At 38.6% G+C, this 993,982-nt stretch overlaps 17 protein-coding genes and 1 pseudogene across 37 annotated transcripts; 9 read left to right on the top strand and 9 right to left on the bottom strand.

The window, feature by feature from the left end:
* Positions 1-1,869: 1,869 nt before the first annotated feature.
* LOC131684517 (probable cytochrome P450 313a4) lies at positions 1,870-3,599 on the top strand. Its single transcript, XM_058967471.1, has 3 exons — positions 1,870-2,610; positions 2,674-2,800; positions 2,858-3,599. The coding sequence occupies exons 1-3, from the start codon at positions 1,991-1,993 to the stop codon at positions 3,596-3,598; spliced, it is 1,488 nt and encodes a 495-aa protein (XP_058823454.1). The 5' UTR covers positions 1,870-1,990; the 3' UTR covers position 3,599.
* A 6,088-nt stretch (positions 3,600-9,687) lies between these two features.
* Positions 9,688-64,231, bottom strand: LOC131684518 (plancitoxin-1). 4 transcript variants are annotated; one of them, XM_058967472.1, is made up of 4 exons: positions 64,108-64,231; positions 63,832-63,977; positions 62,796-63,759; positions 9,688-10,193 (listed from the first exon to the last, which is right to left on the bottom strand). In XM_058967472.1, the coding sequence occupies exons 2-4, from the start codon at positions 63,924-63,926 to the stop codon at positions 9,963-9,965; spliced, it is 1,290 nt and encodes a 429-aa protein (XP_058823455.1). In that variant the 5' UTR covers positions 63,927-63,977; positions 64,108-64,231; the 3' UTR covers positions 9,688-9,962. The 4 variants fall into 4 exon arrangements, with proteins under 4 accessions (XP_058823455.1, XP_058823456.1, XP_058823457.1 ...); XM_058967473.1 differs by having other exon boundaries at positions 64,034-64,148; XM_058967474.1 differs by having other exon boundaries at positions 64,088-64,136.
* On the top strand, positions 18,735-30,266 carry LOC131684514 (cytochrome P450 4C1-like). Its single transcript, XM_058967466.1, has 3 exons — positions 18,735-19,411; positions 28,970-29,096; positions 29,153-30,266. The coding sequence occupies exons 1-3, from the start codon at positions 18,795-18,797 to the stop codon at positions 29,924-29,926; spliced, it is 1,518 nt and encodes a 505-aa protein (XP_058823449.1). The 5' UTR covers positions 18,735-18,794; the 3' UTR covers positions 29,927-30,266.
* Positions 42,701-44,093, bottom strand: LOC131684521 (protein HGH1 homolog). The gene is made up of 3 exons (XM_058967478.1): positions 43,747-44,093; positions 42,963-43,687; positions 42,701-42,900 (listed from the first exon to the last, which is right to left on the bottom strand). The coding sequence occupies exons 1-3, from the start codon at positions 43,999-44,001 to the stop codon at positions 42,819-42,821; spliced, it is 1,062 nt and encodes a 353-aa protein (XP_058823461.1). The 5' UTR covers positions 44,002-44,093; the 3' UTR covers positions 42,701-42,818.
* LOC131684523 (monoacylglycerol/Diacylglycerol O-acyltransferase) lies at positions 53,267-54,979 on the top strand. The gene is made up of 5 exons (XM_058967480.1): positions 53,267-53,743; positions 53,800-53,938; positions 53,995-54,098; positions 54,154-54,515; positions 54,572-54,979. The coding sequence occupies exons 1-5, from the start codon at positions 53,671-53,673 to the stop codon at positions 54,878-54,880; spliced, it is 987 nt and encodes a 328-aa protein (XP_058823463.1). The 5' UTR covers positions 53,267-53,670; the 3' UTR covers positions 54,881-54,979.
* Positions 61,385-62,753, top strand: LOC131684524 (uncharacterized). 4 transcript variants are annotated; one of them, XM_058967484.1, is made up of 3 exons: positions 61,385-61,582; positions 61,664-62,041; positions 62,173-62,753. In XM_058967484.1, exons 2-3 carry the CDS (start codon positions 61,673-61,675, stop codon positions 62,662-62,664), a joined length of 861 nt encoding a protein of 286 aa, XP_058823467.1. In that variant the 5' UTR covers positions 61,385-61,582; positions 61,664-61,672; the 3' UTR covers positions 62,665-62,753. The 4 variants fall into 4 exon arrangements, with proteins under 4 accessions (XP_058823467.1, XP_058823465.1, XP_058823466.1 ...); XM_058967482.1 differs by having other exon boundaries at positions 61,386-61,610; XM_058967483.1 differs by having other exon boundaries at positions 61,386-61,582; positions 61,638-62,041.
* A 2,054-nt stretch (positions 64,232-66,285) lies between the features above and the next one.
* LOC131684520 (26S proteasome non-ATPase regulatory subunit 11) lies at positions 66,286-68,730 on the top strand. Its single transcript, XM_058967476.1, has 4 exons — positions 66,286-66,413; positions 66,701-67,296; positions 67,354-67,623; positions 67,756-68,730. The coding sequence occupies exons 2-4, from the start codon at positions 66,760-66,762 to the stop codon at positions 68,197-68,199; spliced, it is 1,251 nt and encodes a 416-aa protein (XP_058823459.1). The 5' UTR covers positions 66,286-66,413; positions 66,701-66,759; the 3' UTR covers positions 68,200-68,730.
* Positions 68,731-69,709: 979 nt separating this feature from the next.
* On the top strand, positions 69,710-71,173 carry LOC131680753 (uncharacterized). Its single transcript, XM_058961462.1, has one exon. It carries the CDS (start codon positions 69,710-69,712, stop codon positions 71,171-71,173), a length of 1,464 nt encoding a protein of 487 aa, XP_058817445.1.
* Positions 71,174-83,050: 11,877 nt separating this feature from the next.
* On the bottom strand, positions 83,051-85,120 carry LOC131684522 (N-alpha-acetyltransferase 30A-like). Its single transcript, XM_058967479.1, has 2 exons — positions 83,989-85,120; positions 83,051-83,926 (listed from the first exon to the last, which is right to left on the bottom strand). Exons 1-2 carry the CDS (start codon positions 84,811-84,813, stop codon positions 83,762-83,764), a joined length of 990 nt encoding a protein of 329 aa, XP_058823462.1. The 5' UTR covers positions 84,814-85,120; the 3' UTR covers positions 83,051-83,761.
* Positions 85,121-90,809: 5,689 nt separating this feature from the next.
* On the top strand, positions 90,810-480,441 carry LOC131684512 (maternal protein pumilio). Of its 5 annotated transcripts, none has more exons than XM_058967459.1 (14): positions 90,810-90,952; positions 93,853-94,925; positions 115,955-116,158; positions 116,250-116,699; positions 152,054-152,283; positions 152,357-152,492; positions 155,878-155,999; positions 156,044-156,410; positions 156,480-156,569; positions 430,110-430,463; positions 452,299-452,506; positions 462,955-464,079; positions 464,147-464,315; positions 470,262-480,441. In XM_058967459.1, exons 3-14 carry the CDS (start codon positions 115,988-115,990, stop codon positions 470,722-470,724), a joined length of 3,885 nt encoding a protein of 1,294 aa, XP_058823442.1. In that variant the 5' UTR covers positions 90,810-90,952; positions 93,853-94,925; positions 115,955-115,987; the 3' UTR covers positions 470,725-480,441. The 5 variants fall into 5 exon arrangements, with proteins under 5 accessions (XP_058823442.1, XP_058823445.1, XP_058823443.1 ...); XM_058967462.1 differs by having other exon boundaries at positions 90,812-90,952; positions 93,874-94,925; XM_058967460.1 differs by lacking the exon at positions 90,810-90,952 and adding an exon at positions 93,555-93,812 and having other exon boundaries at positions 93,874-94,925.
* Positions 355,651-358,466, bottom strand: LOC131684513 (uncharacterized). Its single transcript, XM_058967464.1, has 2 exons — positions 355,774-358,466; positions 355,651-355,717 (listed from the first exon to the last, which is right to left on the bottom strand). Exon 1 carries the CDS (start codon positions 358,366-358,368, stop codon positions 356,167-356,169), a length of 2,202 nt encoding a protein of 733 aa, XP_058823447.1. The 5' UTR covers positions 358,369-358,466; the 3' UTR covers positions 355,651-355,717; positions 355,774-356,166.
* Positions 480,442-488,593: 8,152 nt separating the features above from the next.
* On the top strand, positions 488,594-490,121 carry LOC131684527 (histone deacetylase complex subunit SAP18). The gene is made up of 2 exons (XM_058967486.1): positions 488,594-488,827; positions 489,575-490,121. Exons 1-2 carry the CDS (start codon positions 488,759-488,761, stop codon positions 489,956-489,958), a joined length of 453 nt encoding a protein of 150 aa, XP_058823469.1. The 5' UTR covers positions 488,594-488,758; the 3' UTR covers positions 489,959-490,121.
* On the bottom strand, positions 490,064-527,461 carry LOC131684525 (uncharacterized). The gene is made up of 3 exons (XM_058967485.1): positions 527,124-527,461; positions 490,588-491,351; positions 490,064-490,375 (listed from the first exon to the last, which is right to left on the bottom strand). The coding sequence occupies exons 1-3, from the start codon at positions 527,142-527,144 to the stop codon at positions 490,201-490,203; spliced, it is 960 nt and encodes a 319-aa protein (XP_058823468.1). The 5' UTR covers positions 527,145-527,461; the 3' UTR covers positions 490,064-490,200.
* An 11,662-nt stretch (positions 527,462-539,123) lies between these two features.
* Positions 539,124-635,675, bottom strand: LOC131684528 (organic cation transporter protein). The gene is made up of 7 exons (XM_058967487.1): positions 634,733-635,675; positions 584,253-584,655; positions 570,681-571,249; positions 570,042-570,216; positions 548,856-549,001; positions 547,993-548,174; positions 539,124-539,987 (listed from the first exon to the last, which is right to left on the bottom strand). Exons 1-7 carry the CDS (start codon positions 635,144-635,146, stop codon positions 539,900-539,902), a joined length of 1,977 nt encoding a protein of 658 aa, XP_058823470.1. The 5' UTR covers positions 635,147-635,675; the 3' UTR covers positions 539,124-539,899.
* A 22,725-nt stretch (positions 635,676-658,400) lies between these two features.
* On the bottom strand, positions 658,401-899,234 carry LOC131684531 (solute carrier family 22 member 21). Of its 9 annotated transcripts, none has more exons than XM_058967497.1 (11): positions 898,224-899,234; positions 815,062-816,096; positions 702,396-702,787; positions 689,544-689,687; positions 689,205-689,457; positions 688,849-689,116; positions 677,394-677,694; positions 677,041-677,221; positions 660,720-660,865; positions 660,533-660,657; positions 658,401-660,312 (listed from the first exon to the last, which is right to left on the bottom strand). In XM_058967497.1, exons 2-11 carry the CDS (start codon positions 815,411-815,413, stop codon positions 660,285-660,287), a joined length of 2,190 nt encoding a protein of 729 aa, XP_058823480.1. In that variant the 5' UTR covers positions 815,414-816,096; positions 898,224-899,234; the 3' UTR covers positions 658,401-660,284. The 9 variants fall into 9 exon arrangements, with proteins under 9 accessions (XP_058823480.1, XP_058823479.1, XP_058823478.1 ...); XM_058967496.1 differs by lacking the exon at positions 898,224-899,234 and adding an exon at positions 830,230-830,626; XM_058967495.1 differs by lacking the exon at positions 898,224-899,234 and adding an exon at positions 830,101-830,626.
* LOC131686449 (U4 spliceosomal RNA) lies at positions 752,516-752,634 on the top strand (annotated as a pseudogene).
* LOC131680754 (uncharacterized) lies at positions 869,510-874,267 on the bottom strand. Its single transcript, XM_058961463.1, has one exon. The coding sequence runs from the start codon at positions 874,265-874,267 to the stop codon at positions 869,510-869,512; it is 4,758 nt and encodes a 1,585-aa protein (XP_058817446.1).
* A 14,204-nt stretch (positions 899,235-913,438) lies between the features above and the next one.
* On the bottom strand, positions 913,439-978,100 carry LOC131684533 (organic cation transporter protein). 3 transcript variants are annotated; one of them, XM_058967503.1, is made up of 5 exons: positions 961,128-961,203; positions 918,254-918,343; positions 915,014-915,392; positions 914,803-914,946; positions 913,439-914,730 (listed from the first exon to the last, which is right to left on the bottom strand). In XM_058967503.1, exons 2-5 carry the CDS (start codon positions 918,312-918,314, stop codon positions 913,743-913,745), a joined length of 1,572 nt encoding a protein of 523 aa, XP_058823486.1. In that variant the 5' UTR covers positions 918,315-918,343; positions 961,128-961,203; the 3' UTR covers positions 913,439-913,742. The 3 variants fall into 3 exon arrangements, with proteins under 3 accessions (XP_058823486.1, XP_058823488.1, XP_058823489.1); XM_058967505.1 differs by lacking the exons at positions 918,254-918,343; positions 961,128-961,203 and adding an exon at positions 977,774-978,100; XM_058967506.1 differs by lacking the exons at positions 918,254-918,343; positions 961,128-961,203 and adding an exon at positions 941,376-941,816.
* Between the last annotated feature and the right edge of the window lie 15,882 nt (positions 978,101-993,982).

Genomic DNA, 993,982 nt, shown 5'->3' on the forward strand with positions numbered 1-993,982 from the left:
TATCTTTTTTAGCCAAAAGATGGTTCATATAATGTACTGAAATTCCTCTAAACGTACTGTTTAGCTAAACTCTATCGTTATTTTGCAAACAAAAAAGTTCGTGTTATTCTACGATTGATTCACTACTATACGCCCCATGTAAAAGTCACTCAGACATCTCTTCGTTAAAAGTTTAATAACTTCTCCTACTAAAGCTGGTCTTCTTCGCAGTCTTCGGCAAAGTTGTAGACAATAAAACTATCTTTCTTATTTTCACTTATAATGATGAACCAAGTGCCCTCTAGCGGTGAAAATGTGCGCTAGTGAGTTCTCTCCATGTACATTGTTGAAAAATGCCATACAAGCATCAAGTACGTTGGTCCGGTAGCTAGACATGTCCGATTTGGCACAAACTTGAAACGGAAGCTCCCAGTGGGACTGGAAACCGATCTATGGTGGGCTGATTGAGTTTTCGAAAATTCATATTTTTCTGGGCAGTCTATTAAACATACTTCAGCGCAGATCAAGGTCGACGAGGAAAAATCATTATGATTAGATCGTGTATATATTATTTTAGTTTATTTTCTTTTAATTATGTTGTTCCGTGTACATAAACCGTATACCATGCTAATACTTAATACGCTGGGCTTGTTGTACATTAAGGCGACCTCAAAACGTACATGTAGGAACAGTCATTCTTTAAATGGGTCGATGAAAATACAATAGAAATATCACCTTCCATAACCAGGGCTAAACATGTTTCCATCAATAAATTAAACGAAGTATTAGTCAATAGATGCAAGCAAGTTTTTTCCATAAAAACACTGCCGGTCAGTAGGGGAAAGATTGTATACACATTATGAACGGATATAATTTTTCCCGCGGATGGCGTGAAGTTTTTATTCATATACACGATATACACTAACATCGAATTGAAAACCAATGACAAAGTGAAGACTAACTAACTATACACCGAGCAAGGGTTGGAAACCCTTCTACAATTTAGCTTCGATTAATCGACACACATCGGCAAGCGACACTAGAATATTTCGCCAGGATATCATCGTTCCACTTATGATCCAGTCGTTTAATAAGTGTAGATTTCTTTTTGAATCCAAATTGTCCTTGATATCCGACTGCATATTAAATAGCTTTGATATCGTTTATTTCAGCCTTTATATTATCTAATCTCAAGGAAGAACCATTCTTAGTGGTCAGTAGGATCGCAATGTAGTGCAAAGACTTTGATTTGCTTTTGCAGGACAATATCCATCAATTCATACTTCCAGAATAGGAACGAACCAAATAATATTAATTGCAACATGTGGAGATGTCACCTGTCATTCTAATCAAAGCTTTCGCATATCAGTCCAGTAATCTCCGTGAAACCGATATGATATGGGTATTGGAAATCGTGAAGACTTTATGGTTTTACCCAATGGAATTAGCGAAAAAATTGAAAGCAGTGAAAACCATTATTAAAAACACATATGTGGCGCTTGATTGCAAACTGGTAGAAAATTCTGTCATCCTCTTATTCTCTGCTTATATAATTTTAATCATTTTGTTGTAATACACAAATTTGGCGGAACAGTAGAAGCTTAGCTACCATCAAGTCGATTGCGAGCTTTTTTAGCCTTGTAGAGCTTTCTCTTACTGCAATTTCGAACCGAACCTTGTAACTGACTGTGTAAAAGTATCTAACAATTCTGATAGTTACGCAAATTTTCCCTCCGGTCTTAAGTTGTAGTGTAGTGATTTAAATATCATCAGTAGCTCATATGAATTTGAAAGCTATTTCACCTCTGTGTAGGTAATAATTACATTCGTTTATTTGTTTGTAATCATCTCATAGTTCATATCACTTTAGAACTAATTGAGGTCATCAACAGCCGCTAAGTTATAAATACCATCGAGTGCCGGGCAGAAGTTCTCAGTAGTCCCCAGTCAATCACACACACCGCAGATAGCTAACAATAACCCCCTGTCACTGCAGCGTTCATAGCTTATCATGTTTGAACTTTTGCTTGTTTTTTTCACCCTTTACACCCTCACTTATTACTACCTTAGTTACCGTCCGTCGCGAAAACGTGTCTATGAACTGGCTACGAAAATTCCGGGACCCTTCGATTGGCCTCTGATCGGTAGCGTGCATCTCAGTATCACAGCGGGATCAAGACAAATATTTGACTATTTGCTCCAGTTTCTGCACACCACCCGTACGCCAATTCGTGCCTGGATAGGACCGTTTCTATTCGTCTTTTTCGACAAACCGGAACACCTGGAAGTAATCCTAAATTCTCAGAACTGCGTCAGCAAATCCTACGTGCACAGATTTTTCCGTTTCGAGAAAGGATTACTGAACTGTGCTCCGGATCTTTGGAGAGTTTTGCGGAAACGATTGAATCCTTCGTTTTCTTCGACTATTATCAACAATTTCGTCCCTGCATTCAGCGATCAGGCAGACAAGCTGGTCCAATACCTCGAGCCATTCGTTGACCGAAAAGCTATGGATTTGCTGCCAAAAGTGAGCAGTTATACACTATCGGCCGCCTTGTTAAATCTGTTCGGAGTGAATGTGCGAGTAAATGATACTGAATACATCGAACAGTTTGCTGACAATGCAGAAAAGTATAACTCATGTGATTAAGTTTATTCAAATGAATAGTTTTTATTTTGCATTGTTTATTTTAGGATGTGGCTACTCATGTGGGACAGAATCTACAAGCCATGGTTTTATCTCGATTTTGCATATAAACTTTCACCCAATTACAAAAAAGAAAAGAAACGAATACATCAACTGCAACAGCTATCATGTGAGGTGTGTTTTAATGTGATAGTATAAATGCGGTCAGCGTGTAACAACACTCTCTTTTAGATCTATACTGCGCGTGAATCCCTAAGACCCAAACCAAATCCAGAACAGACAGACGTAAAAGCAAACACATCAGAGATACTAATCGAACGCTTAGAACGTATGACGTTCGTAACCAAAGAAATCGGCGAAGACATTTTGTTGCACAATATTGACACCTTTCTGTTCGCCAGCAACGACACAACTTCCAACGTCATTGCCACTACCTTGCTAATGATGGCCATGCATCCCGATGTGCAGAAGCGGGTTCACAAGGAGGTAATGCAAACTATTACAAGCGATACGATCACTTACGAAGATTTGTGCTCGCTTCAGTATCTGGAAATGGTGATCAAAGAATCGATGCGACTTGTGCCAGTTGCTTCGGTTATAGGTCGTGTCTGCGAGCGGGAGTTGAAGGTAGACAATTGGACCATACCGGCTGGTACAGAGATTAGCATTCCCATTTTTAAGCTACATCGAGACAAGTCGATTTGGGGCGAGCGATCTGAAGAATTCGATCCGGACAATTTTTTGCCGGAACGATGTTCGCAACGACATCCATACGCGTATCTTCCATTTGGTGGCGGGATTCGGAACTGTATAGGAATCCGATACGCGTGGACATCAATGAAAGTAGGGCTGGCTAAGTTGGTGCGAAAGTACAAATTTTCGACGGATTTGAAATTAAAAGATATAAAATTTCAAACATCACTAATATTACTGATACATAATAGACATATGATGCGAATTGAAAGACGGTAAATAGTGTGCAATTGAAATAAATCCATCCATTTTTATGTTACTCACATCCAGCTCTTAGACAATAATCGGAGAACTTCAAACGGTGAGATAACATTGTGCTCACACGAGTTTCCTGTATCATGCCTCCGCGTGAGTCTAAATCTATTGATAACAGTTTGTCTTTAGTCCGACGTACTATCGACAGGGTACTATCAACCTTCTGCGGTAGTAACTAAGTAGTGAAATTAAGTAAATATTAGCTATCTTATACATATACAAGAGGGAGTAATTTTATTTTATTTATTTATTCTGAATTTATTTATTTATTCGTCAATCAATTGTAGACTACATTACACAAATATTAATTGCTTATATACTATACTGTATACTATTCCTATGTACTATGATTTCGCAAAGAGTTAAAAAACTGTTTTAAAATTGTTCGGGGCATGGTAAGGTCAATACTTTCACAATGCTCGTTATACACAGCCATCATCTGGTTTAGTGGTCCGAATTTAGCATAATCTGTACGGTGATGACCTATCGCGAACAAATTTCTATTGCGTAATTGGCGAGTAGGAGCATGTAAATTTAATTTTGACTATATGTAAGATGATTCAGTACGCTGCATGACGCTATCGTTTAGAAACGAGATCATAGCATGGTCCCAACGTTCTTTCAATGTTTGAATATCTATCAACATATAACGTGCTTCATAAGATAGAAGAGGGAATGCTGTCCATCTTAACTGCTGTTGGATTGACTCAACTCTCACTTCGTGTTTTTTTTATGAATAGTGACCAAACAATACTACAATATTCTAAAATAGACAGAACATATGCTACATAAAAAGAGTTTTAATTGTGTAAAGATCTTGAAAGTGATATCCGAAGCGTTTTATAAAATTAAGCATATTGCTAGCTCTATGAACAATTGTGTTGTTATGTTTCACAAATTTAATTTTTTGTCTAAGATACCTCCAAAATCTCTTATTTTATCGCATTTCTGAACGATTTGATTGCCTAATGTAATTGACACTGTATATAATGCAAAATTAAGAGATTACATTTAATTCCAGTAAACATTTACAACACCATGTATAAAAGATTTGTGTTTCATTGTGAAAAACATTATAGTCATTATTATTTCTAATTTATAAAAATAGCTTCATATCATCCGCATATATGAGTATTTTAATGTTTTTTTTTAAATAAGAGAGATGTCGTGCACTGAAAAAAATCCAAACGTTAATTCTATTTGCTTCAAACCGCTTAAAATTCATATGAAGAAGAAATGCTATTGTTATCTCGCGCACACATATCTTCTATGTGTCAACTGTATAAACTATGTATGAACACACATAAGTTATATGTGCACATTGTTATAGAATGGGGTTTTATGTGCCCAATAGTTATGAAATGTGAATGTAAGATTAATATTTCTTGTAAATACACACATTAGGTTTATGTGCCAGCAAATAGTGTCTATATGCCTCCGTTAATTGCAAAAATCTATGTGTAAAATCAATAGGCATAACGTTTACTTTTTTTTGAGTGTGGATATAAAAAATGAAAAGAAGAGATCCTACGTGTGAACCTTGAGGAACCCCCGAAGTAACTTTAGTTATATCATATTTCATCTCATAGAATTTTACTATTTGCTGGCGATCTGTTAAATACGACTTAATCCAATTGAGGAGTCTCATCTCGATTCCAATTTTTCAAGTTTGAAAATTAACATGGGAATGTCCATGAATGCTGAAGTCAGTGTAAAGAGCTTCTATGTGATTTCCTTTATCCATAGCATTTAATGAGTAATCAACAAATTCTAAAAGGTTTGTACCAATTGAACGGCCTTTAAAAAACCCATATTGTGAATTTGTTATTTTATGTTTGACTTGGTTGAAAATGTTTTTATTTATGATGGATTCGAAAAGTTTGGGAAAGCAAGACATAATGGCAGTTCCACGATAATTGCGAATATCAGATTTTTTACCCGATTTATAAATAGGTATTAAAAAAGATTTTTTTCAGTCTTTGGGAAAATACCAGATTCTAGTGACTTATTGAACAGCCAGAATAAATGTGACGTGAGCTCAGTTTTTTTAATCGTTTATTTGACACGGCTCATTGCTGGTAGCTTCACAGAGCCAGAAATACATTTTTTTAAATATTTACAGAAATAAATACAAAAAAAGCTATTGTGTAACAATTAGATTTTCCCCACGCAGTCTAGTGTGCGCAGAAATCTTTTTCCTTGATTTATTTTCTTTACATCGAGTTTCATTTGATGTTTCAGCAAATGTTCAACTTCGCTCACCGATGGGCGCACTAAAATTTCCTTGAAGTCAATCATAACCGTGTTAACTAACACAGGCCGGCCAGGAATATCACACATTTTGATTTACACAATACGCACTGTATGTAGAAACAAAAGATTCTTTGTTGTCTACTTCGACCGATGTTCGTTGGCTCTGCGCCGTGAGGTTGGACGTGTGTTTCGAACGACAACTGAGAGTGAACTGACGTGAGCTCAGTTGCTAAATTCTTTATGAAAGCAGGTGGAATTCCATCAGGTCCTGAGCCTTTAGTGGCATCTAGATTATTGATACCAGAGAAGATATCTTGAACATTAATGTGACTGACACCAACATCCTTTGAATAATCAGGAAAATAAGAAAGATATTCAAATTCACGATCATTGTCTGAATAGTTAGAAAAAGTTTCTTGAAAAAATGTTGCGAAGAGATTACAAATATCTTTTGAAGTTTCACCCTCTTTTCCGTCCAAAGATATTTTTGATGGGAAGTTGGATGAATTCAACTTAGTTTTGATGTAATTAAAAAAGTTTTTTTTTTGCATGACTTGATCTCATTTTCATTTTTTGCATTATATACAGTTAGTGCCGGAGAAATAGCCAAAGTTAGTTGGTCACGAATGTTGAGGTATGTTTCCAAATTATCCTGATTATTGTGTCTCCTGTAAATTTTGTGAGCTTTTTGCTTACGATTTTTCAAAATAATAATTTCCTTGTTGAACCAAACTGGATTTTCTGGATGCACGATTTCGTCGTTTTTGCGTGAGTGAAACTTCCTCCTGTATTATTTGCCATAAAATATAAACAAAAGATCTCCATTGCACATTCAATGTTCTCTTGATTCTTTAAAAGGGACTGCCAATTTGCACTGCTTAATTTATATTTAATATTTTCATAATTTGCTTTTCTATAATCGAAGACATCCTCGAAGTCACAGTCAATGGAATTATGATTCTTGTGCACAAAAAATAGAGAATTCTATTCCTGTGTGAAAGGTTTAATTTTTACATAAACGATATAGGGGTCGTACACTAATTACGTGAGGTTGTTTAGAACTTTTCAACATCCCCCCCCCCCCAGATAAGAGTTCGTAAGATTTTGGTGAACTCCCCCTCCCCACACATAATATCTTATCACGATTTCCGTAATTAAAAAATCATATTCTTGAATCATTAAATAATATGATAAGCAAAACAATACTTGTAGAACTATTACAAGAAAATTCAGGACAAAATTTAACTGAATCAGGTGCAGTAATTTTATTTGCATCCTTTTCGCGCCCAGTAAAAATTTTCAGATCAACCTTTGGGATATATTCAGAAACTCAGATTTGGTCCAAATAATCTTTCTAATACCTTACGGGTTTGAAGCGAAAGTTTGAAAAGGATGTCGGCCTAACAACATGAAGGGTATCAGCACTTCTCAACTTGTAAAGCAGATTATGACCCCAGTTTTGAACAATTAACCACCAAGAGTCAAGAAATTGCTGTAGCTGCTCCAAAACGATCGACAATTAAACCTCTACTGACGTTGGCACCAATCAACAAAATCCCCTAACTAATTTAACAATCTAATTCTGCCGCTGCAGACACACTGCAATTCAAGGTCTGCCTTTCCTTGACCATGATGTACAAAATGTGCTCATTTTGTTTGATATTCAAAACTTTCATGGCACAAATTAGAAACAGTTTCTTTTCTTATGAAAAGAATATTTTACTTGTTGATTCCATTTTTCATACTTGTTTTATGATATGACGTAAGAAAGAACGAACCCTCCCTCCCCCTCAGATAAGAATTTGTAAGATATTTTGAAACTCCCCCTCCCCCATATGCCCTTACGTAATTAGCGTATGGACCCCAATGAGATTCATCAACACAGAAATCTTCATTACTGTTTGTTAATAGAAGCTCTAAATAACGATTGTGTTGATTTCTTGTATGGTTTATTTGATTGAGTCCTAGGAATGCAATTTTCTCAACCATATATTGTAATGTTTCGTTTTCACCAACGACAGGAAGTAGAATGCTCTCATTTCCAGAGTCAGGAATAAAATCTAAGTTACGCTGATTAAAATCACCATAAATATGAACTTTAAATTCTGGAGGAAAATTAGATATTATTTCTTCAGTTGCTTGGAAGAAAATCTCATATGTTGATTTGCAAGCTATATCCAGAGAAAAGTACACTGGGACAAAAAGGTGGATTTCATCAGCGATATGTGCTTTAACCAATACATGTTCAAATTCTTTGAATTTTGGTGAAACAATAAGATCGGAATTACATATAGATGAAACTGCGATGAGAACTCCTCCGCCTGGCATTCTTTGGGTTAGTCGTAAATCACGATCATCTCTAAAAACATAGAGCATGCATACCGGGAGTATATTTCCCGGGAATCCCGGAAGTTTTGGCTTTCCCGGTATTCCCGAATCCCGGGAAATTGTTAATTCTCATTCCCGGGAATCTCGGGGAAAAGATTTTTTAATTAAATCTAAAAAACTTACCTTCTGCAAACAAAATCTGCAGGCAATATCTCGACCGGTAAACACTTGGAGTGGGTGGTAAATGTCAATTATACTTTTTGAACATAACTTCGTAGATCAATGAGCGATATATCTTTGAACTCGGTAATACCACTATTACCCTGCAGCATTCAGTAACCAAAGAAGATGCATTAAATTGATCCCACCCCATTCAAAATACTCTTCAACGAATTTCAACTTTGGACAGTAACTTCAGCAGCTGCGTTCAGGAAATCGTCCCAATCGTAATCGTGATTTCCTGAATTTAGGTTATCCAAAGTTGATCCAAGAAAAATCATTCAAAAGAGGTTGATTTTATATAAACTGAGTGACGAGTTATCAAATGATTCAATGCTGTGTAGTCCATCAAATCGACATCTTTTGACAACCGTTTTTAGGACAAGTATACACGCAATCCATCTGATTTGAAAACTTTTAAATTTATTCTTTTATTTTTAAGAAAATAAGTATTTTTTTTTATTTATCTTATGTAATCCCAGGATCCCGGGATTTCCCGGAATTTTTTTTATTTATTCCCCGAATCCCGAGAAACTGAAAACCGCCGGGAAATGGAAGCTCTCGGGATAATATAATGTTCGTCGTTCATTTAGTGCTATTTTTTATAGTAATACACTTTAGTATTTTAAGCAGTAGTTGATGGAGCCATTAATTATTTACACAATTTCACAGGCATATTAAAACTAGGAATAACTAAAGGGACAGAATGAAGTTTATTAAGATTAGGGGGTTCAATAAGGGTTATTTTTATGAGTAGAAGTACAGTTGGACATTTCTTAACAAGATTATGTACTTAACAACTAAAACTAGAAAAGACAGGGAAGGAGGCAAATATGCTTCAGGAAGATATTCAGGAGGTGAATTCCTACATCTAGGTATCAGAGGCAGTGCAGAGATGGTGGACAAAGATAACATTAACTTCAGTTTCCAGCATCAGGAGCAGGGATGCCAAAGGTACTGGTAAACTACATTTTTTTCGGTATATTTACATTTGCACAAGCCGTACAGCCCGCTACAGCGACGCATCACTACAGCTCTTGCCAGAACGGTAGCCAAACCGAGTACATTTTCCCATAGAGCAGAAGCATACATTTTTGTTTTGCTGCTGTACTCCGACTGCTCGGTGAGAGTGTGGCGTAGTAAAGTTTGTTCTCGCTTTGTACACTTTTCTCTGCGTAGCCAAAGGGAGAGGCCCGCACACGAAAGCGATGATGCCGGCCGTGGTGTAAACGAAGGGCATTTGTTACCGTCGTTTGTGATTGAAAATATTGAATAGATTAAAAATATTAAAAAGTGTAAAATAAGGAAAGAGAAGCTGTACCGCTCGCGTCTGGTGGCTGTACTGGGGGCAGTATTTCTTTGTCATGTTACTGCTTTGCTTACAGACTGCCGTACAGCGCTGGGCGTCCTGCAATAGCGAACGACAGCAGCGTCAAAAGAGAAATGAGAATGTAGGCAGAAAAATTACAGCCGTAGAAAAGGTGGGCATTTTGCATCCTTGAATTCAGGAGACCAGTGACGACGGCCTTCATCGAGAAGTATCATGTACTGAGACATCGGGTGGTCCACCTCGAACCGGCAGAGGTTCAGATGATTTCGTAGTACGGTTAAGTTGCGGATCGGCAACACTCTGAGTCGCACATGTAATGTTTGTGCTGTACGTTCCGTGTTTATTAAACCATCTGACAGAGATGTTGCGTGTCACCTTAAAGTCGTATCGAACCATCTTTGGTGCACGGTAAGGCGGATGAGAGCACTTCTGAAAATGAAAAGAAAAATAAAAGAGGCAATTCAATCTACAAATTGATGGTTTTAGAAAAGATATACATATACGAGGGTCATATAAAGGAGGTCGCCGTTAGGCAGTACACCTCGAACCGGGTCATTAGGTGATCTTTCTCGGGCCCGAAACGAATTCAATAGTTGAGATCGGGCAGAATAATACACGGCGCATGCCCAGACAATATGTTAGATATTGTGTTATCCGTCGCCACAAGCGCAAGCTTCGCTATTCACGATCCCAATACGCCGTAGATGAGCGTCTAGCGTGTAGTGATTGGACATGAGCCGATATAACACACGAATGTAATTCCGACCCACATCCATTCCTCTGAGCCACAGTTTCGTTGATACCTTCGGGATAATAGAATGTAGCCACCGTCCTAGCTTTCCATTGCTCCACGATGTCTGCCAACTTTCTAGCGTCCTCTAACGAGAGATATTGAAAAAAATCACTGAAGCAGAGTGGTTTTTCCTCATTACCTGGGATGGAGCAATGCAAGCTAGGACGGTTTGTGCTTTGTCTGTAAGATCGTATAAGAATCTTACAGACAAAGCATGCAGGAGCTCCCATATCTTCCCCAGGAAATGTGGAATGTGCTTTCTAGGTTTCATCGAACAGAGAGCTTCTATTTAGCTGAGGCTATCCTAAACAATAAGGAAATGATCGGTGGGTAAAGTATCAATAATCACAAGGGTATACTGAATAGCAGCGAGTTTTGCGACGTATGCCAAAGCAGGATGAATAAGTTTGAAAGAGCCGCTGAGGTTTTGATTGAATATACTGAAGCCAGTGGAGCCGTCAAGACTTGACCCGTCGATGTAAAATATTTTGTTGCAGCCTCTCGAAATTTACTATAAAAGATACTTGTGATCGAACGTATGTGATCCGGGATTCCACGAATCTCATCTTTTATGGATGTATAGAAAAATACAGTTGAATCAGAAGCATGAAAGAAATCGACACGGTTCGAATAATACTAATAAGAATTGATATTTTGTGCCATGAAATCGAAGTACGAGGACATAAATCGCACACCCTAAAAAATTGTGTAAATTTACGTCTCCTGACCCTGACATATACTAGCATCAAAAATGACTTACTTTTACGTTTGATTTTAATTTTACATGACATTGAATTTCGTACATAACGTAATTTTACTCTACATAAAGCGTTTGTTCTGAATAGCAGTAAATGTAATTTTATGTCATTGCGCAGGTAAAGGATATGTTTCATGTAAAATCAATCGGAACACGGTTATATTTAGTCATTTCGTGAATTATGTGATAAAATTCATATTTTTTGGAGTGCGGGTATGAGAATGGCACCTCGAAACTTGCAAATACAATTGCAAATTGATACGGCATCGGATGAGCAATCGATATGAGAGGTTCCAAAATCGATTTTTTAACTAGGGGCGGAGATAGCGTAGTTGGTAAATCGATTACTTTGTACGCAGCTCACCTGGATTTGATTCCCAACACCGCACGCAGGGTTAGAGATTTCTGAAAAGAGATTTTTCTAACCCGAAAAAAAAGAAGCGAATGATTCTAAGGTTAAAACATCTATAATTTGAAAAAGACAGGGGGAGGACGTTTACCGCACTTCTAGACTCATCGTATGGGTTGACTGCATGTAACCTAGAGTAATGCACAACAACAATACTGGATTCCAGTTTGATGAAGAGTATGCTAACAGCGGAGCGAAAACAGAAACACCCGTGCTCCATCACCGACAATATGGTTGTTTGGTACAGCCTGATCAGGTCTCCTGGGTGGGCAACCCACCCTGTTCCGGTTAAGAGAAAGTTGATCCTTTGTTGGCGATTTTATTTTAGATACCTAATATGACAACCCCAGGGACCTTCAGAGTCGAGCCATGCCCCGAGATATTTGAAATTTAAACCTCAGTAATAGTTTGACCCACTAATTGAAGCTGTAGTTCCTTGAAAATACGATTAGCTCAGTTTTCTCCGCGGAAAATTCGGTACTCAGCTAGAGGGCTCAAGCAGATAAATTTTCCAAGGTATCTTGCAATGGTCCTTGCAAATCGACAGCTTTTGAACTTATAATAAAGACCACACCGTCATTTGCAAGAAAAGTTGAATTTGAATGTTTCCTGTTGCACTCGCCAGTACCTGACACCAATATGCTGCCAGTTAGACAATATATCGGAACTAACACCAAATTAGCGCCTGTTAGACAGTAAATCCAAACAGTTCACACAACATGAACTGGTGCCAGTAACTATGTTTCTTGGCTTTCATCAAACTCTTCATTCGTGTAACGTACTCTTGATAGTTAGCGGGTAACTCGTCGTTCCGCAAGATCTTATACGCGGCGGCCTTCTCCGCGTATACGTCTGAGCACTCTTTGTCCTACCATGGGTTGGGGGCCGTCCGCAAGAGTTCGTGTCTGGTACGCGTTTAGTCTGAGCTTGAATCGCGGTGTAGAGAATCAAGCCAGACGGGAACCGCTACTCTTCCTCCAGAGGAAGCTCTTTGTGAGCACTTGATGTTGCCGGATATAGCAGACGCGTAGCTCCTCCAATCAATATTTCGTGTGCACAAAACGTCGATAGTATTCGGTAGCCCTGAACCATTAGCAATAGTAATTACGATTGGCAGATGGTCGCTGCTGTGGGGAACAGAGATCACCTTCCACATGAAATCTAACCAGCGATGTCGAGTAGAGGGACAGGTCTAAGACACTCGAACGCGCAGGAGGAGCCGGAATCAATGTCATGTCACCCGTGTTTCAAATGGTCATATTGAAGTTGTTGCAAAGCTCGTGGAGTGAGGTAGATTGATTATCGTCAGGAAGTCAACCCCATGCCGTACCGTGGAATCACCCAAAACTAGTATCGGTGCGGGGAAGAGTTCCACAATATCACAAATAATATTAAAGTCGTAAAAGTTGAGGTTCAAACTATTTATTAAAATTTTGAAAGAATCGATTTTCGAGATAATGCTTCTGCCTCACCCTCTGAGACAGGAAGCTACTTGCTTCGGTTTTGCACCAGTCCTCCTTCGAGTAGTTATGTTGGACGGTGTTTAAAGATACATCTTTCGTTATTACAACGAAGCTTAGCAGAGGAAATGTTCCTCGTTGTTCTATTGCTTCTAGGCACTGCAGATGTTCCCTCCTGGAGTTCATTACGGTCGCCTTCGTCAGTAGACAAATTCCCACAACGAACCTTATTGCTACAATGGGTAGCTGTGTGTTCCAATTGTTTGTAATTAGTGCAGTTCATGACCCGCAGAACAAAAAGGCGAACAGGTATACGAACCTTGTCAAAGAGAAAGTAGTAGAGTAGAGCAGTCCCAGAGAAGGTCACCCGATAAGAGTCTGAGTTGACATATGTCCTCTTCCCGTTAACTGCGACTGATGCTGAATGCAAAAATTTGCAGTTCAGTATCTTCACTGGCTGAAACATGGAGTCTTTAAAACAACCAACTTCATGTTCCAGCAGATCCTCACAATTCAAACTCGAATCGGTGATGACCCCGTCACATTCAACCCGATTAGCTGGTACATATACTATACTCCTTCGTAAAAAGTCCGTAGCCAGCAATATCATTCGCCTGCTTCAAGCTATTTACCACCACCCGCAGCTTATTGGGGCGAATCTTCGATATTTCTGTCACGGGGGAATCTAGCTCCGTCAAAACTCGAGAAATCTGCAACAAATTTAAAAAAAATTGTCTTCGGTCTGGAAGAAGATTACGAACGGCCCGGTTTAAGAGGGTAGGTACAACTTCGGTCGGAGAGTCGATTTTATTTTGATATCCATCTCGGCCTGAGGCTGTCCGGAAAACCGACCAATTGCCCAGTGCGGCATGCCATGGTACTACATAGCGACAAAGGAAATGCTCCTCACATTATTTGGGGCAGCTCACATATTAATTTGAGTTACCTGAATTGATGGAATACTTAATCTCAATGCATAGTATCAAAGTTTGCACGATCTGGAAAGAAACTAGTGTTAAATGTAACATTATACTGTAACAGTATTACGCATGAGTTTGCAAATTGTCACGAGCAGAATGAGCTCACAATGTAGTTATAGGATCATAAATATGTCTTATTTGCACTTTTTTGCTTGTTAAGTTTTGATAACATCATTCTTATAAAAATTATGTAATTCTGACGTACATAGTACATACCAGCAGTACCGGGTGAAGTGAGTCGTGCGTCAACCATTCTACGATTTTAGCCAATTAACCTATCAAAGTTTAGGAATTCATTCAAGTTCGCAGGTTGTATGTGTTGGGCTGGTCAAATAACCGGTTCTGGAGTTTTACGGAAGCTCCGAGGGTATGCTGCTGAGATATCGTATATTTGAACACTATGAATTCAAGTTGGAACCATATAGTCCATTTTCAGACAACGTAGCAGCGGTTCTGAGCTGGGGAACCAAGTAAATTCGTAATGCGCTACTCATGTTTATGAAACGTTCATACTTCAATATACCTGTGGGTCCACGATGATCTATTAACAAGGCAAACATGTAAAGCCATCCGGTAGTGGTAGTGGATTCTGTCACGCGACACGATAGAAGCACATTTCTAATCATCCGAGCATTCTGTTTCTCTGGAATTGGTCGTAAGCTTCCCGGGGTGTTCTGACTAGTTTACATCTGATTACATTGTTCATAGATCGAGTGTTTCACATGATGGTACATACATTTTACAGACATGGATCGCTCATGGAGGATTAACTAGGCCCCCCAGATGCGTTCACATATACAATTTTTTATGTTCATGTTATTCTAATGCCAATCTTAAAGCTTAACTTAGAATATTAAGGGGGGCCCTCTTATATAATTGTGGCAAAAAGTACCTAATGTTTAATATTTTTTTTTTTTTGAAGCAGTAAAATTACTTCGACATGTGTGCTATTCTGCAAAATGTTTATTAAGGTTTCATCTAAAATATAAAATTTTTCGATTTTTCGAATCTGCGAGCATTCTCGTTTTTGAACCATTGAACCAATCAACTTCGGATTTTGCCCGCCTAAAAGAGGACAACATTCTATAACCTACAAAATGGCAAAATTGATTGACATTAATGATTTTTTACAGCCGGCTAAAGTGGAAAAATCATGCGAAAAACGATACTTTATTTTCAAGTGGCCGCCATTTTGTTTTAATATCGAATGTTTTCATGTTTTAGGTTGGGGCTCCTCTACGGAATGTAATCTTCAAGATCGTTTTGGTTTGCTGCTTGTAGACGACGAATTGCGACCTGTATCGTGCCCGCAGATGAGGTCGGTTTTCAAAACACCTTCTGCTGGAGCCGCCATTTTTGACACCTTACACTCGCAAAATTTTACTTTATAGTATAGATGAAACCTTAATAAACATTTTGCAGAATAGCGCACATGTCTAAGTCATTTTACTTCTTCAAAAAAATTATCAAATATTCCCCTTAATGAAAGTTGCTTAAATTATCTTTCTACAGACCCCACGGGAATTCTGTTTAAATTCGGATCCGGTTATCTGACCAGACCAACATACAGTATAAACGGAAAACCTAGGTACATACCGCATGTAGACCGCGATGGCAATTGTTGATATTGATTTAATGCGTGTTGCCAATTGACTGTTCCTATCAATCGTAACAAAAATAAAATGGTAGAAACTAATCTACGTTCTAAAACTCATCTTCATATCATCATAAATATTTTGGACTTAGATCATTTTTGACTACGTCTTTGTTTTCGATATGAGGCTGCACTTTGAAAATTCAATAAAATCGGTATGTAACGAAAAGTGGTCAGGTTTTAAACGCTTATAATTCAGCCATCTCACGATAAATTTTCAAATTTTTGGAGCATATCGCTCAGAAATACTTCTAAGAACAGATTAAAATAGATAAGCCCAAAGATTTTTGATATCATGGCATTAAAAATTTACATATTGTATAATATAGTCAAAATACCACGCATTTGCACACAGAAGATAGCGCTTCCCAAGTCTGGCACGACAGATTTGTGTACCTAGCGCGCAATGCTTCTATGAATGAGATCATCATCGACTATTTAAAGAACGGATTTGGCCGGACACGTACTCTACGCAGTGCCGTTCAACACGCGACTGAGCTTATCCGTTTAAACACCATACTTTCTTTTGTGTTGTGCTCGTTTCAAGCACACTTTTATGTACAACCTCGAACGCATTAATTCTTACATAGAATCGCTTGTACAGTCGAGCTCTATGTGCAACCACGGTTAACATAGCGTCGGGGTACTAGTTGTCTCTTTCGCTCTACCCATCATCATCAGTGCTGACCCATTTTGCTTTGTGCGTATCTTCCATTCGTGTACGGACATGTGTGTGAGTACACACAGCTATTTGATTCGAGCATTGTATGTACAACTGAACACCGTTCGCTTGGGTTCAATGTTTGCGGCGAATGTGTAGGTAAGAACATCCAAAAGTAGTGCAATATAAACCAGATAGTGTTTAGATTAGTTATTAGTATTTTATATTTTAAGTTTATACTATATTTTTTCCCTTTTTTTATTTCGACTATGTTAGTCACATTTTCTTTTTTACGTTTTAACGACATTCAATTAGCTAGAGATTACTGGGTAGGGAAAGTTATGAAACTTAGAGCCATAGTACTCAAGTGAGAGCAAGGATGTGAAGTAAACAGATCGGAAAACTAGAAGTGGCAGGGTCATTAGAACAGGCTTAATATCGTGCGGGCTTAATTTTTGCCTTCTGATAATGAGGGTCGAGCTTAGGCAGTCGTAGTTATTCTGCCTAAGCTCGACCCTCATTATCAGAAGGCAAAAATTAAGCCCGCACGATATTAAGCCTGTTCTAATGACCCTGCCACTTCTAGTTTTCCGATCTGTTTACTTCACATCCTTGCTCTCACTTGAGTACTATGGCTCTAAGTTTCATAACTTTCCCTACCCTGTAATCTCTAGCTAATTGAATGTCGTTAAAACGTAAAAAAGTTTATACTATATTTTATCGTTGTAACAAAACGGTCTACTCTTGTTTGACGACAATAAATAAATAAATAAATAAATAAATAAATAAATTAATAAATTAATAAATTAATAAATAAATAAATAAATAAATAAATAAATAAATAAATAAATAAATAAATAAATAAATAAATAAATAAATAAATAAATAAATAAATAAATAAATAAATAAATAAATAAATAAATAAATAAATAAATAAATAAATAAATAAAGTATATCTAATTTGTTAGCGGTATCACACGTAGCCGATCTTTCATTGCGCAAAAACGAAAACTTTCTTAGCAACAAATTCACGCGAATCGATGGAAAGCACAACGAAAGTTTATTATTTACGTTCTTCAGCCACTCCTACTTTGATTCTGCTAATAGGTACATACTACAAAGCCTATTTATGAACGAATACACTACCACTCAAAAAACCGTTGCAAAACGCATTTAAGTCCATATATAAAATTGTTTTCGATTCTTGTATATAACTTCTATATATGATTAAGACCACTCCATTCACTACATCTGTATGCGTACTTTAGGAAAGTTACAATAATGGCAAAATATAACTAGAAAGCTTGGTCTATACATGAAATGTGATTTTATTGTCAAAAATTTGATTTTTTTCACCATCCGGGTTTTTTACTGCACACAATCGAAAAGTTTTTCAATTTTTACAAATATAATATTGTGCTATAAAGATTTAAAACAGCTCCAGATATTAGTTCGGTCGCAGTTTTCTGTCTTCTTTCTTCAGATTTTCTCAAATAAGTTGAATCGGATAGAATCATCTACTACAAGTGTAATGACCTGATAATCAAGAAGGTTTGGTTCCATATGTAACATTCTATATTGATTGGTTGTGTTTAAACTATACGTAAGAAATTAATTATTACTCTAAATGTACTAAGAAAATAAATATTTTACATTAAGTAGTGTAGTCCTGAGTCAACAGTTCGAGCATCCCCCTTGTAGTTTTTTGTTCTAAAGCTAGAAATTTTTGATGGAGGTTGAGGTCGTTAGACCTAGTTAATAATAGTCTAATCATATAGGCGGAGATCTGGAAATGAATTCAATATAGCGGCGTACAATGCAAGTATCTTGCCAGCCCCACTAAGCTATTATGTTAAAATAGTATCGACTACTCATTTCTCTGCCCCAACACACAATATTCGATCTAAGGAAAAACCTTCTATAGTTTGCTTTAAAAAAGTGTATTGACCTTATTATCTGTTAGATTGGAGAATCCGCATCAAATCGTAATTCCCCCCTCAAAGTGCCGAGGTTAATATGTGGCGAGAACTGTGTTAAGCTGGTGGCGATCTTAATAGTTACGATCCGCAAATATAATCAGAGATAACTTGTCAGAGTGTATGAATGGATGAATGAATAATAGTTCCAACCAACCCCTCTAGCTTTTCAAATACAATCAATGTCTTTCTCCACTGCTGCGTTGCACCGGTGCGAAGACCAGCGGAAAGTGATAAATATTAGTGATTGTTTTCCAGCGTCCTTCAGTAGCACCTCGGCTTGCAACCAACCACAGCTTTTATTCTACCATTAGACGTGTAACGCGAGAGGAGAAGAAACATGCTCGCCGTTTTGCTCACATTAATCACGGTTGTGGTCCTCACTTACTACTATTATTTTCGGCGATCGCGTAAGCGATTCTACGAGCTGGCAGCAAAACTTCCAGGACCCTTCGATTTACCTTTGATCGGTAGCATCCACGTTGGCTTCCGAAGGGGTCCAACGGAAATATTTGACTATTTGCTTCAGTACTTGCATACTGTGCCGACACCGATGCGAGCATGGCTCGGACCGTTTCTGTTCATCTTCATAGATCAACCGGAGCATCTGGCCGTGGTGATGAACTCCCAGGACTGCCTGAAACGGTCGTACGTGTATCAGTTCTTCCGAAACGAGAAGGGACTTTTCAACGCACCGCCGGAACTGTGGAGAAAGCTAAGGAAGCAGCTCACCCCTTCGTTTGCGGTTACCAGCTTGAGAAGTTTTGTGCCCACCTTCAACAAAAAAGCTGATTTGCTAGTGAAAAATATGGAGTGTTTGGTTGGGCAGGATTCGTTCGACATGTTTAATAAGGTCGGTGAATATGCCCTCGGAACGAGTGCGATAAATTCACTAGGGTTGGATTTGGACAACGACACCAGTGATTTCAAGAAACGCTATCTGGAGAATGCAGAGAAGTGAGTAAGCGATTAGTTTTGAATCATTTAATTGCGGCCCAGTTTGCTAGGAAACTAATCCTGAAAATTGCGGCACTGCTTTCGAATATATCCGAATTATCCCGGTGAGAAGTTTTAAGAGATGTATTTCATGAGCTTTTGGATCGTTAGAACTAGTTATATGCAATTCTAAATGCCGACCTAGTGCTACGGTAGTACTGATACTGAGAAATAATCCTGCTGTTACTTCCAATACCGGTTACGCCGTTACGCATATTATAATCTGATCGGCAGAACAAAAATGTTGAATACGCTCTAGATTGTTGTTATACATCTAGCAGACCTAGCAGTATAATTAAGTGGGTAATTTAAAAGCAGAATGGAGTGGTACCGGTTCGAATTTAAATATTTTTATGGGGTATACCGGAGGAAGTGAAAATGATAACTAGGAGCAGATTGTCGTATTAAGTAAAACCAGATAAAAAACTAAAAATCAGCACAAAGCAAAAAAAAATTCGGAGTGAATCTCACCGGAAACTTGATTATAAAACTCAACTAAATATTATGTTAAATTGATTTGAATCAGCCAAAGCTTATAATACCCATCCGATCTAAATTCGACTTCGATCTTCCACCCCCTACACGTAGCTATAGATTTTCGTGAAAGGTGATATAAGGTTTCCATAATTAATATATAAATAAGTTCCTGAATAATCCAGTGTGTATGGTTGAAATGCATCTTTCCTGGTTTCACTTCCCCCGCTATACTGCCTACAACATCACAACATATTAAATTTTGCATACATGACAATTAACGAAACGCATTGTACGTTGCAACGAGCTTTATTACAGTTTATTTTTTAATTGCTTAGGCAGAAAATTGCCGTGTAGAGGAGCCCGAGGCAAGTTGGCGGTAATTTCAAATCTCATTTTTTTATCTTTTTCATTAAGGTACATATCGTGCCAAATAGAGCATGTTGCATAAAACGCCAAACTGTTGACTGTATCTGAGAAATTTATCAAAGTGTTTGATAAATTATCTTCAGTATTGAAGTTAAAAAAGTCCCGAGATAGGTGGGCATTATGCACGGAACAAGTTAGCTGTCCGCCAGGAAATGTGCATTCAAATAAATATAAAGTTGCCTCATGTTGGGTACCTTCTCAATAAAACTATTTATCAATCGCTATTATGTTTCAAGCTCAAAATGCCGGCATTACGACTTTAACGTGCAATCCAAATTCAATGCCAAATATCTTCAGAATTGTTCAGGCGAAAGCCCGAAATAAACTCCCCTGGATTAACTATAGGGGAACCCGGGGCTATTCGGACCTACTAAAGCAAATCGCCCTTTTAGGTGGATAGATGCGTAAAAAATTACAGGTCAAAAGTCCTAATTGTTAGTTTGAAACCTCAGCTACATTTTGGTGCCCTAAAAAGTTCATTTGCACCACTCAATGGCAGCGCAAGGCGACGATTTGCAAACCTCTACTTTTTTCAGCCTTTTACAATGTAGGGGTAATTCGGACCTCCCTACGGGGAAATTCAGACCGTCATTTTTCTTTAATTTTTTTACGATGAAATTATGTTTACCTATGAAGTAGTTACAAGAGACACTCCTTAAGAAGCAAAAAAAAATTACTTTACGAAAACTTAATCTGGTATGTCACAGCTGTCGATTGGCAGCCCATGTATTTTCTTTGCTGTGGCGTGTGCAATGGTGTGCGCAGCCGCAAGCCGCTGAACGGTGGTTGCCAGAATAGGGGGTCCGAATAGCCCCGTATGCTCATATCGCACAAAAGTGGTGAGCGTCTCGAAAATATCTCTGTTTTCACCCAAACAAAAATCATTTTATAAAATAGGAGCCTCAAGCTTTCCAAAACACTTACCTTTTATTTTTTCACTTTTATTTGTTGCTTTAATCACGGTTTTTCCATTATAATGATTTTTGTTTTGAGAATGGCAAAACAACGAAACACACTGTATTTTTTTTCTACAAAGAACAAAGAATCAACTTCAGCTCTCCAAATTAATGTTTCAGACTAGTGGTTCCTCGAATATGTACGATATTTAGAAAGTCTTGCTATTTTCTGAGAAATCGAGGGGGTCCGAATTACCCCCACTGTCTTAATAGCCCCGGGTTCCCCTAATTAGAAAGAGATGGTTATCTTGCTTTGGTGTAAAATTCAGAAATAAAAACAGTCAATGAATATTTTTCACTGTAACATTGAAAAATGCAGCATGATTAACGAACACCATGCGCTAATTTATTTCATCGTATCAATACCATCGATCATTTTTGGAACAAGGCGATCTCTTTGTCAACTTTTCGGTGCAGATGGGAGACTGACCTTTTGTACGACGAAATGAAAATATTTTCATCATTCTTTTTGGTGTGGCTTTCGCTTAGTGGCAGGGTTGCCACATTCACTTATTTTCTTGAAGCTTTTGCAAAAACCTCCGGGTTTGTATATTATTAATATGAAGAATATTTGTTTATATTATAATTCACTGCTAAAGATACAGAATTAACAAACGCGAACTTAATACAAGATAATAAAAAAAATAATTGAATTATTTTTCCATTATGTATTCGTCACAATAATGACGGTTTGCTGATAACTATGTCTTGCGATACGGGACGAGAATCTTATGAGACGATTCGAACCTTGTCGGCAACTCTCTTCTGTTTCGTACACACAGATTATTAATTTGAAGAATATTTGCAAAAATTATGAAGCTGAAGGTACAAAATTAACAAGCGCAGAATTAATACAAATTAATGAATGGAATTTTCTAATTCAATTTCTTTTCCATTATGTATTCGTCCTAATAAGGAAAGTTTGCTAATAACTTAGTCTTTTGATACGGGACGAGAATCCTATGAACAATTTGAACCTTTCCTGCACAACTCATACGCACGACATAAACCAGCCATTCGCCATATCCATCTCGCTTCTGTTCCGCCATCGTCGTCTGGAACGAGCAAAATCCTTCCAGTTCGCACAGACAAACGCTATCCTTCCTTGGCTCGTGTCAAATGAAAGATATAACAGCTATCCTACCAGCAGCAGTAGCGATAATCTAACTCGTTCTGCCAACATGCGTGCTTTCATGACAGTGAAGGATTTCGGTCAGAAACATTTGTCAAAATTTTATGTGTTTCCCTTTTTTTGTAGATTTACGGATTTTTAATACTGTGCCAATAAAATACTCAGATAAATTTACTGAAAATTTTCTGGATACATTGGTGTTCGAATCATTAAAATCCATCAACAATTAACAAAACATAGGCGAAAATTTTGTCCGTTTTCTTACATTTTGTCAATCTTTTGCCTTGCTCATATAAAGAAAGGCTATGCAATCACTGTAAAAATCGACTTTTTAACCGAGGCCCGGAGGGTCGAGTGTCATACACCATTCGATTCAGTTCGTCGAGATCGGCAAATGTCTGTGTGTGTATGTATGTGTGTGTATGTGTGTGTGTATGAGTGTGTCATTTAAACTCACACAATTTTCTCAGAGATGGCTGAACCGATTTTCGCAAACTTAGTTTCATCTGATAGGTATAACGCTCCCATAAGCTGTTATTGAATTTTTAGTTGATCCGACTTCCGGTTCCGGAGTTACGATTTGAAGAGTGCGGTCACACAGCAAATTCCCATATAAACTGGTATCACCATGATGTTCAAATGATGTAAAACATATTAAAATTGATGTAACATTACTCTAGTTTGCGGGTCTGGATCACTAATGATCAATCAAAGCAGCTTTGACCACATTGGCCACCTATGACGATTCATGATGCCCCCGGGGAACTCGCCAAGTTCCTAAGCTAATATCACACCCATTTCCCAACGAATTCTCTACCGATTTTTACAAAATTGGTTTCACATGAAAGATACAGTAATACCATTGACTGCTGCTGAATTTCATTCGGTTCTGACTCTTGCTTCCGGAGTTACAGGGGTGTTAGTAAGGATACACTGGAATTTCCCATATAAACGGTACAGTCGTAATACCTCAGAGGCTAAAAACTATTGAAATGGTCACCAAATTACTTCTAATCGCAGATCTAGGTCACTGATTGCCAATCAAACATTCTTTGAATATATTGTCGACTATCGACGATTCCGGAAGTCCGGAATTCCGGGCATATTCCACAATTAAAGCCACATCGGTTCTTCGGTGACTGAACCGATTTTCTCAAACCAAGTCTCAAATAAAAGGCAAAATAAGCAGTTAAGTATTGCGTCGCCGGCCCTGGAGCTTTGTTCATTGCTAGGGATTTAGCCACTGCGAGTAGTTCTTCATTCGTCAGCGGAGGCACCGTTTCGGCCGTGCCCGCACTGTCTCGTAGTGCAGGTGGCCAGGGGCTTGTGGCTCGAAACGGGAACAGTACTTCGATAATCGTCGCCAACCGGTCCGGAGACCATTCTGGGGGTGAAGAGCCCCCTTTGATCTTGGCCATCACGATCCTGTAGGCGTCACCCCACGGATTCGCGTTGACACTCTCACACCGGTTGTCGAAACACGCTCTCTTGCTGCTTTTAATGGCCTTGTTAAGGGCCAATTTCGCAGCTCGAAACACTTCACGGCGGTTCTCTCTTGCATCCTCGGTGCGAGCTCTTTGCATCATACGTCTAGCTGATCGTAGAGCTGCAATCTCGGCACTCCACCAGTATACCGGGCATCTGCCGTTTCTTGGCAGGGTTTTTCTCGGCATAGTGGCGTCGCACGCGCGTGGTAGAACAGCTACCAGCGCATCCCCGATTAGACTGTCGGTGTTGGCCTCCAGTCCCAGAGCCGCGGTGAAAGCTTCGCTGTCGAAGTGATTGGACTTCCACCCGCGTACCTGACAGGGATCTCCCGCCCTCGGATGCTGCACACCATAGTTGATCCTAAAGCGGATTGCTAAATGATCGCTATGGGTGTAGCCTTCGTCTACCCTCCATTCCATGCCTGGAACCAGACTCGGGCTGGCAAATGTTACGTCAATCCACGCCTCCACCCCGTTTCTACGGAATGTACTAGCGGAGCCATTATTAGCTAGCACAGTATCGAGTTTCGCAAGCGCCTCCATTAGCGCTTGGCCCCTGCTATTTGTACAGCGGCTGCTCCACTCCGCTGCCCAAGCGTTAAAGTCTCCCGCTATGACTACCGGTTTCCGGCCCACTAGGTCTGACGAGAGCCTGTCGATGATCTGGTTGAACTATTCTATGAGCCACCTTGGTGGAGCATAGCAGCTGCAATAGAACACACCATTGATCTTCGCAATCGCAACACCCTCGGCGGAGGAGTGTATTACCTCTTGAACCGGGAACCGTCCCGTTGTACAGATTGCCACCATTCCAGACCCGTCCGACACCCAATTGCCGTTGCCAGCAGGGATGTTGTACGGGTCTGATAGGAGGGCGACATCTGTCCTCGACTCCGAGACCGACAATGGTTAAGATTTAACTGTGTAACGTTCACGGCTTCTTCTTATTTGCCTCACCGAAGGGACACGAAGGTCTGCCCATAGCATGATTACGGGCTTGCTTCTTAGCGGTGCAGATAAGGCACGTGTGCGCCTTAGTGCAACCCCGCTCCTTATGCCCCTCCTCGCCGCAGCGACGACATAGTTTGCTCCTGTCTATGTTCTTCCACTCGTAGGCTTTGTGGCCGGACTCAAGGCACCGATAGCACCTATCCACTGAAGGTGGCTGGGGTATGCTAATAGGGCATACCGACCAGCCGATCTTCAGTTTACCTTTCTCGGTTACCTTTTTGGCATCCGCTTTCACAGCAGATGATGTGAATTTACCACTAACGACAATTGCATTCTATTAGGATTTTGTCATACTGTGCTAACCGGGAACGGATGATTCACGTGCATCGGTCAATTGAGCGTGCTTTTATTGTCCAATCTGACCTTCCCAACCAACGAAACCTAGGAAGGAAAAAAACTCATGCGAGTCAATAAATTACTCACTATTTTATCATATACGCCTGTTCAGAACATAACAATTATACACTATTACTAAAAACTACAAATATTACTACACTAAAACTAATTGCCTTCTACTTTTACATTTCTTTAATGGTGGATCGTTAGTTTGGGCTGGTGCGAAGCATGAAAATACACAAAACAAAAAAATACCCTCTCGGTCTGCGCGATGCATCACTATCGAGCAAAATGCAATAACCATCTTAAAGCAATTGTTTGACAGAGGTTCTTTGAAACTGATGCATGAAATATGCTTGATGATGTTTGCTATACCGTCAAACCCATCAAACTAGGGAGGGATTTCAAAAGCATTGTATCCTACCTTACATTGCACAGTGGTCCAGAATGCGAATTTAGCAGGAATTTTAACTTTTTGCTAAATTTAAATGACTTAGCCTTACAACATGTTTGGCAAAGTAGTTGTACTTTGCAAAGCTCTTCTTTTTATTTAAACCGATGCTAGGGTGGTTCTAAATTTAGCAATATTTAAAATAGAACTTTTTAACGGTTTGAGATAGAGCTTTACTGTCTTCGATGAAGTTGTAGAGCAACACATTTTTGACAAATTTGCTGACGACATGCAAGCTCTAGCTTTTATATTTTCCATTGCACGAGAAATTCAAATGTAAGCTTTAGAGTTTTCCTTAAAAAACGGTTTTATTTCTATAACTTTTGAAATTTTTATTTTACGCTAAAGTACCCTTTGGACAACTTGAAGATTTTTTTAGGGCGCATAATTTGCTTTAAATCACCAACTACTTAACTTTTTTCGTTTTAAAATTTTAAGAATTTTTATATAAAAAATATAACTTTTTAAATTAGAATTATCTTCGATTCGGGCACTGAACATTAAATACTGCTGCTTTCATGTGAAATAGCCTGCTTTGTAGTATAAATCACCAAAAAATGGCAAATACGATATTTTTTTATATCTTGCAATATTTACTCAAAAAATAGCTTATTTTTAGTAAAAAGTATATATAACTTTCTAACGAGCGAAGCTAGAAGTTCAATATATTAAGACAAATTGTTCTCCTTCAAAATATCTGAAAATATTTCTAAAGTGATCTTAATGAAAAATCAAAACTGCAAAAGTTATACAAAGATAACCATTTTTTATGAAACACCCTAAATTTTTTTGGTGAATTTCTTGTAAAATGAAAAGTACACGACATAGTTTCAGTGTCTTCGACAAACTCCATAACCGCATTAATAATGCAATAAAGCTCTATATTAGCATCAATAATGCATAACTGCACAGCCGACATATAGCATTATAGCTTGCTCTATATGCATATATAAAGCTGATATAACGCGTACATGCTTCAAGGATCTTTAAAGCATGTAAGCTTTACAAATGCATTTAATGCCATTATAGAGCAAATAAAAAGCTGATATAATGCTATTGTAATGCTGTGGGCTTATTTGTTATGCAACTCTTCTTGAAGATTATATTCGGCATATTTCATTTCAATCGAACATATGCAATATAGTCCAGGAAGCATACGCAGCGCACTTACCGTGAAGGACGAGGCAAGGTACCTCAGTTCGAGACTTACTAAAGGTAATTTTCGTAAACATTCATATCATGTGAGAACGAAAACCCATTAAAGATATTCATTACAATGCATTAGAACAGAGTCAATTCGTCGGTTTTAAACAGAATATTTTATTTTAATTTTTTTCCTTTTTGCTCATCATACCGACAAAAAACATAAGAAATGGTTTTAAAACCATGGCGGACAATGACAACCAGCTGAAGCTTTTGAATAGCATTAGTAGTGCCAATATAAGGCTTTCAAATTTGACAATTGTACGCTTTTGCTATATAATAGCATTAGTACTGCAGAAACGATCTGTCAATCTCTGCACAGTAATAGCACTATATTTCGCCTTTTCTGGCATAATATCAGCATTATATAAGTATTTAGGGCTTCACGGCTTTTTAGGACAGCTTTATATGTGGATCTAAAGCAGATATTAGGCTACGTTATAATGCTTATTGGTTACTTGGGTCTATCCCGAACCATTAAAAAGTTAATTTTCTGATTTAAAAAATATTAGAGTCTAATGCCCACTATTTAAACTACATTTTTTATATTGTTCACCGTGAAAGTAATTTAAACATATTACAAAGCCAATTGATGAAAAACCAAATTTTTGATATAACTTTTTCGGTTTTCATTTTTTTCCAACCTATCCTTCAGATGTTTTTCAGAGTTTTTGAAAACGAACATTTTCTTCTAATACATCGAAACTCTAGCTTTTATCGTTCAGAAGATATAAGCACTTAATATTTCAAAAATAGATTTTTTTTAAATCAATTTTATGAAATTTAAAAAAATATCGTATTCGCCATTTTTTGCTCAATTATAACTCTAATCATGACCTTATTTATAGTTCAACAAGAACAATCTTTTATTTGCCCCAAATGAGTGATATTGTTATTCCAAACAACCCCATTTTTGGCGAAAAAGTGCTCATAACTTTTCAACGGAAATACCTAGATATATGGTGCCATGAAACAAATTATTCGCCTTGAAACAATCTTAAAGTTGTCTGATGACTACTTCAGTTTTAAATGAATACAGCCGAAGTTATTGGAATAAAACTGTATTTCGAAGAAACACCCTAAGCTCCGACTTTAAATTTGTTGTAAAATAAAAAGTATGACAGATAGAGCTTACCTATCTTCAGCAAACTTTTCCAAAATTTGTCGTTCTACAACTTCGCCGAAGGTCGTTTGGCTCTAGCTAGAATGATTAAAAAGTTAATTTTTTGATCTTGGTAAAATTAGAACCACCCTGTTGTTTTAACGAAAAGAGGGGGCTCATAAATTACGAAAACTTCTCCAAAGACTTAATAAGGCTAAGCTTTAGTTTTAGTAAAATCTCAAAATTCCTTCTAAATTTGCATTCTGGACCACTGTGCATTGTTGGCTACAGAGTCATCTCGCCAATACCGGGCGTAACGTACAGCTCCATCTTTGTCGATCTTGGTCGGCTTCCTTCCAGTTCCCCCGCACATTCAGGGATCTCACGTCCTTTTCCACTGCGTATACGTGGAACGCCTCCCACGAAGTTAGCGTCCACCTCCTGGCTTCCTACTAAAAATTGTTTTTGCAATTCTTTCTTCCGACATTCGTACCACATAACCAGTTCATTGCAGTCTGCCGTATTTTATCTGTTTAACAATATCCGCAGTTTGATTAATTAATTCGTTTATTAATTTTCAAAGCTGCACGAAGTCATTTTCACAACAAGAAATCATATTATGTGTTTTAGATTACAAATGGTGAGGTAATTACAAATAGTGAATCCACTACCATATTTACAAAACAATACCTATCCTATATACGATTGCACAAGTAGTGTACAACAAATAGACGTGTACGCATTCGGATTTGAGTCACTGTACTTTTTATTACGTACTTTATTAAACAAATGATTTACAGGATCTCAATTCATCTCTTTATTGCGTCGAGAAAATTTTTCGAAATATGTATATTTTTTCATGCTCTACAGTGGGGTAGCCCCTTAACTGTCGTACTAAAGATGAAAGTTTTACTGAAATCTCTTTCTACTTTACACAGAATGTTCACACTTATGTGGTCCCGTATTTACAAGGCTTGGCTACAGCCTGAGTTCATCTACAAACTAACATCCAGCTACCGTGAAGAGATGGAGCGCCTTGATATGTTCCGAGGACTTTCCAAAAAGGTTAGTCGCTGGCCCCATCATCTCTTCTTACCTAAAATTCCCTATCCATCATTCAGGTGCTATCAATGCGCAAGGAAGCTAGACAGAAGGACCTGAAATCAGTGCGTCCCGAGCGAGACGAGAACAACGCCCGCCGTCCTCAACTTTTCATCGATAAACTGGAGCAAATTGCCAACGAAACGGGTATTCTGGACGAGGAAGGTGTGATCCAGAACTTGGACACCTTCATATTCGCCAGCAACGATACGACGTCGTCCGCGGTGGCTACAACTGTACTTATGCTAGCAATGCATCCAGACGTGCAGGAACGTCTCTATCGGGAAATTATGAATGTTGTTCCGGGTTCCTACATCGATTATGATGATGTGTCCAAACTCGACTATCTGGAAATGGTGATAAAGGAGGCGATGCGCCTGGTCCCAGCCGGAGCAGCAATTGGGCGCGTGTGCGAGAAGGAAATTCAGGTCGGCGAGTATATCATTCCAGCTAATGCTCAAATAGTGTTTCCAATATTCAAACTACATCGAGACAAGCGCATCTGGGGTGAGCGATCCGAAGAATTTGATCCAGAAAATTTCTCGCCGGAGAATTGCGCAAAGCGACACCCATACGCATATCAGAGTTTCAGTGGAGGAATCAGAAATTGTATAGGCATCAAGTATGCTTACATAACCATGAAAATCGTCCTCGCCAAACTTATAAAGAGCTACACGTTTTCCACTGACCTCACACTAGCGGATCTAAAGTTTCACCTTTCGATTGTGATGCGAATAGCAAACGGGTACATGGTGAAGTTGGAACGACGAGAATCGAAAGCGTCTCACACTTAGCTGCGTGAAATCGCATTTATGGCGTAAAAGTTAATTAATATTTTAATCTCCTCGCGTCAACTATGCGAATTCGGGTAACTCAGGTCTTTTGTTATTTTAATTAGCCGTAAGTGCTAAAAGCAGTTAGACATAATAATAGTCGGTAGGTTGATTATATTGTTATATAACCGTAAGTTTGTCAATTAGCACGCCGGGCAATGATTGTCGGGAAGATATTGTACGTTCTAATGATAACGACGCTGTACCGTAACAAATGAATACATACAATTGTAAAATATTCAAACCAGCAATAAACTTAATTAGGACTGGTAGCACATCATTCTAATTCCAGTACCGAATAAATCATCTGCATTTTGATTTCTTTTGTTTGGTTCAGGTGTCACGAGTTACGAAATACATTGCAAAACAACATTTTTTTGGGCGCTTCCGGAGATTTACTGTAACTCGCTCAATTTTCAATATGTTGCAACGAAAATTTCTGAAAATAACGTTCGAATGTTCTATTATTATATGGAAATTGATTGAATAAACTAACCCCCGGGGAGGGCGTAGCGTAGTTGGTAAATCGATTGCCTTGTACGCAGCGCACCTGGGTTCGAGTCCCGGTTAGAAATTTTTCATAAGAGGTTTTTCTAACCCGAAGAGGCGAATGACCTTAAGGTTAAAACCTCTATAATCGAAATAAAAAAAACTAATCCCCCTCTTTTTAGAGTTTGGACCTTTATTTACGACGAATGCGAAAAAACATAAGAGCACAGTATCCCTGAGTATTTTGAATTCCAAAACAAATTCTCATTACATATTCAAAGCTGCAATCGCGTTACTCAATAAAGTGCAAACAAGTAACTAACAGGCACATGCTGTACCCTACATTCGGCATTCAATTTCGCACGGATTGCAATTGAGCTGATATTGTATAATATGTTTTCTGTATTATGTTATGATTGATTACAAACCTGATGGGTGTTGAATGTTGAGCATGCAAGGAAAATGCACTTTGTTGCGCAACTATAAAATCTCAGTCTATATCAGGTAGGTGATTTAAGTTGAAATCTTTATTGACGCGTTGCGTGTGTTTCCGCACAATAATTTCACAACTTCCTTTTCTAGAAAGATAGATTACTGAATGCAAATTCTATTCAATCAGATAGATTCTACAGAATTGTAATGCTGCTAGCAAATGTTGTTGTTGAATGTTGAAATATGTTGTAATCAGTAGATATAAATAATCGATCACTTTCAAGAGTCGAACATGTTAGGGAAAATAATTGGAGTAGCTGAATTCATTTGCGCATGGCGCGCGGATTTTTTTTTTTAAATCCTTTCGATAGTTACTGAAGTCCATGCTAACTTGTTACTGACGATACTATACGTAGCTGTTAGTTCACCAAAAAACGGTATCGTACTATGTTAATTTCATACATCTAAAAGTAGATACTTCGAACACCCTAACCACAAGGACCACCCTTATATAACTAATATAAAAAAATTACCAAAAAATAACTCAGAAAAATTACAGAAGACAGCATGTATCAAAAGCTAACAGTTTGGACGCCAACCGTTTTGTCTTCCTAAATAAGGATTTTGGACCATAGTGCTCTTAAATATCAAAGCTTTCATTAAATAAACTTCCGGCACTAGCGCTAGAACATTGAGTGCACTACGACCAGAAACACTAGCGAAATCGTCTGTGAGCACCAGTTTTTTTGGGTTCATAAATTTATACGAAATGCTAAATTCTTCCAATCATACGGTCCTACACTCTCCCTCAACTTCGGTGTGACCATTCCGACACACGTTCGGGATGGGACATTTGACGCAATTTCGAAAAGCAAGATGGTGGCTTCAGGTGAGAACCATCATCAACGTGGGTATCAATTGAAAGGGGATGATTGGAAGACAGATATTTGTTTTGACACCATTTTGAATTCCAATATGACGGTTACTGGTTACTACAAAACAGTGAAATTCATCATCAAAGTGGGATCCATTGTAAAGCGGGTGGTAAGCAGAATACAGAAATTGATGATTGATGTCATTTTTAAATCCAAAATGGCGGCCGCGGTGCACCCTCTAATCACACGATCCGCGTGTGACGAGGGGCCCGCGGTTGTAGGTGGCAAGTGTACTGGTCGGCCATGTACTGGTTGGCTGCTGACTGGATTTGCTGTAAATGCTGTCGAAGCGGTCGGCGTCCTTAATGAAGCTGTTCATGGTCTCCTCCGTGACCGGGTCGTTAGAGAGGACATATCGGATAGAAAGCTGGAGATCAAGTCTTATCCACAGGTCCTGCTATTCGATACAGTTGATGAGTATATGCTCTACAGTTTTTCGGGTTCCACATGTGGGTCAGGTGGAAGGGGGACGTCAGACACCGTGTATGCACTTGAGGTTTATCCATGCTTGGCCACCGGGCTTCACGTGATCTTCTTCCGCGCAAAAGACAAAATGTGTTTGAATTTATTGAAGATCTCTTGAGTTCTGACGGAACGATATTCGGACGTGACAGAAATATCGAAAATACTTCGCCGGTTCTACTCTACCCAACTACCTCCTCTTTGACAAGGTTCGTCTATCTGTTCGCCTTTTTTGCCGCGGGTCATGAACTGCACAAATTGCAAAACTGCGGAAATGCGGTAGGAATCATGTGGATAATTCCTGTGGAAGGAATGGCGAAAAGTGTCTCCAGTGTGGGGAAACTCACATGATCTCCCGACGCTTACAAGCAGCGCGAGGAGAAACCTAACCGATCCCTTCAGGGACGTTCTAAGCGGTTTTCTGCAGAAATGTAAAGATAGCTACGCCATCGGAACCTTCTAACATCTATACTGACTTGTCTGCTGACGACGGCGGCGACTGTGATGAACCCCAGGAGGGCACATCTCATGCTGTACCGTAGAAACAATAGAAAAAGGAGGAACAATTCCTCTCCTAAGCTTCGTTGTATAGGCCAGAAGGTATCTCTTCTAGGTCCTACAAAAATAACTGCTTGAGGAAGTCCTGCTGCAAAACCGAAACAACTAGCACCTGGTCTCAGAAACCTAAGTTCAGAAAAGGAGTTCCCAGCACTTCCTGGAACATCAAAAACCCAAAGTGCTCCCATATCTCAGCCAGAGAAATAAACCAGCGGTGACTTAAAAAAATTCTCTGACATTGTGGACCATATTTTTAGAGCCTTTAATATTTTAGACCCTCTTAAAAGCATCCTGATATGCTTTCTCCCCATAGTAAAAACATACTTTATGCAGTTGACTGCAAAATGGCCTCTTCTTACAGATATTAGCATCACTGTTTGCTATATTCCGGTCGTCAGTAGAGCTGATAGTTTTTTTTTTTTTGATTTTTTAGTGTTTTACACTCGCGATTATTTTTATTCTCGTTTTATCTGTATATCGTTTTATTCGGTAGTACGTGTGCATTGAAATTTCGTGACTTCAAGCACGATTATATCTACCAGTGTGATTCGTGAAAGTGATTGTTTTTGGTTGTGATTTTTGTTTTCATTTGACATTATCACTGCACAGACGTTACGCTCAATTTTTTCGCCAAAAGCGACATCTGCTGGCGTTATTTCTACATCAACAGCATGGCTTGTAAGAACTGCTCGAAAGTGGTTAATGATTCTGATCGAATCACATGTCGTGGATACTGCGGAAATTCGTTCCACATGATATGCGTCAAGATGGATTATGATGTTCGTGACGTCCTGGGAACCCACCCACGGAATCTATTCTGGATGTGCGACGGCTGTGCTGACTTATTCTCGAATGATAATTTTCGTAGAATGGCTTCGCGTTGTTGCGACATAGTGCCTGACAACAATTCTCTGAAATCTATAAAGAACGACATAGCTGATTTGAAAGATGTCGTCAAAGCTCTCTCGGTTAAAGTTGACTCAAAACCGCTATCCCCAACTATAACGCCTTGGAATCGAATTGCTGAATATAATCCAGTTTCAAACACGCCTAAGCGCAAACGGGAAGATGATTCGCTCAAAACAAAAATTTCCAAATATTCGTGGATCCAAAGCTGCGTTTGAAACAATAAAAACAATTTCACCACCTGAGGAGCTGTTATGGGTTTACTTGTCAGCATTCGATCCCAGCACGACGGATGATGAAGTTTCTACCCTTGTGAAAGATTGTCTGGGGGAGAATCTGCAACCGAGAATAGTTCGTCTAGTTCCTAAGGACAAGGATCTCTCAACTTTGAGCTTCATTACTTTCAAAGTTGGCGTTAGCAAATCATACAGGGATAAGGCTCTGTCCAAAGACTCTTGGCCGGAGAACATCTACTTTCGTGAATTTGTGACCAATTCAAAAATCCAACGACCTATCATCAGGATTACGGCGGAGAAGAATCCATCTGGTGGTGAACAGTAGCGCCAAGCTGTTCCGGATAAACTCATCTGTCCAACTTCTTGTATCCCGGCGAGCGATTTAGGTTTACCTGGCGAATCGGCGACTTCTTCTGTGTCAGGTAAAGCCAAGAAGGGTATATGTCCTTCCGAAGCAATACAAGATGCTGCACGCCCTCAATGTAAATTTCACTTACAGTCTGCTGATGAACACAACTCTACCGCCGCTGTGAATCTTCAATGTCAAAAACAAAATTTGGATCCCATCGTAACGAGCACGTCTCTTCATAGCACATTCGGCTCTACAACGATCACAGAAGGACTAAGCACTCTGCTATGCTGGTATGACTCATCGCACCCTGGGACGCACTGCTGCTAGCACTATGGAAGCCCTAGATCCCCCTGCCACAGTCGAGCCATTGCAGCCAGCGTTCACCAGTCGTCCCGGTCCTGTGTGCAGGAGTGGTGAAGGGGTCTTCCAAATCGATACCAACGGCAATCAATCGCGGCATTCAAACCTACAAATATATTACCAGAATGCCGGTGGTATGAATTCAGTAATCGAAGATTATTTGGTAGCAAGTTCGGACGAATGCTTCGACATAATCGCCCTCACAGAGACGTGGCTTAGCGATAGCACTCTGTCAGTGCAAGCATTTGGTGCCAACTACGATGTTTTCCGAACTGATCGCTGCTCACGTAACAGTCTCAAGGCTACCGGCGGCGGGGTACTTGTGGCTATCCATCGTCGATTGAAAGCGCAACTGATTGACGATACTTTGGGGGTCTGTGTCGAGCAGGTGTGGGTGCGAATCAAACTGGCTGGCTACGCACTTTTTCTTTGCGTGATTTATCTTCCACCGGACCGCACTCGCGATTCGACATTGATTGATTCACATACTGAGTCACTGGAACGGATTTCCGCTCAAGCAAGCCCGGTTGATGAGATCCTGATTGTTGGTGATTTCAATTTCTCCGGATTAAAATGGCGCTCTGCTTCTGACGGATTTATGTTCGCTGATCCCGAATTGTCATCTTTTCATGCTGGTATCACCAGTTTGCTTGACTGCTACAGTCTAAATCTGCTGCGCCAAACGAATAATGTGGTGAACGAGAACAACAGAATCCTTGATCTCTGTTTTTCGAGCAAATCTGACTACGCGCCAAAAGTTACCGCAGCACCGTTCCCCCTGGTAAAGACTGTTAGACATCACCCTCCCCTGCATATATTGCTTGAAGCGATTCGAGTGAAGCATGACTGCAATGCTTCTGACACCGTCAGCTATAATTTTAGAAAAGCCAACTATAATAGCATTATTGACTTCCTGTCGAATATCCACTGGACTGAAATTCTCGACAATGATGATGTCAACGTTGCAGTGCAGACCTTCTCCAATGTTATGAGCTATGCTATCGATCGCTATGTACCCAAAAGAAGTGGCCTTCAATCTAAGCACCCAGCGTGGTACACTGCCGAGCTGAGACGGTTAAAAGCGACTAAAAGAGCCACTCTGAAGAAGTACTCCAAGTTTGGGGGCTACGTGCTGCGACAACACTACGTTCATGTTAACCAAGTCTATAAAAAGACATCGAAGCGTTGCCATGCCGATTACTTGCGAAACGTGCAACGTAAGTTGAAGTCCGAACCTAAAACATTCTGGAAGCATGTAAACGAGCAAAGAAAGGAATCCGGGTTGCCTTCAACGATGAGCTATGGAGGACATATGAGCTCTAGTTTACAGGAGATCTGCCAACTATTCTCTGAAAAGTTCGCGAGTGTTTTCTCCAACGAGAAACTGACACCGACCCAGGCTTCACGCGCGGCTCTCAATGTACCTCAATCATACCTGTCTTTGAACTCTATCAATATCGACAATAATATGGTACAACTGGCGATTAGCAAAATGAAGGCTTCAACCTCGGCAGGCCCAGATGGTATACCAACTATTATTCTAAAAAAAATGCTCTGCCGGTCTAATTGAACCTCTTTGTCATCTGTTTCAATTGTCGCTATCAACCGAAGTATTTCCCGAACTCTGGAAATCCTCCTTCATGTTTCCAGTTCACAAAAAAGGTGATAAAAAGGTAGTTGACAATTACCGTGGTATTACAACGCTAAGCGCAGTTCCTAAGCTGTTTGAAATGGCTGTGTTGGAACCCATCTCCAGCCACTGCAAACAGTATATCTCCGAGACTCAGCATGGATTTATGCCGAAACGTTCAACATCTACGAATCTTCTGTCGTTCACAACATATGTTACAGATGCTATGTCGGACGGCCTTCAAACTGATGTTATCTACACGGATCTTTCAGCTGCTTTTGACAAGATAAATCACGCTATTGCAGTGGCAAAATTGGATAGACTTGGCTTTGGTACTAATATTCTCCGTTGGATGCAATCGTATCTCAGTGATCGTCGTCTAGCAGTCAAGATAGGTGATTGTGTATCCGAAGAGTTCTTTGCTTCATCTGGTATTCCGCAAGGCAGCCATCTCGGTCCATTGATTTTTCTTCTGTATTTCAACGACGTTAACTTTTGTTTAGAAGGACCACGGTTGTCTTTCGCCGACGACCTCAAGTTATACCATAGAATACGGAATACTGATGATGCAGCTTTCCTTCAACGCCAACTGGAAACCTTTGCGGAATGGTGCGAGATCAACCGAATGACGCTAAACCCCAAGAAATGTACGGTCATTACGTTCTCGAGGAAAAAAACGCCAATTCGATTCAATTACTGTCTAGCTGAATCCACAATTGACAGAGCGAATTGCGTCAAAGATCTCGGAGTTTTTCTCGATGAACAACTGACGTTTAAACAGCATATCAGCTATATTGTCGCAAAGGCATCACGCTGTTTGGGGTTCATAATGAGAATATCTAAGCACTTTTCAGATATTTACTGCTTGAAATCTCTCTACTGCTCACTCGTTCGATCAACTCTGGAATATTGTTCAGTTGTGTGGAACCCTCATTATCTCAACGGTGTCCATCGAATTGAGACAGTACAGCGCAGATTTGTTCGGTTTGCCCTTCGTCGATTGCCTTGGAGCAATCCTCACCAGCTGCCAAGTTATGAAAGCCGGGGTTTGCTTATTGGACTCGATACATTGCAAGTGCGACGGGATCTATTCCGTGCTATGACGATTTCGGATATTTTGCAAGATCGAATTGACTGCCCCGAGCTTCTCAGTGCGATAAATATGAATGTTCGCCCTCGCGCCCTTCGCAATAATTTATTCCTCCGATTACCTCTTCGCCGGACTAACTATGGAGTAAACGGTGCCATCATTGGTTTGCAGCGGACCTTCAACAGAGTGTCATCCGAGTTCGATCTTCACATTCCACGTAGCAGATTACATGTTGACTTTTTAAATAGATTAAGAAATTATCATTAGGACCACACTGTGTCTGTTGATATTAATTAATTATAAATATTGTATACTTCGATGGCTAATACATCGAACGAGGTCATTGTTCTACAAAAAAATTGCAGGAGCATTATCTCACGACAGCGACCATTTGCCAATCGTAATTACGTAATTCGTCGAAAGATTAACAAGAGAAATACCGATGAGCACTCCTTGGGGCACGGCCTGGCGTATGCGAAACCGAAACAGTACTAACGAGAGCGCGGAATATTCAAACCGTTGGATATTCGATTTCGCCAAGAAAATTTGTCTAGATTCCTCCCCGCCACAAAAGATCGCATACCATACCGCCTCTCCACACGATAACGCGAACGAATCATCGTTCCCAATGGTGGAGCTCCCTTTTGCTCTCTTATCATGTAACAATAAAGCCCAAGGGCCAGACAGAAACAAATTCAACTTGTTAAAAAATCTTAACTTTTTCCCTCATGACTGGAGGCAAATGAAGGCCATCCAAAAACTAAGCCCCGACCACAACTCGTATCGACCGATTGAAATGCTGTTCTGTATCTGTAAGTTGGTCGAGAAAATGAGCTTGTTTCGCCTCGACAATTAAGTCGAAGCAAATGGCTTACTGTTAGATATATATGATCACCACCTCAAACGATACACATTTTAGAAAGTCGTTTTTGACGGAGGTAAGGAAAAAAATCGACGAGGTCTATGATTTCGTGAAGGACAAGCACAATGTACATATCAAGGTGAAGCAGCTAGTGACGAGTATTAAATTGACCAGCTGCTGCTGAACGCGAGCAGAAGGGGCTCTTGATGAGATCTGAATCAGCCGACAAAGCTCTGATAGAAACTGCAGAACACTCCACGGCAGAAACGGAAGTGACACCGAAGAGTCACCACAATACTCACTCGGGGAAAAAGTGAGGGACACGCCGGGGAACAAGAGGACCGGAAAAAGCAGAAGAGACAGCTAGAGGGCATCAGCAACCAGAAGAAGGTAGTGGATAACACATAAGAAGGCTTCGTGATCGCCAGGTTAAACGGCGTATTCGTCTGTAGCTGTTATGCTCCCCCACGATGGACACTAAAACAGTACAATCGGATGCTGAACGCACTAACCGACTCGTGCTTAGTGTCGTGTTGGCCAAAATCAAGGGCCAGTCGAAATGAGCGCCTTTTCCTGAAGTATGACCCAACCGCATGGCCACGTACACCGTACGTCGATGTAGACGGTGAAAATGCTGGTGACAATCGGGTCTCCAATAACGAGCTCCTTATAGTGGCAAAAGCACTGAAAACGAAGAAAGCTACCGAACGGGACGGTACCCCTCGTATACACGTGGAACTGAAGACCGCGAATCTAGCGTTTCCGGACATGTTCACGAAATGCCTGGATGATGGCTAATTCCCGGATGGATGGAAGATCCAGAAGCTGCTGTTGCTGCCAAAACCAGGGAAGCTACCAGGAGATCCAGTATAGCATCGGGCAATATATCTGCTGGATACTCTTGGTAAACTTCTAGGAAGAGTCCTCGTCAACACGCTGACGACCTACGCTGAATGTGAGAACGGACTATCGTAGAGGCAATTCGAGATCCAAAAAGGGATATCAACGGTTGACGCCATCCGCATATTCACCATAGGCGTGAAAAAAGCATCGAAGCAAAAGAGAAGAGGTAATTGCTACTGTGCCGTGGTAACGATCGACGTTAAGAACGCGTTCAACTGTGCCAGCTGGGTGGCGATCGCCGTAGCTGTAACCGGACGCCACGCTTCACCGGACTCGCCGGACCGACCTCGACAGTCTACCGGGTAGCTCGTGAGTAGGCCAGATCCACCGCCGGGGATTGGAGCGAATAGCTAGCAGTGGGTCGTTGGGGCGCCAGTGAACCGGAATCGCAGCAGAGACCACAGCACCTACTGGCTGGCCCGTTGCGCAGGCTAGGTCCACCGCCGGGAACTAGATCGAATAGATCGGGACGAAATGGGGAGCTAAACGGTGCACGGAAACGAACATAGGTATCGGGAGAAATCTACAGCCGGGGAATTCATAGTAGGGTAGATTTACCGCCGTAGACAATCTGACTATATCGCGACAAAAATAAGAGCTAATTGGCTTACGAGCCAGACATCGGTACCGAGAAGAATTCTGCTACCAGGGAACTCTCAGTTGGAGTAGGGTAGTTCACCCCCGGATAATATTCGAGTAGATCTCGATAAAGCTGGGAGCTAAATGGCTCAAGGCAGCGGGTGTAGGTATCGGGAGAAATTCCACCGTCGGCGAACTCTCAGACAGATTTTAATTTCACCGACAAGGACTATCTGAGTGATAAGGCTGGGAGCTGAATGACTCGCGGAAACAGGAGCTAAATGGCTCATTGAATCAGCATCTAAATGGCTCATTGGGACGAGAGCTAAATGGCAACGTAATATATGCAGACAAGAAGCAAGAGAAGAGTCAAGAGTTAAATCGAAGCTCGAAGGTTGAGCCATTGCATGGACCAAGTGAGGCTCCGAGATAGAGCGGAACAAAGAGGTGCGATGTAAGCACAACGAGACCCCCACGAAGCAATACCTTGATGTAGTTCCGTGGGAAAGAAGGGTGAAAAAAGAGTAAGGAGTATTTTTAATGGTTAGGCAGGAAAGTGAGTCGTAAGTTCCACACAGTGCCAATACACTACAGGCCAGGCTTTTGGTGCTTTTTAAACTTTACTATAGAAAACAAATTTGTCGAGCTGAGTCCCTCCGGGCCTAGGAAATAGTTTTCAAAGTTTGAGCGAAATGTATAGGTTCTTTTGTAAGAAATGTAAAACTTCATTTTTTCAATCTTTTAGAGAAGGGTACCCCGTCAACTAGAAATACTTGACTTCAAACATATCCGTTTTCGGTACACCTTTACTATACGATTCGTTGTCCGGGAATGCAAATCCATGCTTCGTCCCACATTTATTTTTATCAAGTATTGATTTAAAATTAACTATCCATAAACAGGCGAAGATTTCACGAGTTGTATTGTTTAATTTCATCACGGCAGGTAAGGTTCAATGTCTTGTTTGTGACTCCTCAGTATGGTGGAGCCGACTTGACAAGTACACATCGACGTTAAGTGCAACTTGTGTTCGCATCTAAACTAATGGTAACGGATGATGTCCCGTTAACATAAAAGTTCTGATTCTAAAAAAATCAAAGCGAGATCGGAACCCAGTTATACCTCTCCCTGAGGAGGAAGTCGTTAAAAACTACTATGTGCAAAACTACAGTAAATTAGGATTCAATGCTTTGTTTTCGACTCATCAATTATCAATTCATATTCGTATTCACATTCGTATTCTTCTATGCATAAAACGGGTCAACATCTTAAATTATAATTAAAGGTTTTCAAATTGCGGATTGTCACTTGTAAAACAAACTGTCCTCCAATCACTATCATTAGAAAACCATTGTTCACCTCCGCGATACCATAAAACAACGTATCACATGCATTGCCGTAATCAGACACTAATGTATCACATAATCGCACAGGTCGTACCATTTTTTGCTATCTTCTACTACTTTCAACTATGGCGAAACCGCCATATCCACCGGGCCCTACGTTCACTACCTGGGCCACCAAGTGTTCCATTTCTCGGATCTGCTTATCTGTTCTTCGGTAAAAACTGTTCGGAAATTTTCTACACATTCCAACAGATTTCCAGCAAGTACAGCAAACAAGGTAGCCCCGTTTGATTCAACCTAGGACCCGTTCCTTTCGTCATCGTTAGTCAACCCGACGACGCCCAAACTATTCTGAATTCCACCGCAAGTCTGCAAAAACCGTGGATCTATCGTTTCACTCCGCTCGAAGGAATTTTCTCACTTCCAGTGGCTAAATGGCGCTTACACAGAAAGATCATTCAACCGAGTTTCAACTGGAAAATTCTGAAAAGTTTTGTTCCATTATTTGAATCTAAGGTTCATATATTGCTACACAAACTGGATGCCGTGGCCGACAAAGGTGAGTTGGTCGACGTCTACGGCTACATTGCGACTTGCACGTTGGATATGATTTATGGTAAGTAGAGAACTTGAAACGCTTGCCGAAATTACATTACCGAGTCAAGCTACTTTTAAGGCGTTCTTAACGAAGCAAGTAGATGTCAAACCTTAATAATATCACGTTTATTTTTGATTCCCTTACCAGCCACAACACTTGGAATGGATATGAACTTCCAGCGGAAATCGCGGTGCGAGTATCTTGACGTCTTCGACGAACTTTTCGAGCTGGTAACGCAACGCGTTGCGAACGTGCTGCTTCACCCAGCATGGATTTATCGTCTAACAAGCGCCTACCGACGAGAAGCCAAGGCGAGAAAGATCTTCTGTGCACCCGCCCAAGAAGTCCTACGTCGCAAACCTATATTGGAACGTTCTGCCCAAGACAACATTGATGCTGCAAATAAACCACAAATTTTAATCGATCAGATACACTGGAAGGCAGCGACAGGTTTTCGCCTCGACAGAAACGCCATTGAGAAGGAACTGAATACGATGATTTTTGGAGGAAACGATACGACCGCTACGACGGTGGCTAATACATTACTGCTCATCGCAATGCATCAAAAAGTTCAGGACAAGTTGGTAGAAGAAATAAAACAGGTGTTTGGCGGAAATGTAGAAAAATGTAACATCGTGCTACTTAAACAGCTAATTTATATGGAAGCTGTCTTAAAAGAATCTATGCGTTTGTTTCCAATCACAACAATTCTCGGTCGAACTACGAGTACTGAGGTTCGCTTGGCCAAACTAGTGATTCCACCTGGAGTAAATATTGCAATCGATGTATTCAACATTCATCGTAATCCGAGCTATTGGGGCCCAAACGCCGATAAATTCTGCCCGGAGAGGTTTCTACCACCACACGTTCACCATCCCTATGCATTTCTCAGTTTCAGTGCTGGGCCGCGCAACTGTATAGGAACTCATTACGCTTGGATTTCAATGAAAATTATACTGGTTTACTTATTGCAGCGATTCAGAATAGAAACGCCAGTACGAATGGACGATGTTCGCATCAAGGTATCCATGACACTTAAACTTGTTAACAAACACTTGATAACGATTGATACACGTAAATACAGTAATTAGGAGGTAGATTGATTACATTTTATTCTACAAGTTATCCAATTTTGCCAGCACGTCTTCCGGAATGTCCAGCATTTTCAAATTATCTTCGCCAATCTCGTCTTCAGTCCTGTAAAAGAAATATGAATTGGCATGTTTGCATTATGTTCACATGAATGTTGAAATTCTCACCTGATAATAATATCCACAACACTTTCGCATGCCACCAGCACCCGCGGATCCCCCTCCGAACTACACTCAAATTTATGCAGCTCCCTTAAAACCTCGTACGTCCCCCGTCCTCTAAGATATTCGCGACCTTTTCTGGTAGCACACAGCTGTCCCAGTGATTCCACCAGCATTTTTCTGATATCCGGATCATCTTCCCGCCGTTTCTCCGGTCCTAAGTATTGCAGCTCTATAGGCACCTTTTCATTTGTTTCTTCATCAAACTCTTCCGGTCCGACCAGGGGTAGTAGAATAAATGGCAGCACATCCACCCCACCACTGAGCAGCCAATCGTGAACCGTCGAATCAAAACAAATGTTCTTCAGCAAGCCAATGGCGCCTCCTCGCCGGACAACGCTTCCTTCATGATGGACAAATGGAAGGATTCGCGACAATAGGTCGGTGGTTTGATTGCAGAATATTTCACGTCCTCGTGTGTTTTGCGATAAATTGCTGAACAGTGGTCCTAAGTAATTCAGGTGCCCTTTCTGCTTGTTGTAGTTTATTCGTGTAAAGCATGTAGTCAATTTCTCAATTGCATACTCGATCGTTAGTAGATGATCTAATACCGCTTCTACGAGATGCTCTGGTCTAGTTAGATTACATAGCACCATACACCATGGATCCGCTAATTTCGAGTTCTCGTCCGAAATCGCTGCATAAGCTACAGGGACAATGCGCTCAACAAACTGAAATATTATTCCAGCTAAATTTAACCAATTTAGAATGTTAATATAACAAATGGTACCTGGTTCACCAGTACTTCGGCTCCAGTTTCTTCAGCGGATATGTTGACCAAGGCTAGAACAGCATCCTTTTGTAACGCTTCCGAACTATCTTCCGTTAAATCTACAACATTGCCCAATAACTCGCTACATTGAATAATGAGACTGATTCCAACCCTCGAACCTGTAAGGCTCAGCACGTGCGATAACGAAACTGCTTTTAGGTCGAGTCTAGCGGATTTCCTCAAAAATGGAACGATTTCCCGAAGCGGGTCCATATTATTTCAAATCGCAACACGCGCGGAGGTATTTTTCGTGTTTTTGTTTTGATCTTGCACCCTATACGCCTGCCTTTGGACGCAAATGTCAAAGGCACGTGTTGCTTATGGCTGAAAATGACTATACTTCAGCATTAATTTACACTCACAGTGGTCGTGAACCTACACTGAGAAAAATCCTATGGTATCTGTGACCTGACTCTCGTGGTTGTTTTAACTATTTGCAAATATAACAGTAACGACCATGACAATGGTAATACTAAACTTCTGTATCATAATAAATACTACTAAAATCGATTGTCGCTTAACTATGCTGTTGATATTTATGACAATTTGAACATGCTCACTCCAACAATATCTATCATCAAAAGACTGACAATGGAATAGTCGGATCACTAGTAAAATAAAAGTAAAAATGAAAATATGTACATGGTAAACATCTTTAAAATCACCAGTGTCATGGTTATAACTCCTTTTCGTTTGATTGTTCTCTGCACAATATAGTAAGAAGTCGTGAACACTAAATTTATAGTTATTATATGAATGAAAAGATTGAATTAACTATATACACCATTTATATGGACGTGAGATCTGTTGTAATTACCTTTTGCGTATAGTGATTTTCAGCTGAAAATGAGTTGTACTACTAACAACCATAAAACTAGTTAATGTTTGCGTTCAGATTCAGATTGTATTCCAACATGATGCGGCCATTGCAGTGAAAATTGTGTACACAAAATACAAGCGTGTTTTTTGGTGCGCTTTTAATCTTTTTTACGATTGCAATAAGATCTCTGTGATATTACGGTAAGTCGATGGTCTCATAAGCCGAGTTCCAATCAGGAAAGATGCTAAATATGAGCTTAGCACTAGTATTGTGGCTAAATATGAGCTTGGCACTAGCATTACAAATGGTCTGTACCAAGGTCTGTACACTAAGAATCTAAGAATTCTGAGTCCGAGAAAATAGAAGAAGTGTTTGCTTCGCTAAATACAAAATATTGTACAATGTGAGTAAATACTTTAATTTCAATTAATAACAACGTCTTAATATCAAAATTTTTGTTTCTTTTAGCTAAGTGTAAAGGCAGAAATAGAAGACTATGATTTGGTTGCTGAAACGATTATTATTTTTAATAAAATGTGTATGTCATCAATAAACTAAGAGACCCGTGAGAAATTTCCTAAAGCTAGATTAGCTGAAACTGGCTCAAATACATCTTTACCATTTATCTAATTATATTGGCGTGTCATTTTCAAAACAACGATATTAAGCAAAAAATGTTAAAATCCCAATGTTGTAGTTATTTCAAACAAGCCTTGGTCAAGATGACTATGCTTATTGTTATGCCAAGCATTTCATTCATAATGGTCATTCCTCCAACAGAGTGTTCAATTTTACTATTATGCATAATGCATGGTAAAATATTCCATTCTCCTAGTTTAGTTATAACAAACAGTTCGAGGTCAAAATAACTATGCGTATTTTTATACCGAGCATCCCACTTATAATGTTCATGCTTACAATAGAATGTTCAATAATACTATTATGGTCCAAAGCTCTTGTATAGTAATCTTGAACATGGATATGGTTCAAGCGACCTGATGCTATTGTCGGTTAAAAACCACTATACTCACAAAGTCGAATTAACCTCCTGATATAGTAAATGTTACCATATAATTTTTCTTAGTGTACAGTTTTGTGACCATTTCGTGAAAATAGAGAAGTGATCTTTTTTGTAATTGTTTGTCAGCCCGGGGACAACTTGACAGCTCCCATATATTGAGCTCCTAAGCGAATTTTGTGGTGATTTGGTGATGTCATGACGGCTCGAATGGAACAAAATTTAAAAAAGGCGCATCCCATCTATTATTTTCTATATCTGTAAAAAATGAACAATTTAAGCATTTCTATCACCAAATTTATTTCACTCTTCAAATTAGAAACTGTCCATACCTTAACAGAAACATAGATTCCATTTTGGATCTACAAAATCCAAGAAAAATAAATCGATTTTCAGGAATACAAGAAAATGGCTTTCAAAATCGAGCCACTTCCACTTATATTGAAATTTCCGAAAATCTTCGGGATCGAACCAACATGAAATCCTCCGGTAGGTTCCTAAAACCGGTCACTACCGGTTTGCTGCCAGAATTCTGGTAAAAGCGCACAAATTCTATCCAAAACCAATTTTGCTAACTGTGTAGAAAATCCTACATATTTCGTTTATATTCCCAAACGAAATTCTAGAATTCTTGACGTTCTTAATTAATTTGAAATAAGATGTCATATGTTCACGAATTGTTAGGCTTGGTGATTTACTTTCATTGGCCAAAATGATTTTCCTTCATATTTCTTGGGCAAAAAGCACAAATGATTTACCGATTACACACAACAATAAAACAAAAAAACGACTTCCAGTTAAATTTATAATAAGATTTATGTACCTTGCTGACAGTTTCCAGTACAGACACTTTATATAACAGACTAGCGGAGAGAAAAACAGAAAAACTAGCAACCATGGATGTAAACTGGCATCACGGAAGCTCCCATAAGCTTTGCATGGGCTTCCTCTTGCACTCCCCCTACAAAAACCCTCATGCTCGTTTGGCTGCACTTTTTGACAGTCCGTTTGGCTGCAATTTTTGACACTTCGCTAGTCTGTGTATAAAGTGTCTGTAGTTTCCAGTTAGGGATAAATTTATTCTCAAATAATTGTTTTCTTTATCCACATTTTGGAATACGCTTTTTCTAAATGTTGTTCTTGCTGCATTGACGGCGTTCATAACACACGTAACGAAACACGCTTTTCTCTTGAAACAATTTCGTTTCGTGGTTCGTGGTACTCGTACGGAGAAGGCATACTAGCGCCACCATCAAATTAGTGGTACATATATGAAACAAGCACTATCTGTCAAGTTGTCCCCGGGCTGTTGTTTGTGTGCAATCGGGCTGCCTCAAGAACCTACTTCTACATCCAATGTCTATTAATCTTATATTTTTAATTTTTCGATTATCCTGGAATAGCGCAAACTTAAGTTAGGGTCGGATTCTGATGAGACGAAAACTAATCGCTTATTCCAAACTATTTCAGTTATATCACACTAAACCAACCAAAAGTTCTTCAGTAAATTCTTTTGAGATTTTGCAGAGTAAAATGAAATTCGTAGAATAAGTTCTCTATTCAAAACATCCCAGGTAAAAATCCGTGATCACGCTTCATAGATGTAAGATTACTTTTATTGAACAATGAGTACATCTCGAACTCCAAAACGATCATCATTTATCCGCTTTTCAGCATTAAACAATTGGGGGATACGTTACATTATAAAGATAGAGTTATCAGATTTTATCTAAATTTTTGAAATATGCAAATGAGATAAATCGAAAAAAAGAAATAATTCCGCACTTCTTATAATTTTCTGTGCAACCAATGAGAAACTGATAAAGTAACTTTCACTGGTAATTCGTCAAATTCAATTATCAAATCGCAGAACAATTCAGCAATCCTCAGCTGAAAAATATCGCTAAAAGTTAGTTTACAGTTCGGGAAATAGGTCGCGGGATTAACTAACGCTCTAAAAATTTTGCTAAACAGACCAGTATTTTTGACGTTTAGATTAGAAAGAATATTGCGGAGAGCTCGATAACAAAGTTGTTTTACTTAGTTGATTACCAAACGGGTTAAAACCCGCACTAAAATGTTATGGTACCCAGTAATTCAACCTAAGTGTGATAGGTTTTGTGTCCTCCACGCGCAAACGTGATTTTACCCAATTTTCTCTTCGGTGGAAATATTGTCCGTGCTTTTCCAAAGAAAACGCGACGATTATTTTTTGTCACAGCAAGATTCGTTGCTCTATTCGGCGCACGATTCGTCGCAATGTATTTCTTATGGGATGAATGACACTTTCATAAAAAGTGGTGCAATTATGTGTAAAAACCTTATTGTAAATAAAACATGCGAAAACTTGAAACGGTTTCAGCACATACTAACAGACATAACACTTAAAAAGAAAGCTTCGCCCGCTTTAACGGTCATTTTAAATATATTTGTAGTTGGGATTGTGACAACATTTGAAATTATGGCGCCACTGACATATGAACAAGCATATGGGGGATAGACCACTAGTGAAAAATTACTCCCAAACCTGAGAGGTAACCAACCAGTAAATGAGTGTTTGGGACCGTGAATGAAAGGTGGAGCTAGTGTTCTGGGAAAATTGTCGGATCGACGTTTTTTGAGGGAATTTCCTCATAGTGTAATGTCTGTTAGTCTGTGGTTTCAGTCAGTTTTATTGACAAATTCAGTCAAAGTTAATAATTAGCACACATTAAACTTGGGTAATGCATCTTTTTCGACGTTTTTCAGCATTTATTATGAAATGTGCCAATTCAATTAATCGCCTCAACATGATTGAATGGCTCATTTCCAATGAAACGTACAACCATTTGTATTTGGTTGTACAAATGGTTTATAAAGTTTATAGTTTATAAAAATAATTTGTATTTGGTACAACCCTAATAAACATCATATAATCCAAGAGCCTAACGACATGTTCAGGGTATCATCCATACATCATCCAATACAATAAGCCAACCCATGTTTCTTTAGCAGACCAAAAGTATTAATATAATTTGATCCACGAAAGAAGATACAGTAACAGGGCCGGCGGAACACGTGGGTAGTATGGGTAGTACTACCCACTCGACAATTACCGAGGGGAGAATTACCGGCAACAAACTACCCAGCGAGCTATCAAAATACGGAGGTGAAACACTGGCTAGAGCGCTGCACTGGGTAATCGCCAAAATTTGGGTGTCGTTTGTCCAATCTACAAAAAGGGTGACAAGTTGAATTGCTGCAACTACCGCGCGATCACATTACTTAGCGCCGCCTACAAGGTCCTCCTCCCAAATTCTTTGCCGCCAATTCTCACCTTTTGCAAGGGAGTTTGTGGGGCACTACCAAGCGGGATTCATGGGTTCCCGCGCACCACGGAACAAATATTCGCGATTTGGCAGGTTCTGCAGAAGTGCCGCGAATACAACGTGCCCACACATCATTCGTTCATCGATTTCAAATCGGCGTATGACACAATCGATCGCGGTCAGCTATGGCAGACAATGCACGAGTAAGGTTTTCCAGATAAGCTAAAACGATTAGTTATAGCAATGATAGATCGGGTGATGCGCGTTGTCCCTTTGAATCTCCGAGAGGGTTACGGCAAGGTGATGGTCTATCGTGGCTGCTATTCAACGTTGCGTTAGAAGATGTAATAAGGAGAGCGGGGATAGACACGAGTGGCACGATCTTCAAGAAGTCCGTCCAGCTTCTTGGCTTCGCCGACGACATTGACATAATGGCACGGAGCCTTGAGGCGATGTCGGAAACGTACATCAGACTGAAGGCTGAAGCCAGCAGGATTGGACTTACCACCAACGTTTCGAAGACAAAATACATGAGAGGAAAGGTTCTAGAGACGACAATGTTGACCTCCCATCCCGAGATCGGATTGACGGTGACGAAATCGAGATGGTCGACGAATTCGTGTATTTGGGTTCGCTGGTAACCGCCGACAATGATACCAGCAGAAAAATTCAGAGACGGATCTTGACGGGAAATCGTGCCTACTTTGGACTCCGGAGGACGCTCCTGTCGAACAAAATTCGCCGCCGCACGAAGTTGATTATCTACAAGACGCTGATTAGACCGGTGGTCCACTACGGCCACGAGAATGGAACGGAAAACTATATATATATAGCTTAATGATCCAATTGACACATAGAAGGTATGTGTGCGCGTGATAACAATAGCATTTTTTCTTCATATGAATTTTAAGCAGTGTTAAACAAATAGAATTAACGTTTGGATTTTTTCAGTGTACCAATGGATGTAGTACACGCAACCATAAAATAACCTACAGAATAAGTTCTTTTAACTTAAATTTAGGTACTTTTGAGCTGTGCGTCGCTTTCGCACTTACCCAGTTAAACTCATTCCGGAACCGGTTCGGATTTCTGAATGGAGTCATTATGGATTCCAAATCAAATGCAACAACCGAGTCCGATTCAGAATCGGTTGTTGCATTTGATTTGGAATCCATGCTGACTTCATTCAGGATTCCGAATCAACCGGGTATTAGTGTGGTCAAAAACGAAACGAGAGATTCGACTCAGTCGAGGTCTTCCGTGCAGTAAGGTACTTTTAAGTTGTTTGGGATATACTTAAAATTAGGAAAATTCAATTTAAATTAATGTAAATAGGGATCTTTAGGAGTGTGCGGGTTAAGGCATATTCTGATGCAGATTAGTACCGTGAGTTAATATCTCAGTCCTTTTTAAATTTTTTGGCCCGAAGCTATTGAAAAAAACATTTTTTAGTTTGTTTCCTTTTAGGACAATAACACATCCAAACCCATGCGACTTGCACGACACTATAGGTTGCCTTATCAGATCTACCATAGTTTGCAGATAAAACTTGGGATGGCAGACTGCTAGCGGATTGAAAAAGTACCAGATCATGCTGTGTGGGGTGCTGTCCCGGTTAACAATGAGGCGAACGAGATATTTGCAGATACGTCATTTAGTAGGACAACTGTCAGTTTGCTGGTTGAATTTAGTTTGGTTTTTTTTAATTTAAAAATCATAAAAGAATAATTAAGGTTTAAGAATGATATGAGTGTACTCGTAAGGACACCCGCTATCAATTAATATGAAAAACTGACACAATATTTCCAAATTAAAGATCCCTATTAAACTCAAGGTTGAGTTATTATTTTTGCCGTAGTTAAATGAAAACTACCTTCAACACGGTTTTCCTAATTTTACCTTCCTGATACCACGAGATTGAGTCAAAAGTACTGAATTTTAGGTAGTTTTTCGGTGGCGTGTAGATACTTTACGACTAACCGATGGATAATACTGATTCTTAGATACATGAAAGTAAATATCTTGACTTTTTTGATGAGAATTTATTGCTTTTACTTTATTCTAATTCTGAACCCTATCGCTGGTTGTAATTGTTGTAAAGAAGGCTTCCAAATTGTGTAGTTTCTATCCAAGAAACCAATCATATACACGCAGAATTCTATTTATGCATCGATAGCATACTTTTCTATCTGCTTCTCGTGTTTTCTGCTGTAAATTTTATACATTGGACATATTCGGTATATCCACTCATGGTATCTTATGCATGAAAATGCATAAAAATCACAGCAGAAAAAAAGAGACGGGAATAAAAAGTATGCTACCATGCATATTTTTGTTTCTCAGCGTAGGATTAGAACCTATTGCACGAGTTTGGTGTATTCGCTTTTGATCGGCTGTTTGGCTCAAATACTCCTCTGTGCAATCTGGCGATAGCTTGGTCCTGTCACTAAGTTAGTTTCGGATTCTGGTGAGACGAAATTTCGTAACTAATTTAACCGAGGGGAACGACACGCCGTGATTTGTTGATAAAATAAACTTATAATTTAAAATTCTGATTAGATTTATAAAAATTGGTATTGGTTAGATCAAAATGGATTCGAATTTCCGACATTACTTGATAATGGTTTGAATGGCCGAGGATAGTTTGAAATGTGTCGAAAAATAAATTGAATTGCTTGAATTTCACGTTTTGACAGTTTCAGTGCTCGATAAAATCAAAACAAAACATTGCCACGCTGCTGGCCTACAGGAACAAATCAAAACAGAAACATAAATTTTGTTGCCAGAATTATTGAAAGTTTCGAAAATAGAGCATGCAGAGTTGCCAGTTACATAAATTGATCGGAATTCGAGCAATATTGGAGTGAGATTGGATAAATTTGTTGAATTTTGAATATTTTAGCAATACTCGATGTGATAGAAAATTGTTTAAATTTTCTAAAATTGCCGAAAAAAATGAAAATTCATGCAAAATCGAACGGAATACTGTGCCTTGCAGGATAATCGCTCGATATGCGATTATATGAAAGCTCAATTGAGATAGGCGCGTGACAGCCGCCTATATAAATGTATAGGCAGCTTTTTCCTTGAAGCTTTCGAAAAGCACACAGCTGGCAGAAAAATAAAGCTCCACTGAAATCTACTTGCGGAGCAACTGCGGCTATATTTGATGCGCCTTTCAGACGCCCGCAATGTGAGATTTTATTATAAGCGCGACAATATAACAATTATTCTGAAGTGGCGTTCCCCTCGAATTTAACACTAATAAGTGCACAGCAAACGCATTTGAGTTATAGTTAGGTTTTGTGCCCTTCAAGCATAAAGACGGTTTTAAATCAATTTTCTCTTTAAGCTAAGTATGCACCTCTTGCGAAATGAAATTTCCTATACAAAACCTATGCATAAAAAACATCGCGGGAGGGAGTAATAAAACTATTTCTGAATTTTCATAACCCATTTTTGGGTTGTTTTATTTTTCCGTGCTCTATTCTACCGTTTTGTCATTTGACGGGTGTGTGCAAAAATTTTGGTTGTTTATTGAAATGACAGCTTACACTACTTTACAATAATTTAGACGTAGGGTATATGATCCCTTATTCATCTCATTAGTGGCAAGTTAAATTATATCAGGATCAAGATTTTTACTTCGAAATTTGAAGCATGTGCCTATACCACAATAAACAAAAAGTATACATGAACTCTACCATATGTGGTCAAACCATGAGCTCTTAAATAATACGATGTATATGAGGTAATTTTTTCTTTGCAAAATATATAATCCTAAAAGGCGTAAAGCTCTTATCTCTATGCATTCACCGACTGAATCGCTCCAGCATGTCTACCCACTTGATGTGTGCTGAGGCAATTAATGCCATGTTTCTTACCCTGTGACCTTTTGAGACAATTTCTTGCACATAGATAACAGATTTGTAATGCAGATGCAATTCTATCTAATAGCGTTTTCGTTTTTACCTGGTGCTACACCAGTGTAGTGCAAAAAAGAGATAGACTAATTACTGCCAAATGTAGCATCGACTACACCGGCCGGTGTAGTGCAGTCCCTAACAAACATCTTATGATCCAAGAGCCTAACGACCTGTTCAGGGTATAATGGTTTTAATGTAATTATGATACATTTTTCGTTTGTTCGAATCGTTGGATTATGTGGGTTAAAGTTCCTGTATAATTTTTTTATTGGGGGTGGCATAATTCAAATGAATAGGTTGAATAAGGGGGCTGAAATCAAAATCTCTAAATATAAGGACTTTGGGCTGAGATGAATAAAGGCTCTGTTACCCTAGTAACCGTTCTGATAAACAGCCGACAGTGCTTGTGGATAGGATAACACACCATATATGCACAGGGCAAACAACCAGTCATCACAAGAGTCGCATGTAACGTACGACTTCGCAAAACAACTCTGCGGCAGAATTTCACCGAGCCTACGCTATTGTTTACAACATTTGGAGGTCATGTTTTTCTGGTGAAAGTGTTGCTTGTGTATAGTGAATCATGATCGAGTTCTTTGGTAGGCAATTCCGGGGCTAGTCCATGCAAAACCGGAGTTTATATATTTGGAATATTTTAATTTACGGACGGAAGAAAATCGATTATCAGTCATAATGATATAATAACTTAGGGCAAGGAAAATTGGGGTCATCTAGCCTTTGTGGAAACAGAAGAACATCAAAGCTGTACGTCACGAAACACGTATAGTAATTAAGCCGAACCTAATAATGGGCTCAGTAGCCGAGGAATTAATTGCACTAAACAATGACACTATAAGGAATACCATCTTTAGCTACATAGGTTAGTGCTAACATGAGAAAATATATATACCCTACTAAACAAATTTCTTTATCCAGGTCAATACGTGGATCTGGATTACTCGATATGGCTCTATCGACTGCTAACTCCGCTGCTAGTTACATTTATTTTACCTTCGTTCTTTGTGTTACTAATTTATTTGTCAATATCGTTTCTTTATGTATACAAACTGCATAGGTCAGTATCAGTTATTTGCGTGCGAAATTTGTGCTAATTACATGCGACCTTTCCAGCCGATTTATACTGCAAGTTTACAACGAAGGAGATTTTGACTTTTGGGATGTCGCTCGGACTTTGGTGGCTGTGGTATGGGATGCACATGGTTGGATTTTCCATGGTAAGTATAAACTGTGATCTACTACGATTTATGACGAAGTGTCTATATTTTACAGGTTACGAAGTTATCGGAATGGAAAATCTGCCACAAAATGGGCCTGCTCTAGTTATTTACTATCATGGTGCCATTCCCATCGATATGTACTACTTTGTTGCACGTGTTTATCTGAAGAGATCTCGGTTGGTGTACACGGTTGGAGATCGATTTTTGGAGAAACTACCTGGATGGGCTTTTTTGGCACGCGTCATGAAGATCAGTCCAGGAACGGTGCAGTCCTGCGCTAGCGTACTGAAGGAAGGAAACATACTGTCCATTGCACCCGGAGGAGTCTATGAGGCTCAGTTTGGCGATAGCAACTATGAGCTGCTGTGGCAACATCGTGTCGGATTCGCTAAAGTAGCCATTGAATCCAAAGCGGTAAAGAAACCTGTGCAACACAACTATTTGACCTACATTGACCTTTCTTATTTCAGCCAATCATTCCAATGTTCACAGAAAATCTTCGTGAAGGTTTCCGTTCGATCGGATTCGCGAAACGGCTATTCATTTGGCTATACAAAGTCGTACGCTTTCCGGTTCGACCAGTGTACGGCGGTTTTCCAGTCAAATTCCGAACCCACCTTGGGAAACCGATTTATTACGACCCTTCGTTGACACCTGAACAGCTACAAGAAAAGGTGGCGTACGCAATTGAAGAACTGATTAACAAAAATCAAAGGATACCCGGCAGTATTCTACACGCTTTAGCGGATCGCTTTTTCTCCAAGAGGAAGGGAGATTAATGGTGAAGTACTGGTGTAAGAAAAGGATCGAACCTAATTGTTGTAATCGTACTTATATATTTCTGGAAGACAAAGTGGTTTTAATGTAATTATGATACATTTTTTGTTTTCTTTCATTGAACCTCGCGGCTCTTAAATTATCATAGCCTTGCAGTCAGATTATCATAGATCACGTCGATTGCAACGATGAACTACGAAGTAAAACAAAATCTTTTGACACCTTGTTTGATAATACAATTTAATTAAGGAATGTATTATATTGATTATGGAGGTTTTAACCTCGATGGGTCATTCGTCCTAATTGAGGAATGTGTACCGTCAAGTTCAACCGTCAAATAGCAACCATGAAAGTAAACTGGCTCCCATAAGCTTTGCATGAGGCTCCTCTTGTACTTCTCTCAAAACACTCAATGCCCGTTTGGTTGTACTTTTTGACAGTCCATTAATCTTAGTTTAAAAATAAAACTTTTGTTTTATTTTTAAACTAAGTTTCTTCATTTGCTTAAAAGGAAAACTTTTGCTTTGATATTATTCTTGATTATTTTAAAAGTTTTACTTCCAACCTAATAGCGTTGGTTGTTTTTTGTTAAGAGCGGAACTCTTACTTTCACCAATATTAAAAAAAATTTCTGTGTGTACTGCTGTTTTCTCCGAAAAAATCACATGAAGTACTGGAACAAACGTTTACATTGTTTCAAAACAAAAATTAAACCTCGTAGAAAAGTAGTTTTAAAATGTTTGAAATAAATCCGAACAGAGAAGATTATTCTTGTAACAGAGGTTACTTGAAGCAACTTACAAAAATGAAGAGGCATGGAGATATTTTTCGTAATGTCCAACAACAAATGTATATTATTTTGTTTTGCTGTATTCCGATGAAAAAAACGTTATGATCGTTTAAATGCGGATATAAAGACTAAATATTTGATATTTCCAGAAGCGTGAAATTGCCCTAATAAAAAAATATACAGGAACTTCAACCTATACAGTGAAACGATTCCACATATTGTTTGGATGATACCCTGAATTAGGCAATCCATGAGACGTTTCTGATCAGCTGATTATTTCTTGTTTACTTATTCTGACGTTACTCCGAGGGGTGCGACGTCTGACAATATCGTTATTGTCGCGCTTATAATAAAATCTCACATTGCGGGCGTCTGAAAGGCGCATCAAATATAGCCGCAGCTGCTCCGCAAGCAGATTTCAGTGGAGCTTTATTTTTCTGCCAGCTGTGTGCTTTTCGAAAGCTTCAAGGAAAAAGCTGTCTATACATTTATATAGGCGGCTGTCACGCGCCTATCTCAATTGAGCTTTCATATAATCGCATATCGAGCGATTATCCTGCAAGGCACAATAATTCGATCCAACATCAAACGAATCCGACGTACAAAGTTGTTTGTCGGACGAGTTTTTCTGTTCGCAGGCGTAGACTTGTTGACAGAACCCACCACTGAATTGTCAAACAAACGTCTAATGGATTGCCTAATAGGTCGTTAGGCTCTTGAATCATACGATGTTTATTAGGGTGGTACATATTGCGCACTTCCCACTAACCTGGACTCCGCACTTTTAAAGTGCGAGTGATCAAACTGCTACTGGAAACTGCGAGCTGTCAAAACACATGTATTTCAAGTGGTAGAGATGTTATTTTCATAGACAGACAAGTGAATAGCAAGTGCGCAGTGCGGTTAGAATCCAGTTTTTAGTGCCACAAGCAAGAATATTTTTGTCAGAACCTAGGATAGGATCCGCCAGCTGGCTTCTTCTTATATTTTGCTAATCCCTGCTGAAAACGACATACCCCCACTCGACCAATGTTGCCAAAATATTTGTTTTGTTACAGTCGTGTCCAAAACTTAAATTGTTCTGATTAAAATATTCTATATTATGTATCAATTTCACGCTCCGGGAAAAACCAATGATTTAGTCTTTATATCCGCATTTAAATGATCATTACGGGTCTTCCATCGGAATACAGCAAAGCAAAATAATATATATTTGTTTTTGGCCATTACGAAAAATATTTCCCTGCTCTTCATTTTTGTAAGTTGCTTTCTGAGTCGAGCAACCTCATTCACAAGATCAATCTTCTCTGTTCGCATTTGGTTTAATTATTCTAAAACTACTTTTAAGCAAGGCTTAATATTTGTTTAGTTTGTATAGGTGTTTAGGTTTGTTCCAGTACTTCATGTGATTTTTTCGGAGAAAACAGCAGTAGAAAATAACACGCTCCTATTTACACCGATGATTGATGCAGTTGAAAACTGTAAAATTCAACTGTATCGATAATACTAAAAGAAGAACAACAAGCGATTTCCAGGATAACTTTCTCACGGTTTGCCCCAAAGTATTGCGAATCTTTTCTTAAATCCACATTGCGACTTTTCAGCCTTGCGCCACCGGGCCGTGCGTTGAATTACGCGCCCATCTAGTTTGCATCAGTGCGAGTGAGAAAACATTTTGACGTTTGTTTTTGTTTCGACCGCACTCGTGTGTATCCCATATAGCAACAACTCGACGAAATGCTATATTATCTCGCGATAGACAATACTCCCAATTTACTCGGCGCTGGAACAAAGACAATTTTTACATGAAGTTGAAATAATTTCCATACTAAGGCTAAATAGTCAGTTACTCGGTTAGACTTCGAAAAGAGACATTTCCGCATTAATCCGCACACCGCGCTACCGGATCTCTCGGAAACCTGTAGAACTTCAGTTCTGGATAATATGTTTGAATTCGTCTGCCAGAAAATGCCTTGCACTTCATAATTACAGACGGACGTTATGGAAAGAAAGCGGAATCTCAAGAAAACAAAAAAAAACAAAACGGTAAACAAACGTCGTTTTACGTTTTATATCACAATACGACAACACTTCCAAGCAGCCCTTTAGTACTTTTAGTTTCCAAGCCGAACGTTTGCCAATGTCACTTTCGTCCAATCACGAGCTGGTTCAGAATTGTTTCAAAAACAGGAGACAGAGCTGGCGGATCCTATCCTAGATCAGAACCAGAGAGGTGCCACTCCTGTCATCCGCTATTGAGATATATAAACTTTGACAGTAGTCAACATATAGTGGGCCTAGCCGCCTCTAGGCCCATGTCGCCCGTGCAATAGCATTGGGTTGTTTTGATTTTAACAACGGCTGATGTTGGCTAGGACAAAATGGCTGCCTAGCAGGAGGCTGATCATAACAAATATGCGACCGAAACAAAACAAATGTTTTGGCAACATTGGTCGGGTAGGGGTGTGTCGTTTTCAACAGGGATTAGCAAAATATAAGAAGAAGCCAGCTGGCGGATCCTATCATAGGCGTAAACGAATATTGTCAAAAAAGGACAATTAAACTATTACGAACTAAACAATTTAGACCGCCATTATGGCACGTAAAAAGTTGGATAAAGTGTCTGTAATGCAAAGCTCATATGGGATCTTCCGTGATGCCACGAAATGTTCATGGTTGCTAGTTTTACTGTTTTTGACTCCGTAAATCTGTGTATAAAAGGTTTGTTCCAGTACATGGAAGTTACTCCCTGTTGCTCCGGAGTAAAAAATTCTTGCTCCTTTTCACTCCGGTTTGCCACCAGAAGAAGAAAAAAGAGAAGAAGATAGTACAGGAACGATTTTCTCCCTGTTTGCTCCGGAGTACTTCCAGTTTCTCCTGGTACTGGAACAAACCTAAAGTGTCTGTAGCTAAGACAAGATATGACAATCGGCTTCTTATTTTTCCTTCGATATTCTTCATTTCGCACATCAGTCATCTGACGTTTAAAATACGCACACTGAAATCTCGCATTTTTATACTACCGCCCTGCCCTCGACCCAGAAGCGGTTTGTTTGCCTCCCAATTCGCCATGTAAAAGTTTTGTTTTCCTCCCAGTTTAAACATCAAAGCAGCACAATACAATACACGATGGTTTTGGTATGGATCCCTTCAGAATTATTTTGGCATGTTAGTCGGCTCTACCGGAGGATTTCATGACTTAGGAGATGTTGACTAGTTTCGGAGGATTTTCGGAAATTCCAATATAAGTGGTAGTGGCTAGATTTCGTAAGTCATCTTCCTGTATTTCCGAAAATCGATTTATTTTCTTTTAGATTTTTTAAACTCTGTAGCAATCCATTGGATACAGCCCTGTAGTAATGCACCCGCCACTGGAAAATATATATTTATGCGTTTTGTGACATTTACGAATAGGGCGGTCTGTCACTTTGACAGCTCTGCGTTTCATCTGTGCGTTTATTGTCATCCGGCCAGAGCTGCCATTTATACAGATTTATCTGTATTATACAGATTTTTAAGGACAGAAACAGACCTGATACAGAATACAGATTTAATACAGATATTCAATCGAGGGGAACGACACGCCGTGATTTGTTGATGAAATAAACTTATAATTTAAAATTCTGATTAGATTTATAAAAATTGGTATTGGTTAGATCAAAATGGATTCGAATTTCCGACATTACTTGATAATGGTTTGGAATGGCCAAGGATAGTTTGAAATGTGTCATAAAAAATAAATTGAATTGCTCGAATTTCACGTTTTGACAGTTTCAGTGCTCGATAAAATCAAAACAAAACATTGCCAGCAGCATAACTACAGGAACAAATCAAAACAGAAACATAAATTTTGTTGCCAGAATTATTGAAAGTAAATAAAATAGAGCATGCAGAGTTGCCAGTTACATCAAATTGATCGGAATTCGAGCAAAATTGGATTGAGATTGGATATATTCGTTGAATTTTTTTCAAATATTTTAGCAATACTCGATGTGATAGAAAATTGTTTAAATTTTCTAAAATTGCCGAAAAAATGAAAATTCATGCAAAATCGAACGGAATATAACAATTATTCTGAAGTGACGTTCCCCTCGTATTCAATACACAATACAGATTAACACGGATTTTAAGAATTTTCAATTGGCGGACCCTTTCTGAAATCATTTTCATTAACTTTGGCCGTTTCTTCAATAAATAATTGTTAAATGAACCATAACACTTTTAAATAATTTAAAACTTGAGTTAGGAAATGTACAGATTACTTTAAAGTACACAATTTAAATTCCGGTTTAATGCTTGAATTTATAGTAGACAATACTTGAGGCTTATAAATGGGAATCAATTACCAAAATCTTTTTTTTATTCAATACAGACAAAAACAGATTTTTTGTAACGAGGATACAGATTTTCAAAAAAATAATCTGGCAGCTCTGCATCCGGCTAACTTCCGTAAAAACTCATTCTCAATTACACTTCCACAGAGAAAAGATTAAAAGTAGTTTCACTAACAAACAAGTAATACGTTTATTCGAAAGCGCCATCCGAACGTTCGCGAAAATACCACACCTCCAAATAGAATCTATGTTTCTGTATGAGGGAATAAGGACAGTTTCTAATTTGAACAGCGAAATAAATTTGCTGATAGAAATGCTTAAATTGTTTATTTTTTAGATACGAAAAATAGTAAATGGTATGCGCCTTTTTCAAATTTTGCTCCATTCCAGCCGCCATGATATCACCAAATCACCACAAAATTTGCTTATGAGTTCAATATATGTCTGATATATGTCGGGCTGATTAAAACCATTATAATAGGTCATGCCTCGGACCTAGTAACTGTAGAGTCGACGCGAAACATTCAGAAAGCTCAAAGGTAGGTTTCTCTAAGTTTTGTTTCTATTCAAATCTAACTTTCTTGTTTTTACAGTTTCATTTCAGCCATTACTACGAAGTGCCGATTGGCATGAGAGATGTCCAAAAACGTCGTCGGTTTATATTTCCGGACATCGTTAGCGTATAAAGGTACACACTGAAAAAAATCCAAACGTTAATTCTATTTGCTTCAAACCGCTTAAAATTCATATGAAGAAGAAATGCTATTGTTATCACCCGCACACATACCTTCTATGTGTCAACTGTATAAACTATGTATGCACACACGTAAGTTATATGTGCATATTGTTATAGAATGGAGTTTTATGTGCCTAATAGTTATGAAATGTGAATGTAAGATTAATATTTCTTGTAAATATACACATTAGGTTTATGTGCCAGCTAATAGTGTCTATATGCCTCCGTTAATTGCAAAAATCTATGTATAAAATCAATAGGCATAACGTTTATTTTTTTTTTTGAGTGCAGGTAAATGATAATTGAAGTATCTATGACATTCTTTACAACAATAGTAAAAATACTGAATGATTATTTTTCGCACTTTCATTTCCTTAACCTGATATGAAGCTTACGCTAACAGGTTGTCGTTGCAAATAAACATACATACTTACTTGCTTTTTGAGTATAATGTACTCAAATTTGACATTTGCATCCCAAACTCACTTTTTTGACTACGTGCACTTTTTATGAAATAGAGTGGCCAGGTACTCAAATTTGAGTTGTTATGAATGAGCGTGTATATTCCATCCGTTCGAAAAGTTGTCAGTTGACAACAACAACCAACATTTTCTCCATTTTCTAGTTTAAAGGGTTTAAGCGACAGTTCAATACTTTTGACAATACACAGTATTGAAGATACTACTTAAATACGTCAAACCCATTTGAAATGCACATCGTCAATACAACTGTTTTCCATTACACGTTCAATACTTTTGCCATTATTTTCTAGTATTGAGAAAAATATTGAACGTGTAAAGCGGACCCAAAAGTTTCCTGGATTATCGCGACACCGTCGAAAAGCGTAAACAATACAAATAAGTCGATGCAACGTAAATAATGTCTACAGAAATTCGCAGATTTTAAGTGACTATCCTTTTTAAAGCTCCTTACCATGGAAATCGAAATCGGGAAAGAAGAACCGACGTGGGAAGATGAGACAGAAGCAGACGATAGTACTATTACTAGCCAAACCATAGGTCCGGAGAACGGCGCAATCCGGTGTCTCTTCAAGGTGGCACAACGGGAGTTTATTGGCCAACGGATCAATATTGAGGGATTGCAAGAGTGGCTTATTAGAGCGCACAGTATTGAGTCGTTCCGAGCATACCTGTGGAGCTTGATACAACCGCATATCAAACAGCCGATTCGAGTCGAACTGGACAATTGTGGCCGTGCTATTGTGAGCTGGGATGAACCGAATGTGCTGACCATGGGCGATGCAAACCGCTTTGTTACATTTATCGATAAAAAGAGTAGAAAGGTAATAATTACGTTACTGCAAGTTTAAAAGTGATTTTTTTAGTTTTCAATACATTTCTAATTCAGTAAATTTGGTGTTCAGCCATAACTCATAATTTTCTTAAGTAATTTTCAAGAGTCCCTTTATTTCAGTCATATTCATGGCGCCACATAAGTAGCCATTACGTTGAACGATGGAACAGTACCAATATTGTCCTTTGTATACACGTGTATAGTACCGCAATCAGTTCGAGAAACATTTACGAAGTTGCTCGAGACACTTTACTGGCACCCAAACGGAAACCAGCTGTTGTGGTTAAGCCACAGCGTCGATTGATCCCGGAAACTGCCGATGGGTACAGCTTCCGGGATGAGGTACGTGCTTTGAGAGAAACGTTTCTTCAGATGCGTGATCTGATGCATATACTTGACAATCGAATCTTGCTACTGGAGGAAAAGTGCGACCAAACATTGCCACACGAACCGATGATTCAAATGACCACTGAGGAAAGCAGCATCGGTAACGAATCAATGGAAATGAAACCTTACGGAAACTCCGACCCATTGTTGGTTCGCCCAGACTACGAAATAAAGGAAGAAACATCGGACGAGGAAATAGAAGTACTAGAAGAGCAGTACCAATAATATGAAGACGCTGGCTATCTTTCCTTCCTTTTTTTTAAATTTCCGTAATTGATAAAAATGAAATAAATTAACCAAATATTAAGCTATAATGGCATTTTGTTTAAAATCAAACAACACAACTATTACCTTACCTTGTTAGACTCTTCCTGGGTACAGTTTTCGATAGACGTTACTGAGGCTCTATACACTGCAACTACTGAACTCAACTGACTACAAACACTTCCTCCGCCACGTTCCTTTTGATGTTCCTGACGGTTGATGTCGCCCACACAAATGTATTCCTTGTCCGAGTTGCTGGATACGGCCCACTTTGAATGATCTTTCAAAGTGGAAAAGTGGTAATCTTCTGTAACCTTAACATCTTTTACATTGAATACTGGCCAATGCGAACATTCACTCGGCAAATTTCCAGCTCCGTGTTGCCACGTTTCCACCTGCAATCCAACCTGAAGGGCTGGTGCAATAAAGTCGGCATACAATTCCTTTTTGAAGAAACGATTTTTAGCAAATGAGTGAAAAGTCGTGCCCCCGCGCGATGTCAAATCTAAGACTTTCCAGTAGGGAGGGCTCTCGTCGGTTTCCATCTGAGTCACTTTGACCAGTCTAGGAAATCGATCTTGCAGTTCCTCTGGTATCCGGAACGAATAAACATGTGGCTCATTCAACAGCAACTGCATGCCAATCAGTTCCATTTGGTCGGCAGCAACACTGATGCAAAGATAACTTTGACCGAACAACTTGCCTGAGCTCGGATATTGATACGATTGACCCAGTGGTGGTGGGTACTTCGGTACTGAATGTACAAGCCAAAAGCCACTAGTACCATCTGTAGCCACAACACCCTTAGTATGCCCCCTCAGTCCATCAGTGCTATTCTCTGGCGGTTCATCGTTGTAAAGTAGAGCCAACGAGCTGCTACCGCTCTCATCGAGTACCGGTTGCAACGTACGCCCCGGAATACTCGCACTATCATTGACGGTCCGTTCCGATAACTGCCACTTACCGGATCCAGCTGAAGTCATGAATGCATAACGGAAACCAGATGATGTCGTATTGCGGTCAAAATATTCATGTGGTAGTTTATACAAGTAGTACCTGCAAAGAGGAATAGTAGTTAAAGTACCGTTTATGGTATCTGAACTGCCTTGAAGGTATCCTAATGCTTACCAGTCCACTAAGTTGTTTTCCTCATCACGGCAACCGAGTTCGAACAAACCACCTTGAAATAATACCGTTAACAGTAACAACAGTAGCATTCTCATTTGAATAGTTGCTTATTCAACTATTGTATAATGCACCATTTATATTAAAGCCTGAAAATGTTTTTTTATTTGTATTTTATCATTTTTACGAAAGCCTGTTAGTTTACACTGTATTTCAGGTCAAACGCCGTAAATATAACTGTGTTTACTTCTAAACTTACTTCAAAAATGTTTTACTTACGCATGTGGAATAAGTTAATAACTGAAGTTATAACAGTCACTTTATACTAAATGCATCTAAATCGCGCTTACAAACATAATGCAACTGCATAAGCAAGATGCGGAGATATGTCGACTATATGTCGACTGTAGCATGCTACCCAGAGAGACCCAGTTTAGACTCATTCCGGAACCGGTTCTGATTTCTGAATGGAGTCACCCACTGAGACGTCCAAAAAATTGTTTCCAAATCGTTCAACACGGGTCCAACGATGGACGTTTGTTGAACGGTTATTTGTACGTTGTCCAAATTGGTCCAACGAACGTCCTTCATTGGACGATTTTGAAACCAACCGGCGTCGGCGGTAAAACATGATGATGAGTTATGTTCTACCATAGACCATGCGGTAGACTTGGGTGCAACGCCCAACTCCTACTCTGCAGAAGGCAAAGAATTCTTCACATTTCCTTTCGATCATGACCATATGAGCCTACCTAGTTCTAGCTTTCCGTTCTAAGTTTATAACTGATTCACTCTAGAATACCTATCCGTCTTTCAATTTCATTGTTTTCGTTTCTCTTAGTCTTAAATTTGCCGAAAATAGCCAACAATATCGATACAGTATATGGGTTAAAGTTTGTGTATAATTTTTTTTATTAGGGATTGCATTTACAAATGTTTTGTCGCTCTACTGCGCTGCACTTGAATGGCATATAATGCTTGAACTAAAAGCTATGCAACATTAAAATAATTTGACGTTTATGATGAAAATGATCCATTAAAAAAATCAATCTGCAACAAAATGGAGAAAGGAAAATTTTCGGCGAAAGGTGCGAAGATATCGCAGCACTATCGGAACTATTCTATTTTTAGGTTTGGGGAGTTAAACAACACGAGTATGTATCTTTCCAATTTCTTACTCAGATGAAACATACCATAGAGAATGCGGGTCATATGTGAAAGGGAATGGCGAACGTTTTTTAAGAAACTGGTGTATAGAACACAACATCCGCAAGAAACCTTCATTGCTTCAATTGGCAAATGCTCTCTATTTACTCTGCACAATTTGTTGAGAAATACAATTGTGTATCACATGCATCAATATTATATTAAACTTTAGCAGCCGCTACGCTTTCGTTAACAGGTGTAAATGCTGATCATGTCTCGAAATCTGCACGACGAACGCAGTTCTAAAACTGGTCGTTGTTTCGTTTGTTGATGTTACTGTATTTCGCAACCGGGGAGCTACGCGAAAAATACTAATACATTCAAAAATTACAAATATTTACACCTTTCCTTATATATCGTAGCGTCGTTTGCTTTTCTTTTGTATTCACAAAGGCTGTTTAATGTAAAGAGTTATTTATATACAGCAAATATCATTCCTCCGATAAGTATTCTCCATAGATAGGAGGGCTAACGGTCTAGCTCGTATGAAGCTGATGTCAGATGACCATGGTTCGAATCCCGCAAAAAAAAAATAAAAGAAATCAAGTAATAGAAATGTTGGCGCGATGTTTAGGTGCTTCCTCATTTTCGCTTAATCGCCCTTTTCTACTTTATAATAGCATTGGTGTTGCATTTACAGCAATGAAGCATTTTATCGCATTCCACGAACGACTCATTTAAGACTGTTAACTTTACATCATTGAAAGCGTCGCGGTTACTTGGGCATATACAACATATAACAAGTATTCGAAATAAGTGAGTGTGAGAGATTTTCCATTTGATTCAACCCCATTTGTCAAAAATTTCACACGATTTAACTTCAATCATGCACTAACACAACTGCATGTGGATTAGTCCATACTAGACTAGATTAATATGCTATTGTAGTCTCTTTAGTTAATACTACTCCAATACGATCTCATTCTTGTTTACATATTGCTCACATATGCCATCTCAATCTGGTTCAATGTGACGTTCGAGAGCTGGATCAATTTGACGCTTGCTTTTTTCTCTAACCATGTTCCATCCCCCCAGTCAAACCATTCGGAATTTGATTCGGAATCCTGAATGGAGTCAGTATGGATTCCAACTCAAATGCAACAACCGATTCTGAAACCGATTGAGTCTCAGAAATCCGCACCGGTTCCGGAATGAGTTTAACTGGGGAGAAGTTACCAAATTTCAATGTCGACATCGTGTGGATACCAATCTTTCCACAACTACACAAAGCTGCCAACATTACAAGAAAAAAAATGGAGGAGCTGTCAAATCAAAGGATGCAAATAGACACGAAGTTGGGTGCAAAAATTTTAAGCCGCAATTTTTGTTAAAATTCTCCTGTAGAAGGCAAATATTATTAGTGATTTTAGCCGCAAACGGTGAGTTAACATTTTTTTACGCCTAGTTCAATAATCTCCAGTATAAAGTTTGTTGAAATTATACTGAAATCGAGCCAATTTTCATGCTTGTTGACATCCGCTCAGCTAGCACCTTGGTAGCATTTGGATGACTTGTGTGATTCGAAGCTCGCTCGTCCTCGTTTTGAATTACACCACCACCCACCGTTTCCTGTCGTCTCATCTTATAACATTCCTTCCTTTATTTGATGTTTGCACAATCACTGCTCTCGACAGAAGAATAAAGGTGTTTAATTTTACTTCCGCAGATTTATCAACCCAACAAAGACGGGCGAATATTGCGTAGAAATCGAATCCAGCTCACACAATGGCCGGAGCAATGATGTTCGATCGCGCTCAGTCGCTGCAGCTGAACCGCCAGGATTTGTCCACAATTGCTGCCGATCTTGAGGTGGACGAGAACGATGAAGAACAAATCCGTCAAAAAGAACAAAAAATCGTCGAATTGGGAGAAGCGTACAAGAAGGAAGGTAAAGCAAAAGAGCTAGCTGATTTGATCAAGGTTACACGACCCTTTTTGAGCTTCCTAAGCAAAGCCAAAGCAGCCAAGTTAGTCCGCTCGTTGGTCGATCTGTTCCTGGATCTTGAGGCCGAAACCGGAATCGAAGTTCAGCTATGCAAGGAGTGTATCGAGTGGGCCAAACAGGAGAAACGTACCTTCCTGCGACAATCGTTGGAGGCAAGGCTGATTGCGTTGTACTTTGACACAGGAATGTACACGGAGGCACTGGCCCTCGGCAGTCAGTTGCTGCGGGAGTTAAAGAAGCTGGACGACAAGAACTTACTTGTTGAAGTTCAGCTATTGGAGAGCAAGACCTACCATGCGCTTAGCAATCTTCCTAAGGTTTTTATTATTCTGTAAACATTTATGGTACAAATAATAATGATGGTTTTTTTGTAGGCTCGCGCCGCACTCACCTCAGCTAGGACTACCGCGAACGCGATCTACTGCCCTCCGAAGGTACAAGCTACTCTTGATTTACAGTCTGGAATATTACATGCTGCGGACGAGCGCGATTTTAAAACCGCCTTCTCCTACTTTTACGAAGCATTCGAAGGGTTTGACAGTGTGCAGAGTCCGAAAGCACTTACCGCTCTTAAGTATATGTTACTGTGCAAGATTATGCTCGGCCAGAGCGACGACGTGAATCAAATTGTCAGTGGGAAGTTGGTAAGTCGACGTAACTAGATAGATGGATGGTATCGTGACATAAGATCCGAAAACACTCGTTTCGGGTTTTATGACACAAAGCCTACGGACTTTCGAAACGTCGATGTAAACTATGACTCAATATTTTTTCAGGCAATAACCTACTCTGGTAAAGACATCGATGCCATGAAAGCTGTTGCGCAGGCCTCGCACAAACGCTCGCTGGCTGACTTCCAAGATGCGCTTAAGCAGTACAAGCACGAATTGGAGGATGATGTTATCGTGAAGGCTCACCTCGGAACCCTCTACGACACGATGTTGGAACAGAATCTTTGCCGTATCATCGAACCGTACGCCCGTGTCGAGGTAAGCTTCATCGCCGAACAGATTGCCCTCCCGATCGCTCAGGTGGAGAAGAAACTATCCCAGATGATCCTCGATAAGAAGTTCAGTGGCATTCTCGACCAGGGTATTGGCGTTTTGATCGTGTTCGAGGAAACCCCAGTTGATAAGACTTATGATACCGCACTGGAAACGATACAGCATATGGGCAAGGTGGTAGACACGCTGTACCAGAAGGCTAAAAAATTGACGTAAGTACCGGCGAGCGACGTTCTCAGCTGTTGGTACTTTGTTCTATTTAGGTTTGTCTCCTTGTCTGGCGCTATTACAGATTACTGTTCTTTTTTTTTAATAAATCTCGATTGTTTAGGGGGATTCTCCCCTTCCCTCACGGAACTTACCGATTACTTCAAATCCACCATTAAAAAACCTGCAATGACTTGAGGAAAATCATTAAGCAGAAGAGCTAATTAATCATATATTTAGAAATAGACCGATTAGGATTGTAACTAAATTGGCAAAAGAGCGTGCTTCGGCTGTCTGAGAACTGAACTACGCGATTGCGACAGCGGAAATCACTTAGTGTTAAATGAACCATTACAGTTTTTTGCAGCCCTGAGAGCTGGAGAGATATAAAGTTATCATTATCGAAACTAATAAAAAACAGAACATTACGCGATTCAATATCAGGAAATGTATTCTTAACAGAACAGTACTTGGTTTAATAAGAACATAACAAATTCAAACACAGTAATCAAATAAATTATTTCGTAAAAATCTAGAAAATTGTTGGTTTTATTTTTGTATGTTTACCGTCTTTTGTGGGAGAATGTGGGTGAATGGAGAACAGTGAGTTTAGTTATATAAAGTATGCAAACTAGCGTCGATGGAACTATCCAAGTCAGTCTTGGATATCACATACATTTGGAGTAATATCAGATGTTGCTTCATGCTGTTCTCAACCACTATTCGGCAGTTTTCACGCCGCCACCCGCGTTACGGCTTGGTAAGGCCAAACTGGTGACTAGGGGGTCAATTAAGGTTGTCTGACGTATTCCTGATGGGCACAGCATTAGCGTTTCTGCATTAGAATCGGTAGACAGCCTTAGTTGATTACAGGATTAAGGAATATGATTAAAATGATAAATATAATGCCTTTTTTGCTTCAGATAGTTGATATTCGAGCCAGTTGAACTCCTTGAGCGTCTCATATACGAGTTCCGACTGAAATTGAAGATTCGATGAAAGAAATCTCTTCTATGAGACGGTCGGCCAACGACGTCGAAATGCCGGAAGAGATGAGCAATGGTAAGCAATTTTATCAAGAGGGAATCCATTATAGTTGATTCGTAAGTCTTCTTGGCTGGATGATAGATATGTGCTCCTTCTTGCATGTTGATAGGTCAGTTCACTTGGATGGAAGACGAGAAATTACTCGACCCACGCCAATTCGCTTTCCTGAAGGGATTCGGTACCGGAGCCCACCTGGGCTCCCTCTGCGAGGTATTAGACAGAACAAGGTCCGAAGGCATCCACGCCTATGTTGCCATACACGACATAGCAAAAGCTTACAACACAGTCTGGCGCGAAGGCGTTCTTCAACAACTCCAACGTTGGAGCATACAGGGGAACCTAGGCGTCTTCATCCAAAACTTCCTAACCAACCGCCGCTTTCGAGTATGCATAGGCGGCACACTCCGACGAATTCCGCGAGGCCAACGGAGTGCCGCAAGGATCGATACTGGCCGTGACCCTCTAAGTGAGGATGAATTCGCCCTTCACCGCGCTACCCGGGGGCGTCTATGGCTTCGTGTACGCGGACGACATCATATTGGTGGCCCTCGGGAAGACGAACCCGCGCACAAGAATATCTCTGCAGGCCATCGTCAACGCAGTCGGCCGATCGGCACTTGCCACTGGATTCAACATGGCCGCCACCAAGTGCGCCATATCATGCAGCACATATCACCCAGCCAACGCTCGTCCAAGCCGCCTCAACGATACAGTAATTCCGTTCCGAAAGAAACCGGTCGTCCTCGGGATCACCCTCGACCGGAAACTGACAATGATACCACACTTCCGGCGACTGAAAAAAGACTGCCAGAGCAGAAAGCGGACCATTTGCGCCCACCACCTTAAAAACAACCGCCGAGCAGCACTGAACGTGGGACGATCTTTTATCCACAGTACAATCTTCTACGAGATCGAGATGACTTGCCGAAACCTAGACGGACTCTCCGACATCCTCGGGCCCTTATACCACGGAGCGGTGCGGCTAGCCTCCGGTCTACTACCGAGTACCCCGGCCGAAGCTGCCTGTGTAGAGGCAGGAGTACTACTCTGCCGCTGGGAAACAGCCAGGGTGGCCTTCAGAAGAGCACTAAGCTTCCTGGAGAAGACTTCGGGGGACGAATGCCCCTTCTCACCACCGCCTCCAACCTGCATCAAGAGTTCACATCACACTCAAATCTTTACCGACGGTTCCAAAGCAAACGACGGTGTAAGAGCGGGGATCAGCGGCTTGAGGAACGGTCTCTCCTTCCGCCTACCTCTCTCCTGCTCAGTTTTCTCGGCGGAAGCGGCCGCCATTGCAGTAGGAATGATCAAAAGACCCACCGATACACCGGCGGCCATCTTTACAGACTCGCTCTCGGTCCTGAGGGACGTCGCTAGCGGGACCTCCAAACATCCCTTCGTTCAGGCCATCGAGACACTTCGAGACCCATTGGTTACCATCTGCTTGGTTCCGGGCCACAGCGGCATCAAGGGTAATACAGATGCCGACCGATTAGCCCTCATCGGCAGACGGGCCCGGACCCGGCTTCCTAATGAGACTCCAACCATTGACATCATCAGGGAATTCAACACCAGCGTACAGAACGGATTCACCAACCACTGGCGGAGATCTCGAAATCACACCCAAAAAATCAAAGGCTCAGCCGACACCTGGACCGAGCAAGACAGCCAGAGGGAACAAAAAATACTCTCTCGACTCCGCGTGGGGCACACACGAGTAACCATCGCACACACCGTGTCCAGCGAGCCCGTCCCAGAATGTGCCTCCTGCAACCCCGTCGAACACCTGCTGTGCAACTGCCGAGAACTGGAGGACCTACGGCGTCAGTACGGCCTGACGGGTCCGATACGGGACATCCTATCCAACGACCCGATTCGGAAGGAGGCACTCCTCCTCTTCCTAAAGGACGCCGGCCTATACGACCGCATTTAAATAAAAACAATAACATGGATAACGAAAACCCTCCGCCAAACTCCTCGGAGATGTCGGGAGGCTTCTCGCGGCCCATCCTACCATCTATCTACAAACCAACCTCCTACAAGGCACCATCTTCCAGGACACCGCTGCCGAACCCACTCAACCGTGGGGCCGCTGCCACACCCTGACAGGGTGCTGGAGAGGTTTTCCCGCGGCCCGAATCAACCTAGACAGCACCTGACCCCAACTCCAAGCGAAAATCACCACAAAACTTAAACAAAATTAAATATACCATCTATTAATTGTAATCCCGCTTTATTGCATGGGCGAATGACCTATAGGTTAACGCCCCAATAAACAATAATAATAATAATAATAAATGTTTAGCCTGTGACAAATTCTGGATAAATCCCGGGAATATGATCTGCGGACTCACCATCTGTGTATTCCAAGGCGGCGTACGATTCAGTGAAAAGAAAGGGACTTTGGCAGATAATGTTTGAACACGGTTTTTCGACAAAACTAATTCATTTTACCAAAGACTAATTGAAACGACGAACTCACGAGTTATAGCTCAAATAGTATCGAAATATCAAACAGAAAACGCGCTGATGATCAATGATGCTTTGCTGTAAATAAGCCGATTTTTTCTGACAGATGGTTACACACAGCGTTGCCAACATTTTTTTCAAAAAAACTGGAACCTTTCTAGAAAAAAAACTGGAAAAAAACTGGATGCTCGAAAAAACCTACTATACTCTTGTTATGTTTAAGTCAACGATTCAATGAACGTAATTTTAAGTAAACACGTATGTTCCAAACCTTTTATTGAAAATTTGAGTCAGTTTTTGATATTGTTGTCCAAATTTTAAAAAATATTAAAACATCTGAATTTGAAAGTAATTCTAATAGTTACAGTCGAATTTTACTGTTTTGAAGATTTTCAATCTACACAAAATCCACAAAATCGTAAATTTAAGACCCTTTACTAAACTTGAGAATGCGCTTAATCCTTTCTTACGATAGTATAGCAACTAGCTGCAAATACAACAAATGTTCATGTAAATATTTGACACAATGTACTGCCACCTTTATGTTTGAGTAAAATTCATTTGAAATCGTATCAAAATGTACATTCTTGTACCGTTTTACTCACAAGTAGTATAAAAAGAGTTCAGGTCACGGTGGATTTAAATCTTATTCTGCGGCACTCTGCATCATCCCATCGCTTGCTTGAAAATTCTGTGAATCGAGTTACAATTTGTGAGAAAGAAAACTAAATAAATGAATATTAAAAAAAACTGGATAAAACTGGCTAAAATTTCAAAAAACTGGAAGATTTTTCCGATTGTCTGTTTGACTGGATGTTGTAAAAAAAACTGGAAGAATCCAGTTTAAACTGGAAGGTTGGCATCGCTGGTTACACAGTCGTGATTCGCTGGTTGGGCCCCACCCTTTGTCCAACTAACGAATTTGATTCGCTAGTTGGATCGAAATTGCATGCATCTGTTCACATCTCCAATTAATATCAGTTTCACGCTCATTCAAAACTACTCAAAATTTGAGTTCAGAGCACTCAATTTCAAAAATAGAGGCAATGTGTCAAAAAATGAGTTTTAATTTGAGTAGAATCAACTCAACTGGTGAGTAACCAATTAATTTTTTAAGTTTCGGTGAAAAAATAGTTATTTTCAAGTAAAAGATTAATTATAATAGGGCATGCCTCGGACCTAGTAACTGTAGAGTCGACGCGAAACATTCAGAAAGCTCAAAGGTAGGTTTCTCTGAGTTTTGTTTCTATTCAAATCTAACTTTCTTTCTTGTTTTTACAGTTTCAGCCATTACTACGAAGTGCCGATTGGCATGAATGAGATGTCCAAAAACGTCGTCGGATTATATTTCCGGACATCGCTAGCACCTGGAGGTACAGGTAAATGATAATTGAAGTATCTATGACATTCTTTACAAAAATAGTAAAAATGCTGAATGATTATTTTTCACACTTGCTTTTTAAGTACAATTTACTCAAATTTGACATTTGCATCCCAAACTCAAATCTAAGGAAACAAGACAAACTCATTTTTTGATTATGTGCACTTTTTATGAAATAGAGTGGCCAGGCACTAAAATTTGAGTTATCGAATGAGCGTGTTGATTGCCAAAGTGAATTTGATACGAGATTTTGACATTCAGATGCTTTTTAGTTGGACAATTGTCCAACTAGCGGAGGTCCAAATAAAAAGCGGTCCAGTTAAAAAGTGGCCAATCAGCGAGTCACGACTGTAGATCATTTATTTGAATTGAACGTTTTTAATTGTAATAATTATTAGCAGCTCTAGTCATTCCGATATCGAACCTTTTAACTGTCCCATCCTGTTTGTGAAAATGGTTTCAAATGTTTGAATGTTTCACACGGGCCTTCGCAAGAGGAACCAACACAACATAAGAAGTTGTGTCATAAAGTTCTAGATGTAGCAGCGACCAGTAAGCAACTGCTACCAGCGGGCCTGATAGAAAGGCAGATCATTAGATTGGTGCGTCAAGTTGGGCTCAACTGAAGGGACCTTGCTTCTTCTACTAGTTCAAAAGATCCAGTACACAGCGAACAACAGAATTTTGAGCGTTTCTTCGTGCGTTGGTCGTCTCGATTAGTCTGTGATATTACGCTGAATGGGTTAAACTCAAACGTCAAAATATCCGGAGAGACATCCGACTTATTTATAATGTTAGATGGAAGATCTGATGTGTGAAAAAACCGAACCATCATCACGACCCAACAAACAACGAAAGCTGAACAAGGTTTTGATACAAGAGAATAAGCTGAACAAGAGCTGTTTAAGCAATTACCCAGCTAAATTGTTTGTTGGGGAGATCTGAAATGCTTCTTGGATTAGCGGACTACATCGACATCATTGGCGTTGATTGTAGAGCAGTGGAAGAGGCATTTTTACCTTTTAAAAGCGAGGCTCCGAGAATCGACTATAAACTCTGACAACAAAAATTAATTGGCGAACGGTACTGTTGAAACGATTTCAACTATCTTGAAACACTAGTGACATGTGATAATGATGTTAGCTGGGCGGTGAAAAGACGCGTTGCTGCTGAGAATAGGACTTTCTATGGTTTACGTACCCTGCTAAAGTCTCATAGCTTATCGACGCGCACAAGACATGCTCTATAGAAATCGCTGATACTCTCTGTTATTCTGAACGGTCATGAGGTAAGCGCGTTGAAGGAAGTAAACTATCGAGTGTTCGGTGTGTTTGAGAGAATTCTGAGTTTAATACTCGGCGGCGCACTAGAAAATGGAGAATGTCACAAACACATGGGACACGAGCTGCACAAACTGTACAAACATGCTGACATGGCAGTCTACTGTGGGCGGGACACGTAGTGCGAATGCCGGAAGAGAGACTAACCAAAGTTATGCTCACCATAGAACCTGGAAGAGGTCATCAACTTCAGTCCCCGCAGTCGCAGCCTGCGTTCAATAAAACTGGTGGCCCAAAATCGAGTAACCTGGAAAAGTAAAATACATTCGGTCACATTGATGATGATAAAGTAGTACTAACTCATATATTAAATATATAATGCCAGGTCGTATAGTTCATTATCTGTTCGGGTTGGTGAGGGGCTTGTGGCCTTCGACTGGCTCGGATGTCTTCTTTGTTGGTTGACTTATGTGCGGAATGATTGATTCGCTTGGGTTAGGGACATGTGGATCCTGCTGGTTATCGACCTTTTTAACCATTGGTATGAGGCTAGTTCAGGGAAGGAGTTCAAGAATGGCACCATTACCACAGACTTTTACCTTTTAAAAGCGAGACATAACACTCAAAAACAAAGCTTCGCCCGCTTTAACGGTTATTCTAAAAATATTAGATAGACCACTAGTGAAAAATTGTTCCCAAACCTGAGGGGTAACCCATCAGTAAATGAGTGTTTGGGACTGTGAATAAAAGGTGGCGCTAGTGTGCTGGGAAAATTGTCGGATCGATGTTTTTTGAGGGAATTCCCTCATAGTGTTATGTCTGTTAGTCTGTTCCATTACCATGAGCTGTACTATTTGTAAATAATGACATATTGCGTGGCCAATCCATCATTTATTGTTATCGTTGTAGTGAAGTCCATTTTATTTCTTGTTTCTTTCTCGCGTAGACGTCCGCTGCACCTTGAATCTAACTTTGTACAACTGCACTCCGTTCGCTTGAATTCAGAATTTGAGGCGAGCATGTACTTCGAAAAAAGGCATATTTGAAGGAGAACGCATGCATAAAACTGTGTACACGTAGTACATCGGTAGCAATACGTGGAAATCCGATAACTGCAATGTTGGTTATCTGGAAAGAGCTATGTCGTAGCGTCCGAATGATTCAGGCCTTCAAGAATTGTAGAGCAAAACACTTTGGCAGAGAGTAGTCGAGGTGTATCAACTGACCACGGCTTTGGTACCACGGCAGCTGGAATGTCTTGCCATGGGAGATGTTAGCAACGCTCACGGTTGCGCACCTCTTCTTGTGAAAAGTCTGTGTGAGGTTATACAATACGCGAGGGTGATTGTAATCGCGTCGAGCAGGTGCGCTCTACCGTTGGGCTTAGGTATTATCACAGAGAACAGACGTCCATCTTCAGCATTCAACTTGTGTAAAATCTCTAACGGGTTTGAAGGGAGTTGGGATATCCCTAAGAGAAGAGACGACAACAGGCTTCTTGCTCTTCTTAATTTTCTCGTCTTGGCCCTGCCGTAAATCTGAAGACAACAAGCGTTCATCGTTGCCAGATTCCCTTTGAATGCTTTATACAATTGCCGAAAATAATTGTACCTAAAAGATCGCACCTCTACCAAGAATTTACAATGCTAGCTGCATTTGAAAATTAAATTCAATATTTATTCATGTCTCTCTTAACAATACACGTAACTATATCGTCATTCAGGTCTTTTATTCAATTTGCACGAAATGTTGATGTGTATGAAAAATAACCAGAATAGATTCAGCAGCACTGTTTTCCATCCCGATTGTAAATATAATGAACGCTCATGACTGGCAAAATGACCAATCAGAAGCTATTGAGGTTAGGACTGGATCAAATTAGCTACGCGATTGTCTTCTCTTCTCTTAGGGATATCCAAACCAGGTGCGCTACTGTCGTCATGTTTTTTGTGGCTGAGTTCGACAGCTGTGATTCATCTACCCAGTCAAACTAGTCCGGAACCGGTTCGGACTTCCAGCATGAATTCCAGCTCAAATGCATCAACCGATAGAGTCGGAATCGGTTGTTTTCTTTGAGTAAGATTCCATACTGAATCCATTCAGGATTTCGAACCGGTTCCGGAATCGATTTGACGGATAGTTGGGATAGGTTGGTGTGGCGGCGCTAGTGCTTATTGTATATTATTCAAATCTCGACAAACATATGATTACGGCCTAAAAGCCAACTGTCAAAATCCACTTTGAATGGAAATTCCAGACAAACCGTTACTAGTCGAACACAGTTCACAACAGTTTATGAAAGAGAAAACTTTTCTCTTTCGTTTACTACCAGCATCTGTGATTGGCGTGTAACGGTTTGTCCGGAATTTCCATTCAAAGTGGAATTTGACAGTTGGCTTTTAGGCCGTAATCATATGTTTGTCGAGAAATGTTTACATACGTTTTTTAAATATTTTTGTTCGATCATGGATTCTGTTCTCTGTGGTATTATCTTCCACTTGCAATTTAACATACGATGTCTAATGGTTATTGACGGCGTTGCGGTCACAACATAATGCATCAAATGCGGTTTATTGGACATGGTTCATTGTAGTAGCGTTACTGAGCCGTTGGTCTAAAGAGAGTGCGGTTATGAAGCCATACCTCGGTCATCATCATCGCAGTAGCTCGTAGTACCAAGCAAATAGCTATTGGCTCTCAAACGTGAAACTTATCCGCTCGACGCGCCAACTAGATTTCATTATTGGTATCAGTAAAATGATGACGGAAGTATTTTTTTTGCATTGATGATATAGGATGGTTGTTCGATTTTAATTGTTTTAAGATCAACATTGCTTAGTTTCACTAAAAGTTCAATTACAGGTGATAAGAAAACACTCGTTCTTCCGTTTGACGCCAAAACATTCAGTCAAATTTGATATTTTATTGCGAATTACTGAGATCCGGAATTATTTTTGTATTATTGAGGTTAGGTTGATTGTTTTAAATACGGAAAATTTTTACCTAGAAATTGAATTTATCAATGAATAACCTCGACTGTCAATATTTGCACTCTTTAATCCAGTGATTTTCGCCCACTATCGTGTTTTTATCGATATTTCAATCTCTAAAATTCAGTTTAGTATAAACTGAAACCGGAAGAACGAATTCTTAGTGATGTAACAAGAAATTTATCATCTAGATATTTTTTAGAGATAGGAAACATATTTTCTTCATCAATATTAGTTTTTATTAGATGAAATAACATTTAGTTATAATATTGATTGAGTTTATGAAATTCAAAATTTACTTTTCGATGCGTTTTGACAGATGGAAATAAAAACATCATCACTGCACTTTCGTGCCATCTTGCGGTCTACATCCAGCTTTAGATCGCGAATCCAGATCCACTACTGCCCAGTTAAACTCATTCCGGAACCGGTTTGGATTTCTAAATGGAGCCATTATGGATTCCAAATCAAATGCAACAACCGATTCCGACTCAGAATCGGTTCCCTCTAAGAACGGTTGGTTTCAAAATCGTCCAATGAAGGACGTTCGTTGGACCAATTTGGACAACGTCCAAATAACCGTTCAACAAACGTCCATCGTTGGACCCGTGTTGAACGATTTTGAAACAATTTTTTGGACGTCTCAGTGGGTTGTTGCATTTGATTTGGAATCCATACTGACTCCATTCAGGATTCCGAATGGTTTGACCGGGTGACTTTGAGCCAGCGACGTTCTGCTACTACACCTCAATGCTGTTGGAAGGATCAGGTTTGGTTGGTGTGGCAACGACTGGTGGAATAGCCGGAATAGCAGAATTTGTACACGGTTAAATAAAACAACCTGCAGAAAAGTTCTTTTAACTTACTTTTGAGTTGTGCGTCGCTTTCGCACTTATTAGTGTTGTCAAAAACAAAAAGAGAGATTCGACTCAGTCGAGGTCTTCCGTGGAGGAAGGTACTTTTGAGTTGTTTGGGGTGAACTCAAAATTAGGTAAATTCAACTTAAATTTGAGTATAAAAAACCTATCATTGAGTTGTAATTTTTGCCGTGGTTAAATGGAAACTACCTTCAACACGGTTTACCTAATTTTAAGTTCCCCCACGATACCACGAGATCGAGTCAAAGGAACTCAATTTTAGGTAGTTTTTCGTTTCCGTGTAGCAATGTTGCCATTTATAGTAGAGCACTCTAGTTAGAGTGTGGCCAAGAGGCCATGACGTATCCAAACGAACATGGAATTTGACATATACACAATAGAAATATGTCAAATTTCATGTTCGTTTGGATACGTCATGGCCTCTTGGCCACACTCTAACTACCCTCTAAGAACGGTTGGTTTCAAAATCGTCCAATGAAGGACGTTCGTTGGACCAATTTGGACAACGTCCAAATAACCGTTCAACAAACGTCCATCGTTGGAACCGTGTTGAACGATTTTGAAACAATTTTTTGGACGTCTCAGTGGGTAGAGTGCTCTAATTTATAGCTACTTAGCAAAGAGAATAGGGAAAGAGACGAATAGAGTGAAGCCACAAATACCTTATTAAGCAGACCAATCGTGCAATGTAAATAAACATTACTCATGCCTGAGTTGGAGGAGATAAGTATTGTACATCTATTAAAAAAGAAATTTCAATTTTCGTCAGAATTTGGTTCAATCGTGATTGTGAGGTGCATTCTAGAGTATATGTATGAGTAAAAACAAGCTTTAGAATTATTTCATCTCTTTGTTTCGAAATGCGCATCGTTTGATAAACAAATCTAACGATCGACATACGGTTTGTTTTCAAAATATAATAGGAGTCATGTAAAGTGCTGCCTGTGGAAGCGGTTACCAAAATTCTAGTGTTGAAATCATCATAAAGGGAGTGTTGCCGTTTTGACTGATTTTCACTCTTCGTCTCTTTCACTATTCTCTTTGCTACTTGGAAGACCCCTATACCAATTCCAAAAACAAAACCGGAATGACTGATGGTCGTCGACACGGCTCACAGAAAGGAGGCTTGCTATTCCGCGAATTGACAGTTTTCGGTGACGTCAGAGAAATCGTTGAGATAAACAAACGGATTTCTCGAAAGTTGTTAATTGACAATATTCGAGCTCTTACGGTGGAAAAAATAGCGTGGAATGGATTTTTGACGTAAAATACGCCATAATTACACTAGACACAGTGGATAATCAGTGTATCTATGTGATTATTAGCGTAAATCGGGAATTTGGATGCATGCCATAGAAAACATCCCACCGTAATTTTCTGATCATAGCAAAGGTTTTGGACATCCGCATAGCTTCCTTGTGATTTACCAGGTGCCGATCATTCGTTAGCAGCAAACAGTATATGAATTTCATGTAATTGTTTTCGCTGACGATTTCTATGACGCGCTCTCGTCAAATGTTTACACTCTAACGAGCTAGCCTAGTATATGTAAGCCGTGGTCGTCGACTTGTGGGGTGATCGAGGCATCGCATATCAGCTACGTTGCGTCCCGGAAAACGTTGATAGTTGTCGGAGAGATGTCATTACGGAGGACGAACTACAGTAGCAATAACACTCCTTCAGGTTCAATTACAAAAATAATTCGGCTGATTTGGGTCAACTATTTTCCTCCACCTATCAGAAAATTATAGTAGGTGGAGAATCAAGGATGCTTCGTTTTTCTTTGTTGTAAATAAGTCGATTTTTTCTGACAGATGGTTAGGTACAGATTGTTTATTCAAGTTGAACGTTTTTGATTGTGAGAATTATTAGCAGCTCCGATGATTCCTATATTGAACCTTTTAACGGTTCTATAAAAGCTGTTTTTTTATTTCGAGTATAGAGGTTTTAACCTTAAGATCATTCGCCTCTTCGGGTTAGAAAAATCTTAAGAAAAATCTCTAACCCTATGTGCAGAGTTGGGATCCGAACCCAGGTGAACCCTGGCCTGTCGGTTCAGAAGGTAAGGCGCTGGTCTCAGAAGCCACTCGTCGTACACGGTTAAATAAAACAACCTGCAGAAAAGTTATTTTAACTTACTTTTGAGTTGTGCGTCGCTTTCGCACTTATTAGTGTTGTCAAAAACAAAACGAGAGGTTCGACTCAGTCGAGATCTTCCGTGGGGGAAGTTACTTTTGAGTTGTTTGGGGTGAACTCAAAATTAGGTAAATTCAACTTAAATTTGAGTATAAAAAACCTATCAATGAGTTGTAATTTTTGCCGTAGTTAAATGGAAACTACCTTCAACACGGTTTACCTAATTTTAAGTTCCCCCACGATACCACGAGATTGAGTCAAAGGAACTCAATTTTCGGTAGTTTTTTGTTTCCGTGTATGGTCGAGCACCAATCAGACAGCACCTTTAGTTGGCAGTAGGACAAACAATAACTCTGCAAGGGACCATTCATAACTTACGTAATGCAAAAATTGCCCAGAATTAACTCCCCATATTCCCATGTAACAAGCTGTCACATTTTTTGTTATTTTGCTTATAGAGGTTTTAACCTTAAGACATTAAGGTAACGCAGCTGCGGCTGCTCGTTCAGTGAGCCATTTGCGGACTTCCGGAGGGTTAAGGACATTCGCCTCTTTTTTCGAGTTAGAGAAATCTGTTGAGGAAAATTTCCAACCCTATGTACGGGATTGATAATCGAACCGAGGTAAGGCAATCGATTTACCAACAACGCTATGTCCGCCCCCCTGTCACAAATTTCTCTATCCCCCTTCTCCTCTTACGTAACAAATTCTAGGAAAGACATTTTGTTCTTCAGTGAAAACATGTGTCGTAACGATCCCGCTTACTTCCTCTCCCCCATGTGTCACAATTTGTCGTACAACCTCCCACACAAAAAGCGTTACGTAATTTATGAATGGTCTCCAATTATGTTGTATACACTAAAGAATCTGCTGTGAAATATGTCGAAACGGTCGAAACAGAAGGTCAATCTCCGTAACGGAATGTAGTGCCAAGGCTTTGCTTTTCACAACCACTTTTAACTTCCATTCAGAGATGCCAGGTACTTTTTTCAAATGTCTGCAATAATAATTTTAAAAGTCTGGGAAGTACAAAAAATGTCAGGAAAGCTAGTGTAACCAAAAGCCTTTATATTCAAAAATCTGCAAATATCTGCAACAAAACATAAAAATCTGCAAATATCTGCAACCAAACTAGAAAATCTGCAAATATCTGCGTCATCCAAAAAATCTGCAGCTTAAATTAAAAGTCTGCGAATTTGCAGACTTGTCTGCAAATCTGGCATCTCTGCTTCCATTTGACAAGAAGCACGCGGTGAATTTTTTCAATTCAAGAGTACTTATTCAAAAGGTCCTAAGTGACATTGAGCTCGAACTGAGAAAAACGGGGCTGAAGTTTCATGAACCTAAAACAAATCCCTATTAGAGAACAAATCTCGAGTACTTTTACAAATGGACGTAAGTAACATTGAGAGCCTCTCTTTGTTTACTTTCTCTTTCGTTTATTACGACATCATTACAACACTTTGCACTAATTTTCCAGTACATATCGAAAGCAGACGGTTTTTACTAGAATATTATGCAAAGAGTAGAGTAGTAAATGTTGAAATGGCCGATTAATGAACAGAAGAGAAAGACCTCAAAGAGAATCTCTCATTGTTACTTACGTCCATTTGTAAAAGTACTCGAGAAATATGTGTTTTGATGGAACAATTATGCCAATATAGTCTAAGGACTATGCTCTTTAGGTAAATAATAGTAAAAACATGAAATGTTTAGTGCTACTGTAGTTTTTAAGCGCTTTAGAATGATGCGTCCTTTTGAAAATTATAGGACCTTCCACATAGGTCTTTTTTTCGGGCCCACGAATCATACGACGCTGCACATACGGCTTATTTCAGCAAAGGTAGCTCTTACGACGAATATTGAATTTCTTCAAAGTTTTCGACAAAATGAGCACCGGAATACGAATGTTATTCATTACTATGGTAAATAGTGGCACTGGATTTAACAGAAGTCTTGCAGAAAAAAATTGCGGGAAACTTTAGTTTATATTAACAAATCATTGGCTGGAAGTGGTTAAAACCAACGAATGGCATGTTACTTTAGAATAACTAAGCTTTCCAATTATCATTTAATTTATTATACTTACTAAATTCAACTTCGAAAATAAGTCGCATGAACAGAAGAAAATAATTTCTTTTATTTTGATGCTTAGGACGTTTTTACTAGGTACCTATGTGCAGTGGGGAAAACATAGAATGAAATGAATCTTGCGTCGTTTTTGCATGGCGCCTATGAACAGTTGCAGAGGTTTTGAAATAATTCGCGCATAGGTCCTTTCATTTTAAAAGGTCTCAAGTGCAAAATTTCAAAATATGATCATGAAAACTTTGCGACTTTTTATATAATGCTTGTTATTTTGATAAATACTGGGTATAATGAATCCTGGTTTTCGGTATTCGTTAGCTATGTTGTAATCACATGCTGTGCTGCAAATAACTTAGTTTGTTTACATTTGTCACTAAGGACCATTTGAATCAGCACTCTTGAATTGGAAAACATAACTTGTCTATAAGGAACCACCATTGGGATGTGTACACCAGGGCTTCCTGGTGTACATATAAAAAATAAATATAATTAGAGTCTCTCAAATTATGCTTCAGTTCTCTTAACATCGATGGTAAGCGTACAAAAACTTCCAACTTTGTCACAATAAAGAATGATACTCTCGGAAAGTACACCAAATGGTTCACGAATAACTTTATTTACAGAATGGTCGTATTGTACAGGGAAATCAACACATTTTAAAAAAATAAGAAAAATGTTTAGTGACGCAGTTGAAAATGTTCAAAACAATTTCGCTATCAGAATTCGCCGAATCCTTGGATCAGTTGAAATCGAGTAGTGTTGCAAATCCTGTTGAAGCATTTTGTTTTAGTTGCTTGTATGCCGTGCTTTTGTATAAATAATAGCTGCTGATGATGTTCTACTATACATGTACAAAACCCTAATATAGTAGGTTTGTTAACCCAACAAGACTGTTATTACTGACAGTGTCGGTTAAATTTATTACTTTTTCAGTATATGGTTTTATTTTCCACTAGCGTTTGACACATACCTAACGGCTACTCGTAAGAAAGTGTAGTATCTATAAATTATAAATCATGTTCCTGCATCACCTGTACCAATCGTGTGTACAAGGACCGACAGGCTTTTGTTATCCTACTATCGGCTAATTTCGCAAGAAATCGGTTCCATATCATCATCTGTCCCTATTGCTAGATTGCCATTTTTTCCTCGGTCGTTGGCCTTGTGATGAACCAAAAACCTGAACCTTATGATATAGAGTTACCATCGCGTATTAACATTTTCTTTGTGATGCACACTCACACCTAGTAAAAAAAGAGCATTCAACATGAATAGTGTTCTCCACACACACGCTGAAATTCATCTGAACCACAGTTTAAGTCTCAGTGCGTCCACTCCGTTCAGATAGTAATGAAATAGTCGTTTGTCCCGTACGAATCCCAGATTTTCGTACAACCGCAGAGCGGGTTGATTGGTAATTTCCGTCTCCAACACAACCTCGTCGGCATTGTCCTCCAGCATTGCCTGTAAGTAGCAAAAAGGATGAAAAAGGGCTGTTATATCGAAATTATCACATATGCCTAAACCTGGATGGCCTTTTGCACCAGCGTGGTCCCGATTTTCAGCTTTCTGTAGTCCTTGTCGACGGCCAGCATCGCGATGTATCCCCGGCGGGTGTTATGCCTATGGATGTCTAGCTTGCACACGATTGCACCCACGCAACGATCTTCATGCAGTGCCAAAAAGCATAACCGTGGCCAGTTGTGTATGAAATACCGATAGGTATAAATCGAGTAAGGTTCTGAGAGATCTTTCTGGATCAGAGACATAATGCTGGGCATTTGTAATTCCGATTCATACGCTTGATACAGGATTTGGGGTTTTGGTAGCTCTTCTACGATAGGCATTTCCTTAATAGCAGGAATCGCCGTTTCATTGCTAGTTTTAGGACTAATGCTGCTGACTGCGTTATCGATGGTTTGTTTGTTTATTTCAATAGTTCTCTCGTTTGTGGTTATTGGTTCCTGAGTTTTAGTCTTCTGCCTACTTCTGTGCTTCTTCTTGGCAGTTGCGCTTTTTGTTTTGGCAACAATTGGGTGTTCCTCGGAACCCGACACAGATCCGTTGATCAGCCCATTTTGACTTTTAAGTTTCAGCTCTTGTTCTAATTTTTCGCTTACTTTGTCCACAATGTCCCCGTGCAATCCGTTTAGTTTCCCACTAGCACTATTCTTAACCTCGCTTAATTTCTCCTCCTGCTGCTGCAATTGCTCTTGGATCGGATTTGTGCCGATATTTTTAGATTTGTTTTTCCTTTTTGCTTTCTTCTTCCCACTTTTGACTGTGGAAATAGCACTGGTTTCAACTCCATTGGTAATCGACGTTGGGCCTTCCTGTACATTTAATTCCATCGGGAAAACACTCCCTTCTGCCAATCAACGTTTCCTTTACCCAATTGGCCAGGGGCAAGATATTTCACTTGCTGGAGTCTAGTATCGAAGCTTACAATGACCACAAACTAAATAAAACAGAATTTTATTATGTAATCTGCTTCAACATCCGGCTTAGAACGAATGCTTGCAAAATTAACTGGCAAATGAAAATTGAAGAAACTGACGACAATTTTTCCGGTCCACTAATATTTTTCACTGCTTCGAATAATTTTTGAGATTTTCCTACAGCGCTCACCTTCGTTTGAGTTTTGACAGTTTACGTACGCGATCATCGGCCAATGAGTGGTATGCTGATAGATGAGGTAATGTTATTGCTTTCTCGCTTCGGTTTGGTAAATTTATGACGTAATAATTTTCAATTCTTCTCCAGTCCACCAAAGACGGATGAGCATTTTCAGGCGAGCTGAACATTTTGACATTTTATTCTACTCGCCTATGCTAATTGCTATTAGTAAAAAAAATGCAATTTGTGAATGCGACTTAAAGATAGTTTCAATTCTCATACCTTACACATATTCTGGCAGCTGAATTAGATTTGATTATGCTTTGTGCTTCTCTAACATGTCGGTTCATGTTTGGCTTAAGCTTAAAATAATTCTTTAAACGATTCGCATGTTTTCCTTTTATTTTGTTTGTCTAGTGTACTTTATTTCGCCAACGAATCAAGAAAATTGTGGGGTTGTGTATAAATATAGTTGAACAAGGCCTAAAGAATTAACGAACGTCAGATTATGGTAAGGTTTAGAGTAAGATAACAATTTACAGAGTGAATGCGAAAATAACTATTGTTCACAATTTTCATATAGGCAGTTAAGCGCGATTAAATGGACGGCAAATCGCCTGAATGTTGCATTTGTAATAGCCCCCTATTTTCCCGCAAATTTAGCATTTAGCGCATCATAGTTGGCAAAGTAACTTAGCCAGTAACCCTGTTAGCCAGTAACTTGTCCTTCTTGATTTAGTCGTATTATAATTCCATCGATTTTTTCGGTTACGGCGAATATCCCATCTCACACCATTTTTACAGTAAACGGCAACTTACACCGCGGGTTGCCTAGAACAAAGTTTCAATAGCCTACCGCTTGTCAGTATCTGTTTAAACTCATCTAATCGCCTTTTTGTTTACCGGGAAAGTTCAATGATACGTTCTCTTCCGAGCCACAGAGAACAGCCATATAAGCATTTAAATGAAAATACGTTGAAAATGACCATCGCATACAGGTTTGCATGCGTGAGTCACCATTGTATCCAAGTTTGCATACAAGTCCCGTATAGCGATTGCTGGCCGATCGGAGCGCCGACCAGTGGCAAGTTGCTACTTGCTGTTGTCATTTCAAAACGACAGTTTAATTTCTTACACAATTTGAAAACTTTACTTGTATGTCAGTTCTCAGTGCCCGAGCGTTCTTCCTACACAGAGAAAAAAAAATGTTGGTAAAAGTAAGAGTGTTCCGCTAACGACGCTCTTAGCAAAAAAAACAACCAACGCCTACTATTATCACTGAGAACTGACATACAAGTAAAGTTTTCAAATTGTGTAAGAAATTAAACTGTCGTTTCGAAATGACAACAGCAAGCAGCAACTTGCCACTGGTCGGCGCTCCGATCGGCCAGCAATCGCTATACGGGACTTGTATGCAAACTTGGATACAATGGTGACTCACGCATGCAAACCTGTATGCGATGGTCATTTTCAACGTATTTTCATTTAAATGTTTACACAGGTTTTTCGGGAAAGTTTGTTCTAGCTTATATGTCTGTTCTCTGTGCTATTATGTTGAAAGTAAAACTTTTAAATTAATCAAGAACAAAGAGAATAGGAAAAGAGACGAATAGTGTGAAGCCAAAAATACCTTATTGAGCAAACCAATCATGCAATGTAAATAAACATTACTCATGCCTGAGTTGGAGGAGATAAGTATTGTAAATCTATCAAAAAAAAAATTGAATTTTCGTCAGAATTTAGTGCAATCGTGATTGTAAGGTGCATTCTAGAGTCTATGTATGAGTAAAAACAAGTTTTAGAATTATTTCATCTCTTTGTTTCGAAATGCACATCGTTTGATAAACAAATCCAACGATTGTTTTCAAAATATAATAGGAGTCATTTAAAGTGCTGCCTTTGGAAACGGTTGCCAAATTCTAGTGTTGAAATCATCATAAAGGGAGTGTTGCCGTTTTGACTGATTTTCACTCTGCGTCTCTTTCACTATTCTCTTTGATCAAGAATAATAATCAAAATAAAAGTTTTCCTTTTAATCTATTGAAGAGTACCTGTATGAATGTGTACCATATGCCCACTATTGCATCAAACGTTTCAAAACCATGCTCAATATAGTTCGTTCAACTATAGATTAACCATTGCCTGGTATAATGTCGAACATAACCAGTGTTGTTTTTCCATACTCGACCATACAAACAACGGGTTGTAAAGAACGGTCACCATACCAAAATCTGCTGTTTTCTATATATATTTTGACAACATACCATTCAAGAACCATACAGATTATGGTGACATGCATATTTTAGGTCTAGCGATGCATAAAATATTAACTGGAGAAAAAAAACATCTTCCACTTCACATTTCAATACTATCGATTGATGAAGTTGCTTTGTTACACGCCGTCTTTTAAAGACAGCTTCGTTGACACTAAGCGGCCTGACGCTTTATCCAATTGGGTCATTAAGCTATATATAGTTTTCCGTTCCATTCGATAAATTTTAGGTCCAATATACATATTATAACATTATTTTAAAAAAATCGTTATAATATGTAAAAACGATTTTTTTTGTTTTTAAAATAAATCTTATGTAAACTTATGGTAACCATACATAGGAAAACTGCGATTGTTTACATCTGGCCTATCAAGACAACACCCAAAATGAAAAAAAACTATATGCATTGGATAATGTTTATGTCAAATAAAAATAACCCTGAGGGAAAACCGAAAAAACATGTATTAATGTTTTCTGACAGGGCATCATTTGTCGTGAAATTTGATATGTCAAATACTTCTGATAGTGTCAAATCCAGACTATCAACATATTTCTTTATTTGAAATTTAAATTTTATTTTCACGTTTCCTGATTGGAAAAAAAACATTGTTGCGATCTCGAAAATCAGCTTTATCGATGTATGTAATAAAACAAGATTTTTTTCTCATTTAATGGCCCAGTACTATAATACTATAATGCATCTCGGTTCAATACCTCACATTGATCCTTCATTGTCGCTCAAAATCTGAGTAAACGTCACATTCAGGGCTGTACAAAAGCGAAAGCCAACGAAAAACTACCCAAAATTGAGTTCTTTGGACTTAATCTCGTGTTATCGTGGAGGAAGGTAAAATTAGTTAAACCGTGTTGAAGGTAGTTTCCATTTAACCACGGCAAAAATCACAACTGATTAATAGGTTTTTTATACTCAACCTTGAATTCAGCATACTACAATTTAAGATGAATTTACCTAATTTTGAGTATACCCCAAACAACTCAAAAATACCTTTCTCCACGGGAGACCTCGACTAAGTCGAATCTCTCGTTTTGTTTTTGACAACACTAATAAGTGATCAACTCATTTGCGCAGTATACTCAAACATAGGGACTATTCCTAGTTTAAGTGGCTCTAATTTAAGGGCATGTTCAGGAGAATTTTATTTTATATAGGAGTTTCAAAGTAGAACTGGAACTGAAACATTCACATCCCCAGCAGAGCGTTTTGTTTTATTATTTCGACCAGTTTTGTTTCAAAATTTAAAACTGTTATACGATGCCGTTCTATTTGTTGCTGATTTTAAAACACGTTAAGAACTGTGTTTTAAATACTTGCAAAGTTTTCAGCAGAGACACTTAGAACCGATAGACTGGGGAAAAATAAATTTGAATGCAGTAACGCTGAAGGCATGGCGAGACATGAATTTTAAACTGGGGTGACATTACGCATCTCGAAACGAAAGGTTTATTGTATGCAAGATTGTATGAAAAAGTCGATACGAAATGGTTCCATAATGTCGCCCCTGAATAGAACACCCGCTAAAACTGCTGCTGGGGACAGAAAGTTCCAGTTTTAAAATTTTCCGTTTTATTGTATAGAACTATCAAAATTATAAATCTAAAACTGAAACTCTCCTGAAACATGCTCTAAGTGGCAGCGAAGTCAAACAATACGAGACGAAAAACGATGTGGCGTAGCCACATTAGGAATTGCCAGTATTAGTAAGTACAACTTATTTTTTTAGTTAAAACTACTTTAAACCTTTCCCGGACTTTTTGCATTGATTGTTATAAAATAGGTCATATAGAACCTAGCTAGGGGCAGATCACTCTAGGAATGTATAAAAAAATTTGCATCAAATTAGAAAAAATGCATTTAATCTCCATTTTTGCATCAACTTTGCACTCCCTCGTAGAAAAGATTGTTTAACAATCGTCCTACGCTGATCCACTATGTTCGATATTTTGCTGAATTTAGGGCTGGTTTTTTGTAGGGTTTTGACGTCTTACATGCAACCCAAATTGCACTGCACGCAACGCAAAATACATTACGAATTTCTATTTCGATGGAAAGAAATGCATTTAATTTCGCTGATTTTTAAAAATGCATCACTAGTGGTTATGAAATATCCAAGTATTAAGCGCGAATGACCCATTGAGGTTTAAGCCACAATATACAATACAATTCTTGTTACATGAAAACCCAATATAAATCGTAAACTTCTCCAGAAGAGCTTTGCGAGCGAAGCCATCGATGTTACGAAGGGATAGAACAAAAAGTCAACTGACTTTCTGCTTAATTTGTTTTTCTGTTGTAAAATATGATGAAAAATATATTTGAAATTTTCGTATTTCAAATTGTGAAAATTTTATAACAGAATAGTCCAGCTATTCTAAATCTGCTCCAAAAAGTGTTTGAAAAATACCTTCAGATCTAGGGGCAGATCACTCTAAGAATGTATAACAAATTTGCATCAAATTAGAAAAAATGCATTTAATTTCCATTTTTGCATCAGCTTTGCACTCCCTCGCAGAAAAGTTTGTTTAACAAACGTCCTACGCTGATCCACTTTGTTCGTAGGGTATTGACGTCTTACACGTAACGCAAACAACATTGCACGCAACGCTAAAACATTGCACGCAACGCTAAAACATTGCACGCAACGCTAAAACATTGCACGCAACACAAAAACATTGCACGCAACGCAAAAACATTGCACGCAACGCAAAATACATTATGAATTTCTATTTTGATGGAAATAAATGCATTTAATTTCGCTGATTTTTAAAAATGCATCACAAGTGATCTGCCCCTAGATTCAGATGCAAAATTAAGATTTATTTTTTGTGTTTCGACTTCATCTCGTCAGTACTGGGTGTCTAGTTAGACGATGTATCTAGTACTCAAATTAGCACTAGTTGGACACAAAAAAAATCCAAACTGTTCACATGACACATGTGAACGTTCAAAGCAACTGACTCGTCCAAATTGATGTCCCGGTACAGAGGCTCAGGTAAAGAGGCAAGTACAGAGGCTCAGGTTTGCTGACGCGACAGCAAAAACGAACTCTTGTCTTTTGGCAAGGCAGTCAAACGCCTGGCATTATGCAATATTAATTCCCATAAGGGAAAATTGGATTAAAACCACTTTGCGCGTTAGGGTCACAAAACCTAACCGAAATTAAGTTTTATTTTTTGTGTTTCGAAGTCAGTCAGGGGTCTAAAATTGGTTGGTTGCCCTATGTAGCAATTTTAAAAGCCACATTGATATACATTTTCTATATCAGGTCGTTTTGAAAGAGTATTCGAGATTTTCTGATTGTCTTTGCCGGTTAAAATTCTAGCAACACTGCTTTAGGTAATAATTGAGTTCCAAAGTTCTCGCAACACGCAAGAGGTACAGGAAAGTCACTGCCCGCTGCTCGCAATAGTGTGTGTTTGTGCGCGAGGTAAGCAAGCAGCAGCAGCGTTTCTAGAGGCATTCAGCTAGCTAGCATAAGACGGAAAATGTATATTAATTCCTGTAATTAGAGTTGTTCTTGCTCTGAGCTGCTTCATAGTACCGTTTTAGTGTTGTAAATAGCAGAAAATACTACAATCAAAGGTGTGCGAAGTTGTTCTGCTACTGTAATTTGGTATTAAAATCCGAAAAAATGTGCAATTGCTTTGTCTGATGAACTCGGAAAACACGATTTTGCCGGATTTTTTTTTGTTGCGTTCTGAGAGAATGAGTGCCGGTTAGTTGCCAGTGAGTTGTGATCTTCAACTGATTGTGTGTGGGTTCTGTTCAGCAACATCGAAACCTGAGTTCTGCAGGTCAAAAACCAGCAGTGTTGTTAGTGTGTGAGAGCAGCTGCAGTCGTTTTGGGTGCTATAGAGATAGGATTTCTGACAGCTCATTTACAACCACAGTAAAGTTACTCAAAAAAGGTGCCTATACACGAGCAGATATTGAATATTGATATTGATAGTAAATCGATTATTTTCAAAATATATTGGTGTAAAGCGGACCCTACACGAGCAGAAATATTGACAATAAACCAATAATTGATCAATATATATCAATATATTGATCGTGTTAGGGCATTTTTAAAATATTGAATCTGTAGAATTTAAATGGGATTGACATATTGAAGCAGTCTTGACAATATTTTATTGACAATATTCTTGTCTCGTGTAGGGTCCGCTTAAAGCGGACGCTACGCGGACAAAAATATTGACAATAAACCATTTATTGGTTAATATATTGACGGTGTGATGGGATTTCCAAAATATTGATGCCATAGAATTTATATGGGATTGATGTATTGACTCGTCAATATTTTTATTGACAGTATTGTAGGGTGAAGCGTCCGCTTAAGTATACATTGAGCAAATTGACGGTGCAAAGCGGACCTTACACGTGCAGGAATATTGTCAATAAATCGATTATTGATCAATATATTGATCGTGTAAGGGTATCTTGAAAATATTGATCATGTAGAAATCAAATGAGATTGACGTATTGAAGCAGTCTTGACAATATTTTTATTGACAATATCCTTGTCCCGTGTAGGGTCCGCTTAAAGCGTCAATCGAGATAAATCCATCAATCTCATTTAAATTCTACAGAATCAATATTTTCAAGATGACCTTACACTATCAATATTTCGATCAATATTTCTGCTCATGTAGGGTGCGCTTAAGAGTATTTTTTAAAATATTGTTGCTATAGAATTGAAATGGCATTGACGTAAAGCGGACCCTACACGAGACAGAAATATTGTCAAAAAATATATTGACAAGACTGCTTCAATCCATCAATCCCATTTAAATTCTACAGAATCAATATTTTCCCTATGACCTTACACCATCAATATATGATTTATTGTCAATATTTCTGCTCGTGTAGGGTCTGCTTATGAGGGGACGTTGAAAATATTGATGCTATAGAATTAAATAGCGGACCCTACACGGGACAAGAATATTGTCAATAAAATATTGTCGTCTTGACAATATTTTATTGACAATATTCTTGTCCCGTGTAGTGTGTTCAATAAGCGGACCCTACACGGGACAAGAATATTGTCAATTATAATATTGTCAAGACTGCTTCAATGCGTCAATCCCATTTGATTTCTACATAATCATTATTTTAAAGATACCCTTACACGATCAATATATTGATCAATATTCAATTTATTGACAATATTTCTACACGTGTAGGGTCCGCTATACGTCAATCCCATTTGATTTCTACATGATCAATATTTTCAAGATACCCTTACACGATCAATATATTGATCAATATTCGATTTATTAACAATATTTCTACACGTGTAGGGTCCGCTAATGGGATTGAGGTAGTCTAGTCAATATTTTTATTGGCTATATTCTTGTCTCATTCAGCATAGTTAAGGCGAATCAATGGTTTTTAATCGATTGAACTTTTACAATGGATTGATAATCAGAGGTCAGGCATAGCTTAGTTGGTAAGTCGATTGCCTTGCTTGGGTTCAATTTCCAATTCCACCCATTTTTTAACACGAAAAAGGTGAATGACAGGTTAAAATCTCTAAAATTGAACAGGAAAAATGAACATAGATTTAAAAATGTTTCAAAAAATGTGGCTCTAACTTAAATGCCAAAGCTGTTTTAACATTGGACTTTTTTAACCTTACTTATAGATCTGACAATAAATATTTTAAAGGAAATTTAAATAGTAAATCATCGAATTTACTAATATAGTTAGTAAATCCGATGAGAAAAAAAAAATTTAGGTTTCAATCTCATGGGTATTGGATTTGAATATATCTTGATATTAATATATGTTACCAATGGCTTTTAAAAATATCCGCCTCAAAATATTAAATCTCGACAAACATATGATTACGGCCTAAAAGCCAACTGTCAAAATCCACTTTGAATGGAAATTCTGGACAAACCGTTACATGCCAATCACAGATGTTGGTAGTAAACGAAAGAGAAAAGTTTTCTCTTTCATAAACTGTTGTGAACTGTGTTCAGCTAGTAACGGTTTATTCGGAATTTCCATTAAAAGTGAATTTTGACAGTTGGCTTTTAGGCCGTAATCATATGTTTGTCGAGAAATAACCTTAAAAATTCCTTTCGCAGTTTGTAAATACATTACAGTATTTCAATTGTGATAAAAACGATAGATTTGACAACACTTCCTATGAGTTCTGAGCTTCGCTGAAAAAAACATCGACTGAAGCACTCACTCAAGGCAGCAGGGCGCTCCTCTCTCGGTGCCATCCGAACCAACAGTTCGTTCCGGCACTCATCAGACGTTCAGCTTCAGCCAGACAGACAGAGAAGTCGCGAAAAAACAAATGGCGTAACATCGTACATTCGAAACGGGACGAGACCGAGCTAAAGTTTGTGTAAAGAAGTGCAGTGCGCTCGTTTCTAGCTAGCAGAAATCGGAATCCGTAGCCAGAAATGCGGTTCGACTCCTGTTTCGTGTAAAAATAAAGTAATTAATTGTATTTAACCGGTGTATAGAATATTATTCAACTTTTTTAGCTGTATATTTTGTAAAGTGCAACTTTTCGGAGAACATCCGCAGTGGACAGCAAAACTATCTCGCGGCGAAAAATATATCCGTGCCCGAATTGTATATAGCTTTTGTGTGGCTGGAACGGAACGGAAGCCCTCTAGGCCGAGCGGCTAGCGAAGCATAATCTCTGCGGTTCCGTTTTTACGTATTTCCTGGAGGAAAAATTCCCTGTACAGTTAGTGATAGACATTTTTCGGCATTTTCACGTTCCCATCAACCGGAGCCGTGTGTGTTTGAGTGAGCGAGAAACCGAGCGTTTCTGGAATATCTTGTCCGACCGATTCCGCGGGTGCACAAGAAGAACAACACCTTCCGACGAGAACGCGAAGAACGGTGGCAAGAAGTGCGGTTTTTCCCTATCGGATCGCGAATCCCAAGAGTCCATCAAGTGCGTACCGCGAGTGAGTGTGTGCGTGTGGTTCTACTTCTGGATCTCGGAAAGAGCCCATAAAATAGCACAGCAAGCACTGGGTGGTAGACGGGCGTGGAAGTGGCTGGTGCAAAAAGTGACCTCTGGATGCAACCATCTCGCGAAGGAAATACGAGGAAAAGTATAAAGGAGTACCTTCGCTAGTGGCTGTGGGAAAGAGAGAAAGCTAAGCATTGTTTGTGTGTGTACTTGGAGCTTCCGGAAGAGTCCCGGGTTGATGAAGTTGCAGATGTGTGTTTTGGCCAAGCAGTAGAATCCTTGTGCCCGGGAATAGAGTGCGAGTGAATTTTTTAGTGGATATAACGGAAAAAGCCATCCAGTGACACCTAGTAGGGAGCTGTAGAGTACATAACACGCTTAATTGGAGAACTAGCGAGTTTTGGTACTGTGTATGTGTGGTCGCCGGAACGACAGGAAAGCGTACCGCAGTGCAAGCTGAGCGATAAACCAAGCGACAACAAACCGTGAATTTGTTTTCAAACAAACGGGGCGAACAGCAAACACAACACAAAGGAAGCATTTTATCTGATCTTTGCGGAAGAAGTCGAGCTGGTGTGTAGACCCGACCATTGCTGATCGTGCGTAAAGGTAAATAAGTGTACCTATCTGGGCTGTTTGAATATTAATTTATCCAATGAAATGAAATTTTGAAGTTTCAAATTATTTTTACTTTTTCGAATGCCTGCATTCTTATATGCACGTATTTCTCAATTTAAATTCTAGATTTGAAGTTACTATTATATGTAAAATAATCAAAAAAAATTGGTTCCCTGCACATTATTCCAGAACCAATATTTCTTGAGCGTTTTTTCAAAACGTCATATCTGCAATGAGTTACTCTCTGTTTATACTTTCTCTTTCGATTTTTACGGCGTCACTATAACACTTTTCATTTATTTTACAGTACAGATCGAAAGACGGTGGTTTTAGCTAGCATATTATGCAAAGAGCTGAGGGATAAATGTTAAAGTGACCGAATTATTAACAGAAGAGAAAGTAAACAAAGAGAGTAACTCATTGCAGATATGACGTTTTGAAAAAACGCTCAAGATTTCTGAAATTCCTAATTTCTGATATGCCTAATTCCTGGCTTTTCGATTTCTAAAATATTTTAAATTGTATGATATTTGTAGATTTACAATAAAGACACGTTTGGTTCATTTTAGGCTGACGAAATTGGGGCATATTTTGCTATACTTTGTTCATTTTAAGTATCAAAAGAAGCTTTTGAGTGCGTCTCAAAACTCACGTTAAACTGACTCACATCGTTCATTGTGTAACTGATGTACTGGCACGTCGACTGAGCAAGATACATGAAATATCCCATGGCTTAGCGACATCGATTTGTCCCATCTTGTACTAGATTCGAACCGGTGTTGATACTGAATGAAATTTCGCTATCTAGAGCCGTCCAGATATACTTACAACATAGCTCTTTCGAACCCAGTACAAGTTTTCCCTCAAATCGATCCCTCGTAATCCATGAGCCGAGTTAGATTATTTGTTTATTTATTGTACCAGCACTTTCAACCCCTTGACCCTAATAGTGGTTCAGGAATCAGAATATATTTCCTTGATTGGCACTTCTCCAGGTTATTCGGAGATTTGTGCCTTGCCATGTCGACTAATTACCTTTCGGGTGGAAGGAAATAGAAGGTCATATTACAGCAATACAAGTACAACACAAAACAGGAAACAGTCTGGATTCTTCCCTTCCGAAGGAATGATGCAACCTACTAATAAAGCCTATAACTCTTTGTCACATTGGGCTAACAACAATAACACATCCTTGAGTTGGAGTTTCCTCTACATAGGTTCATCTATGTGTGGAGAATGTAAATACGGACGCGAAATTGCATTACTGGAAAGCAGTTAGTTATCGAACGATATGAAGTTACGAAACTAACTGCCTGCAGTAACCAATTGCACAAAGATCACAGGATAATACTCAGCACGCTGAATAGTAGCCATGTGAAAGTTGAGTTTGCAATGCAATGCAACAAATTATATGAAATTTTCGGACTCACATCTGGCAAGGCTTTTCATTTTTGGATGCAGCTCAAGAGCGAATCTTATACTTTATCCAACTAATCGACAGTGGCAAAACTGGACCAACAAAATCTGTCGCAGCGCCTGCCAATTTGTCCGTCAATTCAGTTCCATTGATTACCGGAATGACCGGGTGTCCATAAAAGGCAAATTGCATTTGGAATGCAAAGTTCTTCGGTTTGAGCTCGACATGCGGTTAATAGTTTCGATCTTGAACTTGACACACTAAAAGCTTTTAGGGTAGCCTGACCTTCAGAGCAACAATAAAATCTTTTTGCGTGAATTCTCTGTTGTGTCGATTGTACGCCACACAGGTTTACGAAAATTACCGCGTGGAATACTGTGCAGCATCTACCAAGCGAATGGGATTGGTCTAATCTAATTTCATGACAGTAGGACACCAGCTTCGGCTCGGCACCCCTACAAATAACTGTCAGTGTAACAAACTACTTGTTTTTAAAGTAATCGCATCATATATTTCATGTTCCATTGGAAGCAATTACAGTGAAGACCCGATTTTATCAGCCCCCGATTTTACCAGCATTTTGACCCGATTTTGTTAGCTTCTAATGAAAATTGATAGTTGGTAATTTGATGGGCTCTAGCAGTGGAACCATTTTGAATTCGAGTAAATCCTTTCTTGAGCATATTTTTTCTTATCTTAGAGGTTCAAAAAGCGCAGAAATAAAAATATCGATGCATTTTTTTTTAAATTTTGCCCTGTCGGATCCCCTTAAGTAAAACTTAAACTAAATAATCAGAAAGGGTTATGAGGCTATATCTAGGGGCTAAAAAATATTTTTTTAGATCTTCGGTTTCTTAAAAATAAAGCAAAACATATGTCCCGATTTTGCTGATGTCCTTGTTTTATCAGCCTAAAATTCATCAAGGGCTGATAAAAACGGGTCTTCACTCATCCCAAATTAACTTTTGGGATCGCAATCTTAACAGAACTTCCAGAACCCAGCAATCTTAAGACGCTATGCACAAAAAAGTGCTTGTTTCAGAAATATATTGGGTGGTTTTATATTCAAGGGTGTCTCTAGAAAATAGATTGACAGCCCTGAATTACCGAGAGAAAAACTAAAATTTTTAGACTCTAGTGGACCGGGGTTAATAAAACCAACAATGTTTAGATTTTTTTTTCTGTGAGACATTGTTTATGAATGGACCCAAACAATATTCTATAACTATCACGCTTACGTAACATCGATGACAGAGCAGTGGGATTAAGGCCAAGTTTCCTCTGGGTCGTGCAAAACTGAAAAGCAACATCAATTTTGGCACAGAGAACAGACTTCCATCTCAAAGTTGAGTAAAAGGCACATCCTAGGGTAATTGAGATGTTACCACCAAAGGTGGTTCTTTCGTCATTCCTATTAGTGCGTGTGTTTTACTGACTTTATATTCAAGTGGTCGTTATAATTATGGGATATGCCATCAGTATGGTTATCGTAATGGTCTGGCAAATATTTGTTTAAATGACAGAACAAGTATTTTAAACTTGTTTGTTCGAAACTGGATGTCTGTATTCTGTGACTTAGTTGCAACAAATAAAATCTTAAATTTTTTTCTGATTATCAAACACAACGATCATTAATACACACTAGAACTGGATAATTAGTATTCGTGGACACTGCGGTTATCAGCGCTCTCTGAATTAGTTAATAGTCGATTGATCCGCTTCAGGCCTAAGGGACTCAAGAGGAGATCAGGAACAAGACAGAAGCGAAACTAAAGCGAAATTTTAATTGCACCACTGACGATTTAACACGCGTTGTTAGGAGCTTGAAACGTTGGACTAAACAAAACAAAGTACTTGACGTTACACACTTCGAGACAAACAGGCGCAAAATTTAGTCCTCCTCCCGAACTTGCTCACATTTGCCTTCCCTTTATTCTTAAATCGATGTGACCAATCGATTTTTGTGTCAAGAATTACACCAACGTAATCAACTTGATCTGCGAGAATAATTTCCACGTCAAAGAACTGTAACGGGCGAGTTCCGGTTATAATCCTTTGTTGCGTGAAAAACACCACTGATGTTTTATCAACTAATAGTCCAACACGAAGACGCCAACATAACAGCATATAAGACATGCTGCATCAATTGAAAAAGTGTGTCAATACCAATTCCGGTGATCATTATATGATAATCATTGGCGAAATCGTATGTCGGAAAGCCAAGATCATTAATTTTCCTCAACGAGCCATGGCCGACAAGTTTCCATAAAAGTAGGGACGGCACACCACTTTGAGGACATCCGAAGTTGCTCCTTATCTCTACTCATCTTAACAGTTGGTGGAGATGTTGGTTGCTAAGCATTGCGTGTATCCATGATATACAAAGGTACTCCATAATCTCGCGCTGCTTTCAAAATGCATTCAAAAGAGTCAAAAGCAACTTCAAGCAAAAAAAACTCCTAAACTTGCTTGCTTTTGCGAAAACACTTTACCGATGTTATAGACAATATTTGTAACAGGCTGGTGGTAGACTTCCTCGCTGATATGGCCTGTGTTAAGCCAAAGAGGACCAAGCGCCATTTTGAGGTACTTTATCTAAAATCGCTTTAACATCCAATGTAACACCAGGAACTCTAATATCTATTATGTTTTGGGAGCTCAAATAGCAAACAAAAGCAAGCAAGTGTTCTTTGACTTTCTACGTAAATGGTAAGTTATCGAAAAATGAATTTTGGTACGAAAAATACACGAAAAAAATTATGACGCTTAGTTCGGTTTGGCTTAACGCAGGCCATATGTATGCCGTATTCCTTGGTCCTCGTCCAAGCTAACATCGTGAATGTAGTGATCAACCTTCTCTGAGAATGAAGCTTACAACTATTTCCCGCTAAGCTTTCAGGATACATGGTAAAACTACAAGTAAGATCTTTTTTCAAAATTTGCATGTGGTGTTTATATTTTCTTTGATGTATAACTGAAATAGTTCCATCGTTTCCCGGAGACTTACACGAAGCAAAATTTTAAAGCGCCCATTTGATCGATTCGATTTTCACAATTCTAGGAGCAAATGCCCAAGAATCTGAACTACCTGAAAAACGCAGCGGCAGTCGTGAGCGATTGAAAGTGTGTATCAAAAGGACAGCAAAGTACTTCATCTTTGGCAAACGATTACCAGTTTTAATTGCAATGACATGAACGTCTCGATTTCGAAATTTTAATCTACTAGCTTCGTTGACACTTCAGACATGTGGGTAGAGTCCTTTCCAACCACGTTGCTTAGAAAATCGAAGGACATTCCTGTAACCTTTGCGATCCGACTTAAATGACTATCTCGTCTATGCATAAGCTCTTCTACATAACTTTGAGTCTAGCTAGTTTGGAACCAAGAGGTTCCCCGGAAAGTATGCATAACTCGAAGCGTACTAGCCTCTCGGTATGCTACTAATATGAATGAGTTTGTTTAATCCACGATCTCATCCAAGTCACTTAGAGATTCAATCGCTGGAAAATATCCTTGTAACTTAGTCGTTGAGCTCTCTGCGTAGAGGTCGATATCTAGCGAGATATTTCAATCATTAACCCTCCGGAAGTCGCGCAAATGGCACACTGAACGAGCAGCCGCTTGTGCGCTAAGAGGATTTTGCTAGATTTTCAGAGCAGCGTGAACTTAGTGCACTGGCGTGACTACCGGAAGGTTAAGGACGATATACTTGTGATAAGGGTCGAGCTCGTTGGGTACGAGCAAGTTTGCCAACTCATGCGTAATAACGTCAGAGCAGAGAGTTACACCTAACACCTTCCCTGCCAGATCGTGTGAACGTTGGGCGAGTTCCTATATAGAATATGTGTAGATTTGTACTGCTCAAGTATTCCATCAATTCATTACCTCTTAAAGTGATATTTAATCGAGCTGCCTCTAAATATGTGCTGGACATGTGCATCTGTGCCGATTGATATAAGCGTGGTGATAATTCAGTATGTGGCACATATGCCGAGCAATAGACGTGTTTCCTGTTCAGCCAGCCGCGAGTACGGAGCAGCATCTGGACTTAGGAACTGCTGATTTCAGTCGCCCGTTACTACATGGGAGCAGGAACCCAGTGGGTCAATTCGTGGTTCCACCGGATGCTACACTAGTTTTATACGATGAATGATAATAGGCTTTAGACAACAGCTACAACATTCAATGGAACGTCTAAATCATCGCGGAGAACTTATAGGTCGTAAAAAATCTTTCTTAGTCAGGCTATTGGACGTCACCGCGCAGTTCTAAGCCATACCTTCAGTCTTGGACTCGAAAAAACAAACTCATGTACACTACAAGTCTCAGGGCGCCAAGGTCGGGCACACTAGTGATATGGGGGAACTCACTTCCCTCTAGATCTGTACCGCACGCTCAAATTGGCGGTTCGCCGGAACATTCAACGTGAATATGTAAGCACAGGTATACAAACAATACAATATGGACGCAATGTTACATACCTGTTTGGCGGGAAAGGAGGAGGGAGATTGTTTCTCTAATCTTCACATCATTTGGTATTCTTAGTACGTAGTACGGGGCTGTCCATAAATGATGTCGCGTATTGACAGTTGAGGAAGAGCGCAACGTAACATGAATATCCGAGATAAAAAATAAAAGATAAAAATGGATTTGAGACGTACTAGGGCAGCGGAGATAATAAAATCAAACAACCCGCTATCTAAATGAACGAACGCGGACCCGTAAACCCATGCGTTCGCGCGATCGTTATTCGGTCACGTCCAAAAGCCCCTAATATCGACCCTAGTAGTATAGGTGCATCACTAAAGTTGGACCAATTAAAAAAAAGCAGATATCCACTAAACAACACGTTGGTGACATGGTGACATGACCGGGAACTCAGTGATATGGAGAATCTCACTCTTCTTGCATTCAACACGTTAACATCCACGTACGCCAAAACCTGAGGTCTTGCAAACATGAACACGTCTCAGATTAAGTGAATGTTTTTTCACTAATAAACTTATAAAAGCGGTCTCAAGCACGGAACCCACACAAGCTCATGTTAGCGCGGTGATGAATCGGTTACGTCCAGGAAATGTCTACCTTCGGTGCTAGCAGCCTAGGTCCATATTTTCAGTTGGATCAATTAGAAAAATATGAGGCTCATATTCACTAAACAACACGGCGACATGACCGGAAATTGTAGTGGTATGGGGAAATTTACTCTCTTCTCACATCTGAACTATTCACTATAAATTAAGTATCAGATTCACGGCCCGCGTGCGATTATTCAAGAATACACGTAAATATGCGAATGGCCAACTGGGTTTAAATTTTCATACACGCTAGCACATGCGACAAACACGTTAACCTACAAACACTCGAATCCTTCGCGATCATTCAAGCACACCTGCATTCGCGATCTCACAAAACAGGATGATGCCTCGATGACTAGCTGAACGTTTTAGCGCTTTAGGGGGGGGGGGGGGGTGTTTAGTCATAAAATGTAGAAATTTTTCGTGAACAATTCAAATTCTTATTTCAAATGAGTAGAAACACCCCTCAATAGAAAATTTATCTCAAAAATTCAACGTAGGTGTTAGGTATTTTTCACAAAGAATGTGTATGCAAAGTTTGAAATAAATCGGTTAAGTAGTTTTTGAATTGCAGTTAACACCGCAGATCGTATTTTTTTTTTCCAGAGACGTCCCACAAAAAGCTGCGCCGTCGAGTTTCTTGTCGATATTTTTGCATGGAAAAATAACAGAAATAATAATACATTATAATGTACAAAAGTTTCGTTTAATTCAATGTTCGCAAGAAAGTTTTTTTTTGCACGCTGAAACCCTTACCCCCCTAAAATATACAAACGCGGTCTTAAGAGCGAACTACAACTCTCGTTCCCAGCAGCCAAGGCCCACACCTTTAGTTGTACCAATCAGAAAAATTGACGCACTTATCCACTAGACAACACGTTCCATGGCGACTTGACCGGGAACTCTAGTGATATAGGAGAGCTCACTGTCTTCTAGTCTACTGTCTGAAACATGCACCGAAAATTAATTGTCAGAAGCACGGTCCTCTCGCGATCATTCAAGAACACACGCGAATATGCGAATGGACACATTGCAGTGCTACGAAAAAAGGCGAGAAGCACACCAAGTTCGTTCATTCGCGGGCGTGTGCGAATAGCATGCCTAGCGCTCTTCATCGTTCGCGCCTCCGGTGAAGCAAAATTTCGAGCGAGAATACTTGCGAGAAACCCAAGTTTTCATCTAGTATGTAGCGCAAATTCAGGAAGCTTTTCTCGCGAATGCTCGTGTGCTGTTTTATCTCGCAAGCGAGAAATGCGTTGAAGAGCACAGGCGAGTGTGTATGCACGAAGAGCATGGGCTACTAAGAGTGTACTCGTTATTTCGCGCGAACGAGGAAGGCTTTTTACGTGCCAACGAACGAGAATAGCATCACTGATACATGGTTATAAAATCGAATTAATACACCCGCAGTTATATACTCGCAACATTCAAACGCCCACGCGTTCCAACACGTAAACGTGCAAACGCTCGCGCATTTCGCGATGATACACACCATCGTGAGGTCCCTACGTATGTACATATCTGAGCTGCACAATGAATATCACATTCAGAATTACGGCCCGCTGCAATTGGCCTTAAGCATTGTTTTGGTGGGTGACATTTCCCGTATCGTTTTCAATTGTAGTGAGTGAATTTGACGGGCAACCCTTCTGAGACTAGCTCTACAGCTCCAGTAGGACAGCTCCAAAAAAATAAATACGCGTCGATAGAGCTGCATCAAGGAAGCCGGTATGGTTGATTGGGCCTTTTCTATGTTGAATGCTTTTTTCTGCTCTCACCTGCCCAAATCAACGTTCAGCCATTACTTAGTTTTATGAGGTGTTCGGATTACTAATGTTCATTTTTCGGCGATACTAAGGCGCACGGGAATATCCAAACGATCATACGCTAATGTAAACACATTTTTTACGCCAAATCACAAACGCCCTAGCATGCACGACATACAAGTGCCCACACGATAAAAAGAATGCGCAAAATAACATACAAGCGCTCAAATTTTTCTCGATAGTGCAAACCCGGTTTCAAATGCGATTACCCACGCAAATTTACACTCAAAATGTAGCAATCATATAAACGTCCTGACAATTTACCTACAAATCTCCGGTCTTGCGCGATTGTAAATTGTGTAGACGTTCTTGGAGACGACTGGGATTTTTATCTTTTCCGCTTCGTATAAGCCCAGATCTGGTCAGAGCATGACATCGTCCTGTGGGTGATGTTTCTCAATGAAGGCCGCTTTGCGAAGAAAAGAAGTCCGGTTTTGAAATTCCCTTCCCACTGATTGTCAGCTACAAGAGGACTTTATTTGAGGAATTTGTCTGGAAGATGTACTTCATCTCGCTGCTCACCTCCTTTCTAGGGAACCTGAAGTAGTCAGTATCATTCCCGTCGACGGCCATTGAGCCTCAGATACATCTCGTCGTCCATAAGCACAGCCACATTGCGCGTCGCAAGGAAGTTTCTTTATGGCTTTCGCCATGGCTTCCGGAAACAAACTGATGTAGCTGTCAAATTTTTCCTGCATGTAGCCTATATATATCGACAATTCTCGGATGAACTCACCACCAGGTGGCAGTATAATAATCGCATGAGAACTTTGCGGACCTTGTCTCTTTTATTCCTAGCCTTATATAAAAACGAATTTAATTTCTTTACCACCCGATGCGGTTTAAGTTTTACTTATTACATCATAAAATTTGCCAGATATTCAAACCGCTTGCCATTTACCACGGTTGGTGGATTCAGAATAGTTATGATAGCACACTGTCCATGTCGCTCAACTTTACCTTTCCCCTTCTGAAGCGAAATCTCCAATATGGGTAACAATCTAAGCCCTGAGACAAGAACAACTTGCAGCGGGGTAATGAGCCTATTTTCGCACTATTTATATTATTACCCTATCTATTTGAAACTAGAGCAGCGTCTGCCATCTTTGTTTAACGCATTGGATAAAATTGTAAAGCAATAATCGAGGAACTTGATTCAAGTTTTTGTTGCGCTCAAACACGAACATTGTATAGTTTTCAGGAATTTTGTGTTATTATTTTGGTTTTTAAGAACGAAACAAGTATTGATGCCAATTTATTCGAATTCCGTCGATTGTAGGCCGACTAATTGATGAAACAGTGAGGCATCCTCCCTAATAGAATCAAAATTCGCTATCCTAACATATCGAATCGCAATGGCAACAACAAAAAGCGTGGGACTGCTGTCTGCGATGCCAGTTCAGCATCTTTTAAGATACTGCCTTTGCCGGAAAAGCTTCCAAAATTCACCTGGAAGTAGATCGTATTGCAGTAGTTCTGTTGGATAGCAGTAGTAGTGCACTAGCAGCTGTAGTGTAGTGTTTGTATATCCGCATCACATCTGTTGAGAGTAGATACACGCAACTCCCGAGATCCCAATTTGGCAGCAAGAATCAACCGTGGCGCTGCGGCAAAGATTGGCTGAGGGTAGTGAGAATGCTGTGATGTGATGATAGTTTCGGGTTTATTTTTCTCATTGCTTGCCATACACCCCTAGCCTAGTCGATTCTATGTTCCACACCGATCCGGTTAGAGTGAGTGCAATGGTTGTTGTTGTCAATTCGAGTGCCGGAGGAGAGTCTAGATCGGGAGGAAGGGCTTACGGCAGCAAACGTATAGACACAGGTCAGGGAACGCACATTGTAAGAGCTGTGCGAGAATGATGTGTATATATTACAGTGATGGGAATTAATATAGGCGATATGTGAATCGATTATGACACGGCAGGGTTGAAGTTCTACGAGGACCTATGTATTGAATTTACTTTATTGTTCGATCAATTCCCTTAAATTGATTAAAGATTCAGTTATTTCTTCTTGGATCCTGAAAAGACATTTCTAATGATTATGGATAGAAAGTGAGTCAAATAGATCGAAAACACGATTAGGGATCTAGAGATCAATGTATTTTATTTCCCAGTGTACCTTCACAATTATTTTCTCGGTTGTATATTGTGAGCCGTAAGCATAACAGAATCGGTAAAGCCGTAAATGTTTGCTGTCATAGATAGTCCACGGTACAAGAGGTAGGCCGAAACTCGAGAATTATTATGCCGGAGAGAGCGAGAGGGACCGAAACGTTTCATCGGTCGTTTTCTCGCATTTTTCTCTCCGCTTTGAGTGTCTGACGTTTCGTTTCTGGATGGCTCTTTCATAGATGTTGTTCTGGTTTCATGCAGGACTGTGTTTGTTATACCGTATAGTGCTGAGTACCCCGAATTGTTGACATCGCACTGCGTTTGTGTTTGTGTCTTTGAGGAACTCAGAAAAAACATACTGATGTGAGTGTTGCCTTATGGGAACGGGAACGCCGTGATGGAGCACTGCTAAATTGAGTGGACCACGAATGTCCCACTACCAAGGTTTTTCCTCAAGGGCCAATAATGATCTACATATTATAATCTGCTATGGCTTAGTGAACAGAATTGACCAAATCTACTGTCCGATGGATTATAAAGGAGATTTTCATTTTAGAGCTGTTCAAATAGGCCAACAATAATTTAATAGGTTCCCTAATATAAATTCCAATTTTCATATTTTGTTGCAGAATGAAAAATGTCAACATTGCATTTTCGCCACTGGACAATATAGCTATGATCTAGAAGCAGTAGCATACACACTTAGATTCATTGCAGATGCCGAAATGGTATTACCGATTTTTGTACCGCTGTATCGCCGGTAAAACTATTTTAAATTTTTTTTTCGGTCCTAGAACCAATAGAAAATAACGCTGATATCCACTAGACAAAATGTTCCATGATGACATGACCGAGAGCTCTAGTGATGTGTGGAACCTCACTCTCTTTTAGAATCTCAACCGCGCACGAAAAATTAAGTAGGGGAACCCGGAGCTTTTCGGACCTATCTAGACAATTCACCCTTTTAGGTGGATAGATGTGAATGAATTTATCGGTCAAAGGTCCTAATTGTTAGTTGGTGCCATAAAAATTCATTTGCATCACTCCATGGTAGGCGCCAGGCGCAATTTTTCAAGACTACGTTTTCCCATCCTTTTACAATGTTAGGGTAATTCGGACTTCCCTACGGGGTAAAACAGACCGTCAATTTTTTCATTTTTTGCGATGGAATCATGTTTACCTATGAAATATTTATCGGAGAAACTAATTAAGAAACAAAAAAATAATTGCGCTACAAACACTTAATGTGGTTAGTCGCAGCTGTCGATTGGCGCTTCATGTATTTTCTTTGCTGCTGCGTGTGCGTAACCGCAAGCCGCTGAACGGTGGTTGATGGAATAGGGGGTCCGAATAGTCCCGTACGCGCATTTTGCACAAAGGTGGTGAGTGTCTTGAAAATCATCTTGATCACGATGCTGTTGGGAATCTGTGATGACATCTTCACAGTTTCCTACTCAACCCTCAAGAAGGTAAGCTAAATTCTGACTTCCAGAAACATCGCTCCCAAGACCTAATGAAATCAAAAACATCTTTTTTTTCATTTTATCAGTGAGAAAGTCCGAAAACACTCGATCATTTGCATTTAAAATTACAAGTTCATTGAAACTAGGGAACTGTAATTAGCAGGGCCTCTGAGACTCCTTGCCTTTTTGAGGGTTAAGGACATATCTTTCCTAAGTGTGTTCAATAAAAACGTAAATTGTCACCGTTTCGGTAATTCGCTGTCTGTCTATTTTTCATTGGACACGTTCCTAAAAATCTTGATAAAAGGAAAAAAAACATGTATCACGTCAAAAACTCGGAATAATTACCTGTGTTTTCAGCCAAACAAAAATCATTCCATAAAATAGGAGCCTCAAGCTTTTCAAAACACATGCGTGTTATTTTTTGCACTTTTATTTGTTGCTTTAATCACGGTTTTACCATATAATGATTTCTGTTTTGAGGATGGCAAAAAATTAGACAAATTGTATCTCCTTTCTAAAAAAACAAAGAAAATAATGTTTAAGAATAGCGGTTCAACGAACGGGCACAAAGTCACGATTTTTTGAGAAGCCGAGAGTGTCCGAATTAACCCCACGGTCTTAATAGCCCCGGGTCCCCCATCCTATTCACGATCCGCGCGATCATTCATGGATACGCACGAATGTGTGAATGGTCACACGGTAACAAAATCGAATTTTTACACACGAAGTCACATACGTGCTAGTACACGCGACAAAGGTGAACATACAAACACTTGAAGCTTTCGCGATCATCCACTCACACCTACACATGATTTCGCAAACTTGATAATACCACTGTGCTAAAGTGAAATTTTCAGCACTGACATGATCTAATCACAAAAAAAATTGATATGAAGCCTTGTGGAGAAACATATTATGTTTATTTCTGAACAGGCAACAGTAGCACTGTTCAATTCACCTTTTCACGACATTCTGCAGCGCAAACACAAATCATTTCCTTAACCTTATCCCAACCCACATCCTGTTCCTCTCCCATGGCGTTTTTGTGGTCTGCATGGACCATTCAGCTATTACCCCTCCTATCATCGGCCTGGGACTGACTTGCGCTCCCTTTGCCCCGCAAACGCTGCAAAATGAAATGAAATTGGGCTATTGGAAAATATCTAGGAAAATTGTATTGAGCTCAGGAAGGTAAAAGTGGCACAGCTTCTAGCATTACAAGATGAACGCTTATCTTTATCAAAACGGGTTTTCCGTGTTCGTTGGCTCCAACAGTTTTACGGAAAAATAGCATTGAAGCGCTATATTCGCTGGAAACAAGTTGGGCATGAAAGGGTTAAACTTGCTTGCTCGAACCTGGATATATGTTCTAATATATTAAATTATATCTGTAATATATTAAATTATATCTGATTATCAAATAAAACAATCATTAATACACATTAAGACAGAAATAATAGCTAGCAGAATAGTTGCAGGGAAATTAGTATTCGCGAACATTACGGTTACCAGTGCTCTCTGATTTACTTAATAGTCGATTGATCCGCTTCAGACCCAAGAGGAAATCAGAAAGATGACGACTTGGCACGCGTTGTTAGGAGCATGATATATTTTATTTGGCAAAATAGAGAACTTGATGTTACATAATTCGAGGCAAACGGGCGCAAAATTTAGTCCTCATCTCGAGGACCGGTGCACCGGTGTTTACTTGGCAGACAGTTTCCACTTCGCCCGATTTTGCAAATTTTTGGGCGGAATGAGATCTCCTAAGCTATAAGCTACAGTTCCATAAGCCCGCCCAAAAGAGTTTATGCACTCAAAGTTACATACACGCTAGCATATGCGACAAACACGTTGACATACAAACGCTCGAGCCTTTCGCGATCATCCACTCACATATACGTCCGCGATCTCGCAAATAGGATAATAGCGTTTTAGTACTTATACATTTATGAAGGTGGTTTCAAGTATAAACCCACAAACGCCCGTGTTCGCGCAGTCATGAATCGGTTACATCCGGAAGTTTTTATTCTCAGCCCTAGCACTCATTCTCTTCTAGCATCGGAACCGTACGCTGAAAACTAAGTATCGGATCCACGGTCAGCACGATCATCCAAGAACACACGTGAATATTCGAAAGAACAGACGGTCATAAAATCGAATTTGTACTCGCGAAGTTACGTACACGCTAGCACAAGCGTCATCCGCGTGATAGATTTCGTTCACTCCCGAGCCCTGCGCGATTATACAGGGTGTTTGGTTCATGGTTAAGAATCTCTCGGGGGGTGATAGACTGCCATATTTGGAGAAAAAAATTGTTCTACACATACCATCAAATCTCAACCGTTACAGAGTTATTGAACTTTTTGTGTAAAAACTTATTTGTCTTAAAGTACCTCTAACTTTAAAAGTATACTTTGTATTTTAAATATTTTAGTTCCATTCGAAAGGTGAGAAAATTTCGCATTGAGTGATGCCCTTACATGTTTCAGCTAATGAGTTTAAGTAGCCTTTTCAAAGTAATTTATTGAAAATTAAACAATTTTGAACGATTTTTCGTTCATTTCTTGAAACTCCTTATAGTTAACCTCATCATTTTAATAATTCAGATTGTTAGTCTTGATAAGCTGCTTAATTCGTTCTTTGACATGATACACTTACCTTTTCTTATTTTCATGATTTTGGGTTATTCAACTTTGATATTTTTATCTCATTTTCACTAGTACCAGCTCTAATTGAAAAATTAAGGCACTTATTGTACTGTTTTTCTTTTTATTCGAAAGCCATGAAAATTTTACATTGCAAAATGTAGTAATACCTTTCAGTAAAGTGAATTTAGTATTCTTTTAAAAGTAAATTAGTTTAAAGTTAGTTCTATTATTAGCATTTTCGTTAATTTTCTTAAAATAGTAAATAATAAACATCACCATTATTATCATGGCAAAAATGCATCTCAGCAAGTTCTACAGTTCTTTCTTTGACTCCATTCAATTATCTCTTTTGGTTTCGACGCAAAATCGTTTTTATCACATCGTTTCATATGGAAAAATAACGATTTCGAACCCACTACATTTGTGGCGAGCTCATGCTGTGTTAACTATTAAATAGCAGCAAAATGAAAAGAGATATAGACAAAGTGTCAAATAAAAAGTTATAGAGAATATTAAGGGGCATCAAATGAACAATAGTAACGATAAATTTTGTTGATTAATAATTAGAATAATTAAAAAACTCCAAAAAACACGAATTTTGAGTTATTTCGTTAGTAAAAAATCATTTAGTACACTTAACTAAAAGATATTTGTACATACACTGATAGGACATTTTCTCAGCTTTCCAATGAAATCTTGTAAATAACGATATAAAGCATATTTTTTAGATTAGTGTCTTTTAAGCACTTGCAAGTCGGTTACAGGAAAAGTATAGTAATGAAATTACAAAGAAATGAGAAGAGATAGAAATATAACGTCCAAGAACAAATTATGAATCGTCCTAAAACCCAACTTTTGGACAATGGATATTGCTATAATCATACTTCATTATTTCGAGAAAATTAGCATTTTCCAGCCGATTTTGACAGATAAACGCAATTCTGAAACGTCATTTAGTGCCATTTTAGCTATGAGTCGATTTACACCAAAAGAACGCGCTGAAATCGATCGTGCAAAATAGAGCACGTTGCCTAAAAGGGCAGATTGTTGACAACATCTCTGAATTATATCAAAGTGTTTGTTGCATTGTCTTTGTTTTTATAAACAACAATGTGTGACGCGGAAAATTCCCCTCTCGCAGGTTGATGGGATTGACGGTATTGTAAACATCACCATGCCACAATAGATTCAATAGTTATCTAAATATAAAGACCTTCGCTCTTTTTAGTTTTTATTGGCACCAAGTCCTACTACTAGAGGTTAATTAGTTCCTATTGTAATAATCCATCAATCATTTTGACTACTCAGGATTTTATATAAGAAGTCCGTTTCAAAATGTTGATTACAATTCGCCTCGATAGTGGTGTATCGAGGAGGCCGGGAGGGCTGACATGAGCCTTTTTTCTGTTCTGTACCTTTCCTCTATTTACCCGCTCATAACCCACAATCAACCAGTAACAAGTAGATAATTGAGAAAGGATGTGCTATGTCTGATGGTTGGCTATTCAAGTATTAGTAGTGTTTGAAGTACTAATATATTTCTTTCATGTGATGATCATAACTTCAGCTGTATCTTGTTCCTGTGTAATCTATTACGTCTCTCGTATATTGTCTTTTAGTTCTTCTTTTCAACTCATGTACTGCCATTCTACACCCGCCTTCAGCTGAGTCAGCAAAGATGATGATAATGAACGTCTTAACACTCACACATTCTCAAACGCGGTCTCAAGCAGAAACCTACAAAAATGCCCTCGCGCGCGCGTTTACGAATCGGTCTAGTCCGGAAGTCCGTCCTTGATCCTAGAAGCCTGGGTCCATACCTTCAGCTGGACCAATTAAGAAAATACGCTCATACCTATTAGACAACACGTCTTATGGCGACATGACCAGGAACCCTATCGATATAAGGGATCCCAATCTCTGCCAGAGTTTTAACAGCACACCGAAAATTTGATATCAGACTCACGGTTCGCGCGATCATTCAGGAACACACGCAAACATGTTCAAAAATCACGTAAGCGTACAAACGTTAGAGCCCCTCGCGATTTTCCAAGCAACCTACGTCCACGAACTCGCAAATGATTACACCCCGGTGATAAGGTGAATGTCTCAGCACTCATAAACTTACCAACGCGATCTCAAGCGTCAACCTACAAACTCCCTCGCTCACGCCATCATGAGTCGGGATCGTCCGGAAGTCTCTATCCTCGGTACTAATAGTCTAGGTCCAGTCTAGGTAAAATTGAAAAATAAAGAAAAAGTAACTCCCATATCCGTTCAATGGCGACATGACCGTGATCTCCAGTGATATGGCGTTACTCACTCTCTGTCAGAATGTGACCCGTACACCGTAAACTAAATGAATGACGGTCCGCGAATATGTGAATGGCCGCAGGGTTTCAAAATCGAATTTATACAAGCGAAGTCACACACACGCGCGAGCACACGCGACAAATATGTCGACATACGAACGCTTAAGCCCTTCGCGATCATCCACGCACACCTATGCCCGCGATCACGCATACTTGATAACACTCCGGTTATTATGTGAACGTTTTAGTACATTCGAAGTTACAAACGCGGTCTCAAACGCGAATCTGCAAACGCGCGAGATCATGAATCAGTCACGCCCGGAAATCTTTACTCTTCATTCTAGCAACTCGCAAAGCAATAAAACTCGTATCCACTAGACCACACGTTCTACTGAGACATGACTGGGAACACTAGTGATATAAAAAACCCACTTTATTCTAGAATCTGAACCGTACACGAAAAAATAAGTAACAGATTCACAGTCCGCGCGCGATCATTCTAGACTACACGCGAATATGCGAAAGGCACACTGCTATAAAATAGAATTTATACACGCGAAGTTACATACACGTTAGCACACGTGACATACAAATGCACACGCGATCGAACACGTTAACGTACAAATGGTCGAGCCCTTCGCGATGATACACGCTATCGCGAGTCCCTACACCCGCACATACCTGAATCGCGTGCGCGAGGGCATTTTTATAAGTTTCCGCTTGAGATCGCGTTTGAGAATGTGTGAGTGGTAAGACGTTCACTATCACCATCTTTGCTGACTCAGCTGAAGGCGGGTGTAGAATGGCAGTACAATGAATATCACATTCAGAATCACGGCCCGCTACAATTGGCCTAAAGCAGTGTTTTAGTGGGCGCCATTCGCCTGTCTCGTCTGCAAATTGTAGTATGTGATTCTTACGGGGAGCCCTTCCGAGAACCGAGCTCTACAGCTCCAGTAGGACAACCCACGAAAAAAAAAATGTGCGACGCGGAAAACTTGTCAACTTACCCCAGCCCCGGGGTGTGTTGGCGGCATGTATAGACTGTTAGCGGTACGCCAGAAAATAACCAATCAAGTAACTTCAGGGGTCCCAATGGAATGTGCTGGATGTCTTTTCAATAAAAAAGGAATGTTAACCGACGTTTGCCAGTATATTTCAATATTCGAAAGACAAATTTCGGTATTCTTCTGACGATTGGCCGGAGTAAAGGTTTCCTGGATTGACGAGATACACAAGAAAAAGAATCTCTTACTTTGAAGTGAAACCCAGAAATAAAAATATGTGATGACTATTTTGGTACCGCCAATTCGCCCCGCGTGCGTCAGCGCCAACTTACCCCAATCGCATATTTTCCAAAAAAAAAAAAAAAATTAAAGAACAACTTTTGATTGTGGATAGGCGTAATATCTGTACTGAAAGCTCCTTTCACGCACTATTGAAAAGTATAATCATTCGTGGAATAAATCTAAAACAATGTTCAAAACTATGACAATTTACTTAGGGGTCGTAAACAAATGATGTAGCTTGTTTTCGGAGTGAATTTCTTAGTACGTTTCTAGCTATATCTCAGTAACCAAGTAGAATTCTGAAAACGCCACTTTGTAGAGATTTTTGACAAATAATTCTGCATATCTAACTCAGTTTACCCCAAAGTGGCGTTTGTCATAGGATAGCACAACAGCGACGACATGTCTTTGTAAAATGTTTGACGGCTTATATCAACACAATATTTTCATTATAACAGCAAATTGCGTAAAAAATAAGCCGATTTCATGACAAATATAATGTTGATAGTTTTGTTTTGAATTGTATATGTCATGAAGCATGAAGAGAAGTTCTCTCAGCTCATAATCCTGCAGCTGCGAATGATTCTACGTTCAAGTTAATTCACCTACCAAACCAAGTCTACTAGTTAGAAAAATTAGCTAACTACTGTAGCAAGTTAAATCCGCATACAAAATCTTTTGGTCTTTTTTGCGACCTTGCAATTCCGCGAATCGAAAAACTTACCGCATAAAAAACCGCGTGAAAAGTTACTTGTATGAATTCAAACGCATTTCTCTTAGGAATGGAGCAAAAATAAATTGTTTTCTTTAATCAATAAGTTTAGATGCCCTTTAAAAAAATTTAAATTTGATGCTACGTCGCACAATTTCTGACTCTATACTCCCCCTCGTCACACTCCGTCATAAATTTGGTTTAACACCCTACCCCCCCAAATTCTACATCATTATTTATGCATGGTCCCTTAGTATGCTCGAAAACACAATATTGCCCAGTACTTCTACAAAACAAAATATTATATGTCTATTAGAAACGAAATAAAGAGGACTCCGACAGCTTACCCCAACCGCAAAATAGCCCCGGGCTCCTCTACACTCAATATAACAATCAGAATCACGACCAGCAGTAATTGGCCTTAGGGTTCGCAGTACCGACCTATTTTGGCGAGAACCGGTACTGGGGTACTGAAGCCCCCAGTACCGGTAGTACCGGTAAAGTACCGGTACTCGAATATTTTTTTCAAAAGTTTCGAGAAACTCCTCAAAGTGAAATTGAATGTTCAAACTGATGTCTCATTGCAGCAGAAGGTATTTTTTGAATGCGGCACCTTCTTTTATTTCGAGATCTAGGCCACTTTGAATTCAATAACTGTTAAGCGGTGCGACTTTCGTCGACATCCACAGATGGTAAATGTAATAAATTCTATTATCAACCGTAACTCGAAGTGAGAATGCAAATCCGTGTGCGTTGGTTGCATTTCTTTGCGGCCTTATCGCTTTGCTGTAAATTGGTTTCGACTTTTATTTAAAATAAAGTTCCTAATTTCCTAAAAACTATGAAGTTTTACTTACTTTTCCTATCACCAAAAATTACGAATCGCTCCATTCGAAGCAGTTCACAAATCCTAAAATTATAAACCACTACATCGCTGTTCATTCTTTTGTAGATAAAGATTTAAGCGCAAACCAAATACAGACATGACCTAGGCCACAGTCTTATTACGCGCCACTCAGTGAATAATTGGAACCAATCAGAATGTTGCTAATAAAATAATCAAAACAAATTTTCACATCTCTTATGCTAGATGTGAGTACTTTGAAATTTAGTAGAAGATAGTTGAAATTTTATATCGCCCAAATAGTGCAAGGAATTTAAACATATCGTTCAGTACAACGGGAGTTAGTAATGTTTAACTTCTAGAATTATTATGATGACAACCCCACCTCATTTCCCCACAAAGGCTTAAGCTGAATGATTTATCTAGAAGATAATTAAATATAATTAAAAGCCACCTTGTAGACCGATATATGGAAACGGGTCCCACTACAGAGCCTACATATGTTTCATAAAAAATTGTATGGTACCGAAAATACCGGTGCTGGCTTTTGTTCAGTACCGGTATTACGGTACCAACAATGGGTCGGTATTCCCGGGATTTTCGGTGCCGGTATTACCGGTACCACAACCCTAATTGGCCTTAAGCAATGTTCTAGTAGGTGTTATTTTCCGTTTCGTCTGCAATTATAGTAAGTGATTCTGACGGGGTGCTCTTCCGAGAACCCAACACTACGGCTCTAGTGTACTTCTCAAAAAATGCAAGAAATCGCTCATTTTTACCTAACGAAGTTTCGATAAGTCCTACAGAGCTAGTGCAACGATCTTACTGACTCTTGGTTGTAGTTTTTTTTCTCTATTTTTGGTCTGTTTATACATTATCTTTTATTTATAGTTTGGTACGAGATAACCATGTTACTATCTGCAAACTGAAATTGGTTTTCAAAGTAGTTTAGGTGTTATGAGAACTTTGTAGTCCACACCCCTTCATGGAAACTACTCTGTCAGAATTCGCATAACGGTCTCTGAACCGATGGACAAATATAGAGTGGTACAATTTTAAATCAAATGGGACTGCTATGCGAAGAACGGCAAAAATGTTCTCATGTAAAATGTGTTTTCTTCAATAAGAAGAATTAAGTACAAACGTGGACCACGGACGCTTGAAGTGGTTCGTTGCATTTTTTTATCCCATAGAACCTTGTCGTATATAACATAACATTAATTTCGCACTATTAATCTGTGTATTTTTTTCTGATTTCTTTTTCTCGTAAATGGACGCTGCTTCTTCCGTCGGCCTCTCACACCGTAGCTGCACTATCCACTCGAGCCAGAGGTGGCCGCTATGAAATTGCTTGGCGGCCATGACGACGGCGGCGGGCGTGGAGCGCCCATTCGGTCACAGGACGATGCTGCAGTGGGCTACGTTTTTCAGCGGCATCCGAATGAGTCCGAGTTCAACCAGTTTGCTCACAAACAATCCCGATGGGCTTCCGGGGACGACGCCATCATCGATGTAAGTATCGCTAGTCTCGATTGCTCTTGGACACAAATCGTCTATTCATTTCTGTTAATTATGATTGATTTTCTTTTTTACTGCTTTTCAGAACCAAGACAAATGGAAATACAATCCGACCCTTACCAACAACAGTACGGGCGGATTGCTTCCACCGCCGAGCATGCCTTCGATGAACAAGCACCAAGCACACCAGCAAATGCAAGCCCAGCAACAACAGCAGCAGCAGCAGCAACTGCCAATGATCAACCATCCTTCCCAGCTGGCGAATCATTTGAGCCACCAGAACCATCTCAACCCGACAATGCTCAATCACACAGCCATGGGCAATGCGGCGGCAGCTGCCGCTGGCATGCCGACGATGCAAATGCCAATGCAGGGCGCCGGAATGTACGATCACCTGCACCCGCCGAATGTGAACGTCAACGGCGTAGTGCCCAAGCATCCGCAGGGCCAGGAGCAGTTGGTGTTTCTCGGCGGGGGCCAACAGTACGGAGTCCTGGCTCCCCAGAACCAGTACATCGCTAGGAACAACGCAGCGGTAAGTGGACGAATGCTGGCTTTTGTTTAGGAAGGCGACTTTATCGCGTCGGAAATGGAAGTTTATTCGTAGATACTAAGTGGAGCGCGTGCTTGATCAGACATAGGGGGTTGGCTTTTATGTCTACACGATATCTAGTTCAATCTTTATTCTCAGTTAGTTTGCAAAACATTCCTGTGTAAAAATCTAAGCCTTTGTGGCTAAGCACTTTTGCAACAGGTAATCGAGTCCGAGTATACTGGCCATTCTCCTTTATTTATATACAAACCTGGTATGATACAGATTGTTCTTATGTGTGTTTGTGCCCAAAAGAGAAACTGAATGTACCGAATGGTATAACCAATGAATAGCGTAATTAATAGCTCATCAAATGGATGGCTTTCCGGCGAATAAGTACCAGAATTCTGCATAACCGTTGATTCGCTAATGTTGAAATTAGCACACGTTTGCCTGTTCAAAAGTGGGTAAATTATTAGGGTGCACATTGGGCTATCGAATTGAATTCGACTGATTGCATTCGCGGCCTTGTTGGATTTGCTACTGCAACATTTAAAGAATATTTTGCAAGTGAAAACGTGAAGTTTTCCGTGGACTTGCCTTGCGCTAATGTCTCGTTATTAAATCCTAACTTTATTAAATATAGAACTCGATCTCGACGAGTCGTAAATCGTTTCGTTTATATACATTTTATTTAACATTATATCGAAGAAAATATCAGGGTGTAACACTGTCAAAAATCTGGAAATAGGTGCAATAATAACCTCTACCGGATAAATGTGGAATTATGTGTATTCTTCTACAATCATAAACTCGTACGTCTTGATATATTTACACATGGGCTTCGATAAATCAGAGAGTTTCCATTTTTTGATATATTGTATTTGATTGTATTCTGGGTACACACGTAGCTTTAATTCGCATGTGGTCTGTGTTAATTTAAGGGGATTAAGCGCCATTTGGAGATACCTGCCTGAAAAATGCTGTCGTTAAGTTATTTTTGAGAACTCAAATAGTAACCGAATGCAAATTAGTTCCCCTAAATTTGCTGTGTCTACGCTAACTTATTAAAATTTGAAATTTGGGATGAAATATACCAGAAAAAAGTTGTGGCGCTCACAGTTCGGTTTGGCAGCGCAGGTCATATGTACTTAAAACTTCGACGGGATGGGCTGAAACAACGGGGCCATTCAAATAACTCTTGCATGTCGCGCATCAACAGTAAAAGTTTCACTCTCAAGACAAAGGTCAAGATAATTTCACCGATGAGCATTGTGTCTGGAAGGATGAAATGAGATATTTCATGTCGGGAAACAAAATTACATAGGTAATGGTCCTACTTGGAACCTACTAAGCAAAGTTTCTCACGTTCGGTAAACATGCACATCAGTTGAGTTTTTCATTTTCGTTCCGTTCTCAACAATCAATTTGAAAGGTGTGAGATTAGGGAGTGTTACCCTATATATAGGCGCGCACAGTAAGTACACTCAGGTTTTTTTTACGCGGGGGATACGAGCCGCGTAAATGAAAACCGCGTAAATGAAAACCGCGTAAATTTCAAAATCCGCGTAAATGAAAACCGCGTAAATTTCAAAATCCGCGTAAATGAAAACCGCGTAAATTTCAAAATCCGCGTAAATGAAAACCGCGTAAATTTCAAAATTCGCGTAAATGAAAACCGCGTAAATTTCAAAATCCGCGTAAATGAAAACCGCGTAAATTTCAAAATCCGCGTAAATGAAGACCACTTAAATTTAAGAATCCGCGATAAAGGGAACCTCATTGATGGGTACCGCGTAAATTCCAAAATCCGCGTAAATGAAAACCGCGTAAATTTCAAAAACCGCGTAAATGAAAACCGCGTAAATTTCAAAATCCGCGTAAATGAAAACCGCGTAAATTTCAAAATCCGCGTAAATGAAAACCGCGTAAATTTCAAAATCCGCGTAAAAAAATACCGCGCAAAAAAAAACCGCGTAAAAAAAAACTTGAGTGTACTAAGTGCTTGCACAGAGGAACAACTTGAAAAGTCGTGGCCAAAATTCAATTGTGATTTTTGCTTGAGATGTTCTGCCCATGATCGCATATTTGTCCTGTTTTCTATGCGATTTCCTATTTTTATGGGCCTGATTTGCGATCATGGTCAGTGTAGTAGTTGCATATCATGGCAAAAGTATAAGGGTAATGCTAATACTTATTTAAAATAAAATAATACAAGACTGCCAAATTGTAATAATTAGGGTTTTACAGTTCAGCAGTCTTCTATCATATTTCATGTAATCGCCAGCTATATTGCGTTCTGGTGATGAGAATCAATGAAATCTTAGTTTTCGAAATTAGTTGATTCGCCTAACCCTTGTTCAAAATGAGCTATAAATAATATTTTCGTTGTGTGTTGAAACAACTTTACAAAATACCTGTTGGTAAATTTTATCATATAAAATTTTCGTCAATATTTAAACTCATCTGAATCATTTTGTCAAATTTTTAAATTTGAAATATTGCGATTTTTATCAATTTAATGTTTTTTTTCCGGTGATGTAAACAACTATGCTTCGAATGTTTTATTTTTTTGGGAGGAGGACACTATTCAGTAGATTTCTGTCTGTGCTACGAAATGATATTGTTTAGCAGAATCTTTTTCATATTAACACCAATTTAAAACAGTTTGTTAGAGTAGTGGTTCCTTAACATTCACTCGAATTCCTTTCGCTCGACAGTCATTTACCCGAATGCTGTTCAACCGAATGGACCATTAAATCGAATAGACCTTTTACCCGAATGCCATATACCAGAATAGATCCCTTGCCCGAATGTCATTAACCCGAATACCGCAGTCACTCAAAAGTAATATACAATCAAATGCAACGGAAGGTAACTATGCTTATAAAAATATCAATTTAAACAAAAGAAAAACAAATTAACCACCATCAGCCAAATCTCAAAAGGAATTCGATGCCCAGAAAACAGCATTCGTTCGCGGCATTGACATCAACAAGGATTGATTCCTTCTTTCAAACATGAGCTCTTTGAATATGTATACCAAATAGCCCTCGCAAGTGGCGATCAACTCGTTTGCCCGGTTTATTCAAAAATATGGGTTGATTCCTTCTTTCAAACATGAGCAGTTCTTCGAAATCGTATGGCAAATAGCCCTGGTTTGCATTCGTTTGCCCAGTTTACTAAAAAATAAGGGTTGATTCGATGACGATTTTTTGGATTACATTAGGAAAATTATATTACCGGTAGGCAAGTAACTAACCAAAAAGATTCTCGAGGACCCCGTTTTGTGGTCAGTTTTAGGAAATGTGTCGAAAAGATTCCCAGGACCTCCAATAATGTGATATTCGACATTCTATAGTCTGTTAAAGCAGCTGCAGCGCGAAGAGAGAAAAGTTAGTACTGACGTTTTAGTACTTTTGCACACTGCAAGCGAAACCAACAGCTAAAAAATCTAAAAAACTCACGAAAAACCTAAAACTAGAGACAGTTAAACCATACAAACCAGATGATTGGATTAACTATTTACCAGGTATAACTTTAGTGCTAGTTGCATCTTAGTATTAAATGTAAGTTAAATTGTATTTCATTGTAGTAAATTTATTTTCCTGCTGTGTATGTATTTTTTATCAAGTGAATCGAACTCAGGTGAAAAGATTTCGGGTTTATGTAACATTCGGGTGAATATCTTTCGGATGTACGTTGCATTCGGGTCAATGATATTCGGGTTTACGTGACATTTGGGCAAATTTAATTCTGGTACAATGCATTCGAGCGAGCCCTATGAAACATAGAACTGCTCACCGAAAAATTGCATAACTTTCAACATTTGCTAAAAATCTTTTTGTTTAAGGAATGCTTAGAGTTAAGATGAAAACGTAATACAATTAATATCGGGAATAAACACTTTTGGAAAGTAGAAGAAAAAAGTTATGAAAAATAGCGCTTTCTGTTTGATTCTAGCAGGTCAGAATCGATTTTTAAATGCTTTTGATTTTTGTGTTTTATCAGTTATATATTGGATGACTAAAAGACCATTCATCAATTACATAACATGGGCTATGGATATGGAGCATGGCAAAATGTGACATTTTGTGACGTATAGAGAAGCTAAAACGTTACATCACATTTTTGATTGAAGAAAAAATCCAAAAATTTGTTACGTTTTAAGGGAGGGGGATGAAGCAATGTGTGACAATATGTGACATGGGAAAAGGGAGGAGTAAATTTTGGGCAATTTTCGCTTAACGTAATTTATGAATTGCCTCTAAAATAGATGTTCCAGAGCAGTTATTTAAGCTCAAGATTACTTCATTCTTAAACCATTAACTTTGAAGGTTTAGTGTCTTCGAAGAATTATACACCGTAAAACAGCACAACTTATGATAAAAAAATATGACGTTAAACCCTCCTAGAAGTAATTACAAAGAATTCACTCTTCAAACCAAATTTAATTCGAGACTTAATGTCTTCAGCAAACAACTTTGTTGAAGACATGAATATTCTATGTGGTCAGTGTGTCAAAATGTATTAGGAAAGCATTTAAAATAAGTTATTCTAATATTACTGCATGATAAATCTATTGAAATGTTTACAAACTATGAAATACACATTTAGTCCAAGGCATACGTTTCTGAAGTTTACAATAAAGTTATTTGGAAGAAAACTGGTTTTTTGAAATATCGTTTAACAACTCGATATGCTCCGTACATGTGCATTCATCCCTTCAACAAAGTTGCCTTAAGGTGAAGCGATGCCAAAATCACAACAAAGGTTCGGTTATGTTCGGATAGGTTCGGCTTACGTTCAGCATCTGTGTGCAGCTAGAACATACTATACCGAAAGGAGATGGCATGCACACCAGCGTATCGTTCAGTAATCAGCTGACTGATTTTTGTACCACGTGTTTCTTTTGTTTTGAAAAATAAAAAGGTATACATTTTCCAAACGAATCAAAACTCCGCGAAGAGAATCTGTTCATCTGCATGTGCTAACATTCCTACATGCAGTGATACAATGTCTAAGCAATCTGAGATAAGACATTTAAGTTACAAACGATTTTGTCTTGTGCGCCAATGAAATGTTTTGATTTTGACGATGAAATAAAAAGAAGAAGCAGAAACGACGGCAGCCATTTTAGCTGCCACATTGTGACTCTATTCAGCATGTCCTTAAATAACATTCTCAACAACTTTGCTAAAGACACGAAGTCACCTAATATTTATTTTTAATGGGTAATTCTTCGTAAGCCCTTCTAGGATAATTGCTGGTTTATACTAATTCTCAATATGTATCAAAACTACATTAAGTTCTAAACGTTTCGAAAAGCCACCAATTTTTATCAAAACTGTCCACCAAACCGAATTTCCGGCTACGCCACTGCCGAGGTATACACGGTCTCCACAACGACGCTTGTCACACTAACATTCTTTTTGTTCCCCTATGATCGTAAAGACGTGACCGGCGCCATGATTGACATGTCAAAGTATAGAACTTGCAAATTTCGCTTGTTCTGGTCATTCCAAACTTACAATGTTTCACGAATGTGTTCAGTAAAAGAATACCTTTAGAAATAAATAGTGTTCTCATTAATTGATCGATGAGATGATCTTTTAAGAATTTATTTTCAATGTTAACCGATTTTCAATACTAATTTCCATATAAACGTTGAAATTTTTGGAGGGTCCGAAGACACAACCGATCGGTACTAAAATATACAAAATACTAAGGGCCATAAAAAAAATCAGTTGAGCCTGGTGGAGCTAATAGTCAAAAATTGAACCAGTCTAATGGGCACATCACTGTGTATTCACAGAGATTGAATCAAAAATGTATACACAAGGAAAAATATGAAAATCGACTATTGCACTGCTAAGAGCACTTTTCTCATATCCAGCTATTATCCGGTTTAGGATCATATCAGGGCACAGAGGCGACACGTCGGTACGTTCAACCTGTTCATTGAACAGGTAAGCAAAATCTGACGACCCGAATTTTCAGTTAAAATAAATAAACAGCTGCAGCGCGCAAATTAATTTAAATGAAAGTAACAATCTTCAAACTTTGAAGCTCAACAACTTGATCCGAACGATAATCCAACCTAGCATACCGAGCAGATAAATTTCAAAAAAATCAGCTGATCTAAAAACGTCTCATGGAGTCGAATTAGTTTTAGAGATGACTGTGACGTTTTGAGGGGCTTTGTGGTATATTGAACAGGTTAACGGTGGAACCACGCGTCGCCTCTGTCAGGGCATATTCACGCCAATTGAAATTTTGGCCAAAATTCATCCACAGTTACTCCTGTGTGCTCCGGGAATCAGAAGACACAAATGAAAAATGCAAATATTGCAGTGGCACACTGTGTAAACAGCTCTTTACATCCTTGCAGAAACATTACCGCTGCACCAAGTCCGGTCGCAGTGTCGTCCCCTACTATAATGTCCGGTCACATATTACGAATCACCTGAAAGTTCCGCTCAACAAAAAGTTCTCATTTTCGCGAAGATACTCTTGCACGGCGAGAACTATCCGAGTCATTGACCTGCCTCCTCCCCTGCCTGCCGACTGAGCCCGTGACATAATTTAAGAACAAGCACTTGGTAGTGGATGAGAAGACATACACAAAAGCCGGCTCCGCAAACAAGTTCTCGTCTTCGGCGACGAACGGCAGAGCGCTGGCCAGTGAGCCGCTCCGTCCGTGTGGCGATTTTTGTCCGTCCTTGACTGTACCGCGCAAAAGCCAAACACCTTTCGTCAAGGCACACATATATGTAGGTAGGTACCTACACCTAGTTTATTCTTCTGCTTTTATGTGGTTTTCTCTTTATTGTGCGGCGCGTTACACTAGCGAAGGCTTGAAGTCTTCTATACTCACGGTTGCGACTCGCAGCAGAGGCACAGGTACAGCGCTCTCCATGTGGATGGGAAACCCGGTAGAATATGGAACTCAGTTGCTATTATGGTCAGCATGCTCCAGCTGTGTGTTTGTACTCCCTAATGGTGCGATACAGCAGCAGCACGGAGTGCTATTCTTGAACACCAATCCGGCGTTATGCTTTACTTTTGATTCAAGATTTTGCTTGCCTAGAAGTGTAAGCACACACACAAGGGATAACTAGACGTTCTGGAGTGTGAAACGGATATATATTTTCTCTGGTACACGGAATCGAAATACTCTACTAGCAAATGGGTGGTTTTGTGATATGGGGATTTCTTTTTAGCTGGTATTTGAAAGAATCGTATTATCTAATCTCAATCATAACAAAAAATCATTTTGAAATTAGTATCAGTATGAAAACAACATTATTATAAAATTAACTACCAAGAACTATTATTTGACAATGTCAATAAAATTTTTTTGCAATGATTAGTTACAACTACAATTTGTGCATTAGTTGTAAGTATAAGAATTGAATAGCTGACGAGACGTTAGTTGAGAATATAATTTACGTTATAGGATTCCCCACATGGTTTTTGATTCAGTGCTCAGTAGCCACTTCAGAACATACTTTCTTACGCTTTCATCGCTTTTTGTACGATTATGTTTCACACAAAGGAATAGCTAGCGATTGTGTCGGCTTTGGTTATCTTTAATCTCAGGAACTGTGGCTGTAGTTCATTGATGTATTTTCTTCAAATACCGTTCTATGTTCTATCCATAAGCCATTGACACGATTTCAATGAGCTGTGTCTTTGATACTAATGAAGATTAGGGGAACTGTGGGTAAGACGGACAGGTGGGGTAAGACGGACACATGGTTATTTTAGGGATATAACATTAAAACTTCAATTGCATTGTATGTGTACTAGGGTGGCACAAATTTTCGAAATCGGTTGAACCGATATAGAACAACTCGCAAGTCGATCTCAAACTACTAAGCAAAATATTGATGCAATTGGTTGCACTATAATTTAGCACAAATGGTTTAAAGATTGTATGAGATTTAATATGGTTGAATAACCAATTTCATTTAAATTTGTTTTGTCTTGTCCCTATGCATTCCAAAAATATGTACTATACAAATTCGGAAAGATGCAACGAAAATTTTCAACTTTCCCAAAGACAGTAAATGGCTACGACTTTTGGATCAAAAGTTATTCCAAATGCAATGCTTAAGAGTCGTTAGTGTGAATGAAATTTGAATTTATCTGGAAACTCTGGCTGATTCTTTAATCAAGTTAACCGTGCTGTATTAGTTGATAACTCCATTATGCAGTTCACCAAATACGCGATCTTATAGGTCAGATGGTATCGTTAGTAACATCCAATCTGATGAACAGGAGTTCGGTCCTATATCTTCAAGAATTTTTTTTCAGATGAAGCACGATTTTTCCTTATTTGAATAAGTATGGTTGGACCGTTATATACACAATTATACAGTTCAAGACACAACATTTGTCTCTAGTAACAGATATCGGCAGAATAACTTAATCCAATATTTCAGTTATAGCATGTAAGTAGACTGCCGCTCGAGACAGGAATAACTTTTATGTGCTGAGCGCAAAATAACTTGTGAATTCCGTATACTAGTAATTTACCTCTTAATATAAAATAGATCGCCATAAGTAATGCCGCGTGTTAGTATAATGAAATGAAACTATTTAATCACGTTTTTGTTTTTAATTCTATTTTATTATATGTATGTTTTATTTTCTTTGAATAATGTCTAAGCCGTAATAATTTAAGAGAGAAGCGGTTTCAGTTTTCTATGGTATTCAACTACCTGTAGTAAATACTCATGTTGCACTGGATCTTTGGTTATCCTGTTATTGAAATCAGTAGCAAGCAGAGCTTAAAATTCTCATACCTATTCAATGAACGACGAAATTCAGAGAATTCATTTTCGTCCTTTCCCTGCCTCTTTCGTTGCTAACTGCATGAAAAAATAAAACAATAAAGGCGATGTCCCCTCCTCTCTCGATTCTATGAAAACGAGTAGCAGCAGCAGCGACTTTCGTTTCCCTATGAGAATTCGAAGTTGCAATTTCGTTTTGATGCATGGTCAGTAATTTGCGACTCTCATTCATTAAATGAAATTAATGCAATGTGCATCTAATAATGCAACTAGAACATAGTTAAAATGAGAAATATGCACACCGATCAGGCTTCCGTCTTACAATACCATCATTAGCTCGCAAATCTACAGAATCGAGCATCGACAAATAAATATCATTGCTAGTGTATGTTCGTTTCCCCAGCAGTAAGTTCAATATCGAATGTACCAATATAATTCTGAATCTCAAAGCGAAAACGAGCGTGTGGAGCGAATAATGAAAACGCTCTGCTACATGCTTGCTTTGTCCTAGCCTGTTGTCTCATTTTCGATTTCGCAAAGTGCTAGTGGTATGGAAAGAAGCTTCGTTCTTTCGTCATTTTCGCCTGATTTTGGCAAATGAAAAAAACATTTTCCGACTCTGGTAGCAAGTTTTACCGCTCGTTCAGCCACATCATTAACTACTTGTAGTGCTGCGATCCTTCGTTACGCATTTATATACGATACTTCAGTGACCCATGTGTCCGGTGGTGTTGAAATGAAGCTGGTGTCTATCTCGAGAATTTCAAAAAAAAACCTTGTTGCCGAAGTAACAAAATCGGCTAGAGTTGCATTCTTCCGGATTTTGGCGGCTTTTAAAGGTATCTTTGGTTCCGTGTCAGATGAATTTCTCCACTGACATGTACTATTGAGACGTCTAACCATTTTTAGTTTTTCATCAGGCAACACTTCGTTGTCGAAAAATGCTATACCGATATTTTGCTCGGATAAATACCAGAGATGGTTCTTGAATGCTTTTTGTGCCACTGTCTAAAACTCACGGTCAAAAAAACTGTTAATATCACGCCAAAATTCCAAATCAGCTCTTGGTGCAACCAAGGAACTTCTAGAGCGGAACCAATATTTTGTATAAACTTGAGATATAAAAATACAAAGTTTTCCGTAGTGCTTGATTAGCTTGCTGTCTATGTCTTTAATCTGATGCCCCAACATCCAGATTTTCAGCATATAGATTGCTCGGCCCATCCATCGCGCACGACTTAGTGATCCAGCTTTCTGAAACCGAGCACCAGTTGGCAAGGATCCCCCTAGAAATAATACAACCAATTCCAACATTTCTTTGTAGTCATCGCGAGGATGAACTTCAAGCAGCATAGAGTTACAAAACTCCACAATATTGTCACGCCAACCCGAACAATATTTTTTTAACTGAGGTACATCCAAAATAGTGCGAAAATTTTCTGTGTCGAAATGACCATCGTTGAATTTTTTTTGGAATGACTTGAAATTATCAAGTTGATTTGATCGCGAGCTGTCTCCGTCAATCTCGAACACATGTCTCAGTACCACCTCTGCTACATGGTGCCTGCATGCCAAAGCGAGCATCCTTCGTCTTAACAATGATGGCAGTTGCACTATGACACCATTTTTTGCGCCAGAGTTCACGCTTGTCGTGTCAAAACACATTGCAACCACCTTTTCCTCTACTGCCCACTCTTCTAATGCCTCTTTTATCGCGATAGTTTCCAAATTAGCTGTGCCGTTCGGTAGTGCTGGGATTGCAAGGAGTTTCGAAATATTCTCTCCGGTGACTACTATCGCTAAGCGATCCATTCGATTGCCGTTCACATCTGGAAGAAGCTTTCCATCCCAGTGAACCGTCAGCGGAACTTCTGGATTGAACAGGTCCTTGATCTACAAAATGATTTTAAGAAGTTGCATTATCTTGTGAGTAAAGACATTTTACCTGCTTAGCAAGCTCATCTCTACGCTCGTGTCGAGTCCGTCTGATAGTTTCGCGATTTATAGCATAATCCGAAACAGAAGATTCTGTATGACCGTCTAAAATAATAGATTCTAAAATTAAACTTGCATTCCGACTTGATGTTCCGGTCCTTTCTAATGCAGCCGACACTCTAGGCGTAATAATGTTAATTTTTGCTGCTCTATGCCTAGGAACATCCATACACGATAGTTTCGAATTATCTGAATTCGCTAAATCAATCGAACTTGCCGTATATTTCAATCGCTTATGTCCATCATCGCATTCGGCAGCCTGTGATCAAGAAATGGGTATTTAGTCAGATTTTTTAAAATAAAACTACAAAATACAATACTTACTTCACGGCTTATGACCGTTGCGCAAGAGAATAGTTTAGATTTAAAACACAAAAATTCTTCGCGCATTCTTTTGTCGTAGGCAGTGTTTCGCTTTCTATTTGATCTCAACTCTAGAACAAAAATATTTATGTGAATATTTGGTTTATATTTACTTGTATTGTTTTTAATATATGAATATTTACTTCTCCATTTTTCGTATATCCTTTTTATTTCTCGCTGTAGCAAATTTCTTCGCTTTATCCTGAAACCGTCGATCGCCATTTCACTCAAATGCTTCGAGACTTTCTTTGTGCTTTCACAAATGGTTAAATTTTTGTCATGGTTGTGATAAAACACAAATTTCAAAACATCCGAATTGGTCGGTATTCGGTTCGCAGGAAGATCAGATGTGGTGGCTCCCAACAAATATATACAATTATTGGAACGTAGAATTCGTTTTATCGTTGACATTTTGAAAAATAGATTAAGATAAAAAATGATGTTTCTCGAGGCAAACTAGATCATACTTTTAAAAAAATACCAATTGCTATTTATAAAAAGGAAACGGCTAGATTGGACTTTGTCCAATTATAGGATATTTTCTTCGTCTTTTCTTTTGATAGCTAGATAAATTTGAACACCATTTGCAGAGCACTTCCTTCTGAATCAGCTCTAATAGAAATTAATTGTAGATTTTAGTTTTAGTCCCAATAGCATGTGATCAAGCTTTCAAAACAACAAGCATCGGTACCGCTTCGGTCTTGTTTGTATTTCTACCCTTGAATTGAAATGCATAAATTATTGCACACCGGTAAAAAAATATTGATGCTGTTGCAATTCGATCTTGCGTTCTTTGGATCTCATGTTTCCGATGATACCATCTGATCTATATTTGCGCTTCACACCAACCGTATCACTGATGACCATAACTTGTACGTCAAGGTTCACTTGATTGAAAGTCCAGTCTCCCGGGTAGCCAGAGATAATACTATTTTCATAACTTTCAAGACATCAATGGATAAATCTTGTAATTACACAAGAACCCGCGGTGATAGCTATAAACTGTCTTTAGAAAAAGTTGTTCCCCTTGGTTGTATCTACAAAATGTAGCACACTATATATTTTCTGGTGGCACCCAACGATAGTTTTACAAATTTAATGAAAAGTCATTGTTTTCCTATAGTAAATTTCATACAAATTTGTAATCGCTTGTGCTAAAACATGCTCCAACAGATTTAATTCAAATTTTGCATATGAATACGATGGCCAATTGCCAATTTTTCTAATCTGGTTCTGCATTGTTTCATTTTTTTCATACATCCTTGTGCCACCCTAATGTGTACCCTATCATTATGGGTAACCTTGAATTATGAAACACTTAGTAGGCCTTGAATACTGCTAAACGTGTACAATTTAAGCAAATATTGATAATCAGTAGTGCAGTTTCTTGCGGATGTAATTTTCAAGTTTCCGATTTTAAGGTTTAGCGATGAAAAAATCAATTCTTTCGCGGATTTTTTCCTTTATTTCGATAAAGTAACTCTTAAGTGACACCTTCGTGGAAAATAACAGGTAAGTTTAATTATGCGTGAATAAGTACAAACGTTTAAAAAGTATGTGTACTGGTGGGGCAAGACGGACAGTCTTGGTTAATTCTATTGATTCATCCTTTTTATTAATTGTTCGCCCGTAGAAACGAAATTAAAGCAGTCAAACGTGAAGAACCATCAAGTTAGCTGAAGTCTCACATGCAATAGACTGCAGGATATACGTTAATGTGCCCGAGGCTCAATACGGAATTCCTAGAACCTGGTAGACGATTTTGTGCAGGTCCCATACTCTGGCTGTGTGTAATCGAGGAACTAATGTTACCAATTACGCGTTTAATATATAACTTTCCAGTTTTGTAGGGGAGACTGAGGAGACTTGATCCCCGGGGAGACTTGATCCCATCATTGTAACTCAAAGGCGGATCAGAATACATTAATCGAATATACTAGAAAGTTGCGTAGTTTTATCTAAACACAATTTTCTTTAACACAAAAAAATAAATTTTGACATGTGTTACCGAATTTTTACCGATTTAAAGAAAAAAATCTCAGAAGAACTGAAGAAGATTTATTTTCCAAATTTTCAAACTTTTATACAATTGATAAAGTCACCCACTGCATACTATACTTTTGCATACAGAAATACAGGAGAATGTCAATTATATGAATACGCTATGATTGAGCTGATTTTTTTGTTCAACTATATTTGTACTAACGTTTGCCGAAATAGATGCTATGGGTTCACTTGATCCCTTCAAATTCGTGGAGATTTGATCCCCTTCGCCATGCTTCATACACACTACTGAAAATAACCAAATTCACACCAGAACAATTGAAGTCATTGTTGCCGTAAAATAACAAAAAAAAACTGTCAAAAATGAACGCTTCATCATACAAAAACTTAACTGTAAATGTTTACTACAGCATACGTAGCAACCATGCATCCCACATTTGACGTTCCTCAACCATAATAACGACAGCTTTCAAATCATTGCACAGAGATTTGGGGAATTCGTAATAAAAAACAGGTGAGAGATGGGTAATATGTAGTAACAAAAATAGTAATATCTAATCACAAGAATTTAATCAATACCACAATACATTTATAACATTGAATGGGCCCTATTAGGGAGGGTACCACATTATTTCATTATTAATTTCATTATTTCAGCTTCTTTGCTTTGTTATTAGGTGCCATTTTTTTATTTCTATTATGGAGGTTTTAGCCTTAAGGTCATTCGCCTCTTATTAAGAGCCAATATAATAACAAAATTGTCTTGAGAATGGTGAAAATCTTCTGTTTGAGCGCAGCAAAAACTCTAATCGAGTACGCCAATTATCGCAACACCATTTGAGCCAATGCCTTGAGCAAAGATGGCAGACGCTGTTCTAACCAAAGGCTTCAGATTGGTAGGATGATAATAGAAACAGGGTAAAAATAGGCTTTTAACCCTACATGCTCTTTTAAACACGTTTTCAAAAAATAATCAAGTGTCCCCAAATTAGAGATCGAGTCTCCACTAATCAAAGAAATTTTCATTTTTTTGCTGTTTTCCAAAAATGCTTATAGCTCATGTCCAGTATAATATTTCCATGTAATTTTTTTATGATTATCAGTCAACCCTAGAAACAACATAAAACTACAAAAAATACATAGTTTTTTTACCATTCCACGGAGTAGGATTGAAAAATAAAAAAGGGGATCAAGTCTCCTCAGTCTCCCCTATAAGTGATTGTGACTGATCATTGGAACTAATTGTCTAGCTCTCTTTATGACAATGGCAAAAACGATATTAGAAAATACATCATTTGCTTCAACTCTAAATCGAACCCTAAAACATCATTTTTCACCTCGAATTGAACATATATATTAAGAAGAACCACAATCTATTCTAAACATCCGCAAGAAACAGTAAATTTTAATATTTTGCATTGTGATCATCCTTTCTGCAGCATGTCCGTCTTACCCCCACCATGTGTCCGTTTCACCCGCAGTCTGGAAAAAGTGCAGATATTTATTCGTTTTCCAGTTCTTTAAAAAATGCTACTTATGGATTTTTGTAATATAATTCCTCTGGGCACTCCAAAGCCAACATATGGAGCTACAACATCGAGTATTACATGTTGACAAAAACATGCTTTTACTATGCTATATTTCAGTATATGCTTAATATGTCCGTCTTACCCCCAGTTCCCCTATCCTTATTACAATCGGTAACAACACTAAACAGATCCTAAAATGTTCGGTCTATCAGGCCCTTCCCTATATGACTTAAAATGGGAATTTTAAACCTAGTTTTGGATCATTAAGTTCGTTTCAGCTATCACCTTTCTAATCCCATAATTACACGGTGCTACAGTGATTTTGAACTTCAAGAGACCTAGTATAGGTTGTTGGGCGCATTAAATGCAATACAAAAAATTGTTTGAAAAATCTTGTGTACCCCCAAAATCTCGATTTATTACAAAAAAAATATTTTTTGGGACTTTCTGCACAAAAAATTAAGATCGCTACCATTTTTCAGTCGATTTTAAATCTTTTAATATTTCTGGAAAGAAGAAAAATAGACCTTTCAAACAGTATGCTATATGATGCTATTTTATAAGAAATAATGTGCAATTTTTGGACAATATGAACATTGCTAATTTTTCGAGATTTTTTCATGAAAAACATGCAAATGGTTCAACATTTTTCCAAAGGCACGTCCTTTGGACTACCCTGTTCGGTAATACAATCATCGCCACACACCTACGCTTGTGATGTCGCAAACATAAAAACCGCTGATTTATTCTGCGTGTTAGTCCTGTCGAATTAATAAACGCAGTCTCAAGCGCGAACGTACAAATCATTCGTATATCGCTCCCCCGTAATCATGAACTCTCCATATTCCCACATCTGAGCCATACACACCAAAGAAATTTAACCCTCTAGTTCCCAACACCGCCTCTAGGCGGTCTCTTCAAAAATCTAAATAAACCTACTGAAACATGATTGTATGTTGTCATCCGCATTAGTATTTATTCCCAACGCTCACACCTTTCATACACACACATTGTTTGAATAATCGTAGCTTTCTGTTAAGGCTCAAGTTACCTCAAGGCATGGTAGTATGCGTAAGAAAAATTGTGTTCAGCTTTGCCACCAGATTATCCATTTAAACCTTTTCAAAACTCTAAAAGAAGAATATCAGTCGATTTATTAGATCATCACGATTCAATTCATGCAAAATACCTGCTGGAAAAACCATCGGCTTAGCTGGATGGTGCTTTTGAAAAAGTGGCTGTGATTTTTTATCACACTACCACACCGAGCTGGGGTACGCACCACAACTGTGCAATGAAAAAACCACAGCCACTTGATCAAAAGCACCGTTTAGCTAAGCCGATGGTTTTTCCAACAGGTATTTTGCATGAATTGAATCGTGATGATCTAATAAATCGACTGATGTTCTTCTTTTAGAGTTTTAAAAAGGTTTAAATGGATAATCCGGTGGCAAAGCTGAACACAAATTTTCCTACCCACACTACCAAGCGTTCAATTCTAACACATGCTTAAAAAAGGTAACTTGAATCTTAAAGGCAATTGAAGCTCAAAGTTGAAAATTCGATGAAAATGTGGAAAAAAAACTATTTTGTGTTTAGTGGTAATCTTCTTTAAACAAATTTTAACTATTTTTGGAAATTTTAGCAACTAAAAAATATTTTTGAGTAGCATGTTAGTAGCATTTTACTGTAGATGTGAATTGGTTTAGTGGAATAATTCGGAAGTTTAGCTTTTTTGGTAAAACACTTTGCCCGCCTAAAGGCGGTGTTGGGCACCTGGACGAAAAGAAAATTCAGTCTTTTGTGATTATTTATCGTATCAAACTAGCTTTATGTGCATTTTTAAGCTGAAAAGAAGCATGTTTTAAAATCTTTGGGTGAATGCTGCTGTTAGAATATGGATGTCCTTATCATTTAATTATATTTAGGGGAGTCTGTGGTAAGTTGGCGAAATCATTTTTTCTCCTTTTGTATTAGACATAGGGCGCTGTTTATAGTCCTGCACTTCAAGTACTGTGTAATACATTCTCCCATGTACTTATGTTACATTACATTCTGTTTCGTTCACGTTAAGCGTTAAGTTTTTGAGCATATTAGCGTGAAGAGCCCATTTTAGTCGTATTAGGGAGGGTGTCTCACCATTTCATTAATTACTCGGAATATAATTGATGCAATGTGCATGCATTGGCACCAGTATCTTTGCTTTCTAATGCGTTGAAGAAAGATGGCTAACGCTGCTCTAACCACCGGCTTCACATGGTTAGGGCGAAAATAGGCTCATTATCCTAGATGAAGTGTTTAAATTTCAGCATTTTTGTTATTTAGAGCTAGTTCAAAGCTATTCCACGAATGACTAGATTTTTCGATAGCGCGCGAAAAGAACTTTCAGAGGCCGTATATACAATGTACGTAACCACAAACAAAATTTGTTCTTTTTTGTTTGTTTACTTCGGAATTTCACCCGAAGAATCTCGAAAATTTTCTTTTACGCGATCTTCTTAAATTAAAAAATAAAATATGATAAGTGTTTGACATCGCCAGCAGACACTGGTCTCCCCTACTATGAATTAGAAGTCAATAATTAAACAACCAAAGCACTATAGAAATACTCCTTAGCTTGGGTAATTTGCGTTCTGATGGAGTCCAAAATATAAACCATCTGAATTCGCTTGTTGAAGAAACTAGAAGAAAAAAGTTTTTGTTTTTTATTCGCCTAGGTGCCCAACACCGCCTCTAGGCGGCCTACTTATTTTAAGGCTTTAATGAAAAATCCATTGCTTACATGAATTATCAACATTATTTTCGTTTTTCTCATCAAGAAACCCACATACAAAAGTTTTTTCAAGCCAAACAAAAATTTGGGCACTAGGGGGTTAAGCGGCGTATAAACCAGCATGGTTGTAAACAAATATTGCTTCAATCAATTTAAAATAAATAGAAATCCTTTGGTTTTTCATTTAATAACACTTCTTTTCAATCAACTTGTAAAATTATAATAAAATTCATTGAAAAAAGAACGTGTATTTGGCGAATGATTTAATTTTACATCTAATTGCATGCTCCACATATGTGGATGCAAATAAATATAAAATTGAAAAACTACTACTATTTGCAATGTTTTAATTCGTGACATTTTCTGTCTTGTCTGCAGTTGTAGTGAGTGATTCTGATAGGAAGCCTAATTTAAACCCGGTGTAAGCCAGTCGTGTCTCTTAGAACATTCAAATTCATAATTATTATCATAGCGGTTTCTCGGTAACAGGCTGAACCGATTTGTGCAAACATCTTTTCAAATGAACGTAGGGTTTCTAGTACCGACCCCTTTTGGCGACTATCGGTTCCACGGTACTGAAGGCTTTAGTACCGCTACTGTAACATTTTTGTCAAAAACATTATATAAAAATAGAGCAAAATAAAATGTTAAAAATATTCTTTTATTAGTAAGCTAGGCTTCTGATCTGGCCAAGATCAGAAACTAAAAAAAAATCTCGGTTGTAGCTATTAATGCAGCAAGTCGTCAATGTCTACTATTTTGTTACTTATCCACAGCACAAACAGATCAGTATCATTCCTTCGACTGCGCAGTGATATAAGAAACTACAGAAGGGAGATGACCAAATGTGCGGTTATTTGAACAGTTCCAATAGATGATAAGGACATCAGGCGTTTAACCGAGGCTAGAGGCATCATTGTGAAGAACTTCATGCAACACAACATCGAATACAACAACGTTTGACCTAAAATTCTAGTGTATATTGGTGATTATGAATTCGAGTTACGTCGATTTGAACCGCACTCCAACTACGAGTTCCTTAAAGGAATCATGTCGAATAAGGATATGAGTGACCCCTTCTTCGAAGGAACTTTTTCCAAGTATTTCATGTTGCGAGAATACAGATGACGAAACATATTCCTTCCTACCTAACTTTAAGTAAAAATCACATATGCTCAAAAAAAGCTGATCATAAAGTCAGGTCCGATATCTATGTACCATATTTGGATCGAGGTTAGATATTTAGTTAGCGTTCACTCTTTTGTTGATTAATATCTAACCGAAGAATGAGCACAGGCGTGACTTTGGCCACAGACGAATAATGGAAACCAACCCGACTATCATTTATGAGAGGCTCTAAAAACAAATCAATTATTATTTTATTCATGCTAGTTCTAAATACACAAATTTAGTAAAAGATTATTATAAATAGTTGTAAATAGTGAAAATATAAGCGGCAAACTAGAGTTATATTCGTTAATCTTTCAATGCCTTGCTGGTCGATATTTTGAAACAGGCTGCTATATGTGCTAAAAGGTTAGGTTAGATATATTTGTCATGAAAGACTTTGCATGGTACCAAAAATACTGGTACTTATATTTATTCAGTACCCGTTATTTTGGTGAAAACTAATGAATTTCAGCTGCATGGGTCTTCAAAAAGTTTAGTTTAATTTTTTGTCTCGGCAAGTGAAAAAACGCTTGGCAAAGATAACACTGGTAAACATTCGAAAAAATGGTAATTTGCATTTAATTTAATACACCTAGAAATGTGTGCTTTCTTTAACGCTTTGGTTCAATTGACCGGTTGAAAATTGGGGCCTATTTTCGTTTCATTGAATAACTCTTCACTCTTTTTGCCTTTCTCAATAGAAAGGTTCTGCAATTGCTGCAAACATCGGTCTGTTATCCTAGGCCCGGAGGGCCGAGTCGCATATGCCATTTAACTAAGTTCGACGAAATCGGAAAATGTCTGTGTGTTGTGTCAAATAATGTCACCTCTGGCTGGACCAATTTGCGCAAATTTAACCTTCAATGAAACCTACCCATCGGCTGCGCTGAATTTTTTATTGATCGGACTTCCGGTTCCGGAGTTACGAATAGAAAATGCGATCACATAGCAAATTCCCATATAAACAAGTACCACCGCAATGATCAATTCATGTCAATACACATTATGCAACATTACAACGATTTGTGGATCTAAATCACTAATGAACAATCAAAGTAGCTTTAACCATATTGGCCACCTACGACGGTTCTTGATGTGAAACTTGCCAAGTTCCAAGTTGATCACCCTTATTCTTGCTTACGACGGATGCGAGATTCGTTCGAAAGTCGTTTGTATTCCCGTTTACGACAGCAAAGTCAAATGGGCTTACTAGTCGTTCGAATTACTTTCGCACGAATCTCGAATTCGTCGTAAATAAGAATAAGGGCGAATATCACGCCTATTTCTTAGCGAATTCTTGATACATTTTCACAAACTTAATTTCGAATGAAAGATTCTACATACAATACTATATTGACTGGTATCGAATTTCAGTCAGATAGGACCTATGGTTCCGGAGTTATAGGCTGGTATGTAGGGTCACACAGGAATTTCTCATACGAACCACTCCAATCGTAATATATCAAAGGTTAAAAATCTATCGAAATAGACTTCGATTTGTAGGTCTAGATCACCAATGACAAATCAAAGATTCTTTGATTTTATTGTCCACTATCGACAATTCTGGAAGTCCCGGGTTTTGGGCATATTCCAGAATTGAAGTCACCTCGGTTATTCAAAGATGACTGACTCGATTTTCACAGATCAAGTATCAAATGCGATTGTTTGCACCCTCAATAACCACAAGCCCCCCCCCCCTCCTCCTTCCATCGCCTCGTTGGCTACGATGACCACCATAAAAGATTTCGACAGTCCCGGGAAAAATGGCCATCTCTTAGCAAACTCGCATCAGTTTCTCAGAGATGATTTACATAAAATTAGCCTCAAATGAAATGGATATTGTCCTTATGCCTGGCATAAAATCGCGCACGGATCGGTTATATTGTTCCGCAAAGATATACTGAGTCGTTCGGTCACATGAGATTCCCATTCCCATATGAGCCGAAACTAATTTTAGGCATCGAATTCGTATTTTTTATGCCAAATGTGTTTAAAATACATGAAAAAAGTTAAGCCCGTAAGATATTATGCCTGTTCTAGTGACCCTGCCACTTCTAGTTTTCCGATCTGTATACTTCACATCCTTGCTCTCACTTGAGTACTATGGCTCTAATTTTCATAACTTTCCCTACCCAGTAAGCTCTAGCTAATTGAATGTCGTTAATGTAGGGTTGACAATAGTGCTGGTTGCCATCTGCTGGTGCCAGCATGCTGGCAATCAGCACGCTACCAGCATAATGTAAACGCATTCCATTTGCTGGTACCAGCAGCTGGCAAGCGTTTACATTGTACTGGTTGCCAGCATGCTGGCATCAGCAGATGGCAACCAGCACTAATGTAAACTGGGCATAAAATGTAAAAAATGAAACGTCAAATTTTGATCTCATTGGAAAAAAATTTATGAGGATTGACATTTTGGGACAAAGCTGATTTTGCACCTTTTTGACTTTCTCATATAGAAAGGTACTGAAATCGTCGAACTGTTTGACCGAGACCCGGAGAGCCGAATCTCTTGTATTATTTGACTGAGTTCTTCGAGTTCGGAAAATGTCTATGTATGTATGTGTATGTGTCAAATAATCTTACTCACTGTTCTCAAAGATGGGCCGATTACAACAATGTCATATTTAAATGAAAGGTATAACATCGCCATAGCTTGCTATTGAGTTTAATTTGGATCGGAGCTCTGGTTCTGCAGTTACGGTTTGAAGAGTGCGATCACACTTCAAACTCCCATATAAACCGGCAAAACCTTGCTATTCTAAATGACGCAAGTATCCTTTTCAACTGCTGTCAAATTTCGTTTAGATCGGTGATGGTTCCGGAGTTACGAGTTAAAGTGTGCGGTTACACATGAAACTCTCTGAAGCCCTTTTTCCTTCAGTTCTACAATAACGAGGTTTAGGGGCATGACAAAATTTGTTTGTTTTTTATTAAAACTCAAGTATAAATTGATTTGCAATGCGTGTTGCAATAAATCTCTAATTTTGTTTTCTTCAGCAGAGTTAACATTTGTTAAATTACCCTACACAATGTAGATTTTGACTACATTCTGATAGTATTGGAACCCATAAGCTGACAACTAAATACTAGCAAAATCACAATTTCGCGAACTGAACGATTTGCGAAAATGGTGACCAAGTTCCTGAAATCATGGATAATAACCTTATATTCTTGAAACTATTTGTATTTTCAAAAAACTAGTTCGCGCCAAAAATATACATGGCTTTACATTCCAGCATTTGGTTGGGTTTCTATGGCTATTCGGTGGACATGTTTAGTTTTTGTTTATTATTTTTCATAATTTTGGCATACACTTGCTTGTATGAAGTATATCGGTTAACAGAACCGACATTTAAACAATGTTCATGATTTCAGGATGTTTGTCGCGATACTCATAACGTTTCGTCACGTTGTCGTGACATTTTATTAATTTTTTTTTGCTATCGGGTTTTTCTGGCAATGTAACGCAATTTATGTTCATGAGTTCAGGACCATGGTCAGGTCTTTCGTAATTTATATTCACGTAATCGTGATATTTTATTCACGAATTGCGCGCCATAGTGGCAGAATAGTGCGATTTATGATTTCAGGATTTTAGTAGCGATTTCCGTAATTTAGTATCACGTAATTGTGAAAAATTTGCTCGCGAGTTTCGCAGCGGATTTTTCTAGCATTCTTCTGACAGAGTAGCGTGATTTATGTTCATGATTTAGGACCTTAGTCACGAATAGAAATTCACGTAATAAACTATATTGTTCACGTGTTTCGCACCGAATTTTTTGACCGAATAGTGTGATTTGTGTTCAAGATTTATTTTATTCGCGAGTTTCGTATCGGATTTTTTGGCAGAGTAGTGTGAATATGTTCATTATTTCAGGATCTTAGTCACGATTTCCGTATTTCTATTAACGTTATCGTGATAATTTAGTCACAAGTAGAATAATTTGTATTCATAATTAATTTAGCTTCTTGGTACGATGTTTGGTATTGTAATCACGAGTAGTGTGATCTATGTTCATGATTTCAGAATCTTGATCACAATTTCCATAATTTATATGCATGTTTTTGTGATATTTATTCTTTAGCTCACTTTCGAATATGACACGTGAAGTAATGCAACTCATGTTCATTATATTAGCAGCTTTAACATGAATTTCTCGTCGGTTTATCGTGATATGACATGTTTATTTACTATCGGATTTTTTACTCGGAATATCGTGACATATGAACTGGATACCAAAAGTTTGGCAGATTCGCGGTATAATGTTTCGTGAATTATGTCACGACATAATGTATTTTTGCTGCTCAACGCAGTTTTTGTTTTCTGTCTGGACATTACTTTGAACCTTATCAAATGAATAGCAATGTTCGAAGTTTTAATAGTTTTCATATGTCAGCTACTCGCACCAACTACTAATCGCTAGCAACTGGACATACCTATATGATATTTCATGAAAAAACACAAAGTATGTGAAAATTTCTTGGCCATGTGCAAATTGGCATGTGCAAGCATTCAAGATAGAACGTAAAGTACGTACTAGGAATCATGAATTCCTATTCACGAATCCACGAATACTGTTTTATCGTTTTGTGAATGATTGTGTGCTCACATGATCAAGCGTGACTATTATACTAGGCACCATGAACCACTTCACGTTTCTATTATTAAGATGGTATTTCACGAGCACTAAAGGTAAGTTTTGTAACCATGTGCAATATTTTCCGATGTTATGAACTATTTCATGAGCACGAATGGCCAGTCGTGACCATTATACTAGGAATCATGAAGTAGGAGAACATGGGGAGACTTGATCAAGCGCAGAATTCTATTATTGGTTATGACGTGTTCTATTAGGTTCTTAAAATTATTTCAAAAATATTTTTATACTTGTTCCGGTCCCCTAAGGTAACTTTAATAGTTTGTAGCGATACATCCTTTCCTCATAGAAAATATTTCGTAATTAACAAATTTGCGTTGAATGATGTAATTTTTTATCGATCTTTGCATGGACATATTGACGCGGAAATGCAATAAAAACAGTCAAAATTTATGCAGCGCAACCCTTTTTTATTTTTTACTGCTACCTAAGGATCTCGAAAATATGAAAAAAATATAGTATGTTTTATGACATTATATTTTGTTGATTTTTCAAAATTCACACAGGACACATTCTTTCGTGACGTTACAACGATTTGGCGAATCTTCATTCGACAAATATGTTATAACTTTATCAAATGAACGTCTACGTCAAAACTAGTTACATATTCAGAAAGTAGACAAAATTTCATGAAAGATTCAATCAACACTAACTGAATATACTGGAAGAGGATTATTTTATGACCGATAATGCAACGTGACGTTTCAACGCGTCACAAATTAGAACTATCAACGTATTTCAATAAAAGTCAAATCATCAAATTCTAGTATATTCAGTTTATGTTGATTGAATCCTTCGTGAAATTTGGTCTACTTTCTGAATCTGCAATTAGTTTTGATGTAGGAGTTCATTTGATAAAGTTATGACATATTTGTCGAATGAAAATTCGTCAAATCGTTGTAAACGTCACGAAAGAATGTGTCACATGAAAAACTTTTATAACTTGATCGCAGTAAAACTTTTATAACTTTTGAAAAAGTAAATTTAAAATTCTGCAAAAAATCATGAACACGCGCAATATCTTTGCATATTACATCTCAATGACTTTGGAAGGATTGAAAACTTTTTTAGAGATTTATGCAGGTTTAGCTGAAAATATGGTCAAGTTTCCCCATGTTCCCCTAGTTCAGGAATACATGAAGATTATTTCATGATTTTGTGAACTATTGGTGAATTGTGATTAAAATACTAGGAATCATGAACCAGTTCACGAATACCTGAATAACATGTTTTATTTAGTGAACCATTTCACGAGCACAAATGATGAGTCGTGACTAGTTTTCTAGGAATCTTAAATCAGTCCAAGTATACATGAATAATATTTTATGATTGTGAACTATTTCACGAGCACGGATATTGAACCGTGACTAATATAATGGAAATCACGTACTAGTTTACGATGATTAAAGGATTTCATGAATAATATTTGGAGTTTTGTAAGGTGGTTCATGAGGAAATATGTTTTGATTTTGTAAACTAAATTTCAACCACGAAAACCAGATCATGTTCAAAATGTAATAAATGATGAATCAGTTCATGGCGTATAGTCGGACTGTGAACACGAGTCAACCATTGGTTTTATAAATAATGTTTATAAAAGTGTGAACTAGTTCACGTACAGAAAATCGATTTGGTAATGGCATGGCGGACAATGTGACTGAAGTTCACAAAGCAAAAACAAATATCTCCACTAATAAAAGTATGTATCAGTCTACTTTCTACTTCTGCCGCAGTCAGACGTACAATCGAGCCAAGTGAACAACTGGCCTCTCGATCTAGTGTGCATTGTCTGGAGAACAAAGGAAACATCGGATTTTTCTTGTCATCATGAGTAAAGTTGACGAAAAAGCTCTACTCCGACCCAACACTGCGGTCGTTGACTTTAAATTTTGTTTAAAACGACCGAGTTTTAGTGAAGTGGAATACCTTCTGAAGGTAAAAATGCAACTTAGACTTACGGAAGTGTTGTACCTGCAGTATCATCATCTTCGCTGTGCAGTGTTAATATCATTCAACACGTTAGCACAAGCCGAGCGTTTCGTTTTGAAGAACAACTTAAAACACGTGGTTGAAAGTGACAACGTTGGAATTAAGATTCCCGTATATATTGAGAATGATTATATAGATGTAAGGTTATATGACCTATCACCTCGTACCCCTCCTGAGCCAATTGCAAAATGCATGTCGTAATACGGAGAAGTAGAATCCGTTACACCTGATACTTGGAGAAACTTCTTCCCGGGTACTCCTAACGGCGTTTTTGTAGTGAGGATGCGGGTTGAAAGGCCTATACCCTCCTACTTGACAATAAAACTCAAAACTCACGGAACTACAATTATGCAAACTACGCTATGCACCCATGAGGGGCAAACTCCTACGTGCAAGTATTGTAATCAGACAGCTCATCATGGACAACCTTGTGCGGAAGATGCAGAGGAAGACGCATCTCAACCGATTGCCAACTCATCAACGGCAAACCAACCCAAAACAGAGTTTTCAATACCAATGCCTGAACCACAAACGGTGGCCAAATTTGTGGCAGCAGTTGCACAGACCATAATGACAACCGCAAAAGAAGCATCCAGTCCCGCAAATTCAACTGTAAGCAACATTGGCAAGGATAACAATAACAGTGACGGATTTACGCTGTTCAACAATAAATGCAAGAAACAGGGAAAAACATCTGATCGCGGACACCAAGCCGGCTTCGACCTGGACGTGAAAACCAAAAAAGAATTAAATGACCCCCCAGATGCAGATTGCCAGCAAACCCCGCGAAAGAAGGTCTCTGCTAGCAATAAAAAGTTCCAATCCATTCCAATATTATAATAATATTTGTTTATATTTTTATTATAAAAGATCCACGGCTCCGTTTAGCTACCGCTATGAGCCATGTCAAATAAACGAATTTTATAAAAAAAGTATGTATGTCTTAACAAAAAGAAAATTGAACATAGTTATAAAACTCATGATTTTTGTTCATGGTCCTGTTTTCATTACGTAAAAACGTGATTGTTCCAGAGTTCTTGGCTCTTTATTCACATTTTTGCGAACAATTTTTTCCGTGTAGAAGATCGGAAATATTTGCAATTAATTAGGCTTGCAGGAATGAATAAATATTTGCAAATCTGTTGACACATTCCAGTTGTATAGCTCATAAATCCTTACTAGGTTCGAATAGGCCCAATACATTCGGGTACAAATGTTCGTAAAATCGAGTTTATAGACACTGTTCTTGTAAGGTCGGTTGGAGTAGTTTAAACTTTCAATACGTAGTACACTATATATTTCAATGGATTAAAATCTTAAATATGCTTTCACCCTTATTGAGACATTTTTGATTGAAGCTTGTTTCAGCATACCTTAACAGTTCAATAGCGTGTAACGTATGCTATGCCATCTAATGGAAAAACGCTGGCGGACTCATTTAATTCTATCAAAATTACTACAATAATAGTAATAAGAAATTTTAATTTCGTGGATGAAGCGAACTATTTCCCGCATACGGTAGATGCTAAGTGTAAAAACAAAGTATGATTTTGTCAAATTTTTATTGAAAATAGCTATCCATGGAATCATATTTTGGATAAATTAGAAATGCTCAATTGCACCACAAGGTGGATTAACTAGACTCAGTAAATAATAAAATAGTACCCTTTCTAATAGGGTCTAAACAGACAAATCACTATACTGGTTCGGAATCATAACGCTATTACGCCTTGTGATAAATACCTCAGCATAATTACCTGGGCTTCCCATATTTTCTCCCGTCATGCGAAAATGCAACTAGGGACCAGACTTTAAATTCTAATTTATTCATCGTCAACTCTCCCAGAACCAATTGTTTCAGCACATCAAGTTGTTACTTTGGCTTTGGTCGTGTGCTGTGTTTCAAAAGATGATTAACATTATTCTCATTCCATTTTGCGAACAAAGTAAATCCAATTGTGAAAAACAAGAACAGCAGCAGCTCACCTCAAAGAATGCCATCATCGCTGCTACTGAGAGGCTTCGCTTTTCCCTGGACTGTACCGAGCCAACTTTCACATCCATCAGCACCGCATTTGCTTCGATCAGATTCTCTAGCAATGTTGGCTGGTTGAGTGATTGCCTTCGGATCGTACGGTCTGTCCTCCATCCACTCTAGCGACACTGTGGGTGGGAAAAAATCTAACACCCCAAAGACTGTGTATTACATGTAGGCCATGGATACGAAGTTATGCTTAGCTGGGTACTTCCGTAAATTCCGTCGCAAACTTCAATTCATGTATACCAGCACAAGTACACAAACACTTGGCTATAGGTTCGTTGAAAGAACAATTCTCGGTGGTACAACGAACGTTTATCCAGAAAGGGAAAAATACTCATCCACAAGCACCGATGGGAAGAATAGAAAAAAAAGCGGAAATTCAAACAGCAAACACTCACCGATTTGTGGTGGTCGAATGACGCGTGGTTTTTGCTGTGGCCGCCTCCTCCAGAGTATGGAGCAGAAGTAGCAACAAATTATGTGCGAATTTTCGTTGTGCTCCACTGACTCGGATGGGATTTTCTGCCGGGTTGATGTACGATTATACGCTATTACCGCTCGAGATTGCTGCCACAGAGTTATTTTCAAGTGTTGTTTATGTGATCTCCAAACATCAGAGTTTTTTCCCTGGAGCATGCAAAATATCGGTTCATTGATTCCTTCAGCCCCAACTGGGAGTAATTTTCGAATTTTGGTAATGTTGCCTTTTGTGTTTGTGGCTTTTTGAGATGCGCCATCTTGTTTGTTTCTATTTGAATTTACAACCGGAAATGCCATCTCTGTGTCATCCAGACTGTGTTGGAAAATTTTGGCCAAATAGATTAACACTAATATATTTCTAAAACGGCCCACATACTTCAGATTTTCGAGTTTCTAGTTGTTGTTGTAAGTGTCGAAACATCGCCAAGTTTACGATTATTATAAAAAATTATTTTAATTATTATTTATTATTTTGAAATGATATTTAACAGATGGTTGTAAAGGGTCTAATACACTAATGCACAAATCCATTTTAACTTTAGAGAATTCTAAATACCTTTTACGACCGCAATTTGTTTTAACCAAACGACTAACAAGTATAATTCCTTCTTACATTTAAAATGAATTTGTCCACTAGTGTGTTAGGCCCTTTGCAATGGTTGGTCAGGCATCACTTCAATAAAATATTAATAACCTGTTTTAAGCCTTTCAGATCATTGTATTCTTTGACAAAGTTATTGGGTATTAAATCCGCTACATCTAAAGTTTTGATTTAAATTTTTCAAACTTCTGGGCACCCTAATATTTCGCTAATATAATCGAAAAAGCTTCTATCCTGAAGTGACATTTTGACCACACGGTGAACCAATTAGCCAGTTCATTAAGCTGCAACTTTTGTTGTTCGCTGAATGACGAAACAGAGCAACACTGTGTGCGTGCAATCAATTGCATGGAACACTGTTTATCCGCGCCTTCTAAATTGTTATGACATGTTCTGCCGGGAAAGGGAACATAATCCTAATTGAATTCTAGTCTATCAACAAGCGTCAATCGGGCCGCCGCGCCGGGTGCAACTGACATCGCCCTACATGAATTGGTGCGTAATATACGCTGCCTAGTTTATCCACAGCACGGCCATCAGTTTGAATATACATCGTCGGCTGAGACTGGTGCAGTTTAACCCCTTCGGATGGATAAATTGGTCCCGAATCATCGCGGCATGAAACGAGCGTTTTTCCGTGTCACTTCTGATGGGAGCCGCCATAGAGTAGATCTACTACGGCATGGATCGCACTAAACAGCTCAGTGTGTGGCGCTGGAATTTCTGTGCTAGCAAAGCAGGCCATACTGAGTTCGGATTCATCGCTTGGCGGGAGGCTGGTAGATTAAGTGAGGGGATTATTTTTATCGTTCTCTACTATCCCTTTCTCTCTTTTTGCACTATTCAGTGAACTTGAACGGAGCGTACACTGCACCAGACTAATACTATACTGTGGCTAAATAAATTCATGCAGTTTAACGTATTAGCGGGCGGTGCGGCCTGTTGAGTTTTGCCGGCTTTGCCGTTGCCTTCTTACTTTTACCACTATATGGAAATTTACAGTCGAACGCTGATTCACGCGAACAATGTTTTAGCCTTTCTCATATAAAGAAATGCTATCCAATAACTCCAAAAATTGAGCTGCAAACCGATACCTGGAGGGCCCAGTTTCATACTTATGAATCATGATCGCGCTGGAGCGGGCGTTTGTATGCTAGCACATGAGACCGCGTTTATAACTTCCTAAGTTCGACTAATTCGCTGAAACGTTTACATGATTGCCAGATCGTGAATGATCGCGTTTGCTACCGGGTATGTATTATCGCGAAAAGCTCGAGCATTTGTATGTTATTGCGCACGTTGTTTTAATCACGTGGACGATTGTGTATCACGTATGCTAGCCCTTTTGTAATTTCGCGTATGCTTATGGGAGTCTATAACCGTGTGGTCTTTTGCCTATTCCCGTGTGCTTTCGAGCGTCGCCGGGAAAGAAGAAACAACACATTAATTAGACATTCATCCAGTGAAGGTTAGATGCACGTATGACTCGTATACCACAATATGTTAGAGAAAGACATTGGATATTGTGACAATCATGCGCAGAACGGCAAAAAAAATTTAAAATGAAGCGAGACAAACATACGGCACTTAAAAAAATCGCTAACTATCATCAGGATATGTTATTTTAATAAATATTTGAAGGGAATGAAAAGAGCACACCATAATTGTCCGTTCAAATCAACAAATAGACAAATGGTGTCTAAAACAAAGTTTTTCTTATCATATTCTCTACAGAATTGTCGAATAAAGAAAACGCATATACAGTTAACTAGCCAACGAAAACTTGAATCTCATCTTTAGTCACCCAACTGACCAAATGAAAAGTATGTTATGTTATAACTTTTTCAAAAGAAAACATTGATGACCGAGTTTTCGTGGACAAAGCGATTAACGTTTTTGTATATTTGGAAACAGTGTGCAGTGAACGCACAATGGAACAAATAAAAAAACTTGTTTTAAACCACCTAGTGGTGCAATTGTGCCTTTCTCATTTGTCCAAACTACGATTCCATGGCTCATTATGTTCAATACAAAGGTGGAAATGTATATTACATATTCAGTACGATTTGCACATATTACATTCAATGGATCGACTGCCACGATTTTGAGATACTATGTGTCGACACTGAAACGTCGCTTGAAACTAGCGGCGAATGAAGGAGGAAGATCCGTTAAGAAATTTTAAACTAATATAGCAACCCCTTACTGCAGACTCCTACCTAAGCCTTTACAAGCCAAAAAAATTATTAGGTTGACGAAATTTTAAACTAGTATAGCAAACCCTTACTGCATACTCCTACCTAAGCCTTTACAAGCCAAAAAAATTATTAGGTTAACGCTATTGTCGCAACCTTTCTATATGAGAATGGCAAAAATGTGCTAAAGTCAAAAAAGTCAATTCTCATCAAATCTCAATGTTTTATGTATTTTAAAGTCATTTGGCATCCAAAATACAAATTCGATTTTGAAATTTTCCCTTACTCCCGCCTTTGAGAATTTTTCCTTTCAGTTTATATGCGAATTTGCTGTGTGGTCGCAACCCGCAACTCCGTAACCAGAAGTCCAATCAACAAAAATAGCAGTCGATGCGAAGGTTGTACCTTTCATTTGAGACTAAGTTTATGCAAATCGGTCCAACCATCTCTGAGAAACAGAGGTGACATTTTTTTTCCATATACACACATACATACATACACATACATACATACATACACGGTCCCCGTGCCGGTCAGAAAAGGGTTCCGATTACCGCCGGAGTCCCGCAGGGCTCGATCCTAGGCCCGGTGTTATGGAACCTCATGTATGACGGGGTTCTGAGACTGAAGTTCCCTCCTGGGGTCAAGATCGTCGGCTTTGCCGACGACGTAACCTTGGAGGTCTACGGGGAGTCAATTCCTGAGGTAGAACTAACCGCAGAACACGCGATTAGCACGGTGGAGGAATGGATGAGCGCGAGAGGCCTGGAGCTCGCTCATCATAAGACGGAGGTAGTTATCGTCAACAACCGCAAGTCGGCACAACATGCAGTTATCCATGTGGGAGAAGTCGCGATCACTTCACAGCGAAGTCTGAAGTCTCTCGGAGTCATTATAGACGACAAGCTGACCTTCGGCAGCCATGTCGACTATACGTGCAAGAGAGCGTCGACTGCTGTTGCGGCACTATCGAGAATGATGTCCAACAGCTCAAAGGTGTGCGCCAGTAGACGTAGGTTACTGGCAGGCGTTGCCGTATCTATCCTCAGGTACGGCGGCCCGTCATGGTCAAGAGCACTGAGGGCAACCAGTTACCTACAGAAACTGGAGAGCACCTACCGCGTGATGTGCCTCAGAGTGATATCTGCCTACCGCACGGTATCACACGATGCATCCTGCGTGATAGCGAGCATGATGCCAGTCGGGCTGGTCATTCGGGAAGATGAGGAGTGCTTTGAGCTACGTGGAAATAGGGGAGCCCGCGAGCGCACCAGGGTGACCTCGGTCGCCAGATGGCAGCGTGAGTGGGACAACTCCTCGAAAGGTAGGTGGACCCACCGGCTGATACCTAGCATATCGAGCTGGGTGGGAAGACCCCATGGGGAAGTTCACTTCCACCTGACACAATTCCTGTCAGGCCATGGCTGTTTCCGTCAGTACCTCCACAGGTTCGGACACGCGGAGGTCCCAGTCTGCCCGGACTGCCCAGGTGTAGATGAAACTGCCGAGCACATACTGTTCGTATGTCATCGGTTCGACGTCGAAAGAAGAGCAATGCTTGACGTCTGTGGCTGGGACACAACCCCGGATACCCTTATCCAGCGGATGTGTCAAACGGTGGAGAAGTGGAACGCAGTCTCGGCTGCTACCATCCAGATTGCCAGTAGGCTACAGGTAATCTGGCGAACCGAGCAACAGACGGCGGGCACGGCTAACTAGTGATTGGTTAGTTGGAGCGAAAAAGGCCAAGCGCAAAATAAGAGAGTGAATGGTCTGTTCATGCCGAGGTAGGTTGGCGCAGCGAATGGCAACCGCGTAAGGGGTAAACCCAGCCACCCCGAAGCAAGACAGAAGAGTGAGTGTATAGGCGTATAAGTGGACTGCCTCATGCCAAGACGGGAGGGTCGTGGCGTAGTATGTTGGAACTAAGCTATCGATGCCTCATGGCGTGGCAGAGGAGTGAAAGGGTGAGCATCCAAGTCAGTCTCACACTGCATGTTAAGGGTGAGCATAAAAGTCAGCCTCACAGGTTGGTAGAGGCTAGCACAAAAGTCAGCCTAGCAAGGAATGAAAAAGGTGAGCACAAAAGTCAGCCTCGCATGGTATGTCAGAAGTGGGGCCTAAGAAAAATGTCCCACATGGGATGCCAGAGGGAGTGACAAAGGTACAATAGAGTGGCACGATTGAGAGTGAATCAGGTGATAGGGTGAGCACCCAAGTCAGCCTCACATGGATGGGTAGGGCGAGCACAAAAGTAAGCCTAGCAAGGAATGAGTAAGGTGAGCACACAAATCAGCCTCGCATGGAACGTAAAAGGTGAGCACAAAAGTCAGCCTCATGTGGGAGTGTTTGAGAGTGAATCAAAGTGTGATTTAGAGAGCACCCAAGTAAGCCTCATACAGGATGTATGATCGCGTGAGTGAGAGTGAATGAGTACATTCAGTACAGCCATCCCCCCAGAAGTAATACCGAGAGGTAGTTCCTGGGAGGAATGATGGCGGAGCCCAATGGAGTTTAGTCGGTATTAATGGCTGGTCACCATTCGAGTCCGACACGCCCCCAGTGCACCCCGTGTGGTAGATTGGACCCTACCGTTAGCACGTGTACTGGGCTAGGACATAAAGGTCTTCTCCATTGTAAAAAAAAAAAAAAAAAAAAATACACGGTCCCCGAGGTAATGCCGTATGTTAGTGCCGGGGAGGAATCAGATTCTGGGCAAGAGCAGTCGTTTTTTAGCGGGTCGGGTGATGGCAGCCCAAACCCGTTCCCTGAGACATTGGGGTTTTGTACATTTTCCCTCAGGTCTAGGGTTTTCCTGAAAAGTTTTTTACTGCTCTCTAAAAAAACCTGTTTAAATCCACCTAAAATTTTTCTAGATGACATAAAATCTCGTCGTTTCATGCATTTCAAAGATGTTTGGCATCAAAAATTACGAACTCGATTTCTGAAATTTCATGGGGTCCCATCTGAAAAAAAAATTTGAGTTCCGGCTTATATGGAAATTTCATATGTGACCGGAAGATTTAGTCTATATTTCCGGACCCATATAAGCGATCCGTACGAAATTTTATAGACATCTATTATTATAGCTATCATTTGGGACTAAGTTTGTGAAAATCGGCCCAACCATTTCCGGGAAACTGATGTGAGTTCGTAAATATTGAAAGATGGTCGCTTTTCCCGGGAACTTCCGGAACCGTCTATGGTGGTCAATGTAGTCAACAAAAGTTTGGTTGGCCGTCGGTGACCTAGAACAGCAAATTTAAGTTGTTTGAGAGACATTTTAGCGAAATTTTTACCTTTTTTGCTTTCATCGGAGTATCGGTTTGAATCACAATTTGCTATGTGATCGCACGCCAGAACCTGTAACTCCGGAACCGAATGTCGGATCGGGATGAAATTAAATAGTCATTTACGAGGACGCAATACCTTTCATTTGAGACCAAGTTTAGTTGAATCGGTCTAGCCATCTCCGAGAAACCGATGTGACTGTTATTCTGAATTTAGATACTTCCGCCGGGGCTTCCGGAACCGATGATGGTGGCCAATGTGGCCAAATAGACTTTGAATGGATGTTAGTGACCTAATACTACAAATCGACGCAGTTGTGGTTATATTTTGGAAAAGTTTTCACCTTTATACATTCATTGCAGAATTTATTAAAATCGACATTTTCTGCGTGTTCGTACTAACCGGAAGTAGGATCCATTAGAAATTCTATAGCAGTTGTCCTCAGCAAAATTGCAAAATATTTTGAACAACTCTGTGGAAATAGCATATGCATACTTTAAATTTATTTTTTGTACCGAAATCTTTGTTTTTGGGCAGTTGGACCTCAAAATTAGTATTGTTCAACTTTTCCGTATTCTAACCGTAATTGATCAACTCAATATATTCTATACCCTTGTAGGTGAGTGTGTAAAATAAAGGATGTTTTTTTTCAATTTTTTTTAAATTAAAATGCAATGTACAAAAAACCGTTGACAACCATTGTTCTATGTATATTTTGGTAGCCTCTGTAGTTCCACACACGGTGTGGAAAAATAACAGCCTTTTTCGATTTTCACACCATTGTTCGTTCCTCCTTAACGCCTTGGTAAGCGACATCATCCTTAGACTAGCCAGTAGCCATACTCACCAATGTCAAATGCTGTAGACAAACGCGAAGAGCAGCAGATGTATTTGTTGTTCGCTGCACACAATTTTCTGCGCGGCATCGTGTTAATGGAAAAGGAAAAGTGAACCAAAGAATCAAACTAATTATTTACGAATACGCGGCGTCGTCCGGCATCGCGAAGGTGCTCAACACGATCGCCTATTTTTCTTGGGTTTCAGCTAAATAGGTACATACTCTACTGTCGTTGTGCCAGATAGCTATGAAAATTTTCGCGAAATGCCGCGGTTGTCTGTGTTATGTGAAGTGGAGAGCGAATCTCGTATGAAGCTTCCAAACTTTGTAGGTCGTTTGTTCCGCGGATAATTATCGTGTTCCTCTTGCAGGGGTCTTTCACTGTTTCAAATGATCGATTTCGCTTCCACTTTGGGGGATTGGTGGCTGGAGAAATTGCCTTCGTTCAATTTTCCTAGTCCACTTACGCACTAGTGACGTCAGAGGGGCATACAGCCGTTAATTTGATTGAAATTTGTGCTGCGGGCCTCGGTTATGATTGGTCAGGTCGATGGTTAACTATATGATTTGCTACCCTTTACGATACGTTCATTTTCTGATGTTACTTTTATGCTTACTTATTTTCCCAGATCACCACATCAGCAACGAAAAAGCTCTGGGATAAGGGTGGCAGTAACGATGTCAAGATGGCCACTGGAGCGACTGGTCCGCTGGCTCCTCTGCAGCTTCACGGCAGTACTGACCACCAGGTTTGGAGAGATTCGACATGGTCCTCGCAAGGGGATGCAATACTGGCTTCGAGACGTATTTTTCCACATGCTCCGGACACGAATCCTACTGGATCGACAGGAATCTTAAGGTATGTCGTCTGGTTCTTGACCCCCAAATATAAGTGCGAAGAATCTAATATTTGTTTTATTTATCAATTTTAGCCCACGTGACTCCACCGGTGGTCTCGGTGTTAAAATGGTTGAATACGTCCTCGGTGGATCACCGACAAATAAGGAAAGCCCGCTTGCTAGCTTGGAACCTCGATTTAAGGGATTGAAATTTGATGATAATGACAAGGTAAGTTAAACGCAGTCTACTAATAGCAAAAATAGGTTTAGTAAGAACCATAAATTTTTGAATTTTCCGCCAGACTTCCACTGGTCGAAATTTATGGAGTGGAGACCATAACCCATTCAGTTTGTGTAAACACCCAGGAATATTTGGGAGTGAATGTAGGGATTTCGACCAAATTGTTATATCCCTCAGACCTACCGAAAACTAGGAATAATGCAAAACGTTGGTTAAACAGTTTTACCACATTACCCTTAAATTTCCTTTTCCCTGAATAGAACCGCGTATTAAATAGTCATATTTGCTTCAAAATAAACAAAGAAAAACATTTGACTAACTCAGAAGAAATGAACGAATGAAATTTAGCTCTTGGAACTGGTCACTGATAGGATAAATGGTCGAAAGGACCAACGACATAATGTACAGGGTAATCCATCATTAGTTTTTTTAACTAGCAATAAACTGAAAAATGAATAAAATCGCGAAATCTTTATTATCACTCGTAAGAACATTCTTTGCCATTTATTGTTTGAAAGCAGCGCTTGAGGTGGTCCATTCGAATGGTCCAATTTTTGACGTCGCTTTCAGGCATTTCATATGTATCTGGCTTATTACTCGTGTAATATTGGTTTCCGATGCTTCAATCGTTACAGTCTTATCCACATAGACTTTTAATTTCACATAGTCCCGTAGAAAAATGTTTAGAAATGTGATATCGCACGATCTAGGTGGCCAACACCACGGCAAGAAGTTAAACGTTCACCGTATTTATCTGCCATAATTCCAAAGACTACAGGCTTCAAATGCGGGCGGTAACCAATACTGTTACCAGGCTTATAAACCAAGATCCTTCCGGAAAATACAGCGAATAGTTGCATACGACAAGCCAAGATGTTGAGAACGGACTAATTGGGCCGATTTGTCGACCTTAATATGGTCGTAGCACACGATACATATTCCTTACATAGACCTGTTTTTTGTAAACACTTGATCAATTTGAAGCCGATTTAGTCGTTCCATTAGTCAAATCATATTGAACAATAATAGCATGACAGTTTGCTGTTAGCATCCGGTAACCTCTAGAAAATGCCCTGTCAGAAAACCTCATGTTCTAACCCTGTATAAAGGGTAAGTCGCTAGTTATTGCGACACTTTCAAACTTGCTTAACTTTTTTCATAGTTGACCGAAATGAACCAATTTTTTCCCAGTTTCTATTTAGAGTGTATTGTTTACATTGCCGATGTTAGTGTGATTTCGGTTGAGATAGAAGAAACTCATCAAATCGTTCGGGAAAGGATTTTGTGCACCGACATGCAAAATCCTGCGTTGTCACAACGCACCTTGGTAAAACTGGCGGGTCAACCGTCTCAAAGGTTCCAGGATAAGGACAAGTTTGTTGCGCATGACCGTTCAAACGGAAGAAGCCGACAACATTTACTTCAAAGTACCTGATTTGGTAGGCCATTTGCACTTGTGGCAAACATAGAAAACCTTTTCGTGGCCAAAAGGATCATAAATGACGAGATTTACAAAACTTGAGAGACCCCAAAAAAGGCTTTCGCCGTTATTGAAACAACGTTATCAAAAACCGTTGTTTTGGACTGATTTGGCATCATGCTACTATTCCAAAATCGCACCACGATTATTAGTTTTGTGTTTGAAGCATGAACCCACCAAACAAAAGGTTGCAAATCCTCATGAAGGGTTAAAAAGTTCTCCCCCGAAAAAGTCGGCAGGATGAACATCGAGTTTAAAAATCGATATCACAACTATCACCACCAAGAGACTACTCTCTTCCTTAACCTGAAAGGAATGATTTAATAGAGGTCTGGCCCTATAATATTAGGTGCCTACTCACACGACATGTTCGATGTTTTTGAAACTGTCACCATGAGCGCAGAAACTAGTGAGAGCACAACAGTTCCCTTCGAAAAACTATTCCTGATTAATAGTTGTCTTAAGAGATCTAATTCGCATGAACCGTTCTTCCGTTCAGCTGACGTTTTACTTGTATTTAGCAAATAGTTCCAAAAACATTCGAATCTTGAAGAGTGGCGATGCAGTATGAAGCATGGTTTTCAGTGTTTCGGATTCTCCTCTTAAGTAACCAACACCAACTTAATGCTAGTTAGATATGTCTAAACTGCACCAAATTGGCGCTAATTAGGCAATAAAATCCGAAAATTCGAACGTCTTGCGTGAACGCTAAACAACTGGCTTATACCGAATTATGTTTCTATAGTAAACAAAGAGGCTCTGTTTGCCGATGCGGGATGTGAACCGAACCTGTCGTTATAAGAACCAAACGCTTGGTACTATGTAAATTTCCCAAATGGGAACAATTTTGGCTAAGACCAAATTTTTGTGCAGAAGGGTACTAGACCTAACATAAAATAAGTATGGTTTTTTAGTGTTTTGGTTTCTCCTAGTCTGGGTCTAATCCAAAAATGTTCTCATTTGGGAAACTGCCATAGTACCAGGCGTTTGGTTTATACACCAAAAGGGCAGCTTAGGTTCATTCCAAAGCTCAGAAAACAGACGGAATTTTAAAATATTATTTGCGCTAGACAAAATTGTACCTGTAACTATTAGCGTAATTTTTTTGCGTTATATGCAAAACTAGATTAAATCTATGATAGATGATGAGTCATTAAGAATGATGTTGGTGCAAGAAATTATGAGGACTGAATTAAAACCTACTGAACTCAGCTAAATCCAATTACGAGATATTTCATGATTTATAGTGCTACACAAATAATGGAATAATTGATACATTTTTGTACTGGCACAACTGTTTTCTTTTTCCCTTTTTCTTTTTTATTGACGACTAAGGGTGGGTCAATTTTTCCTTTTTTATGTTATAACGAAATTTAATTAGCAAGGGACTGGAAGGTGTGAAATATTGTTCAATATTAAGAGTCATAGTTCTCAAGGTGGAGCAAGGAGTTGAAGGATAAAAGTTTAGAAAAGCGTGGATTAGGGTCATATGAGTAAGCTTATAGTTTACTGGCGACTTAACCTTTTGTCTTCTACCGCAGGAGTCAGGAAATTTTGGCATTATTGGGAGTGCGAATCACCTGAGTCTGTGGCATGTCCGGACAAGCGTAAAGTCACTGAGTGACTTGTGCATTCGGAACAGTCATATGGCCCTATTCAACGCTTTTCTAAACTTCCTTGAGTAGTATGGCTCTTTATATTGAAAATTATTTCACACCTTCCAGTCCCTTGCTAATTAAATGTCGTTGCAACATAAAAAGGAACAACTATTTACTATACGTTGTTGTATTACCGTTTTGTGCACTTTATTCCAGCACAGGTTAACTCTGCATCGTTGATCAGGGTCCACATATTTAAATAACAAAGAATAATTACCAAACTTTCCAATTCCAGACATCTGACGATAAAGATAAAGCCAACTCGCCATTCGAATCGAACGGTTTGAAAAAGGAGGAAGTAAACTCGACCAACGGAGTGGTGATTGTGAACGGAATTGACGACGACAAAGGATTTAAGTATGTTCTGGCTCAGTTAACACCAATCTGTAACAGAGCTGTAGTTACATTTTTACTTCCAGTCGCACTCCCGGTTCCCGCCAACCGTCGCCGGCGGAGGAGCATGTTCCGCGCGGCTCGAACCTGCTGGACGCCCAATCGCACCATGGCTCCGGCTTTCCCCAGCATCCCTCGCTCCATCACATGCTCGGTTCGGCTGCGGCTGCTGCTGCAGCTGCGGTCGGTGCCGGTGGCGGTACCAACGATGTCGTTCAGCAAGCAGCTGCCGCTGCCCTCGGCTCTTACCATCCTCAAATGATAAATCAAATGAGCCAAATGAATCAGCTCAGCCAGATGAATCAAATGAACCAGCTCAACCAGATGCAGAGTCACGTGATGAACGGCGTAGGAGGGATCCCGCAGATTACGCAGGTTTGGCGATTGAACTGAATTTTGTTGCTATCAGATTAAGAACCTTGGGGATGTTTTGCGTCATTTTAGAGTCAAATGGTGAACCAACCCGGACAGGGTCATAACCAGATTGAATCTCCTGCTAATCTGCTGCAACAGCCACACAACTTCGATGTACAGGTAAGTGATGTTTATGTACTTTTGAACCGAAGAAATATCACAGGTGAAACAAACGATTGAAAGCCGGTTTTAATTTTGACAGTAAATAATTCCAATTTTCTGAGAGCGAATTTCTGTGCATGGCACAAGTACAAGCTTTTTCGGAAATTGATATGTAGATGGCGCTAGAATCCTTGCAAAGAGCTTGATGTAAAGCTTCAATTTGTAAGATATAACTAGCATGATTTTTAGAGTGAAAAGGTCATACGATATTCAAAAGTGACAATCTAAGGCAGATGCATTTACTTATAGAACCAAACATAACATGTTTACCTAACTTTTTACCTGATCATCCAGTTTTTAGCCGCAGATCATTACTAGACTAAACACCTCTATCATCTATCTTCGTTTTTGCATTGTGACAATCTGAAAGAAAACGTGAATCATCGACTGCATAATATCGGGACCAAAATCGTCAATATTTAATACCGTTTTCGTTTTCTCCTGGTGCTACATCGGTGTAATGGGATTTCTATTTGCAAATACAGCTTTCATTTAGTAAGTCGGGATTAACGTTTTGACTTCATATAATTAGTAGAGCACAACCGACTTGACCGCAGTCATAGACGTCACATGCGAAAAAGAACGCTACTTGTGTTCACCTGCGAACTACTGGTTACGGAATATTTTCCGTTAGCTCCTGTTTAGTTGCGATCATGTTGAGTTGCGATCATATTGAAATCATACTAGTCACTGTATACACCGAAGGACATATTTCTTCAAGAATTTTTTAAAATGGTAAAATCTATGTCAATTATTATACGACGAATTAGAACACTAAAGTTATTAGTTATTAAAGATATTAATTAAACTTTTGTTATTTTAGTTTTTTTCTGCTAATCAGTCCCCCGTAGACTGATTTAGTACATTTAGGGCAGCACAAACTTCGGAAAAAAATCAAAGAGTCTCGAAGCAAGCATTTGATCTTCAGTTCTCTGTGTATCTTTTCAAAACTATTTCGATCAGCTCATTACAGAAACTTTTGTTCGTATCGACCATTTATGTTTTGTGCGAGCCCGCTTTTCTCTTGTTGCGCAGTAACCCACTGATCAAATTTGACCCGGACTGTTCCAATAAAACCGCGCGAACACTGAAATTGGAAAACAAATTTTTCTTAGGTTAGTATAATTTTCTGTGACAATCATGTGAGGCTTGAGCGGAAGATGTTGATTAGCGTATGTTTGGTAGCTATTTGTTTAAGACGCGGCGAATTTTAATGAAAATCAAAAATTTTGAACATCGCACATTTTTCAGAGATTTGTGTGATATGAATTTATATAATCTCCAGCTCACATTTTTTCGTCTTTTGGTATATCCGTCATCTATGAAAACTGTTTCGGTTCCGAGCGTTTTCCTTAAGTAGATGATAGGACCATTATGAAATAAAAACGCTTGTAAGGACGTGGCCAGTTGTGTGGAGATTAGCGGGTCTACATCATTGTAGATCGTGGCGAAGTCTGATATGCTCAATTCTGCAACTCCATCTACGATTTGTGCAGGTGTTCGTGCTATGCCATACCAAATCAAAATTTTGAACAAGTTTGTATGATATTTTGGACGTCAAATGGAACTACTGCTACGGAATCTTTGAACTCAGACGTTTTTAGGGAGTTTTCTGTATCGAGAACACAAGTATTTGAGTATCATAATATATTCAATGAGGGTCGTGGATTCGTAGAAAACTTGTTTCGGGTGAATCGTCCATTTACCACTGTTAACGACGATAACATCAAAATACTCTAGAAAATTATGCTCGAAAATAAATTAGCATAGCCTCTCCAACATCTCTTATGGATCGACATGTTTGAGATGTTTTGGTTATGATGCACGTCGCCACCAGACTCATAACGAAAGAGCTGTTTTTACTAAAATACGTCGAGTAGAGATCGCTAAAAAGATACTAGCCAACGCAGCTGATGACCATGATCGCTGAGCCAGCCAATACGCAAGATTTCGCCCCGGTTACTTTTTACTGCTAAGTTTACAAAACTTCAATATCTACTCCGGGAAACGCACCATGACGTCATAAGTAGTTCGTGGAAAGAATTCAAAAAAACTTTGGTTTTTAGCTCTAGGTCTAGGGTGACAGATTTCCAGCTATGGATTCTTTCCAAAAGGTGACCGACGCAATAATGCAGCACACCATAAAAACATATTTATACCCATAGCATTCTCAGAGCTTAGAAAAATCGACATACTCGCGTGAGCTTGAAAGAGAACAGAAATTCAATTCATGCCCGCCGCGATGTATGAAACGTATGGTTCGTTTCCCTCGTTAGTCGTTCTTTCGTTACAGCGCATTCACGTTCGCATATATTCGGTTTCAGAAGCTAATTGAATTGTGGTTCTATGCTATCTCTGAGAGGGATTATCGAGTAAATTTGTACCAGATATAGATTGCGTAGTTCACTTACGCCCGAAAGTGTAAAAGATACCAACTTTTGCCGTCAAACTTCTATCCAATAAAGAATTAATGCTTAAGTTGGTGAAGATTTTACATTTCCTTGATTTCAGTAAATTTCACCAGAAATACACAACTAAGTTTGAAATGTCGTACTACTGAGCACTCTTTGTAGAACAAAAGTTTGATGGAAGGAAGTATATTTGGTGTTTTTGCTTAAATAATCTAACAAAAAAATTACACATTTTTTTGCACTTTGTTATATCTGTCCCTAAGGAGAAAATTGGTTAGTTGGGTTTAACGGTTTCGAATTTATCTCGACAGCAAGTGTCAGTCGTCTTGACCACAATATACCTTTTTGTGACATTGTTAATATCGTGTTTAGAAATTTAAAACTTCAAATGTGAAAGAACGATGGTCCGGGGTAGTTCAAATTCACTCACAAATTGATGATTTAGCTAGGCATTTGCAGTTGCCGTAAATTTAAAAATCAAAAATCACAGAATTTTGCGTGTTAATGTCGTGCATTTTTTTTTCAAATATAGGTAGTAAAAGTACCAAAACGTGTAAAACATGGTATTCTTTGATTTGATTCAAGGTAACAAAGAAGTAAAATAATACCTGTAGGTAATAAATAAATAAAAGTATATATTAGATTATTGATAGAAGCGACCATTGTTCAGGTTACCTTATAAAACTGTGAAAAACAAAAAAAATCAAAAGAAACTATTATTTTCCATTGGCAAGCCATTTTACTTCGAATGGTACGTACCTGGTATAGTTTCCTGTGAGGCAAATAATTTCTTTGATATCATTAAAATCCTTTTTTCGTCCTAAAAACGTGTGTTTTACAAATGGCGCTACATTTTCACCCATAAATACAAAACGATGGCTATTATTGTATGCATAATCTCCGTCTGTCCCGGGGCACCTATTTTAAAATTAGATAGTAAATTAATTAATATTTTAATTAAAAAGCTAGCTCAACATTAACCAACATCTACTCTCGATCTACCAAATTGACCAGATTTTCAACCCATTGAAAATTTTTGGAAATTATTAAAGTGAAAGAAATGCGGCAAAACACTTCAAACAATCGACTGGACATAGCTTTTCTGGTTTGGTAGGCGATGTTGAAGATTGTGTGTTGATGTTTGTTGCACTAGGCAGGCTTGTTATTTGCTCGCACAATGCGCACAAAGAGCGAAATACACCGATGAAAAATAGAGCAGCATAAAAACACTGCGATGTGCAGAACGACCGCTCAAAGAGAAACTTGAAAACGAAAAAGAGAAAGATCTGTGCACCAAGAGCTGCATAATTTCGCGCCAAGAGTCACCTTGAAGAGCCAATTTTTTTGTGCCTCTCCTCACTGGCAAGCAGGTAGGAAGGCGAATCAAACTACTATTCTGATAAAGATTGTTCGGAAGAACGTTTAAAATGGTTTTTGGTTGCCTTCTCTTGCGCGTGGGACCAAGATTCACACTAAAGAGCCTCTTTATTTCTACTCTTTGAGGTGTGCAGCCATGGAGTAGAATGCACGTATGGGAGCAACACACATCGGAGTGAAGAGGTTTATTGTGAAAGAGAAGAGCGGTGGTTCGCATGAAAAGCGCTAAGAGCGTTTTTTATTCTTCTCTTTCTTTGCTCTGAGGTGCATTACATCCCTGGCACTAGGTGTATAACCTTCTTTGCGAATTCTGCTTGGGGTTTTCCACTGTGTATAACTTGGTCGGTGTTAAGTCAGACCGGACTAAGTCGCAAAACATCAAAAAATAAGATAATGATAGCACTGGATAAAGAATTTCTTCAGCTACATTAGACTTTTGCCAGATTTAAAATATGTAACAATAAACAAGAATTATGGCAAAAATAAATTTTCATTTATAACGTAAAGGATGCTGCGATTCAAACTTTAAACTCGTTTTTCTCGAAATCAATATTTTGTCACTTAGTCCGGTCTGACTTAACACCGACCACTTGATAACGCTATTCATAAATGGCTATCTGAAAGATTACTTCCAGTGCATAACTGGCTAGCTTGAAAGAACACGCTACAAAGAATCCTGTGTGGAGAGACTGGCCACTTAAATAGCTCTACGACAATTCTCTCTCTTCCCTTTGCCTATCGTGAAACAATCCAAATATATGTCGTATATGCGTTTGTCTCCTGTAACAGTGTTTGCATTAGTTCACAAGACATAATACAACATTTAGGCTTACATTTAGTACGAATCCATCCGTTGACCACGAACTAACAAATATGACACCGTAGGCCGTTCGATAGATGAAAGTTTCAAGACCGTGAAAGCGAGAGGTTTTCGCATTATGCGTAACATTTTGGATGATTATGAATTCGTGATTTTCGTCAAGCTCTTGTCATGTGACCGACAATCCACATTAAGGTCACGAAGGAATTAAAATAATTCGGGTCAACTGGGTTCTCATCACAGGTATACCGTGGAGGATACCTGGAAAGAATTTTTTCCAAACACTCAATCGTAACGGAATTCACCTTTCCGTATTGCGACAATAATTATGTCGCGTATATGTCCTTACAAAGCAGTGTTATCGTTTAAATACATGGGGATCTAAATTTTAGTGTTATCATATTGAATTTCTTGCTGTGCATAGACAACCACATTTATAACATGAAGTGAATGAATTCGATTTCCGGAAATCTAAGCTCCATTTTCACCATCAATAGAATAGAGTGTAAATCCTGCAAGATTAAAGGTAAATTTTTGTCCACAATTTTAGTTTTTTTCCCTTTTTCGGTTAAGAAAAATTTAAATATCTCTAAACCCATGTGCGGAGTTGGGAATCGAACCCAGATGAGCTGCGTACAAGGTTATCGATTTTCGAACTATGCTATTCCCGTCCCCCTTTTCCTTAATTAACGACTACGAGTGAGTCAATTTTTACTTTTTAAATTGTAACGACATCCAATCAGCAAGATACTGGAAGAGTTTTAACATATTTTTAATATTAAGAGCCATTACACTCAAGAAATAGCGATACAGTGAAGCAAGAAAGTTTAGAAAAACGTGGAATAGGGTCATATGAGCAAGCTTCGAGTTTCCCAATCATTAAACCCTGTTGACTGCTTCATAATTTTTTCAAATGCGGATCACCTGAGAATATTTTTGATACAATGAGCAGTATATCTTAAGATTCCACTTGCCATGAGCTCCGCGTCGTAAATAACATAATCACTTGAATGTGTAAGGGAATATCTCGGAAACGATTCGATACATGGAAAAAATATTAAACAAAAAATGCTGCGTTTTCAAATGAGGTTACCGAAAAAAATTCACAATTTTTTTGTTGTATAAGTTATAAAATCTGCAATTATTAGAAACAAATAAAAAAAAAATCGAGGATGCTTTAAAAAAATGATTTACTTATAACATTTGCAGCATGTGTCTCATTCCAAGTCAGATCTACAACTAAAATTTTAGTTACCTCCATTTTTTGTATTTTTTAGCTAAACATTTTTTGCGCGAATTTCTTGCTTTGGCTGAATATGATATTTTTTTCAAGTTGAGTTTTTCAAATTTTTTTAGAACTTTATAAAACACTAACGAATACCCACCGCGCGTTGTTGCGACTTTCAACGAAATAGGAGGAAAACACAATTTGCTCTGAAGCGCCATCTTGCGGGCAGATAATCCGCAACCAATAGCATACAAACACGCTCCATAACAAATGCCTACTATGTACAAATTTTTGCGCCAATCGGATAAGCCGTTTGGGAGTCCATAGATCATATACATACAAACATTGACTTTTATATATATAGATAGATAGATAGATAGATAGATAGATTTTTATAAATTTTTTAAATCTCATAATTTTTTTCATAAATTTAATAAAATTGAATATTTTTCAATCACTGATAACTCAGAAATTATTATGTATGTGGAAAAAAGTATTTGATAATAAAAGTTTGCGTTTCGCATGATCTCACCGGAATTTTTTTGTAATATTTGTTTTTGTTATGTAACTTATGTATTCTGCAAATCATAAAAGCAATTTTTTTTTACGGCTGAACCAAAAAAATTTTTTTTTCATCTTTTTGTAATAATTTATTATATCGAGAAGATTGTGTGAAAATTTCAGAATGTAACGCAAAGTATTTTACGAGATATTTCGATTATAACAGGTCTATCACTGGGCGTTTAGTGTAAAATTGCCTCGTTTTATGTTTATAATTATAAAATCTCGCAAAGCATTTTGATATTCTCTCCCAAATTTTTACACAATCTTTTTAACATGATTCCTAATATTTAAAGAAAATAAGTAAAAAAGATTGGTCCATTTTAAAAAAAATCATTTTCTTTCTAATAATTGCAGATTTCATAAGTTATACAGCAAAAAAATTTCGTAAATTTTTTTCGGTAAACTCATTTGAAAACGCAACTTTTTTGTTATATTTGTTTCCATATATCGAATCGTTTCCGAGTTATCAGTGATTGAAAAATGTTCAATTTCATAAACTTCAAAAGTTCAAAAACTAATAACTTGAAAAAAATATCCCGCTCAGCCAAAACAAAAAATACGTGTCGATTATTTTTAGCTAAAGAATGCAAGAAAATTTTTTGGAAAGAATCAAAATTTTGGTTGTAAATCTGATCTGGAATGACCCGTAAGTTATTCTCTGAATTTTTTTTTCTTATTTATTTTTTGCAAAATATTGCTCAAAAGCCCATAAAAACACTTCACACCGTTTATGTTTTGCTTTTTTACGAATTTATGCGATAGGTCAATGAAAAAAATTTTTCCACTAAGAAAATTACTGGCGAAATTCGAAAGAAAATTTTCCTTTGTATGTTCTACTCACACTAGTGCACACCGAACCACTGTGCAGCATCACCTCATCGAAAGACAAACTTTTCATTATTTTTTTTCTCTAAGTATCACTTTTCCTGTCCTGAAATTTCCTTCACCAGTTTCTTCGTCATCTAAACTTCTGTAAAGGAATAAGAACCACCTAAAATGTATGCTAAACGAACTATAAACTGCTTTTTTGATGAATGATATGAAACATTTTCGACTTCCTTTCTCACACAGAAATCGTTTTCATTAATTTTACAAAAAAATGGAAAAAAATCTTTAGATCTGCAGTTTTATTTTGTAGTTACTGAGAAAGCATGTAATAAGATACAAAGATAATAATTTTGTTATTGCCACGATTTTTCTAGTATTTATTTGAGCATTTATAATAACGCTATTCGAAATGAGTTGCTGATCTTCCAGCACAGATAACCAATCTGGAAGTCAGCTGATTCTGCAAGGCTGTGCGTGACGTGCCGTTTGCACATAAGTAGAAGTAATTTGAGTGCAATAAAATTGGACTAAACCGCTTTGTGCGTTAAGGGCACAATACCTAATATAAATTAAGTTTTGCTTTTTTGTGTTTCGAATTCATCTCGTCAGTAACTAGCACCGTCTGGGTGTCTAGTTAGACGATGTATCTAAACTAGTACCCAAATTAGCACTAGTTAGACACAAAAAATTCCAAACAGTTCACACGACATATGTGAACGCCTACAGCCACATGTCCCGAGTGATGTCCCGGGAAGCAAATATAGCTCTGGTTTGCTGACGAGAAAGCGAAGACGAACTCTTGTCTTTTGGTTCAAGAAACCAAACGCCTGTTATTATGCAATAAAATTGGACGAAATAAAAAAGCAAAACTTAATTTATATTAGGTCTTGTGCCCTTAACGCGCAAAACGGTTTAGTCCAATTTTATTGCATAATAACAGGCGATTGGTCTCTTGAACCAAAAGACAAGAGTTCGTGTTCGCTTTCTCGTCAGCAAACCAGAGCTATATTTGCTTCCCGGGACATCATTCGGGACATGTGGCTTTAGGCGTTCACATATGTCGAGTGAACTGTTTGGAAATTTTTGTGTCTAACTAGTGCTAATTTGGGTACTAGTTTAGATACATCGTCTAACTAGACACCCAGACGGTGCTAGTTACTGACGAGATGAATTCGAAACACAAAAAAGCAAAACTTAAAGTAATTTGAGTGTTTGTGATGAAATATATTTTAAAGGTATGTTGTTAAACGAATGAAACTTAATGAAAAGTGTATTGGAGGGTTCTGAAAGAAAAATTGTTCGAATCAACCCACCCTGAAGTGATATTTTACTTTTCTGGTTGTTGAGTTCATATTTCTAGTTAAATAGTTAAATTAATATATGAATGATTAAAATGCAATCGATGTGATTAAGCAGCACGTATCAAAACTCGTATGAGTGTTTTATACAATATGATTATTTTGGAACAAAATCAGCATTTTGGTAAATCCGGGACACTTTCTGGAACGTTTCATCATGCCGGAAAAGATCTTGAAATCCTGGATTATCCCGCCTAATTCGGGATGGCTCGTCATTTTAGATTAGCTTCTACAAAAATAGCAAAGCATCGAAGGAGTAGGTTTTCGATATATTCTTGTGTTAATTTGCGGATTTTTAGCACTTTAGATGGACTTTTTGTGGCTTTCTTGATCAAACACGAGACTACAGCAAAAAGTTAGTTCTTCAATGGAATTTCCAGTTTTGTGACACTGTATTCGCTCACAATTTGTGAAAAGTTTGAGGTCGACCAATTTGCTAGAGTGCTGATTTAGTCCAAGAAGGTAATCGAATTATATTTTGTAAACGTTATATTCCTTCTTATAGCTGGTTGCCGGCCATTTTTATTTGACTTTTTTCACTATTATAACAAAGAAGAACTGGTATTTCATATGATATACTTCATTCAACTAGAAAACACCGAAAAATGATCTTTAATTTCAAGTGAACTAATCGTTATCCTCAGATTTCCAATCACGTTGAGCTGATATTTGAAGGGATGTAAAAAAAATATGGATTAGGGTCAACTTTTCAATTGGGAAGCGAAGATGGAACAGGTTGAATGTCTATGAACCAAAGAACTTCTTCCGAAAAATTGCATAACTTTCAGCATTTGCTGAGCATATTTTAGGCTTTGGGAATGCGTAGATTTAATTTAATATGATTAATAACGAGCATAACTCGCAAAGTTCAAAGAAATTACATTGTATTATATTACGTTATATTTTTAAACTAATAAAAAAAATCAAATAATTATATATCCAAAATATCAGTTTTCGGCATATGTGGGTGTCAAAATGCTTAGTGGCCATTTTTAAAATAACGCATAAAGAATAGTTTTTTTTGCGATCATATATGATCACAATACTTCCTCTAGACCAACAAAATGTCAATACCAGTGGTAGTTTTTCCGGGCGTTTGAATTCACCCTTACAAACAGAGCCGTTCATAACTACAATCATATTTTGATTTCTAAAATGGTGAACGTCTGGGGAATATAATTTACTCCTTAAGAATTCGCCAAGCAGAGTCCAAACCTCTTCTGTCACCGTGAAATGCTAAAAAAATCTCTAAAAAACACGAACCACATAAATCCTTCGCACCCTGACAAGTTCCATTGTTGGTTTATTGATAGCAAATGTAAACTCCCGTGGCAATCAGCAGGGAGCAAGATGCGGCAGTTCAGCTACAGGCACAGATGAAAATGATTCGTTAGTCATACAGTCCCTAACAGCATGGGGTTCGCTGGTGGGGCGTGTATCCCGTAGTAGTTGCCCTTTTCCGAAGGACATACCGTTCTCATCCTCCCACTTCATCATTAGAGGATAGCGAAGCCGCCGGGTGTGCTTGTGCATTGAGAGTGACGATGGCAGCAACTAACATTACTCTACAATGATAACGATAATGATAATGACGGTCATTGAAGGTGATGCAATAGTTGGCCACCGCGCGTCTTTGACAGTGACTGATGGGCAGATGTGTTATACCGTGTAGTATGAGGTACATTTGCTGGATTTTTCCTCTCCGCCCTTTCGTGTTGTCATATATGTCGACTACTAATGATGATTGCTTTGTGGGGTTTTCCTCAACCTGTGACAACATGATCGACCGTTTCGGGTGTTTCAAACACACCCTTTTCTGGTGCAATTTGTTCGGCAACTAACTGTCGAATACTATGCGTCCCCATTCGGGGAGTCTTTAATTACATAACATCAATGGAGGATAGCTATTTATCTTCACGTTTCAGTAAGCAACAAGAGAAATGCAGAAAATTCCACGAAATTTTCGTTTTACACAAGTGGAATAGTTGGTGTACCCTCTTGTTCCAATAGCAAGCAAGCTTTGTTGACTGGCTGCACGTGGCTGCTTGTGTTATGTGATGGGAGCGAAGGGATAAGGAAATTCTGCTATTCTCCACTAACTGGGCATGGAAAGCTGAGGTTATCCAGGGCTTGAAGCATCGCACATTTATTCCTTTTATGTAAATCAGCCGGCCGCTGATATGTAAATGCAGTTTTGTCTGAATCACCCGGTAAAGCTGACGGTGTTGGTGGACGGTGTTGTTATATCCTATGCTACAGCGTATACCACCATCGAACGGTGTGGTGCCATGCCGACATTCCGGTAGAGCCAGACGATCGTGCGAATGGTAATAATAATGGTTTGAATATGTATGACTATTTTCCTCTAAATTTAGGTTATACAAATTGTGAGTTTTTTCTTCTTGTAAATGTAAGGTTAGGTCGTTTTATGGCGTGCGGGTGAAATGGTTTGGTGTTACCTATAGCTTTCTAGGCGTTATCGATGAGGGTTACTTTGCAGGTGGAACCTCATTTTTCGAATGTGATACGCAAATGGGAAACACCACGGTTTGTTTGATAGATATCATGAATGGTATACGGATTAAGCGTTTCTATTTGCGTTGAAAAAAATATTTTTCCTCACAGAATTGTCGGTGTCGTACGAGAGGTACGAAACGTCGTCACGTCGGGCCATAAACTGTTTGGAGTACCATCAAGTACGCATCACTTGACCTATGTTTGTGTGCCTAGTTTCCCTCATTAGTAAACGAGAGTTCTGTAGCGGAGGTGTCTGTTTGTCCGGTAGAACGTGCCAGAATGTTCTAATTTGCACTTTGGTCACGGAGACAAAAGTTGTCGCTTAGTCAACCATATGCAAGGATAACGTTTTTCACCTAATGGTTTTGACGTGAGAGTGTGCTGCAATTCGAGAAATGCGGGTTTGCAATTTTCTAGAACACTCAAACTTGAGGTGTTGTGGTTTATGATAATCGTTTTGTACACGCTAAAAACGCGCATTGCTGGCTAGTTTGCATGGAGCATGCAAATCTAATAGCACATGGTACATTCAGTGTTCTCGTCGTAACGCATTTGTATGTTATCCTTTTTTTATTACCACTTGGAAGGATCAGCTGTCCTTGCAATACGCGCACCATGCACTCTTCACTAATGGAAATCGTACAATCATTGTCTAACACAACGATGTGTCCTGAGTAGTTATGAGAACTGTCAGCCCGGACAGACAATACAAGGCAAGCAATCCATTGTCTAACAGGGCATATTTTGCTTGCATCGATAAAGTAGCGAGTGCCGATATTGCATCGAACAGTTTGTATTTTTTTCCAATCCGCTCGCACTTTCCGTTTGTTCGTGGATGGGAACCTTCGCAATTCATTGCACTAAATATCGCTGAGATAGACGCTTGCACCCTTCAGGGTGGGAAATTAATTTGTACCAAGCAACGGTTCCGCGATGTATATCCATCCGTTCGGTTTTACAGATTTGATGCAGCAGGGACGGGCCGAGCAGCGCAGCGAAGGCGTCCGGTTATTGATGATGCTGTTGCTGTAGTTGACACTGACAGGTTGGAAAAGCGATTTTGTTTTCCATTCTTTCTCATTGTGCTGCGGTTGGCAAATCCTGAATATGACATTCGAGTATCAATCGGTTTGGGTATCTACCACGCGATGTTGGTAGTAAGTGGTTGATTAATTCTATTGAACGCGAAATGCAGATCAACTGATTGAATCTTGCTTGTTGTTTGTAGAATTGTGTTTGATCCGATTAAATATTCAAATTTAGCTGGTTTTCTAAGAATTCTAACGAATTTTTTCAGTTGATTGGTGTGAAGTTGTAAGCAAATGTCCCCCCGGCTATGACAACTATCATTTTTCATTTGTTAATATATTTCGTGCTGTGAAGCTACTGTCGTCGAATAGTCTTATTTGGAACTATGTTTTTTTTGCCGAACCCAAGGCCGGTAATACCTATCTGTTTTATGTTAGTGCATTTTGGTGCTTTCAGAAAATATTTTCTGCATTTTATATTTTGTTTGACTTTTAATGTATTTTGGTATATTTGAAAACACATTTGCTTTTATATATTGTTATTTTTATAAAATCGTCAACAATTTTGGATTCTGAAAATAATTTATTTTTCATATCCAATGTAGAATGAATTTTGATGGCAATACTTTAAGTGATTCAATAAGTTTAAATCCGAAGAAATGATTCATAAGTCATTGATTACACCACTAATTATATGAAAGTGTGCCCGATGTAAATTGAATGAGAAATGTACAAATTCCGCCAAGTTCATACAATAACAATGCCATACATAGTCTATATCTATTTGTTTTAAGACATATTTTTGGGTTCTTCGTGGATTTTTTGCAATCTGAAACAACTGTGGTAAATTTTTTGCGATCACTGCTAGTCTCTTATGGAAAAGTTCTATTTTTTTTGCATAAATAACCTATTTCATAATTGGGAACATTCCACTGGCATCGGATAAACATAAACACCGACGATCCAGTTACAGAAAGCAGGATCGGAGAAAGGGCGGAATGTTATGAACAGAGAAACAAATAGAGGCTTCAAATTGCTTCTTTGAGGCTTTCCTCAACAAATTTGCCATTTATTCGCCTTCTTTAGGTCTATGGTCAAGGCTGAGGTGATTTGCTTTTAGTATGTGTCCGGAAAGTTACTTTTTAGTCTAAATTCTAGTGCACGCCATTTGAAAAGAAAACCTCGAATTGATAATTCTTCTTAATGGTACTTCAATTAATTTATAAACTTTGATTGTACGCAGTCTGTGACGAATATCTCGAATTAGGTTTTGGACAGTGAAGATGTCGATATTTTTAACCTCAGCTTATTCAATTGCTGTTCGTTTGGAACCTTCCAGTCCTTTTCGTACACCATATGTTTGATAAAAATTCCATAATGTTCGATTTGATGTGTTTGTGCCACGCTTAGAATATTATTCTTTTTCGCAAAAAAATATTTTTTGTCTGTTTTAACTGTCCTGTAGTTTTATTGCTTAAACCTTTGCGACGCAGTGGGACGTATACGTCCCACCTACTTCTCTTAAGTTTTTATTGGATTTCTAGTTAGTGTTGACATCTAAATACGAATTCTTGATTTTAACCCATTATTGCCCAACTTATTTTTCACGCGCATCACAAATTGTGTTTTCCGATCGAAGAAAAATGATGTGGTCATTCCAGGAAAATTATTTTTGTACTCAAAGTAGCTGATATTATAAGGAACAACCCGTGAAAATTTAAGATTGATCGGTTGATCGGTTCCTGAGATATCGTGATCGCCGCGGATGAACTTTTCAACGAAATACAACTCCGAGATAATCGAGTTTTACTGTCGGTGCAGCGAGTCAACGGTCTAGCGTATCAAACACTACGTACCGCCTACAAGTGGTGAATGGGTAGCGATCTATGAATAGCTGTAACTTAAGTTGTAGTATTCCGATCGTAATGAAACTTTGAGAAAATTTTCCTCAGCGTATTTAGTTTCAGAATATCTAATTTACAAAAATTCGATTTTTTTCATCCTAACAAAAATGTGTAACCCCTTAAGTGAAAATTTATTAAAAACAAAACATAAACACCGGGTTAACCACTCTAACTTCTCTAAACATATTCTGCAAGAGTATATGAACAATATTAACTCGTTGATAATGCCTGTTCTGCGTTATTAATTGAGTAATAGGAGTTATTCTTAGCACCTACTATATATAGTAGGTTGGGCAATAATGGGTTAATAAACTCTTAGGGATGTAAGGAGTACAACTAGCACACAAAAAAATTATCTGAATTTGTTTTTTACTTATTAGTTACAAACAATTACAATTAGAAAATCTCGTTTTTTTACAATAAGATCGTCTGTGTCTGAACTAAAAGTTCTAAAGATCTAAATTTTTTTGCGCAAGTATTTCAAACATTGAACTAAATATAATTTTTTTGCAGAATTTTTCGTAGGTCAGTTTAAAAAAAAATACCAAAATATGAAATGGGGATTATTATTATGATTCTGAGAGGCAGGAATAGCTTCTCAACCTCCATAAAAATAGATTATGTGGTTTTTGAGGTCGCGGATTACGATTCTGATAACAAAATTTGAAAATTCAAAATGGCGGCTACACAATGGCAGCCATTTATTACGAAATTTGTGAATTTTGTTACAATGAACATAATCTTCGATTTTTTGGTTCACACAGTCGCCATATTGGATCCGCCATTTTGAATTTTACATTTTCGACGTCAGAATTAGAATGAGTGACCCCGGAAACCCCCTTGTAAGACGTTTTAGGCCAATATAAAAAACATGAAATTTAGCCAAGCACAGTCGCCATATTGGATCCGCCATTCTGAGTTTTACATTTTCGACATTCAGAAGCGACCCCGAAAACCTATAAAAAGCTAAAAAATAACAGTGTCAACAATGATAAAAAATCGCGTCGCAAAGGGTTAATGATAGCTTCAAAAATTCAGCCAAAGCATTTTTTTTCTCGAGCACAATAGTGTCTATTTCGACTAGCATTTATTGATATAAAAATCTGCATCTGCCGCTTTAGCTTTGTTTGGGCGAATCAGAGGCATTGAACTACTTTTCTCTGTAATGACTGCCCACACCAACACCTTCGGTCCGCATTTCGATGTGCTGGTATCTTCAACATCGTCCGGTCTTCCTTCAATGTTTCCACTTAATTTGTAGCGAGAAAATTTAATTTACGATTCATCATCCAAAATGATGAATATGCCATTTGCAAAGTGTTTACGGTGAAGTGTACGGCAGCAAATTGGTATTTTGTAGCTGTATACTTTGGTGCGCGCTTACATTTATGATAAACTACGTTGCTTTTCTTCAAAATACAGTGCACAGTTGAGCAAGTAATACAAACTTTTCGTGCCAATTCGCATGTAGATTTCCAACATCTGACAGCACATATCTCTTTGTTCTAGTACTTAATTTTCGTAGACGATTGCTTTTTATTTTCCGGCTTTTTGCCATCGCAGTTCTGCAAAACATTGACAATAGTGACAAGAGAGATTGGCTTTCCGTTGAACACTCCAAGAATTTCATTTGTGCTGAAGCCCAAACAGGTTGGCAACAGATTTACTATAATCCAACTTATACGACATTTATTTTGTATGCAACTGTGCGATTTGAAGTTAACAATGTAGTAGGACTATAATTAAGTATGATAAGTGCATGGTTGAATTTTTTTGCTCGTTTTTGTGGTATAATAAATGTCTGCATTTAGTTTAACACTTTCCGAAGTGATGTTATATGAAACATTCTTGTTTTTACCAATTTCAAAAGAGCTAAAGCATTTTATTCGGTCAGGGTGATCATAGAATTTAGAAAGTTTTGAAAATGAAATTTAAAAATATAAGAACAGCTCATTAAATTTAGGTCGGACGGGAAAGATCTATTACCCTTGAAGGCGATGCAACGATGTTAGTATCTGAAGATTTTGGGATGAAAAACTATTGAATAGATTTGTACGTAATCCGCGATTTAATGTGTTAAATTTATTATTTTGAGTTCTTCGACGCTGTTGCGCTGTTTTCTGGAGTGTAGCTGTAAATATGAACACTTCTTGATCAATGAAACATTGTTCATGGGGATCGAAATTAGTGAACTTTTTAACATACGTGTGATTCCCCAGCTAAGAATAAAACACAGTAGCGGTACATTTTGACTGTTGTAATGTTCAATCTTCAGTTCACGAAGCTTAACATTTTTTTAAAGAGAATATTTCAAGTATCTTTTCCGCAGCTATAATCTAGATTTCAATATACTAGTCACTTTTCAAAATATTGGGTAAAACAGTGTAAGGCTTTGAACGTAAGTAACTTTAATTGTAGTCAACAGAATTCTACCATGATTACACTAATTATTTGGAAAAATGTTCACCAATTATTATTGAACCTTATTAGTAAATTTCGAAGTTTTTGTGATTTTTATAAACAACGCAAAACTGATTTAAAAAAAAAATTGGAAAAGATTTCGAGTCCATTTTCGTCTAAAAAGACTTTATCAGATATTGGAACGCTTTGGAATTGTCGCGTTTTTTGTACCTCATTCGTCGATCAATAGTCGAACGAGAAGCATGGGGATGCGCGTTCAGAGAGAGAGAGAGAGAGAGAGAGAGAGAGAGAGAGAGAGAGAGAGAGAGAGAGAGAGAGAGAGAGAGAGAGAGAGAGAGAGAGAGAGCAGTAGGAAGAAGACATTCTGGGCTTTTGTCACCTATATAAAGCTGCTCGGGTAATTTTTGTAAAATTTGCGGGATGCGCCATATTATGATATTCGAATCTTTATTTTTAGTGTTTCGTGGCGTTTCGGTAATTTTTTTTTACTGGATAGATTATGTTAGCTCTTCACATGATTTGTCAGCAATTACAATACTAGAAAATAATTGTATAGTTTTGTAATGGTGCCAATTAAAATAGAAAATAAACGAAGGTTTTCATTATCTATTTGAAAATTCGGAGAAATATAGATTATTTCTGCGACACTATCAACTTTATTCATATTTCAGGAATTAGTAGCGATCAGTCTGGCTCATATTGATCGGAGCGTTGTAACTTGCCTTGATTTGTCTTTTTATCATTTTCCTGATGAGAATGAGAAACAGAACGACAACACCCCCGAAGATAGTCATCAAAATTAGGCTTAAACCGATTTAGGCTTCGCCGTGACTCATTGGCCATGGTTTAGTACGCAACCTGCTGTATTTTCTCTGTATAACTTGGTTTTCGGAACATCCCAGCAAACTCTACAGCTCTTTACGACACTGTATTAGGAACAACAGCATATCCTTGAGTTTCAGGTCCCTGTACGTTGGTTCATCTATATATGTAGAACCAAAATTCCGGATACGCAATTGCATTACTGCAGGACTGTTACATATCAAATGATATGAAGTTCCGTAATGGGATTCACAAAGATCACACGAATAATACTCAGCACGCTGAAGAGTAGCCATGTTTTAAGATAGTTTGCAATGTCCTGTCAGTGCCCTGACTATGGTACTGCAATAGTACTCGGATAAATTTGACATTTTCAGACTGATATCCGACAGAAAAGTTTCTGTTGCAAGTTTGCAAGCTACACCAATGGTTGGAATGTTCGGATGCAGGCCAACTGTGAATCTTGTGCTACTTGGGTACTCATAGAAGGTAGATAGTATTTGAAATGTTAAGTTCTTCGGTTTGAATTTCACATGCGATTACTGATTTCCATCTCGATTCTGCCGAACTAAATGTTTTCAGGGCAGTCTGACTGTCAGAGTAAAAATAGATTATTTTACTGAAAATTCCCTGTTGAAGTACCGATTGTACGCCACACAGAATCGCGAGGATTTCTGCTTGGAATACGGTGCAGTATCTACCAATCGAATGAGATTGGTTTAGTCTCATTTCACGACAATAGAAAGCGGCGCCAGCTCTGCGCTCCAACAAAGAACCGTCAGTATATCGAACTACGCATTCTTCAAATTGTCGCTCCATCCACCCACTATATACACATCCCAAGTAACCATTTCGGGCCACAGTCTTATGTGGCTAGTTGCACGATCTGTTAAGTTACTGCTCCAGAGCCCAGTAACCTTAATCCGGCATGCACAAGGAAGTGCTTTTCGTTTCGGAAACACATATACTGCCCATGATCGCATATCAGTCACATAAAGATAGGAAATCCCATAGAAAACGGGACAACTATGCGGTCATGGGTAGTATATTGGTTTTAAGTTCAAGAGTACCTCTAGAGCAGCAAGCAGTAGGTGTTGTCGTGAACGCACCAGTCATCGCCATCAAGACTATCCTCTGAATATGGTTCAACTTTGATCAGGTTGTCGTCAATTTTTCCTTCTGCCACCACACAAGGCACGGTACGCTAGTATTGGTCTAACAATTGTTGTGTAGGTCTACTGAATGTACTTCGGTTTGAGTCCCCAGGATTTACCGAAAATCCGTCTACATTGGCCGAAGGCGATGAAAGCTTTATTGATTCTGAAATCGATGTGAGCTGATCAATTTACTTTTGAGTCAAGAATTATCACAACGTACTGAGCTTTATGTGCGACAAAATTTCAGTGGTTCTTTGACATCGGAAGGGCTCCGCGGGCAATTTTTCGTTACGTAAAAATACCAGTGATGTTTTATTTGGAATAACTGGTAGTCCAATATGGTAGACGCAATTGCTCAACAACACATAGGGCTTGGTGAATCAAATCAAAGTGTGTGTTAATGCAGATACCAGTGATCGTTATATGATAATCATCGGCGAAACCATGTGTCGGAAACCCAAGCTCATTAAGTTTCCTCAACAAGCCATCGGCGACAAAAGTTCCATAGAAGTGATGACAGCACACCAGCTTCAGGATATCCGCAGACAATCAGATTTCTTATCGCTACTTGTCTTAACTATGAGCGATGATGTCGGTTGCTAAGTATTGCGTGTATCCAGTTCGTGATTATGAAGGTACTCGTGCTGCTTCCCAAATGGATTCGAATGACACATTGTCAAAAGCACCTTTAATGTTAAGAAAAACTAATGTGAAAAAGCTGTTTCAATGGCATAGACCAGTGATTCTCAACCTGGGGCCCGGGAAGAAAAATATATTTTCCGAGTGCATATTGAAATTTCAAATCTTGTTTCCTAACAAATTGAAAAAACATATTGATAGCATACAAAATTGATGTTTATCTGTGGGGGTCCGCAGCAACCCAGTGTGATATCTAAGGGGTCCGTGGTACGTAAAACGTTGAGAACTGCTGGTGTAGACAACATTGTGTAACAGGGTGGTAGTAGATTTCTCCCGCTGATATCCATGTTGCATTGCAAGCAGCGGGTCATCACTGTACGAAATGGGAATAAAGAATGTAGTACAGTGGAGACCCGATTTTATCAGGCCCCTATTTTACCCACCCCCGATTTTATCAGCTTTTTGCCCCGATTCTATCAGCTTCATATGAAAATTGATAGTTGGTAGTTTGATGGGCTCTAGCAGACGAACCAAGTTGAATTCGAGTAAATCCTTTCATGGGCATATATTTCTTATCTTAGAGATCCGAAAAATGTAAAAATAAAAATATTAATTTTTTATTAAATTGTGCACTGTCAGACCCCCTTAAGGGGAGCTTGTAGTAAATAATCAAAAAAGGTTGTGAGACTATATCTAAGGGCCAAAGAAGAATATTTTAAGAGCTTCAGTTTGTTAAAAAGACAGAAAAAAATATATGTCCCGATTTTATCAATGTCCCTGTTTTATCAGCTTAAAATTCGTCAAGGGGCTGATAAAAACGGGTCTTTACTGTAGTGGTTTCGTTCAGGAAGTTAGTTACCGTAGAACACTTTATTTCGTGAAACAACTCGAAACACAGTGATGGGTGTGGAGATATAACCCATTTTATATGGACGATAACACGCTCGAGGTTAGACTACACGAACTCTGAAAACACCTCAAAGAATATTTAGATCATAAACATCGCGACTCGCAAAACTAGATCTCGTCACAAATGCCGCTTATTTAGAGGAATATATCCCACACGCATACGAGAAACTTACTAAAATTGAGTTCTTTTGACTCAATCTCGGGATATCGTGAAATAAGGTAAAATTAGGTAAACCGTGTTGAAGGTAGTTTCCCTTTAACCACGGCAAAAATCACAACTCATTGGTAGTTTTGTTATACTCAACCTTGAGTTCAATATACTTAAATTTAATTTTAATTTACCTAATTTTGAGTATACCCTAAACAACTCAAAAGTACCTTATTCTACGGAAGACCTCGACTGAGTTGAATCTCTCGTTTTTTGACAATACTAATAAGTGCGAAAGCGACGCACAACTCAAAAGTAAGTTAAAAGAACTTATTCATTGGGTTATTTTATTTTTCCGTGCAGAGCCAATGACGAAAAAGTAAGCATCGAAGTAAGCGGATTCGTAATAGTACTGTACCGGACATTAGCAGCGACGACAAAGACATCCCGAGAAAAAGTAGATTGTATAATTCTCAAGTGCCGCCACCAGACGACACAGAAACTGATCCATCGCTGCGAAAAAATCTCCGTGCTTCGCATCGTTTCTTAGTGTCGCTTGGATGTTCTGCAAGTTGCTTTCTTTGAAAATGTATTTTTTTAGCGTTTAGAGATTCCATAGCTTGCATTTTGTTTATGGAGTTTACACATGGCAATTTGCATTTCATAGGTATACAGAGCAGTCTGAGTTCACAGGAGTATGAAGGTAGCGAAAAGTTGGACAACAAAGTTTTTCATTTGCTTATCGTAATAAGTTGAAAATTGGTTCCGAATGGGAAAATTTCAAACCCTGATGATGAGCAATGGACTGTCTGATTAAAAACGTAAATCAAGCTAAATACTGTTCACTGTGTGTAATGAATTCAAAAGCGCGCGCTGGAACAATTTCGGGAATTTGTAACATAGCGATTTTTAATTTTTTAAATTTAAATTTTTATACAAAACCATTAAAAGGTACAATAAGACGTCTTCTTCGGAGGATCATTTTTAATCTAGTCGTTCTCGTTCAGTGATGTCTCAACACATCGTAAAAGCTGTACGGAAACGAGTACAGAGCAAAAGGCGAAATATGGTAATTTATCTTAACTTTTCCGACCGGTTCGTTTTCCTATATTTAAAGATATGATCTAGAACGAAAACGCTTATAAAGTCAAATTTATGAAACGAAAATTTCTTACAAAAATAAATTAAATAAATCTGAGATGTTACTAATGCAGCATGAGAGAAACTGTTCGTCCCCGCTTCAAAAAGTCTCTCCATTGTTCAGCATTGCCCTTAAATTATCTGCTTGGATCATGTGAAAGCACATTCAAGTGACCCGATAAAGAATTTTGAAAAGATTTATTGTTTATTTCTAAAGCTGTTTTTATAGATGCGATTTTCCAGTTCAATTTTTTAAATTTTTGTTCGAGTGAATGGATTGTCGAGACTCCGCAAATAGTCGAACAGATCACTTGCGGCTTGGTAACACTTATTTAAAGCAACTGCAGTGAGGCAAACTGAATGCACGGCATTTTTTTTTTTAAATTTATTCTCAACGATGCTTATTCAGGACGAATACCTCGCGATTTGTCTTAACTGACACCTGTTTGATTGATTGTTACAGAAAATGAAGGATAATCATACCCTTCGTATTTCTTTCCCGTTACTGCAAAGCGTCCCCAACGTTTCTCACTCATCGATTCCCCGATCCCGTGCCCATAATTGGTGTTTAGCATTAGTAGGTTGAAGGTGTAATTACTCCGCATTAAATCGGATCATTAATTGCCTGCCACATTCCGCTTTCGATGGAATCCTCCCAACATTGCCATCGATTATTTAGAACTAAATGCCGCTGACCCCAATCAGCTAATGAATAATGTAACGGTTCGAAATCGCTTCTAAATAATTCGGTTTACCAGTTGCTCGGGGCTGTCAAGGGGGCGAATGCAAATCAAACGCCATCGATCGGCGCCGTCTAGAGGACGCTTCGATGCCCATCTCATCCTGAAACTTTTGTTTGCTCGCAGTCCCATCAAACAAACGAATAAACGCGAACTGCTTGGGTAAGTTTGCTTCAGGAAAAAATGGATGGTTGGATAATGTATAGACTCTCTTCTGCAGGAGGAAGGGTGGATTGGATCGAAACAATATAAATGACCTTGAAATCTACGCTTCTAGGTGTTCAACTAAACTCTCTAGTCGTCCAAGTGAACGAGGGAGCCTTAGTGGGTACTACCTCGCCTTACCCTTTCCTATATCGCACCCTCTTACTCCAACCAACGAGGTGAGAGGAAACAAAATTGAAGTTTGTAGCAAACAATACAATCACCAAAAGAAAGTCGCTAGAATAAATATTCAGTTTTTATTGGCTCTCGAAACATGAAATATCCGTAATCGAGCGGAATTCAAATCCACACGGGCGTAATCCAAGCAGAGGGGGGGGGGGGGGGGTAGTGCAGTAGTATGGTTATAAAAATATGGTGTGTTTGTGTTTATAGTTTATGTCTCACAAACAGCGACAGCTCTTACAAAAGGTAGCGCAGCGCAATATACAACAGCAGCACCTGGAGTCGATAGTAATCAACCGTCAGTCGTAATGGCATGCGGCAGTACACCATACGTATCTATCTATACGTGGAATGGTTACAAGTTATTTATCAATACCCTGTACACCCAACGACCCACCCATTACTGGGCTGTGGTTCGCGGCAGTAAACTAGTCTGCCAAGGATGGATGGTGGCGAATTCGGGCTAGTGTTAAAGGAGCGGTTTTGTTTGGGTGGACTGAATCAATAGTAGGTACACTGTAGTTGGTTTAGTATTAGTCTTTTTGGTTACCTATTGTAAGATTAAAATGATAAAACGTAGGTATAGGCGGCGGCCTACATATTTTCATAAAAAACATAAGAATTTGTTTACAAATTATGTTTAAAACCTTATTTACGTATTTAAACAATGATTGCATAATTATGTACAGTATTAAAATCATAAATCTGCTTTATATCTGTGTTCACCATTATATTTTGTCTTGGAGAAGAAGTTTCGCAAAATCAAAATAGTTTGAATTAGTTGCGGAATTCACGTTTCCACTTCGTCTCATCAGAATTCGACACTAACTTACTGACAGGACTAAGCTAGCGCCTGATTAACACTAGCTCCAAAAACGGAGACTGAGCAAATCTCTAGTCAAGCGTGATATCCCGCAAGACAGGAAATTCATTTTAAGCAGATGAGAACTAGTGATATCGAAACATTTAGTTTGGCTTAGCAAGCCATTGCAATATGCACTATGTTATATTTCTCTTGAGTGTAGAAAAAATTAGGTAGAAACTATTATCACTTCTCTGCGCGTTGATTGCACAAAAATTAGTTCCAAGCGCCGGATTGACGTAAATAATTTGACAAACTGAATTTGCAAAAGGGTTATAAACTATAAATGTTCCGCACCTTATCTCATTCTATTTATCAATTTACCGAGCAGATTTTAGACCACATATCATTCACACTCATCAGTCTATTTTCTGCATAAACATTTCGTAGAACACCCCGCGGGATCCGTTGTACCTGCAGAACGATACCCGTGTGTGAAAAGGCATCATATAATGCACGACATGATGATGCAAACGAACAAGCATGTCCTTTCCTTTTGCGACAATGGTAACGGCGCCGTTATGATTTAAGCGCCTGGCCGTAAACACATACTCACATATTTTACGAACCTTCACATTGTGGTACACACTTGTCACGTCAGATGCCACCTGCGGCGTGTCGGTGGTAAAGGCGCATTGAAGAAAATCCATTGCGCCTAAATATAGGCAAATTTTACACGGTAGCTAGCACTGCCGGCAGGTAAGTCATAGTCAGTTTATTGCCTTCTCATGATCGCAATGGGTGTGCAATGAAATTGTTTCCTATTGTCACGAACAATGTACAGGGAGGGTACAGTATGTATTTTGACGGTTGAGCTTCTGATGGGTTCGCGATCCTCTACATTTAGGTGGCCGCCTGTAGCTCTAAACAGATCTTGCTAGAGTTTCATAACGATATGCATTCACTATGCCACTTCCGGAGGGTTAATAAGTGTCTCAGCTCGACAGTTATGTAATGGACTTGGTAAATTTACGGTATTTTGAACGCAAACCAATAAAATCTTCTAGATGTTTTGTTCAAATCGCCTGCTTATACGAAGCAAAAATATGGATAATAATATGTTCTGCACCTTTCCTGCCATCAAGTAGATTTTCACGCTATTTCGAAAAAACAGTGAAATGAGTGGGCAGCACAACTGGAACACAAAGGTTCGTCCTTTTACTATTTTCTTTGACGTGTGATGGCCTTCCTTTTGCCGATTTATGACAGTGCCACTCCTGCTCGTATGAGTACCGTACTAGTCCTGTCATTCCGTAACCAGTCTGAGTACTGAAGACAAAGAATAAACGTGAACGCATATTTTCATAACTTCATTTCAACATTACATGTATAAATCTAGAAAATGAAGTTTCTAGCTGTGAAACGCCGTTTGTTCGGACAGATTGTAGTGATTTTTATTATTTCTACATACATTCAGGCGAATATGAAATCATGCGATGTGTTATGTTATTCTGATTCAGTTGGCTACTAAGCAATAAGTTGCATTTTTGTACTAAAATGTATTCTTTTTTAGATTAGATCTTCTGGACAGTGTTTAGTTAAGTTTTTAAAGCAATGTACTCATGAATAGCAGTTATCATTGCATTTACAAGGGACATGTATGTGAGATCTTTGTTGACCATTTGCACTAACCTAATACGAATATACCGGAAGCCAGGAGAAAATAGTTTTATTATTTTCTTTTCACTTTAAAAATATTGAAATATCTTCTTACAAAACTTTAATTCCATCTTAGTTTAAACCAAAATGTCACAATATTCCACCACCTCCAACTCTAACGTATACACAATTGACGCTTGACCTTTCGCCGAGGATTGCCGGAATTACGAACATTTCTGTAGATTGTTTCAGTTTTCCTTGCCTTGTCCGCGTCACCCGTTTCACTCGCCCGGTAATGGAGCACATAAGCATCGTTTAGTGCAGGCACACTACTTTCTGGGTTCGGGGTGGCAGAAAACACTCATATAATACACGCAAGAAAGTAGGTCACATCCTTTGTTAATATCGTTTTTCCGCTACCGGATCCGGTACAGGGTGCGCCGCGCTATGCTTTAGTCATTGCCTCGTTATTCGTGGTCGCTTTGATTTGAATGACAGCAATTTGTTTGCTTCATGTTTCGGACATCAGATAGGAACGCGTTGTTTGTGCTGTTAGCTGGTTCGGGATGATGTAAAGGTTCCTGGTTGATGGATGTCGAAGCGAATGTTAATATCTTATCACAGTTGATGTAGAGGAAAGTACACTGTTATTGATACTGCGAGATAGATGTATTTCAAAAACTGTAAAATTCAATGGTGCCATAACTTTTTAGTATATTTTTAATACTTCTGCGAGGTATTGTTATTGTCAGAAACGCAAGCTATCAGATATGTAAACAAAACATTTTTTTTTCAAAGCACTCTAGTGGCTCTTTACACACAGACTAATGAAGATTTGTTTTATGAAGCTAAGCGAACCCGACGGTTCAGTGAGACGGAAGTATGAGCGTGAGCCCACGCAAAGCTTATGCGATCTGCCGTGATACCTGATTTATAATCGTTTTCATGGTTTACCTTCGGCTATGTTTACCTTCGCAGCAACACTACTAAGGGACCATTCATAAATTACGTAACGCAAAAATTGCCCAAAATTGACTCCCCCCTCCCCCTATGTAACAAATTGTCACAAATTTTTCCATCCCCCCCTCCCCTGTTACGTAACTAATTCCAAGAAAAATTTTTTTTTCTTCGATGAAAACATGTTACATAACGATCTAGTTAACACCCCCTCCCCCCTATGTCACAACTTGTCACAACTTGTCGTACCCCCTCCCCCCCCTAAAAGCGTTACGTAATTTATGAATGGTCCCTAATGTGTTTATACTTCAGACCAGAATGAACAATTATTCCTGCTTCATTTGTTGATGTGTATTCTGGCTATGGAGTATAGCAGATAACTTGATTTGGATTCGAAACTGTCCCCTGAATCGAATAGGCTTAGGATTGTTTAACCCATTTCCCGCGCGTGATGTCATACGGCAATACCGACGTGTACAATTGTATCGTAATAGCTTGATCGAACATATTTGAACTGGTTCTTGTACTTAATAAAGTTTTGATATATAATACATTATAATTTATTTAATTGTCTTGTCGAGAAAAAGCACGTTTTTGTCCTATGCTATATTTCACCCTAAGGAGGAAAATTTGATAAAAACCAAAATTTCTCACTAGGGTGAAAATTTGTTGGTAAAAACCAGTCTTTGTACAGGAGGGCACAAATCCTTATTTCATACTATGTTGCGTTTCGGCTTCGCCTCATCAGATAGCATAGTGCTTTCGCATAGGCCTGCTAAGCCAAGACAAGTTTCGGCTTCACTTGTGTCTCATCGGCATAAACAGAACTTCTGCTCGAACGGGACATCACGTTTGATCAGTCGTTTGATTGAAACACATAGTGTGTTTTAGTTTTAAGGGATTTGCGTCAAGCCGGCGCTAATCTATTCCGACAATGTGTTAGTGTCGGTTTCTGATGAGGCGAAGCCGAAACGCAACATAGTATGAAATAAGGATTTGTGCCCTCCTGTACAAAGACTGGTTTTTACCAACAAATTTTCACCCTAGTGAGAAATTTTGGTTTTTATCAAATTTTCCTCCTTAGGGTGAAATATAGCATAGTGCTTTCGCATAGGCCTGCTAAGCCAAGACAAGTTTCGGCTTCACTTGTGTCTCATCGGCATAAACAGAACTTCTGCTCGAACGGGACTTCACGTTTGATCAGTCGTTTGATTGAAACACATAGTGTGTTTTAGTTTTAAGGGATTTGCGTCAAGCCGGCGCTAATCTATTCCGACAATGTGTTAGTGTCGGTTTCTGATGAGGCGAAGCCGAAACGCAACATAGTATGACGTTTTTGTCGCTTTTTAGTTAAAATTTTTACATATGAGGGGATAAACCACATTGACACAATTGACTTTTTTTACATTTTTAATAGTTCTAAAAAATCCACGTATACATTTGAGAAATTTGAACACTATTATTTTTTGTTATTAGAAATCATGCGGTAACCCCAATGCTATCTGACGTCCATAAAATCCCCACGTTGTGTCTTACGGAACCTCGAGATTTCGCGCTCGTGTTCCGAGGTTTTATGAAAAAGTAGATCCCCATCTAGAAGTGTTAGGTTGCAGCTCATATCGGTGAACTCGATATAAAACCAATTTTAGTTGAATTGTACTGTATGTTGACGTTTCGGCCCGAACAGTCGTTCCTGAAGGTGAGTGCCGTACAATTACTTCCTATATACGGCTATTTCCTATCTACATAATATATGCTTCTTGCGGAAATGTAGATTGCTTAGAGCATTTTTTTGGAAAATTTGGTGAAAATGTCATACCTCTACATTGAAAAATGGCCGACCAATATGGAATCAAGAGGAATATGGCACACAGTGGTTGGAAAATGAAAATAAAACTTGGTATAAACTTGGTATAACTTGCGGTATAGCACCTAGCGCTTTGCTTGACTGCAGAATTTTTTTGAATGAAGCCAGATAGAAATATGGTGTCTTCGAGAAAGATGTAATGAACCCTTTAACAGTACTGAAATTCGAACCGTTTTTATGCTGTCAATTTATTAGAAGCCAAACTACGACGATAATCGTGTACTTATTTTGGTTTTCTCCACACTTTAGGTGAAAATTACATAGGGAAGAAATACGTTCAACAATCAAACACGATTGGATAAAAATCAAACATGTTTTGGGTAAATATTTAACTTACAGATTATTTTCAAAAAAGATCCATATTTCAACATTTGTAGAACCTACAAAGTTCGTATCTTCAAAAGACATACAATCACCCGTGCAAAGTTTCCATCGATTCGACGATGGTGACATTTTGCGGTCGGCCGGTTTCTCATGGAATCCCTCATATGTTTCGTTAAGGTCTCTAGAAAAATGTAAGCAGTTCTATTAAAGCTTGAGCAGCTTGAAAGTTCGCTAAGAATTTTTTGTGAATTTTAAAGTGTACTTTTTAAGTATTTAACTTCTGTTTGCTTGGGTCAAAAGTTACAGTTGTTCAAAAACTCAATGCATACGCCTGACACCGGAAACTGACAATTCCCTTGCGCCTACTTCATAACAATGGCGCAAGTGCAACAAAACGGCGAGTAATCAATTGCATTTGATGACGGAATGAGAAAAACTTCAGCTCAAGTATTTACATAGAGGACCGCCTTGGGGAGATCTGATTTTTCCAGCATTTGTTGTGCTTTTCTTGCACTTTAATTTGTTTACAAAGTGGTTTGCCCGTTTAAAAGTTATCGGCATTGGAAAAAGAGCTATTTTCAATCAAAAAATGTGAATATCTCCACACATACTAGCGATAGCAAGTTTGCGTCTTCGGCAAAGTAATGCAGTTTAATAGTCCAAACAATGTTCTAGAACATTTATATCATGGAAAAAATCTAGAAGAAAAATTATGATGAAAACTGGGGCCTTTCGCAAATTATGTCCCATATATCAAAAACCTTAAAAGATAGAAAGTTGAAGTCTTTAGATAAAATGTTTGTAACGAGTTTATCTACAACTTTGAAGTAAGTATTTGTCTATCTGAATTATTGAAGAAAATAAATTTCGTAACTCACTATTAGGGGGATTAATCATCAATCCGATACAAAAGAAAGAAGGGGAGTTCTATTCCAAGAAACTTTCTCAAAGACACCATATTGCTAAAGTCAACCGTTTTGATGCAATCTAAAAAACCCCCTTTTTTGCTCTTTGGGACCACTGTGCATCGCACGATCTGGATTGTTTCGAAAGCCCCAGCCAATATTTCGGAATGGATGAATTGCGGAACAAAGTTAAAGACAGGGCAAAAATGTCGACCTCACAGTGGGTATACTGGTAAAAATCCAGGTGTTCTCGGAAATCGTAGATGTTGAGCCGCAAGATATGCGACCATTAAACTGAAGGCCGAAGGTCACTAAGTCGAAGGTTATTTGGCTAAACGGACATAATGCCGAATGGACATTTGATCGAACGGATAATGAGTCGAGTGGGCAATAGATCGATATTAGGCCGGATGGACCAAGAATCCGAATGCTTCAATAGAGACGAGGAAACATGCCGAAGTTTGTCCTGTGAAGCTTTCGGCTTCAGTTAGTACATTTATCAGTTTGTTTTTGGATTGGTACGTCCAAAAGTAGTGTGAATTTAACGCGAAAACTCAGTGATTTTTTTCCTTTCCGGTTCGAGCGTGACTGCTGGTGCTGCACTGTACAAACATCACGTTATATATGCGGCTTTTCCGGCCAATGGGCTAAAGGCCGAATGTCACTAGGTCGAAGGTAATTTTGCCGAATGGACATTTTGTCGAATGAGCATTAGGCCGAGGGCCAAGATGCCGAATATTTAATTGAGATGGGGAAAAGTTGTCGAAGCTTTAACTGTGGAATTTTCGAGAATTCTCGGTTTCAGTTAGTATTTTTATCAGTTTATTTGGATTTATACGTGCAAAAGTAGTGCGAATTTGACGCGAGAACCCGGTGACTTTTACTTTTCCAGTACTATCGTAACAACTTGCGGTACACCGCACAAATACCACGGTATATATGCGACTTACTCTGGCCCCTTTCGCAGCACAACTGCAATTTTATGCGGTTTTGGGTTTGGCTACAGTTCCGGGAATAGACAATCGAATGTTACGACGTCTCACTTGTTTTCGCTTTTCAAGGCAGCGTTTCAATAAAAACATATATACTTATCCTTATTTGTATCATGAGTTGTTGTTTCGAATTATATATAACGTAAAACATTATACCAGGCCAGCCAAATTACAGCAAATGATAACTAACAGCTTTAACATTTCTGGATATAACGAAGTTATTAAAACTACAATTTTTCGAATGTATATATACCTACACTGCCCTAGTATTTATGGCTTTGCTGAATAACCGTGACCATTGGGTGAGGTGGTCGTCGACCCGTTGTGGAAAGCGGTGGCCACTTGCAAACAAACCTCGTTTTCCCGAATTACTCAAACATAGTGGCTATGAATTAGTTTTGACTTGGAGCGATGCGGCGTTGCCCCATTAGGCGCCAATATTGTTTATTTCTTCTATTACATCATAAACACAAATTCTAACTAAATAATAAACTAACTAGTTTTTGTTTGCGAAAAGTTCAATTATAATTATTATTAACGATAAACAAACTTACGATTTTATTTGAATATGCGGCGAAAATTATTACGTAGATATGCTAAGCATTTAGTCTCAAAATTTTAATAAACTTCAATGAAAACTGAAATGTTCTCTTCAGTTTCAACTGCTATTTATCACTCTCTTGGGTATATTCGGCCTTGTGTACTTCGGTCCAATGACCAATCGGCCTAGTGATCATTCAGCATAATGAGTGAGTTCTGGAACGATTAAGTTTTTGATAATAAAGGAATCGATTTTTTTTCATTTCAAGAATAAGGTAGAAATTCTGATTGGAAGTATTTTGGATACTCCCGATGTTCCGTAAATTATCAATTTCGGAAACATGTTTCCTTTGGCAATATGGATTTTCAAATATGGTATAAAAATCATCTAACTACACCCAAAACGTACCCGGTAAGAATCGCTTGCATTAATGCAATTAACGCGAGCGAAAATTGCAAGCGTTCTGGTAATGTGCAAAAATTGTAAGAAGCTTCCTTGCATGTAATGCAAGAAACAGAAAAAAATAATTTTGCTTATGTATTAGCGATGTATGTGTATTGGTGATCAATATGCGTTAGATAAAAAGACAGCTGGCATTGAAAAACGAGCCCCGCATGGGCAGATCACTTAGGCAATGCTGAATCCATCCAACTATGCTATCAGATAATTCTATATCAACTTTTGAATAGGGCTAATAAGATTTGTAAACAATGTTTTGTTTTGATGATTTCTCTTAATTTGTTATAATTTTAACGCAGAAAATATTTGAAATTGATTCTACCAAGGGTAAAGATGTTGATTCATGTGTATTTCTCATGAAATTCAACTCGGCAGTGCAATAATGAGCGAAATAAGTTTATTTACAAAAATCTTATTAGCCCTTTTGAAGAATTGATATTGAATTCTGAGTGAATAAAAGTCGTATATAAACACTTGGACGATTTCACGATTTATTAAAAAAAAAGCGAAAGATGCTCTTCCGATTTGAACTCACGTCCTTGCGCACCGTAGCACTGACTATAGGCACTGTCCTATCTTTGCACATGTAGACGGAACATTAAAACGCGTACAATCAGCACATCCACAATTTGATGCTGTCTCGTGTGTAATGAATAAGCCACAAAACTGCGTTTCATGATGTGGGTGAGGAATGCATAAAAAGTAGACGGAAAATTAAAAATTCGCCATGCGTTACTATACCAACCTTCATAGGCACGTGAATGTGGTGTGTTGAAGAAATATGTACGTATAGCGAGAGATGAAATGATTTCATATGCTTGCAAAAAATGGAAGCGGCTTTAACTGCAAAATTGCAAGCGATGCTAACATTATTTGATTTGATTTTGATTTGAAGTGATAGTCGCTTGCAATTATTGCAAGGGATTTTTGTTTTGGGTGTAGATGTTGATTCTCGCTAGGGAGCTAAATTGAAGTAAACCCCCGAATTTATACAACAGGTGCACATTCCTACCTAATGTAAAGGGGTAAGGTTTTCAGCGTGGAAAAAACACTTTTCTTTTAGAACTTTCTGTGAAGCGAATTAATCAAAATTTTTGTACATTATAGTGTATCATTTCAATAACATGCTGTAATTTTTCTATGCGAAAATATCGACAAACGACTCGGTGACGAAGCTTTTTGTAGAACGTCTCTGCAAAAACATGATTTGCGGTGTTACCTGTCATTCAAAAACTACTTAACCGATTTATTTCAAACTCTGCATACACATTCTATGTAAACAATACTTAGCCCAAAAGCAAAAAAAATCCCATCATTAAAAATTTATCTGGAGCTAGTAGCTAACAGTTGACTGAGCAGCTATAGCATTCTCATTTTCTATTGAAAGCAGAATTCTCTCAAACATAGCCGCACAGAGCAACAGGGAGTATCAGTTATTCATAAAGAGCATGTTTTGTACGCGTTCATAGGCTTCGTAGCGTATCGCTGACAAAGCAAATCGTAGAATGTCCTATTTGCAGCTACAGCTCGCGTCTAACATCGTTTTCACGTGTCGTGTTCAGATGTGTTCCAAGGTATATGAACTCGTCGATAACGTCGTACCGTACCCCATCCATTTCCACCACACACCCAACACCGATCGAACTACCACGTTCTTTATCAGTTACTACATGCATTGTCTTGTCGAAGTGTATAATCAATCCGACTTGCGCACAGCTTCCCTTTTAAAAGGCACGAACACCTCTTCCATAACTCTGCGGTCGACACAAATGTTGTCAGCCATGATACATGTGCAATGCCGTGATGATAGTTTTGTTTCTTTCTGCATCATATCTTATTATCACACCTTCGAACACTATGTTGAACAATAGATTTGAAAATTTATCACCATGCTTCAGTCAATCTAATGTCACAGGCGACTTGGTTGTCTATCTTAGTCTAGTTATTCTAGTCCACAAAATAAAGTACATTTCATGGTAGACTGAATATTGATACCAATTTTTTTGTGTGGGAGATACGTACCTCAAAAAAAGCCACAAAGCTGGGAAACTCCGCATAACTTAGGAAATCCGCATGAAAAACTTGTTTAACCTATGAAATCCGCATAAAATCACATACAATAACTTGAAAAATCTGCAGTGTATTTCGATGACTATTTCTAAAAAAAAATGTGGAAACAATACCAGTTTGATCAATAAATTTAATTCAATATGAAGCAACACTGTGCTGATTTGGCGAAATACTCTGAATTCGAACAGATGTTTTTAAAAGTAGTTTTTTAGTTGCATAAGCGATGGTAAAAATAAACCAGAATTGTCCTAGGTTGATAACCGCAATAAGGACACGTTGAATCAACTTCTGGTGCAAAGCAAACTACACATAGATTGTATTCCATGCTCACATCCAATTGTTGCTTGCTGGCTGTTTCCTTAGATGGCACCCAGCGACTAATTTGGCCTTTATCCAAAAAAAAAATCTCATTTCTTTGGAACACTCTAAAATTCCCCGTCTTACAAAAAAAGTTAATTGTTTTCAGCCGGTAACAACTACGGGCGACATCGTTTTGCAATCTGCCGGTCCATCGTCGTTGCATCTTCACTGTTGGCTCCGAAAGGAGCTGCAGAGGCGCGCAACAGATTGAAAAGTTCAACCTCCCACCATCCCCGCCACCCTCATTCACCCACCGCCGCCTAGCGCCATTGCATCGCATCCTGCTGTGACATCAGTCAGCCAGGAGGTGGGCTCCGCCTGTGTCAACAGAGTTGACCGTTTTGTTCCGCCCGCGCCATAGTGTTTCATTTTTGTCCTAATTACAAAACCAGCCCGGCCGTCGTCGACGCAGTCGGTTGGCCCGGTTGTGTATCGAAGGCCGACTAATTAATGAATCCTTCCTCCAGTTAGTGTGTTGATATTTGATGGTTCCTTTTCCGACTTCCCTCCCGCTGGTGTTGATTGCGGGAGTGAACTATATTAGAAGTATTAGTTTCCTGCTAGCATTGGTCGTCCGGAATGGGAAATGGTTTGATAATACATTTCCATGATTCTTCGCCTGGCAACGGAAGGATAGAGCGCCACAGCGCGATGGAATTAATCAATTTTATCGACCGGGGTGTGGACCGACAGGATAAGCTAGGGATAAACACCGTGATGATTCCCAGCTACCTATCCAAAGGATTTTACCTCCCTCCCGGCAGTTACGTAAAAAATACAACGGTTTTAAGTTTCGGGTCAAGTGGTACATGGCTGCTGGATTTATCGCTATATCTACCAATAAAAATTTGAGTTATTCGCTCTCCGTTTTCCAATCCCATTCATAGTCGTCGTCGTCGTCCTTGGTGTAATTTTAACCGAGTTTGATGATTATAGATCGATTGATTTGGTTCTTGTTTGAAATGACAGATATCGTTCTATATGATATGTATGTTGTATATAAGATACCAGATTTAAAAAGTATTATATGAGAAATATAAAACATATAGGCTAAGCTCAAGCACAATCCTGCAACCTTTGCATTTCTACAATCCATGAAATCTTAGTAAAATTGGAACGTGTTGTTTTCTGTCTACCTTTTCAATTGATGTACAAACTGCGATTCCAGGAAGGATGGTCAGTGTCAGTAGGATCAAATCTCAAAATTTGTTTGCTCTAAATAACGTCACGATATACTTTTCAGTCTGATAAAAGGATTTCACATGGTCTGACTTGAAAAATAAAATATTATGTCTCTTTCAATGTAAACTCGGCTGAATAAACTGAAACATTGTGAACGAGACATGTTTTTACGTCTTCTTAAATATGAATTAATGTGTATTGCGAGGCGTCTATCATGTGCATCTTGCGAGACGTAAAATTACAACATTTTTTCTCTAAGTATATACTGTGATAATTTTCGAAATTCCATGTGTAATTATGTCCACATTAGCGAGTTCACATGGAAGCAGCTAAAAGTTTCTAGTCAATATTTTCACCGAATTTAATATACACACACGTTAAGCGGTACACATATAAAACAGCTTCACCGTAATAATCCAATTATGTGCAGCGCCCCAGTAATAAACGCAATTTCACCCGCTATAATTGAATGGGTCGGGGTGGGAAATTTTCGAACTAGTCTAGTCGAGGAGGGTATCAATCCTCTACGGAAAGTTTTTCCAACATCTACGTCCACTTTAATAGGATGTAGCTGTCCCGATCGGAAGACAGTATCAGAATGCTATCCAAGTTGGTTTTTTAGATCTTATTATTCTTTAGTATGATATTCCTGCAGCGCAATTTTTTGGTTTTGCTTAAAAAATTATTGCAGCTGTTACTAAAATAATAATGCAGTTCCAGCGATGATGGCGTAAACGTCATTGAGAAAAGGATGAACCGTAAAAGGCCCATCACCCAATCGAAATTGTTTGTTTCATTGACCAGATACTGAAACAAAGCAGCTGGAGATGATTACTGGTAGCTTGTTGATGGTATGTGTCAAGCCCATAGTTCGAATTTTCATTCGAGAGGAATAAAAATCGAAAACCCACGTTGAGCTTGAGCTTAAGCTTGTGCGACCACCCCTGACTGCTACTCCGTTATCGATTTGGACTAGCTGAAGTTGGGGAATCAGTAGATAATTCTGTTTTGGAGTAGCGAAACATCTTTCAATGTGCAACTTCTGGTAATCCTAAAGTGTTTATTGATCAACACCGGCGCCGGCCAGGCCCGAACGTAGATCGCGGAAGGAAAGAGAAGGAATGGTTTGTCCGATACTTGCTTTTGCTAGAGGCCGTATATACTACTGCGCACTCCACAAGTATCACGGGAGGAGGATATTTGTTAGTAAGTATAGAAGATGGATTTTACTTCTTCTTTACTGACGCCAGTGAGGTGACTCCACTACTATATCTGGACTAGATATCGATCCATCAACTCATAGACCGTGGACCAACTACTTTACTTCCTTTCCGAAGGAAGACGTTACCACAGATTTGTCAATTCAGAAAAATCTCAACGACCTCGGCTGTAATTGAATCCAGGCCAATTGGAATGAATCAATTGGAATGAATGGCGGTCACGCTAATCACTCAACAACCGCCGCCGTCAATCAAAAAATGGAAAACCCGCGTTATATTTTAAACTACAATAAATACGTAACATCGTTTCTTAAACCGGTTTATTCTAAAATAACCAAATTCTGAAATAAAGGGTGTACGGAATCAAATTGTATCACAAGAATCGTCAAATTTCAGTTGATTGTTTTCTAACTTTCAGGGAATAAAACAAAACAGTTATTAAGCTTTTCCCATTTGCATCCATTTCATTCAATTTCATAGCCATATCTAAGTACACGTATCTTTCTTTTAACACTACTTATAAAGTCTTGTACAACGTTTGAGCCAATTTGATTTTGTGGGGGTAATTTCCTTTCTTCTTCATTTGTGCTTCCTTAAGACGCTTCCTGAGTGCTAGCTTCTTGATGGTTCAGTATTTCTCAATTGGCTGCAATTTTAATGCATTCGGGGGATGAAAATCTTGTGGCACGAAATTGTGGGCCGCAGAAGTGGAAGTGAACGCTTTCGCACGCATTCTTTCAAGTACTCTACTCTACTCATTGACCGTTTCGATTGTCACGAACGGGATGCTCCATTTCTCCATGAGCAAATTGCCTGCCAAATCATGTTTTTTTGTCAAACATAGACATCTTCTGCTGTCCAACATCGTCATGAACGTTGAGCTTATAACGAACTAGCTAATACCCATCGCGCGTTGCTGCGACTTTCCACGAAATAGGAGGAAAACACGCGCCATCTGGCGGGAATATAATCTCCAACTAATAGTTCACAAACACGCCCCATAACAAATACCTACTGTGTATAAATTTTTACGGAAATCGGTTAAGCCGTTTGGGAGTCTATAAATCATATACATACAAACTTTGACTTTTATATATATATATATATATATATATATATATATATATATATATATATATATATATATATATATATATATATATATATATATATATATATATATATATATATATATATATATATATATATATATATATATATATATATATATATATATATATATATATATAGATAGATAGATAGATAGATAGATAGATAGATAGATAGATAGATAGATAGATAGATAGATAGATAGATAGATAGATAGATAGATAGATAGATAGATAGATAGATAGATAGATAGATAGATAGATAGATAGATAGATAGATAGATAGATAGATAGATAGATAGATAGATAGATAGATAGATAGATAGATAGATAGATAGATAGATAGATAGATAGATAGATAGATAGATAGATAGATAGATAGATAGATAGATAGATAGATAGATAGATAGATAGATAGATAGATAGATAGATAGATAGATAGATAGATAGATAGATAGATAGATAGATAGATAGATAGATAGATAGATAGATAGATAGATAGATAGATAGATAGATAGATAGATAGATAGATAGATAGATAGATAGATAGATAGATAGATAGATAGATAGATAGATAGATAGATAGATAGATAGATAGATAGATAGATAGATAGATAGATAGATAGATAGATAGATAGATAGATAGATAGATAGATAGATAGATAGATAGATAGATAGATAGATAGATAGATAGATAGATAGATAGATAGATAGATAGATAGATAGATAGATAGATAGATAGATAGATAGATAGATAGATAGATAGATAGATAGATAGATAGATAGATAGATAGATAGATAGATAGATAGATAGATAGATAGATAGATAGATAGATAGATAGATAGATAGATAGATAGATAGATAGATAGATAGATAGATAGATAGATAGATAGATAGATAGATAGATAGATAGATAGATAGATAGATAGATAGATAGATAGATAGATAGATAGATAGATAGATAGATAGATAGATAGATAGATAGATAGATAGATAGATAGATAGATAGATAGATAGATAGATAGATAGATAGATAGATAGATAGATAGATAGATAGATAGATAGATAGATAGATAGATAGATAGATAGATAGATAGATAGATAGATAGATAGATAGATAGATAGATAGATAGATAGATAGATAGATAGATAGATAGATAGATAGATAGATAGATAGATAGATAGATAGATAGATAGATAGATAGATAGATAGATAGATAGATAGATAGATAGATAGATAGATAGATAGATAGATAGATAGATAGATAGATAGATAGATAGATAGATAGATAGATAGATAGATAGATAGATAGATAGATAGATAGATAGATAGATAGATAGATAGATAGATAGATAGATAGATAGATAGATAGATAGATAGATAGATAGATAGATAGATAGATAGATAGATAGATAGATAGATAGATAGATAGATAGATAGATAGATAGATAGATAGATAGATAGATAGATAGATAGATAGATAGATAGATAGATAGATAGATAGATAGATAGATAGATAGATAGATAGATAGATAGATAGATAGATAGATAGATAGATAGATAGATAGATAGATAGATAGATAGATAGATAGATAGATAGATAGATAGATAGATAGATAGATAGATAGATAGATAGATAGATAGATAGATAGATAGATAGATAGATAGATAGATAGATAGATAGATAGATAGATAGATAGATAGATAGATAGATAGATAGATAGATAGATAGATAGATAGATAGATAGATAGATAGATAGATAGATAGATAGATAGATAGATAGATAGATAGATAGATAGATAGATAGATAGATAGATAGATAGATAGATAGATAGATAGATAGATAGATAGATAGATAGATAGATAGATAGATAGATAGATAGATAGATAGATAGATAGATAGATAGATAGATAGATAGATAGATAGATAGATAGATAGATAGATAGATAGATAGATAGATAGATAGATAGATAGATAGATAGATAGATAGATAGATAGATAGATAGATAGATAGATAGATAGATAGATAGATAGATAGATAGATAGATAGATAGATAGATAGATAGATAGATAGATAGATAGATAGATAGATAGATAGATAGATAGATAGATAGATAGATAGATAGATAGATAGATAGATAGATAGATAGATAGATAGATAGATAGATAGATAGATAGATAGATAGATAGATAGATAGATAGATAGATAGATAGATAGATAGATAGATAGATAGATAGATAGATAGATAGATAGATAGATAGATAGATAGATAGATAGATAGATAGATAGATAGATAGATAGATAGATAGATAGATAGATAGATAGATAGATAGATAGATAGATAGATAGATAGATAGATAGATAGAGAAGAAGAGGAGGTCATGAAGCCGCCGGAAATTAGATTCCACATAAGCCTCGTCTTCCATTATGAGACAATGTGGTTTCATCAACAGTTGAATGTATAGTAGAGTGACAAGAAAAAAAAATGACCCCCATCGGTCCCCACTCCACAGAGAAGTAACTGGGGTTGAATCATGGCCAAAATTTTTTAATGCTGCTATTACTGTTAATATGCCTTAATATGAACTAAACTAGGCAATAACTAGTGTTTTTAAAACAATTTGATATCTATTCACCTACCAGTGCAGAAGTCAATTTTCCATATCCTTTCGAATACTAGTAATTTCGAGGTGATCTTTGTGAATACATTTGTTTTGCCAATTGTATAAACAGATAATCAGGGGAAAATGGAGAAAAGAAAGGACGCCTGTGCGCACATTCAAATTTGGAATAAAATGCTTAGGAAAAGATATTTTTAAAGTTGGTGCAATGCTTAGCAACACAAAAATTTTCAGTTAGTTTTAAGCTGAGGTTATACAAATGTTTGTGTTCAACTAGGTTTGTAGTAAAACAGTCATCATCACTAGAAAGCGATATTGTTGGATATATAATGAAAAATGATTAAAGCTTCTTAAAATATCACAATTTTGATCCATACCTTATTTTGCCACATTATGCAGTATGCTTTTTGGTATTTTAAAATAAATATAAATAAATTTAAAGAAAATGGTTATTGGCCAGCAATTTGTTGTAGTTACTCCTCTGTGCACCCCTGAGCCATTTCGTAGTCCCACCAGGAGTGCTGGCTCCAAATTTGAAGCAAATTGGACGACCAGCTAGGGCAGGGTTGTGGTACCGGTAGTATAAGTAACGAAAATCTCGGGAATACCAACCCATTTAACTGTTCGCGTAATAAGCTAGTAAAAGCCTTGGGTTTTCGAAGTATACTGATAAAAGTTTAAAAAGCTTTATGGCTTTGCAGTAATAATCGAAAGAGAAAGCGAAAAAAGAGGACTCTCATTTGCAGATTGGACCTAATGAAAAAAGTCTTCATATAGCAATTTGAGATCGAACCTGGCTTATGATCAGTTTTGTTTGATCATATGCGATTTGCACCCAAAGTTAGGTAAGAAGGAATATATTTTGTCATTTGTATTCTCACAACATGAACTGTTGAAAATGCTTGGAAAAAGTTTTTCCGAATAATGGGTTACAATTCTCCTTATTCCGACATGATTCCTTTAGGGGACTCGAAGTTAGTGTGCGATACAAATCCGACGCAATCATCCATATACACGAGAACTTGGGTCAAACGATGTTGTATTCGATGTTGTGTTGCATGAAGTTTCTTCCAATGATGCTTTTAGTCTCGGCTAAACATCTGATGCCCTTATCACCTTTTGGAACTGTTTCAACAACCGTACATTTGGCCGTCCCACATATGTAGTTTCTGATTTCATTGCGCAGCCGGAGGTACGATACTGTACTGTATGTGCTGTGGTTAAGTAACAAAGCAGTATATATTTATAACTTGCTTCATTAATAGCTATTATAGCGTAATTTTTAGCTTCTGCTCTGGGCGAGATCAGAAGGTAGACAGAAGCATAGCTTACCAATAAAGGTATATTTTTAACATTTTATTTCTCTCTGGTTTTATTTGGTGATTTTGAAAAAAATATTCTTTTACCGGTACTGAGGGCTTCAATACCATGGAACCGGCACTTTCCAAAAGGGGTCGGCACTACACACCAAAAAATAATGAAATTTAAACGACATTTAAACGACGTCAAAAATTTGATTGAAAATTACATTAAAATCAATGCACTCAGTTGGAGAATCAAAAAGCATATAATTTTACACTTCCATTCGTGTAATATTACATGTCATTCATTTTACAGCAGTATTCGAATAAAAATACATTGAAGTGCATTTTTCCATTTAAAGAAACGTAATTTAAAGTAATTTTCAATCCACGTGTAAAATTATAATAAATTTCGTTGAAGAAAGTACGACAACTCGTATGTATTTGTTTATTTTACATTTTAACATACATTTTAATTCATTTTACATTTATATTCATGCTCCAAATATGTGCATGAAAATAAACTTAAAATTACAAAATATTTTTTTCTGTGTAGGAACTCCAATGGTTGTGTATCTTTGAAAAATTGGTGTTAGTGCTCACTATACGGTCCCAGATGGAGCTAAAATTTTCTAACCAAAACAAAATTACTATTGTATGCTAAATTTTTTCTAAACATACTATTCAGCTAACCCCAACCATTATTTCACTAAAATGTATAGTTTGTGGCAGTCGAGTACTGACACACAACCATGCGCTGCTAGGTCCCATGCAAAACTGACTCAAACATCACTTCGTTAAAAGTTTAACAACTTCTAACAAACCGGAATTGACTTGCAGTTTTCGATAAAGTTGTAGACAATTATACTATCTTTCTTATTTTTACTTGCAGTGATAATGTGATACATACAGTGCCACCTAGTGGTGAGAATGTGAATTAGTAGGCTTTCTCCATGTCAATTCGTCGCTGTTGTGCTATCTTATGACAAGCGCCATTTAGCACATTTCGAGAAAAACGATTTTTAAAGTTTGAGATTGAATATCTTGAAACTTATAAATGGTATAAACAATCCAAAGAAGACAATTGATGCTTCTATCTATTCTGCATTAATCTCTCAAATATTACGAAGATCGGTTGACTACATTGCGAGTATTTACTATAAATGTAAACAAAAGTCGAACTCACACGTGTCATAGGCGTGTATTGATGACAAAATTTGTATGACGTGTCATAATCGTGCATGGAAAATTTTCCATAGAAAAAAATCATCACTTTTTAACTTTTATTCATATCTTTGGGTTCATATGGTCTATAAACATTCGGTGAAATGCATTTTAAAAGAAATGAGTCAGGGAATCTAGAAAAAAATGTTATTCTTGATTACAGTGCTGCCAAATATCTTTTATTTCCAGTTCAAAACTAAAACTGTGTTTTTCTCACAACTCGTATAATTTTCTTTCGAAAATGTTTATGCCATTGTGTTCCTCAGACATGTTCACACATAAAACAATCTAAAACTTCAATATAACTTGAGCCAATCCCGAGATATAGCGATTTGGAGCAAAAAACTCACAATTTCTCATCATGTTTCTAGCTATATCTAAGTAACCAAGTAGAATTTCTAAATTCTGAAAACGCCACTTTGTAGAGATTTTTCAAATAAGTAATGTGGCATATATAACTCAGTTTACCCCAAAATGGCGTTTGTCATAAGATAGCACAACAGCGACGAATTGTCGAATCGCTTCAGTGGTGGACCGATCGAATTTTCGAAAATCCATTATTTTTCTGGACAGTCTACAAAATACAGTTTTGTAAGTCTAGTGTATAGCACCGCACGCGTAATTTCCGCACTGTATTCTGCCGTTTATCGTTATTCGGCTACTTGCAAAAAAGTGTACTTAAATGCAGTTCTTTTTTACCAGGTCTCTCACTGAACTATTGGGATTCCTTTTGAAAGCTTCGCCTACCCACTTGTGATCCTTCACACGAATATCTAGTTTGGCCACTTTATTTCCACAAACGGTCAAAAGTTCGTTGTACGGTTTCAAAACAAGACACTACATATCGCCCATATTGGTTAATTTCTGGCCATACTCGGTATTCTTGAAGTCTTCATTTCTGGCCATACTCGGTATTCTGGAAGTCTCTAAAAATTCTACGATTTTATGATTTTATCTTATGGGAAGTGCATTAATATTAACTTCTGAGAGAATATCTGGAACGTCAGTGGCACCAGTCAGTAGTTTAACCATAAGAATCTGCTCCGTCGTTTGGACAAGGTATCCATATCAAGCAATTGACAGCGATCGATCGATAGACGGCGGCAGATCCACCGGTTTACGCCACGGCAATATTCTTGCAAGGCACGGAATTCTGGTAATCAAAATCCCCACAAAAAGGCTCCAAATAGAAACTACTTATAGCGCTCGCAAACAATATTAATTAGTGAACACTGGTCATTCTTATGATGAAACCGAGGTTTCTATTGGCATTTGCTATAACATGTTTGAAAGATATCTGCGAATCTAAAAGAACACCAAGGTCTCTGACGACTGACACTCTCTGAAGCGATATTCCAGAAATATCGTAGCTCCAGAATATTGGATTTTCTTCTGCGTGTGGAAGAGATCACCGAACGTCAACAAATTTCGATTACTTAAATCAAAGTAATCGCTAAAGTGCAATGCAATCTGCTGTGGATTACACAATAAGAAACAGTTTTAGATTATCAGCGTATATAAGTATGCATTCTTGTGGGGTGACATAGGTAACATTATTGAAGAACAAAGAGAATAGCAAAGGTCCGAGGTTGCTTTCTTGGGGGCACATCTGAAATATTGATAAAACTGTCTGGTTCATTATTCCCAAGCTTCACAGATAAAGAACGATCGACAAGATATGATTTGAGCCATTCGGTAAGATCAGATGATGCATACCCAGTCGTTTATGAGAAGGAGAGAATACAGCTTTGAGATCCGTGTACACTGTCTACTTGGGGCCCTTCGTCAATATTTTAATGTAGTATGAAGTGAATTTTGATACTTCGAAATGTACATTTCCTACTAGAATCTCAAACAACTTCGATCCAGCACAAAGAGAAGTTATACCTGGATAGTTTACAACATTTTGCTTATTTTCTTTTCCAAAAACTGGCAACATTGGTTTTGTGCTACATGTCTGGAATAAAGGAAGCAGTTATGTGCTTTATAGCTATTGCTGGTTTTAGTGAATTCTTGTTTCGTAATGGTGTTCGCCGGTTAGTGTAATGTCGAAAGATAGCTGCTCTCAATCTTTTAATCTTTTAAGTTCACGTTGGAATCGATTGGACTTCGGTGGCTTTGGTCGAAAACGATGTGCCGGGACATATATTATTAAAGCTGTTTCAAGATATGCGATAACTTTTCTACAACCATATCCACATACATTGCTTTAATTAAACTTACACGATGCAAAGAATACACATTTAACGAATATTCTCCAAAGTTTCAATAGAAAATACATAATGGAAAAAAGATTCTGCAATTTGGAAATGATGCAATTTGATTCTGTACATCCTTTACTTTGTTTTTGGCTTACCGATTTTAAATTCGCCGGGCTTCAATATGACAGGGATTGTGATAAAGTCTGTTTCAATTTGAATGTTTTCTTCAGATCGGGTTTGTCCAGTTTGTTATATAGTTGTATGGGAATGTTTAATACTTGCACTTGTTTCTTGTTTGTCGAACACAAAAAACTACTGTCCCATTGCTTGTACGCTGAATTGGAAAAGACTGTTGAAATCAGAACTTTGGTGATGATGTTCTCCTCCCGTGGGCAATCAACGAGTTTTTCTTTCGAACTCCTTCCTGATGCTCCTTCAAACACACACACACGCACACATACATAGCCATACATGAGATAGATGAGTGATGCCATTACCATGGGCGACAGAGAATATTTTCAGCTTCATTCAATTAAACGTTATTTAATAATAAAAAATAAATTGAATGCCAGCCAGTGTTGTGTCGATTTACTCCGAGTTGCTGCCTGGGGCCCGGGGGCTGTTCTATACAGACACAGTAGAACCTTCGCGGTGGTACCAGGGGAGCAGAGTACATAACGAACCAACCACTCCACACCGGTGTTTGCCGTCTTCTCATCGTATGGTAGGTATCGTTCCAGACAGACCGATCCGAACCTGCTGAGTTGTGGGGAAATCGTTGAAGGCAGTCCCTATACTTCACAGGGGCGAGAGGTGATAGAAATTGTCGCACAACTGCATCATAAGCATAGCACTTTACTGTAGCTATGAATAAATGGATCATATTTGTTGATGATGGCGATGATGATGATGATGATGATTGATTAAAACTGAGAAAGTGTGGGAGTTACAAATGACAAGCATTTGAGAAACTTTAGCCTCGCTCATGTTGCTTCTAGTTGAATGATTCAGGCTCAAATTTTAAATCTAGATCACTACATCAATCGAATTATATCTACATATCATGCCTAGTGATGGTGTTGTTCTTCGTTTTTTCTTCATATCCATACTCGAACCAGTCGGTTGGAACAGTACATAACACTCAATTTAATTAATATGTATACTCAATTTCATTACCGGATGATATTGCTGAGGGCAAGCTTCCGCTAGCTGATGCTGCTACCTGCGAAAAGGGGCCCGCGGAGAACACTGATACGAAGATTCTTCGCTGGTCAATTAAATTTTGAACAACTGTTCGGATCGGCCTTTGAGCCTCGGGATGTCTGCGTGCAGGAAAGAAAAGTTGCGTGCCTCTGTCTCTCTCGTTCGATACTGTGTAATTATTGTCGATTGCGTTCGTCGACCGATGATAGGTTTGATTTTCCGATTTTGGAAGAAATCTTCAGCGCTCTTACTGCAGCTTCCAGAACGCAACAGGTCTCCGTGGGAACGTTTTTGGTCTTCCGTTATGTTAGGGGCGGGCAACAGGTACAGATAACATTTGAATTTTTTTATCAGTGGAACATAATTGTTCTCTGGTGCACACGCGGCATAACCGTTATGATATTGAAACATGTGAACCCGTTTCTGAAGAGTGTGTAAGGTAGATAATTGCTGCTTTGGGATATTTAAGATGTTGCGTTGCGGACATCAGCTAATGCCACGAGCCGTTTCAGATGCATGCACTAAAATAATCAGCTATTGTCAGGGAATTGGCGCGAACGTTTTTTTTTCTTTTCCAGATTTCAATTATTTATAACTAATTTAATAATAACAAATTTTACGAATTATTGAGCCTGCGAATCAAACATTTAATTATAATTAGAGGAGTTAGTCTCAATTTCTGATACATTCATTTTTACCATTCCACACAGTTTTATAGCACTATTCTACACATAGTAAAAACAAGAATTTTCTAATTGTGCTTCTAGTTTTAAATTTTTATTGAAATTATTTAAGGGGTTACACCACTGTAGAATCTAAAAAATCGATTTTTTATTTATTAGTCTAAAATGTGTTGTTTCAGGATGTTAAAATTATATCCCAAAACATGGAAGACGAAAACAATACATACATGTTCAAATTTTCAATTCTGCCACAACGCCTATATCTCGAGTATACTGAAAACTTTAACCGCGTTTTTCTCGAAACCACTTTTTCTGAGCTGGTCGGAAATATAACTCGAGCAAATGATTTTTGATTGTTTTGAAATTTTCACAGTATATTCGAAATTGATTTCTCCGGCGACGTAAGTAGGATTTTTTTATTGCTTATTTTTTTTGCAATTAACAATTTTGTATCGATGTTTATGACATTTTGAACGTCGGATGCTATTGTCATAAGGGATCAGAAAAATTTAAGTTTTTGGGCCTAATTTAAAAATTACGGGAGATAGTTTTCTGACCGTGGACTCCCTTCAATAAACGCGCATAGAGGAAAATGCTGCTCAGCCGCCATCTTGTGGTGAAATTATTTTTTGTGATTCATTACTTATCAATTCCATTTAACAAGATCTCAATGAATCTTTATTACGTCAAGAAAAATTCCCGAAATATACCTTTCGTGCTCTACAGTAGTGTAACCCCTTAAATGCGACTTTATATGGGTCTTTCCACTTCGAATTTACATATCAATTTTTAATTTCTTGAAAGGGGCGAGCATAACGTTGTTGGTAAATCGATTGCCTTGTACGCAGCCCTCCTAGGTTCGATTCCTAATCCCGGCCATAGACATTTCTAACCCTCAAAAATAGGCGAATGACCCTAAAGTTAAAACATTCCCGGCAAAATCAAATATCAAACGATTGAAATATTCCACGCTTTCGACAATACAGTGTCGATTTCGCATACGTCGGGCTGCACCCCTTGTAGAGTACTCATTGATGTTTCTTTTGTTAAATTGTCGACAAACCGGTGCCAATAATCATGTTTTTGGTTTTCCAAGCACTCTATGTTCGACTCTATCGATACGTATTTTTTAAGCTATCTTGCGTTCCTACATTCAAAATCTTCTTATACGTGGATGACTTTTTTACGTACATTTCTGAATACTCTATCCAACCGGTCCTATGGTCGTTTAGTCTGAGCTGGAATCGCGGTATCGAAAATTATGCCCCCAAACACTTGTAATTTTTCTCTGGAGGAAGCTCTTGTTTTGATTCGATGGTTTCGGATATCGCGGTCGCGTAATTCTTCCAATCAATGTTTCAATGAGGAATTTGAGTTTTGTTTCTGAAGCAACCCCTGTTTCACATAAATGCGCCATATTTTTTCATCAATTTATTTATTAACATTTATTCATCAAGACATTGAAAGAATCGAGTTTCGGAAGTATGATTATGCAATTCCACCGTAGGACAGTGATCGGATCCGCGACCTAGTGATGAATTGCCCATCGAAAGATACAATCACTGCAAATAGGGTAATGCAGCAGTCAACTGCTTCAAACGTGTTCTTACTATAGGGAGCAACGTTATCGGAATCTTTTCAAGAGTAGCATTAAAAGTTGTAAGCACTAAACTGAAACATTTAATGAACAATAGAGATACTAGGAGTTTTCCATGTTCCTGGCAGTGCTGGGTATTGCTTGTTGGATCTCAGATGCCCAAGTTCAAGAGAAACTTACTTCGGATTTAAGGTAGCACTTCCAAGATTGTTACTGGATGCTGTTGACATACTTGGGCTCCGTTCTAAGCAATATAAGGGAGGCAATATTTCTCCTCTTCCGAGACGCCCCCTATAAACATAAAATGTTCTCTTGTGTGTTATCAGAATTATTCGCGTTTATTTGTAAGAGAATATAAGAATTTTGTTTAAAGAACAGGTGACAAAACTTCTCAACATTTCTGCAAAAGAACGCTTTGAGCGTTTCTTCGGGGAGCGTTTGAGTTGCTCCCGGCCCAGTTTGTACGCTGGACATAATGTTATTCCATGATACTCTCCCCACAGTAAATACATTTTTAAGTATTCTTTCCGACACAGAGTCTACCGTTTTTTTTATCACGGATAATTGCAATTGCATGCATTCGAGTATTTTAACTGACTGAAGCAAGAGATTTTTGAGTCCGCCAATCCCATCCTTCAGCAGATTTTTCCACATCACAGACTGAGGCAATTGGCATACACACGGTCCTCGATCACAACCATATAGTATGCCGCCAGGTCTCAAGTAATGCACAATATAATCGAAAAATATATCATGGTACATTTTGAGTCGGGGAGAATCAGTTCTAGCTACAGAAGAGGTTTCACTATTCCCATATTTCATGACCTCAGATGAAGTCCGGAGTTTCATCAACCTCCTTTTGGTACATCTAGGGCACACCGCGCGGAATAAAATGCTTCGAAAAAAATTACTAGCGGAAGTAAAGCTCTGCAATTCTTTTTGCCCGTTACGGTACTTTTACTATTTGGTTCTAAAATCTTTATACAGCAAAGTGTTTCTCTCGAAATCCCGTGCAAATTTTTTGAGAAAAGTTGAAGTCTTCTCGAATTGACACGCGTTTGACAAAAAGAAGAGCATTATTTTTGCATAGAAGAAATGAAAACCTAGCATAGTTTCGTTTTGCGTACATAATCAAGTCACTATCATAATATCCAATGTAATCATTGTATATTTCTGGCATCACTGGAATTGAATAACAGACTGAATAACGAATAATAGAAGAATAACGAATTTTTGAAACGCTAATTGGCACTTGCGTCGATGCCTAGTCCCACAAGGACTCCAACTCTGAAACAAATCGGACAAGTAGGTGCCGGACCTACGTGTTTGAACTTTATATGAGAATTTTCATGGACCCGCTGAGACATGGAGGACGACATGACGCTGGTCATGGAGACAACCCGCTAGTTCACATTTTCACCCTGTGACACTATATGCATCAGATTATCAGTACAAGTGAAAATAAGAGATTTAACTTATTTACCCACTAGTTTGTCGAAGACTGAAAATCAACCATGATTTGTTAGAAAAAGTTTTAGCAATGTGATGTATCAGCCAATTTTGCGTATGACACATTCTTTCGTAACGTTTACAACGCTTAGACGAATCTTCATTCGTCAAATATGTTATAACTTTATCAAATGAACGCCTACATCAAATTTATTACAGACTCGGAAAGTAGACAAAATTTCACGAAAGTTTACTTCAACATAAACTGAATATACTAGAATTTGATGATTTGACTTTTATTGAAATATGTTGAATGTTCTAATTTGTGACGCGTTGGAACGACACGTTACATTATCGGTCAAAGAACAATCCTCTTCCGTACATTCAGTTTATGTTGATTGAAACTTTCGTGAAATGTTATCTACTTTCTGAATCTGTAATAAGTTTTGATGTAGGCGTTCATTTGATAAAGTTATAACATATTTGTCGAATGAAGATTCGTCAAATCATTGTAACGTCACGAAAGAATGTGGCGTATGGTGTTGACTAAGTACAGTAAGATTCCGTTTTTGGCACGTTCCGTTTTTGGCATGCTCCCTTTTTGGCACCCTCCGATTTTGGCAACAAATGGGTTCCGTTTTTGGCAACATTTTTGTTGGTCATAACAAATCTTTTAGAAATGTGCAAAAGATATTTTTTGTATCAATTTATATCACATTTGACTTCATTTCCAAACATGGGAGTCATATTAACCCTCAAAGGCACAAATCATTTTTTTTAATATTGTGAAAATTGTCTCATAGCTTCAATACATTACTGTGATAATTTTGAGATATTTTTCGCAATGTTGTTTTAAAACAGTGTTATGTATTTAAGGGTTACCTGTATTTTACATCATACGTGTTTTATTTAATCATTACAATAAGTGTAGAAATGCATTATTTATGTAGGGAATGTGTTCGGTTGTCGGAACACTTTTGTTTTTGGCTTACAACATTACTCCAATTAAACAATATATGGAAATAAGCATACCAATAGAAAGCTAGAGGCCTTAGCTAATAACTTATCGAATAATTTAATTTCACTTGTCAACTTAAAAAAAGTTATTAACAATTTAGTAAAATGATAACTGTTTACCATTTTGAAAAATGTGGTCGGTTGTCGGCACCCTAAAAAATTTACTAAAAATGGAAAAATATGAATGATGATCATCACGATTCAAAGGGAAAAGGAAATTTATTCAGTTCAATACCCATCAAAGGCATTATGAACATCATTCTTCATCAGAACCACAATATGTGTATGTGAAAAACTAGTGCGAATATTACGCACTGCTAATGCACTGACGCACTGATCGCATTCACTGCCATTGAGTTAGTTTCAGGCACTCCAGTTTTTTACCAAAGCTTCAGACAGAGCAGATGGAAGTCAGTCAAAACGGGAGGGGGACTACAGGGTAACCCCGAGCCCCCCCCCCCTCCCCACCAAATTATCTGGTCGTGACAATCTGGTATATACGGTGCTACCTAGCATTGCAAAAACACGACCAGGTGGCCTTTCTTCATGTAAATGTAAAACGCTAAACCGGAAGTCGCCTTCCTGGTTTTCAGAATGGTGCCAAAGATCGATCTCTGGTATCTATTCGTAAAGCCCGTTCCAAAATATCCATATTGATTAGGTTATTGAGAGCATTTGCCACAAAATTTTGGGTGCCGACAACCGATTTTAGGGGCCTTTTTTGAAAACTGATCAAAAGAAAACTTGCGGCGAACATTTCGGCGCCATTCAACGTTGAATCACAAAATAGAATAAATTCACATCGTAAATATTCAATGCGCATACTTTTTCGATCGATTTACTTCTTTCTGTAACACTAAGCAAATCATCAAAAAAAAACTTTTGAGTAGAGTTTCACTTGTTCAAAAAATATATTGGTTGGAGAACAGAACATTCGAGTTTGCTTCAGCAATCGGCACAAAAAGATCGCGCTAATATATAACACAAATAATATGTATCAGAATGTCCATATCTGGTTTCTGACAAAAGCTACATAGGGATGCCGACAACCGACTAGTGCCGGCAACCGAACAGTGCCGGCAACCGACGACTTTCCCCTATAATAGTGCAAGTGATTTTTACAACAAAAATGGTTTTCTTCAAACCTAAATATCTTCAAGCATTGATTTTCAATCTATCAATTCCATTTGAAAGATCAACGATGGGTTAGTTATGGAGAAGCAATAAATTTATTAATTTTTTAAAAGAGCTGTGTCTTTTAAACAAAATTGTTCAATAATTTTCAGAAAGAAGACATAACAGCCCCAGGAGCGAATTCAACACTACCATTCAGTGAATTGTTCCATTTTTGACGTTTAGTGGGACGAAGAAAAGCGATTCGAATTAAATGATATTTTACATATTCGTAATGAGAGAAATGCACTCGAGAAGTGCGCGAAGATTGTGAGAATTCTACAGGACAGAATACTACTTTCGACGCTCAAATCCTCTAGCGCCCTGGGTATGTATCCTGTGTCTTCGGACAAGTATCTTGGATGAAAATGAGCATTATTTTGACAACTGACTGATAAACGTTTCTTGCAAAGAATAAGCACAGCCTTATGACTGAACTACAAATCAAAAAACTGCAGAAAGGACTAGATACAGCAGTAATTTAAATAAGATTACTTTATAAATTACTTGATATTCTCAGCTCGAAATATTATATTTGAATTCGAAAACAAGAAAATATTTGCATATATTTTAGTTTACTCAAATTCTCTTGCGAAGTAGGAACTATTTAACTTGAATTATATTTTTTTCCTCATTTCATTTGTCTGCAAAAGGCCCACCTTGCCCCACTTTTTTCTCTTCGTGGTTATAAAGTTAAAGGTTTTTACTAGTCACAAACAAAATTCCAGCTGCCGCCATCTGCCGCTTCGTGGGTTATTACAAATTTTGTGGAGCATTTTTTTTTAATATTTTTGATGAAAACAACATTAAAATGTCATGATAACATTTATCACTCTTTTAAGCATTTTTGTTATTGTAAATTTTCGAAGATTTAGGAATAAAACAATCATTTCTAGATATATTTTTCATAAACAAATGTTGAAATTCATTTTCTTGAGTATTTTTTTAAATGTCATGTAGCGCCATCTACATAGGTTATAAAGTATAAATGTCTTCAGTACATGTGTTAGAAATATCAAAACAAGCAACTTTGCCGAAGAAAGTTTTTTTGATAGAACACCTCTATCAAAAGATAGCACTGATCTAGATCAGTTTCTACTTATCTAGATCAAAACCAAGGTTGTCAAAATAATGATCATTTCCATCTAAGATGCTTTGCTAAAGACACTAATCCTCCAGGATATATACCCAGGGCGGTAGAGGTTTTGACCGTCGAAAGCTTGCCCCATTGTACGACGTCTGAATTTGATAAAATCATGAATAAAATTGAATTTGCTTATTTTTTCTTTTATCTCATTTCATTTCACATATGATAAAAATCATTGAAACATTTTTGAAGTCGTAAATTGAAAATCCAAACTTTAAAAATAAGGTTCCATTTTTGGCATGGTTCCGGTTTTGGCAACTGAAAAAAATAAAATTGTTGCCGAAAACGGAATCCTACTGTACTCGATTCACACAAGCTATATTTGCTGAAATATTATTGAATTTACTAAAATAGTATGTTTGGAGAAATGTTAGTGCATAGTACAATATAGAGCTACATAGTATAATATGGAGTACATAGTATAACATGGATCTTTTGACTTGAACATTTTAGTTCCACATTTCATAGAATAGAGGGCGTCATCACTAACTTTTAAAAAAATGATGGGTTTCGTATTATTAGAAATCCAAAGCCTGACTATTTTGATCAGAACGTAGCAGTTTAACGTAGTTTAACTGTACTTAAGATGGGAATTGGCGTATTATTTGGAAATTTTACTCGATCTCAGAATCAGTATAGAAACAAAAACTCAGTTTGAAACTGAAGTAGAATTTGAATCGAAAATAAATATGACTTCGCTGCACCGAACGAATGAGCGACGAAACTAACAACCGCGGCGCGCATGAATTGCAACTTCTGTCCTCTTTCAAAACAACCCGAGTTTCGAGGATGTCATATTCGTTTTTGATATTTCATTCTGGTTCTGTTTGATATTTGTAAAAAATGCGGGATGCAAATAGTTAACGATACTTGTTCAAGCTTGGTTGTGGATTTTATCTGAATTTCTCCACGACTTCGCCCATGGATAAACAGGGCAATTAGGGTTGTGGTACCGGTAATACCGGTACCGAAAATCCCGGGAATACCGACCCATTTTTGGTACCGTAATACCGGTACTGAACAAAAGCCAGTACCGGTATTTTCGGTACTATACAATTTTTTATGACAAATATGTTAACTCCGCAGGAGGATCTGTTTCAAAATATCGGTCGGCAAGATAACGTTTAATTATATTAATTTGCCTTCAAGATAAATCGTTGAGATAACACCTTTGTGTGGGAATGAGGTGGGGCCATCATCATAATAATTCTAGAAGTTAAAGTTTTATTAGTGACATTCTGATTGGTTTCCATTATTCACTGGGTGGCGCGTAATAAGACTATGGTCTAAGTCATGTCTGTATTTGGTTTGCTCTTAAACCTTTATCTATAGAAGAACAAACAGCGATTTAGTAGCTAATAGTTTTGGACTTGGTGAACTGCTTCAAATGGGGCGATTTGTAATTATTGGTGATTGGAAAATTCAACCAAACTTCATAGTTTACAGGAAAGCAAGGAGCCTTGATATGCATTAGAGAATAGTAGGCAAACGACATAAAGGTCGAAACCAATTCAGAAAAGCAAGAGAGGAAATGCGAATAACCTGCTCGGATTTACTGTCATTTTCGCTTTGATTTACTGTTGTTAGTAGGGCTTCATACATTTACCATCTGTTCAAGTCGACAAAAGTCGCACCACTTAGCAGTTATTGATTTCAAAGTGGCCTAGATTTTGAAATAAAAGAAGGTGCCCTATACGAAAAATATTTTCTGTGAAATGAGTTGCCATTCCGAAGCAATTAAAAACCATAAACATGTTTTTTGATCAGCACAAATCAATAATCTGAGAATAAGATCATCAGTTTGAGCATTCAATTTCAGTTTGAAGCTTTTTTCGAATTTTTTAAAAAATATGCGAGTACCGGTACTTTACCGGTACTGAGGGCTTCAGTACCGTAGTACCGGTTCTCGCCAAAAAGGGTCGGTACTGCGAACCCTAGGCAATATGTTTTCGCTTTAATTGTCACATGCGAAGATTTGTTTTCAATTTCCCTGTACTATCATCGAACATAGATATATGACAACAGCGAGCGTCCATTCTTAAGGCGGCAGTAGGGGAGACCGAGGGGGGTTGAAACAGTTCTTTGTTTTTATTAGATAAATCAACAAAAACGGTCATTCGATGATTGCTTATTTTTAAATTTCTTACTTCTGTTTATGCTTTATCAAATTACGTCAGAATAAATGGTACTAATCAATAACAACGCATCAATATGTATATTGATTTTTGAAACAGTGTTCCCTTTGTTTCAACTCTCCTTCTAGCGAGGTTAGTTGAAACAGCAATAAATGTTAGTTGAAACAAGTAACCAATTATTTTAAATATTATCAAAACTATTTCTAAAGCACCAAATGTTTCAATTGCGTCATTTTCATTCGTTAACACTACGAAAATTTCCTAAAATGACATGCATTCTTTTCATTATTTTTCATTTATGACTACAAGTGATACGGGTTTATGAAAACAGGAAATTTAGTATCCATATCGGTAGTATTTGATTCATTTTGAATTATGGTCACTTCGTTCCAAGCTTCAGAAGCTGATAGGAGGAAACAATTAGAACAAATGCATATTATGTCACATAGAACTAAAAAACTGAGAAAGTTGATTACGATTGTTAATTCAGCAATGGAGAATCTTGATTATTATTATTAGTTTAGAAACGTTAATATGATTATAACATTGCCGTAGGACTAGACGTGCATCATCGAGGAGAGTTGACACAAAGTGTTTCAACTCTCCTTGTTTGAGAAGTAATGCTTGATCAACAATTTACAGCATATACATTGAAACGATGGAAATAAATGCGTACAATCCATAAATATTTACTGTAAGACTACATAATTATGATATTGTCATGATCCAATATCACTTAATATCCTATTAATACTAATTTGAAAAATATATAGAAAACTTGAATTAGGTCATTTTTTGTGTAGTTACCGTAAATACTTAACCACTCATTTAGCGTCGTTCGCGTGTATTGGAGGATTTGTTGGCACGACATAAATAAAACAAATGCATTATTGTTGAATCCCTAACGCTACTGTTTCGCTAGTAATGGGCATTGTGTCAACTCCTTTCTGTTTCAAATCTCCTCGGTTTCTCCTACATTGTGTCGAACATTTGCCAAAGAAACTACTTTCCAATAACATTACTGTAAATTAACTAGTACGTATTTTGTAGATAGCCCTATGTCTAACGAAATATCAGTCGATTCGCTTGACTGTCAAACAGAGCACTATCGGGTTCACTGTTGTGAATTGTTATCGTTATCGCTGATGACAGTTATCGAAATCACTAATTGCAAAAGAAATCCCGCCTTACGTAACTCCTATACACCTATTCTCGATTTTGATCTCTGTAGATAAGGCTAGAGAACATAAATCTTCTGTAGCTTGGTTTAGCTTAGTTTGAATTTCAAATTTTTTTCGAACCGCTTTTGACACTCCCGTGTCTACTAAATTTACCACAATAGCTTCTACTGATTTGTCCTTCCGTAGCTTTGTTTTCACATCAATGCTGACAACACCATCAGCATTATGAAACGGAGCTTTCATCTTTATATATGTACTGCGTTCGCAGCATTTATGTATTTGGTTCTCTTCCCTAGTACTCAATTCTAGGAGTTGAAAAACGTGGCCCCAACAATTGTGGGTGGTATGGTCACTCAGCAAATGGTGTGCCAAGGGCTATGTGAGCGCGTGATAACGTCATTATCCAGCAGATGATTGATGTTGCTGTTGTTGTTATTTATCTGTTCACTAAACATTAGCCAATCCGTCCTCACATTATTTGACATAGAGTAAACCGATCTATCACCGGTGAAGCACGCCGTCACTTCCACCTAACCGATCTATGGCTTGGCTTGTGTTGACATGACACGGACGCAATTGTGCAGATCCGTTAGGGCGAACAAACAGATGATGGCGGCGTCCTCATCAAAATAAATTAAAATTCATTACCCTGACAAACCCGTTCCCACTCTCTCGATGTAGAGAGAAGTACATAACCTCCGCCACCGCCACCGCCGCCGTCGATAGGAGGAGATGGTAAGAATAGGAACGGCAAAACTACATTTTTTAATGCTGGTGTTCCACTGACTGTATGTTTCAGGATGACATTTCACCACGCGCACACTCGCGGGCACTCTCGTCCGTCGTCAACCCACTTCAATCTAACGGTTTCTCTCTCACCCACAGCGAAGAGTGCCGGGCCTGTATGTGAATACCGAGTTTTGATTACGTTTTTCCGTGTTTTCTTACTCGCTTCGCATCGTTCTACTGCTTATTTACTTTCTTCGCAATAATATGCTGGCTCTCTGTTTTGGTCGATCTCGATCATGCGCGAGTGGTTGCTCACTCTCTCGGCATTCAATCGGACACAGCTGAGATAGTTCGCTCGCGAGTTGCTCTCTGTTATGTTTCGTCGTCCGATATGGTTTTCCATTTGCACTGCACTGCAAATGGAAAGGAAAATGCGAAAAGCTTTCGCCTGGTGGATTTTTGATTCGAGCGAGAGTGAGTTCATCATCGGGCGGTAGCGGGAGAGTGAGTTCGGTGAACTCAAGTGAAAATCAAGTACAAAGTAAGACGAGCTTTGAAAACTGTTGATGAACAAACGCGAGTCTTAGAGAATGTGTATACCCGCAGGTCTGCGGTCTCCCATCTGGCAGTCGTAGCAGTTAGTCGATATCTGACTTGAAATGGATTAACTTCCTCCTGCAGAACCAAAATAAAATTAGTGACGACTAAACGCGTTCCCGTACGAGAGTTTCGGTGTAACCGTTTGATTTTTCCGTTTGTTGCCTTGTATTGAAATCTTCTTAAAGTTTTAGAGAATTCTACCGTTATAGCTGAAAAGTTTAGTGGCTGTAGAAAGAACTGTGCTTTGTAAAGAAATCGTATTAATAGTGATCTTGTTGTATATGATATAGCGAAAAAAACTTATTGTTACTATTTACCCAGTGATGAACTTCCAACCCACCGGTCAATTGTACCACCTTCTGGAAAGGAAAGTAACCTAAAACCACCCACTACAATCAATAGTTTCAAACAAAAAGGGATTTCACCAGTGAGCAGTGTTAATCGTTTAATTCAGTGTTCTTGAGAGTTTCGCCGTAGTGTTGAAATCTATTACACATTTTTTCATAAGGTTCGGATCTGTGTGATTGATCGCGCTGCAGGCAAGTCGTTGTGTTTTGTGTCAGTGTGCGGAATCGCAAGTGGATATTAAGTAAACAGAAGATTTCTTATGGTGCACGAAATTTGTAGTATATTATACCTACACCAAGTGCTGGAATTCCTCAAAGAGAGCGATCCGTTCCCGATGGACCACCGCCGGTGATCGGTGTGCACTGATGAACCAACTTCCACTGCTCGGCGGCGGAATTTCGTATTTCTACGGAAAAGGTGATTATTCCCAGCTCGTTTTTTTTCTCTGGTATTAATTTATGCTACTGCCAAATCATACTTCTCTTGTGAAGCTCTCCTCGGTGCGGGGCGTTAGAAGTCAAGTTACTCGTAGCATTCGAATCGAGCGAAGACGAAGAAGCAAACGAATTTCGTCCGCCTGTTTGTCCATCCGTCCGGTACCGGGCAGGGGGAATTAAGTGTGAAGTTCATTGAATCTAACAGTACATTCTGCGAGGCAGGCATTGCTTGCAGAAGTGCCCACCACCAGTCCAGAGTGGAAGAGTGTAGTGTAGGTACTTGGAGCCAGATTGAGGGCGCAATAGATTCCACAGTCAATATGCGGGAAGAGTTTTTTTCTTTCCCCGTGGTGTATTCTCTTTCGTGTTGAGTCAGCTTTTGAACGAAATCGGCAGAGGATTCATAAACTTAACGGGTCATTTGCTGCCATAGGGAAGCTCGTTTGGGTGATGGGACGTGACGCCGAAGTTTGGTGTTAGAAAATGGGAAACATGACACTTTGGGGCGTCAATGTGTTCGGCTTGGCTCGAGTAAATTGCTTTGGAAAATCACTTGTTTTTTTCCGAGATTGGTGGCTGCAAAGTTTTCACTTTGTTCAATCATCGTACGGTGGGGATTCTGTTCTGATGGTTGTTTATGTTTATTGTTTTCCGTGTTTGCGGATCGGGAGCTATTATACTTTGGTTACGTACATTTTCGCATTTCTAACATATGGTTTTGAAAGATGCAGAATGCAGGATTATTTACTATATTTATTGTTTTAAACTGTTTCCTGAGGGTGATGTATTTAATGCTTCAACTGAGAAATTGTTAAAATAATGGAAAAAGAGGTTGTTCTTGTCTTTGGCTTATTCTTAATGCTAATCAATCCTTTCTGAGAAATCGAGGGAATCTGAATTACCACCAAGCTCTCAATAGCAATAAAGCTATACAAGAATATTCTCTGCTAATAATTCTAACGTTTGAGGCAAAAACATCGATTATTCGAAACTTAAGCCCCATTTCGGCTACTACCCCATCAATCTCTATCTCCCTGGCAGGTGCGTAGACACGATACTTCTTCGTATAGAGCTTGCAGCGAGCAATTTGGTTTGCCCGCTCAAGGTCGCTAGCCGATACCACAAGCTTATCCGGTCGGACTGGCGATACCGATCCCAGCCGAGTTGGCTTGCGGTTATTCGGGGAAATGTTCGGATTAACTTTCATTGAGCCAGTCAGTCCTTGGAAATGTCTTCCTATCAGTCAGCATTATCACATGGCCCTGGTAAACTGCGCAAAGAATGTTTTATCAGAAGAAACGAGAAATAAATGCGAGTAGAAACCATTACAACACAAAATATATGCACTAGAACAAACAAATATCCGCGACTATTTAAATAAGTTTGCTAAAGTCAGAAGAAACTATTCAGAGCTTGAACATGGCATTGACGTACAGAATATTTTTGATATTTTTATATTCAAGAAAAAACCCAGTATGCAGCGTCGAGTACGAAATTAGTACCTGCTGCATTTTTTTAAATGCTGAAACAGGATACATTTGACTGACATAGACCTATGCCTCATTTTTCATTTTAGGACCAGGCGGACGAATTTACCATAGTTTGAAATCAAAAGACAGTAATTTGAACCAAATTACTTATTGTTCATGAATTCCATTTATTTTGAAGTACTTGTGGTGGGAATAGAATGACGAGTCATTGCGAACTGAGTTAGGGTTTCAGTTTTTCAGAAAACGAACTCTATTTGAACTTCATAAACTTTGTTCAAAAACAGTTTTCAACGGCTTTGTGAAATATATACTTGCAAATACTGGAAATTTCTTTTAAATTCCACTACGTTATAAAAAAAAACTAAACTTTAAAATCAACACTATATTATGATTACACAAATACACTTGCACGTTGAAATAAATATATACTGCCGTACATTTCGACTAACACTTCTTTTTTGGACGATTATAGAGCTCTAAAACAGACTAATGACTTGTTTTTAGAGCTACAAAACTCCTCTTTCTCCCCGCTGGGTTGGAAATCGACCCCAGGTGAGCTGCGTACAAGGTAATCTACTTACCAACTACGCTATTTCCGTCCCCATCGTCTAACAGTACAGTGAAAACTACAAGGCGCATGTTGAGATCACCGTATGGCAAGTAGCGTCCCCTTTTTGAAAACAAAAGTTTTTATTTCTGCCATGAATATTTGAGACGCCATTACCAGTCAACAGCCGTCCTTCATTGTCAGTCACATTTTGAAAGTGATGTGGACCGATAATGCCACTTGTGCTGAAAAGCCACAACTAACAGTGTACCTTTCTGGTAGCAATCAATGGCTGCTATAGAATTCATGGAAAGTTATTGTCACTTCATATTCAAGTAAATCTGCTAATTGACAAAACCGTTGAGCCTAAATGAGCTTTTTCGCTGATGCATTTTTCATTTATTTTTTTGCTATATGAGTTGAGCGAATATAGCGATTGTTTTCATGGAAATTTTTTAAAGATTCTGAATGTTATTAAAGCGGGTTTTTTGTATTATGAATTGTCAATGTTTGCTGAAATAAATGAACGAACCAATTAGCGCAAATACAATCAGATTATCTGAGGCTTTCATCAGAGACCGAAATGATGGGGGAAGTGAAAGCAATTATGTGAAGAAAATTCCCCCAGAGGCAGGATTCTAACCCGCAACCTGCCCAATATACTAACCTTAACTATGCTATCCAACGGGGAAAACAGATCGAAATGGTGGGGGAAGCGAAAGCAATTATGTGAAGAAAATTCCCCCAGAGGCAGGATTCGAACCCGCAATCTTCGAGACTCCGGCCCAATACACTAACCTACCTTATGCGATTCCTGGGATATGCTGCCTTCCCAGATCTAGCATAAGGGTTAGTCCCAGGTATAGCAGAAGGGTTAGTGCATTGGGTCCGAGTCTCGAAGGTTGTGGATTCGAATCCTGCCTCTGGGGGATTCTTTTTTCTACATAATTGCTTTCGCTTCACTCACCATTTCGATCTCCGTTGGATACCGCCAAAAAGCCTTAATTAAGGTATTGGCAAAAACCAAATAAATGAATTAGTTGTGTAGATTATCTGTTTTTATCCCTATTGAAAAATCCTAAGTTCCTAAAAAGACACCTTGCTGGACCACTTCTGACATTTGCCAAGGGAGCAGTTCGTCTGTATGATGTGTACCGAAGATTCGAAATCATTTGAGAAATAAAACCTTCGCGATTATATTGTCAATTCTTAACTGTATTAACGTTGTATCTACTTCTTTGCAATTCCCTACAAAATCAAATCTTTCGCTGTGAGCGCTACTTAAAATCTGAAACGGTACGTCTATTGCATAATAAGTAATCTCGAACAATAAGACAGTTTTTTTTTTTACTTTCCACCGATATGAACAGCGCAAAAAGATAGCAAGCACTCAATTCTGGCGTTTTGTTTCCAAGTTCTAGACTATCCCCCACTACGACACGGGCTTGCTCGCCGGAGGACACACTGGCAACATTGTTGTTTTCGATCGCTTCCAGCGTGGCGTGGACTGGATGCAGAGAAATGGATAACCCTCGAACTCAAAACCCAGCACTCCACTCTAACCGCGAAAGTGCAATGAGTGTTTGGAACTTACAGGAAAATAGCAAACCGGCCCTGACGGGGAAGATGCGGACGCGGGAACTGGAAAAAAGCTATCTAAAAAATTAAAATTATGCAACTTGTTGGCAGGACAAGGGCATGCAGCAGCCAGCGGGAAGCTTTTTGCTACCGGGAGCGGAACTGCGGACCTTGGGTAGTAGGCAGTAGAAAGAATAATGTATTTCTTCGCGTTTCCACCACTGCCCCACCGAGGAGCCGGGTGGAGAGCTGTGTATGGAGTGCGCACTGATTCTTGATTTGAGGTGAACCATGTGCTGTTAGTTGTACCGGCGGAGCAAGTTCTCGGTCGTAAGGTAAATGTTCGCCGGTGCTCAGAACAAGTCCGATAATGTTCACATAAAACGCTAAGAAAACTGAACCACTCCGGAAGGCATCGACTTTGCTGGTAGACGAAGAAGTGGGCAAAAGCATGAATATTTATCTTGGGAAGGTGATACGGTTCTGCAGGGATGCTGGGTCAATGGGAACGTGGCTGGATGGGCTAAGGAAGTACATGTATACATCTGGAGAGTTTTCTTATAGCATTCCCCCCGTTGGCCGTGATTTTACTATGCTCTATCAGATTTGGGACGGTATGTGAGGTTTAACATAATGAAGCTTATTATTAGCGGCAGAATAAAAATGAGGTATTAGTTCTGGAAGAAAGCTACGTTTACGACGAAAAGCTGTGGGTGGTGTGCTATATGAACTGTTATATAAGAACTTCTAGATGACTATAGGGGTTATCTTACTTTGCACAGAGTGACATTTCTTAATTTTTGGTCACCACTAGTACTCCACGCGAACTGATACTCTACATTCGTGCATGTTTTCAAAGAAAATGCTTCATGGAGTTGAAATATTGTTTCATCCCTAGAAGTGACATTGCTATGTTGACAGTGAATGGAAGTTATTTTCTTTCTTTCGGTTGATTTTCTGCCATTGCAGTACCATTTCATCGAAACAGTTTCAAACAGCTTTATTTTGCAAAAGCATTAAGTTTTGAATGTGAATGTTGAAAAGTTTGAAGAATTAATTGTACTCATTTATGACAGCGTTATGTTGTGCTGGCTCCGTTCACATGAGACTACTGTTCAAGATAAATATCACCCCACCATCCATCGACTCCTAGAGTCATCCGAATAAACAAACAAACATTCATCGTACTCGCTGTCATACGGTGGTGAATAAATCCAATATCTCTATCAATTTCACTCGTGTGCGTGCGAATTCGTTCAGTCTACGTAAACCGGACATGTTTGATTACGTTTGTCCAGCAGCAGCGTACGCATAAGTTGTTTTGCCTTTCAGCCAATGCAAATAAATTAATTGGCTCAATATTGTACGCGTCACACATACACAATCCGATCATCTGACAGCCGTTCGGCTGTGTCAGTAAGCTATCGTTTGCTATCGGATAAAGTTAAAAAAAATAAACTTTGTCGCTTAGCATGCAAATGTACGCGATCCCTTTTCATAAAACACACAAGTGGCTTAATAAATTGATTATTCGACACATTTTATGCTGCTGTTTGCCTGGTGCTGCTCAGTTGGTTGGTGGTTGCCGCACAGACAATCCTTTCGCTTCGGTTGCACTTTTACGATCCGATTCGACTTAGCGGAGTGCTTAAAAATGCTCACAAACACATTCGAGTGTTTGATTGATGGAATTTATAGCAGCCGGTATAATGGGGTGCAAACAACTGTATCATACGCTCGTCTTTGCTCGGGGGAACTTGTCGGAAAAATCTCCCCCGAGCAGACGTAGTGGAAGGGGAGTCTACATGCCATCTTGACGTATCGGATCACTTGTGATGTGATGGGACAAATTGAGCATCTTGTCTGACGAGACTCGGATGGCCCCCTTTTTGCCACGACATGTATTGATACATAGCTTGTTGTTCGTTAGTGTTCGAGCATGCACCCCACGGTCGTCTGGGACAAGTCGTCGCTGTTGTGCTATCTTATGACAAGCGCCATTTTGCACATTTCGAGAAAAACGATTTTTTAAGCTTGAGATTGAATATCATGAAACTTATAAATGGTAGAAACAATTCAGAGAAGATAATTGATGCTTCTACCTATTCTGTACTAATCTCTCAAATATTACGAAGATCGGTTGACTATGTTGCGAGTTTTCACTAAAAATGTAAACAAAAGTCGCACTCACACGTGTCATAGGTGTGTATTGATGACAAAATTTGTATGACGTGTCATAATCGTGCATGGAAAATTTTCCAAAGAAAAAAATCACCAATTATGAACTTTTATTCATACCTTTGGCTTCATTTGGTCTATAAACAATCGGTTAGATGCATTTTGAAGGAAATGAGTCAGGGAATCTAGAAAAAATAGTTATTTTTAGCTACAGTGTTGCCAAATAGGCAATATTTCCAGTTTAAAGCTAAAACTGCGATTTTCTCCCAATACATGTGGTTTTCTTTTGAAAATTATTATGCCATTGTGCTCCTACGACATTTTCACATATAAAAGCAACTAAAATTTTATTATAACTTGAGCCAATCCCAAGATATAATGATTTGAAGCAAAAAACTCACAATTTCTAATCACTTTTCTCGCTATATTTCACCAACCAAGCAAAATTTCAAAATTCTGGAAACGCCATCTTGTAGAGATTCGTTAGACGAGTAATGTGGCATATCTAACTCTGTTTACCCCAAAATGGCGTTTGTCATAAGATAGCACAACAGCGACGAAGTATGGATCATATCGACCTAAATGGATCGACTTATCGACGACGACACTGATGGGGCAGTGTTTTGTTTTGTTTGGGGAGTCGTGACATAGATTTTCGCCGATTGTCGCTCTCAGAGAAATACTAAAAATCCATTAGCAGTAATTTGACCCTCTTTTTCGATGACAATCGTTTTTCTCATTAGTTTAGTGTCCTGTTTCCAAATTGTTCCCAGTGAAACGTGTGTGTTTTGCGATAGCGTGCTTCCGATTGAACCTATACGAAGGCCAGCTTTGGTTCTCCAGCAGAGTTCAAAGTTTTCGCCTGCTCATAATTTCCAATTAAAACGGGATTTGAGAAAGAAAGCTCCCCATTATAAGACCCTTCAACAACGGTACGCCTGCCCCACTTGATAGGAAAACAAGAAGCACACACACCGTAAATCACACAATAGCAAAATATTTCCCAGCTGCGAGAAAAAAAACTTGGCAACCGTGGAGCCAGGCACCACCAGCCGGCGTAACTGAATTATGACGACCATTCGGAATCACGGCACGTTGCTGCTGATATTGGTTAGTAAATTGAAAAGAAAAGCTGCCAACGCCAGACACCGCGGGTAGTATGCGTGAAACGGAATTTTGCAGATTTCCCGTGCTGTCTACACCGGTTAAAATGTAATTACACACTTTCGCGCAGTTTCCATTTTTTTGCTCCTCCGCCGCGTCACCAGTACCAGCGCAACTGAACCGCGATTGAAGCCCACTAATCATCGGAGAAGATTTATGAAAAGGGTTTTGTGCCCAGCTAATGTCCCGATTTTGTTTCCATGAAATAGTTTGTTTTCCGACAGTCTATTTGAAAGTCAATTATCATTTTAAAGTGTCGCTTGGACACTTTAAAAAAACTGGGGATCACATCTGACGGTTTTTTTTTGCGTATACGTGACGATGGATATTTCTGTCCGATTATAGGATTTTGGATATTTAGAGTATCAGTTTAGATAAAAATATGTAGTAATATATGAGTTCTAAATGTTGTAGTTTATTCTGTCGAGTTTTACTTTAAAATATACACAATATGTAGTAAGTCTCTTTTAACGCAAAACTTTTCAGAATAAACTACAGCATTGAGAACTCGTTTATTGCTACAAATTCTTAGATATCAATTCATATAAATTGTTATGCTCTTTTTACGAGACGTAAAGTTACAACATATTTACGAAGTGTGTGAACTTTATACTTGGAAAGCTACAGATTAACACGAAAATGACTAAAACTCTGATAAAAGCGAGAGTTGAATAAATCGAATCATTACTGTACTTCAGCCGCCATTCGTCATCGCTCGTTGTGTAATTGGTTATTGGTCGTGTGACAGGGAGAGGCTTTTGCCTCCAGTTTTCCAACGTAACTGGTGTTTCGATTGATGAATTGGCTTTTGTGTAATAATGATTTTGCTATTTTTTTGATTTTTTAATTGTCTGCACTTACAATCAAATCTGTAACAATCAAGAATTTGATTGTATTGCCAAAGTTGGATAAGCTATATAAAAATAAAAATAAGCGAAAAAGAATCTACTCACAATAGTGCAGCTTGGAGCAGATATGTTTCCAATGCTTTGAAGCATTGTATCTAAAATAATTTTACATTGAACTTAAGCTTGAGCTTGTGTGACCACCCCTGGTTGCTACTCCATTGTTGTTCTGGACTAGCTGAAATTAGACAGCCAATCAATAGTTGATGAAGGGTGTCTCACATCAAATTGTGTCACGGAAAAAAACGCTGTAAAAATTACCTAGTGGACCGATCCTTTTCAAACTTTCAGACAATAAAATATAACCCGTTTGTAAGCTTTTGACATATTTATTTCTTTCAACTTCAATACCATAACCGTACGCTCGCACCTTACGTGTAATTCCACGCATTATGTTCTGTACACCATCTGGCTGCAGCTTCTCCTGTACGGAAACCCACTTCTTCTTCATGTGTTCCTCAGATTTGACCTCCTTAGTAGTGCCTGCGGTGCGTTGCGAGGGAGGGGAGAATGGCGCACTCCGTTTGCCACATGAACAGATCGCTTGCCAAATCATGTACTTACTGATAAACTTTGAAGGTTTCTGCTTTCTTACTTCCTCCGGAACATCAAACTTGTGCTGGACGGTGAAGAACAGTAACCCCGGAAGCTGTCGGAAGTCCGCCTTGAAATAAGTCTCATCATCCATGATGAGACAATGAGGCTTCGTCAGCATCTGGGTGTATAGTTTCCGGGCCCGTGACTTTCCCACCGTATGTTTCCGTTCGACACGATTTGGAGCCTTTTGCACTTTGTGCGTAAACAGTCCCTCCCGGTCCATGGCTCTTTGATCGAAAGACCGAATTAACTTTTTGGTTACATTCCTGACCAAAGCATTGGGATTCTGCTTAAACGATTTCACTACACGCTTGTGATTCTGATCACTAATAGAACATTCATTCTGACCGCATTTCTCCTTCCGTTCGATGTTCAGAGTTTGGTAGTAACGTTTAATCTGACGACTCACCGTTGACTGCACGGTTATGAGTTGTTTTCTGATATCCCCGATGAGAGAGTTAAGGACTTTCCAAGTTTTTGCGCAAAATCGATTAACGACGTTGCTTTTCAAGTGACGCCATTTCTTCCAATTTTCGAAAAAACAATCTGCGATAAAAAAAATGTAGTGTAAACAATGCACTCCAAACTACTTGTACCCAACATTTCGTGAGAAAATAGCCAATGTGTTATTATCTACAGCGTTGTTTTCCTTAATGCAATTTGATGTGTAGCACCCTTTGATGCCTGGGAGTAGCGAATCATTCTTCAATGTACAGCTCATGGTGGTAGTCCCAAGTTGTTTATTAATCAATACCAACGCTGGTCAGGTCCAAACGTAGATCGCAGCAGGAAAGGGAAGAAATGTTAGTCCGACACTTGCTTTTGTAGAGGCCGTATATATTACTGCGCACTCAATATGTATCACGGTAGAAGTAAGCAATGATAGTTTTTCGAAATTGACCTGGAGTTCATTAAGTGTCCAAATTACGTTTTGCTGTATCGATTTTGTTGGCTAGTTTCAGCAACTTAGAGACAAAGAGATACGAAAGCTCTCTCACCGATCATACGGTTGACTCGGGTGGAACGCTCGATTCCAGAAGACATTTCCATATGTCTATATGAGCCTGCCTAGCTCTAGTTTCCCGCTCTAATTTTATAACTGATTCGCTCTAGTTTACCTATCTGTTTTTCAATTTTCATAGCTTTCGTTTCTCTTAGTCTTAAATTCGCCGAAAATAACCAACAAAATCGACACAGTAGAACTTTACGACAGTTAAAACATGATAACAAAATACGTTTTAGAATTATCGTATACTTAATTCGAATATTATTTTTTTACAGAAGACAAACTAACGAAATGGAATGCATCAGAAAATTTAGGAAAAAGAAAAAAAAGTTTCTAGGGAAAAATATCGATTGATTTCGCCTCGAAAATATGAAACATTTTTGAGCAGCCCAAAATAATTAATAACAATTCCTGGGTTCTGCCGCCGGATACCTCACGGTCTTTAGGCTGGGTTTGTCCGGAGCAAGATAATAGTGATATCAACCTCCTATAGTACACCATCCCGTTTTCTAGTGGACACTAACCCCTGATGACACCTGTACCTGTTTTTCATTCTACTAACTTAAACATGATTGGAGACAACAAGAACGAAAAGAAACTGATTTACTAATTTAAATCTGCATTGTGCTAAATCCGGAAAAATATTGTCAGCTTATTGACTCGATTTTATTAGGGTTATGAGGCTATCTTTAGGCACTAAAGAAAAATATATTAACAGCGTCGGTCTATTTAAAAAAAATTAACAAATATGTTTTGTCATCGTCTATTTTTTCAACGAAAAGTACCAATAAACATGATTTAACATCTACCAACCTGGTTTTCGATCATTCTTGCGAATTGTCAATTCTCAACCGTAATACATGATTCAACATAATCATTCTACTCAAACCAGACCATGCGTATTCCTCACACACATTTAATATTTATAAACAACGCAAAAACTAATTTTTAGAAAATCTTTCGCATGCAACGTGGAAAACCCGAAATTTCCCGCTCCATGCCGTACTACAGAACCGTCAATATAGAGCACCTAAGAGACCTAATTGGATAGTGGAATGTTACTAAAACCTTCATAAGCCCAGAGTTTAGAGCTTTTAATGAATGTCATACGAATTGAAACACGGTTCTTTCACTTAGTTTAGAATATATTTTCATTTGTGGCAATATAGTTGCAAATTTCGTTAATCAATAAGAGAAATATAAGTGGCGTTAGATGGCTGCCTTGAGGAACGGTCGACGTTTCAAGTACGCATGAGTATGTGCTGCCAATCTTAGCGAAAGCAGATCGTTCTGATTTCAGCCGTCTGGTTATCCACGAAAGAAATTCTAATCGTTGCAGTTTCATACTAGCAATATTGTGGGATACCTAGCTCTCGTGAAATCAAAAAAATACACATACTTATGTACTTTAACAAAGTTAGAAGTGACTAAGCGTATTTGTCTAACAACTTCGTGTTGACAAATATGCTTGGTCACTTAGACTTTTATAACGAAGGAAAGAATAGGGTGTTTTAACAGCATTCTCACCACTCGAACGCCATTTTGAAAGCCTGCAAAATCTATTCTCCTTATCGGAGACAGCCTCTCCATATCGTGACAAAAATCGGGGAATATTTGCATTGGATGTATCCGGAGGCAGCTCACGTAGTCGTACCTCGGCGGCATCATCTTCAATCTTTGTCTCAGGGATCTTGACTCTAAAATTTCACTCAACATGCTGCTCCATGTTGTGACGGGCAACGAAAAGTTTCGGATCCTCCTTGAATCCTGTTAATTCAACATCTCAATGTGAATTTTCGTCGAAAATGAGTTACCTGTTGGTTTGTGTTCTCTATCACCACTGAAGCACGATGCACAAATAAGATTACCAGGTTTGTATAGAAAATATCGAAAAAAAATACCAAAACATGGTTGTTCTCATCCATAAGACTCAATGAAAATGTAAATCTTAAACAGCGTTTTTCTCGGCTTGCTGTTTTTCAATATGGGACTCTTATGCTTTTATGGGCAGTCTAATCGTTTGAACATGACCAGAATTGGTCTAGATTTATCGATTGAATCAGTATTTAGTATTTTCTGTATGCTCTCCGCTTCTATAAACAAGTAAACCTCGAACTAATATACTTAATATGAAAAACACAATTGTAATTGTCTGTATCGAGTAAGCAGGGCTTTGAAGCAAAGTGTAAACAAATTTCATTTTTAACCCGTAGATGTTGTAATTAAGCATTGTCGTGTTCGTTCATCTGCCTTTACCCAGTACCATCATATAAGAAATGTTCAATAGTTCAATAGTGTTTTTTGGGTCAGAAAGCTAAATTGTGCACAACATTTTGTAAACGTTCCCTATGGCTTCGAAAAGTACTTAAAGCGGCTGAAAATACTTATGCTAACTCAATATATTTCGATAACTTTATCCGATTAACGTTAGCATTTTGAAGTGCTCTGGATTACATAGTGTAACTCAATAGCTAAGTGAGAAACTGAAACATAAACTTGTTGCCCAAGTTCTTTTTGCAAACTTTCATACTACACTTCCTCCCTCGCGACACTTACCAGGGCGGAAATGTGTTACCGATCTTGTCTCACCTCAGCCGCGGTTGTCACGGCTCAGTGAAACAACGTTCGGAACTCAACCGACGCAGATTAAGAAATCGGCCACATTCTACCCCTTTTACCGTGTGCCGCCTGCTACCGGCTACTGCCTACCGTCGGTTGTTTCGTGTACCGTTTCGGAAAAAAATACTGCAAACAAATTTACATAAATTGCGGCTGCCTGCTGGGCTGCTTGGCTGTGTGTCTACCCGGTGACGCAATTTTTTTATTTACTTCACTTCGCGGTTAAGTATGTATATGTGCGGGCAAATTCAAATCTCACCCGGAGAAAGTGGAACAAATCTGGAAGAACGGTACACCTAGCGGTGGTGTATTCGCGCCGCTTAACTTCTTCTATTCCAATGGCAATGAAAAAAAGAACCGCTTTCGCCGCTACCGCCCGGATTTCCGCGACCGTCGATCACTGTGGTTTTGGCGGATTTGAGATAGACGCAGGGGGGGGGGGGGCGAAAGTGTGTCGTGTTTTGTCGCTTTTCTTCGCTTCGTTCACAGCGTCACCGACGGGGTATATTCGTGCCGGGAATGGGGGGATAGCTAATTCCTCGGGATCTGTGAATGAGTGAGTGAGTAAGCTCATTGAATTACGCGCTCTTAAATGTGCTTTTTGATGAAATTCACTGGAGTCGACATGGGAAGGGGTGTATGCCAGATGGTATAGTAGAAGGAACGAACCAACGCGAGCGCGAAGATGGTTTTGAGTAATTTTTAATTGACTAGCAATTTACGACAAAGTGGATTGGATCGACAAGTGCTGTTTTATAGTGCTTCTGTAGTAACGACAGCGTGTATTAGAATTTACAGCGATGCTATACTCATTGAAACTTGAGTGTTATCAGTCTATCTCTTCTTTCCAAACGAATAAGATTTGGTGTAAATTTTTTGTATTCAAAAGTTCGTAAAGCCATACGAGAAAGTTATCGCAATATCGACCGAAATTTAATGATTGAATGTGACCTTCTAAGTCTACGACAACTTTGAACAAATCAAGTCACGAAAACCCTATAACACGAGACTCCACAGTCAGTGACCTCATGAATTGTAAATAAAGCTTATCCAACGGTAGATTTTTTTTCCCTTGACGTCTCTACGATGACCGCTGGACCGTTCCGCACAATGTGAAACGGGTTCTTTTTTGCTGTTTCTAATCAGAGAAATATATGCGACTCTGGGGTGGAAGATGCTAATCTCTGACAGTGGTCGGAAGCTTGCTCTGGCTGGAGTGGACATTCCCTAGAAAAAGAGCACAGCTATGAATGGAGATTTTTCTGCTTATCCTCGTTTGGGTTTTGATTTTTTTTGTTTCCGCCAAGTGAAGGGTCCCTACTTTGCATAATCAAAAATGTATTTTTTTTTATCGCTGGGCTCCTCATGCAGAGGCGAATCATTACATTTCGCTCGGCAAAACAAGTGTCCACTGCTTCGGAGTTTCATTTAGTATATGTGATTGTGAGGAAAGTGAAGGATTGTTATGGTATACCAGAGCCGTACCGTCGTTTTTATCTGGAAGGGTTTGTGTTGATTCTACTACTTTCTCCTTTGTTTACCCAGCTAAACGAAAGCGGGCAATGGCAGCCAACAGGCTCGTTTCTATTCCGGTAACGAGCTGGGATGCTCCGTTGGGACTAATATTTGTTTTTTTGGATATGTGCATTGTGCACACAAGTCTCGTGTCGGTTATTTCGAACATGAATGTTGTTTGCTTTGAGAGGGGGTCAGCATGTGGGATGTTGAACACGTGTGTCATTTCGGCAGGTGAAGATGAGTTTACTTTTGCTTTGATCGTGAAAATGTCCATTCTAAAAAATATGTTAAATTAGCATGTGCAGGGTTGTTACGGTCGTGCGGATTTCGCGATTTTTGCGGATTTGACGCGTTTTTGTTCTCAATTTGACGAATCGCGCGGATTTGGCGCGAATTCGAGTTTGGACCGTGTTTTATTTATCGGAGTCTCTCCTAACATGTTCATTTATCATTTTGTTTAAGATGAATACTAATATCTTTCACTTCATTCGCTGAGAAGAAACGAGTTATGGTTATGGAAATTAACCTGAGACTCTGTTATGCCGATTTGTAAATATTTAAGGTGATTATGAATATTATGATTAAAGTTCCAGTTATGATTTTTGAAGTTTAATTTAAAAATGTTGAAACACGAATGTTCTGCGTTTTCTTTTCATTGGGATTCAACTATAGCTCTGCATATTTAAAATCGGTTCGATGTTTTTTGACCGGGGAAGTGATTCTAGTGGTCAGTTATAGAAGCTTTTGACAACAATTCGTTCACAAAGTTGAAATCCTGTGCATAACTTTTTGACAAGGTTGGTGTTTACTCGAGTTGACACGCGATGGAAAAAGAAGTAAATTAGTTCTGACCAGAAGTAATGAAATCACGACAGGGTCGGGTACGAAGATCGCACGGGAATTGAAAATAGCAAAATACCACCATCTGTGTTCTGAAACATTTCAAGGAACGTCTGTTTCCCGAAAAGTGTAATCAAGGCCTCGGACGTTGTTGTGTTCAACAAACTCTGTTCTGCACAGTTCGAAATATGCGCATTCGGAAAAGTTTCAGAACCGAAACAGTACGTCAAAAATGCAGAATGGAAAGCTGTACGCTCAGGTGCTGACCAAAAATCACGGATGCATCCTTATGGACGATGAAACGTGCACACTTAAAAATGTTTACATCTCGCAAGATGCACATAAAAGGAGCGTCACAATTCACTTCAATTTACATTCAAGAACATGTAAAAATGCGTCTTGTTCACAAGTCTACATCTCCATTCAGCCGAGTTCTACATCAAAAGAGACACAATATTTTATTTCACATCTCGAAACATGTCAAATTCCATTATTAGACAGCAAAATACGTCGCAATGTTGTTTACGTCAAATGTAATTTTCATTTTCTCTAAGTGTGTGTATCTAATTGGATTTCGAATAGAAACAGAAGTTTTATATTGTCAGGGGTCACTGAGATGTTCCCAAGAAATACAAGTTTGTTTTTGCGGATAATATTGCCGATAAATTGTTTATCTGGCTGGGAATCTGAAACTGTAGCTGATAGACTTTGATTTTCATGGCAGCCAACCAGACAATGAAGGCTAGATTCTTAGAAATCTTGCATTTTCAAATGCATGTGTAACCATTTTTTCAATCGAATGATTTTCTTAGAATGAAGCAAAGTTAATAATTTATTTCGCAAAAACAACTGAAACAAAACCATTCGTCGTTTTTTAGTTATTTCTGTTGCTGTCGCTCTTCATTCGGCGCTCATCTTCTGCAGAAACGGTCTTGGCCTGCGGATTCCACCAATTCTTCATTCGACTAATGTCGCTAGAGATTGCGCTTAATTATCGTCCACTACTTCGTTGCAGACAATTTGGTGGATTCTTCTCTTTTGGGGTGAACTGGACTCCATTGTTGTGTTATTGTAGCACATTATTGGACTTAATGAAGGTTAACATCCGTTCGTTGAGGAGCTTCCTTTACTTCCGAACTCATAGTATTACCTGTCACGAAAAACGCTGGTTTTCTTGCCACAGGAACAGATCCCTTGCTAAATCATAATTTTTTCGTGATCTATTCGGCGAAAAATTTGAACAACGGGATTTGTTTGAAATCGGTTATCGCATAGGATCCAATCAAAACACATCCATCGAGTTTCATCAGCACCTGATCGAGCAGCCTGGAGTCAGGCCATTAAACAGTGGCTTTGAATGGTTTACTTCATTGCTCGATATTTGCAACCTTCTCGAAGACGGATCCGCCGCAAAGTACAGTGATTAGCATTCTTTATTAGGCTAATAAAATCCGAATGACCTTCAACCGCAATTGACGACATACGATTCAATTCCGAGACTTGGTATTCACTATACTGCGTACATACTATAAAATATCTCAAAATTTTATCAAGATCGGAGCACAATAACTTGAGTTATAACCTCTAAACCACTCATAGGTGGAAGTTGGTTAATGTTGTGTTTGAAGTGTACGGATTCCTGCGCAATCAATCAAAACAGCTGCAGTTAACTGAGTTCACAAGAACCATGCATTTATTAAAAAGAATGCAATAATTACTAGTAACTTTTGGGAACTCTGATTCAAGTTTTTTCATATTCTTTTGTCGTGACTAAGATAAGTCGTCCTTTCAATATATCGGCCCCTTTTAAAAATTAGGAAAAAATCGGAGGAAAAGTTTCGAACGTTAGTAACTTTAATTGTACTTAACGAAATCATATTGATTCGCACCAATCACTTGGAAAAACAGTCACCAATATAGTATTAAATTTCGAAGTATGTATGACTTCTATGGGTAGCGCAAAAAATTCCGAAAGAGACTCGAAAAAACCGATATTTGTTAGTTCTGGCAGCGCCCATTCGAAACATTGGATTAATTAATTGAAAATCTGTCACACATGTGTTTCGGGCACACAATAAGCGCGTTTGAAATCCTCGATGTACAATGATCCCATTTGCACAAACACATTTTATGTGAATGTAATGCAAGCGTGTATATTGCAAAATGTGACAAATTCCCAGTAATAAACCTCTCACCCTATGCTTATTTTAGCGCCCCGACTAAAAGTGTAACGCCGGCCCTGAATATGGTGTACCGAGACCTAATCGAAAATTGGGAAGTTATATAGGTCTCATGCATGCATTTTTGTGCTAAGTGCTTCATTCATCGTTCGTTAGTCGAATGAGAAGCATGTGGATGCACGGTCAGATGGTGCGATATGAAGAAGGTAATCAGAATTTTCGCCGCCCATATATTGTTGTGCATATTATCTTTGTTAATCGGCCTTATTCTGCATTATGACGACGCTCATTTTGGTTTTACCTAGTTTTTCTTTAAAAAAATTTTAAAAAAGGGATGATTTTGATTGACATTTTTTTTTTTCAATACATGTATACTGAAAGTTGAAAATATTGCCGAAAAATGTCAAAATCATTCTATAATATGTAATATGATAATTATTTTTCATCTCTTGAGATTCCAACTAGATGTGGAATAAGTATAAAGTTTTTTTGTAGTGCTGGCTGACTAAATAGAAAAGAAATAAAAATTATACCTTTCATCTAAAATTGAAATCATCAATTAATAACCAACAATCCTTAATTAGCTTTGGTTATTTCGTCTTATTTAAGAGTGCAGTTTATAAAAAGATAACATTATGAGAAACATAACTCTATATTATATTTACGTGTGAATTACTGGCATACGGAGTATTTCAACAATTTAATTCCATACCTTCATCCGTCGGTAGGTGAAACAAAATGTTTTAAATATCCTATGTTGTATTTTACGATGAAGCAGTTTAATTCAACAATGAGATTAGTTGAATTCCAGTCGTTTGTGTCTTGGCTGAAAAGGTAGTGTAACGGCATATGCAATTGTGTCTGGACTAAAACAAGCGTTACAAGCTGAGACAAGCGTTCCAAGCTTTAGATTAGGTAGGCTTTTTAAGTTTTGTGCTAGGATGAAACGTTCGTGTCCAGACTGAAACTGACAGCATCGAACCAACAGCGTTGGATTATTGTTTTCAACCAAAAATTAGTTCGCCCAAATATTATCAGAAATCAGTAGCGTCTGACTCAAATGGCACGTTCCCCATATTGATCGGAGATTTGTGCCTTGCCAAGAATCGTCTTTTCATCATTTTCCTGATGGGAAGGATTGGGGAAGTGGTAAGGTTAGGGGTAAGGAAAACAACGACACAGAACAATTAAAACAGAGCATTCTGCACCCCCGGAGTGATGCTGAACGATCTGCAGGTGTTACAACAGCAGGAATAAAACTTCCAACCCCCGGAGGGATTTAGAACCTCTACCCAAACAGTGAGCGGATATATCAACACCCCCGAGGGGATATTGAGATAACAGAACGACAACACCCCCGAAGAGATATTGTCATTCAAATACGGCTAAAAAAACTATAGCTCTTTACCACACTGGGTTAGGAACAAAAGCATATCCTTAAATTTCAGCTCTCTGTACATAGGTTCATCTATGTATGGAGAACCAAAAAACCGGATGCGCAATTGCATTAATACAGGGCAATTGCATATCAAATGATATGATGTTCCGTAATCGGATTCACAAAAATCACATGAATAATACTCAGCGCGCTGTATAGTAGCCATGTGATAATTGAGTTTGCAATGTCCAGTCAGTGCCCTGACCAGAATACTGCAGTTGTGCTTGGAAAAATGCAACAAATTTCTTGACATTTTCGGACTCACATCCGGCAGAAAAGCCTTTGTTTGAACGCAAGTTTGCAAGCTACGCCAATGTTTGGCATGTTCGAATGCAGCCCAAGAGCGAATCTTGTGCTTTATCCAACTTATTGACGGTGGTAGAACTGGTTCTGGACCAACGAAATCAGTCGCAGCGCCAGCTCTAGCCAATTCGTCCGCCCATTCATTTCCAGTAATACCGGAATGACCGGGTACCCATAGAAGGTAGATAGCATTTGAAATGCTAAGTTCTTCGATTTGAGTTCGACATGCGATTACTAATTTCGATCTCGAATCTGCCGAACTAAGTGCTTTCAGGGCAGCCTGACTGTCAGAGCAAAAATAGATTCTTTTACCGCAAATTCCCTGTTGAAGTGCGGATTGTACGCCACACAGAATCGCAAAGATTTCTGCTTGGAATACGGTACAGTATCTACCAAGCGAATGAGATTGGTTTAATCTCATCCCATGACAATAGACACCAGCACCGGCTCGGCTCTCCAACAAAGAACCGTCCGTATAACAAACTACGTATTATTCAAGTTGTCGCTCCATCCAGCCAGACAGCCATTCCTCACGAAGAGGAATTCTCACATTGAAAGTTTTAGAAGGAAAACTACATGTGAGTGTAAGGTCACTGGGAGCAAGTGTATATTCATCCCAAGTAACCATTTGGGGCCACAGTCTTGTGTGGCTAGTTACACCACCTTGAGGACATCCGCAGACACTCAGTTTCCTCATCTCTACTTGTCTTAACGATGAGCACAGATGTCGGTTGCTAAGCGTTGCGTGTATCCAGTTCGTGATATATGAAGGTACTCCATGATCTCGTGCTGTTTCCAAAATGGATTCGAAAGACACGTTGTCAAAAGCACCTTCAATATCGAGAAAAACTCCTAAACTTGATTGCTTTTGTGAAAAAGCTTTATCAACGTTGTAGACAACATTGTGTAACAGGGTGGTAATAGACTTCCCCCGCTGATATGCATGTTGCATTGCATGCAGCGGGTGCTCGCCCAAGCTACCATCCCGAATGTAGTGGTCGATTAAACGTTCCACTGATTTGAGAAGGAAGGAGGTCAGACTGATCGGTCTAAAGCTCTTTGCCTCCTCATAAGTGACGCGGCCACCTTTGCGAATGAATTTGACTGTTATTTCCATAACTGACATACTTCAAACCCACCGGATGCCACGCGGCCTCTAGGCTGGTTTTGTCCGGAGAAAGATAAAAATATTAACTAAACGAAACCAAAAACTCAACTAATTTTTTAGTTGAAATTGTCATGAATCGGTTCTCCGTGAAAATAACTCCGAAAGCTAGGAATATTTTTAAGTACCAAGCCACGATATGTTTAGCCTAGTACCAAAAGACGGTGGACATACATGAGAAGTTTCTTATAATTTTCAAATAAAAACAATTGCAAGTTTTGAAGATTTATAGGAATTTGAATCTATTTATTTGAGAACCGCGCCAAATCTCGCGCTGATTTGGCATCTAAATAGAGCGTGTTTTTCATATGAACAGATTAAAATTGTGCGTGTGTGAATTCGTTCCACCATAAGAAACTCCGATTTTGAAGTAGATGGCATATCTTCAGTGGAGCAAGTTTACTTACTCGGAGCTCCCCGTCAGTAACGCACACCAACTTAATGCTAATTAGACAAGTCCAAACCAGCACCAAATTGGCGCTAGTTAGACACTAAAATCCAAATATTCACGCCGCTTACGTGAACGCTAAACAACTGGCTTATACCGAAGTGGCGGGTGGTCCATAATAGGAGCAGGTCTAGAAAAAAAACAAGGATTCTTCCTTTCCGTTCGTTCCTACCCATCCGATGAGGACCATTTCGATTGTCAATATTTATCTATGGAAAACTGTCCACAATATTATGGATTCATATCATGAAGTTAACTAAAGCAGCAAGAAGTCTAACTTTCGACGTAGTTTCCATCCTTTTCACCACTTTTACCAGCTTATAACTTGTGTCAACATACCCCTACACTCGAAGAGTCAAATCACGTCACTCGACATCTTTTGGCATCATCCGGGACGCTCTTCCCTCACCTTCCGGCAGTGATGCGCGGTATGATTCGCTCGGATGCATTCAAAGGTTAACAATCAATTCAATGGACGTGTGAGCTTTTACGATCATGCGAGGCATGCCAAAGTGCCATTGCTTTCTGTGGGCAAGAGAAAGCGCACCCATTTCAACTCGTAAACGTTATAATTTCGGAGCGGCAGATTTATGGCGGTAACGTGTGTACGTACAGTCACTAATCGTTCGTCCAGCGCAGAACTGTATTCAGCCATAAGAGCCCGTTGGAGAGCAATTAGGAGTAGTGCCCTCCAAGTTATGCCTTTGCCTTTCATCAGATCATTCCGTGCTAGCAAACAAATGAAACAAATTGAGCAACTCCTCAGGGAAAAGTTGAACTTGAGTTCGCACGGATTTTTCGTGACCGGAAAGTAAAAACATTCATCTCCGAAACACACAACGGTCAGAGTGTGCTAATAATCGTCCGGTTTTGTGGACGTCCGCTGCACTGAAAAAAACGAGTTGAAAGCTCGGTAGGCACAAAAATCGATAGTAAACAGTCCGACAAACAATTCGCTGTACCCTCTTTTGTTCCTCTCGACTAACCAGATCCGTCCCGTCAAAACCTGTACGGTCTTGATAAAAAGGATGCACACTAAATGTAGTATATATACTATATAGCTTTTCAAGAGGAATTTGTAGTGTGAGGGCAAACGGAAGCAGTGACTTGTATTCAGGCTTTGCTCCCCACACCCCTTGACTACAGGAACAACCATTGGCCGTCAGGAGGGACCGTATGTTGTGATGCTATCCATATTCAACTTTATAGCGGGTATTTCTGGCCCTGGATGTGCTCATCTCTTATTTATATGGGCAATGTAGAGAAAAATTGAATGGAAAAGTAGTCCTTTTCGGCATTTAAGGTTTTTTTCTCCTCTCGCTAAATTCGCTTCGGAATGGATCGCAAGAACAACGTCGTATTGAATGCAACAGCAGTATCGTATATCTAAAGTTGGCAAAGTCTGAGTCATTTAAACGGAACGTGTAGCCATTGAACCAATCTTTGGGATAATGAATGTGACAGGTCCGGTTGAACTAGCCGAAGATGGTGATTTAAGTTGAAATATCTATTTGAGGTTTGTATGTGACATTGTTGAATTTAAGTGGATCAAAATTCGAGTTTTTCATCGACGCAAAAGTTGAAGGCTCATCAGTTACATTTTCGATTAGCTTGATTTTTATAGATCGGCATTTCCAGCAGTATTCAAATGTCTTATTATTCACATCGCACCTTTACTGCGAATCCGAGCCTTGAACCTATCTTAGCGATGGTGTCTTACCATGAACGGGATTCAGGATCGAAAAGCGCGGTTGGAGGTTTTCCCGCTATCTACTTCCAACCAACGACGTAGTGGTTTGCTTGGCGTGGGAGTAAATATTTCATGTAGTCTGTTGATACCCTGCCTCCTAGGTTGAACATATGTATGTCGGCATATTGTTTGTAAGGCGGAGGAAAAGTTGTTAACAGCGGCCTTTACGGAAGTGAAACAATCTAGGGTAAAGTGCCTATTTTCACCATACAAAGCAGGATGTCTCACTAATTCATTAATTTCTTGGCCTACATGCAATGGAATGCGTAAAAAATAACAAACAGTTTTGCTTCGTTGTTAAGAACCAAGATAATAACACAAATGCGCCGAAAACAGTGAGATGCTGGTGTTTGAGCGAAACGAAAACTCGAAGCGAGTGCCCCTATTGTTGCGCTCCCATTTGAGTAAATGCGTTGAACAAAGATGGCATACACTGCTCTAACTAACGGCTTCAAATGGGTAGCGTGATAATAGAAACATGGCGACACCCTATTTCATTTCTGCTTGAAGTTACCTGTTAAGTAGTGTTTGAGTTGATTTGTTCTTATTGTGTGCAGTTTTGGACTTATGCAACTGAGCAAGAGATGCGATAGATCGAACGGTATTTTTGAAGAGTAAATCCACGCATCAAAAAGATGTTAAAAACATGGACGTCAACCAAGCAACACATCACACAAGCGACAAACATACTTTTTTGCACCTTCCGAGGCTAAGGGAGTACTTCAAGAACTAAGTTGACATTTCCTCTCAGACAAGTGTTCCGACACTCAATTCATGCGAATGTACCTTTGCATAAAATATAGACTACACTTCAAATTTTCACTAACCCGTGGGCACCAAGTCAGTCAGTCAGTGAAAGCGTAACGTGACGGGATGGGGCTTAACTTCCACTGACGCCAGCCCGCAGCTGGTTCATACTTTGATTCCCGATATACACGAATCAGGTTCACTTTGATGTGTGCTGTCTGCCCATACATACAGACATGTGTGTGTAGGTAGGTGGGTGGTGCATGAATCCGAATCCTCCTTCCAGGTGACGTGTGCCTCGGTTATGGCGTAATCGACCGTGAAAGCGCAAAAAATCAACAACCGAAACCGGTGGGACACACGAACCGTAAACATCAGCTTTGGAAATCCTTGCAAAAACACGGCCATCGCTAGGCGAAAAATTTTCATTGTGAAGTTTCGAAAGCCCTTATACGTGCTTGTAGACCTCGTAAATCGGTACAGTATAGCGCTTCTGACTTTGTTGGGCTACGTGCAGAAAATAGACTCCGTTCGGAGTGCAATAAAATGCACCGAAAATATCGTCCAGTGCGGAGCAAGTAATGTTTGATTTCATTCCCGTGTGTTTGCTTAGCTATACCGCAGGCTTACAACCGTGTCCGGATCCGGTGATTCACCACCTGTCGGGCGCCGGAATGTTGCAATAAATCAATTTCATGTACTCCCGCTTCTATGGGTAAAACAGCCGCCGGGAACACCTTTTGCCGAATACCTGTGCCACATTTTGGGGCGTTATTCGAAATGTCGTGCACTGTTCGTTCGCGTGTTTGTTGAAGTGCCCCATCCAGCCCGAAAATTGACGTCCAGTGCCGGGAGATGGAGGGTATATCTATCATTTGAAACTGACAGTCCCATCCGGGCATGTGACCGGAGAGATCAACTCCAGATAACAGAGTAATGGTGCGATTCACGTGAGTGAGGTTATTGAATCGTCCTGTTCGGTTCGGGTTGATGCTTCTGCTTACTGATGGGTAATGGCTCGGTGCATTTGAAATAGGTCATTGTCCATTGGCCGGCGATTGGTGGTGTGTGATTGGATGTTTGATTTGGGGTGAATAATCTATGTAAATCAGCGGGAATAATTGGAACACGTCAATTACGAATCGGAATTTCAATCTGTTCCGGTTATATAAATCTGAAGCTGTCGCCAGGATCGTGTTCCATTCGAAAACAAAATATGATACGATAATATGTGACATGTCATAATAATGCTATTACGATCTGAAATTATTACACGCTTTCAGTTTCACTTCCATTCGTTAACTACTTTCAACATTGAGACCGATACAATATAATTTGTTAAACAAATAAATTGGCTCTAATCTGCTCCTTAATTGGTTGGGTTCGATTCCACTTGATTGATCATTTTTGACTGTTACTGTTTGTTTCATTTTATTTCAAAACGAACACAAAAAAGAACGAGTTGGTATCACATACTGAAGAGATGAACACGAAACGTTATTAAAATATAAATGCAACCAGACGTACCATTTTAGTCGCTCTCTCTGATACCTATTGATGTCTCTCCAAGATTTTTTAGCATTGGACTGGCAACGAATTTTACCTTTTTTCGGGATAATGCTAGTTCAAATGGTAATTGGCTCCAAACATCATAAGCCAAATATGAGCTTCTTCGGAAAGCTCTGGTTCACTCACAAAAGTTTTCAAGTTTCTATAGTAATATATGTGGAAAATTGCGATTGGAAACTCAAAATTCAATAAAAAAAATCGTACAGTTACTCTGCGTACCTCAAAAATTGAGGTCGCGTAGCTTATTTTATAATGTGCAGCTTTGCTGAAGCCTATATATTGATTGGAGGTGGCCGGACAAAGATATATAGCTTTGAAATTCAACAAAAATTTGGAAATATCCTATTCTAAGCATGTGCGAGAAAGAGAGGCAACATATAGCTTTTTATTTGAATATCATTTTTCTACCTACACTATAAATTACATATCTAAGGATTTTTGTATGTACAAGATGGTTGTCGCATTTTTGTCGAATTTATCGTTTCTTTTTTCCTTTTTATTTCGATTGTATGTAGTCACATTTTCATTTTTGATATGCATTAACGACATTCAATTAGCTAGAGATTACTGGGTAGGGAAAGTTACGAAAATTTAGAGCCATAGTGCTCTAGTGAGAGCAAGGATGTGAAGTTTACAGCTCGGAAAACTAGAAGTGGCAGGGTCATTAGAACAGGCTTAATATCGTCGGTTCTCACGGGAAAGAGGGACAAATCTGTTTTTACCAGGAGGCATGTTGGTGGACATGAGTGATTCGTAGTTGTCCTGCCTAAGCTCGACCCCCCACCAACAGAACACAAAAGTTAAGCCCGTGTGATATTAAGCCTGTTCTAAAGGTAATCTCTAACTAATTGAATGGCGTTAAAGTTTATTGTTTCTATAGTCGATTTTTTCAGAAGCAACCGATCAAGTTCATATTTCGTCTATGTGTGTATCCCAGATAATGCCCTGTAAGAATCTGCTGTGAATTCCTTATTAAATTTTGTACTCTTCTAGCATCTGAACCGTACACTAAAAATCAAGTTGCAGATTCACAGTCCGCGCGATCATTCAACAGTGCTACAAAATTTCAAAATCAGTTACCTATTTGTACTTGTATTTGCCGAAACCAACATTCAGATTCACCGCGTCCCTCATTCATTGAATTTCCAACTGACTGAAATTTCATGCAGAATCGAATGCTTGAGTGCAGAAGAAATATAAATTCCTTCACCAATCAAAGCATTCATTTGTTATTATGTGGACAGTTCAAAGGCAGAAGCTGGCATCTTTTACATTTTCGAGCAACTTTTCCTCAATAATCCCTCTCAGAGGTAAAATAGAAACAAAATTCATTTTGATTTCGAAACCGAACTTGTCCGAACCTGAACACGCTATGTCGAAAGAACGAATGACGAGGGAAACGAACCAAACATTTCATTCATCGCGGCAGGCATAAATTGAGCTCCCATGGCACATAAAAACGCCTACGCGATCGAACATCTTAACTTACAAACGCTCGGGCCCTTCGCGGTGATACATAAAGACGAACATGCAATTGCGACCATCCGCGCACAACTACTCACAAGGTTTTACAATCACAGAAACGCCCCGATAATTTAGTGAACGCTATATTACTTATAATCTGATTAACGGGGTCTCAAGCGTATTCATATAAACGCTCATTCCCACGCGATCGTAAAGTCCCTACGGCCGTGCATCTGAACCGTACACTCAATATCACAATCAGAATCACGGTCCGATGTAATTGGTTTAAAGCAGTGTTTTAGTTTGTGACATTTCCCGTCTCGTCTGCTATTTTAGTGAATGATTCTGACGTGGAGCTCTTCCGAAACCGTAACACTACAGCTCCAGTAGAACATCTCTCGAAATAAAACTTGAGATTTGATGTGCTAGGATTTCCATGATTTTCAAAATACAATGCTGCAATACATAAAGCTTTTTTGAGTTCTACAGAGTTTATGTAAAGTTTACGCTTCCACCAAATTCGTATCATTTTTGCTGTTTACTAAATAAAACAAAACACATTACGCCAAAGCGACCAGAAAAAATTACTCCTACCGTCCCACTATCAGTGTCTGGTTCAATTTTGAGCCAAGACGATCAAGTCTAGCTACCAGACCAACATCCTTGTAGTTTTTATAGTTTGCATACGGAGAAAACTCACTTGTTCACTGCAAACTGCCCTCAAGGCGTAAAAACAACGCTAGAATTGCGAGTCTGAGAAATTATGGTATTATCTATAACTTTGTTGAAAACTGCTAATTGATCTAAAAGCATCCGGAAATATCAGTCTTCCCTGATCTCGCAGAAGTCAGATGCCAAAAGCACACCACTCGTTCACAGAAAAGCAAAGCAGCAAATTTTACCCGTGTCACTTCGCTACTACCATTAACAGAACAAGTATCGTTGCCCTCTACACTGAGCGAGATGTCAAAATATAAAAAAAAAAAAACAAATTGTGCACACTAAGGGAAAATAATGTCGCGATCGACTTTACGCAAACTCGAATAAGACCTACAGAGCGCGAGATGGAACAATTGTTAAAAGTAAAAATGGAACTTGATCTTACGGTAGTATCCCACATTCAAATGCATCACACTAGAAATATGGCACTGATAACGTTCAATATGCTATACGAGGCAGAACAGTTCATATGGCGGAGTATGGCGAAGTGGTACCTGTTGTGAATGACAGATGGAGAAACTTTTTTGCTGGCATGCTCAACGGAGTTCGTGTGGTTAGAATGCAGCTGAACCAACTTTTCCCTTCTTACTTGACCTTAGTATGCAAATCTGCCGAAGGTATCACCTACATTGAGAGAATGCCATGCACAACTCTGGTCAGACTCTCACGTACCAGTACTGCAACCAGACGGTACAATACGGAAAACTATGCGCCAAAACTACCAAAGAAAATGGATTTACTACAGCCCACACTAACAAACAACCTTCGACTGCTAAACCATAGACAGCCGATCAAACAACAATCCTAGATAACCATATACCAACATCCAGTACATCTAGCCAAGGAATTACCAAAAAGTAGAACAAGGACACTCAGAAACATAAGATGGATCAAAACCAACCAATAGTGGAAACCAGAACTGCTCTAGCGACAACGACATGGACGTACACGAAAGCGAGGGATAGGGCAAACTGAACCAACAGGATAGACGACCGAAATAATGTTCGTTTTTTTATTGTATTAATTTGAAGTATATTATTTTGGTTCTTAAATATAAATATTTTATTTGGCAAGGCTCACTGCGGTAGTATAACGGAGCAGTGGATCCTCTATGTTTTTACAATAAATAGAAATAAGTATAATAGAGTGTCCGTCTGATCTCGTGCACGCAACCTTCTACTGCGCGTGAAAATCTTCATTCGTAGTAGGGAAACATTTTTCTACTAGCCTACTAATTTTTGGGGGATTTTTACTCGTCTCCTGTAGTTTATGCCAGTGTCGTCATCATCGCCAAAGGTGTCTTGGTGCCCACAATCAAATATTCTATCTTGCCTCTTGCACTTACGGCTTACCAGCGTAACTCTGCTTTTGCAGTTATAAACCCTGAACAGCTGCCACAAGGTTGGCAACAGTTTGTGGTTCAAATTTTGATATGGAAGACTGTGTTTTGAATTGGTTTGCCTTGAGGAGTGAACAATCGGTAATGATGCATTCTTCTAGGCACCTACAGCGCAAAGTTTTCTGTGGTGTTCATCTGATTACTGTACTTGCACATAGAAATCGGCCCTTCATTTGAAGTAGACCAAAAACCATCCGGATATGCTATTAAACTTCTAACGAAGTAGTTTCGGAGTTAAGTTTACACAGTTCCTAACAGTGTATTAGTTTAGGAGAGCCTATCAGTTTTGCCAAAAAATGGTTACGTCGTTCCGCGTCGTCTTTGGGTTAGAAAATCGTAGTTCCAAATTTCGTGCTAAGTGGGCTCCAGCTCTAACTTGAACAGAGTGAGCTAGAAAGTTGTTGTCCTGTACGAAGTTTGTGTCTTCTACAAAGTTGTTTTGGAATTTGTAAATAAGCACACGAATAATAAAAACTACCAAAATGTCGTGAAAATATTGCTAGAATTATCAACAAAATTCAGAATATATAATAATGGAAGCGTGGCAAGGACCAAACCCGAACAAAGTTACCAAATTCATAAATTTTATCAGGATCGATTCGTAACATCACAACGTATCTGTTCCAGAGTGCATAACGAGTTCCTCACGAGTTTGGCAATGTCTCCCCGAAACAGCGTGAAATTTCGGAAGTGATCATTGTGAATGTATATAACTTCGAAAAGTCGCTTTACACATAACTTCGTGCCGAATTAGCAAATCAGTATTTTGGTAATTTATTGAAATAGCAAGTAACAAATATTTTTATTGCAATAATTATTATGGTGACCTTGAGAAAGGCTTCAAATGAATAGAAACGTCGAACTACGGCAAAATAATTTATTTTGACTTACAAATAAGTCACCATAGCCAAACGCATAACCGAAATATTAGGAACAGTCGAGCCCCGTTGAAAGAGTATTTGCATGAACCATAGCGTTTAAACTGCACCATCTCAAACTCCTGAAAATTGTGAAATATCTTATAAGTTGTAATCTGAAATGAGCAATTTTTTTGCCAATTTCAACACCATGTTTTCAATTATTTTCATCACACGACAAAGGTACGTTGATTTCCATGAATCAGAGCACTTAATCTTCACCAGTAAATTGCTACACGAATTAAGCTCTTCTATCCACAACACCCACACCGATTATTATCTCCCTTTCAAAAATTCAACACACAATTGCTGGGGTAACATTTTCCACCCGCCGTGCTCGCTTGCTCCTCCTTTCGCTAGAATTCAGATTTGAATATGCAACATTGAGTACTAGCGGCTCCTCCTTCTCCTCCTCCTGGTGACAGTGTGGTACCCCGAAATTGAAACTCCGGTGAGCTCCAACGGTATTACTCGCGGTGCGACAAGAAACGCTCGTAATCCGGGATGACGGCTGCCCGGATTATCGCCATCATTGTGTCTTGTCGCTATCATCTTTATCGTCACTATATAATCGCGCTGTTACAGGATATGGACACCGCATGGAACAATTTGCTGCACACCCACACAGCGGCTTTCATGAAGCTGTAAAGTACAAAATAGTGTACGGTTTGTTACGTTTGAAAATGGTTGAGTGAAGGAGACATTGCGATATGTTCTGATGGAGGCACATGATATTTGTCTTAATAGGATCCATATCTTACCATACATCAAATGTGATACTCAGCCTAAACAAAAGAACTGCAATAGGAGGAAAATTACTGATAATTATGAAACCGCAGCTGTCAAACACAAATAGAACTTATTTGTAATAAAAATTTACATTTCACTTTGAAACAAGTTTTCTGCAGTTGAAATTCTCCCATTCTTTGTGGGTGCTCATAAGAACACACTAGACTACTATTGTGTATAATTGAATTATGAGCTCATTGTTATACTCTATTTTCGAATTATTAAAACGCTTTAAATTGCAATTTAAAAATGCACATGGCATTCAAAAATCCTGGAAAGATTTTCATTGAGGAATTCAAGAAATCTCAAATTCGTAAATCCCAGACTTCTGTATTTCTCGACAACATGATACAAGAATCTAGATCAGTTCAGTTAAAAACGAATAGGTGTAATCTATTTTATAGGTCAGTTAGTGTCTCGACTCTTAATTATTAGCAACCAACCCTGTGATTGGCTAGCATATTTCGAATCGGATTCAAAGATTGTCGAAACAGCAGGGGTATGTTTTGAAAGCGAGTTCTATACAGACTTTATTTTGTAGAGGCGGTTTCTGAAGCAGAGACTCTTATGCACCCATAAATTGCTCTGTATATTCATTTCTGCTCACGTCAAAAGAAACAGGATACAAAAAGGCCGTTTGTACAATTGCGACTTATTATCTTAAGCTAACACTGCCAGTAGAAAATGAACATCTCGACCACTGATTCAAAATAGAAAATAAACTAAAAACGGGCAAAATACGTTTTCCGCTCTGCTTGAGCTTTGCTGTCCCTATTTTCAGTTTACCTCATTGATGGTTGACGTTCGGACGTACATTTTGATTTGGCTTCTGCTCGGTCAATAATGGCTTTGTCTCGAAAAAAGTACCCATCAGTCATCGTTTGTTAAAACATACACAGTACACACACAGAACCCTGCGCTGCGATATTGACAGAACACTGAACTGTGTCCTCTGTGCTCTGTCGTCGTCTGCCAGCAAGTAACGAAACTGCTAACCAACATTGCGGGATAAAATAAGAATGTATTAAATTAAACCATAGTTTCGTTTTACTGTCGCATCTATCAACCTAAACCCTCCAGCGTTCGTAGGTCACACACATAACTCATAGGATGGTCAACCTAGTCTGGTTGCAGTGCTTCGGCGAAGATTTGAAATATATTTGATTCATGATACCTACTTTATCACTTTATCAAATCTTCTATCTATAGTTTCTGGAAATGCTCAGTCTTGTAGCACTTTTAGACAGTGTGCCTGTTAAATCTTATACTAACTTGACACTGTCTGAAAATTGGCTTCTTCTCAACGAAGTTATCAATTTCAGTCAATTACATCGGACCAGTCACCCTATCCCAACTAAGCACCAGCTCCGGACAGCCATTAGCGAGCGTGGTACAGCGCCACGGACCCATCCGCTGTCTGGCATAGTGCCCGCAAAAACCGCATCAGTAGAATAAATATAATCACACTAAAACGTTTTCATGTGACGACACTCCTAGCAGAGCGTCCATCACATGCTAATCGGACATGGTGGTGGTGTGGCTGTTCTCTACGCCCTACTCGATTAGAAGCATAGGTACAGGAACAGGGCGGAGGCGAGATAGTGTCCTCTTTGGTGGCGCAGCACACTGTCCTCCACAAAAGTAGCGCGCAAACAGAGTATGCCGTCGTTCGTCTTGTTTGCGAGTTCTTTTCATAGCCTCCTGGAAGGGTGTTCCGTTTGCGATAACAGAAGGCCAGGGTGAATAAGCACCGTAGCCTCTCCCATGCATCGCAAGATTGTTGTGCACATAGTAGCCAAAGACTGCGCTATCAGATTCAAGAAACAACGAAACCCGACTGGACGAACGACCGTCGTCCCACATCGACCGGAAGTAGGGGGTGGATGTGGTGGTCAACGGGACACGTTGATATGCTGCTGTGAATTATATAAATGATGATGACATTCGTCGACTCCCAGTTCTGACCATTATTTTGTTCTGCTTAGTTAGTTTGGGATGGGATGGGTTCGAGGCTAATATTAGTGCAGACCGGGGTGGCAAACGACAGGGTACACCGTAAATTGTTCTCACTGAGTGTGGTTGTCTGTCATCCGAGGTCAGCCAGGGAACACTATATTATGTGACCTCACCTTTCTTGTACCGTCAATGAGTGGTACATAGAAATGTATCGTTTGCAGGCATTGCATTTATCGCTCATATGAGTAAATGCGCCCGGATAGTTTGCTACTGCGACAATAAAAACTCACATTTTCACATGAAAAGTTATTGGCACTCACACAACTTCTCCGGATAAATACAACGTGTTATTTCTCCGGATAAATAAAACAGCCGGAGAATGAAAGAATGAGTTTATCACGGTATCCTTTTTTCGCTCGTTGCTTTCCTGTCGTTATTCCAAAACACGAAAAAACAAGTCTATCATATTTCTTTGCCGCTTTTCTTTGTAATTAAGTGTATTTTTTTAAGTGTTTATTGATTTCCACGAAATTAAAATTTTATCACCTTCTCCGGTGAGAAGGAAAAAGTCAAATAAATTTTATCCGGAAAATCATTCTCATCCTATTTGTGGAGACGGAGAATTTTGCGACTCATATTATCTCGGAAAAGTTGGACCTCGGATAAGCTTCTTCTCGCGTGAGTGAGAGAGAATTACAATGCCTGATCGTCTGTTTTTATTCTGTTGGTACAAAATATTTGTTTTAAGGAAGTGGAATATTTTAATTTGAGATTGGAGTGTTTTTAAAGAAATATAAAATACAGACGGTGCGGCCGATAACTTAGTTGAGAAGGCACGTGATTGATACGGACCTATCCAGCCTGATCAAACGAGGAGTTGGTAATATTCCTCATATTTTGATGTCATTACCGAGATGTAAAATTTTGTATGAACCATTTTTATATAGCCAACGTACAAACGCTCGAGCCCTTCGCGATGATACACGCTATCGTGAAGCCCGCGCGTATCTCAACCATACACTGAATATCACATTCAGAATAACGGTCCACTGCAATTGTCTTTAAGCCGCGTTTTAGTGGGTGACATTTCCCGTCTCGTCTGCAATTGTAGTGAGTGATTCTGATGAGGAACCCTTCCGAAACCCAGCTACAGCAGTACAGCTCCAGCAGGACAGGTTTCGTGAAAAAAATTATTGCATTCAAGTGAATTTAATCGCATTTTAACTTTTTGTAATTTTGTTGTTGGGTTAGAATTTTCAATTGGTCTATGTCAGTCGGCCGATTTCAAAGCGAGAAAAATAGTAGGAGTAAAAAGCCAAATAAAACGTAAGTGATCAGTGCATTTGAAATATGCCAATATGCGCAAAAGTAATTTCACATGTTTTGCTTTGTAATTCGAAATTTAATGTACTGTGAATTTACATTAGTTTTGCTTTATATGTTTGCAGCTTAACACATTTTCCTAGCTGGCCCACAGCCGGAGACAAAATTTGTTTGGGTAAAAAGACATCTTTGAAAAATGTCCATAATTTTCTCGTTTTAAACTGAATCAATAACCTTTCACCTGCATAAAATTGGGTATTTGGCACACCTTCCTAACGGTTTATAAATGTTTGGAAAAAAATGTATGGACTAAAAAGAAACCTCAGTCAAGAACCAAGGACTTGAAGAGCTAATAAGTTAAAAATAAGTTTACCTTTCATTGTATTACTCTAAATTTTTACGATGTGTTGTATAAACTATGTAAAGTTCGTCCAGGATCACCAAAAATAAATACGCACATAAAACAATAATTAATTTTAGTAAGTGGACTTAAATCTCCAGCTCAAATAGCTTATTTTAAAGCCTAATCTTTTGTCTAAAAAAGTTCCCAACTTTTTTTGTTTTAATGATCGACGTTTTCGCCTTCGTTTAGGTTAGCAAAATCTTTTACCCTATGTGCGGGGTTAGGGATCGAATTCAAGTGAGCTGCATACAAGGCAATCGATTTACCAATCACCCAATGCTCGCCCTCTAAATTATCAAACCGTCTGTCGTATACCCGCCATCAACTTCCGTTTTGTATTCTCAGATACAATGCGTCTTCTTCTCCTCTTGAAATCATTGACGTCATTCACTTCACTTTTAGTTTCGAATAGTTTCCGCTGAACCATAGCTCAATAGTTTTTCTGGCCACAATTGCATATTGCCTGCCAAACGTAGAACATTTTGGAGCTTTTGAATTCGACGCGACATTGTTTTACAGTGCAGTATAATAAGCCGGACTTAGAAGCTGTTCGAAGCCTTCGAGGACGTTCTCAATACGACAAACAATTTATTACAATCCAGCACGGCTTTTTACAGTGAAATTTTCCACATTCGAATCCACCAATAGATTGTGAAGATGCTTATGAGACCACCCAACTAATCTGAAGGCATTTCTTCTATCACCCAAATCATCCCGATTACGCATTTGTACAATCGATCGCTCCAAACATTTAGAAGTTCGACCGAGATTCCGTCCTTCCAACAGAACAACCGTTCGTGGGGATGGGAGTAGCGTAGTTGCTAAATCGATTGCCTTGTACGCAGCTCACCTGGGTTCGATTCACAACTCCGCATATAGGGTTAGAGATTTTTCCAAAAAGAGATTTCTCTAACCCGAAAAGAGGCGAATGACTCTATGGTTAAAACTTCTATAATCAAAATAAATAAAAAAAACGTTCGTCAGCTCTCGATTAATCCTTCGCACTTCATCTACCGTACCTACCATCTATCATTGATCCACAGCTTGTCCATGATTCTATCCATTGATTCGGTTCTCTACTCGTTTGTCCGTTCACTAGCAACTCAAAGTGCTACTTCTACCTAGCAGCCACTCCTGTACAGAACGATATTAGATCACAAATCGGTTGGAAATTGACCCAGCTTTCCAGTTAGGTTCACAATTTATTGTGCTGTGCTGATCGTTTGTCTGTTTATTGTTGGTCAGTCGAGTTGGGTGAGGATCTGCAGTATAGTGTCAATACACACCGGTTCAACACAGGGGCTGTTGATTCTAAATATTTCCGCGAGGTGGAACATTTGTTGAAGATGGAAATGCGTATGGAAGTTTCCATTTTTATGTTGAAGATGTTGAGTGATGAGTTTACGGAAGTCACTTTCATACAGTTTCATCATATACGAAATTTCTTATTGATTAATGAGCCTACAATACCATTACCAGCTCTCAAGCCGTATCGTGCCCGCATGTCATTTCTGCAATAAAACAAAACAGAACGAGAGCTCCAAGGCAGAAGCGGTCATCAAATATGTGTAATCAAACCCAACGCACAGACTTCAACAGCATCAGCTTAGATACGAACGGCTACCCTACCAGTGCACAGTGGTCCAGAATGCAAATTTGGGAAGAATTTTGAAATTTTAGTAAAATTAAACAACTTAGCCTCATTAAGGCTTTGGAGAAGTTTTCGTAGTTTGTGAGCTCCTTCTTTTTGTTAAAACAACAGTCAGGGTGGTTCTAATTCTACCAAGATCAAGAAATTAACTTTTTAATCATTCCAGCTAGAGCAAAACGACCTTCAGAGAAATTGTAGAACGAAAATTTTTGGAAAAGTTTGCTGAAGACTAAGCTCTAGCTGTCATACTTTTCATTTTACAACATATTTAAAATCGAAGGTTAGGGTGTTTCTTAAAAACTGTTTTATTCAAATAACTTTTGCGGTATTGATTTAAAACAGAAGTAGTCTTCATACAACTTTAAGATTGTTTTAAGGCGAATAATTTGTTTCATGGCACATCTAACTATTTTCGTTGAAAAGTTATGAGCACTTTTTCGCAAAATTTTTTTTTTAATGGCTAACTATATAACTCATTGGGGCAATCAAAAGATATTTAAACAACATATTTAAAATCAAAGGTTAGGGTGTTTCTTAGAAAAACTGTTTTATTCAAATAACTTTTGCGGTATTGATTTAAAACAGAAGTAGTCTTCAGACAACTTTAAGATTGTTTTAAGGCGAATAATTTGTTTCATGGCACCACATATCTAACTATTTTCGTTGAAAAGTTATGAGCACTTTTTCGCCAAAATTTTTTTTAAAGTAACTATATAACTATATAACTCATTGGGGCAAACAAAAGATAATTCTTTTTCAACTATAAATAAAGTCATGATTAGAGTTATGATTAAGCAAAAAATGGCGAACACGATATTTTTTAAATTTCATAAAATTGAGTTACAATAATCTATTTTTGATATATTAGTTGCTTATAACTTTTGAACGTCAGAAGCTAGAGTTTTGATGTGTTAGAAGAAAATGTTCGTCTTCAAAAGCTTCGAAAAACATCAGAAGGATAGGCTGAAAAACAAAATGGAAACTGAAAAAGTTATATTAAAAAAAAGGTTATTCATTAATTGACCCTTTGTAATATGATTAAATTACTTTCACGGTAGACAAAATAAAAAATATAGTTTCGTTTTCATGATAAAATAATGCACTTTACAATAATTACAACTATATAACTCATTGGGACAATCAAAAGATATTTAAACAACATATTTAAAATCAAAGGTTAGGGTGTTTCTTAGAAAAACTGTTTTATTCAAATAACTTTTGCGGTATTGATTTAAAACAGAAGTAGTCTTCAGACAACTTTAAGATTGTTTTAAGGCGAATAATTTGTTTCATGGCACCACATATCTAACTATTTTCGTTGAAAAGTTATGAGCACTTTTTCGCCAAAAAAAATTTTAAAGTAACTATATAACTATATAACTCATTGGGGCAAACAAAAGATAATTCTTTTTCAACTATAAATAAAGTCATGATTAGAGTTATGATTAAGCAAAAAATGGCGAACACGATATTTTTTAAATTTCATAAAATTGAGTTACAATAATCTATTTTTGATATATTAGTTGCTTATAACTTTTGAACGTCAGAAGCTAGAGTTTTGATGTGTTAGAAGAAAATGTTCGTCTTCAAAAGCTTCGAAAAACATCAGAAGGATAGGCTGAAAAACAAAATGGAAACTGAAAAAGTTATATTAAAAAAAAGGTTATTCATTAATTGACCCTTTGTAATATGATTAAATTACTTTCACGGTAGACAAAATAAAAAATATAGTTTCGTTTTCATGATAAAATAATGCACTTTACAATAATTTTCTATTATTTTAAATAGTGGGTAGGGTGGTTCTAAATTTGTTTAAATCAGGAAATTAACTTTTTAGGTGTTCGAGATAGAGTTTCACTGTCTTCTAGAAAATTGAAGAAAATAATTTTTTTTAAAACATTGTCGAAGATCCTGTAACTCTATGTCGAGTACTTTTCATTTTATAAAAAAATTACTAAAAAATTAGAGTGTTTCTTAAAAAATGGTTTTCTTTGTATAACTTTTGCAGTTTTGATTTTTCATTAAGATCGCTTTAGAAATACTTTCAGATATTTTGAAGGAGAACAATTTGTCTTAATATACCGAACCTCTAGCTATTCTCGTTCTTAAAGTATTCTTCTTTAGTCCCTAGATAAAGCCTCATAATCTTTTCTGATTATTCGGTTTAACTTTCCCCTAAGAGGGTCTAACAGTGCAAAATTTATTTATTTAACATTAAAATTTTTATTTTTATATATTTCGGATCTCCAAGATAAGAAAAATATGCTCAAGAAAAGATTTACTCAAATTTAAGTTGGTTCGCTTGCTAGACCCCATCAAACTACCAACCAGCAATTTTCATACGAAGCTGACAAAATCGGGTCAAAAAGCTGACAAAATCGGGGGCTGAGGCTGATAAGTTATATTTTTATATAAAAGTTCTCATAACTTTGAAACGAAAAGAGTTTAGTAGTTGGTGTTTTAAAGCAAATTGTGCGCCTTAAAATAATCTTCAAGTTGTCCGAAGGGTACATTAGTGTACAATAAAAACTACAAAAGTTATAGAAATAAAGCCGTTTTTATGAAACATCCTAAAGCTTACATTTGGATTTCTCGTGCAATGGAAAGTATAAAAGCTAGAGCTTGCATGTTGTCAGCAAATTTGTCTAAAATGCTTCATCGAAGACAGTAAAGCTCTACCTCGAACCGTTAAAAAGTTGAATTTTAAATATTGCTAAAATTAGAACCACCCTAGCATGTGTTTAAACAAAAAGATGTGCCTTGCAAAGTACTACAACTTTGTTAAACATATTGTAAGTCATTTAATTTTAGCAAAAAGACAAAATTACTGCTAAATTCACATTCTGGACCACTGTGCAGTGGTTCTAGACAGGCTGTGGAATTTTACTAAGGGCTAAAGCGAATTTTACAAATGCGAAAGCAAAAGAAGCTGAGTTGTGCAGAAATTATATCGATAGCTGTTATGTGATAAAAACTGTCAGATGGAAACCATAGATATAGATATAGAGACCAAATTCCAAATCAATTTAAATTAGCTACGGAATTTGTGTTTCGACTTCGTCTCATCAGAATCCGACACTAACTTGGTAACTGGACTAAGCTACCTAAAAAACGGAGACATAATTTGTGTTCCTGAGCGTTAAGCGTGATGTTCCGCAAAAAAAGTAGTTCATTTTAAGCTGATGAGAACTAATGAAATCGAAACATTTGATTTTGCTTAGCTAGCCAATGCAAGATGCACTATACTATTTTCCTCCTTAGTGGAGAACAATTTAGGTAAGAGAATATGAGAATATTATTAAAACCCATTAGAAGACTTCGTCTCATCGGAATCCTGCACATACTTAGTGACAGGACTAAGCCAGCGCCTGATTGACGCTAGCTCCAAAAAAACGGAGACTCAATTTGTGTTCCTGAGTCGAGCGTGATGTCCCGCAAGAAAAGTGGTTCTTTTTAACCCTTTGCGACGCAGTGGGACGAATTCATCCCTACCTCTTCAATTTTTTATTGGTTTTCTAGTTAGCGTTGACGTATAAATACGAATTCATTATTTTAATCAACTCTTAGGGTTGTAAGGAGTACAAATAGAACAAAATATTATGTGAATTTGTTAATTACGTATTAGGTATAAATAATTAAAACTCGAAAATCCGGTTTTTAACAATAAATTCGGCTGTGTCTGAACTAAAAGTCCCAGAAATCTAATTTTTTTTTGCAAATATCTCAGACATTTAATCTAAATAAAACATTTTTAGCAGCATTTTTCGCAGGTCATCAAAATATGCAAAAATGGAGTTTATTATTATGTTGGTCTATAAAACATTCTGAGAGGGATAACTTCTCAACTTGCAGAAAAATAGATTATGTGGTTTTGAGGTCGCTGATTACTATTCTGATAACAAAATTTGAAAATTCAAAATGGCGGCTACACAATATTCACAGTCGCCATATAAGAACCGGCATTTTGAATTTTACATTTTCGACCTCAGAATCAGCACCTCTTGTAAGACGTTTTTGGCCAAGTTTAGCCAAGCACAGTGACCATATTGGATCCGCCATTTTGAATTTTACAGTTTCGACATCAGATTCAGAATCAGCGAGCCCGAAACCTTGATAAAGCTTAAAATAACGGTATTAACAATGAAAAAACATTCGCCTCGCAAACTGATGAAAGCTGCTGAAAACTATACAATACAAAGCTTTAAATGAATGAACCGAACGGACAGTTCCAGATAAACATGTCAAATGGTCCTAAATGCAAATGGAACCTCTTTTTGATTAGCTTCTCTTTCGACGTTTACGGCGTCTTCAGAAAACCTTACAGTATTGTTTCATTACTAGTTGAGGATCAAACGTAAAGCGCCCCGAATTATTAACGAAAGAAAAAGTAAACAAAGTGAGATTCTCATTTAAACTTGGGACCTTTTTGACATGTTTGTCTAGAGTTATATAATGATTGGAGCTTGGTTGGATGCGCATGATTATCGCCTGATGCTGGTACATGATGTGCGTTGTCTGGAGTGTGGACAGAGGAATGTTTTGTGCACTATGGAAAGGTGTAGAAGACCCTTAATGCACGCACATCGTTGTTGAAATTCTTAAAAAATATTCTGAATTTGTTTGAATATTTTTAAATGTATTGATGTGTGGGGTCTCTACATCATCTTTTTTCGTCTTTTTCTTGGGAACTCGTTTGTATCACTGCCTTGGCGATGACAGGGTCGAGGAGTGTGTGCGATCGTCTACCCTCCTCATGCTTATGGCAAAGATTTTACGGAAAATCAGTCATTGCTGATTAAGCAATTTTTGTGAGGCGGTGCACTAATTACTAATAGTATTCCTTGTACCAAGTTCGAAAGCGCATCATCAAAACCTTCGAGCGGAAGGATGATTGGGAGTGCCTGCAAGAATTACCATCTTAGAGGTTTCAATACCCGCATTAAATCTCATGTGCAGTGACGGTCCATTAACTAATTGTAGCATAGAGTATTGGATCATCGCCGAAGTCGGTAAGGATGCTAGGTTCGAATCCTGTCATTAATGCAAATGAATTTTGGGTTTCATAGGATTTCATTCCCGCTAATCCACTTGTTCATTTTTCGAACATTTTTCCCGTTACCCCCCCCCCCCCCCCCCCAAATAAAACATATTGACGACAAAATAAATAAAACACAACAAATCGTTAAACTTAGGAAGACTTTCGATAACATTTGAATAATGCGGTTGCAATATTTAAACCATAATTATCACTCTTTCTGTTCCTAATCTTATCAGTAGATGACTTCTACACAAATCCGATACCACTTATCCTTTGCAATTGATTAACAATCTTGTTTAATGGATTTAAGCTCAAAGGATTATCAGTTGGAAACAATGTGTAGATCGATATCAGCATATACGTCGGTAGAAACTATCGGGCCGATACTTTTCTTTTCCAATTACAGCACCTCCCCCTGATCTAATTATCATATCACACAGATACCACATACAATTTCTATCGGAGAGATGAATCATCATTACCAGCCCTCAGGCAGTGGTAGCAACCCATTTCTGTTCCGCACCGTGTTTCTATCCATGGAAGAAGTGAAGCTTTTCGCTGTAACGTAGTACATCGGTGAAAATCTAAGGTAATTTCATATCCCACCCCACTCGCTACATTTCAAACCCCCTACCCGCAGCCGCGCCGCCTCTACCGGTCAGATTTATTCGACCGCACGCAAGCGAGCGATGCGAGGAATAGATTGAGCGCGGCTATCCGACGAATCATGCAGTCAAGAAAGCGCGAAGTCTTCAAGAGTCACTGCTCCTCCTCCTCCTCCCGTTGTTTTCTCCACCAGTTGTGTCGTAATGCCCGCGCCGTATATGATGGAGAAGTCCATTGAACTTCGCATTTCACGGTATACTTTTCGTTGCTTTTTCTCTACTCTCTACGCCAACGAACACTCCCGCCTTGGGGGGGAAGGGTGCGGAAGGCTCTCTAACGCTATCTGGTGCGGCTTGCTATGGCCGTCTATGGACGCGCAAGTGCTGACTGAGTTTGGTGAGGCCTGCCGCATAATAGATGTTTATTATAAACAGAAAGGCGAAGGAAAAGCCGCAAATAAAAGCTTCCACAAGCTGCTGCTGCTGTTGAAACGAGTCCGCAAGTGAGAGAATTTTGAGCTGAGGATGAGCTACGTTGGGCAGGCTGAGGTTATGGAGCTTTATCGCAGTGGGATGTTGACCTTGATTTTTCATAAGGAATGGAGAAATTGAAACAAATCTCGGAGGGTTAGCCGGGTGGTGGCAAACGCAATATGATTCGTGCCGGTCGTGTGGAAGTGTAAGATCAAACGTCTATATCACTGGTTTGTTCGGTATACAGCTGAAGAAGGAAGAACCGAATCGTCGTCGGCTGTTGGGCGTTTATTTGGGTAACGACTCGGCCACGGAGTTAATTAGACTGGTTGTGCCTCGTGGGTCAGTTCAGTAGTGATGGCAATAAACCTAGCAAGTTCTGTGCGGATGAGTTTGTCGGTAATTGAATTTGTTTGATTGTTAAATTCTATTTCTGGAGGTCTTCTCTCATACTACCGGCATATAGCGGGCGTTCAAAACGAATGACTATATTTTATGGATAAGCTCGTACGACTGACATCAATGAGGAAAGTGGGTTCATGTAAACACATATATTAAATCTTGAATGCATTTTAAGATGCTACGGTTTTTTCCACGCATGTCGGTATAAACGATAATTTGAATACGCTCAGAACATTGTAGCTTTTGAAATAGTTCACCCACGAGCAATATATTCCATTCAGACGTAGCTGTGGATCTGTACGTTATAGAAAAGTCAATGATCGAATTTGACATTTCACAAGCGGTGTTCAAATTACTATATACAACTGTAAAGAAAATCCAGTGTTCTGACTTGATGGTCAAAGAGGTTTACACTAACTCAGTGACAAAATTAAACTAGCGCCGGATTGACGCTGCTCAGAAACTCAAATTATTTTCTCTATTTTTTGGAGCTTACGTCAATCTGGCGCTAGCTTAGTTCTGTCACTAACTTACTGTCGGACTCTGATGAGGCAAATCGAAGGGCAAATTTCATAACTAAATAGCGTAATGATGGTTTTAAAAAATAGTTTTTACCAAAAGTTTTCTCCACTAAGGGGAAATATAGCATAGCGAAATTTTCGACTGTTTGATTGAGCACCATTCATCACCTTTTGGAAACCTGCTTCTTCACATTTTTTATCGCTTTAGCCTAATTTTTTTGGGACCTTTGCATATTCTCAACAGCTTTAGCAATCTTTTTGAAGACCCTATTCACGTCCAGTAGCTTAGGCTCCATTTTTGCTTTTTGAAACTGCTCCACCTCGTGAACTCTAGGTATACCAGGTGTATAAGCTTAAATCCGCTGTTTGCTCATAGATGGCGTTACTTCGCATATTTAGCTCTCGTAGAAACGTAATACTTTTATTTGTGTTGTGTTGTGTGTTCGACACCATCAATCATTCCTTGTCAACTTACATTTTCCCTTGCGTAATCAGGATTTAAGTTTGTGTCACAAAAAGAGCATATGCGGGTAGCTCTATTTTTTTTACTTTAATTTGAAGAAATCGTCTGTCTAATCGCATCGAATGATTGTGGAGGCCTATAGTGACAGTGCGTTATCGGAAAATAAAAAAATTAATAAAAAAATTTAAAAAAATTTAAAAAAAACTGAATCTGTCAATGTTCACTGCTACCACAAATAACTAATCAAATTGCGCCGTGCTTTGCGGTCAGGTTTAAAACAAAGACATGAGAAGCCCCCATCGCACATTTCAAAAATGGTCCAACACTACTTTGAGACACTCAACTGGGAGGTGCCAACTCCCCCGCTAATTCGCCAGACCCTGACCCCTTCCGATTATCATCGATGGGTCACGCGCGGAGCACAGCACTTCGATTCGTACAAAGACACCCGAAAATGGCAAAGGTCAAAAAATGGGAGAGGTAAAAAACGGAAAAACACCGAGAGATGGGAAAAATGTATAGCTAGCGAGGGCAAATACTTTGAACAATTTTTTTTGCGTTCTATATAAAAAAAAATCCGTTCTTTTTACAAAAAACAGCGGATTTAACCTGGTAATATGAGTTTATTTAAAATCAATGGAAATTTTCTTATCCCATAGCAATGGCACTTCTATTTTCTGTGGCTTAATGATTTCATTGCGCAGCCAAAAGCAACTATACTATACTTTTTGTGCGGTGAATAAGCAGCAAAGCGGTGGATTGAATTGATTGCTTACTTTATTGATAGCTATATCGGAACGATTTTTAGCTTCTGCACCGTACAAGACCACAAGACTGACCGAAACCGGTTGTTGTTATTGTTTTATGAAAGTAAACCACATTCGTTAGAAAAGCCATCCCTCGTAATACAAAATAAAGCTGGATTTACACTATATAACATTTCCAAGCTGATTTTACGAATATGCAGTATACATTTGTGCCAAAAGATTTGAACTTCCAACATTTCATAAACATTGGAAACAGTTCCGAGTTATTTAAAAATTTGAAAAATCTCGCAATTGTTTGCAAATATTTTCGTTAAAAAGAAATCGTGTGTTGCAAACAATGTCTTCAACTGAAAGTTCGTTTCGTATCCTTAGGAGAAAACGGAAAAGTTATTTGTTTCGTTTCGAGAGCAGAATCGTGTTTTGCCACTATCCTTATAAGAGCAGTAAGGTCTTCTGCAGACAGTTCAAATCGAAAGATTACCGCATTCATAGTTCCGGTAGTTTAAAAAATCATAGACTTCAAACCGTAGGAACATATTGCTTGCCATACCGGCAATTTTATTCATTCAACCATTCATCACCTTTTGGACCACAACGGCAGAATATTGTGGACCCAGGAGGATGTTTGAAACCTCTTTTTAGATAAGTCGTGTCGTCCATTAAAATGCATTCATTCAGTCGCTGTAAAACGAGCGAAAACGATTTCTAGGTCATTGTTGCATCACGTTGTTAAAATTCTACTTTGTAATCTGCAGGTTGTTCCGTTTCTTGATACATTGGATCATTCCGACGCTCGTTCACGCTTTATTTGCCATATCACGTATTAATTTATTCTTTCTAATGAAAGATACCACTTTCTGGTGCATTTTCGGGATACAAGTTCCGGATTTTCTGCCTTATTGTGGGAATTCATTCAAAGAATAGCCTTCTCCAACCTTGTTGAAAGTGGAGGTTGCACTCGGGCTATGAACTGCAAACCTTTTTCACTTAGACAGGCGCTAAAACTTTTAATATCTACTTCATTTTAAATATGGGACATTTTCCAAACGAAGTCCTTTTCTGATGGGACATCACGGTTAACTAAGAATTTGCTCATGAACATAAATTGTATCTCCTGTATCTGTAAACTCGATCCTAGTTTATTTCTGGCACTAAGTTTGTGTCGGATTCTGATGAGACAAAGTTGAAACACAAATTCCATAACTAATTTCAGTTATAAATTTTATGCCTTTCGAGCGCATATTTGGTTTTCCCCAATTTTCTCTTTAGTGGTTGGTTCTGACCTAAATTATCTGGTTGGTTTATCCCTAAGTTTGTCTCCCTATCGAAAAACATTGCCTAGTGCGTATTGCATTGGCTTGCTAAGCCGAACCAAACTTTGATTTTATTAATTCTCATCAGCTTAATCAGAATTCCTTTTCTTGTGGGACATCACGCTTGACTAGGGCGGAACACAATTTGTGCCTCCATTTATGAGGAGCTACCTCCAATCCTACGCTAGTTTAGTTCTGGCACTAAGTTAATGTCGGATTCTGATGAGTCGATGTCGAAACGCAAATACTATAACTAATTTAATCAGTTTCTTGTTCCAACACACATTTCCATCCTAATCTTTTGGTTATTCAACAGAACTGTTTTGAAGCCAAAGTACATTCAAAATATACTAAGCAATTAGAAAAAATCGTTCTGCTCTGCACCTCCTCGTCTGCCATCGCTTCAGATAGCCAACTTTTTTTTTAGAAATTTCTCCAACCGGTATCCGTAGTATATGCATCGTAGCGTCACCATTATATTTATTTTTATATTTTCGTGTGTCATTTGGTGCAAATAGGCCTACGAACTAGTCAGTTGTCAGTCACTCACCCAGTCCCAGTCAGTCAGTCAGTCAGTCAGTCAGTCTACCACGGAACGTAATGATCCAGAATTCATATTTTATTTAGCAAATCCCCTTTTTCCCACAAGGCACGGCCCACGGCGCCTCGCCTATGTTGACTGGAGATTGTGAATATAATAGACACACACTCCGCAACCGTTCCGTTTAAACGGGTAACAAATCCTTATTCGAAAGTACCAACCCTTTCCCCTTAATAGTGGTTGAAGCAGAAGCTATTCAACGCAAACGGAGAAAGATAGTAGCGAAAAGGGAAAATCATTTATTTCATGATCCTACCCTTCACCCCACTCTCTATGTTCATGTTCAGACCTACATCATGGGAAAGCGACGGAATTTCAGTGCCTTGTCATGAATGTAGCTCAAGTGGAGAAAATAAAACCCTACAGGGTAGTCTCGTCCTGTGCTAAGCGATGCACCATTGTGGAAAACTATTTCGCATCGACTACAGCAGTATGGAGGTATCATGGAGCTAGATTTCGCTATGGCCCCACGGGCAGGTCTCACGTGCACTAAATAACTTCTTATACAACTATGATCGTGGGGACCTGCTCCGCCCAGGAAGTCCTTATGTGATTCGAAGAGAGTGCCTAGTGGCGATATCCGAAGCACTAGCGCCCACACCCGGTAGACACGTGATGGGAGGCTCCTTAGCGAAATGTGTGCAAGAAACTGCGAAGGTGCCTGCCAGCCAGCACCACAACACGTAACATTCCGATGAATGACAATGGTAATCAAGGGAAACGGAGCAAGGTGACTGCTGCGGAAGGAATGATAACTTTTCGTGGCTGAAATGACAAATATGCTATTGTCGACTCGGTGCCACCGTGTCATTAAGTTGGACAGTTAGGATGTTCAACAGTTATTCCATAGCCTATTTTTAGCAGTGCGGTGAGTTGTATGACCAAAAATCAACACTTGTGAAATACAATCTGATGCCTGATAGAAGCCTGAGGGTATCGCCCATCCTCTTGTAGACTGTGCGCAGATGTGACATGTGGAGCACTAGTTCCATTTCGAGAAATATAAACAGAAACAGCCTTGGTCCTGTGTATCGATAACACGTCGCAGCAAGCGAGACAAGTTGTTTTCCTGCTGCAACAAGTGCAGTTGCTTCGAATGGATCAACAATGTTGGGAGTAAAAGTTTTCCAATTTAAGCAGCACAATGTAACAGCAGCAATTGCATCCAAGGAAGGTTGATAAACTTGGCCGGGACTGTTGACTGATGAATGATGAAAAGTTTGTCACAGTGGTGAATGGGTCCTGTGACCTTTACTCGATTTCTCGCTATGGAAAGCTTTGTTTGCGGAAACTTTCATAACATTTTGCGTAAGCAATCGTCAGCGCTGAATGCTGGAGCGTACAAGAAGACCAGGAATGAGAATTCATAAAAGAATACTCCAAGTGCAACAAATAAAGTGTTGAAGTTTTTATTTGTCATCTATCGTTATGGTCCGCTGTGGAAACATACGATTAGTACGGGCTTTAGCTTTTGAGATACATACTAGAGGAATGATTTTTTGTGATACATTTGGCTAAAAATATTGCCTTGAGATTTTCATAATTTATTTTACTTTTTCTTCTAAATTTATTTTACTTTTTGTTCTAAATTAAGTTTTGATTTATCTCCTACAATGTTGCCCCCAATTTGTTCGACAAGCTCGGCTTGGATGGGAATGGCTTGCACCGAATTTTATGTAGATGGTGCCGAATAGTAGTTGCTTGAATTTATACAACCGTTGAGAACTTAAATTTTGCTTCTTGTTTGCACATTTTCAACTTAACTGTGGTCTATCCCTACCGTTCTTTTGATAGAGACGTTCTAGTGAAAAAAATGCTTTAAAAGCTATGCTTCGAAGACACTCATAATCCACAATTGATGTTGAATGCATATATAAATATATTACATTCATTTTCGCCTGTCTAAATTCCTGGGATAAAAGTACAACAAACGATGTGCCTGGGGATCGTCTGATATCTTATTGAGATTTTAAGTTATTTTTATGTCTTAAGAACACGATGAGTTAAGATTTTTCAAAATTAAAATATATGTATTGCTCAAAAAATACACTTCTTATTTTAAACTGAAAAATGCCTATTTGGCAGCACTTCCGTCAAATACCAGTTTTTTCTTGATTCCTTGTACAATTTCTTTTAAAAAGCGTCCCAGAATTCGTTCAAATTCGTGAAGGTCGATTCCATGCTTGCACTTAAGGAAAAATTTCTTAACAATTTGATTTCTGAAATTCCAGAATTGTTCGGATTCATCTTTCACTGAACAGTTGTTTTTATCCTCGGATTCCCACTTATTTTGACTCTGATTGCGAATGGGGTGTTCCGAAAGCTGTTTATAAGGTCTGCTCCACTTAGAATCCGCACACTTTACTACGGATTTGTAATGTTTTGACAGCGTGTTTTAGTGGTGAAAGGCTCGCCAGTATTTAAAAAAAAAGCACAGCAAATCGCAAATCGTGCCATTCGAAACGATTCATGCGCCTGTCAAAAGTAAAATGATTTGGTACTAAATCGGTGTTCGTTATTTTATAGATAAAGATTATATAGCAAACTACAAACAGACGTGACTTAGATCACGAATTGATTATGTCGGCACACAGCGAATAAGAGGAAGTCATCCGAATTTCGCCTTTGAAATACTCCCAAAAAATCACATTTTCCGTTAACCCATTCATGCCCATGTTGTTTGTGGACAACAACATTTTTAAACAGCTATAACTTTTGATTGAGGCGAGATTTGCTCACAAAAACAAGTAAGGCTCATTAATGTGATTATTGCCTTTAATTTGAGTATTAACAGTTACAAGGATCAGCTCTAGAACTGAAGTTATTGCAATTAGTCTGATTGGATTCCGATGGAGCAGTACTGCCAGGGACAGTTTATGTTGACGACGGAAAATGATTTTTTTTATATATCTTCGTTATAGTGCAATATTATTGAAAACTGATAAAACTTATCAATTTAGACTGTCGTTGTCTACGTTTTCCACGTAATTGGACTATTGTAATTATTTTAGGAGAATTGTATTGAGCATTAGAAGGTAAACATTGACCAGCTTCTAGCACTGTCACTAGCACTTTTCGTGTTTCTTGACCCCACCGTTTTCAAGGAAAAATAGTTTTGAAACCCTACATGCACTAGAAAAAAGTTGGGCATGAAAGGGTTAAGAAAATTTTTTTACACCAAATAGATGAATTATTCCGCGCACAGCTTGAGTTATTAACATTAGTCTTATAATGCCACCGTGCTGATCAATATTTTAAAATATAGAGGGTTCATTTTACAATGTTTGATCAGACGTGGCATATGTCCCTAACATCGAGTAAAACTGTGCGGTAATGATAGTGTCTAGCTTGTAATTTGCAAAATTTGCCGTTGCACGCTACACAGAAGAGTTTAACCGCACACATAACTGAACAGACAGTTCTCTCTCCGCTCAAATTCTCGAAAGTTTCTGTATGGTGACGCAATCATTACATTTGCCGTATGTGCGTTTGTTATCGTTCCAAATTGGCACTACTATCACAATATATCCCATACAAACAGAATATTGCTCCTGAGTGTAGTGACTTTTTGTTTACTTAGCGAAAATAGCGCATTCTTGGTCAGTCTGTTATTTGACTCTTGTTATTATCGGATAGATTTCTAGAGACGATGATATTTTGATTCTCACCATGTTTTAGCTATGTTCCTTACCTAAGATATATTCTTTATCAAATGTTTCAAATGGTACCGACACTTATTTTTTTATTTAGAACCGGTATTTCGGTACCAAGAATGGCTCGATATTCGTGGGATTTGCGGTACCGGTACCGCAACCCCAACACCATGGGGCCACTATATTCTGAAATAAAGCAGAATATAGTGGTCAGAACAAGCATCCTCGATCGGGTTCTCATTGAAGAGGAAACCTATGGATCCTCAACACGTTTTATCTGGACATAGACCGGGGTGAAATCCCTAGCAAATTCAAGTTTGTTTTCGACGATAATTCGAAAAGAAAATTGATGATCTGGCAAGGAATTTGCCGCTGCGGACCCAAAACCAAGCCCATAACCATAATATGATCCGAATATGATTTCGAGAGTTGTCCTACTGGAGCTGTTGGGACTCGGAAGGACTCCCCGTCAGAATTACTACAATTGCAGACGAGACGGGGAATGTCTCCCACCAAAAAACACCTGGTGTTCGTGGCTGATCGCGAAGGTCTTAAGCGTTTGTATGTTAACGTGCTGAATGCTGGACGGGAGTTAGATTCCCCGTATCACAAGGCTTCCCGGTCATGTCGCATCCCGGTCATGGAACACATTGTTTAGTGGATATGAGCGCCATTTTATGATTGGTTCCAAAGGCATTGACCTATGCTACTAGGGCCGAAGGTAGGAACTTTCGGACGTGACCGATTCATAATCGTGCGAGCACATGTGTTTGATGGTCGGCGTTTGAGGCCGCGTTTATGAGTTTATAAGTGCCAAAACGTTCCAAATGTTTGCGAAATCGCGGATGTGGTTCAGTGCGAGCGAAGCTTAAGCGTTTCTATGTTAACGTGTTTATCGCGTCTGCTAGTGTGTATGTAACTTCGGGTGGATAAATTCGACTTTACAACCGTGTGGCCTGTTGAATATTCGCGTGTGTTCTTGAATGATCGCGCGGACCGTGACTCTGATATTTAATTTTCAGTGCATGGTTCAGATTCTAGGAGAGAGTCCCATATCACTAGAATTCCGGGTCATGTCGTCATGGGACGTGTTGCCTAATGAATATGAGCGTCATTTTTTTCGATTGCACAGTGGCGGATTTGCCTAAAAACCTGGCCAAAAGTCGAAAATTGCATGGTAGTATTTTGAGTTCTAGTACATATATTGTCCTTCATATGGTGCTGCCGCATGCTATTTTAAGTGAAACGCTCCAAAATTTCCATATTTGAGGTGTGGACATATCCAAACAGTATAAACCATCGCGTTTTGCTCATATTTTTTATCGAGTGCTCGAAATATCAGTATTATTCAAATGTAGCTGGATTTTGGTAAAACTGCCGGTTTTGAATATGAAATAATGGAAATTTATGCTGATGGTATGTGCTTTATTTGTATGTATTGATGTCAAAAGATATTATTTTGTTTGTTTATAGAAAATGTCAATAACTTTCACGATTTTGTGGCAGACGGTTTCAGCACACATTTTTGCTACATTTTCGAAATACTTTTTTTGTCCACGTATGTCCACTATGTTTCAAGGCAACTTGTGTTCCTTGAACGATTCTCCATTTGGAACATTATAGAATTCTTGCCCGAATTTGCCCGTTTTTGAGTAATCTTTGGTTAAGTGGAGATGGAGACGGATTATAAAATTTTCAGTTTGAAATCTAGACTCGTACTTTTAATTACTGCTGCACCTCCAGTTGTCATAGCGAGTCGCACAATACTGCATTTTAAACAGAAAGAGTTATGTATTTAGTGGTGAACATTTCATCGAGATACATAAACATTTTCAAAAGTTATCAAAAGTGGAATGAAAAAGTCGTAAATAATTTTGGTCGTTCATATTGAAAACCAACGAGGTCAACAGAAGTGTTCGCCAAAGGTTTCAAATTTCAAAAATCGATTACGAATACCATGGTTAAACGTTACCGGGAAACTATGATGTTTTATCATGCAAAGCAAAACAAATCTAGAGGTGGAATATAAGACTAGATTCTACGAGCAAAAGTGCAAAAGAATACTGGGATATCCGGCCGTGATTTGGCTAAAAATCTCACTTTGGCTTACACTGCAGCTTGGCGAATAGGTTTTTGAGAAGGTTTTCAGTCGTAAAATGTCAGCAAATATGACAACAAAACGTGGTTGCTCAAAACTATACCAGGAAGCAGTACAAGCATGTTCTGACCAAGTATAACGCATGCATTTAAATAGACTCGTAATCGTAATATTTCATCGTTATAATGGACTTTGGACAAATCCTCGGTCCAACAATTTGCATAAAACTATGAAACTTAGTGAATTTCACTTGTTTTAATATTTTTGTCATATCCATTTTTTAGTTACTACAAATTGCATGCAAACTTGTTGTCAATTTTCACTTCAAGCATTTCGTCGCACAATCGACATATTTTCTATAATTTAAAAATAATATTGTCTTTCGTTCTTTGAGAAATATGTGCATCGGACAGCAATTGAATAATAATCGTACAGAAAGTTGAAAAGTTTTATAACTATGTTGTATAATATTTTAAAATACATAGTTTGAAATGACTAATAACATTAATTCTCATAAAAGCTACATCATCTAGACACCCAAATATCTTATTGTGTACAAATCAACAAATTCTATCATTTAACTACACTCCATTTAAAATTCGATACATTATAAACGTTATTGGTATACACTGGAACCATTAAAACCATTCATTCGTGAAAATTTACTTATATTTATATAAAAATGTCGGCCATTTTGTTTCCGCCATTTTGAATTTTGAAAATCTGACATCAAAATCGTAATCTGCACCCCAGAAAAACGTGGTATGCACCTTTGCAGGTCAATCAAAACCATTTTCGACTTTTGGCCAGGTTTTTAGGGAAATCCGCCACTGTGGATTGGTCCGGTAACGAATATTTTTCTGTTGTCTTAATTTGTTTAGTATCTACCATTCAAGCTATTTCGTGCTTTCTCTTTCGTTAGCTCATGTTCTGTAAGAAAATGTCCTCAATTCAGTACGTTCCCACACATTCTTTCGTTACTTACAGTTACGCTGTTTCCATGACGGCCATGCAAGGGTATTTCTTTTTCCTTCCGTGATCTGCATTTGAGGCGGCATTAATCAAAGAAAACCTTAGGATTCTCTAAAGCTCTACGTTGATTTGATGATTTGCTACTTCCAGGCCTAATCGTCCACCGATTTCCCGTAGCCCATAACAAAAAATTATCAAACATATTTCTCGTGTTTTTTGTTTCGACTATAGAGGTTTTAACCTTATGGTAATTTGCCTTTTTCCGAATTAGAGAAACCTCGTTAGAAAAATCTAACTCAATCGATTTATCAACCACAATTTGTCCCTATATTTCTCGTGTTGATACTTGTTATAATTTTCGGTTAATTTAACTACCAACAAGATCAAATTTATCAAACAGTTTAGTTGCGGAACCAGAAGAAGGGTTCCGGGGGTCCGTCCCCTCTCCAAATTTTCAACTTGTTAAGAAATTTTAAATTAGTTTCAATTTTTAATTGGTTTCGTACTCAAAATAATTTTAAACTAAATTTGACCACCAAGCTGGTTTTCATAAAATGCGGTTCTTACGCATAACGTATTGTACAATGTTCATTTCAAAATCGACATTTTGGGAACACCCCCTCCCCTTCAAAAAAGAACTCTGGATTCGCTCCTGACACAGTTTGAAACGAACATTGCATTGTTTTATAATTTCGTTATTTCATTCTGATCGGGTCTGCATGCATTTCCAGTTGGTCCCGAGCAGCATGATTGGTCGATCAAACTTCTATGATCGCAATTATCTCAAAATTTTATTTTACATCAAATAAATCGGTTGTACCATTACGGTGCACAACTAGAATGTTTCATGTGTATACACGAAAAAATGCGTTCATAAATTCACGAACAAAAGATCACGGTTTCGTGAACTGAAGGATTTACGGATTCCTGAAATTATTAGTAATAAACCTCGTATTCATGAAACTATTGGTGTTTCAAAAAACTAGTTCGCCCCAAATATACCCGGCGTTATAATCGAATGTTTGGTTGGGTTACGGTTGTTGTTCCCTGGACATGTTTTGTTTTTTTTATGATTCTTGTTCATGATTTGGGAATACACAACCAGTTCATGATTTCAGCGTCTTAATCACGATTTTTGACATTTTAATCACGTGTAATGTGATCTACGTTTATGATTTCAGTAACTTTGTCATGATTTTCATAATATCTATTCACGTTGCCTTGATATTTTTGTCTCGAGTTGTGTGATTTGTGTTCATGATTTCAGAATCTTTGTCACAATTTTCGTAATTTCTGTTCACGTTATCATGAAATTTTTATTCTAGAGCTTCTTTCGAATTTAACACGTTGAGTAATGTGACTTATGTTCATAATCTCAGCAGTTTTATTTATCATGGTATTCGTAAATTCTCTTCGCCTTATCGTGATCTGTTATATTTTGGTTACTATCGTTTTCACTCGGAGTAATGTGACAATATGAACGGGATCATAAAAATGTGACTGATTCGCGGTACCTTGTCCTGTGAGCTATATCACGAACACGATTTGTGGTGCTCAGCGCTGCTTTCGTTTTCTGTTAAGACATCACAGTGAACAAAAATAATTCCACGAATAATACTTATTCCAAATTTTGTGGAAGAGTTCATTTGAAAATGTTGCATAAAATTGAAAATAATTAAAAATATTTTCTAAATATCTTTAGTACGCAAAATAGTTCGTAAATCATATATGTACTAGGAACCATCGACCAGTTCACGAATACATGAATGATATTTTATGATTTCGTAAGCTATTTCACGAGCACGAATGGTCAGTCGTGACTATTGCACTAGGAATCATGAACCAGTTCACGAATACATGAATATTTTATGATTTCGTAAGCTATTTCACGAGTACGAATGGTAAATCGTGATTATTGTACTAGTAATCTTGAGCCAGTTCACGAATACATGAATAATATTTTATGGTTTTGATATTGAGTTGTGACTAATATATTAGGAATCGTGAATTAGTTCACGAGTATGGAATGGATTCATTAAAATCCCGAGTTTCGTGAAACGCTTCGCGATAATATATCCAGAATGTTTTCATTTTGTGAACTTATGTTTCTAAATCTATGAATAACATCATGAGTCAACCTTTGATTTTATGAATAATGTTATGAAATAGTTCACGTACAGAAGATCGATTTAGTAATGACATTGCGGAATCAGTGACTGAAGTTCACAAAACAAAAACTGCCATAATAAAAGCGTATCCGGGTGTTACTGGAAGGAAATTGAACATAAGTATGAAACATTTGATTTTTGTTCGTGGTCTTGTTTTCGCCACGTAAAAACGTGATTGTTCCAGAATTCATGACACCATATTCACGATTTGGTGAACAATTTTTTTCCCAGAATGTAAACAATACTATAAAAACCAGGCTTGCGTGACTGCACGGTAGTCGCGGTGGAAAAACAACCCAGTCTAGATGAACTGCTCGGTTTTGTATACTCCCGCTTGTTTGCTCAAATTTGATATCATTAGTTAGTGAAGTGTCTTTATTTGTTGGATCTGGTGTGGCATTTTATTTGGGATCCGATCGATTTTTTCAGGTTTAATATAATTCATTAATAAATTACGAGTAGTTTGAAGCGAAAATAATTAAGGTAAAGTTGATATAATTTGCAACTGAATGCAAATTATTTGGAAGAGTCAAACTCTAAAACCCTGAGCCCACGTCCCAAGTCAAATATATGTGAATACTTTCTTAATCGCTTGTTCATCATATTCCAACTTAAGAATATAAAATCAAAAATAAGAGAGTAATTTATACAAACTTATCACAAATAGTAATGAGTTTAGTATTACGTTCTTAGTAACCACAATAATAATTGGCAACAAGTAAAACGTCGTCAAGATAGCCCAAAAACAAAATGGCCAGATTTTATCAAGGCCCCGCAATTTCGGTCTTCTAAAATACTCCATAGAACTGCCAAAACCGGATCATCAATGTATAGTTTGGCTATTTGCGATATTACATGGGTTTTTTGTGTATACACTTTGCAATCCACTGATTTGAACTTGTACGATAAAATCCAAATGCGTTTTCATCTTTCTGATATGAATCACAAAAACTCAACACTTTACCATAACAGTCCACTGGAAAATTGCTGCTTCTATCGCTATAACTAGCCATTTGCATATGAAAGCACATATGTATTCACTCATTGGTCGAGATGGGATTCATACAATAACTCATTAAATAGTTGAACCATAATTTCATGGAAAACTGCTAAAATAACAGCAGCAAAATTCCCACAGAAACGAACGCCCCCAAGCCTCCCCAAACTCACGACTATCTCGCATTTCGGATACATCTGGCTTCTATCACTATATGAAGCCACAACCACCATGGATCGCGCCTCGTTCCTAGAAGAAGTAGCACGAGTGTTTTCCTGCAGGTCGGCAGGCAGGCAGCCGACAGATCAGTTAAAATGGAACGGTAAGGCAAAATTTTGAAAGATTGGAAACCCCAACGAAAGAAGAAAAAAGCAAAAGCGTACAACTAGGCTTCGTTCCGGTTTCCAAGCCATACCGCCGGCGCGGCCCCACAGATCATCTACATTATTTACCCACACGCGCGTGAACCTTTCTCGTTTGGTGTTGTTTTTGTTAAAACCAAAAAAAGTCGGATCGGGGAAAGGAGAGAAAAATGAAAATACATATTACAGCATCGCGCATCAGTGAGCGCGCTGATGCAAGGCACTACCGCCTACCACCCTCCCGCGTATTCACTGAAAACTAAAAGCTACTGCTTCTACCAGTAAGGTGTACAGATAATCGATGCATGATCTTCTTGTTCGAACTACGCCAGGGGGTTCATGGTATAGTTTTTCTTTAATATCAACCAACCGTGTCGGAGTTTCACTTCCGACACGTCGATCGAACCGCGCAATCGTGCACTGTTGTGGTGTGGGTGGATGGATGGATGCGTGTAGTCTAGTTTACCATCCTCCTTACCTTAGAGTGGGGTCTTTCCCAATTCATCAACCAACAGCAGGTTCATTTCGAGATCCGCTAATTGCTGGTTGCGGCTAGCCGTGGTACTGTCCCGCGTGTGTGGAGTGTGCCTGCCGGTGCATATAGTCGGAGCTTCTTCATGTGTTTCACCTGGTTCTGCCGCAGCATAATGTAGTTTTTACTTCATATTTGGAAAGTATTGCATTCGAATAGAACGAATGAAAGGCCAGTAGAATGTTGAGTTGTGTACAAGGGCATCGCGTGCCGATACGTTTGAATTGATAGTTTGCGAAGGGATATTCTTCTTCAACTATGTCTTTCTAGCCCAATTGGGCTTGACGTCCAGCAGATTATGCCGTGATTTAGCTTGTTAATATTCAATTATACATAATTCATTATGTTGTTACTGTGAACAGTTAAAAAGTTGGAATTGTGATAAAAATAAAAGTTAAATTAGTTTGCCACCATTTTTATCGCAGCCCCATTCAAAACCTCTGCCCGGAACAGTCTTCTGCTGGGCTTGATGAGGAAATAAACAGTATCGCCTAGATTGCATTTTAAAAAGGGCACACTTCAATTGCTCAGTGCCGCCACCCCATCGGCAAACTGGGCACACATACAAAGACACTAAACTACATGTACCTTGTCCCATCAAGACTCCCAGTAAGTGCCTGAACTCAAAGTCAGCTCAAATCTGTGGGAAGTGGGAATCCATTACTCCCGCTTGGTGTACAATACCAATTGCCTCGGAGTCTATGTTGGTATGTTGTATGTAGTGTTGTAGGTACTTGGCTTGTTCTGAATTATTCTTGCCTCACCAACTTTACCCGTGGTTATTGGAGCAAAGGGGCATGCGGGACGTGTGTGAAACCATCACGGGTAACGAGAACTTTGAACACGAAACTAAAAAGACTGAATTATTGAAGATGCCTATATAGACACTGCCAGGCCAGGCGAGGTGAAGAGCTGCTGGAGTACATGAGCTTATGCCAGGGTTTTTTTACATACATACTTTCTGGGAAAAAGCAAAGGTACGGACCCTCCGTTTGGTGTTAGTCTAGAAGGAAATCGCACCGAGAAGGAAATCTAAGAATGGCTAAGTTAAACGAGTAAAGCGTGCTTTGCCAAAGCATCTTTCAGAGTTGTGAGTGCTGCCGTTTTAACCTTTTTCTTCTGCTATGCTCGATTTAATAGTAAACAGCGTGTGTGTACATAGAAGAAAGACTCAAGCTAGACGGAAAGAGTATTAGGAAGTAGAACTTGCGAGCCATGCACCGAACACCTATAGCATCAACCGTGGAGTGCATAATTGCTTAATAGTTAATTTCCACGCTGAATCAGTAAACTGGAAAACGATCTGTACCATGTCATATATTCTATTTCATGGCGGCTAGTTATCTGATCAATGGAATGGAAAAAAACTGTACAGCAAAAACATCAACAATCCGGCCAAATGTCATCATCATGAGTCACGGTCATTGGCACTCCCAAAAGTAAACAAAAGACAGAGTGAAAGTAAGCTAGCATGAGCTCATCTTGCATAATTTTGCAACGCCAATCAAAAAAAAACTATTAATTTCCTTTCAATTTTTAGAAGCGCCTTCGATTTGTATTTGGATTCCAAAAATATATATGTGTATATGCCGTTTCTAACTTTAGATTATATAGCAATACGTGAGTAAAATCAAGAAGCGCTTGGATGACGACTAGTCTCGTTCAGGCGTTTTGCAAGTAATTTTCTTTGTTAGAGAAAATTAAATAAAATCTTTCGGAAAGTTCAAAAGCGGTTTTCAACTTAACGTGGAGCAGACCACGATGCTTGCGCTAGACAGTTCAAAGCATATTCGTGAAACTTAGTTATTCTTGAGGTGGAAGTATTAAAAAGCACAGCAACAATAGAATTAGCGAGATTTTTTTCTCTGTCGAAACTGAAACATTGCTTTTGGCACAACGTTGTGTGCCTGGGTTGATAGTCCTTTTTGATTGAATTTCGTTTCACGTAAACTAGAATCTTGCATTTATGATAAAATTCGACTATAAATTTTTACCGTGACCACAGTATTATACAGCACTTGAAAAGAAAATGTTGCACTTATGAGAAATGACCATGTAAACTAAAATTTGGTAAAAAAATAAAATTTAGCAAACGATTTGTAGTTGCGGCACAATTTCTAATCACGATCAATAATTACAGCTGTTGGAGAAAAGTCTAATTTTAACCATAAGTCGAAGATGCGTAAAAATGCTCGTTATCGCTAATCAGTAACTATTAAACTACGAGAAACGAAAAATATTCTACAGTTATAGTAGAAATTGCCAAATAAAGCGAAAAATATTCACTCCAGTTTGCTTTTTAACGAATGCGAATTACCGGGCATTTCGTTTCACTTCTTCCATCAAGTTTTGCACACACTCCTTGGTCACTTTCTTCGCCTCAGAACGCCAGGTTGTCTTGAATTACATCTCACTGATAACTGCTTTTCGCGTCTCCTTGGGGTTCCGCTTGACGAGAGGGTTCTTTAATTTGGAAAAATTGCTCAGTTTTTCGTATGTATTGATAGCAGGTGTCCTTACGAGGACACTCATATCATTCTCAACCCTTAATTATTCTTTTCTGATTTTTAAATTAAAAAAAACAAATTAAATTCAACCAACAAACTGACAGTTGTCCTACTAAATGAGGTATCTGCAAATATCTCGTTCGCCTCATTGTTAACCGGGACATCACCCCACACAGCATGATCTGGTACTTTTGCAATTCGCTAGCAGCCTGCCATCCCAAGTTTCATCTGCAAACTATGGTAGATCTGATAAGTCAACCTATAAAGTCGTGCAAGTCGCATGGGTTTGGATGTGTTATTGTCCTAAAAGAAAACAAACTAAAAAATGTTATTTTCAATAGTTTTGGGCCTAAAAATTGAAAAAGGACTGAGATATTAACTCACGGTACTAATCTGCATCAAAATATGGCTTAACCCGTACACCCCTAAAGATCCCTATTGCCCGCTATTTTTCTATTGTGTGTAGCTCTGGCGTGTTGAGAAGATTTCATGTCTGAGCCCCACCTGGACGTTGTTCACGGCATACTACTCCATTCTCAATTGGCTTTTTCCGTAATATTAAGATGCCTAATCCGGTCAAAATAATTGTGTTTATTGGGGAAAGGCAAGAAATGTTTTTCCAGGCACTCCGACTCTTAAAATTCCTGATTGATGGTTCTTGATGTAAATGTCGCTATTAAAGCCACAGTAACAGATAGCCTGCCACACGATATACTTCTTTGTGAACTTCGAAAGCATAATGTGTTTGAAAACCTTTCCTCTTCCAATCGACGTATAATATAACTATCCAGGGATCTGTTTAAAGTCTGCCTTGACGTAGGTTTCGTACCACTCAATCAAATTTTGTCAGCATCTTCATGTAAAGCCTCCACAATCGTTCTCTGGCGTACTTGTTTTGCTATTTTCATAAATCGACAACTCGGCTCATTTTCAGTTCAGTGCACGGTTGTAGTTCGACTTCCGATTCCCCCGATCCAGTCTTCCTAGATGTCAACAACAGAGTTTAAAATATTCAAATTCATTGAATGAAAATTGATCATATTCAGGCGCATTCATTTTCAATATTCAGTGACGCAGCTGAAAACGTCAAACGAACAAACCACCCATTCATCCATGCATATTTTCGTTCGTGTCCGATTATTACACGAAGCGACCGTGCAGCAACGAATCAAACGCATCAAAGTAGGCCCTGGCACAATGAAAGCGACAATGATTGTTGTTTCATATGCTTTACCGGCATTTGAAAACATTTTCTTAGATAATTAGTGAAATGAATATATTGTACGATATTCAACTGAATGAATAACATGGATATTTGAATGAATATTTTTTTCTATTCACCACGAGTCGCATCAGGTTAATTTTCAGCAGTCAAAAAAGAACTTCGATTATTTTTAACTCAGGTCAACAAACGTTTTCTGATTACTTTAATTACATTAGTGACAGTTGATTTGGCCATATTTATCAATTTCACCAACTTAGCGTACGAGTAGTTCGGATTTTCGCTATGCGCGATCAAAATTTTGCTCCATCGCTCTTCACGTTTTGATGCCATTTTCACAACTGAAGAAAATCACTATTGTAAAAAATCCGAATCAAACAGTAGGCACGAAACTACACACATACATCTTTAAAATCAGTCGTGCGCAGATTTTTTTTAATGCGTGATGAAAAAATAAAAAATAAGTTGAAGTTTACCAATTTTTGAACACTCTTCTTTGTTGAGTTCAAAATCTCAGCTTTAAAAGTATTGTTTTTAAATAGGAAATAAGACTGTAAAAAATAAGAAGTTTTCAAAGAAGGGTGTGTTTGTATTGTGAGAATATGATTGGAGACAAGAAAAATAATTTTCATCATAATTAGTATCAGGGGTGCCAACCTTCCAGATTTATCTGGATTCTTCCAGATTTTTAAGCGTCGTCCAGACATACAGATTTATGTTTTTCTGATCCAGATTTCAGAAAATTTGTCCAGATTTATCCAGACAATTTGAAAAATAACAAAATGAGATACAAGAATGCATCGTTGATTTTTAAATCACTTTTCGATCTACGATTTTGAATACAAAACTTTTTAGAATAGCTGGGGAACACAAAATGGCACAGTTTTTATTCGCCAAAAGTGAATAAATTTTGTTGAGTTTGCATCAGCTGGAAATTTCAACAATCCAAGATGCTGAAAGCTCATAGCCTCAAATTCAATCCTCAAGCTGTTTCAAAAAAATTAGGCCATCCAGACAATTCCAGACTTTTTCGAAAATTATTACAGGCTTCTTGGAAAAATACTTGGCATCCCTGATTAGAATCATCTTTTTCGCTGCATATAATAGTGAAACAATGATTTGGTTAATAACATTATATATTTATAATTTAATATGTTACAAACCCAACATTTTTAAAAAAAAAATAAGTGTAATCAGTTACACTTATTTTTCAAACAATAAACTAATGACATAAATAAGTAATTTATATGGCTTTAATAAATATTAGAGCGAATCTTGGGCGACTCGGATCGGATCTAACACCGAAGTCAGTATTAGTTTGGAGGAGAGCGAGTAAAGGCGCTTTAACCTAGGCTTAATGAGCCAGGGCAAGGTGTAAATACCTCTGTTCCATCCCAAAGGACAAAAGAGTGACATCAACCTTTTTAGCAAAGTTACTCCCAACGTTTTATTGTAACCCCCTACAAACTGAAACGGTCGGTAAGGTTGTCCTCGTTTCTTCCTCATTCAAGTTTCAAAACGATTCGTTGATTGAATTGTTCATTAAATGATTAATTCAATTGCCGTATAATATTGAAACATCTTCAAACCCAACTCAGCACAGTAGGCCTGGCCGTTTTAATATTTGCGACATATTATAATATGCTTCAAATATTAATGTTGACAAGAAAGGCACTAAAGAATAACTGAAGTGTTTTCCAGGATGAAATAAATAAGTAAATCAATCAATACTGCCTCTTAATGTGACTGCTACACCACATCGTTTTTATTCGTTTGCTGTCCTAAGCTAATTTATAGCCCCTGTATTTGAGTAAACCGGGCAAACGCGTGAATAACAGGTTTGCTTGTGAGGGGCCACCGCTTGCGACGGTAGGTTGGCGACCACCTCATCCAGCGGATCCTCAGCTGCTTTGAACCATTTCGGTTTCTTTTCAAACTTTGTATTGATTTTGCAACAGAAGTCACTTAAAATATCGTCTGATACATGCACGCAGCGGAAAACAATTGAAATCACTTCGACAATAAACAATCTCAGTGTTCTCAGTATACCGGATTCTATTAATAGTATCGAAGCAGAAGCTCTGCTGGTGTTTCATATTGATGTCTCTGTTTGAGATAGTTTTTAGTATAACACTTTAATTGCATCGCATCCGAAAGGCAATCCAGTTTTAACGTAAGTCATCCTCTCAAAATTTGAAACAATATCCAAACAACATATCACTGCAAAAATTAAGTAACTCCATTTATTAATGTTAATTAAATTAAGCAACTCCCTTAAATTCACGTGTGACATCTATCGTTACCGTTTTTGTTTCAAAATTTTGGAACTGAGCTTTTTATTGCACGTTAGTCATTATTATACAAGAAATCGGAGTTGCGGTTCTGGACGTACGAGTGCTTTCACGTCTTAAAATATATTAAGATTGGTTATTGGTTGGTATTAAAAAACTAGGAGTGGGTAATGTCCGGGACATAACCGCGGTGTTGACGTAGGACTAAACTTGGGCATATCATATGACATTCATGGATAATTTGAACCAATGCACTTTTTGAATGAATGTTTACGGAAATTTCATGTCGAATGAGATTGCCACATTCACTGATTTTCTAGGACTTGCAAAAACCTTCGGGTTTGTAGATAAATTTGATAAACATTTGCTTATATGAATCACTGGTACATGTACAGAAGAATTGACAGGCGCAAACTCAATCCAAGTTATTAAATGGAACTTTCTAATTCAATTCTTTCTCCATTATGTTTTCATCCTAATAAGAACGGTTTGCAGATAACTATTTTTGGTGATACCAGACGAGAATCCTTTCTAACGATTCGAACCTTGCCCCCGAATTCGCTTCTGCTGCGTATATACATTAACCCCTTTCGCAGCTCACATCGAATGAGCATTGTATATCGCAATGCGATCTCTTTTATAAACTTCTTAGTGCAGATGGAAGTCCATCCTTTTGTGCGACAAATGGAAATATTTTCATCATTCTTTTTGGTGTGGCTTTCGCTTAGTAGCAGGGTTGCCACATTCACTAATGTTCTTGAAAGATTTGCGAAAACCTACGGGTTTATAGATTAATTCGATAAACATTGGTTTATATGTATCACTGATAAAGTACAGCAGACTTGACAGGCGCAAACTCAATGCAAGTTATTAAATGGAACTTTATAATTCAATTCTTTCTCCATTATGTTTTCATCCTAAAAAGAACGGTTTGCAGATAACTATTTTGGTGATACCAGACGAGAATCCTTTCTAACGATTGGAACCTTGCCCGAATTCGCTTCTGCTGCGTACATACACGAACATTCCCCTTTCGCAGCTCACATCGAATGAGCATTGTATATCGCAATGCGATCTCTTTTATAAACTTCTTAGTGCAGATGGAAGTCCATCCTTTTGTGCGACAAATGGAAATATTTTCATCATTCTTTTTGGTGTGGCTTTCGCTTAGTAGTTTGTAGATTAATTCGATAAACATTGGTTTATATGTGTCACTGATAAAGTACAGCAGACTTGACAGGCGCAAACTCAATGCAAGTTGTTAAATGGAACTTTCTAATTCAATTCTTTCTCCATTATGTTTTCATCCTAAAAAGAACGGTTTGCAGATAACTATTTTTGATGATACCAGACGAGAATCCTTTCTAACGATTCGAACCTTGCCCGAATTCGCTTCTGCTGCGTACATACACGAACATTCCCCTTTCGCAGCTCACATCGAATGAGCATTGTATATCGCAATGCGATCTCTTAGTGCAGATGGAAGTCCATCCTTTTGTGCGACAAATGGAAATATTTTCATCATTCTTTTTGGTGTGGCTTTCGCTTAGTAGCAGGGTTGCCACATTCACTAATGTTCTTGAAAGATTTGCGAAAACCTACGGGTTTGTAGATTAATTCGATAAACATTGGTTTATATGTGTCACTGATAAAGTACAGCAGACTTGACAGGCTCAAACTCAATGCAAGTTGTTAAATGGATCTTTCTAATTCAATTCTTTCTCCATTATGTTTTCATCCTAAAAAGAACGGTTTGCAGATAACTATTTTGGTGATACCAGACGAGAATCCTTTCTAACGATTCGAACCTTGCCCGAACTCGCTTCTGCTGCGTACATACACGAACATTCCCCTTTCGCAGCTCACATCGAATGAGCATTGTATATCGCAATACGATCTCTTTTATAAACTTCTTAGTGCAGATGGAAGTCCATCCTTTTGTGCGACAAATGGAAATATTTTCATCATTCTTTTTGGTGTAGCTTTCGCTTAGTAGCAGGGTTGCCACATTTACTAATGTTCTTGAAAGATTATCAAAAACCACCAATCAAAGCAGGCTAATTAATGCTTTTACAAAATCTATCAAAATTTACGGTAAAATCTACGCAATCTACTACACAATTGTTTTGATTATTTCCCAACGAATCGCGCAAAAATCTGTTTGTTCCGTACAACACAGCGCAAATAATTGACGTTGAAAAACAAATCGGCAACTTCAATAAACTTGGTCAGTTTATTAGTTTTATCGTACATTTTTCGGATATTATTATAGAAAATAACTAACCCGATAAGAGGGAAGTTATTTTCCAAAGCACGAAATGGAAATTTCAATTGTAATTCTTCTGAGAACGATTTTGTGGTCCTAATTAGAACCGTTTGTTGTGAATATTATTTCGCCGTTTCCCGCTCGGCATGATGATTATTCGCTTGGTATGGATAGCGCACAGATTGGTATCTTCTAACAAACTAACCAGGCAGGCCTCGCTGGCTTCTTAGAGGGCCATTACGGCCGAGCTCCAGAAGAGTAGATCGGTTTTGAAATGCTGTGCAATCTTACGGACCAGGCACTGGTAGAGCAGCTTGTGAATTAGTAACTCTGTCCACTTCTGAGAGCGATGAATTTCACGCAGGGCGACGACAGTTCTTGGTTGGCAGCAATAAGGCAGTAGCTATGATTTGGTTGATAGTCCAAATGCAGCTTCTCGTTGAGCAGCACACGTACGTGTGTTCTGCTCTGTGGCTTAGACACGTCTGGCTTTAAGAAAAACTGTGACACCCATATGTATAGGTTCTAGCATTAATGTTGATTCGCATTAAAAGTAGTTTTTGAACTTTTTAAACAAGTTTTACATAGCAAACAAGGTATCAATAGCAAGCGTTGAACGTTTTCCTTTCGATTTATGAAACAATATTAGTAATTCCTTTAGTAGGAGAAAAGTTATTAAGGTTCAAAGTGTACGTAACGCATCCGTTTTGAAAATTTTGAAATGACACCCAGTATAGTAAAGAAAGACGTAAGTCCTACGTCAAAAATGGAAGTTTGAAAAAATGGATAAGTTATTTGAACTGATTGTGCTGAATATTATTACTTACAACTGCACCTACATATCTGAGACACAGCATGGCTTTATGCCCATCAATCTATTTCTACAAATCTTATATCCCACCTATCTCTTATCAAGTCCTTACAAGCACGACATCAGGTCAATCCTATATACACTGATTTGTTCGCTACTTTTGACAAGACCATCCATCAGATAGCAGTTTCCGAGCTAGACAAGTCTGGGTTCAGTGGTTATTTGCTAAATTGGCTTTAGCCGTAGTATCTAGAGCTTCCATTCCAACGTTGCTGGTTGAGGTGTTGCTCAAAATTGAAATTCATGGTCAAGCATTTCGATGGTATTTGGCACATTTAATGCAAAACACTTTCCGTTGGTCATCTTGTATATTGGATAAAATGATTCAGCTGTTGCAGATGGTTGTCGTCATAGCAGAAGAAGCAATTCGCCAAATTAAGATTGAATCAGAATTAACCGAATATTCCACAAACTGTTGAGTAAAAAGTCTGCCATTTATTTTCAGTTTGTTTTCAGGAGTGTCTCCGGGAAGTGTGTTTTTAGGGCGATCCAAAAATAGTGAGCTTTCGAAAATGTGTGCTTCTGATAATTTGAATATCACTGCATACATCAATGGATGTGATAGTCGTTGTATGTGACTATTATTATATTCGACTATGATGACGATATTTGTAACTCGTCCGTTTTAGTTGATTTTCACTCCTTTTGATAGATCAGATATAAAAAGACTGCGAAAGCATTGCAGTAATTATCCTTTGGATACATGGATGTATTCATGCAGGGCTTATTGTATATGTATAGGCTACATCAGGTGTACGTGACATTCTGGTGACGGGTCGTTGAATAAACAGTAGAGCTATCACCTTCCATCTCCAGGGATAAATTGTTTACATCTATGCAATGTGTGTTAGATTGTGTACACGCATATACTTGTGATGTTAACATCAAGATTCCTTGTTTTAAATATTAGCGCAAAGAGGGTACACACATTAAATAGACAAATTAAAACATTAAATAGACAAATTCAAATATTCATTCATTCCAAGCGCATTAAAGCGCGTCTTCTTGATGCATTGTTTCTCACATTAGTGATTGCAATAATGCTCTTTTACTAAATCGAAAATAAGTGAGAAGTTATAAATCTTTAAACTATTCAAAGGTTTTTCATGATGTTTCGAAAGTATATTATTCGAGTCTCATACAAATCAGTTTAAGTTCGGGGGTATCGGGTTGAACATATTTATAATTGCTTGTAAATAAAATTCTTTTTTCGATATTTGAATAGTGAAGATTGTAGCTGACGATGCCCCGGAACTCTCCGTGTTTTTTTATTACATTTTTTTTTTCAGGGTTATCCAAAATAAATAGTTCGCGATTAAAAGATATTTGATTTTGAATGAAAGTGGCTCAATCATTTTATTTTTTGAAATCAATATTGTTTGGAGAAATCCACGCCTGTTGATTGGGCGTCAACGCAGCAGAAGAAGTTTCCAAATTTTTAATTCTTTATTTTATAGCTGAGATAAAAATTTCCAGAACTAGGCGAGTTTAGTATTACGTAGACTTTAGTATTCTTCTGATCGTTTCGGGTACCCTAATATACAATATTTTTTTTGAAGAGCATAAAACTCTTAAAAAAGAAAAAATCTGGATTGCCTTATTTTTCGAGATTCTCAAATTGCGGGCAAAATAAAACTTTAATTCCCGAGATTCGAGAATCCCGGGAAATCCAAACATCTTGTGATTCCCGGGATATAAATTCCTTGCATGGAAGCTCTACCGGTATCTAAGTAGATGGCATAAGAAGTTTAGTTTAGTTTAGTCATCTTAAACCGGTTATATATTGGTTTTATCTCTTCACCCAAATTTCTAAAATAATCTGAAGCTTCCATTGCACTGTTTGAAGTCCAGCTAAACTTTCATCAACATTTTGGTGTGCAGTTTCCTTCTTCCGTGTGCATCAAATACAGTGTACTACTACAACAAAGTAATCCAAATATAGCTGCTTGGAGATATCAGCCCTCCTCCGTAGACGTAGACATAGACTTCTTCCAACACCCTTTCTCTTCAACGTGAGTTTACGGGTGATTTTTTTTTCAAGAGTTTCTTTCCACTATTTCGCTATTTTTTCAGCAATCGACTTGTATTTCTTTTTATTATAATATAAATATGCCTCATACACATTCCTTCGAATCCTTTTTACTTTTTACATCGGAACGATCTTATCTTAACCCATTATTGCCCAACTTATTTTTCACGCGCAACACAAATTGTGTTTTCCGATCGAAGAAAAATTATGTGGTCATTCCAGTAAAATTATTTTTGTACTCAAAGTAGCTGATATAATAAGGAACAACCAGTGAAAATTTAAGATTGATCGGTTGATCGGTTCCTGAGATATCGTGATCGCCGCGGATGAACTTTTCAACAAAATACAACTCCGAGATAATCGAGTTTTACTGTCGGTGCAGCGATTTTTTTCATCCTAACAAAAATGTGTAATCCCTCAAGGGAAAATTGATTAAAAACAAAACATAACCACCGGTTTAACCACCCTAACTTCTCTAAACATATTCTGCAAGAGTATATGAACAATATTAACTCGTTGATAATGCCTGTTCTGCGTTACTAATGGAGTAATAGGAGTTATTCTTAGCACCTTCTATATATAGTAGGTTGGGCAATAATGGGTTAAGCAGGGACGGCGCCGTTGGTTGAGTGTTGGTCTGAGTTCAATCCCAACCTAGGTCGTTGAGATTGTTATTAGGTAAAAAAATCTGTGTAGTCACGTCTTTGTTTGGAAGCGGAGTAAAGCCGTTAGTCCCCGGTCCATGAGTTGATGGATCGATATCTAGTCCAGATAGTGGAGTCACCTCTCTAGCATCGGTAAAGAAGATGTAAAATCCAACTTCTATACTTACTAACAAATATTTCCGCCTCCCGTGATACTTGTGGAGTGCGCAGTAGTATATACGGCCTCTAGCAAAAGCAAGTATCGGACTAACATTCCTTCCCTTTCCTTCCGCGATCTACATTCAGATCTGGCCGGCGCCAGTTTTGATCAATAATCGCTTTAGGATTACCAGGAGTTGATGTTTCGCTTCTTCCAAGCATAATTAACTACTGATTCCCTGTGCAATTTCAGCTAGTCCAGATCGATAGCGGAGTAGCAGCCAGGGGTGGTCGCACAAGCTCAACGATCTTATCTTGAGCAGGGATACCAAATGTCTTCATATTCAGTTTAGTTTAGTTTAGATAGACTGTCCGTAGTTGCACTTCGTGACTGAACGAATGAGTGAAAATGCACATTGAACCAAAAAATTATTCTTGGAAGGAGCAAATTATTCTAAATGTGCATGTTTCATTTACGCAATATTTTTCTAACATGTTCAATAATGATACCGACCACGTCCAATGCTGTGCTACCGGGGAAGGAAAAGAATGTTAGTTCGACACTGTTGATACAGATCGAGATTACCTCCGCATCTCCATGAGCATCACAGGAAAGGAATTGTTTTAGTATGAGAGGGAAAAGGTCAGAAGATGTTTTGGTAGACAATGCGATCTTAGAAATATGTACAAAAGCCGTTCGCGATCAATTTAATCGAAGGTCGTAAACAAACCGAAACTACAATTGGGAACTATCGATCTAATTTATGTAAAGAATATGAAATAATTTTGAGCGGCTCAAAACAAAGCAAAGAAATACCCTAGCAGTCTGTCGCAAGCGTCGTTTGCTCCCCTTCTCTATCAACGTACGACCACAGATCCCATCCAATATTCACTAACTAAGTTTCCGTTCGAAACGACACTGAGTCAAGGTTGAACCCCAAGCTCTGTTAAAATGAATGAACTGTTTCTTTGCACTGTTGATGTATCAAGTTTGAAAAGCTATAAATTAGAATCGGTTACTTGCACGAAGAGCTCGTTAGTTTGTAAGGTTCGAATACAGTCGATCTAGGCATTGTGGATATTTTTCAGCAAAAATCCGCCACGTTATGAGTAAAAAAATTCCTTATTCGAAAAATTATCTCGAAAACTCAACGTAGGGGTTAGGTATTATATATATAGAATGTGTATGCAAAGTTTGAAATAAATTGGTTAAGTAGTTTTTGAATGGCAGTTAACACTGTAAATCGTGGTTTTTCTATAGACATTCTACAAAAACCTTCGTTACCAAGCCGCTTGTCGATATTTTTGCATGGAAAAATTACAGAATGTTATTGAATGATACATTATAATGCACAAAAGTTTTAGTCAATTCGATTCACCCAAATTTCTAAAAAAATCGCAAAAAAATGTTTTTTGTTGCGCTAAAACCCTTACCCCGCACCCTCCTTCCCACTCCCTTAAAGCATTCCTTTTCAAGAGTAAACAATTCCAAGATTTTTTAACATAATTGTTCAGTTCGCAACTACAGTATCCTTGCCAAATCATTGTTTTCTTTGTGTATTTGTCAATAAAAACCGATTTAATCCACCTAGCAGTGAGATGAGACATTTCTTACACATATCACTATTGGATAGTGATAGTTTGCAGAACTCATGAGAAGTAGGCACCCAACTAGAGGTGGGATGAAAACAGTTTCTAGTCTTGCACGAATAAAATCTCGAATAAACTGAATAAATTATAGAAAATCGACAAAACGAACAAAATAGAAAGTAAAGCAAAAAATGAAATAATAGGTTTTTAAACTCATAAAATGAGTAGAAAAATTAATGTAAATCAAAATTATAAAATACACGAATAAAATTAGATGGTTATTAAATAAAAATTAAGATAATATTTAGAAATAGTTATAAGATTAATAGAATAAATTGACTCATACTAACAAATTGAATGAAATAAAAGGAATGACTGAACATGAAATGCATAAAATGAATCAAATGAATCAAATTGATTTAATTCATCCAGTGAATACAATGAATCAAATGAATGAAATGGATCAAATGAATAAAATGAATGGATGAACAAAATTAATAAAGTAAAAAATAAATGAGATGTATAAATAAAACAAAAGAATCAAATAAACAAAATGAGCTGAAGTGATAAAATGAATAAAAAAGAAAATGAGCAGAATAAAATGCATTGATTAAAATGAAAAATTAAACAATGGTAAAAGGTTATAAAATAATATTCTTTAAATTTAATTGTATCAAATGAACTATTTGAATGAAATGATTAAAACTGAAAAAGTAGTCAGATTATTAAAATGAAGAAAGTGAACAAAATGAATAAACTGGAAAAAATGAATAGAATACATGCAATGAAAACAATCAATAAAATAAGTTAAATGAATAATATGAGTAAAATGCACAAAAAAACTAAACTGATCAAAGCGAATCCAAAGAATGAAACGAATAACATAAGTAAAATGACGCAGATGAACCAAACTAATAAAAATATGCTGAATGGAATAAGTAATTAAAATTAAATGATGATATATTTAAAGTTAAAAAACATTTTTGAATAAAGAAAATGAATAAACCGGATTGTACGAATTTGAGAACCATTGCATCAGAAAGTCCCATCTTCTGAGAAAAAGGCTAATAAATATATAATGGACTTTCTAGGGCTCTTTTCCGTCTTTTTTGGTTTTATTCTTTTCGTTTTCATGCTTCTTTACTTGACGGCGTCGTTTTAAAATTATCAGGTGTATCTACTTTATTGTTGGACCTTAATTAGTTATCAGGAACCTGGAACGTTAAATTTGCTTTGGAATTCGAAGTTTACTTTTTGGTCACATATTCCCGAAAAAAGATTTATGTGCTGAACAGAATTTACTGGTCCAGTATTTAAACGCGCAATTGAATATAGTAAAGTGAGACAAGGTCACATGTGCTTTCAAGCCCCTTGCACAGAGAACGAAAGAGGGAGAATGCGATTCGTGAATGAGACAGGTAGATATTTCAAAGTTTTTATTTGCATTGAAATTATTAGTGTGAAATGTCTAGGCTATGTCGATAGCATAAAAGCCATGCATTCAGTCTCTTTTCATTCATCCTTATAGCTTGCATATTGTTTCGTTCGAAATTCTCCTGCAGGAAATATGGATACATAAGTCCTATACAAACCAATACTGTGAAAAAGAAATGGTTCAAACTACTCAGTGTATTCAGATATGGACGACGATAAGTTAGAAGACACATTGTAGTTGCATTCCTCATCGAGAGTGGGTACTTTGGAAGACTTCTTTTTCTGGATCTAATTTGTTGATATTTTTGGTCTTTGATCCGTTATTTTTCATGAAAGTTCGTACCAATACAACGAATGTGCATTTTCAATAATATAATTACAAAAAAGTTGTTCTTAGTTTTCACATGACATATTTGGGCATATACTTATCTTACCATTCAGGCTAGAGCCATGTTGTCTCTTGCTGTATGCAGAAGCCGTACCCACTCCACTCGGTCCATTGCTGCTTGTCGCCAGCCTCGCAGTCTTCGAAGGGTCCGCAGGTCGTTCTCTATCTGGTCGATCCACCGTGCTCGCTGTGCGTGTTCCTGTAGGGTAGCCCTCAAGAACCATCTTCACCGGGTCGTCGTCTGACATTCTCACGACGTGTACAGCCCACCGCAAACGTCCTATTTTTGCGGTATGCGTGATGAATGGTTCTTCCAGCACCTGATACAACTTATGGCTCATTCGCCTGCGCCACGTTCCTCTTCCATCAGCACGCCACCATAGATGGTACGCAACACCTTTCGTTCGAAAACTCCAAGGGCGCGTTGGTCCTCCACGAGCATAGTCCAGTTCTCGTGGCCGTAGAGTACCACCGATCTAATCAGCGTCTTGTAGATAATCAATTTCGTGCGGCGGCGAATTTTGTTCCACCGGAGCGTCCTCCGGAGTCCAAAGTAGGCACGATTTCCCGCCGAAATCCGTCTCTGAATATCTCTGCTGTTATCATTGTCTTCGGTTACCAGTGAGGCCAAATACAAATGAATTCGTCGACCATCTCGATTTCGTCACCGTCAATCCGAACTCGGGATGGGAGGTTCACATTGTCGTCTCTAGAACCTCTTCCTCTCATGTATTTTGTCTTCGAAACGTTGATGGCAAGTCCAATCCTGCTGGATTCAGCTTTCAGTCTTTGAGCATATGTTTCATTCAAAATTCAATAGAGATACGAATAGTTTAAATATCGCACGTGGAATGTCTATTTTGAAAATTTTCATCATCAAACTTTCATATTACCCAGTTAAGCCAAATATTTTTCTGATATAGCCATGAATTTCCTTAATTATAGTGAATACAATTGAATTAAAGTTGAGTTGATGTAGCAGCAGACAAAAAATAGTTTTGTTTTCTCAAACCTTCGCAATTACAATTAATAAATATTTCAGATTGGCAGAAGATCTTATCACACAACTTAGAAATAGATACAGAAATAGCTAGATAGATGCGATAGAAGGGAGACAGAGAGAAAGAGAGAGAGAGAGAGAGAGAGAGAGAGAAGAGAGAGAGAGAGAGAAGAGAGAGAGAGAGAGAAGAGAGAGAGAGATGGGGGGGGGCGTGTGAGGAATGGCTAAGGCAGTGACCTTATTTTTAAAGGTATATTATGCGATATATTACTTACATTATTATCATAAATAATGTAAGTAGTAATTTTTGTGCCAAAACCAGTATAACGTAAATCTTGCAAAAGAGCTAAATTTTCGCTAGAGTTTTGGGCTTCAAACATACAGTTGCTTTCGGTGACGCCACGAGTATAATTATATGAGAAATCTTTTATCTCACTACTAGGTGAATTACTTTTTGATCTGTGTATAGATATACCATCCAACATTTACCTCATGATTGAACGCAACGCCTAATCCAAGGGATAAATACTAGAACTCGATGATTCACTATCAACACATTTTTTTGTCTTTGAGTGAACTTGTATATTGATTTTTGAGAAATAGTTCATTTATTATAGAGGTAATTCACAAAATGTTCTCAACATCGAATTCATTGAATCACGTAGATGTGTTTTCATACCCCGATATTCAAAATCGGTTTAGTTTTGCCCCTAAAACACCAGTAAAGCAATACTCTGTATGAAACAATCTCATTCTCAGTTAGTGAAAATTGGCAAGCGAGGAATAAAAATACAAAATGTTTAATATCTCCGCCGCTCGTGCACGGATTTTGACAATCTATAGCTTGTTAGAAAGGTATTTTTACAAGCTTTTCATTGCGGTGCAGCTTGTCAGGCAATATTGCGTTGTTAGGAAGCAATTTGCAAAAAACCTGCCATGTTTTGACAAAATCGCCCATATCTCAGAAAGTAAACAACATATCCAAAATCAAAAATAATAGTGTCAAATGGCAACGTTAGGCCTTTCATTGGAAACTAGTTTCATTAAGATTGGTTCAGCCATTGCTGAGATAATTACATGACATTTTGTACATACATACATACACACATACACACATACAGACATTGTCTCAATTTGTCGAGCTGAGTCGATTGGCATATGAAACTCGGCCCTTCGGGCCTCGGAAAAAGTTTTCAAAGTTTGAGCGAATCCTATACATTTCTTTTGTAAGAAATGTAAAAATGATATTCTCATGCGATTTTGTCACGAGCAGATATCAGGTGTTTTGACGTACATTTCTTCATCCTTAAGGGAGAATTCGCCATTATTTAATTGGTTCGTATTTCCCTTCACAATAAATAGGCAATCCAATGCTGATGTACACGAATATTTCTTTCTAAACGGCGATATCCCCATGCTGCCGCTGTCGATTCCTACCGTCAAATTGACCTATTCTAACCACCCCCTTGAATTTTATAAGGTTCTATTTATTGAATTTTCAGCAGCTTGATAAATTTGTTGCTGAGCAGAAACTCAATTTATTTTAGATTTAGCTCCAGCCGCACCAACTCTAATCAGTGTCAAGCGGACTTATTTATGGATAGCTTTAGGCTAAATCCAAATATTCTCTATGAAATTACTCTTAAGGATATGACGCCACGGGGTTCGGGTCTGTGCCGGTTTGGAAATCGACACACAGACATTAGAGTGATATTTAATTAACTTAAAAGCCAATTCCGTGTCTCGTCCTGCTCCCAGAGCACCCCACCAAGTGTCTCGCCATAATCGATGTTATCACGCAACGAATAGACTTCCGAGGACCGTACCATATAGAAGAGCGTATCGAAAAAAACTCCCACCGAGAAGTATGATTTGGTAGTGTATGGGAAGTACCCGAGTGACAGAGGCCCTCATTCTAATTACATTTTTTCCCTTCATTTTATTCCACTAGCCCAGGCTTGTTGTACCTGAATTGTTGAAGAGGCTTTGCAGCAACGTGATACACGGCCCCGCACTCGGTGCTGATGATAAGCGAAGTGTTCCACACCCTGACGGCTAGCGATCGATAAGGAACGGCTTCCACGAGTGTGTGCATAACATTGGCCAATCAAACAAATATCGGCGATTGTCGTGCGAGCTGTGATAAGGCATCGACAACAATTACGCATCAGCTTTATGAACCATCGATAAGTGCGCTTTGTGCCGAGGTGTCTTCAGTTGGACCAGTTTCTTGTAACGACGTATACACGTGCGAGTATAACACCGTGAAGCTTTAAGGACCAGTTCTCTAGGTTTTAGATATTTCGCGGTTCGGTTGACTTTTGGCTCTAATTTCTCCAGTTAAAAGAGCACAACACCCGGATAAACACCAGTGGCCTCTAACAGAACTGATATAAAACATATATAAATCAACACATAGTGATTAGTTAGCTATCGAGAGTTTGTATTCATCGGAAGCCTTACAACGTGCTTTGAGAGCATAATAAACAAGCGTATATCGACAGCGGGCATATCCACAGGGAAATTTCCAGTGAATTGATATCGTTACTGATACTGTTATCAGGGGAACGGCAAAGAGAGCAAAAAAACATTCCCAAATCAAGTCGGCAATTGTGGCAATAGGGCGGCACAGCATTTGTGGTGAAAGCGCAGTACGAGTATAATACATACTCATCGCGTTTGTGTGTGACGGTTCGAGATAACTCTATGCAAAATTTATATAATTTGCGATAACAAGGCCGACGAGTGAGAACGATATGAAATAAGAGGGAAGCAGACCAAAGAGCAAAACATATTTTTCCACACGTTCCCGACTTCGATAAAAGTGCTTTTGTCGTCGGGTGGAGTTAGCTGCCGGACGCAATCGGAGCTCTAGCATCGAATATCCTCGCAGTAAACGACAGCTTGTCGCGCTCAGTGGCAAAAACTAATAAAAGATAATGAACGAAAAAATTATCACAACAATCAGCGTGCTATAGCGACTGTCGTCCCAAGGACTCGGAAAAGCAGTTCGACGGGAACCAAGCTAGCTAGCTAGCTAGTGCCGAGTGACAACAGCCCCAAACGGAAGCAGGCTTCTCACACCCACCGGTCGCAAACCAAGCGCACACAGCAGAATAGTAACAAGCGTAAAATTTTGACACGCCTGAAAGAACACACTTTCTTCCAATTTCACGTTAGGGCCGCAAGCGCGCGAACCACCACCACCCCAATTTATAGGTAGGTAGGTAGGTAGGTGGCTTTTTGTAGGTGGTGCAATCAGAGCGCATCGTAAAAGAGTAAAGTGGCGAAAGGGAAAGATTTCGTTATTTTGTTTCGATAACTAAACTGGTAGAAAGTATAACGAAGAGAAAGGATCGCGCCGCGCAAGCATACCGTAATCAGGTCGGCACCGTTGACGGAAGGACGACAGCAGATAGTCCCATACCGAAGACCAAGCCGCAGCCAAGAGCGTTGATAATAAAAATTCAATAAAAGAAATGAAGAAATAAGTGCTATCGAAGATAAATTCAATTATAATACGACCTCTTTAAGTGTATTGGTGTGCGTGTGCTTTTCGAACAGCGAAAATAACCATCGCGGTTGCAACAGTGATTTTCTTATAGTGACCGGAGAAGAAATATAGAGAGTTTCGGGTTTTTGTTTGTTTTCACTGCGTACGTTGATCAAAAATTGAAACACTACAGTACGTCAGCAGCGAGAGCAGCGGTTGCAGTCCTCCAGTGGATACGATGGTGGTATTGGAACACACGACAATGACGACCGCCCTACTGGGTGGACCATATGCTCAGGGTGCCCCGGCACTGAAGCTGATCCCCAAGCGCTTCCTTGGACTGCACCAGTGGCTCAGTCCAATTTGCGCCAGCAAGGACCTCAAAGAACTCGTAAGTGTTTTGTTTTGACAGGTTTGTCTAGCGTTGAACCGTCACGTTTGTGTATGTTTTCAATTATGTTGGGGTTTGTATGACAATGTACACAGAGCGTAATAATGTTTACTCAGTAGTCAGGATGTGTATGAAGTGTGCACAAGTGTCATAATTTAAAAAAAAAAATTGAAGAACCATCCACTTCTGATGTGTTACTGTTTGACGCTCATAGAATGTATACTAGGGTGGGGCATTGTTATTTGGAAAAACCTTATCATAACCACATCAACCTAGCAAAATTTGGAGTCCATTGGTTTTGACCCGGCGTAGCGCATTGCGTTTGAAATTTGTATGGGAATTAGTATGGGATACATCTGGGATACATCCTTCGGAAAAGTTGTTAAGCATATCCTGGACTACACTTCTATAAATTTGTTGGCATACTGCAGGAAGAATTGTAGTCTGTAGAATTAAAAATGCAAAAAAGTAGGTTTTCCCATACTAATTTCCATACAAATTTCAAACGCAATGCGCTACGCCGGGTCAAAAACAATCAACCCCAAATTTTGCACAGTTATTTGGGACCCCAAAAGGAACCAAAAAAGTGATGTGATGAAAAAACGATTATTTTGCCCCACCCTAATGTGTATACCTTGGAATAGTTGAGTTTTCAATGTTATCGCTTCAAATAATTTGAGGATAAATTTAAATAAATAATATTACTTCAAAATGCTTCACCTAATTAACGAAAATCAAGCTCAGTAACGCATTAATCAGTACTTTTTGCTATCGGTAACTAAAATGAGGAGCCAGTTGTATCATTCATCTTAACCCATCGAGACTACCGCGTGCTTTATAACGGCCAGCTCCAGGGCTATAAAATTGCAAAAAAATAATTTTATTTAATTTTAAAACATTCTCGTCGTTTTAGCGTTTCGCTATGGTATATAGCGAATTTCCTGGTGGCCGGGTGCCCAGAGATTTCGAATATCTTAAATCGAGCGCACTTGTAAGAATATTTTCAAATCAAGTCCATATCCCTATTAACGAATTTTCTCCTCCTGTGATACTTGTGGAGTACACAGTAATATATACGACCTATAGCGAAAGGAAGTATCGGACTAATATACCTACCCTTTCTTTCCGCGACCTACGGTCGGGGTTAGCCGCTGCCAACATTGATCAATAAGCACTTTAAAATTACCAGAAGTTGCACATTGAAAGATATTTTGCTACTTCCACGTATCATCATCTATTGATTCCCTATGCCACCTCAGTTAGCCTAGATCGATAACGGAGTTTTAGTCACAGGTGGTCGCACAAGCATAGGTTGCATAGTGATTGAATTCATTATTTGGCGTATTGAAAATGAGAAAGTCAAACGAACCCGTTCCAAATGCAATAATGAGCAGTTTTTATACCCGACACGGAAAATTATGGTTGGTAAACAGGGTATGTTGATAAAATTGGTAAAGCTGACTAGCACAGCTTGAAACAACTGAAGTTGTAGAAAATATTAACCCCTTTTATTGCTTGGAGCACTAAAAACTGGATTCTAACCGCACTACACACCTATAATTATTCTATGAAATTCTTCTCATAGACTGGTTAGTTCGACTGGTCTGTCTATGAAAGTACCATCTCAATCTCTTGAAATACATGTGTGTTGACAGCTTACAGTTTTAAGATCACTCGCACTTTGAAAGGGCGGAGTCCAGGTTAGTGGGAAGTGCGCAATAGCATGAACATTTTTATTTGACTAAACATGTTGACAACTGGTTGTTATATTTCCAATCATCGGGTCTATGCAAATATTTCAACATTGACTCGTTTTTGACGATAAGTCTATATATGAGATTTAAGGGGGATTATATAAACGATCAAAATCATACTGAATCTTTGCGCGTGGTTCAACAACAGTATATTTTTTTTAGTACATATTCACAGTAAAAATCCCAATCGATTTAGCTGGAGACGTGTTGGAAAAACCTTGGGTTTTATTTTCCAAAATTATGAAAACTATTTAGTACATCACTGGTTGTGAGGGTTATTTTCTTGGGCACGCACTGCACGTTGTTGCCGAAATAACACTCCGTGGTCGTTTTCCGTAATGGTAGGGTGTCAAATCTGACCAAAACAGCACGAAACAATCGTGTTGCTTCTGAAGAGACGGCAGTTTTTCACAAAAATATGCTGGTTGACGGTTTCGATTGAAAAGAAAGCGTCGCTTTTCAAACCACAGTTACAGATAGCTTGCCAAACTAGATATTTTTTAGCAACATTCAACAGTTTCTTATGCTTGAAAATCTTTGCTACATTTCACTGTCCGATTCGATTGCCGTATACAATTTCTGCAACTTTTAGCACTGACTAGACATGCAAGTATTTGGGATTTTAACGAAGCCCGAGCAAAATTTTAATGCGGTGCTCTTCTTGGTTCGATATTATTTTTATATTTTTTTTTCTTGGTTGGATATTATTTTAATATCAAAATTAAAATAACGGCATCATTCTGCCCGAATATACCTACAAAATATTGAGGTGTTCAGATGTATCAATTGCACGATCAATAACAATTTAACTTTAACCACATAAAAAAATTTCGGAAAAAGTACATCTAGCTTGCATAGTTTTTGAAATTTTAGAGCAATATTCACGAACGTTTCAAAAATCAATATTTTAATTACTACTTCCCTAATAGTTTGACATGTTGTACAATAACAAAAATAATAATGCTGAATTATCATCATCGTTGGCGAAAGTGGCGGGTGCTCCGAATCATGACCCAATGTATTTTAGATTTCAAGGTTACTCGATCTTGGGTCGCCACTCTTCAAGTTTCCTTGAACGCCCTCCGCACACTTCCTCGTTTGCGCATAGACAGCGACTGCGTAGTCTACCCAGTAGAGATGGGCAATTCGTTCGCGAACGGTTGAAGTGAACTGGTTCTTTGAAAAGAATGAGCGAACGGAAGTTCTTTTTAAAAGAACGGTAGTTCTCAATTTTCTTCAAAGCGAATGAACTGAATATGACCCAAAGCCGTTTAGAGAATTTCTCGGACCGATTTTTAGGCGAACGAATGAAAATGAACTGACTTGCCGTCCCACAAACCGCTCTCTGTGCTCTCCCAGAATAAAACCGGCGAAGAACGACTCATAAGCGAACGACTCATCTCATTCTCTATTTCTCTAGTTATACATAATGAAGAAATCGCCACCCTTGATGAACTTGTTAAGCATACAGATAACAGTTTGGGCAGCATCTGTTTGGTTCCTCTTCAAGAATCGAATGTTTTGAGAGACATTCGCTAGATACAAGTAAAATATCAGCTGAACGGAAGAACGGTTCATCTGAACTAGTTCTTTTTATAGAACTGTTCAGTCGGGAATGGTTCTTCGAAGTGAACTGTTTCGCCCATCTCTACTACCCAGAGATCAACGACCTCTACCAGGTTTTCTGATGCGAAAGACTTTAACTGGTCTCTCTTTCGACATTCGCGCTACATGTCCAACCCGCTGTAGTCTGTCTTATTTTGTAAGCCTTCCAATGTCATCTTGTTTGTATAATTGGTACTGCCATGCACTGGCGAGTATTCAAACACACCGAGCACCTGATAATCTGCTTCTTTCAACGCCCTTGCTTCATAGTCATACAGGGCAACAGGAAGTATCAGCAATTTATATAGAGCATGTTTTGTGTGCGTCTGTAGGTAAATTTCCTAGTATCCACCGGTAAAACAATCGAAGATTTTTTCTCAAAATATTCAGAAATGCTCTGGAGTGAAACAAATTTTAAATATGGCCAACCAACCGTATTAAGCATACCATTTTGGATTTTTTACGAATTTTGGCCCATAATCTGTTACAATTCGTTCCGTTCTACTGAATCGTACGCCGCCTTGAAATCGGCAAGTAGTATTCCCGGAATTTATCTATCCTTTTTTATTTTGTTTTTGACACGTCTTAATGCTTTGGCTTAGCCGATTCAGATCTAATGTGCCCATCGGATTCTGTGTACACATTTTTTTACTTCGCGGGCAGATTTTGTTTATTGGATATCAGTTAACTGCATCATTCGTTGTTTCTTGGAGGTCTACTTTGTCTCGTTTTATCATTTTTGTCCACGCTGTTCTCGCTGTTGATGTTGTATAGGTTTTCACGATTGGCTGTTTTGGATTGTTTATTGGGCCTGATGGGCTCATGGGCTCATGATTGTGTTTTTTTTGTTATTTATTTTATCGTTGGTAGTACTGGCTATTGATTTGTAGGTAGTAGTCACAGTGGTCAGAAACGCTTTACGTAGGATCTGTTGTTTCGGCATTCGTTGGTGGCTGAGCAGCTATTATGGTTGTTTGTTATTTACTTGATGATAATGAAGGATTTTGGCCGTATTTGCTTGCAGTTGATGTTATTTCGTTATAAGCTTTTGTAAAGGGTTTCTCGCAGTGTGTTCTTGTTACAATACTGGCACGTAGGGGTCTGACCTTCATATGTGCACACCGTGATTTGAGTCTGATAACGCATATGTAAAGTTCAAGTAAGACGGACTAGCTTTGGTCACGCGCATTCACGAAGGCCGTTTTGATTACCTGGGAAAACATTTCTCCGTGTTTCAAATTTAACGGCTTCCATTTCCGTATTTCGATAAGAAGGTTGTAATGAACTTTTCGGAAGTAATCAGGGATAGATCTTGTAAACGCACATCAAATTTTGGCAATGTTCATATAAACAGGTATCTTGATTCTAACATTGCCATGCTCTATGACATGTTGAATGTTGTTATGCATAATAAAACATTCCGCCAAGGCTAATGTTTGGAACGATATCAGTACAGCATTATGTGTGTGGTGAAGTTGAATGACGATAGCTTCCGTAAAATCAAGCACAGTTCACAGGGGAAGACAGGACAAGAACGCCGATGGGCAGGGATGCCACATCGAGATCTGTGTTCCAGCCAAAATATATCGTTTTGTCATTTGGGATGTCTAAAACAGAAAAAAATGTGAATATCTGTCTTAAATTTTCGAAGAATCTATGAATAATAGTAATTTTTAGTGCCAAAAATCTGTGCTTTGCGAAAAATCGTGGTCAAAAATTGTGAAATAAATCTGTGACATTACAGAAAAATCTGTGAATGTGGTAACTTTGCCGACTGAGTTAGGCGGACCCGAGTGTTCTATACGAATTCTTCAAATTTCTTGCAAAAGTTCAATACATAATGTTTTTACGCCATGTTACGCTTAATTGCATGAAACGTCGGAATAGGTTTATTTAGAAATATGCAATGAAGTAAAAAAGCAGGGGCATGAATCACTTTTGACTGGGTAATAGTGCCACCCTCTTTATTGCGTATTGATTTGTTAAAAGTTGACATTATTTTTTTTCGAAAGATACTGCCTCTGAAACATCCAGATAATATTTTGGGTGATCTTTATTCCTTTATACTAAACTAAATACGCTTTTTCGAAGACGTCAGAATTGTTTTACGGATGCCATCACCAGCGAAACCGATTGACCCAATCGAATAAGTTTTTAAAATCGACAGGACCAATAAAATAAATTCTTATCCCCTACTTAGACAACTGCATTAGTTGTGGAATTTGCATTTCGACGTCTCATCAGATTCCGATACTAACTTAGTGACAAGACCAAGCTAGCGCCAGATTGAAGCTAGCTCCAAAAAAAACGAAAGCACTATTTGCGTTTCTGAGCATACCCGTAGTTCTGAGAGATGTCTCGCAAGAAAAGGAGTTCTAATTAAGCTGGTGAGAATAAATAAAATCGAAACTTAGTTTCGCATAGCGCTGTGTATAGTGCATATTGCATTGGCTCACTAAGCCAAACCAAGTTTCGATTTGTTTAACTCTCATCAGCTTAATCAGAATAGAGGTTTGCTCAGAAACACAAATAGTGTCGGAGCTAGCGTCAATCCAGCGCTAGCTTAGTCGTGCCACTAAGCTAGCGTAGGAATCTGATGAGACGATGTCGAAACGCAAATTCCATAAGTAATTTAGTTATAGATTTTATACTCTTTTTTAAACGCTTTTAAAGAATTTTCTTCTTAGTGAAAGAAAAATAATTTTCATCTAATTTTTTCTTCATTAAGGAGAAATATAGCTCAGGAAACTGGGGTGGCATTACGCATCTCGAAACGAAAGGTTTATTGTATGCAAGCTTGTATGAAAAAGTCGATTCGAAATGGTTCCATAATGTCGCCCCTGGTTTTTGTCCTGTTGTGGGAACCTTTTCGAACTAAGAGCAAAACATATGGCGTCAATGATTTGAAGGGGAAATGGAGAAGCGCCGTCCTTAGTATATGAAACATTATGGCTGGTATAGTTGGAGAATTTTACAGACGCAGGATAATTATCGAGATAAGGTATTTTTAATATATGTTTATATCAGTCTGCTTTCTGATATAAACAATAGGTTTTACTAGGCGTAGATTTGTTATAGTGACATTACCTTGGCCTGCTAAATTAATCGCGGACAAGTTTTAATTCCCATACAAAATTTGAACGCGATGTGGTATGTCAACAATTGGTACAATCATTTGATTCCTAAAAACATGAAATGCTATATTGGAAAAAGGAATTCGACGAGCTACTCTATAGAGCATGCTATTAGTACTAATATATTTGTATCGATTAAAAACTACAATCCCTCATATGAGAAAAAGATCTTCTAGAAAAGTTGAAACCTTTTTTCCGGAACTAGCTTTGGAATAGTATAGAATCCTTCGGCTCGAGATATCCGTTGCAAATGGCATATTGCCAGCATCAGTCCTCAAAACGAACTAAAGCACAGATGGACTCAAGAATTCCTATGATGCGTCCGGCCACCTACATTTGTTGTGACTGGGTCATCAGAGCTCCTCATAGCGATTCGGTTTGGTGGACTCCATAATAAAAATCCATCTTATGACGTCCAAAGCTTCCCAATAAACCACGAGGACGGGTCAGTAAGCAAATGTGATAATGGTGACATATGGTCCTATCTTCGAGTTATATTTCATTTTCTTTTCATTGAAGCCGACCCAATTTCCATCCATCGTATCCATCCAAAAGAAAGCATAAAAGACTTAAATTGCGATCCCTTTCCCAGGAGTAATCAGCCTCGAATTCAGTCACGTCCGGCAAGCTTTCAGGATGACATTAATGCCAACAGTTTGGTAACTCAATTTAGCCGACCTTCGGATTCTTTATTTTTTGTTTTACTTTCTGCTTCACAGGTGCCAGTTACCGTCCCGCTCCCGGTAGTGCACGTTAACACAACACCATCACTTATGCATATGCAGCTCGACTTGTTCGGCAATTTAGAAGTTAAATTGCCATCATTCCTTTGGCGAAGAGGTAGTTGTAGTAGCAGTGACAGGTTCAACATCGAATTAGCACAAAACCTCCCCCAAATCGTCCTTTGGCACCTTTCGTGCGCGCCCTGTTCCGCTCGAAGGAACCCTTGAAAAGGTCAAGGGGCAGCTTGAAGCGAATGTCAATGTGATTCATTTGACTGTACAATCGTGACCGTTCTTTGGGGGTAGATTTACCGATGAAATGGAGAACGGAAAAGAAATGACCATGCTTCACCCGGTTGTAGCCAGCATAATGAGGTTATTTTTGGGGGGTGGTATTTTATTGCCAATCCGTTTGCTCGAAATTTAGTTGAGTTGAAAAGGCACACTGCGTCAGAGATTTTCTTCCAATCAGTTAGTCAGTCAGATTATTGCTTGTGTGATAACCAACCACTCCACTGGTTTTCCAAGTATAATTTTCCGAAGAAATGTTCAATCTAGAACATTAGCTATACAAACATTCAGCACTCGGCGATGGCGACAGTGGAGAAATGTTTTTTCTAGGTCGAAGCTCGCAGAGTGGTCGATGCTTAGGCGAGGTGAGAGCGAAGGGTATATAGTTATGCTCCTTTTATATTGTTGACTATCAAGTAAAGTAGTATAAACAGTTTCTATGTGCTATGGAGGACTTTGCTTTTCAGCAACGCAGAAGGCATCATCATCATCATGCATGCATACATCAAATATACAGCACCCATCCACAGTGTGGATGGTGTGATGAAGGCCTTTGCTAGGAAGCCCCGATCCATGACACAATAAACTTTCATAGCATTCATAGCACAAACTATGTGACGACCGTGCATATGGGCTCTCCTTCGCACACATTCCGGCGGGCGACGGGGAGATGCGGGCGAGGATTGTGTTGTGCACGAAAAAAGTTTGGAATGCGTTTTCTGAACTTTCGAAATTCTTTCGTGAAATTGTGAGTCTCTCGAATATACTAGGTAACATTTTACTTTTGAGTTCGAAAGTTGTGTTTCATTCTGATCTAATAATGAATTGGTAATTCGTCAAATAAAGTTTTCAATTATTCTGCAACCAAAAATTACACCCAGTAAGCACTAATTTTATCCTGTACATTTCCCTCGTGATAAGTATCGTTTGTGTACGAAGTGACGATGACGCCGTCGCTCGCACTAATGATGATACGCCCTTTTCTCATTTTCCCTGCTATACTTTTTTCTCGCTCACTTTCACGCTTCTTATTACTTGGTCCCGCAGTTGCCTACCTACCTACGTCTGCAACCGTATCACCGCAGATTTCCATTTTGTTGTTGTCGAAAGTACTACTGCACAGATGATGAGCTAGCTGCGGAATCAATATACGGGTTAAAGCGCTTGTTTGACACTCGAGTCCGCCCGTACCGTACGTATCCTAACACTAACCGGTCAGCTAAACGTGGCAAACCAAACGAACTGAGGCGTGGTGTGGATGTCGAAATTGTTTGCACAAAAATATCGCCGATGATGCGGTTATGGTCAACCGTCAGCATTTCAACGGGATATGAACGGGGTCGGTTCGGGTGATAATGGTGTGTACTCTGTTTCCCCCGGTGACACGATTATGGTGAAACTTTTTTACCAGGTCGGGCGGTTTTTTTTCCAATTTTTTTTTTCGACTATAGAACTACTGCTTGATAGGAAAATGTGTTACGGAAATTACATTCTGTTTTGATTTCGTTATTGTCTTTTGATCGGCTAAAGACAGCACCGGTGGTTGATGGTAAGCGTGACCGCCACTCACCCCAGTGGAGCTGGGTTCAAGTCCAGCCGAGGAGATGAGGTAAAAAATCTGTGAGCACGTCATCCTCCTGGAGGGAAGTAAAGTCGTTGGTTCCAGTTTATATGTTGATGGGCCGATATCCATGGTTCAGATGATGGAGTCACCTCTACGGCGTCAGTGCGGACAAAGGCCGGCGAAAAATAAACGAAATAAAATCTGGTAATAGTCATAGTACCGTCTGGAGAACCTTTATGACCGAAGATTTTCCTTCGTCTCGTATCAGCGAGCAACTAAATTAGATACTAAAGCAGAACATGTTAGTGAAAAGACTTGCTCGAAGATTGCATAGCGAAATTTTAATTCATTTCGAAGATTTTTTTTACTGGACAACGAGACAAACGAAAAAGGGATTTTTGGTAACTACTATGACCAAATATTGATCTGGTCACGGCTCGTGAATATGTTGATAGCACTTTAGTTCGTTTTCGACTAAATATTGGCTAAGCGATTGCTGATTTGGCAAGGGATTTAAAACTGCGGACACAAAAACATTGAGTTTTGTTACAAATAAGGCAATGGCCGTACAGGTAAGCTCTGGAAGGTAACATACAGAATCTAAAAAAAACCGGAACTTTTTTAATCTTCCTAACAGTGTGATGATACATTTCTTATAACTCTTACGCTTATCTTCGGGTATTATATCAATTGAGAAAATTTAGAACTTGAGGCTTCGCGATGTTTTTGATAACACATACTACATGGGATAGTGGCAGGACTCAGAGAATCGCTCAAAATAGCATGGAAAATATCAGTGCAAGAAATCTCAAAGGTTAAACCAATTTAATGGGAAAGCGGAAAAATGGAAATACAATCGAATTATTGCTAATGGTCCGTTAACAACATATATAAATTCTTCAATGAATGCATTGTGTAGGAAAAACTGAATTTTCCTAAAGGGGTTATATATATTGTCCTGAGTCAAAAAATTCGAAAAACAAATTTTCGAAAAGATTTGAAGTTCATACTCAATAGCGTTTACTCAAATTCCCAACGCGGATGAGAACTAAGCTCTGAAATTTTAGCTCTTGATATCTCGCTATCTCTGAAGTGCATGCGTGCAAAGTTCAAACTTTACTTCGATGTCGACTTTTTCTAAAAATGACTTCCCAGTAGTATCTTTGATCTGAACTATTATCCCTAATCCTAATGCTAAAGAACAAATAAAAAACTCTCGAAACCCGTTAGGGAAAATCATTATCATTACTAGAATTTTCTTTTTCACGAAACTTTTCGATAACCTTCCGTCACTTATATTAAACATTTTCAAATACTTCATAATTTACATAATCTTATTAGGAACAGTTGTTTAAGAAGCTTTTGTAAATTTGTGTAGGAAAAGCGGAGAATTTATGAATTTTCTCTATCTGCAACATATAAACCCTTAAGTATACCAATTAATTTAGGATTTCCTTTTAACATAAACTATCGCACGAATGGGAATAGGTTCGCTGAATTTTGGAAGAAGTCGATAAAATAACCCCTTGAAAACTACCTAAAAATTGGTGCAGTTCGATGTAATTGTAAGAAAATATCCTCAGAAAATGGGATGTACCTATTACTGTGAATAATAAATACAGTAAAGTCCCATTTTTATCATCTCCATGGTGTATTTTAGGCTGACAAAATAGGGACATTGACTAAATCGTGACATTTTTTTCTTCATAATAAATTGAAGCTGTTGAAATATTCTTCTCGTTCCTTGATGTAGTCTAATAACTATTTCTGATTATTTAATATGGTCTTCTAGCGCAAAAATAAAAAATAGATTTTTTATTTTGCATATTTGCATCTTTAAAATAAGGAAACCATGGTCAAGAAAGGATTTACTCAAAATCAGCCTTGTTTGTCTGCTAGTCTATCAAACATATTTTCATATGAGACTGATAAAATTGGGGGCTGATCAAATCGGGTCTTCAATGTATTATAATAGATAAGCAGTATTCGGAGAAGTTTCTTGTGGACGAGTGTAGAACGACTTTGTTCCTACTTACTTGGAGTCAGCGGCATAGTCAAAAATTCGGTTTGGTGGGGATTTGGTGAAAATTTAACTTACTGTCCAAATGCCATAATTATGAAACCGCCATCTTTGAGGTTTTAAAATTATGGAGATCAGTTTTTAAACAAATTGTAATGTCTTTAGCGAATTTGTTGAGACTTTCATTTAAAACAACTTTATTGTAGACATGAATACTACGTAGTGTTCCTTAATCTAGTTTTTTTTCTAAAATAACTTTCTATTTTGAGCTTCACAAACTCGCTTTGTATAAAACGTAAATTTTATCGTTTATATACAATAGAAGAAATTTTCTCATGAACAGTAAAATCATAATTATTTAATTTAAAATTAAATAGAAATAGACTAAAATATGTTATTACCTTGAACACATGGAGCCTTCATGTCTTCAACAAAGTGGTTTGTAATAGCACTCCCCAAAATTTTGCTGAAGACATTAAGTCTGGAACTAAATTTGTTTGAAGAGTAAATTCGCTATAAATTCTTCTTGGAGGATACAACGCCAAAATTATTTTATCAAATGATATGCTTTTTAATGTTTGTAAAACTCATCGAAGATACTAAACCTGCGAAACGCCATTTTTCATAAATTCCCCTACTTATGGAAGGTGGTTATCTCGTTATTGATTCTATAACGTTTTCGACACATTCTCAAAATAAAAAGCATTTTTAGCAAATGTTGGAAGTTGTGCAATTTTTCGGTGAGTTCTAAGTTTCATAGACATTAAAGCTATTCCAATTTCGCTTCCTATTAAAAAAAGACCCTAATCCATATTACAGTACACCCCTTCAAAACTGAACTCAATATGATAGGAAATTATGATTATGATTACGATTGATTTCAGAACTATGGAATGAGTTTCTATTGGAATGTTTTAGGCAGGTATTTGATGTTGATGTTTTTAGACAACTGTGAGATCAAGACCAATAGATCAGTTTTAGAGGCGTGCGCCACGCCGCCGCCGCCGCGCCGCGCCGACGATTGCATGTAAAAATAGTAAGCACATCGGCGTGACGCCGGCGCGCCGCCGATTTTTACCTGAAATCGGCGGCGCGACGCACACCTCTAATCAGTTTCAGATCAGCATCGTATTCCCACTATTTTTCAAAGGTCCTCGTGATGTTTCAAACAACAGGTTATCAATGTACTGATCAGAGAATTAGGATTGTAATATTGTATTAAATTAGTCAGCATCAATAAATTTTTAACTTCAATCCATTTTTTTTGGGCGAGGGGGGGGGGTGTGTTTAAACCCCATAGCATCCTCTTGGCTACACCATAGGTTGGAGTTATTCATTTCGCTTTTCATTTTCCGATATGTTTCAGATCGATCCGGTGGTTATAATTCAGAAGGTTCGCGCAAATGAAAATTTTTGCACCGATAAGTGATCAAGTTCCATTTAGACAACTTGGAATTGCTCGGTGGTTATTCTAGCGGTTGTAGATAGAAAAATGAAATACGAAATTCGTTTTATTGAAATAATACTTGGCTCATTTAAATGGATTATTACTACATTGAGCAATAAATAGGCGACAAAGGGTAATCCACAAACAATTAGCCATAACTTTTAAAGTATTCGAAATGTGTATTTGATGTCTTCAGTAAAGTTGTTCGCAAAAGTAAGAGCAACAAATTTGCTGAAGGCAGTTTTTCAATACAATTACTTCCAAGAAAATTTATGAAAATATCTTCCTCTTAGGGGGATTAATCAGTAAAATCACAATACCAAAATAAAGGATATATTGTATGTTTTAAATTCTCCGAAGATACTATTGACCTAAAATTATCCGTTTTGGCGCTAATAATACATTAAACGTTTTTGGTCTTATTTCTGGCTATGGGAAATGATAAAAATCTTCCTTCTGCATTTAATGTTAAATATCTCTTTTAATAATAGTCTGATTCCAACAATCTATAGTTCGTTCGAAAGGTATTCGTATAAGCTTTCTAAAAATATACTTTCGACAGTAAATTTTTAAAAACTGCGAGAAATGCGCTTTTTGCACCTTCAAACATTCGTATCTTGGAGACTAAACATTAGAATCAAAAATAGCGTTCTAACTGGGAGATGGGCCTTTCATTTAAAATTGGTTTGGATAAGATCGGTTCAGCCATTGCTGAGAAACACGAATGAGAGTTTGTCCGTTACATACACACACACACACACACACACAGACTCGGCCCTCTCGGCCTCGGAAAAAATCTTGAAAGTTTGAGCGAATTCTATACATTTCTTTTCTAAGAGATGTAAAACAATGAGTACAAAGTGTACAAAGAAAAGTGCCTGAAAAAACTTTCTTTTTTATCATTCGTCTATTTAACATGGCTAATCCTGTGTAACGTCGTTACATTCAACCACGTGTTTCCGATTGGGCCAATTTGTTGAACATTACCATTACTGCGTGATTGATATGATGAAACTGGATAAAGGCGACTTCTTTATACATGCTCGATTTTCATCTTCGATGAATGCGAACGACTACGCAAATATTGTATTTTTCTACTGTTATAAGACCTTCGTTTTACATGGTTCTACACCAGTGTTGTATAATAAAACAGATAGAGTTATCATACCCACCGACCAACGGTTTTCTTTGTTCTTTAGGATTAATGATCGGGTCGGGAATCTGTTGACGGATCGTACAGGAGTGACTGCTAAATTAGAAGAACATTTTGAATTGCTATAGAACGGTCAAACGAGTAGAGGAGGCCCAAACAGAAAGATAACGGGGAATGATGGACAAGTTGTGGATCTACCGACACTTGGGAAGGACCCGGCAGAACTTCTGCCGACGTCGGCGGTAAAACATGATGATGAGTTATGTTCTATCAACGACCATGCAGTAGACTTGGGTGCAACGCCCAACTCCTACTTAGCAAAAGGCAAAGGATTCTTCACATTTCGTTTCGATCATGTCTATATGATCCTGCCTAGTCGTAGTTTTCCATTCTTAGTTTATAACTGGTTCGCTCTAGAATGCCTATCCTTCTTTCAATAAGATTGCTTTCGTTTCTCTTAGTCTTAAATTAGCCGTAAATAGTCAACAAAATCGATACAGTAGAACTTCTAAATGGCGGGAGTGATCAACAGAACGAAGCAATTCACTACGTGATAGGGATGATCTGAGCGCAAGCCTTCGGCGACGTACGATTCGGTGAAATGATACTGATTAATCTGATTCACTTGATCCGTCGAAATCAAGCGCAGGATAGAAGCGATGAACTTTAATCTATTGTTCAACATAGTGCTCGAAGGTGCGATACGAAGATCCAATGTGCAAAGGAACGAAACTATCATTACAAGATATCATGTTGTTTGACTTTGCGGACGATATATGCATCATTGGTGTTGATCGCAGAGCAATGGCAGAGGCATTCCTTTTAAAGGAGACGCTTCGAGAATCGGACTACCTACAAACTCTGGCAAGACAAAATGCACAATAGTTGGTAGAAAATGAGGCAGTTTCTGAGGTGGAAATCGATGGGATCCGGTACTAGGTTGTCGATGACATCTTATATTTTGGAATACAAGTGACTGATGCTAGCCATGAGATAAAAAGGCTTGTTGCGACTTCGAATAAGTCTTTCTATGGTTTGCGTGTTGAACTGAAGTCCCGTTGCCTACAGACGCATGCACAATTTGCTCCGTACAAATCGCTGATACTCCTTGTTGCTTTGTACGACCATGTAAGAAGCAGACTACAGAGTGCTCGGCGCATATCCGAGAAGAACTTTGAGTTCACAGTCATAGTAGATACAGATGGATGAACCACGAGCAAGTATGCAGTTATCGGAAGGCCGATAAAATAGCAAACTACGACGTGTAACTTAAATGTCGAAAGAGATGCAACGCTAAAGTTCTGTTTTGAATGAAAATGAGCTCTTTTCTTAGCAAGCATCGTAAAACAGCTCTTCTCAAATACATTTACTCAACCTTAGTAAAATCACAATTTCTCGAAAAACGCGTTGTGAGATTTACGACTTAATAATACACGTGACCGTGTTTAAGGTTCTTTTACACATAAACGAAGATGTATTCAGCTTAAACCATTCTATGTGTATTTGTAACTTGAATTTGCTAGAAAAGTCAACAAAAACATTTTTATTGAAACCACTACACGATTAAATAGCCCCAACTATACCAATTCTGGTTTACTCTTCTGGATGCCTGATATGTAGCAAATGTAAAATCAATAATAAATCCTTTTAAATAATCCTGAATCAACAAGTTAAGATTGATTTTGAAACATGTCTATTGCCATGTCCGAAGGAAGTTAGTGGAGCCAGTTTATTTTCATTCTTTTCCTCAATGAGTATACAACCACAGCTGAAATATAGCATTATTGCGTGCTCTGTATGCATATATAAACCTGATATAATGCAGACATTCTTTAAGGATCCTTAAAGGTTGTACGCTTTACATGTGCATTTAATGCTATTATGGAGCTAATATAACGCCAATATAATGGTTATACAACGCTGCGAGTATACCTGGCACGCATCTTTTCTTTATAATTATATTCGGCATATATCTCTACATTCGAACATATGTAATATGGCCTAGGCAGCAAAATCAGTCAATGACAAGGCAAGGTACTTCTATTAGAGATTTACAACGAGAAATTTGCGTAATACAGGTTAACGGTTAAAACATTCGTCATATATAATCAGAAGAAAGTCAATTAAAGTTCTAACACTATTTTAATTTGACTCCTTTTTGTCCATTATAACGAAAGGAAGAAAAGTTGTAAAATCATTGCGGATAACGACAGCTTATTAGCGCTTTCTAATAGTACTGGTAGTGCCGATAACAGGCGTTAAAATTTGACAGTCTTATATTGGTGCTATATAATGGCCTTACAAATGCAGAAAACGGGCTGTCAATCTCTGCACATTGATAGCACAGTATTTCGCCTTTTCTGGCATTAAATCAGGATGTAGGGCTTAATGGCACTATAAGACTGCCCTATATGCAGGTTTAAAGCAGATGTTAGGCTACGTTATAATGCTTATTGGTTACTTGGGTGTGATATTTGGCTGACGTAGGTAGGGACAAGCTAGAATGCTACGTAACATCTTTTTACTGAAGAAAAAAGAAACTGGTTTGCGATGTACTAGTGGAAAGGGTAATAAAAAAATTTGAGACAAATAGTGGTAGATCAGTGATGGGCAAAGTTTGCGTGAACCCTCCTATTGTGTCTCTTTGTGCGTTTGTAAAACAGTATCTGCCCTTTCGAATTTCGAATCCTTCGCAGAACGTTTCAAGCCACAAATTCAGTTCATTTTGGCGCCATCATCACACATAAAACTCAGTAACCGCTCGTTGTTGTTACGATGCTTACTTGAATTGTATCGTAAAAGTTTTGGCTAAGACGGGTCCGCATCCTTCGCTGGCGCATTCATTCGATATGCATCGTTAGCAACACAAAAGAACCGTATATTCTCCGAGCATTTTCGATCCGATGATGCAGATGATTGTAGCATCTATTCATCAACTTCTAACGAATTCCAAGCTGATTGGAAGGATGCTTTCGTATAATAAAATTTCTTCTTTCGCTTGTGCGTCGAGAATCGATTATTTCCACACTTTTGACATTGAGAAATAAACCTCGCTAGAGCATGTAATGAGAAATAGTTTAACGGAATTTCCTCGGCGAAAGTTAACCTTTTATGTGGTGGATGCGCGTGAAGGAGCTCGGGGTAGAATGGAAATTTGCTTGTTTTATAACCATTGCTGTAAAATAATGAAAATGCGCATTGCAACCATAGCGCTTTCAGGAATTCAAATCTTTTAAACAAACAGATAATTGTAAGTAAGAAAATAAACGGTACATAGTTTCCAGACGTTATCAAATGCATATAAGATCATAATTGATGTAGCAAAAACTGTGACCTGTGTCCTTTCTAACAGTTCCTGAAGCTTTGTTGATGTTTTTTTACCAACAGTTGTTAACAACCTAGAAGTAGCACTTAAAAATGATGATTATGAAAGTTTCCATCCAGTTTCATAAAAAGCTTTTCTCAGGGTTATGGCGAAAACCTCCAGTATAGCGTAACAACTACCACGTCACCACAGCAGAGTGACATCCGCCCACCGAAACCATCTTCTGACGTCAAGTCATATGTGTATGTGTGTGATATGGTATGGTATCAACCTACTCTTTCGCTGCTCGGCTGAGCACGTCATTAGCGGAACTGTACAAACTCCAGCGTGGCTGTAGAGCGTTCTTCCTCTACTCTACTAACTAGCCAGCAATAGCCTGCAGTGAGATCGAAAAAGTTCAGAAAATGTACATACTGTGGTAACTCCACAACTGATATTACGGTAGGAAAGGAAGGATGTGAATAATAATGATTCATTTAGATTACGATCTAGTCCAAGTGTTAAAGTATAAGTACAGTTCCTGGTAGTATTGTTATACTTATACTAAAAAAATGTCGTCGATTTAATTAAAATACATGTTTAATCCCGGACAGTTTCGTTAAAATAAAATGTGTTAGTCAAAACAAACAAAACAAGCAGTTTTGTTGTCTATTTTGTTGGTAACCGCGTTTATCAATTAAAAGTTGTGTAATTGTCACAAATCGAAAAATGTTTAACAAGATTTCATCAAGAAATGTAAATTAACAACTAATAACTTACTTCGCCGAATTTCGAAGCTTACTTATTGTTTATTTTACGTTTTCTTGTTTTGCACTGCTGCCATCTATGTTTGTACATGATGTATCTTTTGAAAATAACATAGAATATGACCATGAGTAGAAAAATAGAAGTTCCGTTGAGAATTACTGCAATAAAACGACAAACATATTGCAGAAAATTCTATTTCCTAGTTAAAGTATAATAATATGACCAGGGACTATATATTCCCAGCGCGATACACCATATATCTATATGCAAAAATATATAAAAATGATAAGAGTAACAAAATTACATTCGACGGGCCTGCAACTTGACATCCTCTACAAATCGATAAAGAATCAAAAAGGATGTCAACATCCTTCCATCCATCGATTCTAGCATATCCTGTAAAAAAGCGCCAGAGCGTGGAGGTTAAAATATACTACGGCGGTTCCGCCGTTCAGCAAGTGTCACCATTTCAGATAAGACAGCATTTTTCCCGTTGTCCCTCCGTGGTGTGACACTTCACCGACACGGCAATAGCGCTAGCTATGCTATGAGCTTTTGATATGGTACTCCTTGGTAAGATATGAACAAGAAAATCGAAACGGTTGCCATAAGGATGCAACCGCGAAAATTTTAACGGCATCCCGTTTTATACGAGTCACAGCGCCCGTTTACACAGCTTCCGTTCATCGTTTATTTTAACGCGAAAGAGGTACACCGTACCATCGATTCGAGACTTTACGCGAGTTGAACGATGACGGCACAACTTCCGAAGGAGTCGAATTAGGATTTCAAGATGATGGATGAAGGTCGTTTTGCTCGTTGCTTTCGTTCCGGCATTTCGTTTCGTTCGTCCTTTTTTTCTCGCAGTGGATGTATATAGCCATTGGATGCGATGCAGTTTGATAAAAGTTTACTAATGTAATCCTTCGAGCATCCTTGAGTGAATGGTTTTTTAAATAAGTGCTCAATGATATCTGGAAGTTTCAAAGTGGTTCGGGGAGAAGGTATTCGATACGATAGGCCGTTTTTAGGGTATGGGTAGTTTGCGAAACTAAACTGTAGGTTTTTGAACATGTGATCGTTTTAGAATGACATGGAAAATGTTTGCACAAAATTCAAAGCCACATAGTAGTATGACGGCGATATTTTTAGTCCACAGACATTTTTGCGAATGCTGTCTCCGAATGCTATTTAGCAGAATGGTTACTAATTTTTCGAATATAATTTGATGAAAGTGTCTTTTTGTTTACTGTGTCTTTGATTATTAATACGGTCGTTTTTACGCTTTCTTTTTAACTCCTTGCATAACAAGCTAGCTAAAACCATCGTACTGAAAATTTTTAAAAAATGTTGGTATGATTGGAGTTTCTTTACTGAAAACATTACTATATCTTAATGCACAATACTTAATTCATTCGCGAATAAGATGTTTAATAATTTATATGACCTATGGAGGACAGTTCATGTTGTAAAGAAGGCAGGGTATAATTAGTAAAAAAATACTACCACATTTGATATACAACAGAAGATTTTTTTTCACGTTTCTGTTAACAAACGATAAATTTAAGGGAAAAGAAACTGCCATAATTATCCCATTATTGCTGCAGTAACATAAAAGTTTGCATACTACATTCCCGTTTTGAATTTAACCTTCTATTTCGATAGGCTTCTCAGCCGATTCTTAACATATATGGTAACAACAGTGCCAATGAAACAAATCTATTAACCCTTTTTGGACGGCGCTTCTACTTATAATAATGACTAGCAAGAAGAAAAATTCTAAAGGGAATTTTGGAATATTTTCATTATATATGTTGATTTTAGGCGACGATACCTAACAACATTGCACAGTGGTCCAATGTTGTTAGGTATCGTCGGCTTCTGTTCTTGCGGGACATCACACTTGACTAGGGATTTGCTCAGGAACACAAATTGTGTCTTCGTTTTTGGAGTTGTTTTAATCCTGCCACTAAGTTAGTGTCGGATTCTGATGAGACGCAGTCGAAACAAAATTTCCAACTAATTTGGTTTTATTTATATAACTTGCAGATTTTACTTTACCCTCCCGCAGGTTGATGGGATTGACGGTTAGAGTTACCTTCGCTCTTTTTAGTTTCTATTTGCACCAAGTTCTACTGCTAGAGGTTTATTATTTCTAATGTTAATAATCCACCAGTCATGACTATTCACGATTTGATTTATATAAGAAGCCCGCTTCAAGATGCTGATTACAATACGCCTCGATAGTGGCGTATCGAGGAGGCCGGGAGGGCTGATATGTGTTGAGAGCAGAATGGTAGGAGAATGTCGAACAGTCTAGAAGAATTCCCTCTCAGACCTCTACGACCAACTTACCAGAACACCAAAGTGAAGATGAGCAACGAAGCGAAGGGAAACGTATTCTAGTGAAAACTCACTCTAAATACTCTCCCGCAACCGTGTGATATTATATTCACGCAATAGACACTAGATCACTGTTAAAACACTTTGTATTAACTCAGAATAGTTGTTGATAACAATATTGGTTTCTTCTCACTGTCCTGACTACTGAGCGCTCTGTTGCACTAGCGATTGTTCGTCTGCCCTACTCACTACATATGATTGAGTGTGTATATAGCGATACGCTGTATGTATAATACTGTAATGGAAATTGCCTGGTTCATATAATTTCAACACTTCCCCTCAATTTTCATTCCTAACATTTCAATCATGTTTGAAAACTTTGTTTTTGTAAGTGATTTAGTAAATACATCTGCTACTTGATTTTCTGAAGGCACGTATTTTAAAATTATCTTCTTCATTTGAATTTGTTCTCGTAGAAACATATACTTCACGTCAATATGCTTAGTTCTCTGGTGGTCACGGGCAGAGTCGGAAAATGTTTTTTTCATTTGCCAAAATCAGGCGAAAATAACGAAAGAACGAAGTTTCTTTCCATACCACTAGCACTTTGCGAAATCGAAAATGAGACAACAGGCTAGGACAAAGCAAGCATGTAGCAGAGCGTTTACATTATTCGCTCCACACGCTTGTTTTCGCTTTGAGATTCAGAATGATATTGGTACATTCGATATTGAACTTACTGCTGGGGAAACGAACATACACTAGCAATGATATTTATTTCTCGATGCTCGATTCTGTAGATTTGCGAGCTAATGATGGTATTGTAAGACGGAAGCTTGATCGGTGTGCATATTTCTCATTTTAACTGTGTTCTAGTTGCATTATTAGATGCACATTGCATTAATTTCATTTAATCAATGAGAGTCGCAAATTACTGACCATGCATCAAAACGAAATTGCAACTTCGGATTTTCATAGGAAAACGAAAGTCGCTGCTGCTGCTACTCGTTTTCATAGAATCGAGAGAGGAGGGGACATCGCTTTTATTGTTTTATTTTTTCATGCAGTTAACGACGAAAGAGGCAGGGAAAGGACGAAAATGAATTCTCTGAATTTCGTCGTTCATTGAATAGGTATGAGAATTTTAAGCTCTGGTCACGGGCTCTTCTGAAATTTTTATGCACAGTATGTTATCCTCAAATATTGTGAATGGTGCTGCGAAAGTACCAATCTCACACAATATTTTTGACAGCCAAATTCCTTCCTTCGATGCTGCACAAAGAGAAACCAGCTCTGCCTCCGTTGATGATAAGCAGACGAGTTGTTGCCGTTTCGTTCCCCATGACACCAGGTTTCCAAATACCATAAATGCGCTTCCAGATATCGAGCGCCTATCTTCCTCGTCATTGGCGAAATCCGCGTCAAAGTATCCCAAAAGTGTCTCCTTGTCCTTCATCCTTCGATAGATCAAGCATAGACTACGAGTGCCTTGTAAATATCTCAGAATCCGCTTAAGTCCATTCCAATGGGAATCATCCGGGTTATTCTGAAATCGACTAAACAGATTGACCGCAAACGCAATGTCGGCTCTACTCATTAATGTTAAATATTGTAAACAACCCAGCAAGACCTTGAAAGGTGCGCTGGTCTGTTGTCCTATATTTTTCTTCCATTTCATACTAGGATACACTGGAGTGGAGACCGATTTACAATCAGTCATCCCGAATTTATTTAGGATCTTCGAAATATATCTCTCTTGAGACAAGATCATCCAGCCCGATTCAAAATTACGTCGGATATCTAGGCCAAGAAAGTTATGTACTTCCCCTAAATCCTTCATTTTGAATCGTTTGGAAAGATTGTGTTTTAACCATTTTATCATCTTTACATCTTTACCAAAAATAAGTACGTCATCAACATATATTATGATAAACAAACCATGATTTTTACAAATGTAAAGACAAGTATCGGACTCAAGCCTTGTAAAACCCAACTGAGTAATAATTTCATTGAACCTCAAATTCCACGTTCTACTGGATTGTTTAAGCCCATAGATACTCTTGTTTAATTTACACATCTTTATATTTCCATCCATATGAGGAGGTAATCTCATAAAGACATACTCTGTTAATGACCCATTAAGAAAAGCCGTCTTAACATCCATTTGATGAATTAATAAATTATTTCTAACAGCCATTGAAAGCATTGTTCGTATTGTACACATTTTGGCCACTGGAGCAAAGGTTTCGCCATAGTCCAATCCTGGGCGTTGCGAACAGCCCTTTGCAACAAGCCTAGCTTTATACCTATTAGACTCATCGTCCTTTATTGTGAATATCCACATGGAATTGATAGGTCGCCTTCCTTTTGGAATGACACTCACCAAGGTCCATGTCTGATTTTCCAATAAAGAAGCCATTTATTCATCGATAGTAGCTTTCCATTTTGGCCAATCATCACGTTTCATTAAAGTTTCAATATTTTGTGGAATTTCTCCTTCAATATTTGCAACAAAGAAACTGCTTTCAAAATTAATAGCACAGTCCCGATGCCAAACAGGTGCTCGTCGGGATCTTTGATTTCGACGTAACACTTCAGATTCCATTTCATTCACAGAATCATTTTCGAAACTATCTTCAAATTCATCTTCAGATTCGTCCTCCGCTTTTAAGAAAACCTCATCTTCTTCATCATTATTTACTTCTTCATTTAGATTCTCAGACACCTCTAGCGATTTCGTTAAATCTTGCTCAAGCATCTCATCACTTCTCTCTATGCTTTTGTTCGCATTTACGTTTTCGTTCGAACTCTCATTTTTCTTATCGAAATAAAACTTTCCTTCATCAAAAATAACGTCTCTTGAAACGATAATTTTATTCCTATTATCATCCCACAAACGAAAACCATTTAGACTGTAGCCGACCATAGCCAAAATCTTGCTCTTTTCATCCAGCTTGCTACGATGCAACTTGTTTATATGCGCATAGGCAATACAACCGAACACTCTCAATTTACTAACATCTGGCTTGCATTTAAACCACATTTCATAAGGCGTTTTGCATTTTAGTAATGCATTTGTGGGGCTTCGGTTTGTCAAATAAGCAGAGACATAAACCGCCTCTCCCCACAAGGCATACGGCATACTACTTTCATGTAGTATAGTTATAGCTTTTTCCATCAGAGTGCGATTCATACGCTCGCTCACACCGTTTTGTTGACGAGTATATGGTGCGGTAGATATCATTTGGATCCCTGTGCCACTGCAAAAGGCCATGAATTCTTTACCAAAGTACTCGCCACCATTATCTGATCTTAACATGGAAATTCTCGAATTAAATGGAGCAGTAACCATTGCTTCATACTCCACAAACTTCTGAAACACATCACTCTTATTTTTGATTAAGTAAATTATCACGAAATGAGTGAAATCATCAATAAAAGAGACATAATAACTAAGCCCATCATATGTCTTTTCTGTCATTTGCCCACAAACGTCGCTATGGATCAATTCTAATGGCCTCTTTGAACGACCCTTCCCGTCTTTATTAAACGCTTCTCGTGATTGCTTACCTATTATACAACTTTCGCATACAATAGGATCAAGCACCTCACTTTTAAGTTTAATATCGAGCCCTTTCACCATATTATTCTGCAACTAGCTTTTTCAAATTTGTTTCTCCCAAGTGAGCAAACCGTTGATGCCAAACATGCATATTCCTTGCAACTTTACCCAAATTCGCACAATCATTCGTTTGCCTCAAACATTCATCCATTTTTACATCGAGCACGTAAAGTCTATTTAATTTTCTGCCTTTTGCAATCACCTGATCGTTTTCATCCAAAATTTTAACTTTCCCGTTATAGAATATAACTTTCTTACCTGCCTCCTCAATTTTAGAAACAGAAATAAGGTTACAGTGCAACTCAGGAATAAAATATGCTTTGTAAAGGTTCAATCGGAATCTTTTATCACCAATGTCGCTACGTACAACTGCATTACCCATTTGATTACATCTCACTGTATCACCATTAGCCATTGAAATCGACTGCTCATTTCCTGTCATTTCCCACAAATGGTTAAAATATCTCATTTCACGAAGCATATGCGCACTCGCGCCGGAATCAATATAAAAAGGCAATGTTACAGGTAACTCATTAAATGACGTATCCTGAACCCTTTTGTCCCTAAGCTTATCCTCCTCAATTTGCTTCACGCGAACCATATTTATGCGTTCTAGAGGAATCCTCACTATAAAACCGTTCAGGCGATCTACCTCTGTTACCCTATCATTTGCTCCAGCACCAACTTGAGCCATCAATGCCACATTTGAAATGGCACCGGCAAGATTGTTGATTGATTTCTTCTCCTTGCGAAATTTCTTCTTGAACTGGAAACAATTTCGACGCTTGTGGCCAGCCTTGCCACATTCGAAGCAAGTAATCTGCGTTTTCTGATCAGGAACATTGCGCTTCGTATTCTAGTTCTGCCAGACCTTCTGTCCAATAAAAGCTGTCTGGGACGACAACCCGGTTTCTTTTGGTATAGCCTCATCAGCATCCAAAAAAATACGTTTAATTTGTTCCAGTGACATTGTCTCTAGATCCTGCTTACGTATCACCGACAACGCGCCCAGCAAATGCTTGAACTGCTCAGGAATGGCAACAAGGAGTGTACGGATTTGCTCCATGTGATCCACTGCCTCTCCCATGCTCTCAAGCTGACGCACAATATCGTGATGAGCAGCAAACAGATCTCTTAAAGTCTGGAATCGTTTGTTGCTCAATAAATACAATTTTGATCGTAACCCGATCATGGCAATCGCCCCCCGCGGTTGGTAAACTTCCTGCAGATTTTCCATGGCCTGCTTCACTGATCTGCATTGAAGCACGTGACTCATTGAGTATTCAGCGCCATCCACAACTCGTTTAAGGCCGCATCTTCCTGCTTGATGCGCATATAAAGCTTCTTCTTACGAGCATTCTCATCTGCTGCCGTGGCGCCAGCCACCGGTTTCGCAAAATCTTCCTCCGCAATCGTTCTTTCCAACGTGTGCAATAAACCATCTTGCTTAAGATGTTGCTCCATCCGAACCGTCCAGAAGGGAAACGACTTCTCTTCACCACTGAACAACGGTGCCAACGAACGACGAGTTTTATTCTCCATAATGCAATCCTGGGCCCATAACCTGTTGAGAGTAGAATGGTAGGAGAATGTCAAACAGTCTAGAAGAATTCCCTCTCAGACCTCTACGACCAACTTACCAGAACACCAAAAAGAAGATGAGCAACGAAGCGAAGGGAAACGTATTCTAGTGAAAACTCACTCTAAATACTCTCCCGCAACCGTGTGATATTATGTTCACGCAATAGACACTAGATCATTGTTAAAACACTTTGTATTAACTCAGAATAGTTGTTGATAACAATATTGGTTTCTTCTCACTGTCCTGACTACTGAGCGCTCTATTGCACTAGCGATTGTTCGTCTGCCCTACTCACTACATATGATTGAATTTGTATATAGCGATACGCTGTATGTATAATACTGTAATGGAAATAGCCTGGTTCATATAATTTCAACAATATGAACCTTTCTCTGTTCTATACCTTTCCTCTCTTTACCCGCTCATAACTAACAATCAACCAGTAACAAATAGATAATTGAGAAAGGATGTGCTATGTGTGGTGGTTGGCTATTCAAGTATTAGTAGTGCTTGAAGTACTAATATATGTCTCATGTAATAATCATAACTTCAGCTGTATCTTGTACCTGTCTAATTTATTACGTCTCTCATATATTGTCTTTTATTTCTTCTTTTCGAGTCCTATACTGCCATTCTACACCTGCCTTCAGCTGAGTCAGCAAAGATGGTGATAGTGAACGTCTTAACACTAAAACATTCTCAAACGCGGTCTCAAGCGGGAACCTACAAAAATGCCCTCGCGCACTCGATTACGAATCGGTCACGTCCAGAAGTCTGTTCTTGATCCTAGAAGCCTGGGTCCATGTCTTCAACTGGACCAATTAAGAAAATACGCCCATACCTATTAGACAACACGTCTCATGGCGACATGACCGGGAACCTTATCGATATAAGGGATCTCAATCTCTGCCAGAGTTTTAACCGGACACCGAAAATTTGATATCAGACTCACGGTTTGCACGACCATTCAGGAACACACCCAAATATGTTACAAAATCACGTCAGCGTACAATCGTTAGAGCCCCTCGCGATTTTCCAAGCAACCTACGCCCACGAGCTCGCAAACATGATTACACCCCGGAGGTGATCATCTCAGTACTCATAAACTTACCAACGCGATCTCAAGCGTCAACCTACTAACTCCCGTGTTCGCACCATCATGAGTCGGGATCGGCCGGAAGTCTTTCCTCGGTACCAAAAGTCTAGGTCCATATTAATTAATAAAAAAAATAAAATTGAAAAATTAAGAAAAAATAACTCCCATATCCACTAGACAAAACGTTCCATGGCGACATGACCGGGAACTCTAGTGATATGGGGTAACTCACTCCCTGTCAGAATGTGATCCGTATACCGAAAACTAAATGAATAACGGTCCGCGTATATGTGACTGCGGCCATTCACTTGCGCTTTCAAAATCGAATTTATGCAAACGAAGTCACATACACGCGACAAACACGTCGACATACGAACGCTTAAGCCGTTCGCGATCATCCATGCACACCTATGCCCGCGATCGCGCATACTTGATAACACTCCGGCAATTATGTGAACGTTTTAGTGCATACGAAGTTACAAACGCGGTCTCAAACGCGAACCTGCAAACGCGCGAGATCATGAATCGGTCACGTCCGGAAATCTTTACTCTTCATTCTAGCAACTTAGGTCCATACATCCAGTTGGACCAATAAAAAATAAAGCTCATATCCACTAGACCACACGTTCTACTGCGACATGACTGGGTATGGTGTGATGTGGAAGAATCAACTTTCTTCTATAGTCTGAACCGCATATAAAAAATTAAGTATCAGATTCACGGCCCGCGCACGATCATTCTGGAACACACGCGAATATGCGAAAGGCAGACGGTTATAAAATAGAATTTATACACGCGAAGTTACATACACGTTAGCACACGCGACATACAAACGCACACGCGATCGAGCACGTTAACGTACAAATGTTCGAGCCCTTCGCGATGATACACACGATCGCGAGTCCCCCCCCCCACTCCCCCCTGAACTGTACAATGAATATCACATTCAGAATCACGGCCCGCTACAATTGGCCTAAAGCAGTGTTTTAGTGGGCGCCATTCGGCTGTCTCGTCTGCAAATTGTAGTATGTGATTCTGCCATTGAGCGATATCCCAAGTTTACGATAAAAATGAAGTTGAGAGAAAAAGTATTTTCTAGGCTCGTTTCAGGTTGCTGTGTATATTCTTGTTTGAAGGAGGCGTTTTAGAGAAATGTTTTTTCTTCTTTTAGTTGTTTTTCAATATCTCGTGAGAAGATCACCGATCAATACAATCAATATTCAGTTCTAAAGGTATTGGTTTGCACTTTCCGAAAATATAAAATATGTCGCGATCACTTGTATATTTTCAGGGTTACAAGCGACCAAAGTCAAAATTCAAAAAAAAAAATGATTTAAAAAATGGTCGGACATCATACTTGTTAAATTTTGGTCGCTTTTAACTTTAATATATTTCTGCTTTTACTGCCCATAAAAGCGTAAGAGTCCCAAATTGAAAAACAGCAAGCCGAGAAAACGCTTTTCAAGATTTACATTTTCATGGAGCCTAATGGATGGGACAATCATGTTTTGATATTTTTTTTCGAAATTTTCTAAACAAACCTGGTAATCTTATTTATGCATAGCGGTTCAGTGGTGGTACAAAATACAATCCAACAGATAACTCATTTTCGACAAAAGTCCATATGGGACTCTTAGGTTTTCATGGGCAGTCTACACCTACTGCACATTTTTGGAAAGGGCGAATTTTAAGTCTGTTACATCGTTCGGACGTTTATACGAGATTTTTATAAATAACTGCAATGAATATCAAAAATATGTTTTTCGAGAGAATTTCGAAAAGGCTCCTTTGGAGAAGAAAATGAACATTGTTTAGTGTTTAACGTCGCAAAAATGATTAGGAAAACACCTTTTTTAAACTTAACGTGAGTACCCCAAAATGTGTAAGCTGCTAGTGTATTTGGTTAAACGGGTGCGGGTTGGGGCTGGACCTGTGGCCTTCGACTGGCATGATCCATTTCATTAGTTTGGATGCTTTCATAACTGGTTGGTGGAAGCGTGTACCTACTTACAGGTGAATTGATCAATTCGTTGGGTGGGGGATATTTGGGTATCCTGTTAGTTTTCGAATCCTTTGAAATTGGATGTGATGACTGTTTCAAGGAAGGGGTTGCAGGACTAACACCTAAAGGAATGGTAACTGACGAATTTGATTGTTTTTCTCGACCAATCGCTTGACGCATGGCAATGAAAAAGTCGTATTCTCAGGTCGGCAGGAGTTGTTCCAGTCGAATACCCAGCCAGTAGATTTCACCTCTACTGTCCGAGACAACTAATCCCCGAAATTTCACACGGATCTAATAAAGATAGATTGTTTTCGTGGAACTTTAAAAAGTATTCACTTCTTCGTGGTCTATATCTCTCCGGTAGTCTTTTGATTGTCATCTTGATAGTGTGCACTTCTTGAATTTCGAGTAGAGTTAAACTGTAGTCCTAGGATTAAATCTTTTGGATGTTTGTAATCTGTCGGTATTAAAATGGGGAGGTTTTATGCCTACTGGAGAAAGTGTACGAAACCAAGCTCCAGGTGGCGTGTCTCTACTTCAAATAAAACAACATCAAATGTCCAGACACTTATTATCCAAACTACTGCCATTTGGCGTTCGTTTAGCAACATAGAGTATTTTGCCAATTTTTTACAAAATTACCATAAGTTTTAAAATTTGTAGATATCAAGACGATCCTTTCCTGCACATTCTGCACATTATTTTCAGTGAGATCTGAGATCCATTCGGTGCTTGAAATTAAACAACCAGTGAACGACAATCGCTCAGCGCACATTTCTTGTCTATCCATCAAAACGATTAGAGCTACCTGCGCACTTTTTGCGGTTAGGGATTTGTCGAGTGTGCAGGGATACCTACGTACATGTCACTATTCCGGCGTTGTCACCACAGTCATCAAGTTTGAAAGCCGATATCTTTAAATTTTCCGCACAACACTTGGTCTCCCCGCCGTGCAGTTGCCACACGAAAAGAAGAGTGCCTGTCATCGGAATCTATGCTTACGTCTTCCAAAACAGAAAATAAGTCGTCTTCGATGTCGGCGAGGAAAACATTTCATGCTGATACAAGTGCTTGAGCTTCGACAAGCTAATAATAACAATATCTATCGGGTACTCTGTTCGCCGCTGTCGCCATTGTCACCGCGGCACCACGGCCGCTATCCCTCCCCAGCACCGTTGCCTGGAAACGGCACCGCGCCACATAAGACTATAGCAGCGAATGAGGACGTTGCTGCTGAACGAACCGAACGTCGAAATCGAGCTACATGTACCTACTCGACGAGAACGGAAACATTCTGGAAAAGGATGCCTGCCAGGGCCTATTTACTCTGTTGATGTGTTGATATTTATGCTTATGGTAGTTTCATCAACGGCATCGTCATCATAAAAACGGTCGCAGCAATATCCATCCATCCATACAAACAATAACAATTTTAGGTTGCAAGTCCGCTTTTTGCGACTGGCCACTGCCAAGTTTCGATACTCTTCTATAACGATACTCAAAACAGGCAGTCCGAGTGTGCTATTTTGAGGTGACCTTTGTGGGAGGCCAGTGCTTTTTTAGTATATATAGTTAAATTATTGAATGACCTTTCATTTGCTATTGCTTTTCCAAGTAAAGAACAACCCGGTTTCTAAGAGGTATTGGAATTCTGGGAACACCCAATGTCTATGTTGAATATCAAAATATCATATGTTAAATAAGCGTCGCTAGTATGTTTCTTTACACAAATTTCAGCGAAAATCATCCGAACCATACGTTTGACACTGCCAGCACAAATCGTTTGTTTCACACTCCCTTCGGTGTCACAATTTTGGTGACCATGCCTGCCGCCATTAGCTCGGTTTTTGTTTATAGCAGCGGTCCCCTATTGCTCTAATTAACCAGAAACATTGTTATTAATTTGTTTTTTTTTCTCTTTCTCTTTTTTAGGTAAGTTATATGTGCAATCAACTCAGTCCAACCTAATTCCTCGAAACGACGCCGTACGTGTACCATCATGCGGTCAGGGGCGGAGGCTTTTACTTTATAGCCTCCGGACTGCCGTTTTTCCAATTAACGCTTCCTGTTGCTGCCACCCCTATTCGTAGTAGAATCATTTGTCACCGGAGGCTTTATTTTCGCCGATATTTGGTACGTGGAAAGTTAACTGGTTAAGCGGGGCTTTATGCGTAAAACTATTTCTGTAGCTGTTCGTGTGCTTCATTTAAAACTGAGCATCGGGACGAATTTATGTGGATGGAACCGGATGAATCCTGCATAGTACAACCTGACTTTAATGGATAATGGAAATCGAACAGTTCAGACTGGGTTTCCAATGTCAATGTAGGGACAGGATTACAAGAACACGAATGTGTTGAAAGACCCGTAGAAAGCGATATTGTCCTGAAGTACTATTACTGTTTAATGAATTCTACACGTTGAACACGGTATCAAAACACGTGTACCAGAGGATCTATGCTTCCCTAACTGCTGGTATCCAATCTCTAGCAAACTCCCGGCATCCAGACAAAATTTCAGCAGATTGAATCATTTTAAACAAACGGCTTTGACGTCACGTGAACAAAAGATACCTCGTACGATGTGGATTGCCTGCTTTTGATAGATTGTTGACGCCAAAGGGTGGGGGTGGCCACCCTTTGGCGTGGTTAGTTATCGTCGAAAACACCACAGCTGTAATGGATTATTGATTCGTTCGTGTTCAATTGCTGGTCTCCCTGGAAAGGGGTAATTTATTTCTACTATTCATTTTTTTTTCAAGTGATAGCTAGCTACAGGGTTAGCTTGTTCTGGAAAGCTCCCACATTTCCCACACTGGAATGGTTAATAGAAAATTGAATAGCCGAATGGTATAGATGTCATTCTTAGGCTGAGGAAAAACCGCAGAGCCACCACTGAATGTTGTAAAAAAAACGATAGTATATGACTGCCATCTGACCAACGGATGGTGTGTTTCGGTTTTAATTACTGATGTTAAGCACTCCAGGACTGGTGTGCTGTTGTCTGTCTTCTATACTAGCCCTCGGATGATGATGATACTCTGTGTCCAGTGTCACAATTGGCACCTAGGCTTTCTTTTTTTTCGTTCAATCAATTGGAAGCAGGTGGTTGTTCAGTGTAGAAATTCAATTATTATCGTGTATTCGATATCTGTCTGTTGACGAGCACGATTTACATTGAAGTACTGCGTGTGTTGGAAATGGATCTATTGTCAATAGCTAGCTCTGTCATTCCGTCGGTAAATAATCGATTACGCGAAGCCTGTTCTAGCATAGCTAGATGATTTATTTGTAGTGTAGTAAGTCTTTTATATAATGTTTGAACCGATATGAGGTTTCAGGTAATCTTCATAATGTAATGGGCTTTGTAAAATGTCTCTCTCGGGTTAGGATTACTGAAAAGCATAGGTACACGAAAAAAAAATGTTCCCAAAATCGTGAATAAAGGGCCATGAATTTTGGAACAATTACGTTTAAGTTACGAAAACAGGAACATGAACAAAAATCATGTGTTTTATAATTATGTTCAATTTTCCTTCAGTAACATGTGCACAACGCTTTTATTAGTGGAAATATTTGTTTTTGTTTTGTGAACTTCAGTCACGGTTTCTGTCATGTAATTACCAAATCGAGTTTCTGTACGTGAATTAGTTCACATTTTTTTTAATACAGTGAAAATCCGTTTTTATCAGCCCCTTGGTGAATTTTAGGCTGATAAATCGGGGACATTGACAAAATCAGGAAATATATTTTCCTTTCTTTTTGATAAACCATAGCTGTTAAAATATTCTTCTTTAATCTTTAGATATAACCTCATACCCTTTTTTAATTATTTAGTGTACCAAATCGAGTTTCTGTACGTGAATTAGTTCACATTTTTTTTAATACAGTGAAAATCCGTTTTTATCAGCCCCTTGGTGAATTTTAGGCTGATAAATCGGGGACATTGACAAAATCAGGAAATATATTTTCCTTTCTTTTTGATAAACCATAGCTGTTGAAATATTCTTCTTTAATCTTTAGATATAACCTCATACCCTTTTTTAACTATTTAGTGTACCAAATCGAGTTTCTGTACGTGAATTAGTTCACATTTTTTTTAAAACAGTGAAAATCCGTTTTTATCAGCCCCTTGGTGAATTTTAGGCTGATAAATCGGGGACATTGACAAAATCAGGAAATATATTTTCCTTTCTTTTTGATAAACCATAGCTGTTAAAATATTCTTCTTTAATCTTTAGATATAACCTCATACCCTTTTTTAATTATTTAGTGTACCAAGTCGAGTTTCTGTACGTGAATTAGTTCACATTTTTTTAATACAGTGAAAATCCGTTTTTATCAGCCCCTTGGTGAATTTTAGGCTGATAAATCGGGGACATTGACAAAATCAGGAAATATATTTTCCTTTCTTTTTGATAAACCATAGCTGTTAAAATATTCTTCTTTAATCTTTAGATATAACCTCATACCCTTTTTTAATTATTTAGTGTAAATTTATCTTGAGGAGGTCTGACAGTGTACAATTTCGAAAAAAAATTAAGTTTTTATTTTTGCATATTTCGGATCTCTAACATAAGAAAAATATGCTCAACTTGGTTCGTCTGCTAGAGCCCATCAAACTACCAACTATCAATTTTCATATGAGGCTGACAAAATCGGGTCAGAAAGCTGATCGGAGATAGACAAAATCAGGGGTAGACAAAATCGGGTCTTCACTGTATTTATTCATACAACCAAAAGTTGCCTCATGATGTTATTCATAGATTTAGGAACTATTTTACGAAACTCGAAATTTTATTCATGAAGCCGTTCAATCCTCGTGAACTAATTCAAAATTTCTAATAAATTAGTCACGATCCAAAATCTGTGCTCCTGAAATAGTTCACAAAATCATGGAAGACTGTTCATATATTTATGAACTGGTTCATGATTCCTAGTATAATAGTCTTGTCTGATTATTCATGCTCGTGAAATGGTTCATAAATATTACTTACGTATTCGTGAACTGGTTCATGATTCCTGAAATAACCAATAACCGTGTTCGTGAAATAGCTCACAAAATCATGAAATATTTTTCATGTTTTCGTGAATTGGTTCATGATTCCTAGTACAGTGGTCACGTCTGACCATTCGTGCTCGTCAAATAGTTCACGAAATCATAAAATATTATTCCTAGATTCGCAAACTAGTTCATGATTCCTAGTACATGATTTACGATCTGTTTTGTGTGCTTGTAATATTTAGAAAATATTCCTAATAATTTTCAATTTCATGAAACATGGTAATGAGATATTCACGTGAGCTCTTTCACAAAATTTGGGGTATTCTTCGTGGAATCATTTTTGTTCCACACACTTTTTCGTGAAATTTTCAGCTGCTAGCGACCAGTAGATATAAGAAAACTATTAGGACGTTAATCATTGTTATTCATTTGATAAGGTTCAATATGATGTCTCGGCAGAAAACGAAAACAGCACCACAAATCTATATAGTTCACATAGTTCACAGAATAAAACTGTTGGTATCATAAACATGAATCACATTACTCCACGTGTCAAATTCAGAAGTACGCGAACAGAAATGGCGAAAACCGTGACAATGATCCTGAAATCATAAACATAAATCTCACAACTTGTGACAAAAATAAAAATCGTGACTTAGATCATGAATAAATCTCTATTCGTGACTAATATATCACGACAAAGTGAATAGAAATTACAAAAGTCAGAACAAAGTTCCTGGAACCATGAACATAAATCACGTTACTCGTGATTAAAATATCAAAAATCGTGACTGAGACCCTGAGATCATGAACATGAATCACTCTTCCCATGATCAAACAATGACGATAACGTGAATAGATATTACGAAATTTGCGACTAAGATGCTCATATTATGAACATCAATCCCGCCAGTCTGACAGAAAAATCCGATACTAACTCATGAATAAAATAGCGCAGTAACGTGATGAGAAATTACAAAAATCGCCCCTGAAATCATGAACATCGTTTGACTGTCTGCTGTGTATTCTCAAATTATGAAAAATCATAACAAAAACTAAACCTATCCTAGGAACAACAACAGTAACCCAACCAAACATTCGAATGTAACGCCATGTATATGTTCAGGCCGAACTGGGTTTTTGGAAAAACAAATAGTTTCATAAATACGAGGTTTATTATGAACAATTCACGTTTTTCCTAAATCGTTGAGTTCACGAAATCGTGTTTTTGTTTGTTTACGAATAAATTTTTTCCGTGATTTAGTTTTGTTTTTAACAAAATTTACAGTAAATTGTCGCAGACGAACTGTGTACACAGTAAGCAAATTCCCCCTATTGCGAGACGTTTGATTCCCAAGCCACAAAAAACCCGAGTTCGTTTTCACTTTTCCATCAGCAAACGAGAGCTTTTGTACTTACTTCAAAAAAAATGTCATTCGGATCCGACCTGTTGCTTTGGGCGTTTACACAAATTTTGTTTGAATTTAGTGTCTAACTGATGTGAAGGTCCCAAGTTGGTGCTGGCTACTGATGAGATGAATTCAAAACAAAAAAAACTCCATAGGTTACCTCTCGTGCAACAATAAGACGGAATATAATATTAACATGGTTAACTGTTTCGCGTAGTAATTGTTACCATGCCGTCACTATGTAGGTTTTTAGATTTTATCAAAGGTTTCGATGCTTTCATGTTCTGTTAGAATAATTTAATTTTCATTCCCAATGATTTCAGCAATAATTTTACAGATAAATCCTGTCATCTGTCTGTTTTATAGGCACCCGCCACCTCTGAACAATGTCCTCTCAACATCAGACCGGACGGTTACCAAATGTCAAGTTACATATATTTATACCCACGATACACATTTAAGCATCGACAAGGAAGATCCGTTCAGAGAGGTTTACTTATCTGCACCCTCATCACCGGCAATATGCTCAAATGCCAAGGACAGCTACGTGGTTTATTATCTGCACGAAGAATTATTCTTCCTGCAATTAATTTTATATCAACGCACAAAATTGGGCGAACTTTTACCAGCTTCTGGAGCTCCTCCGAGAAAGCATCTCGTTTCCATCCAAGCATCCTCGCTCCGAAAGCAACCAACCGGCAGTATGTAGCATTTAATCTTGCCTTCTTTTCGCCACAAATCCACCCATAAATTCAATTTCCTGTAAATTTGACCCATAAAAAAGCGATTTTGGCGCAACATTCCCCGGAGCATAATTCTACCAGACTGGAAATTGTTTTCCACTGCTCACGCCCGAGCAGCATCCCTCGGTGCAGTTGTCGGAAGGAGCAGAAAAACTTTCAGATACATTTCCGAACAGATCTTCACCATGTTGTCGACGGTTACGACGACGACGCGACGCTGTTGTTCGTCCAACTTTTCCCTAGTTCTCTCTCTCTTCGCCCTACGTTTTGGTTTTCTGTTGGTCCGAAAGGCAAAACCAATGCTACGGTCGGCTACTATGTGACTGGACGATTGAACGATGGTGCAGAACAACTTGCTTGCTCCTGTTTTGCCGATAGCTGCGAAAGTAGCTGAAATGCCCTTGATTGGTCACGTTGGTACTTAGGTTTTTTTTTCTGCATGTGCTCGATTTACTAAAGTAGAGTAACTACACGGAAACATGTAATAAAATGCACACGTGGAATCACGGGAATGAATTCGTAAAAAAAATGTTTCCGGTCTAGTAGCAGAATTTGACCGCAACTTTATCGTGTCCAGTGATACGCACTACCGATTGTAGATGTGAGGGCTGGTGTCCACTAGGACGTTAATATCACTATTGTCTTGCTTCGGGCAAACCCAGTCTAGAGGCCGTTTGGCTTCCGGTTGCAGAAGCATAAAATTGATTCGCTGGGCGTCTGCTTCCATGTCGTAAAAAGCGATGAAAATAGTATTGTTTTTCATTTCCTCTAACTTTTAGACATTCCAATTTTTGAACTAAATTAGAAAATGAATTCTTATCATTCTTCTATCTGTTCGTGAGAAACTGCTTGCTTATCGTTCAAGCAGTTAGAATAGTAATAAAGCGCGTGCGCGTGAAATTGTAAGGTTTTCGGTACAGTTAATACTTATTTTGGGCCACTCAAAATTATTTCATATTCTCGTCGAGAAAATAGTCTAGTTATTGTAGTTGTAGCCTAAGATCGTTAGCCTCTCTCAATTTTTGAATTTTTTGTTGTTTTTCCTTGTGCTAGTTAGTCGGTGTTAAGTCAGAGCGGATTAAGTAGCAACATCTTAAAAATTTTGAAAATAATTCCTCTTTTACCAAATTTCAAAAATGTTACCATGAGATAAAATTACGGCATCAATTCATTTCGAATTATAACGTAAAGAATTCTGCGATTCAAATTTTTAACTCGTTTTTCTCGAAATCAATAAAATGTCATTTAGTCCAGTCTGACTTAACAACAACCAGTTTGTTTTCCGTAAAAATAATATTTGAAGTAAATATGTATCTAAACATTTCTCGTCTTTCGCACCTACGATATTCTTGATACGTAGTTAGGCACGTAACAAGTGGCCGGACGTTCAGAGAGTTCCTAAAATTTTGAATCGTGCGCGAACTCCAGCACAACTTTGTATCGAATCAAGTTCCCTACTATCCCTGATCCCCCTAATACTCGCATTGCTCCCCGTATAAAGCAGTACCCAGAAGGTTCCTCTGGGCCATGGGTGGTATATTTTCGGACCGGAGAGAAACCGGTTAATATATTAAAACTTTCTCGAGATCTGACTGCTAATTACCCGGCCGTAACTCAGATAACACGTGTTCGGGCAAACAAGATACGTGTTCTAGTGAGTGATCTCGGGCAGGCAAACGCGATTGCTTGCTGTGAGCGCTTTACGCGGGAATTTAAAGCGTACGTGCCTTGTGTGGCCTGTGAAATCGATGGGGTAGTGTCCGAACCGGGCCTGAAATGCGAAGAACTGTTGGAGCACGGGGTTGGCTGCTTTAAGGACCCCTCTCTTGAACAGATTAAGATCTTAGAATGCAAACAATTGTATACCGCAAACACCGAGGGAGGTAAGACTACCTACTCTCTATCAGGCTCGCTTCGGGTGACATTCGCCGGGTCCTCTCTTCCCAACTACATCCTCCTTGACAGGGTTCGCCTACCAGTTCGCCTGTTTGTACCGCGGGTCATGAGCTGCAGCAATTGCAAGCAGTTGGGCCACACAGCCACATATTGTGGAAATAAGAAACGATGCGGCAAATGCGAAGGAGAGCATGAGGATGACTCTTGCGACAAAGAAACTGAAAAGTGTATTTGCTGCGGGGGCCCTTCACATGCTCTTAAATCATGCCCTGCGTACAAGCAGCGCGGGGATAAAATTAAGCGCTCCCTTAAGGAACGCTCAAGGCGTTCTTATGCAGAAATGCTAAAGAATGCTTCGCCATCTGTCCTGTCCGAAAATCCCTATGCTGGTTTGGCTAACGTTGAGCAAGAATCTGACGACCCACGAGAGGGAACATCTTTGGTTAACCCAGGGGAATCCAGGAAGAGGAGAAATCCAGCCTCCCCTACATTGCCTCGTAAGGGTGCCAAGGTGTCGTCCACTCAGAGTGCGCCATCTACAACCAATAAATCCAACGGAAGTGATGCACAAAAGCCGAAGCAATTTGCTCCAGGACTTGGAAATATTAATTCTAACAAGGAGTACCCACCACTTCCAGGGACATCCAAAACCCCAAGTATCCCCTTTTTTCAAACAGATACTCAGTCCAGTAGCGGACTAATGAAATTTTCTGACATAGTGGACTTAATTTTCACAGCTTTCAATGTTACTGATCCTCTTAAAAGCCTTCTGATACGTTTTCTCCCTATAGTGCAAACATTTTTGAAGCAGTTGACTACTAAATGGCCCCTCCTTGCAGCGATCGTATCCTTCGATGGCTAAGTCATCGAACGAGGTCACCGATTCGATCACTGTTCTACAGTGGAACAGCAGAAGTATCCTCCCGAAAATCGATTCCTTTAAATTTTTACTAAATAGTTTAAAATGTGATGCTTTCGCATTATGTGAAACTTGGTTAACTTCCGATATAAATCTCAACTTCCACGACTTTAATATAATTCGTCTGGATCGAGAAAACCCCTATGGAGGAGTACTTTTGGGGATCAAAAAGTGCTATTCTTTCAACCGAATTAACCTCCCTTCGACACCAGGCATTGAAATTGTCGCTTGTCAAGTTTTAATCAAAGGTAAAGACCTTTGCATTGCTTCCATCTACATTCCTCCTAGAGCCTCGGTAGGGCACCGAACGCTTTGTAATATCACGGAATCCTTACCGGCACCACGGCTAGTTCTGGGAGACTTTAACTCGCACGGTACGGTATGGGGCTGTCTTCATGATGATAATAGATCAACATTAATCCAAGATCTTTGCGATAATTTCAACATGACCATCTTAAACACGGGAGAAATGACGCGGATTCCTACACCACCAGCACGCGCAAGCGCGTTGGATTTATCGCTTTGCTCGACATCGCTACAGTTAGATTGCATGTGGAAGGTGATCCCTGATCCCCACGGTAGCGATCATTTGCCTATCGTGATTTCAATTGCTAACGGTTCAAGACCATCGGAAACAATCAATGTATCGTATGACCTCACACGGAACATTGATTGGAAGAGTTACGCGACCGCGATATCCGTTAAAATCGAATCCACTCAAGAACTTCCTCCGGAGGAAGAGTACAGGTTTTTGGCTGGCTTGATTCTCGACAGTGCGAATCAAGCTCAGACTAAACCAGTACCCAGCGCGAATACCCATAGACGGTCTCCCACCCTGTGGTGGGATAAAGAGTGCTCAGAGCTGTACGCGGAAAAGTCCACTGCATATAAGGCCTTCCGGGAAGACGGGTTACCCGCTAGCTATCAACAGTACGCGTCGTTAGAAAGGCGAATGAAGAGTCTAATGAAAGCCAAAAAATGCAGTTATTGGCGCCGGTTCGTCGACGGGTTAACGAGAGAAACAGCGATGAGCACTCTTTGGGGTACGGCTCGACGTATGCGTAATCATAATAGTACCAACGAGAACGTGGAATATTCAAACCGTTGGATATTCGCTTTCGCCAAGAAGATCTGTCCGGACTCTGTCCCGGTACAAAAAACGTACCACGCCGCGTCTTCTCACGATACCGCGAACGAAACACCGTTTTCGATGGTGGAGTTCTCACTTGCTCTCTTATCGTGCAACAATAACGCCCCAGGGTTAGACAGAATCAAATTCAACTTGCTGAAGAATCTGCCTGACACTGCAAAAAGGCGCCTGTTGAATTTATTTAACAAGTTTCTTGAGGGTAACATTGTCCCTTATGAATGGAGGCAAGTTAAGGTCATCGCCATCCAAAAACCAGGAAAACCAGCCTCCGACCACAACTCGTATCGGCCGATTGCAATGCTGTCCTGTATTCGGAAGTTGTTCGAGAAAATGATCATGTTTCGCCTCGACAATTGGGTTGAAGCAAATGGCTTACTGTCAGATACACAATTTGGCTTCCGCAAAGGCAAAGGGACGAACGATTGCCTTGCGTTGCTTTCTACAGAAATCCAAATGGCCTATGCTAACAAAGAGCAGATGGCATCAGTCTTCTTGGATATTAAGGGGGCTTTTGACTCAGTTTCTATCAACATTCTGTCAGAGAAGCTGCACCAGCATGGTCTTTCACCAATTTTAAATAACTTTTTGCTAAACCTGTTGTCTGAAAAGCACATGCACTTTTCGCATGGCGATTTAACAACATCGCGATTTAGCTACATGGGTCTTCCCCAGGGCTCATGTCTAAGTCCCCTGCTCTACAATTTTTACGTGAATGACATTGACGATTGTCTTGCCAATTCATGCACGCTAAGGCAACTTGCAGACGACGGGGTGGTCTCTGTTACAGGGCCCAAAGCTGCCGACTTGCAAGGACCATTACAAAATACCTTGGACAATTTGTCTGCTTGGGCTCTTCAGCTGGGTATTGAGTTCTCCACGGAGAAAACTGAGTTGGTTGTTTTTTCTAGGAAGCGTGAGCCGGCGCAACTCCAGCTTCTATTAATGGGTGTAACGATCAATCAGGTTTTCACATTTAAATATCTCGGGGTATGGTTCGACTCTAAAGGTACCTGGGGATGTCACATTAGGTATCTGAAACAGAAATGCCAACAAAGGATCAATTTTCTCCGAACAATAACTAGAACATGGTGGGGTGCTCACCCAGGAGACCTGATCAGGTTGTACCAAACAACGATATTGTCGGTGATGGAGTACGGGTGTTTCTGTTTCCGATCCGCTGCGAACATACACTTCATCAAACTGGAGAGAATCCAGTATCGTTGCTTGCGCATTGCCTTGGGTTGCATGCACTCGACCCATACGATGAGTCTCGAAGTGCTGGCGGGCGTTCTTCCGCTAAAAAATCGATTTTGGGAACTCTCATATCGATTGCTCATCCGATGCGACATTCTGAACCCGTTGGTAATTGAAAACTTCGAGAGGCTCGTCGAGCTTAATTCTCAAACCCGTTTTATGTCCTTGTACTTCGACTACATGGCACAGAGCATCAATCCTTCTTCGTACAATCCCAACCGTGTCCGTTTCCTAGATACTTCTGATTCTACTGTATTCTTCGACACATCCATGAAGGAAGAGATTCGTGGAATCCCGGACCATATACGCCCGCAGGTGATCCCCAATATATTTTATAATAAATTCCGAGAAGTCGACTGCGACAAAATGTTTTACACTGACGGATCAAATCTCGATGGGTCCACTGGCTTCGGTATCTTCAACAATACTATCACCGCTTCATTCAAGCTCAATGACCCCGCTTCAGTTTACGTCGCAGAGTTAGCTGCAATTCAGTACACCCTTGGGATCATCGACACTCTGCCCACAGATCACTACTTCATCGTTTCGGACAGCCTCAGCTCTATCGAGGCTCTTCGTGCGGTGAAGCCTAAAAAGCAATTACCGTATTTTCTGGGGAAGATACAGGAGTCCTTGTGTACGTTATCTGAAAAATCTTATCAGATTACCTTTGTTTGGGTCCCCTCTCATTGTTCTATCCCGGGCAATGAAAAGGCCGACTCATTAGCAAAGGTGGGCGCATTAAATGGTGACATATACGAAAGACCAATCTGCTTCAACGAATTTTTTAGTATTTGTCGTCAGAGGACGCTCAACAGTTGGCAAACCTCGTGGAGCAATGGGGAACTTGGACGATGGCTACATTCGATTATCCCAAAGGTATCAACGAAGCCTTGGTTCGGGGGGATGGATGTGGGTCGGGATTTTATTCGTGTAATGTCCCGACTTATGTCCAATCACTACACCATGGATGCGCATTTGCGGCGTATTGGGCTTGCGGAGAGTAGTCTGTGCGCTTGTGACGAGGGCTATCACGACATCGAACACGTTGTCTGGGTATGCGCCGGGTATTGTGACGCTAGGTCTCAGTTAAAGGAATCCCTTCGGGCCCGAGGTAGACCACCCAATGTACCAGTCCGAGATATGCTGGCAACTCGTGATTTCCCCTATATGTCCCTTATTTATACCTTCATAAAAACGATAAATATCCCAATTTAGCCCCTCTCTTTTATTTCTCGTTTTTAGAGTTTCCTCCTGCCTTGTGGAACCGATCAGCTCCAGAGTGCCACTATGTAACCGCCATCGCCCTTACCACTACGCCTGCATAGAAGGAAACTGAAGCGAGAGCGACTCGAGGTCCGATGACTTTTGAAGGATTCCCCGCGGGTCCGAAGAATACCATCCGCCAATCCGGTACTCGACGACTTACTAGACTGAGGCGCAAATTTGATACGCTGATCTCCCTCCCCCCCCCCCCCCCGCCGTTCGAGCGAAAGTTGCAAGTTTTGCTCTTCTTTCCCTGTCTCTCCCCTGTCCTTGATACAACTGCTGCTACACTGATGCGGAAATAAGCCACCCTTTGAATATCTTGACCAAGCATAAGTTTTAGTTAAAAAATTCAAATTAGTATTCTGTATTCCTAGTTTTAAGATAGCTATAATTTTTACTCTTTATTGAAACTCTTGTCCTCCATCTTGTAAATAGAATTGAATCCCTAGTTTTAAGATTTCTGTGAAATTTCTCATAAATATTTGTTCCCCCTTTTGTGTACTAAACTATATTGTTAGTTTTAAGATAACCGTAAAATATTTCGTAAAATACTATTACTCCCCCTCTTGTATATCAAAGTGAATCCCTTGTTTTAAATTTTTTCATAAAAAAATCTTTTGGCCCTCTTTTGTATATTGAATCTTATTTCTAGTCTTAAGATAGCTGTAAACTTTCTTTTCCTTTGTAAAAAAAAATATTTCAACATTGTAACCTCCTAGTTTTAAGATATCCAAAATGTAAAAACAAAAGCATTTGGCACCGCCAAGCTAACGCATTTGTGCCTATCAAATAAACGAAATGAATAAAAAAAAAAAAGTTCCCTACTAACCATCTCCGTCTTCCCATGTCACTTGTGGAGTGCGCAATACTATATAGGGCCTCTAGCAAAAACAAATGTTGGACTAACATGTCTTCTCTTTCCTGCTGCGATCTTCTTTTGGGCCTCGTCGCATTGGTATTGATTAATGAACAACTTGAGATTACCAGAACAGAACATGAACACTTTTGCGAGTAGCGGCATTAATGTGCTTCTACAAAATGAAGAAAAAACTAAAATCATTTGATTCGTATTAGACCAAGGGGAAAAATAACGTGGTAATATGACAGAGAGTTAGTGTTGGGTAATCTTTGCGTGACATAATTTATGAATGTTCCACGGTTCAGTTTACATTGTCGACAACACTCCCGACAGCCGGCTGTCCGGAGTTCAAGTTGTTTTCGATGAAACAATGTCGATAAACGATTACCCAGAGTTTAAACGCCTAGAACATTTACGTATCCTACAGTCAATAAACTTTTCAAACATCTTATGCTCGAAAGTATATTCTCAGTCGCATCGCTTGCTTGAAGCGAATCCTGACTAACAACCCACCCACTACCCAATCCGTGGTACTTATGGGAGTGTCACTGAGTCGGGGCCTTCCGTTAAGTAAGTACCACATCAAAACCTCCTTTCTCATCCCATGTTACGGTAAAGGTGGTCGTGGCCCGCAATGGTGGCTCTCAGGCGAAATTTTTGCTTAGACTGGATCAATTGTTATTCCCAAACAATGCTCCTCAAGTAGTCTGGCTGGAAATGAGAGTCATCAGTCTGCAATCTATGAAGTATACCGTTCTTACGCAACGTAACGCAACTTGAGATTACCAGGAGTTATACATTGAAAGATGGTGTGTTACACCCAGGAATTATCACATTGTGATTCTTTGTGCACTTTCAGTTAGACCCGATCGATAACGGATTAGAAGCCAGAGGTGTCTCACAAGCTCGAGCTCAAGAGGTACGCACTACCTATTATACTACCATAGACATAAGTTGAAGCACCGCTAGACCAGTTGATGCGAGTATCGAAATCATTCAGATATCAATCTCCAAATTGTTGTCATAAGTAACAATTTTTCACGAGTTTCGATCCATTTTTACCCATCTTTATACTTGGAACGAAGCTTTCAATCAGTTTTCCTGCATACACATGTTTATAAATACTGCATACAAATTTTTTATAAATACATTAAAATCTATGGTAAAAGACAGAATCAATTCCTGGTATGCTGCTATACAAATCTTATAAAACATGCGCTACTACTGAACGGTTTGGTATGTTAGTTTTGCGAATAAAAACCCCTCCTACAGAATCCAACGGTTGGTGATGCGTTTAATTGTAAATCCAACTTTCAACAAGCTCCAGCGTCATCAGTTGGTCGCAACATTTATCTGGCTCCTTTCTTGGGCAGTTTTTCCAGAAAAACGAACTACGCTCTCTTTGGCTGTCATAAGTATTTTGGAAATTTTCTACGTATCTCAGTAAGGCTTTTTATTAATTCACTGGTTTGTATCTCCAAGTTAGCAGTTGATTGGTTGAAGCATTTGTGAAACAACCCGAGAAAAATCAGATATTAAATTGTGAACTAAACGTAATGTACTGTGCGATATTTCTCCTTTTGAAGAGAAATTTAAGTTAAAACTATTTTTTCTCCTCTAAACAGAAAATAGTTGCAAGCCACATTTGTGCGTTAAGGGCTCAAAACCTATAACTAAATTATTTATGGAATTTGCGTTTCCATTTCGGCTCATCAGAATCCGTCACTAGTTTAGTGACAAAATTGAGCTAGCGCCAGATTGATGATAGCTCGAAAAATGAAATTGCTAGTTGTTTTTCTGAGCAAACCACTAGTCCTGTATGCAAGAAAAGCTAGTTACCAGCACATACAGTAATTCCATGTCTATGAACTGGGATCTCTATGAACAGGGTATGGCGAATGGCTTCTACGGGAGTTTTCCAACATTTCGGATGAGGTCGCGGATACGACTAAATCACTCAAAGCAATAGGACATAAAGAGATTCATCTACTTTGTGTTTGTGCGTGCTTATGGAGAGCGGAATGCCAGACTTGCTCCACTCGAAACTAGTAGCCGCGTGTTGAACTTAGTGTTGAGTTTTTGCGGGCTCTGGTCATTTTGGAATTACTACCAATAGGTGGATCAAGCGCCCGTGGCTGACCTCATCACTCAAGAGTCAGTTCTACCATTGCCGGATAATTGGATGAAGTACAAGCTTTGCTTCTGAGTTGTATTAAAAATGTCAATCATTAGCGAAGCTTGTCAGCTTGCGTTTAAATAAAACTGTTTGCTCGGATGCAAATCAGTGAATTTAGAAGATTTTTTCAAGCGCATTTGTAGCATAGTCAGGGCGCTGACTGAATGTCGCAAATTCAATTATCACATGGCAACTATTCAGAATGCTGAGTATTATTCGTGTGATCTTTGTGATTCCGATTACAGAACTTCATATATTCAACTGCTTATCCGGTTTCTTGGTTTCCCATGCATAGAGTAGCATTTGTGCAATGAACTGAAGTATTGTCTTCGTGTAAATAATTATCGGACGGAATAATAATTCCAAATTTGGACTGAAATTATGTCTAAATTCAAATGCTTCTTAACGTTTATGGTCATTCCGTTTCTATCAAACCAACTCATGATCATATCAATGTCCATCGGAAGTGCGCAACAGCCTACCTGGGTTGATGCGATAAGCTTTCAGCTCATCTACTTACGTCACATTATGCGATGCCATTTCGCCGTATAGTACATTCACGAAGAGTACGAATGCCCATGCCCAAGATGGCTCCCTTGAGGTACATCCAACATCATGTTCTAAGTTTTACAGTAGCATTATGATTTCTAAGGAACAAAAGGTCCAGTTGGTCAACCAGTCTAGGAAGCCAACCTTCCCCAGGTTTTCCGCTCTACGAGCTGATGAGGAACACTGTCCTTTTTCTAATTTATCAATCAGCGTTGATACATACCGTAAACCGGGGTGACTTTGATCATCGGGGTGACTGGTCGCTCGAAACTTTTTTCGTAGATCGCTTATTAAAACAGAATAGTCTACCGAATCATTTTAATTCGCAATGATTTTTACTCTAAGCTTATAAAATACTGATTTGTTATACTTTTTGAGTATATCGTTCGGTTTTTGGGTACAAAAACTACAAAAAACCGAAATTTGACTTTACCTGATTTTTACGAAGCTTCGTAAAGTGTCTATTTATTATAAAGCAAATAAATCTCAAATTTGAGCAAGAGTAATACATTACAAACGAGTTTTTATTTTCCTTCAGATTGGGATATGCTAAATTTAATTTTAAGAGTTTGTTTATTTTGATACATTTTTTTGTGAAACTAGTTGGCAATTATTCCAAATTATTTAGAGCTATAATTCGCAACATTTTTTTTATTGTTCAATATTTCAACGTGTTAAAATGGATGAAACTTGTTGTACATTGATTAAACACTGAAACAAAACAATTTTGGCAGTTTTAAAGATTTTCAGAATCTTTTATTCTAGTTGGACACAAATTATACGAATTTTGGTTACTCGAATTTTACAGTACATTGAAATACTTTGTATAATACTAATTAACATCTATTTAACAATGAGTATCTTTCCAGAATTAGTTTAAACAAACATTTGAATAAAAAACATTGACATCAATAACTTAATGTGGGTGAACATTCAGGTTATCAAAGTCACCCCGGAACACGAAAACGGACTTCAACTTGAAATTATTTTTGAAAAAATAGCTGTAAACGGACAATTTAAGGTAAAACCATCCAATCTTGTTCTTCATACATCAGTACATGGTTTAAAAATACTAAACTTGAAAAAAATGTGTTGCGTCTAAAAATATGTAATGAATGTAATGTAATGTAATGTAATGTAGGTCGTATGCAATTTTAAATGTTCGTTCTTTTGATGGAATTGTAAAGGAAGACGTGGTAATATCAGTCGGGCTGACATTGCTTTGGACTGTGCAGACTAATTTCTATGATAAAGCCATGGGTGTTTTTCGGCAACAATCCAGTATCAGAGGCCGATACTGGATTGTTGCCGGAATGGATTAAAGTCGGCTAAGCCATGACTACCATGACTTTATGAAGTTATTATTTGTGCCCTTCACCTACAAAGAGTGGTTTCGCCAAAAATTTTCGCCTTTGTGAGAAAGATTGGTGTTTACCTAATTTTTTCTCCTTAGGAAGGAATATAGTATAGTTCTATGGTTATTTGGTGTTTGTTAGACCAACTAGGGAATTAATCCACGGGGCATGTGCGTGGGGAGGACGCATGGTCTTGACTGAGTGGAGTGATGAATTCAGTCATGCCTGAGGGTTGAGAATTGATCATTCGCGATGTGGATCGAAGGCCACTCATGTCAGCTTAAATTTTTTTTTTTCAAATCTCTGTCGCGAAAACAGTCTATATTGTTTAGTTCTGACCTCAGTTCGGTTCCACTCTTGTATTTTTATTCGAGATTTTTTATTGGTTTTTCTTTTGCTGGTTTGTTTTCTGTATGAATAATGTTTAAATTGACTGTATTCTATATCTGCACTCAGAATTGTAATACTGTCAACTATTTCATGTTTTTATAATCCCTTAGTACTTACCTGGCTTAACCTGTAGTAATCATAACAATAAATAAATCGCGCGCAGAAGTGAGTGCTACGGAAATAAGTCAGTTTTCCATTCTTGTTGTCTTACTAATTTTGCAGTTTAATATTAATAAAAGCATGTCTTACTACGAAACCATTATACAAGTGCGATTTCAATTATCTACAAGAATAGTACCTGACACAAGAAAAAAATGAGACGCGCACAAATTTCTCTTGTATAAGATTCAACAATTTATTAACGATCGTCGGGTAAAATCAGCACCGGAACCACAAAAACTCGTCGCGTGATAGAAAAATGAACGTTACCAATTTATTAAAATACAAACAATGCTCCTCAGAGCCAGCTATCCGGTGTTCAAGTTGCCTATTTGGCCAATCGTATTAATACTCCAATACCAATTTCTCGGTAGCCGGCTGCCCAGAGCAACTATTACATGATAACGCTTTTGGCATGCTTACTAACAACTCCCCTTCTCGTGATACATGTGAAGATGCAGAGGATTCCTCGGTCGGTTTTTTAGTGTTTTGGATTCTCCTTGTCAGTGACTTGGAGCTAGTTAGATCCAAACGAGTACGAAATTAGCGCCAAATTGGAAACAAATCCAAAAACTAATTTGTTTTTTTGGTTTGAGAACCAGCCGCCTGGCACCATGCAAACATTTCTCAAATAGGAAAAATTTTGGATAGGACCAAATTTTACGCATGAGGACACAATACCTAACTTAAAAGCTTGGTGATTTAGTGTTTCGAATTCTCCACGACAAGTTTTGCTTACTGCTAGAACGATTGAACAGCACGCATGGCGATAGAGCTACTGAAGAAGAACATCCTTTGATAAAACACGGTTGAAGCGGCCCGTTCCTTGTCCCTTTGAACCGCCAACACCACGTAAATTGGTGTACATCAGTGAAAGACGTTACAAGCAAGAGCAAGGACAACATCGACATACTACTTAGTTGGGTTATTACTTAGCCCATTTCTAAATAATTGCGAGAATAGCTTTACTGATTTCGCGGATGTCGAAATTCTGTCTTGATAGTTTTTAGAAATTCCATGAGTGGACGTTTTGTTCTACAATTAGCTTAATATTACTTTGGGTTACCCTTCATATTGCTCTTAAGTCGTAAAAAATATAATGCGTTCATAGATTCAAATCGTCCTAAATTTTTCATGTATCGTCTTCACCTCTTGTCCGGAAAATTCATTTACAACTTACCGACATGTTATTCATAGTTCAATGTAGGAAAAAGCTATAGGCTTCATCAGTAGGGTTCATTATTTCTCCGGGGTGTGAGAATCATGGCTATTTTACTGTTTTGATTCACAATGTTGTCATTCCCGTGCTATTATTTTTCTCCTCCCTTTCATTGCTCACCAGGAAAACAATGCAACGATATGCCATGGCACAAATCTCTGAATATCGTGGGGAACGTGCCGATTGAACCAACTTATTCTGGTTCTTGACGCTGTAGTGTTGTATCGAGACATTTCATGATCGCGTGTCTTTGGATAAGATGGAGCTTTTTACGATACCTATTTGTTATATTCTAGTACTCCAACCAGAAAACAATATCAGAAATAACGAATTTGATATCCTTCACTTTGCTAAAGACCGTTTAGTTGCATAAGGTACCATCACACTTAATCCGTTTAAGATTATTTTCAGATTGTGTACAATCGGTGATTTTCCCTGGAAATTGTCAGAACAAATAGCTGCATCAATTTCTATTCCCAAAAGCCCTGTACTGATTCCGTGTCCTGAAAACCCAACACCATCAACCATAATATCAGTGATTATAACTTTTTCTCCTGCTAACGTCTTTCACACATCGGACCGCCCTGATGGCAGTGTTTTGTTTAGGTGAGCGAAAGCACTTTCTGCCGAGTACTGCCATTAGGAAAGTTTATCGCTTCACGCGATACCATTCATAAAAAGGCGCCATATTTTTTCATTCCCAACCAGAAAGAGTACACTTTGTTTCGTTAAAAAAAATCCCCACCGCTTACTTCGCGTGTCAAATCGCATACCGGCATCGAAATTTGCCTTTGAAACTACAAAACCAACTTGAGCATGACCTTCAGTTGATCGTAATTTTATTAGCGCGACTTATTTTGCGGTTTCAAATTGTAAAGCTCGCCGGTAGTTTGTTCTAGCACTACTCGAACTACAGTTCGAGGTTGGAAAAAATATTTTCCATCGACCCCCACAAACTGATTACGACGAAAATGACTGTTACTGAAGCTCAAGAGAACCCCCCGAAAAAGAAATACGTTCACAGCAGTGCTGGTGTAAATTATGATTTATTCAATTAGTTCCAATTGTGAGCCCATTTTTTCGACGTCTAGCGTCGTTCATGAAGTCACATTTTGTGCTTTATAGCATAGTGATTCTACTGATGACGCAATTTTCACTGTTGTGTCCTTCGAGAGGAACTTGACGACGACGAGACGGACCTGGAGAGGGAATTCTTTTTCTGATTTGAATAGTTTTCTACTCTAGACGCCTGGTTTGGTCTCGAATGGAATTTACACAGAATAAAGCAGATAGAGAAAATGTGGAATCGATTTTAAGTATCAAGTGAAGCTGTCGTATGAAATGTAGGATTGAATCGAGTGGTTATTTTCTCGTCCCGTGGTCAAATCTGTTTTGGCATTAAATATTTTCTGGCTGCAGAAGAGAACAAAGTAATAAAACACATCAATCTATATATTCATGGTATAGAAACTGATTTCGTCTAGCCTTAGCCGTCTAACTTTTGGACAGATATCAAATACCGGGAAAATCGGATCGAACTCTTATATTTTTTTCGAATCTTAATAATTCATCTGATGTTTATATTTGATATACTTCAGCTAGGAATAAACAAGTTGTTGTTTGTTACGGAACTTGCGTTTCGACTTCGTCTCATCAGAAACCGGCACTAGCTTAGTGAAAGGACTAATTTAGCGCCAGATTGACGCTTAATCAGAACTCTTGCGGGATATCACGCAGAACTAAAGGTTTGTTCAGAAACACAAATAGTGTTTACGTTTTTGGAGTTGGAGCTTAGTCCTGTCACAAAGCTAGTGTCGAATTCTGATGAGATGAAGTCAAAGTTCCATAACTAATTTAGTTATAGATTTTGTGCCCTTAACGCGCAAAGGTGGTTTAATACAATGTAATTTTTAGTGGTAAAAATAGTTTTTACTTAATGTTTCTCCACCAAGGAGAAATATAGCATAGTGCAAGATGTTGTTTTTCCTGGTATTTAAGGATAGCATATTTAAGGATTGCGGGCATAATTTATAAAATATTTGTGCCCAATTAACTGCGTATTCGTTACATTGATCCTAACCTTACAACTGAATTCTTTGACTAACCCATGTAGGTCAAACGGAAAACTTATCTACGCCATATTTTTACGTACATTACGTTAGCTTCGGTATATTACTATAAAAAGTATTAATAAACATATTGAATTAAAAAACGAACCGTACTGAAACCTAATAGTCGATAATGATTCTTACGCTAACGGTTACCAATTACCGTCAATCATTTTCCTAACCAGAATCGCCGTCGTTGTACTGATCTCTTCCAACAAAATATACAAAATTACTTCTGACTGCTGCTGCTGCTGCGGTAATGTAGTGGGTCGATCATATGTATGCGTTTGCCAATCCAGACGGCCAGCCCAAACGACTGGCGTTGAGCCGCGAATCAAAACAGCTGAACGGTAAGTGGCTCATTCGCATTTGTCTGACTGTATATCATTTATGTTGCAGCTGTATTGGGAGTGCGAGAATGTCTCATTTTTTTAAGGTCGTTCTCAGTTTAGTTCAGTAAATAAATCAATTTCCGGTATTTTTTTGTACAAGGAGAGGTACATTGGGGCACAAAGGTTCCGCGAAATAGATAAAACTAAGCGGATTCTGACAAATCTTCGGGTAAATATTCTTGCTTCTTTAGGATACTATAGTTGAAATGGACATTCAGGCAAAAATTATAGGATGATAAAAGTTCCTGTGTACTCAGATATTGTCAAATTTTACAAAAAATTGTATTGCTTGAAAAATAATGCCAATCTGCCCATGCGTACGGTTTTACGACAGATACAATAGAAGCATTTCTATTGTGTTGTTTACTACTACAGAAGACTGGTTGAACATGTCGCGTTGATTAGGACTAGTTTTTGCTTAACCTTCCGGCAGTCGCGCTAGTGCACTGAGTGCACGCTGCTCTGAAAAGCTAGCGAAATCGTCTTGGAGGATCAGCGGCTACTCGTTCAGTGGGCCATATGCGTGACTTCCGAAGGGTTAAAGGAATTATGCGAGAAAAATGGCACACGTTAAATTATGCATATCATATATTGTGTAGTTGTGCAGTGAGCGCGAGAATGTTTTATTTTTTGAGGTCGTTCTCAGATTAGTTCAGTAAATAATCAATTTAATTTTTTTAGCTTATGTTATTATTACTGAACCGGAAATTCATTCAAAAACTATAAGATGGTAAAAGTTCCAGAATTATCACGTAATGTCAAATTGCAAAACAAATATATCGCTTCTAAAATAATTGCTCTCTGTTCATGTATAAGGTTTTACGACAGTTACTGATTATTTCTTCTGTTTACTACTACGGCAGACTTTTGCTTCTACTTCGCGGAAACAAGTTTTTTGGAAATGTCGCGTTGATTAATGCTGTTTTTGTTTGAGGAACACTGTCGTGGAAAATTATGCACAGGAAATTATTGACTTAATTCGGTTTCTCTTGACGCTTGTACGGAAATAAGAATAACGAACACTAGTTTAGAATAATCTGACATAATTGGTTCAAATGTATAAATTGCAATTCTTTTGAATGGTTTCATAGCGCTGATAAGGGCTATTTTGTTTGTCAAAGAAAATATTCTCCGGGAGCTCGGGAGCTGCGCGAACTAAATAATGCAGTCAGTCCACGGACGCTCTTGCATTACAATAATCGCTTTCTCCTCCGGTGTTGATAAGAAGCATCCCGAAAAGAAGGGATCCATAAAGCTTTAATAGCAGTATTAGACTATAAAATCCCAACTTGTCCAAGATTTGCGGCTCGATGCATAAAGTTAGCGGGAACCAATCACGAAGGAACTTCGGACGAATATTTTAAAATTGGTTTTTATGTGTCCTACTTTCCAACCATCGGAAATAAAAATAAGGGTCTTTGATAGTAGCACGGAAAGACACACTATAATTTAATCGTTCTTCACACGCTCTGCCAGACTTCCCGTCAACATCAACAATTTTTCCATTGTGTACAAAATTTCGTGCACGCGTTCAACCTCAAGCATACTTCGTCTCGATGTACAGGTTCACCTCGAACATCGAACCCAAGCGAACGGTGTACAAACTCCAGTTCAAATATCCGTGTACGTACACCGGGTGCGTACACGAGAACGATTTGCACAAGGAAAAAAGAGTCAACACTAGTGATGATGAGAGTGAGAAAAATAAAAGTAGTGCCTTGAACCTATGTGTACGCACACCATGCACGTACATGGGGTTTGATTGTGCAGGCGAACACGTGTACGTGTTCGTACACGAAGTGTGCGTACAATATGAATACACAATACAATACACAGAATCAGAGCGAGCATTGTGTACGATGTGCATATGGGAAGACTGCGCTCTGCACAGCTCACAGGTATTGTATAGCTCTTCGAGGAGATACTCTGTTCGCTGCAAACAGCTCAGAACGAATGATAATAGAAACAAATTTGTAGCGGACCTGTATTTAAAACTTTCCATCATTAAGGTGTTCGATTGGTACACCATTTTTTCCCGTTTGTGAGACGTGTATGGTCACCTTCTTTCAAAGCTGGTATTGATTGCTGAGGTTTCTTTAGAACCTTAGAAAGTTTCCAGAAAGGTTTAGAATATGACTTGGCCCTCCGCCGATTGATCTATTCGATGAATAACAAATCTAGAGTTAACTCTTAAATTTAATATCTGGTTTAAAAAAAATACGGTCACAACGGCAATATGCACATTATGTATCCTTAATAAGTTGAAAAATGCGTCTCCGCGCGACTTTAGGGAACGAGCATGTCAATTTAGTTAATTTATATGATTACTCAAAATGATTATTAAATTATTAATTTTAGTTTCTTTTTTATTAACGACTAAGAGTGAGACAATTTTTCCTTTTTTATGTTGTAACATTTAATTAGGAAGGAATTGGAAGGTGTAATTTTTGTTTCAATATTAAGAGCCATAGTACTCAAGGAAGAGCAATGAGTTAAAGGAAGATAGTTTAGAAAAGCGTGGAATAGGGCATATGAGCAAGCTTAGAGTTTCCGGGCGACTTAACCTTTTGTCTTCTACACGCAGGAGTCAGGATATTTGACATTAAATGCGAGTTTGCGGCACGTCCGGACAAGCGTAAAGTCACTTGCGTTTCCGACAACATAAGTCACTACGCTTATCCGGACATGCCGCAGACTCAGGTGATTCGCATTTAATTCCATAATATCCTGACTACAGCGTGCAGAAGACAAAAGGTTAAGTCGCCTGGAAACTTAAGGCTCATATGATGATATTTCACGCTTTTCTAAACATTCTACCTTCAACTCCTTGCTCTTCCTCGAGTACTACGGCTCCTAATATTGAAAATTTTTTCACACCTTCCAGTCCTTTGCTAATTAAATGTCGTTACAGCATAGTTTTTTCTTCCTCGGCTTTTCGGTCGGTCTTTCAAATCCGAAACGGGTGTTGTATACTGCCCAATATTTCGGCCACTAATTTTGGTCTTTTCGAAGAGAAACTGTAATTTTTTTTAGCATTTTTGTTTAGTTTTTATGTATGACAATTAATGTAAGACACGTCGGACAGTATTCAACACCCGTTTCTGATTTGCAAGACCGAACAAAACGAGGAATAAAAAACTAAAATTAATAAAAAAACATCCGGCCATATTTATATACTTCAAATTATAAATTCATTGCAATTTTGTTAGGAAATCTCTTCCAGTTTAAAAAGCTTCAAACATGGTGATAGAATTCAGCATTGCAGTCGTCAATTGAAACATTGATTGCTGCAACAAATTCAATTTCAAAGTAATGCCATGTGAGAGAAAAGCACTGATTGTCATTTGTTTTAATGCAATTTTGAACAAATTGAAATTTTTACATGATCTTCTTAATATAAGTATAAATGTTTTCAAAACTTTCATTATTTAATATTTTTTCCATGCATCGAACAGTTTCTGAGTTAACAGTGATTTAAAAATGTTTAATTTTATAAAATACAAATACCTATAACTGGAAAATATATCATATTCAGCCAAAACAAAAAATACGTGCCAGGTTTTCGTTATAGAATGCAAGAAAAATTTTTTGGAAGGAATTAAAATCTGACGTGACCCATAAATTTGTAGAAATTTGGCGGATTACCGACATATCCTGAGGGCGGAATGCAGACGTTTGTGATGCTATTTTTTTCAAAATGAATCTTTAGTTGTGGGAACAATCCACACGTAATGTTACAATAGTACAGCATCTCCATAGTACTTGCAGCCGACATCAGTCTGTAAAACATTTCTCACAATTCAAAGCCGCTGGCGACTCTCTACCAGCAGCAACTTTTTGGAATATGCAGTCAATATTCCTTCGATTCAACTGTACGAGTGTGTAAATGTATTTATTTATTTTCAAACTTGTAAAAATAAAATTTTCTCCAGGTCATTCTATTTCCCAATCACATTCGTAAATCCTCATGTTGTTGATGCGATATAACCATCAAACAAGTCATCGGACTCGGAACATACGTCAGCAACACTCGCACGAGGCAAGGGTTCAACGCAAAACAATGCTCAAAATCAATAATAAACAAGTTCGGTAAACGAGCGAGATTCTAAAAATGGGAAGATAGGGGTAAAACGACACTGGTGGAGCACCATTTTCCCGGAACTGGACCTGAGGAGCTGGTGGTACATCTTTGTGTATTACTTGACGAACCGAATGGTCAAAAATGTTCCCAACTATTTTGGTGCTATAAGGACACGCCATACCGGCGGCCGGACGAGTACGTCACATCACGACTGTAGTGTTGCTGATGGGGTACGTACGGCGGCGGAACAGCATCGCATTCGACGTATGTGAGTAGTAATTCTCACCCACATGTCGTTGAAAGACCGAGAGAGAGCGGCTTGCGGTGGTAGGAAGGCAGATCCAACTCAGCCGAAAACCAGCCATCCATCAGTTCATCATTTGCGGGAGTACACTTATTTTCCCGCAACGTACATCATCTCCGCCGTCATCCAGTATGTGTGGCCACCACCAACCGTACGATGACGAGCGCCGGAGGGAGATGGGACAACGACGCGGTATGTCTGTCGAAATTCAGAATGAAGAAAAATACGACGTCCTGCCTTGCGGCTACCGGTCATCGCATACGCCGCTCCGACAAACTGTCGGTCGGTAAGAAACGGACACTATGCACCAAACTGATTTTCACCTTTTCGTCGCTTCTCATCGAACACTCAGTCACTTTGCATGTTTCGGGAACTTCGGCACGGTGAACGTGGAAAATGATTTTTCTTTCTGTATCTTGTTGTTTTAAAAATAAATTACTGCGTCAAGCGACGATGTTCCCAAATTGGTAGATGTCGGCGGCGAAAAAAAAATTCCGCTGGTGGTTGCGGAGATGTTTAGCACCGAAATTGCTAATCGTTCAAATCGGCACCGAAATCTTACCCATCGAGATAGGTGTAATCATTTCCTTTTTTTGATTATTTGGTCATATTTTTCTTCTTTAGTGCCAACGGCATTCAATTGCCTAGATATTATTAAGTTGGGAAAGCTATGGTACCTAAAGTAAGACAAGTTTACCTTTACAAATAGACATGCTTGTAGACTCGACGATTTGCAATAACTCTACCGAAGCTCGAATACTGTTTACCAGCAGAAGACTGATTATTAGTTTTCGTAAGATATGACGCCTATCCTTAATGACCCTTTTATAGTTTTCAGATCTGTATATTTTCACCAACTAGTTCTCACTTGAGTAGTATGACTCTAAACTTTTCACAACTTTCTCAACTTAGTCATCTCTATCCAATCGATTGCCATTCGAACAAACACATTACTCGCAATTTTGGGCTATCTTACGGCCCTAGTTTTATAGTGGTACCATAAAACGTTGCATTAAATCCGTGCCACCAGTGTGCGAACGAGCTACAGTTCATTAGCTACGCGTAGCAGGTTGTCATTTTTTGCCATGAGAAGGTGGCTGGCGCCGTTGTTTCACGTGTTGATTGAGAAACGGAAGCAAATATTTTTTGCACGCAAGGTACAAGTAGTAAAAGCGAATCGAACAAGTTGTTGAGGCATTATTGGATCGAAAGCCAAATCGATGATGATCGTAAAGTTTTAATCTCTCTTCTCTTTGTCCTGTTTCAATTCAGATTCGGCGATAGGAAGTATGGTTACTGGTTTCGGTTGGAGTAGAAAACGGAACAAATTAGAAAGCGGATAGAGAAGTAGATTAAAAAATGGCAAAAATCTAGATAATTACGCAAAAAGGCGTAAAAAATCGCGCACAATGCGCAATCAATTGGCGTTGAAAGAAACCACGGATCGGTTATGTGGAATGCGAATTTTCGCATCTTACTAACCCAATTTATCAAACCCTAATTCAGCCGAAATGCTTGTCCTTTAGATTTTCAAACTAGAAATTCAACTTAATTTCATGTTAGGTCGTGTGCCCTTAATGCTCTAATTAGTTTAATCCAATTTTTCCATTTTGGAAATGAATATTGCATAATGCCAGACGTTGTTCCTTAGCCAAAAAACCATCGCTTGTTTTCGCTTTCTCGTCGGTGAACCAGAGCAAAAAAAAAGGCTTAGCTTCTCGGGACATCACTTGGCATCATATATGTCGTAGGGCTGTTTGGATATAGTGTCCAACTAGTGCTAGATTGGGTACTAGTTAAGATACATCGTCTAACTTGCCCGCAGTTGGTGCTAGTTACTGATGAGATAAATTCGAAACACAAAAATCAAACTTAATTCTAAAAAGTTGTTCCTACAGTAGGTCGTGTCTGTATTTCTGAGAGTATATCACTAATACACTCGATGCCACGTTTATTTTACGACGACTATTATTTTCGGCGACGCAATACAGTCATTAATTTGAATTTGAATTTTGATTGTATTTCTTCCTTACTAAGGTAATTGACCACGTCATAGTCTGAAGCAAAAAATGCCACAGAAAGTTCGTTTGATTTGGTGCGTAAGCCTCGGATAATATAAAGTGAACGGACGTTCGAGTTCATTACATACGTTGTTAGTCTTCGGTTCGAGAGAGGAGCTTAGCGGTGTGAACGGGAATCGGGCTAATACGATTAAACAAACTCCCTTCAGATATACGATCCGCACAGTGGAACAATAACAATTAAAAATGTACGTGGCCTATGGAGTCTCCCATGTACAATTCCACCATGTACGTAATGCTGTTCTGATGACAGTCAAAAATTAGATAAAAGAAATTTCAGTAGAAAAAATAACATATGTACAAGATATCGTCGAACTTGCCAACGTTAGAATTCATATACTCGCATATAAAGACGATGATTCAGTCGAAGCTCGACTGCACGATCTGGCTCCGCATATTTCCTGTACTGAACTGTTTCATTGTAACCTTTATGTTAAAATACGCCAAGGTAATATAGAAATGATACTTGGAGGAGCTTCTTTCAATCTATTTAAAACGGAATTCGCGTGATAAAACTGCGCTTGAACTGACAGGAAAAAAATATCCATTACAATAAAAACGTACGTTGGTACGCCATCAAATACTTCTGCTAAACTGCAAACTTAACATAAATTACGAAATATATCAAATCAGTCATACAATACACTACCCGACCAGGAGAAAATAACTGGGCAATAACCCGATGATACTATTTTTTGGTATTCATACCAAAACTTAGTATTAATTGATTATTATACCTCATTGAGGTATTAAGCAGGTATTGAAGAAACATTTTTTAATACCTGCTTAATACCTCAATGAGGTATAATACTTTATTTTAGTATTATTTATGTATTCCAGTGATTTTTACAAATACCAAACCAATACCTTATTGAATACCTCCATAGAGTGAATTTCATTATTGGAAGGTTGAAAAATGTTTTATTATTATTCAGGTATTAGAATAACTCGTTTCATTATCAAATAGTTATTTGTAGAACATGTCCGTGTTATTTTTTTTTTGGTATTTTACCTCTTATGCACAGTGTTTTAAAACGTCGTTTTCGTTCTCAAAATTAATAGCGTCTAAACCGTTGACTTTAGAGGTATAGTATGTTCGGAGAAGTTGTTGTTCTTATGATTGCGCATCCACAGGAGGTTACCGTTCTGTGATTAATTCACCTATAAGTGATATACGAAATTTATTTTTCGAACTGATTGAGATAGAGACTTTGTGTCTTCGATAAAGTTGTAGAAAATGTTACTACAAAAGAAATTGCTGAAGACACTATATATCTAGCTTCAATCGTTTACGAGTTATGGAACATATTATATGGAAGACCCCTTAAAATTAGTTTTTTCATGATAACTTTTTTAGACATTCTCGTATCTTCTTGGAATCTTCCACAAAGTTGTTTGCGGTATTGAAACACATATTTTTGCTTAGCATAGTTACTTCCTATCTGTTGAATTTAAAAAGATATTCCAAATTTTACGATATTTTGGGGGTAACTTCCACCTTAAATAATTCGTTAAGGAGCAAAAAGGAGCAAACAACATCATAACATACTGAAAGTACTAGCTTTTTACTTTCATATAATGGCCCGATTGTTAGTCGACGCGTTTCTTCCCGAGTGTTATGTTCAATACAATATGCCATCGCAGTGGTATAAAACGAAATATTCAAGCGCACTGCGACAAACAGCTTCATGTTTTTATGGTAAATTGCATAGAACACGGTCGCCTATAACATGCAATGCATATGGTTTGCCTTTCAAATATCAAATTACAGTTTTGGATGTGTTTAATAATGTCGATATTTGCATTATAAATTAGATAAATAAATTTATTTTTAATAATCGTTTTCTACGTCATCTTCAAAGTTTCTTCTTCCGTTAAAAGAGCTTTGGCGTCTTCTAAAAATCGTTTTATGCTTTTTTTAGCCATCCCCGAGCCTCAGTCACGACAGAATCCACATTGTGAACAGGTGACGTTATTCAAGCTCCATTATAATTGTCACGAAAGACATTAATAAACCTTCTGGTAGGATTTTCATAATTTTTCCAAGCTTACCAGTATCCACTGATTGCTTAAATTTCACATGACACACTTCTCGAACGCACTATATGCTACGTTTCGTACTTTGATCATGATTGTGGTCAAAGTTCTCCTTTCCTTTTTTGACATCGATGAATATGTTTCATGCAATTTTCCATGAAAGGTTGAAGCTGCTTATTGCAGTGCGCTTGAATATTTCATTTTAAACCACTGTGATGGGATATTGTATTGAACATAACACTCGGAGAGAATCGCGTCGACTAACAATCGGACCATTATATGAAAGTAAAAAGCTAGCACTTTCAGTATGTTATGAAGTTGTTTGCTCCTTTTTGCTCCTTAACGAATTATTTAAGGTGGAAGTTACCCCCAAATTATCGTAAAATTTGGAATATCTTTTTAAATTCAACAGATAGGAAATAACTATGTTAAGCAAAAATATGTGGTTCAATACCGCAAACAACTTTGTGGAAGATTCCAAGAAGATACGAGAATGTCTAAAAAAGTTATCATGAAAATACTAATTTTAAGGGGTCTTCCATATAATATGTTCCATAACTCGTAAACGATTAAAGTTAGATATATAGTGTCTTCAGCAATTTCTTTTGCAGTAACATTTTCTACAACTTTGTTGAAGACACAAAGTCTCTATCTCAATTAGTTCGGAAAATAAATTTCGTATATCACTTATAGGTGAATTAATCACAGAACGGTAACCTCCTGTGGATGCGCAATCATAAGAATAACAACTTCTCCGAATAAACTGTACCTCTGAAGTCAACGACTTAGACGCTATTAATTTTGAGCACGAAAACGACGTTTTAAAACACTGTGTTATGTAGAGCTCATTAATACCATATTGTGGAAAACAGTCGTTGGTATTGATACCTAAATTTAGTATTCCGCAGTTATTTTCTTCTGCTCGGGTATGTATATATGTGGAGTTCACCTAGAAAAATCTTAGCAAACAAAACAGTTTGGGCTGCTCTTCTTGTCCTAACAATCTACAACTGTCTTCGTATAGTGGAATATTGGTAGGGTCTTGCAACGGGCAGAGTGAGTGTCCAAAGCAACTCTAAGATTACATATTTGAAGAATACGCAGTAGTTGCTGTTCTCCAATAGAGTACTCGCGTGGAATTCACTTATTCTGGAGGAGATACAATATTACACTGTATTTGTGACAACTGTTTTTAGCAATTTTGAGGAGTACTAACCATCGGAAATTATCCAAGAGTTGTTGTACAGCTAAGCAATGCCGGATGTACTTTACCACCATGTAGATTTCACCGTAGTATAGAATATACTACACCCAGGTGGTAATATTGTAGCTGGCTCATTAATAAATAGCTTGAACAACAGTGGGAATAAATTACTTCCTTGAGGAACACCCGTTTAGTTTGAGGCCGGGGTGGAAACGCGCATTTTATTTTAAATCTTTTGAGACTCCGATTTCAGATCAATAGAAACTCCGATTAACTTCAATCGTTCCAAAAGTATTGCGTGGTTAACACTGCCAAACGCGGATTTCAAGTAGATGTACACCTTTTCGATCTAAGAAGAAACAATGACAAGAATCGTAACATTTTTGTAAAGAGCAGTAATATTTTTATTTTAATACTAGATACTAGCGTAAGTGATCATTTTTATGTACATTTGAGTGTTGAGTTGAATGACGTCATTAGATTTTTTTATGCAAGGTCGCGTTCTCAAGCTATGCACATTTAAAGCTAATTATACGGAAATAAAGGTTCAAAATAGTGTTTACGACCAAGATTTCATAATTTCGAAACCATTAATTTCAGAGGTTTAGTATCTTCTGATAAGTTTTAAACATAATTCAACATAAACATAGCGCATCTCTTGAAAAAAAAAACTGTTTTTGGTAATTTATCCCCGTAGAAGTAATAATTGAGAATCTGTTGTTCAAAAAGCATTATCTAGAGAATTGTAGTCTACAGCAAAGTTATTGAAAATGGAATTAGAAACAACTTTGTTGTATACATGACTGCTCCATGTATTCAGGGTGTCCAGATATATAAGGTTATTTGTGGAACAATCATTTAAAACAAGCTGTTCTAGCATTAATGGTAACAATTATTCCTTCATTCGTTTGACCTTCTGCAAAGTTGTTTAGAACAACGAAACACACATTTTTATTCTTGGAATGAGTAAATACTAGAATAACTAGTTATCCTGAAGAAAATTAGATTTAATAAAATTTCGTAAATATTTTTCTATATGTCGATATGTAGCATACATAGATTTCTTGTGTCTTCAACAAAGTTTTTTCTAATACCATATAACTTTACTGAAGACTTATTACTCCATTATTACTTATAGGAGGGTTGATCATTAAATTACTGAAGCGAAGCGCTGAATTTAAATATATAATACTTTTCAGAAGAACTTTCAATGTTATGGTTTCGAAATTATGTGATATTTACCGTTGAAATTGTTTTCTAAAAAGTTATTTCAGAATTCAGTGCAGAACGCGACCTAGTATACAGACACTAATTACGCCATTCAACTCAGCACCGAAATGTACACCAAAAATAGTAACGAGTGGCATTTTTTCTATTTTGCTTAATTTTTAATCTTTTTGGTTAGCTATTTTTAAAGAAAATAATACAAAAAAGTAAATGATCATAAGAACCGATCCTGACGTACTAGTGACAATAAGCAAACGTCATTTCCATCATGTTCCTTCTACTTTAGGAAAAACAACGTGCTGTCAAAGCACAGTCAAGTTGTTTTTTTTCCCGAAAAGTGTGATCGTTTTGCTCTGGTTTGTAATTGATTTAATTTCTCGGAATATTGTTTTCCATGCGGCTACTTGTATTTATTGCGAATAAAGTTTATTAAACCCTTCGAAAACTCCATCATTATACTGTAAATATTATGACACACTTGCCTTCCTTCTATCTCAAAACATTTCTTAACAGTTTTAAAAAAACTTCTCACCCAATAAACAACTGAATTCATCTATCAAGCTGTAAAAAACAGCCACAGACGCGTCAATTCCCATCGACCCAAACTCACGGCTTCCCATCTGGTCGCGAAACTGGCTGCGACTCATCCCACTTGATGTGCCCTTTCTTAGGTCCTTACCGTTAGGCCTTTACAGACAGAAGCCCGCTGCACACAAATAAGTTAGGTTGTTCCACCGATGAAAAATAAGAAGAAAAAAAGAATACTGGTTTTGTGCCTTCGTCACTGTTGTTGTGTTCACCACCGCAGAACCCTTATCACCAGTGGCGGCACGACGCTGCTTGCTGGTGGGACGGTGAATGGCATGGCCCGCAGGTTCTAAGATTGCCACCGTGTGGACCGACCTTTTACCAAAATTTTGCACAGTAATAATTCAACCTTTGTGTGCCATCTTTCGTCGTTTACAGTTTTTTTTTCTGTTTGTTGCTAAGATTCTGTAACGCTTTTTTGTGGCTATCGTTGGTTGTATGTACAATGGGAATGACAAAACGGTAGAAAAGTGGACAGATAACTTCCTCATTCTCGAAATTCTCGTTTCGATAGCGGTTGATGTCGTTTTTTAAATCTTTCTATATCAAAATTCGTTTCGCTCGGTACTTTTTCAGAACCAGCAATTTTTTAGATGGGTATCGCCAGCATTACTTTAATTAAGGCTTTCTATTTTTATCCGGTTTGTCCGTTCTATTTTTTATTCGTGTAGTTGTGGACCAAAGGAGGTAGCCCTCATTTTTTTCCAAAACTGATTTTTTTCATTTCCTGATTGTTCGAAATAATTTACATGTAGTTTCGTTCGACAAGTTTGGAAGCTATTTCCAATTGGAATAGCAGAAGCATAATACTATAATTAGTATGCAAACAGAGCACCGTACTTTGCAATGCAACTTCTTGAGCGAAAACCCCCCTTTTATGAAGCCCCGATTCACCTCAAACTTTTTCAGGTTATTGCTATCAGATTTTACGACCAGAAGTAGGAACAACATACAACATTGACGTCCGCTCGACGTAGACATTTTTATCAAACCAAAAAGATTAATTTCAACTTTATCCATTCTCCGCGGCTGACGCAGTAATGTAACGTCAGAAGCGTTTATCATAATACGTTTCATTTTGAACATCCGGGGAACATTTTCAGAAAAGAGAACACGAGTGAAAACCGGCAGTAGATTATGTTTGTCGTTTCGCGTTTGTCATGTTTCTTGTTTCCGCCAGCAACCGGTTTATTATGGGTTCTAACGGACAGAGATGTTTCATGTTTAAACTTGTGGAATTCGAAAAATGATTACAGACGATTTTGTTTGGTCAATTCCTTCAGTTTTGTGAATCTCGCCGTTAATGGTGCCTTTGGTCACGAATAATTTGCTACGTTTGCAACAGGTGCAGTAACTGTTCAAACTGAATGAGTTCTCGTCGTTGGGCATCGTCATTTGCAGCAGCATATTGTTCCATGAACAGGATGCCAGATCCGGTCAATGTTGCTTCAGAAAAGAATCATTACGTCCTTGTAAATGTCAACGACTGAACTTTTTTAATATTTTGATAGACCCAAATATGAATCATACTACAATCTTTGTTGTGGGAAATAACATTTACAATATTTAGAATTTACACCTACAAATTTATGTGCTGTTTTTGCTTGGGGCAAAAACTAACTCAGGTCTGGAAATCGCGTTGGGTTCTAACCTGAAGTATATTTCTGGTTCGCCAACATCACCTCTGTTTTGCGTGAACCTAACTCAATTTCATAAAAAACGCTTGTTTGAAGTAACTATTCTGGTTTCGTTCCTAAATTCTCAAACGAAAACGTCAATAGGAACAATTCCGAGACTTCAAGGAATCTAAGGATATGCATTTTTTTTTAAATTCTGACTCTGAACGGCTAAGAAATAGGGTTTTAAAATATGTAAAACTTATAAACCGCTATACCATTTTAAATGAGATAACAGTAGAGCCCTTAAATAGTGGCACTCAAACACGTAAGATTAATTTTTAATTCGGCGGTTTAAACCTGCATTGAAGGTGTGCTCCTTATGTTATACTAAACTTTCTAAACAGAGAACTGGGGAGTACACAAGCCACACCCCCTCTTGCTTTCATTTTCTGACTACGTCTATGTTATTCAGCAATTCATTCTGAACATTTCATTCAAAGGCACCAAGTGTCTGCGATGAATATTTTCTCATTTATTCAAGTTTAAAGTATCGGTGTCGTGGTATACCGACAGTGTTGGAAGAAATAATTAATTTCTGCATTTGGATTGAACTATAAGTTTTAAAATCGTTATAACTATTTTTTGAAATCTCGTAGCTAGTTACCGTCTTCGACAAAGTTGTTAACCAAGATTTGAATTATCGTTTTATAAAGCTGGTTTTTCATATTGAGTGAAATGGCGATCTTTATTAACGTAAATGCAAAATAATTGATTTCCCCATATAAAATCCCATCAAACTTTAAACGCAATGCGCAAACCCGTTGTTGCGGAGACAACGAAGCTGGATCTAAATAAAACAATTTATTCCGTGGTAGAATGCAATTATAAAATTCCTGCAAAATGTAATTTCTAATTCAGTGTTCAATAATTCAACAACTTTTCTACATACTTTTAGCGATCTAGCTTCGGCTAAAATTCTCTGGCAACACTGTCTATTCCGAACGATCGTACCCTCAATGCTTACACTGACCTATGCCAATAATAGCTTTTAGTCAAATGAACGCGGTTATGATCACTACTTCACTGTTTTCGTCTAGCTTATGTTGCTATTTACTAGGTTATTCACTAAGTAGATTGAACAATAGCACTAGCAATAGTAGTAGATTTATAATTTTAACGCAGAAATTCAATTTAGGCAATAGTTTAGTTCACTTTTGATTTTTATATAGCAGTAGAATATAGTATAGAGTAGATTTACGATGGCGATTTGTTTATATTTACGTCCTTCAGGTTGCTCCCGATCCTTTCATCAGGTCGGGTGCGGCGTGCAGTGGCGCAACATTTAGTGGGGGTAACGAAGCGGTAGTTGTTGACGGGGCGTAGTCAACACTCCCCCCAGAATGCGCGAAGGATCATCTGGAAGCGTATTCGCTATAACGCCAACGTCGAGTACCGCTAACGATACTGCAGGGCGTTCGTAGATTCCACCAGATGCTGTTTGTACGGTGGCCCGCCGTACCTGTCCGTCGGGAGCCTGTTGCGTAGCAATAACTCTACCTTTAGGCCAGCAGTTTCGTTCGAACTTTGAGTCAACGATTATTACGACGTCACCGACCGTAATAGGCTTCGACGGAGTGAACCACTTGGTTCTTCGTGTGATCGTAGGCAGATAGTCGTGGACCCATTGCTTCCAGAACCTGTCTGCCATGACCTGTGACTGGATCCAACAGTTCTTTCTGTACACATGGCTGTCGTCGAAGGGAACCCACGACCTCAAACCGTTTGCTGATCCTAGTAAGAAATGGTTAGGTGTTAGGACGGGCGATTCATCGTCATCTATGGGAATGCTAGTCAGTGGTCTTGAGTTCACGACGTTCTCGACTTCGATCAAGGCATTTTGCAGCACTTCGTCGGTGGGTAGCCTACTGGGCTGAAGCTTAGCCAAGTTAGACTTCACACTACGTATCAACCGTTCCCATGCTCCTCCCATATGTGGTGAAACCGGTGGGTTGAAAGCCCACTGAGTGCGGCTTGATGTAAACTCGCTTGCCAGTCTGTCGTGATCGAGCTGCTGGATTGCTGCCTTGAGCAGCTTGCTTGTAGACTGGAAATTAGTTCCCCGATCGCTGTAGATGACTGCTGGGACACCCCTCCTAGCCATGACATTTCGAATTGCCATAATACAAGAGTCGGTAGTCAGTGTGTAAGCTATCTGCAAGTGAATGGCGCGAGTAGTTAGACAGGTGGCGAGAACCCCCCACCGTTTTTCCGAATGTCGTCCTACCAGGACCAGTATTGGACCGAAATAATCCACCCCCATGTAGGTAAACGGGCGGCTAAATGCAGCCAAACGTGACTGCGGAAGGTCAGCCATCGCTGGAGGTTGTGGTTTCGCTCGATCATTTTTGCATCGTTGACAGTTTCTCCGGATTGCATGATACGTTGCTTTCAGCCGAGGAATACGGTAGCGCTGCAAGACTTCGTTGACGATTGTCTCGTGGTTTTGATGGTTGAAGCGCTCGTGTGTGTCGGCGATGATCAGTTGGGTGATGTGGTGTTTCCGAGGAAGAATAATGGGTTCAGCAGCATCACGATCAATGAATAAACATGCCTTTGTTCGACCCCGGACGCGAGCAACACCGTTTTCGTCCAGGAAGGCGCCGCGAAAGAGCAGGTTATTTCTGATTATCTTTTTTTGCTCTCCTTTCGAGAAGTAACTCTCAGTCAACGTTGCGATCTCATCGGCGTAATTCTCTGACTGTGCTTGGCGGTACAAATAGTTTTCCGCTTTAGTCAGTTCTTCCTGTGTCAGCGGTCCAGCAAAACATCGTTCTCGTCTCGAAGATCGCTGCAAGTTACCGATATATCTGAATATGAATGCTACGCGACGTAGGAGTGGAACCCATTTGGAGCATTTTTGCGGATTAACGACCGGGTCCACCGTTGGTGCATGAAGAAGTAGATGCGGACGAAGCTCTGTTGTCGTCGGTTTTCCGAGATTAGGGATTTCGGGCCAGGCGTCTCCGTCTTGTCGAAGCAATTCTGGACCACGAAACCAACGACTGGCCGTTGATAAATCGGGAACTCGGGTCCACTTTGTTCCTTCATCGGCGACGTTCAGTTTCGTCGGAATCCATCGCCAATCATTAACGTCGGTCGACTCCAAGATTTCACTGACGCGGAATGCTACAAACTGGCTATATCGGCGATGGTCGGATCTCAACCAGCATAATACATCTTTGGAATCTGTCCAAAAGTATCGCTTGCTGATCTTGATAGAAAGAGAGGCCAGTATTGTATCCGCTAATCGAACGCCGAGTAGAGCTGCTTGAAGTTCGGACTTTGGGATGGACAAGAATTTAAGGGGTGCTACTCTAGTTTTTGCTCCTACTAATGAGCATTCGATAGCATCCCGTTCTTGGAATCTTAGATATACGACCGCTGCAAAGCCGTTCTCGCTTGCATCCACGAACGTGTGCATCTCTGCTTTAGCCCTTACCGTTGTCAATGTCCGGTAACATCGTGGAACTTCCACCAGTCCCATCTTCGGAAAGACCGCGAGCCATGTCAGCCACTTCTCGAACTGTGCGTCTTCGATTTGGTCATCCCAGCCGACTGATGTTCTCCAAATTTCCTGAAGAAGAACCTTCAGGAACATTAATAGATGTGCAATCAACCCCAAAGGGTCATATATCATCATCAGTGTGCGTAGAACTTCACGTTTCGTTGGTCGACGACAACCTGATAGCAAAACTTGATCATAGCGAGACGAAACTTTGTATGTGAAGCAATCGGTTGAAGTGTTCCACCACATTCCGAGCACCTTTTCTGTTGTAGTTTCGTCGCCGATGTTAAGATTTTTCTCCTTCGCCGTTACCTCCTTCAATGTCGCTATTACCGTACCAGAGTTAGATATCCAGTTGCGTATTTCAAATCCTGCTTGCTCGTGGATCTTTTTCACATTCTGAGCCAGTTTCACTGCCTCTTCTTCCGTCTCCGTGCTTACGAGCATGTCATCAACGTAATGCTGCTTGATGATAGCGTCCACTGCTTCTGGGTACTCTTGCTCGAATCGTTTTGCGTTGGTGTTCTTTACATGTTGCGCAGTACTTGGCGAGCAACATGCCCCGAAGGTCATTACCTGAACGACGTACACGCTCGGCTCAGACTCATTGCTATTTTTCCAAAAGAAACGTTGGCAGTGCTGATCTTCGTCTCGCATTCGAACTTGGTGAAACATCTCTTTGATGTCACCGCTCACTGCTACCTTGAACTCACGGAAGCGAATCAGTACTGAAAGAAGCGAAGTCAGCTGGTCTGGACCCTTCAACAGGACTGAATTTAGGGAAACGCCGAAAGCGGTTGCTGCGGCATCCCACACCAGACGAAACTTACCCGGTTTGTTCGGGTTAGCAACTACGAAGATAGGAAGGTACCAGATTCGTGCATGACGTACTTGTAGTTCTTCTGGAGTCAACTTCCTTACGTAGCCCTTACTGACGTGTTCCTGGATCTTCGTCTCAAGATAGTCTGCTAATATTTGATCCTTGCTCAATCGGGTTTCTAGACACTTCCATCGCCTAAAAGCCATCGCTTCGCTGTCCGGAAGTCGGACGTGATCGTATTTCCAGAGTAAACCACACTCGTAGTGCTTATTTGTTGAACGAGTGAGGGACTCTAACAACGTATGGGCACGCTGATCTTCCTGAGAGAGGAGAAGTTTGTTCGGTTTGATAACTCCCATGCTATCCAACGCAAAGTATGATTTCATTATTCTGTGCAGGCCATCATCATACTCCTGTGTACAGTCGCACCTTTGGACGCCGTGGAAGTTCACGTGATTACCGATTTCTTCCTTCCCGGTGCAGTTACCGTAAACCGTCCATCCCAAACGAGTCTTCACCGCGATCGGTTCGTTTCGATCACCTTCGCGACTCTTCATTCCGTACCCGAGATTGGCATGGTCCAAGCCAATTAGAATTCGTGGACTGACGTCGTGGTAGTCCTCAAGTGGAAGCCCAGACAGATGCGCGTATTTCTCCTGTAGAACAGAAGTTAGCAATGTTTGCGGTCGTATTTGTAGAGAGGAGATCGTGTTAATCCCTGAAAGTTCATACTTCGTCGAGCTTCTTGCCCCAGAGATTCGTAGATTCACCTGCTGCGATTTATTCTCTACCTTCCGCGTACCACCCGTCCACTTCAAGCACAGGGGCTTTCTAGGTCCTTCGACACCAAGCTCTTCTGCCAGGCTTTGTTCCATCAAAGTTAGCTCGGATCCATCGTCGATAAATGCATAAGTCTTCACCTCCTTCTCCGGTCCATACAGTATGACAGGGAGAATGCGAAATAATACTGCCGACTGTCCTTGATGCAGATTACAACTTTGTTCCGGGTGTTTCGGTTCAGAAGGAAACATCGGTAGCTTTGATGTTGACGCCTTATCCTGGTGGCTATTCTGATTGTGGAGTAAAGGATGGTGCAAGTATATGCACCCATTTATGCCGCATTGTTTTTGCTGTTTGCAGGAGCCGTTGTGTTTGCGAAGACACTTTCGGCATAGCTTGCATTCCTTAACTGTTGCCCACTTCGAATCGTAGCTGAAACCCTCAAATCTGTTACACCGTGAAACCGTCGAACAGTTGCCCTTGCACACCACACACAGGTTTTTCTCGGGATCTGTTACAACCCGTATTGGTTCACTGAGTAACTCAGATGGTTTCGCGTCGCTTGAGTCCGATTCGGAATGAAAATTTAGGTACCCGTCCTTCTTGACATTTCGACTTCGCTGATCATGACCTGAAGTAGGCATCACCGTGCTAGCATCTTCCGCTACGGTATATAACCATGCACTGAAGTCGGCAAGATTTGGGTTTGGGATACCACGAGCAATTCTCGCCCAGTCCAGCTTCAGGGATGCCGGCAGACGTTCCACTAGCTCATACCGGAGAGACGCGTTGAAAATAAAATCTTCAACTTCACACGCTCGGACCGTCGCGATCATGTTCTTCACTGTCAATGCAAAATTGACTACCGTTTCGAGCTTCTCCATGTTCGGTGATGGAAGACTTCTGATTCTTTTAACGATGGATAGAATGATCGCTTCTGATCGTCCAAAGAGCATCTTAAGTGTAGACAGTATATCCGCTACATTCGACGGGTGAAGTAACTCGCATCTAACAGCATCCAATGCCTTTCCTTTCAGGCACTTCCGCAGTCTTAACATGTTCTCCTCGTTTGTGAATCCGCACATCTGCGTAGACGAGTTAAACATGGCGTAGAATAGCGGCCAGTCCTCCAATGTACCGTCAAACTCGGGCAGATCTCTTGAAACCGCCTGACGCGCCGCAATCTGACTTCGGTTGAGAACGCACACTGTCTCGTAGGGGATCGTCGCTACTTCACCTTGTTGCGAGTGATCAGGTCGTATCGGTGTTGATTGCTGACCTGGAATGAAGGTATTGTGCCCCGTCTGGATACCGGGATTCGTCGAGGGGATGAACGCCGGTCTTGGATTCATGGTCTGGATACCGGGATTCGTCGAAGGGATGAACGCCGGTCTTGGATTCATGGTCTGTGGTCGATGCGAGAAGCCATCACCAAATTCCGCTGGGCATGACGGTCTAGCTTGAACGTTCATTTGGGCGAACTGGAGAGCTGGCAGCTCTCGTGCTGGCTGGTGGAAGTATGCTGCTGGAATTGCAGAAGGTATATCCGTCGCTTGGCTATCAATTTGCGGCTGAGTACGAGTTGCGGTATTGTGACCTATCCGGATACCGGACATCGTCGAAGAGATGAACGCCGGCCTTGGATTTGTCTGAGGTCGATTCCGTGAAGAATGATGCGACGCATGTTGCGGGAAGCCATCGCCTAATTCCGCTGGAAACATCGGTCGGGCGTGGATGCTCATTTGGGCGAACTCTAGAGCTGGCAGCTCTCGTGTTGGCTGCTGGAAGGAAGCTTCTGGGATTGAAGGAGGCATGACCGTCGCTCTGCTGTTACGTTGCTGATGGGCAAATGGACCAGAACGAGTTGAAGTCAATCGAAGCTGGTACATAAGGCCCTGGTGCTGCTGTGCATCTTGTGCCGATGGAGATACGAACGGCTGAACCACTTGGTCTTGCTGTTGTGCCAACTGCGCCTGAAGACATACCTGGGAGCGCGCATCACGCTGCTTGGTATGAATAGTTGATGGATTCCGAATCTGCTGGACGACATCCAGAGCTTGGTGCTCCTCGAGCTTATCCGAGACGTTCGGTATGTGCCCATTTGCCTCCTCTGCATCTAATCCGGAATCTTCAGCTTCGCCGGCACGTTCCGTTTCAGCTAACCACTCCTCTACTTTCGCCGCGTGGTCTGATTCATTGATCTCCGCCACTGACGATGATTCGCTACCGTATTCCTTTAGAACCTTGTACCTTTGTTCAAGAAACCGCTTCTCCATTTCGAACTCTTCCTCGAGCCTTCGAAGTTCGAGTTCCCTCAACCGCCTTGTTTCACTTCGAGCAGATCCAACCTTGCTCTTGGATCCAACCGATGGCGTCCTGTTTCCCGTTGGATGGTTTTGATGCTGTTCGGTCTTTCGCTTGGTGGAACTGGTGGGGGGGACGAATGTGGTCTTGCAGAACGGGCAAACCCAACTGACGTTAGCGATGTCCTCCGTAACCTGCACACATACAAAGTGAAACCACTTATCGCAGCCATCACACTGCACCATTTCTTCATTATCACGCTCTTGACACAACTGGCACTGATATTCCCGAACTCTTCGAGTTTCGCGTAACGGATTTCGCCTAACACTATTCGCCGAACCAATGTTACGCTGTCCGACATTGACTGCATTGATTTGCCCGTATCCTCGGGATTGAATATTATTGGCAACGTCAACATTTACCTGTCTTCCGACGCTAGGAGGGCGGAGGAAATAACCAGTGGGCATGCTGGCCACATTTCTCGCCGCCGTCAGTGCAACGAAATTACTTCCGGCTCCTCCTGTATGCCCGGGTGCTGGAACCTGCATGTTGGGTACAGACCTTGACGATTTCTTCGACATTTAAAAGAATTTTATAAACTGTTGCGGAGACAACGAAGCTGGATCTAAATAAAACAATTTATTCCGTGGTAGAATGCAATTATAAAATTCCTGCAAAATGTAATTTCTAATTCAGTGTTCAATAATTCAACAACTTTTCTACATACTTTTAGCGATCTAGCTTCGGCTAAAATTCTCTGGCAACACTGTCTATTCCGAACGATCGTACCCTCAATGCTTACACTGACCTATGCCAATAATAGCTTTTAGTCAAATGAACGCGGTTATGATCACTACTTCACTGTTTTCGTCTAGCTTATGTTGCTATTTACTAGGTTATTCACTAAGTAGATTGAACAATAGCACTAGCAATAGTAGTAGATTTATAATTTTAACGCAGAAATTCAATTTAGGCAATAGTTTAGTTCACTTTTGATTTTTATATAGCAGTAGAATATAGTATAGAGTAGATTTACGATGGCGATTTGTTTATATTTACGTCCTTCAGGTTGCTCCCGATCCTTTCATCAGGTCGGGTGCGGCGTGCAGTGGCGCAACATTTAGTGGGGGTAACGAAGCGGTAGTTGTTGACGGGGCGTAGTCAACACCGTGAAGCAACCGACCGCTCCCAAACTTTGCACAGGCATTTGGGACCACAAATGGAACTCAAAAAGTGCTGTGCTGAAAAATGTCATTTTCGAGCCACTCTATTGACGACATCTAATGTGAACTGAAGAATGAATTTGGTAAAAATCTACCAAACTCTACATGGGTTAGGGTCGTCGTGATTCACGAACTGTTCCCAACGGAGCTGGTGTGGTGTGTATTTTTTTCTTCTTTTGTTATTTCTTTCTTCGGTAACATGCAAAAGAGCACGTGAATATTCAAAGGAAATGCAATACAAATGCCCACGCGATTTAAAAACTTCCAACATTAACATACAAACGCTCGAACCTATGGGATAACACAAACCCGGTCGCAAACGCGATCATTCACGCATACATACTAGACTGGCCAGAAAAATCATGAATTTTTGAAAACTCAATCGGCCCACCCCTGATTCGATTACTAGTCCCACCAGGAGTACTTGCACTAAAATTTTCTAACCAAAACATGACTCGTATTTTTTACTACAACTCTTCTGAACATACTATTGAGCTAAATCTAGCGGTTATTTCACAAAAATGTTAAGTTCGTGGGAATCGAGTACTGATACACAACCATGCACTGCTAGGCTCTATGGAAAACTGACTCAGACATCACTTCGTTAAAAGTTTAATAATTTTTTTTAACAAAGCCGGATTGACTAGTAGACTTCGACAAAGTTGTAGACAATTAAATTATCTTTCTTATTTTCACTTACAGTGATAATACGATGCATACAGTGGCACCCAGCGGCAAAAAGGCGAGTTAGTGGGTTTTCTCCATGTAAATTGTCGAAAAATCTCATACATACGCTTCAAATTTGGAACAAGTACTCCTGGTGGGACTAGGAATCGACTCAGGGGTGGGCCGATAGGGGTCTTTTTTCCTGTCACTCTAATACATACTCCCATAACCTCACAAACATAGAAAAGCCCTGGCGATTAAATCAACGTCGTAGAACTTACGAGCTCATAAATGGGGTCTCATCTCGTTATACAAACATTTGCTAGCGATCATGAAACATATTCGTCATGGAGCTCCCATTCTAAAATTCGGAACTTAGTGTATACTAGACTGCAAGGGCGCCATATTTGTAGACTCCGGTGAGATAGGGGTGCTCACTTTCTTCCTTCCTTTGAACCTCATACTCAAAATTAAGCATCGGCATGACGGCTACACGGTTATATGAACGAATGCACGCTAGCATACGCGACATCAAAATGCCTCAGTTATTAAAAACGTTAATATAGAAAGGCTCGTGTCCTTCGCGATAATACAAATCTAGTGACGCATGCGTAATCGCGAACGTCCGTGATCTCAAAAACATAGAAACGCTTAGGTGATGAAGTTAATATGTTAGCACTTCCGGATTTAAAAAACGCCGTCTCAAGCGCGATTATACCAACGCCCGTTCCTACGCAAATATGAAACGGTCACGTCCGGAAGCCTATACTTTTGGTCCTAGCAGTCTAGGTCTATGCCTTCGATTTGGGTCTCAAACAAACTCGTATATACTAGAAGTTTCAGAGCGCCAACGCCGGATACCAGATATAGCGGTGATATGGTGAACATCCCTTTTAGATCTGAACCATACACTCAAATTTGCGGTTCTCTCGAACATTCAACGTGAATAAACGGATATACCCACTAGGGTGGGGCATTGTTATATGGAAAAAACGTAATCATAACCTAATCAACCGAGCACAGCACTTTTTTGGATTCATTTGGGGCCGCGAACAACTGTGCAAAATTTGGGGTCGATTGGATTTGACCCGGCGTAGCGCATTGCCTTTGAAATTTGTATGGAAATTAGTATGGGAAAACCTACTTTTTTGCATTTTCGATTTTACAGACTACAATTCTTCCTGAGGTATACCAGAAATTAGATAGAAGTGTAGTTCAGGATATGCTGAACAACTTTGCCGAAGGATGCATGGTGCTAGAATGTCTCTACAACAAGTTATAGCTGTTCAAAGTTCGATAGATCGATTTAATTGCCAAAAATCTTTTTTTTTGTCAACACTGCGGGTGTACCAATGATGTTTCATATAGCATACCAAAATAACATCATATGCTTTAGATTTACTACATTGGTATGTTTGGATGAATTATTCAAAAGCCTTAGCTCAATTTCATGGGCGTAGGTAGTTTCGCAATAGGGTCTAGTGAGGGGAGAGGGAGGGGGGAGGCTTCAACATATAGAAATTCTAACTGAAATTACTGAAATCTTGTCGAGTTGAAATGTTCAGATGAATTATTTTAAAACATTTGCACAATGTCCTATGCATGAAACGAAACATACTGTATCCCTCTGCATTGACTTTATATCAATGGAAGTAAAGTTGCAGACTGAATCAACTGATGTCGAGTTGATATGTCAGAGGAATGCATTGAATATTATTCAGTTCAATACGCACTATGATTTTAGAGGATGCTTTTTTCTATGTTGTTCGATCACCTGAAGTAAAAATTGCTGTTGAACTGGGGCTCTTGTGGATTGTGTAAATGTTGTAAAATAATTCATCTGAACATTTCAACTCGACAAGATTTCAGTTATTTCCGTTAGACGAAATTCTAACGGAAATAACTGAAATTTCAGTGCACAGGATCCATAACTTCAGTTTTAACATCTGAGCCACACACACAATACTAAATTGCAAACTCGCGGTCCGCGCGAATATTCAAGAACACACATGAATATGCGAATGGTCACTCGGTTATAAAATCGAATTTATACACACAAAGTTACATACAGAACACGCCTCCCACGCGATTGAACGCATTAACATACAAACGCTCAAGCCCTTTGCGATGATACACAAAGTCGAACATGATTATCCACGCACAAATACACCCTGTTTGTGTTTCGAAATTAAAAAAACGCCCTGATGATTTGGTGAACGCTATAGCACTTATAATCTGATCAACGCGGTCTCAAGCACTAGCAAATAAACGCTCGGTCCTAGTCGATCGTGAAATCCCTACGCCTCCACATCTGTACCGTACTTTCAATACCACAATCAGAATCACGGCCCGATGCAATAGCTCTTAAGCGGTGTTTTGGTGGGTGAATTTTCCCGTCTCATCTGCCACTGTAGTGAGTGATTCAGACAGAGAGCCCGTCCGAGAACCAATCTCTACAGCAGTGGTTTTGAACCCTTTACGAATATTGATACCCATGATGTACCCCTTTCTAAAAATTGCTTACCACACACTGAAAAAAATATTGGTAAAAGAGAGAGTGTTTCACTCTTATCAACTAAATAACGCCTATTGTTAGGTTGAAAGCAAAACTTTTAAATAATCAAGCATAAATAAAGAATCAAAATAAAAGTTTTAATTTTGATTAATGAATCATAATGTGTGTATCATTACCCTGTCAGAAAATAAAGATCTTCAATTGGATATAAACCATAATTCAAGATAAACACGTGAAAAGAGCCTAAGTGCAAATAAGAGTTTCTCTTTGTTTACTTTCTCCTCCGTCAATAACTCGGCCGCTTTTACGTTTGCCCCTTAAGTCTTAGCATACTATGTTGGAAGAAATATTAGTCTTTCGATATGTATTGAAACAATGTTGGAAAGTTTTAAGATAACGCCATAATTATCGAAAGAGAAAGTAAACACAGAAAACGTGTTCCTTAGCACTCTCAGTAATCATCTTAATTCTTGACATACTGAAACAATATATAAAAACCAACGGAAATGTTAGGATAACAAGTTAAAATTTAATAAATTAATTCGGATTCTCCTCGTCAGTTAAAATTTATCCCGCATAATTCACCCATCTTAGAATAATCTAATTTACCCCTGGGATTGAATTCACCCCCGGTTGAAAAACACTGCTCTGCAGGCTCAGTTGGAAAAAAACAAGAGCTAAAATTGTTATACAACCTAACAGTATATCAACTAAAACATTATTAATGGTTGGCGTCTGAAATACATAGATTTCATAGTGTGACATAGTGTGTGTTAAAATCGGTCATAATGGATTGTTGTGTTAATTTGATCCCTAGACTAATTTAATTTCGAGGATCGTCATTGGTTTATTAGCTGGAACCAACACAAACTTTTCTATGTATTCCCCAGAACTATATGAGTTAGAAATATTCGGTTATGAATCACAAAAATATAGTATTAGGAAAATCAAAGGTTCTACAGAGAGAGGCTTCACATTTTTGCAATTTTGTTAAACTTCCTATGAATTTAAGAAATCCAAAATCTTTTCCTATAATTTGTAATTGTCGTATAATCTGACGATAAAACAATCCAAAAATAGTAAAGAAAAGTCTTCAGGTATTCTTGTAATACACAAATTTCAGCAAAACCTGGCATACGCCTATTTTCAGTCATCTTGTTCACGCCTGCTGCATGTGGAATAACTGTTCTTTGCATTGTTTTTTTAAACTGTACAATCTGTGCATTTATGTTAACCGGTGCGGGCATAGGTTGAAATAACAGTGAGATCAGCGCTGATATTTCAATTTGATAATTCATTTCAAATAAATATGTTTATTGGAATAGTAGTTCTGAGCTTTACCATTGAAATAGCCCCGCCCAGCCGCTTCGTATAAACCCAATTTGAATAGCTTATTCGTAACCTAAATTAATTATTAATCCTACCCAACTTCACCGGGAAAAGAGTAATTCCATCCCTTGATCCGGCTATTTGAGCTATCAAATTCTGTATCCACTTCCGCCCCAAATATATTCCTTATTGATTCCAATCAAACCAAACGAGCAGAACATGGTTTGACCTCCTTTATTGCTACGTGTATTTTTCGTCGCGCTCTTTCACTTCGTATGTACTGCCGAGCTGAGAAATTGGATCACGCTCAGTAGTGAGAAGAAAGTCAAAGCAAAAGCAAAACCGCGCAACACGACGAACACGCGACGAAAGCAGAAGCAGAAAAGGTTGCGGGAATCCGGGAGATGGCACACAAACGACACCAACAGAAAGGGCCGATCCGATGGCATCCCCAACCAGCAAGATGCCGCGAGTACGCGAACGAGAATGCGAGAGAAGAAAGGAAGCATAATTTGTACACACGACCGTTATATAATCGGTCAAAGTAACGGTATTCTTCTTAGCGAGCGATCGCGCGCTGGTCTGTGCTCCAGGCGTCGTCGTCGTCACAAACGCAAATTCTTCGATAAGTAAGGCCACAATGAAGAACTCAAGAGAGCGTAGGATGTTGTGGTGATACACCGGTTCATCGCACATCGGCAAGAGTGCTCTCCACCTTTTTCTCGTTCCAGGTGATCGGAGATGTGGAGTCGCAAAAAAGTGGTGCGTGACGTAGTCGTGCGTCTTTCTCTCCGGGTTTTCTTTTGAGGTCTATAGTCTTGATCAAGCGGGAGTAAATAAGAACACGCAAGGAAGGTAAACAACCCTCTTGAATGATTCCGTGTAATGAAACTGTGGTCCAAAGAGGACCAGTCGGTTGAAACTTGATTTGTTGGTAGATACACGATGGATTGAAAGTGTTGGAATGTCGCGATACCAATTTCTGATAAGTGTTAATCCGGAACAATTTCTTTATTTCATTCAAAATCAGTTAACATTTAAATCGTTTAAATTGCTTTGTTTCAAAAACAATACATGAAACTAAAAGCGTACAAATGTGAAATATTTGTTTTTGAGTAGAACGAAAATTTTAATCGAAGGAAGGTAAAATTCGTCTTACCTTTTGAACTAAAGCATTGCACAGAAATTTTAGACGCTGTTACAAATTCCAATTAATAGGATGAATATAAGGACTTAAATTAACAAGGGCTTCAATGTAATCTTCAAATGAACTCGTATATTGACACTCGGGTGCCTCTGTCAGTAACATACTTTATTTGAGGTTAACTTAAATTTGAGTATACTATCCCAAGGTTGAGAATACAAAACCCTGTTGAGTTATGGTTTTTGCCGTGGTTAAATGGAAACTACCTACACGCGGTTTATCCAAATTAACCGTTTTGAACGATCCGAAATCTTGAGTCAAAAGAACTCCATTTTGGGTAGTTTTTTGCATTCGTGTTCCGAAGAGTCTAGGAGCAAGCTATCGACTCTAGTACAATTCGTCATTATTTGATTCACCTAAAGGCGATTGAAAAGTAATTAAAAAAGAAATGAAATTTCTCTCCCGTTTGATCTGACGAATAGATAAGATCGTGAAATTAAACCGCATTTCCTCATAAAAGCTTGTTTGAATTGTTAGTAGTGCATACTTCTTTCTGATAATTGCTCTAAATTACGATTCTGCCCCAGCGAACCTCTATATTCAAACGTATGTTATACAACTTAATCTGATGCTTATTTCTATTTAAACTGTCCAAATTCCGATGGTTTTCCCATACCGAAGCGAACGCCAAGAAATGCGCAAAACCTGTTTACCTGCCCTACTAAGTGCATCATTGAGCGTCAGCCTCAAACAGGATTCTAGTCCCACGGCGATGGAGCCATTGCGTTCTCCAGCATGCATTTGCATTCGGTGGTATCTGTTGTACATAGATGGTTTACGGTGAACGCGCTTACCAACAATCATAATATGTACATTGGTGTTTGAAGATTGCTCATTTCGGAAGACTGACTCTCTTCTGTAGCTGAATTGATTTGATTTGACCACACAAACAAAAAACCGCAACCACTTTATATATGGTCTTGGAAGCTACCATCTCAAACTCAATCATTCCGAAAGAACCCGCATGGAAAACCGCTGTTCTCGTTTCATCAATTTGTGCGAATCAACCGTGTGTGTGTGTGATGAGACGCGATCCACCAGTGAACAGATGTTCCCTCTCAAACGAAAATGGGGAGTGTACACTTCACTCATTCTCTGCGAGTACTTGGGAGTAGTTTGCTCGTGTCCTCTCATTCGTCAAGATGATCGTCGTTAGCTCAGAAGGGGTGACTTGCGACTGGGTGCCTAATGTCGAGATGCCCGGACGCCGGTAGTGTTTTCAAATACATAAAAAAATAATACTTGTTTGAGCACTGACTGCCAGTCCAGAAGACAGTAAACCGAAGTTGGGAATACAACAACAGTTAGTTTGCGGTTAATGGGTGCTTTAATTTAAATGAGGATTCCCGTTGTGTGTTCAGTGGCTGCTACTTCCTACTCGTTGTTCGTTCGTTCGGGTACATGATGTCGTTGAGCGGGGCAATTGAAGCTCGGGAAGAAATAACCAGCCCTGTTCGACCCGTACACCGAGCTGGAGTGGCGATGCTAATGATGCTGGGGTCTTTGTGTGCTTTCTTTCCCTATTTATGTGTGGTGAGGAATACTGTTGTGTGATTACCGGAGTGGATCTGTGCCTATATCAGCTCTCATCACAGCGTCCACTAGACTGGGAATAGTAGTTTCAGTACAGAACAGTACCGTACGGGGGACAAAAAAGGGACCGAACATGCTGAATCTGCATGTACGGAAACGTACGTACCTTACAAGTTTAATGAGGACCCAGCTAAAGAAGCCAAAGAAAGCCGAGGACAGGATTTTCTCTTTTCAATAGCTTCAGGCAGCGCTAGAACCGAGTGGTTAGGGAAGAGAAAGCTCGAATTAACGATGTTCGTGTGCTAGTTATTTTGATAGTTTCCATCAAGCAATAGCGGCACGTTTTTACCGTTAGTGGAACTTTTTAACCCATCACTTTTCCGTTTCGCTTGGGTAATTGTGAGATAAGATAGGTTGTGTAAAACACAATTCTGTTATTTTTAGTTTCATACTAATTGCATTGCGTTCGAGAACTGTGCTAAGACTCTGAATTTCAAATATAACAACAGGTATCAAATTAGCACGTAATCTGTGGTGGCATACCATCGTCACATTTGCTGTTCCATGGAATATTATACATGCCAAGCTGTAAGCAAGCAGCGATCGATACGAAACAGCTAATAACGTTTAAATGGTTTATTGTTTTAGTTTGGCAAAAATCATTGCTAATTCTCCCCCGGTTTTTCATAGATAGAATAAATAGACGAAAGAATGTTAATTTCAGTAACCTTCGTCTATTAAGTGAGATTGCGTTTATGGAAAATGGGTTTTCATGATCATTGACCAAAACAAATAAAGCAAACAACAATCTTATTCTGAATGCACTATTTTGAGAAGAAAACGGTCGGTAGATTGATTGAAGAAGTTGCGTTTATGGTAACATTTTTTTTAAACTTCTGATTTGGCAAGCGGTTTACAACTAAGGACGACGAACCCAGGTATTGGTTACAAGCAAAACTAGTCATCATTTCTCATCATCATTAGGACATGTTTCAACGGAAATCTGACTGAATTTCGGCATCATTTCAAAACTATGGATGATATTTGTATCATACAGATTACTCCTAGTCTAACTTAAATCCCTAATTCTAAACTAAAAAATAGATTTTGTGAAGTCAAAGGCAAAATATGTAATGTTGAATGCTATGACACATTAACTGAGTGGTTGGTTGTAACCGTAGGCCGTCTGGTGTAAAGACACGAAAAGAAAGATGTAGTTGCGAAGCGGACAACTAGGAACACTGGTGCGCAATTCTTGCAACTACCTTGAGCATTTTATGTTGCTAATGGATAAATCAAATACTAGTGGTCGTTGGCAGATGATTCGTCGAGAAACCAATTGTTGAAGGTTTATGATTAGGCATCGGATTTCGTAATCAGGTAGATTGTACGGATGCCTTCGTGGAAGCTGCCTTAAGGCGTAACGAAGAAAGCTTTTCTGGACATGTGACATTGCACAGTGTTTTTTTCGCCAAAAACGCGCGAAAAAAATTTCAACTACGTGTAGCAATTATATCTTCTGGAATGTTTTATGATGATCCAGAACCTTTATTTTGACGACATAGTTATAGTGACTAATCCCCCTTTGAAGTGAGATATTTGCTACAATTTTTTTCAAAGTATGAAAAACAAAATAAAGTACTCAGAAATGTCAAAGAACTTGTTCTTTACTGAAGACCAAAAATCTCTGTTTATAGTACACTCGAAGTTATTGACCGTTGTTTGTGAATGCCCCCTTAGAAGCTTTTATTCAACATAACTTAAATATCGTAAATAAAGCTTCAGCATGTTCAAGAAAGTTGTTTATCTTATCAAGATACATATCAGAAGACATCATCGGTCAATCTCTTTCGACTTAGAAGTTATTGGGTAATTTTTGATAAAATTAGCAAAGTTTTTAAAGCTTTTGAACGGGAAAAGCGGGCATCCAGCTCTAATTGCAATTAGAAATGCTACATCAACACTATGAAATGAAATAGAGTTCATTTGTCTCTCGTTGTCTCCAGTAGAGTTATAGATGATTTGAAAGAACTATCATTTTTAAAAAAATTTCAAATATCTTCGAAAATAGTCGAGATAAGAAAAATTATGCGTTAAAAAATTGTGTATTTTGATGATTGAAATAACTTCGTAGAATAAATGAAAACCGCAGGAATGATAATAGAAAATATATTTAAAAACCTGTTTTAATCCACCTAGAGGTGCAATTGTGCCTTTCTCATTTCTCCAAACTATGATTTAATAGCTGGTTCGTACAATATAACATTATGGAAATGTCTTTCATTCTTATTACACTTGGTAAGTATATATGAGAGCACCTTTTTGCATTCATCGCGGTATCGGTTTGAATCGGAGTTTTCTATGTGATCGCACTCCACAACCCGTAACTCCGGAGCTGGAAGTCGGATGGAGATGGAATTTAATATCAGTTTCCGGGGACGCCACAAATTTCATTTGAGACTAAGTTGATCAAATCGGTCTAGCCATTTTCGAGAAACCAATATAACCGTTATTCTGAATATGGATGCTTCCGGATCCGTCGATGGTGGTCAGTGTGGCCAAACAGACTTTGAAAGACCTAGATCTACAAATTCAACAGTTGTGTTTACATTTTGGAAAAAAAAACACCTTTTTACATTCATCGCAGAATACGTTAGAATCGGGATTTGCTGCGTGATCGTACGTATCACCCTGTAATTCAGGAACCAGAACTCGGATCCACACAAAATTCAACAGCAGCTGATGGACCTTTCATTTAAAATCAAGTTTGCCAAAATCGGTTCAGAAAATTCCGAGAAACCGATGTGGACAAATCAACAAATTTTGTTTTGTAACCATGCTCTTCAACTCGTAATCCGGAACAAGATGTCGGTTGACAATGAAATTCAATAGCAACCTATGGGAATATTATACCTTTCATTTGAATCTTAGTTTGTAAAAATCGGTTCAGCCATCTCCGAGAAACCGATGTGAACATTTTGTTAACAAATCCGCACATACACACACATACGGGGCGGCGACGCAATACTCAACTGAATATTTTTCCTTCCATTTGAGACTTGGTTTGAGAAAATTGGTTCAGTCATCACCGAAGAACCAATGTGACTTTAATTGTGGAATATGCCCGGAATTCCGGACTTCCGGAATCGTCGATAGTGGACAATATATTCAAAGAATGTGTGATTGGCAATCAGTGATCTATATCTGCGATTAGAAGTAATTTGGTGACCATTTCAATAGTTTTTAGCCTCTAAGGTATTACGATTGTACCGATTTATATGGGAAATTCCAGTGTATCCTTACTAACACCACTGTAACTCCGGAAGCAAGAGTCAGAACCGAATGAAATTCAGCAGCAGTCAATGGTATTACTGTATCTTTCATTTGAAATCAAGTTTGTAAAAATCGGTAGAGAATTCGTTGGGGAATGGGTGTGATATTACCTTAGGAACTTGGCGGGTTCCCCGGGGGCGTCATGAACCGTCATAGGTGGCCAATGTGGTCAAAGCTGCTTTAATTGATCATTAGTGATCCAGACCCGCAAACTAGAGTAATGTTACATTAATTTCAATATGTTTTACATCATTTTAACATCATGGTGGTACCAGTTTATATGGGAATTTGCTGTGTGACCGCACTCTTCAACCCGTAACTCCGGAACCGGAAGTCGGATCGACTAAAAATTCAATAGCAGCTTATGGGAGCGTTATACCTTTTAGATGAAACTATCGAAAATCGGTTCAGCCATCTCTGAGAAAATTGTGTGAGTTTAAATGACACACACACATACACACACAGACATTTGCCGATCTCGACGAACTGAATCGAATGGTGTATGACACTCGGCCCTCCGGGCCTCGTTTAAAAAGTCGATTTTTACAGTGATTGCATAGCCTTTCTTTGTATGAGAAAGGCAAACATATATTTTTGGGGGTCATCCAAACATAACGAGGTATAACTTCTTAAGCATTTAAAAAGAGACGTATTCAACAAACATATTCGTAAAAGCAATCTACCCTGGTAACAATTGTGGTTTTATGATGGTTTTATAGCCACTCATAAAACTTAGATTGCACTTGTAGCGTGCTATAAAACTTCAATTGTTACTTGGGTATACAACTTTTCCAAAGACGTTATATCATTTCTGTTAACAAAAAAAAGTTTTGTTAAAAAATCTCACTTATAGGAAGATTAATCACGAATGATATAGCAGCAAATGATAAAAACTGCTATTTTGATGAGTTGTCCGAAAACACAATTGACGTAAACTCAGCTATTTTCCCGTTAACAACCAATCGTCATTTAAAACTGTTTATTTTTCAAAAAATGCCAAATTGCTTTGAAAATGCACGATATAAGCCATTGTTGTAATATAGAAAGTTTTTCATTTTGATAATTCGAAGCTTTTTACTGAACATCTAAAACTTATTAGAATGATATTTCAAAAGTTATATTAATCAATTGGCTTTAAAGGGATCATCCACAAACAACCAGTAATAATGTCGAAGATATTAAAGATAACGACTTTGTGTCTTCAGTAAAGTTGTTGGCAAAGGCTTGTTCTACAACTTTGCCGAAGACATAATTTTAAAATATACGCTTGCAAGAAAGTTGATAAATACATCTCACTTTTAGGGAGATTAATCATTAAAATAACAACAGCATAGGTAGGGGATTATAGTGTCGACAAATTCCTCCGAAGACTGCATTGATCTAAAATTAACGATTTAGGCGTAATTAATAGATCGCACGGTTTTGGCAAAAAAAACCACTGTGCAATGCTTTGGTATGGAGTCCAGACAGAAGCTGCATATCCTACTATGTTTCTTGTTAAACTGAGAAGTGTTACGGCGGATAAATTCCAATACTGCATAAGTCTTAGCGGTTGTCAACGATATATGTTATAGCGCAGAGAATTTCTTTGGATGACCAAAGTGTAATTGATCCATAAACTACGTCTAGTGACTGAGATTGCTTTACATTTTTCGCCGTTCAGCTCGATTACTTTCTCTACACCATCGCGATAACAGGTCTATGTCCACTTGTAGATCTTTATAATCTTTAGCCGATCAGATAGTCTTATACATTTTAAGATCATCAGCATACAGTACATTGTCGCAGTTCAAATGAAAACATGGATCATTCGTAAACAGTAGGAAAATGTGCGGTCCCAGTGTACTGCTTTGCGGGACTCCAGAAGTTAGTTGAAATTTGAATTTGAGTTAAAAGTATTCAGTCTAATATGCACGTAACTTTGTCGACTGTCTTTGAGAAATCTATGTCAACCGCGTCGACTTGTCATCGTTTCTCGATCTCAATCGTTTCTAATCACTGTATCTGGTGGTGAGCTGTAGTTCCTTATATAACGATTTGATACGTTGAAGGTTTTCTATGTTCTCGTGGTTTCTGTTTCGGAAGAAGCACTTCCGAATTTCTCGTACAGGACTGCGGACTTCGGGAGCGTTAATGAATCTGTTTTTTTCTGCTCTTGAACTGTGAGCGAAAACATGGTATTGCGAAATGCACTGCCCACGTCCTTACAGTCGTCGAGGAAGAAAGGAATGTTAGTGTAACAACCGCCGTTATGAAGACTGTGTACCTCTGCATCTCCACGTTTGTCATGGGAGAGAGTTTTTTTGTCTGGATTTACCTTTCATGGTGATACTTTTTTGCAACTCGCAGAAGTGTTATCATGTGTTCATTTCTCTGGGCCACTTGCTGTCGAGAATTTATGATAGATTTATTATTTGTTTAATTAATTCGAAAGGCTCAGTTTGTAAAAATGCAGATGGTGTAATCTTATGGACGACGCCGATAAACTCTGACCAGATTTGATTATAAGGTGAATTTTGCTGATATGTATATCGATCGGATTCCCGCAGTTACACCCAATCGAATAATTAACAAGCGGAAGTTAAAACAAGTAGGACGATGAGTCAGAATGCTGTATGGATGGGTCGATGGCCACTGTATTTGACCAGTCCAGTGTACGGCAGATGATGGTGTAAATTTCAGGGAATGTGAGCGAGTTCAATCCGAACGCCGTCAGAGTAATTTAGCACTTTTTATAAAATCACAATAAATTCCTTCATTTTTACAAAATTACATTGCCCTTATGTCAATTCAATCCCGAGAATCGTCTAGATTTATGTGTTCGGATTGTAGGTGGAACAAACTTTAGACTTGTTCAATATGTTTTAAATTTTTAACCGGCATGGTGATTCAAAGATTCGCCCATGTGCGTCAGTTTTTCGCATAACTCTGGTACACACATAGTCACAAATAGTACAATGTGCAACATTTCTCATAAAGAGGAAAAACGGTAACACTATCTGTATTTCAAAGCAAACAATCTAGCGTCTCTCTGCTGCTAAGTCAGTGTCAGATTCTGATGAGACCAAGTCGATGTGCAATCTTAAATTTTCAATTACTAAATAAACCTCGGTACAGGCCAAATATGAACGTATCTCGTGGAAGCAAAAGGATACAATATTAGTTCGAAACATGTCACCAGAGACAGTTTATACTTTTACAGGATCCACAAGTATAGGTGTTCAGAACCTGAGCCCCCGTCTATCATGGGACCGTTCATACTGTATTTATGGTGATGCCAAAACAAATATTTTAGTAATATCGGAACAGATTAGAGCCACAACTTCATAACCCAGCAAGATCATACTGAATACAGGTAAAAAGTTTACAGGCGGCTCTTCGGACCCACCGTTCGTTAATGGGTTTAATCACACCTCTGTGCAGTCGTTATCCAGACGCATCCGAAAAATTCTTCAATCCAACTGAAATTCCGCAAGGCAACCATCTAGATGTCTCATGTTCCTGTTGTATTTCAATGGAATGATTTATTTCCTGCAAAGTCTGCCGTTGTCATTCGCTACTAACCTTAAATGACCCAAATATCTGGATCTTAAACATAAACCTAAATATCTGGAACACAGTCTGAAGACGCTGCCTTTTCCTTCGTCAACTTGTTTACCAGATTGGTGTAAAGTGAATTCAATGGCTTCAACCATCCAGCAGTCGTCATTCAGAAACTGTTTTGGCAAGCAACCGTTTGTTAAGGGTGTCATAACTACAATAACCGTACCTGTACTGGGAGGTTAAATAGTAATAAACGCTCGATCATTGTAAATTCACGTGAGAAGAGCGAATTATTTTTAGCAACTGTAATGATAGAACCGTTATTTGTGAAGCGCCATGTAACAAAAGTCTGAGGAAACACCTCCGCTCTATATAGTTGCTAAAGCATCTAGTTGTTAAAGATTTTTTTATTTCGATTATAGAGGTTTTAACATTAGGGTCATTCGTCTCTTCGAGTTAGAAAAATCTCTTATGGAAAAATTTCTAACCCTATGTGCGGGGTCGGGACTCGAACCCACGTGCGCTACGTACAAGGCAATCGATTTACCAACTACGCTACGCCCACTCCCATGTTAAAGATTTGTTACAGTACTATATGAACTTTTACTGTCTGATGTCTTGATACCCAAAACAAATCCTCTGGAGCGCAAATGCATTTGTTTTTCTGCTCTCGAACTGTGAGCGAAAAATGCCCAAATGAATGCTATCATATTTATGATCGCTGCTGCAATAATGCGATACTTAAATAGCTCATTCGAAGAACTAGTAACCATGTGTCGTTATGGCCTAGGGTGTAAAGAGCCGTTTTTTTGTTAGTAGATGTTTGTCTGCTCTAGTTCTGATGCTACCCGCTAGTCACATTTTTTTGTATTTCTCAACACAAAACTACTTCAAAATAAGTTCTGCAGACAAATTTCCCCCCGATTTCCCACATTGCAAATTAAAGCCGGGTTTTGGGTTACTAGTTTGCCGTCCGCCATATTCACACAGGTGTAAAGTATTAAAACATAGATTGAATTGATTTGCCAGACCTGTGAAATGGGGTTAAAAAGCGCAAAAGTACGTAGCGAACGAAAATATACACAGCAAACGGGTAGTTACTCGATATGTTTAGTGTCATGTTCTGTGAGTGACATCTAAAGGGTCAGTAATCTTATAGCTATCTTGCCTTTAATTGAAAAAGTGACAATGATCACTTCTCGATTATTGTAAGCTATATAGTTGGGACGAGATGATTCTGGTGACTTTCTTTTTTAGTTTACACAAAAAACGTTTTGGAATTTAATTTAATTTAAATTTGGATTAAAGGTCGAGTATAAATTGTGTGTGATTTGTTGTGCGAAGAGAGATATTTTCACCAAGAACTATGAAAAGAAACGATTTTTTCCCAACTTTTATTGAATAAAGAATACAAGCGGTTGCTATTCCAGATTATAAACTATCTAGATAGTATACTAGTATCCTCCAAGTTGGCATCCCTTTAAGGCTAACGTTGAATGATTCTCGTGTTTTTTTTTGTGTGAATATCACAGCAAGGGCTGTGCATCTAGCTTCCAATTCACAGGTATTCCCCACATGCCAAAAAGAATATTTTATTCAATACGTATTATGTGAAACGTAACCCCCCTAGTGGGGATTTTCTCCTTTTTTTTCTAACCTAGCAGGAGTTCCCGATAAACTTTTATCCTTTCCGCACATAAAGCACCTCCTTTCATGCTTTGAACCATTTCGCACCATCCCAACATGTCACGTCTATTCACTCGGTGTCTGATTGCCAGTTTTTATGGCCAAACAAAAGCTTCTTCGGTGCCATTCTGGCCTATCGATTGTCATTGGCTAAGCACAGTGGCGTTGAGTGAACTGAAAGATGGTCAGATATTTTTCAGCAGGTTGGGCAGATTTGCTGTAGAGAATCAATTGGAACCACTGTGTGTCAAGTTCAGACGAAGCTCCATCCGTGGAAGTTGCTACAAAAGTGGGACTTTTGCATAAATTTAAATGCTTAGGAAAGGGGACGTTCCTCGTGCTGGAGGATGCTCTGTCAAGCAATAGTAGTGAAAATCACAACAATAACAAACGATCGTCGTCGGCGTCGCCGTCGCCGTCTTCGCTTCTTCTTTTTTGCATAAAAGCCGTTTAGTGTAGTGTGCGCCAGTATATAGTGATGCCCCATAGATATCGGCAATGTTTTGTGCTGGCTCACAATTTATGCAGATTAGAACATCATCAATGTTTAACGACGGAATAGAAAGCTGGGGCGAAAGTTGAATTTGATGCGACTAAGAGGATGCTAACTGGATATCAGCATTTTAATGCTGTATTTATTTTTTTATTATCGCGTTCGCGAATGGTTAGTTGTTTCGTCCTACCTCATTGGGTCTAAAAATTTTAAATCTAAGCATCGGTTCACCTATTTCTACATAAAAGTAGATCATCTTTAGAAATGTGTTCCTGAAAGTTTGCGGTCCATTACTAAACTCATTTTTCTAAAAGTGCGACCGGCCTCTAGTGAATGGAATGCTGCGTGAAAATTTAGTTTGAAATTGAACCGATGTTGATGTCATCAGACTTCTGTAGTTTGTTTGGTCCTTGAAATAAAATGGAACAGCTAACGTGTATACTCTGTCACCCACCGAAGTACGATGAACAATGAACTAAAATTATGCGACAAACGATAATAAAAACCCCGCCCTTGATATCTAGCGGGGAAATTAAATTGATCAAATGTGCTGGGTGGCAGCTGCGGTTGTGTGTGATCTTGCTTTAGAGGCAGGGTAAGTTCACTGTCGCCAATACGACAATAATGTGTTCTTTCTGAGACCTCATCATATCCTAGAGATAGCATAAGCCTTGGTTCTTAGGGTTGCAAGTTCGAATCTTGCCTCTGGGGAATTTTATTGCACATAATTGCTTTCGCTTATCTCACCGTTTTCCCCATTGGATACCATCAAAAAGTCTCTAATGAGGTATTGACACTTACGTCAACAACCAAGAAAAAGAGTTATTTGACAAAAAATTATGTTATCTGGTACAATAGATGCTAAAGTACATCGACGAATTATTGATTTCGAATTTGATTTTTATTGTGAATTTACAAGTCACAATTTTCTCTAGTTACCAAAATGAATATTCAAGACTTCAAAGTAGTTAAGGACGCTAGAAAATGCGCGGTATTCTACAGAAACCACTTATGGTGCTAGAAACTGCATGGCATTCTAGACTTCAAAATTGCAAGATGTAGAAGACGCCAAACTGTAATGAGTAGAAAAATATTATCCAAAAACCCGTCTCGCGAAACTTTACGCGTATTTGCTAATCAAATCGTGTTCCACCCTGATGGAGGACGAAATCTATGTCAAGGTTATCTCCATGGATAGGAATATAATCAGCGTGAAATCTAAGTTTTCCGTTGCAAAGAATGTTCGAATAAAGGAAATATCGAAATTTGCTCTGAATCTTCTGATTAGGCAGGTGATTTGTAGATGCGGAGAAACGGCTCAACTCCTATTTTGTTGATCAGGCGTCTTCCCACCATTACTTGTTCTGTTACATGACCGGAAATTTGAGTTAACTTAACTTTATGATGTACTAGCTAATACCCATCGCGCGTTGCTGCGGCTTTCAACGAAATAAGAGAAAAACACATTTTGTTCCGAAGCGCCATCTGGCGGGCAGATAACACGCAATTAATAGCACACAAACACGCTCACATTAACAAATGCCCACTATGCATTAATTTTGACGGCAATCGGTTAAGCCGTTTGGGAGTCCATAAATCACATACAAACATTGACTTTTATATTATGATTTATAATATATTTAATTGTAATGATGTTACATTAAATACTATCTTCGACAATATTATGAGACAAGTGAGAACAACTATTTGTCTATCTACTTAAGTATTCAGATTCTCTCACTGATCCCAATTGTTTTTTGAAATTGATACTTTTCATATCATTGGATTTACGAATTAAAAATATCACGGGAGGAAGAGAGAGTTCAGAAGAATTTCTCGAACCCTAAAACTATGGCAAAAGGCAGATCAGTAATTTTCATTGTCAAAATTTAAAAGTGTGTTCAAAAAACTATTGATTTCTCTACAAAGCAAGTAAAGAATTTTATCGACATGCAGGAATCTTGTAAAACCGTTGGAACTTGTAAAGATTACCAAGATAAAGTAACTATTATTTGTACTTTTGAAGCTTAAAGGAATCCATGCGTGTTTGGACAACGCAAAATATATATATTTAATAATAAGCTCTTGATCTTTTAACAGTCATCATCAAGATTGGAAGTGATATATGACTTATTGAAGAAAGCTTGTTTGATTACAGGTTTATTTTACCACTATTGGGAAACAGTTTCAAAAATAATAATTTTTTTTTGAATTTTTGCTCCTAACGCATCGAAGTTGTACGGATAACGAAGATGTAAGGTGATGTTGAAAATGTCGTTTTAAATCGCTAGAGTGCAATAAAGGTTAAGTGTATAGAGAAGATAGAGGTGCTCTTAGGTCGATTTCAATTGGTTGATTCTTTTTTCCTCTATTTTCTTATTGATTTCTGATCATCTCTCTCATTAAATTCCATAACTAGAAAAAAAAACAGAACGAAAGACTTTCACATACTGAAGATATGAAATCAAAGCGTTCATCCTAACTTAATGATTTATCGTTTCAGTCAGTCACTACATTTTAGTCTCTCTTCGTAATTTATGTCTGTTTGCTTATTGATGTCTGTTCTATGATCGCGTCATTTTAAAACTTACATGGACATAAATTGTAAACCATAGAAAGCGACTAAAATGTTGCTGCTGGTCGCAACATTAAGTGCATCGTGTAAACTTTGCTTAAGGGGGAGAGGAGTAAGGTTTTGAGCGCAAAAAAAAAAAATTTGGTGCAGAAATTGCTATTTTCACGAAACATTCTGCCATTTTATGAGTAAAAAAACTCCTAATTGAAAAATTATCTCGAAACCTCAACGTAGGGGTTGGGTATTTTTTCATAGAATGTGTATAGAAAATTTGAAATAAATCAGTTCAGTAGTTTTTGAATGGCAATTAACACTGAAAATTATGTTAACCAAAGATATTTCACCAAAAGATTCGTCACCGAATCGCTTGTCGATATTTTTGCATAGAAAAATTGCAGAATGTTATTGAAATGATACATTATAATGTACAAAAGTTTAGATAAATTCGCTTTATCCAAATTTTTAAAATAAATCGACAAAAAAAGTGTTTTTTTGGCTTTCTCATATAGAAAGGATATGCAGTCACTCTAAAAATCGTCAACCTAATCCCGGCCCGAAGGTCCGAATGTCATATGCCATTCGACTCAGTTCGACGAGATCGAAAAAAGTCTGTGTGTATGTATGTGTATATGTGAAAAAATGTCACCTCTGTTTCTCAGAGATGGCTGGACCGATTTGAACAAACTTAGTCTCAAATGAAAGGTACAACCGTCCCATCGGCTGTTATTGATTTTTTTTTTATTGATTGGACTTCCGGTTCCAGAGTTACGGGTTGAAGAGTGCGTCCACACAGCAAATACCCATATAAACCGAAATGAAAAATTCTCAAAGGGGATTAAGGGAAAATTGCAAAGTCGAATTTGCATTTTTATGCCAAATGACTTTAAAATGCATGAAACGTTGAGATTTGATGAAATATCGCAAAAAAAAATTCTTGACTAAAATTGACTTTTTTGGACTTTGCCATATTTTTGCCTTTCTCATATAGAAAGGTTAGGCAATCACTCTAAAAATCGTCAACCAAAATTTTTTTGACCTATAGGCTTAGGTAGGGGTATGCAATGAGGGGTTGCTACTTTAAATTTAAACACAGTTTTAAGTTTCTTAAGTTGAAAATTTTCGGTACGGTCTGGACCACTGGATCTTGATCCGTCGCTGGTTTCAATCGATGTTTCAGTGTCGACATATAGTATCTCAAGATCTTGCCTGTCGATCCATTGTATGTATGTGCAAATCGTACTGAATATGTAATATACATTTCCATCATTGTACTAAACATAACCAGCCATGGAATCGTAGCTTGGACAAATGAGGCACGATTGCACCACTAGGTGGATTAAAACAGGTTTTTACGCTGAAATTCAAATTGTGTACAATTAAAAAACTTGTCATTTCAATAACAAACGGAGTCGTGGGTCTTCTATATATTTCCATTATGTAAACAATGTAAATAATAAAACGAATTTCAATGGTTGTCCGGCGAATCTTGCTTATCCGTTGCACGTGGAAATATACGTGTTTAAATATACTGAGGACGAAAGACAATGCGTTTTCGCAGAACAACACACGAATACATAAACGACACCGTAACTAATACAGCTGATCTACGGTAACAGCCGAAATGACAGTCTTCAACGATGTTCTCTACCGTGTAACATGAACGACATCTACAATAACATAGCGAAGATAATGCCCTATACCTATTGCACCCATATATCTATTGGTTCCCATTCTACTCTATTATGTATTCATTATGCGTCACTTATTCGTGGCATCTTCATATTTCAATTGAGCAGGTCTTGCCAGTGAGGTGATTGGCCTCGAAGTGTACTGCTACGTCTTTGTCACGCTGAAATGAGCCACTGGAAAATCGGTGAAGCTAACACCTACTACGTCCCGAGACTATGTTTGCATGGCTTGACCAAACCATATGTCAAATTATTTTTTTTTATTTCGATTATAGAGGTTTTAACCTTAAGGTCATTTGCCTCTTCGGGTTAGAAAAATCTCTTATGAAAATTTCTAACCCTATGTGCGGGGTCGGGGCTCGAACCCAGGTGCGTTGCGTACAAGGCAATCGATTCACCAACTACGCTACGCCTACCCCCTGTCAAATTATTTTTTCATTAAATTACTTTCGGTCAGTGGGTTTTGGAAGGTTCACACGCACACACAATCGGTTTAAGTTTATATGAAAATTGAGAATGTGAATCAATTAAATATAAAGGACTAGCTGATACCCGTCGAGCGTTGCTGCAACATTCAACAAATTAGGAGTAAAACATAATTTGTTCCGAAGCACCATCTGGCGGGCAGATAATCTCCAACAAATAGCACACAAACACGCTCCATAACAAATGCCTACTACGTATAAATTTTGACGGCAATCGGTAAGCCGTTGGGAGGCCATAAATTACATACATATAAACTATATATATATAGATAGATAGATTTTCACGTTGTCCCATAAAATAAACATTTTTATCTCATTAAATGTCGAAACCAATCATACCTATAAAAACACTGGCAACGTATTCAGTTTTCAACACCTGCTGTAAAATTTTATGTAACAAATTAATTCTGGATTTTTCAGATGAGAAAAAAATATTCAATATTTCTAGGCGGTAGAGATAGCGTGCAAAACCAATCCATTCTTTAAATTACGGCTCCTGGTAAGACGTTTTTCGACTGTTTTAGTTGGTATATACAGTACATATAGTAAACAACGGCAGCTTCAATCACTTGGACTAATCATTCGAACGAAATCTGCAGCTTGCAGCAGGACGAGTAATTGCACGAACCTTCCGAAATAAATCAACCCTGCTGGCAGGAAAGCAGTGTATAAAATAATGCTTTCACAACACAGTAATGTAGGAAATACATTGCCCGAAATAGTGGCCGCAAATGGTGGTTGTAGAATTCAGTAAGCCGCCAAAAATGTAGGTTGATTCTTTCGAAAGAAGAAGAAGAAGCAAACAGACGAAGAATGCATGGTCGTCCTTCAACGTGTCGGAATCCCGCACAGTGTGCAGCTTGTCGAAGATACATAAGTGCTGGTTGAAAGCGGAACGGTAGACTTTGGATTCTACGAGCGGATATCCGCTATCTGGAATCATCCAACCGTGCTACACCTGTTACTGAAGAGGAAAATGTTATCTTTGGCTGTCTGCTTGTTTGGGATAGGGATGTCCCGTAAGACTCTGATAGCAGAGAGAGAGAGACAGAGATTGGCAGTGGCAGGTCCCATCATTCTGGTGGATAAATTGCGACTTGTTTAAAGGCACGTGTTGTGCCATACCTGGCAGCCAAACAAACGCGTTTCGAGATTCCCTTGGCTAGAAATAGCTCAAACTCCAAGATAGAGCATCTGTATCAGCCACAGAATAATAGTAAGGTATCTCTCCTCGCCTTATCATAGATGTTCAGCTGAAAGTTACGTGTGCTCCGTGCAATATTTTTTCCTCGGTGCACAGTTTTTCGTGGTTTGTGGTTTGGTATCCGAGTGTGAGGGACCGTCTATAAAAGTCGAAACTTACGGAAGGGATTCTACTTTTAAACAAAGCGTTAAATTAGGCTGTTTAGAGTATCGATTTAGAACCTTTTGTCTTAAATAAGTCTTTGACAAAAAAAAACCGGGACTGGCACAATTCATGGACGATCTGGCATCGGCGTCGACATTCTCATAACCGGTTATTCAACAGTGAAGCCGAGGAGGTTGTTTTGTGTTCTATCCAATGGCTCGGAAATCCTCCGTGAACATATTTTTGCCGCATCTTCAGAAGCCGTGGGTTATTTGCCGTGGCGCTTTCCGCGCTGGAAACCGGCGTCCCATCAGCTTTCAGTTTAGTTCGCCTTTCGTGAGTGTGGGTGCAACTGGAGAGCGTCGTACATCCTTCAGATAAAAAGTACCGCCAATAGCACAAATGGTAACAGGATGGAAGAGTTTTGTGGCTCCCAAGTGTCTGTCTTTAACTTCCCTTTCGGCTACTGTAGAATTGTTCACCTTGTTCCAAAAATTAATTGGAATTTAGGATATATTTCGTTTGAACTATCCAACTGCTCTGTAGGAATTAGCAACTTTTGGCTGTTTTATTTTTTCGGTCATTCGGGCAAGCCATAGGATGAATAATTGAATTACGCAACATTTGGGTAGCAGTGTTGGAAAGCAACATATGCATGTTCATTTCATAAATCCTTCTGAAGTGACGTCAATGCCAACCACAAATAGAAATTGTTGTTTATTTCTTATTTTTAGGTCTAAAATTCACTCTATAGTAAGTGAAAAAGTATCTCATCAATCTAAGTACCGTAAACCGGGGTGACTTTGATCACTCGAAACATTTTTCGTAGATCGCTTATTAAACCAGAATAGTCTACCGAATCATTTTAATTTGAAATGATTTTTACTCTAAACTTATAAAATACTGATTTGTTATACTTTTTGAGTATATTGTTCGGTTTTTGAGTACAAAAACTACGAAAACCCGAAATTTGACTTTACCTTATTTTTACGAAGCTTCGTAAAGTGTCTATTTTTTATAAAACAAATAAATCTCCGATTTGAGCAAGAGTAATAAATTACAAGCGAGTTTTTATTTTGCTTTAGATTGGGATGTGTCAAATTTAGTTTTAGGACTTTGTTTATTTTAAACACATTTTTTGTGAAACTAGGCAATTACTTCAAATTATTTTAAGATAAAATTGGAAACATTTTTTTTGGTTCAAAATTCCAACGTGTTAAAATGGATGAAACTTTTTGTACATTGATAAAGCACTGAAATAAAACAATTTTATCCGATTTAAAGGTTTCCAGAATATTTTATTCTAGTTGGACCCAAATTATACGAATTTTGGTTACTCGAATTTTACAGTACATTGAAATACTTTGTATAATACCAATTAACATATATTTAACAATGAGTATCTTTCCAGAATTAGTTTAAACAAACATTTGAATGAAAAACATTGACATCAATAACTTAATGTGGGTGAACATGTAAGTTATCAAAGTCACCCCGGAATACAAAACGGACTTCAACTTGAAATCATTTTTGAAAAAATAGCTGTACGCAGACAATTTTAGGTTAAACCATCCAATCATGTTCTCCATACATCAGTACGTGGTTTAAAAATATTAAACTTGAAAAAAAATGTGCTGCGCCTAAAAATACGTAATGATTACTTCGAAAATTGATCAATGTCACCCTGGTTTACGGTACATTTGTTTTGGACTCTTGTCTAGTGAATTTGGAAAATTATTACACTCAAGTTTTTTTTACGCGGTTTTTTTTTGCGCGGTATTTTTTTACGCGGATTTTGAAATTTACGCGGTGTTCATTTACGCGGATTTTAAAATTTACGCGGTTTTCATTTACGCGGTTTTTGAAATTTACGCGGTTTTCATTTACGCGGATTTTGGAATTTACGCGGTATCCATCAATGAGGTTCCCTTTATCGCGGATTCTTAAATTTAAGTGGTCTTCATTTACGCGGATTTTGAAATTTACGCGGTTTTCATTTACGCGGATTTTGAAATTTACGCGGTTTTCATTTGCGCGGATTTTGAAATTTACGCGGTTTTCATTTACGCGGATTTTGAAATTTACGCGGTTTTCATTTACGCGGCTCGTATCCCCCGCGTAAAAAAAAACCTGAGAGTATTTGAATATGGAATACAATTAGATAACAGTACAGTTTTATTAAAAATCCGACAGGTTCCTTCAGGACCCATGAAGAAATTTGATTTCTATTTGAGTATACTGTGATAATAAAAGTAAAGTGTACCTTCTATTTCGGCAGCTATTGCGAGTTACTTATTAGATCAGCGCGTGGACTCCAATTCTCAGGCTTCTTTTTCCGAACTTCCTGCTTACCGTAACTCTCATCCACTATCATTCAACCTGTTCATATAATTGTTATTATTGTTCATGTTCGCTAAACTAACCCTGTATTCTTTCTTTTCGTTCCAGGTATGTTATCTATTCCATTGATGGTTAAGCACAATCGTTAACGACATCAGTAAGTTTACCGAAAAAGGACAGCATAGCTATTTGTTACTATATTCAATCTAATTTGGTCGATTACAGAATTTCTTAAATTTAAACGGCTGAAACAAAAAACTGGAAGGGCATATCCAGCTTCGTAAAATTGTAAATATTTTGGTTTCAGTACAGAATTTCAGTGCTTGTTTTCTTTCCTTCCATATTGTTATATGAGCATTCAAATAGAATTTATTTCTATAAAACTCAATTCTATTTCTTGAAATTCAACATTTCTTATCATTTTTCCATTACATAGATTTATAAACAAACAAATTATGTATTTCAAGTGACTGTCAAAATCAATGCAAATTTCTTCAGTTGAACAAATTTTAATATTTTTTTCAAATTTCTTCATTGATGTATGTATGTTTTAACTTCAATCATCGAACAAAACACAAAATTGTTTGATGTGTAATATTTATCAAGTTATTAAATATAAAATATCTTTACTGTTATCTAAAACTTACCTATCCTTGTTTTAAAGAAAGTCGCTAAATATGTTTGAACTTTGAGCTTAAGCTTGTGCGACCATCTCTGGTTGCAACTCCGTTATTGATCTGGACTAGCGAAAATTACACAGAGAATCAATAGATTAGAATACCTGGAATACCGTCGAAAAACGCAAGATGATTTTTAGTAGATCCTCAAAAGTTACTGCCATTTCTGATCGATCTGACTCAAAGGCAGAGGCGACGCGTCGGTAAGTTCAACCTGTTCATTGAACAGGTAAGCTAAATCTGACGACCCGAACATTAACAGCAGTAGCACGCAAATTAATTTAAATGAAATTAATAATCTCCAAACCTTGAAGTTCAATAAATTGATCCGAACGATAAACCAACCTAACATACCAAGCGAGTACCGTAAACCGGGGTGACTTTGATCATCGGGGTGACTTTGATCATCGGGGTGACTTTGATCACTCGAAACTATAGAATAGTCCACCGAATAATTTTAATTTGAAATGATTTTTACTCTAAACTTATTAAATACTGATTTGTTATACTTTTTGAGTATATTATTCGGTTTTTGGGTACAAAAACTACAAAAAATCGAAATTTAAAGTGTCTATTTTTTATAAAACAAATAAATCTCAGATTTGAGCAAGAGTAATAAATTACAAGCGAGTTTTATTTTCCTTTAGAGTTAGATGTGCCAAATTTACTTTTAAGAGTTTGTTTATTTTAAATATTTTTTTTTGTGAAGTTAGTTGGCAATTATTTCAAATTATTTTAAGCTAAAATTCGCAATTTTTTTTTATTGTTCAATATTCAACACTTGGAAATGGATGAAACTTTTTGCACATTGATAAAGCACTGAAATAAAACAATTTTAGCAGTTTTAAAGGTTTTCAGAATCTTTTATTCTAGTTGGACACAAATTTTACGAATTTTGGTTGCTCGAATTTTACAATACATTGAAATACTTTGTATAATACCAATTAACATCTATTTAACGATGAGTATCTTTCCAGAATTAGTTTAAACGAACATTTGAATGAAAAACATTGACATCAATAACATAATGTGGGTGAACATGCAGGTTATCAAAGTCACCCCGGAATACGAAAACGGATTTCAACTTGAAATCATTTTTGTAAAAATAGCTGTAAGCGGACAATTTTAGGTAAAACCATCCAATCTTGTTCTCCACACATCAGTACATGGTTTAAAAATATTAAACTTGAAAAAAATGTGTTGCGTCTAAAAATATGTAATGGTTAATGCGAAAAGTGATCAATTTCACCCCGGTTTACGGTAAATTTCAAAAAAAATCTTGTCTCCTACTGACCGGTTCAACTTCAAACATGCACGCATCTCGTACTCACACCGCATGCTCTGGATAGAGTAGCTGCATGAGCAACGACTGGAACAGCAGCGTGGGCGACCGCGACGGCTTTTTATACTTGTTTTCCCTTGGCACCGGTTCAAGTCAAATATTGAACCAGCGCGCATTGGTGCGATGTCCATATGGGTGCGTTGTGTGCAAACGAGAGCAATTTATAACTTTTCAGTGCGCGTCGCTGTACGTTCATAACAGTCGGTTAAACGCATTCTTGGGTAACCTGAAGAAATGTTGCTGCACTTGGGGCATATTGGTTTTAGGTATGTATTTTATTGATTCAACGATAATAATGAACCGTCTACTTTTGCTTCAAAGAAATTGTGTGCTCTTTGAATTTACATGTTGAAAACCTTTCTGCTGAGAGTGTAAAATGGACTTAAACTAATACCAGGAATTATTCGAATGATCTTGCATTCTATTGTAAAAATGAACGGGTTTATGTTAAATATCTCATGCCTACGATATTTTACGAGATAAATATTTTTTTCTGGATTCAATTAATTGCGTGAGGAACATTCAAATTTCTACCCTATTTGAAAGAATTGAGAGATGACTTTAAACCGGCTGACAAATATTTTAATCCTTCTTATATAGAAAGACGATTATTTCTTGGTGAGTGGAACAAAATATTCTACATTCCAAGATAATTCATATCATGCCATGATATGAATTCATCGTAGTATCGTTTATACTTTGAATTTCATGCAATTTAAACTAAATATTTAAAATTACGAAAAAAAATCGTTCACCAAGTCGCCATGTTTTAGTTAGTTCACGAAATGGAAACATCTAATCTATTTTTAGCAGATTTACCAACAAATTCGTTCAGCGTTATGAATTTTTGGGGCATTGATATTGTGGAGATTCTTCTGAAAAAATCGATCTTATTACGAAAGATGCTCGTAAATATTACAAAGGCATTCGTGTATTTTATCAAACAATTCTTTTGAATAATGAAATGTAACAAGCTAACGAAAGTTGTTTCGTGGTTTTTATGAAAAACTTGTAATGAAAATAAAAACTTTTACGTAGAAACACGAATGATTCATCATATGTACGAAAAATTCGTATATTTTACGAAAGTTTCCTGTACGAAACCTATTCGTAGCAGATTTACGAATATATTCTCTTAGTGTACTTTTTGCTCTTTAAGCATTCTATCAGACGTTTGTTTAACAATTCATCGGTGGGTTTTGATAAATTTGTTTTGCTCAGCTCTTACGTACAGAAAAACTCGGCGACGAACATGTTTCATTGGTCCTATTCGTTAGATATTGGATGAAATCGATGATTTTGTCGAGCGTCGAACCCACCCGAGTACCGTCAGAAGATATAAACGAGAAATAATCAGCTGATCTAAAAACGTCCCATGAAGTCGAATGAGGGATGATTTTGACGTTTCCAAGGCCTTTGTAGTATATTGAACAGGTTGACGGTGGAACCACGCGTCGCCTCTGCTCAAAGGGCCAAACATACTATATACCGTGGTGGATGTTCAAACTCAAGTGAGCTGCGTACAGTGTAGTGGATTCACAACTACGCTATGCCCTCCCCAGACAGTGTAATCTGACCTTCATAGTTGTAAGACTTCTTTGATGAAGAAGGGGGAATGGTGGAATAGTGCGAATTAATGGTCTATTATTTGAACGTTATCCAGACTACTAAAAATGTCTTCGTATCTACTCCATAAAGTGTCACCTCGAACGAAACGTACTTAGTTTTTGGAACACTTCATGTAGTTCTCACATACTAAATCTGAATTTCTTAACATTGAGGCTATTCTATGTCAGTAGCTGTCAAATTCCATTAACAATGAGCAATTATTGGTATTTCAAAAGACTAACGCTAAAATCTCACTCAATAATTTTGACCGTTGTCGGTAATAGGCATTCAATGTAATTAACATTTTTATCATTCGAAGGTAAAAATGTCCAATATTTCCATTTTAACGTGAATTTTGCTTAAAAATATTTTTATAACAAAACATCGAAATTACTCGAACCTATTAATATAAGCGGTAAAATTCATGTCAATGCCAGTCGCGTCAAACAGTTGGAATAGCCAACACATCGATTGCATGTTTACACTCTTTCATTGACTCCACGATTAAAGAATGTTTGTAAAAATAATTTTGTTGTATAAATATTGGGATCAATCAAAAAATAAATTGTACACACAATCTAGGTCACCAAATGTCCCAGGTTCTTCAAAAATCCTCAAGGTCACGTATTGTAGCCTACACTTTCTTTTATCAGGTTTAGAGTAAAGTTAGGGTCGATTTGTGTAGACACTTTCAAGCACACTTTTATAAGCGCATTTTTTACTGTTTTGGGATATCACGAATGTTTGATAAGGAACAGTGTATATAATTGCTACTGTACCAATCTATGACGGCATAGTGCAAGATGCCAAATCGGGCCAAGAAAGCATCTAGCCTTCGTGAGACCTCAAGAACTCCAGAAGCCGGTTTTAGTAGCCTCCCGATAGATTTGTCCGTTGACGGTCCCAGATACGATAAATAACAATATTTGCCACATGCGCGGATCGCTTGCTAAACACAGATTTGGTAGCGAATTTCGACATCTTTCTCTACTGTTTGTACTGCTTCTATGTGTAAATTTTGCTTCCGTGTTCTAGTTGCCGCTCTTGCTCAGTGTCCTTAGAGCTTTGTGTACGTATTGTACAAGACGTTTCATCCTTTTTACTAAAAATTTATCGAAATGTTGATTTTATGTTTGAATTTATTTATTTATTTATTTATTTATTTATTTATTTATTTATTTATTTATTTATTTATCATCTGCTCTTGTTGGTCCACATGAAATATTGAGTATTAAGACGGGGAAAAGCCAATTGGAGCTAAGCTTCAGGTAAATTGCAATTGGTTGATGCGTCTTTAAACGTCTTAATCACATGGTACGGTACAATGTGCGATTTCTAGCTGCGTCCGATCCATTGTTATAAGAGTTATAAGCAACTGAGTGCGACATTTTTTTGGAGTATAGTGTTTAGAATGATTTTATATTCATCCTTCGTGGCCTCCAAAAACTCGCCAAGTCCTGGCCTGTGTACCCATGTGTAAAGATGGTACTGTTTATTGATCAATACCGGCTCCGATCAGCCCCAAAAGTAGATCACAACAGAACAGGAATGGAATGTTACTCCGACATTTTTTGTTATTTGAAGCCGTATATACTACTGTCCATTCCACAAGCGTCACGGGTGGAGGGAGATTGTTAGTAGAGATAGGGATTCGATAAAAAACTTTTCTGGAATACTGTCGGCTCTGCAACCCGGAGACTTTTTAAGTGCTTAGAATATGTTTTAGGAGCATCGTATCGGCGAAGATTAATACTTAGTGCTTAACCGTTTCATGCCCAACTTTTTTCTAGTGCATGTAGGGCTTCAAAACTATTTTCCTATGAAAACGGTGGGGTCAAGAAACGCGAAAAGCTTTTTTTTTCATAAAGATAGGTGGTAGGTCACAGTGCTAGAAGCTGCTCAATTTTTACCTTCCAGTGCTCAATACAATTCTCCTGGAATGTTTACTATAGTCGAATTGCATGGAAAACGTAACCAAAGACAGTCTAAATTGAAACGTTTTACTAGTTTTCAATAATATTGCAACATAACGAAGATATACGAAACAATAATTTTCCGTCGTCAACGTAAATTGTCCCTGGCAGCACTGCTCCATCGGAATCCAATCAGACTAATTGCAATAACTTCAGTTACAGAGCTGATCCTTGTAACTGTTAATACTCAAATGAAAGGCAATAGTTACATTTATAAGCTTTACTTGTTTTTGTGGGCAAATCTTGCCTCAATCAAAAGTTATAGCTGTTTAAAAACGTTGTTGTCCACAAAAAATATAGGCATGAAGGGGTTAATTCAAATATTGTTTACAGAAGCCACACTAGCAAAAGAAAAAATCACCAATTAGATAAAAATGATTTAAAAGGGTAGTAAACAAACTGAGGCCTCAACTAAGAAACTATCAATTATATTCAGGTAGTAAATATTAAATAATTTTGAGCGGCCTAAAACAAGCATTATCTATTGTATCGATTTTGTTGGCTATTTTCGGCAAATTTGAGACTATGAGAAACGAAAGCAATGAAATTGAAAGACGGATAGGTATTCTAGAACGAATTAGTTATAAACTTAGAACGGAAAACTAGTACTAAGCAGGCTCATATGGACATGATCGAAAGGAAATGTGAAGAGTCTTTTGCCTTCTGCTAAGTAGGAGTTGGGCGTTACACTCAAGTCTACCGCATGGTCATTGATAGAACATAACTCATCATCATGTTTTGCCGCCGACTAACAATTTCACGCGTTCCTTTTTTTGTTAGTAAAAATAATGCAAAAATAATTCACTAACTTATTACGAAAAATCAGAATGCAGGAAACATATAAGAGATTCCTTTTTTGTCACTTCTTACGACATGGAAGCAGGAACCCAGGGCATCAAATCTTGGCTTCTGTCACCGGATATCACACGACAGCCACTAAATTGGGTTTGTCCGCACCAAGATAATAGTGTTATCAACCTTCACCAGTCCCTTTTCATTCAATATTTATGCTAAAACATCATGAAAAAATAAGGCAAAATGAATGCACCCCTTGAATTCATTTGTCATTTCATTTAAGCATTTTATCAACAGTCCTGTAGTCTGCAAATTTGGAAACTTATTTCTCAGCAAAGCGACATTTCATTACTGATTTTCGGAGATATATTTTCTGAGACCTTACGGTCAAATGCCACTTTTACTGATGTTTGTAGTGACCTGAAATGTTGAAATTTCAGCCAAAAATTAAAAAAAGCTGATATTCGGAAGAAAAAATTAAGCGTGCTTGACCTAGTCCGACTAAAATTCTAGTGGTTTGTTTGAAAAGTGTACATATGGCTGGAAACGTCCCATTCAAACGAACAAGTAAGTGTATATTTGTGATATTTAAATTTCTGTCGGGATCTTTTTGTTTCAGGACGAATTCTACCAATGAAAATTGATATACTTGATCAAAAATGCTTTCATATACCTCGCCTTCCAGAGTTCGTTATAACAGAGCTACCGTGTTTTAATAACACTTTTGCATCCATGTTGCGGCTTAGAAGTACATCTATGTTGGGGTTGAAAGCTAAGTAGTCGAAGAGAAAAAGTTACATAAAGCGCTTACGTCACATTTTTCTTTATTTATAGGTTAAAATGTGATTCTAAATACAAATGTTATACGTTATTAATTGTTCATCTAGTATACAAACACAACACTAGTACACAAACTAGCAGGAATTTGCCGTATCCATATGAGCAGTGCGTCTTGTTTGGGAATTTCATGTACTCTGGTATTAGCTGATTTAATTATTGAGATCCAGTTGAATCCTTGAGGATAGTACCGGAATACTCAGCATTTTCGATTACGAGGATGGATTCGTATTGTCAATAAAATTGTAGTACGACCTATACAATTGCTTGATACAACTATCACGATTGACAGTATCAGTTTTCCCGAAAATTTCGCGTTTCCGCTCACATGTGCAAATCGCCTACCAAACTAAGTATTTTTTCGGAAACTGTTAGAACTTTTTTTTCGTTAAATTATCGTGAATTTTTTCTTTTCTGGTAGTCGTGTAAAACTATTGACCTGGGAGCAGTTCGTAATATACTTTGACGTATATTTTCGTTCATTACGACGCAATTAAACTTGGACTAGTATTTTAAGAATAATTCACGCGTTCTTGCTTTAGCTGTGAAGTTTTATTTGTCATCTGGATTGGGTGTCGCTGTAGCCTTGTTCGTTGATAGTCCGGTTCGTTTATTGACCTTTTGCACGGTTTTGTGTGAAATTCCCAATTTGTTGCTGACATCTTTAGTGATCCGGATTACGTTTGAAAGTGCTGGCCACTGATCCTGGTTTCCTAGCAGTCGTCAAATTTTCCTCAATCACTTCACAGCGGCTGTCAAATCCGCGAGTGAGTATTCTGGATTTTTCATATTTTTGACAAGTGATTGAAACAAAGTCTAGACACACACTATTTCGTATGGGTGCGTACAAAATGAGGGTGAGTTTTTTAAATGTATGAATAAAAAATTCGCCAATTTGAATTTTGATCGTTCCACCTGGTGGTAATATTTTATCAAAGATATCAATAAGAAGAAAGATACCAAAGATGTCCATAAAGAGAAAGATACCCATTTTTCATACATTCCATTGGAGACTCCCTTATGGCGTGCCCCTGAGATCCCTTGCCTTTTTGAGGGTTAAGCAGAAGTTGGGTGTTTTTCTTCGTATGACAGATCTTTGAAGATACCCAGCATCGATATTTTTCATACATCCTATTGGAGACATCCTTTTATTAGCATTAGTACCATCTGTCCTACTACTAGGATGTTTCTCTATGATTTTAGTAAAGATTGGATCCTTTAGTCATCTACATTTCAAGTCAGCGAGTCGAGTGTCAGTGTAACCGTCAAATCGTTTGAAACATGTATTACATCATAGTTAAAAAATAAATACTGCTTCACGATTGTTGAAAGTAAGATCTTTGTTAATGTATAATAAAAATCCGTCTATTATGAATTAGCTCTAATCTTACTGCCTGGCCAACCGTGGTGTTACAAAACTTCTTTCTTAGATAGATAGTGGAGCAAGATTGGCTATATCAGAGTATAATCCCCATCCTATCCCTAGGACATCGCTTAGGAGTTTCAAATTGATGTCTCTGTTTGGGAAGCGAATTTTTCGTTTACAACTATTAGAAACAGAAATGTTTTAACATTACGTTTATAGGTCAATATTTTCTGATTGATGGATGAATGATAGACATCCATCAGCGAACGACAAGCGTAATGGAGTAAGACATTTTCAATACAAAAAGTGAAAAATTCCCCTCCATATCTTAACCAGCAGTAAATGCACCCAAAATGAACGGAAGCTACTATTTACATGCGAAATTGATGACGTAATCTCAGATCAATTATAGCACTTTTTTCCGCATCAGTTTTGTTGTATGTGTGTGGTGAAATGATAATTCTTTTTCGTGTTTTCTTTTCCTCCCGGACCCTGCGATCAGTGATGATGGCAAAACAATAGCTTCGAATGCCCGAATGGAAATTGATTATGCGGTCAGAATCACCAGTTCGGTGTGATACGGTAGAGGATGCGTCATGAATCATGATATGAAGTGAAGAGGGAGTACAAAGACAGAAGACTACCAATTTTCTCCATTGCCAATCGATGACTGTCTCTAGCTTTATTGGTTCGGTTAAGTCTAGTACTGTGGAAATAGGCAGATGGATCGATTGGACTATAAAGACCACTGCTCCCGCAGATCCATCAAGTATCCATTTTTCCTGTCGTAGGCAAAGGAGAGAAAAAAGGTATTGATTTTCGTTTTCTATCTTACTACTCCGTTCGTTTGACGTTGCTGATCCGTCCCATTTCACTGCTGCCGTCATCCTTTTGTGTGTAGTGCGGTATGTCACTTTCAGACTCAAAATCAATTGCCTAGTGAAATTGATCGTCCCAACGTGGATGACTAGTATCGGTAGGCGTACGGGATGGGTGAATGGATGTTGCACCTAACTATCATAGGTGTATAATCGCTAGGGATTATTTATAATAAGGATTTGTATAATAGTGATAATTCTAAATAATTCTAACGCTTTAAAAATAAATTTATTTAACTCCTATTCGATCACATTGTCAACCTGCGTGGTTATCATACCGATGCTTCTGCGTACCATCGAACAGAGGAGTAAATGGACTCAAATCTTGGTCAAAATATATTTTTGAGCATTTGAATTTTTTGCGTTTGATCTTTAAAGCATACTTTATTTTACGACTCCAATTTTAAAGCACCACCAAGGAAGAGGATCTCAACACGCAGCAGCAAGCTGCGTCAACAAAACCCGATGGACAGACATTTTTTCTTTACATATTGTAAAAATCATCAGTTATGCTAACGCATTGGGCCGTGTGAAATCAACAGGAAGGTCTTCCTTGTATCTTATGTCAATCAGTCTCCCATGTGTTTATACTGTAAACAATCAGCACAGAACGGAAAACAAACACAAAAACAATTAGCACAACAAAATCTTCCCATGCAATTAAAGTGCGAATAATTCGATGGACACGCAATAATATTTATGTCGTAAATACAAATACACACGGCTCCAATAAACTGTGTCGAATAACCTAATGAAAAATGCTTAAAAAGCGCCTAATATTTTTGGCCAATGTTTTAGTCCACTGTGCATCGTTCATATCAGGTGCCTTCGAAAAGTCCTTGTAGCAATTCCAAAAGGATTTGCGTCACTTCCCTTTTGATCGTTTCGTTATATATGCCATTCATCTCATGACATTCCTGAAAGCACTCACAGCATTTTTTTTTGTTTTGGCTTGAACAGACAATAAAGAAAATGGAAGGAATCCATTGCGTAGGCTCGTTCTTCCGGTACGCTGACAGGAAGGTGAGAGGAAGATTAATGAGAAAACCCATTCTCATTTTCAAGGATCGAACGAAAAAGGTTAAAGGAAATTTATTGCCACTCTCGCCACAAATATCACACGAATCGATAGGCGAACCTGTTATTCAGTAAATGCAGATTCCCGAAATAAAATTCCCACACACTGTGATTACAACATGATGGAAAAGCTGCACTTACACCTTACCACTTCACACGGCGAAAGGTCCAATCAATATGAATCTGTCATTATCGTTGGACAGGTTTTTTTGTGTTGCCGGTTCAGTTGGTCCTTCCATTATGCCGTCGTGCACAATCTGTGGCACCGAACGAGGTCGCCACGATTGCAAGCTCTTATTATGTTATGAAGCCGATCGTTCCTTACTGCACCACCGAACCGGCAGAGCTATAATTTGAAAGTGCATTCAAACGGGAAAATGAGCAATAGAGAGCGAGTGAGAGAGAGAGAGAGACAGATATGGAGAAAATCAGGTAATGTATTCTTAATGGTCGGGGAAGCGCCGGTTGGCGGATCTCCTAACGGTTTTTCGCGATGAACGTGTGATGCAAGGAAGTCGTTGAACTCTCCGGCCGAAGAGGCCAGGTTTAGCTGTGAAGTGACGATGAAGATGCATTTGCTCTGCAATTGAAAGTATCAGAAACTGCTGTTGATTATGGCTTCGGTCAATCTGGTTCACTTTGAATCGACAATGGAAATCGAATACATAAGCTTCATCATATTTTAGCAACCCAGATCCTTTCGTCGTTTAAAGTATGTACTCTACTTGCAAGGTCCATTTGGAAACCAGACTCTTATTCTTAAATGAAACTGCTGCATTTAAAATAAAATAGAAGTAATAAAACGCGGTAGCTGAATGAAGTTTATCGTTTTATGGTTTAATAAAAAGACGATCGTAACGTGAATGGGTTGGCAATTTACTACTCACTATACATATCTTCCTATCGGTGCACCCTCATCCGCACGAACACCATAAACAATTGAATTTTCTTAAGATTTAACATCATCTTTGAATATTTAACTAGGCATTCACCATTCTTCCGCCTGCGGTTCATCTCACGAAGAGCCTTCTTGACAGCTGCCAATTTTTCTTAAAACGAGACTATCATTGTGCCAAGATCTAACATTTAAATCATACTCAGAACATAACACCACCGTGTGCTCTAAAGTGCTCACTCATGCTTCAAATTGCGCGGTGTTATCGGAGCACATTAAAATGGAAAATTCATACATAACCACGTTTTCACGCTTCCTGTCCCGGTTTCTCAAACGCGCTGATAAATGGGACGATTATGAAAAAATGTTTTGCATATTAAAAGCTGCTGACGCTGAGGAAAATCAATGCCACCCCTCACCGCGCTCATCGTTGTACGGGACCACACCCGACACTGTAACTTCTCTGTTTCATCTACCAAAAGTGAAGGTCGCTGGATGTACCACTACAGTATGACCCATGAAAATGTGAAAAGTTGCTTGTTCTAGTATGTTTATGAAAAAATATATATTCTTGCCATAATTCGACTCTCTTTCATTCTTGACAGAAATGTCTGGAATGTTACTAGATCATAAAACTACGAATTCAAATTTATTGCTTTCGTTAGGTCCTCAGAACTCCTCCGTAAAAATTTGTGTCCAAAAGATGAACCTTAACTCCAAAACCTTCTTCTATCAACGGTGATGTTTCGGATTCTCGTCTCCTAACAGCTGACTGAGCCGCTAACAAGACATTAAATCCAAAATTGACACACAAATTATTTGATTTCATCTCATCTTCCAAAGTTATATTCATCAGCAGTTAAGAAAGCTTTACCTAACCACCTCCGAAATTGAAAGGGACTTGAGAATACTTTCGATACTCGTATCTAGCACTACACTCGATCCATAGTCGCTTTCGTCAGTTGTGTTAGTTTGTAATAATAAAAATACTTGTGGAGGATTGCTACCGAATATTTGGTCCGTTGTGACGAGAGCATAAACTCTGCTGTAATTAGTAATAGACGGTAATAAAGAATTTAGCAGAGCACCTTTGAAGCGACGTTCAACATTATAATTACTCGGCAGTCGTAGTCCAGCTTATCACCGTTTTTGTAGATGTAACAAACTCTTCCTTCCACCCAATTCTCCAGTAAAGTCTCCTCATACCAAATCTTCAAAATCACCCAGTTGAGTACTCTGCCTCTCTTCTGTGTTTGAGCAGCTCACGGTACTGAAATCCTAAGTACCGGTAAAATACCGGTACTTAAACAATTCGTTAAAAAAATACAAAAAAAAACAGTTCGAAATCAAATGTTAAAAATAATCTTTAATTGGTAAGCTATGGTTCAGTCTACTTTCTGATCTCGCCCGGAGCGGAAGCACAAAACTACAAAGTTATGGGTGTCAATAAAGCAAGCGATGAATCCTACTGTTTTGTTACTTATCCACTGCACAAACAGTACAGCATCGTTCCTCCGGCTGCGCAGTGAAATCAGAAAAGTACAGAACTGAAACGTACCCTCTACCAGAAAAATTACCATTGCGACTGACTTTAAAGCAAACTCGAATTAGACGAAATGTCCGGTTGGTGAAACTTTTTACAAAAGGTGATAAGAGCGTCAGAAGCTTAACCGAGGCTGGAAGCATCATTGTGCAGAACATCATGCAACACAACATCGAATACAAATGATGGTGAAATTGTGGCACGTCGATTTGCACCGCACACTAGCTTGGAGTTTCGTAAGTTGAAATAAGGAGAAGTGGTAGCATTTATTTGAAAACAATTTCCCATATAATACCAACAGTTCATGTTGTGGGAATCCATATTCCAACTTACCTAACTTTGGACTCAAATCACATATAATCAAACAAAACTGATCACAAATTCAGGTCTTATCCTTATGTGGTCTTTTCGGTATTTTCAGCGAAAAAAGATCACTCAAAATAATATTTTTGGCGTTACAGAATGTGCTAATCCGATGAGTCAATGCCATACAACAATGCAACATTTGAACAACGTATTCCTAAATTTCATAGCAAATTATTAAAAATTTAGTGAGTGGCAGTGAATCTTCAGGAGGCACGTAGAAAAAAGGTGGTGCACATCATAACTCAAAATCTCCTGAACCGATTGTTCTAAAATTTTTCACTGCTATTTTTGTTTAAACAATACTTGGGTTTTTGGCTTCAAAGTGCTACGAAAAATTTGAAATTCGAGTAAAAAATAAAAGCTTCAGTACCTGGGGAATGATGTGAAGAAGCATTGTGCAAAATTTTAAAACTATTGGTCCAGTAGATTTTGAGTTGTGATGTACACCGCAAAAATGTTTTGAACTGAAAATTCTGTGAAAATATTGTTCAATTGCGGCATTATTATATGAAAATTTAATGAATATGCTACAACTCTCTGTATCGCCACAAGAGTTTTTTTTTTAAATGTGTCTTTTTAGCGAATTAATCTTTCCTCTCCCACCTTAAGTCGGCGTTCGGTCTTTTATAGGTAAATATTTAACAGCAAAATAAGTACAGGCATGACTTAGGTCATTTGTAAGTTCCGCGCTTGCTTTTATCGCTCCTCGTTTCAACTCGTACGGTCTTGTTGCATTCACCCCTTCACTAACCACTGGCACTGTCAATCCAGTCACATTTCCTAGATTCGGTGTCTTACATATACCTAGTGCACTCTCCTTGGCTACACGATCATCTCGTAGCTGTGCTCGATATTGAGTCTCGCCGTCTCTACTCGACGACTGTTGTACACCATTTATGACATTTATGAGCGGATGCAGACGGTAGTGGGTCAAACCTATGATCACACTGCCGTAGGTGCGAAACTTCGTGATTTCGGAGCAGAAATTTTCCGTTCATTAGCAAGTGTCCATTGTGAAGGTGATCTCTGGATGAAATTGTGAATACCTTTGCGAGATAAGAAGGTGGTTCAGGCTATTCTTCATTAGGAAACTAGGAAGTTCACGCATCGTTGACCGCTGTAAAGGTGTAATCATAGACTGGCATGGTGGGCAGACTGTTTGTTCCGTTCGATGTGAAACTTTCTCAGAGACATTTCAGCGGTGCTCATAAAACTCAACAACCATGTGGGACGTGCACATTGATGATTCTGTAGTTGAAGAAACAGCCTTTGAACCTTATTACACATATACTCTCATTCATCGCCTGCCACTGCAACGCTACATACCCAATGTAGCGAGTGTGTATCTTGGCGTGCAGAATTCTGTCGAACCTCTGGAAGTCAAGCAGTTTGCAATTTCATTTTCAAAATTTACAATCGTAATTTTTTTTTTCATCGGGTGGGTCTTCGTCGGTTGTTCCAATCCATAGTTACTTTCTTGATTATTTGTAACTTTTATGTTTATGGGCGTTCGGCATGAACCAACCTGTTTCATCGGAGGACTACCGTTCGGGGTTTGTTTGCTGTTCATCATTGACACCCGAGATAGATTCTTCCATCGGTCATGGGGAAGCGGTCATGAACGCTCGCTTCATTTCACTACTACCTCGAAGGCTCCAGCACTCAGTTTACGCCGGTCCTCTATGAATGGAGATATGGCTGATTTTACCGATCATCATTGCGCGGACTTTGGAAAAATTCACTGGTATCTTTACTTACAGTGGAAGGTAAAAACCAAAATTAGGTTCAGATTCAGAATATATTGGCTCAAATGGCCAACCCACCACCAAAATTAGATTACTTTTATGTAAACATTACTGAGGAATCTAATAATATCTGTATCCATGACTGCACACCTTTGAGAACGGAAATATGGTAAATTTCTCTCATTTTTTTTTTTTTAATAATTCGATGATATCTTCGCTCGGGGTGGAAAATAACGCCGCGTGTGCAGGTACCTTACCCGCATATTATTGAGACACTGATGGACGAAAACCACATGGGTGTGAATATAAACGCTGAGTATATGCCATCGTCTATGACTGGTTCACAACACGGGTATGAATATATGCCTAGTGAGTTACCCAAGCAGAGTAGCTACCATCCCCCGAGGAATCGAATGCAAGTAGTTTCATGCACCGCACGAAGCTGCGAGTGGAATTATTGTGCCTTGTTACCTTCATCCCCAATTATTTTTGGGGAAACTTGTAAAGTCACTTGGAGTAGAACAAAGACAAAGCACTACTACATTCCGCTACAGACTTTCTTTTTGAACAAATTTTGCCGCTGATTTTTAGAGCACCCAATTAGGGCTAGTGCTGACCCCTAAGATTCCACGCGTTGAGCACGAATGCCAAAACTAGACTAACATTATGTAAAATTACTGTGGGAATCGATCGAAAGTTGTTGCCTGTATGATCTGTGGTAGGGTTTATTTTTATCCACCATTCCCTCTATTTTTGTAATAATTTACTGATCTCTGTACGGAGTGTATAGTGAACGCCATAATTAGGTTACTTTCATGTAGTAATTCCTGTGGAATCAAATGGAAGTTGTTTCGTTGGCTGCACGCTTCTATGAACGGTAACATGATTGGTTTTCCCCCGCAATCCCTCTGGTGTTTGGTGTAATTCAATGATATCTTCGAATGGAATGGAAAACCATCGCTAAACTGAGGCTTGCACTTCGAACAAAGATGACAATAAACTATTACAAAAAAACTGTATGAATGAGAGTTAAATCAACCATATCTCCGTGCTTATATGCGTGCTCCTAATAAATTAACTCTCATTCGATTCCTCAGGTAACTTTAAATTAAAGTAGTCTAATTCTGGCATATTATTCCTAAAACCATGAAAATAGTGGGTGAAATCAGCTATGGGTTTCGACAAGGTTTAGCATTACTGTTGCCAAGCTGGACAGAGTTATTTACCTCAACCAGAATTCTTCAAGGCAGCCATCTGGGCTCATTGATCTTTCTACTGTACTTCAATGATGTTAATTTTACCCTAGAAGGTCGACGGCTATCGTTCACTGATGACCTAAAGATCTATTACAAAATCCAGAGTACAGAAGACGTTGTATTTCTCCAATCAATCATTATGTAAAACAGTCCAGGGAAACAATTGGTAGTAGCTAGAATGACCTTCTGAATCGATCTTTCTCATTCAAGCTCAAATCTCAATCAAAATATTTTGATCGGCAATTGCTTTTGTCATGAGTCAAAATTTCTCCAACGGGTCACCCAAATTAGGTGAAATAGCAATTTCGATGGAAGTAGTATTTGGCATTGCAAAATTAAATCCAAAGGCGCTTCGCGAAAAAAAAAGATTACCATAATATTGACATTTGAAGTTCTTAGCCCTTTAATTAAAAAAAAAGTTTACGGCCGACCTAATTGATCGCTTTGACGAACTAATCAGCAATGAAATTGTTTTGAAACACAAATTATTCGTGATTTTCTCCGATTCGAGTTGCTATTTTGTATATTTTTTAAACAATCATTTATAATGGAATGGTGTTGTGGAACTCTTTTTTGGTTGATAAGAAACCACATGTACTATTTTTACTATCTAACAACATGTTGGGGGAGGCATAACGCACGTAGGTTCCAGTTAGAGACTTTTCCAAAAGGATTTTTGTAACCCGAAAAAAGAGATGAATGACACTCAGGTTGAAGCCTCTATAATCAAAATAAAAAAAATACATGTTGCCGACGAAAGAAAGCCCGCCATTTGTAACTAAGTGATTCTGCGAAAAACGTCGCCGCGCACGGATTTCGAACAACGGATTTAAGGTGTAATGAGCCAATGTTGCCGCGGCACTGCATGGACCAACGTGGCTGTTGTAGCTTTCATCGAATTATCAAACGATAATGACTGGAAGCGTAACAATCAAGCGTGGTAAACATTTATTTAGCCTATAACTTTGAATTCAAAGTGATGACATATGCATATTTATACATCAATCGATTGCAATTATCAAGCTGCAATTTATAGAAGTTTTTTGAAAAAAAAAATAGATTGTCCGTAGTAATTTTTTAAAAGTAAAAAAGTTAAAAACATTAAATGTCAGACTTTTTTAGCGAGGCCTATCTAGGTTTGTTTTTTCAATGCCAAATACTACTAAAAGATCAGATCTATCGAAATTGTAATTTCACCTAATTTGGGTGGCCCGTTCGAGACATTTCGACTCACATATTTATTTCGGAATGCTCGCCCAAGCCACAAATTTACAAAACATTCGCATGTTTCCGAAATGTGAAGTCAAGTATAACTGAAAATTAAGCAAAGAATTAGGGTAAAACAGGTTAAAGCATTTCATGCGTACACTATGTGCAATTTATTTCTTGAGGTTCTTCACATAAGAAATAACATATGCGGTCGTAAGTTTATCTGGCAATCCGTAGTTACGGAATAAATCGGGGTAAAACAGGTTAACACATTTCGTTGGTCATTCTTTCAATTGGTCGGTGTTAAGTCAGACCGGACTAAACGACATTGTATTGATTTCGAGAAAATCTAGTTTAAAGCTTTAATCGCAGCATCATTTACTTTATAATTTGAGATTAATTTTTGTTATAATTCTTGCTTATTATAACATATTTAAAATCCGGTAAAAGTCGAGTGGGGTAGGGTTTTGCGACTTAGTCCGGTCTGACTTAACACCAATTTTCTGAAACTTTTACACAAAAATTTATTTTTGAGCTGTCGCATTCCACCTCTTTTTGACATGTCGAGCCAGTTTTAACGTCACATTTGAGTTATAAGGTGAATTGGGGTAAAACGGGTAATTCGTTTTGTGCGGTCATTCTAACTGTCTTCAAACAATTCCCTTGACTTTTTACATAAGAGATCAGCCGCATTTAGCCTCTTTCTAAAATGAAGAGTTTCGTTTAACTGAAAACTCGAGATACATGAAGAATCGGTGTAAGATGGGTGTACATGTTTCGTGCAGTCATTCATAGCTATCGTCAATTGATTGTCTGGATTTTTTTACATTTGAAATATTTCTTTTGATTAGTCGCATTCAATCCCGTCTACGACCAAGCTTTATCATCACACTTGAGTTATAGGGAGAATTGAGGTAAAACGGGTGCACATATTTCGTGAAGTAATTTTAATTATCTTCAATCGATTCCCTGGAGTTCTAACTATTCATAAGAAAATTGGTTTTGATCAACCACATTTTGCCTCTTTCTGGGATGTAGAGCATGGTTTAATTCTACACGTGAGTTATGGTGGGTAAATTTGCTTCGGCTATTCTAACAGTTTGCAATCGATTTTCTATTTTTTACCTGAGTAATCTTAATTTTAATCAGACTGACTCAACCTTCCTTCCAGGATATAAACGGTGTACGGAATCAAATTGTATCACTTTCAAATTGTTGAAATTGTTGGGCATTGTCTATAATGTTTACATTGTGTAAGTTTGATTAGTTCAGTGAGAGACATGGCGAAAAAAGAAGATGTCAAAGCAAACAATTTGTTTGTATGGAAAGCGAAGCACCCCGTTCGTGTCAACCGGAATGGTAAATGGGCAAATGTACTTGAAAAAAATGCCTCCAAAAGCGTCGACTACAACGTCTGATGTTTTATGATGACCCAAGGTTTTTCTGGCAGGATTCAATGTCGTGCGATTACTCGAAAAATGTTCTGGAGTGGTATAAGGCAAGGCTAAAGAGTTCAATTTCGTGCCATAGGATCTTAGTTCCCTGAACTCATGGAAATTACTGCCAATTGAGAAATATTGGGCCATGATGAAGAAGGCACTCCGGAAACATCCCAAGAAGTGAAATCGGATTAAAAAATAAGAAAAAAAATCCACAAAAACAGGTTAACGTTTTACTAGACCTTGTAAGCTGTATTAAGAGGAAGGTACGTGCATTTCAATATGGCCTTGGAATTGAATAAAACGAACACGGGAAAAGATTAATAATTTGTTTTAGTTTATTCCTTAAAAGTTCGGTTGAATATGTGGATTTTGAGAAACATGTTCTTATGACGAAATTTGATTCCGTACTTCCTTTACAGCCATGTTTATCTGTAAAATTCAGATTTGGGGTAAACGTGGAAAAACAATTTTTTTGCGATCATTCTAACTACGTACAATAAATTCTCTGCGCTTTTTTACATATGAGTTTTGTTAGCCACATCTAGCTGTCTGTCATGTTATATATTCAGTCATGGACATAAATTCAAACAAAAGGGGCAATTAGGGTAAAATAAGCATGATAGACTAGCGTGCGGTCACTGTAATTACCAGCAATCAAGTTTTCAGATTTGTTTGCTTAGAAAACATACCTATTGGGAAATTTTATCCAACCTTGTTTTAAAAGAGTCGTGTTTTTGCGATAAATTTTTCCCACTGTGCAGTCCTCAAATTACTGAACCAGACGTGCAGCTTTTTGTAGTTCTCTATGACAAAGATGAAAATGTTTATATGTTCAGCATGAACAACATAGTAATTCGATAGAAGGATTAAACCTACACCATAGAAAATAACGAGAAGAGTAACGATTCTAGATTACTTCCTTGTGGAACACCTGGGCATATAGAACAATTTCTGCTTTGATGTTTATCTAACCTGCGTTAATTTGCGCGATGCTCAATAATCTTGATTCAGTACTGATCAGTCAACACCGATCAAAATTGAGACCCACATGTTTTCTTAGATTTCGATTCAACAGACTGATCGTTTTTTAAAAGGAGATCAAAATTTTCCCATCTTTTATGGATCATACTGTCTAGCCGGCGGTTTATTTCAGCTGTGAGGAGTTTGTCTGAGAACCCTTCTTTACATTTTATTTCCATTTTCCACAAAAAATGCAACACAAAGAAAGAGTAGTACAAAAAGAAAAATGCTGCCATAAATTGGCGCTCCCCAAGGCTTTGTTCAAATAACGCAAACCTTAAGCCCTCTTCCAATTCCACTAATGATGCTACTAATATGCATGAATTTATTCGTATTCATATTTATGAGGAACACTGAATCGTGCTATCGAAAATGTGATGTGCGACGAGGCTCGTGCCAAATGGCCTGGTAATCAAACTTAGAGAGAAAATGTCAGAATTAAGAAACACGATTAACTCTTGAAGATGTCATTTTATAATATTCTTTTTAACAATTTTAAATTTGACAATTTTTAATTCGTTTAATAAGTACACATTATTTAATAAAACAACAAATAGCTGATGATCAAATCCTACTGGTTTTGATGGTCAATTCAGATTTGCTAGCTAGCTCCCGGTCGGTGACATTCAGTTCCGTCGACCTTCGGACTCGCATTTGTAGTTAAATGTGTACCCACATATTGAATTACAAATTACTTAGACGTCGAAAGAAAACAAAAGCCATTGAACGATGCAGAGAGGCTTCGGAGGGGGAGAGGGAGAGAGAGAGAGTCCACTAATAATGTGTCATTTCTTCCCACAAACCTAACGAACAAATCTGTCAAACTGAAGGACATCTAAAGGTCACTACCACTGCCATCATACCAATCGGAGATTGATTATGAGCCTGGTGGTAGCCCTTCCCGAACCAGTTCTGTTCCGCGCCTCATTCACTGAGGGATGAGTCATTTGTGCGGTGCCATTTATGCATTATGGATGGGCCTTCCATTTCGGGGAGGTACGTTTAATGGAATTCTAGTGGCGATTGTTTTATGCTCCTCTTCCCTCGTGAATAAAAAAATTAATGTTGCCTTCGAACCGATAAAATCAGATTAATCCAGATTTGAATAGATTACATCCAGCCTTTCCTTTTCACCTTATAATTACACCTAGTAGCCAAAGTCGTAAATCATGTTAATGACAAACATTTCCGTCCGCTATAAGATTGAGTCACATGACTGCTTTGGAAAGTAGATCACAAAAAAACGTTCAACGAATTATCGAAGTGCCTACGTTATGAGAGTCTTTAAAGTTTTCAATTTGTAATTCAAAATTCCGTATGATTGGTTTAAAGCTTTATCATGGCCCGAGCAGATGTAACCGCAAAATGCCCATTGTCACCGGAATGAACATGACGAAGGAGTGTCTGTTGCAATGTTTCCGATCCCACAACGTATGAAAACCACTACCGATCGACGACGCATCGCTTTTCTTCAGTGTCGGCATCAGTAGGGAATTTGATGGACACGTCAGGGACTTATCTTGCCCGTTCTCCCATAGCTTTGAGACAACGAACGAGCCGATATCGGTTGGTTGTTCTCTGGGCCTCGGTCCCATTTCGAGTTGTAGACGGTTTGACGGATGAGACGATACGCGTAGCTGCTGCGCGGGCAGTAAAACTAGCTGAAAGCAATCAGTACGATGTCAATTTTGTTGTTTTGTTGGTTATCAGTTCGTTCGTTCATGTCCAAAAATAATATGTTGTTTCCTGTTGGTTGTGTAACAAATTAGCAAAAAGACGTGCATGGCCGGAATCTTTCATTTCGAATCTTAGATGAACTAGGCATTGATTGCAGCAAATGACACTTTCAATTGCAGATATTTTCCATTAGTGCCAGCCATTAGTCACATGTTCGTCCACCGATGCAAGGTAACAAATGTACGAGATAACACCAGGCAAAGTGTGGAAATCTTAAAATAGAATTCTTCATAATATTCACCACAATGACCTATCAGTAAAATGAACAGGAAAAAGCGACACAGTTCGGCAAATGTTTTGGGATCCCTCGTCAATTTCATTCACTTCTTCGTATCACTCCGCCGACCACTTTAGCAAACGTCAGCGACAATTTTCCCATTCCTTCTCTTTGCGTTCGAAACAAAGGACCCTCTGATGGAAATTGATAAAACCCGTCGACTAATGCCGCCGCCGAAGACATCGATTGGTTTCCATCCTATCGCAGTGAATTAATTCGATTAAGCGATAACAATAGACGTACGTTCGTCTCGTGGAAGCGAACGCAGAGGAGCCCATCTATATGCTCCGTTAAGCCGCGATGCTTTTATTGCGACTTGGCCTTGGTAGTCATTTATTACGATAGCTTAACGTCTCGGCGTTGGATCGTTAATCTCGATTCGCTAAACCCCTTAAAAGTCAAATTGCTAATTACTTCACTCCGGTTTTGCGCTATCGATTCGATTTAGGTCGATGAATCACGAAGGTACTGTAAATTCTATGTTCTGCAAAAAGGTGAGTGAGTTATGTCAGAGACATAACCGCAATGAAGTAGAATACAGTCAGGATTATTTATATGAATATGTAGATACTCGACGGGATTTCGGAAAACGAATTGACTTTTCAAATTAATTCTTAATTAATGTTTGCTTTGGTGGATCCTTAGAGCTCTCCCCCTCTTTATGAACAATATTAGTGGCCCAGAAGATCACCGATGGTTCGCGAGGCAGCAGATTTCATTTGGAGCTCAGATACTTCAATTTCAGAACGACATATTTTATTGCCTAATTCTAAGCTGAAGTCGGTAAGATATGTTAACCAAACTCTTTTTGTAGCTCTAAAAATGCCGATAAAAGTTTATGAGTCGATACACAGCAGATGTTATTTCAAGCTAGTGTACTGAAAACGGACTGATGCGACCGGTATGACAACAAAATATAAACTGAATATTAGCACACAGTCCATTTCTTATATGTGAGACACCAATCGTAGATATGAAATGGGGCATTTCTAACAACACTACAATATGTTGGCGCGTTAGTTGAATAGCACGGACCAATCATGGCACAGATAATTACTGCTTTCTAAAACTACACTATTTTCGTTATTTATGGTGGTCGCACATTTTTCGGAATTTAATATTTCGTTCACTATTTTAATATTTCGTTCACTATTCGTGTTTAAAAATGGAAAAACTATCCCTGCAGCAAAAATTTGAAACGGGATTCCTGTATTGAAAGGTTTGAAGTATTTTACAGCAACAAAATAAAGTTAGGAATTGTAGGGTGACCAGCCTATTTTCACCATACTAAGCAAGGTGCCTCACTAATTCGGTAATTTCTTGCCTTACAATCAAGGGAATGCGTAAAAATTGACATCAACCGCTTTGCTTCGTTGTTAAGAACCAATATAATAACACAAATGTGTTGAAAACAGTAAAATTCTCGTGTTTGAGCACAATGAAAACTCGAATCGAGTGCCCCTATTGTTGCGATACCATTTGACTCAATGCGTTGAACAAAGATGGCAGACACTGCTCTAACCAACGGCTTCAAATGGGTAGGGTGATAATAGAAACATGGCGCAAATAGGCTCATCACCCTAGTTTTTTCATGTTAATTTTTCTTTGCACGAATTGATGCGACGAAGTTGTTTCCATGCTTATCAATTTAAGCTTTCAAGCAGGAACAAACATCTTCCAGAATTTCGCTTTAAAACGATATACTAATATGCAATTCAATTATGTGACTTTAAGGTTCAAGTTACCTTTTTTAAGCATGTGTTAGAATTGAACGCTTGGTAGTGTGCGTAGAAAAATTTGTGTTCAGCTTTGCCACCGGATTATCCATTTAAACCTTTTTAAAACTCTAAAAGAAGAATATCAGTCGATTTATTAGATCATCACGATTCAATTCATGCAAAATACCTGCTGGGAAAACCATCGGCTTAGCTAAATGGTGCTTTTGAAAAAGTGGCTGTGGTTTTTTCATTGCGCAGTTGTGTTGCGTACCCCAGCTCGGTGTGGTAGTGTGATAAAAAATCACAGCCACTTTTTCAAAAGCACCATCCAGCTAAGCCGATGGTTTTTCCAGCAGGTATTTTGCATGAATTTAATCGTGATGATCTAATAAATCGACTGATATTCTTCTTTTAGAGTTTTGAAAAGGTTTAAATGGATAATCTGGTGGCAAAGCTGAACACAATTTTTCTTACGCATACTACCAAGCCTTGAGGTAACTTGAGCCTTAAATCATACTAGCATACTCAATGTTATCCATATTTGCTCCATGCTGAGAAGGCTTTAATGGAAGTATAAATGGCGGTCACAATTAGTAATCTTTTTCATGCTATTGGTTTGTATAGGACTTATTAATTCATATCTCCGGAACGAAAATTCCGAATGGAAACAAGCTATACAGATAACTGAAAAAAGGCTCCATTGCAATCGACTGAATGCAAGGCTTACTATCGACGATAATTTAACCGCCAACATAGCATATACAATGCACACTACTTTCTATTTATTTCAATGCAAATGAATACTTTGAAATATTTACCTGTAATCATTCACGAATAGCTCTCTCTCTATCTCTCTCTCTCTCTCTCTCTCTCTCTATCTCTCTCTGTTGCTCTCTTTTTAAGGGGCTCTTTTCAACGCAGTTTACTATTACGCGTTAAAATACTACTACTATTCAACAGTTTACTATTTCCAATTACGCGTTCTATTCTGCACAAAAAAAATTTATAGGTCTGACCGACAAGACATCTTTGAATTGCAAGACAAATTGAACGTTCAAATTTTCTTATAACTAATCAATACAATAGACATACCAGATAATCTTGAACGACGCCATCGAAAATAGAAGAAAGAAAACGAAACGTTGAAAACAGAAAAAATGGAAACATCAGAAAGTACATTGTATGTTAATTAGCTATTCTTTGAGTAATGAGATTTTTTACAAATATTTTAGAACTTTCTGGTTCTTTCTGGTTCTCAAATTCGTACAGTTTTATTTATTTTTTTTTCGTTAAATTTCATTCTATATGCTCATTTTTTAGTTTACTCATTTTAAGGATTTTATTCGTTTTAATAATTATTCATTTTGAATATATGACTAATTTTAAATATGTCATCATTTCATTTTAATCATTTATTTCATTCGGCCTTCTTTCTATTCGTTTTGATCATTTGAGTTCATTTTATCTATTTTATTAGTTTTATTCACTGGATTTATTCTGAGTAGTTTATCCATTTCGTGTGTTTTATTCATTTCTTTCAGTTAATTTATTTTATTTACCATTATCATTTTATGCATTTTATAAGTTTTTTTACAGTTCATACATTGTATTTAGTGTTTTCATTTTAATAATCTGACTCATTTTTTCAGACATTTATGTTATTTATTACATCCAAATTATTATTTTCGACACAAATTAGTATTCTATAAATTCTATAACTGTTTAAATATAGCTGAAAATGAAGATTTTGACCGTTAGCTTCATTTTATTCTGTTTTTTTCCATTTTAATTTATTTTTCTTATCCTATTCCTTTTGTTTATTTTATTTTTGCTATTGATTTTGTTAATTTTATCCATATTTATTTTATGTTTTATTTATTTTATGTTTATCTATTTCGTTTATTTAATTTATTCTATTCGTTTCATTTATTTTTTATTTTTTTCATTTCATCCTATCCCTTCATTTAATTCCTTTTTTTATTTTCATTAATTTTATGAATTTTATTGATTTTACTTATTTTATTGTTTATTAAAATCAATAGTTTTATTTATTGTGCTCATTTTGCTTATTTTGTTCAATTTACCCTTTCTTATTAACGACTAAGAGTGTGTCAATTTTCCTTTTTTTTATGTTTTAACGACATTTAATTAGCAAGGGACTGGAAAAAAATACAATAAAATATTTTTCAATATTAAAAGCCATACTACATGAGGGAGAGCAAGGATTTGAAGGAAGGAAATTTAAAAAAGCATGGACTAGGGTCATATGAGCAAGCTTAGAGTTTCCCGGCGACTCAACCTTTTGTCTGCTACCACAGGAGTCCGGATATTTTGGTATTTGAAATGCGAATCACCTGAGTCTGCGGCATGCCCTGGAAGAGTGTAAAGTTATTTTGTACTTTATGCTATCGGAACCGACAAAAAGTTAAGTCACGGTAAACTTCCACACTAAGCTTTTGCGACGTTGAAACTCGTTGAATGAGCTAGTTTTTGCCCTCACTAATTGACTGCCATATGACCATACTCCACGCTTTTCTAAACTTTATTCCTTCAACTCCTTGCTCTCCCTTGAGTACTGTGGCTCTTAATATTGAAAAATGCTTCACACCTTCCAGTCCCTTAGTAATTAAGTGTCGTTAAAACATAAGAAAAATGGCTTATTTTGTTTTTTTGTATTTTATTCATTTTTATTTTATTTATTCTTTTAATTTTAATATTCTTTCATTTTATTTTACAAAAACACACAATGAACAACAATAGTAAAATTGAATTGAACAGAATAAATAAAATGAACAAAATAAACGAAATCAACAAAATGAATAAAATGAACGAAATGAATTAAACCATTGATTTTAATAAACAATGAAATGAATTAAATAAACAAAATGAATAAAATCAAAATAAAATCATAAAATGAATGAAATGAAATGAATGGATTGAATAAAATGAGAAAAATAAAAAAAATAAATCAAATGAATAAAATAAATGAAATATATAAAATGTTAAAAAAATATTTTATTGATTCCGTACAATCATTCCTTTTATTCGTTTCATTCAATTTGTTAGAATCAATTTATTTTATTCTGTAGATTTTATAACTTTTCATGTTATCTATCTTTTCACTAAATGAGCTGCACTAATTTGATTTATTTATTCTATTAATATGATTTATTTTAATAATTCTACCCATTTTATGAATTATTCGAGGTATTATTCGTGTAGAACTCGAAACTATGTTCATCCCACCTCTAATTGGGTGCCTACTGCGCATGAGTTCTACAAACTAATGAACGACCAACAGTGTTTGTATGTGTAAGAAATGTCTCATCTCACTGCTAGGTGGATTAAGTCGGTTTTTAATTCAGGAACTCTCCAGGTATCACGAGTTCATCTAATTACTGGAAATTTATATTTCCGAGGTATATTCCAGTACATAAAATAGAAAGAATGCTAGCAATATTGTTATCAAATTTCTTGGAATTGTTTCCAAAATCTGTTTCTTATCGTTACTGGGCCATGTGACGATTTAATTACTGATTGGAGCAGTCGCTTACGGCACCTGCACTGGAATGATATTCTACGGTCAACTTATCAATTGGTACAGTAATTATTAATCTGTGCTGGAACAAAAGATTTCCATAGCTTTGGTTCAATAATCGCATTTCCATAGGGGAAACTTCTATGTTTGAAAGCTACTTAAACCCGTATTCGTAGCTATCAACAAAAATGGTTTAGCAAACCCTCGTGACATGCCTCGTGTCTGCATACTTGCGACACATGACTTATATCCGTCCTCACAACTCATGATATTTGTGCAGTTACAGTAAATATGACTGATGACTAGAAATAGGTATTTTGTTCATACTATGTTGCGTTTCGGCTTCGCCTCATCAGAAACCGACACTAACGTATTGTCGGAATAGATTAGCGCCGGCTTGACGCAAATCCCTTAAAACTAAAACACACTATGTGTTTCAATCAAACGACTGATCAAACGTGATGTCCCGTTAGAGCAGAAGTTCTGTTTATGCCGATGAGACACAAGTGAAGCCGAAACTTGTCTTGGCTTAGCAGGCCTATGCGAAAGCACTATGCTATATTTCACCCTAAGGAGGAAAATTTGGTAAAAACCAAAATTTCTCACTAGGGTGAAAATTTGTTGGTATAAACCAGTCTTTGTACAGGAGGGCACAAATCCTTATTTCATACTATGTTGCGTTTCGGCTTCGCCTCATCAGAAACCGACACTAACGTATTGTCGGAATAGATTAGCGCCGGCTTGACGCAAATCCCTTAAAACTAAAACACACTATGTGTTTCAATCAAACGACTGATCAAACGTGATGTCCCGTTAGAGCAGAAGTTCTGTTTATGCCGATGAGACACAAGTGAAGCCGAAACTTGTCTTGGCTTAGCAGGCCTATGCGAAAGCACTATGCTATATTTCACCCTAAGGAGGAAAATTTGGTAAAAACCAAAATTTCTCACTAGGGTGAAAATTTGTTGGTATAAACCAGTCTTTGTACAGGAGGGCACAAATCCTTATTTCATACTATGTTGCGTTTCGGCTTCGCCTCATCAGAAACCGACGTTTGATCAGTCGTTTGATTGAAACACATAGTGTGTTTTAGTTTTAAGGGATTTGCGTCAAGCCGGCGCTAATCTATTCCGACAATACGTTAGTGTCGGTTTCTGATGAGGCGAAGCCGAAACGCAACATAGTATGAAATAAGGATTTGTGCCCTCCTGTACAAAGACTGGTTTATACCAACAAATTTTCACCCTAGTGAGAAATTTTGGTTTTTACCAAATTTTCCTCCTTAGGGTGAAATATAGCATAGTGCTTTCGCATAGGCCTGCTAAGCCAAGACAAGTTTCGGCTTCACTTGTGTCTCATCGGCATAAACAGAACTTCTGCTCTAACGGGACATCACGTTTGATCAGTCGTTTGATTGAAACACATAGTGTGTTTTAGTTTTAAGGGATTTGCGTCAAGCCGGCGCTAATCTATTCCGACAATACGTTAGTGTCGGTTTCTGATGAGGCGAAGCCGAAACGCAACATAGTATGAAATAAGGATTTGTGCCCTCCTGTACAAAGACTGGTTTATACCAACAAATTTTCACCCTAGTGAGAAATTTTGGTTTTTACCAAATTTTCCTCCTTAGGGTGAAATATAGCATAGGTATTTTGTTGTTTGTCGCCTAATGAAAATTGCAAAAGGGTTGTACTTGTTAAAAATGGGTTCCCACTCATAACTGGCAGTGATGCTCATTGCATAATTTTGGGCAGCATATCAATTTGACACGCTCTGAAATGATGTCATACATGAACAACACGAGTCTACATAAACTCAATACAGAGAATAGCCCAACATTTGTACGATTTGTCTGGGAAGAGGTGTTAGATGTAACTCGCTGCTCCAACAGTATTACACATTAGTTTGTAAACTAGCTCGTACCGAACAAGTGCGAATCGTTGTTATCAGACCATAAGTACATTGTCTTTGATGATCTCATCTTGCTAAATATTATCATGTATCATAATCCCAAATTTTCGAACTGGGGCCTCTATGAAGGGAGGCTCACGACTAGGTTTTATGGGTATTTTCCAACGATTGTAACTTTAAGTGACTTGGATGAGGTTAGTCTAAAACAAGCTCACTCATAGTGGCAATATACCAAAAAGCTTGTGCGCTTAGAGTTATGCGTGCTTTTAGAGTCCTTGGTGGAATGTCGAACTTGTTGACTCCAAAAGTTATGTAGAAAAGCTTGGAATCGGCGACGCAGATTTTAAGTCGACTTGCAAAGCTTACAGAAATGCAATACGATCCTCTAAACGAAATAGTTAGAAAAGCCTTTTCGCAAATGTCTTACTTGTCTATTTGGCACATACTTCCCAGGCTGTGCGGAGCTATCACCAGTGACTGCGCTCCAAATATAAGATTCTTGGGTATTTTGTCGTAGAATTGTGACAATCGAATCGATCATGTGGACGCTTTGAAATTTAAAATTACGTGTCACAAAAATTAAAAATTACATTCTTTCCATCCCATGTCAATTGTCAAAAATTTCTTTATTTCTTCCTACTCTAGTACGTAACGATTTTTTTTAAATTTAATTTTCTACGGTAAAACCGGTTACGTCACATTATAGATTACTTTTCCTACTTCCTGTGTCACAGAAGCTCACATTTTTACATAGCTTTCTAAAAGTGTTACATAATTCATGAATGGGTAAGTTTTTGGAAAAAGATGGAATCATTCGAGTTCTACTTCGAAGAAGATATGAACACTTTAAACACAATTTGTGCGGCGGGCAATAATTGTAAAACTCATTCCCAAATGTTACCGTGTTACTTACGCGGAGGCAAAAAACTCTCGTCTGATCTGTCGGATCCTCTGCATTTCAAAGCAGTGTGATGCTCAATCGACCACTACGTTCGAGATGTTAGCTTGGGATGTTCGAAGAAACAAACTTTTTAATTTTTTCTAGATATTGAAGGCACTTTTGAAAGAAGGTCCTTCGAATCCAATCCAACAAGGTCATGGAGTACATTTGTATATCACCAGTTGGATACACGCAATGCTTAGCAACTGGCATCGGTAAAACAATTATATTTGATTAATTTCGATGCAGCAAGCCTTATGTTGTGTTGATTGAGCATTGCTGTCTTCTTGTTGGATTTTCAGCTAATGCAAATAAAACATCAATGGTGTTTTATAGGATTACATTTAACGTTGGGCAAGTTAAGATAAATTGAGCCAATTTTTTTTCTAATTTTGAGCTGTGTGAACATTTAATTCGAATCATTTGTTATTTATCGATGCTAATCAGTGGGGTGGCGGCAGCCTTTCTTCGGAGTCAGTCTTATCATCTTATCATCGTAAAATCACAGCACGTCGGTTCCCGATGACGTGTTGTATCAATTCTTGTTAGCTTGTATAGGAGTAAACTTATTTAGCTAACAACGTGATACCGACAAACATGAAAACCCACCCAGACTTCGTATCTCGGCAGAGACCGAGGAGTGGGTGTCACAAAATTGATTTCGTTCGCTTTGATGAAAGAGAAACTAAATTTATACTTGCCTCATCACGAGGCTCTACTGCTGTGAACCTAATAAATGACACAAATAGACACAATTGATTGGTGTTTAATGGGGCTGCAGGTTACGGCTATCATGCAGTTTAATGATGTATTTGATATATCTCATTTGAAATAGAGCTTTGGTAGGATCTGTTATTCGTATAGACATTTTGGTAGGGGTCACAGACAAATTGCGGCGATAGGGTTATTGGACTCTTACTTGAAGTTAATTGCAATTCCATATTATCGCAGTAACTGTTGTAACAGGGATTCTGATTTCGTTAAGCTTTACTGAAAGCAGAAATCTATTTACTTCAACTGCAAGAATTTTGATACCCATGCAGATGAGATATTTTAATTTTATTGAAATTCGGTAGATTCCCATTGGCCCTCTGAAGCCTTCTGAAATGATCAATGTGGGCGAAAAAATGTTTGTGATCACCCAACGATTCAGAAATTTGCATAATGGTGATATCCATATTGACAGTGTTTGGTTCGAACATCTGAGGATATTATCCCCTTTTAAAAAAAATAGCTCTTTTTGTGGAAAAGTGCTACACAGTTACACATTAAATGTTCTGAGGTCTATTTAGATTACAGAAACGACAGGTATCATATTCTATTGTACCTGGCTGCCTAAGGTGATATTTACTCGGGCAGTGCCCTTTTACTAAACCGCTGAAAGTACTTCAATATTTTTTAGATATCCTAAGCAGTCGTTGAGTTATAATTTTATTTGGTGAAATAAATCTTTTTGATTGTCGTCGGTAGTAGTATTTACCCAAATGTTATCTATCGCCGGTTCTATCGACACTAAAATCTTACCGCATGTTGTTTTTTGAAGGAAATTGTTGAAGTATAAAAATGATTAGCTTTTAGTGGCAGTGCTGCCAACTATGCGATTTTTCCAGTTAAAAAAATAATGTTAATTTTTCTCAAAATAATTTACAAAATTTTAATTGTATCGTGTTCCTGAAAAATTTTTAAATAAAAACACTTATAACCTCAATATCATTTGAGCCTATCCTGAGATAATACACCGTTTTGAAGGAAAAAAGAACCCAATTTATCATATAAAATTGTAAGCGCTCAGCGACAAAAAGCCAACTTTAGTATACTGAGTTCACGAGAAATGATGAAAAACTACGTTTTTGTTTTGCCTCTAGCAGATCAGGGTCGGTTTTCATGACCATTTGAATATTTTCGTGATTTTTACGAAAAATGAAATTTTACATGATAAAATGTGTTTCCTTCATAGCGGCGTATCTCAGGATTGGCTTAAAGTAAATATTAGAAGTGATTTTTATGTAAAAATCTATGAGGAATGCGATGAAATTAGAATTTGCAAAATTAAAATATACGTATTGCTAGAAAAATGAACTTTTAATTTTTATCTGTAAAAAATAGCATAGTTGTCGGCACTGCCGCTAAAAGCTAATATTTTTGATAGACCCCTTAAATAATTTCCTTTTGCGGTTTGATTCTAAAGCACATAGAACCAGAGATATATTCAAACAAAATTCAAGGGTTTAAACAATTTGCCAAAACGATGGGTGCTCCATTTACCAAAGGGTGATTCAATTGACACAAAAATCCAGATTTGTATATATTATCCCTAGACGAATAATTGCTCCAAAATTCGTTCAAATCTGTGCAAGTCGATTTCAAGTTTCCTTTTTTTGTATCACTTCGCGTGGAAGAACCCATACCTAATTTTGCGCACCCGTAAGTATGTAACACATCATGTAACCGTAACCTCGATTTTCCTGTCGTCCATATACATGGGAGCTTCATTTGAAAGCTGTTACACTCAACTACGTGTTTTAGGTTATTCTGCAAAATGAACCGTTGTGCTTGAGTCAATTCGTTGAATGGTTTTAGGGCAATATGCCTGATATGAAGAAATTGGATAAAGCCATTTTCTCCTTCAGTAAATGTTCCACGTCTCGCACACTCGTTCTAATATGAAAAGACCTAAAGTCACTGACCACCTTATTTTGCTGAAGTACACTATTTACTGCTGATACAAGATAGATCACTACCGCAAGAATAAAGGTAACGGTTTGCTTTGTTTATACGATAATGTACATATAATGAAAGTAAATGTTTTTAACGAATGTGAATTTTTAAATTCATTTACTGAAAATTAAAATGAGAATCAAAATTACTGATTTTAAATTAAAACGAGATTAAATTTTCATATTGTCATTGGAAAACGAAAGACGCTACTTTTGCTACTCGCTTCCGTAGAATCGAAAAACGAAGGGGCGTTGTTTTTATTGTTTTGCTTTGTATGTATTTAATACCGAAGGAGACAGCGAAAAGACAAGGATCAATCCAGTGGGTGTCATCGTTCATTGAATGGATATGGATAGGCTCTGATCGTCACACAACTAAACAACCACATGAGCCGAAATGCACAGCTTCAATTCCACACTCTGGCGACGACGAGGACACCGAAGAAGTCATTCGCAAGCGCAAAGCCAGGTGCTAAAACATGATTTTTCAACATTTTCTCCTGTGTTTTCATAATTTTTCGTACCTTAATAAAGTCAATGGATTAGATTTATTATTTGTGTTATTAATTTTTAAAGAATCTGCAGCATTCATACTCTTCAAAAAAAGTAGAACCGCCGATTTTCTAGGTGTGTACAGTGTTTTATTTAACCTCGAATATAGTGACCTATTGTACCCGCAGATTTTTAAAAAATTACCTTCGCCTTATTGGATTTAGCTTAAAAAATATTTAGCCAGGCATAAAATCATTGTTGCCAAAATGTTGCCAGATGTATAACCTTTCCAACGAGTGCTTGTTTGTTAAAATCAGGGCACGAGCTTGCCAAAAAACGGACCTATCTGACCCCAAAATATTCTACTCTTGAAATCAAACTTGTTTTGCAGTAGTAGATTTGTTATAGAAATAAATACATCAGAGATGTTCCCAAGTAGTGAAGTGCGATTAATATTCCGCAGCTATTACCGGTGGATGAATTCCGGTCGAGTGTGTAAGGCATCTCTTCAAATATGGCTAAACAGTGATCAGCGTAAGTTGAATTTTGACTTTTAGTCACGTGGGAAGGTGCCCAATAGGATAATAAACCGGTTAAGCGTACATGAACGAGTTTCAGCTTTAACCTTTTCATGCCCAACTTGTTTCCATCTAGCGCCTATAGGGTTCTAACATTATTTTTCTTTAGGACTGTTAAGGCCATGAAACACGAATAACCTGTTTTGATCAAGACAGGTGCTTCTCTCGCAGTGCTAGAAGCTGCTCAATTTTTACCTTCCGATGTTCAATATTAACAATTCTAGAATATTTACAATAGTCCAAATACAATATCAAAAATGTATTAAAATTTCAATTACCACCGCTAACTGAAAATCGCTCTGGCAGCACTGTTACAGTGTTAAAACAAATTTATGCCATACAAATTAAATAAACATACTTTTGTGGAAAAATTTATTGTTGAAATTTTATATGCTTTAATTTTCCAAAAGTTGGAATATACTACCGAAAATATCACATCTAATATAACCTACCGACCCCATAATAACGTAAAGGCTGCAAAGCTACTCACCAACAAACGTTCTGATGAATGAGGGGACAATAAGCGTACCCGACAAAACCTTCACAGTGCAGTGCTGTCACGTAGAGCAAAACGATAATGCGATTCCACGTTTTCTACCTGTATTACTTTGGAAGGTCCTACAACTCAGCGGCAAATTGCCAGTGACGTTCCAGATTAATCTAGTAACAATTGTGCACTACGCGGTTGAGCACTCATTGTATGGAGCTTTCTAGATGAAGATATGCCTATAACCACCACACTACTCAAATATTGATTTCACATATCCGTCAACGACGGATGCACTTTTAGCCTTTATGTGTGGTTTCTGCCTTTCTCTCCCTCTCTCGCGCTCCATCATCTGACTTCCTAGATGGGATAGACGATTCAATGTGAAAGTGAATCTAGACGATGGTAGGGGGCGAAAGGCAATCTACTGAAGTGCTTTTTGTTGCAACGTTGTTGAGCCTGGTTTGGCTAGCCTTTTGATGTAAGGTTCTCCTGCTGTAGCTACAGTGATCGCCATGAAAAAGATCCATAGACTGACATGTGTTAGTTAAAGTATGGGTCATTATTGATAATTAACTAGCAATGTTATTATACGTAATCTTGTTGTAGTACAATTTGCAAAACTCATACATAACTTTCAATATGTACAATTTCAACCAAATGCATTCGAAGTTTAATTTACGGCAAGACATAAAGTAATGTTGGATTTTTGTTTTTTGAATTCATCTCTTCAGTAACCAGCACTAACTTGAGGCCAAGTTTGATAATGTATAGAGAAACTAGTATCCAAACTAGCACTAGTTAGACACCAAATCCAAATAGTCACACGACACATACGCACGTCTAAAGCAACTGGCCAGTTCCGATTGATGTCCCGGGAAACAAAGGCCGAAGTTCTGGTTGGCTGATGAGAAAACAACTTCTGCTTTGGGTTAGGGCACATAATACCAGACACTATGCAATATTTATTCCCGTGAAGATGTTAATTTTGGTACTACTTTGGAAACATCGCCTAATTTGGCTCCAAGTTGGTACTAGTGACTGACAAAAGTAATTGATTGAAATATCCAACTTAATTAAGGTTAGGAACAAAAAAAAATTTGGACAAGCAACACGCTCAACTGCCCACTGTATTTTGAAGAAAAACAGCGTAATTTTTCATAAACAGAAGCGTTCACCAATATACGTACAGCGAATCATATCGATAAAATACCAATTTCCTGCGGTACACTTTACCGTAAACGCTAGAAAAATCATTCATGGAGCACACTGGAATTTAGTCTAAAACCTTTCCGAGCACATTATTACTCATTGTTTGGTGTACGAAATATAGTCGTAATCAATAGTAGAAGGCATTCTGAACAAAAATCTGGAGCCTTTGCTAGAAATGTATTTAGAATGTATACATCATCCGGTGGGATAACGTACCAAAACTCAAGACAAACGAAATACTCTTTTTTCTCGGCCCTGCAGCAGTAAACTGTAGACTTGATCTCCTTGGAGTCTCCTGATTTAAATCCGATCCGGAATAGTATGGCGATTCTCGATAACAGAATGGAAATTTGGATCCACAACGGTTCATAAACCTGGCCCAAGCATCTCAAAACGACTGCAGTCCGTCATCGAAGCGAACGGAGACAAATGAACTATTAAATAGTTGGTCATATGTAATTGATTTTAGTTTATTGAAGTAGAATACTTCTAACGTTCCAATAATCAGGAATCAGAATATATTGGCTCAAATGGCACGTTCCCCGTACATAGTCGGGGATTTGTGCCTTTCGCCTTAGTTTTGCATACATTTGTATGTTTATGAAGGGTGTATCTTATTTATGCCAATCACTGTACATAGGTGACAATGTTCCATTATTTCGAACCATAGCTCGAACTCGTCCTTGCTCAAGTCTGCCTCGTGACGCAAACCTTCAGTTTACGAGCTTATAGAATATTTTTCGGGAAAAAATCTTATTCCAGATAGTTGGTGGCATTATTTCATCCTGCATAATAAATCATGCTTCGCTTTGCCGTGAAACCCCTGGTACTAGTTTGAGTGTCGATTCCAATTCGAAACATTCTATTACGTTCCTAAATTAAACCACCGATCACCGCTGCAACGTGTCATTAAATATTTCGATTCGCCCCAAATTCAATTAATTTTTATGATAAACACACGATTCTACCTGGTCCCCGTATGATCGGATTCACACGCTTCGGCAATAGTTCTGAACTAAAAAAGAAACCATCGCAATACGCCACCCTTAGACAGCATTTCTTGTGTTCATCACATCTGCTACGGGAGTGACACGCACACACTGAAGGGTGGCCGGAATTTTAATTATCATCAAACGACCTGAAAGGAAGGAGCAGTGCAATATGAATTCCGATCCAAATATTTGCTAGACCGAACCCTCAGCAGACATTTTACATATTCAGGTTGAAACCACAAATACCCCCCTTTCCTACGTGTCGTTCCTCGGAGAGTAGCGCGTGGACGACATGGGCGGTGAATGATGTATTATTCGGATGTCGGTCGGTGGAGTTCGAAGGATGCAAATGCATTTTTTTCTGCAGTGTCAAATGCTCCTCCATTACCACAAATTGAATTCTATAAGTCATTATTCTATTAATAAAAATTACGCAAATGCGTTTGTAATTGGTGACACTAGCAGAATTTAAACCGATAATTACATCCGACACAATTTAAGGTAGTGGGCCTACTTGCACTCTACTCCTATTATCGACGTATCTTTGTTCAGTGCATTGGCTTAAATGGTAACGTGATAATCTGGGGACTCGATCCGATTTGTCTTATACAGTTCTTATAAACGAATATTTAACGATATTCTGACTGTTTTTGTTATGATGGTTTTTAGGAAGAATGCAATGGTACTAATTTCGCGGCTGACGGCATTTCGTCGATTGAGGGCCGGGAAATTAACGAAATAGTGCGGCACCCTTTCCTAACGGGGTTGAAATAGACTATTTTCCCTAGGTTAGCTAGGGCGTTACCTGTTGAAATCGGCTTGGTATATAGTTATTGCAGTGCATGAAAAATGTGTCTGAATTATTCCAATATACATCGCAAACTGGTACGTGACGTTTGTCAAATATTTGTGGATCGCCATTTGAAAACAAAACATCGAATTGAATATTCCTCTTAATGGTACTTTATTTTATTTATAAACTGTCGAAAAATACATTTACAGTGTACTTAATGGATAGTTTGTTTCGATTTTACGCAGTGTGCGACTAATATCTTTAATTAGGTTTTGAACAGTGCTGATGTCGATGTCTAATAACCTTTGTTTGATTCGAGAAATCAATTGCTGCTCGTTACGTTACTCGTTACGAACGTGATCCATTTCGATGAAATGCTTCAAATTCGACAAGCATTCACTGATGTAAACATCTACACTGACCTCTTTAGCTTTGTTTGAACAAACCAGAGGCACTGAATATCTTTTCTCGCAAATGGTTGCCTATACAAACGCGTTCCGCTCGAATTTTGATTTACCGGTATATGTAACATCGGGCGGTGTTGCTTCAATGTTATCAATGTGATAGCTATCATTTTCACTAAATTCATGGTGCAAAAATGTAAAGTACAATTCATAACCAAAATAATGATTTTTGCATTAGCAAAGTGTTTACGGTGAAGTGTTCGGTGACAAATTGGTATTTTTTCGAGTGCTACTGTATCTTCCGATGCTCGCTTACGTTGGTTCCAATTTGTCTGTTTATTGTCCAATCTTATTTTTGACACTTAACAGCATATTTTTCTTTCATCTGCCTCTTAATTTTGGTGGGTGATCGCATTTTCTTCAAAATATTGAGTATCATGCGAGATTGGCTTATCCCTTGAATAATTTCTTTTGTGTTGGGTCATCCAAACAGGTTAGCAACAGATTTACGTAAATCCAGTTTGTTACCATGTTTGAATGGCCGCAAGGTTCTACTGTAACGATTTCGTTGGCTATTCTCGGCAAATTTAAGACTAAGAAAACCGAAAGCAATGCAATTGAAGAGCGGATAGGTATTCTAGAGCGAATCAGTTATAAACTTAGAACGGAAAACTTGGAACTGGCAGGCTCATATGACCATGATCGAAAGGAAATGTGAAGAATCCTTTGCCTTCTGCTAGTAGGAGTTTGAGAGACTTTCCAACCAAGTCTACCGCATGGTAGTTGATAGAACTTAACTCATCATCAGGGGATGGGGTGTCTAAGGATTTCATAATTAGATCAAAACTTTTGTACATTATATCATTCCAATAACATTTTGTAGTTTTTCTATGCAAAAATATCCTCAAGCGACTTGATGACGAAGCTTTTTGTAGAACTTTCTAATTACGATCCCGATAGCCTAAACTATTGATTTTCAAGGCTTGTCGGTGTCCGCGACGATGAATATCTTTTCCGGTTGAATATTGAAGTTTGAAACATTTTCGCAACAAACAAAAATAAAATATTGATATCAAACAAAATTAATCTACACAAACAGTATTATATCATCGCCTTCGGCTGCGCAGTGAAATAAACCAGCTTAAAAAAATAAAAGTACCTGTAAAGCGGGAAAATATAATATCGATTTAATTAAAAAAATCTCTTTGACTTATAGTTATGTATTGTTGAACTGTTACTAAAAGTGAAAACGGATCGTATTCTCAAGGAAGTGACATACATACAGTTACACCACGTAAGAAACTGTATATATATAACGTTTAAAGTTTGGCCAAGGAAAAAAAATCACAAAGAAGAGCAACGTGCAACACGGCATCAAATATGACAACGTTGAAACCAAGATCCTGAATATATTGATGATGATACAATTGAGGTGCGCTTACACGACCTAGCCCCGCGCATATTAAACATATTAAAAGATTTATGTCAAAATACCAATAAGTGGAATCCGTTACAAACAGTTTAAACACAAATATAAGGCTCCATTTCCGGTGCATCTGTATGAACTTCCAATGTTGATATAAAGCTTGATTGCATTATGAATGCTAAAATTGGGTTTAATGCAACATTATAGCTGTGTATAGCCAATATTGTACAATGGCTTAATGTTTATGGTTACTTGACGATATTCGACTCGTTTGTGACGTTAAAAAGATTGAAACAGGGTGACGCCCTCTAATCCATTGTTCAACATAGGGTTCGAAAGTACAATACGAAGATCTGACGTGCAAAGGAACGCGACCATCAATACGACACCCCACATGATTCTTGGCTTCCTGGACAACATCGACATCATTGGCGTTGATCGTAGAGCAGTGGAAGAAGCATTTGTGCCTTTAAAAATAGAATCGTACTGACTGTAAACTCTTACAACATAAAGACATGGTAGCTGGTAGATAGTGTGGCAGTCCGAACGGTGTTGGCTCCATGCTGGATGGTACGAGCTTATGAACGAATTCATATATCATGCAACCTGTAGTGAGATATGATAATTGTGTTAGCCGCGACATAACAAAGCCGTATTACGGCAGCGAATAGGACTTTCTATCGTTTGCGTGATCAGTGGAAGTTACATAGCCTACAGACACGAACAGAACTTGCTCTATAAAAATCACTGACACTCACGGACACTGCTCTGAATGGTCATGAAGCATGGGTGCAAAAGAGACAGACTGTCGAGTGCTCGATGTGTTTGAGAGACAATTTCTGTACTCAGTATTCGGCGGCACTGTAGAAAATGGAGAATGGCACAGAAGCACGTGTGTACAAATATGATGATATCGAAAAGCTGATAAAATACGGCAGACTAAAGCGGACTGGCCATAAAGCGCTAATGCCAGAAGAGAGATCAGCTAGAGTTATACTTAGTAGAGAACGTGGAATATGGCGTCAGCTTGGTAGCCGATCCCAAGCACGCCGGTTGTGTGCAATCGAGGAAGCAGCGCGTGCGGCGGAGTGATGAATTATATTCGTGGAGAATGACAATATTTTGTAACAATTACATGGAATTATGGGCTTTGGATATCGCTGATTACGAATCTGAAGTCAGTTTTTTGAAGTTCAAAATGATCGATTCAATATGGCGGTCCGCAACTAAAAAAAGACAATAGACAGTTATATCTTTCAAAAAATGCAAAGAAAAAAATCAATTTCCGAATATTTGGAATAAGAACCTCCCTCTTAACCAAGGTATTATAGACCTGCAAAACATATAAGAAAATATGATTACTTTAATACATTTAAAGTAGTGATATGAATGCAGCGAGTTAAACGAATCATCGTGTTTCGAAACATCATGTTTTTATTCTAGCTAACATTCCACTCAGACAAAACAGTGCGTATTATCCCCGCATATATAGTCCGCCAACAAACTAGTCTTGAACCCGTGTGGTATCAGGCGAAACTTTCTTAGCAAAGATTTGGTCCTCTTGATTGTTGCTTTAATGTCGTAGAAGGCGACATAAACAGATCTTACTCAGCGAAGGTATGGCTCTGTGCACGGGACAAAGGGACTGGAGGGACTAAAATATGTCAGCCGCGAACAAAGTATTTTGGGCAACTGGCTGTGTTTATGATTGACCTTTGCTGGTAGGCGGAAAATTTTAAAATCTTTTTCATAATTTGTAATACTGTGTGGTGAAAAATCTATATAAGGTTTGTTTACTGCTTTGAACACACGTGTGAAAAATAATAAGTATCTAACTGGTAACACATCAACATCTCATATCTATATATTTTAAAAGAAAAGTAATTCCTCGACCACATTTCAACAACTAGGTTTTGCAATCAATTTATTTTATTGGGTTTGGTTAACAAATTTATAACGGTACACTCCCATGTGACAAAACGTAATGAGTTCAATTTGTTGCGAGAATTTACGTCCCCCGCTCTGCACCATTTACAACCAATTGATTAAGGTTTATCGTAGCACGTTAGCTTCGTTCTGTTTCTCCGTCGCTACCTCATGTGCTCCGCATAAACGAATAGTACATCACATGACCAACACAAACTTTTTCTGCGGTTTCTATCGGACAACTATTCCAACGGCAGCAACGGAACCGACGAGACCAAACCAGAAGTTGACACATTCGTATTCACTAGATAGTGATTGCAGCACCCTGGTGGCGCCCAATCTATATTGCAAAGTGGTTGTAGAAACAGCAGCACGGGTTTGGTATCTACTGGTCTGTGCTCTAATCGAAACTGAGTGGAAATCCACCATGATTGGGGGCGTACCATCAGTAGATGACGTCAGTCGACCGAATGTAACGTAACTGACGCTGGTGCCCTTTGGGATCTGCTGAGCTGCGAATAAACAACCTGTTACCATTCCGGTAATGTAGAACAGCTATTCAGCTGAAAATCATACACAGTAAACTTGCTGGTGGCGTATATTTCCGGCTATTGTACTAGCTAGCATGAGACCGACCAAACATTGATAATAACATTTTCATTTTTTCCCTCTTTACAGCAACTATTCAGATCAAACCCAGGCCTCACAGCTGCCAACTCGGCGGTCCCGGGTGCACCAAATGGACAGCCACTGCCACAGTCAGCGCTCTCGCTGTCTGCCCAACAGCAACAGTTTCTGGCGCAGCACAATGCCGCGTATGCAGCGCAACAGGCCGCACCGTACGTCATCAATCCCGGCCAGGATCCGTCGCCGTATATGGGCACTCTCATCACCGCCGGTGTGCCACAGTACTACGGAATGGCCGCTGCACCCTGGGGTGTATATTCTACCAATCTGATACCACAGCAGCAGTCACAGCCCCGAAGACCACTGACACCCTCACAGCAGGCCGCCGAAAATCAACCCTATCAGGTGAGAACTGCCACACTCTGTAACCAGTAAACTAACTCGAGGATGTGTGTGTGTAGCTATGCACTCTGTTGCAATCCTATTTACCGTGTTCGACAATTTCCCCTCGTAAATTCGCCCAGCAAGGACGTTTTTGCATTCAGCACTCAAGCGTTTATCCATTTATACCAATTAAGCAATTTTAGTCACCAACACTTCTTTTACCGCGCCACCGGCCCGGTTGACGTCGTCGCGCCCATTTTAAATTAAATAATCATGTTTGTAGCATACCTAACCGTTTCATCCAGCTCATGTTCCAGGCAATCGCATTTTTTCGAGCTGTTTTAATATTAAGCACTCACCGCGTGCCCCTCATATTTCATACTCTGCCGCCAGGACACACGTGCACGATGTTTTCATTTATGCATATTTTAGCATGCACACAATCCCATCCGAGGTAGGATAGTTGTAATATTTATACGTATTTGTACAAAAGCCCCCAGTGCTATATTTAACCTTTTGCTGTTCCGGTGCCGGTTCCATCCGGCGAAGGACCGTGCGCTGAGTACTCCCTTAGTGACCACTGGACTGATAACCTACAAACTGCATGAATTTATAATATTAAAAGCTATTGTAAATTTGCAAATCGCAGGGTGTGAACACAATTTGACGCTCGTAAATGGTGTTTTTATCGAGATTGCGGAAATATATGTTGCTTAACACTTGGCTCAATTAAATCGATTTGAGTATAATGATTAGTGGAACTGCGATAATTTGATAAATCATGTTGCGATTAAGTAATTATGTAACTACTGGGGCTTCTGGCGGGACATAACTCTAGAGTGAGCTCTGATAGCGTCATGCGATTGAGAATCTCTCCAAACGAGGAATGAGTACTTATCTCGCGAAAAGAATCCGCTATGGAATCATTTGATAACTATATCAATAATCGTACAAATTGTTTGTAAAACAAACACGTAAAACTTTTTAATAAACGCATAAATCCAGTGGAATTTAAAAAAAAATGATAGAAGCCTTAGGATTCGGCTCCAGCCAGCTGGCAAAGGGTCTTCCTGACAAAATTGTGCCTAATTTTGAATGCTCATTTCTCAACGCGGTTCGTATTTGGAGATTGTAAAATAGTTGGATAAATCACACCATCCTTAAATGCAATCAATATTGTTTTTTTTCTTGGCTAATCTTCAGGGAGCTCATTTCGCCATTGATGCTTTTTTACAAAAAGATCAACATCGCGTGGTGAATCATTCCACTTTCATTGATTGCAAAAATAGAAATTCTATTTGATATCTTAGGGAAATATTTCCCATCTTTGAAAAACAACGTGTATAGTAATGCACCCATATTGCTTCCTTGTGTGCCACTTTTATTGAAGGACAGTCTGTTGAGATACGTTGGCTAATCATCCGCAGCGAAGACGACCTGATATCACTGGGTCCTTTGTGGTTAGCTGCTGGTGTGGTTTCCTTTCATGGCGACCAGCACCAGACAAAACTTTCTAAGGGGGGCGGGCATAGCGTATTTGGTAAATCGAATGCCTTGTACGCAGCTCACGTGGGTTCGATTATCAACCCCGCACGTAGGGCTAGAGGTTTTTCCAAAAGAAATTTCTCTAACCCGTAAAGAGGCGAGTGACCATAAGGTTAAAATTTCTAAAATCACAATAAAATTCAAGCAATGGACCGACATTTTGGCGGATAATTTCTGCACGAAAAACGCCCGCATTTTTTTCGAATCGGTTTGTAGAAAAAAATTGTATAATGACACAACCATTATTCAGCACAATTCGAAACTCACTGATTTTTCTAAATGCCGCCTTCCCAAGCAAACGAAAGGCCCATAATACCGTCACGATCATGGTCCAATTTCACCTCCACTGCATGGTGTTGTGATAGTATTTTAAATTGGATCAACCTAAGAAAACTCCTTCACCAAGGTCCGGTAGATCCTATATAAAAACCATATTTTGGTATATTCGTGAGTTATTGAGACCATTTTATAGTATTTTCGTGATTTTGAAGCTTGGCACGGACTATAGAGTAAAGTGGGATCAAGTGGGTCAGTTTTTTGGAAAGCTCGAGCGATGCTGTTTTTGCACTGATTTTGACAAACAAGCACTCGGTGGAAAAGTTATATATCTGGGAACATTCTGGCAATAATGATTTTACGCCTGACTAAATATTTTTCAAGCTAAATCCAATAAAGTGAAAGCACTTTTTGCAATGATTTTAAAATCGGGGGGGGGGGGGGGTACAATAGGTCACTACGTTGTTCTTTTAAATAATTTCTTTTATGTCCTCGTCGTCGCCAGAGTGTCGAATGGAAGTTGTGCATTCCGGCCCACGTGGTTGCTTAACTGTGGGACCACGCTTCGGAGCATTTTTTCCTTCTATTTTTCGATCATGTTTTTTCGTTTATCTACTTCAATAACCCCTTAAATTTGTATATTGCTAACTCACGCGAAATATCTGATGCGCTTTCATTGATGACGTGCACTTTTCTTTCACACGAGCACGCAATGTTTCGAACGGAACCTTGAATTCTTTAGAGGCTGAACGAACACTGGCGCCATCTTGAATAGATGCAATTGCGTTCTTTATGCTCTCTTCAATTCGTTGTTACGTTTTTCGCACAAAGTTACCCCCAAGCGTATGTTTCATGTTGGTTTTCGTATTTTTTTCAAAGCCAAAAATATCGAAAAATTAAAACAAAACTCGTGTTTAGCATTATTTTTCCATAAGAAAAAACAACTTAACATTGATTAAATGTACTGTACTGAGGACGAAAAACAATGCGCTTTCGCGCAAAAACACGCAAATACATAAACGACGCCTTAACTAATACAGCTGATCCACGGTAGCAGCCGAAATTATAGTCGTCAACGATGTTTTCTACCATGTATCGAATTCACGCAACACGAGCGACATCTGCAATAACATAGTGAAAATAATGCCATATACCTATTGTACCCTCATACCTATTTATGGTCTTTTTAAGGGTTTGTACAGCGTCTGAGCCCATGAGAAATTGCTCGTGCTCACCGTCCAACAGAACAAACCGTTAGCCTTCCACCATGACCGTCACTGTTGTTTGCTGAATTCAGCAGTGCTTTTTTGCATCAAGCAGAGAATTGGGAACTAACTACAGGTAATCTTCGATACAACGTACCCTCGTTATAACGTACCCTCGATATAGCGTCACTCGATATAACGTACATTTTTCCTCGATATAACGTACAAAATTTTTAATTTATTTTTCAAGTCCAAATTTTTTTTTCAATTACGCATGTATTTCACAATTTAAGAATTCAATATGTTACACACCATCTTAAAACGTACTAATTGGGCTTCCAATGAGCATGTTAGCAATTGGCTACTTCATTGAAGGCTACGAAAGCGATTTTTTCAATTTAATTTGCGGATGATCGTAATTTATTAAAACCAAACATGTATCTCAATAAATAATACAAGATCAGTAAGCTCTAAGCGGAATCTGATTCTCTGGGCCGAATGACAATGCTTAAGTTTCATGGCATACTGTGCCACAAAAAATAGCATGTCTAGTGCCAGTGGTTAGCGGATTGAAATATATTTTCAGAAAATCAATCAATCTTTTGAATCGTGGATACAAGTGGATTTTTATAGTCTATTCTAATGATGAAAGTTCATAAATTGCTTTTATTTGATGTGGCGCAGACGTATTCCCACACTTTATAAGCCCAGACAGAATAATAATGACTAATGACTTAATAATTAGGAAAAGAGTCAGAATAAGAATATTTGCAATAAATTTAATTCTTATAAGCAAATAAAAATTAAATGCGGCATCCTTTTTATAGAACCACTATAGTTTTCTTATGAGAAAATTTGTTTCACACTGCTAGGTAGGTTAGATTTTCAAAATTAGTTACGCGTTATCAACATTCTATAAAATAAAGTACCATGAACAACAGTTCTGTGAGCATTTTTCATGCTTCGATATAACGTACAATTCGATATAACGTACAATTTTTAAACCGAAATGTACGTTATATCGAAGTTTACCTGTAAACCCTAACATTTATAAACAAATATAAAACAAAATTTACTACACCTTTACCGTTTCACAAGAGCAAATACAAACAAAATTTATAGGGAAATATGAATGATCATAACGAACAGTGGTGAGCATTACGGTACATAAACAATACACTCTACGGAGTTATGGTACAAAAGTAGGTATTTTCCATCTAGTGCCAAGTTGATACGATGTTGGCTTATACTTTAGAGTGTTGGTACCTCAGACTCCATCTTAGTTCAATTGCGTTCATAAGCAAAAAGCTTCACACAAGGAGGCTACTTAGGACAATTGATCTTTAGTTTATTCGTCAATGATCTATGCCACCATGGCAAAAAAGCTGAACGCTAAACTGTGCGGCAAATCCGTTTCCGAGAAGGTTGGCAATGCACAGTGTTCTAAAATGCCGTTTATGTGCTCAAAATTAATAGCGTCCAAACTGTTCACATTAGAAGTATAGATTGTTCGGGAAATTTGTTATCTTTGTGATTGCGCTTCTACAGAAATACAAGGCTCAGTAATTAATTCAGTCATATAAGTGAAATACAAAATTTATGAAAATTGTTGCTAACCTTTGTTGGCATTTCCTCCACTTTACAGTAATTACTAATTAAACCTAATTTATATTTAACGATTCGCACTTCACTGTTACACGAATTTCCCACGTTCCGTACTTTTATCTAGTTTATGATCAAACCTCACAATTTCTGTTTATTGCATGTAGTCTATGTAATTTATCATCAAAACCTGCGTACTGCCGTGTTCGTAGATGCTTCATTTTATACCATTGCGATGGTATTTTGTTTTGAAAATAACACTCGGAGAGTTCCAGTTCGAATAAAAAATTTGGGAAAGTAAAAAGCTAGTACTTTTAATATCTTATGATGTTATGATCCTTAACGGGTTATTTAAGGTGTAAGTAACCATAAAATTATCTGTAATATCTCTTAAAATTCAACAGATTGAAATCTATTTCGAACCACAAAAATACGTATTATAATACAGCAAACAACTTTACGAAAGATACAAGGAACGTAAGAAAACTTCGAATAAAGTTACCAAGAAAAACCTGCTTTTAAGGGTTCCATATAAAATAACCCATATCTTGAGAACTGTTGAAGCTAGATACACAATGTCTTCAGCAATTTCGTTTGCAATATCACAAACTACAACTTTATTGAAGACATGAAGCCTCTATCTAAATTACAAAATAATAAAAATAAATTTTGTATTTCACTTATAGGTGAATTAATCACTGAACCGTGTATTCCTATAGAAGCGCATTCAAAAAGGCAACAACTTCTCCGAACAAACTATACATATAAATTAATTTGGGCATGAAAATAGTATTTTAAAACACTGTGCAATATAAGCAAGTAAACAACCTAACAGTATCCCAAAACAACAAAAAAACAAGAACCCGGGTCTATTATCTGTATGGCCTGGTTCTGCAGAAACTCGATGCATATGTCTGGATAGACGATGAAACTTAGGGGCCATACACAAATGACGTAGCCTTTTTTCGGCGATTTTTACCCCTCCCTCCCCCTCGTAGCATTTTGTCACAAAATTCTAACCTCCCACTTGTAAATAACGTAGCATTTCTCAATCCCCCCCCCCCCAATAAAAGTTCTCTCAGATAAAAATGCTACAGCTGCCAATGATTCTCAGAAGCAGAAGTTCAACTAAATTACTAAATTTTGGTTGGTTGAAACCGAAGAGAAAATTTAATTCAACTATTAAGCTAAGTCTACTAGTTAGCAAGATTTGCTAACTAATGTAGCAAATTAAATCGGAATACAAAATCTTTTCGTTTTTTTGCGAGTTTACAATTCCCCGAATCGAAAAACTTACCACATGAAAAATCACGTGAAAAGTAACTTGTGTGAATTTAAATTTATTTTTCTTAGAAATGGAGGAACATAAATTCTTTTCTCTAATCAATGGGTTTTAAGGCACGTCAACAAAAAATTAAGCATAATGCTACGTCGCGTATCTTCTGACCCTACCCTCTCCCTTGTCACACTTCGTCACAAATTTGGTATACCCTCCCTACCACTATAAATGCTACGTCATTTATGCATGGTCCCTTATGTGAAAGCCGATTTAAAATAAATTTTGGGGTTGACAATACTACTGCTCGCGGTTTCTAGTGGATGATTTTCGCGGATAAATTATCAATAAAAAATTATGATTTGGCAAGCAAATTGTTCATGTAGCAAGAAAATCAGTATTTTTGCTACGGATAAGACTAATAATTCGGAAGTATATAAAAGGGTCCGAAAAGTAATTTCACCCTTCATTGAATTCCATGATGCTCAAGTTACGCTATGGCCAGATCTAGCCAGCAGCCATAACAGCAAGGATTTGCTGCAATGGTGGAACGAAAGAGCTAAATTCACAAAATTGTCCCCAGTTCTGTCCAAAAAAGGCATATTGGAACATATTGAAGTGGAAACTGAAAATGAAGGGAGCAGTCACTAGTGACGAAAAATTAGTGGAATTAGTTTACCAAAATGATGTGCTGTTGGGCAGCAAGTGCGAGAATTTATTCAGAATAACGATGAAATAATTGTTTCTGTTATTGATTTGTTTGACGTGTGCTAAATTGGAATCCTTCTGGCATATTACTTTGGGACTGCGATATCGAGAATATTCCTGATTTATGAGCACTTTTCAACAGAAAAGCCCAGCTTTTGCTGTTGTAACAGAATGTTTATACTATTGATTTCAGACTCAATTACAAATGATTATAAAATGTGGTATTTCAGAAACTGTAACATGAACTATGAATTAAATTTACGGATGTAAAATAAAAGTTTTCATATAATAATTAAGCGTTTAGTAAATTGCTGATTAGTTGGTTACTATATAATTTCAGATTTTTCTCATCAGTACCTATATTTGTAACAAAAAAATGCAAATGTTCTTGAAATTGCTCTAATTGAAAGGAGTATTGTATGTTTTATCAGTTTTGGACATAATTAATCTCTTTTGCGAAAAATCAGTAGATTGGTTTAGTACACAAATTGTCTAATTCTCTGATAATTGTCTAGACATTTGCCTCAAAGTATCTACTATAGCTGGTAGTTTTGCACTTCATTGATTACAATGAATCCTGTATCGTGAAATAAGTCAATCTTTAAAATCGGTGGTCCAGTCTGCTCTAACTCGCCAGATAAGAGTAGTGAAAGCACACTAAGCAACAGATTTAAGGTTTTGATTACTTGTACATTTTGCGAAGACAAAGATCAATATGTCATATTCCTGCTACGTGCAACTGCACCGTAGTGGTTGATGTTAAGTATTGACGTCTGTTCGCCGATACTAAAGAAACTGATACTGATTTAAAATTAGTAAGAACTTCTTCCTGTCCTTAGAGGCGTTTCGAGTGACGACTAAGTGACAAACCCGACCAATAATTACTAAGTCCTTGTTATTGCTCACATCTAGCTACTAGTACGCCAGATCAGGAATCAGTGCTGAAGACAGAATGCATATCAAGAAAGCCTTGCGCAATTGCTTCTAAAAATCATTTAGTACTATCAAAATCAACAAATAGTTTTCAACGACATTGTTTAAAACACCACTGTTTCCCGACCAGTGTAATGGCTGCCCCTAATACCTAAGAGATGAATTTTGATTGTGAAATTAACATAGATTAAAAAGATTGTTAATGTGATAATCATGTGCTCTATATCTATATATTTTGATATCATAGTTCAACGGTAGCTTAGGAGCTTTGAACGTTCAAAATCATTTGTTGGTCAGATTGTTTATGCGTTACAAATATTCTGATCAATAAAGCATGTTTAATGTCTCATTTACTTTGGAATGGTATCTTACATTTTAACAGGAAATTTGTTTTTTAATGCGGCTCTTTAATTCTGCGTTTTTGTACGCTTTTCGTGCCGCGGTGGATGCAATTCGTGAAGATACCAATTTTAAAATATTTTGTTCCAAATCGATGTACGTTCTTCTATAGATAAAGACCAACCGATACCGAACCCAGACGCGGAGCAACAAACTAATGATGTCGACACCAGAGCTTAAAATTCTCATACCTATTCAATGAACGACGAAATTCAGAGAATTCATTTTCGTCCTTTCCCTGCCTCATTCGTCGCTAACTGCATGAAAAAATAAAACAATAAAGGCGATGTCCCCTCCTCTCTCGATTCTATGAAAACGAGTAGCAGCAGCAGCGACTTTCGTTTTCCTATGAGAATCTCATTCATTAAATGAAATTAATGCAATGTCCATCTAATAATGCAACTAGAACATAGTTAAAATGAGAAATATGCACACCGATCAGGCTTCCGTCTTACAATACCATCATTAGCTCGCAAATCTACAGAATCGAGCATCGACAAATAAATATCATTGCTAGTGTATGTTCGTTTCCCCAGCAGTAAGTTCAATATCGAATGTACCAATATCATTCTGAATGGCAGCCCTAAGTTTGCGCCGCTAAAACAACAAAAATGATCGATAAAAAATTGAAAAACGATCCATAAAAAAGTTGTCCATGTTCCATAAAACAAAACTGAAAATCCATAAAAAAGTGTGAATGATCCATAAAAAAGGGTGATTTGATCCATAGATTTTGTAAAATTGAACCATAAAATCGTCTCAAAAGAGCACTAAAATAGTAATAAAAGAGCAATTAAAATGAAACAATGCTCCATAAAAATATTGGAAATGTTCCATAAAATGATACATTTTGCGCCATAAATTAACTGACATTGATCCATAGAATATTAACAATGTACATTAAAACACGTCGATATGTTCCATAATATCGACAAAAGTGTTCCACGGTATTACAAAATGGAGCAATAAAATGTCAGAAAAAGTTCCATAAATTTGATGAAAATGTTTGCTAAATAATTTTTCTTGGTCCATAGAAGATGTAAAAATGAACATTAGAAATGATTCATATATCGAACGTTAAATTATGGTTCATGGATATTTACAAAACGATCCATAAGAAAATAAAATGCTAAACGATCCATTAATATGCGCTTATGCACCAGAAAAATTAAATTTAATGAATTCATGCGAAATTGCTATTCGAACTAATAATAAAGTTTATTACATTTGGTTGTAATGTCAAACTACAACAAACAATGCATACATTATAGTTAAACTTCAGCTTCCGTACCCAACTAGTCAGCTAACTGACCTTAGCTAACCTGAAATCATTATGGCAACTCTTTAAACGTCAGGGTATTTATGATATTAGGGACCATTCATAAATTACGTAACGCAAAAATTGCCCAAAATTGACCCCCCCCTCCCCCTATGTAACAAATTGTCACAAATTTTTCCATCCCCCCCTCCCCTGTTACGTAACAAATTCCAAGAAAAAATATTTTTTCTTCGATGAAAACATGTTACGTAACGATCTAGTTAACACCCCCTCCCCCCTATGTCACAACTTGTCACAACTTGTCGTACCCCCTCCCCCCCTAAAAGCGTTACGTAATTTATGAATGGTCCCTTAGAGCGCTGAGTGTTATTAGACCACCTATACAGGCTAGCATGAGTCGCAAATACTATCTGAATAACTATCTGTAGCGAAAACGGACACTTTATACACGAACACTGACTAATGTGGCTACGCCACATCGCTTTCTTGTGCACTGTCCGACTTCGCTGCCGCTCAGTCGGCTTTTAACTAGCTATAGCCCCTATGTTTAAGTAAACCGGGCAAACGAGAGGACCACAGGTTTGCCTGCAATTCCAGCTACGGGTTAATCAATGCATCGTCAAACGGATCCTCAGCGGCTTTGCGCCGCTTCGGATCCTTGGCCTCGAATATGCGGCCAAGCCGCATCACACTAGCTCCCAGTATAAGCTCACTTGTTAAAACACTGTCACTGTTATGAGAATTATTAAGCACAACTTATTTTTTAAGTTTACCATAAAATTTCGCATGAATTCATTAAATTTATTTTTTCTAATGCATAAGCACATATTAATGGGTCGTTTTACATTTTCTTTGCTTATGGATAGTTTTGTAAATATCCATGTACCATAATTTCGTTCGATATATGAATCATTTCTAATGTTCATTTTTACATCTTCTATGGACCAAGAAAAATTATTTAGCAAACATTTTCATCAAATTTATGGAACTTTTTCTGACATTTTATTGCTCCATTTTGTAATACCGTGGAACATTTTTGTCGATATTATGGAACATATCGACGTGTTTTAATGTACATTGTTAATATTCTATGGATCAATGTCAGTTAATTTATGGCGCAAAATGTATCATTTTATGGAACATTTCCAATATTTATGTGGGGCATTGGTTCATTTTAATTGCTCTTTTATTACTATTTTAGTGCTCTTTTGAGACCATTTTATGGTTCAATTTTACATAATCTATGGATCAAATCACCCTTTTTTATGGATAATTCACACAGTTTTATGGATTTTCAGTTTTGTTTTGTGGAACATTGACAACTTTTTTATGGATCGTTTTACAATTCTTTATGGATTATTTTAAATATTTTATATGCAAAAGTACATTTTCCCATTCTGAATCTCAAAGCGAAAACGAGCGTGTGGAGCGAATAATGAAAACGCTTTGCTACATGCTTGCTTTGTCCTAGCCTGTTGTCTCATTTTCGATTTCGCAAAGTGCTAGTGGTATGGAAAGAAGCTTCGTTCTTTCGTCATTTTCGCCTGATTTTGGCAAATGGAAAAAACATTTTCCGACTCTGGTCGACACACATGGAATAATGGAAGTCAATCCGAACCTTGAAAATCAGGGATAGCCAATTTAGCCGCATCGTTCCAAAAAAATTTGTTATTGTTTGTTGGTATTTAGACTGCTCTCTTATCACGAGCGCCATTTCGCATGATAGGACGTAGCTGTTTGGTGAATTTGGCTCTTTCGGTGCATTATAGACATTATTTGGTTCTAAACATACAAAACGTCACAGACGTAGTGAGAAGAGGCCAAATCTGGCCAGAACAGAAAGAGTACATTATGATTGCACTAAAATCATTTCTGTAAACAATCTTCCTGGACTATATTCGTGGTACCTTCCCATTGGTACAAAGTTATACTGGTTTATCCACTGTTGCGGATGACCTGCCAAATCAAATATTTTTGGGAAACTTGTGCTTTTTTATCGTTCATAATTACTTTGCTATCTCATTTCGTTGCATAGCTCTGTAGAAAAACTTGTCACAAAGATGGTTGAAGTCTTCTAAGTCCTAAGTTTTGTCATCCATTACCACGCTGGAAAATTTAATCAAGCATCCAAGAGTTTTTTTTCGAACAAGTGTTTAGCTGTCATATTCATTATCGTCATTACCTTGAATGATTTCATTCCTCAATGATGCTTCGAATTATGCACAAACACATTTGATATTTATATTTTCCTAGCAATAGCGCGGACAGGAAGCTCTGGCTTTCTTCTGAATGTTTGTCTCACTGCCGAACTTGCTTGGTCGTTTCTTAAGATTGTTTTTGCATTTTTTATTTGTAGCTATTGCTAATCGAGTATTAGACGATTTAGAAACACTGTGTAGTGTGTATAGAACTTAGCAGAGCTTTTTTGAACTATTCTAATTAGATATTTTTTGTTAGGACTACACAAAATAACTTTTTTAACAGATACTTCTTTCAATTCTATTTTTGGTTATATTTTTAGATAGAACAGACATACGTCCATATATAGGGGAAATATTTTTTGTTGTTGAGCATTTCAAGAGATCTATGTGTTTTAAATTTTTATTCCGTTCAGTGCCACGGAAGTTATACATACCGTATTAATACCACATAACAGATCGACATTTTGAAATGGGCCTTAACATTGACATGTTCCATTAGGAGTCAAATATGTCCCCACCAAAAAGTAAAACTGTAGGGTAAAGTTAGTTTCCTGTTTGTAACGCACGAGTTTTCAACTACACTCTATAAAGGCATGTATAGAAAGTCTGGCAGCACATATCACTGAACAAGCAGTTCTCTCTCTGATCGCAGTTTCTCAAAGGCGAAGCAATCATTAAATTTTTCGAACGTGAGTTCGTTATTCTTCCAAATTGGCACTCATAATATACCTCATACAAAGTGCATTTCACTTCTGAGTGTCCAATGTGGATTGGACAATATGAGACAAATAACAACAACTGCTCTGTCGCCTTTTGTGTTTACCTGTACTGCGTAATTCTACTGTTGAGTATATCATTTGAATCCCTTAATTACCGGAAGAATTTCTGGAGGCATTTTGATTCTCAAGTTTTCTATATAGATTTATCTAAAATTTTGCATGGTTTCAAAAAACCGCTACTTATTTTTATTCAGTATCGGTATTTTGGTGCCAATATATGGGTTGGTATTCTCCTGCTTTTCAATACCGTTATTACCGGTGCCAAAATTTAATTATTGAGAGAGAGAAAATAATCTACAAATTGGGTGATATATCGTCGCTGTTGTGCTATCTTATGACAAGCGCCATTTTGCACATTTCGAGAAAAACGATTTTTAAAGTTTGAGATTGAATATCTTGCAATTGGTAAATAGTAGAAACAATTCAGAGAATACAATTGATGCTTCTGTCTATTCTGTATTAATCTCTCAAATATTATGAAGATCGGTTGACTATATTACGAGTTTTTACCAAACATGTAAACAAAAGTCGCACTCATACGTGTCATAGGTGTGTGTGTATTGATGACAAGATTTGTATGGCGTGTCATAATCGTGCTTGGAAAATTTTCCATAGAAAAAAATCATCAATTATTAACTTTTATTTATATCTTTGGCTTTATTTTGTCTATAAACAATCGGTGAGATGCATTTTAAAGGAAATGAGTCAGTGAAACTAGAAAAAAAAAAAATGATTTTTGGATACAGTGTTGCCAAATATGCTATATTTCCAGTTTAAAACTAAAATTGCTTTTTTCTCACATTTCGTGTATTTTTATTTTGAAAATGATTTTGCCATTGTGTTTCTCAGACATGTTTACATAGAAAAGCATCTAATCCATCAAGATAACTCATGCCAATGCCCAGACACAGTCATTTTAAGCAAATATCACAGAATTTCTCAAGCACGTTTCTCGCTATATCTCAGTAACCAAGTAGGATGCCGAAATTCCGAAAACGCCATTTTGTAGAGATTTTTTAGACAAACAATATGGCATATTTAACTCAGTTTACCCCAAAATGGCGTTTGTCATAAGATAGCACAACATCGACGATATATGTTGATATGTTCGTACATATGCTGCTCATGAATTTGAATCCTGACGTTTTCTCGAACACGGGAAGTTAATTCCATTTGCTCCTACTCATCGACTTGTTTATGCCGAACAGTCGCCTTCAATATCTTACCAGTAAAGACCATGTATAGAAAGATACGATCGGATTGGTAGCTCTATCTTATTAGATGGTTTCGCCGGGAACCGTTATCGTTGGTGATAGAGGACTATGATTTCCAAGAAATCATTGCTAAAGCTTTTCTTTCCCTTTAATATTAGCATTACAGATTTTACAGCAACGGTTTATGCATGTTTCGTCTAATCTTTCACATCATCCTCTCTTGTTGTTAGAGCGTAGATCTTAACTTATTGAAATTTTGCTACATGCATACTACCATGGTGATAGAAATCACGCACGCGTTTCCTAAACACACTAAAATACATCATTGGCACGATCCTCCGCCTCACTCTCTCCATGCTAATTCTATTACATATATTATTGAGATCGCTGTTAATTGTTCCTTCTTGTAGCACCCATTAGACAGACATGTTGTCTACGCTACACCAACCAGCTGATTTCTGTCCACCCAAATCCAAAGAGCATTTCCTGCACGAAATCGTTCTCCATGTAGTACTCTCAGACCGACTGCATTCAATTAGCAACTACCACAGATACGGGCTACTGAACCAAAGTTCCCCCGTTCCCTATTGCAAGGACAAGTAAACTCGAACATATCACGTTCATATTCCCCATTCTGGCATGCTCGGTAAACAGACAGTACACTAGAGGTGTTCGGTCACTGCTTCCTTTATTGTGTTCATCTGAAGCATGCAGGGCGGTCGCGTTGTGCACGCATCAACTGCATCAGCAACCAGAACCACCGACCGGGCAGGGGTGAGAAGAAACACGCCAAGAGTTGCACTGTCACGGTCATAACCTTTCGCCGTCAGTTGCCGTGGAAAGGCACACGACTATCATACGCCGGCTGTCATTTTTTCCCCTCAAATAGCGTTGGTAGTTCGGTGTGTTGGTTGGCCGACAGGTAGTAATGGGTTCGAGCGTTGCAACGAAGTTTACGTTTTCCAAACAATTGAAAAAAGTAGTTTATAAAAGACAGTTTCTTAAATTCGCAAAGATCAACTTCAATCGCGGGACGCAGTATCTACACAAAAGAAAATAATAACAAAGATGAAATTACAGCAACCATTAAGATTGTTAATGTGGCTTTCTCTCGTTGAGTACAGCGCACGAAAAACATAAATGTTGGCAACGGGTCACAGCTTGTATCTTGGTTGAAAACACACGGTCAATGTACCTACTATACGTGAAACTGACTCAGATTCGCTATTCGTAACACACGCATATACTTGCAGCTTGTTACTGTTTGTCGATTCAAGATGGTTTTCTTTTCGAGGAGAATGCACATGTGCACCTCTAAGTGGAGCGGAGTGCTCGTCCACTAAACTAGACCAATGCTAGTCTTCTGTGTCACAAGCGGCACGCGTTAACATACAGGTGTTACAAATTTTAATGAAATAACACGTTGTCGAAATCGTAGATCAGTGTCTTAACGTAATAGTGAAAATATCCGTTGTTTGTCGTTATTTTGTACCGTTTCCGATCTAAAAATAAGGATGAGCAATAATTTAATTGGTTGAATATGGCATTTAATAACACAGATGGATGCTAGCTTTTCTGAAAATTATGAACATTTCGGGAAGCCAACCGGAATTCAGGAATAATAAACTTTCATCGAAAGAGATTTACAACAATATATCCAATGCAGCCTGAAATATGAACAAAAATCTACATCATGTTTAGCTGCTGTAATTTTTAGTAATTAATTGCACAATCTCGGGCGTTTTGATGATAAGCCTCGACAGAAAGCTGTTGAAGTCAACACGAACAGAGCGTTGCTCGAGTGTTACAGTACTTGCAGGAAAAAAACAATTTGGAAAGTTCACAGTACCCAAAAAAGTATCCCTTTAGACATAATTAAGTATTTTTATTTGTGACGGGATGTTGTTTATTTATTTTTTACAAAATGGAAACATTCTGTATAATATACTACAATGCTATACTCTCCCGATTGCTAAGAAAAGTGATAAAGAGGAATTCCACAGAGATCCGTCCGAAAATCTCTAAAATCGTGACCGAACATCTTCGATTCTGATGAAACTTACCCGGAGCCCGGGGCCATTCTCTACTATAGAGGACAAACCATTTTCCACAATCAATGAGATTATTTTACCACAAGAGAATTTTTTTACAAATGTTTTCGCATACAACATTTTCCAACAAAAACTTGTTCGATTACTCTATTTTATTCAGCAAACTATCTGAAAAAGAGTAAGAGGGACTGAATACTTCTGCACGAAAAAATATACACCGATAAAAAAATTTTTTTCGAGAGTTGTCCTACTGGTTCTCGGAAGGGCTCCCCGTCAGAATCACACACTACAATTGTGGACGGCAACGTCGCCCATTAAAAACACTGCTTAAGGCTAAATGCAGAGGGCCGTGATTCTGAATGTGATATTCTTGATACGGTTCAGATATGTGCGGGCGTAGAGATTTAGCGATTACGTGTATCATCGCGAAGGGCTCGAGCATTTGTACGTTAACGTGTTCAATCGCGTGTGCGTTTGTATGTTGCGCGTGCTAACGTGTTTGTAACTTCGCGTGTAGAAATTCGATTTTATAACCGTGTACTTTTCGCATATTTGCGTGTGTGAACTGTGAATCTGGTACTTAATTTTCGGTGTACGGTTTAGATTCTAGAAGAAAGTAAGGTCTTCCATATCACTAGAGTTTCCGGTCATGTCGCCATGGAACATGTTATCTAGTGGATATGAGCTCGATTTTTTACTTGGTCCAACTGAATGTATGGACCTAAACTGCTAGGACGGAAGGAAATAATTTCCGGGCGTGATCGATTTATGATCGCGCGAACACGGACGTTTGTAGGTCTGCGCTTGAGACCACGTTTGAAACTTCGTAAGTGCTCAAACATTTATTTTATTACCGGGGTGTTATCAAGTTTGCGCGATCGTGAGTGCGTGTTCGATCGCGAAAAGCTTAAGCGTTCGTATGTTAACGTGTTTGTCGCGTGTGCTCGCGTGTTCAAAGCTCGATTTTGTAACCGTGTGGCCATTCACATATTCGCGTGCGTTCTTGGATGGTCACGCGGGCCGTCATTCTGATATTTAGTTTACGGTGTATTCACATTCTGACAAGGAGTGGGTTACCCCATACCACTGAAGTTCCCGGTCATGTCGCCATAGAACGTGTTGTCTAGTGGATATGAGAGCTTTCAATTTTTAATTGGTTTAATTGATGGCATGGACCTAGTCTGTTGATACCAAAGATAGAAAGCGCGGCGCGGGAGTTGTTAGGTTCGCGCTTGGGACCGTTTGAAAATTTATGAGCGCTGAGACGTTCACCTGATCACCGAGATTATCATTTTTTCTGAGATCGCCTGTAGGTGCCGTGGATGGTCGCGAAGGGCTCAAACATTTGTACGTTAACGGGCTTAGCCTTATCAAAGATAGAAAAAACAAGTTGAATTAAAAAAAATTCAAGGTTATTGGAGTTATGGTCCATCTCCCGAAGCGTGTTTTTGGCAGAGGTTTGCGGTGAACGCTCTCCAAGCCGAACCGCTCGACTGAAATCCAAAAACTAAAAAGAATATTGAAGAGAAATGTTATGTGGTGTACTTAAACGGATCGGTTTCCCAATAAAAAAATTTCTTGCATAAAAAACAAGTTGACCAAAAAATTAAGTTTTGTGGTGTTCAAAATTTTAAACAAAAATTCATTGCAAATAATCAAAAAAATTTGATGAAAAAGGAACCGTTCAAGTACACGAGAAAATAAATACAAACCATAAAAAAAGTTTTTGAAAATCGAATGACTAGTTTTTGAGTTATCACGTTCACCGCAACGGTACTTTTCAATAAACTCCATTCCGAGATAATTGCGTTTTAAGTTTGGTGTTAACTTCATTCGTGGAAGAACCAGCGCGCTGCAAGCGACTGTAATTTAAAATCTAGCGCTCCGATCTGGATGAAATTTTGCACAGATATTTTCAAAAGTATGTACTATCAGAACATTCTTTAAAAAAATTCAATTTTTTGAGTTTCAACTTTGTATATAACCTGGGTCGGTTATATACAACTTTCCAATGGAATTCTTGATTAATCAAAATATACTTAGTTGCTAAATTAGACAATATCTTCTCACAAACTGAGTTTTATTGGATTCTGATATGATTATGACTTTCATTGGTTTATTTTTGGATCAAAATACACTGAAAAAAAATCAGTTTGGACAAGGAAAAGATCTTTTCAAATAACTTTTTTTTCTTGCAAGTGCCCAACTTGAGTTTTGACGGTGGGTAGGTAACATAATTACCTATCTTGGAACAAAATTTCATCCAAATAAAAGATGTTTTTTTTGTAAATCGACTTTAAAATTTTAAAATCGATTTTTTTCAGTGTAGGAGTCGATGCAAAAATTTTTCAAAAATTCGTCTAATTTTGTGAAAATCACTCCTACATCATTTTTTGTAGGATTTGTCATTTTTAGACTATGCAGGTGTTATAAATCAGTTATGCCCTTCTGATCGGGTGGCTTAGTTAAAAAATGGTAAAGTTTGATTCTTTTTAAAAGACAGTCTAGATCATTTTTGGAAAAACAAAGTATGCAAAGTGGCCTTTTGAGACAAAGTCTTCATGTACATAAAGTTTCATCAAAATCTGAGAGGGTGCTGCATACTCTGAATACGATTTAGCGGGGAATTCGTCCAAAGTGAATTTTGACATTTTGTTTTTGATCCCTAATCATATGTTTGTCGAGAACTATATGTATAGTTGATCCATACATTCATTGTTTTCTCCATGATGCAATTACATTTGAAATATTTCGTTTCTTTTAAGGGTTTTATTGACCACAAACAAAAAAACTAAAAAAGGGTTCGATTTGTTAATTAAATTTTTTAACAATTTTTTTTTTGTTTTTTTTTCAGGACGTTTATTTTTTTCGCACCGAACTATTCATTTCGTTTAGCTTATTCTCGGGTAGTTTTGCTGTACAAAATACGGCAATCGAACCTTTTTTTTATTGAAAGTAATGCTTGTAAAAAATTCTACGCCCTTTTTAAAAATTGCTCTTGTGTCAAAATGTTGTAATTGTCAGAGAAAACACAACTGCAAAGTTTTGTTCGAATTGGCGAGGGTCCTGTTTTAAGAGCGGCCGCTAGAATCCTTCTAAACGGTCATCAAAGTAGCTTTTAGCACTTTAATCATTTGAATCTGATTTTTGTAGGGTGCCTATGTAGACTGAATAGTCAGGCGAATTATTTATATTTGAAATGAATTGTACTCTAAATTGATGAAATACCGATTTTGTGGTGCTTTTTGGGAACGCTGTCCTTTAAATAATTGCGAAAATCTACGAAAAATCATATTACTACTTTCGTTTATTAGGTAGGGGAACCCGGGGCTATTCGGCCCTACCTAAGAATATCGCCCTTTTAGGTGGATAGATGTGAAAGAATTTATCAGTTAAAGATCCTAATTGTAAGTTTGAAACCTCAGTTACATTTTGGAGCTTTAAACATTTACTTGCACCGCTCCATGGCAGCGCTAGGCGACGATTTGCAAAACTACGTTTTTCCATCCTTTTACAATGTAATTCTGATCTCGCTACGGGGCAATTCAGACGTCATTTTTTTTTAGTTTTTATTACATTGGAATTAGGTTTACCTATGAAATCTTCATTGGAGAAACTCCAAAAAATTAATGTGAATAGTTACAGCTGTCGATTGGCGCATCATATATTTTCTTTGCTGTGGTGTGTGCAATCGTGTACGCAGCCGCAAGCCGCAGAATGGTGGTTGATGAAATAGGGGGTCCGAAGGTACGCTCATTACGTACAAAAGTTGTGAGCATCTTGAAAATATCTGTGTTTTCACCCAAACAAAAATCAGTCCATAAAATAGCAGCCTCAAGTTTTTCAAAATACCTGGAATTATTTTTTAAAATTTATCAACAACTTGAATATTTCGAAAGGGATTCGAACCCCCAAGATTCCCTGTCTGGATCCGCCCCTGGCACGCGTACTTTATTATTATTCTAATTACTAGAAAGAAAAGCAAGCAGGTTTATCACGAATACGATAAGAACCTAATTTAGTATACAAACAATTGTGGGTTGAATGCCGTGTTCCCCCAACAATTCTGTAAGTCCCGGGCGCTGGGAATATTCCAGAATAAAAGTTCCATCGGTTCCTCGGAAAAGGCTAACTCGATTTTAAAAAGCTTAATCTCATATGGAAGGTACAACATCTCCCAAGACTACTGATGAAGTCGCTCAAATCAGACCTATGGAATTTTTAAGTGTCAAAAGTCTTAAAAAAACTTATGCAACGAACTCCACATAAATCGCCAAGAATTCAACAACCGATTCTATCTCTATCGATTGTAACGTTTCAAATGCAATCGATTCAGAAAGCAATCTGTATTAGCCTTTCCATGAGACATTTGATTGACAATTCACAAGTGGGTCCATCCTTCTGCGAACAGGAGGAAAAAACCGTCCGACGAACGTTTAACGTTAATCATATTCGTTTGATATTAGAGACTGAATCGACGATTTTGTCGGACGTCGAGTCCACCCGAGAAGCGTCATAGCCAAAAAAGAGTAGAAATGTCTCATGGAATGGAAAGTCACTAATCAAATCTCGCACTAACTTAGGGCCAAGTTAGACGATGTATCTAATTAGCATTAGTTAGACACTAAATTAGCACTAGTTGGACACTAAACACGAAAGTCACACGATAAATGTGAACTTACTTATTTTTTATTAACGTGACTCGAAGACTTTTTTATTCGTTATGAACTGTGAACGCCTAGAGCAACTGGCTACTGGATTAAACCAATTTCCAGTGAAACGCCAACTTTCTGAAGGAAATTGTAAAATTTCAATCAATTCGTCGCCGGATTACCTCACATATGGGAAGTCGTATAGCGATGCGTTTTTTCTCGACGAAGTCGCCTTGCGTTCTATGCACCGTGGCTTTGTCATTTTCAAGGTCTTCGCAATTACCGTTTTTTTGACGAAAAAGTTCAGCTCCGCACAAAACATTCGACCTCATTTTGCGCGAATTTGGAATCAAAACTGTAGCAAATTTACTGCGTATAAAGTCAATAGATCAATATATAATCATATGCTTAGTTTCAACCGTTGTTTATGTAGACTACATCTTGTAGGCTCGTGAACAAGAATTCCAATCGAATAGCTTATTCAAAATTTCTCCGAATTATTTCTTAGAAACATATCCATCGTAACTAGGTCTAATATTCCTGAATGTATCCCTAAAATGCTTGTTAAAGGTCTTCAAGCATTAGGCTCTGTTTGCTCACGACGATTGCACTTCGAATATTCGCTAGCTTATGCAAGCACACGGTTGCGATTTTCTATTGTACATATTCCTGTTTCTAATCAGTCCATGCATGGCAACATAATTACACACTTCCATTGAAACAACAAACCTCCACCGGGGGGTTGTCGTCTTCACTAAACACCTGTTCGTTAATTGCATAGTACAACCTTACAGCCATGAAAGAATCACCATTTTATTGCTAAACAAAAACATTAGAGCACCAGCCGGGGCCAGCACTATTTTTTCTCCGTATTCACCCATTTTGTCCGTCGCGTGTACTTCTAGATATAGCTACTTACTATCATAACCGAAAGCCAATCAGTTTCACCACCGCGTAATAATGCCGGTTGCATCGAAAGCACGCGATAATATTATTAATAAATAGTACCACCACCGTCAGCATATTTGCACATCTGACTGCAGTTTGACGAAGCGTGCCAACTGTTGGTTGCAACTGCTCCTAATTAAATACCACGACGAAAGCATACACAAACACACATCGTCGGTGGTGAATCGTCGGCAAAAGAATCTTGGCGAGCTCGATGCTGGCGGTGCACAGGAATTATTACATGTTCTATTCCCCCCGGTAATGACCCGAAGCTCGCAATTACTTACACGGTCGGCGGCTTAACATACTGGTGGCGATGGGGATACGATTGCTCCCAGTGAGCAACACACTGAATGCTGCTGGTTCAGGTTCAGTTATAATTGCAGCTTCCACCGCAGTAGGGATGTAACACATTTGCTGATTGCTCCTAATTCACTGGTTCCACCGTAATTTTTTTTTTCGCTGGGTTTGTTGTTCATTAAATTCATCGTTTCCCGTGTAGCTTGAGGGATGACCTTCACTGATGTGATAGTTGATAAGTTTATCCTCATCTACCATGCGTTTATCGCTACGCCCGAGATCATTATAGTTACTAAGCTGTAGGTTAAGAACTGTAAATAATGTCAATAATTCCCTAATGTTTGTTTGTATATTATTTTCTTTCTCTTTTTCCCGTCTCTTCATATCAAATATCACAACAACACAAACACACACATGAAATCAATCACGTAAATGTACAATTCAAAATCATCCCAAAATCCGTCCGTTCCGCCCGCCGATCTGTACAGGTGATATCGGCTTTCTACGATCAGAGCGGTTCGCTGGTGATGGGCCCCCGCACCGGAACGCCCATGCGATTGGTCAGCCCAGCGCCGCCGGTGCTGGTTCCACCGGGTGGACCGCGAGCTCCACAGGCACCGCCGGCCATCTATCCACCGCAGCCGCAGACGGCCCAGCAGAACATGTACTCCGCACAGAACGGATCCAACGTTGGAGGTAACGCATTGTTTACACTGTTGTAATTTTGCTATTACTAAGTACTACTAGGCATTAGAGGTTATGGAAAGTGTTGGTTGCAGTGCATCAGTAGAGTTGGTTGACTAGTTCGATTGCCAAATACCGATGCGGGAGGGGTTAACATATTAATAGCTATTTAACGATGACAGTGATGCAATTGTAAGTAAGAGATCATTTTCATGTTTAAATTCTCTGGTCCTGTAATTATTGTATCAAGCTAGGGGTCTTTCTAACATCTACTTTAGTGCTGTTTGTGATTGAATGCGAATCAAGATCAATCAAAAAAAATAGGTTGTATACCGATGAAAATATTTGTGCACCGTTACATTTTTACCCATCGAAATATAGCTTCAATGTATGCACAACAGATAATACATTTGAGAAATGGTAGACTAGTACATACAAATATTTTATAGCAGAATGCAAGGCAACGCCAGGTTGTAAAGGAGAAGTCACAAAGATATTGATACTTATTTTTGTGAGATCGTTAGGACCTCAATTATCATTTGATGCGTTGCATTACGCAAGCACAGTATAATTCGTAGATTTCCAACTGATGACTCTCATTCCCACATAGACTACTTGAGAAATAATGTTTGGAAATAACAATTGATCAAGTCCAAGCGAGAACTTGGCTTGAGGGCCACGACAGTAGAAATAATGTATCGTTACTTGGAATATTTGGACGGAAGTATTAACACAGACAAACAGACATAACTGTTTGAACCATTATTCAAAATTTATTGCCACTAGCGCTACCTATCGTCATTCCTGCTCAACGTTGTATTCACCCCATCAAAGAAAGCGACGCTGCGCTAGTTGGCATTGACAGATAGAAGATTCGTAATGAAAAAAGTTACAGGTACGTGTGTTAGCCATCATAACGAGAACGTTACGTATACCACATCTACTTTCCAAAATAAACTAGATAGAGGAACTGATCATGGTGCAGCAACAATATGATATCGAATCGATTTAATTCAATGAATAAGTGATTATTGTTCTCATCGCTGGAGTTCCTCATTGTCGCGTTGCATTCCTGTCTGAAGCCAATATTGCATGTGTTATTCAATCTTATTTGTGTAATGCTCAAACTAACGCAAGATATTGTAGTTTTTATTCACTGCGGATAAATTAGGACTGATATTGTCGGAAGCCGTGATTTCTCCCATAATATGGTAGTTATTGAAGTGATTATGGAATTCTCCAACACCTATCATCAGTACAACCCACTTTACTGTTTACAAAGCAACAGTAATCGAAACATAAAATGTAGAACTAATTTTCAGCCAACCTTATTCAAGCAAGTTAATAAAAAAGCGTTGTTTATTCTTTTCATTTTCGGTAAAATTCACTTCGCCTAATAATCATCGTATTAAAGTGTAAAAAATGACATCAAGCAATAAATCGTTTCAATGCTGCCAGATGTAAGCCTCACACTGATCGAGACTAATTGTTTCAACCGTGTTTTCACATTCTGTCGGTTAAGACAATGGAACTTCTCAAATCTTTGTTTGCACACAGTTAGGTACTTGAAACCCTATGCAATGCAATACGCTGCTCGAAATCATACTTGCATTTTTCATCTTATAGATAAGATATCCCGGAATCCAAACGATTTTCCGTGTGAAACCGAATGATTTTCATATTTTCATAACATAGACTCGTACCTTCAACCAATTTAGTTATTTACCAGGCTACTATATACAAGCTTCTAAAGATGAGTAGTGGCGCCATCATACTGAGTGCGGCGTTCCTGCACACCAACTTGTTTGTAAAATAACTGTTTTCAATATGAGCGATGGTGTATTTTAGAGTGTTATGTCTGTTTGTCTGTGGTATTAATGTGGTACTTACATAACGGAATGCCCCGATTCAGTGACATTCCCATAAGTACCATCGATTGGGTGGTGGGTAGGTATTTTTTCGCCAGGATTTACTTGAAGCAAGCGATAAACAACCGATCGCGGATGTAGCGTCCATCTGGTAGCCACGTCGGTCTGTCAGATACTGATGAAATGCAATCCGTTGAATAAAAAAAATGTCGCTTTATTAGTGGAAAAAAATATTGAATTTAAAAATCTGATATTCATCAATCCTAATTTTTGAAAAGATAGTTGAGGCCCAAGATGCAGGATTTGACACAAAATACGACTGAGAATATAATTTTGTGTTGTAGAAACTTTGTATTTACTTATGTCGGAACAGTTTACTGATTGATTAGAATAAATATACACAGCATGAAGTAACAAGTTACTTTACGCTTGTCCGGACATGCCGTAGACTCAGGTGATTCGCATTTTTAATGCCAAGAGATCTTGACTCCTACGGTAGCAGACAAAAGGTTAAGTCGCCGGTGAGCTCTAAGCTTGCATATATGATCCTTCCACGCTTTTCTAAACTTTCTCCCTTCAACTCCTTGCTCTCCATTGAGTACTATGGCTCCTAATATTGAAAAATATGCTTCACCTTCCAGTCCCTTGCTAATTAAATGCCGTAACAACTGTTGACATATATCTTTGGATACAGTGAATCAATTTTAAATAAAAAAAACTGTTATATTTAGGGAAATAGTTGCGCTATCAAATGAATATGAAGAAATAGGGGTTCAAGTGGCCAATCCGAAGAGATTGCCGGAAATGTACTGCTCAGCTCGTATTTTCAAAAGAAATCCATATCTGATTTTGATGTTTATGAATGAAAACGGGTGAAAACTTCAATTTTTTTCTCTTGAAATCATACAGGAACGATCCAATTACTTTAGCACACATTATCGCTTACCTTGCCGGATGTTAGGTTACCGGAAACTCCGGAGTTCGGTTTCGGAGGACCAGTTCAGATTTAGAGACCATTCCTATCGTGCGACACATCAAATCACATTTTCTCGACGAAATATGGCTGACGGAAGAGCAAGGAGACCATTTTGGACACACATGGCCATTTCAAAATTAGTTCCGGATCTCCGGTGCCCGGTTCTGGAGGACCAGTTCAGATTTAAAGCCCATTCCTATCACGCGACATATCAAATCACACTTTCTCGACAAGATAAGATTGTCGGAAGAACAAAGAGACCATTTTGGGCAGACATGGCAATTTCAACATCAGTTCCGGAACGCCGATGTCCGGTTCCGGAGGACCAGTTCAGATTTCCATCATGCGACATGTCAAATCACACTTTCTGGATTAAATCAGTCTGACGGAAGAACAAAGATATAATTTTGGACACATATGGCCATTTCAACATTCCGGAACTCTAGCGTCCGGTTCCGGAGAATCAATTTCAATTTTGAGGTCATTGCCATCATGCAATATATCAAACCACTCTTCCTCGACGAAATTAGTTTGACAGAAGAGCAAGGAGGCCATTTTGGACACATATGACTATTTCAACATTAGTTTTGGAACTCCGCTGTCCGGTGCCGGAGGACCAGTGCTGATTTAGAGGTCATTTCTATCATGCGATACGTCAAATCACACTTTCTCTACAAAATAAGATTGAGGGAAAAGCAAAGAGGTTTGATTTGATGTGCCGCATGATAGAAATGATCTCTAAATCGGAATTGGCTCTCCAGAACCGGACACTAGAGTTCCGGGATGAATATTGAAATGGCCATATGTATCAAAAATGACATCTTTGCTCTTCCATCAGTATTATTTCGTCGAGGAAGTGTGATTCGATATGCCACATGACGGGAATGTCCTCTATCAAAATTACATGTTTACTCTTCCATTAGTCTTATTTCATCGATAAAGTATGATTTGACGTGTCGCATGATGAATATCTGAACTGATTCTCCGAAACCGGACACCGGTGTTCCGCAAATTATAATGGCCATGTGTGTCCAAAATGGCCTCGTTGCTCTTCCATCAGTCTTATCTTGTCGAGAAAATGTGATGATTTCCATCCGTCAGACTGATTTAATCGAGAAAAAGTGACTTGACATGTCGCATGATGATCCTCCGGAACCGGACACCGCTGTTCCTGAACTAAATTTGAAATGACCATGGGGTCCAAAATGGTATCTTTGCTCTTCCGTCAGTCTTATCTTGTCGAGAAAGTGTGATTTGATGTGTCGCATGATAGGTATGGGCTTAAAATCTGAACTGGTCCTCCGGAACCGGGCACCTGTGTTCCGGAACTAATGTTGAAATGGCCATGTCTGGCCAAAATGGTCTCTTTGCTCTTCCGCCAGTCTTATCTTGTCGAGAAAGTGTGTGTCGCATGATAGGAATAGCCTCTAAATCTGAACTGGTCCTCCGGAACCGGACACCGGTGTTCCGGAACTGATGTTGAAATGGCCATGTGTATCCAAAATGGCCCTCGTGCTCTTCCGTCAGTCTTATTTCATCAAAAAAATGTTATTTGATGTGTCGCATGAGAGAAATGACCTCTAAATCTGAACTGGTCCTCCGGCACCGGACTTCGGTGTTCCGGAACTAATGTTGAAATGACCATGTCTGCCCAAAATGGCCTCTTTGCTTTTCCGACAGTCTTATCTTGTCGAGAAAGTTTGATTTGATATGCCGCATGATAAGAATGGGCTTTAAATCTGAACTGGTCCTCCAGAACCGGGCACCGGAGTTTCGGAACTAATTTTGAAATGGCCATCTGTGTCCAAAATGGCCTCCTTGCTCTTCCGTCAGTCTTATTTCGTCGAGAAAATGTTATTTGATGTGTCGCACGATAGGAATTGTCTCTAAATCTGAGCTGGTCCTCCGGAACCGGACTCCGGAGTTTCCGGTAACCTAACATCCGGCAAGGTAAGCGATAATGTGTGCTAAAGCAAAAAAACATCAAAATCAGATATGGATTTCTTTTGAAAATACGAGCTGTACAGTACATTTCTGGCAATCTCTTCGCATTGGCCACTTGTAGCCCTATTTCTCCATATTCATTTGATGGTGCAAGTATTCCCCTTAATATAACAGTTTTTTGATTGAAAATTGATTCATTGTATCAAAGGATATAACCAAAAATATGTAACAAAGTCGTCCCGGTGTTTTAGGGGGTTAAATGAGACTCTACCAAAGGCGTCAGAAGACTACGCTACGGTCCTGTTAGTCCAGAATAAACAACAAAAAAGACAAAGACTTCATATTTCAACAAAAATAACGAAAAATTTTGCAAACTCTTTCCGCTCCTTTTCCCAGTTTCATAAGAACAAGGGAAACGGAAATGTGATCATGGTCAGTAAAACAGGCCGCCTTTTTAAAGCTGGAGAAAAGATCGTAGAGTAAGCTAGATCAAGTATCGTCGAGAACCTCATGCCATATCATGAAAATTTAAGTCTCCTCGATGCCGGGAGGAGTTCCGAAATATCACAAAGTTGCCGGTTCCCAACCTAGGTCTAATCAATCCTGCATTAAATTGAATCTCTGATTAAATTTCACATGATTTTTGGTGTTCCTGGAAGTAATGAAAACTGTTTCTTCTGAATTGACCGAGTGTTGTTTGCTTCGGATTTGTAGCAGAGCTTTTGTTTGCTGGTGTATTTGGCGGTCTTTCTAAAGAGAAAAAAATATTGTTACGAAGACTCATTTGCTTGTAATTAGTGTAATACATACTGCATACATGATGCGCGGCATGAACAACCGAAGAAGAAGAAGACGCAAAGCAGTCTCGCCAAAAGGTCATCCGACACTGGTTTGAAGGTTCGGTGCGATTGTCACTCAAAATCTTCGCTCACTGGAGCAAGGGGTCATTGAAACAGACAATCCCGTCATTCAGTAGATCATCCACGCATGCCAAGTTCGAATCGATAACTACACCATAGATCTCAACTTTATGAGCTGGCATGTAAACGCGTTAGTTCTTCGTGAAAGTCTTGTCGCCAGTAATGCTTTTGACAAAATATCACAATCCTTAGCTTATCTAGGCGAACTTTCGAGATATCTGGCACAGCTGCATATCTCTGCGTTTTGCGTAATATTAGAATCCTTCGCGGAGTATCTTTGATCCGAGTGAGGATCGGGTACGGTAGAACCCAGTTCATTATGTTTGATTTTAAATGGAAGCTCGGATTTTTGACGACGAATCTTGTTCAACATTCATTTTAGGATCATTTAGGTCAATTGAGGAGTACACTTAACCCATTATTGCCCAACTTATTTTTCATGCGCATCATAAATTGAGTTTTCGGATCGGATCGGATCGGAAAAAAATGTAAAATTATTTTTGTACTCAAAGTAGCTGATATAAGAAGAAACCACCACCTACAGTGAAAATTTCAGATTGATCGATATATTGGTTCTTGAGATATCGTGATCGCCGCGAATGAACTTTTCAATAAATACAACTCCGAGATAATCGCGTTTTACTGTCGGAGCCGCGAGTCAACGGTCTAGCGTATCGAACACTACGCACTGCCTACGAGTGGTCAATGGGTAGCGGTCTATGAATAGCTGTAACTCAAGTTGTAGTATTCCGATTTTAATTGAATTGAAAATTGAATGAAAACAAAACATATACGCCGGATTGACCACTCTTAACGTATTCTGCAAGAGTATATGGACAATATTAACTCATTGATAATGTCTGTTCTGCGTTATTGCTTGAGTAATAGGAGCTATTCTTGGCACCTACTATATATTAGGTTCTTTACTGGCACAGTTAACCTCACTTTTCTTGACAGTTCGCTTGTACTGTTTACATGGATTTAGAAAAATTTGTGGACGACTAGATTCGCTCGAAGAAAATTGTAAAGAATTTTTCTAACTCCATGTAAACAGTACAAGCGAACTGTCAAAAATGAACACTCAGGTTATTTGTGACGTCAGCGTAAAGTATTCAATAGTTGGTTGGGCAATAATGGGTTGATCAATGGTAGAGTGCCAATATTTATCGTCTTCCTAAAATCTCAAATCAGACACACCTCAAAAGTATTGGTACCACGAAAAAAGTTCCAAAATTTGAGCGCAATAAAAAAACAATGTCATGAAGCGTCGAGATTTGGTGTAATGTTGAAAAAATGTCTTCATGCAGTTCTAAGACATTTGTCATAGAAAATAAATTAAAAGCAGCCTTTTCAAGCCCCAGTATCAACTCAAATCCAGAATTTTCCATGTTTCATAAAAACCTTAAAACTAAATTTGGGGGGGGGGGCAGTAGATCTCGACATTTTATTACATCCTAAGCCATTTAGCATAAAAAATCGAATTCAATTTCTGAATATTCCAAGGGTCCTTTTGTGTTTTGCACAGGTGGAAATTTTTGCGCTTTGGCCATTTTGCGCCCACCCCTTAATCGCGTCCGATTGAGCTAAACTTTTTTTGTTGAGGTGCGGCCGGTTATAAAATTCGATGATCACCTGTTTTCCATACATGCCATTGGAACTCTAATATACAGTCGTCTGAATAGATGCCCCCTCCGTCGCCTTCAAACACCTAGCGTCAACTGATTTCCTAAATATACAGTAAAAGATTTGTGGCTTTTACATGACGTGAACGACGGTCAAACATGAATTAAGTAGGGAGTAGGTGGGCCATTTCCATGTACACCAATTATTATTTGAAGGTCGAACTAAAAAAGAAAGCCAAAGTAGACACGAGAACTGACATACAAGTAAAGTTTTCAAAGTGTGTAAGAAATAAAACTGTCATTTTGAAATGCCATCAGCAAGTAGCAACTTGCCACTTGCGGGCGCTACGGTCGGCCGGCAAACTCTATATGGGCGTTGCGTACAAACATGAATACAATGGTAATTCATGCATGCGAACCTGTACGCGAGGGTGATTTCCAACGTATTTTCATTACATAGGTTTTTTAGGAAAATCCGTTCTACCTTATATGTCTATTCTCTGTGCCAAAGAGGCGCCTAACTGAGACTCCGCCTGACTGTGTCAGAGATTCGCATAACACAGTAAGGGTAAAACCCAAAATGCTCCGTGTGTGACTGGCATATTTTGGACCCTCCAGTCATCAAGTCCTCGATGCGGAACTACACCTTGACTTAGGGACTTCTACTTTCAGTCGCCTCTTACGACATGGGAGCAGGAACCCAGTGGCTTAATTCTTGGCCGGATACTACACGGCCTCTGGGCAAATTCGCCTCTACACATCGAAATTTGATAATCGAAACCCAGGAAACCATCAACCGAGAGTCTCAGCAAAAATTCGGCAAAATCATAGGCGAAAAAAAAATTTCGGTGTACAGAGCGAACGTTTCGCTGCGTAGTGCAGCACTTCCAAGGCTCCGTTCGCCACTGATAATATTTTAAACCCCCTTAAAAATTTTAACCATAGCGCGTGACACTATGGAATCGGGGTTCCCTGTTTGGAGGATTTTTACTACCGGAAGAGATTGTCCGTGGTGCAATTCTTAGCAGGTTGAAACAACCACTACCGACACAACACGGCTTGTCTAGGTTGCTCAGAGAAAAAAGCTGACATTGAAGGACATTAAAACGTTGGTTATAAGGTAAATAAATGAAATCAGGTCATTCCCATCCAAAACAAGGTTTATTTTGGTTAATGAAAAACTATGAACGATAAGAAAGAATCATTTTTCGATTCCGAAAATTGTAAAAATATGTAGAAATAATGCGGTTAAAATAGTGCAGGTGAGAGAAGAATATGGTCTGGTCCTAAACTAATTGAAACATTTTCTGATCTTCATTCGATATCCCCTACAATTGCCTTCTTCGTTGATACGTTCCTATTATACTCAAACCATATTGTCCAACCATTTTAAACACTCGCGTGTCCCAATTCCCGCCCCAAGTGGTCTGCGTTTTGAGAACAACAGTTCCACGAATGTGTCGATGCACAAACAGCATCCGATAAGCAAATGCTAAAGTCGGTCAAACCTCCACAGTATGAGTCTCGATTTTGCTTTGTTCATTCCGTTGAAATGCGAATAAGAGAACACTGGCACACACACTGGATAAAGAGGAGATCAGTGTTCCAGTTTCTCCAATATCATTATCGTTGCAGTTTTTTTCTCTTTCGCGATTCGCGCAATGCAATGAACGGGCGGCTAAGAAAGATGCAATCTTTGAAAAATGCAGTTAGTTTCTCCCCTTCCCGTGCTAGTCCTTCTTTGGCGTCTTCTGTACCCGTGGACTCGTGAGGATGGTGTAGACAAGCATCATGGGCCCTCCCGAGTACAGGAGTAACCGAACGCGCCAGTCAAGTATAATCAAGTAATTGATGCCCTCAATACCTGCTATCCGTGGTTCGCCAGTGAAACGGGCGTTGATGTCTATGTCGAGATCGTCACAGATTGGTTGTGTACCGGTCGATACGTTATGATGAATCAGCATAAGTGCAAAGATCCGGTTATATGCCCTGTTTTGTTGAATGTTCAATCATGGTATAGCTTTAATTGGGATGAAAGTTTCTTTATCATATTGATTAAAGTCAAACGATTGATACCTGCTCACTACGGCTAAAGACATACTCAATGTATGGTGCTTCGCTTGTGATTGAAATTAGTCATTAATGTTCCCTTTATTTAGTCTAGTTCAACCACATAGAAAGACACTATAGTGACCTGAAACTTACTTTTACGGGTATGTAATTGGATACGAGTTTTTACATCGCTATATAAATTCAATACTAGCAGTTAACGTATCTGTAATAGAACTTTCTACTAAATAGTTGGCTCTCGATAATGACAGTGTATATATTGAATACGGTGGGTTGTGGTTTTGATGACTGAAATGAATTCGCAATCGCGACACAAAACATTCCGGCCCGTCTACTTTTTATGGTGCCACTTAAGAAATGGGTTGTCGCTCGAATGGAGCCATGTAAACTTGAATCGGCCATTAGTTATTTAAAGGCGAGTGTTTCTAGTCAACCACCCTCTTACATGTATTTCCATTTTCAGCTCATAGTCAAGGTATAATTAGATTGCGGCGATTTCTCAAAATCACTGTAACGTGAAATAAAGAAGGTTACAGTCTTTATCCAAAGGTTTCTAATCCAAGCTGATGACGTAAGCATGCGGCTAGAGCATAAACAACTTTTCGTTAGTCCCTCTTTTTGGGGCTTCCATTGCTGAATCTAAATCGTAGAATAATTGTAGAGTTGGCATAAAAAACCGGCATCAAAACAACCAATAATACCTGAAGTTAAAAATTCAAGATGAAACTTCAATAATCGTCGATAACGCTGCTCAGTGTTTCAATTTTCGGATTGAACCACTCTTGCGCCACGCAATCTTCTTGTTATCGCATTGTTTATTATCTTTCCTCCGATATCGACGCTTTTCTGTGTTTCAGCGACAACAACGTCAACAGAAAGCATGACATAATAATCAATTATTTTTCAACCATTCGATTAAAACCGATGTTTCTCTTTCAAGAAACAAACTCGATGAACCGATCAACCATGATGTTAGGTTTCACTGAAACAAGATCATAACCTGCAACACAGTTCCATATCACAGTCTCTAACCCAACCCATTTCTGGCTACTTTTGACAGGTCTTGCTTTGAGCACATCGTCACTGACAGCACGGAGGGACTCGTTCGATCGTAACACTTCAGCCTTCAGTCCGTCACTGGACTACACATCGGCATCTACCAATGCCGTAGTAAGCAATGCTGCCGCAGCGGCTGCAGCTGCAGCCCGCAAATGGCCCGTCGGAGCTGGTAGCTACGGATTAAGTGCGGTAACTTCAGCCAGCCCTCTGGGTACCTGCATAACTCCTCCGCCGGTGTCGGGATTGGGAGCGCTGGTGACCAGTCGTGCCCCGGGAGCGGAGACCAAGTATCGTCAGGTGAATCAGCTAGCTCCTGGTATTTCAGCGAACGCTATGTTCGGTTCGAATAGTTCGCTGTTTTCGAAACTGCCCGGGTCGGTAGTACGACCTACGGCGGCAGCTGCGGCTGCTGTAGCTGCCGTGGCGGCCGCTGCTCCCGGGCTGGATCGTCCTCCGGGACGTTCGCGATTGTTGGAAGACTTCCGAAATCAGCGCTATCCCAATCTACAGTTGCGCGATCTCACCAACCACATCGTAGAATTCTCCCAGGATCAGCATGGTTCGCGATTTATCCAGCAAAAGCTTGAACGGGCGACTGCTGCGGAGAAACAGTTGGTTTTCAATGAAATTTTAGGCGCTGCGTACAGCCTAATGACGGACGTGTTTGGTAATTATGTAATTCAGAAATTCTTTGAATTCGGATCTCCCGAGCAGAAACAAGCGCTAGCCCAACAGGTTAGGGGTCACGTCCTCCCGCTAGCACTGCAGATGTATGGTTGCAGAGTTATTCAAAAGGCCCTTGAAAGCATTCCTGCCGAGCAGCAGCAGGAAATCGTCCGCGAGCTCGATGGCCACGTGCTGAAATGCGTCAAGGATCAGAATGGAAATCACGTGGTTCAAAAGTGCATCGAGTGTGTTGAACCTAACGCGTTGCAGTTTATCATCGACGCATTCCGCAACCAGGTTTACTCATTGAGCACACATCCATACGGATGCCGGGTTATTCAGAGGATACTGGAACACTGCACCACAGAACAGACGGCACCGATTCTGGCCGAGCTGCATGCAAATACCGAACAGTTAATCCAGGATCAGTATGGCAATTACGTCATTCAACATGTGTTGGGTAAGGATTAGGCTGGCAAAAGTAAATGCTGGTGTAGTGCTAATTTATGTTATTTTTTATTTTTCAGAACACGGCAAGCCAGAGGACAAATCGGTGTTGATTGCTGCCGTGCGAGGAAAGGTGCTGATTCTGTCACAGCACAAATTCGCTTCCAATGTGGTTGAGAAGTGTGTCACACACGCCACGAGAGCCGAGCGAGCGTTGCTGATTGAGGAGGTGTGCTCGTTTAATGATGCGTAAGTAGCTTTTATCTTCTTTCGGCACCTTTCAAGTCAGAAGTGTGACTTTTGGCTGGGGAAAGGGTTTATTACTGTTACTGGCGGACTTTCAATCGAGATTGGGTAGGGTTCTTGCGTTTGAGGAATTTATGTCTTTGCAGGAATGGTCAAGTCGGTATCAATTAATGTTTGACTTCAATTGGTTCGCATATTATGATTTTTTACTTTTCTCACAGAAAAAAGATTTTGAGCAAAGCTTGCATATTAACTTTGCAAAAGGGCTAACAGAAGTTGTAAATAAACTCTTGGTTTATTGATTTCACTTAATTCGTTATCACAATAAAGCAAAAAACTTTTGCTATTTCTACGAAGCGTAACGTTGATTACAATATATTTCTCATGAAATTCCAATCCAATTCTGCAGCTGAATAATGATGGCTCTTTTAATATTGAAATGTACTATTATTTGTAATTTCAAGTAATAGTATTCCTCATAGGAAGAGTTCCGAATCCGAAGGAAAATCTGATTGTGATTCCTGAAGAACAGGCGAGATCCTTGAAGGTAGCATCGAATCGCTCACTGCGAAAACGATCCATGTTTGGACACATTTTCAGCCATATTCTCTATTACGACGGATCGCTTTTTCGAACGAATTTGATCTGCATTCCCAATAACGGGAGCCTACTTCGATCGAACCAGATTCGTTCGAAAATCTGATCCGTCGTAATGCAGAACAAGGCTGTCTGTCTTCTTTTAAACATGAGTTGTTATTCCGCTTTCAAACTATTATGTCGATCAATTGAAAAAATAATTTGGTTTGCCTTACTTTGCCTTCGAATTCTGATGTGATGATGATCCTGAATAAAGTCACGAAATCATTCACTTCAATTATGATCATCACTGTATCGCCGAAGAACTCGTTTTCACTTTATAGTCAGAAAACCAGACCTTCTGAGTACGGCTACCCGAGACATCACTCGAGATCAGTCTGTTGCTCTAGATGTCCACATATGTTGTGTTAACTGTTTGGTATCAGTATGTACCTTGTGCCAACTTGATGTAAGTTTGTATTTATCGTCTAGTTGGCCCTAAGTTGGTGTCAAGTAATAACGAGTAGAAATGAATCACTGAAATTTCATCTTGGTTTTGTCAATACTTCCATGATTTAATGAACGATTTTCATCCTGTTATCTACCAATCTCGAAAGCCGTTGGTAGCTTTGGTTGTGAAACTCCGATAGTCGAGTAGTGATTCCTAAACAAGTCCAATAAAACTCCAAGATCTTTGATCACGCTGGCTCGCTTATGCCGATACCCACCGATTTTATATATTCAGCCAATATGAGTGTTTTCCGCGTCAATAAGATGACACAATATTTCTACATAAGGGCTATCTCACATCAAATTGCATTACAGAAAAAAACACTATGGAAAATTGCCTAGTAGACCGATCGTTTTCAAACTTCCAGACAGTAAAATGGAGTCCATTAGTAAGCTTTTGGCCTAGTTATTTCAACCAAATTCAATGCCAGAACGCTACGCTCGCACCTTACGCTTAACTCCATTCATTAGGTTCTGTAGAACATCTGACTACAGCTTCTTCTGTACGAGAACCCTTTTTTTCTTCATGTTTTGCTCAGATATGACTTCCCTGGGATCCTTCCGTAGTGTCTGCTTCATAATGGCCCAGTATTTTCGGTAGGCCTTAGTTTCGGTGCGTTGGGTGGGGGTGCACAGTGGTCGCAATGGTACCAAAACGTGCGTTTAATTAATGGTGCTCTAGGAGTTGATTTTAGCGATTTGGTGTGTTAGAAACACTTTTTCAGAATGGAAGCCCCCTTCTTTTGATGTATACTGAATTGTGATTAATCCACCTAAAAGTGAGATAGAAAATTTATTTCCACTAACTTTTAAGATAGAGGGATGATGTCAATGACAAAGTTATAGTAAATTCTACTGCGAGAAAACTTGTTGAACATGCAAACTCTCCAAAATGTAATGGTGTTGAGATAAAGCACGTTGTTTGTGGGAGGTACCCAAAAAACCATTTTTTCATTATAACTTTTTTCTGAGATTTTTGCTATTCTTCAGATGTTCTATGAAGTTGTTGAAATTAAGTAATTTCAGATATTTGTCGAAGACGTCAACATTTTTTATTTCAAAACTTAAGAGTTATTAAATAATGTCGCTTTAAAATACCGCCATTTTGAATGACAATTACTAAGAGATGTGGAAATATGTGGAAGACATTTCGATTCTATGAGAAAGACAGTGACAAGTACTATAAGAAAAAATACTACTTACAACGGGCATCCACAGGCCTGTATACAAAAAATACTTTCCGGCAATGTATGTTTTGCATTTTGTAAAAAATAAGAACGACTTTTTCAGCATAAATTTTTTAGCGATTTTTTTTCTATGTGTCGAATATTCTAAAAAATCATTGAGAGTAATAAATACACATATAAATCGTGAACTTTGAGTTTCTGTTATCTGAAACTATTCATAAATTAACAGGATTTGGAAAGTGAACACTAGAGACGTCTAAAAAGGTTTACTGTATTTTCATGAGTATGAACCATAGCAATGAGTATTAGATATCATTTTCACGAAATGACTGTGTAGTCAGAGTTGCTACTTAGGATCCGACATGCCAGAAAATCTTTAGAAAAATATTTTCACCTATATATTACATCTCTGTCAAATTTTAACCCTCAAAAAGGCAAGGGGTCTCAAAGACTCGGCTAATTACAGTTCCCTAGTTTCATTGAATTTGTAATTCGAAATACAAATGACCGAGCGTTTTCGGGCTTTCGATTCTCTCACTGGTAAAACGACGGCTCTTGGTTTCATTGGGTCCTTAAAGCGATGCTTTATGAAGTCACAATTTTCGCTTGCCTTTTTGAGGGTTAATTTCAAATATTTAATCATTCAATGCGTGCTTGCAAAATAATTATTGACAATTCCGGCCACGTAATCGTTTCATGAAATTGGCATATAGGGTAGACGAGCCCTTATCCATCTAATTAGTCGGGATGTCACAATATTTCGTTGATAACTCGACATAGAGTGACTGGATTGCGCTTAAGTAAGTATCACTATCTTTCCTTCGTTCCTAAGAAACAGTACAGTTAACTTTTTGAGCTAATGCGTTGAATAGAGATAGCAAATACTTCTCTAACTAATGAGTTCCAATGGGTGGGATGAATAGAGGAGCTAAGATGAATTAGGGCGCGGTAACGCTAATACTGTTTGTAATGGTTTTTATTCTTGTAAAGACAGCCAAAAATTTTTGCGCATTTTTTAGTTGATCACTTTTGTTGTTGTGCTAGTTTAGGAATAATTCGTAAGTTGGAGACTACAGAGCTGAGAGTTTTGGATTCATATGTGTACTTTGACATTTCCAAAGATTTTTTAGAATATTCGTAGAATAGAATAACACATAGAAACAATTGCTATAAAAAGTTATGCTTAAAATGTCGTAATTATTTTGTTACAAAATGAAAAACATGCACTGCCGGAAAGTAATTTTTATATACAGGCCGGTGGATGCCCGTTGTAAGTAGTATTTTTTCTTATAGTACTTGTCACTGTCTTTCTCATAGAATCGAAATGTCTTCCACATATTTCCACATCTCTTTGTAATTGTCATTCAAAATGGCGGTATTTTTAACACATTTTTTTTAATAACTCTTAAGTTTTGAAATAAAAAATGTTGACGTCTTCGACAAATATCTGCAATTTCTTAATTTCAACAACTTCATAGAACATTTGAAGAGTTGCAAAAATCTCAGAAAAAAGTTATAATAAAAAAATGATGTTTTGGGTGCCTCCCACAAACAATGTGCTTCATCTCAACACCATTACATTTTGGAGAGTTTGCATGTTCAACAAGTTTTCTTGCAGTAGAATTTACTATAACTTTGTCATTGACATCGTGCCTCTATCTTAAAAGTTAGTGGAAATAAATTTTCTATCTCACTTTTAGGTGGATTAATCACAATTCAGTATACATCAAAAGAAGGGGGCTTCCATTCTGTAAAAGTGTTTCTAACACACCAAATCGCTAAAATCAACTCCTAGAGCACCATTAATTAAACGCACGTTTTGGTACCATTGCGACCACTGTGGGGTGGGGTCATGTTCTCGTGTATGAAAGTAACCCCGTTGGCTTTGCACCACACCAAGACAACACTTGAATAAAAGCACGAAGCTAGAACCGGCCAGATGATCGTAGGGCACTCGTATTTCTTTAACAAAGGAAGCAGATGCTTCTGTAGATACCTGTTGAGGTAGATCTCTCCGTTTACAGTGCCGTAGTCACGAGCGGCGTAGTCCGTTTGCCACATGAGCAGATCGCTTGCCAAATCGTGTATTTACTGGCAAACTTTGAATGTTTCTGCTTCCTTACTTCCTTCGGGACATCAAACTTATGCTGCGTGGTGAAGAACTGCAGCCTCAGAAGCTGTAGGAAGTCCACGATCATTCAAGAATACAAGCTACATGATCATAAAATCGAAATTATACACTCCAAGTCACATACACGCGACAAACACGTTAACATACAAATTCTTGATACTTCGCGACCATCCACGGTACCTACACCCGCGATCTCGCAAACATAAAATCCCTGTGATAAAGTGAACGTCTCAGCGCTTATAAATTTTCAAACGCGGTTTCAAGCGTGAACCTAAAAACTCCCATACTTACACGATCATGAATCGGTCACTTCCGGAAGTTTCTATCCTTGGTATCAGCAGACTAGGTCCATGCTTTCAATTGGACCAATTAAAAAAAGAAAGATCTCATATTCACTGGACAACACGTTTTGTGGCGACATGACCGTGAACTCTAGTGATATAGAGTAACTCATTCCCTGTCAGAATGTGATCCGTACGCCGAAAACTAAATATCAGAACGAAGGTCCGCGTGGCCATCCAAGAACACACGCGAAAATGTGATTGGCCACAGGGTTACGAAATCGAATCTATTCACGCAAAGTAACATACACGCGAGCACACGCGACAAACACGTTAACATACAAACGCTTAAGCCCTTCGCGATCAACAACGCACACCTACGCCCGCGATCGCGCAAGCTTGATAACACCCAGGTAATAAGTTGAACGTTTTAGCACTTACGAAGTTTCAAACGCGGTCTCAAACCAGTCAAAAAATAAAGCTCATATTCACTAGATAACACCTTCCATAGCGACATGACTGGGAACTCTAGTGATATGGAAGATCTCACTTTCTTCTAGCATCTGAGCCGCACACCAAAAGTTAAGTGTTAGATTCAAAGTCCGCGCGAGATCATCCAAGAACACACGCGAAGATGCGACAGGCACACGGTTATAAAATATAATTTATACACACGAAGTTATTTACACGTTGGCACACGCGATTGAACACGTTAACGTACAAATGCTCGAGCCCTTCGTGATGATACACGCGATCACGAAGTCTACTTCCGCACATATCTGAACCGTAAAATAAATATCACATTCAGAACCGTGGCCCGCTGCAATTAAAGCAGTGTTTTAGTGCGCGACATTGTCTGTCTCGTCTGCAATTGTAGTATGTGATTCTGACGGGGAGCCCTTCTGGGAACCTAGCTCTACAGCTCCAGTAGGACAACCTTCGAAAATAAAGATTTCAAAATTATGCGTAATGACCATTATGACAAAAAGTAGTTAAGCTAAACGACATTATGCCAAATGATCAAGACTTCAAAAATATAAAGCATATCACAGGAAAATATAACAAGAAGACGCAGCAACGCTATAAAAAAGATCATACGAACATTGTACCCAAACACAGACAATCATACATCTGCCCATATCAACTGATAAACACGTATTAGTACTCCCAAACATACAAACGCACGAGCACACTCAAACAAACGTTCATACGGAGGCACATCCAAATCCTAAATAACTGATTCCAAAACTCTTCCCTCTTCCAGCGGATTGCACGTGATGATGAAGGACCAGTACGCGAACTATGTGGTACAGAAGATGATCGACGTATCGGAACCGACGCAGCGCAAGGTGCTACTGCACAAGATACGTCCGCACATGAACTCGCTGAAAAAGTACACCTACGGTAAGCACATCATTGCCAAGCTGGACAAGTTCTCCCTCAAGACACCCAACACGATCGGCGGTAGTGGTGGTGCCGGGGGAGCTGCTGGAGGAGTAGTAGTGGTAGGAGCTGGTACAGTTCCGAACAACGTTGGGTCCGGTTTGGTTGATGTTGGTAATGGAACGAATGGAACCAATGCAGCTGTTATCGTTGGTCAGCAGATAGCTACCGCAAACGGGGGGCCCGGTAGCACAAGCAATGGCGTTGTGGTTAGTAACAGTAACAATGTAGGAGTTACGAATCTGGGCCCCATCGGACCGCCTCCCACCAATGGGGTGATGTAAGTTGAGTCTGGTGAATTGTATTTTTTATTCAATTCAGTATAAAGGAAGAGGGAAGCTCTGTCCTACGATATATGAGATACATTAGTAATGCGCCGCCACTTTTCCGGGGAAGCGCGAATCTGCCCTGTAATCTGCTTCGAGAATGTGCCTTCGATCGACGGAGGAAATGCACAGAGGATCTTTTCGTATACAAAAACGGAACATCTGTAAATATTGTTTTATATTCGGAGATTTTTTTCTCTCTTGCAAAGCTTTTGTTAGGTTAACGATTGCTTTTTTAAGTGGCAGGGTCAGAACCGAAAGACTTTGAGTATTTAGGAACAAACTATTGTTATTCGAACGATGTACACACTATCTCCCCGATCAGCTATTAAGTTATTCTATAGACAGACGGATCTCAGTCCTAAGATATAGAACAAAACGAAGAAGAAAAAAAACCGTTATCGGTTTTGTTTAGGAACAACAGTTCCATATGCCGTGTATGATTTTAGGGATAAACATACTGTATTTTTAGAATGAAATATTCTCCGCGATAGAAGCGCATTCCGAGAGAGATTACCCGCATGATATGAAGCATCCTCACAGTTTTATTTTAGCAAACACCACACAAGCCATAGAACACAATGGATTGCTTAGTAGCAGCCGGAGTTACAATTTTCAAAACCAGAGATTATTGTGTCAGAAAGTTTTATCTAATAATTTTATCCACACGCAAACACAACCAAACAAATTTCGCAGTTAATTTAATATATCAGGATTAGAGTCAGATTCAGGATAACATTTTTTTTCCGGTGACGAACAATAGCAGTATCAGAACAAACAAGCAGAGCGCTTAGAGCTTTTCGAACTATTGTTGATTAGAAGATTCTCAGAAGAGAGTTTGATGATGTATGAAACTCCTATTGTGTAGAATTTATTGCACTCATATAGATTTAAATTAGCGACGCATTGTAAGGGGAAAAGTGGATGGGGGAATCATTATCGTTAATATTTTAGGTGTACCTTGTATTGTAATCAAAGTCTTAACTATAGTTATAGATGAATTGGTAGGTGGCTGATGGAAACAGTTTGAATGTGTAAAAATCACTTATAAATAGTAGTTTATTGGTAGACCTCGTTTTTACTAGCACGCCAGCAGAGTGTAGAGATCCCCACTCCGGATCGCTTAAAGTCGCCGTACGCTCGATAGTAGAAGAACCGTAAGTTAAGTGAAAAATTGAGATTTGTATCATTTGTATTATTTGGCGCACTTGTATAAAAGATAACGTATTAACAAAAAATGCAATAGCGAACACACACACTTGTTTTTTGTACTGGCGGCATACTGTTTTCAGTGGTTACAAAAGATTATCCGGTAGTGATAGGTTTTAGTCAGAGCTACAAGAGAGGCTCCTTCATCGAAACCAATGCCGTCTGCATAGGTAACTGCCGACGACGGTGACATGGAACTTGGGTGAGATAAAAACCAATCCGAGCTTCGCCTTTTGTTTTTATCTACCATGAAACCTGGGCGTTGTGCGAATGGTGTGTTATTTTCAATGTTTCCAATTCTGAGCAATTCTCTTCGATAGGTGAAATTTCTTAAAAAACATTCGAAGAGGCTTTTGCATTCGATAGAAATAAGTCGTAAACCGGGGTGATCGGGATAGAAGACTAATAATTCACCACTGATTACAAGTGAATGCTACACGACCGATCGCTTATCCCTTTGAATGGAATCGCGTGGAAGTCGTTTGTAGAGTTGGGATTGCTTGGTACTTTCGTTCGACCAAGTAAGATGAAAATAACGTCGCTAGTAATTTTCAATTTCGAGGGGCACCCATTTACGTTATAGTAGGCGCCAGTGATTAAGAAGAAAATAAAAAGTTTTAACCACTTTATTTAAACTCAATAGTCTGCTGTCATGTTGTCATGATCAAATAAATGAGCGAATCTTCATTTTAAAACAGAAAAATGAAACAAACAGTATAAACTACTAAGCCGATCAAACGGTTGAACGTTTTCCATCTGGAAAACAGGAAAACATCAGAAAATGTTAGAATAATGAGGCAACAAAATATCGGTTAGTTATTTTATTAATAGAAAACAAGCTGGCATAGGGATCATTTTTTCGGAGAGTTTGAATAAGTCAACCACGCACCGCCACAGATGGAGCTGTGGTGCACATAGGGCGTTCTAACACGAGGAGTTAAAACTTACAAATTAAATCGGTAATTGTATTGGTAATAATCAGACAAAATACTACTTCAGGATTACGTTATCGCTGTGACGGATCGAAGGGAACTTACCCGAAACCGTCGTCAGGGTTTTAGAGTTCTCCCGGGACTGCTCTCTATCAATCTCGATTTTCTCCGAAATTTCGGCTATTTTCTATTTATGAGTTTTTCTTGTTTCAAAATTGAACCAGGAAAAAAAACTAATCTTATCCTAGCTAAACATTAAATGATCAGAAAATTTACTTGAAGTAAGTAAGATAAAGATAAACAAGGGCTGCTTCGGTTAGAAGATGTTTTGACACACGTAATAGTGAATATTAAGCTATTGTTGATCGAAAGTCATTGACATTGACGCCAGAGCAGTTGGTGAGTTTTTAAAACTTTCCTCAAACTCTACTACTTAAGCATTTATAGAACAAGTAACAGCTAATATCATTTCAAGGCCTGACATAACAAAGATATGAGGACCTCTGTGAACATATGTTTTTTTTTTAAACGATAACAAAAACACGATCAATCACAAGAATTGGTAATGCAAAAGCGTTACAATGAGACCCCGAACCATGATAGCATTTATTACGCAACAGGTACAGTTGAAAGTAAACGAAAGTTTTCCACTCCAATATTTGACGGTAGTGTTAAAAGCAGAATGATATAACAAGTAAGAGAAAATGATAAAAGATTCGAAAATTTGAATATATCTTATCTATATACTACATACAGTAACAGACACAAAATAAAACTAGTAGTGTAATACTTGCGGCGAGTTCCCTGTTTCACAAGCATTAATTTCCTGTCAATTTTTCATGTAATGGTAAAAAAATACTAGCGTAAGCCAGTGTAAGAATGAAAAAAAAACTGTCCACACAAAACACTCATGGAAAAGTATAGTAGCAAAACGACACGTGTGGTTCCGTCGTAGTAGTGGTTTAATGTACTCAATGTGTCCACTTAGTAGGCCAAACCATACAGCGAACAATTTTCATTTCGATACAGGTTCGGTCTTTAACACGTTGGAAATTAGTTGCTCCGCCGAAGCGCAATGAGTGTTAGCTATCTAAGAAACCACAGGGTGAGAGTGTTGGAGGAACGAAAAGAACATAATAAATAGCATCTATTTTCACTAGAACCTCAAAAAGTAAAATGAAAATAAAAAATACATACATCGCGTTTTCGCAGAACACAATATGCAATTCTTTCGCAAAGAATTGTTATTAAACAAACCGTTGCTGCTACTGCTGCCGTGGTGGTGGTAGGTTGTAGGAAGAAAGGTGTACATTAATTTCATAGACATTGAGCTCTAGGGATCATTGCATAAACTAATCTTTGCGGAAATCAAATTTATGGCAAAAATAGGGTGAAAATTATTTAGTGTCTTCTTTTAATTTTTTTTCACTGATTGTGACTGATTGTGAGAGAAGAAAGATACCTCGCTTTTGCGAGCATTCAATTGTTGATTGTTATAATGTAAAGAATGGATGCTCACTAAATATATGATACTAATGGACGATCAAAAGGGTTTCTTCAATGGAATGAAGACATATTGAGGATGAGTGAGTATCTTTCTACTTATTGATGTGCTCGGTGCCGTTGATAGTGCCAAACTCAACAAAAATTCGCGCTCGTAAATTGGGTGCTGTTGTGTCTGACATCATTGGTATACCAACTCGAGTAAAAAGTCCACGCAAGATTTTTCTGGTGGACCTCCGGTCACTTGGAGAATGAGTCCACTGTGATGAAGCAATATTCGCCTTCGATGGGAAAAGCAAAATCTATTTGAATGCGCTTCCATGGGAGTGTTGCTTTCGACCATGGCACAAGAGCAGTGCAATGAGGGGACCGGGAAACGGAAAAGCAATGCTGACACGCCTTCACGCAATCAACCATGTCAACCAATATCCATAGAGGGCAAGTAGACATAGCATCATTCGCCACATGCCTGGATGTCCACGATTAAACTGTTTTCGATGCTGCGATGGAATAACGAGTCATTCAGCAAAAAAGAATACACCACAGTAAGTGAATCCTGCCTGGAGTGGAATCGCGTAAGCTCTGGATCAACGGATTTTGACGATGGCCAGCCGTCTTGTATGTACAGGAAGACTACGAAGCACTGGATCAGCGCTGGGTACTCTATGCTACGACACTGAAACTGAAAGGCGAGATATAACCGGTATCTGCGGCTACTGACCTTACATCTTTTTCGAAGGCGATGCTCACAATGACGTAATCCTCTTCTGGCTTAACATGCTGGTTGATTAGACGGGATAACACGTCAGCGTCGCCAAACTTGTCGGTTGGCACGTCCTCGATGTCGGAATCGTACAATAGGTTGAGGGCGAAACGTTTTAACCGGTTTTGCCGTATACACCGGTATGCCTTTCCTAGAACCAAAATCATTTGAAGCGAGCGGGGCGTGGTCAGTTTGCAGAAGGAATCTCGGATGGAGACAAAATGTTAGAATCGCTCGAACGCTTGTTGGCACTCCAGATTCCAGACTAACTTTATCTTCAACTTCTGCAAGTTGTCGAGCGGATAGCGCAACTGTTGTATGTTGGGTACAAACTTCCCCATAATAATTGATCGCCCCAAGGTAAGAGCGAACACCTAAAACGTCAGTGGGAGGAGATATCTGGGTTATTGCTGAAGCTGTAGTTTTCGATTCGGTAAAGCCCAAATTTGAACCCGGTGAAGAACCGCTCTCTTAATTCGGTCGGGCTCCTTTTGTATCTCATCACCAACGATGACGTCATCGAGATAACCATAAGTGCCCTTAAACCTCAAAAAAAAGCTGAAATTGTGACTTCAACATGCATCGCTCCTAAGAGCCAATGAAATCAAAAGCCTCTTTTTGTCGTTTTATCTGAGAGAGAATCGAAAGCCTGAAAACACTTGATCATTCGTATTTCAAATTACAAGTTCATTGAAACTGGAGAACTGTAACTAGCCGGGCCTCTGAGACCCGTTGCCTTTTTGAGGGTTAAGGCCGGCTAGCATGGTATAGATGAGCTACTGATAAGCACCTGATGCTACCAGTACATCAGGTAGAAGGCGGTTGTAGTGATAGAGATCACGGTGCGTGTTAATTGACAGCCATTGACGGTACTGTTCTTCGATTTCTACCTACAGAAAAGTGTCCGAAAGCTAAATCTGGCTTTGCTACATCAGGTGCATGAACTGCACGATGAGCGGATCCTGCTACTGGTGGAATCTGCTCCCTGTCAATATCATGTGTAATATTACCATGCTCCGTTTCCTAAGCTGGAGGGACGGAATTTTGAGGTTACTTTTCGTGAATCGGAATTTCACCCACTATTCGCTTGTATCACTGTTGTAACATGGTGCGTCGGGCAGACCGGGAGTCTTCTCGTTAACAAATTCAGAGACAGTCGCATACAGGCTACATAAAATACTTTAATTACGGACTGTTAAAACAAAGAGCACGTGCTCAAACGGGCTGAAAAACTGATGGACTGATTTCCGCTTGTGGTGGTATCTCGAAGTGAAAGCAAGGCTGCCACTAGAAAGGCTAGCACAGAGAGTGGCAGATGGCAGGCCAGAGTTGTCATCGCTCCAGTTTAGTTGCAATACTTATCGTACGATGATAGCTGAAAATAAAACATTTTGCAACACTAAAGACTATATTTCCGGAATCTGGATCTATGGTACAAACTGGGTGTGATGAAAAAGATTATCCTAGTATTGCAAAAAAGTTCAAAAGTCGTATATTGCTCTTCAGTGTATTTATCCTTATGAGTGAGCACAAAAACCATGCCAGCTCTTAAGAAGAGCTCCTGCGTTTTCGCTTAGTAGTAAAAGGATCAAACAAATTGAAAATAATTCAGATCTGGTCCAAAAGTCGATACAGTTAAAAAATCAAAATCCTAACAAAATCTTGCCGTCATCATTTTAGTTCCCGCAACCAACCACCATCAACTCGCAGTAGCTATCATAATTTAGCTTAATTTAGGTTAGCTTTAATTTATTCCTTAGAAGACGTATTTTTCTCTGTACTACTAACAGCACTAGCATAGAGCATCCTCTCTTCGCTAGTTTTGGAACTGAAACAGTTAGTCGGCTTTTATGCGAATGTCTTCTTTTCTCATACTAATTAGCTCAGTAAGGTTCCAAATGCTCTTTCTTGCAGACGCATAGGTAATTTTTTTTTTTTAAGTTAGACATACTACACGGTCTCAAGTGCACGGAATACTTGATGAGGGACGCTCTTTTCGCTGCTAGAATCTCTCGGTCTCGATGAACTGCACACCTATAGGGCTTCGGATTCGTAACCCACTAGAGAAGACGCCCGACGCTGCTCATCAACTGTTTAGTGCACTGGGACTTGCCACTATATGGCGAATGATTTTAGGATAATTTTCTTTTCCGCATTTCGGTTTCAGGTTAAGCGATAGAAGAATGCAGTAATTATTTTTTGTGGTAGGAATCAGTACTAGTGTAGAATTTTCTAACAGTAATATAACTAAAACCGACACCTAAAAACAGTGGAATTAGTAAAAAAAAGGCAAACATAAATTTAAATGACCCGGATGTGGACGAAGATAATGTTGTATATCGCTGTACAAAATTTATATAGTTATTTTATACTGAACAAAGGCAAACCAGAATGGAACTTTTAGCAAATCAGCTTAAAACACGCGAACACTGCAACTATTTTTAACTGTACATTAGAACACTTGTAGAAATTGAAAATATAAAATAACATCGCCTCCTCCATCGTTTGTAATTTAAAAAAAAAACAACAGTTACTGAACTTCGGACAGGTTGTAGAAATTTCGTTTTTAAAAACATCCCTGTGTTGTTTTTAGGTGGAATCGAGTCACTTTTGCACAGTTGACTCGATGCATTGCATCTAGCAGTGTCTACTTGGATTGGGACTTTTTCACCTATGATGGAGAAGATCGATCCGAGTAGATGTAAATAACCCGTGTAATATTAGTTCGAATTAATAAGAAAGTAACTTTCCAGTGGTATCTTGATACAAAGCGCGCAAGAATATTTTCAATATGTCCTTGGAAGGGGGTTAATCACCTCTCTTTTTCCACGCACGATCGATCATATGGTATAGCGAGACGGCGCGGAGTCGTGTAACTGTATAGGAACGCAATTTGTTATTTGTTTTCTCTATGGAATCTATTGTACGCACCGGGTCCGAGACCCGGCATTGTAATGAAACAACGCTAAAATATTGTCATTGAAGAAGCAATCTCAGCGAATGGGAGCACTATTTAAAAACACGCAACAATCTACTAGCAGAGAGAACAGTTCGTAAACAGCCCGTGAGATCGAAACGTGTAAAAATGTAATGAAAATAATTGTAATATGTTTGTAAATCGGACTTTTTCTATAAATATATTTTTATCAAAGCAAAACCACGCGCGAATCTGTAAAGACAAGTCATCAACATACGAAAAAAGTAATCATCCAGCGTTAAGGCAAAAATCGTGATATGTACAGAGAAAAGTTTTTTTTACTAACCCGACGAAGATAACAATACAAAAAGCATCATAAACCAACTCAATCTGGAACAAAAAGAGAACAAAAAACCCGGTCCGGTTTTGTATAAAGAACTATTCGAACCATGCACTGTAGCCATTTGAGAGTATTTATTTAACACTTGTCTACTGAAACATAACGTAACACACATAAACACTCACTCATATTCGAAACCGGAATCAGTACAGTCTCGTCAGTGAAAGAATGTAATTTTGTTGTGTCTACCACATATTTTCGACTAGAGAGGAAAAACGATCTGTGATTAAATTCTTCTTTTTCTTTTACGAATTTTGTTTGTTTTCATATTTTATAGAAAAAGAAGAAAAACAACCAACTTTGAACATAGTGCGATCATCCGACCGCTGTAAAATGTGTACAATTTTATAAATAGGATATTTTAAAAATTGACCGAATGAAATTATTGAAAAATGTTTCCGCCTTCAGGGATCCATAGGACGAACAAAATTAAAAGAAGCAGGAAAACCGAGCAAGTGAAATTTTTATCAATACTCATGTGTCGTTGATGTTTATTTTATGCGAACATCGTTCTTTAGAATGCATTTTCCAGGAAGCGAAAGTATTTTTGTACAGGAATAAAAAAACGCAATTTTTATACGCGCAAAACACACACAGGGTTCGGACTTGAGAATTTTGCTTTGTAAAATAAACATGTAAATTTATTTCACAATCTCACTGATTTGTAATTAAACAACCAGAAACTTATGGCGAACTGCAGAAGAAGACTCAACCTACGCAAGGGCAAACTGTACATTTTTGTGAAAATATCATCTGTACAAATGTAACCAACACACATACACACAGACAAACTAGCGAACGAAACGACCCCCTTTGGGAAAGATTGCTACTTTTCCAACAACAACAAAAAAAAACGCTAATGTGCGAAACAAACCAAGTAAAAATCAATGACAATATTTTTGATTTTCATTCCGCTTTAAGCAACACCGTCTTTGCATTTGTGGTCAAGAATTTTTTTTTGTTGGTACACTCTTCGGCTCCCGCTAGCGCTTTAGTGTACACTTAGGTGATTTTTTGACGATTCTAGGCATAATGAGCTCTAAAATGAAATAGCAGCGGTGTACATAAATAATCACGATGATGGGATAAGCAACCTCCCATCGATCTATGCATGGAGAAGAACAAATTTAAACATTCTAGTAAAGTAGTAGGACACGTAAAAAACTGCCACCACTTGCAAGTATAAATGTATTAGGGAAAGAAGCGTGAAACAGTAGCATTTGGCAAACCAGTGAACAAAATTAAGTGTGCTGAACAACGAGCGATTTTCTATCTCCAAAGTTATGGATAGGGGAAAAGGTACGAAAAAATATATCGTCAGGTTGCGCATCTCGGTTGCTACTACACATACTACAGATACTATCATTGATTCCTCTATTTTTTGTAGAAAAAGGTTACTGTTGGTACCACACACTCATAAAAGTAGCAGTTTTCCTGCTTTAAACAGGCTTGTTTACTCGCCTTTACGCATTATTGTCCCATGTATAATTAGAACATGTGGCGATTAAGCGTAGAACGGCAGTTTAGTGCATGCACTTTTCTCATCTCTTACATGCTAGTTTCCAACCAGACCGAGGATTACCATGTGATGATCTTCGGTATTCAAAGATTGAATGTTCTTCAAACAGTAATAAGCAGTCAGTTCAGTATGCTTTCTGCGACTGTAAGGGCGAAGGACAGCCGGAGACAAACAAGCCTGAATTCAAATTTAACGCTTCATTTACTAACAGTTTCGGAACACTTGTATCAACCAATAGAAAAAAAAGGCGCATTGATTGAGTATGCAGAACAGCGCGAGTGTAGTATAGCTTTGATAGGTAAAACAAAATAGCAAACAAGTGCGGATCTTTTTTTTTGTTTTATTTCTAAACGGATGGACTTTTTCCGGTACGAGGAATTTGACGCGCGTGGTTGGCAAAATGGCCAATCAAAAAAAAAAAAAAACAATAAAGTGAGGCGATGGTTAAAATTTTATTTAGTTAATACGTGAAAACAGAAACAGATGCAGATAAAAACTACTCCCAGCTGACAAACGTAAGAAAAACAGACAGAGAAAATAAACATTGAGATTTTCCAATTTTAGCTTTAGTTTCAATAGTTTTATCAGTAAGCATTTCGCAATTCATGCTGCTCCGTTTTATTTTCAAACACTTGTAAACAATGTAGGTATTTTTCACTTATATCCTTGAACGCAAGGTAATGTAGTTTATAGCGATAAATCAAACAGAGAATAGACTTGTGCATCATTTTGTTTGCTCATTATTTTCCTCCATTTGTATGTTTCTGTAATCATCATGAAAGGCGTTTCAAAACGCACCTCTCCTCTACTATATTATAATCATTTTTACTATCATTATAATAATGAATAAATACTACTTTTCTGATGTAAGCAAAAAACCGTACAGGTTGTAAACTGAGGACAGCTTAATTTATTTTATGTTTCTTACTACAGTTGGAACACTGTCAATGCCAGTTGGTGGAAGGAGTAGAGAAAACAGTGAAGGTATGAGGAGAATGGAGAAATAATTAAAAAAAACAATGCTATATGTATAATTTTTGGAGAAATACTTTGAAATAAAGCCCTATAAATAATGCATTATATATGAAAGTAATATTAATAATGATGCAACTATAAATATTATACTATTATCAAGTAAATATAAATTTTCTGTAATATTGAACTTAGTATGTGTTGATTGTCATCCGAAAACTTTTCCTAAAATATTGCACATTTAACGCCAAATTGGACTATCGCATAAATGTCCACAACACCAATCCTATTCTGCGCGGTGTGTGACGAGCGATGACAAAGCTCACTTCGCTCTAAGTTTTTTTCACTTGTATAGGACTCTCACGTCATCCAAAGTGACTGATTCTACAGAGCGACTGAAATGGAGTCGTTTTATCCTGAGCGGGACCATGAGACGTTTCCGCACATTTCTCCATCGCATTCTCGTTACAGGTCAGTGTATCGCCATGCACTCTACTGTTCCTCTAGATTTCCAAACGCATTAGTTGTTTTTTGAAGTCTTGGCTACGTTTCGTAACACCACCCTTCGATAACTGGTCCACTCTAGTAAATCCCGTCAATTCGTCGGTTACCTGACAAATATAGAAGCATCCAGCTACATAGTCTATAGCATTTTCGGATTTGGTCATCGTAAAACGTGGTAAAACGATCGTCAAGCTCAGATTCAACTGCGTTGAAAATAGTTTCATTGATGTACTCTGCCCTACATCCACAATATCGTTGCAGGTTAGCCGTAAGTAGGAGATCATTTACTTCTTCTGCAGAAGAAGCGCAACAGTATTCCAATCACTAACTTGTTTTTTGATTGTTTATTTGATTATTTGCGTTAGTTTGAAGGTTCCAATTTCTATGTTTTACATTTGAAATTTCGTAAAACATGAGGGTTACAGATTGAATTTTTTTTTAATTAACTAAGAAATTTTTAGTGGGTGAATGGAGAACAATGAGTCTAGTTATGTAAAGTTTGCAAACTAGGCTCGACGGAACTATCCAAGTCAGTCTTGGATATCGTATACATTTGGAATAATATCAGATGTTGCTTCAAGCTGTTCTCAACCCATATTCGGCAGTTTTCACGCCGCTACCCGCGTTACGGCTTGGTAATGCCAAACTGGTTTCGAAGGGGGTCAATTAAGGTCTTCATGGTCACATCATTAGCGTTTCTGCGCTAAAATCGACAGAAAACATTAGTTGATTGAAGGATTAGGGAATATGTTTAATGTCATTTTCGCTTCAGATAGTTGATATTTGAGCCAGTAGGGACCAATCATAAATTACGTAACGCTTTTATGGGGGTAGTGGGTACGAGAAAGTGTGGTATGTTGTGACATAAGGGGTAGGGGGGTGGTAAGCTAGAACGTTATGTAACATGTTTTTACTGAGGAAAACATTTTATTTTGAGGAATTTGTTACGTAATTGGGGAGGGGGGGGGGGGGGGTATAGATAAATTTGTGACCATTTTTTACATGGAAGGAGGGGGAGTCAATTTTGAGCAATTTTTGCGTTACAAAATTTATGAACGGTTCCTAGAACTTGAGAGTTTGATATACGAGCTCCGACGGAAATTGAGGATTCGATAAAAGAAATCTCTTCTATGAGACGATCGACCGACGGCGTCGAAATGCCGGAAGAGATGAGCAGTGGTAAGCGACTTTAACAAGAGGGAGACACTTACTACCATTGAAATTAAATCTGTAAGTAGCACTAACAAAACTTTAATTTCAGGAGCTGTACGGGATGGCACTGGGTCTGTGGCCTTCGACTGGCATGGTCCATTCTCATCGGTTCGGAAGTTTTCTTGGCTGGTTGGTAGATATGTGCTCCTACTTGCAAGTTGATCAATTCGCTTGGATGGGAGGCATGTGGATCCTGATGGTTGTCGACTCTTTTGACCATGGGTATGGGGCTAGTTTAGGAGTGGAGTACAGGACTCGAGGGGCAAGCACTAGCAGGTTTGAGTGCGTCGTATTGAAAATACCAACGTATTTTGAATATAATTAAAGTAAGTAATGGAAATATTTAAAAATACTTCTGTTGTACTTAATGAGGTACTCAATCTAATTAATGTCGATGTATACGTACTTAAAGTATTTAAAGTACATCTTGACGGTAATAAAAATATTTTGCGCATTTAAAGTACGAAGGCGCTGTACTTAATATCGTTTCAGTAATTAAAGAACAATGAATTTGATGCGTACTTTTTTAAAATTTTGCGGTACTTAATGTACTTTATGGCTCTTAATGGTACTTAATGTAACTAATTATCTAAGACTTTTGGCACTGCGTGGTATTGAAGATTTAATGCTTGCCCCTCGGCAGGACTAGCACCTGGGAGATAGTTAATTGTTCAGGACTTTCTTATGATTATTAAACTCCCCCATTGGCTCTCAGAAATTATAAGCAGCCCTTTCGAGTCGAACCAGGCGGATGAATATTTCTTATGTCCTTTATGGCCAGAGATTTTTTTTGTGAAACCCTGAAATGCCTCGGCTAGCTACTCAGCATAATGATGGTAGAGGAAAATTGAGGACTTTCCTGGTTCATAATGTAATGAATACGTATATTGACTAGAATAGGGATTATAGAGAATTCTGTTATAGAGATGATACAGCATAGTTGTAGGAAAAAGTGTTCACGAGTAAGAACTAATACTGCTAACGTATGCGGAATAAAATTTGGACAAAATTCAAAAGGCAATTTTTTTGTAGAAAACCCTTTATTAAATGTTCTCTCTATATGAAAACATATGTCAGCTTTTTAACTTAATGTAGAAAAAAAATTGAGCTCATTCGAGAAGCTTTACGACAGTTTGCAGGAACTTTTTGCAAAGGAGTCGAAAAAATTGATGTTAGCATATTTTTAATTTCTTTCTTAATTTTGATTATCATTTTTGTTAGTTTTAGGTCGAAAATTATGAGGATTTACTCTCTGCTTCATATTATCCCCGAAAAATCTCATTTGGACGGAGTTGTGGTACATTTGGAGGGATATCAGCCTTTTGTACAAAATATATACCATAATCCTCCAATGCGCCAAAAATTTTTTTTGGCTTAAGAGCTAAGTTCCAGATTGGGCGTTCGCTGCCATTTTGTTCACATGGTATCTCCTAGTGGGTCGAAATTGACACTGGATATTTGAAATGAGTGTGCCTAGAGTATGACGTTTAGTATGGTGCTTTGCGCAGGGTTGCTTTTTTGTTTTAATGCTGGAAGCGTTGTCCAAATTTCATTTCGCATACGTTAGTATGTTTACCGTATCAATTAATAATCGATTGATCCGTTTCGGACCGGACCGGAGCGGATTCAATGCGAAATTTGCCAATATGACGTAGACCCCAAGGCAATGGTAGGATAATTTATCATAGGATTACACAGACTAGGTGACACGACGTTACACGCTCTCAACTTGTGCCAAATAGTATGTATGTATGAATGCACGCCCGTATGTATTCCTGTATGCATGGATATGTATAGGAACAATGTATCCCTGAGCAACATGGAAGGACAGCCTCTTAGCCGTCAAAACGCTCATGGGAAGCCGGGTGCGCGGTCATAGGTACTTTACGACTGGTTTCCCGGATATTCCAGAATACGGTTCTGCGGATCAGACATTTTGGTGAATATTCCTGTCATGTCAAATCAAATTACAGCAGTGACCTAAAACGTGATTGCATTGTTCATGGATTATTAGGCTGTTATAATGTTATGTGCCGCATGACAGGCATATTCACCAAAAAAGTTTGGTCCGATGAACCGGATCACGGAATAACCGAAAACGGCCGTATAGTGTCCCCATGTGTTCGGACGACTTTAGACGTTAACGCCATGTTCATATATAAACAAACAGCTCTTATTTGATGTGTCACATGACAGGTCAGTTCTAATTTGATGTGTCACATGACAGGTAGCCGACTGTGAGAATAGGGTACCATATGTTTTTCGAGATATTGCAAATACACACACTTCCACCGTATTTTTGCTATTACTTTGTAGGTGTCGCAGTAGGTAATTGAGTTTTTCAGTAAAATGTCATCAGTCATGCTGAAGCATTTGGTTTTACCCTGGGACCCAGGTTTTACCGCCATCAGTTTCGTTTGTTTAGCATTTATCTGTCAGTTTCATTCCAATTGAGCACAAGATCGGTCATTGGCCCTCTTTCCAGAAGGATTCGGAGAGATTTTCTTCGGATTGAGTGCTTTTAACAGATCTCGTGCTCAATTGGAATGCCACTGACAGATAAATGGTAAACTAAAGATTGGCGTCTTTACGCAGAAAATATATGTAAGGGGCGCTACATGCTTGGGGTGGATATTTTGCGAATAAACTGTCAGATCAGTAGCAAATCTTCAAAAGTTTAAGTATTTTATGCATTTTTAAGAAAATTGGTCTTAGTTGTATAAAAAAATAAAAGTGAAGTGGAATAAAACTAATTTCCTTCAAGACGGTAATAGATTTATTATGCAAAATAGGGATAATATAGCATATTTTTAAATTTTTCTTTCTGAACCGGTATAAAACCACTTCGTACAAAGTTCTAATTCTTGCCAAAAGTGAATTTCTACTGATTATGCTTTTATTGGTTGTTTAAATATTCTTAACTCAGGCGGTTATGAACCCTAACCTAGAAGAGCACAATACAGTGGTGATTTGTTGGTTGGGCCACAGTCTATGTCCAACTAACGAATTTAATTCGCTAGTTGGACCGACTGACAAATGTCAAAAACTCTCCAAAGAAGACATTAGTAGTGTAAAAGGCTGTTAGATAAAGTCGATTTGACATGAGATTTTGACGTTCAGATGCTTTTTAGTTAGACAATGGTCCAACTAGCGGAGGCCCAACTAAAAAGCGGTCCAGTTAAAAAGTGTCCAACCAGCGATTCACGACTGTATACACATTTTGGAAGATTTCTTATGTTTAACTTGAGTGTATCTACTAAAAACTATTATCATTAACTTCCAAATTGTTTTTCTTCCCCTCTGAGTCTATTATTTACTATAATTGATGCGTATTTACAGAAAAACATTTGAAAGATTACATCAAATTACTTATCGTAGATATGAAAAAAGCACAAACATTCACCTTATCTTGTTTATGCTATTAATCTGTAGATGTCGCAATATGTAAATGAGCTTTGCAGCAAAATACCAATTGGCATTTTGCTGCAAAGCTCAACGAAAGACGATTTGGAAGTCAATGATGATAGTTTTTAGTAGATACACTTAAGTTAAACATAATTTTTTTCGAAAATGTGTATTCTGTGCTTCTAGTTTAGGGTTCACAACCACCCGATTTAAGAATATTTAAACAACCCATCAAAGCATAACAAATATATGATCACCTTTGGCAAGAATTAGCTTCATTTCGAGTATACACAACTTTGTACGAAGTGGTTTTATACCGATTAAGAAAGAAAAAATTTAAAATATGCTACAGTATCTCTCTTTTGCATAATAAATCTATTGCCATCTTGAAGGAAATTAGTTTTCTTCCACTTCACTTTCAGTTTTTTATGCAAATATGACCAATTTTCTTAAAAAAAATGCAGCGTCAGCGTTTTTAGTTTTAACTCCAAAGGTTTTACTATTGGCATCTTTGCGCAGAAAATGTATGTAGGGGGCGCTACATGCTTGGGTGGATGTTTTGCGAATAAACTGTCAGATCAGTAGCAAATCTTTAAAAGTTTGCGTATTTTTTCATTTTGAAGAAAATTGGCCTTAGTTGTATGAAAAATGAAAGTGAAGTGGAAGAAAACTAATTTCCTTCAAGATGGTAATAGATTTATTATGCAAAACAGGGATAATATAGCATATTTTTAAATTTTTCTTTCTGAACCGGTATAAAACCACTTCGTACAAGGTAGTGTATGTTCGAAATGAGAGCCAATTCTTGCCAAAATCAATTTATACTGGTTATGATTTGATTGGTTGTTTAAATATTTAAATTGTATATGTTATGAAACCTAACCTAGAAGCACAATATACACATTTTCGAAGATTTCTTATATTTAACTTGAATGTATCTACTAAAAACCACAGAGAACAGACGTCCATCTTCAGCATTCAACTTGTGTAAAATGTCTAACGGTTTCGAAGGTAGTTGGGATATCCAAACCAGGTGCGCTACTGTCGTCATGTTTTTTGTGGCTATGAGTTTGACTGAATTGACAGCGGTTATTCCTCTACCCAGTCAAACTAGTCCGGAACCGGTTCGGACTTTCAGTATGAATTCCAGCTCAAATGCATGAACCGATAGTCGGAATCGGTTGTTTTCTTTGAGCAAGATTCCATACTGACTGAATTATATTCAGGATTTCGAGCCGGTTCCGGAATGGATTTGACGGATAGTTAGTATAAGTTGGTTTGGCGGCGCTAGCGTTTATCGTATATTAATTCAAATGTTTACACACGTTTTTTAAATATTTTTGTTTGAGCATGGATGTCTGTTCTCTGTGTAAAAACTATTATCATTAACTTCCAAATTGTTTTCTTCCCCTCTGAGTCCATTATTTTACTATAATTGATGCGTATTTACGGAAAACATTAAAATATTACATCAAATTCTTTACTTATCGTGGATATGAAAAACGCACAAACATCCACCTTATCTTGTTTATGCTATTAATCTGTAGATGTCGCAACAGGTAATTGAGCTTTGCAGCAAAATGCCAATCGCCACTCTCCACTAGATGGTTCTTGTGTTTGACATGTACTTTTGGTGGCTTTTTCACTCAAGGTCTAATCGTTAGCTGCAGGGTTGCCAGACCTACTGACTTTTTGTTTAATTACAGATTCACAGACGACAGGGATGAAACACTACCCCTACGACCGCTTGGCTTCGATATCGTCCAATGAAGGACGTTCGTTGGACCAACGTTAGACGACGTCCAAATAACCGTTCAACAGACGTCCTTCGTTGGTCCGTGTTGGACGATTTTAAAACATTTTTTGAGCTTCTTAGTGGGTACAGATTTTTCAATATTAGATTTATTCCAGTACCACGAGAAACTGGAAGTACTCCGGAGCAAACAGAATAAATGGAATACATCGTTCTTGTATTGTCTTCTTCGCTTTTTTCTACTTCTGGTAGCAAACCGGAGTAAAAAGAAGCAAATGTGTTTTGCTCTTGTTTGCTCCGAAGTTCCGTGTACTGGGACAAATTTATTATAACTACAGATTTTCATTGATTTTGGGCACAACACACACTATCATTCTTTTTTCATTCGGATTTGGTCTGAAATTGCACGGGTGATGATGTCTATTATCGGTTCAATTATTAATGTCATTTTAGCTTGAGGCGAAACTGAGTCAGGTTCTAACTCCAATTGCTGTCCAAAATATTTTTAATGTATGAACTGAGAGCAGTAGTTTTGGGATCAACCTAAAAGGACATAAAATATCTATTTTTAACTTTATTTAAAATGCGTCATTTGTTTTCCTATTCTAGAATATTTTGCAATACTGCGCCAAACACTACATTTTTTGAACAAAATACGAACAACCGATAAACTTCTGAGTTTTATACTGATATTGTGGAAGTCGATCTGGTTACCCTGACTAGCTGCCCTATCTGCGCCAGCATCACAAAACGTCAAAACGAAGCGTTTTGCTGGACTGGTTTTGATATTTCGTTTTATTTTGATGAGAAATCGATTGATGCAGCGAAATTAGTGATAAAATTAACTAATAGGTATTGAATAGTTATTATCTCGCCGGAATCCCGAATAATTTTAATACAGACATGGCAGGATTGGAATCGATGATTGTGGAGGACAAGCAGCAGCAACAGAAAACGGTTGACCGGGAAAAGGTACGTTCCTATTTTCTGTCTTAGGTGAATATATAAGGAGAATTTTCTGGAAGGCATCTGCTGCAAATACTAATAGTTTTGTTTTAATTTATTTAATCATGAATGAATGAATGAGAAACTTCTTTCAATATATACAAGCAACAACGTTTTTATCCAAAGTTTTGGAAACAAGCAGTCATTCATTTGATTTGAGAATTTGCTTCATTTTTTTCTAGCTTAATTTGATCGAAAATAATGTCTAAATCAGAATATCTTGCAATGGTCACATTTTTGTTTTTTCATTCACTTTATTATAGGTCAGCATAAAATAGATTACAATACACGCAGAAAAAAATATTTGTAGGTCCAATAAAATTATTGTTCGGGAGACAAATTTATTCTTCAATAAAAAGATTTTGTAGTTTATTGTTTCCTTTGTTAAAAATGTAAAGCCATTTTTCCTTGACCTGAAAAATAGTCTTTACTGCCAGGTTAACACTAATAAAATTACAGATTACTAAAAGGAACTAAAATTTAATAATTATTTTATTGAAATTACAACAAAATTATTGAAATTTAAACTGCTTTTACTGAAAGCAAAAGTTCTAATAAAAGAATGTTTTCGGACCAATAAGTTTGTTGGTTGTTACTTCAACAGTAAATTATTGGATTCTGCTAAAAAAAATATAAAAATGCTTAATTTTTCTGCGTGTAGAAATGTGATCAACCTATTCTCATTGGTACCAATTTATTACCATTTCGTTTTAGACCTGCCCGCTGCTGCTGCGGGTGTTCTGTTCGACCGGACGGCATCACTCGGCCAACGAGTATAATCACGGTAACGTTCCTTCGAACGAACTGCAAATATACACCTGGATGGACGCAACACTGCGAGAGCTGACTACGCTGGTACGGGACGTGAATCCGGAAACTCGACGTAAAGGAACGTATTTTGATTTCGCCATTGTCTCTCCGGATCGCAGCTCTCAGTTCCGGATGCGTGAGATCGGGGTCACTTGTTCCGGTCAGAAGGGAGCCGATGATTCGAAAACGTTGACTCATGCCAAGTTCACTATCGGGGATTACATGGACATCAACATTACCCCTCCGAACCGTATGCCACCATCAACAAGACGACCTCGGCCCTACTAGGGGCGGCTAAGGCCCGGATTACGCTGGGCCGCTGGCCCGACGGACGGGTGGAATAAATGATCGTGAACCCGAAACAATTTTTTCAAAAGGGAATAATTTTTCCTTCTTTTTTATTAGAAATCTTAAGTCGTACAAGTAAAATAAATACAATCCTAATGACGAACGCAGCAGCTAGTGAATTTTTGATGAGAAATTTTTAATAGATGAATAGTATTTCGTCGGTTAGGATTTTCTAAGAAGTCTTAGTTTCTATTGAACTGCGGCTGGCTGGGTCGTTTCGTTTTGCCAGCGTTGCGAATCTCTTCTTCCAATTCTTCCTCGTTCTCTTCGTCCCGCTTGTTCGGATCGCACAGGATGCCGGTTTCGTAGCTGTATTCGCGTTTTTCGCCATCAGGATCGACGTATCCGTAGCTACCGCTGAAAGATAATAATTATTGGCATTAGTCAACGTGCGATAGCTTGGGTAACTTAATTTTGTCGTGAAATATATTGGAATTTAAGAGAGTCATGAATATATTTACATAGAAAAGGAACGAATTTAACATAACCAAATCGAAAAGGATGGTAGAAAGATATTTTTCTCATTCAAACCACCGCGCTAAAAATATCAGCACGAAAACCGAGCCTACCGGGTAACGCAATCAATGCCAATGGTTTCCTCCTTGAACGAACCGTCATCATTCTCAAAGCCCCAGGTGATGGAACCGTCCTCGTGTTCCTCGCGCCATTTTCTCAAAATCTGTGCTACTGGCTTACGTCGGCGCTCGTCCTCCGCTTGTTGTCTGCTGTGTGGTCGTTCTTCGTCGTGGGCTTGCTGGTGACGTGCCGGGGCTGGCCTGGAGATGACCTGTTGTGGTGCCGGGCGGTACTGCTTTGGAGCGGGAACAGGTGCCGATGGACGCTCCGATGATACGGCGAAACGTTGCGCATTGGTTGAGACATCCTTATCCGTCGAGAAGAATCGCTCCGGAATCTGAGCCCGGGGAATCGGGGCTGGTCTGTTCTCCTGTGAGTTGAAGCGGGAAAGGATGTTCTGTTGAATTTCACGTTCGTCTAAATCTTCGGGGATGGAGTGCTGTTGGGGAGTGGGTGAGGTGTGGATAATCGAAATGAATGGTTGGGAGTTTTCGTGTTCTCCGTGGTCTTCGGTAACGGGTTTAGGTTCTGGCGCTAGAAACTTGGGGGTAGAAATGGGTATCGAATTTGGTATCACAGGACGGATCGAACCCGGCCGACGCACTCGCAGCACTGGGCCCGGATGGGAAAGCACTCGTTCCTCACGAACCGGCACGCCACGTACTACTGGCAGGGGGATGGCTCCGGGGATGTTGATCCGGGGTGGTGCTGGTCCATACTGGGCATCGGTCAGCGATAGGAGCCCTACGAGAGGGATCTGTAATGAGATATGAGAATGGATAAATATAGAATGTTTTTCAATAAGTGCATTAGATCAGCACACAGATGGGTAGGGGATAGTAATCGGTCATATTGGATTTTAGCGAGTTACAACACGTTGAAAAGTATTTTTCCAGGTAACTCGAAACCCATTCATTTCTATCATCTGTCAAATTAAACTGCAATAACCAGTGACTTTATTCACTCTAATTCACGATATTTATCGCTTTTTTAGTTCGCGGTAATATGATTCATTCTTGTTGCGTAGAATCCATCAGAACAATCTATCCTCAAGGAAATCATCAAGGATCTCTATTCTTTTCTTTATTTATCAAAGACCTCTGAAATGAAGTCTGGGAAATAGTTTTATGCTGTACTAAAGACATAATTCAATGCACACCGGATTCTGTTTTCACACGCACATTTTTGGACCGTTTTTTGCACGGTTTTGCAAAATAACACCATGTATAAATACCTATTTCGATATACCAGTTCAATTATACGATTATCCCGTGAAAAAAACCGTGCCAAAAAATCCGTGTTGTTTCGAGAAACCGTGTAAGCAAATCCGTGTTATTTCGAGAAACCGTGCAAAAAAAACCGAGTGATTTGAGAAACCATGAAAAATATTTTCCAATAGAATTTTGTAAAGGCAGCTGAAAATAAATGGCATTGGATATTTTCAATGCACATGGGGGTCTGCCAATGTGTCAAAATCGTGCATTTTTCTTTTTTAGAATGAGTTTTTAACCGAAATAGTAGTTATGGTAGTTGAAAATTAATAATGTTCGACAGTTTCAATGCACATGGGTGTTCCCCAATGTGCTAAAATAATAGTAGCTCTTGACATTTTAAATGCACAAGAAGGTCCATAAATGTATCAAAATGATACTTTTTTTAGGGCCTTGATTGCAGCCTGACTATCGGAGCAGAAGTTTATAACTCTGTCAGACAAACTCAGTTGAAGGGCCGATTGTATCCCGCACATAATCGCAAAGATTTCTGCGTGGAATAAAGTACAGTATCTACCTAGTGAATGAGATTGTTCCAATATCATTTCACGACAGTAGACACCAGCACCAGCACGTCCCTCCATCAGAGAACCGTCAGTGTAACAGACCACTTGCGTTTGTTGTTGTCTTTCCATATAGCCAGACAACCACTCCTCTCGAGAGGGAATCTTCACATGGAATGTCCTGTAAGAAAAACTACATGTAAGTGAAATATCGCTGGGAGCAAGAATATCTTGCTACCCCATGTAACCATTTGTGACCACAATTGACTGGTAGCAAGATCAACATGGTTACTGTTCCAAAGCCCAGTAACCTGCAGTCTGTATGCACATGATAGTGCTTCTTGTTTGAGGTGTATGTGTAATGGTTAGATATTTAGAAGTGCCTCAAGAGCAACTCCGACCGTGGTGAAAGCACCAGTCAACGCCATGAGCGCCATTTTTTGCAGATGGTTTAGCTTTGACTGGGCTGTCAGCACCTCGCCCCTCTGCCACCACATAAGGCATCCGTATGACAGTATTGGACGTACAATTGCCGTGTAAATCCAATAGATTTATTTAGGTTTGAGACCCCAGGTCTTTCCAAAAGTTCGTCTGTAGTGCCCGAAGGCCATGCATGCTTTCTTAACTCTCAACTCAATGTGAGCAGACCAATTCAGTTTGGAATCCAATATAACTCCAACGAATTTGACTTGATCTGCACACAGTAGCTCAGAATCAAAGAACTGCAAGGGACGAACCCCGGTTGTTATTCGCTTCTTCGTGAAAAGAACCATTGAAGTTTTGTTTGGGTTAACTGATAATTTAACTTGTCTACACCACTGCTCGATAGCTTTTAATGCTTGTTTCATTAAGTCAAAGATTGTTCCGATGCAAAATCCAGTAATTAGTATCAGCAAACCCGTAGGTTGAAAATCCAAGCTCATTGAGTTTCTGCAACATGCCGTCAGCTACCAAGTTCCATAACAAAGGTGACAGAACGCCGCCCTGAGGACAACCACAAATACTCAACTTCCGTATCTCAGCCTGTCGCAGTGACGAGCAAAGTTTGCGGTTACTAAGCATTGCGTTTATCCAACCCGAGATACATGCAGGTATCCCATGACCGCGCGTCACTTCCAGAATAGACTGGAAGGACACATTATCAAAAGCACCCTCAATATCTAGGAATACACCCAAGCTAGATTGCTTGAGCGAGAAGGCTTTCTCAATGTTGTAAACAACATCGTGAAGCAGAGTGATCGTTGATTTCCCACACTGATATGCATGTTGCATTTTGTGCAGTGGATATTCAACTAAACTAACGTTCCTGATGTGATGATCGATTATCCGTTCCAAAGTTTTCAGAAGAAAAAAACTTAAGCTGATAGGCCTAAACTCTTGGCTTCTTCATAGCTTGAGCGCCCCCCTTTGGGTGTAAATCTAACAGTTATTTGTCGCCATGCTTTCGGGATATACCCGGTAGCAAGACTGGAAAGCATAATCTTTTTCAAGACATGTTTAAGAATATCAAATCCCTTTTTCAGTAGCACGGGAAGTATTCCATCTTTTCCGGGTGATTTGTAAGGAGCAAAGCTGTCAACTGCCCTCTTGACCAATTCAGTGGAAACCAATGTGCATGCTAACGCCCACGAGTCCGAATCACCAGAATGAGATCTGTGAACATTGTTCAACTCCGGATCGATACAATCTGGAAAGTGTGTGTCGAAGAGACAATTAAGAACATCTTTTTCGTCCGTCACATAAACACCATCTCTGGTTTTTAAGGAGTTCATCTGAAAATCATTCGATTTGGAGAGAATTTTATGTAACCTGCTAGCCTCGTTCAGACTAGAGACATTAGTGCATAGGCTTTGCCAGCCAGCCCGTTCTGCAGATCAAAGACATTTCTTATATTCACTACGAGCTGACCTGAAATCCCTAGAGTCATCACGCTGACGGCGGTTCCAAGCTCTGCTCATAACTTTCTTCATTCTTTCAAGCTCAGCCCTCCACCAAGGGGTTCCCCTAGTCGATTTAACAGTACGAAGTGGACAAGCTTCTTCGTAGGATGCTAATATGAATGAGTTTGTCGTATCCACGACGTCATCTAAGTCGTCTAGTTGACTAATTGTTGGAAAATATCCATGAAATTTAGTCGCCAAGTTTTCCAAAACGAGGTCCCAGTTTGTAGATTTAGGATTACGATATGTCACCACATTGAAGGTGACATCAAAATGATTGTAAAATATATATTTATGATCGGATAGAGACGGTTCAGTTTCATTTGGAACCTGTCAATTTCCCAGCTCATGCAAAATTCTATCAGAGCAAAGTGTTATATCTAACACCTCCTCCCTCCCATACCTCGCAAAAGTTGGTCGGTTTCCCACAATCAGAATATGGAGATTTGTATTACTTATGTACTCCATCAGCTCAGAGCCTCTCAGATTGATGTCTGAGCTGCCCCAAATGATGTGATGAGCATTCGCATCATTGCCGATAATGAGCGGAAGCCCATTTCTGCTACAATATGATACAACGCTTTTGAAATCATCAGAAGGAAATGACTCGTTATGCGGTAGATATGCTGAACAATATATATGTTTTGTCTATGTTTCCGACAGTCAGTGTAACTGTGATAACACAAACACCGCGAGTTGTGAGCTCCGATATGAGACACGCTTCAATAGCCTTATTTGCAAGAATGCAAGCACGAGGCATTTCACGTGGGTTAGTCATGCCTGTCTTGTTGTAAGCAATGAAGGCAGTGTTAAGTAACTTTCCAAAATAGAAGTTTCCTTTATGGAAATACGGTTCTTGAGCCAATGCTATGGAAGCTTTACCTTCCTGCATGAGTCGAGATAAATTCATAGTTGCTGTACGTTTATGCTGGAGATTGATTTGTGCTATTCTAACCGTTGTTGATTAGAGAACTGTACATTTCATTTTCAACATAAATTGCACAACAACTAGAGGACACCAAGCGAGTTGGGATGTTAACGCATATAGCGAGCCATATCAGGTTTAAATGGGACATGATCATTTGATTCTCACGATTTGCGGAGAAAATAACGGTTCATTGTGCCAGAGATTCGCATAACACAGTAAGGGCAAAACCCAAAATGCTCCGTGCGCGACTGGCATATTTTAGACCCTCCAGTCATTAAGTCCTCGGCACGGAACTACACCTTGACTTAGGGTCTCCTACTTGGCTGGATACCACACGGCCTCTGGGCAGGTTCATCTGTACACATCGAAATTTGATAATCGAAACTCAGCAAAACTTCACCGAACTACCATCAGCCGAGAGTCTCAGCAAACCCCCAGCCAACAAAAATTCGGCAAAATTAAGCGGATCATCGGTGAAAAAACTTCGGTGCGTAGAGTGAACGTTCCGCTGCGTAATGCAACATACTGGGGAGTTCGCCCAACTCTTCCCAAGCTCCGTTCGCCATTGAGAATATTTTAAACCCCCTCAACAATTTTACCCATAGCACGGGTCGCATGACACTATGGAATTGGGGTTCCCTGTTTGGTGGGTTTTTACCACTGGAACAGGTAGTCCGTAGTGTAATTCTTAGCCGGTTGAACAACCACCTCCGACACTACACGGCTTATCTAGGCTGTTCGTAGAAAAAAGCTGACATTGAAGGACAACTTCCATAGATGGCCGAACAGCCGGCAGTCTTAGTTTTCCAGTTTTAGGGAATAAAGTATTCGCGAGTAAGGCCCATACTGTTAGCATCTTTCATCATATTTTTAAATAGTCGATTGATCCGATTCAGACCTATAAGACGAAAAAGGAGAATAGGAATAAGACAAAAGCGGTTTCAATTTTAAATTTGTTTAGTATAGAGATCGACAACTCAAACGCGCTGGAAGGAGAACATTTTTTAGGAGTAGACAAACTAGAGGTCCTCACACTTTTCAAGACAGACATGCGTAAAATTTAAATTTAATGGTTAATTGGCAGACAGTCGCCGAAAGGTCTAATTTTCTTCTATCCAAAAATATTACAAAATCGAAAATCGGCTGAAAATGACAACATAGCTAATTTCGTTTTGCCGAAAGTCCGAGAAAATGTTTATTTTTGCTCTAAATAAAGATTTTGTGTAGGGGAACATGGGGAGACCTGATCAAGCGCAAAATTCTAATTTTTGCTATGGCGTCTTCTATTCGATTCTTAAATTTTTTTCAAAAATATTTTTATACTTGTTGCGATCCCTTAAGGTAATTTTAAAAGTTTGGAATGAAAAATCCTTTCCTTACAGAAAATATTACGTAATTAATAAATTTGCATTAAATGATGTAATTTTTTTATCAAACTTTGTATGGACATATCTACTCGACTACTAATAACTATTAATGCACTAATATACCTCCTTAATCCTTATGAAGCAGTGAAATGATTTTACATAAATTGGAACATTGGAATAGTTACTACTAGAATTTGCATGACATTGAACGCAATAAAGGGCGAACACGAAATTATTGCGACACGGAAAATGTCATGCCAATTTTCTTATAATGTTTAAAATCAAACCAAAATTTTAGGGTAGTTTTATACATATATTTACTTCAAAAATCAAAAGAAAAGTTAATCGATGGAGCCTTGAGTGTAAAATTGAACGCATTTTCGCTTGATGCCCTCCATCAAAGTCTTTACAGTGTCATCCGACACCAGTTTCTCAGTTTTTGTCCGTTTTCTTAACATGTTCTTCTCGTCTTTGACTGTCTTCTTGCTCTTCCGAAGTTCCCGCTTTATCATTGCCCAGTACTGCTCCACCGGGCGCAGCTCCGGACAGTTTGGCGGATTCATGTCTTTTGGAACAAAATGGACAGAATTGGCCTCATACCACTCCAGGACACTTTTAGAATAGTGGCATGATGCCAAATCTGGCCAAAATAGCGGAGCTTCGTCGTGCTGCTGCAAGAACGGCAAAAGGCGCTTCTCGAGGCACTCAGATTTGTAGATCTCGCCATTTACTGTGCCCTTTGTCACGAAAGGCTCACTCCTCAGTCCGCAAGGGCAGATGGCCTGCCAAATGAGATATTTGGAGGCGAACTTCGACATTTTCTTCTTCTTAAATTTGTCGTCTTCATAGAACTTGCTCTTGCCGGTGAAAAACTTCAACCCCGGAATTTGCTTAAAATCGGCTTTTATATACGTTTCGTCGTCCATCACACAGCAGCCATATTTTGTCAGCATCTTCTCGTAGAGCTTCCGTGCCCGAGTTTTAGCCGTCGATTGTTGCCGCTCATCGCGGTTTGGGAAGCTCTGTACCTTGTATGTATGTAGTCCAGCGCTCTTCTTTGCATTCTGGACGTAGCTCTGCGACATGCCGATCTTTTAGCCGAATCACGGCTTGAGACGTTGGGATTTGCTTTAATCATCCGCTTCACCTTTTCCGCTGTCTTTTTGTTCTCCGGTCCCCGTTTTCTTCCAGTTCCTTTGCCGTGGTCCAACGTCAACCGCTCCTGGAACCGCTTCACCACTCTGGAGACGGTTGAATGGTGAATGTTCAACATTTTTCCCAACTGCCGGTGCGACAGATCAGGAAATTCCAGGTGTTTGGAAAGAATTTGTTCTCTTGACTCGCGTTGGTTCACCTCCATTTTCGTTGAATCGAAAAACACGACTTGACAGTAAGTAAACAATACACATCAATGAGAAAGTGTGCAAAATTTGGTTGATTTTTACCCAATGGTAAAAAAGTTATGCCCTGTTGAATGTGTCGCAATAATTTCGTGTTCGCCCTTTAACTAATGTTGGGGAGACTTGACCAAGATTTTATGGGGAGATTTGACCAAGTGGCAATTAGCTGAAGAAAGATGCAAAATTCTTGATACAGTAAGATTCCGTTTTGGCACGTTCCGTTTTTGGCAACAAATGGGTTCCGTTTTTGGCAACATTTTCGTTGTACATAATAAGTCTTTTAAAAATGTGCAATTGATATTTGTTTATCAATTGATATCACATTTGACTTTATTTCTAAACATTGGAGTCATGTTAACCCTCAAAGGCGCAAATCATTTTTTTTTTAAATTTTGTTGTTATCTCATAGTTTCACTAAATTACTGTGATTCGCAATGTGGTTTTAAAACATCGTTATGCATTTAAGGGCTACCTATATTTTAGACTATACGTGTTGTATTTATTGATCACAATAAGTAAAGAGTTGTATTATTTATGTATAATATAACTGGTAATAGTGTAACTAGTGTCTGACGGAATCAATTTTTATAGTAAGACCCAGAGTCTGTGCACTTTAAGAGTCAAGTACAGAGGAATGCGCTACACTGCATAATAAGACTAGTTCTGGAGTAAATTTTCAATTGAACCTTAGTTACATTGCGAGCCTCTTTCTCTTTGGATTATTACGACGTCAATACAAAACTTGGCACTAAATTTTCAGCACATATCGAAAGCTATGGTCGCGTCCCAAAGCCGTATTTAGGAATACAAAACTGATGGCCCCCAACTAGTTTGGTGTATCTTTGTGATGTCTTTGGCAAGGTTGAGGTGTTCAAAGTATCGACTGTTTAGTTGTGTGAAGTTGAATTGAAGCAAGTTTGCTGAATAAACAAAGCTTCTACAATGGTTAATTTGTTATGATTTCTTTTAAAGATTTAAGGTAGGGTGGCTCTTGAAAAATAGGGTTGCTTATATTATCTTTTGATGTGTTAATTTCTCGCAAATTCATTGTTCTAGAAATTTTTGGATCTTTTATGGAACACATTTTCACCGTAGTACTGATGTTTCAGTCCCTTTTGTATGGACAGTTGCAAGTGATTTTTACAACAAAAATAGTTTCCTTCAAACCTAATTATCTTCAAACATTGCAATTTAATTTTCAATCTATCAATATCATCTGGAAGATCGACGATTGGTTAGTTATAGAGAATAAAATTTATTTATTTTTCAAAAGAGCTATGTTTTTTAAACCAAATTATTCATTAATATTCACGAAAGAAAAAATAACAATCCCAAGAGCGAATGTCGTGATAACATTTATCACTCTTTAAAGCTTTTTTTTTCTATTATTGTACATTTTTGAAGAATTAGGAATAAATCATTTATTTCTAGATATAATTTTCATAAAAAAACTATTAAAACTCATTTTCTCGAGTATTTTTTTAAAATGTCATGTAGCGCCATCTACATAAGTTATAAAGTATAAATGTCTTCAGTATATGTGTTAAAAATATCAAATAACTTTGCCTAAGAAAGTTTTTTGATAGAACACCTCTGTCAAAAGATAGAACTGATCTAGATCAGTTTCTACTTATCTAGATCAAAACCAAAGTTGTCAAAATAATGATCATTTCAATCTACTTTGCTAAAGACGCTAATCCTCCGGGATATATACCCAGGGCGCTAGAGGTTTTGAGCGTCGAAAGTAGCACTCTCCCCACTCTACGACGTCTGAATTTGATAAAAACATGAATAAAATTGAATTTGCTTATTTTTTCTTTCATCTCATTCCATTTGACATATGATTAAAAATCCTTGAAACATTTTTGAAATCGTGAATTGAAACTTTACTTTAAAAATATGGTTCCATTTTTGGCACGGTTCCGGTTTTGGCAACTGAAAAAAATAAAATTGTTGCCAAAACGGAATCCTACTGTACTATCAAAGAGGTAGTGAATAAAGGAAAAGACCGCGACCGAAACTCGCCAGTTTTATAAGAATTACAAAATTGAGTTTGTTTATATGTTCCGAAACATCGCGACTCCAAAACCAGTTCCATCCGTTTATCATGAAATTAGTGTTAAATCAGTCGAATTGTTCTTGTTCGTAGTGAGATTATACCGTCAAGTCGCCAGTCGCCGTGCGTGCTTCATCCACCGTGCAGTTTCAAAACCACGAAATTTATGGAACTAGTTCCCTAAAAACCACAAATCCTATCACTTTATCGTTTTATTGAAACATTCTAAATGAAGTTGAATATAAATTTTAAATACACGGTTGATGGATCCCTTCATGTATAGTTAATGGTGCATAGAACGGTGACTGGTGACTGAGACATGTTCTAAACACATGTCCTGAACTCCTAATTTTCGTTTTGTTGCTACTAGTTTTATATTATTTCCAAATTGTGACGTATTATAATAATATTTTCACGGTGACTATGACAGCGATTATCATTCTGATAAAAAATAGGGCTTGAAGTCACGCCAAATCTGCTTAAACGCATCGTGACTGGTGACTTATCGGTACTCTGTTTCGCCGCAAGCTATATGCATTAAGAAAACCCTGTAGGAAACCGCCAGCATAACGATCCGTTGCGATCATTTTCTCGATTTCTTCGATTTTTTTTCATTTTGAGTATAGAGGCTTCAACCTTAGGGTCTTTCGGATCTTTTTCAGATTAGAAAAATTTCAAACCAAACTTATGAGAGTTGGGAATCGAACACATGTTAGATGCGTACAAGGCAATCGACTGACGAACTAAACTATGCCCGCTTCATTCAATAAAGTTGTTTGAAATAGCATTCTCGAAAACTTCGCTGAAAACATTAAATCTGGAATAATTTTTAATAGCACATTTTTTATAATTACTTCTAGGAGGATTGGCTGCCAAAATTATTTTATTGGATGAGGTGTTGCTTTACATTGTAAAATTCTTTCACGATACTAAACATCCAAAGTTGACAGTTTTGAAATAATTGGATCGGGGCCGGAAAAAAAGGTTTTCGAGCATTAATTTTACTTTTCTTCACTATTAAAGCTCTAGAACGAGTCCTCGTATACAAAAAAGTATTTCGCCGTTCAATTCAACATTCAACGGCCACGCCACTGCGGCAGCAACGTTGCCGAATTAAAAGGTCAAGCTCTGCAACGGGATGAAGAAAAATAATTTTGTTTTGATAATCAAAATCGGAAAATAATACACTCAAAAAGCACCCCGTGCTCCTCTACGGGGCTACCAGTGCGTAAGATATGTCTACAGTTTAGATATCACACAATAAATATGAAATTAGTTGTCATTCTCTGAACGCATAACCTAAAACAAAACGGTCCACATAACCGTGAACATGTAATAAATTATGTATACATCTATCGTTGAACAGAGAGTGCATGGAAACCCACTTCGGAAACACTACTCAACACGAATCGCCTGCAACAAATAATTGAATAATGGTAGTGTTATTTTACAATCAGTTCACTTTTCGGAAAATAGCCCTCGCCAGCCGAGCCCGACAAGCGACACGAGAACAAATTGTGAAACGTATATGATATGAAACAAAGTAAAAAAACTCAACTAGTAACCAAATTTCCGCGATGGTCAAGTGTAGACAAAATTGAGCTTTAATATTCCCATGTTGTTAAAATCAGTGCGCATATTTTGCAGGTAGGCCGACGCGGGTGACTGCGAAATTGCATAATATAAAATTTCCACGGGCCAGCTGCTATCGAATGCGCGTCCGGCCTGGCGGAGGTGTGTTTATGATGCAGTTCGCGAACTGCAGTATTGCAATTGCAACTAACTTGGATACTTTCGTTTTTACCACCTTTCCCCCAACGGCACTCGATCAAAATTAGCCTAGGCTCGGTTTAAGTTTGCTGCAATTTTCAACTGCTTGACAATTTGCTGAGTCGGAAAAAAATGGTAATTGTAAAACTGTTCGGATTTGCTTAGATGGGTGTTCGCGTTTAAAAATAGCACCATAAATAGAAAGCACGCTTCAATTGGCTTCGAATTGCGATTTGCTTGTACATAACATATACCTATGTGCATATTTTATGTGTAATTTCGGAGAATAGCGATGAATTGCGATCAATGCCGGCTCAATTTCACCTTTTTGATGCAGCGAGGAGCGTGCATCTGCGGAAACGAAGTCACGCGCTGTCAACACGTTTAACGAAAACAAAAAATCCGTGCCCACTTCGCGAGATGAATTTTAAGTGATTAGGCTATTGTCTGTTTCAATAGTCACTTCGCTCAACAATAGATCAGTAAAAATTGAGCGCATAAATTTCGCCTATTTGAAATTAAACCACTTTCGACGATTTACTGAGTAAAGTGAGACAAAACTAGATACTAAAATGGAATCAATTAGCGATTTTGGTGATCTTTTGTGATACAGTAAAATGTGGAAACATTTTTGAACATACTGGAAGTAACTTTTTTTTAGAACAAGTACATTCGACTAAAAAAAATTAAAAAGTTTTAATTGTTGAATTTTTTTAATGATATTTATAAAAAATGTTGTTAACTTGATTATTTCGACTTTGGTTAAATTTTGACAAATTCAAAAATATCGTTACAATTAATCGGTATTTTCGTAAGATTAGGCAATTCAACTGCATAATTTTGTGACGTCTCGAAAGAAAACAAAGTTACGTAGGAAAGCTACAATTGGTCGGTGTTAAGTCAGACCGGACTAAGTTGCAAAACATAAAAAATGAGAAAATGATAGCACTGGGTAAAGAATTTCTTCAGCTACATTCGACTTTCAAGAAACGAAACGAGACGAGATTTGAAAAATGAATCGATAAACAAGAATTATGACAAAAATAAATTTCCAATTATAACGTAAAAGATGCTACGATTCAAAGTTTAAACTCGATTTTCTCGAAATCAATATATTGTCACTTAGTCCGGGCTGACAACACCGACCAATTTAGCCTTGAATATGTTCATATTCATTTAAGGGGTCAAACAACGTTGTACTCGGTATGCACCTCATTGCGGGTAATACGAACTTTTCTCCTTCAAAACCAATGAGGATACCTTCTACAATATGCAATGTCTATACACAATACCTTTATAAAACATTCTCTGAAATTAAATATTTAACTGTTATGTTATTTTAACACATTCAGAAATTGTATCGGTACATATTGAGCTCGGTGTAAACCAATCTACAGCGAACAATTCGACATCAACATTTCATAAGGCATTATATACAATATGCTCATGTTGAGAAAATGGCGTCTGAAAAATTACGTACATTATATTCCCATTTCGTCGCGGTTGTGCTATCTTATGACAAACGCCATTTTGGGGTAAACTGAGTTAGATATGCAACATTACTAATCTGAAAATTCTCTACAAAATGGCGTTCTCAGAATTTTGAAATTTTGCTTGGTTACTGAGGTATAGCGAAAAAAGTGATGAGAAATTGTCAGTTTTTTGCTTCAAATCACTGTATCTTGGGATTCGCTTAAGTAATGTAGAAGTTTTAGATGTTTTTATATGTAAAAATGTCTGAGGAACACAATACACTATGGTCCCAAAGCTGTATTTAGGAAGACAAAACTGTTTGCGCCTAAACTGTTGGTTTTAGATATGTAGTATCTTCGGTAAACTTTCTTAGAACTTTCTTGCAGATTTTTTTACAAATCTCGACAAACATATGATTACTGCCTAAAAGCCAACTGTCAAAATCCACTTTGAATGGAAATTCCAGACAAGCCATTACTAGTCGAACATAGTTCAAAACAGTTTATGAAAGAGAAAAGTTTTCTCTTTCATTTAATACCAGCATCTGTGATTGGCGTGTAATGGTTTGTCCGGAATTTCCATTCAAAGTGGATTTTGACAGTTGGCTTTTAGGCCGTAATCATATGTTTGTCGAGAAATGTTGAATTAGAGTGGTCCTTGTGGTTACGGTGTTCAACGTATCAACTTCTTAGATATGTAAAATTCAGCTATATAATATTCTACAAAGTTATAAATCAATCAAATTGAAGCAACTTTTCTGATGAAACTATGTGGCTATCTCTAATGGTTCATGTGCTATGATTTTGCAATATTTAAGGTAGGGTGGCTCTTTAAAAATTGTTTTTTTATTAATATCTTTTTATGTGTTAATTTCTCGCTGATACTTTGTTCTAGAGGTTTTTAGAACTTTTGTAAATACACATTTTTGCCGAAGCAATGAAGTTTCTATCTCTTTTGTTTGCATAGTTACAGACGATTTTCAAAACAAAAATGTGTTTTTCAAAGCTATATATCTTCCAACATTGCAAATGGATTTTCAATATTTTAATTTCATTTGAAAGATCGAAACTTTTCTAGTTTTTGGTGAAAAAACTGCGGGAGCGTTATTTCTGTAAAAAAAATATTATTTTTGAAAATAGTGTATTTTTCAACAAAAATCGTTCATAACTTTTCAAATAGACGAGATAATAACTTTGTTACTTCCGCAAAAATATTCGCCAGACAAAGTTCTAAAAGTGCTGCAAACAAAGTATTTACGATAAATTAATGTCTGAAGTGACAAATGAGAAATAGTGATTTTAAGGGGTCACGTTTTCATCGCTCAATCTCTTATGGTAAAATCAATTGAGAAATGTGTGTGATAATACCAAAAGTCACAGAAAATCTATTGAATATGTGACACTTTTTGAAAACACAACATTCTACCGTACAACTACTTGTTAGCGTGAATTTACAATAGTGTTAATAGCGTACTATAGTAAACTCTAAATAAAAGTTATCTATTACTTGGCCAATAAAGCAACCGTCATCATGCATTATATAGATGCTAGAAAATCATGCTTTATGAGTTATTTTACCAGTTCGCGGTTAGCGATTTTCAAACCTCTTACTTTTATTTATTTTGAAGTAACTAAAAATTGTTAATCTTTCCTCAACTTACCCACAGCAGTCATTATAGTCGATAATTAATTTATAGTTTCAAACATTGCATAAATGTTGACAAAGCATACAATAATTTCAGCTGCTATGAATAACAAACTCGTTTCAAGATTTTATTTTAAGATAACAAGACGTAAACTAAAGCATTTTCTTTTTAGCGCTCGTTTTGAGCACTAGTCCAAACCAAAAAGGATTTAATTAAGTGAGCATAGATAATTTTTGTTGGCCGATTTAGAAAAAAAACGATAATTTGCAGATAACACTACTGTAAATCCACTGTACCATTTAGATGTACGGTAGACTGTTCTTTCAAAAACGTTTACAAATCCAACAGAATTGCCATGACATTCGGCATTATCACACACAATGACTATTTCTCAGTTGATTTTACCATTAGAGATTGAGCGATGAAAACGTGACCCCTTAAAATCACTATTTCTCATTTGTCACTTCAGACATTGATTTATCGTAAATACTTTGTTTGCAGCACTTTTAGAACTTTGTCTAACGAATATTTTTGCTGAAGTAACAAAGTTATTATCTCATCTATTTGAAAAGTTATGGACGATTTTTGTTGAAAAATACACCATTTTCAAAAATTAATATTTTTTTTTACAGAAATAACGCTTCCACGGTTTTTCACCAAAAAGGTTTCGATCTTTCAAATGAAATTAAAATGTTGAAAATCCATTTGCAATGTTGGAAGATATATAGCTTTGAAAAAAAAACCATTTTTGTTTTGAATATTGCCTGTATCTATGCAAACAAAGGAGGTAGAAACTTCATTGCTTCGGCAAAAATGTGTATTTACAAAAGTTCTAAAAACCTCTAGAACAAAGTATTGGCGAGAAATTAACACATAAAAAGATATTAATAGAAAACCAATTTTTAAAGAGCCACCTTACCTTAAATATTGCAAAATCATAGCACATGAACCATTAGAGATAGCTACATAGTTTCTTCAGAAAAGTTGCTTCAATTTGATTGATTTATGACTTTGCAGAACATTAAATAGCTGCATTTTACATATCTAAGAAGTTGATACGTTGAACATCGTAACCAGAAGGACCACCCTAATTCAACATTTGTAAAAAAAATTATGCAACGTTTATTTTGATCCCTTTCTCGGTGTTGGGAAGTTTTTGTACCCTTTTCAACTATAGTCTTTTTCATTAAGAAAAGGGCCCATAAACAATTTTTTTCCGTTTTGTTGTTTAGTGTATAGGAACCGTTAATTTTTGAGGGGAAGTGAAAGAGAACATAAACAAAACAAGTTATTTTGCTTATGTGCCTTTTCGATAATCTATTATTTCGCCAACAGCCAGGCTTCAGAATTGGCTTATTAAAGGTGTGTATAAAGCTTTGTTAGTGTCGATTTGAAGTAAGTATTAACCGGAATTGTTTACGTTTTGTTTGTGGGCCTATTTGAAATGTTTTCGTCGAATTCAATAAACTATTAAAAGAAGCCAGAATGTCTTCTTAATTTATTTTCAAATATTAAACTGACACCCTTCTCGAGATAGTTTCAATGTTAAATTTATTAAACACCTAATACTGATAAGTAGGATATAAAACAAATCAAATTCTAAAAGCTTCACTTAAATCGTGCTACAAAATATTATGCAATCGCTTGGTGTATCTATCTCAAGCGCTTTCGCTTTTCTGATCAAGCTAATAAAATTTCACTTTCTAATTACGTCTGCTTGTTTTGCATCTAAACAAGCCCTGCCAGATGCATACTATGCATATGTACACAAACGTGATTTTTTCTCCGGTACCATAACAAACACAGCATTCAAACCAGTTCCTGTACGGTCCAAGGTTACCGCACCGGAACATCTTCGATCAGCGGCCTATTGCGAATGCATCCGAGCCAGCCGGCAGTGAGTTCAAATGCCTATGCATGCAACAGGGGCGGATTCAGAAAAAAACTTTATTTAATGAAAATCAGTGAAAAATTTGGTTTGAAAATCAAGATTAAAAAAAATGTGCTATGTTAATTACTTAGTTACAGTTTTACATGACGATATTCATTTACAATTTCTCAACAAGTTGAATATTTCGGAGGGGGTCAAGACCGCCAGAACCCCCTTCCCTGTATCCGTCCCTGGTACACTGTGTGCAGAGATTGAAAAATAACAATTTCAAGTTTACGGTCCATAGGCATCTTGATCGTGGAAAAATAGCTAGGCCTGTTCTCCTCATTCCGTTCGGTCCATAACACGTTGTAAATGTGGCAAATCTAACATCTGTGAAGATCGGCAGTGTATCATGCAGGACTCGATTAAATAATGCTGAGATTGCGAGAGATGCGAAGCATTTAGTTATCTCATTTGCAAATAATTGGCAGATAATGTGCAGTGTAAAATGTACTGAATACAATTTTGTGGTCATCATTTTCAATTTCACGCTTAATAGAGCGCGATTGAATTTCATCTTATTATAAAGAAATATCAGACCCGACTGTTCTGATTTCCAAAAGCATTAACTGGTGACGAACGGGTTTGGAAATAAGCCACAATAAGCACCCATTTCGGAACAATGACATGAACAAGGGGAATAACTAGCTCCGCTGATTTTCATTTGTGTATCACTTGCATTAAAAATAAGAGACAATGTGCAGATGGATGTGGAAAAGAAATATAAACGATGTTAAAGCAACAACTTTTCATTAATATCTGTATTAATTCTCGGAAGGACTCTCCGTCAGAATCCCTCACTGTTACCCACTAAACCACTGCTTAAGGCCAATTGCAGCGGGTCATGATTCTGAATATGATATTTATTGTACTGTGCGGGCGTAGGGACTTCGCGATCGCGTGTATCATCGCGAAGGGCTCGAGCGTTTGTATGTTAATGTGTTCGATCGCGTGTGCGTTTGTATGTCGCGTATGCTAACGTGTATGTAACTTTGCGTGTATAAATTCTATTTTATAACCTTGTGTCTTCCGCATATTCGCGTGTGTTTTTGGATGATCGCGCGCGTCCCGTGAATTTGATACTAAATTTTCGATGTACGGTTCAGATGCTAGAAGAAAGCGAGTTCATCCATATCACTAGAGTTCCCGGACATGTCGCCATGGAACGTGTTTTCCAGTGGATATGAGAGCTTTTTTTAATTGGTCCAATTGAAGGCATGGACCTAGACTTCTGGTATCGAGGATAGAGACTTCCGGCAGTGACCGATTCATGACTGCGCGAGCGCAGGAGTTTGTATGACTTCGTGTGTGTTAATTTGATTTTATAATTGTGCGTTCATTCGCATATTCGCGTATGTTTTTAGATGATTGCGCGCAGACCGTGAATCTTATACTTAATGTTCAATGCACGGTTCAGATGCTAGAAGAGAATGAGTTCTCCCATATCACTAGAGTTCCCGGTCATGTCGTCATGAGATTTTTTTGATTGGTCCAACTGAAGGCACGATTCTAGGCTGCTAGGATCTAGGGTAGAGACTTCTGGACGTGACCGATTCGTGATCGTGCGATTGGTGGGTTAATGCTTGAGACAGCGTTTGTAAAGTTATAAATCCTGTAACATTCACTAAAATACAGGGGTGTTTTAATGTTGCCGAGATCGCGGGCGTAAGTATGATTGCAATTATATGTTCGCGTTTGGGATCAGGTTTGTGTTATCGCGGCTCATTTGTACGTTTGGAATGCGAGAGATTGTGAGTGTAGATGAGAGAATATACAATTTATTGTGTGAGTGAGTGTTAGTATGAAGATATAATTTATTAAGGACGGGAACGACCACTCTGTTTGTAGATTCAAAGATGGCTTTTTGTTTTCGGGTTTCAATCGCAAACAAATTATTTTGCGTTAAAATCAACGTTTCAAAGAGAGTATCCCTTCATCTTCAGGGCAAAACGACTACAAATATTTTCCTTGTCAAGTAGGGTGTATCATTTGGACAGTGTCCACAAGCGGCTGCTCTACAACACAAGCTTCCCGTGCACATCGAAACCACATTGACTGTTCAATACTCTACATCAAAAACAGACCAATAGAAGAAAAGAACACATGTAACATGCAATCAAACTACTTGAACTCGTCTAAATGTCAGCAATAATGCTTATTTACCATTTAAGACAATTGTATTCTGTTAGAACTTTTTCATGCTATACTGAGTGGGAAGGGATGGTTCACGTGCGTCGGTAAATTAATCGTTTCATAATTTATCCAATCCGATATTCCCGAATGAATCGAATCGAATGCACGAATTGAACACCGGCAAAAAGTGACCAACGAATCCTAGGAAGCGTAACCCATTATTGATTTATTTATTTATTTATTTATTTTCTCATTTTTCATCTGTTGGTCTACATGAAATTTAATGTTGTTTGTGTATGGGAAAAGCCCATTTCAAGTTTCAGAAGCAGACCTCGAATGCGTGTAAAAACTCGTAATCTTTTCGTACGGTTCAACAATTACAATGATCCCACATTACAAATTAACAAAATTACATACAAGGTATGTACAATAACATTACAGAAATATTTTAACATAATCTTATAAGCTAAATCAATCTCCTAAGTCTATTCTTGAAAACATAAACATAGAAACATAAAAATCGAAATGGTCATTCACACTATTGAAAACATTACATTATGAGTTCGTTGTACCGTACTCGATGCGCTGAAAGTCGAGTCTTAAAAGGTTAAAAGATCAACGGTTTCTGGGGGGTACGTTGATGTTGATTTGTGAGAGAATATCTGGGGCATCCATTTGGCCAGTCAATACCGCTCTGAATGTATTTTGCCTTTTTGCCAGAGTGTCCATATTGAGCAGACGACAGCGATCGATGTATGGTGGTAGCTCTGCTGGGTTACACCACGACAAAGTTCTAAGAGCAAAGCGGATGAATCTTGCTTGTACTGCTTCAATTCTGTTAGTCCAAATGCTCGTACAAGAACACCAAATGGCTACGAAAGCTTCCAGGACAGACCGAACAAGTGAAAATTACAATGCCCGCAGACAAGATGGATCAGTAAACCCGTTGGCGATTCTTATTAGGAAGCCATGGTTTCTATTTGCCTGTGTTATAACGTGAGAGTAATGGTTTCTGAATGTCAGTTGCGAGTCCAAGATGTACTGTACAAGGTCTCTGACAATTGACACTCTCTCTAGCAATTGGCCGGCAATGTTGTAGCTCCAGAGAATTGGATTTTTTCTGCGCGTGAAAGATATTACAGGGCATTTGGATAGACTGAGAGCCAACAAGTTACGATTACACCATTTACAGAAAACATCTAGATGTCGCTGAAGTTCGATACAGTCCTCTATTGACCGCACAATGAGAAAGAGTTTGAGATCATCAGCGTATATAAGTTTGCACCCTGGGGATATAACATAGTAAACGTCATTGAAGAATAAAGAAAAAAGCAACGGTCCGAGATTGCTCCCTTGAGGTACACCCGACAAGTTGATGAAGCTATATGAAGCGAGATATGATTTAAGCCACCCTGTAAGATTTGATGGAGCACCCAACCGCTCGTTCTTTGCCAGAAGAAGAAAGTGGTCTACACGATCAAAAGCAGCTTAAGATCAGTAAATTGAGCTAGATTGGTGGTTGTTGATCTGCCTGCAAAAAAACCATGTTGGTCCTTCGATATGTATGCTTTGGTCTCACGAAAGAGCATATTTCCTACTAGGATCTCAAACAACTTTGATCCAGCGCAGAACGAGGTTATGACACGATAGCCCGAAACATTTTGCTTATCACCTTTTTTTAAAAACGGGAAAAATTACTGATTTTTTCCATAAATGTGCACAATGCGCTTGCGCATCTTTTTAGTATAATGGAAGGAATCCCATCTGGCCCCACCGATGTAGAGGACTTTAACTTGCTTATGGCAGCTAGAATGTCTTCGTCAGTATATTGAATGTTTACAAAATTTATTACATCGCGAGGAACATCTTGAAGACTACAGTCCACCTGAGTTGAGTTAGCCGATTCATTTTTAAACACACTCGAGAAATGTTTTGCGAACAAGTTACAGATGCCGCTGGGAGTATTAGACGTTTCATTTGCGTGGGACATACTGGAAGGAAGCCCACTTTCTTTACGTTTCCCATTTACAAAGGACCAAAACTGTTTTGGAATTCGTTTTAGGTTGGATTGGGTTTGTGCTACGTGTCTTGAGTAGAGAAAGCGATTATATGTTTTGCAGTTGTTACTGGCTAGAGTGAACTCCCTTTTTGTTATGGGGTTTCGTCGAGTAGTGTAATGTCGAAGCGCAGCTGCTCGCAATCTTTTCAGTTTACGTAGCCGGTTGTTGGACCATGCTGGTTTTGTTCGGGGACGAGGTGCATGCACATGTATACTGAAAAGCTGTTTTGGTACCAGTGAAAGTTTTTCTACGGCAACATCTACATTGATCGCGAAAATCAAGAAAGTCTTCCAGTCGATTGTTTATAGTGAGTTATGAAGTCTAGAGCAGTCAGTCTTCAAAAGTTGAACTCCCTCATATCCTCCATCTCGTCATAGAGAATCAGGACAACTAAAGGCTCGAGTGCTTCTGAAACGGTGCAGTTCATTGAAGCTTCTTCATTTATAAACAGGAGGTCCAGGATTCGATTTCGCCTATTATTCACTGTAGACATTTGTCGCATGTTCAGTACAGACATTCCGTCCAGTAAGGTAGTACTCGCCTTCGAAAAGGTTGATTCAGAAGGGTCTGGGAAAGCATACCCGGAGAGGAGCTCTTCCAAAGAAGTCCAGGTTGGTTGTAATCACCAAATAGTAGATGTACCATGTTGGGTTCAATGGAAGTTGCCATGTCAAGTGCGGAGTCTATGTGCTTCTGAATAATTTTTACATCACTAGCGGAATCGGGGGGAACATATACAATACCCACACATAGATATAGGGACCACGAATACTTACCCAGAGTTGTTCGAGATTGTGAGTGTCATTTTTGTGTTTGGATGACAGTCGGTTGGAGACTGCAATGAGCACACCACCACCACTATTAGGATCGCGATCATTACGATATACCGAGTACCTTGAGCCAAATAATTGGAGCGAGTTGATTTGATCATTCAGCCAGTCGCTCAAAAACACTGCTTTTGTTAAAGCATTCAGCCACGTTTCACGATCAACATCCGAAGCAGCGACGAGCAGCTCATCAATTTTTGTGCGTAGCCCTCTCATATTCTGATAGTAGATTTTAAGATGTCCCTGCAAGTTTCCTCCTGACGGTTGAACGGCGGTAGATCGAGTGGTGGTGGAAGCAAACGCCTGTAATTGGGGTGGGTTTTCAACAGAGGCAGCATCTGTATGTTCTACTTCGGAACACACTTAATTTAAATTACTGGGTACAGTAAAATTTTGCTGGGGTTTTGAACAGCAAACCGTTCGGTAATCAATTCAGTAAAACAATTTGGTACCGAACTCTCCGCAATCCGTTCTATGCAAACGTCAAAAAACACTGGTCAGTCAGCAGTTTCCTCTGAAAATGGCGACTTGACAGATGATTTGCTGTACCTGTTTTGCAAGTTTTTGACGAGGTTCGGTAACGTTGGTACAATTTTGACGAACAATCAGTCAGTATTTTACTGGATAATGTTTATGTACCGAAAAAAACAGAAGAGCTGATAAATTCAGTGAAAAATATTGCGGGTTTCAGTAAATTATTCGAAAAATTACTGAAAATCGCTAAAAAATGAAAACTATTCTGCAAATTTTTAAACAATTTGCTGACAGCTCCTTAAAAATATCACTTTACTGCGCAAGTCGTCAAAAGAAATTACTGAACAGGTTTGAGCTGGGTTAGTGTGAAGGACATATACATTTACACTTAATTTGAATTATCCAGTTCAGTAAAATTTTACTGGGCTTTTGAACAGCAAACCGTTCGGTAATCAATTCAGTAAAACAAACTGTTTACCGAACTCTTCGCAATCCGATCTATCCAAACGTCCAAAAATACTGGTCAGTCAGCAGTTTCCTCTGAAAATGGCGACTTGATAGATGATTTTCTGTATCTGTTTTGTAAGTTTTTGACGAGGTTCGGTAATGTTGGTACAATTTTGCCGAACAATAAGTCAGTATTTTACTGGTTAATGCTCATGTACCGAAAAAAACAGAAGTACTGATAAATTCAGTGCAAAACTTTGCGGGTTTCGGAAAATTATTCGAACAATTACTGAAAATCACTAAAAAAAATCTTTACCTCAATTTTTTAAGCAATTTGCTGACAGCTCCGTAAAAATATCACTGTGCAAGTCGTCGAAAGAAATTACTGAACAACTTTTGGCTGGTTTAGTGTAAATTTATTGTATTCACCTGAGAAAATAGATACAGGAATTCCACGCCCTTCGACTTGGTCTGACTTGTTTAGAGCGTTGTTATCTGACCGAAAAAGGTCGTTGTCGTGTCGTTCAAGTTCTGTGGTAGACGGATGGGTGTCGGTGACGGAGTCGACCTTATTACGTCTGTTAGCAGGCTGCAATAGTGGATCAAACTCAGGGTGCGCAGTATCTCGAGTAGCTTCGTGAGGACATATAGCCCCTTGGCTTTACCTGACCGGGAAAGGTCGCCACCATAACTTCCAAGTTCCATGGCAAACAGATGGGAGTCGGTGATGGAGTCAAGCTGATACCGTTCGTTGGCAAACTGCAATTTCATACCTCCTATCAGCAAAACGAGCAACAACAAATATTTCACTGTAAGTTAAGCGATTCGAAATTCTCAAAAAAAATCGTATGATATGCTGAAACTCAGCAAAATGTCATTCTTTCACTGATCGATGGGTTGATGCGACTTCAAGGCAACACAATACTCTGCCGACAATTGACTTTGTCGTAGTCAATAAACACTTCAGCGTAACTCGGTCGGTCAGCATCTGATCCGTACTACGAAATCGTCTGGAAGAATCCCCTGCTGATCCGAGGAGGACCACCTGACGTCTCAGTTCATGACGTCTCTTGATGAAGGCTGTCCGAGTCCGTAATCGATGTCGTTGATCTCTTGTTTACCAGAAGCTAATATTTAGTTAATATGTTTCTTCCCCTTATTCTAATTTTTCACTCTCACTCCCCTGTGTCTGATACGGTTGCTGCGACACCGATGTTGGAGCTTTTCCCATCCTGAATATCTTTTCGAAGCGAAAATAGCCCTCCCTGGGTTTTCCAAGTTAATTTCAAAATAAAATAATTTCGTGAAAAAATACCCAAATGTTCCATTACTCATGAAAAATAGCTCTCATTGATCCCTCTAATCTTATTACAATTCAATCATTCTAGTATATCTAGTATATATCTAGAATAATTAATTTCTTCGATCCTCTTTTTTATTAAAAATGGCAATTTGTATTAATGTTTAACAAAATAGTTCTAATTGACCCCCCCCCCCCCTTCATCTCATAATAAAATTTAATTACCCCTAGTTAATTACCCCTAATTTTTCCTAGTCTAAGATCCCCTAGTTTCAAGAAATTTAAATTGTAGTATAAAGAAATTGGTACCTTCCAGTTAACGTGGAAAAGTTTCATTTAAAATATTTTGCCTATATACGCGTTCTTAGACTCTCTTTCTGCCCGATCTGTCGTATCCGTTTCTTGGTTGATATTGATTATAAAAAAACAACAGACAAATTCAAACTCACCGCCAAATCGCTCCTACTAAAATTATGCAATGAGCTTCTCCCGTCTCGTCGTGAATGTAGGTTTTTTGTTGCATACTGATGTGGGGCGAGGTGTTCGATTAATTAGGCCTACACTAAATGCTTGCCTTCGAAGACTAAACTCAGTACCGGAATTCTATTTTAGGCGTATAAAAAGAAGGTAGAGTGCAACTGATCGCACGAATCGAGAAAAAAGTCATAAGCCATATTTAACTGTGCCACTAATTAATATCCACCCCAGTTATTCGTGGTATGCCAATACATCGTGCCTTTCTGCGCTAAAAATCAAGTAGGGTACAAGAGCTTCTGTTTTTCTCACTCTTCATATAAATCTAATCCATTTGAATCTATTATTTAGGTCAGCGACTGTTATCTTTGCTCAACTTAAAGAGTCAAACGTAGAATTAAACGCTCGATTAAAATTTCCCCCAAATACTAGTATTTCACATTTGTCTCATCAGTATTGTCATTTTACTGCTATTTAGAAATGAAGTAAAATATTGGAACCGATTCAAATGCAACCCGTTGATTGTAGGTCGAATGGTCTAAAGATAGTGTGACACCCTCACTAATAAGAATAATAAGTGATCATCTACCCTAGTTCGAACAGATCACACAACCATGCTGGACTCTGTCCAAGTAACCAATTTCATACCTATTACGTAATCGTTAATCATTATCAATTTGCAGTAAAACGACGGTTGCATTCCATTCACGCCCCGAAACGTCATGGCTTGCATCGAGCGGTGATTTAAAAGCGGCCGGTTTATGTCCAACAAGTTGTGTCTTACGGGAAATGGTCGCGTATGGCGCTGCTGCGCCGGTTGTAAACTACCTCTAGTCATTGAAATTAAAAATTAAAAATCCTGCCCACGTGTGTTCGCCTAAAACACGCACGACACACCGGTATTGGACCGGTAAGTGCGCGCACTTTGACGAAGGCGCACTTTCGTAACGGTTCATTGACTGCTGCACTGAATGCATATCTTCATGCGGCTATCACGGATAAAAAGTAAAACAATACACAGTAAAGTGTACTTAGCTATACGGTATCCAATCACACAAATAGGAAATCTATGTTTGGCTGGTCGGGTGTCCAAGTCAAGTTAAGACCATGTCGGAAATGTGTTAGATTTGTGCACGTATGTGGTCGGCTATCATGGGAAAGTATTCGAGGTTAATTTAAAAACGATTAGCTTTTGGAAAATTCGATCATCGGGCCATAGAAGCTTTATGCAAGTAGCGTGCAATGAAACACAGACAATCGGTTGTGTAGGTGGATCGCCGAAGTATAATAATTTAAAATTTGAAAGTAGGTACGTGGAAACGTGTAGTTCTGGCGATTCGCAAAAAGAAGTTATCCTATATGATACAGTTATGAAAGTGGGCACAATTATTCTTAACATTGAAACAGTCGGTTGTATCTTAGACAAAGAGAAGTAGTTAATATTAAAACCTGATCAACAGTGAACGATTGAGACCAGGAGCGGATCCAGAAAAAAAAATTCGGGATCCGAAATTGATTTTGGAATGAACATTGTACAATACGTTATGCGTGAAAACCTCATTTAATGAAAATCAGTTTTGGTGGTCAAATTCGGTTTGAAGTGATTTTAAACTTGAAACTAACATAAAATTCAAACTAATTCAAAATTTCTCAACAAGTTGAAAATTTTCGGAGGGAGTCTGGACCCCCAGGATCCTCCCTATGGATCCACCACTGATTGAGAGGTTGAAAACCTTTATAAAAAATCGAATGAAGAGGATTGCTTTATCTGAAAAGAAAACTCCTTGAGACAATTTTTCCGAATTTTGATAGATGGAAATTGGTTAAAAGTACATAGAAGACCCGTTTTTATCAGCCCCCGATTTTATCGTTCTTTTTACCTATTTTGTCAACCAGATAGGGTTATAAGGTTATGTCTTGGGATTGAAGAAGAACATTATTACAACTTCGGTTTATGGAAAAGAAATAAACAAATATGTTTTGTTATTGTTCCCATTTAGTCAACCCAAAATTAGCCAAGGGGGCTGATAAAAACAAGTCTTGGCTGTACCTGCGTTTCAAAGCGCACCTCGTCTACGAAGATGAGTGACAACTTTGAGCTCGATTATTTTGAAAGCACTATTATACTCCTGCGCATGAGAGCAGAGCCTTGCAAGTAGTACATTAAGTAAGTCAGCAACCCTGTGCTGCAAATCTCTTATGAAAAATGTCTAACCCTATGTGCGGGGTCGGGACTCGAACCCAGGTGCGCTGCACACAAGGCAATCAATTTACCAACTACGCTGCGCCCACTCCTTAGGAGTAAGACAAATTCATTGCCTACAACTTCGTCGAAGAGTACAAATCAATCTAACTTTGATAGGAAAGTCTGAGTCAGTTTTGCATAGGGGTAAACAGCGCAAATGGCGGTGTATCAGTAGTCGATTTCCACGAACCGCTACTGAGTTCGGCTCCACTATCTAAAATGTTTTTTTTGCTTTGAAATATTCTAGATACCCAGTTTTGAAGTAAAACTATTAAGAAACTCCAAAAATTGCACTTTTTAGGAAGCTTGAATGGCTATGCCGCTCTTATAATCCAACAATTGTTCAAACTCACTCACCAAATTGCTCCATTTAGATCTTCAGAAAAAATAATGCTGAAAAAATCAAAGACAAAGGAGCACTTCAACAGGCAATAATTGGGTGATTAAATGAGAAAAAAATCTCAGTCGATTCTCACGGTAAAGATGGACAAGTCTGTCTATGCCAGGAGACATGCTGTGAACTCGAGTGATTCGTAGTTATGCTGCCAAAGCGCGACCCTCATTAGCAGAAGACAAAAGTTAAGCCCGTAAGATATTAAGCCTGTTCTAATGACCCTGCCACTTCTAGTTTTCCGATTTGTATACTTCACATCCTTACTCTTACTTGAGTACTATGGCTCTAATTTTCATAACTTTCCCTACCCAGTAATCTCTAGCTAATTTAATGTATAGTAGATTTAAAAAAAGCATGCACTCTAGCACCATCTAGTGGCATAATCCATAAACGCGTACACCGCCTGGTTGGTCCACTGTGCAACATTGCCGAAGTCACTGTTCCGATAAGAAATCAGATACTTGAGATGTAGATCAAAAAATGATACTAGCTTACTAGCACCGCCTAGTGGTAGACCACCGCACTATAGGGCATGCCATCTCGTAGGTTTTGATTCTCTGAACAACTTTGCCGGAGATACAAATGGGCTATAAAATCAGAAACTGGAGATACATTTGCTAGAAAAAATGCCCATGGCTACACAATTCCAACATAATCATTAACCCATTCAAAATGTCATAATCTACTGCCCAAATTTGTAGCAAGCATTGTCCAAAATGATCAGGCTTTCGAGGTATTCTGAAGTGAAGCAATAAAACTTTACTGCAACATCAAAAATCAACGCTTGTTCATTTTTTGACAGTTCACTTGTACTCTTTACATGGACCTTCTTTGCAATTTGCTTCGAGCGAATCGAATTCTCCATAAAATTTTTCGAAGTCCATGTAAACAGCAGTAGTGAGCTGTCAAAAAGTAAGTTTATCTGTATCTGTAAAGAACTCGATTAAATAACTTTCGAAAAAAGTGAGGATAATTGTTACAGTGCTGCGAGCTTGTTTACAAAATGTTAGATTTTAAAAACGAGCTCGACGGCGCCGATGGTTGGGTGGTAAGCGTGACCGCCACCCACCCCAGTTGGTCTGGGTTCAATCCCAGTCGAAGTCGTTGAGATTTTTCAGAGGTGAGAAAATCTGAGGTCACGCCTTCCTTCGGAAGGGAAGTAAAGCCGTTGGTCCCCGGTCCATGAGTAGTTGATGGGTCGATATCAAATCCAGATAGTGGGAGTGTCACCTCTCTGGCGTCGGTGTTTGGCCTCGTAGCGGAAATAGGCCGACGGAAAATAAACAGAATTGGAAGAAGTAGAAGAAGAAAACGAGCTGAACCCAGTTTTTCGTACAGTGGTGGATTCACAAATTGTTCCTATAAGCACGCTCTCCGATTTGTCAAAAAATGAGATAAAGCAGTTTCGTGCGATGTTCTATTGAATAGAAGCAAAGCGAAAAGAGATTATAACTACTAGAGGTCGCATGCCGCTGTTAACACTGATGGTTTATTATCTCGCTTTTACATATGCTAGGCCCATTAGTTTGAGACGTATAGAGCTCTATGCAAATCATTTCACTCACACTACTTGGTGGTTTGTTTTCCTCAAGCTGTCATATGTGAAGCAGTCGGTCATTTTAAATATTTGAAATTGCATTTATGATAGTGTTTAAATATTCTACAATACCAGTTAGTCAGGATCCACCATGCAAATAGTCCAATCGAAAATGTTCGATTTGTTTTCCTCCACCTACTAGAGTCTGTGTATTATAGAGTCCCGTACAGAGGAATACGCAACACCTCCTAAAAAAATTTCCCCTTAACTTTGAGTGACTTCAACCTAGTTACACAATAAATTAATACGGAGTGAATTTAAAACCTACCGTTTCGTGGCTTATAGCACTTTATTCATAATACTATTCCATTAATTTATGTTTATTTTACGTTGTTACAAAAAAGTATAATAAACTGAATACAGGGTCCAGTTTGGCCACTTGAAATATTTCGCCATATTTTTCTAAACACTAATACTTTTCTTGCATGTTCTCCGAAATAAGAATGTTTGTTTACTTTGCACGATAGGTAGCCATCTGTCTGTTCGATAGGTGGATTTGGCTTCACTCTGTTCGAGCCTTTAACATAAACAACGCCTTTGCAACCTACCAGAATACTGTGACAGGTGGAGGAAAACAAATCGTTAAACACACTAAGAGCCGATTTCTTCACCCTCACTTAGCGCTTAAACCAGGTTTAAACGTACTGGTAAACCTGGTTTAAAAGTTAAGCGAGGGTGAAGAAATTGGCCCTAATACAGTTACAGATTGTCAAGTACTGTTGCCTCGGGTACACACAGGTCAAAGTAATGGGATACAATATGCTAGAGCGAGATCCTATGCTTCAGTCCGTGAATACATGGAGACAGTAGCTCTTTGTTCCCTCTTGTAGTTATAATCTGTTTTCAACACCCGAAATTCATGAAAATATTAAAGAGATGGCGCTGCTTCGGTGGTGTCTAAAAACTAGAAAACTGTCCATACATTCTACCCAATACTTTCCACCAAGAGAAAAGATGAAACTCTTTCTTTCACAACTCTTTGTTTCACTCGTTTTGGCAGCAGATTCCCAACTCATCGCAATCGGAATGTTTTCATTTAGAATTTAAGCGCAAATGTAACACTGATTCATTCAGGATGGGTTATTGCATTCGGTTGGAATTCCATCGTTAATCACCCCATATTCCGAATCTCATTCTGGATATAATTTACTGAGATGAGGTTATTTTATGGTGCGGACATCTAGGGTAACCAATCAATTTTGGACCCCTAGAGGAAGTGAAATAACGTGAACGTCAAAAATATTTGCTTGCCTATGTTTTTTAATGCAACACATGCACGAGTCTGTTCCAAAATTACTGTTTTTGAAAGAAAACTATCAATGGATGTTTTATACGTTGACATAAACTCGAAAATGACATTTCTTCACAGCATGATTTTTTCATATTTCGGACCCTTCCACACTAATTTGGACAGTGTTCCAAGCATGTTTTGGACACACTGAATGTGACTGAATATATTTTAGAAACAGTGAAGTTTTTTCTACTAAACTGACCTACTGATTCGTTCTCTTTACAGTATATTTAATGCATGAAAGAAGAACATAAGCAAATCAGTGACTGCCAATCAAAAATGGTATATTAATCTTTATATGGAAGGCTGACTGCATGAAGTATTTTTTTAGTTCTATTATTTTGAGAAATAGAAAAACTTTCGGTACAATTAGGTTACTGCAGACTTAACAAAGCAGCATTAAATGTTATGCAAAAGAGTTAATAATATATTTAGTGTAACAATTCATCTGTAGCAGTATTATGGAGTAACATCCTCAAGTGGATGATAAATCAAGGTTCAAAGTTCGTCAGGAATCTTCTTGTACTAGGGGAATTATGGTTAAAACCGACACCTTAAGCTTAACACTTTTTCTAAGTTGCCACAAAACCAATAAAATTATAATTTTAATGCACAATTCTTCTTCAGAAAATTCTTAACAAGACTTAATTTTTTCAGCGTTTCGAAAAATAAATTTCATTAAAAATTATTGGTTGTAAAACTTGGAAAACAAAGTGACTTTTTGTAGGCACTGCGGGTAACACCGACACCCTATAGGGGTAAGATCGACACCCCCTTTAATTTATTTTCTCTCCGCTGTATTAAAATCTTTATCTTTATTAAAAATTAGATATATGCGTGATTAATAAAATGTGAGTATGTATGATGCAAATATGTGCTTTTTATTGCTTCATCATGTAGTGAGGGGAAGAAAGTTCGAAAGCGTAGTACTATAAATAAGAGTATTTTATGCTATAGGATTATTTATTGATATGAGTATTTCCAAATAATCCTTGCGCACATCATTGCAATCTCCAGTGTCATTTTTTTCGTAAGAGAAGATTTGCAAGCGTTCTACGTTCTGCTAATTGGATTCATTCACTTATAACTGACACACACACTTCTTAGTAAAACTATCTGTTTCAGATTTGATTTTTCGGACTCTGATCATCAACGATCTATTGGGGTATACATAATATCATTGTCTCATTGTGATAAAGTTCGTCTATGACAAACCAAGAGAACACTAGAAATTCGGTTTGATGAGCTTTTTGCAGAAATAGCAATAGCTTCGATAGAATCAGATAAGCAAAAATTCCAATTTTTGATTTTTAAAGAGACTTATAAGAAATAAACACAATAAAAGTATTTCTGTGTATTTCAGCTATTACTATAGTGTGCTAATAGTGTAATTGAAGTGTCATAAAGATCCCCAGCCTTTTGTAATGAATCGCAAGTAAACACAACCATCTTAACAGTGTGTCGGTTTTACCCTAACGAAATGGTGTCGGTTTTACCCCAACAGCGCACATTTTTTTATAAAAGCAATTAAAAATATTGAATTTCTCAAACTCATCTTCAATGCACCTAGTTGATCATAGGAAAGGCCGATAATAATAGGTACTGAAGAATGGGGTGATTTGAAAAGCTTTTGTTCGGTTAAAACCTTAAAATCTACCAACGAAATTTTACATCCAGACGAGTATGAACGCTGCTGTCGTATGTTTTGTTTATTTTTATGACATTCGGCGCACTAACGTAAATCCAATTTTCTTCAAATGCTCTACATAAACGTACTAATAATAATGTATCATTATGAAATGAATAAAAATTTGATTTCTACGAAAAGTTGTGGGGTGTCGGTTTTACCCACAATTCCCCTAAATATTAATTTTTAATTCTTTTGTTTACGAGGCGGTTTCTTGTTATTCTTTCTAAGCTCAGTTTTTCTTTGTTTCGCTTCCTTTACTTTCCTTTTTTCTTCAGTTTTCGCCTTGTGGTATTCAACTGTTCCGCGCAATGTTAAAACAGTAGGACTACGTCGCTTGAATCGTGATGTTCCTGTTCGTGTGAGTGTTTCAGGCGATTCTAGGAATTCAGCAAGCACACTATTATTATCAATATTTAGCTGTGATATGTCTCTTAGATTTGTAAACATATAGCTCGTCGAATTCAACAAATTCGAACTACAAATGTTCTTCAACATAGATTTCAGAAGTCTCCTCTTTGGTTATATTGTGGTCTTCAATGAAATGTTCCTCAATCGTTTGATTTTCGACATCCATTGGTTTGAACATTTTTAAATAATTTGACCAAAAAGAGTAGGCGACCTACCGTTACGAAATTTTTCACTTTTTGATTATTCTAACTCGATAAACAAAGCTGTCAAGAAAGAAAATCGAGGGGTGTCCAAAATAAGTTGATATCAATTTTTAAGACATATTGTGGACACCATTTATTTAAGATTTTTTCAAACACGTAACATGCATAATACCAAATCAGACAAACTAATTAAATCGATAAAAAATATTATAATTGTACATTTAAATCCAATTTGAAAACGTATAATTTCCACCGGTTCCTCTTGGCTATCGTTGAAACATGAAACGTTTTCGGTGATATTTTTGAAAACTGTGGATTCTGTTTAATTTTAAACAATTAGAGATGAACTAATGATATTGAAACTTAATAGACAACCCAAGGAATGTAATTGCTGCATCAAACCAAACAAATGCAGAGAAATTTGGCAGTGTAGGAGGCAAATACATTAACAGGGTCCAAAATATGTAGGGGTCCAAATTAGGTTGGTTACCCTATGTCGTCATAAAGAAGCTCTTGTTTCAGTGTATTGCCGCAAGATGTTCAAAATATGGAAAAAGCGTACCCTATCATATAAGGTAAGCAGAAACGACATAAATTACTCAATTGGTAAAAGTCTAAGACATTACAAGACGTGATAATCGGATTCTTATTTTCCCTTCGACATTCTTCTTTTCGCATATTTTCACCCTGCCAAAATCTTCCAAACAGTGTTTCTATATTTATTAATGAAAATAGATTCCTGTTAATTTATTTTATGCATGCAATATTTTGTATCTTGAAGCCTTTATATTGATGATAAGCACCGTTTTTTCATGTCATGGGTGTTTGGTAAGGTTTTAAGAAGCCATTTTCTGATAAACTTTAAATTTTGGATTGGTTGGTATTGTTTTTGCTCAAATTAATCAACCACATATACGGCAAATGTGTGGTAGATACTTGTTCTGCATTGCCGCACAATTTTTGTTCCATTTAATCATTTTTACTCTTTTAGCGATAATAACTTTATTTGTCAAAAGTAATTTCAATATTTTACTACTAAATTAGCAACACTGCCAAACATCATTTCGCCATCCTTGCAGTAACATTGCGTAAGGTGCAAAAGTCAGAACCAACCAATCAGGAGCTGGAACAGACTGAAGTAAAATTGGAACAAAACCGACTTCCCCCCTATTGTCATGTCTTGTCTTAGGTCAAACTCAAAATACAGAAGTTTATTCTGTCACTCGTTTTGGGGTAAAGCTCGTATGTTCGAAAATGCTACTGTATACACTCAATATGTTTGTTCAAGCGATTTTTTTTGCACGGTATTTTTTTACGCGGTTTTTTACGCGGATTTTGGAATTTACGCGGTTTTCATTTACGCGGATTTTGAAATTTACGTGGTTTTCATTTACACGGATTTTGAAATTTACGCGGTTTTCATTTACGCGGCGTGTATTCCCCGCGTAAAAAAACCTGAGTGTATACTTTAAAAGGATTACGAAAAAATACTGAATATTGCCAAGTTCACAGTCGTTTCGACTCCAAGCTTCATTGACCGCCGCCTTTCCTACACTAAGGCAAAACAAATAGTGAAATTCATACACTCAAACAAAAAATGCAGCGAATTTCATAGTAATATTGTATAATTTTTAGCCACAAGTAGCACGTATGTAAATCATAAGATTATCTTACGAAACAGCATTTATTTGGTTAAATCGGATTGCTATGATTTCATGTTCCATAAGGCATATTTGAATTATCATAAGACAATATTATACATTTCTCTTATGTTCATGAGAATCATAAGATGCTCGTATGAAACTCGAATGACTGGCATATGCAATAACTTATAAAATGTTAAGGTAATCATAAAATTCGTATGTTTTTCATATTAATATTATAAAAACATAGTTTTGTTACTTTTCTAGTCATCATAAGATGAATCTTATGAAATTCGCTATGCATTTTGCCTTAGTGTAAAATTCATCTTATGATGACTAGAAAAGTAGAAAAACTATGTTTTCATAAGATAAATATGAAAAACATACGACTTGTATGATTACCTTAACATTTTATAAGTTATTGCACATGCCAGTCGTTCGAATTTCATACGAGAATCTTATGATTCTCATAAACATAAGAGAAATGTATAATATTGTCTTATGATAATTCACAGATGCCTTATGGAACATGAAATCATAGCAAACCGATTTGGCCAAATAAATGCCGTTTCATAAGATAATCTCATAATTAACATACGTGCTACTTGTGGCTAAAAATTATACGATATTCCTATAAAATTCGCTGTATTTTTTGCCTGAGTGTATGAAATTGGCTGTATTTTTTGCCTGAGTGTATTTGTCTAACAATGTTTTTTAAAGTTTTTTGGTGACTTTAATTTTATTCTAGACAAAGATGTCAAATGGTGCTAAGTGAACATGAGAGCTTTTCTTTGTTTACTCTCTTCAGTTAAGAACTCTGCCGCTTTTTCGCTGGCTTTTTAAAATGCTAGTAAAAAGTATAGTCTTTCGATAAGTACTAAAACATTATTAGAAAGAGAGGCTCTCATTTACGCTTAGGACAATTTATCATGTTTTATTAGAATCCTAGCTAGCTTATTTGGCAGGTGTCCTTGGCCTCTTACAGGTACGGTAGTAATGGTTAAAATCGACGCAGCAAGCTTGTTTTTTTCTGATTTACTACAAAATCAATAAAATTATGTTTTCTATGCAGAATTTTTGCCTAGAAGGTCTAATTTTGTTAGCCCTTCAAAAAAATAATTTCCTTAACAATTATTGGTTGCAAAAACTTGGAGAAAGCGGCATCTTTTTCAACTTTTTTCTCTGCAATTATTTTTATTTTAAATGATAAGTGCATGTGTGCGATATTGTAAATATGCGTATATGAGTATGTGCGATGTAAACGGGGTATACAAAAGACCATTGTTTAATTGTGATACTAGTTATCTAGGACAAACCAAGAGAACACTAGAAAATTGGTTTGAGGCGCATATTGCAGAAGTAGCAAAAGATTCGACGATTTTCGATTTTAGAAGTGACTGATCAGAAATAAACACAATAAAAGCGTATATGTGTATGTCTGCTATTAAAAAATGTAATAATAGTGTAATGAAAATTTCAAAAAGGTACCTAGCCATTCGTAATAAATCACAAATATACGTAAGCATCTGAAAAGCGTATCGGTCTTACCCCAACCAAAGGGTATCGGTTTTACCCCAACAGAGATTTTTTCCAAAAAATATTGAATAGCTCAAACTCATCTTAAACACACCTTATGATATGAAAAGCAGATAAGAATGTGTACTAGAACAATCTGAAAAGCTTTTGTTCGATCAAAACATCCTGATGGGAATGAATGGTTGTATGTTTTGTTTATTTTTATTACATTCGACGTACTAATGTAAATTTAATGTGTTTTCAAATCCTCTATATAATCGTACTAATAATAACCTGTTATTATAAAATGAATGACGAGCAAATTCGTGGCGTGTCGATTCTACCCTTAATTTTCCTACAGCTCATCTTTTTACATAGTTCTCTGTAATTGCGTGTAATAATCTATCCAATCTTTGCTTCAAAGTAAAAGTTCAAAATGATGCAATAAAAAAACTCGTTTGATCACAAACGAAAGGACATATCGAAATTAGAGCGGCAATCTGGTTCGTTTCCTATCAATCGTGCAACAACACTTTTTTGTAACTAAACTACAGACGTTCACCCCGTCTCTGTATCATTTCAACAGGCACGGCCTGTTGACCAAGAAAAGTGAATGTGCCTGAGGTAGATTCAAAATTATTCTAATAGTAATAACAACAATTTTTACGACAGCCTTCTCCAATCTACTCCAAACCAGTTCAGAAGTCCTTTATCGTAACAATTTGAGAGAAAAATTGAAACTATGTGGTGTAGGTTCCAGCCTAACTAAAAAGCTAAGCGCAACAGTGAAACAGGGTGGAGTCTCTATGATTAAATCTAGGTGCAACAATATGTCTTCGCGTATTTGAGTAGGAGGTTTTGAACATTGTCACATAAATGCAATGTAATGAATATTTGGAAAGCGTCTTTAGTAAAAAAACAAATAAAAAACAATATTTCAAAAGGGATAATTATTTATCTACCACATGACACAATTATCATTAACAGAGGCCTTTGATAAATTTGGCACGGTTTGTCTGCATTTTTGGACAAGTTGAATTTTGTCTGACCTACTTCACAAGATGTGAACTGACAAGGTGGAGCTAAAATTTGCCCCTTTTTTGGTAGCAGTTACCAGGTACAGTTTGTTGCAGGATTACAACAGTCATGTCTGCTTTCCTCGAGAGTAGTTGCTACTGTTGAAATCATAACTAGTTGAACTGGTTCTACCAGTGTTCAATTTTTACTAGCTAGTAATCAACGAGTGCAGGGCGGCAATCTATCCTTGAGATTATTCACAATCTTTTGCTTGTCTCCTCACCGTTACCGCATTTGAGATCCAGACAAGGTAACGTTCATGCAATGTTGTTCAAAATAACTCTTTTCCACATGGAGACAGTAAGTTAAGTTCTTTCAATAAGTCATTATTATTTGTATCACGAGCAAGTTATTCTTAGTTCCATAAATCACAATTTTTGCACCACTGTTATTAAATTTAGTATTTCCCTAGGGATCAGATATTTATCGCTGGAACACATTTATTATCTTCAAAAGATCACCTACCAGCAATATTAAACTCTTCATCGCTTGTTCTCCTGACCTCGGCGACGATTATCGTATGGGGTTATAAACCGGGGTCCACTGACACTGCTCCAGATCACTATCTTCGCTTCGCTCAAGTCACACGCGACGAACCCGATCGAACTGTATATCCTTGAGAGTGATGTTGTGACAATCTATGGGCGTGTTTCGCGAATCACGAGTGCAGACGATAGTGAAAGTAGTTCCCGGGATGTAGGTACAAACAGCACACCAAGATTGGTCCGTTCGATGAGACACTCAGAAAACAAATAAGCAGCTGTGGACCACAACGCGTGGGTCTTATACTCGGGTGTGTTTTTGCCCCCGGTGTGCCGCGGCGTTTCTTTCTCTTTCTCGTTCGAGCTCAGGTCTGAATCGATCGGCTCGACAACGCACGCGGGTCTAGCGGTAAATTGTCTATGCATGGCTCATACCCGGCAGGGTTGCCATGCGCCGTGAATGAAAAGCATACTGGACTTTGTATAGTAATTTGTGAGAAGCTCTTCCATTATATCGTTCCGTTTGGATCGATTTGTGCACGTGTTCATTGTCAGTTACATAAAGGAGTTCTTAATTCGAATTTATCAATAACTTGCTTGTTGTTGATCGTCATTTTCGGAAGGGAATTTGTCTAAAAATGCTAACGGTCACAGCCTATTAAACAGTTAACCGGCAAGTAGGCGTTATTCCTTAGCAGTCCAACTCGACAATTTGGCCGTTCAATCGACGACGCACGGAGCTCTTATGCTGTACGGTAATCATTGTGTTACTAAACATCCGTATTTGAGTAACAAGTAGATTTATTCGAGTCATTCTGGAAAACACCCCGAGTGTTAAGATAGGAGTTTTTTTTCATTTAAAAATAAAAAAAATCTCCGTATAATCCACTAGTTCAAAGAAACTTAAAATGTAAAATAATAAAATTGGGACCACCAAACTAACGCAAACTGGATGGAATACTATTCGACTATTCCAAAGGTCCTCCAAAGGTTCCAGTAATGGATGGCAGTAGATCACAAGTCAGGAGCTCAACAAAAACCGGAAACAATGAGTAAAATACTGACGGAGCGCTGATTATGTATTTTAAGCGCAATCTGCTCATTTCGACGCGATATTTGGCCAAAAAAAATTATGTTGCGTCCAGCAACAATCCGGATTGGAAAGGTACAGTTGCAGAACTTCCCAAATCGGGATGAATACCATCATAATATTGCCGAAACGCGCTTCCGAAAACTCTGCTCGATTTGTCCCCAGCGGTGGACCTAGCCTACTATACGGGCCAGCCAGTAAGTGGTGAGGTCTTTCCAGTGATTCCGAGTGGAGCGTAGCTTCGGTTCATTAGCGCCCCAACGACCCACTGTTAGCTATTTGTCGTGCTCTATTCGCTCTAATCCCTGGCGGTGGATCTAGTCTGCTCACGAGCTATCCAATGTCGAAGTCGGTCCGGCGATTCCGGTGAAGCCTGACGTCCGGTTCACTGGTGCTCCGTCGACCCGAACCCGATACAGGTATACCTCGATTTAACATACTCACGATTTAACATACCCTCGATTTAACATATTTCGATTTAACGTAATTTTTACCTCGATTTAACATACATGCAATTTTTTTTTAATGTCAATGTTACTAAAACGAAATGTTAAGAATCAATATCAATTTTATTCTATGATCCATTTCTAATGCTTAAAGAAACATAATTTATTTTCGTTTTTTCGCTAGATTTTGTTTAAGATTCTGAGATACAAAAACATTCTTATTTTGATACCGCACGAAAAAATGAATACACGAATTTATGGTTCAAGTAATTTCCTGATAATAGTTTTATGGGTTTTTATGTGTAAGCTAAAAATAGAGAACTGGAAAGATATGGTTAATGGAAGGTATAGGGCGGTGACGAGATATTGGCGGACGGTGAGTCCCACTAATTGGCATTGGGGCTGTAGCGGTTATTATGGAACTGTTGGAAATTTGTAATGAAGTCAAGACAGTTCCTCGCACCCAACTAGAGCTTGAAGGAACGTAAGCTCGATTCCTGCTAAAGATAATATCTTTTCTCAGGTTGTATTGAACAGGTGAATTTCTCAGTGCATGTGGACATTTAAAAAAAAAACTTCGTTGTGGATCGACTCCTCTTGCAAAAAAAGATGCAATAGGCGATAATGATGGAAGACACAAGTCTTCCTTCAATGTACGACTGCTGGTAAGCTCACGGTGTTTATTTATCAATACCGGTGCCGGTCGTTACTTAATGTAAACAGAGGAAGCACACAAAAGCAATGTTAGTACGACACTGATTGTGATTATATTCTTTATATATCACTGCGTATTCTGTATATCTGTATATATTACTCTCAACAACTGCAACGGGTAGAGAATAGCCGTTAGTAGAAATTGGGATTCGAATAAACTGTACTGGCATTTGCGTACGATTTAATATGATCGAAGACTGTATACTTGGCCCCCAGGAGTACCATAATAAATGTTCATGTTTAAATAGAAATCTTGGAGATAGATCCAATAAATAAAAAAGGAGATAGATCCAAAAAAATGAAAAGATTTCCGTCTCTGTCGCCTGTTACAACGTGGGAGCAGGAAACCAGTGGATCAATTCTTGGCTTTAGACATCCCATACTACGCGGCTACTTTGGAGATCTATAATAGTGACATCAACATTCTAGTGAATTCCATCTCCTCGTCGTACATAAGGATTAAACAATTTTTGTAAATATTTTTGTATTGTAATTAAAAAGTCTCATTCATTCTGATGGGTTCGACTTTTAAACTGAGGTATTGTATCTGTCGTGCACAAAATGATTTAATCCAACTTTTTCCTTTAGGAGAACTATAGCGCTACAATGGCTGGATTTGGTTGTTTTTTCTGCCAGTAGAACTCCTGTACTTACAAAGCTTCGTAATTAGTCGTTTGCTCGTAAACTCAAGTAGTGTTCTCTTTTTGAATTCTGCGATTATCTGTCGGACAGGTTGGTCTACCAAGATAAAGATGAGACAAAATAGAAACACAAATTTTCTTACTTACTAAAATTAGGCATTGTGCTCTTCATGCACACTATGGTTAATCCAACATTGTTGATGTTAGAAAAAATCTCGTGAAAAAATTAACTAATACTGCACTGCTAATAACACTATTCTTATAAGTTATTCTGAATTTGCGACGAACTTTACGAAATGAATATCTGTTAGAATTGGCGAATACTTGGCAAGGTTAAGATAAATAATTTGTTTATGTTCAGAAGAGCAATCTAATTATTTAATTGTGAATATGTGGTTTCTATGTCACTGTTAGGTGGATACAATCAGTAATATCCTCGAAAATATTTCGTGTGATGAATAAAAAAAAAATAATTCTATTCGAAAACAAATATTTCTTTTGTTTTTCGATTTTACATAAAATTCGATTTAACGTACATGATTGAATCGGAAAATGTATGTTAAATCGAGGTATACCTGTACTACGTTGCATACTATTCAACTGGTACCCGGCGGGGGACCTAGTCTACACCGACGAAGAGTTCCCCGACGGCGAAATTTCTCCCGAAATCCGATTTGTGGTTTCACAGCGGCTTCTAGCCGATGGCGCTACTGTGTTGGTCCCTTCGCCACTTGCTCTGCAGCTCGGAGAGTATATTCGAAACTGCTCCCAGCACAGCATCCCAGATAATGACAGGAAGTGGCACATCTCTTCGACGCTCTTATCAACTGTCACACCAGATATACATTCCGTTCGCACTTTCAGGATGACCCTTTCCAGAAGATTACCAAGAGTATCCAGCAGGATCTTCAATCTATCCGGGATATAGCTATCATCCAGACATATCTGTAGAACTCTCCTTAATATATCCAGAAACGCCAGGATTGCGGTCTTCAGTAGCACGTTGGGGATACCGTCCGGTTCGGGAGCTTTACTCGCTTTCAGCCCTTTTGCCACTATAAGGAGTTCGCCGTTGGAGACTTGATTGTTACCAGCATTTCCACCGTCTGCATTGACGTACGGTGTAGATGGTCATGTGATTATGTCGTGCTTCTGGAAAAACCGTCCAGGATAATTTTCATTTTGTCCGCGCACATTTCGACTGGCGTCGTTGGACCCTTGATCCTGGCGAACACGACACGACAACCATTGTTCCAGGGGTTAGCGTCTACTTCTCTGCACAAGAATTGTATCCCTAGTCTTAAAACACCTGCGAATTTTCTCATAAATATTTGTTCCCCCTTTTGTGTACCAAACTATATTGTTAGTTTTAAGATAACTGTAAATATTTCCTAAAAATTATTACTATTGAATTCCTTGTTTTAAAATTTTTTCATAAAATAATCTTTCGCCCCCTCTCTTGTATATAGAATCTTATTTCTAGTCTTAAGATAGCTGTAAAATTTTTCTTTTTTAAAAAAATATTTCAACATTGTAACCTCCTAGTTTTAAAGTATACAAAATGTAAAAACAAAAGAATTTGGCACCGCCAAGCTAACGCATTTGTGCCTATCAAATAAACGAAATGAATAAAAAAAAAAATACTTCTCTGCACAGCTCCTAGTTCCTCGGCTCCATTTTCCTCGGAATTGTTACATCACATGCCCTCGATACTGTTTCCAAAAGTTCATCGTCATTCGGAATAGGAGTGAAGCTGTCAACATGAAGTGCTTCCACAAAAAGGTCCTTGTCGAATTCCTTTATTTTACACTTCCGCTAGCCAGGCCTCACTATCCGCGTCACAATACAATACCGCGGAATAATGGTGTAGTGGATCGCTGTGTGTACTGCTTACTAACTCGCCAATTCATGTTATCCCTCGGCGAAGGACTGCAGAATGTTATGCCGATGATGGATTCCCGACAGTAACCAGCTTCGTCAGGGCTTCCAACAAGCTGTAACATCTTGCGTTGGTCAATACACTTCCCAAGCGTTAAAATCTCCTTTATAACAACCGGCACACGTCCGAATAACAACCGGCACTCGTCCGAATAAAGTCGATTAATGCGTCCAGTATCCGATTGTGCTACTCTGGTGTCCATCGTGGGGGAGCATAACAGCTATACAGACGAATACGCTGTTGATCCTGGTAATCAAGAAACCTTTGTGTGTGCTATCAGCTACTGGCGATGCCAGATTGTCGCGTCATTAAACCCGTAGATTGGATCTACACCCAAGAATGAACGTATTCCAAATAGTATTTTTCACCACATTTAGGGATTCTGCGTTGCGTTTCGTTGTGATTTTGGTGGATGGCACATTGATTTCATCACGTTTAACTCCTGATTATCTGATACGAGTTGCTTAGGAACTGGTAAGTAGGAAGTCATACCAATCCGACCCACAATGAAACCTCATCAGCATGATAGTCACCGTTGTTGCTTGCCGCCCAACAGTGGCGGATCTTCGTAAAAAGTCTGACAAAATGTAAAATGTTGCCTAATTTGGCTGATACTCACAAATTAAGCTAATTCTGAGGTGCTGAGCTCATTTTTGATGTCAAAAGTCATGAAATATTCACTTAATTTTTCCATATAGTGTCATTGAACCTTTGTTATGACTATGATCTCTTTGTTATGGTAGATTTTCCGTAACTGTTCACCAATATCATTAAAAATGAAGAACACTACTTTAAATCCATTGTATAATGTATTGATTTAATCACAGACTAACAGACACAACACTCGAAAACAATGCTTTGTCCGCTTTAACGGTCATTTTAAATATATTTGTAGTTGGGACTGTGGCCGCATTAGGACTTTTGGCGCCACTGACTTATGAACAAACATATGGGGGATAGACCACTAGGGAAAAATTGTTCCCAAGCTTAAGGGATAACCCATCAGCAAATGAATGTTTGGGACCGTGAATAAAAGGTGGAGCTAGTGTTCTGGGAAAATTTCTGGATCAATATTTTTTAAAGAAATTTCCTCATAGTGTTACGTCTGTTAGTCTGTGGTTTAATGTAGATTCTCAAATTATCTTGCACAAAACACCATGCGTCTTCATATCAGTAACAAAACTTTAAAATTTCCCTTAACCCGTTTGCGCACCGAGGCGCAAAACGAGACCATTAAATTAGAAAAGTAGAGGTATTTTCCCATATAATGTATAATATTTGGCCGTTTCGAACTGTTTCGCCTGATTGTACATAATTAATCGAAAAAGTCATAGTTCCAAACAAACTTAGTGAATATATTATAATCACAAACCAAGTTCTTTTGTTTCACTACAAAATGAAACTAGTTATGCTGAAATCGGACCAAAATCAGAAGAACAACATGCATTTTAAGTTAACATAGAAATTGTGGTTTCGGAAATGAATATTATTAAAAAGCCTGGACATCGCTACGTTTAAACTGTTATTAAAAATCGTGTTCTTATGCCATGATGATAAAATTTTGAATATGTATATATAGCACAGAAGCACGATAATTCATCACACTTCCAAATTTGTCACGGAATTGGTGGTTTGGAAGAGTATAAGGTCTAGGATCCGCTCCAAACAAACGATGTGACCTGCAAAACATAGTTTATTATCTATTTGCTTAGTTAATCTTCGAGTACTCGATTGCCCAACAAAGAAAAGATCTGGTTTAGTTTTTGAGGTTTTCTTAAACTCTGGGTAGCCGGCTACCGAGAGTATCATATATTTTCTAAACAAAGGCTTTTTAAACTCCGCGCAGTCGACCGTGAGAGTATATATCCGTGTATTCAGAATATCGAAACAAATTAGACTATACATGAGAGAAAACCAAAAGTCATAGCTCTGGTTCGCTGATGAGAATGCGTAGCAAACCAGAGCTTCAGTGCTTGTCTTCCGAGACATTACTCGGAACAATTTTGGTGCTAGTTTAGATTTATCATCTAATTGGCACCAAGATGGTGATAGGTACTGATGAGGAGAATCCGAAACGGTTAAAACTAGTTTTAAGTTAGGTAAACAACTATTTTTCGCATAGCTTTAAAACAAATTATTCTGATATTACAGTAAGTGATAAATATTTTCTACTTCGTATAAACAATAAATTTCACATTTTATTCAAGGTAGTCTCTGAAGCTTACAATCAAAAAATTTATTGAAAAGAACAGACTTGAGGAAATTTCTTGAATATTGTATTATAATTCGAAATATTGCATTTGTGTACACGAAAAAAAAATGTTCTCAAAATCGTGACTAAAGTGCCATGAATTCTGGAACAATCACGTTTTTTCGTTACGAAAACAGGACCATGACCAAAAATCATGGCTTTTATAACTATGTTCAATTTCCCTTCAGTAACGCCCGTATAACGCTTTCATTAGTGGAAATATTTGTTTTGTTTTGTGAACTTTAGTCACGGTTTCCGCCAAGTTATTTCTAATTCGATTCGCAGTACGCGAACTAGTTCACAATGTTATTCATAAAACGAAAGGTTGACTCATGATTTTTTTCATAGATTTAGGAACATTAGTTCAAAAAACACGAATTTCGCGCCAAATCGTATTCAGAGTTGGCAGCACCCTCTCGGATTCTAATGAAACTTTCTGTACATAAAGACTTTGTCACAAAAAGCCACTTTTCATATTTTGTTTTTCCAAAAATGATCTAGACTGTCTTTTGAAATGGGCCAAACATTTTTTACCAATTTTTTTCAAATGGCTATAAAAATGACAAATCCTACAAAACATGTTATAGGAGTAGTTTTACAAAATTAGTCAAATTTTCGAACAAAAATATTGAAAAAATTCTTCATTGACTCCTACACTGAAAAAATCGATTTTAAAAATTTAAAGTCGATTTACAAGAACAAAACCATTTTTGATTTGGATGAAATTTTGTTCCAAGATAGATAATTATGTTCCCTACCTACCGTCAAGTTTTTCAAACTGATTTTTTTTCTTCAGTGTATTTCTATCGAAAACTAAACCAATGAAAGTCATAATCATCTCAGAATCCAATAAAACTTAGTTTGTGAGAAGATATTGTGTAACTTAGCAACTAAGCATATTTTTATTAAGGGGTTAACTACTTTTTCATTTTTCATAAAATCGATTTTTTTATTACTTTATCTGAAAGTACAACTCCTTGCGAATGTTTTCCCAAATTTGTATAAAGATCCGAGAAATAGATCGAAAGTTACAGCGCTTCCAAGCGCGGTTCGTCTACCAAGAGCAGTGGTATTTTGAAATTTTAAACTCGATTATCTCGAAATGTCGTTTTACTAAAAATGATTGCCGGAAAACTACTCAATCAATTTTCTTAATTTTTATTTCAATTGATCGTAATTATTTTTTCTCGCACTTTCACGATTCCTTTTTTATTCATAAATTTTTGTTTTATGGACAAGAATTTTTTAATACAATTTTTAGAGCTTAAAACAGCGATTTTTTACTAACAACGTTCTTGAATGCAGGAAAAAATATCATTTATTCAACTAATCGTTAAGGTATAAGGAATACTTATATACTAATGGATTTTTTTGAGTTTTAGGATTTTAGACCCTGATCACCGCAAACCTCTTAAATAAAAAGAATTTCGGGGAAAAAGTCATAACTTCTCCAATTATCAATTTATTTTTATAAGCTTTTGCTTGTTTATTTTACTGAAAAATATACTACCAAAATATTATAAGTTTGATATAATGAAATCATTTATTCAAAAATTTGACTAATGATGTGAAAATTACTCCAACAACATTTTTGTAGGGTTTGTCATTTTTAGACTATAGCCATTCGAAAAAAATGGTAAACAAAGTTTGCACCTTTTCAAAAGACAGTTTAGATATTTTTTGGAAAAACAAAGTATGCAAAGTGGCTTTTTGTGACAAACTTCTCATGTACAAAAAATTTCATTAAAATCTGAGAGGGTGCTGCCAACATTTGTTCGAGTTGGCGCGAAATTCGTCAAGATCAAAATATTCTTGTTTTTTTCGTGAACTGTTTTACGTAATATGAGTCTTATTTTATGATCCAGTTCATATTGTCACGCTATTCCGAGTAAAAAACCGTAAGTAACCAAAAAATAATTGATCACTATAAGGCGAAGAGAATTTACGAATACCTTAGTTTTATCAAAGGTATTCGTAAATTCTCTGATATCATGAGTTACATTACTCTTTGAAAGTAGGCTCTAAAATTAAATATCATGACAACATGAACAGTAATTACGAAAATCGTGACTAAGATCCTGAAATCATGCACACAAATCACACAAATAGTGACAAAACTATCGAAAATCGTGGCTAAGATCCTGAAATCATGAACATGAACTAAAATATCACGATAACGGGAATAGAAATTACGAACATCGCGACTTAAATCTTGAAATCGTGAGCTTTAATCCCGCTAACGTCATGAGAATTCACAAGAGCGATAAGCTCTTGAAATCATGAACAATGTTTGACTGTCGACTGTGTATTTCCAAATCATGAACAAGAATCACAACAAAAACTAAACATGTCCAGGGAACAACAACAGTAACCCAACTAAAAAATCTTGAAAGTTTGAGCGAATTCTATACATTTCTTTTATAAGAAATGTAACATTCTAATGTAACGCCATGTATATATTCAGGGCGAACTGGTTGTTAGAAAACACAAATAGTTTCATTAAAACGAGGTTTATTATTCACAATTTTAGGAACTTGGTTTTCGTAAATGGTTCAGTTCACGAAATCGTGAGCTTTTGTTCCTAAATTTATGAACGGATTTTTTTCCGTATAGCCTTCAACATTATCAGCAACTTTGCCGAAGACACCAAGTCCCTTACTAATTTTGAAGAAATATTTCTCCATAATTACTGCTAGGATTGTATTTGCATTCTTTGACTTCATTGACATATTATAATAAAAGGCATCTTTTAGACTAATTTTGCTTCTGAACTTTCACTAATTTATCTAACTTACATTATATTTAAGCATTTTCGAAAACTCAACGATTTTCATTGAAACAACCCCCCCCCCCCAATGGAAATTTCTGGTTACACCACTGTGCAACCACATTTAGGCAGATTAATTTTCTCTTCTCTACGATAGGTATATTTATTGGATTAAAAACCAACACGTAAGATAAACAAATAGTATGATAGCGTGAAATGTTATAAATTAAGGAAAATATTTCTAATTCTTCATATCGGGTGGTTTGTAAAATACGCGTATACGAGCGATAACAACGATCATTGACGGGAAACACAAGGTATTGATAACCTGATGCACGGGCTTCTTTGCAATACCGGAACTTGAAATTACATTGATAAATGCTTACGAGCCGAATTTTCAGTATACATTGACCCGTTATCATCAATACTAGTTCATTTAAAGTTGTATTGGAACTGATATCTGATTAACTATTCATTTTTGCCCTTCACATATAGAAAGGCTATGCAAGATAAATTCTCGGTTCTCATGGTAAAGAGGAACACGTCTGTCTTTACCGGGAGACATGTTGGTAGAGTTGATTGATTCGTAGTTATGCTGTCTAAGCTCGACTCCTGCCAACAGAAGACAAAAGATTAGTCCGTAAGATTTTAAGCCTGTTTCTAATGACCCTGCCACTTCTAGTTTTCCGATCTGTATATTTCACATCCTTGCTCTCACTTGAGTACTATGCCTCTAAATTTTCATAACTTTCACTACTCAGTAATCTCTAGCTAATTGAATGTCGTTAAAATGTAAAAAAGAAAATGTAACTACATATTAGTCGAAATAAAAAAAGAACAAAAAGAAATAAAAATTGTTTTTTTTCGAAGGTTATTGATGAGGAGACTATCTATTTGTTGAATATAGAGTTCCAAGAGTACATAACGCTCTTGGTCTGAAAAGCTTTAAATAACCACTCCAGAATACAAACTCAAACGCGTGACTACGTTTAAAATTACTTGTGGATAAAACGTTCAATGAACTAATGCATAAATCTATACGTGAGGGTATCCTTAATAAATAAAATAAATAATAATTAATAAATAATTAATCAACTGATACTATCTTTAAATGATCCACTGTTTGTGCACTATAGTTATACAACATCGGTGGCAACCCGGTCGAACTGCATCCGATTTCTGATTGCACAGCAACTTGATTGACTTCGGTTCGGCGCTCTGGAATGCTTAAAGTTATAAAAACAGCCCTTAACCAGACAAGATTCGATCCGGATCAGCATCAACATTGTCTGCAGAGGAAAAGTAGTGCTCGCAATAGGTAAGAATGATTCATGAAAAATGCATAGATTCTTAAGCTGGGGCGAAGTGCAAATTGCTTGTGTGTATAATACTGCATGCGCTGATTGTGCTAGCTCGTTTACACTCGAAGGTATGATGTTTAGTGAAATTAAGACTTAAGTGATTCGTATTATAGATCTCATAGTCTAGTCTGGGCCAGTCATGGGTGCGGTGTATTATGCATGCTCCATCATATGACCTGGCGTCCTCGCAACTCTCTGATTCAATTTGAATAATTGGATTAAGAGTTTAACTCAACTTCAGTTTTCCTTATAGTTCGTACATTTAAAACTACGACAACTCTTCCTTGAATCAATAATCAAGTTTACTTCCTGTGTCGAGTTTGGCTAGGTTAGTTGATATTGTGTGGTTTAGTTCGTCCTCAGACGCGTCCTGAATTACGAAAGCGGCAATAGGATTGGTTTTCTTCCAAATTTTTCTCTTTATGGATAAGTATAGGATGATTCATATAATAATATGTTGTCTTCATCCGGTGGAGCACGTGCATTGGCCTAAATTTTTTCCCTTCCTCAGAAGATCTGCATTAGAATATGCTTGGTTGGTAAATTTATTTATTAAATGATGATACAATCAATTGAATGAAATAAACAAGATCCGTAATGGAAATGTGGCTACTTTTAGATTGGGTGTAATCTTGGACCAAAACTACAGCTTGTGTGTTTGAATGTAGTGCAAAGCTGAAGATGAATAGACAAATAATATAATTTTTTATTCATGCTCGTTCAATTGCGATATTCCATGGCAATTTCGGATACGGTAACAAAAAAAGAAAGAAATAATATATGTAAAGAGATTTATATCATAACGATAAAGAGGTAAAAGAAATTCACAAACTAAATTCACGATGTATTAACCTTTTCCTTTTTAGTCAAATCGATATGACACCTTCATTGAACTGCATAAGCCCGATCGTGCATGTCTACACGTAATCACTCTCAACTACACACTTTTACTCTATAACGCTAGAGACAATTTACATCTTTATCACCTAATCTCGACCAGTATTCGAGAACTCTAGGTCAAGCTATTAATGGAGAAAAATCACGATTGCACTTTATGTGTGCATTTTTATCTTCCAGTCCACAATCGCGCTCGAAAAAAAAAACAACTTAAATTAAAAAATGAGCTTAACTCCATATATCACGTTTGCCGCCTAACACTACCTGTTTGCGTGGAACATATTTACATCCTTCCTACACTAACATCACCTGCCTTCAACAATCAATGTCTACTGCTCAATCGAGTGATATATTGTCTGCATACCTGGTTAATAGTATTGTTTATTGGACGCCTTCGTAACGCTTTTCCCTCACCCTTCTTTGAATCAATAATAGTCCATCAACGGTATAAGGTGCGATATTCAAAACACATCAACGTCTGGCGTCGCAACAATGTACATATAATGCTTGTTAATATTAAAATTTTCTTGTACTCTTTCATCAATCGGATTTTTATATGCCGACTTAAGCATATCAGGTGAGCTTTTAGGCCACCCGTCCTCACCAAGCAAAGCTGACCGGGGTGGTCAGTCCGGCACGTTACGCTTTCGGTTTCACAGAAATATGCTTTCGTTCTGAGCGAATCCAATGTTGGTCAGTCCGGTTTCGGTTTTGTCCCTTGGGTAGTGTTTTTCAATCCGCCTGAAAGTAGATAGATGCGTTACACAGATTTTCATATGGTAGGTAAACTCCTAAAAGTACACATGTGATGCAAACCATGTATACACCACTGGAGGTACATAATATATAGAAATCAAGGGTGCGCCGGTCAACACGATAATTTGGATGTACAGGTGTACCTCGATAGTATGTACACTTGCACTTAATTTAGCGTACCTGCTATCGAAACATATTTAGTACTAAACCAAACTAAATCTTATTTTTCAGACCTTATGATGAGCGAAGCTTTGTATAATTAATAATGTCTTACTGAATAAATCTACATATTAGTTATTAACTACTCTACTAAACAGTTTGAAAAAAAATTCCATGTTTGCAATCCATAATTGTTGAAAATTTCTGAGGAAACTATTATCTTCGTTTCAAATAGTTCTGTAAAATTTGCAGCATTTTTCAAAACATCGGAAAAATTTAATTAAATTCATAAAAATTGTTCGAATTACAGTAGAAATTCTCCTAACTTCCTAACTTTATTTTTAGATTGAATAGTACCTATTTCAATATTTCTTTTGACATTCTTGAACGTCGTCTATGATGAACTTCCCAAAAATTCTTGAAACATCCAGGAAGCTTGTACGAGTTTCATAAAGATTGTTAGATTTGAAGAAATTTAAATTTTTTTCTGAATTTTGAAAAACTTTGTTGATGTTTAGATAATGTCTTTGAAATTTTGAGATCATTCAAACTCTGAAAACCTTATATGTCTTCGACAAAGTTTTAGAAATGCTCATAGTGAAGAATTTTATTGAAGAACTTGAGCTTGTAGGACTAAAGGTTATCGATTTATAAGGCGTTTTCTATGGCTAGCCCCTTAAATCTAGTTTTTTTTTTAATTTAACTTCTTTCATTGTGACTTTTCGTGCAAACTATGTTCAAGGCAAATGTGTAGGTATCAAAGCTACATAATTTTGTCGAAGACTGTATGTAAAAATAGTCATTAGTTTCAAAGTTATTGAGGATTTTTGCATTTTTTACACCAACTTCAACTACGTATAAGAAAGAAAGGTGCAAGCCAAAATGCACGAACAGACACTTTTTTAACTGTCTAAACTATGCACAATAAAGCTTAGAACGTTTGGTGCGTGGTACTTACCCTAAGAACAGGGCCGGCGGAAAGCGTGGGTAGTATGGGTAGTACTACCCATACCGAAAATAACCGAGAGCGTAATTACCCACTCGAAATTTTTAACCATTTCAAAAAATTTAGATGCGCAACGCATGTATCTCGCACTACACACGTTTGAAAACATCGATGTACCACAATTCCATTTGCATAAACGAACGTGATTTAATGTGAATCTAATGTAAGCGTGTGCATTGCGAAAAGGAAAAAATCGTTACTAATGGACCCCTCACCCTATGCTTTCTACCCACTCGGGCGTAAAGTTTTTCGCCGCCCCTGCCTATGAATAGGCTAAGCTTACTTTATCTTGTTTTTTGACTTTTTCCAGAGTTAAGATAAATATTTTGCTTATGTTCAGAAGAAAAATTTATTTGTTTTGTTAAGAATATTTTGGTTTTATCTCATTGTTAGGTAGAAAAAATCAGTAATAAGCCGATTTTTAATAACGAAGACTGTTTTACGAAGCAAATCCCAAATAACAAACCCTTTTTCCTTATTAATTTTATCATCTGATCTTGTTGGTATTAATGAAATATTAACTGTTGAGTATTTAGTTTTAAGAAGGGAAAAAGTCAATTTGAATGTGAATGTGAATTCTTTTTAAATTGTTGTGAAGACTATATCTTATCAATTTGATAAACAGTACAATACAATAAAGGGCGAACATGAAAAAATTGCGACACCGAAAATGTCATGCAAATTTTCTTATAATGTTTAAAATCAAACCAAAATTTTAGGGTAGTTTTATACATATATTTACTTCAAAAAGAAAAAGAAAAGTTAATCGATGGAGCCTTGAGTGTAAAATTGAATGCATTTTCGCTTGATGCCCTCCATCAAAGTCTTTACAGTGTCATCCGGTACCAGTTTCTCAGTTTTTTTTTCCATTTTCTTAACATGTCCTTCTCGCCTTTGGCTGTCTTCTTGCTCTTCCGAAGTTCCCGCTTCATCATTGCCCAGTACTGCTCCACCGGGCGCAGCTCCGGACAGTTCGCGGATTCATGTCTTTTGGAACAAAATAAACAGAATTGGCCTCATACCACTCCAGGACACTTTTAGAATAGTGGCATGATGCCAAATAGCGGAGCTTCGTCGTGCTGCTGCAAGAACGGCAAAAGGCGCTTCTCGGGGCACTCAGATTTGTAGATCTCGCCATTTACTGTGCCCTTTGTCACGAAAGGCTCACTCCTCAGTCCGCAATAGCAGATGGCCTGACAAATGAGATATTTGGAGGCTAACTTCGACATTTTCTTCTTCTTAAATTTGTCGTCCACATAGAACTTGCTCTTGCCGGTGAAAAACTCCAACCCTAGAATTTGCTTAAAATCCGCTTTTATATATGTTTCGTCGTCCATCACACAGCAGCCATATTTTGTCAGCATCTTCTCGTAGAGCTTCCGTGCCCGAGTTTTAGCCGTCGATTGTTGCCGCTCATCGCGGTTTGGGAAGTTCTGTACCTTGTATGTATGTAGTCCAGCTCTCTTCTTTGCATTCTGGACGTAGCTCTGCGACATGCCGATCTTTTAAGCCAAATCACGGCTTGAGACGTTGGGATTTGCTTTAATCATCCGCTTCACCTTTGCCTCCGTCTTTTTGTTCTCCGGTCCCGGTTTTCTTCCAGCTCCTTTGCCGTGGTCCAACGTCAACCGCTCCTGGAACCGCTTCAACACTCTGGAGACGGTTGAATGGTGAATGTTCAACATTTTTCCCAACTGCCGGTGCGACAGGTCAGGAAATTCCAGGTGTTTGGAAAGAATTTGTTCTCTCGACTCGCGTTGGTTCACCTCCATTTTCGTTAAATCGAAAAACACGACTTCGAGTTTGACAGCATGTAAACAATACACATCAATGAGAAAGTGTGCAAAATTTGGTTGATTTTTACCCAATAGTAAAAAGGTTATGCCCTGTTGAATGTGTCGCAATAATGTCGTGTTCGCCCTTTACACTACAATAAAATACAAAACAAATTTTAAAAAATAACTAAAAATGAAAATTACAATACACTACAGAAAATAATAAGAATAATAATATTAAATCCAATTTCAGGAAATCAAAAACTCCTTTAGAGCCGGTTTTTCAAGGTAGTGGATGACACGCTGAAGGCGTCTCAGTTCATAACGTACGAATTTCCATTGTATTGTTTCAATCCTGGCTACCCATTTTGATTAATACGGACCAATACCATGGAGTTCTAGAATCGACCGTATCAATGCACAGTATAGTGAGCGGAGACAGAGGGTCGTAAAATTCATTGGAGATTTTGAACATGGATAATAGCGCAGCGCAATCGATGGAAATATAAGAGCAGGTTGATTACAGGTGCGACATTGTCATGTGTGTCCCAGATGAGGCCAAACTGATTGTAGTCTCTAAACAATAATGCGCAGTCATTACCTCCAATCCCGAGAAAAAAACAGAATCAATCGATTGGACATGGTTGTTTGTACTGACTAGGTCACGGTCACTCTTACGATCCGGTGGTAAATAAATTATACCGATGCTAACAAAACGGTCAGGTAGTTTCAGTTTAGCGAAAAGCTGACGAAAATGAATCCTATCATCTAACCAGGTCCCGGTGAGAACATTTATGTCGTAATGGGAAGAAGAGATTGCTAGGAAAACTTCATCAATTTTTGTGCGTAGGCCTCGGATGCTCTGGTAATAAATCGGCAGTTTACCATTCAACTTAGCGTCGAGGGCCAATTTCTCAAATCCCTCCCTATCATTCCAAAGATGATCGTCTGATTACCCGTACGCCTGGGAGTTGTCATTATTTGAGAGATAGGCAGTATCCTTTGAAGCTCCAGCAGGACATATACTGCTTCTTATGTTGAAAATTCACAGCGGTGGAAGAGTTGTGTTTATTAGCATACTGTAAGTGAAATTTATAAAGAGGGCTTGCAGCATCTTGTATTGCTTCTTGGTTTTACCAGACACAGAAGGAGCCGCCTGCTCGACAGGTAATCCGAAGTTGCTCACTGAGGGACATGAAGTTGGACAGACGAGTTTACCCGTGATAACTTGGCGCTACTGTTCACCACCAGATGGATTCTTTTCCGCAGCAATCCTAATTGGTCGTTGGATTTTTGAATTGATCACAAATTCACGAAAGTAGATGTTCTCCGGTCAAGTGTCTTTGGACAGAGCCTTATCCCTAGATAATTTGCTAATGCCAACTTTGAAGGTTATGAAGCTCAGAGATGAGAGATACTTGTCCTTAGGAACTAGCCGAACTATTATCGGTTGTATGCCTATCACATAAACGAAAATGAATATTATCGGTTGTAGCTGCTTCTTCAGACGGGTGCGCGACGTTAGGCATAAATACGTTAGGCATAAGTACGATAGGCATAATGGACGATTGGCATAGTATACGTTAGGCATAATGGACAATTGGCATAATGTACCTTAGGCATTATGGACGATAGGCATAATTCACAAAAAATATAAAAATAATCGCAAGGTTTTCTATATTGTAGAGATTTCAACCTTATGCTCATGTTTTCCTTGATGGCATCAAGAATATAATCATTGGACTGAATACTATGGGAGATAATCAATATAGAAGCAACAAATTCATCATTCTTTCATTCATGAACTGTTCTTCAAGATATATATTTTTTTCTTGGACAATGGACCATGCATATATGAAAGAACTAATCGAAGTTAATGTGCGTTAATGATACCTTAGCACAAATGAGATTGATTTTATTATTTTGTTTTAAATATTTATTTGAAGCAGTTAAAAGCCTCCTGGAGCTAGGTTTCATTCAAAATCTCTCTCCAACAGGCATAAAACCTCCTTATGTTTACAAACAGATTGAATCTATTTTAGTTAGGTGCAATTTATCGGTTGTGCGTCGAGTAATACACACAGGCTGTATATCCGTATGCCAAGCATTCGGTTTGCTTCGTTAATTTGAGCAAAGATTTCTTCAAGTATATACAGTAGAATAAAATTATGATTGAGTTTGATCAGCTTCTGTTAAATTCTGTTCTGAGTGATACTTCAATATGGTAATTTATGCCTAACGTCCATTATGCTTAACGTTTTTAGGCCTACCGTCCATTATGCCTTACGTACGTATGCCAAACGTTCGTATGCTTAACGTACTTATACCTAATGGGGTACACCCCTCCAGACAATCTTTCACAAGTGTAGAAACTTCATCATCCGTCATGCTGGGGAGCGGGCAATTCGGCATAAGGTCATTTGGCATAATTTTGAAATTGATTACACTGAAACTCATTTGACATAATGGACATTTGGTATAACGGTTATTTGGCATAACGGTCATTTGGCATAATTTTGACAATTGGTCACACTGAATGTCATTTGGCATGATTTATTTTACTTCCAGGATAACGGTCATTTGGCAAAAAGGCCATTTTGCATAACGGTCATTTGGTATAATTTCTAATTTTGCGTAAAGTGATGGTCATTTGGCATAACGAACATTTGGCATAATTTTGCTATATGATCTCCCTGTAGGTCATTTGGCATAACGGACATTATGTATAACGGTCATTTGCCATAATTGTGAAAATTGATCACACTGAAGATTATTTGGCATAACGGACATTTGGCATAACGGTCATTTAGTATAACGGACATTTGGCATTATTTTGAGAATTGATCACACTAAAGGTCATTTGGTATTATGGACATTTGGCACAACAGGCATTTGGCATTAAAGTTGGAAGTAGCGGTTTGGCGTCGACTTTTACGCGAGAGCTTTTATGACATCTTTTAAATTGTCTGTGTCATCCTTTAAAGATTTCAGGAAGCTGTCGTCGGGTATTGTATTATCTCAACAACGCGAATCCATTCTACGAAAATTATCATTTCAAAACAAGCTTGCACACCCGTTACACATCCATAATAAATTCCGTGGATGGTTCCCGGAACGACTCGATTATCTCGAATCCATCTTGACACATCATGTGGAACGAATTTCCGCAGTACCCACGACAAGTGATTCGCTCAGATTCATTAACGACTTTCAAGCAGTTGGAACAAGCCATCCCACTGAGAAGCCCAAAAAATTGTTGCAATATCGTTCAACACGGGTCCAACGATGGACGTCTGTTGAACGGTTATTTGGACGTCGTCCAACGTTGGTCCAACGAACGTTCTTCATTGGCCGATTTGGAAACCAATCGTTCTTAGAGCGATACTTTTGAGCGGAGAAATAACACCTACCGGGTATGGAATATATGCAGGAAAATTGAATAACTCCAACGGGTATGGCAACGTGCATCGATAGAAGCGAGCTTTTATGCAACGTTTGAGAAATCAGTTATCCACCAGAAGATGTCGCTTTTGTCAAAAAATTGAGTGTGACGTAGTGCGAAGTGATAACGTCAAGTATAAACTATCACTTTGACAAAACAACACTTGTAGATATCAGATATGATGCTGATTAAAGCCTCGAAGTTTCAAAGTACTCGCACAACCGATTAACGAAAAATCAAATAGGGTAAAGTGCCTATTTTTACCATACTAAGCATTGTAGCCCGAGAAATTAATGAATTAGTGAGGCACCCACTAATTCATTAATTTCTCGGGCTACAATCAATAGAATGCCTAAAAATTGACATCAACAGCTTTGCTTCGTTGTTAAGAACCAATATAATAAAACAAATACGCTGAAAACAGTAAAATTCTCGTGTTGGAGCGCAACAAAAACTCGAATTGAGTGCCCCTATTGTTGCGATACCATTTCACTCAATGCGATGAACAAAGATGGCAGACACTGCTCTAACCAATGGCTTCAAATGGGTATGGTGATAATAGAAACATAGCGAAAATGGGCTCATCACCCTATAACAAAAATAAAAGCGATGATTGTACAACAACGATTGTACAAACCCACTGAGAAGCCCAAAAAATGGTTTACAATTTATTCAACGCGGGTCCAACGATGGACGTATGTTGAACTGTTATTTGAACGTCATCCATCGTTATCCAACGAACGTCCTTCATTGGAAGCTTTTGAAACCAACCGTTCCTAAAGCTCTGTTGACGACCGGGGCAGTGTGGCCAGATAGAATTCCTTAATATCGGTAGACTCACTAGAAATTTGTCGGTTGATATAGGAATGCCGTGTTTTTTTTAAAGTACTGAAACACGCAAACGACAAATGACCTTTTGAAGAAATTGAGAATGGTGTTTAAATTATTGAACCATTCACCTATGAGATTTCAGACCTAACACGAATGGACAATAAATGTTGGTGCATAGGCAGTGCCCAAAATCAATGAAAATCGGTAGTTTTCGGTAGGAATAAGAAAATATCGAAAGCTTTCTCCTTGTCGTCTGCGAATCAGTAGGGAAGGCCAAAATCTGTAGGATTACCGATAAATCGGTAGGGTTGGCCACCCTAGACTGGGGTGTAGCAAACAGTGATGCCAGGTTAAAAAACACGACCAACTACCAATTTTATTGAAGAATCCCCGGTTTGGTTTCTAAATGGAGATTCCAGTGTATATACTAAGTCGTTTGAAATTTAGTTTCAAGTGTCAGGTATGCAGCAAATTTTCGATTCCCATCTTGATGTGTTTTGATGGATGTAATTGAAAATGATGTCATTTTACAGTACCTTTAGTGGGTCTGGTGTCATATCCGTATAGATTTTCTATTTCAACAAACAAACATTAACAATAATATTTCCGCCAATCACATGCTATTGTTCAATTGAATAAGCTTTTCATATTGGACACTAATTAGGTGCAACCTGTTCATATCGGGCACGATAGAGGTGATGGAATTTACTCAGACAGCCGTAACAATTACTTCTTAGTTTTACCATGCAGAACCGATTCACCGCACGCTCAACTTACCTCGTCTCATCGTCGGTGGACCGCGTGACAACACTGCTCACGATGCTGCCTCCACTGTCGCTCCCACTGCGCTCTCGTGGATGCTTCTTGCTGAGTTTATCCTTGAGCGCCAGAAGCGCCAATCCGCCAATGATACTGCATACCCCCATCACCGTTAGCGGTAGGTACTGGTCCGTGTGTTCCTGGAAGGTTGATGCAAAGAAAAAAAACATTATTCACACATTGAACTCAGAACCAATTCGAGCATGATTGCGTCGGAGTAAATTAAATGACAATCTTCCAGTCGTAATTAAGTTAAAGATTTTGTTCAATATCGTATGACGAAATGATGCATTCTTTCTATGAATTTGAAAGGGACAGTTTGGTAATAAGCGTGTGACACAAAAGGACAGGTTCGACATTAGTCCGTATGCTCGTTAGTAGCATAGCAATGAGGATATTGTTTCGATCTGATACAGAGTCAATGGGGAACAATTGAAATTAATTGCGTGAAACGAAATCGGTCCGAGGGATTACGGACGGCTGATTGCTTAGCAAACACGCGTAACATGCTCGATTACCGTACCTACAGCTCCGTTCGCTCATGGATTGCCGGAAACCCAGGTGTCTTAATATAGGTTATTCAGGGCTGTCTGGCTATGACTGACCGATGGCTTAGAGGTTGCACTGGATCAGGTATGTATAGGTACATTGAAGCAAGCTAATTAATTGAAAACTCGTTATATGCCACAGTTGGCTGTTTTGCATCGTTTGATAGAGCATGTGGACGTTATTTGTTATAGTCAGTAAGATATATATTTATTAATTTTGAACAATTTTAAAGTATGGTTTAGCCTAAACTTATACCTAATTCGAAAACTTACCAGCAACCACAGGTACGGCATAATGATGAGAGCGAGTCCAGCAGCAAAATTTCCAGCCCCGACGCCTAAATTTCGCATTGTTGTAGGATATTGATAGGCGGTGAACGTCGGAATGATTGCATTGCAGGCACCAACGGAGCATTTGACTAAAGACAAATTAAAGGAAAAAGAATCAAATTTAATGTAATTGCATTCAGTTATGCCCTTGGTCTCGGTTACTCGTTTGTCAACGCCCCGGGCAGGTCCGTGCGCATACGGGTAAGGCGAGGACAAACATTGCCGCCACCCGGGAGGTATGGACTAACTTCTAAGTCTTTTCAATCCCTGCGCAGAGAAAATTTTTAAACTGTGAGCCTTTTTGAAACATTTGACTCAAGTCCTTTTGAAGTCGGCTTGTGGTACGGTCTTACTGAATTCTGATATTCACAGAATTCTGGTGAAACCAGTTCCGACAGATTACGTGAGTAGTATGAGTAATACTATCTACATGAAAATAGCTGAGTGGGTAACCCACTCGAAATTTTGGAACGAATTGGAATTTTGAAATCTGTCACGCATCCCTGGCACATATTGCGTATATTTGAAAACATCAATTTATCACAATTCCCTTTGCACAAACACAGTGTTTCTTCTCCGTCTTAGCACCACTTCTTCTTACTTATCTGCTAACTGGTGCTGCAATCTTGCTTTTCTAACTACACTATATTACTCTGTTATCCATCAAGGATTTACCTCTGGATTCGATATCCTTTGTTGTAGGCCATTCAGCTTCAGTTTTGCACGATTACTTGAAAATCCCCGGCGGTGAATCTATCCCACTCCTACTAAGAGCTTCTTGTTGGTGGAATTTCTCCGGATACAGCTGTCCATTTTTATAAGCCATACGGCTCCCAGTTAACCGTTATGTGTCCGACGCGGTACCCAAGTACCTTTTTAGGTTTCAAATAATGAAATTCCCATGTTTTATCCATAGATGGAAATTGAAACTTTGTGACATCTTGGAACTTCACTAAGTCAAGCTTTTGGGTTAATAATATTGTTGACATAGTAAGGGAGGGAGTCTTGAGGGGTTCCTGAATTTTTACTACATAACAGGCCGACGTGGGTACTCGGGTACCCACAAAACTGAAATACCAATAACTAAGGTAATTTCCAACCGATTTTGATACTTTTGGGTGTTTTGTATTCGGGAACTCTCATCCACTTGTAGACTAGGTTAAAATAAATCGTGTTACTTCATTCGGTTTTCGGGAATCCGGATTTCCGGAAGCATGTGCTGGGATACTATTTGTGAGTTTCAATGGAATTCTAGCAATATGGCTATCAAAATTGTTGGGATTGCATCAGTAGGCTATATCTCGTGGTTTTGTAATCATTTGGTGATTTGACCCCGGAACGGACTTTCCAGAGCAGGTTCCCTTGGGGCCATGAGTGGCCATTCCATTCCGATTCCATTTTTCAAGCTGCCATAGGGTCCCGTAAAAAAGGACTTCTGTGACAATTTGAAGAGTTTTGATACTCATATTGCTAGGACATTATTAAAATATACAAATTATACCCTTGTACTGGTACATTACTATGGAAAATCCGGATTACCAAAAACCAGATCTATTCATCCGGTTCAGTTTGACAGAATCCAAAAGTGGACGAGTTCCTGAGTCCAAAACATCTAAAGTTGTCCAAATCAGTTAAAGGAAGCCATAGTTATGAGCATTTAAATTTGTGGGTACCCGGGTACCCTTGTTGGCCTGTTAAAGGTATTTTTTGTTGGACACATAACGGTTAAGGGCAAGATCTAATCGGATAGTTCCCAGAGTACCCATCAGCGTGGCCCGCTTGAGTTCCTTAATATCGGTAGACTCCAAAAACGTAGTGTTTACGTGGCATTGCAAAATACCGAAATATTGCAGCGACAAATGATACGTTGAAGAAATTGAAAAAATAACTCATAACTGTTGCACCATTAACAAATGTCCCGACCACCCGTGGTAGTTGAGACCAAACCCGAATAGAAAAATAGCTTGTGCCCACAATCATCAAAAATCGGTAGTTTTCGGTAGGAATATTAAAAAAATCGGTAGTTTTACCTCGGTCAACTGGGAGTCGGGGGTGAAACCGAAAATCGGTAGGACTACCGATAAATAGGTAGTTCTGGCTACCCTGAGTTTCAGCAACAAATCTACACTACTCCGACTGAATGATCTCCAGCGGCAGATTTTCGCCAGATATCTATTCCTGATTTTCTTAGACTCTATCTTTTTCGTTCGTTTATTCCTCAATAGGTGCTGTTGCGAGCTCGATGCTCGGTCTTCGTTGAACAACTGGACAGTAATGATTGTCGTTAATATCGGAACCTGTAGAGACGTGAACCGATTCAGAGATTCCAACCAACTAGAATTGCACCTTCATCTCCCGGTAGGGTTAGTGTTACGGCTCTACTGGTGGCATCCTACGAGTCCTCGTTTCGACACATGTCCGAAACAGTATCGATTCGCGCTGCTGCAAATCTATGACAGACGAATGTCCCAGTTGTGGTGAAATTTACACACTACGGACCGAAGGGTTACATAACGTGCCCGTTTGGATGTAAGTACTATCTGAAACAACTTTAACCAGACATGAATCGCTTCAGGTTACGTTTCCATAATAACTGTTCACCCAGATCGAGAAAAATCTGGAAATCGATCTATAGTTTTTCGCCGACTTCCAATTTATCAATTGCTCCACCACTAACCTGACCACCGTCTATTACTTGGCTCCTGTTTTCTTGGCATTGTAGTGTTTCTGTTAACTCTTCTGCATTCACGTATGTAGTGTCGTTCTTTGCGTGAAGTGCTTCCTCAAAGAAATCGTTGCCAAAAGCCATAAAATCTCACTGCCGTGCTTCGGCTCTCGCTCTCTCCATTGTCTCATTTTTTACCAGTGCCGTGCTGGATCATCACTATGCGCACGCTGTCTTCGTAAACTATTAAAAGCATTGCAAGGGGGGGGGGTCTCATTGTGCTTTCTTCGCACCTCTTTCTTTTGATCACGAATTTCCGCAGCTTTCTCGGAGCCTCACTTGATCCGTAAAATGGCACGACCTTTGAGTCATTTAGCTCTGGACTCTTCTCTTGCTGTTCTTCTCCATCCATTTAACTCCCGTTTGCGTAAGTCATTCAGCTCCCAGCCCTATCACGATGTGCTCGGATAGTTTCGGGCGGTGAACTCTCCTTACTTCGACTGAGAATTTCCCGAGGGACAAATTTTCTTCGAAACCCTCACCCGCTTTCTTAAACCATTTGGCTCCCAGCTTTATCAAGAATAGTATCTGGCGGTTAAACTACCCTACTCCGACTTAGAGTTCCCCGGCGACGGAATTTCTGTCGGTACCGATGTCTGTTTAGTGAGCCAATTAGCTCCCTGTCAATTAGAATCTACACTACTATTCATTTCTCGGCTATGGATTTATTCCGTTACCGATGCTTGTTTTCGTTAGCTCCCCGCTTTGTCCCGATCTACTCGTTCGAGACCCCATAGGTGGACCTAGCCTACTCAACGGGCCAGCTAGTAGGTGCCAAAGCCCCTACTGGCACCCCTACCACCCGCTGCTGACTACTGACGTTGACGCGATCTACTCGAATTAGTTCCCGGTGGTGGCCTACTCATAAGGTACCCGATAGGGTGTCAAGGTCGGTCCGGCGATTTCGGTGAAGCCTGAGGTCCGGTTCACTGGCGTCCCAACGACCCGAACCTGGTCGCGTACTACTCAACTACTACATCGTACTACATTGACTGAGAGTTCCCCAGCGGCGGAATTTCTCCCGAAATCTGATTTGTGGTTTCACGGCGGCTTAATAACCGACGGTGCCACTTTGTTTGTTCCTTCGCCGCTTTCTCTTCAGCTCGGAGAGCATATTCGTAACTACTCTGTTGACAGTATCCCAGATATGCTCGCCGTGGCATATCTCTTCGACGATATTGTCAACTGTCACACCAGACATACCCCTTAGAACTTCTTCGGGCATTCGAAGACCACGTATTCCGGCGTCTTTTGCACGTTCACACACTCCGGCCAAAGGGGTGACGAAGCATATCCAAACCGATACAGCTGCTTCCGGAAAGCATCCGTACCCGTACAAAAACTGCGTTAAATGGAAGTTCGCCTCTCCATGCTTCCTATGCATCCACACCGACATATTTGGGATGAGTCGGTGGGTCCACCTTCCTTTCTCTGCGATATCCCACTCTTGCTGCTACTTAGCCAAAAAGTCCGCTCTGACCTGTCTTCTTGCATTTCGTGTACTCCTCCGCTGGTAGCATTCCATGTTCTCAACAGAGTGATGCAGATGGGAATCATCCCGGCAATGACGCATACCACTTCCGTCGATATCGTTCTGTACGCGACACGAACAGCCATTAGGCGAAACGTGTTTGTCCGGTTCCGCTTTGAGTTCAGCGCTACAGCCCAGGCCGGTACGCCATACCTCAGTATTGAGTATGAGACACCCGCCAAGAGACGCCTCGTTCTGCATCTCGCTCCTCCGATGTTCGGCATGATCCTTACCAATACGTTAGTTGTACTCGCTGCCTTCTCATATACATAGGCGACATGGTTGTTGTAATTTAACCGTTCGTCAACCATCACTCTCAGGTACTTTAGCGCACCCATCGATGAAATTGAGTGTCCCCCGATGCTGATCGCGACACACTGATTTTTTTTTGGGTTCCTGATCAGCACTCCCTCCGTCTTGTGGTGAGCCAGCTGCAACTTGACATCAGACATCCAGGTTTCCACGATACCTATTGTCTCTGCCATCAACACTTTCACTTCTTCGAGAGTCTCACCGGTTGTCGTCATGACAACATCATCTGCAAAGCCTGGATAGTTACAGTGTTAACATTCCGTTGTACATTGTGTTCCAGAGCGTTAGGTCGAGTATGGAGCCCTGAGGTATTCTCTAATCGACCTCTGCTCCATGTTCTTCTCGTAGACCAGTACTCGGTTCTGAAAATAACTTTTCACTACGCAACGGTGATAGCCAACCAGTTGGCGCTGTCAAACGCGTTCTTCACGTCGATTGTTACCACGGAGCAGTAGCGACTACACCTTCTCCTTTGCTCCGATGCTTTCTCCGAGCTCGTCATGACTGTGTGAATGTCGTCAACCGTCGAGATCCCTATCTTCAATAAGAACTGCCTTTGCGAGAGTCCATTCTCACTTTCAGCGTAGTTAGTCAGCCTGTTGAGGATTACCCTTTTCAGAAGGATGCAGGAACTCCCGGTGGCTTCCCTGTGGTAGCAACACCAGGTTCTGGATCTTCCATTTATCCGTAAGGTAGCCTTCGTCCAGGCATTTCTGTAGAACTATCCTGAAAATGTCCAAAATCGCCACATTGGGGATACCTTCTGGACCGGGAGCTTCCTTCGTTTTCAGCTCTTTTGCCACTACAAGAAGCTCGGCGTGGGAGACTATATTGTCACCAGCATTTTCACCGTCTGCATCAACGTATGATGTTGGCGGCCATGTGGTTGGGTCGTGCTTCGGGCGAATACTTACCACGATAATCTTCAGTTTGTAAGCGCACATTTCAGCTGGCGTCATTGAACCCTTCATCTTGGCCATAACGACATGGTAAGCGTTAACCCAGAGGTTAGCATCTACTTCTCTGCACAGTTTCTTGTAGCAGGTGGATTTACTAAGCACTACCTCGTGTTTAAAAGCGGCGCTAGCCGCCCGGAATTTCACCTGACGCTCTTCTCTGACTGCTTCAGATCTTTCTCTCTGAAAGCGTTTTCTGGATTTTGGGCAGACAGCATGGAAGATGCTGAGCCTTTCATTCTACCAATACGCCGGTAGTTCCAAGGCTCCATTTTCTCGGAATGGTTACATCATACGCCCTCACTGATGTTTCCGACAGCTCATCGGCATTCGGAATTGGAGCGAGTCTGTTAGCATGGAATACTTCCACAAAAAGGTCCTTGTCGAAGTCCTCTATTTTCCACTTGCACTTGCCAGTCAGTATTACAGTGAAATTTCGCCGACCAATGGTGTAGTGGATCGCCTGGTGATCACTATGTGTGTACTGCTCACTCACGTGCCATTTGAGCCAATATATTCTGATTCCTGATTCCTGATGTGTGTACTGCTCACTAACTCGACAATTCATATTATCCTTCAGCGACGGACTAAAAAAATGATAAGTTGATGGATTCCCGACCGTCCTTTCGGAAAGTGCTAGCGAAACGTTCGTTGCACAGCCTTACATCCAGCTTCGCCAGGGCCTTCAACAAGTTATAACCTGTTGCGTTGTTCAGCCTGCTACCCCACACCATGACCCAAACGTTAAAATCTCCTTTTACAACCCGCGTTCGTCCGACTAACGGGTCGGTGAATGTGTCCAGTATACGATTGTACTGCTCGGGTGTTCCCTCTGGAGGAACATTACAGCTACATACGAATACGCCACTGGTGATCACGAAGCCTGTGTGCTATCCACCACCTCTTGGACATGATTGCCGCCATCTCTGCATCTCCACCCAGCTACCGTTATTGGGAGGAACACAATACAGCTTTACAATAATTGCAACTTCGCATTTCGTTTCTGTTATTAACTTCCACAACAATTACTGAGCAATGTCGCAATTAGTGTGATTAAGCTGAGTTATCTCCACCATCATTGGTTTGTCTTCGTTTTTTTTGTACTCTGTGATCCTTTCCGCTCTCCTTTGTGCCGAGTATGCACTTCGGTTGCTCTATGATGGCGCCGATGGTTGAGAGGGTAAGCGTGACCGCCACTCATTTCAGTTGCACTGGGATTAGTTCCAACTGAGTTCGTTGAGATTTTTCTGAGGGTCAAAATATCTGTGGTCACGTCTTCCTTAGGAAGGGAAGTAAAGCCGTTGGTCCCCAGTCTATTTACACCGACCATCCGACTTTGATCATACTAGTCGACCAGGTTATGGCTGCGGCTGGCGGTCAGCGTATCGCTACTGTCTGTGTGCCACTGTACGCCTTTCTCAACCTGATTGACATCTGTTCTTTCTCCAGGTTACATTGCCCTATAGCGCGCTCCTCACTTCGTCTTCAGTTCTGATCACGTCCAGATTCCTGCACTCGACCACTGCTTGCTGAACTAAAGCTTCCACATTCGCTTCTTCTTCCACCGCTTCTACTGCGAGTTCCCGATAGGTCGAGCTTCTGATCAATGGATCCTTCTTCAGCTCGAACAGCATCTCGCCTTTCTGAGTACGCCTGGCTCTAAATACGTTCTCCCCCAGCTCATTCTGCTTGGGATGCTCTATTACCTTTTTAAAGATCGCAGCATACGTCACGTCGTCGTTTGCTTTGACGACTAAAGCGTCTTCCTTATACCTCTCCTGACGTTTTCGAAGGTCTTCTTTCTTCTTTTCATCCTATTTTTTATGTTTTCCACCTCCCTTCTACGGTTTCTATGGTTTGTCATCCACTTTTCATTTGTTGGTTTTTTCGCTGTCCTTCACCGATCTTTGTGGGCTTCTGCGGTTCCTCGTCTCCTGGTGTTTCCCTCACTGTTTTCACTGAACGGGAGTACCGGTCACCATTTGGCGTCTCATGGGCTTCTTTGCGCGACCTCTTTGTCTTTTCGGTGTTTTCAGTTCTTAGCTCGACTTCGGCGGCTGTTACAAAAGATTTGATGCTGGATCTAGTAATTATCCACTAGATCGTGCCCTTGCTTTTCACAAATTCGTAGAACTTTTTGTCGATTTTTTGTCTCAACTTCATCACTATAGGTAACCCAGACTGATGGTCTTCGTTAACAGGACCTGTACCAGCAGTAGGTCCTTCAGTTGTACCTTAAGGCCTGTTTCTTACACGTAATCGCAAAGCTGTTCTACTGCGTTGGCGAATGTTTTAATTACTTTCAGATTTTTCTTACAGGCAGCTCTCTAGTGTGTTCCAGCAGACGATTCAGCAATTGCACGGGGCATCCAAAGGGTTGGCGGAGCTTCTCGGTAACACGAGGTACCGACTTGTTCACGTACAAGCTCGATTGCATCGCCTCTTAGCTATTATTGTCGATAACACCAAATCCGCACGCTTTAGACGAGGGCTTCGATTATTAATGGGAACCGGTCGGAAATGGTGCTGTTTGCGTTCCATTTATATAGTGTTTGACAAATGATACACAGTTGCCATTTGCTCCCGAAAGTCCTTTTCCGCACCAGTTTTGCTTGCTCGAAACAGCGCCACTTCTGCCAGCTCCATTTCCCTTCTGCGTAGCACCTGCTCACACTAAAACTATTTCTTTCTCATAGCAGCCTGAAGTTCCAATTGCTTCTCCCAGTGGCGTAGCAAGAAAATTTTTCGAGGTGGGGGGGGGGGTATGAATATTTTTGTATATATATAAAATTTTCAAAAACATTCTGAGCAAGAAAAAAAATGTACACAAACCAACACCCCGATCCGATACAACTAATCTTGCACGAAAACTGATCCCTCCCCGGCACACACTGGCAGGAGACCGGACAAAACCTAAGTTTCAGATATTTTTTATTTTTACTGGGTTTCCTATATATTGAGCTCAGCACCCCAAAATTACCTTAATATGTACTTTTCAGCCAGATTGGGCAACATTTTTAGTTTCGTCCGACTTTTATTCGAAGACCGGCCACTGTGCGGCATTACCTCGGGAAGAGATTTTTTGTGCACAGCACACACTCCTATCCAACTAGTTCTTTCAGTAGGGTTACAGCACCCATCGTTGACACACTACTAGTTTTCGACCATCCACACAACGTGGCAATTTCGGTATAGTAGTAGGAAGGCTAGCTGTGGGTCTAGAATTAGTGCTCTTCCCCTACTAGGACAATCTGGGCGGCAATCTTCAGACTGTCTAATTTATTGCGCCCTTCAGTTACCTTGTCCCATTATTAAGTGGTATTAACCACTTCCTCGTTGAGCTTCCAACTGGTTCGCAAACTACTCGGTTTAGTCCCCGACGATGGATCTAGTCTACTCCGACGAAGAGTTCCCCAGTGAGAGAAGTTCGAAAGCAAGCCAACCAGCCAGGTGCCGAGGTCAGTTCGGCGATTCCAGTAGAGTAGGGCGTCCGGTTTGCTAGAGCCCCGGCGCGAGTGGGGATATCTCGTCGCGGTCTACGCAGTCTAGTTCCCGGCGGTGAATCTGACTGTACGCTGACGGAGAGTTCACCAGCGAAAGAAGTTCTCCCGATACCGATTCTTATTTGGTTTCAGTGCCACAACTTCTTGAGCCCTTTGGCTCCGTGACCGGTGCCATTTAGCGCCGCAACTCCTTTAAGCTTTTTAGTTCTTTTCTTGGGCCATTTAGAATTACTTCCTTGATGAGCCAGCTCCTCGACATGTTCGCGAACTACTCGGTCTAGTCTCCGACGATGGACCTGACCTACTCCAACAGAGAGTTCCCCGGCGAGAGAAGTTCTCCCGAAACCGAGCCAATCAGCTAGATGCCGAGGTCAGTTTGGCGATTGCGGTGAAGCAGGGCATCCGATTCACTGGTGCCCCGATGACCCGTGACTGGTGGCGTCTCGTCGCGGTCTACTTACGTTGACGGAGAGTTTCCTAGCGAAAAAAGTTCTCCCAATATCGATTCTTCTTTTGTTTTCGCTATTTTTCTATCGGAACAAATGGTGGGGTGCCGTGGTCGGTTTGGCGATTCCGGATGGAGCACGACGTCCGGTTCGCTGGCGTTTCGACGATTCATACTCGGTGCTCTGTTGCAGTCTACTCGACTAGTCCTCAGCGGTGGATCTAGCTTATTCCTGCGGAGAGTTCCCTGGCGTTGATTGCTCTCCCGAAACCATTGCTCGATATTCATCACACCGTTTCCGCTATAAGACGGTAATGATCTATATCATAACTCTGTTTACTGCGTTCCACCTCTGTCGCTTGTCATGCTGTACGCTACATTATCCGGGTTGATATCCGGTCCTCCCGCTTTAAGTAGCTCCCTGCACGTCACTTCAAACATTAAAAGACCTCATGCTCCGGTGTCTCCTCGACGTTCTCACACTCCGGGCACAGTGGTGACGTTGTGAATCCGAACCGATGAAAATACTTCCTGGAACAGCCGTTGCTCGATAGGAGCTGTTTCTGGTGGAAGGTAATCTCTCCGTGCTTTCTATTGACCCACCTCGACAGGTTTGGATGAGCCAGTAGGCCCACTTTCCTTTCTCCGTATTGTCCCATTCCAGCTGCCACACCACATCGAATCGACTCTCATCATTTTCCTCACGTTTTTGACGTTTCAATGATTGTAGCACTTGATATCCTCCGCCAGGGCGATGCAGATGGGGATCATCTTGGTGATAACGCATAGTGCCTCCGGTACGCAAACGTAACTCGTACGATCACCAGCCGGCACATCCTGTTCAGCCTTCGGCAGTTCCACTTGGTTTTCAACGCCGCACCCCAGGCAGGGGCCCCATATCTCAGTATCGATGACGAAACACTAGATAATAGACCGACGTTTCGTAGGTGTAATCAGCGTGGTTGTTAAAGCTCAACCAGTTGTCGATTATCACTACCAATTGCTGCAGTGCACGCTTCGATGCAATCACATGCCCTTCAACGGCGATCTGTAGCTGCTGAACCGCTTTGCAGTTGCTGACCAACAACACATCCGTCTTGTAATGAGCTATTTGCAGCTTGCCCCCGTCCATCCAGCTCTCGATCGCATCTATTGTCTCCGTCACCGACAGCTCCATTTCTTCAAGTGTCTCACTCATCACCGTTAGTGACACGTCGTCCATGAAACACACGATTTTCGCTTTTCCGGGCAGCCGCAGTCTTAAGACCCTATCGTACATATCGTTGAGTTGGACAGAGAATGGAGCCCTGAGGAACGCCCGCTGCTACTCGTATTGCCTTATGCCTTTTGTTCGTCTGGTACAGTAGTACTCTACTCTGGAAGTAGCTCTTCAGGATCTGGCTCATTCTTCTGTGCAGCGCTGCGGCATTGGTCTATGCGATGCTGTATGGCCCGGGTACTCCCCTGAAATTGGCAGCAGCATCAGCTTCTGTACCTTCCTCATTTCGGGGAAATTTCCATCATCTAAGGACTTCAGCAGTAGCATCCTGAACATGTCCGGATATGCCAGGATTGCAGCTTTCAGCGCCGGTTGGAATTCCATTCGGAACGGAGGTTTTCTTTGATTTTAGTTACATCGACGCTTCTTTGAGCTCGTCGTTAGTCGCTTGCTACTCAGCTATGTTAACTTCTTCTTCTTCGCCGTACGGTGTCGGTGGCCAGGTAGTTGAATCGTATTTCGGGAAGAGACTCTCAACGATTATCTTTGTCTTACCTGGGCATATTTCTGTTGGTGTCGACGGGCCCTCATCTTCGCCATGACGACTCAGTACGGGTCCCCCAGGGATTGGCGTCTATTTTTCAGCACAGCTACTTATGGCTATTGGCTTGCGAAGCTAGATCTCCCGTTTTAAAGTCCCTAGCTCGTCGAAACGTCGCACAGAGGACTAACTAGAACAAATTCCTGGCCAATAACCAAAATATTTTTTTTCGATTTTCTCCTTCGTTGTATTTTTTTACATACCTAAAAACCTGCTGAATAACGTGGCAAAATTAGGAGTATGTCAAAAATTGGTAAAAGTTTTTTGTATAGATGAAAACTGGGGATATTTGAAAGGGTTTTTAATCATTTTAAATATATGTCCAGCAATATCGCTTTCTAGTGATGATGACTGTATTAAATAAGACAATATTATTACAAATGTAGTTGTACACAGCCATTTGTATAACTTTAGGCTAAATGCGACTGAAAATAGTAGTGTTGCTGTACATTGCCCCAACTTTTAAATATACGTTTTTTAAACATTTTATTCCAAACTTGAATGATAAAAAAGTTACATTATACGGCGAGATCCGCCAAAGTTGCTGAAACAGCATTACAAAACCAGATTCCCTTCCGATCTTGTCCGATCTACAAATTCCAAGCGATTTGAAAATATTGAAATTTTTAGTAATTTGAGGTACACCGAAATGCTGTAGAGCTAAGTACTATGTTTTTTTAAAATGAATCTCTATGAACATATGCACAGGCGTCCCTTTTCTTCCTCCTTTTCCACTGATCAACTGTTTGTGCAACTGGAAAAACAAATGTATTCGCAAAGATCAGCTCGAAATTACTAGTATTCGAAAGGATATAGAAAACAGACCTCTACACTGGTAGGTGGATGGTTCCAAAAACTAGTTCTAGAGAAAATTTTCAATAGGACGTAAGTAACATTGAGAGCCTCTCTTTGTTTACTTTCTCTTTCGTTTATTACGACGTCATTACAACACTTTGTACTAATTTTCCAGTACATATCGAAAGCCGACGGTTTTTACTACAATATTATGCAAAGAGTAGAGTAGTAAATGTTGAAATGGCCGAGTAATGAGCAGAAGAGAAAGACCTCAAAGAGAATCTCTCATTGTTACTCACGTCCTATTGAAAATTTTCTCTAGAGTTATTGTCTATTTTTTGTTCATATTAAGGCATAATAAAAGCAATAGCAGCAACAAATTGGCCAGGATTTGACCCTAGTTACTCCTCTGTGCGTCGCTTGCGCTCCTCTCTCACTCTCTAATCTTGCGCTCTGAGCCCGCCTTCTGGCTCTATAACAAGCAGCGTGTAGCGTACTGAGCTACTCATTTAACCAGTAAGCTGCATGCCGTCTACTGCATGCTGCATGGCTCCAATTTTCATTGTAACGTCACAAGCCGTCACAATCGTTCCTGTTATATCAGCCGCATCAACGTACTTGATTCCGCTGTTCGCCAAAGTGACTCAAGAAATATGTTTTTGTTAAAGACTTTCATCCTCCACTTTAGCTTGCCGGTTGTCCTTCTCCGTACTTCAGCAGGGTTCCATTGGCCGTTGCGATAGCGAATCGCCTGGTGGTTGCTATGGGGATACTTCTCGCACTCTCTCCAGTCCATGTTCGCCGTCAGTCAAGCCCTACAGAATGTGGCGAAATTTCTCTCGGTACCGATATCCATTTCGTGAACCAATAAGCTCCCAGTTTTGATACCAGGAGCCATTTAGCTCCTCCCATCGTCGCGATTTATTCGTTGTAGTTCTCGGCGGTTTAGCTAGCCTCCACAACGAGCCGACAGGTAGGTGTCGGGGTGTGCCGCCTAATTTCACTACAAGGAAATATTCTCACAAGATAACTTTTGTAAATGAAACTTTGAGAATTCCCTTTTACAATACCTCATATTTTTGCTGAACATATTTAATTTTTTCAAATAATTTCGGGGGGGGGGGGGGGATCCTCCTTAAACTCCCCCCCCCGCTACTACACAACTGGCATCTCCATGACAAGCATCTGTTTGTTCCGGTTCGTTTTATCTGCTGTTGATAGAGGGCTCACGTCCTTCTTGCTGCACTTTTTGGCTGCTGCCGAGCAAATATCACAACCACAGAACTATTGTTTGTTCTTATCGACAGCGTCAGTTAAGCGTGCGCTGGCATAGTTTAACTATATGATGTGTTAGTCGCATGTGCTCATTCCACCTGACTCCATCTTGTGGGTCATTATATCCCTTTCGTTGACGTCCGTTGCATCACCATGGCTACAGGGCAATCAGATGTTCTTCCGAGTTTCTTGCCCTTACAAGTAACGAATGTTAACTCTACGTTCTTAGGAATAGCTTCTTCACTGGTGGTATTGGCGGTTGAGTTTGGGGTACTTGACGTAGCTGTTTTTGGTTTGGGTACTAATGTTGGAGACTCGGATTTTTTTTTATTCAAATCGTTTATTTGATAAGGCACGTTGCGTTAGCTTAAAGGTGCCAATTTTGTTTTGTTTTACATTTTAAATTGCTTAAAACTAGGGGATTACATATTGAGTTTTCTTTAAAATGAAACTAATGCGATTTTATAGCTATCTTATATATCTACACAAGGGGATAATATTATTTTCGTAAGATTAGGGGGGTCATTTAGTTTTTGTGGCAATATGGTTTGACATTTTTATCAGTGAGATTATTGGAGCAAATAATGTTTAACTAAGGGGGACAATTTTTTACGACTAACTTAAAACTAGGAATAACTAGAGGGCATGATTGAATTTTGTAAAGATTCGTAATTATAGTTATTTTTGTGGGTAGTAGAGTTGGGCATTTCCAACGAGATTATATAATATAATAGTTAAAACTAGAAGAGACAAGAAGAGCTAAATGCTTCGTTAAAATATGGGGGGGGGGGGGTAGGGGTGTTACTTCTGGGTATAAGAGTCAGGGGAGGGAGGGTAGACAAAGATGGCAGGGAGAGAAAATTATTTCAGTTTCAGGCATCGTGAGATCAACGGATGGATTACAAACTCGGGTGGCCTTCATCAGGGGAATCATGTACTGGGACGCCGGGTGGTCCTCCTCAAGATGGCAGGGGTTTTTCCAGACGATTTCGTAGTACGGCTCAGATGTGGATCGGCTACATTTCGAGTTAAGCGTGTTATGTTCGTGCCGTAGGTCCCGTGTTTGTTGGCTCATTCGATACAGATGCTTTGATACAGGTGGAAGAGGGTTCTGAGAATAAGGAAAATAAGAAGGGGCAGTTAAACTTGTATATTGATGGTTTTCACAAAGGTGTATATAAGGGACATATAGAGGACATCGCGGCTTGCCAGCACATCTCGAACCGGGACGTTGGTTGGTCTTCCTCGGGCCCGCAGGGTATCCATTAGCCGAGACCTAGCGGAACTGTATTCGGTGCACGTCCAGACAATGTGATCGATGTCGTGATAGCCGTCGCCACAAGCGCAGATACCACTATCCACGAGCCCAATACGCCGGAGATGTGCATCCAGCGTGTAATGGTTTGCCATGAGTCGGGACATCACACGAATGAAGTCACGACCCACATCCATCCCCTTGAACCAAGGTTTCGTCGATACCTTAGGGATTATCGAATGTAGCCACCTTCCCAGCTCTCCACTGCTCCACGAAGTTTGCCAACTTTCGAGGGTTCTCTGATGAGTAATACTGAAAAATTCGCTGAAGCAAATTGGTCTTTCGTAAACGTCTCCTTCTAAGGCACCCACCTTAGCTAAGGAGTCTGCCTTCTCATTGCCCGGAATGGAGCAATGAGAAGGGACCCATACCAAGGTAATCTGGAAAGAGTTGTCAGATAAAGCACTCAGTAGCTCCCGTATTTTCCCCAAAAAATACGAAGAGTGCTTTCCATGTTTCATCGAGCGAATAGCGTCAATGGAACTGAGGCTATCCGAAACGATGAAGTAATGGCCTGCGGGTAATGTTTCAATGACTCCAAGGGTATACTGAATGGCAGCTAGTTCTGCGGCGTAAACTGAAGCAGGGTCACTGAGTTTGTAGGAGGCGGTGAACTTTTGATTGAAAATACCGAAGCCAGTGGATCCTTCGAGTTTTGATCCGTCAGTATAAAACATCTTAGAATAGTCGACTTCTCGGAATTTATTAAAAAAAATGTTTGGAACCACTTGTGGGCGTATGTGGTCCGGAATTCCACTAATCTCGTCTTTCATGGATGTGTCGAAGAAAACAGTAGATTCAGAAGTATTTATGAAATGCACACGGTTGGGATTGTAAGAAGAAGGATTAATATTTTGCGCCATGTAGTCAAAGTACAGGGACATAAAACGGGTCTGAGAATTGAGCTCAACAAGCCTTTCGAAATTTTCAATCACCAACGGGTTCAAGATATCGCATCGAATGAGCAATCGATATGAGAGTTCCCAAAATCGATTTTTCAGCGGGAGAACGCCTGACAGGACTTCGAGACTCATCGTATGGGTCGACTGCATGCACCCTAAGGCGATACGCAAACAACGATACTGAATTCTTTCGAGTTTGATGAAATGTATGTTCGCGGCGGATCGAAAGCAGAAGCATCCGTATTCCATTACCGACAGTATCGTTGTTTGATACAACCTAATTAGGTCTCCTGGGTGGGCACCCCACCACGTTCCGGTTATTGTACGAAGAAAGTTGATCCTTTGCTGGCATTTCTGTTTCAGATACCGAATATGGCATCCCCAAGTACCTTTCGAGTCGAACCAGACCCCTAGATATTTTACTGTGAAGACCTGAGCGATAGTTTGACCTATTAATTGAAGCTGTAGTTGTGCTGGTTCACGCTTCCTTGAAAATACAACTAGCTCAGTTTTCTCCGTGGAGAATTCGATACCCAGCTTAATAGCCCAAGCAGACAAATTGTCCAAGGTATTCTGTAATGGTCCTTGTAGATCGACAGCTTTGGGTCCCGTAACAGACACCACGCCATCGTCTGCAAGTTGACTTAACGTGCAGGAATTGTCAATACATTCATCAATGTCGTTGACGTAGAAATTGTATAACAGGGGGCTTAGACATGAGCCCTGGGGAAGGCCCATGTAGCTAAATCGTGATGTCGATAAGTCACCATGCGAAAAATGCATGTGCTTTTCCGACAACAAGTTTAGTAAAAAGTTGTTTAAAGTCGCTGAAAGACCATGCTGGTGCAGCTTCTCTGAAAGAATGTTGATCGAAACTGAATCAAAAGCCCCCTTAATATCTAGGAACACTGATGCCATCTGCTCTTTGCTAGCATAGGCCATTTGAATTTCAGTTGAGAGCAACGCAAGACAATCGTTCGTCCCTTTGCCTTTGCGAAAGCCAAATTGTGTATCTGACAATAAGCCATTTGCTTCGACCCAATTGTCGAGGCGGGATAGGATCATTTTCTCGAACAACTTCCGGATACAGGATAGCATTGCGATCGGACGGTACGAATTGTGGTCGGAGGCTGGTTTTCCTGGTTTTTGGATGGCGATGACCTTCACTTGTCTCCAATCGAGTGGGACAATGTTAGCCTCGAGAAACTTATTAAATAAGTTCAACAAGCGTCTCTTGGCAGAGTCAGGCAGATTCTTCAACAAGTTGAATTTGATTCTGTCTGGCCCCGGAACTTTATTGTTACACGACAAGAGAGCAAGTGAGAACTCCACCATCGAAAAAGGTGTTTCGTTCGCGCTATCGTGAGGAGACGCGGCGCGGTAAATCTTCTGTGCCGGGGCGGAATCCGGACAAACCTTCTTGGCGAAATCGAATATCCAACGGTTTGAATATTCCACGCTCTCATTAGTACTGTTTCGATTTCGCATACGTCGGGCTGTTCCCCAAAGAGTGCTCATCGATGTTTCTCTCGTTAATCCGTCGACGAACCGGCGCCAATAACCGCGTTTTTTGGCTTTCATCAAACTCTTCATTCGCTTGTCTAACGTCGCGTACTGTCGAAAACTGGCGGGTAACCCGTCGTTCCGGAAGGTCTTAAACGCGGCGGCCTTCTCTGCGTACACGTCTGAGCACTCTTTATCCCACCAGGGATTGGGAGAACGTTTTTGTATGTTCGCGCCGGGTACTGGCCTAGTCTGAGCTTGATTCGCGCTGTCGAGAATCAAGCCAGCCAAAAAGCTGTACTCTTCCTCCGGAGGAAGTTCTTGGGTAGATTCGATGTTGTCGGATATCGCGGCAGCATAGCTCTTCCAATCGATATTTCGTGTGAGGTCAATGGCCTTGAACCGTTATTGATTGAGACTACAATCGGCAGATGGTCGCTGCCGTGGGGATTAGGAATTACCTTCCACGTGCAATTTAACCGCAGCGATGTTGAGCAAAGGGACAAGTCTAAGGCGCTCGGGCGCGCTGGAGGAGCAGGAATCCGTGTCATTTCACCCGTGTTTAAAATTGTCAAATTGAAGTTATCGCAAAGATCCTGAATTAAGGAAGACCAGTTATCATCATAGAGGCAACCCCATGCTGTACCGTAAGAGTTAAAGTCTCCTAAAACTAGTCGCGGTGCTGGCAGGGATTCTAAGATGTCTTGTAGCCGTCGGTGCCCAACCGCGGTGTTGGGGGGAATATATATGGAAGCTATGCAAAGGCTTTTGCCTTTGGTTGTTACTTGACAAGCGACAACTTCAATACCTGTTATCGAGGGAAGGTTAATTCTGTAGAAGGAATAGCACTTTTTGATCCCCAAAAGCACTCCTCCATAGGGGGTGTCTCGATCCAGGCGAATAATATTAAAGTCGTGGAAGTTGAGATCGATGTCGGAAGTTAACCAAGTTTCACATAATGCAAATGCATCGCAACTCAAATTATTTATTAAAATTTTGAAGGAATCGATTTTCGGGATGATACTTCTGCAATTCCACTGTAGAACAGTGATCAAATCCGTGACCTCGTTCGATGAGTTAGCCATCGAAGGATACAATCGCTGAGAGGAGGGGCCATTTAGCAGTCAACTGCTTCAAAAATGTTCTCACTGTAGGGAGAAAAGCTAACATAAGACTTTTAATAGGATCAGTAATATTGAAAGTTTTTATTATCCACTCCACTATGTCCGAGAGTTTTATAATTCCAGTGCTGTGATTACTCTCGAACTGAAACAAAGGAACACTTGGGATTTTTGATGTTCCTGGAAGTGCTGGGAACTCCTTCTCTGAGCTTAATCCTCCGAGACCAGGAGCTAATTGCTTCGGTTTGGTTGCAACACTTCCAATAGATGTGACTTTCGGAGCCCCGTCAAGGGACACCTTCTGGCCTTTACAAGGAACTTTACGAGAGGAAATGTTCCTCCTCTTCCTATAAATTCTAGGCACCCTAGTAGATGTTCCCTCTTGTGGGTTACCAGCCTCGCCCTCGTCAGGAGGCAAGTGAGTATAGATGTTTGTTGAGGATGGTGGCGTAGCATTCTTTAACATTTCTGCGAAAGAATGTTTGGATCGTCCCGCAAGGGAACGTTTCAGTTTATCCCCGCGTAGTTTGTACGCGGGACATGCCGAGATATCATGCAGACTCTCCGCACAGTAAGGACACTTTTCGGCTTGCCTACTGCACGAATCATCTAGATGATTCTCTCCGCATTTTCCACAGCGGGCCTTATTGCTACAATGGGTGGCTGTGTGACCCAGTTGTTTACACTTTGTGCAATTCATGACCCGCGGCACAAACAGACGCACAGGCAGACGAACCCTGTGCAAGAGGACCGAACCGAACTGGCAAAATAACCTTGAATGCGGATTAACACTATTCTTTATCGCCTCACATAGCACTACGGACTAGAAAAAACAACCTCTGTCTCGATGGAGAGCTCGAAAACGAATGAGACTCGGATTTATTTCCGCTTTCTTCAACGGTATCTGAGCCGGTTTGTCTGTATTTTTTTCCATTTTTATTTCGTCTATGTAGTCACATTTTCTTTTTTTACATTTTAACGACATTCAATATGTTAGAGACTACTAGGGTAGGGAAAGTTATGCTCTATGGTACTCAAGTGAGAGCAAGGATGTGAAGTATAAGGTCATTAGAACAGGCTTCATACTTTACGGGCTTAACTTTTGTCTTCTGCTGATGGGGGTCGAGCTTAGACAGCATAACTACGAATCACTCAAGTCCATCAGCATGTCTCTTGGCAAAGACAGACTTGTCCCTCTTTACTGTGAGAACCAACAAAAGAAAAGCCACGCTAGATCACCACTGAAAACCTGTCGACGATTACCCAGTAATCTCTAACTAATTGAATGTCGCTAAATTGTCTGTAATGTTTCGTTAGTTTATATAACTGGCACGTATTTGCCTTTGATGTGTACAAAGAGTTCTCTGTGTAACTGTACTACCGCATTATCATTTTGTACTGCGTGGAAACATAAAATGGAATGGGTTGGTCCACCCGCATTTTTACAACAAACATGTCATTTGAAGTCCCTAGACAGTAGGTTTTCAATGTGTAATGGATTCCACTTCCCCGAAATACGACAGAAATCTTTTAATAGCGACTGTGCTGGTAGGTGGTGCCATGTAGTTTGACATCGATTTGTGAATCTTGAGTTTAGCGTTGTCACACTGAAGCATGTGTTTTTATGCGAAAAGAATCGCCTGGGCCAATTTGTTGAACGATATTGGCACTAAATGCTTAACATGGTCAAACTGGATAAAGGCGACTTCCATAAGCCTAAGCCCCAATTTCACCCCCATGAAATGTTCCTCTTTTCGAATGCTTGCTCTTATGCAAAAAGACCGGAAGTCGTTCGCCATCTTATTAGGACGAAGAAGCACGTTTTGCTGATGAGACTCGATTCATATTGATAAATCACCACAGCACGAATGAAAGTAACGGTTTCCTTTGTGCTTCAGACAATGCACACAAAACAAAAGTAACGGGTTTTTCGTTCGCTTTGCACTGACTCGGGCAGAAATAGAGGGCCCACTAAGTATCGTGACCGATTCCACAAGTTTGCTTGAAACAGGTTTGGCACGGTTTAAAAAGCCTAAATAAATAGGAAAATTCCAAAATGCGCTAAAAGAAAAATAAACAAAATAAAATAATTTTGAGCTTGTTCTAGCTACGACTACAGTCATTTAAAAAATCGTTGGATTATGTTTAAAAACAAAGATTCAAAGATTTCTTTAAATTTGAATATTGAGAATAATAAATACACTCATGAAAATAATAATTGATATTAAATCCAATATATATTTGAATAAAATCAGCAACTCACTATTCCACCCCTCTCCTTCCTACAGGAGCTTTTTCTGCGTACGGTCCTGCCTACCCACAGGGATCCTATTTAATGTGATTTTATTTTATTAGACGTGCTGCATGGCTAGCCTAAATTATCCCATCTGCCAAAGCCATAGAAGTAGTAGAGTCAGCTAACGAATCCCGAGCACACGCTACTTGACTGAGATTTTGCTGAGGTATGAAGTAACTAGCTAATTAATTAATTGGAATGGCAGGCAGAGTCACGTCTACCACAAGAAGAAGCAGATGGGAAAGTTTTCGGTTCAACTTCTGTATGCTGCACCTGAGTTAGCAGCGAACCCAAAATCTTCGCTCATACATTTTGTCGCCACATCCACCACCTCGGTAAGGTTAGATGAGGTTATACTGAAGGAGTTTTTTTTCCACGGTGGCTAGTTAATGGTAGGGTGCTGAAAAGGTTTCGATTCCATAAATTTATTATGCGCTATCTTGGACGTTGGTACGGAAACTTTAGTCAAAAGCCTTTTAGTCAATCCCAATAATATTGGCTACATAAAAAAGATAGTGATTATATGACCTTTGAGTAATTTGTACCGAACTTAAACAGGGCTAATATAAAGAATGAGATAATACACCGCCCTATCTCAAAGTCTACTTCAAAAGAACAACTGAAACTCACCTATCATAGCCAACGTGATAATCACCCAAAGATTTCCGTCCGGGACGAAATTCATCACAATGCACGAGATGCCGGCAACGACCATGTACAGGAATAAATTAACACGTAATCCGAGCTTCAGCACGACCACGATGCTCAGGCAGATTGCGATCGATTCAACGCCACCTGCAAGGACCTGCCGAGGGAGAGAGAAAAAGAGTAAGAAGTGGAAGAATAAAACACCGTGCTTAGTAATTCGGGGGATGTATCAAGGGAACAGTTACTGCTCATCGATTCGATGTGATTAGGTTTGATATAATCACAATTAATTAGTTTTGGGGTTAGCAGCATGTTTTTGGGTTGACACTAATTGAACAGCGATTGGTTATCTCTTGCTGAAATTGCACATAACATATTCCATCTGTGTTACGAAGGGAACATACTATACTGCATCTTTTGAATTTTGATTAGGTACATTTTTGATGTAATGGTTTTTCGCGCATCCATTGAAAGCCATTCCCTGCGAAACACGAATGACATACAAACACAGACATTGTTCCAATACGACGAGCTTAGACGATTGATATTCAAAGTTCGAGCGGTTTCTATATCTTTCAATTACACAAATGGTGAAAAGGATAGGATCCGCTGTCAACTTACCGTATTGAGATAAATGTCTCCCCCGAGATTGCTGAGATGCAACGTAATCCCGAAGTAGATCAGCACTATCCCGAACCAGATGACCAACATTAGGAGCGTCGTTCGGACAAACTTTCTCCGGAACAGATCGAATATTGACACGACATCTTTCTCGGTTTCGGAACCCGAAGCACTCAGCGTCTTTTCGTAATTCTGTGGCAGTTTGAAACCGTTCATGCTAGCGGCACCGTCGATGACACGCTTGAGTTCATCGATCCGACCCTTGGCCAGCAACCATCGGGGAGATTCTGGTAACCAGTACCAGATTAGCAGCAGCATCGCTCCAGGGGCACTGATAACGAACTGCATTGTTCTCCATTCGCGCGTGAAGAAAGCGATTCCTGCTGTCAGAATGTAGGATATTGCTACCGGCAGAATGTTCAGAATACCGATCACAGTTCGGTATTTTCCACTGACGAGTTCCACGACCAGCACGAAACTCACAACCGCGACAGACATCGATGCGAATCCGATGATGACGCGAAGGGCCATGTACATCTCCAAGGAGGTGACGAATCCCAGCAGAAAACCTGCGGAAAAACACGTAGATCGTTAGATTGGTGCCAGGTTCCATGTGTGTAGGTATTTTATTAGACTGATCATATCGTTGACACGTATCACACATTAGCCAAAATTGAACTTAAAGTTTGACACGGTAGTGTTTAGGGACATTAATTTCCAAAGCCGGATCAACAGTTCTCCACGATAATAATCTTCTCTTGATGAAGTTAATTGAAGGTTATTTTGGTTTTAAATTTTGGCTAAAGTTAGATGAATATTACCGGCAACCTTGAATGGAGTATGACACTTACTCATGTATGGTCACGACCGACGAGATCGCTATTGACGTTTGGTCGTTTTGCTACGGTTCTTTGTCCACAGCCTTAAAGTAGTAAGGTACGTGATTGAAAAGCATTTTTTTTGAAATGTCTAACTCTTAATTCACACAAAGTATGCGCAATTTTGCGATTAGTCTTGGGCAATATGGCACGTTTCGTTACACGACTGCTTTGGGAATTCTAGTCAGAGTTGCCGGTTCTGCCCAAACCAGAGTTAAAGTGGCGGTAAATTGAATTGATAAACAGTAAGGTATAATTTAATTTTCTACTCTCGTCGCACATATTCCGGTGTGTAGCGAATAATTCCTATTACAATGGTTGGGTGTAACGCGCTTTTTGTTGCAGCACACGATAATTTCAATGTGAGGATGGCTGACGAGAGACGGAAGATAAGGTAAAATTGACCGGCGGTCGCTGACGCCGGAGATATTGTCAATGTATACTTACTGAGATACGAAGTGATGAAAAATTTTATTGAGACGAGAGGTAATTGTTGGCTGTTTGAAATTTCCGTTAGTTTAGTCACCGCTGATTGCGGTGGGCTGTGACATGTGCTATGCTTTTACGACTACTCGAACGGTTTTAAGTAGTCTCGGGCCGTTAATCAGAGCCTTAATATTCAACAATAATTTTAATTAAACAATTTTTAGCGTTTATTACTTTGTTTCACCGATCGTTTCCGAGAAATTGTGTAAAACTAGAAAAACATCGTCGTGCGACCAGTCGATTGCGTATGTAAATCATAACATAGCAATCCCATAGCCTACAGGAACTGAATTGCTAGTCGCTTACACCGCAAGTGGTGTTTTAAGCGGTTAATAACGGTGAGTTTGAGGGAATCACGGTGTAATTAGTATCGCTTAAATACTCACTAATCGAATGCTTAGATATTCCTCTTTCATCTGAGAATAAATTTGAAACGCTCTATTTATTTTTTTAAGCACTTTGATGATTATTCTTGAAGATAGCGTTTCAATGAATAGTTCTTAGAAGATATCTTACTTTTAGAAGGAACAATTTCAAGACAAACAGTATCCTAGTCAAAAGAGCAATTTGCTGGTTAACGGGAGGTTATTTGCAAACTCGGATGCGCTACTTGCCCTTCAATTTGCCGGCAAAATGAGCGCAAATAGGGGGCGATATCAATTGCAACACCCGGGCCCCGTGGTGGTGGAGGAACGCTATGTGGGAATCTGAGCTGCAAGCAACCGGGCGGGTCATAGGTGGTGGATAATGTTTAGTCGCGATAGCAACTAGTTGTGATTCGCGACCCGAACCAGTAGCGGAGGCTGACTGCGGGTGGTGGTAGGACGAGGTAGTGGGCCCTACACGTTCTAGGCCTAAATACCACATGCCATAAAGCAGCCCTGACAAGGCGAGCCAGCGCCGCCTTTAAATAAGCGCTTAGCCCAAATCTCTCTCCTCCCGTGATCCTTAAGCATTACTGCAAGGTTGGCACAGGCCTAGCTAGCCGTCCATAAAAATAGCATGGAAGTTCAACAAGAAATTTCGGATGGACAAAATTGGCACAGACGTACGCAACGGAAACGGATAAGAGATTGGAAACTTGGGACATGGAACTGCAGGTCGCTTAAATTTATCGGGAGCACTCGCATACTTGCCGATATAGTGAAAGACCGCAAGTTCGACATTGTGGTGCTGCAGAAGGTGTGTTGGAAGGGGTGTACGGTGCGGGTCTTTCGCGGGAACCACACCATCTACCAGAGCTGCGGCAATACACACGAGCTTTTATGGTGGTGGGGGAGATGCAAAAGCGTGTGATCGGATGGTGGCCGGTCAGTGACAGAATGTGCAGGTTGAGGATCAAGGGCCGGTTCTTCAACATCAGCATAATTAACGTGTCCCCACCTCGGAAGTAGCAATGACGACAAGGACGAATTCTACGCGCAACTGGAGCGTGAATACGATCGCTGCCCAAGACATGGTGTCAAGATCGTCATCGGCGACCTTAATGCTCAGGTTGGCCAGGAGGTGGAATACAGACCGGTAATTGGAAGGTTCAGCGCCCACCAGCAGACGAACGAGAACGGCCTAAGACTAATCGATTTCGCCACCTCCAAGAACATGGCCATAAGGAGCATCTTCTTCCAGCACCTCCTCCTGCACTGATACACCTGGAGATCACCGCAACAAACAGAGACGCAAATTGATCATGTTCTGATTGATGGACGGCACTTCTCGGACATTATCGACGTAAGGACCTATCGGGGCGCTAACATCGACTCGGACCACTATCTGGTGATGGTTAAACTGCGTCCAAAACTATCCGTAGTGAACAGTGTAAGATAACGGCGCCCGCCGCGGTATAACCTGGACCGACTAAGGGAAACCAACGTCGACAACGACGCGCAGCATCTTTAAGCAGCACTGCCACCGGAGGAGGAGCTCATCGATGCTCCCCTTGAGGACTGCTGGACCAGGACTAAAGCAGCCATAAGCAGCACTGCGGAAAGCGTCCTGGGATACGTACAGAGGAGTCGACGGAACGATTGGTTCGATGGCGAGTGCCAAGAGATATTGGACGAGAAAAATGCAGCACGCGCAGCGATGTTGCTTCAAGTCACTCGTCAGAACGTGGAGTCATAGCGACGGAAGCGAAAACAGCAGACTCGTCTTTTTTAGGACAAAAAGCGCCGCCTGGAAAAGTCTGAGAGAGAGGAGATGGAGCTGCTGTATCGCTCTCAGGAAACGCGGACGTTGTTCAAGAAGCTGAATGACTCTCGCAATGGTTTTGTGCCGCGGGCTGAAATGTGTAGAGACAAGGAAGGTGGCATCTTGACAGACGAACGTGAGGTGTACAATGAGCATCTGAATAGTGCGCAGGCGGACAATCGGGCGTCCGAGGAGGACGATTATGTCAGTGTCGCAGCCGACTATGAATGAGGTTAACGAGGCTATTCAACAGCTCAAGAACAACCAGGTAGCTGGAAACGATGGTCTAGGAGCGGAACTCTCCAAGGTGGGTCCGGAGAAACTGACGGAAAGCATGCACCGAATAATCGAAAGAATCTGGGACAGAGAACAGCTACCGGAGGAGTGGAAGGAAGGGGTCATCACCCCGATATACAAGAAAGGCGACAAATTGGACTGTGAAAAATCAACGAACGACCAAATCTTTACTATACGGCAAATCCTTCGAAAATGCCGTGAATACCAGGTCCCGACACATCACCTGTTCATCGACTTTAAAGCCGCATATGACACTGTGGAGCTATGGAAAATGATGGACGAGAACGGCTTCCCTGGGAAGCTGACAAGACTGATTAAGGCTACGATGGATTGTGTAAGGTGCTGTGTCAAAATTTCGGGCGGCCTCTCGGGTCCGTTTGAAACACGCAGGGGACTAAGACAAGGCGATGGGTTGTCCTGCGTGCTGTTCAATATAGCGCTGGAAGGTGTAATGCGAAGAGCGGGGTTCAACATGCGGAGCACGATTTTCACGAGGTCCGGACAGTTTGTGTGCTTCGCTGACAACGTGGACATAATCGGTAGAAACCAGGAGACGGTAGCAGATCTGTATACCCGACTGAAGCGCGAAGCAGCACAAGTAGGACTGAAGATAAATGTGTCTAAGACGAAGTACATGCTGGCTGGCGGAACCGATCGCGATGGGGAACGCTTGGGCAATAGTATTACGATCGACGACGACGAGTTCGAGGTGGTTGATGAGTTCATCTATCTAGGCTCATTGGTGACTGCGGACAATAACACCAGCCGGGATATCAGAAGGCGTATTATCTCTGGAAGTCGTGCTTACTATGGGCTCCACAAAACTTTGAGATCCAGGAAGTTTCACCACCGCACGAAATGCGCCATGTACAACACACTGATTAGACCGGTGGTTCTCTACGGGCACAAAACGTGGACAATGCTCGAGGAGGATATGCAAGCACTCGAAGTCTTCGAAAGAAGGGTGCCGAGAACGATCTTCGGTGGTGTGCACGATGATGCCGTGTGGAGGAGAAGGATGAACCACGAATTTGCGCGACTCCATGGTGAGCCAAGTATCCGGAAAGTAGCTCAAGCTAGAAGGGTACGGAGGGCGGGGCATGTTGTGAGGATGCCGGATAACAACCCCACCAAGTTGGTTTTCACCTCCAACCCGGCAGGTTCAAGACGGAGAGGAGCGCAGCGTTCCCGGTGGCTGGACCAAATGGAGCAAAACCTGGCGAGTATCGGGCACCTGAGAGATTGGAGACAAGCAGCAACTGACCGAGTGACGTGGCGGAATATTGTGGAACAGATTAAATCATGTTAATATGATGTATAATCAGGAAATATAATATATCAATTGCAACATTTGGGCGGCCAGGTTACCCGCTAGCTATCCCCTCACGATAACGATAACGCGAACGAAACACCGTTTTCGATGGTGGAGCTCTCACTCGCTCTCTTATCATGTAACAATAAAGCTCCAGGGACAGACAAAATCCAATTCAAGTTGTTGAAGAATCTGTCAGACTCTGTCAAAAGACGCTTGTTGAATTTATTCAACAAGTTTCCTGAGGATAACATTGTTTCACACGATTGGAGACAAGTGAAGGTCATCGCCATCAAAAAACCAGGAAAACTAGCCTCCAATCACACTTCGTATCGACCGATTGCAATGCTATCCTGTATCCGGAAGTTATTTGAGAAAATGATCATTTCCCGCCTCGACAATTGGGTCGAAGCAAATGGCTTATTGTCAGATACACAAGTTGGCTTTCCCAAAGCAAAGGGACGAACGATTGTCTTGCGTTGCTTTCAACCGAAATTCAAATGTCCTATGCTAGCAAAGAGCAGATGGCAACAGTGTTCTTAGCTATTAAGGGGGCTTTTGATTCAGTTTCTATCCACATTCTTTCAGAGAAGCTGCACATGGATTTTCAGCAACTTAAAACAACTTTTTACTAGACTGCACATGCATTTTTCGCATGGTGACATCGACATCACGATTTAGTTACATGGGTCTTCCCCAGGGCTTATGTCTAAGCCCCCGTTATACAATTTCTACGTCAACTTCATTGATGAATGTCTTGACAATTCCTGCACGTTAAGGCAACTTGCAGACGATGGCATGGTTTCTGTAACGAGACCCAAAGCTGTCGATCTACAAGGACCATTACAGAATACCTTGGACACTTTGTCTGCTTGGGCTGTTAAGCTGGGTATTGAATTTTCCACGGAGAAAACTGAGCTAGTTGTATTTTCTAGGAAGCATGAACCAGTACAACTACAGCTTCTATTAATGAGTCAAAATATCGCACAGGTCTTCACAGTAAAATATCTGGGGGTCTGGTTCGACTCGAAAGGTACTTGGGGATGCCACCTAATGTATCTGAAACAGAAATGCCAACGAAGGATCAACTTTCTTCATATCGATTGCTCATTCAATGCGATATCTTGAACCCGGAGGTTATTGAAAATTTCGAAAGGCTTGTCGAGCTCCATCCTCAGACCCGTTTCATGTCCCCGTACTTTGACTACATGGCGCAGAATATTAATCCTTCTGCTTACAATCACAACCGTACCAATTTCTTTAATATTTTTGATTCTACTGTTTGCTTCGACACGTCCATGAAAGACGAGATTTGTGGAATTGCGGACCACATACGCCCGCAAAAGGTTCCAAACATGTTTTATAATAAATTCCGAGTAGTCGACTGTTCTAAGATGTTTTATACTAACGGATCAAACCTCGAAGGGTCCACTGGCTTCGATCAGTCAAAAAATCGCCGCTCGTTACAAACTCAGTGACCCTACTTCAATTTACGCCGCAGAACTAGCTGCTATTCAGCATACCTTTGGAGTCATTGACAAATTACCCGCAAACCATTCCCTACTAGCAATTTAGGTTTTATGGCACTCTTGAGGCCTTTCTGAAAAATTAATTTGCTCTGGTAGTGTGCTAGAAAACTAGAAAGGCTACTTGGATTACTTCATAGTCTCGGATAGCCTCAGTTCCATTGACGCTATCCGCTTGATAAAACATGGAAAGTTCTCCTCGTATTTTTGGGAAAAATACTGGAGCTACTTCGTGTTTTATCTGAGAATTTTTCCCAGATTACCTTGGTGTGGGTCCCTTCTCATTGCTCTATTCCGGCCAATGAGATGGCGGACTCTTTAATTAAGGTCGGTGCTCTATAAGGTGACATTTATGAAAGACCAATTTGCTTCAATGAATTTTTCAGTATTACTCATCAGAGAACCTTCGAAAGTTGGAAAACTTCGTGGAGGAAAAGTGAACTAGGATGGTGGCTATATTCGATAGTTCCTAAGGTATAGACGAAATTTTGGTTCAAAGCGATGGATGTGACACGTGACTTCATTCGTGTGTGGTCTCGAATCATGGCAAACCATTACACGCTGGATGCACATCTTCGGCGAATTGGGCTTGTGGATAGTGGTATCTGTTCTTGTGGCGACGGCTATCACGATATCGAGCACGTTGTCTGGGCGTGCACCGAGTACAGTTTTGCTAGGTCTCAGCTAATGGATACCCGAGGAAGTCCAACCAACTAGTTATCCCTACTTTTAAGATAATTGTAAAAATTGTCCCCTTACTTAAAAATTATTTGCTCCAATAATCTCCCTGCTAAAAATGTCAACCATTTGGCCATAACAACTAAATGACCCGCCCTAATCCTACGAAAATTATATACCCCTTTGTGTAGATATATAAAATAGCTATAAAATCTCCTTCGCCTTTAAGCTAACGCAAACGTGCCTTATCAAATAAACGAATTGAAAAAAAAACTGGTAATAACTAGTTTCACATCAAACATAGTATTGTCCCGAGCCGAATTTTATGCCCAGATGAAAATAAAATCTCTGCATTCAGCAATAAACTGAATAACATGAAATAATCGATTAGTTGTACCTGCAATTGCATTACAATACATTTTCAAGTTTATGTTTTAGTTTGGCCGCACTGCTGATTCTTTCCTGTGTGTTTGTTATGATTGTGGTAGTGAATCGAAAAAAAAATTGAGATAATGTGTAGCAGCATATTTCTCAATCACGTATTATAACACTAGGCTTTTGTAGTGAATTAATCAGAAATGAATTCTCCTACTAAAATAAAGGTATGTATCAATGCAATGTTTAATAATTGACGGCTCAGAGCACATACTTTTATTAAGCGCCGTTGCATTCTGTTCCGGTAACTATGTGAATGAAGCGAATTAGCAGATATTTCAAGAAAGTGATTTCATTTCAACTAAAAGTGGGGTTTAGAGGATAGTTCTAAATAGCAACAACAAATAAAGAATCTAATTTGAGCTTATTTTTGCACAACTGTTTTAGCCAAATAGATATTGTTATTATCCCATATGCGTGGTTCGTTTCTATTGCCGAAAGAGTCTGACTCTGACGAAGCGTCCGAAGGTACATCATTTGTTTTACCTAGAGGATCCAGGAAAAGAAAACAATCCTCTTTTCCCAAACTGCCAAGCAAGGGCCTTAAAATTTCTCCTCCAACAAATAAATTGCGGCCAAAGCTAAAGAATTCCGATGCAATACCGAAGCCAGTCCCTCCCGGTTTTGGTAATGTACAATCCAAACAGAACACCATTACTGGAAATAATAAAACTTCAACTTCCTCCGAGCCTCAACCAGGGACAGGTTTATTGAAATTTTCTGAAATTGTTGATTGGATTTTCAAAGCATTCAATATTTCTGAACCACTAAAAAGTATACTTTCAGCGTTCCTCCCAACAATTAGAACATTTTTAGAGCAGCTGATTGCTCAATGGCCCATCCTTGCAGCGATTGTATCTTTCAATGGGTAATTCACCTTCTACAATGAAAGATTCCATCACTGTTTTACAGTGGAATTGCAGAAGTATCATACCTAAAATTGACTCCTTAAAAATTTTGCTGCATAATTTGAAATGCGATGCTTTTGCTTTATGTGAAACATGGCTTACCTCAAACATTAATTTCAACTTGAATGAATTCAACATTATTCGTCTAGACCGAGACACCCCGTATGGAGGAGTGCTTCTAGGAATTAAAAAGTGCTATTCTTTCTATAGAATTAACATCCCCTTGTTTGCGGGCATTGAGGCTGTAGCTGTCCAAACGAATATTAAAGGCTATGTCTATCGCTTCTATATATATACCTCCCAAAGCTCAAATTGGACAACGTCAGATTTTTGAGGTAGTGGAATCCATGGCTGCTCCGCGGCTGATACTGGGAGACTTCAACTCGCACGGAGTATTGTGGGGTTCCCTCTTCAATGATAATCGATCCTCTTTGATATACAATGTTTGTGACGAGCTCAATATGACAGTTTTAAATACAGGCGAAGCAACACGCATTCCCAGACCACCCGCACGACCAAGTGCATTAGATCTATCTCTGTGCTCGACATCACTTCGGTTAGATTGCACGTGGAAGGTTGTACCTGATCCTCACGGTAGCGATCATTTGCCAGTCGTTATTTCAATTAACAGTGAATTAGGCCTCACGATTTCAATCAATGTCCCTTATGACTTGACGCGAAATATTGATTGGAAAAATACCAATCTTTAATTTCCACTTCTCTTGTTTCGACGGAAGAGCTACCACCTACCGAAGAATATGAGTTTCTAGCGGGTTTGATTATTGAAGCAGCAGAACAAACTCAAACGAAATGCAATCCTGGCATGATAATGAACAGCCGGCCTCCTAATCCCTGGTGGGACAAAGAGTGCTCGGATGCATATGGAGCTAAACAAGTTGCTTACAAAGAAATTATGAAACGGAAAGGGTGTACACGTGCAAACTTTGAAAATTATTCGATTTTACAAAACAAATTTGACAGTCTCCGTCGTGCCAAAAAGTCTAGTTATTGGAGACGTTTCGTTGATGGCTTGTCAAGAGAAACATCAATGAGTACTCTTTGGAACACAGCCAGAAGAATGAGGAATCGAAACGTAACTAATGAAAGCGAAGATTTTTCGAATCGCTGGATATTTAATTTTGCCAAGAAAGTTTGTCCAGATTCTGCTCCTGTGCAGAAAATCATTCGTGATGCTCCCACAAGTAACGATTCCATAGATTCGCCTTTGACAATGGTGGAATTTTCAATTGCACTCCTCTCATGCAACAATAATGCTCCGGGTCCAGACAGAATTAAATTCAACTTGGTGAAGAATCTGCCTGACCTAGCAAAAATACGCTTGTTGAATTTATTCAATAAGCTTCTTGAGCAGAACATAGTCCCGCACGACTGGAGACAAGTGAGAGTTATCGCCATTCCAAAACTGGGAAAACCAGCCTCCGACCATAACTCGTATCGACCGATTGCAATGCTATCCTGCATTAGGAAATTGTTGGAAAAAATTATCCTACGACGTCTCGACAATTGGGTTGAGGCGAACGGCTTGCTATCAGATACCCAGTTTGGTTTTCGGAGGGGAAAGGGAACGAATGATTGTCTGGCGCTACTTTCGTCAGAAATCCAACAAGCTTACGCAAAAAAGAACAAATGGCGTCTGTGTTCTTAGACATAAAAGGAGCATTCGACTCTGTTTCCATCGATGTTCTCTCAGAGAAAGTACATAAATGTGGTCTTTCACCAATATTAAATAATTATTTATACAACTTATTGTCAGAAAAGCACATGCATTTTTCATATGGCGATTTGGCAACATTCAGAATAAGTTACATGGGCCTCCCACAAGGTTCTTGTTTAAGCCCCCTTCTCTACAATTTTTACGTGAATGACATTGATAATTGTATTGTCAGCCCATGCACTCTAAGGCAACTGGCAGATGATGGCGTGGTTTCTGTTACAGGACCAAAAGCCATAAATTTACAACAACCACTGCAAGATAGTTTGGATAATTTATCAAGTTGGGCTTTGAAGTTAGGCATCGATTTCTCTACAGAGAAAACAGAGTTGGTTGTTTTTTCAAGGAAGCGTGATCCAGCTCAGCTTCAGCTTCAGTTGGTTGGTAGAACGATAGCCCAAGTCATGACCTTTAAATATCTCGGAATTTGGTTCGATTCTAAAGGTACATGGGGAGGCCACATTAGGTATCTGATAAAGAAGTGCCAACAAAGGATAAATTTTCTCCGAACAATAACCGGATCTTGGTGGGGTGCTCATCCAAGTGACGTGATAAGATTGTATCAAACAACGATACTTTCAGTAATGGAATATGGGTGCTTCTGTTTCCGTTCAGCTGCAAACACTCACATTATTAAATTGGAACGAATACAGTATCGTTGTTTACGAATCGCCTTAGGTTCCATGCAATCGACACATACGATGAGTCTTGAAGTTCTAGCGGGAGTTCTTCCCTTAAAAGATCGATTCTGGGATCTCTCCTCTCGTTTACTTATACGATGTGAGGTTATGAATCCACTTGTAATTGAAAATTTCGAAAGACTTGTCGAGCTTCAATCCCAAACCAGATTCATGACAGTGTACTTCAATCACATGTCACAAGAAATAACGCCTTCTAGTTATGTTCTGACATGTGTTAATATACTAGATACTACTCCCGATTCCACTTTATTTTTCGACACGTCCATGCAAGAGGAAATTCGTGGAATCCCGGATCACCAGCGCTCTCTGGAGATCCCTAAAATATTCATAAGTAAATACCAACACATTGACTGCCATAAAATGTTCTACACTGATGGGTCACGAATCAATGAGGCCACTGGCTTCGGTATTTTTAACAATAACACCTCGATCTCTTTCAAGCTTGCAGAACCTGCCTCCGTTTATACAGCCGAACTAGCAGCAGTTCACTATAGTCTGGAAATCATTGATACTTTACATCCGAGCCATTATTTCATCCTCACAGATAGCCTCAGCACAATTAAGGCACTACGCTCATTAAAGCTTGATAATCACGCTCCGTTCTTTTTGAAGAAGATACGAGAATACTTAACTAAATTAACAAATAAATCTTATCAAATTACCTTAGTGTGGATTCCCGCTCATTGCTCCATACCGGGTAATGAGAGAGCGGATAATTTAGCCAAAATAGGGACGCTGGATGGTGAATCTATGAAAGACCTATTGCCTTCAATGAATTTTATAGCGCTTCTCGTCAGAGGACGCTTACTAGTTGGCAAACATCATGGGACAATGGAGATCTGGGACGGTGGTTGCACTCAATTATCCCTAAAGTATCAACGAAGAGATGGTTCAAAGGGTTGGATGTAAGTCGAAACTTCATTCGTGTGATGTCTAGGCTCATGTCCAACCATTATACGTTGAATGCGCATCTCCGCCGTATTGGGATCGCAGAAGATATTCAATGTGCTTGCGGAGAGGGTTACGAAGACATTGAACATGTTGTTTGGTTTTGCACTGAATATCGTGAAGCCAGATCCCAATTAATAGACTCCTTACGAGCCAGAAGAAAACCACCCTATGTACCTGTTCGTGATATCCTCGCTTTACGAGATCTTACATACATGAGCCATATTTATCATTTCCTGAAAACAATAAATATTCAAATATAATTATCCCCACAATGTTTCTAGTTTTTTCCCTTGCTACCCACAAACAATTTAGATTTCCTCGCAGTTAGTTAAGTTAGATAAAACGATATAAATAAAGAAAAAAAATAAACAAAGATTACAAAAAACTATCAATAGGTTTACAATGAAATTCAAGAAAATAGAGTATAATTAAAATCATTCAAAATGATGATTATCCTCAGTGTTAGCATTAGAAAGTGAATTTTTTTTATAACGTGATAGTCTTTTTTTTATAACGTGATAGACCTTTGTAACATGTTATGTAAAAAAAACCCGGCGTAAAAAAGCTTTTGCAAATGCCGTGTCAAATAAACGTTTTATGAAAAAAAATATGCGTGGTTCGAAGGTAAGGTCACAATAGGCTCATAACAGATACATTACCCTATATTCCATCTAATGCTGTTAGACAGTCACCGCTCGATTGAAAGAAAGCTAAGTTTTTATTGGCAACTAAAATTTTCGAAGAATGTACAAATAGTGCATGCATACAATGCTTCGAAAAACTGTGCAGTCTCCGATGACAGCAACTAAGAAGTGAAGTTTGTTAACTTTTTCGTATTCCATATAGTCATTTTTTTATTTAAGCTAAATGAAAATTCATAAATTTGAGTTATTACGAATCTGTGAAAATTATTTTCTTTTTTGAGTTTAATTTATTATTTAAATGGACATCATTTATTTTTAACCAAGCTTCATGGTGCAATTTGGTCGCTGTATGGAGAATGTTTTATTGCCAATTCATACAGCCGTTTTTATTTGCATTCCAACCGACCACGAATCATAAACAATCGTTCTATTTTAATAAAAACACCTGCTTTGAAACAATTGTGTCATTCTCGGAATGCCATTGTTAGAACTAAATGTTGTGTCATTTGAATCACTAATGTTACTCGTGTCCTCTTTGTTTCAATTAGTTGTTGGTGTTGTGATAGTTCCTGTCACGATTTTTTGGTATCAGAATATCTACTAGTTATAGTACCAGAAATATAACTGTGAAGTTCGTTTCTCAATGGCAAATCTCGCTACAAAGATATATACATTGTGGAACAGAATAATAAATAAACTACGATATGGGTGCCCTCCGTCTTCTTGTCAACATCACGTTGCACGTGTCTCTCTACTGGTGCAACTAAGCAATTATCTCCCACACGCACAACCTCTAACGGTACACACACATATACCTAACAAATGAAACACACTCACCTGAAGCAGCTTGAATCAAAGCAAAACCCATCAGCGTGTGCCTTCGTCCGAATTGATCCGAAATCCATCCGCTTCCCACGCTGCCCATCGCGGCACCTGCCAGGAAGCACATCTCCACTATGCTGTTCATGTGTTCCCGATCGCACACCAGCCCGAACTCGCTAACAATCGTTTGGCCAAAGATGCTCGAATCGAACTCGTACCCAGCGCAACTGACCTGCCCCAACGAGGATGCATTGACCTTCAGGAAGTAATCGGTGAAGTTCAGCTCGGTCAACTGGCCGTAGGGAGCGTCTACGAGCGAACATCGACCTCCGCTGGGCTGCGTCAGGTTGCGCCACAGCTCGAGCGGGATCGTGCGGAGATGCGCGGGGCGGGCGCACCAGTAGTCGCGAATTGCGGCCTGTCAAAGGTGTTGAAAGAGAAGCAGAAAACAAAACAAAAACAAACTATTAATCATCGGGCACGGGGAAGCGAAATTGTTGCAATAAATAATATGTAGCCGCGAGCTAACAGACGGAAGCCGGTGAAACGACGACGGAAGCACAAATTGGATACCTGTGAGATGAGGTACGTATGGGTGGTGCGTTGTACAGAAGATCGGTTTGGACGATCGAACAGTCGAAAAGTATTGAATTGTGATCTAGGCGGAAGGCTGGGTTTGGTTTGGTAAGTTTGGAAATAATATTTAGTTTTATGTTGCATTACAACGATTCGTTTTTTTTTCTCGAACGAATGTGATTTGCATCCTCAATAACAACAGCAAAATCTAATGGGACTCGGATCCGTTCATTCGAACGTACCACATTCATTCGAAAAATCAACCCGTCGTAATGTAGAAATAAGCCTAATTATAGTAGCTTTGACACTATGATTTGGATTGCTATTTTTCTGGGTCAAGAATCTTTACGGAAACCACAAGTGAATGGTACGATAACTACTAGTAAGGGAATAGAAAATCATTTGAAAACGTCTGCATGCTTTCCAGCTGGCCGGCAATGCTGAAGTAGATACGCAAACAACCGTTTAACGCCCAGGTCGTACACTCGTAGAGGTTCTCGTTAAAATTCTCAGTCGTACCTACTGTCAACATTACCGGTACCGTTTTTATTATTCATTCAAAACAAATTGAAGGGGTATTGGGAGTAAGAAACTCATAGCACATATATATCAGTGCATTGTTTTTGTTACGTTTTGCTGACCATATGCTGCGCAACCGCATTATTTTTCTGTTTTTTTGTGAGTATTACTTTCAGTGCAATGCAATGTGGAAGGAAGTGATTAGGAAAGACATAGTTTAAGACTCGGACTTCCCCTGGAAATGTGCACCTTCATCGTGTACAAGTGCTACAAGCGCTCAACGGTTTCCAAGGTTCCACTAGGTGGTGTAAGCGACTCGCTCAATCACGGTGACATACCTTGTCATGACTTAGGTGGCAATCGACACTAGCAAAGGTGTCGCCGATCATTGTCCGCAGTAAAGTTTGTTAGTGTATAAATAATCAAGGGTGTTATTTTTTTTAATTGGCTGTAATAGGGGTGATTTTAGTTTACCTACGATTAAGATGATGGGTTTGTTTATAAGTTCATGTGTAGAAATACAAACAAGATTAAAACTTGTTCCAATATCAATAAAAGCTGTCTACGAATTTATTGCACCACATACGATTTCTTATAACTTACAAACTTGGCATAAAACAGCTAAGTTATGTAGAAATGCAGTTTATATTGTTTTGTTTACATCCTACACATTTTGGTCGGTAATTTATCTCAAAATGAAAGGTTTTTTTCAGCGCTCCACACAATTATAGTTTACATCCTCGTAATAGCCAATTGTTCTGTTTGCTGCAGCCAATACAGAGCCAAGAGCCAATAGAACGTTATCCTCAAAAATTTCTAAATGCTTCTTGAAATGCTTCCTTTTTTATCCCCAAATCAATCATGCATACTGTCGCGATGATTTGATACAACCCTGTTACAGGGTTTTTTCTTCTACAGTAGAAGAGAGTAAATATGTTCATACGTCTCCCAACCTTTGAACGGAACGGATCGTTATACTTATACACAGTGATGTTCGGTGTGTAAGTTTCAGTGAGTGAAGGTCATCCTTTGTTCGTTCGTTAGCTGCCGTTCTACTGGTGCCGGTAGTAAATCCAGTACATTGTTTTCGCTGGTGCGGAACAATCGACGTTGTTTGCAGATAAGTTTTGCTTTACTTTTTTCCCCGTTTGCTTTCTTTCCTTTTCCCTACTTTTACTCTACCTTGTAATCAAATAATAAGACACATTCCCGTTTATATGACGCTCTGCCCTCGTGCTTAAATGGCCGAGGGCGAAATACCATCTGATGTTATCATGGAAGTCCCTGATCCCCCTAACACTCGCATTGCTCCCCGTATAAAGCAGTACCCACAAGGTTCCTCTGGGCCATGGGTGGTATATTTTCGGACCGGAGAGAAACCGGTTAATATATTAAAACTTTCTCGAGACCTGACTGCTAACTACACGGCCGTAACTCAGATAACACGTGTTCGGGCAAACAAGATTCGAGTTTTAGTGAATGATCTCGGCCAGGCAAACGCGATTGCTTGCTGTGAGCGCTTTACGCAGGAATTTAAGGCGTACGTGTCTGCTATGGCCGTATAAATCGATGGGGTAGTGTCCGAACCGGGCCTGAAATGCGAAGAACTGTTGGAGCACGGGGTTGGCTGCTTTAAGGACCCCTCATTTCAACAGATTAAGATCTTGGAATGCAAACAGTTGTATACCGCAAACACCGAGGGAGGTAAGACTACCTGCTCTTTATCAGGCTCGCTTCGGGTGACATTCGCCGGGTCCTCTCTTCCCAACTACATCCTCCTTGATAAGGTTCGCCTACCTGTTCGCCTGTTTGTACCGCGGGTCATGAGCTGCAGCAATTGCAAGCAGTTGGGCCACACAGCCACATATTGTGGACATAAGAAACGATGCGGCAAATGCGAAGGAGAGCATGAGGATGACCCTTGCGGCAAAGGAACTGAAAAGTGTATTTGCTGCGGGGGCCCTTCGCATGCTCTTAAATCATGCCCTGCGTACAAGCAGCGCGGAGATAAAATTAAGCGCTCCCTTAACGAACGCTCGAGGCGCTCTTATACAGAAATGCTAAAGAATGCTTCGCCATCTATCCTGTCCGAAAATCCCTATGCTGATTTGCTGGCACTATGGCTAACGTTGAGCAAGAATCTGACGACCCACGAGAGGGAATATGTTTGGTTAGTCCAGGGGAATCCAGGAAGAGGAGAAATCTAGCCTCCCCTTGATTGCCTCGTAAGGGTGCCAAGGTGTCGTCCCCTCAGAGTGCGCCAACTACAATCAATAAATCCAACGGAAGTGATGCACTAAAGCCGAAGCAATTTGCTCCAGGACATGGAAATATCAATTCTAACAAGGAGTATCCACAACTTCCAGGGAAACAAAAAACCCCAAGTGTCCCCTTTTTTCCAACAGACACTCAGTCCAGTAACGGACTAATGAAATTTTCTGACATAGTGGACCAATCTGCTTCAACGAATTTTTTAGTATTTGTCGTCAGAGGACACTCAACAGTTGGTAAACCTCGTGGAGCAATGGTGAACTTGGACGATGGCTACATTCGATTATCCCAAAGGTATCAACGAAGCCTTGGTTCAGGGGGATGGATGTGGGTCGGTATTTTATTCGTGTAATGTCCCGACTTATGTCCAATCACTACACCTTGGATGCGTATTTGCGGCGTATTGGGCTTGCGGAAAGTAGTCTGTGCGCTTGTGACGAGGGCTATCACGACATTGAGCACGTTGTCTGGGTGTGCGCCGGGTATTTGGACGCCAGGTCTCAGTTAAAGGATTCCCTTCGGGCCCGAGGTAGACCACTCAATGTACCAGTCCGAGATATGCTGGCATAAAAACGATAAATATCCCAATTTAGCCCCTCTCATTTATTTCTCGTTTTTAGAAGTTTCCTCCTGCCTTGTGGAACCGATCAGCTCTAGTGTGCCACTATGTAACCGCCGTCGCCCTTACCACTACGCCTGCATAGAAGGAAACTGAAGCGAGAGCGACTCGAGGTCCGATGACTTTTGAAGGATTCCCCGCGGGTCCGAAGAATACTATCCGCCAATCCGGTACTCGACGACTTACTAGACTTGTTTCGCTGATCTCCCGTTTGAGCGAAAGTTGCAAGTTTTGCTCTTCTTTCCCTGTCCTTGATACAATTGCTGCTACACTGATATGGAAATAAGCCACCCTCTGAATATCTTGACCAAGCATAAGTCTTCGTTAAAAAAATCAAATTTGTATTCTGTATTCCTAGTTTTACGATAGTTGTTATTTTTACTCTTTATTGAAACTCTTGTCATCCATCTTGTAAATAGAATTGTATCCCTAGTTTAAAGATAACTGTGAAATTTCTCATAAATATTTGTTCCCCCTTTTGTGTACTAAACTATATTGTTAGTGTTAAGGTAACTGTAAAATATTTCGTAAAATACTATTACTCCCCCTCTTGTATATCAAACTGAATCCCTTGTTTTAAAATTTTTCATAAAAAAATCTTTTGGATAATTATATACCCAATTATACCCAATTTTGTTTTAATCCTCTCTTAATGTGTCTAAATCGTTTATCTATACTATTTGGCCACTTCGCAAGGTTTTGAGGGATAAATGGAGGCTTCTTTTGTACATAATAAGAGAAAGTTTAAATTTTTGTATATAATTAGACTGTCAGAAGCAGTGATGCTATGAAAAGTGAAATTTTCATCAATCTTCAGAGCATCAATCGGTTTTTGCTTAATAAATTTTTCCACAAGCATTTGATCGTTTTACAGTCTTCTAGACTTTGTTTCCTTGACAAATTTCCTATAAAAATCAGATATCTATTTTTAGGAGATAACGGGCGACTCTTGGAAGAATTAATGTGCAAAAAACAATTTTCCCATGCGAAATCCCATGTAAACTTCAAACCGTGGGCGCAAAAATATAGTTTTACCGATCGAGCTAAAAATTTGCAGAGTTGTTCTGGGGGCTAAATGGGACCCAAAAAGTTACTCGGAGCCTAATTTTATTTTTTTCATATAACCATGTCCCACTCTATTTACCAAGCATTATGGGATCAAAAGAAAAACGGTACATTGTGGTCGGAAAATCAAAAAAAAAAGTGGAATCAATTATTATTCGTTATAGAGTTATAGCGTCTTCGAAGAGTAGCTATATGGAACCTAGTGCTATATTTGGTTCAACCATAGTAGTTCGGTGTTCAGTCGCTAGGGCGCGATGTTTTCAACTTTTTAATAAAGTTAGATAGAAATACATTTCCTATCATTTCAAATATATCTTCTAAAGATGAAAATTTGTAGGTCCTGTATGTTTCGAGATAGAGCATGTTTGGTTAAGGATTTTACTTACAGATTCTATTTAAAAAAATGCGTCATATTTCAAAACTTGTAGGACTTACAGAAGATATACTTATAATTACCTTATATATAACTTTGTCGTAGACCTCATTTTTCTATCTCGGTCCATTAAAAAGCCCTCCTAGCGCTGGATGCCATTCAACAACTTTGCTAAAGAAACTATAATTCTAAAACGAAAGATAAAGAAAGGACGTGTGAATTGTAGGTTACCCGATTTTTTGGACGTTAGGTACCCTGGGGTTACCCCCCCTCCCCCCGAATTACGAAAATGCTCGTGAATTGCAAAGTTTTAAATGCAATGATCTTATTTTTTTTCTAGGCAACATGAGCTAATTTGGAAAAGCGGATTTTTTTTTTCCATTTCTTGTAAAAAATCTCTATTGGACGCCAGCCATTCAAGTATTATTGCAGTCTACTAATCCGTAGAATGAACATCGACCTCCATAAATGACTTTCTTCTCTCTCTCTCTCTCTCTCTCTCTCTCTCTTCATTCTCTAATGAATCCCAGTAAAAATTCTTAACTCAATATGAAAATTTTTAGTGTAATATTGCAACAGTCATTCATCAACTAATTTCAAAAGATTCGAAAGATTTAGCAAACCCGAAGCGTTTGTTTCGAATCCTGTTAAGTTCGCTGAAAAGAACATTCATTTCTAAGTTTTGGATTCTCCGTTCATGGTTTGGGGCTTTGAAATGAATATTTAGTACAACGAATTTCTCACCCAAAAAAGAAATAGATTTTTCGTGCGATGAAATAAATTATTCAGTGTCAGTCCAATCTTGTTCACGCAAGTGCTATTGCGCGTGGAGACTTTCTTTTCAAACAGGGAACCATTTGTTTGCTAGCTTTTTGCAGTTTGGGGAATCATTCACTTCTATCTTTTTATCGTTCACGTTCATATCATCATGGTTAAATTTTTCATTTTTCCTTGTCTTCTGCACTTATGAGCCATGAGTTTAATCTCGCCCTTATTTGTATTAGTTTTCGCGCTATACTATTTGGCTGTTTGTCTAGAGGTGCAGCTTTTGCAGTTGTCATTATGACCTGACCACAAGTTTGACCACCATTTGTATATCAGATGATAAAATTCAAGGCTGTGTTTTGGAGTTGATAGTGGATAAATGAACATCCGGTTGTGATGCATTCTTATCAGCATCTTCCACGTAAAATATGCCGCTTAAATACAATACAATTCATTCGCGAATTAGGCCAGTCTAAGTAATGTTACAATGCAGCTGTCAGTTTCCTCATTTATAGGTAAACACAGTTCTGTTGACTTAACGATGACGAAATTACTAGAAACAGAGCAGAATGAACACATCAGCTAGAATTTTTTTTACGAATTTTTATTCAATGGAAAATGCTAAATCTAATTTTCACCAAATCTTTCGAAAGCAAACGAGAAAAATTTCCCAGCCTATTTTGGGCAAAGCCATCAATATGGAGCACCTACAGAACTTTTGCGAAATTTTAAATAAAAATTCACTGTAGATTTGTCTGTCATATCATTCAGAGGAGCACATTATGCAACCAAAGTCAAAGCGCGACTTCTGCAAACATGCTTATATACAAAATATCAATCCTTGAGTGATGTGTGGTGTTTGAAAATAACGGACATAGTAGAGAGACTTTGTGAAATCTCCAATCACTTTTGCGTACCTGCAGCATGCGTATTTTTCTCGATTGCACACAGACTGCAAGTTAGGGGTCGGCCTGAGTTTGCTGACCTTGCTGACTTTATTTGATGAATGTGGGTATAGCGTAGTTGGTAAATCGGTTGACCTATACGCAAATCTTCTCGATTAAAATATTAACTTCGCACATAGAGTTGGAGATTTTTCTAGATCGAAAAGACAGGCAAAGAATCTTAAGGTTTAAATCTCTATAATAGAAATAAAAGACAATCTATCTTATCTCCATTCCGGCATTAGCGCTACATGTCTAGCCTAATGTAATCTGGAACAATTGGGTTTTAGGTAATCGATATTGACTGATATTGCATTGTATTGTAGTGTCTAAACGATCGTAAGAAACTTGTTTTTCGTCAATAAAACTTAATTTATTTTGCTTACTACGTGCAAGCTTTTTCAGTATCTATACCAGCTTGCAGGCGGTGAACGAAATACACTTCGGAAGACACAATTGTATGAAGTGTCTGAAGAATTATAAAGATAGCCCTATATTTGGAACAAGAAGTAGTGAAAATTGAAATACTTTTAAGCCAAGATGCTGATTTTCTACTCCTATACTTCTCATTTCAGTAATATTTTCGTATAAGTACCTACAATTGACAACTACGATTTATATAATTTTGATTTGATCCAACAATCTTTTATTCATTCTCCATTTTAATTGCTCTACGGATCACTAACCCAACCACTAAAGCATTCTATGAAGCGACTTACTAATTGACTTATAAAGCTACAGGCCTGACAGTGACATCGTGAAATCACCGCAGGAAATTGCGTCAGGAAAATCTTTCACTACACCCAGACGCCCCCGTGTGGAAACAGTTCTGGTTCGGGATCGTCGTCGCAGTTGACTAGCAACGATTTGGTATTCAAATGCAACTGAAGTTGTTTCAACTCTATTGCGTATTTGAATAGGAATCATTACCTTTTTTATTGCGAAGTAACGCATGTTACTTATACAAAAGCTATTAAAGTATCAATCATGAACTCGTTTTCAATCAGTGGTTTGAACTTGGGCAGCTTGGACAGGCCCCACATTCAATTCGCTGATCCTTGTGTCCGATTAAGCTGAAAAGTTTTGCAAACATATATTTTAACCGAAGGCGTGATTAACTGATCACTCCTCTCGACTTAAGTTCAATGCCACTTGCTATTTTCGTCGTTTACTACAACCATCAAGAGAATCATACTTCCGATCAGCCACGGACAGAGCCGGTCGTTCCAGGCAATCTACTCTCCGGCTCCGGTTGTTTGGTGTTTACTTTTTTTTATTTCAGGTGTGAGTAATTATACCACACCAACTAGTTAGTACAAAGTGCAGCTAAATGCTAAATAAAACAACGATTTATTCGTATAAGCATTTTTTGTGCGGTCTACTCGTAACTGGCGAAAGACATTAAAAAAGTGGAGCTAAACAGATCTAGCTAGGTCATCAGGTTTGGATCGTTGACTTTTTGCATTCACCCAGGCGAGCAACGAGTATCGTTTGTCGCGAATTTTGCACGGATGAAATCATACCGAAGCCATGAGAGAACCGGAAGTAAGAAACATTAGAGAGGGGTTGCTATGTAGGTACTGCAAGCAGGATGTTTGGAAATTATTAGTGACATTTTGCATGGCCATTATTCATTCGGAACATTAGTAATGTACTTAGGATGGATGGGAAAACACATTTTACTATGTGTTTCAGTAGGATTTTCAAGAATTCACCGGTTCTGATTCGGGGTCACGAGGTTGCATTGTGTATAATTACTCAACCTTGCGACCGTCGCTTAGGGAGCCTTTCCTGCAACTTTTGGAAGGTTAAGCTAATTCCGCTTCTCTACTTTGATTTTGGGAGTCTGACCTTTTTGGGTTATGAAGTTTTTTTCATTATCTTGGCATTACTTATCATTGCTGAACTTTACCTTCTTTGTTTGCTGTAAGACCATTGCTCGATTCTGGTCAGTGCTCAATCATACGATGACAACCTCAATTGAGTCCTATGTTATCACCCCAGGGCATCATCTAATATTTGTTTACAAACAGCACAAATCCAGAATCTTGGCAAATTACATCATGCCAATTATCTATAATCGCAATCGAAGACAGCCATTGGGGAAAATCATAGAATACTTTTCCTATCAAACTTGAGCAAATTATGCATAGATATGAACTGTTTGTTTTATTAGGAGCAGTGGCTACCCGTTTTCTGTCGATTACATGTTAGATGGCATGTCATTTAGCAACGGTAATGATGCTTCTTCTCAACAATTTATTGCTTTTTAATGAGCCTGTTTAAAGTGACCGGCATGCTCGTAATCGCCAATGTAATGACGTGCAGAGGAGTAAAACTGAGGTTTGATATATGCGGCATGGAGGTTTCCAGTAGCTATGCAGCACAGACAACTTGTAGGATTTTATTGCGGCAATATTGACGCATGAAGCTTGACGCCGACAGGTTCGCCACTCGGTCAGTGGAAGTTTTTCGAAGTTTGACTCTTTTTCATAGCTGTCCATGCCATTTAAATTAAATTCGAAATCTAGCGAAATTGTGCTATAAACTAATAACTGGAAACAATATGTAGAATTGTAGAATCTTCATTGTTTTCATGATATTGTATATTCGCAAATAGATGACCTTTTAATCTCACCAGTAGATTGCGAAGAATAGTGCGCATATATTAAATGTAACATAATCGCCAAGTCGTCAAAGCAAACTTAATGGTATTTCTATAAATAGCTTGGTTCAAATTGACAGCATTCCAGTCGAAAGCGTGGATGATTGACTGACGTGGGCGTGTAATTCGTGAAACAGTCCGTGTAGTATTCAGAACACTGATCGGCACATTGAGAATTCAATTATTGTGGATTAATATTTATATGTTTAATGACTGATTCCTTGTCTAAGGTCATGGATTGGATGAAACTTGGCACATATATTCAATATAAGAATTTTCATCGATTTCACTGTCGAACAGCAATTTTAAAGAATTTCAATATATAAATAAACTGTCTGAATTAGGGCTATTATTATCAGTAGTAGGTACAATTGGGCAATTCTTTACGAGATTATGTATTTAACAACTACAACTAGCAAAGACAGGGCGCCCATGTTGTTTGTGGACAACAACGTTTTTAAACAGATATAACTTTTGATTGAGGTGAGATATGCTCACAAAAACAAGTAAGGCTTATTAATGTGATTATTGCCTTTAATTTGAGTATTAACAGTTACATGGGTCAGCTCTAGAACTGAAGTTATTGCAAATAGTCTGATTGGATTCCGATTGAGCAGTGCTGCCAGGGACAGTTTACGTTGACGACGGAAAATGATTTTTCATTTATCTTCGTTATTGTGCAATATTATTGAAAACTGATAAAACTTATCAACTTAGACTGTCGTTGGCTACGTTCCCCACGTAATTGAACTATTGTAATTATTCTAGGAGAATTGTATTGAGCATTAGAAGGTAAAAATTGACCAGCTTCTAACACTGCCATGGAAGTACCTATCTTTATGAAAATAGGCTTTTCGTGTTTCTTAACCCCACCGTTTTCAAGGAAAAATAGTTTTGAAACCCTACATGCACTAGAAAAAAGTTGGGCATGAAAGGGTATCTAAGAAAACTGATGCCATCTACTCTTTGCTAGCATAGACCATTTGAATTTCTGTTGAGAGCAGCGCAAGATAATCGTTTGTCCCTTAACCTTTTACGGAGAACAATTTGTGTATTTGGCAGTAAACCATTTGTTTCAGTCCAATTGCCGAGGCGAAACAAGATCATTTTCTCGAACAGCTTTCGGATACAGGAAAGCATTGCAATCGGTCGATACGAGTTGTGGTCGGAGGCTGGTTTTTGGAGGGCGATGACCCACAAGAACTTTTTTAAATTAACCTTTGCGTCCCCGTGATACCTTTCACTCATCAATTTAGGTAATCAATTCGCTCTAGTTTTAGCAATTGTCAACGGATTTCAATCAAACCACTTGCAAACGATCGAGAATTTATTCAAGTTTCTTAGGCTGTATATGTTGGTCAGATCAGATAACCAGTTCCGGATTTATATGGGTCTGTCCAAGGGTCATTTTAGTTATTTTCTTTAACTTTTCAACGTCTAGCTATAAGTCTGGTATTATTATATCCCGTGCATAATCAAAACTTATATACAAACCCTTTTAAGTCTTTTTGAGATGGTAATGGCCACATCCGGGCATCCTGGAACCGGTTCCGGGGGACCTAATAAAACCGAAATCTTTACCAAAAGGTATATCAAATATTACAAATTTTCATGAAAAATACATAACGATGCAAATTGCATGCTCATAGACTATTCCTGGACCCTTTCGAAAGCATCCGGGACATCCAAGAACTGATTCCGAGAGATTTCCTGGAAGGGATTTCCGGAAACAGCAAGTCTTATCTATGAAAAAATTGAAAAAATATACCTGTCATGCGGCACATCAAATTATTTCACCGTGATGATGTATGAACAATGTAGGTTAGGTCATCTAGACATACGGGGATACTTTAGGACCGCATCCGGATATTCTGGAATCCGGTTCTTCGGAACAAATATTTTTGGTAAATATGCGTGTCATGCGGCACAGCAAATTACATTAGTTTGATGATGTATGCACTTTGCGATCACGTTGCATGTCATCCGGCCACAAGGGGACATTTTACGACCGGTTCCGGATGTTCCGGAATCCTGTTCTTTGGACCAAAATTTTTTGGTGAATATGCCTGTCATGCGGCATATCAAATTATGTCAGTTTTATGATCTATGAACATTGCGATCACGTTGTTTGTCATCCGGCCACAAGGGGACACTTTACGACCGGTTCCGGATGTTCCGGAATCCGGTTCCTCGGACCAAACATTTTCGGTGAATATGTCTGTCATGCGGCACATCGAATTCCGTCAGTTTTATGATCTATGAACATTGCGATCACGTTGTTCGTCATCCGGCCACAAGGGGACACTTTACGATCGGTTCCGGATGTTCTGGAATCCGGTTCTTCGGAACAAACATTTTCGGTGAATATGCCTGTCATGCGGCATATCAAATTACATCAGTTTGATCATCTATGAACATTGCGATCACGTTGAATGTCATCCGGACACAAGGGGACACTTTTCAACCCATTCCGGATGTTCTGGACTCAGGGTCTTCGGACCAAACATTTTTGCTGAATATGACTGTCATGCGGCACATCAAATTACATCAGTTTGATGAACTATGGACATTGCGATCACGCCGTATGTCATCCGGCCACAAGGGGACACTTTTCGACCGGTTCCGGAATTTGCGAAATCCGGGTCGTCGGACCAAACAGTTTTAGTAAATATGCCTGCCATGCGGCACATCAAATTCCATCAGATGATTTATGCACAATGCGATCACGTTGTATGTCAAGTGTCACAAAGAGACACTTTTCGACCGGTTCCGGATGTTCCGGAATTCGGTTCTTCAGACCAAAAAAAAAAGAGATGAGGGATTTAAGCCAGGAAAAAGACATCTAAACAGAAGTCGTCTGTTGCAACGGCAATACACCTGTTTTCAAGAAGCATGATACAGTACATAACATGCATTCAATGTAATCACTTGTTACAACCAGTAGCACTAGTGAGAAACTTTTTTTTAAGTCATCAGTTCACCAATTTTCGTAACTAACTACAAGAAAAATCAGTGTGTTTTTGAAATAATAAAACCAAATTAATGTTCTGCATATCAAGCTGATGTTATTTTATGTACCTCATGTCCAACATATTCACCAAAAATGTTTTATCCGCTGAACCGGATTCTGAAATAACCGGAACCGGTCGAACAGTATACTCGTGTGCCCAGATGAGCTAAATCGTGATTGTATTTCTCATAGATCATCAAGCTGATGTAATTTGATGTGCTGCATGACAGGTATATTCACCAAAAATGCTTGATCCAAAGAACCGGACCACGGAATAACCGGAACCGGTAATAAAATGTCGCAGCCTTGTGGCCAGATGACAAACATCGTGATCGCAAAGTTCATAGATCATAAAACTAACCTAATTTGATGTGCCGCATTTCTTGTCCCATCATGGGTTTGAAGATCCCTCGAGAGTTTACGAAAAGCTGACCGGGGTGAATCTTCGATATTTCTGTCACGGACGAATTTCGCTCCGTCAGAACTCAAGAAATCAGCAACAGGTTTTAAACAAATGTCTTTTGTCCGGAAAAAGATTAGGAGGATGGGTACAACTTCAGTCAAGGAGTTGATTTTCTTGCGATATCCAACTCGCCATACGATGTTATACTGCATGGACTGGGATGATCGACTTAGCAGTCTGAGAGTCACCGAACGAATGAACGAATTAGCTTCATTAAAAGGTGTTTCGTTAACTTCATCTTGACATATTTTTTCATCGTGGTTTTCGAAATCTTTCCCATCAGGGATCTGTGCCTCGGAAAAAAATAGCATAGGGTAAAGTGGGGTAAATCCGACCAAGTAAATGGTTTTGGTTGTAAAATGCACAATTTACATCGGATCAAGTCGTTTTATATACCAAATTAAAGGTTAGACTTCTGAGCAACTTTTCATGTATATTATTTTTTTCGCATCGTGGGAAAACTTTGAGATACAAGCGTTTTACGAAAACATTCATTTTTGCTGTTTTCAAAAATGGTGGGGTAAACCCGACCACCTATGTTTTTGTTTGATTTAGTACAGATATTACCCAAATTTTATGGTTTTTCAATGATAAATCAATCAATGTTATGTTATTGAATTGTAACATGAAGAAAATGGAATTAAATGTCAACCATGGAATGTCAAAATCACGAGCAGTAACACGTCAAAATTTTCCCATTTGCACCAGAGAAATTGCTCGACGAATACTATATTCATCACGTTTTTGTGTCTTTCGTTTGTAATTATGAACCATTGTGCAACAAAATACTAAATGATAACAATAAAAATATATTTCAATTTGATAAATAATCATTTTCTTAGCAAAAAATGCGGTCACATTTACCCCACTCTTTAGAGGTCGGATTTGCCCCACCGCGTCATTTTTCATTGCGAAGCAATTAAAAAAAATATGAAAAAAGTTGGACTAAATTCATCTATGCACTTTGTAGGACTTTAATCAAAGAATTTAAATTCACTTACATTTTTTATGATATCACTTTAACAATCAGAAATATCCTGTAGTCAGTTTGAGCATCTCAATTCTCAATGTAGACTAATAAAATCCTGTCATACCACCATTATGATTATTTTCGATGCTCTTCACGACAACATTGATATTAGTTCGCGTAGTGTTTCCGATTTTCGAAAACAGAGTGGGGGTCGGGTTTACCCAACGGTCGGATTTGCCACACCTTACCCTATATGATATGAAGAAAAATCTTTATTTCTAAAAATCTGCGAAATTTTAATCAAAATGACAAAATCTGTCATTTGTAAAACAGTATCTGCGACCAAAAATGTTAAAATAAATCTTTGACATCACAGAAAAATCGGTGAATGTGGTAACCCTGCTACCCACACCTCATTTTAAAGATGTCTGTGAGTAGCATCATGCATACTGTTTGATTATGACAATTGGCTCTTCAATTCCGAAAATGGCAGCAAAGCAAGCGTAGCAATGCAATGGAGCAAATTTTTGCTCGGGCATCGCGATAATCTGAACTACTCGCCCGCCAAATTTTCGAAATCGTTAAAAGTTGCCAAATCGGCTATCACCAACGTAACAAAAGTGTACGGAAAACGTTTGTTGACAGCCAGGAAAGACGGGATCGGAGAGAAATCGGAAGCCAGAAGCCGCAACAACGACAAAAAGAGTAACCAGCTGTTTCATACACGGAAACAAAAAACTACCTAAAATTGAGTTCCTTTGACTCAATCTCGTGGTATCGTGGGGGAACTTAAAATTAGGTAAACCGTGTTGAAGGTAGTTTCCATTTAATCACGGCAAAAATTACAACTCATTGATAGGTTTTTTATACTCAAATTTAAGTTGAATTTACCTAATTTTGAGTTCACCCCAAACAACTCAAAAGTAACTTCCCCCACGGAAGATCTCGACTGAGTCGAACCTCTCGTTTTGTTTTTGACAACACTAATAAGTGCGAAAGCGACGCACAACTCAAAAGTAAGTTAAAAGAACTTTTCTGCAGGTTGTTTTATTTAACCGTGTACTAAACCCCAGTCTCTCCGTCCGAGATGTCATTGGCAAGCCGAGAGTTTCGTCTTCAATCATGAATCGCGCTACAAAACGAGCCGAACTGTCAACTTACAACATGGTGATGTCACTAAATCGCTATCATAAACAAAACAAATTGGCCAGAGAATCCCGGAAGTCGTACATGAAGATGCTGACAAAGTTTGCTTGCGTGGTACAGGATAACGAACCCTACCTCAAGGCAGACTTTAAACAGCTTTCTGAACAGGCATATTATACGTCGAATGGAAGAGGAAAATTTGCAGAGATTTTTAAACACATTAGGCTGTCGAAGTTCGCAAAGAACTATCACGTATGACAGGCCATCTGTTCCTGTAGCTTGCAGAGCGAGTCTGGAAAAATGTTTGTTGCCTTTCCTCTAACAACACAATTGTTTTGTTGTATTTTGGCCAGATTTGTCATTTTGCAATTATGGAAAAAGGCCTTGGAGTGGTATGCCGCGAACAACGGCCAGGTGGTGTCCAATATATTGGGCAATCGTCAAGCGTAACCTCAATAAGACGCGAAAGACAGTTGCCAGCGAGATTCAGTTCAAGCCAAACTGGCGTTCTGCGGTGAGGAAAGTGACCAAGGATGTTTTGTAAACCTTAATGAAAGGAGTCAAATGAATGGTACGGCAATTCGCATTCGCCAAAAAGGAAGTTTGAGCGAATAGTTTATTTATTATGCATGAATTGAACTTGCAAAAGAAGCAAGATTTGATTTTTTATTTAAAAGTTTGACTGACAATTAGTGTGATTAAATTCCGATGGAGCAGTGCTGCCAGGGACAGTTTACATTGACGACGAAAAATGATTTTTTCATATATCTTCGTTATTATTCAATATTATTGAAAACTGATAAAACTCATCAAATTAGAGTGTCTTTGGCTACGCTTTCCACGTAAGTGGACTATTGTAAATATGCTAGGAGGATTGCTTTGAGCATTGAAAGGTAAAAATTGAGCAGCTTCTAGCACTGTGAGGGAAGCACCGATCTTTATGAAAAAAATACTTTTCTTGTTTCGTGACCCCACCGTTTTCAAGGAAAAATAGATTTGAAATCCTACGTGCACTAGAAAAAAGTTGGGCATGAAAGGGTTAATGGATTTTTAAGTACCTCCCGAAAGAACATCCTTGCTACGGGCCTGTACAGAAGTACTGAGATCGGCTTCTGTACGGGCTATCAAGCCTAAATTTCGTCTGAATCATGAAAGCTTATTCTAAATTTATCTCACAGTGTGATCTCCAATTCGTTTGTCTTCGTAGCGAGCCTAAAATCAAACTTCGTGATGAGTTAATCCAATGCGCAGAACTGTCAGATTGCTATCCAATATATGATTATGGGCTTCATTGATTGAACCACAGCAATGTTGTTTTTAGGCGATGAGGAGCTTTTCGGGATTTTGTTTGAACTGGTTCTGGAAAAGCCCGGTGAGTTTTTTCCTTGTGCGCAGTCCACCTTCACTGTGGTTTCATTCAATGCTATTTCAAATTTGCACTTAATAAATAGATTCATTGATTAGATAACTAGATGACAATGCAACACATGAGACCTACTCTCGTCAATGCCAAAAATATTCGCTGAAGATTTTAGGTTTTAGATACTTTCTTATCGATCCATAATCAATCTGTTCCATAACTAATCCATTAATATCGATTACAGATCGTATTTGAATAAGCAAACTCACGACGTGGAATAATTTGTTGTGTCATTATTAGCTGTGAATAAAATGAAAGAAATAATGTCATTGTTACACAACTCAATGCGGAACAATATGGTTTTGCCGAGACAAGCGGTTCTAATCAACCGAAACGCTCCGAACAGAGAAAGTGAGCGATCTAACTTCTTGTTAAAATTGTGCCGGCCCCTTCACCGACCCTGTCCCACTATAGGAACTATTTGGTCTACAAAACATCGCCTAGGTACACAGGTATAAAGCAAAACGTGCCTCAAGTTGAAGGTCATCCGCCGGATTGCAAAAGCTCTCACTTCGTTTCGACTGATTGGCTGATCGACTGCCTTATAACTTACGTTTTGTTTACGATCGCCAGTTCTTCAGGTTAATCATGAATCATGATCAATTAGTCGGTTGCAAGCTGCTTTGGTTCCGCGGCCACGCAATACTTGCCACGGATTGTTTTGATGATTTTCTCTTTATGGCTTTGAGCTCCGTGACATAGCGCTAGGGTATATGAGCTTGCAAAATGTTGGCTAAGCGTTCCTTTACAAGCCGATCTACGTTTACGGTTTTGCCTTTATGCAGAACAACTGAAAACAGTGGAATTCAATAGGCTGGAACGGTGCATATTTTAAAGGGGGTTACGTTATGTCTGTTCTCATTGTGTTTAGATTTGACTCGGAGTTTTTCAAGCGACAAGTCGGCAAGTGGAGAAAATGGCTAACGAATCGATATTGTCTATGCTTGTTTATGTTCGGTAGCAAGTTAAATGACCTGGAAAGGAATACTACTTCTAGAGCATGTCTTGCACTTTCGACCTTGCACCTACGGTTAGATTCAGCACCACCAGCAATGGTGTATTCAATGTGCCTGTTGAGTGTGCTCAACGAAATGGAAAGTGTCTTGATGATACAAGCCGTTATTATCTTGCTGTCAGATAATTCACATATTTTGAAGCAATGTCTGTAAACGTATATTTAAAATGTCTGTAAAAGGCTGTAGATTGTTGTTAAGTGCTAGTTACATTAAAGTCAAAAGATTCGCTTTAAAAACAGGTTGAAAAGAGAATATGATTTGCAATAGTGCAATTATTCGTTCACCGCAATTATTTTGTACATTTGTACATTTTAAGGCATGAAATTTAATCGGTTATTAAAAAATGTTAGGATTCAAAGGTTATTTCGCTTCAGGAAAATTATGAATTTTCAAATTTTAGTCTTTGTTTGCGAAAATTCTAATATTTTCAAACCATCCAATTTGGAATAATTTTTTACTTGCAGCCCTTTACAAGTGCGCGGAATATGTTTACCGGTGCAATCGTTTTATCCATTAAAAACAGCTATCAGCTATACTAATGACTTTTGCTATAATTAATATTCCCCGTTCTGCATGTTTACACTTTTGTACTGTCAACTGATAATAAACCAACAGCACACAGAAAAAATAATTACTTAAATTATGATTGAAAAATCAGTTTCACAAATGAATGCTAATTAATTAGGTCACAATAGTAAAGTTTTTACAACATTTCGCTGCGATACTTGATCTTCTATTTCGATAAAGTTATTTATTGATCAATATTTGGGGGTGGTAACCCGATCAGAACGACATAACAGAAAGCTATCAAATTTATATCTCATGTTGATATTTATTACTCACTGTGTTATTTTTGTGATTTCCCTATCAGCAAGGCAAGCAAACTTATATCAAGATTATATCTTCTGGTGATATCATTGAACTGCTAATATGATTTTAATGTACGCATATAACGATGATGTTATAATATAGTACATATTCTTTCGCAATTATCTTTGAACGCTAACTGTACACTGTAAAGCGGGCAAATGACCAGTTAGTTAAAGCCCCAATAAACAAACCAATCGATCAACTGTGAATGATAGTTATATTACACGAATGATCGTCTATTTGCTAATACGCTGAAGCCTCCTTTTATGCGTATTTATTCAACTTTTTAATGTAAATTTTCGAAGTTTTTATTGATTTCCTTTTATTTGCGTTTTCCGAATGGACATTCAAAGCTCCACGATTTTGAGAATAGATAAGTTTTAGATGAAAGTGGTCGGAAAACTTGAAAATAAGGTGTTTAACCCACTTGGTTGCATTTTGATTAAGAGATTACCTATTTTCTGATACACTCGTCTGACACGCAATTTCGAATATGTGGCTTATGATTTCAATGTTGAAACTTTTATTCAAAAAGTTTTGGAATCGCAAAATTATCAACAAGCTATTCTAAAGAATATAATTTTCAAATAAAACTTATTTTAAAGAAGATGCAGGAAGTATCAAGCACACCAAATGAAATAAAGAAACGCGGATTCAAATAAAAAAAAGCATTTTTTTAAACTATTTGTTATGGTTTAGTCAAATGATTCTATAAATAATTTCCTTTTAATTAACTGTGCATATTGCGAAAACGAATTTTCAGAACTCAAAAAACAGTTTGATATATACTGATTTCCACAATACCGTTATGAATTTTGAGGACCTTCGAGGATCTTCAGTCCGATTTCTCCAATTTATGCGGGGTTTTCATTAACAACCGAAATTTGTCCAGTTTGTGGGTATCTGATTTTGTGCGTTCTCCGAATTACCAAAGTATTTTTTTATTTAAACCCCCGCATAAAAATGTTTGAGTTTGAGATTGTTGTATCTTTTCATTCCACCTAATACAGTTTGACATTTATAATGAACTGACAATTACTTTGAATGCGCATATGTACTAACGTTTCTGTTGTATTCGATGGTGCTTCGTTCGTCTTAAAAAACATCGAACTAACAAATTTTCGTAATAATCAAGATACTTGATTCATTATGTAGAAAGTTAAAAAAAGGAATAATGCGAAAAAAGATTAATATTTGTGAGTATGCTGCATAAAGCTATCAATATTTCAAAATGGCTTAGAAATCTCTGAATAAATACGCATCCCAGTTGGTATTATTGTTTGCTGTTACAATTTAAATATGTGTTTTAAATAGTGCTTGAAATAGCTTAAAACTTTAATGTAAACAAAGTATTGAATAATTTACTCCTTAAAACTAAATAAAATTTAGAAAAGAAAATGTATTTTAGAAAACATGAAATATTCTAAAATTCGTAACACCGAAGAATCCTCAAATTTTATGATTATCTGTTATAATATTCTCAGTTGATAGATTGAACTTTTGTATAAAATTGTATTTCTGCGAATTTATTAGATGTGAGATAATTGTACTGGTTTGCTTAATCTTCCCCATACTGAAAATGCTAATAACAGAACCCCAAAAGCGACTTTACTTGAAATCTCAAAATGCAAGCCTCAAAACTCTGTATTTGTTTCATTGAATCTATTCGGAAACATAAGTAACATTTGTCGTATTCTCCGTAAAATAATGTAGGTAAATTATCCGCTAAATGTTACCATATCGCATCGACATTATTTCTAAAAATCGTGTAAATCATGTTAACGTGCAAGAGAAACGCCGAAGAGCACTATTCAGATTCTAAAAATAGCCCCACTTTCCTAATCTGAAAAGATATTATAAAGCTATTCAGTCTATCGTAATATAGGCAGCTGTAGTAGTGAGCAAAACTGTATGAAAACAAAGTGTATTATACAAGGAAAACAAACAGTCCTTAGGCTTTGGCATGGTTCAATGTGTGCGTTCTGGAAACATCTTCTGCATCTATAATCGTTTTGCCCTTGACGGATGCGTGGAATATTATGCTAACATTAAACATCAGTCGAAAACAACGTCGTTGGTTCATACAGGAAACTTTCCCCTCAAACTCGGAATACCCAGGTTCAAAGCGGCAATATCGACAAATAATAATCTGCGTGTCCATATAATCACTATAAAAATCAGCCAGCATGTATGCAATCATTTGTGGCAATGCTATAAAAGCTTTTGCTGCATGAAGCTTTTTGCTACCAAGCAAAAAGTGCCCTAATGTATGCTTAATTTTTCTCGTATTCTATTTTTAGACGTGCACGCTAAAATCGTTGATGTTATACAATAAGTAATACACGCTATGTTGGGTTTAATTATGCTATCTCACGTTGTTATGATCGTGTTATATTGCTATCAACGTTTGTTATAAATGTGATATTCGTAGAGAATTTTTTGTTAGAATTTTTGTTATTTTAACACCTAACGGTTTCTACTTTATAGCAAAATTTGATAGGATTTTTTTCGTAACAAAATATCAGCATGTGTTATAATTGTGTTATTTCCTTCTGATCGGGTAAGGGTTAATTCTGTTTTGGCGATACAGAGAGTGTTATTCATACGATTTTTACATAATAATTCCTTAATTGAACAATACTTCCTACTAATTTTCTTGGCAACATATTGAAAATTGAGTGAGTGACAGTGAATCTCCGGAGGCTCCTCGACGAAAACCTGTTCTGCAATGTATATCATAACTCAAAGTCGCCTGAAATTTTGCACAGTTTTTCTTGACATCATTATCCAGGTATCTCCAGGAGATTTTATTTAGCAGGTAGCACTTTGAAGCCAAAATTTCGATTTTTCTAATAAATCGGTTAACATGCTAATGTAAAAATAAATGTAACGAAATTTTGGTTAAAGGATCTTGAAGTTCCCTGGATAATGATGTGAAGAACCGAGTAAAATTTCAGAACGATTGGTTCTGGAGATTTTGAATTATGATGTTCACCGCATGTTTATGAGGTTCCTTTTGAAGATTCACTGGCAATCGCCCAACTTTTAATATTTAGCTGTTAAGGAAAATGTTGTTCAATGGTTGCATTATTGTATGGAAATTGAGTGAATAGATTAACACTCTCTGTATCGCCAAAAAATGATAACACACATAGAACACGGTAGAAAAGGGAAGAAATACTTGTATGGGGAAGAGGGGCTAAAACGCACCCCCTAAGGAAATATGATCATGACTTTGCTATAGAACATTAACAGGGAGAATTTAATTATTGATATCGTTTAGCCAACATTTTCCTCTGTAATCATAATCATAATCATTGCAAAAATTTCACAAATGAAGATTCCACGAGAAACCGGCCGACTGCAAAATATGACGATGGTCAATTCGTACGAAATTTTGCAGTTGTGTTCTGCATGTTTTTTTCTGCCATGGGCAATATTTTGATATGTGAGAATTTTTTTAAAAAGGGCGTAGACGTTTTCACGTGCATTATCAGAAAAAAATTGTGCTATTACTACATTTTATACTGCTAAACTGTCTGAGAACGAGTTACAGGAGTACATGTAGAACACTAGTTTAGGATTGTCGTTGGAGTTCCCATTGTTTTTGCGTCGGAGCATGTTTGTTTTGCTGTCGGTATATGTTTGATAAGGTATCGAAAGTCTCGCACGTAGAGAAATATGGCATGCTAGTAACCACAATCCGTTTGGTTGTACTTCAAATTAGTAAAATGTTGAGTTTGCCTATTTTCCCTTTGTCACGTTTATTCTGCTATGATTTTTATGCAGTTTTTATAAACCGCACAAGCAAATGAAAATTTATCAAAATTCAGTACAGGTTTAGACAAATTGTGCATTCTAATTAGTGAAAACACATCAGCCAAGAATGGCCATTGTTTTGCTGGCTAAAACAAACAAAAATGATTATGAAACAACGATAGAGGATTTTTTTGCTGTTTTTATTTGGCTCATTTGACAGCTATATCCTGGAATCAAAACAATGATGTTCGTACCACTTATTCCAGTGACAATCCTAATCTAGTGTTCTGTATCTACTGTTACAGAGAATGAATAATTCTATTGGTCACTGCTCAGTGACGTCATGTATCAAATATGACAGGTGGTGGTCCTGTTGATTACATTTTGAACTACGAGATTACTCGTATCCTCAAAATAATACATTGGGATGCATTTGAAATATATTGTGATGTATACATGTATACATCATGTTTTTGGAAGTATACAAATGTTCTCTGAAACGCCTTACAATTAAATTGTGCTATTCACTACTGTGGGAAAATGTATATGAAAGATCTAATAAGTGAACTAATTAATTGTTTATCAATTACTTCGAGTGTTTTCTGAATCGGCAGGTAGTTTTTGCGGTAAAATTTCTTGCGAATTAATTGTTAGCACTTAGCTTATTTTAATGGAATCCAAAACTGTTAAGTCCAAACTGTAAACAAAAGGACCAGTACTTGTCAAATTTGTGAGGTTAAGGCATTTCATACAATGGTCAATACGAAAAAAGATACACTGAAAAAAATGTTGTGTCATATTTTGAAGATCATTGCATGATGGATAACTTATTATTAAAGAAGTTTTTTTTACAATAACCTTACACATGTTTTTAATTTTCATACTAAGTGATATAGGAAACTGTAATTTTCTTAAAAAATATAAAGGGCGAACACGAAATTATTGCGACACCGAAAATGTCATGCCAATTTTCTTATAATATTTAAAATCAAACCATAATTTTAGGGTAGTTTTATACATATAGTTACTTCAAAAATCAAAAGAAAAGTTAATCGATGGAGCCTTGAGTGTAAAATTGAACGCATTTTCGCTTGATGCCCTCCTTCAAAGTCTTTACAGTGTCATCCGGTACCAGTTTCTCAGTTTTTTTCCATTTTCTTAACATGTCCTTCTCGTCTTTGACTGTCTTCTTGCTCTTCCGAAGTTCCCGCTTCATCATTGCCCAGTACTGCCCCACCTGGCGCAGCTCCGGACAGTTTGGCGGATTCATGTCCTTTGGAACAAAATGGACAGAATTGGCCTCATACCACTCCAGGACACTTTTAGAATAGTGGCATGATGCCAAATCTGGCCGAAATAGCGGAGCTTCGTCGTGCTGCTGCAAGAACGGCAAAAGGCGCCCCTCGAGGTACTCAGATTTGTAGATCTCGCCATTCACTGTGCCCTTTGTCACGAAAGGCTCACTTCTCAGTCCGCAAGAGCAGATGGCCTGCCAAATGAGATATTTGGAGGCGAACTTCGACATTTTCTTCTTCTTAAATTTGTCGTCCACATAGAACTTGCTCTTGCCGGTGAAAAACTCCAACCCCGGAATATGCTTAAAATCGGCTTTTATATACGTTTCGTCGTCCATCACACAGCAGCCATATTCTGTCGGCATCTTCTCGTAGAGCTTCCGTGCCCGAGTTTTAGCCGTCGATTGTTGCCGCTCATCGCGGTTTGGGAAGTTCTGTACCTTGTACAGTACAGTAGTCCATCTCTTTTCTTTGCATGCTGGACGTAGCTCTGCGACATGCCGATCTTTTTAGCCAAATCATGGTTTGAGACGTTGGGATTTGCTTTAATCATCCTCTTCACCTTTCCCTCCGTCTTTTTGTTCTCCGGTCCCGGTTTTCTTCCAGCTCCTTTGCCGTGGTCCAACGTCAACCGCTCCTGGAACCGCTTCAACACTCTGGAGACGGTTGAATGGTGAATATTCAACATTTTTCCCAACTGCCGGTGCGACAGGTCAGGAAATTCCAGGTGTTTGGAAAGAATTTGTTCTCTCGACTCGCGTTGGTTCACCTCCATTTTCGAGTTTGACAGCATGTAAACAATACACATCAATGAGAAAGTGTGCAAAATTTGGTTGATTTTTACCCAATGGTAAAAAAGTTATGCCCTGTTGAATGTGTCGCAATAATTTCGTGTTCGCCCTTTAATTCAAAGTATCATTTTGAATCAAAGTGCATCTAACAAAAATCTTCCAAAATGTGATAGTGGTCGAGATATTGGGAATTTTGCTTTAAAAAAAAGATTAATTCGTGCAGGTATGCCCTTTTTTAAAGTTATTCGCGTTTCCCTAATCATAAAATGTGAACAATCTAATGTTTATTGTTTTAAAGACGTAAAAAACCTTTTTCAGTGTATATGTATCATGCAGAAGCTTTCAATAAAAAAGTTTTCCTCACGAAAGCTTTTGACATATTTAAAAAAAATCATACTATTTGCAGTTAAAATTACAATTTTCTTTTTGAATATTCTAAACGCCATTTTTAATCAAAATGATCATCACAAAAAAAAATTCTAATTGTAGTAGTTCTCGAGATATTTTAAATTTCGTCTGAACAACACAATTATTTTGTTTTAGTACGACCTCTTAATAAGTTATTCGCGCTTCTCAATCAATTCCAATTGGTTTTCAAAAAGCCCGTAGCATTTCCTGTAACTTTCCCTTTGACATCAAGGCAATATTGTAAACCATTTCAAAACTCCGATCCAATGCCCGATTTTTCGTGAAATGGAATACCTTCTGATGGTGAAAATGCAGTTTGGGCTTAAGGAAGTCCCCTGTGTTCAGCATCATCATCTCCGCAATGCACTATTGGTATCATTCAGCATGTTAGTCTAAGCCGAAAGTTTAGTTTTGCGAAATTAGGTAAAACGTGTGGTTGAAAGTGAAAACGTTGCAACTATGATTACCGCGAATTTAGAAAATGATTATATAGAAATATTTCATCGCGTCTCCTGAGCTAATTGCAAAATGAATGTCGCTATACGGAGAAGTAGAATCCGTTACACCTGTTACTTGGAGAAACTTCTTCCCGGGTGTTCCCAACGGTATTCTTTGGGCGAGGATGCAAATTTTCGAAGTGCAAGCAATAAAAAATGTCTTTCTTCATGGGTGATTGAAAAAGGTAACCAAGCTATGCTATAATTTTCCAGTATTGACCATACGAGATATATGATGTTTTAATTGTATATGGATCATTAAAATTGCCTTATAAATGCATAAATGTTATTTGCTCTATTGATGATTATTTTGTAATGGTCAATAAATGTTAATCCCAAATCTTTAACTCTTCCGCACTTTTGTATCGCTTGATTTCCTACAGTGATTGAAATGTCAGGTGTATTTCGTTTCCTAACAAAAATTATTGCATTACATTTTTTTACGTTTAATTGCAGGAGGTTTTTGCCTCGCCAGAGATAAAACATATGTATTTCTTCCTGTAATATCTTTGTGTCTTGTTCGTTCCTATTTTTCTAAAATGAGCTTCATGTCGTCGGCATAGGTAGGAAATTTTATGTATTTGAGAATGAATGAAATGTCGTTCACGAATAAAATGAACAAAAGAGGGCCTAGATGGGAGCCTTGAGGAACTCTTGATGTGACTTGAGACGAATTTCGCACTAAATCGTATTCAGAATTGGCAGCACCCTATCAGATTTTAACGAAACTTTCTGGTCATCAAGACTTTATCACAAAAAACCACTTTGAATACTTTGTTTTTCCAAAAATGATCTCGATAGTATTTTGAAAAGGGTCAAACTTTTTTACCATTTTTTTTTTCAAATGGCTATAGTCTAAAAATGACAAATCCTACAAAAAATGTAGTAGGAGCGACTTTCACGAAATTAGTCAAATTTTTGAATAAAAATATTGAAAATATTCTTCATCGACTCCTACACTGAAAAAAATCGATTTTGAAAATTTAAAGTCGATTTACAAAAAAATCCCATCTTTGATTTGGATGAAATGATGTTCCAAGATAGGTAATTATGTTCCCTACCTACCGTCAAAAATTCAATTTGGGAACATTCAAGAAAAAAAAGTTAGTTGAAAGAACTTTCCCTTGTCCAAACTGAATTTTTTCAGCGTGTATTTATTTGGGGTTCATAGCCTACAGACCAGAACCCAGAATCCTGAGAAGAGAACACAGACTTCATAGCCCATAGAGTCCCGAGGAGAGAGACCAGAATCCAGAGTCGCGAGTTCTTAACCCAAAATACTGATGCGGGTGTAGAGTCCAGAATCCAGAGTTCAGTGTCGAGGATGCAGATTCCAGCGTCCATAGCGCAGCGATCAGAATCCAGAGGACTGAAGACAGTGCTCAGTTTTAAACCGTGCTTTGTATGATTTACTACCATCGCTGACGCATGTCTTCACTTGATTGTTAACCTAGGTCATGCTCCCCCGTTCAGCCTCCGTTACTGTCCGTTGCGTTGCACTAGTTGTTTTACGCGGAAACAAAATCGGCATACTTTTCCTTGCCAATGGAGTGCAATCCTATGTATAGTGTATAGTGCTTAAAACGGCAATAATCCCTAAAATGACATTCATATGATTTCGAGAACATTGCCTACATCTTTACTAACACGCATGCAAAGTGTATTATCTGCATCTTGATCCCTGTCAATCAGGAGCCGTTTCAATGTCCGTTGGCGATTCAGTTCTTGATTGACTGCGAATCGTCAATGGGTGCTTTGTTCTGGCCAGGAACAGGTGATCGTTCAATAGTAGACACAAGAAAAATCGTGTGCTCAGAACATCTATCGACAAATGTATGTATCCTTCCTGATTGCTGATTTGTAGATTATGTTTTCAGTTGGTTGCACAATCGTTTTGCGTTTCGTTTGATGTGGCGTGAAGATGTCTGGCCGGCGTGCAGCCAGCAGACTGTAGAAGGCTGTAAATAGATCGATAGATTGCTTTTAACAAGGACATTACCTCAGAGCGCACTGGTTCGGATGGTTTAGCAGGAAAGGGATTTAGTATTGCTCCTGCCTTACATTACAAATAGAGCAAACAGTATCAACTTAATTGGTCTGTACAGGTGCTCTCTTTTTTGGAAGCTAACCACTATTGAAAAAGGAAGTAACTGGTTCTGTAGAATTGATGGGCTGGGGCTAAAATTATTATCAGAAATCAGTGACTCCTAAGCGTAAGAAATTAATTAATTAATATCCCACTGCAGGTCTCTTGCCCTATAAATAACTATTATCTCAGTTTACTTAAAAACTTATATTCACCGTGCCTTTCATCGTTCGTACTATAGTCTAGTTCAAGTTCATCAACAATCCCTTTGTGTGGTATTTGCCTACGTACTATCTGGATTGAATTTGTATCTTGGTCCCTGGTCTAGTTTAGTATAGTTTGTAGTAGGTTTAACCATTGCCCTTTTCTGATTTTCTCAGCTCTGTCCCAGATGGTGGGACTATGAACAAATGGTTGATTGAAATAAAATCGTTTATGTGTACCTAGCAATCAATAGGCAAATCAGTACGTGCTAATAAAATGAATTCACTTACCGATCGCAACAACGTGCCGACTGCTGAATACCTACTTGTATTGTACTGTGTCTTTGATATTTCACGAATGCAGACCGGGGGACCTAATGAACTGTATTCTATTTGTTGTTGATGGAATAGCAACTCTATAGTTTTTTTTAATAGAGATAAATGATTTTTCCATTTTATATCCATCCATGGCTTGAACTAGAACCAATTGTGTGGGAGTTGATTGAGTCCTTATGACAACGATGAAAAGACATTTTATATCCGAACTCTGGGCATACATTGGGATTAGTTCAAACGGCAATTAGTCGCTCGAGTTCAAATGCATGAGGAATCCTATGGGACACCCTAACTTTGATTTTCCCCGGATACATTTCCGACCGTCCTTCGAAGTAGATATTAATGGAGAACAAGATGCCGTAAAGTCACGCGAAAATTAGCATAAGGTGTGAAGCTTGTCCAATTGTGCTTCTCTTTGCAATGTGCAATAGAAAATGGAATGCATTCAGGAATGGAATTATCCAATGAACCATATCCCACGATAGGTAGACGTTAGGTCTATACAAGCTGAAACGAAACACCTGTTCTCAGTGGAAACTAATCAACTAATGCAGCTAGCATTGCATTGTTGTTAGAAGCATTTTAGTTTGAAAATGATGGAGGTTTTGCTATGCTTACAAAACCACTTATAAACAATAAATCTGTCATGTTAAAATTTATTGGATTCTTCTAAAGCATTCTGTTTTTATTTAAAGGAGCCAGTGCTGAATAAGGTCTTTGAATTTATTTTCTAAGGATAGTTTCAAACTCTAACTCTGCTTTAATCTTTTATCAAGAATACTTTCAGTATGCTATAAATTGGTCTCATATATCCATGCGCAGCAGACCCGTGCACAAGGGGGTAATTTTGGGGGATCAACCTCTCCCCCATGAGGGTTTTGATTAACTTTTGGTTTTTTTAACTTTCTGATTAAGAATCAAATTATACTGCAAGCTTTTTTGGCATATAAAATGGAAACCAGTCGTTGAAGGATCCCTACACAGAGATGTTAGTCAGTATGTATATTTCTCCTTCTTGGAGAAAAGTTTGGGTAAAGGCCCAAAACCTTAAACTGAATTAGTTATTGGAGAGGTGTTTCGAGTTCCTCTCATCAGAATCCGACACTAACTTACTGACAGGATTAGGCTAGCGTCGGATTGACGCTTAGCAGCACAAATTGTGTATTCATTTTTGGGAGCTAGCGTCAATCTTACGCTTGCTTAGTCCTGTAACCAAGTTAATATCGAATTCTGCTAGCTTAGCTTAGCTTACGCCCGTGAGTTTCTCGTGATTGATCAAAGCCGGTTGAAATTGCATATTGGACCAATTGTATAATACTTAGGAATACTACATCATACTCAACGTGGAATCTAAAGAGACTAAGATTGTATTATGATATATACGGTAGATAGCCACGTCCATGCAGGTCGATTATGGGATGGGAAGGAATGTTAGTTCAACACTAGTGACTATTATGACCGAGGAATTCTCTGCATCATTCACAAGTGTCGCAGGATAGGATTGGTGTTAGTAAGTAGGGAAATTAATCAGGATATATCTTGGTAGATATTATGATTTAGCTAAGTACTCACGCGCTTTGTCTTTTTATTTTAGGTCAAAGTTTTCACGTGTGCGACCTCCAGTAGAAATATGAATGCCGTTCGAATAGGCAGTTTAATTTTTATTCTGTCGCAGGGCGTTACATAAAAGGACAAAGCCGCGTGGAATTTAATAAAGATATCTCTTCATCTATAGACAATATGATCTTAGTAATATGTACGAAAGTCGCTCGCAATCAATTTCCGAGAACACAATACGAGCAATTTGAACTCCGAACAGCCGACCATCGGGAGTATTGCTTCTTATTAACACTTCAATGATCATTTCCAAAGTTTGCAGTAAAAAGCAAGCACACAAAAGGTATAAACGTGAAGAAATTCTCTGCGAAATATTAATGACAAGTTGGCATCTCCACACTCCCTATCAGACACGTTTCCATAATTGGGTTAAATGCCAAATTGCAAACGACATGTTTATTATGCGTAATAAAAATAATAAACACAACGACAAGGGCTCTTGATCCATCGGCGGCCCAGAAGAAGAGTGAATGGAAGAAGAGCAATACTGGCAAAGACCGAGCACCATATGAGTGGTTCAAACTCGAAAGAGTGACGCAGAGTACTGCACTCGATAATTTTGAAGAAAGGGCCAGGAGTTCGATTTTACGAAGTTTTAGCTTCTGATAGCCCGACACTTTTCTGACAGAGTGAAGTTCTGGAGTGTTGAAATGTTTACCACTGATTAGTAAAGCAAAAGTAGTACAATGCTAGTGTCAGACTCTTAAAAGACCTCAAGAAATAACGTTTGGATGTATTCGTTAATGTAGATTTGTCAGTAGGCGGTTCCAGATTTAACACAGAATTTTGACACATCTACAGTGTGCTTGCCATACAAAAACTTTTTGTGCAATTCGACAGCTTCATCTTAGGCCAATTTAATAAATTTCATACATGAAAGTTTGTTACGGTTTTTAAACCAAAGCTTTGAAAGGTCTACCTCTTTTGAAAGGCAATAATCTTAGTATTTGAATGGAGATATTTTTGTTTCTATAAAAATACGGGAAAGTGGGGTACTGGGTCATTTTGGCCCCAAAATCCCCTGTTTTTAATGATTTTTCTGCTCCGTTATGCAAATCATACATATTTTGTAGTTTTTCTAATGTGAAAAAATCTCAAAAATCGAACGAAACCCTTTTGACCTTAGTCCGAATACGAGAAGTTGGGGTTAAATGGCTTTTTGTCATTCATATTAAATTTTATCATTTTCTCATGCATATATCTCTATTATTCTTCATTCAATTTTCATAAAATATAACTTGTTGAGCGTGTAATATTCTGAGGAATAAAGCAAAAATAAAAACGTTAGAGGTAAAATTCAGAAACATTAAACTTTTTGATATTTACTCTACAAATCTCATTTTTTTCATTATTTGTCCTAATACCTCTTCCCCTATTTTCTTGGAATGAAACTTTTCTCATGTGATCTCTAAGCATATTTTACACTAAAAGTAGTAAATTAAATAAAAAATTTGTTGTTAAATGAAGTTAAAATGTGAAATCGACACTATATGTCAGATAATTTAATGTTCCTGAATTTTACCGGTAACGAATCTATTTTTGTTATAATCCTAAGGATTTTTCACGTTCAACAAGGTATAGTTTATGAAAATTGAGTGAAGAATAATAGAGATATGTTCACGAGAAAATGATGAAGTTTAATATGAATGACAAAAGGCCATTTAACCCCATCTTCTCGCATTCGGACAAAGGTCAAAAAGGCTCCGATCGATTTTTGAGATTTTTTTACATTAGAAAAACTACAAAATATGTATGATTTGCATCACGGAGCAGAAAAATCATTAAAAATAGGGGATTTTGGGGCCAAAATGACCCAGTACCCCACTTTCCCGTATTTTCATAGAAACAAAATATCTCCATTCCAATACTAAGATTATTTTCTTTCAAAAGAGGTATAAATTGTAATTTTCTGATTGCTACTTCAAAAGTTATAGCATTTAGTGTATTTTTCCTTCATATTTTCCCATAGCACCAATTTAAAAAAATTTCAAGCGAAGTGGGTGGGGGTCTAAAATTGTCCAAATGATGTGAAATTTGGCATCTGAGCTTACTTTGACATTTGTCACAATATGAGAGGGGGGGCCTTTGAGAATTCAAAAAAAAAATTTTTGCAATGCCCTAGTGTACATGTATAAGATAGCTAAAAAATCTTCATAGTTTAATTTAAAAAAAATCATATGTATTCCCCTAGTTTTAAGAAATTTAAAATGTAAAACAAAACAAAATTGGCACCTTTAAGCTAACGCAAACATGCCTTATCAAATAAACGATTGAATAATAAAAAGTCTAGAGAAGTCAGTCTTGGACAAGTTGAACTCCCTAATATAGAAGTAGAGTATGATAAGTGTCTGAAGCAACTAACTGCCCAAATGATTCCGAAACGGTGCAGTTCATTGAAGCTTCTTCATTTATAAACAGGTCGAGGTCCACGATTCGATTCCGCCTATTACTCACTCTACACATTTGTGGCATGTTCAATACAGACATTCCGTCCAATAATGTAGTACTCGCCCTCGAAAAGGTTGAATCAGAAGGGTCTGGGAAGGCATACCCACAGGGGGTACACTTCAGGTTGGTTATAATCACCAAACAGTAGATGTGCCGTGTTGGGGTCAATGGAAGTTGCGTTAAGTGCGGAGTCTATGTGGTTCTGAATTACTTCTATATCAATAGCAGTATTGGGGCGAATATATACTACACCTACACAGATGTTGGTATCGGGACCACTCAGAGTTGGTCGAGATTGTCATGTTTGTGTTTGGATGAGAGTCGGTTGGAGACAGCAATGAGCACACCACCACCACGCTTTTTCCCTGCACTGCACATAGGAGTATTTGACCAAAAAAGTTGGCCGAAAGTCAAATTTGCAAAAACCGTTATCAGGATTATACTATATCACATTGTCCGCGCGAAGTTCAAACTTTTACAGATTGTTCTTTTGAAAATAATGGATAATTCTAGGCAAAATTCAGGTTTATTTGCTTGGGAAATGAAATTATAGTTTTAGCGCTCCAAAGTGCTTCGGCATCGGCTGATTCATTTCGAAACACAATTGAAGTAAAATATGTAGTTCTTTTCTGCAAGAAATGAAATCGATTCATAACTGAAAATAGAGAATAGCTTCAGTAAACTATTTAATTCGCCTTCTAGAAGGTTCCATCGCACGCTGGGTGTCCTGTTGAAACTTTGGAGCGTGTGTAGCAAACAAAAAATCCAAAATCTTAAGGAAACTGTTCTTGTTATTGAATGTCAAATGCAGTTCAGATCTGTCAGCGTAGTGCAGGTAATCCAGTTGATCCCAAGATTATGAAGGTTATTTCAAGGTGTTCAGGAAAGCCGTTGAAATCAATTACACTTTGAAAGTTGAGACTTGTAAAAAAATATTCTCCTGGAGAAGATTTTTCCATACTTGGTGAGGCGAACTTGACTAGAAGGCCAAATAAGATAACGCAAAAAGCTATCAAACATGCCTTTTCTGGTTATTACATCCTAAAATCTGCTAAATTTACTTCTTATTAACCGAAATCCTCAATAATGAAAATTGTAATACACCCATCCTTTGGAAATACAATATGTAAAAAATATCTTTTTAACATTTGTCAAATAAGGTCAGTCTGTGATTTCGGCCAGGTTTTTCAATCAAATACTCCTGTGTGTACTGTTAGGATCGCCATCGTTATGGTATACCGAGTACCTTGAGCCAAATAATTGAACAGAGTTAATTTGATCATTCAACCATGTTTCGGTTAAAACATTAACATCATGATCGACATCTGAAACAGCGACGAACAGCTCATCAATCTTTGTGTGTAGTCCTCTCACGTTCTAATGATAGATTTTAAGATACCCCTGAAAGCAGCCGCCTGACCGGTGTACGGTGCAAAATCGAACAGTGGTGGTGCAAGCAAACGCCACTAATTTGGTGGGTTTACAACGGGGGCAGCATCTGTATGTCCTACTTCCTGATCCTACCTGATGAATACAAGAGTTCCATGTTCTTCGAATCGGTCTGATTGTTAAGAGCGTTGAACTGGAAAAGCACGCTGTCTTGTCCCTCAAGTTTCGTGGTAGACAAATGGTTGTCGCTGATGGAGTCAAGCGGGTTCAGGGTGCGCAGTATCTCGAATAGTTTCGGGAGGACATATCCTGTCTTTAGCTTTACCTGACCTGACCTGAAGGAACTAACTACTAAGTCGTATGGAGGATATAAGGTGCGCCGGCAAGGTTAGTTGTTTTAGGGGGTTGCGGGGGCTGCGTCATCGAGCTGAGTTGAATCTTGAAAGTTGGAGCGAAGTCTATACAGGGTGTTTGATGCACTGTTAAGAACCTCTCGAGGGGTGAATGATTGTATAAATTGGGGAAAAATTGTTCTATACATAGCATCAAATATCAACCGTTAAAAAGTTATTGAAATTTTTGTGTAAAGAAACTTATTTGTCTTAAAATACCTCTAATTCAAAAAGTATACTTTGTATTTTAAATCTTTTAGTTCCGTTCGAAATTTGAAAATTTCCTATTGAATGGTGTTCTCATATCGTTCAGTTAATTAGTTTTAATTACTTTTTCGTTGTCAAGTAGGTAAAAGTTAATGTTTTTGCGTAGGTTTTTATTAATTTTCTCAAAATAATGAATTATGATCATAGCAATATCCATTACCCAAAAGTTGGATTTTAGAACGATTCATAATTTGTTCTTAAATATCATATTCCTATCTCTACTCATTCCTTTGTAATTTCATTACTAAATTTTCCCTGTAATCGACTCGCAAGTGCCTAAACAACTCTAATAAAAAAATGCTTTATATCCTTATTTCCAAGGTTTCATTGGAAAGCTGAGAAAATTTTCTGTTATTGTTTATGTAAAATGTTTCTTATTTAAGGATATCAAATGACTTTTTAGTAGAATAACTCCCGAGCATTTTCCGAGCAGTTTTGTAATTATTCTAATAATTATTCAACTAAAATTTCTCGTTACTATTGTTCATTTGGTGCCGTTTAACATTTTCTATAATTTATTTGACACTTTATGCATATCTCTTTTCATTTCGCTGCTGTTTAATAATTAGCACTGCATGACCCACAAATGTAGGGTGTTCGAAATCGTTGTTTTTGCATGTGATAATTTTGCGTCGAATGATTTGCATAAGAATGATTTTGCGTCGAAACAAAAAGAGATAATTTAATGGAGTCAAAGAAAGAATTGTAGAACTTGCTGAGATGCTGTGATGTTTATTATCCACTATTTTAGGAAAATAAACGAAAATGTTAATATAACACTAACTTTAAACTAATTTACTTGTAGAAGAATACTAAATTCACTTAACTGAAAGGTATTAATACATTTTTCTCTGCAAAGGTTTTCTGGCTTTTGAATGAAAAGAAAAAAAAAGTACAATAAGGTACATACTTTTTTAATTAGAGCTAGTATTAGTAAAATTGGGATAAAAATATCCAAGTTCAATAACCCAAACACATTAAAACACGAAAAGATATTGTGTATCATGTCAAAGAACAAATTATGAAGCTCTTCAAGTCTAACAATCTGAATTATTGAACGAATCGATCAAATCGATCAAAATTGTTAAATTTTAAATAAATTACCTTTCAAAGTTTACTTAAACTCATTAGATGAAATATGTGATGGCATCACTCAATGGAAAATTTTCTCACCTTCCCAATGTACTAAAAAGATTTGAAATACAATGTATATTTTTTGAGTTAGAGGTATTTTAGGATAAATATATTTTTAACTCAAAAAGTTCAATAACTTTGCAACGGTTGAGTTTTGATGGTATGTGTAGAACGATGTTTTTCTCCAAATATGACAGTCAATCACCTCTCGAGATTGTTAATCATGAACCAAACACGTTATAAAAAAAACTTGCGGTACGGATATTTTCTAATTTTTTTGGAAGCGCTAAGCGTGTATGTAAACAAAGAGCTTGAGAGTTTACTAGATTTAATTTTTTGATAGTACCAGCTCACGCTTAAAATGTGAAAATCGTTCAGTACAGCACAGAAAATCTTTCTAGATTGACACATATAAGATAATACCAGTATAAACCTGATGGGCATGTCATATTTCTTAATTAGGCAATCAAGAAGAAAAGTTACATCTTCCTAACATATCTAGATAAAATAGAGTTAGGACTATTATAAGGTCGATAAGGAAACAGATTTACTTCACAAAGGTGTCGTCGAACTTTTAGTGAACTCAGTTTGAACTTTTCAAGTTTGAACTCAACTGATTGAACCGATGAAGTTTTGTAGCATCATAATTTGTGACATCTTCAGCAGGTTTCCTCCATCCTCCTCCAATGGTCACCGACAGAATCCGTAGGCAATTTACTCACCAAACTGTAGTTTTTGCTGTTCGCTTTTCACGCTATGATTCATGTGCAGCCCAGTGACTTTCTTGACCACGTCCTTGACTTCGTACATACATGGTGAGGTGCATGTTATTGTTGTTCTTGAAATGGCATTTCGCATTTTCAAGTTCAGCAAGAAAAGTTTGATCGATTGAAGGTGAATAAACCCATCACCCGTTCTCCTACCCAAGTCTGTAAATATTGTTCTCGCCATCTAGAGTACTTGGATGCAATCTTGACCCGTGGAACTGATGTTTGGAGTGCTTAACATTTGTTCAACCTTCCTAAGGCATATTACTTTTTATGGCGACAATTATGCAATAAAAGTACCACCTGACCAAAACTAGGACCCCGTACCCTACCTAAACGAAAGTGAATTCTCTTTTTTGCCTATACATGTCAAACGTACGCCTGCCTGCCAAAATTATTAACATTGGTGCGATAATCACTTGAATAACAATCGCTCGCAGCATCGCGTCAGTAAGCCACGAGAGCAAATACGCATGGTTCAAGCGATCCAAATTGGGCTCGGACGATTGTGTGTGAATGAATATTTTTTCGTACGTTTCCTCTCGGCACAGTTTCGTAGCTCTTACACGATAGCCCCCTGACCTGGTATGGCTTACGCCGGAATCGTTCATTGGCCTGGAGGCAATATTCGCGCAGCTGTGACATATGTGGGTTCAATATAAAAATCGTGAGATCTCGGGTTGACCCGAGCGGTGGATGTCAAGATCGCTCGGGGTGAGAGAATGCTGATTTTTTTTGTATTATTTGCAAAACACGATCACTTAGGTTCGGTGCAAATTGTCTAGCAAAAACCGAAACGTTTAAACACTAAAAACTACGAGGACAGAAATTTGATTGACGCGAGTTTTTATGGCACCGTGTTTGAATGCTTCTATCTAGCTCATATGATAGCAGTATGAAGGTATTAGTACTGTGTTGGACTCTCCATTCATATATTAAGCTCTGTGATATTAAGTGCATCGTTCCGGTGGGCTGGCGCCATGAATTTTCGATAATGAGTTTGACTGCGTCAATACTGAATTTATATAAGATTTTTTTTTGTTTTAATAAGTTGTAACAATACTTATTACAAAATGCATTGCTCTCAAGGATAGAGAAGATTTCCTGTTGAACTCGAAACAGCACTATTACAGTATATGTACGTTGTCATAACGATAAACTTGATTCAAATAGTGTCTTCGTTTTTAGGAGCTTGCTTCAATGCGGCGCTAGCTTAGTCCTGGCTCTAAGTTGGTGTTGCCTTCTGATGAGACGAAGTCGAAATGCAAATACCAATACTAATTTATTTTTACGCCCTTCAGGCGAAAATTTGGTTTGTACTCAAATTTTTCTCCTCGGGATGAAATATAGCAAAGTGTCCAAAAAAGCCAAATTTGTCCAACTTGAATCTACATTTGTCCAATTGAATGAGATAAGTGCCTTACCTAGCTGTACAGCTGAACTGCTTGAAGTGCACTGGTTAAAACTAGAATCACCGTAAATAAATGCACTACTACTCTTGGGCACGAAAAACATTGAACTGTCATCGAAATTCTCCAGTTCTTCACTGTACACTGTTCACGTGCAAAATTTGAAACTCGAAAAGTGTGATCAGAGCCCTTGAGAAAGAAACATAATTAACAAAGATCGAGCAATTGCATCAATCGAAACCTCGGCACAGCTTTCACAAAGAGCCGTAATAAAATAATCGCGTTGAACGAAAAATATCTGCCTCAATGGAAAACGTGATTTTGGCGATTTGTCTCCATGGTCGGCACCGGTTGGTTCCGAAATTGCTCAAATTCGACCAATGTCGCAAAACGCTAGCAGTCAAACTCACCGGCCGGTTGAAAGAGATGGGGGCAAAGTCTAAATTTGTAATGATTTCGCTTCAGAGTGTAATTGACTGTTTCAAGTAAATTTAACGGTTCTAATGTGCACTAATCGCCAAATGAGCAAATCATTATGGATTGTTTTGAAAATTTGAGCACTATTCCAACTCAATTCGCGCGGGACGTTTCACCTTTCATGCAAGTGGACTAATTGCTGAACTTTACACAAAATATTCGATTTGATAGGTGTCAAAATTCTATATGTAGAATGTCTCAAAGTAGTCGCATAGTTTAGTGCAATGAGATGCAGGCTAAATTTCAAATTGAATGTCGAATGAGTTTGGAATAAGTTAGTAGAGATTTGCATTTATATTTTAGATACCCTCTAATAGAACACACATACAGTGACACAATCTCATTTTCGTGCACCGCTATGCGTAATGCTTATATGCATTTTACAAGTAAAAAATAAGTTTACGAGACATTTTATTTATATAGAAATAGTTTACTAGACAGCATAGGGAAGATACAATAATTATCTTTGTACTACAAATGCTCATTTTTTCAAAAATAATCATAATTCTAAAGATAGTCAAATATACACGCAATCTCATATTCGTACAGTACTCATATTTTTTCAAAAATCAATTGAAATTTCTATAATAAATATTCAATGTGGTAGCTTTTGTTTGAAATTATAGTTTTCAATCGTATTGGAATGCTGACCACTAGTTTTTGTGTGTATTTAACTTAAATTTTATCCCATTCTTCTAAATAGTAGTTTCTAAGATCATTCTCATTATAATCTGGATAGTTTCGCACTTTTTATTTAAATACTTCCATTTATTTTTCTAATAAGTTAATAAACGGGGTCCGCAGTGAAGAATCCATAACATTCAAACAATTATAAATTTACTCCAAATGTTTTTTGCATGCCTTATGCTTTAGGTTCTTCTCCTGATCGAACTTTCAATATCCACCATTTCTTAGTAAAAGTACCATTTTATGGAAGCTTTGCTTTAAAATTTATTTTAAGATATTCACATTAAAATACATATTCTGATCCATCATTCCATCAATGAAGACCATATTTCTAGCACTTCTAGTGGACATATAATACCCCATACAAAAAAGTCCACAGTCTCTGCGCTTGGTTGCTGTTATAAGGCTTTTACGTCCAGGTCTGAGTTCGATTTTCTCCACTCGAAACAACAGTCATTTGAGTCAAAGATGTTGAATTTTGGACTCGTAGACAAAGTTTACAATCTTTCCAATATTCCGAAAAAATGTTTCAATGTTGTTTAGTAAATAAAAAATCAATTCTTTGTGCTTCTCATTGATGAAAAGCTTCTTGCTCAGAACACAGGCATTGTAATTGTCCGTTCTCCATACATTACGAGCTGAACCAGGGCAGACTTATGCTTAAATGCCATGATTCAATGTATTTACCATGTATATAACATTAATTACTCGATCTTCCCAAATTGTTCTAATAAAAAATCGTTTATCCCTCATCGTGAATTGTTTACAGTTCAAGTTTTTCGCAATATCTGCTCTACATTTCGCCACAGCAAACTTTTTAATGACATATTAAATAGTTGGACGCAACCTTTGAACAATTTCAAAGATTTCATAATGTGATTTACCTTCATTTTGGTGAGTAATAATTAGTTTTCGTCCCATAATGGTAGTTAGTTTACTTTTTTTTAACCATTACGTTAATTTGAGGAAATTTCTTAAACTGGTGTAGAGGAAACTGTCCCAATGAACACTTTTCTGTAGTCATAAAATCTATTTTTCTGAGTAAAATAAAAAATAAAGAAATAAAAGGTCATAAATTAAAAATAATTGACTTTTCAAAAGTGTACGTAAATGAAATTGTGCCATTTTCACACCAATTAATGATTTTTATGTATAGTGTACGGAAACTAGCACATTTTAGATTACATATGATAAGAAAATGACAGATGATGATTCTACTACCACATTTACAAAACAATACCTGTATTAAATAGCGCAAACATTTATGAAACAATATTAAACATATACACTAGAGGTGTACGAATATGAGATTGTGTCACTATATAAATAAACATGTGTTCATAAGAATACACACCTTACTAGTCTATGTGTAGAAACTCCTACGATTTCCTACAATTTCGGTTCGATTCCGGCATGGTCCCTTCAACAAGCAGAATTTCTAAGCTTGCAGGATATCGTGACCTCTATCTGTTGGCCAAGTCAGCCTACCAGATACTGTTGATGCGTAGTCGAAAGGCAATACTATATATATGTACCTACTATCAAACCTAATAACAACCTTGCCATATTAAGTTATAACAGTTACTGTAAAGGAAAACCTTTTACATTTCTTCCAAAAGAAATATATAGGATTCGCTCAAACATTGAAAATCTTTTCCGAGGCCCTGAGGGCTGAGTCTCATATACTACTCGACTCAGCACGACCAATTGAGACAATGTCTGTATGTGTGTATGTAGTAGACCGACAACATTTTTGAACTTTTTTCGGAGCACTGTTAAATCGAGTGGTAATTAGCTCTAAAAACCGCATGCAAAATATGCGCATATTTATATATCTCTAGTTCACTCACAGTAGTTTAGAAGCTTCTATAGTAAAATATATGGAAAATCGGGAATAAAAAATCAAAATTCAATGAAAACTCCCACAGTTATTCTGCATACCTCATAGCTTCAGGTATTATAGCTTTTTAATAACGAACAACTTTGTTGAAAGTTGCACAATGATTGGAAGTTACCGGACAAAGTTATTAAAATTCAATATATATTCATTTCGTTTATTTGATAGGCACAAGTGCGTTAGGTTGGCGGTGCCAAATTCTTTTGTTTTTTACATTTCGGATATCTTAAAACTAGGAGGTTACAATGTTGAAATTTTTTTTATAAAAGAGAAAATTTTTACAGCTATCTTAAGACTAGAAATAAGATTCTATATACAAGAGAGGGGGCAAAAGTTTTTTATGAAAAATTTTAAAACAAGGAATTCAATAGTAATAGTTTTTTAGGAAATATTTACAGTGATCTTAAAACTAACAATATAGTTTGGTACACAAAACGGGGGAACAAATATTTATGGAAAAATTCACAGGTGTTTTAAAACTAGGAATACAATTCTATTTACAAGATGGGGGACAATAGTTTTAACAAATAGTAAAAATTACAACTATCTTAAAACTAGGAATACGGAATACAAATTTGATTTTTTATCGGAGACTTATGCTTGGTCATTTCCAAAATCGGTGTAGAAGTAGTTGTATCAAGGACAGGGGAGAAAAGGCGTAGATGGTGACCGGGAGAGAAGAGCAAAACTTGCAACTTTCGGGCAAACGGGAGATCAGCGAAACAAATTAGCGCCTCAGTCTAGTAGGTCGGATATGCGGATGGTATTCTTCGGACCCGCGGGGAATCCTTCAAAGGTTATCGGGCCTTGAGTCGCGAGTATTCACCATTAGCAGTTTGAGAATTGAGACATTTGTGCAGAAGCTTTTCCATTCACTTCGCTCAGAGGATCGAACGGAATTTCTGTATGCTTTGCAAGCCAACTTAAATGACTCCGACCCGTCCCTGTGCCTGCGATTCCAAGCTCTTCTACATAACTTTATGATTCGAAAAAGTTCGGTATTCCACCAAGGTGTTCCTCTAGAAGCACGTATAACTCGCAGTGGGTAAGGCTCTTGGTACGCTGCTGCTATGAGTGAGTTTGTTGTATCCACCACCTTATCCAAGTCACTTAGAGATTCAATCGTTGAAAAATACCTGTGAAACCTACTCACTAAGCCCCTTCGTAGAGGCCTCAGTTCGTAGATGTGGGATTACGATATGTGATGATACATTGCGAAAAGTTTAAATGATCAAAGACGATGTACTTATGATCAGATAACGACAGTTTGAGCGCGTTTGGTACGAGCTGCCCCAAATTTCACAACTGCCGATTATGAGGGGAAACCCATTTCTGCAACAGTATGATACAACCCTGTTGAAATCGTTAGAAGGTAATGGTTTATTAAGCCGATCAATAGACATATTTTTTGTTTATGTTATCAACAGTCGCATTGACTGTGACAGCACAAATATCGCGAGTTGTGAGGTCTGATATAAGACATGCGTCAATGGCACTATTCGCAAGTATACATGCACGAAGCATTTCACGTGGCTTTGTCATGCCAATTTTTGTTGAAAACTAGAAAGACGGGGTTAAGTAACTCTCCAATATAGAAGTTTCATTTACGGAAATATGGTTCTTGAACCAAAGCTATGGAAGCTTTTCCTTCTTGCACAAGGCGGGATAGATTCATAGTTGTCGTACGTTTATGCTGAAGATTAATTTGTGCTACTCTAATAATAGTCGATCAAAGCACAACACATTTCATCATCAGCACTTGTGTTACGGCAGCTAGAAGATACCAAACACGTTGGCTTATAATCGCCTATAGCGAACCCCGAAATGGGTATTAGGGACATGACCATCACTTGAATCCCACGATTTGCGAAGCAACAAACGTCCACTGTGTCAGAAATTCGCGTAACACAGCAAGGGTAAGACCCACGACACTTCGTGCGCGACTGACATATTTTAGCCCTGCCAGCCATTCAGCCCTCGGCACGGAAAAACATCTTGACTTGAGGACTCCTGTTTTCAGTCGCCTCTTACAACATGGGAGCAAGAACCCAGTGAACCAATTATTGGCGCAAGGAATAGGAACAAAACTGTAGAATTTCTGAGTGCCAGATATTGTTTTGGTGTTATTATACAGTTCTTCGAATTCTTCTGAAATTTTGTTTTACTGTTCAGTGGATATGTAGCAGAAATTTAATTTTGTGATATTTTTATCAGTGTTCAACTGCCCAGTTATATAACTACTGGGGAGTTATGGTATTGGTATGTTATGATATTTCCATTGTTGCGAGCAAGACTGGCGCTTTTTGCCATATGCTTGCGAGTGCCACCAATAGCATCGCAGGGTTTTTTTTCCATGGGATGTTTCAAAAAATGCCATTCTGCGCTTAACCCTCTGGCACTCGCGCTGTTGTATTTTGTGCAACACCTTCAGAAAATCTAGTGACAAGAAAAAGTTTTTTTCGAATAACTTTTTTTCCTTGAAAGTGCCTAAACTTAAATTTTTGACGGTAGATAGGGAACATAATTACCTATCTTGGAACAGAATTTCATTTAAATCAGAGATGGTTTTTTTGTAAATCGACTTTAAATTTAAAAAAAAAAATTTTCCAGTATTAGAGTCGATGAAGATTTTTTTTAATATTTTTATTTAAAAATTTGACCAATTTTGTGAATATCACTCCTACAACATTTTTATAGGATTTATAATTTTTAGACTACAGTTATTTGAAAATAATTGGTAAAAAAAGTTTGACCCTTTTCAAAAGACAGTCTAGATCGTTTTTGGAAAAACAAAGTATGCTAAGTGGCTTTTTGTGACAAAGTTCTCATGTGCAGAAAGTTTCATTAAAATCTGAGAGGGTGCTGCCAACATTTGTTCGAGTTGGCGCAAAATTCTTCAAATCAAGATTTTAAGGGTATATTAAATTTATCATACGTGGTTTTGTGTTGTATTTGACGAGATCGACATCCTTTAACAGACCACTTTAAAAGAAAATCCATTTTTTTATTTTGTAGCACCGTGTTATTCATAGCTCTTACAATATGAATTGACTGCAAGCTGGAGAAGTTTGCAATTAAAATTTTTATTTCATCTAAAAGTTACGAAAAAAACAAAAGTGGGATCAAGCGTACCCACGCTCCCTTATCTTTATTTATTGGGTTCCAAGTGCGACGTCATAGTCATAATCTTATTTCATGTATATATTCAATAGTTCATTTTCACATTGATAAACGCTCATTTTATTTATTTATCATTCCAGTTACAACTTGGACTAGATGTCGTGGGTCGCCAGCTTCTAGTCAAATATAAGAATACTCTCACTGATCACATAATTCTTCGGGAATAGGTTATTGCTGTCAACGTTCCTACATATCTGACAAGTGGTAATAATATTAACGCGCCCTTCTTGCACAAACCATCAGACAGTGCCTTAATAAGTACTGGAAATTGCGTTTTTCAAGCGGCTGGATCGTATCATTGGAAAGAGATTCTCTGCCCCTTCGGGATTGCGCATAAATGGCTCTGTTTATGGATCCGCTCCTTTTTGGCCCTTTATACAGCGATAATGTGAATGTCATTTGATAACGCAATTATATCTTTTCTGTTAAAAGCATCTGCTGCCACAGGAGTATTTCATGCAGATAATGGGTTCCTTATTCATCATCATCCTTCTCCAATTTGCTATATGGTCAAGGCTCCGAAAATGGCAACCACAGACGAAATTTTTTTTATCAAATTTTGCGTCAAACTGTTTGTTTTTCGTATGTATATAACCACTAATATTGAAAAATATGAATGCAGATCCCAGAAAAAAAATCCATGTCTGTCATTTTTAAAAGTTTGTTGATGCTACTTGCATGATCTGAAAATGACTAAAAGACTGTAAGGAGATAAAACCTATTTTAATCCACCTAGCGGTGCAATTGTGCCTTTCTCAATCATGAATCACGAGAATGTGTGCGTTGTTTATATTCATTAAAAACTTTTAAATGCATATATTACATTTTATTATTATACATCACATGACAACTATATACAGGAAAATAAAACATTATTCGAGTTCTAAAATTTTGAAAAAGAAAAAACAGCCACGGTAATATTGAACTGAAAAACCTATTTTAATCCACCTAGCGGTGCAATTGTGCCTTTCTCAATCATGAATCACGAGAATGTGTGCGTTGTTTATGTTCATTAAAAACTTTTAAATGCATATATTACATTTTATTATTATACATCACATGACAACTATATACGGGAAAATAAATCATTATTCGAGTTCTAAAATTTTGAAAAAGAAAAAACAGCCATGGTAATATTGAACTGAAAAAAAGGTGCGAAATCGGCAAAGTCCCAAAAAGTCGATCTTTATAAAAAAAATTTTTTCGAGATAACATAAAATCTCGACGTTTCATGTATTTTTAAGATGTTTGGCTTCAAAAATACGAATTCGATTTCTGAAATTTCATGGGGTCCCCCCTTTGAAAAAAAAAATTGAGTTCCGACTTATATGGGAATTTCATATGTGACCGGACGATTTAGTCTATAGTTCCGGAACCATATAAGCGATCCGTACGAAATTTTATAGACATCTGTGGGGATATTATAGCTATCATTTGGGACTAAGTTTGTGAAAATCGGCCAAACCATTTCCGGGAAACTGATGTGAGTTCGTAAATTTTGAAAGGTGGCCGCTTTTCCCGGGCACTTCCGGAACCATCTATGGTGGTCAATGTAGTCAACGAAAGTTTGGTTGGCCGTCGGTGACCGAGAACAGCAAATTTAAGTTGTTTGAGAGACATTTTAGCGAAATTTTTACCTTTTTTGCTTTCATCGGAGTATCGGTTTGAATCACAATTTGCTATGTGATCGCACGCCCAGGCCTGTAACTCCGGAACCGGAAGTCGGATCGGGATGAAATTAAATAGCCATTTACGGGGACGCAATACCTTTCATTTGAGACCAAGTTTAGCCGAATCGGTCTAGCCATCTCCGAGAAACCGATGTGACTGTTAGTCTGAATTTGGATACTTCCGCCGGTGCTTCCGGAACCGATGATGGTGGCCAATGTGACCAAAGAGACTTTGAATGGCTGTTAATGACCTAGTACTACAAATCGAAGCAGTTGTGGTCACATTTTGGAAAAATTTTCACCATTATACATTCATTGCAGAATTTCTTAAAATCGACATTTTCTGCGTGATCGTACTCATCACCCTGTAATTCCGGAACCGGAAGTCGGATCCATTAGAAATTCAATAGCAGCCTATGAGAACGTTGCACCTTTCATTTGGGACTAAGTTTGTAAAAATCGGTTCATCCATCTCTGAGAAAAGTGAGTGAGATTGTGTTCGCGTACACACACAGACGCACATACACACACATACATACACACACATACATACACACAGACATTTGCCGAACTCGACGAACTGAATCGAATGGTATATGTCACTCGGCCCTCCGGGCCTCCGTTAAAAAGTCGGTTTTCAGAGCAATTGCAATACCTTTCTATTGAGAAAGGCAAAAAGGTAAACAAAATCCATATTTTCAACTTTTTGCTTGCAACCACATTTTTCCATCGTAGTCTAATTTAAATTTGATGATATTGCTTGAAAAATTTAGATGAATATGGTTTATTGCTTATTTTCAGTTGTGAAGTAATGGAAACCAAATAACTTGTAACGTGACAGATCAAAAATTCGAAAAAGTTTTGTGGACCACACCAACAGCATGCATTCAATGTCTAACCTGCATTTTTTCTTACTACTTTGAGTCTACTTTTCGAAATTGTATTATGAATACCTTAAAGTTTAATTCATTTTTGAGAAAACACAGTTGATCTTATGTAACGTGACGGGTGTTTTCTGCTGTAAAGCAATTCCATCAAGTTTGATTCAATTACGTTAAGAATGGAACCTTCTTTGATTCTGATGAAACCTTTTACGTTGCATCTATATGGAAGACTAAGTATTTTGCAATATTAAACAAACAATTTTTATTCAAGAGTAATATTTAAAAAGGGCGTATGAGATCTTGAATGCACTGCTTGCAATATATATTGTTCGAAAATTCCCATTTGTGCAGTAAAACTATATGATAGCGAGTTCTACGGAATTAATTCTTTTGTGTGAATAGTTTTTGGTGAAATTTTTCAAAAAAAAAACAAGACAATGTTAAAAAATACAACAAAAATATTAAAAATACAAATATATTGTTAAAAAACAAAAAAAATAAAAATACGATTAAAGAAAAACAATGATTTTTTTTGTTGGCGAAAGCATAAAAACTGAAGAAACTGGAATTGCACTATTAGGTAGTTATTAGTAAGAAAGCATTTTTAACTTCAAGTTTTCTTCCAAATTTCTTAGTATTTGCCAGTCATAAATTTATTATACAATATTAATACTAAATATCATTTCGAAGCAAAATGCTCTTAAGAAAAAATTTCCGAAATATTTTGATTTTTTCAATATTTAGTAGTGAAAATACGCCCTTTTAATAAATTACTCCCAAATACCAACCGCAAAAAACATAACACGTTTAAAATTTAATTGCAAATAAAAAAAACTTTAAAATATAATTGCATCGTAGAGAAAATAACAATAAAAAGTTTTGACATATTTCAAAAATTCTTTTAATTTTGAATTTTTATTCAATTTTTTTTTTTGAATAATTTAGTTACAGAATGTATTTCAAAATGATGTTTCAATTCAAAATGATCATAAAAAATTATCCTTCAGAATGCAGATGTTTTTAAGTTATTTTAGATTTTCTTTCGACATAATGTCACTTCGTGAAATTACGACCTCTTCAAAAGTTATTCACGTTTGTTCATCAAAACCAATATGTTTTTTTTTTAAATTAACATGAAATTTCCCGTTAATATTCAGTTCCTAGATTAAGGATGATTTGTGTACCATTGTCTTGATATCCTTGCTTCAATCAAAATGCAGAACTGTAACGTGACAGATTCTGGTTGTAACTATTTAACAACTCAAAACAGTAACATGAAAAGTATGAAGGCTACAAATTCGACGCCCTCAGCAAAGTTTCTCGAAAAGAGCCTATTTTTTTCTAAAGACTGAAATGAGCTATTTCATTTGGTTTCGTAATTAATTTTCACGAAATATAAATAAATAAGTATATAATAAATAAGTCACTCTAAAAACACTCATTTCAGCAGAGGCTTCATTTCACAGATTATTTATTGTGAATATATCAAAACTTTTAATCCAGTAGTGTAGTCACAAATATTTTAGTCATTAAATTCTAGGTTTGGACCACTGTGCAATGGAATAAAAAAATTGATCAGTTTCTAGCATTACTAGGAAAGCACATAATTTGATCAAAGAAAGTTTTTTGTGGGTTTTGACCCCATCATTTATGCACTACAGTGTGTCCCACATTTATACGTTCACCCCGTTTTTTCAGGATAACTTTTTTTTTCTTTCGACCTAACTGCACCAAATTTTTAGTGTTTGTTTTGAAACTTTATCAACGATGCTTCTCGAAATTTGGAGGCTTTGATGCGTTTGGTTCGTTTGTTATGGCAGTTCAAGTGAAAAAGTGGTATCCCACATTTATACATTCACCCTACTATTTTTTGAATAACTTTTTTTCTATTCACAAAAACTGCTCCAGATTTTCAGCGTTTATTTTAAAACTTAATCAACGATTTTTCTCGAAGTTTGGAAACCCTGGTGCATCTTGTTTGTTTGTTTTGGCAATTTAAGTGAAAAATGTGTCCCTTCCGTTCACCCTATTTTCTCAGAATAACGTTTTTTTCATTGAAACGTACTGCACCAAATTTTCGAAGTTCATTTTAAAGCCTAATTTACAATGTTTCTCAAAATTTCGAAGCTTTGGTGCATTTCGTTCGTTTGTTATAGCAGTTTAAGTGAAAAAAGTTGTTCCTAAATTAATACATTCACTAAGAAAAAATATATTTTTCCTAAAAAATGCTTAATTTAAGTAATTATCCAATAATTATTAACACTTCATGTAGTAGTCAATCGAATTCCCATCATTTTTAAATACAAGTTTCATTTGCTTCGGCATTTAATTATAACTATGTTTTTTATATTTCTTGCTCAGAGGTTGGTTTAGAATGATTTGATTGCTTTCTTGAACTTTGCAACTGACGAATACTGCTTCGCGTTGTCATATACATCAAGAAACATCATACTCGAAACATTTTTAATCGGGATAACGTCCGGAGAAATCAATTTTTGAATGACCTCCGATATGTATGACAACGCAAAGAAGTAATCGTCAGTTGCAAAGTTCAAGAAAGTAATCAAATCATTCTAAAACAAGCTCAGAGCAAGAAATATAGAAAATCGTAATAATTAAATGCAAAAGCGAAGGAAACTTGTATTCAAAAATGATGGGAATTCGCTTGACTGATAAACGTAGTGTTGATTAATACCGGATATTTACTTGAGCAAAGCATTTTTGTGGGAACAACTATATTTTTCTTAGTGAACGTATAAAGGCAGGAAAAACTTTTTTCATTTACACTACTATAATAAACGAACGAAATGCACCAAAGCTTCGGAATTTTGAGAAACATCGTAAATTAGGCTTTAAAAAAACTGTAGAAATTTGGTGCAATAAGTTTCAAGGAAAAAACGTTATTCTGAGAAAATAGGGTGAACGGATACATTAAGGACAAATTTTTCACTTAAATTGCCATAACAAACGAACAAGATGCACCAAGGTTTTCAAACTTCGAGAAAAATCGTTGATTGAGTTTTAAAATAAACACTGAAAATCTGGAGCAGTTTTTGTGAATAGAAAAAAAGTTATCCAAAAAATAGTAGTGTGAATGTATAAATGTGGGACACCATTTTTTCACTTAAACTGTCATAACAAACGAACGAAACTTAGCAGAGCTTCCAAATTTTGAGAAACTTCGTTGATTAAGTTTTAAAACAAACACTGAAAATTTGGTGCAGTTTGCTCGAAAGAAAAAAAAAGTTATCCTGAAAAAACGGGGTGAACGTATAAATGTGGAACACACTGTATAAAAAATACAGTACGATTTTGTATTTCAACTACAGCTCATCACTATTTTTACAGAAAGTCTTAGTCGTAAGTAGATACTAAATTCAACAAGCCACACGTCTTGTGTGAACGCGTAAACAACAGCGAAATCAGAAATTACTTTTCGGCCAGCGAACCCACACAAAGCACTACGATCAGGAGGAGGAAAATATTCAATTTCGAAATACCAAATCTGATTTTATTTAAAATAGCTGTTCTGCCCTGCATGTACACATTGGATTATCCTAAATTTCGTCCTTTAGGAAAAACTGAACTAAATAGGAGGTAGACAAGAAAGGGTTAACACAGACTGAGAATTGAATAACTAATTATGAACGATTTAAAAATTTAAAATAATAACTACATTCTTGCTAAGAGAAGAACATCACATCCTCGCGTCGATCGTATCGCGTATCGTCTAAACTTTATTGAGTACAAGATATACGTTTCTGTAAATCGTTGGAACCAATAAAGAAAAGTAAGGTTTTGTGGAGTTTTATTGCTCAGTCAACTGTAGTTTGTAATATGTTCACACAAATTTGTTCGAAGTATGTTTAGCCTACTCACTTGGCACAAGTTTGTTAAAAACCGCCGAGATGCAAATCATGTTAGGAAAATTCGATGTTTTCAGTAGGATATATTTGCAAATCACAGTTTTTAGTTTGTAACAATCTTAATTTTTGTTCTGAAAAATCTTGTGAGTGGCTTAAGCTCCATTGTCCTATGTCTGGATACGTGCCTGCTACTATTGATTTATATTTTTTTTTCAATATTCAAATCGAATCAAACTTCTCATTCAAGACTGATTACTGGGTTTACAACATATTCCGAGTCGAACGAACCAAAATTAAAGCTCACTGCGACCACTTCCCGACGAATTAAAAATGTAACCACTTACCTGAAACACCAAACAGAAGATATGAAACGTGGTCGGAATCTGAAACATACACAACAGGAACGTCCAGAAGAACTGCCACAGCCCATAGTGTCCAATATACTCGGAGATTATATCACTGTCTTCATCTGCGGCCGTCAAATTACTTCCATTTTCACTCTTATCGTCACTACCGTGATACATAGTTTTATCACCATGAGTCAAAGCTCCACCAGCCTTCTGGTAGATATTAACTATCCCGTAATCTGGTGGTCCGTGCTGAGGCATCGCAACATCATCCGTCACATCGAAGGCCACATTAACCGCCCCCTTGGATCTGTTTTCACCGGCAGCAGTAGTGGAGCTAACCGAAAACACCCCCTCGGGGTCACCTCGCTGTCGGGTGTTCATTTGTTGAACAAAATAATGCCGTCGCATGGAACACTCGTAACAATACGCACTCTTCGATAATCTGACCTTCGGAAAACTGATAAGATGCTTTGAAAAGGCTATAGGTTATCACATCCACAATGCCCACTCAATTGTATTTATTAATTTTCTGCTTAGGGATTTGCTGTTGATCGAAACGGTAATGATCATTCCCACGGAACCGCTGTCACCAACTGTCAACAAGGAACTTATGATGAGTGATAAACTTTAATAACCCTGCAGTTTTGTCTTATCACTACACTAACGGTGGCCTCCGGTGCCCGTATAGACACTTAGGTTAGAATTCGTCGCGTCTGGTGCAAAATATCACAGTTCTACGCATGAAATAGCTCAGTTCAGTTTGATACTGACTTTAAAGGGACTCGCGAGTTTTGGCATATGAATACAAACGCAGAGCCAACTCCCGATTCGTTCGAGTATGCACATGGAAGGAAGCGTTAGCGGACACTGAGTTCTGCCAGTCTGATAGCGAGCCGTAATATACCACATCGTATAGTAGCGCCAGCCGGCAAGAGGTAGGTAAGCAAATTGGCACTACTGTGGTGACTGGACTGAGAGCCAAACACGAGTGCAGCGTGCTTCGGTCGAATCAGTTACCGCCGGGGAGCTGGGGTGGATCTACGCTGCGTGGTAAATAGTACCGGTCGTAATGAAAAATCACTGTTTCCTATATATCTACGTGTCGCGTTGATCAATTATATGAGAACTTGATATTATGTTCGTCTAAATTCACTGACTTAGGCCGTTAGTAACGAATAATAGGGAACCTGTCGTAAGTCGTGTAGACATCTAGACTGTTCACAAGACGTAGTTCTTCACATTTAAAATTGATGTGTTATGTGACGTTTATTTTTATTATTGTAAAATTAAATCTTTAACACCATTTGCGAGGAATATTCTTATAATTATGCACGTTGATTTAAAATTACAATTTCAATGAATGACAAACTAATGATTCTTTATTTTTGATACTAAATTGTTTGAATTGGTTATATCATGCGAATAAAAGTACACAATCATGCGCTTATCGATGCATTGATTTTATTGTAATTTTCAACTAAAGTATTGATCAAAGCAATAGCCTTTTACAACTCAGTATTGATATACGTGTCGATTAAATTTCAGTATTTGCCCACATGTTCAAGAGTTTCTCCATTATAAGGTTAAATTTAAATTCATTATTGACATTGATCGACTACATTCCAGGATTATTATAACTTTATATATTATTTATTTTAGTATTGGAAATTTTATAATAAGATGCCTCTTACTTGAATGACAGTAGCGTAGTCCAGGTAGGGGGAATGATTTATAGTGTCAGTAAGATCGTTGGCCTTTAGCCCTATAATTGTCATGTATGCTTATAATCGGCTACGAAGGTTTTGAACATCGGTATAGTTTCCTTGTGATCAGGTACCGAATATTCGTTAGCAGCAAACAATATATGAATTTCATATAAGTGTTTCGCCGACGATTTCTATAACGCCCGCTCGTCAAATGTTTACACTCTCGCGAGCTAGCCTAATGTATGTAAGCCGTGAACGAGTACAACCAGAATTTCACCATTCGTTATCGAGTGCTCAGTCGAGACAGAAGTCTTTTATTGCCAGTCCGTACACTCTATCGCGATAAAGAATAGTGCTAATCCGCGTTCAAGGTTATCTTGCGCACTCTCCGCCCCGTCAAGTTAAATATTAGTTTACGTTTCCTCTTCTTGGTTCTCTTACCAACGTGCACCGGGCAAAAGGCCCGTGCAAAAATGACTTTCCCTGATGACGGTTCATCTCAAGGTGAGATGGACGTCGAAACAAAATCGGCTCCCCGGCTCAAAGTATATCCAAACTCGGCCACCGGGCCATTAGTGATCTTCTTTCGGGCCAAAGATAAAAAGTGTTTGAATCTGTTGCAGATTTCTCGAGTTCTGACGGATCGGTATTCGGCCGTGACAGAAATATCGAAAATTCTCCCTGATAAGCTTCGGGTGGCTGTTAACAGTTTAAACCAGGCAAATGATATTGCTGGCTACGGGCCCTTTACGAAGGAGTACAGGGTGTATATTCCAGCTAACAGGGTTGAAGTCAGTGGGGTCGTTTCCGACTCGAGTCTGAGTTGCGATGACCTGCTGAAATATGGAACTGGCTGGTTCAAAGACCCCTTGCTTAATCCAGTGAAGTTACTGGAGTGCAAACGTTTGCATTCAGCATCAGTCGCAGCTGACGGGAAGAAAACATACGTCAGCTCAGACTCTTATCGGGTGACCTTCGCCGGTTCTGCGCTATCCAACCACCTCCTCTTTGACAAGGTTCGTTTACCTGTTCGGCTCTTTGTGCCGCGGGTCATGAACTGTACTAATTGCAAACATTTGGGACACACTTCCTGTGGAAGGGATGTCGAAAAGTGTCTCTACTGTTGGGAAAACCCACATGATCTCCCTGCATGTCCCGCGTACAAACAGCGCGAGGAGAAACTTCAGCGTTCCCTTCAGGGACGCTCTAAGCGATCTTTTGCAGAAATGCTACGTCACCTGTCTCTACGAACATATATACCAACTTGTCTACTGACGAAGGCGACTGTGATGAACCCCAGGAGGGAACATATTCTGCTGTGCCTAGTAGCAATAGAAAAAGGAGGAACATTTTCTCTCTCAAGCTTCGTCGTAAAGGCCAAAAAGTGTTTCTTCATGCCCCCCCTAAAATAATCACTCAAGGAAGTACTGATGCAAAACTGAAGCAAGTCGCTCCCGGTCTCAGAAACCTGAGCTCAGAAAAGGAGTTCTTAGCAATTCCAGAAACATCAACAACCCCAAGTGTACCAATATCTCAACCAGAGAAAGAAACCAGCGTTGGTTTAATATTTATTTCTCTGACATTGTGGACCGTATCAATACAGCACTAAATATTCTGACCCTCTTAAAAGCATCTTGGTAAGCTTTCTCCCCGCAGTAAAAACAGTTTTGATGCAGTTTACTGCGAAATGGCTCCTCCTTTCAGTGATTGTATCCTTCGATGGCTAATTTATCGAACGAGGTCACGGATTCAATCACTGTTCTACAGTGGAATTGCTGAAGCATTATCCCGAAAATCGATTATTTTAAAATCTCACTAAATAACTTGAAATGCGATGAAATTTGACCTATGCGAGACATGGCTCACTTCAGAAATAAACCTACACTTCCATGATTTTAATATTATTCGCTTCGATCGGAGTAGTATTTTTGGGGATCAAAAAGTGCTATTCTTTCAATCGAATAGACCTCCCCTCGACACCAGGAATTGAAGGCAAATACCTTTGCATTGCATTCACCTACATCCCCCCTTGAGCCACAGTTAGCCACCGACGGCTTTGCGATATTACGGAACTCCTCCCCGCACCGAGGCCAGGATAAGGTGACATCAACTCCCACGGCACGGTATGGGGTTGCCTTCATGACGATAATCGATCTACCTCAATTCATGAGCTTTGCGATTACTTCAATATGACCATTTTGAACAAGGGTGAAATGACACGGATTCCGGCCCCTCCAGCGCGTCCGAGCGCCTTAGACCTGTCCCTCGGATCCCACGACATCGACCATCTGCCAATCGTAGTTAATATTGCTAATGGTTCAGGGCCGCCGAAAACAATGAATGTTTCGTAAGTACGCGATGGCGGAAACCCGCATGAAGAGTTTGATGAAAGCCAAAAAACGTAGCTAATGGCGCCGGTTTGTCGACGGGCTAACGAGAGAAACATCGATCTTTGGGGCACTACCCGGCGCTTACGAAACCGTAATAGTACAAACGAGAGCGTGAAATATTCAAACCGTTGGATATTCGATTTTGCCAAGACAAACCTGGTCCGGATTTCGCCTTGGCACAGAAGATCTACCGCGAAACACCGTTTTCGATGGTGGAGTTCTCACTTGTCTTGTAACAATAAAGCCCCAGGGCCAGAAAGAATCAAATTTAACTTGTTAAAAAATCTGCCAGACTCTGCCAAGAGACGCTTGTTGAATTTATTTAATAAGTTACTTGAGGGCAATATTGTCCCTCATGACTGGAGGCAAGTGAAGGTCATCACCATCCAAAACCAGGAAAACCAGCTTCCGACCAGAACTCGTATCGATCGATAGCAGTGCTGTTCTGCATCCGAAAGTTGTTCGAGTAAATGATCTTGTTTCACCCCGACAGTTGGGTCGAAGCAAATAGCTTACTGTCAGATACACAATTTGGCTTTCGCAAAGGCAAAGGGACGAACGATTGTCTTGCATTGCTCTCAACAGAAATTCTTGCCTATGCTAGCAAAGAGCAGATGGCATCAGTTTTCTTGGATATTAATAAGGCTTTTGATTCAGTTTCTATCAACATTCTTTCTGAGAAGCTGCACCAGCATGGTCTTTCACCGATTATAAACTACTTTTTGTTAAACTAGGTGTCTGAAAAACACAAGCATTTTCCGCATGGTGATCTATCGACATCACGAATTGGTTACATGAGTCTTTCCCAAGGCTCATGTCTGAGCCCGCTTCTCTACAACTTTTAAGTGAATGTCATTAACGAATGTCTTGTCAATTCCTGCACACTAAGGCACCTTGCAGATGACGGTGTGGTCTCTATTACATATCAAAGCAATCGATTAGCAAGGACCATTGCAAGATACCTTGAACAATTTGTCTGCTTGGGCCTTCCAGCTGGGTATCGAGTTCTCTACGGAGAAAACTGAGCTAGTCGTATTTTCTAGGAAGCGTGAACTAGCGCAACTATAGCTTCAATAAATGGGTCAAACTATTGCTCATGGTTTCAACTTTCAAATATATCGAGGTCTGGTTCGACTCTAAAGGTACCTGGAGATGTCACTTTAGGTATCTGAAACAGAAGTGCCAACAATGGATTAACTTTCACCGTACAATAACCGGAACATGGTAGGATGTACACCCAGGAGACCTAATCAGGCTGTACCAAACAACGATATTGTCGGTGAAGGAGTACGGGTGTTTTTGTTTTCGCACCACTGCTAACATACACTTAATCAAGCTGGAGCGAATTCAGTATTGTCCTTCCGCTGAAAAATCGATTTTGGGACTTCTCACATCGATTGCTCATCCGATGCGATATCTTGAACCCGTTAGTAAGCTTGAGCTTGTGCGACCACCCCTGGCTGCTACTCCGTTATCGATCTGGACTAGCTGAAGTTGCACAGAGAATAAGTAGATAATTATGCTTGGGAATAGCGAAACATCTTTCAATGTGCAACTCCTGGTAATCCTAAAGTATTGATCAATACCGGCGCCGACCAGGCCCGAACGTAGATCGCGGTAGGAAAGGGAAGGAATGGTTAGTCCGATACTTGCTTTTGCTAGAGGCCGTATATACTACTGCGCACTCCACAAGTATCACAGGAGGAGGATATTTTTGTTAGTAAGAGTATAGAAGTTGGATCACTTCTTCTTTACCGACGCCAGAGAGGTGATTTCACTCTCTGGACTAGATTTCGATCCACCAAACTCATAGAACGGGGACCAACGGTCTTTACTTCCCTTTCGAAGGAAGACGTGACCACAGATTTTTTCACCTCAGAAAAATCTCAACGACCTCGGCTGGAATTGAACCCAGGCAAAATGAAATGAGTGGCGGTCACGCTTACCACCCAACCACCGGCGCCGTCGCGATATATTGAACCCGTTAGTAAATGCAACAAACACGAGAGCTACTGAAGGTGACGATAGCCCACAGATTATTCGTTGTGTTTCCAACTAAAAGAAAACAGGTCGACCGGGGTACCCGCAAATTCAAAAGTTTGTAGCTATGTCAATTTTCAATCGATTTAGGACACTTTTGGATGTTTTGAATTCAGGAAATCATCCACTTTTAGAATCAGTGAAATTGAACACGACGAATATATCTGGTTAATCCCGCTAATCCGGATTTCCGGAAGGATATTCCAGTACTGAGAAACAATTTGTAACATTGGAATTATTTCGGAGGGTTTTTTATCGTTGTGGGATCATATGACAATTTGACCTAGGAACGGTCACACACGCCCTTGCGGGTACCTGATCCGGAAAGAGCGTTGCGGGGTCAATTATATTATTATACATTTTATATCCGAGTTTTGGAACTTACCTCCAGAAATCCGAATAACCGTGAACCAGATGTATTTTTACAGATTCTAAAAGTGGTTGAGCTCTGGAATTCAAAACATCCAAATGTCTATATTGGAGAAAAAATGCCATAGCTACGAGTATTTCGGTTTTAGGGGTACTCGGGTACCCTGCCGGGCTGTTACGGGTTGAATAAATCGAAAAGCCCTTCCTCAAACCCCCGAACACTGTATCCTTAGCTTTTTCCCACAAAAGAAATGCTTGGTATTATTCTAAGATGTCACTAAGTTTCAATTTCTAGTTTGGGAAAGAGTACTGGATTTTAAAAATTTTGAATTAAAATCTGCAAAGGAGTTCGCTGTCGGACACATAACGGTTAAGTGCGACCTTGTGAACTGAGTTGTAACCTCACTTTGCTCACCGTGATTAATACGCAAAGCTACTTGGTCAAGTTTCAATACGTTTTATTCTGTTGATTCCAGAGCTAAAAATATTCAAATTCATTGAATGAAAATTGATCATATTCAGCCGCATTCATTTTCAATATTCAGTGACGCAGCTGAAAACGTCAAACGAATAAACCGCCCATTCATCAATGCAGATTTTCATTCATTTCCGATTATTACACAAAGCGACCGTGCAACAAGGAATCAAACGCATCGAAGCAGGCCATGGCACAATGTAAGCGATGATGATTGTTGTTTCATATGCTTTATCGGTATATGAAAACATTTTCCTAGATAATTAGTGAAATGAATTTTCAGTCGCCAAAAAAGAGCTTCGATTATTTTTAACTCTGGTTGATTCCAAGTGGATAAAAAGTGTATTCATTTCATTATTGAAAGTTTAATAAAAAATAAATCGTTTTTAGGTGCAAAATATGCACCACCGCTGAAAACCTAATTGATAAGCTAGTTTGATTAGTCAGAAATATGTAAGGGGCGGCAAATTTAACTTTTAACTTGCTCCGAGCGGTAAAAAGCCTAGCGCCACCACTGGAAATCAGCAAGTAAAGCGAAATAACCGGTTTAGTTCCGATGCGAATAAATAGTTCTAGACCAACATGAGAAAAAGGCGGAAGTCAAAATGAGAGTCTCTCTTTGTTTACTCTCTCTTCCGTCGGCCGCTTCTACGTTTGCTCCTTAACTCTTAGCACAATATGCTAGACGACATCAGAGTCTTTCAATATTTATTTAAACAATGTTGGAAAATTTTATGTTGACGCCATAATAATCGAAAGAGAAAGTAAACACAGAGAGACCCTCATTTGGACTTCCGCCCTTTTCACATGTTGGTCAAGAGTTGATTTCTTTCGAACTGTATTCTACTTCATGATTCAAATGAATATAACGGATTTCAACTTGATATTCTCAATAAACTGTGGCAAGAACAGTGATTTTTAGTTACGGATTAAATTGACAATATGATAGCAAATCGTAAAAAATATTATCGTTAACCGTTGTGTCCAATAAAAAAACACCTGTATAATTAATCTAACCTCAAAGAGCCACCCCAGGTTATAGGAAAACAGTCGCATGGAAAACAATCATTCCGTCAGCTCGCCTCCTTAGATCGGCCGATCGTTCGCGAGCGAATAATAGGAGGTAAAGTTGGTGCTCTACTGCTCCCCGCCGCTCCGTCGTGGAAGGAACAGTTTGTCAAAGCTCGACCGCATGTATGTACCACTCGATCGTGCTACATAGGCGTTCTTCGTGACTGAGAAGCAACGAAAGCATTAGATTTCAATCGACCTTAGCTGTTGCGAAGAAGTTATGTCGTAGTTGAACAAGTATCGTGAGATCCTTTTCTAGTTCTGTGAATTAACACGCAGCAAAGAGAGCGTAGACGAACAAAAGATGCGGAAAAAATCGATCATGCAATTTACTCACACACACATATGCTACGATCGATGGTTGTCAAAGTCGGTTCCATCGCCACAGGCAGTATACCGAACGATTTTGTCGATTGCGGCTCTAAGTTCCGTTTCTTGGGAGAAAATCGTTACTTTTTCAGGGAGAGGTGGGCGTGCACTTAATTGCACGATAAAAAAAATATGTTGGAACTATTAGGCTCGACTCTTGTGACATTCGCTATTGTTCTGCACGTGTCAGAGGCACGTGGGCTTATTACTTAGCATGTAATTCAAAGGCTCATTAGATAAAAATGGGATTTCTAGCAAGATACTTATCCCATTCACTGTTGATTATGAGACAGCTAGGGAGCAAAGTTTGATAAAGTAATTTTTTTACTTCGATGAGACGTATTCTGCTGCCAGTTTATTTATTATCGAAATGTGCTTGTGGTTGCTGCATTGACTTAGTACCGAGCTTAGTAAACAAAGTTCCCTTTGAGTCGGACATCAGACCTCCACGATCTTAATAGCTTGATGGATGGAAGAAAAGTCTTAATCGTGAAATTGTGACTCATTTGAGTTATTTCTTGTTAGGAATAACAATTGTGAGCACGATGAACCGGAAATGATAATAACATTCACTTTCATCAGAAGATTTTTATGTCCGCATCTAAATATATGACCTGATAACTTCTGAAAATGATTCCTTCTTTATTAATATTCGAGGATATTTAGCTGCATTTATCAACTGCTTGAAACGCTGTCAACTGTTACCATCGATCAAAGCTGTAGGCTACATTTCTCGCTATCTAGTAATTAACTCGAGACACAAGGCTATGAAATGGGGCACCTAGCAGCGACTCTCACTGAATGCGAAGGCACTGCTCTGAATTCATCTGTCAACCGAGGCAGTCAGAGGTTAAATCACACAAATCTTAACTGTCGCATATATCGCGTTTCCTAGTAAATCGACAGTTGTATATCTTGTTCTAGAGAGTTATATTACGAGAAGCTTGATAAATAAGCAGAACAACTAGTATTTTGTTCAGTTGTCACTTGTTAGGCCAAGAAAGCTCTTAATTACAATGCAGAAACAAGTATGGCTTCCATTAAGAGGGTCGTCTACTTTCAAGGCCTGAAATTAAGCTGCAAAGTATCTGCTGAATAGATTTTGGGTTCGTATTTTTTTAATTGGAAGCTACATATTTTGACTTTGATGTCGAAACTGATGCCGTGTATGACTTTTCATGAAAGTATTGTTCTAATTTCAATATTTTTGCAAAATTATTTAGTAACCACACCGCTATGTTTTCTCATGACAGTTTTTTTTTTATTTTGTGAATTGTAAAATTTATGCAACGATTTGTCATTTTCAATCAAAATAAAATTTTGCAAATAGTACATGGAAAAACTTATCGGTATGTTTACTGAATCGTTTACTTTGTGATTTTCAAAATTAAAATTCAAAAGTCAAAACATGGAGCTTTAAACTAAAAATCAATTCAGTAGATACTTTGCAATTCATGCCCCAAAAAACAGTTCAATTTCGGGCCTCGAGGGTAGTGGACCCCCTTAAGTAATCAATCATTGCAATATCGGAAATTCAAACGTGTCAATATTACCCATGATTCAAACTTGCGCTGATTGTCATGGTAAAAACTTTTCCCGCACAAATCACAGCCTAAGTTTCTATGTTATCGATATACCCACGGCAAACTGCTCCGATTGACCCTGGTCAGTTGCTCACAGACGGCTAGGATTGGCGCCCATATTATTGTTTTAGCGCAGCTGCACATTGTTTATTTTCGTTGCAACAGAACGTGCTTGGCTGGATTCCATCGGTATAGGAATTCTGTTGGCTGTGAAGGATTTCTGGGGCCGTGATATCGATAATTAAATTAGGTTAGTCAGTTAAACTTACAGTCAATTATAAAACGATGCGATCCCATTGCATGCGTGCATAATGTATGTTATGTTCATTGACTGCTGAAACACAATGTTGAAGAATCTACCGCACTCTGAAGATATTTTTTTTGAGAGTAAGTTTTTTTTCTCATTATTGAAACTAAGTGAGAATTTGACCATCACCCCAGTAAAAAAAACCTCTTATCACAACTCGTATCAGTCGATGGAATTACTGTCCTGTTTTAGAACATCGTTCAAGGAAATGATCTTATTCGGCCTTGACAAGTGTATCGAAGTGAATGGTTTACTTTCAGACTCACGGTTTGACTTCCACAAGGATGAATGATTACGGTAGGGGAATAAACAGTTGATCGCTTTGAGCTGTCTTTGACAAATTTTCAACTATCGAACGCTTTATTTCTCCTTGGTGGAGAAAAAGTTAGCTAAAAACTATTTTATATTCACGAAGGAGAATTTTTTTAACCCTTTATAAGGCAGTGGCAACTATATTGCCACCTTTTCGTTTCGTTCATAACGCAGAAATATGAAAAGGGAAGTATTCCAATCTTATGAAATCTACTTGTTAGGCGTCTGGCAACTCTTCTTATTACTTTCTATTGCAATACAGTGAAAAGTGTTGGTGAAGTTTTTTTGAAAAACAAAAAACCACGGCGATTTCCTTTTGGATAATAAAATTAGATCGATTTTGAAAATAATATTCTAGACCCTATAAGTTGGTGATGCAAATTTGTAAAAACAACTATTTTTAATCCGAAAATTTGGTTCATGAGTGGTAAAATTGCAAAGAAAAAAATAAAGGGTTGTGTACAAGACACGACCGCAGTTACATTGAAAATGCAGCATTATTAACCCTTAAAGGCGCAAATGCATTTTTTCCATTATATATTCGTCCAAATAAGGACAGTTTGCTAATAACTATGTTTTTGGGATACGGGACGAGAATCCTATGAACAATGCCAAGCCGGCGATTCGTTTCTGCTACATACACACAGACGAACATTCCTCTTTCGCAGCTCATGTCAAATGAGGACTATGTAATAAAGAGATCGCCCTTTTATTAACTTTTTAGTACAGACGGATCCTTTTGTGCGACAAATAAACATATTTTCATCATTCTTTTTGGTGTGGCTTTCGATAAGTCGCAGGGTAGCCACATTCACTGATTTCCTTAAATGTTTAGAAAAACTATCGGGTTGGTAGATTATTTTGAAGAATATTGGCATATATTGTGATTCACTGGTAAAGGTACAAAATTACCAGGCACAAACTTACAAGTTAACAAAAGGAATTTTCTAATTGAATTCTTTTTCCATTATGTATTTGCCCTTATAAGGACAGTTTGCTAATAACTATGTTTTGGGATATGTTACGAGAATCCTATGGAACCTGCACGGATGATACGCACGGCATAAACCAGCAATTCGCCATCTCGCTTCTGTTCCGCCATCGTCGTTTAAAGCTGCGAACAAAATTCTTCCAGCGCACACAGACAAACGTTTCCCTTCCGTAGCTCGTGATCTAATGAAAGATATAAAAGCTATCCCACAAGCAACAATAGCGATAATCCAACTGGTTCTGCCAGCTGAGCAGAAATGAAGAAATTCGGTCAAAAACATTCCTTTCATATCAAACGATGAATTGTGTAGGACGCTTTTGAATGTCGAGATGAGGTCCGTGTTAGGGAAAGTCTTGCGCAAATTTGTGAAAATTGCATATATGTTTTCCATATTTATTGCTTATTTAGGGATTTTTCAATAGTGTGCTCATAAAATAAACAGATAAATTTGATAACAATTTTTTACTGGCAATATTCTGAATCGATTGGTGTTCGAATCATGAAAATCCTTCTATAATTAACAAAACGTAAGCGAAAACATTGTCTGTTTTCTTACATTTTCTCAATGTTTTTACAATAATACGAATTGTTCAATAGTGTACAGTTGAAATACCAATTTATAGTTGCAACCAATTTTTAAGTTGGACTTCTCTGAATCTATTAGTATTTAAATGACGCAAATCCATCCACAATTGACAGCGATACAGTTGTTTAAAATTATGCCACATTTTCGTGACGCAGTTCGAAATCAGATTTTAGTTTTACACCTAGCCCCATATAGTAGAGTAAAGCATTTTCAATGCTAAAAATTAAATGAATAAATGAACGTCTTTAATCTGTGGTCTCATTTTTCAACTTATCCTCAGAATCCAGGTGTTATTTACTCTTAATCAGGTAATAACCAGTAATTCACCTTAATTTCTTTCTGAATTTCCGAACCAGTTCGATTTGTCTTTATATTTCCACCAATCTCGTTGGAAATACATCAAACATTACGAAGACTGACGTTTTCTAACGGCGGTATGGGCGGTACCAAGTATATTTTTAAAACATTATTTTATTACGAAATAAATGTAAATATATTCCACACTAAGTGAAAAAACCGTGTTTCTATTAATATAACATCCATTAATAGCCCCAAACTCTGGGCCTTATAAAGGGCTTAAAACTATTTAGTTATGGAGATGTGTTTCAAATTCCTCTCATCAGAAGCCGAGGCTAACTTAGTGACAGGACCAAGCTAGCGCCGGATTGATGCTAGCTTCGAAAAAAAAAACGAAAACGAATTGTATTTCTGATTGGGCTGATGAGAATTAGGTAAAGGAACCGAAACTTGTTCGGCCCTAGCCGACGCTAACGTAGTCCTGTCATTAAGTTGGTGTCACATTCTAATGAGAGCAACTCGAAACGCTTCTCCATAACTAGTTTACTATCGAACGCTTGCAGGAAGCAAATCACCTTTGTCTTCCCGATCATGAATCGGGCTATTTATCGATGTACATAATTGTACTCTTTCTGTACCAAACACTATTTCTAGCTATTAAAATCAAATTCCAAAATATAATGTTATTCCTGAAATATTCATATATTTACACAAAGTTGATCCTCGTTAATTCTAGACGATCCAGAGTAGTAGCAAGACTGTACCTTATCGAAAACTCGCAGCTCGACGTCCTTAGCCTCGCTGATATCATCATACTCGTCCGATTCCACATTAGACTATGAACTATGCATCACATTCCAGTTTCAACCACTGGCGCATCCAGTTTGATACGAGCTGCTACTTCTTGTTCTCACTGTGCTCCTCGAATTTGACATCCCTGCTGATTGTAATGCTGCAACATACTGGATTCAGGAGACGCTAGGCGGTTAATAGTTAACTGAATTTATATTTTTAAGCAGAAAATCGTTCATTTGATGCGGAGTTTAAAGTGGCTTATGAGATCAAGGTTATCACCAAAGTCCGACGAAATCATGCAATTCTGTTCAGGAATCAGGAATCTGAATGTATTGGCCTAAATGGCACGTTCCCCGTATGTAGTCGGAGATTTGTGCCATGCTGTGTCTTCTCATGATTTCCTAAGCGGAGGGAAAGGAGAAGGAGATGTAGGGAAGTAGAATTGGACGGGTGGGGAAAATAACAGCACAAAAACAAAAACAAACAGCAGGTAAGTTAAGGTTGAACAGAGAATGGGCAAAAATCGAAAACGAAAAAAGCAGTTTTTTTCCGCACCGTGTGTTAGATTTTCATAAAAATCAATCAGCTTATGTAGAATATTCGGTATGGAAAAACTGCTTTTTTCGTTTTCGATTTTTGCACATTCTCTGTTCAACCTTAATCTGACAAGTAGTTCAACTCGTAAGCTCTTTACCACATTGGATAAGAAACTTTAGTATGTGTCTGAGTTTCAGTTGTCCAAACATGGTGTCGACTATGTGAGCACGGCCGAAAACTCGAAATCGCAATTGCGCTACCGCTGGACAGTTGCATATCAGATAATATGAGGTTCCGTAGTCGGATTCACAAAGATCACATGAAAAAGACTCAGCCCGCTGAATAGTTGCCATGTGATAATTGAGTTTGCAGTGGCCGTTCAAAGCCCTGGTCAGCATGCCGTAGTGGAGCTTCGAAAAAAGTAGGAGATTTTTCGATATCACTTGGCTCTAGGAACGCCTTCGTTTGGCGCCACGTTTGTAGATTTCTCCAATAATTACGGAGCTCGAACGAAGCCCAGAACCATATTTTTCCCCTTATCTAATTTGTCGAAATTGGCAGGGCGGGTTCAGGACCAACGAAGTCAATCGCTGAACCTGCCCTGGCCAATTCGTCAGTCCATTCATTTCCAGTAATACCGGAATGTCCGGGCATCCAGATAAATTAGATAGTGTTGACAATGCTTAGTTTTTCGATTTGGGTTCGTCACACGATCACTAGCTGGGATCGTGATTTGTCTGAGCTAAGGGCCTTGCTGTCTGACTATCGGAGCAGAAGTTAATAACTATGCCAGACAAGCTCTGTTGAAGGGCCGATTGTACCCCGCACATATTCGCGAAGATTTCTGCTTGGAAAACAGTACAATATGTACCTAGTGAGTGAGATTGTTCTAATCTCATTTCACGACAGTAGACACCAGCACCAGCACGTCCCTCCATCAGAGAACCGTCAGTGTAACAGACCACTTGCGTTTGTTGTTGTCTTTCCATATAGCCAGACAACCACTCCTCTCGAGAGGGAATCTTCACATGGAATGTCCTGTAAGAAAAACTACATGTAAGTGAAATATCGCTGGGAGCAAGAATATCTTGCTACCCCATGTAACCATTTGTGACCACAATTGACTGGTAGCAAGATCAACATGGTTACTGTTCCAAAGCCCAGTAACCTGCAGTCTGTATGCACATGATAGTGCTTCTTGTAATGGTTTGATATTCAGCTTTGTCTGGACTGTCATCACCTCTCCCCTCTACCACCACACAAGACATCCGTATGACGGTATTGTACGTACAATTGTCATGTAAATCCATTAGATGTATTTTGGTTTGAGACCCCAGGTCTTTCCAAAAGTTCGTCTGCGCTGCCCGACTCTAAACTCAATGTGAGCAGACCAATTCAGTTTGGAATTCAATATGACTCCAACGAATTTGACTTGATTTGCACACAGTAGCTCAGAATCAAAGAACTGCAAGGGACGAACCCCGGTTGTTATTCGCTTCTTCGTGAGAAGAACCATTGAAGTTTTGCTTGGGTTAACTGATAGTTTAACTTGTCGACACCACTGTTCGACAGCTCTTAATGCCTGTTGCATTAAGTCAAAGATTGTTCCGATGCAAAGTCCAGTAATTAGTATTTGGTAATCGTCAGCAAACCAGTAGGTTGGAAATCCAAAGTCATTGATAACTGATTCTTCAACAAACCATCGGCAACCAAGTTCCGTACTTTAGCCCTTCGCGGTGACGAGCAAATAATGCGGTTACTAAGCATTGCGTTTATCCAACCCGAGATACATGCAGGTATCCCATGACCGCGCGTCGCTTCCAGAATAGACTGGAAGGACACATTGTCAAAAGCACCCTCAATATCTAGGAATACACCCAAGCTAGATTGCTTGAGCGAGAAGGCTTTCTCAATGTTGTAAACAACATCGTGAAGCAGAGTGATCGTGGATTTTCCACACTGATATGCATGTTGCATTTTGTGCAGTGGATATTCGACTAAACTAACGTTCCTGATGTGATGATCGATTATCTGTTCCAAAGCTATCAGAAGAAAAGAACTTAAGCTTATAGGCCTAAAACTATTGGCTTCTTCATAGCTTGAGCGCCCCCCTTTGGGAATAAATCTAACAGTTATTTCTCGCCATGCTTTCAGGATATACCCGGGAGCAAGAATGGAAAGCATAATCTTTTTCAAGACATGTTTGACAATATCAAATCCCTTTTGCAGTAGCACGGGAAATATTCCATCTTTTCCGGGTGATTGTTATGGAGAAAAGCTGTCAACCCACGTAACAATTGAAATTTTATAGCACGCTTCAAGTGTAGTCTAAGTTGGATGCGTTGCTTTACAACTACCATAAAACCTGAACTGTTACTAGGGAACAGCCCACTTGACCGATTCAGTGGTAACCAATGCGCGTGCTAACGCCCACGAGTCCGAATCACCAGAATTAGATCTGTGAACATTGTTCAGCTCCGGATCGATACAACCTGGAAAGTGTGCGTCGAAGAGACAATTAAGAACATCTTTTTCGTCCGTCACATAAACACCATCTCTGGTTTTTAAGAAGTTCATCTTAAAATTTTTCGAGAGAATTTTATTGAACCTGCTAGCCTCGTTCAGACTAGAGACATTAGCTCTTCTCATATCCTTCATTACTTCTAGCTCAGCTAACCACGGGGTTCCCCTAGTCGTTTTAACATTACGAAGTGGAAAAACTTCTTCGTAGGATGCTAATATGAATGAGTTTGTCGTATCCACGACATAATCTAAGTCGTCTAGTTGACTAATTGTTGGAAAATATCCATGAAATTTAGTCGCCAAGTTTTCTAGGTCTCAGTTTGTAGATTTAGGATTACGATATGTTATCACATTGAAGGTGACATCAAAATGATCGAATAATATATATTTATGATCGGATAGAGACAGTTTGATTTGAAACCTGTCAATTTCCCAGCTCATGCAAAATTCTATCTGAGCAAAGCGTTATGTCTAACACCTCCTCCCTCTCAGACCTCGCAAAAGTTGGTCGGTTTCCCACATTCAGAATATGGAAATTTGTTCTACTTAAATACTCCATCAGTTCAGACCCTCTCAGATTGATGTCTGAGCTGCTCCTAATGATGTGATGAGCATTCGCATCACTGCCGATAATGAGCGGAAGCCCATTAGGTTCTGGACGAAAGAGAACACAAATTTGTATATGTTGTGTTTTTCATCAATGGAAAGAGTTTACAATCAATGTCTGGAATTCGAGAATAAAAGCACTACCAATAACACTAGATGGTCAGCAATCGATCAAGAAGTCCAGATCCCGAGTTTCACAGTTGATTGCCGCACAGTTGATCGGAATAATGGAGTTCTCGGCTGCAAGATTAGGAAAACTTCATAGATGGATGTCGATGCCGACGGTCGTATCAAAGACAACGCCGTTTAACACTGAATATTCAAAACGAGCTTCGATACTTTGAGCAGATAGTTTGGTGAAACCAAACTTGTTTATCTTTTTGATTATTTGTATATGTTGAAAAAGGGCTAGAGTTCTAGAAGGGTTGCGTCTGTAAGTATTAGTATTTAATAATTAGTAATATTGATTTATATAAATGCCAATTATTACATTGTTTATATCTTTCGCCTTTTGTTATCTCTGTCATCTATGGTAACTGTTTCGGTTCCGAGCGTTTTCTTTAGGTAGATGATGGGACTATTATGAAATTAAAAAAATACGTCAATGCGGATTATGGCGAAAATTGATACGACAATGGATATACTCATTCTTGCAACTCCATTTACTTCATTTGTGCCGGTGTTCGTTCTATGCTATGCTATGCTATTGATTTCTGCTGCAAAACCTGACTTGCTGGTTTTTCAATCAAATACTCCTACGTGCGACTTAGAGATGATCGAGTTTCATTTTTTTCGAACCCGAACCCGACCCGAACCCGAGCGCATGAAAATTTAAAAACCCGAACCCGACCCGAGCCCGAACATTTTAAAACTTAAAAACCCGAACCCGACCCGTACCCGAGAATGAAAATTTTGTAAAAACCCGAACCCGACCCGACCCGAGAATTTTAAAATTTGAAAACCCGACCCGGACCCGAAAATTTAAAATTTGAGAAGCCCGATCCGAATCCAACTTGCTAATACGGAGAATCAACCAAAGATCTCGAAGATTTTTAATTCTAGGCACCCGAGCTGGACCCTTGACTCCTCTAAGAATAGTAGAATCACTCGCATCTGAAGTAGCACCATGCGCATTGAGTTATATCTGCATATGGCAAAACAATTCACTGCCGAGTAGAATCCGCATTTTTATTTACTATTTATTGAACGTCGAATTTGTAATGTTCTGAGAAACTTATAACCTTACTTAAACAAAATTTCTAATTTTTATCAAAAACCATTCCTGCAAGGCAGTTTCATATAATTTGTTACATGTATTAAATTAAGCTATTGCAATTGGCAATTCGTATTCGACAGTTTACATGACGTCACCCACATTACTAGTTGGAACGATCAAACCTGTATCGAAGGGTATCAATCAAGATTTTCTGACGTGTTCTTGATGTCCCATCATTAGCGTTAGGACGATCTATGATTGGGTATCTAAGTAATTTTATGCTTCAGATTATACGGTAAGCGCGCCAATAGAGATGCTTCGACATCTCTAATGGAGCTCTCCGTTAGGGCATTGCAAAAAAAATTTTTTTTTGAATTCTCAAAGGCCCCCCCTCTTATATTGTGACAAATGTCAAAGTAAGCTCAGATGCCAAATTTCACATCATTTGGACAATTCTAGACCCCCGCCCACTTCGCTTGAATTTTTTTGAAATTGGTAGTATGGTAAAATATGGTGGAAAAATACATTAAATGCTATAACTTTTGAAGTAGCAATCAGAAAATTACAATTTATACCTCTTTTGAAAGGAAATAATCTTAGCATTTGAATGGAGATATTTTTGTTTCTTGAAAAATACGGGAAAGTGGGGTACTGGGTCATTTTGGCCCCAAAATCCCAGATTTTTAATGATTTTTCTGCTCCGTGACGCAAATCATACATATTTTGTAGTTTTTCTAATGTGAAAAAATCTCAGAGATCAAACGGAACCCTTTTGACCTTAGTCCGAATACGAGAAGTTTGGGTTAAATGGCTTTTTGTCATTCATATTAAATTTTATCATTTTCTCATACATATATCTCTATTACTCTTCAATCAATTTTCATAAAATATAACTTGTTGAACGTGTAAAATTCTGAGGAATAAAATAAAAATAAAAACGTTAGAGTTAAAATTCAGAAACAGCCTTTGAGAATTCAAAAAAAAAATTTTTTTGCAATGCCCTACTCTCTGTTAATGGCTTCAAGCCCAGCCCGGGAACAATCTGACTGAAAGTGCTTGTTTCATATATGTACCACTGATTTGATAGTGGTGCTATTATACCATCACCACATGAGTGTCATGAACAACGAAACCTGGCAGAAGTGAAGCTAGGTTTAGGTCTAATGGAACAAAGACAGTCTCTAGAAAATAAATTTGGCCTAAACTATTTGCTTTTAAAAAAAATAATGCGCCCTTTTTAAATTTGAGCCGCCATAATGACACCAAAGTACCACCAAATTTGTGAGTTCAAATCCTTATTTTTCCGTTACAGTTTATTTCAATTGCAAGCAATCTTTATCATAAACCAATTTGATTATTAAACTTCCGTTAAATCAGGTACAACCTATTTGTTTCATTTGACCAACTTAACAGTGGTCGCTTAAAGTTTGTTTGGGGTACAAATGTACCCCACAAAACCGTTTGCGTTAGTGTTTTGTCATGTGTGCTTAATTCAAAAAAATTATTATATCTTTTTTTTAAAGCAAAACATCGATACATAGTAAGCGAGAAACTTGTGTAAAATTGTATAAGTTCCAACTCTGCCGAATAATAGTATCTGTTATTTGACATAACAAAGCACTAACAAAGTAACTAGAACATGCGTTTGGATCGGTATCGTAATTTTTGCTTTTGCGGATCAAAACACATTCGTGAATATGATTTGTATATAGTATGCAAGACGCATCATTCGATTCGTTATCTTCTGCAGCCCAGGCTCTGGAACATACTTACTTTAAATATACGTACAATGCACCGGCTCTACCTGTTCCTTCGACGCCTTGCTGTTTCATCTCCGTTACTGCATATTGCTGTATTTTTGACGTTTGTATTGGCGTTTGGTTTTCAAAAAAGCATCGGAATAAATATACTTTTTGACCGGTTTTTGAAAAAAATTGTTCAAAAGGAAATTTGATAAGCTTTACAACGACATATAAATGGTCAAACTCGATTTGAAACTACCGGAGTTATAGCAATATGAAGAAAAAGGGAATTTTGACGTATTTTAAAGACTTGTTCTATACAAAATGAAATATTACATAATTAATTAGTCAAAACACGAAAAATTTTAAACAGGGTACTTTACGAATGATTTTAGAACAAAACTATCCAATTTAATTATAAATTTGACATATTTGAGCGATTTTAGTTCTGGGGTACGAATGTACCCCACAAAACCGTTTACGTAGAGAAAAAGTCACCACGACCTAAGTAACGGTTTTAAAGTACCTGTCGAAATTTATATTCCATTATAGAAAGTTGAACCGATATTTTCCGATAATTTCCTGTTGACTTGGTTTATTACTAATTATCATGAAAAATAAATCGCAAAGAGATTTTAGATGTGAAACACGTATTGTTGCATGCTCTCTCATGAATGTTCATTTAAAAAATTAAATAATTCAGGCAGCTTGCGAATCTGAAGAGACGAAATTTTATGCAAGAATGAAAAAATACAATATTTGAGCACCAGAAAATGCGACGAATTCTAGCGATTCAGAGGTGCTAACATTTGGTTCGGTTATATGTGTCATCCATTCGTATCACGAAGTATAATTCACTACTACGATAATTTGTAACTTGAAAAACCCGAACCTGACCCAAGCACGAAAGTTCAAAATTTCAAAAACCCTTACCCGACCCGAACCCAAAAATATCAAATTTGAAAACCCGGAACCCGACCCGAACCCGAGAAGCTTAAATTTACAGAACCCGAAACCCGTCGGGTTCGGGTCGGGTGCGGGTTTCGGGTACAAAAACCCGAACCCGACCATCTCTAACGTGCGAGGGTCAGTTAATTAATAATACCTTAATTTACCCAATCCGATCTTCCCGAATCAATCGAATCGAATGCACCGATTGAACATCAGTAAAAAGTGCCCAACGAATCCTAGGAAGGATTATCCACTATTCTATCCTTTACGCTATTTCTCCGGCCATTCCCTGACTTAGCTGTCACAAGTACTCAGACGAACACGTACACAGATAGACACACTAGCACATAACAATTGTACACTAGTACCTAAAAACTACAGTTATTACAACACAACACATTACAACACAAATAGTGAAAATTATTGCAAACTTTTTCCGCTCGTTTTCTCAGTTTCATAGAAACAAGGGGAGCGGTTTTTAATGCTGTAGCAAAGATCGTAGAGGTTGCTAGATTAACCCTTAAATGCGCAATGTTGTTTTAAAACAACATTGTGAAAATCATCTCAAAATGAACACAATAAATTGAAGCTATGAGACAATTTTCACAAAATTTAAAAAAAATGATTTGTGTCTTTGAGGGTTAATTATCATAGAGAAGATAACCCCATACCGTACCATAAAAACGTCCATGCCAGGAGGAGTTCCGCAATATCACAAAGATGCCGGTTTCTAACCTAAGTCCAACCAATCCTGCACTAAGTTGAATCTCTGGTTGAAATTTCACATGAGATTTTTGGTGTGTCTGGAAGCGTTAGAAACTCCTTGTTTATTCTCAAATGTCTAAGACCGGGTGCTGTTTGCTTCTGATTTCTGACAGAGCTCTCTCTCTCTCTCTCTCTCTCTTGCTGGTACATTTGGCGACCTCTCAAGAGAGAAATAAGGGTGTCACAAAGACCCATTTTCTCGCTCCACGCATGCCAAGTTCGAATCGATAACTACACCATCGATCTCAACTTTGTGAGCGGGCATGTAAACGCGTTAGTTTTTCTTGAAAGTCTTATCGCCAGTATCATCATTTGTTTGCTTTAGACAAAATATCACAATTCTGAGCTTATCTAGGCGAACTTTCAAGATATATGGTACAGCTGAATATTTTTAATATTTACTGCGGAATATTAGAATACTTAGCGGACTACCTTTGATCCGAAAGAAGGTAAGATATGGTCTAACCCTGTTCAATGTGTTTGATTTTAAAAGGAAACTCGGAGTCTTTGATGACGAATCTTGTTCGACATCCATTGTAGAATCATTTCATGAGAGATTATTTATACACGGGCCTAGAGCCAGACGCAATTTTCACTGAAGAATATGAAGGAAGAGACAGAAATCGTGGGGGTATAATTTGAAAGAAAAGTCCGAATCTGATAGTAAAGGAATAATGTGGTCATCTATCTTCACACGATATAGGGCTGGATGTAACCTATTTTATTAGAAACTAGAACAAATGTCATGGCGGCTCTTGGACTGGTAATTCAAATAGAATGATATGCACTATAATCAACGATCCACCATTCAGTCCAAAGTTCTCAAAATTGTTTCCCAGTATACTTGATATGCAAAAATTATTTTTTAAAGGTCGAATTGAAAAGAAAAATCCAAAGTAAACACCAAAGGGGCGCAAAATTGAGACTCTTTCAAGGGGGCCAGAAGACCACGCTACGGCTCTGCATAAGCCATCTCGGTCTCCTAGATGCACCACTACCGATGCGTAATGCAATAACCATCTTATAGCAGTTGTCTGTCAGAGGTTCTTTGAAACTGATGCACAAATATGCTTGATGGTGTTTGCAATTCCGTAAAACGCATCAACCTAGTGAGAGAACAAAATTATTATGTTATTGCAATAATAATAATAATTAAAGAAATTTGTGAAAAGCTCTCGTATAGCCAATTATGTGAAGAACTGTGCAAAATTTCAGAACGACTGGCCCAGGAAAACTTAAGTTATGGTGTGCATCGCATTTTGTCGAGAAGCTATAGATTCACGATCACTTACCCAATTTTCAATATTTTTCAATCCTTTTAACCCTCACGTTAATGGTTGATTCTTTTAACCCTGGTCTCAGAGGCCCGGCTAGTTACAGTTCTATACTTTCAATAAACTTGTAATTTGAAATACAAATGATCAAGTATTTTCGTGCTTTCTTTTTACTCGCTGATAAAACGACTTTTGATTTTATTGAGTCTTAGGAGCGACGCTTCTTGAAGTCACAATTTTAGCTTGGTTTTTTGAGGGTTAATAGAATTGCCGGTCCTATAGTAATTTATTGCTTGATTTTATTTCCCTATCAAAAATTGTTTAGCCTTAAAAATTTTCCAGTACGATGGGTTGACATCAGTTTTCCTTCTGTCCCACATTACACAAATGCGAGAATTTCTTTTGTGATTCGAGCACTGTTCCTCATGTTGCATACGTGTAGGCTAAATCTACTTTACATTTCCACAATAATACACCGAAACAACTGTTGTGATTTGGCATTACTGGTTCGGTGTGTTGTATCAGAATACTGTTAGATTGTACAAGGATAAAAATTCAACAATATCTTCATAAAAAAATATCTTTTGGGCGGATCAACAAGATCAGTAAGTGTTCAATCAGTGTAGACCGGTATCGCGGTCGCGGTATCGCGGTCGGAAGTAATGTTGAGTTTCGTTGCAACACCACAGATTTGAACATGTGCATGGAATTCTCAGAGAACAAAGGAATTTCGGAATAATGTACGGGCACATACTCATCTGATATAGCACATTTATTAAAGTTATTCTAGTTGCTATAGTGGCGCTCACCACCATTTTGTTGATCCTCTGGTATTACAATCAATAACATACGGGTTATGTACACAGCTGTGGCAATCTCATCTGAATCGATGATGTTAACACAGTTGTCATTCAAATACTCTAACATATACACAATTTGCTTTCTATTTTCATGGCTCTGTTGTTAAGTACTTATTCATTTAAATATACTTAAAATAATATACTTCATAATTGTCTCAAACAAGTTAGGCGCATACATCGGCTCAATAAATGCTCTCAATCAAACACAACAACAACAACTCTCAGCACTTCTACGAGTGGCAAACGGTTTAATTCCCTAATCTCTATTCTAACTACACTAAAATCGAATCCAGCTCAGACATACAATGATAGTTATAACTTCTTACGCACATTTAAAATTACAACATTGTTTTTTTTTTGTATGTAGTTCGTTGATAGAAAAATATTGTTGAAGCGACCGTTTTCCTAAATCAAGCGGTTTTTTTCATTATTTTGATATTTATTTTATGTTTTTGACACCTTATTCTCCTAGTAGCTTTAAGTACATTCAAATTGGTTTGTTGGCATGAGCTCCGTTCCATGAAATATGTTATTTTTAGTTACTACAAAACATCGAAAGCGTTTCTACGGGATATTGTTTCACCAAACTGTGTTGACATATCACAATGCGCCATAAAATTGATAGATTGTAATATTAATTTTTTGTTCCTCATTGGTACCATCGTGCGAAGATTTTTTAGGGTAATTTTTTTTCGGTGCTACCATTCTACTGCGGCGGACGGGGGCAACGCAACAGTTCTAAATGCAACATTTTCATGTAGCAGAGGTGATATAGTGGACTCAGTCGGTATTATGTAGACGTGCTTGTCACTTGGGATATATTCATCATCCTCTGTATCTTTTGCCTAGTATAAAATAATTATAGCCAAAGTTACTATACATTCTAAACATTTTTTGCTCTTCATGTATCTAACATTAATATATTAACTTCGGTGAAGTTTTTCGAACAACGTTAAATTTGTAAACCTAGGAGATAGACTTTGTCCAAGAGCTTTTCAAATAATCGAGAATATTGAGTAAATGACGCAAGGTCCTATGACATGCTGCACGATCTGGATAAAACTGATTAACTACAAAGGATTCTAAAATGTTCCCGCATCAATATATAAATAGATTACGTGTAATATAGTTACTGCAGTGTGGTTGTATGTCGATCAACGTATACAGCTTCTACTGTAATGGTGAGTGTGTAAATAATCGTCCTGTGAACAGTTGTCAAATAGTTTATATAAAAACAGCTCCCTGGTCCAGCCAGAGGAGCAGCCTAAAATTCGTCTGCTAGTTCAATCCTAGTTTGGTTATTCTGTATTTGAATTGCATCTTGCACCAAATTTTATTTGTGAAAAATTGCTAATGACTACTATATTTTGTTTCATTATGGCATCGAAGAACAGCGATTACTCTCCCTAGACTATGCTCCTCGGTATGCAATAAATGCGTTTATAGATATAAGTTTCACAAAACATATACTTTTCTCGCCTTATATTCGGTACGAAGAGAGAACAGCGATTAAACATTCATCACGTGAACTTTAAATACTTGTGCAAAAATTGACAGTTTCCAATGGTTTTCCGGCCATTTTTCCTATTAATCTAAAGGATGTCCATCATCTGAAAAACACGCTTTCGCGTTTTTTTCTTACTCTGTCTCACTGCTAAAATCGGTGATGTCAATCCATGAATACATAAAACAACTCCTAGATATGGCAGTAGTAGTGTTCCAGCTCGTTTCTCAAGGTAGGCGACATCACGCTACCTGTGGGTTGAGTCCGAGATGTTCATTTAGGTCATCATTTGAGTGTCGGCTTCCCTGTGCGAAAGATGGAATAGTGTTCCATTTAACTAAATTCAATAATAATTATCGGAAGGGTAAACAGACTGCTTACTAAGTCGTCTTTGTGTCTTTTTAATTCTACTATGATATCAGTGTAAATAAAACTTGTGCACTTCCTACTACGAGAACCCTTGATATGAATTAAACTAAATGTTTCAATAAATTCTACTCTTTACAAGAATTAAACAAAACTTACTTATCATCATTTCGTTCCTCGTGGTCGTGATGTTGCATAGTTTCCGGTAGGAACACAACGACAATAGCACCGAAGATACACCAAGCTATCAGTAGAGTCATCAAAAGGTGGTCTTCGATTTTTGGCTGCTCAGTACGATAGGAGTAATAAGCAAATGAGCAATAAATCGAAAAAATACGCATCTTACCAACATAGAAAGATACGGCGTGAGAACTAGTGCAAATCCTGCAGCAACATTGCAGGCACCCACTCCAACGTTACGGATGGCAGTTGGATAAAGCTCCGCGGTATAAACCGGCATGATGGTATTTCCAGCGCTTATGGTGAATTTTCCTGGAAAGAAGAAACAGTACGTGAGTCAAATATCTGATTATGTTAAAAATTATGGTTTAATTGTTTTGTTTAAAAAGAATACTAGACGTATTCTGTTTCAGGATTTTCGTTCTAAATTAAGTCAAACATGAAATAAATTATTTCGAAAGTTGATATCTAGGTATGCCTGTAATTTCAATTTATGACAAACAAATTCAAGACTATTCTCGAACAAAAAGCGAGTAAAATATAAGCAATCATGCTGGTATGTGTAATTATCTATAATTAAGTTTACAATAGATTTTATTGTTATTTATTTATTAAAGCTATAAAATATAAAAAGAAATTAACAGATTTCTGCCGACTATTCTGGGCTACTTGTGTTGATTTTCTTTCTTGCTTGCGAGCAAAGGCCAAGTTTGTCTTCTGCCTCTTGCTGATCATTCCTTCTGCCTTCTCCCTCGCTTGTGTTTGTTCCTATATCGTCGTCGCTAGCGCTTTGATTTTCGCTGTTACATGTTTGATGCCTCTTGTGCTTTCGGGAGAGTGGTATACCAGTTTTCTTTCTTGTATTTCTTCCCTAGGTATGTGAACTATTGGCTCGGGCATACCGTGGAATATTATTTGTAAGGCATTTATTGTTTTGGCTGGTTGTCTCTGGTGTATCAGCAGATGTCGAAGGCTGTTAGATGGCGTTGGTTGTAGTAGATGAATTTTCTTTAGTTATTTTGGCGTATGACTTACCGTAGTGTGCAGTCAAATTACAGAACTGGTAGGTGTGCGTCTGCCTAGGGTATGTGCATAGGGTGCTATGTATGTAGCTAATATCTTCAGATGATCTGCTCTCGAAAGTCAAGTAAGTCAGATATACGTTCGTTCAGCAGCATTTGCATCACCTGAACACCGTTTAGAATGCAGAGAAAAAAATCTTCACCTGTCGTTGAAGATAGATTCCACGTCCCTGTAGTTCCACATGAAACTTTTAATGTACCGTAAATTAATCTTTGATTAACGGGGTAAGTTTGATCAAATGAGACTTTTTCAGTAACGTACGAAAAGATGATTTCCTCTAACAAAATCATCGAAACAAAATACAAACCATATTCTAATCATGTTCAACATCTATCAGCAACGATTATTTCGTCATTTAATGTACCTTTTATGCACTCAAATTCAAATTGAAAATGATACAACTCTCATGCGTCGTTTCAATCTGTTCAAACATTCCCTCGTTTATTAATAAAATCAATCTACTTCAACTGAACTGATCACTTTTAAAAAAAAAAAACGTAAATATTTTTGTCCAATAATTCGATTTAAAAATCCGAGATTTTTGTTGTTTATTTATTATTTATTTATTAAAATAATTCATCATCAAAAATAGTCTTAATAAATAGCAGGAGTCAAGTTATAAAAATTGTAGACCGCGAAACTTTCTGTGTGACCTTGTGCGATGGTTCACCAAAATCGAACAGATCCTCGACCGTGGAGAGAGTTCGAATTCATGTGGTTATCGGTTCGTTGAATCCAAACGTCGTACGGTGGAATCTAGGTTGTAGTAAGCCAGATGAGCGTAGAGAAAATCACGGCACGAAAATCAAAAAGGGACAGGATCTTCGGGGAGTCAATTTCAGCGTTAAGAAGCTTTGCTACAAATACTATTTGCTGAAGCTTTCTGCGTTGTTCCAGCATGTCGAGACCGATCAAGCGGCATCGAGTAGGATACGGTAGAAGGTCTAGAGGATTCCGCCATGGAAGGTCTTGTAGTGCGAGTCGGACAAATCTCTTTTACACCCGTTCAATCCGAAAGTTCCAAGTAAGCTGATGAGGGCTCCAAATCAAAGAAGCATATTCTAGAAGTGGGCGAACTAGCGAACAATATAACGCCTTCACACAATGCGAAATCCCGGCCGTTTTTTTGAAAATGAAGGTTGCTTTAAAGATTAAAGCCGAATTTACACCTATCCGATCCGTTTCAGTGCCGGTTCAGTTCCGTGCACGGACACCAATATTCTTTCATACACTTCAAATGCAAGCATTCACACTTGTCCGGGACGGTGCCGTGCCGGACAAGTGTGAACGCTTGCATTTAATTTGTATGAAAGAATATTGGTGTCCGTGCACGTAACTGAACCGGCACTGAAACGGATCGGTTAGGTGTAAATTCGGCTTAAATCTGAGCGATGCTGATTGAATGTTAGCTTTGTATCTTACAACACGCCGAGGTCGCTGACGCAATCAACTCAAGTGATCCTTTGCCCATCAATTGGGTAGTCGTAACTTATCGGACTGAACAAGCGGTGAAAAGTTATGACTTGGCATTTTGCAATGATAATAATTATTCAGTTTCTACGACACCAGTTAACGAAGACAAATGCAGTCGTCGATAGATCGGACACAATTTTAAATCATCGACGTAAACCAGTTTGCACCCCAAACCAAGCAGCGAAGCAGCATCGTTGAAAAATAATACAAACAGTAGGAATCCCATGTTGCTGCCTTGAGGGACTCCAGATTTGTTCGTAAAGTGAAAGAAAACACCAGAGCAAAGCTGTACACGTGGGACTCTATCATTCAGGTAAGAATTCAGCCATTTAACAAAATTCCGTGATGCCCCACATTTTTGTTAATAATATTCGGTGGTCGGTTCGGTCGAATGCAGCTTTTAAGGCTAGTCTTTTTTTTTTTTTTTTTACAATGGAGAAGACCTTTATGTCCTAGCCCAGTACACGTGCTAACGGTAGGGTCCAATCTACCACACGGGGTGCACTGGGGGCGTGTCGGACTCGAATGGTGACCAGCCATTAATACCGATTAAACTCCATTGGGCTCCGCCATCATTCCTCCCAGGAACTACCTCTCGGTATTACTTCTGGGGGGATGGCTGTACTAAATGTACTCATTCACTCTCACTCACGCGATCATACATCCTGTATGAGGCTTACTTGGGTGCTCTCTCAATCACACTTTGATTCTCTCTCAAACACTCCCACATGAGGCTGACTTTTGTGCTCACCTTTTACGTTCCATGCGAGGCTGACTTGTGTGCTCACCTTACTCATTCCTTGCTAGGCTTACTTTTGTGCTCGCCCTACCCATCCATGTGAGGCTGACTTGGGTGCTCACCCTATCACCTGATTCACTCTCAATCGTGCCACTCTATTGTACCTTTGTCACTCCCTCTGGCATCCCATGTGGGACATTTTTCTTAGGCCCCACTTCTGACATACCATGCGAGGCTGACTTTTGTGCTCACCTTTTTCATTCCTTGCTTGCTACCAACCTGTGAGGCTGACTTTTATGCTCACCCTTAACATGCAGTGTGAGACTGACTTGGATGCTCACCCTTTCACTCCTCTGCCACGCCATGAGGCATCGATAGCTTAGTTCCAACATACTACGCTACGACCCTCCCGTCTTGGCATGAGGCAGTCCACTTATACGCCTATACACTCACTCTTCTGTCTTGCTTCGGGGTGGCTGGGTTTACCCCTTACGCGGTTGCCATTCGCTGCGCCAACCTACCTCGGCATGAACAGACCATTCACTCTCTTATTTTGCGCTTGGCCTTTTTCGCTCCAACTAACCAATCACTAGTTAGCCGTGCCCGCCGTCTGTTGCTCGGTTCGCCAGATTACCTGTAGCCTACTGGCAATCTGGATGGTAGCAGCCGAGACTGCGTTCCACTTCTCCACCGTTTGACACATCCGCTGAATAAGGGTATCCGGGGTTGTGTCCCAGCCACAGACGTCAAGCATTGCTCTTCTTTCGACGTCGAACCGATGACATACGAACAGTATGTGTTCGGCAGTTTCGTCTACACCTGGGCAGTCCGGGCAGACTGGGACCTCCGCGTGTCCGAACCTGTGGAGGTACTGACGGAAACAGCCATGGCCTGACAGGAATTGTGTCAGGTGGAAGTGAACTTCCCCATGGGGTCTTCCCACCCAGCTCGATATGCTAGGTATCAGCCGGTGGGTCCACCTACCTTTCGAGGAGTTGTCCCACTCACGCTGCCATCTGGCGACCGAGGTCACCCTGGTGCGCTCGCGGGCTCCCCTATTTCCACGTAGCTCAAAGCACTCCTCATCTTCCCGAATGACCAGCCCGACTGGCATCATGCTCGCTATCACGCAGGATGCATCGTGTGATACCGTGCGGTAGGCAGATATCACTCTGAGGCACATCACGCGGTAGGTGCTCTCCAGTTTCTGTAGGTAACTGGTTACCCTCAGTGCTCTTGACCATGACGGGCCGCCGTACCTGAGGATAGATACGGCGACGCCTGCCAGTAACCTACGTCTACTGGCGCACACCTTTGAGCTGTTGGACATCATTCTCGATAGTGCCGCAACAGCAGTCGACGCTCTCTTGCACGTATAGTCGACATGGCTGCCGAAGGTCAGCTTGTCGTCTATAATGACTCCGAGAGACTTCAGACTTCGCTGTGAAGTGATCGCGACTTCTCCCACATGGATAACTGCATGTTGTGCCGACTTGCGGTTGTTGACGATAACTACCTCCGTCTTATGATGAGCGAGCTCCAGGCCTCTCGCGCTCATCCATTCCTCCACCGTGCTAATCGCGTGTTCTGCGGTTAGTTCTACCTCAGGAATTGACTCCCCGTAGACCTCCAAGGTTACGTCGTCGGCAAAGCCGACGATCTTGACCCCAGGAGGGAACTTCAGTCTCAGAACCCCGTCATACATGAGGTTCCATAGCACCGGGCCTAGGATCGAGCCCTGCGGGACTCCGGCGGTAATCGGAACCCTTTTCTGACCGGCATCGGTCTCGTATAGCAGTACGCGGTTTTGGAAGTAGCTTTCCAGGATCCGGTACAGACCCACCGGTAGGCTAAGCCGGTGTAACGAGAGCGCGATGGCATCCCAGCTTGCGCTGTTGAATGCGTTCTTCACGTCAAGTGTCACTAACGCACAGTATCGAATACCTCGCCTTTTTCGTTGGATCGCTATCTCGGCAGTATTTATCACTGAGTTGAGAGCGTCCACTGTGGACTTACCCTTCCGAAAGCCAAACTGGTTGCTTGACAGACCGTCCGTACCTTCCGCGTACGGGGTGAGCCTGCTGAGGATGATCCTCTCAAGCAGTTTGCCAGTCGTGTCTATCAGACAGATTGGTCTGTACGCCGATGGGTCGCCTGGCGGCTTCCCGGGCTTCGGCAACAGCACCAGTTTCTGCCTTTTCCATCTATCGGGGAAACGGCACTCGTCAAGGCATCTCTGCATAGCTAGCCTGAACATGTTCGGGTTCGCTATGATCGCTGCCTTGAGAGCGTTGTTCGGAACTCCATCCGGCCCTGGAGCTTTGTTCATTGCTAGGGATTTAGCCACTGCGAGTAGTTCTTCGTTCGTCACTGGAGCCACCATTTCGACCGTGCCCGCACTGTCTCGTAGTGCAGGTGGCCAGGGGCTTGTGGCTCGAGACGGGAAGAGTACTTCGATAATCGTTGCCAACCGGTCCGGAGACCGTTCTGGGGGTGAGGAGCCCCCTTTGGTCTTGGCCATCACAATCCGGTAGGCGTCACCCCACGGATTCGCGTTGGCACTCTCACACAGGTTGTCGAAACACGCTCTCTTGCTGCTTTTAATAGCCTTGTTAAGGGCTAATTTCGCAGCTCGAAACACTTCACGGCGGTTCTCTCTTGCATCCTCGGTGCGAGCTCTTTGCATCCTACGTCTAGCTCTGAGACAGGCTGACCGTAGAGCTGCAATCTCGGCACTCCACCAGTATACCGGGCATCTACCGTTTCTTGGCAGTGTTTTTCTCGGCATAGTGGCGTCGCACGCGCGTGATAGAACAGCTACCAGCGCATCCCCGCTTAGACTGTCGGTGTTGGCCTCCAGTCCCAGGGCCGCGGTGAAAGCTTCGCTGTCGAAGTGATTGGACTTCCACCCGCGTACCTGACAGGGATCTCCCGCCCTCGGATGCTGCACACCATAGTTGATCTTAAAGCGGATTGCTAAATGATCACTATGGGTGTAGCCTTCGTCTACCCTCCATTCCATGCCTGGAGCCAGACTCGGGCTGGCAAAGGTCAAATCAATCCACGCCTCCACTCCGTTTCTACGGAATGTACTAGCGGAGCCATCATTAGCTAGCACAGTATCGAGTTTCGCAAACGCTTCCATTAGCGCTTGACCCCTGCTATTTGTACAGCGGCTGCCCCACTCCACTGCCCAAGCGTTGAAGTCTCCCGCTATTACTACCGGTTTCCGGCCCACGAGGTCCGACGAGAGCCTGTCGATCATCTGGTAGAACTGTTCTATTGGCCACCTTGGTGGGGCGTAGCAGCTGCAATAGAACACACCATTGATCTTGGCAATCGCCACACCCTCGGCGGAGGGGTGTATTACCTCTTGAACCGGGAACCTTCCCGTTGTACAGATTGCCACCATTCCAGACCCGTCCGACACCCAATTGCCGTTGCCGGCAGGGATGCTGTACGGGTCTGATAAGAGGGCGACATCTGTCCTCGACTCCGAGACCGACTGCCACAGCAGCTGTTGGGCTGCTGCACAATGGTTAAGATTTAGCTGTGTGACTCTCACGGCTTCTTCTTATTTAACTCGCCGAAGGGACACGAAGGTCCGCCCATAGCATGTTTATGGGCTTGCTTCTTAGAGGTGCAGATAAGGCACTTATATGCCTTAGTGCACCCCCGCTCTTTATGCCCCTCCTCGCCGCATCGACGACATAGCTTACTCCTGTCTAAGCCTTTGCATTCATAAGCTTTATGGCCGGATTCTAGGCACCGATAGCACCTGTCCACTGAAGGCGGCTGGGGTATACTAATAGGGCATACCGACCAGCCGATCTTCAGCTTCCCTTTCTCGGTTACCTTTTTGGCATCCGCATTCAGTAGCCTGAGGTAGGCTACTTGGGTGCCAGAGGGTCCGTCCCTCAATCGCACAGAGGCCCGCTCGATTGTGACGCCGCATTGCTCCTTGACGGCTGCGACGACGTCTTCTGCGGTCGTGAACTCGTCCAAGTGCTTGCACTGGAGAGTTGATTCCGCACCTAGCGACCTGATTTGGGCGCCCTCGCCAAGGACCTCTTGAGCCAAGGCCTTATATATTGCACTTGATTGTGCGCCTCGCTTCAGCACCAGGAGCAACTCTCCCGTGTTGGTGCGTCTTACGCAACGCACATCCTGCCCAAGGGCCGAGAGGCTTTCGGCCGCCTTCATCGATTTAAGGACATCGGCGTATTTGTCCTTGTCGGTTTTTAACCACAAGGCTTCGCCTCTGTCCTTGGCCTTCCTCGCAGGCCGCGGTACCTCCGGTTTCGGTGCCGGCTTCTTCTTGGTAACCAGCGTCCAGGGGTTTGAGCCCCCCTGCCCCGGTCGTGTCGGGTTGCTGGTACCATCGCTCTCCACAGCGAGGTCACTCTCGCCCTCGCTTACCTCACCCAGGCGGCGTTTGACCTTGACGGTTGCACGCCGAGTGGTGTCGGTTTTGGCACCCTCTCCTGGCGACTTCCTAGGGCGCTTCGCATTCGATGCCGTCTTGCGATTGCCCTTTCCCTTTCCCTTCGAGGGGAACTCGGTCGCCGCTCCGATCGACGTGGCTGCTCCATAGAAGGTAAAGGCCACTGTCTGTGAACCTCTATTAACCTTCTCTCTTTCCTCCCTATTGGAGGCCACTGTCTGGGTTTCTCTGTCGGGCCTCTCCCGACATTCCACCCTCTCAACATATGCCTGCTGTTCCTGTCTTGCGACACGAACAGCTTTCCGGAGCTCCAGAAGGCTCAACTTCAACTCCTTGGCTATGTTCTGCTTTGCGCTAGCGAAGTCGATTATAGCATCGAGTTGCTTCGCTACTTTGCGCATCGCAGCTATTGGCCCCTCCGATGCATTGGTAGGGGTATTGCCTACCGCTGCTGGGGGGTCACTGGTGCTTTCGAGTACAGCACTCATCGTTCCACTACTCTCCCCACGGGGGGGAGACCTCGCCAAACCACCTCTTGCGAAGGGGTTTGGCACCTCCGTCTGTTTATTTTTATTATTTTTATTTTGCTCCATGAAAATTCCCACGAGTAGCGCGAGAAATATATGTCCGCCACGCCAGAGCTCCGCATTAGCGTGGTAAGGGACGCTTACTGTGGGGGTTGCCCAGGTACCCCACAGGCTCCGTTAACGATCGAGCATCTTTTTCACCCCCTCGATCACTCATCCCTCGGCACGGGTCGCTTCACGCCTTGGAATTGGGGTTATGCCCTACCTTGCTTTACGTGGTGATCTCGGCCCGGATCATCACAACCATCCTCCTTTACCAGGGCTTTGGACCTGTAGCTCTGGATCTCAATAGTTCCATGTACGTATGTTATTACAGACATGCTACTATTGGGATCCGTCATTCGCTAGCGGCTAGTCTAGTCTAGTCTAATCTACACATGCACAGCCAATACATGTAGGGATCCTGGAAAACTGCAGACGTTCGCCTACAATTTTTCTTGTCAATATTAATGTTTGTGGCACATATGATATGTGAAACAATCATCAAGTGTCCAGGCCAACTGTGCAGCGTACAAAGTGAAGATGATTCAAAATTATTAATTTATTCATTTAATGAAGAATTTAATCAACGAACTATTTCAAACTTTGAATAATGAAGAAACGTGGACAACCGTACCGTCAGTCGAATGCAGCTTTTAAGTCCATGTAAACTGCATCAATTTGTGCCTTATCTTCCATCTGCGTGATGCAAGTTGATGTGAAATTTTGAAGATTTGTAGTTACGGATCGTACGGGCATAAACCCACGTTTATCGAGTATGAAAGTGCTTACCACAATTTCAAATATTTTGGAGGCAGCTGATAGGCTAGTTGTTAACTATTTAATTTCGACTACTTTCCTAAAAATGTTCGGTAAAATTTCGACTACTTTCCTGAAAATGTTCCGTAATAGTTAGCTGTATCCTTCTAGGCAGTTTTGTTCTCTCGACACGTCACATGACCGAGCCATCGCCAACGGATATACAATTTACACAAAATTTTAAGCGTTATCTCTCATTTCGTTACACATATTTTGCTGTTTAAAGTTACGCCGAGAACAACGAATGGAAATTTAAAACAAAGTAATTTAATTTTTTTAGTAAGGCGAGATATAATACCCAACAATTTGAACATTTGCATTCTATGGGTATCAGTACTTGTTTTAAAAATGCAAACAGTTAAGGCCCAAACGAAATGGCGACGGAAGCGGAACGGCAACGGAAAGCGGCTGTCAATTATAATTTTGAATACATGCAAGTCAATGCGGTTGTCCGCAATGATGGCAGAACGGTAAACGCGGCGTTGTACTAAAAGAACAAAACCGCGTTTTTTTTTGAAAAAATTCAAAAAGAGCGGCAGTCGAAAACGAGGTAAACAGACTGTTTTAATTCAAATTCACCGGATTCCATATTCAGTGGAATCTAACGTATTGTATTGCGGATATTTAGGTTGGGCAGATAGTGAACTTAATAGCAGCTTTTTTGTTTCGTTCGATTTTAGAGGTTTTAACTTGAGGGTCGTTCGTCTTTTGTGGGGTAGAAAAAGCTTTTTTCTAAAAATCTCCAATCATATGTGCAGGTTTGGGAATCGAACCCAAGTAAGCAATTTTCGTGTGCCGTACTAATGGACCCGATGAAATTCAAAGATGGCGGCATGAAAAACATGAACGAAATTCACTGTTGAAACTGTACGCATTAGAAAAGAGCTCTGTTAGTTTTTGTTCTTTTAACGAACAGTTTTGTGAATTAGTGCATACAAAAGATAATAAAAAGCTGGGAAAGATAAGAAACGATTGTTTAACAAGAATAAAAAATAGTTTGTTCGTTCTAGCATATCTGGTACAACGTCAATACACTTTGGATTTATCGTACTGTTGATTTATCGTCGTCTACCACACGAACCATTATACAGATGCCACAAGTATAACGTATTTTAATTTAAACAATTAGGACAACTGGCGCATTATTTGTTCTCTTTGGCACGTCGGTGGGTACACTACGGACCCGTGGTTATTTTATCTACTAGACAGCTACGTTTCTTGTTACTCTAGTTTTGTTCACAGTTTACGTTCTGACGAACGCGAAAAATCATTTGGATGCACAGACCAACTTCCTAAGCCACTTTGCAAGCAAGTGCACAAAGCAAGCGTTAGCCAGGATAAACCAATTGACATTGATTGAAAAGGAGAAACCCGCTACCGGATACGATACGTAAACCATTTATCAGCAGTATATCAAAGATACCGGTTCATGGTTGGGTCATTGGTAGAAAGTTTTGAATATAATAAAACCTGCGATTCTAATGTTCTCAATGTTACAGGTTTGGTCAAAAGATCTGAAGTCGGTGCGTTGGATGCTTTCGAATCGATGGCGTTCTTCATGGTTCGTTTGTTTATTGGCGTTCTTCATTATTTTAATCAGTTTAGGTTCGGATTCCCCAAACGCAGCAAAGAAGTTGTATGACCAGCTATTTTGAAAAATGTGATGTGAATGTCTATGTCCTTCGATAGCACCCACTTGGTAGAATTGACAACCGTTTTTCTTTAAAAAACATAGATGTCATGCATTAATTTGCATAATTTATATTTTTATCCAAATCTACATTGCGACCCCGCAGCAGATGAAGCGATTGCAATCAATCACCAAATATCTAATCTATTCCCCCTTCAGTGAAAGCATCAAGGACAGTCTAACAAAAATATTTCACATGATTGAACCAGGTTTATATTATTCGAGCATGCAATGATTAAACCAATTTTTGTATTAGAATCCGTGAACAAGGTTGTCGCATTGTAGTTCTTGGTAGTGTTGTGCCATTATTTACTACATCTTTGCTGTATTATTCAAGGAAACGAGTGGACCGACCACGATTGGTAAAGCAGACATTCACTGCAATGAGCTTTGTAAAAGGAAAGTCGCTTTGGTTTGGCCCAAATTTGTCAACAAAGAAATGTCAAGCGCTAACCGCGCTCTAACCGCTGATGTTCATTGCGTTTTGAATATGCGGCAATGGTCGCAGATTTTATTTAGTACAAACCGCGACAATTCCGCGTACCGTTGCCGTTCCGCTTCCGTCGCCATTGCGTTTGGGCCTTTACATCTACTTGAATTGAAGTTAGTTATTGAAAATACTTTTGAAAAAGTGATCAATGTTCCCCCATTTTACGGTAAACTAAACTACAGCCGTGTTTCGCTGGTTGGGCCAAACCCTCTGTACAACTAACGAATTTGATACGCTAGTTGGACCGAAAATGCATCTGTCCACATCTCTTATTAATGTGAGTTTGATTGTCAAAGTGAATTTGACACGAGATTTTGACATTCAGAAGCCTTTTAGTTCCAACTAGCGGAGGTCCAACTAAAAAGCGGTCCAGTTCAAAAGTGACCAACCATCGAATTACGACTGTATCTGCATTTGATTCCTTGTCATCATTTTGATGTTTAAATTACGAGACCAATCCAACGGCGACCCATTAAACGCCTCTCTTTTTGTGGGTGTACCCCATTAGGCATAAATACGTTAGGCATACGGACGTTTGGCATACGTACGTTAGGCACAGTGGACGTAAAGCCTAAAGACGTTTGGCATAATGGACGATAGGCATAATATACGTTATGCGTAATGGACGGCAGGCATCATGAACGTTACGCCTAAATTATCATATTGAAGTATCACTTAATGGAGCTTATTTTTTAGCGGTGATGGCCTCGAGTGGCAAGAAAATGAATGCTTAAACTTTTTTTGATGTTGCAAAATTACTGTGGAGGCTGATCAAATTCGATCAACATTTTATGCTGCTGCATATACTTGACGAAATTTTTGCTCAAATAAAAGAAGCAGAGTGAATGCTTGTCATTCGGAAGCACAGCTTGCTGTAATTTCTCGACGTACAACTGATAAGTTTGATATAACTAAAATAGTTTCAAAACTCTGGTTTGATCTGTTGGTAAAACGATGGGGAGCTTTTATGCCTGTTGGAGAGAGGGTTTAAATTAAACCTAGCTCCAGGGGCTTTTCCCTGTTCCAAATCAATCAACTGAAAAAAAAACAAAAAAATAAAATCAAACTCATCATTGAGGTATGAATATCGCACATTAATTAAGATTAGTTCTTTCATACATGCATGGTGCAATTGTCCAAAAAGAAAATGCATGTCTTGAAGAACAGCTCATGAAAGAAAGAATGACGCAACTACGTAAACTGTCTGATACGACGGACAATATGTATTTTCGTGTACTGTGACGAGTTACCGAAATAAAAATGTATCGGCAAAAACGTAACATCCCTAGTAACAATTGTGGTTTTATGATAGTTTTATAGCCACTGATAAAACTTAGATTGCACTTGTAGTGTGCTATAAAACTTCAATTGTTACTTGGGATCCGTACCCTAATGCTGATGCTGTCTTAACACTGCAAGTTTCCATTGGTTCCAAAACTTGGTGTTTGTTCAATACTAGGCATTATTTTTCAATATTTGGATGGAGTTATATTGGTAATATATACAATAGGCTTGAAATGTGCTTGAATCAAGACTGTTCACTTAAATTGAGAAGGTATTCAACTCATCCACGGTAAAAATAGAAAACCAATTCTACACTCGTGAGGAGTAAACATCTCACTTGGTGTTTTTCATTTTGCAGTCTCTCGTTAAAGGTATACGAAGGTATGCAATTGTGCACAACAAACAGTAGTTTTTCTATCCTGAAAAATGAGCAAAAGATAGAAATCTACAATTAAAAACCTTGCGATTACTTTTATATTTTTATGAATTGTGCCTATCGTCCACTATACCTAACGTACATTATGCCAATCGTCCATCATGCGTAACGTACCTATGCCTAATATATGTATGCATAACGTATGTATTCATAACGTATTTATGTCTAACGTTGCGCACCCCCTATTTGTCTACTGTGCACTGATCGGCAATCAATGCCAATGCTGTCGATGTTGAGCCAAGATACATGTGATATCTCGAGATACTGGTTCTCTCGCTTTGCCCAGCAGATCTTCGTATCGCACCTTCGAGCGCCCTGTTGAACAGAGTGTGCATCAACCGGTTTCAATCCATATAACCTCACAACCAGTCTCTCCGGTCATTTTGATGCCTTATGTTGATCTATCTAGTGTCGTACAAATTATCTGAATCAGTTTTGCCGGACATTCATGTTTCATCTAAGCATTATCTATCATAGTTTATTTTTACCATTTTTTTTGTTAACCATTTTTGTTAACGACCTATTGAGTCAATTTGTCAACAGTTGTTACGGCATTTAATTAGCAAGGGACTGGAAGGTGAAGTATATTTTTCAATATTTAGAGCCATAGTACTCAAGGGAGAGCAAGGAGTTGAAGGGAGAAAGTTTATAAAAGCGTGGAAGGATCATATTTTCTAAACTTTCTCCCTTCAACTCCTTGCTCTCCCTTGAGTACTATGGCTCTAAATATTGAAAAATATACTTCACCTTCCAGTCCCTTGCTAATTAAATGCCGTAACAACTACCACAGTTTGTTTCGATTCATTGAACCGTACTCTAACTTGAAATCCGCAATCATTTTGTGAAGCGTTTGCCGTCAACAATAAAATTGTACTGAACTAGGCATCAACAGATATTGCAGAGAGTTACTTTGATGAACTGGAGAACTTGAGTGATTCGTATATAGCGTGTTTTATAGAGCATCATAACTACTTTGTATGTCGTCGTACAAGGTACCCGGATGCCTTCTTGTAAAACTGAAATGATCATAACTATGGCATTTTTATCCGCTTTGGACACGTTTGGATGTTTTGGATTCATGAACGGATCCAAATTTAGACTCTGTGAATAGGCACCAGATTAAGTCAACTGTTTCTCGGGAAGTTGGATTTCTTGTGGCATGTTCCAGTACAGAGATATTATTTTCGAGTTTCAGCGGAATACTGGCAATATTGGTATAAAAATTCTTGGAATTGCCTCAGAAGATAAAGGGCGAACACGAAATTATTGCGACACATTCAACAGGGCATAACTTTTTTACCATTGGGTAAAAATCAACCAAATTTTGCACACTTTCTCATTGATGTGTATTGTTTATATGCTGTCAAACTCGAAGTCGTGTTTCTCGATTCAACGAAAATGGAGGTGAACAAACGCGAGTCGAGAGAACAAATTCTTTCCAAACACCTGGAATTTCCTGACCAGTCGCACCGGCAGTTAGGAAAAATGTTGAACATTCACCATTCAACCGTCTCCAGAGTGTTGAAGTGGTTCCAGGAGCGGTTGACGTTGGACCACGGCAAAGGAGCTGGAAGAACACCGGGACCGGAGAACAAAAAGACGGAGGGAAAGGTGAAGCGGATGATTAAAGCAAATCCCAACGTCTCAAACCGTGATTTGGCTAAAAAGATCGGCATGTCGCAGAGCTACGTCCAGAATGCAAAGAAGAGAGCTGGACTACATACATACAAGATACAGAACTTCCCAAACCGCGATGAGCGGCAACAATCGACGGCTAAAACTCGGGTACAGAAGCTCTACGAGAAGATGCTGACAAAATATGGTTGCTGTGTGATGGACGACGAAACGTATATAAAAGCCGATTTTAAGCAAATTCCGGGGTTGGAGTTTTTCACCGGCAAGAGCAAGTTCTATGTGGACGACAAATTTAAGAAGAAGAAAATGCCGAAGTTCACCTCCAAATATCTCATTTGGCAGGCCATCTGCTCTTGCGGATTGAGGAGTGAGCCTTTCGTGACAAAGGGCACAGTAAATGGCGAGATCTACAAATCTGAGTGCCTCGAGAAGCGCCTTTTGCCGTTCTTGCAGCAGCACGACGAAGCTCCGCTATTTTGGCCAGATTTGGCATCATGCCACTATTCTAAAAGTGTCCTGGAGTGGTATGAGGCCAATTCTGTCCATTTTGTTCCACTGGGCAATGATGAAGCGGGAACTGCGGAAGAGCAAGAAGACCTTTCAAAGACGAGAAGGACATGTTTAGAAAATGGAAAAAACTGAGAAACTGGTACCGGATGACACTGTAAAGACTTTGATGGAGGGCTTCAAGCGAAAATGCGTTCAATTTTACACTCAAGGCTGCATCGATTAACTTTTATTTTGATTTTTGAAGTAAATATATGTATAAAACTACCCTAAAATTTTGGTTTGATTTTAAACATTATAAGAAAATTTACATGACATTTTCGGTGTCGCAATAATTTCGTGTTCGCCCTTTAGTATCTTTTTATTTTAGGACCATTTGATTATTTGGCCCACGTCATTTTGGAGTAGGTTCCATAAGCGATCGTTCCTAGGTTAAATCGTGATATGGTTCCGTGATGATAATAAACAGACTTCTGAGACGAGACAAAACATCTCACAGTATCTCAATGGCTAAAAAAACTGCAATAGTAATGCGCTTTTAGATGTGCCGGTACTCGGATGCACTATCGAAAAAAAGTGTTTTTGATGGACACACAACGATTAAATAAAGCACTCAAATGCTAAATTTGTATCCACGAACTTTATACTTATTTGGGCATGCCGCAGACTCAGGTGATTCACTTTCGATACAAACATCCTGACTCTTGCAGTAGAAGACAAAGGGATGTCGACGGGAGTAAACTAAAATCAAAAATCATTCTAATTTCTTAAAATAATGAAATTCTGTACGACTTATACCTAATTGGAATGAATTTTAACTATTAATAGATTGCATAATAATGATTTGAATTATAAGTAACACTAGTTTTAGATGTAGTTAGCACAACATTTTATTACCTTTAAGAAATTATAATGATTTTTGATTTCAGTTTACAAGAGACTGCAGGATTTCGTCTTCTTTTGTTCTCAGAGGTAGTTGAAAATCTCCTTTTTGAAGCTACCATTTTGAATTTCAATCAGATACTGATTTTTAGGAAGTCTTGAATAGTAAGCGTATTTAACATTCAAAGCCAAGAGTTCTTTCGCCATTTAATTATTCCCCAAAAAATAATAAACTATGCCTTATTTTCGTTAAAAAAATAAAGAACCTCCCGTTAACATAATATGAACAGGACGATGATGACCGTCATTATGGCATGTAAATAACTGAATACTCGAAATAAAAAAGAATCGTATAACCAAAATCATTATTATCGATTATCCGATAAATTTCTACTAATTAAACTTATTCTTTTAAAAACATTTTCCGGTTTCTACTCACCTATCATCACAAACGTTATTTTAAGCGAAAGATACTGCAGGTTTCCCTCGACAACCGCAGCGCATAGACAGGCAATTGAGCAGGCAAAGAATGTTGCACAAAACAGCCATTTTTTCCCGGTTCTGTTGATGATGTACATAGCTAGCGCTATTGCAGGAATCTCCACTAGCCCTGCCAGAGCCTGTTTGTGAAAGAAAAGGAAAATAAATTTCAAAACTTCTCCAATGATGCATACGGCCCGTGCGACAAACATTGCATCGTCGCTATACGCGTGGTATACCTATAGGCTATTCTACGAAACATGATGTAGCAACACACCGAGCGATGATGTGAACGTTTGTCGAAACACTCACCGAATTGAGATAAATATTTCCACCGAAGCTGTTCATGTTGAGTACCAGTCCGTAGTAGACGAGATTCATGGTGAACCAGATGCAGAGGAAGCAAAACGTTACCCGTCTGAGGTAACGGGTGCGGAACAAATCGCAAGCGCCAGCCATGGAATCGTCCACATCCGTCGGTGGTTTCAGCAGTTTGTCCAAATTATCCGGCAGTGGTCGATTGTTGTAGGCAGCTGCCTTCCGCACAATTTCCTTGACCTCGGCGACGCGCCCTTTGCACAGCAACCACCGAGGAGATTCCGGAAGTACGAACCTAGGAGGTATGACAAGATGCAGAGTTATTAATAGATTGCGTACTATGGCCAGTAGTGCGTAAATATTTTTTCAATACGCCCCTTCCCAACCTATCCCATCAGGGGAGGGAGTCGTAAATATTTGGGTTCGCGTGGGTGGTATGGAACGAAACGGTTGGTGTACTATTTCAGTTTTTCCGTGCGGTTTAGCTTCTAATTGGTTTGCTGACAGCCGATCGTTCGTAATTGGTTGACAGGCGTTGCGGGGGCATTGGAAATGGTTTCGGTCTGAACCGAACACTTCAGAAGCGTCGTTAAGTGATAAACAGATTCAACGTGTGTTTCGGATTATTTGCGTTGATGACGAACCGGGAACGGTAGCTCAATTGAACTTTGGAAGCATGCATTCTAAGATGGTTAACGTGCCGCTGCTCACGCGGAGTTTGCCTTTCCAGGCTGTGCCGTCACATGTGGAATGCGTCTTCTGGGTGATACAGGGGGCGATGTGTGTTTAGAGAAACGTTGTTTTATATTCGAGTATATTAGTTAACACATCTTATTACCATAATTTATTAAAACCTAATTGTTTGGCGGCTGGTTGAACAACTAACAATTCGACAGACAAGGTTTTAAAAGATATGGCTCAGTTTCAGAATGACTTCTCTTCAGTGGTTTTTGGCCGGTTTTTATTTTTTTTTGTTTTGGGTCTTTTATGTAATAGCTAAATTGACAACATTAAATTAAATAGAATAAAAGTTTTTTATTATTATTATTTAGATTATAGAGGTTTTAACCTTAGAATCATTCGGCTCGTTTATCGGGTTAGAAAAATCATTTTGAAAAATCTCTAACGCTGCTTAGCAGGTAATCAATTTACAAACTACGCTATGCCCGCTCTTCGGAAGTTGTATAAGTTCGTTAAAATAATTACGTAGAAATAAATGGACCGACATAAATAATAACTTCCCCAGGTAAATTGGGACAAGAATAACACAATTTAATTAATGGGGACGTCTGGTGTAAAGTGCTCAAATCGCATATTTTTTTGCTTTGCGATTTTGAAGACAAGGCAACAATGGATCTTTTGTGTAATGTTAAGATCTATTTATACATTCATTGTGTACTAAAAAAATATTTTCAGTCACGCAGAGCTACACATACGAGCGTTCTAAGAGAAGACGTCCAACCATTTCCACGTGGAGGAGCACCGCAGCGAACACGATAACTCTTGATAAAATTGTCACACACCGGAAATTCAATAAGATTTTTATAAAGATTAGACTTGTAGTTACTCGATGAACGAAAAAAAAAATAGAAAAAAATTCGAAAAATGGCTTCATGAAAACTGAAAAATCTCATATTTTACTGTAAAATTCAGTCTCTTTTGTTCAAAATAATAGGGAGAAAAAGATGTTATTTGATTTTCTGTGGTTTATCGACAGGCTAGTAGCCTGAGGCTACACGTATTGCGCATTCTCATAAAAAATCAAGTCAATTTGTTGATAAATTTTTGAGTTATCGTTTTCGCCAATTTGAATAACGCGGTTTCGAGAAAAACGATCTTAAAGGGTGTTCCATATCAACTTGCATCACGGAAAAACGCTGTAGAAAATAATTCATTGGGTATTTTATCTTGAAAACTTGGATACAAGTAGTTTAGAGTGTATTGTTTACACTGTATTTTCGAAAATTGTACGCGCGAGGAATGCTTGACTGTTTTAAAAAAAAGAAGTTCAGCGTGGCCACCGAGATTGCGGGAGACTATTCTAGAGGTTCAATTCCAACAATTAGGCAGATAAAAAATAAGTTGATTTTTTGCCTGTACATCAGACGCCCGCTTAAGTAAGTTGAATTAATATTTGATAAACTGCATGTATTATCGTGGTTCCTGACAACGAAATATATAGCCTACACTCTTCCATGTTTACCGATAACCATACTTGCGTTTTTGTAAGTTTTTGTACTACGGGAAATGTGGGAAATGGTAGTGGGAGAAGGAGACGGAAAAAAGTATATCTACTGTAATGTAACTAGTTTCGTATCAGAGTGGGGGTCCAAATTGGCCAGCGGTCCAAATCGACTCATGTTCTCCTACAGCGAACTGAGCTATGTATTTTTTCTTTTAAATTTTTAAAATTATGCGTTTTTCATACACAATTATTTGACATTTCCACAAATCGTCAGAAGACATAATCAACGATTTCTTTGTTAGATGAAGTTTGTTGAAACCTAAGATTAAAAATCTAATCTCGGATGTATAAATATACGCGGTACAACTTATTTGAAAACCAATCATATATTATAAGCGGAGTAGAAAACACATCAAGTGTACTGTACCGTGGCCCATATTTTTTACCTTGGCGTTTGTCGTTTGACAGTAAATGTATCAATTGTTTTGATTTAGCAATAGAAGAATATTCTGACTGTGTTCGAAATATTCTAATTGTCGATTCTCCATAATTCAAGACTGCTAATACAAAATGAAAGGATAATTAAATATTCTGAGGATTCATCTTTGGGAAAATATGTGTGTACGATTCGGAACGTTTATAACTTTTGTTGTGCTGCATTGCTGAGGATTCAGAAAAGTGCTCACTAATTTATAAATTAAATTCTGAAGTATGTATGTAATCTATTATTAAAGAAAAAAAACTGATTTTCATAAAATCTATCGAAACCGCACCGAAAAAGTTAACAATTCCAGTCTATCTCGGACAGAGCCATCAACAAAAGCAAAAGCAATCTTCTTGACGTTTAACGTAGGTCCGATAAATATTTGCCACCATTCGAATCTAGTTGTGTGAATGCAGACAACATTTTTAAAGTGAAAAAAATTTATTTTATTCTGTTGCGGATCAATTGTTTTCTCAACAACAAAGGCTCTTTCTAGAGCTAGAGTGAGAGTTGAAAAAATGAATTTGAATATTTTTCTTATTACCTACAATAATAAAAATTTTCTATGAGTGAAAATTTATGTGAATAGCGAGAAACTGATTCACCAAAAACATAATAAAAGCTCTGGTGCAGCAATAACTGGTATCATGAAATGTACAGATACTTATTATGGTAGCGTTTAGGGCGCTACCATTTCGATCCTTTCAGAAGTGCTAAGAAAAATCGTGAATGCCTTTTTAGCAATGAATTACCTACGGATGTGGCTGATGTAACAATAAATACGGCGCTCTAAACCGTCAGTCAGTGGTCATTTTGGAGAAAATATTATTGGTCTGTATCCTGTTTGCCTACCGGACTGGATTGTTCGTTGTAATGGAAAATTCAATTGAATTTCCCGTTCTATGCTAAACCCTTCTCTGACATCAAATTCCTTTTGCACGGCTAAAAAATGATAATGAAAAGAATATGTTGGAACAGTTTTCGTTGTTGCAAACTATCTTGAAATCCAATGATTATAAACTATCCAAAAACTGAAAAAAATCACCAATGCTATCTGCTAGAAGCATATAAAAAATCTGTATTAACAGCTTACCATGTATTCCACTCCACTTCGCTCTGTTTGTAGATCGGGCACTATATGTATTACTATTTTTTTCCTGCCAAAATGAATTCGAACGTCCGCTTTCGCCGTTTCCTTAGTATTGCAATTGCTAGTTGCTAGTATGATTTTATATCAATCTCAAAATCTAGAGCCCAACGTGCTCACGCGTAAATAAAATACGATAGTGGTCCTCGGAAATCACAAAGGAAAACTGGTCTACGGAAATCAAGTCCAACATGCAGTCTACAATATCATTACTTGAACTATGAATAGACCGAATTTGGGGTCTCCGTTTATGCCAAAGTGACTTGTTTTTGTTCATAATAAATGTTCCGTCTGCCACTGAGTTTGTATCACCGATGCCAGAAAAGCGACTCCACCATTTGGACCCTAGATAACATCAACGATATTACTCTTCTTCCGAAGGAAGACGAGACCAGAGAGGACACACTGGTGTAAGAAGATTACCGCTCAACGACCGGCGCACAGTTGTCCCACACCTCATAAAACGATAAAAGTATTTACTGGCATTCAATGATGTTTCCGTGCTTAGGTGTCCTCATCAAAGCCTCAGAAAACCAGCTAAGACATCTGAATTAGGTATCACCTTAACAAAAAAACTTAATCCAGCTAGCACTGAGAATTTGAGGAATTCCACGAAGATCCGTCCGAAAATATTTAAAATCGTGACCGACCATCTTAGATCCCTATAAAACTTTACACGCCTCACCGGCATGGAGGACTAAACATTTTCCACAATCAGTAAGATTATTTTAACTCAGGAGTTTTTTTTTAAAGGGCGTATAAGGCATTATTTTCAATTTTTTTTGTTCGATTACTGTATTTTATACAGCAAAACTTTCTGAAACTTTCAAACTAGTTTCAGAAAATAAATATTTCTGCCCGAAAAAATATCCACTGAAAAAAATGTTGTGTCATTTGTTACAAAACAAAAATTTGTGTTAAAAACTTAAATTGCAAAAAAAAATTTCCTAATTTTTTATAATTTGTCAACAACTTTTGACAAATTTTATAATTCATACTTTTTGCAGTCAAAAATACAATTTTCTTTTTGAATATGACTCTAAACGCTTATTTAAACAAAAAGTTTCTGAAATTTAGTAGTCCTCGAGATATTTTAAATTTTGTTTTAACAACACATTTCTTTTGTTTTATTAAGACCTTTTTAGAAGTTATTCGCGTTTCTCCTTTAACAATAATAGGTTTTTCAAAAGGTCATTTCCTATAACATGCTCTTTGACATCTAGGCGATATTATAAACCATTTGAACTACCACATTTCAGAAATTTTTTTTTATTAGCATTTTGATTTAAAATGGCGTTTAGAATCATATTCAAAGAGAAAATTGTATTTTTGACCGCAAATAGTATGAATTACAAAAATGTGTCAAAACACTATTTTATTGAAAGCTTCTCCATGATCCAAATACATTGAAAAAGTTTCTTTTACGTCTTTAGAACGATAAATATTTGATTTTTGGCATTTTATGATGGTGTAAAACAAATAACTTTTAAAAAGGGCATAATCACACGAATTAACTGTTTTTGCTGGAACAAAATTCCAAATATCTCGAAAACTGTCGCATTTTGGAAGATTTTTGTTAAAGAAATTTTGATTCAAAATATTACTTAGAATTATATTCTGTAATAAAATTACAGTTTTGTATGTCAATTAGTATGAAATTTAAAAACATGTATAAAGTTATTGTTAGAAATCTTTTGATTAATGAGATAAACAAATCTAATCGGTTCAGCTCCCTTAATAAAAAATAGACCAAAACAACAAACAAAACAAAATTATAAAATTAATGGAGCAAATTGCGTGGAGTCAAATTAAAAAATTTGAATTAAATGAATAAAAAGAATTACTGAATATACTTGTTGAGATTAATAAAAATAACAAAATTAGTGAAATTAATTAAATAACAAAACAAAAAAATTAATAAAATTAATAAAAATTAACAAAATTTAAAAAAAGTAATAAACTTAATAAAATTAATAATGTTAATAAAATTAATAAAGGTCATAAAATTAAAAAGAAAAAGTAATTGATAAAATAATTGGAATCATTAAAATTATTAAAATGAATAAAATTAATGAAATTAATAAACTTAATAAATGAAATGTCAAATGACATTTGGCATCAACATTATAAATTCGATTGTCATTTGACAAAATCACTCATATCTCAAAAAGTAAACAACATTTCGAAAAACAAAAATAGTAATGTCAAATGGTCACGTTAGGCTTTTCATTTAAAATTTAGAATACTTTTTAATCATTGTCGTGGTTATTACAAACTAAGTTAGCATGAAAAAGTTTACATAAATAATACTTAATGTAATAAACAACAATTATAATTTCATACAAAAATCAACACTTTTTGAGCGACTTAGTGGAATGTCACAATTAAACTTGATGAAAAGCGGCCATTTTGTGCTGGCAAGAATGGTTTGAAGTATGTGGTATAATTCTTTCAGTATTCGTAGGTTTCCTATATGTTTCGAAAGGCAAGGACCCTCCCACTCCCTTCACTAGGACATCCAGAAAGGCCAATTTGTTATCTTTCTCTTCCTCGTGTGTAAATTGAATTTTTTTATGGATGTTGTTAATGACTTCCAACATTTGGGGTAAATTTTTTCGTTTGATGATGCAGAAGATATCATGAACGTATCTTCACCAGCGCTCTGGTAACATACCTTTTTCTTTCAGAAATTCCTCAAGATTTGCCATGAATAGTTTACACAGAAAAGGAGAGAGCGGGTTACCCATTGGAGCACCCTTAGTTTGTTTATAGAAGACACCCCGGAATGTGAAATAATTTTCTTCCATGCAAAGGCGTGTAAGTTTCATATAAGCTCTTACTTTGCTTTTCCACAGATTATTACCGTTTTGTTGAAATAACCAATCCTTGAGAAGGTTAACGGAATCTTTTACAGGGACACTTGGGAATAAGGCGGTTACATCACAAGAGACCATTCTTTCGTCCTCTTCGATTTCACCAGAATTTTGAAGTTGAAAAACGAATTCTTGTGTACACTTGACAGATCGTCTGGGGAATTTTTTGGGCATACTTTGAAATTCATCTATGAGCCATTTTCCAAGTTTTTGGGCTGGAGCACCTACCGCTGAAATAATTTACCTGATCTCATTGGAAGTCTCTTTATCCTGGGTAAGAAGAGGTTTGAAATTTTAAGTCGAGTTAGATCTCCTAGAATTGGTTTGCACTCTTTCAGGGATTTGTCTACTCTTTTGATCATTTCTGGAAGAGGATTTATTCTCTGTGCTCTATATGGGCCAGATGTAATTTTATGTCTCATGTCAGCGTCATATTGTTCTCTGTCCATGATTACTACTTTGTTTCCCTTGTCAGCCTTTATATAAAAAACTGGCTTTCCCCTCAATTCTTTAATTGTTTTTATTTCTTGTGTATGTTGTTTCTCAGGTACATTTTCTTTGATAAGTTCCGCTATTATACTGAAAGAATCATATCAAATACTTCAAACCATTCTTACCAGCACAAAAGCGCTTTTCATCATATGGTTCACAGAATGCTTAGCTTACCTTTGAGGGAAGAAGCAAAAATTAAAGAAACAGAATTTATTTTGAAATAGGTAGGCTCAATGGGTATCCAGAGCAAACCATCCAATAATTCACAAAAAAAACAAGATGTTTAACAAACAAGTTCTCACAACCTTAACTCCAACAACTGTAAGTTTTAAAAGGATAGCTGTAGATTTCAACAAATATATGGCATATCCACTCAGAATAAAATTAAAAAAGTTTGGTATGTATCTTGTTTTCAGTAGTAGAAATTACCAACTAAAATCAATACTAGGGTCCACAAAAGATCCAATAGACACTCTAAGCAAATTTGGGATATACAAAATATCATGTTGACATTGTGATAAAGTTTATATTGGGCAAACTAAGAGATCATTAGAAATCCGGTTTAAGGAGCACATCGCAGAAATTACTAAAGCTTCTAGGGAATCGGACAAAGATATACCATTTCACTTCAAATCTTAGGTAGCGGAACACGTCTTTTTCAAAAAGCACGACCTAACTACCGAAGATATAAAAATTCAACGACAAATTTCCAATCCCTGGAAAATAGATGTAGCTGAGAGCTTGGAAATTTTCAAACAGTCTCCTTCGTCCTTACTCAATCGAGATCAAGGTAATGGATTTTCATGGCTTTTCAAACTACTACCCGAACACAAAAAACGGCCAGCTTCACGCATCTAGTTACCTACACCCTACACTACCTATTGTTCTGTATTAAAGGTTGTAGCAATTTTCTTTAGACTGATATTGAACACTTCAGAAGACTATAAGTAATAGTTGAAATACTAGTATCTGATTTACAGTTAAAAGCAACAGTTTTTCATTATTATATCGATAGTGGAATTAAACGGAAGACATCTGTCTCAACAAGTTTAACAATTATAACTTTTTTCGATATATTTACTTACAATAAAACATTGTTTATTCATTGAAACTGTGGGAATCGCAATATTTACAAGTAACTTGTGTGAGTAATTCATGTTGGAATTTTAATGAACAGAAGCTTAAATTTCTTGTTTTTACTTTTATTTTCATGATGCGGTATGGTACGATTTTTTGCCACTCTATTACATGCATTTCGAATCTAGCCCAAACATCTGTTATCTGTGCCGTAGACCTCATCTCGTATATGATGATAACTTAGAAAAATCAGCGTATTGGATAATGCGGGAAGTGTACATCCGGGTCTGTCCAGCCTATTCCGGAATGTTTAATCACTTTATCCTAACTTTTCTTACGTTGTTATCGATTACCTCTTGCGTTCGAAGGTCAAAAACTACTTTCTCTAGGAAAGAAAGACAGCGTTTGATAAAAGAAATCTGATATACACATTTCCTTTGTAAGAATACTTGAAAACGCATACAAGAGATTAACAAGTTGAACTGCGCCATAGTTTAGTTAGTCTGGGAATTACTCTTCGTATCTGATGGGAAGGTTCACGAGTTGCTGTGTGCTTTATCTGAATGATCGTTGCAGGTCAAATACATTTTGCTAGTTTCTTTCAACTCTACTTTCGACGTTCCGCTACAGTTCACAGAGGAGTATTCAGGTCGAAGTGTTGGCCAAATATATTAAAACAACCTCTTCGAATAAAGAGAGGGCAGTGAATGTAATCCAGTGTCATAATATATTCGAAGTACTTTTCTTTTAAAGTTATATTATAACTATGTTTGCATGCATCTTTAAGTGCGGTTGTACCTTTTAGTAAGGGCCTAGCCAGTTTCAAAAGCATCGGTCCGAGAAAATACGCGCTGAATCATTCGGGTTTCGACTTTACAATACTTGGAATACAACGCTCAAATTTTGCACAAATTTCCTTTTAAACTAGATTTATTTAATTGAATAATTAAGAAAAGCTATCGATTATGAAATAGCGTTAATAAATCGTATGAACTTGAATACATCGCTTTGAAAACTGGTTTTTAAACATGATATGGCAGAAACTGGCAAAAATTGCACTCTTGGCGCACTTACTTCACTTTTTAATATCAAATTTTAGGGAGATATTGTATATTCAGTTCGATTACAACTGTTATATGCGTTGAACAAATTAATCAAAAAAAACCTGCCAAATTGTGTAGTAGTCATCCAGAAAGTCAGATTTGTTAAGTTAGACGCGATTGCAGGAATTCTAAAATTTCATTTTTGGCCAGTTTTTTGGCAAAAATATTCTGCTGTGAGTTGCTGTACATTAGAATGGGACATGGTATTATGAAAAATATAAAATTTTGCTCCGAGTAACTTTTTGGGTCCCATTTAGCTCCCAGAACAACTCTGCAAATTTTTAGCTCGATCGGTGAAACTATATTTTTGCACCCACGTTTTAAAGTTTACATGGGATTTCGTATAGGAAAATCGTCTTTTACAAAATTCTTGCAAGAGTCGCCCGTTGCTTCCTAAAAATAAATAGATATCTGATTCTTTTAGGAAATTTGTCAAGGAAACAAAGTCTAGAAGACTGCGACACGATCTGATGCTTGTGGAAAAAGTTATTAAGCAAAAACCGATTGATGCCCTGAAGATTGATGAAAATTTCACTTTTCACTTTTCATAGCATCACTGCTTCTGACGGTCTAATTATATACTAAAATTTAAACTTTCTCTTATTATGTACAAAAGAAGCCTCCATTTATCCCTCAAAACCTTGCGAAGTGGCCAAATAGTATAGATAAACGATTTAGACACATTAAGAGAGGATTAAAACAAAATTGTGTATAATTGGACAACCAACAGCAGTGGTGCTAGAAAAAATGAATATTTAATCAATCGTCAGAGCATCAATCGGTTTCTCATTAATAACTTTTTTCTAAAGCGTCAGATCGTTTCGTGGTTTTCGAGCCTTTATTTCTTTGTTGCATTTCCTATAAAAACCACTCAACAATTTATTTTTTGGAAATAATGGGCGACTCCTGAAGGAATTATTTTGTGAAAGTTAATTTTCCCATGCAAAAGCCCATGTAAACTTTAAACAATGGGCGCAAAAATATAGTTTCAGGGATCGAGCTAAGAATTTGCACAGTTATTCTAGGACACAAATGGTACCTAAAAAGTTGCTCGGAGCTGGAATCTAATTTTTGTTCCACCCTAGTGTACATAGTATCACCGAATAGCGCACGATGTTTTGCACTGAAAGAGAGGCCGAACATTCAGGCGCCACCGACAAAACAAATAAATTGCAAATTTATCGACAAAATGAACCAATTAGGGAGGATGTCGCACTGTTTTATTTATTACTCAGCATACAATGGATTAAATGCGTGTAACTTGATACCAAACTTTTTGCATCCACCCTGAAAGTTGTGCAACAGGGTAATGAGCCTATTTTTCACAAAATTTTTATTATCACCCTACCCATTTTAATTCGTAGCTTAGAGTAGCGACTTTCATCTTTGTTTGCCACTTTGGTTTAAACGATAGGGATAATATTGAGGCAACGGATTTGAGTTTAAGTAGTTCTCAAAAATGAATATTTCACAATTTCTAGGTTAATGTTTTTGCCATTTGCTGTATCTTATGAATGAAGCAAACACAGTGATACCAATGTATAGGCATAACATCGATTCTATGACGAGTAACTGACGAATGCGGTACCTTCCCTAATAAGCCCAAAATAGACTCATTACACCGTAGTACATTCGAAAGAAAAACATGAATTGAGCACCTTACCTAACATGTGAGTCAATTCATTCAACAAATTTGAGAGATGCTGCACAAACCAACGGTTTCAAATGGGGTGGGATAACAGTAATAGGGTAGGAGTAGGCTAAACACCCTATAGATTTCAATACCGTTCCTATTAATTAGCCATTATCGAATACAACTCTTTCTAGTCGCTGAACGCACGTCATCATTCGGTTTGGAAAATCCAATGAATGAATTGCTTTTGGAGCATGACTCTACGTCAGTGACGCATTATTCATTTCTAGCATTAAATCTGTTTACTGCAAATTACATGACGAATGACGATGCCTATACATTCAAATATAAAGCTCGGGAAAAGCCCCTTGTCAAATCATTGAACTAAATGAAATGTATAGACGTTTTGATGTAACGTACTTCAATATCTAGTTACTATAAAAAACTAAACTTACCATAAAAAGCAAAGAAGCACTCCGGGCAGACCGATACACAATTGTAGCTTTCGGTGATCCTGTGTCAGATAGGCTATTCCCGAGATAATTATATACGAAACCGGCAAAGGGAAAAGATTGTACATGCCAGCGATAGTTCTCCACTTTCCATCCACATACTCAATTGCGAGAATTAATCCGGCGTAGGTAACGGAAACTGACACAAGCCCGAGCAGCGCTCGGAGAGCAAAAAGAAACTCCAACGAGTCCACAAAGTACAATGCGAGGCCTGTTCAGCCAACGAAAGGAATTAAAAACATGAGAATTACAATTACTTTTGTTTTCACCGAAGAAGCAGAAGTATCAATAAAACTTACCAAAAATCGACTGCAGAACAGCCGATATGAACAGCATCTTTTTACGACCGAACTTATCCGACAGAACGCCACTGGTGATACCACCGGTGGCCACACCGACTAGAAAAAACATTTCCGCCACGTCCTTGAGATACTCCTTATCGCACACCAGGTTCCAATCTGACACCCACGTGTTTCCGAGATTATCGTTAAGATTAAACTCCCAGGAATTGCACGCCACGTGAGACAGGTTGACGGGCAAGCTTAAGTTGTTCTGAGCGGTGGAAAATGCGTCGACAGAAACAAAAGGAAAAATGTGACCATAATTATAAAATAATTATATGAAACAATTGAACTTACCAGAAGTTGCTCGGATCCGACCGAACTCCAATCGTAGTTCAGTATCCGGCAGTTCTCCTGTGCCTGAGTCACGTTCCGCCATAGTTCCACAGAGGTATAATTTAAATGCGACGGCCGTCGGCACCAGTGACTTTTTTCTGCTGCCTGGGACGAAACCAAGTGTGGGATTGGTGACCGGATGCAGAAGTTGACAGGTTAGGTTACGCGCCAGTCCGGGAAGTAGCAGGTAGCAGTTGATATACCGAGAAAGAGAGATAGAAACGAATGCTACCGTGATTACTGCTGTATAGTCAGCCTATAGTCATCTGTTATAATTGCCAAATTACTAATTACTCCAGCTAATGGTTGATGGATGATAATATTTGACCAAATCACCGAGCTTTTTGCGGTCTGGTTTTCCAATACCAAAGAGCATCATTTCATTTTATATGATGTATTAAATTGCGTAGATTTTCTGCTATTTCACTCGTAATTAAATCGTAATTTGTCATTCAGAGCAGTATATGCATTATATGTACTAATTATATTCGAAATATTCTGTACGAACATTACCTTCATCATGTCTATTAAGCTATAATTTGTGAACACTCTTCTTCCATTAGACGACAGTGCCCCTGTCACCGCGGTAAAATTCACTTCACTCATGGTACGTATGAGTGGAGCGAACAGTTGTTATAACAAAGAGTAAGAATTAGTGGAAATCATCCACAATTAGGACCACCGACTAGAAGTATTGATACTGGTTTTCATACTATTGCTCAATATTGCAATAGTATTGCAAAATATGAAACCTGTGCCCTAATCTACAACATCAAGGTATGAATTATGTTTGAACTTCAGTGACGATTTCCGCTATGTCATTACCGAATCATTTTCCTTAACGCAAACTTGTTCACAGGAACATGCTTCATGAACCAAAGGTTTACACGTGATTTAATTCATTAATTTAGAGACATCGTTTACAGTCCGACTATACGATGTGAACTGATTCATGATTTATTACATCTTGACAATGATCTGATTTTCCTGGTTGTTGTTAATTGGTTCACAAAATCAGAAAAGGTCTGAATCTTAAAAACACAATTTTGTTCAAGATGTTAATATTGTTTCGTAGGAGGACGGGCACAGCGTAGTTGGTAAATCGATTGCCTTGTACGAAGCTCACCTGGGTTCGATTCCCAACCGCCTACATAGGGTTAAAGATTTTTCTAATGAGATTTCTCTAACCCGAAAAAGCGGCGGGTTAAAACCTCTATAATCAAAAATTTAAAAAAAAAATGTTACGTAAATTCAGAATATTATTCATGGTTTCGTGAACTGGTTCGTGATTTCTAATATATTAGTCACGATTCACCACTCATGCTCGTGAAACAGTTTACAAACTCAAAAACTATTATTCATGGATTCGTGAACTGATTCTTGATTCATAGAACATTATTCACGATCTATCTTGCATGCGTTTGATGTTTAGAAGATATTCCTAATAATTTCTACTCTGCACATGGTCTTGAAATTTTCACGTATGCTATTTTACAAAATCTGGAATATTATTTATGGCATACTTAAACTGTTCCATGAGAGATAACATAGTCCAGCTGCCAGTGACCAGTCATAGGTACAAGTAGTAGTAGATAAAAGTAAACTATTAGGACATGGTACATCGTTATCCATTTTGATATGGTTCAGTGTCATGGTCAAAAAGAAAACGAAAACTGCACAGAGCGCCAAAAACATTATAAAGTCTACAACGGTTTCGTGATTTTTTCTATATATAAACGGTTTTGTGGGGTACATTCGTACCCTAGCACTAAAATCGCTCTAATATGCCTATTTTTTGAATTTATTAGTAAATTGGATAGTTTAATTTTAAAACCATTCGTAAAGAAGCCTGTCCAAAAATATTCGTGTTTTGTCGATTTTATCATGTAATGTTACATTTTTTTATAGAACAAGTCTTTAAAATCCGTAAAAGTTCAAAATAATTTTGCTATAACTCCGGTAGTTTCGAATCGATTTTGGCCATCTATACGGTGTTGTGAAGATTGTCAAATTTTCTTTCGAACAGTAAATTATTCAAAAACTGTCCAAAAAGTGCTTTTTTGAACACCAGACGCCAATACAAACAGTAACAATACAATAATATGCAGTAACAGAGATAACACAGGAAGGCGTTGAAAGGATTGATAGAGCCGGTGCATTGTACGTGTATATTAGACTGGTTCGATTTTTGATTTTTAGCTCCACCAGGCTTTATTGATTCCTTTTATGACCCTTAGTAATTGTGCAAATTTTAGTATCGATCGGTTGCGTCTACGGACCCTCCAAAAATTTCAAAGTTTATATGGAAATTAGTATGGAAAATCGGTTAAAATTAGAAAATAAATTCTTAAAAAATCACCTCATCATTCAATTCATGAGAACACTATATACTTCTAAAGGTATTCTTCTACTGAACACATTCGTGGAACATTGTAAGTTTGTGAAAATTCGCAGAGAAAAATTATTAACTAAAGAAGCAGCATGACATCAAAACAAGTGGATTTAATTATTAATCATAGCAACCCTGTTTACACTATATAAAGTACAGTAAGATTCCGTTTTTGGCACGTTCCATTTTTGGCATGCTCCATTTTTGGCAACAAAGAAGTTCCGTTTTTGGCAACAAATGGGTTCCGTTTTTGGCAACATTATTTTTGTTCATAGTAAATCTTTTGAAAAATGCTCAATAATCATTTTGGTGTAATAATGGATATCACTTTTGACTTTATTTTCAAACATAGGAGTCATATTTACTAAATTTTGTAGGGGCGGGCATAGCGAATAAAGTTAAATTTGTAGATTTTTTTCTATTATTTCATTCCATTTCACATATTCTTATATAATTAATGTTCTTGTAACATTCATGATGTCACAAATTGAAAATAAAACCTTTTAAAGCAAGGTTCCATTTTTGGCACGGTTCCAGTTTTAGCAACTGAAAAAAAAATATTGTTGCCAAAGACGGAATCCCACTGTAAATGTGTTCCAGAGCCTGGGCTACAGAAGACGACGAATCGAGTGGTGCATGGTGCATTTTATATGCAAGTCATATTCACGAATGCGTTTTGCCTCATTCATCCGCGAAAGCAAAAATTACGATAACGATCCGAGCGCATTTTCTAGTTACTTTGCTATAATAGCTTTATTATATCAAATAACATTGTTAACAACAATACTATTTTTCAGCAATGTTGAAGCTTATACAAATTTACACAAGTTTCTCGCTTACTACGTATCGATATTTTACTTTTAAAAAATGATATAATAAATTTTCCGAATTATGTACACATGACAAAACACTAACGTAAACGGTTTTGTGGGGGTACATTTGTACCCCAGACAAACTTTAAGTGGGCGCTGTGAAGTTGGCCAAGCGAAACAAATAGGTTCCACCTGCCTAAATGGAAGTTCAATAATCAAATGGATTCATGATAAAGATTGCTTGCAGCCAAAATAAACCGTAACGGACTAACAGGGATTGCAAACAGCGCTGGGGTACAAATGTACCCACAAAACTGTTCTAGGGTTAAATCCATTATTGTATATACAGGTAAGGCTAAGATGGTACTTTGATATTCGTAAGATGAAGCTTACATGAGTGGTGTGAGTGATATCAGAAAAAAACGGCTTGCTTGCAGCATACCGTTTATTCAGCTCCTACTGAATCGTGTTAAGGCTCAAATTACCTTTTCTAAGCATGTGTTAGAATTGAACGCTTGGTAGTGTGCGTAGGCAAATTTGTGTTCAGCTTTGACACCGGATTATCCATTTAAACCTTTTTAAAACTCTAAAAGAAGAATATCAGTCGATTTTTTAGATTACCACGATTCAAATCATGCAAAATACCTGCTGGAACAACGATCGGCTTAGCCGGATGGTGCTTTTGAAAAAGTGGCTGTGATTTTTTGCCACACTAGCACACCGAGCTGGGGTGCGCAACACAACTGCGCAATGAAAAAAAACCACAGCCACTTTTTCAAAAGCACCATCCAGCTAAGCCGATCGTTTTTCCAGCAGGTATTTTGCATGATTTGAATCGTGGTGATCTAAGAAATCGACTGATATTCTTCTTTTAGAGTTTTGAAAAGGTTTAAATGAATAATCTGGTGGCAAAGCTGAACACAAATTTTCCTACGCACACTACCAAGCGTTCAATTCTAACACATGCTTAAAAAAGGTAACTTGAACCTTAACGCTATGACGTCGACCCGTTCCGCTTTTGGATTGTTTACATATTTTTGATTTACAACACTAGCAAATCGTGCGTTCTGCCACACCTATTTATACCACATTGCATTAAATCATGTTCACTATATAGTCCATAAAACAAGCTACCGCAAGTCACAAGCTACTTCAATCACACACAAACAGACGTAACAGTTCGAAGGAAATTCTAATAAAAATCATCGCAAGCTGTATACTAGCGACATCTGTTGAGAACATTGCACAAAATGGGATTCTGGCAACCATGGCCGATAATTTTTTCAGCCGATGTCCTGGGATCAATACTCACACCGCAAGATGATAAATGAAATGTGGGAGCAGTGTTACGAAATTTCAAAATCAGTTACCTATTTCTGCTTGCGTTTACCGAAACCGCCATTCAGATTCAACGCCTCCCTCATTCATTCACTTTCCAGCTGACTGAAATTTCATGCAGAATCGAATGCTTGAGTGCAGAGGAAATATAAATTCATTCACCAACCAAAGCATTTATTTGTTATTATGTGGACAGTTTCAAGGCAGAAGTTAGCATCTTCTACATTTTCGAGCATAAGGGAACTGCGTAATCTATATTTGGTGCACTTTTGATCAATAATCCCTCTCAGAGCTAGAATAGAAATAAAATTCACTTTGCTTCTGAAACCGAACATGTCCGTACCTGAAAGCGCTGCGTCGGCCGAACGAATGACGATTGAAACGAACCAAAAATTTCATTCATCGCTGCGGGCGTGAATTGAATTTTGTTTTCTTTCAAGTTCAGGCAACGATGTCAATTTTTTTAAGCTCTGTGTGGGAGTGTTGTTGCAGTTGGCAAATGCGAAGAATCTAGAGCAACGACTGCACTTTTACAATTCAACACAATCATACAATGATACGGGAAATTAAGCAACTTCAAAATTGTTTTTTTTTGTGTGACGAAATCAATTCTTAACGTTAATTGGTCATATCATTGATTTTTCTCTCTATTTATTCTTCCTCTTCGTCGCTCTTTTAGAATCCCGGAGACCTCCTGCACCCAGAGACAACCTGCGGGATGGACACACGTTGGCGGGATACGTTGAATTTCTCCATCAGTTCCGGGAACCGACAACTTTGAATATATTGCATACGTCCGGTTTGATTCGATACACCGAACCAGTTAAATTGGCAAGAACCTAAAATGTTCGGCGTCGTGCAGGAAACTACGACATGATTTTGAACAATTTCACTTCAACAGGTATACATTTCACGTTTTCGGACCACTTGTTTATTTTGGTTTGCAGAAGATAAAAATGGCTGTAACCTTTTCGGGCAAGACGGCACAAGCAGCCACATTTTTATATGTAAAACTATGGTGTATTTTTCTTGGATAAAGCCGATTACACAAAAGGGTATGAAGAAGAAAAACATATACAAATAACGTTCTGGGCTTTTCTGTGGCCATAATTTTTGTTTCGGTTTGATCATAATTATTTTGCAAAGGTAGTTGCGACACAAAGAAGTGTCCCTAAGAGTTCGAATCGGAAAATCCTAGGCGAAGCTCGGCCTTTTCTCTCTTTTCATCAAGCGAATCAGGATAAGGATGCACGTTCCACTCTTTATAAACATCAATTATATTTTTCGACATTACAACTTTTTTCGATGTATTTTACAAAGTTAAAATACTAGAAATTCGGAGAAAGTGATTTGTGAGTGTGGCTCCGGTTATAATTTCAAAGAAAAGAACAGATTAAAATTTCTTGTTTATGACTATATATTAAATTTTTTTGACCACCATAGTAATACATTTTCACCCAAATTTTACTGTCGTTTTTTTCTCATTTTCCTCAAACTTATGTAGTTTTCCTAGTAGTGACAACATATAATTGTGTTTTGAATATTCTACAACGAATCATCCGTAACTCACCTGAAGACGAACTTAGAAACTAGAGGATTATGGAGAAAATTGAAGAAACCACTTTTTCTCAGGAATTGTGTGTCCATTTTTGGAGTTATCGTCAATCCGGCGCTAGTTTAGTCCGGGCACTAAGTTAGAGTCTGATTCTGATGAGACGAAGTCGAAACACAAATTCCATAACTAATTTAGTTATAGATTTCATACCCTTTTGTGAACATTGTGTCACAGCTTCAATTACTCGTTACTGCTATAATTTTGAAATGATTTTTGCAATGTTGTTTCAAAACAACATTGCGCATTTAACAGTTATCGTGAGTTTTATCCAATTTTCTCCTTAGTGGTTTACATCAAAATTTTTCTCCTAAGGGAGAAATATTGCAAATAATTTCCTAACAGCGTAGAGCAAACTAATTGATCGTTAACGGGATGCTTCGGGGTTTGGTTTTTATTTAAACTCCCACAGCAAATTGCCAGTTGAGTATTGCTGACAATAATTCAATAACTAAACGTGGATTAAAAGGATTGGTAACTGCGTCTTCAGAGTAGAGGTGTGCGCTGCGCCGCCGATTTCAGGTAAAATCGGAAAACACGATTTCGGCCTGGATATTATGGTTCTCATTAACTTGTTAGGGTCATCAGTGTGATAGCGGCTTATATCTCTGAGTGTTATTCCAATATAGACGAATTTCGCGCTAAATCGTATTCAGAGTTGGCAGCACCCTCTCAGATTTTAATGAAACTTTCTATACATGAGAACTTTGTCACAAAAAGCCACTTTGCATACTTTGTTTTTCCAAAAATGATCTAGACTGTCTTTTGAATAGGGTCAAACTTTACCAATTTTTTTTCAAATGGCTATAGTCTAAATATGACAAATCCTACAAAAAATGTTGTAGGAGTGATTTTCACAAAATTAGTCAATTTTTTTAATAAAAATGTTGAAAAAAAATTCTTCATCGTCTCCTACACAATCAATTAGCATCTCGGACTGGAGATTGATTTTAAAAATTTAAATTCGATTTACAAAAAAAAACATCTTTGATTTGGATGAAATTTTGTTCCAAGATAAATAATTATGTTCCCTACCTACCATCAAGTTGGACACTTAGAAGGAAAAAAAGTTATTTGAAAAAAACTTTTCCTCATCCGATCTGAATTTTTTCTGTATATTTTTTCGAAAACTAAACCAATGAAAGTCATAATCATCTCAGAATCCAATTTCCTAACTGCTAGTTGCCTGATACATGCAAAAAGTATAAGTAACGAATTTGTTATATATTCATAAGAAACTTGAATGTGGGCTAAGATAAGCCATTTAACATCATCGATATATGCGAGATTTAGCTAAATACCACTTGGTCGTGTACGAAGAAGTATCTTATCTATGTGCGCCCCGGGAAGTAGAGCTTGATGGTGTAGTCTCCAACATGACCCTTAAGTGGGTTCGCTCCTTCAAGAGCAATTGCGTTCAGGAAAAATAATGGAGTATATGAAAACAACTTATTTTTCATCAGTCTTATTTCGAACCTTTCGCTGAGTCTGCTCTACCAAACTTTGATTTTTTGTACGGGGCTAGTCTACATGTACTTTTTGTGCCGTTGTTGCAAACAATTGGGCCTACATCGACTTATTGTAGAAACAAGGCACGCTGTGGAAAATGCGGAGAGAATAATGAAAAGTTTTCCTACCGTGGAGAGACTCCGTCTGATCTCTCCACATATCCCGCATATGCATTATGTGGGAACAAAATGAAACATTATTTAAGGAACGCTCCGATAATACAAACGAGCGCTTCGCCACCGACAACGAATAATTTCTACGTTTCCTTGTACACTAAATAGCGAAAATCTGACCATCCCATTGAGGGAAAATATTCTAATTTGTCTATAAATTTCCGAAAGAGGAAAATCATTTTTCTCTCTAAGGTTCCTAAGGTTCCTCGTAAAGGCCTAAGAGTGTCCCTTGAAGGGTGCTGTTACAAAACCGAAGTAAGTGGTTCCTGGTCTCGGTAATCTTAGAAAAACTAGCAGTAATTTCCACATGGGACATCAAAAACCTCAAGTGTCCCTATATTTCAGTCCCTACATTTCCCCCCAGGTTTTACACAATGCACTTGCATTACGAGTGAAGGTCAGACGAAACGAGTACCCGATGCGAACAACCGTGAACAGTCTCCTACTTCGTGGTGAGCATAGATTGCTTATAATTATACGCGAAAAGGAATTTTGAACGTCGGATCGCCCGCATTTTTCCCAGTATACGCGATGCTACAAATGCAAACAAAAAACTGGATGGAAGCTGAAAAGCGCGATTATTGGCACCGGTCTGTTGATGGATTAACGGACAGATCATCAGAGAAACAATGTTTCGTCTGGTGGCTAGGGCCTACGTTGTGTATTCGATTCATCCTGTGATTGGAATACAAGGAACATTCGTCGTATGATGACAGCTATGCATCGCCGTTACGGTATATGACAGTATTGGTGAGTGTAATCATAAAAGAGGAGTTGCTGCCAACATTCTTTCCACAATCGATGGTTTTATATTTACCTATCAATGACCATGCCCAAATCGTTACAGTCACAGGAGGCTCTCCGTTTGATGGAGCATAGAAAACACTCTTTGCATTTCCTGGGGAAAATATGAGTTTTTGGGTACTTCATCTGAAAAATCATAGCAGATTACCTCAGTTTGAATTCTTCCGCAGTGCTCTATTCAGGATAATAAGACACTTGGATTAGAATGGTAATGAGAAGGTGGACATTTAGGCATTAGAAGGTGATATTTATGAAAGATCGCGTAGCTTCAATGAGTTTTTTTTATTTCGTAAATTTGACACGGCTCATAGCGGTAGCTTAACGGAGCCGTTGATCTTTTATGTGTTTACAATATGTAAAAAATAAAAATAAAAACCATTATTATTGATTGTCCGTTGGATCTCGTGCGCGCAACTTTTTATTGCGAGCGGAGACCTTCTTTCGCGGCTCGTCTACTGCTTCATGGGGACCAATTAATTGTCTCCTGTCCTCCACATCAAGGTCACCATCGTTAAAAGTGCCTTGGTGCTCGCGACCAGATGTTCTTTACTGCTTCTTGCACTTACGGGTGACCAATGTAAATCCGTCGTCATTTTTATTATCTTCATCACCGATGTTCCTTACAGTGGTTTCTGGGGCGCTGGATGCTGTTTTGGCAGTTGTCAATATGGACTGAACAGCTACCACAAATTTGGAAACCGTTTGTGATTCAGGTATTGGTATTAAAAACACTTTTTTAGGTTGGTTTATCGTGGATTCGTTGGCAATCGGTAGAGATGCATTCTCCTCTGTATCTTCCGCGCAAGGTTGTCCGTGGTGTGCTGTTTGATTACAATACTTGCACGTGGGAGTCTGCCCCTCATAGGTGCATAACGTAGTTTGATTAATAGTAGCTTCGTGGGTTTTGAGTTTTATAGTCAAGTGGGAGGGGATAGGTCTTTCGATCCGCATCCTCATCACAAGAACACCGTTAGGTGTACCCGGGAAGAAATTTCTCCACGTATCACGTGTAACTGATTCTACTTCTCCGAATTGCGACATGTATTTTGCGATTAGATCAGGAGGGGTACGTGGTGATAGGTCATGTAACTTTACATCTACATAGTCTTTTTCTATATACACGGGAATCATAATTCTAACTTTATCACTTTGAGCCACGTGCTTCAAGTTGTTCTGCAAAACGAAACGTTCAGCTTGTGCTAACGTGTTGAATGATATGAGTACGACATTACGAAGATGATGATACTGTAGATACATAACCTCCTTGAGCTTAAGCTGCATCTTCACCTTCAGCAGGTATTCCACTTCATGAAAACTCAATCTTATTGAACAGAATTTAAAGTCAACGACCGCTGTGTTGGATCGGAGTAGAGATTTTTCGTCAACATTACTCATGATGGCAAGAATAAATTAAATGTATCCTTTGTTCTCGAGACAACGCACACTAGATCGAGAGGTTGCTAGTTTTTGTTCACTTGGTTCGATTGTACGTCTGACTTGGGCAGAAGTAGAAAGTAGACTGAGAGATTCAATGAGCTTTGATATATTTCTTCGCAGTGGATGCTCGAAAATAGGTAAATTTCATGGAGCGAAGTTCAGGATTCCCAAAGGTATCAACAAACCTTGGTCCAAAAGAATGGATGAGGGTCATGGTCGGGTGATATCTCGAGTCATGTACAATCATTATACTTAGAAGGCCCATCTCCGGCGTATTGAGGATGTGGAGAGCGGTCTCTGCGCTTGTGGTCACAGTTATCGCGATATTAAAAATGTTGTTTGGTCGTGCGCTAAGTGTTCTAGTACCACACTGATAATATAAATTCTTAAATATAATGAAATCGATCATAAAATGCACGAATTAATTCGTCGTTTTCTGCAACGAAGTATTTTCGTGCTTTCTAAATAGTAGGTTTCGTTCATTTCATGAAGAAGAATGGCCGCTTGGCGAACGAAATCTTTCGTAAATTTTACACGTTTAATGTATACTGCACGAATGTTATCGTTGATAACAACATTATTTTTCGTGAATGAAACGAAATGTTTTGTTTATTTTAATAAACGTGTGTGTATATTACGAACAATCTCGTTGGTCGCACGAATTCATTTCGTTCATCTAAGAGAAGTTTTCGTATTTAATAGCATATTCTTTTACATGGCTCCGGCAGAGAAAAACTCAATTATTCATGCAAAACCATCGAGCGATGGCTCAGCTGAATCCGCACTGCTCCGGATTCTGGATCAACTAGAAGCGGAAGAAATTTAAAAAATCCTCCTGAAACCGGCGGACACGGATACGGCTACTAAATAGTCAGACCGAGACCGTCGTGAACATCAACAATTATCTGGCGTATAGCAACAATGGCTCCATATTGAAGCTCTGTTGACGTTGACGGTTCGACGAATGGTGCTCGTAAATATTATAAAGATATTCGTATATAGCAGCGAACAATTCGTTTGCCGAACGAAGCTGTTTCGTAATTAGCCAACGAAAGTCGTTTCGTGGTTTTCACGAGAAACTCGTAATAAAAAATAAATGTGTTTCAATAGAACTACGAACGATTCATAATATGTACGAAAAATCCGTATATTTCATGAAAATTATCTGTACGAAACTAATGCATGGCGATTTACGAATATATTCTATCAGTGCCGACCACCGTTAAACGAATCCCTTCGGCCTCGCTCCAGACCAGTCCGAGATGCTATACCAAATTCGTTAGTAATACCTTTTTAAAGTATCAGGTGACTAACAGTTGGGAAATTGGATTCTGAGATGATTGAGACTTTCATTTTTTCGATAAAAAATGCGCTGAAAAAAAATCAGTTTGGGCAAGGAAAAGTTTTTTCAAATTACTTTTTTTCCTTGAAAGTGCCCAACTTGAATTTTGACGGTAGATAGGGAATTACCTATCTCGGAACAAAATTTCATCAAACATGGGGTTTTTTTATAAATCGACTTAAAATTTTTAAAATCGATTTTCTTAGTGTAGAAGTCGATGAAGAATTTTTGCAAAATTTTTATTCAAAAATTTGACTAATTTTAGGATTTGTCATTTTTAGACTATAGCCATTTGGAAAAAATTGGCAAAAAAGTTTGACCCTTTTCAAAAGACACTCTAGATCATTTTTGGAAAAACAAAGTATGCAAAGTGGGTTTTGTGACTAAGTTCTCATATACAGAAATTTTCATTAAAATCTCGTCTATAATTACTTTTCTAGCTATAGAAAAATAATTCTACAAAGTTTGGCACAAAGGTTTAGTTGTTAGTGCATGTTTAGTGAAATGATAATTTGAGTACAATAAAAATCATCTTTAATGTTAATTTAATAAAATAAAATAAAATAACATGAAATTTAATGGTTGTTTCAACGAATTATTGTTCAATTTTTCAATAATTCAAAAATATAAAAAAATGAAATTATTGAGATAAAAAATCCATTCATTGAAATTTAAAAAGAAGTAGTTTTTCTTTTAATAAACAAATATTTTTGTACTATTTTCAACATTTGAAACAATCAACAACAATCGATTGAATTCTTGTAACAATTAGTTTAATTTCAAATTCGTTGAATTCTGCTTCGTGTAGTTCTTCTTGGATTGGTGTTTCTCATTTGAATGTGAAGGATAATTATGCTTACTTTCAGTTTAGTGTTACCACTTTCTCAATGCGCTTTTCAAACTCCTTACCATCAGAAATGAAAATACGGTGTTCTTCCCGCGCGTCAGTTGTTTGGATGTCTACATAAGATGTGTGGCTTTTTTTGATTTAGTGCTAACTGATGGTCAAGACGATCTGTTACGTTACTGATGATGCGAAATCGAAATACAAAGTCTTATTTTAATTATGTGAAACTAATGCAAACATGTAATTTAATTCATGGTTCCTCTGTTAACTGGCAAAAGGCTTCGGAAATCTTTTTAAAAGTGATTGCTACTCCCTTTTAAAGTAGCAAATTATTAAACTGGTAATATTCTAACTAGATTTTTTTATTATAATTTACATTTATTGCCGTTGGTTGCTCTCTCATGTTACTTGTATTAAATTAAACCATTTATTTACTCGTACACATTTTGGGACAACTGACGAACTGATTCCCTCTAAGCTGGGCGTCGTCGTAACCATACATATATGTAGTAAACCGTTCCCTTTATCAATCAAGGTAAACAAAACGCACCTGAAACGTGGGCGAGTAGATGTGAAACGTGTTCGGAACCTGGAACAGCGACAGGAGGAATGTCATCACAAACTGCCACTTGCCGTAGTCTCCTATCAGGTCTCCGATCACATCGCACTCCTCGTCGGGGTTTTTGTGCTTCCCGGAGGGGCCCGTTTTGCTGTTTTGGTTGTTATTGTTGCTACTACTGTTCGCAGCGTTTGCCATCCGTTTGCTGTTGTTGCTTATCGAGGTCGGAGTTGATGGATTGGTACGGTTGTTGTTACTGCTACTAGTGCCCGACAGGCGCGATGCCGGGGTTGTGTCGAGATTCAAGGATGCTGTGTGCTCGTCCTGCGGCACCGGCGTAGGCGAAGCGTTCGCTGAGGAGTTTTTCGGTTTGGACATCTTCACTGAAAAGAGGGGAGAAACATTGTTCTTAGATTAGCGTTGCAAGCGGTGTAAGCGGAATATTTCAACAAAAGTTTAGAAACTGCTACAGAACATATCAATTTAAAAACGCACTTTCACAGAGGCAGGGTTCTACCCGCACAATCTAAATCAACCCCACTGCATGAATCACATTTTACCGCAACCGACTGCCCATCAGTCAGAGTACGCAGTTTCACCCGTCCGCTCGGATCGGCAGTCGGTTATATATGATGGGGTCGCATGGCTGGGAGTTGCACAAAAATCACTCTTACACTTGTCATCGTGTTTCCAGTTGGACGAAACTAATTGAATCGCGAGAGTAAACACTCCACCGCGCTGCCGATGTCAAACTGGTAGCGGCCCGTCCGCCAGACGCGACGACCGCCCACTGCATACATAAATATGTATCACCCGCTGCCGGTGGCGATGATTGATGCGAAGCATTAGTCAGAGCAAAACGGTGCAGTTAGATTACGGGTTCAGATCTTTAATCTGTTGTGCTGTGCTAGCGAAGGGACACAATGGATGTGACGGTGGGCACCAACTAAGAAAAGTTCGAACGAGACAATGAACTGGTGAAATAATCGGTTAAACTCGATCGGAGCATCCGACCATTGGTGACGGCATGCATGCACTACATAAATGAATTGATCCGGACAATCTTAAATGGGTGCTTGCGGAATGTATACTCAACAGATCACCCGTTGCGATACTACTGCCTAATGTAGAACCGGTTATTGTTTAGTCAGCGAGTAGTTTAATGGGATGGCAGTTATATAGGGATACACTGTCAGCGATGGGTGTGGGCCTCAGTGCCCTAGTTGACGCCCCAGATGAGTAGTGGAATGAATTAATGGATTTGTTTGTACTTACTAAGCCTAGACGCTAAACATGGGTGATCTGGTGTTGCGGGGGCCAAGGATAGTAGAAACAGGTTTATATGAGTTTATAGCAAAAATCTACGAAAACTATCAACCGATGATTTTTTTTTTATTTAAAATGATTTACTTCAATTTATACTTTATTTAGTAACGTAAAAAGAAATGAGATAAATCTATAACAAAGAAGTTCTATGAAAAACTTAAAAGTAACAGGACTATTTTTGGATCCACCTTCAAACTACAAACTTGAGTTAGAACGAATATATATTAGCTATTGAATTTCGACAGCATATAGAGAGAACATCTTTAGTTACATGAAATGCAGTAAAAAGCAATGAAACCACACATGTTAGGGTGATTTTCCCTTCTAAAGCATACCCAATTAGAACCAATTTCATCCACGGACTCGTTCATCGAGCAACCAATGTGTATTTAAACAGACATGATATATTCCATTCAGCAATTTTCCATTCACGTAAACAGTGATACCTACTCTCAGTCCCAAGCATTGAGGTAGAATGCGAAAGCGGTCGATAGAAACCGGCTAGGGGAAACAGCTTGCAAATTACCATAATATAATCAGATTACTTAATAACGCATGTAGATTGAAAATATTTACATCGGAATAAGATTTATTGACATTGTGCAGGACCGTTTGCTCCAAAGGTACTACGAAGACGACGACGACGACAACGACAACTACGACGTCAGTAACAGTGATTATACGGGTACCCACCATGCATAGTTGAACCATTGCTTGATTGCATACCTTCTCTGCTAGGGGAGGAGTGTGCAAGGCGAAGGCATTTAAATATAGTTCTTGTGGAGTTGGGGTTGTTGCATTGCTGGAGGCCATAAAGGCTATTATATTAGACTGGGTTGCTTGGTCCAGAACAGGTTTCAAGCAGGTTCTTGCAATAGGATAGAGCCAAAAAGATACCGAGGCAACAAGTTTTTCCAGTCCGTTTAATTTTACAATGTGTATTGCAAATCAAATGATGTAGAACCTAGATGATGATATAGTATTTACGGTTCATCGATTAGGGATTGTTTTGATGTTTTATTATCACTCTAGGAAAATATTTTTATTGCAGAGCGTCAGCGTTGTAGAAAACATCATAGTAAAAAGTATTTTCACAAATAGAGCTGTTTAGATGTACTATAATAAGCATTCCAAAAACAAAATAAAGCGGTTTGTGTGCTTCTCGTTGAAGTAGTTGACATGCTGCATGTACAATTTCTGCGATTTTGAGTTGTAACCCGCCAGGGCAACAATTTAGCACTGGATGAAAATATACCTCTTTTTGCGTACTCTATCTGTAGAGTGTATTTGTAAATTTTTGTTCATTGTCGCGTTTGTGAATGGTTATATTCGTGTAGATAGGTGTAGTAACATTTGTATATAACGAGTGTTCAATAAAAAAAATGAGAATGACTTCAATACATTTCTGTAATTTAAGAAAAGAGCGTAATTTTTTTTCTCGCCAAGAGAATTGCTCTCTGGACTCCCTAGAAATGGGTAGCATGTTTCTTTTCACTCGGGTGCTGTCAGTTCAATCGAAGATGGCGTCGAAACAGCAAGCACTCAGCGAGCGTGTTGTACGGTTTTACGAAACGCATGGTCATTATGGAGAAAAGTTTACGGTAGACCACTTTCGAGATGAAAACGTGCCCGTGAGTACAGTTAACCGGATCCTGACATCTCTAAGCGTGCAGCGGAAGGCCGGTAGCGGTCGTCCAGCGAAGATAATGAAGAATAAGAAGGAAGTGTTGAAAAATCTGCTTGACAACAAGGACGGAACGAGTTTGCGTGACGCCGGCCGAAAATATCACTGCTCCCATACCTTGATTCACCGAACCCTCAAGATGGAGGACATCATCTGTCGGAAGAAGACTCACTACCCCAAGACACGGTCCAGCAGATAGCGATCGTGAAATCGCAGTGCTGTTGGATGACGAAGAACTATCGCGGGACGTCATTTGTGCTAGACGACGAAAGTTACTTTCCGCTCCCGAAGACCCACATTCCAAGAAATGACAGCTACTATTCCAGCGACAAGTCGGCTACACCTCTATGTTGAAAATTAAGTTTGCGCGATTATCGAATTTTCAGTAATCTTTGATATATTTGTTAACATACAAATATGTTTCATTAATAAATTGCAACATTTATAACTCTCCCAAAAAATTTAGGCCATCCAGATAATTCCATAAGATTTTTTCAAAAAATATTACAGATTTTTTGGAAAAATACCTGGCTTTCCTGGTAGGACTGTTTACTAGCTCCTACCTAAAGCGAGTTCACACATATCTCTTTACCACGCTGGTGGGGCGAAAGTATTAATTCTCACCTAATTCAAGAGGGAGTGTTCCTCATCAGATTCTCAGTTAAAGAAAAAGCAAGTTTGAAAAACCTGTTTTAATCCATCTAGCGGTGCAATTGTGCCTTTCTCAATCATGAACACGAGAATGTTTGCGTTGTTTATATTCATTAAAAGCTTTCAAATGCATATATTACATTTTATTATTATACATGATATGACAAATATACAAGAAAAGAAATCATTATTCGAGTTCTAAAATTTTGTAAAAGAAAAAACAGCCACGGTAATTAAAATTTTGCTGTAAATACTGAAAAAAATCGAAATCGACAAAGTCCCAAAAAGTCGATTTTTATAAAAAAAATTTCGTGGTAGCATAAAATCTCGACGTTTCATGCATTTTAAGGATGTTTGGCATCAAAAATACGAATTCGATTTCTAAAATTTCATTTCCCTTTGAAAAAAAATTTGAATTCCGGCTTATATGGGAATTTCATATGTGACCGGACGGTTCAGTGTATATCTCCGGAACTATATAAGCGATCCGTACGAAATTTTATAGACATCTGTGGGGATAATATAGCTATCATTTGGGAATAAGTTTGTGAAAATCGGCCTAACCATTTCCGAGAAACTGATATGAGTTTGCTAGTTTTGAAAGATGGCCGCTTTTCCCGGGCACTTCCGGAACAATCTATGGTGGTCAATGTAGTCAATGAAAGTTTGTTTGGCCGTCGGTGACCTAGAACTGCAAATTTAAGTTGTTTGAGAGACATTTTTAGCGAAATTTTTACCTTTTTTGCTTTCATCGGAGTATCGGTTTGAATCACAATTTGCTATGTGATCGCACGCCACAACCCGTAACTCCGGAACCGGAAGTCGAATCGGAATAAAATTTAATAGCCATTTACGGAGACGTAACATCTTTCATTTGAGACTAAGTTTGGTTTATTCGGTCTAGCCATCTCCGAGAAACCGTTGTGACTGTTATTCTGAATTTGGATACTTTCGCCGGGGCTTCCGGAACTGATGATGGTGGCCAATGTGAACAAAAAGAATTTGAATGGCTGTTAGTGACCTAATACTACAAATCGAAGCAGTTGTGGTCACATTTTGGAAAAATTTTCACCATTATACATTCATTGCAGAATTTATTAAAATCGACATTTTCTGCGTGTTCGTACTCATCACCCTGTAATTCCGGAACCGGAAGTCGGATCCATTAGAAATTCAATAGCAGCCTATGGGAACGTTGCACCTTTCATTTGGGACTAAGTTTGTCAAAATCGCCATCTCTGAGAAAAGTGAATGAGATTGTGTTCGCGCACACACACAGACGCACATACATACACACATAGACATACACACACAGACATTTGCCGAACTCGACGAGCTGAATAGAATGGTATATGTCACTCGGCCCTCCTGGCTTCCGTTAAAAAGTCTGTTTTCAGAGCAATTGCAATACCTTTCTATTGAGAAATGCAAAAAATGCCAATAAAATAATATGGTTTCAAAATAACAGAATTACGATATTTTATATCAAATCAGTGCTTTATTTAGGCTTTGCAGCCATTTCTATGTACACACCAAGCTAAGCAAAAGTTGTTCAATAATTTCATTTGACGATTTTCACTGTAAAAAGATATTAGGATATTTTTACGAAGTCCAGTAATTTATTTGAAAAATTGCGAAAAAGTTTTCATGTTTTAGCGGTTTTCGGTTTTGCGAATAAATTGTTGAAACCTGGAATATTTTTAACTGAATTCATCATCGCTTTTATTTTTTTTGTGCATTATCCAGTAAATACTGACTTATTGTTCGGCAAAAGTAAAACATCATCGAGCCTTATCAATAACTCACAAAACAAGTACAATAAACCGTCTGTCAAGTTGTCATAAAAAATTAACGCGACGTGTTTTCATATTTCCGTCGTGCGGTGTTTCTTTGCGCATTTTTATCAATTGTTCAATTTTGACGAATTATAACTCCTTTAATAATCGATGGATTTGTATCATATCAGCACAGGTTTATCGTCATCGTATATGTATTATTAATGCCAAATATGAGCAGAATTGGTTTGCACATAAAAAAGTTGTTCATATAGCGTTCAAAAATAAGTTTTGTGGACCCCAGCTATACTTTGCACACTTCTTAAAATAAAAATTAACCAGTTTTATTTACTTTCATTGAAATATCATTAATTTATACTGATATCAGAGGCTTTTTCAACAACAAAGCCTCTCGCATTTATCGCTTTTTCTAAAATAAGGGATTCATTTTAATTTAACATTTACAACGTTACTTGTCAGAAAAACTTGAGTGGGTTGAGATGCATATTGTTTTTCGTATAGAAATAAGGAAAATGATGAAAAATGCCAATATCAGTTTATTACTAGTATGTCAGAATAGCTTTTTAAGAGCATTTAAAGATTTTTTGAATTTATCAATTATAAAAATAGCCACACGAAGGAATTGAAAATTTCGCAAAATAAAAACAAAGTGAAATAAGGGGCTATTCATGACGTATATTTGAGTGCTAAATTGATGGCGTATTTAGTACACAAGGCCATGTTCTCAAGTTATGCACTTTTTATGTCAAGAGTTCTGAAATAGAGGTTCGAAACCAGATTTTGCGCGGCCAAGATCACATTATTTCGCAACCACCAACTTCGGAGGTTCAATGTCTTCAAAGAAATTATACAACATAACACAGAGCATCTCTTGAAAAGAACAATTTTGGTAATTAATTCTCTTGGACATAATTACGGAGAATAAACTCAAAACATTATTTAGAGGCTTGGTATCTTCGGTAAAGTTGTTGATAATGATATTAAAAACAACTTTTTTAAAGACACAAAAATCGTCAAATGCTCATAAAAACCGATCCTTACATACTAGAAACAAAAGAAAAACGCGATTTTCAATCACACAAAAACCTTCAAAATCTCATAAAATCCGATCCTGATGTACTAGAAACAAACGGAAAACGCCATTTTTCATCTTTTTTCTTCTTCTTTCCGAAAAATAGTATGTGGTCTCGGTACACTTAAGATTTTCTGTTTTGTTGAGCAATCTTATTTTACGAGCCTCCAATCACTTTTATCGACCCTTGAAGTGTTTTGTTTGTTTTGGTAAACAGTGTTAAGAAAAATGACCAAAGGCACATGCAACATGTTTAAAAGACATGGCTCTACGAATGTCACAAATATAATATAACTAATTAAAGCGCGTCTGTTAGTAAATATTGAAAAACTAAAGTGTGCAAAGTAGCCCCGCATATCCGAAGTAGTCGCACGATGGCACGAATAATTCTTTGCCTTTCGTAAAAGCATCAATTTTCAACAAACCCCAGTGAAAGCAGTAATAGGGAGATCTTCCTGGTCATCATGAATCATGTCCTTGACTAGGGCAATTTTACACATGAAGATTTTAGATAATTGATTTAACTCGCAAATATAACAATTGGAAGCTGAATGGTGCAATGAAATATAGATTCAACCGGGAAAAAGTATAAAGGAATCAGCTTTTCCAATAGGAAAGCTGAAACTTTTTAAAACATTGACAAACGTGTTTTTTCTACATTGTTGATTTTTGTGAACAAGCGGTTTTTTTAAAAAGAAAAAAGAGAATGTTTTGTGTTTAGAATTCCCGGGATAAATTCGTGATCAAGTTCAGGATGTTTTATAATTATTTTTAATAAAGCACTTGTGTATGGATTCCAAAACGATCAGTTTTTAGCCACTATTGAATATAGAAAAATGGGGTGCGTTATATCATGGAAATCGAATTTTCACATGATTTTTTTTATTTTTAAAATATACAATTGAGAATTATTGAAAAGTGAATTCACTTCGTTAGTCTTGTAATTTTCTGTACAACCTGTACAAGCTGATAGTTACTTTCACTAGCAATTCGTCAAGTTCAATTATTCAACAGGTCAGCAATTTTCAGCTGAAATATACCGCTAACGATATGAAAAAATTGCTGAGTATTTTTGACGTTTGGATAAAAAGTTAATATTGCGGTGAGTTCGTTAACAGAATTGTTTTACTAAATTGATTGTTATAATAATATAATACAAATAGGAAGACATTTGTCTCAATATCCTGGGGCCTGCCTGATTCAAACATCTACTATTCCCAAAAGGGTATAATACGGATTAATACCTATCATGAAAGTCAAGTGAAATATTTGAACGCTGACTCGAAGCGAACTAACTTTGATCCCCTTGGTGGTAAAGAGGGAAATTTCCATTTAATCATTTCATTCTCATCTGCCAACTGATCAATTTATCTCCGTTGCTCCGTTCGGCTATGATCAGGTAACAATGGAGCATCTAGTAAGTCCCAAGCAAGAGGATTCAGCAATGCGAGAATGTGGTTTCTATCTGCTCTCTTAGTTACTGAGCAAGAAATGTGCACCAAAATATAGCTCATGTTATAGGGGGTAAAATATTTTTCCATCTCTTCATTGCAAAGATGAATAAAACGAAGCCTGATGCTGTAAAAAGATTTTACAACAGAAATGGTTTTCTTCAAACCTAGATATCTTCAAGCTCGCAATTCGATCTTCAATCTATCAATTCCATTTGAAAGATCAACGATTGATTAGTTATGATACATTAATAAATTTATTTATTTTTTTGAAGAGATGTATTTCTTAAACAAAATTCTTCATTAATTTTCAGAAAGAAGAGATAACAGCCCCAGGAGCGAAATCAACACTATTATGCAGTGAATTGTTTGAGTTTTTACGTGAGCCGATGAAAGGCTATTCGAATTAAATGATATTTTACACCTCCGTAATGAGTGGCATTGCACTCGTGCGCACAGCGTGCGAAGATTGTGAGAATTCTACTGCATGACGACTCAATTTGATAAAACCATGAATATAATTGAGTTTGCTAATTGAATTTATTTCATCTCGTTCCATTTCACATATGATTAACTATGTATCATTTTTGAAGCCGTAAATTGAAAATCTAAACTTTAAAAATAAGGTTCCATTTTTAGCACGGTTCCGGTTTTGGCACCTGAAAAAATAATATTGTTGTCAAAAACGGAATCCTACTGTACTTATTTTATACCGGTTGAAATGAGCTTCAGTTAGCATAACACGCGCGAAAGATGATGCACTGAAACGTCCATTTATAAGCTTTTTTTGCGTAATTTTCGATTTACGTAACATTTTTACGAACTAAATTGGCATAGCGAGCTGTTTTTACAAACCTAGTTCGTAAAAAAGTTTGAGTTCGTATAGCGCAGTATGAAGAGGCACAATTTAACATATTCTTGCCTACATATTACTAATGAAAGTTGGGTATTTCCGGAATGGGGTTTGTAGGAAATTTGAAGTATTTCAACTTAAATCAAAACGTAAACTAAACTTAAACGATTTTCTTATAATTATAATTATATTTAATCGCAAGTTTAAAAAAAAAACTACACATAAAGCTAAATTCGCCTACCCTACTTATATCTAGTGCCTTACATACTATACCAAATCACGCACTGCATCTGTAACTAGAGAAGTAACCGATAACAGAGATTACAGATTAAATTTTTGTTAGGTAAAATTTAGCACTGTCATCCAGTTAGCACTGGCTCGGCTCGATCAGTTCAAGTTCACCTCCAGAAGGGTAAAGAATAAAATCGTCATCAGCACAGCATACCAGTTTTTTACCCTACGATCACATTTCCCGGCACATGTGAATATATCGTCGCGAGTATTTTTCTATTGTGCCCGTCACTAGCCTTCGGCCAGCCGCTATTGCGGATTAGGAACCCTTCGACCTAGCATACGAGTCCCGTCGGCTCGAACAGGGTTAACGAGTACATGCCGGAAATCAATGTTTGAAGCCATTTTGAAATCCAAGATGGCGACTTCCGGTTTAGATAAATTTATTATAACCCCAGCGATATGGGTATTTGCTGAATGGGATTGACGAGTACATGAAGGAAATCGATGTTTGACGCCATTTAAAAATCCAAACAGACTACTTCCGGTTGAGATCAACTCACTGTAATCTCAACAAAGTAAATGTTTCCAAAATGGAATCGACGAGTAGATGGCGAAATTGATGTCTGAACCCATTTTGAAATCGAAAATTTCCAACTTTTACTTTCGATAAATTTCCATAATCTCAACAGTACCATTATTTGCGAAATTTTCTGCACTTGATTTTTTCTACCTCCGATTTCGTCAGCTTTTTGAACCGATTTTGTCAGACGTAGATAAAAATATGGGCTCTACTAGGCAAACAAAGCCAAAGTCGAGTAAGTCCTCTTGAACATATTTTTTCTTATCTTAAAAACGTAAAATGTGCAAAAATGAAAATATCATTTTTTTTAAATTTGCACTGCAATTTGAACTAAATAATCATAAAGGGGTTATTTGATTGTCAGGGGGACTAAAGAGAAATATTTTAACAATTTCGTTTTATTAAAAAGAAATAAAAACATATGTGTCGAATTTCTCAATATTCCTGTCAGCCTAATATTCACCAAGAGGCTGAAAGAAACGGGGTTTGCCGTATATAGGGATAGATATTGTGATGATATGGTTATAGACAATTTTGCTCAACTGGAAGTCGCCATCTTGGATTTCAGAAAGGTTTCAAACATCCATTTTCATTATCTGCTCATCAAACTCGTTCCAAAAATACCCATGTATAATATATTTTGTGTGATCTGAATCCCAAATAACGAACACTTTTTACGAGCCAATTCAATTTACGAAGATAGAAACCAATGCATGATTCTCATTTCATTTCTTATAATGAGTTAATACACGTTAAATATTACTTGTATTGCAAATTTTTTAATTATATAAACATTAGCGTATCTGTTTCGATAAATGTCTCGAGACAGTAAAGGTAGTCGCTTTTAATTATATTATCGCGTTTCGTCGGAATAAAGAAGCAAGGAATAATAGGCTATCGGCTGTTGCTTATGTTGAGTTGCTTATATTACAAACCGTACATTTCCAACTTAATTCAACAAACGATAAATCTATCATAAATTATCGGCAGCCGACTGCTCAGAGCAATAAACACATGATAAACCTTCTGAGAGTTGCATAGATCGTATCACTTATCAAGGTGAATCCAGACTTGGGTAACTATTTATCCCATCCTACTAACAAAAAATCCTTACCGTGGTAAACGTGGAGATGCAACGGTATACACGGTCTCCATAGTAACGTTTGTTACACTAACATTCCTTCCCTTTCCCGATGACTGTAAGGATGTGGCCGGCGCCGTCGTTGGTATTTCAAAGTATAGAACACTCGGAACGTGCACATTGAGGATGGATTGCTACTCGCAGGTCTCATTCGTTGATTTTCTGTGCGATTTCGCTTGTTCTGGTCAGTCACGGAGTAGCAACTACGGTCATCATGTTCATTCTCATGCAAAATACTTTTATTGCAGGGCATCAGTACCGTAGCAAACATTGCTGTAAAAAGTGTTATCATGAACAGTGCCTCTCAGACGTACTGAGACAATTTTTCAAATCCAATGTAAAGCAGTTCTTTCTCATTTTATTACTGTACTTATCCTTCTAACTACACAAGTTTCGCAATTTAGAGTGTACGCGAAATTCAGGATTACTTCATCGAAAACTCTTAAACTAATTGTCGTATACTACAGGAGATAATAGCGCCTTGTTAAATTATGATAGATTTACTCTTAAGCCGGATATGTTGGTTCAGAAATATAAATCCTAGGCTTTTCTATCACTTGAATGGCTGGGTTCTGACCAACGATACACGGTCAAGTTCAAGCACAATAAATTAAAGGTACTTTCTCACATTGTCTAGAGTTAATAATCGCTCGGCTTTACTTAACTATCAGTAAAGCAAGTGATCTATTCTATCCACCGCTTTATTGCTTATAATTGGTCGGTATTAAGTCAGACTGGACTAAGTGACATCGTGGTAATTTCGACAAAAACGAGTTGAAAGTTTCAATCGCATCCTTTACATTGTAATGTAATTATAACATATTATAATTCTGGCAAAAGTCGAATTTAGCTAAAGAAATTCTTTGTCCAGTGCAATAATTATCTCACTTTTTAAGATTTTGCGACTTAGTCCGGTCTGACTTAACACCGACCAATTGAATCACAGAAGAAGTGGCTTTACGGATAAATACCGTTGGATTTGGCGTCTATCTGGCACAAAGTCCGTACGAGGCAGTGATGTGACGAAGTCAAACGCAAATTCGTCGACATATTTATTTCATAAAATTCAAAGTAAATGTAACTATTGATTAGGGAGACCCATGGATAGTATCAATTTACATAATAGCCTCCTAGTTTCTGCCGTCATTATGAACCTTGATTAGACGCGTTCTGGTCTTATCAGTCGTTAAGAATTTAGCATTCTTGGTAAACTGACTGACCCCGAAGTAATCATGGCGTGAAAAGATCATACATTCAACTTTGTGGCGTCTGCGATAACGATGTGGCCAATTTTAATATGTGGGTATACAAAATTCACTGAAGTCGCGTGATAATTGTATTCGTATTTTTCTATTTTTAGAACGCACTTCTGGGTGGAATTTTAGATTAGGTATTTTAGGTGCGGGCAGGGCCGTAAATGTAAGCATTTCATTTTCATGGAATTTCCATTAAATACTTTTATAGTACGGAACACAGGTTGTTAACAATATTCAAGTTAAATGTTGATGGATCGGGTATGGTTTTACGTGCTTCGGGGCGGGTTCGGGTGTTGTTATCACCAGGTACGGGTACGGCTTATTTCGGGTCGGGTCATTTTTTTATTATTTCACATTTACCCGTATATTGAAAGTGTCAAAGTGGAACATCGTATAGTTTTTCATTGGTTTTTGCGTTTTTAAGGTATTATGTTCAACATATCCTATCCGTACAATCGTATTAATATCCGGAAGAACCCATTTTTTCTACAATGTACAGGACTTTGTATCGAATCTGCGATCATTTAACGTTTTATTACTGTTTTTATCTGTGAAATCCGCAATGATTGGCGAACGCAAAATAAAACAAAGACAGATAAAAACTATGTAGAGAGTGCCATTACGACATCAACGGCTTGGAGCCAACGGCAAAAGCACTCGTGAGTACATTGCTAATCAAAACCGAAACAATAAAAGTAGGATTCCGCTTTTGGCAACAATTTTATTTTATTCAGTTGCCAAAACCGGAACCGTGCCAGAAATGGAACCTTATTTTTAAAGTTTGGATTTTCAATTTACGATTTCAATAATATTTCAAGGATTTTTAATCATATCTGAAATGGAAAGAGATGAAAGAAAAAATAAGCAAATTCAATTTTATTCATGTTTTTATCAAATTCAGACGTACAGTGGGGCAGAATGCTACTTTCGACGCTCAAAACCTTGAGCGCCCTGGGTATATATCCTGGAGGATTAGTGTCTTTAGCAAGGTATCTTAGATGGAAATGATCATTATTTTGACGACTTTGGTTTTTATCTAGATAAGTAGAAAACTGATCTAGATCAGTTCTATCTTTTGACAGAGGTGTTCTATAAAAAACTTTCTTCAGTAAAGTTGTTTGTTTGATATTTTTAACACATACAGTGAAGACATTTATACTTTTCAGCTTATGTAGATGGTGCTACATGACATTAAAAAAATACTCGAGAAAATGTTTTTTAACATTTTTTTATGAATAATATATCTAGAAATAAATGTTTTAATCCCAAATCTTCAAAAATATTCAAAAATAGAAAAAACTCAAAAGAGTGATAAATGTTATCATGACATTTGCTCCTGGGACTGTTATCTTTTCTTACGTGAATATTAATGAACAATTTTGTTTAAAAAGCATTGCTCTTTTAAAAAATAAATAAATTTTGTTCTCCATAACTAACCAATGTGCTCCAATAAAAGTTCCACAAATCTCTAGAATATTGCATTTGCGAGAAATTAACACATCAAATCTATTTTTCAAGAGCCAGTCGATACTTCGAACACCTCGGCCACATGAACCACCCTAACTCAATTCATTTGAAAAAATCGCCAAAAAAACTAACAAATTTGCCAAAGACATCATAAAGCTAAACCAAACTATTAAGGGGCCATCAGTTTTGTATTTCTAAATACGGCTTTGGGACGCACTATGGTTAGCTTTCGATATGTACTGAAAATTTAGTGCCAAGTTTTGTATTGTAATCCAAAGAAAAAGAGGCCCACAATGTAATTAAGGTTCAATTGAAAATTTACTCCAGAACTAGCCTTATTATGCAGTGTAGCGTATTCCTCTATACTTCACTCTTAAAAAGCACAGACTCTGGGTCTTGCAAAAAAAATGATTCCGTCAGACACTGTTATCAGTTATATTATACATAAAACATACATCTCTATACTTATTCTAATCATTAAATACAACACGTATAGTAAAAAATATAGGTAACCCTTAAATGCATGACGATGTTTTAAAGCAACATTGCGAAAAACATCTCAAAATTATCACAGTAACGTATTGAAACTATGGGACAATTTTCACAAAATTAAAAAAAATGATTTGCGCCATTGAGGGTTAATATGACTCCCATGTTTTGAAATAAAGTCAAATGTGATATGAATTGATACAAAAAAAAATTATTGCGCATTTTTGAAAGACTTTTTATGTATAACAAAAATGTTGCCAAAAACGGAACCCATTTGTTGCCAAAATCGGAGCGTGCCAAAAAGGGAGCATGCCAAAAACGGAATCTTACTGTATTTGTATTTGTATTGGTATTTGTCGTATATACACCAACATGCATTTGGAAGCCGAAATTATGTCCTAATTTCAAACTTATTACTAACAGTCAAATCGTTACAAAATTGTCGTTAAAATATTAAAAACAATACAATAAATAATAATAAAGGAATCATCAGAAGTGGATGGCTTCATTGAAGGGTCTGGAAGCGACTGAAGCGATCTAGTTAAAATTCTTTGTAATCCAGTAATAGCTCCTTGCATACCATATCGAACTGATATTCAGAGCATAATCTACGGCACCCTACGAAGCGCAACACATAAAAAACTGGACTTAATTCTCTCAATACTCTTTTTATAGTTTGGACACCAAATTTCACAGCAATATGTACTCCAGGATTGAACGTGACAAAGAGTAGTACAGCGATTAGAAACAATAAATAAACAAACCTCTAAAATTTTTAGCTATCGTGAAGATGCATCCCAGCATTCAAGATACTGTGTTAACTGTATAGGAGACATGCTGTTCAAACGTAAGTTGATCACTCCTAGATCCTTCACGTGACTAACGCGTACAATTTCTGTATCCAGTAAATGGTAGTTAAAATACAGGGTCTTTGTTTCGTGAGAAAAGAATTACCGGTCACTACCAACATGCGGTTTTACATTTCTTACATTTCTTACAATGTATAGGATTAACTCAAACTTTTTCCGCGGCCAGGAAGGCCGAGTCTGATATACCTATCGACTCAGTTCAACAAAATGGGACATTGCATGTGCGTGTTTTTTTAAAGAGCAGAAACGGTCTTTAAAAACATCTGGAGCAGGGCAAATGTGCAAAAACCAATAACTCAGGGAACGGGTATGGGCTGCCACCCGACCCGTCTAAAAAAACTACTCTTGCACGGAACCTGATTCTTCCCAGGCACTACCTTACAGCATTACTTCGGGGAGAGGTCTTTTATGTGTACAACACACACTCCAATCCAACTACTTATTAGTTAGTTCTTTCAATAGAGTTACAGCACACCTCCCCGACACACTACCAGTTTTCAACCATCAAAACAAACCGTGGCTAATTCTGTATCGCAGTCGGAGAGCTATCTGTTGATCGGGAATTAGTACTCTTCCTTCACGAGGACAATCTGGGTGGCAAACCTTAAACTGTCTAATTAACTGAGACCTTCGGCTCCCTTGTACCGTTTAGTACAACTTTCTTTTTGAACTCCAGACTTGTTCGCGAATTACTCGGTCCAGTCCCCGACGATGGACCTAGCTTAATCCAACAGAGAGTTCCCCGGCGGGAGAAGCTCTCCCGAAACCTAACCAACCAGTCAGGTGCCGAGATCAGTTCGGCGATTTCGGTGGAGTAGGGCGTCCGATTCTGTGGTGCCCCGACAACCAGCGACTGGTGGTGTCTCGTCGCTAGACCCCGGTGTTGAATCTAGCTTACGCCGGCGAAAGAAGCTCTTCCGAAACCGATTCTTCTTTGGTTTTCGCTATTCTTCTATCGGACCAACCGGTGGGGTGCCGTGGTCGGTTCGGAGATTCCGGGTGGAGTCTAGCGACCGGTTCCCTTGTATCCCGACAACCCATAGCCGGTGCTCTGTCGCATTCTACTCGACTAGTGAATTTAGACTTCTGCGATGAGTTTCCCGACGATGATTTCTCTCCCGAAACTGTTGCTCGATTTTCGTCAAGCCATTTCCTCTGTAAATCGGTTATGATCTGCGTCACCACTCTATTGACCGCGTTTAACGTGTTTACCTCGCTTGCCATTCTGTAGACGACATTATCCGGGTTGATTTTCGATCCTCCCGTTTAAAGCTTCCCTTCGTGTCGCTTTGAACCTCGGACATTCGAAGACCACATGCTCCGGTATCTCCTCGACGTTCTCATACTCCGGGCACAATGGTGACATTGCGTGCCCGAACCGATATAGATACTTCCTGAAGCAGCCGTGGCCCGACAGGTGGAAGTTCATTTCTTCGCGCTTTCTATTGACCCACATCGACAGGTTTGGGATGAGACGGTAGCTCCACCTTGCCTTCTCCGTATTGTTCCATTCCTGCTGCCACTTCGCCATCGATTCGATTCTCACTATCTTCCTCACGTTTCTGGTATTTCTGCAGGGTGATGCAGATGGGGATCATCCCAGCAATAAATCATGCTGAATCTCCATGATATTCTCTGGTAATTGGAATATTTTGATACAAGAGCAATTTTTCAAAAGGGCGTAAACGTTTCTACGTGTATGAATTTCAATTTTTTTTTGTTCGATTACTGTATTTTATACAGCAAAACTCTCTGTGAACAAGTTACAGGGAATGAATACTTCTGTCTGTCAAAAATATACACTGAAAAAAATGTTGTGTTATTTTTCAAAAAAAAAAATTTATGATAAAAATTTAAATGGCGAAAAAACCCATTTTTTAATTTTGCCTTTCTCATATAGAAAGGTTATGCAATCACTCTGAAAAACGTCAACCTAATCCCGGCCCGGAGGGCCGGGTGTCATATCCCATTCGACTCAGTTCGTCGAGATCGGAAAAAGTCTGTATGTGTGTGTGTATGTATGTATGTGTGTGTATGTGTGTGTGTATGTGTGTGTATGTGTGTGTGTATGTGTGTGTGTGTATGTATGTGCGTATGTGTCAAATAATGTCACTCATTTTTCTCAGAGATGGCTGGACCGATTTGCCCAAACTTAGTCTCAAATGAAAGGTGCAACCTTCCCATCGGCTGCTATTGAATTTTGGATCGATCGGAATTCTGGTTCCGGAATTACGGGTTTCAGAGTACGGCCACACAGAAATTTCTCATATAAACTATAGGAAAAAATAAAAATAGAATTTTTATTTTTGATGCTAAATGTGTTCAAGGTGCATGAAACGTCGAGATTTGATGCAAACTCGAAAAAAAAATTTGACTACGATTCACTTTTTTGGATTTTGGCACATTTTTGCCTTTCTCATATAGAAAGGTTATGCAATCACTCTGAAAAACGTCAACCTAATCCCGGCCCGGAGGGCCGGGTGTCATATCCCATTCGACTCAGTTCGTCGAGATCGGAAAAAGTCTGTATGTGTGTGTGTATGTATGTATGTGTGTGTGTATGTGTGTGTATGTGTGTGTATGTGTGTGTGTATGTGTGTGTATGTGTGTGTGTGTATGTATGTGCGTATGTGTCAAATAATGTCACTCATTTTTCTCAGAGATGGCTGGACCGATTTGCCCAAACTTAGTCTCAAATGAAAGGTGCAACCTTCCCATCGGCTGCTATTGAATTTTGGATCGATCGGAATTCTGGTTCCGGAATTACGGGTTTCAGAGTACGGCCACACAGAAATTTCTCATATAAACTATAGGAAAAAATAAAAATAGAATTTTTATTTTTGATGCTAAATGTGTTCAAGGTGCATGAAACGTCGAGATTTGATGCAAACTCGAAAAAAAAATTTGACTACGATTCACTTTTTTGGATTTTGGCACATTTTTGCCTTTCTCATATAGAAAGGTTATGCAATCACTCTGAAAAACGTCAACCTAATCCCGGCCCGGAGGGCCGGGTGTCATATCCCATTCGACTCAGTTCGTCGAGATCGGAAAAAGTCTGTATGTGTGTGTGTATGTATGTATGTGTGTGTATGTGTGTGTGTATGTGTGTGTGTATGTGTGTGTGTATGTGTGTGTGTGTATGTATGTGCGTATGTGTCAAATAATGTCACTCATTTTTCTCAGAGATGGCTGGACCGATTTGCCCAAACTTAGTCTCAAATGAAAGGTGCAACCTTCCCATCGGCTGCTATTGAATTTTGGATCGATCGGAATTCTGGTTCCGGAATTACGGGTTTCAGAGTACGGCCACACAGAAATTTCTCATATAAACTATAGGAAAAAATAAAAATAGAATTTTTATTTTTGATGCTAAATGTGTTCAAGGTGCATGAAACGTCGAGATTTGATGCAAACTCGAAAAAAAAATTTGACTACGATTCACTTTTTTGGATTTTGGCACATTTTTGCCTTTCTCATATAGAAAGGTTATGCAATCACTCTGAAAAACGTCAACCTAAACCTAATTTTTTTTCGACTCGTTTAGGGTTTCTGGATTTTAACAGAGGCGTAGTTGATGGTTTACGGAGAGGGGTTACACTCCCCCTCTACTGTTCACTCCCCTCCTTTAAAAATCTCCTTAAATCACCCCTCAGACCACCACCTCATACCCCTCCCTTTCTAACCCATCATCTTTAAACCGCAACTATATTACAAAGCATACCAATTTAAGCTGGGGAGTCGTTCGTTCATGGGACTTTCGCCCTCCTCACATACCTATCGCCGCATGACAAAATGAGTTAGCAAGCAGATAACATTGATCTAATGCTGATTAGGCTAATGGAGTATGATATTTTTTGTCGTGACTAACGACTTACCTTTCAATATAGGGGCCCCTTTTCAAAATTTCGGAAGAAAAATGATGTAAGATTTTGAACGCTTATATCTTTTGTTGTACTGAATGGATTTAATCAATTTCTTCGGCATTTTGTCGAAAATATTTGTACCAATGTTGTATTAAATTTTGGAATATGTAGGATATTCATTATCAACGGAAAAATAGTGTTTTGAAAAATCTTTCGAAAACGACTCAGAAAAGTGAAAATTTTCAGCCCATCCCGCACAGAGCCGTCAAAATGGTGCAGCAAATGAACAATAAAATAATGAAAAGTTTATATAAAGGTCCACTACATGTTTGTTCCTATGATTATTCGTATTGGGTTGCTTGACGAGAGCAGTTGGTGGGGGAAAGCCGGGATATTAATTTTGGTTAAGCCATTAGAAGTCGGACGGAAAGGAAAGGCTCATGCACGCCACGAGAACGAGCGAGAAAGCGATAGTAGTGCATATTAGCGAAAGCGTTACGTACATTTTGAACCTTATTAACTTTTCTTCTACAAAACGGATTGCCAATCTTGTTTCATAAATCGGAAGGAAAACGTTCAATGCTTGCTACCGATGCGTTCTTTGCTATATAAAATTTGTTTAAATAGTTCGAAAACTACTTTAAATGAAATCAACATTAATGATAAAACCTATAAATAGGGGTGTCGCAGCTTTTCTCTAAGCCAGACGTGTGTAAGACGCAGTGCATAACAGACGTGCGTGGTCGTGAGAAGCTGCATCGGACGACCAATCAAATCAGCTACCATCGGAGAGAAGAAGAAAAACGTTGGTGGAGGTGGTGGCGGTGAGAAGTCCAAAAAGCCAAAGGCTAAGAAACGCAGTCACTGAAAAGGCGGTAGTAACTGCCACTAAAAATGCCACCAAAACATCGAAGGCTGCAAAGCGTACTCATTCGGTGTGAGCTGCGAAAGGGGAAAGATCGTACGGATGTACGCAGTAAAAACAATCGTCGGCAAGGTTTGAATTGTTTTAAAAGATTCCCGTCTTGTATCAACATAGTTATCCACAAACCGTCCTTATTAGGACGAAGGCAAAATGGAAAAAGAATTTAATTAGAAAGTTTCTTTTGTTAACTAGTATTAAGTTTGCGCTTGGTAATTCTGTACTTTTACCAGTGAATCATAAGAAAATGTTTTTCCAATCTACAAACCCGAAGGTTTTTGCAAATCCTTCCAAGAAAATCAGTGAATGTGGCAACTCTACCACTAAGCGAAAGCTACACCAAAACGAATGATGAAAATATTTTCATTTATCGAACAAAAGGACGTCCTTCCATCTGCATTGTAAAGTCAATAAAAAGGAACACCATGATGAAAACCGTGCTCATTCGGTGTGAGCTGCGAAAGGGGAAAGATCGTACGGATGTACGCAGTAAAAACAATCGTCGGCAAGGTTTGAATTGTTTTAAAAGATTCCCGTCTTGAATCAACATAGTTATCCACAAACCGTCCTTATTAGGACAAAGGCAAAATGGAAAAAGAATTTAATTAGAAAGTTTCTTTTATTAACTAGTATTAAGTTTGCGCTTGGTAATTCTGTACTTTTACCAGTGAATCATAAGAAAATGTTTTTCCAATCTACAAACCCGAAGGTTTTTGCAAATCCTTCCAAGAAAATCAGTGAATGTGGCAACTCTGCCACTAAGCGAAAGCTACACCAAAACGAATGATGAAAATATTTTCATTTATCGAACAAAAGGACGTCCTTCCATCTGCATTGTAAAATCAATAAATAGGAACAGCTTGATGAAAAGTGTGCTCATTCGGCGTGAGCTGCGAAAGGGGAAAGATCGTACGGATGTACGCAGTAAAAACAATCGTCGGCAAGGTTTGAATTGTTTTAAAAGATGCCCGTCTTGTATCAACATAGTTATTAACAAACCGTCCTTATTAGGACGAAGGCAAAATGGAAAAAGAATTTAATTACAAAGTTTCTTTTATTAACTAGTATTAAGTTTGCGCTTGGTAATTCTGTACTTTTACCAGTGAATCAGAAAATGTTTTTCTTATCTACACACCCGAAGGTTTTTGCAAATCCTTCCAAAAAAATCAGTGAATGTGGCAACTCTACCACTAAGCGAAAGCTACACCAAAACGAATCATGAAAATATTTTCATTTATCGAACAAAAGGACGTCCTTCCATCTGCATTGTAAAGTCAATAAATAGGAACACCATGATGAAAACCGTGCTCATTCGGTGTGAGCTGCGAAAGGGGAAAGATCGTACGGATGTACGCAGTAAAAACAATCGTCGGCAAGGTTTGAATTGTTTTAAAAGATTCCCGTCTTGAATCAACATAGTTATCCACAAACCGTCCTTATTAGGACAAAGGCAAAATGGAAAAAGATGGGTTGGCAATGTATATGACATAACAGGGGTGTCGTGACCACACTTCGAAGTTATTTCAAATCTTGCAAAGCATAAATTGACATAATTTCAATGATTGTTCCTTTATGAATGAAATGACAAATTTTCAGGTCAACGCGGCAATAACTTTGCAATTTATAGAACAATTTTATATTTTTAGTTATCATATATTAACTGTCATCTCTTCCAAACAACTTAACCCTCTGCTGCCAACCACGTGGTTTTGCAGGGTTAAGGAGAATCATTGTAAAATGTCCAATACATGATTTTATGTTGTTACCTCCACTAAAACCACTTCAGAACACTCCCACCTGTCATACATGTACATTGTCTGCATGTTGAAATCATTATATGAAATTATTGACCTGTATTCAACGCGGAGAACTCGGTAATAAAATTGTTTTGCTGAATATACTAACGAACGGGATCCCCAGGAAAATTTCGCTGAGCCCGGTGAATCGAACTTAATGCGCAAAGATTCCCGTCTTGAATCAACATAGTTATCCACAAACCGTCCTTATTAGGACAAAGGCAAAATGGAAAAAGATGGGTTGGCAATGTATATGACATAACAGGGGTGTCGTGACCACACTTCGAAGTTATTTCAAATCTTGCAAAGCATAAATTGACATAATTTCAATGATTGTTCCTTTATGAATGAAATGACAAATTTTCAGGTCAACGCGGCAATAACTTTGCAATTTATAGAACAATTTTATATTTTTAGTTATCATATATTAACTGTCATCTCTTCCAAACAACTTAACCCTCTGCTGCCAACCACGTGGTTTTGCAGGGTTAAGGAGAATCATTGTAAAATGTCCAATACATGATTTTATGTTGTTACCTCCACTAAAACCACTTCAGAACACTCCCACCTGTCATACATGTACATTGTCTGCATGTTGAAATCATTATATGAAATTATTGACCTGTATTCAACGCGGAGAACTCGGTAATAAAATTGTTTTGCTGAATATACTAACGAACGGGATCCCCAGGAAAATTTCGCTGAGCCCGGTGAATCGAACTTAATGCGCAAAATTTAGCCATTTGAAGGAGATACAAGCAGAATTTTAAGAATATGAGCATCGCGGTTATGTCCCGGACATTACCCGCCCCTAGTTTTTCGCTAAGCGTGTTCATTTCTGTACGGAAAAGATTCCGATGGTTGTTTCGAGAGATTTTAACATTGATATTTCAAAGCAAGAAAATTGTTCATTTCATGAATGAATGTCTCAACGAGTTTAGAATCCAGCGCATCCCCTATCAACGCAGACGCCAACAACAAAGGTTCTTTTCAGAACCACCATAATTATTATAAAGAATAACTTGAAACATTCCCACATATTTCATTGAGTATCATTCGATTTGAATTACAAGTCAAACGAGTAGTCACGACACTCCGGTTATGTCCTAGACATTACCCACCCATCTTTTTTGTTTCAAGTGTTTCACCGTCGACACGTAGCTCATCAAGTTCGTGGCTGGCATGCCATTGTGTATAAGTGCAAAGTGTACTAAGAATGTAATGGACATTTCCACAATTATGTTGAACATAAAAAGCCTCCGTGCCATAGTTTAGAGAAATGAGAAAGGCACAATTGCACCGCTAGGTGGATTAAAACAGGTTTTTTTTATATTTTGTTACCAAAAACCTAAAGAGAAAAGAAACATTTTGAATGTGATTGCATGATGGAGAAAAAATCGACAAAAAAGTTTTTCAAACAATAACTTCGTACATGTTTTTAAATTTCATACTAATTGACATACAAAATTGTAATTTTATTACAGAATATAATTCTAAGCACCATTTAAAATCAAAATTTATTTAACAAAAATCTTCCAAAATGCGATAGTTTTCGATATATTTGAAATTTTGCTCCTTCAAAACAATTAATTCGTGTAATTATGCTCTTTTAAAAGTTATTCGCGTTACCCCATCATAAAATGTGAAAAATTTAATGTTAATCGTTTTAAAGACGTAAAAGCAACTTTTTTAGTGTATTTGGATCATGGAGAAGCTTTCAATAAAAAAGTTTTCCTAACAACAACTTTTGACATATTTTTATAATTCTTACTATTTGCAGTCAAAAATACAATTTTCTTTTTGAATATGATTCTAAACGCCATTCTAAATCAAAATGCTCTTAACAAAAATTTTCTAAAATGTAGCAGTTCTCGAGATATTTTAACTTTTGTTTTAACAACACAATTATTTTGTTTTATTACGACCTTTTCATAAGTTAGTCGCATTTCTCCGTCAAAAATAATAGGTTTTTCAAAAGGCCCGTAAACTTTCCTGCAACTTTTTTTTGACATGAAGGCGATATTGTAAACCATTTGAAAGTTACATGAAAGCAATAGAAATAGATTTCAACCATAGGGTCTGATGATTAAACTATATAGTTGAATCATATTTTGGTTGTTTTCATGTAACTTTCAAATCTTTCAAAATATCGCATAGATGTCAAAGAGAAAGTTGCAGGAAAGTTTACGGACCTTTTGAAAAACCTATTATTGTTGATAGAGAAACGCGACTAATTTATGAAAAGGTCGTAATAAAACAAAATAATTGTGTTGTTAAAACAAAAGTTAAAATATCTCGAGAGCTGCTACATTTAAAAAAAAAATTGTTAAGAGCATTTTGATTTAGAATGGCGTTTAGAATCATATTTTAAAAGAAAATTGTATTTTTGACTGCAAATAGTAAGAATTATAAAAATATGTATGTCAAAAGTTGTTGTTAGGAAAACTTTTTTATTGAAAGCTTCTCCATGATCCAAATACACTAAAAAAGTTGCTTTTACGTCTTTAAAACGATTAACATTAAATTTTTTACATTTTATGATGGGGTAACGCGAATAACTTTTAAAAAGAGCATAATTACACGAATTAATTGTTTTGAAGGAGCAAAATTTCAAATATATCGAAAACTATCGCATTTTGGAAGATTTTTGTTAAATGCATTTTTATTTTAAATGGTGCTTAGAATTATATTCTGTAATAAAATTACAATTTTGTATGTCAATTAGTATGAAACTTAAAAACATGTACGAAGTTATTGTTTGAAAAACTTTTTTGTCGATTTTTTCTCCATCATGCAATCACATTCAAAATGTTTCTTTTCTCTTTAGGTTTTTGGTAACAAAATATAAAAAATTTAAAAAATGGGTTTTTTCGCAATTTAAATTTTTGTTTTTTTGAAAAATGACACAACATTTTTTTCAGTGTATATTTTTTTCAGATAGAAGTATTCATTCCCTGTAACTCGTTCTTAGATAGTTTTGCTGTATAAAATATAGTAATCGAACAAATTTTTTTTGAAATTCATACATGTAGAAACGCCCTTTTGAAAAGTTGATCTTGAGTCAAAATAATATTATTACATGTGGAAAATATTTAGTCTTCCATGACGGTGAAACGTGCAAAGTTTCATCGGAATCTAAGATGATCGGTCACGATTTTAATGATTTTCGGACGGATCTTGGTGGAATTCCTCTATTGCGTTCGTTGCCTTCGTCAACTTTTCGCAGGCATAGTCGACGTTGTTGGAGCTCAACCGGTCGTTGATTATCACTCCTAATTGCTTCAATGCACGCTTCGATGCAATCACGTGTCCTCTGTCGACGATCCGCTATTCCGATTTGAAGTTGCTGACCAACAACAACTCCGTCTTGTGGTGAGCTATCTGCAGCTTAACCCCTTTCATCCAGTTCTCGATCCCGTCTATTATCTCCATCACACTTCCACTTTTTCAAGTGTCTCACCCACCACCGTTATTTACACGTCGTCCACGAAACCCACGCTGCGGCGATGGCTCCCCATCTGACGCTGTTAAATGCATTCTTCACATCTATCATGACCATAGCGCATTATTCATCTCCTCGTCGCTTCCGTTTAGATTCCTTCTGCGAACTCTCGAGCACAGTCCGAATTGCATCCACTGTCGATGCTCATTTGCGGAATCCGAACTGCATCTTGCACAGTCCGCGCTCGCCCTCCGCGCATTTCGCCAGCCTGCTAAGGATGATGTGTTACCAGAATTTTTCCGAATGTATCCAACAGGGATGCATGAAGCACAGCACGAGAGCCTAACACGAGCTGAGCGGCCGCTTTGAACGAACCAAAAGCAATAAGCACTGACACCGCTCGTGCTAGGTAACCTGCGTGCTCGAGCTGTAGGATTCGAATAGCTAGTACAACGAGTTAGCACGATAAGCTAGCATCATGAGCCAGCTTGGTAAGCTGGCACGAGCAAGCTCGGTGAGCTAGCTCAGTGAGCTAGCACGAGTTAACTCAATGAGCTGGCACGGTAAGCTTGTCCCATGAGCTAGAACGGTGCTGTAGTGTAAGCTATAAAACGAAAGAATTGGACAAAGCAAGAAGCGAGAACTATGCGTTGGTGAATGTGCGACAGGTTGCTGAAAAAATGATGCAGGCATCATTACTCACACTAACGCGTTGTTTTTCAATTCTGCTTTGCTATAGCTGAGCTATAGCTCTGTGCAGCGTGCTAGCTATCACCGTGCTAGCGAGGGCTCTCGCTCATCGGTGCTCGTGCTACTTGCTAACTCTAGCTCATCGGAAACCAGCGCAAGCACTAGCTCAATGAATTTAACGCTAACACATTATGGGTCAGTGCACAGCAATAGGACACGGAGCTGCACCGTTCTTGTGCATGCCTGGTATCCAATATACTAGGCCGGATCGCCCGTTGGCCTCCCTGGCTTTGGCAGCAATACCAGCTTCTGTACCTTCCACAGTTCGGGGAAGTTGCCTTCATCTAGACACTTCTGCAGCACCATCCGCCAGATGTCCGGGTATGCCAGGGTCGCAGCTTTGATTTCAGTCGCTTCTGCAAACTCATCGTTAGTCACTTGCCGATCGTCCATATTTACTCCTTCTCCTTCGCCGTACGGTGTCGGTGGCCAGATAGTTGAATCGTGCATCGGAAAAAGACTCCTGACGATTATCTTCAGGTTATCCGGGCACATTTCAGCTGGCGTCGTCGAGCCCTGCATATTCGCCATCACACGGTACGCGTCGCCCCAGGGACTAGCGTCTACGGCAGAGCTCCTTGTGGCAATCTGACTTGCTAAGTCTGATCTCTCGTTTAAAGCAGCCCTAGCTTTCCGAAACACTATCTTGCGCTCTTCTCTATCTGGCTCCGATATTGTTCTCTGAGCCCGCCTTCTGGTTCTGAGACAAGCAGCGCGTAGCTTACTAAGCATCTTGTTCCACCAGTTAGCTGGACGCTGTCTATTGCGTGGTTCCAGTTTTCGCGGCAGTCCTTATTGTTAGGTCAGCCGCAGTCGTGTTATCGGTCTCGCCGTTGGACCAAAGCGTCTCAACGAAGAGGTCTTTGTTGAAGGTTTTCGTCTTCCACTTTCGCTCACCGGTCATGCTTCTCCGTGCTGCCGCAGTGTTCCATTGATCGCTATGCGTAAACGTTTCGCATACTCTCCAATCCATGGTCGCCGTCAATAAAGGACTACAGAATGTGACGTCGATGATAGACTCCCTCCCGTCTCTCCGAAATATGCTAATGGATTCATTGCACAATCGTACGTCTAACAATCGTTGGTTACTCTAAAGGGCGAACACGAAATTATTGCGACACCGAAAATGTCATGCCAATTTTCTTATAATGTTTAAAATCAAACCAAAATTTTAGGGTAGTTTTATACATATATTTACTTCAAAAATCAAAAGAAAAGTTAATCGATGGAGCCTTGAGTGTAAAATTGAACGCATTTTCGCTTGATGCCCTCCATCAAAGTCTTTGCAGTGTGATCCGGTACCAGTTTCTCAGTTTTTTTCCATTTTCTTAACATGTCCTTCTCGTCTTTGACTGTCTTCTTGCTCTTCCGAAGTTCCCGCTTCATCATTGCCCAGTACTGCTCCACCGGGCGCAGCTCCGGAGAGTTTGGCGGATTCATGTCCTTTGGAACAAAATGGACAGAATTAGCCTCATACCACTCCAGGACACTTTTAGAATAATGGTATGATGCCAAATCTGCCCAAAATAGCGGAGCTTCGTCGTGCTGCTGCAAGAACGGCAAAAGGCGCTTCTCGAGGCACTTAGATTTGTAGATCTCGCCATTTTTTGTTCCCTATGTCACGAAAGGCTCACTCCTCAGTCCGCAAGAGCGGATGGCCTGCCAAATGAGATATTTGGAGGCGAACTTCGACATTTTCTTCTTCTTAAATTTGTCGTCCACATAGAACTTGCTCTTGCCGGTGAAAAACTCCAACCCCGGAATTTGCTTAAAATCGGCTTTTATATACGTTTCGTAGTCCATCACACAGTAGCCATATTTTGTCAGCCTCTTCTCGTAGAGCTTCCGTACCCGAGTTTTAGCCGTCGATTATTGCCTCTCATCGCGGTTTGGGAAGTTCTATACCTTGTATGTATGTAGTCCAGCCCTCTTCTTTGCATTCTGGACGTAGCTCTGCGACATGCCGATCTTTTTAGCCAAATCACGGCTTGAGACGTTGGGATTTGCTTTAATCATCCGCTTCACCTTTCCCTCCGTCTTTTTGTTCTCCGGTCCCGGTTTTCTTCCAGCTCCTTTGCCGACTCTGCAATCAAAGCGACATCACATATAGTTTCTGTCGTAGACTGCCACAATTTAGGTTTATATGGATTATTTTCATTAGCATTAGCCTGCAGTTGTACTCTTGTAGGCAGGGCATTTGCAAGACCCTCCCTGACCTTCTTGAGGACAGCGGCATACTTCGTCGCGTCATTGGCTTTGGCGAGTACGGCTTCTCCCTTTGGCGCTTTCCAGATTACTAACCTATATCTTATCCATCCAATCATGCGAACGATGTTACAGCCTATGCTTCGACGTTCCTTACATTCAATTAACAAAGCCTACAAAAAATGCGAGAAAAAAATCTCACTTTAAGAGTTTAAGTTTTTGTTGAAAAGTTCCTCTGAAGGTAACGAAGCAGTTTGTAATTTTATTAGTAGTATCTTTAGAAAAATTGCTTTTAAATGTCATCAAGAACGGAGAATTACAACTTGAGTTACAACATCTCTCGTTTGAATCGAACAATATTTCTAAAGTTCTAGATAATGCAGAAATTTCCAAGAATTGTCGTATTCCACAACAAACATTCGTGTGAAGGAAACTGAAATCAAAATGAATATTTCGTCGACGTTATGCTATCTTATAACAAACGCCATTTTGGGGTTAACTGAGTTAGATATGCCATATTTCTTGACTAAAAAATCTCTACATAGTAGCGTTTTCAGAATTTTTACATTCTGCTTGGTTACTAAAATATGGCGAGAAACGTGCTGAGAAATTTTTAATATTTTGCGTCAAATGACTGTGTCTGGGGATTGACTCAAGTTATCTTGATGTATAACATGTTTTTATGTGTAAAAATGTCTGAGAAACACAATGGTATAATCTTTTTCAAAACAAAAATACACGATTTGTGAGAAAAATGCAGTTTAAGTTTTAAACCAAAATATAGTATATTTGGCAACACTGTAACCACAAATAACTATTTTTCTAGATTCCCAGACTGATTTCCTTAAAAATGCATCTCACCGATTGTTTCTAGACCAAGTGAAGCCACAGATATGAATAAAAGTTAATAATTGATGCTTTTTTTCTGTGGAAAATTTTCCATGCACGATTATGACACGCCATACATTTATAATAAAAACTCGCAACATAGTCAACAGATCTTCCCAATATTTGATAGATTAATTCAGAATAGATAGAAGCATCAATTGTCTTCTTTGAATAGTTTGTACCATTTATATGTTTGAAGATATTCAATCTGAAACTTTAAAAATCGTTTTTTCTCGAAAAGTGCTAAATGGTGCTTGTCATAAGATAGCACAACAGCGACGATCTGTAAAGTACAATCTCGTTGAGTCGGCAAACAATTTAAGTCAAATTAATTCATATTTGCAACATACTTGCCCTCCAGCGACCACAACATCTACCGCTGAGATCAAAAGCTGCAATACCATCTGCTGACAAATTGCCAGCTGATGGCAAAGCTCGTCCAACTTGAGTAATCTTAATATTCAAACCCCCACTCCCCACTCCATTACCATTTTTTGTTGAAAGTTAAATGTAGCCATGTGTCATTTTCCACATCATAAGCCTTGCTCTCCTCAAAGAACGCTCGGTCCTCCATCAAAATAGTCATCGTCCTGTACTTTTATTACACTCGTGTGTACTTATTTGCATAGCCAAATTGTGGAAAACCACATCAATCCTGGTGGTACCATCTTTAGCATCTGTTATGCGATAAACTCAACCGCCAGCTGCGGGAAACCGCAGAATATGATATCAAGTCAGTCTGCTTTCGTCGTTTTCGTCCTAACCAGGGAGCTGTAAGGAAGAAATCAACCTTCATCACTATATATAATCATCATTTTCTTTCGCAGCATGCAAAACTTCCCAAAAAAAAACACCCGCACCATCGCCAGCATGGGCTGATTCGTTCAGATACGGGTGACACTCAAAGGGCCACGGTAGACCGCCTCAAGCCACCCACCGCATCAGTAACGCGAAAAGTTTACTTATGTACCTATGGCGGTGTCAGAATGCAACGAGTCAAGATTTTTTTTCCTCTAGTGAGCTAAAACTCGTGTAATGTTTTATTTATGCTTTTAAATTTCATTAAAATTACATTTACTTGTAATTCCTCCACCTTCATCACCCGGGCCGTTCGTTATCGTGAAGTACGCTGCGGGTGTTCAAGGTTGATGTAACCATCAAAATCCGTAGAGGGGTATTGAAGGAGACCGTTTGTGCTAACCGGGCTGGGCGCGTGAAAGAGACGAGCCTTCGTCGTCGGCAATGATCAGTGCTGGAATAGTATTTTGAATGTTTTTTTTAGCCAAAATTCCACAAAAGTTTCAAATATTTATAACAAAAATTAAAATATTAACATAATTTCAGTAATTGTTTATTTGACTAGGGGAAACATGACCAGGTTTTCAGTTAAACCTACGTAAATGTCTAAAAACGTTTTCAATCATTCAAAACTCATTTAAACATAATACGCAGCAGTATTTTGCATATTCATGATTTTTGGTTTACTTTTCCAAAGTTATAAAAGTTTTTCAGAGATGAGTTTTTTTGGGGCGATATACTTAAGTACTATAAAAAATTTAAAAGGATTACATTTCATAAATTTCGATTTTTTATGCATTTCCTTTTAAGGATTAACTGTACTGCTTACATTTCATCTTTGCACGTCACGAAATCAGCCATATTACTGATAACTTTGTTTACTAGTACTAGAAGATACAGACTGATGTTTGAGGTGGGATTTTTTGTGACGTGTTTAACATTAACAGTAGGTACCACAGCATAGTAAATATCAGACATTTTGAATCTTTCTTCGGCTTGTTTCCACTTGGTCAAGTCTCCCCAACATTAGTTATTGCGTAAAATGTCATGCAAATGTTAGTACTAACTGTTCCAATGTTCCGATTTATGTAAAATTATTTCACCACTTCATAAGGAATAAGATGATATATGAATGCTTTAAAATGTAATTATTATTCGAGTAGATATGTCCATACAAAGTTTGATAAAAAATTACATCATTTAACAGAAATTTATGAATTACAGAATATTTTCTATAAGGAAAGTATTTTTCATTCCAAACTTTTAAAATTACCTTAAGGGGTCGAAACAAGCATAGCAATATTTTTAAAAAAATTTAAGTTTCTCTGTAGTTGCGTTGCGTTGCGTTGCGTAAGCACGGTATACTTCGTAGATTGCAGACTGATGACTCCAGCCAGACTACTTGAGGAGCATTGTTGGGGAATAACAATTGATCCAGTCCAAGCGAGAGTTTCGCCTGAGAGCCACCATTGCGGGCCACGACCATCTTTACCGTAACTTGGGATGAGAAAGGAAGTGTTGATGTGGGACTTACTTAACGGAAGGCCCCGACTCAGTGACACTCCCATAAGTACCACGGATTGGGTAGTGGGTGGGTTGTTAGTCAGGATTCGCTTCAAGCAAGCGATGCGACTGAGACTATATTTTCGTGCATGTTTGAATAGTTTATTGACTGTAGGATACGTAAATCTTCCAGGCGTTTAAACTCTGGCTAATCGTTTATCGGGATTGTTTCATCGAAAACAACTCGAACTCCGGACAGCCGGCTGTCGGGAGGGTGGTCGACAATGTAAAATGGACCGTAAACAATGAGTTTAAAAGTGGTATTGTGGAACATTCATAAATTATGTCACGCAAAGATTACCCAACACTAACTAACTCTCTGTCATATTACTACGTTATTGGTCTAATACGAATCAAATGATTTTAGTTTTTTCTTCATTTTGTAGAAGCACATTAATGCCGCTACTCGCAAAAGTGTTCATGTTCTATGGAATTTCCTATATACATGGCGCAATCGTGCGTAAAACGACCGATTGCGTCAAAGCACCTGACGTGCTCCTGACGTTTATCTCACAATTAGTCATATCTCTTCCTCCTAATAGCGTGGCAGAATTTATAAATGGTCCTTATTGGTATAATCACAAGCGTTGCGATATTACAATGAAGACGCGAAACAGAAAAATATAAATGTTTGTTTTTTGTATTGAAATGATTGCCGCAAATTGGTAATTGGATTTGAATTGATCTTGCGAATTGTCAATTTTCCACCCTCATACATAATTCAAGTCATTCACTCAGACAAAACCATGCGTATTTCCCACACTCATTAAAGACCCAGTGGATTCGTTTCATAGTTGGTCAAATAAACACTAAACAAACAAACAAATTAGTTTGCTCAGTCTAAAAAAATGTCAGCTCGATTGGCATCAACCGGCGGATACGTGTTTCCTTACAATGCCATCAAATGAAAGTACATTTAAAATTACATACGACAAAATATGTTCAATTCCGAATATAACGAAATGAAGATTGCTTAATTATTTGCATTTAAAAAAAGATCGGAAAAAATTAGTTGCATAACCAAGGTGGTTCATTTTCAAAGATAGCACTGCTGATGAATCACTTTATAAAAATTGGTGATAAGGGACGCGGACGAAAATAGCTGACCACTGCCAGTTAATCATAGTTTCTCTGTAGTGTGCAGAAACAATTTGACAGTGTTATTAGTAATTTACAGTAGACCTAACGAAAACAATCAAGGAACTAAAACCCAGAAAAACCCTAAATAGAGAAACTTTACCGTTTAACACGGCAAGTATACTGAGAAGACAATTTTTAGGAGCTGTGACCTGATTGGTGGATTGTTGATTACGGTGCAAATCATTAGATTCGAATGACCAGTTCAAGGGTCCTAGATATTACCCTCCTATCTTTTTGCACGTCTGCTAATAGTGAAACAAAGATGCTTTTATGATCTACAGGTGATAAAAGTTTTTAAATATTCTTCGTACTAGTTGCTTAGGAAATCGATAGCACCTAGTCACATGAAGTGAAGAATGAAGTATTTGTTATATCTCGCAATTTATATAACTTCTTCAGTATTTTTTTCACTTTTCACTTTGCCCGGGGTCTAGGCATAAACAAACTCTCCTGAAAAGACCTAGCTGACGGTAAAATGGATGTCAAACAAGATTTGCCAGAGAAGACTCCAATTTTCCGTTTAATAACATAAACATTAAACTCGTTCAGATCATAACTGATCTTCTTTCCGATCAAGGATATTCCGCTAATCAATTCGAAAGATCTGACGCAGAAATATTCAGCCATTACAGAAATCTGGAAAGTTCGCCCATATAAGCTATATAACGGGAATATTATACATAAAGCAAGCAAATGACGTTACTGACGACAAGCCATTTGATAAAAGGCCTACCACGTACTCATGCCCACTCACAGTGTCGAAATCGACGGTGTAGTCACCGATTCGAGTTGTTCATGCGTGGATCTACTGAAGCACGGGGTTAGTAAGGTCTCCTTGCTGCAGTGAGCAATACTTTTGAATAGCAATCGCACTCTTCAAACTCGTGTCAGGTGATCTTTGGCAATATTTCATTTACTTACTTACGACTTCTTCGTAAAAAAATATCGTCTGTCTGTTCGGTTGTTGGCACAAATGGACCATAACGCTCGGTATGACAATTGCGCAGAGAATCATGAGGATGACTTTTGCATTGGGAACGCTAAAAAGTGTGCTTATTGTGGGGTAAGTCCACATGATCTACTACCATACCCCGCGTACAAACAGCTCCCGAGAAATATAAAGCATTCCTTTAAACGATACTCTAAGTACTCTGAGATTCCTTGTAATGGCTTAAGTTTTTTCTCTTGAGAGAAAACTCTTGAGATTATACAAGGAGTTTCCAGCACTTCCGATGTTCCAAGTGCTGAAATTCCACCCGACATCGAGAATATTTCTATTTTCACGGTGCGGCATTATCTTCTCGTTAACAATTGATCTAGCTTACTCTATAATCTTTGCTACAGGTTTGCAAAGGTGGCCTGCTTAACTGTCCATGACCACATACATATCAGTCCCATTTGTGTTTCTATGAAACTAAGAAAACGAGAATAAGAGTTAATAATTTTCACTATTTCTTTCCATTTGACATCTTTGCAGTTGAAATTTTCATGCCGTGTGACTAAATCGCATTCGTTGTATATTCATCTATCTGCTTTACCTTTGAGAACAACACCATTTATTATTGATATATCTAAATGAAAAGGACAGGGCCTTATCGTGGTCATCTGACGGATTTAGGTCGGCTTTCGAACAATAAAATACCTAGAAATAACACTCCAATGCTGAATTTTTTTTAAAACAGATCAAGATCTCAGCGCTCTTCTAAGTTTTACGCCATTGGCGGGAGCTGACCAGGTCAACCGCATGCTACAGACCTGGACACATGCTGCAAAACTGTGTGATTATGTGATGAACTTTTTTTCCTTCTTAGGGGAAACTGTGACCAGGTTATCTTTTGTTGCTGCCCCTGTTTGCTCTACATGTTACAAATTACCCGAATAGAATGTAGTTGGAAGCGAGTTGTTTGTTTGTTCACATGCGTCGTCCCAACCGGGTAATACACAGGAAAAAAGTTGTTCCCAAAATTGCGAATAAAATGTCATGATTTTTGGAACAATCACATTTTTACGTTACGAAAACAGAACCATGAACGAAAATCATGTGTTTTATAATTTTAATTTTATGTTTAATTTCCCTTCAGTAACACTCGCATAACGCTTTCATTAGTGGAAACATTTGTTTTTGTATGGTGAACTTTAGTCACCGTTTATGGCACATTACTAAATTGATTTTCTGCAGGTGAACTAGTTCACAACTTTATGAACATTATTCATAAAACCAAAGGTCATCAAAATATTCTGGATATTTTCTCGTGAACTATTTCACGAAACTCTGAGTTTTATTCATGAATCCATTAAATCCTCGTGAGCTAAGTCATGAGCCCTAATATATTACTTACGATCCAATATCCATGTTCTTGAGAGTTCATCAATTTATCAAATATTATTCATGTATTCGTGCACTGGTTCATGATTTCAGGTACAATAGTCATGACCTGAGTGCTCGTGAAATAGTTCTTAAAATCATGAAGTATTATTTATGTATTCGTGAACTGGTTCATGATTTCTAGTATAATAGTAATGGCTAACCACGCGTACCCGTGAAATAAATCACGAAACTTTAAACTATTATTCGTGAATTCGTGAGCTGGTTCATGAATCCTAGTTTAACGGTCACGACTTACCATTCGTGGACGTAGTATAGTTCACAAAATCATCGAATATTATTCATGTAGCCATGAACTGGATCATGATTCTTAATATATTAGTTACGATTTAATATTACCATGTATTCGTGAATTGGTTTTTATACCTAGTATAATAGACACTATTCGTGCTCGTGAAATAGTTCACGAAATCATAAAATATTATTCATGTACAAATTCGTGAACTGGTACATAATTTTCGATCTATTTTGCGTGCTGATGATATTTAGAAGATATCCCTAATCAGTTTCAATTTCATGCAGCATAATATTGAAATTTTCATGTGAACTATTTCACAAAATTTGGAATAAGTATTATTCGTGGAATCATTTTTGTTCCATGCCCATTTTCATGAAATGTCCAGTTGCTAGCGACCAGTAATAGGTACGAGCAGTAGATATAAGACAACTATTAGGACCTCAAACATCGTCATTCATTTGATAAAGTTCAGTGTGATGTCTGGGCAGATTACGAAAACTGCGCTAGGCCTCACAAATCGTGTTCGTGATATTGTTCACAGAACAAGACACTCGAATCAGTCGCACATTTATGCTTCAGTTCATATTGTCCCGTTAATCAGAATAAAAAAATTCACGACAACGTGAACAGAAATTATGAAAATCAAGATAAAGTTCCTGAAATTGAAAACGTAAATCATATTACTCGTAATTAAAATATCAAAAATCCTGACTAAGATCCTGAAATCATGAACACGAATCACTCTATTCGTGAATAAAACACCACGATAACGTGAATAAAAATTACGAAAATCGCGACTAAGATCCTGAAGCCATGAGCATAAATTCCGCCAATCTGACAGAACTCACGGTAACGTAATGAGAAATCACAAAAATCACGAATAAGCTCCTGAAATCATAAACATCGTTTGACTGTCGGCTGTGTATTCCCAAATCGTGAACAAGAATCATAACAAAAACTCCACAAGTCCAAAGAACAACAACAGTAATCCAACCAAAGATTCGAATGTAACGCCATGTATATATTCGGGGCGAACCAGTTTTTTTGGAAACACAAATAATAGTTTTTTTTTGGAAACACAAATAGTTACAAGAATACGAGGTCTATTATTCATACATAATTTCAGGAACTTGGTCACGGTTTTCGTAAATCGTTCAGCTCAAGAAATCGTGATCTTTTTCGTGATTTATGAACAGATTTTTTTTGTGTGAGGATCCGTTTGGGACAGGTATGCTATACTTCGCGACGCGTCATAAGATGAGTACTGTACAATGGCAGAGAATATATTCCGAGCTCTCGGGCTCGTAGTTTCAGAATCGACAACTCTCATCTTGACTTTTGCCAATTTTTTTTCTGATGATACTTGGCAGAATAAACATGTGATTATACGTAAATCTTTTCGTTTTAGATTCATTAGTTTTTTTGCTCTCGTTGTATCTGGATGTATGAATTTCATAGCTTGTCGATAAACATATAAGTACAGCTATCAACATTCGTCATTTCACCGTTTATTATCTTTGCGGTAATATGAGTTTAATACCACAATGCGCAGTTACCCTACCTTACCGTCCTATTTTTTGCGGTATGCGCGATGGATGGTTCTTCCAGCAGGTGATGCAACTAATGGTTCATTCGCCTGCACCACGTTCCGTCTTCCATCTGCACGCCACCATACGTTCGAAAACTCCAAGGGCGCGTTGGTCGACCACGAGCATAGTCCAGGTCTCGTTGACATAGAGGACCATCGGTCTAATCAGCGTCTTGTAGATAATCAACTTCGTGCGGCGGCGAACTTTATTCGACCGGAGCGTCCTCCGGAGTCCAAAGTCGGCACGATTAACCGCCAAGATCCGTCTCTGAATTACTCTGCTGGTATCATTGTCGGCGGTTACCAGTGAGCCCAAATACACGAATTCGTCGACCATCTCGATTTCATCACCGTCAATCCGAACTCGGGATGGGAGGTTCACATTGTCGTCTCTAGAACCTCTTCCTCTCATGTATTTTGTCTTCGAAACGTTGATGGCAAGTCCAATCCTGCTGGCATCAGCTTTCAGTCTGATGTACGTTTCCGACATCGCCTCAAAGTTCCGTGCCACTATGTCAATGTCGTCGACGAAGCCAAGAAGCTGGACGTACTTCCTGAAGATCGTGCCACTCGTGTCTATCCCCACTCTCCTTATTGTACTTCTAACGCAACGTTGGACAGCAGGCACGATAGACCATCACCATGCCGTAACCCTCTTCGAGATTCAAAGGTACTCGAGAGTGTCCCTGATACTCGAACAACGCACATCATCCGTTCCGTCGTCGCTTTGACTAATCGTGTTAGCTTATCCGGAAAACCGTACTCGTGCATTATCTGCCATGGCTGATCTTGATCGATTGTGTCATATGCCAATTTGAAATCGATGGACAAATGATGTGTGGGTACGTTGTATTCGCGGCACTTCTGCAGAACCTGCCGAATCGCGAATATTTGGTCCGTGTTGGCGCGGAAACCCATGAATCCCGCTTGGTAGTGCCCCACGAACTCCCTTGCAAATTGTGACAATCGGCGGCAAAGAATTTGGGAGAGGACTTTGTAGGCGGCGCTAAGTAGCGTGATCGCGCGGTAGTTGCAGCAATCCAACTTGTCACCCTTTTTGTAGATTGGGCAAACGACACCCTCCATCCAATCCTCCGGAAGAATCTCCTCCTCCCAAATTTTTGGAGAGTGCAGCGCTCCAGCCAGTGTTTCACAACCGTATTTTAATAGTTTACCCAGCTACACCGGCAGCTTTGTTGTTTTTTAGCAGACCGATCTCCTCCTTGACTTCTTGGAGATCAGGGGCCGGCAGCCTATAGTCTTCTGCGCGTGCTCCAAGATCCGTTGCCGTGCCGCCTTCGTCCTCTGCTCTGGTCTATTACTAAAAAATCATGCAATCTTACCCAAATCAATAACTTACTCATCGGATTGTGGGTGTACACTAAGAACCAGCCGCGAAGTCTATTGAAACGGAAGTTCAAACTCCGCAATGGAATGTTGTACTAAAGCTTTGCAACGCGGCGAATTTTCGGTACATATTGACCCGTGATCATCGATACTAGTCAAACTAAATTCGTATTAGAATTGATCTCCGAACAACTATTCATTTCGGTCGTGATTTTACGCTGAGATCGATTCGCTTCCTCTCGTTCTGCTACTATCTGTATACAAACTTTTATATCTCCTTTAGTTATTACAATATTAAAAAATCGAAAAAATAAAATTCTCGAGAATATCCCGTACTACATTAAAATAATGAAATACCTATCGAATATTTTTGACCGCAGAACCGAAAAAATGCGCGTATAAAATTTTTGGTGGCTAATTTTGCTTTAATTGCTATTATAGGTAAAGTCTTATCAAACTGCTAGGTGGGATAAATGAGTTTTTATTTATAACTGTTGGAAATTTTCAAAACTCTCACAGTTTAGTTAAACATAACTTATGTATTCGTGTCAATTATTCGAAATGAAAAATAATCGTGTGGGCTGTAGCCGTTTTGAGTAAACTTGGTGTTAATTTTTCCGACAAATGAGTGCTGTCTCCAAGCCTCATGTCTTTTGCTTCTACAATGTAACTCACAGTTCATTTCGATGCTTTAGCGCTGATTTTCCAAGACAATGGACACAAGTCACAAACGGCCGACTACGACATTTGATCCAGATACACTTCAAAATCTGATGGTGGAATTGAACTATTCGCATAGAAGCGTATCTCTTCGGCTGCCATTCCTACCAAAATCCGGTCTAGTTTGCTATTCTATTCCATGCTCATTAGGCTGTCCCAAAAAAAAATCGATGTTCAAAAAGTCATGGTGCTCAACCCTATAACGAAAGATAAGCACATTTTAAGCACTTTTGTAGAACAAATCAAGTTTCTAAAAAATCATCTAGAGGTTCCGCAAATGCGATTTATGAAAAATGGTCATTTTTGAGCAATATTGTCGTATATAAATGGTTTTCGCAACTTTTTCAAAGCCCAATTATTTTTAATATATTTTTTTCATTTTTCTGTGGACCTCAGAGAATAAATCCCATTTAAAAGTTTTTTACAAAAAGTCCTTTTATTAATTATAGAACCTCTTAATCATGGCGAAAAAAATATTTTTTTGGTTAATTTTGAAGAAAATCCACACAAAACGAATATCAATTTTTTTTTCAATAAACCAAAGGCATGTTTTGGAAATTACTGTTCAATGCAAAAATTTTCGTGAACAAATGTGAAAATTCGGTCGAGGGGCTGAGATATAGCATTTTAGTAAATGCTTTCAAACCATGAAACTTTTCTACATTTTTTGAATTGTTCAATATCTCAACCGTAACTTGACCAGTGTAGGTATATTGAGTGTCAAAAAAAAGGATTTTTCTCAATCTTACAAAGCATTTTCATATGTGGAATCTACCATCTTATTCTAAAGTAGTTATTGAGAGATTTATGGGATTGTGCATGATCAACAACTTTTTCGAATAAAAAAGTGATAACACCAATATTGCTATAACCTATGTAACATTCACGATTGATTAGAATTATTTATTAATGTGAATGTATGCTAAGTCTTGTAATAAAACAGTCAAAATGAATCCATTTCATATGTTATCGAAAAAATTTGGCATGATTCAAGTTTTAGAAGTTATTTTGACTCCGCGTATTTTGGGTGATAGTCAGTAATAATTCGTTTCTATCAGTGTCATTTTTAGAGCCATCTCGTATATTTCTCCACATAAAGCTACTGTTCTTTCAGTACGATCATTACTGTCATTTAAGTTTGAACGGGAAAATACAGGAAAACGAAAATAGCAGTTTATTTCCTCGCCATTTTTTGCCAAGAAAATTAGCTTATATAGTATTAGTACTACTGATTGAATTTAGTGAAGATTTAGCAAACGCAGTAGAGAAAATTGAATTATCTCGTTGTAAACTTTTATACCATTTTCAGTTTAACTTCAAGATTTCCGAACAAACTTTGACATGCCTGAAACGATTCATTGTAGTCCATGCTGATTGATCTGTGTTAAAGACAAATCCAGTTATACCGAGATATTGGAATACACTCAGGTTTTTTTACGCGGGGGATACAGGCCGCGTAAATGAAAACCGCGAAAATTTCAAAATCCGCGTAAATGAAAACCGCGTAAATTTCAAAATCCGCGTAAATGAAAACCGCTTGAATTTCAAAATCCGCGTAAATGGAAACCGCGTAAATTTCAAAATCCGCGTAAAAAAAATTGCGTAAAAAATACCGCGCGAAAAAAAAACCGCGTAAAAAAAACTTGAGTGTATATTTTGGGCAACTTAATCTGGTAGCGTACAGAGATTCGAGCTGTTTTACTCTGATCAAGAATTTCCCAGTACTTTTCTTTTTTAAGCTTTTACAATCAATTTTATCATGGATGTCTGATTAAGCTAAATATTTTGAACCCACGATACCAGATTATTTTATCCAAACTTTACTCCAATATTTCGATACAACTTGTCCTTAACACTGATCAATCAGCACGGACTACCAAGAATCGTTTTAGGCATGTTAAAGTTTGCTCGGAAATCTTGAGCATGCTCGGAAAATATTTCAGTAATTATCAAACTGTACGATTATTAGCTTCATGTGGAGAATTCAACAAAGATGGCTCAGAGAATGGTATTGATACAAACGAGTTATTACTATCGCCAAAAACAGAAATAAGCAAAATAAATCTTCTAAAGCTTCAATCAGGCCGTATGTATTTTAAAATATATCAAATAGTTTCAATTTGAGTGTTTTATTACAAGACTTAGCATACATTCACATTAATAAATAAATCTAATCAATCGTGAATGTTACATAGCAATATTGGTGTTATCACTTCTTATTCGAAAAAGTTGTTGATCATGCACAATCCCATAAATCTCTCAATAACTACCTTAGAATAAGATGGTGGATTCCACATATGAAAATGCTTTGTAAGATTGAGAAAAATCCTTTTTATTTGACACCCAATATACCTACACTGGTCAAGTTACGGTTGAGATATTGAACAATTCAAAAAATTTAGCAAAGTTTCAAGGTTTGAAAGCATTTACTAAAAATGCTATATCTCAGCCCCTCGACCGAATTTTCTCAACATTTGTTCACGAAAATTTTTGCAATGAACAGAACTTTCCAAAACATGCTTTTGGTTTATTGAAAAAAAATTATTGACAATCGTTTTGTGTGGATTTTCTTCAAAATTAACCAAAAAAATATTTTTTTTCGCCATGATTAAGAGGTTCTATAATTAATAAAAGGACTTTTTGTAAAAAACTTTTAAATGGGATTTATTCTCTGAGGTCCACAGAAAAATGTAAAAATATATTAAAAATGATTGGGCTTTGAAAAAGTTGCGAAAACCACTTATATACGACAATTTTGATAAAAAATGACCATTTTTCATAAATCGCATTTGCGGAACCTCTAGATGATTTTTTAGAGCCTTGATTTGTTCTACAAAAGTGCTTAAACTGTGCTTATCTTTCATTATAGGGTTGAGCACCATGACTTTTCGAACATCGATTTTTTTTGGGACAGCCTAATGCTCATATCAAATGTGATCTAGAATATCTACATGCATTTTAAGTTCCTATCTTTGTTTTTTAGTCGTCATTAGCCATCATCATCCATTGAAATCGTTTGAGAGTTTGCGGAATTGCAACATGTTTTACATATTTCACTGGTTGCAACTAAGTTGCGCATATGTGCCATAAACACAATGTCAAATCTAACAATGGTAATCTATATAAATAAAAGTCATTGTTTGTATGTATGTTATTTATGGATTCCCAACCGGCTTAACCGATTGCCGTAAAAATTTATATATAGTAGGCATTTGTTATGGAGCGTTTTTGTGTGCTATTGGTTGGGGATTATCTGCCCGCCAGATGACGCTTCGGAATTGTGTTTTACTCCTATTTCGTTGAAAGTCGCAGCAGCGCGCGACGGATTTTTGCTAGTTTATTATAACTAGCACATACAATTCCCAAAATCATATCACCAATCTGACCACACTGGCACATTTCGGGGGCACGGCTTCTGGGGAAAAACACCATTGGTCCCATTCCAAACCGAACACGACAGACGACGAAATGAAAGCTTGCCGGGCCGGAAAATTCTAATGAAGAGTGGGGACCGCGTGGAAGGCAACAGCGGAAGGAGAAGATGTTTGTGATGATTCCGAGATAAACTATCTCTTTTTGATGCGGGGCGGTTCGGTCTACTACACACGGGTTCCGGGAAGGGGGGGAGCAAGAGTGGAACACAGGTCACATCTTTGGGCTGACACGGTCATTTATCCACTGCTGAGTGGCATCCGGTATGGGTCATGGGATTGGGTCGGCCGTACACGATGTCGAACAGGCAATTCGACCTGATCTCTTTCGCGTGGAAGGCCGGTCATGGTTTGCGCTCGTGGAATCGTTTAGGCGGCAGGCAAAACGGTACATGTAACGAAATAAAATGTGATTTGATGGGGCGAAATGATACTGCCACAAGCGTAGTGGAGTGTAGTAAAAACATTGTGGTCGATGTCTTTTGCCATACCACTGTGACCGTGAAGGTTTGCAAGCCGAAGGAAGTGTTTTCTTTCACCAGTACGTGGCAGCTGTTTACTTTTTCATGTGCTACGAGAGAGTCTCCTAGAGCAGGGACTGTTTAATTAATGAGAATAATTTCATTATTTATTTATACTACCTTTGGGTAGGAATGCAATAAACATCGTTAAATAAATAACAAATTGCTTCCAAGGCAATGACTAGATTGTTAATCACTCTCGGAGAATTTAAAGCTAGATGCATGGTAATGAGTACCTCTTACATATTAACCCTCAAAAAAGTAAGGGTTATCATAGGTACGATGGGTTACGATTAACTAGTTGTAAAAAAACTTGTAGTTATGGTAGTTAGAATGATCAAAGGTTTCTGGTTTTTTCATTACACTCCCTGGTCAACGGAGCAAAAATGAGTTTTTATTTCACTGAGCTTCAGAGATGGTGCTTTTCAACGTTACGAATTTAGGTTGACATTCAAAGGGATAAATAATTGCTTACAAGGGAAAAAATACAAATAAGCATAATCATTTTGAAACGGTACGATCTAGAGATGGGAGACTTACTCATGAATCGAGCCAGTGGCATAGCTCAGGTGGTTTTGAGAGTTAAACCAGCAGTTAATCAAAATAATTTAGCATAAAGAAAAAATTATCATTTATTAATTAGTTTATTTGATGTACAACTTTTATGTTCTTTACAATAAGTGAAAATAGAAATTAAAACTAAAATGGCTGTTGTCGGGTTTTGTTGAAGCAGTTTGCTTCTGCGGGTTGAAGGTCAATCTGTCTGCTATCGCGTTATCGTTCACGTCTACAGTGTCATCGATACTACTTTCTTGCTATTCACGGTAAAATGTACTTATTTGGTACTTGTTCTTGCGGGTCACTGTTTAAAACTTGCTTTTATGTGTCTGTGTAACTTGTGTGTCATAAAGTGAGAAATTAAACTATAAATGTCGTGTGAAATAGTTCGCTTTTCGTGCCAGTTCTGTCAATAGACGGTAGATTACGGATAACCCTGTTCAGAAACCTCTGAAAAAAACACATCTTTGGAAATATATTCCAAACAGTCTCCAGTGTCATCACCTGAATCATAAAGACCTTGACCTCGTATTTGTTAGCCTCTTATTGCTTTCATTCGATCTTTTGGGATCGATGTTTGACAACATCCATTTTTTTAATTTAAAAAAAAATTGATGTGGCCAAATCGATTGTATTGTGGTATGAAGAAATGGCCGCTTGATGAACCAAAGTTTTCGTAAATTTTACTTATTTAGTTTACATTGCACGAATGTTATCGTTATGAGGGGACATCTCATCTGCAATCCGAACACTTGATTTTGAACCATCCAACGTCGCACGTCTAATCAGTTTCGCGAGGTAACCATGTTTCACTGAGTCGTACGCCGCCTTAAAATCAATGAACAGATTGTGGGTCTGTAAGTTGTTCTGCCGGAATTTGTCTAGGATCATCCGCAGGCTGTACATCTGGTCCATCGTGCTCATCGATGTTTCTCTCGTTAGTCCGTCAACGAGCCGGCGCCAGTAACTACGTTTCTTGGCTTTCATCAAACTCTTCATTCGCGTTTCTAAAGTCGGGTATTGTCGATAGCTAGCGGGCAACCCGTCGTCCCGGAAGGTCTCTTACCCGGCGGCCTTCTCCGCGTACGAGACTACGATCGGTAGATGGTCGCTGCCATGGAGATCAGGGATTACCTTTCACGTGCAATTTAACCGCAGCGATGTTGAGCGGAGGGACAAGTCTGAGGCGCTCGGGCGCGCTGGAGGAGCAGGAATCCGTGTCATTTCAACCGTGTTTAAAATTGTTAAATTGAAGTTATCGCAAAATTCGGAAGACCGGCTATTATTACAGAGGCAACCCTTATGCTGTACCGTGAGCGTCAAAGTCTCCTAAAACTAGTCGCGGCGCAGGTAGGTATTCTAAGATGCCTTGTAGTCGTCGGTGCCCAACCGCGCTGTTGGGGGGAATATACATTGAAGCTATGCAAAGATCTTTGCCTTTGGTTTCAACTTGACAAGCGACAACTTCAATATCTGTCATCGAGCACTATAGCACTTTTTGATCCCCAAAAGCACTCCTCCATAGGGGGTGTCTCGATCCAGGCGAATAATATTAAAATTGTGGAAGTTGAGGTCTGTATCGGAAGTTAACAGAGTCTCACACAAAGCAAATGCATCGCAACTCCAACTATTTATTAAAATTTTGAAGGATTCAATTTTTGGGATGATGCTAGTGCAATTTCACTGCAGAACTGTGATCAAAGCCGTGACCTCGTTCGATGAGTTAGCCATCGAAGGATACAATCGCTGAGAAGAGGGGCCATTTCGCAGTCAACTGCTTCAAAAATGTTCTCACTGCAGGGAGAAAAGTTAACATAAGACTTTTAATAGGATCAGTAATATTGAAAGTTTTTATTATCCAGTTCACTATGTCCGATAGTTCGATAATTACAGTGCTGTGATTATTCTCGAACTCAAACAAATGAAAACACGGGGGCCCTTTGATGTTCCTGGAAGTGCTGGGAACTCCTTCTCTGATCTTAATCCTCCGAGATCAGGAGCTACTTGCTTCGGTTTGGTTGCAACACTTCCAATAGATGTGACTTTCGGAGCCCCGTCAAGGGGCACCTTCTGGCATTTACAAGAAACTTTAAGAGAGATAATGTTCCTCCTTTTCCTATAACTTCTAGGCAACCTAGTAGATGTTCCCTCTTGTGGGTCATCAGCCTCACCCTCGTTAGGAAACCAGTGAGCATAGCTGTTTGTTGAAGATGGTGGCGTAGCTTTCTTTATCATTTCTGCGAAACAACGTTTGGATCGTCCCGAAAGGGATCGTTTCAGTTTATCCCGCGTAGTTTGTACGCGTGACATGCCGAGATATCATGTAAACTCTCCGTACAGTAAGGACACTTTTCGACTTTCTTACTGCACGAATCATCTAGATGATTCTCCCCGCATTTTCCACAGCGGGCCTTATTTATTTATTTATTACATCTATATATATATATATATATATATATATATATATATATATATATATATATATATATATATATATATATATATATATATATATATATATATATATATATATATATATATATATATATATATATATATATATATATATATATATATATATATATATATATATATATATATATATATATATATATATATATATATATATATATATATATATATATATATATATATATATATATATATATATATATATATATATATATATATATATATATATATATATATATATATATATCGTACAGATTACACTTAATGCTATTGCTAGTGTCAATGTTAAAAATTTCTAATTGCTAAACTTATAATTAGATTTAGTGGTATGGTAAGTCATAAACTAAAACAGTTTCGTTGAATCTGCTACAACATCTGTGTAACAGATTGTTCTGGCCATATGCTGTGCGGTGCCTGGGAATCCACAGAAGCGGACGATTCCTTATATCACTAGAGGGAACAAATAAATGAATCCTTCAGAGAATGTCGGGACAGTCAATATTGTTCGACAACATATCGAAAATGAACATTCTTTGCAAGAACGTGCGGCGAGACTCCAGCGTTGGCAAATCTAGCAACATGCATCTATTATTATACGGCGGAAGACGGATAGGGTCGTTCCAAGGCTATTTTCTGAGAGCAAATCGTACAAAACTTCTTTGAACGCGTTCCAGTCAGCTACTTTGAACGGCGTTGTATGGCGCCCATACTTGTACAGCATACTCCAAAGTGCTCCGGACCAGTGCGCAGTATAACGATTTCAGTGCGTAGAAATCCACAAAATCGACAGCGTTCCGTTTCAGAAAACCCAATGTTGCAAAAGCCTTCGCCGTTGTTGCAGTGATGTGGTCGGCGAAATGAAGTTTTCTGTCGAATAACACTCCCAGGTCACGGATAGAATCCACCCGCTCGATGACACAGGCTTGAAGAGTATATTCGCAACGCCTTATATTTGCCGAGCGTCCGAAACTTATCATCTTACATTTATCAATGTTGATCTGCATACCGTTCAGCAAACACCATTCCTCTATATTGGCTATATCGTCTTGGATCATCAGCATAGAGCAGTTTTTCAGAGTTGATGCGGGTGCAGAGGTCGTTGATGAATAAGAGAAAGATCAGTGGCCCTAGGTGACTTCCTTGAGGCACACCGGTTGGCGTTACGAATGTACTTGAGCATGTAGTGCCAATTCTAACGAAGGCAGATCGTTGTGAGAGGTATGAATGCAGCCAGCTGGTAACCCACTCAGGAAAGCCTAGTCGCTCCAGCTTTAAAACAGCAATGTTGTGGGGCACCTTGTCGAATGCTTTTGCGAAATCAAAATATATAGCGTCCACTTGTTGACGCTTCTCTACAGCTGGAACTAGAAAGCTAGTGTACGTCATCAAGTTCGAAGTGGCGGAGCGTTTTTCCATAAATCCGTGTTGTCGTTCGTCGATTATGTTGGAAGAAGCAGCGTACATCGCATTGTACACAATCTTTTCCAGAACTTTAGCTAGACAGTTCAGCAACGAGATTCCTCTGTAGTTTTCAACATTGTGTCTATGTCCAGCCTTATGAATAGGAACTATAGCAGCTTCTTTCCTTGCCATTGGGAAAATATTTTCTGAGATTGAACGCTGAAAAATAATACTTATTGGTGCAGAAAGTGCTCGGGCACAATGCTTTATAAACACAGGAGGCAAGCAATCCGGACCAGACCCTTTCAAAGGATCAACGCTGGACAGAGCGCTCGCTACATCAGCATGATTTACGTTAGGAAGAGGAAGGTTGATATTATGCGTTGGCAATGTTTCAAGGTACTGTTGCGATGGATAGACAGGAGGGCTGGAAAATACATCTCGGAAGTGATCTGCAAAAAGGTTCGCCGACTCGGCAGCGGACTGTGAATTTTTGTCTCGAAGATAGACATTTTCTGGTACACCCACGGAACGTTTTCTGCTGTTTATAAATGTCCAGAATGTCGAAGGATTATTTCGAAGGCTGCGCTGAATTTGGTTCAGATATTCACCGAATGCACTGTTCCGGGCTGTTTCATATTGCAGTTCAGTTCGATGAAGAATAGTTTTATTGTCGTCGGTCTTATGATGTAAATATCGCTTTCGGTGTTTCCGGATTACGTTACGTAGGCGACCAACCTCAGCGTTCCACTACGGAAATTTATATTCTGCTTTTCTGCTGACACGTTTTTTAGGAACATTACGGCGAAGAATCTCATATATGGCATCATAGAACGCCACAACTGCCTAATCTAAGTCATTTCCAACCAGCATCTCACGCCAGTTGAGTGCACCAATGGCCATTGAGACTTCATCGAAGTTGCATCGAGTAAAGTCAAAGTTGAAGTCGTCGTTAATTGTATCAAAAGCTTCACCGTCATCAGAATGCATATCAAGTCTTAAAACGAAGGGTTTATGGTGAGGGTCAACCTTCAGTATAGATGTGGGAGGCTCAATCAGTTCGAACACGTCCGTGTCATTAACGAAAGCTAAATCGAGGGTCCGTCCATTCACGTTGCTAACAGAGCAGATTTGATACAAGCCACCAGCGACCAAAGTTTCTGTGATGGCCGTCTCTTGTTCCGTGGTTGCATTTTCAGGCAGGTAGCACTTATAATCGTCATCAAAAATCCACCGAAGATTAGGAAGATTATAATCACCTACAACAAGTACATTGTCGCGCCTATTACATTTGTCCAGGATGCTTTGGACCAGTGGCGGATCCAGGGGGAGGGTCCTGGGGGTCCGGACCCCTCCCGAAACTTTTCAACTTGTTGAGAAATTTTATATTAGGTTGCATTTTATATTAGTTTCAAACTCAAAATCGTTTTAAACCAAATTTGAACGCCGATATTGATTTTCATTAAAAGAGGTTTCTGCATTGTACAATGTTTATTTCAAATCGAAATTTCGGACCCCTCCCGAAATTTGATTCTGGATCCGCCCCTGCTTTGGACTGCAGAAGAGTGAACGTTGTACAAGTCAGGATCACTGTTCGGCCTTAGATAAATGCAACAAATATATAACGATCGACCTGGCAGTGAAACGCGTACGACAACTTGCTCCAAACATTCACATCCAGGCGTTTTAGTATAGTACCAGTTAGATGTTTCTTTATCGCTATGAGAACACCACCTCCGCGACGTAGATGACTGGTAGAAGAGTTGCGATCGCATCGGTAGATTACGTAGTTCGTCGTTAGCTCCGTGTTTAATATATCATCACGTAACCAGGTTTCGGTGAGAACGATAATGTCATAGTCGCAGGAAGTGAGCGCAAGCAAGAAAGCCTGCGTTTTTGCTCTCATCCCACGAACGTTCTGGTAGTAGATGGACAGGAAATTTGGGGTTGTACGCAACGGCATGCTATGAACCAAGAGGTTTTCAGAAAGCGAACTGTCATGTAAAGCAAAATACTCGCCTGAGAAGGGAGTTTTGGAAGACCCCCTCACGACCTCCGACCGAGACGACTAAGCGGGTCGCTGGCTGGTAGCGCGACTACGTCGGAGCGCTTGGGGGCTTCCATAGTGCTGTATAACAGGCGTCCCGGCGATGGCAGCGACAAACAAAGTGCACCTTCATTTAGTTGGTTCAAATCGTTATTGCTGCAATGAGTGGCTGTGTGACCCAATAGTTTACACTTAGTGACGATTCATGACCCGCAGTACAAACAGATCCACAAACAGACGAACATTGTGCAAGAGAATATAGTTCGGCAAAACGGTACCAGTGAAGATCGCCTGATAAGAATTTGATTGGGGGTACGTTTTTGAACCATCCCCCGCAACTACTACTGAGTGCAAACGCGTGCACTCAAGTATTTTTACAGGCTGAAGGAAGCGGACTCTAAAATGGCCAACCCCGTACTGCAGCATATCCGCGCACGTCAAACTCTCACCGGTGACGACGCCTTCAGACTGTACCTTTACAGCTGGAACATACACGTTATAATCCCGCATAAAGTGCTCACAACAAGCAATATAGTTTGTCTGTTTTGAGTTGGCTAGCAATACCCTTATCTTGTCCGAGCGGACCTTTGAAATTTCGACCACAGCCGAGAACCGTTCTGTCAGGTCTTTAGAAATCTGAAGAAGATTCAGCGATGTAGTCTTGGGCCGAAAGAAGACCACAAATGGACCAGTTGAGAGTTCTGAATAGCATTTGGGCCGCGAGGGGAGAGCCTTAGGAGTTCAACCCGATCCAACCTTCATTTGACCATCCGGAAATCACATCGAAAACGTCCGCGCAGACGGAAGGAAGCAATAAATGTGTTACGAAATATAAAAAGCACTTATCTTTAAACTGGTGTCCAATGACAAACCGATCCAGCTCATACAGGCTATTGTTTAATCCTCACACGCGAACAAAAGACTGAGGACCGAACCGAACTGGCAAGCTAACTTTGAACGCGGATTAGTACTATTCTTTGTCGCAAAACATTGCACGAACTGGAAAAAAACACTTGTGTCTCGACCGAGAGTTCGAAAACGAATGAAAAAAAGTAATACGAAATTCAAAACATACCTTGCCGGAAACTATTTTTTTATATACAGGCCCGTGGATGCCCGTTGTGACTCTTATTTTTTCTGTAGTACTTTTCACTGTCTCTTGAAGCTTTGCGCAGTGGCGATATCGTAACCTATGAGGTACAACCGAGGTGCGATTATTGCTAGTTGAAAACGTTCAAGATGGCAGTATTTTCCATTCACTTTTTTTAATAACTTATATGTTTTGAAATAAAAAATGTATCTTAATTCCAACAACTTCAAAGAACATTTCAAGTATTACAAAAATTTCAGAAAAAAAGTTTTGATGAAAAAATTGTTTTTTGGGTGCCTCCCACTATCAACGCGCTTTATATCAACACCACCACATTTTGGAGAGTTCTATAACTTTGTCATTGACTCCATGACTCTATCTCGAAAGTTTGTAGAAATAAATTTTCTATGTCACTTTTAGGTTGATTAATCACAATACAGTATGCATTTAAAGAAAGAGGCTTCCATTCTGAAAAAGTATTTCTAACACTAAGATCAACTCCTAGAGTGCAATTAATTAAACACAAGTTTAGGAACCATTGAGAGTAATTTATGTTCGTAGCCATAAATTACTCTCATAAAACGTAAATATATCAATTCATTATAATTCTTTGACGGCTGTTTGGTCCCCAACTGGTGTTAAATTTAATCAAATTTATATTTTAAAAAAAAATCGAATCACACGAACAGTCAATCAATCCAGTGATAAGAACTGAAACCTTCAACTCGGTCATGCGTCCGTTCCAGATAATTAATTATTCACAGCTTAATGACTGTCGTTGCTCAAATGGAACTGACAATTGTTTACTCGATACAGTAGCTATTCGAGTTGCAATTCAATTCTAGCAAAGTCATTAAGCTGTACTATTTTTAGCTTTAAATTGTACTACCAGATGCAGCCTCTCGAAACGTGTGAACCGGCGACGTCCAGCTGACTGTCAACACCTTGATTCGATTTCATTCGAAAAAGACATGCTGCCATTCTTGGTACCTTAGAACGTTGCTATTATTTGCCCAACACAACCAAAGCGTCGTTGACTTTTTCAGTTCACTGTAGGATGTGTCTGATCCTGGAAATGTGTCGTCAATAATAAAAGCAAATAAGTCCCCTGGGGATAGGCAAACGTATAGACATGGGACTACTATCTAGCTATGGGCAGTGTACACATAGGTGAAACGTTTATTGCATTTCCTTCATTTTTTAAAAGGCAAGGTCGAACACGTCCCCCACAGTCGCAGAATCTCGTACCGGACCGGCGGAGGAGGACTGATTGGCTGCTGGCAATGCTGGACGAGGGTGTTGTTTATTCTGTCCACCCCATCCATTGCAACACACTTTTGCTTGACCAGTCACCGGATGGCATCGCATGCTGCGCACTTACTGCTTGCTGGACATACAATTTCCCGCAAACCATCCAGACGAACGAGCGGTTATAGTGGCGATATGTGCCATGCCGTCGGGAATGTGATGCGAATATCGTTGAATCACGAGCTGGTATGGAATGACTGGTATGGCCAGAGCTGCCATTTGTGAAGAATTTATTTGCATAATACAGAGTTTTAACTGCAGGTACAGATCCGATACAGAATACATATTTTCTAAACATAATAAAGATTAATACAAATTTTATAAAAAAAAAACATTATTTAAAAACGTTTTTGTAGGAGTCTTCCTGCAGCCGTATTTCTAGCAGCGCCATTTCTTCAACAAATCTCGACAAACATATCATGATTAGGCGTCAAATGTCAAAATTCATTTTGGTGAGGAATTCTGGAGAAACCGTTATTACCTAAGCACGATGCACAGCAGGCAACGAAAGAGAATTTGAAGGTTATTTCAAAGTTCTTATGTTAAATCAGTTTTTCAATGTTTTCCGTTATAGTGAAAGATATTTTAAATTCTCGAATCAATACTCCTTTTCTTTATTCATTTCACACAAATACATATTTTTTCAATCCATCGTCTGGCAGCTCTAGTTATGATGTTCAACTGCTGCGAATGGATATGGCTAAGAACAACATAACTGCGTTTATTGACTGACAGAAATCCTTTCACCCGCTGCACCCACCAGGCGTAGTCGTCGTGTAGAAAAGGGGATCACGAACTAGGTGCATAGCTGTTGCACTATTTGGAGAGCTTCATCCAATAAACCAATAAACACGATGGCGTCGGTATAAAATGAAAATAACTGACCTTCGGAAACAAGTGTCATGTTGTTTGAATTCTCCCACAGCTTATATAGCAGTTGGATGGGATTGATTCGGAATGAAGATCGCTTCATTTATGTTAATGTAAACTGATTGATATTGAATACCATGTGGATACCAGTTCTGGTTGATTACTTCGTGAGACGTTCCATCTATTAATCTCGACTGCATTGCATTTATCAATGCTCAAAGTGTCGGGTTGTGTAAAGCTTCCAGGAATGAAGGATAACGTAAATAAGCAAACATGTGGCATTCATCAACCGAACGAATCCGAACTGCAAACCAAAAGATGTCGGTACACAAATCGCACCCTGCTCAGCCAGCCAGTGCAACCAAACACATCTCAACCCCCCACATAATCAGTGTATCGTAAACGAAATTTTCCATTTCACTGAATCCTAGGTAAACAACTCTCGTACAGTTTAAGTGCATGCATGGGTAAATGTTTGTAAATAGAGAAATGGCTCGGTTTTCATCGTACAGTCTTCCTCGATATGGATCTGGTTTACCAAATTCAAAGTGCTGTACGTACTTGCAGATTTTTTTTGCTCTAATTATAGAGATTTTTCTCTTCAGGTTTGATTATTTTTTCATTACTTTTCCATTTCTATATATTAGGTAACTACAGTCATAGTGCCTTGCATCCGTTTTGCTTACATGATTCGCAAATTTACTATTAATATATAATATGTTAAGCAGTAAAAAGATGTGTAGGTGCAGGAATTTTGACTTTCTTCAGAATTTGACGCATATTGATTGCGTAGCAGGTGATAGTCTTAGCAACGATGCAATTCCACCACCAGTATAAAAGCGTTTGAAACGCTTAATCCGTAATACTTTCTTCTACAAACTTGTCTCTTAGGTTCTTAGGTCCTTGATCATCAATTCAAAACAATAATTTCCCAACACACAAATCATGCGCCAGATCGTCGAGTCGCTCCAAACTGGAATACCGCATTAATATTAGAAGCAAATTAATTAGTGACGAACCTGTGTACTATACTGTTCAAGATTGCCCCAATTGTATTAATACAGACAACATGAAGCACCACTGTCTACCACAAGATGTACCACGACGATTCGATTTTAAGCAGCTTACACTAACCGAATTACCCAGAAAGGATACATCAAATGTTGATACAATCACTTAACTAGACTTGGAAAACAAGATGTATGGAATAATCGATGTATCGTAAGCACGTCACCGCATGTAACGAATAAAACAGACATTTTTTTTCAAACGGGTTTGCAGCCATTGCTATTGTTGACAGTTGGTTTAGGCTGTGAACCATTTGGTGAAATTTTTAACTTTTAGTTAAAATCTGACACTTCGAAAGTTATTTGCAAAATAACCCTACTCTGGAGCATGGTTAAAATTGACACAGCGATAGTTAAATTGGACAGCTCGATGGTTAAAATTTTGCCCATTATGCAGAATAAAAAGGTGGAAACATTTCCTGGACCTAATTGAGGTTATCAATATTTTTCAATACGAAATTAAGGGATAAAGATGGAAACGAAAACGTGTTGTGTTAAGATTTGTTTGAGTTATTTCATGATGTGGATGTTTACTTTTCGTGGCTATGACTGTCATACTTAATGTAATAAGAAAAAAACTAATTTTAAAATATCGACAAATGTTCACACCTCTACCAACTTGTGGTCATCGCAGCTGTCAATTCTAAATAACTATCCATATGTCAACTTTTGAAATGGTTCGCTCTCTCGGTTAAATTTTTCCATTCAAGAGAAAATAACTTTCGAACTGTCAAATTTTAACTAAAAGTTAAAGAAAATCGCCAAATGGTTCACAGCTTTAATGATCTGGGTAAGATTTTAAGAGAAACATGAGTTTATGCTGAAACCAGATAAAACTCCGAAACAAAGCGATTGCTCGTTAAAGTTTTGAGATGCTTTAAAGATAAAGGTCTCAGCGTGAAAAAACACTTTCGCAATTTTTTTTAGAAATTTGGGTAATGTGAATTGCTCCAAACATTTGTACATTATAACGTATCAATTCAATTACATTCTGCAATTTTTCTATGCGAAAATATCAACAAGCGATTCGGTGATGATGCTTTTTGTAGAACGTCTCTGGAAAAAACACGATTTGTGGTGTTAACTGCCATTTAAAACCTATTTAACCGATTTATTTACACATTCTATGTTGAAAATACTTAACCCTTACGTTGAATTTTCGAGATAATTTTTCAATCGAGGGTTTTTTTTGCAAATTTGTAAATAAGGGGGTTTTTCAAACAATTTTGTAATTATATCGAAATTTCAACCGAGTTATACATGTAACGTCAGGGTAACAATTTATCACTGGATGGAAATATACCTATTTATGGGTATACACTCCGTAGAGTGTATTTGTTGACATATAAAATTTTGCTCACCGCTGTTCGGTACCATTCACTTTTTGTTCATTTTCGCGTTTGTGAACGGTTTTGTTTGTGCAGATAGGTGTAGTAATTGTTGTTTGACATTTGTGAATAGGTAACATAGGCTTATAAAGGCCACAATTCTCCCTTGCTGTCGAAAAGTGTGCTGAATTCGCGAAACGGTGGGTGTCAGCGACGGCAGTGGTGGAAGGTGGGCGGTTTATATACATCGTGCGAGAAGCAACCGTCGTAGTTGAGGCAGTTAGTTTCGGACCACGTTGCTGTGCAGGTCAGTTTTGTTTTCGTTTGTGACCGATTTGTTGCGTTGCGTTGCGTTGCGTTGCGTTGTGACGATGATTTTGGCGGATTGCACACTGACTTCATCATGTTTGACTGCTGATTATCTAATAAGAGTTGCTTAGGAAGTGGTAAGTAGGAATTCATACCAATCCGACCCATATTAAAATCTCAACAGCATGATAGCCATCATTGCCGGCCGCCCCCATCTCCATCGTTCACGGGGAAGGATAAAGGATAAGGTAGACGGGAAGTGTTGATGCTCCACCTACTTAACGGAAGGACGACGATTCATCAGACTCTTCCATAGGTGTCGCGGAGTTGGTGGTTTGGAAGGGTATCAGGTCTAGGATTCGCTCCAAGCAAACGATGCGACCTGTAAAGCATGTTTTATTAGGTAGTTGTTTAGTTAGTCTTCGAGTGCACGATCACTCGAAAAAGAGATGATCTTGTTTAGTTTTTGGTTATTTTTAAACTCTGGGCAGCCGGCTACCGAGAGTATACTATGTTCCCTAAACAAAAGCAATTTGAACTCCACACGGCCGACCGTGGGAGTATTGCCTAGAAAAGCTAATCTTATCCGCGTAATGGGCCGGATCACTATTTATTGCAACAGTATTTGGACAGAATTCGCTACTTCTTCTCTACGATATATTTATTGGCTTGAAAACTACCGAGTGATAACACATTATACAGGCAAAAATAGCGAGAGATGTTATAAATCAAGGAAAGTATTTCTTATTTTCCATATCGGATTGTTTGTGGAATACAAGTATACGAGCGATAATACCGAACACTGAAGGGAAATATAAAGGATTGTTAACCTGATGCACGGGCTTGTTAGCAATAACGGAGCTTTAAATTAGGTTCATAAAAACAGACGCGGCGAATTTTCAATACGTATTGACCCGTGTTCATAGATACTAGTCAGATTAGTCGTATTGGGGCTAATTTCCGATCAACTATTCATTTTTACGGCAATGTTTTCTCGACTAGATCTGTTCGCACCCTCTCATTCTGTTCGCACCCTCTCATTCTGCGGTCTAAGGACCAAATATCATCAATAGACTTAGACTCGCGTGGAGGCATGAGATAGGAAACTTGTAAGAATTTTGCTATCCCACCGTTTGACTACCAGAATGGATGGGAGAACAGTAATACTAGCAAATACCGACTACCATAAGAGCGGTGCAAATTTGAACGAGTGACGTAGAGTACTGCACTGAAAAAAGGACCAGGAGTGCGATTTTACGAAGTTTTAGCTTCCGATGGCCCTACATTTTCTGACAAAGTGAAGTTCTTGAATGTTGAGATTTTTATTACTGTTTAGAAAAGCAAAAGTATCATAAAGCTAGTGTCAGGCCTTCATGAGACCTCAAGGAGTCACTTTTGGAGGTATTCGTAAATGTAGATTTGTCAGTAGACGGTTCCAAATATAATAGAAAAATACCTAATTTAACACAACTACAGATCACTTGCAACATAAAAAGCTTTTTGTGAAATTCGACAGCTCCATCTTAGGCCAATTCAATAAATTTCCTACATGAAAGTTTCCATTTTTTAAAAACGGTTTTTAAACCAAAGCTTTGGAAGTTAAACCTTGGCGTGGAAGTGCCGGTATATTAATATATTCTGTTACTTAGTGTAGAATTAGATTTCGTCATTTACGGCTAATATACAACCGCCAGAAGAAACTTAAAATGTTGGTACACAATCAAGAAAGGCGAATCAGAAAAGGTGAGTATATGTCAGTGATTCACTAAATACAGACTGGAAAGAGGGTAATATGGAAAACCTTAAGGTCCGTCCAGATTAAGTCTTCGGTACGGAGCAAAACGTCGGCCTAGGAACTCCTAGCATGTTGTTAGTCGCCTCTTACGACATGGGAGCAGTTCCCAGAGGTTCTATTCTTGGTTGAAATAGTGCAAAAAGATTTCAGCCCGCCGGACACCACACGGCTTTTTTCGTTTGTGACCGATTTGTTGCTGAAAAAATCCAGCCCGCCAAATAACGCGTGTGTGCGGAAGCAAATTCCCGCAAAAGTGTCAGTATGGTTTGAGAACTCTGGTCTGGTGTCGGATCGCCGATTACGGAAGCTAATCGAAAAAGAGTCACTAGCTTTCTCGGCTAACCATAAAGGACCCAAAAGACGCCAAGTCGCTCCACAGTGGATCCACTCCATACAAGCTGAACAAAACCTCAAAAATAGTTTAAAATGTCTGAAAATATCATCTAAGGGTAATTTTGGTGCGCTGAACTCGATTTTGACTAAATTAAGACGCCAAAATGATAATTAGACTGCCTAGGGTGGTTCTAAAAGTTTTTTTTAAATTTCGCAAAAGTGAATTTTATTAACTTTTCAAAACAGATACTTCGTAAGTGAACAGAAACATTTTGATTTTCTAGGGTAGTCCTTAGTAACGAGCTAGCTAGAGTGGTTCCAATTTATCGAAATCTGATGAATAAAAAATGATGTAATGTTATACATTTGTTTGTAGGTCTTCAGTCCAATCTGAATATCATCGTAGAAAAAATCATCCCTTCATATCTCTTTAAGAGATAATCCTTATGTACTAATATGAATAGTTGTAAAAGATAGCATATCTTAAGGTGTTTGATAGAATGTCTTAAATTTTTGTTTTATTGGTTTATTTATTTATAGTTATCGCCAAAGCTATTAAAAGATCACAGCTTTATTTGATTATGATGAAGATTTCAAATCATGCCGTACTATGCTCTATTCACAGTTGCTCATACGATGCATATTGCAGCCAAGCCTCTCAATACTTTTCCATTGATTTTTTATTCCAATGATGATATGAATATCTCTCATTGTGGGTACTGACTTGGTTTTTCGTACGAAAATATCCTGAGCATACTTTGCACTGTATGTGTATGCTTTGAAATAGAGGCGTGAGCGTTTTTGCCTGAAACTCGTCAATTTGGAAGCGAATTATTGAGGGAGATTTTGAATTTGATTGTTCATTGTGATAGATTCAATAGGGAGTTTGCACGTGAAAATAAATGTTGCATTACTGGCCAATAACTAAAAATCGGGTAAAAAAGAACACTTCCCACACTCACGTGTTTACCTTTCATCGGCCACCAGTCAAGCTAACGACCAATACCTACCAAAGAGATAGGATTCATGGAAAGATATAATAATAGTTGCAGTTAGTTTTCCTCGTTGGCTTCTATATATTTGAATTTTTCTATACTGCCAGGGATTGTAATTCTCTCTCACTCACGCGAGAAGTAGCTTATCCGATGTCCAACTTTTCCGAGATAAGATGAGTCGCAAAATTCTCCGTCTCCACAAATAGCGTGAGAATGATTTTGCGGATAAATTTTTTTTGACTTTTTCCTTCTCACCGAAGAAGGTGCTAAAATTTTAATTTCGTGGAAATCAATAAAAACTTCAAAAAATACACTTAATTACAAAGAAAAGCGGCAAAGAAGTATGATAGACTTGTTTTATCGTGTTTTGGAATAACGACATCAAATCAGGGGACGCAAAAAGGATACCGTGATAAACTCATTCACTCATTCTCAGGCTGTTTTATTTATCCGGAGAAATAACACGTTGTATTTATCCGGAGAAGTTGTGTGAGTGCCAATAACTTTTCATGTGAAAATATGAGTGTTTATTGTCGCAGTAGCAAACTATCCGGGTGTAGTTACTCATATGAGCGATAAATGCAATGCCTGTATACTGCAGATAACTGTGAAAATGTAGAAACACGAGTCATAATTGCAAGACGGTTAAGGCACACTTATATTTGTATCAAGGAAATCGCCCCAAACGCTGAATTTACAAGCAGCGTTAAAAAAAAAAGAAATCCACCGGTGAATAATAATGCAAAACTTCATGAAATCAAGAATGATCCATGAAAAAAACTAATTTTACAAATGTCCAAATATCAACCTTCGGCGCAAAACGGCGCAAGATGGCACTATGATTTTTGAAAAATAGATAAAATTCTACGTCAGTTGTACTAGATGAGATCCTTCAACACGCTTTTACCGATAAAGAGATGACACTCTGAATGTAAATAAGTCCGCGTTAAACAACATAGACTATGTTACATAGTTATATTGTTTTTTGGTAACTTTTTAAATACTCATTATTTCTCAAATCGAAATGCACCATTGAATTCCTGAGATGATTTTCTATTAGAAATATGTGTTGCTATGTGTTGCTAAATTATCATTGTAGTACCTATTAAAGCGAGATGAATTAGAATGAACAAAAACTTTTTGTCACTCAAATTCTTGCAGATTTTCAAGACCCTGCTCGGTTCAAAAAAAATGTAGCACTTATATTTTTCAATAGATTGACTCAAAAATTTGGCGAATACAGCTTTAGGTAATGTACATTTAGAAAAAAATCTAAAAGGTATGAAAATCGACAATAAATTTTGGATGTTTTGGCCGGCCCGGCCCCACTGTGCGCTCTCGCAGTGGAAGATCAGCCGAACGAGCCCTGCTCTCCTCCACTGCTAATCGTCAAGGAGAGCGAAGCAGGTTGGACAGCGGATCCACCTGAGGTAAGTCACTGTGGTGTCTACCTGGGCTATTCACGGAGGTGTGTGATCCCAGCGATTATTCGCCCAGTCGCTAGGGAGGTTCCTACAAAAGAGTCTTGCTCATCTCACTAGCTAATCACACAGGACAGATCCCGGAGCAACCAGCAGTCGTTTCGGAAGAACTCGGCCGTTGTTGTCCCGGCCGATCGGACGGGATCACTCACCTTTCCGCCCGCAGCAGTGAGTCAACAGCAGTAACAGTGGGGTGGAGAATGAAGAGTGGAAAATAGACACGGTAAAATTAAATTTATTTGTTTGTATTCCATTAGTTTGTTGTGTCACGAAAATCTGAAAATCCGATGGAAGCACCTCGGACGCCCTGAAACGAAGGGTTTGTCTGGGCAAACAAGAACCCGAGTAGTGAACAGACCCCTACTTACAAGAAGATACAAATATGCACCAAAAACAAGCAGAATGCAACTTTATATTTTAAATAAATTGTAATTATATAAATAAATCAAACTTTTGCTTCACTTCTACGAAATATACATACAAGTTGGCGTAAAAAAACCGATTGGTATTTTTTTAATTTTTTTTATTAAGCATTTTTCGTCAATAGAAACCCAATAAAATGGCTTGCAAAATGTATCAAATCATAGAAATATCCAAAAAAAAAGTTTGAATCAAACATAATTTTTCCAAAATCTACTTTACACTTTAGCTTCCATATTTCGAGCTCTGTGAATACTACAAGGGTCGTTCAATAAATCCTTAGAAAATCCGAGGGGTGCCGCTCGTAGTGCCCGTAAGTAAGTAGCACTATCGACAGGAAAGCTGTCAAAATTTCAGCTCGATCCATAGTGTAGGTCAATTTCCATCGTAGATTAAAGTCAACAACATTTGTTTGTTCATAACAATGAAAAAAAGCGAATTCAAGGTTATCATCAAACATCTGCATTTGAAAGGCTTAAGACCGAAAGAAATCAAATCAAAGTTAGATGCAGTTCAAGGTACATCAGTTGAGATGTCTAGTCCTGAAATCATCGATAAACTGCCCATGATCGCATATTTGTCCCGTTTTCTATGGGATTTGCTATCTTTATGGGACTGATTTGCGATCATGGGCTGTAAAATCCACGACCTGATTTTGAGCGATCGGCAAGTCAAAGTGCGGGGATTAGATGAGGCTACTGGCATATACAGGGTACAGTCACATCAATTTTGCATGCAAAATTGCCTGTGAAAAAAAGTCGACAGGATGGGTGCCGCGTTTGCTTTTAGAGAAGAATCGTTTAGTGGTTATGTTGGCGCTCTTCCATCGCAATCCAGCAGAATTCTTTCGTCGGAATGTCACTGCGGACGAAACCTCGATACACTTCAAACGAATGAGTATTTTGCAGAACTTCCAAAATCTTATTTTTCGGACGGCTAAAAATTTTGGAAGAACGGTTGGAAAAGTGTGTAGAACGGTAAGGATGATTATATGTGAAAATTATGAAACCTTTTTGGTGCACTCAAATTTGTTATAACAATAACAGAAAATTAGATTTAACTCACGACACGTTAAATCTAATTTTCTGTTATTGTTATAACAAATTTGAGTGCACCAAAAAGGTTTCATAATTTTCAATTTTAAATTTAATCTTATTGCTTTTTCTTTTCCCTCCTTTTCAGGGTTTAAAAAATCCATAATTCCAAATAAATACCCCTTAGTATCAATGAATTCATGAGACGCGATCTACGTTCGGGCCTGGCCGGCACCGATATTGATCAATACACACTTTAGGATTACCAGGAGTACCCTGTGCAACTTCAGCTAGTCCAGATCGATAACGGAGTAGCAGCCAGGGGTGGTCGCACAAGCTCAAACTCAAGTTTAGTATCAATGGATTCATGAATACAACTTTAACTCGGAATTAGTTTTTGCACACAATCCTTAAATGGGTTGAAAAACTCTATGTGAGGCTAAATTGATTATTTTCCGTACAGTGCAAATCTACGGAATTGATTTCGCGACAATCTGGCATCGCTGATCGTTTTTGGTACCGTTCGGACAATACAAGTTGCTCGTTTGGCATGTGAGCATCGACTGATATAAAACGAATACGCAGGACCTATATAACTTTCTCGTATATGATTAAACGCTTAGATGCTCGCTTTTGACGGTTCTGCATGAAATAGGCTTGCAAATTTCGTTTTACTCGTTTACGTTTTACTCGTCGTTTCCGACGAAATCCCGTTTTTGCTTTATTTATAGTACTCGCACATTTTGTGCAATTGAATATTGCGATTTCGTTCCGTGCAACGGAAACTATTCACTTTGAAAAACTGGGCAGATTTCTCAGCAGAAACTCCCAGTATTGAAAGGTTTGAAATACACAGGAACCTCCATTTACAAACCCAACCAAGGGTTCGTAAATTAAATTAGTTCGAGAATTGGGATTCAGTTCGGGCTTTATTACCGCTTCACATTCTTATTTCAATTCGTTTCGTTAAAGCAGTTCACAAAATTTAATGAATATAACATAACAATATGGGTATTTTTGGAAAGGGTTGACGATTAGATGATCGAAATGGATGTTTGACGCAATTTTCAGATCCAAAAGGGCGACTTCCGGTTGAGCAATATACTCGATAATCCTAATAATGTGGGAATTTTTGAAACGTGCTTCACAAGTAGATGACGAAAATATTTGGAACAGTTTTGAAATCCAAGATGGTGAATTCCGGTTGAGCAATATTCTTTATAACCCAAACAAAATGGGTATTGGGAAAGGAATACTGGGAAGATTCGACTTTATCAACCGCTTGATGAAGATTAGGACATCAGGAATCAGGAATCAGAATATATTGGCTTAAATGGCACGTTCCCCGTATGTAGTCGGGGATTTGAGCCTTGCCGTGTGTTTTCATCATTTCCTGAGCGGAGGGAAAGGACAAGGAGGTGTGGGGAAGTAGAATTGGAAGGGTGGGAAAAATAACAGCACAAAAACAAAAATAAACAACAGGTAAGTTAAACTCACAAGTAGTTAAACTTGCCTGCGAATAAGCCTAAAGCTCTTTACCACATTGGATAAAAAACTTTAGTATGTCTTTGAGTTTCAGTCGTCCAAACATGATTTCGTCTATATAAGGACGGCTGAAGACTCAAAATCGCAATTGCGCTACCGCTGGACAGTTGCATATCAGATGATATGAGGTTCCGTAGTCGGATACACAAAGATCACATGAAAAAGATAGTTGCCATGTGATAATTGAGTTTGCAGTGGCCGGTTAAAGCCCTGGTCAGCATGCCGCAGTGGAGCTTCGAAAAATGTAGAAATTTTTTCGAAATGACTGGACACGGTTGTTCTAGAAACGCTTTTGTTTGGCGACACGTTTGTAGATTTCTCCAATAATTGCGGTGCTCGGACGAAGACCAGGACCGTATTTTTTCCCTTATCCAACTTGTCGAAATTGGCAGCGCGGGCTAAGGACCAACGAAGTCAATCGATGAACCTGCCGTGGCCAATTCATCAGTCCATTCATTTCCAGTAATACCGCAATGTCGGGGCACCCAGACAAGGTAGATAGTGTTGACAATGCTTAGTTATTCAATTTGGGTTCGGCACGCGATCACTAGCTTGGACCGTGATTTGTCTGAACTAAGGGCCTTGATTGCATCCTGACTATCGTAGAAGAAGTTTATAACTCTGCCGGACAAACTCAGTTGAAGGGCCGATTGCACCCCGCACATAATCGCAAAGGTATACAGTACAGTATCTACCTAGTGAGTGAGATTGTTCCAATCTCATTTCACGACAGTAGAAAACCGTCAGTGTAACAGACCACTTGTGTTTGTTGTTGTCTTTCCATAAAGCCAGACAACCACTCCTCTCGAGAGGGAATCTTCACATGGAATGTCCTTTAAGGAAAACTACATGTGAGTGTAATATCGCTGGGAGCAAGAATATCTTCACCCCATGTAACCATTTGTGACCACAATCGTGTATGACTGGTAGCAATATCAACATGGTTACTGTTCCAAAGCCCAGTAACCTGCAGTCTGTATACACATGGTAGTGCTTCTTGTTTGAGGTGTATGTGTAATGGTTTGATATTTAGATGTGCCTCAAGAGCAGTAGTCGGAGTCGTGGTGAAAGCACCAGTCAACGCCATGAGCGCCATTCTTCACAGATGGTTTAGCTTTAACTGGACTGTCACCACCTCTCTCCACTGCCACCACACAAGGCATCCGTATGACAGTCAGGGTTACCATATTCACAGATTTTTCTGTAATGTCACAGATTTTTTTCACAAATTTCAATCACAGATTTTTTTCACAGATGACAGATTTTTGGCATTTTGATGAATATTTCACAGATTTTCACAGATTTTTGGAAATATTGTGATTTTTCAAAGATTGTTTGGAAATTTATCACAGATTTTCACAGTTTTGTTTCCTGTTTTGGTCATCACAGATGGTAAAAAGATTTTTTTGACTGAAACACAGATTTCAATATGGCATCCCTGATGACAGTATTGGACGTACAATTGTCGTGTAAATCCAATAGATGTATTAAGGTTTAAGACCCCAGATCTTTCCAAAAGTTCGTCTGCACTGCCCGAAGGCCATGCACGCTTTCTTGACTCTGAACTCAATGTGAGCAGACCAATTCAGTTTGGAATACAATATGACTCCAACGTATTTGACTTGATCTGCACACAGTAGCTCAGAATCAAAGAACTGCAAGGGACGAATCCCGGTTTTTATTCACTTGTTCGTGAAAAGAACCATTGAAGTTTTGCTTGGGCTAACTGATAATTTAACTTGTCGATACCACTGTTCGACAGCTCCTAATGCCTGTTGCATTAAGTCAAAGATTGTTCCGATGCAAAATCCAGTAATTAGTATTTGGTAATCGTCAGCAAACACGTAGGTTGGAAATCCAAGCTCATTGAGTTTCTTCAACAAGCCGTCGGCTACCAAGTTCCATAACAAAGGTGACAGAACGCCGCCCTGAGGACAACCGCAAACGCTCAACATCCGTATCTCAGCCTGTCGCAGTGAAGAGCAAAGTATGCGGTTACTAAGCATTGCGTCTATTCAACCCGAGATACATGCAGGTATCCCATGACCGCGCGTCGCTTCCAGAATAGACTGGAAGGACACATTGTCAAAAGCACCCTCAATATCTAGGAATACACCCAAGCTAGATTGCTTGTGCGAGAAGGCCTTTTCAATGTTGTAAACAACAGCGTGAAGCAGAGTGATCGTGAACTTCCCATACTGATATGCATGTTGCATTTTGTACAGTCGATATTCAACTAAACCAACGTTCCTAATGAGATGATCGATTATCCGTTCCAAAGCTTTCAGAATAAAAGAACTTAAGCTGATAGGCCTAAAACTCTTGGCTTCTTCATAGCTTGAGCGCCCCCCCCCCCTTTGGGAATAAATCTAACAGTTATTTCTCGCCATGCTTTCGGGATATACCCGGTCGCAAGACTGGAAAGCAAAATCTTTTTCAAGACATGTTTAAGAATATCAAATCCCTTTTGCAGTAGCACGGGAAGTATTCCATCTTTTCCGGGTGATTTGTATGGAGCAAAACTGTCAACTGTCCACTTAACCGATTCAGTGGGAACCAATGTGCGTGCTAACGCCCATGAGTCGTAATCACCAGAATGAGATCTGTGAACATTGTTCAACTCCAGATTGATACAATCTGGAAAGTGTGTGTCGAAGAGACAATTAAGAACATCTTTTTCGTCCGTCACATAAACACCATCTCTGGTTTTTAAGGAGTTCATCTAAAAATTATTCGATTTGTAGAGAATTTTATTTAACCTGCTAGCCTCGTTCAGACTAGAGACATTAGTGCATAGGTTTTGCCAGCCAGCCCGTTATGCAGATCTAAGACATTTCTTATATGCACTACGAGCTGACCTGAAAGCCCTGGAGTCATCACGCTGACGCCGGTTCCAAGCTCTTCTCATAACTTTCTTCATTCTTTCAAGCTCAGCCCTCCACCAAGGGGTACAGGGAAGATTCGACTTTATCAACCCCTTGATGAAGATTAGGACATATATTTTTCTTTCTTTTAATAAGTCGAAGCTGTTAAAATGTTTTACATTTCTTATAAAAGAAATGTATAGAATTCGCTCAAACTTTCAAGATTTTTTCCGAGGCCCGGAGGGCCGAGTCTTATATACCAATCGACTCAGCTCGACGATTTGGGACAATGTCTGTGCGTGTGTGTGTGTCTGTGTGTGTGTGTATGTAACGGACAAATTCTCATTCGTGTTTCTCAGCAATGGCTGAACCGATCTTATCCAAACCAATTTTAAATGAAAGAACTAAAAAACAGTATGAACGCTATTAATTTGTTTTTGATTCTGATGTTTAGTTTTTAAGATATGAATGTTTGAATGCGTAAAAATGGCGTTTTTTGCAGTTTTTTTTAAATTATCTGCCGGAATTGACAATACAGATTACCAATTTATATGTTTTTAGACAGCTTTAACGAATACCTTTCGAACAAGCTATAGATTGTTGAAATAGGACTTTTATCAAAAGAGATATTTAACATTAAATGCGGACGAAAGATTTTTATCATTTCCCATTGCCAGGAATATGACCAAAAACATATAATCTATTATTAACGCCAAAACGGCTTATTTTAGGTCAATTATATCTTCGGAGAATTTAATGGAGGTAATATGCCCTTTCTTTTGGTATTGTGCTTTTGCTAATTAATCCCCCTATGAGTGAGATATTTTCACAAATTTTCTTGGAAGTGATTATATCGAAATGATGCCTTCAGCAAATTTGTAGCTCTTACTTTTGCGAATAACTTTACTGAAGACTTCAAATATCTATTTTGAATACTTTAAAAGTTATGGCTTGTTGTTTGTGGATTACTCTTCGTCGCCTATTTATTGTTCAATATAGTAATAAAACATTGAAATAAGCCAAACATTATTTCGATAAATCGAATTTTGTATTTCATTTTTCTATCTACAACCGCTAGAAATAATCACCGAACATTTCCAAGTTGTCTGGAAGGAGCTTGATAACTTATCAGTGCAAAAATGTTCATTTGTGCGAACCTTCTGACTGCAATTTTTCTAACTTATGACCATCGGATCGATCTGAAACCTTTCGGAAAATGAAAAGCGAAATAAATAACTCCAAGCAACGGCATAGCCAAGAGAAGGTTTTGGGGTTTAACACCATACAGCCCCCCCCCCCCCCACCACACCAAAAAAAATATTGGATTGGAGTTGAAAATTTATTGATGCTGACTGATTTAATTCAATATTACAATAACAATTATCTGATCCGTAGATTGATAACCTGTTGTTGTAAACATCATGAGGACTTTTGATAAATTGTCGGAATGGGGTCCTGATATGTAACTGATCTATTGGTCTTGATTTCACAGTTGTCTAATAGCATCAATATCAAATTCCTGCCTGAAAACATTCCAATAGAAAATTCCAGAGTTCTGTAATCAATCATAATCCTCAGATTTATTTTCAAATTTTCAGCTTTTTTCCTACACAATATTACGAAAGCTTATTAAACAATTTTTCCTAATAAGTTTGTGAAAATTATAAACTATTTGAATTTTTTTAATAGTTTTATTTTTTATTCAACCGTGATTTTTTTAATAAATAGTGACCATCGCTTCACAACGTAGTCTATTTTTCATGGCTTGCGGTGAGCACGATCTCTCGAATTGCTGAACTGAAAATTATGGAATAGAAATTAATTTTTAGTATTCTTTACAGACCCGCTGGTGCCCTAAGACGATTTCGCTAGATTTTTAGAGCACTGTGCACTAGACTGCCCAGAAAAATGATGAATTTTTGAAAACTCAATCGGCCCACCCCTGAGTCGATTCCTAGTCCCACCAGGAGTACTTGTACCAAATTTGAAGCAAATCGGACAAGTCTAACTACCGGACCAACAGGCCTGAAGTTTATATTGGATTTTTCAACAATTTACATGAAGAAAACTCACTAGCTCGTATTTTCGCCGCTAGGGGCACTGTATACATCGTATTATCACTGTAAGTGAAAATAAGAAAGATATTTTAATTATCTACAACTTAGTCGAAGACTGCTGGTAAATCCGGCTATGTTAAAAGAAGTTATTAAACTTTTAACGAAGTGATGTCTGAGTCAGTTTTGCATGGGGCCTAGCAGTGCATGGTTGTGTATCAGTACTCGAGTCCCGCGAACTATATATTTTTGTGAAATAATGGTTAGATTTAGCCGAATGGTATGTTTACAAGAATTATAGTAAATAATACGAGTTATGTTTTGGTTAGAAAATTTTAGTTCCACCTGTGACCGCATAGAGGGCGCCACTACTAACTTTTCATAGAAGAGAGATAGAGTATCAAGATGTTCAGAAGAAATACTGAAAAATGCCTGTTCTATAACTTTGTAGAAGACACCAAATTTCTATCTCTCTCCGTTGAAAAGTTAGTGTTGGCGCCCTCTATGCGGTAACAGGTGGAACTAAAATTTTCTAATCAAAGCATGACTCGTATTATTTACTATAATTCTTCTGAACATACCATTGAGCTAAACCTAACGATTATTTCACAAAAATGTTTAGTTCGTGTAAATCGAGTTCTGATACACAACCATGCACTATTAGGCCCCATGCAAAACTGACTCAGACATCACTTCGTTAAAAGTTTAATAACTTCTTTTAACAAAGTCGGATTTACTTGCAGTCTTCGACTAAGTTGTAGACAATTCAATTATCCTTCTTATTTTCACTTACAGTGATAATACGATGCATACAGTGCCACCTAGCGGCGAAAATGCGTGCTGGTGGGTTTTCTCCATGTAAATTATTGAAAATTCCCATACAAACTTCAGGCCCGTTGGCCGGTAGTTAGACTTGTCCGATTTGCTTCAAATTTGGTGCAAGTACTCCTGGTGGGACTAGGAATCGACGCAGAGGTGGGCCGATAGGGGTCATTTTTTTCCTGTCACCCTACTGTGCACCCAGTGCATTAACGCAAGTGACGGAAGGTTATCGAAAAGTTTCGTGAAAATGAAAATTCCAGTAATGATGATGATTTTCCCAAACGGTACGTTTTCGTGAGGTTTTTATTTGTTCTTTTGCATTAGGATTAGCGATAATAATTCAAATCAAGAATACTACTGGGAAGTCACCTTTAGAAAAAGTCGATGTCGAAGTAAAATTTGAAACTATGCACGCATGTACTTCAGAGATAGCGTGATATCAGGAGCTGCGATTTCATTTCAACGCTTTTTTGTGAAAAGGGCGATACTTACAAATGTAAACATAGGGCTTTTTTCTTACATGCGAATGAAGGCTTTGAAACGCAACAAATTAACCTAAAAATTTGGATTCTACGATACTGCTTTCTTAAACTACAGCAAAAAGTATAACAGGCGAAACTGTATTTTTGTTTGTTTATTTAAAGTTTCGCCCTCCACGCTCCATGCAAACAAACAGGGCGATACTTTTTTTGCTAGCAGTTTAGAGGCGAAACTGTTATTTTCGTATTTTTTAGGATTATCAAACTGATACCAGCTGTAAATAGTAACAATGATCTCTATTGAAAAAACCCGGACGAAATCGGTGGTGTAAAACGGTAGTTATTGTAAAAAAACGTAAGGGCGATACTTCAATGCTGATAGATGGGACCGAAAAAGTAAACAATCGCCAAAGGGGCGATACTATCATTTTGTCAATTTCAATAGCAAAAACAAATTTTAATTTAATAATTTCAAATACTTTATGAAGTTTTGGGTTTCGATCACTGAATAATGCAATCTAGGATGCAAAAAAATACAATAGTTCTTAAATAGGAAATAAAACCAAGTCTGGAAATATACACTGTTGATTTTCTTTGAATGGTATCACTGCTAGTGTCGCCCTTTTCAAGAAAAAGCGTTGATTTCTTAGTTCTCAGTCGCGTTGGAAATTTGAGTAAAATATAAACTTCAAATCGATTCAAAAAAAAATCGTTTTTTTTTGTTTCAGTACAATATATAACCCCTTTAGGAAAATTCAGTTTTCCCACCACAATATAGATATTTTATTAACAGAGCATTAACAATAATTCGTTGGTATGTCTATTTTATGGGCCATTTTTTCGCTTTCCCATTGATTTGGTTTGAGATTTCTAGCACTGATGTTGTCCTATGCTGATTTGAGCGATTCTCTGAGTCCTGCTACTATCCCATGTAGTATGTGTTATCAAAAACATCGCGAAGCATCAAGTTCTAAATGCTCTCAAACGATTCAATATCCGAAGAGTGATAGGAGTTATAAGAAATGTCTCATCACACTGTTAGGTGGATTAAACACGTTTTTCTTTAGTTCCTAGACATAACCTCAAAACGTTTTCTGATTATGTAGTACATAAATCTCTCTTAAGAAAATCTTGCTGCACAAAATTAAAAAAAAATGTTTTTGCATCTCTAAGATAAGAAATATATAGTCGAGAAAGGATTTACTCTTATTGTACATGGTTCGTCTGCTAGAGCCTATAGGATGGATTTTCGTGCGAGGCTTACTAAATCGGATCAAAAAGCTGCCAAAATCGGGAGTAGACAAAATCTGGGCCTAATAATATGGGTATTTTTGGAACGGAGTTGACGAGTAAATTGTGGAAACAAATGTGAGTCATCGATTGGCCACTAGGAGGGAGCACCCGCCACAAATAATGGTTTGGGCCACTGTAACCGCAGATGGACACTCTCCAATCGTTTTCATCTAGCCTGGCGTCAAAGAAAATGCGACATATTATCGGGAAAGTGTTCCGCAGGCTCGTTTGAAGCCGTGGACAGATAAACATTTCGGTCACACACCATGGTCATTATAACGGCACCACCTCACAAAGCGCACGTGGATCAAGAATGGCTCGAAACCAACGTTCCGAACTCCATTTCGACCAAATTATGGCTCTCATATCAACTAGACGAGAATCCAGTGAATTATACTCTCTGGGCCATTTTGGTGAGCAAGGTCCGAAGTAAAAAATACGCCAGCCTCGAGACACTGAAGAAATCCATGATCCGAGAGTGGGCCAAAATACCGACAAGTCACATTCGGGCAACTTGCAATTCGTGTTCTACCGTCGCAAGGCCATAGTCCAGGTAAACGGTGGTCATATCAAGCAGAAGTGAATTGATTCTGAATTTTTGATAATTTTCACACATTTTCTACTTTGAAGTTTGTGACCTTTTCAATTGGTCACACTTCGAGTGTCGGACGCTGTAAAATAAGCTGTAATATTTTCTTAGTTTCATCATAAAAAAATAATTGTGTAATCCCCTAGTTTTAAAAAAATTAAATGTAGTACAACGAAATTGGCACCTTTAAGCTAAAGCAAACGTGCCTTTTCAAATAATCGAATTGAATAAAAAAAAATATTGCTAACGCTGGATTCATGAGCACAACACAATTTAGACGAAAGATTCATGTGTATCTCCTAGCAACTCCTAGCAACAGTTTATTGTTCCATTAAATTAATTCTATTCCAACAACATTTTCACGTGGCTGAACCTAGCTAAACCAAACCGTTCGTGAATCGTTACTGTAAAATCTCATTTTACAAATCATTATCACATTATTCCTATTATTTTTCAACCTGTGCGGATATACCTTCATCGTGTTGCCCAAGCAGGAACGAGACAAGCGAGCGACTAACCAGCGTCGTTCTTCTTAGAAAAAAAAATAACATTTTCAAGCTTACTTCGTGCATCAAGCAACTTTTTCCATTTCTTTAACAGTTTTGTAAAGCGATAGATCGACTGTATCCCGACTGGAAGGATTGATAACAGAATGGTAAAACTATGTCATTTTGAGGCTCCTATATGAGCGACCGAAAATAAAAGTCGCAAGGGTAGAACATGCTTTGCAAAATCCGTTTCAAATATATTAGAATATAAAAATCGGAAATAAACCTCAAGCACATAATCGGACAGAAATCTTTCAGCATAAGAATCGCTTAAAAAGTTCTCACCCGTAAAACTCGGCAAGGATCCATCCAGTATAAAAATCGTTTAAAAATAAATAAATCTCTCGTAGGAGCATCCGTATATCTTGATGTTCAAGATTAAAAGTCGGCTAACAAAAACTACTTTGTAAGAATCGGATGTAATTCTATCCGGTGTTTTTACTGAAGGTTTTTCATACGATTCTTACAAAGGAATGTCCCAGTCCGATGTTTATGCTTGAAGTTTATATTCGATTTTTATATTCTAATATATTTGAAACGAGTTTTACAAAGCATGTTCTGTCCTTGCGACTTTTAATTTCGGTCGCTCATATGTCAAGGTAAGGAGACGTAAATATACACAATTTTTTCTGAGCGTGTATGTTCTTGCTAAATAAACTTCCATTCGTTCATTTAAATTCTCTGTAGCTACACATTGACTACAGCACATTTCCACTAGGGTCACTTTCGCTTCACAATCGAAGATACTGGCTAGGAGATGAAAAAGAAGCTTGCTGTGTTCGCTTCTCAAAGTTACGTACGCTTGCTAGTACACCTATTGCTAGCGGTACTTTCTGTCGCCTCTCAGTAGCGTCTCTTACCTGCCACGATTGCAAAGTTCCTTATCATACTGCCTGCACAGTGGTTCAAATTTGTCTAAAAACAGTAATGACATGTGGTAATATCTCTTTAGGAGTGACAAGGTAGGGTTATTTCGACGCACAGTAAGTTCCAAAATTAAGTGTACACCCATGATGAGATGTATTATTTTGGGTGGAAATCGTTTAAATGTATTAAAATTTTTGAAAGCAATCCTGTTCATTTGCAGATGATTTGGATGAAATTGTGAGAAATAGAGTTAATAGAGCACCGAAATTGGTTTGATAAAAAAATTATCACGTGGTTAATAACGCTTTTAAATATCCTCAAAAGAGAAACCAATTTGCTTGCTTATTATTCTACCAATAACTTGCAATAAACTTGGAGGAGTTGACTTAGATTCCCCACTTAACCCATTCATACCCATGTTGTTTGAGGACAACAACGTTTTTAAACAGCTACAATTTTTGATTGAGGTAAGATTTGCTCACAAGAACAAGTAAGGCTGATAAATGTGACTATTGCCTTTCATTTGAGTATTAACAGTTACAAGGATCAGCTCTGGAACTGAAGTTATTGAAATTTGTCTGATCCCGATGTAGCAGTGCTGCGAGGGACAGTTTACGTTGACAACGAAAAATGGATGTGTCATATATCTCCGTTATGTTGCAATATTAGTGAAAACTGATCAAAGTTATCAATTTAGACTGTGTTTGGCTACATTTTCCACACAAGTTGACTATTGTAAATATTCTAGGAGAATTGTATTGAGCAATTGGAGGTACAAATTAAACAGCTTCTAGCACTGCGAGGGAAGCACCAATTAAAAAAAGGCTTTTCGTGTTTCTTGACGCCACCGTTGTCAAGGGAAAATAGTTTTAAAACCCTACATGCACTACAAAAAAGTTGGGCATGAAAGGGTTAAGCTGTCCGCAAATTCGGCAAGAAAACCACAAAGCACACAAAAAATTCACTATGGACTTTAGTTATTCACACGCTGTTGCTGTTGCCGCGATAGAATAGCTAGAACAAAATCCATAGTAAATATTTTTTGTGACGTGTGTCCGGTTGCCCCGTCTGCAGACAGCTTTGAAAAAACAACAAGCGAAAGTATTTTTACCATGCTCCCCAACTTTCGAACCACCATGCACAATGTGCTCCCATGTGCAATGGAACTGCTACTGGTAAATCCCATCAAGTAAATTGTGCTCAGCTCCCGCCATCCAGTGCCGGCGAGATGTTTGTAAAGACGATCGTTCTTGTTCTTGTGGCTCTTTTCCGGTGCTCCGTTTTTGTCGCTTCGTGCCCCCACGAAACCGAAGTTAATTCCAGAACATGTCTGTCATTGCAATGAGGGAGAAAACCGGGGGGAAATGGACTTAATCATACGACGAAAGGGTTGGCATTTGGCATTGCTTTTCGATCGGTTACTGCACAAATGCTTTAAAGGCAGAATTATTCTATTGTTCTGTTTTTTTCGTCTGTGGTACTGTTTACCCCACCATACCATAAGCCTCCGGCATCGACAGGTGTGGTTCGTGGCGAATGCACCCTCGATTGTTCAAATTAGTGCTTCGGTTAGTGAAAATCGGTTCCCGGCTAGGTTTAGTCTTGAGCTGAAACTGCTGTTTCCTATGTTAGAATTTACGGCTAATCTACAGTAATAGGGAAAAAATTTCCCTTTTGCGCATACCTTAGGATGCTTGTCGTTTGGATTCCAAACAGATAAAACGTCCTGGGCTTGGCGATGTTCCCTCAAGCGTACGAATGCTTTTTAGCTTTCTGTATGTTGTTGATTGAAATGTCGTTCTTATTATGGGTCATGAAGTTGAAAGGATGTTAATGTAGATAGGGTGCTACTGCCTGTTTTGCATCAATTAGGAACATCATAAACTGCTCGAACGACATTCCAGAGATTACCCTTTAATTGGTCAATATCGTGGCGTAGTTCATAAAAAGCAGTTTAGTATCACAATTTAAGTGTATTGTGAAATGCTTGCGACTGATTGAAGCAAATGGAACCCCCTCGAGTTTCACCTTGTTATTTGGATCAATATTTCGAGCTGAGAGAGCAGATTTTCTACATGAACTGAAAGGTTGAAATGAGTAGGCTGGCTGTATGGATAGCTTGAAAATGAGCTTAAAACCCTTTACAGATGAGATAAGGAAAATGAGATGTGTGTGAAAAGTAATTCTGGTTTGCAGAGTAATTTAACTGAAACATGTTTTTGTTTATTATGATGGAGAATTGAAAACTTACGGAGGCCACTAAATTTGTAATAAATTGTATGAACTGTCTCAGAAAACTTACAATTTAAGGACAGAATTTCAATGATTAATAAAAATGTTTAGTTGGTTTAAGGGGCTATATTCAAAGTTGAAACTCAAAAAATCGAAAAAAAAATTATTGAATATTCTGAAGTTTTGAAAATATTGGTGCAAAATTTTGTCCATATCGGCGCACTAAATTTTAAATTACAGTCGTTTGCAATGCGCTGGATCTTTTACGAATGAAGTGGACACAAAACTTTAAACGCAATTACCTCGGAATGAAGGTTTTTGAAAAGTACCGTTGCGGTGAACGTAATATCTCAAAAACTATTCATCCGATTTTCAAAAAAAATTTTTTTTTGAATAGTTTGTATTTACATTACACTTTTCATTAAAAATGTTCGATTCTTTACAATGAATTTTCGTTTAAAATTTTGAACACCACAAAACTCATTTTTTTATCAACATGCTTTGCCTTTCTCCTATAAAAAGGCTATGCAATCACTCTGAAAACCGACTTTTCCACCTAGACCCGGAGGGCTGAGTCTCTTATACCATTCGACTCAGCTTATCGAGTTAGGCAAATGTCTGTGTGTGTGCGTGTGTATGTATGTATATGACCAAAAATAAGCACATCGGTTACTCAGGAATAGCTGAACCAATTTGTTCAAATTTAGTCTCAAATGAAAGGTACAACGTTCCCATAGGCTGCTATTGAATTTCATTTAATTCTGACTCCCGGTTCCGGAGTTACAGGTTGAAGAGTGGGGTCACGCATGGAATTCCCATATAAATCGGAATTAGCATGGAATCTAAAAGATGCAAATCTTCATAAAATGTGTTCGAAAATGTTTGGATTTATAGTTTCAGCTCACTGATGCCCAATCAAATCCACGTTGGCTACATTGGACAACTACAGCAGGACCGGAAGCTTCGGGAAAGTGGTGTTGTTCTTGAGTTGAATTCACATCTGCTTCTCAGAAATGTCTGACTCGATTTTCACAAAATCAGTCTCAAATAAAGCTAGAGTATTCCTATTGAATGCTATTCAATTTCCTTTGAATCAGAGTTCTGGTTCCTGTATTACGAGTTGGAGTATGCGGCTACATGCGAAATTTCCATATAAACCGGTAATCAATATATGTATAAATGATGCAAAAATATTAAAATGAGTTTCAAATTGCTTGAAATTGTTGGCCGACACTCTTATACCATTCGACTCACTTCGTTGAGTTCGAAAAACGTGTGTATTCGTATGTGTATGTCTGTGTGGATGTGTGTGACCAACAATTGCGCATCGGTTACAAATAACGGTGATGACCGAACCGATTTTCTCAAAACAAGTCTCAAATGGAAGGTATAATATGCAGTTTAGTGTAATATCGCCCCGCACTTACCATAACACCTCCATCTTTCATCAACCCCCTCTCTTGGCGACCCTCGCACCCGCATTAGGGCATTGCAAAAACACCCATTTTTTAAATCTTAAAGGCCACCTATTGTGTCAAATAGCAAAGTAAACTCAGATTCCAAATTTCATATCATTTGGAAAATTCTAGACCTCCGCCCACTTTGCTTGAAGTTGTTGACATTGGCTGCATGGGAAAATACAGTGTGTCCCATATTTATACGCTCACCCTAATTTCTCCGAATAACTTTTTTCTATTGAAAAAAACTGCACCAATTTTTTAGTGTTTGTTTTGAAGCTTAATCATCCATGTTTCTCGAAATTTAGACGCCCTGGTGCGCTTGGTTCGTTTGTTATGGTATTTAAGTGAAAAAAGTGATGTCCACATTTACAAGTTAACCTTACTTTTTTGCCTTTCTCATATAGAAAGGTTATACAATCACTCTGAACATCGTCAACCTAATCCCGGTCTATTCCCCCATCGCACACCATCCTTCCATAAACCCACCTGCCTTCCTCAATTCCACCCCCGAAGAAAATTTCTTAGTTTCTCCAAAATAAACTTCCCAAGTAGATCTGTAAAACTAGTGAAAAATTTGGTTTGAAATGAATTTGAGTTTAAAAACTACTTTAAAATTGAAACTAATTTAAAATTTGCTAACAAGTTGAAACTTTTTGGCGGGTTCCGGACCCCCCGAACCGTCCTCCTGGATCCGCTCCTCTGTTTCTCGGAGATGGCTGGACCGATTTGCACAAACTTAGTCTCAAATGAAAGGTACAACCTTCCCATCGGCTGCTATTGAATTTTTTGTTGATTGGACTTCTGGTTCCAGAGTTACGGGTTGAAGAGTACGTCCACACAGCAAATTTCTATATAAACTAAAATGAAAAATTCTCAAAGGGGGGAGTAAGGGCAAATTTCAAAATCGAATTTGCATTTTTGATGCCAAATGACTTTAAAATGCACGAAACGTTGAGATTTGATGAAACCTAAAAAAAAATTTTTTTGACTGGAATTGACTTTTTTGGACTTTGGCACCTTTTTGCCTTTCTCATATAGAGGGGTTATGCAATCGCTCTAAAAATCGTCAACCTAATCCCGGCAATTTTTTTGACTTATTTAGGTGTAGGTAGGAGTATGCAATGAGGGGTTGCTACTTTAAAATTAAAACTAGTTTAAAATTTCTTAACCAGTTGAAAATTTTCGGCAGGGTCCGGACCCCCCGGATCCTCTTTCTTGATTCACCGCTGGTTTCAAGCGATGTTTCAGTGTCGACACATAGCATCTCAAGATCGTGGCTGTGGATCCGTTGTATGTATGTGAAAATCGTACTGAATTGAACATAACCAGCCATGGAATCGTAGTTTGGACAAATGAAAAAGGCACAATTGCACCACTAGGTGGATTAAAACAGGTTTTTCTATTCGGAATAACGTGACAATATCAACTGGATCATAAAAATGTAATTGATTCGCGATATTTCATAAAACAGTGCAGGGATTAAAAATGATTCCTCGAATAATTCTCCAAATTTTGTGAAAGAGTTCTCGGGATTTATTATCATGTTGCATGAAATTGTAAATGATTAGCGACATCTTCTAAATATCACCAGCACGCAAAATAGATTGTAAATCATGTACTAGGCATCATGAACCAGTTCACGAATACACGAATAATATTTAATGATTTCGTGAACTATTTAACAAAAATGAACATGAGTTGTGACTTATACTAGATATCATGAACCAGTTCACGAATACATGAATTGCATTTCATGATTTCGTGAACTATTTCACGAGCACGGATATTGAATCTGAACATATATTAGGAATCATGAACCAGTTCACGAATACATGAATAATATTTGATGATTTTGTGAACTATTTCACGAGCACGGATATTGCATCGTACCTAATATATTAAAGATCATGAATTAGTTCACGAGAATTAAATGGATTCATGAATACAATTTTAAATTTCACGAAATAGTTCACAAGAACATATCCAGAATATTTTGATTTTGTGAACTAAGGCTCCTGTATCTATGAAAATCATCATGAGTCAACCTTTGGTTTTATGAATAATGTTCATAAAGTTGTTAACACATTTTCGCGTACTGAAAATCGCATTAGAAATAACTTGGCGGAAACCGTGACTGAAGTTCACAAAACAAAAACAAATCGTCGCTGTTGTGCTATCTTATGACAAACACCATTTTGGGGTAAACTAAGTTAGATATGCCACATTACTTGTCGAAAAAATCTCTACAAAGTGGCGTTTTCAGAAGCTGATAAGCTGACCTTCAGCAGCTATATCGACTATACATGCAAGAGAGAACCGACTGCTGTTGCGGCATTATTGAGGATGATGTCCAACAGCTCAAAGGTGTGCGCCAGTAGACGTAGAGTACTGGCAGACGTTGCCGTATCTATCCTCAGGTACGGCGGCCCGTCATGGTCAAGAGCACTGAGGGTAACCAGTTACCTACAGAAACTGGAGAGCATCTACCGCCTGATGTGCCTCAGAGTGATATCTGCCTACCGCACGGTATCACACGATGCATCCTTCGTGATAGCGAGTATGATGCCAGTCGGGCTGGTCATCCGGGAACATGAGGAGTCCGCGAGCGCACCAGGGTGGCTTCGGTCGCCATATGGCAGCGTGAGTGGGATAACTCCTCGAAAGGTAGGTGGACCCACCGGCTGATACCTAACATATCGAGCTGGGTGGGCAGACCCCATGAGGAAGTTCACTTCCATCTGACACAATTCCTGTCAGGCCATGGCTGCTTCCGACAGTATCTTCACAGGCTCGGGCACGCGGAGGTCCCCGTCTGTCCTGAATGCCCAGGTGTCGATTCAGCCGATGTGTCAAGAGGTGGAGAAGTGGAACGCAGTCTCGGCTGCTACCAGCCAGATTGCCTGCAGGCTACAGGCGCACCGAGCAACAGACGACGGGCACGACTAATTAGTGATAGTTTAGTTGGAGTGAAAAAGGCCGAGCGCTAAAAAAAGTGAGTGAATGGTCTGTTCATGCTGAGGCAGGTTTGGCGCAGCGACTGGCAACCGCGTAAGGGGTAAACCCAGCCACCCCGAAGCAAGGCAGAAGAGTGAGTGTATAGGCGTATAAGTGGTCTGCCTCATGCCAAGATGGGAGGGTCGTAGCGTAGTATGTTGGGACTTAGCTATCGATGCCTCATGACGTGGCAGAGGAGTGAAGGGTGAGCATCCAAGTTAGCCTCACACGGTATGTTAAGGGTAAGCACAAAAGTCAGCCTCACATGGTATGTTAGAGGTGAGCACAAAAGTAAGCCTCGCAAAGTACGAAAAAGGTGAGCACACAAATAAGCCTCGCATGGTATGTCAGAAGTGGGGTCTAAGAAAAATGTCCCACATGGGATGCCAGGGGGAGCGACAGGGGTGTAATGGCAGCCCTAAGTTTGCGCCGCTAAAACAACAAAAATGATCCATAAAAAATTGAAAAACGATCTATAAAAAAGGTGTCCATGTTCCATAAAACAAAACTGAAAATCCATAAAACAGTGTGAATGATCCATAAAAAAGGGTGATTTGATCCATAGATTATGTAAAATTGAACCATAAAATGGTCGCAAAAGAGCACTAAAATAGTATTAAAAGAGCAATTAAAATCAACCAATGCCCCATAAAATTATTGGAAATGTTCCATAAAATAATACATTTTGCGCCATAAATTAACTGACATTGATCCATAGAATATTAACAATGTACATTAAAACACGTCGATATGTTCCATAATATCGACAAAAATGTTCCACGGTATTACAAAATTGAGCAATAAAATGTTAGAAAAAGATCCATAAATTTGATGAAAATGTTTGCTAAATAATTTTTCTTGGTCCATAGAAGATGTAAAAATGAACATTAGAAATGATTCATATATCGAACGTTAAATTATGGTTCATCGATATTTACAAAACGATCCATAAGAAAAGAAAATGTTAAAATCCATTAATATGTGCTTATGCACTAGAAAAATAAAATTTAATGAATTCATGCGAAATTTTTGCTATTCGAACTAATAATAAAGGTTATTACATTTGGTTGTAATGTCAAACTACAACAAACAATGCATACATTATAGTTAAACTTCAGCTTCCGTATCCCACTAGTCAGGTAACTGACCTTAGCTAACCTGAAATCATTATGGCAACTCTTTAAACGGCAGGGTATCTATGATATTAGCGCGCTGAGAGTTATTAGACCACTGACACAGGCTGGCATGAGTCGCAAATACCAACTATCTGAAGCGAAACAGACACTTTATACACGAACACTGACTAATGTGGCTACGCCACATCGCTTTCTAGTGCACTGTCCGACTTCGCTGCCGCTCAGTCGGTTTTTAACTAGCTATAGCCCCTATGTTTAAGTAAACCGGGCAAACGAGAGGACCACAGGTTTGCTTGCAATTCCAGCTACGGGTAAATCAATGCCTCATCCAACGGATCCTCAGCGGCTTTGCGCCGCTTCGGATCCTTGGCCTCGGATATGCGGCCAAGCCGCATCACACTAGCTCCCAGTATAAGCTCACTTGTTAAAACACTGTCACTGTTCTGAGTATTATTAAGCACAACTTATTTTTTCAGTTTACATTAAAATTTCGCATGAATTCATTAAATGTAATTTTTCTAGTGCATAAGCACATATTAATGGATTTTTACATTTTCTTTTCTTATGGTTATTTTTGTAAATATCCATGAACCATAATTTACCGCTCGATATATGAATCATTTCTAATGTTCATTTTTACATCTTCTATGGACCAAGAAAAATTATTTAGCAAACATTTTCATCAAATTCATGGAACTTTTTCTAACATTTTCTTGCTCCATTTTGTAATACCGTGGAACATTTTTGTCGATATTATGGAAAATATCGACGTGTTTTAATATACATTGTTAATATTCTATGGATCAATGTCAGTTAATTTATGGCGCAAAATATATCATTTTATGGAACATTTCCAATATTTTTATGGGGCATTGGTTGATTTTAATCGCTCTTTCATTACTATTTTAGTGCTCTTTTGCGACCATTTTATGGTTCAATTTTACATAATCTATGGATCAAATCACCCTTTTTTATGGATCATTCACACTGTTTTATGGATTTTCAGTTTTGGTTTATGGAACATGGACAACTTTTTTATGGATCGTTTTACAATTCTTTATGGATTATTTTAAATATTTTATATGCAAAAGTATATTTTCCCGGAATGTAATAGAGTGGTATGATCGAGAGTGAATCAGGTGATAGGGTGAGCATCCAAATCAGCCTCACATGATATGTTAGAGGGGAGCACACAAGTCAGCCTCGCAAGGTACGAAAAAGGTGAGCACAAAAGTAAGCCTCATAGGGAATGTTAGAGAGTGAATCAGGGTGTGACAGAGAGAGCACCAAAATAAGCCTTTGCATAAAAAAACTTTAACAAAATCACGAACTTTGGTGACTTTTTCGCCACAACTTTGTATATAACCCCTTAATTCATGTTGTTTTACATAGATTTTATAAAACGTGTTAAAGGGTGTTGCGATAAAAAATTGGTCATCTTCAACGTGGAGCCTTATTTTTAATCTTGCATTTAAAGATGTATGTGTGTAGCATTATGCCTACTGTTTGAATTCGACATTGTCTCTTTAATTGTGAAAATGACATCAAAGCAAGAGGAGCAACGGAGCAGCATTTTACTCGCGCGTCTGCAGATCCGAACTATGGCAAATTTGTTGCATATGGCCGAATCAATTATCACCAGCATAACAAAAGTGTTCGAAAAACGTTTGTCGACGGTCAGAAAGACTTGATAGGGAGGAAAACAATAGCCGAAGGCCGCAAAAATGACGAAAAGAGTGGCCAGCTGTCTCAAGCGGAACTTCAACCTCTCCGTCCGAGATCGACTGACGAAGTTTGATTTTGTGGCACAGGGTGGCGAAATCTACAACAAGGCAGACTTTAAACAGCTTCCGGGATAGGAATATTATATGTCAACTGGAAGAGGAATTGTGACAGAGATTTTCAAAAAATATTCCAACGACATGAATCCTCCCTATACGTCAATAGAAAAATATTGGGCAATCGCCAGGAACCTCAAGAAGACGCGAAAGACAGTTTTCAGTGAGATGCAGTAAAATGAAAAGAATTCATTAAAAAGGAAGCTTGAGTAAATAATATACAATAAAATACAGTACAAGACCCATTTACCGATCAATTAGCAGCTATTGCAAACATCATGAAACATAGGTATTTGTGCATCAGTTTTAAAAACCTAATTTTAAAACAGACAACTGCTTTAAGATGGTAATGGCATTACGCCTTGATAGTGGTGAATCGAGGAGACCGAAAGGGCTTATGGGCCTTTTTTATGTTTTCTATTCTTTCCTACCCTGTACCAGCGCAAACCAAAGGTGGCCTACTAGCGGATTCCCGTGGATTGCCTTTGTCTGTGGGCTGTGTTTGCAAACATTGTTCAACAACTTAATGGCAGTGTTTGTGGACACGACTCGCAGTGGGGGTCATTGTGTGTCGATTTATCGGTCGACTTCGTCATCGTGCGTAAACTAATTAATTTAACTAATGTAGAAATAAAATCCTATTAGTGGTTGTGTTAGGGGGTGGGCGGAGTGTAGTTGGCAAATCGATTGCCTTGTACGCAGCGCACCTGGGTACGAGTCCCGACCCCGCACATAGGGTTACAAATTTTTCATAAGATATTTTTCTAACTTGAATAGGCGAATGACCTTAAGGTTAAAACCTCTATAATCGAAATAAAAAAGTGGTTGTGTTGTAATACATTGAACCAGCCAGCAACCAGCCTAGGCTATATGGCTATGTCTTGGAATCAAAGAAGAATGTTCTTCGGTTAATTAAAAAGAAATAAACAAATATGTTTTGTCATTGTTTCCATTTTGTCAACCTAACATAAACCAAGGGGGCTGATAAAAGCGGGTCTTCACTGTTATTGTAGTTTTCAGTACTAGTGTATAATTGTTATGTGGTAGTCGTATGTCAATCTGTGTATGTATTCGTCTGAGTATTTGTGACAGCTGTGTCAGGGAATGGAAGCGGAACTGGCAGAAGTATATGATGGGATAGTGAGTAATCCTTGCTATGATTCGTTGGTCACTTTTTACCGGTATTTAATTGGTGCATTCGGATTGGATAAATTAAGGTATGTTGAATTTACCGACGCACGTGAATCATTCATTACCGGTCAGCATAGCATGAAAAAATTCTAACAGAATCAGTGGCGGATCCAGGAGGAGGGTCTTGGGGTCCGGATCCCCTCCGATTTTTTTTATTTATTGAAGAATTTCAAAAACATTTCGATTTTATGTTAGTTTCAAACTCGAAATCATTCCAAACAAAATTTGACGAGCAAAACTGATACTCTTTAAATAAAATTATTACATATTACGAATCGTACAATATTAATTTTAAAATCAAAATTTCAGACCCCTCCCGAAACTAATTTCTGGATCCGCCCCTGAACACAATGCAATTGTCGTTAATGATATATAAGTATCATTTGATGACATTTAGACGAATTCAAGTAGTTTGATTGCATGTTACATGTGTTCTATTCTTCATTCAAATTCAGATTCATTAATCTGTTATATTGTACTTTTAGTAGTTTGCTTTTCCACTGTATTATCATATGTACCAGAAATAATATCGATCAATTTATACGCTTCAACTTAATTTTTTCTGTTCGCCATGTTATCCGTCCTTTTATTACTAACACAATGGCGTCATGACTGGGAACTCTAGTGAAATGGGAAAAATCTCTCTTCTAGCATCTGAACCATAAAGGTGATGGTGGGCAGCGCCATTACCCGCTGAGCTAAAAATGTGGTAACTATTTTTAAATGTTTCTACTGTCATGACGTCACTTTCTCATCAGCAATTTTATGCGAGGAACAGGATTGTACCATAATTTTAATCGCTATGTGCCGCGACCGCGAATTCAGGTGATTTGGCGCGAATCATATTCTCTCCTCGCTATCATTCAAGAACACGGGAATATGCGAATAGCCACACGGTTATAAAAATAATTTAATCACGCGAAGTTACATACATGCTAGCACACGCGATATACACGTTAACATGCTAACGCTCGAGTCCTTCGCGATAATCCACAAATACCTACCCCCCGCGATCTCTCAAATAGGGTAAGACCCCGGTGAATAGTAAACGTTTTAGAACTTATACATTCACAAACGTGGCCTCAGGAGAAAACCCACAAACCTCAGTGTTCGCGCAATCAAGAATCGATTACATCTGGAAGTCCCTATTATTGCCCCTAGTGGCACGGGTCCATTGCCATCAGGTGGACCAAACATAAAACGACGCTCACATCCCCTAAACAACACGTTCCATGGGGACATGACCGGGAACTCTAGTGATATGGGAGTGAACTTAGAAATAATTCACTCTCTTCTAGAATCTGAACCGTACACTGAAAGTTAAGTATCAGATGCACGATCTGCGCAATCAGCTAAGAGCACACGCGAATATGCGAATGGACACAAGGTTATAAAATCAAATTTATACACGCAATGTCACATACACGCAACAAACAGGTTAACATACAAATGCTTGGGCCCTTTCGCGATCATCCACGAACCTACACCAGCGATCTCGCAAACATGGTAACATCCGGGTGATAAAGTGAACGTCTCAGCACATGTGAATTGTAAACGCGGTCTTAAGCGAGAAATTACGAACTTCCGGCCTCACACGATCAAGAATCGGCCACTTCCGGAAGTCTATATCCTAGGTATCAGCAATCCAAGTCCATACTTTCAATTGGACCAATTAAAAAATGACACTCATATTCACTAGACAACACATAGCGTCATGACTCCCGGTCATGACTCTAGCGATACGAGAAAACTCACTACCTGTCATAATTTGAAATGTTAACCGAAAACTAAACATCAGAATGACGGTCCGCGTGACCATCCAAGAACACACGCAAATATGTGAACGTTTACAAAATCTAATTTATACACATATACGCGAACACGTGCGACAAACACGTGAACATACAAACGCTTAAGCCATTTACGATCATCCACGAACACCTACACTAGCAATCGCGCTAACATGATAATGCCCCGGTAATAATATGAACGTTTTAGTACTTACGAAGTTACAAATGCGGTCTCAAACACGAACCCACAAATGTACGTGTTCGCGTGATCATGAATCGGTCACGTCCGGAAATCTTTACCCTACGTCCCAGCAACTTAAGTTCATACATTCAGTGGGGGGACCAAACAAAAATAACGCTCATATCCACTAGACAACACGTTCCATGACGTCATGACTGGGAACTGTGGTGATAAGGACGAATTTACTTTCTTCTATCACACGACCCATGCACCGAAAATTAATTATCAGATTCGCGGTCCACGCGCGATCATGCATATATGCGAATATGCAAAGGACACAGGATTATAAATAAATAAATGTATACACGTGAAATTACATACACGTTAGCACACGCGACATACAAACGCAACGCGCCCACACATACCTGAACTGTAAGATGAACATCACATTCAGAATCAGGGCCCGCTGGAATAGGCCTTAAGCAGTGTTTTTGGTGGGTGACATTTCCCGTCTCGTCTGCAATTGTAGTGAGTGATTCTGACGAGGAGCTCTACCGAGAACCTAGCTCTACAATTGCAGTATGACAACTCTTGACAAAAAAGCGGGGACACAACAGAATATGGACAAAATTAAGACAATAAAAATAAAAAAATTGAATTTAAAAAAAAATTAAAAAAGCAAAATAAAACAGATTGAATAATTGAAACAATTAAATCAGACGATGGAAATGGAAAACGAAATTAGACAAAAATTGAAGAAATAGAAAAATATTGCAAAATGATTAAATGAAAGAAAATGAATGTAAAACGATACGGGTAACGGATAAAAAAACTAAAATTTCATATGCAGGGAGAACAACAAATGAATAGAATAGAAATATCTAAACTAAATTTGTAAAAAATATAAAATTTGATGTAAGGGAAACCCATATAACAATTGAAGTTTTATAACAGGCTACAAGTGCACTCTAGGTTTTATGTGCGGATTCAATACTGCCATAAGAACTATAAAGTTACTAGGAAAAAAGAAAACATTCACAACACTCAATAAAATCAAAATTAAGCAATGGGAAAAACGCTCAAATGAAAAAGGTGAACAAAATAGAAAGCATAAAATTCAAAATTGGATACAAAATGTAAAATGCTAAAGGTAATGGAACCTAACAATAAAGAAGAATGGGAGAATATTGAAAATATGCCTCCAAAAGAAGAGCATAAATTTGAAAATTGTTAAACGGAGAACAAAAAAACCCCAACACAAAAAAATTAAACGAAAAAAAAAATTTAAGAAGGTGAGAGAAACTTAAAAATAAAAAATACGAAACAAAAGGTGGATATGGAAGATATCAAACAATACAAAAAAATAATCGTAAACGAAAGTTTAGTGAAATAAAATAATTAACATTGAGGAAATTGATAAAAGGAAAAATTGAAAAAAAAGCATAAAAGAATTAAATGAATTGAGAAAAATATGAAAAGTGGGATTAATTTAGAAAAAAAGAAGCAAAAATTGTAAAAATAGAAAAAGAAATATATGGAGCAAAATTTATATTAAAAATGCAAAGTAAGAATAAATGACCACAGTTCAGTTTGGTCTTGTCAGTTACAACACTTTCATTTTGTTATAGTCCATACGAAGTCGTCATAATTTCTTCAATCAAATATACGTCCTTTAGAGGAAAACATTTTTATTCCATTTACAAAATTCTTACGAAATCAAAAAATATCGTGATATTTATCCAAATCGCTAACATTGTTTATACCATGATATGTTTGATCTTCTAATTGAGAAAATCGTGTATTTGTTTTCCAACATGCTGCAATTTAGTATTAAGGTATGATCAATATTGAAACTCTAATTGTAATTTATTATTGTACTGTTTATTGTATTGTTTATTGGGTGTTTAACCTCGGTGGGTCATTCACCCTAAATAAATTATTTTTGAAATAATATTTGTCAGAATAGTTCCTTGTGTTCAAAGTCCGGGCCTCGGCGGCCCTCGATGAGTCCCAAAATGATATCTTAGCTTCCTCAAATTATCTAGTAAGGATTTGCATCACTTCCGATTATGAGAGGAAACACATATCAGCCACAGTATAATACAACCCTTTTGAAATCATCAGAAGGTGATCTAGGTAGGCTTATTACTGGAATTCATATGATGAAAAAATAGAGGACGGGCATAGCGTAGTTGGTAAATCGATTGCCTTGTACGCAGCTCACCTGAGTTCGATTACCAGCCCCGCACATAGGGTTAGAGACTTTTTTAAAAGAGATTTATCTGACCCGAAAAGAGGCGAATGCCTAAAGGCTAAAACCTCTATAATGAAAATGAAAAAAATTGATGTAAACATATTATATTACTTCAATATTACATTAGAAAAATGGTTATACATACGGCAAACCTGTACTATGATTCTGAACTTTCAATGTTTGATCAAAGATACAATTAAATTAAACATGTTCCAAAAAACGAACCTCCAACACGCACTGCTTCAGGGAGCAGAATAAGGTTCATTAATATTTTTATTTTACGCGAATGACTTGAACCATTTGATAAAATTCATGAAATTATCGCTAGCCTGCGGCATCAAACTCTTTCACGTCATCACAACGTCCACTGAAACTGTGTTCTTGCATTCTTAGTCGGGTATTCACAAATTGATGCAAAGTTAACAGAATGGAAGACGTTTCTATATGCTCAGCTATTTCGATTACCCGCTAACACTCAATTGTCTGTTAAGGACTTGGGATTCCTAAGGTAATAAAATAATAAAACTTTTATTATTTGTAGTAGTAAGCATTAACATGTATCTCATGGATGTTTGGTATCTGTTTGTGCAATATATGAGAAGGTTTGTTGTGTGCTGGTGAGAAGATAAAAAGGATATAAAAATTAAAAAATTGGATTTAATCTGGCCCGATGAACTAAAATAATTCATTTCTGATTTAGAAAATATCATAGGATGGCACCAAAATAAATCTCTTATAAACAGAAATTCTGGACTGCTTAAATAACAAGTTGTTACTTTATGAGCAATGCACAATTTATAGTCACACCGGCAATACCAATTAGCAATACCAATCATATGGTCAAACAATAGTGCTACGCGGAAGAAAATACTTTTAAAAAAATCTGAAAATGATTTTCTAGTGTCGTTCCTGATAGCGACTAGCACAGACCAGCAAACACAGAAACAATAGAATGCACAACGAATCAAAAAATCTAACACAAATTCGGTACAATTTACTATAGTATAGCATACTTGCACACAAACGTTGAACTAATATCGCACACATCAATTAGTTTTGTTTATTACCTCTGAATGCGCCACAACTTTTCCTTCGTTCAACCACACCTTCAACCTGCAACTTATAATTCTAACCGAACCAACCACGACTGTTTGAAATCACGCACTCACCACCGTCCGAAAATGCTACACCAAATTTATACTCTTCTCCAGCGGCACAGCAACCAATTTGCTTCACTTTTCCACCCCACAGCAAACACAATTCGCTTAACCTGTGCTGCTTATTGAATTGTGCTATCTGCCACTTGTCTGTATATCTTGGAAAATCCTGACGGTACTTCACTCCCACGTGCGGTAGAAAATATAACCGAAATCCACTTCACCGCGCGCGTCGTGGACGGAAAACCAAACGCCAAACAACCCTGTTGATCATCAATTTCAATTCGCCGAATTGATGCTGATTAGTAGGGAAAAAGAGGAAGCTGCATCGTTTCACTGTCTCCCGGTGTGTACGTACACTCAAACGGTATCGAAAGGGTTCACTCCTCAAGAACGAATACGCCAACAATTCGACTTCTTCGTCAATTTCTTTCGGACAGGTTGAATTGGTTGGTACAACACTCGACAGATCACCGGTTATCGCGCACGAGTTCGAACTTCAGTCGATTACTCGCTGGCAAGTCACATCAAGTACTGAACCCGACAACGGTCAAGTGAAGAAATACACCTTGGCACCGATCAACTGGGAAAACGATTTACTTTGCTCGTGAAACGTGCCCACCATACAGGAACAGTGTACCCTTTCCGGAGGGGACGATTGGTAGAACGCTCAACCAAAGCACACACTCACTCGCGGGACATCCTTTGGAAACACGTCGTAACCGAGCAAATTCACAGCGTAAACTGAACGTTACTGGTACTATTTTGCAACATTTTAGCAATTCGAGATAGGCGCGCTTACCCTCCCCGTCGAAGGCCGCCCAGCATCCAATCAACATGGCTCGGATAATCTGATCAGCGGTGGAAAACAAAACTGAGAATAGGGAGAGCGGGAGAGCATACCGAGGTTAGTTGAGTCAGTTCTTGATCGTGCTTTGACGATGGTTCTGATGGGAGAGATTCTCACGTGGTGGCAGGATGGAAATGTTCTACTGCGGGACAGTGCTGTCAGTTCTGTTGTTTCAACGTAAAACTTGCGTTTCGGTGCATACTTCCGTAAACGTTAGTGTTCTCATATTTTGCGCCATTGTTTATCTCAATACGGTAATCACAATAAAAATGAAACACTAGTTGTGGAACTTGCCCCACAGACTAACAGACATAACACTATGAGAGAATTCCCACAAAAATATCGATCCGGCAATTTTCCCAGAGCACTAGCTCCACCTTTTATTCACGGTTCCAAACATTCATTTGCTAGTGAGTTACATCTCAGGTTTGGGAACAATTTTTCACTAGTGGCCTATCCCCCACATGCTCCTTCATATATCCGTTCCGCCATATTTGCAAATGTGGCCACAGTCCCAACTACAAATGGTCGGTGTTAAGTCAGACCGGACTAAGTCGCAAAACATCAAAAAATGAGATGATGATAGTACTGGATAAAGAATTTCGTCAGCTACATTCGACTTTTGACAGATTTGAAATATGTAACAATAAACATGAATTATGACAAAAATTAATTCCCAATCATAATGTAAAGGATATTGCGATTCAAACTTTAAAAGCGTTTTTCTCCAAATCAATATTTTGTCACTTAGTTCGGTCTGACTTAACACCGACCAAATATATTTGAAATAACCGTTAAAGCGGATGAAGCATTGTTTTCGAGTGTTATGTCTGATTCGATAGATTCAAGAAAACAGCAAAGAAATCAAAAATATAATTGATCCTACAATAATCGAGCAATAGATTATATGGCAATTACTGGTTTTACATCGCATTGATTCATTAACCTTCACACAGTCGCGCTAGTGCACTGAGTGCACGCTGCTCTGGAAATCTATCCAAATCGTCTTAGGGCACCAGCGGCTGCTCGTTCAGTGGGCCATAAGCGCTACTTCCGGAGGGTTAATTCCAGCGGAACTACAATAGGGTTTACTGTAGCAGTAAATTTTACTTTACATTGTAAGAAACCTGTTTGGATCCATTACTATCCACAAGTCCTGCTACTCTATTGACAATATTTTCTCTAGACTGTTGGCATGAGTTGGGTAGTAATATATATAATTGATTATTATACTGCCAAAAGAGATCTGACCAGCAAGTTGATGGACTTGAATGCGTTCCATGGAAACGAAGAAGCGCATTCCAGTGGAATGATTGGTCTATTCCAGCGATTCTCATCCATTTCACCAGGTGGTATCCTTTAAAGTGGCTCCATTATTTGTGGTACTGTCATTTTGACTGACAGACAGAGAAAGAATGACCGGAACAGTGAGAATGAAGAAACGGTGAAAATTCACTTTTTTATTGGCAACACTGAGAAAAGATATGTCCTCAAGCAGGGATCGAACCTGCGATGTCTTAGTCTCTAGTTGGGTGCGTTAACCACTCCGCCATCGAGGAACTGTGATGATGTCATCACATAATCTCAAAAGTATCGTGATCTCCGCCGCAGCCTACAATTTCTCTCAATTGAACTTTGCAGGTGTGCTCGGTTTATTAGTATGCATGATTTTCTTTGCCTATTAGAATATTTTGGTACAAAAGCTATTTTTCAAAAGGTTGAAGACATTTTTTCATACATCAATTTCAAAATAAAAAATTATTCGATTACTGAATTTTATACAGCAAAATTAACTAAGAAAGAGTTATAGGGAACGAAAACTTCCGCATGAAAAAATACAATCAAAACACATATGTTCTGACACATTTCACAAAAACAAAAATTCAAATTAAAAATTTAAACTATTAAAAATCCCCATTTATTTTTTTTTACATTTTGCAACAGAAACCTAAAGCGAAAAGAAAAATTTTAAATGTCATGATGGGAAACTTATTAGTAAAAAAGTTTTTCGAACAACCTTTATACATATTTTTAAATTTCATACTAATTGAAGGAAAACACTATGATTGTATATCAGATTATGATTCAATTTGTTTATTGATTCCTAAATTCTATTCCCAAAAACCCCAATACGACTAATCTGCCTTAGTGTCGTCCAATCGAAGATTTCTTCAGGATTTTAAACTCCTTGGTGTATAAAAATAACGGGAGAGCCACGAATTGCAAACAGTTGATTGGTAGAATCAAGAGATGCAGGAAGGCCTTACAACGCGCCTGTTCCGACATCAAACGAAAGCTTCATCGAACAGCTGATTACGGACCATTTTCAAATGTTCACTAATTTTTTTCAACAACAGAGAACCTATTTTCAATATCAATAAATCAGATTTTCTTCAAATACTTTTTGACAGCTTGAGAAAAAAAAATCCAAAATTTTAGTTGCCCGTTGGATAGAAATATTGAAAACCTGGTGAAATAATTTTCTAAATTTACACACACCATCAAATTAAAGTAGTACTCTTTTATGCATAACCGTTGCGAAAATTTCATAATATTGTTCGCACGTGTTAATCTCGTTGAAGAAATCAGTTTCGATACCTTCCAACACTGTTCTTTCACCATCATAACAAACCACCACAATCTCTCACGAGAATTCCAACCCATACCGAAATAATTTCCCCGGAGAGTCTCGATCGAGCGCGAGAGAAGGCAACTTAGTAGCGGGACAAGCAAAATCTTATTTACATATTAGTTTTTTGCCAACACGCTGTGAGGGAAAGAGATGGCATCAAAACAATCTCGTTTGATTTAGGAACGGTGCGAAATACAGTTGCTCGGCGGGAGATTTTGCGCGCCCCATTACCAGTGGGATGATGGGTGGGGTGCAGCATTGTGTTGTATGAACTAGAGATGGGCGAAACAGTTCACTTCGCAGAACCATTCCCGACTGAACAGTTCTGTAAAAAGAACTAGTTCAGATGAACCGTTCTTCCGTTCAGCTGATATTTTACTTGTATCTAGCGAATGTCTCTCAAAACATTCGATTCTTGGAGAGGAACCAAACAGATGGTGCCCAAACTATTATACCCCTGTATGCTTAACAAGTCCATCAAGGGTAGCGATTTCTTCATGATGTATAACTAGAGAAATAGAGAATGTGATGAGTCGTTCTTCGCCGGTTCCATTCTCGGAGAGCACAGAGAGCGGTTTGTGGGACGGCAAGTCGGTTCATTTTCATTCGTTCACCTAAAAATCGGTCCGAGAAATTCGCCAAACGGCTTTGGGTCAGGTTCAGTTCATTCGCTTTGAAGAGAATTGTGAACTACCGTTCTTTTAAAAAGAACTTCCGTTCGCTCATTCTCTTCGAAGAACCAGTTCACTTGAACCGTTCGCGAACGAATGGCCCATCTCTAATCGTAATACCTCAGAGGCTAAAAACTATTGAAATGGTCACCAAATTACTTCTAATCGTAGATCTAGATCACTGATTGCCAATCAAACATTCTTTGAATATATTGTCCACTATCGACGATTCCGGAAGTCCGGAATTCCGGGCATATCCCACAAATAAAGTCACATCGGTTCTTCGGTGATGACTGAACCGATTTTCTCAAACCACGTCTCAAATGGAAGGCAAAATATGCAGTTGAGTATTGCGTAGCCGCCCCTTCCCCCCCCCCCCCCTCCCCACCTTGGCCTTACACCTCCCTCCTTCATCACTCCCCTCTTCTTGGATCACCCTCACGCCCAGATTTCCTTCATCCACCCCGTATACCGAAATAAGATGAAGGATTTCTGACGCATCCTCCACACCCACTCTACTAAACCCCCATTCCCTACACGTTCAAACGCATTCCACCAACCTTTGCAAATTATAATCACATGAAGATAACATTGAACTCATGCTTATTAAGCTAATTAAATATTATTCTTTTGCCTTTCTTATATAGAAAGGTTATGCAATTGCTCCAAAAACCGACTTTCTAACCGAGGCCCGGAGGGCCGAGTCTCATATAACATTCGACTCAGTTCGCCGAGATCGCAAAATATCTGTGTGTATGTATGTGTGTATGTATGTATGTGTGTATGTGTATGTGTGTATGTATGTGTGTATGTGCGGATTTGTTAACAAAATGTCCACATCGGTTACTCGGAGATGGCTGAACCGATTTTTACAAACTAAGATTCAAATGAAAGGTATAATATTCCCATAGGTTGCTATTGAATTTCATTTTCAACCGACATCTTGTTCCGAATTACGAGTTGAAGAGTATGGTTACAAAACAAAATTTGTTGATTTTTCCAAATCAGTTTCTCGGAATTTTCTGAACCGATTTTGACAAACTTAATTTTAAATGAAAGGTCCATCAGCTGCTGTTGAATTTTGTGTGGATCCGAGTTCTGGTTCCTGAATTACAGGGTGATACGTACGATCACGCAGCAAATCCTGATTCTAACGAATTCTGCGATGAATGTAAAAAGGTGAAATTTTTTCCAAAATGTAAATACAACTGTTGAATTTGTAGATCTAGGTCCCCAACAGTCATTCAAAGTCTCTTTGGCCACACTATTATTCTTTTCTTCTGAAAGCTTTGGAACGGATAATCGATCATCACATCAGGAACGTTAGTTTAGTTGAATATCCACTGCACAAAATGCAACATGCATATCAGTGTGGGAAATCCACGATCACTCTGCTTCACGATGTTGTTTACAACATTGAGAAAGCCTTCTCGCTCAAGCAATCTAGCTTGGGTGTATTCCTAGATATTGAGGGTGCTTTTGACAATGTGTCCTTCCAGTCTATTCTGGAAGCGACGCGCGGTCATGGGATACCTGCATGTATCTCAGGTTGGATAAACGCAATGCTTAGTAACCGCATGCTTTGCTCGTCACTGCGACAGGCTGAGATACGGAAGTTGAGTATTTGCGGTTGTCCTCAGGGCGGCGTTCTGTCACCTTTGTTATGGAACTTAGTAGCTGACGGCTTGTTGAAGAAACTCAATGAGCTTGGATTTCCAACCTACGGGTTTGCTGACGATTACCAAATACTAATTACTGGATTTTGCATCGGAACAATCTTTGACTTGATGCAACAGGCATTAAGAGCTGTCGAACAGTGGTGTCGACAAGTTAAACTATCAGTTAACCCAAGCAAAACTTCAATGGTTCTTTTCACGAAGAAGCGAATAACAACCGGGGTTCGTCCCTTGCAGTTCTTTGATTCTGAGCTACTGTGTGCGGATCAAGTCAAATACGTTGGAGTCATATTGGATTCCAAACTGAATTGGTCTGCTCACATTGAGTTCAGAGTCAAGAAAGCGTGCATGGCCTTCGGGCAGTGCAGACGAACTTTTGGAAAGACCTGGGGTCTCAAACCTAAATACATCTATTGGATTTACACGACAATTGTACGTCCAATACTGTCATACGGATGCCTTGTGTGGTGGCAGAGGGGAGAGGTGGTGACAGTCCAGTCAAAGCTAAACCATCTGCAAAGAATGGCGCTCATGGCGTTGACTGGTGCTTTCACCACGACTCCGACTGCTGCTCTTGAGGCACTTCTAAATATCAAACCATTACACATACACTTAAAACAAGAAGCACTATCATGTGCATACAGACTGCAGGTTACTGGGCTTTGGAACAGTAATCATGTTGATCTTGCTACCAGTCATATACGATTGTGGTCACAAATGGTTACATGGGGTGAAGATATTCTTGCTCCCAGCGATATTACACTCACTTGTAGTTTTCCTTACAGGACATTCCATGTGAAGATTCCCTCTCGAGAGGAGTGGTTGTCTGGCTTTATGGAAAGACAACAACAAACGCAAGTAGTCTGTTACACTGACGGTTCTCTGATGGAGGGACGTGCTGGTGCTGGTGTCTACTGTCGTGAAATGAGATTGGAACAATCTCACTCACTAGGTAGATATTGTACTGTATTCCAAGCAGAAATCTTTGCGATTATGTGCGGGGTGCAATCGGCCCTTCAACTGAGTTTGTCCGGCAGAGTTATAAACTTCTGCTCCGATAGTCAGGCTGCAATCAAGGCCCTTAGCTCAGACAAATCCCGGTCCAAGCTAGTGATCGCGTGCCGAACCCAAATCGAAGAACTAAGCATTGTCAACACTATCTACCTTGTCTGGGTGCCCGGACATTGCGGTATTACTGGAAATGAATGGGCTGACGAATTGGCCAGGGCAGGTTCAGCGATTGACTTCGTTGGTCCTGAGCCCGCCCTGCCAATTTCGACAAGTTGGATAAGGGAAAAAATACGGTCCTGGGCTTTGTCCGAGCACCGCAATTATTGGAGAAATCTACAAACGTGTCGCCAAACAAAGGCGTTTCTAGAACAACCATGCCCAGTGGTTTCGAAAAATCTCTTACATTTTTCGAAGCTCCACTGCGGCATGCTGACCAGGGCTTTAACCGGCCACTGCAAACTCAATTATCACATGGCAACTATTCAGCGCGCTGAGTCTTTTTCATGTGATCTTTGTGAATCCGACTACGGAACCTCATATCATCTGATATGCAACTGTCCAGCGCTAGCGCAATTGCGATTTCGAGTCTTCAGCCGTCCTTATATAGACGAAACCATGTTTGGTCGACTGAAACTCAGAGACATACTAAAGTTTCTTATCCAATGTGGTAAAGAGCTTTAGGATTATTCGCAGGCAAGTTGAACTACTTGTGAGTTTAACTTACCTGTTGTTTATTTTTGTTTTGTGCTGTTATTTTTCCCACCCTTCCAATTCTACTTCCCCACTCCTCCTTGTCCTTTCCTTCCACTCAGGAAATGATGAAAACACACGGCAAGGCACAAATCCCCGACTATGTACGGGGAACGTGCCATTTGAGCCAATATATTCTGATTCCTGATTCCCCAACAGTCATTCAAAGTCTCTTTGGCCACACTGGCCACCATCGACGGATCCGGAAGCATCCAAAGTCAGAATAACGGTTATATTGGTTTCTCAAAAATGGCTAGATTTGCTCAACTTAGTCTCAAATGAAAGGTGTTGCGTCCCCAGAAACTGATATTAAATTCCATCTCCATCCGACTTCCAGCACCGGAGTTACGGGTTGCGGAGGTCGATCACATAGAAAACTCCGATTCAAACCGATACCGTGGTGAATGCAAAAAGGTGCTCTTATATATACTTACCAAGTGTAATAAGAATGAAAGACATTTCCATAAAGTTATATTGTACGAACCAGCTATTAAATCATAGTTTGGAGAAATGAGAAAGGCACAATTGCACCTCTAGGTGGATTAAAACAGGTTTTTTTATTCATGAACAGTTTTATTCCTTTATCTGAAAGTACAATTCCTGGAGAATATTTTACCAAATTTTCATAGCGATCCGATCAATAGATCAAAAGTAGAGAGATGGTCGGGTTCGGGTATTTGGATCCGAAACCCGGACTCGAACCGAACTCGACGTGTTTCTGGTCGGGTCCGGATTTCGATAATAGTAAATATAAATGCAAATTCCACTTGCCAGTAATTCGTTTTACCATAGGCAGATATAACTGGACGTGTATGTTGCTACTTCAGGTTCGAGTTCAGGTTCGCATTAGAAATTTTCTGGTTCGGGTTTTCAAATTTTGAAATTTTTAAATGTTCAGGATCGGGTTCGGGCTTATCAATTTTCAAACTTTTGGGACCATCTCTAATCGAGTTATGAATTTGAAATTTTAAATTGCCACTGCTCTTGGTAGACGTTACCTAAAGCAGTGGTAACTTAAAATTTCAAACTCAATTATCTCGAAATATTGTTTTTCCGAAAATGGTTTTCCGTGATCACAATTGCCAAAAAATCACTCAATCGATTTTCTTCAAACTTTTATTCAATTGTAATTAGTTTTTCTTGTAAATTCCATTTTTATGCACATTTTTTTTTGTTTCATGGATTAGATTTTTGCCTTTCTCATATAGAAAGGTTATGCAATCACTCTGAAAAACGTTAACCTAATCCCGGCCCGGAGGGCCGAGTGTCACATCCCATTCGACTCAGTTCGTCGAGATCGGAAAAAGTCTGTATGTGTGTGTGTATGTATGTATGTGTGTGTATGTGTGTGTGTGTATGTATGTGCGTATGTGTCAATTAATGTCACTCATTTTTCTCAGAGATGGCTGGACCGATTTGCCCAAACTTAGTCTCAAATGAAAGGTGCAACCTTCCCATCGGCTGCTATTGAATTTTGGATCGATCGGAATTCTGGTTCCGGAATTACGGGTTTCAGAGTTCGGCCACACAGAAATTTCTCATATAAACTATAGGAAAAATTAAAAACTGAATTTTTATTTTTGATGCTAAATGTGTTCAAGGTGCATGAAACGTCGAGATTTGATGTAAACTCGAAAAAAAATTTGACTACGATTCACTTTTTTGGATTTTGGCACATTTTTGCCTTTCTCATATAGAAAGGTTATGCAATCACTCTGAAAAACGTCAACCTAATCCCGGCCGTAGTTGATGGTTTACGGAGAGGGGTTACACCCCCCCTCTACTGTTCGCGCCCCTCCTTTAAAAATCTCCCTAAATCACCCCTCAGACCACCACCCCATCCAGCCCTCATACCCCTCCCTTTCAACCCCATCATCTTTAAACCACCACTATATCACAAAGCATACCAATTTAAGCTGGGGAGTCGTTCGTTCACGGGACTTTCGCCCTCCTCACATACCCACCCCCGCATGACAAAATGAGTTAGCAAGCAGATAACATTGATCTAATGCTGATTAGGCTAATGAAGTATGATATTTTTTTGTTTCAAGTGTTTCACCGTCGACACGTAGCTCATCAAGTTCGTGGCTGGCATGCCATTGTGTATAAGTGCAAAGTGTACTAAGAATGTAATGGACATTTCCACGATTATGTTGAACATAAAAAGCCTCCGTGCCATAGTTTAGAGAAATGAGAAAGGCACAATTGCACCGCTAGGTGGATTAAAACAGGTTTTTAATACAATATTTGGTCGGTGTTAAGTCAGAACTAAGTGACAAAATATTGGTTTCGAGAAAAAAAAGAGTTTAAAGTTCAAATCGCAGCATCCTTTACATTATGATTGGGAATTAATTTTTGGCCATAATTCTTGTTTATTGTTACATATTTCAAATCTGGCAAAATTCGAATGTAACTGATGATATTCTTTATCCAGTGCTATCATTATCTAATTTTCTGATGTTTTGCGACTTAGTTCGGTCCGACTTAACACCGACCATTTAGAATTTAAAATATCGATTATTTAGGAAAAACGTTCACGTCTGCAGCATTTTTTTTTTGTTCAACTAATCATTAAGGTACGAGGAATACTCCTATACTAATGAATATTTTGAGTTTTAGGATTTTAGTTGATCATCGCGATAACCGCAAGCCTCTTAAATAAAAACTTGTTTTAATCCACCTAGAGGTGCAATTGTGCCTTTCTCATTTCTCTAAACTATGATTTAATAGTTGGTTCGTACAATATAACATTATGAAAATGTCTTTCATTCTTATTACACTTGGTAAGTATATATAAGAGTACCTTTTTGCATTCATCGCGGTATCGGCTTGAATCGGAGTTTTCTATGTGATCGCACTCCACAACCCGTAACTCCGGAGCCGGAAGTCGGATGGAGATGGAATTTAATATCAGTTTCCAGGGACGCAACATCTTTCATTTGAGACTAAGTTGATCGAATCGGTCTAGCCATTTTCGAGAAACCAATATAACCGTTATTCTGAATTTGGATGCTTCCAGATCCGTCGATGGTGGCCATTGTGGCCAAAGAGACTTTGAATGACTGTTGGTGACCTAGATCTACAAATTGTGTTTACATTTTGGAAAAAAAAATCACCTTTTTACATTCATCGCAGAATTCGTTAGAATCGGGATTTGCTGCGTAATCGTACGTACGTACACCCTGTAATTCAGAAACCAGAACTCGGATCCACACAAAATTCAACAGCAGCTGATGGACTTTTCATTTAAAATCAAGTTTGTCAAAATCGGTTCAGAAAATTCCGAGAAACCGATGTGGACAAATCAACAAATTTTGTTTTGTAGCCATACTCTTCAACTCGTAATCGGGAACAAGATGTCGGTTGAAAATGAAATTCAGTAGCAACCTATGGGAATATTATACCTTTCATTTGAATCTTAGTTTGTAAAAATCGGTTCAGCCATCTCCGAGAAACCGATGTGGACATTTTGTTAACAAATCCGCACATACACACACATACATACATACATGCATACACACATACATACACACAGATATTTTGCGATCTCGGCGAACTGAGTCGAATGTCGGTTTTTGGAGCAATTGTATAACCTTTCTATATGAGAAAGGCAAAAGAATAATATTTAATTAGCTTAATCGGCATGAGTTCAATGTTATCTTCATGTGATTATATTTTGAAATGTTGGTGGAATTCGTTTGAAAGTGGAGGGAATGGGGGGTTAGTAGAGTGGGAGTGGAGGATGCCTCAGAAATCCTTCATCTTATTTCGTTATACGGGGTGGATGAAGGAAATGCGGGCGTGAGGTCGGTCCAAGGGGAGGGGAGTGATGAAGGAGGGAGGTGTAAGGGGCGGGGGGGGAGGTGCGGCGACGCAATACTCAACTGCATATTTTGCATTCCATTTGAGACTTGGTTTGAGAAAATCGGTTCAGTCCAAAGAACCGATATGACTTTAATTGTGGAATATACCCGGAATTCCGGACTTCCGGAATCGTCGATAGTGGACAATATATTCAAAGAATGTTTGATTGGCAATCAGCGATCTGGATCTGCGATTAGAAGTAATTTGGTGACCATTTCAATAGTTTTTAGCTTCTGAGGTATTACGATTGTACCGATTTATATGGGAAATTCCAGTGTATCCTTACTAACACCCCTGTAACTCCGGAAGCAAGAGTCAGAACCGAATGAAATTCAGCAGCAGTCAATGGTATTACTGTATCTTTCTTTTGAAATCAAGTTTGTGAAAATCGGTAGAGAATTCGTTGGGGAATGGGTGTGATATTAGCTTAGGAACTTGGCGGGTTCCCCGGGGGCGTCATGAATCGTCATAGGTGGCCAATGTGGTCAAAACTGCTTTGATTGATCATTAGTGATCCAGACCCGCAAACTAGAGTAATGTTACATCAATTTTAATATGTTTTACATCATTTGAACATCATGGTGGTACCAGTTTATATGGGTATTTGCTGTGTGACCGCACTCTTCAACCCGTAACTCCAGAACCGGAAGTCGGATCAACTAAAAAATCAATAGCAGCTTATGGGAGCGTTATACCTTTCAGATGAAAGTAAGTTTGCGAAAATCGGTTCAGCCATCTCTGAGAAAATTGTGTGAGTTTAAATGACACACACATACACACACATACATACACACACAGACATTTGCCGATCTCGACGAACTGAATCGAGTGGTGTATGACACTCGGCCCTCCGGGCCTCGGTTAAAAAGTCGATTTTTACAGTGATTGCATAGCCTTTCTTTATATGAGAAAGACAAAAAGATTTCGGGAAAAAGCCATAAATCCACCAATCCACAATATATTTTTACAAACTAATGCTTGTTTTTTTCACTGAAAAATGTACTATCTAAATACTATTGATATAAAACAATGATTAATTTATATCTTCATATAAATTTACTTTCTTCAATTTGTTTTCGCAAAGCGCTTTTAATGCATCTAACAGTGCACAATGGTCCAGAATACAAATATAGCAGTAATTTCGAAATTTTACCGAAACTAAACAACAAAGCCTCATTAAGTCTTTGGAGAAGTTTTCGTAGTTTGTGCGCCCCTTCTTTTTGTTAAAACATCAGTCAGGGGGGTTCTAATTTTACAAAGATAAAAAAATAACTTTTTAATCATTCCAGCTAGAGTCAAACGACTCTAACGGAAGTTGCAGAACGACAAATTTTGGAAATGTTTGCTGAAGACATGTAAGCTTTAGCTGTCATACTTTTCATTTTACAATAATTTTAATATCGAAGGTTAGGGTGTATCTTAGAAAAACTGTTTTATTCAAATAACTTTTGCGGTATTGATTTAAAACAGAATTAGTCTTAAGACCATTTTAGGGTGAATAATTTGTTTCATGGCACCACATATCTAACTATTTTCGTTGAAAAGTTAAGAGCACTTTTTCGCCAAAAATGAGGTATTTTGGAATAACAATATAACTCATTGGGGCAAACAAAAGATAATTCTTTTCCAACTATAAATAAGGCTATGATTAGAGTCATAATTGAGCAAAAAATGGCGAATATGATATTTTTTAAATTTCAAATTTCAATTGAGTTAAAATAATCTATTTTTGATATATTAAGTTGTTATATCTTTTGAACACTGGAAGCTAGAATTTTGATGTGTTAGAAGAAAATGTTCGTCTTCAAAAGCTTCGAAAAATATCAGGATAGGTTGGAAAAAAAACTGAAAAAGTTATATTGAAAATTTGGTTTTTCATGAAGTGACCCTATATAATATATTTAAATTTCTTTCACAGTGGACAATATAAAAAATATAGTTTTGTTTTCATGATAAAATATTGCACTTTACAATACTTTTCTATTATTTCAAATAGTGCGTAGGGTTGAAATCAGGAAATTAACTTTTTAATGGCTCGAGATAGAGTTTTGCGGTCTTTTAGAAAATTTAAGAAAATAAAATTTTAAAAAACTTTGTTGAAGACTCTGCAACTCTATGTCGTGTACTTTTTACTTTCAGATATTTTGAAGGAGAACAATTCGTCTTAATATACCGAATCTCTAGCTTCGCTCGTTAGAAAGTTATGTACTTTTTACTAAAAAGAAACTATTTTTGAGTCAATACAGGCCAGATTCGATTATCCGTAGGGTGCAGAAAAATTTCGCTTCGGATAATCGAATCAAAAAAAATGCTTTTTTTCTTCATGAAATATATTTGTTATATGTTGAAAAACAGTATCTAAGGTACATGCATCAATGTTTGACATATGGTACATGCATTAATGTTTGACTTATGGACGAATATCGATCACTTTATATTCTATAAAGTGATAGTAAGACAAGTTATTTAGCCAACTTATTTTATGTTAAGGTTGAATAGAGAAAGGACAAAAAACGAAAACGAAAAAAGCTGTTTTTTCCACACCGTGTGTTAGATTTTCATAAAAATTAATCAGCATTACTGTAACGACATTCTACATAAGCTGATTGATTTTTATGAAGATCTAACAAAGGGTGTGGAAAAAACTGCTTTTTTTGTTTTAGATTTTTGCCCATTCTCTGTGCAACCTTAAAGTATTGTGTTCGATTAATTTGGATAATTTAGCTATTTTTTGGTAAATTCAGACAGAAATAACAACTGGATTTGAAATTACGCATCACTGCACAGTCAGTGGAAGAAATCCAACCAAAAAACAATTAATTGGAAACCGCTGAAAAAGTATCACAATATACACACCAAAAGTTGCGGAATATTTTAGATAATAAAATGCAATCAAATTTGTTCACCGCACGCAACTGTGACCAGAGATATTGGGCTTTAAAGATCCGGAATATTACCGGTTTTCTTAAAATCTGAGGCCTAATTCGAAAGCCGCTGTAAAAGTATAAAGAATTATACCCTCAAAGTTGCGGAAAACTCTTGCAATCAAGATGCAATCAAATTTATTCGCCGTATGCACTGGTTTGTATACAAAAACAAAACTTCGGGAATCCTCTAAGAGAAGCAACATGCTAGATTCCATTGAGAAGCCCAAGAATTTGTTTCAAAGCCATTCAACACAAATCCAGTAATGCACGCCTGCTGAACGGTCTGCTGGGCGTCGCCCAACGTTGGTCCAACAAAGAACCAGCATTGGATAATTTTGAAACATGGATTTCTTAGGGGGATGAATTTTGCACACGTTGCGAATATCAAAAATGCCCAACTTTGTATGCGCACGACACAGTGGCGGATCCAGGGGGAGGGTCCTAGGGGTCCGGACCCCCTCCGAAATGTTTTTAATTGTTGAGAAATTTTAAACTAGTTTTAAACTAGTTTAAATTTCTATAGATTTTTGAATTTAAATATTAGGATAGAATTTTTTTTTTGTTAAGTATGCGAAATTTCTGTATTTCCTCGTATTTTTGTGAATATTTTGTGAGAACATAAAATTCTGGTTTTCCAAAAACTGTAGCTAGTATCAAATGTAATCGATTGGTGTGCGAAAATATGCAATTCATCGCATCGAATTCAAAATTATATGCTAATTAAGTAAAACTTCTGCATTTCTATGAAGATTTCATACTTTTTATAAAATATTTATTCTTTCAGAAACTGTAGTGGGTATCAATTGCAATAATAGACGTGTAATGTAGTTTTAGAAAACATAATATGCGGAAAATTGAACCAATTTCTTTGGACTACGGATAATTGAATCATTTTCCACGGATAATCGAGTTACGGATAATCGAGTCTACGGATAATCGAGACTACGGAGTCTCGATTATCCGTAAGTCTCTGTGAAGAATATATTCTCATTTTTTAAGTTTAAAGTATCGGTGTCGTGGTGTACTGACAGTGTTGGAAGAAATAATGAATTTCTACATTTGGATTGAATCATAAGTTTTAAAATCGTTATAACTATTTTTTGAAAACTCGTAGCTAGTTACCGTCTTCGACAAAGTTATTAACCAAGATTTGAATTATCGTTCTACAAAGCTGGTTTTTCAAATTGAGTGAAATAGCGATCTTTATTAACGTAAATGCAAAATAATTGATTTCCCTATATAAAATCCCATACAAACTTTGAACGCAATGCGCAAACCCGGGAAGCATCCGACCGCTCCCAAACTTTGCACAGGCATTTGGGACCACAAAAGGAACTCAAAAAGTGCTGTGCTGAAAAATGTAATTTTCGAGCCACTCTACTGTTCAGTGCATCTACTTCATAAAGAATTATTAGCGCTGTTCTTTTCAGAGCGGTGCACAGTAAAGATCCTATTTTATTCGTCCCCGTGTTTGTCCGCTTCCGATTACTTCTACAACAGAGTTTGTAGGCTTTTTGAATCGATTTTGTCATCCACATTAAAGACAACGTCTTCTGATTGAATTCCCCTATGTTACACGATAGAATTAAAGCGAAAACCTTTGCGTACGTGTGTTGAGAATTTGAAATGCCGCTGTTTCAAAAGTTTCAATGTACCACTGATTCATACTGCTGCGATAATAGACTGATTCCGAAGAGTATTTTAGGGTTTTATTTCATACCTTAGATAGTGCCAAACAATCTGAAACCAATATGTTCAGATTTCGTCAGTCCTAAATACACAACGGGGCTCACAAAATCAGTCATTGTATTCATTCTAAAAATTACGGAGAAAATCACAGGCATCTACAGGAAAATGTAGTTTGTAGCCAACCGATTAGATGCATAAAATTTTATAGCACACCGAATTGAGTTTAAATATTTGTTGATTAAATGAAATTTCTTTATTTTCACAAATTATTGTAATTTTCAAGAGTTTAAAATTTTGTGCTTCCAGGAAATGTAGCTGATATCAATTTCTATAGATTTTTGAATTTAAATATTAGGATAGAATTTTTTTTGTTAAGTATGCGAAATTTCTGTATTTCCTCGTATTTTTGTGAATATTTTGTGAGAACATAAAATTCTGGTTTTCCAAAAACTGTAGCTAGTATCAAATGTAATCGATTGGTGTGCGAAAATATGCAATTCATCGCATCAAATTCAAAATTATATGCTAATTAAGTAAAACTTCTGCATTTCTATGAAGATTTCATACTTTTTATAAAATATTTATTCTTTCAGAAACTGTAGTGGGTATCAATTGCAATAATAGACGTGTAATGTAGCTTTAGAAAACATAATATGCGGAAAATTGAACCAATTTCTTTGGACTACGGATAATTGAATCATTTTCCACGGATAATCGAGTTACGGATAATCGAGTCTACGGATAATCGAGACTACGGATAATCGAATATGGCCTGTATTGCAAAATATAAAAAATATCGTATTTGTCATTTTTTGGTGATCTATACTACAAAGCATGCTATTTCATATGGCAGAAACGGTATTTAATGTTAAATGCCCTAATCAAAGATAATGCTATTTAAAAAAGTTTTATTTTTTATATTAAAGTTCTCATAACTTTGAAACGATAACAGTTTAGTAGTTAGTGTTTTAAAGCAAATTATGCGCCCTAAAATAATCTAAAGGTTGTCCAAAGGGTACTTTAGCGTAAAATAAAAACTACAAAAGTTATACAAATAAAACCGTTTTTTTAAGAAACACCCCAAAGCTTACATTTGGAATAGAAAGTATGAAAGCTAGATCTTGCAGGCCCGTAGCCAGGATTTTGTTTCGGGAGGGGCTTAAAAAAATTTGCATAAAGCTTTTAATTCTGACAATTTGATATAGTCACTAGAAACTAAATTAAATTTTGAAAAGTTCATAATGAAATCAATTCCAAATCAAAGACAATCCTAAAAATATGTTCATTGTCACAAGAAAGGCTATAGTACTTACTCTCGTTACAACAAAGTATATTCTAGAGTTCACAGTATTTATGCGCTAACCGAATATGACAATGCTTGACGGTGCTGGAAAACACTAGGTGTTCCAAGCTACACCTTTAAAAGGCGTAGAAGATGCCAAACCGAAATGAGTAGAAAAATATCCATAAAATGTTCGAACGAAGAGAATGTCGAAATTCGTACAAAATCTTCTGATTTAGCAAGCGATTTGTAGATGCGCAGAGACGGTTCAACTTCTATTTTCTTTGTCTGGTGTTCTGCGAGTATAACCAGTTCCAAGGCATCATGCTAACACAATTTTTTGATATATTCTATTTAAATGAAACTATTTTCAAGACTAGCCTTGGTCGGGTAGATTAGAACCCCAGTTAGGAAGGATTTTTGGTAATCAATAGGATCAAAATATAAATTTAAATGATTAAATCAACTGAAGGAAACTGCCCACAATTTAATTGATTAAAGAAAATTGTCTACAAATCGAATGAAAACACTGATTACTAATATCTTCTAATTTTCCTTCAAATCGCCAGTCGCCGTGCATGTGTCGTTCACCGTGCAGTTTCAAAATCACGAAATTTAAAGAACTAGCTCCCTAAATCCATCGGAGAGATCCAGATCCCAAATCCTTTCGTTTCATCGTTTTATTGAAACTAAATTCCAACTAAAGTTGAATCGAAATTTTAAATACACCGTAAGTTGATCATATAACGTGCACTGGTGCCAAACAAATGTCCTCAACTACTTATTCTCGTTTTGTTGGTAATAGTTTTATATTATTTCTAAATTGTGACGTATTTAGATAGGTATTTTTACGGTGACTATGAGGGCGGTTTTCATTTTGATAAAAAAACAGGATTTGAAGTCACGTCAAATCCACCTAAACGCACGGTAACTGGGGACTTGACGGTACGTGAAATTTGTTAAATGTATTACCAAAAGAACTAGAAGGTCTACCTTCTGATGTCGCAAAAAGCAGAAGCAAAAAAAAATGCTACGCTATAGCAGGCTACAGGCACCAGTGAATCAAGCTAGCTATTGTTCTATATCAGTGCACATACAAATTGTATCGTTGCCCCCGGCTGCGGAGTAAAATGAGTTTGCCAAATGAAGCAAAAGTGCCTGTGCTACGGGATAACACGAACAGTTAAGGAAGTGGAACAATTAGTTAAAGTGAAAATGGAGCTTAATCTCGCTGAAGTTACCTACATTCAGCTACATCACGTAAAACTGTGTTTTGATCACGTTTAGAAGCTTAGCACAGGCCGAAAACTTTATTGCAAAGAACAACATGCAACACGAGGTCGAATTTAATAACACCAGAATCAAGATCCCCGTGCATATGGAAAACGACATGGTGGACGTGCGTATCCATGATTTGGCCCCGCGCACGAAGGAGGATTTCATCAAACAAATCATGTCGCAATATGGAGAAGTAGAATCTATTACGAATGACACCTGGAGAAATTTTTTCTCCGGCATTCCCAATGGCGTTCGTATTGTGAGAATGCGAGTGACTAAACCAATACCTTCTTACATGACTATCGAATGCAAATCACCGAAGGATGGCGTGACCTATAAGCAAACAACGCTAATTACATATCCCGGGCAGACCCCAACATGCCAATTCTGTAACTATACAGCCTACTACGGAAAAACATGCGCCGAAGCAACTAGTCAAAACTCATCTACTACAACCAACTCTAACACGCAGCCACCGATACCTTCAGATAAACCTAAAACAACGATCCAATTACCCAATAATGCAGGTACAACGACCACGACAACCGCTCCCAAACCAACAACTAGCATCGCCAATAAAGAAGCAAATACCGATGAAGACGGATATACAACAGCGACCCATAAGAACAAGAAACAAATAAGAACCTCTGATCGTGAACAGGAAGAAAGCAGTACCGATGACGACATGGACGGGAACGATAACGCGAGAGAAGGCAGACTGAATGACCACCAAGCGGCCTCACCGCCAAGGAAAAAGATCTCAACACGCAGCAGCAAACTGCGTCAACAAGATCTGGCAGACCGACATTCTTAGAATTTTTTTATTTTTACTTATTGTAAAAAAAATTAAAAGACCCACGGATCAGTTGTGCTAACGCATTGAGCCGTTTCAAATAAAAGTTTAGATTGAAAAAAAAAAGAAATATTATAAATATGAACAAGCTCAATAATTTCAGCATCTCTTTATTCCGACATATGGACGGGTATACATCGCACTTACTTCACCTCTGTCGAAGAGTAACGTAGGTGTAAGGCCAACTTTCTTTGATGATTTCTGTTGTTCTGTAGTTGAGTGCCCAGAAAATATAGAACAGCTGCTCTTGGGTCGATTTCAATTTATTTATTATTTTTTCTCTCTTTTTCTTCGTGATCTCTGCTCATCTCTCTTATTTTATTCCATAACGAACACAAATAAAACGAAAACATGAAATCGAAACATTAATCCCAATTTATTGACTGTAGACTCAACTAGTTACAACATTTTAGTCGCTCTCCGTGATAGGCTACTGATGTTTGTTCACTGTATCGTCACGTCGTTTTTAGACTTACATGAACATTAATTGGAAACCATCGAAAGAGACAGAAATGCTGCTGCTTACAACATTAAGTTTATTATGATTGATTGACTAATATGTGGTTTAGCATCTATTGACATCCGTTGAAAAGTAAGGATAAAATCACAACAGATAGTCCTACCGCTACTATGTACGTTTCTGTATGTGAACAACATTAGTAATATACGACGGTATACAATTCTTGGGTTGATGAACACCTCAGAAAAACCGCTGTTTTACCACTTTTTGGCTTGTTTATTTTTTGGCATTTTTCTTGCTTATTGTTCGATTGTTTAAAATATCACTACTTTGCGGACTAATAATGTTTAAATATGGACCGCATTCTCCGCATAAAATGAAATTGAGTGTCAACAGAAATACTATTGCATTAAAATGACGCGAAAACAAAAACTGTCTTCTCGACTATATTGTCATCAACTAACGGAAATGTTTTTGTCTAGCACGCTTGAGTGAGATGCCTGATGTTTCTACTAAGCGTACAGTGCACTAACCTATTACAGAAATTCAATCTGCTTATGCTTTAACTAACTTTATTCTGGCTAATATATAACATAATATCTGAGTTTTGTTAGACACAACCACTAGCGATAAAGTTCTCATTTTGGGACAGTTTTTGAGCTCACTTTTCTATAAAACTTCTGCAATTTTATTATATATTTCGTTTATTTTATTCGGTTCAATGCATTAGCTAAATGAAGCCTTGTGTCTTCAATATATTTCCATGATGTGAACAATGAAAGTGATAAAACGTAAATGGTTGTCCTACAGATCTCGTGCGAACAACTAGCGATTGCATGTGGAGAACTATTTACTAGGCTGAGAAATATTTTTCCTAACCAACAGTGTCGCGGTGGTGTTCATTTCTATCTCGTACACTTCCTTATCATCATAGTGGTTACTGCCATGTCCATGTTCGCGAATTTCTGACGGGTCACGAGTGTCGACTTCCTCAATGATGGTGCCGACCGTTGATTTTGAGATACTAGACGCAGTTTTTGCCGTCAATATTATCCGAACAGTAGCCAAAATTTGGCAAATGTTTGTTTTTCAGGAAATTGTTTTGGAGACTATGTATATGCAAAGATATAATGTGTAAAATAATACTATCGCATTCAGTTTTTACGTGCAGGGTCAGGTTGGAGGAAATATGTCTGTTCACCTAGATTTTCACCACAAAAACACCATTTAATATACTTCCTAGATGTGTCCTTTATAATGAATACCATTTTTTCCAAATCTGACAGGAATCTTTTAATAGCCACGGTGCAAGTAAGTGGTATCAGATCTTGTAGCCGAGCATTGATTTTCTCATCGTCCATATATATGAGGATCAACCACATGTTACAAGTTGTTATGCAAAATGACTGGTTTCGCCTGGGCTAATTTGTTAAATGGCATCAGCACTGAACGCCTGACATGGTTAAACTCGTTAAAGGCGATGTTCGTAAGCATAACCTCCATAATCACCTTCAGCAAATATTTCACATCATTAATGTTGCTCCAGCCAAATACGGAGGCTATTGACTTCAGGTCTTTTCGCATAAGATCGATCTTATGCGAAAAGACCTGAAGTCAATAGCCTCCGTATTTGGCTGGAGCACTACTTCTTGCTTCTGCGACTCAATCATTCGACAGATCCCCACAGCAAGAATTAAAGTAACAGTTTCGTTTGTCTTCCGACGAGTCACACAATATGAAGGGAACTGTTTTATCACACTCAGCATACTGAGTAGATATCCTGACCGCTGTCTTCGGTGGTTCGAAATAGCAATCTTCCTCACAATTCTCGCATTAATTTGTTGAAACCAAACAAGATACAATTTTTTTAAGAGTCACCGAAAAACATGTTGTTTCTTAAATTTATTTTTGAAAATTTTCGGGGGGGGCTTTAGCCCCCTAGCCCCCCCTCTGGCTACGTGCCTGAGATCTTGCATGTATTTAGCAAATCTGTCTAAAATGTGTTACTCTACAACTTCATCGAAGACAGTAAAGCTCTATCTCGAACCGTTCAAAAGTTCAATTTTAAATATTGCTAAAATTAGAACCACTCTAGCATCTGTTTAAACAAAAAGAAGGGCCTTGCAAAGTACAACAACTTTGCCAAACATATTGTAAGGCTAAGTCATTTTATTTTACCAAAAAGTTAAAATTCCTGCTAAATACACATTTTGGTCACGTTAGGCCTTTCGTTTGAAACTAGTTAAGATCGGTTCAGTTATTGCTGAGATAATTACATTACATTATTGTACATGCATACAGACATTGTCCCAAATTGTCGTGGTGAGTCGATTGGTACATGAGCTGCGGCCTTCCGGGCCTCTGAAAAAGTTTTCAAGCTTTAAGCAAATCCTATACATATCTTTTGTAAGAACTGTAAACTGTAAAAATGAATAATCTGCCTCGTTAAGCTATTGCATTTGGGCCGAAATAAACATGTTTACAAAAAAATCGTCGGGTGTATTGCCCGTTTGTCTGTGATAGATGTATTGCCGCATATAAAAATCTCCATGGTGCTGCAGTTAAGCGATCGATTCTGAGATGTGAATATCGATTTCTTAGGAACCAATTAATGGATAGTTCTGCAATTTTTACCAGTTATTCCATATTACATTGGCTAGTCTGTGTATAAAATTTTTTTGATTCAAATCAAATGGCCATTTCAAAATAGGTTGGGCAGTAATGAACTAATTCGAAACGCTCTGATGAAACCTGCTAAACATATACATTTTTTGTAAGATTTAGATATTTATGAGCATGAGTCAGTTCATAAATTCCGTGATAATCAAAATTAAAGATCAGGTATTCCGAAGAAAATCTTTTTGTGATAGTTTTGTGCAACTTGAATGTACAGTACGGGTATTTTGGAATGAAAATCAACATGTTGGCATATGCCCCACTTTCCGGGACATCTGGACATGGGGGACAAGTCACTGAAATCTGGAACTGTCCCGCCTAATCTGGAACGACTTATCACTTTAAAGCTGGTAAAATTCTTTTTCGTGTATAATACTTTTGGTCTTAAAAAAAAACAACACAGCGTCACAGCTGCTATAAATGCACAAGTATATCCAAATATATTGAGCACAGGGTATGCTTTGAGGTTAATTAAATGGATAAAATGCTCTGATTGAAATAAAAATTATTAGTCAACAGTCAAAATGTATTTTTGAATACATATTGAATCATTCGAGTATATTAAATATGAGCAATGAATCTTTATTCCTGTTACCATTTTTTTTTTCAAATCACCCATCTCGTAAAAGTGCCACATTACACTCAATTTGCGGAAGATTATGGCGAATGGCGAAGCACACACGACAAGATGCTAGAAGATCTCTAGAGCGACACGAGCAGTGCGGTTCGGAGTCCAATTTTTCAATAGAATCGCTTTTCAGGGCGTTTATTCTATTACAGCAGATAATCAGCTGACCGAGTGATGGAGCACATTCTGGGTATGTCCGTGGGTACAAAGCAACATATTCGCACAAAGGCGCAACATAGAGAAAAACTTTTGACGTGACCGTAGCGAATTATCACTACCATGACAGCACTCAGAGCTGCCAGCGAAGCGTCGATTGCCCATAGCATCAGCAGAACACCAATCAGATGATAGTTGCAAAGGTTATCTAATAAAGCGAAACACTACTGGACGGTTTATTCCTTTTAGGACACACTGAGCTACTAAAACAATTTAAAGATGTCGGTGAATCCATCTGTTAGGATGACATAGTTGAGAAAGTAAACTGGAAAAGAATATATAACATGTATGTTACATCTATCTCCAACGGTTCTTTTCTGCAGATAGGCAAAAGTTTTCATTTTCACCGGAATCTTATCATGGCTTTATCATGTCTAAAGGTGTACGAGTGGCGGAACTGCGATGGAGATTTCCAGAAAACTTGTCTCACGACGAGAAGATATAAAATCTTGCTGAAACAAAGGTAAGGTTTTTTTTCACGTCGAAGTTGAGTTGATGATATGCGAATAATGCATAACGATTTTGCATAATCGCAGCATAAATGGGATTCAATATGCACATATTTTACGCTGCACAAAGTAATATCTTCTTCTTAGGGCACTCTTCTGAGTTACACTGCCATGGTGTGAGACACCACAGCCGGTAAACCTAGAACTGTCTTACGACCAATTTCCGAATGAAGATGTTCGTGCCTATCTATAGGCCGCAGATAAACATTTGCGAGATAGGAACTATCTTCCCTCGCAGCATGTGCTGCGAACGAAGTCTCAAGCTAATTATTTTTACAATCGAAACAAATTTGTATTGCTCAGGGAAAAATAATTATTTTTTATATTCGACCAACCGGCGACGATGACCAACAAATCGGTCCCAGAAATGAAAATGTCAACACAAATTAAAGAAAAAATCCAACTCGACTCACCTTTCCCATTTCCATTTCGCTTGCAGCGTTGGGGCCGCTCATCGAGAATTATAATCCGTTCCTCGTCATCGCCGTCACGGTCGTCATCGACACCGGAAGTTTGATCATTATTTAGCCGACGCTGACGGAGACCGTCATCGTCACCGCCATCATCATCACTTTCATCGACATCACAATCATCGGTACCATTGCCCCCAGCCCTGCCATCATTGACGATGACGACCCGAACCGGCGACGATGACGATGTGGATGCTGACTTGTCCAGCAGAACCGTAATTTCAAACTCATCACCACACTCTTTGCTGGCGGAACCACCGCCGCCACCAGTTGTTAGTGACCACCTGTTGGCCATCGTACTAGGAACTTTTACTTCGCTGCAAACTTTTCAAATCGAATCAAATTGTTTCGTTGGCTGGTACTTTGATCACCACGCGACGCGACACAATCTTTCACAAAAAAAAACTTTCACCCTTTGTACTGGATGGCGAACGGTGGGATTCTATAGTTACGATTCACTCACAATGCACGATTTAGACTTCGCACCCGTTGCGATTCAAACAAAACACTGATCCAAAATGATCTGGTGGGGATTTTCACTGGTTCATAGGGCACTACTCGCTGAACGCGCGAGCGGGAATTCGTTGATAATTGAGCGATGAAAATTGCCACAATGAATTCTTCGCTATACCTGCTCTGGGACCCGGGGGTGTATGAGGTTAAAATCGACGCGTCGCGTCGCTGTCACAGTCTACCGATGGTTTAACCGTCACACGTGGTTAATTAGAGTTAATAGTAGTTCTAATTGTATGCAAAAACAGTATGCAATGAGCCGGGGCCGGCTGGTCCGCTAACGGCTTCAATCGGTAGGTTCTCTAGGTATTGATCGTGCAGGTATAAGCGAAGCGGAGCGGTCGTGCGTTATTAGGATGGTGTGATTCGTTCCCGGCATTGCATCGCTTATTTACAGGTTCGTCCGTTGCCGTCTACTGTCCTTCGTTACCTCCGTCCACGCCCGGTGGAGATTCGAATGTAGGCCTGTGGAGATAAATGTAAACGATAATTTGTATATTGTTGGTTTTTAATAATAGAGATTGATTCAAATTTAATAGTGTTATTGCGCTTGCTTGAACATTTCCTAGGATGTAGTTTCACGACCAGTAACACCACGACATGGAACGGCTCGATATCAAAATGTCAAGGAGTTTCTGGTGTACGTAGTTGGTGGATATTAGCTAGTACCTTATTTTTAAACTTTTCTAAAGTGACTGGTTTTAGATAGTAAATCAACATACTTTAAAATGAACCATATTGGATTACGTTAAACAGACGAAAGAAAAAGGTAGAGAATTGGAAAATTACAACACAAAATAGTAAACATCCCGGATGTTTAGCTCATGATGCAATAATGCAGGGTGCCATGGTGAGTCATTGGAATAGGAACAACATATTTTAAGCTTAAAATAGTTGTGCATAGGATCGACTATGTACGGAGAACCAAAAATCCGGATACGCATTAGCATTACCGCAGGGCAGTTACATATCAGATCATATCACATGAATAAGCCACGCCAATAATGGTTGGCACGCGAGGGTATATCCCAAGAGCGAATCTCATGGTTTATACAACTAATTGACACTGGTAGAACTAGCTCTGGACCAACGAAGTCAGTCGCAGCAACTGCTCTATCCAATTCATCCGCCAACTAATGTCCAGTAATACCGGATTGACCTGCCATCGATAAAAGTTAGATACCATTAGAAATTTGATCTCGAATCTGCCTAACTAAGTGCTTTTAGGGCAACCTGACTGTCGGAGCCAAAATATATTCGTGTACAGCAAATTCCCTTTTGAAGTGCCACCATACAGCATGGCGAAGATTTCCGCTTGAATACGGTGCGGTATCTACCAAGTGAACAGGGCTGGTATGATCTCATTTCACGAGAGTAGTGAGTAGCATCGGATTAGACCTCCAACAAACAACCGTCGGTGTAACAAACTGGCACTGTGTCATAAAGTCCGAGGTCATAACGTCCGAAGGGTGTTGCGTATCAACATCCGGGATATATCGTCATAACTCCCGAAAACAATACTACGACGAAAGAGGGACTGCGTCATAATCAGGGTTGTTAATACGGTGAATTTAACGTTATCGTTTCAACGTGATATCGTTGAGACGATTATTTTTCCGTTGAATTCAGCGGTGATGATTTTGGCATAAATTTATCGCTCATCGCCAACGTACTTCGATAAATGTACGTTAAGCGGACCCTACACGAGACAGAAATATTGTCAATAAATATATTGACAAGACTGCTTCAATCCATGAATCCCATTTAAACTCCATAGAATCAATATTTTTAAGAGGACCATACACCATCAATATATTGATCAATATATGATTTATTGTCAATATTTTCGCTCATGTAGGGTCGGCTTTACGTTGATTTCTGTATTGAACACTGTTTCTGGCCTCACTGTTTGCTATATTCCGGTCGTCAAGAAAGCTGAAAGTTTTTTTCCAAATTTTAAGTTTTCTTACAATCGCGATATGTTTTATTTTTGGTTTATCGATGTTTTTCGTTAATCGGTCGTACGAGTGTGTTGAAGTTTCGTAACTTAACGCAATTGAAAGTTAATTTGTGAAAGTGATAGTTTTGTTTGCGCTTTTGTTTTCGATTTTACTTGACGTTATCACTGCGCACAACGCACAGTGGCTGGAGGCTGGCCAAAACCTCAAAAATTTATTTTTGAAATATTGATATTTTATATTTTTCCTGAATTTCTGTATTGTATTGAATAATGCATATTCAAAATTTTATGATCATTAGATAAGAACACGATTTTTAACATGAGTGTAAACGTAGTAAAGTCCGGACTTTTTAATGATTTTCATTTCCGAAACCACCATTGCTCTGTTCAATTCAAATGCATTTTGCTCTTTTGATTTTGGTTCGATTTTAGCACAACTAGTTTCATTGTGTAGAGGAACGAAAGAACTTGGTTATTGAATGAAATACATTTGGTAAATTTGCTTGGAACTATGACTTTTTAGTTCAAATATGTTTGAGGTGGTCAGATCAAAATTACTTTTTTCACTAATGTATTCTGTACAAATTTCGGAATCATTTCGGAACGGTCATACAGTATACATTCTATGGGAAATAACCTCTACTTTTCGAATATCATGGTCTCGTTCTGCGCCTAGGTGCGCAAAAAGGTTTAAGGAGATTTTGAAGCTTTGTTGCTGGTATGGAGGCGCATGGTGTTTTGTGTAAAATACTTAGACAATCTACAGTAAACCAACACGTTATACATTGGATTTAAAGTAGTGTTCTTCATTTTTTATGATATTGCTGACATTGGTGAACAGTAACGGAAAATCTATCATGAAAACGGGATCATAGTTATAAGAAAGGTTCAATGACACTGTATGGAAAAATGCATTTAATATTTTTCGACTTTTGACATCAAAAATGAGCTCATCACCTCAAAATTAGCTTAAATTGTGATTTTCAGCCAAATTAGGTAACATTTGAGGTTTTGTCCGACTTTTGTTTGAAGACCCGCCACTGTGCAACGTCACGCTCAATTTTTTCGGCAAAAGCGACCTCTTCTGGTGGATAGCTGAGTTATCACACGTTGTATGCAAGTTCGCTTCTATCGATACAGGTTACTATACCCGTTGGAGTTATTTATCTTCCTGCGCATATTGCATACTTGGTAAGCGTTATTTCGTCGCTCAAAATATGGCTCGTACCAACTGCTCGAAAGTCGTTAATGATTCAAAGCGAATCACCTGTCGTGGCTCCTCCGGAAATTCGTTTCACATGATATATGTCAAGATAGATTATGATATTCGAGACGTTCTTGGAACCCGCCCACGGAATTTATTCTGGATGTGTAACGGGTCTGCTGATTTGTTTTGTAATGATAATTTCCGTAGAATGGCTTCGATTTGTTGTGACAATTCCCTGAAATAATTAAAGGATAACATAGCTGATTCAAAAAATGTAGTATAAGCGCTCTCTCAGTTAAAGTCGACACAAAACCGCTATCCCCAACTGTTAATACACCATGGAAAAGATGGAAAAGGACTGCTGCATATAATCCCGTTCCAACCACTCCTGAGCGCAAGCGTGAAGATGATCTGCTCAAAACAAAAATCACTAATATTCGTGGAGCTAAAGCTGAGTTTGAAACGATAAAAACATTATATCCGAAAACTAGTGCACATCGTAAGGTCCCGGACTTAGGGACGCACATTTGTTCGCGGATATTATGACGCACCCCTTGTGCGTTACAATGTCCCGGACGGTATGACGCACGTTCGTTTTCGGATTTTGTGTCGCAGCCAATTGCATGGATACCGTAACGCACTTATTGTTTCAAATATTATGACGCATAAGAACTGCGTTATAATGTCCCAATGCTTTATGGCATGGGACATTATAACGCTGTATCCGAAACAATGAATGCGTCATAGCATCCTGGACTTTATGACGCAATACCTCTGAAACATAGCATCACAATACCAGTGTGCGTCATAATATCACGGACATTATGACGCAGTACCTCTTTCGTTGTGGCACAAGAATGGTTTTGGGTATTTAAATTTTTTTTTCTATTTTTTCTTTCCTATCATTTTTTTTAAATTTTATTTTTTACTATTTTTTTACCCACGTACAGCTTACTGCGTTAGCGGTCCGCCGACGATTGCCGTCACCAACATCGGAACCCGTCACCACGTGAACCGATCCGGAGATGCCGAAACTTGACTCGCATCCCTTCACAGCCACCCTCGCAGTATTTTTAAACGACGTGAAACTCCTTGTTGGTGTTGCTAACTTAGTGCTCTATTTTCCACTGCGCTTGAGCCTCGACCGAATTAGTGTCACTGTCATTAGCTTCCAGCTGCTCTTGAGCCCATTGGCCCCTTTGAGTCCATTACGTACGACCCTTGCTGAGTAGCAGGACGATCCCGGAACCGTCGCTAACTTTGCAACCCGTTGAGACATTAAACAATCCGGAGATGCCGAAAAATTTGACTCGCTCCCAGCTTTCCTTGAGCACATTGTCTCCTGTATATACGCTGAGTCGGCTTGCTGACAAGCCCTCGCTGCGCAACCGGTCCACATACGACCGTCGCCCGCGCTGGAGCCCGTCAGGATGAGAACCCTCGCGTCCCTTTACGGCACACGGTGTGTATAATAGAACAATATTATGACAAAAAATAAGCATCGCGAAATTGTTCATTATTGGAAGAAAGAAAGTTTTGCCTCTAATTTAAAACTAATTCGGAAATAATCCACCGAGGGATCCAGAACAATTTTTTTTTAGTTCAAATCTAAATACCATGATTTATGAAACATACTATATTAGGCTGTCCCAAAAAAGCGATGTGCGAAAAGTCATGGTACTCAACCCTATAATGAAAGATAAGCAAATTTAAGGCACTTTTGTAGAACAAATCAAGTTTCTAAAAAATCATCTAGAGGTTTCACAAATGCGATTTATGAAAAATGGCCATTTTTGAGTAAAATTGACGTATATATGCGGTTTTCGTAAATTTTTCGAAGTCCGATTATTTTTTAAATATTTTTTTTATTTTTCTGAGAATAAATTCCATTTAAAAGTTTTTCACAAAGAGTGCTTATATCAATGATAGAACAAAACAATCAATGATCAATGATTAAACAAAGCGAAAACCATATTTTTTAGTCAATTATGAAGAAAATCCTCACAAATCAATATTTTTTTTCATTAAACCAAAGGCATGTATTAGAAAGTACTATTCATTACAAAAGTTTTCGTGAATAAATATTGTGAAAATTCGGTCGGGAGGCAATATAGCATTTTTAGTAAATGCTTTGAAACCATGAAACTTTGTCACATTTTTTTAATTGATCAATATCTCAACCTTACACTGATAATATAAATTCGTAAATATAATGAAATCGATCATGCAATGCACGAATTCATTCGTCGTTTTCTGCAACGAATTATTGTGCATTGTAAATAGTAGGTTTCGTTCATTTCATGTACAAGAATAGCCGCTTGTTGAACGAAAGCTTTCGTAAATGTTACACATTTAATGTACACTGCACGAATGTTATCGTTGATAACGACATTATTTTTTGTGAATGAAACGAAATGTTTTGTTTATTTTAATAAACGTGTGTACATATTACAAACGATTTCGTTGGTCGCACGATTTCATTTCGTTTATTTTAGAAAAGTTTGCCTATTTATTAGCCTCTTGTTTTCAGTATATCTTTTGGGATCGATGTTTGACAAAATCGATTTTTTTTAATTTAAAACAATCGATGTGGCCAAATCGATTTTATTTTGGTACGAAGAAATGGCCGCTTGATGAACGAAAGTTTTCGTAAATTTTACTTATTTAGTTTACATTGCACGAATGTTGATAACGACATTATTTTTCATGGATGAAACGAACTGTTTCGTTTATTTTAATAAACGTTTTTGTATATTACGAACGATTTCATTGCTCACACGAATTTATTTCGTTCATCTTAGGAAAATTTTCGTATTCATTAGCATATTATTTTTTCAATCGATGAGTTAAGATCGATGTTTAACAACAACGATTTTTTTAACTGACTAAATGGATCGATCTGGCAAAATCGATTTTATTTCAACCTGTTCACCTCTATTGGGGAAAGATTGTGGTGTGAAATAATAGCCGCTGGATGAACATTGGAATGTTATCGTTGATAACGACAATATTTATCGTGAATGAATCGAAATAATTCGTTGATGATAAATGTTTTTGTATAAGAGGAAGGATTTCGTTGGTCGCACAATTTATTTCGTTTATCTTAGGAAAGTTTTCGTAGTTATTAGTCTCTTATTGTTTTCAGTCGATCCTTTGGGATCGATGTTTGATAACATCGATTTTTTTTATTTTAAAAAAACGATGTGGCCTAATCGATTTTATTGTGGTACGAAGAAATGGCCGCTTGATAAACGAATGTTTTCATAAATTTTATTTATTTAGTGCACATTGCACGAATGTTATCGTTGATAACAACATCATTTTTCGTGAATGAAACGAAATGTTTCGTTTATTTTAATAAACGTTTATGTATATTACGAACGATTTCGTTGGTCGCACGAATTCTTTTCGTTCATCTTAGAAAAGTTTTTTATTATCCTCTTATTTTTTCATTCGATCTTTTGGAATCTTTGTTTGACAACACCGGCTCTTTTTAATTAAGGATACAGATCTGGCAAAACCGATTTTATTGTGGTATGAAGAAATGACCGCTTGATGAACGAAAGTTTTCGTAAACTGTACTTGTTTAATGTACATTGCACGAATGTATTCGTTGAAAACGACATTATTTTTCGTGAATGAAACGAAATGTTTTGTTTAATTTAATAAACGTTTGTGTATATTACGAACAATCTCGTTGGTCGCACGAATTCATTTCGTTCATCTAAGATAATTTTTCGTATTTAATAGCATATTATTTTGACATTGCTCCTGCAGAGAAAAACTCAATCTTATTCATACAAAACCAACGAGCCATGGCCCGCTTCGAGACAATGACATACTCCCCGACAGTGCAGCACTTTGACTAATAATCCCTTCGTGTTGTGGTGGGTAATCTGCAGCTTCACTCCTCGCATTAAGTTTCCAACTCTGTCGATCGCTTCCATCGGCTACATTTCCACCTCTTCCGGCGTCTCTCCCAGTATCGTTAGTACGATGTCGTCCACGAATCCGACAATCTCTACGCCGTTATATATCCCGTTCCAAAGCGTTTGACCCAGGATAAAGCCTTGCGGGACTCCTGCTGTAATTCTAAACGTTTTTTGTTCCACAGATCAGTGACTCCGTAATGGCTTCCCAGCTTGCGCTATTGAACGCGTTGACGTCTATCGTTATGACGACATAGTATCGATTTCTTCTTTTTTTTTGTTTGCACGCCATATCAGCTCTTTCGATCACTGTCCGAATGGCGTCCACCGTAGACTTGCCCTTCCGAAATCCGAACTGTTGTTTCGACAACCCTTTATCGCTTTCCGTAAATATATCTTCCGTGGCAAGGAAAATCCTCCCCAAGAGTTTCCCGAGCGTATCCAGCAGGCATATTGGTCCATACGATGATGGATCCTCGAGGGGGCTTATCTTATTTGGGCAGTAGCACTTCTGTATCTTCCATTTCTCAGGGAATTGACCCTCATCTTGAAGTTTTTGAAACATTGTTCGGAACATATTCGGAAGTGTCTGGATTTCCGCTCTCAATGTGATTTGGGAATTTTATTTAGTCCGGGTGCTTGTATCACTTTGATATTGTCCCGCTCTACCTCGCTATGCGGTATAATCGACTATATCATTGGATTGTGCTCTGAAAAGAGCTCTTCTAAGAAAACATTCAGTATATCAAGGTACATTACCAGAGGCCTCGTGGGCCCTCTGATCTTAGCCATCGTCACACGATATGCGTCGCCCAGGGGTTGGCGTCAGCACCCTGGCAGAACTCCTTAAAGCAAATCGATTTGCTTCGCTTTATCTCACGTTTCCGTGCGAGTCGCACGCTGCCTGAAGTGCTTCCACAAAGAGATCGTTGTTAAATGACTTCAGCTTCCATTTCCGCTCGTGAGCTCCCGCCCCACAGTGGCACGACTTAGAACAAAAGGTGGACTAAAGTCCAAACTTTTCCCTATCGGTTCATATAGGACGTTTTTATGTAATTTTGGTACGCTGAATTCGTTTTCGATATTAAAACATTCAAAAATGAACATTCACTATTCATTAGGGTGTCTCAAAAATATTTTTTTTTCTAAATCGATCTTAAAATTTGTGTATATTAATTTTCGTGTGCTAAATCGTTTTTGATATTAACATTTGCAAAAAAATTTCATTGTACATTAGGGTGGCTCAAAAATAATTATTTTGTTGTGAAGGTTCAAATTTTTTTTAAATTCATTTTTGTGCGCTGAATTCCTATGTTGGTTATAGAAAATAGAAATTAACTTTACTACTTATTAGAGTGGCTCAAAAGTAAAAATATTGTCTTTTATAAAGATTTCTTTCAATTGTAATTTTGAAATTTATTTTCGGTATTGAAACGAATTGATTGACATCTCATTATGGGGCTTTAGAAATGATTATATTATTTTTAAGGATCAAATAAGATGTGATTGTCTAATTTTGGAACGTTTAATTCATTAGTGGGTTACTTGGTATGAAAACTACATTTTTTTTCATTTGCAAAACAAACATTTTGAGCGTCTTAGTGGAATATTGATTTACATTCACTAATCAACAAGATTGTTAACGATTTTGTTTTCGCAGGTGTGTTTTAAGTTGCTTAGATTGCTTATTTCATACCTTAAATTAAAATAAATCCAAAATCCTTTTTTTGCGTATATGGTTCATTTAAAAATGGTCTTATTTTATTTGGATAATATCGCATACCATTAAGCTATATCAGTGCTATGCAAACTCGGAAAAAAATAGTCTCACCAAATGACTAGAACTCAACTGTGTTCACACAATTTAACAGTTATTACGTAAGTTAGCAAAAATAGTTCATGAAACATTTTATGACACATTTCAGATGGTTGAAAATATTTACTGAATTTTAAACATTCTTAATTCCTTTACCACTTAAAAACCATACTTCCCACTCGGCTCCTTACTCTTGATCACTAGTAAAACCCTTAAAGATCATGCTCTAAATGCTATTTGAAAGTTGTGCATAAATTAGTGTCATTATTCTAGTTATAAAGTGAATATTCAAATTAAATATCAGTAATAACCATGCGTGTCCATTCACAGTTTTTTCAAATTTTGACTGCTTATCGCAAGTTTTCGCAAAACTAGCATAGGCTCATTTTGAAGAGAAAATGAAAAGCTTTCCAATGAGCATAGTGTGATCGCGGGCATTTACGGGCGTCGTTGTTGTTATCGCTTTAGAAGTTCGAATTCAATAAAAATTCATGACAAACAGTTATCTAAACACTAACTAAACCAACTAGTGACTTATTTTTGGCGATTTCGATGTAATTTTATCACACGGATAATTTTGGTGAAGTAATGCAATTCATAAAATCAACCGTTTCTTTGAAAAACGAGAAAAACCGTATATAGTTCCTATGGTCAAATAATGCAAAAAACACTTGAGTTATGCCCTTCAAAAAGCTGTCAGAAATTCATTTTGCATTCAAATCACCTAAAATCTAGCGAAAATGTCTCTGATGGATCAGCTGATACGAGAAAAATACTAGTGAGAATATCGCATAACCTTCATATATGGACTTAAGTCCGGGCTCGTCCCACTGTGCGCCCTATGTATTGACGCTTAGTATCGTATTGTCAGGAAGTCACTACACATGTAGTCTACGCAAACTCTCCATGTTTGCCACTAATGACGGGCTACAAAAGGTAACGTCGATGATGGATTCTCGTCAATTTCTGCGGCAAGTTGTACTGGTGCCCTCACAGCATAGCATAACATCTAGTTTGGCTAGAGATTCCAACAGGCTATAGTACTATTTTGTGTTGGAATGTCTGCTTCTTCACCTCTTTGTCCAAATAATGTTATCTTCTCCGATGACTACCGGTCTTCGTCGGTCCAGCTCCCCAGAAAGCGCGTCTAGCATCCGATGGTACTGCTCTAGCGTTCGACTAGGGGGTGCGTAGCAGCTACATATACGTATAAAGATCCTATTACGAATTACGAGTTTGAGGCGAGTTTCAGACACCAGAGAATTACATCACTTTTCACCACGTATATAAGTACATAATAAGGCAAGTTATTCTATATTAACTGTTAAACTATGTTGCAAAAGACGAATAGTTTTATTGTCGGTAACAAGAATGATTCTTAGAAAAGAGTGGGTTCGTAGCGTGGTCTTCTGGCGCCCTTGGCGGAGCTTTAGTTTTGCACGCCTTTAGTATTTACCGGCTTTCGTATTCAAATCGACTTTCAAACAATAATTTAGTTGTACTCTATATATATATATATATATATATATATATATATATATATATATATATATATATATATATATATATATATATATATATATATATATATATATATATATATATATATATATATATATATATATATATATATATATATATATATATATATATATATATATATATATATATATATATATATATATATATATATATTACAATGCCCCAATAAAACGTTCTCTAACTTAAGGGCGAAAATAAGGCAAAGTTTCGTATTTTTTCTGGAATTATAAAAAGGCATAAGAACTTCCGGTTGTGATGGTTCACAAAGAAGGTTTAAAGAATGAACAATTTTACAAACACATGTGATCTTCCGTTTATGTCCCAGACATTACCCACCCATCTTTTTGCACATGCAAGGAAAACAAAGATGCTTTTATGGCCAACTGCTGATTAAACTTTTTCACAATCTTCATGCCATTATCTAAGAAAATTGGTGTGCAAGTCTTACATCGAGTGAAGATTGGTGACCACATTTTTGCTTCAGTATCCACTGGCTTGTCTTCCAAGTTATTCTATATTCCGAAATTTCTTTCTGTTTTTAGTATCAATACCTTAGTATCCTATCCTTACTTAGTAAGTCCTTCATTGAGGTCTACCGCGTCCACATGTCCGCACACAAAGTTGAGATTGACGGTGTGGTCATCGATTCGAGTTGGTTGTGCGTTAATCTACTGGCTAACTGTTTAAAGCTACAGTCAGCGAAGATCTTGAATGGCAATCACGCTGGACGGGACAAACGTGTAACGGGTGACCTTTGGCGAACCCGCTGTCTGTTCAGCTGTTTGTCCCTTGCGTTACGAATTGCAGTATTGCACTAAATATAAGTAACAATAAGGGACAGTGTAACAATTGTGCAGAGGATTATGAGGACGATTCTTGCATTTGGCAGGCAGCGAAGTGTGCATATTGTCCACATGATCAATTAGTATGGTAATACAACGGTGTACAAACAACACCCGATGAATCAGCACTTTTACTAAACAGAGCTACGCCACTTACAACAACAAACTTTTATGATCTCTTGGATCAAGAAGACTTTTCTCTTGAGAGACCGCCGAAGATAACAGTTCAAGAAAGCTCCGAAAGAGTCTTAGAAATTTGAGATCAAACATGGAATTGTCAACGCTTTCAAGGGCACTAAAAATTTCATTTGGCATTTCAACCAGAGATTCAACATAGTTCAGGACAAGTTGGGTCTAGGTGTGGATTGTGGTATTGCGGAACTCTTCCCGGCATCGAGGAAACCTTAATCCCCACGGTACAGCATGTGGTCGTCTTCTCGATTACAATTGATCTCTTTGCTACAGCTTTATTGCTTATGTCCACATATCTAGTGTAACCCGTCCGGGTAACAATTCAGCAATGGGTGTAAATGTACCCTTTTTGTGTATACACTCCGTAGAGTGTATTTGTTCACTTAAAGTTATGCTCACCGCTGTTCGATACCGTTCACATTTAGTTTCTAAATTTTGTATAGTTTCGCGTTTTTTGAACGATTTTGTGCCTTCAGATAAGTGTAGTAATATTTGTTTTATGTTTGTATAATAATAACGTAGGGTTTAGGTAGGTAACCGTTCTCCTCTTGCTGTTATATTTGTTGCTGTTTACGCTGCAAGGAGATGACAGTTATGCGGCGGTGCGGTTTTGTGGTGTCGGGTTTGTTTTGGACGAGTGAGGAAGGCGGCCATCGAGTTTTGATCAGAGAGTGACAGACCACGGTGAAGAAAGCACGTCCTCGATACGCAGTTTCGGGATAAATAAACAGCCACAACAGCAATTGCGCGAAGTGCGCGTGTGTGACGGAAGATATCCGTCGGAAAGTGCCGTCCCGTGGTTTGGTCATGGTGTTTCTGGTGCTGGATCGCCGTCGGGGAAAGCTAATTAGCTATAAAGGAGTTTACGCTTCCCTGGTTAACCGAAAAGGATGCGGACGCACCATTCCGCCGTTCGCTGGGAAGGATAAGCCGAACGAACCTTGCTCTACTTCCCAGCTAATAAGCAAGGAGGGTGAAGCAGGGTGGACAGCGGCTCCCCCTGGGAAGAATACTGCGGTGTCTTCCGGGATTCTTTGCGGGGAGCAAAGCTCCCTGGCTAATTGCTAAGGACCGCTGCCGGAGCAGCCAACGATACCAGCAGGACGGAATAAACCTTCGCCATCCGCCATCGCCAAAAGCAGCTGATCAGCTCCACGGTCAGAGTGCAGCACAGAAGAGAGGAGAATAAAAGACGGTAAATTTAGTTTGTTTGTTTATATCTTTTTTTGTTTGTTTATATACGAAAATCAGAAACTCCGATAGGAGCACCTAGGCCGCCCTGAAAAGAAGGGTCCGCCGGGCAACCAAGAAGCCGAGTAGTGGGCAAACCCTTATTTACACTAGCTAACGAGCGATATACATTGTAGAACAACATTACTTATTACGAATAAATCTGAATGGGACTGACAGGGCGGTAGAAGGGACTTCTGGCGCCTTTGACGTAGTATCCGTTATGCGTCCTTTTGGTGTTTACAATGGTTTTGTTTTTCATTCCGACTTTCGAACAATAATTTACTGTGTACCTAGAAATGGCACACTTATCCTGACTTATCGTCACTTATTTTATAAAGCAGATCAATACTTTAGCGCTCCCCCTTAAGGTTGGCGCTCAAGCCGGCCAACCGTTGGGGCCAACACGGCCAACCGCTCGCCAAGGGTCTCTAAAAGAGTACCCCTAATGTGCTAATTAATTGAAATGCGATATTTAGTTTCACGAAATTTTGCTGAAGACAAAATGTCATCGAAAGCGAGAAACACTTTCTACCGTCTTTTCGGGTTTGGGACCACCGGAGCTAAATGCCTACTCTCACAAAATCAAAAATATTAAGTTAGTATACCAAAATTCAAGAATATTTATTGGATGCACACAATTGTTCGACCAATATTGACAGGTAGTTGTCTTGGAGAAGTCAAAGCCATTCGATCAAAGGAAAATCATCTTCTGAGAATGGTCAAATGACGCTGACTAGTACGGTGACGACAACTCATACTGCTACTGTAGAGGCACAATATCCTGTGCTTACCGTCAAACTTGCGCACTGTACTATGAACTTGATCTGAGCCGAGGATTTACTTTCAATCGTAGTATATTTATAAGTAGTTAAATGTTTAAGTTTTATATAAAAAAAAACATCTTACGCTGAGCTAAATTACAGCTGTGAATCACTCACCTGGTAGAATTCGTTTTGTAAAAATATTAACCCATTATGGCCCAACTTATTTTTCACACGCAGCACAAATTGAGTTTTCCGATTGGAAAAAATGATGTGGTCATTCCAGTGAAAATTATTTTCTACTAAGAGTAGCTGATATAATAAGGAACACCCAGTGAAAATTTAAGATTGATCGATTAATTAATTCCTGAGATATCGTGGTCGCCGCGAATGAACTTTTCAACAAAATACAATTCCGAGATAATCGAGTTTTACTGTCGCTGCAACGAGTCAACGGTCTAGCGTATCAAACACTACGCACCGCCTACGAGTGGTCAATGAGTAGCGGTCTATGAATCGCTGTAACTCAAGTTTTAGTATTTCGATCTTAATGAAATTTTGAGAAAATTTTCCTCAGCGTATGTAGTTTGAGAATATCTAATTTACAAAAATTCGATTTTTTCATCATGACAAAAATGTGTAACCCCTTAAGAGAAAATTGAATAAAAACAAAACATAAACACCAGTTTAACCACTCTAACTTCTCTAAACGTATTCTGTAAGAATATATGAACAATATTAACTCATTGATAATGCCTGTTCTGCGTTATTCCTTAAGTAATAGGAGTTATTCTTAGCACCTACTATATATAGTAGGTTGGGCAATAATGGGTTAAGAAAATGTCACTCTACAATAAATCGAGTTCACATTTGCACACAGATCAATCAAAATCTTTTAATCTGCCACCGCTGCGCTGGGATCGCAAAGAAACCTAAATCATTTGATTCAAATACTTTCAATTATACTAAATAGCGACACTCTCGTACTCATCAATCAAAGTCGCGACGAAGGGGTCAATACAAATATTTCACTTATTCAAAACAAACAGCTCAATGCATCCCGATATATCTTATCGCAATCGATCGCAATCCCTCGAGAGCGCTGCATTCCTCTACCTCAGACACGGCCCTTTTTGTACCGTGTTACTTAACGCGAGATTCCACGACCGGCACTCACGATTACGGGCCAGCTTTTCTATATCAAGATTCCGACTTCAATTAATCTATCTCGCTAAGCACGACCGTTTAACAATGATGTCTTTATTAGTCTTTCAATCGCGGCGCACCCCCGATTATGAGTTCTGATTTCCGAGATTAATCGAGCCCTCGTTCGAAAACCGTCACGTACTAACACACAGACACAGTCACCGGTCACCGTTCAGCAGGATCTCGAAAACATTCTTATCAAACTGGTTTCGATTTAAGTTTGCCAAATCCGTCACGTGAAATTTCCTGCACCGTCCGTCACGATGGAAAACCGCAGCGATACTGACTGACGCGATGATGATCTCGCGACGATGCGCGCGGTTTATTTTACAGCCACTGACTGGCTGGCGGCGATCGCTATTTTGCCCATCGAACACCGAATCAGCATCAGCAGGGGTCGGCTGAGGAGCTGGGCTGGGCAGCATGGCGCGAGCAGTTCTCAGTCAGTTCGCGCGTAATTTGTACCTACACCAAATCAAAGTGCACCACAACCACTCGCTGTGTTCGTCCACGTCTGCCGTGCCTACCTGTTGGACCCACCACCAATAGTCCGGTAGCGAAATGCAACCGCGCCTCCCCGTACGATTTGCGCGTCAGTCGCCGCGGAGTCGAAGCTTGTTTTTCGGAACGTCCCCGGGCGCGGTGGCGGGATTTAGATTTGGCATTCTTCACTCGTATAACGAGTCATCGCGATCACGGTATTTGTATGGCAGCATAATTGGAACATAAATAAATCATCACAGAATTAGATTCGCGAAAATAGTTTCCTGAACCGAACCATAAACAATTTAATCCAAACAGTGCTACGCTGTGTCTTGTCAATGTCTCGTTGCCACTCGGCTATTGTTTGATTTAGTCTATTAAAGTAACGATGGGTTCGTTAAAATAAGACGATCTTGGCGGGTAACTTGCTGCAATACACCAAACAGTGTGATATTTGCTTTTTTTACGTATCAGTCATTTATGCGGCGACACTTTCGTTTGTCAATATTTATTTATTGATAATATGTAATAATTCTTAAGATCTGAAACACTAATCTCAATATAAAAATACCTGTTTTAATCCACCTAGCGGTGCAATTGTGCCTATCTCAATCATGAACACGAAAATGTTTGCGTTGTTTATATTCATTAAAAGCTTTCAAATGCAAATATTACATTTTATTATACATGACATGCCAAATATACAAGAAAAGAAATCATTATTCGAGTTCTAAAATTTTGTAAAAGAAAAAACAGCCACGGTAATATTGCACTGAAAAAGGTGCGAAATCGGCAAAGTCCAAAAAGTCGATTTTTATAAAAAAAAAATTTCGTGATAACATAAAATATCGACGTTACATACATTTTAAAGATGTTTGGCTTCAAAAATACGAATTCGATTTCTTTAATTTCATGGGGTCCCCCCTTTGAAAAAAACTTTGAGTTCCGGTTTATATGGGAATTTCATATGTGACCGGACGGTTCAGTCCATATTTCCGGAACCATCTAAGCGATCCGACATAGACATCTGTGGGGATAATATAGCTATCATTTGGGACTAAGTTTGTGAAAATCGGCCCAACCATTTCCGAGAAATTGATATGAGTTTGCTAGTTTTGAAAGATGGTCGCTTTTCCCGGGCACTTCCGGAACCGTCCATGGTGGTCAATGTAGTCAACGAAAGTTTGGTTGGCCGTCGGTGACCTAGAACAGCAAATTTAAGTTGTTTGAGAGACATTTTAGCGAAATTTTTACCTTTTTTGCTTTCATCGGAGTATCGGTTTGAATCGCAGTTTGCTATGTGATCGCACGCCACAACCCGTAACTCCAGAACCGGAAGTCGGATCGGGATGAAATTTAATAGCCATTTACGGGGGCGCAATACCTTTCATTTGAGACTAAGTTTGGTTGAATCGGTTTATCCATCTCCGAGAAACCGATGTGACTGTTATTCTGAATTTAGATACTTCCGCCGGGGCTTCCGGAACCGATGATGGTGGCCAATGTGGCCAAAGAGACTTTGAATGTATGTTAGTGACCTACACCTAATACTACATATCGAAGCAGTTGTGGCCATATTTTGGAAAAAATGTCATCTTTATACACTCAAGTTTTTTTTTACGCGGTTTTTTTTTGCGCGGTATTTTTCTACGCGGTTTTTTTTACGCGGATTTTGAAATTTACGCGGTTTTCATTTACGCGGATTTTGAAATTTACGCGGTTTTCATTTACGCGGTTTTTGAAATTTACGCGGTTTTCATTCACGCGGTTTTTTGAAATTTACGCGGTTTTCATTTACGCGGATTTTGGAATTTACGCGGTATCCATCAATGAGGTTCCCTTTATCGCGGATTCTTAAATTTAAGTGGTCTTCATTTACGCGGATTTTGAAATTTACGCGGTTTTCATTTACGCGGATTTTGAAATTTACGCGGTTTTCATTTACGCGGATTTTGAAATTTACGCGGTTTTCATTTACGCGGATTTTGAAATTTACGCGGTTTTCATTTACGCGGATTTTGAAATTTACGCGGTTTTCATTTACGCGGTTTTCATTTACGCGGCTCGTATCCCCCGCGTAAAAAAAAACCTGAGTGTACATTCATTGCAGAATTTATTAAAATCGACATTTTCTGCAAGATTATGCTTACCACCCTGTAATTCCGGAACCAGGAGTCGGATCCATTATAAATTCAATAGCAGCCTATGGGAACGTTGTATCTTTCATTTGAGACTAAGTTTGTCAAAATCGGTTCAGCCATCTCTGAGAAAAATGAGTGACATTTTTGGTCACATACACACACGCAGACGCACATACACACACATACATACATACACACGCACAGACATTTGCCGAACTGGACGAACTGAAGCGAATGGTATATGTCACTCGGCCCTCCGGGCCTCCGTTAAAAAGTCGGTTTTCAGAGCAATTGCAATACCTTTCTATTGAGAAAAGCAAAAACAAGCTTACAGCCTTTAGCTTTGAATTATTTTGCAAAATATCATAAAATATAATACTGACTAACTGCCATTCTTCAATTTGGTGACAATATGTAAATCTAGCCCCTCTTTTCAATCGTTTTCTAAAACCTACCTTTGTGAAGCCGGCCTGCACCAGAGTTCCATTAGTTATGGAGTTTGCGTTTTGACTTCGTCTCATCAGAATCCAACAATAATTTAGTGACAGGACTAAGCTATCGCCGGATTCACGTTAGCTCCATCGAACGGAGACACAATTTGTGTTTCTGAGCAAACCCTTAGTCAAGCGTAATGTCCCGCAAGAAAAGAAGCTAATTTTAAGCTGATGAGACCTAACGAAATCAAAACATTTGGTTTGGCTTAGCAAGCCAATGCAAGGTGCACTATGTTATGTTTATCCTTAGTGGAGAGCAATTTAGGTAAAAACTATTTTTTCTCCATAAGGGAAAAAATTGTTTATAACCATCGTAAAGAGTACATAACCTATAACTAAATTAGTTATGGAGTTTACGGTTCAACTTCGACAAATTGTGTCTCCGTTTTTGGAGACAGTTTAAATCAGGCGCTAGCTTAGTCCTGTCACTAAGTTAGCGTCGGATTCTGATGAGACTTAGTCGCACTCTGCTTGGCTCTATATTGGAACATAGTAGCATTATTTGGTGCATTTTTGTAAGAACACACGAAGAACGAACATAATCGGTACAAAAACCGTTCAGATTATATTTCCTTCGTAAACTAGACTGGACAGCATTTTCGTTGCCATCTTATGAAGCACGCTGCATGCTTATCAATATACAAACATTAAATGAACGTCGCAAATTTGAAACGCTTTTGTTCATTAATAATATCATTCATAAGAGGCGACTGGAAACCCTCGCTAGGTCAGGCGACTTTAGTTTCTTCGCAAATTGTGGAATTCAAATGATGGTCATATCCCTAATACCAATTTCGGGGTTTGCTATAGGCGATTATAAGCCAACATGTTTGGTATCTTCTAATTACTGTACAATCAGTACTGGTGTCTATTGCTCTAATCGACTATGGTTAAATTAAAATTGTTATCAATTTTCAGCATATCAAATTATTAATTGGCAAGGAGCAAAAAATAATCGTGTTTAGCGGTAGTATAGCTGAATAATATTAATAACACTATGTCCGAATTTTGGTATGAACGGCCTTTTCTTCAAAGTTACTCATACACAGAAATGATCCCTATGGTATTTATCGCATTTTCCACGACGAAGCGTATTGTTACAATGAGTTGCTGTGTGGCCCAATTGTTTACAAATTATGCGGTTCGTCATAGTCCGTCCGATATAAGTCTGAGTCTCATCAGCTGCGACTGATGCTGAATGCAATCGTTTGCAGGTGCTTTTTGCTGATTGAAGCATAGGGTCCTTAAACAGCCGATCTGCTGAAGCATGAGAAGATCCGCATCACGCTCTCGATCTCAACTTCTTGTGCGGGGACATACACGTGGTTGAAGATACAATGGAGATGGAGTCAGCAACATAAACGCAGGGACTTTTCTATGCCCCATGGTATCCAGTTGGCTCACAAGATTAGAAACACCTTTTTCTAGTTCTCGGTCAACGTCACGAAAAAGAATGTCAAAACCTTTAAGAGGGGAAAAGGGAATATTCGCCTCTTCGGGTTTGAAAAGTCTCTTATAAAAAATTTCTAAGCCTATGTGTGGTGTCGGGACTGGAACCCAGGTGCGCTACGTACAAGGCAATCGATTTATTAACTACGCTACGCCCACCCCCTATGCCGCCGGGGAACTTACCAAGTCCGTAAGTTAATGTTATACCTATTTATCAGCCAGACAATGTCAGCTTCTTTCACCGAACAGCCTAGATAAGCCGTGTAGTGTCGGTAGTGGTTGTTTCAACCGGCTAAGAATTACACTACGGACTACCTGTTCCAGTGGTAAATATCCACCAAACAGGGAACCCCGATTCCATAGTGTCATGCGACCCGTGCTATGGGTAAAATTGTTGAGGGGGTTTAAAACATTCTCAATGGCGAACGGAGCCTGGGAAGAGTTGGGCGAACTCCCCAGTATGCTGCATTACGCAGCGGAACGTTCACTCTACACACCGAAGTTTTTTCACCGATGATCCACTTAATTTTGCCGAATTTTTGTTGGCTGGGGGTTTGCTGAGACTCTCGGCTGATGGTAGTTCGGTGAAGTTTTGTTGAGTTTCGATTATCAATTTTCGATGTGTACAGATGAACCTGCCCAGAGGCCGTGTGATCCGGCCTAGAAATGAGCCACTGGAGTCCTGCTCCCATGTCGTAGGAGGCGACTGAAAGTAGGAGACCCCAAGTCAAGGTGTAGTTCCGTGCCGGGGACTTAATGACTGAAGGGTCTAAAATATGCCAGTCGCGCACGGAGCATTTTGGGTTTTGCCTTTACTGTGTTATGCGAATCTCTGACACAATGGACCATTATTTTCTTCACAAATCGTGGGAATCAAATGATCATGTCCCATTTAAACCTGATATGGCTCGCTATATGCGTTAAAATCCCAACTCGCTTGGTGTCCTCTAGTTGTTGTGCAATTTATGTTGGAGATGAAATGTACAGTTCTCTAATCAACAATGGTTAGAATAGCACAAATCAATCCCCAACATAAACGTAAAGCAACTATGAATTTATCTCGACTCATGCAGGAAGGTAAAGCTTCCGTAGCATTGGTTCAAGAACCGTATTTCCATAAAGAAAACTTCTATTTTGGAAAGTTACTTAACACTGCCTTCATTGCTTACAAAAAGACAGGCATGACTAACCCACGTGAAATGCCTCGTGCTTGCATTCTTGCAAATAAGGCTATTGACGCGTGTCTCATATCGGAGCTCACAACTCGCGATATCTGTGTTGTCACAGTTACACTGACTGTCGGAAACGTAGACAAAAAATATATATATTGTTCAGCATACCTACCGCATAACGAATCATCTCCTTCTGATGATTTTAAAAGCGTTGTATCATATTGTAGCAGAAATGGGCTTCCGCTCATTATCGGCAGTGATGCGAATGCTCATCACATCATTTGGGGCAGCTCAGACATCAATCTGAGGGGCTCTGAACTGATGGAGTACATAAGTAGTACAAATCTCCATATTCTGAATGTGGAAAACCGACCAACTTTTGCGAGGTCTGGGAGGGAGGAGGTGTTAGATATAACACTTTGCTCTGATAGAATTTTGCATGAACTGGGAAATTGGCAGGTTCCAAATGAAACTGAACCGTCTCTATCCGATCATAAATATATATTTTTCGATCATTTTGATGTCACCTTCAATGTGGTCACATATCGTAATCCTAAATCTACAAACTGGGACCTCTTTTTGGAAAACTTGACGAATAAATTTCATGGATATTTTCCAATAATTAGTCAACTAGACGACTTAGATGACGTCGTGGATACGACAAACTCATTCATATTAGCATCCTACGAAGAAGCTTGTCCACTTCGTACTGTTAAATCGACTAGGGTAACCCCTTGGTGGAGAGCTGAACTTGAAAGAATGAAGAAAGTTATGAGAAGAGCTTGGAACCGGCGTCAGCGTGATGACTCCAGGGCTTTCAGGTCAGCTCGTAGTGCATATAAGAAATGTCTTCGATCTGCAGAACGGGCTGGCTGGCAATGTCTATGCACTAATGTCTCTAGTCTGAACGAGGCTACCAGATTAAATAAAATTCTCTCCAAATCGAATGATTTTCAGATGAACTCCTTAAAAACCAGAGATGGTGTTTATGTGACGGACGAAAAAGATGTTCTTAATTGTCTCTTATACCATGTTCACACTACACAGTTAAAACATGTTATAATAATTAGCAACAAGAAAAATGTCATCAAGACAGCGTTAAAACACGTTTTAACTCGTAGTGTGAACGTAGTATTAGACGCACACTTTCCAGGTTGTATCGATCCGGAGTTGAACAATGTTCACAGATCTCATTCTGGTGATTCGGACTCGTGGGCGTTAGCACACACACATTGGTTTCCACTGAATCGGTCAAGTGGGCAGTTGACAGCTTTGCTCCATACAAATCACCCGGAAAAGATGGAAAACTTCCCGTGCTACTGCAATAGGGATTTGATATTCTTAAACATGTCTTGAAAAAGATTTTGCTTTCCAGTCTTGCTACCGGGTATATCCCGAAAGCATGGCGAGAAATAACTGTTAGATTTATTCCCAAAGGGGGGCGCTCAAGCTATGAAGAAGCCAAGAGTTTTAGGCCTATCAGCTTAAGTTCTTTTCTTCTGAAAGCTTTGGAACGGATAATCGATCATCACATCAGGAACTTTAGTTTAGTTGAATATTCACTGCACAAAATGCAACATGCATATCAGTGTGGGAAATCCACGATCACTCTGCTTCACGATGTTGTTTACAACATTGAGAAAGCCTTCTCGCTCAAGCAATCTAGCTTGGGTGTATTCCTAGATATTGAGGGTGCTTTTGACAATGTGTCCTTCCAGTCTATTCTGGAAGCGACGCGCGGTCATGGGATACCTGCATGTATCTCGGGTTGGATAAACGCAATGCTTAGTAACCGAATACTTTGCTCGTCACTGCGACAGGCTGAGATACGGAAGTTAAGTATTTGCGGTTGTCCTCAGGGCGGCGTTCTGTCACCTTTGTTATGGAACTTGGTAGCTGACGGCTTGTTGAAGAAACTCAATGAGCTTGGATTTCCAACCTACGGGTTTGCTGACGATTACCAAATACTAATTACTGGATTTTGCATCGGAACAATCTTTGACTTAATGCAACAGGCATTAAGAGCTGTCGAACAGTGGTGTCGACAAGTTAAACTATCAGTTAACTCAAGCAAAACTTCAATGGTTCTTTTCACGAAGAAGCGAATAACAACCGGGGTTCGTCCCTTGCAGTTCTTTGATTCTGAGCTACTGTGTGCAGATCAAGTCAAATACGTTGGAGTCATATTGGATTCCAAACTGAATTGGTCTGCTCACATTGAGTTCAGAGTCAAGAAAGCGTGCATGGCCTTCGGGCAGTGCAGACGAACTTTTGGAAAGACCTGAGGTCTCAAACCTAAAGACATCTATTGGATTTACACGACAATTGTGCGTCCAATACTGTCATACGGATGCCTTGTGTGGTGGCAGAGGGGAGAGGTGGTGACAATCCAGTCAAAGTTAAACCGTCTGCAAAGAATGGTGCTCATGGCGTTGACTGGTGCTTTCACCACGACTCCGACTGCTGCTCTTGAGGCACTTCTAAACATCAAACCATTACACATTCACCTCAAACAAGAGGCACAATCATGTGCATACAGACTGCAGGTTACTGGGCTTTGGAACAGTAATAATGTTGATCTTGCTACCGGTCATACACGATTGTGGTCACAAATGGTTACATGGGGTGAAGATATTCTTGCTCCCAGCAATATTACACTCACTTGTAGTTTTCCTTACAGGACATTCCATGTGAAGATTCCCTCTCGAGAGGAGTGGTTGTCTGGCCATATGGAAAGACTACAACAAAGGCAAGTGGTCTGTTACACTGACGGTTCTCTGATGGAGGGACGTGCTAGTGCTGGTGTCTACTGTCGTGAAATGAGATTGGAACAATCTCACTCACTAGGTAGATACTGTACTGTATTCCAAGCAGAAATCTTTGCGATTATGTGCGGGGTGCAATCGGCCCTTCAACTGAGTTTGTCCGGCAGAGTTATAAACTTCTGCTCCGATAGTCAGGCTGCAATCAAGGCCCTTAGCTCAGACAAATCCCGGTCCAAGCTAGTGATTGCGTGCCGAACCCAAATCGAAGAACTAAGCATTGTCAACACTATCTACCTTGTCTGGGTGCCCGGACATTGCCGTATTACTGGAAATGAATGGGTTGACGAATTGGCCAGGGCAAGTTCAGCGATTGACTTCGTTGGTCCTGAGCCCGCGCTGCCAATTTCGACAAGTTGGATAAGGGAAAAAATACGGTCCTGGGCTTCGTCCGAGCACCGCAATAATTGGAGAAATCTACAAACGTGTCCTCTATGTTGCGTTTCGGCTTCGCCTCTTCAGAAACCGACACTAACGTATTGTCGGAATAGATTAGCGCCGGCTTGACGCAAATCCCTTAAAACTAAAACACACTATGTGTTTCAATCAAACGACTGATCAAACGTGATGTCCCGTTCGAGCAGAAGTTCTGTTTATGCCGATGAGACACAAGTGAAGCCGAAACTTGTCTTGGCTTAGCAGGCCTATGCGAAAGCACTATGCTATATTTCACCCTAAGGAGGAAAATTTGGTAAAAACCAAAATTTCTCACTAGGGTGAAAATTTGTTGGTAAAAACCAGTCTTTGTACAGGAGGGCACAAATCCTTATTTCATACTATGTTGCGTTTCGGCTTCGCCTCTTCAGAAACCGACACTAACGTATTGTCGGAATAGATTAGCGCCGGCTTGACGCAAATCCCTTAAAACTAAAACACACTATGTGTTTCAATCAAACGACTGATCAAACGTGATGTCCCGTTCGAGCAGAAGTTCTGTTTATGCCGATGAGACACAAGTGAAGCCGAAACTTGTCTTGGCTTAGCAGGCCTATGCGAAAGCACTATGCTATATTTCACCCTAAGGAGGAAAATTTGGTAAAAACCAAAATTTCTCACTAGGGTGAAAATTTGTTGGTAAAAACCAGTCTTTGTACAGGAGGGCACAAATCCTTATTTCATACTATGTTGCGTTTCGGCTTCGCCTCTTCAGAAACCGACACTAACGTATTGTCGGAATAGATTAGCGCCGGCTTGACGCAAATCCCTTAAAACTAAAACACACTATGTGTTTCAATCAAACGACTGATCAAACGTGATGTCCCGTTCGAGCAGAAGTTCTGTTTATGCCGATGAGACACAAGTGAAGCCGAAACTTGTCTTGGCTTAGCAGGCCTATGCGAAAGCACTATGCTATATTTCACCCTAAGGAGGAAAATTTGGTAAAAACCAAAATTTCTCACTAGGGTGAAAATTTGTTGGTAAAAACCAGTCTTTGTACAGCCGGCGCTAATCTATTCCGACAATACGTTAGTGTCGGTTTCTGAAGAGGCGAAGCCGAAACGCAACATAGTATGAAATAAGGATTTGTGCCCTCCTGTACAAAGACTGGTTTTTACCAACAAATTTTCACCCTAGTGAGAAATTTTGGTTTTTACCAAATTTTCCTCCTTAGGGTGAAATATAGCATAGTACAAACGTGTCGCCAAACTAAGGCGTTTCTAGAACAACCATGCCCAGTGGTTTCGAAAAATCTCTTACATTTTTCGAAGCTCCACTGCGGCATGCTGACCAGGGCTTTAACCGGCCACTGCAAATTCAATTATCACATGGCAACTATTCAGCGCGCTGAGTCTTTTTCATGTGATCTTTGTGAATCCGACTACGGAACCTCTGATATGCAACTGTCCAGCGGTAGCGCAATTGCGATTTCGAGTCTTCAGCCGTCCTTATATAGACGAAACCATGTTTGGTCGACTGAAACTCAGAGACATACTAAAGTTTCTTATCCAATGTGGTAAAGAGCTTTAGGCTTATTCGCAGGCAAGTTGAACTACTTGTGAGTTTAACTTACCTGTTGTTTATTTTTGTTTTGTGCTGTTATTTTTCCCTCCCTTCCAATTCTACTTCCCCACACCTCCTTGTCCTTTCCTTCCGCTCAGGAAATGATGAAAACACACGGCAAGGCACAAATCCCCGACTATGTACGAGGAACGTGCCATTTGAGCCAATATATTCTGATTCCTGATGAAGGTATCAGGCCTAGCAAAAGTTACTTTCAGAGGAATTTGTCGTTATAGATTTCTCTATAATATGGTCCAAATATGATGAAGAGCTGTGTCAAAAGAGATAACTACTAGAGATCGCATGTCGCTGTTAACACTGATAATTTATCATCTCGCTCTTACATATGCTAGACACATATTGTCCCGGGTACACACATGTAAAACTAATGGGATACAATATGTTAGAGCGAGACTCCATGTTTCAGTCTGTGAATACATTGAGACAGTAGCGCTTTGCTCCCTCTAGTAGTTATAATCTCTTTTTCTGTCATCTGGCCAAATCCGTAAGTGGCTTTCGAGTGAAAGATTTAATTGTCAGTTTGAAAGCTTTTAGCTCTGCTTTCGGCACAGCTTAATTGCGGAAGTTTTGGCCACCGATTACATGTTTCAGTATGAATAGTGTCGTCCTTAGTGCGGGGTCCCTGGCCATCGCTAAGAGCGCCCATGCATAAAATCGATACTGCATTCACCGTGTAAAATTTTTCACTAATTAAGAAACACCGCTTCTTTGGCTAAAAGGAAGTTCAAAATTAATATTCTTCTGTATTTGATCCTGACAATATGTGAAGCATTTGGTGCAGAAAATTTTTACTTGCCTGACCTCTTTATTATTGTTTAATGTTACTATAGTCACGCGAAGACGATTGCCTATATCAAAGGCATACTATGATAACGTAAGGGAATGAGTGCTGAGTACCGATCTTTCTTTGACATTTCGGGGGAATGTGCTAGTACTACTTGAACCATGGGAAATCCTTGAGTCATCCGTCTCAATTAGTCTCTGGTTGTACTTTCCATTTCAGACTAACTTTGTGCAAATCGATCCAGCCATCTCTGATTAACAGAGGTACACATACACACGCATACATACACACACAGACATTTTCCGATCTCGACGAACTGAGTCGATTGGCATATGATACTCGGCCCTCCCGGTCGGGATTAGATTGACGAATTTTAGAGTGAATGAGAAAGGCAAAAACATTTTTAGCAAATGTTGGAAGTTATGCATTTTTTGGTGAGCAGTTCTATGTTTCATAGACATTAAATCAATTTTAACTTCGCTTCCTATTAAATAAAGACCCTTATTACAGTACATCTCTACAAAAAAGAGCTCAATTTGAAAAGAAATCTGAGGATTATGATTGTTTACAGAACTCTGGAATTTTCTATTGGAATGTTTTCAGGCAGGAATTTGATATTGATGCAATTAGACAACTGTGAAATCAAGACCAATAGATCAGTTACATATCAGGACCCCATTCCGACAATTTATCAAAAGTCGTCATGATGTTTACAACAACAGGTTATCAATCTACGGATCAAATAATTGTTATTGTAATATTGATTTAAAACAGTCTGCATCAATAAATTTTCAACTTCAATCCAATATTTTTTTTGGTTGTGGTGGGGGGGGGGGCGTTGTATGGTGTTAAACCCCAAAACCTTCTCTTGGCTACGCCGTTGCTTGGAGTTATTTACTTCGCTTTCATTTTCCGATATGTTTCAGATCGATCCGATGGTTATAAGTTAGAAAAATTGCAGTCAGAAGGTTCGCACAAATGAACATTTTTGCACTGATAAGTTATCAAGTTCCTTCCAGACAACTTGGAAGTGTTCGGTGATTATTTCTAGCGGTTGTAGAAAGAAAAATGAAATACAAAATTCGTTTTATCGTAATAATGTTTGGCTTATTTCAATGGATTATTACTATATTGAACAATAAATAGGCGATAAAGAGTAATCAACAAACAACAAGCCATAACTTTTAAAGTATTCAAAATAGATATTTGAAGTCTTCAGTAAAGTTATTCGCAAAAGTAAGAGCTACAAATTTAGGGGAGACTGAGGAGACTTGATCCCCTTTTTATTTTTCAATCCAACTCCTTGAAATGATAAAAAAACTAAGTATTTTTTGTCGTTTTATGTAGTTTCTAGGGATGACTGCTAATTATAAAAAAATGCATGGAAATATTACACTGGACATGAGCTATGAGCATTTCCGGAAAACAACAAAAAATGGAAAATTCTTAGATTAGTGGAGACTCGATCCCTAATTTAGGGATACTTGAATCCTCTTTGAAAGCGTGTTTAAAAGAGCATGTAGGGTAATAAGCCTATTTTTGCTATGTTTCTATTATCACCCTGACCATCTAAAGCCTTTGATTAGGGCAGCGTCTGTAATATTTGTTCAAATCATTTGCTTAAATGGTATTGTGATAATTGGGGTACTCGATTAGAGTTTTTGCTACGCTTTAACAGAAGAATTTCACCATTCTCAAGACTTTTTCGTTATTATATTGGCATTATATTGGCTCATAATAACAAAGCAAAAAAGCTGAAATAATAAAATTAATAAATAATGAAATAATGTGGTACCCTCCCTAATAGGGTAAAAATAGGTACCTTACCTTATTCAATGTTATAAATGGGATTGCGGTATTGATTAGATTGTTGTGATTAGATATTGCTATTTTTGTTACTACATATTACGGATCTCCCACCTGATTTTTTTAAGAATTCTCTAAATCTCCATGCAATTATTTGAAAGCTGTCCGTTGTTATGGTTGAGGAACGTCAAATGTGGGATGCATGGCTGCTACGTATACTACAGTAAACAATTACAGTTAAGTTTCTGTATGATGAAGCGTTCATTTTTAACAAATTATTTTTGTTATTGTCTGGCAACAATGACTTCAATTCTTTCTTCTCGTGTGAATTTGGTTATGTTCAGTGGTGTGTATGAAGCATGGCGAAAGGGATCAAATCTCCACGAATTTGAAGGGATCAAGTGAACCCATAGCATCTATTTCAGCAAACTTTAATAAAAATATAGTTGTGCAAAAAAATCAGCTCAATCATAACGTATTCATATAATTGACATTCTCCTGTAATTCTGTATGCAAAGGTATAGTATGTAGTGGGTGATTTTATCAATTGTATAAAAGTTTGAAAATTTAGAAAATAAATCTTCTTTAGTTCTTCTGAGATTTTTTGTTTTAAATCGGTAAAAATTCTGTTACACATGTCCAATTTTTTTTTTTGGCATTAAAGAAATTTATTTTCAGACGCAACTTTCTTGTATATTCGATTAATGTATTCTGATCCGCCTTTGAGTTACGATGATGGGATCAAGTCTCCCCGGGGATCAAGTCTCCTCAGTCTCCCCTACTGAAGGCATCATTTCGATATAACCACTTCCAAGAAAATTTGTGAAAATATCTCACTCATAGGGGGATTAATCAGCAAAAGCACAATACCAAAAGAAAGAGCATATTGCCTCCATTATATTCTCCGAAGATACTATTGACCTAAAATAAGCCGATTGCATGTTTTTGGTCACATTTCTGGCAATGGGAAATGATAAAAATCATAGCTTGTTCGAAAGGTGCTATAGCTTGTTCGAAAGGTATTCGTATAACCTGCCTAAAAATATATAAATTGTTCATCTATGTTGTCAATTTCGGCAGATAATTTAAAACTACTGCAAAAACGCCATTTTTACACATTCAAACATTTATGTCTTGGAAACTAAACATCAGCGTTTTTACTGTTTGATAGTTCTTTCATTTAAAATTGGTTTGGTTAAAATCGGTTCAGCCATTGCTGAGAAACACGAATGAGAGTTTGACCGTTACATACACACACAGACACACACACAGGCATTGTCCCAAATCGTCGAGCTGAGTCAATTGGTATATAAGACTCGGCCCTCCAGGCCTCGGAATACATCTTGGAAGTTTGAGCGAATTCTATACATTTCTTTTATAAGAAATGTAAAAGTCATCGTCCAAATGTTTAAAAAAATAAATGTTCTAGATCCCCCAATAGAACATTTTAAAGTTATGCTCAGATGAAAGAGGAGCATCTAAGCTTTCGATTAGTGAGAAGTTTTGCGACACTGATTTTTTTTGTTTAAATATTTTCTACCAGAGACACCGTGCTCCACACGCAATCGCTAGTCGTTCGCACGAGATATGTAGGACAACCATTCACGTTTTATCATTTTCATTGAACCGAATAAAATGAACGAAATATATAATAAAAATGCAGAAGTTTTATAGAAAAGTGAGCTCAAAAACTGTCCCAAAATGAGCACTTTATCGCTAGTGGTTGTGTCTAACAAAACTCAGATATCATGTTAAATATTAGCCAGAATAAAGTTAGTTAAAGCATAAGCAAGTTGAATTTCTGTAACAGGTTAGTGCACTATACGCTTAGTAGAAACATCAGGCATCTCACTCAAGCGTGCTAGACAAAAACATTTCCATTAACTGATGACAATATAGTCGAGAAGACAGTTTTTGTTTTCGCGTCATTTTAATGCAATAGTATTTCTGTTGACACTCAATTTCATGTTATGCGGGGAATGCGTTCCGTATTTAAACATTATTAGTCCGCAAAGTAGTGATATTTTAAACAATCGAACAATAAGCAAGAAAAATGTGAAAAAATAAACAAGCCAAATAGTGGTAAAACAGCGGTTTTCCTGAGGAGTTCATCAACCCACAAATTGTATACCCTCGTATATTACTAATGTTGTTAACATACAGAAACGTACATAGTAACGGTAGGACAAACTGTTGTGATTTTATCCTTACTTTTCATCGGATGTCAATTGATGCTAAACCACATATTAGTCAATCAATCATAATAAACTTAATGTTGCAACCTGCAGCAGCATTTCTGTCTCTTTCGATGGTTTCCAATTAATGTCTATGTAAGTTTAAAACCGACGTGGCGATACAGTGACCAGATTTCAGTAGCCTATCACGGAGAGCGACTAAAATGTTGTAACTAGTTGAGTCTACAGTCAATAAATTGGGATTATTGTTTCGATTTCATGTTTTCGTTTTATTTGTGTTCGCTATGGAATAAAATGAAAGAGATGAGCAGAGATCACGAAGAAAAAGAGAGAAAAATGATTAAATAAATTGAAATGGACCCAAGAGTAGCTGTTCTATATTTTCTGTGCACTCGACTACAGAACAACAGAAATCATCATAGAAAGTTGGCCTTACACCTACGTTACTCTTCGGCAGAGAGGAAGTAAGTGCGATGTATACCCGTCCATGTGTCGGAATATAGAGATGCTGAAATTGTTGAGCTTGTGCATATTTATAGTCTCTAGTTCTTTTGGTAATACATTTAACAAATTTCACGTACCGTCCAGTCACAAGTTAACGTGCGTTTAGGTGGATTAGACGTGACTTCAAACCCTGTTTTTTATCAAAATTAAAACCGATTTCATAGTCACCGTAAAAATAGCTATCCAAATACGTCACAATTAAGAAATAATTTAAAACTATTAGCAACAAAACAAGAAGAAGTAGTTGAGCGCATTTGTTTGGCACCAGTGCACGTTATATGTCACCATTAACTGTGCATAAAGCGATCAATTTACCTTACATTTAAAATTTTGATTAAACTTTAGTTAGAATGTTTCAATAAAACGACGAAACGAGAGGATTTGTGGATTCAGGGAGCTAGCTCTTTAAATCTCGTGGTTTTGAAACAGCACGGTGAACGAAGTATGCACGGCGACTTGCGACTTGAAGTAAAATTTGAAGATATTAGTAATCAGTGTTTTCATTCGATTTGTGGACAATTTTTTTAAATAAATTAAATTATGGTCAATTTCCTTTAGCTGATTTTATCATTTAATTTATATTTTGATCCTATTGGTCACCAAAAATTTTTCCTAACTGGGATTAGAGCCCCATACCAGACCAAGGCCAGTCTTGAAAATAGTTTCATTTAAATAGAATATATCAAAAAGTTGTGTTAGCATCATGCTTTAGAACTGGTGATACTCGCAGGACGCAAGATAAAGAAAATAGAAGTTGAACCGTTTCTGCGCATCTACAAATCGCTTGCTAAATCAGAAGATTTTGTGCGAATTTCGACATTCTCTTCGTTCGAACATTTTATGGATATTTTTCTAATCATTTCGGTTTAGCATCTCTACACCTTTTAAAGGTGTAGCTTGGAACACCTAGCGTTTTCCAGCATCGTCAAGCATTTTTTTTTTTTCAATTTGTTTATTTGATAAGGCACGTATGCGTTAGCTTAAAGGTGCCATTTTTTCATTGTTTTACATTTTGAATTTCTTAAAACTAGAGAGTAACACATTTCAATATTATTTTGTTTTATATAATGAAACTAAAAAAAACTTTACAGCTAACTTATACATATAAAAGAGGGGATAATATATTATTCGTAAGATTAGGGGCGCGGGTCATTTTGTGTGTTCTTTGTATAGTAATTCACTTTATAATTTTTAGAAGGGAGATTGTAGGAGAAATTAATTATTAACTAAGCGGAACATTTTACAAGCTTATTAACTAGAAATAACTAGAGCGAGTGGTTCAAGATTAGGGGGAATTAATTAGGGCCCGTCAAGCATTGTCATATTCGGTTAGCGCATTAATACTGTGAACTCTAAAATATCTTTTGTTGTAACGAGAGTAAGTACTATAGCTTTTCTTGTGACAATGAACATATTTTTTTGGATTGTCTTAGACTTGGAATTGATTTCATTATGAGCTTTTCAAAATTTTATTTAGTTTCTAGTGACTATATGAAGTCGTCAGAATTAAAAACTTTATGCCAAAAATTTCAAGCCACTCCCGAAACAAAATCCTGGCTACGAGCCCGATCGAGAAGTGTCTTTTATTCGCTTGGGAGTGAAGAATACTCCCGTATTGTCTATGTTCTCTGTGTCTTTCTTTTCCTTACTTCTAACATTAGCACTTCGACAATCCTTTCCATCCGGAAATGATGCAACGACAAGTCACGGCAAGGCATAACGCTCCGATCAACATACGGAACGTGGCATTTAAGCCAGTCGCTGCGGATTCCTGAAATTTGTGTTCCGACTTCGTCTCATCAGTAGCAAACCAGACGATCTTGGCCGTTATCTAAACACTAAATCCAAAAAGTCACAAGTCGTGTGTGAACGCCTAAACAACCTACATCTCAGAAGTTCTGGTTTGCTGAAGAGATGGTAAATTTTCTGGTGCTTCGGAACAAATTGTGCTTTCCTCCTATTTCGTTGAAAGTTGCAGCAACGCGCGATAAGTAATAGCTAGTAATATATAAACAAAGAAAACTTCCTAACTATAACATTTAAATAATATAAAAATAAACTAAGAAATATTTCAGACTTATTGATACGATTTCCGTCAGATAACCATAGTAATTTTGCGAATATTTTTAGAGTTTTCTAGCTCCAACATTCACCTGAACAAGTAAATATGTACACGTGAATCCCGTGAGTCTCTTTTCGATCCGGCTTCCCTTACATGCTGAACTCGTAAACAATTAACACCCATTAAGTATACCATTAGCGATAGTGTAAACACTTCTGCCCATCGAGATCTTAAATAGTAAACAATGATTTATTGGACTGATCAGATCAGCAAGGGTGTTGAACGGTGGAATGAGGCGGCGGTGTGCGAGCTGCTACCAGTTTTAGCATCCACAAGCAGTGCAAAAATAAGACAAACAAATCATCTGTCGTCGTAATTTTCGTTCTCGTTGTGCAGATTGCCTTGCACCGGCCCCCCTTTATAGAGTAGCGGTATGTAATCTGCTGAACATGTCGAACGCTGATGGAACATCGATCGAAGTTGATGAGCTGAGGCCGCCTATTATCGCACGTAGCAAAGTGTTTTGACTCGCGGTAGTGTTGTTTAATAAATGGAAGGAAAAATAGACCTGACGGACTGACGTGATTTGTGCAGCAAGCCGACCCATTAATCAATGCCATGTTTGATCAAAGCGCGGTACTCGGAGAGTGCCTTTCGAGTGATGTATTTCAGTGACGAATTAGGTAAATATTGACCGCAAAATGTTGACCGGTTGGTTTGCGCTACTGACGAGTGCCGAGTGAGCGATTTACGGCAGCCGCATAGTGTAGTGTTTGTGCATACATGGAATGTGCACTTACTGTTGAAATCAACAGGAACAAGGCAGCTACTGCTGAGCACAACGATTTTCATCCCCCATCGGGTAGGGATGTTCACTAGAGGGCACAGTTGGTTAGGGTAGCAATTTTGCTTCCAAACAAAGTCGTCCGTAATGGACAGTTTTCTTACAATACTGACATTTTGTCTGCTGTTTCTATTGGTTGATTTGGTTGATCGATTGAAAGAAATGATCTGGTACTTAGAAATGGGCGATGATCACTGACGGCTCCAATAAACCAAAATGCGCGTATTTCGATCAACTACCATAGAGGTAGCGGGAAAGAAGAGCCTGAAATGGGCTTGGTAGTGCTTGGTAAGCAGCAACGACACCCAAACCTACATGTTTTGATAGACGGCCGACATTGCTTCGATATCACTGATATCAGAACTTTTCGAAGACCGAACGTCGAGACTGACCATTATCTGGTAGTCTGTAAGATTCGCACAAGACTGCCCAGCACAACCGGTTCCAGATGAGAGAGAGAACCATACGACAGAATATACAACGGTTGAGGGTGTCGAAACGAAGAACGGTCAACCAGGGATAACCTAAATGAAGCGTGGTAGTAGGTCTATGAGGAAGTTAGTATCACAGCCATGGAAGCCATGGGTACTGCACGTGGAAACCAGTGGAACGGCTGGTTCGATACTGACTGCCAAAGAGCGATGGACGGCGTAAATCAGGTCAGAAACCGAATACTTGCAGCGGTTATACGTCAGAACAGAAAACAAATGGAGAGCTGATGAGGGCAGACGGGAAAAATTTACATCGATTTAAGAATCGTAGGTACGACGAATATATACTAACTGAGGTAGAGGGAAGCTTTGCCCAGGAACAACAAAGACAAATCACGCCATTGGGAAACCCAGCCAATTTTGTAAAAGTCGGGAGTGACCGGCTGTACGAAGCAATCCACTCCGGTACGATCTAGATAGAAGAAGAAATGCTTTTGGGCTAGTTGGAGGGGCTCGAATATCCTACCTTCAAGAAGGGTCATAAACTGAAGTATAATAATTATCGAGCGATCTTCAATACCGCATATAATGTACTCTCCCGTGTTCTGTTTAGCAGCTTGTGCCAGTGACTTCTAGGCAGCGTGCAATTCAATGAAACGAGACGAACTGTAGCACATTCGAATAGAACGTGGATTTTCATCGAAACTAATTTCACTGATTCGTATGACACTGGATGAGTCAAAATCGAGGGTTGAAATAACCGTAAATCCATCCGTTTGTGACATTGGATGGATTGTAGCAGGGCGATTCTCTAATCAATGGTTCAACATAGCGCTCGAAGGTACGAAATGAACAACTTAAGTACAAGATCGACGTAGTTGAAATTGATCGCAGAGCAGTGGAAGAGGCATTTTTGAATTTTAAGAAACTGCTAAAATTGGACTGACTAAAAACTGTGACATGACAAAGTATATGATAGTCCAAACGCTGTTGGTTCCGAGGTGGAAATCGATGGGGTCCGGAAAGGTTCCATTGCGTGGTCTCCTGGCGCCCAATTCTATGCTTCAGAGTTTTTTTTGTTTTCTTTTTCAGTTCGACTTTCGAACCATAATTTAGTGCGTACCTCGAAATGACTCAGTCATCTTGACTTATTTTATGCTTTATCGTTACATATTTAACAAGGCAGGTTTCTTCGTCCTCCTTAGGCTGGTGCTCTAGGCAAAGGCCAACCCGGCAAACCGAATGCTACGGGACTGGGTACGGTACGAGGTTGTCGCCGAATTCCTATATCTTGGAACACTAGTGACATGTGATAACTATGCGTTGACAGTACACAGTGGTCCAGAATGTGAACTTTTTGCTAAAATCAATGATTTAGCCACACTGATAGAGTATATTCGTAAATCGCTACGGATTAGTTTCGTACACACAATTTTCATAAAATATGCAAATTTTTCGTACATATGATGAATCATTCCTAGTTCTATTGACACACTTTTATTTTACATTACGAATTTTTGGTAAACACCACGAAACGACTTTCGTTGGCTTATTACGAAACGGCTTCATTAGGCAAACGAACTGTTCGCTTCTATATACGAAAGTCTTCATAATATTTACGAGCACCATACGTCACACCGTCGACAGCATGAAGTAGCAAGTTACTTTACGCTCGTCCGGACATGCCGTAGACTTAGGTGATTCGCATTTCCAATGCCAAAAGATCCTGACTCCTGCGGTAGCAGACAAAGGGTTAAGTTGCCGGTAAACTCTAAGCTTCCTCATATGACTCTTTCCTCGCTTTTCTAAAACTTTCTTCCTTCAACTTCTTGAGTACTACCCAAGTAACAATTAAAATACCTTGGGGATTTTTCATTGTTTTATCTTGGTTTTATGAAGGAATCCTTGAAACCTGTGATTTTATTATGGTTTTAAGCAGCTGTCATTTCATTTGTTCCCAAACTTCACTATAAAACTATGTTATGACTTCCACTATTAAACTTTAGGTTACAAGTCTATATAGTGGTTGTGAAACGGTTCTATACACTTTGTTAAAACTGGAATAAAACTAACATACAACAAGAATTTAAGTTATAAGACAGTTTTATCGTAGATTATTGCACGTATTCAGGTTGTGGAATGTCTATATTAAAACCTCTTTAAAATAATTACTCTTATGAAAGGAATGAGCTATACTAAGGAGTTATAAAATTGTCATCAGAAGCTCGAATCATTGTTTACTTGCATGTAATATAATAGGGTAAGGTGGGGCAAATCCGACCGTTGGGTAAACCCGACCCCCCGCTGTTATAGAAAATCGGAAACACTACGCGAACTAATATCAATGTTGCCGTGTAGAGCATCGAAAATAGTCATAATGGCGATATGACAGCATTTTATTAGTCTACATTGAGATGCTCAAACGACAATAAGTGTGTTTTTGCAACTTTTGATTTGACTTTTGTGCATCATTGACTACAGGATATTTCTGATTGTTAAAGTGATTGCATGAAAAATGTAAGTAGATTTAAATTCTTTGATTAAAGTCCTACTAAGTGCATAGATGAATTTAGTTCAACTTTTTTCATATTTTTTTTAATATCATCGTAATGCAAAATGACGCGATGGGGCAAAGCCGACTTCTAAATAGTGGGGTAAATCCGACCGCTTTTTTGCTAAGAAAATGTTTATTTATCAAATTGAAATATATTTTTATTGTCATCATTTATTATTTTTTTGCACAATGGTTCATAATTACAAACGAAAGACATAAAAACGTGATGAATATAGTATTTGTCGAGGAATTGCTCCGATACAAGTGGGAATATCTTTACGTGCTACTGTTCGTGATATTGACATTCCAAGATTGATAATGAATTCCTTTTTCTTCATGTTACAATTCAATAACATAACATTTATTGATTTATCATTGAAAAACCATAAAATTTGGGTAATATCTGTACTAAATCAACCAAAAACATAGACGGTCGGGTTTACCCCACCATTTTTGAAAACAGCAAAAATGAACGTTTTCGTAAAACGCTTGTTTCTCAACATTTTCCCAAATTGCGAATAAGAAGCTATATATAGAAAGTTGCCCAGAAGTCTAGTCTTTAATTTGGTATATAAAACGACTTGATCCGATGTAAAATGAACATATTACAGCCAAAACCATTTACTAGGTCGGATTTGCCCCAGCTTACCCTAACTGTAGTGCAAATGAGTTACTTCAAAAATACCATTTGGAATTGGAATTCTCCCTCAATTTCTTTTGACCCAAAGCAGAAGACGAACCAAGTCAGGATTATTTCGTCTTTGTAGGTTAACTCTTAAGAATTTCTGAACAACCGCTGACAGGAGGATTGGTTTGTTTTTCTCGTTTCTCCAGGATGATTATCAAGATGTTAAATAAAGGTGAGAGCTTTTTTGTGCGTGCTGATGAAGTTGTCAATCACGAGAAGCTCATTAATGTTTAATTGTTTCATTTTTAAAACGTTTTACGATTTGGTGACTAATGTTGATGCTAGAAAACACAATTAACAAAATAACATTCGTTTGAAAAATAAATAAATATCGATATTAGATCATTTGTGAAAATTATGTCATTATTGACAAATAAATAATAGCTGGTAGTTAATTCAAAGGGCATGGTAATTTTTAATATTGAAAGCAGTAATGCAATAAATGGACTTTCATTATTCCTAGGTGTGATGAAGAATACATCACTGAAAGTGGCTAAATTACCTGGGAGGGTTGCAATGATTTGTTTTTTGACTGTTTACAAAAATTGACTTTGCCGACAAAAACAGCCGTTGCAACAATTTTAAGAATAACTTCTTGCATTGTATTACAAAAATGAAATCCATCTGTGTGTTAGTACTATAAACAATAACCTCATACAAATGCCTTTCGGTCTAGGGTCAGATCACTAGAAATCCATAACAAATTTGAATCCAATTTGAAAAAACGCATTTCATTTCAATTATTGCATCAACTTTCACTCTTTTGCCGAAACATTTGTTCAACAAGCGTCTTACGCTGGTCTACTTCGTTCGAAACTTTGTTGGAGTAGAGTTAGCTTGTGGCAGGGTTTTGACGTCTCACACGCACAGTGCCGTCTTTACGCATGGGCACACTGGGCCAGGGCCAGGGGCCCCTTGCTTTTAGGGGCCCCCGACTTAGAATGCATATAGAATCATTCTGAAGGCTATGTTCCAAAAATAGTAGCACTCTACTGTTAATAACTCTTTAGCGTGTGTGTAATAATGGATCAGTTGCTCGGATTCGCACATTGCACCTTATCCCATGTGAGGTTTAAAGAGCATTAGACAATCAAACGAAATGATGGTAGCGGTAGGATATGAGACACTACATGACCAGGATGGTATTGGACTCTAAAAATGATTCCTGGACTTCTTGAGGACTCATGAGACTTTCGCAGCCAGATTAGGTATTTTCCACTATGCCGTCGTAGTCTGCTACAGAACCAATTATGTTATTTTTGTACGATACTCCACCTTATAAAAATATTTTAGGCCGTCAGAATCAGGAATCAGAATATACTGGCTCAAACGGAACGTATTCCGCTAGCAGTCGAGGATTTGTACCTCACGGCAGCCTGCATTCGATATTTCCTATCTCGACTGTTTTACATGAATTGATTTTTTTTAACTGGAATTTTTAATCATTTATGTTTGGGCTAAAATTTTGTATAATATTGCATTATTGTTATTATTTAATTTTATTTCCTACCTTCTCTTTCTGCACTGAGTGCCTATCACCGACACTAGAAAGGCGATTCTACCATCAAAACTGTAGACTAGCCACTTAACTACCGGCGCCGTCTTTGAGATACTAATTCGTTGAATATGAAAATGTGAATATTACTTATAATGTACTTGTTTGCTAAATTCGTCTCTCCGATCCTTTCACTGTAACAGAAAGCACAAAACTTCTGCCAGAATATATAACAAAAATTTACCTCACCAAAAATTTTAAAGAATCGTTCTATTCCTGCAGCGAAAAATGTGAATATCTAAAATGAATGATCCTCGAGTCACGCACTTAGATTCGACATATCGATTGATTTCAATCGCTGCAATATTCAATTTGTCATCTGTCATCTATAAATATAGTTAAATTATGATTGAACAAAATGTAGCTTTTTTAAAGCTGGTAATTGTGTTTTTCCAGCTGCATCATACTAGGAACAGTAAGAAATTGAGTACAACATTGTACGAATCAGTGTAACTTTTAAAAATCACGTAGTTGTCATCTATTAACAACTTGAATTGTATTGGTATATTGCTAATATTTTTTGCTAGATTGTCATAGTGTAAGGATAATTATTGAATGAATCGCCGACATTGTAGTGTTGACGTTTAACCCACCTTACTCCATCATTCCTCATTATTGACTGAGGAACTGTTCAGCCTCAAACCACGTTTTACAACTGTAAAGGTTAGATTATATTATATGGGGATGGAATAACGCAGCTGGTAAGTCAATTACACTGTATGCAGCTCACCTGAGTTCGTACTCCCACAACCGCATATAGTGTTAGGCCCTTTGCCACTTTCGGTCAGATTGGTCAGAAATGCTAATATCTTTTTAAGATCTATCAAAATCACTTTCACATGGTTGAATGATTTGGCTTAAATTTGAAAAATAAATCTCAAGGTGGCATAGATATGCTGGAGATCATTTTTTGATCATCCTACTCTTCAGCAGTTAACACCTGTTCAATTTTATGGGCCCCTGAGCTCAGTTGTGCCCAGGGGCCCCGAGTGGTCTTAAGACGGCCCTGCACACGCAACGCAAAATGCATTTCAAATTCCTATTTTGAAGGAAAGTATTTAATTTCGTTGATTTTTAAAAATACATATCAAGAGATCTCTGTCCCTAGATTTCGGTGCACAAATTGAAGAAAATATCTGCGAATCTTCATCGAACGAGGACTATAGACAAATCTCGTGTTCGATTGAAATGACACTTACAGTAAATGGTGTACACACTATAGAGATGGCGAGTATTCAGTGTGTTTATTTTAATCTATTGCGCTATTCAAATTTGACAATCGCACCGTTACATAGTAAAAACCCCCACCTTTCATTTACCATCCTGGACAAAGTCACTGTCAAAATAATCAAAACCAGCAAGCTGTGATTAAGTCCAGCATAAAACTTTTCACTCTCAACATAGATGCAGAAGTGCCATGATAAACACGCTTGCTATATGAATTGCTCAGTTATGACCGTTTTTGGAGGAATTGTCTTATGAAAGAATTATTCAAGTATACCAAGTTTTATTTAAAATAAATGTCGCCTTGAAGCAAAAATAGCAAGTACAGTCCTCTATTGACTGCACAATGAGAAAGAGTTTGAGATCATCAGCGTATATAAGTTTTCACCCTGGGGGTATAACATACCAAACGTCATTGAAGAATAAAGAAAAAAGCAATGGTCCGAGATTGCTCCCTTGAGGTACACCCGACAAGTTGATGAAGCTATATGACACGATACTTCCTAATTTCACAGACGGAGAACGATCTACGAGATATGATTTAAGCCATGTAAAATTTGATGGAACACCCAGCCGCTCGATCTTTGCCAGAAGAAGAGAGTGGTCTACACGATCAAAAGCAGCGTTTCAATTTGCGACGTTCATTTAATGTTTGTATATTAATAAGCATGCAGCGTGCTTCATAAGATGGCAACGGAAATAATGTCCAGTCTAGTTTACGAAGGTGATATAATCTGAGCTGTTTTTATTCGATTCTGTTCGTTCTTAATGTGTGCTTGCAAAAATGCACCAAACAATGCAAATATGTTCCAATATAGCGCTAAGCAGAGTGCGACTACGTCTCATCAGAATCCGACGCTAACTTAATGACAGGACTAAGCTAGCGCCAGATTTACGATGTCTCCAAAAAGGGAGACACAATTTGTCGAAGTTGAACCGCAACTTCCATAATTAATTTAGTTATAGGTTTTGTACTCTTTACGCGCCAAGATGGTTTTAAACAATTTTTTCCCTTATGGAGAAAAAATAGTTTTTATCTAAATTGTTCTCCACTAAGGAGATAGCGCACCTGGGTTCCAGTCCCGACCCCGAACATAGGGTTAAAAACTTTTTATAAGGGACTTTTCTAACCCGAAGTGGCGAATGGCCTTAAGGTTAAAACCTCTATAATAGAAATAAAAAAAAATCCCCTGGAGCATCAAGAACCGGCATAGATGGCCAATGTGTGCCAACCGATTGCATTACCTTTATATGTATACGAGAAAGGCAAAAACTTATATACACAAGTTGAGTGCGTACAGCAGCACTTACAAGGGCGTGAGATGTGACCATGCCGAGATTTGGGAAACCAGCATAACAATGATATGACGTTTGTCGATCTACGTGCAATCAAGCTAAGGACTAGACCATTTATACATGGGTTACTTAATTGTGTCGACATAGGCACTCCCAGTGGCCGGATATGAAGACTTTTTGGAGAATTTTGCTATTTGCAAACAGTTGCAGTCGGTCTATTTTTAACAGTGGTGGTTCCAAGATATTCCTTATGCGTGAGGAGAATAGAAGGAGATGAAACTCGATTGGCATGTCTTGATCGTCAATGAATGCTTTTCGAAAACCGATTTTAGACAATTCTCGGAGCTCAAATTCTATAAGGCTCAAGCTCGCGGAAAGTTTACGGGCGATTCAAGTTTGTTTTCAAGGTCGCCAAGACCCTTACTGGAGAAGGTGTACGTTTGTTAATGAGCATCATCAACAGTTCGAGAATTTCTTCGAACTTCGCTCTCGCCGTATAGTGAGGAGAATGATTATGAAGAAAAAACTCGAATAACCAACGAAGATCTCAAACAGCGATACCGGCAACACGCCTTTTTACCCCGCCGTTGACATATGTCACTAGTGTTCCAAGATACGTGAACTCGTCGACAACCTCGTACCGCAGAATTGTATTAATACACTATGTACCACCTAGAGTTCCGCAACGGAATGTAATAACACGGCTTTGCTTTACCTTCTAGAAATTCAATGTTTCTGTTAGGGAAACTGGTGGTAAGCGTAAGTATAATCATTTTTCTCAATTGCTATAAAGCTACAAAACTGTATATTCTGTGCATAATTCTTGTTTAGGTGGTTCTGTACAAGATATAATTAAATTAGTTATGGAATTTGCGTTTCCACGTTTCAACTTCGTCTCATCTGAATCCGACACTAACTTAGTGACAGGACTAAGCTAGCGCCGGATTGATGCTAGCTCCACAAAACGAAGAAACTACACTAGTTCTTCGTGATGTCCCGCAAGCAAAGGAGTTCTGAATAAGCTGATGAGAAAGAATGAAGTCGAAACTTGGTTTGGCTTAGCAAGCCACTGCAATATGCACTATGCTATTTTTCTGGAGAAAAAAATTAGACAAAAACTATTTTTTCTCCACTAAGGAGAAAATTGTTTAAAACCGTTTCGACTTCATCTCATCAGACTTCTCACGAAACATCACACAGGACTTGCAGTTTGCTCAGAAACACAAATAGTGTTTTCGTTTTTGAAGCTAGCGTCAATCCAGTGCTAGCTTAGTCCGATCATTGAGTTAGTGTCGCAACAAAATTGAGCCCACGCAATTGGTCGGTGTTAAGCCAAACCGGACTAAGGGACAAAATATTGATTTCGAGAAAAACGAGTTTAAAGTTTGAATCGCAGCATCCTTTACATTATAATAGGAAAATTATTTTTGTCACGATTCATGTTTATTGTTACATATTTAAAAGCTGGCAAAAGTTTAATGTAGCTGACGAAATTCTTGATCCAGTGCTATCATTATCTCATTTTTCGATGTTTTGCGACTTAGTCCGGTCTGACCTAACACCGACCAATTGTTGAAATACCAACGTCTACAGTGACCAACTTAATCATGAAATCTACCATCATTCAGAAAATGGATGCTTCTTGTACTACGGAAATGTTTTTAGAATTCCGCTCTTGGATTGCATATTTCACTCTTCGTAGGTCGCGCAAAGGGTTCACTGAACGAACAGTCGTTAGTGCCCTAAGACGATTTTGCTAATTTTTCAGAACGGCGGACAGTCGGTGCACTAGACCGAGGGACGGAAGCTTAATCAACAAAATATTCCAAACTAGATTTAGTGCACATTATACTTACCTGAATTGGACTAAAATAACTTTCAACAACTTATTAGCAATCGCAACAATGTCGTCAAAATGCGCTCACCCACCCCAACTAACAAACTTCCTCAGTTTTGACACCGTTACGAAACCCTCAGCCAGCAGTCTAGCTTAATTAAATTAGCCAAGATCGACTCTAATTCAGCGGCTGATGTACGAAGACAAAAATTGCGGTAGGTCACGAACACTTTCGGTTGCATAGCTCTTCAGTACGATGAAAATGATAAACAACCTCCGTCTCAAAAAAGGATTTCGCTTGGAACATGTCTCGTGATTTCATGTTAGTTTTTTTTCACACGCTTACCTATATCTAACGTTCGGCAAAGTCTGCGCACATGATGAAATTTAATTATATCGAATGTCGGTGCGCACTAGCGGGTGAATTAAATCAATTAATCCCCTCTCTCTCTGTGGGTGGCGTTGTGTGGAGGAGCGGGTCCATCCACTGTGTAGATGGCGGGTCTAGTGGACACCGAAGTGGGAATAAGATCGAGCACAAACAGTGATCATTATTTAATCATAGACGTCACATGCTAATCACGACATCCGAATCGTTCGCCGACGACTGGCAGGCACGTAGCCAGAGGGGGGGCTAGGGGGCTAAACCCCCCCCCGAAACTTTTCAAAAATAAATTTAAGAAGCAACATGTTTTTCGGTAACTCGTAAAAAAATTGTATCTTGTTTGGTTTCAACAAATTAATGGGAGAATGGTGAGGAAGATTGCTATTTCGAGCCACCGAAGACATCGGTCACGATATCTACTCAGTATGCCGAGTCTGATACCACACTTCCTTTCATATTGTGTGACTCGTCGGAAGAACAAAAGAAACTGTTACTTTAATTCTTGCTGGGGTGATCCGTCGGATGATTGAATCGTAGAAGCAAGAAATGGTGCTCCAGCCAAACGTGGAGGCTATTGACTTCTGGAATTTTTGCATAACCGAATTTCATGATGGGGAATATTTGCTGAAGGTGAAAATAGAGGTTATGCTTACGAACATCGCCTTTAACGAGTTCTACCTTGTCAGGCATTCAGTACTTATGTTATTCAACAAATTAGCCTAGGCGAAACCAGTCATTTTGCAACTTGTAACACGTGGTTGATTCTCATATATATGGATGATGAGAAAATCAATGTTCGGCTACAAGATCTGATACCTCTTACTTGAACCGCGGGCGAACGACCAGGAGGTTAAAGCCCCAATAAACAAACTTAACTTCTTTGAACCGTGGCCATTAAAAGATTCCTGTCACATTTGGAAAAAATGTAATTTATTATAAAGGACTCATCTAGGAATTAGACGGGTAGGGTCAGCTAGGATTTCGTCCTAGCTGACCCTGCACGCACAAAACGCAATGCGATAATATCATCATACATGTTACATCTTTGCACATCCATAGTCTCCAATACGATTACCTGAAAAACAAACAATTGCCAAATTTGTGGCTGCTGTTCATATAATATTGACGGCAAAAACTGCGTCTAGTATCTCAAAATTAACAGTCAGCATCATCATTGAGGAAGTCGACACTGGTGGCCCGTAAGGGGACAAAACAAAAATTAAATCAGATATTCGCGAACTGCCATGTCCATAGCAGTTACCACGATAATAATACGGAAGTGTACAAGATAGATATGAACGACCACCAAGACGCGGTTGGTTATGAAAAATATTTCTCAATCAGTAAACAGGTCAATCGCACGAGATCTGTTGGACAACCATTAGCGTTTTATCATTTTCATTGTTTACATCGTGGAAATATATTAAAGACTCAAGGCTTCATTTAACTAATGCATTGAACCGACTCAAGTAAACGAATTGTATAATAAAAAATTAGAAGTTTCATAGAAAACTGAGTACAAAAACTGTCCCAAAATTAACATTTATCGCTAGTAATGGTATCTAACAAAACTCATTTTATGCTAGATATTGGCCTGAACAAAGAAAGTTAGTTAAATCATACGCAAATTGAATTTCTGTAATAGATTAGAGCAATGTGCGCTTAATATAAACGTCAAGCATCTTCCAAACTGTTTTCTTACATTCTTTAGCTAAAAATAATTGACACGTATTTTTTGGTTTGGCTAAATATTATATTTTTTTTCAAGTTGTTTGCTTTTGAACTTTTGAAGTCTATAAAATTGAACATTTTTCAATCACTGATAACTCGGAAACAACTCGATATATGGAAAAAAATATTAAATAAAAAAGTTGCGTTTTCAAATAAGCTTACCAAAAAAAATCACAATTTTTTTGTTATATAACTTATGAAATTTGCAATTACTTGAAACAAATTGAATTTTTTTAAGGCTGGACCAAATTTTTTATTTATTATTTTATTTAAGTATTAAAATCGTGTTAAAAAGATTGTGTAAAAATTTGGCAGTGGAATTCTTTGCGAGATATTACAATTATAAACATAAAACATGGCAATTTTACACTAAACGCCCAGCGAAAGGCCTGTTATAACTGAAATGTCTCGTAACACTTCGAGTTCCATTCTGAATTTTTCACATAATCTTCTTATTATAGTTATGTAATCAAAATAAATTTGATTTCGGGGGACTTTAGAAAATATTTGCTTTTGACATGAGAATACCCCCAAAAAAGTCTTAAATTTGCAGAATGCGAGTCATTCCACGATTTACAACTATAATTTTAGTTTCCTTCAATTTTTTTGCACTCTTTAGCTGAAAATTATAGACACGATTTTTTTACTTTGGCTGAATTTGACTTTTTTTGTCAAGTTATGAGTTTTTGAACTTTATAAAGTACTAGCTAATACCCATCGCACGTTGATGCGACTTTCAACGAAGTAGGAGGAAACCATAATTTGTTCCGAAGCGCCTTCTTGTAGGCAGAAAATCCCCACCAATAGCACACAAACACGCTCCATAACAAATTCCTACTATGCATAAATTTTTACGGCAATTGGTTAAGCCGTTTGGGAGTCCATAAATCACATACATACAAATATCGACTTTTAATAATATAGTGATTTTTTAAAGTTTTATAAATTTAATAGAATTGGACATTTTTCATTCCCTCATAACTGAGAAACTATTAGATTTCTGGAAAAAAGCATTAAATAATAAAAGCTGCGTTTTCGGAAGATCTCGGCGGATTTTTTTTGTAATATTTGTTTTTGTTAAATAATGTATGTATTATGCAAATATTAGTAACAAATTTTTTTCAGGGTGGAGCCAAAAAAATCTTTTTAGCTTTTTCAAATAATTTATAATTATATCGAGAAGATTGTGTACAAATTTCAGAAAGAAATTCGAAGTATTTTACGAGATATTTCAATTACAATAGGCCTATCACTAGGCGTTTGGTGTAAAATTGCCTTGTTTTAAGTTTATAATTGTAATATCTTGCAAAGTATTTTGATATCCACTCCCAAATTTTTGCACAATTATTTTAACATGATTTTTAATATTTAAAGAAAATAATAAGTAAAAAATTGGTCCAGCTTCAAAAAATTAAATTTGGTTCAAACAATTGCAAATTTCATAAGTTATATAACAAAAAGAAATTGCTATTTTTTCAGTAAGCTCACAACTTTTTTATTTAATATTTTTTTCCATATATCGAATCGTTTCCGAGTTATAAGTGATTGAAAAATGTTCAATGTTATAAACTTCAAAAGTTCAAAAACTAATAACTTGAAAAAAAAAATCATATTTAGCCAAAATAAAAAATACGTGTCAATTACTTTAACTAATGAATGCAAGAAAAAAATGGAAGGAATTCAAATTTTGATTGTAAATCAGACGTGGAATGACCCATATATTTTGATCCTATTGATCACCAAAGATCCTCCTTCCTAACTGGGGTATGCCAAAAAATTATGTTAGCATGATGCATTAGAACTGGTAATAGTTACAGGACGCCAGATCAAGAAAATAGAAGTTGAACCATCTACAATTCGTTTGCTAAATCAGAAGATTTTGTGCAAATTTCGACATTCTCTTCGATCGAACATTTTATGGATATTTTTCTACTCATTTCGATTTAGCGTCATCTACACCTTTTAAACGTGTAGCTTAGAACACCTTGCGTTTTCCAGCACCGTCAAGGATTGTCATATTCGGTTAGCGCATAAATACTGAGAACTCTAGAATATCCATTGCTGCAACGAGAGTAAATTGTAACTTGTAAATAAAAATAAATATTAAAAATCAAATTAAACATCAATAATTCGTTGATGTACTATAGCCTTTCTTGTGACAAAGAACATGGATTGTCTTAGATTTGGCTTTGTTTTCATTAAGAACTTTTCAAAATTTCGTTTAGTTTCTAGTGACAATATGAAGTAATTAGAACTAAAAGCTTTATGCAGGGGCGGGTAAAGCGTAGTTGGTAAATTGATTACCTTTTACGCAGCTCATCACGGTTCGTTCATCAATCCCGCACATGTAGGCTTAGAAATTTTTCTAAAGAAATTTTCTAACCCAAAAAGAGGCGAATAACCATAAGGTTAAAACCTGTATAATCGAAATAAAAAAGCTTTATACAATAATTTTTTAAGCCCCTCCCGAAATAAACTCCTGGCTACGGGCCTGACGACTGGCCAGCCAACGCCAACGGAGGACGGTCGATAGAAATCGTGCAAGCAGCTCTCAGAGTACCTTTTAGTACACATCAGCGAGACGCCACCGCGCACCATCTTCTTCTTGATTGCGACGGAGCCGAAGGGAGGAAGTGCGCACAGCAAATGAATGCCAAAGGAAGTTTCTACTATAGAAGTGAACCGTACCGCGATCGAGAGATAAGTCTTGGAATGTGGATTTAGTGGTGCATTTGATGAGAACCGACAAGCGAATATTTGCATAATGCGAAGTAACGAGTCTCGCAAACAATAACAAATTTAGAACATATGACGCGTTCAGTGATAAAAGCCAATCAAGTCAATGGCAGCAAAAATGTCAACATTACTTCGCCCCAAACGACGCACACAATGTGAAGCGTTACATGCTGGTTAGAAACATTCTGTTTTTAAAATTATGAAAACCTGGCCCTTCACCGTGTTTGTATGTATGTGCACAAATAGCGATGACAATTACCTAGAAATGGCTGAATCAATCCTAACAACATAGTTTCAAATGAAAGGCGCATTCAATTTGTTTTGAAATATGCATTGTGCTATATTACTCCTCAGTGGAGAAAATTTAAGGAAAAAATATTTTTTCTCCACAAGGACCACATTTTAAACCAAATTTGCGCGTAAAGGCTTGTGGCCAAACCTAAAACTAAATTAGTTATCAGACAAGCGTTTCAGAATCCAACATAAACTTAGTGACTGGACTAAGCTAGCACCGGTTGTACGCTAACTACTTTTCTTGCGGGCATCACGCAGGAATAGGGGTATACTCAGAAACATAAATTGTATTTCACTTTTTTTTGGAACTAGTGTCAATTCAACTCTAGCTTAGTCCTGTCACTAAGTTAGTGTCGGATTCTGATGAGAGGAACTCGAAACGCCTTTCCAATAACTAATTCGAAATATATAGGGTTGGTGCTCCTATAGTTGAGGTGTGTTGCAGTAGTGGGTTATACGCCTATCTAAGGTACAAACCATAACCAAATATTTTTTTATTGGTTCATCACACTAAAATCATGCGACAATAAAACTGTTATCCTTAAAATTTGATCAAATAACTATTGAAAAAAAAAATTTCTTCGATTTTTGAGCTCCCTTGCACCTGTAGTTGATCTAATGTACCTATAGTTGCAAGTCCCATAAGAAATCAATGGGATTTGCAACAATAAAAAATGAAATTAGCTATTGCACCACTATTGGTACATGTGCTCCTATAGTGGTACAAGCGGTTTTGAATACATAAATTGGTTAATAAACAATCTTTAAATTTTTATGGAATAGGGCCCATAGGTCTATTCATCGATTTTAGATATCGTGGTATGGTAAGACATCTACGAAATTCAAGGAATATGGACTTGAAGTCATTTACTTTATAACCTATTAATAACGTATTTCTCAAAAAAGAATTTCATGAGATTCGAACGAATCTTAGCAATTGTGTCCGTTTTATATTATGACTCTAGACCATTTTTTTAAACGAACGTATAGGTATAGGTATAGGAAATCTGTTGTCTTTGCTAGAGAAACGTGAACAACTTATGAAAAAGTCGCAATTTCACAAATTGTTTCTTTTTGTTTAAAAAATCTAAAATATCTTGAAAACGACTACATTGTTGCCATAAAAATTGGACTTAAGGCTTATTCTTAAGGTTATTTTTTCAAATTTGTCCTACTGGAGCTGTAGGAGAGCAGGCACAAATCCCCGACTATGTACAGGAAACGTGCCATTTGAGCCAATACATTCTGATTCCTGATTCTAATTGCAGCGGACCGAAATTTTGAATGTGATATTTATTGTACGGCTCAGATATGTGCGGGCGTAGGGACTTCAGGATCACGTGTGTCATTGTGAACGACTCGAGCGTTTGTACGTTAACGTGTTGCGTGTATAAATTCGATTTTTTAACCGATTTTATTTTATAATTTTCGGTGTACGGTTCAGATGCTAGAAGAGAGTAACTTCTTCCATATCACTAGAGTTTGCTATCATGTCACCGTGGAATGTGTTGTCCAGTGGATATGAGCATCATTTTTTAAATGGTTCAACTGAAGGCATGGATCTAGGCTGCTAAGGCCGAGAGTAGGGACTTCCGGAAGTAACCGATTCATGATCACGCGAACACGGGCGTTTGTAGGCTCACTCTTGAGACCGCGTTTGTAATTTGTAAAGCATAAGTGCTAAAACGTTCATTTTGTCCTCTGGGCATTATCCTGTTTGTGAGATTGCGGGCGCAAGGTGTGTGTGGATGATCGCGAAGGGATCAGGCGTCTGTATGTTAAAGGGCGAACACGAAATTATTGCGACACATTCAAAAGGGCATAACTTTTTTACCATTGTGTAAAAATCAACCAAATTTTGCACACTTTCTCATTGATGTGTATTGTTTACATGCTGTCAAACTCGAAGTCGTGTTTTTCGATTCAACGAAAATGGAGGTGAACCAACGCGAGTCGAGAGAACAAATCCTTCTAAACACCTGGAATTTCCTGACCTGTCGCACCGGCAGTTGGGGAAAATGTTGAACATTCACCATTCAACCATCTCCAGAGTGTTGAAGCGGTTCCAGGAGCGGTTGACGTTGGACCACGGCAAAGGAGCTGGAAGAAAACCGGGACCGGAGAAAAAAAGACGGAGGAAAAGGTGAAGCGGATGATTAAATCAAATCCCAACGTCTCAAGCCATGATTTGGCTAAAAAGATCGGCATGTCGCAGAGCTATGTCCAGAATGCAAAGAAGAGAGCTGGACTACATACATACAAGGTACAGAACTTCCCAAACCGCGATGAGCGGCAACAATCGACGGCTAAAAGCCGACTTTAAGCAAATTCCGTGGTTGGAGTTTGTCACCGGAAACAGCAAGTTCCATGTGGACGACAAACTTAAGAAGAAGAAAATGTCGAAGTTCGCCTCCAAATATCTCATTTGGCAGGCCATCTGCTCTTGCGGACTGAGGAGTGAGCCTTTCGTGACAAAGGGCACAGTAAATGGCAAGATCTACAAATCTGAGTGCCTCGAGAAGCGCCTTTTGCACGACGAAGCTCCGCTATTTTGGCCAGATTTGGCATCATGCCACTATTCTAAAAGTGTCCTGGAGTGGTATGAGACCAATTCTGTCCATTTTGTTCCAAAGGACATGAATCCGCGAAACTGTCCGGAGCTGCACCCAGTGGAGCAGTACTGGGCAATGATGAAGCGGGAACTTCGGAAGAGCAAGAAGACAGTCAAAGACGAGAAGGAAATGTTAAGAAAATGGAAAAACACTGAGAAACTGGTACCGAATGACACCGTAAAGACTTTGATGGAGGGCATCAAGCGAAAATGCGTTCAATTTTACACTCAAGGCTCTATCGATTAATTTTTCTTTTGATTTTTAAAGTAAATATATGTATAAAACTACCCTAAAATTTTGGTTTGATTTTAATTCTTGCATTACAAACACATAAAATCATTCGCAAAGCGTTTGTTCAGATTAACTCGTCATAATCGTGTTAGATCTCGACCGAGAAGATTCATTTTTTGTTTTGCTCTGGTTCGTGTTGTTGTTCTCCGATTGATTTCTAACCATAGTGACGAATGTTCAGACATCGCGTATGTAAGTGAAAGCAAAAATTCCCAGACTATAGCTGTGGCTATTTGGAAAGATTCTTTGGTAACGGTATCTTCATTCTTTAAAAAATATGCGAAGAAAAACCCGTCCCTCTGATAAAATCTTCTTTTCGCAGGTAGTGAAGCCCACAAAGTAGTGTTGGATAAATAGAAGGCATCTCCGACGGCTGACATCTCCTCAGGCTCAATGGAAGTCGATTTGAATATTTCCCTGATGGCAAAAATAATGCTACCGGTCTCCTATTCGAGACAAATTATATCCATCTGACGCAACCAACTCCTGAGCCAAACGCAAGCCAATTAATATCATCGAGATATCGCGTGATCTAACTAAAGCACAATCGGTCGTGTACGAAGAAGTATCTTGTCTACATGCCCGCCCGAGAAGCAGAAATTAACGGTGTACTCCACGATAGGGGACTAAATTGCGAATATCTGGTGAAGTATGGGGTTGGGTCTTTCATGAACCCTTTGCTACAGTCTAGATTGCGAGCAATTGGAATCAGCAAAAATCGAGAAATATAAGTAGGCAGCTTATTTTCCATCAGTACCTTTGAACCGGACTCGTCTACCTTGTATGTCGCGTAGCATGAACTATCGTCGTTGCAAACAATTGGGCTACTCATTGTACAAACAAGGCACTGGGTGGAAAATTCGGAGAGAATCATGGAAAGTTTTCCTACTGTGGAGAGACTCCACGTGATCTCCCGTGTACAAATTATGCGGAGAAAAACTGAAACTTGCTGTTAAAAAGAACGCTTTGAAAAGAAATGCGAGGGCTACGCCACCAGCCACGACTAGTTCCAACGCTCCCTTGTTCACTTAACAGTGACAATCCCATTAAGGGAACATCTGCTAATGTGCCTATAAATTTTCGAGAGAGAAAAAGCATTTCCTCTCCCAAACTTCCTTATAAATGCCTGAGGGTGTTCCTTGATGGGCCTTCAAATGGGCTCCTAGTCTCGGAAATTTTAGAAACTAACAGGAATTTTCACATGGGACATCAAAACCCCAAATATCCCTATATTTCAGCCAGAGATTCAACATAGTACAGGACAAATGAAACAATTGATATCCCTGACCATATATTGAAAACATTTAACAGTGAGAGTACTTTGGAAGCATTTTTTCTACCAAATGGCCCTCCTAGAGTGATCGTATCCTTCAATGGTTAATTTATCGAGCAAAGTCACCGTTTTGATCACTGTTTGCAGAAGTATCATTGATTCTTTGAAACATTTAAAAAGCAACCTGGTTAACTTCCGACGTAGATTTCAACTTCCACAAATTTAAAATTATTCGTCAGGACCGAGAAAACACTATTCTTTTAATCGAATTAAGCTCGGTAGCAGGTATTGAAGTCGTCACTTGTCAATTCTTCTAGAAGACTTCATCTCCCACATTATGCCATGGAGTTGTATTCACGATAATAAACGATTGAACTCACTGCATGATATTTGCGACATTTTCGATATGGCCATCTTGAATACGGTAGAAATGACACGAATTCCTACTCCATCAGCGCACCAAAACGCGGTAAATTGTTCATTGTACATACTTAACTTTGCTACAATTAGATTGAAAGAACGGCACGTCCACCATATCCAGCAACAATCGAATCCGGTGGAAGACTACAAGGTTTTTACTGGCCTAATTCTGTGCGTAAAAGTCCAATAAGGACTTTTTGAACGGCAGATCATCTGAATATTTTCGAATATACGCGACGTTAGAAACGCAAATGAAAAACTTGATGGAAAATAAAAAACGCAGATATTGGCACCAATTCGTCGACGCAACAACGAGAGAAATAATGTTTCGTCTGGTGGCTAGACCTTAGGTTGTGTATTCGATTCAACCTTTGATCGGAATGCATGGCAGCAAGAATTTCGGCAAAGCACTCCTTGCATTTCCTGGGGAAACCTGCAAGCTCCTGAGTGCTTTATCTGAAAAATCACTTCAGATTATCTTAGCTTGGGTTTTTTGCAATGCTCTTTTCCGGGTAATGAGAAGGCGGCCACTTACTCATTAGACGGCGATATTTATGAAAGATTGTATAGCTTCAACGAGTTTTTCAGTATTTCCCGTCATAGGAAGCATTGGCAAATTTCGTGGAACGATAAACGATAAGGGATCCCAAAAGTATCGGCAAACCTTCGTACAAGAGAATGGATAAGGGTCGTAGCTTCATTAGGGTGATATCTGGATGAGTCATGTTCAATCATTATATGTTAGATGTGCATCTCTGGCGTATTGGGGTCAAGGGGAGCGGTCTCTGCGCTTGTGGTGACGGTTATCACGACATTAAACATGTTGTCTGGTCGTGCGCCTAGTGTTTTAGCGTCAGATCTCTGTTAAAGGATTCTCTTCGGCCTCGTTCCAGTCCGAGATGTGCTGGCTATCGTCGATCTCCCCAATATGTCTCTCATACACATATTTTTAAACATGATAAATTGTTATTGTTATTGTTTATTGGGGCTTTAACCTATAGGTCATTCGCCCATGAAATAAAGCGAGATTACAATTCATAATTATACGTTACATTTCATTTTGTTTGCGTAATTCATTTTATTGTTTAGATGCTGTCGTATAGGCCGGCGTCCTTTAGGAAGAGGAGGAGTGCCTCCTCCCGAACCGGGTCGTTGGATAGGGTGTCCCGTATCGAACCAGTCAGGCCGTACTGACGCCGTAGGTCCTCCAGTTCTCGGCAGTTGCACAGCAGGTGTTCGACGGTGAGCCGGGTGTTGCAGGAGGCACATTCTGGGACGGACTCGCTGGACACGGTGTGTGCGTGGGTTACTCGTGTGTGCCCCACGCGGAGTCGGGAGAGTATTTTTTGTTCCCTCTGGCTGTCTCGGTCGGTCCAGGTGTCGGCTGACCCTTTGATTTTTTGGGTGTGATTTCGAGAACTCCGCCAGTGGTTGGTGAATCCGTTCTGCAAGCTGATGTTGAATTCCCTGATGATGTCTATGGTTGGAGTCTCATTAGGGAGCCGGGTCCGGGCCCGTCTGCCGATGAGGGCTAATCGGTCGGCGTCTGTGTTACCCTTGATGCCGCTGTGACCCGGAACCCAGCAGATTGTAACCAATGGGTCTCGAAGTGTCTCGATGGCCTGAACGAAGGGATGTTTGGAGGTCCCGCTAGCGACGTCCCTCAGGACCGAGAGCGAGTCTGTCAAGATGACCGTCGGTGTATCGGTGGGTCTTTTTATCATTCCCACTGCAATGGCGGCCGCTTCCGCTGAGAAAACTGAGCAGGAGGGAGGTAGGCGGAAGGAGAGCCCGTTCCCCAAGCCGCTGATCCCCGCTCCTACACCGTCGTTCGCTTTGGAACCGTCGGTGAAGATTTTAGTGTGATGTGAATATCTTCGGTTAATTAGCTGTCTATATTTAACTAGTATGCTGCTGGGGTGATCGCCGACTTTTATAGTGCGAGCAAGGCTGTCGTCGGTGTTGGGTCCGGGGTCGTACCAGGCCCGCGGTCTCACCCGGTGTAGACGAGCGATGGGTGGGAGGTCGTTGCTGGTAAACTCCTGGTGCAGGTTGGAGGCGGTGGTGAGAAGGGGGCACTCGTCGCCCGAAGTTTTCTCCAGGAAGCTTAGTGCTCTTCTGAAGGCCACCCTGGCTGTTTCCCAGCGGCAGGGTAGAACTCCTGCCTCTACACAGGCAGCTTCGGCCGGGGTACTCGGTAGTAGACCGGAGGCTAGCCGCACCGCTCCGTGGTATAAGGGCCCGAGGATGTCGGAGAGTCCGTCTAGGTTCCGGCAAGTCATCTCGATCCCGTAGAAGATTCTGCTGTGGATAAGAGATCGCACGACGTTAAGCGCTGCTCGGCGGTTGTTTTTGGGGTGGTGGGCGCAAATGGTCCGGACTAGTCGCTTTCTGCTCTGGCAGTCTTTTTTCAGTCGCCGGAAGTGAGGTATCATTGTCAGTTTCCGGTCGAGGGTGATCCCGAGGGCGACCGGTTCCTTTCGGAACGGAATTACTGTACCGTTGAGGCGGATTGGACGAGCGTTGGCTGGGTGATATGTGCTGCAGCAGTGTGTAATGGCACACTTGGTGGCGGCGATGTTGAATCCGGTGGCGAGTGCCCATCGGCCGACTGCGTTGACGGCGGCCTGCAGCGATATTCTTGTGCGCGGGATCGTCTTCCCGAGAGCTACCAATATGATGTCGTCCGCGTACACGAAGACATAGACGCCCCCGGGTAGCGCGGTGAAGAGCGAATTCATCCTCACTAAGAAGAGGGTCACGGCTAGTATCGATCCTTGTGGCACTCCGTTGGCCTCGCGGAATTCGTCGGAGAGTGTGCCGCCTATGCATACCCGAAAGCGGCGGTTGGTTAGGAAATTTTGGATGAAGACGCCTAGGTTCCCCTGTATGCCCCATCGTTGGAGTTGTTGAAGGACGCCTTCGCGCCAGACTGTGTTGTAAGCTTTTGCTATGTCGAGTATGGCAATATCGGCGTGGATGCCTTCGGACCTTGCTCTGTCTAGTACCTCGCCGAGCGAGCCCAGGTGGGCCCCGGTGCCGAATCCCTTCCGGAAAGCGAATTGGCGTGGGTCGAGTAGTTTCTCGTCTTCCAGCCACGTAGTCAGTCGCCGGTTTACCATCCTCTCCAGTGTCTTAGCGGTGCATGACAGCAGGCTGATTGGCCTGAAGTCGCTGGGGGCACGGGTACCCTGGCATTTTTTAGGAATGGGGACTACGTGGGCCAGTTTCCATTCCTCTGGGAAGGACCCGCGTTCCCAGATAGTGTTAAAAGAGTCTAGGAGGGCTCTTTTGCCTCCAGGCGGAAGATGCCTAAGCATCGGGTAACCAATCCTGTCAGGGCCGTCGGACTTTCCTCGTGCGTTAGTGAGAGCGACGGCAAGTTCCGCTCCGGTAAAGGGTCTGTTGTAGGTGGCTGCGGAGTCTGGCGTGAAGGTCGTAGGGGAGGCTTCGAGTCTGCTTTTTTTCTGAGCGAATGCGGCTGGCAGGGCTTTGTCGGCGGATAACGTTTCGAAGTGGCAGCCTATCTTGTTCGCGATTTCCTCTGGGTCAGTAATGATGGTGTTGTTGACCGCTAAAGAGTAGCCATTTTGCCGACGTTTGCCACTGAGCGCGTTGACCCGTCTCCACAGCTCCGTGGTTGAGGAGTCCGTGTGGATACCGTCCACGAAGTTCCTCCAGCTGGTTTCTTTAGCCGTTTGGATTGTTTTCCTCGCAGCGTTTCGGAGCGTTCTAAAGTTGTCCGCTCTTTGGTCCCGAAGGGGGTGATTGGGCGGTGTTTTTTGTAAGGTGCGGAGAGCTTTCCGGCGAGCTTTGACGGCAGCGGCCACTTCCGAATTCCACCAGTGCACGGCACGGTGTGGTGGTACCCCGCTTGTTCGGGGGATGGTTTCTTTCGCTGCGTTGACGATAGTTTCTGATAGGTCGACAAGTGAGTACGTACGGTCTCGAACAAGGTGGGACTGTATGGCAGCGTCGTAGGCATCCCAGTCGGCGTTTTCATATAGCCAACGTCTTCGTCGGGTGGTTTTAAGTTGGAGGCGATTTATGCGTAGCACGATGGGGAAGTGGTCACTCCCGGCGGTATCGTTGGACGTGGACCAGCCGCATATCCCAGCGATGGAACTGGAGGCGAAGGTGACGTCGAGGGCGGAGGAGGCGTTACCACGGATGAACGTGGTACTACCGTCGTTTAGTATCACGGCGTCGATTTCCTCGATGAGTTTGACGATCTCGTTACCTCGGTGGCAGCACTTGTCCGAGCCCCAGGCCTTATGGTGGGCGTTGAGGTCCCCCATGACGATGAATGGGGCGGGGACCTGGTTGATCAGGCTGGTTAGTTGGCTTCGTATGTTGGTAACCCCTTGTGGTAGGTAGATGGATACAATAGAGCAGCGGATGGGGGTTGATATCCTCCTGGCGACCGCTATTAGTTCCGTGTTGAGGGGGAGGTGCACCGACAGGAGTTCCACTTTGATGCCCAATCCGATGGTTTGGTGGTTGTTGTCTCCTCTGGCCGTCTCCCAATCGTATCTGTTTCCGAACCATGGGGTGGGGTCAACGCCGGTGTGCAAGTGGGTTTCCTGAATGGCGAGGCAAAGTGGTTCGGTGCCGGCGATTATGTTCTGTAGGTCCCCTAGGTTGTTCCTTAGGCCGTTGATGTTCCACTGGACGGCTAGCGTGGAATATTCTGAGCCGGTGCTGCTGGTCATTGAGACGCTGTTGGGACTGCGCGGTGAGCTACCTGGAAATGATTCGGAGCCGTACGACTGGTCTTGGTGGGAGTAGGGTGTGGTTAGACTTATCCGGTAGTGATCCGGGCCCCCTGCACCAGCAGCCGCCGAAGGCTCGTCGGTGAGGGCCGGTACATCCGCGGACAGGGCTGGTGCAGGGGAAGAGGCTTTCTCCCTTGACAGGAAGCTATCGGCTTCGTGCGCTTTGTTTGTGTTGAGGGGGTATTTTTTGTTGCAATTGTTGATGGGTGGCCTGGCGTACGTCCCTTCCAATGACCGCGGGAGGTAGAGCAAGGGGTCCGCAGGCGTTGCGTCGGTGGTTTTTGTGCGTTTCGTTGCGGGTAGGTTTTGGTATCGTTTTCTGAAGCGTGTGGTCAACCAAACGAAGGCGGTTAGATCATTCCTTGAAAAAGAGTTTGTGGCGCTGAATTGTTCTTGTCGGTTGGAATGTTGATATGGACTTACCCGGGATGTGCCCGGGCCTCCCGCACCAGCAGCCGCCGGGGGAGCATCGCTGTAAGGCGGAACGTCCCCGGTCAGGGCCGGCACGGGGAAGTGGGTGTCACGATTGGTGACTACTGGTTTCCTGGATGGTCTAAAACGTACCGGATGCCAAGAGCAACCGGGAACCGGGCTGAGGTCTCGTCGTACTCGTTGCTGTTGGTGAGTAGGAGTTTCCCGGCTGAGAGTTCTTCCCGGTGGTCCGCCAGGTGCGGGGATATCGGGAGACCTGAACCGGTTCTCGTTGCAGTGGAGCTGTTTGCTTAGTTTTCCTGATACTGGTGTCATTTTTGGGATCAGGCGGGGAGATCGCCTACTCTGGGGCCCGGCAAGATGCGGGGCGTTGGAGGCGGTCGTGGTTCCCGTCGTTTGGGATTGCTGTGTTGGTGGATTCTCTGGATTTCTGTCTGGTTGGCCTGAGATGGATGGTGAATGCGTAAATCGAATGCTAATGGGGATGTTAAAGGTACTTCCCTGCTGGTGCTCCAATGGTCCTGTGTCAACAGCCGCCGGGGGTGCGTCGGACGTATCCGGAACTTCCCCGGTCAGGGTCGACACAGGCGGGCTTTGTTTTATGTTGCTGTTGAATTCGTTGTTTTTTATTGGCATCCCCAGTTGCTATGATCGTTGTATGGCTAGTCGGACATTACGAAAGACGCTTGGGGCATGGAGTTTTGCGTCGTTTCGGTGTCTGAGATGTTCAAATGTCCGGATAGTGAAGGGCTGTTGTTGCGGGAATTCGCTCGGGTTGTCCGTTGTTGTTTCGGTGGTGCTGGCTCTGTTTTGTTTCCGATAGGGCTTCGGGATTTATCCCCATCGCCTGCTCGGCTACGATTTCTTTGCTGCTTTCGTTCGTCACGAAGTCGGGGGTCTCGCTGTTGTTTCGCGGCCACTACGTTACATTCGGTCGATATCGTGGTGATCGGGTTTAGTTTGTTGACGTTTCCCTGCTCTACTTTCGGTGAAGTGTTAGCTCTGCTTACCTCGGTGAGTTGTTGCTTGGCAATTCTAAGCTGGCGAACAGCCTCCGCCAGGTGGTTTTTTAGGTTTAATATTTCATCGTCCCGGTCATCTTTTGGCGGATTGCTCTTTTCGCCCTTTAGCCTAGTGAGCTCCGCCTTCAGTTTAGCGATAGTGGAATCTTTCTCGTTGTCTTTCGATTCCGTGCCTTTCTGGGTTTGTTCGGCGTAACTTGGTCCTTTGCGCTTTTGTGTTATTAGAGCTCTTGCTTCGGGGAAGGAAAGGTTTAGTGAAACTTTCGCTTTAATGATGGCTACCTCTTCCATGTATTTGGGGCACTCTTTTGCTCTTGTTGAGTGCTCTCCGCTGCAGTTTATACACTTCGAGACTTGGGTGCATGGGTTATCTTTGGCTGATGGGTGGTTCAGACTGCAGTTCAAGCAAGTTTCCTTGTTGGGGCACACCCTAGTGCCATGCCCAAATTTGCCACAGCGGTAGCACAGCATGGGGGATGGGTAGTAGGGCCGGATGCTAGTGCGTACCAATCCGAGGTAAATGTAGTCGGGGAGGGTTGAGCCACTAAAAGATATCACCACCAGAGGAGTATTGCTCACTACTCCTTCGTGCAGCTTGGTGATCCTACGCACTGCTGTGATTCCTTGACCTTTCAGCTCGTCAAGAAATTCTTCGTTGCTCATGTCTTTGGTGTCGAAACATGATAAATATCCAAATAGAGTTATCTTTTCTCTTTTGGTTGATATGCTAGTTTTCCCTGCAGATTTTAGGAGGACCAGTAAGTGATCCGGTGCATGATGTCCTGACAGTGATCTTCCGTTTGCCAATAATCTGCAAGTTTGATTTTTTTACTTTTCCCTGTCATTGTTGTCGGCCTTCACTGATACTTTGATGTTGGAATAAATCCTTCTTGTGTATGTCTGTTGCCTTCCTTATAAAAAGCCCAATAATAGTAATTGTAATTGTTAATTTGGGTTTTAACCTGACAGTCATTCACCCAAAAAGCCCAATTGTGTTTTTCTTGTTTTAATCATTAATCAAATAATAGTTCTTCAGCATGAGCATAAGCATAATGATCGTACAATTCGTAGTTGCTAAATCCTATATTTATAACGGCTCCAGCTACGACCTTAAAGTCATCGGGGAAGGGAAGGAATGTTAGTGTAACAAACGTTGTTATGGAGACCGTGTACAACTCTGAATCTCCACGTTTGCCTCGGGAAGGAGTTTTTGTTAGTATAATTGACTAAAGAATTACACAAATCTGGATTCATCTTGATAAACGATGATCTATGAAACTCTCAGAAGTGTTATTATGTGTTCATTGATCTGGGCAGCCGGGTGCCGAGAATGTACGATAGATTTATCGTTTGTTGAATTAATTTGGAATTGCTCGGTTTGTAAAAAAAAGCAACTTAACACAAGCAACAAGCTTCGGGCAGCCGACAGTCGGATATGTTGCCTATGTTTAATTGAATCAAACGCCATGTGAGCGATTTTTCAATTCCTTGTTTCTTCATTTCGACAAAACACGACATTCCAAGAACAATGCAGTATAATGAAAATCTATTACCTTTACTGCCTCGATTCATCTATTGAAATAGATATACTAATGTTTGTGTAATTAAAGATTTCGTAATACAAGCACTATTTATCGTGTACTAGCTTTACAATTATTATTATAAGAAATGAAATGACAATTGTGTATTGGTTTCTCAGCTTAAATAAGGTGTCGAGTCTTATTTAATAATTATTTGCGTGCGTTGTTATGCTAACTGAAGCGCATTTCAACCAATATATAGAAAAAGCCCGACTGAAATATCTGAAACGACTAATTATGTAAGTCCAATGTATAACCGATGACATGCGCGTGTTTTTATGTTAATTACTAAAACAAAATTGGAGACAATAGGAACGAATAGAAACTAATTTAATTTAAAACAACAATGTGCCCATAAAATGGAGCAAATGCAAGAAATAAAGAAGGGGATCCTGGTTTTGTCTACATTCACTTCAATAACCAAGCTAAAAAATGTTATGCTCATGGTGATTTCTCCATGAGCATAACATATTTTTTTGTATTTGACATGACAATCATAGTGCATATACTACTCCACAGTATACGAAAGTACTCAATACAATGAGAACAATTATTTCAATTGATTGATGATTTAATGGACTAAAATAAGCCAATGGTAATGACAATAATACATTTGTTCTTCGTGCTGATATGACTGCCGCAAATTGGCAACTGATTTTCGATTTTTCTCGCGCATTGTCAATTAACAATCCTCATACATGATTAAAAAGTCATCTTTCCACTTGGACAAGACCATGCGTATTCCCTACGCACACTGAATACCCAGTATATTAGTTCTCTAGTTGCTCAAATAAACACTAAATAAACAAAGAAATTCGTTTGCTCAGTCCAAGCTCCGCTGGCATCACCAGGTAGATGCGTATTCCCTTACAATGCCATAAAATTAAAATTCCATTCAAAATTACATATGACATTATATGTGCAATTCTGGATATAATAAAATAAGACTACTTAGTTATTGAATTAAAATAAGATCGCAAAAAATTAGTTGCATTACCCAGGTTATTCATTATCAAGGATTGCGGATGAATAACTCAATAAAAATAGGTGATAAGGAACGCGGACGAAAATAGCTGATCACAACCTATTATTCAAATAATAGTTTAATGAGAGTTCATCATTTCAAAACACCCTTAAAGCAGACGCGCTGTACTGTTTTGATTTTTCGTTGTGTTTTATTTGTGTGAATTACCGTTATAGTCGAAAATATTTATTCTCCGTACCAATTTCCTACATAGTTTTGTATTGGTTTGTGTATTTGAAGCGAAAAACCAAAGATTTTCTGTAGTGATTCTTCGTTTATCTCGTGATTTTGTTTAAATCACTGTGGAATCACCCACTAAATTTTACACCCAAATCCAACACAGGCGAGTAGCGAAAAGTGCTTCCCACACGTCAAAAAGGCGGATAGAAAGTAGCAATGAATTCTGCTTGCAAGACATGTGACTCTCCTGTTAATGGGATCTGTTTGCTATATTTTCGACTGTTTATGTTTTATTTCTCTAGATTTGGAACCGGCGTTTCAGGCTGTTTTTTAATAAAGAACTCATTTATGTTGTTTATGTTTATGTCTATGTCGGAAGAAGAGAACATAAAGGAGTTCTTCATTAAAAACAGACTGAAACGCCGGTTACAAATCCAGAGTTATTGGGATCGAAAAAATTACATGTCGTGGCAATTGTGGATCGGTTTGTCACCGCACTTGTATTCCTAGCATGCAACGATCTGCTCTGGACTTGTTGTTTGTATTTAATAAGAACTTGTACTAGCTGTGCGACAATTGTGCTTGCAGTTTCAACAAGTGGATGGAGCAAACCGATTCCGCTGCTTCCATCGTGGACACCAAAAATTGTGCGAGGCGGTAGATAACCTGAACGCAGTCGTGTCTAATCTCTCCAACCGCATTGAGACACATTTTTCGGCTAATTCTGGTTCTGTAGCTCAAAGGGGGCTGTCAATCAAACGACTTCTGGGGGATCCACGTACTCCAAAAAGAAGTAGCGTGAATTACGCTATTATTCGCGTCACTGCAGCCGCTGTCTGTGGTACTTGCTGATGAGCGGGAACAGTTCTGGGTCTGCCTCAGCCGCCTTGATCCGAGCCATACAGTGGATTATATAGTCGCCATGACCCAAGAATGTCTGAAAATAAGCAATACACCCAAAGCAATCTTGTTGGTTAAGAAGGATGCTGATATGATAAAGCTCAATTTTGTTTCCTTCCGAGTGAACTAAGGGACGTGGCACTCAGAGTGTCCACTTGGCCAGTGCTGGTTCTCAAAGTTAACTTCGACCAGCAGAGACAGGATAGATTTCGCCAATAGGTTACATCGGACTCCGGGATGCACCGCCGTACTATGGAAGATTGGAAGCCCTCGATCCCCCCGCCACAGTCCAGCTACTGCAGCCAGCGTTCACCAGTCGTCCCGGTTCTGTGTGTCCCGAGAGTGGAAAAAGGGTCTTCCAAGCTTCATACTGCGGCAAGTATCGATCTATTTGGATACCTTCAGCACCGAAATGTTCTTCGATCCCAGCTCACCGTCAATTGCGCAAAGTTCCTATCGGTATCAGACGCCACCTTTCATGCCAGCGACCCGCAGCCTTCATGAGTGGTACCTAGTCCAACTGCACCGAGTACAATCCTTGATTTCCCGTTTTCCCAGTCAACGGAACACACACTTGCCACCAGTCCTGAGGAAGCCCTTAGTGCCCCATCACAGTCGAGCCCCTCCAGCCAGCGACCAGCAGCCGTCCCGGTACTGTGGTCTTCCGCATACCTATAGCAGGCAAGTATAAAGCCTCTGTGAGCTCTTTTTTGCCTCAAAACTCGATTTACAGCCTTGGACAACGACGAGACAAGCTGCTACTATACTACCAAACGTATCAATTCAACCGTTGAGGAATATCGCCTTGCAGTCTCCGATAACAGTTTTGATATCATCGTCTTGGTCGAAACGTGGTTAAACGATGACACGCTTTCCAGTCAGGTGCTCGATACTGGATATGAGGTTTTTCGTTGCGACCGGAACCCTAGCAATAGCCGTAAATCAGCTGGAGGTGGTGTATTAGTAGCAGTTAATCGCAGCTTGAAGGCACGAGTTGTTGAGAAGACTTGTTGGGATTGCCTCGAAGAGATCTGGACGATAATCGAGCTTGGCGACCGTAAGTTGTAATTGTGTGCGTTGTACGTCCCACCCGACCGAGTTCGTAACATCGAATATGTTGACCCGCACTGCAGCTCAGTTATTACCATCCTCGAAGACGCTAAATCGGTTGATGAGATCATTGTACTAGGAGATTTCAATCTCCGCTGCATTTCGTGGAGATCTTCTCGTAATGGATGTCTTTACCCGTATTCCGATCACTCCGTTCTTCACTCAGGGGCGGTGAGGCTTCTTGACAGCTACAGCTAAGTCACGTTACTACAAATTAATTCTATTGCCAACGAGAATAACCGCCACCTTGATCTTTGTGTTGTCAGCTATCAGGTTGCTGCTCGTCTCATACGACTTCCACAAAGCTGATCATCGCAGACCTGTTCTCCACTCTCGATTGGCTAAATATTCTGGACCCCGAAGATGTTGATACGGCAGCTCAAACATTTTCCAACGTTTTGCGTTATGTTATTGACGGGCACGTCCCGAAGAAAGTTCATCATCTACAAATGGGCACTCCTTGGCAAACGAGCACGATGCGACGGCTGAAGTCCATTAAGAGAGCTGCTCTGCGGAGGTTTACCAAGTATCGCACAATTTCACTTAGAAACTATTACGTCAGTCTCAACCATGCTTATAAACCAGCTAGTCAGGATAGTTTCTTTCGATATCAGCGAAATATTCAGCGTAATCTCAAGTCGCATCTAAAACGTTTCTGGAAATATGTGAATGAGCAGCACAAGGAATCCGGACTGCCGTCGCCTATGACTTTCAATGGCCGCACAGCTACCACATCTCACGATGTGTGCAGACTTTTTTCGTAGAAATTCGCGAATGTGTTCACAGATGAGGCTATAACAGTAGATCGAATTGAAGTCGCTGTTAGTCAACTTCCGGTTGTGACCCAAACTCTAAGCGCTATCGATGTCAATGAAATGATGATTACCAGAGCTTGTTCTCGGTCAAAATCGTCTTTCAATCCGGGACCCGATAGCTTCCCTTCAGTAGTTTTGAAAAAGCACATCAACGTTTTAGCGACTCCACTTCTTCGCATCTTTATAGCATCTATTGCCAGTGGCATCTTTCCATCCTGCTGGAAGTGCGCGAATATGTTCCCAGTCCATAAAAAAGGTAATAAGCGAAACGTCAATAATTACCGAAGAATTATTTCATTGAGTGCTGTCTCGAAGTTGTTCGAGCTGGTGATTACGGAACCTCTTCAGGCTCATTGCAAGCAGTACCTACGTGACGACCAACATGGCTTCACGCCATGTCGTTCGACAACGACTAACCTGCTTTGCCTAACATCTTACATCATAGAGAGTATGGAACGTCGCGCTCAAACCGATGTTATCTTTAAATACAGACCTATCTGCCACTTTTGACAAAGTGAACCATGACATAACAATCGCTAAAATGGAGAGATTTGGAATTAACGGTAGTCTGTTGCAGTTGTTTCGATCCTACCTTTCAGGTCGAGAAATAGTGGTTGTCATTGGAGATTGTCAGGCACCCACATTTACTTTCACGTCAGGAGTACCAGGGAAGTCACTTGGGACCGCTGATGTTTCTGCATTACTTCAACGATGTTCGTCTAGTTCTGAAGATTCCACGCCTGTCCTTCGCAGACGATCTCAAAATGTTTCTTCTCATCCGCTCTACTGAAGACTGTAGATTACTCCAACGACAGTTTGAAACCTTCGCTGACTGGTGTAACACGAACCGTATGTGTATAAATCCAGAGAAGTGCTCGGTGATATCGTTCTCACGAAAAAAAGACCCGGTTTGTTTTAATTACCTTCTACTGGATACTGAAATTGAACGCGTTAGTCAGGTGAAGTAGGAGTGATACTAGACTCGCAACTTACGTTTAAACAGCACGTCTCCTATACAGTTAGCAAAGCATCTCGAATGCTGGGATGCATCTTCAGGATAGCGAAAAATTTTACGGACATTTATTGTCTCAAAGCGCTGTACTGCTCTTTGTCGCGGTCAATCCTGGAGTACTGCTGCGAAGTTTGGAGCCCAAACTATAACAACGGTGTTGAGAGAATTGAGTCCGTGCAACGATGCTTTTTACATTTTGCGCTTCGTAGGTTGCCGTGGAGAGATGCCGTCCGTCTGCCAAGTTACGAAAGCCGGTGCCAACTGATTAGTTTGGAACCCCTGCTTGTTCGAAGGAATACAGTAAGGGCTTTGTTCGTTGCGGATACTTTGCGAGGTCATCTGGATTGCCTAGCCAACTTGGAGCAAATTAACATAAATGTCGCAACAACGCGTGACAACCTCATGCTACGGTTGCCATTTCAACGCACTAATTATAGCATGCACGGGACCATTACTGGCCTACAAAGGATCTTCAACCGAGTCGCATTAACTTTCGACTTTAATTTGTCTCGCCCAACTCTACGTCTACGATTTTACAGAACCTTCAACGTACCCATTAATTTCGGCTGATTCCTTCATTGTTGTTTTGTTCACTGTATTGTTATTATTTTTATCAAATTTTTTAACGATTTGGCTGTTAGCAATAAGTTTAGCATTAAGACATCATTGGGTCTCTGAATTGCCTGTTGGTGTATAGCTTGAGCTTGAGCTTGAGCTTGAGCTTGAGCTTGTGCGACCACCCCTGGCTGCTACTCCGTTATCGAGCTGGACTAGCTGAAGTTGCACAGAGAATAAGTAGATAATTATGCTTGGGAATAGCGAAACATTTTTCAATGTGCAACTCCTGGTAATCCTAAAGTATTGATCAATGCCGGCGCTGGCCAGGCCCGAATCGCGGAAGGAAAAGGAAGGAATGGTTAGTCCGATACATGCTTTTACTAGAGGCCGTATATACTACTGCGCACTCCACAAGTATCACAGGAGGAGGATATTTTTGTTAGTAAGAGTAAAGAAGTTGGATCATTTCTTCTTTACCGACGCCAGAGAGGTGACTTTACGATTTTTATATGGAAAAAGTAAAAAAAACATGATAAAGTAAGCTTACCCTATTCAGAGGGTTCTAGAGTGCCACGCACCAAACCTTCTTAGATTTATTGTGCATGGTTTAGACAGTTAAAAAAGTGCCTGTTCGTGTATTTTGGTTTGCACCATACTTTCTTATACGTAGTTGAAGTTGGTGTAAAAAAATGTAAAAATCCTCAATAACTTTGAAACCAATGAGTATTTTTAGATACAGTCTTCGACAATATTATGTGGTTTTGATACCTACATATTTGTCTTGAACATAGTTTGCACGAAAAGTCACAATGAAAAAAGTTATATTATAAAAACTAGATTTAAGGGGGTTGTCATAGAAAACGTCTTATAAATCGATAACCTTTAATCCTACAAGCTCAATTTTTTCAACAAAATTTTTCACCATGAGCATTTCTAAAACTTTGTCGAAGACACCAACTTTCTACTTCGTCAGTATAAAAAGTTAAATTTTTAGTTTGATTATAGTAAGCCATGCCTGATTTCCATTGTTATCAGATTGTGGGGAACATTCATACGAACAATTCCTCCGTATACACAATTCCAAAGACACTCTGTGAATAAATTCGATAGTTTGGCCTCTAGTGAATTAAGTTCACGTTTTTGCCGTTTCCGACCACTGTGCAACGGCTTTACTTCCCTTCCGAAGGAGAGACGTGACCACAGATTTTTTCACCTCAGAAAAATCTCAACGACCTCGGCTGGAATTGAACCCAGGCAAATTGGAATGAGTGGCGGTCACGCTTACCACTCAACCACCGGCGCCGTTTCTGAATTGCCTGTTGGTGTATATACGACAAATACAAATACAATTGTTCTTATAGTGCAAATCGTGTATCCAGCCTTTTAAAATATTACTAACTGCATCTTATACGTTAGTCGACATACAACCACCAAAGACACTGGTCACGAAACTCTGCTACTGTCTGATCCAGCGCAAAACGAACCACAATACAGTACTTCTTTTCTTGTGTGCATTGTCTTAAGAACAAAGAAAACAGTTCGATCTACTTTTTCCCTCTGCCAAGTTGGAGCAACAAAGAGCAAAATGAACGACAGTTAGTGTATCTAGAACAAAGAAAATGAGTGAATTTGATGAAAAAGCATTACTTCGACCCAACACAGCGGTTGTTGACTTAAGACTTTTGTTCTACGCGACCGAGTCTTCGTGAGGTGGAACATTTTCTGAAGGTGAAAATGAAGCTTAGGCTTAAGGATGTCATATATCTTCAGTATCATCACTTGCGCAGTACGGTATTGATATCATTCAACACGCTAGACCAAGCAAAACGATTCACTTTATAGAACAACCTAAAACACGTCTTTGAAAGTGACAGTGTGAAGATACCAGTATATATAGAAAACAATTATATAGATGTAAGGCTACATGATTTGTCACCGCGTACGCCGCATGAATCAATTACAAAATACATGTCGCAATTCGGAGAAGTGGAATCAGTCACACCTGATACTTGGAGAAACTTTTTCCCGGGTATTCCCAACGGTGTTCTTGTGGTGAGGATGCGGGTCGTAAGACCTATTCCCTCCCACTTGACTATACAATTCAAATATAAAGAAACTAACATCAAACAAACCACGATATGTGCCCACGAAGGGCAGACTCCTACGTGCAAGTACTGCAACCAGACGGTACATCATGGAACACCTTGTTTGGAAAATGTTGAGGAGAATGCATCACAACAAATTGCCCACACATCTTCGGCAAACCAATCCGAAACACAGTCTTCAATAACATCACCAGAACCACAAACGGTTGCTCAAGCCATAATAACAACTGTAAAATCAGCATGCAATGCTTCAGAATCAACTGCTAGCACCATCGGCGAGGAAGCAAATAACAACGACAACGGCTTTACGCTCGTGACCCGTAAGGGCCATAGGAAAGGAGGAACATCTGATCGTGAACATCAAGTCACCACAAACGATGATGACATAGACGGCAACGATGAAAACGCAATGGACCCATAAGATATTTTCCCGCCGCGAAATAAAGTCTCCCCGCGCAATAAAAAGTTTCGAGAGATCCAAAGGACGCTCAATAACTTTTGTTTTTATACATTTTTATATTGTAATTATTTAAGAGATCCACGGCTCCGTTAAGCTACCGCAATGAGCCGTGTCAAATAAACAAATTTGAAAAAAAACTGCATCTTATAAAATTGCAATAATATTAAGTTAATCACTAATCACGCAGAAAAATTAAGCATATTGAAATCAAAAATATGTGTTATTGTGTTATTGAATTCAATAAAATTAATTCATAGCTAAAATAAAAAAAAATAATTGTTCCATTTTTGCCTTTCTCATATAGAAAGGTTATGCAATCACTCTGAAAAACGTCAACCTAATCCCGGCCCGGAGGGCCGAGTGTCATATCCCATTCGACTCAGTTCGTCGAGATCGGAAAAAGTCTGTATGTGTGTGTGTATGTGTGTGTATGTGTGTATGTGTGTGTATGTATGTGCGTATGTGTCAAATAATGTCACTCATTTTTCTCAGAGATGGCTGGACTGATTTGCCCAAACTTAGTCTCAAATGAAAGGTGCAACCTTCCCATCGGCTGCTATTGAATTTTGGATCGATCGGAATTCTGGTTCCGGAATTACGGGTTTCAGAGTGCGGCCACGCAGAAATTTCTCATATAAACTATAGGAAAAATTAAAAATAGAATTTTTATTTTTGATGCTAAATGTGTTCAAGGTGCATGAAACGTCGAGATTTGATGCAAACTCGAAAAAAATTTGAATCGTCGTCAAACTTTCGTCGAACTTTTTTGGATTTTGGCACATTTTTGCCTTTCTCATATAGAAAGGTTATGCAATCACTCTGAAAAACGTCAACCTAATCCCGGGCCAAATTTTTTTTTCGACTCGCATAAGGTTTCTGGATTTTAACAGGGGCGTAGTTGATGGTTTACGGAGAGGGGTTACACCCCCGCCCCTCTACTGTTCACTCCCATCCTTTAAAAATCTCCTTAAATCACCCCTCAGACCACCACCCCATCCAGCCCTCATACCCCTACCTTTCAACCCCATCATCTTTAAACCACCACTATATCACAAAGCATACCAATTTAAGCTGGGGAGTCGTTCGTTCATGGGACTTTCGCCCTCCTCACATACCCACCCCCGCATGACAAAATGAGTTAGCAAGCAGATAACATTGATCTAATGCTGATTAGGCTAATGGAGTATGATTATTTTTTGTTTTCACCGTCGACAAGTAGCTCATCAAGTTCGTGGCTGGCATGCCATTGTGAATAAGTGCAAAGTGTACTAAGAATGTAATGGACATTTCCACAATTATGTTGAACATAAAAAGCCTCCGTGCCATAGTTTAGAGAAATGAGAAAGGCACAATTGCACCGCTAGGTGGATTAAAACAGGTTTTTTTTAAATAAATATTAGATTGAAATTAAAACAAAATTATTGAATTAAAACTGTTTTTATTGAAAGCAAACATTTATTGTTGCTCTAATAAAAAATATTTTCGGATCAATAAGTTTGTTGTTTGATGTAATAAACAAAAAATGATTGGATTATTTTTTGTTTACTACATCAAACAACAAACTTATTGATCCGAAAATATTTTTTTATTAGAGCAACAATAAATGTTTGCTTTCAATAAAAACAGTTTTAATTCAATAATTTTGTTTTAATTTCAATCTAATATTTATTAAAAAAAATGGAACAATTATTTTTTTTTATTTTAGCTATGAATTAATTTTATAGAATTCAATAAATAAATTAATTATCTCCCGACCTATAATTTTATTTTTTGAGCTTGATCCATATTTTCTTTGAACCTACAAATCTTTTTTCTGTGCGATAATATAAGAAAAGTTTCAAATTTCAAACAAATGATATCATCCCATATGTTCAAGAAATTTAAATTTTAAAGCAAAGAAATTGGTGTTGTCAAGCTAACGTAAACTTATCGGATCAAATAAAGAGACTAAATAAAAAAATGGCAATTTCAGACGCATGCATTTTGTGCGTTAGACGCATATTTACGTGGCTTATCTGAGGTTTTGGTTTGTTGCGAAGTTTCGAGTGGATATTTATCCCCTCCCCTTATTTTTGAGTGGGTAGTATTGCCCATAGTACCCACGTGATCGATTTGACTCACCATTATTAGACGCCTAGTGGCAACGGGAATCGAGTGAAAAATCTTTCCGAAAAATCTGTGTAAGCATTTAAATGAAAATACGTTAAAAATTACCATGCACACAGGTTCGCATACGTGTATCACTGTTGTATTGTAACGCCGGCTGTTGACAAGTTGCTACTTGTTGATGACATTTCAAAACGACAGTTTTATATCTTAAACATATTAAAAGCTTTACTTGGATATCTGTTCTCAGCGCAAGAAGGGACAATTTCAACGTAACTTCGAACCTTGCGTCTCCATTTTTAATTACTCTACGCAGACGCATCCTTATTTGTTTAGTGCTTCCGTAGTATGTTGAATAGTTTGGATTTTATTTTTTTGTTTGGTATCAACAGACATTCTTCAATTGCATTGCTGCGAGGTCACACCATGGAGAATTTGTATTGTCCAGCACCCCATCATTATTACCATCAAACAAAAGCATCAGCATAGCGAATCTCCTATATTCATCATCATCATCACCATCATCATTGCACATCGTTATCACTGGCGTTGACACTCGACAGCATGTATCACAGCCTGCATCAGCTCTCACTAATTTGGGATTCTACTGCTGCTGGATTCCCGGGATGACTACAATTGATTCGGAGATGATTGTTTCAAAACAGCTTAGTTTGGCTGTCTATGGGTGGTCATCGCGAAAGTGATGACACTGTTCGGTTGTATAGATATAGACGGTCATAATTCTGCTTGTTTATTTTTATATAATTATGGTTCATCACAATCAAAATATCCATTCGAGATATTCATGGAATCAGGAAAATCTTGCTTTATGAGCTAAATCAAATATTTTGGGAAAGTGATTAGGAACTGTAGCTGCTTGGTATTTCTACTCTATTCTAGTAGTATTTCAGTAATCTTGACACAACATGTTCCTCTCTGTTTCCAGGCAGTATTGATAATTATTTCAACATTTTCAACAGCACGATCCATTTTCTGTCGGTTTGACTTGTTGGTAAAAGAACTCTACACTTATAAAATCATAGAATTCATCGAACATACATTCCAACATATCGACATGACCGTTCATAAGTTATAAGAATCGTTATAACTTAACCGAATGCGATTTTATCTAAACTAATCTAAAAAAAAAATTCTATATTTCTAAGCCATAATCATATTACAGCCGCAATTTGAGGTTTCTTATTGTGATAGATTTTCCTTTGCTGCACACCAGATCTTTATACTTTATCCTACTGCAATAATTTTTAAATTTGTTACCGAGCCCATAATTTTAGCAGTTGAAAAAACTCCACAGTCGAATGCAACGAAACGAATATCCAAAAAGTTACATGTTGTTCACTTACAGCACCAAAGTAAGCTTTCCAACCAGCTGGAACTTTACCCACATTTTATTCAAACTGAGAAAGGTGACACGTGAAATGTTGCAAATCAGACAATGTTTAAGTTTCTGACACGCTTCTCCCACCATGGCGCGGCGCTTTTTAAATCGAAGCAAAATGTGCATGTAGAACATATTGTAAACACTTTTAGTATCCATGATGAACGCCAGGACAGAGTTTATCACTGCACTATTAAATTTTTGAAGTCGGCAGACATATAACAGTTGTTTTATGACTGAATCTTACGGCGTAGCCTGTGCTTCTAACCCGCTCGGACAAATTATGCCACTTTCACAAATAGTTAATATGGGTGTTACCCAAGCGCCACATATCTCTTGGGGTTGGAAACTTTTGAGCTTCTTGTTTGTACTATTAGATAGATGCTAAAGTTACGAATAGTTAGAAAAGGAAGCGATAAAAATCATGAATTTTAGTTATTCCTATTAGTTCCACATGGCACGGCTCGTTGCGGTAGCTAGACGGAACCGCGAATCTTTTATATCTTTAAAATAAATTTAAAAAAAATAATACTTGAAGTGTGTCTTTCGAATTCCTTAAAAGCAATTTATCAGTGTGTATGTTTTCAGCGCGACTTGCTAATGGATAATGGAAGAATCATTTGGTCCGCCTTCTCCATTGTCACTTTCGTAAAAACTAAAGGGTATCCCACAGCAAATTGCGTCCCGGAAAAAAAACACTGTAGAAAATAATCCATTGGGTACTTTCTCTCGAAAATGTGGGTAGAAGTAGTTTAGAGTGAATCGTTCACACTGTATTTTTGTTACTGTCAGTTTGCCAAAAATTGGAAAAGATGGCGTCACCTGAAAAGCAAGGTCGCGAATTGATTTTGCGCAAGCACCTGGAAAATTCTCAACTCTCTCATAGGGATATCGAAAAACAACTCACAATCCTGCAGTCAAAGGAGAATCGTGTGATTAAACGTTGCTGCTAAACTCTGAGCATCGAACGGAAGAAGAAATGTTGTCAGAGTGCGAGTGAAAGCGTGTAAGCGGAATGCCACTACTCTTGTCCGGGATGTGGTCAAAAAGTTCAATCTGTGCAAGTCTTTCGTTCCGAGAGCCAAGGACCGGAAGGGACTGTAAAGTGCACAAAGTGCAGAAGACTGCAAATCGTGACAGCGACAAAATGCAGTGGGAAAGTCAAGGGTCCGAAAACTGTACACCCAGATGCTGACGAAGCCTCATTGTCTCATCATGGATGATGAGACTTACATCAAGGCGTACTTTCGGTAGCTTCTGGGGCTGCTGTTCATCATCACCCAACACAAGCTTGATGTTCCGGAGGAAGTAAGGAAGCAGAATCTTTCAAAATTTGACAATAAATACATGATTTGGCAAGCAGCGATCTGCTCATGTGGCAAACGGATTGCGTCGTTTGTGACTACCGGGACTGTAAACGGGAAGATCTACCCCAAGGAGTGTCTACAGAAGCGTCTGGCTTCTCTTTTGAAGTAACGCGAGGGCCCTACGATCTCCTGACCTGATCTAGATTCGTGCCACTATTCAAATGTTGTTGTGGAGTGGTACGAAGCCAACGCACAGTGGTTCCAGTCCTTAAGAGAGGTGGTCATAAATATATGCAATGCAAATATTTATACAGAAATACATTTCTTTAGTAAATTTTGGGTCGCTAAATCCGAATTTCACATTAAAAAATGTATTGTATTCACCTAACAGCGATATATATCCTTTCTTATTACACTAATCATTCACCATAATTTATTATTATTTTTTCTCTAACATAATTTTAGAGAATGAAATAGTACATGTTTTGATGCGCCTGTGAAAATTGTTTTATGATTTTTCATTGAAAATTCTCGAAACTGCAACTTTTGTGCTTGAACGTCAATATTTTGATATCGTTTCCAGTGTATCATGCTCACAGACCAATCTCGTGAATCAACTCACAAACCAATCTTCAATTTTGGAATGTTATTCTTGATTATAAAGGACAAAATTTGAAATTTATTGTGAATTTTTTCCTAAGAGTACATTTTATGAATGCAAATAGTTTACTCACCTTAAAAATAAATGTTTGCGCATAAATAAAAATACCGTCGATAGTGTACCAATTATTTTAAAAAGGAGTAATAGTTCATGACTTCAAATTTATTTTGTAAATTAGAACTACGGACATCGTATGAATCGCAACGGGCTTTCTCAAAAAATCCGTATTCGAGAACATTATTGTGGTACGAAGCGAAGTGAGCCGTTTGCCTCGTATAACGAATATTCTGTACCGACATATGTTTCGAAAAGTAGCGTCCAATAAATTAATATAACTCAGGTTGTAATGATCCGATCGAAAAGAAATATTGGGAAAATGTTGATTAAGCTATATAATTTCAAGATCTGAATAATAAAACAATATAATTTTAAACTGCGAAATAATTTTTTTCATCCTAGACATTCCAAGTGCAGATTTGCGCAGCTGAATCTTAGTTTAAGTGAAAGTGAATAGTCTGAAGATCATTTAAAAAAAAATTCGCGAGGGATATCGAGGGAAAAAGTTAATTAAAGCCAAGTTCAATATTTTTAGTTAAATTCTTCAAATGCATATGCAAACATATTCATTTTTCTGCACTCCATATTTACCAAAACACAATAATTATCGTTCAATACACAACTACTAGCAACGTTGTCCAATAAAAATACTAATATTGATAACTACAGTTCAACAAAAAAATTCTGACGAGCATCAACGATTATCAATATTATTTAACTTATCGGTAAATAACGAACCACCCTATGCATTCTTTTATTTACTAAAAAATCAGTTCATTATTGGCAAAATCAAGTTTGAAACAATAAAACATACATCCAAAACCATGTAATCGCAAGATGAAAACACGCTTTTGCCGAAATATTTTTTTGTATTATTGGCCTATGGGGGAACCACTGTGCAACGAGGCCACTATTTTCGTTCCCAAGGATATCTCTGTAACGCACCGCAACTAAGGCCCATCGAAAAATACTGGGCAATTATGAAGCAGGCACTACGGAAGCATCCCAAGTAGGGCAAATCTGAGGAAGACTTGAAGAAAAAGTGGGTTTATGTACAGAAGAAGCTGTAGCCAAATGTTGTACTGAACCTAATGAATGGAGTTAAGCGTAAGGTGTGAGCGGACGCTAATGGTATTAAAGTTGAATTTAATAAATATGCCAATAGCTTACTAATGGGTTATATTTTATTGTCTGAAAGTTTGAGAAGCATCGAATCACTAGGTAATTTTCTACAGTGTTTTTTTCCCGTGATGCAATCTCATGTGGGACACGCTTTAGTGGTACACAGACAGTAGCGATACGGGTGGTGGCGGCAATCCAAGTGATGGGCTTTTCCCTGTCCAAGAGGTGGTGGATTGCGCACACGAAGGTATTATGATCGCCAGGATCAACGACGTAATCGTATGTAGCTGTTATGCTTACCCACGGGTAAAACAAGAGCAGTACAATTGGATGTTGGACGCACTAACCGACTTGTTAGTGGGACGAACGCCGGTTGTTATAGGAGAAGATTTTAGCGCTTGGGCCGTAGAAGAGGATAGCAGGCTGTCCAGCCTCGATCTAATTCCGAATGCCGACGAGCTGTCGGAAACATTAGTGAGGGCGTGTAACGTAACAATGTCAAGGATAATGGAGCCGGCGTCCGGCGTATTGGTAGTACGAAAGGCTCAGCGTCCTCCGTACTACTTGCTTAAAATCCAGAAGACACTTTCAGAGAGCAAAATCTGAGACAGACAGAGAGGAGTGTAAGGTGGCATTCCGGGCGGCTGGGGCCGGTTTTAAACGCTAGATAGTGCTTAGTAAGTCCACCTGCTACAAGTAGTTGTGCAGAGCAGTAGACGCTAACCCCTGGAGCCACGTTTACCGTGTCGTGATGTCAAAAATCAAGGGCCTAGCGATGCCAGCATAAATTTGGCTGGCTTGATTCTCGACAGTGCGAATCAAGCTCAGACTAAACCAGTACCCAGCGCCAGGGCCGGCGGAAAGCGTGGGTAGTATGGGTAGTACTACCCACTCGAAAATAACCGAGTGGGTAATTACCCACTCAAAATTTTGAACCATTTCAAAAAATTTAGATGTGCAACGCATGTATCTCGCACTACACACTTTTGAAAACATCGATGTACCACAATTCCATTTGCATAAACTAACGTGATTTAATGTGAATGTAATGTAAGCGTGTGCATTGCGAAAAGGGAAAAAATCCTTACTAATGGATCCCTCACCCTATGCTTTCTACCCACTCGGGCGTAAAGTGTTTCGCCGCCCCTGCCCAGCGCGAATACCCATGGACGGTCTCCCACCCTGTGGTGGGATAAAGTGTGCTCAGAGCTGTACGCGGAGAAGTCCACTGCATATAAGGCCTTCCGGGAAGACGGGTTACCCGCTAGCTATCAGCAGTACGCGTCGCTAGAAAGGCGAATGAAGAGTTTAATGAAAGCCAAAAAACGCAGTGAAACAGCGATGAGCACTCTTTGGGGTACGGCTCGACGTATGCGTAACCGAAACAGTACCAACGAGAACGTGGAATATTCAAACCGTTGGATATTCGCTTTCGCCAAGAAGATCTGGACTCTGGACTCTGTCCCGGTACAGAAAACGTACCGCGCCGCGTCTCCTCAGGATACCGCGAACGAAACACCGTTTTCGATTGTGGAGTTCTCACTTGCTCTCTTATCATGCAACAATAACGCCCTAAGGTTAGACAGAATCAAATTCAACTTGCTGAAGAATCTGCCTGACACTGCAAAAAGGCACTTGCTGAACTTATTTAACAAGTTTCTTGAGGGTAACATTGTCCCTCATGACTGGAGGCAAGTGAAGGTCATCGCCATTCAAAAACCAGGAAAACCAGCCTCCGACCACAACTCCTATCGACCGATTGCAATGCTGTCCTGTATTAGGAAGTTGTTCGAGAAAATGATCTTGTTTCGCCTCGACAATTGGGTTGAATCAAATGGCTTACTGTCAGATACACAATTTGGCTTTCGCAAAGGCAAAGGGACGAACGATTGCCTTGCGTTGCTGTCTACAGAAATCCAAATGGCCTATGCTAACAAAGAGCAGATGGCATCAGTCTTCTTGGATATTAAGGGGGCTTTTGATTCAGTTTCTATCAATATTCTGTCAGTGAAGCTGTACCAGCATGGTCTTTCACCAATTTTAAATTACTTTTTGCTAAACCTGTTGTCTGAAAAGCACATGCACTTTTCGCATGGCGATTTAACAACATTGCTATTTAGCTACATGGGTCTTCCCCAGGGCTCATGTCTAAGTACCCTACTCTACAATTTTTACGTGAATGACATTGACGATTGTAAGGCAACTTGCAGACGACGGGGTGGTCTCTGTTACAGGGCCCAAAGCTGCCGACTTGCAAAGACCATTACAAGATACCTTGGACAATTTGTCTGCTTGGGCTCTTCAGCTGGGTATTGAGTTCTCCACGGAGAAAACTGAGTTGGTTGTTTTTTCTAGGAAGCGTGAGCCGGCGCAACTCCAGCTTCTATTGATGGGTGCAACGATCAATCAGGTTTTCACATTTAAATATCTCGGGGTCTGGTTCGACTCTAAAGGTACCTGGGGATGTTACATTAGGTATCTGAAACAGAAATGCCAACAAAGGATCAATTTTCTCCGAACAATAACTGGAACATGGTGGGTTGCCCATCCAGGAGACCTGATCAGGTTATACCAAACAACGATATTGTCGGTGATGGAGTACGGGTGTTTCTGTTTCCGCTCCGCTGCGAACATACACTTCATCAAACTGGAGAGAATCCAGTATCGTTGCTTGCGCATTGCCTTGGGTTGCATGCACTCGACCCATACGATGAGTCTCGAAGTGCTGGCGGGCGTTCTTCCGCTCAAAAATCGATTTTGGGAACTCTTATATCGATTGCTCATCCGATGCGACATTCTGAACCCGTTGGTGATTCAAAATTTCGAGAGGCTCGTCGAGCTTAATTCTCAAACCCGTTTTATGTCCTTGTACTTTGACTACATGGTACAGAGCATCAATCCTTCTTCTTACAATCCCAACCTTGTCCGTTTCCTAGATACTTCTGATTCTACTGTATTCTTCGACACATCCATGAAGGAAGAGATTCGTGGAATCCCGGACCATATACGCCCTCAAGTGATCCCCAATATATTTTATAATAAATTCCGAGAAGTCGACTGCGACAAAATGTTTTACACTGACGGATCAAACCTCGATGGGTCCACTGGCTTCGGTATCTTCAGTAATACTATCACCGCTTCATTCAAGCTCAATGATCCTGCTTCAGTTTACGTCGCAGAGTTAGCTGCAATTCAGTACACCCTTGGGATCATCGACACTCTGCCCACAGATCACTACTTCATCATTTCGGACAGCCTCAGCTCTATCGAGGCTCTTCGTGCGGTGAAACCTAAAAAGCAATTCCCGTATTTTCTGGGGAAGATACATGAGTCCTTGTGTACGTTATCTGAAAAATCTTATCAGATTACCTTTGTTTGGGTCCCCTCTCATTACTCTATCCCGGGCAATGAAAAGGCCGACTCATTAGCAAAGGTGGGCGCATTAAATGGTGACATATACGAAAGACCAATCTGCTTCAACGAATTTTTTAGTATTTGTCGTCAGAGGACGCTCAACAGTTGGCAAACCTCGTGGAGCAATGGGGAACTTGGACGATGGCTACATTCGATTATCCCAAAGGTATCAACGAAGCCTTGGTTCAGGGGGATGGATGTGGGTCGGGATTTTATTCGTGTAATGTCCCGACTTATGTCCAATCACTACACCATGGATGCGCATTTGCGGCGTATTGGGCTTGCGGAAAGTAGTCTGTGCGCTTGTGACGAGGGCTATCACGACATCGAGCACGTTGTCTGGGTATGCGCCGGGTATTGTGACGCCAGGTCTCAGTTAAAGGATTCCCTTCGGGCCCGAGGTAGACCACCCAATGTACCAGTCCGAGATATGCTGGCAACTCGTGATTTCCCCTATATGTCCCTTATTTATACTTTCATAAAAACGATAAATATCCCAATTTAGCCCCTCTCTTTTTATTTCTCGTTTTTAGAGTTTCCTCCTGCCTTGTGGAACCGATCAGCTCCAGAGTGCCACTATGTAACCGCCGTCACCCTTACCACTACGCCTGCATAGAAGGAAACTGAAGCGAGAGCGACTCGAGGTCCGATGACTTTTGAAGGATTCCCCGCGGGTCCAAAGAATACCATCCGCCAATCCGGTACTCGACGACTTACTAGACTGAGGCGCAAATTTGTTTCGCTGATCCCCCCCCCTTTGGGCGAAAGTTGCAAGTTTTGCTCTTCTTTCCCTGTCACCATACGCCTACTCTCCCCTATCCTTGATACAACTGCTGCTACACTGATGCGGAAATAAGCCACCCTCTGAATATCTCGACCAAGCATAAGTTTTCGTTAAAAAAGTCAAATTAGTATTCTGTATTCCTAGTTTTAAGATAGCTATAATTTTTACTCTTTTTTGAAACTCTTGTTGTAGAATTGTATCCCTATTTTTAAGATATCTGTGAAATTTCTCATAAATATTTGTTCCCCTTTTGTGTACTAAACTATATTGTTAGTTTTAAGATAACTGTAAAATATTTCGTAAAATACCATTACTCCCCCTCTTGTATATCAAACTGAATCCCTTGTTTTAAAATTTTTCATAAAAAAATCTTTTGGCCCTCTCTTGTATATTGAATCTTATTTCTAGTCTTAAGATAGCTGTAAACTTTCTTTTCTTTGTAAAAAAAAATATTTCAGCATTGTAACCTCCTAGTTTTAAGATATCCAAAATGTAAAAACAAAAGAATTTGGCACCGTCAAGCTAACGCATTTGTGCCTATCGAATAAACGAAATGAATAATAATAATAGCCTAATAATACTGGTTGGCCGACAAAATTGGGTCAAAAAACTGATAAAATCAGGGGCCGATAAAAACGAGTTTTCAATGTACATACATTTCCACGATTTTAAGGAATTGATCGTCAAAATATTGTGTGTTCTGTTCAAGCCATGAGAGAATTTGTAGCAGTTGGGAGTCGTTCCGAGAACTCCGTTGGAGATGTCGAAGCATCTGTACTGGCGCGTATACCGTACTAGCTAATGATGTGACATCAAAAAATCTTGATTGACACCTTTTGACACAAGTTTGGCCGTACCAACCAGTAACGCGGGTGAAGTCGTGTAAACTGTCGAATATAAATTGCCAATTGGCATAGCTTAATTTAAAGCATGTAATAAATTATACAAAATTACTCTTGCAGGAATGGTTTTCGACAAAAAAAATTAAAAATTTTGGTTAAGTACGACGGGCAAAGTTGTTTGAATCTGTCATAATTATGCCTCTTGTTTCCCCATTCGTTAGCAAACGATTTATCCTACTTTCCGGTTGAGATATCGACGATTTATAAGTCTCTCAGAACATTACAAATTCGACGCTCTATAATGGTAAATATAAACGCCAATTCCTATCGCTAGTAATTCGTTTTGTCATAGGCAGATATAACGACGCGTATGGTGCTATTTCAGGTTCAAGTGATTCTATAATTCTTTTGGATGAGCCTTGGATCCTCGAGTGCCTAAAATTAAAAATTTTCGGGATCTTTGGTTGATTCTCCGCATTAACAAGTACGGTTCAGAACGGGTTTCTCAAATTATAAATTGTCTGGTTCGGGTCGAGAGTATAGCTTTTGATGTCATGCAAGCACGTTCCTGATGTGGTTGAGCAAGTAAAGCGACACACACCTGGAAGTAAGTTAACCCACTATAAACTTATCGGTGTAACAAACTAAAACATGATATTAATCGCATATTTGTCATGCGTACAAAATGCATGCGTCTGAAATTCTCGATGCACTATAATTTTATTTTTTATGGAAATACAGATTTCTTTTTGCTTACAATTTAAATTTTTTCAAAATATAGTGTAATAATTAGGATTTGTTTAAAATTTAAACTTATAATACTAAGAGGAATATATTTTGACACATCTACATATTAAAAAAAGAATTCAGTTCAATATGCAGAAAAGTATTGGTGATTTTATTCAGACTAAAGGATGTAATTAGAAATATTTCCATCAAATGACACTCTCAGGCTTTTACGAGGCAGCTTAGGAGAAGAAATGATTTTCTTTTTACGAAAATTTATAGGCACAATAGAACATGTTCGCTCTTTAGTGGACAAGGGAGCATAGAAATTAGTCGTGGCTTCTACGTTTCTACATTGGATATTCTCCATTTTTTCGCAATGACTGCATGTCCTGAGGCACAGAAAGGTGAACAGGTAGACGAGCCCCGTTCATAAGAACAAAGATTAGAAGACTAGATCCGACAAAAGACTCAACATGAGACTGATTGAAAATAAATTCTTATACTCCTCGATTTATGCTGAACGCATTTGCTTGCGAACCAAAAGGAGCCAACCCCATATTTCGCAATTCAAGCCCCCGTCGGAGACTACACCATCAATCTCTACTTCCCAGGCGGGTACGTAGACAATGTGCTTCATCGTATACGGTCAAGTGTTGTTTAGTTAGTTCACACGATATATCGATGATGTTAAATGCGTTATATTCTGTCCGGAAGTAGGCCTGTTGTATTAGATGCATATTATTTATATCAAAAAGGAGATTTATCGACATTATTTTGCCATTGGATAAATATTCAAATCGACCTCCATTAAGCCTGAGGTGCTGTCTGTTGTCGGAGATACCTTCCCATTAGTCAAAACTATCATGCGGACTTTAGTACCCGCGCAAAGAAGGTTTTATCGGAGGAAACATAAAATTGATGCAACGAAATTTGAAAGAATAGAGTAACTGGTACTTAGCCTTGGAACATTTGTAGTATCAGAAATCAACAAACACATTTTCGCTGAGCTGTCGGTCACATAGCTCGTTAACGAAGGGTATTATTCGAAAATTTTCACTTTCACTTACATACATCATGTCTGAACTTTCGTAACTACGAGTAAAAATCACTCCGAATCTTACTACCCACTCGGGAAAAAATGTTTCACCTGCCCTGTCGAATGAAAACATAAATAGTTTTTACGAAAACATAAACGTTTCAGTTTACGGAACCGTGATTTTTATCCATGAACATATGAACAGATTTTTTTCATGTGGCTGTTGAAATTTGGTATTAAACACAATCTATTTTCCTACTTGCACCCTGCGATAAAATTTATTAGCTCTAATCAACTATGTTCAGGCCAATTCTATCTAAAAATGAACAAAACATCTATTCCTGGTCCAATTTACCAAATAAATAATACCTGTTTTATGCCCGGCAGTGCATCACCGTGCGTCGTACCGGTCGCCGGTACTAGAAATAATTCCGCCGGTTATCACCGAGCTGCGTGTTTCGGTCCCACGGCGAAGCAGAGGGCTTATCAGTCTATTTAAAGTGATTGAATTACCACTTAGGATTCGCCTTGATTCCCATTGAACGAAACCGTCAGCAAGTGTGAATGAAACTGCTCCACACTTGATTAGGTAGCGCGGAATTGGAAACTTCACCTAGAGACAATAGACTTTGAGATAGGCTGGAAAGGGTAGCTTCCGGAACGGTTCAGCAACGCTGCCCGTTCGATGTCTGTTATTGCGAAACTGTAATCTTGGTTCATTGAGCAAATTTTACATACATCTCAAGCTCCGGAATATCTGTAGCACAGAGGAAGATCTGGTTGCATGTTTGTTCTACACTCAACTGACTTGCAAATTTTCTCCAACTTGTGCACTGCATTGCCTTTGCCTGACGTGCTGCCAAGCAAAGTGAAGTTATTAATTACTAGTAATTGAACTAATTTATCACTTGAACTGCGAAAGCTACACACTGATGGTCACTGGAAAATAGTACTGGGCGTGATGGTTACACCGCACACGGCTGTTTGCTGACCGCATACTCGAGAACTTTGACACCGTTTATGTCGCTGACTGCCATTCATCATTAACCCGTTTTTTATTGACCATCCACAGCATCTTAGGAGAGACCCCTCAGGCAGCCAGTCGGCAAATGCGTTGGCGTCATCACCATCGACTCGGATAAAGATAATTGTTCACGGTAATTAACACCCATCCGTTGTCCGAAGGCCCGTTCTCAATAATCTGCTAACTTTGGCAGCACACACAAAAAACTCGATCATGAATATTCATCGCACAAATTTCGACTGATGTCCTTCTATCGAGTGACGCCCGCCCCGATAGTTTATAATCCACTATCGGCCAACAGTTCAATGAAAAGCGATCTTCCGAACCATCACACTAACGAGAGTCACGTCGCGACAAAGTTCGAATTCAAACTGCGCTAAAGCTGACGGAGAGGAATTAGTGCTTAGTGCAAAAAATAACAAAACTTGTACATTGTTGTTGCATCCCGGGGGAGGCGGCGTTTGCCAACTGTTCGCGGTAAAAATATAATCATTGGAGGGGTGTTGATGCCGGTGTGGTTGATTTACATATGTACATGATTCTTCCGGTCAGCTGGATATGATTAGAAGTGAAGTACAAATACCTACCGGTCGTATACAGCAATGGTATGGAATTTTCTGAGAAGAAAAATTATCATACGGATTGAGCAATTCATGGCATTCATTATTTCAAGTATTTTTGCTTTCTGGGTAAATCTAGTTAATCATGTTAATAAATGGCATTTAGTTACTCACAATTGGCGAATAAATTTACTGATTCTGTGAATGCTTAAAAGGCGTTAGCGTGAGGCAATTGAACTACTCTTGACTTCTACACTGTTAGTGATCTAAATCGGCTAACGTTGCCAAGTGTATCGATAGATAACGATGTTCGAGAATAGCAAATATTGTATACCTTTTGATATAAGTTAACTTGATACGGCTCAATACGTTGGCTCGACTGAACCATGGGTGTTTTATATTTTTGCAGTTTGTAAAAAATTAAAATAAAACAAGAGCATTTATTTCTTGTCCGTTCGATCTGATTAACACAAGTTTCTACTGCGTGTTGATATTCATTTTCTTGGTAGTGAACCGTTGACTGCGGTATCTAATACAGTCGGATCTCCTACTACGCGGATTCCTACTACGCGGACCCGCGTAATAGCAATCCCACAGCTAATAAGATTTTGACTAATTGGGGCTGTGGCCGAATATTTCATCTGCTTTAACGTTTAGCGCCTTACTTTCTTTGGCAAAGTTGTTGTGCTTACTTAGAAGTGCAATTTAGAGTACAGGTCGGACTCGATTATCTGGGGATTCGATTATCCGGGCATTCGATTATTCGTGATTCGATTATCCAGGGAAAATGATTCGATTGTCCGGGTGTTTTGAAAAAAATTCAAACTTCAACTAGAATATTTGATTATAGTGTTAATTTGATCATTTCAGTCAATAGAACTTTTTTTCGGGGAATAAGGGTCCATGGTTAACCTCCTCGTAAATTTTTGCCTACTTCTAAAATAACTTATAAACACTAGTCTACAAGAAAAATGAAGCTTCAAGAAAAAGTATTTTTAGACTAATTTTGGGTCGCTGAACACGAAAACAATATTCATTTTTTGTTCAAAGAAGCGATTTTGTGATTTTCTCAAAAAACTCGTTTTTGAGCACTTTTTGTAGTTTTTAGTCAATATTTCGTGTCAAAATCATTCAATTAATTTAGTCAATATGCAGGTTGAAAGGTGCCGAGATGCCCTTTTCAAAAACATATAATATGTGTCGATCATATGTAAAATTTTTAGTGCTGCAAGCGACCAAAATTTAAAAAAGTGCATTTTCGACTACTTTTAAAAATTACTCATTTTTAAATGATTTTTTTACCCAAAAACATTTTTTTTCGTACCTTTTAGAATCTAAGATGACAGATAATATGTTTATGTTAATTTTAAGCCTAATATCAATAACATCGGATGGAAAATGTCGATGCTATGGCACATTGAGCGAAATGGAAATTTTATGATTTTAGCGGACCCTGCCCTGGTGCGACGATTTAGAGGGTGTAGCACTGGTCTCATAAGCCAGTCGTCAAATATTCGAGTCCCTATCGGGAAGGAGTCTCAGTGGGATCGTAGGACTAGCCACGTAATATTCTGTGAACTGAGAATCTGCTGTGAAGCCTGTTGAAGCAGAAGGCGAAAATTCCTTTAATTCGTAAAATACTCACCACAGACAAAACAAAACTTTTCCAACGATATTTCCACATTTTAAAAAGAGCACTTAGTTGTACAATGAAATATCCTAAACCATTCAAATGCCGCAAGATGGATGGATGCAAGCTCGAGAAGACAGTACCTAACACAAACAATAACTATCAAGTATAGAAGATTATTTCAGCCGAAAGTATGCTTGTGCGAAAAATAAAAAGTTACAATTTTCACTCAGTGCTTCATACCATCTACATTCTTCATCCGACTTTTGTGACCATTGGATTAAAATTTATGCAAAAAGATTATTTATCTCATTAAATTCTAAACGAATTTTCTTCTGTCCTTGATTTATTATAATAAATTTACTAGAAATATGCATTTTTTTAAAAAAGGTCGAACATTAGACTTTTTGCCTTTCTCATATAGAAAGGTTATGCAATCACTCTGAAAAACGTCAACCTAATCCCGGCCCCGAGGACCGAGTGTCATATCCCATTCGACTCAGTTCGTCGAGATCGGAAAAAGTCTGTATGTGTGTGTGTGTATGTATGTATGTGTGTGTATGTGTGTGTGTATGTGTGTGTGTGTGTATGTATGTATGTGCGTATGTGTCAAATAATGTCACTCATTTTTCTCAGAGATGGCTGGACCGATTTGCCCAAACTTAGTCTCAAATGAAAGGTGCAACCTTCCCATCGGCTGCTATTGAATTTTGGATCGATCGGAATTCTGGTTCCGGAATTACGGGTTTCAGAGTGCGGCCACACAGAAATTTCTCATATAAACTATAGGAAAAATTAAAAACTGAATTTTTATTTTTGATGCTAAATGTGTTCAAGGTGCATGAAACGTCGAGATTTGATGCAAACTCGAAAAAAAATTTGACTACGATTCACTTTTTTGGATTTTGGCACATTTTTGCCTTTCTCATATAGAAAGGTTATGCAATCACTCTGAAAAACGTCAACCTAATCCCGGCCCGGAGGGCCGAGTGTCATATCCCATTCGACTCAGTTCGTCGAGATCGGAAAAAGTCTGTATGTGTGTGTGTATGTATGTATGTGTGTGTATGTGTGTGTATGTGTGTGTGTGTATGTATGTGCGTATGTGTCAAATAATGTCACTCATTTTTCTCAGAGATGGCTGGACCGATTTGCCCAAACTTAGTCTCAAATGAAAGGTGCAACCTTCCCATCGGCTGCTATTGAATTTTGGATCGATCGGAATTCTGGTTCCGGAATTACGGGTTTCAGAGTGCGGCCACACAGAAATTTCTCATATAAACTATAGGAAAAATAAAAAGTAGAATTTTTATTTTTGATGCTAAATGTCTTCAAGGTGCATGAAACGTCGAGATTTGATGCAAACTCGAAAAAAAAATTGGCGACGATTCACTTTTTTTGGATTTTGGCAATCTGGGCAATTATGCTGAACATAAAAAGCCTCCGTGCCATAGTTTAGAGAAATGAGAAAGGCACAATTGCACCGCTAGGTGGATTAAAACAGGTTTTTTTTACTTTGGTCGATTGTCACGGTGTATTTATTAGAACAATTTTATGCAAAGAAATTCAGCATCTCTGAAACATCGGAATATGAAAGAATGGGCTTTCCCCTTTCATTTGAAACTAAAATCAAAATAATCCGTCGGGGGGTCCAGAGCAACTTTTTTTTGAAGTTTTTTTCGTAACAATATAGGTTTTACTACTGGAGCTAGTTCATATTTCTGTCCCTAGATGGTGCTTTATACATTCGAACAACGCAAAAAGTAAGAATTTGATAGAAAATTTAATTGTCTACAAGTTTGTTGACTACTAAAAATTGATCTGAAATTATCCGGAAAAGTTGCTTAAGATTTTAACAAAGTTCTAAGATAGTTTCACACGAGGCCTAGTGGTTTGGAAATATGTTTTCTCGCACTTATTACATTACCAAAAAAAGAATTGGGTTTAGTGGCATGGAAATATTAGACGGGATTCATTACGTTGACAATTCTAATTGACCTTCTGAAAATTAGGATTTTTGACATAGTCAGAAAACTATTTGTGCGTTTGGTTTGTAATCTTTCCCGATAGTTTCGAAGGAACTACCATTCATCGGAAGGTATTGCTTGGTTACAAGGGTTTCCTTACATTTATGTATAATTTAGGTTAAAGACGAAATGTTGGGACACACCGTTTCTAATTTAACGCAAACCACAGCAGTAACTGTCCAAATTAGTGGTTAGCGTGAAACGATTTATTAAAATTTTCCCCGCAAAGCATATTGTGGCAGTTGGATTTTACGGTCATTTCCTATCAATTATGCGAGATATCTTTACTAAATTGATCCTAGATTATGCGAAATGTATTACTTTTGAAAACAAAATACGATTTGAGTACAACAAAAACCTTATATACATAGAAGTCCTTGAATATATCAAAAAAAATTATCTTGATCCAAAGACTCAAAGTTTTTTGTTCACTGTTTGTCACATTGAGTTAATTTTGAAAACGGATAATCAGCGTTTTTAACCAAACTTTGCAATGAAATCCGCGAAATATTGCAATGATGCGTTAAAAGTTTCATTGAGATTGTTCGAATATAAAGGTTGAAGTTCAGGACAAGTGAATTTTATAAGAAGATGCCAACAGAGTAGAAGATTCATGTAAGAATAGTTATCAGTCATCCCTGATAACAATCGAAAAAATGAAAAAAGAAGGCAAACATCATTGCAAAAGCTGTTTCTGCGAGAGGAATCACTTACCATCATAAACAAGAATATTAATATCATACTAGTTTTGTCAACACTTATCTAAGACTTTTCATCTCAAAAATATTAATGGTGCCCTGTATCAGGGAATTATAATTTTCAGCTAAAAGATGATACTTTCCAAACTCTCAAATTCCGCTGGATTCACTGTTGAACTAAACACAACTATTTGGCGAATAAAAAAAGTGCTTGCGAATTGACAAACCACTAGGTCTTCTGTGAAACTAACTTAGACTTAGAATTCGTTAAAATATTAAACAACTTTTCCGAATAATTTCAAATCGGTTTTTAGTTGGTAACAAAGTTGTAGACAATTAAAAAAAACTATCAGATTCTCACTTTTGGTGTTGTTCGAATGTCTAAAGCACCATCTAGGGGCAGAACTATGAACTAGTTCCATTGTAAAATCTATGTTTCACGAAAAAAAACTTCAAAAAAAAGTTGCTCTACACCTCCCGACGGATTATTTTGATTTTGGTTTCAAATGAAAGGGGAAAGCCCATTCTTTCATATTCTGAAGTTTCAAAGATGCTGATTTTTTTTGCATAAAGTTGTTAAAAAAAGACACTGTGTTGTAATCATAATAAATGTACATTTCTCAACAAACATACGATTACGGCTTAAAAGCCAACTGTCAAAATTCTCTTTGAAAGGAATTTCCGGAAAAAAGGTAACTGGCTAAACCCAGTTTATAGCAGTTAATGCAAGAGAAAACTTTTTTCTTTTGTTTACTATAAACATCTGTGATTGACGGGTAACAGTTTGTCTGAAATTTCCTTTCAAAGAGAATTTTGACAGCTGGCTTTTAAGCCGTAATCATATGTTTGTCGAGATTTGATCTACGCATATTATACATTTTCAGAAAGGGCACATCAATACCTTTCGAACTGTTTCGATCGGATCCTATTTGAATAAGATATTGACAAGGGGTGGGCGTAGCGTAGTTGGCAAATCGATTGCCTTGTACGCAGCGCACCTGGGTTCGAGTCCCGACCCCGCACATAGGGTTAGAAATTTTTCATAAGAGATTTTTCTAACCCGAAGAGGCGAATGACCTTAATGTTAAAACCTCTATAATCGAAATAAAAAAAAAGATATTGACAAATAACTAAAATAGTGCCCAAAACACCTTTTTCACAGAAATCTTGAAAATGCTTCTTTGAAAAAAAAAATGGACTTGGTTTTCGTATTCAGCGATCCAAAATTAACTGAAGAAGCACCTTTCTTCTTAGCTTATCGCTATTCCTTTATATAAAAATTGTTAAAATCTGTCACATTAGATTCTGAAAATATGAAAAATTATTTTTCTGTAATAAAAAATAGAGCAAAAACAAAAAAGCGGAAGCAAAAGAAAAACTTTTTTTTAAAACTCAAACTTCTTTGAAAGATTAATAGAGTATTACTTTCGTATTCAGCGATCCAAAATTAATCTAGAAAACACTTTTTATCGTAACTTCATTTTTCTTGTAAACTAGTGTAATCTTACCAAAAGAGATATAAGAAAAACAGAGCAATTTTCACTCGGTGCCTAATAACATCACCAGTTTTCGTCGGATTTTTGTGATCTTAGGCTTTAAATTCACGTGAGAAGTTTATCTGTCACATAAGATTTTAAAAGATTTTTTTTGCTGATTAATTTTTTTCTGAAAAATCAACTAAAAATTAGTAATTTTACCAAACACTCCTTTTATTGACTTTGGCTGCTCTTAACCCTAAATTGTTGGTATTTTATCCTAGAATGTTATACATTTTTGGAATGGGCACATCAATACCTTTCGAATGGTGAGTCCTTGTGTTAATCGGAAGATTTGTTCCTGATATATTGACCAAAAACTTCCAACTGTGCTCAAAATCACCTTTTTCAAAAAATCACAAAAACGGTTTTTGGAAAAAGAAAATGGATATGATTTTCGTGCTCAGCGACCCAAAATTGACTTAGAAAACACCTTTTTTCTTAACTTCATGCAATTAACCCAAAATTTGTAAACTAGTGAAATGGGTTATTCCATGCAGTGACAAAAAAACAAAACTTGGCTTCGACCTTCACAGATTGGAACAAGTTTTGAAGAAATTGTTCATCTAGAACCAATATATAATAACCTGTGTCGTTTGAGGTCCATTGGAACACTCCTAATTAAAATTATAATTAATTATAATATTTTTTTTCTGATTATATATCTGGTACTGTTTGCACTAAAATCAATCAGCGAGATGATTCTTGAAGGAATCTAGAAAAAAATGCTGCCGTTAAGGCAGTGTTGCCAAATATGGAACTTTTTAATTTTAAACTACAAGTACATTTTTTTCGTGATACACATATCGGTTACTGCAGGCCTTTTTGACACATAAAATGTCATTATATCTACTTTGCTCGGTGGGTTTCTGGCACTCTTTTTAGTAATGATGTCATGCTTCTCAGGATTCCGTTTGAATACTTTCCAGGATTCTGATCGGAATTTTCTTAGCATTCCAATTTTACTGAATCCCTATCCGTAGTTCTAAGGCATTTTTCTTTGAATTTTGATGCAGGATTCTGTAGAAAATCTTCTCAGAGGTTTGGCGAAATCCTTTTCAAGATAGAATTCGGCCGAAGATTATGATTTATTCAAGATGCTGATAGAATCATGTCCCTATTTTAAATGAATTCCGGTGTAAAATTCTGATGAATATCCTGCTCTGAGTTCCAGTGGACTTCGACACAATAATACTCTTCTCCCATTATCCCCTTCAACAATTGATTCCTGCTCAGAACCTAAGACAAGACGTGACAATAAGGGGGGCCGTTTTTGTTCCAATTTTACGTCAGAATGATCCAGCTCCCGATTGGTTGATTCTGACTTTTTGCACCGTACGGAATGTTACTGCAGGGATAGCGAAACGATGTTAAGCAGTGTTGCTATATTTATTGGAAAGAGTGTCATTACTTTTGGCAAATAAAATTATTACCGTTCAAAAAAGTAAAAATGACTAAATTGAACAAAAATTGTGCGGCAAAGTGAAACAAGTATTTATTATGCATTTAACGTATACGCGGTTGATTAACTTTAACAAAAATAAGACAAAAACCAAACCATAATCTAAAATTTTTCAGATAATGGCTTCATCAACCCTAACCAAACACCCATTACATGGAAAAACGGTGCCCTTCATTAATATAGTGGATTCAAGATACAAAATATTTCCGGCATAAAATAAATTAACAAGACTCCATTTTCATTAATAAAAATAGCAACACTGTTCGGAAGATTTCGGCAGGGTGAAAATGTGCGAAAAAAAGAATGTTGCAGGAAAAATAAGAAGCCGATTGCCACGTCTTGTCTTAGCTCAGAACTCAAATGGCATATTTCCATATTAACTTTTGAAAAGGGCTAATGAAATTTGTAAACAAGCTTTTGTTTTGCTGATTTCTCTTAATTTGCTCTAATTTCAACGCCGAAAACATTTAAAATTGCTTCTACGAAGAGTAAAACTGTGGATTAATGTGTATTGCTCATGAAATTCGTGGAATAATAAGCGAAACAAGTTTGTTTACAAAAAACTCTTTAGCCCTTTTGAAGAATTTATATTGGTTTACACCTTCAGGCCCATGTTGTTGATAAACAACCACGTTTCTAAACGACCATAACTGTTGGTTTACACAACAACAACAAGTAAGGCTAATAACTGGGATTTGATCACTATGATTTATAAATATTATCAGTAGCATAAAAGTTATTACAATTAATCTGATTAGGTTCCGTTGAAGCACGCCAGGGATAGTTTCTTTTAATGGTAAAATGAAATGAAATATTTTCGTAGCCTGGCAATACTATTGAAAACTGATTTTCTAATTTAGACTGCCTTCAACTATTTTTTATGCAGTTGGACTAAATCAGAAGATAAATTTTGAGCAGCTTCTATCATTGAATAAGAAGTACCTATCTTTATTAAATTAGGTTTTTCGTGTTTCATGGCGCCAACAGTTCTAAGTAAAAATAGTTTTGGAACCCTGTACGCGGCAGAAAAAAACTGGTCAAGAAAGGGTAAACAAGATTGTAATAAGAGACCGGGTAGTCATTGCAGGCGGATGTTAAGCTATGTAAAGAGGGCACCAGCAGTACTTCTCATTGAGGCGGCCGAGAACCCATCATCTACGTAACCTTTGGTAATCCTTCGCTGGTGACAAAGATGAGTGGGATAGTTTACGAAGACTCCATCCGTAGTAATTACCTGACAATCCGGTACGACATTGGTCAACTAAATGATTTTTTATTTATTATTAATAAATTTATTTAGGCCCAAATACAGTAGCTCGACGAGGCCGATTGTTTGTTTTTTTACAATGAATAAAAAAACAACCATGTTAAATTTTTGGTCTCGTTCAGGCGCAGCTTGCTACTGCGTGTTGAGATCCTTTTTCTAGGGGGCGAAATATTGCCAGTGTTGTACACTGCAAGTTGAGGTTCGTTTCGTTTGTCTTCTTTCGCGTTATCGTTCACGGCCATGTCCTCAGCCGTCCTACTTTCCTGCTGCTCGCAGTCGGATGTTCCAGTTTGTGTTTTACTCTTGACGAATTTCGCGCCAAATCCTATTCAGAGTTGGCAGCACCCTCTCAGATTCTAATGAAACTTTCTGTACATGAAGACTTTGTCACAAAAAGCCACTTTGCATATTTTGTTTTTCCATAAATGATCTCGACTGTCTTTTGAAAAGGGCCAAACCTTCTTTACCATTTTTTTTCAAATGGCTATAGTCTAAAAAAGACAAATCCTATAAAAAAATGTTGTAGGAGTGGTTTTCTCAAAATTAGTCAAATTTTCGAATAAAAATATTGAAAAAAATTTTCATTGACTCCTACACTAAAAAAATCGATTTTAAAAATTTAAAGTCGATTTACAAAAAAAACCCATTTTTGATTTGGATGAAATTTTGTTTCAAGATAGATAATTATGTTCCCTGCCTACCACTGTCAAAAATTCAAGTTTCATCAGCTGAAAGTTTCAGCAATACAAGATGCTGAAAAATCGCCAATTTGAATTGAACCTGTTTGACAGATTCGCTTTGCTGAACATTCAGTAATTCAAATTGTCAAATTGACAGCGCAATTGCCAAATTCTCAGTATTCCGGGCTGGATTGCTGTAAATCCGATAATTGCGCTGTCAATTTGACAATTTGAATAATTCAATTTTCAGCAAAGCGAATCTGTCAAACAGGTTCAATTCAAATTGGCGATTTTTCAGCATCTTGTATTGCTGAAACTTTCAGTTGATAAAAATTCAGTAAACTTTTGCTGATATTCGGTGAAAAAAAATTGGTGTGTACGGTAGATTATACGGTATATAAGTTATACCTGTTCAATAATAGGGGCCCCTTAGCTCAGTAGTACCCAGGGGCACCGAATGGTTTTAAGACGGCCCTGCAGGGGGGTCCGCCAATGTGTCAAAAAAGAAAAATTTTCAACATCTTGGGAATGACTGTTATATTGCAAGGCAAGTTTTGGCAGCTGAGAATCAATAATTATGGACTATTGGGCTTTGATGTCAATTATAGAAAATGTATTAGAATGTTGAAAAATCTATTGTTGTTGATGGAGAAACGCGAATAACTTGTGAAAATGTGCTGTTACAACAAAATTTAAAATATTTCATTTTACTACATTTCAGGAAATTTTTGTTACGCGTATTTTGATTTAAAATAGCGTTTAGAATGATATTCAAAAATAAAATTGCATCTTTGACTGCAAATAGTACGAATTAAAAAATATGACAAAAGTTGTTGTTAGAAAAACTTTTTTTATTGAAAGCTTATCCGTGAGCCAATTACACTGAAAAAGTTTCTATTACTTCTTTTAAAACGATAAACATTAGATTGTTGACATTTTATCGAGGGATTGCCCTTCCTATGATCATTCTCAGGGATAGACCGTTTCAACATCAAATTATGGTCTTGTCAATTTTGGTCTTGTCAAACTGCAATTGACGTGAAAACTCAAGATGATACCAGATAAGGTATAGGCATACGTAAAGCGAGAGTTTTTGTTTTACGATTGGCAAGATCGACATTGCGTAAATACTACTTCACTTTCCAAAAAGGAGATTATTAAAAACGAAATTAATTCAAACATAAAATGTTGAATGTAGAAACTAGCACTTTACGCCTTTTTGAGGTTCTCAAGGCGTTTGCCACCTTTATGCAGATCATCTTGAATCTGTTTTGCATCTGTCAAATCTGTGACTCTTCGTATTCTTATGCGGATACACTCTTCTTCTCTTTGAGGCAGACCCTCAATTTTATGATGGGGTAATGCGAATAACTTTTAAAAAGGACACATTTACACGAATTAATTGTTTCAGTGAAGCAAAATTCCAAATATCTCGAAAACGAAAACTAAGCATTTTGGAAGATATTTGTTAAATAAAATTTTATTTAAAATAATACTTAGAATTATATTGTTATAAAATTACAGTTTTTTAAGTCAATTAGTATGAAATGTATAAAGTTGTTGTTAGAAAAACTTTTTTACCAATAAGTTCTCTATCATGCAATCACATTCAAAATGTTTCTTTTCTTTTCAGATGTTGTTAAAAAAAATATAAAAGAATAAAAAAATGTGTTTTTTGCAATCTACCTAGCTACCACCAATCCATCTTGGCAACCGCGGAATTATGAATTGTTCTCGATGACTTTTTTCAAGTATGCATTCTGATAAATTTGAACTAATTGGAGTTGACCTTTGTTGAGACTTAAAAACAATACAAACAATGCAATTGAAACTTGAGAATAAAGGAGGCTAATTTATGAAAAGGTTCCAAAATACGTAAGGGCCCAAATATGATTAGTTACTCTACTTGTTGAAAATTATTCTGTTTTAATAACTGATGATTATATTAGCAACATTAATACTTTTATTTTCCATTTGCTTACACGTAACGCACTGTATTTTTATAGCATGGTACACGACTGGGGTCGTCGTGCAACATAGCACAAGCACGATCTTTGTTGCATCGGCTGGACAGTGTATCAATGATCAATTGCAAATTGCAGCCTACATTCAGGCCGTTCCGGATGTTTCATGACTGTATTGAACAGGGACGATTGGGTAAAGCAATCTGCCCTAGTGAAATTTTCCCCGTACCGTTAGAATCCAATCGCTTCATCTCGATTTAGAGCTTATGTCAAATGAATCGTTATTTATGCGACGGGACCTGTGGATAGATGTTTTCTTCTTCTGTATTCATGTTCATTTCATCTTTCGTCTCGCATAACCACTCTTTCTGCCTCACATTTTTTAAATGAACTGGCTGCATTTGACGTTCAATTTTTAGCTATTCGCATGTCTCGTCTCAGGTTATTTAAGGAAAAAATCGAAATAATCAACTCTGCAGGACTTTTGGAATCGGAGTGAGGATTCTTATATGCACTGGACAAAGCAATCTGGTGGTGAGTTAAGAGATTGTTTATGTCATGTAAATATGATTTTTTAACCCGTGTTTGAAAACAAATTAGCCTTTCTCACATAGAAAAGTACCGAACTTCGACTCTTTAATCGCATCTTTACTTTAATGATTGTTTTATCAATCTACATTCAAACCTTCGCTTTTTTCTTAATCTTGTGATAATTTAGTTTTCTCGTATTTTAGCTAAAGCGAAGCCAACTAATGAAAAATAAAAATAATGTGTTGTCATTAAAATGGCATGTCGTCCTTTGAAGAGCTAGTCACTTACATCGGAGTGCCCTAGTCCGATTCTAACACTTGAAGATTGTAATCGACTTCTACTCTCATATGATATGAAAGAGGCCGTTCACATACCACATGAACCAAACCTTCGTTTTTACATAACGCCCCCCCCCCTCCTTCCCGTGGACAATATGTTGAACTATTTGAATGTTAACTTTATCCTCAAAAACTAACTGAAAATTATTGAAACTTATCAGCCGAACTAGAATTACTGCTCCCCAATTCATCTTAGCTCCTGTATTCATCCCATTCATTTGAACACATTAGTTAGAGCAGTTTCTGCTATCTCTATGCAAGACGGTTACAGGTGTGCACATTTTTTTCTGTGTGTGAGTGCGGTTGTCATTTTTCTTTGATTAAGCCGAAAAAACAAGAGGATATGAAGAAGAAAAGCACAAACAAATGACGTAGTGGGCCTTTCTGTTGCCATAAGTTTTCTTTCGGTTCGGTCATAGTTAATTTAATCGGTTTGTTCGAAGTAAAAAGTGTCCCTAAGTGTTCTAGTAGGCAGATCCGAGGTGAAGCTCGGCTTTTTCTCACTTTTCATCGTGCGCCAAACAATCAGGATGCTCATTCGTTCACTTCAAGGGCCCCGGCCGCCATGCTTAATTTTGCAAGTATTAAACTAATACACTCAAAAGTGTCAAATGTTCCCACCTTTCTCCCATCTTGATCTCTATTCAACGCTTGGATGAATAAACGTACGTTGTACTCGACTTTTCGCTTCGGTCAAACGCAAGCATTTCACATTTCCTAAACAAAAAATTGAATTGTACTGCTTCTTAGGAACAAACAAAGATGATGATACCTATTTATGCGCGATCAAGTCATTCTAAGTCGAGTTATCAACGAAATAGTGTGACATCCTGACTAATGAGATGAATAAGGGCTCGTCTACCCTATATAAGTTTTCTTAGTCTTTTGAGCAAATTTTAGTCTCCCCGCAGGGGGGAGATTTGACCAAAAAAAAACGATTACAGAAAAACTTTTATAACTTTTGAAAAATTAAATTAACAATTCTTTTTTAGTGATTTATGCAGGTTTGGCTGAAAAAATAACAAGAAAAGTCTCCCCATGTTCCCCTACTGGAGAATTTTTTTAAGAATTTGTTACTTACTAGGGGAGGTGAGATAATGAAATTTGTGAAATTTTTTCATAGGGGGAGCTCAGTAAATTTTAGGCAATTTTGACGTTATGTAATTTATGAATGGTCAGAAATTTATGACATGGCGGAGGGAGAGTCATTTTTGGGCAATTTCGGCGTTACGTAATTCATGAATAGTCTATAGAGTATTACAAAGCATAGTGTAGTCTTCCAGTTTTTATTTATTTTCTGCTGCTCACACATGTATCGATAACTACTAACACGATATGTAAAAGAAATTTTTCGAGTGCCATATTTCAAACGTATAAGAGCACAAACACACACAAAATCGGTTATATTTTGGTTGTCAGGGTCCTGGCGGTCCGAAACCCCCCGCCCTTCCCCAGATATATTCTACTTGTTAAGAAATTTTTAATTACTTCAATTTTAATTAGTTTAAATGTTAAATTAGTTTCAATATTATATTATATTCAAACTCAAAATCGTTTCAAACCAAAACTATCACTGAGTTTCATTACATCAGATTATTTCGTATTACGTATTCAACAATGTTCATTTCAAAATAGAAAGTTCAGACACCCCCTCGGAAAGAAAAAATGTCTGGATCCGCCCCTGATCACTATACAAAGTTTCAGCTGATTTATAAATATTCGCTCGTCGAATACTTTTGGTAATTAGATTTTTAAACAGAAAAAAAACTCAATCTATGTTACTTAATATAAATTGCTATACTATTTAAATAGGTCATATTCACTAAAACACCAAGCTTGGAAATGGCTTTCTTTTGCTTTGAGATGAAGTTTGTAATAATTGTTATGTCAGTATTTTTTATTGTTCGAAAACTTACACAAAAATATCATTCGCATATGGACTTTTTTGGCATTGGATCATTCTATAAATCGTCTTTTATACGCGTAAATATAGGACATGCGTCCTTGCTACACTGATTTGCTTATAAAAATCTCTAGTACAAGTAAATAGTATTAAAAACAAAACGAGTCCCACGGAGACTTACGTTTTATAGGACAGTAAGACACGTGCTACTTCCGTCAGGCAGATGCGACCTGTTACCAAAAACAACTCTGGTAACCATAGAGAAACATTTAGAGCTTAGGATCCTCAACACTTGCTGGCGTCTTTTGTCGCTTGCCAAAGTTCTCACCATCCTCAATGGTTTCCGGCAATGGTGCTCCCTGCGTTTCCGGTAGGAAAAATACAAAGAAGGCACCAACTAGTGGTGTGAGACCGAAGATCACCGGTGGTAACCAGTGAGCAACAACGCCCATTCCCGCTACGAACGGGGCTAGCATTGATCCGATTCTCGCAATCATCGAAGCAGTACCGATTCCAACATTTCGGACAACCGTCGGAAACAGTTCTCCAGCATACAGGTATACCGTTGGGAATGATATACTCATACCCACCAGGCCGATGGAAGCAAGACCGACATTCAACCAGGTGAGACTCTCCGGTACAAACGCTATAGCTAGCATCGTTAGTCCAGTCAGTGTATTGGAAATGATCAACGTCTTCTTACGACCGTAAGCTTTCATCATATAGATACAGAGAACTGTTCCTGGAAGTTCCAGTGCCGCTCCGATTGCAACATTGGCATAGATATTGCCTCCGGCGTGCCCAACATACTGCGCAACACCGAAGAAAGCCAACCCGCAAACAAACCAATTAAAACACATGAACAACGACTTTGCACGCATGTTTGGTGTCCGGAACAGATCAATTACATTGCCCTTAGATACTGTTCCAATGTTTTTGGTTTTTGCGTACTGGTCCAAGTCACTTTGAATGTTCTCCGAAGGTAGCTTGTTACATTTAGCTGCCTTTTCCAACACTCGTGCTGCTCCTTCCGTATCGCCAGAAGTGAACAGGTATCTAGGTGATTCTGGAACAAGCCAATAGTACGAGAGCAGCAGTACTGAGTAGATTGATAAACCAAACTGCAGCTGATGCCAGTCACGCAGAAAGTATGCGAAAACTGCCAGCGTTAAGTGGCCCAGGTTGAACGGGATCTGGTAGAGGACTGAGAATAATTCACGCCATTTCGGACCGATGATCTCCATGATGAGGACGAAACTGAAATAGTAATATAAAAGTTTGAAAACTGAAAAATTAGGAAAAAAATATGTGGGTCAAGTTTGTACTTACCTGGTAACCATAGTACCGCCGGTGGCAACGGCCGTAATGAAGCGTAGCACAACGAATCCCCAAAACCATGGAATGTAAGCAGTTGCAACACCTGATACAAGTTGAATTATAACCGCAATAACCAATGGAGGCCGCCGTCCAAACCTGTTGTGGACAAAAAGGGTAAAGTCAGATAATGAACGTCAGTTAAAACATTTCAATTGTTACTCACTTATCAGCCAACGTCCCGAATAGTACCCCGCCAACCAGGATTCCGAACATGAAGATCGTCTGCGACAGGTTGGCTAGATGGGCCTTCTCGCACACCAGATCCCACTCGCTCACGATGGTCGAGCTAAACACGCTGGTATCGTACTCCCAACTGGTGCACTGCTTGGAGCATCGATCCAGGGTGATGTTGGAGGCGCAGGTGTAGTTCATGGCCGCTCCCAGAAAGATAATTCCCATCTGATGCCACGCCACCGGGAACTTTAGCGGAAACACCACGGCACAGACCATGATGTGCCACCAGCCGAGCTGGCCCATGGCCCTCTGCACTGGATCCAGGTTCCATTTCGAGTCACTTTTCTTCGATTCCGTTACTGCTGTCACTGTTTGTGGAGGGAATGGGAAAGAAACAAATATCAGAAACTGTAAGATCCAGTTTGATATAGTTGAATTGTTCGAATAGCAAATGTTTAATTAGCAACACGGAGCGCACAACACGAAAATACAATTTAACTCCATTAACATCATCAAACCGCAGTTCAGGAATGCTTAAAAGATTTAGATAAATATTTAAAAAGTGTATCGTTGAACAGGTGAGCACGATGATACTTCCGACCATCAAAACCTCTTGTGCTCTGGGTTTGTATCCTAGAGGGAACCATTACATTTAAAAAAATTATTGTTATGAGCGTTTCGATTTAAAATGGCGTTTAGAATCATATTCAAAAATAAAATTGTATTTTTGACTGCAAATAGCATGAATTTTTTGGCATAAGGTCATTAGCAGGCATTGTAATTATCTCTCACTCACGCGAGAAGAAGCTTATCCGATGTCCAACTTTTCCGAGATAAGGTGAGTCGCAAAATTCTCCGTCTACATAAATAGCGTGAGAATAATTTTCCGGATAAAATTTATTTGATTTTTTCCTTCTCACCGGAGAAGGTGATAATATTTTAATTTCGTGGAAATCAATAAGAACGTCAAAATATACACTTAATTTCAAAGAAAAGCGGCAAAGAAGTGCGATAGACTTGATTTTTCGTGTTTTGGAATTTCGACAGCAAGGCAGCGAGCTCAAAAAGAATTCCGTGATAAACTCATTCGCTCATTCTACGGTGGTTTTATTTATCCGGAGAAATAACACGTTATATTTATCCGGAGAAGTTGTGTGAAAATGTTAGTTTTTATTGTCGCAGTAGCAAATTATCCGAACGCATTTACTCATATGAGCGATAAATGCAATGCCTGGTCATTAGGCATAAGTCATTTGGCATAAAGTCATTTGTCATAAAGTCATTTGGCATAAAGTCATTTGGCATAACGGTCATTTGGCATAATGGCCGTTTGACACAAAAATCATTTGGCATAATGGTTATTTGGCATAATCACTGCACTGAAACGAATACTTTGGACGGAATATTAATTACAAAATCAAGAAAATCATGTTGCGTTCATAGGTTTGCTTGCGAAGCACTGCCGCTTCCAATACTATAAATAAATTTAAAAATACTTGTCACTAGGGTTCGCAGTACCGACCCTTTTTGGCGAGAACCGGTACTACGGTACTGAAGCCCTCAGTACCAGTGGTACCGGTACTCGAATATTTTTATAAGAAATTCGAAAAAAGCTTCAAACTGAAATTGAATGCTCAAACTGATGATCTTATTCTCAGATGATTGATTTGTGTGGATCAAAAACATGTTGATTGTTTTTAATTGCGTCGGAATGGCAAGCCTCACTTCACAGCAGATATTGTTCGTATAGGGCACCTTCTTTCATTTTGAAATCTAAGCCACTTTGAAATCAATAACTGCCAAGTGGTGCGACTTTCGTCGACTTAAACAGATGGTAAATGGATGAAACCCTATTAACAACAATAAATCAAAGCGAAAATGGCAGTAAATCCGAGCAGGTTAATCGCAATTTCTCTCTTACTTTTCTGAAAATTTGTTTCGACCTTTATGTCGTTTGCCTACTATTCTCTAATGCATATCAAGGCTCCTTGCTTTCCTGTAAACTATTGAATTTTGCTGAATTTTCCGATCACCAATAATTACAAATCGCCCCTTTTGAAACAGTTCACCAAGTCTAAAACTGTTAGCTACTAAATCGCTGTTCGTTGTTTTATAGATAAAGGTTTAAGAGCAAACCAAATACAGACATGACTTAGACCATAGTCTTATTACGCGCCACCCAGTGAATAATAGAAACCAATCAGAATGTCGCTAATAAAACTTTAACTTCTAGAATTATTATGATGATGGCCCTACCTCATTCCCACACAAAGGTGTTATCTCAACGATTTATCTAGAAGGCAAATTAATATAATTAAACGTTATCTTGCAGACCGATATTTTGAAACAGATCCCCCTACAGAGTTAACATATTTGTTATAAAAAATTGTATAGTACCGAAAATACCGGTACTGGCTTTTGTTCAATACCGGTATTACGGTACCAAAAATGGGTCGGTATTCCCGGGATTTTCGGTACCGGTATTACCAGTACCACAACCCTACTTGCCACCAACATTTGTACGAGTTGGTGCGAAATTCTTCATTCACAAATCTTTTTTATATGTAAGTATGTAATCAAAAATACACAAAAGATACTTTGTTCCTCTTGTTGCCTTCATGCTCAAAAAATCCTTAAAAACATCGTTTTATTAGCCACTGGTGAGGAGACCCCCTTAATGCCAAGCTATGGACTGCGAGTTTTACCAACTATGTGAGCCCGTCCCAATATATCTATATAGAATTGCATCCATAAAATTAAAAGAATAAAATTCTTGTATATGCTATATTTTTATTTCGGCAAACAAATAAACGTCTACAACACACATACAAACACATTTAATTTGATAAGGTTATTACAATAGTTTTTACCACTACACATAAGCAAACATGTACACATCTCCTACGACCTGCGGCAATATGGAGCCAGCTCGTTCATCAGAAACAAATCGTGCAAGTCGAAATCAGCAGACTCCAGGCAGATGTTTTCGAAACCAAGACCTCCATGTTTCAAGATAGCTCCAAATTTTTGTCTTTGTATTTGCAGCGACCATCTGCTCATTTCGCATGCTAGTTATTCTTTTAAACATTAACGGAAAGACGCATTAGTTATCATTAGTTTAGTAACGAATTGTAACAGTATGTGTGTATGTGTTATCTTTTCAAAACATTGTTATACAAATGTAGACGAAAGTATACATATACTTAAAATGTTGGTAACTGATACTCACAGTTCGGAGGAAGCATGGGGTCTTCTGCTGTAATGTCCGAACCTCTACGATTAGCAGACATGTTATTTTTTATTAAATACAATCTACAATCTGTAAGTGTAAAAATCGCCTGTTGTATAAGTTTGATAATGTATAGTGTGTAAGGTAGAGCGGAATGTGATGGAGTTAACTGTTGTATGTATTGTTTGTGTGAGTGTATCTGTTCGAATAGTACAAATCGATTTGTACTATCGATCGATCTAATACTCCGTCCACACTATGAGTTAAAACGTGTTTTAATGCAATCTTGCTGACATTTTTCTTGTTTCTTATTATTATACTTTCTTTTTTTTTTTATTTCGTGTTATGTAGTCACACTTTCTCTTTTACTTTTTAACGACGTTCAATTAGCTAGTTATTACTAAGTAAGGAAAATTAATAAATAGGGGAGTGGGCGTAGCGTATTGGTAAATCGATTGCCTTGTACGCAGCGCACCTGGGTTCGGGTCCCGACCCCGCACATAGGGTTAGAAATTTTTCCTAAGAGATTTTTCTAACCCGAAGAGGCGAATGACCTTAAGGTTAAAACCTCTATAATTGAAATAAAAAAAAAAAAAAAAAAAAAAAATTAATAAAATTTTAGAGCCATAGTACTCAATTGAGAGCATGGATGTGAAATACACAGATCGGAAAACTAGAAGTGGCAGAGTCATTAGAAACAGGCTTAAAGTCCTACAGATTAATCTTTTGTCTTCTGCTGGCAGGAGTCGAGCTTAGGCAGTGTTACTACGAATCACTTAAGTCTACCAACATGTCTCTCGGCAAAGACAGACTTGACCCGCTTTACCATGAGAACCGACAAAAGAGAAATCACGTAGGATCACCACTGAAAACCTGACGACGATTAACAACATTAATGAAAATGCTGCTGTTATCTCTGTATAGGTACCTTTCAAATGTTGTAGTAGATTTTTGTAGGCTATTGCCATTGCTCTTGCAGTGGTGGCGGATTGTTATTATAATTATTATTATATTATGTTTAAACTATATAGTGCGAACATAGTATAATACTAGTTGGAGAAATTATTGGACTGGTATGGGCTCTGTTTGACCGTATAAACTTAATTTTTGTGGGAAAAAAAGTTTCAAATACTTGTCGAAAAGATTTGATCAACTTCGTGGTAATAAACGCATTTAAGTAATAAACTTTTATTTCCAGAAAAGCAATAAAAACTTGATTTAATCCACAGAATATATATATATATATATATATATATATATATATATATATATATATATATATATATATATATATATATATATATATATATATATATATATATATATATATATATATATATATATATATATATATATATATATATATATATATATATATATATATATATATATATATATATATATATATATATATATATATATATATATATATATATATATATATATATATAAAAGTCAATGTTTGTATGCTTATGATTTATGGACTCCCAAACGGTTTAACCGATTTCCGTAAAAATTCATACATAGCAGGCATTTGTTGTGGAGCGTGTTTGTGTGCTATTGAATAGGGATTATCTTCCCGCCAGATGGCGCTACGGAAAAAAATTGTATGTTCGTCCTATTTCGTTGAAAGTCGCAGCAACGCGCGATGGGTATTAGCTAGTTTCTTATATAGCTACCTTTACGCAGGTTTTTTACGAAATACGCACCCAAATTTTCATTTTTTTGTGTGACCCGGTAACGCGTTCCAACTTAATTAAAGGATTGCAATTTATTTGCTGAAAACTTGAAATAATCCATATTGGCTTTATTCCAAAACTAATTCTAATTAACGTTTGGTTGATTTTTGGACGAAAATGTACGTTCCGGATTTTCTCACCTTTCTGTTGTTTTCCATCAATACTACGATCCCTATCCGGAATATTGTCATCCTGCTCTAACAAACTGTGCTGCAGTATTGACCGATGTTGATGATTCTCGAAGCCTTACGAGATGGTCTAAACCTCACATAGTAAAGGCACACAAATTCATGGGAATCACAAGTTTTATTACATGGAATTTCTAAACAATTCTTAACATGTTCCAATATTTGCATATTAGTAATTTTTCCCAGCATCAAAAGTCTTCAAAATTCCCGCATAAATTCACACGCCAATGAAAAGAGCAATATAAAAATAACACCTCAGGAGAAACCATAAATCGAGATTCTTGAGCAAATTGTTCACGTTTCTAGGTCAATCGATTACGATAATACTGCCTGTAGATCTAAAAAGTGACATAAATTGTGCCCCAGCGGAACTGTAATTTGAAATCAATCACCATCAATCTTCATTCGTATACACATTGACAAATCGCTCCTATGCATTTGATTCGCTATCACACCTGCTCGTCGACCTTAAAAGACATATGTGCAACGATTCGATCGAATGTTATATGGAGGAACAATGACCGCCATCCTGCTGCAGTACCTAGTGGTTGCAATAAAGCCAGTTGTATTTCGTGCAGATTTCAGACAGAAAAATTCGACACGGAATTTGTGTTTAGGTTGGACAATTTCTCGAGTGATCTGGATATAGCGTGTGTACAGTGCTGGTGAGATTCAAGGTAGTGATCGATTTTTTTTCGGTCGTAGGACATTGACCTATAATCAATTAGTTTAGGAATTGTTTTGTCATGCCTTGATTTTTAAAAATTTGACGAATAAATGGATTTTGCATCCAATTTGGATTTTCTTAAATCAAATAACTATCACTATAACGCACAGTCAAATTGTTCTCGGGTTTCAATAAGAGATTTGCTTGATTGGTTTGGCGGTTACCGAATATTTCCAGCAAATGATCTTTTCAAATTGGAAACAAAGTATGAGTTTTGCTACAGTATTCATCTATCTTCTCCTCACGACAGCTAAAACGTTAGACAGCGCGGTTTCTGGCCAGTTTGGAAGCAATTTCTCAATAGGAATTTGTGCCTGAATCGGCAAAGCCGTAAGGTTGCTTCTTCCGCCATCATAGAAATCTTGACCTATGTTGGTTATAACCCGCAGGCTCTACAGATATGCGGCCTTCCCTCTCTATTTATTTATCTGTCTTCTTGGTCAAGTACACCCGCAAAATTAATACGTATGCGGTGCTTACCCTGTCGCCGAACTACACCGTACGATCATTGGACAGTATAGATAGAGACATATAGTATAAACAGATATATCGAAAAAAGTCAAGTTCATCTTGTTTTGTACCGACAGGGGTTTTTTACGAACGATGCGCAGCAATGGTTCATGTGGTTTTGCGGTAATTCAACGGTATACAGTTTTGTCGCGTGCTCAGCTCTGAATGGGTATATGGAGAAAATTGGGGTTTTCCACAGTATTAAGTGAGCTCGATTAGTTTAGTGCATTGCAAACGAGTATTGGAGGAAATTAATTTGCTTTGGTATCGCATTTACCCGGCATTTGTACCGGTTGCACCGAACAGCAAATGATGCATTATGCCAGTATGTTGGTATATTCAGTTGGACTAGATATGCATGTAAATACATTCATTGACACGATTTTGTGTGGGAGAAAAGATAAAAGAACCGAAGGCTAAATCATACAGTGAATTTGTAATGGGAATTACGTTTCGACCTTTTCTTATCAGAATCCGACACTAACTTAGTGACAGAACTAAGCAAGCGCCGGATTGATGTTAGCTCCGATGAAACGAAAAAACTGTTTGTGTTTGTGTTTCTGAACAAACCCCCGATCCTGCGCGATGTCCCGCAAGAAAAGGAGCTCTAATTTAAGCTGAAGAGATTTAATGAAACTTGGTGTGGCTCAGCAAGTCAATGGCACTATGCTTCTCCTTAGTGGAGAAAAATTTGGGATCACGCAGAAGCTGAAATAGTGTGTCCGTTTATTTTGGAGCTAGCGTCAATCCGGGGCAATTTTTTCAGCGTGAGTATCTACCAGATTGTGGTCGAATACAAGGCGAAGTCGAGCCGTGTCGAAGTCTAGTATATCTTGGCGGTTGTGGTGCAGGAATTGTTCCGATATAACAGTGCGATCTCAGTACAGATTGAAACGGGCCTTTTCCAGAACAGGTACAGATAGATAACGGTAGTTCGACACAATCTCTTCCATAAGACCATATTGCAGCGCCAATTACTGGTGCAAAATATTATCAACGCTGTTGTGACGCTCGGTGTAGGCTGCGATGGCTACTACGCAGCAGCCGGCTACAATGTGGTGGCTGGTCTTGTGCGGCGAATGGCACATCCGGCAACTATCCTTGATGTCTTGATGGCAATCATACTTCCTGCAATTCCTCGTCGGCATCAAGCTGTCCTGGATAGCTATCATATCGGACTCGATTACTAAAGAGAGTTTTCCGCACTTGAACCACAGGTTTGATGCAGCATTGTCGATGTACGGCTGCTCCAACTACTCTGAAATCTTCTACTCCGCAATCTGCAGAATACAGTTAAGTTTGTAGATCGCTTACGCTAAGTGAATAACGCTATAGTTGCGGTTCGCAACACAAACTGCTTGATATACTCCATGTTGGTTGGCATTTGGCATTGGTCTACTATTGCTTGCCCCGTGTCAATGTGAATCGTTCTAGCACCGTCTGAGGTTGGTGGCTTCCCACTTGCTTAAACGCATTCCTCAATTTTATCTCATGATCTCTCAGGTCAGTCTGGCTCCATGTGATGACGCCGAAACTGTAATTCAATATGGAAACAGCAAACATGTTGATTGCTCTGTCTTTATTCCTCGCGTTCAGGAAAGACTTCAAGACAGTTCACTCAACTCAAGAACTAGTCTCGAAGCTTAAGCTTGATATCAGTGTGGTGGATACCGGGAAGTTGCCGGAATATGAGGTACTTATACGATTCACCACGAAACATATCCCGAATCAACTCGCCTTCGTCGATCTCGCAGCCTCCAGTGTCGACCAATCAGTCTATTCTCAACCACCAAAGGCATCAGTCACAATACCAGTGTGCTCTCTGCTGCTACCCAAGCCAGCGCAAGCAGTTGCTTTTTTTCTTGTGTGCTTTGTCTGAAGAACAAAGAAAACCGTTACTATTATTCTATCAAGATGACTGAGTCTCGACAACAAAATGTGATTCTTCGAGCTAACACAGTGACCATTGACTTCCGGTCTTTTCGCATAAGACCGAGTATTGGTGATATGGAACATTTGCTGAAGGAGAAAATGCAGCTTCGGTTTTCAGACGTAAGTTTCATCCAGTTGAAGCACGTCAGACACGCGGTGCTGATAACGTTCAACAAATTCGCCCAGGCAAAAAAATTTCGCAAAACAACTTGAAACACGTTCTGGATTGTGACACCGCAAAAATCAAGATCCCTGTGTATGTGGATAACGGAAACGTGGAAGTTAAATTACATGATTTGGCACAACGTACTTGCAAAGTGGCCATTAAAAGATTCATGTCGTATTTCGGAGAAGTGAGTTCCATTACGGAGAATACGTGGAGGAACTACTTTCCAGGTATTTCAAATGGTGTTTTTGTGATGAGAATGCGGGTAGACCAATCCATTCCCTCCTACCCTACCCTGCAGTACACAACAGAAGGGGGGTGATACCATTATACAGCGAACTCTATGTACATATCAAGGACAAACTAACACGTGCCAGTTCTGTGAACAAACGGCACATTACGGACAACCCTGCCCAGAAACCGCTAAGAAAAGTCATCTACAGAAAGAAATACCAACACTCAGTCTCCAATATCATTCCCTGAGCCACAAACGGTAGCCAAATTTGTGGCTGCTGTTCAAGCAATAATGACAACTGCGAAAGCCGCGTCCAGTACCACAAACTCAACAGCTAATTTCAGCAATGAGGGAGCTACTAGCAATGACGGAGGGTTCACGCTCGTGACCCGAAAGGGAAAGAAGTTAGGAACAACACCTGATCGCGAACATCAAGGAAGTAACCCCGATGATGACCCGGACATGTGCGAAGACAACAGAAATACAAATAACCCCCATGATATATTTGACGTGGATGCAAATATTTCACCGATTCGAAAACGGATCTCCGCGCGCAATGGCAAGTCGCGTGTACGGGATCGATCTTAGCATTAATTATTATTTTTATTGTTTACATCATGTAAATATATAAAAGACCCACGGCTCCGTGAAGCTAACGCCTTGAGCCGTGCCAAATAAACGAATTAAAAAAAAAGTGTCGACCAATCGCCTTATTAGTAGCTGAACAGATCGGCATTCCTGTAGCCCAAATTCATTCCGTCGAGTCAGAATAGATCTTGAGATCGTCCATGTAGAAGGTATGGGTCACCTCCTCCGGTGACCTTACTGATAGCCATACTCGTTTCGATTCGGTGTTCTAGTCAGCGGATTAAAGGAATCGCCTTGGAATGTCCCTCTCAAGATGCAGAGCATTCTAGACCAGTTATTTTCAACTGAAGATGAATTCACCCCTTGGGGTAAATTTAGGGTGACCATACGTCCTGGTTGCCCAAGACATGTCCTGGTTTTGCATTGTCTGTCCTAGTGTCCTGGCAAGTCGAGGAAAATGCTTGATTTGTCCTGGTTTTTCTCCTGTAAGCCTAATATATTTCTATCTATTCAGTCTTCGATTTTCACTATGCTCTAGATCGCAGTAACGACTGGCCGCAACCATAACTGCAACGTATACTCATCCTCAATCGGAATGTGACAAACAATACTTAATATAGTCGAATCTCCCAATTGTACCTTTCGATGGTTCTTTAAATCTCCCAAGAGTACCTCGTCAATATCGATGAAACAATGGTTACCAGCGCTTCTCCTTGGCATAAATCGGCATTCCGGTGCTTCTGCGTCTACGTGAGTTATCTTGCTAGTGGCTTTTTTTTTCGTCTTACTGGAAATCCATTCCATAAAAAGAAAAATAGCACCTAATCTGTCGCTCTGCTTGTCAACAGCGCAGTGAATCAAACGAACGTTTCTACCTAAAGTCTGCTGTCTATATGTACCGTGCCAGTACTATAAACAAGCAAAGCAATCGAATAATAAATATCATCCAAAGCCAGTGTGAATAATAAAGCACCGTTAATTTCATCGATACGATATCGATCATTCATTTCAAGATGTTTGAAACTCAACAGCGAAATTCAACAGCAAATTTGCAAATGCAGTTTAGACTATCGGAAGTCGTCGTTATACAAGCTCACTACACTCATTACTGAAACATTTAAAACTTTGGCTATAACGGAAAGCTACGCAATGGAAGACAACATACAATACGTCGTTGAGCATGGTAGGACCAAGATACCCATTTATATCGACAATGATAAGATTGATATGCGTCTGCACGATCAACACCTGGGTACTATTAATAAATTTATTACAACCATCATGTCGGAATACGTAACGGTGGAATCCTTTAAGTTTGAAACCCGGAGAAAATTTAGGTATTTCCAACGGAAAATTATGGCTTTCATTCAAATGAAAATCATTTTTTGCTGACTGGGTAAAGATGGTGAGCAATTGTACGAAAGGGGTACATCATGGGAATCAATATTCGAAAAAGGATACATGGAACGAAAACCACTGTTCTACACCGCAACACGTCTTTCCCGCTTCTGAGCTGCAGTGTTATCGTCCCCTGCTCCATCGCCTGCCGCAGGAATCTCACGAATACAGGATCAGCTTTACACATCCCCAATACCTTGATAAGGGGTGAGTGTAGTATGGAGTCGTACGCCTTCTTGTAATCGATATAGGCCAAACTAAGGTTCCGTTGGTTACATACTACTTGTCCAACAATGACTGCATTTAGTATGTCTAAAAAGGATTTAAGTACTTTCAGTGGTTTAGTAACAGGGCACTGCCCGAGTAAATATTGCCTCAAGCAGTTAGGCAAAATAGAAGATGATACCTGTCGCTTCTGCAACCTAGATAGGGAGAGCTCAGAACATTTATTGTGTAACTGTGTAGCACTTTTCCACAAAAGGAGCAAATTCTTCGATAAGGGGATAATACAACCCTTAGATGTATGGACGACTGCACCCAGTAAGGCAATAAACTTTATAAGTTCTTTAATACCTTACTGGAACCATGCCTATAGTCAGCAAGTGGGATTCATTAAGATTAATAGGCCCCACACCTATGTGGCGATGAAGGTGCTCATAATCTTGTGCAGACTTGCTAGACAGGTAATTGGTCTGTACTTTAATAAGTTGAACGTGTTGCTGTCCTTGGAGAGGAGAATTTTGGTACTGTCATTCGTGATTTTGTACGGGGGCCTCCCAAATACTCGCCCAAAAACTAGTGACATCGCCAACATTTAGTAGACTTTCGCTGAAGTCGGGCTTCTCGTGGCTGATTTGGTCATAGAAGTATAACGCCTTAGCCATTTTGATAAAGCACTTTATTGCCGTACTAGTGAGTCGAGTTTTTCCATCAGCTGGTGAGCTCCCAGCACGCGAAACTCAGTAGATACGATGTACGCGGTCAGCCTTCAAATAGTGACATGTCTGTTCGAGATCCGATTCGCCAATCCCTGCTACCATGGAGGTACTCGCCTTTCCCGATGATAGGTCGTCTCGAGGTATAAGTCGGTATCCTATACATCGGTTGCCACTGCAACACAGAATGCTTCCAGGTTCTGCACAAATTGCAGGTGCATTGGAAGAACGATACTATTCATGACGTGAAGTTCACAGGTCAACGTAAAGTAATACTGCGGTTTCGGTATCCTGGAGCGCAGCATTGGGTCCGTGTAGCGATACTTCGTCCATATTGTAGTACCTGCGGATCAAGGGATGGGTTTTGTGGCAATTGCTCTCTTTTTTCCGAGTGAGACAGTGAAGGAAGAAAGTTTAGAACAGCGTGGAATAAAGTCATATGAGCAAGCTTAGAGATTCAATCGACGAATCAACGCTTTGTCTTCTACCGTAGGAGTCAGAGCCTTTCTTGAGAACTATGGCTCTTAGCATTAAAAATACTTTACGTCTTCCAGTTCCTTTCAAATTGAATGTCGTTGTAACATAAAAAGCTTGAATATACGTTAAATAGAATAAAAATGTATAATGGGGTGGGCGTAGTTGGTAAATCGATTGCCTTGTACGCAGCGCACCTGGGTTCGAGTATCGACCCCGCACATAGGGTTAGAGATTTTTCTAGCCCGAAGAGGCGAATGACCTTAAGGTTAAAACCTCTATAATCAAAATAAAAAAAGTCTTCCCCACGTAAAACAGAATTGCTACGGGTTTGGTGACAACGCAAAAATCAAGAATCGTCTATATATGGATAATGTAAATATTGAAGTCAAAATACATGATCTGTCTCCACTTAAGGACCATTCATAAATTACGTAACGCGAAAATTGCCCAAAATTTACTTTGATTTTTTTCTGCAGGAAAAAACGTTATGTAACGTACTAGCTTACTCCCCTGCCCCATATGTTCAATATGTCACAATTTGTCGCCCCCCATAAACCATTGCGTAATTTACTTGCAATGTGGCAATTAAAAGATTCATGTCGAATTTCGGAGAAGTGGAATCTATTACGGAGGACACATGGAGAAACTACTTTCCAGATTTTCCAGATGTAGTTTATGTGAGGAAAATGCGGGTAGACCAACCCATTCCCTCCTACCTTACCCTGCAGCACAAAATAGAAGGAGGTGACGCCATTACACAGTGAACTCTTTATATATATATACCGAGTACAAACTAGCACTTGCCAGCTCTGTGAAAAACAACACATTACGTCCAGAAATCGCTGAGAAAAGCTAACATGCCTCTAGAAATGCTAACACCCAGGCTTCAATATCTCTCTTGAAGAAGCAACCAAAAATGGAGGATTCACACTCGTAACCCGCAAGGGTAAAAAGCCAGGAAGAACATCTGATCGCGAGTATCAATGCAGTATTCCAGAAAATGACCCCAAAACTGGCGAGAAAACGAACATTTTCTCGCCGTGAAAAAAGATATCCGCTCGCAATGGCAGATTGCGCGCACTAATCTAAAGGCTCTAAACAAAAATGTATGTATTTTTTGGTTTACATCTTTTAAATATAAAGAAGACCCACGACTCCTCTAAACTAACGCAGTGAGCCGTGTAAAATACGCGAATTAAAAAAACAATTGGCTGTTGATTGTTGAGCTCATCCGTTAGATTATCGACCATGTGATCTATCTGATGTATTGTGTATCTGGGGGGGGGGGGTGCAGCTGCGAATGAAGATTATATTGATTTTTGTAATCACAAATCCAACGTTTGCCTGTATAACACTTCTTGAATTAGTTATCTTCTCGTCGCACTTATTGCAGCATTCCCAGATTGGGGGCTCAGTTAGACTCTACAACGATTTCTCCTGTGATTTGCTACAGCTGTTGTTTTGCAGTACCACAGTGGTTAAGATCGATTTGGATCACTTCCCCTTTCGTTCGGCTTTCAATGCTGAGGCCGTGGTCAATCGCTCGTTCTGTTATACAGTTATACAAGCATACTGGCATGTTGACTAATGACACAGTCTCTTGCTAAGTGATCCAACAGAGAATTTGGCAATATTCCAACATATTGGCCACTCTAATGTAGGGTTTTTTATAACTTTCACACCTCTCCTCAACAGCGAATAAGCATTCCACAAATGCATGCAGATTAAATTAAATATTAATATGCTCCTGCAGTACGCCGTACCACGATGTTTACCGACAATCCATACAATGAACAACGAAATTAACGCGATTTGTATACCTTCAAACCAATCATAACAGATCGTCACCAGCATCATAACTACGGTTCAATTAGCACATTCATACTCCGGTTGCACACTTTTGAACAATTGCTCTACCCGCACCGCGGTGATATCGCTCGCTCATTGCACGTGTTGTATGCACGTTTAACCCATTCCAACTTATCTACTAGTTTCCATTTGTTTTCTCTGAAAACAGATCCGAACAGGTTTGCTCGTCAATATTATCGGACAGTCTGATGAACCCTTCATGAACAAAATATAATCAAAACACGGTATTATCAAGGGAGGTGATAAAACTTTCACCACGTGGTAAATGTTTAGGTTGCCTGGCTCTGCTGCTTGAAACTGTTCCAACATAACATTTTGAGAAAAAAAAACTCAGATCGAAAACTGGTTGCCTTTAAGTTGATGTGTGATGGCTTCTGTCGAGGCTGTCAACTTTGCCGAATTACAACAATAATTGTTCATTGCTACATGCTGGCTAAGTTCTTTCTTCTGACATAAAATTACGTCTTTACAGTTATCTTCCTCTCAATCAACTCATATATTGAAACGAAAAGTGCTCAAAACTTTTCACTGATAACTTATTTGTTGTGTGGAGCTTATCAAAATAGTCCAAAAATTGAAAAGTGGAACTACAAATTCAGTGAAATCTATTTATAGACCCACTCAGATATATACAACAACAGCAGTCGCGTTTGGTATAGTAGTGTCTGATTTTTCTTATAGCGTAGTTTATTACCTGGTACTACATCGGTGAGGTGCAAGAAAATAAATACACTCATTACTCCCATGTTTGAATTGGTGTAGCATCGACTACATCGATGTGGTGCAATGTCAAAAACGAAAATTCCATTATTAATCGATCGGTACAAAATAGTAGGTTCGTGAACATAATCGATAAATGTTAAAGCTTAGTTTAGGTTAGCTAGAATGAGATGTTAGCACTAAGAAATTCGCCAAATAACTAAAAACCCGCAACGATGCAGATTACTGATACTTGGGACATAAACCATAGTTATTGTACAAAATTCACTGATTCGAAGAACATAATACAATTAACTAAACGACACCGGTTATGGCCAGGGTTGTACTATTGATAATGTTAAGGGATGTTAGTCCGATACTTGTTGTTACTAGCCAACGAGAGGCAAGAATTCTACAGCTAATTTGCAAAACAAACATTAGATTACTTACAATATATATTTTTTGAAGTTGTTCCATAATTTACAGTAAAATTAACAATTGTATCAAAGTGACAAAGAAATCTCACTCATCTCACTTCAAAATGAAACCAGTTTTGCTGAAATCGGTTCAACATTGGAACAGGTATTTAAAGTGCACCTAAAATTGCGCGAAACTGAATATCTCTTATACTGTTCGTCATGTTAGTGCACGAAAGCTTCAATAGAAGTGTCACGAAAGTCGGATAAATTCGTCAGCCAATGTACCGATTGGTTCATAATTACAGCCGGCTAATTTTATAGAGAGTTTAGTAACATTTTTTGAAAAACAAATCAAATGCAACTGATTTTCCAAAAAAAGTTCAAAAGATGTAAATAAACCTCGAACACTGAAGGAACTATGAGAAAACTAATAAGGGACCATCCATATACCACATGGACAATTTAGAGGAGGGTAAAGTCACGAGAAAGTCCACGCTCGTCATTGGTGTGAGCGCTTACCTGCAAATTTTTCAAGATTTTGGAATAGTCAATGTGTTTATAACAGCACTATCATTAAAAAATCTGAGGAAATCGCACGAAATAAAAATTCTACCTGAATCACTTGATCCGGTCTTCTGTAACTTGTTGTTTAAATTACAAGCTAATTCAAGAATCCATAGGTTACTTCAATTTTGTGTTATTATGATGAATCTTTATAACGTAAATATCAAAAATCATAATATCGCTCAGAAACGAGATATTTCCAGGGAAATATCACAAAAGACTGAAGAAGTCTATTACATTGTGGCTAAAATTTGAACGATTTTCATAAAGTCCTCCAGTACATTGGAAAATTTTCTAAAAACCCATTTATATGAAACTGCTAAAAAACTATGAACGGGCCCTAATTTTATAATGATTGACGATCCTTTGAACTTCCTTTATTTTCACACACTTTGAGCTCTCAAAGGAACTTTTTTGCATGGTTTCTTTCCATTCACATCCTGATTATACAACACACCATGAAAACATTTGTAAAACAAAAACATAAAGTAGGAACATGACAGGAAAATACTAATTTCATCACGATTCCTACACATCGACATCATGAAAATTGAAATGTTCATGTAGCTTGATTATTAGTTTAGGTTGGTAACAACTAAAGGATGGTTACTTTTCACTATAACTATTTTAAAAGATTGTCTACGTATTTTTAAGGAAACGCGGTTATTTACTGACTCAGTGAACAGTGAAACCGCAAGCAATCAGGTAATGCAATAAACATAAACTATTTCCTCAATGGGTTCTGAATATATCTGGCATCAACATTACAGACAACTAGTTTGACATTATAACTAAATTTCGAAAACCCAACCCATATGATTCACGCCCGTTTTAACAAAAATCTGAAATAGTGAAACTATCCGGGTAGTTTAGAAATTAGGCATACGTTACTGTCGGCTAGAAAGCAATAACTGTGTGCCCATAGCCTAGCCCTCCTTTTCACAGAGTTAAGAAATTATATGACTAAAGATAGATATAGATTCTGCATTTCTGTATATTCCACTAGTTCACAAAAAAATAAAAATCTGTACTTCAATATTCGGACACCATTTCTAATGTAAAATTGCGTGCTGAATCCGAAAATGAGGCCCAATAATTTACAATAGAACAGTTTTCGAGGTACAGTAAAGAAATGAATTTTACCTTTAAAATAAAAAGTACGCTCAGTAAAATCCAAACATCTTCGGGTGTAGTACATAGATATGATATATTATTATGTTGAATTAGAGGTAATTGAATTCACTTTCGATTGTTCGAATATTTTGTTATAGTTCGACTACTGGTTCTGACGTTATTTACGAATTTTCTTAATTTTTCTTCAATTTTTAAAGAAAAATGAGCGTTTGGTCAACATTTTGGGCAAGATAAAGCAACCCTAAAAATTATATTTTTGTGAAAACTTAAAGCTTGCTAATAACCAATGAAAATAAGTTCATTGTTAGTTAGATTGTTAGTTTGAATCCGATGAAAATTACGAAAGTTTTGTAAAATGGCAAGTTTTGTTTCTCTGGGTCAACTTATTGAACAGTCTCGATTCCATTTTTTTTCTAGGGCTTGTTTCATAATACGCGAGGGATGCTCTTTCAGAATTATGTTAACCAAGTAAATTGAAGAATTTTGAAAGAATTTAATGTGGGGTAATATTAGAACTCGTTTATCCAAATGATTCAAGACTTCTGATAAAAATAATTTCAAGCTCAATGAAATTATAAGTCATCGAATGATTGGTATGCAATACTGCGTGTATTGTTTTCAAGTGTATTATATAAAATAACACTCGTTGTAAACTAAACCATCACACGTCATAAAATTCGTATTTTGAAACGCTAGCTGTTCAACTGGGCTTTGTACAATGTTAATACAAACTATACGAATCCATAGAAATATGTGATACTACATTCGTCAAGTATTATAAAATTAATAATTTGTAAAAATTTTAATTTGTTTTGCTTCCTAGCAGTTCGTGTTTTGAAATTATGTAAGACATCGAACAAGACTTAGTTTAGTTTTAAAATCACAAAATCTGCACGATTTGAAGAAATTAGAATATTTTGTAATTGCACTTAGATGTTATTATAGTATATTGAAGTTTTGTGAACCAGTACAGTAAAATCGGTACATCGTAGAAGCCAATATGAATCTAATATAATTTCAAATTATAAACTTCTAGACGTTTTAATAACGTAAAATAAATTGTTAGTAGAACAAAACGTGACGAAATAGGTGGATAACTCATCATTCGTGAAGCTAGTGCGCGAATTTAACATTTTGCACCGTCATAAACTTCCGATGTGTGTATCAAGGCGTTATGGAGCGTTTACAACGTATTTTGTACATACATGGTTCTGTATGACACATGCAAATAGTATGCGCATTTTTTAATGCCAAATTGTTGATGGCATTACTCCACCATTTTTGTTATAAGAAGTCTTGAATCATTTGGATAAACAAGTTCGAACATTATCCCACATTAAATACTCTCAAAATTCTCCAATTTACTTGTTTAACAGAATTCTGGCAGGGAATCTCACATATATTATGAAACAAACTCTAGAAAAATTGGAATCAAGACGGTTCAATAAGTTGACCCATAGAAACTCAAAAATTCCCATTCTACAAAAAGTTGAATAACTTTCACAATTATCATCCGATTTAAACTAATAAGTGCTTATTTTCATTGGTTATTAGCAGGCTTTAATTTTTTATAAAAATATAATTTTTAGAATTGCTTATATTGGCCAAAATATTGACAAAAAGCTCATTTTTCTTCAAAAAATGACGAAAAATTAAGAAAAAGTTCAATAGATTCGTAAATAACGTAATATTTGGATTTTACTAAACGCACTTTTAATTTTAAAGGTGAAATTCATTTTTTACTGTAACTCGAAAACTGTTCTACTGTAAGTTTTTTGACTTCATTTTCGGATTCAGCACACGATTTTACATTGAAAATGATCACCAGCTGATATAGTTCAGAAATGCTGTAAACTAGTATTATCTGAACTCGATACATAATCATCTAAATGTAAGAAAAGCAATTGTGTAAGCGAATTTTATAATAAATTGAATAATCAAATGGAAAATGATTCCAAATTTTGCTTTCCAGAAGTTGAGAGGAGATCAACACCCGATTTTTTAACGTTAATAAATAGATTTCTCCGCTATCTGATTGCAAATATGTACAACAATTTTGAAACTAATTACATAGACTGTACAATTACTGAAAATAGAGGAAATAAAGAATTTTGTGAAAGTAGTTATTGTCTGTGCCATGATTGGTCCGTACAATTCGCGAACAAGATTAGTTTTGGTTCGATGGCCAGCCCTCTTGACCTCGCACGTAAACCGTAAACTATTTCACGAAAACGAATGGTAAGTTGTGACTATTATACTAGGTTTCATGAACCGGTTCACGCATACATTAATAATATTTCATGAGTTCGTGAACTATTTCACGAGCACGGATATTGGATCGTGACTAATATATTAGGGATTATGAATTAGTTAACGAGGATTGAATCGATTCATGAATAAAATTCCGAATTTCGTGAAAGAGTTCACGAAAAAAAGCCGGAATATTTTGATTTTGTGAACTAATGTTCATATATCTATGAAAAAATCATGATCCAACCTTTGGTTTTATGAATAAAAGTTGTGAACTAGTTTGCGTACTGATAATCGAATTAGAAATAACTTAGCGGAATCCGTGACTGAAGCTCACAAAACAAAAACAAATATTTCCACTAATGAAAGCGTTACGCGGGCGTTATTTAAGAGAAATTGAACATAATTATAAAAGCCATGATTTTTGTTCATGATCCTGTTTTCGTAACGTAAAAACGTGATTATTCCAGAATTCATTGCACTTTATTCACGATTTTAGGAACAATTTCTTTTCCATGCAGGCATACGCTCGCCATGTCTGGATACGATAAAAGAGGAATGGTAAGAAGAAAGCCAGAACCCCGCTCGGTTCGTGCCGGTCTCCAGCTTCCTGTCAGTCGAATCCATCGTTTGCTGAGAAAGGGTCATTACACCGAGCGTGTCGGTACCCTCTACCCTGATAACTAGAAGACCAGGATCATTCCCTGTCATCTGCATCTGGCCATTGTAAATGACGAAAAGCTGAACAAATTGCTCTCCAACGCGACCGTTGCCCAGGATGGTGCGTTGCCTAATATCCATGGCAGTATGAAGACCGAAAAGAAAAGCCAAATTAAGTCTTTGTTCCACATTGAAAATCTATAGAAAGTAAAACGTAGCAGAATATACATTATGTGGATGTAGACCACCATGAAAAATCACTTTTGAAGCAACAACAACTGGGCCAATAAAATTAGTGGAAGACCCTGTTCTTGCTAGCTCATCGGCTTTTTCATTCCCTGCAACTCCACAATGTCCCGGAACCCAGTATGAATTAACATCATTTTTCTCCGCCAATTGTCGGAGTGCAAGAATACACTCCCATACTAGTTTTGAGCGTCACATAGGAACCCTTAATGCATTGAGCGCAGCCTGACTGTATAAAAAACAGATTTGGCAACAGATATCAGAAATTTTGCTCCTAGAAATAATTGATCCAATCTTCTGTAATTTCGTCTATATCCTTTATTTATTTTGATTCGAAAGCTTGTTATACTACCCATTTCGAGAATTCACGCGTTACAACCTATGTTGTGATTTTATAATGAATGCGAACAAGTGTCTTTTATACTATGTGTGTTTAGAATCTCAAAATATTCAGCCAGCATTTTTCTGGATTTTTAATAGCCGTCCAGGAAACTACCGGACTACAGTTAACTTTTTGTCGGTTCCGACAGCATGAAGTAGCAAGTTACTTTACGCTCGTCCGGACTTGCCGAAGGCTTAAGTGATTCGCATTTCTAATGCCAAAAGATCCTGACTCCTGCGGTAGCAGACAAAGGGTTAAACTCTAAGCTTGCTCATATGACCCTTTCCACGCTTTTCTAAAATTTCTTCCTTCAACTCCTTGCTCTCCCTTGAGTACTATGGCTCTTAATATTGAAAAATATACTGCATTTTCCAGTCCCTTGCTAATTGAATGTCGCTAAAAATATTGAAAACCAATTTCACGTTAAAGTCATAATTTTATTCCAAAAATATGCAATTTTCAGATAACCTTAGAAAAAAATGACAAATTCACGAATTCTATACATGTTGGCGTAGAAAATGTACTTATGAAAGTCGGAAATTTTGGTTTCATGGTTTTGAACAAAATTTACGAGCAGCATTTTTTCCAACAAATAGGTGCTACAAGTAAAAAGTTGCTGAACAACCCATTACTCCGTCATTTTGTGATAGTGTTTAACGAAAACAATTATTTGTGCTTATCAAATGCGAGTACAAATTTTGTTTTCAAAAAGCCAAGTATTGTCATTCCTTGTCAAAAAAAACTGCGAAAAGGAGCTTCTTTTTTGCCTCCTAAAGCAAGTCACCATCAGCAATTGTTGAGCTAACAACGACTAGCATCATCAGGTAGAAAACTGGAAGTAAAGTTGTTAGGTTCACAGCCATATTCACAACCAACCAACAGTCTTCAAGACAGGCTGTCTTAGACAGCAATGATAATGATATGGATGAAAGCGACAAACCCTGCATTTTTCTAACCGCTAGCAATACGCTGCTTCGATAAGAAACTGATTGCAATCAAACTGTGCTCAGTGTCAGGAGCGGATCCAGAAAAAAAAATTCGGAGCGGGTCCGAAATTTTGATTTTGAAATGTTCATTGTACAATATGTAATTCCTTCATTTAATTAAGATCAGCTTTGCTGGTCGAATCTGGTTTGGAATAATTTTGAATTTAGAACGAATTTAAAATAGAAACTATTTTAAAAAAATTTTTAAATTTTTTTCCAATCGCAACTTTTTTAATCGTGCCAGTTGCTCCAGTCATAACCAAAACCGTCATCCCAATCATAGCTGCAACACGAATTTTCTACCACCGGATAGAGTGCTTCTTGCAGCAGCCAAGGATCGTTTTTCCGGCCTACCTACAAATTATATTCCATCGATTCAATTTACACGAGGCGAGATTTTGAATCCCTACCCAGCACGTGATACATCAAGATCATCGCAACAATTAAATGCAGTAAATACGGAATGTTCGCCATCATCATCACCGTGTGAGGCATGCCGCTTTCAACATTCGTGTTTTCGGTAGTTTCGACACTTTCCTTAGAAGAAGAAAAAGACGAGTTTGCTGTTGAGCACAGTGTTTTCCAAGAATTAGATAATGATGGTAGACTTTCCAATACAAAAAAGACTGCGACAGAATTATTAATGTATTGTCAAAATTTTAATAGGATGAAAAGTCCAGCCAAAATGGCAGAAATTCATAAACGTATATTAGGTTCGTCATTTTTGGTTATATTAGGAACTGAAACTAGCTGGGACGATAGCGTAAAAAGTGAAGAAATTTTCGGCAGTGGTTTTAACGTATTCAGAGACGATCGAAATCTTCACGAATCTCAAAAGAAGTCTGGCGGGGGAGTCCTTGTGGGTATTTCGGCTCAATTTAATTCAGAAATTCTAGTCACAGTGAAGTTTAAGGAATTTGAACATGTGTGGGTTAAATCAAACATTGCCGGCGAAATGCATGTTTTTTCCTCTGTATATTTCCCACCAGAGCATGCTAATATAACATCGTACGAAGCTTTTTTCCAAATTGCTGAACAAATTTTATCTGAACTCCCAGCCGAGGTTAAAGTTCACATTTACGGAGACTTTAACCAACGCAACGCAGATTTTATTCCGGACTCTGAAAACGAACATATTTTAATCCCAGTCGTGGGAGAAAACGAAACATTGCAGTATATTTTCGACAAAACTGCTAGCATAGGACTAAATCAAATAAATCACGTAAAAAATCGACAGAATTGCTATCTCGATCTTTTATTTACAAACATTCAGGAAGACTTCTGTGTATCTGAATCTCTAACTCCTTTGTGGAAAAATGAAGCATTTCATACTGCTATTGAATTTTCCTTATTCATCCATGAAATTCAAAAACCCAGCGATTGTGACTTTGAAGAAGTCTTTGAATACCATAAAGCCAATTATGACAATATCAGGCGGAAGCTAAGTAGTGTCGACTAGCAAAATAGCCTTAGAAATGAAGAAAATATTGTAACCGCAGTGGACGTATTTTACAAAATTATTTTCAAAATAATTTATGAAGAGGTGCCTATTAAGAAAAAAAAGACGACACGGCAACTCGAAGCATCCCGTTTGGTATAATAGACAAATTAAGAGTTTGAAAAATAGGAAGCAAAAAGCCCATAAGCTATATAAGAAAAACCAAAATAATGAGGACTTGGAAAAATATTTCGACATTTGCGATAAACTAAATATGGCCATAGATTCTGCACTTGCGGATTATAATTCAAAAACGGAACAGCAGATCAAATCTTGTCCAAAGAATTTTTTCAATTACGTCAAAACTAAATTAAAATCAGACAATTTCCCATCAACAATGCACTTGGATGACAACGTACGTGATAACTCGGAAGAAATCTGCAACCTATTTGCAACATTCTTCCAAGAAATATATACGACTTTTTCTGAACAAGACCGTGATCGCGATTACTTCGCTTTTCTTCCCGATTTTCCTTTGGATATTAGTGTCAATCATGTCATAGTGGAAGACATTTTCAATTCTCTAAAACATTTAGATGTATCAAAAGGTTCTGGCCCTGATGGAATCCCACCATTATTTATGAAAAACCTAGCAACCGAGTTAACTGCCCCATTGTTCTGGCTGTTTAATATGTCTTTGCAATCTGGACAGTTCCCTAAAATATGGAAAAAATCTTTTTTAGTGCCTATATATAAATCTGGCAAAAAATCTGACGTACGTAATTATCGTGGTATAGCCATAATCTCCTGTATTCCGAAACTTTTCGAATCAATCATTAACGAAAAAATATTTCTTCAAATAAAAAACAGAATTTCCAACCTCCAGCATGGCTTCTTCAAAGGTCGTTCGACCTCAACAAACTTACTAGAATTTATTAATTATACACTGATTGCAATGGATAATGGAAACTACGTGGAGGCACTTTATACAGACTTTAGTAAAGCATTTGATCGCATTGACATCCCAATGTTACTTTATAAATTGACAAAGATCGGCATTGAGCCTGGGCTACTTACATGGTTAGAATCATATCTCTCCGAACGTCAGCAAATAATTAAATTTAAAGGAAAGCAATCTAATCCAATTAAAGTCACCTCAGGAGTTCCACAAGGCTCTCATTTAGGCCCTCTATTGTTTATTTTATACGTGAACGATATCTCCTTCATTCTCAAAAAACTGAAAATACTAATTTATGCGGACGATATGAAACTTTATTTGGAGATAAGAAATGCCGAGGATATTAATACATTTCAAAACGAAATACAAATTTTCCACATGTGGTGTCAAAAAAGCCTCTTACAACTGAACGTGAAAAAGTGTAATTCAATAACCTTTAGTAGAAAACGACAAACACCGAATGTTGAGATTACCTTAGGAAATCAGACTGTAGTAAAATGTGAAAGAATTAGGGATTTAGGTGTTATATTAGATTCAAAGTTAAATTTTATTGATCATTATAACACAATTATACACAAAGCTAACAACATGCTCAGTTTTATAAAACGCTTTAGCTATCATTTTGAAGATCCTTATACAATAAAAATATTATATATTGCATATGTTAGGTCGATATTGGAATATTGCAGTATTATTTGGTGCCCTTTTTCAAGCAGACATGAAGAACGAATAGAATCGGTACAAAAACAGTTTTTATTATTTGCCCTTCGTAAATTAGGATGGACAGCATTCCCTCTGCCATCTTATGAAGCACGCTGCTTGCTTATCAATATTCAAACATTAAAGGAGCGTCGCGAGTTTGCAATGCTCTCATTCATTAATAATATCGTTTCGCATCGTATCGATTCAGCTGAAATTTTATCCAAATTGAACTTTTATGCACCTTCACGACAGCTACGAAATCGAAGTATATTTTCAATAACTCCTTTTCGCACAAACTATGCAAAATATAGCCCCATAAATCGAATGATGTCTATTTATAATCACTATTGCGACTCAATTGATTTTACAATGTCTAAACTGAAACTAAAGCAATATTTTATACACAAAAGAAATTCTAACGCGTAAGAGGATGATTCAGTAAAAGCCGAAATTGCTTCATTTATACTAAATTCACGAAATATACACATTAGTAATTAAGGAAATCTGTAGTCTACATCGATTGACGAAATAAATAAATAAATAAATAAATAAATAAATAAATAAAATTTCTCAAGAAGTTAAAAATTTTCGGGGGGGGGGGGGATCCGGACCCTCACGACCCTCTCCCCTGATCCGCCACTGCTCAGTGTTGGTGAAGCAAGATAATATGCAAAACTATGGCGTTTATTGAAAATGTTTATTTAAGTGGAGTAAAGTTATGCTGAAGAGGCTCAAATTTGTTATATTTATTTTGTGTTTATGTTATTCTTTTATCCAAATGCTGACCTGATAGATTGCCACTACTTGATATAAATATATCAACAACTAGTCTTGCGTTTATTTTGCGGTTATATCCATAGCATTACACACCCCTAGTTTTATTTGGAATTGAACACCGTTCCGCCTTTTGCAACATTGGACTCTTATTCGATAATTCAAACGACAAACAACGGCAGAGTAAATAACGGAACTCGAAGTGGTTGCGCTTGTAATAACTATTACTCAGTGGAATGGAATTTTGGGGTTTAAGAAAGTACATATTCGATTTGTGCATATATTCCTAATACCGGTTGTAATTTTCCATTGTTTGTCAAGTATTAGTGTATTAAATTGCGTATTGTTATTACTAAAAATATTAAATCGATCTATTCTATTATGTTTCGCCTTCGCCTAGCCACCGCCTTTTTCACTGTTATTCACTGTTATGAAGGTTAGAGATTACTGGGTTATGAGAAGTTTTGAGCTTTTACTGTTTGCATTAGACGTAGAACGCACGAGATTCCATTGAAAAAAAACTATTCCACGTTCTAGGAATATATACTTTGAGATACCATTTCAACACAATTAGGGTTTGAATAGTTTAAGTTTTCAAACCATTTCAACCTGAAACGTAGTGTCCAAAACGGTGAATTTCTTACCAAAAAAATAAAAATTAATGACGAATCAAAATAAAATTATTTATTGTTTGTAGACTTCAACCTTCAAAAATTGTAGAATTTATCAAATAACTTAAAGAGAAGAAAAGTTTACTGCTTTTTAAAAATAATATTAGTTCATTCATTCAGCATTATCAATATTTCTCTTATTTGTTATCTGACAATTTCAAACTAGAGTACATTTGCCACTACATTGTCGATTTTCTAATAAAATAGAAGGATTGCTTGATTTTCTGCCACGGACATAGCTGGATTGATTTAAAGATTGATTCGATTTGATACCTCAAAACATTTATCGTGTAATTAAAGATGTTTTTCCTAATAAACAGATGATTAGTTCATATCGCAATATCAGTTTACTCGTAGTATAACAAATTTGAAGTAAACCAGCTTCATAACTAGTATAATTAAATCTGGAGCAATTTTGTGCACACAATCAGTCTCGTTATTCTAATGCCATAATCCAAATAACTGTCATGCTTACTTTTATCTACTACCTTCCAACCAGCTTCCGGGTAATCACAGCTAGTCTAAATCAAATAGCACCGCACGCCTCTTAGACTTTCGGTTTAATAACCACCCACTATTCACGTTACAGATTCGTGATTGCGCTGAATCCACCGCCTAAAACGCCAATCATGTACACTCTTACTTTCGTTTCAAGCTAATGCATTAAACATAAATCAACATCAGATCTGGCCGAGTCGACCTTCACTCCCGCAGCACCGTGCAAGCACAAGATAAATCAAAACTTCACTTCACACTCAATCGCGGTACTATTCACTCTGGTTGTAGTTCGGTTGACTGCTTTCAGCCGTCCACTCTTGGTTCCCTTGACCAAGCCGGGCACAGTAAATGCGAATCGGCGACACACGCTACGAGTGCTCCACCAGAAATCAAAATCGCGATCCGGTCGCGTTCGAGTTCGGTCCAACACTACATCCGATCGGTTTGTTTACCTTTGCTTATATAGGACGTTTCTCCAAAAATCTCTCGTAGTAGACAACGGGAGTTGTTGGGCCGCGATCATGGGCATCATATTCACACCTGCTGATACTATGCAAACCATTCTATCGTACGAACCTTGCGTTTTCCACCTATGATCTGTCTCTCGGTATCACGGTGTTAGCGGTATCACTCTCACTCTCACGAACTTCGTGGACTACCCGCGGTACATGGAGCAGTACGTACCGGTTGGTAATTACGAAAGGTGCTATACTCGTTGGGGAAATTCACCCACATTCGGTTATTCTTTCGAATCAAGGTTTACCTTTTGACTTATCTTGGAAATAGAGAAGGTGTCTTATATGTATGTGAATGCTTTATCCGATCAGGTGCTTCGCTAATAATACATTACCATTTAATAGAATCATATTTTATAGTAATTATAAATTATTATTGTTTTAGTCTCATACTTTAGCATGCATTGCTTATCTTTTATGCCAATGAATTTCAGTAATACGATCAAAACTTATTACATGCGAAATATCAGCGATGAATAACAACTTGTGAACCGAAGATTTATCTAATTAATTACAAGGAAATCCAAGTTGTCACCGAGAACGAGGCTATCTGTAAAATTGCAGCTTGATTATAGGATGACTGGAAGTTTCTCGAATGGCTCTCGGGAGGTTTTGCATCAATGTGGTGAATTCTAAGGTGTGGCAATGCTATTGCTCTCTCGCTCAATTTATGTTAAGCACCTGATATATGAAAAGTCTATGGAGTCGAAATTTATTACGTAACAAATTTACAGTCTTCGAGCGGGAGAGCAGTATAAGTTTGCCATACCTATAGAATCCACTACATTGGTTTTGCACATTATTACAAACAAAATCGAGCAAAACAAAGATACGAATTGCTTCTCCGGTGAAAATATCAAATCATTCGTTCATTACAGTTTTGATAGGTAGAACACCAGGGTTTTTCAAACAAAACTCATTCCCCGTATAGTGACAAATGTCAAAATAAGCTCAGATACCGAATTTCACATCATTTGGACAATTTTGGACCCCTGTCCACTTCGTGTGAAGTTTTTTCGATTGGCACTATAGGTAAATATCTCTAGAAGTAACACTCGTGAAATTACAGCTTATACCTTCATAAAAGTTAACGATCTTGGTATTTGAAAGGAAACAATTTAGTTTCGTAAAAAAATTGAGATATTTTGTCCCCGAAATCTCCTATTTAACACTTGTCCTCCGCGCTGCAAATCTTATTTTTTTGCAGATTTACTGGTATCAAAAAATGTAAGGAAATGGAAAATCAAATGGAACCTTTACGGCCTTAATCAGAGTACGAGAAGTTGGGGTTCCACGGTATTTTGTCATTTATAGCAAATATTACCATTTTCTCATGCCTATATCTTCATTATCCTTCAATCATTTTTTATCTCATGAACATGATCATCGCCGATTCGAACAAAACTGGTCAGTTTATGAATATCGATGGTCAAGGCTCCGAAAATGGCAACCGCGGGCGAATTTTTTGATTGATTTTTGCGCCAAACTAATTATTTTCAACTTTTCTCCCGAAACCAAATTTTTCCATCGTGTTGTAATTTTAATTTGATAATATTGCTTGAGAGTTGCAGATGAAAATGGATTAATGGTAATTTTTAATCTTTAAGTAAATTAAAACAAATAACTTGTAACGTGACAGATCGAAAATTCGAAAAAAGTTTTTTGGACCACACCAACAGCTTGCTTAGAATGTCTATCCAATATATTTTCCTATTACTTTGAGTTTACTTTTTGAAATAGTATTGTGAAAACCTTAAACTTTCATTCATTTTCGAGTAAACACAGTTGATTTTATGTAACGTGACAGATATTTTCTGAAGTAGACCAATTCTATCAGGATTGTTCCAATTACGTCAAAAAAGGTTACCATCTTCGATTCTGATGAAACTATATGTTTCATCTGTATGAGAGACTAAGTATTTTCCAAAGTTAAACATACAATTTTTATTCAAGAGTTTTTTTTATGAAAATGGCGTATGAGATCTTGAATGGACTACTTTCAAAATATATTGTTCGAAAATCGCCATTTGTACACTAAAACTATATGATAGCGAGCTTTAGCAAAATAATTCTTCTGTGTGAATATATTTTGATGATTTTTTTCAAAAAACCAAAAAAAAATGGATCAAAAGATTCATTCACAAAACACAATGATATTTTTGTAACGCAAGCCTAAAAATAGAAAGCGAATATAAGCTATCAGTAAGAAAGCATTTTTAACAACGACTTCAAGTATGCTTCTAAATTTCTTAGTATTTGCCAGTCATAAATATAATTTTTTTATACAATATCAATACTAAACGGCATTTCGAAGCAAAATGCTCTTAAGAAATAATTTCCAAAATATTGTGATTTTCTTTCAATAAAAATATTAAGTAGTGAAAACACGCCCTTTTAATAAGTTAGTGACAAATATCTGACAGCAAAACCATAACATGTTTAAAAAATATTTGGAAATAAAAAAAGGTTAAAATATAATTACTTTTTGAAGAAATTAACGATAAAAGACTTTATAACAAAAACATATTTCAAAAATTCATTTAATTTGCAAAATCTTTAAATAATTTAGTTATAGAATGTATTTCAAAATATTTTGCTTTTTTCATATAGAAAGGTTATACAATCACTCTAAAAATTGCCAACCTAATCCCGGCCCGGAAGGCCGAGTTTTATATACCAATCCACTCAGTTCGTCAAGATCGGAAAATGTCTGTGTGCGTATATTTTTTAAAAAAGTAAAATTTAAAAAGTTTCAAACGCCTGTCCAGTAGTGTATTGGCACTGTGTGAGACTCACGACTCACGTTCGTGTCTAACCACTAAAAACACTCCTTACTTTTTGACGCCCTTCGTTCCCACAGAACTACGTCAAGGTATTACTCTGTGGGGGGAAGGCTCGTTGCGCTTTCATCGCACCTCTTTCTTCTGCTCTATCTCTGGTTCATGGAATGGCTCGACCTATTAGCCTCTCGACTCTTGTCTTGCCTCTTGCCTTGACTCTGCCATCTATTACGTCGCCGTTTAGCGCTTGTCCCCGTGAACCGTTTAGGTGCTGATTCCTTGAGCCATTTAGCTCATATTTCCGTTAGTCACGCAGCTCCCGGAGTTATCACGATCTACTTGGATAGTTCCCGATGGTGAACTCACCCTACTTCGATCAATAGTTCCCCGACGGGTGAATTTTCCCCGACACCGATACTCACTTCCATTTAGCTCCCAGCTTTATCGAGATCAACTCGGATGTTATCCCTCTCCAACTGAGAGTTCCACGGCTACTGAATTTCTCTCGGTACCGGTCTTTGTTTTATGAGCCAATTAGCTCCCATTTTCGTCATGATTCTGTCGGACAGTCCACGGCGGCGAATCTACCCTACCGTGAATTCCCCGGCGGTAGATTGCTCCCTATACCAATGTTCGTTTTTGTGAGCCATTTAGCTTCCCGCTTCGTCCCGATCTACTCGATCTAGTCCCCGGCAGTGGACACACAAGCCTACACAATGGCCCAGCCAGTAGGTGCTGAGGTCCATCTAGCGATTCCGGGTGGAGCGTAGCTTCCGGTTAACTGGCGCCCCAATGATCCACTGCTAGCTATTCGATGCGGTCTACTCGATCTAATCCCTGGCGGTGGATCCTACCTGCTCACGAACTTTCCGGTAGGGCGTCGAAGTCGGTCCGGCGATTCCGGTGAAGCCTGATGTCCAGTTCACTGGCGCCCCGACGACCCGAACCCGGTGCTACTTCACGTACAACTCAACTGGTCCCCGGCGGTGGGCCTAGTCTACACCATCGGAGAGTTCCCCGGCGGCAGATTTTATCCCGAAACCCGATTCGGGGTTTCACAACGGCGTTTTAACCAATGGCACTACTTTGTTGGCCCCTTCACCACTTCCTCCGCAGCTCGGAGACTATGCTCGTAACAACTCTGTTGACAGCGTCCCAGATATGCTCTCGAGGCACATTCCTTCGACGATATTGTCAACTGTCACTCGGATTTCTTCGAATCTAGGACATTCGAAGACCACGTATTCCGGTGTCTCTTGAATGTTCACATTCACACACTCCGGGCAAAGGGGTGACGAAGCGTGTCCAAACCAATGTCGGAACTTCCGGAAGCATCCGTGCCCGGACAGAAACTGCGTCCAATGGAAGATCACCTCTCCATGCTTCCTATGTACCGGAGCAGATACATTTGGGATGAGTCGGTGGGTCCACCTTTCTTTCTACTCATTCTCCAACTCTTGCTGCCACTTAGCCAACGAGTCCGCTCGGACCAATTTTCGTGCATTTCTCCGCTGGTAGCATTCCACGTCCTAAGCCAGAGTGATGCCGATGGGAATCATCTCGGCAATGACGCATACCACCTCCGACGATATCGATCTGTACGCACTCGCGACACGAACAGCCATTAGGCGAAGCGTGCTTGTCAATCTCTTCCGGTTCCGCTTTGAGTTCAGCGCAGCGTCCCTGGCCGGTACGCCATACCTCAGTATTGAGGATGAGACTCCCGCCAGGAGACGTCTCGTGCTGCCTCTTGCTCCTCCGTTGTTCGGCATGATCCTTGCCAATGCGTTAGTTGCCCTCGCGACCTTCTCACAGACATGGCTGTTGTAATTTAAACGATCGTCGACCATCACCCCCAGGTGCTTCAGCGCACGCATCGATGAGATGGATTGTCCGCTAATGCTGATCACGATACGTTGGATTTTTTTTACGGTTGCTAACCAGCACTACCTCGGTCTTGTAGTGAGCCAGCTGCAACTTGATATCTGCCATCCAGGTTTCCACGATGCATATTGTCTCTTCCGTCAACATCTTTACCTCCTCAAGGGCCAGAGTATGGAGCCCTGAGGTACTCCCGCCGTGACACTAATCGACCTCTGCCCCATGTTCGTTTCGTAGACCAGTACTCGGTTCTGGAGCTTTTCAAAACATACTCGCATTCTGTGCAGCGCTACGCCCAATAAACCGAACCGGTCGGGTTCGGGTTGGCCCCGAGTTTCGGGCCCAAAAAGCCGAACCCGACCATCTCTAGTGGGGACTAATTCCCGATAGCCCATCGGACTAAAATAAACTCAAAAACAATTCAAATCTACGGAAGACAGCGCGAAGCGTGAGAAATCTTCTCGGACCAAATTCTACGCTACCAAACTACACGGAAAAACTAATCAACAGAAAAAATACAAACATTTCAGGTAACACTAATTAACAGGAAAATATTTTATTGGACGGATTGAAATACGATATTTTATTCTTAACCTAGGTTTTATTAATTAATAGATTTACATGTTTCCGGTTCCTACCATCTCTCTCTCTAGCTTGAAAAGTGGAATAGCTTAAGTCCATGCATCTGGTAAAGTGTACACACCTCGAGAATTTGATCACGGAATTCGGGCCGAGATTTTGTGCCGGATTTTGATCATGGAAAATTTACTGCTGTTTAAGAAAGGCATAGATTTTCAAACAAAATAAAAACAATTTTTCCAGCATGGTGAATTATTTCCGGACGGAATTTTTTAAAATCCGTAACGTTTTCCTCGGTTTTCTTTACACTCTCGAATCTTGTTTTTTTCGTGTAGACTTTTTTCCCGCGATCAATTTTCCGAGGTGTACAGTAGCCCTAAATGAGTGAAAAATATTTCAATAACTAATAGAACAATCCGTTTTAGTATGAAAACTCTAGTTGGTCTCTAGTCTTCTTCCCTCCCCAAGGTTGAGGGGTTTGACGGTATTGCAAACATCATCAAGCATATTGCGTGCATCAGTGCTACAGAACATCTGACAGACCATTGATTTAAGATGGTTATTGCATTACGCCTCGATAGAGGTGCATCGAGGAGACCGAAAGGACTTATGCGCCTTTTTTATGTTTTTTTTTGTTTTTTCATACTCTGCACCTGCGCATACTAATACCATGTTCACACTACAGAGTTAAAACATGTTATAACAACAACATAGCAACAAGAAAAATGTCATCAAGTTAGCGTTAAAACACGTTTTAACTCGTAGTGTGAACAAAGTATAACGCTCAACCACTTGTCTGTGCGCGGTGACGCGGCCGACTGGCGGGCCGACGTGGATTGACTTTTGCTGTGTGCCGTGTTTGCATACATTGTTCCACATTTTAATGGCGGTGTTCGTGGAGTGGCGTCATTGTGTGTCCATTTATCGGTCGACTTCGCCATCTTGCGAAGACAAATTAATTTAATTTAATAATTAAATTAACTTAATAAATACATAAGTAGAAACCTATTAGTTGTCGTTTTGTAATTTTTGTAGTTTGTCGTACTATTGTACAATTGTTATGTGCTAGTCGTATGTCTATATGTGTATGTGTTCGTCTGAGTATTTGTGATAGTTGTGTCAGGGAATGGATGTAGAACTGGCGTATGTGACAGAATAGTGGCTAATACTTCCGGTGTTCAATTTGTGCATTTGGTTCAATTCATTTGGGAATGTCGGATTGGATAAATTGGAGTAAAATGAATTTACCGACGCACGTGAATCATCCATTCCCGGCCATCATAGCATGATGAATGTCTAACAGAATGAAATTGTCGTTAATGGTAAATATACAACATTTGCTGAATTTAGACGAGTTTGATTGTATGCTACATGTGTTTTTCTAATCTATTTCATTAATCTGTTTCTTTTCCATTACTGATGTATACCAAAATAATATTGGTCAATTTATACACTTCTAATCAAGCACTTTGCATCTTTTTTTCTTTATTCGACATGTTATGATTCCTTTTATTATTATATCTCTACTATACTTTATACTCCATATAGGTACAAATGCTCGTGTCCTTCGCGATAACACAAACGCGACCATGCAATTGCAATATTACACACATACTTTACTCCCGCGATTTCGCCAACATGAAAATACCCTGGTAGTTAAATAAACGTAGCACCTATAAACTTACAAACGCGGTCTCAAGCATTAACCCACCACTCGCGTGATCATGAAACGGTCACGTCCGGAAGTCTGATCTCGGTCCTAGCAGTCTAGACTAATGCCTTCAGTTGAACCAATCAAAGAATGATGCTCATATTCACTAGACAACACGTTCCATGGTGCCATGATCTGGAACTCTAGCGATATGGGGAAACTGACTCTCATCTACCATCTGTACCATACACTAAAAATTAGGCATCAGATTTACGATCCGCACGCGATCATTCAAGAATACACACTACATGATTATAAAAGCGAAATTATACACGCGAAGTCACATACACGTGACAAACACGTTAATATACGAATGCTTGAGCCCTTCGCGACCATCCACGGCACCTACATCTGCGATCTCGCAAACACGATAACATCCCGGTGATAAGGTTAATGTCTCAGCTCCTATAACTTTTCAAACGCGGTCGCAAACGTGAGCCTAAAAACTCTCGCGCTCGCACGATCATGAATCGGTCACTTCCGGAAGTTTCTATCCTTGGTATCAGCAGACTAGAAAGCTCTCATATCCACTGGACAACACGTACCATGGCGACATGACCGGCAGCTCTAGTGATATGGGGTAACTCACTCCGAAAACACCAAAAACTTACTACCAGAATGAAGGTCCGCGTGACCATCCAAGAACGCACGCGAATATATGAATGGTCATACGGTTACAAAATCCAGTTTTGTGCACGCGAACACACGTGACAAACATGTTAACATACGAACGCTTAGGCCCTTCGCGATTAACAATGCACACCTACGCCCGCGATAACACCCCGGTAATAAGGTGAACGTTTTAACACTTACAAAGTTACAAACATTATCTCAAAAACGAACCTACAAACGTCCGTTTTCGCGCGATCATCGGTCACGTCCGGAAACAATTACCCTCTGTCCTAGTAACATAGGTCCATACATTCAGTAGGACCAATCATAAAATAAAGCTCATATCCACTAGACAACACGTTCCATGGCGACATGAGCGGGAACTCTAGTGATATGGAAGATCTCACTTTCTTCTAGCATCTGAGCCGTGCACCAAAAATAAAGGTTTACGGTCCCCGCGCGATCATCCAGGAACACACGCGAATATGCGAAAGGCACACGGTTTTAAAATAGAATTTATATACGCGAAGTTACTTACACGTTAGCATACGCGACATACAAATGCACACGCGATCGAACACGTTAACGTACAAATGCTCGAGCCCTTCGCGATGATACACACAATCGCGAATTCCCAACGCCCGCACATACCTGAACCGTACAATGAATATCACATTCAGAATCACGGCCCACTGCAATTGGCCTAAAGCAGTGTGGGCCCAATTACCTGCCTCGTCTGCAATTGTAGTGTGTGATTCTCACGGGGAGCCCTTCCGAGAACCTAGCTCTACAGCACCAGTAGGACAACTCTCGAAAAAACTCTAGTCTCAGGTCTTCTTCATAATGAAACCTTGTGATATCTGAAAGTGTACCATTTTGTAGCTAGCCCCCCGGCTCCTCACCACTCCAAACTTATTGAAGCAGGCTGCACACGCCTGTGCCTTGAAGTACCCGATTTGCCGGACCATATGAACTTGTGGCAAATGTAGTTAACCATTCGTGACCAAAGGCACCATAAACAGTGAGATCTACAAAACCTTGTGCTTTCGGCGTTTTTGAGACAATGCGGTCAAAAACTGTTGTTTTAGCCCGATTTAGCTTTATGCCACTACTCCAGAATCATGCAGCGGTGGTATGAGGAAGTGGAAAATATTACGGTAATGGACGGCTTCAATCGCAAATATCGAGCATTTTACTCGAACTCAGCGTAAAATTAAGCCGACATATGTAAGTTAAAATAAGTACATATACTGAACTACTGTAAAACTTGGGTTTCATTCCGATAAATATAGCCGATATACCAGTCAATCTAAAATGTCGCCATAGTTATCGACTTATCCTTCATGCAGAAAGTGATGAATTTCGAAAGCTAAATTGCTCGTAGGATGGGTAATTTGATGACTCAAGCGAGACATCGATTATATTACTGTAAATTCGTGAGCAGGTTTGGTGAGGTGTGAAAAAGTACAATCAGCTTTCTCACGAAGTAATACTTTGATGCATTCCCGTAAGGAAAAGAAAAGTCCTTTCGTGGTGTGTATTGGCACGCAAGTGAGTACCTCACACGCCACGGTTTTGAAGGTTTTCAATCCTCACTGTGAGAAAATATGTTTCATACAGTGTCCCAATTCGACGAGCTGATTCGATTGGTATTGGGCCTCCGTTCAAAATTTGAGCCCTTCCTAAATCTAAAAATAAAATACAATAAAAACCCACAAAAGCACAACTAGTTAGAAACCAATTCTCAAGTAGCTGTCTCGAAAGCAAGCATGGGAAAATTCGTTCACTCGCGCGACTGTTGCTAACTGTGGATCACAAAGTAGTCAAAATTTTGTGCTCACTAATTAACCATAATCAACGCATGAAGGGAGAAGTCTAATAACTTCAGAGCAGGTCACTAGATGGGCAAACTGCGAATCAAAAGTGAAGCTTAAAAAATTTAAGAGCAGCGTCAATTCTTCGCTCGTGAATGTTTGTCACGTAGCTTCGCGAAGCTCACAAAGGTTTCTTCATGCATGATTAAAACATAGTACCTATTTTTGCACTGGATTTTTTGCTGACAGATCGCGTTATGGGTAGTTTTGTGATACACTACTAGCAATTTGATCTACTGAAGTTCCTTGCGACCTATTTATTAGCAGTGCATTGTTGCAAATTTTTATAACCATTGATTATCAGCTAGTTTTAAAATAGTATATGGTTTTCCAAGTATTAATTATATTGTGCGAATATGAAAATGAAATAAAACTGTGTAATTAAAATCCTATGCAAACCGCGAACCGCTCGAGAAGAGCTTCGCGAACGAAGCCATCCGCGTTGAGGAAGGAAAGAATTAAAACACAACTGATGTGCTTCTTCGTTGGTTGTTATAGCTTTGAATCGCATGTGTCCGTAACGACAGGTTGCTAGGTATCATTTTCGAAGCTAACAGAATGCATCACAACTGAAGAAAGCTTGCTTGCGAAGCGCGAACGATCGGTTCACGATTCGATTTTTCCCATGCTTGCTCGAAAGCGCTTTCAGAAGCAACCAAATGAAACCCGCCGGTTACTAAACAGCATGCGGCGTTTGGTTGTTCCGCGCCGACTGGGAAACCATGCATGTTAGTAAACCGATGCCTTTCATGCCGGTACTAACGGAAACCGGTTGATATTCTTTTTCAACGCATCATCGCAGAGAGAAGGGTACGTGGGGATTACCTAATTAACTCCACCTACCCCCCGCTTTTGCTGTTAATTTATTTGCTACTGTCTATCATAACTAAAGTAACTTACGTCTATTTTATATTGGGAATCCCAGCTCGATTGATTTTTGGTAGTATAACTCACCAGCTGTGTCCAAAGCAATAGCAGACACTAAAGCAGCAAGCGGATGGTGATTCGATGACCGACGTCAAATGGTGTCAGTTTTGTTTCGTCTATAGTAGCAACCGAATAAGAATGTTGTTGTAAATGGAGACAACGAAGCAGGCGCAAAAATGATTTCACTTAATTCACATGAAGTATATAAGTTCACCCAACACTCCACGCAGGAAGGGGGAGAGAGAAAAGACACATTCAGCCCAGCCCATAACGACTCAATTAATCCTTATTATTAGTGAAATAGCATATTCCACTATAGGGGAAAACGGTGCAAGAAAACCTTGGGCGATAAAACAGCAAGAGTCTGTAAGGTCGTTCATGGAGCCAAAGTATTGATAACATAAAAGCATTATTTTCTTAAAAATAAATTATGCGTAAGTCATATTTTGCAAATATTTCAAACATATTTCCATCGTTCCATTTTAGAAGTACATTTCCCCATACTCGTCAGCTACCCACAGCTTCTGTGTTTGGCTATCCGAGACATCACTCGGTACCTGCCAGTTGCTTTATGCGTTCACATATGTTGTGTGAATTGTTTGGATTTAATGTCGCGCCAATTTGGTGTTTGTTTTGATATTTAGTCTAACTGATAGCAAGTTGGTGTCAGTTACTGACGAGTAGAACACGAAACATTCAAATCCAACTTTTCCAAGTTAGGTTTTGTGCTCTCACGCGGTTTCAAAAAAAAATGTCACAGTATCTTATGGTTAGATGAAACAAAGTTGTAATATGGATGGATTTGGTAGGAAACGATTGGTTCGAGTTTCAATTAATTCCGAATGTTACAATACATTCAATCATAGAGGAAAGAGTATAATGGTTGATGGTTGCTTCTTTTGGTACGGAGTTGGTCCAATTTGCCGAATTAAAGGAATTATGGACAAATATTTTTATGCTGAGGTCCTTAGAGGTACAACTCTTCCGTATGCTGAATGATGCTTCACTTACTTATCGAAGGAAAAGGATTCATCACACTCTTCCATAGGCGTCGCGGAGTTGGAGATTAAGAAAAGGTAAGGTGTAGGTTTCGCCCCCCAAGCAAGCGATGTGACCTGTGCTAGATTCCATTTTTTTCTTTTTTATGTTAATAAACTTGAGCGATTCGTAGTACCTCTGCCTAAGCTCGACTCCTGCCAACAGAAGGCAAAAGATTAGTCCGTAAGTTTTTAAACCTGTTTCGAATGACCTCTTCTAGTTATCTGATCCTTGCTCTCACTTGAGTACTATGGCTCTAAAATTTTCATAACTTTCCCTACTTAGTAATCTCTAGCTAATTGAATGTCGTTAGAAAGTACTTGTTTAGTTAGTCTTTAAGTATATTGTCGCTCGAGAAAGAAAAGGTATTGGTTAATTTTTGAGTTCCTGTAAACTCCGGGCAACCGGCTACCGATAGTAACCTATGTTTTCTAAACAAACGTAATTTGAACTCCAAAAAGCCGGTCGTAGGAGGGCTGCCTAGAAAAGCTAGTCTCATCTGCGGAATTGACCTGATCACAGCAAGCGATATTGAAACAGTATTTACAAATTTGATTATTACAATCAAAAATGCATTACAAAGTCACAAGTCGTGTTCGTGATGTAGTTCACAAAACAAGATACAGCGAATCAGTCACACTTTTATGATCCAGTTCATACTGTCACGTTACTCCAAGTAAAAAGTCTGATAGTAATTGAAAAATAACACATCACTATAGAAAGAATTGAAATTGCGAATATCATAATAAAACTGATAATATTATGAACATGAGTTACATTACTCCACGTGTCCAATTCGAAAGTGAGCTCAAGAATAAAATATCACGATAACGTGCATATAAATTACGAAAACTGAGCCGAGATCCTGAAATCATGAACATACATCACTTTACTTTACATCATGAACACAAATCACTCTACTTGTGAGTAAAATATCACGATAACGTGAATAGCTATTACAGAAATCGAGACTATCCTGGGGTCATGAACATAAATCATACTACTCTGCCAGAAAAATTTAATATGACTCCTGAAATAAATACCACGATTAAGTGAATGTAAAATACGAAAGTCGCTACAATGCTCGTGAAATCACGAACATCGTTTAAATGTCGATTCTTTTAGTTGATATGCTTTATACAAACCAGTGTATCCCCAAATTATAAACAAGAATAATTATTCTTAACAAATTAATTTATTCAGTCTAACTTCTGACCTCGCACAAAACAGAAGTAAAAAAAAATCGCTACGCCATAGCAGGCTATAGGCAGCAGTGAATCAAGCTAGCTATTGTTCTATATCAGTGCACATACAAATTGTATCGTTGCCCCCGGCTGCGGAGCGAAATGAGTTTGCCAAATGAAACAAAAGTGACTGTGCTACAGGATAACACGATTTCGATCAACTTTAATAAAACTCGTGTTAGACCCACAGTTCAGGAAGTGGAACAATTAGTTAAAGTGAAAATGGAGCTTAATCTCGCTGAAGTTACGCACATTCAGCTACATCACGTAAAAAATTGTGTTTTGATCACGTTTAGAAGCTTAGCACAGGCCAAAAACTTCATTGCACAGAACAACATGCAACACGAGGTCAAATTTAATAACACCAGAATCAAGATCCCCGTGCATATGGAAAACGACATGGTGGACGTGTGTATCCATGATTTGGCCCCGCGCACTAAGGAAGATTACATCAAACGAATCATGTCGCAATATGGAGAAGTAGAATCTATTACGAGTGACACCTGGAGAATTTTTTTCAACGGCATTACCAACGGCGTTCGTAGTGTAAGAATGCGAGTGACTAAACCAATACCTTCTTACATGACTATCGAATGCAAATCACCGAAGGATGGCGTGACCTATAAGCAAACAACGCTAATCACATATCCCGGGCAGACCCCAATATGCAAATTCTGTAACCATACAGCCCACTACGGAAAAACATGCGCCGAAGCAACTAGTCAAAACTTATCTACTACAGCCAACAAGCCTAACAAGCAGCCACCGACACCTTCAGATAAATCAAAAACAACGATCCAATTAACCAATAATGCAACGACCACGACAACCGCTCCCAAACCAACAACTAGCATCGCCATTAAAGAAGCAAATGCCGATGAAGACGGATTTACAACAGCGACCCGTAAGAACAAGAAACAAATAAGAACATCTGATCGTGAACAGCAAGAGAGCAGTACCGATGACGACATGGACGGGAACGATAACGCGAGAGAAGGCAGACTGAATGACCCCCAAGCGGCTTCACCGCCATGGAAAAGGATCTCAACACGCAACAGCAAACTGCGTCAACAAGATCTGGCAGACCGACATTCTTAGATATTTATTTTTATTTTTACTTATTGTAAAAAAAATTAAAAAACCCACGGCTCAGTTGTGCTAACGCATTAAGCCGTTTCAAATAAAACTTTAGATTAAAAAAAAATTTATTAATTAATAACAAAAAAAATAATTAATTAATAACAAAAAACTAAACATGTTCAACGAATAACCACAGACCCCCAACCAAACGTTGGAATGTAACGCCGTGTATATTTATGACGCGATCTAGTTTTTCGAAAACATAAATATTTTCATGAATACGGGGTTTATTATCCATAATTTCAGGAATTGATCACGATTTTCGTTAAGCTTTCAGTTCACGAAATTGTGATGTTTTGTTCATAAATTCATAAACGAATTTTTGCCTCCATCATATAGATGCAATATAGAAGATAGGTTATGCAATCGCTCTAAAAACCGTCAACCTAATCCCGGCCGAATGTCATATGCCATTCGACTCAGTTCGTCGAGATCGGAAAACGTCTGTGTGTATGTATGTGTGCATGTGGAAAAAAATGTCACCTCTGTTTCTCAGAGATGGCTGGACCGATTTGCACAAACTTAGTATCAAATGAAAGGCAGTACCGTCTTTACGCATGGGCACACTGGGCCAGGGCCAGGGGCCCCGGGATTTTAGGGGCCCCCAACTTAGGGTTAATTAGAATCATTCTGAAGGCTTTGTTCCAAAAAAAAAATAGTAGCATTCAATTGTTTGCAACTCTATAGCGTGTAATGGATTAGTTGTTCGTATTCGCACATTGCACCTTAACCCATGTGCCATGTCACATTTTAAGGGCATCAGACAATTAAACGAAGTTATGGTAGTGGCAGGAAACGAGGTACTGCATGACTAGGATGGTATTGGACCAATTCAAACGTCAGCCCAACATTTCGATTCAAGTTTCAATTATTTTGAGCAAAAACAAAGAAATGTTTTCTACAACATATGGAAAGTTCGAAAGACACCAACCGGGAGCGGCAACCAACAAGGTGGCAAAATTTTTACAAGAAAGCTGTACAGCAAGTGGAATAGAGAGATGTCGAAATTCGGTACACAATCCTTGTTTGGCAAGCGATCCGCGCATGTGGCCAATTTTCATTTCTTCATTACATCAGGGATTGTACACTTAATTTTTCTGCCGCATCTCAGCTTTTTTCGAATCTTTGGCCGAAATCTCAACAGCTGAGATCTCAGTAAACAATTTTTTTGAGATCTCAGTAAAAGTGACGTTTGATAGCTGATACTCGCAAAATATTTCACCGAAAATCAGCAAACAAATCTCACTTTGCTGAGATTTCAGTTTCTAAATTTGCTGACTACACAGCTGTTGGAAAATTGCCGATGCGAATTCAGTGTGTGTGAATGGACAAATCTACATGAAAACCTCTAAAAATGAATCCTGGACTTCTTTAGGTCTCAATATACTTTCGCAGCCAGATTGGGCATTCTCCACTACGCCGTCGTAATCTGGTACAATACCAATTATGTTATTTTTGTACGACAATCCGCCCTATCAAAAATATTTTAGGCCGTCAGAATCAGGAATCAGAATATACTGGCTCAAATGGAACGTATGCCGTAGGTAGTCGAGGATTTGTGCAGCATGCATTCGATGTGTTTCCTATTTCGACTGGTATTGAAATGATGTTTCCATTTTATATAATATTGCAGTCTAAGTAATATAGCATATGATTGTCGTCTTTGATGAGCTTCGGTGGTAGATGATTGCATCTCTGATTGTGCATGATCTCCTAAAAGTTGTGGTAATGAATTATTGACATGAATTGTGTTGCTCATATTAATTGGTTCGAGTAATTTCGATGTTTTGCTATGTTTATTTGTTTAAGTAACAATGAAGGTATTGAATATTTGTACTTTCGAAAGGTGAAAGAGCTAATTATTGTTATTGTTTTTTTTTTCCTTTGGTCTCTTTCTGTACTGAGTGCCTATCACCGACACCAGAGACTTGCTACTTAACTACTAGCGCCGTCTTTGAGATACTAATTCGTTAAATATGAAAATACTAACATTGCTTATAATGTACTTGTTTGCTATCTTCGCCTCACAGAACCGTTTAATACAAAAGAAAGCACAAAACTTCCGTCCGAATTTGTAACAAAAATCTACACCAACAATTTTTGCAGGAAGAGATACTATTTCAAAGAATCGTTCTATTTCTGCGGTGAAAATGCGAATATCTAAAATGGATGAACCTCTAATCGCACAATTTGATTTGACATAAAATCGATTGGTTTCAATGGCTGCAATATTCAATATTGTCATCTGTAAATGTAGTTGAATCATGATTGGAAAAATGTGGCTTTTTTATAAAGCTGGCAATTGACTTTATCCAGCTGCATCATATCAGGAACAGTAAGAAATTGAGAACAACATTATACGAATGTAACTTTTGTAAATCACGTAGTCGTCATCTATTAACAAATAGGATTTTATTGACTAAATATTGCTAAATATTTTTCCTAGATTGCCATAGTGTAAGGACAATTATTGAATGAATCGTCGACATAATAGTATTGACGTTTAACCCGCTTTACTCCATCATCCTTCATTATTGACGGAGGCACTCTTCAGTTTCAAACATCGTCTTAGACTTAGATCAATGAAGGTCAGATTATATCATATGGGGAATAAATAACGCAACTCTATACGCAGCTCACCTGAGTTCGAACTCCCACAACCGCATATAGTGTGTTAGGACATTTGCCAATTTCGGTCAAATTGGTCAGAAATGCTAATATCTTTTTAAGATCTATCAAAATTATCTTCCGTTTTTCGACCGTACCTGGACAATTACAATGATGGAAACATAAATTTTTTTCTCCATATATTTTGATTTCTATAGTATTTTTAATGCTTTCACATAGTTAAATAAATCTCAAAGTGGTGTTGATGGTTCCCTGATGCTGGGGATCATTTTTAGATCATCCTACTCTACAGCAATTTATACCTGTTGAATTATAGGGGCCCCTCAGTTCAGTTGTGCCCAGGGGCCCCGAGTGGTCTTAAGACGGCTCTGATGAAAAGTACAACCTTCCCATCGGCTGCTATTGAATTCTTTGTTGATTGGACTTCTGGTTCCGGAGTTACGGGTTGAAGAGAGCGACCACACAGCAAATTCCCATATAAACTGAAATGAAAAATTCTCAAAGGGGGAGTAAGGGAAAATTTCAAAATCGAATTTGCATTCTGGATGTCAAATGATTTGATGCAATTTCGAAAAAAAATTTTGGCACATTTTTGCCTTTCTCATATACAAAGGTTATGCAATCGCTCTAAAAATCATCAAGCCAAACCCGGCCCGGAGGGCCGAATGTAATATGCCATTCGACTCAGTTCGTCGAGATCGGAAAATGTTTTTTTTTGCTTGTATGGGCTTAGGTAGGAGTATGCAGTAAGGGGTTGTTATTTTCAAATTTAACTAGTTTAAAATTTCTTAACGGATCTTCCTCCTTGATTCGCCGCTGGTTTCAAGCGATGTTTCAGTTTCGACTCATAGTAGGTATCTCAAAATCGTGGTTGTCGATCCATTGCAAAATAAAACAGAATGTAAATCGGAAATCTTTGATGTTTCATTGAGTTCAACTAGAACTATCAGCTGCACTTTTCCAGTAATAAAATATTCCCTAACTCCGCCATTTTGCAATGTTTTTAAGGAAAATAAATATTCAAAAGGTTAGAACGTTTCTTCTCCTTTAAAAAAAAAACAAAAATGCACGCAAACAAGCCTCTTTTTTGTCTCCTAAACCAGTCCACCCCCTGAGTTGTACCTATTATTTAGGACAAAAAATTCTTTTGATAAAAGTCTGATTTCAAGCTTGTTCGAAGGGTATTCGTATAAACTATCTAAAGATATATAAAGTGTTTATCTATGTTGTCAATCGAATCAAACAAAATTAATAGCATTCTGTCTGGGTGGTAGGCTTTTCACTTGAAATTGGTTTCGATAAGATCGGTTCAGCCGTTGCTGACAAACACGAATAAGAGTTTGTCCATTAGAGTGGGACATGGTTATATGAAAAAAATAAAATTTGGCTCCGAGTAACTTTTTGGGTCTCATTTAGCTCCCAGAACAACTCTGCAAATTTTTAGCTCGATGGGTGATACTATATTTTTGCGCCCACGGTTTAAAGTTTACATGGGATTTCGTATGGAAAAATTGTCTTTTGCAAATTAATTCTTCCAAGAATCGCCCGTTATCTCCTAAAAATAAACAGACGTCTGATTTTTATAGGAAATTTGCCAAGGAAACAAAGTTTAGAAGACTGCAAAACGATCTGATGCTTGTGGAAAAAGTTATTAAGCAAAAACCGATTGATGCCCTGACGATTGATGAAAATTTCACTTTTCATAGCATCACTGCTTCTGACGGTTTTATTATATACAAATTTTTTAACTTTCTCTTATTATGTACAAAAGAAGCCTCAATTTATCCCTCAAAACCTTGCGAAGTTGCCAAATAGTACAGATAAACGATTTAGATACGTTAAGAGAGGATTAAAACAAAATTGCGTATAATTGGACAACCAACAGCAGTGGTGCTAGAAAAAATGAATATTTTATCAATCGTCAGAGGATCAATTGGTTTCTGCTTAATAACTTTTTTCTCAATCATCAGATCGTTTCGCGGTTTTCGAGACTTTTTTTCTTTGTTAAATTTCCTATACAAGCCACATAACGACTTATTTTTAGGAAGTAATGGGCGACTCCTGGAGGAATTATTTTGTTAAAGTTAACTTTCCCATACAAAATCCCATGTAAACTTTAAACAGTTGGCGCAAAAATATAGTTTCACCGATCGAGCTAAGAATTTGCACAATTGTTCTAGGACCCAAATGGTACCTAAAAAGTTGCTCGGAGCTGGAATCTATTTTTTGTCCCACCCTATTGTCCATTACATACACACACAAAAATTGCCCCAAATCGTCAAGCTGAGTCGATTGGTATATAAGACTCGGCCCTCTAGGTCTCGGATAAAATCTTGAAAGTATGTGCGAATTCTGCACATTTCTTTTATAGGAAATGTAAAAAAAATCCATTTTACCACATCGATTATTTTTATTTTTTGGTATATAGCAGGTAGTAAAACATATCGTTTGCACATTGCACTATGGTCTGAAAGCCGAATTTAGGGAGACAAAACTGCCAGCACCCAAACCGTTATCTTTAGATATATGGTATCTTCAAAAAACTTTCTTTGTTCATTTTGCCCGGCTATTTTAGGGTGGTTAGCGAGTTCAAAGTATCAACATCAACTGAAAAGAACCTGCTTAATGCTCTACAAAGTTATAAATTGTAATTTTGCTGAATAAACTAAGAAGGTGGATAGCACACTAGTTCACAAAAGAGTTTGATTTTCAACGTGAATTGTTCAAATGTTCTTATGAAATACAACAGTATCTTAACTCTCGATGACAAAGTTAATTATCTAGTATCTTGCGGTCTTACCACGACTTTCCCTACGGATTCCCAACAGCGCTGCAGCGGCCACGCGGGTGCTTATCACTGGTATTATGAGGTCAATTATTACTTAAACACTCTCCACTTACAACACACATACAGTACCATAGCAACTCTGGGAATTTTTCGTCTGATATCGTCATAACATGATGAACGCTTGGCAGACTTTTGATGATCTCAACGTTTGGCTCTAGTAAACTAGTATTTATTTCCTTATGCGGGTTCGAACGCTTTCCACGGTACTACGTTGACCCTTCTCACGCGTAAAATAAAATCAGCCACAACAATCCCTCGACTAACAGAACAACAAAAACGATCGATCTATCGAAACGTTAAAGACGTTTTGAGGAGAGACGATATCGCTCTTTATACGCAGAATCATCATGGTCTCCAGCGAATATAAACTAAAGCGCAATTTTCGATAAATGGCGCAGATATATTTTGAAGCTTGTTTAAATTTTGTCACATTTCATCTTAACGGCACTCTCCTCAACCATTTCATTTTTTGGTTTTTACGTCAATTAGCAGGCAAGTAAAAAGTTTTTTGGTTCAAGCTCTAATAGACAGGTAGGGTGATGAGCCCATTATCGCTATGTTTCTATTATCACGCTACCCATTTGAAGCCATTGGTTAGAACAGTGTCTGCCATCTTTGTTTAACGCATTTAGCGCAACAATAGGGGCACTCGATTCGTGTTTTCGTTGCGCTCAAACACAAGAATTTCACTGTTTTCAGCGCAAGTATGTTATTATCTTGGTACTTAACAACGAAGCAAAGCTGTTGATGCCAGTTTTTACGCATTCCATTGTTTGTAGGCCGAGTAATTAATGATTCAGTGAGGCGCCCTCCTTAGTATGGTGAAAATAGGCACTTCACCCTACTAACTGAATCCAACGACATACGAAAGAGTTCCTATTGACGTTGTTCGTTCTACGGCATTAAATAACGAATGACTTTAAAATGTCATAACCAACTGTTAATAGGTTGTGCTACGGCGAACATCTAATTCTTGTAATTTGGTATTAATGAAATTTGTGATTATAAATATTAGGTAACCGTTATTACTATGTATGAACTGTTGTATCTCTTTAGCCACACCCTTATTTTCCCTTCCCTATTCAATCATAAAACCGAATATTTTTTTCTGGGATTTGGAAAACAAAATACAATTTACTTGGAAATGCTGGGAACATAGAATAAAGATTTACACATGAGTAGCTAATAAACCTTTTAAACCAATTGTTTTTTGTGCAAAAAGACAAGTATTACGCAGTTCTCATTAGATGCCTGTTTGGTGTAATATAAATCATTGAATAATCTTGCACGTTGAAAACTTGTCACTCAGTGCCATCTTAATTCGTATAATTTTTCTAGGCATCTCTACTAAAATTTAAATTAAGATTGAGATGATATTAAAATCAGCTGCTCCAGTTGCTGTTTAAAATTGGAAGCCATGGTAAACCCTTTCATACCCAACTTTTTTTCTAGTGGATGTAGAGTTTCAAAACTATTTTTCCTTGAAAACGGTTGGATCAAGATACACGAAAAGCCTTTTTCCATAAAAATAGAAGTGTGCTACAGTGCAGTGCTAGAAGCTGCTAAATCTTTACCTTTCAATCCAATGCTCAATACAATTATCCTAGAATATTTACAGTAGTCCAATTGTATATGAAAAACGCAACCAAAGACAATCGAAATTGATAGGTTTTATCAGCTTTCAATAATATTGCACCATAACAAAGATACATGAAAAATCCATTTGCCGTCGTCAACGTAAACTGTCCCTGGCAGCACTGCTCCATCGGAATCCAATCAGACTAGTTGCAATAACTTCCGTTCTAGACCTGATACTTGTATCTTTTGGTGTTCAAATGAAAGGTAATAATCATATTTATTAGCTTTGTGAGCAAATCTTGTCTAAATCAAAAGTTATAGCTGTTTAAAAACGTTATTGTCCACAAACAACATATGCATGGAGGTGTTAAGCACCTCAAATCTTCGATGAAGAAATTCACCTTCCTCAGGGTATTTTCTTGTACATTATATGAGGTGCATTGGGTCAGTGAAAAGCTCTGGAAATTATCTCCAGATTAAACTATTAAACTGGTATAACTGTATTGAAAACAACACGTTACGCAATTTTGTTGATTTAAGACACAAGACTTCGAAGATCAATTTCTAAATTGTAAACTTGTATTTTAGCAATTCTTGCACGAATGCTACTATTTTGCTACTCGCTGAGAAATTTTAAATTAGTTTCAACTTTACATTGGTTTCAAACTCAAAATCATAAGTATGAGGCCAAATTACGCAGTAATTCTATCAGTGCAAGAAGTATTCATTAAAACTAAAGTATTTTGTTAAAAATCTTATCATCTAAAGAAATAGTTCGGGCTTACGATTTTCTATCATCGGTTCCGGCACGGCTTCTGATTTTCACGATTTATTATTTGCATCCAAATGGAAAGGAAAACCATTGATTAAAGGAGCTGTTATGATGATAGCAATTTTAAAATACTAATACAATTAATTAATTTCTCTTCGGAATGGCTTCGGATATTCGAAACCATTCATCCGGCCAATTTATAGATATATAAATTATTTGAGATTACCGCGGGAACCTCATAATAAAAATAGATAATCTGACAATCAGCGTATGAAGCAGATAACATTTCCAATATTGAATATGCCATCTGATTTCAATTGATTGCTGGATTGTCACAATTTGATAAATCTTTGAGTAGTGGCACCCCACGCGAATTTTTCTTATCACTGTGGCCACACCACACGGAACGTGTGCACTGAAATATTATATTTTCATTTAGCTACACGATGATGATTTACGATAAAAATTATATAATTAGCTAACAATCATATCAGCGAATTTGACTTCAAAAGCTAAGCGTTTGTCACAGCTTCACAGAATGGTTTTGCCTTTCTCTATTAATTAACACCATGAAATCACTTCACGGTAAGACCACAGAGTAGAGTACATTTGCTCCAAAAGTCATAAAATACATGTTCGAACAAAAGTATTGACAACACCAGGGGCGGCGAAAAACTTTACGCCCGAGTGGGTAGAAAGCATAGGATGAGGGGTCCATTAGTAACAATTTTTCCCTTTTCGCAATGCACACGCTTACATTACATTCACATTAAATCACGTTCGTTTATGCAAATGGAATTGTGGTACATCGATGTCTTCAAATGTGTGTAGTGCGAGATACATGCGTTGCGCATCTAAATTTTTTGAAATGGTTCAAAATTTCGAGTGGGTAATTACCCACTCGGTTATTTTCGGTATGGGTCGTACTACCCACGCTTTCCGCCGGCCCTAGACAACACCAATACTAATTGAAATTAGAGTAGCAAAGACGATTTCCTATTTTAGTATTATAAGGCCTCAAAGTCAATAAAGAAGCTTTGTTTGTGCCAATTTTAATGGTGAAATATAGAGAAATTGCCGAAAAAATCCGAGTAGATGAATGAATGGCTCTAACATGGGTAAACTAAGTTCTATATTATTTGTTTTATTATTCTTATTTAAAAGTACAAGAAAATTTTATTTGTGTAACATATGGCGTTTGTTCTGAATGGTAGTATGTGTAATTTTATGTCATTGTATGTTTTATGTAAAATTAAACGGAACACGGTAATGTTTCGTCACTGGCCCGTAGCCAGGATTTTGTTTCGGGAGGGGCTTAAAAATTATTGCATAAATGTATTAATTCTGATGATTTGAGATAGTCACTGGAAACTGAGCGTAATTATGAAAAGTGAAAACTATTCCAAAACTAAGCAAATAAACACTAAAAAACCCTAAAGGTATGTTGTCTGTTACAAGAAAGGCTATAGTGCATCGACGGATTTGATTATTATTAATTTATAAATTTCTCTAGTTACAAAAATGAATATTCAAGAGTTCAAAGTATTTAGGGCTGCTTGAAAATGCTACGCATTCTAGATTACACGTTTACAAGGTGTAGAAGATGCTAAATTGGAATGAGTAGAAAAATATCCATATACCCGTCTCACGAAACTTTACACGCATTTGCTAATCAGGAGAACGAAACCAACGTCAAGGTTATCTCCATGGATAGGAAGATATCAATGTGAAATCCAAGTTTTACGGTTGCAAAGGATGTCCGCCCAAAGTAAATGTCGGAATTTGCTTCAAATCTTCTGATAAGGCAGGCGATTTGTAGATGCGGAAAACAGATTTCACTCCTATTTTCATGATCAGGCGTCTTGCTACTATTACTAGTTCTGTGACTTCATCCGAAGTTTGCGTTAACTCAACTTTATGAAATTTTTAATTTAAATGATACTGATTATGTCGTAATCATAACAATCCTGAGAAAAACACATGTTTTGCCTTTCTCATATAGAAAGTTTATGCAATCACTCTAAAAATTGTCAACCTAATCCCGGCCGAGTGTCATATGCCATTCGACTCAGTTCGTAGAGATCGGAAAATGTCTGTGTGTATGTAAGTGTGAGTGTATGTGTGTAAGTGGAAAAAAAATGTCACCTGTGTTTCTCAGAGATGGCTGGACAGAGATGGCACAAACTTAGTCTCAAATGAAAGGTACAACCTTCCCATCGGCCGCTATTGATTTTTTTATTGATTGGACTTCCGGTTCCGGAGTTACGGGTTGAAGAGTGCAACTACACAGTAAATTCCCATATAAACTGAAATGAAAAATTCTCAAAGGGGGGAGTAAGGGAAAATTTCAAAATCGAATTTGCATTTTAGATGCCAAATGACTTTAAAATGCATGAAACGTTGAGATTTGATGAAACCTCGAAAAAAAATTTTTGACAAAAATTGACTTTTTTGGACTGGCATATTTTGCCTTTTTCATATAGAACGGTTATGCAATCACTCTAAAAATCGTCAACCTAATTTTTTTGACCTATAAAGGCTTAGGTAGGAGTATGCAATGAGGGGTTGCTACTTTAAAATTAAAACTATTTTAAAATTTCTTAACGCGTTGAAAATTTTCGGCAGGGCCCGGACCCCCCGGATCTTCCTCCTTAATCCGCCATGCCATGGAATCGTAGTTTGGACAAATGAGAAAGACACAATTGCACCACTAGGTGGATTAAATCAGGTTTTTTTTTCATTTTACTTTCGTGGAGAATGGGTTTAAGACTGTCTTCGACAATATTATCAGGCAAGTGAGAATAACTATCTATTTATTTAGCTATTTAAGTAGATTCTTATTAGATACTTTTTATATCATTGGACTTACGAATTAAAAATATCGTAGACTGATTTTCCTAGATCCCTGAAACTATAGTAAAAGTCAAAATGTAAAGTGAGTGCAAAAAACTGCTGACTTCACTACAAAGCAAGAATAAGAACCTTAGCTTTATTGAATTTCAGCGATCTTGCAAAACCGTTGGAACTTGAGATTACCCAAATTAAGTAAATATTAATTGTTAATATTATTGAACATTTGAAGGTTTAATTTCGGAATTCATGGGTTTTTGGACAATGTAAAATATATATATTTCAATGATTTAATCTACTAATGGAAACTACCCAGAATTTAATCTACTGAGCGAAACTGCTCAGAACTTGTTCACTAATCGAAAGAAAATTAGTTAGCACTGATTAACGAATGCTTCTAATTAACGTAAAATTTGGTAAATATAACATTGATGACACCACCAAAATAACTAGAAACTTTAAACTTATAAGCTGAATAATTTCAGCATCACTTGCTTCCGACACATGAAAGAGAACACATTGCACTTACATCTAATTTGCCGAAGAGGCTTTCTTTCAGAGTTGTCTGTTTTTAAATTACAGCAAATTATCCGTTTCCTGTGAAACTTTAGCGAAACTTTTTGTCAATTCGTTAAACAAATATGTGGACGCTCATCTGCTCAGTAATTGGTTTGTTTTTGAATACAAAAAATAGCTCTTGATTTTTTTACAATCATCATCAAATTTGAAAGAGATATATAACTTCTTGAAGAAAGTTGTAATATTTGTCTGATTATAGGTTTGTTTTACCACTATTTGGGAAAAAGTTTCAATTAAAGTTTTTGCACCTAACGCATCAAAGTTGAACGGATAACAAAGACGAAATGAGAAGATCAGAGCGCAATTCCGAAAGCACTCGTGGTGAGTGTATAAAAGATAAAAGATAGAAGAGTGATCTTGAATCGATTTCGATTGGTTGATTTTTTTCTCTCTTTTCTCTCTTATTTAAGATTATATCTCTCATTTTATTCCATGACGAGCAAAAACAGAACGAAAGACAGTCACATACTGAAGACATGAAATCGAAACACTTATCCAAACTTATTGGCTTATAGAATCAATCAGTCCCAACATTTTAGCCGCCCTTCGTGATTGGCTATTGTTTTACCACTTTTTGACCCGTCCACTTTTAAAAGAATTTTCTTCTACACGTTTTTTGCAGATATCACGGATTTATGGATTAACAGTGTATTAGTACGGAACGAATTACTCGTAAAATGAAATGAAGCGTCAATAAAAATGGTATTGCGTTAAAATGACGCGGCTGAACCGTTCTCAGACAAATTGAAATACTTTTTGTGTAGCACAGTACAGAGTGCACAGTGTGCCCTGACCTAATACAGAAATTCAAAATTGTGTGTAATTCAAAAACTTATCGTTGTTCATTTCTATCTCGCTATTGTACATTTCCGTGTCATCATCGTAGTTGCTGTCTTCATGTTCGCGAATATCTGATTTCTTCCTTGCTTCTCGCCCTCAATAATTGCCCTTCCGAATGGATTCCATTTCTCCCAAATGTGACAATAATCTGCGAGTATGCGGTATCCGATCTTGTAGCGGAACATTGATTTTCTCATCGTCCATATATAGTAGGATTTTAATTATAGCATTCTCACACACAACCATGTGTTTTAAGTTGATCGAAATGAATGGTTTCGTCTGTGCTAATTTGTTGAGCGCTAAATGCCTGATATGGTAGAACTGGATAAAGGCGGCTTCCGAAAGCCTAACCTCCATTTACACCTTCAGTAAATGTTCCACATTATGAATGCTCGGTCCTATGCGAATCATCAATAATTTTATAATCACCGTATTTGGCTGGAGCAACACTTCTTGCTTCTGCTACTCACTGATCTCGATAGATTACTACAGCAACAATTATAGTAACAGTTTATTTTATTCTTCAGACAAGGCACACAATATAAAAGTTACTATTTTTGTCGTTCGCTTCGCACTGGCTCGAGCAAAAGCATAAAGTACACTGAATTTCGTGACCATTGCCTTTGGTGGTTATAAATAGCTTTCTTCAACTTTTTCTCAATAATTTGTTTAAACCAAATCAGCAACAAATTTTGTTAAAAGTAGCCGGTTTTGTAAATTTATTTTTGAAAAATTTCGGGAGAAGCTTTAGCCCCTAGCCCCCTGGTTACGTGTCTGTAATCGTCATTTCGTCATTTCGTGAATTACGGTTTGTTAAATTGTGTCATGTTTGCAATTACGTCAATGATAAAATTCATATTTTTTGGTATGTAGTAAATACCATGTAATTTAACTAGTATGTTGTTATATCTGTCATAAGTGCGGAGCCTCCAAGATCCTGGCCCAATGTGCCCATGAATAGAAACAGTCAAAATTATAATTTTCATACAAATGGTAAATTACAAAAGAGAGTTAAACGTAACCATTAATTTGCACATAATTTGTTGAGGGTTTAGACTACAAGCATCCATTGAAATTTTTATGCTAAAACGACATTCAATTAGCAAGGTAATGATAGATATGAATTATCTTAATCTTAATACTCAAGGAAGAGAATTCGGGGGTGGATACCAAGAAAGTTAAAAATACAAAACAGTAACAAAGTTTGCTGCATGGGACACTAATCCCGCACTGCGTATAATTTCTTAAACGTTCGAGTGAACTAGTCCCATTTCCTTCAATTTCCAATAGTTTAACATTATTTTTACACACACTTTATTGCGATTTTTATAGTCATTATTTGATTCATTGATTCAAATTGATACTATTAAATTACTTGCGATCATCTGTTCAAATCCTGTATCTCATATATCACTTAACATGATTATCTTCATCACATGCTACGGAAGACAGATTATCGAGATTGCCAACCGTAATCGTGCCTCCCACAAGTAAGGGGTCAAGTAATTGATAATGCATTCAAGATTAGATTGAATAACCAAGACAAGTCACGCGATGAACTAAATACTTTCACTAGCGCATCTTACACCCAAGTTCACGACCAGCCTGTACACAGTAGCAACTAGCAGCCTGTTGACAGTTGTATATGCTATCTTTGCTCTACGGAAACCACATAGTATGTGTACAGAAAATACCTGGCAATCTGCTACTCTATCACACGCAATTTGTTTACGACTGGGCCTCGTTTGTCTAGTTCCGACTAACTGTACGGCTAATGGTGATATAGTCGAGCATGTCGAAACTGCAATTGATGCATTCAACGAAAGCTACCTGGTTGTTGAATTACATCTCGACAACTTCAGTGCATCTCTGAATCGGACCAGAGCGTTTATCTTTATTGCACTAGCTCAATTACAGTTTTGTATTGTTTAAATTGTCTAGAGCTAACATATTTCATCAAACAAAACCTACCTATACCTACCGGTCCCACCAGGAAGCGTTGTTTTATTTACGTCCATTCAAAGAGTAAGTGATTGTGTTATTCATGAGATGTCCGTTGTTATCATACTCAACCGAAATTTGAAAATATGTGACCCTGAAGTTTCGCTATCGCTTCATGATGGAAAAAATCACGCCAATATGTCAGTTAAAAATGAAAACATTATATATTGTAATTAAATTTGAATGTATCAACCTAATAGTGACTTGGGACGTTTCTTACAACTATAAACACATTTACTTTATGTTACGTTAATCAATGTGCATTATTTTCAGGTGTTTTTAGGATATAAGCCCCGACTCATCTAGAAAATAACTTTGTGATTTCTGTTACGTTTACATATTTTCAAATTGTTGCTATGTTTTAATTTTGTTGGTTATTTTCGGCAAATTTGAAACTAAGAGAAACAAAAGCAATGAAATTGAAAGACGGATAGGTATTCTAGAGCGAATCAGTTATAAACTTAGAACGGAAAACTAGGACTAGGCAGGCTCATATGGACATGATCGAAAGGAAATGTGAAGAATTATTTGCCTTCTGCTAAGTAGGAGTTGGGCGTTGCACCCAAGTCTACCGCATGGTCTATGGTAGAACATAACTCATCATCATGTTTTACCGCCGACGCCTAGTCCTAGCTCTCCGTTCTAAGTTTACAACTGATTCGCTCTAGAATACCTATCCGTCTTTCAATTTCATTGCTTTCGTTTCTCTTAGTCTCAAATTTGCCGAAAATAACCAACAAAATTGATACAGTAAATTTTTAAATTATAATCATCCTGACGACGCCAGTAGTTGAGTAGTAAGTGTTACCACCACTCACCCCAGTGGGTCTGGGTTCAATCCCTGTCGAGGTCGTTGAGATTTTCTGAGGTGAAAAATCTGTGGTCACGTCTTACTTCGTAAAGGAAGTACAGCCGTTGGCCCCGGTTCATATGTTAATGAGCCTATTTCTAGGGTCCAGATGGTGTTGTGATCTCTTTGGCGTCGATGATTGGCTCTTAGTTTCGACAGAGGTCTGCAGTATATGTATACTTCAATAAATATCGCTTATTGCTTATCTTTTTATTACTCATCACTTTTTTTTATAAATATCGACCTGACTGAACCATGGGTCTTTGTTATGTTTTCAATATGTGCAATCGAGTATCCCTGATTCCATTCATCTGAAATCACAAAGCGGACCATTTTGTATGCTGTGCTGAATAGAATACTAGTCGGAGAAACATACAAAAATATTTCAGTTTGCTTATATAAGGAAACTAATAAACTTTTTTCTGAGAGAACTAACACTGTTGAGCATTGTCTTTTAAAACTAGGCAGTTGCCCTATATGCTAAGAGGCAAGAAGCCCATGTAAACAATCCGGAATATATTTAAAAAAATTAAGTTTTTATTCAAAGTATTTCTTGAAGTGAATAACTGGCTCTTTGAAAACTAATCCAAAACATTAAACAAGTATAAACCTCGCGAGGCACCCACAGCAATTAATCAAACAGGACTGCCATGAATAATAATAAAATTTGCTTGTTTTGAAGTCGTCTACTTTTTTGCTTAATGATTATATTAACATTAATTGGTTAAAGTAGCGCTTTTCGGGAATTTATTTTCAATGCGACCCAGTTTTCCATACCAATTTCCATATATTCTTTATAATTTAAATTTAAATCTTTATAAATTTAAATTTAAATTTTTAACAGTTACCTTAGGCTGAATCGGACGGGTCTGGTGGAGCAGGTATTCAGATGGCAGTACGACTATTCCACCACACATTATATATTTAACCCTTTATAAGGCAATGGGAACTATATTGCCACCTTTTCGTTTCGTTCATAACTTTATAAGGCAATGGCAACTATATTGCCACCTTTTCGTTTCGTTCATAACGCAGAAATATGAAGTGAGAAGTGTTCCAATCTTATGAAATCTACTTGTTGGAGTCTGGCAACTCTTCTTATTACTTTTTATTGAGATACAGTGAAAAGTGTCAGATTGGTGAAGAGTTTTTTGAAAAAAAAATACGGCGATTTCCTTTTGGATAATAAAATTAGCTCGATTTTGAAAAAAATACTCTAGACCCTATAAGTTGGTGGTGCAAATTTGTAAAAACAACTATTGTTAATCAGGTAATAACCAGTAACGCACCTTAAATTCTTTCTGAATTTCCGATCCAGCTCGATTTGTCTTTATATTTCCATCAATCTCGTTGGAAATACATCAACCATTACGAAGACTGATACAACGTTTTTCATTGTTTTGCCATTCTCAAAACAAAAATCATTATAATGGAAAAATCGTGATTAAAGCAACAAATAAAAGTGAAAAAATAAAAGGTTAGTGTTTTGGAAAGCTTGAGGCTCCTATTTTATGGAATGATTTTTGTTTGGGTGAAACAGAGATATTTTCGAGACGCTCACCACTTTTGTGCGATATGAGCGTACGGGGCTATTCGGACCCCCTATTCCGTCATCCACCGTTCAGCGGCTTGCGGCTACGCACACCATTGCACATGCCACAGCAAAGAAAATACATGTGCCGCCAATAGACAGCTGTGACATACCAGATTAAGTTTTTGTAAAGCATTTTTTTTGCTTCTTAAGGAGTGTCTCTTGTAACTAATTCATAGGTAAACATAATTCCATTGTAAACAAATTAAAGAAAAATGACAGTCTGAATTGCCCCGTAGGGAGGTCCGAATCACCCCTACATTGTAAAAGGATGGAAAAACGTAGAGGTTTGCAAATCGTCGCCTAGCGCTGCCATTGAGTGGTGGAAATGAACATTTTATGGCATCAAAATGTAGCTGAGGTTCCAAACTAACAATTAGGACTTTTGACCGGTAACTTTTTTCACATCTATTCACCTAAAAGGGCGATTTGCTTAAGTAGGTCCGAATAGTCCCGGGTTCCCCTATATTCTAAACTAAGTGAAAAAAACCGTGTTTCTATTAATATAACATCCATTAATAGCCCCAAACTCTGGGCCTTATAAAAGGTTAAAAAGAAATGTGACATACTGAAAAATATAATCAAATCAAATAATTTTGCATAGAAATGCTACGTGGATTGGTATATTATTCAATATTGAAGCGGTTCTAACACCATTTTCAAATAACAAAGATTGAAATATTACACAACTAGTCAGTTCAGACTGGATTTGTAATCAAATTAAGCCTTCAGCTCTTTTGCATACAATTGCTATCAGTAGTATACGCACTGCTACCATCCGTGTTATAAATAAAAACAATTGACTTCGGCACAATTTTGTTAATCCGAAAAATTCCTTGACGTCAATCCACTCGATGACCGATGAGTGTGTAGACAGACAGTTTTCTCAATTGCAAAAATGCAGTAAACGCAAATTATTCCCTATTAAGAATCATAAAAAATATGTTCTACCGGTTGGTGATACCTACTAAGAGGGACTCATTCTCCATCTGCAGGGCAAATTTTTATCTCTTAGAATATCACTGTCCGAGATCGTAAAGTGACATCACCTTGGTCTCCTACGCTGAGCACTACGCGAAGCCCGATACCGTAAAGAAAACGTTCCCTCATTCATTTTATTAGTGTAGCGTTTGTGTAAAAAGCATGATTAAGCTTATAAAAATACCACAATAAATGAAACTTTTCATGAACTTTTGCTTGCTCAATACCGACCTTTAATGGTCAATTTTTCATTTTTTCTAAAAATCTCATTGGTGCTCTTTAGCTCTAAATAGTCTAGCTTTTAACTTTTGAAAATTAAAAATTGTAATATCACTGATAACTCGTAAACTGTTCAATGTATCCAATTTTATTTCAAATCAAAACTTTGCGTTTTCGGTTGAACTCACCGAAAAAAATTCTTGAAATATTTTTTTTTTGTTTTTTTTTAACATGTGTAGTCTGCAATTGCTATAAACAATGTTGGATGATTTTTATCATGAACCGTTATTTGATTATTTAGAACCATGTTGGAAAGAGGCTCTCGAATTACTTCAGATATATATTTGGCAACCATATGTGATCTTTTGAGGTGATAGTAATGAAGACTGTATATTTTATTTGAGTGCCATAAACTAATGTACAACAAATTGTGCTGCATTCTCATAAGAATCTTCCACCATGAAAAACCATGGTTAGTCGTCTGATACGGCATTAGCACACCCAAAACTCGGCCGTAATACATTTACGGTAATAAAGAAAAATGCTCTAATAGCAAGCTGCAAGACGATTAATACTGAAATTGAAACAATATTCCCTAAAAGGCAAAACCAACACATTCAAATCCTCTCTGCGTCGCACTCATGTTTCATCAATTCTTATACAATAAAAATTAACTTGTCTAGAAGAGTGTAGCATCTCACTTGTATTGCGCATCAAGCAAAGCGAACACAATATGGATAAAGACGAGTTTCGACTTTCTTCGGCGTACACTCGGTTAGCTCCAAAGCACAATCACTCGGAATAGTATTGGGTATTTCGGACGGTGTTAAATTGAAATTTGTTTTCTATCAAAGAACGTGAACAACAAATCATGAACAATCCTTCCTGTCATGTACGGGAAGCAAGACCACACACTTGTCTGGATCTAAGTACCATATCTGGACCTGATTAACATCCGGACCTGGTAATGGGAAAAGGGAATGAACTAGATCTGGGTACTGGTCCAGATCCGGGAACTGGTTCGGATTCAAGAACTGGCTTGGATTCGGAATATGCTATATAATACCTACCCTGTAAAAAAATCCCTCATTCCGGCTGGTTTCTGCCAATATTGAGGCGGATTCCAGCGTGACTTCTGTGAGCCCAGGCTACATTTCCACCTTCAGTAAAAAGGAATAAGGGCATTGTTTAAGGACATTGTTTATTATTTTTTATAGCACGTCCCAACACATTTTTGAAAAAAGTTCACATTAATTGTTTCAAAACAGAATTACAAGATGCACATTCCCCGCCAATTATGTACTGCAGGGACGAGGCGCTACCACATTTGTGGCTTTTCTTATAGCTTCCCGATTTTGTGATACCGTTATCGTGTCGATAAAAAAGGGTATTTAAGTAACTTTACGCTTGTCCGGACATGCCGCAGACCCTGTTGATTCGCATTTAATGCCAATATACCCTGACTCCTGCGTGTAGAAGACAAAAGGTTAAGTCACCAGGAAACTCTAAGCTTGGTCATATGACCCCATTCCACGCTTTTCGAAACTTTCTTCCTTCAACTCCTCGCACTTCCTTGAGTACTATGGCTCTTAATATTGAAAAATATTTCACACCTTCCAGTTCCTTGTTAATTAAATGTCGTTACAATATAAAAAAGAGAAAAAATACTCACTTTTAGTCGTTAATAAAAAAATAACTTTTGCGTCCCCAGCCCCCATTTCATTGAAAATAACCAACCAAACATGATCCGGTTTTTAGGAAACGATCACAAAATTTGTCTAATTTTAGAAACCGATGCCAACTTTCCGAAAATGACCGTAGTTCCGGATATATTGTTGAAAGTATTGGAAATATTATTGAAAGTATTTTCCAGAAAACGAAAAAACTTTCATACCGATTTTCAAACGAGCCTTGCAACGCATAAAGCTTCACGATTTCGTAAAACAAATGCTTTGGAAAATATTCTGTGGGTTCTTGGTCGAATTGGCCACTGCGCGGGGTATTCCGGGAACCTGGTTCTCCCGGCAAAGAGGACACTTTTTGACCGATTACCAAACACGTTCTGCGGCATGTGAAATTTTATGATTTTGCAAAACGAGTACGCTGGAGGACATTTTGAGGGTTATGGTCGAATTGTGCACACCCCGGGGTATTCCAGGAACCTGTTTCTCCCGGCAAAGAGGACTGGTCGACTGCAGTTACAAAACCCGTCTTTTAGACTGGTCGAAAAGCAGTTACAAAACCCGTCTTTTAGCATGTCAAACTTTTTGATTTTGTAAAACAAGGGCACTGACGGACATTTTGCGGGTTTGGTAGAATTGGCCGGGATATTCCGGGAACCGATCGAAAACAAAAGATAGAGATAGATGCAAGATCATAAAGCCTCAATTGCCGCAGAATGGGGTTTAGAGCGGATCAAAAAATGTCCCCCGTCCCGATGGAACCAGATTCTAGGAACATCTCGGACAATAACCAATTTCACCAAAAACCCTCAAAATGTTCCCAAACGTTTCGAAAAATCAAGCAGCTTGATATGCTCCAAGAGGGGTTTTAGAACAAGTAAAAAATGTCCTCCTTTCCAGTGTAACCGGATGAAAATAGTCCTCTTTGTCAGAAGAACCAAGTTCTCAGAATACACGGGTGTGTGGCCATTTCGACCAAACACTCTCTAAATGTTCTCCAATTGTTTTTGCAAAATCGAAGATGGGTTTTATAACCGTTCGAAAAGTGCCCACTTGGCCGGATAAACCAGGCTCCCGCAATACCCCGGGGTGGGAGGAATTCATTCATCAAAGTTGTGCAGTTGTTTTGCAAAGTCATGAAGTTTGATATGCTGCAAGACGAATTTTGTAATCGGTCGACAAGTGACCTCATTGCCGGAGGAATCAAGTTCCCACAATATACCACGGTGTGGCCAATTCATCCGACAATCCTCAAAAAGTTCTTCGGTGCACTTGTTTTGCAATATCATGAAGTTTTAAATGCCTCTAGACGGGTTTTGTAACCAGTCGAAAAGTGATCTCTTTGCCGGAGGAACCAGGTTTCCGCAATACCTCAGGGGATAACCAGATCATTAAAAAAAAACCCTTAAAACGTTCTCCAGTGCAAAATAATGAAGTTTGACATACCGCAAGACGGGTTTTTTAACCGGCCAAAAAGTGTCCTCTTTGCAGAGGTACCAGGTTCCCACAATATCCCGCGATGTGGCCAATTCATCCAAAAATCCTCAAAATGTTCCCGCTCCGCCCATTACTAGTTTCTCTAGTTTCCAATAATTTTCGGCATTTTTTTATTTTGTTATTTATTCTTTTATCCACTTTACATTTGAAAACAAAACTAGCTATTCCAGAATCTTTTGATGGAGGCTCAGTTTGCGCCCTTTTTGTTGTTTACCTTGACTTCCTTTTCAGTTGGACTTTAACGTAATTATTTAATATGTACCTGGAAATACCTCACTTACTTTTTAAAGCAGATCAAGATTTCAGCTCTCCTTAAGGTCAGCGCCCTTGGCAAGACCAACCTGCTCAACCACTCGTTATGGGCCTGAACACATTATGTCAAGTGCATTTGTTTATTTTACACAACTAATTGCAGTAGAAATCGTCATATCCCACTGAAAATTGTCAATATAGCAAAGAAATAAATATATTTTAAAACAGATATGAGAAACATTGTCTTCCCTTCTCTAAAAAACGGTGCACATTAACGATTAAAGCACCACCGGAGAGAGTTGGGGTAGGAAGATTTCAGGAAAATTCGAGGGTTATCAAATTAAAATATTGTCAACACTTTACACCACTACGCGCGGCATAGCGTGGTAGAGATTGGAATATAAACAACCGTAACGGATTGCTAATGAGATTATGTCTTCCTACGTCTTAGCTACTTTTTAACATAACAGATATAATTAGTACATTCAAGCACATGTTCCAAAATTAGATACTTGAAGAGCATTCACAGATAACGTGAAGCTAGTTGACGTCCCAATTATCATATTTCATCCCATTTACTCCAATAGATCGTACAGAAACTCGAATTGATTAATCGCTCCTGCGGAAAGACTAGCTAATTCCCATATGGTGAATTACACGAAATAAACAGTTCGCCAAAACAACAGAACTGTTTTGACGACCGGAGAACCGTAAACATCCAAACAAACAGTCCGCAGGTTCGTTGAAAGTACATCAGTCACCTAGCCAACGGCCTATCACAGCCGTCTTGAAGAGCGTAATATATATGTATATTAAACTTATGTTTTTCAAAGAAAAAAAATCCATTGTTTTCGCTCAAATATTTACATTGCGGACCGATATTGTATCAAATTGCACCGCGCTTACCTCCATGCTCCTGCTGCAAACGCATTTCGATATTAGATTCTCCCATTTTCTCACTGGATGCGATTCGAGACACACACACGCTGGTCAGATGAACTGTAGCTGTCAACCCGTATCCGAAAAAAAAGTACTGAACTCTGTCACCGCGCACTTTCCGCCATACAGATATTCCTTAATGCGCGCACTTCAGCCCAACCACCCACACGCTAAGAAACAGGTATCCTTAGAGCACCGCTAACACGTGCCACTGACAGGAACTGTAGCACCCGCGCGCGAACAGTAGGAAACGGTTCACTTCTTCTGCGTACGACGCCCGATGAACGAATAACGACAGCCAACCTCCGGACGCTTCATGGAGGCAATTTTCAAAAGTGAACGCCTCTCTCTACGGGCACTACATACACTCGGTAGCCACCATATCGCACTTGGAGCGCAAGTATATTGCTATAGCTGCTTCCTTAGATTTATTTTTGGATTTGCTCCGAACGGGTTGCTACCAAGCGAGAAATTATATTCAATTCGGCCATAAAGACAACAGTGGCATTTGGAGTTCGCAAGTTTAGCCTGACAGTTTACTTACTGTGTTTTGTGAATAATAATTATTTTGGCAATTGCTAGTCCTTGGCGAATACGAAACAAAATATTCAGTTTATGCTGGAATACGCTATAGATCCTCTATACTGGATATTTGAACCGGTAAAATTTTTAACCTCTTTTCGGAACACATACAAGAATTTTCAAACTTCTATAATAAGGGAATGTGGTCGGTTGTCGGCACCCTTTTGTATTTGACACATAACATTTCTCCAATGGCATAATATAAGCACATAAGCATACCAATGCTAGAGGTCTCAGCTGGTGAAGGAATAATTTATTCCGTCAGTATGAAAAATATTACTGACAATTTAGTGAAATGATATTTTTTTGCCATTCAGAAAAATGTAGTTGTCGGTTGTCGGAACCCTAACAAAATTTAGTAAAAATGGCACAACATGAATAAAAATTACCAACATTCAAAGAGTTACTTTACTTTTAACTTCATTCCTCATCACTGGCGGATCGCGTTCATATTTACAGGGTGGCCAACTTATACCACACAGAGTTGAATTAGATTATTTATTAAAAGTTAATATGTTACCCAAGTAACCAATAGGCATGTAAAAGTGCATTTTAAAAACCGCTTTTTGCAAAATAGACCGCTCCATTATTGCTGCGCCATGAAAATATTTTTTATAGCTTTTCGTCCTTCGAAATGCTGATTAATGACAAGAAGTTTTCAAATAGTTTATTGAAAGCAAGTTTACAATAGTTATTTATGAAAATTCTAATACACTGCAAGAAGCATCTGAAATCCAAATAAAATATTTCTTTATTAAATATACTAGTACATACTTGGTGGTTACTTGGGTAATGTTGGGTTCCGAGATGATCTATAGAACCCAAAAATTGGTGCTCGCCGTCAGTCGAAAACCAAAGATGGCGGAGACTTCAAAATTCAAACTGGTGACTTTTCCTTGGCGCGTTATCATATGAAACCGTACAATGTGGATATTTCTCACTTGCAAATATTGTAATAGTAGGATGTCTCCATATGCAAAATTGATTTTCGTCACCATACAAAAATCCAACATGTCGAAGCTATAGTAAAAACCGAAACTCAGTCTAGTCCCCGGCGGTGAATTTAGCTTACGCCGACGGAGAGTTCTCCGACGAAGAGAGTTCTCCCGATACCAATTCTTCTTTGGTTTGAGCCCTTTGGTTCCCCTCTCGTTCCATTTCACTCCACTTCCCCGATGAGCCATTCAGCTCCCGCCATTACTGGTTCGCGAACCACTCGGTCTAGTACCAGACAATGGATCTACCCTACTCCAACGGAGAATTTCATGGCGAGAGAGGTTCTCGCGAAACCGAGCGGTAGATTTCTCCCGATATCGATGTTCGCTTCCGTGAGCCATTTAGCTCCCCGCTTCGTCCCGATCTATTCGGTCTAGTCCCCGGTGGTAGACCTAGCCTACTCAACGGACCAGCCAGTAGGTGCTGAGGTCCATCCAGCGATTCCAGGTGGAGCATAGCTTCCGGTTCACTGGTACCCCAACGACCCACTGCTAGCTATTCAACGCTACCCGGTAGGGTATCGAGGTCGGTCCAGCGATTCCGGTGAAGCCTTACGTCCGGTTCACTAAAGTCCCGACGACTCCAATCCAGTGCTACGTCGCGTACTACTTACTCAACTGGTCCCCGGCGGTGGACCTATTCTACAAAATCGGAGAGTTCTTCGGCGGTGGAATTTCACTCGAAATCCCATTTGTGGCTTCACAACGACTTTCTAGCCAATGGCGCAACTTTGTTGGCCCCTTCGCCACTTCCTCTGCAGCTCGAAGAGTATACTCGTAATCACTCTGTTGACAGCGCCCCAGTAATGCTCGTCGTGGCATATCTTTTCGCCGATATTTTCAACTGCCACACTAGGCATACCCCTACGAACTACTTCGAACCTAGGGCATTCGAAGATCACGTGTTCCTGAGTCACTTGCACGTTCACACACTCCGGACAAAGGGGTGACGAAGCATGTCCAAACCGATGCAAGTACTTCCGAAAGCATCCGTGCCCGGACAAAAACTGCGTCAAATGTCCATGCTTCCTATGCACCCAAACCGACACATTTGGAATGAGTTGGTGGGTCCACCTTTCTCCGCGTTGTCCCACTCTTGCTGCCATTTAGGCAACGAGTCCGCTTGGACCAGTCTCCTTGCATTACGTGCAGTTATCCGCTGATAGCATTCCACGTCCTCAGCCAGAGTGATGCAGATAAGGATGTAAATACTCGCGACTCGTACGGCTATTAGCCGGAATGTCCTGTTCAGCTTTTCACGGTTCCGCTTGGTTTTCAGCACAGCACCTCAGGCAGGAACCCCATCTCGGAGTAGCGATAACGAAATAGTAGTATAGCAGACGTCTCGTACTGCTTCTCGGGCCACCGACGTTTGGCATGATTCTCGCTATTGCGTTCGTTACCTTCGCCGACTTTCCACAGGCGTAGTCGACGTGGTTGTTGAAGCTCAACCGGTCGTCGATTATCACTCCCAACTGCTTCAAGTGTCTAACCCATCTCCTTTAGTGACACGTCGTCCACGAAACCCACGATTTTCACTTTCCTGGCCAGCCGCAGTATAGAGACCCCATCGTATCCCGTTCCAAAGAGTTGGACCGATAATGGAGCCCTGGGGAACGCCCGCTGTGACTCGCATTGACTTCTGCCCTTCGCTCGTCTCGTACAGCGGTACTCTGCTCTGAAAGTAGCTCTTCAGGAGCTGGCATAAATATTTGGGAACCCTCATTCTGTACAGCGCTGCAGCGATGGCTTCCCAACTGGCCCTGTTAAATGCATTCTTCACATCTATCGTGACCACAGCGCAGTATCGTTCTCCTCTTCACTTCTGTTTAGATGTCTTCTCAGCACTCTCGAGCACTGTTCTAATTGCATCCACTGTCGATGCTCCTTTGCGGAATCCGAACTGCATCTTGGACAGTCCGCGCTCACCTTCCGTGAATTTCGTCAACCTGTTAAGGATGATCCTTTCCAGGAGTTTTCCGAGTGACCTTTGACATTTGACCTGTAATCTTTGACCTTTGACCTCAAGGGATAGCGATAACGAGTAGCGGGTTGTCCGGCGGATAGCGTATTGGTTCAAAGTTTTCAGAACAAAATTCTGAAAATGATTTTGAAGCGTCCTCCCTGGTTTAGGACAATCGAATTATACAGACTAGCAAACATAGAAGCATTATAAATTATGATGAACGGTATTATAAGCAATTTCCGACAAGAAATCGTTGAGGCAAGGAAACGCCATCGGAAGAGACAACTTTGGAGATGCACTTCTACGGAACATCCGACCGGCGGTTAAAAGAGCCCCCCTTCAATACTACAACCGGATCTGGGAGGGCGGGCCCCTACCGGAGTCATGTCAAACAGCCCTTGTCGTTCCGATTTCCAATAGAGTTCAGAGAACCAGGACGGCCAAAGACTTTCGGCCCATTAGCCTACTCCCCTGCACCGCCGGAAAGACCCGAACAGAACAGTCAACAGAAGGCTAATCACAACCCTTGAGCAAGACTAGTTACTGCACCACCAGCAACATGCCTTCTGGAGAGTCAAGGGCACAGGATCCTACCTAGCATCTCTGGGGGAACCCCTAGCCAAGGCAGAGCAGGACGGTCTACACACCAACATCGCTGCACTAGACATAGACAAGGCATACAACACCGTATGGCGAAGGGGTGTGCTCCGGCTGTTCGACCGCTGAGGAACTCGCAGAAACCTCGGTCGAAAATCGCCAATTCCGGTTCGGAGTCGGCGGCTGCGAATCCAGAATATTATCAGAGGAAAACGGAGTAGCGCGGTTATTTGTTCTGGCGATCACCCTTTTCCTCATTAGCATGGAGACGATATACGCCACCTTGCCCAAGGGGATTCTCATATTCATTTACGCGGATGACATCGCCCTGGTCGCTACCAGAAGGAACAAAGGCCGTATCTGCATAAAATTGCAAACTTCAGTTGCATGTCGATTTCCTCCAAGAACTGCTACACCCGCCGGATTTATTATGGCAACGAGATTACCGGATGGAACCTCGCAGCAATGACCAACATAACGGCCCCTCTGTACCATCCGGATCCATCCGGACTGCATTGAAACTACTGCCCAGAACAGCAGCCGGAAGCACCTGCGTCCTTCCGTTTCGATGGAAGATCGCCCTGTTGGCCCTCCGGCGGGCACTAGGGGTCCTCGAGCGCACGTCAAGAGATGACGACTCGGCAATGATAAGAATAGTCAGAGAGGTGTACGTCGAATTCGCTAGATCTCCCCTACCATCCCTAGCCCGACTGTACCGGGTATGGCTTCCACCATGGAACGCCAGAGCCCCCCAGATCGACACAAGCCTATCCCAGTCAATCCGGCCCGGAGGAGCCCCTGAAGTCGCTCGTTCAGCCTACAATCAACTAGTGGAGGGCCGATTCTCGAATCATACTCGGATCTATACCGACCGATCCAGAAAGGATTTCGAGACCGCAGTCGGAGTCTGCGACCGCGAGAAGGGCTCATCCTTCCCGACAGAGTACTCAGTATTTTCCGCCGAAGCCGCAGTCATCGACCTGGGCCTGGCTCGAAAGCCACAAGATACAGCAACCATGATATTCACCGACTCCCTCTCGGTATTCCGCGCATTTGAGAACGGACAATCCCGAAACCCCTTTGTCCAGGCCATGAAGATGAACACCGATCCACTCATCACACTATGCTGGATCCTCGAGCACTGTAGCATACAGGGGAACATCGGTGCAGACTACCTGGTAACGCTGAGTCGGAGTGCCAGGAGGACTCTAACCAAGGAAGTATCAGCCGTGGACATCATTCGGCACTTCGGCGAAGTCCACTTTAACAACCACTAGCAGGCGTCCCAGGGACACCTGCAGAAAATTAAAGGGGTACTCGGGAAATGAAACGACCACCGGGACTGTAAGGAACAAATGGTCCAATCCCGATTGCGGTTTGGACACACGTCATCCCGCCCCAAATCGGCCCCGCACCCTGGCCAACGTCCCGATACCTCTTTGTCCCGGCCATGGAGATGAACCTCGATCCGCTCACCACATTATGCTGAATCCCCGTGCTCTGCAACATACAGGAATATCGAAGCAGACTACCTGGCACCGATGGGTCGGAGAACCAGGAGGACGCTAATCAAGGAAGTGCCAGTCATGGACATCATTCGGCATTTCGGTGAAGTCCTTAACAGTAACTTCATCGACCACCGACAGGCGTCCCAGGGACATATGCAGAAAATAAAGGGGCCCGTCTGGACTGGAAGGAACAGAAAGTTCTGTCCCGATTGCAAATCGGACACACGACATCACGCCCTAAATCCGCCACGCCCTGGCCAACGACCCCGTAAGGAAAGAAATCGTCTCTTAAACTTCTTTAAAGACGCCGGTCCTTTCGACAACATCTAAGCAGGACTTCATTACCAATGAGCCCTGCCTGCCTCTGGTGCTGGACAGATGGCCCATGACCCAACAAGACCAAACAGGAGGAACTCCAATCCAAGACCCACAGGAGGCCGCGGACCACCGGGATGTCGCCCGTAGTCTGACCCAAAACCATTAATGGGCCCTCTGCCACTTCCTCCCGTGTTGGAAAGGTCACTTGTGATCCAACACAACCAGCAGACAGCGAGAACTTCAACCAAGATACATAATCGGCAAAAATCACTTAACTGCAAAAACATATTATATCTTCATAATAATTAACAGAAGCGTGTGAGCAATGGGGATGAAAAGTCACCACTTGTGGCTGAGCACTAGACTGCTCAGAAAAATAATGAATTTTTGAAAACTTATGTGGGGTTTGTTCTGAATGTTAATAAGTGTGATTATACTTCACTGGGCATAGAAAGTACATTTATCATGTAGAATTAAACGGTTATATTTCGTCATTTCGTAAATTGCGGTTTGTTAAATTGTGTCAATTCATATTTTTTGACGTATGCTTTCACGACAAAGTTCAACGTCAATCATCCTGTAGATTTAGTAGAATTTATCATCGCTCCTTACCGCAGGCTTTTCACGTCATCTTCATGCAGATAATAAGTATGGTTTGCTAATCGTAAATGCAATCGATTCTATTTCCTGCCTTGTGACGTAAACATAATTTCTACCTATATCGAATAAAGTGTCCTTCGCGCTATAAATAGCTCCAAAAACTCGGTATGACTAACCTAGAACTTTGGCTGATTCCTTGATAAAGTGTCCGTTAGTAACAGTATAGGTATGATGGAACAAATATCAGCCCAAACTGTAAGCAATTTTAACAATTGCTTGTTAAAGTGGACTTAATGGAATAAGAGTCATTTTGCTCGCTTTACTAAACACTATCCAGCCGTAATCGCACGCGCTTCTTACCTAGAAGCATTTCAACACAAGCTCAAGTGGTCCGAGACGAGGGTGTAACAACTAAATTTGATTGCCAGTTTTTGACGTCATCAGTTTTTTAAGAAGGGGCTGAATAATGATCGTTTAATATTCAGCTCAATTCCCGTTACTGCATGGCCTAATTTACACCTAATCTAGCTACTCTCGCCCAAATAATTCACATTAGGCAACCTAACGCTTGACCTAAGAATAAGAAAGGATGGGATCAAGGTCACTGTCAATCTCAAATTTAATCGAATCAAACATTTCGCGTGGCAATGTTCATTTCATGAAAGTATCTTCTCGTTTGCAGAACTGTTGTTAACATCGATTATGAGCGCGTGTTGAGTGCATTAATCAAAATGCATTAGTAAGAAGTTTGACATTGATGAAAATTGATTGCACGTTAGATGATCAGTGAGGTGCAATTATGCAAATTAACTAAGTTGTACCGGGTGCAGATTGTAAACTTATCCAACTTCCTTTTGTTGTTAACACTTAGAGGCGTGTCACGGCTTACATTCCATGTCAAATATTTTCTAATTCAATTAGTTATTGACACGGCTCAATGCGATAGTTTAACTGAGCCGCGGGTACAATGTGTAAAAATAGAAAAATGAACGCGTTAGTTTCCGGCGTGTTGGATCTTGTGATTTTGTTTACTGTTGCGTGTTGAGATCCCTTTTCTGTGTTGCCCACCGCAACTTTAGAGTCACGGAGTCATCTCTCAAGTTCTGTTGTATTTACGGTGCTGAATTATTATCCGTCTTCTTCGGAGTTTGCTTCTTCATTGATGGTACTGGCTGTTGGTTTGAAGGCTCTAGATGCAATCTTTCTTACATCGCTGTTGGTACAGGCAGTGGGTTCAAAACACACCAAACGTTACTGGATTTGATTGTGTTTAGCAGCTTATGCCGTGGAGTTTTTGTTGGTGTAGGGTCTAGTAGGTTGATTTTACTTAGCGGCTTTGGTGCATGACTTTCTGCAACCGCCCATCTGGTTACAGTCTAAACAGAGTAGATGCGCAGCGCAAGTTCGGCAAACCCCATAACAAAACATGTCGTTAAATATGTTTTGTAACAGATTCCACTTATCCCTATTTCGCCATGATTTTTAACGTGGTCTAATGTAATGCACGATGCTAAGTCGTGTAAACGTACTTCGATTTTATCGTTATGCATCCATACGTGGACCTAAGCTTTGACGCTGTCAATTTCGACGCAGTGTTGCATGTTGTTCTGCGCAAGGAAGATGCCTTCATTGGTTGAATTTCTAAACGTTATTAACTTTTGGGAGGTTAGGTGCCATAGTACCATCGCTTTCATTTTTTGTGGCTCACACATTTCACTGCGCACCCGGTAGTAAATGGTAAGTAAAACTGATTGTTTCCTTAACTGATAGCTTTTATTGTGCAATATTTTGCTTCTACTCTGTGCGAAACAGTACGGTAGGCTAATGACAAATGTTTACGATCTTCACCTATCAAGATTACTAGAAAAAATAGCAATGCAACGACTCCATTTTTATAAACAGAACGTATGAGGAAATTTAGCAGATGTCGAAAGTACTCCTTTTTCATATTCATAAAAAGGAGTAAAAAAGACACGCGTCAAGCCTCACGATCATCATCCTTGAAGCCAACCAATCCGGATGATCCATACTGCCGAATTGATTTTTTATTTCCAGGCTACTCGATCTTGGACTGCCATTCTGCAGTCTTCTTGAAAGCCCGCCGCAGGTCGAGATGTACCCTGAAGTCAACGACCTCTTCCAAGATCCCTACCGAGCATAACATAAGCTGCTCTCTATTCCAGCATTCATGTTACGTGTCCAGCTCACTACAGATTGCCGTGTTTTATTAGCCTTCCGACGCCAGCATGTTTGCGGGACATCACGCTTAACTAGGGTTTTGCTCAGGAACACAAATTGTGTCTCCGTTTTTTGGAGCTAGCATCAAACCGGCGCTACTCATGTCACTAACTTATGTCGGATTCTGATGAGACGAAGTCGAAACACAACTTCCATAACTAATTTATATTTATATACTTGTTACACTGCCGTTCTACGCCCAATTGTCCCATGTTGCAAAACTGGCAACTGAGAAAAACGCGATTGAAGATGAAAATTGTATTAGCCATCTGGAGGGATACAGTGTAACAAATAAAGCTTTATTGTCCAAAATTACGTTCATGGCAATCGTTTTCATTATAATCAGTCCAGTTTTTTATTATAGAGATTCAATTAACGTTAGTTTTTAAGAAAAATGTTAAGTGGGACTGTTATGCCGAGAAATCGAGCGGAAACCGGAAAGTTCTACGCATATCAGTCCCATAACGATCTATGTAAATGATGCTCATAACTCATTTTTTTTACAAAAGTGTATGTCGTGAGTTTTTCTGTTACTCGGGAGATTTGTTGCTTTATCAAAATTGGACATAGGGTAAAGTACCTATTTTGACACTATTTAGAAGGGTACCTCACAAGATCATTAATTACTCTGCCTACACTCGATGGAGTGCATTAATTTGGCATTCACAACCTTGCTTCGTTCTTAAGAACCAATCTAATAACACAAATGGCCTAAAAACGATGAAATGCTAGTGTTTGATCGCAACTAAAGTTCCAATCGAGTGCTCCAATTGTCGCCCTACCATTTGATCCAGTTTGTTGAACAAAGATAGCAAACGCTGCACTAACCAACGGCTTCAAATGGGTAGCGTGATAATAGAAACATTGCGAAAATAGGCTCATTATCCTAGATGCGTTCGCCATGTTATGCAAGCGACGATAGTAATGAAGAGCTTTACAGGATTGTTCTCACTGCTGTGATTAATATTGCCACTGCCATTTTTAATGATCCTGTATTTTTCCATCAATTTTTTCAGTGCCCGACATCTAGCGTAATGTACTTCTTAACTAAACGCTACGTAATTATTTTTTTATTGCGCACTTTTTTGGGATTTTTGTTAGTGGGACAATTATGCGTAGAATATCAACAGTGGGACAAACAGACTTGGTATTTTTTCACGAAGTCTTCGAACAAACTTTATGATTTGGATGTGTTTTCTGAAAATATACATCAAAAAGGACGGTTTGGTTAAAAAAAGTGAGAATGACCAAAAAGCAACATGGGACAATTATGCGTAGAACGGCAGTACAGATCCAGGTTCATGCGTCTACACCATTCTTTCATTTTTACTATGCAGCCAAGTATTGAACGCAGAATTATTTTCTCAACCACACAGGGCACTTCAATGCTCGGGGGCCTCATGGTAATACAGAGCAACAGGGAGTATTAGCGATTTATATAAAGCAAGTTTTATGAGCAGGGATGCTAAGTGTTTTTTTCAGAAAATCTTAGATATTTTTTTAAAAAGTCCGGAATTGATATTGAGAAAGATCCATCTACGAGCTGTATTTGTGACACTTTACCAATGGATTATGCTTGGTTGTTAACAAACATCTCGACTTACTGAAAATTCTGTACTTGCGTTAATTCAGATTTCATATGCTTAATTATCAGCATATAGAATTCGTCAAATGGCTTATATTTGCATCTCTGAGCTTTCAGTATTTTGGTTTTGTTTGAATTTCCAGCTGGTGAATATTCGGCAAAATTTGGTAGACTTTTAACGAAGAAATTTTAATATGCTTTGTTTCCAGCCATTCTCAAATAGGGGTTATAGAATCAACGAAGCATATTTATAACTTATTTTATTTGTCATGTTGTCTGGATATAACTGGACAAATTCACTGAAATCTTGATCAGACAAAAGTAGATCTGTATCGCTAGGAGGGGTGCCAACTTTCCAGATTTTTCTGGATTCTTCCAGATTTTCAAACCTTGTCCAGACATACAGATTTATGTTTGTCTGACCCAGATTTCAGGGAATTTGTCCAGATTTATCCAGACAATTTGAAAAATAACAAAATAAGTTTCAATAACTCTTCCTTGATTCATAAACCACTTTTTGAGAAAGCTGGAAACACAACATACCACAGTTTTTTCGCAGAAAGTCAACAATTTTTTTCCGAATTATATCAGCTAGAAGTTCTAACAGTCCAAGGTTCTGGAAACTCTGAGATTCAAATTTAATCAATGTGCTCTATGCTGAAAATCAAGCATTTGACATTTCCAGATTAGCAGCCAATTCATCGAATTTTTAGTAAGCTGATATATTTACTAATATACAAACGTTTCATTAGTAAAATGTCACAAATATAGCCCATCGGTGAGGAATGCACCTTTTCCTAAAGAATTTGGATCATCCAGATAATTCCAGACTTTTTAAAAAAATATTACAGATTTTTTTAGAAAAACACTTGGCATCCCTGGACGACACTAAAAAATCTGGAAGAATCCAGATAAATTTGGAATGTTGGCAGCCTGTTTTGTGATCGGACTACTGCTGACTACTGGACTTACTAAACATACCACAGAAAGTCACCACACACCAAAAAATAATGAAATTTAAACGACATGTAAATCAATTCGAATATAAACATACAACGGTTGAATCAAAAATTTGATTGAAAATTACGTTAAAATCAATTGGAGCATCAAACAGCATACAATTTTACACTTTCTATCGTGTAATATTACATGTCACTCATTTTACAGCAGTTTTCTAGTAAAAATACATTGAAGGGCATTGGTTTTCCGTTTAAAGAAACTGTAATTTTCAATCCAAGTGTAAAATTCTAATTAAATTCGTTGAAGAAAGCACGACAAGTCATGTGTATTTGTGGTGGAACTTAATTTTACATTCTTTTTCGTGCTCCAAATATGTGTATGAAAATAAACTTAAAATTACAAAATATTTTTTTCTGTGCAGCAAAACATCTTTTTACCTCGCGGCTAACCTTGTTATCATACGATTCAAGATATATGAATTTGTTTACAACATCGTACCGTAACCCTTTGATTTCCACCTTGGAACTAACAGACTGCCTTACTCTCCACCAGTTAAAGGGCGAACACGAAATTATTGCGACACATTCAACAGGGCATAACTTTTTACCATTGGGTAAAATCAACCAAATTTTGCACACTTTCTCATTGATGTGTATTGTTTACATGCTGTCAAACTCGAAGTCGTGTTTTTCGATTCAACGAAAACCAACGCGAGTCGAGTGAACAAATTCTTTCCAAACACCTGGAATTTCCTGACCTGTCGCACCGGCAGTTGGGAAAAATGTTGAACATTCACCATTCAACCGTCTCCAGGGCGTTGAAGCGGTTCCAGGAGCGGTTGACGTTGGACCACGGCAAAGGAGCTGGAAGAAAACCGGGACCAGAGAACAAAAAGACGAAGGGAAAGATGAAGCAGATGATTAAACCAAATCCCAACGTCTCAAGCCGAGATTTGGCTAAAAAGATCGGCATGTCGCAGAGCTACGTCCAGAATGCAAAGAAGAGAGCTGGACTACATACATACAGAACTTCCCTAACCGCGATGAGCTGCAACACTCGACGGCTAAAGCTCGGGCACGGAAGCTCTACGAGAAGATGCTGACAAAATATGGCTGCTGTGTGATGGACGACGAAACGTATATAAAAGCCGATTTTAAGCAAATTCCGGGGTTGGAGTTTTTCACCGGCAAGAGCAAGTTCTATGTGTATGTGGACGACAAATTTAAGAAGAAGAAAATGTCGAAGTTCGCCTCCAAATATCTCATTTGGCAGGCCATCTGTTCTTGCGGACTGAGGAGTGAGCCTTTCGTGACAAAGGGCACAGTAAATGGCGAGATCTACAAATCTGAGTGCCTCGAGAAGCGCCTTTTGCCGTTCTTGCAGCAGCACGACGAAGCTCCGCTATTTGGCATCATGCCACTATTCTAAAAGTGTCCTGGAGTAGTATGAGGCCAACTCTGTCCATTTTGTTCCAAAGGACATGAATCCGCCAAACTGTCCGGAGCTGCGCCCGGTGGAGCAGTACTGGGCAATGATAAAGCGGGAAATTCGGAAGAGCAAGAAAACAGTCAAAGACGAGAAGGACATGTTAAGAACATGGAAAAAAAACTGAGAAACTGGTACCGGATGACACTATAAAGACTTTGATGGAAGGCATCAAGCGAAAATGCGTTCAATTTTACACTCAAAGCTCCATCGATTAACTTTTCTTTTGATTTTTGAAGTAAATATATGTATAAAACTACCCTAAAATTTTGGTTTGATTTTAAACATTATAAGAAAATTGGCATGACATTTTCGGTGTCGCAATAATTTCGTGTTCGCCCTTTACCAAGTACTTGTCAGGCTTGATAATCTCTTTTAAAAGTCACAAATGCCTCCTTCACTGCTCTGCGATCAATGCCAATGATGTCGATGTCATGTACAAAGCTAACAAACATGTAAAATCGCGTGATGATGGTTCCGTTCCTTTGTACATCAAATCTTTGTGTCGCACCTTCAAACGCTATGTAAAGCAGTAGATTAGAGAGTTCATCCACCACTTTAAACCGTCTAATATAACAAAACAGTCGGATATCCCTCCAGCTATTTGGGACACGATTTTAACCCATCCAGCACAATTTATTTCATTGACATTTCATAAAGACCAACTTGGTCAGATGATTTGGAAAAAATACGAATCAGTATAACAAGTTTTGTCAGAAGGCCATATTCAAACATTATCTATGACAGTTCGTTCAGTGTCACTGAATCGTACACCGACCGGAGATCAACAAACAGATGGTGAAAGCTGAAGTTGATTTTCCGGAATTCATCCAGAATTTGTTGCTGTCGTCAATCGTCTTTATCTATAGCCGATTTGGTATTCACCGAAATACGATTTAGTCAACGAGCACGGTCAGAAAAACAGAAAATATAAATATTTGATATCAGTCAACATTCTCATTTCGCACAGAACACAAACCCCGCTATAGGTAACAGTAAAACAGCACTGCACAAATAATATATTATCTTTCCCAGATTCGACTACTTTGCACGAGGTGGAAGTTACAGAAAGTCAAACATTGCGCCTAATCTCAAGAGAGAGAGACCTACATACAGCTACACCACATCCGTAATTGTATACTGATCAGGGTTACCATCTTCACAGATTTTTCTGTAATGTCAGATTTTTTTCATAATTTTTGATCACAGATTCTTTTTCACAGATGACAGATTTTTGGCATTTTGTTGAAAATTTCACAGATTTTTGGAAATATTGTGATTTATCACAGATTTTTTGGAAATTTATCACAGATTTTCACGGATTTTTTTCCTGTTTTAGTTATCACAGATGGTAAAAAGATTTTTTTGATCGAAACACAGATTTCAATGTGGCATCCCTGATACTGATAAGGTTTAGAAGATTGGTCGTGGCAGAAAACTTAATTGCGAAGAACAACATGCAAAACGGTGTCGAATTCGATAACGCTACAACCGAAATCCTTGTATACTTATATAATAGAAGAATTACGCACCAACTCGAACAAATGTTGCAGCAGAGTTAAAAAATGTTTTTTTTTTCATTTACCAATCAGGCGAAAATGACGAAACAGCGGCGCTACTTTCTAAAGCATCGGAACTTTGCGAAAACGAAAATGAGACGACGGCCTAGGACAAAGCATACGAGTAAGATCAGTTTCATTATTTCCTGCACACACTCGTTTTCGCTTTGAGATTGAGAGCGACATTAGTCCCTTCGATATTGAACGTAGTGCTGGGCGAACGAAAACACACTATTAACGATATTTACTTGTCGTTGTTCGATTTCGTGGAACGATGATATTGGACGACTGAAGCACTATTGGTGTGCATATTTCCAGTTATTGCCGCGTTCTTGTTGCAGTTCTATGATGCACATTGCTATAATTTCATTTAATGAAAATTAAAATGAGGAACATATTCACTGATTTAAAATAAAAAGGAGATTGAATTCTTCGTATTGTCATAGGAAAACGAAAGTCGCTGCTTCTGCTACTCGCTTTCATAGAATCGAAAGAAGAAGCTGGTTATGTCTTGTTTGTTTTGCTTTGTATGTATTTAGTAATGAAGGAGGCAGCAAAAAGACGAAAGTGAGTTCAGTGGGTTTTATCGTTTATTGAAAGGTTATGAGAATTTTAGGCTCTGGTTGACTCTCTCTACTCTAAGATTTTAATGAAACCTTCTGTACATGAAGACTTTGTCACAAGAAGCCACTTGGCAAACTTTGTTTTTCCAAAAATGATCTAGACTGTCTTTTGAAAAGGGTCAAACTTTTTTTACCATTTTTTTCAAATGGCTATTATTCAAAAATGACAAATCCTACAAAAAATGTTGTAGAAGTGATTTTCACAAAATTAGTCAAATTTTTGAATAAAAAATATTGAAAAAATTGTTCATTGACTCCTACACTGAAAAAAAAATCGATTCTAAGAATTTTTGTGCCAAGATAGGTAATTATGTTCCCTACTTACCGTCAAAAGTTCCAGTTGGGCACTTTCAAGGAAAAAAAAGTTATTTGAAAAGAACTGATTTTTTTCAGCGTGTTTTTATGGTTTTTATCGAAAACTAAACCAATGAAAGTCATAATCATCTGAGAACGAGTATCAACTGCTTGGTCTGATTGACAAGCCTCGCCCGAAATTTATTCGCTAGATGAGTTGGATCCTGAACGCATAGACTGTCATTGTTGGTGTTGGATACGAACCAAGTACCAAAGGGATTGTCGTTATGATTCGGTAGCTGCATTTTTTTCAGCATAGCTCCAATGAATCGGCTATCACCATCAATTGCCATGCAAACAACAAAACTCATTTCAGCTTGAACAAAGTTCCACTTGTTTAGAACATCGGTTGTTGAAAATTTATTGTTCGTGCAGTAGTGGCGAAGAACATTTAAACAGGTTCATGATGGGCATTCCATTTGTGCCGATTGGTGCTACCAGACCAGAGAGTTTGTCTTCGTTCAGATTATATTCAATGCCACCGGTAATTCTGGTCGCATCTTCGCTCCAGCATATTGCAAGTGGGTATTGGTTTCTTTCCAGATATTCCTTCAGCTCTCTTATCATCAGCTTGCCCTCCGTAGAACATTCAGCACTTTTGCTTAAATAACGTTGCACTGTCCGAATGTGCAGTGAAGGAGTGTTTGCTCGATCGAACTCGTAGAGTTCCTTGCCTTGCCTTGTATGAATCTACAGGGAACATGTGATATGATTCATCATTCCCACAAGGTCTAAATGTAAATATCGTTACCTATATGTAAAAAGAGCTTCTTCCAGCATAGTATACCGCATTCCTTGGCCACGAG

The sequence above is a fragment of the Topomyia yanbarensis genome, chromosome 2 (assembly GCF_030247195.1).
Source record: "Topomyia yanbarensis strain Yona2022 chromosome 2, ASM3024719v1, whole genome shotgun sequence".
Taxonomy (NCBI): domain Eukaryota; kingdom Metazoa; phylum Arthropoda; class Insecta; order Diptera; family Culicidae; genus Topomyia; species Topomyia yanbarensis.

Coding starts and splice junctions, on each gene's coding strand:
- LOC131684523 (XM_058967480.1), top strand. CDS start 53,671: ATGGGCTCAGTAGCCGAGGAATTAATTGCACTAAACAATGACACTATA. Junction 53,939..53,994: donor TATGTATACAAACTGCATAG/GTCAGTATCAGT, acceptor CGACCTTTCCAG/CCGATTTATACTGCAAGTTT. Junction 54,099..54,153: donor ACATGGTTGGATTTTCCATG/GTAAGTATAAAC, acceptor TATATTTTACAG/GTTACGAAGTTATCGGAATG.
- LOC131684514 (XM_058967466.1), top strand. CDS start 18,795: ATGCTCGCCGTTTTGCTCACATTAATCACGGTTGTGGTCCTCACTTAC. Junction 19,412..28,969: donor TATCTGGAGAATGCAGAGAA/GTGAGTAAGCGA, acceptor TACTTTACACAG/AATGTTCACACTTATGTGGT. Junction 29,097..29,152: donor TCCGAGGACTTTCCAAAAAG/GTTAGTCGCTGG, acceptor TCCATCATTCAG/GTGCTATCAATGCGCAAGGA.
- LOC131684512 (XM_058967459.1), top strand. CDS start 115,988: ATGAAATTGCTTGGCGGCCATGACGACGGCGGCGGGCGTGGAGCGCCC. Junction 116,159..116,249: donor GGGACGACGCCATCATCGAT/GTAAGTATCGCT, acceptor ACTGCTTTTCAG/AACCAAGACAAATGGAAATA. Junction 464,080..464,146: donor CGTCATTCAACATGTGTTGG/GTAAGGATTAGG, acceptor TTTATTTTTCAG/AACACGGCAAGCCAGAGGAC.
- LOC131684533 (XM_058967503.1), bottom strand. CDS start 918,314: ATGTCTGCTAATCGTAGAGGTTCGGACATTACAGCAGAAGACCCCATG. Junction 914,947..915,013: donor TTCGGGACGTTGGCTGATAA/GTGAGTAACAAT, acceptor TGTCCACAACAG/GTTTGGACGGCGGCCTCCAT. Junction 914,731..914,802: donor GGCGGTACTATGGTTACCAG/GTAAGTACAAAC, acceptor TTACTATTTCAG/TTTCGTCCTCATCATGGAGA.
- LOC131684513 (XM_058967464.1), bottom strand. CDS start 358,368: ATGGGACTGGTGGAAGTTCCACGATGTTACCGGACATTGACAACGGTA.
- LOC131684527 (XM_058967486.1), top strand. CDS start 488,759: ATGGCAGGATTGGAATCGATGATTGTGGAGGACAAGCAGCAGCAACAG. Junction 488,828..489,574: donor AAACGGTTGACCGGGAAAAG/GTACGTTCCTAT, acceptor ATTTCGTTTTAG/ACCTGCCCGCTGCTGCTGCG.
- LOC131684520 (XM_058967476.1), top strand. CDS start 66,760: ATGGCCGGAGCAATGATGTTCGATCGCGCTCAGTCGCTGCAGCTGAAC. Junction 67,297..67,353: donor CGCTTAGCAATCTTCCTAAG/GTTTTTATTATT, acceptor GTTTTTTTGTAG/GCTCGCGCCGCACTCACCTC. Junction 67,624..67,755: donor AAATTGTCAGTGGGAAGTTG/GTAAGTCGACGT, acceptor ATATTTTTTCAG/GCAATAACCTACTCTGGTAA.
- LOC131684517 (XM_058967471.1), top strand. CDS start 1,991: ATGTTTGAACTTTTGCTTGTTTTTTTCACCCTTTACACCCTCACTTAT. Junction 2,611..2,673: donor TTTGCTGACAATGCAGAAAA/GTATAACTCATG, acceptor TGTTTATTTTAG/GATGTGGCTACTCATGTGGG. Junction 2,801..2,857: donor TGCAACAGCTATCATGTGAG/GTGTGTTTTAAT, acceptor ACTCTCTTTTAG/ATCTATACTGCGCGTGAATC.
- LOC131680753 (XM_058961462.1), top strand. CDS start 69,710: ATGAATTCGCCCTTCACCGCGCTACCCGGGGGCGTCTATGGCTTCGTG.
- LOC131684518 (XM_058967472.1), bottom strand. CDS start 63,926: ATGAGAATGCTACTGTTGTTACTGTTAACGGTATTATTTCAAGGTGGT. Junction 63,760..63,831: donor GAAAACAACTTAGTGGACTG/GTAAGCATTAGG, acceptor TCCTCTTTGCAG/GTACTACTTGTATAAACTAC. Junction 10,194..62,795: donor CCCAGGAAGAGTCTAACAAG/GTAAGGTAATAG, acceptor TTTCATTTTCAG/AAGTGCTCTCATCCGCCTTA.
- LOC131684531 (XM_058967497.1), bottom strand. CDS start 815,413: ATGGCCAACAGGTGGTCACTAACAACTGGTGGCGGCGGTGGTTCCGCC. Junction 689,458..689,543: donor TCGGATCCGAGCAACTTCTG/GTAAGTTCAATT, acceptor TCCACCGCTCAG/AACAACTTAAGCTTGCCCGT. Junction 677,695..688,848: donor GTGCTTCTTTGCTTTTTATG/GTAAGTTTAGTT, acceptor CATACCTCCTAG/GTTCGTACTTCCGGAATCTC.
- LOC131680754 (XM_058961463.1), bottom strand. CDS start 874,267: ATGCCAATAAAAAACAACGAATTCAACAGCAACATAAAACAAAGCCCG.
- LOC131684524 (XM_058967484.1), top strand. CDS start 61,673: ATGGAAATCGAAATCGGGAAAGAAGAACCGACGTGGGAAGATGAGACA. Junction 62,042..62,172: donor TCGATAAAAAGAGTAGAAAG/GTAATAATTACG, acceptor CCTTTATTTCAG/TCATATTCATGGCGCCACAT.
- LOC131684525 (XM_058967485.1), bottom strand. CDS start 527,144: ATGAAGAGTTTAATATTGCTG. Junction 491,352..527,123: donor TGAAGAGTTTAATATTGCTG/GTAGGTGATCTT, acceptor ATCTCATTACAG/ATCCCTCTCGTAGGGCTCCT. Junction 490,376..490,587: donor GGCATTGATTGCGTTACCCG/GTAGGCTCGGTT, acceptor ATTATCTTTCAG/CGGTAGCTACGGATACGTCG.
- LOC131684521 (XM_058967478.1), bottom strand. CDS start 44,001: ATGGACCCGCTTCGGGAAATCGTTCCATTTTTGAGGAAATCCGCTAGA. Junction 43,688..43,746: donor CCGAAGTACTGGTGAACCAG/GTACCATTTGTT, acceptor ATAATATTTCAG/TTTGTTGAGCGCATTGTCCC. Junction 42,901..42,962: donor GTTGTGGATATTATTATCAG/GTGAGAATTTCA, acceptor TTTCTTTTACAG/GACTGAAGACGAGATTGGCG.
- LOC131684522 (XM_058967479.1), bottom strand. CDS start 84,813: ATGGAATTAAATGTACAGGAAGGCCCAACGTCGATTACCAATGGAGTT. Junction 83,927..83,988: donor TGGTGCAAAAGGCCATCCAG/GTTTAGGCATAT, acceptor TGCTACTTACAG/GCAATGCTGGAGGACAATGC.
- LOC131684528 (XM_058967487.1), bottom strand. CDS start 635,146: ATGCGACGGCATTATTTTGTTCAACAAATGAACACCCGACAGCGAGGT. Junction 584,656..634,732: donor TCTTCTGTTTGGTGTTTCAG/GTAAGTGGTTAC, acceptor CACCTTTGACAG/GCCGCAATTCGCGACTACTG. Junction 549,002..570,041: donor TATCACGTTGGCTATGATAG/GTGAGTTTCAGT, acceptor ATTTGTCTTTAG/TCAAATGCTCCGTTGGTGCC.